Genomic DNA, 1,153,433 nt, shown 5'->3' with positions numbered 1-1,153,433 from the left:
ATTCATATATCTACTTTTGTCTCTTGCCCATTTTATTAGGCTGTTTTTCTTAATATGAATATCTGAGTATATTTGAATAGGAGTGCGTTGTCAGAGAAATGTTTGCAAATGTTTTCTGTCATTTTGTAACTTGACTTCTCAGTTCCTTCATAGCATATTTTGAGAAGCATAAGTTTAAAACATTTTTTAATGATTAATGTGTTTTCTTCCTCTGTAAAAATCTTTTTGAATCTTAAGCTCATTATTTCACAATCTTTTTTTCTTTCATACAAGAATTTTGAATTCTGTTGACTTGGATTCAGTTTCATTGATATTCCTGCCATTGTGTTAATTATGCTTGAATTTAAGTAACAGGTGTCCAAGACTTTGTTTTTCATTCTAGTCCTCAATTTTTTATGCTGCCAAGGGGATTTGTTACTAAAATTTAATTGTATCAGGATTTGGTTACAACAGTAACCATTTGAGAGTGACATAACATTTTGAGAGTGAATTCAGAGGACTCTGAAACTAAACATTATGATACTGCTGCTGCTACTGCTAAGTCACTTCAGTCTTGTCTGACTCTGTGCAACCCCATAGACAGCAGTCCACCAGGCTCCCCCATCCCTGGGATTCTCCAGGCAAGAACACTGGAGTGGGTTGTCATTTCCTTCTCCAATGCATTAAAGTGAAAAGTGAAAGTGAAGTCTCTCAGTCATGCCCGACTCTTAGGGACCCCATGGACTGCGGCCCACCAGGCCCCTCCATCCATGGGATTTTCCAGGCAAAAGTACTGGAGTGGGGTGCCATTGCCTTATCCAATTATGATACTGCTAGGCTTCAAAGCTTCATAACCTTAAGTCTGCTAGATCATGGACCTGTGAGACTTGGGAGTCTATGAGACTTTGAGATTCTGAGAAAGTGTAGTTGACTTAAAGTATTAGTTTCAGATATGTAACATAATGATAATCTTCAAAATTTTTAAAGATTATTATCTTTTTAAGATTATTGTAAAATATTGACTATCTTTCTTGTGCTGTACAATATAACCTTGTAGCTTGCTTTATGCTTATTAATTTGTACATCTTAAATTCCTACCCATATCTTGTCACTCTCCATTTTCCTCTCCCAATCGATAACTACAAGTTTGTTTCTGTTTTTTATATTCAATTATTTACTTTTTATCAGTTCAGTTTGGTCACTCATTCATGTCCTACTCTTTGCAACCCCATGGACTGCAGCACACCAGGCTTCCCTGTCCATCACCAACTCCCAGAACTTACTCAGATTCATGTACATTGAGTCAGTGATGACATCTAACCATCTCATCCTCTGACATCCCCTTCTCCTCCCGCCTTCATTCTTTGCAAGCACCAGGGTCTTTTCAAATGAGTCAGTCCTTTGCATCAGCTGGCCAAAGTATTGGAGTTTCAGCTTCAACATCAGTCCTTCCAATGAATATTCAGGACTGATTTCCTTTAGGATGGACTGGTTGGATCTCCTTGTAGTCCAAGGGACTCTCAAGAGTCTCCTCCAACACCACAGTTCAAAAGCATTGATTCTTCAGCACTCAGCTCTCTTTATAGTCCAACTCTCACATCCATATGCGACTACTGGAAAAACCATAGTTTTGACTAGATGGACCTTTGTTGGCAAAGTAATGTCTCTGTTTTTTAATATGCTGTCTAGATTGGTCATAACTTTCCTTCCAAGGAGTAAGTGTCTTTTAATTTCATGGCTGCAGTCACCATCTGCAGTGATTTTGGAGCCCAAGAAAATAAAGTCTCTCACTGTTTCCATTGTTTCCTCATCTATTTGCTGTAAAGTGATGGGACTGAATGCCATGGATCTTAGTCTTCAGAATGTTGAGTTTTAAACCAACTTCTTCACTCTCTTTCACTTTTATCAAGAGGCTCTTTAGTTCTTTGCTTTCTGCCATAAGGGTGGAGTCATCTGAATTTCTGAGGTTATTGATATTTTTCCCGGCAATATTGATTCCAGCTTGTGCTTCAACCAGCCTGGCATTTCACATGATGTACTCTGCATATAAGTTAAATAAGCAGGGTGACAATATACAGCCTTGACATACTCCTTTCCCAATTTGGAACCAGTCTGTTGTTCTGTGTCCAGTTCTAGCTGTTGCTTCTTGACTTGCATACAGATTTCTCAGGAGACAGGTCAGGTGGTCTTGTATTCCCATCTCTTGAAGAATTTTCCACAGTTTGTTGTGATCTTCACAGTCAAAGGCTTTGGCATAGTCAATAAAGCAAAAGTGAATGTTTTTCTGGAACTCTCTTGCTTTTTCAATGATCCAACGGATGTTGGCGATTTTATCTCTGGTTCTTCTGTCTTTTCTAAATCCAGGTTGTACATCTGGAAGTTCACAGTTCATGTACTGTTGAAGCCTGGCTTGGAGAATTTTAAGCATTACTTTGCTAGTGTGTGAGATGAGTGCAATTGTGCAGTAGTTTGAGCATTCTTTGCCATTGCCCTTCTTTGGGCCTGGAGTGAAAACTGACCTTTTCCAGTCCTGTGGCCACTGCTGAGTTTTCCAAATTTGCTGGCATATTGAGTGCAGCACTTTCACAGCATCATCTTTTAGGATTTGAAATAGCTCAACTGGAATTCCATCACCTCCACTAGCTTTGTTTGTAGTGATGCTTCCTAAGGCCCACTTGACTTTGCATTTCAACATATCTGGCTCTAGGTGAGTGATCACACCATCGTGGTTATCTGAGTCATGAAGATCTTTTTTTATATAGTTCTTCTGTGTATTCTTGCCACCTCTTCTCAATATCATCTGCTTCTTCTAGGTCCATGACATTTTTGTCCTTTATTGTGCCCATCTTTGCATGAGATGTTCCCTTGGTATCTCTAATTTTCTCAAAGGCTAACAGAGTTTTGCCAAGAGAACACACTGGTCATAGCAAACACCCTCTTTCAACAACATGAGAGGACTCTACACATGGACATCACCAGATGGTCAATACCGAAATCAGATTGATTATATTCTTTGTAGCTGAAGATGGAGAAGCTCATCAGTCAGCAAAAACAAGACCAGGAGCTGACTGTGGCTCATATCAGGAATTCTTTATTGCCAAATTCAGACTTAAATTGAAGTAGAGAAACCCACTAGACCATGCAGGTATGACCTTAATCATATCCCTTACGATTATACAGTGGAAGCGAGAAATTGAATTAGATCTGATAGACAGAGTTCCTGAAGGACTATGGACAGAGGTTTGTGACATTGTACAGGAGGCAGTGATCAAGACCATCCACAAGAAAAAGTAATGCAAACAGGCAAAACGATTGTCTGAGGAAGCCTTACAAATAGCTGAAAAAAGAAGAGCAGCAAAAGGCATAGGAGAAAAGGAAAGATATACCTATTTGAATGCAGAGTCCACATTTAAGTGATAACTTAAAGACTTGCCTTTCTCTATCTCACTTATTTCACTAAGCATAATACATTCCAGCCCCATCCATGTGTTGCAAATGGCAAAAATTCATTCCTTTTATGTCTGAGTAGCTGTAGTCCATGGGGTCGCTAGGAGTCGGACACGACTGAGCGACTTCACTTTCACTTTTCACTTTCATGCACTGGAGAAGGAAATGGCAACCCACTCCAGTGTTCTTGCCTGGAGAATCCCAGGGATGGGGGAGCCTGGTGGACTGCCGTCTATGGGGTCGCATAGAGTCGGACACGACTGAGGTGACTTAGCACCAGCAGCAGTATTCCATTGCACATATACCACATTGTCTTCACCTGTTCATCTAGTGATGGATACGTAGGTTGCTTCCATATATTGACTATTGTAAATAATGCTGATATAAACATTGGGGTGCATGTATCTTTTCTAATTACTGTTTTTTTCAGAAAAATACCCAGGAGTGGAAACGCTGGCATGATTATCGACACTGAGCATCTTTTCATATGCTTATTAGCTATCTGTACATCTTCATTGGAAAGATATCTATTCGGGTCTTAAGCTCATTTGTAATCAGATTGTTTTTTGATATTAAGTTGTATGTCTTGTTCATATATTTTGGATATTAACCTCTTATCAATCGTAACATTTACAAATATTTTTCCACTAAATAGATTGTCTTTTTGTTTTATCAGTGGTTTTCTTTCCTGTGCAAATGCTTTGAAGAAATATAAAATATGAATAGTCTTAAGTACATTAAGATTGCTATGCAGTCTTGAGAGATTTTACAGTTTTAGGAGTGGTTTCCATGGTGGTGGTATTTTATGGACATATTTTCCATGTTGCAAACTGTGAGATTTCAAGATCAAAAGGCTGTGAAACTTAGAGGTCTTGATGTTATAAGACTGCATACAATGGGGTCTGAAATTGAGGACCGAGGACTACTGAGACTGTGACAGTGGGAAGATTGACAAGAGTCTCTGAGATTACAGGACATCAAAATTGTGATACTTTGAAACCAGATTGATCTTTTGGCTTTCCAGCCATTCCCAGCCTCTGATTATGCAGCAAAATTTGTAGATGCAATACTTTGGCCACCTGATGCGAAGAACCAACTCATTGAAAAAGACCCTGATGCTTGGAAAGATTGAAGGCAGGAGAAGAAGGGGGCAACCAAGGATGAGATGGTTGAATGATATCACTGACTCAAGGGACATGAGTTTGAGCAAACTCCGGGAGATGGTGAAGGACAGGGAAGCCTGGCATGCTGCATCCATGGGGTCATAAAGAGTCAGACTTTAGCGACTGAACAACAGCAACAGCAATAAGCAGAGAAACGTGTCTTTGGGTTTGAGCTTTTTCCAGATTGAAGCCTGACACACTAACCCACAGATTTGTCAGAAGTTTGCCTGGCTTCTCCTCATCTAAGCCAAGATTTTCATTTTAACAAAAATGTGTCTCTCCTGTCCTCTCCTCCTAACACAGCTTCGGCCATGGGTCTCGAGGATGGAAGTTTCCTCCATCTGCTCCCTTGTAAATGCACAATGTCTCATTCCTCTGAGTTTAGTGTTTTTAGGTCCTACATTTCTTTGTGTTCACATATCTTTAAAGAAAATATGTATATCTGGAGTAAAATGTTTACCTTTACATTGAAGTATATAATAAAACTGAATGATTTCTACTAATTAATGTAACTTTGCCAAAGCAGAATCGCTAACTTCTGCTGGATTGTCCAGGCAGCTAGAAGCAGTGATTCCCCATGCAGGAACACCCAGGAGAAACTTGAGAAACCCCATTCCATAAGCTTCCTTTCAAGAGACCCCACCGCATTCTTTGTACATGCACCCACACAGACTTAGGAGTGTGGATATGTTCCCCATTTTCATATGCTTTAGTTTCTTCTTTACTGTGATAATCACAAAATTGCCAGTTGACATATGACAATACAGATAATATTTCAAGCTTTACATTTTGTCTGTATCTGTCTATCTTTCTGAATATGTACATTTGTGCAGTAATTTCTTATTTTTTCAGTAGGAGTAATGGTATTTCATATCCTTCTACATTCTAATTGGTAGTGAGAACTTGGGTTTCCCAACTTTCCTGGTGTCTTGAGAGTATCCATTGTCCATTTCACAGGGAGTCCTCTGATATTAGTAGTTGAGACAGATTTCATCAGAAAATTTGACAAACCCTTATTGGTTATTTCAGTTTGGTTTTCCTTGTCTGTGTGGTGAACGGTGACTCATTAGTGTGGTCAATGTGTATTTGCAACATAAAAATTTTAACATTATAATTTTGTTCTTGGAACTGATATCTAATTTTAAATTGAGGCTTGCACTTTCCTGCTTTTTCCATTTCAGCTGAACACTGGAAAAATTTGGAATTTGGAACTTATGTGTAGAGTTTTATCTGGGAAAAGAACTCTCCAATTTGAGCCTTATTTCCACTTTTAGTCCATTTAGAATTGCCTTTTTATTTTTCTTTTTCAAAAGGATGTTGAAAATGGAGCTATCTAATGTAGCTGCTATTGTACTGTTTTTTAATCTTGTATAGAGCGTGAGTCATGAATGGGTTACACCTTGAAAGTTGTGAATAGGACAACTTTAGTTAGTATTGTGTCATGGAGAAAAGAGATGGATTTAATTACTACACAAGGTCAAAGTTGTTAAAGTGATTACTAACAGTAGGAGACTTCAGAAAAGAAATAGAAGAAAGAACAGAGGTCACTCCTGAGGTTTCTTTATAGCATTTTTTCATTTCCCAACATAGGACATTTTTAGTATATCTGTTTCTGAAAAGACATAATATGAGAGGCAGATGTCCTCAAGACGCGGTGTTAAACAATTACACTGTCCTCTCACTTTCAGTGTTCATAACAGTGACACTAGGGGAAAATTACAGGTATTAGTCCTGCAAGTAATATAGCATATGTTATATCCCAGACAGACTTTGTTTTGTCTGTTAATTAATGTACAGTCTGCCCTATTTTTGACTAAAATTTCTGAAAAAAAATCTAATGTTAAGATAGCTACCAAAAATAGACTGTCATTGAATTTGTATTCAATGTAAAGGTGTAAAAGTCTAATATATTATTAATAATTAAAGTTCTTAATATTTAGGATTTATGTTCCTAAAGTTAACATATATGATAAATACTTTGAAATTGACTAGAGAGTAGATTAATACACATGAAACCTCCCCCCACCTCTCTCATGTTTAAGGGAGTTCACACACATACACAAATGAATCAGTCTTCTTGGGATAAATGTACTTTTTTTCCTATGGTACCGATTTTTCAGCACTCTACAGTTTGAAATTTTCATGAATAATAGTCTTAAAGAAAAGCTGTTTGAATTCTGAAGTAAATAATTATTGTAGTATACACGACTACAAATACTTATTCAAAGACATTGTCATCCTTTTCTTTTTTGTATGTGTTCCATTTACATTGATGTTCTTTTTTAATTGTATCTTATCCTTGAAGGATAACAATCGCACAAATAACTCATACATTCTCAGCAGAAGTAAATAAATTTGAAAAAATGGAAGGTACTTCCTCCTTGCATAGGTGATAGAATTTCATTGACAAATATCTGGTGAGTCAGGTTTTAGTCTGAAATACTTTGACAGAATGTCAGAAGGTTGACTGATGTTACAAATGTGTGTAGTGAAATCTTACTTCTTAAGATAATTGAATAGGAAAGAAATCCAAGATCAAAAATATGTATTGGGACTAAAAAGGGAATAACAAGATGGAACAACAAGTATCAGATAATAGTCTCCCACTGAGTCCTCAACAACAGCAACCACAACAAAAAGAAGATACAAGAAGCAATGTTGCTTTTAAAGACCCTGGACATCAGACAATGAAAGACAGTAGTCTTGAGAAATGGGAAACAAATGAGGTGAGCACTTCTATTGCCCTTGGCTTATTGTTTCAAGTTGCTAGTTCATGACACAAAAAAGGGAACCTGGGAGAGTCTGGTAGACTCCCTTATTGAGGAGAATTGTCTAAGGATACCAGAAGACCAAGTTCTTAGAGTTCATAAGACAGAGTAACATAAAGGATCAAGTTGCATAGAAAGAGAACTCTGGAGATCAACAGAAGATCTTTCTTTAGTAATCAGAAAATACAAAAAATTTATCAAACTAGACATATAACTAGTGGAAGTATCTTCCAAAAGGAAAAGAAAAATGAAGACTTTTACAGACATACACTAAGCTCAAGAATTCATCACCAACAAACCCACCAGATTACAAGAAATGTTCAGACTAAAATATACGGACTATCAAGCAAACATTTAAAAGTCAAATATTAGAGCTGTAGATTTTGAGTATCCATCTCTCAGTAAATGATATAGATGTGAATAACGCTATCAACCACATTGACCTAATTGACATCTATAGAAAACTTAATCAAACAGCAAAAAATGTACATTATTTTAAGCGTACATAGAATGTTTCCCAAGAAAAACTATATACTAGGTTTAAAAATGTGTCAATTAAGTGTAAAAGGATTCAACTCTCACACAAAACAAATTTTCTGAGCATAATAAAATTAGTAATTAAAAAAGAAGAATCATTGGCAAACATGCAAACATGTATGACTAAGTAACATTGCTAATAAAATACAATGGGTCAAAGAAGGACTCCAAAGGAAGAAATAAAATATTTTTAACTGAATGAAAATAAAAATGCAGTATGTCAAAATGTGAGATGCGGCTGAAGCACTACTTAGCAGGAAATTTTGGGCACTGGATGCCCATAATTTTTGTGTGTGCAAGTTCCTAAATCATTGTCAGCTTCTATTTTAATAGACTAGAGAAAGAAGATCAAAGAAGATCCAAAGTAGCATGAAAAAGGAAATAATAAAGATCAGAGTGGATATCAATAAAATTGAAACAGAATATCAATAGAGAAAACAAATGAACCTCAGAGATGATTCTTTGAGAAGATCAATGAAATTGATTAACTTTTAACCAGAAAAATGAAAGTGTTAGTTGCTCAGTCATGTCTGACTCTTTGCGATGCCATGGACTATAGCCCTCCAGGCTCCTCTGTCCATGGTATTATCCAGGCAAGGATACTGGAGTGGGTTGCCTTTCCCTTCTCCAGGAGATCTTCCAGACCCAGGAATTGAATACAGGTCTCTAAGCATTGCAGGCAGATTCTTTACTATTTGAGTCATGAGAGAGCCCTTTTAACTAGAGAGAAAAAGTAAATTAGCATGATCAAAGATGTGAGGAAGTCACCAATTGCATCAGCTAACAAGAGAGTCCGTCTGTCCTTTGATGTTTCGAAGTCAGATGTTGACTTCTCTCTAGCTGTGACATCTTCTTCCAACATAAGGCTGTTTCATATACATTGAAAGTCTGTTATTTAGTGTAGCTACATTTGTTAATTATTTTATCTAGATCTTTTGAATAGCTTGCTGCAGTTTCTATATCAGCACTTGCTGCTTCACTTATAGTTTTATGTCGTGAAGACAGCTTTTTTCCTTAAGGCTCATGAACAAACCTCTGCTAGCTTCATACTTTTCTGTAACTTCCTCATCTCTCTAAGCCTTCATAGAACTGAGGAGAGTTAAGGCCTTACTCTGAATTAGGCTTTGGTGGAAGGGAATGTTATGAGTGGTTTGATCTTCTATCCAGACCACTTAAACTGTCTCCATATCACCAGTAAGGCTGTTTTCAATTTCTTATTATTTGTGTATTCACTGGAGTAGCACTTTTAATTTCCTTCAGTCTGGATTCACACCTTAGCTAACTATTTGGTGCAAGAGGCCTAGATTTTGACTTATCTTGATTTTGGGCATGCCTTCCTTAATAAGCTTAATCATTTCTAGCTTTTGATTTAAAGTGAGGGACATGTAATTCTTCCCTTTACTTGAACACTTACAGGTCATCATAGGGTAATTACTTGGCCTAATTTCAGTATTCTTGTACCTTAGAGCAGGGAGGCCCAAGCAGAAGAGAGAGCTGGAGGAATGATTGGTCACTGCAGTAGTCAAAACACACACATTTATGGGTTAAGTTCACCATTCTTAGTTGGGTGCAGTTTGTAATGTCCCCAAACAATTACAATAATATCAGAGATTACTGTTTACAAATTACCATATGATATAGCAATTGAAAGAATTACTGATATTACAAAGACACAGAGTGAGAAACATGGTTGGAAAAATGACACCTAGAGACTTGCTTGACGCAAACCTTCAACTTGTAAAAAATGCAATGAAGTGAAGTGTAACAAAACAGGATGTGCCTGTATTTGATGATGAAAGACTGGATCCTTCCTAAGATCAGAAATGAAACAAAAAACTAGCAAACATTGTTGAGAGAATTAAAGACCTAGATAATTCAAGAGTTTCATGGTATTCACAGAGAAAAACACTTAATATTCTTAAAACACCAAATCTCTTAAAATTGACCTGTAGATTAAATGTGATCTGAATCAAAATCCCAGAAAACATTTTGTATTGATAGATTTATAAGCTAATTCTGAAATGTATGTGAAAATGCAAGAATCTAGGAAAAAATAAACAACTATGACAATGTAAAACAAAGTTGAAAAATCATCAGTACCTGATTTCAGCCTTAGTGTGAAGCTGCAGTATTCAAGAAAGTTTAAAAAGAATACATTTGAATCAGTTCTAATGAGGTGGATGAAACTGGAGCCTATTATACAGAGTGAAGTAAGCCAGAAAGAAAAACACCAATACAGTATACTAACGCATATATATGGAATTTAGAAAGATGCTAACAATAACCCTGTGTACGAGACAGCAAAAGAGACACTGATGTATAGATCAGTCTTGTGGACTCTGTGGGAGAGGGAGAGGGTGGGGAGATTTGGGAGAATGGCATTGAAACATGTGTAATATCATGTATGAGAGGAGTCGCCAGTCCAGGTTCGATGCACGACACTGGATGCCTGGGGCTAGTGCACTGGGACGACCCAGAGGGATGGTATGGGGAGGGAGGAGGGAGGAGGGTTCAGGATGGGGAACACATGTATACCTGAGGCAGATTCATTTTGATATTTGGCAAAACTAATACAATTTGTAAAGTTTAAAAATAAAATTAAATTAAATTAAAAAAAGAAAGTTAAGTATAAAGATAATCAATTTGATAAATGGGATAGAATAGAGACTCCAGAAGACCAAAATTATGGATTTTCAACAACAATGATGAAGGCAATTCATTGAAGAAAGAATAACAGCGTTGAAGAAAAAATGCTGCTGTGCTGGGATAACTGGCTACCCATATGCAAAAAAAAAATTCTATCTATATTTTATAACATATACAAAAGTTAACCTAACAGACTAAAACTTCTAGAATAAAGGATAGAACAAAATCTCTGTGACTTTGAGTTAGGCAAAGATTTCTTAGATATGCCACTGACAGTGAAATTCACAAAATTAAAGATTGATAAATTCAGTTCAGTTCAGTTTAGTCGCTCAGTCAAATCCGGCTCTTTGCGACCCCATGAATCGTAGCACGCCAGACCTCCCTGTCCATCACCAACTCCTGGAGTTCACCCAAACTCATGTGCATCGACTCGGTGATGCCATCCAGCCATCTCATCCTCTGTTGTCCCCTTCTCCTCCTGCCCCCAATACCTCCCAGCATCAGGGTTTTTTCCAATGAGTCAACTCTTTGCATGGGGTGGCCAAAGTATTGGAGTTTCAGCTTCAGCATCAGTCCTTCCAATGATATTGATAAATTAGGCCTCATCAAATTTTCAAAACTTTTTTTGAAAGACACCATTAAGATAATCTAAAGAAAAACCAAAGGCTGAAAAAAATAACTGCAAAGCATATATCTGATAAAGGCCTAGTGTTATGGGCTGAATCATGACCCCTAAAAATTCATATATTGAACCCCAAACACCTGCTCCCCCAACGTGACTCTTTTTGGATTTAGGGCCTTTAAAAATTAATTAAGGTGAAATGAGGTCCTGAGTGTGGGGCCTTAATGCAATATGACTGGTGTCCTTAAGAATAGGAGAAAACAGGGATGTGCATGCACAGAGAAAAGGCCTTGAGGATGCAGAAAGAAGGCAGCCATCCGCAAGCCAAGACAGGAGGCTTCAGGAGAAAATAACCCTGCTGTCTCCTCAATCTTGGACTTTCAGCCTCCAGAACTGTAAGAAAATAAATTTCTGTTGTTCAGCCCATCAGTTTGTGGTATTTTGTATGGTAGCCTATCATATCACTCTTGCCTGGAAAATCCCATGGATGGAGAAGCCTGGTAGACTGCAGTCCATGGGGTTGCGAAGAGTCGGACACGACTGAACGACTTCCTTTTCACTTTTCACTTTCATGCATTGGAGAAGGAAATGGCAACCCACTCCAGTTTCTTGCCTGGAGAATCCCAGGGACGGTGGGCTGCCGTCTATGGGGTCGCACAGAGTCAGACACGACTGAAGTGACTTAGCCACTAGCCTATCATATCAACTCATCTACTCTCTGGAAAATATGTATTCCATGCATACATGCTAAGTTGCTTCAGTCGTGTCCAACTCTTTGTGACCCCATGGACTGGAGCCCACCAGGCTCCTCTGTACAGGGCATTCTCCAGGCAAGAACACTGGAGTGGGTTGCTGTGCCCTTCTCCAGGGGATCTTCCTGACTCAGGGATTGAACCTGAGTCTCCTGTAGCTCCTGCATTGCAGGCAGATTCTTTATCACTGAGCCACTAGAAAATATATGTGTATATACATATATATATACACACATATATACAAAACTCTTAAAACTCAATGATAAGAAAAACAATCCATTTAAAAATGAGCCAAAGATTAATAGAAAATTCACCAAAGAAGATGTAAGATGGCAAATAAGTATATGAAAAGACTGAAAGTATCATTACTCATTACAAAAATGCAAATTATAACCATAGGAAGATACCATAACAGACCTATTAGAATGGATAAAATTTTAAAAGATTCACCACAAGTTTTTGACTGAATGTGGAGAAAATGTGATGCTCATACTGTGTTGGGAATCTAAAATGGTACAGTCACTTTGAAAAGCAGTTTGGCTGTCTCTGGAAAAATTCAGCATACTCCTATTGTATGATTCCTCTCTTAGGTATTTAATCAGGAGAAATAACAGCCTATGTTCATAAGAAGATTTGACACAATTTTTTATATCAACTTTGTAATATCCTCAAACGGGAAACAACCTTAATGCTAGTTCTTCAACATGTAAATAAATAGATTGTGGTGAAACCATACAATGGAATACTATTCTACGCATGGAAAGGAATAAACTGTTGATAACCGAAACATGGGTGAATGTCAGAAATGAATCTGCGTGAAAGCAACAAGAAAAGAAATGAAAGAGCATATCGTGTATGATTTTATATATATAAAATTCTTGGAAATTCAAACTAGTCTGTAGTGACAGAAAGTACGTAAATTGCTGGCAGCAGGAAGAGTACACAGAGAGAGGCAGGGGGTAGGGATGAGAAAAGGGCATGAGGAAACTTTGGGGGATGGTGGACATTATGGACTGACTGTGTCCCCTCAGAATTCATATGTTGAAACCCTAATCTCCCAGTGTGATAGTTTAGGAGGTGGGCCCTTGGAAAGTAATTAGGTCATGCGAGGGGAGCCCTCATGAATAAAATTATGCCCTTATAAAAGAGACCACAGGGAACCCTCTTGCTCTCTTTCCACATGTAAAAGATACAAGATGTTGTCAGTCTGCAACCCAGGAGAGGGCTCTCACCAACTCAACCATGCTGGCACCCTCATCTTGAACTTTCAGCCTCCAGAAATTTGAGAAATAAAATTCTGTTATTTACAAACCACTCAGTCTGTGGGACTTTGTTACAGCATCCTGAACTAACAAAACGTGTATGTCACTATCTTTAATATGTGTTAGTTTCGTGGGTATATGAAGATATTAAAATACATCAAAATTTTATGTAACCTGAAATTTATCATGTATAGATTATTCCTCAGTAAAACAGTTAAAAATTAAATAAATTTAAAATACATTGGTGCATACTTTAATTATGCACTGGAAATTATTTTCAGTTGTTTGAATTTAGCAAAAATCTTCGTATAGTGGCTTCCTGGCAAGCAAGAGATGTTTAAGTGGAACCTCCATATATTAATTAGGCTGGTGTTTCAGAAAAATCATGCCTGTTATATGAAAATGCAGTTTTTTGTTTTGTGATATGAATTAATGCTATTTCATAATCCTCACTGGTGACTCCACATGATAATTTCTTTCCAAATAGGAAATTCTATCAGATAATTTTACCTTCAGTTTCTAAGTGAATTAAGAACTTCACAGAAACTTTTTCTGTACCTAAGCCACTTAATGAAAAAAGTAGGCGATGGTTGGATTTAATGGTTATATTACTGTATGGGAATGTGTCCTCACAGACTCTGAATACCTCTGGCAGCTCTCCGCTGACATCCAAATATTGGAATATCCCATGACCTGATCCTCTTATTTTCTGTCTCTTCTCTTAGACAAATTGATTTCATGTCATCCTGTTGTTTCCAATAGCTTCTCTGTCTTGATGATCCTCATATTTTTATTTTACTGAGTCCAGGCATTTTCTTCCTCTGCTGGGTAACACTACACGTGGGAACTCAAAGTGGTTTCATCCACTTCCAGAGTCTGCATGAGGAATCTTAGCACATAAGAGAATGACTGCCCTATCTAATTTATACACTAAGCTTTTTCACATTCATTGTGTATTTCAGACCTCTCTCCCTCTCTAAAATGCTCCTGCTATGTAGGCATTATAGCTATTATTCTCATTTTATAAATAAAGAAGCTAAGAGCCAAAGATTAAAACTCACTGGTAGTCACACAGTTAACAGACTAGTTTTACAGAAAAGCCCATTTTTATGCAGCTGGACTGTAAGCCATGTGAAAGTGAGGACTGTCCAACTCTTCATTATTATTCTTAGTTGCAGGAAATAAGAAATATTTAGTCACTTCTTAAATGATTGAATCTATTTATTTCAATCTTGCTATTAAAATTCTTAAGTACAGTGTCAATCCATTTTTCTGATTGAAAACGTATCTTCAGATAACCAAGGATCTTAGAATGCATCTCAATCAAATTCAGATCATCAATTTTTATACATTTGTGAAGTTCAAACCTGGAATGAATGAAAATGAAACCCAGAACATTGTCTCAAAGGAATTTAAACCCAGAACATTTACCAAAAGGCATTAAAATGAAATGAAATTATAATATTGAATTGTTTTCTTGTTGTTTGCTTCATTTCCCACTTGTAGAATGCCAAAAAACTATTTAAGAGCTTTAGTTCGTATATCACTTATTTTCATAGCAACAAGTCACATTGTAAAATATTAGCACTTAGTTTCATGAATCACAACATACCATAGAATTAGGTGACTGTAAAAAGGAAGTGATGACTTTCGGGTCAAATCTAGAGGAGATATGGGACTAGCAGTAGCTTCTCATTTAACGGTGCTGGCATGCTCAGGTGCTTCAGTCCTGTCCGACTCTTTGTGACCCTATGGACTGTACCCTGCCAGGTTCTTCTGTCCACGGGATTCTCCAGGCAAGAATACTGGAGTGGACATCCATACCCTCCTGCAGAGAATCTTCCCGACCCAGGGATTGAACTTGTGTCTCCTGCATCTCCTGCATTGCAGGTGGTTTCTTTACCCACTGAGCCACAAGAAAGTAGTCCAAAGCAATTATTGTAAAACTAATTTTAAATCTTTGTTACTTTATTTATTTTTGGTGGCAAACCATTTATTTACCAGCAAATAATTATTTCCTTTTATTCATAGTGAACTCATCCTACTTTCTTTTTTTAAATTTATTTTTTAAATTATTATTATTTATTTTTTTAAATTATTATTATTATTTTACTTTACAATATTGTATTGGATTTGCCATACATCAACATGCATCCGCCACGGGTGTACACGTGTTCCCCATCCTAAACCCCCTTCCCAACTCCATTCCCATACCATCCCTCTGGGTCATCCCAGTGCACCAGCCCCAAGCTTCCTGTATCCTGCATCGAACCTGGACTGGGGTTTCGTTTCTTATATGATATTATACATGTTTTAATGCCATTCTCCCAAATCATCCCCCCCTCCCTCTCCCACAGAGTCCAAAAGACTGTTCTATACATATGTGTCTCTTTTGCGGTCTCGTATACAGGGTTATAATTACCATCTTTCTAAATTCCATATATATGCGTTAGTATATTGTATTGGTGTTTTTCTTTCTGGCTTACTTCACTCTGTATAATAATGAATGTAATAAACACAATGAATTTCAGTGAGCTTAATGAGTAAAAGTATTTTTTTTAGTCTGTAGATGAATGAAGAGGAAGAGTTCATCTTAAAGAAATGGGTTACTTTTAACCACTTTAGGGAAAATGTATACTATTCCTTAAATAAAAACGCCCTTAGAATAGGGATTCTGGTCATGGCAGTGGCAATTGTAGCAGAGATGTTGCATTTTCACAAATTCAAATGAAAAACAGCAAAACTACACGGTAAAACTAAATCATATGGATAGCATGAAATAAACAACACGGATTAAGCTGAGGGGAATTCTACAAAGTGAAATAAGCCAGACAGAAAGAAAAATAGTATATCATATCACTTATATGTGAAATCTTAGAGGAAAAAATAGAGTTTACTTCATAGACCCAGAGAATAGTGGTTGCCCAGGGGTTGAGGGAAAAGAAAAATGGTGCTATAGGTCAAAAGGTACAAATGTCTAGTTGTAAAAATATGCTCTGAAGATATATATGAGTATATATATGATTATATATTCACTAATGTATATTTATATATATATAATGTTTAGTATTAATTATACAGCATTAATCATATATATTATATAATATTAATATATAATATATTATATATCATTATGTTATATTATATGTATTATGTTAATGACACAGTATTAATAAAACTGAATGTTGCTAAGAATCGATCATAAGCATTCTTCACATTTCATTCGGACTGTTGTGTCTGACTCAGTGACCCCATTGACTGCAGCAGGCCAGGCCTCCCTGTCCATCACCAACTCCCAGAGGTTGCGCAAACTCATGTCCATAGAGTCGGTGATGCCATCCAACAATCTCATCCTCTGTCATCCCTTTCTCCTTCTGCCTTAAATCTTTCCCAGCATCAGGGTCTTTTCCAATGAGTCAGTTCTTTGCATCAGCTGGCCAAAGTGTTGGAGTTTCAGCTTCAGCATCAGTCCTTCCAATGAATATTCAGGACTGATTTCCTTTAGGATGGACTGGTTGGATCTCCTTGAAGTCCAAGGGACTCTCAAGAGTCTTCTCCCACACCACAGTTCAAAAGCATCAATTCTTCAGTGCTCAGCTTTCTTTATAGTCCAACTCTCATATCCATACATGACTACTGGAAAAACCATAGCTTTGACTAGATGGACCATTGTTGGCAAAGTAATGTCTCTGCTTTTTAATATGCTATCTAGATTGATCATAACTTTTCTTCCAAGGAGCCAGCATCTTTTAATTCCATGGCTACAGTCACCATCTGCAGTGATTTTGGAGCCCCCCAAAATAAAGTCTCTCACTGTTTCCCCATCTACTTGCCATGAAGTTATGGGACTGGATGTCATGATCTTAGTTTTCTGAATGTTGAGTTTTAAGCCAACTTATTCACTCTCCTCTTTCACTTTCATCAAGAGGCTCTTTAGTTCTTCTTCACTTTCTGTCATAAGGGTGATGTCATCTGCATATCTGAGGTTATTGATATTTCTCCCGGCAATCTTGATTCCGGCTTGTGCTTCATCCAGCCCAGCATTTCACATGACGTACTCTGCATATAAGTTAAATAAGCAGGGTGACAATATACAGCCTTGACATACTCCTTTTCCTATTTGGAACCAGTCTGTTGTTCCATGTTCAGTTCTAACTGTCGTTTCTTGACCTGCATACAGATTTCTCAGGAGGCAGGTAAGGTAGTTTGGTATTCCTATCTCTTGAAGAATTTTTCACTGTTTATTGTGATCCACACAAAGGCTTTGGTATAGTCAATAAAGCAGAGGTAGATGTTTTTCTGGAACACTTTTGCTTTTTTGATGATCCAACGGATGTTGGCAATTTGATCTCTGGTTCCTCTGCCTTTTCTAAGACCAGCTTGAACATCTGGAAGTTCACAGTTCACGTATTGTTGAAGCCTGGCTTGGAGAATTTTGATCATTACTTTTCTAGCATGTGAGATGAGTGCGATTGTGCGGTAGTTTGAACATTCTTTGGCATTTCCTTTCTTTGGGATTGGAATGAAAACTGACATTTTCCAGTCCTGTGGCCACTACTGAGTCTTCCAAAGTTGCTGACATATTGAGTGCAGCACTTTTATAGTATCATCTTCTAGGATTTGAAATAGCTCAACTGGAATCCATCACCTCTACTAGCTTTGTTTATAGTGATGCTTCCTAAGGCCTACTTGACTTCGCTCTAGATGAGTGATCACACCATCATAGTTATCTGGGTTAGTAAGATCTTTTTGTATAGTCCTGTGTATTCTTGCCACCTCTTCTTAATATCTTCTGCTTCTGTTAGGTCCATACCATTTTTGTCCTTTATTGAGCCCATCTTTGCATGGAATGTTCCCTTGGTATCTCTAATTTTCTTGAAGAGATATCTAGTCTTTCCCATTCAATTGTTTTCCTCTTTTCTTTGCATTGTTCACTGAGGAAGGCTTTCTTATCTCTCCTTACTAGTCTTTGGAACTCTGCATTCAAATGGGTATATCTTTCCTTTTCTTCTTTGCCTTTTGCTTCTCTTCTTGTCTCAGCTATTTTTAAGGTCTCCTCAGACAACCATTTTGCCTTTTTGCATTTCTTTTTCTTGGGGTTGGTCTTTATCACTGCCTCCTGTACAGTGTCATGAACCTCTGCCATAGTTCTTCAGGCACTCTATCTATCATATCTAATACCCTGAATCTATTTGTTACTTCCACTGTATAATCATAAAGGATTTGATTTAGGTCATACCTGAATGGTCTATTGGTTTTCCCTACTTTCTTCAATTTAAGTCTGAATTTTGCAACAAGGAGCTCCTGATCTGAGCCACAGTCAGCTCCAAGTCTTGTTTTTGCTGACTGTATAGAGCTTCTCCATCTTTTGCTGCCAAGAATATAATCAATCTGAATTTGGTATTGACCATGTGTAGAATCTTCTCTTGGAGAAAGCAATGGCACCCCACTCCAGTACTCTTGCCTGGAAAATCCCATGGATGTAGGAGCCTGGTAGGCTCTAGTCCATGGGGTCGCTAAGAGTTGGGCACGACTGAGCGACTTCTCTTTCACTTTTCACTTGCATGCATTGGAGAAGGAAATGGCAACCCACTCCAGTGTTCTTGCCTGGAGAATCCCAGGGACAGAGGGGCCTAGTGGGCTGCCATCTATGGGGTCGCACAGAGTCAGACACGACTGAAGCGACTTAGCAGCAGCAGCAGCAGCAGAGTCTTCTCTTGTGTTTTTGGAAGACAACTTATGCACAGAATTTCATCTTATGTCATTAAGATCAGATTATGAGCATGCCTAGTTCCTTCTCTTGACCAAAATGTGAGGTATTAAATTACTTTACTCATTCATCCAGCCATCCATTTATTAAACAAGCCAAATGAACAATAACTTATTCTTTCTCTCCCTCCATCCCCCTCCCAACCTTCTTCCCTCCTTCCCTCTCTTTGTCTTATACACAGTCACATTATACTTGTGGTATCTCTATAAATGGGAGGATCAGAGATAAATGACAGTTATCTTGATCTCAGAATTAATGTAGTCTGCTAGACATTTCCAAAGAATTTTATCAAGTACTTTATCAAAAAGCCTCCCAAAAGAGGATCAGAGCTATTTGGAAAATTTTAAAAGCCCACTCAATATGAAACAAGCTAAACTTTTATTTAATTTATTGACTTTTGAGAGGTTCATCTAAAATCTTATTGAATAAACATTTCTATATTAGACTTTTCTTGACTCTATTAAAGAAATAAACTTGCAATTTCTGATTTTCCTTCAGGGGTTGGGTGTATGGAAAATTTTTTCAATATAATTTTTGAAGATTCAATGGGATTTAGTTTTATTCTGCATTTTAATTCTCAATTGAAAGTAAAGATTAAAGATATCTCCAAAAATATCAGAAAAGAGAACTATAAATGCAAGGTCCTTGTATATACTATGTCTGCCATTTGTTTCTTTATAACAACAGGTCCAAGTTCTGATCAGTCCAATTTTTTTCACAGAGATAATTATAGAGTTTATATGAGAAAGGCACCCCCCTAATAAATCTTTATAGAGGATATTTACCCTGGAGGAGGGCACGGCAGCCCACTCCAGTATTCTTGCTTGGAGAATCCCCATGGACAGAGGCGCCTGGTGGGCTATAGCCCATAAGGTCGCAAAGAGCCGGACAAGGTGACCTAAGCACAAGCACAAGGATGTTTAACCAAAAATGAAATGGTTACAAGTTGTAGAAACTACTACTTAATCAGAGTTTCATTATGACCAAACTTTTAAAGCCTTAGCACACCACCATAACATTAAACAGTTAACTCTGCGTCACTCACTCTCAAGATAAAAGCAATTATAATTTGTAAATGGCCCCCTCAGTTGTTTTTGAACAGCCACCTTGTAATTATATTCAGCACAAGGTTAATTGAAAACCTGCTTTCCTAGTTCAACTTGAATTTTTATGCAATTATCCAATTTTTATACATGAAATCAATATTAAGGAAGCAATTTGTTTGAAAGGAGTTCTGACTTTATGACTGAAAAAACACTTTGCTAAAAAAAGAAAACTTTGTAAATAATGTACTTGGGGAAAAAAATCAGCCTTTGGCTCAACTCACAAAGTATGTAATTTGTCCAAGGGTAAAGATTCTCCTCTAGAGTTTTCTGATGTACACATAGGTTTTTCAACGAAGATACTACCAAGTTGTTAACCCAAACAGGTATCTATTAGAAATACAAATGCTTTGCGCCTTATTTCACGGTGTATGTGGTACAGAGACATCTACACGTGAAATCATAGTCGTGGTTAACACCCACACAGGGACATACTGCCCCTCCTGTAGTTTGTACCAGCTGAACACAGAGCGGCCTTTGCCCATTTCACTGCCAGCAGTATTACATCGTTTGCGCCCTGGGAACCGTTTGTAGCTGGAACCATAAGGAGAGTTACAACTCAGAGACCAGCATGAGCAGTCAGTGTCCCATCACATCCCTGCGAGTGATTATCTTCAGCTAAATTTCTCCTATGGTGTTTTGTTATATTTTATAATGCTTTTCCAAAGCTGGAAGTGGCTCACATAAACCTATAATCTAAGCACTATGAAAATGATTTAGTTATACCACTAATATAAATCTATAGCTAACCTGTCCACTCATTCAATAATTTATATGCAAATAGGAAGATCAGTCAGAAATTATTTGTGATGTACTTACCACTTGTAATGTGCTAGGCCAATTATTACAATAAACAGATGAATATTACAGTGAATAAAATTTACATCGAGTTTAGCGTATGCAGGTGATTCAAGGTCATTTAAACCTAAGGATTTGAAAGACATTGTCCTTATAATTTCAAGATATCATTTATAATCCAGATGGCAAGAGAAATTATAGATATTACCTTAAAACTCTGCTGGGCTTCTAAAAATGGACCACTGTACCATGGCTCAGTATTAATACTGCATTTCAAAGGCTCACAAACCAAATAATGACTTCTAAAATATATTGACATTCTAGGAAAATACCTCTAAGTCATAAAGTAACGCAGATAAAATAATTAGCTAAGAAAAATTTTTTATGAAAAGATCATAAAATGTTTTGAAGAGGTGATCACTGTTTGTTGAGGGGAAGTGAAAAGGCATAGCAAGAAGAGCTTTCTCCAGTGAAAATGTTAGCAACATTTTCAGCAAGCCAAAGGAATCAAACAGAAGAATCCAAGAAAAGAATAAAATGTCCAAAATTAAAGATCGAATGCTGCATTGGTTTTCATCACTTGGTTTCATTTGATAAGCTAGGCATTATTTTAATTCTCAGAACATACCTACAATGTAGGCATAGTTTTCTCTATGTTATGGGTAAGAGAATAGGGACCACATTGAACTGTATCAAGAGCACAGAGAGAAAATAGTAGGACTTGGAACCAAGTTGTATTTTATACCTAATCACATATCATTTCTAAAGTGCTAAGTTGCTATCTTTGAAGATTACCTGAAGCAAAGCTTAGTGTATAGAAAGATCTGAGTATCCCTTGAATACCACATTCTGAACTTTTAATGAGAGAACGTGAACTCTAAAGGAGAAATACATAATAATTTTTCACTACTATTTGCAAGCTAAACTATCCTTTGATCCAAATAGGCCCTAGTAAGTTTATTTCTGTTAGAAGTACTCTAAATATTAAATATATTTGTGTTATCATAGCAAAATCTAACAGGAAATCCACATGGAATGAAATTTATTGAAGTGAATAAATATCTAAGGCAAAATTCTGATGACTGAAAAAAGATTCAGTTCAGTTCAACTCAGTTCACTCAGTCATGTCGGACTCTTTGGGACACAATTGACTGCAGCACACCAGGCTTCCCTGTCCTTCACCAGCTCCCAAAGCCTGCTCAAACTCATGTGCATTAAGTCAGTGATGCCATCCAACCATCTCATCCTCTGTTGTCCCCTTTCCTCCTGCCTTCAATCTTTCCCAGCATCAGGGTCATTTCCAATGAGTCAGTTTTTTGCATCAGCTGACCAAAGTATTGGAGTTTCAGCTTCAGTATCAGTCCTTCCAATGAATATTCAGGACTGATTTCCTTTAGGATGGACTGGTTGGATCTCCCTGGAGTCCAAGGGACTCTCAAGAGTCTTCTCCAACACTACAGTTCAAAAACATAATTCTTCAGCACTCGGCTTTCTTCACAGTCCAACTCTCACATCCATACGCGACCACTGGAAAAAACATAGCCTTGACTAGATGGACCTTTGTTGGCAAAGTAATGTCTCTGCTTTTGAATATGCTATCTAGGTTGGTCATAGCTTTTCTTCCAAGGAGCAAGTGTCTTTTAATTTCATGGCTGCAGGTACCACCTGCAGTGATTTTGGAGCCCAAGAAAATAAAGTCTTTCACTGTTTCCATTGTTTCCCCATCTATTTCCCATGACGTGATGGGACCATGTGCCATGATCTTTGTTTTTTGAATGTTGAGTTTTAAGCAAACTTTTTCACTCTCTTTCACTTTCATCGAAAGGCTTATTCATTCCTCTTTACTTTCTGCCATAAAGGTGGTGTCATCTGCATATCTGAGGTTATTGATATTTCTCCTGGCAATCTTGATTCCAGCTTGTGCTTCATCTAGCCCAGCATTTTGCATGATATATTCTGCATATAAGTTAAATAATCAGGGTGACAATATACAGCCTTGATGTACTCCTTTCCAGATTAGGAACCAGTCTGTTGTTCCATGTCTGATTCTGTTTCTTCTTGACCTGCATGCACATTTCTCAGAAGGCAGGAAAGGTGGTCTGGTATTCTCATCTCATGAAGAATTTTCCACAGTTTGTTGTAATCCACATAGTCATAGGCTTTAGCATAGTCAGTGAAGCAGAAGTAGATGTTTTTCTGGAATTCTCTTGCTTTTTCTATGATCCAATGGATGTTGGAAAATTGATCTCTGGTTCCTCTGCTTTTTCTAAATCCAGCTTGAACATCTGGAAGTTCTCAAATCACGTACTATTGAAGCCTAGTTTGGAGAACTTTGAGCATTACTTTGCTAATGTATGAGATGAGTACAATTGTGTGGTAGTTTGAACATTCTTTAGCATTGCCTTTCTTTAAGAATGGAATAAAAGCTGATCTTTTCCAGTCCTGTGGCTACTGCTGAGTCTTCCAAATTTGCTTGCATGTTGAGTGCAGACTTTTACAGCATTATCTTTTAGGATTTGAAATAGCTCAACTGGAATTCTATCACCTCCACTAGCTTTGTTCATAGTGATGCTTTCTAAGGCCATTTTGACTTCACACTCCAGGATGTCTGGCTCTATGTGAGTGATCACACCATCGTGGTTATCTGGGTCATTAAGATTTTTTTTTTTTGGTATAGTTCTTCTGTATATTGTTGCCACCTCCTCTTAATATCTTCTGCTTCTGTTAGGTCCATACCGTTTCAGGAAAAAGATTACTTAACAGTAATATAGAAACTATCATGTTAGATCCAAAGTTAAAGCTAATAGCCAGTTTCGTAGTTACTATAATTTTTCACATGTTATTGCAATGGTATATCTTAGCTCCATCAGTAAAATTTTGAGTAGATTGCACAGAACAGCAGTTGTCTAAGGAAACCTTAATATGCAATCGGTATCAACAAGGTTGGGAAATAGAGAAGAACATTATCATCTTATGGTAAGCTTCCTCTTGTGACATTTGAGATTTTCTATAATGGTGACCTATAAATTTATACTTTGGAACAAATTAGCAAAGGAAATGTTCCAGAACATTAATAACTGAACTTACAGAGCAAATGTAACAATCTAATGAGGTACTTCCAGAGCAGACTAGTCCTTACTTACAGAGGAACTGAAGAGATGATGGAAAGATGTAATATGATAAAATAATACCGTAATCCCTGAAGCAAGTTGTAATCAAATGCAACTCAGAGTAATTAAGAAGATGGCCACCAGATAGAACATAGTCATCAGCAATAATATGTGTTCTAACCTAAAAAGTGAAGAAGGATATAAGGAAAATGCAATGCATTGCTTCAAAAAAAATACCAACATAATAAAAAAACAAAAATCAGTCATCTTTGCTGTGACTCTTACCAGTCTCCCCAGTCTTCCCTTCCCATCTTCCCTGATACACATAGAATGTGACCTAAATATTGAGAAAAAAGCATCATTCATAATCTCACTAGAGCACATTCAGGAGCCCCTCAGGGTAAAAGTTAACTAGATTGTCATCAGTGCAAAAAGATCCATTGCTTATATAGGATCTAGGGACAAGGAATAAAGAGAAGAACAAATAAAACATCTATGTTAGGCCTCTGATTTTCCACTGGACCCCTTTTTAAGCCCTTGACCATCTGACCATCCTTCAGCATATGGAGGAGTAGATGGATAATAGGAATCTGCAACTCAGCGGAGTATTGGTCTCATGGCTAGAATTAGTTCTGATGAAGTAGAAGAAAAAAACCAGAGTATATTCAGGTCAGAATTATCTTAGGTATATTTCCCCAAGATAAAATATCAAATCAGATCTCAAGCTTGCCAAAGCATAAACATTTACATACATATACATATAGGCACTTACACACACAAGTACTCAAGGTTTACTTGCTTGAAGTAGGTTGGAGAGAGAGAGCTACCATATACATATTCTTTTTCAAGGACAGCATAGCATGGCACACCTTGTGACACTGTACTTAATAAGCCTGAAATGAAATCTCCACTGTGTGTCCCTTTGTGTCTACAACTCATTAACAAATACAAAATATGCACTTAGTGGTAAAATATGGAATGGTGGTAGTTGCAGCAAATGGCAAGTTCTCCTTTCCATAAGTTTTAAATTTATTCAGCCCCTCTCAGACCTTAGGGTTTTCTTATGTTTTCGTTCAGTCACTAAGTCACGTATAACTCTTTGCAACCCCATAAACTACAGCACGCCAGACTTTCCTGTCCTTCATTATCTCCCAGAGTTTGCTCAAATTCATGTCCATTGAGTCAGTGATGCCATCCAACTATCTCATTCTCTGTTGCCCCCTTTATTATGTTAGTATTTCCCAAACATGGCAACAGTTTAGAGTTCTGTGTAGAGATTTTTGAAAGTATTGATACCCTGGCCTCATTCCAGACTGTCAGAATGGTACAGATGTAGTCTGTAGCAGAAAACCGTCATATTACATGATTCTGTGGCCACATGTAAATCAAGTCTGTAGAACCTTATTATCACTTAGAATTGACAAGTATTGTCATGAGTTTTGGTGTCTTTGTGATAGTTATGAAAGCACATGCCGCCCTTTCCCTGTGCTTCCTTGGCTAAGATGTCTCCTCTAGCTGTCTTTTGTCCTTGCAGCATTCAAAAGAGTATCTTCTGATCTATTGCCCCCAGTACTTTTCTCATTTCTGCTCATCTTTCCTCCCAGTGGGATCTTATTCAAGCTTCAAATCACATCATTTTATTTCTACAGAAAAAAAAAAAAAAACTCCTGAGGCTATGAACTTATTGCAGTGAATCCAGAGAATAATTTCAGCCTTTCATTACAATCAAATTATGTATTTTATTGAACATATATATCAAGAGATCTAAAATGAGTGCTCTAAGGTTTCAGTCCTCTTAAACAGAAATGGATTGGTCCCATATATATATATATTTTTAAAGTAAGTATATCACATGCTTCTTCTGGTTCTATATCTCTATGCAACTACCATATTTATTGGTATACTGTCATGTATGGATGTGAGAGTTGGATTATGAAGAAAGCTGAGCACAGAAGAATTGATACTTTTGAACTGTGGTGTTGGAGAAGACTCTTGAGAGTCCCTTGGACTCCAAGGAGATCCAACCAGTCCATCCTAAAGGAGATCATTGGAAGGACTGATGCTGAAGCTGAAACTCCAATACTTTGGCCACCTGATGTGAAGAGCTGACTCATCTGAAAAGACTCTGAGACTGGGAAAGATTAAGGGCAGGAGGAGAGGGGAACAACGGAAGATGAGATGGTTGGATGGCATCACCGACTCAATGGACATGGGTTTGGGTGAACTCTGGGAATTGGTGATGGACAGGGAGGCCTGGCGTGCTGCAGTTCATGGGGTCGCAAAGAATCAGACACGACTGAGCAACTGAAATGAACTGATGAGGCCTTGAACCATGCCAAACTAAAGTGAAAATTTAGTACTTTTTTTTTGATGCAAATATTACTCAGTTTTCAATTCCTACTGCCCCACCTCATTTAAATGAAATTAATTTTGGTACTGTTTTTCTCCCGCTGTGAAAAAATTAGAGAAAAACACAGGATGGACAAAACAACCACCCAAAATCTGGCATGCAAGAATAACTTCTGTATAATTAGGCTTCATGTGCATTTTAGGAGAGCAGTATCAAACTTATTCTTTCAACAATGGAACAAATGATAACTTTCCCAAAGCTATCAATTCAGTGAGTTACTGAAAAACTTCCTCATGACATTTGCTGATGTGCTAAAAAATGCATATTACAAGGCAGGATGTGAGAAAGGGTAAAGCAAAGTAAGACTGATAAGACTAGGTTGTTATATCAGAAATAGCTACAAAGAATTTAATGCAAGATCTAGGGTCATAAGTGACAACTGAGGTACTGATGGATGCTAAGAAGAGAGGGTAAGGTATCCGAGGAAAGCAGATCAGAAATGCAAGTCCTAAAATGTCATGAGAGTAGAAAGAAATCAGGACAGGAAAGATAATGACATTTCTTGAGAGTCAATTGTGTGCTGGTATTTTTGCTTGACACTCAATTTAATTTTGTTGTTGTCATGCTGCAGTCCATGGGGTAGCAATGAGTCGGACATGACTGAGTGACTGAACTGAACTGAAAATACTATCAAGAGGGTCACTGGTAGATACCCAGCAAAATGTTTGCAGAAATATACATGGGAAACATGACAGCAAGGATCCAGTTATTCAATTTAGGACCTGAAATTCAGCCCCAGGGAAAACTTCTGTTAAAAATCATTACTGTCTTTCCAGAAGAACTGCACTCGAAACAGGGACCCAGACTGTAAGATAAGATAGATGCTTGGTCATAAAACTTTCTATTGTTAAGAAATAGGATGCAGGCATAGAAAATGACCAATATCTAGAGAGATTTGGAGCTAAAATCTTAGTCTAGAACTCCCAAGTTCATTTTGATGAAAAACAAGTCAGCAGGTAAATTGATCTAGCTAAAAGGCCAGGAAAACTGTTGACACGAGGGAGGTGAGTGTTGATGTGAATTTAAGATTTTTTAGGGATGTAAGCTTTAATCTCTGCCATATTTGGGTTCTCTCTCTCTTTTTTTTTTATCCCAGCCATATGTGGCACTCCAACTGGAAGGGAGCCTAAAATGTGATTTCAAGGTGTCTAACCACTTTGGTACTGAAAGACATGCTAGTAAAGGGTTGACCTGGATGAGAAATGAGCAACTGGGCCATAGATACCATGTATTTGCTCCATTCTATTGGCACACTCTTCAGTTCAGCTCAGTTGCTGAGTCATGTCTGAATCTTTGTGACCCCGTGGACTGCAGCATCCCGGGCTTCCCTGTCCTTCACCATCTCCCAAAGCTTGTTCAAACTCATGTCCATCAAGTCAGTGATAGCATCCAACCATCTCATCCTCTGTCATTCTCTTCTTCTCCTGCCTTCAATCTTTCCCAGCATCAGGGTCTTTTCCAGTGAATCAGTTCTTCACATCAGCTGGCCCAAGTATTTGAGTTTCAGCTTAAGCATCAGTCCTTTCAATGAATATTCAGGACCGATTTCCTTTAGGATTTACTCGTTTGATCTCCTTGCAGTCCAAGGGACTCTCAAAAGTCTTCTCCAACACCACAGTTCAAAAGCATCAATTTTTCTGCACTCAGCTTTCTGTATAGTCAAACTCTCACACCCATATATGACTACTGGAAAAACCATAGCTTTGACTAGATGAACCTTTATCAGCAAAGTAATGTCTTTGCTTTTTAATATGCTGTCTAGGTTGGTCATAGCTTTTCTTCCAAGGAGCAAGCGTCTTTTAATTTCATGGCTGCGGTCACCATCTGCAGGGATTTTGGAGCCCCCCAAAATAAAATCTCTCACTGTTTCCCCATCTACTTGCCATGAAGTTATGGGACTGGATGTCACGATCTTAGTTTTCTGAATGTTGAGTTTTAAGCCAACTTTTTCACCCACCTCTTTCACTTTCATCAAGAGTCTCTTTAGTTCCTCTTCACTTTCAACCATAAGGGTGATGTCATCTGCGTATCTGAGGTTATTGATATTTCTCCCAGCAATCTTGATTCCAGCTTGTATTTCATCCAGCCCAGCATTTTGCATGATGTACTCTGCATGTAAGTTAAATAAGCAGGGTGACAACATACAGCCTTGATATACTCCTTTCCCAATTGGAACCAGTCCATTGTTCCATATCCGGTTCTAACTGTTGATTCTTGACCTGCATGCAGATTTCTCTGGAGGCAGGTCAGGTGGTCTGGTATTCCCATCTCTTGAAGAATTTACCACAGTTTGTTGTGATCTACACAGTCAGAGTCTTTGGCGTAATCAATAAAGAAGAAATAGATGTTTTTCTGTAATTTCTTGCTTTTTCTGTAAACCAACAGATGTTGGCAATTTGATCTCTTGTTCCTCTTCCTTTTCTAAATCCAGCTTGAACATCTGGAAGTTCACGGTTCACATACTGTTGAAGCTTGGCATGGAGAATTTTGAGCATTACTTTGCCCAGCATGTGAGCTGAGTGCAATTGTGTGGTAGTTTGAACATTCTTTGGCATTGCCCTTCTTTGGGATTGGAATGAAAACTGATCTTTTCCAGTCCTGTGGCTGCTGCTGAGTTTTCCAGATTTACTGGCATTTTGAGTGCAGCACTTTAATAGCCTCATCCTTTAGAATTTGAAATAGTTCAACTGGAATTCCATCACCTCCAATAGCTTTGATTGCAGTTAGTCTACGTAAGGCCCACTTGACTTCACATTCCAGGATGGGCTCTAGGTGAGTGATCACACCATTATGATGTGATCTTAGCCCAAGATTGTGGCACAATCTTAGCCCAAGGCTTTCAACACATCAGCATCAGATTACACATGATATGTCTCTTGTCTCCTGTGTTTTCTCTTCAATCCTTCAACCAACTCATCTTTAAAACCTCACTTCAGGTTATCTTTCTGCTCAGATCATTCTTTCCTTTTTTTAGTTGATTTTTTAGTTTTATTGTATAACTTAAAATTTATTTTTTTCATGTTTAAATTAGTTTCTATTGGAGTATAGTTGCTTTACAATGCTGTGTTACTTTCTACTGCACAGCCAAGCGAATCAGCTATATGTATGCATATATCCCCTCTTTTTTGAATTTCCTTCCCAATTAGGGCTCCACAGAGCAGTGAGTAGGGTTCCCTGAGCTATACAGTAAGTTCTTATTCATTATCTATTTAAATATAGCATTGATAGTGTATATATGTCAATCATTTTCATCCATAATATCTTTGTTTCATTTTTCTTTGTATCTGAATACTTCACTTAGATTTGCTTTTTTAGGAGGCGCTCAAAATTTATGTAGCTCTTTAAATTACATCTTTTATCTTGGCCTACATATACTTCTTCATCCTGATATAAGACCTCTAAGTTCACAGATTGTATTTTATTGTTTATTTTCCTCCTGGTGTCTAGCTCAGTACCTGATACATGATCTGTACATGACAAAGAGATTCAGCTCATAGAATGCATTAGTCTTTTGGTTTCTTCGGTGTCCCCTCAATGATTAGCATAATGACAAGTTCCATTGATTTAGTGTAGTAGATGCTACAGATGCCCCACGCATATCCTGTGGTCTACTTCTGCAGATGCTTCCCTCAGGTCAGTGACTCCCTTTGTCTTTCTGCCTGAGGGTATTCTCTGGCCTCAAGTATGCGCTTCTATAGTTTCTGAAGGATTAAGGCCACAGTAGAAATCTTTAACCAGTGAGGAACAGAACTTGTTGTTTAGTCACTAAGTTGTGTCCAGCTCTTTGTGACCTCATGGGCTGGAGCATGCCAGGCTTCTCTGTCTTTTACTATCTCCTGGAGCTTGCTCAAACTCATGTGCATTGAGTCGGTGATGCCATTAACCATCTTATCCTCTATTGTCCCCTTCTCCTCCTGCCCTCAATTTTTTCCAGCATCAGAGTCTTTTCCAATGAGTCGGCTCTTCACATCAAGTGGCCAGAGTAATTCATGGAAATCCATGAATATTTCTTGGATTTCCTTTAGGAATGGAAGTTGATAAATGAATATTCCAGCTTTCTCTTAGCTCTTATAGGAAAAACTCCAAGGCATGTTTCCTACAGTCTCATTACAACAGGATTATAGATTGGCTTTTTCCTATACTGCCCACAGAGGAAAACTGCTCAATAAAGCACTCTCTAATACCTGTCTTCCCTGCCTGGTTTCACTTCCATACTTGTTTAGGGTACTTCCTGGAGTCATTTCCAAAATAAACTACTAGCACTCAAATTCTTGTTTAAACATATGCTTTGTGAGACCTCCACATAAACCCAGTTAATAATGTGTTCATTCGCAATAATTTTTATTGACTCAGTAAAGCATCTCCACAGAATTTAACCCAAGACAGGGTAACCCAAAACTGTGCCTGACACTTGGTGGATATTTAATAAGATATTAATTGCCTTTAACTTTGTGTGATACTTTATTCACTTAGATTAAATAAAATTTGTAATAGTTGAGGATAAGACATTGCATTTTACATAGTCATTTGTTGTGGTTTGTTTTGATACAATGCATACTTATATTTCTAAAGTGTGACCTAAGTTAATATATTTTTAAAAATCCCTCTTGTTATATTCCATATTAAAATTTCCAGCTATTTCTAAGTTTTTATCTGTTTGAATATTCTTTAAATGAAATTCAAATGTCAGAATCTAGCATAACTTAGTAAAATTATGAGTAAGAAATTGATGAAAACAGTTACATCAAACTGCATATCAACTGACACTCTTCCTGGGAACCTAGGCACAGAAGTAACTTTTGTTCTTGGGAAAAAGGCAACAGTGTATTTGTTCTTGGAAGAAAATGGCAGAAAGTCTTCAACTTGAGGCGGTTTATGTTATAATTTATTAGTTTCTATCTCTGGTAATTGCAAAATTTGTACAGTGAAGAATAAATTATGTGGAAGAGGCAAAAGCTAGCACTATAGTTTCCCTGGTGACTCAGATGAAAAAGAATCCACCTGCAATGTGGGAGACCTGGGTTGGGACGATTGCCTGGAGGAGGGTGTGGCAACCCACTCCAGTAGTCTTGCCAGGAGAATCCCATGGATGGAGCAGCCTAGCGGACTACCGTCCGTGGGGTCCCAAAGAGTCAGACATGACTGAGTGACTAAGCACAGCACATAGATTTAGTACTATCCGTATCTGAACAATATTTTATCAGTTAGTAATTATTTCAGTATTTTCAACCTCCAGGCCTTCTTACAATAACCCTGGAGAGTAAGTAGGGTTGTTATCCTTTGTATCTCCATTTTACAAAACAAGAAATGTAGCTGAGAGTAGCTGAACACTTTGACCAAAGTGACACAACTGAGACGCAATGAGCCAAAGCTTCAACTAAGGTTGTCTAAATCACTCTGAAGCTGCAGCATACTGTCACAGTGAAGACAAAGACTATGAATTTTGAACTTTCGGTGAACATGGAAATCACTTTTAAAAGTCATTTCTATCCCTTATAGAAGAGATTTTAAAAGTTGGATCTAGTAGCCTCTAAAACTTTTTTGGAAAAGGTTTCCATTTTATGTACTTGTTGACCTATCTGAATTTTACTCACCATAAACCAGGTTTGATTTTTCTCTTTGTTTAAATATCTACTAGCTTGTCTTTTAAAAAAGGGTTTAAGTTGGTTCATTCATGTTGTAGTTTCTTTTCCATTAACCAACTGCCCTTGAATGTAAGGCTAAAAAGTCTTAAAATATTTTTTATTGGAGAGTCCTATGAAAATGTTATTTCCACCAACAGTAGTGTGTCCATCAGTAAACAGATGTTCAAAGAAGTGAGACTCAGTGGTATCATAACCCAACTGCTGAATGATTTACTGACTGAATGGCTGGGCTAATAATGGTGGGCTAAAGATGAAAAATAATGGTGAGGTGTAAGGAATGTACAAAAGGAGAATCAACAGGTCAGATCTGGATGATTGAATGTATAAGAAATAATAATAAAGAGATCAATGAATACTAGAAGACTTCTGCTTCATCAATAGTTACAAAGCAAGTTATCTGGCTATCTTTGGGTTCATCTTCCATATGCACACAATAGAATAAGTTAAATGTGTATGATCCTATCAAACATGTACATATTTTTCTGTTTAGTGGTTTTATTAAACTGCAATCTAAATTTACACTTGTTCCTATCAGGAAATAAAAAGAAACAAAAGCAAGATTTCATATTTGATGGAATGCTTACCATGGTGTAGCACAGCTTTCTACCATATCTAAATCTAGAGTATTTTGTGCACTTCATTTCTTTAATCTATTTTATGGCTCTGTACATCATGAGAAACTCTGGACTGGAAGAAACACAAGCTGAAATCAAGATTGCCGGGAGAAATATCAATAACCTCAGATATGCAGATGACACCACCCTTATGGCAGAAAGTGAAGAGGAACTCAAAAGCCTCTTGATGAAGGTGAAAGTGGAGAGTGAAAAAGTTGGCTTAAAGCTCAACATTCAGAAAACTAAGATCATGGCATCCGGTCCCACCACTTCATGGGAAATAGATGGGGAAACGGTGGAAACAGTGTCAGACTTTATTTTTCTGGGCTCCAAAATCACTGTAGATGGTGACTGCAGCCATGAAATTAAAAGACGCTTACTCCTAGGAAGGAAAGTTATGACCAACCTAGATAACATATTCAAAAGCAGAGACGTTACTTTGCCAACAAAGGTTCATCTAGTCAAGGCTATGGTTTTTCCTGTGGTCATGTATGGATGTGAGAGTTGGACTGTGAAGAAGGCTGAGCACCGAAGAATTGATGCTTTTGAACTGTGGTGTTGGAGAAGACTCTTGAGAGTCCCTTGGACTGCAAGGAGATCCAACCAGTCCATTCTGAAGGAGATCAGCCCTGGGATTTCTTTGGAGGGAATGATGCTAAAGCTGAAACTCCAGTACTTTGGCCACCTCATGTGAAGAGTTGACTCATTGGAAAAAACTCTGAAGCTGGGAGGGATTGGGGGCAGGAGGAGAAGGGGATGACAGAGGATGAGATGGCTGGATGGCATCACTGACTCGATGGGTGTAAGTCTCAGTGAACTCCTGGAGTTGGTGATGGACAGGGAGGCCTGGCGTGCTGCGATTCATGGGGTCGCAAAGAGTCGGACACGACTGAGTGACTGATCTGATCTGATCTGATGGCTCTGTAAGTTTAGAAAATTGATATTGATGCAAAGTATTCCTGACCATAGATATGCAAGTGTATTTTTTTCCAGTGAAGGTATACAGATCCCCCAACTCCTGAAAAAGGAGCCAGTTTTACATCTATTAACATACCAATTCATCATTGCTTTATTGCCTATGTATGTTTCTTCTCTTTGGCTTCTCCTTTTAACCAATTTTTAATGCCTTTGCTCAATCCCTCATTAATTAATGTTAATTACTTTGCTCCATGTTCATTTTGTACTTGTATGAGAGTTATGGTTTTGCTGTATTTAAAATTATCTTGTAACATACCGCTTTTAAAAATCCAATGAGTTATTATTTCCTCTTGATAATATCTAAGTTGAGAATGATGGTGATGGTGGGGGAAAGAGGGGTTATGCATGTTGGATAGTAATTCAGTGTCAAGTTGCCATGGACAAAAGAATAAATAATGTTTAAGCAAGAATGAATTAAGCAGATGACTTGCACTGTTGAGTGGGAAAAAAAAAAAAAAAGCAGTGTGAGAACTGTGAGTTTCAGTTTTCTTTGGAAACTTACTGAGGACTGCAGCCCAGAGGACTGAGTTTCTCTCAGTGAGCCAAAGAGATAAGGGGGGTGGTCAAGCAAAAAAGTGAAAGTCGTTCAGTCCTGTCTGACTCTTTGTGACCCCATGGACTATACAGTCCATAGAATTCTCCAAGCCACAGTACTGGAGTGGGTAGCCTTTTCCTTCTCCAGGGGATTTTCCCAACCCAGGGATCGAACCCAGGTCTCCCGAGTTGCAGGTGGATTCTTTACCAGCTGAGCCAACAGGGAAGCCCAGGGGGTGGTCAGCATATATGCAATTTTGGTTTGGGGGTGAATACAATGAGATATGAACCTCAGTAGAACATTGCTGTTGGTCACAAAGAGTAGCTGTCTTCATTAAAGATTTTAGTGCTTCTCTAAGTATGAAAAAAACACAGAAAATTGGGTTCAAAAATTTTTCTTCTGAAAATACCTATCTGAAGGCCTGCTCTGCCAGTCTTTCCCAGAGCACAGTGCCTCATTTTTGATCCCCAGCCTGAACTGCTTTCAGGGGGTGTTGGAGGTCAGCAGCTGCAGTGGCTACTGACATAATCCTTGTAGAGCCAGAGGGAGAGTGACATTCTTTAGTTGGCAGCACAAAGGAATGGCATACTTGGTTCTTACTCCTCATTAGTAATTATAGGCTACATAAAGAGAGTTCAATTATTTCACCCTTTGCTTGCTTTTATACCTAAAATAGTAACTTGGTGAATTTATATATCGTGTGTATAATAAGGTTGCTGTATGATGCAGAACTGATTCAATGGAAAAAAGTACAATTAACTGGTTGATTGGCTCTTGATGAAGTCTTGTAATTTCAGGTTCGATTTTAGCAACAGCCCCAGATCTAAACCTCTTTGAAATATTGCTTTTATCATATGACGTTGGGTGCTTCACTCTCAATTTTTTCTCAAGTGGAAGTGCGAGCTTATTCCATTTTTTCCCCCCCAAAATAAGGAGAGGAGCCAAGATGATTCATTTAACTTTTACCTTCTGTGAGTCATGCTGTGATGCGTAAGCATCCGTCACCATGTGACACAGCCTCAGCTGCAGGCTGCTGGAGTCTAAACCTAATTACTGTCTGTCAGGATGCTATTGAAGAACATACCTTAAAGGTTCTGCATATGTGATTCTATCCTGCCAGTCACCAGTTCTAAAATGATCAGCTTGGAAAAGTCATACCCTTAAGATACGCACATTGTTAACTAGTTTATGGCTGATTTCACTCTTTTAGGTAAGCCCAGGTATTTAGCTATTTACTTATAATTCCCGTTTCCTTTCTTTTGTGAAATCTTCCACATGTTTTTAGGTTAAAAAAAAGAGAGAGAGAGAGAGGAGTTTGACTGTATCTGCATTATAGAATTACAGATTAAAAGATGTTTAGTAGAATGTAAGTTGCATTTATATTAAAATTCGTTTTTCTTTTATGAGTTTTGAAGGAATGGAGGAGCCCTTTTCTTCTTAGCTCTGCTTTCCTTTACCACAAGCAAAGAGATCTTCATTTCTTTTCACAACAAGGAGAACAGAGAAGAGAGTCTGTTTCTCTTTCCACCCCGTATGTACTACATGACTGAAAGAATAACTCATGTAACTGGTAAGTGGATTAATATCCATTTGGTCCTTTTAGCAGTGGGCAACATTACTGTGTCTCAAAAGCAAGAACTGTTTCACCCTTTCCTGCATTGTTACCATATGCCAAGGCTTCCCCTCCATTTCTCCTTCTGGAGGCAAACCTATAGTTTGATAGTTACTGGATTTCTGAAGAAACTTGCAACAATCCATGCATCTGGCTGGGTGAATATACTTGGAATCTGCTTCAAAAACTCAGTTCTTCCCACAGATGGAAGTTAAAGAGTAGATTTGTGGTAAATAATAGAATGTCCCTACTTTGGCCTGAATTCCCAGACATGCTCCCCAATCTAGACTTTTCAGAAAGTTCTGTACATTAGAAAATGAGTGAATCATTATTTACAAAACCTGTACATCTGTATTTGGTATTTTTATATTTGTATCTTTATAGAAGAACCTGAAGAAAAAGAGGGGATGATTGAGATCCAAACAGAAATGTTTGATTTTAAAGATTTTTCTATGTACATAATAATCCTAAAGGAAACCGACTCTGAATATTCATTTATTCACTGATGTTGAAGCTGAAACTCCAATACTTCAGTCACCTGATGCAAAGAGCTGACTCATTGGAAAAGACTCTGATGCTGGGAAAGATTGAAGGCAGAACAAGGGAGCAGCAGAGGATGAGACGGTTAGATAGCATCACCCACTCAATGAATTTGAGCAAATTCTAGGAAATAGTGGAGGGCAGATGACCTTGGCTTGCTGCAGTCCATGAGGTCGCAAAGAGTTGGACACCACTTAGTTACTGAGCAACAACAACAAATAAACTAATTTTTCAGAATCAGATCTCTTTTGTAGTATTGCTTCACTTAAACATTTACCAGTACCGAGCAAATGTATGTTGTTGCTGCCAGCATTATTCAATATGAAAATTTGGAACCTTAAGAAATGCTGATAGTGATAAAATAACCATTCTATGCATACCTTAATGAGCAATGCAAGTATTTTATTTTGACTTACTTTTATTAAAAAGCTTTTATACTGTCTCCAGTTCAAGATAACAAGTTGAGCCCAAGAAATTATCTCATATCTCATAAGAGACCTTGCTAAAAAGATGATAAAAGAAATTTAAAAGTTGTAACAGTGAGGTGAAAGTAAGATGGACTATTAGGATATCTTTAAGTGCATTTCTGAAACATCAAAATTAAATAAGAACGTTGAAGGATGAATCAGCAAAGGAAGTCACAGCTAAGAAAAGATGTGGGGAAAACGGTAAAAAAAAAAAAAAAAAAAAAAGGAGCTGATCACTTTGGGAGAAACAGAGAGAAACTTTAGATCAGGATTAGCAACTATGTCCATGGATCAAATGTGCAACTGTGGTCCAGTCCACTGTCTGATCTTATAAACAGATTTTGATTAGAACACAGCTGTTCATATAGGAATTTTCTTTGGATGTTTTCTTGTTATAATGGTAGAAGTAAGTAGTTGTGACTAAGACCATCTGGCCTTCAAAATCTGAAATACTTTTTTTCTGGCCTTTTACAGAAAAAGTTTGCTGACCCCTGTCTAGACTCAGAAATAGAATGTTGCATAGATAACCAGACAGAAGAAAAATAGGACTTAAAAGAGAGAAGTGAAGGTGGTAAGGTGTTAAAATATCTACCTCACCTTCCATCTCCCACCTTCTCATGCCAGGAAAGAGTAAAAACCTACCCAAGACTGAAAGAGGGAAAGTCACCTCAAAGTGAAAAGGAAAAGAGCACTTTGCCATTCTTCAGGCTGTGAAAACAAACAGAAAAAGCCAGCTTTAAAGTTAACAGAAAACAGTGTTTCACTCAAGATCACAGAGCTGTTGTAAAATGCTACCACCTGTTCCTCTTCAACTGACTACTGCTTTCTTATCAGTGATGCTCCAGAGCCATTTGGCAATTTTCATTTATTACTGGGAATATTGAAATGCTGTCTTCCTCACTTTAAGGCAGACCCAGTGCCTAGTCAATCCCATTTCTTTAAACCTGCTTCAGAAAAAGCAAGCCGTCCTGAACTGAAGGCGTGTGTGTGCTCAGTTGTGCCTGACTCTGCAATCGTATGGACTGTAACCCACCAGACTCCTCTACCCATGAGATTTTCCAGGAAAGATTAATAAAGTGGGTTGCCATTTCCTCCTCCAGGGGATCTTCTTGACCCAGGGATTGAACCCACATCTGCTGAGTCTCCTACACTGGCAGGCGGATTCTTTTCCACTGAGCCACCTCCTTAGAGTCCTTCAGTGAAAAGCCAAACCTTATAAAACACACTTCCCTCCTCCCTCTGGGCCAGCAGAATTCCTCTGGCGTGTACTCCCTGGCTGCAAATCAATAAATCTTATTTTATCAGACCATGGACTTGTTCCTGGTCACCTGATTAGGTTTTATCAGCTATTCAATATAATATTCTGAAAGATAAGAGCGTGACTCTCATATAATTACAAAATGAACACATGTCAAAGATATTAAATTCAACTAATGAGGGAGTTAATAAAGTTATAGGGAAGCAATTTAATAGAGATTATGGTAGGGTAGGCATGCTAGGTTAGATACACAGCTGGTTAATGTCCATCTGGAACACAAGCTATCGTCTCTATCTCTAGGATCATCTTTTCTACTGGACAGAAATTATTTGTATCTCTACTAAACAAAAATCTAAAGATTAACCTCCACCCCCAAGAATTGTAAGACAGCACAGACAACATTAATAAAATATAAATCCCAGGAGTCCACTAAAAGAAAACTGAACAGTCTCTTCTGCCTTTTACAGATTTCAGATAATTCTCTTATCATGCAGATCACAGAGGGTGTAGACTATCTCCCCTCTCCAAGGCAAAATATCAGTAGTATTTTTGTTGCTGTTGTTAGTAAATTAGAAAAACTGGGGAGAATGAAGGAATCTGTTTGGCTCCCAACATCTCAGAGTCAGCTCCACTCAAACTTTCTGGTGTTTGTGAGGCTTTACACCATAACGGTTGGATTTTGCCTGCTGCTGCTGCTAAGTCGCTTCAGTTGTGTCCGACTCTGTGCGACCCTATAGACGGCAGCCCACCAGGCTCCCCCGTCCCTGGGATTCTCCAGGCAAGAACACTGGAGTAGGTTGCCATTTCCTTCTCCAATGCATGAAAGTGAAAAGTGAAAGTGAATTCGCTCAGTCGTGTCCGACTCTTGGCGACCCCATGAACTGGAGGCCACCAGGCTCCTCCGCCCATGGGATTTTCCAGGCAAGAGTACTGGATTTTGCCTACTAACCCTAAAGCAAAGTTGAATGAGAGGTGATAAACTGCTCATATATGCAAAGATCTCAGTCAGTATCCTAATCAGGGAAGATAAATAAATTACCAGGCCTCATCAAATAGTCCAAGAAAGCTTTCAGAATAAAAAAGAAATAGAAGTGAATATATATATGTATACATAAATATATTTAAATTTAATATAAATTTAACAAATTTATTGTATTTTAATTTATTATCTTAATAAATAATTTTGTATTTGTGTGTTTATATATACATTTATAATATGTAGTAAAATATTTTATATTTATAAATATATTTATATAAATATATATATATTTCTTAACGAGGAAGAAATATCTAGCCTTAAGAAACAAAATTTTTACTCTCAGGGATATTCAAAAAGATTCTCCACCCTAAAGAACTAGATAACCAAGAAAAAAGGGCAATGAAAATAGAAAAAGCTCCTGGACATTTAAAATACATTGCCAAGACCAGATTTCAAAAAGAAAATTTGAAAGAAAAAGATAAATATCCAATAATATAAACAAAAATTTAAAGAATGAATTTAGTTTGCCTACCTTCATTGGCCTGTTTATGAAAAACATTAACAAGTGATTCAACATTAATTGGTGATTTGGGAGTCATATCCTTGAAGTCTTTGCAAATGGGTATTTTATCAAATTAAATACCTAAATTTCCTATCACAGTATTGTACATTTGGAAATTGTTAAGAGTAGATCTTTAAAGTTCTCACCACAAGGAAATAAACTTCATAAAATACCTACACAAATGTACATACATACATCAGTTCAGTCACTCAGTCATGTTCGACTCTTTGTGACCCCATGCACTGCAGCACACCAGGCCTCCCTGTCCATCACCAACTCCTGGAGTTTACTCAAACTCATGTCCATTGAGTCGGTAATGCCATCCAACCATCTCATCCTCTGTCATCTGCTTCTCCTCCTGCCTTCAATCTTTCCCAGAATCGGGACTTTTCAAATGAGTTAGTTTTTTGCATCAGGTGGCCAAAGTATTGGAGTTTCAGCTTCAGCATCAGTCCTTCCAGTGAATATTCAGGACTAATTTCCTTTAGGATGGACTGGTTTGATGTTCTTGAAGTCCAACGGACTCTCAAGTCTTCTCCCACACCACAGTTTAAAAGCATCAATTCTTCAGCACTCAGCTTTCTTTATCGTCCAACTCTCACATCCATATATGACTACTGGAAAAACCATAGCTTTGACTAGACAGACCTTTGTTGGCAAAGTAATGTCTCTGCTTTTTAACATACTGATTAGGCTAGTCATAACTTTTCTTCCAAGGAATAAGAATCTTTTATTTCATGGCTGCAGTCACCATCTGCAGTGATTTTGGAGCCCCCAGAAATAAAGTCTGTCAGTGTTTCCATTGTTTCCCCATCTATTTGCCATGAAGTGGTGGGACCAGATGCCATGATCTTAGTTTTCTGAATGTTGAGTTTTAAGTCAACTTTTTCACTCTCTTTCACTTTCATCAAGAGGCTCTTTAGTTCTTCGCTTTCTGTCATACATACCAAGTCAATAATAAATGTTGATTACTTACTCCTTGTGTAAGTTCTGCATAAGTTGCTGCGTATGGGAGGAGGACATAAAAAATAAAATTATAAAGCATCAGAAACCTCTAAACCTATGCAAAATTTGTGATCTTTGTAGCTCAGCTGTATACGGAAATCTCTTCTTTAAATGAAAAGAATCCATTTCAGAAAAGTTAAAATTATTTCCTACTCATGTCTTAAGTTTCATTGTGACTAGTCTTCTAAACACTTGAAAGAGCTCACAATGATCATGAGACATAGACAATGATGTTCTTCGGTCCTCAGGGTCTCTGACAATGATGAATGATAAATCTTTAAATAAATGATCTGTGACATGGTATTGCAGGCAGTCTTACTTGTCATGCAGATAGCCTGTTTACCTCAAAAGAGCAAGAAGGCAGTAGTTAAGATATTTTAGTCCAACTCCATTGATGTTTCTGAAAAGCCTCACATGGACAAGGACAGGGTATAAAATTGATACGAGGCAGTAAAACCCAGTGAAATCTCATCGTTGCTGGATGACGCCATGGGCTCACAAACATGGCTAATGGATAGACACCCAAATCTCCCACTCTTAGAACTCATACAAAGGGTGCTTAATTAGCATTCTTGGGTTATAGATCTCTTAATCACCATTATTCACAGGTTAAATTAAAATGAACACTGTGTAATTGCTCATCTATTGAGAACACAGCTGTAACCAACAAAAAAGTATAAAAACAGCAAGTCAAAAGAGGGGAAATGGATGGCTTGGAATTCATTGCACTTTTTTTTTTTTTTTTGGTTTCCATCTTCCAGTCTCTAACAATCTTCTTTTTCAAAAAGTATATTTTTTAAAAAATGATTTTTGAAGGTTACTTTCCAATTACAGTTATTTTAAAATATTAACTATCTTCCCTGTGTTATGCAATAAATTCTTGGGTCTCTCTTAACACGCAATAGTTTGTCCCTCCCACTCCCCAACCACTATTTTGCCCCTCCCCACCTCCTACTGGTAGCCACTAGTTTGTTATCTCTCTCTATGGGTCTGCTAACTTTTTAGCTATATTCACTATTTTGTAGTGTTTTTAGATTTCACACATAAGTGATATCATGTGTTATTTATCTTTTCTGTTGAAATTATTTCATTTAGCATAATACCATCTACTACCCTTCTTATTGCTTTTCTTTAGCAGATTCATGGCTATTTTCCTTCCTTTTCTTAGTATGTGGCACCTGCAGCTGTATCTTCCTTTTGGAAAAAGTCACAAAAGGAGGTACTGGGAACTTGATGATCACTCTACCACCAAAGTGAATATTTACTGTTCCTCAGAATTTCTCTACCAAAGTCAGCCCAAGGAAAGGACCAAATTCAACTTTTATTCTTCTTATTTTGTTTCCTGATAGTACAATATGTTCATTATATTAATTTTAAATATTGCTAAATTTGGAGATGAAATAAAAGACAAATGTAAATTTAGCTCTTGAGGGCTTAGATTTAAATAATTTATATAATAAATTTTGGTCCATTAAAATTTGATGCCTAATACTTTGGGATTAGATAATTCTATGAGAAACTAATGAAAAACAATGAACTCTTACCCTAAAGTCAGTAAGGGAATGAAAGTAAAATTCTGTTGTATTCATAAATTCAGGAGGTCCTTGTAACTCCTAAAACCAATTGGTAAAACAGTTAAGAATACTTGGTTAAAACAAAATGTCTTCTGTGAATGAAATAACTGACAGATTATTCAGCATGATTATGTTAATTACATGATACACACTGTTAGAGAAAAGAGCAGTATATCTTAGCAAAACAATTGATCAATTCAGTTCAGTTCAGTTACTCAGTCAAGTCCGACTCTCTGTGACCCCATGAACTGCAGCACGCCAGGCTTCCCTGTCCATCACCAACTCCCCGAGCTTACTCACACCCATGTCCATAGAGTTGGTGACGTCATCCAACTGTCTCATCCTCTGTCATCCCCTTCTCCTCCTGCCAAGAAGAAAAGTTAGCATTTCAGGATTCAGTTTTTTAAATTTGTTTTCCACAACTTAGTCTTCCCAGATAATTACTTAATTTTTGCTTTTTGTCTTTGTGTTTTTAATGATTTTATCCTGTTTGGCTGTTCACAGTCAAAGTAAAAAAATTCTTTTAATCAAACCTGTCATCCTCCAGGCTGCTTAGTATACACACATTCTTTCAAAGCAGAACACAAAAGTGCTCACAGAGGGAGGTCATGTTAATTTCCTTCACCCAAACCAATGCCTATTTTCCCTTCCTTACAGCAAAACCCATAGACTATATAAATAAAATAATTAATTAACAAAGAAACTTAATTTTTAAATGTTTTCAGTTGTCCATACCAAAAACAAAATCTCATGAAACTGAAGTGATCACGGTGTCTTTTGTATTTACCACTCTGGTGGATTGGCTGTCACTTTGGCAGATACATCAGAGCTGTTTTTGCTCCTTTCTTGTGAATTTCTTGATGAGAAAAATAGGATTAAGCTATAAAAGCTGAATCATATTCAAATGCAAATATTTTGCCCATTTAGATACACAGTTAATAACTTGCTTTCTTATAAAATAATAGTAGATATTGGGACTGTTTCAGAGAATCTCATATTTATTCTCTATTATTAGGAATCCCATAAAGCACTATCTCTCAGCCAGGCTGCAGTCTCAGAAATTCTGTTGTAGTTAGTTTGAGAGATAGTCTTGGCATCAAGATTTTTTTAGAGCTCTCCAGCTAAATCTAATATGAAGCAAAATTTAAGAACTATTGATATAAATAATGGTATTTTAAATAAGAATATACTAAATTTATCTTATAGCAGGTCTATCTAAAGCTAACGTTTTCCCTCATTACTCTCTGTAATTTAAAACAGTGCTTCCCATTCTTCTGATATCTTGGCCTACTTGGAAAATTGTGATAAATGTGATCAGTGTGATATGTGTGTGATATGTGTGATCAGTGAACTGAGGGTAAAGAGAGAAGGTTATTTGTATTAATAGAGAAGCCTGGAAATTTCAGCTGCCCCAGTAAGAACTAGACTTCTCTAGGGTCACAGAGGGTCAGAGCCCAGCATTGAGACATTTCAGTAAGCATTCTGTGCAATTCAATGTCTGAGACACTCGGTCATGGTTACACTAAAATGTAGAGTCAATGAATATCAAGAAAAACATAATAAAAAAGGTATTTGCTTTGATTTTTCCAATTTTCTGAGAGGTAGCTTAGTTTGGGGCTCATTTAGAAGGTTTCTAGACTGGAATGGACCTACGAGTACTTAGCCAATCTTGGGGGATTTCTGATGGAATATCTGACCCAAACTCATCCCCCCTCCTGAATTCATGGGAGAAGTAACACTTTTTTGCTCAAATCCAGTCATTCCAGGGAGAGACTCCCCAATATTATTCTGAGTTTTATTTTTCCAAGGCTAGACCGGGTTAGAAATTGTCATTTCCTTTATCTTACCTTAATCTTTACTGGGAGAAAAGTATGGAGAATCAATAATCCCTAGCACCTGAACCTAATAATAATGGATTTAAAAGCTATAAAATAATAGCATATGAGAAAAGAACAAAAGTTGATTTTTATTAAAGTTACATCTTAACAAGAAGACATATAGCATATGGGATGGGAATATAAAATAAGACAGAAGAGGCTGAGTTTAATTATGCTTAATTAAAAATTGTCCATGTGGGACTATGACAAAGCAAAGCATATTTGGCTTTAGTTATTTTTGCTTAAAAGAGGTATGATGAAATGTAACTTTTACAGTCTGAAATTAGAGCACTATCGAGGTGTTTTATTGAGGTAAATTTCATATTTTAAAACTTGCAGGTGGAAAAACTTAAAAATATGCAATAACAATGTTCCAAGGTTTTACTTGGGAAGTGATTTTAAAATCAAATTTCAGAGTTTAGGAGGAGTAACTTGTAAGGACCTTTTTTTTCTCCAAATATTTATGAACCATCATTTATCGACAGTGACATTTTCTACCTAGACTGAAAGCTGAATTCAAGACACAGATGTATTAATAGAAGGGGGAAGTGGGGGAGAAAATACACAATATGAAAGTTGAAACTTATGTTTTATTGGTGGACTTTCTGAGTACCTCAGGCCTGGAGACAGGCTCTCAGATATCTTTGAAGGACTGCTCCAAGGAGGCAAGGTGAGGAGCCAGTGTACATAAGAATTTTTGTAACAAAGACCAGGTGGTCAGAACATCAAATGATTACTGTTAATTAAAGAAAATCAGTTATGTCAAGTTAAGGAATTTAGTGCTTTTCTATGTATGGGAAGATGCAAGAGTCTGGGATCACTGAAATCATTTCTTTGATATGCACCTCAGCCATCTGGGGTCCGTATCCTGTGTTTTCTCATCCCCAGTCTCCTCAGGGCTGGCTGCAGCAGCTGACTGCTGGATGGTGGGTATCCTGTTTCCATCCTGAGTTGCAGAAGCTATAATGTGGTGGCTTCATGGTTACAACACCCTCTGTTAACTACCATGGCAGGCAAAATTTTTCCTTCACAGTAAGAAGGATGAGTGGAGAAGGCAATGGCAACCCACTCCAGTACTCTTGCCTGGAAAATCCCAAGGGTGGAGGAGCCTGGTAGGCTGCTGTCTACGGGGTCACACAGAGTCGGACACGACTGAAGTGACTTAGCAGCAGAGCAGCAGCAGCAAGAAGGATGAGAAAGAGGAATAGCAAAAGAAAGGATGTTGCAACTTATTTACCTGGTGGCTCACACAGTAAAGAATCTGCTTGTAATGCAGGAGACCTGGGTTCTATCCCTGGGTCAGGAAGATCCCTTGGAGAAGGAAATGGCTACCCACTCCAGTATTCCTGCTTGGAAAATGCCATGGACAGAGGAAACTGGAGGGCAGTCCAAGGGGTCACAAGAGTCAGCCATGACATTAGAGACTAACACTTTCACTTCAAAGAACATCATAGACATCAATGCCTTCACACTCTAGACAAAGTTCTAACTCTATGAATCTTCATTTAAAAAGTGTAGAGAAGAGTTTCAACTAAGTGAATTATTATGAAAAATGATAAGATGTGTGTTAGACAAACATCTGGGATATAGTAGGTCTGTGGTTGAAGTGAAAGTGAAGTCGCTCAGTCGAGTCCGACTCTTTGCGACCCCATGGACTGTAGGCCACCAGGCTCGTCTGTCCATAGGATTTCCCAGGCAAGAATACTGGAATGGATTGCCATTTCCTTCTCCAAGGGATCTTCCTGGCCCAGGGATCGAACCTGGGTCTCCTGCATTGCAGGCAGATGCTTTAACCTCTGAGCCTTCAGAGAAGCCCAGGTCTGTGGTTAAATACCTTCAACACTTCTATCTCAGTGTGTTTAAGGCTGAATTCAGTCTTTCTCCCTATTCTAAAGCAACCTCCTCTCTTGAATCTCCCATTTTTATGCCACCTGCCCAATATTTCTCAGAGGTGTGAATTTCTTTCTGTTCTCACCAATAGCTTATTAGTGAAGACTTTAGTTCTCCACGCTGTAGTTGTTGTGATGTCTCCTTAGCTGATATATTTTCTTTCTTGTAACCTTATTTGGAAATAGAATGGTTGCAGATGTAATTAATTAAGAAGTCGTGCTGGGGCAGTGTGGTTCCCTGATCCAATAAAAACGGTGCCCTTAAAATATCACGTATGAAACGAGATACCAGTCCAGGTTCAATGCACGATACTGGATGCTTGGGGCTGGTGCACTGGGACGACTTGGAGGGATGGTATGGGGAGGGAGGAGGGAGGAGGGTTCAGGAGGGGGAGCACATGTATACCTGTGATGGATTCATTTTGATGTTTGGCAAAACTAATACAATTACGTAAAGTTTAAAAATAAAATAAAATTAAAAAAAAAAAACAACAAAGAAAAGGTGCCCTTGTTAGAAGAGGGAAATATGGACACAGAGGGAGAGACACAGAGGGCAGGAAATACTGTATGAAGACACGGAAACACAGAAGATAGGATGCAAAGATGAAAGAGAGATTGGAGTTATGCTGCCACAGAACAAGGAGCCCCCAGGATGACCAGAGCTAGAAGAGATGGAAGGATCGCCACCACAGGCTTGAGAGGGAGCATGGCCCTGTCAGCCCCTTAATTTTGGACATCTGGGTTCCAAAATTTTAAGAGAATACATTTCTGTTATTTTTAAGCCACTTAGTTTGTGGTGTTTTATTACAGCTGCCCTCGGAAACTGTTAAATCCTCTGAGTTTTTGTAGAGTGCTGCTGCTGCGTCACTTCAGTCATGTCCGACTCTGCAACCCCATAGACAGCAGCCCACCAGGCTCCCCCGTCCCTGGGATTCTCCAGGCAAGAACACCGGAGTGGGTTGCCATTTCCTTCTCCAATGCATGAAAGTGAAAAGTCAAAGTGAAGTGTCTGTTGTGTCCGACTCTTCTCGACCCCATGGACAGCAGCCTACCAGGCTCCTCCACCCGTGGGATTTTCCAGGCAAGAGTACTGGAGTGGGGTGCCATTGCCTTCTCCGTTGTAGAATGCAGCCAACTGCATATGTTAAGGGTCTGTGTTGAGGACAACTAAACAGTATAAGCAGTGGACGGTGAAGTCTCTCACACAGCCCCTTGGCCTACCTCCCTCCACCCCCACAGCTATTCCTGTTTAAACCAGCTGCAGGCAGGTGCCCCCTTAAAACACCTTGTGCTGCACGTCCTTTACTTTCCGCGTTCAGTTGTTTTGTTTATTTCTTCTGCTGTTGTCTTCTGTGTTTCTAAATAAGATGCATGGACTCTTATTGTTGTATTGTTGTTTAGTTGCTCAGTTGTATCCGACCCTTTTTCGACCCCATGGACTGTAGCCCGCCAGGCTCCTCTGTCCATGGAATTCTTCAGACAAGAATACTGGAGCAAGTTGCCATTTCCTTCTCCAGGGCAACTTTCCAACCCAGGGATCCAAACTTGAGGCTCCTGCTGCATCTCCTATATTGTAGGCAGATTATTTATCACTGAGCCATGTGGGAAGCCCAAGTCAGATATTTATTGATTCTTTCCCCCTGTATGTAGAAGTGGTGTAGTTTCAGAAAAAAACGATAGAGGTTGTGGCATCCTGTGAAGGATTTATGCCATGCAGTCTGCTCATCATAATTTAGTTTCGTAACAGACATTCCATTTTATATTTAGAAATTAATCATTTAGCAGCTAGTTTTATTGGGTACCACAGACCATGTAAGAAATCCTGGGCTATCTGGTTGCTCAACATGGGGAACTGAAGGTGCCCAGTTAACCACAGTCTATACTTCTTTGATGGAGAAGGCAATGGCACCCCACTCCAGTACTCTTGCCTGGAAAATCCCATGGACGGAGGAGCCTGGTAGGCTGCAGTCCATGGGGTCTCTGAGGGTCGGACACGACTGAGCGACTTCACTTTCACTTTTCACTTTCATGCATTGGAGAAGGAAATGGCAACCCACTCCAGTGTTCTTGCCTGGAGAATCCCAGGGACGGGGGAGCCTGGTGGGCTGCCATCTATGGGGTTGCACAGAGTCGGACACGACTGAAGTGACTTAGCAGCATACCTCTTTGGAGGTGCATGGGAGTCAGCACTCATCCAGGGAACCTGTGATCAGTGGGAGATGGGAGCCGATGGCTCACATTCCCCACTTCACTTCCAAATCCAGTGCAGACAATTCTGATGTGCTTCAGCTGACTCCTCCAAGGGCCCACAGTGGTAATTAGCTCAATGTTGCATCCTCAAATTGCCTTTCTTTCCTTCCTGTTTCTCTCCTCTTGTCATCCCATTCTAGTTCCCTAGGATCTTTTTGCAAAGTAAATTAACAAAAAGGGAGCAGTCTCTGTTGTCAGAAGGAACCCAAGGAAAGAGAGCTGTGAAGTTTTTCCCAGAAAGTTGTACCTGACTTTTTTCTTTATTATTATAATACAAGGACCCAGCATAATACCTTGTACACAGTAGGCATTCAGTAAGTATTTATTTACTGAACGAACAAATGCACAATGGCTGATCCATTTATTATCACACATTATGTTTATACATGATCCTGGGCTTTCCAGGTGCACCAGTGGTAAAGAACCTGCCTGCCAATGCAGGAGATGTTAAGAGTCATGAGTTCAATCCCTGGGTTGGGAAGATGCCCTAGTGGTGCACGTGGCAATCCACTCCAGTATTCTTGCCTGGATAATCCCATGGATAGAGGAATTTGGTAGGCTACATTCCATAGGATGGCAAAGAGTCAGGTATGACTGAAGCAACTTAGCACAGCACAGCACATACACGTTATAGTTGACTCTCTACACAACTAAGATAATATCTTTATAGTGATTCAGACTGCACTTCTATGTCTTGCCTATGTGAATATTTTGAGAAACGTTTTTTTAAATAGTAAGATAAGCTATGTATCTTGCAAATTGATAATTTATAATTCTAATAATATTATTAAAAATAAAATCATGTTTGTTTTTCAGTCGATCAGTCATATCCAATTCTTTGTGACCCCATGGACTGTAGTATGCCAGGCTTCCCTGTCTTCCGCTATCTCCAGGAGTTTGCTCAAACTCATGTCCATTGAGTCAGTTATGCCATCCAATCATCTCATCGTCTGCCGTGCCCTTCTCTTTCTGCCTTCAATCTTTCCCAGCATCAGGATCTTTCCCAACGAGTCAGCTCTTCTCATCAGGTGGCCAAAGTATTGGAGCTTCAGCTTCAGGATCACTCCTTTCAATGAATATTCAGGGTTGATTTCCTTTAGGATTCACTGGTTTGATCTCCTTGCTCTCCAAGGGACTCTCAAGAGTCTTCAGCACCACAGTTCGAAAGCTTCAGTTCTTCAGGGCTCAGCCTTCTTTATGATCTGACTCTCACACCTGTACATGACTACAGGAAAATTGATTAAAATCAGGTTAGTGTTTGTTCAATGTCTGACATCAAATCTAGTGACCTGCATGCAGCTAGACCAACCTTCTGACATGCTGAAGTGTCTTCCCTCCCTATCTGAGGAAAATCATTCTTGCCATCATAAGAATGTACTTATCTCCTACCATGCTAAACTTTTCTTCTTCCACTCTCCCATCATTTCCACTCCACTTTCTGGTATGCTGTGGCTTTATTCTCCTTTGATGTCTGCAAATGTGTCATCTCTTTCTGAAACTGTGCAACTCAGATTGGGACTTGAACCCGCATGGGGGGCTTCCCAGGAGGCACAGTGGTAAAGAATGTGCTTGCCGGTGAAGGAGACATGGATTTGACCCCTGGGTGGGAAGATCCCCTGGAGAAGGAAATGGAAACCCACTCCAGTATTCTTGCCTGGAAAATTCCATGGACAGAGGAGCCTGGCCAACTACAGTCCACGGGGTCACAATGTGTCAGACATAACTGAGCAGCTGAGCATGCGTGCACACATGCTGGGACTCAAACTCAGTCAAAACCCATAGTCTTCCAACTGATATCACGCATCTGCTTTCAGGACTTCATGAAGCTCAGGTTCTTGATGTCTCATTGCAGAAAGAATTTACTGAGACACAAAGCGATAGGTAAGAAGTAGATTTATTTAGAAACAAACACTCTATAGAGGGAGTATGGGCCATTTCAGAAGAAGAGAGTGGCCTTGAAATATGGCCTGTTAGTTTTTATGGGCTGGTTAATTTTGTAGGCTAATGAGTGGGCGGATTGTCCCACTGTTTCAGAGAAGGGGTGGGGATTTCCAGGAACTGGACCACCACTCACTTTTTGGCCTTTGATAGTTCGTCTCAGAACTGTCATGGCGCTGATGGTGCGTCATTTAGCTTGCTGATATGTTATGATGAACATTTATTGAGGCTCAGGGTCGAGTGGAAATCATCTACCAACTTGGCCTTCTTTGGTTCTAATCAGTTTATGTTCTGTCCTAGGGCTGTGCCATTTTTTTAAAGTTTGTGCCCAGCCCCCTTCCCTCCTGCTTCATGTCCACCTTTCAGCCTTTATAACTATTCTTCCTTTGCCAAAAATATTCTTCCCCATGCTCCGTTCTCATTCAGAGCTCAGCTTACATGTAAACAATGGAGAGAAGCCTTCTCTGGCCATCATTTCAGAGTAACTACCTTAAACGTCCACATCCAATTCATCTCTGATTTTAATTCCTAAATCAACTCTTTCTATTTCGCTTTTTCTTTACTACCCTTACCCTAACTAAAGTGAGACAAGTTGCTGTTACTTCTTTCCTTAACAACTAGGAAAACTCTCTTAAGAATTAACCCCTTGGGAAGGAGTTATCTAAAAAAATATCTACAATTTCAACTTATAAGACTAGATGCTGGCTGTAGTGCTGGAACAGCATTCTGGAAGCCCACTGCAATATCAGGTATAGTTTTTTTTATTGCTTGATTCTGGCATAAAGTCCAGACTACCCACTCAAATGGCAGGAAGATAGTTGGGCACATGATAGCAACTACTTCTAATAATGAAATTATGTCAGTATTTCAACAACAGGTATGGTTGCACTTTTGCAAACTGACTGATGCATACTGGTGCATACTTGTTAGTAACATATATGCCCAGCCCTACACATCTAAATATAAGGTACCTTAAATAAACATACACATGTGTGTGTACACATGTACACCCACACACTCAACATTCTACAGTGACTGCCCAATTCTTATAACCCATCATCCCTTGATAATCTTGCCCTGGACTACCTTTACAATACCATATTGTATCATGATCCCACTGATTCTCCTCAATACAGGCAAGCAGGAAGCTGAACCTAGCTGCGTTCATATCCCAGAATGTGTATATGACCCCAACAGAAGATAATCTGCACTGATGACCAGCTCCGAGGACAAAATGGCAAAGCAAATGAAAGCTTAAATGCCATATGTTGTTGTTGCTGTTCAGTTGCTAAGTTGTGCCCGAGTCTTTGCAGCCCCATGGACTGCAGCACACCAGGCCTCCCTGCCCCCCACTCCCTCCTGGTGTTTGCCCAAGTTCACGTCCATTGAGTTGGTGATGCTATCCAACATCTCATCCTCTGTCACCCTCTTCTGCCTTCAATCTTCTCCAGCATCAGAGTCTTTTCCAATGAATTGGCTATTCGCATCAGGTGGCCAAAGTATTAGAACTTCAGCATCAGTTCTTCCAATGACTATTCAGGGTTTATTTCCTTTAGGACTTACTGGTTTGATCTCCTTGCTGTCCAAGGGACTCTCAAGAGTCTTCCCCAGCACCACAATTCAAAGCATCAGTAGTCACAAATGAGTGGCTATAGATAAGATATCTGAAATTATGTTTTTATGAATAATTGAAAGGCAATTGGGTAAAATGTACTAAAAGTGCATAAAATATAAATACCTTTGACCCTGCAATTTCAATCCTAAATATTCACTTTAAAGAAAGAGAAATACACAATGTTTTTACACAAATATGTTAATTGTAATATTATTTATAATTAAAAAGTCAAAAAGTTGCTACACTAGCTGGTTAGTAAAATAAAATATGATTCCACTAGTGGTAGACATCCATTAAAAATGTTTGAGAGGTGTATTTAAAAGCATGACAAGGGTTTATTATGTATTATCAAGTGAAAAAATCAAGTTATACAGTGGAATGTGCAGTGTGATTCCAATTTAGATAGAGTCAGACAAAGTGGTAAAGTTAGGTGATGAGATCACAAATAATTTTCTTCTTGTTTATGTTTCTCTGTATTTTTCAAATATGCTTCAGAAGACTCGAATTACCTTTAAGATAGGCAGGAAAGCCAATACGTTTTATTAAAAAATGGTAGTACCTTATTTGTAAAAGGAATAAGCACCAATGTGCTTCACTGACATTGTGATCTATTGTGAAAAGCAGACCTCTAAATTTCTATAATGCATAGATGATAGAGGAGATTTTGCTGAACAGAGTCAATATCATTTTTGGGGCTTCTGGTTTTTTTCTGTGACTTTTAAGATGCTTTAAGATGATGTAGCAGACTTTTTTCTAAGACCCAAGAGCAATTTTTCTTGAAGATGACTTTATGCAAATAACTTTTACACACTAAAAGATTGAAATAGAAACCAAACTTATAAAACAAGGCAAGATGAAGGGGAAAAAAGGTTCAAAGAGTCCTCTAATTTCTCAAAAGAGCACTGTGTTCCCTCCTGGCTTGTCTTCATTAAAAAGACCCATGTGCTTAGCTTCTCAAAGACTTTTCGAATTTGCTATAAATTAAAGAGGTATGAAGTGACATCTGAGAATAATGTCAAGTGAAGAAAGCTTCTATTATTCACAGGGCCAAAGTTTTTAAGCCAATTTTGTCCAAAAGAAAAGCTGAAGCATTCTGGGTTAAGGAAAATTGAATCCAAACTCCTGGTTCATTTATTTTGTTTTGAATGTCCGTTGATTAGAAGTTCATTCTAGCTGATAAAAACTTCAGTAGTGAATGTGTGAGGAATGCTTGTCCGAAGTTAAGTTAATGTGCCATTTGGTTATTCAAACTGAATCAACTTTCCCTTAAAATTATGTCTTATTATTTACGAGTTCTGATGACAAGAAAAATTACAACTTCAATTTGTAAGTATCTTAAAATTTCTCGGTCTTTTATTCCAACAGGATAAAATCTCCTGTTTTCAGATGAAAGGAATTACTGATTACCTTCAATGTTTCGTTTCCTACTTTTGTCCGTCTTCATTACCATCTTTTACGCATTGCTTCAGTTATCTCTTTTGTCTTGTTACAGAGAACATTTTGTCCCCCATTAGGTCCTGCTAAATGGTTTCCCCTAAAACTTCAGTTGTATCTTATCATCTCTCTTACATCAACAGTGACAACTTGTTGGCTAAGTACTCACACTGACCCACTCCATCTAGCATTAATATCCCTCCATGAGGTTACATTCTCAACCTAAACCCACATAAACTACTTCCCACAGATAATCTCTAATCCTGGCTGATTGTCCTTCTTTCTTCTTTTTTCTTTACTACATGGCATGTTATTCTTTCCTTCTATGTCATTCCTTGTATTTGCATTCCCATCTAAAATCATCTTCCTTGGGGCTTTTCTTTCTTCCTATGCTTAAACAAATTAATATCCTATCTCAAGTCTTTTAAATCCTTTGACAATGACTTCTATTCCTTATTATTTCAGCACTTTATTTGATTATCTTTAATATGTGTTTGTCTAGTACCTATAAAGTATAGGGGTTGCTCTGATAAAATTTCAAGCTTTTTATTGATAGAGATTGTATTTTAAAACTTGTACATCTCACTTAACTATTAGAATAAAATAAAGCATCTATGAATTGCACTTAATAAACTTTGGAGAAATAAATTATATGATCTTTCATCATATTATTGTATTTATGTTACCTAATAAATTATATTACCTTTCATTATATTATTCAGAATGTGGTTACTAGTTTTAAAACTGTGTCTAAAGGCATGAATTTAGCCAACTGCCCATAAATGTATGTGAATGGAGTGGTTTGGAGATGGAAAGAGGTATCTGAGCTTATCAGTTTCTTCAACAAATTGTTATTGCACACCTCAGGCAATATCAAAAGTTTGTGGGACTTACAATCAACTTTGAGATAAGAGATGCTATGTAAGTTATTAGACACATAGACATGTACTTATAAACTATTATAAATTCTCTGACATTAACAAGATGCAGTGATGGAGAAAAGTGGATGGAGGGTAGGAGGAGTACAACTTTTAGATGAGCTAAAGGAATGACCTTGCTAGAGGGCTGGCATTCACTTTGTAACCCAGAAGAGGAAGCCAGTCATGTGATGAGGGCTGGCACATTTCAGGTTGTGGCAACAGTATATGAAAAGGCTTAAAAATAGGGACAAAAGGAAAAATAATAGGCTTTGAAGCATCAAAGAGAAGCCAATAAGTTGAGGACACAGTAGCATGAGACAAGGATGAGATGTCGAATATTCCAGGTCATCCAGGGAATCACTAGCCATGTAAAAAAAAAAAAAAGACTGAATTGGTTTAAACTAAAATGGAGATGGTTTGTTCCTTGAGGTCAGCTTTACTGCTTTGTGGAAATAGAGAATACCAAATAGACAAAATGTTTATGCTTTTTTTGCAAAAGCTATATCCTTCATTGAACCATATTACCTCAGTTAAGTTCAGTTCAGTCACTCAGTCATGTCCAACTTTTGCACCCCATGAACCACAGCATACCAGGCTTTCCTGTCCATCACCATCTCCCAGAGTTCACCCAAACCCACGTCCATTGAGTCTGTGATGCCATCCAACCATTTCATCCTCTGTTGTCCCCTTCTCCTCCTGCCCTCAATCTTTCCCAGTATCAGGGTCAAATGAGTCAGCTCTTCGCATCAGGTAGCCAAAGTATTGGAGCTTCAGCTTCAACATCAGTTCTTCCAATGAACACCCAGGACTGATCTCCTTTAGGATAGACTGGTTGGATCTCCTTGCAGTCCAAGGGACTCTCAAGAGTCTTCTCCAACACCACAATTCAAAAGCATCAATTCTTTGGCACTCAGCTTTCTTTAAAGTCCAACTCTCACATTCATACATGACCACTGGAAAAACCATAGCCTTGACTAGATAATGGCAAATCATAGTATCACCTTAAATTAGATATTTTTAACTTTTGCAATTGGTTATTAGACAATTGCCAGGTTTTCTTTTTAATGGTAGTTATTTCATTACTTCTTGAGACCATTTTGGGCTTCCCTGGTGGCTCAGATGGTAAAGAATCTGCCTGCAATGCCAGAGACCCAGGTTCAGTCCCTGGGTTGGAAAAATCCCCTGGAAAAGGGCATGGCAACCCACCCCAGTGTTCTTGCCTGGAGAATCCCATGGACTGAGGAGTTTGGCCAGCTACAGTCCATGGGATCAAAAAGAGATAGGCACAAGTGAGCAACTAACACCTTCACATTCAGAGAGCATTTCATTTATGTTTTAGTGGTAATTAAAAAAAAAAAAAAGTGCTTCCCTGAAGAAGGAAATGGCAGCCCATTCCAGTACTCTTGCCTAGGAAATCCCATGGACAGAGGAGCCTGGTGGGCTACAGTCCATGGGCTCACAAAGAATGGGACAGAACTTAGCGACAAGCCTCAGCAAACTTCATTTTCATTAACATGATTAGGAAATGGTTTTGTGTCTTGGTCATCTGTGTCCAGGCAGGGCATTCTGAGACATCTGTGTGGGATGCCTCACTCTCTCTGGTTATAGCCAAACCCAGGACCGGAGTTTTCTGATGAAAGTATTCCTCAGTAATCTTTGATACTGTCAAGTTCAAAACCACCTTTTGTCTCTGTTCAAGATTAAAACTTATTTGAGTCATTTCATCCTTACTTAACTCAGTGTCTTTCCTCATCTCTTACCTTAGCCTTGATTTATCAGCTAGTATTTTTCTAAGCATCTCAAGGAATGGCTTAGAACAAGTTAACTGTATTTCTGTAGAGCTGGACCTTTGGGAGGAAAGAAAACTCTTATATCTACATCCCCTAATCTGTAATATCTTTTTCAGTTCATGATAGAAAATGACCTAAATCAACCAAATTAGCAGAAAACATGTACAGGTTTAGCTTACATGGCCCTTATGTGATTGCCGTCATGAAATCATGAAACTCATACAATTTTAAACTGATCTTGAAGTGAGATGAGTAGAAGTTAAATAATCCTCTATTTTCTTGCATCGTGTTTCAGTGACAAATTCCATTTTAAACAGTTACATGATTACAAGCTCTGAAAATTAAATTTCATGATGAATAATTAAGCACCACTCTTCAGAGTCCCTGGGAGAAATCCCATTCTTGGCAGTGCAAACACTTGGAATAATCGATTGGGAGTCAATTGGCAATTGGCAAAGTACTTCAGATTTAATTTGCAGTTCTGAAGGATCCTCCTTCACTTCAGCCATTGCAGCCCCTTCTGTCCCATTTTTGTGGGGAAAAAAGGAGGATTCGGTGTTGCTCTGGTCCTGTTTCACACTGAGGTATAGGATTCCTCACGTGGTAGTGAAAGCTACTCATATAAGAGGGTATTTAAACTTTTTACATACCACTATTCATTTTAACATTTTTTAAAGTCACAGGTGGAAACAATGAAAAACGTAATTTGGGAATTCTTGTTCACTGTAACTTATTCTGGAATACAGGGTACAGGCGATGTGGGAGTGTTGTCTAGAGAACAGACCCACAGCCTTTGTTTTGAGAGAAAAAACTCTAGATTTCAACCACTTGGGATCTGTAGCAAATGGGTTAAATTCTCTGTGTCTCAGTTGCTTTATCTGTAAAATGGGTATAGTCATATTTCTCAAAGTTAAGAGTAAATGATCTTATAAACAAAAGACCCTTCATCCAGTTCTTGGTCAGAGTAGACAGTTCTAAGGATAAAGTCTAGATTACTCCGTGTTCATAGACCAGAGAAAGGTTACAAGGAAGGTGTTCAATACTGTTTCCATTTTCAAAAATTTTACCTGCAGGGGTATGAGTGAAACATCAGTCTCTCCACACAGTAATGCTACTTTCTCGGGTCAGTGTATTCTGTCTGGGCTTTGCCACCAATGAAGAGCTGGATATTAGCAGTGTTGGTGAAAAGTAGGGGTCAGCAACCTTCTTTTTTTTTTTTGTAAAAGACCAGATCGTGGGCATTATAGTATATGTCCCATAGACTTAACTCTGCTGCTGTAGTGAGAAAGCAGGCATAGATAACACAATAATAAACAAGTATACCATTTTCCAATAAAATCTTATTTATGGGCACTGAATTTTGAATTTCTGATAATTTTCACTGTTCACAAAATGTTATACTTCTTTGAATTTTTTCCCAATCAATTAAAAATGTAAAAGAATTTTAAAAGGAGAGAACTGTATGGTTTCATTTTTGTAAAAAATGCATGAGGCAAGGAATGAAGATCTGATGGGAAAGATGTTTTGGGTTAAAACAAGAGTTTTAGAGTCAGACAGGAGTGGGTTTGAATCCTGTTCTCTTCCTTCTTTGGCTCCATGACTTTAAACACAAGGCTGTTGAACATCTCTCCCTTGGTATTTTCATTTATAAAATGGTGATAAAAATACCTATTTGATTGGGCTATTGTAAGGATTAAATAAATTATTCTATATAATGGTTCTTGTATACAGTAAGTACTTAATAAATGTCATTGTGACTAATCTTTCTGTTACTATGTGGTAGGCTGAACAATGGGCTTCCCTAGTGGTTCAGATGGTAAAGAATCCACCTGCAGCGCTGGAGACTTGGGTTTGATCCCTGGGTTGGGAAGATCCCCTGGAGGAGGGCATGGCAACCCACTCCAGTATTCTTGCCTGGAGAATCCCCGTGGAGAGAGGAGCCTGGAGGGCTACAGTCCACGGGGTCTCAAAGAGTCAGCTGAGAGATTAAGCACAGCACAGGCTGAATAATGGCCCCCTAAAACAGACTGGTTCCAAATAGGAAAAGGAGTACATCAAGGCTGTATATTGTCACCCTGCTTATTTAACTTATATGCAGAGTACATCATGAGAAACACTGGACTGGAAGAAGCACAAGCTGGAATCAAGATTGCCAGGAGAAATATCAATAACCTCAGATATGCAGATGACACCAATCTTGTGGCAGAAAGTGAAGAGGAACTAAAAAGCCTCTTGATGAAAGTGAAAGAGGAGAGTGAAAAAGTTGACTTGAAGCTCAACATTCAGAAAATGAAGATCATGGCATCTGGTCCCATCACTTCCTGGGAAATAGATGGGGAAACAGTTGAAACAGTGTCAGACTTTATTTTTTTGGGCTCCAAAATCACTGTAGATGGTGACTGCAGCCATGAAATTAAAAGACACTTACTCCTTCGAAGAAAAATTATGACCAACTTAGATAGCATATTGCAAAGCAGAGACATTACTTTGCCAACAAAGGTCCGTCTAGTCAAGGCTATGGTTTTTCCTGTGGTCATGTATGGATGTGAGAGTTGGACTGTGAAGAAGGCTGAGTGCCGAAGAATTGATGCTTTTGAACTGTGGTGTTGGAGAAGACTCTTGAGAGTCCCTTGGACTGCAAGGAGATACAACCAGTCTATCCTAAAGGAGATCAGCCCTGGGTGTTCTTTGGAAGGACTGATGCTAAAGCTGAAACTCCAATATTTTGGCCCCCCTCATGTGAAGAGTTGACTCATTGGAAAAGACTCTGATGCTGGGAGGGATTGGGGGCAGGAGGAGAAGGGGACGACAGAGGATGAGATGGCTGGATGGCATCACTGACTCGATGGGCGTGAGTTTGAGTGAACTCTGGGAGTTGGTGATGGACAGGGAGGCCTGGCGTGCTGTGATTCATGGGGTCACAAAGAGTCGGACATGACTGAGCGACTGAACTGAACTGAACTGAAAAATGTCCATGTCTGGATCTTAGGAACCTGTGAATAGATAGGTTATTATGCAGAAGGGAATTAAAGCTGAAGACATGTAAAAGCTGCTAATTCACTCACCTTCAGATGGAGGAGATTATCCTGGGTTATCCAAGTGGGCCAAGGTACTTACCTGGGTCCTTAGAAAAGGAGGCAGAAAAGAGAAAACCAAAGACATGGCCATGAAGAGGAAGGCTTGCCCAATGTTACTGGTTTTGAAAATGGGAGGGAGTCATATTGGAATAAACACAAGGAATGTTAGAAGCCTCTAGATGCTGGAAAATGTGAGAAAAAGGATCATATCCTAAAGCCACCAAAAAGAAACACAGCTCCTGCCAACACCTTAATTTTGGCCTAGTGAGACTCTTTTTGGACTTCTGTCTTCCAGAAGTGTAGAGTAGTAAACTTGTGTTGTTTTAAGGCGCTAAGCTTATAGGAACTGGTTATAGCAGCAACAAGAAAGTAATACATACTATTGGGCCTCCCTGGTGGCTCAGATGGTGAAAAATCTGCCTGCAAGGCAGAAGACCTGAGTTTGATCCCTGGGTCGGGAAGATCCCATGGAGAAGGGATTGCTACTCCACTCAGTAATCTTGCCTGGATAATATTAATATCTTTATCCATGCTAAGAGAGCTAGTTGTCCACAAAAGTATGTGCTTCCCCCTTCCTTAGTGCAGAGAACTTTATGGAACTGGGGGGTGTCAAAAATCAAGAAATAGCACAATTAAAATCACCAAATTAATAAATAATAAATTCTGTACAAGGTATTATATATTTTTAATAACAGTTTGAAAATTGGGAGTTTTCAGATTCAAAGATTCCCATGAAGCTCAGGGGCAAGGTGTTTCCCATGAAGCTCAGGGGCAAGGTGTTGTTATAAGATGGCTTATAAAGCGAAAATGAGGTAGCTGTTAACCTTTGCAATGACTGGTTAATGCAATGGGAAGTTTCCAGATGGCAGGATATTGATTAAAAGTGATTATCTCGTACAATTTTTAGGAAGATGGCTTACGTTTCTTTTATGATTTTCAGAGGTGTTTACAAGAAGTAACCTAAATATTGCTTTTATTCATGAAATAAGACTTAGTTTTATTAACATGGCTTTTTGTCTGCTCAGGGAATTCTCATTTCTAGTCTCCATTTTGTATTTTATTTGAACAATTTCCCCCTTTTGTTCATTCTCTCAGCAAGTTTAGAGTGTGACCAACTAGTAGAGTATTAACTTGCATTTCCACTGTTAATGGGGTCAGGCTGAAAAATCACATATTTGCTATTTCTGTTAGTTCAGTAGTCAGGATGGAGAGTCATGTAGTCTGCATTACCAACGATTTCATGTCATCATGAATGTGGGTATTCAGATCATTGAGTTCTTCCTATTGCCTAGTCCTCATGTATATCGTCTGATACGTGAGTGGCTGCTGAAAGGCATTTTAAAATGACCTTGAGAGGATACAATGCACTGGAAAGATTAACATGACGACTATATGGAGAATAATAGCCAAGAATTGAACAATTTCCCAAAACAGAGATTTGCAGAAGCCAAGATTTAACCAATTAAATAAATCAAGTGGGTTTTATTAAGATACAGGTTTCACTACATTTTTTTTTTTTGGATAATGTATGTGTATTTGGGTTTCGATTTTTTCTGCATTATTTACATAGGCAGAACATGCTGTATTAGCAATCACATATCCTGGTGACCACTTAGGAGAAGATGAACATATGGATGTTTTTATTTCAGGAGGTGGCATTATAAGTGAACTTCTACCTAAGTTAGACCTCTATATGCTGTGGGCAATCAGGTAATTTAATGAGAAGCATTTCCATGGAAGCAAAAGAAAAACAAAGGTTAATTTTAAAGGTTAAGAGGTTAGCAAAGGTTAAAGTTCAAGTAAATTATTAATTCAGTTTCTGAATCTGGGGAGCAGCCAGTTGAGAAAACTTTCTAGATTTGAGTTTGAATCCTCCTTACATGGTGGAATGAGGATGGCAGTTTCATCTGTGGATTTTCCTGGTTTGCAGTTTGTTTGTATCAGATATTATAGAGCATTCTGGTGAACTGTCTTAAGGGACCATATAGCAACAGGCATGAGGTTGTCCACATATGGTCTGTTGTGGTGCTTTCTCTTAAATTTACAAGTAGATTCAGTTCAGTTCAGGCACTCAGTCGTGTCCGACTCTTTGTGACCCCATGAATTGCAGCACGCCAGGCCTCCTTGTCCATCACCAACTCCCAGAGTTCACTCAAACTCACGCCCATCGAGTCAGTGATGCCATCCAGCCATCTCATCCTCTGTCGTCCCCTTCTCCTCTTGCCCCCAATCCCTCCCAGCATCAGAGTCTTTTCCAATGAGTCAACTCTTCACATGAGGTGGCCAAAGTACTGGAGTTTCAGCTTTAGCATCATTCCTTCCAAAGAACACCCAGGACCGATCTGGTTTAGAATGGACTGGTTGGATCTCCTTGCAGTCCAAGGGACTCTCAAGAGTCTTCTCCAACACCACAGTTCAAAAGCAGTAGATTACAAAGTTTCAAAGACAATTAACAGGACTAGAATTTGATAATGGGTACACTAGAGTTATCTACTGAAATGCATTTTTTTTATAGTCGGCACATTTTTATCGAAGATATTTACTGTGAAAGCAATTTGTTTGTAAAGTGAGACTAATCCTATTAAATGTGGCTTGATTGTTTACATAAATGTAAGGAAAAATAGTCTATGCATTTTCTTGAAAATGACTTTTCAGTCAAAGCTTGGGTCATATCTAAAGTACTTTACTGCTGTTATAAGGTCAACTTTAGTTCTTCAAAGTGTTTAGTAATAAGGAATCTCAGATTAGACCTTGAAAGTCTCTTTACGTAAAGAATCCAGGCTAAGAAATTGTCTAGTTGTGTTCTATTACACAAGGAGTACAGATTTTTATTGAACTTATGTAAGTACATATATTGTCAAGAAAAATAAGAATATTTAATAAGAGTTCTTGAATTCTGGAGCCATCAGGGATGGAGAATAACAAATGTTTCAACTGTTGTTGACAACAGTATATTTTACCATATTGCTGTTAGTTATAGATAGCTTAAATGAGAGGAGGAAAAAAAGAGTCCTTTAAATCTGGAAAACAAACCATTAAAGAGCCAGGAATGTTTTGAATAAAGCCATGAAAATTATGATTATCTTCATCAGTACTTTCAGTCTCATGTAATTCTTGTTTTGTTCCATCTTGGGTTAGCAGATTTATGAATCAGTTTTCCATCAGTTTTAGAAATCCTTTCCTAGTTCATTGTTGCAATCTTAAAGTGATCATAAACATGAACTCTACAGTATTGTCAGGGTTTTTGCCATGAATATCTTTGAAGATGAAACATATTTGCCTATAATTGATTATGACCACTTTCAGAGAAGACTTGAGGATCTTCCCAACCCAGACATTGAACCCTGGTCTCCCGCATTATAGGCAGATTCTTTACTGTCTGAGCCACTAGGGAAGCCTAAAACTATAACTATGAATGACAAAAGTATAAATGACAAAAACTAGAAATGACTTAAAAATATCCATGTTTAAAGATCTGTTGATAATTCATCCCCATACAAAAAATGATGCAGCTGATGAGTAAACTTGTTTGTGTTTGTGATATACAGTATTTTAAGATAAATGTTGGAATTATTATTGATAACATTATACCAGACAAGGAGTTCGTTAAGGCTGTATACTGTCACCCTGTTTATTTAACTTATATGCAGAGTATATCATGAGAAACGCTGGACTGGAAGAAACACAAGCTGGAATCAAGATTGCCAGGAAAAATATCAATAACCTCAGATATGCAGATGACACCATCTTTATGGCAGAAAGTGAAGAGGAACTCAAAAGCCTCTTGATGAAAGTGAAAGTGGAGAGTGAAAAAGTTGGCTTAAAGCTCAACATTCAGAAAATGAAGATCATGGCATCCGGTCCCACCACTTCATGGGAAATAGATGGGGAAACAGTGGAAACAGTGTCAGACTTTATTTTTCTGGGCTCCAAAATCACTGCAGATGATGACTGCAGCCATGAAATTAAAAGACACTTACTCCTTGGAAGGAAAGTTATGACCAACCTAGATAGCATATTCAAAAGCAGAGACATTACTTTGCCAAAAAAGGACCATCTAGTCAAGGCTGTGGTTTTTCCTGTGGTCATGTATGGATGTGAGAATTGGACTGTGAAGAAGGCTGAGCACCGAAGAATTGATGCTTTTGAACTGTAGTGTTGGAGAAGACTCTTGAGAGTCCCTTGGACTACAAGGAGATCCAGCCAGTCCATTCTGAAGGAGATCAGTCCTGGGATTTCTTTGGAAGGAATGATGCTAAAGCTGAAACTCCAGTACTTTGGCCACCTCATGTGAAGAGTTGACTCATTGGAAAAGGCTCTGATGCTGGGAGGGATTGGGGGCAAGAGGAGAAGGGGACGACAGAGGATGGGATGGCTGGATGGCATCACTGACTCGATGGATGTGAGTCTGAGTGAACTTTGGGAACTGGTGATGGACAGGGAGGCCTGGCGTGCTGCAATTCATGGGGTCGCAAAGAGTCAGACATGACTGAGCGACTGATCTGATCTGATCAGAATTCTAGGAATTTCATATAATTTCTAAATTACTTATATTAATAACATATACCTATGTAAATATAAGAAACCTCCCTAGTGGCTCAGACAGTAAAGAATCTGTCTGCCAACATGGAAGATAGGGGTTGATTCCTGAGTTGGGAAGATCCCCAGGAACGACAACCTGCTCTAGTATTCTCACTTGGAGAATCCCACAGACAGAGAAACCTGGCAGGCTACAGTCCATGGAGTCTCAAAGAGTCAGAAAAAACTAAGTGACTAACCCTTTCACACATGTCATATTAATCTAAGGATGTTAAACGTCATTTATTTGATAATCTTTGCTATGCAATTTAGCATCAAATATGTCTTCTTGTTCAGTTGCCAAGTTGTGTCCACATTTTCACGACTCCACGGACTGCAGCACTCCAGGCTTCACTGTCCCTCACCATCTTCTGGAATATGCCCAAGTTTATGTCCATTATATGGATGATGCCAGACAGTCATCTCATCCTCTGTTGCCCTCTTTCCTTCTGCTTTCAATCTTTCCCAGCATCAGGGTCTTTTCCAGTAAGTCTACTGCTCACATCAGATGCCTAAATATTGAAAAATATTTCTCTTTTATAAGGAGAAAGTACAACTTTTGAGATTTTCGAGAAGCCCTCTGGAAAATCCCCAAATTAGTGCAAGTTTGAAAAGACTTCATTCAAAATTTGATTTGGGGAAATTTGTCTGAAATGCCAATAGGTTTAAAACATTTTGTCAAACAGGAACATAAGTCACTGTGAAACAAAAGTTATACCTTTAGCCAAAGTGAAAATGAGAAGATATGCATTGCAAATACAGGAAGTTACATGGTTGTAAGTAAAACAAAAACAAAAACACCTTGGCTATTTAATATTGAAATGACTTAGTTTTTCTAAGTAATCAAAGACCTAATAAAGACTATGTGGAACACAGGAAATATTTTCTAAAGTGCAGAGTCTTTGTTTTCCTAGGCAGATTACATCTACATAAAGAAAAACCCTTTATAACTTTAAGAGTGGATCAATAATCTGCAAAATGTTATGGCTTTAACAAAGAGAAAATTAAACTCTAGTTTTGTATCAGTACATTATCGAACACATTAAATGTGAAATGAAAGTGAAAAACTAATTTAGCAAGCTTTGGCCTCACAACATCATTTCTTTTCCACAGATCTTCTAAAAAAATTCTATATCCATTTAGATTTTTCTTATTCTTTTTCCTTTTAATCTGGAATAGCCAATCATTTTATTTTGGATGGTATTACTCATTTTTCATTACAAAAACACATGCTATATTCCTTGCTTACTCAATAACCTCAGATATGCAGATGACACCACCCTTATGGCAGAAAGTGAAGAGGAACTAAAAAGCCTCTTGATGAAAGTGAAAGTGGAGAGTGAAAAAGTTGACTTAAAGCTCAACATTCAGAAAACGAAGATCATGGCATCTGGTCCCACCACTTCATGGGAAATAGATGGGGAAACAGTGGAAACAGTGTCAGACTTTATTTTTATGGGCTCCAAAATCACTACAGATGGTGACTGCAGCCATGAAATTAAAAGACACTTACTCCTTGGAAGGAAAGTTATGACCAACCTAGACAGCATATTCAAAAGCAGAGACATTACTTTGCCAAAAAAGGTTCATCTAGTCAAGGCTATGGTTTTCCCTGTGGTCATGTATGGATGTGAGAGTTGGACTGTGAAGAAGGCTGAGCGCCAAAGAATTGATGCTTATGAAGTGTGGTGTTGGAGAAGACTCTTGAGAGTCCCTTGGACTACAAGGAGATCCAACCAGTCCATTCTGAAGGAGATCAGCCCTGGGATTTCTTTGGAAGGAATGATGCTGAAGCTGAAACTCCAGTACTTTGGCCACCTCATGCGAAGAGTTGACTCATTGGAAAAGACTCTGATGCTGGGAGGGATTGGGGGCAGGAGGAGAAGGGGACGACAGAGGATGAGATGGCTGGATGGCATCACTGACTCGATGGACGTGAGTCTGAGTGAACTCAGGAAGTTGGTGATGGACAGGGAGGCCTGGCGTGCTGTGATTCATGGGGTCGAAAAGAGTCAGACACGACTGAGCGACTGAACTGAACTGAACTGATGTCCCATTTTCTTCCCGTACTTTGCGTACAAAGTTGCTTTCCTTTACTCTTATTATTTCTAGTAGTTCTACTTTTATAAATTTTTATTATAAATTTTTACTATTAGTAACCTTTACTTTCCAGCCAAAACTAAGAAACAGGCCATTTTGAGCTTTCATATATTTACATCTTATAGTAGATTCACAAATTTATAAATATGGAATTAAAGATTATAATTTTTTTAGAAACATGTTTTTCACAGTATAATTTTTAAACGTGGCAGAAGACATATTTATTAATATACTCAAATATACTTTGTCTCTATAAAAACCAAATCAAAAGTAGATAGATTTAAACCTATATTTAGCAATCTGTGTCTCAGTATATTATCTTCTTGGAAATGACCTTAATATTCAATGAGTACCCAATACTTAGTTTAACTCTAGTGTAAACTTTCATCTCATTCATATTTACTTAAGCTATTTGTTTTTAACGACTATGCTTAAACCTTGTTCTTGCCACCTTAATGTTCAGATGTCAGAATTCCCCAAATTGATATATTTCGTCTAGCCTGGCCTCTTGGTCTCCTGATACCCAGGGTCATGTCCTCTTATCTTGCTACTTGGTCTTAGTTATTCTGGATGTTTTAGAGTGTGTGTGAATGTGAGCACTCATTAAGTGGCTATGTTATGATTAGAAGACAACTGTACAGGAGACTGTGATTAAAATATTTATTTTAAAACAAAATGACAGGCTCTGCAAGCAAGCGGAGACAGCTCATAGGTCTTAATGGTTAGAGTGAGCTGAAAAACTGCAGGGCACCATTCTCAACTTGCTCTCCTTCAGAGCCAAAGTGTATTCTGCAGGATAATGTTGAGTGTTAAAGGAAGAAAGACAAGTTCTGCGCTCACATAAGTTTGGGACATCCTGAATTAAACAAGTGAAACACATTTTTTTTCTTTGATACTATGGGAATATTTATTATATATTTCAAAGTGAAATTGCAAGCTTCCCAGATACATTTGATCATGGACTTGCAGGTATATTATATATATATATATATATATATATATATATGTATACACAACATCCAAACAAGAAATTACCATGCCCTAAAAATGTTTGTAAATTCCCTTGCTCATGATGCTGATTTTAAGGGACTAAATTTCTGCTGGTTTATTATTCATCTTGCTTTTTTTCCCTCTTTATTGAATGGTTTCTACCTAATTGTTTATGTATTCTCCAGAGACTAACAGTAAAAGGGAAGGTGTAAAAATTCTGAGCTCTTCCAGGCTTACCATTTCAGCTTGTCCAGCTGGCAAAGAGTGATTTGAATTCAATCATACCCATGTTTACTTGAGACTGATGTCTCCATGCAACACTCAGGAACTACAAATGAGAAAAAGAAAGATATCTAAAGGGGAATTAAATTTCTGTTGTGTGATTAACACTTTATTCTTTCCTTATTCAATCATAAATAAGAAGTCTATTGATCTGGATATATTTTAGTTCAGGCTGCTATTAAAAAATAGACTGAATGGCTTAATAGAAATTTATCCCTCACAGTTCTAAAAGCTGAGAAGTTCAACATCAAGATGCTGGATAATTGGGTTCCTGGTTTGCAGATGGATACCTTTATGCTGTGTCCTCATATATAAGAAGTAAGTGAAGAAAGTTCTCTCATCTCTCATCATCAGAGTTCTATTTCATGACCCAATTACATCCCAAAGTCTCCATCTCCAAATATCATCACATTGGGGATTGAGGATTCAACTTATGAATGTTGGGAGAAACACACAGTTCATAGCTAGGTGGGCTGTGAAGGTGCATCTCTTTTGGCTTCATGATGGTGTGATGATTGATGACTCAGGATAAGTAGACACTGTCCAAAAAGACTCATATAGGGGTACCACAATGTAGGTGAACAGTGCACCAAAGTGGAAGTTAGGAGCTGGCAATCCTACTTTTATGTTTTATCAACTGAGCATACTCGGTGACTCTGGGTCAGGGTTTTTCCTTCCATATCATGAGATCTACTCCCTGTTATCATGCAGGTACATTTTGATCCAAAGGTAAATGTTTTGAGAAAAGGTTTTGGGAAAAAAAAAAAACTGATATTAATGTAAGTATCAAATCCAGAACATACAATATATCTGGTTCATTGGCAATAACAGCCTCTTCACAAAGATGCCGTTAGTTCTACTGAAACATCTGAAAAAACTCTGAGTCATGCAGGTTGTACCATTGCCAAAAGAACTCTTCAGAAAGAGTAGCCATGGAAACAGCACACCAGACCTCTCAAGGGGTGTATAAAAACTAACAGTCTGAGGGAGTGCTTGGCAAACATTGGGAAAGGTAAGAGTCTGTGCTTACCTTGTGGGTGAAACAAGGGCCTTTTGATTGATATTACTGCTCCAAAAGGTCTAAGCATAAAGTTGAAGCAAGAATCCTGACCTCTGAGCAGAAACTGGCAACTACATTACATCTGGCATCTGTGACTTGCTCTATGGGGATCCTGTCATGACCAAGAATCTTTAATCTGTATCTACAGTAATGTGTCAGACTGCCACAGCAGCATGAAAAGCTCTGCCACCATCAATTCTGTTATTTGACGGTTCATCTCTTTATCTAGTAAAACTTCAGAGAGACTGTGCACAGAATGAAGGAAACAGTTGTCTCCGAATGCTCTGCTACACACGTGAAACCACACCACTCTCCTTATCACCCAGTTATTTCAGTGAAAACAACATGAGTTTACTTACAGGTGTATTCATTTTATTGTATTCCACCTGTGATGCATAGATTCGTTCTTGCAAAAAGTTTAACTGGACAGAGTACTAAATGAGACTTTTCTTTCCACTTCTTAATTCCCTGCTTTATGAGAGGCAAACTTATTTATCAGTTCTATATAAAACCATTAAATCCCTTTCAGTCTCAGTCCTTCTGTTTATTGGTTTTGATTTGGGGGTTATTATTAATTGATATATTTTAACCTCCACTTAACTCTATCTTTTGAACATCTTCATATTTCTGTACATCTAAATCTGCCATCAAACTTATTGTTCTAAAATTTGCATCAAAATATGTCCCATTTTCCTGAGATAAAATATTTTCCTCACTAAGTAAAGATTTAGGGATAGTCAAGATTAGGAGAAAACAGGCTTTAAAATCAATGAAACATTCACATTTTATCTCTGCTGCTTAATAGGTAGTTGTATGCATGAGTCCTAAATCACTCCATGTTCGACTCTGTGATCCCATAGTCTGTAGCCCACCAAGCTTCTCTGTCCATGGGATTCTCCAGGAAAGTATACTGGAGTGGGTTGCCATTCCCTTCTTCAGAGGATCTTCCTGATCCAGGGCCACGAGTGCCACCTGGGAACCCCTAATAAGTAGTTGAATTTGGGCAAATTACATGTACTGTATGACCCTTTGTTTCCTCACAAAAAGGAAGAGTGGTGGTTATTATAAAGTTGCTATGAATGGAAATAAAAAGAAACCCCACCCAACATATTATCTGACATGATGTAGGTACATAGCATAAATCAGTTTCCTTCACATTTAAAAAAATTTCTGTAAAACAGTGATATTCTAGAGCAGACATGTTGGTGATACTTGGCACGAATTAGGTGATCAGTGCACTATGTTGTGGATGAATGAATGAAGTTGCATATCCTGTGTAACAGATAGAAAAGATCTTCAGAATCCTGCAGATCTTTGTTTGACTCTGTTATAATTGTCTTACTTCCATTGGATGTGAGTTCTTTGAGGAAAGGATGTAGATTTGACTCAACTCTACACACCTCAGAATGTACAGAGCCTTGTCCATGGTTTCATGTGATCAGCATACAAAATAGTCTTCCTATGAATGAATGAGGTTGGTTTCCAACTGAAACAGTCACCTGATTCTGCACCAAAGAGATTGCCTGTTTTCCATATCCTTCATCTATTATTTCCATTATTGTATTATCAATCCAATTACATTAAGTCTTTATCAATTTGGAAATTCTGGACACATATTAAATGATCAATAAAAGTGTGTTAAACAAAATTGTCCGTTGATTACAAACTGAGGTTTCCAATCTTAGGAAAAGAATACTCAAATTAAAAATCAATTTCGAGAGCTGTATCTCTCTCTTCTTTAATCCCCTAGTCTCAGTGTGTTCTCCTCTCTCACTTCTATTCCATCCTCCCTCCTCTCTTCCCCAACTTCCTTCCATTTCATTGCCTCCTGAATTGGTCTATGATTTAGGAAGAACAATATCTGCTATGTAGTAGAAGTCAGTGTATAATTTCTCTATTAACTGCTCCCTTCCAGACTTTAAGGGTCCCCACTGTGTACTGGTTAAAATATAATCGCTATTTATATGCATCAGCTGATTTGTAGCTACCTGTCCAAAGTCATTTCAATCCATCTTTCCCTTTATTTATTAACCACTCTGATCTTCCTGTTTTTCAGAAGCTTGAGTACTTTGGGAACTTGGCATGTGCATAAGTTGCGTTTGTGGGAAAGCTCCTCCTTATGACAGTTTCCTGGAATCATTTAGGCCTCACCAGAAATATCATATCCTCTGAAAATAGTACTACCTTATCTAAATTCTACTCACCCATTATTCTGTAACAGTTCTTTCTCTTTATTTCAAGGGTTTAAAATTTCAAATTGCAAGCAGACCACATAATTTTTTGTTTTGTCTAGTTCATTAATTTTTCAGCTTCTTGAACAGATCCCATGTATATTTCTTTTATAATTTGGGTATGCAACAAGCAGTGTGAGTTTTGGCATATAGTTGATATTCATAATTTTGAATAAATAAGTCAATAAAGGTTCAGATAAGATCAGATCAGTCGCTCAGTCGTGTCCGACTCTTTGCGACCCCATGAATCGCAGCACGCCAGGCCTCCATGTCCATCACCAACTTCCTGAGTTCACTCAGACTCACGTCCATGGAGTCAGTGATGCCATCCAGCCATCTCATCCTCTGTCATCCCCTTTTCCTCCTGCCCCCAATCCCTCCCAGCATCAGAGTCTTTTCCAATGAGTCAACTCTTCGCATGAGGTGGCCAAGGTACTGGAGTTTCAGCTTCAGCATCATTCCTTCCAAAGAAATCCCAGGGCTGATCTCCTTCAGAATGGACTGGTTGGATCTCCTTGTAGTCCAAGGGACTCTCAAGAGTCTTCTCCAACACCACAGTTCAAAAGCATCAATTCTTCAGCGCTCAGCCTTCTTCACAGTCCAACTCTCACATCCATACATGACCACAGGAAAAACCATAGCCTTGACTAGACGAACATTTGTTGGCAAAGTAATGTTTCTGCTTTTGAATATGTTATCTAGGTTGGTCATAACTTTCCTTCCAAGGAGTAAGCGTCTTTTAATTTCATGGCTGCAGACACCATCTGTAGTGATTTTGGAGCCCATAAAAATAAAGTCTGACACTGTTTCCACTGTTTCCCCATCTATTTCCCATGAAGTGGTGGGACCAGATGCCATGATCTTTATTTTCTGAATGTTGAGTTTTAAGCCAACTTTTTCACTGTCCACTTTCACTTTCATCAAGAGGCTTTTGAGTTCCTCTTCACTTTCTGCCATAAGGGTGGTGTCATCTGCATATCTGCAGTGATTGATATTTCTCCCGGCAATCTTGATTCCAGCTTGTGTTTCTTCCAGTCCAGCGTTTCTCATGATGTACTCTGCATATAAGTTAAATAAACAGGGTGACAGTATACAGCCTTGATGAACTCCTTTTCCTATTTGGAACCAGTCTGTTGTTCCATGTCCAGTTCTAACTGTTGCTTCCTGACCTGCATACACATTTCTCAAGAGGCAGATCAGGTGGTCTGGTATTCCCATCTCTTTCAGAATTTTCCACAGTTTATTGTGATCCACACAGTCAAAGGCTTTGGCATAGTAAATAAAGCAGAAATAGATGTTTTGCTGGAACTCTCTTGCTTTTTCCATGATCCAGCGGATGTTGGCAATTTGATCTCTGGTTCCTCTGCCTTTTCTAAAACCAGCTTGAACATCAGGAAGTTCACGGTTCACATACTGCTGAAGCCTGGCTTGGAGAATTTTGAGCATTACTTTACTAGCGTGTAAGATGAGTGCAATTGTATGGTAGTTTGAGCATTCTTTGGCATTTCCTTTCTTTGGGATTGGAATGAAAACTGACCTTTTCGAGTCCTGTGGCCACTGCTGAGTTGTCCAAATTTGCTGGCATATTGAGTGCAGCACTTTCACAGCATCATCTTTCAGGATTTGGAATAGCTCAACTGGAATTCCATCACCTCCACTAGCTTTGTTCGTAGTGATGCTTTCTAAGGCCCACTTGACTTCACATTCCAGGATGTCTGGCTCTAGGTCAGTGATCGCACCATTGTGATTATCTGGGTCATGAAGATCTTTTTTGTACAGTTCTTCTGTGTATTCTTGCCATCTCTTCTTAATACCTTCTGCTTCTGTTAGGTCCATACCATTTCTGTCCTTTATCGAACCCATTTTGCATGAAATGTTCCTTTGGTATCTCTGATTTTCTTTAAGAGATCTCTAGTCTTTCCCATTCTATTGTTTTCCTCTATTTCTTTGAATTGATCGCTGAAGAAGGCTTTCTTATCTCTTCTTGCTATTCTTTGGAACTCTGCATTCAGATGTTTATATCTTTCCTTTTCTCCTTTGCTTTTTGCTTCTCTTCTTTTCACAGCTATTTGTAAGGCCTCCCCAGCCAGCCATTTTGCTTTTTTGCATTTCTTTTCTATGGGAATGGTCTTGATCCCTGTCTCCTGTACAATGTCATGAACCTCATTCCATAGTTCATCAGGCACTCTATCTATCAGATCTAGGCCCTTAAATCTATTTCTCACTTCCACTGTATAATCATACAGGATTTGATTTAGGTCATACCTGAATGGTCTAGTGGTTTTCCCTACTTTCTTCAATTTAAGTCTGAATTTGGCAATAAGGAGTTTATGATCTGAGCCACAGTCAGCTCCTGGTCTTGTTTATGCTGACCGTATAGAGCTTCTCCATCTTTGGCTGCAAAGAATATAACCAATCTGATTTTGGTGTTGGCCATCGGTGATGACCATGTATAGAGACTTCTCTTGTGTTGTTGGAAGAGGGTGTTTGTTATGACCAGTGCGTTTTCTTGGCAAAACTCTATTAGTCTTTGCCCTGCTTCAATAAAGGATGGCTGGTTGTTAAATTTTGTAGATTTTAATTAATAGTTTCTTGGACACAACACTTAAGGATTTTAGTTTATAATGACCATAATTTCTATTTTGATGCTTTGAATCCTGGTGTATTATGATTTACTTTAACATACCATTTGTTCTCATTTTTTTCATTAAGCAAAGTGTTACTTTTTATTGGTTGGAGTTGTATATGCCTTTAACCAAAGGTGTTCATGCAATTCGATTGGTCATCAGAAACCTAATTGATAGCACTAACGTGCAAGAAACTTTAAAGGACTTTCTGAGCCAATAAAATATCTCATTGTTAGGTGCACTCTCTTTTTATTCCAAATGCTTAGCCATTCCAGAACTTGTTGTCATTCTTAATGACATACCAAATAGTTCATTTTTATTGCACTAAAGTAGAACATTGTAAAATAGGACACTGGCTCAATCAATAATTTAAATGAATGTACCCAGAATATAAAGCCTTCAATTCTATGCTTTTATCCCAAATTTTGGTATATCATAAATAAGTATTCATAAGAGTTTATTAAAGGTACAGCATTAAACTATTATGGGTAAAGAATTGGATTCTATTTTTTCAAAGTTTCTTCTTGCCAAGAATTCTTAATTACTTTGAGCTCTAAAATCATTCCATCTGCACTAACATTTCCCTGATGGCATTCCTATTTTGAACATATCTTTTGAAATTATTTATTATAAGACCATTTACAAAAGAAGTAAAATGCAGTCTCTCTCACAGCATAAGTCAATCTCTCTTTTAGATGTTTATTTAAAATTTTTTAGAACCAGAGGTTCCTAAGAATGCAGTATGTTTCCTATAATACCAGCATAAGAATGGATTTTGCAGTCATAGAAAAAAGGATCATTACTAGGAGATAATCGTAACAAACATACTTAATATTTTGCTCCTTATTTTCAGAACTTGGAACTGGAATGTTATTGAACCCATTCTGTAAAGTATTCTTCAGGGGGAAAGGAGACAGGGTGTTACCAAACTCCCTGGAGATAATCGTGATTATGATGACAATATTCAGTATTTCTTGAGTACTTGCAGTGTGCTAGACAGCGTGCTAATTTACATGCTCTGGTTAATCCAATTCTCACCAAGTAGGAACAATGATTATCCCAATTCCTGAATGAGAAAACAAAGGCTTTGAGATGTTTCATGATCTCCTACAGTCGAGTCAGTTAGTCCCTGTATCAGTCTGTGGCTAATTACAGGGGCTGAAATACGTGGGAGGGGGAGAGGTACTGCAAACCTTCCTCACTCGGAATTACTAAGCGGGTAGAAGCTCCAAAGACACTGTAGTCTTCTAGATGAAAAGATTAATCAGAGTATTCATATATTGCTTTAGTAAAGATAGGTGACAAAAGAGCAGAAAGGTGGTGGACACTTAAATATGAGAAACATATCCCACCTGAATTGTTTAGTATATAGAAAATAGCAAGGAAAAATGAAAAGCATAGGGGTGTTTATACCCTAGTTCTATCTTGATATTGAAGGGAATTCTGTCATTTGTGAGACTGCATCCAAGTACTGCATTTCAGACTCTCTTGTTGACTATGATGACTACTCCAGTTCTTCTAAGGGATTCTTGCCCACGGTAGTAGACATAATGGTCATCTGAGTTAAATTCACCCATTCCAGTCCATTTTAGTTCACTGATTCCTAAAATGTTGATGTTCACCTTATCATCTCCTGTTTGACCATTTCCAATTTGCCTTGATTCATGGACCTAACATTCCAGGTTCCTATGCAATATTGCTCTTTATAGCACTGGATTTTATTTCCGTCACCAGTCACATCCACAATTGGGTACTGTTTTTGCTTTGGCTCCATCTCTTCATTCTTTCTGGAGTTATTTCTCCACTGATCTCCAGTAGCATATTGGTCACCTACCGACCTGGGGAGTTAATTTTTCAGTGTCCTATCTTTTTGCCTTTTCTTACTGTTCATGGGGTTGTCAAGGCAAGAATACTTAAGTGGTTTGCCATTCCCTTCTCCAGTGGACCATGTTTTGTCAGATCTCTCCACCATCTTGGGTGGCCCTACACAGAAAGGCTCATATTTTCATTGAGTTAGACAAGGCTATGGTCCATGTGATCAGTTTGGTTAGTTTTCTGTGATTGTGGTTTTCATTCTGTCTTCCCTCTGATGAATAATGGTAAGAGGCTTATGGAAGCTTCCTGATGGAAGAGACTGACTGAGGGGGAAACTGGGTCTTGTTCTGATAGGCGGGGCCATGCTCAGTGATCTTTAATCCTATTTTCTGTTGATGGGTGGGGCTGTGTTCCCTCCCTGTTGTTTGACTTGAGGCCAAACCTGGTGGAGGTAATGAAGATAATGGCAACCTCTTTTAAAAGGACCCATGCAAGAACTGCCCCACCGGGTGCCCCTGACTCTACATCAGGCCACTGCTGACCCACACCTTCGCCGGAGACTCCTGGACACTCACAGGCAAGTCTGGGTCAGTCTCTTGTGAGGTCACTGCTCCTTTCTCCTGGGTCTTGGTGCACAAGGTTCTCTTTGTTTCCTCCAAGAGTCTGTCTCCCCAGTCCTGTGTCAGTTCTGGCAGCTCTGTGGTGGGGTTAATGGCGACCTCCTCCAAGAGGGCTTTGCCATACCCAGATCTGCTGTACCCAGAGCCCTTGCCCCTGCAGCAGTCCACTGCTGACCTGTACCTTCGCAGGAGACATTCAAACACATTTCTGGCTTAGTCTCTGTGGGGTCTCTGGGTCCTGGTGCACACAAGCTTTGTTTGGGCCCTTTGAGTGTCTCTGAAAGGTAAGGGGTATGATTCTAAACATGATTTTGCCCCTCCTACAGTCTTGTTGGGACTTCTCCCTTGCCCTTGGACATGGGATATCTTTTTTTGGTGGGATCCCAAAAAAATCCAGTCAATGGTTGTTCAGCAGTGAGTTGTAGTTTTGGATTTCTCACAGGAGAAGATGAGCTAACTTCCTTCTACTCTGCCATATTATGCCACTAGACCATTCGGGTATGACCTAAATCAAATCCCTTATGATTACACACTGGAAGTGAAAAATGGATTCAAGGGATTAGATCTGATAGGCAAGAGTGCCTGAAGAACTGTGGACAGAGGTTCATGACGTTGGAGAAGAGGCAGTGATCAAGGCCATCTGCAAGAAAAAGAAATGTAAAAAGGCAAAATGGTTGTCTGAGGAACCCTTACAAATATCTGAGAAAAGAAGAGAAGCTAAAGGTAAAGGAGAAAATGAGAGACATACTCATTTGAATGCAGAATTCCAAAGAATAGCAAAGAAAGATAAAGTCTTTTTCAGTGATCAATGCAAAGAAATAGAGGAAAGCAATAGAATGGGAAAGACTAGAGATCTCTTCAAGAAAATTAGAGATACCAAGGGAACATTTCATGCAAAGATGGGCAAAATAATGGACAGAAATGGTATGGAGCTAAAAGAAGCAGAAGATTTTAAGAAGAGGTGGGAACAATACACAGAAAAACTATACAAAAAAGATCTTCATGACCTGGATAATGATGATGGTGTGATCACTCACCTAGAGCCAGACATCCTGGAATGTAAAGTGAGCCTTAGGAAGCATCACTACGAGCAAAGCTAGTGGAGGTGATAGAATTCTAGTTGAGCTATTTCAAATCCTAAAAGATGATGCTGTGAAAGTGCTGCACTCAATATGCCAGCAAATTTGGACAACTCAGCAGTGGCCACAGGACTCAAAAAGGTCAGTTTTCATCCCAATCCCAAAGAAAGGCGCAATGCCAAAGAATGCTCAAACTAGCACACAATTGCACTCTTCTCACACGCTAGTAAAGTAATGCTCAAAATTCTCCAAGCCAGGCTTCAGTAATATGTGAACCATGAACTTCCTGATGTTCAAGCTGGTTTTAGAAAAGGCAGAGGAACCAGAGATCAAATTGCCAACATCCACTGGATCATTGAAAAAGCAAAAGAGTTCCAGAAAAACATCTATTTCTGCTTTATTGACTACACCAAAGCCTTTGACTGTGTGGATCACAATAAACTGTGGAAAATTCTTCAAGAGATGGGAATACCAAATCACCTGACCAGCCTCTTGAGAAATATATATGTAGGTCAGGAAGCAACAGTTAGAATTGGACATGGAACAGCAGACTAATTCCAAATTAGGAAAGGAGTACATCAAGGCTGTATATTGCCTCCCTCCTTATTTAACTTATATGCAGAGTGTATCATGCAAAATGCCAGCTGGATGAAGCACAAGCTGGAATCAAGATTTCGGAGAGAAATATAAATAATCTCAGATATGTAGATGACACCACCCTATGGAAGAAAGCAAAGAACTGAAGAGCCTCTTGATGAAAGTGAAAGAAGAGAGTGAAAAAATTGGCTTAAAATTCAACATTCAGAAAACTAAGATCATGGCATCTGGTTCCATCCTTTCGTGGCAAATAGATGGGGAAACAGTGGTGGGCTTTATTTTGGGGGGTTCCAAAATCACTGCAGATGGTGACTGCAGCCATGAAATTAAAAGACACTTCCTCTTTGGGAGAAAAGCTATGACCAACCTAGACAGCATAATAAAAAACAGAGACATTACTTTGCCAACAAAGGTCCATCTAGTCAAGGCTATGGTTTTTCCAGTAGTCATGTATGGATGTGAGAGTTGGACTATAAAGAAAGCTAAGTGCTGAAGAATTTATGCTTTTGAACTGTTATGTTGGAGAAGACTCTTGAGAGTGAGTCCTTTGGACTGCAAGGAGATCCAACCAGTCCATCCTAAAGGAAATCAGTCCTGAATATTCATTGGAAGGACTGATGCTGAAGCTGAAACTCCAATACTTTGGCCATCTGATGCGAAGGGCTGATTCACTGGGAAAGACCCTGATGATGGGAAAGATTGAAGGGAGGAGAAGTGGATGACAGAGGATGAGATGGTTGGATGGCATCACCGACTCAATGGACATGAGTTTGAGTGGACTCCGGGATTTAATGATGGACAGAGAGGCCTGGTGTGCTGCAGTCCATGGTGTCACAAAGAGTCGGACATGCCTGAGCAACTTAACTGAACCACACAATTGCACTCATCTCACATGCTAACAAAGTAATGCTCAAAATTCTCTAAGCCAGGTTTCAACAGTACATGTACCATGAACTTCCACATGTTTAAACCGGATTTAGAAAAGGCAGAGGAACCAGAGATCAAATTGCCAACATCCATTGGATCATCGAAAAAGCAAGAGAGTTCCAGAAAAACATCTACTTTTGCTTGACTATGCCAAAGCCTTTGACTGTGTGGATCACAACCAACTGTGGAAAATTCTTATAGATACAGACCACCTGACCTGCCTCCTGAGAAATCTGTATACAGATTTCAGCGACTAAACTGATTGAACTAGAAAAATTAATGGTTTATTCATCAAGTTATTTGATTGTCATCATCACAATGCTGTCAGTAGTATCACCATTTTATAAATGAGAAAATGGAAGCATTGAGAAACCAAGTAACTGGCCCCACCACCCATGGCTATTATTAGAGTAAGACTAGGAATCAAATCCTGGGAGGCCGGCAGAAAAGTAAATTGCAGTCTTTATCACGATGTAAGTAAATCTCTTAAATATGCTTATTTATTTATTTATTTATTTATTTTAACAGAGTTTTGTAAGAATATAGTATGACAACAGTACTTCTGGTCCCCGTGTGACATTCTGTTGGATTGTAGGGGTGAGAGTCTGAGAAGCCAGAGGATAGCTTTCTCATTTTTCAGTTTGGGTAAATGGAAAGTGCTTTTATTAAACTGGGGAGAAATGTGCATTTGTTTTATTTTGCATCTCATTTTTCAAGAGAGGACTAAAGAGGCAAAGAGGTGATGTAACTTGCCTGAGGTTACATAGGGAGATAATAGCAGAGATTCCCGCTTCATGAGACTAGATTCAAGGCTTAGCTCTGCTGCTAAGTCGTTTCAGTCGTGTCCGACTCTGTGTGACCCCATAGAAGGCAGCCCACCAGGCTCCACCGTCCCTGGGATTCTCCAGGCAAGAACACTGGAGTGGGTTGCCATTTCCTTCTCCAATGCATAAAAGTGAAAAGTGAAAGTGAAGTCGCTCAGTCGTGTCCGACTCTTAGCGACCCCATGGACTGCAGCCTACCAGGCTCCTCCATCCATGGGATTTTCCAGGCAAGAGTACTGGAGTGGGGTGCCATTGCCTTCTCCGCGGCTTAGCTCTATCAAAGTACTAACTGGAAGCCTTCTTATCTTTGGATCTCTGCTATGTCATATGAGAATTGAAATTCTTACCTCTACCATGAGCCATATTGCACATGGTACTAATAGATGGTAAGTTTCAGGGGCCCTTAACTCCATACACTAATACAGTTAATTCATATGTGGGGACCTGAAAAATGGAGACTGCCCCAGTGGCCTGGCCCACTTCACAAATCTAAACCTAAGTCAGCCTTCATTTACCAGAAACGCCTCACTGTCAAGCAAACCTAACACCAATCGTAATACTCCAACTCAGTTCTAGCTAGTTGAACTTACCCTAGAAAATAGGACCTGCTAAACTTACAAGGAAATCCCCCACTTCTGAGCCAATCATGCCCTGTTTCTGCATTGCCTCTTTCTTTTCTTTGTAATTAATTTTTTAACTGGAGGATGATTGCTTTACAATGTTGTATTGGTTTCTGCCATATGTCCACATGAATCAGCCACAGGTATATGAATGTCCCCTCTCTCTTGAATCTCCCTCCTGTCTCCCACCCCATCCCACCCCTCTAGGTTGTCACAGAGCACTGGATTTGAGCTCTCTGCATCATACAGCAAATTTCTACTGGCTACCTAATTTTGCATATGGTAATAGACTTTCTTTAAAACATGCTTTTGCCCAAAATCCCCAGGAAAGAGTGTACCACTGCTTGTTAGGCACTGTACCCCACCAATCCATGGATGGTCTTCTTTTGAATAAAGGACATCAGACTCATCACTAACATTTTAGTTTTGTCCTCTGGCATGTGGATCTTCCAAGGCTCTGCCAACTAAAGAAGGTTGCTAGCTATCTAGCTCTACAAGGATTGAGCCATTATCCACTGGAGTCACTACTTTTAATACACCCTGAAGAGTTCATGATGATCAGAAATGAGGCACACTCTGCTCCAGCCAAACTGACAGAATAGGCCTCTAAATATTTATTTTCAAGAGAAAAATTTTTATGAACCTGGATTCTTTCATCTTCTCATACTTAGAGAAGCCCTGAAACCATAAGATATCTAATCCCCGTGAGTGGCAGCAAACTGAGATGTGTACTTGATTGAATGTACTCCCTTCGCCCAAATCATATATACACTGACCTTTCCCCTTACCTCTTCAGAGCAGTTTCTCAGAGCTCTGTATTCCAGGCTGTACTCCTCAATAAGATACTGAATAAACTCCATACATAGCTTTTATGTTGTGCTTTTTTAAAAAAAATTCAGCAGCTCTACATTTAATTTTGTATTCATATATTTTTTCATTTTTTCCTCCTAGAATTTGCCCAGAGACAGATAAGCATCACACAAAGGTTGAATCTGCCCTGGATCTATTTTTACCTGAGGAGTTATGATGGCTTTGTTTACAAACCTAGGATAAAAAAATCAAGATCTCCTATTATCCTAGTCCCAGATTTCAATCCCCTAGACAACAGTGGATGCCTCTCCTCTCCTTTCTATTGTCTGGACCTTCTCTCCGGATGATCCTTTCTTCTCAGCCCTCTCACTGAGTCACTAATATTCAGGCACCCCATAAAACACGCCTAGGTAGTGTTGTAGGCTATAAAAGTAACTTTTCTTCTCTGCAAATATCTGCAGGTAGAATCAAAATATCCGTCTTTTAGTTGCATTTTCTTTAAAGATTTTTTTTTTTTTTTTTTTGGATGCAGACTGTTTTTAAAGTCTTTACTGAATTTGTTACAATATTGCTTCTGTTTTTTGTTTTGGTTTTTTGGCCAAGAGGCTCCTGGGATCTTAGTTCCTGGACCAAGCATTGACCTGCAATCACCGGTATCAGAAGGTCATGTCTTAACCACTGGACTACCAGGGAAGTCCCTAGTTACATTTTCTTAATGTTTGATGTTTGTCAAATCCAAAAGGTGAGGCACAAATAAATTCTGCAAAGTTTTATCTCCCATTTTTCCCGAGAGCATTTGCTTTTTAAGAGAGACTGTTTATTAAGACAAAAAAAATAAGTGATTATATAAAGATAGAATTTGCAGCTGCTGGGCTGGCTCCTGACTTTTTACAAAGCCCAATTCCTACTCTGATCCTGTTTGGCATCTGGGGATGGTGGTTGTGCCCCCATGAAACCTGGCAGATATAATTTGAGAAAGTGAGATCATAAGTCTCTAAGACTGATTTACTTCAAAAATTTCAATCCTGAAAAAATGTTTAGCCAAGGTTGTTAAAATGAAAAATGGAATTATGGGCTGTGTTGGTTTCATTTTTTTCAGGCTGCTTCACATGAATTCAACTGCAGTTAAAATTTTATACCTTGAAAATATTTGCATATTTCACAAGTATAAATTCAGTTCTGAACGGCATAAAGCAGACTTTCCAGTTAATGAAGCATTTCAAATACATTTATCTTCTTCTCATAAAAGAAACCAAAAAAAAGAAAGTTGTTATTGAGTTTTAATCATCATCAAGGATGCTTGTCCAATAGTTTTTCACAGATAGTTAAAATCTCTTTTCCTATAATACACAATAGTCTTAAAGTATGTTAATTATTTATGTTAATTATTCTAATATGCTCATCTCCTAAATAATAATTTGCTAAGTATTAGCACATTCACTTTAGATTTTCTGCTATATGCAAATTAGTCCATGAATGATTTAATTCCAACTCATTTAACTTTAAGGTGATACTTATAAAGAATGCTGAGAAGTTCTAAGAACAAAATTACTTTTTTAGATCCTGATTTGGAGAAGATGGATGTATAACTAACAAAAGCACAATGCAGACTTAAAATGGAGTGTGAATGGAGCTCGTGCTGTGGTGCTTGCTGATTTTTCGATGCCCCAGAAAAATAGCCTGGTCATCATCTAAGCTTCTCTCACTCTTAACTCTCACATCTTGGGGGGTAGAGACAAACTTCCCCATGGCCCCTGATCTTTCCCAATGCTATCTCCAGACCCTCCTAAACAAAACAATCTCTGTGCATAGCTGGGCAGAATTTTGCTTCAGTTTCAGCCCCAAGCCATCTGGCTGGAAGTCTGACCAGAATACAAACAAGAAACCTTTTCAAGCCAATCAAGCTGTGATATGCAAATGAACTCTGGTGTCCAGAGATTTCACTACCAGTTCCCTAATTGGGGAAGTCATCACTTCCAAATCCCCACCTCCAAGTAGCATGTAACCTCAATGGTGAAAGATAAGACTCTCTCTCTCTCCTGCAATCCAAGCACCACTAATGACCAGACTGGTCTTTGAAAAATGTAAACCTGATCCTATTATTTATCTTCTTAAAACCTTACTTTCTTCCTAGAACAAAATTTAAATACCTACGCTGTCTCCTGAGTCCCTCCTTTAATGAGGCCTCTCCAGTTCCCACCTCATCTCATTCTCCATTCTTCCTGGCTCACCATATCCCAGCTTCCACAGCCTCCTCCTCTTCCATGGATCCCAGCTCTCTCCTTCCCAGAAGTCTTTGCATTTGCACTTCCTGCATCAGGAATCCTCTTTCCTGGCACTGTGCAGGCATATATGCCCTGGTCAGCCTGTCTAGCCTAGCTCTCTCTCTCCAATTAATTTCCCTGTCATCATTTTCTTTCCTCACCTCCCTCCCCACTTCAGTTTGTGCTGTGTTACAAACAAGTATTCTCTTATGTGATTGTTCATATTTTATTGTCCATCCCCATTTAGGATAACATAAGCAATTTCTTGGTACCTACAACAGTTCCAGGCACAATATAAGTGTTCAAAATTTCTGTTGAATCAATTAATGAAAAAATATTAAAGGAAAGAAGAAAGGTGTCAATGAGTGACATGGTGAAAATTAGCAATTATTCCAAGAAAACTGTAATAAGGACATGGCGAGAAGTTCATTAGGAAATATACATGACTATTGTCAGCTTAAAAAATACATAATGTAAGAGTTGTGAGTTTTGGTTTTATTCAGGGACCTTACTGAAAACTATAGCCTGGGAAACAGTCTTTCAGGTAGCTCTGAGGAACTGCTCCCAAGAGGTAGGAGAGGACCCAGAATAGATAGGAAAAAAAATTTTTTTGACAGTAAATACATAGTCAAAGATGTATCTTGATAAAAGATTACTGCTAATCATAAACAAGAGATCTCAACTTGATGATTTTAGTGCTTTTCTAATATGAGAAGACGCAAGAATCTGGAGTCATTGAGATTCTTCTTGAGGAATGCATCTTAACTAACTAGGAGCCTGGTCATCCAAAACATAGAACACATTATCCTTTTATTTTCCCATCCTGAATCCCTCTCAGGGCACCCTGTCTATGGGTGACTGAAGTGGGTTTGGATTTAACCCTTTGTATAACTGGATGGCCTAGTGATTTCCCCTACTTTCTTCAATTTAAGTCTGAATTTGGCCATAAGGAGTTCATGGTCTGAGCCACAGCTCCTGGTCTTGTTTTTGCTGACTGTATAGAGCTTCTCCATCTTTGGCTGCAAAGAATACAATCAATCTGATTTCGGTGTTGACCATCTGGTGATGTCCATGTGTAGAGTCTTCTCTTGTGTTGTTGGAAGAGGGTGTTTGTTATGACCAGTGCATTTTCTTGGCAAAACTCTATTAGTCTTTGCCCTGCTTCATTCCGTATTCCAAGGCCAAATTTGCCTGTTACTCCAGGTGTTTCTTGACTTCCTACTTTTGCATTCCAGTCCCCTATAATGAAAAGGACATCTTTTTTGGGTGTTAGTTGTAAAAGGTCTTGTAGGTCTTCATAGAACCATTCAACTTCAGCTTCTTCAGCATTACTGGTTGGGGCATAGACTTGGATTACTGTGATATTGAATGGTTTGCCTTGGAAATGAACAGAGATCATTCTGTCGTTTTTGAGATTGCATCCAAGTACTGCATTCCGGACTCTTTTGTTGACCATGATGGCCACTCCATTTCTTCTGAGGGATTCCTGCCTGCAGTAGTAGATATAATGGTCATCTGAGTTAAATTCACCCATTCCAGTCCATTTCAGTTTGCTGATTCCTAGAATGTTGACATTCAGTCTTGCCATCTCTTGTTTGACCACTTCCAATTTGCCTTGATTCATGGACCTGACATTCCAGGTTCCTATGCAATATTGCTCTTTACAGCATCAGACCTTGCTTCTATCACCAGTCACATCCACAGCTGGGTATTGTTTTTGCTTTGTCTCCATCCCTTCATTCTTTCTGGAGTTATTTCTCCACTGATCTCCAGTAGCATATTGGGCACCTACTGACCTGGGGAGTTTCTCTTTCAGTATCCTATCATTTTGCCTTTTCATACTGTTCATGGGGTTCTCAAGGCAAGAATACTGAAGTGGTTTGCCATTCCCTTCTCCAGTGGACCACATTCTGTCAAATCTCTCCACCATGACCCGCCCGTCTTGGGTTGCCCCACGGGCATGGCTTAGTTTCATTGAGTTAGACAAGGCTGTGGTCCTAGTGTGATTAGATTGACTAGTTTTCTGTGAGTATGGTTTCAGTATGTCTGCCCTCTGATGCCCTCTTGCAACACCTACAGTCTTACCTTGGGTATAAGGTATCTCTTCATGGCTGCTCCAGCAAAGCACAGCCATTGCTCCTCACCTTGGACGAGTGGTATTTCCTCACCACCCCCCTTCCTGACCTTCAATGTGGGATAGCTCCTCTAGGCCCTCCTGCACCCGCGCAGCCACGGCTCCCTGGACGTGGGGTTGGTCCTCCCGGCCACTGCCCCTGGCCTTGGTCGTGGGGTTGCTCCTCTCCAACGCCACCCTTGGCCTCGGGCTTGGGGCGTGGGGTATCTCCTCCCGGCCGCCACCGCGCCAGCGCAGGCGGCTGCGATGGGCGCGCCAAATCAAATCCTAAATAGATAGAGTGCCTGATTAACTATGGAATGAAATTCGTGACATTGTACAGGAGACAGGGATCAAGACCATTCCCATAGAAAAGAAATGCAAAAAAGCAAAATGGCTGTCTGGGGAGGCCTTACAAATACAAATGTGAAAAGAAGAGAAGCGAAAAGCAAAGGAGAAAAGGAAAGATATAAACATCTGAATGCAGAGTTCCAAAGAATAGCAAGAAGAGATAAGAAAGCCTTCTTCAGAGATCAATGCAAAGAAATAGAGGAAAACAACAGAATGGGAAAGACTAGGGATCTCTTCAAGAAAATCAGAGATACCAAAGGAACATTTCATGCAAAGATGAGCTCAAGAAAGGACAGAAATGGTATGGACCCAACAGAAGCAGAAGATATTAAGAAGAGATGGCAAGAATACACAGAAGAACTATACAAAAAAGATCTTCACGACCCAGATAATCACGATAGTGTGATCACTGACCTAGAGCCAGACGTCCTGGAATGTGAAGTCAAGTGGGCCTTAGAAAGCATCACTACGAACAAAGCTAGTGGAGGTGATGGAATTCCAGTTGAGCTATTCCAAATCCTGAAAGATGATGCTGTGAAAGTGCTGCACTCAATATGCCAGCAAATTTGGACAACTCAGCAGTGGCCACAGGACTCGAAAAGGTCAGTTTTCATTCCAATCCCAAAGAAAGGAAATGCCAAAGAATGCTCAAACTACTGCACAATTGGACTCATCTCACATGCTAGTAAAGTAATGCTCAAAATTCTCCAAGCCAGGCTTCAGCAATATGTGAACCATGAACTTCCTGATGTTCAAGCTGGTTTTAGAAAAGGCAGAGGAACCAGAGATCAAATTGCCAACATCCACTGGATCATGGAAAAAGCAAGAGAGTTCCAGCAAAACGTCTATTTCTGCTTTATTGACTATGCCAAAGCCTTTGACTGTGTGGATCCCAATAAACTGTGGAAAATTCTGAAAGACATGGGAATACGAGACCATGATCTGCCTGTTGAGAAATTTGTATGCAGGTCAGGAAGCAACAGTTAGAACTGGACATGGAACAACAGACTGGTTCCAAATAGGAAAAGGAGTTCGTCAAGGCTGTATACTGTCACCCTGTTTATTTAACTTATATGCAGAGTACATCATGAGAAACGCTGGACTGGAAGAAACACAAGCTGGAATCAAGATTGCTAGGAGAAATATCAATAACCTCAGATATGCAGATGACACCACCCTTATGGCAGAAAGTGAAGAGGAACTCAAAAGCCTCTTGATGAAAGTGGAGAGTGAAAAAGTTGGCTTAAAGCTCAACATTCAGAAAACGAAGATCATGGCATCCGGTCCCATCACTTCATGGGAAATAGATGGGGAAACAGTGGAAACAGTGTCAGACTTTATTTTTCTGGGCTCCAAAATCACTACAGATGGTGACTGCAGCCATGAAATTAAAAGACACTTACTCCTTGGAAGGAAAGTTATGACCAACCTAGATAGCATATTCAAAAGCAGAAACATTACTTTGCCAACAAAGGTTTGTCTAGTCAAGGCTATGGTTTTTTCTGTGGTCATGTATGGATGTGAGAGTTGGACTGTGAAGAAGGCTGAGCGCCGAAGAATTGATGCTTTTGAACTGTGGTGTTGGAGAAGACTCTTGAGAGTCCCTTGGACTGCAAGGAGATCCAACCAGTCCATTCTGAAGGAGATCAGCCCTGGGATTTCTTCAGAAGGAATGATGCTAAAGCTGAAACCCCAATACTTTGGCCACCTCATAAAAAGAGTTGACTCATTGGAAAAGACTCTGATGCTGGGAGGGATTGGGGGCAGGAGGAGAAGGGGACGACAGAGGATGAGATGGCTGGATGGCATCACTGACTCGATGGGCATGAGTCTGAATGAACTCCTGGAGTTGGTGATGGACAGGGAGGCCTGGTGTGCTGCAATTCATGGGGTGGCAAAGAGTCAGACACGACTGAGCGACTGATCTGATCTGATCTGATAACTGGATGATGGTCTACCTTCTTTGTTCCTTTTTTAAAAAAAACACCATAATAACAGAAGTATTCCATTTTTATGTTTATCATGTTATTATATTCATTTTTTCTAAGCAATCTAGTATTTCAGAAAATAAAGTAGACTTGAGGATAGGTTCTCTGCAATGTTTTTCTAATAAATAAATCATTGTATAACTTGGCCAATTTGAATCTTAAAATATTATAAATGTATTCATCTCTTTCTCCTTTCCTGTTTCTGAACAATACAATTTTGATCCAAGACTTAAATACCACATTCATTTATTTCAATTGTGTGTGATGGGATGCTGCATGCACTGTTGTATTTTCCTTGGTTTTGACTTTTAACAAAGTTCAGTGCCATAATTCATGTTCAGAGGAAGAAAACAAAACAAAATTATGTTTCAGTTTTGTTTTGTTTTTTCAAACTTGTCTCCTTTTTAAAGGAACTCAGTCAAATAGGCCTTATATTACTTATGACACATGCCAAGCTGAGACACAGAGAGACATCCAAATCCAGCTGCTCAAATAAGATAGATTTTTGTTCTTCTTTTATGTCATCGTCCAGAAGTAGGTGGTTCAGGCTTAAAAAGGAAGTTCTGAAATTTCCGACACAGCCAAAGCAACTTCTCCAGCTCTTCTCATCATGAAGCCTGCATCAAAGACAGGTTGTTCCAGACTGAGTTAAACAGACAAGGAACCAAGTGAACAATAGTATATTATATATCTAAAAGTTGCTGAGAGTATATCTGGAAAGTTCTCAACACAGATAAAACAAATTTATAAATGTGTAGCAATAGATACTAACTAATTGTGACAGCCATTTTCCAATATAAACATATATCCAGTCATTTGTTGTGTACCTTAAACTTATTCAACATGAAATATAAATTATATCACAATAAAAATGAGGGGGGGAGACTGGCAGTAGGTGAGAAAGATTGAAGATGAGAAACACTGGGTGAGTTAGTGGAATTGTACTGGAGGGCTTGGTGAAGTGGGAAGGTTAATCAATGTGAACAGATCATCTGTATTTGTGAATTGATGCTTCATGGAGTTAGGCTCCTGCCTTTCCACAGAGGCTGGGAGAGAGGACACGGTCTTTCTTCAAGGTTACCTTTCTAAGGGATGGTTCTCGGGACATTTCTTGGGCTTTGAAATTGCCAAGAGACTAGCAGAAGACTTCAGTGGCTTCCTTCCTTTGTTTCTATTTGGTTGTGCTGGATCTTCGTTGCTGCGAGCAGGTTTTCTCTAGCTGCAGGAAGGGGGGACTTCTCTGTGGTGTGCAGATTTCTCACTGTGGAGGCTCCTCTAGTTGCAGAGCGTGGGCTCTAGAACATGTGGGCTTCAGTACTTGTGGCACAGGAACTTAGTTGTTCCATGGCATGTGGAATCTTCCTGGACGAGGGATTGAACCTGTGTCCCCCACATTGGCAGGTGGATACTTAATCACTGGACTACTAGGGAAGATCCAAAGATTTACATTTCAAAGGGACAAAGAAGGAATTTACAAGTTTTCTAAAGTAAATGCTTCATATAATTTATCTTCCACCATGGGAAGAGCATGTCACTTCCCAAGCCTTCCACATGCTAGCCACCTCTCATTCCTCATGTCTAACCTGTGTGATATAGTGGATTGATGTCATGTTCTGAGGAATTCTGTCTGAATCTCTCCAAATTATATGATGACAGAGGGCAGGAGAATTAACACAACCCTGAAGTAAAAACATAAATGAATGCCTTTGTGTCAGTCATGTAAATCCAAACTGTTTCTGATCCCCTTATCTGGCCAGACTAGAAAAGAGTGCACTCACTAAATCAACAACTGCATACCATGGGAACATGAGGCTTTATAAATCTGCTGTAGCAATGACACTATGTTGAGCACAGCAGCTGTGAACAGGGCTATTACTTGTTGGAGCTTGCAGTGGTCTATACTCTAGTCATTCTCCAGGATCCATTGTTAATGTTGAGTCACTAAGTTATCCAAATCTTTGTGACACCATGGACTACAGCACGCCAGGCTTCCGTGTCTTTCACCATCTCCTGGAGTTGACTCAGACTCATGTCAGTGAGTTCGTTCTGCCATCCAACCATCTCATCCTCTGTTGCCCTCTTCTCTTGCACTCAATCCTTCTCAACATCAGAGTCTTTTCCAATGAGTCAGCCCTTTGCATCAGGTGGCCAAAGTATTCCAATACTGATGCTTCAGCATCAGTCCTTCCAATGACTATTCAGGAGTGATTTCCTTTAGGATTGACTGGTTGAATCAATACATTTCTGCAAGAGCCAGGTTGGCAAATTAGGCACAGATGGGAGAGGGACCACCCCAGCATCCTTTACGTTTTTAATAGTGACGTTAACCTCTGACAATCTGAGTATAATATGAAGAAGAAAACGACTTACAACAATTATAGGAAAAAGAAAGAATAAATTGCTGACTCATTTATCAGGGAGATAGCATAATCTAGGCAAAATATACAGGTCATACCTGAGGAGTAGTTATTGTTTATCTTGAAAACATTTATGTAATAGTTTGTATCTGCTTGGCTTTATAGAAGGGGGAGAGTTCTTTCTGTCCTTAAAACCTCTTAGTAGATTGCCTGTAACATGTATCACATTCCAGTTTAATGACCATTCAGTAATAAAACTGAATTCTTTTTCTAAAAAAAAAAAAAAAAAAGATACAGATCAAAAAGACCAAAGTTTCAGTGTTTTAGCCACATGGCCTGATTACTCTCTGCATGACCTATCACAAATTGTTCAACTCTCTAAGTCTCAAATTCTTTACCTGTACATAGGCTTAGTAATATTTTCCTTCAATCTGTTTAGTAGGAAAGACTATTAAATAAACAGATGAATATAGACTGTTTCCTTAATAGTGATAGTTATTGGTGCTGTAGAAGAATGCTGGGCAGGCTAGCACATACCTGAAAAAGAAATGTAAGGCAGACAGAGCAGGAACTGAGACATCTGAGTTATTCATTCTCTAAAATCTGGATTTCAGTTCTTAACCTTCTAGGCCTGACAGATGACATTAGATATTTCATCTATCAACAGAAGGATAAAGCAGTATATTTCTAATATAGAAAGTAAAAGAAAATTTTAATTCTGAAAGAGATTGAAATAAGACCAGGGAACACAGAATATGAAATCTGTTTTGAACTCAGTTCCTGTAAATACTGGTTCCAAGATGAAAGAGAGAGTTCAATATATTCTTAGTGGAGCTCGACAGAGAATTGCTTCACTACTTTGAAATGAGAATATGAATGGATTATTATTAAACGAAATCATATTTCAGTTGTGATACAAGAGAAGGACAGAATAAGAGGAGGATTGGGGGCCACTTTAGAATCCCATTTAGACCAGTAACTCAAGATGCTACAAAAGTAAGAATCTCTAGCCAAGACACACTGTTGTTGTTCAGTCGCTAAGTCATGTCCAACTCTTTGCAACCCCATGGACTGCAGCATTCCAGGCCTCCCTGTCACTCACCATCTCCCACAGTTTGCCCAAGTTCATGTCCATTGCATTGGCGATGCCATCCAGCCATCTCATCCTCTGACACCCTCTTCTTCTGCCATCAATCTTTCCTGGCATCAGGGACTTTCCCAATGAGTTGGCTGTTCACATCAGGTGACCAAAATAATGGAGCTTGAGCCAGCATCAGTTCTTCCAATGAGTATGCAGGGTTGATTTCCCTTAATATTGACAGGTTTGATCCCTTTACAGTCCAAAGGACTCTCAGGAGTTTTCCACAGCACCACAGTTTGAACGCATCAATTCTTTGGTGCTCAGCCTTCTTTATGGTCCAGCTCCCACATCTGTATGTGACTACTGGAAAAACCATAGATTTGACTATATGGATCTTTGTTGAAGAAGTGATGTCTCTGCTTTCTAATAAGATGTCTAGGTTTGTCGTAGCTTTTCTTCCACGGAGAAAGTGTCTTAATTTCATGGTTGCAGTCACCATCTGAAGTGATTTTGGAGCCCAAGAAAATAAAATCTGTCACTGTTTCCACTTTTTCTCCATCTATTTGTTATGAAGTGATGGGACCGGATGCCACAGTCTTCATTTTTTGAATGCTGAGTTTTAAGCCAGCTTTTTCACTCTCCTTTTTCACCTTCATTCAGAGGTGCTTTAGTTCCTCTTCACTTTCTGCCATAAGGGTGATGTCATTTGCATATCTGAGGTTATTGATATTTCTCCTGGCAATCTTGATTCAGCTTGTGCTTCATCCAGTCTAGCATTTTGCATCATATTCTCTACATATAAGTTAAATAAGCTGGGTGACAATATACAGATTTATACATATTCCTTTACCAATTTTGAACCAGTCTGTTGTTCCATGTTTGGTTAATTACCCTCCTCTTTGTCCAACAACTAAGGGGTTAATGCAGGGGGGCTCAGATCCTAATTACCATTACTGTAATTTTCTTCTTTACTACCCATCCTCTCATCCTGTGTACGTGTGTGCTCAGCCATGTCCAACTCTTTGGACCCCATGGTTTGTAGCCTTCCAGGCTGCTCTGGCCATGGAATTTTCCAGGCAAGAAATACTGGAGCAGATTGTCATTTCCTTCTCCAGAGGATCTTCCTGACCCTGGGATTGAACCCATGTCTCTTGCATTTCCTGCACTGGCATGTGGATTCTGAGCCACCAGGGAAGCCCTGTGATTAAGCAGACTATCACTAAAGCAAAACAAAGTAACTCTCCCCATGAATGTCCTCTAACTCTCCCCCAACTTAACTACAATATTTCTGCAAGGGTCTATTAAATATGTTGGTTTAAAGGCATAGAGGCATACATCCCCCATAGAGAAACCAGAGTACTACAAGCTCAGGGGCAATAGCAGTGCATAAGCAGGGGATCTACCTAAAACTGAAAGAATAGGAATGTGTTTGGACCATAGATTATATGTAAGGCACCAGAAGGTGATGGCGAGAGTGGCGAAGAAGAATTGAGATGGTTGCATAGGGAATCTGGTGCCATTTTCCTTGCTTTACAACCCCAACTTCTTTGTGTGAGCCTGAGCACATTATTCAACCTTCTCTGCTTTAGTTTGCTCATCTGAAAAATGGGAGTAATATCTTCTCACTAAGGTTATTAAGAGGATTAATGGGTGGAATGTGCTCAGAAAAGTGCCTGATTACAGGGAATGTTCAGTAAAGGAAGCTGGTATTATTGGTGAAAAGTGGTGATGTACTGTGTTTAAAAGGAGTCCTATGGCTGGTTCCATGGGCAAATGTTTGCATTTTAGTGACTAAATTTAACTGCCTTTGATGTCATCAAAGTATAAAGGGTGTGTACTGCAAACTATTCCAAAATGATCCACGACTCTTTTGAACAGAGGGTGGGAGGCTGTGCTGAGTCATAGGAAATACAGCAGATGAAGGCCCTAGAAAAGAAGTTCATTAGCAACCAGCTGGCCTAGCCTCAGTACAGGCCAGCTTATTTATCCTTTATGCTTCATGCCATAGTATGACACTGTTTGCAAAGCTCAGCAGTAAGATTTCTTCATTTTCTAATGCAGATCCCCCAGAACAATGTCTGTTTAGGTTACAATCCAATCCATACATACATTTTGCTGCTTAGAAGATAAATTTAAAGTTCTTAGCATTGGTGATTTAATAGGAATGAAATTTGGCTAGTTGGTACAGACTGATGAATATTAGTCTAGAAAGGTGGAGAAGTGCACTTTTCTCAGTAGCACTTGATTCTTTTAAACCCCAAAATAAGCCAGTGGCAAGAATTTCATACTAAAATGTTTTTAGTGTTAGAACCTGAGTCTGTGAATGGTAGTCAGGGCTTTTTGGGAAATGAATGTATAAGTTAGTAGGGGGAGGTAGGATCAAGATGCAAGATCGTGAGCTTGCCTCCTCCCACTGACACACCAAAACTGCAACTACATGTAGAATAACTCTGAGAATGATCTGAAGACTAGCAGAAGAGCTCTTCTATAATTAAGAATATAAAGAAAACACGCACACACTGAGACATGTTGAAGGGAAGGATCAGTGTTCTGGTCTGGACTCAGGCCCCTCAAGAGGTGATCCCAAAGAGGAGGGCAATATTACAAACTCAGAGGTCCTCCATAAGGAGCAAGCATTTGAGCCCCACATTGGGCATCTCACCCCTGGGGATGGGCAATGGGAAGGTGACCCCCTTATTTAGTCTTGAAAACCAAAGGAGCTTACTATCAGAAGAGCTGGAGGGTGTGAGGAAACAATGGGCATGTGCATAAGTGAATTAGCTCTGAGTCCCAGCACAGAGGCAACAGACTAAAAAGTGATTGGTACTCTACCTGGCCTGTCAAGGTCACCCAGGCATGACATCCAGTCCACACCTTGCTCCAGACCCCCGGGATCTCCTCCAAGGCTGTGGATTCTGATGAGCCCCAGAAAAAGGCCTGGTTCACACTCTAGATACTCTCAATCCAGCAACCACCAAAGTGGTGACCCTCAGTGCATCCAGAAGAAGCCCCAGCATACATCAGACTTCAGCTCCAGTCCCTTCCACCCCACCAAGGCAGCAGCTTTCAACATGCCACAGGAAAGACCTCAGCCTCAAATGACTCCAGCCCTAGCCCTCCTGCAAAGACCATAGCTTCCAGTGCACCCTTGGAGAAGCCCCAGCTGGCACAGGGATCTGGCTCCAGCACCCCACTTAGGCAGTGGCTACACGGATCATGGGAAAAGCAAGAGAGTTCCAGAAAAACATCTATTTCTGCTTTATTGACTATGCAAAAGTCTTTGACTGTGTGGATCACAATAAGCTGTGGAAAATTCTGAAAGAGATGGGAATACCAGACCACCTGATCTGCCTCTTGAGAAATTTGTATGCAGGTCAAGAAGCAACAGTTAGAACTGGACATGGAACAACAGACTGGTTCCAAATAGGAAAAGGAGTACGTCAAGGCTGTATATTGTCACCCTGTTTATTTAACATCATGAGAAACGCTGGACTGGAAGAAGCACAAGCTGGAATCAAGATTGCCAGGAGAAATATTAATAACCTCAGATATGCAGATGACACCACCTTTATGGCAGAAAGTAAAGAGGAACTCAAAAGCCTCTTGATGAAAGTGAAAGTGGAGAGTGAAAAAGTTGACTTAAAGCTCAACATTCAGAAAATGAAGATCACGGCATCTGGTCCCATCACTTCATGGGAAATAGATGGGGAAACAGTGGAAACAGTGTCAGACTTTATTTTCTTGGGCTCCAAAATCACTTCAGATGGTGACTGCAGCCATGAAATTAAAAGACACTTACTCCTTGGAAGGAAAGTTATGACCAACCTAGATAGCATATTCAAAAGCAGAGACATTACTTTGCCAACAAAGGTTCATCTAGTCAAGGCTATGGTTTTTCCTGTGGTCATGTATGGATGTGAGAGTTGGACTGTGAAGAAGGCTAAGTGCCGAAGAATTGATGCTTTTGAACTGTGGTGTTGGAGAAGACTCTTGAGAGTCCCTTGGACTGCAAGGAAATCCAACCAGTCCATTCTGAAGGAGATCAGTCCTGGGATTTCTTTGGAAGGAATGATGCTAAAGCTGAAACCCCAATACTTTGGCCACCTCATGCAAAAAGTTGACTCATTGGAAAAGATTCTGATGCTGGGAGGGATTGGGGGCAGGAGGAGAAGGGGACAACAGAGGATGAGATGGCTGGATGGCATCACTGACTCAAGGGACGTGAGTCTGGATGAACTCCGGGAGTTGGTGATGAACAGGGAGGCCTGGCGTGCTACAATTCATGGGGTCGCAAAGAGTCGGACACGACTGAGCAACTGAATTGAACTGAACACATCCCAGGAGAACCCCCAGTCCATACCAGGCTTCAACTCCAGCAACCCACCTCCACCCTGAGATAGAAGCCCCAGTTTGCACTGGGAGAAGCTTCAGACCACCCCACCAAAAAAGCTCTGGGCCATGCTCACTTCAGCTCCAGCCCTGTTTCTAGAACCATCAGGCACAAGCAGTCTGCAGAGTACCTGACTTCAAAAGTGGGAGAGGTAACTGTTTGACCTGCCTGTGTTTCACTTTCACACAGGAAGTGAAACAAAATGAAAATGCAAAGCAATATGTTCCAAAGGAAAGAACAAGATAAAACAAACAAACAAATGGAAAAAGCTCTAATGAAATAGAGATAGGTAATGATAAAGAGTTCAAAGGAAGAGTCATAAAAATGCTCACCAACCTTGGTAGAAGAATAGAGGAACATAATGAAGATGTCAACAATAAATTAGAAAATATAAAAAAGAACCAATTACAGCTGAAAGAGTAACTGAAATGAAAAACACACTAGAGGGAATCAAAAATTAAGTGATATGGAACAATGCATAAGCAACCTAGAAGTCAGAATAGTAGAAATCACAGGACTAGAAGAGCAAAGAGAAAAAAAAAGAATTTTTACAAAATTAATATAGTTTAAGGGACCTCTGGGACTATATCATGTACCTATCATTCTCAAACTATTCCCCAAAATTGCTGAGGTAGGAACAGTTCTGTATCTGTACTCATTCTACAAGGCAAGCATTTCCTGGATAGTAAATCCATACATTGAAACCACAGCAAAAGAACAACAGGCCAAATATCACTGATGAACATAGATATAAAAATCCTCAGCAAAACATTAGCAAACCAAACTGAGTAACAGATTAAAAGGATTATTCATCATGATCAAGTGGATTTATTCCAGATATGCAATTATGATTCGATATCCACAAGTCAATCAATGTGATAAACTGTTAAGAAAATGGAAGATTAAAATTACATGATATTTTCAATAGGTGCAAAAAAATGGGTAAAATTCAGCATCCTTTCATGATAAAAGCTCTCAACAAAGTTGGGATAGAGGGAATATAATTCAACATAATAAAGGCCATTCATGACAAACCAGCTAGCATCATAATCAATGCTGAAAGGCTGAAAGCATTTCCTGTAAGATGAAAACCAAGTCAAGGCGGTCAACTGCCACCACTTTTAATCAACAGTATTGGAAGTCTTAGCCTCATCATTCAGACAGGAAAAAATAAAATGAAATAATTAATGTTGAAAGGCTAAAGATTAACACCAAGATTAACACCAAGTCAAGCCTGCCCACTGTTGCCATGTGTTTGTCTTTTTCACCCTATTTTCTTCCTGTAATTGATTTCTAGTTTAATACTGTTGTGTTTGGAAAAGACAAAAGGCATTCAATTGGAAGGGGAGACATAAACCTGTCACTATTTGCACAAGGCATGATACTATATATAGAAAATCCTAAAGACTCCACTAAAAATTACTAGAACTAATAAATGAAACAAGATATGAAATTAATACACAAAAATCTTGCATTGATATAAACTAATAATGATCTACCAGAAAGAGAAATCAACAGAACAATCTCATTTCCAATTGCATCAAAAATAAGAAAATACCTAAGAAGAAATTTAACTAAGCAGGTAAAAGATCTGTACTCTGAAAATTCTAAGATACTGGTCCCCAAACTTCCTGGCATCAGGGACTGGTTTTGTGTAAGAAAATTTCTCCATGGACCAAGGATGGGGTGGGAAGGTTTCAGGATGATTCAAGTGCATTGCATTTATTGTGCACTTTATTATTATTACATCAGTTTCACCTCAGATCATCAGACATTAGATTCCAGAGGTTGCTCTAAGATATTGATGAAAGAAATAGAAGATAACACAGATAAGTAGAGAGATATTTCTTCTTCATGGATTAGAAGAATTAACATTGTTAAAATGTTCATACTACCCAATACAATCTCTATCAAAATAGGAAGTGCATTTTTTACAGAAGAAGAAATATAATCCTAAAACTTGTATGGAATTACAAAAGATCCCAAATGTCCAAAGCAATCTTGAGAAAGAGGAGTGAAGTGGGAAGTATCATGCTACCTGACTTCAAATTATACCCCAAAGCTCTAGTAATCAAAACAGTATAGTCCTGGCACAAAAGCAGACACACAGATCAGAGTAGAGAACCCAGAAACAAACTCACATACGTACAGTCAATTAATCTGTGACAGTGGAGACAATAATATTCGATGAAGAAAAGACAGTTTTTTTAAATAAATCATGTTGGGAAAAAATGAAACTAGACCATTTCTCACACCATATACAAAAATAAACTCAAAATAGATGAAGGGCCTAAATGTCAGACCTGAAACCATAAAAATCCCAGAAGAAAATATAGGCAATACACTCTTTGATATAGGTATTAGGAATATTTATCTGGATCTTTATACTCAGGCAAGGAAAACAAAGCCAAAAATAAACAAATTGAACCACATCATTTTATTTTGTTGATGTGAGTGAAAAAGAGTAAAAGAAGGAAAAATTCTCATCTAAAAATATCCATTTATAGGAACTTGGATAGCTAAAAAACACAGCTAAAAGAGGAGACGTGCTAAAGTACAACTTCCACAAATTACCAGATTTTTTTAAATTGCCAAACAAATATTTTAACATTAAAGAAAGTTTCTAAAATAAAAACCATATTTATCACTCATTACTGTCCATATTTAACTTAATTGTTGTCAAGACATGTGCAGGCCTTGCACCATCCCAGCTATTCAATGGCCTTGACTCATGCCTTCCAGTTGGCGATTTCTTGAATTCCACAGTTATGAAGACTGAAAAACTATCAAGGGTTTTCAAAGTCCTGAAAGTGAAAGTAAAGTCGCTCAGTTGTGCCCAACTCTTTGCAACCCCATGGACTGTAGCCTACCAGGGTCCTCGGTCCATAGGATTTTCCAGGCAAGAATACTGGAGTGGGTTGCCATTTCCTTCTCCAGGGGATCTTCCTGACCCAGCAATCGAACCCGGGTCAGTCCTAGACAGAAGGATTTAGAGGATCTTCCACTGCTCTATACTTGAGCATTCTGTAGCTCTTTGTGTTCTACAATTCTAATAGCCCACAATTTCTAGAAATTAACTCCATTTGAAAAGAGACTCAGATTTCTTTCTGGTCTGACCCCTACTCCCATCAACAACTATCTACCTCTGCTGTAGTCTTTTGGATATCTATGATTTCACAGCACTTGCCAGGCATTGACTCCAGATGGAGCTCTGTTCACCAACTGAGCCATCAGGCCAGAGTTTGTTCTTCTAAACTCCATCCAACTAAGGGCCAGGCTCAGGTTTCAAACTCTGGTTAATAAATATATAACCAGACTTTTCTCTGGTTAATAAAATAGGAATATTTTTCCGTCTGTCTCTGACTCTCCATCTTTACTTCACACTTTTCAATTTGTTTTTTAATTGGAGGAAAATTGCTTTACAGTGTCGTAATGGTTTCTGCCAAAACAACACAAATCAACTATAACTTTACATATATCACCTCCCTCTTGAGCCTACCTCTCCTCCCTGCATCCCACCCGCTAAGTCATCAAGAAGTGCCAGGCTTTGCTCCCCATGTTATACAGCAACTTCTCACCAGCTGTCTGTTTTACACATGAAGTGAAGTGAAGTGAAAGTCGCTCAGTCGTGTCTGACTCTTTGCAACCCCATGGACTATACAGTCCAAGGACATGATGGTGTATATATGTCTGTGTTGCTTTCTCCATTCGTCCCACTCTCTCCTTCCCCTACCGTGTCCAAAGTCCATTCTCTGTATCTGCATTTCCATTCCTTCCCTGCAAATAAGCTCATCTATACCATGTTTCTAGAGTCCATATATATTCATTAATATACAATATTTATTTTTCTCTTTCTGGCTTACTTCACTCTGTATAAGAGCCTCTAGGCTCATCAACCTCACTATTTACTTGAAATTTTTAAAGCCAAGTGCTCTTCTCCATCATTCAGTTAAAATGTCCTTCTGTTGGGAAGCCTGTGCAGCATCAGATGGGCATACTGCTATAGCCCCTGGGTCTGATCTTGTGGACAGCTGTTCTCTTGCAGAGGATTTGGTAGGTGTTTAGATCTTCTAATGCCTTCTTTTTTTTTAATCTCAATCCTCTCGCAATCTCTGTGTGCATGTAACTGGCTCTGAGTACTCATTTACATTGTCCCTCATATGAGAGTCATTTTTTACAATTACAACCATAATGGGTTGATCATACTATATCATTTTATGATTTAGCATAATTTCTAGAAGTCTACATTGCTCATATTCTTCATAATGGTTCACTCTGGTGGTTGCATAATATTCTGTCCAATGAAAATAATAATTTACATGACAATTTCCCTATTGCTAAGTCATAAGTTGTCCCATCTTTTTGTGAGACTAAAAATGTAATGGTTTAGAGAATAAAATCCACAGTCTGATATCTTCTGCACTGTAACAAATTTCTTAAGCACTTTGTACCTCAGTTTCCTTATCTGGGAGATAAAAAGAGAGCATGTAAGGATTAAACAAGCTTATAAAGGATCTAAAACATGTCTGGCACAGCATAAGTACAACATAAATGCTGGATGTTATGAGTATTATTTAGCTTTCATTACACAGAAAATATTTAATGAACATTTCTATAAATGTTTTGCTCTTTATTTTTTTAAGAATACATACTACAAATTTCATTTGCTCAATCAAGCTAAGACAAATTTTGTGACTTTTGTTGCTTCCCAAAAAGGCTATTCTAATTTCCAATGTCATAAAAATATATTAATATACTAGTTTAAAATATGTGTCAGATTTTTCTGTTGCTATTTTTGCTATGATACTGATTCATTAAAAATGAAATTAATTTTTATTTCTTTGATGATTAGCAAGAAATCTAACATGTTCATTACATGATTAATCTCAACATGTTTGCTATATGATTAACCATGTTTTTCTCTACTTAATCCCATGTAAACTCTTCTGTAGTATTCTGAACAATTGCATAATTAATGCATCCCATATTTGATAAGATGGAAGTAAATTTAAAATTTAGGAAACATGATGAGATTGGCAAGCTCATTAAAAACAGTAGATTTTTATTGGTCTCTAGGATAGAATTATAGGATACAAATTTTAAGAAGCCCATTGTGAGTTAGCACATATATAATAACTCTGTTTTCCTTTGACTTAGTTTAACTTAAGCCAGTCACTTGATAGATCAGTTAGTTGCCTCCACTAAAAAGAACAGAATGATTTGGAAAGAATGTTATGTTCCATTTATTATTAACATATGAATTATTTGTAACATTTTATGCCCTGATTCTAAAATCTGTTTAAAACTTCAAGTTAATTTTCATAATAATGACTCATGAGGATCGTTTTGATGGTGATGATGACGAAAGGTGAAAGTCGCTCAGTCGTGTCCGACTCTTTGTGACCCCATGGACTATACCGTCCATGGAATTCTCCAGACCAGAATACTGGAGTGGGTAGCCTTTCTCTTCTCCAGGGGATCTTCCCAATCCAGGGATCAAACCCAGGTCTCCTGCATTGCAGGCAGATTCTTTACCAGTCAGCCACAAGGGAAGCCCAAGAATACTGGAGTGGGTAGCCTATCTGTTCTCCAGTGGATCTTCCTGACCCAGGAATCGAACCGGGCTCTCCTGCATTGCAGGTGGATTCTTTACCAACTGAGCTATTAGGGAAGTCTGATAATGATGAAACACCTATTAATTATGGAGCATCAAATATGTACCAGACATCTGTCATTCATTATCCCTAATCTTCATAAATTCTTCACAAACTATTTTTTAGATGAGACAATTGAGAATCTGAGAGAGTTAGTGCCTTGTCCAACACTGGACAGCAGAATGAATAGCAAATGAGGATAGAATTATTAATTCTGCAGGAGGAACTGCCATTTTTTAAGATAATCTCCAAACATTCATTTCACACAAAATAAAAAAAAAAAAAATACTGTTAAAGACTATCTTGCTACTGTGGAAGACTGAAGTCCATTTTTTCTTTTTTATGGGCTTCCCAGATGGTACTAGTGGTAAGGAATCTGCCTGCCAACGCAGGAGACACAAGAGACATGAGTTTGATCGCTGGGTCAGGAGGATCTCCTGGAATAGGAAATGGTAACTCACTCCGGTATTCTTGCCTGGAAAATCCCATGGACAGAAGAACCTAGCAGGCTATAATCCATGGGATTGCAAAGAGTCAGACATGACTGAGCGCAAACACACCACACACACACACAAGGGTGTTTATAGACAAATTAGAAACATTTATTTTTCACCCTGTAGAAAAAAAATTCCTTCTTCTTTGGAATTTTGTTTTTTATTTATATTGGCTGAGAGAACTAAAAATAAATTTCCATTTCTCCTCTGTGTGCCTTCAAAAGTTTGCCAGCTTTGTAAAGTTTTGAGAATTTATTTCTTTCAGAACTTCATCATGGATTTGGTGCATGAACAGAGGTGTAGTGTCCATGACTATTGCTCTAGACAAATTAATCCCTAGGAATTACTGGTTACTTCCCCTAGATAAATATCCAGATTCTGAAAATAAACATATCGTGCGTTTAGGAACACATGAAATTAGAACCTTGCAGGACCTTAGAGCTGATCAAAAATCATTTTCTTCATTCATTTATTCACAAGCATGTATTAAGTGAACTTCCCAGGTAGCGCTAGTGGTAAAGAATCTGCCTTCCAATGCAGGAGACATAAGAGACATGGGTGTGATTCCTGGGTTGGGAAGATCCCGTGGAGGAAGGCATGGCAACCCACTCCAGTCTCATTGCCTGGAGAATCACATGGACAGAGAAGCCTGGTGGGCTACTGTCCATGCTGAGTCAAACATGACTAAAGGGACTGAGCATGCATGCATATACTAAATGCTCACTAATGCAGGCACTAAAATGAGCTTTTAAAGGAAACAATGATCAAATAGCCTTAGTTCTGATAATACAAAAATAAACCTACGATTTAAGACATTCGATGAGATTGCGTTGTTATGGAAGCATTGAGGAAATGAGTCCAGCCCTGGTTACAGCCATGGCACTTTTTCATGGCTTAAGGCAGAATCACACATGGAGAGAAAGTCTCTGAGGTGTATCAGAGACTCCCTAGTTTATCCTCAAACCTTTAGCAAGGGAACACAAAGCTAACAAGGCATAGACACCCACTGCCGAGCGACACATATTCTTGTGGTGAATGCAAACGTGTATCGAGTGTCTGCTTTGTAAAGTAATGGATAAAGGTATATCTCAGGCCTCTGCGATGCTACTTTTCCTTGTTGTTGAATAACTCACTTGCAAGGAATTTCTCTTTTGCCAAATATCAGTTCTTCATGAAAATAAAGAGAACATCGTTATTTTTTCTCTTATCCAAACCTATGACAGAAAAGTACATCTTTCACTAACTTGAACACAACCCTGTAGCTGTAAATAGGGAAACAAAGACCTAGAATATAATATTCTGGGAAAGGCAACTGACATCTACACGCTGTGATTCTAACGGCAGTGATCATTTCAGGTTTAGAATGTGAATATAGCTTGGATCTCAGTGAAGTACCGTAATGCTTTTATATTCAAATTCTCTGTGCATTCCTAGAAAAAAATAAGTAACCAAGTAGAGGACTTTCTGACTGAAATAACATCCTTGGCTTCTCTATATTGAACCATTCCTATTGAATCAGTGTGTTAACATTAACCAATTAATAATTTTGTGAACACCTATAATGCTTACCATATTCTTCCAAGTATTCTGAGAAAAAATCAAATTCCAGGTTGCAATCTAACTTGGGAGGCTATAAACATGTAATTTATATGTGTATATGTTTGGAGTTAGATATGAAGGTCCAGGTAATCCATTCTCTGAAACTGTATGTGCTTGTGAGTGTGCACATGTATATATTTGTGTATGCAATCTATATAAAAAGAGATAGATCTATTTTAATATTTTAAATCTATAAATTTTTTAAATACATTTTTAAGACATATAATCTTATCTATAAAACAGTAAACATATACTAAGAATAATTCTGTATATTTTTGTACATGCCTTTCCTCTTAAAATCAATACCTAATGCAGATCCTGGTGTTTAATAGCCATTTATTCAATATTTTAGGATGAATTAATGAATATTTTTCTCATCAAATATCAGCTAAAAGTGACAGCAATAAGCCAAGCCACGCTTTCCATTTCTTTTCATGTTATTGGAAGTTTAAAACATTTAGAGCAAAATGCAGATGAACATTTTGGTAGACTCTTAATATGCAATTTTTGAAACTGAGCATCACCCTGACATCATAATGTTGACAAATATTTCATCACTGAAGGAAATGTTAGCTTGTCTATAATGGAGATGTGAGGGTGTCATTGCTTTACAAGTGGTGCAAAATTTATAAAACTGAAAGACTATTTTTTATGTCACTGCTAAAGCTCCCTCCATCCCAAATCTCATTTCCTAACTGACTAATCATTTTCTACTTCTCTGAGGCTATCCAAGGAGGCTCATCTCATTGATTCTTTCCACTGGAATCAGGTTTTCAAATTTGCTCTTGAAATACTGGAAGAGTTCAAAGTAGCCAGGATAAAAACAGGTTCTCTATAGCATTCCAGTAGTTTATTCCTAGTTAGATACAGAAAACAACATGCAAAAAGAAAATCCATTGACATCTATACTGTGTATCCTCAAGACAGGTTGAGTCATTTTTTTTTTAATGAGCATCAACTTGATATCCTGAAATATGCTTAGACCTAGTGAGAGTGCTAGCCTGGTATTAGGACTTTCCTTTTGTTTTGTTGTTTCCAGACTTTAAAGGAGGAAATAAACCTCTGATGAGTTAGCATGTTTTCTTAGGCAGCTGCGATGCTTCCCTGAACACTGCCTCTGAGCAAACATACTTAATCTTTGGGTAGAGTCTCATGCTGTTGTTGAGCCACAAACTGTAGGTCTCATTAAAATGTGGTCTGACAGGTCCTGCAGAAATTTCTATCTGATTTCCTTCAGCCTCCATGTTGGTGAATTTAGGTGAAAAGGCAGGTTGGCAAAGAAAGAGGCTGTTTGGGGGAACATGGGCAGACATGATGGAATGATGAGAGATCTTAGAGGAATACCGTGAGGCATTCTTTTTCCAGCACAGAAAATAAATGTGAACTTTGATTTACTGTAACGGGGCGGTAAGAGTTTTCCAAGGAGAGGTGACTATATTTAGAAAGGGAATCTCAGACTCCTTAGGATTATGAGTACCAGGAATTCAAATGAACTTTGTCACTTCTGCCAGTTTTGTGAGAGAAAGATGTCCCTGGAGCACAGATGGCACATTCGAATGAGACCCTGATTATGCCAAGAGGTTAGAATGCCTGAAAGCACTGCTTATTGATCTGTGAGTAGGCCCTCAAGAGAATTAGCGATGAACATCGATTGATCTGTGAGTAGGACGCCTGGAGAGCTAGCCATGAAGAAGAATGCATAACTCTCTCTAAAACACCTGAGAGAATCAAAGCAACTTGAGATACACATCCAATATAGAAATTATTTTAATCCCCCTGGTTTCTTCTATTCTCTGTCTTAAAATAACTGGAAGAAATTTCATCTGTTTAAAAGGTAGCACACAAAATTAAAAACATAGAACGTTTGAAAACAGTGTTCAGTTAAGAAATATTTGCAGTAGGTTCTCATTAGTTAGATATTTTATACAGAGTAGTATATATATATATATATATATATATAGTCAATCCCAATCTCCCAATTCATCCCACCATCCCCGTTTCCCACCTTGGTATCCATATGTTTGTGTCTCTATTTCAACTTTGCAAATAGGTTCATCTGTACAGCAGAAACTAACACAACATTGTAAAACAACTATATTCCAATAATTTTTTTTAAAAAAAGAAATATCTGCAGGCAGAATTAAGAAAAAAATATACAGGAAGTGCAGGAATAGCAAGAAAAGGAAATCCATAAAAAGTGATAGCCAGATTTGCTTCAGAAGCAAAATCAAACTGTGATACTCTGAAGTGTGTGCTTTCACAGGGCTCACTTCCCCTAAATGACAACCTCTGTATTTAGGGGTATGTGGCCAGTTTGACTTCTTCAGTACCTGATGGAGAATCAGAATACAAAGCATAAAAAGAAGCTTCACAGTAAAGTCTGTTACCTCTACCTAAATTTCTCATGGTCTCCAAGAAGCAGTATGTCTCTCTTCCTATAAGCAAACCTTACTTGTACAGCATAAACTTATTTAAGAATATAAAATATTTGGGTCTTTTTAAACTGAGCTTCCCTAAAGACCATAAGCATTTTTCGATTTCTCATCACTTGTAATTAAAATTCATTTAGCAATTCTGAATATATTAAGTAACAGAAAATAAATTTAAAATGCAAGTTTTTGATCACACACACAGGAGAAATCAAACTCTCACCCAAAAAACTCAACTTGAGAAATTTCTTTCAAGTACTCTTAAAAAGTCTTGCTTACTTTAAAATGTAATTTGGAATATAAAGATAGATATAGTTTATATATCTCCTAAAATATTTTCAAATACTATTTTTTCATTCAAATTTCCCCATTTTTTGTAAGCAGTTACTGTTTTGTTTACTCAAATAAAACAGAAAAGTCAAAACCTTAATGTAGTGATTACATAAATAGCGCCATAGGGAGAAAAGTGGTTAATCTTTCACCATGATCATGGTTTATTAATTTCTTCATTTAGTTCTGCCTGAATTTGTTTTATAAATTAAGGTTATGTTATTAATTATAAAAAAAAATTTGGAATTGCATGTCTACTTAGGAAATTGACCGTTTTATTACAAAGTATCTCTATCTTTAGTAATGCTTCTTGCCTTAAAAACCCTTTTTAAATATAACAGAGCTATATGAGCTGCCTTTTGGTTAGTAGCTGCATAGTTTATCTTTTCCTATGCTGCTTTTAACCTTTGTGTCATTATATTTAAGGTGTGTCTCTTACAGGCAACATATCCTTGAATTATATGGTTGTTGTTTTGTTGTTGTTTTTAATTCACTCTCTGAATTTATATTTTATTTTTATTTTATTGGTTGTTGTAATTCTATATTTTATATTTAATTGGTTGCTATAAATTAATGACTGGAATATTGGATTTAACTTTACCATCTTACTATTTGCTTTCCATTTGTTCAACTGGTTTTTGTTCCCTTGTCTTCTTTTTTGCCTTCTTTTTGATTAATCAAGTTTATTTACTATTTCATTTTGCTTGGTGAACTTGTTGGTTATACATTTTTTATTACCTTTCAGTGGTTGTCCTAGAAATTATAACCTATCAATGACATTTTAGAATCTATTATAAATGAATACTTTTACCATTTACCAGCAAGGAGCTTAGAATATATTTACTCTATTTACCCTTCCCAGCTTCTGATGACATTATTAATTCCATATTTATTTAAACTCACAAGTCACTATTACTACTGCTTTATGCAGTTAATATTCATTTGTATTTACATGTTTATCCTTTCTGTGCTCTTCACATACTTAAATTTTGTATAACTAGATTGTCAGCCCCTTATGCAAGACTTATTTGTCTTCTTTACAATAATACTGTTTTCTGTCTCCTCTGTCTCATCTCTTACCACTGCCCTGAACAACATAAATTCTAGCTTTAAAACACTGTTTCCCAACTCTTGGCTCATCTTATAATTTAGCAGGTTAGCTTTTATTTTGGTGTCTTTGCTGATGTTGTTCCTTTTCCTCCCAACATCTCCTCTGTCCTTCAGTTTTTTAAGTCATACTGTGTCTTCCAGATTAGCTCAGATGTCTCTACCTCACAGACAAGATGCCCCATACTTTGACCAGATCTGGAGTGTATATCTCTCCTCTGTGACATGAATTTCAACCAATATATACTGATTGAAAGTTAATAAGACATTTCTCTAGTATACTTTGAATTTCATGGTACTAAGACAGTGCTTTTTGCCTTTGAACTTAGGTTCTGTGTTTGGTATGTTTTAGTTTTCTATGGCTACTACTATAACAAGGGCTTCCCTAATGGCTCAGACAGTAAAGAATCCGCCTGCAATGCGGGAGATCTGGGCTCAATCCCTGAGATGGGAAGATGCCCTGGAGAAGGGAAAAGTTACCCACTCCAGTATTCTGGCCTGGAGAATTCCATTGACTGTATAGCCCATGGGGTTGCAAAGAGTCAGACACGATTGAGCGACTTTCACTTTTCACTATAACAAAGTACCACTAACGAGGTGGCTTAAAGAACAGAGATGTATTGTCTCATAGTTATGGAGTCCGGAAGTCCAAAATCAAAGTATTAGCAAGGTTGGTCCATTCTGAGGCTGTGAGAGAAGGTCTGTTTCAGACCTTTCTCCTTGGCTTGTGGATGGCCATCTTCATGTTCAGATATTTTTCTTATATGAATTATTTTCTAAATTTCCCTGTTTATAAGAAAACCAGTAGTACTGGATAAAGCCCACTCTAATTACCTCATTTTTACTTAATACTTTACCCCCCAAGCAAAGTCACATTCTGAAAAACTGGGGGTTAAGACTTCAATGAATGGTTTCAAAAAGGACGTGGTTCAACCCATAATGGCTTGTAACAGATATTCAATTATTGCAAGTGGAATAATTGGTTAGGGAAATGAGGAATTTGTGTCACCTGTGGGACAGAGTAGCGTTCATAAATAACCAGTAATCTGTATTTGTGCCAAATGGACTCATATTTCAGTTTATACATAAAAGTTCTAGACAATGTATGATTGACAAAAAGGTTAGAAAAATAATATAGCTATTTGAACCCCCCATAATGATAAATATAATTTTTAAACTTAATTTAAATGAAATTATTTGTAACACTTCAATTAAATTCACCATGTGGATACACATATAAAAATAATCTGTAATTACCAAAATATTTATTTTTTACTAAATGCATTTCTCTAAACAATCAGAAGCAAATGATTTTTAAAATATGAAAGTTTGAATTTAGTCACTAGAGGGAGCTATATGTCACTCTAGTAGTAGTGTGGCATTGGTTGCTCAGTCCAGTTGGACTCTCTGCGACCCCATGGACTGTTGCCCTCCACACTTCTCTGTCCATGGAATTCTCTAGGCCAGAATTCTGGAGTGGGTATCCATTCCCTTCACAAAGGATATTCCCGACCCAGGGATCTGTACATAAATAACTTAAAGAGCAGATGACAATATTTTCTAAATATAAACATTGGGAGGAACTAAATTCATAAAGTGAGAAAATCAGGAATAGAGGCACAGTAAGAATAACTCAGATTTTAGCAAATTCACCCAGTTTACATTTTTAGAACCTCTCCCAATTGCAGCAGAGAACACACTCTAGGTATATTGTAAGCCATTAAATAAGTCTCCAAAAAATTTGAAACAGTTCAAGACATACCAAGTATGTTTTCTGAGTGCAATGAAATTATATCTATAACAGAAAACTTCCTAAATATTTGGTAAGTGAATACCCTTCAAAACAACTCATGTATCAAAAAAGAAATCAAAGAGGAAATTGAAAAATATTTTGAAATGGATGAAAATGAAAACACTTCCTATTAAATCTTATGGGATGCTAATAAAGAAGTACTTGGAAACATATAAAACTAAAAACCTTTATTAAAGAAAAGAATAAGGTTCTCAAATGGATGACTTCAGCTTCCATTTTAAGAAACCAGGAAAATAGAAAAGCAAATTAAACCCAAAGTAGAAAAAAGTTAAATTGTACTATAAAGGTCAGACTGAGATAAAAGAAAAAGAAAATCAATGAAATCTAATACTGGTTTTTTGAGAGATCAATAAACTTGATATGAACAAACCTCTAACTAGATAGACCAGATGAACAGAAAAGAGAAGACAAAAGACACAAAAACTCAAGACAGGGATGGGAGAGATGACATCACTACAGACTCTACAGAGTATTGTCAAGCTACAGTTGGGAATCCAGTTTTTCTAACCTACAGATTAAGAGAAGAATATCTGGCAACTTGTCTTTCCCATACTGACCTCTGTAGGCAAGGTTTGAGACTCTCTCTTTGGGGCCTCTATAGCATTTTTCCACCTACTCCACTGTATTCTAAAGTTAAAGTGAAGTCGCTCAGTCGTGTCCGATTCTCTGAGACCCCATGGACTGTAGCCCACCAGGCTCCTCCATCCATGGGACTCTCCAGGCAAGAACACTGGAGTGGGTTGCCATTTCCTTCTCCAACTGTATTCTAAATTATCTCTTTATGTATCTGACTGTCATCCTAGACAAAGAGTTTCTGCTGCTGCTGCTGCTGCTGCTAAGTCGCTTCAGTCATGTCCAATTCTGTGCGACCCCATAGACGGCAGTCCACCAGGCTCCCCCATCCCTGGGATTCTCCAGGCAAGAACACTGGAGTGGGTTGCCATTTCCTTCTCCAATGCATGAAAGTGAAAAGTAAAAGTGAAGTCGCTCAGTCGTGCCCAACTCTTAGCGAACCCATGGACTGCAGCCTACCGGGCTCCTCCATCCATGGGATTTTCCAGGCAAGAGTACTGGAGTGGGGTGCCATTGCCTTCTCTGAAGAGCTTCTGCAGGCAGATGCAAATACTTGAAACTATGAAGGTGTGATATACTCTAGACTGTATGAGCATACCACAGAATAAGAATGAATACTAGCAGAGGGGGGCTTCACTGGTGGCTCAGACAGTAAAGAATGAATACTAGCAGAGGCAGCAAGCCCACTTTGGGTGAGTTCTTGGGGGCACAGCCTGATAGCTCCTCTGAAAGAAAAGACCCTTCAGACATAGCAGAAGGGAGCAGCTGGATCTCTTTTACGCCTTTTGCCTCTAATTTGTTTTTTCTGCTGATTCCTGAGATTGAGCATCTTGTTTTGACCACCTGTGTTTCCTCTTGGAGCTGACTGTGGCTCAAATCAGGAGCTCCTTATTGCAAAATTCAGACTTAAATTGAAGAAAAAGTAGGGAAAAATACCAGGCCATTCAGGTATGACCTAAATCAAATCCCTTATTATACAGTGGAAGTGACAAATAGATTCAAGGGATTAGATCTGATAGACAGAGTGCCTGAAGAATCATGGATAGAGATTCATAACATTGTACAGGGGGTGGTAAGCAAAACCATCCCCAAGGAAAAGAAATGCAAAAAGGCCAAGTGGTTGTCTGAGGAGGGCTTACAAATAGCTGAGAAAAGAAGAGAAGCAAAAGGCAAAGGAGAAATAGAAAGATATACCCAACTGTTCTTTGCCACACATTCTTTTAACCTTATAGAAAGCTGCATAGAATAATTTCTTACAATTCTAAAATTACTTCTGTATCTGTGATTACATGTTCTCTCAATCTTAGTGTTGAACATTTTTGCTTTCTCTATTTCCTTATCTGATTGCATTTTAAAATCTATCTTATTGCACCTTTCAAAGTACCAGCTTTTGTATTTCTTTACCTTTTCTATTACTTTTGCTTGTTTTGACTTTTTCAACCCAGGCTTTAAAAACAGTGTTAAAATTATTGCATTTGTGTTGACACAACACTTTTAATTGAAGATTAGCTTTTCGATCTAAAATATTGATGTGTCCCTATAAAACAAAAGGCTAAACTTGCACAGAGGAATCAGCTATTTATTAAATATCTTCTGTGTATATAATACCTGCCAGTACTAAACACCCTCAGCTTCCCTAGGAAAGCTGAAATATCTCAAGAGGGAGGTAAACAAATGAAAAGACTGCTGGCTATGTGAACTCACAATACCATTTTTGTAATTTCTCACGGTGTCCTAGATTTTTTCCCTCAACTCAAGTTAAAATTGAACAGCATAGAAAAAGCAATTCCTAGCTATTAATTAAAAAAACACACACATGAAGACGTTAGGCATGAGCTAAGTGAAGTAAGAATCTCCTGTCTCTAAGCGTCTTATCTCTTTGCTGTGTTTTTTTTTTTTTCCCACATATTTTATATTTTACTCTCAGTAGTATTTTGAAAACAAATTCATTCTAAACAACATTTCTGCTTGCATTAAATGAATGGCAAACCCTCTGATAGTTGGAAAAAAAAAATACCTCCCCTCCCCAGAAGGTATATTTACTTTCTAATCTCTGGAACCTGAGACTATTACCTGGTTTGTCAAAAGAGTAAATGCTATCTTCTTTGGAAAAAGGGTCTTTGTGGATGTGATTAAAGTAAGGATTTTAAGATAAGGAGATCAGTCTAGATTTCATCACAAGAGTTTTTATGAAAGAGAGGCAAAGGGAGATTACTTACATACACACACACACACACACACACACACAAAAGCAGAGAAAGAGGCTGAGACTAACTTGATATGGCCACAAGCCCAGAAGTATCACAAAAAGCCTGAAGCCACAAAAGCTGTAAGAGGCAAGAAACAGAATTCTCCCATAGAATGTGGACACTTTGATTTCAGACTTTGCCCTTCAGAAACTGAAAGAAGAAATTTCTGTTGTTTTACGTGACCAAGTTTGTATTAATTTATTACAGCAGCCCTAGAAAACTACTTAAATTCGAACTCTTTTTAATAGGTCCAGAGAAAGCTTTGGAGTCTATTAAAGTCATATTTTATTACTTAGGGTAAGAACTGAAATTCTTGTTCAATTCACAGAGATTTGTTTTTAATAGTCATTTTTCAGCAAGACAAAGGAAAACTGAAAGCAAATCATTAAAAATTATATGACTCAAATCGTAAACCCTAAGGCATCTCATACTGATTATCAACCAACAAAGTCCATATTGATTATCAACCAACAAAGTCAGTTTTCTCTGAAACCCATTAATAGATGAGGAGGCATTTATGAGTCTCACTGATTTTAGTTACATGAAATTCTTTTTAACTTCTTTTCTATGTCCACAAGTTCAAGTAACAGTTGATTAGAGAGAAGTCACAATAGAACAAAATCCCACTGAAGTAAAATTTTATTTACCTTCTCTTTCAAGATTTTTTATTCACACTGAAATTTAAAAATGCATGCATGCATACTCAGTTGCTAAGTTGTGTCTGACTCTTTGAGACCCCAAGGACTGTAGCCAGTGAGGCTCCTCTGTCCGTGGGATTTTACCCAGCAAGAATACTGGAGTTGGTTGCCATTTCCTTCTCCAGGGGATCTTCCTGACCTAGGGATCAAACCCATGTCTCCTGCATTGGCATATAGATTCTTTACCACTGAGCAACCAGGGAAGTTGGAAGTTAAAAGTATATACATATTACATATATTAGGTAAATCAGATTCTATCAGAATAAATACCAAAGAATTATCTTGCTTTAATAATAATAGCTAGTTTGAACAATTATCATTAGATTCTTTAGAGACAGTATCTCCAACCTATACAATGGTTTTGAAAAGTAAATTTTAGTATAGTTGACCATTAAACAACAAAGGAGTTAGGAGTGCTGATTCTCCATGAAGAAAAAGTCTGCTTATAACACACAGTTGGCTCTTTGTATCTGTGGTTGCTTTGCATCTGCACTTCCCTGTCTGAGGATTCAATCAGTTGTGGATTGTGCAGTGCTATAGTATTTACATTGAAAAAAATCCACATGTAGGTGGGCCAGTGTAGTTCCAACCTGTATTATTCAAGAAATGAGGAGAATAAGAATTCCGTTCAGTTCAGTTCAGTCACTCAGTCGTGTCCGACTCTTTGCGACCCCATGAATTGCAGCATGCCAGGCCTCCCTGTCCATCACCAACTCCCAGAGTTCACTCAGACTCACGTCTATGGAAGTTGATGATGGACAGGGAGGCGTGGCGTGCTGCGATTCATGGGGTCGCAAAGAGTCAGACCTGACTGAGTGACTGAACTGAACTGAACTGAATTCTCATTCTTCTCATTTATTGAGGTTAATTTACTTGGTGAAGTTTGTGAATAGCAACAACAGAAAGAACAAAGAATGTTGTTCATCATCCACTCATACAAAAAGGTTTGATATGAGCTCACTGCAGTCTCCCACCTTCAGCGCGCCTTGCAGGGGACTCAAGATGGTGAAAGCAGGATAAGGCCTTGGGTGCTTTGGCTATAATGGGGCCTCTAGAGAGTTAAGATGCATATCTCAAGAATAATTTCAGTGACCCCAAATTCTTGCATTTTCCCATGGTAAAGCCCCAGAATTATAAAGTTGAGATATCTGTAATCTTTTACCAAGATGTACTCTTGGCCACATGTACTTCTGGCCCTGCAAATTCATATGCATAGTGGCTCCTCTGCTGTCTCTTGGAAGCAGTTCCTCAGAGCTATCTGAGAGACTGTTTCCTGGGATATAGTCCTCGGTAAGGTCCATAAATAAAACTGAACATCACAACTCTTAGGCAGTAGGTTTTTCTTTCAGTAGACAAGGCTCTACAATTGATATAAACTAAAGGTCCTCTGATTTCTTAGCCTGTGTTCTACACAGGCTACTTCTCTGCACTTCCTCTTAATTCTGGTAGCTGCCCCCTCATATTGCTTGAAGAGGAGAACTTAGGGCTTCAGCTTCTTTGCCCTTTTATTCCTTTGTCTTCTCCTTTTCCTCCTACGTTCTCTCTTCCTCCTTCTCTTTGTCATCAACAAGGTCTTGAGTTGGCCTGGAAATATAATCAAAATGATCATTTTGTGTCTATAACAAAACATATTCTGATTTCCTATATCTGAATTCACATATTTAGTAATAAAATTAGTATTAGCACTTAATTTTATCATGCTTCATTTGTTGTACTCTGCTGCATTGTAAGTAATTTTGTTCTAAAACTCTCTTAAACATCATGTTTATGTCCAGAAATAGATGCACATAAATATAGTCAACTGGTCTTTGACAAAAAAGCAAAGATAATACAATGGAACAAAGTCTTTCCAACAAGTGGTGCTGGGCCAGCTGGACATCCACATCCAAAAAAAAAGTAAAAATAAAAATTGAATCTAAAAGCAGATCTTACATGAAGTGGATCACATACATAATAAGTATAAAACACAAAACTAAACTATAAACCCCCTAAAAGATACCATAGGAAAAAACCTAGATTAACTTGGGTATGGTGATGGCTTTATAGATTCAACTCCAAAGACACAATCCATAAAAGGAAGAATTGATAAGCTGGACAAAATTAAAATTTAAAACCTCTACTCTGTAAAAAGTAATGCCCAAAGAATGAGAAGACAAGTCACAGGTTGGGAGAAAATACTGTAAAAGACACAGCTAATAAAAGACGATTATCCAAAATATGCAAAGAACTCTTAAAACTGAAGAATAAGAAACAAGCTCATTTTAAAATGGGCCAAAGACTTCAATACACAATTCATCAAATATATACAAATGGTGAATAAGCAAATGGAAAGATATTCTACATCATATGTGATGACAGCAAATGAAAACAACAATAAGATGCCACTACAACCCTATTAGAATGACTAAAATCTTAAACACTGACAACACCAAATACTGGCAAGATTGTAAAACAACAAGAACGCTCATCCATTGCTGACGGGAGTGCAGAATGGTATAGCCATTTTGGAAGACAGTGCAGTGGTGATTTCTTCCAAATTTAAGCATAATGTTACCGTAAGATACAGCAACTTGGTATTTACCCAGAGAAATTGAAAACTTATGTCCACATACAAAGCTGCTCACAGATGTTTACAGCAGTTTTATCCATATTTGCCAAAACTTGGAAGCAATCAAGATGTTCTTCAGTCAGTGAAAGAGTAAATAAACTGTGGTACATTGAGACATCTGAACACTATTCAGTACTGGAAAAAAAAAAAAAAGTGCTATCAAGACATGAGACATAGAGGAACCCAAAATGCATTTTCCTAAGTAAAAGAAGTTGATCCGAAAGGCTAAATACTGTATAATTCCAACTATATGACATTATGGAAAGGTCAAACTATGGAGACAGTGAAAATATCAGTGGTTGTCAGAGGGAGGAATGAATAGACCGAGCACAGAGGATTTTCAGGGCAGTGAAAATGCTCTTTATGCTACTATAATGATGGATACTTGCTATTGTACATTTTTTAAACCCATAGAATGTACAACATCTAGAGTGAACCCCTCTGTAAACCGTGGACTTCGAGTGGTTATGATATAGCAGTGTAACCTCACCCATCATAACAAACGTCCCGCTCTAGAGGAGCATGTTGGTAGTGAGGGAAGCTGCGCATGTGTTAGGGCAGGGGTATGTGGAAAATCACTGTACTTTCCTCTTATTTTGCTGTAAAACTAAAATTGATCTAATAATCTTTTTCAAAAAATCACTTTCATTACTTAGAGTAATCTTCTGAGTTATCCTTACTAATCTTCTGAATTTGGTCCTGTTTTTCTTTCCCTGTCCCAGAAAATGGTAAAAAAAAAAAACAACAAAAAAAACCAGAAATAAGTTTTAACTGCCCAAGTTATAATTCTGCAAAATATATACAACTCTAGTCTTTTTCTTTCATCTGCTGATCTTATTTTACTCATCACCTGATCTTGTTTTTACACACACTTACTAAATTCTGTCTATCCTATCTAAACATGATAGTTCTTAAATTTTAAAGGTCATTGACCTTTAAAGTTTGAGGGTCATTGACCAATTGAAGATCTAATAAAACTCATGTCCAAATGGCACTAAAGGGTGTGTATAATTTCAGGGCATCCACAGAATTCACCCTTAGACCTCAATGGCAGAAACTCTGCCCTACTAACGATTTTCTTCTTACTCTGTATCAGCTCTCCATCCCCACTTCACATTTCAGTTTTCTTCATCTTTCACCTGACATAGTTTAGTCTTGCAACCCATTTTCTGACCCCCATTTCCATTCTCTTCACTAATGAGATGCCAAGATAACCTATCTAAAATTGCTATTTGAGCATGGTGCTGGGAATCAGCTCACACTGTCTGGAAAGTGCTGATGTGAGTCTCTTCCCAGCTTTGAGTTTAGTGATATCAGGTTGGTAGGTTGAAACCAGTCATAGCAGGAGAATTTACACTACAAAAATTGGCAAACGCTACAAATAAGGGTTTTCTTTTGAGAACAGATTTACCAAAACAATACTGCCTGTATTTTCAGGGCAGATATTTTCCATTGCCTAAAATTAAAATTCTTTTAGTATTTTTGACCTAAATAAAGAGGTAACCAAGATAACTCCAAAAGATAAGTTTATCTGGGAATAACAGAGGTATTGCAATATTAGGCAAGCAAACAGTAGCAAGCCATGGGCCTGTCCTTTGAGGGTTTAGGATACTTTTTATTCATGGGTAGAAACTGTAATAGGGCTACTGTTCAGTTAGTCAATTAAAATAAAAAAAACAAATGGAGACCAGCCTTGAAAACTGCCCAACCAGAGGAAGATAGTGAAGAAATACAAGCAAAGCCCTATTCAGCCCCCTTTGTGAGACTTTAACCTGACCTAGGTCGTCATCTATTCATGCCTCTGGCAAAACTTGCCAAGGTTGATATGAGACAACTTCTGATCATCCCTCCCTCCGTCATTCAAGAAAATTGCAACACTAGGAGTTTTCCGTAAATCAGGCATTTATAGAAAATCAGTCTCTTAGGGCTTAAGTTTTGTCTTCCTGAGTGCACATGTAAGATTCTCATTTTACATCCTCCAGTTCTATTTTTGACTGAAATTCTTTCACAGCAAGTTAGGCCTCTATAATCTGGCCTTGTACTTCCTTTCTGGCTCCATATCCCACACTGCCCATGGCCTATATTCTACAGTCTCCAACCACATCAGGCTGTTCACAGTTCCCTGATTATACTAAACTGTTTCCTGTATCTGTAACCCAGCATGTGCCAATCCCAATCCCAAGAAGCCCTCTTCTCAACAGCTAAATTTACCTTGTTAAAAAATCAATCATAAATATTATCCTAAGTCTAGCCTTCCCTAATACTCCCACTCAACATCAATCCCTACTCTGTGCTCCATGCCAGTCTTTCACCCCTCTCAGGACATTTACCATTTGTTTAATAAACATTTATTAAGTATCCTCTGGCAACCCACTCCAGTGTTCTTGCCTGGAGAATCCCAGGGATGAGGGAGCCTCATGGGCTGCCGTCTATGGGGTTACACAGAGTTGGACACGACTGAAGTGACTTAGCAGCAGCAGCAGACAAGAGCAATATGTTTCTGTCTGCCCTAAATTTACTGTAAGTTCCTTCTAGGCAAAAGCTGTATTATTTATCTTTTTGATTCTCCAGACTGATCCTCTATGCTAAGTATCAAAATTTATTCATTAAATAAGTGATGTGCAGTAAAAGTTGGTCAGATTTAATCAAAACCCATTATAGTTCCAGTACAACTCAACATCTCATTTAATTTTTATAGAATTCCAGGTCGTGAGGCTGGAATGAATTTTCTTTATATATTTCTCTTAACATTCTACAAAGTTGAAAATGGATGTCAACTATTAACAAAATGGAAGATTACATCTACAGGATGACACATTTGTCTTTAGGGCACACAGGAGTATTTCTAAGTAATTAACTTCTTGATCTAAAGGTTAATTTATAACCTGCCTTTTTAACATCATTTGACTATGTGCTGTGAACCCCTTTTGAGGACAGTTATTGGTAGAACTGCTTTTAGGAGCAAGTTTGAGAGTCTGTGCTTCTGCCTAGCTTTGCTGGGTATGAACTGAGCTAGTTGTCACATCTTTCCTCTGACTCATTCCTCACAGCAGTCAGGAAGAATGAATATTTCTATTCCTAAATTCCCAAAGAGGAAAGTAAGGCAGAAGAAGAAGGCTGTGTGGTTTGTTCACATTTAGCATGAAATGTGAATAGCATATGCACTGACACACAGCAACCAGACAGCATTTTAATTGCTCATCTAACCTCCAGAAAGAGTCACCATCTGTTGAAATTCCAAAGATTAAAAGATATAAAACCTGACAGAAAACTGAAAGCACATAGTAAACCATAGAGCCTAGCCACAAATCTTGGAAAACATCCACGATAAAATGTAATTTATCTGCAAATAAGAAAAGAATAACACCACCAATTAAAAGAGAATGCCAAGGAGGAGTCATAGGAGGATAGAACACAAAGTGAAATATGTGTTAACCTTTCAAAGACATTCCCCAGTGGGAGTCTTGTTATCTGTGGTCAAGGCCAGGCCCCTCCCAGTCTCCCAAATCAAACGTTGTCCCTGAAAAACAGCCTGTATTTTTATCACCAATGTTAGTTTCAATTAAATTATCAAAGACTAGATGATATTTGACCATGGCCCCAGGGCCAAGCTATTCACCTCTGAAAATGTTAAGGTTTTGCCACAAATCAGTTATTAATTTAATATATATTTTTAGAATCTTGTTTTGCAAGTAAAAATGTAAGTGCTGAAACTGAACATCAATCTCCTATGTACTCATAGGTGCATGACAGAGCTCTCAGAGGGTTTCAAGTCTGCTAGGAAAACAAAATAATGTATGGACTTCAGATTTTTTTTCCTCTCTGTGAAATCTTGATTAATTGTACAGAAATCAGATTAGGTGAAATCTCAATTGAATTCCTGCCCTAATTATAATCACCACTCATTAAATATTTGTTAATGATAATGTTAACGGCTTATACTCATTGCTGCAGCCTATAAGTTTTATATTATTAATCCCCTCAGTCCTCACCATAGCCCTATGAGATCAGTGCCATTACCAGCCCCATTTACATTTAAGTAAACTGAGGCATCAAAAAATATTTTGTGGTTTTTTTTTTTCCCCCTTGAAGTATACTCAAGAACACAGTTAGTGAGTATGAAAGTTGGGATTCCAAACTAGGCAGTCTAATGCCTATATCCACACACTTAACCACTGTTTTAAACCTAAGGGAAAATAGTGCTGATGAATTTTTTCTAGTATATGGTATTTATTAAAAACCCACACACGATGAAACTTTCTAGCCGAAGTTTATTTTTTGATGGCAATTGGGCAACAGCATTCACAGTGTTCTCAAACTGGACATTATTTTTAACTAATGACTATGAAATGTCTACTATATGCAAATGCTATGTGCAGCTGGGAATCTGAACATTCACCAGGCATGACTCCCCCAGAATATTAGAGTCGCGGAGGCAAATTCATGAACAGAAATTGCTCTGTGGTGTAGGGCTATGACAGGATTTCACAGAACTCTAAGGGAGAACACAGGGTACCCGGTCAGCCAGATGTGGGAGATGAGAAAAGGACAGCAAGAGCAGGTGATAAGTGATTGAAGACCATGACAGACAGAATAATATCTCCCAAAGATATCCATGTCCAGTCCCTGGAACCTGTGACTGTGTTATCATCATGGCAAAATGGACTTAAGAGGAGTTCATTACATTAAAGATCTTGCTGTGGGGAGATTATCCTGAATTATCCAGGTGGGCCCAAGGTAATCCCGATGGTATTTATGGGAAGGAAGTGGCAGGAGAAAGAGAAGAAAATGTGAAGATGGAAGCAGAGGTCAGAGTGACGTGCTTGTCAGCTTTGAAGATGAAAGAGGGCTGCAAGGCAAAGAAAGAAGACAGTCTGCACATTCTGGAAAAGACAACAGATTCTTTCCTTTCCTTCAGAAAGAACACAGTCCTGCCAAATTTTGCCTTTAGCCCCACAAATCCTCAGGCTTCTGACTTCCAGAACTGCAGCATAAATTTATGTTGTTTCAAGCCTCTATATTTGTGATAATTTGCTATAGCAACCATAGGGAACTAAAGCAGATCGCCTTCAGGTTTCAAGTTTCACATTCAATGTCAGCTTCAGGTTGTCCCTGCTCACCTGGACAAATGTTTCCCCTCTTACTCTTTTACATCAGCTGAGGTGTTTTTCTTCATAGACTTTAATATCATTTTAACTATGTAATTGGCAACCCACTCCAGTGTTCTTGCCTGGAGAATCCCAGGGGCGGGGGAACCTGGTGGGCTGCCGTCTATGGGATCGCACAGAGTCGGACACGACTGAGCGATTTAACTAACTTAACTATGTAATTACTCTTTTACTTAATGTCTCTTCTCCATTAAGCTGTAAAGGCAGGAAATATGCATTGCCTTGCACAGTACACATGGAGCACTCATGAGTGTTTGATCATGAAAGAAATAATTCATGAATCAGCTGAGTCTTGAGATACATCAGCCTTCAGGTCAAAATATAGAGATGGATCCTTTCAGGAAACAGAAAGTTCTTTGATGTGTTTGGAGCCTGAGGAGAAGGAGATTAAGAAGGCAAAGAGTGAGAAATTGGGACAGTGGTTTGGATATATGACTTTATTATGCCAGTGAAGGAATACCATTCCAAGATTTTTTAAGTTGGAGATTAAAGTTATCAAATGTGTGTGTGTGTGTGTTTTGTCATTCTCACAAGTAATGTGGGGAATAATTGGACCAAGACTGGAAGAAGGAAAACAGATTGGAAAGGAAAACTAATGTTTGCGTTAGTCTAATAAGGAAATGATGAGCATCTAAGCCAAAAGTGATAAAGAGATGGAAAGAAGGCAACTAATTTACATAATCAAAATGAAATCACTTTTTATTTTGAAAGGCAGACTCTTGGAAAAATAAAGAAATCATGACAGTTCAACTAATTAATGCTGTTAATTTTCACTTACTATTATTTGTTTGGCTCAGTAGTTTAGACTTCTGGAGAACTTGTCTTCAGAGCTTTAAGAACATTTTTAACATAAAATAGTATTTCACAAAAACTTTATTCCAAACCAGATTCATTATATTTTTGCTATGGATTTATCATATGTCCTATATTTATAGTATTTTTATTTAAAGCAACATTATGTCAATAATTTTATAAAATGAGCCTAGGATGCCAGGCAATATCAATGAAACCATAGTTAAGAGTGCCAGTTGTATTTTTCTAAAACATTAAAATATTTAACTACTAAAATAAGTCTAATCTGTTTACCACCCCAAATCAGTTTACAATGTCACCATTACTGTGCAACACTATAGTTAACAAGAATAGCTAATCTGTGTAAGTATGTCTCTAAAAATGAAGCAATGTGAGTTTGAAAAAGAGAGTGAAACCAACCATAAGAAAAAAATTGTAGGTAATTTTTATTGGAGTATAGTTACTTTATAGTGTTAGTTTCTAACGTACAGTAAAGTGAATCAGCTATACATGTACGTTTGTTGTTGTTCAGTCACTCAGTCATGTCCAACATTTCGTGACCCAGTGGACTAGAGCATGAAGGCTTCCCTGTCCTTCAGCACCTCCCAAAGCTTTCTCAGACTCATGTCCATTGAGTGGGTGATTCCATTCAACCATCTCATCCTCTGTTGTCCCCTTCTCCTCTTGCTTTCAATCTTTCCCAGCGTCAGGTTTTTTTCTAATGAGTCAGTTCTTTGCATCAAGTGGCCAAAGTATTGGAACTTCAGTACCAGTCCTTCCAATGAATATTCAGGGCTGATTTTCTTTAAGATTGACTGATTTGATCTCCTTGCAGACCAGGGGACTCTCAAGAGTCTTCTCCAATACCACAGTTCAAAAGCATCAGTTCTTTGGTGCTCAGTCTTTTTTACGGTCCAACTCTCACATCCATACATGACTACTGGAAAACCCATAGCTTTGAATATATGGACCTTTGTTGGCAAAGTAATGTTTCTGCTGTTTATTTTTTTTTAATTTAATTTAATTTAATTTTTAAACTTTACATAATTGTATTAGTTTTGCCAAATATGCTGTTTGCTGTGTGTGCTTAGTCGCTCAGTCGTGTCCAGCTCTTGCAACCCCATAAACTGTAGCCTGCCAGGTTCCTCTGTGCATGAGATTCTCTAAGCAAGAATACTGACATGGGTTGCCATTTCCTTCTCCAGAGGATCTTCCCAACCCAGGAATTGAACCTGGGTCTCCTGCATTGCAGGCAGACTCTTCACCAACTGAGCTACAAGGGAATATGGTATCTAGGTTTCTCATAGCCTCTGTTCTAAGGAGAAAGCATCTTTTAATGTCCTGGGTGCACTCACCATCTGCAGTGATTTTGGAGTCCAAGGAAATAAAGTCTGTCACTCTTTCCATTCTTTCCCCATTTGCCATGAAGTGACGGGACCAGATGCCATGATCTTCATTTTTTTAATGTTGAGTATTAAGCCAGCTTTTTCACTCTCCTCTTTCACCTTCATCAGGAGACTCTGTAGTTCCTCTTCGCTTTCTGCCACAGGGGTGGTGTCATCTGCACATCTGAGATTATTGATATTTCTCCCAGCAATCTTGATTCCAGCTGGTGCTTCATTCAGCCAAACATTTTGCACGGTGTACTCTGCATAGAAGTTAAATAAGCAGGGGACAGTATACAACCTTGATGTACTCCTTTCTCAATTTGGAGCCAGTCCATTGTTCCATGTCCAGTTCTAACTGTTGCTTCTTGACCTGCATATAGGTTTCTCAGGAAGAAGATAAGGTGGTCTGGTATTCCTATCTCTTGAAGAATTTTCCACAGTTTGTTGTGGTCTGCACAGTGAAAGGCTTTGGCTTAGTCATTAAAGCAGAAGTAGATGTTTCTCTGGAATTCTCATGCTTTTTCTATTATCCAACAGATGTTGGCAATTTGACCTCTGGTTTCTCTGCCTTTTCAAAATCCAGCTTGAACATCTGGAAGTTCTAGGTTCACATTCATATATCCACCCCTTCCCCCAGCTTTTTCTTTTTTTTAATTTCCTTCCCATTTAGGTCATACAAGCACTGAGTAGAGTTCCCTGAGCTGTACAGTTATCTATTTTATAGATTGTATCAATAATGTGTAGATGTCAATTCCAATCTCTCAATTCATCCCACCCCTCAAAGTAACAAAATTTTGTTGAATCTCTCACCTTAGTCATTGATTTGGTGCTCAAACTGAAGTCAGACAATTCTCTGAGTCTAATATATTCATTTGGGAAATGATGGCAGTAGCCAGTGTACCTATCGGGTCTCTTTTTTAACCTCAAGTTTTCCCTAGTGGCTCAACAATGAAGAATTCTCCTTCAATGCAGGAGACGTGGGTTCAATCCCTGTGTTGGGAAGATCCCTTAGAGAAGTTAAATGGCAACCCACTCCAGTGTTCTTGCCTAGGAAATCCCATGGACAGAGGAGCCTGACAGGCTACAGTCTATGGTGTTGCAAAAGAGTTGGACATGAACTTAGCAATTAAACAGCAGCAATCCTATGCTAGGCCAGCTTCCAAACTTGGCTAAATTGCTTCAATGGAAATAAATTGTTTTCTATCAATAGCAAAAATGATAAAAAACAGAAATTGTGGAAATTTGGATTTTTTTTTCAGTTATTAGACTGACTATTGACCAATCCCAAGGGGATGCTCTGGATTTTTTTCAAAAGATAAAATCCAAATGTTCTGTTATCTTCTGGGTTAGTTATATTTTCCAACAGCTTTCTAAGGTTTTTGCTACTGTTTTATTTTACTTTGTTTCAATGTTCTGTATGTTTGGCTTCAGCAGAAGAGCTACAATATGTCATTCAGTTCACTAACATATCTTAGGCTGTAAAGGGTAGCATATAATATTGCAAAATGAACGTGAACGGTCTTAAATCTGGATAAGCTGAAATTTGAAACATTTCATAGACTGTGTTTCTCAAAATATTCCATCAAGTCAACACAATACAAATTTGATTTCAAATATTTTAACCACTAGTTTTTGATGTGAAACTGTAAATGTGAAGTAAAATAAGAAAATTTTGCTTTTGTAATTTCTCCTCTCAGTCTAGCTTTATCCTACTGGCATTTACTGAATATCCACATGATGAATTAATTGAATCATATCCCTTTACCAAACTGTTATAGTGTAACCAAGTAATACATAATTAAGCAAAATCTCATTATTTTCTCACTGTATTATTTTGTAATATGCCACAGTTTGAACGGTTTTTTCTTCAATATACCTTCATAGATAATATTTTTTAAACTGCTAGGATTCAGTAGTGTAGATAAGGGGACCATTTAATCAGCTTAAAAGTTAAGAACAGTCAACTGCTTTAGGAATTTGGGGAAAAACATCCCTTTTCATTAAAAAAATTACATATAAACAGGGAGTTAGCTACGGAGTAGGAAATGGCAACTCACTCTAGTAGTATTCTTGCCTGTATTCTAGTATTCTAGACTTCCCCAGTTGCTCAAATGGTAAAGCGTCTGCCTACAATACAGGAGACCCGGGTCCAATCCCTGGTTCAGGAAGATCTGCTGGAGAAGGAAATGGCAGCCCACTCTAGTATTCTTGTCTGGAAAATCCCATGGACAGAGGACCTTGGTAGGCTACAGTCCATGCAGTCCCAAAGAGTCAGACTCGACTGAATGACTTCAGGACACGACTTGAGCACACACACACACACACATGGGCATGTGTATACAGGGAGTTAGCTAATTAAACTGTTTCTAGCATCTTTGCCCAGTTACTAATTTATTTATTTCTACACATAGATATTTAAATGCATAAAAATTGCAAACACTTATGACAAATTTTAAATACTCCTAACATTTAAATATAGTACATAAAATACTCATATATATTTATAATATATATATTTTATATTTATAATATAAAATACTCATAAAATAGTCTTATATACTCTGTGTGTATGTACAAGGTAAAAGTCTTTTCCTATGTAATAAAAACATAGATTTTGTGTTTCTTATAGCTCAGCTTTCACTATGAGGATTGTTTTCTTCTTCTGAGTAATGTAAAGTCACATAAAATATAGACATTATGAATGTTATTTTGCTGTTACCATAAATACATAGTTCTAAACTAGAAAGATATCTACAAAAATGTAATTTTAAATTAGATTCAAAATCCTAACAATATGGAGTACCTACTATATCAAAATGAAAGTAAAACATTGAAATGTTGATTTAAACTTTTAAATAAACCTTGATTTTACCTTTATAGATAAACCAATACTTCTCATTAACTTTAAGGGATATATTCATATAGTCAGAGATATCTTAAAAGTTTTAAAAGATAAAGGGTTTGGAAATTATTTTTAAATATGTAATGCTTTAATGTAAGATGTTATATGTATTATAAACACCTATCTCATTGTGTATAAAATTTTCTGTTTCTTCACAAAATGAAGATATATGCACTTCCCAGTTTATTACTCCTATGATCAAAACCCACCCCTCTCTAGACTTCAGGAAGGCAAGAAACTGACCTTTTCTGGTATTTAAGAAAGAAGCTCTGTCTTATCTGCACACACATTAGCTTAATCTTTTCACATGTACATTAGGAATAAAAGTTTATTATTTCCATAGACAGTTTTCAGAATTATGATTTATCAAATTCCCACTTCCTTTGTGGCTCAGATGGTAAAGAATCTGCCTTCAATGTAGGAGACATGGGTTCAGTCCCTGGGTAGGCAAGATCCCCTGGAGAAGGGAATGGTAACCCACTCTAGTATTCTTGATGGGAAAATCCCACAGAGAGAGGAGCCTGGCAGGCCACAGCCCATGAACTCACAGAGTGGTACATGACTGAATAACACTTTCACTTTCAAACTCCCATATTGCCAATGTTTCTCACACTGCTTTTGAACTTTTTACAACTGAATTTTCTATGGAAATCTACATTAATAATATGTTGGATTTACTAGCTTTTCCAGAATTTCAGCCAAGCAAACTAGAAATAAAAATAGCCTTAAGGGTGAAGGCTTAAAATCTGCATATACCTTTGGCAATTTAACTTTTTTATGTATTTAAAGGTTTAAACAAAATAACAATTAACTCAATCTGAATACGGTTAATTTAGCATTCATTTAATTAATTTAACATTTAGTTAATTTAGCATTTAAATAAACATCAGAAAATATTCTGACAAAACTTTTGTTATCCTATATTTTTAAAAAATCTCATTAATACAGTAGTTTGTAGTCACTGGACAAATTTGGAAACTATAAAAAATTATAATGAGGGGGAAATCAACATGATCACACCAAATACAAAATAACTATTCTCATTTTGGTGTTATTTTCACCTGAAGATTCATGTAAATGTTCTGGGTCATACATATATAAACACACTTTTTCCTTTTATGTAGCTAAGATCACAATATATACTATATAAACTTTGGCTTTAAAATGTTATCATCATTATTTTTCTTACCACTATATTTTCTTTGCTACCATGATTTTAATGTTTGAAAAATACAAATAGCATGTCAAAGTGATATACCAAAATTTATCTTACCATTTTCCAAATTTAAATTGTTTCCAATTTTACCCATCTTAATAACACTATAATATACCTTGCTTATAAATTATTTCCTGTGAATCATTGATTATGTATAAATCTTTTCTCTTTCCAACTTGTCTGCCACCATCCCAAGTCTAAATCAAACATTCTGCACTCACTTTTGCTCACTACAATCCAAACTCCATATAACAGCCAGGGTGATTTTCTTATAACAGCAGTGTGCCCCTGTTTTCTGGCCTTACTTAAACCCTTCAATGTGCTCATTGCTCTTGAGATAAAACCAAAGTTCTTATGTTGAAATCCTGCCTGCCTGCCTTGTCCTCTTATCTCACATTGAGCTAGGTTTCTCTTCTTTTATCAAGTTCCCATTGCTCTAGAATTCTTACAGTTCCTCCTAAATGCCATTTAAACTCTTTTCCCACATGGAGTCTTCTCATGAGCAATTCTGTCCATCTAGACCATTTTTCTCCTCCTCCTTCACACAGCCAACTTGGACGTATCCTTCATATCTTATTCTAAATGCTATTTCATCTAGGAGAAACATCCTATATGCCTTCTCAGTTCCCTGAAATTTCTCATAGCACTTATCACAATAGTACATCATTTATGTCAGTTCTATCACTCAGTCATGTCCGACTCTTTGCGACCCCATGGACTGCAGCACGCCATGCCTCCCTGTCCATCCCCAACTCCCAGAGTCCACTCAAACTCATGTCCATTGAGTCAGTAATGCCATCCAACCATCTCATCCTCTGTCCTCCCCTTCTCATGCCCTCAATCTTTCCCAGCATCAGGGTCTTTTCCAATGAGTTGGCTCTTCACATCAGGTGGCCAAAGTATTGGAGTTTCAGTTCAACATCAGTCCTTCCAATGAACATTCAGGACTGATTTCCTTCAGGGTTGACTGGTTGGATCTCCTTGCAGTCCAAGAGACTCTCAAGAGTCTTCTTCAACACCACACTTCAAAAGCATCAATTCTTTGGTGCTCAGCTTTCTTTATAGTCCAACTCTCACATCTATACCTGACTACTGGAAAAACCATAGCCTTGACTAGACAGACCTTTGTAGGTAAAGTAACACCCTTGCTTTTTCATATGCTGTCTAGGTTAGTCATAACTTTTTCCCCAAGGAGTAAGGGTCTTTTAATATCATGGCTGCAGTCACCATTTTTTGGAGCCCCCCAAAATAAAGTCAGCCACTGTTTCCACTGTTTTTCCATCTATTTGCCAAGAAGTGATGCAACCAGATGCCATGATCTTTGTTTTCTGAATGTTGAGCTTTAATGTATGTGTATATAATTGGGCTTTCCTGGTGGCTCAGATGGTAAAGAATTTGCGTGCAATGCCGGAGACCCAGGCTCAATTCCTGGGTTGAGAAGATTCCCTGTAGAAGGGAATGGCTACCTACTCCAGTATTGGAGTATTGGCTACCTAGTGAAGTATTCTCTTGCCTGGAGAATTCCATTGACAGAGGAGCCTGGCAGGCTACAGTCCATGAGGTTGCAAAGAGTCAGACACGACTGAGCTACTAACACTTCACTTCACCTTACATATATAATTATCCTTTTGCAATATTTAATTTGTAGGTTTATACACCTTTCTGCACCTTGCCGTTTTTGCTCAGTAACATCCTGGGAAGGTCTTCTAAGTCATCTGGTAGCCATTTTTTAATGGCCATATAGTACACCACGTACAATTGAGTCTTAATCTATCCAGTCATTCATCTGTTGTTGAACACTAACTTTGTTGCCAGTTTTTAGTTTCAATACCCAATACTGCAATAAAAATCCTCATAGATATTATATATTTTGTGTGTCAATGCTTTTATTTCCAGGAATTATTTTCCAAGAGTTTGCATAATACTTTTAAGAATACAAGTATCTTACCTTGTAATAGATGTGGTCGGATTAAGTTTTTAAAAAGCTATATAATCTTATATTTCTATAAGCATATAGAATATCTGCTTATATATGCATATAGAATTCTATTTTCTCTATGTACCCACTAGCAATAGATACGTAGAGTTTTTCCAGTCTAATGAGAATAAAGTGATATGTCATGGTTATTTTTATTTGCATTTTCCTCATTGTTACTGGAATTAGGAAACTTTATGTGAATTCGGAGCCTGGTAGGCTATAGTCCACAGGGTCACAAAGAGTTCGACACAACTGAAGCAACTTAGCACGCATGCACGCGTATGAATTTGTGGGCTATTTGGATTTATTCTCCCATGTAATTGCCTAACCATGTATATTGCCTATTTTACTTTCATTGTTCTTCTTATGTCAATAATTTTGGTATATTGTACTATTTAGCTCTTTGTGCATTATAGTCATTATAATTATGTTTTGTGGTATTTTGTGTCTTAAACAAAAGTTACAGCTTGTAGGTATCAAAATGTTTACCTCATCTTATACATCTTCTTTCTCATTCTTGATTAATATCTTTATTTGGCGAAACATGTGGCTTCACTTTTATTTCTTCCATGATGAATATCCAGTTAACTCAACATAACTTATTAACTCATCTTTTTTCCTATTTTGTTGAACTACCCTTTGGCAAGTAATAAATTCTTGTATTTACTAGGTCTAATTCTGAATTTCTGTATTTCCCACTCTTTGTCTATTTCTTTATCAATGTTACATTGATATGATTACAAAGGCTTTATTTTCTAGTATTGTGATTTCTGATGAGACAAGAGTCATATTTGCATTATTCTCCTAATTAATATGTTCTGGCTATATTTTGATATTTAACCTACTATATATATATATATTTTTTTTTTAAGGTTAGTTTATTCAGTCTCTACTTAAAAATAATTTGTTGAGATTCTAATTGGAGCTGCATAATGTTTATAAATTAATTTCTGGAAAACTTAAATTTTATGACATTGAGTCTTACCATTCAAGATTCATCCTAATGAATAAATAGTAGCTTAGCTGGGTTTGGATTTTTGTGTTGTAGTTTTTTCCCTTAGTAATTTATAGATGCTGTTTCACTACCTTCAAACTAAGTTGGGAATGAGAGGTCTAGCATCCATCTGATTTTCTATTCTTCTGTAGACTACTTATTTTTTTCTGCACAGATGCTTGTAAGCTTGAGATTGTTGCCAGAATTTGCATAGGTCAGTGCATTTTCTCATTCATCCCGTCTGGAACTTATTAAGTCCTTTCAACTGACAATACAGATCTTTTCTCAGCTCGGAAAAAAAAAAAATTTTTTTTTCTTAATTATTGCTTCTCTTACATCTGTTACATTCCCCTTCTGCAATTCCTATTTTTCATTTTTTAATTTTCTTGGACCCATCCACTAACTCTCTTATATTTTCCATTTTATATCTTTAATTTATTTAGTACTCCCCTCTGTACTTTGGGATAATGCTTAAACTTGATCTTCAGGTTAGTAATTCAGGTCATCCTCTCTCTCATACACATACTGAATTATATAGTTGTGAAAATCATGTTTCAGTTCCCAAAAAAAGTACTCTTATTTTCTCTTCATTTTTGCCTTCACCTGGAGCTCTATTTCACTTGGGATGGATTCCATTTATTGTGATTGATCATCCTATTTCTGGCTTTTAGTCCCCTTAGATGGGTGTGTGTTTTTTTCCCTCGGTCTGCTTATGAGGATGCTGCTGCTGCTGCTGCTAAGTCGCTTCAGTCGTGGCCGACTCTGTGTGACCCCATAGATGGCATCCCACCAGGCTCCCCCATCCCTGGTATTCTCTAGGCAAGAACACTGGAGTGGGTTGCCATTTCCTTCTCCAATGCATGAAAGTAAAAAGTGAAAGTGAAGTTGCTCAGTCGTGTCCGACTCTTCGCGACCCCACTGCAGCCTACCAGGCTCATCCATCCATGGGATTTGCCAGTATTGGAGTATTGGAGTGGGGTGCCATTGCCTTCTCTGATGAGGATGCTACCAACATGCAATTTTCCTAGGTGACAGCATTCTCATAGGTAGTGGGAGGTAAAGTGTCCTACCCCCATGTGCTGATGGTATATATGCAGGCATTTGTTGATGGCAGCACCTGCAAGAAGATTCTAGGAGAATGAGAACCTTCTGTACAAGCATCTCTTCTTTTATAAGGACCAAGCTTTTAGCAGGATCCACTCCTCTCAGATTTTGCATTGAGACGCATGCTGTTCTCCAACTGCTCTCCAAACCAGTAAGGAAGAAATCTCACTACCATCTTTGTCCACCAGGATGCCAGCCAAGACAAGAGCATCATTCATGCACATCTATCTACAGAATCCTGTAGCTATTTGTATCAGTAGCATCAAATCAGAGAAGGCAATGACACCCCACTCCAGTACTCTTGCCTGGAAAATCCCATGGACAGAGGAGCCTGGTAGGCTGCAGTCCCTGGGGTCACAAAGAGTCGGGCATGACTGAGTGACTTCACTTTCACTTTTCACTTTCATGCATTGGAGAAGGAAATGGCAACCCACTCCATTGTTGTTGCCTGGAGAATCCCAGGGACAGGGGAGCCTAGTGGGCTGCCATCTATGGGGTCACACAGAGTTGGACACGACTGAAGTGACTTAGCAGCAGCAGCAGCAGTATCAATTAGCTTGGGTTTAGGTTAGAGGAACAAGAGATAGAGAGAGAATTGTGTCTGAGTCACCATGTTCCCAGAATACTTCTCCCAGATATTTTTCAAAATTTGTCTCTTCCTTTTAAATGTTCTCAGTGCTCCAAGAAGGCCCAAATCATGTCTATTTTACTCAACATTTACTCACCTAGCATGATGCCTACATCAAACAAAAGAAGTCACTAATTAAATGTTTACAAATGATGGGTATTTGTGATATCAATCCTCAAAGAATATTTTCAATTAAATGTTTAGGGCCATAGCCATTTCCTGCATTGTTCTTTACACTGTGTTTATACTTTCAAAGTCTTTCCAAATCATGCGTCTGTGAACTATGTATGCTAAATTTTATACATAAATACATAAGAATTTCCCCCTGTTATCAAATGGTCCAGAGCTTTGCTCATCATAATGACTCACTGACTTCCCTTGGGCCTATCAAAGATGAGCCAAAGCTTCCTTGCTCACCCAGCATGTGTGGCCCTTTACAAAAGAACATGTTTGCATTTATCTCAGGAGCATCTCAGTTCAGTTTTCCCATAAAACTAAATAGCCCTCAGGAAGTTGGGTAGTTAGTCTTGATGAGCAACATGTGACAGTATTTTTTAAAAGATAATGAAAAAGTACACTAGAGAACTTGTTTTCTTTTTTCTTTTTTATAAACTAGGGAGCTTCAGAACATTAACTGCTTTGCCAGCTGAGAACAGGTGCAAATCCAGTGATCAGGTGACACTGTTGCTGTGACAGAGGAAAAGTATTCTTGCTCATAACAGATATATCCAAAGGTGAAATGACAATATGTTCTAGACTATTTTTACCAGTAAATTTCTACATACATTAAAGAAGAGAATTTGTACGATAAAAATTCTCTTTCAACTCTACTGTGCTCCTCTCATACATGTTTTTATCTTTTGAATCAGTGGTTTTCATATCGTGAGAGTCTTTAACAACCCCTGATGACCAGACCACACGCTATACTAATTAAGCTGATTCTCTGAAAGTGGAACACAGCATATGTATTTCTTTTTTTCTTATTTATTTATTTTTACTGAAGTATAGTTGATTTACAATGTCATTAATTCCTGTTATACAGCAAAGTGATTCAGTTATGCATATATATATATATGTATATATATATACACATATGCTAAGTCACTTCAGTCGTGTCTGACTCTGTGCGACCCCATGGACTGCAGCCTACCAGGCTCCTCCATCCCTGGGATTCTCCAGGCAAGAACACTGGAGTGGGTTGCCATTTCCTTCTCCAATGCATGAGAGTGAAGAGTGAAAGTGAAGTCGCTCAGTCATGTCCAACTCTTAGCGACCCCATGGACAGCAGCCTACCAGGCTCCTCCATCCATGGGAGTTTCCAGGCAAGAGTACTGGAGTGGGGTGCCATTGCCTTCTCCGTATATATACATATATACACATTCTTTTTAATATTCTTTTCCATTATGGTTTATCACAAGGTATATTTTTTATTGTAGTATAATTGTTCTACAGTGTTGCATTAGTTTCTGCTCTACAGCAAAGTGAATCAGCTATATGCATCCATTCTCCCCTCCCTCTGGAGCCTCCCTCCCACCCCGCGCACCATCCCACCCCTGTGGGTCATCACAGAGCACCAAGCTGAGCCCCTGTGTCACGCAGCAGCTTCCCACTAGCTATCTGTTTTACACGTGGTGGTGTGTATACGTCGATGCTACTCTCAGTTCAGCCTGCCTTTTCCTTCCCCTGCTGTGCCCGCAAGTCCATTCTCTATCTCTGTGTCTCTATTCCTGCCCTGCAAATAGGTTCATCAGTACCTTTTCTGGATTCCATGTACACATGTGTATTTCTTAGAGTTCTCTAAGTTAAAGTGATTCCAAAATGTGGCCATGTAGCAATAGCTAGGCCCTTGCTATTTAAAATGTTCTCCGAGGGCCAGTATTATGGTAAGTGTCAGGGAACTTGTGAGAAATATTCAATCTCAGGCACCATTTCAAAAATACTGACTCAGAATCTGCAATTTTAAAAGTATTTAATATGCCCATTCAAATTAAGAAGTATTGAACTGTACCACCTGGTTGCTCTCACTGGTCCTAACTTCTGCAGACAGGTTGATTCCAACAAATTCATTCAAAAGTTGCTAATTGAGTGTTTATTCTGTGCCAAGGACATAGAAATAATCCAAGATATATATACTCTTTAGATAGCAATATATATATTTTTTTGGAGTATTGGAGCAATACAAAGTAAAATATATTCTAAGACATACAGGGTTAACTTCAGTTATTTCTCCAATAAAATTAGTGAGTAGGGTTGGCTATTCTACTCAGAAAAGCCAACCTCTAGGTGGCCACAAAACCATTATAGAACTTTAAGCCTTCTCCTGGGTTAGAATTTCAAGTTTAGGATATCCTATTCCTGCAGCAGTTATGCCTAATGTGTCACCAAATATTTGCATAACCAAACTAATAACCTGTCCTTCATGTCCTGAGTCGTATAGGTAGTGTGGCCTAGGAAAGCAGCAGTCTGGACATGCAAAGTAAGCTTGTTGGAAAGACTTTTGCATATAATCTGGAAGTTTGTATTATATCTGGTGTATAAATCTTTTGACTGATTTGGGGGGCAACTTTTTACTTTCTCTTTCTTTGGCATTTTTATATTTTAATGTTTAATGTATTTGTTCTAAAAATTGGTGAAAGTGAAGTTGCTCAGTTGTGTCTGACTCTTCGCGACACCATGGACTGTAGGCTACCAGGCTCCTCAGTCCATGGAATTTTCCAGGCAAGAGTACTGGAGTGGGTTGCCATTTCCTTCTCCAGGGGATCTTCCCAACCCAGGGATTGAACCCAGGTCTCCCACACTGCAGGCAGATGCTTTACAGTCTTAGCCACCAGGGAAGCTAAAAATTGGTAGCTTTTTCTAAATTTCATAATGTCCTCTCTTTTATGTGTAAATGATAAACTGCATAAGTAAATTATCCCTGAGTGCATAGCTAAATAAACATAAGATTTCTGACCTCCAGAACTCCGTATATTATACGTTTTCCTTTGTACTGGCAAGTATTAGGGGTTGCCATCATGGACTGAGCTTAATATCATAGGAAAAAGACAAAAAGCAATGCTACCATGTACCTGGCCTCCCTGGTAGCTCAGATGTTAAAGAATCTGCCTGCAAGCAGGAGACGTGGGTTCAGTCCCTGGGTCAGGAAGATCCCCTGGAGAAGGGAATGGCAACCCACTCCAGTATTCTTGCCTGGAGAATTCCACGGACAGAGGAGCCTGGCAGGCTACAGTTCTGGAGTCACGAAGTGTCAGATATGACTGAGCAACTAACATTCTCATCATATACCTAACAGTCAGTCAATTATTTCTTTGATGGAGATAATGCTAGAGTATGGATGTGAGAGTTGGACTGTGAAGAAAGCTGAGCGCCGAAGAATTGATGCTTTTGAACTGTGGTGTTGGAGAAGACTCTTGAGAGTCCCTTGGACTGCAAGGAGATCCAACCAGTCCATCCTAAAGGGAATCAACCCTGAATATTCATTGGAAGGACTGATGCTGAAGCTGAAACTCCAATACTTTGGCCACCTTATGTGAAGAGTTGACTCATTGGAAAAGACTCTGATGCTGGGAGGGATTGGGGACAGGAGGAAAAGGGGACAACAGAGGATGAGATTGTTGGATAGCATCACCTACTCGATGGACATGAGTTTGAGTGAACTCTGGGAGTTGGTGATGGACAGGGAGTCCTGGTGTTCTGCAATTCATGGGGTCGCAAAGAGTTGGACACGACTGAGTGACTGAACTGAACTGAACTGAATCACATTAAAAAAAAAACAAAATCTTAGTAGAGTCTGCTTCTTCAGTTAATAAACAAATTTGCACTCAGTCACTCAGTCATGTCCAACTCTTTGCCACCCCAAGGACTATAGCCCACCAGGCTCCTCTGTCAATAGGGATTCTCCAGGCGAGAATACTGGAGTGCGTTGCCATACCCTCCTCCAGGGGATCTTCCCAACCCAGGGATCAAACCCAGGGATCAAACCCAGGTCTTCCACATTGCAGGTGGATTTTTTAACCTTCTCAGCCACCAGTGAAGCCCAAGAATACTGGAGTGGGTAGTCTATCCCTTCTCCAGGGGAACTTCCCAACCCAGGAATCAAACCAGGTTCTCCTGCATTGCAGGCAGATTCTTTACTAGCTGAGCTACCAGGGAAATCCAATAAACAGAGTTATCAATTATTAATTGTAAGATACCAAAAAGGTGTAAGAACATTAGAAGAAATGCCCTAAAATCAAGGAATTTACAGTGTAAATGAGATAATTTCTACATCTTATATTAATTTGCAATTGCTATATATGGTATCTGTGAATCTACTCTACTCTCTGGTATATATATTCCAAATAATATCTGTGTTGTTTATCAAGTATTTATAGCACACAGTATATAAGTGAATCTATGCTATTTTATTTATTACAAGACTGTGTATCCCTAAATCACACAATGTAGGGGAAACAATTCCTATATTTTATACTGAAAAGTTTGAGTTTGAAAAATAATATAATTCCTTCCTGAATCCTCTCATAAATAGTTACTGAGTACTTACAATGTACAAAGCACTACCCTGAAGCTAGGATACAGTAATGAACCAACTTTTCAAGGTCTTTGACACCATGAGTATTATATTCTAATTTCAAGAGACGGATGGATGGACGGAGAGATAGATGAATGGTGGGAGAGGGAGAGATCAGCAATAAAAATCAAAGAAAAATTTTAAAAGTAGCAGGAAAGATGGTGATGGATACATACAGAAACTTGTCTTAGGAAAGAATTCTAGAGCTGAGACCTGAATAAAGAGAGAGTTTGACCATGGAAAGAGAACAATTAACAGGGCTGTGAAGTAGTGGTTTATTTTCATATCCCTGAAGCAGGTCAATCTGATGGGGGAGTAAGAAGAATTCTGCCTTGTTAAGTGACTTCACAGGTTACCTTAGAAGGGAAAAGTACCCAGAAACTCACACATGGAAAGTTCTACAGTAACGTAGAACCTGATATGCATCTCGGGGCATGCTTATATGGACTAAAGACATTCCCTTAGGATCAGTTTAGCCAGATGACTAATTTGGGACAAATAGAACAGAAAAGAAGGTATAGACAACTTCTGAGAAGGGCCTTTACCCTCCTTGCTGGCTGGAATGAAGACTAGAGCTAGAGCACAGATCTTAGAGCACAAAGCGGAAGATATGCTAGGCTTAGCAGAGCAGTGAGTGTAAGGAGCTTGGATCCTTGATGATTTTGGAGCTGCCACACTAAACCAGAGTATGCCTACATTTATATAAGACAAAAATTAATTTCTACCAGAAAAGTAATTGCTCACCACTGGTAAGTGGTATAAATGGCATTCCAAAACAGGTCTGCCATATTGAAGCAGGTATTCTTGACTACCATAGTACATAGTGACTCAGAGCATATGATCTATTAGCATCAAGATAACCCAAAGCTTCTACTTAATGGTGTAACGGCAACCCTCATCTACCACAGCTCACCACTGGGATTTCTCTAATCTTGTATCCTCTTCCACAGCTTGGACTTGTGACTGATTCCTAGTAGTTAATTCTTGCACTAAGTTCCAGTTTCAGTAAATGGGATTCTGGTTCCTTTGGCAAAACCTATATCCTCACCTTGAATTCTTAACCACCTCTCTCCAATTTTTCTCAGTTGACGAGGAATCTAAAGTCCTAATTCTTGTGGTCGAAACTGTAAGTCACTCAGTCATATCTGACTCTGTGTAACTGAATGGACTATAGCTCACCAGGCTCCTCTGTCCATGGGATTCTCCAGGTTAGTATACTAAAGTAGATAGCCATTCCCTTCACCAGGAGATCTTCCCAACCCAGGGATCCAACCTAGGTCTCCTGCGTTGCAGACAGATTATTTACCATCTGAGCCACCAGGAAAAGCCCTTTGTTCTCATGGTTGGGTCTCCACTAACTGCAAATTACTCAGTTGTGGAGCATTTGTCTGCCATGCTATCTTCCTGCTCTCAGCAAATTACAGCCCTGACTAGTCTCCATAATCAAAGATATGGAACATGATGATATGGGTCACAATGTGTAATGATTAAGCTCTCAGAGTCCTGCATTGCATTGTCTGCAGGACATGCAGACTTTGGCCCTATCTGCCTATGACCTGGATATATCACCTAACATGTCCATGCTTCAGTTTTCTCTTCCAAAGTGGAATAATAACAATAATAAACCCATAGATTTTTTCCATGGGAATTAAATGAGGTAATTTGAGTAATGCACATAGAACTGGCACATACAATTATTCAAGAAATGTTAGTTATTGTAATCATCACTTATTTCTAAGATAAATCTGACCTAATCGCCTATGGCTTTTTCCTGTTGCTAGGCAAGACTTTAACTTTTCCTTGTTGACTCTCCAGGCTATCAGATTTTTCATGAGGACTGCTTTAAGTCTGGTTATTGGTCTACTTGTCTTTTTCTTCTAATAGATTGAAAGCCCCTCAAGGGAAAGTACTATGTTTTATTCATTGTTATTTCCTCTAAAATGCAGTGGGTACACAGATACATTTTTTGAATTGATTTAAGACCAGAAAGTCAAATAACTTACTTTAAAAATTAAAAACGGGAGGTCCAGACAGGTAAATATTCTGGCCAAGTCAATACAGCTATTTTCTGGTGAAACTGGAGCCAATACCATGTCATATCACATCTCTGTGCTTTTGCTCACATTGTTCTTACAACCTGGAATTTTTTAAAAGTATGATCAGATGTTACCTTCCTGCTGTGTTCTTTTCATGAAGTTAATTATTTTTATTTGTTTATTTTGAATATTCAGGGTAACATCATATACTCCTGTGTTTTATTTTTATGTCCAGTTCCATTATTACTTTTGAAGTCATAAATGTCACCATGACTTATATTTTACTCCTGTATTATCCAATGCAGTTTCCAAAATATAGAAAGTAACAATAAATATGTGGTAGAGGAAATAAGTCTCATCAATATTTTACTGAATACTGTATGTACTGGCTAATCCTATTGCACAGACTGTGCGGAGATTATAATAAAATTTCACTTGGCAGTTTCTCTTAATTGTGCGCTGGAGTTCAACTCTTCCAGAGATTTATAGAATCTTAACCCGTCAACCTCCATCCCAGGAGACAAATGCCAATGCCCACCCTTCTTGTTGCTTTATAATAATTGAACAACTGCATTCCAGTTAACCACTACTATCCTAAATTACTCAGTTGAGCTCTGGAAATCTGTGGCCAAATTATCAGGCACTCTTAATTGTATAGATCCAGAAGATTAAAAAAAAAAAACCCAGGCAGTTGAATGAGAATCACTGCTTAAGAGTTGGCATTTGGGAAGTTCAAGTTTCTTCCTGTGTTCATGTCAAATACACCGCCTTCACATGTCTCAAGTGGAGTGGGCGAAAAGAGGAGGGCTCCAACTGAAGAGTGGGAAAATAGTAGAAAAACATACAACCATATTTATTTTGTATCTAACCCTTTGAGGAATCTATTTTTCAATATTTGAATACCAAAATATATCATTGATAAACTGAAAAAATAAATATACTAGAGAGCTCAAAAATTTTTACTGATAAAATACATAATCAAAATGTTTGTAAACTGCTACCTGAGACATCGTAGTGTAGAGCTGACTTTCTCTTCAAAATAAAAGCAGAACTATTTTTATTGTCACCTCTGTATGTTTTGGTGTCTCTATGTCTCTTTTTAAATATCTGATTCTGTTTTCACTGATTTTCTAATCCAGCTGATCTTTTAACAGATCCAGAATTTAAAGACTCAGAGCTAAAGTTTAATTCACATTTGTCTGCATGCGGCAAAGTCTGACTGGCTTCCATGTAAATGCATTTCCTTTCCTTAAGTTTGAGCACAGCCAGAAAGGAAGGAAAGAAATGGCAAGAGAAGAGGAGGGTGGTGGGGGGAGAGAGAAAAAGAAAGTAAGGAGGAAGGCAGAGAAGGAAGGAGGGAAGGGAGGAAGGAAGAAAAGAACGAAGGAAGGGAAGGAGGGAGGAAGGAACGGATGCTTTTGTTTTTCCTGCTGCTCAGCACTAGAGAAGATGAGAAGGCAGGCAGCTAAACAGGATTAGAAAAGTAATGAATGGCAAGACAAGTACTATAGATTTCTTCTCTCTCCTACCCTTGCAAAGATGAAATCCAGCAATTCATCTGTTTCTTACTTGTCAGTAGCAAAGTCAGTTGTAAGGACTTAGAACTATAATGATGAAAGAACAAAGTGCTAAATGATAGGGTTGTAAAGCCGGTTTATTTCTTTTAAAGTTTATGCTCAATTTTTAAAGGTTACTTTCCGTTTACAGTTATTACAGAATATTGGCTGTGTTCCCTATGTTGTACAATGCATCCGTGAGTTTGTCTTACACCAGTAGTCTGTGCCTTCCCCTCCCCTAGCCGTATGTTGCCCCTCCCCTCCCAATGGTAAGCCCTAGTTGGCTCTCTACATCTGTGAGTCTGCTTCTTTTTTTTTGTTGTTATATATGTGTGTGTGTTGCACCTTCTTTATCCATTCATCTGTTGATGAACACTTAGGTTGCTTCCATATCTTGGCAATTGTAAATAATAATGCTATGGACATTGGGGTGCCTGTATCTTTCTGATGGGTTTTTTTCCAGGAATGTACCCAGGAGTGGAATTACTGGGTCATATGATAATTCTGTTTTCAGATTTTTGAGAAACTGCCATACTGCTTTCCACAGTGGCTGTACCAATTTGCATTTCCAACAGTGTAAAGGAATTCCCTTTTCTCCACATTCTCACCAACAGTTATTATTTGTATTCTTTTTGATGCTAGTCTTTCTGACAAATGTGAAGTGATATCTTGATTAGCAATGTTTAGCATCTTTTGATTTGCTTGTTGGCCATCTGCATTTCCTTTTTAGAAAAATGCCTATTCAGTTTTTCTGCCCACTTTTTAATTGGGTTGTTTGTTTTTTTTGATGTCAAGTTGTATGAACTATTTATATATTTTGAACATTAACTCCTTACAGGTAATATTATTTGCAAATGTTTTTTCCCATTCAGTAGGCTGCTTTTTTTGTTTTGTTTCTATGGTTTCCTTTGCATTGCAAAAACTTTAAAGTTTAATTAGGTTCCATTTGTTTATTTTTGCTTTTATTTCCTTTAGGAAATGGATCCAAAAAAACATTGCATCAGTTTATGTCAAAGAGTGTTCTGCCTGTGTTCTCATCTAGGAATTTTATGGTATCTGGTCTTACATTTAGGTCTTTCATCTATTTTCAGTTTATTTTTGTATATAATATTAGAGAATGTTCTAATTTCATTCTTTTACATGTAGCCATTCAATTTTCCCAACATACTTACTGAAGAGACTGTTTTCTTCAGTGTATATTTCTGCCTCCTTTGTTGTAGACTAACTGACTACCATTGTGTAGGTTTATCTCTGGGCTCTTGATCCTGTTTCATTGATCTGATCAGTTGTTGTGCCACTGCCATATTGTTTTGATGACTGTAGCTTTGTAGTATAGCCTGAAATCAGGGAGTATGATTTTTCCAGATCTGGTCTTCTTTCTCAAGATTGTTTTGCCTATAAATTTGGTGAATATTGATGGACTCATTACCTTTCGGATGGTTGGGGACTAAATACTAAGGGGTACTTAAATAATATGTTCATGAAATAAGTAAACATCGTAAATTCTTTCTTTACCAAGAATTTTTCATGTATAACAGGTACAACCCAACTGTTAAATATTGGTTTAATACTCGTCATTTAACTCTGAGTCAAAACTTCAAAAAATATTTTTAGAAGTAGAAGATACTAGAACACCTCACCAAAAAATTAATCTCTTGGAGCTAGTATCTTTGTTCCTAATCCCAAATTAACTCCAAAGCTAGCTGTGTTAACTTCTCCAGGCTCTTATACTAAATTAGTATGCATAGAACATTTGTTTTCTACTAAACAATTGCATTCACTAAGTTGTCCCTCCACAGCCAGTATTCAACACCTTCCTCAGAAGCTACCTCACTGTCCAACAGGGGCAAGTCTGGTTGTCCTTTCAAAGCATTAATGGTTATACTTAGATTTTTGAGACCACACACATAAGAGTAAAGTTGATGATGGCACCAAAGAAGACTTAACCAGTTTGCATTTAGAGAGAGCTGGTAAAGAACTCTTACCTGTGCTTTGAACACAGAGCTAGTTTTCACTTACTTCCTCGTCAAAGAAACTTCCTCACTCTTTTTCTATCACCTAGTAGGTTGCCTACTTGCTACTCATGCTTATGAGTATTCCCCTCCAGGGCACAGAATAGTAGATACTATTGTGGCTAAGACTACTAGCTGAGCTTCATTATGCTATGCTATGCTATGCTAAGTCACTTCAGTCATGTCTGACTCTGTGTGACCCCATAGACGGCAGCTACCAGGCTCCCCCATCTCTGGGATTCTCCAGGCAAGAACACTGGAGTGGGTTGCCATTTCCTTCTCCAATGCATGAAAGTGAAAAGTGAAAGCAAAGTCACTCAGTCATGTCCAACTCTTAGCGACCCCATGGACTGCAGCCCACCAGGCTCCTCCATCCATGGGATTTTCCAAGCAAGAGTACTGGAGTGGGGTGCCATTGCCTTCTCCGTGAGCTCTATTAACAACCTCCAAATTTTAGTTTAGCACTTGAACTTCTAGAAAATGTCAGTATAGGTGAGTGTGTCATGTGACTAAATGCTGGCCTGACTAAATGCATTATTTAATTTTCACCAAAGTTCTATGTGGCAAACGTTGGGAGTTCTCCCTAATACCTCTTTCTCACTTCCTTTTTATGCCTTCTTTCATTATACTATTTGGAATGTAATCTCTTTGAAATCGAGTTAAGAGCACAGAGCCCACATGAGCTGGACAGGGTCTAGGGACCCTGAGTATTTCACAGAGCAGAGCTGCCATATTAATCAAGGTTTGCAGAATTCTAGACTTTTGATTAGGAGATAAATACTCTTCTATCTACTTTAAACCACTGTTTTCATTGTTATTGTTGTTTATTTGTTGGTCAGTTATACCTGAAGCAAAATCTATCTAATTTACCATATAAGATATAACATGTATACTAGATCAGAACTCATTCATATTTTGACCAGTTTATTGATAATGCATTCAGCTCTAATCCAAATGTCAGACCACCCAAGAATCCATTTCCTACATGGAGTAAGAAGCATGGACATTTTTAGGGTGATGGCACAGCCCTACTTTAAAAGGTTTCCTTAGCTAAAGTTATTTATTGTAAAAAAAAAAAAAATACACTTGGTTATACAACAACAGTTGCAGTCTAGGCTATTTGTCTGGAATAATATCATCTGACTTTGGCCTACAGAGAATTTTCCTTTTAGTATGATGTATGATGAGACTTGATTGCTAGATGCACTGACATTTTAGGAAGAAATAGTTTGCTGACAGCCCAGCCTGAGAGCTGGCCCTATTCCTGCTGCACACTCACTCACCCAGTGCTGCTACAGAAAACTCACTGCAAAAATGTCATAGGCAGGAAGCAAACTGATGAAGGGCCAATTATCACTCGGAGAGAACAATCTGATTGCAATGGCTATTGCATGATACACAGAATCAAGGTGAACAGTTCCCAGTTTCCAGGGTGAACAAAGGGCTATAAATCCATTTGAGGGGTAAAATAAGTGTAATATTTTACCTTTATAAAATATATATTCTCCAAAGAGCTTGAAAGGATTTCCAAGATATACCAACAGCCTCCAAACTACTCTAGAAATGTACCAAAGGAGATAATCTGAAATTAAGCTTGAAAGAAAGAAAAAGTGAAAATGAGGACGCTCAGTCATGTCCAACTCTGCGACCCCATGGACTGTAGCCTACCAGGCTTCCCCATCCATGGGATTTTCCAGGCAAGAGTACTAGAGTGGGTTGCCATTTCCTTCTCCAGGGGATCTTTCCGACCCACAGATCGAACCTGGGTCTACTGCATTGCAGGCAGATGCTTTACCTTCTGAGCCACCAAGGAAGCCCCAAAATTATGTTTATTCACCATGAAACCCTAATCCACTACCAGAATTCTTCCGCTGGTAGATAACCAGAATATACTCACTTTCCAGAAATGATTGAGGCCATCTTATATGAATTCCCTTCATTTTCTTCTTTACCTTCAAATGTTATTTCTTGAGAAAGATTTATGCAGTCAGTAGGTCTATTCCTATGGGACTTTTCTGTCCTCCTTGGCTTCCCCAGGACTTCTCTGCATCAGTACACACATTACATATTCCAGCTCCCACTGTCCATTTCCTCCCTTCCCCCAAACTATGGAGCTCCAAATGGATTGCTTCAATTCCATTTCCTTTCCAAACTGGCTAGCTTCTTCCTGTTGTTGCATAACTTCTTAAAAGAGCATCACTGTCTATTGCTTCCACTTTCCCTTTCTCTATGTTGGTTCATGTAATCTGGGCATAGTTCCCACTTCTAATCAAACTTCTTTATTAAGCTTCACTAATATTGTGCTATATTAAATGAACTTTTCCTAGGCCTCATTCTGCTTGACACTAAAGTCTCTGCTGTAATTAATGTTTTGCCTTTTCTCAACTCTTCCTTCTGCTTGTACTGACCTCTGCAGGGTCCCTCATTATTGACTGTATCCTCCTTAATGTTCTTTCCTCCTCTGGCATCCCTTCCACCTATGGTGGCCTAGTTCTCATCCTTCTCTTCTAATTTCTTCTGACTCTGCTTTTCTAGCATGTTTTATCAGCCCAACATCTAAATGTATGTTTTCCTGAGTTTATACTTTAGCATATCATGTTTCTCACTATGATTCATGTGCTATCTCATTTGATACTATTTCCATAGTCTTCATGATTAAGCCCATGCAAATAATTCTCAAATAAAATTGCTCAAGGTCTTAAGGTCCAGACCAGACACACTCTCTGTACATCCCACAGAGTTGTGGCACAAAGACTAAAAATCAAAGTATTTCCATATAATACATCACCTTACATCTTAATTTTATTTTATTTTATTTTTAATTTTATTTTATTTTTAAACTTTACATAATTGTATTAGTTTTGCCAAATATCAAAATGAATCCATCACAGGTATACATGTGCTCCCCATCCTGAACCCTCCTCCCTCCTCCCTCCCCATACCATCCCTCTGGGTCGTCCCAGTGCACTAGCCCCAAGCATCCAGTATCGTGCATTGAACCTGGACTGGCACCTCATTTCATACATGATATTTTACATGTTTCAATGCCATTCTCCCAAATCTTCCCACCCTCTCCCTCTCCCACAGAGTCCATAAGACTGTTCCATACATCAGTGTCTCTTTTGCTGTCTCGTACACAGGGTTATTGTTATCATCTTTCTAAATTCCATATATATGCGTTAGTATACTGTATTGGTGTTTTTCCTTCTGGCTTACTTCACTCTGTATAATAGGCTCCAGTTTCATCCACCTCATTAGAACTGATTCAAATGAATTCTTTACATCTTAATTTTAATTCTCCTTCTCCTTTCTGTGTTACTGGTCCCACTAAATGACTACTTCATCATTTTAATTTCTAAGATTCACGATACAAATCTTATCATCTCTTCCTCTAACTCATGACCTATCCCCAGCCTTATAACTTTTGACTTAACTCTAAATAAGTCCAAGGAATTCCAACATGCTACAGCAGATGCAAAGATCAAATATAAGCTTCTGAAGATGCCTGCAAGTTGTTGCTAGTCCTAACAACTCTGCCCACACAATGACTTGTTCATCCACTTTTATTCTAACAGACTCCAGTGCAAGCCCACATAAACTCTATTATTGTCCATTGTTATAGCCTCAAAAGAGGTCTCACTCCTTCCACGTTCTTCTCATATCCAAGGGATCCTCTACAGTGTTTCCATAGTTACCAATACTAAAAGAAATCTAATCCAGATATTTGTCTCTGTTAAAAAAAAAAAAAAAAAAAAAAGCCCTCAGTGCCTCTCTACAGCACCTAAAATAAAATCCATTCCCTGTCTAGAACTTAAATCTAAGCACAATTTATTCACATTGCCTGACAAGATTATTGAGTATATATGAGCCTAGGTACAGTCTAGATTCTGGGGGCACACAGCCCATGGCTGTATGAAATCTAAATTGAACATCACAGAGCTACAGATGACTTTAAACACAACATAACCCCGCCCCCCAAAGCAGAACTCTTACAGAATAATTTTTTAAGTCAAGTGGTTGACAGTAATTCGAAAGTAATTTCAGTCCTTATGCGCTCTTAGAAAACATTATCAGAAATTCAGTTTATATCCTACAGCAACATTCCATTAAAAAGTATTTTTCTCTTCTGTTCACTAAAATTCTTTCTTATTAGAGATTAAAATGTAGTAAACACTTTAAAAATTCCTCTGCAGTCTACCCAGGCAGCAAAACCAAAGAACATGACTTTTGAAAGATGACAGGTTAGACAGGGGAGTCAAACAGAACTGAGAATATAGCACAAAGTTCTAGCTTTAGAGCTGCAGACTAGCCTGAAAAAGTGAAGCAGCAGAACTCCTGGCCTGGGCATGGATCCAGTCTTGAGAGGGAATTGAGAAGAATAGTGGACAGCAGTAGTCATAGGGACAATTAGCTCCCAGTCTTGTTTTTGCTGACTGTATAGAGCTTCTCCATCTTTGGCTGCAAAGAATATAATCAACCTGATTTCAGTGTTGACCATCTGGTGATGTCCATGTATAGAGTCTTCTCTTGTGTTGTTGGAAGAGAGTGTTTGCTATGACCAGTGCATTCTCTTGGCAAAACTCTATTAGCATTTGCCCTGCTTCATTCTGTATTCCAAGGCCAAATTTGCCTGTTACTCCAGGTGTTTCTTGACTTCCTACTTTTGCATTCCAGTCCCCTATAATGAAAAGGACATCTTTTTTGGGTGTTAGTTCTAAAAGGTCATGTAGGTCTTCATAGAACCATTCAACTTCAGCTTCATATATAAAGACAATTCTAAATTTTCAGCTTTCAAATGTTATTAGTATTAAATATGCAAGTCATAACAATACATTTTTGGATAGCATATTTTTTCAAAATGTGTAAAGCATTCATGACATGAAAATTGGATCTTAATACTATGAGTACTCTTCTTCAATCCAGATGTCATAACAATCTCTAGAGGAAGATTTCTTTATTTTACATGTAAAAGCATTCAAGTAATAGATTATTCATAATTTAACAGACACAATATATACATACATATTTATATTTATAACACACTATATATACAGTTATAATAGATACAGTATATATATTTATATTTATATCATGTCACTTCTTTAAAACAATTATTTACCAGTGAATTATTTCTTTCTATGCTAGTTTAATTTTAGAATAGTCCATAACTGAAATTATTGATACAACTGCAGATAACCTACATTAACTTTTGAAGTTAGTGTGAAAGTTGCTATTTTTAACAAGTTATTGATCTAACTAGAAACTAGTTTAATTATTTAATGAAGAATCCAGTTCAGTAAGTTCAGTTCAGTCGCTCAGTTGTGTCTGACTCTTTTCAACCCGATGGTGGCAGCACGCCAGGCCTCCATGTCCAACACCAACTCCTGAAGCTTACTCAAACTCATGTCCATTGAGTTGGTGATGCCATCCAACCATCTCATCCTCGGCCATCCCCTTTTCTTCCTGCCTTCAATCTTTCCCAGCATCAGAGTCTTACAGTGAGTCAGTTCTTTGCATCAGGTGGCCAAAGTATTGGAGTTTCAGCTTCAGCATCAGTCCTTCCAATGAATATTCAGGACTGATCTCCTTAGGATTGACTGATTTGATCCCCTTGCAGTCCAAGGGACTCTCTCAAGAGTCTTCTCCAACACCACAGTTTAAAAGCATCAGTTCTTCGGTGTTCAGCTTTCTTTATGGTCCAACTCTCACATCCATACATGACTACTGGAAAAACCATAGCTTTGACTAGACAGACCTTTGTTGGCAAAGATGTCTCTGCTTTTTAATGTGTTGTCTATATTGGTCATACCTTTTCTTTCAAGGAACAAGCGTCTTTTAATTTCATGGCTGCAGTCACCATCAGCAGTGATTCTGGAGCCCAACTCAATACATAACTTAATTATAAATGTCCCCCAAAACCCTGGGATTGGCATTCATTTCCATGCCTCTTAGTTTAGTTTCCTTTTTCCACTCCAATTCACTTCTCTCATAGACTAAGTAATCGTTATTATACTGATAATATTTAGATGGTATGATAAGAATATCAGACTAATTGGTCAGAAAATTTGGGAGCCAGTTTCAGTTCTTACACTAAATTGCTTTGTGACTTTCGGCATGTTATTTAAGCTATGGAGGTTCCATTTCATAATCTATAAAATGAGAAGTTTGTACCAGATGCTAAGATCCCTTCAAGCAATGAAATGCCATTAATTTCTGATTCTCAAATATAAATCTTAACTACTGATCTGTCTTTCATGGTCTATTTCTACAAACCTGATAGTCATTAGGGAATTTTCATTTGGATGCCCCATTCCCTATTATGTAAAAAAAAAAAAAAAAAATCAAGCAAATCTATAATAATTTGTACTTTCAAATTAATAATGTCTTCTAATTGTACAACTGGAATCCATATAAGCAAATAATGGGCAATAATTTGTTATTAGAAGAACCTCAGTTTAATGTCATAAGAGAAGCTCTGCCCTAAAAGAAACTATGTGTTTCCCCTTTGGTGAAGAAAATAAAATTTGAGGAAATTTAAAGGGCAGGGAATTTTACAGGAGTTCTCAGCTCAAGCTTTTTATTTTCCTTCTTAAAGTCTATATAGATTGATATAACATTTCCCACTGCATGCAACTTTTTCAGATAACATTTTCAGGTATGTGAGAGCTCTTAAAGAGAATTTAATAAGAAAATTGCCCCTGGGGCTCCACAAAACTCCAGTAAGCAGTTAATTTTTTAATCAGGCAAGTTTGAGCATTCCTATATGTACTGTGTATTATTTTCTGCTTGTCACTGGTTATGCTATTGCCCCATTCTGGAGTGATGGTCTCATTTTTTTCTGTTTCACAAGAGGCAGTATAAATATGCGGTTGGTTGACCAAATGTTTGGGCACTGTAGTCAGAAAGACCTGGGTTTAAGCCATCTTTTAGTCTTTGTTGGGGGCAAGAGGAGAAGGGGATGACAGAGGATGAGATGGCTGGATGGCATCACTGACTCGATGGACCTGAGTCTGAGTGAACTCCGGGAGTTGGTGATGGACAGGGAGGCCTGGCGTGCTGCGATTCATGGGGTCGCAAAGAGTCGGACAAGACTGAGCAACTGATCTGATCTGATCTTAGTCTTTGTATGATCATGTTACTTTGTTGCTTGTTACTAAGTTACTTCAACTTTCTCAGTCTTAGTTTCCTCCAAACACAGCACTGAGGGTAGGTGTGAAAGGAAAGTGAAACTGAAATCATTCAGTTGTGTCCCACTTTTTGCGACCCCATGGACTGTAGCCTCCTAGGCTCCTCCATCCACAAGATTTTCCAGGCAAGAATACCAGAGTGGGTTGCCATTTCCTTCTCCAGAGGATCTTTCTGACCCAGGGATCCAACCCGGGTCTCCTGCATAGTAGGCAGACTCTTTACCGTCTGAGCCACCAGGGAAGTCGGGTAACTGATAAATGAATTTTACATGCTGTCATCATCATTATCACCATCATCATCATCCAATTCTTATTGATTCATCCTGTTCTTTCAAACCCATGAGAAATTGCCTCTGCTTCCTTCCCACTCTGACTTCAGCTAATCAACTGGTTAAAAAAGACTACTCACCTGTCTTTTGTTGTTGCTGTTCAGTCACTAAGTTGTGTCCAGCTCTTTGCAGCCCCATGAACTGAAACTGACCAGGCTTCCCTGTCCTTCACTATCTCCTGGAGTTTACTCAAATCCATGTCCATTGATTTGATGATGCCGTCCAACCATCTCATCTTCAGTTCCCCACTTCTCCTCCTGCCTTTTCTAGCATCAGAGACTTTTCCAATGAGTCAGCTATTCACATCAGGTGGCCAAAGTATTGAAGCTTCTTTAAATCACCCATCTTTAAATCAGTTGCAAGTTTTTGTGGTATTTATAAAAATTTATGAAGTTATTCCAATCAATGTCAGACTCAAGAAGGAAATATTACTATAAGGTCTATCCCAGGACTGAAATATCGATGGAGTTTCTAGATTTGCTTTCAGGGGTGGACAAAGAGGAAACTCCATTTATGGAAAGACCCTGTATCCTTTCTCCACTCTATTACTTTCTCTCTTTTTCATTCTTGATGTCACTGAAACTGATACCAGTGTGATAGGAATTTACACAAATCATTTTTGTTACCAGAAGCCTTTTCCTCATAATCTAGCGTCTAGAAAGCAGAGGCTAAAGTGGGAAAGAGCTGAGGGAAAGTAAACAGCAAGGCAGAGAAGAGAGAGATACTTCCCCAGACTGGTCTCCATTCTTAGTTTGGTACATTTATTTCTGGAGAAAACTGAATTTAACAGAGATCTTAGAAACCTGAGGGCCTTCACTTGAAATGTTTCTAGTGGAACAAAACAAAAGAGAAACTCAGGTTTGCAGCAGTCAAACATCAAATAACATAACCTATTTGTAGGTGGTGCCCCAAATCTTGGCTTCCAGCTTCGGCTAGATTAATAACAAAACATTTGTGAGGGTATAAATAGACGCCTTAAGCCACCTTAATACCAGAAATAAGTCTTTTCTGTTATCTGAGATGCAGGGGGAAGAAAGGAAATAGAGGAACAAAACAATATTGTATTGTTATTATTATACATTTCATAACACAATTTTCATCTGGAAATATTCTTTGACTGTTCACAGGTGCCTCCTACGCAAACTTATGAAAAGAAATACATTTCCCAAAATTTGATATTTTTTGTAGCTCAAATTCTAGACCTGGTAAATATAGGAAGCTCCAAAACAACTGAATAGTTGGATCTGACATCTCTCCTGTCTTAAAACATGTGGCAGCCTCTCACCATTGTTCTGTGAGGCACTATCACTTCTAAAGCTAGATTTCAGGCAGACATTATAATTGTTAGTTTGCACCAGACTTGAGGTAGCCAGGTAAATACAATTTTGCTGAGAGATGGTGTAACAATTTAGAAGTGTTATGCTTCTTATACCTCGAATGCTGTGACATTTTTCTTCTTCTCTGAAATAAACATTCTTATCCAGCCCAGCAGGGATGCAAGCAAAATTAACCTAATACTTCACAAATATTTGCCTCTTGGTAAATAAAAACCAGCAGAACACACATTATTGACATAGAGCTGCTTTTCCTGCAAGGGGCAGTGGGTTTCCGTCAGAATGTAAGTTCATATTTTTGCCTTCCAACTCCAAGGTGGTTAAGATGTTGGCTAGGAAGAGAGGTATGCTTTTTGCGGCATGGTCTGTCCTTTTGAAGTTCTCATTTAATCAGGCAGAACATGACCAATAAAACAGGTGAATTGGTACCCTTATACTAATTTATACAGCATGATCCAGTAAATAGTATAAAAAAGAATAAGAATAGCTAACATGTACTATATGATTACTATACGGTCAACATTGCATATAAATTAATCACTTACTCAAAAACAGTATATCTTTGAATAGAAGGGATGACAGCATTCTTAATTGTTCTAATATTAGAGAAATATTAGAAATATTTTATTATTAAGTATTATGTTGATTATATGCTTTTTGTAAATGATATCAGGTTGAAGAAGTTCCCTTCTATTCTTAGTTACTAAGAGTTTTTTATCATAAATAGATATTGGAGTTTGTCAAATGCTTTATCTACATTTATTGAGATGACCACATAGTTTTTCTTCTTTATTCTGTTAATAACGTGAATTAAATTGGTTGATTTTCTGAAGTTAAAAGAAGTCTTCATTCACTTATTCTTGATCAGTCTAGCTAGGAATTAATCAATTCCATTGACCTTTTCAAAATCTATTCTTGGCTTTCTATTTCATTGATTATGTGTTCTATCTTTACTTCTCTCTAGCTGTTTACATTTATTCTGCTCTTCTTTGCTAGCTTCTTAATATAGAACCTTCAGTCATTGCCTTTAGATCTTTCTTCTTTTCTCATATAAGCATTTAACTCTATAACTTTCTCTCTCTCTTTTTTTTATCTGAATGTTACTTTATTTATTTTATTTTTTAAATTTATTTATTTTCTTTTTTTTATTTTTCTTAAATTTTATTTTATTTTAACTTTACATAATTGTATTATTTTTGCCAAATATCAAAATGAATCCGCCACAGGAATTGGAGGCTAATTACTTTACAATATTGTATTGGTTTTGCCATACATCAACATGAATCCACCATGGGTAGTTGCATCTGTCAAATGCTGATATGTTGTATTTTCATTTTCATTATCCTTCAGTTCAAACTATATTCTAGTGACTTATTTCCTTTTTCACAATGGATTATTTATATAGTAGTATGTTGTTTAATTTCCAAGTATGTTGCTATTTCTTAGATATTATTATTGATGTACACTTTCTTCCCCCCCTCCCCCACCCAAAATACCCAGAATTATTCAGTCTTCTAACCTGTATTATGATTTGTTTTATGGGCCAGTGTCTGATCCATCTTGAGAGAACAAGAAATGATCTATGAGAGCTAAAAATATTTTTGTTGTTTAGGAATTGTTGAATGTGGTATTATCTAAATATCAAGGTGTTTGATAGGGTGGTTTGGATCAGTGTTGCCCCTGCTGAGCTTGTGTTCAGTTGTTCTATCAGTTACAGAGTAGGTAATTTTAAAATCTCAAAATCCAATTCTAGAGTTATTTTCTTCCCTTCAATTACATCATGTATTTTTAAGACTTTAAATATAATTTACCTGCTCCTGTCTTCTGTATTTTTACACACATTTTCTTTATTGTACATAGACTGTATAAAACATGTTGGTTAATGTTTTATATAGTCAATATTCATTTATGTTTATGCATAAACATGCCCTTTCTGAAACTTCATTTTTCTGTTTGTGATTATTTTCCTTCCAATTGAAATTTTTTCATTAGAATATTGTTTTTTCTTTTAAATTTTGTTTCTGGTGACAAATTATCTCATTGGTTTATCTGAAAACATACTTACTTTACCTACATTGTTTTCTTTAAATTCAATTACTTTGCCATTTTCCTCATTTGGAGTTTTGCTGCTTACACCCCTGAATACATGCATTATTTTTCCCCAGGGCATTGTCACCTTTTATCTATGCTTTATTTAATTAATTAATTTATTTATTTGGCTGCACTGGGTCTTAGTTGTGATATGTGCAACCTTTAATTGTGACAATGGAATCTACTTCCTCGACCAGGTATCAGACCTGGCCCCCTGCATTGGGAACACAGAGTCTCAGGCACTGAACTACCAGGCACTTCCCTTACCTTCATTTTTGACAAATATTTCCAGTGGATATAGAATATAGATAAGCAGCTACTTTCATTTAGCATTACAAAGGCTTCTGGTATAGACACCATTCTCCCAACTGGAAGCAAAGATTGGAAACATTCCTCCAAGGAAATGAAATTCAAGTCATTCCCTGAATACAATCAATCCTGGAATATTTGGGGAAAGGACATTCCAGATAGAGGGAAAAGTAAATTCAGAAACTCTAAAGTAGAAATACATTTTTCATGTTAAAGAAACTGTCAGGGGTAAAAAAAAAAAAAAACAAACAAACCCCAGGATGGTGGCAGGGTAAGACATGTGAGCAAATATTGTAGAAGAAAAACTGGAAAACTGCACTTGGTCTAAATCACACAAGACTTTAAGACTTTACAAGCCAAGATACAGTATCTGAATTTTAATATAATTATATTGGAAACCTTTGGAATGCTTTGAGAAGTGATATAACTTGATCGAAATTATTTTTTAATTAGTTATCTCATTTGTCTTCATAACCCATGTCATTTACTCCTCACAAGCCCTAGAAAAATTAATGAAGCAAGTGCTACAATTATCTCCATCAAATGGATGAGGGAACTGAGGCTGAGAGTAATTAAATGACTTATCCAAAGTTACACAGTCAATAAATGGCAGCACTTGAGTATTTACCTATATCTCTCTTCCTCTGAAATTGTAATCATATTTGGATTTGAATTTTACTTGAAACTTTATCACAAACCTGTAGTGCTAACCATTGAGTATAGTGTGTAAGATTCTTTTGTTTTCAAATAGTGCTTTTGAGGGAACATTTCTAAAAATGATGAGCTTGATTGAGTAAGGAGTCTTTTCTACTGGAGTTTTTGCACCTTGCTGTTATGAATATCAAAATATTTTTTTCAATAGAAATGGAATCCAGACCTACTTTCTGTAAAAGAAAACTTGAAATAGCTTTCTTTGCCTCTTTATTATATCTCAATAACTCTGCCACCTGTTCTCTCATTTAAGCAGCCCTTCTACAGATTGATCCAAACACTCAGAGAGCAACTTGGAAGTACTGAGTTAAATTTAAAATTTTCCCCAAGATTCTGATTTTAATACCACCTGATTCTTCTTATGTAGAAATTAAATTTGAAAATAGAAAAAATAAATACAAAATCTGAAAGTTTTTCACATAACATCAAAATTATAGTTCTGAGAGCTTACGGTGAACAGTGTCGGATTCGTGATCTACAAAGAAGAAGATTTAGCTTTTGGACCAGGGATCAGGCTTGATCACTCAAGAGCTTTTGTATAGCAGAGTTTTATTAAAGTAAAAAGGGACTGAGAAAGCTTCTGACATAGACACCAGAAGGGGGATGGAGAATGCCCCGCTTGCTAGTGTTAGCAAGGGAGTTATATACTTTTTAATTAATTATTACAATAAATCAAAGGAATGTCTCAAGTTTGTGAAAATTTTACCAGACCCACTCCCATAATTTACATCTTAAAATAACAGGATTAGCCAGAAGGTTTTCAGGAAGAGAAACTGTCCTCAAGCAGGATACATTATTGTTATATAATCCATAGTACAGAGTTTAGACTGAGTTGTATATTGTGTAATCATCAGTTCCCAGCTTAAAGAAAAAAACGTTTTATGTGACTAAGACTAAGGAATGTAGAGAAAAAATGTATGTCCTTTCCTCCTCCTTGAGAATTCCAGACCCCTACCTCCTCCTTGAGAGCCCCAGATCCCTTTTTCCTCCTCAGGAACCTGAACTTCTTATCAACCTGCCTAGGAATTGACTCTCTAAGTACTATTCTATATACCTGGAGTATAATATAAATAAAGAACAGAAAAAAAAGGAAATACTGTCATATCCATAATTATCAAGTTAGATACCCAGTAGCTGCTTTTCAGTGGAAAGAGAAGAAAAGCCAGAACCACACATATTTCCTTCCCATTCCATCCCAAGTGAGGGAAGTCCTCTTTCTTTGACCCAGGAATGGAGACTAAAATTTGTATATTTTAAATAATCCAATTTCAGTTTGTAGAAAAACAAGAAATGGTGACAATGCAGATAAAAATTTCTCTTATTTTTAATATATGGAGTAAGAACACAAAAACGTGCAGAGATTTAAATGCAAAAAAAAAACAAAAAAAAACAAAAAAAACCTTTATTCTCTAGATCCAGCGTGAGAATTCATTTTTGTAAATGATCCCTTTTGATCTTTCATAGCATATCCAGTCTAGTTAACTTTTATCTGCTCCTCCACAAACAAATCTAATTAACTGTAATCAATATCTTTCAGAAATACCTGGCTTTCCATCAACGCCTCTGATTATGCTCTTGATCTCAAAAAATGTGTACACTGATACTACAGCGTTTCAAGCCACTATCAGTAGGAATGCCAGGAGGTGAGGAAGTAGAGACAGTGCCATTGACTGTGTAAGAAGAATGTACTCTCCAGTCTGAGTTATTTGTAGTGTCCCAGAGAATGTAAGCAAGATTTCCATTTAGCAACTAATCTTGAGTTAATTTACAGATATGCATAGCAGCATTAGGAAAAGCACCTCTAGAAGAAATCCTTAGAGCAGGAGGGAACCATCTACATGTTAGATTTCACACTGCAAGTTCACGAGTTATCTAGTGAGTAGAAAGTCTAGGGTGAGAGCTTTTGGCTCTTTCATACAGCGAAAGAATATTGAAAGGTGGGACAGGAAGCTTCCTGAGATCGTGAGTCCTCCACCACTGGAAGTGATCTAGTACATACTGATCAAACACTTCTTGGTGGTATTAACCAAACACCACGTGAGTGGAAAAAATAGATTTCTACCAAGTCCTCTTCCTGGGTTTTCCAGGTGGCACTAGTGATGAAGAATCCACAAACCAATGGAGGAGATTTAAGAAATGCGGGTTCAATCCCTGGGTCGAGAAGATCCCCTGGAGAAGGGCATGGCAATCCACTCCAGTATTCTTGCCTGGAGAATCCCATGGACAGAGGGAGTGTGGTGGGCCGTGGTCCATAGAGTCTCAAAGAGTCAGACATGACTGGAGCAACTTAGCACACATGCAAGGCCTCTTCCCATTGGGAATTGCAGACCAAACTATGAGAGAAAACAGGAAATTCAGGACAAATTTCTCACTGCTTGCTGTGGATACTTCAGGATTGTTTAGGGTCTTCCTTGCTGGTCCAGTGGTTAAGACATCACTTTCCAGTGCAGGGGGCCGTGGGTTCAATCCCTGGTCGGGCTGCTGAGGTCTCACTTGTCTCTTGGCCAAAAAACAAAAACATTAAAAAAAAAAAAGAAGAAGCAAAATTGTACCAAATTCAATAAAGACTTTAACAATTATCTACATCAAAAAAATCTCAGAAAACAAGAATTGTTTAAATTATTTTTAAATTAAACAATAATTTAAACAATTGTTTAAATTATTTTAATATTTTAAAATTTTTTAACATAAATTTTTACATTTACAACTTTTGTAACTTTTTGGGAACTCCATGACAATTTTAAAACCTTATTGTTTTATAGCCTGTGTTTCCAGACTAATAATCCCCAAGGATCCTGCAAATTGTCAGAATGAGGAACTTGATGCATTCTTGAAAAATATTGACTTTACCCTGGGCCAAAGAACAGTAATGTGAAGACAAAAAAAAAAAAAACTTATTACAAGAAGAAACTTTAAATAGGATGAGTCATTATCTTCTATTTCTTTCTTTGTATCTTTGTCACATCATTGCATTACACTCAATAAAATGCACTTCTGAACATCACCAGGAGGAAACGGAAAAATGGGATTCAAGTCTAATCTTCATTCATAGTAATTTATGTGATCAACATGTTGTTGAGAGATTCTGGCAAAGGAGACTCAGGAGAGAACCACCGCCCCAAACAGTAAACAGTATTGTGGGCTTCCTGACACATTTCTATTACTTTCCTCTCCTCTCTAGTTACACATCAGAAGCACTGAGGTCAATCATGCCAGCTTCCTTTAGGGACTCACAAGAGATTATATAAATTGTCAGTCATAATAAAGAACCGCATAAATGCCTACTTAAAATGTATTTCAAGGAGTAGGATTTTTTTTTTTTTTTTTTGCTTTTCCAACTTCTTCATAATTTGAATTCAGCATTGAAATACATCATGAAAGGAAAAGGAAGCCATGCATGATTTTATTAAAGATTTAATAGCAGATCAGTCTTTCCTAATTATCTGTAGTTACATCTTAGTAACATCAGTTACTAACATCTTCAAACATCAAATATAATGCAGTTTAAATGAGGTTTATTTTCCACAGCAGCATAATGGCACATTGCAACGATGTCAACTGACGTTCAGTCTCATTGTTTTCTATTCTATCTGAAGGACTCTTTCACAAATGACATTTCCCTCCTTAACAGTTTTTGGCTGAGTAGAACTTTCTCATTACAAGTGTCAAAAATTCAAGCCCAAGATGAGTTGTGTTAGTTCAACAAAATAAATAAAATTAGATGCTTTCATTACCAAATCTCAGAAGAAGGACTTTTGTTGAATGGTGAGAATATGAATTATTTGATTTTATTATTTCTGACTCTCCACTCCAGCTCCGGAATCTGACCATACTTCTGGACCAGTTTTCTGCAGACTCTTTGCACTCTTTCATCAAATATAGTTAGTAAAACCTCAACATAAAAACTCCTGACTCCAGGCCATTTCCGTGTAATGAGAACTCTAACAGCAGGGCATGTGCAGACCAGACGCTCCCCACGGGTTCCCAGTGGAGACAGTTAGGTCTGTTCTCCTCTGATACCACAGTCTGTTCTGATATTATTATCTAAGGACACTGCCTTTTGAATCCTCTCTTTGGGGCTACTTTGCCCTATTCTCAATTCCATTTCCAATTCTATCCATTTCTTTCCCTTGGACAAAACAAGAAGCACTCCTTTTCCTAGGACCCTCAGTGAATTTTCTTCCATTTTCTTTTCCTTCTTTCTTATTTGAGAATATGATCAGTGCTTTGGCCTCACTTCCTAGGACTCATTGTTCAAATGATCTTTTCCACATTAAGACAAGTTCTTAGCATGGATATTTTCCTCATGTTCACACTGTGGGACTCTGGACTGGAGAATTAATCTGCTTGGATGCACATCAGCCTTGTCTTAAAATTGAAATGCCTTTTCTATTAATAACAACTTATCCCAAAGCCAGCGACAGAAATGAGGCCCATAGGGTCATTTCCCCTTATTGAAGCTGCTTATTGGACATTTATAAATATCATTTCACACTTAGTGGGCATCTACCAGTGTCAGGTCCATTCATGTAGATGATCTTACTTAATCCTCCTATGAGCTCTCTAAGTTAATTACATTCTCTGCAGCATCCAGATAATGAAATCTGAGCCCAGAGAGGTCATATAATTTAGCTAGTTCACACAGCTAGCAACAAACAGATCTGGGATTTGAGCTCATGGCTCCTAAATCTAAGTTCAGTACTCATGTTTCTTACCATGCGTGCTGCATGCTAAGTCATTTCAGTTGTGTAAGACTCTTTGCAACTCTGTGGACCATAGCCCACCAGGCCACTCTGTCCCTGGGATTTTCTAGGCAAGAATACTGGAGTGGATTGCCATACCTTCCTCTAGGGGATCTCCCCAGTTCTGCTGAATATCAAAGCATCAAAACCAGACAAGGATATAGAAGTTCAGTTCCTACTTATCTCTTCAAGCTATGTGGTTTTATGCTAATCTTAACTCCTCATGGCCCAACTTTTCCATCCATAAAATTATTTGCCACTTAATGGAGGTGCTTTGTAAATTAATAAAATTATGTTTAGAGATTAGCATGGAAATAAACTGTGAATGCCTTTAGGACAAGGCATGTGCCTTTGTCTTTAAAAAAAATGAGAATCAATAAATCTTGGGAAGAATCTAATATATGACATTTCCCCTGCAAGCCTGTGTAGAGTATTGAGAATAAATTTATACCAGACAGGAAATAATATACAAGCTCCAAAAAAAGATAGTGTGATTATAGATGTGAGTAGGTCTGGTTGATATGGGTCCATTTGAAATATTTCAAAACAAATTTTACATTTATGATCTAAGGACTGTTATAGGTATGCTGTCATTGGCAGAAGGAGATCTATTCTTTTAGGAAGAAAAGCATCTCCTCCTCATTTATATAAATCTTGATGACAACAGTGAGGAGAAGTCATTTGTGAATGGTCACTACTGGGTTTTTAGGTACCCTAACCTGAGCTTGCAGGGTTAGGTATGATCCTTTTAAAGAAAGATAGAAACAGTTTGAGACCAGATGTGTAACAGATGGTTTACTTGTCCAAAAGAATGACACCTTTACATACCCAGGAATTTTCTGGCATTTGCTCTAGAGGTATGTGTCAGGTTCCCCTGTGTTTTCTGGAATGTTGGATGACCAAGCTTGTGACACTAACATGCTGCAAAATTATTCAGCAGACTCTGTGAATAGCCTAGATGAATGGTTTCTCTATCATCTTCTATGGAAGGTTTCCTTTACCTTTTTTCCAGGGCATTGAAGTGGGAAAAAGAGTAGGAGAAGCAAGGGGAATAGAGAGGAAGGAATTCTAAATAATGATAATCTAAAAGATTTACCATTGACTTAATCGAAAGGTGATTGCCAGTTGTATAATTGGATGATTTACCCACAAATTTTTAGATGAAAACTCAAAGTACTAAGTATATAATCATTGTATATGTTAAATATGTATATATTGAATGCTAACGCTATTCACACAATGCAGATGATGGCATGTGGACTTTTGGATTTGGTATTGTGAGAGGCAGATTACTATAATGGCTCTAAGACATCAGGAATATATCTTAGATATCTCTAAGATAACATCAGTAAGATAGCTGACTACAACTGAATTGTTTGCATCTTTTCTTTAATCCCTGAAAGGGGATTAATTATTCATGCCTCACAGAGTTTTGGGTTTTGAGACTGTTGTACCTTTTACTATGTAAAGCTCTATGAGAGCTTAATTACACTTGTCACAGACAAAAAATAAAATAAGGAGATTTTCAAAACAATCAACTCAAGATTAGAGGGTAGAATAACAATAATGTGAAGAGTTTGATTATGAATTCTGTAAAAACTTCCCATAATTTTCATACACTTCCACATTAACCTAATTTATAAAGGCATGCCCCTCCTGGCCATAAAGATTGGTTAACATTAATTTACAGCTCATATTGTACTTTAATCTCCCTGCTGTTATTTATCATACTTATTACTTTACACACTTTTAGTACCTAGAGTAAACATGTCAAACATTCAATAATATTACCTTGCCTAGGGTTGTTTTTTTTTTTTTATGAAAGCATCTCTAGTAGATTTTAGCTTATAGCTGTCAGGTCTACGATACAAACAGTGTCTAAAAATGATCCTTTCAGAGCCATGATTTTGCTTCAGTGATTACAGCAACCTATTCTATTTTAGGAGAGAAAAATTCATGCCTTCAAGGAAAGGAATCAGAGCCAGACACAGGGACAGGGATACAAAGTTAACTCCAAGAAGGTCTGCTTTTTGTTCATCCCAAGGAATCTGATTTACAAGAACAATGCCTCCTGATTTTTCAGAGCAGCAAAGGAGGAACCAACTTGACAGAACTCAACAGGATAAAAAAGTCCTATATAAGCTTTTCCCCTTGGGCTCCATAGGAGCTTTTCCAAAATATGCTCTAATACAAAATAGTTTCCAGAGTTCCTCATGAATGGAAAAAAAAAAACAAAAAACAGGAAGGTTTCTGTTTTCAAATAAAGATCCAGCACTTCTCAGAGATTAGGAACCATTGGCAGTTTTAAGGTTTGGCAAAATCCCACAATAAAAAACCATTTAACTTTATTCTGTCCAGTGTTTCCTAAGTGCATTTGACCCGAGGATGGTCTTACTGCTTAATATTTACTATAACCACATTTTAGGAATCTCTAAATTACCAAAAAGTCACACATGAAATATGAAAAAGAAAAAGATGACCTCAGAAGTCATCCTGCCCAGAAATGTAGTGTGCAGAATGTGATAGGCAAAGATACAGGGATGTAGGACCAAGAAGACTGAGATTTAAGATCTTCCAATGTCCAGGGTTTTTCTAAATATCAATAAAATCTCTCTTCAGATATAAAAATTCCATCAAGGGGAAACACACATGCTGATGCACACATATACAGAAGCGATCTAGACCAGAATCTGGGCCAAAATCATCTCTCATAAACTGTACCCTCGGTTATTGGCAGCGAAGGTTATGCCAGTTTTCTAATGCAGCCTTTTAAACAGATGGCATGTGGAGTCCACTTCCTGTTCAATCATTTACTGATGTTTTGCTGACTTATATAGCAGGGATGCAGAATAGCAATATTTCCTTCCATCTTTTTGCCACTTTCCAGCTCAACAAGTAATCGAAAATACACAGTGTATGAAATATACTAGTGCACGCTTGACTACCTACCCAGATATTTTCCTCATTACTGAGACAGCTTGATCCTCTCTATCACCCAGGTCTGTATTTCCCATACAGAAGGAACTAAACTAGACCCTTTCAAACACTGCACTTACTCAATATTAAGTAAGAAATGCTAGGGATTCTACCCAGACAGAATTGATGTCTAGCTCTACTGCCTGGAGTATCATTTTATTCCCTAAAACCTTAGATCTTGTTACTGGATCTTTACTCCACTCCTCGAGCCTGATTCTTATTCCTCAGAACAGATATATGCCAGTATCTGAAGAACTGCTGCAGAAGTAGGGGCTTTTTCACAAAGGCTGTGTGAAGGCTTAGGTTCTAGACTTGGAGATAGTGTCAGAGCAGGTCCACCTACAAGGCTGATTTGATTCTTCTGCACTAAAATACCGAGTGAGACTTCCTTAAGTCACAAAACCTAGAGAAACAATCTCAGAATCTTGCTGGGGGCTAAGCCAACCATGGGGACAATGGGGTGTCTGTGAAGACAGAGGGACAAAGGCAAAGGGTAGGTAAATCTCCACCTTTCTACCTCTCTGTATGCTTCTCCTCTGAAAACTTTTACCCCTGCCTACAACTCTGAATCCAGGCTTCTAGCAGCAAAGTGGAGTGGGGAAAAAAGTAGGTAAATCAGATCATTCAAGTCACTTAACTATCAAATAATAATGGCCAGAAAACCGGGGAATGAGGCTGTTGGGATTTTGTCTTGGGTTATCTTGGATTTCTGTTACTGTTTTCTTCATTTCCTGGGCATCTTATCAGATCAGTAAGCCACCCCTGCCCCCTCATCTGTCACCTACTTCATCAAAAATCAGTATTAATTAGTAAACTGCTGTGTTTGTAGCTTGCAGGAATTAACTCCACAGGAATCCATTTCAAAGATACAATCCATGTCTAAGAGATTTACAGGAAGATCCCCAATCTCCAACAAAATAAATGGGAAGTCTGTTTGGCTATTTGATCTGCTACCCTTCAACTGAGGGCTTGGTTTGTGTGCCTGAGCTTACTCTTAGCAAGCATCTCTATAAGTCAGTTCCTATTACTGTCTATGCTGCACTCCAATCCTTCACTAGTTTCAAGTGAATTCGTCATTTTATAATTATTAAGTCTTCCATTTTGTCTGTAGAAATTCCTTTGTGACAGTCTAACTGTGTCTTTCAAAGAATTTTATGGCAAAAAATGCACCTCAAAAACTTGTAAATTTGTGTGTATCAGAAAAGAGAAATGTTTGAATCCTTAAGTCTCTGGCTAGGACCGTGGACTATAAATTAAAGGACCAGAGGAGGCTGGAACGGCAGTGCTGGTCATCAATCTGCCACAGTTTTATGTGCTCCCACTTACTGAATATTATATTCTGCTGAGGGTAACACCTCGGCACTTTTCTGTGAACATGTTCTGTTCTAAGTGCTACCAAAAAAGGAGAATGTTCCAACAGAGCCCAAAGTTGATGTGAAAACTTTAACCTACTTATGATTTTCGTCGTCCACATTTAGTTTGTTCAGAAGCCATAACTTATTTTTTTCAGTGTTTCAGTCTCCATTTGGGCCATAGCATGCATAGCCCTGGCTTGGTAAGCTAGAATGTCAACTTCCTTTCTTCTCTGATAATCACAGCCACTTCTATGGTTCTTTGGGGATATGAACCTTGACCTTGAACCCCAAACCAATGACCAAGGTGCCCAATAGCCAGCAAAGAACTGTGTTTGTGGCCTATACCTTACTGTCTGCCTTCAAAGATCCTTCATATCATGTTCTACATGCTACCAACCAAAATACTTTCAAACTTGGCCTTCTATAGAACTGCCTTTTTATGCATCAATCACATGTTCTTGACTGCTGGATTCTTAGATGCAGACAGAATGACTTCCTCCTCCTGTACATGTGTGGCTCAGTCGCTCAGTCATGTCTGACTCTTTGCCACCCTGTGGATTGTAGCCTCCCAGGCTCCTCTGTCCATGGGATTCTCCAGGCAAGAATACTGGAGTGTGTTGCCTTGCCCTCCTCCAGGGAACCTTCCCAACCCAAGGATTGCATCTCTGGCATTGGCAGGAGGATTCTTTACCACTGCACCACCTGGGAAGTGCCCCTTCTCTCGAGGGTAGGGTTCATTTCTTCACCTGTTTTGGCTCTACGGTCTCAATAGTCTCTAGGTCTGTCCGGGCTTCCTTCAATCCACTGTTTTGCTAAGAAAAAACAAACAAAAACAACCTTGGTTATAATAAGAAATAAGTAGCAAAGACAAATACATATTTGAGGTTGAAGAAACTTCATGGACTTAGTTTAACTTCAGAAAAATAAATAAAAGATTGAAAGCACACACTCTTTATTATTTCATTCATATAAACAAATATGTATTAAATACCCATACTATGCCAGTCAATATGGCAGTCACTAAAGTTCTGAAAGAGATGGGAATACCAGACCACCTGACCTGCCTCTTGAGAAACCTACATGCAGGTCAGGAAACAACAGTTAGAACTGGACATGGAACAACAGACGGGTTCCAAATAGGAAAAGGAGTTCATCAAGGCTGTATATGGTCACCCTGCTTATTTAACATTTATGCAGAGTACATCATGAGAAACGCTGGGCTTGAAGAAGCACAAGCTGGAATCAGGATTGCCAGGAGAAATATCAATAACCTCAGATATGCAGATGACACCACCCTTATGGCAGAAAGTGAAGAGGAACTCAAAAGCCTCTTGATGAAAGTGAAAGAGGAGAGTGAAAAAGTTGGCTTAAAGCTCAACATTCAGAAAATGAAGATCATGGCATCTGGTCCCACCACTTCATGGGAAATAGATGGGGAAACAGTAGAAATAGTGTCAGACTTTATTTTTTTGGGCTCCAAAATCACTGCAGACAGTGACTGCAGCCATGAAATTAAAAGACACTTACTCCTTGGAAGGAAAGTTATAACCAACCTAGATAGCATGTTAAAAAGCAGAGACATTACTTTGCCAACAAAGGTCCGTCTAGTCAAGGCTATGGTTTTTCCAGTGGTCATGTATGGATGTGAGAGTTGGACTGTGAAGAAAGCCGAGCACTGAAGAATTGATGCTTTTGAACTGTGGTGTTGGAGAAGACTCTTGAGGGTCCCTTGGACTGCAAGGAGATCCAACCAGTCCATTTTAAAGGAGATCAGTCCTGGGATTTCTTTGGAAGGAATGATGCTAAAGCTGAAACTCCAGTACTTCAGCCACCTCATGCAAAGAGTTGACTCATTGGAAAAGACTCTGATGCTGGGAGGGATTGGGGGCAAGTGGAGAAGGGGACGACAAAGGATGAGATGGCTGGATGTCATCACTGACTCGATGGTCGTGAGTCTGAGTGAACTCTGGGAGTTGGTGATGGACAGGGAGGCCTGGCGTGCTGCAATTCATGGGTCGCAAAGAGTCGGATATGACTGAGCGACTGAACTGAATGACTGAACTGAAAGATACAGTGGTAAATAGGACAGAGAGATGAATACTACCTGCTTTATGGTACTTACAGCCTAGTTTTAATCGACCACATATCTCCTATCCAATAAAGCTGAGTCATCTTGGGTAAGTCATTTAATTGTTTAAGCTCTCATTTCCCTTTTAAAATTTTTGGTAAAATAAAAAGGTTAAATTATATTATATCTGAGACTTTTTTCAGCATAATGTCTTAAGAAAATTAGCTCTTTTACAATCAGAGTGAATGATCTAAGCCATACACATATATCTTGTGAGTTAGCCAAAGCAATTCTGGTTCTTTTTAAACAATCTGTCCTTCCTCAAACATGGATGTAAAAGATTGTTCAATGGTAACAAGTAAATCATAGCACTGATAAACCAAAGGGAAGAATATTCCTTTAATTTCACTTGAAAATACATCTCAATAAAACCCTTAACAAGTTAAATAAGAATGTTCACAAGTTATGTTTATGCAAGTCATGAAGTTAAGAGCGAACTGTGATTGATTCCAATTGTATGCAAATTTTCTACATTTTCCCACCTGAGAATTACATTTTGAAAACAGGGCCATTCTTTCAGTTATTTCTGACATTGTATCATTGCATTTTCATCTCTACAGCCAGGCCTGCACAACACAGCACCCTCCAAATGTATGTTTTTAAAAACTATTTTCATAGAGACACCTATGAGTACCTGTCTCTGCTTGGTACATAATAGGTAAATATTTTTTCCTGTGATCTGGCCTACAAGAAGATACTGCCAAATACCCACACAGTGTTACAGATAGCAACTTCACAATTTGTAATTACTAACCCTACAGAAACAGATGAACTAGAGAATGTCTCTGGATTCTGGAAAGATAAACTGAGGACAACTGCAAATGGCAGAGTTTGGAGAAACTGAAAGAGGATAAAAAGATGATAACTACAAGGAGCCTTGAGAGGAATAACCGTCGGGAAAAAACATCCATGTTCTTTTTCCCAAAAACAATCATAGATATTAGTGCTCTCCTAATTTTCAGTAGGACCTGGAAAATCAGTAGTGTTTATGTCAGCATGCAAAGAGGGAGGCTGACAAGTAATGAGCTGGTTACAGTAGGATCTAAATAAAGCCCAGCATAAGCCATAGACTAGATACTCAAGGAATATTTGATAAATATGAATATGAATCTCAGCTGCAAGTAGCGTACAAAAGTCACCTTCATTTTTAAAATAGTGAGTTTGAGGTATCTGAATGGAAATGTGAAAGAAGCAGCTAGATTTTTAGTAGAGTACAAGAGAGATCTGAGTTGGACATAATATTCAGAGCAATTGAAGACACTCCTAACATGTATCTCTTATTTAACTGCACTGAAAGACTTGGGGTATCTACCATGAGATAGATGAATGATTAAAAAGAAACAGATAATGCTTTGTATGTTCTCAAGAGACTGAGTGGATTCATTTAGCAGAGAGAGTGATGTAAATGCACTTAGGTAAATTGAGGTGGGGATGAGCACTCTAGATAATGGAAAGGACAGGTAGAAGAGATGTTAGAATTCCAAACACATCAAAAATGGCACACAGTTTAAAAAGTTGTGTCTAGGCACCCTGTAGAGAATACAACCTTCACAAATACAACATCCTCAGATTGCAAATTGTAAGACAGGATGAAAAAGGAAGAATCATAATTTTTTTATTATTATTAATTTTGTTCTTGCACAATTTCTTTTAAATTTAGATGTGACTTATTTAATTAAAATTTCAACTATAATTATTTGGGTTATTATCCATATAATGGCCTAAACTCTCCATGAAGTTAGGAAACATGTCTCTGTTATCCCCCCACCAGTGTACATCTAGGGCTGGTCTAGTGCATGGACTATCAGATCAGATCAGATCAGTCGCTCAGTCGTGTCCGACTCTTTGCGACCCCATGAATTGCAGCACACCAGGCCTCCCTGTCCATCACCAACTCCCGGAGTTCACTCAGACTCACGACCATCGAGTCAGTGATGCCATCCAGCCATCTCATCCTCTGTCGTCCCCTTCTTCTGCCCCCAATCCCTCCCAGCATCAGAGTCTTTTCCAATGAGTCAACTCTTCGCATAAGATAGCCAAAGTACTGGAGTTTCAGCTTCAGCATCATTCCTTCCAAAGAAATCCCAGGACTGATCTCCTTCAGAATGGACTGGTTGGATCTCCTTGCAGTCCAAGGGGCCCTCAAGAGTCTTCTCCAACACCACAGTTCAAAAGCATCAATTCTTTGGCACTCAGCCTTCTTCACAGTCCAACTCTCACATCCATATATGACCACAGGAAAAACCATAGCCTTGACTAGACGAACCTTTGTTGGCAAAGTAACGTCTCTGCTTTTGAATATGCTATCTAGGTTGGTCATAACTTTCCTTCCAAGGAGTAAGCGTCTTCTAATTTCATGGCCGCAGTCACCATCTGTAGTGATTTTGGAGCCCAGAAAAATAAATTCTCACACTGTTTCCACTGTTTCCCCATCTATTTCCCATGAAGTGATGGGACCAGATGCCATGATCTTCGTTTTCTGAATGTTGAGCTTTAAGCCAACTTTTTCACTCTCCACTTTCACTTTCATCAAGAGGCTTTTGAGTTCCTCTTCACTTTCTGCCATAAGGGTGGTGTCATCTGCATATCTGAGGTTATTGATATTTCTCCTGGCAATCTTGATTCCAGTTTGTGCTTCTTCCAGTCCAGCGTTTCTCATGATGTACTCTGCATAGAAGTTAAATAAACAGGGTGACAATATACAGCCTTGACAAACTCCTTTTCCTATTTGGAACCAGTCTGTTGTTCCATGTCCAGTTCTAACTGTTGCTTCCTGACCTGCATACACATTTCTCAAGAGGCAGATCAGGTGGTCTGGTATTCCCATCTCTTTCAGAATTTTCCACAGTTTATTGTGATCCACACAGCCAAAGGCTTTGGCATAGTCAATAAAGCAGAAATAAAAATACATGCTTTGATGGTTGATGGGTGGCTTCTTTGCTTGCTGATAAATGTATGTAGTAACATGCTGTACCAATATGTTATGTGACCTCATACACAAGCCTGGAGATTTGAAGCCCTTAAGACTCCATTGTTCTAAGTTTGAATTTGGATCTATCCTACTGAAAATATTTTCGAAGATTAAAAATGTTAGATTAAAAATATTTAGAGCTTTCCACTTTAAAAAAAATTCCTATTCTATCTGATTTCTGATTTCAGGAATACTTTTAATGATGAAATGCAAAAGATAAAAGGAGACATAATTAATGTTTATTTTTACTCCTATACTCAAAACATTCTTTTCATGGATTAATTTCTTTTGAATAGTTTCTTCAGTGCTTTTGTCATAGCAATGCCTTACTTTCATGCAGAAAATATTAACTCACAGTTAGAAATGAAATATATACATAAGAATCACATCAAGTGCTCTGTTTAACTTCTCAACGAAAGTCACTTTGACAGCAAATTTTGAAATGGTTCAAAGCACAGTCTGTTTGTTGTATTGTGTTGTGTTCTACAGGCAAACTATTATAAAGTCTCGTCTGTGAATCTTTGTTTTGGGGATTTCCTCCCTCTAGTGGTGGAAAAAATTGTTTTGTTTTTTTCTGCTATGTTTTGCTTTTGATACAAAGGTCCTTTGAGGTAGGAACCCTTTCCTTTCTTGACCAAATTTGGTTTAGGTACAACTTGCTATTTAGCTAAGGGGGTTTCCATGTATTTTTGGTTATCTCATACTATTCTTTTTGCCCATTGTGTATAAATAGTAAAAAAATTCACAGCATATTGCCTGTTTTCTCTAACTACCTAACTGATTTCTTGTACTTGCTGTATTCAGGTTAGCTGCAAATTCTTTCTCATTGTCCTCATTGAGCAGTGAACTTGCTTTCTCCTCTGTTTGAATCTGGCTCAACTATAGAGAGTGGTATAAATGGCTCACTGAGCCAGGTGTAAGCGGTTCTTTAGGCGGGTAGCTGATTCTGCTTCCTCTCTCTGGGAATGCTGGCTTCTAGGACAGTTCACCTCAGTGTCCAGTCACCACACTCTGAGATGCTCAAGACTCGTGGAAGGGCACATGTAAATGCGTCGGCTGAGAGCCCCAAGTGAGCACTCATCTAAAAGCCAGCATTAACTTCCAGTCCCATGAGTAAGAAATCTTGAACATTGCATTCAATGGACTCCTCAGATGACTGTATCCCCAGCCAATCTCATGAAGATTGCCAGCTAAGCCAGGCAACCTGCAGAATCATGTGAATCAATAAAATGGCAGTTGTTATAAACACGAAGTTTTGAAGGGTGTTATGCAGCGTTAGACAGCTAGGACACTATCCCTAATGAAAGACCTCAATTTGAAATTTACCCCCCATGGTTCTTTTCCAGCCCCATGTATTGATTCTGAACAACTCTAACCAAGCTAAGAGCTCCAGGGAAATAAGCACTTGTCATTTTTGTCTAAGATACCAAGTTTCTAAGTAAACATTTTCAAAACAAATGAGTTTAATCACAAAAACAACTCCCTCTGTATTTTTGAAATTGTCAAGAGTAAAACATGTGCCAATATCACAATGTCTCCAGTCATAACTGTAATTAGAGTTGTATTATTAATTATTATGCTTATGTGCATCCCCAATGGTAGCAATTCCACTTTGATATTTACCTTTTTTCTTTGGTGAACCTGGTAGTTCAAAAGTCATTTTTCCCAACTTGTCTATCTCTTAATGTTCCTGTAACATTTGGCCACTGCTTGATTCATTTCTGGCTCCTCTTCCTTCTCATAACATCTAAATGCAGCAATTCCTTCAAGTTCTGTCTGAATATCTCTTTATCTAAACCTGCCCTAAATGTCAGTCAAAAAGGACCTGCTTTAGTCAGGTCCATTCGTTTTATTTCCACATTAGTCAAGTCTTTCTCCAAATTTACATTCTGTTTTATGCCCATTTTTCTGAAACAGACTTCTGACCTATCCTCTGTGAACTTCTTTAAATAAACACAGCTCAGTTATATAAACTCACGTAGGGATCCAATGAGAATTCTATTTAGATCTTGAATCACCTTACTCTCATACTTCATGCTCACTTCTCCAATTTTTTTTTCCCTTGCACCATGACCCTCATTTATCACCTAGTCCTTAGCTTCAAAACCAGTTGATATGTGCTGCCTCACAACTTGTATTGCATACTGTCCAGACCGCATATTTCTATTTGCTCCTGCATCCCACCCTGCACCCCAAGGACCAGCATCAAGATCTAACAGAAATGCCCATGTCTGGCCAGTACTATTTACTCAGCTCACTTTGATGACCCCGATCACCTTTTTCTTTTCCATGAAGACTTCCTTATTAACTGTTAAATATGAACTATCTTTACTTGAATTCTCATAGTACTAAGTACTAAGTCACTTCAGTCATGTCCGACTCTGTGCAACCCCATAGACAGCAGCCCACCAGGCTCCCCCGTCCCTGGGATTCTCCAGGCAAGAACACTGGAGTGGGTTGCCATTTCCTTCTCCAGTGCATGAAAGTGAAAAGTGAAAGTGAAGTTGCTCAGTCGTGTCCGACCCTCAGTGACCCCATGGACTGCAGCCTTCCAGGCTCCTCCATCCATGGGATTCTCCAGGCAAGAGTACTGGAGTAGGGTGCCATTGCCTTCTCCGTGAATTCTCATAGCTCTGTTTATATTTTGAGAACTTATCAATATTTACTTTGTACAGAAGTAGTTTGTAATTATGACTTATTTCCCTACTCATTGCTAACCTGCTTAGAGGGCAAACTCTGCTCTTTAAACTCATCATAAGCACTCGCTTTTGTCTTAGTCTTTATTATTTAGTCACATTACACATTTTACTTTCATCTGCATTGTGATTATCACTAACCCATATCTGTAAAGCCATTTCCCTGAAATCATAATTTAGGCATTATCTGCAAGTCACCTTCATTAAGAAATTATACTTTAGGAACTTTTTATACTCAGGAATAGCAGAGAATACTGTCTTTCATATCATATCATCATGAAAAATTTTGTTAGATGAGAAAGTAGGCTGATTCCCTAAAAGCAAATTATGTGATCAAAGTCTTCTTTCTGAATTCATGTTTTGCCTACTTGAATTCTCCTCTTGTTAAGACATTTTTCTGCTTAACATGGATGGGCCATTGCTTTCTCCATCTTTTCTCCCTAATTTATGCCAATTTAAAACCTTTATGAATGTTTTCAAGGTCACCACTAATCATACCAATCATCTTGATAAAAATAACATTGCTTCATCATGCCATTTTATCTTTTAAGTAATTTACTTCATTTATTTGGCATAACCCCAATTCCTTACTTAAACCATTTCTGTTAAAATAAAAGCAGAGGTGTTATTTTTTTAAAACCTACACTAATTAAAACATATGCCCTTTTAAATATGTTGGCAAGAACACAGAATTGTAGAAAACAAGGAAGAGAGTTATTATCACTGATTTCTCTTACTTTTCTTTTTTCATTAGAAGGTGAAAATTCAGGAGTAAGATCTTAAGGGAAGTATGTCATATGCATCATTTGATTACTCAAAGCACCTAGCATGAAGTTTGGTAGGCTAAATGAGTTAACGAATGTTTTATATTGTCCACATGAGAAGATCAAGTAGGGGGAAAAGACAGATACATTTTGCCTGGAGATGGAGACTATGAGAAGTCTATGAGATTTTCAGGTATACATGTTCACTTAGCAAATGGTTTTAGGGCTTAATAAATGGGAAAGAAATTTGGATTAAACATACCAGTGTGAAAGTCATCAGTGAGGAAATGGAGTCTAAAGACTAGGACTGGGTGAATATATCCAGGGAAAGCCTGTAGCATGAAAAAAAGAGAGAAAGAGAGAGAGAGAGGAGGAAATGATCTTATTTAGTACATCTGAATACTTCAGTAAAGAAAGAAAATAGAACTGTGTCTCAGAATATGATTCACCCAGGACCAAAGAGATAATGAGGGCTATACATAGAGGATAATTAGATATAAGTATCCTCCTTGCTCCAGCAGAAATAATCCTGGGTTCATTTATGCAAACAAGACTGAACATAGGTAGAGGGGAAGGAGTAGTGTGATGAATCTGGGATATTTGTTGAATGAATGAGTGCATGAGAAATGTTAAAATTTTGTTTTTGGACTCCAGAGGCCTACATGATCAAGCCTATTTGTAAAAACTTGCTTCCTTCTCCCTTGCTGCCTCCCCTGAGAAACCCTCTGGACAGCTGCATTGAAAAGTCAGTTTCTCCTTTTCTCTACTTGCTCTCTATCCTGTTTAACTGCTAATCATTATACCAAGGTTCTAAGACAGAGGTCCTCAACCTCCAGGATCTAATGCCTGATGATCTGAAGTGGAGCTGATGAAATAATAATAGAAATAAAGTGCAAATAAAAGTTATGTGCTTGAATCATCCCCAAACCACCCCTCCTCCCTGGTCCATGGAAAAATTGTCTTCCACAAAATTGATCCCTGGTGCTAAAAAGGTTGGGGGCCACTATTCTAAAATGTACAGTAGAATAGATATTTCACTCAAATATGCCACCTCTGTTTCTCATCACACTATTTTAAATCCCTGCCATGCTGAGCATGGTGATGTCATGAGAAGGATCTCTTTAATCTTAATTTTGCCTTCTCTTCTCTGAGCCCAGTTCTGGCCTTTCTAAAAAAGCAGAAACCTCCTACCTCCCAGGCTCAAATATGCCTTCCCTAGGCATATCACCCAATGTATTGCTCTGATAAAAGTGAAAGGCATGTCATTATCTCTTCAATCACTTCAGTTCAGTTCAGTTCAGTCGCTCAGTCATGTCCAACTCTTTGCGACCCCATGAGTCACAGCACACCAGGCCTCCCTGTCCATCACCAACTCCCTTCCTTCCCATAAATAAAATGTTTTAGATTTTATAGTTTTAAGATATGTAAAGCTGGGCTTCCCTGGTGGCTCAATCAGTAAAGAGTCTTCCTGCAATGCAGGAGACCAGGGTTCAATCCCTGGGTCAAGAAGATCCCCTAGAGAGGGAAACGGCAACCCACTCCAGTGTTCTTGCCTGGGAAATCCCATGGACGGAGGAGCTTGGTGGTCTACAGTCCTTGGGGTCACAAGAGTCATAAATGACTGAGAGACTAAACCTACCAAAGCTGGGGGGATGTTGGAGACAGGAATTTTGGGGAAAGAGGATACTAATAAGTCTGTAATAAGAAGCTTTATCCTCTCTATGAATGATTTTATTTATCTAATGGATTTTTATTATTATATCTTTGGTGCCTGTAAGACCCATGGCAAACACTCTTGGATGCCTTAACAAATGAATCCCCCCACCTCAGTCTTCTATAAAGACAGAACGCTTTCTGCTCTCCACATGACATTGTGCTCACAGAAGGTATCAGGATCCCCAGCCTCAAAAGTGAGGGTCTTCACCTCCCACAATATTGGAAATAAAAGCAAAAATAAACAAATGGGACCTAATTAAAATTAAAAGCTTTTGCACAACAAAGGAAGCTATAAGCAAGGTGAAAAGACAGCCTTCAGAATGGGAGAAAGTAATAGCAAATGAAGCAACTGACAAAGAATTAATCTCAAAAATATACAAGCAATTCCTGCAGCTCAATTCCAGAAAAGTAAATGACCCAATTCAAAAATGGGCCAAAGAACTAAACAGACATTTCTCCAAAGAAGACATACAGATGGCTAACAAACACATGAAAAGATGCTCAACATCACTCATTATCAGAGAAATGCAAATCAAAACCACAATGAGGTACCATTTCATGCCAGTCAGAATGGCTGCGATCCAAAAGTCTACAAGCAATAAATGCTGGAGAGGGTGTGGAGAAAAGGGAACCCTCTTACACTGTTGGTGGGAATGCAAACTAATACAGCCACTATGGAGAACAGTGTGGAGATTCCTTAAAAAACTGGAAATAGAACTGCCTTATGATCCAGCAATCTCACTGCTGGGCATACACACTAAGGAAACCAGAATTGAAAGAGACACATGTACCCCAATGTTCATCGCAGCACTGTTTATAATAGCCAGGACATGGAAGCAACCTAGATGTCCATCAGCAGATGAATGGATAAGAAAGCTGTGGTACATATACACAGTGGAGTATTACTCAGCCATTAAAAAGAATATATTTGAATCAGTTCTAATGAGGTGGGTGAAACTGGAGCCTATTATACAGAGTGAAGTAAGCCAGAAAAAAAAACACCAATACAGTATACTAACGCATATATATGGAATTTAGAAAGAGGGGTCGCACAGAGTCGGACACGACTGAAGCGACTTAGCAGCAGCAGCAGCAGCAACAATAACCCTATATGTGAGACAGCAAAAGAGACACAGATATATAGAACAGTCTTTTGGACTCTGTGGGAGAGGGAAAAAGTGGGATAATTTGGGATAATGGCATTGAAACATGTATATTATCATATGTGAAATGAATCGCCAGTCCAGGTTTGATGCATGACACAGGGTGCACTGGGATGACCCAGAGGGATGGGATGGGGAGGGACGTGGGAGGGGGATTCAGGATGGGAACACGTGTACACCCGTGGCAGATTCATGTCAATGTATGAGAAAACCAATACAATATTGTAAAGTAATTAGCCTGCAATAAATCAATAAATAAATAAACTGAAAAAAAAAAAGTGTGGGTCTTGATTACTCCAAACCAGTGAAACCATGGTAATTCTATGTCCCTTTGCCAGTGATTGTCTTAGAATGAGTCATCGCATCCTGTCCTAGAGAATGAGTCAAAAGGGGAAGATGTATAAAGGAGCTATGCTTTTCAAAAAAGAATTTTTGTTCATAAAGAGAAACACAAAAGAAAGAAAAATTATTATTTCTTGCCTCTGGATAGTTTGGTGATGATTCAATTATTTGAACTGTTGCAATCATCTTATGACCACGAAAGGAGTGAAGCAGGGTATGCCTGAGCTGTTTGGGATAAAACTGTTTGAAGATATTTAAATAACCTGCCCTACCTCAGACCTCCTTGCTATATGGCACTATAACTTTGCTTTATTTTTATAACCTTGAGTTAAGGATCTTTTTGCCTGCAGCCAAAAGCTTATTAACTGACATGGGACCTACTGAATAGGGTGATTGCACCATCATGGTTATGTGGGTCATTAAGATCTTTTTTGTATAGTTCTTCTGTGTATTCTTGCCACCTCTTCTTAATATCTTCTGCTTCTGTTAGGTCCATAAACATTCCAGGATATTGATGGAATGTGAAGTCAAGTGGGCCTTAGGAAGCATCACTACAAACAAAGCTAGTCGAGGTGATGGAATTCCAGTTGAGCTATTTCAAATCCTAAAATGTGATGCTGTGAAAGTGCTGTACTCAATAGGCCAGCGAATTTGGAAAAATCAACTGTGGCCACAGGACTGGAAAACATAAATTTTCATTCCAATCCCAAAGAAAGGTAATGCCAAAGAAAGCTCAAACTACCACACAATTGCATTCAACTCACAAGCTAGCAAAGTAATGCTCAAAATTCTCCAAGCCAGGCTTCAAAAGTATGTGAACCATGAACTTCCAGATATTCAAGCTGGATTTAGAAAAGGCAGAGGAACCAGAGATCAAATTGCCAACATCCATTGGATCATTGAAAGAGCAAAGAGTTTCAGAAAAATATCTACTTCTGCTTTATTGACTACACCAAAGCCTTTGACTGTGTGGATCACAACAAACTGTGGAAAATTCTTCAAGAGATGGAATACCAGACCACCTGACCTGCCTCTTGAGAGAAATCTGTATACAGGTCAAGAAGCAACAGTTAGAACTGGACATGGAACAACAGACTGGTTCCAAATAGGAAAAGGAGTACGTCAAGGCTGTATATTGTCACCCTGTTTATTTAACTTATATGCAGAGTACATCATGTGAAATGCTGGACTGGATGAAGCACAGGCTGGAATCAAGATTGCTGGGAAAAATATCAATAACCTCAGATATGCAGATGACCCCTCCCTTATGGCAGAAAGTTAAGAGGAACTAAAGAACCTCTTGATGAAAGTGAAAGAGGAGAGTAAAAAAGTTGCCTTAAAACTCACCATTCAGGAAACTAAGATCATGGCATCTGGTCCCATCACTTTATTTAAATAGATGGAAAAACAATGGAAACAGTGAGAGACTTTCTATTCTTGGGCTCCAAAATCACTGCAGATGGTGACTGCACCCATGAAATTAAACACTTGCTCCTTGGAAGAAAAGTTATAACAACCTAGACAGCATATTAAAAAACAGAGACATTACTTTGCCAACAAAGATCTGTCTAGTCAAGGCTATGGTTTTTCCAGTGGTCACTTATGGATGTGAGAGATGGACTATAAAGAAAGCTGAGCTCTGAAGAATTGATGTTTTTAAACTGTGGTGTTGGAGACAACTCGGGAGTCTCTTGGACTGCAAGGAGATTCAACCAGCCAATCCTAAAGCAAATCAGTCCTGAATATTTATTGGAAGGACTGATGCTAAAGCTGAAACTTCAATACTTTGGCCACCTGAAGTGAAGAACCAACACATTGGAAAAGACTCTGATGATGGGAAAGATTGAAGGCGGGAGGAGAAGGGGATGACAGAGGATGAGATGATTGGATGACATCACCAACTCAGTGGACATGAGTTTGAGTAAGTTCCAGGAGTTGGTGATGGACAGGGAAGCCTGGCGTGCTGCAGTCCATGGAGTCGCAAAGAGTGGGACATGACTGAGCAACTGAACTGAATAGGGTGGAGTCAGGAAAAAAGGTAAAAGGGCATTGATTTCGAGCAACTGTGGGTGGGTTGAGTGGATGAAAAGGACACTCCATTCTGGCCTTCCTTCTGGGTATTGGAACCTAAAGAAATGAATCGAAGGAAGGTGATTGAGACCCCACATATTCCAGTTTCTTCCATTTTAAAAAATGATGAAAAACATCACAAATAGAAGTCCAATGTTTCCTTTGCTTCTTTAAAAATAAAACAAAACACCAACCCAAAAGTTTCAGGGTGAGATGATTAGCATGTATCTAATTCACATAAAAAAATTTTACAGTCTCTATTTCTGTGACCTTAACCTTTTCCATAGAAATATCAGCTATCCCTCCAAATCGCTTTCTCTCCCAATTTTAACTGCCAATCTACAGCTGCTCACGGCTTCAGATTAAGCTCCTCCTAGTGATTCTCTTCTTTCCTTTTCTGTCTTTCACTTTTATTCTTTCTTCCCTGCACCAGGGCAAGGATATTTGTCAATTTTGAGGGCCGGTTCTCCATCCTGGGTTTTCCCAAGTCCATTGTTCTCTGTTAGAGCTCTGTTCTGTTGCACAAAACCCCAAGAACATATACAGCAAAGTCAGACTTCACTTAGGGGCCAGAAGCACAAGACTGTGAATATTCACATCTCACTTATTACTATTTTTTGTTCTCAAAGATTCACGGCTCCAGACTAGGAAACTCTACAGGACAAATGACCTCGTTTCTTCTACAAATAAATTGCAAAGTAGTGGAAGGAGGGAGAGATAAAAGGGGAATTTACAGATGTGGACAGGCTAAAGAAACATATCAACCAATCATAATGTATAAACCTCATCTGGATTTTTTATTCCATCCCTCCTCAAAAAAATTACTCAATTTTAATGACACTTATTAAATAATTGAATTAGCATTCTGGATATTTGATAATACTAAGGAAACGTTGTTAATTTTATTTGTTATAGGGGTGTTGTGGTTATGTTTTTTAAAAATTATTAGCTTTTAGAGATCTTTACTAGAATGTTTACTATAGATCTTTACTAGAATCACAATAAACTGTGGAAAACTCTGAAAGAGATGGGAATACCAGACCACCTGACATGCCTCTTGAGAAACCTATATGCAGGTCAGGAAGCAACAGTTAGAACTGGACATGGAACAACAGACTGATTCCAAATAGGAAAAGGAGTACTTCAAGGCTGTATATGGTCACCCTGCTTATTTAACTTCTATGCAGAGTACATCATGAGAAACTCTGTGCTGGCAGAAGCACAAGCAGAAATCAAGATTGCCGGGAGAATTATCAATAACCTCAGATATGCAGATGACACCACCCTTATGGCAGAAAATGAAGAGGAACTCAAAAGCCTCTTGATGAAAGTGAAAGAGGAGAGGGGAAAAGTTGGCTTAAAGCTCAAGATTCAGAAAATGAAGATCATGGCATCTGGTCCCATCTCTTCATAGGAAATAGATGTGGAAACAGTGTCAGACTTTATTTTTTGGGGCTCCAAAATCACTGCAGGTGGTGACTGCAGCCATGAAATTAAAAGACGCTTACTCCTTAGAAGGAAAGTTATGACCAACCTAGATAGCATATTGAAAAGCAGAGACATTACTTTGCCAACAAAGGTCCGTCTAGTCAAGGCTATGGTTTTTCCAGTGGTCATGTATGGATGTGAGAGTTGGACTGTGAAGAAGGCTGAGTGCCGAAGAATTGATGCCTTTGAACTGTGGTGTTGGAGAAGACTCTTGAGAGTCCCTTGGACTGCAAGGAGATCCAACCAGTCCATTCTGAAGGAGATCAGTCCTGGGTGTTCTTTGGAGGGAATGATTCTAAAGCTGAAGCTCCAGTACTTTGGCCACCTCATGCGAAGAGTTGACTCATTGGAAAAGACTCTGATGCTGGGAGGGATTGGGGGCAGGAGGAAAAGGGGATGACAGAGGATGAGACGGCTGGATGGCAACACTGATTCGATGAACATGAGTCTGAGTGAACTCCGGGAGTTGGTGATGGACAGGGAGGCCTGGCATACTGTGATTCATGGGGTTGCAAAGAGTTGGACACAACTGAGCGACTGAACTGAACTGAACTGAACCAGAATGTTTGTAAGATCCAATTATATGGTCAGATGTGTGTGTGTGTATGTTAGTCACTCAGTCATGTCCAACTCTTTGCAACCCCATGAACTGCAGCCCCTCAGGCTACCCTATCCAGGGAATTTTCCATGCAAGAATACTTGAGCAGGTTGCCATTTCCTTCTCCAAGGGATCTTCCTGACCCAGGGATTGAAACCACATCTCCTGTGTCTCCTGCATTGGCAGATGCAATTCTTTACCACTGAGCTATGTGGGACTTTATATGGTGAGGTATTTGCTTCAAAATAATATGTCCTGGTGGCTCAGACAGTAGAATCTGCCTGCAGTGCAGGAGACCTGGGTTCGATCCCTGGGTCAGGAAAATCCCCTGAAGAAGGAAATGGCAACCCACTCCCATATTCTTGCCTGGAGAATGTCATGGTCAGAGGAACCTTGTGAGCTACATTCCATAGGGTCCTGGGAAGGGTTGAAGTGGCCACACATTCATCCTTATTGAAGCTGGAAAATGGGTACTTGAACGTTTATTGCATTCTTTTTCTGTTTGTGGCTGAATTTCTCTGTAATAAATAATGGATAAGTGATGATGACGATAGGTAGATATGGATGGATGGAGGGATGGATGGATGGACAATCAGATAAAGAGAGAGACAGAGACTTTCATAGGAATAGATGAACTTGAAAACACCTGGTAGGTGACTTGGTGGGGCAGCTAGCCTAGCCTTAAGGAGAACAATCCTAGAAGCTCTCTGGTTTCTGTTAGTACCTGTCACGCCCATAAGTTATCCCCCCACATAGTTCCTGTGTTAGAACCAGGGCTTCAGGCATATCACACAGTGTTTGCAATGATCCTGAAGGTCACCATGACCTTTCCAGATTTGCTCAACACCTGACTACCCACTTACTTCATATATGAATACTGAAAACATTTCTTAACCACAGCCTTTGTCAACACATATGCTTATAGCAGGGCGAAGCAAGTGAGCTACTAAGATAGACCTGTGTCCATTTTACTATTAATGCCATCAGCCTTGTGTAACAGGAATTTTAAAGATCCATTATTTCTGTCTTCCACAATGTCTGTGTTCAATATTCATCTCTTCTCCATATTTAGCATGGTTCATATGTGAGAAGGAGGTCAGAGGCCAGATTATATTTAAACATCTCATTTGAAGTTGTCTCAGAAGATGTAAAATTATTTTTCATTCATTATGACTCACTCTTTTATGAAAGACTTTAAGTTCAGAGTTTAATATCTTCAAAATATTCACTCAGTTTTGTTCATCTGAATTTTAAAATTTCATTTCTAATGGTTCTTATGCAGTTCTTTTTCGTAACTCATTTTTATTCATATGAGTACCAATTTCTAATTCTGTGAAACTGATTGTATTCTTTAGTTACTGAAACAAATAACTCTTGAACTCCAACATTTGTGTGTTCCTGTGACCTGGAGTACCTTTTATACAAATTTCTCCACCTGAAAAAAGAAAATGTAATTCCTTACCTGGTTATTCAGCTTTGTAATTCTTCAGAGCACATTCGAAGTTCAGCCTACAGGGTGGCAAGTTCAAAATTACGAAGTTTATTATCCCAATCCTAAAACATCGATGGATTCCTGGAGACTGACATGTAGTATAGTGGGGGAAGTGGACCGGGGACAAATGGAGCAGAGGGATCTTAGCTAGAGGGCATTTGTGTTTTTCTTCTTTGTCTAATATCTGACCTCCCTCCTGTGTTTCAGAAATTCTCTGAACATGGGTGTTAGTAAGAATCTATCTTCTACTGTAAAAGCCAAAAAGCCCAGTGCATCTCCTTCTAGCCTCTGAGGCTGCCAGTGTTCTGATTTTTGATCCAAGCTTAGCCAATCAAACGTGCCTGACTTGGATCTGGAGTCTGGAGCTAGAAGCAGGGGTATTATCTTTGTGGCAGCAGCAGCAGCACCAACATGCAGTGTCCGGAGGTGGGACTGGCAGTGTCGCCATGGTGACGGCCGCTGCTCAGTGCCAGCAGCAGTGAGCGTGCACAGTGTAATATCCATGCCTGGTGGCCTTAGAACCGGTCCTCTCGCTAGACTCCTTCTCAAAACTGATCTTCTTTTGTGGTTCTGGCTGCACCATCACCTTTTATAGTGGTCCATTTTCTGATTCCTTATTTTTGCCAAAAAGTCTTCAAGTAACACAGTATCTATTTAATGAATTATATTTTAGTTTAATTCAGCCAAAGTCAGCCTCGTAAGAATCTTGACTTTAAAGGAAATGGTACCATGAGTGGCTGCAGCATAGACCCTCCAAGAAATCTAGGAGTTAGAAAACATCCAGTCAGCTCGTAAGGGATAGAAAACTGTCAGCCTAGGACCTGGCAGACAAAGCATCTAATAAAATTAGATTCTGAGTTTCTTTAGAGTGAAGTTCCCACCAAAAGCAAAATTCTGAAGGTCAGTGTCACTGATGAAGTTTGGGGGCGGGGGAGGGGGGAGGGGAGTGAAGAATAAGCACTTATCAGCTCAAAAATCAAATGAGATACTCAAACCCTAAATTCTTCTCTCAAGGCATGGACCTGTGTCTCTACACCATCTCCCCGTCCTCCACCACACAGCTACTGTGGTTTAGAACTGATTCTGCTCAGTGTCCTGGCATCAGCTGGAAGACAGTTAGACTTACATCCCCACTAAGTTGTGAAGTCGTGAAGTCACTCAGTTGTGTCCAACTCTTTGTGACCCCATGGACTGTAGCCCACCAGGCTTCTCTGTCCATGGAATTTTCTAGGCAAGAGTACTGGAGTGGGTTGCCATTTCTAAGCATCACTTAAAAGGCAGTGGTTAAGGCTGGTCTAATCAATAGGCAAGACCTTGAACAGTAGATGTCTTTGTCCTTTTTGCCTACAAGAGTTGTCCTAAAACAAAATCTATACCAATTTGTGAAGAACACATGGTTTGACTTGACGGTCATGGACTTGGGGGTAAAAAAGAGGAATCAGTGACAAATGAGATTGGGGAAAAGTTATGGACAGACCCAGTGTATGAAGACAGGTGTTTGTCATGTGAATTCTCACCAAAGATTCCCACCCTGGAAAAGGTGTTTCATAATTTGGAAGAAAGATGACTCCCCTTAGTGTTCATTCAGCAGGTGCATGCGTAAAGTGACCAGTGTCGTGGTATCAGTTATCTACTGCTGTGTAACAAATCATCGCCAAACTTAACAACTTAAAACTGAGAACTGGAGGAAACCCGAGAGAATCATAGCATGAACACTTGCTGTGGTATTTCAGGGTCCTTTCTTCTGGTAAGCAGGCCTCTCCTTCACTAAGCAGTTTTCAGGCCCAACATTTGCCTCAGATCTAGCAAGGTATTATAACTCTGGAGGGCAATCACCCTCAGGTTCCCAGAGATTCATTCTTAATGTCTTTTAATTGCACCCTTTGAGTAGTACTACCATCTGCTTCTAGTATTAGCTGCCCATGTATGTCACATGCCCAGGGACACCATGCTATATAAAAAACTTCCATAACTCTCTGAAAGACGGGCCCTGCCTGGAAGCCCTTCCGAATCTGCCACTTCTTAAAATGTGTCTACCCGCCTTCCAACAGGTAAATGGTACCACTGAACTCTGTTGTTTCCCACTGCAAACCTTGCTATTAACTCCAGCTTACAGGAGATGGCCACCTCTGACCTTTTAACTGATACTGGTACTACTTTTATTAGGATATTCTGTATCATTTTGGTGAGTGGTATATCCTCCAGGCTCTTCTATGGAACACGGTCCCCTAGTGAGAATTCTGGCCGTACATAATGTATTTATAGTATATCCAATCCCTGGGTCAGGAAGATTCCCTGGAGAAGAAAATGGCAACCCACACCACTATTCTTGCCTGGAAGATGGAGGAGCCTGGCAGGCTACGGTCCATGGGGTTGCAAAGAGTCGGACATGACTGAGCGACTTCACTTTCTTTTTTCCCTTCTTTCCCTCTGCCACATCCACATCTCTGAGCCTTTTAATCGCTTCTTACACTATATGTTCTGGAAATTATGACATCTATACCTCATATGTGGTCCGTGACTAATCTTTTGTCTTCATTATTTTTCCCAAGGCCTTGTCAGGATGTTCAATTGTCTATCCCAGGAGAGCGATCCCAAATAATTAAACAAACGCTCCCTTGTCTAACCCTTATGTTTTCCCGATCAGATCAAACACTCCCAAAATCCAGGGTCCTGTGTAGTCCCGCAGGTCCTCAGGGGTACATGTTAGCTGGTCCTGTGGCAAAAGAAGTTAAAGTCCCTTTCCTTCTTTAGCAGGCCCAGCACATCCCTAGCTGCAGTGATGTCATAACTCAATCGTCCTTTTTACCTAGTAGGCAGAAGGGAATTGAGGGCAGATCATGGGGGAATGGAGAGATACTTATTATCTTTGAGGGGAGAGGCTTTTGCATTATTTTCTCATGGAGGACAGTTTCTAGTCTTTAATAGGGAGAAATAAGCCTTTTGGAGTTGGAGTTTCCCTCGTGGCTTAGACAATAAAGAATCTGCCTGCAATGCAGGAGACCCAGGTTCAATCCCTGGGTGGGGATGATCCCCTATAGAAGGGAATGGCCACTCACTCCAATACTCTTGCCTTGAGAATTTCCAGGGACAGAGGAGCCTGGCAGGCCACGGTCCACAGGGTCACAAAGAGTCAGACATGACTGAAGTGACAAACACCTTCACTTTTTTTCCAGCCTTTTTGTAGGCCCAAAGGACTGAACGAGGTCTGGGAAGTCAAGATTTTCAGGACATCAATGCCATCCCAAGGATCATGGTTCCATTTTTATTTTTTTCAACCAGAGTCCTGATCTTGGTGCAGCAGACATGCCTTGGAAGGATCTGGACCTTTTTGAAGCCCAATTACTCTTTAGGTGTCAATTTCTCTGCCTTTTTGTTGCAGAAGATGAGAGTCTCTTTGATGCTACCAAAGGGGCCCTCTGGCTTTCAAGTTTAGCTTTTAAGTGAAGCTTCATTATTCTAAGCTTTCTGCTGTTATTTCTCCAAAGCATCCATCAAGCTTAGCCAAGCCACCCAATTCCATCCTCCTCATAGTTACTATGTTCCCCTTATGTCTCAAACACTTCACACCTCACACCAGCTGGTACAATCTTTTCTAACTGTGTTTATCCCTGTTTTCCAAGGCAAAAGTCTTTGCAATGACACTGTCATGTGCCAGGCACTCTCCATGCTCTGCTTACCACCACTAATGGGGTCCTCCCCACCTACCATGGAGCTGTGTGAACCTGTCCCAAATCCCATCCCTGTGTGGGCTCCCTCCTGCCAACTCTCACTATTGGAGTTCCTTGATTCTGAGACAGAGGTGTGCACCCAGGAAGTTCATTAGGAAGGCCTAGTGGTCTTAACACCTGTTGAAGGGAAAGAGAAGCAAACAAGCAGAATGGGACAGAAGAAGAAGGCAGCCTTGGGGCCCCAGCCAAATCTTCAGTCAACCCTCTGCGAAGTGCTGAAGGTGGAATGAGACAGCTAATCCATGTAGTGAAGTGAAGTGAAAGTCGCTCAGTTGTGTCTGACTCTTTGCAACCCCATGGACTGTATTCAGTATTCAGACCAGAATACTGGAGAGGGTAGCCTTTCCCTTTTCCATGGGATCTTCCCAACCCAGGGATCAAGCCCAGGTCTCCCACATTGCAGGTGGATTCTTTACCAGCTAAGCCACAAGGAAGTCTGGGGCCCCACGGCTTTGTCTTAGCCACATTATTTTCTTTAAGCCCAGAACAATAATTACACAACATAACAACTCATCTTAAGCTCTGTACTAAGCTTTATGTAACAACAATGTATCTTGCTAGGACAAGTTTCTCCTTTTTAACAAGAACCTTCTGACTAATCTTGTTATCTTAAGATGTATGTTGTGGAAGTGGGTCTGGTAAGACCTTTCCATTGTTAGTTTTAATCTTGTTAATTTAAGACGTATGTTGGGGGAGTGGGTCTGGTGTTCAGTCGGGTCCGACTCTTTGCTACACTGTGGACTGCAGCCCACCTGGCTCCTCTGTCCATGGGATTCTCCAGGCAAGAATACTGCAGTGGGTTGCTATTTCCTTTTCCAGGGGATCTTCCCGACCCAGGAATCGAACCCAGGTCTCCCGCATTGCAGGCAGACGCAGGCAGATGCTTTAAACTCTGAGCCACCAGGAAGCCTGGTAAAAGTACATAAGGCCTTAATAAGACTAGCACGTGGGCTGATGTCTATGTCGAAGCTTTCTCAGTCCCTTTTTCACTTTAATAAAACTCTGCTACACAAAAGGTCTTGAGTGATCAAGCATGGTTCCTGGTCCCGAAGCTAAATCTTCTTCAGAGATCACAAATTAGACATTGTTCACTGTAAGCTATTAGGAACAACCCTTCAGAATTGTCTCAAGTTGGAGAAAGGACATTGGGTCAGCACAGAAAGCCAGCTTCATCAGGATGTACTCTTCAGTGGAGGCATCTCTAAAGAGGGTTAACAGGTGAGCGTTGCCCCCCAGCAGTACTTCCAGAAGTTGAATGAATAAATTATCCATATTTTACATCCTGTAAACCACATCAAAGCATCTCAAGAGGATACTTGTTTCATAGTGGAAACAAGGAAAAATTTAAATGGAACCAGATGCCCTTTGAAGGAATGAAAGACTAGAGGAACCCCATATGAAAACTATTTCAAAGTAATTTTAACTACCTATATGCAATTTTGCCTGATGATATTGTTTAGTATGGTTACTGCCAAAATCTATTATGCAAAGATACTTTCATTGTGGAACCACATGGGATTGTTAATTATCTGGTGTTAGTGTAACTTTCGGAGAAGGCAGTGGCACCCCACTCCAGTACTCTTGCCTGGAAAGCCCATGGACGGAGGAGCCTGGAAGACTGCAGTCCACGGGGTCGCTGAGAGTCAGACATGACTGAGCGACTTCACTTTCACTTTTCACTTTCATGCATTGGAGAAGGAAATGGCAACCCACTCCAGTGTTCTTGCCTGGAGAATCCCAGGGACGGGGGAGCCTGGTGGGCTGCCGTCTATGGGGTCGCACAGAGTCGGACACGACTGAAGCGACTTAGCAGCAGCAGCAGCAGTGTAACTTTGGAAGTCTGCACATGCAGGGCTGAGATAGATAAAAAAGAGGAGAGAATTTTAGGCAGGGCTACAGCGTGGCAAAAGCCTGAAGTAATGGGATATGCCATGTTCAGGGCACTGCAGGACCTTTGATTCTAAAGTTTTCTGGCATCAGAAATAAGGTTTGGAGAGTAAAGACTACCAGTAATATTCCCTTTGCACTGTGACCTGTCAATCAGGAAATATTAAGTACCTACACTGACCTGCCTCTTGAGAAACCTATATGCAGGTCAGGAAGCAACAGTTAGAACTGGACATGGAACAACAGACTGGTTCCAAATAGGAAAAGGAGTACATCAAGGCTGTATATGGTCACCCTGCTTATTTAACTTCTATATCAAGTACATCATGAGAAATACTGGGCTGCAAGAAGCACAAGCAGAAATCAAGATTGCCAGGAGAAATATCAATCACCTCAGATATGCAGATGACACCACCCTTATGGCAGAAAGTGAAGAGGAACTCAAAAGCCTCTTGATGAAAGTGAAAGAGGAGAGTGAAAAAGTTGGCTTAAAGCTCAACATTCAGAAAGCGAAGATCATGGCATCTGGTCCCACCACTTCATGGGAAATAGATGGGGAAACAGTGGAAACAGTGTCAGACTTTATTTTTTTGGGGGCTCCAAAATCACTGCAGGTGGTGATTGCAGCCATGAAATTAAAAGATGCTTACTCCTTGGAAGGAAAGTTATGACCAACCTAGATAGCATATTCAAAAGCAGAGACATTACTTTGCCAACAAAGGTCCGTCTAGTCAAGGTTATGGTTTTTCCAGTGGTCATGTATGGATGTGAGAGTTGGACTGTGAAGAAAGCTGAGTGCTGAAGAGTTGATGCTTTTGAACTGTGGTGTTGGAGAAGACTCTTGAGAGTCCCTTGGACTACAAGGAGATCCAACCAGTCCATCCTAAAGGAGATCAGTCCTGGGTGTTCCATTGGAAGGACTGATGCTAAAGCTGAAACTCCGATACTTTGGCCACCTCATGCGAAGAGTTGACTCATTGGAAAAGTTGACTCATTGGAAAATCCCTCCGGATGCTAGGAGGGATTGGGGGCAGGAGGAGAAGGGGACGAGAGAGGATGAGATGGCTGGATGGAGTGAACTCCGGGAGTTGGTGATGGACAGGGAGGCCTGGCATGCTGCGGTTCATGGGGTCGCAAAGAGTCAGACAGGACTGAGCAACTGAACTGAACTGACACTGTGTACATTGTTGTATATCTGTTGAATGATGACAGCAGTCAATATAAAACAATGTGATCTAAATGAAGGAGTTCTCAGTAGACCTCAGATTTATTTTCTGATGTTTTCAACCATGATTTCAAGTTGTTCAGAAGCAACTTTTTGGTTTATTCATTACTTTAACATACTTAATATTTAACTCCAAAAGGTCTCAGTTAGGAAGAGAAAAATCCTACATCATTTTTTGTGCACTTGACCCTGATCATGGTTCAACTTGAGATGTAGCTCTCATTGACCTGTGCTGGTGTCCTCAGGCCATTATTTCTCTTACTTTTCTGTGCTGTCTTTTCGAAGTTGGCAGGATGCCGAACTCTCCCCTACTAATATCCCATCGCTAATGTGTCTGCTCAGATTCACAGGAGCGCTCAGTCTGGTCACAGTGGTGACGCAATGGCTTTCTGTGAATAACTTCAGGCTCCCTGGGAAGGCATCGCATGACCTTACATGCCATCTGCCAAGCCATCTGTGTCTTACTCCAGAACCTAAATAAAAGCAATAGTCCCTGCTAACTCCTAGGCACCATTCACTCAGCAAGTATTTATTGAGTGACTAATATGGTAAGGTAACTCTGTAAGGTACCATGGGTAAAAAGGTCTCACAGAGAAGAGCAATAAGCAAGCAACTGACTACACGACAGTTTCACAAGTGCTACATAGAAGTATGTGCAGATTCTAAGGGAAGAATACGCACCTTGGAAAGAAAGCAACAGATTTTCTTTCTTTAAGGTGTGTACATGTTGTGTGTGTGTGTGTTAGTCGCTCAATTGTGTCCGACTCTTTGCGACCCCATGGACTGCAGCCCACCAGGATCCTCTGTCCATGAGATTTTCCAGGCAAGGGTACTGGAATGGGTTGCCATTTCCTTCTCCAGGGGATCTTCCCAACCCGGGGATTGAATCCGGGTCCCCTGTACTGCAGGCAGATCCTTTACCAACTGAGCTACAAGGCAAGGTGTACATGTTAATAAGAATTTAATTTGACCATACAGAAAAACAGACTCAATGGTAGAGATACAGTGTGTTGAATTGTCTTTAGTCAGGTAATTATACCGGTCATAAAATGAATGGAGGTGCTCTGCTTTCAGCTTGTGAAATGTTACCTATTACTCATCCTTGAATGAACAGACCTCCCAGGGAGAGAAAGATCAATGAGTTTGGTAGGGGAGAGTGAGGATCTTGAGAAAAGCTCTGCTCCTTGTGACATTCGCAGCCATTGATGTAATTGCATATTCTTTCCACTCCTATGTGTTAGGCTATATTTATGTCAGGAAAAGGATCCTGCCAGTATGTAAAACCGGGACTGCTCTTGGTTCCCTCCCCCCATGCAAACTATGCTAATCATATCTTTACCTGTAATATTTATAGTCTTACATTTATGGCACACACTGAACTGTAGTACAGAGGTAATGATATTTAATCCCTCCCAGGAACTCTTGGAGGTGTCTATTAGTAGCCCCATGCCAGTGAGTAAGTGGAGACTCAGACAGATTTACTAATGTAGCAGCTGACAAAAGAAACAGATGACCGATTCAGAAGAGACCATTTTCAAAGATGGAAATGGATAAGGAAAGCTACGAAGGACGGGACAAGGACACACATACTGGCAAAGGAAAGCGCCACAGCAGGCTGCATCTAACACACCTGGGCCCAAAGGGAAAAGGAAGAGATGGAGGCAACTAGAGCCACATGAAGGCTTGAGGGAAGAAAGGCCATCCTCTAGGGGTTGAACCATAGTGGAGTGCAGTTCAGTTCAGTTCAGTCCCTCAGTCATGTCCGACTCTTTGCGACCCCATGAATTCCAGCACGCCAGGCCTCCCTGTCCATCACCAACACCCGGAGTTCACTCAGACTCACATCCATCGAGTCAGTGATGCCATCCAGCTGTTTCATCCTCTGTTGTCCCCTTCTCCTCCTGCCCCCAATCCCTCCCAGCATCAGTCTTTTCCAGTGAGTCAACTCTTCGCATGAGGTGGCCAAAGTACTGGAGTTTCAGCTTTAGCATCATTCCTTCCAAAGAAATCCCAGGGCTGATCTCCTTCAGAATGAACTGGTTGGACCTCCTTGCAGTCCAAGGGACTCTCAAGAGTCTTCTCCAACACCACAGTTCAAAAGCATCAATTCTTCGGTGCTCAGTCTTCTTCACAGTCCAACTCTCACATGCATACATGACCACAGGAAAAACCATAGCCTTGGCTAGATGGACCTTTGTTGGCAAAGTAATGTTTCTGCTTTTGAATATGCTATCTAGGTTGGTCATAACTTTCCTTCCAAGGAGTAAGCGTCTTTTAATTTCATGGCTGTAGTCACCATCTGCAGTGATTTTGGAGCCCAAGAAAATAAAGTCTGACACTGTTTCCACTGTTTCCCCATCTATCTCCCATGAAGTGATGGGACCGGATGCCATGATCTTCGTTTTCTGAATGTTGAGCTTTAAGCCAACTTTTTCCCTCTCCTCTTTCAGTTTCATCAAGAGGCTTTTGAGTTCCTCTTCACTTTCTGCCATAAGGGTGGTGTCATCTGCATATCTGAGGTGATTGATATTTCTCCCGGCAATCTGGATTCCAGCTTGTGTTTCTTCCAGTCCAGTGTTTCTCATGATATACTCTGCATATAAGTTAAATAAACAGGGTGACAATATACAGCCTTGACGTACTCCTTTTCCTATTTGGAACCAGTCTGTTGTTCCATGTCCAGTTCTAACTGTTGCTTCCTGACCTGCATATAGGTTTCTCAAGAGGCAGGTCAGGTGGTCTGGTATTCCCATCTCTTTCAGAATTTTCCACAGTTTATTGTGATCCACAGTCAAAGGCTTTGGCATAGTCAATAAAGCACAAATAGATGTTTTGCTGGAACTCTCTTGCTTTTTCAATGATCCAGCGGATGTTGGCAATTTGATCTCTGGTTCCTCTGCCTTTTCTAAAACCAGCTTGAACATTGGGAAGTTCATGGTTCACGTATTGCTGAAGCCTGGCTTAGAGAATTTTGAGCATTACTTTACTAGCGTGTGAGATGAGTGCAATTGTGTGGTAGTTTGAGCATTCTTTGGCATTGCCTTTCTTTGGGATTGGAATGAAAATGGACCTTTTCCAGTCCTGTGGTCACTGCTGAGTTTTCCAAATTTGCTGGCGTATTGAGTGCAGCACTTTCACAGCATCATCTTTCAGGATTTGAAATAGCTCAACTGGAATTGCATCACTTCCACTAGCTTTGTTCATAGTGATGCTTTCTAAGGCCCACTTGACTTCACATTCCAGCATGTCTGGCTCTAGGTCAGTGATCACACCATCGTTATTATCTCTGTCGTGAAGATATTTTTTGTACAGTTCTTCTGTGTATTCTTGCCACCTCTTCTTGATATCTTCTGCTTCTGTTAGGTCTATACCATTCTGTCCTTTATCAAGCCCATCTTTGCATGAAATGTTCCCTTTGTATCTCTAATTTTCTTGAAGAGATCTCTAGTCTTTCCAATTCTGTTGTTTTCCTCTATTTCTTTGCATTGATCGCTGAAGAAGGCTTTCTTATCTCTTCTTGCTATTCTTTGGAACTCTGCATTTATATGTTTATATCTTTCCTTTTCTCCTTTGCTTTTCGCTTCTCTTCTTTTCACAGCTATTTGTAAGGCCTCCCTTGACAGCCATTTTGCTTTTTTGCATTTTTTTTCCATGGGGATGGTCTTGATCCCTGTCTCCTGTATAATGTCACGAACCTCATTCCATAGTTCATCAGGCACTCTATCTATCAGATCTAGGCCCTTAAATCTATTTCTCACTTCCATTGTATAATCATAAGGGATTTGATTTAGGTCATACCTGAATGGTCTAGTAGTTTTCCCTACTTTCTGCAATTTACATCTGAATTTGGTAGTAAGGAGTTTATGATCTGAGCTACAGTCAGCTCCTGGTCTTTTTTTGTTGACTGTATAGAGCTTCTCCATCTTTGGCTGCAAAGAATATAATCAATCTGATTTCGGTGTTGACCATCTGGTGATGTCCATGTGTAGAGCCTTTTCTTGTGTTGTTGGAAGAGGGTGTTTGTTATGACCAGTGCATTTTCTTGGCAAAACTCTATTAGTCTTTGCCCTGCTTCATTCCATATTCCAAGGCCAAATTTGCCTGTTACTCTTGACTTCCTACTTTTGCATTCCAGTCCCCTATAATGAAAAGGACATCTCTTTTGGGTGTTAGTTCTAAAAGGTCTTGAAGGTCTTCATAGAACCATTCAACTGCATCTTCTTCAGCATTACTGGTTGGGGCATAGACTTGGATCACTGTGATATTGAATAGTTTGCCTTGGAAACGAACAGAGATCATTCTGTCATTTTTGAGATTGCATCCAAGTACTGCATTTCAGACTCTTTTGTTGACCATGATGGCTACTCCATTTCTTCTGAGGGATTCCTGCCTGCAGTAGTAGATATAATGGTTATCTGAGTTAAATTCACCCATTCCAGTCTATTTTAGTTCGCTGATTCCTAGAATGTTGACATTCACTCTTGCTATCTCTTGCTTGACAACTTACAATTTGCCTTGATTCATGGACCTGACATTCCAGGTTCCTATGCAATATTGCTCTTTATAGCATCAGACCTTGCTTCTATCACCAGTCACATCCACAGCTGGGTATTGTTTTTGCTTTGGCTCCATCCCTTCATTCTTTCTGGAGTTATTTCTCCACTGATCTCCAGTAGCATATTGGGCCCCTACTGACCTGGGGAGTTCCTCTTTCAGTATCCTATCATTTTGCCTTTTCATACTGTTCATGGGGTTCTCAAGGCAAGAATACTGAAGTGGTTTGCGATTCCCTTCTCCAGTGGACCACATTCTGTCAGATCTCTCCACCATTTCCGGCCCATCTTGGGTTGCCCCAAGGGCATGGCTTAGTTTCATTGAGTTAGACAAGGCTGTGGTCCTAGTGTGATTAGATTGACTAGTTTTCTGTGAGTATGGTTTCAGTGTGTCTGCCCTCTGATGCCCTCTTGCAACACCTACCGTCTTGCTTGGATTTCTCTTACCTTGGGCGTGGGGTATCTCTTCACGGCTGCTCCAGCAAAGCACAGCCGCTGCTCCTTACCTTGGATGAGGGGTATCTAGTGGAGTGCAGCCACTGGCAAAACCATAGGAAACAGAGGAAGTTTACTGAGGGAACAGAGACCCTGAGCTCTACTGTCTCTCCTCCCATCCTCTAGTCTCCTGCATGTTTCTCCCATTGACCAAACCCACCCAGAAGAAAGGGAGCCTAGGTGATATGCTCTGAGAAGTTCAGCATGGAGAAAGTAAGTGGGATGAGGGGAGATAGGAGTAAACAGAATCACTAGCACAAGTAACTTTCCCAGGGTCCCACAGCTAGTAAGAGGCAGTGCCCGCAGATTCTACCAACCATTATCTAATCCAAAGATCATGTGCTTTCCACTGTGACAAGTCATTTTCCAATAAATTATATTAATAGCTATTTCAGAGATCATATACTTTATACATCTAAGACTTTTTTTAAAAAGGATATCCTCTATAAAATCAAAATACTTTGGTTCAAAAACAAAAGAATTTCTATCAGCCAGAGCCATTCAAAGGTTACTTTGATAATCACTGAGATTCCTTAATGAAGGCATTTAAATCTAGTAGGCATTCAATTAATATTGCATAAATGCTTGACTGTTTACCAGGGATCTTAGAAAAGAAAATTGCTATATACGTGCACTTTTCTGTTTCTGTCTAAGATTCTATGGTTCCATAAACATCCACTATGGTCCTCAGGCCTCTGAGTTACAGATGAGGGTTGCTGTAAAGAATGAGTCATATAAGATGCTTAAGCAATCATATGACTGTAAATACTGCATTCCCAAGGGGGAAAATCAGGGAGGATCATGTCTCAGTCAGGAATGCTTTCAGCTGTTGGCATCAAAAAATTCTGAGCAAAATATTTAAACAAACAGGAAGAAAGGGTTTGTAAGGCACTTGTCGGAGCTGCTGTCTTTACGATCCTCCAGGGTGCTTTCCTCATGACTGTACATTAGCTCCTGTGATTCCATCCTCAGGGTTCACGATTAAACCCTGAAGAAGGAGAAAGTGGCACAAGGCCTAGATCAGGAAAACAGAAGTTTTCCAAGAATCTTACTATAGGACCCTGCTACTATTTCATGACAGCCCAGAAAGAGGTCAGGAAGAGAGGGTTGAAAATAAATGGTGGGTGGGCCAAGCGAAAGTGTCTGTGGCAGCGCCCTAGCGGTGGCAGTTGTAAAAATGGCCATTTACAAGTAGATGTTTGCATCTACTGTTAAAAAAAAGGGGACAGCCCACAGCCCTGCACAGGTTCAAGTTTAGGCCCCAGTGTGTTCCTTAACATTTCCTCTAGAGATTAGAGTCCAGGGAATGTTAGCCCACAACCATCTGGGTAACTAGAATTGCTGTGACTGTTAAGCATGGGCAATTCCTCTGAATGGGTTTTAAAGGTAAATGCAGCACTTAAAATCAGCCTTTCTTCTCTAGTTGTAGAAAATGAAATTAACCAAACTGGAAGCATCTTTGGTTTGGAGCTGAAAATTATTAGCTTATCTTAACCCCCAATCTGATGGGATTTCTGACAGAGTTTTATTCAGCATCTGTTTTAACACAGCTCTGGCAACAAGGAACTGACTCTCTCACAAGGCAACATCACTAATTTGTTGGAACAACCTTTAAAAACTTTTTATATTGAACTGAAGCTGGAAACCTCTAAAGTCCCAATCATGGATCTTAGGAATTTTTTTTCTAGTTAAATTGGGTTAAATCCCTATTGCCCATGTCATCCCCCCAGTGTTTGAAGTCATCTTTCATGTTTGAATTTGGCCATTTTGTCTTCTTTTCATCATTGTTTTGAGCTAGATGTCATTTAGTAATGTTCGTTCTATTATACTACAGTTTGAGAGTGTCCTTTTTAATTAATAAAAAATAAAACCCCTGATACTCAGGTAGAATAACACACTATAGATGTGATAAAAATAAAGGCTGATTCCTTTTTAAATACTATTTTTGTAGCAAGATTACATCACTTCTTCATGTGAACCATTGTTCAGTCAGCATAAGGTCAATTCAGAACCCTGTGGCCTGACTCCGGAGACCTTTCTTAAGGTTGCCTCAGTCTCTTAATCATTTCATGCCTGTTATGTTTAAAGGCATTTAAGGACATTCCCCTCCCCACCCCCATCCTCAGATTCTTCAACTTATGAGACTTAAATAATCATCAATCCCGGTACTTTTTGCCCATTTATACCATCAAATGTTTTGTCTTATGTCTTGTTGAAATTCATTACACTTAAATATTTATTTCCCCTTTAAGTAGATATTTTTGATAAATGAGGGAACAAAATATAGAAATTTTCAATGAAACTACATAAAAATTCATTAATCTGTAAAAATTCTAGAAGTTCTTCAAGATTGCTGATTAAAATCTTGAGATTAAATATGCTATCAAAATTACTATATACTTAAACACAAACACATACAAAAAAAACTCTTGCCATCTGTAGCTGGAAAATTTGAAGGAATTATCCTAGGAATATCCCCTTAAAAAAATAAATCAGGCAAGGGCTTCCTTGGTGGCTCAGTGGTCATGAATCTGTTCGCCAGTACAGGAGACATGGGTTCAATCCCTGCTCCAAGAAGATCCTACTTGCTTCATGGCAATTAGTCCTGTGCACCCCAACTACTGAGCCTGTGCTCGAGAACCTGGGAGCTAAAACTACTTAGCCCATGTGCTACAATTACTGAAGGACCATGCTCTAGAGCCTATGTTCTGAAACAAGAGATGTCATCACAATAAGAAGCTTGCACTCACTGCAACTAAAAAGCCTGTGCAGCAACAAAGACCCAGGACAACCGAAAATAAAATAAATAAGCTAACAAAATAAATCTAGGTAAAAGAACTTTAGCATCTTAGAATGCACCAGTCATGTTATAAATGAGAAATGAAGGAAAAAAGTATCATGGAGAGGCTCTAAGGTGAAAGCTGTGTCTTTAGAAATAGAAGATGATCACATGATGAGCACAGTATGCAGGCCATATTAAATGGACAGAACTGATAGCAGAAGGGTGCCGGGGACCAGCCCCGGCTGATCCAGGGTATTCGAAGGAGAGACGGCGTAGGCGAAGATCAGGAAACAATTGCTTAATTAAATGTTAATTAAGGATATAAAGAGTAATAGAATGAGGATAGCTCAGTAAAATTCAGTGAAGAAAAGAGGCTGAAATAAGGATAGCTCAGTGAGGAAATTCAGTGGAGAAAAGAGGCTGAAATAAGGATAGCTCAGTGAGGAAATCTAGTGCAGAAAAGAGGCTGAATAATTCAGCCAGAAGGTAAGAGAAAGAACGACATGGTGAGACCAAGTTTCGGTGAACAAGGCCCGCACTTTATTTTTCAAAGTAGTTTTTATACCTTAAGTTATGCACAGAGGATAATGGGGGAAGGGGTAGAGTCTTGCAGCAAACCAGGCTTTCTTCCTGCAAACTTATCATATGCAAAAGCTTAGGTGATTTGCATCATCTTCTGGCCCGGAGGCCTGTTAACATTTTAAGACCTTTTCTTCAGAAAACTTATTTTTCTCTAAAGGTGATTGGTCAGGAGCCACCCTCCAAAAGCATTAGATAAAGTTGCATTCGTACAGCGCAAAGGTGTGGTGGGCTACAAAAAGAATTAACTCAAGGGTCCCAGGTTACAAACATTAAAGCTACTATTTACACCAATTATATTAACCAATACACTGCCAGGGACACAGCAGGTAAGGGATATGGAAACTTAGCAGCAAACATTGGCCCAACAAGTGAAAATCCCTTCACCAATACAATTTCTAATCAATCTTTTAACTACTCAAAAGAATCTGTGTTTAGACAGTTTAGAACATCTCCTGCCTCTCACAGTTGGGAGGCTCTGAACAATCACATGTGGCCGGAAAAACCTATTCAGGCAGGCTAGAGGATTTCCAAAGGAGTTTGTAGGTTAAACACTGTCACACCCAGGAATTATTAACTGGAGCTGTAAGCTAACTTTTTTCAGAGAGGTAGTGGGGGACAGCCCCCCGTAAAGTCAGAGGTGTAGGTGAAAGCACAAAGCAGAAAGTAGGCAGACTCTGGTTTTGGGGGTATATGCTCGAGAATTTCCAGGGGGACTCCTGAAGCTCGATCCCGCCTTTGCGTATGCCGAGCCTCCTTCCTCATGACCTTTGTCATGGGCGGAGTTCCTCACGCTGGCTACCGGCAGTGATAGAATTTCCAGTTGAGCTATTCCAGATCCTGAAAAGTGCTGCACTCAATATGCAATATGCACTCAATATGCAATATGCCGGCTCCCGGCAGAAGGGTAAGCAAATTATTGGTCAACATCTTTAGGGAAGAAGTTGTTAAGAGTATTTTCACTCCCAAATTGCTTTTTGAAGTGTGCAGGTAGGAGGTGCTTGAATAAACATTGGCAAATGCCCAGGCTATTCTGGAAATTACGAACAAACCAAATGCAGTTAAATCCATGAGACCAGATGGTAGCTACCTGAAATTTTTAAATTAAGCCAAGGAGGAAATTGTTAGGCAAAATGAAAAAAAAAATCCTTTCTAGATATATACAGTGATGCTAGAGGAGGAGAATTTGCCATGAGACCCTCAACATGAGTAAAGCCCCTTCAGGGGGATGTGGAAACTATAGCCAGGGAACTGTTGCCTAATGTTGGGCCCCTGCACACATTAAGCCTTGTTACCTAAGACAATCCAGTTTCTAAAGAGGAAATCATGGTGAGCCAATGACTACATGGGGAGAGAATAGAAACAAATCCATTCATTTGGCAGACGTGTACTGAGTCCCTACTAGGTACCAGAAGTTCAGGGACGTCAACTTAATACCTGGGGGGAGAAAAGCAAACTGACATAATCCTACTTAAACATCCATGCGTTTCAGGATTTATGTTTGTATTTCTCTGCACTTCAGCCAGGCTTCAGAGAATGGAGGAGGCATCACCCTGTGTACCTGTCTTTCACTTAATTATGGCCATGATCAAGCCTGCTGAAATTGAACAGGAAAGCAACCATACTCGAGGACTAAAAGTATAAACATTAAGAAAAGTTATAAGCAGACATTTGGTTTTAAAAAAAGACTCATAGAAGAGTGGAGGGTTATCACAAAGTGGCGGCAATTCGATTCCAGGTGTTACATGACAGGATGGGCAAGGGAGTGGGTTGCCTTGATACAGGAGAGGGGCAGCCAAGCTCTTCTCTAGGTTTCTATCCTCACTCTGGTATAAACCTATGAGGATTTTTAAGTGGCAAGATGTTTTAATCTTGTGTCTTTCTTGAAATAAAGAGGAAAAAAAATTGGGAGATCTGAGAGTTGCTTAAAATTGTGATTTTAGGATCTGCTATCGGATACGTGGACATGGACATGAACTTGGGCAAACTTTGGGACATATTGAGGGCTGGGAGGCCTGGCGTGCTGCAATCCATGGAGTTGCAAAGAGTTGGACACGACTGGCGACTGAACAACAACAACAATGGAAAATGCGCATGTGTATGTGTGTGTGAGACAGAGAAAGAGAGAGACAGACTAGCAGACAGAGACGAGAGAGATGGAGAAGATGCAGAAGGGCACTTGTGCAGTGATCTGGAGAGCATGCAAATGGATGCTATTGTTTTGATACTGCAATACTGAAAGATAAAAATCCAAATATTTTAATATCACTAACAAAAACAGTGTAAGGATTTACAACAATATCATTCATTTTATAGCATGAAACTGTCTCTACTTATTACACAAAGTCTCATATTTATCTTGGCTGTCACTGGTCATTAGTATGACCATTACCATCTTTAACAAAAAGGGCAAGAATGAATAAACTACCACCAGAATAAGATTAGGCCTCTGTATTATTCACTCTCATGCCATGTTGTACTTTTCCCTTTTAATTTCATAGAATTAAACTTAATAGTTACTCATGAAATGTCTATGTCTCTGATACTAACCTTGAAGTTCCAGGATGGTCTGGACTTGTTCCCTGCTGTAAGCCATCACTAGGCAGGGTCTGGTACATGATGGGTCCTCAAATATTTGAGGACAAATGAATGACAGGGTAGTGCTGGGAGTGGACATGTTGGTGACAAGATGAGGGGAGGTCAGGAGTGATTTGCTGCTGAGGAATGAGTTGAGGATCCAGGATCAGGAGTAGAATTCGGGGACAGGAAGGGGGTAGCTGTTGTAAACAAGATGACAGCAAAATAAAATAGAACACTTACACAAATGTGTAAGTCGTTTATTCTTAGAATCAAAGTAAATATTAAGCCATGTTTCTTTTCGTATTTTCAGCTCCCACTTCTGAAGTATTTCTTGCATATTCTTTGTGCTGAAATGTTGATAGCATTTTCTGGTTGCGATTACTCGAGGTTGTTCTCTTTATGATGATCCAATGAGCTGTTTACTTTTGATACGCATGTGTGTTCTAGCTCCATACAAAGTCTGCTTTAAAAGATGCTAATATTTAATTAGCATGTACCCATCTACAGCTAGGCCTTTGCAAAGCTCTCTTTATTCAGATGTTAAGATCTCTAAAGAAAAACCATCCATCCTTGAATTGCACAAACTACAAATGTTCCCATAGTTTACTTTTCATTCCAAAATCATGTTATCTGGCCCAGTACAAGAAGACATTGGACTTCTATTTTAAAGATCCTACCACGACTTCCCTAGTGGCCCAGTGCTTAAGAATCCACCTGCCAGTGTAGGGACACAGATTTGATTCCTCCTGTGGGAAGCTTCCACATGCCACAAGCCCCTAAGCCCATTCACTGCAACTGCTGAGCCTGTGTACTCTAAAGCCTGTGCTCAGCAACAAGAGAAACCACCACGATGAGAAGTCCACACACCACAGCAAAGAGTAGCCAGCACCGCAACTAGAGAAAGTCAGTGCAGCAAGGAAGACCCAGGACAGCCAAAAATAAAATAAAAATGAAGGTTACAAATGAAGATCCCTGCAGCTCCAGCACTGAGTCATTCTGTGCCAGCCATCCACAGAGCAGCGAAAGCTTGTGCCTGGGGCCACACTGCCTTTGAGTGAGTGAAGTCGCTCAGTTGTGTTCGACTCTGCGACCCCATGGACTGTAGCCTATCAGGATCCTCAGTTCGTGGGATTTTCCAGGGAAGAATACTGGAGTGAGTTGCCATTGCCTTTCTAGGCTCACAAATCAAAGTGTTTGATCTCTTCTTGAATCAGAAGAAGAAGAAGAAAAAAAAAAAGACTGCATAGGTTAGAGAAGACTCTTTGATGTTATTAACATATTTGTCATTATATCAGTTGAAAATATAATTTTTAATATTTTTATAGAGAGAGGGACCCACAAAGAAGGCATAATGTTGGCATAATATTGACCCTGGGGAGGAAATAAAGTAGATAGACAAAGCCTATTATCTTCAAGCAGATCATGATCTTGAGTGATGCAATCCACTGGGGCTTCTCCAAATTAGGTCATACACCAACTTAGCCTGTACTAGCTATTTTTCCTTTTATATAACTGTACACCGGGCTGTCTTTTTAAATGGAAAATTTCAGTAGAGACCGTCACTTCCATTTTGTTCAAATCTCTAAAGGCTTTTCAGAGCTAAAGACAGAACTTGCCTTGATGCTGCAAGGATGAAGAATACTTAGAAAATGTAATTCTTTTTAGATTTATTTCTTCTATTATCTATTTATTCTATAATTTTTTTTCTCTGTCTCAACTGCATTTTTTGCTATTAGTAAAATATAGTACATTTGAGTTTATACAGATGCGGGCTCCACAAATGTGGCAATCTCTGTAACTCCATTTGAAGTTGCAGCTGTGATAACTGCCTCTCTCTGTCTCTCTCTCTTCCTGTCTCCACTGGATGAAAAGTATATAACTCTATGTTGTACAGCCTACAGAAGAAAAGCAAATAAAAACAAAGGCTCTGTTCAACGTCCAGAAGAATGTCAAATGAAAGCCATAAATCACAAGCATAATTGAAAAATGCTCCTCATTATATATTCACTCAACTTTCATTCAAAAATATGAATATTTTAATGCTTTCTGTATGCCAGGAGTGGTAATTAAGTCCACAGGAGTGGGAAGTTTTCAACATCTGGTTCATCTTCTTCCCTAACAACCTGATAAAAGTAAGACCCAATCAAAAGTCCTAGGAGACTCCAGTCAATTGAAGGTAGATTCAGCTGAGAAGATGCTGTGTTCGTCAGCAACTGGCAAATTAACAAGATATATCTTAGCTGAGAATGATTTACTCACTATGGACAATTTTGAATAGCCTAAAATAATCATAAACTGCTTTAAGCAAGTACGCAGTGCCTGAGAGCATTACAGCATTGAGTATCAGACTGGTTAACATTACCATGAAGATTTGGAAAGGAATAGATGGAAAATTTAGGACACGGTCCCATTTTAAAAGGGGCTCCAATAGCAGACTGATGCTGTTTAATATATAATTACTACAGAGATGTTTTAAATTAAATTACAATTATATAATAAAGGATTCCTTTTCCATATAAGGCAAGCAACCCATTTCTGCTCTTAAATGAGGGAAACCCATTTTTACCTTAATGTTATTTTGGACCACCAAATTTACAATTGTGCACATGCATTTAAAATATTTATACATAGAGGATTTTTCCAGACTTATTCAACTTAGAAGCCCAGAGGAATCTACAATCCCACAAGACCAAATACTGAAATATACATTAATATCTATATCTATTTTCTAATTGCTCTTTACTTTCCCTAAACTCATTTTAATGATCTTAAATTGGTATTAGTCCTTGGAAATGCTGACTGACCTTCTCCAGGCTCCCACAGCATTTTTGAATTTTGGTGCATATTTTTGTCTAGTGGGATGAGTTTGAATGCTGTGAATCAAATTTTAATTAAAATAAATTAGCTTGACTGTAGGCTTTCTGATGTTCTTAGTTGCACAGTTTTAATTATTCATATTAAGTAAAGAGCTGAGTTGGAGGAAAAGCTGGCAAAGAAGATAGATACTTTTCTTGAACAAAGCAGAACTATAAGGAGCAGGGAGAATTGAGAGGCAGCCAAATCCTAAGCTGTCTGATTAATTTGACTCTAGATTAAACAGGCATGCTTTCAGGCTAGGGCTAAATGTGGGATGCCTCTTTGTCCTTAAAAAAAAAAAGAAAGTATAGAGCAGAATGAGATTTTTTTTCCCCCTTCCCCCAGTCTTAGCACCTACTACAAACAGAGGGGAAGGAAAAGCATCATTTAGGAATAGAATCCAAGAGAGAGGAAGAAAACGTATGTTTCATTATCATCTGAGATCATCTTGGGGCCCAGGGTTGGAGGTCTGGTTATTCCCATAGTCTGTTGTCAGGATTCCAGGATCCCTGCTGACATTCTATCTACTTCACCCAGAGTAGAGCTGGAATGGGATGAGATGATGGAAAACTATACCAGAGGCTGACGAGAAAATAGGGGAAATCAGGGGAAGAGAAGCAAAACATTAATGGAAGAAAAAGGAAAGAGGAGAAAGAGTCCAAAGAAGTGGATTTGTTCCCCAGGAATTGTGAGAGACAGCTTTGTGAGGTGTCCAGTGCCTTTACCAAAAGACCCTGATCTCCTGGTGAACTGGGAATAATTTGAAAAGAACAAAGGACCCACTTCCACACTTTCCCTCATCAAAACTCCAAGTTCTTGTGCATGCAAGAGGGGTTAGAAATTGGATTTTTGAGCCTGAATTAAAGGCTTGCATATTCTTCTACTTCATGTGTTTGTGTAACCAGCAAACAGGAAAAGTGGTAGAATAATTGACCCTACCAGCACTCACTTCCAATTGTAAGGGGTTATGTTAAGTGGGCTTCCCTTGTAGCTCACTTGGTAAAGAATCTGCCTGCAGTGCAGGATACCCGGGTTTGATCCCTGGGTTGGGAAGATCCCATGGAGAAGGAAATGGCAACCCACTCCAGTATCCTTGCCTGGAAAATCTCATGGACAGAGGAGCCTGGTGGGCTGCAGTCCATGGGGTCGCAAAGAGTCGGGCACGACTGAGTGACTAACAGTAATGTTAAGTAAGGGAAACTAATTTCGATTTATACTGTTCAATTTATAGTCTAATTAGTCTAAGGGGAAACATAAATAGTCTGATTTTCTTTTCTACATACATAATATCGAGTCTTTCCAGAAACATAAATAGTCATATACTACACATACTGTTTGGCATCTTGCTTTAATAACATAGGTATCTTGAAAATCATTTCAACATATAAAAAGCTTCTCCATTATTTTTAAATGGCTGCATGTTGTTCTATTGTATAAATGTACCATTCTATAGTTCACTGCTTTCAGACTGACTGACGTTTAAGCTGCTTCCAGTATTTTGCCATTGATGTTGTAATGCTTTAATGCATATTCTTCAATATACATCATTTTGCACAGTGCAAGTACATCTGTAAAATAAATTCCTAGAAAACGGAATGCTAGGTCATTGTATAAGTACATTTGTAATTTTGATAGCTATTGTCAAATTATAGTTCATAGACATTTTTGACAATTTATACTCACCCCCTCATTAACATAATGTTATTAAATGTTCTGATATTGCTGATCTTGTATATGAATCATAGCATATCAGTTTGCTTGTAATTTCCATTTCTCCTGTTTTGAATGATGGTTAGTATCTTTTCATATGTACAGCAATACTCATTTGTCTATTACTGGGACATATTATGCCTCCCAGATAAAAAATAAATTTGTATGTTATTCTCGTTCCGGTTATAGGATCACTTTTCTGGTTAATGCAGCCATCATTAGAAGTCTTATATTGTTCAAATATACAGGATCCCTGGGCATCCCTGGTGGCTCAGTGGTAAAGAATCCACCTACCAATGCAGGAGACATGGACTTGATCCCTGGGTTGGGAAGATACCTTGGAGAAGGAAATGACAACCCACTCCAGTATTCTTGCATGGGAAATCCCATGGACAGAGGAGCCTGGCAAGCTGTAGTCCATGGCATCCCAAAAGAGTTGGACACGACTTAATAACTAAACAACAAATACAGGGTCCCTAGACCCAAAATATATGCTTCAGGAATACATTTTACAACAAGAGTTGTCTATAGGTGGGTGTAGACAACAATATAAAATGAAACTTTTACCTTCTTTTCACCTTCAAGCAATGGATAGAATGTAACTATGAAATACATTAGTTGACTCCCAGATCAAAGTCCTCACGCCTCTGAAAGGTTAGCAGTTTTGGGTCTATTATTGGTAAATTCCCTCTTGAGACTGGTTTCATCGGACCAGGCTTTGTAGGGTCATCGCCATGGTTATCTGCATCCTAGAGGATAAGACCAAGAGACAGGGGGAAAGAAAATGAAGAAATAGATTTGATAAATAAATTAGACCATCTTCCCATTTTAGATATATTTTGTCATAATCACTATGGGTGCATGAAGTCACTTCAGTCATGTCCAACTCTTTGCAACTCTATGGACTGTATCCCACCAGGCTCCTCTGTCCATGGGATTTACTAGGTGAAAATACTGGCAGTGTGTTGCCATGACTTCCTCCAGGGGATCTTCCTGACCCAGGAATCAAACCCACATCTTTTATGTCTCTTGCATTGGCAGGTGAGTTCTTTTACTAGCACCACTGGGGAAGTCCATAATCACCAGGAAGGTCCTGCAAATAAAAGACTTGAACATTTCTTTGTTGAAGCCCAAGTGAAGAAATAAAGTAAATATTGCTTGTTAACAGAATTTTAACAAAAAAAAATGTGGTTCATGAAAATAGAAGCTAAAAATTAGAAAATATACTGTTAACAGATGAGATTTTGTACTCATTAAACTAGATCAAGGACTTATGACTTTATGATCCACCAAAAATATTAATTAAAAATGGCAACTTCCTTTGGCCAAATAGGAGGCAAGTTATGCATTAATTATGAAAGAAGTAATCCTTGAGAGCCCAAGAAAAACTGTATGTGGAACTGAGCAGGTATAGTAAAAATATAATTTTAAATACTCCCCAGTTTATTTGATATTAAAAAGTTTTACTTGATAAAAGTTTTACTTTTCCAGTCTGGGTCCCCAATCCTATTCATTCTGATGAGAAGCTACTCTTGATCATAACTGTTATTATGATTTAATTTACCCCAATTTCCCTGATCACCTGGGGCTTCCCTGGTAGCTCAGCTGGTGAAGAATCCACCTTCCCCTGGAGAAGGGATAGGCTACCCACTCCTGTATTCTTGGGCTTTCCTGGGTGGCTCAGACAGTAAAGAATCTGCCTGCAATGGGAGAGACCTGTGTTCGATCCTTGGGTTGAGAAGATCCCCTGGAAGTTCGCATGGCATCCCACTCCAGTATTCTAGCCTGGAGAATCCCCATGGACAGAGGAGCCTGGTGGGCTACAGTCTATGAGGTCACACAGAGTCAGACACTACTGAGCAACTAAGCAAGCAAATGTTCCCTGATCACAAGTACACACCAGATCATGAAGGCAAAGCTATCCTTATTTAGAGCATATGTGGAAAACACTTATGAGGCTCTCCAAAAAAAAAGAAACAAAACCAAAAACTCTGTTTCCACACCAGAGACCAGCTATAGAAGGTCTTAAATATTAATTACATTTAATCACACAGCTGAATGGCATCTATAAGCAGATTTATGGGAGGGGATAGACTGTTCCACCATGGTTACTGGGAAAATAAATCTTTGAAGAAAAACAAATGTTAATGATAACTGGTGTGCATAAAGCATAAGTCAGTTGTGAGGTGCCTGGTATCAGGATTGAGTTAAAAAGTACACTAGATTTTATCTTAAAAAGCCTAACAATAAATGTTTCTATTAATAGACAGAATGTTCAGGAAGCATGTTCTGGTAGCCTGAGTGGTAGAGATCTCAAAATAAATTTCATTTTTAAAAACCTCAATCAAAGAATCAGCCTGATATAATTAAAATAACAAATGGAGAAGTACATAGAATATTAAGGATCAGGCCCTGCATGGTATGTACAGAAAATTAGGTTGTTTTAAGACTCCACGTGCATGCATGCTAAGTTGCTTCAGTTGTGTCCAACTCTTTGCAATCCCATGACTGTAGCCTGCCAGGCTTCTCTGTCCATGGAGATTCTCCAAGCAAGAACACTGGAGTGGGTTGCCACGCCCTCTTCTTTAAGACCCTACATAGAACTAAATCATATTTGGATATGAAACTTGCTGGGATTTCACCGGCATCATCCAAACTTTAAAAATTCCATGGAAGGTCTAGGTCAAATTGAAATAGATGATGCCAATGTTTGCCCAAATAAAAATCAGTCAGTTTGGTTTCAGGGAGACTGTGTAAATAAATGAGCAATGCTATAATGTAGTTTGAAATGCAGGACTCAGTCAACATTTAATTATGGGTCAGAGTTTGCCCACATTCAAGAGGCAGAGTTTGATTGGTTAAAAACAAAATAAGAATAAAACTTGTTTTAAAGAAAGCAGAAATAGAAAGTTTCTCAAAATAAATTAAGACCCCACCACCCAAGACTGTGCCTTCAGTTCTGTAGTATAATTTTTTTCTTTTTTTTTAATTAAAGTATAACTTATTTACAGAATAGTTAGGAGAAGAAAATGGCAACCCACTCCAGTATTCTTGCCTAGAGAATCCCATGGACAAAGGAGCCTGGTGGGCTGCCATCTGTGGGGTCTCACAGAGTTGGACACGACTGAAGTGACTTAGCAGCAGCAGCAGCAGAAATAAGAAGTATACATTTACATGAGTTGTCATGAATAGAACACATCTGTGTAACAACCACGTGGGTCAAGAAATAAAATATGACTACCATCCCTGGAGACCATCTCATGTCTCTTCCAACTTTAGCCTCTGCCTCCTGTACAAAGACAAACTTCTAACATGATAGATTAATGTCACCTAGCTTTGTTATTCGGAGAAGGCAATGGCACCCCACTCCAGTACTCTTGCCTGGAAAATCCCATGGGCGGAGGAGCCTGGTAGGCTGCCGTCCATGGGGTCGAGAAGAGTCCAACACGACTGAGTGGCTTCACTTTCACTTTTCACTTTCATGCATTGGAAAAGGAAATGGCAATCCACTCCAGTGTTCTTGCCTGGAGAATCCAAGGGATGGGGGAGCCTAGTGGGCTGCCATCTATGGGGTCGCACAGAGTCGGACATGACTGAAGTGACTTAGCAGCAGCAGCAGCTTTGTTATTCACATGTATTCTTTTGTATCTGGCTCATTTTGTTCAATATTTGTTTGTTGACTCTTGTTTCATGTTCTTGGAGTTTAGTTCATTTTAAGGTGTAATTTTAAGAACAGCATTTCAAATGTGTAAAGAAGTGAGGTTTGTTGAGAATGATACAATACCCACTGGTGAGCCTTGGGAGTGCCAGTTCATTTTTGATCTTCAGTCAATAAGCTGCCCCTTTGCTAGCTCTATGCTTATATACACGCTAGTGCACAGTGTATTGTTTTGGGCTTCACTGGTGGCTCAGTGGTAAGGAATCTGCCTACCAGGCAGGAGACATGGGTTTAATCCTTGGGTTGGGAAGATCCCCTGGAAACGGGAATGGCAACCCACTCCAGTATTTTTGCCTGGGAAATCCCATGGACAGAGGAGCCTGGCAGGCTACAGTCCATGGGGTCAGAAAGAGGCGGACACAACTTAGTGACCAAGCAACAATGACAACAGTGCATTGTTTTATTCCTCTGGTTGGAAGTCTACAATCAGATTCACTGCAGTAGAAATAGGAATATCTGGCTCTGTTCTAAGAGGTTGTTATCACATATTCAAGACTTCTCTATCTATGAGAGAAGACTTAGCAATTCTAACAATTGCTTTAGAAATGAGGGGCAACTTAATCAGAGCATCCAGGGTTAACATCAGCAACCCTCAAAGGACCACACCTTCAAGGTTGCAGAGCCCCTAATTAATAGTGTAACTTTTATAACCACAGGAAATGTTAATTTTCAGAATGAAGTTAGGGCATTTGAATAGAAACCTCTGAGCACCAGTAGTATCATTCTTGAACGTAATGGACTGAGTGAGCAAAAAGGGACCCGCTTCAGTGTATAAATCATCTTAATCTGTATCGTACGTTAATATAAAATAAAGAGGCCATAAAGATGGGTGTTAAATGAGCACAACGATGAGATAAATAAAGTTGATAAATTACTAGGCAATTTAAAACTTGTGAATGGAGCACCCTAAGATGCTGAGAAAAAATGCTTTCTTGCCTAGCAGCTCACAGCCTAGCTGTGATTGGGCTGGGCGCCTATTTTTAGTTGTCTTCGGTTACTGAGCCCTGTGGATGCCACCCACTTCTTTCATTTACCTTTGGATAATGGCCAAATACCAGGATTTACTCTTCCTCAAATAGTACAGCTCCCATCTGTTCACAAGAATAAGAAAAAAAATGAGATATGGAATACACCATGGTCTCTTGGACATTCTTGCCACATCAGACTAAGAGAGGTTTGAGCTATTTTCTTGTGACTTTCTTTCTTTTTTGAACTTATGGCATTGGTAAATCACCATGAAGCGGGTATGGTATGGCAGTGCTTAATCTAGGTTTTGTCCAGGAACTCATTTATATAAGTATCAACAGGGGAAATAAAAGCATAGGGTATTTTTAAGGATTTGTCTTATACAATCTCCTGAGAATGTTTGCATGTAGCTCTTTCGGGCTCTCTCTGTTAGAGAATAGAAGAACACTGCCTCTCAGTGCCCCAAATGAGAAAGGGAAAACAGTCATTGGTTACAGTGAGGCTCGCTGTCACTAGATTATGCTGGAGTAATAAATAATCCCCAAATATGCCTGGCTCACAGTAACAAAGTTTATTTCTTTTCCATATTACATGTGGCCTGGAGGTCAGATGTGGTTTTGCTCTGTGTCTTTCCTGTTCAAAGTTCTAGAATAAAGGAGCAGCCCCTACCTGGAATATGCCATTCTCATAGCAAAAGGAAACAAACAATGACAAAACTTCAAAATGGTTCTTATGTTTTCTGCTCACGCTGGCTTATATCCCCTGTGCTCGCATTCTGCCGGCTTGGAAGTCACGGCAAGGCATGACAGCCATTGGGTAGGAAGAAGAGTACCCTTTTCCAGAGAGGAATGTCAGTGAGAAACAGTCTGATAGACTCATCAATATTTGGGGGGAAAAATACAATTTTCCAACATCACTGTCAATTAATTATCTTGGATGTAAAAGACAGAGACTATTTATCCCAAGAAGGAGAGGCCTAACATTGAGCCGAGTTCCAATGGGTCTTTGTTGGTAATCCATTTTAAATACAGCACTGTGTACACGACTTTCCCAAAGTCCCTAACTATCCCTTCTCGGCAACCGTAAGTTCCATTTGCTAAGTGTTTGAGTCTCTGTTTTGTAAGTTAATTTGTATCATTTCTTTTTAGATTCCACATATAAGGGATGTATATGATATTTGTTCTCCTCTGTCTGACTTACTCCACTCAGCATGGCACTCTCTAGGTCCATCCAGGTTGCTGCAAATGGCATTATACAATTTTTTGTTAATGTTCTGTGCCAGCCTGAATGGGAGGGGGGTTTGGGGAGAGAATGGATCCATGTATATGTGTGGCTGAGTCCCTTTGCTGTCCACCTGAAACTATCACAACATTGTTAACTGGCTATATGCCAAGACAAAATGTGTTTGGTGTTAAAAAATTAAAATTAAAGAAGGAGATGTCACTGTGGAAACTATTCATAGAATTTAACTACAAAAGATCCTTTTTGGTCCAACTTCTCCTCTGAAACAGATAGTTGGTAATGTGACATTTTAACTGAATTCTAATTAAATCTTTAAAACAAAGTAGAATCCTGAGAAACCAGTAAAAGAGCAATCAAATCATTACATATTTCTACATATTTTACATATTTTTACATACAAATATTACATATTTTTACTTGAAAAGAAAATAAAGGGGCTTGGTTGGAAAACCCCTCAGACCAGTAGCTATCTTTTATCACGCTCAACCTTTCCCTGGTTTCCTTATTGGAATAACTTAGAAATTAGTATGAAGCCTCAGAAGAAACAAATACCAGCTCCTCCATTTTTAAAAACCCCTTTGTATGATACTCCCCCTGACAAAATATTTGCACAATCACAACTTCTGGACTTACTATCAGTACTACAACTTCAGGGAAGTAATTGACCTTATATTTTCTTTCAAGTCCCTTGGATAGGATTCATTCATCCAGCTTGACTCCTATGACCACTCATAAACCCATCACCAGTGCCCAGGGATGGGGAAGGGATGAGAGTCATGACTGATTGATAGCTAGGTACATAGATAGATAGATAGATAGATAGGTAGGTAGGTAGGTAGGTAGCTAGATATTTCCGTGGAACTGTGTGACTAGCAAGGGGTCAAAGCCCCAGTTAAAGCTGAGGAGATATCCCACAGATAATAAACACAACCACTGCTGCCTTTGGACTCATGCTTATACCTGGCCTTCCAACTTCCCTCCTGGCTCTTTTTAAAGGACTTTATCCAAGATAACTCTTTTCTGTTTCTTCCTGTTTCTGCCTCAGTGATATAAACAGCCTCAGACATGATTGCCGGAGATTCAGATTCACTTGCCTGATCAATATCTTGGTATGATGACACATTCGTTCCTCATGATGAGCAGTTTTTAAAACTACCTTAGTCAATGGCACCCCACTCCAGTACTCTTGCTTGGAGAATCCCGTGGACAGAGGAGCCTGGTAGGCTGCAGTCCATGGGGTCACAAAGAGTCGGACACAACTGAGCGACTTCACTTTCACTTTTCACTTTCATGCATTGGAGAAGGAAATGGCAACCCACTCCAGTGTTCTTGCCTGGAGAATCCCAGGGATGGGGGGCCCTGGTGGGCTGCCGTCTATGGGGTCGCACAGAGTCAGAAATGACTGAAGCCTTTGGACTCATGCTTATACCTGGCCTTCCCATATATTGCTGCAGCAGCAGCAACAGCAGTACATTTACTATACTGAAAAATACCAACCTAGAACAAATGATCCCATATACTCATTTATTTATTTATTCATTCACATATTTATTATTCATTCATACATTCATTTGCTCAGCAAGTATTCATTAAACACTTTAATACACCAGACACTGAGCTAGGTGAGTTTTGATTCCTATGAATATACAAAAAATGTGACTTCATTTTCATGACTTTTTACCATAAGATCAATGTATCTCACTGATTTTCAAATTTTAAGTACTAATTTTGGGGAAGTGGCTTGGAGTATAGTCTAACGAACCACTTATTTTTGTGAAATAGTCATTTGAAGCAATTTTTTAATAATTTGGAAAAAATATCAAGAATCATAAAATGTTTGTATAATTTGACCTAGTGGTTTGTATTTAAGGATTTTTCTAAGGGAAAAATGCTCAGGAGATGTTTATTTGTACCATTATATTTATTATAAAAACTAGAAACCACCTGACAATATAAAAATAGGGAATGATTAAGAAAATTGTGGTATTTCAATTAAATGAAGTATTATCACTGATTAAAATAATATATATGAATATGAGTAATGTTTCTGTTAGGTGGCAAAGCCAGAATACAAAAAGGTCAACTCACTGTGATGCATATTATTTAAAATTTGATATGTAGCCCAAACCAAAAGGCAAAAAAAGAAAAAAAAGTGCAAATATAGTTGTTTATCATTAATATGCTCAATAATTATATGTTTAATCATACTGTCCCCTTACATAATATTTTGTAAAACCTCAAGTTAAATAATATGTACGTTTCAGGTATATTTATTTATTTATTTTTGGTTTGCACCATTTTTACAAAATTGCAACCAATTTTTTCCAGTAGTGATAATGCAATCAGCCACAATATTAGAGTGATACAAGCTGCTGTAACAAATTTGTCCCCCAGATTTATACTAGCTCAAGTATAATAGAAGTCTATTTGTTGTTCACAGGACAGCCCAATTCAAATGGTCTGCTTGGTGTGATAATATCTGCACATAGAGTCTAGGGCTCAGGCTGTTGGCTACTCTGCTGTCTTCAAGAGTTTCAAGATTGCTTTGGTGGTTGCCATCTCTGTTACAGGGGGTAGGGACATATGGAAGCGATTTTTATGGGGCAAACCTTACTCACTCATCAATTCTGCTCACATTCTGCTGGCTAAAATGCAGGCACTTGCCCATACTTAATTACAAGGAAGGCTGGGAAACATAGATTCGTTGTGTGCCTAGGAAAAGAGAAAATTAATTTTGCTGAAGATCTAGGCAACCTCTGCCTGAACCCAAAGTTCATTTGGCTCCAGATACTGGTTCCCTTATATATTTTCTTGATACATGAGTATGAAATAATAACTGTGAGCTGAATTATGATGAGTTAGCACGTACAGATAACCTACTATATGTTGCTGCTGCTGCTGCTAAGTCGCGTCAGTCGTGTCCGACTCTGTGCGACCCCATAGAAGGCAGCCCACCAGGCTCCCCTGTCCCTGGGATTCTCCAGGCAGGAACACTGGAGTGGGTTGCCACTTCCTTCTCCATTACTATATGTTAGACCTTGTTATATCTATATCTATATATATGGCTCAGATGGTAAAGAATCTGCTTACAATGCAGGAGACCCAGGTTCAATCCCTGGGTAAGGAAGAACCCCTGGAGAAGGGAATGGCTACCCACTCCAGTATTCTTGCCTGGAGAATATACATATCTGTGTGTGTGTGTATATATAATTTATGTCCATACATAAACCTGAAAACACATTTTTTATAGCAGTTTTATTGCTAATTGCTAAAACTTGGAAGCAATTAACATGTCCTTTCAGTAGGTAAATGGATGAATAAACTGTGGTACATTCATAAAATTAAATATTAGTGATACAAAGAACTGAGCTATCTAATCACGAAAACACATGGAGGAAACTTAAATGCCTCTTGCTGAGTGAAAGAAATCAATCTGAAAAGGCTACATATTGTACAATGCCAACTGCATGACATTCTGGAAAAGTCAAGTAGACAAAAGGTTAGTGGCTGCCAGGGTTTGAGGGAAGGAAGGAAGCATGAATACGTGGAACACAGTGGGTGATGTATGTGGCAGAGAAACTGTTCTGTACAATACCATACTAGTGGACACATGTCATTATACATTTGCCAAAATCCATAGACTGCACAGTACAAACTATGGACTTTAGTTAATAATAATGTAACAATATTGGCTCATCAATTGTAGCAAATGTACCACTAATGCAAAAACTTAATAGGGGAAACTGGGGAGAAAGAAAGGATGTGAAGATAAATGGGAATTTTCTGTATTTTCTGCTCAATTTTATATAAACCTAAACAGCTTTTAAAAATTAAGTTTATCAGTTTTAAAATATGGAATGAACATTGCTGTTTAGTCTCTAAATTGCATCCGACACTTTTGTGACCCCATGGGCTGTAGCCCGCCATGCTCCTCTGTCCATGGGATTTTCCAGGCATGAATACTGCAGAGGGTTGCCATTTCCTTCTCCAGGGGATCTTCCCCACCCAGGGAAAAACCTGCGTCTCCTGCATTGGCAGGTGGATTCTTTACCACTGAGTCACCTGGGTTGACTCATAATCTCTAAGTCTGTTTCTTAAAAGGTCAGTTCAATGTTTCCCATAGTCAATTTTATAATTTCTTTCAGTTCAGTTCAGTCACTCAGTCTTATTCGACTCTTTGCAACCCCATGGACTGCGGCACACCAGGCCTCCCTGTCCATCATCAACTCCCAGAGTTTACTCAAACTCGTGTCCATTGAGTCAGTGATGCCATCCAACCATCTCATCCTCTGTCGTCCCCTTCTCCTCCCATCTTCAATATTTCCCTGCATCAGGGTCTTTTCCAATGAGTCAATTCCTCACATCAGGTGGCCAAAGTATTGGAGTTTCAGCTTCAGCATCAGTCCTTCCAGTGAATATTCAGGGTTGATTTCCTTTAGGATTGACTGGTTTCATCTCCTTGTAGTCCAAGGGACTCTCAAGAGTCTTTTCCAACACTACAGTACAATAGAATCAGTTCTTCAATGCTCAGCTTTCTTTATGGTCCAACTCTCACATACATACATGACAGTTGGAAAAACCATAGCTTTGACTAGACAGACCATTGTCAGCAAAGCAGTGTCTCCACTTTTTCATGTACTATCTAGGTTGGTCATAGCTTTTCTCCCAAGGAGCAAGTGCCTTTTAATTTCATGGCTGCAGTCACAATCTGCAGTGATTTTGGAGCCCCCCAAAATAAAGTCTGTCTCTCTTTCCATTGTTTTCCCATCTATTTGCCATGAAGTGATGGGAGTGGATGCCATGATCTTCGTTTTCTGAATGTTGAGCTTTAAGCCAACTTTTTCACTCTCCTCTTTCACTTTCATCAAGAGGCTCTTTAGTTCTTCACTTTCTGCCATAAGGGTGGTGTCATCTGCATATCTGAGGTTATTGATATTTCTCCTGGCAATCTTGATTCCAGTTTGTGCTTCATCCAGCTCCACATTTCACAACTGTACTCTGCATATAAGTCAAATGAGCAGGGTGACAATATACAGCCTTGATGTACTCTTTTCCCAATTTGGAACCAGTCGTTGTTCCATGTCTGGTTCTAACTGTCACTTCTTGACCTGCATACAGATTTCTCAGGGCGCAGGTCAGGTGATCTGGTACTCCCATCTCTTGAAGAATTTTCCACAGTTTGTTTTGATCCACACAATCAAAAGGCTTTAGTGTAGCGAATGAAGCAGAAGTAGATATTTTTGGGGGATTCTATTGCTTTTTCTATGATCCATTGGATGTTGGCAATTTAATCTCTGGTTCCTCTGCCTTTCTAAATCCAGCTTGAACATCTGTAAGTTCTCGGTTCATGTACTGTTGAAACCTAGCTTGAAGAATGAACAAAGTTTATGGAGGTGATGGAATTCCAGCTGAGCTATCAAAACCTAAAATATGATGCTGTCAAAGTGCTGCATTCAATATGCCAACAAATTTGGAAAACCCAGCAGTGGCCACAGGACTGGAAAAGGTCAGTTTTCATTCCAATGCCAAAGAAAGGCAATGCCAAAGAATGCCCAAACTACCGCACAATGGCACTCATCTCACACACTAGCAAAGTAATGCTCAACATTTTTTAAGCTAGGCTTCAACAGTGCATGAACCAAATATGTATGTGTATGTGTATATATATATATAGTGTTTTATATGATGGAGTTTGATGGATAAATTAGGTGCAATAATATGTTAACAATAAGAGTTGATAATAAAATTATAATAATATACAATTATATAAATGTTATATAACAATATTATATAATAATAAAAGTAATGTGAATGTGGTCTCTCTTTTTCTCTCAAATTATCTTACTGTACAAACTTAATGCCTTTTCTATCTTAACTGAGCACTTACCATGCACTGTGGCTTTAACTTTTGCAGCTTGAGGTGCAACTGCAAAACTAGCATAAATTTCTGTTTCCTTCTTTGCAATTTCACAGACTGAAGATTCATTCTTCCCATTGATCTTAGCCACCTCAGCATTCTTCTCTTTCCTTATTAAGTGGAGAACTTTCACCTTTTCACTTAAGGAAGCACTTCACGGTTTCTCTTTGGCATATGCAAATAACCACCGTCACTACTGTTGCTCTGTAGAGCCAACATTTAGTAAAATAAGCATGACTTGAACACAAGCACAGTGATATCCCAATTGTGGATCGGATAACTGAGGAAGCTTTAGTTTGTTGTTTAGTCTCTCAGTCACGTCCGACTCTCTGCCACCCAGTGGATTGTAGCCTGCCAGGCCCCTCTGTCCATGGAATTTTGCAGTCAAGAATACTGGAATGCATTGCCATTTCTACTCCGGGGTATCTTTCAGACCCAGGGATCAAACCTACGTCTCTTGCATTTCCTGCATTGGCAGGTGGACTCCTTACCACTAGCGACCCCTGGGAAGTCCAACTGAGAAGACTCAGTCAGTTCAGTCGCTCAGTCGTGTCCGACTGTTTGTGACCCCATGAATCGCAGCACACCAGGCCTCCCTGTCCATCACCAACTCCCAGAGTTCACTCAGACTCACATTCATCGAATCAGTGATGCCATCCAGCCATCTCATCCTCTGGCGTCCCCTTCTCCTGCTGCCCCTGATCCCTCCCAGCATCAGAGTCTTTTCCAATGAGTCAACTCTTAGCATGAGGTGGACAAAGTACTGGAGTTTCAGCTTTAGCATCATTCCCTCCAAAGAAATCCCAGGGCTGATCTCCTTCAGAATGGACTGGCTGGATCTCCTTGCAGTCCAAGGGACTCTCAAGAGTCTTCTCCAACACCACAGTTCAAAAGCATCAATTCTTTGGCACTCAGCTTTCTTCACAGTCCAACTTTCACATCCATACATGACCACAGGAAAAACCATAGCCTTGACTAGATGGATCTTTGTTGGCAAAGTAATGTCTCTGTTTTTGAATATGCTATCTAGGCTGGTCATAACTTTCCTTCCAAGGAGTAAGCGTCTTTTAATTTCATGGCTGCAGTCACCATCTGCAGTGCTTTTGGAGCCCCCAAAAATAAAGTCTGACACTGTTTCCACTGTTTCCCCATCTATTTCCCGTGAAGTGATGGGACCGGATGCCATGATCTTCGTTTTCTGAATTTTGAATTTTAAGCCAACTTTTCACTCTCCACTTTCACTTTCATCAAGAGGCTTTTTAGTTCCTCTTCACTTTCTGCCATGAGGGTGGTGTCATCTGCATACTGAGAAGACTAGTGATTAACGGTGGGATACCCTGAATAAAGGGGTGATTGACTGCATAGGCAGGATGGAGCAGGATGGCAGGAGATTACATCAGACTACTCAGAAAGGTGTGAGTTTAAAACTTCTGAGTTGCTTATTTCTAGAATTTTCCATTTAATATTTTCAGGCCACAGTTTACCATGGGTAACTAAAACCATGGTACATGAACCTGCAGATTAGGAAGGACTAACATATTTTTCCCCTAGACTTGTTTGGAGCAAATTCTATGGGGAATGAATAAAGGAGATGCCACTTTGGACACCAGAGCCTAGATAAAGACACTTCCCTTGAAAAAAATCTTGAAGAAAATTAAAAGGAAAGTATTCTTTTTTATACAAAGTAATATCAAAGTAGAAGTTAAAATTATTAAAATTACTATCTAGGAAATTAAAATCTTTTTTGAATTTAACATTAGTTGTACAGAGCTAAGCAAAATTAAACCTGTTAAATGATTCTGTGGCTATAAACTAAACACTATGATTTAATGAAGCAATCTCATCACTGTTCCCTTTTAAAAAGAAAAAAGTCTTATTTTGAAAGAGTCTGTCTTTATTAATGGTAAAATTGGGTTCAAAATAGATATTCTCATGTTCACTGCTGCTTCTAATTAAAGTGTGGAATATCTGTTAATTAATCAGATTTGAGTGAATTTCCCCAATTGTAGATTTTCTCACTAACAAGAAATACAGGAAGAAGAGTTTCATTTCTCTGAATAATGCATTTGGCACCAATATTTTAATATCTGACATTGAAACAATATCATGTGTATCTAAAGGGACATTCTAAATGTATTGTTTGAAAAGGTTGCCTTCAGTTCTAATCTGAATTTCAACTGCTGCAGTAGAAAGGAAAGTTCAAACTGCTTCCATTCTTGGTGATAACTCCCTGAGTTCCTGCAATGTGTCTGATTGCAGGGAAAAAATATCCTGGTATTTTTATGGCATTGAGTCTTCAGGACACTAGAATCTCATAAGAAATTTGCTGTTGTGCTGTGCTAATTCATTTCACTTGTGTCTGACTCTTTGCAACCCTATGGACTGTAGCTAACCAGGCTCCTCTGTCCAGCATTCTCTAGGCAGGAATACTGGTTGCTGTGCCATCTTCCACAGGATCTTCTCAACCTAGAGTTAAGTCTCCTGCATTGGCAAGGCAGGTTCTTTACCACCTAGCGCCACCTGGGAAGCCCTAAGAACTAGTTTCTAAACTTAAATACGAACTAGGTCATAATCTATTGTATTAACATGTAGAATCAAGAGGCTCAGGAACAGCAATGAAAATTTTAAGAAATTCATCTTAGACTTGAATTTATTTTCATGTTGCTAATGGTAATGTCACCATTTATTTGCACTTGCTAAGAATCAGACAATGCGCTACAATTTTGTTAATGCTATTGTACAACAATCACTATAAAAAGCTACCTTTAGATTTTAATGGATTCTTCTTTTAGAATAAAACCCATGATCTCCTAGACCCTCCTCAGTCTCAGCTCATGCCACCCTTCTCTTGATCTTTATTTGTTAACTGTGTGCATGTGTGCCCAATCGCTTCAGTCGTGACTGACTCTTTGCAACCCTGTGGACAGTAGCCCACCAAGCTCTTCAGTCTGTGGGATTCTCCAAGCAAGAATACTGGACTGGGTTGCCATGCCCTCCTCCAGAGGATCTTCCCTGCACAGAGATTGAACCTACATCCCCAGTATCTCTTGCATTGCAGGTGGTTTTACCTCTGAGCCACGGGGGAAACCCCATTTGTTAACTAAGTGATCTTTTTAAGGCTCTTTCTAACTCCAGGGCCTTTGTCTACACGGTTCCCTGTGCCTGGAATTCTCCTGCCATGCTCTTCACTAGCAAACTCTTGCTCATTCTTTACCTTTCAGTTTACCAGTCGGTTCTCTTGAGAGACATTCCCTGATACCTTCCCAAATCTAAATGTGGTCCCTCTTTACATTCTTTTTCATACTGCATCCATTCTTGTCCTCTATTATCATTCATTAAAATTTGTGATTATCTATTTAGTTATGTATTCATATTTTTTTCAAATAATTTCATTCATTTATTTTTGGCTGTGCTGGGTCTTCGTTGCTTCACAAGTGTTTCTCTGTTTGTGGAGAGCAGGGGCTCCTCTCTAGTTGTGGTGTGCAGGCTTTCATTGTGCTGGCTTCTCTTGTTGTGAAGCACAGGGTCTAGGGCACCCAGGCTTCAGTAGTTGCGGCTCCCAGGCTCTGGAGCACAGGCTCAGTAGTTGTGGCTCATGGGCTTAGTTGTTCCATGGCATGTAGGATGCTCCCAGACCAGGGATCAAACCTGCTTCTTCTGCACTGGCAGCTGGATTTCCCACAACTGAGCCACCAGGGAAGCCCCACATATTTGTATTTAATACCTAACTCCTTCACTAACTCAGAGGCTTCCGGAGGGCAGGGACCACCTCTAATTTGTGAAAGATACTTACTATATTTATTGAGTGAATGAATTAATACACCAAAAAAGGAGTTACATTTATAGTGTTGAAGCATCACTGATTTTGTTTAGTCGCTAAGTTGTGTGTTGAAGTATAGTAACTTCTAAACTATCAATATATTATTAAATAACTCTTTCATCTGATTTGGTGGCTTTTCTCCAGATTGATACTGTTGGATTGTTTTTTCATTATTGAAATATGATTGACTTAAAAGATTAAGTCATAAAACATATAGATTTGATACATTTACATTGCAATATGATTACCATTGTAGCAACAATTAGCACCTCTGTCATGTCACATAATTGTCATTTTTTTCTAACGATGGGAACAATTTAAGATCTAGTCGTGTAGAAAGTTTAATGTGTACAATACGGTTTTATTGTCTATAATCACGCTATTTTGCATTAGATCTCTAGGATATATACTAGCTGCGAATATGTACCCTTAAACATCTCTTCCATTCACCCACAAGCCAGCTTCCAGTAATTATCATCTATTCTGTCATTTCAAGTTTGTTTGTTTTTTTTTTTAAACTCCACATATAAGGGATACGCAATATTAGGTTTTCTCTGTCTGACTTATCTCACTTAACATCATGTCCTTTAGGCCCATCTATTTTGTCACAAATGGCAGGATATCTTCGTCATACATTCATTGACTGATGGACACTTAGGGTGTTTTCATTACTTGACCATTGTGAATAATGTTACAATAAACACAGGAGTGATATATCTCTTTGACGAATTTTCTTTCCTCTGGATATATACCTAGAAGTGGGATGGTCAGAGTTTATGATGGAAATAACCTCATTTTAAAAGTTATCCCAAAAATGCTACTGAAGAACTTATTTTGTGTCTAAATACAATAGCCACTTGCTTTTTTTTTTGTAATTTGGATATATATTTGTAAAAATTATCTCTTTATTGTTAAAGTGGTGATCATTTTTCCACAGAACTAAAAGCCATCTTAACTCTGAATCAATCCTTCGACTTTTTTCACAAAGGAAATTGAATAAAATATTCAGAATATCAAACATGCAATACTTCAAAACATCAAGCTTAAAAGAGAAAAAGGCTTATGGGATCATTTTACCAAAGCATTCTTTTGTAGAAGGTTAGATTTTAGTTAGTTTCAAAAAGGCTTCTCCAAATATCCCTACACTAAGATCTCCAGTTTTTAAAAATATTCTCCAACACTTATTGTAGCATTCATTTTTTTCAGTTAATAATGTACATAGGTAATTTGAATTGATATCTTGCTGTTTCATTTCTTACCTACCCAAATAGATGCATGCTTCCTCTAGAAAGTAGAGGCTGTTTCTTCAATCTCTTTATACTATCCTTATCTCTGTGCAATGTGCATGGATTGCATGATAAACACTTGCTAAATAAATGAATTCCAATTATTTTATCACACTGAGGAGTCCAATGCAATGACCAGCAAATAGTTTTGACTCTGCTGCTTTCACTGGGAATAGGAAACATTGCAGAAAAGTCTGTAGAGATGGCACAGGAAGACAGTATTTTCCATCTGGGCTTGATATTTATGGAATGTCTGTTACGTCCCAAGGTTCTAATAGATACTTATCTCACCCAATGCTTTCATCAGCTTAAAAGATTGTCATAATTCTGCCACTGCAGACACAAAATCTAAGTTAATTTTTAAGACTAGCTAGCTAAAAAGAATTCAAATTGAGGTCCATTTGATTCCAAGACAGCTCTTTCCATTAACCCATCATACCTTTGAAGAACAGAGGTGACTACACTTTGGTTGTTGCAGATCGTCAGAGAGGAAGGCAACACAATGGGAAGGAACAAAGACGCTGAAATTTAGAAGCTGACATGGTGATTTGGAGAGAAAGAAGCTATGACTTTTCTTCTCATTTCTGCTGCAACTAAAATTACATGTTCAGCAGATTTTAGAGTAATCCAGGGGACCCAATGATTGCTAAGACCATGTCTCAACTGATAAGACTACCTGTGGGTATCTGCTAGAGACCAGGAGGAAATTCCCACAGTGAGATCCCAGAGATGACAAGGCAGAGTAATGTATCAGTGATGCATAAAAATGCTGGCTGGCAGATTGGACAGGACACAGGATGGGCAATGCTCTCTCCCTCTTGGGCTGTTGTGAACCAAGGGAGGAACTCCCTGAACTGGGATGTTAAGGATAGGAACAATTTGGAGTTTTCTTTTGTCTTTTGTTGTTTAGTCGCTCAGTCATGTCCGACTCTTTGCAACACCATAGGCTGTAGCCTGCCAGACTCCTCTGTCCATGGAATTTTCCAGGCAAGAATACTGGAGTAGGTTGCCATTTCCTTCTCCAGGTCTTTTGTCTTTTGTATATCATCAATTGACTTAAAACTTTTAAAAATATTTTATGTCTTTAAAAAATTTTAAACATAGGAATAAGGCTGCAAGAAGATTGTAAGTGCCTATACTAGAGTTCAGGTATTTTCAGCTCAAGGGAGGAAGAGGAAATTATGCTAGAACTAATATATAGAAGTGATTATTTTTGAATCCTCAAAAAGGTATGCTAATAAAAATTTATCCCATACATATGTCATTCCATATGAATAATGAACATATAAATAAATGAAGTGTGAAGTAAAATTCCCGGAAAGTACAACTATCTGGCACCAGGTCTGAATTTGCAAGATGCTAAAATAATCCTAACTTAGAAAAAAAATCTAACTCTTAAAAGTTATCTGGTAAATATTCTTTCAGAATATTTATCTATTTCAAAGATCATTGGAAGTTTAAAGTGTCAGTTCACTCTCTCTTCACACATTGTTAGTAGAAATAGAAATATAAATGCCGTCTCTTCTGCTCTTTGCAGAAATTATTGTCCAATTATTCAGAACATATTTGAAAGACCATGATATTACCATAGATATCATCTTCATGATTTCAAATGTTTGCATGTAATTAAAGTACTTTGTTTCTAGAATTCATAAGTCTTTTTTGAAATTTTTATTTCTCTTTAAAAAATTCCTTCAAACTTCTAAAAATATGTATTGTTTTACAAGACTTTCTCTAAATTGCTCTGCATTATTAGAATGTGACATTTTGATAATGACTTTTTAATATGGAACTTCGAGCTGGAGGGAAACAAACCAAAAAAAGTAGATGAATTTGGAGCTGCAGAATTTACCTACATACTAGAGACTCTAAAGGTCTGAGCCAAAAGGAAACCAGCATGTGGCCATCCATACTTCTTCTCACTCCCTGAAGGCCTTACAGTAGTCTGCTGCCACAGTGTGTTCTAAGAAACAATACTCCTGTAAGAGGTCCATCTAAAACTTTGGTGATAAGATAACTTGGGGAAATGCTTCTTATTAAATCCACCCTCATATAGACCCTTGGGAATTCTCATTCATGCTAGCTTAGTGAATGCTCCAAAGAGTGCTGAAATAAAGAAGCTTCTTTGTCTTGTAATGCCTGGTGTTTCCTAAACATATTAGACATTGGAAACCTTTCCTCTTCCAGAAAGAGTTTAGTAGTTTCCTTCAGACTTCGGAGTTCAAGGAACAGACTTTGAAAAATTGTTGTTAGTGGGGGTCGCCAGAGAATGTGAAAGTGAAAGTCGCTCAGTTGTGTACAACTCTTTATGACCCCATGGACTGTAGTCCATGGAATTCTCCAGGCCAGAATACTGGAGTGGGTAGCCATTCCCTTCTCCAGGGGATCTTCCCAACCCAGGGATCAAACCCAGGTCTCCCACAATGCAGGCAGATTCTTTAACAGCTGAGCCACCAGGGAAGCCCAAGAATACTGGAGTGGGTAGCCTATCCCTTCTCTAGCAGATCTTCCCAACCTAGGAATTGAACCAGGCTCTCCTATATTGCAGGCAGATTCTTTACCAGCTGAGCCACCAGAGAAGCCCTCTCCAGAGAATATATATATATATATATATATATATATATATAGTGTACATATTATGTACTTATACATATATATGGGACTTCCTGTGTGATGCTAATGGTGAAGAACCTGCCTGCCCATGCAGGAGACATGAGATGTGGATTCGATCCCTGGGTCAGGAAAATGCCCTGGAGGAGGGCATGGCAAACCACTTGCCTGGAGAATCCCATGGACAGAGGAACCTGGTGGGCTACAGTCAGTTTGGCACAGAGCTGGACACTACTGACTTAGTGTGACTTAGCACACATGCATACATATTTATACATACACAGAAAGAGACAGAAATTGAGGTTTATGATGAAGAAGTGGCCTATGTAGTTATGAAGGCTGCGAAGTCCTGTGATCTGCCATATGCAAGCATGAGATCCAAGAAAGTCAGTGGTATAATTCAGTCAAAGTCCAAAGGCCTGAGAAACAAAGGAGCCCATGATGTAAATCCCAGTCTAAAGTCAGGAGAATCTGAGATATTCTGGTTTAGTTGGAGTGAGACAGGAAACGCAAAGGAAAGAGACAGTAAGACAGGAAAAAGGGCTGAATTCCTCCCTCCACCTTTTGTTGTGTTCAGGCCTTACTGGACTAAATGATGCTCAACCACTTTGGGAAGGGCAGCCTACTTTACTGAATCCTAGGATTCAGATTCTAACCTCATCCAGAAACACCTCACAGATAAACCTAGAACAGTGTTTATGTGGACATTCTTGTGGCTCACTCCAACTGACACAAGATTATCCATTACTGGGTTTAATTTGAAGACCACAACACGGGCAACCACAACAAACAAACAAAAATCAATAAAGGGTCAAAAGCACAATAAAACAAACTTCATTTAAGAGCCACAAATGGTTCAAATATTTGCATGACATCATGTACAAAAGTATTTATACTTTTTGGAAAGAAAAGTCCAAAATATGAAAAAAAAAAAAAATACAACGGCTATTCTAAATGGGCTTATCTTGATTCATTATTAAAAATGACACTGTCAGCATAAAGCTATGCTATGGGCTTAATGTGTGCCTCACATACATTTTCATATAAGCATGTTTCATATATACATTTTCATATAAATGGGTTTCATACTATGTGATTTTCATAGGTACAAAGAATGGCTCTAGTGTAGAGGAATGTTTTCTTTCTAGGTATCAGATTTGCTCCATCCTGTTTATTCTCATCAAGCCTTTGACAAATTTTCATACTAGTGGAAAAATACATATCACAGCCCATATTATCTGAAAGAAGTGAGCAATCAATCACTCCAGTGGTCTTGACCCTTCATCATTACAAAGCAAGATGAACTTTGACCTAACCTTTCATACTCTGTTCCCTTCTCCACTACCTTGATGTCAGTCAGACTCTGAACATCCCAACAGATACAGAAATTGACCTGTGGCTGTCTGCAGTGACTTAACAAAAGAGAAAGGCAAAGGAAGTAAGATATTCTTCAGACTATGGGCCTAAAGAATATCAATTATTAAACTATATATATAAAGGTAGATAATTGCTTTAATTTGGGTAATTGGGTAATTAATCTAATTGAAGGGAGAAATATATGCAGAAATGGATGTGTCCATAATTTTTTTAAAATTAATTCTTATCAGAGTAAAGTTGCTTTACCATATTGTGTTAGCTTCTACTATGCAGCAAAGTGAATTAGCTATACATATACATATATCCCCTCTTTTCTGGATAAAGATGTGGCCTATATACACAATGGAATATTACTTAGCCATAGAAGTAAAGAAATTGTATCAATTGTAGAGACGTGGATGGACTTAAAGACTGTCATACCAAGTGAAGTTAAGTCATGATAAATATTTTAACCAAAGGAATTTGGAGATCTGTGTGAATGAATAGCCCAAATCTCATCAGTCATGAAACAATCAGCTCTCATTGATTGAGATCTAGATATAAAATCACGTGACCTGGTAGCATGGGGAATAAGCACCTAGGTTTCTGTTTTGCTGCAGCTTTGATGCTGTTCCTTTTTCAGGGAGCACTCAAAACTAGAGGAGCCTATCTCTTTGCACCAAAAGTTGGTACGTTTTTAGACAGTAAGTCTCCATGGACTTTTTTGTTGTTGTTGTTAGGAAATGAGAAGAAGCAAAAAGACAAGGGAAAGAGGAGGGAAGGAGGAGGAGGAGAACAGAGGAGCAGGAAGAGAGGTAGAAAGAGCAGGAGAGAGAGAAGTGGGGAAAGAGAGGAGAAGGACAAGGAAGAAGAGGAAGAGGAGGAGGGCTGGAGAGAGAGGAGGTTCCCCTTCTGGTAGAAAACTAATAGTTACAAAACCAAGTTTCAGTGTCTACACATGTGTGTGTGTGCACGTGCACACACGCGTTCAATCATATCTGACTCTTGGCAACCCCATGGATTTTAAGCCATCAGGCTCCTCTGTCCGTGAGGTTTTCCAGGCGAGAATATTGGAGCAGGTTGCCATTTCCTCCTCCAGACTTCCCAACCCAGGGATCGAATCCATTGTCTCCTGTGTCTTCTGCATTGGCAGGTGGATTCCTTACTACTCAGCCACCTGGGAAGCCCCTAATGTCTACCTACCATGTTCTAAAAAGAAAGTGTTTCTTCTGGAGGATTATTCTTAAAATGGGAAAACCCAGGAAACCCTTCCTCACATCTCGGTAAGATCTCATGCCTTCGGGAGAATACATTTATGTCAGTTCTTTTGTTGCCAAGGAAGCAGTCAGCTTCCTTGGAGGTTCCAGGACACTCTTGAGGAGATGAGCCTATGAGAACAAAATTCTGGGCATTATCAGGAAAGAAGGAAGCAGAAAAGTGATTTTCCCTTTTCCCTACTCTATGATTTTGTCAAAAGCTGCTGCTGCTAAGTTGCTTCAGTCGTGTCCGACTCTGTGCGACCCCATAGATGGCAGCCAACCAGGCTCCCCTGTCCCTGAGATTCTCTAGGCAAGAACACTGAAGTGGGAGAAATTGTTATTTGGTAATACAGTACTTATAATCCTCTGTGTTGTTAAATCAGTTTAAAAAGGAGACCTGTTAAACAGAGGTGGCTCTCATACTGTGGTGATTCACAAAAACAAACCAAAATTTAAGCTTGTAAATGCTTCAAGGTTAGAAACTGAAATCCAAGGACAACCAATTTGAGCTTTGCTCAAATAAACAAACATTTTAATATGCCTCAGTTTATCTTTTCACAGTAGTTCGTATTTTTTTAAACACTCAGTTGGCTATAGCTGTGCTAACGAGACCTGATGGAGATTTGCTTGCTTTTTAAAAACTATACTTCAAGCAGAGTGTTATAGAAGGATCCATGCACAGCCGGAAGGATGACAGCAGTGATCAGGAGATCGCTTAGTCAGCCGCTCCTCCTCCTCCCAGACCTGTAGTTTTCCTTCCTTATAGAGTACCGTTAGCTCCTACAGCCCCTCCGTTCCATCATCCTTCTGCTATCACATCATCCTGGCTTTTCCTGGTGAACTACCTCTCTTGATTTTCAGACTATGGGGTTATCTTTAGGCTGATTCCATTCTGAGGCTCTAAGAGCTCACACACAATGCTGACTTGGTCAACCAAAAAACCCCCTCCCCTGGCTATAGCAGTTGCTTTAGGGATAGGCGTGAAACCCCCCGTTTTCCAAATAGAACCTAAACTATCAGCCCCAACACCTTTTCCACTGAAGTTGACCTCGCAGCACATAGCCTAGAATAACCAGCAGCCATTACATGCAAAGAACTGAGAATTTACAAAAGAAAGCACAGCCCATGGGCTGAGCGAGATGACCTCAGGTGAGCCTGAGGACATTGTTTGAGCACCTGGATCTAGTTATGCATGAAATTAACATTCCTCTGGGTTTTACAGTTATCTGGCCGGATGCGTTGCCTTTATTAAGCTACAGCTGAGCTTCTGATGCTCACCACAAACTTAGCCAATTCACCTATCCATTGCTAGACTTTGGAGGCAAAAATTTTATTTCATTATATATGTTTCCTTGCCCTTATCCTTTGGCGCTCCTTCATTTCTTAGCCTTCCTTCCCTGCATTTTTTCCAAGACAAAACACCAATTTACAATGCAAAAAGAAATAAACAACTACCTCCTACATGAAGTCCTGTCCTGGATTTTTGTAGCTAGGAATAATCTCCCCTTCCTTTAAATTCCCATGAGACTTTATTCCTCTACTATTTCACTTCTATTCTAAACTTTTTGCTCTTTATTCAACACGTAAATCTTCTTAAGACGTAGGCTACATCTGGTTTGATTTTGTACCCACCCAGCATCCGATGCCTTTCCTTTATTAAATTCTTACCTAAAATTGGAAGAATAAACAATCAAATGTAGTCAGTTACAAACACTGTCTTAGATATCACTCTAAGACTATTTTGTCTATTAAAATTCAAATAAGGTTTATTTTTCATTTTAGGAGTGAACAAGTTTCAGAAACTTGCTTTCTTTTATGGAAAAGAGCTAAATGAACCCGTTAAGCAAACAAATACAAAAAGCTAGTTATAAAGTACTAGCCAGAGACTTCACTTTCACTTTTCACATTCATGCATTGGTGAAGGAAATGGCAACCCACTCCACTGTTCTTGCCTGGAGAATCCCAGGGACGGGAAGCCTGGTGGGCTGCTGTCTATGGTGTCGCACAGAGTCAGACATGACTGAAGCGACTTAGCAGCAGCAGCAGCAGCAGCCCTTAATATTATTGTCTTACTAACGATTTTTCCCTGAGCTCTGACTCCAAAATACCTTTTAAATTACTTCCCAAGCTCCTTTGGAGAGCACAATCCTGAACTCTGCCAGATGTCACTGTCAGGGGAATTTCTAAAGGCAAGAAGAGCAAAGCCTTTTGTCCTGGACAAGCACAAGCAAAGTCAGGAGGAGAAAACAGAGGGTAGCAAAGGACAGCTGGAATTGAATGGAAAACACCAACAGATATCACGTGCTCATATCAGGTTATGAGCAGAAGTCAAAGTCAAGAAATACTAGATGCAACTCATGTTTGGCAGAGACCACTTCCTAGAACTTTGCTGGTTTTAAAAGGCTCTCCCCAAAACTCTGTGGGTCCTGCCTAGCAGCATCTGGTACATACGAAAAAGAGGGAAATATATTGACCAATCCCAAACCTCTAAGTATAACCCATAAACTAGTTTCTCTTTTACTTTATATTCAATAAAGCATTTTAAAATTCCAAATATAGGGCTTCACTGGTGGTTCAGTGGTTAAGAATCACCTGCCAATGCAAAAGACACAGGTTCAGTCCCTCGTCTGGGGAAATCCCACGTGCCACAGGGCAACGAAGCCCATGTGTCTCAACCATTGTAGTCTATGCCCTGTAGAGCCCGTGCTGCACAACGAGAGAAGCCCACACCCCACAACTAGAGAGTGGCCCCTGCTCACCACAACCAGAGAAAGCCTGCATGTAGCCTTGAAGACCCAGTGCAGCCAAAAATAAATAGAAATAAATATTTTTAAAAATTCCAAATATGTGCTTTCTATGTTACAGGCTCTTCAACCATTGAAGTACCTGTTATATCCCTCCCAACAATCCTAGGAACTTGATTCTTTTTCTTATCTTATTAATGAGGCAACTGAAATACAGAGTAGCTGTCTCTTCTATAACATCACTTATCTAGGAAGAGAAGCAGGGATTAGAACCCAAGTCTTTTGATATTAAAATAGTGATATCCAAGGAGAAAACTTCTTTCAAATCAGAACAACAGAGCATATTTTAATATGCATTTAGTGTACACTATTCATATGTTCTTAAGATCTTGAAAATGAGAATGTTAAGAATCAATCTCTGTTTCAAAAATTATAGCACAGAGTCATAAGAAAGATGAGCTTAAGGGAATATTTCAGGGAGAGTAAAGGATTAAATGGTTTTTTCTGTGTTTTATTTCAATCTTCTAATATTATACAAACATACAATATTATATATATTTCATTATTATTTTTCTTCCTCCTTCCTTTTATTTCTTTTCTCTGATAGATTAAATAAACCGACACTGAGATGATCAGGAAAGGTAGGTGAGATTATACTGTACTGGACAGACTAGCTCATTTAGGAAAACCTTTCACAGTGCAAGAGACCTGGGTTTATCCCCTGGGTTGAGAAGATCCCCTGGAAAAGGAAATGGCAAACCACTCCAGTATTCTTGCCTAGAAAATTCCATGAATGGAAGAGCCTGGTGGGCTATAGTCCATGGGGTCGCAAAGAGTCGGACACGACTGAGCGATTTCACTTCACTTCTGGTTCCTTTTAGTAAAGAAGGCACATTTAGAGAAGAAAGAAGTGCTCATGAAATTGACAACTCAGAGGATGAAATGAGAGAGGCGGCCAATTGTGTTGTGGTATCACTTTACTTTTTTAATAAGTAAGTGTTTTTCAGAAACCTTTGAAAGGGCAGAGTTTTGTTGAAATAATTCAGAGCCTGCAATTTATGAGATTTATATGCACTAGAATAAAATATAACTAAATTCTGTTGTGTTTCCTGTATGCAAAGATGTTGAATCATCTCTCTTCCTCTACCTGAAAGGACTTTCAACACATCTGTCTACCTAACATTTCAAAATTCTAATTTACTTTGGGAGAAAAACAAAATCACTCTGACATAACCACTGAGTAAACTGTGTAGGAAGGAAGAAATCTGTTTGCTTCCATTTGGGGGAAAAGATTGAGGATCCTGATTAAGGACATGATGGGGGGTAAAAAACAGATAAAAGAAGTAAAAAAGATGAAGGAAAGATTTAAAGACATCGGAAAGAGATGACCACCAATTTGTACTTACTCTTTATGCACTGGTGCTCTCTGGCTGATTATTTATCCATATGGGTAGCCCATCTTCCCAACTGGGTTGTGAGTTCCTTTCAACTCCAGCACCTAGCTAAAAGCTTTTCTCTGCACTAACTGCCAAAAATCTCTGGCTGTCTACTCATCACAAAGAACAAAATGGAGATTTTTTTTTATTTTATTTTAATGGCCAAAGAAAAGATCTCTTCCAATCTTTTGTGAAAGCCTTAACTGAAAAGAGAATTATTATACAAAGGAAATGGAAGAGAGGTAAGTGCTGTGATAGTTCAGAAAAGTAGCAGAGAGAGTTGGAGTTGCTCTGACCCAGGAAGCACAAGAGGACCATACATGCTATGAAGACCAGGGTCTCAAGAAAAGGAAAAGTTTCTTTCATTCCAGGTGGCAAGATAAAGATCCTGGCCTTCAAGGACCCAGGTCTTCCTGGACACTGATTCGCTGAACAGTAACCAGTATGGATCAGTGAAAAGTAACAACCTTCAAAGGCTGTATTGTACTGTGTTAGCCAAAAAGTTCATTTGGGCTTTTCTGTATGAAGTTTTTGGCCAACCCAAAACATACAACATTCGGAACTGTTGCAGAATTCTCCTGTAGGCAGAGTTCAAGGAGTATCTATGGCTCCATTTCTTGTTAGCCTACAGAGTGGGAGCTTTGGTTGAATTAAGTTACTCAAAGGCAAAATTTCCTGCACAGATGTATTTTGGGAATAAATATCAGCTATTACATATTTCAAGTGTTTTGAGTTTTTCACGACATCAAAAAGGAAATTTAGTAATGTTTTAGGAAATGTTAGGAATTTTTTTTAGTAAAGTTTTGCTTATTATTTCAAAAAATACAGGAGAGTATAATGAAATAAATAAGACATAATTTCACAATCCAGAGATCACCATGTCAGAATTCTGGTTTATTTTTCTTTCATTTTTTCTATTATCTATCTACTAGACTAAAATTTTCTAAATGCTTTTTCATGGAAAATGGAACATTTATATAATTGTAATCACTGTCATCTATTTCTACTACATGTTGTATCTTCCTGGTTAAAAAACACATTTAAAATTAACTTCACAACCATATGTAGAACAACTACCTAGAGTTAGCTTTATATATCTAAATAGTTTTAATGCCAGCACTTTTTGACTCACATTTCATCATTCTTGAGGGATTTTTTTCCCCCTAGCGATCATCCTTTTGTTCTATAGCACATCTTCAAGCAGATTATGTAAGCAATGTTGGCAACCAGTTAATTTTATAGGAAGCAGCACAGCATGGTGGTTTTTAAAAATATGCACAGTTTTTGAGATCATATAGCTTAGGCTTTGAATTTCTACAATAAATGATCTTGTGACTGACTTTAGGAAATTTATTTCACATGTCTGAGACATAAAAGTAACTATCTCCTAAGGTAATTATAGTTGCTCCATCGTGCCCATGAGGCTCCTCTGACTATGAAATTCTCCAGGCAAGAATACTGGAGTGGGTAGCCATTCCCTTCTCCATGGGATCTTCTCCACTCAGGGATCGAATCTGGGTCTCTTGCATTGCAGGCAGATTCTTTACTGCCTGAACCACCAGGGAAACCAAGACAACTGTGGTGTGCTGTGCTTAGTCACTCAGTCGTGTCCAACTCTTTGTGACCCCGTGGACTGTAGCCCGTCAGGCTCCTCTGTTCCTGGGATTCTCCAGGCAAGAATACTGGAGTGGGTTGCCATTCCCTCCTCTAGGGGATCTTCCCAACCCAGGGATCGAATCCAGGTCTCCCGCATTGCAGGTGGATTCTTTACTGTCTGAGCCACGAGGGAAGCCAAAGTAATGATAAGGATTAGATAAAACAATCTCTTATCTGTTAACCAATAAACTGTACTGGAAACATAAACTTTCAGTGAATAGTTATTGTTCACTCACTAAGTGGTGTTCGTCTCTTTGCGGCCCCATAAACTGCAGCACGCCAGGCTTTTCTGTCATTCACTATCTCCCAGAGTTTGCTCAAACTCATTTCCATTGATTCAGTGATGCCACCCAACGATCTCATCCTCTGTTTTCCCCTTCTCCTTTGGCCGTCAATCTTTCCCAGCATCAGGGTCTTTTCCAGTGAGTCGGCTCTTCTTATCAGGTGGCCCAAATATTGGAACCTTAGCTTCAGCATCAGTCCTTCCAATGAATGTTCAGGGTTGATTTCCCTTAGAATTGACTGGTTTGGTCTCCTTGCTGTTGAAGGAAATCTTGAGTATTCTCCAGCCCCACAGTTCAAAAGCATCAATTCTTCAGCACTCAGCCTTCTTAATGGTTCAGCTCTCATGTCCATACATGACTACTGGAAAAAACATACCTTTAACTACACAGACGTTTGTCAACAAAATGATGTCTCTCCTTTTTAACATGCTGTCTAGGTTTGTCATAGCTTTTCTTCCAAGGAGCAAGCGTCTTTTAATTTCATGGCTGCAGTCACTGTTTGCAGTGATTTTGGAGCCCAGGAAAATAAAATTTGCCACTGTTTCAAAATTTCTCCCCATCTATTTGCCATGACGGGACTGGATGCCATGATCTTAGTTTTTTGAATGTTGAATTTTAAGCCAGCTTTTTCATTCTCCTCTTTCAACTTCATCAAGAGGCTCTTTAGTTCCTATTCACTTTCTGCCATTAAAGTGGTCTTATCGGCCTATCTGAGGTTGTTGATATTTCTCCCAGCAATCTTGATTCCAACTTGTGAGTCATCCAGCCCAGGCTTTCACATGATGTACCCTGCATGTAAGTTAAATAAGCAGGGTGACAATATACAGCCTTGATATACTGCTTTCCAAATTTTGAACCAATCCATTGTTCCATGTCTGTTCCACTGTTCCAGGTTGCTTCTTAACCTGTGTACAGGTTTCTCAGGAGACAGGTAAGATGGTCTGGTATTCCCATCTCTTTAAGAATTTTCCATAGTTTATTGAATAGTAGTTGGTACTATTCCAGGAGAAAGTATTCCCTTATAGGCTATGTTGAAGAGTTAGTCCTAGTCAGCAAAATTTGGTCCTATGTTACCCTCAAACGTCATCTACAGCTCATTAAGTCAAGTGTGGATTCTGTACATAATGGCAGTTAATCCATATGCTGATATGAAATAATAAAAACAATGGATCCAACAACAGCTAGTTGGACTAAGCATATTGTCTTTCTTGGGTATTTGACATAGATGATCTTGTAGACAGAAATGTACTTTTAGGCTATGGACGGAATGGATGCCTTTTAGGCTAAACACAGATGATGTCAGATGGAAAACTGAACCCACATGAAATGAATGGGAAGTTGGTAACTGTTTTGCTACCTTTTTTTCTTAAAAAAAAAAAGACTGTTTTGTTTAAAACAAAACAATAATAGCATATGTATTATTAATGTTTTAAGTCTCACAAGCAATGTATGAGATTTCCCGTTGCTCCATATCCCTGCCAGCTTTTGCTGTTGATAGTGTTCCAAATTTTGGCCATTCCTGTAGATGTGTAGTGATATCTTGCCACTGTTTTAATTTTCATTTCTCTGATGAAATATGGTATGGGGTTTATTTTCATATGCTTATTTGCCATCTGTAAGTCTTTGAGGAGGTGTTTGTTAAGATCTTTGGCCTATTTTTTTAATTTTTGTTAATTCGTTTGTTTTTGTTGTGTTGTTACATTTTAAGAGATCTTTGTGTAATTTGGATAATATTTCTTTATTCGATGTGTATTTTGCAAATATATTCTTCCACCCTGTGATTTGTCTTTTCATTCTCTTGGCATTGTCTTTCACAGAGCAGAAGTTCTTAATTTTAATGAAATCCAGCTTATTAATTATTCCTTTTATAGATCATGCATTTGATGTTGTATCTAAAAAGACAACCCCAAACCCAAGGTCATCTAGGTTTTTTCCTATGTTATCTTTCAGTAGTTTTACAGTTTTGCATTTTACAATTAGATGATCCATTTAAGTTACTTATTTTGGGAAGGGCAGATGTTGTTTAAAAAGATTAATAAAATGGGCAAAAAAAAAAAAAACCTAGCAATGTTAATCAAGTAAAAGAATATATAGAGCAAGAACATTGGAATGAAAGAGAGAATATTATAAGAAAACTTTTATAGGTATTAAACCTATAATAAAGGATTATGAACACCTCTAAGCTAGCATTCAATATTTGGAACAAGGAACAAATTTCTTGATAAATGTAACTTACCAAAACTCAGGAATGGATAGAATATCTGTATAGCTTTATATCTATTAATTGACTTTGATAATAAGAAAGCTTTCCACAAGGAAAATTCTAGACCCAGATCATTACAAATGATATGAATCTTACACATATTCTTTTGGTAAATAGATAAGGAGAGAAAAATTCCCAACTCATTTTTTTGAGGCTATCCTACTTATGATATCCTGACAAAGACATTACAATATAGGTATATTACAGACAAATATACCTGGATCCCCAAAACCTCCAACAAAATACAAGAAAATTGATTCTAGTAACATAAAAAGGAATAACATTTTTGTGAATGTCATCCAAGGAATAAAGTCTTGATCCAGCTTTCAAAAGATCAGTCAATGTACTTAACAATTCAGAATAAAATTTTTAAAATCAATAAAATTCAGTAACTCTTTATTATAAACATTTTCAAAATTGAAGAAGAGAAGGAACTACTTTATTGTGATAAAGGGCATCATGAAGAACCTACAGCTCATATCATACCTCATGGTATGTTCAATGATATACCATTGGAAAAAACGCTGATGCTGGGAAAGACTGAGGACAGGAGAAGCGGGTGACAGAGGACGAGATGATTGGATGGCATCACTGATTCAATAGATGTGAGTCTGAGCAAACTCCGGGAGATAGTGAAGAAGAGGGAAGCCTGGTGTGCTACAGTCCATGGAGTTGCAAAATGTCAGACATGACTGAACAACTGAACAATAACAAATAATATACCTAAGGGTATACTTTATCCAAGATTGAGAAAAAAACAAAAATGTCTTCTATTTATCACTGTAATTCAATTTCTAGCCACAGCAATATGGAAAGAAAAAATAAGGCCTGTTTATTGGAAAGAAAGAATTAAATCTGCCTTTGTTTGCAGATGGTAGGATGTTCTACATATAAAATCCCAAGTAATCTATTAAAAAGCTACTAAGAACTAATATGTGTTTGGGTTCCCTAGTAGCTCAGATGGTAAAGCATCTGCTTGCAATGCAGGAGACCCAAGTTTGATCCCTGGGTTGGGAAGATTCCCTGGAGAAGGAAATGGCAACTCACTCCAGTATTCTTGCCTGGAGAATTCCATGGACAGTGGAGCCTGGGGGGCTACAGTCCATGGGGTCGCAAAGAGTCGCACATGACTGGGTGACTAACACATACATACATAAGAACTAAAAGAAACTATATCTCTATGTGTCAATACTATCAACAAACATTTGAAAATGAAATTAAAATAGCAAAATTCCCTGGTGACTCTGACAGTAAAGCAGGAGACTCAGGTTTGAGCCCTGGGTTGATAAGATCCTGTGGAGAAGGGAATGGCTACCCACTCCAGTATTCTTGCCTGGAGAATTCTATGAACGGAGGAGCCTGGCAGGCTATAGTCCACGGGGTCACAAAGAGTTGGAAACGACTCAGAGACTAACACTTTCACTATTTACAACATTAAAAAATCATACAGCCTTAGAGTTTGGGGGCAGTCAGTATATAAAAAGTACTAACCCTAAAAGGAAACCAATTTATTTTTAATAGCCTCTGGAAGTGGAAGAAAGAACTTGATTACTTCTATAGCTACAACAGGGAATGCCTTGAAAAATTCTCTCACCACACTGGTTCCTCTATTGCAGAAGAGTTTGCACTACAGTCAGAATACAAGGCTTTCTCTTAGTGCTGAATGGGTCAAAATGATGCTGATCTTCAGAAGAAGGTGCAAGTCCAGGATATGGGCCTTTTAACCTCATGATCTAGCCTCATCTCCACATTTGTTCTCTGAATTAAAAAATGTCAAGATCAGTTCCTTTTCCCGCAAATCTGGGATGATGCTCTGTAGAGAGTCATGTCATCTTTCATGTCCTTGTTCATTAACCCATATTTATTTGAAGCTACTTTGTGCCTAGGCACTGTGCAAGTGTGGGAGATATTATCTGAAACAAGACATACCCCTTTTCTCAACTGAAGTATCAGATGAGAAAGTAGTCAACAGCAACCAGTAAGTATTAGGGAGGAATGAGTACAACATGATAACACTCGCTTTAGGAAGAACATCCAGTCCAACTCTGGGAGGTGGGAATGGGGTGTCAGTGATTCTAGGAAGATGGTGGGAGGTGGGTAAATGAAGCAAATTCATCTGCCCTGTGTAGATTTTTCTCTGTTGGCATAGAGTACTGGTTATTTAGGAAGGAGTCTCTTCCCATTGAGAGGCATAAAGTAGCCTCTTTAAATAAATATGGGTTAATGAACAAGTTTCTTACCCTAGAAGCTTTAAAACAGCACAATTTTAATAGTAAAAAACCAAAATTTTCACCAAATATTTCCCTTCTTACTGACTTCTTTGTTAAAAATTTGAAATAAAATAATGTCTTACTGATGTTCCATTTTTGCTTACTTGCTTACTTCTCTCTTTTGTTCCCTTGACCTCCTGTCCTATTAAATATGCATCATTTTGGTGCTTCATGAACTATTTGCTCAACAGTACGTGGTAAAAGCAAAAAGTACACAAAACAATATCATAATTGCCCTTTGTGACTGATATCTTCCTAGCCTCTCTTAAAGTAAGTACTTATGCTGTCCTTTTTCATAAATGGAAGTTCTTTCAAGCACAAGTCATTGAGATCTGAGAAAAATTTATAATGTTTATTACTTATTCCAAACCATGCTTCTTCCTCCAAATGATTACACATCAAATCTTGTTTTAGCAGAATTCAAAACCTTTTCTGAATTATAATGCTGAGCAGTAAAAACTTCATCTCTGCCTGAAGAAGATAGCTGCTATAAAAATTTCACCATTCTTTAGGAGAGGATGAGCATTAAATAACACACCTATCCATGGAACATTCATTTATTCTAGGTGCTGAGATTGTTCTGGTAACATGGTAGTAAACAAAGTAGACAAAATCCTTGCTCTTTTGAAACATACATTCTAGCCAAGAGGGGCAACATTAAATAAATAACTGGGTAATAACTATATATATCCATAGATATATTCTTACATATATGAAATTTTTGTCTGAATCTATCTCCCATCTCCTGGATGTCTTCCCAAAGCAACTTAGTGCACCTATGATTTTCTGATCACCATATCCTCCTAGGAGAGTGTCATCAGTTGCTCAGAATAAAACCTGGGGGAGGATGACATAATCAAGGGACTTCTGGATTGTATGTTATGGTGCAGAACCAGAGAGTTGATCTCACCCTGAAAAAAGACGGTAAATTGTTCTGCTTTTCTATTAAATAAAGGTGAAACTGAATACCTTCTACAGTTTTGTGCTTATAGAGACAATGAAAAACATATCTGGCCAATAAATAGATGCATACCAGATGTCAGGGGCTGTCTTGAGTTGCTCCAGTAATGAGGTCACCTTTGAAAAATCAACTGCAGTTGATTCAATCACCTAATTAAGCTTCTGAGAATCCTCTGTCTTTTTCTAGTATCCATATAGCTTGTGCATAAATGAAGGAGATAAGTTAAATGTGGTGGGGGAGGGTGTGATTACATCACTACCCCTGCAACTTACATTTGTAAGTTGCAAGTTCAGTGGTAACACTTTTGTCTATGATTCCTGAAGTGCTGTGATATTGCTTTGGCTCACTACTTATTACTTTGCTAGGGAGGTTGAGGCTTAGGTCTTTGGGGAGTATTTTGCTTTGCTTGTGTGTTATGGGGGGTGTGAGTTTCTGCCTTGAAAACCTTCATGATAATGTAAGAGTTCATAACAGCTGCTGAGTATATGTATTCCAACTCTTCACTCAGGAAGGAAAATTAAGTACAGAATGTGTTCGTAGAATCACAGAGCCCCTGGACACTAAGAACAGAATTTCTACTTATCCTCTGCCAGTGGACCACAGTGGTGCTCTCGGTTAGAATTAGAATGCAGTAAGCCCCAGAAAGATCTGGGTATTTCCCTTTTCCGAAGATAGTCACTCTGGGAAATAATTGCAAGTCCTTTGGGGGGAAATGAGGGAAAAGAATTAAATATCTACTTGTGGAAGGGAACAAGATGGTGGAGGAATAGGTGGGCATGGAGTACATCTCTCTCCATGGATACATCAGGAATACACATTCAGACACAGACACAGTGCATGCAGAACACCAGCTGAGAGCAGACAGGAGTACCTGACCAGCGGAAAAGAATTTATAGAACCACGCAAAACTCGGTAGGAGGAAGGAACTGGGGGGAAAACAGGATTGTTAGTAGGACCGAACCTGCCTTCAGAGGGTGGGCGAACTGAAGCAGGGGTCTGATCCCCACAGCAGGGCAATTGTCTGAGTCAGAGGAGAAACATTTAAAGCTGAGAGTGAAACAGCTGATCTGTGGCAGCCTAAATGGAATGAGAATCAGACAGTTCTTGCTGCAGCCATACATACCCCGGACAGGGACGCAGGTGCCCTGGAAGGTGCAGCAGCTGGGAGCTGGAGTTTAGGGATTGTGGATCAACCCCAGGGTGAGGGCTGCTGTTGACTGCAGAGAGATGGATAGAGGGGATGTGAGGGAGGAAACTGTGGTGGGAAATGCCTGTGGAGGAAAGCTGGGCAGCCATGGAAGCAAGGCGATACTGCTGAGTCATGTGTAGGGGGTAAAGCCACCACCATAGCCTCTTTCTCCCCAAATGCGAGCATAGACCTCTGAACAGTAGAGAGGCTGCCCATCAAACACCTGACACACTGAACTACAGAGTAGAACCGCAGGCGGGGCAGGGGGCCCTCTATGTGCCTGACATGCTCAACAATGGAGAAGGGTCCCAGGCAAGGGAGCCATCTAAGGGCCTGAACGAGCAGAGCTACAGAGAAAGACTGACAAAAGAGGCCTGCTGATCACCAGCTACAAGAGGCTTGAAAAAAGACTCTGATAGGGCCAGAACTCCTGGGGTGGAGGCAGTCCCTGCACACTTGGTGCTGCCAGGGACCCCGCAAGCCAAGCAGCTGTGCCACCTTCACGCTCAACTGTTACTGGGGCAGGGCTGCCACAGGCAAAAAAATCTTGCATCTATTCACATAGGGTTGGCTTTGGTCAAGTCCAACTCTTTGCAATCCTATAGACTGTGGTCTGCCAGGCTCCTCTGTCAGGGGGGTTCTCCAGGCAAGAATACTGGAGCGTATTGGCCAACACTGGTTACCATACCCTTCTAGAGCACTATATTTCCTGTTGCCCTAGCTGCCAACTCCCCTGAGTACCTGGTGCTGCCAGAACCCCTGTGACCCAAGAAGCTGCACCACTTCCACACTTGGCCCTCACAGGGGCAACCCAAGTCCTCCAGGGAAGCCTCAGGAGCAAACCCCAGTGGATCACCCACATAAAGAGGTGGAAATAAAACCACAGTTGAAACCCAGGGTCAATGTGGCTAAGAAAGAAGACCCCAAACACTCCCACCAGCTATACAAGCTTCAGATTAAATCCACAAAATCAACTAGGTAGACTCTGTGTCTATGGAATATATGGAAGTAACCTAGATGTCCATTGATAGATGAATGGATAAAGAAGTTGTGATACATATACACAATGGAATATTACTCAGCCATAAAGGGAATGCATTTGAGTCAGTCCTAATGAGGTGGATGAACCTAGAACCTATTATACAGAGAGAAGTAAGTCAGAAACAGAAAGATAAATATCGTATTCTAATGGATATGTATGGACTCTAGAAAAATGGTACTGAAAAATTTATTTTTAGGACAGCAGTGGAGAAACAGACATAGAGAATAGACTTATGGACATGGGTAGAGGGGGGGAGAAGGTGAGATGTATGGAAAGAGTAACATAGAAACTTACATTAAACCATTTGTAAAATATATAGCCAATGGGAATTTGCTGTATGGCTCAGGGAACTCAAACAGGGGCTCTGTATCAACCTAGAGGGGTGCGATGAGGAGGGAGATGGGAGGGAGGTTCATAAGGGAGGGGATATATGTATACCTATGGCTGATTACATCAAGGCTGTATATTGTCATCCTGCTTATTTAACTTATATGCAGAGTACATCATGAGAAACGCTGGACTGGAAGAAACACAAACTGGACTCAAGATTGCTGGGAGAAATATCAATAACCTCAGATATGCAGATGACACCACCCTCATGGCAGAAAGTGAAGAGGAACTCAAAAGCCTCTTGATGAAAGTGAAAGAGGAGAGTGAAAAAGTTGGCTTAAAGCTCAACATTCAGAAAACGAAGATCATGGCATCTGGTCCCATCACTTCATGGGAAATAGGTGGGGAAACAGTGGAAACAGTGTCAGACTTTATTTTTTGGGGCTCCAAAATCACTGCAGATGGTAACTGTAGCCATGAAATTAAAAGATGCTTACTCCTTGGAAGGAAAGTTATGACCAACCTAGATAGCATGTTGAAAAGCAGAGATATTACTTTGCCAACAAATGTCCGCCTAGTCAAGGCTATGGTTTTTCCAGCAGTCACGTATGGATGAGAGTTGGACTGTGAATAAAGATGAGCGCTGAAGAATTGATGCTTTTGAACTGTGTTTTTGGAGAAGACTCTTGAGAGTTCCTTGGACAGCAAGGAGATCCAACCAGTCTATCCTAAAGGAGATCAGTCCTGGGTGCTCATTGGAAGGACTGATGCTGAAGCTGAAACTCCAATACTTTGGCCAACTCATGCGAAGAGTTGACTCATTGGAAAGGACCCTAATGCTGGGAGGGACTGGGGGCAGGAGGAGAAGGGGACGACAGAGGATGAGATGGCTGGATGGCATCACCGACTCGATGGACATGAGTTTGAGTGAATTCTGGGAGTTGGTGACGGACAGGGAGGCCTGGTGTGCTGCAATTCATGGGGTTGCAAGGAGTTGGACACGACTGAGCGACTGAACTGAACTGATGGCTGATTCATGTCGAGGTTTGACAGAAAACAACAAAATTCTGTAAAGCAATTATCCTTCAATTAAAAAATAAATTAATTTAAAATATATGTGTGTATATATATATCAGTTCAGTTCAGTTGCTCAGTTGTGTCCCACTCTTTGCGACCCCATGAATCACAGCACGCCAGTCCTCCCTGTCCATCACCAACTCCCAGAGTTTACTCAGACTCATGTCTGTCGAGTCAGTGATGCCATCCAGCCATCTATCTCATCCTCTGTCGTCCCCTTCTCCTCCTACCCCCAATCCCTCCCAGCATCAGAGTCTTTTCCAATGAGTCAACTCTTTTTATGAGGTGGCCAAAGTACTGGAGTTTCAGCTTTAGCATCATATACAAAATATCTACTTGTGGTAGAGGATTCCTCTCTGAATGTTACCAGACTCCAGTATTCTAACTCAGGTCTGTAAATTAGGTGGAGAGCCATGATTTTCTATTGTGATTTAAGTCAAGTCCATTTTCACCAGAGCACAAGCTACCTATAGATTAAGTACCTTAGTATGATACACAGGTATCCAGTCCAAAAGAGACCATGACTTTTTAGCCACTTCTAAAGATTTCTGTGGGACTTCTCTGGTGGCTCAATGGTAAAGAATCCACCTGCCAATGCAAGAGATCTGGTTTGATCCCTGGGTTGAGAAGATCCCCTGTAGAAGGAAATGGCAACCCCCTCCAGTACTCTTGCCTGGAGAATCTCATGGACGGAGGAACCTGGCGAACTACTCTTTCATGGGGTCCCAAAGAGTTGGGCATGAGTGAGCAACTAAACAACAACAAAATATCTCTTTTGGGTCACACTTTCTATGACCGTTTCAGCCTTGTTACCTGCTGTGATAACCACCCACATTGACTCTGGTGGTTAAGTTGGTTCTTGACCTCTTCCACATTGATTTTCCTTTATTTCCATTAAATCCTAGATACCATTTCAATGTCAACGTCTCTTACCTTCTTTTGTGGCCAAAGAGGAGAGTCAAGGAAGCAATTAGTGTCTTGATGAGAAGTCTTCTGGTCCTTCTTGGGGACCAGTAGGAAATAGTTGAGCCAATCCTCTTTGATAATGCCATTCAAACATTCCTATCTCCACAACCTCACATCCCCTTTATATTACACACAGGAATTTCTAGCATCTCAACTCCATTTAGGATAGTCTCCACAAGACCAGGATTTAGATAACCAAGTGAACAAACCATTAGAACCTTTTCCAGCCATTCAAACTTGTACATCAAACACAAACCCTCTGATAAGAACCCCTGCATTGATAAATTATGTCCCTCTTCCTTCCCTGGGCTAGCATGCTCAGAATACACAGACACACACACACACACATACACACACATTCCTTCCCCTGGATCTTGCTGGTATAATTTTTAATACAGCAAAATTTGGTATTATTTAAACACATGGCTCATTGCTATTAACTAAACTCTAGATCCTATTAATTTTTTCATTAATTTCCTCTTTCTTTTCCAGGACCCAATCCATGGTACAATACTGGATTTAGTTTTCATTTCTCTTTGGTCTCCTTCAGTTTGTGACAGTTTCTTAGTCTTTCCCTGTTTTTTTATGATTGTCAGTTTTGAGGAATATTTTTCAGGTATTTTATAGACCGCTGCTCTGTTTAAGATTGCCTGATATTTTGTAGAACTCTAATTTAGGGGAATAATTCTAGAGAGATGAGTGCCCTTCTTACCATATTGTATCAGGAGGTAAACAAGGTCCACATGACATCACTGGTGATGTTAACCTTCATCATCTGGTTACGATGGTGTCTGCCAAGATTCTCCACCGGAAAGTTGCTACTTCCCTTTTCCATAGATTATTTTATGGAAGCAAGTAACTAATTCTCTGAGAGTTTTAAAGCTAAAATAAGTGTAACACATTTGATCTATATTTAAAGGAGAGATCATTAGACTATGCCAGTTGTAGACAAAGCCTGTTTGCAAGGTGGGGTAATAAAGCTGACACATGGGAGAGATGAGGATGAGAAATGAACAGAATTTTTTCCATAACCTGAGGTTCAGAGAAGCCCCCTGCCTTCTGAAGGTTATATTTTGCACTATTGTGCTGGAAAAATCTTCCTTTTCACCTAAACTAGCTTAGAATGGATTTCTGTATGTACAATTTAAAAGATCTAAGTAACATACAACTTCACTGGATTGATATTAGAATTAAATGATAAAAATAAGCAAAGTAAGTGCCTACTGAAGGATGAGATACAGAGGTAATGATAAGTGTTGGATATTATTAACTGATGCAGAATAGGATTTTTGAACTATTGTATTCAAATGTATTATAGAAATAACTTAATGATCATGAATTTCTTGATAAAACTTGAGAATGTGAGATCACATGTTAAGAATATTTGTTATTGTAGCACTGGATTCAATGATAAGTGAAAAGAGTTGCAGTTTGTAACCCAACCTTGCTGCCTGCTCAATAACTAAGCCATGTTTGTGTTAGATTTAGAGGCAAGAAAAGAGCAGCTTGATATTTGAAGTGCATAATTACCCACATTCTTCTTCCCTGAGGAAAGGGCCATCAGAGCTAAGTCTTTTGGTCAAGAAGCATTTTGATTCACAAATACTATGAGCATCCTTAATGTCCCATGACTATTACCCAGAGCAGTTTTAGCCTTGAAGTGCAGAGCGGTGGGGCGGGGGGTGCGGCGAATGCACATTTATACCTTTAGTGCATATCATTAGTTGATCTGTTATGACATTTATCTATGGTCATGAAATGAAAGAATAATTTGGGCATTAATGTCTTTGAATTGCTCCCATTTAGTTCTTCCTTTTATACATTTTTTTTCCACAATGGGAAAATAACAGGTATCAAAAAGACAAGCTCTTAATAGCTCTTCAATGAAGCCATCATGATACTGCCTTTTCTCTTGAGGAACTCAATTATGAATAATTTCACATTCCTAATTTAGTCCTGATTTTCTAAAAGGAAATTTAGTATGAAAAGAGGGCAATGAAGAGGCAACCTAGTGTTCAGGTGTCTAAAATAAACTGTCTGTATGTAATAGAAGTGGAATATGCTCAGTGGTCAGTGCCAGTATCAGGGAAAATTACAGGTGCTTGGCAGTGTGGCACAGATCACACTGAAGCATTCCAACTTCGAGAAGGTTGGTAAGAAAATGTCAGGGAGGGAAGAAGGGGCTATACTGAGCTATCCCCAGACAAAATGGAGAGACAAGAAAAATCTACATGCCATGTCATCCTACCCCCAGCATCAGCCCTCTCCAGCCTTTCTCCAGTTAATGAAACTGGGAACTTCAGGCTTAGACCCATTCTTTCAGATCTAAACATTCACCTTCCCTTTATAACCCACTAACGCTTAAAGAACACTGAGCGCCGAAGAATTAATGCTTTTGAACTGTGGTGTTGGAGAAGACTCTTGAGAGTCCCTTGGACAGCAAAGAGATCCAACCAGTCCATTCTGAAGGAGATCAGCCCTGGGATTTCTTTGGAAGGAATGATGCTAAAGCTGAAACTCCAGTACTTTGGCCACCTATGCGAAGAGTTGACTCATTGGAAAAGACCCTGATGCTGGGAGGGGTTGGGGGCAGGAGGAGAAGGGGACGACAGAAGATGAGATGGCTGGATAGCATCACTGACTCGATGGATGTGAGTCTGAGTGAACTCTGGGAGTTGGTGATGGACAGGGAGGCCTGGTGTGCTGCGATTCATGGGGTCACAAAGAGTCGGACACAACTGAGCAACTGAACTGAACTGACTGAACACTTCAGCAAACATCTGTCAAACACTGAAGAAGAAAAAACACACACACATACATAAATTCTCTATAGTCGCAATCCTCTACAAACTTGTGTTTTGGTGGGAGAGGAAAAAGAAGTGTACAGGTAACAAAAACAAATGGGATGGTGGTGTAAGAAAAAGACAAAGAACTAGGAAAATGAAAGAGGAATAATCAGAAGTGTGGATAAATAAGGTGTGGTGCAAGAGACACTGACTGAGGAGTTCTTAGAAGTCAATGAGAAAAAAAAAAGGAAGTCAATGAGGAGAAAGATTAAGGAAAAGATCTGAATTTGATGATTTTAATATAATTATAAAATACAGTTTAAATGAAGTGACACATAGATTGCATTTATTTATTTATAAACAAATATTTAAAAAGGGAACAAGTGAATTCATGGATTTGGGGTATGAGAAATGGAATGATGATCACTTATTTCAATAATTCTCACAGTGATCCATAAGAAAGATATAATATATTTATCATAGGAAGAGTAGCATTTCCCTGTCAGGATTGGAGGCAAAAGAGAAATAGCCCAGTTTTTAATTGTCACATGGTTTACAGAATTATCAGGTATGTTAAATCAAAAAAGAAATAATGGGCTTTAAGAATGTGGAAAATGTCATTTTCTCATACAGACAGATTGCAGACTTGAGGGCTCAGCTGAATGAAGGCTCATTAGAAAGCTTTAATGAGTGGCACCACCTTGTAAGTATCTATGGCCCTGAAATATAGATGGAAAGGCAACAAAGAGGAACTAACTGCTACCCTTAGGCAGGCAAATCAAAGTATCTCTTCCTAAAAAGAGGACAGACACTTGCAAGCATCATTATTCTTTTGCTCATTTCTGAATAACTCAAATCAACTGATATCCTGCCATGGGCTTGCTGTCCCTTTTGTTCTATGGGGAAACAAATCCCATCCTCCACACAGAGGATGCCTGTGGAGGATGCCTATTATTTCTATCTTTCAAGCATCCCTATCCCTTCTTCTACTGACTGTATACTTTATCTCCTTTGGAGAGGTTTCTTCCCCTAGAGGATGCACAAGGACAGCTAACCAGACTCCTTTTACAAAGATTGATGTGCTCATCAGAGCACAAGGTTTGCTTTCTTTGTAAGATCGCAAACTTTATCATCTGCGTAAGGCTGGAGCTGCACTCTGGGCACAGTCTGATGAAGAACGAAGCCCAAACAGAAAGCAGTGCTGAGAGCAAGTGAGAGAGAGAGAGAGAGAAACACATTCCAGCTGATGCTATTAAGCCTTGAATCAGCCCAGCTGAGTTATCAATACACAGCCCAGTTTCCTTTGTTTGCTTGAGTAAGTTAGAGCTGAATTTTCTGTCATTTGCTAATAAGAATCCTGAAGGCAGCAGGTTTTCGAACTACGTGTATGGGTAGGAAATCATACAGGCTTCACTTTGACATCAAAATCTGCCTGTTTCATGATTAAGCTTAGTATGCATGCTGTAGCATGAAGATGTCCAGATAATCATACCCACTCTAGGATTAATTACTGAGAAAGGAAGAAGAAACACAACTGGGATGAAGATAAAGTATATTTTTCATCTTCTTTCAGTACCTATGGAAAGGCATTGTGCTGATACTCTAAGAGAAATTCCATTTTAATCTTCCTAGTGAATTGCTCATAGAAAATTAGGAACCTGGTGTCATTAAAATTAGGAACCTGGTGCCATTACCAAGTGGCTCTAGTTCTGGAGATGACATCTATGGGATGCACACACCAAAGGAATAAGGAATGGAGAAGCTGGAGACTAGCAAGTAAAAGGTCAAGCATTAAGCAATCATCTTTTGGGGGCTAGACATGGTACTAAATTTTAAGAGGAAGGGGAGGTAAGAGCGAGGACAACTTAGTCCAGAGAGACACATACCACTCAGTTCTGTGAAAATGTACACCTACATTACTTAGTAGGGTTACGGAAACCTCACTAACTTGTAACAACAGCAAAAGAAAGTAGGCGTAGCAAAGACTGTATAGTGGTATATAAAATACATTGCCAGTAGGTGCATTGTTCTTAGAAGATTCGCAGTACATCTTCTCTGAATGAATAAAAACAAAACGCGTCACTTTCAATAGAATACACACAATTTAAGCTGTGAATGTTGAGAAAGAAATTAGGGGGAAAATAATGAAGAGCAAACTCATATTTGGCATTTTCTCATTCTGAGCACTCCACAGAGAAAAATCGATTCCCCTCCCCCCCCCCCCAGCTCTTATTAGGTAAAGCTATTGATTCAAATAAATAGGTTATACGGAAGCCATCGGAGTTTCTAGTCAGGTAGACTCTGGGTTCAACACTATTATTCCAGACAAGAGAGGAACGTCCCTGAACTTCAACGTCCTCATCTTTCAAATAGGAATAATACTAATTCTCTTACTGGATGGTTGTGAAGGGTGAATGAAGACGGGAATTTGACCCAGGAAACTTTTGTACCTCTCACTTCAAGGAAGAAAAATTTTAAAAAGTAGATTTCTAGGAATGAAGGTAGACCAGACTGAAAATGAAGAGCGGGGAAGGTGTTTTTGCAGGTGCCGCGGTTCTAAGACCTTAAGGTTTGAAAGACCTGGATACTCAGGAGACCTCAGGATGCTTTCTGGCCGAACTGGTCAACAGTACCGAGCCCTCCCTGCGTCCAACTGGCTGGTTTCCATTCAGGTGTCAGAATCTACCCGTCACCAGTGTGCGTCCTTTCATTTTTTGCATGTAAAGTCGGTTTGAGGGAGGAAGGGTGGAGGTAAAACGTGCGGGAAAGAAATTACAGTTCAGATTACAAGAATAACAAAATCACTAAGGTCGGAGAAGGCAATGGCACCCCACTCCAGTACTCTTGTCCGGAGAATCCTATGGACGGAGGAGCCTGGTAGGCTGCAGTCTATGGGGTCGCTAAGAGTCGGACACGACTGAGCGACTTCACTTTCACTTTTCATTTTCACGCATTGGAGAAGGAAATGGCAAGCCACTCCAGTGTTCTTGCCTGGAGAATCCCAGGGACGGGGGAGCCTGGTGGGCTGCCGTCTATGGGGTCGCACAGAGTCGGACACGACTGAAGTGACTTAGCAGCAGCAAGGTCAGGGAGGATGTCAGCGAACAATGCAAAATCCTATGGAATGAGGAGTTAGAGACGCCCTGAAAAGAATTCTATATTTTTACATGCTCTTTCCAGAGCCCCCTCTCCCGGCCGTGGATCATCACCCTCCTTTCCTCCTTTTTCCTTCCAGCAAAACTAAGCATTCCAAAAAACTTGAAGTTTTCTTTCAGAAGTCTTAATTTCGCTGTCACGGAGCTTTTCCACCGCTTTAACCCAACTTTCTTTCATTTCTTTGGCGAGAGCCTGAAATTCGGGCTGCCTGACAGGCTGCAGCCCGAAATCGGGGAAGCTTGGGGCTTCGTTCCGGCGAAGACTCTCGGGTGCTGGGGCGTAGAGCTCGGTTTTTCCCTGGGGTAGGGTTCCCAGCGCGGGCAGGGACTTAGTAGGACGCGCGCGCTCAGGTCCCCAGTCCCCGGTTGCGGGAACGCGCGAGCGCCAAGGCGGCCTTGGGGTGGGGTGGGGTGGGGGGGGGCGCTTTAAACCCGAGCCGCGGCTTCCGCACGACCTATTTTTAGTGGCGCGTCGCCCCCCCTTTCCCTCGGCCTCCGGCGTGGTAGCCTCCGGCGGGCGGCCGCCTCCTTTCTGTCTCCCCCGCCGCCTCTCGCTCATGGTAGCGTCCACGCGGGCAGGTCTGGAAACTGAGCATGTCTGGAAGCGCTCGGCGGCCTCGGCGGCGGCGGGGGCAGAACCAGGCTGCGTCAGGCTGAGCCCGTCCACCGCGCGACCGCAGGAGCGCAGCGCCGGCGCCGCGCAGCCCAGCCCCGCCGAGAGGGGCGCACTCGCCGCCGCCGCCGCCGCCGGGCCCGCCGCAGCTCACCGCAGCCCCCTCCCGGCGACCCGCAAGTAAGTTTGTGAGGTGGCTGGGCGGTGGGGCGAGGGACCGGCGCCCCCGGGGAAGCCCTGGCGGGAGGCGCGGCTGGTGCCCCGGAGAGCCGGCTGGCCCCGCTGCCCCCGGTGCCCGGCGCCTCGGCCAACCTTTTGGCCAGTTTGAAAGTGATGACCCCTAGGATGTTGGAGTCGGGGGACCGGCAAAGCAGGAGGGCCGGACTGACTCCGGTTGGAGGCTAAGGGGGCCAACTTGGGGAGAGGGAAGGACCGCACTGCCAGGAAGCGGGCTGGTGCCGGCTTGGGAGGCTGGGTTTGGGATGCGGGCTCCTGGCTGAGAACAGCCTCAGAAGGAAAGAAAGGTGTCCCCGGGGGATAAGGTGGGAGCGACGTGAAAACCCAGTGTGGAAGGCATAGGAGAGGGTGAGCGCGTCCTGGCTGGAGCGGCGGGAGGGAAGGTGGATGGAAAGTGGGGCGCGTGGAAAGCGGATTTGAACCAGAGCAAAGGACGCCGGTGGAAGAGGCCGTCTGCTTCGGGAAGCAAGTGGACTGTAATAATTTGGGGAATCTGTACCAGATCAGGGCAGTGTAATGATGGAGAGAGGTAGCCTTGGATCAAGGTCTTTGCAGCGAATATGCGGGGCCAAATGTTGGGAACTGGCAGAGCAGAGAGGATGGATGCAGAAAGTGGCCCGGAAGGGCCAGCTGGAAAATCGCTGGGGTATTTGAGTGAAGGGGAGGAGGGGAACAGTGCAGCGATCGAGCTGAGGAATGGAGCCAGGGTTGGGACCAAAAGGCTCAGGAGAGGCTTGGAGGCTGCTACGTGTGGTCCTCTGAATAGTGTCTTAGTAGCGGTTCTCTGAGGTTCATTTGCAAGCCAGCTCCTCCTTCATCTCCTACCTGGCTTGGTTACCGGGCGGCTTGCTTAAGGCGAGTTTGTAGATTTGGACAGATCAGGCAACCGGGAAGGTAGTCGTTTGCAGGGGAGCTGTCCGTGCTTCCCTTAAGTGGTTCCCAGCACCCTTGGCGTACAAAGCAGGATCTGAATGTGTATGTTTCGGGGGATGTGTGTGTGTGTGGAAGTTGGGGGTTCTCCTCTAGGCCACAGGAGCCCGCGGTCTCGCCCCGAAGGTGCGGTGTTCGGGGCCGGGAAGTCAGGCAGAAGTCTGCAGTGTGCAAGTCGCGGCGGGGCGTGTGAGTGAGCGTGTGCGCGCGCGCCAGTGTGCGTGTTGCCCGCCCGGGGTCGCCTGTGTTGCTGCAGTCTGTCTCCATGACGAGGAGATCCAGGGCTTCACAGGCGGCACGGGGAGGGGATTAAAGGAAACGTGCTTTCCCGCGTCTCTCCTGCCTCCTTTCCCTAGGGTCACATTCTTTGCTCATCCAGTGATGTTCTTCTCTAACCTCTTCCCGGCTCCTGCACACCCCCACACCTGATGCAGGTCTTGTCTTCCGATTCGGTACCCGGAGGACGCGGCTGTCCGTCTTCTGCCAGAGGGAATCCCAGGAATCCCGGTGGTTAAAGGGGCTCCCGAATCCCCCCCGGCTCTTTCTCTGGGGCGTCACTCACGGGGACTGGGGCGGGGGCGGGGGGTTCCGCAGTTCGCTCTGCTGCCCCTGCAGGTGACTCTGTGATGTTGCCCCGCGGACCCCAAGTGATGGCTCCAAATAGCTAGAGTCCAGAAAATTGGACAGAGTGGCACTTACTGGTTCTCCGGAGGTGGGTCTCCCCTGAGTTCCCCACAGGTAATTAAATCGTAACTTAAAAAGGAAAAATGACTAGATTAGTAGACTAAACCAACTCTGAGGGCAAAAAAGCTGTATGTTAAAGCACCTCTTTGAAGAGTAGATATTTTACCCACCGACCTCAAGAAAGGAAGAAGCTTCTGCAATGTACAGATCTGAAATTAGAGGGGAAGGGGGCGGCAGAGCGGGAGTGGCATATTTCACCAAATATGAAAAACGAGGATGAAGTCAACTCTGGAAACTGGTACCATCTGTGGAGGGACTCAAAGAAGGAGGAGCGGGAACTGTACCTACTGTCTGCCGATGTCTCTGCAGACTGGGCTCTAAGACGGTGTGTGCAGTCATCAGAAATAATTCTGAATATCCAAATTGCAGGGGGGAAACTCAGAGGAAGGGAAGTGAGGAACTCTAAAAAAATGATGAGGACCATAGGAGGGGTAGTCTTGCAGGGTGATCACTGACCCTTGGAGGGACACAGCAGAAAGACCAACAAGCTTCTAATGGCAGGGATGTATCCTCTTATTCCCTGTGACAGTGGCTAGGCCAGTTTCTAGTAACTACTGGAATATACCTTTTGAAATATGACCATGATTCTGGATATCTGTAAGGTGAGAAGTTTGAATAAAAAGACATATACTGTCATTTTCTGCTTCTACCACTGTTTTTTCTTCATTGATTATTGTTAATACATGTGGTGAAGGTAGAATAAACTATTATTTTGCCTGTTAATTCTCCCCAGAGTGCTGTTCAAATAGATGTAACAAAATATGTTTGTCTGTTTTTTGCTGGAGAGTCATGGAGAAAGGAGAGTTAGGCAAATTGATTAGGATATCAAGTAAAGTTAGAGTTTAGGCATCTGAAGATATTATATGAGTGTGGAGGTAAAACTTCACTTATATAATGCTAAATTCAGTATGAAATGAGAAAACCCTTCTTTCCTTAACTCCAAACTTCCTGCATTTGAAATACAAAGGGTTGTACCTTTGGACTGATTCCTAGTCTTCAGAAGTCTAACTTGACAATAATTTTCCTGGAGAACTGTTACCTAAATTCAGGCTTGCTTTAGGAAATAATCAATAATCAACAGATTCTTTGCAGCCCTAAGGTAAAGACATTACCAAAAAAAAAAAAAAAAAAGTGAAATGGCTTGATGAAGCAGAATAATGAGTGAGAGAAATATTAACCAAAGTGGGAAAAGAGAAATCACTTTCTCTTACTCCAGGGAATAGATATTACTGATAGGTTTAGAACTTTGGTTCTCAACAGGGGCAAGTTTGCCCCCCCAAAGAACACAGGTTGTACCTGGAGATGTTTTGATTGTCACACTTTGATGGGGAGGGGTGCTACTGGCATCGTTTGTGCAGAGGCCTGGGAAGTTGCTAATGTTCTACAATATACTGAGTTGTCCCCGCAACAAAGAATTATCCAACTGGGGCTTCCCAGGTGGTATGGTGGTAAAGAATTTGCCTGCCAATGCAGGAGATGCTGGTTCAATCCCTGGGTCAGGAAAATCCACTGGAGAAGGAGATGGCAAACCCACTGCGGTATTCCTGCTTGGGAAATTCCATGGACACAGGACCCTGGCGGGGTACAGTCCATGTGGTCACAAAAGTCGGACTGAGCACACACACACACACACAACTGTCAGTAGTACTGAAGATGAGGAACCCTGGCTTAGAACAGGTGTGATTAGAATGAAAAGCTACTCCTGTCAGGATGCTTTCACATGTTTTCATTGGAAGTCTACCTTGAAAAATCAAGAATAGTTAATATTAAGAGACTGTCTTTGCAAACTGTTCCCCATTTACAAAAACACTTGCTTTAAATGAAGTAAATTAAAGAGATTTACTTTTAGCAGAACTTCTTTTCAGCCTTCAAAAAAGAGGTCCTAAAATAGGTTGGGAATGTCTGAAAGGCCCATATAGTATGTATAGGAGCTGAGTAAGCTTTTTTTTTTTTTGATAACGAGTTAAAACTGTTCTACTGCAGTTTTTTTCACTGAATTCGGTGATTGCTTTTAAAAATACATAGCTTTTATTTTTAATTAATATTAATTTATTTTAAATTTAATAAATTCTTCATATAGTGAGGAATTGAACTGAACCAGAGGAAAATGTTAGCTGAACATTTATTAGAAGCCTCATGAAATGTTCCCAGATGAAACCTTAGTGTTTGTAGGTGTCCACACAGAAAGGTAAGAATCCCATATAATTTTCATGGATTTAGTTTCAGTTTTAAATCTACAACAAGGCATGTATTGAGAGGCAAACCTTTCTGGCCTGTAGTACAATACACTGCCTGGAGAGGAGGAACAATAGCTTACACTCATAGATGTAATAAGATCAGGCGCTGTTCTAAGATGGCCCACGTGCAGGAACTCAGAACACCAGAACACCTGTTAGACAAAACCTTGGTCATGATGACACTGAAGAGATTTGGTCAGCATTTCCACCCTCTCCCCTCTGTCTACTTCCACCTGTACAGTGCTTCTGTTGGTTGGCTGATTGGTTTCAGAATTCATTCTAAAGGGATTCTCATTAGGGCTGCTTACTTCCTTTCTTGTTATAATAACCATTCCCTCCATCGTTGGCTGTCACCAGCCCTCAGTCCCTCAGGAATTCACACAGTAGAAGAGCCTCCTGCTTAGTCTCTGGGGCAGTCAGTATCCCCTCCTTCACTCCTGTGTGTACAAACGCAAACAACTGTTTCCTGCTTCTAAGAGGAACAGAGCTTTGTCTCTTGGAAAAATATTGGGTGGGGAGAGCCCTTGTTTTCCACAAAGGCAACCTCAGTTTCTCTGCTTGCAGCCCTTAATTGCCTTATTCAGTTGTTTGTTTAGTTGCATATTCTTGATCTTAGGAAGGCTTCCTCTTCCCGAAGACAAGAGGGAAAGAAGTGAGGAAAACAGAACTTCACTATGAGCCACACTGGTGTTGATCAAGGGCACTTCTCGTGGGCTCTGTGAAGCCTCAATAAAATAATCTGAACCAATGATAATACTCTTTGTAAATTCAGCGAGCCTGTGTAATTTCAACACTAGCAGGCTCTCCTCTGGCCACTTGAACTCAATGCTGAGCTGCATTGTGCATTGCAACTGGTTTGCAAAACCACGTTTATTTAGAGTAATGTATATGTATTTCATGTATGTCTCTAAAAGTGTTTCTCTACAAAGAAACACAAGATAGGTATTCATTTTCATTAAATTTGAAGAGGCTATAGAGATATATATAGCCTTTTCTTGAAAATATTGATACTTCAGACGCCCTTGGTGAAATGCAGAAGGAGTAAAAAAAAAAAAACAATAGGAGAGAAGCAGTTACATGGGTTTCTCTATAGATCAGACAAGGAGGGAGCAAGCAATTTGAGGTGAAAGGGGTCAGTTCTTGTCTACCTCTTCCTTTCTTTTGGAAATAGTTATTGATTTTGTTTGACATCTGAGCAAGGAGAGATGGTTTCTTTTCCCGCAGACACTTGTTGAGCTGATGTGTGCCCTTTTATGCATTTAATAGCCATAGTAGGAGGCAGTGGGCTGGCTGGTACAGATGGTTAGAGTGAAGCAGAATTGCAGATCATTTTCATCAATAAAACTGCAACAAAGGCTCACTTTCAAAAACTGAGTGTATCCTGTGACTATTTTGATGAAACAAATAGCAAAGATTACAGAGCTGAGCATCCCTGCTGCACTAGGCACTACCTAGGCTTTAAACTCTCAGAGTATACGTGTTGGGAATGGGGAGTGGACTAATGGCAGCTTCTTACCTGTAAACAAACTTGGTGGTCATTGAGGCAGGTCAGTTACTGTCCAGTTCAAAGAAGGACAATGTAAGGACTGGACATTTTATTGAACAGTGTATGTTGCCCTTGCTGAATTCAAGAGTGAGAACAACAAAGGCAAGAATTTGAAATTTATGCTATAGCAAAGGCAAAGAGAGTTTCTGTTTTTAATTTCATTTTACCTTGTTAGCAAGGTAACCTTACCTGTGGAAGGTTTTACCTTCGTTCATAAATGCTTATTCATCTGAAGAAGCAAATAGCCCAGAAGATTTCCCAAGGCTTTTAGCCTTATAAAGAGTGTGTCTCTTCTATCTCTGGAATATTCATTATGTGATATCATTTGGAATCTGAATACTGGGCTAAGTTGGTTGACACAATCCCTTCTAATTTTGTGGTTTAGAGCTGTCTCTGTCCTTTTAAAGAGGTGAAAGAGATATATTGTTTGTCATTGGGAGCACAGTTACGGGTGCTGGAAGCAGCTTCTTTTACACACAAACATGCCTGGTACTTGACATTGGTCTGGGACTCCACTGAACAAACATAGATCTTAGTCTTCTGGATTATGAAACATGATTTCAGCAGTTTTGATTTGAACTAGCATTGCAGCCTGGCTTGTGAATGAATCAATTTGATGTATTTGGAAAAGACCAACGGATGAGCCAGACCACTCACTACCCAGTAGCAGAAAACAGGTATAGCAGTCCAGGGAGTTGATCTGGCACTCTTCCTTAGGAGTTTTGTGACTTTAGATGAAGCTTGTTTTTTTTTTTTTTTTTTTTTTTAAATTACCTCATGGTGCTCCAATTTTCTCATCTCTGAAACAGAATTTTTTTTCTCCTATAGAATTCACTGTAGGGTTAGAGGAAATATTTTCAAAGCCAAGTGCCTGTCAATAGTGATGGTGATGGGCTTATGTGTCCTTCTAAAGCTGAAATTTAAATGGTTACTGTCCAGGATGGGGAAGCAGTGGGGCCATTGGTGAGCAAACTGAGGTGGAAGAGGACCTGGGAGTGGATCATAGTTAGGATGGGGTTTTGAAGGTGAAGTGGGCTGTTGTCCTTTTTTGACTGTGGGGCCTTGGGGACTCAGGGTTATGGTGTGATTTGCCGAAGGTTATGCTACATCATTTCAGCTGAGTCTATTTATAGAGTCTCCATCCCAACATTCTCCACTTAAGAGCACACTTATTCTCTTGGTTAAAGCCATGTTTATTCTGTTTATTTAAAAATGGTTATTCAACTCAAGAACCTCTGATTTCAGTTGTTATAAAGGTCTTTTATAGACAAATTAAGAAAGGCATTAGTGGATCTCTAATTAAATTTGTACAAGAGCTCAACTCAACTTTTCACTTAAATGATCAAAATGATATCTTTATTTTTTTCTAATTGGAGTGAACAAAATTGAATATTGGCCCTTGTTGATGGTTCTGTTGCTAAGTTAATAGTTTTGTTTTTGTTTTAAATCAGTGCTGTTGCCGTTGTGGTTCCTTGAAGAGTTTCAGATTCAGTGAAAATGTAAAAATCTGCATGTGTTGGAAATACTTTGTGAGTTGTAAAGTATTTTATGTATGTTGTCTTATTTGTAACTCATGGTAAAGATATATTATCAGTTTCGATAATGAAAGACTTAAAATTGAAAGCCAGGACAGATGGCAACTTTGAACAAACATTCCCTTTTGAATCATTCAAACTTGAATTCAAATCTCCATGTTTTAGTCACTAGCTGTGAAAACTTGGACAAATAACTTGACTTTCCAGCTTCTCCTATCTTTTGCAAATCACATTAACCGGATTATGAGTATGATTCTTGTGATGATTCAGTAAGATAAGCAAGTAAAGATCTTAGCATGATGCCTGCACCCTTCTTTGTCCTTGTACGCTGCTAATTCACCATATTTCAGCTATGCCCTTGAAAGTAACTATTTAAACTTGAATTTGTTCATATATATTCACCATAAAGAATCAGAAAACTTGATTTTAAGTGACTTGAGAGGGGAATAAAAAGAGAGGCTTCATGGATGTGTAACTGAGGAAAACATGGGTTGTTATATGTATCTAGCTTCCAGTTGGACCTGATTTAGGGCTCGAACCATGTGACTAGTTCACTGTTAATGGGAGTGAGAGTGAAATGGTTGTTAGTAGTCCAGGTGGAAACTGTGCATTCATTTCTTGTAAGTTTTCCATCAGCTTCCTCTTCTGGACAGAGGCATAGAGGCTTGCAAAACACAGTAATAAATCCATTACAGACAATTATACATGGAAAAGTATTGTGCGAATTAGATTATTTTGTGGAAGGGAATGAAATGAAGCTGAAATTTCAATGGAACCTACTAGTAGTGGTAAGTCAAAAATCCAATCAGCAATAAAACAAAACAGAACAAAATTCAAAGCTTCAGTCTTGTAATTTATCAGCACTCCTTAACTGAATTAAATAGAAACTGATTCTGGATTATTTAAACAGAAAGGGATTCAGTGTATGGTCCTGGAAGTGTTTATGGAATCAAGGAAATGATGAAGAACGAGACCTTGGAAACGATAGCCTGGTGCTGGAATAAGTCAACTCTAGCCGTTTTCCATGATTGGGACTCTGTGCTTAAGACTTAGAATTCTGAGGGAGCCAGAAAGAGAGAAAAAGAGAGCACTGCCTTCCCTGTGCGCCATTACTCCTTACCTGTTACCTGGCAATGAGTCTTGCTCAGCCATTGGTCAGCACCGAAGCAGGCCCCGCCCACAAGCAGCCAGCTGTCAAGGAGCAACCTTTGGTGGGGGGATTCCTTTAACTGTTGGTGGAGTGTTGATCCTGAGATAGAGAGTGAGATAAGAGGTGGCTCCCAGCCTCTCCCCAAGACCCTCTAGCTCACCAGGCCTTGGGCCAGTGGGTGAGCTGGAGGGCCCAGGGAATAGGCTGAAGGCTGTGTCCGCCCACTGGCCTTGGCTCAGGCCTTGATGGCAGCCATGAATGTCTCGCCTATCCTCTCCTTTGTGACCTAATAGCAGCGAGTCTGCAGGTCACAACCTGTGGGACCTGCCTCTGCCCAGTTTGTGCGGCCTGAGGAGCCTGAGAGCCAGTTGGGTTGGACACCTGGCTCCCTCAGTGATGACCGCTGGGTAGGGTCTGGGAACTTGGCCCTGAGGGACCTGCTGCCAACTGAGCTGTGTCTCATCTTAGCCTGGACCCAGACCTTGGAGGGTGAAAGTTGTACCCTGGGACCCGGACCCTTCCTAATCAGAACAGAGAATAATATTCATTCCGTAGAGATTTACAGGAGCATCATTACCTGACCTCAAGAACAAAGGAATCTGACACAAGATGTCTGCAGCAACTAACCACACCCCTCCTCACCTTTCCTAGAAAAGGGCTTTGCTGAAAACTTTTGGGGAGTTCGGGGTTTTTAAAGCATGAGCCTCCCATCTCCTTGCAGGGCCCTGTAGTAAATCTTTCTCTACTCCGAACTCTGATGTTTTGTATTGTTTGGCCTCGCTGTGCATCAGGCACACGGACTTGCATTTTGGGAACAAGTTCAGAGGAAGAACAGGGTATCATGACCGGCAGTTCACCACCCCTGTGCTTATGGACCCAAGAGGCTACCAAGGCATAATCTGTAATCCACCCCTAGTGGAAAGAGGGGACTAGATAATACTGGACAGACATACTCATATTCACGACATGGATTCCTGATGGAAAAACTGGCTTCAGTGATGATCAATTACTGGAAGGAAAACAAAACAAAAACAAAAGAGAAGTGTGTTATTTATGTGCGAGACAGAACCACTGTGTCAGTTTTCCAAGGCTGTTCTAACAAATTACCACCCACTGGGTGACTTAAAACAACAGAAGTTTATATTTTCTCACAGTTCAAGAAGATAGAAGCCTGTAGTCAAGGTGTTGGCAGGGCCATTCTCTCTGTAAAGCTTTCTGGGGGAGAATCTGTTCCATGTCTTCCCCTTAGCTCCTGGTGCTGCCTGTAATCGTTGGTGTTCCTCCGTTTACAGAGGCATCACCTTAGTCTCTGCCCCAGTGTCAAATGGCGTCTTTCCCACTCCCTCCGCCATGGTGAATCTGTGTCGCTTCTCTTCTCATAAGGCTACTAGTGGTATTGGATTAGGGACCTGCACTGTTCCCCTATGACCTCATCTTAATGTAAACAGTTACATCTGTAATGACCCAATTTCAAATGAGGTCACATTCTGAGATTCCAGGAAGAACATGAGATTTGAGGGGATACTATCCAACTTGCTGCTGCTGCTGTTGCTAAGTCGCTCAGTCGTGTCTGACTCTGTGCGACCCCAGAGATGGCAGCCCACCAGGCTCCGCCATCCCTCGGATTCTCCAGGCAAGAACACTGGAGTGGGTTGTCATTTCCTTCTCCAATGCATGAAAGTGAAAAGTGAAAGGGAAGTTGCTCAGTCGTGTCTGACTCTTAGCGACCCCATAGACTGCAGCCCACTAGACTTCTCCATCCATGGGATTTTCCAGGCAAGAGTACTGGAGTGGGGTGCCATTGCCTTCTCCGACTATCCAACTTAGTGCCAATGTAATGTGGATAGGGTAAACAGCCATGCACACAGCAATATCTGAATAGTGGGAAGGGGTACTATCCTATTATTCTCTGTTATAAACTCTGTATGAAGTATCATGCCTGGTTTCAGGCTCCCATTTTCAGATGATCATGTGTCTGCTGGAGAACTAATGGAAAAACAGTTTGCTTTGTAAGAGCACTTTTTTGAACTACAGACCATAAACTTGGCAAAGAGGAGTCCAAGATAAATATAAACTGAGCTTCCAAATGTCAAAAGGAAGAAAGATTTCATCTTTATTGCTTGCTTGAGAACTAGGACCTATGGCTGGGAATTCCAGAGATGGCGATTTTCTCTACGAGAGAACAATCTTGTGTGAGTGTGGTTCAGGAGTCCCTATCTCTGGAAACATTCAGCAGAAGCTCATCATATTTGTTACGGAAGAGATAGAAGAGATTTATGAGTATGCAGGGAGCTTAGATTGATAACTGCCCCCACATTTCATGTTAAAATTGTCTTCTTCTAGGAGTATATAGGACATTCGTGATCCCCAAAGCATTATTATATGTTGTGGCAATAGAAGAGAACATGGCACCCATAGACTCTAGTTATTACATAGATAGATATTTCATTGATCTACTACGGTGGTGATAAAGAACAAACCAGGAACCTGTATAGTATCTGGCATAGCACAAGATCAATAATTACTTGTTGAGTGAATTTGTTGTTTCATCAGCATCTACTTTACAAATATATGTTCAAGTTGTTTACCTGGAGTGCTTCCCTGATCATCATCAGCCCTGTCATATTCTGTCACCCACTCCAGTGTTCTTGCCTGGAGAATCCCAGGGACGGCGGGGCCTGGTGGGCTGCCGTCTATGGGGTCGCACAGAGTCGGACACGACTGAAGCGGCTTGGCAGCAGCAGCAGCAGCAGCATATTCTGTCGTACGGTTTCTCTGTAGCCTTCTGACATCCAGGATTACCTACCTTGTTCATATGTGATTCCCCTCTTTGTTTCATTTTTACCATCTTAAAAATAGGGTTGGAGGTGGGGAGTGATTTTTCTCCTTAATCTGTGTCCTCCTCTGGGCTGTCTTTGCCAAGAGGGTAGCCCTGATCCTCTGAAATTCATCTGTTAATGTGAAGCCTGGAGGGGACTTTGGCTAAAGAAGTGTCTCTCAGCGTGTGGAACAGTGTGACTGATTCTACACGAGATGACTTTGGGAGCTGTATGGATATATATTGAACTGAAAAGATTGAATTGAAAAGATTCTGAGTTTGTTGTCTTTCAGTGTTTGTTATTAAGGCAAGGAGGAAGTTTCAATTCAGTGCCAGTGTTAAAACTAGTATCTCAAATACATGTTTATCTCCCTTTTGCAAATAGAGTAGGCTTCAGTTGCCAAGCTTTCAAAAGTTTCATAAAAGTATCTTGTTTTCATTGTTTTCAATTTTATCTTCTTTCATGCTAAGTGCTAGTTTCCAAATAAAATAATGACACAAAGCTTCCTTTAAAAATTCATACAGTGAAATTTCTAATGGTTTGATATTTTAAAAAAGCAAGAAGGTAATATAGATGGATGATTGAGACTTGGAGATTTCTGTGTCAGAGTTCTCCTATGAGTCAACTGTCTGGATTTTCTTCCTTGCTTTTCTGGCACACTTTTGCACTCTGGACATCTGGGATGAGCTGTTCTGTGTAAGAGTCCTCCCTTCCTGAATTGTTTCACAAGATACTTGTTGGCTCAAAGGAAGGGGAAATTGTGCATATAAACATGGCTTTGCATTGCTTACAGTGCCTAGATAATGTGTATTCCTAAACTGCTTTTTTAAAAGCAATTCAGGATGGGGGACACATGTACACCGACGGCTGATTCATGTCAATGTATGGCAAAAACCACTACAATGTTGTAAAGTAATTAGCCTCCAATTAAAATAAATTAATTTAAAAAAAGCAATTCAAAATTGCTTTTCTGGCTTTCAAGGTAGGTTCTTACATTGATAGAATGAATGTCATATTAATTTATATAATTATTTTTCCATTGTTTTCTCCATGTCACGGGGCCCAGGTTTCAAAAAGAAAAAGGAGATTTTTTTTTTCATTTTGCCACCTTGGGTAATCAGTTATAATGCAGAAAAAAATTTTAAGCTTTTCAACAAATTTTATACATGTGCATGTTTAGAAAATCAAAATTTTCTACAAAGCATATGATGTAACTAACAGTTTCTTCCTCCAGTGCTCACCATCTTCAGTTCCTTTTCATGGGAAACAACCAGTTTTTTCCCCCCCAGTGTTTACTTCCATATTCCTAAATACATACTTAAGAGTTCTAGGTCTTGATATTTGCTTTTGTCTGATGACTCCCTAAATTATAAAATATAGAAGATGTGCATTAATATCTCTTTTAGTAACATCCCACCATCTTATTCTTCTATCTTCCCACTGCTCCCAACACTATTTCGTTATTTTTTAAAATGAAATAAAGTTCAGAAGTTTAGTTTCCACTTAAGATGGAGAAAGCCCCAAGAAATCACTCCCACCATCACAATGAGAAAAAGCTGAATAATATACAAAATCTTAACTTGTCTGGGGCCCATCAAGAACTGAACTCACAAGATAAGCAAGTGAACTGAAATCAGAGAAGGATGAGTCCCTCTAAGGAGATATGGGACATGAACCCTTTCACCTGTGCCAGAACACGGGAAGAACAAATAAGGGTAGATAAGAAGAGTATGCCTGTGTTCATAGCATTAGCCACAGTAGACATGGGGTAGAAGCAACTCAAGTGTCTACTGATAGATGAATGAATAAACAAAATGTGGCATATATATATATATATTATATATACAATAGAATATTATATGGCCTTAAAAACGAAGGGAAATCTGATACATGCTGTAACATGGATGAACCTTGAAGACATTATGTAAGTGAAAGAAACCAGTCACAAAAAGACAAATTCTTATATGATTACATTTTTCTTCCTTGACTGTTTAAGGTACCTCAAATAGTTTTCTTCCTTGACTGTTGAAGGTACTTCAGACAGTCATGAAGATAAAAAGTAGAATGGTAGTTGTCAGGAACTGGAGGGAGGGGGAAATGGGGAGCTTTTGGTTAATGGATACGGAGTTTCAGCTTTGCAAGAGGATGAAAAGCCTTATGGAGATGGACAGCGGTGATGGTTGCTCAACACAGTGAGTGGATGGTATGGGGAGGGAGGAGGGAGGAGGGTTCAGGATGCGGAACACATGTATATCTGTGGCGGATCCATTTCGATATTTGGCAAAACTAATACAATATTATAAAGTTTAAAAATAAAATAAAATTTAAAAAATAAAATAATTTAAAAAAAATGGTGAGTGGATTTAATGCCGCTCAGCTGTACACTTAGAGTGGTGAAGATCATAAATTTTATGTTATGTGTGTTTTACTGCAACTAAAGATAATAATACAAAATGATTTTAGAAAGCAAATAAGAAAGATGTAAAATATTTTGAAGTTTTTGAAAGTTAAGTGAGGGCTGACAAGATAACCGAGAATACATGAGAACATAGATACAAGGGGAGTTTGTGCTTTCTCACAAGGTCTTCCTTTTTTTTGTTGTTGAAGTATCACTGATTTACCATGTGTGTTAGTTTCTGGTGTACAGCAAAGTTATCCAGTTATATGTACATATATTCTTTTTCATTATACAGGCATATGTTTCTTCTTTTATACATATACATGTATTTCTTTCCATTATGATTTTTTTTTAGGAAGATTGAATATAGTTCTGTGTGCTATATAGTAGGACCTTGTTTGTCTATTTTATTCATAGTAGTTTGTATCTGCTAATCCCAAACTCCTAATATATCTTTCCTCTGCTTTCCCCTGTGGTAATCATACATTTGTTTTCCATGTCTGTGAGTCTGTTTTGTTTTGTAGATAAGTTCACTTGTATCATATATTTTTTTAAATTAAAATTAAAAAAAATTTTTTTGGAGGGCTCTCCTGCATGGCATGTGGGATCTTAGTTCCCTGACCGGGAGTTGAACCCTGCTTTGGAAGTATGAAGTCTTAACCACTGGACCCAAGGAAGTCTCATTTGTATCATGTTTTAGATTCCACGTGTAAGTGCACAAGTTCTTTCCCATGGGCTTCTGCTCAGTGCATTCCAAAGAGTTTGAGGGCAGGGAAGTTAACCAGAGAGAGACTGTGTTGGTTTCACAGGTGTGTGCATAGTGTGAGGCTGCCCCTGGAAACAGATGTAGAATCCCACCTGCACCTCCACATTCTTCTCTTACCAAAAAAAACTTTACACTGCTGGGGAAGGGGCAGAAACCCCACTGAGCCCAGAATGGTGCTCTGGTACAAAGCTGAGATCTGCCCCAGATCCGGAGCGTAGTCTGGCTGCCATGGGAGGACAGTGGGGCAGAAAGGGTGAGGAAAAGCCAGCCCAAGGTCCAGGTTTATAAGGCGTAAGAGTGAGGGTAGACCCAGAGAACTCAACTACAGTAGCCATATTCATAATTGCTAAATATTGGTAGCTGTACAAAGGTCCATAATTTGGGGAATGGATAAACCAGCTGTGGTGGTATTCCACAGATTAGGATTCTACAATGAAAAGGAACAGAAGGGATGTGCTGACCTCATTGCTGTGCCAGTGATCAGGGAGAGTAACGATCAAGGAGGGGGCCGTGAATATTTCATGGAAAACATGGCACTTTAGAAAATGCAGAGAGTCTAAAATAGATCAAGACAGTTATGTAGAAAGCAGGATAATTAGAGGGGCTGATTGTGAGGCTAGGAGAGACTTAGAGGTCATAATTTGCTCAGCAAGAAGACAATCCTATATATGATCTGAGGTTTTTTCATTTTACCACATAAAATGCTATTGATGTATAAACTACTCTATTTTTGAAACTCAAAGCCCTCTATAAAAGTATCTAGTTTTTTTTTTCCCCCTACCCTAAACTTGTATCACGTTGGTCATAGACTCATCAAGGTTAAAGGTTCTTTAGAATTCATCTAATAATCTTCTGAACTGGCGGCTCCTAAGCTGTAGTTCATAGGCATGGATAGAATTCGGTTAGTGCACAAACTTGGGTGCAGAAAATGACATCTTTATTGTTGTTAACCTCTAACTGGAAGTTAGCATTGTCCTTCGTTATGGGTGTAGGTCACAAACCACAGTAGCATGGCAGTACCTGTGGCCTTGTCAGCAAATAATCACAAATAATATCATATTTCATTACAATGGTCGGTAATACTTTAAAAAATCATCTGTGCTCATTCCTGCTTTGAAAGTATGTTTATTATTAGATCTGCTGTTAGATCTTTTTATTTAGAGTATTAGAAAAAGAAACATATCACAAATTCATTCTTTTATAATTTGATAACTGTTTCATTGTATTTCATTTCCTTTGTAATCCTATGTATATCATTCTTTGAAGAGGTCATAGGCTCAGACAGAATCCTAGAGGGATTTGTAATATCACAGAAGAACCTGGAACCTTTCTTGGACTCGCAGCAGATAGCTGGGACTGGGAAGCTGGAGCTGTTGAGTGTCTTTTTGCGCTCTGTACATGGGCTTGATCTGCCAGATGCCAGCTGTGCCATTCCATAGGAAGCAGTGGTTCTAGCAGGTTTCATGTTTGTTGGGGAGGGCAGTGGATGTGTTTTTCAGGATCTGTAAATCCTCTGTGGCCTCTTTGAGAGGCCTCTCCTAGAGTAGGGGCCAGTGCAGCCTTAGAAATAAGGAGATGCTGCGATGCCTTTTGATCTGGCCTGTTAGAGGGCCTTGGTCTTAGAACTCCACCCCATGTCTGTGGCTCTGGGCCTCTGGGACCCTTGCTGGGGAGACCGGCAGTTGTAACAGGGGTCAGCCTGGTGACTTCCACTCTCGTGTTTGTGAATTCTACGAGGACTGGTGTTTAACTTCAGAGCTGCAGGTCAGAGCTCTTTTTCTACTTGTGATTCAGTTCCCTGGCAGGTCAGGTAAGATTTTAGTGAACATGTCTCCCTTGCCAAGATTTTTATTATCTTTCAAACTTTCTTATAAATACTGTCATTCCAGAGTGAACCACTTGGGTGACTTAAATGTCAGCAGTGTTAGCGGACAAGTGGGGATTCCCTCAGACCCCTGAGGGATGGGAGGATTGCTTCCCTGTGGGTTATAGTTTACATAAATATTTACATATCCATTATGAAAGTAGATTGTCTAAATTATCTCAGGATAGATTATTTCATTTTTTGACAACCCTGACAGGAGGTTTTACCTCTTTTGGAATAAAATCTGCCTTTGTTTAACTTCTTTCACTGATCTAGGTCTGGTCTACAAAACCTCACAGTTATCTGGGAATTGTTCCTGAAGTTACTGTAGTGTTCTTACTATGACCTTCCTGACGTGTGGAAAGACTGCAGATCACTGTGAAATCTGCCCAAAGTATGTTTTGACTGAAATATACTTTCTGGGAGACATTATCCTAGGCTGCGATGGAACATTTTTCTAACAAATGTTTGGGATTTGAATGCGTGCTAGGCACTCAGCTGAACACTGACCATCTACATAAACGAGGGGCAGAACTCACTTGCCCCTGCCCCTGTGGGTGCTGGGGGGAGGTTGCCAGCTGTAGTGTAGGAAGGAGCTTGAAACCACAACTAGGGGGGTGAGAGGCTGTACAGAAGTGGGATCTGACCTGGAGAAAAGAGGAGTGCTCTAATTGAAGGCTGGAGGGTGGAGCTGGGGGCAGGAATAGAGCGGTGTCCCAAGCGGAAGAAACAGCTTGGCACTTATGAGGAAGTGAAAGATGATCAGTGTGGCTGGGTCAAGGGTCAGGGTGGTGCCAAATGGAGGTGGAAACAGAAGCCAGCATCAGACAATACTGGATTTTCTTGGCCAGGCTGAGGATTTTGATTTTTGAAACAGAGACTGACATAATCAACTATTCCTTATTGACACAGAGGTAACACTATTTCTTTTCCAAGAGAACAGATAACATTAAGCAAAAGTAGAATGCCTTTCACCTTAAAAAGAAAAGTTTGCTGTTTAAATACAGGGAACATGACACATATACCATGACACATATACATTATTACAAGTATTCCTTCACTTCTGGGTAGCAGGCTTTTGGTCTCAGTGCCAAGATTAAATTACTTGTTTCTTTGAGGTTCTGAACTGAGGGAATTCTAAACCACTTGCCTTTGTCATTTGCCTTTGAAGACATCTTTGTAAAGTTTCCATTATAAAAGCTCTTATAACATCTTCAGTCTTTGAAAGAAAGGGTTATTAAAATCACTCAAGTATCTGCCTGTTATTTTATCTGCCATTGTTTACCTGTTTGTTCGAACCTCATTATAAAAGACTGGAGATATCAATGCCATAATTGAATGGAACTGACTTGTAATTTTGAACACTGTTGTCTCTGTGGCCTTCTTAACCAATACTCTGAATTTAAAATTCTTGCAATATTTTGATCATGTGAATAAGAATGTAAAATACAGTTTTTATTTCATGTAAATACTTTTTGAAATGGCAACATTTTGTCCAGAGGTTAATTGGAGCAGCTCTTGCCTCATTTTAATATTAGTTACCCGTGGGGATGAGTCAATTACCACATGATTGTATTATTCTCATGGAGGAATTGGACATGAACAGCACGAACACTCTTCCCTCTCAGGCTGCCAAACCAGGATCTGTGTGTCCCCTTCTGTGCAATTTCTGCAAGGTTTCACATGAAGCTGAGGCAGCCTGTGCTGAAATGGCCAGCATCCACCTGTACTTAAGTGGCTTATTATTAATGCCCCAGTTCTTTTTACCTAGTACACAGAAGATCTAGAAGGATTCTTAAGGATTCTACATTGTGAAGGAGGACTTTGAAAGGACCTGAAGACAAGGATATTCAGAGAAGGTGACTAAAGCAGTTACAGAGAATCATTTTTCTCTGTGTTTGGCATCTTTATGCATGATGTCAACAAGAGCCTCAGCCTAACCATAACATCAGAGGGCTTTGTTCTCTATTTTAGGTCCTTTATTTGAAAATGTACTCCCATGAAAAGGTCATTTTTTTTTTGGTCTGTGCAGAATTCCTTTGTGGACTGCCCCACCCCTTAGAATCAACCTTTCAGTCCTGCAGTTGATGCGGAGTGAGCCTGCCTCCTTTGCCTCCTTTGCTGCTGTTCCCCCAGGGTGAACGTGTGACCCAGCCAGCCACAGGCCCCCACCTGCAGTGACCGTGGTTTGTTCAAGGATGGGTGTGTGATCCCAGCTGGCAGGATGATGATAGCACTCCCTGGGATTTTTGACAGAGTACAGAAACAATGTCATCTTTCTCGTGGGGGAACAGAGTTGTTAGGATTGTATCTAGAGCTGCTGGTGGCCATCCTTGTTATCGAATGGAGAAAGCCTGCCTAAAAATGAAGCTTGTCCAGAGAAAATAAAAATGAGATGAAAAGTCACTTGTCAGCCTATTGATCTGACTATACCTGAAGTCAGTAAGACTCCTAAATATTTCTTTCAGTGTCATGAGCCCATTTTCTCACTTCTATTTAAGCTAATGTAAGCTAGGTTTTGTTACTTTTATTTATTTTTAAAATATTTATTTATTATTTGGGTGTGCTGGGTCTAAGTTGTGGCATGTGGTATCTTCAGTTGCAGCATGTGGGATCTAGTTCCCTAACCAGGGATCAAACCCAGGTCTCCTGTGTTGAGAGCATGGAGTCTTATCCACTGGACCACCAGGAAAGTCCCCATTACTTTTAAATAAAATAATTAAAACATAAATGTGTCCTGTAAACTCTCCTTATACTAAAATGGCAGCAGGAAGGGAAAGGTCTGAGTATGTCATTTGGTGTAGAGTGAGGGCTTTGAAAATTTCTATTGCCTGAGCCAGAAAGTTTATAAGGGAGACCAAAGGATATGCTCACCTTTCCTCCTGTTGCCATTTCCTTCAAATAGCCTTGGGTTTTGAAACCAGGTTCTGAGATAGTAGCATCTTGGTCTTTCCTATATACAGAAATGGGAGACAGTGCTGCTCTGTATTAAGAAACACACCTAAATGGTAGCTGGCTGATTCCTAGTTACAGCCTTGCCATCTGAAATCCATGGGTACATTTATCTGTGATGCATTTGCTTTTACCATGAGGCATTCCAAGTCCATTGTTCAACAAATAAGATATTACAGCCCCATTAATGGTCTCTAACATGAATAACAAGATTAGAGGGACAAGCAGTAACAATAATAAAAGACAAATTATCCTCAATTTCTAGTAAGTCAGCAATGAAAGACATTTAATTTCTTGTTTGGATGTTAAATAGCTAGAAAATACGAGTCGGTCATTCTGGATGCACAGTTCTGCAACAGCTTCATTCCATTTGGTATCCTAGGTACTGGTGTCTTACAGGCATTTCCTTTTAAAGACAAGGACGAGCAGATGAACAGTATGGTAATGAAAAAGAGCACTGCAAGTGTCCTGAGAACCTAAAGTGGAAAGCAGAGGGTCTATAATAACATTTCTGATACAAGTTTCTGCTAGTGGCTTACTTTTTTTTTTCATGGTTTCTTTCTGAAAAGATTCATGAAACATCTATAAATTAGGATTGTTCGTGTCTTAAAGGAGGCTAGGGGAATCAGAGACATCATTAAGACTCGTTACATGGATGCTTATCTCATGGATAATAATTTCTGGTAAGAAGGGTTAGAAGATAAGCCCTTTAGCTAATAATAGAACCTGGTTCCTAAGCTGGAGAGGTACCCTGTAAATCATTATTCAGTGACCAGAACCTAAAGTGGAAATTTTCTTCCAGGATATGGCCAGAATGGTCTCCAAATGCGTAAAGAAACATCTTGGTTAGCTTACTGTCTTCCATTTAGAAGAGAAAATACAACAAACACCAATTTTCTATTAGATATCATAGAATGTGCAGAGGTTTTTATTATCCCTTGTGCTCCTGTAATAGAAAAAAATAGATTTCTCCTTCCCAGGTAATTTAATGGGGAAAAACATCACATTTTCAAAAGAAAAATGCTGCACAAGAGAAAGTAGCATGAAGGTAATGAAACTCTGTTGTGCTGTGTTTAGTGAACCGATGGCTTAATAAACTATTGCCTTGGTGACAAAAAGAAAAACAAACAAGAACCAAAACAGTCCTCACCTTTGTATCCAGAGGAGGTTGATTAATAAACATGAATTAGCAGATAAATCTAAATTTGGGGTTTGCCTCCAAGTATTTGTTTTTTTTATCAGTTATCATGTCTGTAAGAAAGCAGAGCTGAGAGAACAGAGCCCCCTGGGGTTGGTTCCAGCTAGATGGAGGCTTAGCAATCTTATACTGGGAAGTGACTGGAATGCACACTTCAGTGCAGGGAGTTTCCTGTGCGTTTGCACCTCAGTCTGCATGTTCTTCTGCCGAAAGGAGTGAAGTACAGAGCACCACCTGTTGCTGTGACTGTGCCCATGTTGGCTGCGGAGGTTGCTGGCCGGGACCTAAGGCTACAGCCCAGGAACAGATGGGCCATGCAGACCCAGGGTTCCTGGCCACTGAGGACTCATTTGTGGAGGGAATAGTCTATTGGAAGACAAGGAGCCTCCTTCGGTTTTGTGAAATTAAGATGAGAAAGAACTGGGTCTGCAGAAGTTCAAGTGGTGACTCTGAATGTATGAGCCTTGTACTTGGTACAATTGCTGACAGCAAAGCTGAGCATTCTCTGCTGTTTGCAGTACAGACACTGACCCAGGGAAGGGATCGCTCCAGTACAGAAAAGAGGAGTCACGGAGGAGCCACGTCTGGGGGACCAAAGTCCAGGGAAAGTTCAGATGTTCCCTACAGCCTGGCATGCATGAGCACCTGATGGGAGCTGATATATAGGAATCCCCTCTCTTGAAATACATATTTTTGTGTAATACACTTCTGCTAACTGTGTAATAAACTGATTGTAGTTTGTATTTCACATTAATTTTGAGGATTCTCAACTCATTTATTCATTCTTTCATTTAGTATGTAAATTGATTGCTTACTCTTTGCCAAACGTAGAAAAAAAAATGGTGAATAAATCCAGAGAAATCTCTGATTTTGCAGACATCACATTCTAGTTTGTGGAAACGATCAGCCATTAAGCACATACAGAGATAAAGGCTTTGAAGAAAAGATACTCCAATAAAATGTGGGTAATGTGAAAGAGCATGACAAGCCTGGAGGTTGAGGAACAACAATAGTACTGAGATTAAAAAGAGGAGGAATCAGAGGACTGGCTTAGAGTAGAGGAACATGTAGAGAATGGAAAGCAAAGGAGGAAAAAGCAAGGCGTCCTAGGAACGGCAGCCAGTGAGGCAGCAGGAGAACCAGGAAAGCGGTCCTTAGAGCGTGTTAATGTCATTTGTGAAGCCCAAGAGTGACCTGACCTAGCTGAAGATTTTGGAACTTCCACCCTGGCTGCCGAGAAGGCAGGATAATCACAGGACAGACACGGAAGAAGAGGAACCATTGAGTGGGCTGTGGCTGTGACGGATGTGAGAAATAAGTCTTGTTTGGACTATGACTAGTGGCAGAAGTGGTCGAAGAAACTGCACTGGGGATATGCACAAACCACGGTACCCAGAGGACTCACTGAGGGATTCGGTATTGGTGTGAGCGAACAAGAACCATCCGGATTGGGTGGTTTCTATTTAGACCAGCATCACTCAAAGTACTGGGGTGCAGCCTTTGATATCACTGGTCTGTGACAACATAAGAAGCTTGTGCCAAATGTAAATTAGCCGACTTTCTTTTGCATAGCTAGGTTTTCTCAAGGAAGGAAGCAGTGGATTGATTCAAATTCTAGCACAAGCTCTTTCTTTTGCCATAGACCAGAAAGAGTTTCCAGACCAGACTCATCTCTGGCCTTTACTGGAAACCAGTTGGACCAAGTTCTCAGAGTTATCCACATTCTTGAAGAATTGCTGATTTTTTAGTTTCATGTGTGTGCTGTGGTTGCCAAAGTTAGTAGGACTGCACACAAATAAGTAAATAAAGTACTTTATGGAGCAATACCTTCTTAAAGATATGATTTCTAGATTTTGATTAGATTTTTTTGATTTTGTTTTTTGACTAGTAGGCAAGTGTAAGAGAATAGGCTTAGGAGAACAGTCTTCTTTTAAATGTTTTCTAAATTTTTTTTATTATTTTTATTTATTTATTTTGGCTTTGCCACAAGGCATGTGAGATCTTAGTTCCCCAACCAGGGATTAAACCCATACCCCCTGCATTAGAAGCACGAATCTTAACCACTGAACTGCCAGGAAAGTCCTGCATCCCTTTAAAATAACAAATTAACCCATGTTTATGAAGTAGGGTCACAGGGCAAGTCAAACTATACCATACTTGTTCTTCAAAACTTAGCACCATCTTTTAGGAAGCCTTCCAGGTTATCTAACCATTCTGATGGGTCTCATGTCTTTTCACAACACTGTGTGTGTTTTACCTTTTTCATAGCATTATTATAAATCAAGAATGGTTGACTGAAATTTCTTTGCCTCCCCCAAAACTATAAGCAAGTAGAAGGAAGACTGTGTCTTATAACGCCAGTAGCAAGTAGAATGTTTGGAATGGTGTAGATAACCAATTAAAATTTACACACTGTATCACTGATCCTGTTTGTGATGCCAGTTGTCTTGCTGTTCACACTGTTTGCTGAAACCAGGGTAGGCACGGCACAAGCGGGAAGCTGGAAGAAAACTCAAGGAGCCGTAGGAACTGCAGACACGTTTATTCTCTCTTGGCTGTTGCAGCAGCTTTAACAGTAGACACGCTATATTCTATCCTCTCGTGGCTGACCCATCGGACATAGCCATGATGCAGTAGTAAATGCCATTGCTTTCTAGGTGGAGCTTATGCATACAGCACAAAGTAGCCTGTGACCAAGGGAGCACCTCCTGATGCACATGCGCAGTGCTACAGATGGGCTCAGCTGTTACATAGTCATTATTTATAAAATGTGGGGCGAGAGAGTCTGAACACCCCATCTTGGACAATTTGCTCTTTCTGCACTCATGCTATGTAGCATGATCATAATTTCGAAGAACCAAAGGATACTGTGTACATTGCTGGGCATGATGTTTAGCATTCAAGTTTGGAGTAACCACCAAAGCAAAGGCTTCTGTAAGCTAACTAAAATCTGAGATGAATGATACTATTTATAGCCTCAAATATGTAAAAATGTTTTTAATAGTTAATGAGTTTTGCACATTGGACTTGTCAACCATGTCTATTAAAAGAGAGCAATTGGCCTGGGTGATATCATTTCAGATATAAAGGAGACTTCTGTACATATATTATATATTATAGTAATCTCATTGTACCACAAACAAGGGCTTCCCTCATAGCTCAGTGGGTAAAGAATCTGCCTGCACTGCAGGAGACCTGGGTTTGATTCCTGGGTCGGGAAGATCCCCCAGAGAAGGAAATGACAATTCACTCCAGTATTCTTGCCTGGAAAATCTCATGGACAGAGGAGCCTGGCAGGCTACAGTCCGTGGGGTCGCAAGAATCAGACATGACTTAGCGACTAAACCACCTCCACCACAAATGATGTCACTGTCAGATTTGAGCCCGTGGCATCTAGCAATTTCTCTTTCTTTCTTTGTTAGCAGGTACTGGAGTTCAGATATGATGTTTGGCAAAATTCCTTGAAAATCTTAAGGTCTGATTACAGTTACAGGTGAACCAGTTACCATCTGGAGAGTCTAGGGTTTATAACCAATCAGAAAACTTGGAGCTCAGGTTTCATTTTTTTTTTTTTTTTGTCATTCAACAGATTTTTGGAGCGTCTACTGTGTACAGAAAGTACCAGGTACCATTAAAGTGCTGGGTGATGTGGGGAAATAGAAAGATGAATCAGACATGGATTTTTGCCTTTAAGAAGGAGTAAATTGGAATATCATCAATCTTTTTGCTGCACCTACTTCCAGGTGTTATAAAATAACACAGACTGTACCTCTATCCCTGGAGAGAGTGAGTCATGCTTCTTTGGTGGAGATCACAAAGCCTGAAGGTCTTCTAACCTGACCCTGTCTGCTCTTCCCAGGGATTACTCCCTGAGGCAGTTCTTCCATTGGTTCTCGCAGTCATTGTTCCCTTGGGTGTACCACTCATCAGGAAGACCTCAACCATGGCAGCAATTTTCAAAGCCAGCTTTGTTCTCAGTCTCCTGCTGGCTGCTCCTGTCTGCAGTTCTTCTAGGGTCTAATGGGTTTAGCATCAATTTGCATTGTGCCCCATCCCTTTCTTTCTTTCTCTTTTTGTAGCAAAGTCAAGGCTTATTGCAGGGCCAAGCAAGGGACAGAGAAACAAGCCTCAGATCCACTCCTACTTGGTTTTTGAGTTAGGGTTTTTAAAGAAGAACAAAGAAATTGGAATTAATCATCATCCTGTGATACTTCTTAACAGTAGTTTCAGGAGTCAGAATGCCTGTGGATTACAGGTCTCTGGTCTGGTGGTTCACAAACTAGGGAGTCTGTTAGCACATCTTCTTTGCCTGGGAGGAACAACCTGAGTCTGTCCTTTAAGGATGTTATGATGTTATCAATGACAGCAATTTTAGTCATCTCACTCCCCTCTTCTTTCTTTTCTTTGTTTTGCTTTGAGGCAGTCAAAGATTCTATCAGCTCTCACTTGGCTATGGGTGAACTTCCTAAGGGCATCCTTCATATTGTTAGTCCTGAAAGCCCGTATAAAAAGGACTTAGTCAATAATGCTGATGTTGATGATGGTGATAGTAATAATGATATCACTAATATATATTGCACTGGTCATAACAAACACCCTCTTCCAACAACACAAGAGAAGACCCTACACATGGACATCACCAGATGGTCAACACCGAAATCAGATTGATTGTATTCTTTGCAGCCAAAGATGGAGAAGCTCTATACAGTCAGCAAAAACAAGGCCAGGAGCTGACTGTGGCTCAGACCATGAACTCCTTGTTGCCAAATTCAGGCTTAAATTGAAGAAAGTAGGGAAAACCACTAGACCATTCAGGTATGATGTAAATCAAATCCCTTACGATTATACAGTGGAAGTGAAAAATAGATTTAAGGGCCTAGATCTGATAGATAGAATGCCTGATGAACTATGGAATGAGGTTCATGACATTGTACAGGAGACAGGGATCAAGACCATCCCCATGGAAAAGAAATGCAAAAAAGCAAAATGGCTGTCTGGGGAGGCCTTACAAATAGCTGTGAAAAGAAGAGAAGTGAAAAGCAAAGGAGAAAAGGAAAGATATAAGCATCAGAATGCAGAGTTCCAAAGAATAGCAAGAAGAGATAAGAAAGCCTTCCTCAGCAATCAATGCAAAGAAATAGAGGAAAACAAGAGAATGGAAAAGACTAGAGAGCTCTTCAAGAAAATCAGAGATACCAAAGGAACATTTCATGCAAAGATGGGCTTGATAAAGGACAGAAATGGTATGGACCTAACAAAAGCAGAAGATATTAAGAAGAGATGACAAGAATACACAGAAGAACTGTACAAAAAAGATCTTCACGACCCAGATAATCACGATGGTGTGATCACTGACCTAGAGCCAGACATCCTGGATTGTGAAGTCAAGTGGGCCTTGGAAGGCATCACTATGAACAAAGCTAGTGGAGGTGATGGAATTCCAGTTGAGCTATTCCAAATTCTGAAAGATGATGCTGTGAAAGTGCTGCATTCAATATGCCAGCAAATTTGGAAAACTCAGCAGTGGCCACAAGACTGGAAAAGGTCCGTTTACATTCCAATCCCAAAGAAAGCCAATGCCAAAGAATGCTCAAACTACCACAGAATTGCACTCATCTCACACGCTAGTAAAGTAATGCTCAAAATTCTCCAAGCCAGGCTTCAGCAATATGTGAACTGTGAACTTCCTGATGTTCAAGCTGGTTTTAGAAAAGGCAGAGGAACCAGAGATCAAATTGTCAACATCTGCTAGATCATGGAAAAAGCAAGAGAGTTCCAGAAAAACATCCATTTCTGCTTTATTGACTATGCCAAAGCCTTTGACTGTGTGGATCACAATAAACTGTGGAAAATTCTGAAAGAGATGGGAATACCAGACCACCTGATCTGCCTCTTGAGAAATTTGTATGCAGGTCAGGAAGCAACAGTTAGAACTGGACATGGAACAACAGACTGGTTCCAAATAGGAAAAGGAGTTCGTCAAGGCTGTATATTGTCACCCTGTTTATTTAACTTCTATGCAGAGTACATCATGAGAAACGCTGGACTGGAAGAAACACAAGCTGGAATCAAGATTGCTGGGAGAAATATCAATAACCTCAGATATGCAGATGACACCACCCTTATGGCAGAAAGTGAAGAGGAACTCAAAAGCCTCTTGATGAAAGTGAAAGTGGAGAGTGAAAAAGTTGGCTTAAAGCTCAACATTCAGAAAACGAAGATCATGGCATCTGGTCCCATCACTTCATGGGAAATAGATGGGGAAACAGTGGAAACAGTGTCAGACTTTATTTTTCTGGGCTCCAAAATCACTGCAGATGGTGACTGCAGCCATGAAATTAAAAGACGCTTACTCCTTGGAAGGAAAGTTATGACTAACCTAGATAGCATATTCAATAGCAGAGACATTACTTTGCCAACAAAGGTTCCTCTAGTCAAGGCTATGGTTTTTCCAGTGGTCATGTATGGATGTGAGAGTTGGACTGTGAAGAAGGCTGAGCACTGAAGAATTGATGCTTTTGAACTGTGGTGTTAGAGAAGACTGTTGAGAGTCCCTTGGACTGCAAGGAGATCCGACCAGTCCATTCTGAAGGAGACCAGCCCTGGGATTTCTTTGGAAGAAATGATGCTAAAGCTGAAACTCCAGTACTTTGGCCACCTCATGAGAAGAGTTGACTCATTGGAAAAGATTCTGATGCTGGGAGGGATTGGGGGCAGGAGGAGAAGGGGACGACAGAGGATGAGATGGCTGGATGTCGTCACTGACTCGATGGACGTGAGTCTGAGTGAACTCCGGGAGTTGGTGATGGACAGGGAGGCCTGGCATGCTGCGATTCATGGGGTCACAAAGAGTTGGACACGAGTGAGCGACTGATCTGATCTGAACCTCGAAAGAGCCATCCATCAGGGTTATCTCTACAATAACTAATGATGACAATAATAACACTAGTGTTTGTGCCCTCCTTTATCACAAAGTACTCAAAGTTCACCTCCACTGTTTATCACCTGTGCGGAGACAGAAGAAATGAAATAGCATAGGCTTGGAAGCCAGAGCAGATGAGTGCTCTCTGGCAAGCTAGTGATCATCTTTGAGTCTCCCTGTATTTCCTATAGAACTCGGAGCTGAATCCCTACATCACAGGACTCCTGTACAGGTTAATTATAATGGATATAAAAGCCCATCATATGGGAGTTGCTTGGCACATATAGGGTACTAACTATCCACTCTCTCTCCCCGTGCTCTGAGATTTTAACTAAGTTGGCCATCATATTCCCCAGTGATTTAGTTTTTCCAGTATTTGTTGTGTTGGTCTCTTCCAGTTCACCTTCCAATCCCCAGTGGAGCCATTCCTGCAATCCACTGCTAAAAGCCAATTGGTATATATTCTGATCTGAATATATATTGAAGACTAAAATTAAGTAAGTCCCTAACTTAGGTGGTTTGCAAATATTTTCTCCCATTTTTTAAAATAAAAACTCTGGAAGGACAGTGTCATTGTTACGTCTACTTTGCAGATGAATAACCAAGGCAAAGAGAAGTAATTTGGCCATCACCCTCCTCAGTTCCTACCAGCAAATAGGAGGTACCTGTAAAAAGATCCCCAGATAGAACTCTGGTTCTTCATTAGCTTTGGTGATTGGCTATACTCTAGTGATGCCCTGGGTTGGGTTGATGAGGAGTGATGAGATCTGTGTACATACTGGGTACTAAATATAATCTCTGGCTCTCATTCTGTCATTGGAAAATCAGTGAATATTTGTCTTTATAGTACTTAAGATTGGGTTGAAGGCCAAGGCAGGTTCAAGAGAGAAACAATAAAGCTGGGACTAGAGTAATCTTAGATCTTGACACCTAATTCCTAGCCCATGCTGGTACAGTTTTCCTAAATTTTGGTTTATGATGTCCATTATTTATTTTGACCTGAAGTGGTAACAGATGCTGTGTTGCCACTGGCTTGCCCTAAAAAATTATTCTTCACCTGCCAGGGGAGTCCAAGCACACCCCAAAACTGTGATGATGGCTTTATTCAGTGTCATGATCACTAATGTTTAGGGGATTTACTCTTGAAACTCCCACCTACCTCAAGTACTTCATTCTCATTAAATCCTCCTACAAACTTTAAGAGGTGATCCCACTGTATTATCAATACAGCATTCCCAAAGCTGACAACTGCATCTCTCATTCACTTACTGTCAAGGTAAAGTGTTTTGAGCCCCATGATTAGGAATATATTAGACAAATGGACTCAGATTTTATTTTGTCATGCATTGTGTAATTTATTGTCTTATATAGATTCTCTTGCCTGTTCTTTTGTTTTGAATTAGATAATTTTCTTAAGGGAAAGGATACTATACTTACTAAATATCTGCTAAGCACTAAACTCCCTGGAGGAGGGCATGGCAACCCACTCCAATATTCTTGCCTGGAGAATCCCCCATGGACAGAGGAGCCTGGAGGGCTACAGTCAATAGGGTCACAAAGAGCCAGACACGACTGAAGTGACTTAGCACAAGCACGAAGCTCACTGTGGGCATGTGGGTTCTTCTTTTTACTAGTCTTACAATTCTGTGTAGATATTCATTAAGAGTGTTTTCTCACAGATGCACACACATCTTGGCTCAAGAACACCTTGGGAAAGGAGTAGGGAGAAATCTACAAGATAAAGGAAATAAGCACAAACTGGTGAGAATACTTCATGAATACAGTGCAAATGCTTGACATGGGGAACAGATTTTTGATGGAAAACTATTGCCTTAATGGATATATAAAATTTATCACTGTGGGAGGCAGTGATCCAGCAAAGGACCAGATATAAACCTTGCAAAGAAATATTGCAAAAAATTTCGGTAAATAAGCAACAGTTTCTTTTCTCGTGTGCTCCTCTGCCTTCTCTGTCAGATTTGCTGCTGCTTTTTGATGCATATCAAGTAAGGATTAGGGGAGAATAAATCCGAACATTTGGAATCAATCATGATGAGTGCTGTTTCTATCTCTAGAATATCTGTTTTCTTATGCAGCATTTTATAAAGTTGAGTGGAATAGAATAGAAGTAGAGTGGAATTGAGTAGAAAATGATGCAAAGGTAGATAATCAGAATCAGAATCTACACGTAGATTCTACACATAGATGGAATATACACATAGTTGATTTGATGGGTAATAAATGGTAATTATGGGGATGGGGGATAGCGATGGGGAATAAATGATAATTATGTTTATTGTTTTATCGAGAGGAGACACTTCCAGGGGAGAAAAAGATAACAAAAGCAATTTTACTTATTGGCAGAAGAATAAGAACCTTACTAATCTTTCAACACTGACATACCTTTTTTTCCCCTCTAGTGATGCTGAAACTCCTGAAAGACAAAACATAAGAAAAGCACGTTTACACATGTATGTGTATATTTTGTATATGTATGCATTTACATGTAATACAGAGCTTATGTAATCCAGCATATATACACACTCATATAATTTGGGATAACCTAGGCTATGGCGTGTTAACAATCACCCCACAAATATTAAGAGTTCCAATGGTTGCCACCGTTTTTGGTGCCAGGGGCCAATGTCATGGAAGACAGTTTTTCTACGGACCAGGGTGGAGGGATAGTTTTGGGATGATTCAAGAGCATTACATTTATCGTTCATTTTATTTCTATTTTTATCACATCAGCTCCACCTCGGTTCATCAGGCATTAGATCCCAGAGGTTGGGGACCCCTGCTTTAGATCACAGAAATGTGTCACTCAGGCTGTGTGTCCATTGCAAGTCAGCTGCGGCTCTCCTTTACTCGATTTTACTCTGAAGGCAGGTTGACAAATCAGCCTATATCTAGATCATTGCTTATCTCATAAGAGAGAGAGAGAAAATAACATGGCGGTTGTTGTTGCTGTTGAGTAGATCAGTTGTGTCCTACTCTTTGCGACCGCATCAACTGCAGCACGTCAGGTTTCCTATCCTTCACTATCCTGGAGTTTGCTCAAACTCACGTCCATTGAGTTGGTGATGCCATCCAACCATCTTATCGTCTGTCACCTCCTTCTCCTCCCGCCTTCAATCTTTCCCAGCATCAGGGTCTTTTCCAGTGAGTCAGCTCTTCACATCAGGTGGCCAAAGTATTGGAGTTTCAGCATCAGTCCTTCCAGTGAATATTCAGGATTGATTTCCTTTAGGATTGACTGGTTTGATCTTCTGGTAGTCCAAGGGACTCTCAAGAGTCTTCTCCAATATCACAGTTCGAAAGCATCAGTTCTTCAGCACTCAGCCTTCTTTATGGTCCAACTCAACTTTATAGTCCAACATGGCAAACCTTATAATAAATCCAAGAGCTTCTGCCCACCTGTGTCAATTCTTCCCACATGTCATTCGTCAAAGAAAGTCATGCTGCAGCCTGATATCAGCATGATGGGTATGGATGATCCTCCAGCAACAATGTTTCTGAACGATAATGTGAACTACTATAGTATGATAACCCAATATAGTGATGTACAAACTCTGTATTTGTTGGAGGAGTATTGGTGTATAGGGAATGCACTGTAGTTCTCAGAATGTAATTGTACCCACAGGAACTGGTACATCTACTCTTAGGTATTTTTTTCCTAGGTGGTTGGGGAGATAGTAATGGATAAGAACAGAACATTGCTTTATGGCTCTGACCTCACTAATCCACATTCTCTCTCACTCTCCCCCGAAAAAAACTCTTTTGTATTTCCATTCATTCTGTAACTAAGGACATCAAGTCACTATTGCTGTATTATAAAGTAAACAGCCTGTATTTTTCAGTCAAGGATCTATTGAGAACCTCCTCTCTGCCAGGCACATTACCATATGCTTGATGACACCTTGATGTTATTCAGAAATGATGTTTCTTTGTTATTTCAAGCCTGGAGGAAATAGTTTATTTCATTAAAGAACAAATATGTTATGTATATGCTATTCTTAAGTATATATTATAAAAATATGTATATTAAGTAAGCATTCTAGCCACTGTATGAAATTAGATCACGATTTTGTGGAAGAGACAGACATGTCGAGGGCGAGTTTACAAAGTGCTTTGAAACATGGGGAAGAGAAAGGTAGATTCTTGGGGAGTGGAAACATTACATGGTGCTATAGATGAGATCTGTCCAGCCCTGAGAAAGATGGGTAGGATTTGGTTAAAAGTCAGGGAAGAAATGTCCCGAAAGCCTTCTAGGCAAAGCAGTTAGCATAAGCAAAATCTAAGGCACAGGGAAGAAAAATGCAAAACAATTTTGAAAAATACACCATAGGTCTTTATAGTTGGGATATAGCATTTAGGAAAAGCATAGTTAGAGATAAGAATGGGTCTACAGATTAAGAAAAATGGTGGAGTTATTTGACAGAATTTATCATATGTCTCTAGAAAGATCAACCTTCCTGAACCTATGAGTGTGCTCTTTGGCCTGACTGTGGAGCCTTCTCAGTTGAGCGAAATCCCAGTCCAAACCCCAGGGTTTCCTTGCATCAGTTACCTTTGATTACTTTGAGCCCCTACCTGTCCCCTTTTCCACATCTAAGATTTATATTGAAGCCTCTTTGTTTTACAGCTTTTTCTATTTGAATAAAGTGAACTCATCCCAGTGAGTGACCTAAAACATTTCTCTCATCTAAATTAATCCCTTATGCGGACTTCCATATTTCATATACAATTTCACTTTTGTAAATGGACCCCTCAGTTAATGTGTTCAGAAAAATGAATTACTTGCATCATTTGCATCATGAAATGTACCATGAGTCACTGTTTTTATGATGTTCTACAAATATTCAACCCAAGGCATATAGTGACTCATCTGTGTCATAAGGACTGTGCTGTACAGACATTTCAGAGACAGATTGAAATGTAACCTGCCAGGAAAACCATCACTGCTTCAGTTCCTCTTTCATAAAAGTCAGAGGGACAGATGTTGGAAAAGGAGTTCTTCTGCATTACCTTTTAGAAGAGGTTTAGTTGAAACCAGGTGCAATAGTGGAACTCTGTGCATTAGTGCTGCGCTTTCCACCAAGGAGAAAGAGTGCTTCATACCCTGCCTTCCAGGATATCTCTGCTAAAAACCCTGTTGAATAATTTCTGTTGGATGATTCCATTCTTTCTTCTCACCTTTTTCTTTCTTTATGTCTGGATTAGAGAATGAATAGTTTGGGTTTAGAACTGGAGTATTTCAAAATGATTAAAACCCTTACATTGTAAAATGTGACAGTTTTAGGTCCCAAAATATCAAGTGATGAAACTTAAGTCACGTAAAAGCTGAGGTCTGAAGTCAAGAATCTTGATTTTCAATGTAGTGTTTGTTTGAGCATATCTGTAACAAATTAGGGATGATGGATGTTACTTAGAGCCAAATTATTCGAGAAAGGGGTGCTTGTTACTGATAAAAGGTTGTTTATAAATTTTATAACCACTGTTATTTTAGCTATACTTATGTATTGATCTAATGCTTTTGGAAGTTGAGTCATATAATTTGAGAGTTGAGGTGTCTTCGTGTTATACATATAGAGTATTTTAAATTTTCTTGTATTTATTTTTTATATTTGGGGGATTAATTTCAATATTCAATCAATAGGAATACACAAATGTAATCACACTTTGAAATTTACAGGGTCTGGGAGTGCAATAAAATGGAGAACTCTAGGTGTAGATCCATCTAGCCACTGTAATGCCATTGTAGAGAGGAGCAAGAGGGTTTGGATTGAATGAATCAGGCGGGGTCCAGATCTCTGCCATAATGATCTTGTTACTGACTTTCATCAAATGAAGATGTCATTGACTGTAAGTAGTTTCCTGATTTCAGGGATGCATTTGAATGACAAACCCATCTTAGAACCTAATGATTACAGTTGTTATGTGATTGGGGGCTATATTAAGTAACAACCACTTTGAACATTAATTTTGTTATCTGTTAAAAAGGTGAATGAATACTAATAACTTCCTTAGAAAGGTTTAAAGATTTGCAGAGAGATTCTAAGAATTATATGAGAGAACATGTACAAATCTTGAGGTTTATTTTGAGGATTCAGTTAATGCCTTAGTTATTAAAGATAACTTATTTTACACTTCAAGTAAAAATACTTCCTTTTAGATGTCAGAAATTAAAATATAGTTTTGGCCATATTTTTCTTTAAGAAGGAACAAAAATCTCTACCACATGAGAGAATTAAAAGTAGAGTAGATAAACATAAAAACCACCTTTGTTAAATTACTGATGATAGGGATAAGAAGGAAAGACTAGAAGGACCCATCTACATATGACCCAACTACGTATGGAGTTATCTCTGTGTGTAGGCTTTGTGACTTTATAAAGAGCTCATGGCCACCTGCTAGTATATTGTCTTTTGTCTTCAGCCCAAGTTCTAGAATCATTCTTTGGGCAGAAGAACTCTATGTTTGAATTCAGCAATTTGTTTTTCTATAATACTAAATTTATTAAGTATCATAATCAAGGGTGAGCCTGTGCCTTAAAAAAAAAAAAAGAGAAAAATTTGAGAATCATTTAGGAACTATGACAGTAAAGTATAATGAGGGGAAAAACCTATAGATTGAACATTTTGAGAGAAGAAGAAAAAGGAATACATACCTGTCTTTTCTAAATTAAAGACATCAAAAGGAAAGCCCTAAGTTAGCCTAATGTTTTAATTTTCTATATTGATTTATCTGAATTTGCCTTTGATATTTTTAAGTGTTATACACATTTCACATGTATAAGCAAAGGAGTAAATTATTGGATGCTTCAGTTCAGTTCAGTTCAGTCACTCAGTCGTATCCGACTCTTTGGGACCCCATGAATCGCAGCACGCCAGGCCTCCCTGTCCATCACCAATTCCCGGAGTTCACCCAGACTCACATCCATTGAGTCAGTGATGCCATCCAGCCATTTCATCCTCTGTTGTTGCTTTCTCCTCCTGCCCTCAATCCTTCCCAGCATCAGGGTCTTTTCCAGTGAGTCAACTCTTCGCATGAGGTGGCCAAACTATTGGAGTTTCAGCCTCAGCATCAGTCCTTCCAATGAACACCAGGACTGATCTCCTTTAGGATGGCCTGGTTGGATCTCCTTGCAGTCCAAGGGACTCTCAAGAGTCTTCTATTGGATGCTTACTTTTCCATAAACTTGTAAATTTGTGTGTAATACTCCCTTAAATCATTCAAGTAAACCTACTAGTTAGATTGAAAAACAGAATTCAAAGTCATTGTGGCATTTTTAGTATTTATGGTCTTATGCTCAAAAATACAAATATCTGTTTAATGTAATACCTTAACATATATTGAAATAAAATATGTGTAATGCATAAACTTGTTTTATTAAAATTTTAACTAAATATTTTAAAACTGATGTATTTTCCCTTTCAGCATCTGTCAGGTAAATATATTTGAGTATGTATCTCATTTTTCATAATTGTAATACCTACTAGTGGTTTATCAAGTATGTATTTCACTTACTTAGGTAATAACAACTCAAATAGTATTATTTACCTCTTTTTTTTAGCTGTGAAAATTACTGAAAGATTTTTTTAGAATAGTTAAAATCACTACTATAAAATGCCTTATCTGTTTCATTAAATAAAATTGTCTGACTCCATTTGTATATATTATTTTTAATTACTTTTACAGGAAAATTGATTGAATCAAGCCTTTCTGCTAGTGCCTGAAATCCTGATTAAATTTGAGTTGTTTAAATCAAATACTCTCTAGTTTGTTGCTGTGCTATGATTTAATCTCTTTCTAATCTCTCAATAGTAACTGAACTTCTTTGCTAACCCAAAATCTTTAGTCATCACCTACATTCCTAAATATTTCATGTACTTCTTTTAAAAGGCAGACAGCTGGATTTTTTTTCATCCTATTTTATATTCTGTGTCTTTTGCTTGAAGACACATTTTCTTGGATAAGTGTTTTGAGTTTGATCATTCCTGCTGTCTAAATTCTAAGCCTAGAACTATGCCTATTCATTGAACTGTAAGAACTGATCTGTTAGTCCCCCAAAATGTTGGACTTAATCATTGTGCATTTTAATTTAAGAAAGTAAAATGAATCCATAGCTCTTAAAACCTGTGAGAACCAGATGCTCTACTTTGGTTTGTTTTCTTTTAAAGAATCTAGACCAGAGCTATTAATAGAAATATAATGTGAGGGCTTCCCTGATAGCTCAGTTGGTAAAGAATCCGCCTGCAGTGCAGAAGACCTGCTGGAGAAGGGATAGGCTACCCACTCCAGTATTCTTGGGCTTCCTTTGTGGCTCAGCTGGTAAAAAAAAACCTGCCTGCAATGCAGGAGACCTGGGTTTGATCCCTGGGTTGGGAAGATCCCCTGGAGAAGGGAAAGGCTACCCATTCCAGTTTCTGGCCTGGAGAATTCCATGGACTGTATAGACCACAGGGTTGTAAAGAGTCGGACACGACTGAGCGACTTGTACTTTCACTTTAATGTGAGTTATGTTTGGAATTTGAAATTTCCTAGTAGTAACATTAAGAAAGTAAAAGAATCTGGTGAGATTATTTTGAATTATATACTTTATTTATCCCAATGTATAAAAAAATCAATATTTCAATTTATTAGGAATATAAAAATGTCAATGAGATATTTAGCATTTTATACTAAATCTTCAAAATCCAATGTGTAGTTTATACTTACAGCACATCTCAGTTAATGAAAAACGTTCAGCACCTGCATTGCACTAGCCTCTTTCCAAGTGTTTCATAGCCATGTGTGGCTAGTAGCTACCGTATTGGACAACTCAGATCTAAATGGCTATTTGGGGGATTGTCTCTCAATAGGTCATACTTTGACTCAAGGCAACTTTACTTCACTGTTAATTGGGGTCAGTTGTCTGGAATGATCACAATGTAATTCACAGTAGTTAGCAGTTCAGCTAATATATAGATAGAAACCCACATGCCTACTTTAAATTGGTTTTCCATATGTGGGGCTGAGATAAAAATGTAACAATGTCTACCAGAATTACCTCTCTTTAGCTACATAGCACTTTAAGTAATATAGTATTTTATACAGAAAAGAATAAAAAACTAGGTTTAGAGATTTTGTACTTTTGCCTTCTAAATGAGAAGAAGAAATTATAAGTTAGGCTAAGGTAAAAGTATTATATAGAAAAAAATTATATTCTTTACAATTGAAAATATAGTGCTTTCCTATCCAGTGCACTCAGTCTACAAATTAATGTATTTTAATCATTTTTCATAATTCTGTGTTTTATTTATTCCCCTTTTGTTACTATAATTTGTATTATCTGAAAATTTTTTCATAGTCTCCAAAATATAATTTATAAAAAGATAGCCAAAAGAGTTTATATTTATTCCCAGCTTAAGATTCAACATGTGTGAAAGAACATGCTTTCAAATATTACTTCAGAGAGTCCAATTTAGCAAATATACTTTTAAGTGTTAATAGCTCTGAGTAAAGAAATGACTCCAATTAAATTAATTTAAATTTGTTTAGGAGATTTAAGTAATTTTTTTCATGGTTCTGCTAATAGTTCTTTTTCTACTATAATAAAGATGATCTTAAAGATTTATATTTACTTGAGAAATTATTAATATTTAATGATCTTTTTAGCTATGTGGATAATAATTTTCAAAGTCTGTTTTTATCTTCAGACATTCTCCAAATACCCATCCATTATTTTCTGCTATGGTTGCTACCCGTGTTTTTCTTTTTATCTGCCAGTGTACCCTTCCTTTCTGTAAATCCGGTATCTATTCTTAGCAGTTAATTGGGGTCAGTTGTCTGGAGTGATCACAATGTAATTCATAGTAGGTAACAGTGTCTCAGATTCATTTTCTGTTCTGTATTTTTACTCCATTGCCATTTGTTAACTGTGTTAGTTGGATTTTTCTTCTGTTCTGTTCCTACCTATAACTAGGCTTCCCTGGTGGCTCAAATGGTAAAGAATCCGCCTGCCAATGCAGGGTTGAATTGGCAATCCACCTGGAGATGTGAGTTCCATCTCTGGGTCAGGAAGATCCCCTGGAGAAGGGAATACCCACCCACTCCAGTAATCTTGCCTGGAGAATTCCATAGACAGAGAAGCCTGGCGGGCTACCGTCTGTGGGGTCCCAGAGAGTTGGACACTACTGGGCAACTAACACATAACTGGGATAGAGAGATTTTTAATTACTATTTCTCACTCACAGCTGCAGTTTGTAATATAAAGCAAAAACTAAAGGACTTCTTGGTAATATTCTTAAGTACCTCAGGAGAGGGTAAAGTATTGTCCAAAGGGCTTAGATTTTAGGAAGTGAAATGGCTTTTCTCCCCTACTTTTTAGGCTACCTTCATTGTGCATTTTGCCCCATAACTTCAAAGCTCTTTTTTTCCCGTTAAAATGCCGTATGAATCTGATCCTCTAGATTTTGAAGAGTTACTGATACTGTTATTCAATTGAGTTTTTAAAATTTCCTTGTACTAATTGTTTCTTCTTTGGGGACATCAAAGGAGTGGTTTTCATAATGACTCCTAAATTGTAATGTTAGACATAAGTGTTCAGATTTTATCTTCATGTAAGACAATAATTTTAGATTCACAAAGAACTGATGTGCAAATCCTTACTCATAATACATTGTGACTGAAAGCTGTGGGAATCCATTATCACTATCTCATTAAACATATACATATAGTTAGGTCAAGATATTTATTCACAACAGATGGAAGCTTTGTTTACAGAAATAGTTGTACATGTTCATATAGTAACTTTAATTGCAATAACTATCAACTGGAAAAATTCCAAATGTTCACCAACAAGAAAATGGATAAACAAATCCATACAATAGAATACTAGTTAGCAAACAGTATAGAGAAAATTGAAGTACTGATGCACACACAAACATGGGTGTCTCTGCAACTTTTATGTTATGTGAAAGAATAGTGCATATTGTATGATTCCTTTTGTATGACTTGCTGAGATAGGCAAAGCTAATCTGGGTGACAGCAAATCAGGAGAGTGGATGTCTATGGAGGTTGAAAACCGACTGCTTAGAAGGGAAAGCAAGAGAACTTTGGGGGATAATAGAGATGTTTTATATCTTGATTGGGATGTTGAGTACAAGGGTGTGTACAATTGCTAACATTTATCCAATTGTACGGGCTATACTTAGTATCTGTGCAATTTCACTCTATGTACATTTTATGGATATTTTCCAAATAGAATATAGGTATTAACAAGTTTGCCCTAATAAAAGGAAAATGTTAGTAGCTAAAGGGAAGAGATGTAAAAAGAATCCAAAGATGGAAGGCAACTCTGTTAACCACTGGGACTGTCAACACCTCCCAAAGGTTGACAGAGAAAAAACACTTGTAGTTTACACAGCGGGACAAGGGGATAGTGAGCCTATATTTAAATTTACGTAAAATGAGTATTTTGCCTTCGAGGTAACATTCAAAAATCTTTTTATCTTTCATGGGCTGGCACCCACCTCCCTCTCCAGCCTCATTTTTGTCAGCCTTCTTACTTCCTGATTCACTCATAATCTTCTGGTTTCACCTATAATCTTCTAGTTTCCAAATGTATCTTATTCTGTTTTATTCTGGGCTTTTATCAATGCTGTTTCTTCAGTTTCAAGTACTCTTCCCACAACAAACTTGTTGGGTCTCATATTCACTTGCTCTGGGATTTTTTTTGATCCCATTTGTTCCCCTAGCTTTTTAATCTATGTATGTGTATGTGTATATATATATATATATATATATATATATATATATATATATATCTCCTACTAGAATGTAAGCTTCCTAAGGGCAAGGACCACATGTGTGTCCTTCGGAAAGGTGTGTCCTCAACAAGTAGCACAGTGGCCTGGGGGGTGGTTGATTCCAGGGATATATTTTAAATTAATGAAGTTGGAATTGTTAGTGCCATGAATTTAACAAATAATGTAAGTATTGACTTCTAAATCTCTTCCCATGGTCTGTAGAAATCTCTGAAGATGCTAGGTCAATGGGTACACATTCTTGAAATGAGATTTCTGAGGATATAAAGGCTGTGGTTGTCAGTCTGATTTTTTTTTTTTTTTGTCAGTCTGATTTCTGACAATGTGTGGGATCTGCTATAAGTCCATAATCCAATGCTGACCTCTCAGACCTAGAAGAGTTCAGAATTCCTTCCCTGCCCTTTGTATCAGTAGCTTCCTTTCTATTTACTGCTTTCTATTTATATCAAAATCCAAAGAAAGAAGCTGCAAGTGAATATCCACACAACCAGAAGCTTTCATGTAATCCTCTATTGATTAATGCCTTAACAGCTCTCTTTTAATGCTAGAATGTATTTAGAAACCCTCTCCTATGTGAAAAATTGTGTCGTACTAAAAGATCTACACAAAATAAAATTGAAAGCTAGCTAAATGTGTATATTTCCAGGAAAATACTCAATATTTATCTACTTATTCAGTTCAGCTTAGTTGCTCAGTTGTGTCTGACTCTTTGTGACCCCATGGACTGCAGCACGCCAGGCCTCCCTGTCCATCACCAACTCCCCAGAGTTTACCCAAACCCATGTCCATTGAGTCAGTGATGCCATCTAACAACCATCTCATCCTCTGTCATCCCCTTCTCCTCCTGCCTTCAATCTTTCCAGCATCAGGGTCTTTTCAAATGAGTCAGCTCTTTGCATCAGGTGGCCAAAGTATTGGAGTTTCACTTTCAACATCAGTCCTTCCAATGAACACTCAGGACTGATCTCCTTTAGGATGGACTGGTTGGATCTCCTTGCAGTCCAAGGGACTCTCAAGAGTCTTCTCCAACACCACACACAGTTCCGAAGCATCAATTCTTCAGCGCTCAGCTTTCTTTATAGTCCAACTCTCACATCCATACATGACTGCTGGAAAAACCATAGCCTTGACTAGACAGACCTTTGTTATTACCCTTATTACCCTTATTACCTTATTATATGTAAATTGTTGACAGAAAAGAACTTCTCAGTTTGATACAGTCTATATGTGATTTCAGTTTATGACCTGAAAAGCTTTACAATTCTGGCTACAGAAAGTATTTACCAGATGGTCTTGTCCAAGAAAGGATTACTTGTATCTATTATTAACAGATACAATTTCTGCTTCTGTTATAAAATCTATTCTCAATCTATTTGAAAATGAAACTATTTAGTTGGCTAGATAAATGTGAATATACTTAAGGAATCCCTAATTGTTCTGTAGTATATTATTTCTTAAAGCTTCTTGGGTCTGTTATCAAGAAGGTTAGTATATTTAGTTGGAAAACAAATGATGAATCACCTTTGGAACTAACCTCAAAATTTAGAATAAGTGTACTTTTCCAATATTCATTTAAATATTTAGACATGTTCTTCATTGAAAATACTCATAGACGTCTATCTGTAACTTACAGGTATATGTTAAGTTGAAATTCTTATAATAAAACATTTTCAGAAAAAAATAAATAGCAAAATTAATTTTCTAGAACCTATATTTGAGTTTTAAAGAATTCTCTCTCTACATATCTATCTATCTATAAAATAACTTACATAGTCTGCACTTAATAAGAGTTACATGGGAGATACCCCTGAACTCTGTATATGTTCATTCATATAGTATTTACTAAGCACCTTTTGTGATCCAGACACTATTCTGGGCACTGGGGATACAGTAGAAAATAAAATAGAATACCTGCCTTCATGTCACTTAGACTTGTGTGATACTTTTTACTCACCACCCAATGAAGCCTTGACATTTGAGAGAGATGCCTAACTTCTTTCAAAGTCTATACTCACTTAATGCCTACCATTAGAGCAAATACCTTACTCATAAAACAGATATGTTATAACAAGTCAATTGCTACAAAGCACTATGGATTGGCAATGTTGGGTATACTTATCCAGTGAAAGTGAAAGTGTTAGTCACTTAGTTGTGTCTGACTTTGCGACCCCATGGATTGTACCCTGCCAGACTCCTGTGTACATGGAATTCTCCAGGCTACATTACTGGAGTGGGTAGCCATTCCCTTCTCCAGATGATCTTCCCAACCCAGGGATCAAACCTGGGTCTCCCGTATTGCAGGCAGATTCTTTACCATCTGAGCCAGCAGGGATGTGCATTAAACTATCCCACAAGTTAGCAGTTGTCCATTATCACAGTGTATTACTGCACAATTGAACAGCTTAGAGATACAATAACTCCTTAGCATCTCAGTTTCTATGGGTCAAGGCTTTAGAAGCAGCTGAGTTGGATGCTCTGATTAGGTTTGTCACCAGCTTGAGTCAGTTTGCCAGACAAGGTTACAGTCATCTGAAAACTTCACCTGGAGTGGCTTCTAAGATGTTTCATTCACACAGTGCTAGTGGTTGGCAGGAGGTGTTAGCTCTTTCCAGTCTGGACCTCTCCATGCTTGAGTGTCCTCACAGTGTGACGCCTGGCTTCTGTCACAGCAAGCAAGCTAAGAAAGCAAGGCAGAAGCCACAGTATTATCTATGATTTCACCTGAGGTGCTGCCCTGCTTCATTTCCTCAGCATCCTATGAGTTAAAGAGGTCAGCTTGCACTGTTCTTTGTTGGGGAGGACGCTCAGTGGAAATCACAGCTGGGCATACTGGAAGTTGGCTGCCATGCTGGGTATTTATCCAGGCTCTTTCCCTGGTTAAAGTGCTCTCCATCATCATCCTGTGTGTGTGTGCTCAGTCTCTTCAGTCGTGTCTGACTCTGCAACTCTGTGGACTGTAGCCCACCAGGCTCCTCTGTATATGGCATTCTCCAGGCAAGAATACTGGAGAGGGTTGCCATGCCCTTCTACAGGGCATCTTCCTGACCTGGGGATCAAACCCGCATCTCTTATGTCTCCTGCGTTGGCAGGTGGATTCTTTACCACTCATGTCACCTGGGAAGCCCGGTGTCTTAAAAACAATGGAATGCTTTTCTCACAGTTCTGGAAGCTGGGAAGTCCAAGATGAAGGCAGTAGCAGACTCAGTGTCTGGTGAGGTACCACTTTCTGGTTCGTAGACAGCTCTCTTCTTGCCATCTGCAGATCTGCACACAATGTAGAAGATGGCAAGAAGAGAGCTGTCTTCTTGCTCTCTTCTTGTCCTCAGTGGCAGAAGGGACAAAGGAACTCTCTGTAGTCTCTTTTAAAGAATGCCATTTCCATTTGTGAGGGTTCTGTTCTCACGACATAATCTCATGACCTCATGACCTTCCAAAGGCGTCCGCGCCATATATCATCACATTAGTAACTAGGTTTCAACAGAGATTTTGAGGGGGACACATTCAGTCTGTAGCACTCTCAAGCTTGAGTGACTCAGATTGTACACTAAGTTGCACTAAATTTTATGGTATTACCTGTGAAAAATCAAAATTGTTTCTTGAAAATCATTTAATAAAGCTTAGGTTAACCCAGCAACCTATACCGTCTGTTATATAATGTGAATATGGTTGTCAACTAACACAAGACTCAATCAATGGGTTGGACTTAAAATTACTCCTTCAGATGTTAATGAAGGATGCCTACATTGTGTGTAGATCTATGTTTCATGGTGATCATATAGGCCAGATAATCAGATTTAAGATCACACCAAAACAGAGCCTTCTGTTTGAAAGAGCAAATCTTTTGAACTGCATAGACGACTTTGGAGGTATTATTTTTAAAAGTGGTCATTAGATGTTTACACTACCATAACTAGCTGGAAGGAAGCAGCTATATATAGCACAGGGAGCTCAGCTCTGTGTTCTGTGATGACCTAGAGGGGTGGGATGAGGGAGTGAGGTGCATGGGAGGGAGACTCAAGAGGGAGGGGATATATGTATACATATAACTGAAATATCAACAACCTCAGATATACAGATGACACCACCCTTATGGCAGAAAGTGAAGAGGAAATAAAGAGCTTCTTGATGAAACTGAAAGAGGAGAATGAAAAAGCTGGCTTAAAACTGATCATTCAAAAACCTAGGATCATGGCATCAGTCCCATCACTTCATGGCAAATAGATGGGGAAACAATGGAAACAGTGACAGACTTTATTTTCTTGGGCTCCAAAATCACTGCAGATGGTGACTGCAGCCATGAAATTAAAAGACTCTTGCTCCTTGGAAGAAAAGAAAGATATGACAAATCTAGATAGCATATTAAAAAGCAGAGACATTACTTTGCCGACAAAGATCTGTCTAGTCAAAGCTATAGTTTTTCCAGTAGTCGTGTATGGATGTGCGAATTGGACTATAAAGAAAGCTGAGTGCTGATGAATTGATGCTTTCGAATTGTGGTGCTGGAGAAGACTCTTGAGAGTTCCTTGGACTGCAAGGTGATCAAGCCAGTCAATCCTAGAGGAAATCAGTCCTGAATATCCATTGGAAGGACTGTTGCTGAAGCTCCAATACTTTGGCTATCTGATGTGAAGAAGTGACTCATTGGAAAAGACTGTGATGCTGGGAAAGATTGAGGGCAGGAGGAGAAGGGGAAATGACAGAGGATGAGATGGTTGGATGGCATCACCAACTCGATGGGCATGAGTTTGAGCAAGCTCCGGGAGTTGGTGATGGACAGGGAAGCCTGGTGTGCTGCAGTCCATGGGGTTGCAAAGAGTCAGATACAGCTGAGCCACTGAACTGAACTGGTGATTGATTCACTTTGTTGTTCAGCAGAAACTGACACAACACTGTAAAGCAATTATACTCCAAAACTGAAATAAAAACATGGTCATTAGAAACACGTGATAATAAAGAACATCGGGGACCAGTTAATCAAAGTGAAATTTAATAAGGGTATATAGGATCTTTATTTTTTTTTTACTTCAATATATTTGTGTTTCTGGACTAATACTCTGAGTAGTCATAATGTTGTATGAAATATCATTTCAAGATGATGGAAGATTGGCCTCTCCCTTGTTAAAAATAATTGTTATTTACCATGACTGACTTCAAGATTGGTGAAAATTTACTCTCACCTAGCTTCGTGTTGTCAGAGCTATAATTTCATTCTTGAAACTTTAAAAATTCCCTAAGTACATATATTTCTTTTGAAGAAAGTTGTCATATTAATTTTAAGTCCACTGGCAACCAGTATAATTAGGGTACAACATATTCTTTCTTGCAGTAGATTTCAGAAGCATGCAAATAAAGCATTTTGGTTGTTTGATTTTCATTTGGATGTTTTCAGATTTAATGAGGTTTTCCTAAATGGGTGACCAGAAAGTTCAGATCATGTTTTAATATGAACTTTTTTTTCTTTCTTAGCAAGCACCATTACAAATTGCTAGATTGCTATTTTGTGATGAGGAAGAATCTCTTGTGCAATGTAGTTTGATTTTGCCTCTTGTCAGGACAAAATGAATTATTTCAATCATATCAAGCTTAAAGATATATTTTTTTCCAATGGTAGGAATCCATTGCTAAATTAAATCATAAAGCTTTTTATGGAACTAAAACAGTTAATATGACATATAAGACTTAATGTCCTATGCTGTTCTCATCCTGGAGTGGTCAATACTAAATTAGTTGAACTTTTAACATTAACTCCAAGCCTCTGTAGTAGAATTTTCCTGAAAATTGAAGAGGAAATCCACAATGCCATTGCTTTAACAAAAAAATTAAAGAGTGTTTTTTGTTTTTTTTGGTACTTTCCATTGGAATCTTTTAAATGCCAGACTGTCTTTCCATAGAACTTGGTTTAATAGATGTTATGTAGAGAGAGAAAAAATTCTGTGATCATACAAATTCAAGAAGGTATAAAATTGTAGCATTAAACAGGCTTCCTTATTAGAGGTGGTCACAGAGCACTTGATCATCACACATGACCAAAAGGGAATATTTTCTACAGTAGGAATTCAAAAGTGCAGAGAGCCTTTTCCCTCTAGGAGTATGTCATGAGGTCAGAATCTATGGAATAAATTTTTTCATTCATTACAAACAAGTTCACCTTGGTTCTTGATGTTTTGATTAAGCTGTGACCTCTGAAAAGGTGGGTATTAGGGACCACCATGGAATTAGCACCAGTGCTTTTCTGATTCCAAGGGGAAGGCAATGTTTGATTGTTAATTAGTGATGGAACTGAATATGACATGCCTGAGTCTAAAATTAGGTTTAATCACTTCTATATATAAGACACTGTGCACACTATGCTGGCTGCCTAAGCTAAAGTTAAATGCATTGAGAGTTTGAATTCCCTGACATAGGCTGTAAACTTCAGTAACGTTTAAAATATTAATGGAATGAGTCAGCTGAGCTTACTCTGTGCTAAGTGGGCTCAGAGCTTTATGAACATGGACTCTTAAATAATGATGACATTTGTGGCTTAAAGAAGCTCAGTAAGTAAGTGGTCCAAAGTCCCACAGCTCGAAACTAGCCCAGCCAGGCTTCACACAAACTCCTAACTACCTCTGGCGAATACAGGCATGGATAGAACATGAGTAATCAGTTGTTTAGTCTCATTAAAGAAAGAGTATCCTGATATATGTGAAAATAATGGGATCTTAACTGAATTTTAGAAAAGATGATTTCATTAGGATGTTACAATATAGTCACTCAAGAATTGTCTCCAGGGGATAACATTGGTTTTAAGGTAAGAAAAGTCAATATCCCTGAAGAATTAGGTTCAGATGATACAAAGGATATATTTCTAAGCAAATTGTCTTAAGCCTATGAAAGTATATTTTAGTAGAGATTTCGGTTTTTGTAAAATTGTTACATTGGCATTTTTTGGTGAGGCATTGTAATAGAAAGGGTCTTAGACTTTTGACTTTCCATTCTGCAGGAACTAGGTCTTCTGCCTTAGTCAAACTTTTGTTTTTGTTGTTGTTTAACCTCTTTGGTGCCTGGGTTCCCTTCAATGTAAAATGGGGAAAATAGCATGTATTTCATAGGATTATTGTAAGTGTTAAATGAAAGGACTTACATACAGTACATAGACAACACAAATAGCCACTAAAAAACAAATGGTGTTTTCTTCCCCTTTTCCCTACCCCGGTAATATTTGTTAATGACATTAACTTATTTGATGTATTTATTTAAAGACAAGATAAAATACGTGAAACTTTCTACAACTGGATGGCATCCTCTTGACATACTAATTTATAGCTGAAAATCTCTATAGCGTGGTTGAAAATTACTTTTGAAAAATCCCTTGGTCTTGATTCTAAGACTCATGCTTTTACTCATTTAATATTTTAGAAAAGATGTTCAGAAAAGCTATTATTAATTCACTAGTGAGCCTTAGAATCAATGGCACCTTAGAATCAAAGAAATACCACAGAAAACATAATGGGTAAGGTAACAAAGAGAAGTAACTGTAATTGCTCAGTGTCGCACAGAGTCGGACACGACTGACGCGACTCAGCAGCAGCTGCACCATTGTTTTCTCCACTTCATTAAAAAGAAACCAAAACTCAGAAAGCCCATGTAGCAATGGGTATAGAGAGAGAACTTCTGATTCTGCTGGTCAGAGAAAGTCATCTCTACTTATGTCTAACATTAGCTCTCAATTCCACAAAGAATAACTTCAAATGAGCCAAACTGGAAACAAGAGGCATGTAGTGTAGATCAGAAAAAACCTTTTATTTTTGGTATGTGTGTTATTTTTAAACTTGGGTGTGAACTAGGAAAGAATCATGAAATGTATTTCTCAAAGGCCTTTGGAAATGGATAATCGGTAGGATGGACCATTTGGAGAGGCAGATGGTCTTGAAAGGTTTGTGCGACTTGATAGTAATTTTTGTCAAATCAAAAACTGTAGTAAATCTAAAGTACCTTTGTATCACTGAAGTGACTCAGCATTGGTAACAGGGTGTGTAAAGGAAAATCTGACCATTGGAGAAACATAGGTGTCTTTTTTGGATAATTATGTTCTAATGTAAACTTATCAGTTGTTTGGTTATATAAGGGTAAATTTATAAACTACATGACTGAAAGCTTCTTTTTCTCTGTGTCACATGTGCACAAACAAAGGCAAATCTCTAGGGAGGAGTTAAGCCTCCTGGAATGAAATATCTAAAGAGTAATGATGTACATTCTGCCTTGAAGGCTACAATCAATCTTTATTGAAAAGAATCTAGACTGAAGACAGGCAGAGCTTTTTGGACAATCCTGCCTCATTACATTTTGCATTTGTCTGCCATCTCCCTACCTCTCTTGGTCATTGAGGGTTATAACCATTTACTTACAGTGATTTTTTTTTTTTAACAAAGAAAGATAAATGAACCTACAATAGTAAATCACATCCTTGTTTCTTTATTTTATTTGGATCTCTGTAAAGATTCAGTATTGAACTTCTCCCTTCAAAACTTAAGTAAAACATTAGGCTAGGAAAAGCTAGTGGCTTGATATACTTGTTTTATCCTTGAAAAGATAATTACAAATGTTCACTGCAATTTGATGACCAATTATTTGATTATTTGATGTGCAATATACCTTAGTATTTTTTATATGAAAGGTTTTGTAAATACACACACACACACACACACACACACACATATATATGTGAGTGTGTGTGTGTGTGTTCACTCAGTCGTGTCCAGATCTTTATGAACCCATGAACTGTAGCCTGCCAGGCTCCTCCATCTGTGGATTTTCCAGGCAACAATACTGAGATGGGTTGTCATTTCCTACCAGGGGATCTTCTCAATCCAGTCATGGAACCTGCAACCTGGGTCTCTTACGTCTCCTGCATTGGCAGATGGATTGTTTACCACTGAGCCACCAGGAAAGCTCATGTATCTATCTAATATCTATCTCTCTCTCTCCACACACACACGCACACACACACACACACATAATATTGTTGTTCAGTCGCTAAGTCATGTCTGACTCTGTGCAACCTGATGGACTGCAGCATACCATGCTTCCTTTGAGTCGATGTTCCTAACCTTCTCATCATCTCTCAAGCCCCTTCTCCTTTTGCCTTCAACCTTTCTCAGCGTCAGGGTCTTTTCCATTAAGCTTCAGCTTCAGTCCTTCCAATGAATATTCAGGGTTGATGTCCTTTAGGATTGACTGGTTTGATCCCCTTGCAGTCCAAGGGACTCTCAAGAGTCTTCTCCAGCACCACAGTTCGAAAACATCAATTCTTCGACACTCAGCTTTCTTTGTGGTCCAACTCTTACATCTATACATGACTACCAGAAAAACCATAGCTTTTACTAAGTGGGCCTTTGTTGGCAAAGTGATATCTTTGGTTTTTAATACACTGTCTATGTTTTTCATATCTTTCCTTCCGAGGAGCAAGCAGTGAAATCATCATCTGCAGTGATTTTGGAGCCCCCAAAAATAAAATCTCTCACTGTTTCTACTTTTTACCCATCTATTTGCCATGAAGTGATAGGATTGGATGCCATGATCTTAGTTTTTTGAATGTTGAGTTTTAAGCCAGCTTTTTTTCACTCTCCTTTTTCACCTTCATCAAGAGGCTCTTTAGTTCCTCTTTGCTTTTTGCCATAAGGATGGTGTCATCTGCATATCGAGGTTGTTGATATTTCTCCTGGCAATCTTGATTCCAGCTTGTGCTTCGTCCAGCCCAGCGTTTCTCATGATGTACTCTGCATATAAGTTAAATAAGCAGGGTGACAATATACAGCCTTGACGTACTCCTTTTCCATTTTTGAACTGGTCAGTTGTTCCATGTGAGATCCTAACCATTGCTTATTGACCTGCATGTAGGTTTCTCAGGAGACAGGTAAGGTGGTTTGATATTCCCATCTATTTAATAATTTTCCACAGTTTGTGATGATCCACGCAGTCAGAGGCTTTGTGCGTATCAACATTCTAAGCTTAAGGTCTGATTTTATTCATCATATTAAAGCATTTTGCATAAAGTATAACCATAATATATATTTCCTGTAGCTTAGCCCCCAGATGACTTTCTATCTAGGACACCATTGGAGCAAGGCAGTTAACCAACGGAGCGCTTCTCTCCCACTACACAGCACAGTGCTTCCGGACATTCTATTTGCAGCAGCTGTCGGATCTGACTAACACAGCAGGATGCCCCAGAATATCTTTTCTGTAGAACTCTCATTCTTTCTCTCTCTCTCCCTTCACCCCCTCTTTTTTTCACTTTTCCCAAATAACAAAAAAAAAAAAAAAGAGTTGGGGAGTTTGTATAGTTTTTCTAGAAATTAACACTTAGAAAAAACTTTTCTTTTTCTGTCCATTGAGATTCTAAACTTTAACCCTCCATGAAAGAGGACACCAAGGGAAGACGAACAAAGAAAAGAAACCTGCTGTGTAAAGAATAATATTAAATGTGAGAAGATAAAATTAATCTAGTCCAAATGACATTGACAAGTAAATAGTGATACATTATTAAATTCCAATCTCTCTTACATAAATTTTATCCATACTAAATATATGGGATACTTAATACAGATGGGTATTGTAACTAAAAATCTAACCTTGAGAATTATGATAACAAAATAGATAAATTTAAAAAATATCTATTGCTTTGTTATCAGTGTAAACACACTCACAAAAGGGAAAGTCTGAAGTAATTGGTTAGGATTTCTCCTCTGTTCCCACACTAGAACTGAGAACTGATTAAAATCCAAGTGTAAGAAAATGTAGTTTTCAAACACTCTGTTCTGTAATGTGTACTGTACTTATTTGTCTGAGGGGTAATTTTTCTGGCCAGTTGCTTTGTTTGTGAGTTGTCTTTTCCTCAGAAACCATGGACAGCTCCTCAGAGCCTCAAAGAAAGACTGGTTTTTTGTATGGTTTTCAAGACCTTAAAAAATCCAGCTTGTGAACTGCTTCTCCTACCCTTTCCCCCTGTTTCCTGGGCTCACTGAGCTCTCTGCCTTTCCTCAAATGTGCTACAGATTCACAGTATCTGAAATGGCACCTCATCACTTTCCTGCCTAGCAAATTCTGATGATTCTCAAAGCTCAGCTCCAATTTCCCCTCAAGTGAAAGCTTCTTGCATCCTTTCTTTTCTTCTGTCTCCTGGCCAGATTACTTCCCCCCATTCTGCATTCCTTTACTTTCTTTATTTATATCACAAGGATGGCATATATCACACTGTAATTATAGGATGCTTGCTTTTCTGCTAGTTTCTTAATCTTATGGAGAGCAGGTACTTGTTTATCTTCTCATCCACTAGAGCCTGGCATGGTGAAAGAGATAAATACATGAATTGAACCATAGTTTTATTTACAGTTGTCGACAGTCATTTAATAAATGAGGAATATCCATAAATGTCTTTCCTTTCTATCTCTTTAATGTTTAAAGGGATAGATTCTTTGAGTAGTTGATATTTCTAGTAGTTTGTGTTTTCCCAAGGTAATTTACATTGCTCCCACGTTTTTCCATAGCTTAAAGCCCCAAGCGGTGGGCTCCCTAAAGATTCCTTCTGAAATTAATGTAACTAGCTAAAATAGAAATAGAAAAAAAAGGAGATGAGGACAGCAAAGGATGAGATGGTTAGTTAGCATCACTGACTCAGTGAACATGAATCTGAGTAAACTCTAGGGGATAGTGAAGGACAGAGAGGCCTGGTGTGCTGCAGTCCATGGGGTTGCAAAGAGTCAGAAACGACTTTGCGACTGAACAACACCAGCAGCAGCTAAAATGTCATAAAATATTCTTGAAACTTACCACTTCACAGGCTCTTTTTCCATAAGATCTTCCAGCAGAAGTAATTTAGGGTTATTATTATCTAGAAGCCCTCTGTATAGCTGATGGAATTGAAGTGGAGCCAGGGAAAAAGATAAAGAAGAAGGCTAAGTTCTCCTTTGCCAGGGAATCAGAAGGACAAGCTGAAAAGTGACTTTCTTTCGACTAAAGAAAACCACATTCCACTAAAGGCAGCACATTTTCAGACAGGTGATTGGCCAACTTTATATCCAGGAGGAAAGCGACTTAATAGGAGAGAAGTAGCTTTTCAGAGAATTAAACTTTTTGTTTAGGTCTGGACTGTAGAAACAAGGCCTATCTCGCCCATCCCACAGTTGGGCAATTACAGTTCTTTTGGCCTGAAAGAGAAAATCAAACTTCCAGGGAATTTTAAAAAGGCCTTTTGCTTGTGAAATATGACAGTTGCAGAAGCCTTTTCTTCTTCCATTTACCTTTCAATGAGCAAACTTATCTTCCTGACCAAAAAAAAAAAGAAAATGCACTAAGCAGCAGCTGCAGCCATTTCCCCTTAGGCAATATGCTGGGGGAATATTTGAGAGGATAACTCCCTGAAGATAAGTGGGCTCCTTGGTAGCCTCGGGCAGGAAGAATCAAGGCAAGCCCTTTATCTTATACCCTGGGCACTTCTGGGGATGGGCTTGTTAGCCCGATTTAAAAATCAGCGGAGCCCTTGATGAGGAATACGTGCTTATCTGCAGTAGTTCACATCCCGGTTGTTGAAGCTTTGTGGGGAGTTCCTCTGCAAGGTCCTTACGGTTATTTTTTTAAATTTTATTTCCATGTTTGAGGCAATTTGAGAGGTACCTTCTTGGGATCTGGAGTAAGACTGAGAAGCTGAGTGAAGCTTCACTCTGTAAATCTGTTCATGTTTGTCAGATTGTCTCTCAGGCTGTAGGGCTCGGAGCAATAGTAACTATTATTGACATGTGATGACCCAGTCATATCATACTTCACTTAAAATCCTCTCTTAGACTGTGCTCACATCCCTCTTGATCATGTTCTGGGACTCTCCTCTTCACTGAACCTCACTACTTTGCCCCTCTCTCCCCACAGACGTGTCTTCTTTTTCATCAGGCACGTCTGCCTTTAGGATCTCCTTGTCCTGGATTGAGGTTTCTGCAAATATTTATTTCTCCCCTTTACCTCTGATGAGACGACAAAGAAAAGATAGCAGAAATCCTCAGAAGTGGAAAAGTGGGAATGGTTATGAAAACTAATGTTTTAACCTGTCCCATGATTCTGCTGCCTTGCCTATAATGATGCTAATTGGATATGCCCTTTCATTTGGAATTCAGGGCAAAATAGATAATATTTTATCAGTTAAAAATCTACAGAGCATCTACTTCTTTCCACAAGTACTTTCTTGGTGATGAGTATGAAATCACTCTGTTTGTAACTCTCATTCTTTCTTTCTCTCTCTCTCTTTTCTTTTTTTCTTCTCGCCTGTCATTCTTGACAACAGTTATTATTCTGCTTACAGCTTTGACAGATGGAAATGTTGATTAATAATGTATAAGACTTAGTAACACAAGTCTATAGTATAATACTTCATGTGACAAGAACGAAATTCCTTCATGTCTAGGATTCATTTTACCTCTTCAAATTATATGTTGAAAACAGTAATTTTTAGGTAGAACGGCCTTTGAAATCACAGTTTACAAAAACAGCTTGAAAAATTTTGTTTGTTGGGAGAAAGACCAGTGGGTTTACATACATTTTTCCCATATTAATGTTTTCAGTTGATTATTCATGTTTCAAAGAAAAAATATAATAGATCTGATAGGGTTTTTTTTAGCATATTTTTTTTTCTCCCTCAGTTAATGAAAGTATTTGCAATGAGGAGGGTTCTCTGATAGTGGGCCGGTGAGTGGCAGTGGTGTAGGTAGCAGGGGGAGCAGGTGAGAAACGGAAGTTGGGGACGGATGTTGAGGTTGGGGATAGGGTTGCTGGGAAGGGCACTGATGGCCTGAGCATCCTGCTGTTGCTAAGCTGTGTGTGACTCTGTGACCCCGTGAACTGCAGCACGCCAGGTTTCCCTGTCCTTCTAGAGTTTGCTCAGATTCATGTCCATTGAGTCAGTGATGCCATCCAACCATCTCATCCGCTGTCACCCCCTTCTCCTCTTGCCCTCAATATTTCCCAGCATCAGGGTCTTTTTCAATGAGTTGGCTCTTCACATCAGGTAGCCAAAGTATTGGAGCTTTAGCTTCAGCCCTTCCAGTGAATATTCAGGGTTAATTTCCTTTACAATTGACTGGTTTGATCTCCTTGCTGTCCAAGGGATTCTCAAGAGTCTTTTCCAGTACCACAATTTGAAAGCATCAGTTCTTCAAGTGCTCAGCCTTCTTTATGGTCCAAAGTTGTGAATGTGCCTGGTGGTGAAAGTAAAGTCCGATGCTGTAAAGAACAGTACTGCATAGGAACCTGGAATGTTAGGTCCATGAATCAAGGTAAACTGGATGTGAACAAGGACATTTTAGGAATCAGTGAACTAAAGTGGATGGGAAAGGGTGAATTTAATTCAGATGACCAAGTAAACCCTGGATATTATTCAATACAAGGCAGAGCCTTTTTCCAACTTATAAATGACGTTAAGATTGTTTTGAAAAGATGTTTGGTGAGCAGTGGGAAGTAAGAGTGATAAGGTAGAAGAGGAAATCAGAGTGCAGCCTCACACAGGCTTTCCCTACAAACCAAAGGCGCAGAACTCAAATTCTACCCCAGAGTTCATTTGAAATGACATTCAAAGTTGCCTTCAGCACCCCTAACAAGGGGTTATTTTCTAACATGATGATTTATGCTGCTGTTGCTAAGTCACTTCAGTCGTGTCCGACTCTGTGCGACACCATAGACGGCAGCCCACCAGGCTCCCCCGTCCCTGGGATTCTCCAGGCAAGAATACTGGAGTGGGTTGCCATTTCCTTCTCCAATGCATGAAAGTGAAAAGTGAAAGTGAAGTCACTCAGTTGTGTCCGACCCTCAGCGATCCCATGGACTGCAGCCTACCAGGCTCCTCCATCCATGGGGTTTTCCAGGCAAGAGTACTGGAGTGGGGTGCCATTGCCTTCTCCGTGATTTACGCTACAATTGTGAAATAATCAACTCTCATTTGGAGCTACCAAATATCTCTTGGGTTTGATGTTGAAAAAAATTTGAGATTAACCTTTTGTTGAGAGGCCCTAGATTATTACTTGGAAAGCAAATTTGTTAAAGCACCTCTTTATGTAACATTATTTATCTTCATTATGCAAATAAAAATCGAACAGTAACAAAGCCTTATTATATGAAAGAACAGCATGTGATACAAGGAAAGGGCCAAAGGCTGGGAGCCAGGATGCCTGAATTCTAGCTCAGCCATCCCCATTCCCAGCGAGAATATCACTGCTTTTATTCATTTTGTGTATTGAATTTCAGTGTCATGTTTTATTTGAAAAGAAGGTTTTATACCAACAAAGAGGAAAAAAGCTTTAGAAATCCTTGTATGCCGTGTCCTGGGTTTGTCCTTGGGTACAGGGACGTTTCCTTTCTGTTTTCAGAGCACCTGGTGCTCTCTGTTGACATCAGCCACCCTCTGTCCCCCATGCTGAGCTCACCTGTCCTGAGTGATGATCAGCATGGGAGGAACTCTCTTTAAGTGTTTCACCTGTGGATTATCTCATTAATGGGTAAACTTTTTCTGTAGAGGGCCAGATGGTGAATATTTTAGGCTTTGGGAGCCATAAGGACTCTTGGCTTATCTCTGCTGAAACACTACAAAAGAAGCCATGAGACTGTGTGTATTGTGTTTGAATAAAACTCACACAATGTAGGATGAAATATAACCCACATCCTTTAACTTTCAAATCTGGTAGGTTTTCTATAATTCCTTCTGCAGCCTCCTGAACTATAAAGGAAATTTTATAGGGAAAAAAATGCATTTATCATCCCGAAGTGGATAACAGACCTTTTAGGAAAAGAATAAAAGTAATAAAAGAGGAAGTAGACTTTGGAGAGAATTTTTAAACTTTTTTAGTTCATAGAAATTTTCCCCTCAGGAGAATAACGCATTTTCTTAATGTTGTTTAGCTGTTAATGAATTTTCGTGTAATGTATTCTGCTAATGATGTAAACAAACATTAATATCTTTGCTTCATTAATATTCTCACGGAATCTGCACATTTTCCCTTTAGAATTAATCCGTATGTGTTTTTCTTTATTTGCACATTTCTCCTACAGAGGACCTACTACCTACAGGAGACAATATAGCATGATGTTGCAGTGGTTGAGTCCTAAGGCTGAAAACAGATTCCCTGGTTTTGACCTCCAACTTTGGCATTTATCTTTATCAAATTTGTAAACTTCTCTATTCTTCGGTTTTCTCAGCTGTACAGTGGGTATGATAATAGCATCTATGACAGGGTTGCTGTGAAGATTCTATGAACTAGTACGGGACAGCCCTAGCTGCTGTATGCTGGTTACTCTCACTCATTTTCAGGGAGTGTTATCCAATATCACTATTTCTCTTAATGCACATCAACTGTTGAATCACTCTGAAATTTACCAATCACATTTCTTTTTCCTGATTTATGTTTTTCATTTGGATCTGAATGTTTTAGGAAGATGCCCATACAGAGAAAACCTCAAAATGTATTTAAATATAAATTTTCTTTAAAGGTGAAAGCATTTCTATAGAAGAATGAATTTAGATGATGTTATCTATCACAATTCCTATTTGCTGCTTATGAAATAAACGGAGAGGTGTACACAGCCAGAAGTCATCATCAATATGATTGATTTTGTGTAAGTACAGTATGCTTCTACAGTTAGATCATAGATGGAAATTAAGAGATCTGAGTTAGATTGTATGTCTTTGATCAAATCACATAACTTCTGTGAGCTCCCTTCCTCAGTGGGCTATTTTTAAGATCCTTTTCAGCAGTAAAAATGTGTCCCTAGTATTTTTATGAACATAAAATCACCCTCAATATATTTAAGTGGATACTAAATGGTAAGATGAAATCATAGAAACTTGAATGCTTTTTGCAAAGAACCTATAGAATAATGCTTGCTTTATCTAGTGATATATTTTGGACTCTGAGTCAATCTCTCTTTCTTTTTTATATCAAGTTGCCATTGAACTTGATTGGTATATACAGATAATTCATATGGCCAATTAAGTGTTGAGGAGGGAAAATAACCGTCTCCTGCTAGTGTGTGTTCACTTGGCTAGTGGGGGAAACACTTGCCTTCCTTTTGATACTTGTTTTTCAGTTCAGCATACAAATGAATTAAAGATCTCTACTGTAACCATCTTGTTTGAATTGTAAAGTATGAAAGTGTTTGATTAGTATTATATTGAAATTGCCAGTAAGTACCTGAATTAAGTTCAGTATCAGTTCAGTTCACTTGCTCAGTTGTGTCTGACTCTTTGCGACCCCATGAATCGCAGCACGCCAGGCCTCCCTGTCCATCACCATCTCCCGGAGTTCACTCAAACCCACGTCCATCGAGTCAGTGATGCCATCCAGCCATCTCATCCTCCATCGTCCCCTTTTCCTCCCGCCCCCAATCCCTCCCAGCATCAGAGTCTTTTCCAATGAGTCAACTCTTTGCATGAGGTGGCCAAAGTACTGGAGTTTCAGCTTTAGCATCATTCCTTCCAAAGAACGCCCAGGGCTGATCTCCTTTAGAATGGACTGGTTGGATCTCCTTGCAGTCCAAGGGACTCTCAAGAGTCTTCTCCAACACCACAGTTCAAAAGCATCAATTCTTCGGTGCTCAGCTTTCTTGACAGTCCAACTCTTGCATCCATACATGACCACTGGAAAAACCATAGCCTTGACTAGATGGACCTTGGTTGGCAAAGTAATGTCTCTGCTTTTGAATATGCTATCTAGGTTGGTCATAACTTTCCTCCCAAGGAGTAAGCGTCTTTTAATTTCATGGCTGCAGTCACCATCTGCAGTGATTTTGGAGCCCCCAAAAATAAAGTCTGACATTGTTTCCACTGTTTCCCCATCTATTTCCCATGAAGTGATGGGACCAGATGCCATGATCTTCGTTTTCTGAATGTTGAGCTTTAAGCCAACTTTTTCACTCTCCTTTTTCACTTTCATCAAGAGGCTTTTGAGTTCCTCTTCACTTTCTGCCATTAGGGTGGTGTCATCTACATACCTGAGGTTATTGATATTTCTCCCAGCAATCTTGATTCCAGCTTGTGCTTCTTCCAGCCCAGCGTTTCTCATGATGTACTCTGCATATAAGTTCAATATAACAGGTTTTATTGAAATGTCCAACTAGGTGTAGCATTGGATATACATTATTTGTTAACATTTTATAATTATCTGTTTGGGCAGTAAAATTTTCATAGGTCTAAAGATCAATGAACCATAGAAAATGATAAGACAATATACAATTTAGTGGCAAAGAAGAGGAAAATCAAAGAGCGCTGGATGAGGAAAGGTTTCCTGGGTTTAATAGGACTCGACCATGGCTTTAAAAGGTGTGTTAGCAATCTCCAAGACTACCTTCAGGCTTGACAATTCACTAGATGGAATCACAAGATTCAGAAGTTGTTATATTCATGGTTATGAACAATAAGAAATCAATGAAAAACAATAACAAAATAAAAAATTGAAATACACGATGCATGCTTCCCTGGTGGCTCAGGCGGTAGAGAATCTACCTGCACTGCGGGAGACCTGGGTTCTATTCCTGGGTCGGGAAGATCCCCTGGCGAAGGGAATGGCTACCCACTCCAGTATTCTTGCCTGGGAAATCCCATGGACAGAGGAGCCTCCTAGGCTCCGGTCCATGGGATCCCAAAGAGTCAGACACGATTGAGCCACTAACAAATACATAAGCAAAACAGATGGAATTAAGTGTAGTGATTCCGTTCCTTTTTTAATGTTTTAATGTTGTATTCATGAAGCAAACTGTACTTTCAGATTACTCCTTTTTACTCTGTTTTAATTACTTATGATGACTGTAGGTTCCATCTTGGTCTCTCAAGATTTGTGTGGTTGATCACAGGCACACAACTTTCTAGTCTGTCTTTTTTACCTGATCAACGAGAGTTTTTGAAGTTTTAAATCTGTGATTATAAGTGAAGAATTTTATTAATAGAATAATTATATTAATTATTATTAATTCTAATAATTCTGTTAAGCAATCAAATTATGTTTCCAAGTCCTTAAGCAGTTTTGAAAATGTACTACTTATTTGTTAAAATGATTTCTAGAACCTGAAAAATCAGAATGGTATTGTATTAGGTTGGCCTAAAGTGTTGCATAAGATTAGTGTTAGGATACTCTGGTTAGATAAATTTTATCGTGTTTACTTGGATATTAAAAAGCATTGCCTGCAGTATAATCCCAATAAGATAAGAAAAAGGGTAAGAAAAATATATTTAAATTTAATGTTGCTCATATTTTCTGACCTAAATTCTACCCCTGGAAAGACAAGCAGGTTCTTCCTCTTGTCAGTGAAGATAGAACAATAGTCAAGTTACCAGGTGATTTTTGCTTCTGAATAGAAAATTTTAATTTAAGCCCAGGGATCTTTTTTAATATTTTCCTCCCTGTTCTCCACTTTAATCTTTTCCAAGAGGATCATTATTATTTAGAGGATTTCTTCTTATAACACATTTATATACACCTGTGTTCTTCTCTTTTGAGGATCAGATCTTTATTTCTGAGAAACCTTGGCTGTTTGTTTTATTTGGAAAAAATCAGAAACCTGGATATTTAAAAAGACATTTTCTATCATCTTCTAACACCACTTCTCTTTTCCTCAACTTCAGGCCCCCTGAACTCTGCAGTCAGTATAATTTGGTTTCTACACCCTCAAGTGGACAAACTGGGGTTTCTGTTTCTCATCAGAGAGATCATTTCTGTTTATATCAACCCTCCTTCTCTCCTCTCTTCAGTGTACAGTCTTGGACAGAACAATGCTCTTGTTGCTTCCATGAACTGATGGAGAAAGCTCTGTTAGTGTTCCTTCTACTTAGCTGTTAGCCTGTCAAGAAGGCGAACTTTAAAAGGCCTCTATTGAGAGATGCTGCTGCTGCTGCTGAGTCGCTTCACTATCATGTGTAAAATAGGCAGCTGTGTAGCCTAGGGAGCTCAGCTGCTGCAGAAACTAACACGTCACTGTGAGGCAATTATACTCCAATTAAAAAAATTAAATTGCAAAAAAAAATGTAAATAAAAGGGCCGGCCTCCATTCCAACTTCTTGCCACATCCTTGATCCCATTATGGCTGCACATTCACTGTTTCTACCGTCTGTGCTGTAAGGCAGCCTCCCCAGTTAGGGTTCATGGGTTACTGGTTTCACTGTTTTATCTTCATTTTTAGCATCTGGGGATTTTCCTTGTTTCTTCCAAGCTCAGATAATTTGCTGTTAAATTTTATCTCTCACTTCTGTCTGTCTGTAGCAAAAATAGGGGAAGTCGCACTAGCTGACTCCACCATATTACTGAAAATATGAGTCTTGGAGTCACTGTCTGTGCCATTATTTCACAGAAATTACCTCTTTTCCTCCTCATCTTCTCCCTCCCCACCTGTCTTTTCTGTCTCCCTTCTTTTTCCTCAACTGACTTGTTGGGTCTCATTTGCAAGAAAAAAAGAGATTACATACCGAGGAACAGGGGACTTATTTGTTTTCAAACCAGTATCCTCTGGGCCTAGGTGTTTTCTTTGGGCTCAAATTATGTATAGTTTTCCTCTTATGTACAATTATCAGTTTTACTAATTAAAGTACATTTTGGTAATTATAAGTTATGTTACAAACTAGAGGGCTGTATATGGTGTTTATTTTCATTCAGCATTGTCATAGTCAACTTTTCAGTTATTCATTAAACACATGTCTATTAAATACCTTTAATACTTCTCTAAGTGCTTGGACAAAAATATATCCCTGTGCATTTTTGTGAGAGAGGGGATAGAGAATAAACAAACATAATAAAAATTTCCATTTATGATGAAAATATTTATTTGCCTATGGTAATAATTTCGAAATGAAGTGTCCTTTATAAAAGTTTTCTCGTATCTAATCACCTGATTATTTTTTAATGTGCTATGTATTCAGTTTAGAGCAGGGCCTACATTGATCGACTCACTATTCTCTCTGTTTTTATTACATATTTAGTTCATTCACGTTGAACTACATTGTGGAGAATAAAAATATAGAGAGCAATTTTATGTCCTTTTAAAAATTATAGCTTGAACTAGAAAGAGGTTACTTCTTGCTCCTACTCTTTGATTTCATTTTAATTTCAAAACTAATTTCATGCTTTTAAATGTTAAAGTACTATAAGGGTTTTCAACTTCCTGTCTTTAATTCTACCATTATGTATTATCTACCATGCTAATTTCTTTCCTGATTAATTGGGACTACGACAGACACCAGAACAGAAATAGCAGAGGTCAGAATGCTTACCAAATGATGTTCTGATATAATGCATAATTCATGAAATGTTATATTCACTCATATTTTCCATTGTGCTCAACTGAAAATGTGCCTTGCTAAATGCAACTCTCTACATTGTTTTAAATGTTGAGATCTACTAGCTTTTTCCTGTTAGCTTTCATCATATATGATTCTTCAAAAAAAGGATGATTTTGGTTTTGTCTCTTAAGGTTCTCTAACGTTGGTTCCTCAGTGCCAAAGCAATAAGTATCAGTTCATAATTCAAGTTAATCTACTGATAATGAGTTTATTTCATTATATAATGTAGTTATTTTTAACCAATATTCTATTATGTTGTGTTTTCAAAGAGGAAGTTAATTTACTGCTGTTCTTGCATTGGTAATCAGGACTCTCAGCTGCAAGTGGCAGAAATTCAAATCAAATGAGCTTAACTGAGAAAGGAATGGGAAGGGTAAAGGTTGTGGTATTGATTCAAGCATGGTACAGCCAGGGCTTCACCAATAGCACGAATACCCTGGATGCACGCGTGTCTCTCTCACCTTGACTCACTTCTTACTTTGACATCCATTTTTGAGTAACAGGTGGCAACAGACATGGTCAGCTCTTAGTTCTAGGCCTCATAGTTCACATTTACAGAGAAAAGACAATGATTCTCTTCCCCCTGATGTTTATAATTTCTTCAGAAGGGTTATATTTGGCCATACTCTCCAGCAGAAGTAGGCCAAACTCTCAGCAGGAGTAGTGCCATAATACGAGTCTTTATCACTTTTCATTTTAAGGGCATTTATCATGCCCTTTTGGGGAAGGCAATGGCAACCCACTCCAGTACTCTTGCCTGGAAAATCCCATGGATGGAGGAGCCTGGTAGGCTGCAGTCCACGGGGTCGCTAAGAGTCAGACACGACTGAGCGACTTCAGTTTCCCTTTTCACTTTCATGCATTGGAGAAGGAAATGGCAACCCACTCCAGTGTTCTTGCCTGGAGAATCCCAGGGACGGGCAAGCCTGGTGGGCTGCCGTCTATGGGGTCGCACAGAGTTGGAGATGACTGAAGCAACTTAGCAGCAGCAGCAGCAGCAGCAGCAAGGGTTATCAAGAGCATTTTTCTCATTTCAGAGTCATTATTTAGAAACTTAAATATCTCTAATTGAATCAGTGTTTGAGTAGAGTCATGGCTTCATTTCTGCTGCCAAAACTCACAGCTCCATCATTTCCAGCCTCCATTACCACTTTGGCCCTCCAGATACCTACCTACTCCATGATCTGTCCCCTGAAGTTCATGCAGAACTTTGGGTCGGGGTCACCTTTGTCTGGAGTCAAACTCATTGTGCTGCTTATCTTTGTGAGACTCATCCATGACACCTTTTCATCTACAAGGGCTTCCCTAGTGGCTCAGTTGGTAAAGAATCTGCCTGCAATGCAGGAGACCTGGGTTCAATCCCTGGGTCGGGAAGATCCCCTGGAGAAGGAAATGGCAACCTACTCCAGTACTCTTGCCTGGAGAATTCCATGGACGAGGAGCAGGACAGGCTGCAGTCCATGGAATTGCAGAGTCAGACACAACAAGAAAGAAGCAAAACTTGTTTTTCTACACAAGGCCCTTTATTTTAGGCATAGACTTTGGAATCTTGGAGTGAGTGAAGTCGCTCAATCATGTCCAACTCTTTGCAACCCCATGGACTGTAGGAGCCTACCATGCTCCTCTGTCCATGGGATTCTCCAGGCAAGAATACTAGAGTGGGTTGCCATTTCCTTCTCCAGAGGATCTTCCTGACCCAGGGATCGAACTTGGGTCACCTGCATTGTAGGCAGACGCTTTATCGTCTGAGCTACCTGGAATCTTGGAGCCACAGTCAAATCATAATTCTGCTTATTAACTGGGTAACATAGGTTTCAGTTTACACACCTTCTTTGTTTCTCAGCCTCCTCATCTATAACCAGGTGATCAAAATAAGGTCTGCTTTTATAGACTTGTTTTGCAATGATTCAGTGAGAAAAAAATATATGTGGCATTTACCACAGCAGCTGGCATATAGTTAGATCTTTATTGAGGTATAGTTGACATACAATATTATATTAGTTTTAGATGTATAACATAGTGATTTGACATTTGTATATGTTGTGAAATAATCACCGCAGTAAGTCTAGATACCGTCTGTCACTGTACAAAGTTAATAAAATATTATTGACTCTGTTCTTTATGCTGTACTTTAAATCCCCATGACATTTGTTTTATAGCTAGAACTGTGTACCTCTAATCCTCTTCATCCATTTCACTCCCCCCATTATCCTCCCTTCTGGCAACCACCAGTCTGTTCTCTGTATCTAAGAGTTTTGCTTTATGTTGTCTGAGTTTTCTTTTTGTTTTTATTTATTTATTGTTTGTTTCTTTGTTTTTTAGATTCCACTTATAAGTGAAATCATGTAGTATTTGTCTTTCTCTGATTTACTTAGCATTATACCCACAAAGTCCACCCATGTAGTCCAACATGGCAAGATTTCATTCTTTTTTGTGACTAAGCAGTGTCCCATCGCATGTATTCCACATCTTTATCTGCTCATCCATTGATAGACACCTAGGTTGTTTCCACATCTCAGCTATTATAAATAATGCTACAATGAATACAGGGTGTGTATATCTTTTTGAGTTAGTGTTTTCATTTTCTTCAGATAGATACCTAGTAGTGGAATTGCTCGACCATTTGGTAGATCTATTTTTAATTCTTTGAGAAACCTCCATACTGCGTTCCATAGTAGCTACACCAAGCTGTTATCAAAAAGGACAAGAAATAACAAATGTTGGCAAGGATATGGAGAAAGGGAACCCTTTTGCATTGTCGGCATCTAGTTCGTCCTGAGTAAGTACTGGCCACACTATGACTTCTCTCTCTCTTCCTAGCCTCGTCTTTGGGCCGTTCCCCCATATCTGCCCTGTGATTTAGCTGCAAACTTCTTATTTCCTGAGTTGCCATTCTGTTTTATAAATCTTGGCCTTTATACATTCTGCTTCCTCTGTTTCCCCAACTAGGTTGAGTGATTTAAGATTAGTATTATATCTTACTTGGAGTTAAAGTTCTTAACACAATGCCAGGCACCTTTTTGAAGACTTGTAAGAAATAATGTTGAATGAGGACAGCTATTCATTCCTGAAAATAAAATTAGCTCCTTCAAGTATTAGTATTTGCTTTTAGTTTGGCATTATAGTTGGGTAAGGTAGAAGCCTCACTGGAAAAAAAAAACTACTTCATCCTAGATAGCCAAGTGTTGTGGAATAGGTTCTTTGGGCTAAGTCAATGATTTTTTTTGTTTTGTTTTTAATCACAACCCTTTTCAACTATCTCTGACCAAACTATCTGTTACAACAGACAGACACTTAACATTTGATACCATAAAAAGGGAAAATATGCTCATTTATGAAATTAAAAGGGAAAAGGAGATAATCGTCTCATGGGTAAAAGTTCTCTAAATGTGCTTTATTTACCTGATGAGTAGCATTAAGACTTGCTTATGGCTCAGTCTCTCAAGACCCCACCATTGCTGCTGCTGCTGCTGCTGCTAAGTCGCTTCAGTCGCGTCCAACTCTGTGCGACCCCATAGACGGCAGCCCACCAGGCTCCCCCGTCCCTGGGATTCTGCAGGCAAGAACACTGGAGTGGGTTGCCATTTCCTTCTCCAATGCATGAAAGTGAAAAGTGAAAGTGAAGTCGCTCAGTCTACTTGGGAGCAAATCAAACTGAACCAGCATGACTCAGTATAAGTGCTGGTGACTGCTGTTTAGTTCATTGGGCTGTGTCATCACAGTATGAAGAGCTGCTGCTGCTCCACCAGGCTCCCCCGTCCCGGGATTCTCCAGGCAAGAACACTGGAGTGGGTTGCCATTTCCTTCTCCAATGCATGAAAGTGAGAAGTGAAAGTGAAGTCGCTCAGTCGTGTCCGACTCTTAGCGACCCCATGGATTGTAGCCCACCAGGCTCCTCCATCCATGGGATTTTCCAGGCAAGAGTAGAAAGAGCTCTTCAGTAGAAGAGCTAGTGGCACTTTTATTTGATCAGTTTTGAAGCATTCAACCAAAGTGATTGGACCACACAGTAAAATACATTAGAAACATTTCTACTACAAAAATATGTGGTTGTTTCTGGCAACTTTTTCTGAGGACTCAGAACAAATAATAATTCTCTGATCTCCAGAAGCTAATTTTGTTAAGTGGTAACTGGCTGGTTTTAAAACTGTTAGTTAAGGAGGGAAGAGTTAGTTAAGGAGGGAAGTTAGTTAAGAAGTGCAAGAGGAACTAAGTTTCATTGTAAATATCTCTTAGACTTTGGAGTTGCTTTATTTTCATATTCCTGTGATTTAGTGTTGGTGAGTTGCCCAGAATCACAGAAGTACAATAAATAACTGTATTGTTCAAGACCTACTTGTTATTTGTCTGTTTATGAACTGCTACTCCAATATTATTTACTCTACTTTATAAATATTTAAGTTCACTTTAACTTTAATCTTCAAGTAAACAAACATTTCATCCAGTGACAAAAATAAAGTAGCATATTCTAATTGTCTAATATCAATGAAACATTTTAAAGTTAACTTTTTGCAGATATGGTTAGGTATTTTCCATCAGTTAATTGAAATGAAATATTTGAAAAATTGCTTCAAATGTTTTTCACAGTTAAAAATGTTGCCACCATAGATTAACTTGTCATGGAAACACTTATACAAATACATTTTTCTTTACTAATTCATTGCAATTACAGTATCTTAGATGAATTTTAGAATTAGGTTATAAAATTATTTTAAACATATATTAGCTTTTTAGTAAAGCTATAATGTAATAAATGATGGCTTTGAAGTTATTTGTGAGAATTACAGAAGGAATGTCTCTAAATTCCATTTTGACAGAATTTTATTCTTTGTAATCTGTGATAGGAAACACTACATAAATATCGTTAATGGAATCCTTTGGGCACCATTTGTTATATTTATTTCTTAGAAAGGATGGGGTGTGTGTACCTCTCCTCTCCTTCGGTCCAACTCCCCATACAGTAATTTCTTCTCCTTTTTGTTTTCTCATAAAATAAATAATAACATTTTTTGGATTAGGGAATTTATAGAACCAAGTCATGTATTCAGGAATTGGGAAGCTAATATGGGAGGGTATCAAGGGGAACATGATAAATTAACAGCTTCAAAATTAGAGCTGTGCATATACTGTTTTAAGAATCTGTTTTTGCTGTATTTCTTCTTCTAGTTGGATATTTTTCCAGTTGGATCTCCACTTTTAAAAATATTATAGAAGAAAAACTGACACTTAAGATCTTGCCATGTTTATTTAAGAAACTTGCCGTGCTTATCATAACAAATTAATGTTTTTCATTCTGATACAAGCTTCTATGTCAGTGCAGACAGGTAACTAACATTTCTTTGATTAGCAGATATCTGTGAATTGTACTGGGGGTAGCAATACTCTTGTTGATCAGTGGTAAAGAATCTGCCTGTCAATGGAGGAGACTTGGGTTCAATCCCTGGGTTGGGAAGATCCCCTGAAGAAGAAAATGGCAACCTGCTCCAGTATTCTTGCCTGGGAAATCCCATGAACAGGGGAGCCTGATGGGCTACAGTCCATGGGGTCACAAGGTGTCAACATGACTTAGCAACTAAACAACAACAATCACTACCCTAAGTCACCTCCTGGGTCTGTATTTCATGTCTACTTGATATTTCTTTAACACATTCTACATGCAATATCAGAGTTTCTGTGCTCTTTACCATTCTGCATGCAGTGTATTGGAATTAATTTGCATCTTGTTTTCTAGATGTCACTAAGTTTCCATATAAAAAAGAAGAAATTTAACATACTTATAACAAATTAGATTTTTACTGATTCCTACATAATTTGTTGGTCAGAAATTGAATGCATTTATAGTACAAGGGCTAATCATGGGAAAAGCCAAGAAAGATAAAATTGAGTTTGAGAGACTTGTACCTTATAATTGAGACTCAAACCTACCATGTCATGTTTGTGGAGTTTACATTTCCTTTGGCAACACATTAAATGTTTTTTTACTCAAGATAAAATGTTTGCCATAAAATTCACCCCTTTAAAGTATAGAATAAGTAGTTTTTTAATATATTAAAAAAAAAAAAAAACCACTGTACAACCATCACTGCTAATTCCAGAACATTTGCATCATTCACAAAAGAAATTCCATACCTATTGGCAGTCACCTTCTATTCTTTCCTGGTTCCTGGTAACTATAATCTGCTTTCTGTCACTGTGGATTTGCCTATTCTGGACATTTCATATAAATTGAATTGTACAACGTAAGACTTCCTCTGTCTGTATTCTTTTACTCAGCATAAAGTTTTCAAGGTTCACCTGGGTATGTCTCAGTAATTCCTTTCTTTTTGTGGCTGAATAGTGTTCCTTCCCACTCCAGTAGTCTTGCCTGGAAAATCCCATGGACGGAGGAGCCTGGTATGCTGTAGTCCATGGGGTCACTAAGAGTCGGACATGACTGAGCTACTTCACTTTCACTTTTCACTTTCATGCATTGGAGAAGGAAATGGCAACCCACTCCAGTGTTCTTGCCTGGAGAGTCCCAGGAATGGGGGAGCCTGGTGGGCTGCTGTCTACAGGGTCGTACAGAGTCGGACACAACTGAAGCGACTTAGCAGCAGCAGCAGTATGGTTGTATGGGTATGCTACATTTTGTTTACCCTCTTCTCAGTTGATAGACACTTAACTTCCTTCCACTTTTGCCTATCATGAAAACAGTGCTGTGAATGTTTATTGTAAGTTTTTGTGTGAATGCATGCTTTCAACACTTCTGTATAAATACCTAGGAGTGGAATTCCTGGGTCATGTAGTAAAACTATGTTTAAATTTTGGAGTAACTGACCAACTGTTTTCCATGTTTTTACTTTTTCATCAACAAGATATGAGAGCTCCAATTTCCAAACATTCTCTCCAACATTTAAATGTGTTAATTGCCTCAATTTTAATTGGATGGGTTTTCTTTTTATTGGTTGTAGGAGTTCTTATATATCGTGAATGCTAAAGCCTTAACAGCTCTGCTTTGTAAATATTTTCTCCTATTCTGTGGGGTATCTTTACACTTTCTTTGTAGTTCTCTTTGACATGCAAATATTTAATATTGAAAAATTCTAGCTTATTTTTGTTTTGCTTGCTTGTGTTTTAAAGTGTTTACCTAACATCTAAAAAAATTTAAGTAACATCTTTTTATGGAACATCATGCCTACCTTTCCCGTTTCATCTCACGTCTTACCCTAAACACACAGACACACAGGCACACACATACCTTTTATGCCATACCCATTCCTAACCATGTCAACATGCCATGCTCTCTCAGTGGCCTTGGCATATGTTTCTTCTCTCACTCAAAGTGCCTCAGTTGGCAGTTTTCATGAACTCTGACTTGACCTTTAGGAAGCTCACCCAGACCTGCCTTTCCTTGCCCTGATCTATGGCTGTATATCCTCCACTTTCCTCTTCTAATCCCCAGGCATACAGTTACGTCATACTTCAGCTGCACGTTTTCATCTCTGCCACCCACACTGCACCTTGAACTCCTTGAGATCGGGTCTTTCTTTGATTTCTGGTTATCCCAAACTGAACAGTGGTCTGCAGTCAATACTGAGAAATATTTGAATGAATGCCTACTATTAGACTCAGGCTGCCTTAGTCACCATCCAGAATTAAAGGCTGTGTCTTTCACAGACTGTTTTCCACGGGCGGACTTGGCAGCTTGGACCTTCAGTGTCTGTTCTCCTCCTTTCACCCCATCATGCCCACTTGGTTACAGTCACTATGGTAGCCTATTCACTGCAGTAATAGTAAAGCATGTAATTTGAGCTAAATGATTTCCTGGATTATTTAGTTCCTCATCTGATTATTCACTAATTCTTGGGGTCAAGAATTAGAACTAGGTTCAGGATCTTTGATTTTTCTCTGAAAGAGTGAGTTTTTACATAGGTAATTCAGATTCACAAGATATGAATAGAAAAGTTGACTTTAACACCAATCCCATTTTCCTTAGACCCATTGGGAAGAAGGGAGGGGGTGAGGAAAGCTAGTGGAAAAGCAGGTGACAGGATCACAGTTCATGCAGGTCGGACAGGTGCAGACTGACAGTGAGGACTGGGTATTATCTGGCATCCCGTGCATCCCCAAGGACACTGAGGCATCCATTGTGTGCTGTGGGGAAGAAGGGCAGTTGAGATGTGATGCGGGCATTCAGGAGTTCCAGTGGCAAAGTCAGAGACTGGGGGTGTTTCATCAGGCTGCCCTGGATGGCTGTGAATTACTCCCTTGGGGGCAAGTGACCTACCTCTGGTCACTAAGGAATTGGATTTCCCAGTCAAACTAACGCAGTGACTTCTTTGTAGTATGTTGCTACCTCACTCACATTTCACTTGTAGACTTGTGCCTAAATTCAAACCAATGCATTGAATCGCATTGTGTCCATCAGCTTTAACTATTTTAGAGCACGTTTTTATTTTTGCCAGGTTCCTCCTCCCTGCAGAGTCTTTACTAACTGGATTTGGGAAGGGACACTGGCAAGGCCCACTACGTTGACTTCAGCTTCCTCTGCTGAAGGTATTTATTCTTGGTGAACTCCTCTACAGTTCTTTGTAGGAAATGCAAACCAAACTGGAGAATTTTTGGCAGTGTTGCAGTCTGGCAAAACTTCCTATTACTTCTTGTTATAAACATTAGGCTGGAATGACTCTTTAATGACCTGGGAATGTTGACATAAACCAATGGCTTATGCTGGCAAGTGTCATTTAGGCAAAGAGCTTAATTCAAATGTTGTTAAGCAAATGTCTGTAGCATAATGATGGGATATTATAAACCCCTCATAAAGAAAGCTGTATTTGTATTTTACAAATATGTTAAAATTTAACATTGACTAAGCAGCTATGCTTAGTCAATTTTTAAATTGAGAACAATCTCTGCATTATAAAGCATGACTTATTTAGTTTTGTAATTAACATAGAAATACAGAGATAATTCATGAATATTCTTGCTGTTTCCTGATGAGATTTTAGTTATGATTTTTGAGTCCAAAATATCTCTATCAGATGTCATACTTAATGAATAAAAACAGTTTGGAAAAAATTATTATGCTAAGAAAATAGTTTTCTAGTCTAGATGTGTTCTGTACATGATGTTGGCTTATTGACTAAAATAAGAAAACTGAAAGTAAGAGCTTATGTCACATGTGACAGTAGCTTAAACAGAAATACAGAGGGAGGAAAAGTCAGTAAATGAAGAAAACTTAAAATTTCTTTCTCTAAATTATTTATTGTGTATTTCAGCTACATATGCCAACATTTGTCGAAATTAGTTTGTCAAGAATCCAAAAATTTTCTAAATACAGATTGTCACTGAAGCATAGGACATACCTAGTAGAATATTAAACACTTGATTTACTAATTTTTCTAAAAATAGGGAAGCAATATATTTGTGTGTGTGTGTCTCTGTGCAAAGCAGGAGAGACAGAAACAGAGAAAGGCAAGAAGAGAGATACAAAGTAAACTGTATTACTTACTATTAAAGCATGACTTGTGACTACGGCCTTCTAAGTACTTAAATATCTGATGAACATATCGTCATATACCTAATAACTGGAATACAACAAAATACATTTAATGTTAATATTATATGAAATACAATTTCATATTTAGGGATTCAAATTTTATTAATTTTTCCAAAGAGCTTTGTTAGCACAATCCTAGAATCTTAAAACTTGTTACCTGAGGTAACAATGGTAATACATGATAAAGATTGTTGGAATAGTGCTTGACATTTTATAAAATATTTCAGGCAGGTGACGTAGTTCATCTTCCGTGTTTTACCGATAGAGACAGAGGTTGCTGCTCCTTAAAGGAGTAGCGTCGCGCAGGTTTCTGACGTCATCCGGGTAGAACCTGGCTCTGAACTTTGTGACATTGTGCGCATAGAAAGCTTTCATTATGTAACGACTCTTAGGTGCCTATTGATATGACGTTAAAAATTATTTAAACACTGTCAGAATTTGTTATACAAAGTCCTAAATGTCTCAGAGTTCCAAACATAAGTGTTCTTGACATCATACTTTTTCTGTCAAGTTATAAGGGACAGAAGAAAATATTTCTCCAAAGAAAGAAAGTAGAAATATAAAGTCTCCATTTTAAATTTAATCACCTTTACCTTATACTGAAATATAAACAGAACTTCATATCATGTTTGGCTTCAAGTACTATCAGAAGCATTTGTGTTTCAGTATTTAAAATTGTACATAACGAAAATATAACTTTGTAATAACTGTCTCAGACACTAAAAACTAATTTGGCTTCTTATAGCTTTTGGGGAAAAAAACCCCTTACTCTTCAATGGAAAATCTCAGAGTTTTCATTGTAAGTCGTTATGTCTGAAATGATTTACAGGTATATTGACATTAAATGTCAGTATATCCTGAACCATCCATGCTTTCATTCCAATCCCAAGAAAGGCAGTGCCAAAGAACACTCAAACTACCGCACAATTGCTCTCATCTCACACGCCAGTAAAGTAATGCTCAAAATTCTCCAAGCCAGGCTTCAGCAATACGTGAACCGTGAACTTCCAGATGTTCAAGCTGGTTTTAGAAAAGTCAGAGGAACCAGAGATCAGATTGCCAACATCCACTGGATCATGGAAAAAGCAAGGGAGTTCCAGAAAAACATCCATTTCTGCTTTATTGACTATGCCAAAGCCTTTGACTGTGTGGATCACAATAAACTGTGGAAAATTCTGAAAGAGATGGGAATACCAGATCACCTGACCTGCCTCTTGAGAAACCTGTATGCAGGTCAGAAAGCAACAGTTAGAACTAGACATGGAACGACAGACTGGTTCCAAATAGGAAAAGGAGTACGTCAAGGCTGTATATTGTCACCCTGTTTATTTAACTTATATGCAGAGTACATCATGAGAAACACTGGGCTGGAAGAAACACAAGCTGGAATCAAGATTGCCGGGAGAAATATCAATCACCTCAGATATGCAGATGACACCACCCTTATGGCAGAAAGTGAAGAGGAACTCAAAAGCCTCTTGATAAAAGTGAAAGAGGAGAGGGAAAAAGTTGGCTTAAAGCTCAACATTCAGAAAACGAAGATCATGGCATCTGGTCCCATCACTTCATGGGAAATAGATGGGGAAACAGTGGAAACAGTGGCAGACTTTATTTTTTGAGGCTCCAAAATCACTGCAGATGGTGACTGCAGCCATGAAATTAAAAGATGCTTACTCCTTGGAAGAAAAGTTATGACCAACCTAGATAGCATATTCAAAAGCAGAGACATTACTTTGCCAACAAAGGTCCGTCTAGTCAAGGCTATGGTTTTTTCAGTAGTCATGTATGGATGTGAGAGTTGGACTGTGAAGAAGGCTGAGTGCCGAAGAACTGATGCTTTTAAATTATGGTGTTGGAGAAGACTCTTGAGAGTCCCTTGTACTGCAAGGAGATCCAACCAGTCCATTGTGAAGGACATCAGCCCTGGGATTTCTTTGGAAGGAATGATGCTAAAGCTGAAACACCAGTACTTTGGCCACCTCATGCGAAGAGTTGACTCATTGGCAAAGACTCTGATGCTGGGAGGGATTGGGGACAGGAGGAGAAGGAGACGACAGAGGATGAGATGGCTGGATGGCATCACTGACTTGATGGATGTGAGTCTGAGTGAGCTCTGGGAGTTGGTGATGGACAGGGAGGCCTGGCATGCTGTGATTCATGGGGTTGCAAAGAGTTGGACACGACTGAGCGACTGAACTGAATTGAACTGATCCATGCTTTATAACTTGAAATTCTCTAAAACATAGTTTTGGCTTCTCTGGTGGCTCAGCTGGTAAAGAATCTGCCTGCAATATGGGAGACCTGGATTGGATCCCTGGGTTGGGAAGATCCCCTGGAGAAGGGAAAGGCTACCCACTCCAGTATTCTGGCCTGGAGAATTCTGTGGACTGTATAGTCCATGGGGTCGCAAAGAGTCAGACACAACTGAGAGACTTTCACTTTCCCAACGTATTTTATTCTTCTTGAAATCTATTCAAAGAGTGACTATTCAGAGAGGAAATACGTGCTTCCCCTGTCATACTGCTTCTCTCTCTCCCTCTCTCTTTAATGTTGAATCTGGTCGTAATCTAACCTTTTAGCAAATAGAGTTGTGAATACTCTCTGTCCTCTCTAGTTATCCTCATCCTCAGAAGAAGGAATTTACACATAGCACCTAAATAAAGTGATTTCTTTTTCAGTTTTCTGTTAAAGCTGCTTCTCTTCTTAAAAGGAGATTCATATTTTGCATTTCACGTTTTATTTAAGAACAGACTTAGGTTTTCTGTTTCCACATTGGGAAACTGATTTGAAATCTTGCTATTTGGTAGTTACCCCTCATTGCATGTGTTCAGCAAATATAGGCATCGACAAATTTAACAAAAGATAAAACAGAAAGAAAAAAGATAACCAGTAATGTTCTGGCGGGAGAAGGCAATGGCACCCCACTCCAGTACTGTTGCCCGGAAAATCCCATGGATGGAGGAGCCTGGTGGGCTGCAGTCCATGGGGTCACGAAGAGTCAGACATGACTGAGCGACTTCACTTTCACTTTCCACTTTCATGCATTGGAGAAGGAAATGGCAACCCACTCCAGTGTTCTTGCCTGGAGAATCCCATGGACAGAGAAGCCTGGTAGGCTGCAGTCCATGGGGTCACACAGAGTCGGACACGACTGAAGCGACTTGGTAGCAGCAATGTTCTGGCACGTGGCACATGCTGCTATTTAGATATATTGAATACATATTAATGACTCGTGCTTCCCAGGTGATACTAATGGTAAAGAATCCACCTAACCAAAGCAGGAGACGCAAGAGACGCAGGTTTGATCCCTGGGTTGGGAAGATCCCCTGGAGGAGGAAACCACAACTCACTCCAGTATTCTCACCTGAAAAATTCCACAGGCAGAGGAGCCTGTCAGGCTACAGTCCATGGGGCCACAAAGAGTCAGACATGACTGAGCACACACACGCACACTGATGGAGTCATACTGGACTTTTCCAGTACCTAAAACACAAGTTCATTTCTGTCTGAGAGTCTTTATATATTATTCTATATTCCTTCTGATAAAAATATAATCTTTCTTTGCTATATAATAGATGGTAACTAATAAATTTGTCAGTAAAACTCTGAACAGGGTACTACTTTTCTCCCCATTTTCCAGACAAACTGGGAGAGCATGCTTAGTTTTTGAAAGAGCAATCGAGATAAAGTGCTTAGAACAAATTCTAAAATAGGGTAAGCACTTAATAAATATTAGCTTTTGTGATCTCATATGTAAATCATATTTTTTATCTATATGCTTCTTTTCTGAGTCAGTTGACAAACACAAATTTTCAGAGTTATGGAAAGAACTTTTGTAAGCCTACCACCAATACTTCTTCTCTATAGGTGAGCATTAAGGCCATCAGTTAGAATGTTTTAACTGTTTTCACTGAATCCTTTAAACTATATGTCTAGTTTTCCATACCATAGCAATTAGCAGTAGTCAACTCATAGGTTGTAATTGGAGCAGCTGTCAGTTGGGGAAAGGAAAGAAAAGCTTCTTACTTAAATGGATCATAATAATGATCTGCCACTCAAGTCACCAATAAATTTTCTTTGGCTTATTCCATTTAAGAAAGCAAAAGTAAGTGTAATAATATGCTTTATAAGTTTTACTTGAGGTGCTGAATTCCCTACTTTTATTTTTGATGTAACTTTGAAAAATTCTTCAAAATCCATAAATACTTTAGAAAGATTCAGTTATTCCCTTTTATATATATATATTTTGTCCAGATGTCACCTCCTTAGATTGACATTACTTGACCACCATATCTAAAATAATAGCCTTATCACACGCAGGTCCCTTGCCTTACGTTGCTTTTCCTCACAGCATTTATCATTTCTTATTTATTATTTTGTTTTTGTAATCTTTTTCCTATACTGTGATATTAAACCACATGAGGACAGCAGCTTTTTCTTTGTTTTGTTTTTGGTTTTTTGTTATAATCCTGGCTCATAGAACAATGCCTCTCAGGTAACAGTCATTTAAATATGGTTCAAAGAATCAATGAATGGATGAATTAATAAAGAACATAAAAGCACCAGGGAACACAGCAGAAAGCAATGACGTAAACTGCAATAAATTTATACTGCCTGTTACAATCTTGGATATCTCTCAAACGTTTTCTCTTAAAGCCACTATTTTATTCAACCTTTACTGATATTTGCAAAACGTTTATAGCAAATCTTACTGTAATCTCAAAGATACATTACATAAAATTGCATTATTCATACTGCAGAAATAAGCAAATATGAACTGTGAATAAAGACATTAAGTGATAGAGCTAAGCTTGAATATTTTAACACAAGAGCATTGAAAATATTTCAGCTTTTATACTAAAAGTACTGTTCTCCATATCCTATAAAAAGGGGAGAGAGATTCCTGTGTTTTATGTCATCTATGTGTATACAATCTCTTTTATGAGCGATACGTTACTTAAAATTTTTTCTTGAGACTAAGGTCATTCTTCTGAGGGATTCCTGCCCACAGTAGTAGATATAATGGTCATCTGAGTTAAATTCACCCATTCTAGTCCATTTCAGTTCGCTGATTCCTAGAATGTCAACATTCACTCTTGCCATCTCTTGCTTGACCACTTCCAGTTTGCCTTGATTCATGGACCTGACATTCCAGGTTCCTATGCAACATTGCTCTTTACAGCATTAGACCTTGCTTCTATCACCAGTCACATCCACAGCTGGGTATTCTTTTTGCTTTGGCTCCATCCCTTCATTCTTTCTGGAGTTATTTCTCCACTGATCTCCAGTAGCATATTGGGCACCTACTGACCTGGGGAGTTTCTCTTTCAATATCCTATCATTTTGTCTTTTCATACTGTTCATGAGGTTCTCAAGGCAAGAATACTGAAGTGGTTTGCAATTCCCTTCTCCACTGGACCACATTCTGTCAGATCTCTCCACCATGACCCACCTATCTTGGGTTGCCCCATGGGCATGGCTTAGTTTCATTGAGTTAGACAAGGCTGTGGTCCTAGTGTGATTAGACTGACTAGTTTTTTGTGAGTATGGTTTCAGTGATTCTGCCCTCTGATGCCCTCTTGCAACACCTACCGTCTTACTTGGGTTTCTCTTACCTTGGGTGTGGGGTATTTCTTCACGGCTGCTCCAGCAAAGCGCAGCCATTGCTCCTTACCTAGGACGAGGGGTATCACCTCACCACCGCCCTTCCTGACCTTCAACGTGGGATAGCTCCTCTAGGCCCTCCTGCGCCTGTGCAGCCACAGCTTCTTGGACCTGGGGTTGGTCCTCCCGGCCACCGCCCCTGGCCTCGGGCATGGGGCCGTGGGGTATCTCCTCCCGGCCACCGCCCCTGACTTCAGTTGCAGGGTAACTCCTCTCGTCGCCACCCTTGACCTCGGACACGGGGTAACTCCTCTTGTCGCTGCCCCTGACAGCAAATGCAGGGTAACTCCTCTTGTCGCCGCCTACTGCAGGCAGGAATCCCTCAGAAGAAATGGAGTGGCCATCATGGTCAACAAAAGAGTCCGAAATGCAGTACTTGGATGCAATCTCAAAAACCATAGAATGATCTCTGTTCGTTTCCAAGGCAAACCATTCAATGTCACAGTAATCCAAGTCTATGCCCCAACCAGTAACTCTGAAGAAGCTGAAGTTGAACGGTTCTATGAAGACCTACAAGACCTTTAAGAACTAACACCCCAAAAAGATGTACTTTTCATTATAGGGGACTGGAATGCAAAAGTGGGAAGTCAAGAAACACCTGGAGTAACAGGCAAATTTGGCCTTGGAATATGGAATGAAGCAGGGCAAAGACTAATAGAGCTTTGCCAAGAAAATGCACTGTTCATAACAAACACCCTCTTCCAACAAAACAAGAGAAGACTCTACACATGGACACCACCAGATGGTCAACACCGAAATCAGATTGATTATATTCTTTGCAGCCAAAAATGGAGAAGCTCTATACAGTCAGCAAAAACAAGACCAGGAGCTGACTGTGGCTCAGACCATGAACTCCTTATTGCCAAATTCAGACTTCAATTGAAGAAAGTAGGGAAAACCACTAGACCATTCAGGTATGACATAAATCAAATCACTTATGATTATACAATGGAAGTGAGAAATAGATTTAAGGGCCTAGATCTGATAGATAGAGTGCCTGATGAACTATGGAATGAGGTGTATGGCATTGTACAGGAGACAAGGATCAAGACCATCCCCATGGAAAAGAAATAGAAAAAAGCAAAATGGCTGTCTGGGGAGGCCTTACAAATAGCTGTGAAAAGAAGAGAAGTGAGAAGCAAAGGAGAAAAGGAAAGATATAAACATCTGAATGCAGAGTTCCAAAGAATAGCAAGAAGAGATAAGAAAGCCTTCTTCAGCAATCAATGCAAAGAAATAGAGGAAAACAACAGAATGGGGAAGACTAGGGATCTCTTCAAGAAAATCAGAGATACCAAAGGAACATTTCATGCAAAGATGGGTTTGATAAAGGACAGAAATGGTATGGACCTAACAGAAGCAGAAGATATTAAGAAGAGATGGCAAGAATACACAGAAGAACTGTACAAAAAAGATCTTCACGACCCAGATAATCACGATGGTGTGATCACTGACCTAGAGCCAGACATGCTGGAATGTGAAGTCAAGTGGGCCTTGGGAAGCATCACTATGAACAAAGCTAGTGGAGGTGATGGAATTCCAGTTGAGCTATTCCAAATCCTGAAAGATGATGCTGTGAAAGTGCTGCACTCAATATGCCAGAAAATTTGGAAAACTCAGCAGTGGCCACAAGACTGGAAAAGGTCAGTTTTCATTCCAATCCCAAAGAACGGCAATGCCAAAGAATGCTCAAAGTACCACACAATTGCACTCGTCTCACACGCTAGTAAAGTAATGCTTAAAATTCTCCAAGCCAGGCTTCAGCAATATGTGAACTGTGAACTTCCTGATGTTCAAGCTGGTTTTAGAAAAGGCAGAGGAACCAGAGATCAAATTGCCAACATCTGCTGGATCATGGAAAAAGCAAGAGAGTTCCAGCAAAACATCTATTTCTGCTTTATTGACTATGCCAAAGCCTTTGACTGTGTGGATCACAATAAACTGTGGAAAATTCTGAAAGAGATGGGAATACTAGACCACCTCATCTGCCTCTTGAGAAATGTGCATGCAGATCAGGAAGCAACAGTTAGAACTGGACATGGAACAACAGTTAGAACTGGACATGGAACAACAGACTGGTTCCAAATAGGAAAAGGAGTACGTCAAGGCTGTATATTGTCACCCTGTTTATTTAACTTATATGCAGAGTACATCATGAGAAATGCTGGACTGGAAGAAACACAAGCTGGAATCAAGATTGCTGGGAGAAATATCAATCACCTCAGATATTCAGATGACACCACCCTTATGGCAGAAAATGAAGAGGAACTCAAAAGCCTCTTGATGAAAGTGAAAGTGGAGAGTGAAAAAGTTGGCTTAAAGCTCAACCTTCAGAAAATGAAGATCATGGCATCTGGTCCCATCACTTCATGGGAAATAGATGGGGAAACAGTGGAAACAGTGGCAGACTTTATTTTGGGGGGCTCCAAAATCAGTGCAGATGGTGACTGCAGCCATGAAATTAAAAGACGCTTACTCCTTGGAAGGAAAGTTATGACCAACCTAGATAGCATATTCAAAAGCAGAGACGTTACTTTGCCAACAAAGGTTCGTCTAGTCAAGGCTATGGTGTTTCCCGTGGTCATGTATGGATATGAGGGTTGGACTGTGAAGAAGGCTGAGCGCCAAAGAACTGATGCTTTTGAACTGTGGTGTTGGAGAAGACTCTTGAGAGTCCCTTGGACTGAAAGGAGATCCAACCAGTCCATTGTGAAGGAGATCAGCCCTGGGATTTCTTTGGAAGGAATGATGCTTAACTGAAACTCCAGTACTTTGGCTACCTCATGCGAAGAGTTGACTCACTGGAAAAAACTCTGATGCTGGGAGGGATTGGGGGCAAGAGGAGAAGGGGATGACAGAGGATGAGATGGCTGGATGGCATCACTGACTCAATGGACGTGAGTCTGAGTGAACTCCGGGAGTTGGTGATGGACAGGGAGGCCTGGCATGCTGCAATTCATGGGGTCGCAAAGAGTCGGACACGACTGAGTGACTGATCTGATCTGATCTGATATATGTCAATCCTAATCTTCCAATTTATCCCTCCCTCCCTTACCCTGTTGGTAATCATAATTTTGTTTTCTATGTCCATGAGTCTATCAGTTTTGTAAAATGTTCATTTGTACCAGTTTTCAAGATTTCCACTATAAGTGATATCACATGACATTTGTCTTTGTCTGACACACTTCACTCAATAGGACAGTTTCTGAGTTCATCCATGTCATTCCAGATGGCATTGTTTCATTCTTCTTTATGGCTGAGTAATATTCATTGTGTGACTATGTGTATGTATACATAGGCACACACACCCCCCACATCTTTATCCATTCCTCCGTCAGTGGGCATTTATGTTGCTTCCATGTTCTAGCTGTTGTAAATAGTGCAACAGTGAACTTTGGGGTCCATATATCTTTTTGAATTATGGTTTTCTCTTGTTATTATTCTTGGTGATCCTGCCAAGTTTCAGTTCTTGCTTACAAACTCTGGGTCATTTGGTATTCTCTTAAGTTATGTAGTACAGGCTGTATAAGCTTAGTTGTGCCCATCTAGATGTGTGTTGGGAAATAGAGTGACACATTCTATTAGATGCCTTGTTTGAAGAACCCAGGAGCATGAAGTTAGCCACAGAAGACATTCTCTGTAACATGGGGGATGAAGTTCAGAGTTTGATGTACTTTTCCCAAATAAATAAAGTAATGTCAATGTGGAGGGCTAGTGTTTATAAAGACTTTTCACTTTTTATACCACTCTCCTGCCTTGTACAATCTACATCTTGAAGCATGCTCACATATCTTTAGAAATACATTCCTATTAGGTATGTTGACTTTTTGATACTCTACCTGAAATTGGTATTACTCCAGGAGTTGGTGATGGACAGGGAGGCCTGGCGTGCTGCGGTTCATGGGGTCGCAAAGAGTTGGACACAACTGAGCGACTGAACTGAACTGAAGGTCATACTTTGCCAAGTAAATGCTGTCTTGTCTACAACAACAGCAAATACCATAAACATGATATTTAAATTCTAGTTAATTGGATTTGAATGAGATTGAGAAAAGATATTTAAAATAGTACATCCTTTTAGAAATACTTATTTTTTCTGTGTTTATTTGATCATTCAGTCTATGTCTACTTATCAAGACCTGTACACACTGCTATGTTTAAAATGGATAACCCAACAAGGACCTCCAGTATCACACATAGAACTCTGTTTGATGTTATGTGGCAGCCTAGATGGGAGGGAAGTTTGGAGGTGAATGGATACATCTTTATGTATGGCTGACCCCTTTGCTGTTCATCTGAAGCTATCACAGCACTGTTAATTCTTTACCATCAGAGTCACTAGGGAAGCCCTAATTGGCTATACCCCAATACAAAGTTAAATAAAAAAGAATAATGTTAAAAGAAAACAAAAAGAGCTAGGCAATATATGTCAAGGAAACAAAGGTAAAAAAGTTACTTTTATTTCTCTGGAGGAGTTCAGTCTAGTAGGGATAGATAGGTAAGAACATAACTATATGCTTGCACACACACACATATATGTAGTACTTGCTCCTAATCACCATCTGCTCCTATACCCCACATGAGCTCATCTATCTTGACAGTCCAGGGCTGCCCCATTGCTTAGCTTCCTACTGTTAAAAGGTATTGGAAACTCTGAACTCTCTTAGTCTTAAGTACCACAGTTTCCCATTCTGTACCTAAAAATGTTCCTCTGTCTATAACCAACCTCATCTCTTTCTGTCAAGCCTCAGATAAAGTTTTCTGTCTTTTTTCTGTATAGGCTTCATCCTTCCATCTATTATTGACCTGACCTCTTCTCTCCAAGAATTTTTGTCAGTGTTTCACTTTGCAGTTTTTAATAACTTGTGTCAGCTTTCCCCCTTTGCTCACTTTCTCCACGCCTGTACTCCATATCCAGGTTGTTTACCAGCCCACCCCAGCATGGTGCCTGAGGACCAATAATAAGCATTCCTTCCCAACTATCCTTTCAACGATGCCCCATTGGTAGATTGAAATTGCTCCCTTATAGTTGAATTATCTACATGACAGAAATTGGCAGATGTTTCAGACCAGATTTCCCCTCTGATTTTTAAACATTTATAGGCAGTAATAGGGGTTCTTAATTGGCAGCAATTAATTATGCCTAGGGCATGGAGGAATGAATTGGGCAATGTTTCTTAACTCTAAGATTTTAAATTATAGACCACTAAACATGTATATGCAGAGTACATCATGAGAAACACTGGGCTGGAAGAAGCACAAGCTGGAATCAAGATTGCTGGGAGAAATATCAATAACCTCAGGTATGCAGATGACACCACCCTTATGGCAGAAAGTGAAGAGGAACTAAAAAGCCTCTTGATGAAAGTGAAAGAGGAGAGCGAAAAACTTGGCTTAAAGCTCAACATTCAGAAAACTAAGATCATGGCATCTGGTCCCATCACTTCATGGGAAATAGGTGGGGAAACAGTAGAAACAGTGTCAGACTTTATTTTTCTGGGCTCCAAAATCACTGCAGATGGTGACCGCATCCATGAAATTAAAAGACACTTACTCCTTGGAAGAAAAGTTATGACCAACCTAGATAGCATATTCAAAAGCAGAGACATCATTACTTTGCCAAAAAAGGTCCGTCTAGTCAAGGCTATGGTTTTTCCTGTGGTCATGTATGGATGAGAGTTGGACTGTGAAGAAAGCTGAGCACTGAAGAATTGATGCTTTTGAACTGTGGTGTTAGAGAAGACTCTTGAGAGTCCCTTGGACTGCAAGGAGATCCAGCCAGTCCATTCTGAAGGAGATCAGCCCTGGGATTTCTTTGGAAGGAATGATGCTAAAGCTGAAATTCCAGTACTTTGGCCACCTCATGCGAAGAGTTGACTCATTGGCAAAGACTCTGATGCTGGGAGGGATTGGGGGCAGGAGGAGAAGGGGACGACAGAGGATGAGATGGCTGGATGGCATCACCAACTCAATGGAAATGAGTCTGAGTAAACTCCGGGATTTGGTGATGGACAGGGAGGCCTGGTGTGCTGCGATTCATGGGGTCGCAAAGAGTCGGACACAACCGAGTGACTGAACTGAACTGAAACATGTGTATTCTTGCAAAACAGATAGCCCTCACTATCCGGACTCTTGCTATCCAAATATTTGCTAAAACAATGTATAAAAATTTTCACTAAAAGTTTACCATTCAAATAGAAATTCAAGTAACAAATTTATATAGTGCAAAAATGGAAATATTTAAGTTGCAGGTGATTCCGTGTAGGAGAATGTGTTCTTCCATCATAGCTTAGCTGTTCTCCTTATAAGATCATTTCAGTGTCTTCTAATGAAATGGAAAAGCCTTTGAAGAAAGTTGGTGAGTGTAAAGATCTAGGGAATTCCATTCATTGGAAGGATCATTGAAAGTATTTTGAAAGGGGTGAACACACAAAAGATGTAAGCCTGGTCATGTGTATGTCTTCATCTATAATACATAGGGGTTTTTTCACTACTTATAAAAATGTCTATCACAATTCTATATTACGATTATTGGTTTTGCAAAGCTTCACTGTGTCACTCAAGCATAGTTTGGTATGTTTGAAAAGCTAGAAATATACCTCATGCAATGGATAGATAATCATGATCTTTGAAAGCAGATAGATGTTACTGAAGGTACTACATAGCTGTGAAGATCTGAAGAAGAACATGAAAGAGATTGATCATTTGGTAAAGAAGTCAGGTTTCAACATCGAGCTAAGAATGTTACAAACGATTTAACAATTATGCAAGGCAGCATCATTTGAAGCAACTTTTTGGTAATGAGATTGTAGCAGTTTTTCCCAGTGAATTACAGAATACAGTCGACAAAAGGAGCTAGAGTTTTTTCATAAATACTTATTTTCTTGGTAAAATGTGGCATTTTAAAAATGAATGTTATCAGAGGATAAGAAAAAAGATCCAGGGTATTAAATATCCAAAAATAAGCTGATACAACTTTTAAGTGAGAATTTAAAGTAATGTTAAAAAACATTTCAACCAACAAATAAAAACCTTATGTATTTGCATAACTCTGTACACCTCAGTGTCCTTAAGGAAATGTTGAAGAGTAAATTGCCTATTATTTGGTTCTCAAGTCATAAAACTTTGGCTGAAGATAGAGGCATTTAGTCATTATTCAAGGATTTATAATTTCTGACAATTCTTAAGGGTATGGTTTCTTAGAAGAACACAAAGACTTGGGGTTGAGATGAGTAAATTTTTATTTAATAAATTAAGAGTTGATGAAGAAATTGTTGAGTAAGTGCTGCTGTGAAAAAAGCAAATTTGGATGATAAGCTAAGAAAATCCTTTTTTTTTCCATCTCAGCATGAATATCTGAGCTATTTTTCCATCCCTAATTCGCTTTGCTGGTGGTGACACCATCCCTCTGCCAATGACTGTGTATTTCATTGAAACTTCAGTGATACTCTGACATGTTTAGAAAAACTTTCTGTTTAGTAATCAAAGGTGGAAGTTCCTCAGTTTTCAGTTTTAATTAAGCATGTCTGTCTCTGCAAAATGAAAGTCAAAGACTAGCAGAGAAAAGTCAGTTCTCTAGGCTCACCAGAAGGACTTGTTTGAAGAGGTGAACTGACTTTTGATGCTGTTGGGTATTTTCAGATCATGTCCAAAAGAATAAAACATGTGTCTTAGTAAAGAATGACATGCACATATTTTGCTCATACTGTAATTTATATCTAATTAAAATGCCTCACTCTAAGATGCTACATTCCCTATGAAATAGATATTTCCATGAAGGGGTTAACTATTTGCTTAGCAACAGAGAAGCTCTTAACATTTAAGAATTCGTCTCTTGGAAGTAGGCCGTTTTTCCTTATATTTATTGAGTCTCTGCTTTGCAGATGACTTCACTGTTAAACAAAAGGAAAAACAGAAGAAATGTTGGAAAAAAACAATTATTTACGTGACCATAATAATAAAGAAATTCAACTAAAATCAATTTAGCAGATATTTATTGAATGTTCTTTCTAGATAATAAACCATACTAAGTAGTATGGAAATGAAGAAAAAAAAATAAGATGTAATTATTTCACTTGAGGAACTTTGTTGTTCAGTTGCTAAATCTTAGCTGACTCTTTTGCAACCCTGTGGACTGTAGCCTGTCAGGTTCCTCTATCCATGGGATTTCCAGACAAAAATACTGGAGTGGGTTGACCTTTCCTTCTGCAGGGGATCTTCCCTGCCCAGGGATCAAACCCACATCTTCTGAATTGCAGGTAGATTCTTTACCACTGAGCCACTGGGGAAAACTGTTAAGGAAATACTAGACTCAGATAAGTGAATAACTATTGAATTTATGAGCTTTGTTAGTTTTTCTAAAATATCTATAAATAATTATATTTTAAAGAAATATTACTATATCTCCACTCTGATTGTGCATCTGTTAAAACACAAGATGCTCCTCACACCCATGGTTAGAAACTTCAGTCCATGTTTTTTTTTTAAAAACTATTTCTTAGATGAAGAATATCATATTATTAAAACACAATGCTCACCTTTAACAGACAAATCATAACACTAGTGAAACATGAAAAATATTGCAATAGAAATATGTATATCATGAGAAGGGTATAAATATGAAGGGGACATCATTCTACTAAGTTTTAAATAACAAGGGGGCATTGATACTTGAGCTGTACTTCGCAGGACAAATAGATCTTCAGGACCAGGAAGGGAGAGATAGTCCCAGGTAGGAACATAATGAGCAGTCTGTTAGTTCTGAAACATATAGTCGTGACCATATTCAGTTTATTGAGGAGATAACCAAGCACCGTGTTGTCAGTCCTTAGGAGGCCTGTAGGGTGGGGGTAGCTTGAGATGACGATCAACAAGGTAAGCTGAGCTGAACCTTGAAGAGCCTGGAAGCCATGCTTGGCAAGTCTTCAGGGGAAAATCAACATCTATATTACATTCCTGAACTGTAATGTGTTCACTGCTGGTTTTCCCTACTTCTCTTAAGTTAATCCTGAATACTAAAGTGCTTATGTTCTGAGACTACAGGAAGATTTATTAAGTGTGCCTAAGATATTTTTTCACTTGAAAGATTTATATAGAAAAAATTCTTTCTGTTCTTAAATACACTGTGTTTTGTCAATCTTTTCTACTGGGCAATCCACATGAGATTGAACCTTTAGTGACTCATCAAAAAATATTGTAAATTGTAAGAACCTTAGGCAGTTTAGATGTATCATACATTTTAAAAGGCTTATATAGTTAGTGCTACCCTTGAGTACAATAAGGTACACCTGAAAAATTTGAGTTTTGAACTGGGATTTCAATTTAATATTTTTGAGTACTTACAATGTACAGAGTGCTGTGTGAGGCCTGCAGCAGGGGGTGAAAACAAATTTACTAAATGGTGGTAATCCAACTGAGTGAGGACAAGCCAGAAAATAGGGCCAAACAATTTGGAAGAAGATCCCAAGCGTAGTATTTAGGTGGTAGGATTTATTTGAGGTTTTCTAAATATGGAATTTGTGTGTATATGTGCTTTGCCTTAGTAAAATTAATTTATAATATGGATTGAGGATCAGAGACAAGTTCAAAGCCAATGGAACCATTTCTAGATAGTGATTTGAAAACCATACCAGAGAAGAATAGCATTCGAGGGATAGGCTTCAAGTATTTTCCGGAAAATGATATGTTCCCTATCAAACACTAAACTGCCAAAAGAACCTTTTAAAAAATCTATTTTTCAGTTAGAATGCTGGTTAGTCCATCTTAAGATTTTAAAGTGTTCTCTATTATCTATTTATTTATATATTTTCAGTTACCTAAAAATATCTGAAAAAAGATATTTAGGACAAAGCATAATAAGAGCTTGAATTGGGTGGTGGTAGTAGGTATAAAGGAGAAGGAAATGGCAACCCACTCCAGTGTTCTTGCCTGGAGAATCCCAGGGACGGGGGAGCCTGGTGGGCTGCCGTCTATGGGGTCGCACAGAGTCGGACACGACTGAAGTGACTTAGCAGCAGCAGCAGTAGGTATAAAAAGTAAACAGTGAGTTGATATATTATTAAGTGGTAAAATAACAGCAAGAAACAAGGTTTTTCAACTGTTTAATAACTAGAAAAAATGATTCTGGAAGTCAGAAAAAAAAAATCAGATCCGTAGATAGAACTTTGTGAATCATGTACTGGGAAAATCACATTAGACAAAACTTGGAAGAATTTCAACATAAAGGAAATGGAGGAATGATGATAGAATAATGGAGGACAGAGCAGGTTAGGAGAGCCTGGGTGTTTCAGCATCCTAGAAGTCAAAGAAGGGGAGTTCAGGACAAGTGAACAGTGAGAATGGCATCTGACAGAAGACTATCGGAATCGGTGGACTGGTCATGAGATTATTGGAGTAGAAACTAGAAAGCAGAGGTGGGTGATGAAAAAGGGAAGGTAGTCGATGCAGGTAATATTTCATGGCGTTTGTTAGTAAAGGTAGGAAATAAGATAAAGGAATAGTTTAAAGTTGTAGGAAAGATCGTACAGAATCAGGGACATGGAGGAGAACTAGGAAGAGGTGGAGTTGGAAGATGTAGGCAGCAGAGAAACTTATGACTATACTATGGTTTGAAAGAAAATGAGATCAAAGCACAAAAACACAGCTGTAAAATGTATCATTGTAGTTCATATAAGAATAAAATGAATTTTCCTCAGAAAGTCCTAGTAATATCTGGTACGGTCAATTATTCTGAAGAAAATAATCTCAAACTCTTTTAAGGTGATCTTTGTTTAGTGTGTTAATTTATTTAAAAATTACTCTAAGGCCCATAACCTTTTATTTCTCTTATGATAAGTACTTCCTATAATGTGAACATAGTGGGTATTTTGGAAGTGGGTACTTAGGATAATCATAAATAGAGCCAAGTCCCTTATGATAAATGCTTTTAGACCAATTACTGACATGCTCAATTGAATACTAACATCTCTCTCCCGTGAAGTGGCTTTAATACAAGTCAAATGACAGCTGCACTGCAGTGGAAGGACACATAAAGCCTTGCATTAGCTTGTCTCCAAGGTTACCATCTGTGCTGTTATCAAGTTGTAATGTGTGGGATTTCCCAACCTTCTACAAAGACTGTATTTTGAGGGCCAAGTATCAATTGGGTATAAAAACTTGGAAGGTAATTGTGCTATTTGGTCTATAGCCATGCTGACCTTAATCACGGAATTGTTCTAGAGAGAGACATCTGTCTCCTGTTAGGGATTTTGTGTGATGATTCCAGAAGTAGATAAAGTGTTAGCACTGTTTGACCTCATTTTGCATATCCAAACAGAAGGATCCTAGTTTACTTAGTGTCCTTCTAAGCCATGGTTTGGATAAAATTGAAGAGCAAAAGAGACTTGAAAAAGGAAATGGTTTCCCCTCAACATTTCCATAATTATTATTCCCTGATGTATACAAGTTTCAAAGAAACATAAAAAATCAGTTTAAAAAGTGATTACATTTTAGAAGTCTGGAACCTGTAAATAAAACTCAAAAAAAAAAATGATATTTTTATAGTTTAAAAGAGAAAGAGTCACTGCTTTAGTTCAGCATTCTGTAGAATTTAACATTTCTTTATTTCAGACATTTATTTCTTTATTTTTTAACATACATTTATTATGTTTCTTCTCCGTCTCCGGCACTGTGATAGGCTTTAGGTTTACTAGGTTGGTTTGAAACTTGGTGTTTGTTCTCAAGGAACTAGAGGGAAATATAGACCTATGTAAAGGAAGTAAACCACTGTTTCCAAAAGTTATTGTGGATTAAGAACACAATATTATGGGGGAGCTGCACCTCACAAAGGTTAGGAAAGTTTGGAAGAAACACTATCTATGTTAATCAGATCACTTCAAGTCTTATAAACCATACCAAGGACTTTGGGCTTTACTGTGAGGGCAAAGTAGGCAGACATCTGTTACCATCAGTGTCTCCTTATTGTTATCATTATCATCATCATCATCATTTCCATTGTCATGTTTTTAAACTCTTACTATGTGCCAGGCAATAGTAAGTCCTCTTATGCATTATTATTTTAATTCTCACCATAATCTTTTGCTAAGAGGACAATTAACACTCCTATTTTAAAAATAAAGAAACAACCAGAGTGGACTTGTTCCAAAGATCTCAGAAGTAGAATCAACCAGGCGTAGGGATTAATTGGGTGTGTAAAACAGTAGTACTTCTGATTTGAACAAGGTATACACTTCAAAAAGTGTATCTATAAAACCTACCGCATTTGTTGGTACTCTCAGAAGCAGTAAAGTCAGAAAGATTAAGCTTATACTCTGTCTGTAGGAGTGCAAATTGATACAGCTTCTATAAAAGGCAATTTACCTGTATCTTTCAAAAGTAAAAATATGCATAGATTTGACCCAGAAACCTTACTTCCAAACCTTACTAGCCACAAACATAACATCTACATTGTATTGTACATCTATAGATACATAGGTATACACTGCAGAGTTTGTAATTGCAGAATATCAGAGGCAAACTGAATCTCCTTCACTATGAGACAGGGTAATAGAGTAAACCCATTCAGTGAAATGCTTTATAATCCTTAAAGACAATGAGGCATCTCTGTATGTGAATTGATAAGGAAATACATGTGTGAAAAACCAAGGTGCAGAAAAAGTATGTACATATAATTATGCACATATGTGAAAAAGCAAGGTACAGGAAAAAGTGTGCATATAGGGTACTTGTATATAGTAGGTAGGGAGAGAGAGAGAGTTTGGTATAGATAGAAATCCATAGAATATCCCTTTAAGGGTAAAGATTGACTTATAGTCTCCTGATGTCTTGGAGGTCCTGAAATTTTAATAATACAAGTAAGAGAATAAATAAAAAGAAGTTAATATTTGAACCATTATTTTTTCACTTGTTCAAATCATATTGCTGCCAAGATATTACATTTTTTCCATTAGTTTATTAACATCTGGAGAATACGTGATACTTTTGGACATAAAAGACAATTCCTGACCTTTGCAAACTTATAGTTTATTTAGGCAAATAAAAATAATATGTACATGAAAAGATTATGTATACCTTTTAATGCTTATTGTATTTTGATTGCTAAATTAGATGTAGATGAGTTCAGAAAGAGGGGAGATCAGAGATACCCAAACTATGAGACAGGAGTTCACAGCATCTGGACCTTGTATTGATCCTTGAAGAATTTGGATACATGCAGTTAGAGGGGGAAGAAAATGTCAGGCCATGGAGAAGAATCAGAACTTTGTAATATAGTCAGGGCTGTGGAATGAGCACTGTAAGCAAACAAGATCAACCAGAGTAGGGAATCTGTCTAGGTTTGAATATCAGTATTAGTTTGTAGGGGCACCAGAAAGCAAGAAAAGGCCTGTGATTTGATATAATAATTAAAAAATGGGCTTCCCTTATAGCTCAGTCAGTAAACAATTTGCCTGCAGTGCAGGAGACCAGGGTTTGATCCCTGGGTTGGGAAGATCCCCTGGAGAAGGAAATGGCAATCCAATCCAGTATCCTTGCCTGGAAAATCTCATGGACAGAGGAGCCTGGAGGGCTACAGTCCATGGGTTCGCAAAAAGTTGGGCATGACTGAGCAACTAATACTTACTTACTTAATAATGAAAAAGAAGCCTCTCTGTAAAACTCAAAATATTCGAATATCTTCTTGACAATTTGCTTTGCTAACATTTATTTTGAATCTTTGGCATAAAAATGTTCTTCCCATACTTAATGCCTTTTATTCTTCTCTTTATGCCTATTATTTCTTAAAATGCTTTTAGTGGAATTAGAATATATGTGTACCTCATCACCTGTACATAATTTAAACAAAATCCAATGGTCTCATGCAGTTTGAAATCATCCTATAAAGTTTAGTATCACTCAATAGGGTTTGTGGTCAAAAACCCTTAATCATTTTCCTTTCCTATTCCAAGTATTTTTATGTTTATTGTCTTAAGTATAGGGTATATGCTGCTGCTGCTGCTGCTAAGTCACTTCAGTCGTGTCCATCCCTGGGATTCTCCAGACAAGAACACAGGAGTGGGTTGCCATTTCCTTCTCCAATGCATGAAAGTGAAAAGTGAAAGTGAAGTCGCTCAGTCGTGTCCGACTCTTAGCGACCCCATGGACTACAGCCTACCAGGCTCCTCCATCCATGGGATTTTCCAAGCAAGAGTACTGGAGTGGGGTGCCATTGCCTTCTTCGATAGGGTATATAAAAACATACTTTTATTATATGGTAGGTTCCTTAAGCCGATATTCATGGAATTTTAACACCTCAAAAATACAAAAGCATCTGTCTATGTATACACTAGGTTATGAAAATACTTCTTTTGTTTAAGTCAGATCACTTTACAGAAATTCTTTTATACTTATAACTAAATGGCAAAATAGTTTCAACTAAATGAGCATATGAAAATACCATATTCCTTTCAGCTGGATTTTGAAGTCTAGAATGTTCAGTTCAGTTCAGTCGCTCAGTTGTGTCCAACTCTTGGCAACCCCATGAACTGTACCTCCCTGTCCATCACCAATTCCCAGAGTTCACCCAAACCTGTGTCCATTGAGTCGGTGATGCCATCCAGCCATCTCATCCTCTGTCGTCCACTTCTCCTCCTGCCCTCAATCTTTCCCAGCATCAGGGTCTTTTCAAATGAGTCAGCTCTTTGCATCAGGTGGCCAAAGTATTGGAGTTTCAGCTTCAACATCAGTCCTTCCAATGAACACCCAGGACTCATCTCCTTTAGGATGGACTGGTTGATCTCCTTGCAGTCCAAGGGACTCTTAAGAGTCTTCTCCAACACCACAGTTCAAAAGCATCAATTCTTCAGCACTCAGCTTTCTTTATAGTCCAACTCTCATATCCATACATGACTACTGGAAAAACCATAACTTTGACTAGACGGACCTTTGTTGACAAAGTAATGTCTCTGCTTTTTAACATCCTGTCTAGGTTGGTCGTAACTTTCCTTCCAAGGAGTAAGCATCTTTTAATTTCATGGCTGCAATCACCATCTGCAGTGATTTTGGAGCCCAGAAAAATAGTCAGCTACTGTTAGCACTGTTTCCCTATCTAAGTGATGGGACCAGATGCCATGATCTTAGTTTTCTGAAGGTTGAGCTTTAAGCCAACTTTTTCACTCTCCTTTTTCACTTTCATCAAGAGGCTCTTTAGTTCTTCTTCACTTTCTGCCATAAGGGTTGTGTATCTGTATATCTGAGGTGATTGGTATTTCTCCTGGCAATCTTGATTCCAGCTTGTGCTTCTTCCAGCCCAGCATTTCTCATGATGTACTCTGCATATAAGTTAAATAAGCAGGGTGACAATATACAGCTTTGACGTACTCCTTTTCCTATTTGGAACCAGTCTCTTGTTCCATGTCCAGTTCTAACTGTTGCTTCCTGACCTGTGTACAGGTTTCTCAAGAGGCAGGTCAGGTGGTCTGGTATTCCCATCTCTTTCAGAATTTTCCACAGTATATTGTGATCCACACAGTCAAAGACTTTGGCATAGTCAATAAAGCAGAAATAGATGTTTTTATGCAACTCCCTTGCTTTTTCCATGATCCAGTGGATGTTGGCAATTTGATCTCTGGTTCCTCTGCCTTTTCTAAAACCAGCTTGAACATCTGGAAGTTCACGGTTCATGTATTGCTGAAGCCTGGCTTGGAGAATTTTGAGCATTACTTTACTAGCATGTGCTGCTGCTGCTAAGTTGCTTCAGTCATATCCAACTCTGTGTGACCCCATAGGCAGCAGCCCACCAGGCTCCCCTGTCCCTGGGATTCTCCAGGCAAGAACACTGGAGTGGGTTGCCATTTCCTTCTCCAATGCATGAAAGTGAAAAGTGAAAGTGAAGTCATTCGGTCGTGTCCGACTCTTAGCGACTCCATGGACTGCAGCCCACCAGGCTCCTCCGTCCATGGGATTTTCCAGGCAAGAGTACCAGAGTGGGTTGCCATGCCTTCTCCGACTAATGTGTGAGATGAGTGCAATTGTGCGGTAGTTTGAGCATTCTTTGGCATTGCCTAGAATGTTACTCATGAATAAAACTATTAAAATAATTATTTTGGTAAAGTATAATCCCAATAATCCACTGTTTTTTTTTTTTTAACAGATGTTATTCACATTTTTAATGACTATGCCAAGTGAGGGGTCTAGTATTAAATTCACACACCATTTTCCTTAACATTGTGCTAAAAGGTTAACCTAAAGAGAACAATTGTGCCTATACTTATAACTTATAAGTCCTGGCTTGGCATTCAGGGAAAGTCAAATTATTCCATGTATTTTGAAACATTTATATAACCATGAAGATATATTCTCTTTTCCTTGTGACAAAGGGGCAGAATGTGGCTCTTAGTAATGCTAGAATTTTGGCCGAAAGGTATAAATTCATACTTCAGTGTGGAGACTGATATTGGGATTAGAATAAAGACTGTGAATCATCACAGTAAATGGAAAATTTAAACTTGCCTTCAGATCATAAAGATATTTTTTTCTGGAAAGGTTGTATTGATAATGAATCATTTAAGTGGCATTTAAAAGAATAACAAACCCACTCTCGAGACCTCTGAAAAACTCTGCTTCATAGAAATGTAAACAAAGGGCTTTTCGTGCCTGTGTTTTTCAACTCAGTAAACTTTATTGAGTGCCTCAAGGTATATGTCCTTGAAGAAATAAATCATTTAGTTATAAGATGCAAAGAAAAATGCAAGATGACATAATAACAAAACTAATGTCCTAGTAATTATGAATGCATACTAAGTCACTTCAGTCATATCCAACTCTTTGCGACCCTGTGGACTGTAGCCCTCCAAACTCCTCTGTCCGTGGGATTCTCCAGGCAAGAATGCTGGAGTGGGTAGCCATTCCCCTCTATAGGGGAGCTTCCTGATCCAGGGATCGAACTTGGGCCTCCTGCTTTGCAGGCAGATTCTTTACCATTATCGCCACATGGGAAGCCTCAATTATCAATGGACACTATGACTGTTTTTGTTCAAATATTTTATTTGTATACAGTCTAAATTAAAATGCAATTCTCTAGGTTTTTTTTGTTTGTTTTACAAATCTACATTTAATATAAACTTAATATAAACTTATTGAAACCCAAGTTGATAGTGCTTGCTGGTAAAGTAGATTAAGAAAAGATTGCAGTTTTTAACAATATTGCCAGCACCTTAGGAAATTTTTCTGAACTCTAAAGACTAAAAACAAGACTCTCTCAAAGAAAAATTGAACCAGAGTTCAACTAGCAAGAACAACTTAAATCAAGACTGTTTCAATAGAGGAGGGGCTTCCCTGGTGGCTTGAGGGTAAAGCGTCTGCCTGCAATGCAGGAGACCCAGGTTTGATCCTCTGGTCGGGAAGATCCCCTGGAGAAGGAAATGGTAACCCACTCCAGTATTCTTGCCTGGAGAATCCCATGGATGGAGGAGCCTGGTAGGCTACAGTCCACGGGGTCACAAAGAGTAGGACATGACTGAGAGACTTCACTTTTTTCTTTAAGTAGAGGAGAGAGATGGAGCTCACCTCTGCTGAAACAAAAGGCAGGAAGGTTTTTATGTGCTGTGGGCAAGCTAGTAGAAAAGTCATGGAGGTGTTGGGGAGGTAGGCCATTGTGATAAGACATCTTTGCTGATTGGTGTTTATGGAAGTTAGACTTCTGTCCTCCCACTGAGAATGGGGAGTGGAGCAATATCTCCTTTTAGAGTTACATTTCAAAGGGTTGGTTCTTAGGTACTTATGAAGGGCCTTCCTTGGTTGTAAAACTGGCCAGAGACTGGAAGAAGATTTACATTTCAAAGAGGCAGAGAATGAATTTACATTGATAGTTTTTCTAAGGAAGGGGAGGTCAGGGACCCACAGTCAAAAAGAAGCATGTCTAAGGTTTAGTCAGGCTGAAGGCTGTAGTGGTTGACTCTTCACTTATGGTAAGTTGGATCACACACACTGATGTTATTTGACCTACAATAGCAACAGTTTTGTTTGACTTGATCTAAGATACTGGATCTAATTTCTTTACATGTTATTTCTTCATTTGGTAGAAGCAAACAACTCTGGAACTGTGGTCTTTTCGCACTCTAAAACAGACTTAAGAATGGTTTCATATACATTTACATAAATATAGTGTGTGTATGTGTGTGTGTATGAAGACAGGTTAAAAATTAAAATTGGTAAAAATGGAAAAATGGATTGGTATAAAAAAAGCAGACCTCAAGGCCCAAGGCCTTATATAGTTCTTAAAGACATGTCATAAATTTGCTTCCGAGCTTCCCATAAGTTAAAGCAAGGAAATAAGCATAAATTGCAGTAATGCCGTGTGCTGTTGAATTGTTGATTTTGTTCAGTCGTTAAGTCACGTCCAGCTCTTTGAGACCCCATGAACCATACCATGCTAAGCTTCTCTGTCTTCCACTATCTCCCAGAGTTTGCTCAAATTCAGGTCCATTGAGTCGGTGTTGCTATCTAATCATCTCATCCTCTGCCGGTCCATTCTCCTTTTGCTTTCAACCTTTCCCAGCATCAGGGTCTTTTCCAATGAGTCAGCTCTCTGCATCAGGTAGCCAAAATATTGGAACTTCAGCATCAATTCTTCCAATAAATATTCAGCGTTGATTTCCTTTAGGATTCACTGGTTTAATTTCCTTGCAGTCCAAGGGACTCTCATGAGTCTTCTCCAGCACTACAGTTTGAAAGCATCAGTTCTTTGGCACTCAGCTTTCTTTCTGGTCTAACTCTCACATCCGTACGTGACTACTGAAAAAAACATGGTGATTTAGTTGATAAGTCATGTCCGACTCTTGCGATCCCATGGACTCTAGCCTGCCAGGTTCCTCTGTCCATGGGATTCTCCAGGCAAGAATACTGGAGTGGGTTGCCATTTCCTTCTCCAGGGGATCTTCCTGACCCGGGTATTGAACCCGGGTCTCCTGCATTGCAAGCAGATAATTTAACAACTGAGCTATGAGGGAAGCGGGAAAAAAAAAAAAATAGCTTTAACTATACAGACCTTTGTGGGCAAAGTGATGGTCTCTAATTTTTAATATGCTATCTAGGTTTTTCATAGCTTTCCTTCCAAGAAGCAAGTGTCTTTTAATTGCCTGTAGTCACTGTCTGCAGTGATTTTGGAGACCAAGAAAATAAAATCTGTCACTGCTTCCACTTTTTCCCTATTTGCCATGATGGGACTGCATGCCATGATCTTAACTTTTTGAATGTTGAGTTTTAAGCCAGCTTTTTCATTGTCCTTTTCACCGTCCTAAGAGGATATTTATTTTTGCTTCAATTTCTGTGATTAGTGTTATCATCTGCATACCTGAGATTGTTGATATTTTCCCCTGCAATCTTAATTCCAGCTTGTGATTCATCCAGGCTGGCATTTCGCATGATGTACTCTGCAAATAAGTTAAGCAAGCAGGATAACAATGTATAGCCTTGACGTACTCCTTTCCTGATTTGGAACCAGTCTATTGTTCCATGTCCAGTTCCAACTGTTGCCTCTTGACTTTTATATAGATTTCTCAGGAGACAGGTAAAGTAGTCTGATATTCTCATCTCTTGAAGAATTTTTCACAGTTTGTTTTGATCCACACAAATATTTTGGCATAGTCAGTGAAGCAGAAGTAGATGTTTTTCTGGAACTCTATTGCTTTTTCTATGATCCAAAGGATATTGATAATTTGATCTCCAGTTCCTCTGCCTCTTTGAAACCCACCTTGTACATCTGGGAGTTCTTGATTCAGGTACTGCTAAAGCCTAGCTTGAAGGATTTTGAGCATCATTTTACTAGCATGTGAAACAAGAGCAATCATACAGTAATTTGAACATTCTTTGGTATTTCCCTTCTTTGGGATTGGAATGAAAACTAACTTTGCCAGTCCTGTGGCCACTGAGTTCTCCAAGTTCTCTGACATTTTTAGGGCAGCACTTTAGCAGCATTATCTTTTAGGATTTGAAATAGCTCAGCTGGAATTCTATCACCTCTACTGGCTTTGTTTGTAGTGATGCTTCCTAAGGCCCACTTCACTTCACACTACCGAATATCTGGTTCTAGGTGAGTGACCTCGCTATTGTGGTTATCTGGGTCATGAAGACCTTCCTGTGTAGTTCCGATGTGCATTCTTGTCACTTCTTTATCTCTTCTGCTTCTGTTAGATCCTTACCATTTCTGTCCTTTATCTTGCCCATCCTTGCACAAAATGTTCCCTTTATATCTCCAAGTTTCTTGAAGAGATTTCTAGTCTTAACCATTCTCTTGGTTTCCTCTATTTCTCTGCATTATTGAATAGAGATCAGGCAAACCATATTGACAGAAACCAGAAATTTAGAAGATTAGTTTTCCTGGCGTTCTGACACATTTTTCCACTGAATGCTTACAAGGGTAGTATTTTTGTGCTGACTAATATTTCACTGAACCTAATAGCTGATTTCACAGGCCTGATTTTTGCTTGTTTACTCATTATTTTCTTTAATGATGTCCCTCAGTACAAACTCTTGGCAAAACTCCAAAGTATAATTCAGTAAGCATAATTTAGTTATGTATTAAAATAATAACATCCAGATATATTACGTCTCTCTAAAGATAGAATTAAGAATTTCTAGAAGGATGAATTGTGTCAGACAGTATTACATACATTTTTGGGGGAGAGGAGGGGGCAATAACCAAACCCTTGATAAGACTCAGTGAATATAATTATGAGCATTTGCAGTTACCAGTTTGAGGAGGAGAATGTCAAGTTCTTGTATCCTTAGTAAACATAGTTCAGTTTAGTTCAGTCGCTCAGTCGTGTCTGACTCTTTGTGACCCATATAAGCCCCCATATATTTTAACAATTAACAATTAACAATTAACAATGGGCAGGATGTACTTAAAACCTTCTTGGCATGTAAGATGATTTAGGATATAGACTTGCCAGCTGCTTACTCTGCTGGTAGTCAGAATCTCTTACAATTAGAATGTTAGAATTATGGTACTTTCTCTATTCCGCTATAGAGCAATTTTTAGAGTATATTTTATCTTACTTTTTATATGATGGTTTCTCTGTTAGACAATGAACTCTTTCTGAGCAAAGACTGTATTTTCTTAATCTTTGTGTCCTTAGTTAAGGCTTGGTAAATAGTAGGGCACAGAAAACATTTTATTGATTCTATGAATGATTTAAGAAAACTGAGGAAGCTTGATATTTAAAATTATATATAAAATATGTAAAATTACCCATGAACATGGATCATTTCCACTTCCCCTCTGTCCCATTTTTGCCACTTTGCAGTTAAGTTCAGTCAGCTCAGTCGTGTCTGACTCTTTGTGACCCCATGAACTGCAGCACACCGGGCCTCCCTGTCCATCACCAACTCCTGGAGTCCACCCAAACCCATGTCCATTGTGTCGGTGATGCCATCCAACCATCTCATCCTCCATCGTCCCCTTCTCCTCCTACCCTCAATCTTTCCCAGCATGAGGGCCTTTTCAAATGAGTCAGCTGTTCACATCAGGTGGTCAAAGTATTGGAGTTTCAGCTTCAACATCAGTCCTTCCAATGAACACCCAGGACTGATCTCCTTTAGGATGGACTGGTTGATCTCTTTGCAGTCCAAGGGACTCTCAAGAGTCTTCTCCAGCACCACAGTTCAAAAGCATCAATTCTTCAGCACTCAGCTTTTTTTATAGTCCAACTGTCACATCCATACATGACTACTGGAAAAACCATAGCCTTGACTAGATGGACCTTTGTTGGCAAAGTAATGTCTCTGCTTTTTAATATAGTGTCTAGGTTGGTCATAACTTTCCTTCCAAGGAGTAAGCATCTTTTAATTTCATGGCTGCAATCACCATCCACAGTGATTTTGGAGCCCCCCCAAATAAAGTCAGCCACTGTTTCCACTGTTTCCCCATCTATTTGCCATGAAGTGATGGGACCAGATGCCATGATCTTTGTTTTCTGAATGTTGAACTTTAAGCCAACTTTTTCACTCTCCTCTTTCACTTTCATCAAGAGGCTCTTTAGTTCTTCTTCACTTTCTGCCCTAAGGGTGGTGTCATCTGGATATCTGAGGTGATTGATATTTCTCCCGGCAATCTTGATTCCAGCTTGTGCTTCATCCAGTCCAGCGTTTCTCATGATGTACTCTGCATATAAGTTAAATAAGCAGGGTGACAATACACAGCCTTGATGTACACTCCTTTTCCTATTTGGAACCAGTCTGTTGTTCCATGTCCAGTTCTAACTGTTGCTTCCTGACCTGTGTACAGGTTTCTCAAGAGGCAGATCAAGTGGTCTGGTATTCCCATCTCTTTCAGAATTTCCCACAGTTTATTGTGATCCACACAGTCAAAGGCTTTGGCATACATCATAAAATATTGGGGGTAAAGATCACAGAGTCTCAAACATGATGGCAGATAGTACTAGTTTTCTCTCAAGGCCCACTCTGCCCACCCCACTTGCTTTCTCATAGACACCTTGATTTGTGACTAAACAGAGGATTGTCCAGAATAATGGTTGCATTTTCTAGTCTCCCTTAGACTAGGAATGGTCATGTGACTACATTCCAGCCAATTAAATGCAAGTTGAAATTTCATGTGTAAATCTTAGGATGCATCCTTCTTTCCCTCTTCCTCTTTTCTGCCAGCTGGGCCCAGACACTCTCCCTAGAGTCAGCAGCCAGTTAAAGCATGATGGGGACCATCTGTTGAGAATGGTGAAATGAAAAAGGAGCCTGCATACCTGGTGTCCATGAAGTTGCCATATCCATCTTGTCTTCTTAAGACTCAAGATTGGTTTCTATGAGAAAGGGACAAACTCTGTCTATTCTGTCACTTTAATTTTTTTTTTTTTTTGAAACTTGCAACGAGATTTGATGGTATTAGTATGGGACATATTTTCCTTAGAAATCTTTTCAAAAATCTCTTAGTAGTGGGCTAGAAGCCCCTCTTCTGTATTCCCATACACTCTGTGTAAATTTTTCTTGCCCTATTTTATTATAATTATCTTTTTTATATTAAATATTTTTGATGGCAGAGACAATGTTTTATTCATGTGCCATTTGTCTTTATTCCTGAGCTCTACCTGCTGCTGCTAAGTCGCTTCAGTCATGTCCAACCCTGTACAACCCCATAGATGGCAGCCCACCAGGCTCCCCCATCCCTGGGATTCTCTAGGCAAGAATACTGGAGTGGGTTGCCATTTCCTTCTCCAATGCATGAAAGTGGAAAGTCAAAGTGAAGTTGCTCAGTTGCGTCTGACTCTTAGTGACCCCATGGATTGCAGCCTACCAGGCTCCTCAGTCCATGGGATTTTCCAGGCAAGAGTACTGGAGTGGGTTGCCATTGCCTTCTCCAAGTAACTCTTCTCCAAGAGCTCTACCTAAGATAGCCTAAACATACATATTATATGTTCAATGAATGTCAACAGATTTATGACCTGAACTAATGAAAGAGCCTAATGTAGTACCATGGAGTTAATTGTACCCTAAGAAAATTTTGGTTTGAAATCATAGAACACTGTACACAGTAAATGCTCTAAAAAATGTGTGGAAATGTTTGTTACCTAAAAACATGCTGGTTGTCTCCCATGTGTTACTCAGTATAAATTCTTATTTGTTCAGACGTAGTAATGAATGATTGTTTACTAAAACTTTGGATATAACAACAATTTGTGCCAAGGAACTCCTTTTTTCAGTATCTGCTATGAGCTAATCAGTATCTTGATCTTTTTTATCACAAGTGTATAAAACTGATTTGAAGCACATAATTGATTGACCCTAATGGGAAAAAAATTCAGTGCCTCTAAAATACAGTCTGTTCCCTCTGTATTTTCTGCTTCAGAGAATTGACAGTTTATTAATCTTTCACTCACTGTATTTGCCAGAAAAAGCATTCAGTTTATCATAAACTTGGTTTAATTTTCTTTGGTTTATGAGTATCTTAACATTTGAACTAGGTACTAAAGATACTGTTTTCTTCCTTTTCTTTCCAGGTTTTCTCAAAGTGTGAGTAAATAAGTGGTTTGTGCATCATTGTGGTAGCAAAGCTAAAATTCCTGACGGTCTTGTCTACTTGACCTGCTGCTGCTGCTGCTGCTGCTGCTGCTAAGTCGATCCAGTCGTGTCCAACTCTGTGCGACCCCATAGACGGCAGCCCACCAGTCTCCTACTTGACCTACTCATTCCCTACTTTGAAACCAAGAGAAGACTGTGCCACAAGACTCCTCCAGAAATTACTGCAATGTCTGTAACTAATTTATCATGGTAAGTGAATGACTTCCTAACTTATTCAAATATATATATATCATGAAACAACATTTTATAAGTTCTGTGGTCAGAACTCAAAGAGGGAGAGAACTTAAAAATTGTTGTCCTATATTCAAGAGATTGTTGTCCTATACTAGGGTGAAGGAAGCAACCTGGAATTAAGCTTTGACACGTTCAGCACCAGGGGATCTGGGGACTCTGGGAAGGGTTCAAGCCTGCCACTGAACTCCAATAACATCCAGTGCCGTTCTTTCTCTCACACTTAGGGGAAGAGAAGGGTGGGAATAAAACCAGCTTTCAGTGTTCCTCTCTGCTATCATATTCGCAGATTCAGGTCTCATAAGCTGTAAAGGTGCCTCTAAGGGTGGGATAGACATTTTCTCATCAATACTTTCCTTCAGGCCTTCCTTTTAAATAGATCTAACCAAATTAAACTAAATGGAACTTAAAAAGAAACTTTTTAAATAGATTCATGTCTCTAAATAGCTGACATTCAGAATAATCTTTGACTTATACTTCATTTAAAAGCTGTTTGTGGTTTTTAAAAATCATGAAGATGTTTTTCTGGCAAATAATCAACAACTTTTATGGCAATGAAGAGCAGTACTGGCATGGATGAATTTGATGGCATTTTACTGAACTTTGGGTTTTTTCTGTAGATTAAGAGCTGGATAAGTGATACTATACAAATTCACAGTATTCAGTATGTGGATGTCAGAAAAATCTGGTAATCTTTTCTGTTTCCTTGAGCCTATCTCATCCTTGTCTTCAATTTGTGCTGGCAACATAGATAGCCTCAGATTAAAGATGAGTTTCTGTGGTTTAACTGTGTGCATTTGTTTTTAGTTAAGTAAGCAGTTTCTTTAGGCAGAGCATAGGATCATTTGTTTAGAGTTGTGTTTCTGAAGGGCTTATTTTTATGGATGCCTTAGAATGTATTCTTTGATCCCTATTAGGTGCTAAGTATTTCAATTAAAAAAAAATTGAAGCTGAAATATATTCTGTAAGAATAAATGAAAAAGTATTTCAGGGGTAAATTATTTCTAAAAAATGTTTACTTTTATATTCTGATGAAAATAAAATTATCATTAAAATTTAAAAAGTAAACAATTTCTGGAAAGCTTGTGAACCCCTTCAAACCCCTAGGAGATATTAAGGACACATCTTTTTAAAAGAATTACATCCCGGTGGCTTCTCTGGTGCTTCAAGGCTTAGGAATACATGTTGTAATCCAGGTGATACCAGTTTGACCCCTGTTCTAGGAATTTCCCATATGTTGTGGGGCACCCCTTAAGCCATGTGCCACACCCACTGATCCTTCACTCTAGAACCGGAGCCCATGTGCCTAGAGCCCATGCTCAGCAACAAAAGAAGCCACTGCAGTAAGAAGCTCATGCAGAGCTGGAGCTTTCTTACAATTAGAGAAACCCCGCACACAGCAACAAGGACCAGCAGAGCCAATAAATAAATCCACATTAAAAAAAAAAAAAAAAAAGAATTATACCACCTGGCAGACATGTGTGTTGGAGTTGAATCCTCAAAACAAAAATTGAATGCCAAAGAAAAAGAGGAGGAGGAAGGGAAGGGGACAGAGAAAGGGGAGAAGTAAGAGGTGTGGGGTGGAGGGGAGAAAAAGGAGGTGAGGTTGGGCAAATAGAAGATGAACAAGAAGCAGGAAAGGGAGAGGGAGATTAAAACACAGATATAATTATCTTATCTCAAGACAGGCTGTGGTGTGGCCTGCTTTGCTGAGTCAGGAGGAGACTGACATTGGAGCCTGTCCTTGGTTTGTCCCTCAGTTAACAGATGCCTTGATGTGAGCTAGTGTTTTGACTGGGGGCCATCCAAAACACAGCGAACTCCTCACCAACAGGGAGATGGTGTCCTGTGGTTCCAGTCCAATTGTCCAGCATGGCTCTTAGAATTTAGCGGATGTTCTAGAAATGTATGCTGTGTGAATGAGTGGGAAAAATGCAAAGTAGGTAATTCAATGGCAAATTAATGTTTTTATTTGAAAAGGGCATTTAAAATTGTGAGGGTATCTTATAGAATTCATATGTCTGAAATTTGTTGGAATTCTTTCCATGTTAAAAGTTCAAATTTTACAGAAACAGTTCTTGGATATTTTCATGTGAAAATACTCATAATTCCGGCTACAACAGGTGTTCCGTGTTAGATCTTACAGTAAACTCTTAACTTGTTTCACCAGTGTCACCCCTTCATACAATTATGTGCAATTTGGTACTTCCATTCTGCCTCTTAGAATTTGGGCTCCTCACATACTGGTAAGAAAGCAGTATGAAAAGGAAATCTAAGAGGTACAAAACGAATCACTGATTTATTTCACTTGTACCCGGTTTCTTTATTTATTTATTCTTGCTGGCCACACCCCATGGCACATGGGATCTCAGTTCCCTAACCAGGAATCAAATCTGCACCCCTGGCCTTGGAAAGCACAGACCACCAGGGAAGTCCCTACACCCAGTTTAGAAATCATTAGTCTTCTTTTTCACATTAACCTTTGTAAATCATCCATATGTCCTAACATTTCTAATCTACAATTTGGGGAATATTATCTTATAAATATTTAAATATATATAGATGCATAGTAACTCATCAATTCTCTATGGAAATTTCTCTCAGAGCTACATTAATTTAGTGAAATAGGGTCTGGCTCTCTGTTTTGAAATCCAGAAACTAAGACATGAAAATATTGACTGCCATTGGAAAATAATGCCAAGACTACTAATTGAAAATAAGATATGTGTATTACTTTTAAGTGTGCAGACTGCTTGCTTTGGCCTGAGGAATGCACCCTCTTAACTGTTGTAGAAAACTATCTGGGAACCTAAATCAGAAGTTTGGCTGAGGTCACATCATCACGGAAAGGAGAGTTACACGCTTCCAGTGTTCGAAGGAAACAGAGTTGGCGTGCCCGACACTAAGGGATGTGTCTGCCAGACACCACCATCTGTTTCCCAGGGCAGCTTCTTCATGGCTAGGAGTTACAGTAACACTGTCAGTGTTCATCACTCTGATTCTTCTGTTCCAGGTCTGCTGGACTCTCCTTCGGTTGACTTTCTCATTAATATTAGCACTGGGCTTATAGCCAAAACTTCCTTCAGTCAGTTTGATCTGCCTACTAAGATGTTATGCACACCTAACCATAACCATGTGTTGATTTTAAAATTTTACTTTGAGGATTAATGGGAGAAGGGATGCCTAATTCTGTTCCCTACATGTAACCTAGGATTTAGAAAATATAGGTTAAGATACTTACATTCATGTTTACAACTATCCAAGCAATACTCCTAGCTTTGAAATACAAGTATAAGAAAAATATCTTTTTACATGTTAAAATTGAAATGATTACTTTCTCTAGAAGTTATGTGTGTGATCTTTGAAAAAAAAAGTAAAATAATTTGACTCTTTCATGCAGAATCTCAAAGAGAAATACAATCTAGGAAGGTTACAAGTTTCTGAGAGACTATGCAGTGTTAGGGCTTCCCTGGTGACTCAGGCAGTAAAGAATCTGCCTGCAGTACAGGAGACCTAGACTTGATCCCTGGATTGGGAAGATCCCTTGGAGAAGGAAATGGCAACCCACTCCAGTTTTCTTGCTTGGAGAATTCCATGGACAGAGGAGCCTGGCGGGCTATAGGCAGGGGTCTCAAAGAGTTGGACACAACTGAGCGACTAATACTTTCAGTTTTATGCAGTGTCAAAGAGTGGTGGGAATCGATTACAAGTCACACAGGGACATACAACAGATGTTTCATGAATCCTCTTCTTGTCTTTAGTAAATAATTACCAGAGGGAGGCAATGATGGAGTTGACACTGGTTGAGACCGAGACAGAGGGATGTACAGAATCAATTGCAGGCATCCATGGACAGGTGAGAGGTGTCAAGCTATGATCTGAGGGGAAGAATGGTTGCTGGTAGCTGAGATAATTAGCAAGAGACATGAGGAGGCAGGAAGAATTGAAAAAGGGCCCTATGTCTGTAGCACAAAGAGGGAAATGGTACAATGCTGAGGGGTGCTTGGAAGGACTTTCAGTGCTTCCTTTTCTGATAATCATCCTGGATTCCTCCTTTCAAAAATATTTTTTAAAAATGTGTAGATATATGTGTGTGTATATATATACATATATAACATATATAAATACTTTATATGTACATATATGTAATGTTTTTAAGCATATAATGTTTACAATATGCAATCTAAGTAAATATTATCAAGAATGAACATTTACATGGCAGTTACCATGTACTAGGCACTTTAAAAAAAAATACTTTGTCCGCATGCTCCTCCCAGCAACCATCTTAGGAATGTAATATTGCTATTTACATTTTTACAGATGGAAAAGTGAGGTGCAGAAAGTTAAGTAAATGGCCCAGTATGATACAGTCACTAAGTAGCAAAGTTAGGAAGTGAAGGTGGACAGCCATTTGATGCTGCTAACCACTCAACTACCCAAGTAAAACCCAAAACCATCAGTGTCAAAAGAGTATCCTAGCTCTGTGCTTGTGGCTTCAAGCCAAGTGCCCTAGTCCCCATCTCCAACCAGAATGTTCCCCTTAATTTTGTCTGTAGAGATATCCTAGAGGCTCTCCAGGAAGGAAGGGAGTGTGTGGACCAGGAGCACTAGCAGGCATTAGCAGTCGTTTGGAAGGTACGATGTGGGGTCAGGGATTAAGCCCCCTAATTTCCAAGGGGTGGTAAGGAGGTTGTTGCTGGAAGAAACTTAGTTGAATTTTCAAAATTCTGTAGAATTAGCTACCTAAACTACTAAATGTAAACCTTAGTTCTATTTGTTATGTTATAGGCTAGAAATTTGGAGAAGGAAATGGCAACCCACTCCAGTGTTCTTGCCTGGAGAATCCTAGGGACGGGGGAGCCTGGTGGGCTGCCGTCTCTGGGGTTGCACAGAGTCGGACACCACTGAAGCTACTTAGCAGCAGCAGCAGCAGGCTAGAAATTGCCTGGTTTTCAGCAGGATACAAAAGAAGCACAACAGAAAGATACCAGCCCTTTGCTATAATTCAGCTGATGTGGCTCTCCAGCTGTCCATCTCATAATGACCCTCCACTACTAAGTCTGATACTTTCTACTCCCCCAGCTCTCTTGCACTCTCAGCTTCCATTATTTTCTTGTTGCTGTGCATACATGGGCCAGAAGAGCGATTCCAGTAGTGGCTCAGCTAACTTTGCCAAATGACACCTATTTTACCCCAAAGTACGTTTCAAGTGTGTAAATGCCTACACATTGGAGTCTTTGTCCCATGTTATCTTAAAGACTTTATGACATCTGGCAGAGGTAAAGGTAATTCATCTAGAGCCAGATAGTGGAGGCTAGAGGGCAGTGGGTGAAAGTGACAAGCTATATAGGCAGTCAGAATCTGCTGAGCACCTGTTATGTGTCACGTGCTGTGCTCTGTGTTAAACACAGGGAAGTGCTGGTAAAAAGCAATCACTGGTCTTAGAGGAGCTTAGCGTTTGGCCAGGAAAACTAACTGAGGTTGACCCTAGAACAGCACAGGTTCAGGTTTCAGCTGCCCAGTTCAGTTGCTCAGCTGTGTCTGACTCTTTTCGACCCCATGGACTATAGCACACCAGGCTTCCCTGTCCGCCACCAACTCCCAGAGCTTGATCAAACTCATGTCCATCAGGCAGTGATGTCACCCAACCATCTCATGCTCTGTTGTCCCCTTCTCCTCCTGCCTTCAAACTTCCCCAGCATGAGGGTCTTTTCCAATGAGTCGTTTCTTCGCATCAGGTGGCCAGGGTATTTGAGTTTCAGCTTCAGCGTCAGTCCTTCCAGTGAATATTCAGGACTGATTTCCTTTAGGATGGACTGGTTGGATCTTCTTGCAGTCCAAGAGACTCTCAAGAGTCTTCTCTAACACCACAGTTCAAAAGCATCAATTCTTTGGCACTCAGTTTTTTTTTATAGTCTATCTCTCATCTGTACATGACCACTGAAAAAACCATAGCTTTGACTAGACAGACCTTTGTTGGCAAAGTAATGTCTCTGCTTTTTAACATCCTGTCTAGGTTGGTCATAGCTTTTCTTCCAAGGAGCAAGCGTCTTTTAATTTCATGGCTGCAGCCACCATCTGCAGTGATTTTGGAGCCCAAGAAAATGAAGTCTCTCACTGTTTCCACTGTTTTCCCATCTATTTGTCATGAAGTGATGGGACTAGATGCCATGATCTTAGTTTTCTGAATGTTGAGCTTTAAGCCAGCTTTTTTACTCTCCTCTTTCACTTTCATCAAGAGGCTTTTTAATTCCTCTTCACTTTCTGCCAGAAGTGTGGTGTCATCTGCATATCTAAGGTTATTGATATTTTTCCCGGCAATCTTGATTCCAGCTTGTGCTTCCTCCAGTCCAGCATTTCTCATTATGTACTTTGCATATAAGTTAAATAAGCAGGGTGACAATATACAGCCTTGACGTACTCTTGTCCTGATTTGGAACCAGTCTGTTGTTCCATGGCCAGTTCTAACTGTTGCTTCTCAACCTGCATACAGATTTCTCAGGAGGCAGGTCAGGTGGTCTGGTATTCCCATGTCTTGAAGAATTCTCCACAGTTTGTTGTGATCCACACAGTCAAAGGCTTTTGGTGTAGTCAATAAAACAGAAGCAGACGTTTTTCTGGAACTCTCTTGCTTTTTCTGTGATCCAGTGGATGATGGCAATTTGATCTCTGGTTCCTCTACCTTTTCTAAATCCAGCTTGAACATCTGGAAATTCATGGTTCATGTACTGTTGAACTTCTCAGGTTCACTTATATGCAGATTTTTTTCACTAAATATTTTGGCCTTCTATATATGCAGATGCACAAACTCCAGGTGTACGGACCACTGTGAGACTTGAGTGCACTGGATTTTGGTATCCTTGGCAGGTCCTGGAACCAATCCCCCAGAGATACTGAGGGATGACTGTGATCAAATAACTGACTTAATGTGATACATGCTCTAAGAGGATGTCCAAGGTGTTTTGAAAATCAAAATAGAGATTTATTTTTTCTGCTTGGAAATAAGTGGCTTAGTTTTCAGAAATACAAACGCACCTCTTGCATTTATTTGTAAATATAAAGAAATAGGCTAATTACAGTCAAACACTATAGAAAATTACAAAGCAGAAATTAAAAGTGAACTGAATCCTACCATTCCTAGAAAGCCACTGTTATAAATGCTGAGATATAGTCTTTCCTACATACACTCACATCTTTTTCGAAAAATGGACTCAAACCATGCATGATCTTTGGGTATCTTCTGTTTTCACTGAACAGTTTCTGAAGTCGTCTCTCTCTTTGATGGATATAAAGTGACACCATCACATGTAAAGGCTGGTGAGGTTGTATGGCATTGTTGTGCTTAGTTGCTCAGTCATGTCTGACTCTTTGAGACCCCATGGATGCAGCCTGGTCAGCTACAGTCCATGAGGATTCTCCAGGCAAGAATACTGGAGTGGGTTACTATGCCGTCCTCCAGGGGATCTTCCCAACCCAGGGATCAAACCCAGGTCTCCCACATTGGAGGCGGATTCTTGGCAGTAGTGTTATTTATTTTACCCAGGCTGGTTGGAATTTCATATGTTTAATATATTTTTTTAATTTTACTTTTGTAAGTACTTCTCTTGAGATGAAATTTAATCAGATATTGCTAGATCACAAGGTACTGGGTTATGAGGTACTGCACCAGTCAGGCAAGGCTCTATCTTATTGCTGCTCCTGGAGTTGCAGACTGGAGAAGGCAATGGTGACCCACTCCAGTACTCTTGCCTGGAAACTCCCATGGACGGAGGAGTCTGGTAGGCTGCAGTTCATGGGGTCGCAAACAGTCGGAGATGAACGAGCAACTTCACTTTCACTTTTTACTTTCATGCATTGGAGAAGGAACTGGCAACCCACTCCAGTGTTTTTGCCTGGAGAATCCCAGGGACGGGGGAGCCTGGTGGGCTGCCGTCTATGGGGTCGCACAGAGTCGGACACGACTGAAGCGACTTAGCAGCAGCAGCAGTAGGAGTTGCAGACAGACATCAAGGTTATGGAGAAAATGTGAGATTTTTGAGAAAGTTCTTGTCAGCTCAACTCCCTTTTTATTTTAGAAAAGGACTCATCATATATGTTAATCCTTTCACCAGATGTAGTCCCTCATAAACATTGAAAATGTGCTGATAATTGTCAGAGAAGTATTTTCTTATAGTTGACCTGTAGAATTTTATCAAAAGTCAACAAACTGTTTTATCACGCATGCTCATAGATTGGAAATATGACAAAAGTCTGAATTGTGTGAGTTACTGATATATTGACTAAATTTAGAAGTGGTAAATGGTCTTTATTGGATATGCCTGTAGTATAAAATGCTATTATGAATGTTGTTAAGTTCAATAATGCTTTAATAGGAGATTAAAACTAGTTTGGATTATCTTTATCCAGATACAGTGTGTTAGAATCCTAGAATTGAGAAAGATATAAAATCTGATTTGTCAGGTTATTGACATTATTTATAATATTTTTACCTCAGTTTTTCTTTAATAAGTAATGAAGAAATATATCATTTTATATCATTCTTTGGCACTTGCATTTAGGAGAAAAAATATTCTGGAGAGACGGAGCAGCCTGTTTATTCTAAGGCAGGGGGAGAAGGGGAATAATTAGGATCGTTCCTCAAAAATTGCCTTAGCCACTCTTCTGCAAACTTCTTGTCCTATTTACATTGTTAAATGGTAGGCTCTCAGGGACAGGATCTGCAGTTGCAGAGAAAGTGGAGACTTGAATTGTCTCTATTTTTGAAGGGATCAGAGCCCACAAGGGGAAAATGTGGATAGGTAGAGATTGCAAGGAACGTTTTTACCCTGAGTTTTACAGTAAAGGTTGAAAGTCAATTGTCATCAGCCTAATATTGGAGAAGAGGAAAAAATAAAAAGCTAATACATAAATATTTATGTGTAATGCTTCAAACTGGAAAAAGAGACGAGAGCTTCTGAGTGATAGGAAAAGTTTAGTTGGTTATCTACTGTGTGTATTTCTCAGCACGGTAAGTGCATGTTGAATGAATGGCTAGTATAGTCAGGCACTGGGAAGAAAGAGTGGGTTTGAGAGCCTAAACTTAATCTTCTTGTACGTGGGGATGTTCAGCTTGTGCAGTAGATCCAGAACATAGAAGAAAAGTAAGTTGAGTTTGAAAGTGTGAAACTGTTAGTCACTCACTTGTGTCTAACTCTCTGTGGCCCTGTGGACTGTGGCCCTCCAGGTTCCTCTGTCCATGGCATTCTCCAGGCAAGAATCCTGGAGTGGGTTGCTATTCCCTTCCCTAGTGGATCTTCCCGACCCGGAGATTGAACCTGATCTCTTGCGTTGCAGGCAGATTCAAGAAAATCACCTGGGAGAGAAAGATAAGAGAGGATAAAATAGCCAGAGTGGAAACTCAATGTGTCCCCCAAATTACACAATGCTTTATGTTACAGTGCAATGACTTGGATGAAAGTCAATTTACTGAATTCTGAAAATTTTCAGTATGTGTTTTTGTTCATAATATGCTCTTTGAAATAGAAATCCCTTCATCATTAACATGATTAATGCTATCTTGATTCAGGCTTGACACTTTAAGTAAACACACTGTATTTTTAGAATCCTTGACCATTTTTGGCTTTGCACTATGTATCTTTAGAAATAGCTTTTTAAAAATTTAGAGGAAACCTTCTGGATATTTTTCTCCATATATCTACCTCAGATTCTTTCTCTTTGGAATAAGAAAATAATTAGTGAAACAGAATGTTTTATTTTTATTCTTAAAAACCAGTGCCAACTAGACATGAATCACATTTTGAAGATAATTGTGTGGTAAGTTTTGGTCTGCTTGCAGGCATTGCTTTTCTGTGGAGTTAATGAGTCTGGGGTTGCTGGTCCCTTTCCCACAGGAGCCAACTAGTTTCACTCTTTGATGACCAAAGCCCACACCTGTAACTTTGACCAGCCCTCAAACTCGCCATTGGTCACAAGTCATAGAAATAGTTGATTGATCACCAAGTCACTATCAGTATCGGGGAAAAATGTAAACAGTAAAATCAAGTATGCCTCAGGGAATGATAATGGGTCACATGTATCATCTTCCTTTTGAATATCATCCAGGTTTATAAATACACATAAAAATATGTCTTTTATCATTATCAGAGGAATCATAATTTCCTCTGTTGTGAAACAACTACAGTGAATAATGACAGAAATGTTTCCTTAGACTGTAGAGGCTTTAATGTAAAACTCAGCAGTCCATTCCAATCATTAAGGCTGGAGTTACTAACACCAACTATTTTGGGACTTGAGCAATTAAGGTAAAGATCAGTGGATGTTCTATGAAAAAACTTTTGTTAGTCAAATAATTATATAGGCTAAGTTAATGTTATTTGGAGCATGATCACAATTAAATTGTCAAATCTTAAATATCATTTGCCATTGGTGTACAAAATTTTCAATAATTTTTTTATCCTGGTATATATCCCTCATGACTTTAAATGTTTGTTTGCTTATTGAGTTTTATTTGTTTGTTTTTTTTTTCCTTGATTTTAAAATTATGAAGAGTTCAGTTTGACTTTTTAAAAATGTTATTTTACTGAAGTATAGTTGATTTATAATGTATTCATTTCTGCTGTGCAGTCAAGTGATTCAATTTTATTTATATATAGATTTTTTTCTGTATTTTTTTTCCATTATGCTTTTATCATAGGATATTGAATATGGTCCCTGTGCTATGCAATAGGACTTTGTTGTTTATCCATTTTATATATAATGGTTTGCATCTTCTAATCCAAAACTCCCAATCCACTGCTTTTCTACCACTCCCCAGTCCCTGGCAACCATTAGAATGTTCTGTGTCCGTGAGTCTATTTCTCTTTCATAGGTAAGTTGATTTGTGTCATGTTTTAGACTCCACATACAAGCAACATCATAGGGTATGTGGCTTTCTTCTTCTGGCTTACTTTTCTTACTATGAGAATCTCTAGGTCCATCCATGTGGCTGCAAAGGGCATTATTTCATTCCTTTTTATGACTTAGTAGTATTCCATTATGTATATTAATGCTGCATCTTCTTTAACTATTCTATGTCAGTGGAAATTTAGATAGTTTTAGATTGTTTCCGTGTCTTGCCTATTGTGAATAGTGGAGTTCAGCTTGATTTTAAAACTATTCCATCTCAATTGAGAAAAATCACTTTTTGAATCAGCTGAGTAAGAGTTAGGTTTATTCATTTATACTTGGTTTTGTGTTCTTTTCTAAAGAATATGAGTTGTTATGAGATTTATAGGAATATAAAAACAGTTCCTGTACAGTTAGAGACAAAATTAGTATAGTTTAATTGCACTATTTTTATGTAAATTAGAATTTTTTTACAATTATATTTATCTATACTTCTTCATTCAGCAAGTATTTTGAGTGCCTACAATGTACAGTTTTCAATGCTGTGGATAGTATAATGAATGAAACAAGTCCCTACTCTGATTAATATTATATTCTAGTGCTGAAGACTAGTAAATAGATGAACAAATATGATTTATAATATCAGATAGTGGTGAAGATTTTGAAGAATAATCAAGCAGTGTGAAAACATAGAGTGATAGCAGGAGTGGGAAATTGGTCAGGAAAAGCCTCTTGGACAGGTGGCATTTAAATCAAGAGGGAATAAGATATACAACTCATAGAGGAAAGTCATTTTAGGCAGAGAAACAGGAGGACAAAGGCTCTGAGACTAAAATGGACCTTGTGTGTTTGAGAAATCATCAAGGAAGCTAGTCTGGTGGAGACAATAGGCTTCCCTGGTGGCTCAGATGGTAAAGAATCTGCCTGCAATGTCGGAGACTTGTGTTTGATCCCTGGGTTGGGAAGATCCCCTGGAGCAGGAAATGGCAACCCACTCCAGTGTTCTTGCCTGGAGAATTACATGGACAGAGGAGCCTGGCGGGCTACAGTCCTTGGGATCCAAAAGAGTCGGAAACGACTGAGCGTCTAGCGCTTTCACTTTTCTTTCATCCAATAGAAAGGAGAGTCCCAAAAACTGCACTTGGAGAGGGTAGCAGGTGAGGGTAGCAGGGGGTGTAGGTCATGAGAACAACTGGATTACGTTCTAAATATGATGGGGAACCTTGCCCTCACTTATCAGATTACAGGAAAAAGTTCATATAAAGTATGAATTTTAGTGTTAGAAAGAACTGACGGTTGAGATCGGAGTCTAAACTGGATTTCTTAAAAGGACATCTCTGTGATCTTCAAATTTTTTGAAACAATTCATATTTTTAATATAAATGTACAACAGATATGATTAGTGAGATGTAATAATGAAAGAAAAATAGATTCATGGAAAACCTTTTTCAGGAATATAGCCTGTCTCTCCTTATCATCCATTTTTTAAAAATCCAACAAATCTGATACATCTGAATAATTACAGGCATAATATAGAAGAAATTTCATCTACAGAAATATTCTACCTTGAATTAAAGAGTCTTACAGAAGGTGAATGAATGTTTTTTTTGTAAATTTATACATTGAGACTAGATTATCAATTATCCAACTTACATTTTACATTTATTTTTAAATCTCTTCCTACAAAATAAACTTCAAGACTGATTTCCATATATAAACACAAAAGTGCATTAAACAGTGAAGTGTCTATTCTGTTCTGGTTGTTTATATATGTGGTTTTAGTGAGGAACCAGATGTAACACAACATCTGCTGCTGCTGCTAAGTCACTTCAGTCGTGTCCGACTCTGTGCGACCCCATAGACGGCAGCCCACCAGGCTCCCCTGTCCCTGGGATTCTCTAGGCAAGAACACTGGAGTGGGTTGCCATTTCCTTCTCCAATGCATGAAAGTGAACAGTGAAAGTGAAGTCGCTCAGCCGTGTCCGACCCTCAGCGACCCCATGGACTGCAGCCTACCAGGCTCCTCCCATGGGATTTTCCAGACAAGAGTACTGGAGTGGGGTGCCATTGCCTTCTCCAAACACAACATCTATTCAAATGTTAATGTGTGTTTTGATCAGAGTGTTGGCATAGAAATATTAGACGTTCTTTCCTTGGGAAAAATTCATCTTTATTTTAAGATTATGGCCTTTCTACACTTTTGGTGGTACAGTATGAATTTTTTCATGGTACTGCTTATAGATAGAAATCAGGTTATTACTTTTTATGTCTTTACTTGGCAAAATTGAAGTTGAAAATACAATGTTGAACCCTCTTCTCCTATCTTGTATGTTTATGTGTGTGTTTTAATTTAATTGGACCGTAAATTTAAAAATTCTGTAACTTCTGGTGTATTGGGAGTTATTTTAAACTGGCTCCAATGCAAAGTATTAATTGTCAATGGTATATTGATCCAGGTCATAGAAGAAATCATCCATGGACACCTGCCACCTTCATTAGGCACTATGGAGTTATAGATCCAATATATTGAGAAAGCTTGAAAATGACGTTATTGCCAAAAATGGAATAAAATGGCTTTACAAGCATATAATATCAACCTATTGGATTCTTCTTTTGCTAGATTTATGCGAGGCTCTGCCTATATAAGGAAGTGTGGCTAATCCTTCCTTCTTTCTGGATGTACCATTTGATGTCTAGGAGGTATCTCTGCAGGGTTATAACTACCACTTTCCTGCTATTTATTTTTTAGTCATATTTGACATTTATGGATTTCCTTTTCCTTTTAACAATTATTTAATAATTTTCTTTATCTGATAGCATTAAAGTTTTTTATTGGTGGTTCAACAACATTAAAGTTTTTCTATTATGCACAGAGTCAATTAGATCATCTGTCAACGCTACTTAATAATGCTACTCCCAAGTAACAGTAAATATGTATATTTCATAATAACTAGACTTGAACTTTTGAATGTGTTTTGAGTCCCCAGAATTTGTAAAGTTACCTTCTTTCACATTCACATTGACAGAGGTCACATAAATGATGTTTGGTGAATTGAAACTATTAATTATAGATACCATGTTGAATTCAAGTGAACATCTTCCTTTGATCTAGGTCTCCTTAGGCAAAATGGTGCATGATTTTACAACTTCTGTGCTAAGGATGCAGAGCAGCACAGTCACAGTAACAGAGAGAGAACCACCTCCCCTGACAGATGATTCCTAAAGAGCCAGACGCACCAGGCCCCCCTCATTTGCTTGAGATCTCACCATACAGAGTGGAAGTCCTGAGACTTCGCCATGTTTTCTGACTGGTATATTTCACACAGGAGGGATGCTGTTGTTCCAGATGGCTTTTCAGCTTTATGCACGCTACCTTCCTGGACTCCTGCTGTAACCGAAAATTGGGTTTTACTCCAACATTTGACAAAGAAATTAGATTAGGTTAACTACTCTTTGGTTTTAGAATATTGATACAAAGTGCTTTCATGAATATGACAGAAAAAATTGAAATTCAAGCTAAGTGATGTCCCTGGGTACATTCTTATTTAGACATTTTCCCTGAGGTTTTTATAGTGTCATAAAATTATATGCAGATACAAAATTTGCATAGAATCAGGCTCATTGAAATTTTGATGATCTTTTTCAATCTGTAATATTCTCTTTAGTGTTTTTATGGAAAGCTAGCTAGATATTTGAAGTGACTATAAAGATGATGATGTGAAAAGATTTGAAAGGCATCTATTAATTCTCCTGCATGATGAAAGCATTCATTATGTTTATTACTTCTGGGTTCTCATGAACTGAGTAAGAGAAAGTAATTTTCTTGAAGTGAGGATTTGCTTGATATCCCTCCATAGCTTTTCCAAGTTCAGATTTTAAGTATTCGGAGAATAAAACAGATATATCAAATACTTATTCCACTTAGCAAGGGGTAAATCTGATTGATTGAGGTGAAGCATGGAGCTCTAGCTGTGACCAGAGCATATATGATGAGATGTCTGACTCTTCAGCTTCTCAGTTAGAGTGTGTCTGGTTAGCCAACTGCTAGGACAGAGATGAGGTCAGCTTACAGCTAGTTGGCACCTGGTGCTCACCAGATGCTTTGCGCTCATAACTGGCTGAACATTCACCAGAGTAGTCAGTCTTATTCCCCTCCGAGGCACTGTGATAGATAGGACATATATAGTTTTGGTAGGAAGAGCTCGTTTATAAAAAGGGCCAGTGCTGGAATAGAAGGTGGAATGATTTCACTGTCGTAAGGCTATTTTGTGTGTAATGTGTGCAGGCACTTGTCATCGGGCACTGAGAAGTTCTGTGGATATATTTTCAGCTCTAAATTCAAGCTCTGGCTCACTGGAGCTAATTCAGGAGCCATCCTAATATTTGAGAAAATAAGGCAGCTCTGTTCCAATCCTGTGATCCTGATTTTTAACCTCTACACTTTGGAGAAGTTTTCTCAGAGCTGTGTTCTGTCATCTCCTGCCCTTTCTGTCTTTGAGCCCTTTCACATCATCAAAAATTATTGCCTGGCCTTGGTGGGACATTTGTTTAAAATCATAGAACGTTTTTGAGAAGGAAGTTTTGAGGTCACATAGGGCATTGGTTACAGAGTTGGGGTTCATGGACAAGGGGCAGTCAGTAATGAACCATTTTGTTACAATATGAGAAAAATAAAAATAATTGCCTAATTTTGCTAAATTTCTTTCTTTCATTCAAAGTGATTATTTCTTATTAAAATGGTCTTTTGTGAAAAGGTGACATTAAACAGTAGTCATTGTCCCTAATTGATAAAAATAGAAGTATTTAGTCCAAAAGTGGATGTCCAATTTCAGTTTTCAGATTTATGTTTATATAAATCTAAGAGTGGGAACTACTGACCTAGTTTGGATAACTACCCAAGCCGTGGATCCCATCAACAGAAATCCTGAATTGATTTCTGAACTAATCCTAATTCACTCTTTCCTCAACACTCTTCCTGTGAGTCCCCAGCCTCATGGGCTACCCATATGAATTTGGGCTTTTCTTATTGTTACAAGTTTCCCTCTATTTTGGCTCTAAGGCTACTACTCTAATTACTAGTTTATCATTTTACCTAATACCGTATATGCTATGTTACAACATTTTCCCAAATATCTTCTAAAGGACACTAATTCCAAGGTATATGTTAACAGTTATCATGAGGAGGAAGAGGAACCACAGTCAGATTATTTGGGGAAGAAAGAGTTCCAAACGGTCTGATTAATTTCAGTACTTCACACATTCTTTGTTGGGCTAATTCATTTAACGATTATTTATTGAGCATCCACTACATGGCATACAATGTTCTATATTCTGATCTATACTGGAGATCTTTAAGAGGAAGGTACAATAATCTGAGTTTCCCCAATTTAGACTGTGGGACTTTTTTCTTTCTTTCTTGTAGTTTGCAGTTATTAGGGGAAGCACCAAGATCATTAGATAAAAGTTACCTTTTTCTCCTTTGCTGCCTTTCTTTGACCTTTCACAAACGAACCATGTTGATTCCTTTAACTATTACTCAGTTACATAATTTACAGTTCCTTCTTCTCTACCCTGGTGATGCCTTAGCTTGTCTGTTGCTTCTGTTGAAAGTATGGCTAATAACTGGACACCAAAACCAGATTTGGCTTGGCTTCATGCATTGTGGGACCGCTATCTTCTTTTTTGGGGAGTATATTCCTATAAGCGCAATTATAAGAGCTCATTTTTGCTTTATTTTGCCCTGCTTCATTTTTGTCAGTTTTTATCATGTGGTTATCAAATATGAGCTCTGAGTCCATAATGGGCACACATCTCTATTAAGCACCATCTTGTTAGAGCTGGCCCTTAGATCAACCTGTATCCTTAGGTCTTTTTGGAAATATGTTCTTTGGACTTCAGAGGAAAGCTTCCCACTGAAGTCTGCCCTTCATAGGGGCAGGTTATTGTAGGAATGACTCTGGAATAATGAGTATAGGCATCTCAGCCACACAGCTTGCTGTACTGCAGAAACAGTGACACAAGAAAGTGTCAGGGGAACACTGATACAGCACTAGGCCTCACAAAATTGAGAATGTGGTTCAGGAACTGAAGGCCGGTTAAGATACACTGATGTCCTTGTGACTGTCATCTCATTGCCCCAAGGAGCAAAACTTTATTGATCTCTCTTCTAGTTCTTTTGCATTCATCTAATTTACTGAGGCCTGACTTTCTCTGTGACTTTCTGATTCTGTATCTGCTCTCACTGTTTAAATCTCATCATGTATTTCAAGCTCAAGTGGTGGCCCATTCAGGACACTACTATCTTATGTCAATAGGTTTCTCAGTCAAGCAATTCTTCTACTATGGCAGTTCTAATCTACCATATGGCTTGTGTAACAGGTTTGATTTTCGATAACTGTCTTTGAGATAAATTAGTCCTAAGTAAGATCACAAGTAAACTAAATAGATTACTATAGAATAGGGAGTGGTTCTTAAAGTGTGGTCCCTGGGCTAGCAGAATTAACAACCCCTGGGAACTTGTTAGGGGCTCCCCCTGCAACCCTAGTGAATCAGAAATTCTGGGGCTGGGATCCAGCAGTCTGCAGTTTATTGAGCCCTCCAGGTGATCCTGGTACATGCTCAAGTTTAAGAACAGATGGTATAAATTCTCTCTCTGGAGTCTAGATTTATTGTGTGACTGCCAAAAATAATGACTTTGGGCATAATTGATATGCAGAAGATCTTTCTGTTAATATTTAACTAACAGTTTCAGCTGTTTTTTGTAAAGTTGTTTTTTGACAGGAGGAGAATTCTGTCAGCAGCTAAGACATGCTTCTTTTCCTATTAGCCGTGGCATCCAATTGATGTAAATTTGAGACCAAATTTTTGATATACAAATTAAAACAGTAATTCTGATTCCTTTATGTTTAAACTATTCAAAGGGGAATATGTGTTGCTGGAGGCCATTCCTGACTGTTCTGATTTTCATGGTATTTAAAAAATATATAACAGATTTATTGAAATAGAATTCATATGTCATATAATTTACTCATGTAAAATATATAGTTCAATAACTTTTAGTATATTCAGAGTTGTGCAACCATCACCATAATTACTGCCATGTTTTTATCATATAAATGGCATCATGTATGGACTTTTATCACTTGCTGCTCTTACTTAGCATACTGATTTTGAAGTTCATCTATGTTATAGCATCTATCAGTAATGCAGTCCTTTTCATCATTCTAAATCATTGCAAACAGTGGTTCATTAATATACATGCATCTTATATCTAAGAATAGACAATATTTTACATATACATAAGTTGCATTTTATTTATCCATCCACCTGTTGATGGACACTTGAGTTATTTCCACATTTTAGAATAAATAATGCTGCTGTGAACACTCATTTTTTTGTATGGATATACAAATTTTTGTATGAACATTATTTTCATTTATTGTGAATACATTATTAGGACTAGAATTGCTAGGTCATATGGTAACTCTGATTTCTTTAGGACCTGCTAGACTATTTTGCAAATAGTTACATCACTTTACGGCTTCCCTTGTGGCTCAGATGGTAAAGCGTCTGCCTACAATGTGGGAGACCCGGGTTCGATCCCTGGGTCAGGAAGATCCTCTGGATAAGGAAATGGCAACTCACTCCAGTATTCTTGCCTGGAAAATCCCATGGATGGAGGAGCCCGGTAGGCTACACTCCATGGGGTCGCAAAGAGTTGGACATGACTGAGCCACTTACATCATTTTACATCCCCATCATGGATGTATCGGAGAAGGCAATGGCACCCCACTCCAGTACTCTTGCCTGGAAAATCCTATGGACAGAGGAATCTGGTGGGCTGCAGTCCATGGGGTCGCTAAGAGTCGGACATTACTGAGCGACTTCACTTTCACTTTTCACTTTCATGCATTGGAGAAGGAAACGGCAACCCACTCCTGTGTTCTTGCCTGGAGAATCCCAGGGACGGGGGAGCCTGGTGGGCTGCCGTCTATGGGGTCTCACAGAGTCGGACACGACTGAAGCGATGCAGCAGCAGCAGCAGCAGCAGCAGGGATGTATGGATGTTCCGATTTCTCTATATCATTGACAGCACTTGTTACTGTCCATCTTTTGAATCCAGGCTTCTTAGTGGACTTGGAGATCACCTCATGGCTTTGATTTGTACTTCCCCAGTGATTACTGATGTTGATGTTAAGACTCTTGTTATATAATTTTTGGCCACTTCTTTGGAGAAATGCTATTCAGATCATTTGTCCATATTTTAATTGGGTTATTTGGCTTTTTGTTATTGAATTACAAAAATTCTTTATATGTCCTAGATGCAGGTCCCTGCCAGATATTATAATTCATGGTAGTTTTTTTAAATAAAGACTTGAAAGACTAGATATGATTTCTAGGTATGGAAGGAGATTAGCGACAGATTTGAAAGAGTGACTTTTCCATGAAACAAAGTAGCAGTGGTCACTGCTACAATAATTCAACTTCAGATTCACCTGTTATTTTTCTAGGATATTTAATTGAGCGGTTTTGCTTCAGATCTGTTGAGGAAAAAAGCAATACAGAGTTTTACAGGCAAGAGGGTTTTCAAAAGGGGTGCATAGCCAAACAATGAAGAGTTGCAGAATGAGAATTAAATATAAGCTGTGGAAATTAGGATCCTGGTTACTTGTGACACAGGAGAACACTTTGGAATGATGGGCCAGAGGCATAGTGTACTCAGCTTGGAAGTAAGGGAGAAGGATGATGTGGTGACATTTAAATCTGTGCCTCGATTAAATTGCCATGTGATGAGTAGGAGAGAGGAGACTGGTCCTGAGGTGGAAGCAGGAATGAGGAAGTTCTTTAGACTGGAGAGATTTGAGCATGCTTGAAGTAAAGGGTAGAAAGTGTGTGGAGAGTGAACAATTGTTTAAACATAAAGGAGAGAAAGTGGGCAGAAGAGATAATATAAGGAGAGCAGTTCCATATTGGCCAACAGGCCATCTCTCAAAAGTCTTCAACCATCCTCAGACGTGGGACCCAAACAGACAGGCTGTGTCTTTTCTGTTCATGTCATTCATTTACTGTTTCCTGAATGAGACGTCTAACTCTCATCACATTCCTTTCTCATAATATATTCATCTGAAACATCTATCAAGTCATTAGGGTTTATTTGTTCATAAAGAAATATTCCTTATTATAGAATATTCTGTTACTGAGGGTTTTTTTACAGTGACTTTCTGTTTGAGGCAAGCTTTTAATTGAAAAATTCACCTAATATCTCTTATAACTCAATATTTTAATGGCATAAATATACCTCTAGTTAAAAATCCAGGTGCTTATGTATGTGAGGGTGAAAGTGAAAAGTGTTAGTCACTCAGTTGTGTCCGACTCTTTGCAACCACATGGACTGTAGCCCGAAAGGCTCTCCTGTCCTTGGCTTTCTCTGTCCAGGCCAGAATACTAGAGTGGGTTACCCCTTCTCCAGGGGTTCTTCCTGACCCAGGGATTGAACCCAGGTCTCCTGCATTGCTGGCAGATTCTTTACCACCTGAGCCACCAGGGAAATCCCATGGATATGTGGAATGTTTACTAATTTTAATCTCTTAGCCAATGCAAAATTAATAATCTATACATTTCTAAATGTTAGATGCTTAAGAAACAATAATCAAAACATTTCTTTCCAAATGACAAGGTTCCTTCGGATGATTTTTTCTTTGTTTTTATGGTTTGTATATGAAGCTTTCCATCCATGTAGTATCAATATCTGGCAAATAAGTGTATGCAAATAAGACTTTTAATTGACCAGAAACCAGAAGCTCTAACTTCAAGTCCCTCTGCAGTAACTGTCACCTTGACTAAATCACAGTTTCTCTGGATACTTTGTTTTCTTCATGGTAAAACTACAAGGTCAAAATGAAATTGCGCGTGCCTCCCAGATTTATTTTGTGAAATTTGGAGTTTCATTTTCTCTGTTTGTTTCCTAATCCAGATCCCCAAGTTAAAACACACACACACACATACACACACACACCATTCTGTTTCAAAGGTATAATGCAACAAGCATGTGTGCGTGCTTAGTCGCTAAGTCATGTCTGACTCTTTGGGAATCTGTGGACTGTAGCCTGCAAGCCTCCTCTGTCCATGGAATTCTCCAGGCAAGAGTACTGGAGTGGGTTGCCATTTCCACCTCCAAGGGATCTTCCCACCCAGGGATTGAACAGGAGTCTTCTGCATCTCCTATATTGGCAGGTGCATTCTTTACCACTGAGCCACCAGGGAAGCCCCATAATGCGGCATACTGTCTTATTTATCATTGCTGATTTTTTCAGTTGATTGCATATCCTCCAAACAGAAATCTTGATGTTTTCCTTCCTGTCCTGAATCCTTTCATGTAGTGTTGGTTCAGAGCCTTTTGCCAGCCTGGCCCAGTCTCAGGTCTCCTGAACAGCACTTACACACTTGCTGGACCTTCTCCTCCATGTGAACCACTCTTGGGTTTACTGCCCTCTTGCTCTTCAGCCCAGACCTACCAGAGGGTCCCAGCAATCTGGTATTTTTTCTTTTCCTATCCAGGTCTGTGAATTGCAGTGAGGTTTTTAATTTGTTTGTTTGTTTTACTTGGGGGGTTGTGGATGGGGGACTGAGGATGTATTTTTCATGCCAAGCACTGTGCTAGGTACGCTGTCATATAATCTCAGTAAAATTTATTTTTTTGGCTCTGTCATTTGGCTTTTTGGATCTTAGTTCCCCAAACAGGGTTCGAACCCGGGTCCCGGCAATGAAAGTGCTGAGTCGTAGACTTACTGGACCACCAGGGAGTTCCCTTTAATCTCAGTAAAATTTTATACATCTTCTGGAAATTGGATCATTCGCCAATTTATGTATGAGGAAACTAAGGGTAATTCAGGTTAAAGAACTTATCCAAGTAAGTAGAGGGAGGTTGTTGGAACCTCTGACAGCTTCCATACAGAGTTTTTGTTCTTTGCTACTCTATTTTTGTACATCTAGAATAATCATGGGGTACAAGACTATTGGGCCTACCTAGAAGGAAGAACTTTAATGCTCTTTTCACTTTTTTTGTCCTGGATGCCTTGATGAGTGGGGAGGAGAGAGACTAAGTATATGGGGAAGGAAAGAATGATAAACATACCTCAGGGGAGCATGCTCATTTCATTTCAAAGTGTCTATTTTAATGGAAATCATGCTTTCCCATTGTTAATAATAAATGCTCATAAAAGCAGTTGTCATTCCTTGAGTTGCTTGTGTAATGAGGCAGGAGCACTACTGATCAGTGTTTTAATTAGATGATAGCATAAAATGTATTTTTAAGTTTCTCTATGTAAAACTCCAATACATTTTACGTAGTTAACATCATTGGTGTCTGTACATCTAAGTTTATCTTCAGTACCTGTAATAAGCCATGCTGTATTAGTTTGGAAATGTATTATCAGTGACATGTATTACATCCTCTAGGCAGCTACAAGATTGCATTAAAATGAAGTATCGGTTGTACACCAGATGTGTGCCTTGTCATTGCATCACTTGAAATACTGTGTTATGAAGAAACTGATACAGTGTTCACAAATCTATCAGGATTATCTTGCAGATGGTTGATAAGAACAAAGGGAGCAATCGTTACTGTGCAGAGGTTGGCAGTTCATCATATATTGAGTGCACACTTTTGACTAAAAAACAAACAGATGATCAGGACTGAATCTTAGGCTTCATCTAGCTAATAGTCTGGTAGAGGAGCCAGGAGATAATTGGATTTTCAGTACCATGGGAATCATCTTCATTTTGTTTATTCCTGTTTACCAAAATAGTCTGTACCCATAAATCACACTAACCAAGTCAAAGCTGTCCCTAAGCAGAATCCTTTTATCACACAGCACTTTGGTTAAAAAAATCACTCACAAAACGTAGTATGAAAAACAGTTGGCGTAATAGCAGCTGCTCAGGAAAAGACCTGGGGATTTCATTGGACTATAAAGTCAATGTAAACCAGAGTGTGATGCGCTCCCATACCTATTATAATACGCGACATCAATAAAGGCATAGAGCAAAACAGATGGGCAAGGAAGAAGACTTCATCTGTCTGCTCTACTAGTTAAATCACATGCAGAGTAGTGTATACTTCCAACCACCACATTGTGGAGGAGACTGACAAAATGAATCCATGTATTAAAGGTAGAACTGCATCTCATAAGGATGTTTTCATTAACAAACTGTTAGTCAACTCCAAGACCAATACAGAGTCTGTGAGGATGGTGATGAAGGTATCATTCATAACTCATGCTTATTATATTACCTTATTTAATGTTCTCACTGTCCAGTGGGGTAGGCATACATATCACCACCCATTTTGCAGAGAATAAAATGGGTACAGAGAGGGTTATGCATCTCCCTCTGATCACACAGTAAGGAAGAGGGACACGAGCCCATGTCCTTCATGGTATTGCCAGGCTGCACAACCTGTGAACAGCTGCCCATCCTGGACAGTGCTGTCCTGGGACTGCGATGCTTTTCAGGAGAAGAGAGATTTTATACAGTGCTACGGTGTGGACCTGGCCAGTGGGTTAAATTTGGCAGACAGATTCTCAAATTTTTGAGTAAAAGAATTTTCTGATTAACAGAGGAGCTCAAGAACTGGCAGGGGAGCTGTTGTAGGTAAATGCAAGACCTAGAACAGCTCTTTGCTATGGTCTGGCCCTGATGGAGATGGAGATTTTCAGTTATCTAAGATACTAAGAGTGGTCAAAAGCTTTTGTTTTTGCTGTTTTACTGTCTTTAAATTATTGACTCAAAACAACATTAAAGAACATTGTGTTATTTCCCACATTAGTTCCAGTCTGGAGTCTATTTTTTTTTTTTCAGGGATGAAAATTGAGAGTTCTGTTCAGAATTCAAACATTCTGGGATGAGGTTTTTTTTCTTTCAAAGAAGAAAGGTATCTGGAAGCTTTCATTGCCTTCCCTGGAACAGCAATCATAGGCTTTGGCAATTACCTAATTTGAGGCAAGTTAATAACAGATTTCTTTTCATCCTTTAACAGCAGTATTACAAAAACGTGGCAAAATTTTCATTGATACTCTGCAGGGACCATGTTCCATTAATTGCAATTTATATAAATTGTCTCCTGGTAAAGATGCACAGAGATCTTAAGTCAGCTTACATAAATTTTAAAAAGTCACAATTTCATAGAAATAGTTTTAACAAACATTTATTGAGCACTTAGTATGTAAGAGGTAGTGTTTCAAGCATTTTATATTTCAGTGCTCTTAATCCTTACACTGGAGAAGGAAATGGCAACCCACTCCAGTGTTCTTGCTTGGAGAATCCCAGGGACAGAGGAGCCTGGTGGGCTGCCGTCTATGGGGTCGCACAGAGTCAGACACGACTGAAGCGACTTAGCGGCAGCAGCAATCCTTACACTAATCAGGAGAGTGAAGAATTACAGATATCTCCTTTGTAGACAAAATAAATGGATAGAAATAACATGTGACTGCCAAAGATCACCGGAGAAGGCGATGGCACTCCACTCCAGTACTCTTGCCTGGAAAATCCCATGGATTGAGGAACTTGGTAGGCTCCAGTCCATGGGGTAGCGAAGAGTCGGACACAACTGAGTGACTTCACTTTCACTTTTCACTTTCATGCATTGGAAAAGGAAATGACAACCCATTCCAGTGTTCTTGCCTGGAGAATCCCAGGGACGGGGGAGCCTGGTGGGCTGCTGTCTATGGGGTCGCACAGAGTTGGACACGACTGAAGCGACTTAGCAGCAGCAGCAGCAGCAGCTGAAGATCACATAGGTGCTGTCTGACATGTGATTTGAGCCTTAGCAGTCTCAGTCCAGGGCCTACTCTCTTAATCAAGTCTTTGCAGGGCCTCATTATCCAGTTTGCTATCCATGAGATAAGCAAGCTGTTCTTTGTGTGATAAGTGCATGGAGCAGATGCTGCAGGCTGGCTCATTTGATATCCACTCTACTCCCCCTCTGGGCTTCCCACATGGCACTAGTAGTAAAGAACCCGCTTGCCAATACTGGAGGCCTAAGAGATATGGGTTAGATCACTGCTGGGTGGGGAAGATCCCTTGGAGGAGGGCATGGCAACCCACTGCAGTATTCTTGCCTGGAGAACCCCAAGGACAATGGATCCTGGCACTATAGTCCATGGGGTCACAAGGAGTCAGATATTACTCAAATGACTTATCATGCACACACGCACTGCTCCCCTCCTAGCATATCTTCCTGGGCTGGAGCCTGGACACTCAAACAGTACCTTTGCAAGACTCCCTGGCAACTAGAGCTTTCCTCGTGCTCTGGGCTCTGCCAAGCAGATTCTGTTGACTGAGACTTGGGGTGTGTGTAAGTGAGGTGCAGACAAAGCAACAAAGGCATTTGTTCTTCTGTAGTTATTGGTCTGATCTTTGACATCATATCTGTTGAGCAGGGAGTTGGCAACACCAGCAAGAATTCCTGTATGAAATTCTTGTCATGTGGTTGGAACTTCATAACTACTTATTACCCTGCAATAAAATACTTTCTACTTAAGCATGTTCGACTACCTTCCCCATGAACAAGAACCCTGATTAATGCAAAAGTCTTCAAGTCTATACGTGGATATTATCCAGGCATCCCTCTGACTCTTGGTGGCCCTCCAGTACTGGAAAGTTGACTAGAGGCAGTAGATTCCACCAGTGTTAGAAAGTTGGACAAGAAAGCCCACCTCAAGTTTAAAATTTGGTAATTTTTGAGATTAAGGACCAGAATGGGGCTGAGAGGAAATACTTCCTACATTTGCTTAAGCTAATTTTTCAGTAGAGTTTATCTTTCTTTGCTGAGTTAGTCATCTCACAAAAAAGCACTGCATTTCTGGGATATAATGTGTCCAACAAAAAAGTAATGGACACTATCTTGAGGAATAATTGTTATTGTGTGCTCAGTCCTGTCTGACTCTTTGCACCCCATGGACTGTACCCCACCAGGCTCCTCTGTCCATGGGATTTCCCAGGCAAGAATACTGGAGCAGGTTGCCATTTCCTTCTCCAGGGTATCTTCTTGACCCAGGGATCAAACCTGCATCTCCTGCATTGGCAGGCAGAGTCTTTACCACTGGGCCACCTGGTAAACCTCCATAATTAAGAAGCCCTTCCCTCTCCCCTAAAGCATTGCTTGTTATATGAATACTCTCGGCTGTGGAGGAGCAATCATGGAGATTGTTCTCATCTCTCTCTTGCCTTTTTCTTCTCCGAACCTCCCCACCAAGTCAACGCAAAGTGGGGAATTGTACTTTGTCCTAAAGGAGGTTGAATAGGACAGTACTAAAGGCATCCCTGGAGCTGGACATCCACTAGTAAGAGTTGGGTGACGTTAAGACATGAGTCTGCAAGCTTAACTGAGGTGACAGGAAGGGCAGAGAAATAGGAGAAGCTAAGATTGGAGAGAAGAGCTTAGAACTAAGGAGATAGTCTATTATGTGGATTGCCTGGTATTTTTAGCAGATTTTAAAAAATTTTTATAGTTGATTAACAATATTGTGTTTCAGGTATACAGAAAAGTGATTCAGTTTATATATATATATATGTACACACACACACGCCTGCACATACACACATACATGCATACACATGTATCTATTCTTTTTCAAATCCTTTTCCCATTTAGATTGTTACAGAATTTTGATCAAGACTTCTCTGTGCTCTAGTAGGTCCTTGTTTGTTTTTATTTCTTTTTAATTGAAGGATAATTGCTTTACAATGTTGCATTGTCTTCTGCCATACATCAACAGGAATCAGCTATAGGCATACATATGTCCCCTCCTTCTTGCACCTCCCTCCCACCCCACACCACCCTTCTTGGTTGTCACAGAGCCCCAGTTTAAATGTAGTATCGTGTATTTGTCAATCCCAAATCTCAGTTTATCCTTCCTCCCAACTCTTCCCCTTTGGTAACCATAAGTAAGTCTGTTTCTGTTTTGTGAATATGTTTAAGTTCATTTGTATCTTTATTTGGTTTCTGCATGTAAGCGGTATCATATGATACTTGTCTTTCTCTATCTCACTTCTTTCACTTTGTATGATTTTCTCCAGGTCTATCCATATTGGTGCAAATGGCATTATTTATTTTTTAATGACTGAGTAATAGTTCCTTGTATGCATGTACCACATCTTTATCCACTCCTCTATTGATGTGCATTTAGGTTGCTTCCATGTATTGGCTTGGTGAATAGTGGTGCTGTGAACATCGGGGTGCATGTATCGAACCACGGCTTTCTCCAGATATAGGCCCAGGAGTGGGACTGCTGGATCATATGGTAGCTCTATTTTTAAAAGGCTCTTTTAAGAAAAGTAATATGAGGTTGGTAAAATGGATGATTGAAGGTAGGAAAGAGACAGACAGAAGAGTAGCTGTGAATCTACTTCAGGAACAAACATCTGAAATGCAAAGCTAGAAATGGAAAGTTCAGGATTAGTAAAAGGGTACTGGTCCAAGTTATGAAATTGTTGTGCAGCTGAGTTAAAAAAAAAAAAAAGAGAGAGAGAGCTTTAAAAAAATGAGAATGGCCATCAATGCCATGCCTCCATGATCTAAATAAGAATAAAAATACACAAAACTATTGAACTTAGCCATTAACTACCCTTGAGGCATAATTTCAAATACAGTTTTAAAAAACAGATGACAAACAACAGGAGCTGCAGCTGCACACAGACCAGTCATTCTTCCTGGTTGTTTGTCAGTGGAAGCTGGCAACAGAGGTGTGACCAGCACTTAATGCCTGAGGTTACTGGAAATTCCGTAGCAACTCTCTTTTTCCATCTAGACGTGATTACGTTTTCCAATGTGAGCTAAGAGGAGCTCCATGCTATTGTTCTCATGGGCCTAGGAAAGGAAGATATCCTTTTGAGATTTTTCCGTTTGGTAGTTTCTCTGATGTTATTGATCTAACTTTCCTTCTGTTTTAATTTAACTTGTTAACTGTCTTTAAAAACAACACTATAAAGGCATTGGAATACTTAGCAGATAATGGAAAACCCAGGGGTCATAAGTGGAACTCAAAATAGCTTTTTCTTTCCCACATGGAAAATTTTAAAGCTAAAAAAAGTATTTTAAGCCCAGAGTTGCATCTCTTCTAGAACTTTATTTCAGTTAGATTATTGTAGGGCACGTACTATAGGCAAGTCATGTAGGTACACTTATTTTCCAGGTAATGAGATTGCTCAGAAAATGTTCATTGTGTTGAGACACTTAAGTGCTATGCATCAGGTCAGTACCAAGTTGGTGACTTTAGGAGCTCTCAATCCGTTTATAATAATGTCTTATTTATCTCAAGGTAATTTATTTGGGAATCTTAGCCATCCTAGAACACATTAAGAACGAGGAATAAAGTTTAAAATTCTCTTACGTCCTAAAATAGATGCAGCATTGTCTGTCGCCCAAGTGCTCGCCACGGGTAAAGCCCTCAGGCAAATATGACTTTTATTATAATTTAATTTTAGGAATTTTAGATTATGGCTTCCCAGACCATAACAAATTAGAAACAACAAACTGCAAGGGGGAGGCCGAGGTGACAGTGGCACATCCAGTGAATTCTTCAAGAAGTAACGACGAGGAGTTTCATTTTACGAGGGGTTGAAGATAAATATCATCCTTATTTCCCCATTCTCAGGAAAAGCTACTCAAAGGCCCAGATATAAATAAAATATGCGGCTAACCCTGAGCAAGTGATGGAATAATGATGTCCCCATCTCAAGCCTGTGTCATTGGATCAGTCCTCAAAAACACGCAGCCCTTGCTCTTGGCCTAATACTGCCATTATGCCACCTATTACCATAAATGTTTAAACTCTCTTAAGTTGAACATAAAAGGAAGACAGCATCGAAGAAATTCTACCATTTTACTTGTCTGCACCTTAAGGTTCTTCGGTGCCTATTGTTAGAAGGTAAACTAAGGCACGTGTAACTTTTTTTCAAGAGTTTGCGCATACAGTGTATCACGATGGCACAGTGCCATGCAGAAAAGTGGTAGGGAGCATTCCACCAACAGGAGCTACGGGCAAGGATTTTAGAGAAGATGCAAAAGCAAAGCCATGATTGGCAGCAGCTATTTAAACACTTGCCTTACCAGGGGAAGGGCTTCCCTGATAGCTTAGTTGGGAAAGGATCCACCTGCAATACAGGAGACCCCAGTTCAATTCCTGGTCGGGAAGATCTGCTGGAGAAGGGATAGGCTACCCACTCCAGTATTCTTGGGCTTCCCTGGTGGCTCAGCTGGTAAAGAATTCACCTGCATTGCGGGAGACCTGGATTTGATCCCTGGGTTGGGAAGATCCCCTGGAGAAAGGAAAGGCTACCCACTCCAGTATTCTGGCCTGGGAAATTCCATGGACAGAGGAGCCTGACCCTTCCAGTCTCATGCCCTCCTCGTTTAATTCCATGGACTGTATAGTCTGTGGGGTTGCAAAGAATCATACACGACTGAGCGACTTTCCCTTCCACTGGAGAAAGCCTAGTTGGTTATTGGTGATTGTTAACAGTTGTTTTTAAGTTGTACTTTCTTGAATTCTAGTACATTAATTTTGGCTTAGGGCTTCCCTGGTGGCTCAGTGGTAAAGAATCTGCCTTTCCAATGTAGGAGACTCAGGTTTGATCCCTGGGTTGGGAAGATCCCCTGGAGAAGGAATTGGCAACCCACTCCAGTATGCTTGCCTGGGAAATTTCATGGACAGAGGAGCCTGGTGGGCTACAGTCCACGGGGTCACAAAAGAGTTGGTCATGACTTAGTGACTAAAAAACAACAATGAACAAAAGATTTTGGTTTACTTACATAGGCTACCAAGGCATTAGAACCACCTCAGTCTCATGCCCTCCTTGTTTAATTACTTTAACAGTAGTTTGGTAGCTTAGACCAGTGAACTAAGCTGGAAAATTGATAGTGTAAAATTCCTTAGGATGCAGTAGAAGTTATTTTGCCCAGCAAAACCCTTCTGTTCTCTCTCACTTCAGAATTTCTTCCTGGGGTCCCCTTGAAGCTCCAGAGGGATGAGAGTGATTATTTAATGGCCTTGATCAAAAATCAGAATTCAGTGGCAAAGTGAATGTTCACTGTAGACCCCGTCTTTACTCTCACCCTTTTAATAAGAAATGAAGAATCGTAGCAGTCCAGAGCCTTTCACAAGACAGTTTTCCAAACCTCAAAAACTCTATGTACAACACAGAGCAATAATTCATTTTGGTAATGATAACCCTAAGTCATTACAAAAATGTTAAATTATCCATCATAAAAATTAATCAAACAATGCCTGTTCTGGGCAAAAAAGCAAGAAAGAATTAGAATGATTTTGGGAAATGCTCATGAAAATATTTGAACACTATATTAGAGGGGTTGTTGTTGTTTAGTCATTAAGTAGTGTCTGACTGTTTTGTGACCCCGTCAACTGTAGCCCAATAGCCTCCTCTGTCCATGGGGTTTCCCAGGCAAGAATACTGGAGTGGGTTGCCATTTCCTTCTCCAAGGGATCTTCCCCACCAAGGGACTGAACCATGTCTCCTGCATTGCAGGTAGATTCTTTACCCCAGGGAAACCCCTGTATAAGAGCAGTAAGTTTAGGTTTTTGAAAAGTTCGATTCCGTGAAGCATTCCATATAATGCCAGTGTAAAGCATCTGCATATTTGCTGTATTTTCTCATAATAAAGCAAAGCAGTTAACTAAATATTATCTCCTTAACAGTTCTGGGATGCCTATGTCTATGGAGCCTAGATACATTTTTAACTGATATTTTTTAATTATTGTTGAGTAATTCATTGAATGATCCATATGCTTTGTGAGAGGCTAATTCCCATTTCCCAGTTATCTTTCTAATGTAGTCCACATATCAAAATTGATTGTATCTCATGAAAAGAAATAAAATTTCAGCCTCAAAAAGACTAATACTGTTGTTGATATATGCCTTCAGATATTAAGTAGAACAAATCTCTGAGACATCACTGCCTTTTGGATATGGATTAGTTTCATTTGTCTTGGTGTTCAAATTTATCCATCATGAATAGAAGTAGTAGTCACAGAATCTGTAATTTTTTCCTTCATGATTATTAGTTAATTAGAGTTTTTACTTTAGTAGGATTATTTATTCTCTAATGTCATAGTAAGTAATACACATTCATGTTTAAAATTTCCCCCATAAGAAGATAACTAAAGTTTTATGTACTTATATATTCAACAAATGTTAATTAGTGCCTGTTTTGTGTTAGTACTAGGCACTAAGCACTGTGGATACACTGATGAACAAAAAAATACTAGCCTTCCTGGAACTTACATCCTAGGGGTGGGGAGTGGGGTAGGGAGCAGTCACACTTACATAGTGTTTACTAGGTGCCCTGGTGGCTCAGATCTGCCTGCAGTGCTGGAGACCTGGGTTCAATCCCTGGGTCGGGAAGATTGCCTGGAGAAGGGAACAGCTACCAACTCCAGTATTCTTGCCTGGAGAATTCCATGGACAGAAGAGCCTGGTGGGTGACAGTCCATGGGGTTGCAAAGAGTTGGACACAACTGAGCAACTTCCACTTAAGCACTGTTATAACATTTTCCGTATATTAATTCAGTTAATCCCTCATAACAGCCCCAAGAGATAAGATCTGTTATTATTCCCCTTCTTGTACATGAAGGTACTGAGATATAGAAAAGTTAAGCAGTTTTTCCAAGGTCACACTGCAAGTTAATGTCAGGGCAGGTCTTTATACCCAGGCAGTTTGGACTAATGCTGAAGCTGAAGCTCAAATATTTTGGCCACCTGATGCGAAAAGCTGATTCATTGGGAAAGACCTTAATTCTGGGAAAGATTGAAGGCAAGAGGAGAAGGGGGTGACAGGGGATGAGATGGTTGGATGGCATCATGTACTCAATGGACACGAGTTTGAGCAAACTCTGGGAGATGGTGAAGGACAGGGAAGCCTGGCATGCTGCAGTCCATGGAGTCACAAACAGTTGGGCACAACTGAGCGAATGAACAAGTCTGGCTCCAGTTGTGTAGCTCATAATCATTGCATATGCTGTATATTGATGTTTCTCTTCTACAGAAATTTTTTATCATTTAGAATTATATGCAGAATAAATAATTCAGCAGAAGAGTTTACCTTTGAAAAACAAATGGTTAATTTGCTACTGATAATAGGAATAAAATTGCTTTTAGTTTCTTTTGCAGAATTCCCAAATCTTCTGTAAATCAGTATGTATTGACTGTCCCAATAGAATCATACACTAAACTCTCCAATACAGTTTGGTCTTAAGTGAATCATTCAAGAAATTTCTATGACTATCCTCTTCAAAGTCCAGATTTAGTAGCTCCACCTAAGAGTGACTCATTGAGATTCTTCATGATTATTCTCTTCCTTGTTGACTGAAAATCAAGAGGAACATAGAAAAAATTGTAAAGTCAGCAAAAGTGGTTTTTTATATATTTGACTTTCCTACTGGTACCCTCTGCCTCTCTTGTTTCCTCCTTCTTAGAGAACCTACAGTATTCCCTTTTATCTTTGTCTCATGATGGTTATTTCCCATTTTTGCTTTATCTCATTGAGGGTACTTATCATCTATCTAGCTCAAAAACTGATCGGTTAATGGACAGCCTCATATACTTCCCGTTCAGGGCAACTGATGTGTATTTTTGTCAAGAGCTGGAGAGAATGTGTTAATTCTAGGGGATGCCTCTAAGTCACTACCAAGCAGTCGGTAGGACTAAATGGTCAGTTTCATGGTCATTTGACCTCTTGGAGCTCCTAAAAGTATGCTTTGTAGGAGACCGCCAAGTTTGTACCCATGATTTTTTTTTTAATAAGTGTCATTAAACTGAAGGAAACACTTTGCTTATGTTTGCCATTAATCTCTTATTGGGTTTGCCTTTGAAAACAATGTAGAAATTTAAATGTTATAAACTCTGAGATTTGTTTCAAAATAATTGGAGTTGAAGAAAATGAATGGAGGTACAAGAAAAGGAAGATTGGCATGAGTTGATAACTAGAAGATATGTAAGGAGCTGAAAATTGTTGAATTGTAAGTAAGTTACATTATATCCTATTCTTGTATATATTTGAAATTTCCCTAAGAAAAGTTTTTAAAGATACAAATATTATATATTTGATGAAAAAATGTCATAACATTTTACTCTATATCTTATTTTTCTGAGGTTATATCCAAAGTGAAATTTAGAGTATGCATTAGCGAGAGTTTACATAGATGGTGCTATGCATATGGTAGTACAAATAAATAATAAACTATTTTCACTAAAATGATGCCAGTGTTCCATGACCAAGACTTGAGTCATAAGGGAAAATATGTTCCTTCTTTAAAATATCTTTTGAGTAATGAATCCTGAGATGTAACAAATAAAAACATGTGATGTATTTGAAATGAAATTTCAAGTCTATGTCACTTGAGATTTTCATATATCACAACAAATATTCTTTACCATAGTCTAATTTCTTATGAAGCAGAAATGTATTTGTGTATTTTTTTGAGATCTACAAACTCAAAATTTTAACATCCCTGGTTATTTTGTTTCTTTTTTAGTGTTCTTCCAAATGCTGATTTATTTCAGCACATTTGATGGCTGATGTGATGGCTGAATCAACACATTTACAAAAGAGAAAAATTTTAAAGATAGAAAATGTTAGAGAAGGAAAATGTCACCTGAAAATCTGTAATCCAGAAACAGTGCTCAAAGATTGAGAGTAAGGGCCCCTTTGTCCCATGCCCCCTTAGCACCTCCCCAGAGGTAGGGTGGCATCAGCAGGAATGGCTACGTGTTGCCAGGCTCACCACGGATTTCCTTACCCAAGCATGGCACACTAGCAGCAGAACTGAAGGACCTTGAAAACAACGAAGGGCAACGGCTGCTCGCCATGTGCATCACTCATCGATGGCGGTGGGCCCTCATCGTGCTCTTTACCAAGTGAGATCTCAGGAATAACAGTAGAGACCCAGGCCCAGTCATGAATGAGAGTGACTTTTTAATGGAATCTCTATCTAAAAAAGCAGACCGTATTATTCTAAAGATTTACAATCCATTAGATGATTAAATAACCACTGACTGGGCATTTGAGACACAATATTTTATTCTGAGAGTTGAGAGTGGAAGAGACGTATTTCTAAGCAATTGACATACAGCCACCCATATATCATGACATGTTGCTCACTTTGAAAATGAAATGTTTAAAATTAGAGGACATTCTTAAAGAATATGTTTACTGCTACATACTTTCTGGAATGCAAAAAATAAGATATAAAATAAAACAGTTTCTTATAGAAATTAATCACATACTTGATATAGGACCCAACAACCCCACTCCTAGATAATTACTCAAACGTAATTAAAACTAATATTTACAGAGACACCTGTATGAAGATTTTTATAACTTGATTCATAATCACCTAAAATTGGAAACAACTTGAGTATGCATCACAGACAAGCCAATGTCATCTAGTCATACAATGGAATACTACTATTTAGCAGTAAAAAGGAAGTAACTATTGATATTAGCAACACCATGGATACATTGTAATTAGTTTGTTAAGTTAAAGAAGCTTAGACTGAAGAAGCTACATATAGTGTGATTCCATTTGTTTGGGATTATAGGAAATGTATAGTTGGAGAACAGATGAGGATTTTGAGGAAGGGACAGTGGTTGAATAAAAGAGGGTACACAGGGAAATTCTGATGAAACTGTTCTGTGTACTAATCCGGTGATAGATACAGGACACTATACATTAATCATAATCCATAGAAATGTATCACAAATGTGAAATTCAGTGTATGTAAATACATTTTTTAAAAGATCAACCATGATGTTGGGTGACTCTAGGGCATAGAATGTAGACTGGAAAAACAAATCTAACTTACAAATGTTGCAGATGTATGACATAACCTTAATTAGTCATCATAGTGGGGAAAAAATAGTTTATCTAAAATAATTAGAAAATACATTTTGACCAGAAACTATAAAGCTGAAGACAAAAAAAGAACTGTGCATGAACATTATATTCTAATTGGCAAGTTTGTTTCTCTCAGGAGTACTCAGTAGCAATTCTGAAATTACTTTATATGTGTACATATATATGTAAATTGCAGATAACTAGAGTCAGCTTTATCACTATCAGAAAAATAAATTATAAATAAGCAAGAGGGGGCATATGTCTCCTTAGAAGCCTGTTTTCACTTCCTTTGGATAATGGATTGCTGGATTATAAGGTAATTCTGTTTTTAATTTTTTGAGGAACAATCCTACTGTTTGTTCCCCATAGTGGCTGAACCAGTTTACAGTACCATCAGCTGGACAGACCTGTTCCCTTTTCTCCACATCCTCAGCAACACTTCCTTATCTCTTGTCTTCTTGATGATTGCCATTCTCACAGGTCTGAAATGATATCTCAGTTTGGTTTTGATCTGCATTTCCCTGATAATTAGTGATGCCGAGTACCTTTTCATGTACCTGTTGGCTGTTTGGATGTCTTTTTTGGGGGGGAGTGGGGAGGTGATGTCTATTTCATTCCTCTGCCTATTTTTAAATAAATTTTTGTTGTTGTTATTGAGTTGTAATATAGATATGAGTGTGAGCGTAGCTTCATTTCTTTGCTGATACATCCCTGCTGCTAAGTCGCTTCAGTCGTGTCCGACTCTGTGCGACCCCATAGACGGAAGCCCACCAGGCTCCCCTGTCCCTGGGATTCTCCAGGCAAGAACACTGGAGTGGGTTGCCATTTCCTTCTCCAATGCATGAAAGTGAAAAGTGAAAGGGAAGTCGTTCAGTCACGTCTGACTCTTAGCGACCCCATGGACTGCAGCCCACCAGGTTCCTCCACCCATGGGATTTTCCAGGCAAGAGTACTGGAGTGGGATGCCATTGATACATCCCTACCTTACTTGTTTTTATTGTTCTCTAAAAATATTCCTCGTACATGCACATCCAGAGTTTTTTTTCTCATTTTCTTTAAAATTTCAATTTAACCTTCCCCCACCACCATTAACTAGTCTCATCCAAATTGGAATACTGAATATTTAACTTATGTCTCTATTGTCATTGTTTATTTTCACCTGCCATAATGATTTTGATGCCCCAAAGACCACTTGAAAGTACTAAAATGTTTTGAAATGTAAGTAGAAGTGACTGCCAATTAGATTTTAAGCCTCCTAAATAATTCTGAGTCAGTTTCCCCATTTCTGACATGGATAAGCTAATTTCATAATTATGTAAGTGCATCATTCTGTTTTTGTGTAAATTAAATGAATAAAGATAATAAAAAGGGCTTGGTATATAAAATACCCTAGCTCTATAGTTTTATTCTGTTCAGGGATACAGCTGCAAAAATAGAAATTATAGCATTTTATCATCATTATTTCATCTAACTCTCAGCTCTTTACCCTCTGGGAAGAAATGGAATGAAAATGAGCTGTTATAACCCTTCTTGGGCTTTATAATCTGATGCTATCTACCCTATCCAGTATATTATTCTTTAAACTCATAATTCAAAAAAGAGTGTATAGCCATAGCTGTGATTAATTAAAAAGCATTATTTAAATTAACATTTAAATGTCCCAAAAGAAGCCTTTCTGAGGCTTGTACTCAGACACCCAGATTCGAAGCCCTACTTTTCTTCTCATGCTAGTATTTCACTGGATTCAGGAAGAAGGAAAATAACCCAATTAAAATGGAATAAATGTGAAATAATACAATTTCTTCTTAGGAGTAAAAATATATACAGTGTTTTACATAATTTAGGTATGAAACACTAAACAGTGAAACTGCGTATATAGTGATATGAGTGGGTAATTGCCAGTTCAGCTCAGTTCAGTCATTCAGTCGTGTCTGACTCTTTGTGACCCCATGGACTGCAGCATGACAGGCTTCCTTGTTCATCACCAACTCCTGGAGCTTACTCAAACTCATGTCCATTGAGTCAGTGATGCCATCCAACCATCTCATCCTCTGTTGTCCCCTTCTCCTCCTGCTTTCAATCATTCCCAGCATCAGTTCAGTTCAGTTCAGTCACTCAGTTGTGTCTGACTCTTTGCGACCCCATGAACCGCAGCAAGCTAGGCCTCCCTGTCCATCACCAACTCTGGGAGTCCACCCAAACCCATGTCCATTGAATCGGTGATGCCATCCAACCATCTCATCCTCTGTCGTCCCCTTCTCCTCCTACCCTTAATCTTTCCCAGCATCAGGGTCTTTTCAAATGAGTCAGCTCTTTGCATCAGGTGGCCAAAGTATTGGAGTTTCAGCTTCACCATCAGTCCTTCCCAGATAGGCGACATCGAAATCAGATTGATTATATTCTTTGCAGCCAAAGATAGAGAAGCTCTATACAGTCAGCAAAAACAAGACCAGGAGCTGACTGTGGCTCAGATCATGAACTCCTTATTGCCAAATTCAGACTGAAATTGAAGAAAGTGGAGAAAACCACTAGACCATTCAGGTATCAGATCAGATCAGAATCCCTTATGACTATACAGTGTAAGTGAGAAATATATTTAAGGGACAAGATCTGATAGATAGAGTGCCTGATGAACTATGGACGGGGGTTCCCAGCGTCATGGTCTTTTCAAATGAGACAATTCTTCGCATCAGATGGCCAAAGTATTAGAGTTTTACCTTCTGCATCAGTCCTTCCAATGAATATTCAGGATTGATTTCCTTTAGGATGGACTGGTTGGATCTCCTTGCTGTCCAAAGGATTGTCAAGAGTCTTCTCCAATACCACAGTTCAAAAGCATCAATTCTTTGGTGCTCAACTTTCTTTATAGTCCAACTCTCACATTCATACCTGACTACTGGAAAAACCATAGCTTTGACTAGATGGACCTTTGTTGGCAAAGTAATGTCTCTGCTTTTTTTTTTTTTTTTTTAATTTATTTTTTGATTTTAATCCCATTTTTTAATGTTTTTTTTTAATTTATTTTATTTTTAAACTTTACATAATTGTATTAGTTTTGCCAAATATCAAAATGAATCCGCCACAGGCATACATGTGTTCCCCATCCTGAACCCTCCTCCCTCCTCCATCCCCCCTCCTCCTTTTTAATATGCTGTCTAGGTTGGTCATAACTTTTCTTCCAAGGAGCAAGTGTCTTAATTTCATGACTGCAGTCACCATCTGCAGTGATTTTGGAGCCCCAAAAAATAAAGTCTCACTGTTTCTATTGTTTCCCCATCTATTTGCTATGAAGTGATGGGACCAGATGCCATGATCTTAGTTTTCTGAATGTTGAGTTTTGAGCCAACTTTTTCACTCTCCTCTTTCACTTTCATCAAGAGGCTCTTTAGTTCTTCTTTGCTTTCTGCCAAATGTGTGGTGTCATCTGCATATCTAAGGTTATTGATATTTCTCCCGGCAATCTTGATTCCAGCTTGGCCTTCATCCAGTCCAGCATTTCTCATGATGTGCTCTGCATATAAGTTAAATAAGCAGAGTGACAAAATACAGCCTTGACATACTCCTTTCCCAATTTGGAGCCAGTCTTTTGTTCCATGTCCAGTTCTAACTGTCGCTTCTCGACCTGCATACAGATTTCTCAGGAAGCAGGTCAGGTGGTCTGGTATTCCCATCTCTTGAAGAATTTTCCACAGTTCATTGTGATCCACACAGTCAAAGGCTTTAGCATAGTCAATAAAGCAGAAATAGATGTTTTTCTGGAACTGTCTTGCTTTTTTGATGATCCAATGGATAATGACAATTTGATCTCTGGTTCCTCTGCTTTTTCTAAATCCAGTTTGAACATCTGGAAGTTCACCGTTCACATACTATTGAAACCTGTCTTGGAGAATTTTGAGCATTATTTTGCTAGCGTGTGGGGTAATTGCCAACCCCCTGTGTAATACAGCAGAGAGAAATAATAAAATTAATGAATCATGATCCTCTTTGTAGTTCTTGAAGTTACTTATAATTTTCTTTATCCCAGGTAGGACATGCCTGTTTTGATTTTATGTTAGTTCAGGAAAGGTTGAGTGTTACCCTGCTGTGAAATAAGAGATAGATTTTAACATATTTATATTATATGTACCCCGGGGGTGCTAGTAGTAAAGAATCCACCTGCCAATGCAGGATAGATCTTGGGGTCAGGAAGATCCCCTGCAGGAGGAAATGGTAACCTTCTCTGGTATTCTTGCCTGGAAAATTCCATGGGCAGAGAAGCCTGGTGAGCTGCAGTCCATGAGCTCACAAAGAGTTGGGACATGAACAAGCAACTAACACTTTCACTTTCCTAGGCATTCATGACTAAAAGAGTCAGAGTAGTTTTTTATATTAAGTGTATACCTAACTTTGAAGTGGAAATACAACCAGAACCTTCATTACTTAACTTTCTATTCTTTTTTTCTAATATGTTCATTGTCAGAATTTTCAGATATGCTAAAATTTCTCTGGTCAAACATGTCTGCTAGTTTAATGACCTGGCATGCCATCTGTGTGTTTTCTCTCAACATGCTGGGAAATGTACATTTTCCCCTAATTTTCAAAATAATATGAAAAATAGGCACTTCACTTCAAATAATATATTCACCAACTTTACAATACATTAACTTATTTCATGAGTAAGTAGGAAATCAATAAGTCTTATGTATGGGAATCATAGAACACTGGTATTATTTTTCACAAAGACAAATTCAGAGAGTTTAAAATTTTCTTTTTGCGTATTTTTTATTTAGTAGGCCTTGAGATCTAGAAAATAGATAATAGTATTGGTCAAACATATACTAAGTGTTTAATAATATGCCAGCCATTGTCCAAATATTATTGTCTTATTTCATAAGCCTCTATGAAAGTTCTTTGAGGGTGGTATTATTTCCATTTTATTTTTGAGGCAAATTAGGATCAGGCATGTTAAGACCTTTGCTCAAAGTCACACAGTAGGGCAGAAAGTCAGGGGTCACATACAGATTTTTCTAGTTACCAAAACCCCAGAATTTTTCCACTGTGTCAAAATGTTACTTTTTTCATGTCACTTGTAGCTTCTCTTGCCCATGAAATCTGAACAACGAGCAGTAACAATGGTGTTCTGCAGAACAGAACCTCTCAGAATCTCTAGTAAGATATGAGATCATCAGGCCACAGTACAATTTGTAATAGAATTTATTAAGACAGAAACTAGTGGGGAGAGAATGAATTAGACCCACTTTCCAACTATGACAATTGTAAGCATGGGAGTTAATTTCCTTTACACATGGTTTACTAATTGCATGCCGATCAATCTGAGAATCCAGATACGTCCAGACACTGAAATGACAACATGAAGGGGAGCTCAGACAGAGAAGCTTGGTGTTTTTGGTAACTTCTGCTTCTGTGGGTCCTCAGTCAAGTGTCTGCTGGCAGCCCTGAGTCCTGTTCTTGGTCAGCAGCATGACAAATAAGGAAGACCTGCCAACGGGGCAGTGGGAGAAAGAGGACAGGCTGAAAATCATCAGGTATCTCTGCATCTGTCCATCATCACAGCTGACCACGAGCCATTCAGAGATTAAATGATCACTACTTCCTTTCCACTCTACATATCTCCTGCAAGTTTTCTTTTGATAAGAATAACCCAGAAACATACAAAGGGAGGGGTTCTGGGAAATGCAATTCCTACCCTGACCTAGTGGCTGTGGTACAATCCAACATACCAGCAGGAGCTGTTTTTCCTCGTTTTACAAATGAGGAGACTGGGGCACATAGCCAAGGAGCTTGCCCAAGGCCACCTGGCCCATGAGTGACAGAATCAGGTTTAGATCCAGACAGTGCAAGCTCTTAATTCCTGTGCTTTGCTGCCTCAGCAATAAAATAGGGTTCCATCGGGTTCTTAGTGTATTTTTCCTTATTTCAAGTCTCCTTGTGTCTGGTAAGAAAATTCATCACCAGACAGCTATATAAAGCAATAATAGGAGTTGTCTTCATGCAGTTCTATTTTTGTCAACTTCCCTAACTTACTTAGTTTTTCTCCTATTCTATATTTTGCCCTTTTAAGACCCACTGTTTTTTCCAAAATAAATTCTTGATTACTAGCTTTCTGACTACTTTGATTTAAAAAACTGTCTTTTAGCAGTTACATATCTTTCACTATTTTAATGATCATTCAAATGTGTGCTCTCTGTATATATTCTTACATCATTAATATCCATATGCCTTATATTCTCAAGCATATTCCAACATTCTTAAGTCAGGAATATTACCTACTTTTCCTTTGTTTCACCACCAAAGTGTGCGTGCTGCTGCTGCTGCTAAGTCACTTCAGTCATGTCCGACTCTGTGCAACCCCATAGACAGCAGCCCACCAGGCTCCTTCATCCCTGGGATTCTCCAGGCAAGAACACTGGAGTGGGTTGCCATTTCCTTCTCCAATGCATGAAAGTGAAAAGTGAAAGTGAAGCCGCTCAGTCGTGTCCAACCCTCAGCGACCCCATGGACTGCAGCCTTCCAGGTTCCTCTGTCCGTGGGATTTTCCAGGCAAGAGTACTGGAGTGGGGTGTCTAGATGTTAGTTAAGATGCTCTTAACTACTTAAATGCCAAATCTTCTTGTTGTAAAGGAAGTTTCATTTGAATAACTGGAAATCATGTTCCTATTGAATAACAGTGCTTTCTGTATATGTATACCAGAGTATCTGTTTCAATTCTGGGTTTTATTCTTGTGGTTTTATGGCTGCCTTCTTAAAGATACCCTCAGAAGAGGGTATGCTTCAGTTTTCCTTAGTCTTGAATTCTTGATTATATTATATTCTAACTCAGCATCATTTTGATATTCTATATACTGTTATATTTTTAAAACACTTGTATAGATAAGTTATACTTTGAATAACACCATAAATTTTTAAACAAAAGAAAAAATGACATAGCATGAGCATTTTGGACTGAAAAAAATCCCAGTATTTTTTCAACATTAACAAAAATATTCCTTTCAAATCAGTTTCTTCTTTTTCCCAGAATAGTAATATATTAAACAGAGTTTTTAAAACCTTTTAAAAATTAACATAAATTGATCTTATAATTTTATAGCCAGAGTTGGTAGATTACTTGAGTGACTGAAATACTGAGTTATAAAATCCAATTTGGATTAGGAAAATAAACAGGTTTTAAATTTGTTGCATCACAAAAGCAAATGTCTGTAACAAAAATGTCTTCATAACAAGGTTCTACTATGAAGCACACTTAGAGATAGAATATCTAATTTTGATATGTAAATAAAACATGCTCAAAGGTATGATCCTGCTGAATGGACAAATGACAGATATATACAAGTAGGTATATATTTTGGGGGTTTAAATGATCCTTTTTACTTTATAATTCAATTTACATGGCTTAGTAGCTACTACTCAAAACTTTCAACGTGTTACCATGTACTCAGGTGAATAGTACATTTAAGAAAATGAACAATTAAAGACAGATGGCAAGTTAAGTTTTAAAAGTTGTTTTAGTTGAAACTATCCAGCAAATGAAAATTTTGATGATTACTTCTATTCTTGTCGAGAAAGATAGGAAAAAGGCCATCAATTAGCACAAAAGTAAAAACTAACCAAAAATAGCTCCATGATCTTTCTGTATCCTCAGAAACGTGATTTAAAGAAGTGACTTGACAATGAATGATTTGAGGAAGAAGGGGAGTTTATCTCATTTTCTCAAACTGGGCAATATATATATATATATATACACATATATATATATATATATATTTTTTTTTTTTAATAGTTAGGTAAACTCAGGAGAAGGAAATGGCAACCCACTCCAATATTTTTGCCTGGAGAATCCCATGGACAGAGGAGTTTGCAGGAAACAGCCCATGGGATCGCAAGGAGTCAGACACGACTGAGTGACTAAGCACCAGCACGAAGTCCCCTCAGTGACAGTAGAACAGCAGCCATGGAAAGCCATCACTATAAGGCAGTTGCCATCATTATCCCAACTTTACAAGTAAGATGATTTCAGGTTAAAGAGGTCGTTACTGTTCAGCTAGTGAATGACAAAGAAAGTTCTGAGTTTCAGTGGCTGACTCCCAGAGTTCAAAATTTAAACCATGATGTTGTCCTGCTAGTCTAATAACCCAGATGTAGCGGATTGCAAAACAATGGCATAATTCTTCACATTTTCCTGTATTTGTGCCCTGTACCAAGTGGCTTTTCGGCTTTTTCCATCAAGAAGTGAGGTTCATTTCCCCTTCCTTTGAATCTGAGTAGGCCTTGTGACTTACTTCAGCCAGCAGAATCCCGCAGAATCGACACTCTGCACATTCAGAGCCTGGCCTGCAAGAGCCCCCTGCGTGCTTCCACTCTCTAGGAAGCCCACCCAGACGTCATGTGTGCAGTTAGATGCTCACCTGCTGGCAGGTGAGAGAACGTAGTGTGGAGCTAAGTCAGCCCCTTGACCCAGCCATGGTCACAGAGATGTGAGAGAGTACAAAACAGATCAGCAATGCCAAGTTGCCCTGACGGCAGAAGTGAAGGAGGGCAGTTGAGAAAAAAGAACCAGCCAGATGAGTCCAGTCAAGATGGCTTATCCAGAGAATCATGAGTTAAATGGGTGGTTGCTTTTAGCTATTACCTTTCAGCGTGATTTGGTATGCAGTAGTGTTAATAAATCCACACTTTAACAATTGTTTGACTATGTTCATACAAAATCTGCACGTGGATGTTTTTAGCAGCTTTATTCATAATTGCCAAAGCTTGTAAAGACATAACTTGCCAAAATGTATTCAATAGGTGAACAGGGAAACAGGGATACATCTAACCAGTGGAATATTATGCAGCACTAAAAGAAATAAGTTATCACATCACGGAAAATCATGGAGGAAAGTTAAATGGAAATCACTCAATGAAAGAAGCCAACCTGAAATGGCTACATTACTGTGTGGTTCTAACTGTGACATCCTGGAAAAAGCAAAACTATTGGTGTCAATAAAAAAAAAAAAATGTCAGTGGGTTGGTAGGGGTTAGGAAGAAGGAAAGGATGAATATACAGAGCACATAGAATTTTTAGGGCAAGCTATGGACTTTGGATAATAATGATTGTCACTGTAGGCTCATCAGCTGGAACCAGTATACCACTTTGGTGGGGCATGTTGATAGTGAAAGAGTCTGTGCATCTGTGGGGCCAAGGAGTATATGGGAATTCTCTGTACTTCCCAGTCAGTTTTGCTATGAACCTGAAACTGCTCTAAAAAAAAATCTGTTTAAAAAAAAAAGAACATGGTTTATGTATTGAACTCAATTCTTCCTTCTCTCTCTTTGTGGAAACATTCAGTATTTTTGAAAAAAAAATGTGTACATATAAATATGAATATGCATACATCTGTGACATGACAAGATTATAACTCTTTGAAATTGATGCTGTCCCGAGCAGTTTAATTCACTGTCAATGCAATAATGCTGCTGTTTGTCTTAAGGGTGAATGATTTCTCCTTTGAATCTGAATATGTTCCCCAGAGGGGTGTGAAAAGTGGGGATATATTTCTAATCAGTTTTCAGTACCTAACTTACTAGAACTGTTGTTTGATTAGTGCCCACTGCAAATCAATATAACATGAAGGGTATCCATTTTAATGAGCAGAGAGACTTCTGTAAAAAACAACAAATATTTATCAAAGAATTTAATTTGAAGAGGCTCTGGAGGTCAAACACTAATCGAACAGCTTCACTTTATAAGACATGGGCACTGTAACTCCCAAAAGTTTAGTGACTTCCCAAGATCACATAGCTAGTGATTGAATCTGTACCATTATTTAGCAAGTTATATGTCTTTCAGAAGTGCAGAGTGTCCAAAGCATGTTATGGTAGAGAAGGGAAAGCATGAGAGAGCGGTGTTCATGTGCAATTTGGAAAACTGACTGGCCCAGGGATGGTTAGTACTGACCTTGAATGTTCCCAGTTTTGAGATCTCCAGTTAAATTTACTCACGGTCAAAGGGTTCATTTTGGCTTTCTTAACATATTCTTGCTGACCCTTGAAACCTCAACTGGAGCATCACATCATATTGTTTGGGAAGCTTTCACTAACATCCCCAGGTACCGTTGACCATGACCCCACCATCCATGATTATGCAATATATCAGTTAGAGTAGTGGTTCTCAAGCAAGGGATGGTTTTACCTCTCTGGCGATGCAGGGCAATTGTCTGGAGACATTTCTGACTGGCATTACTTGAGTTTGCTACTAGTATTTAGTGGGTGGAGACCAGTGATGCTGGTTTGGAATAATGGTAGATGTTGGATCTTACTGATATCCTTAGAAGAAAGGTATGACTTTTTATTCAGTAAATCAATTCATTAGTACAAAATCAACCCAGAACCTTCTTTGAAAACGAGCCCTGTACCTTCAGAAGGAGACTTGGCCTCTTAGAACATTTAATTAATTCCAAGGTAATTCCTGCAAATTGGTGCTGAGCCAAGACGAGATGCAAATGTTTACAGATATAGCAAAGGGGTTATCAAAATTCTGACTTGAAACCTAAGATGTGGATAATGTGATATGGGACATGACTCAAAAAATATAAAAGCATTGCATGGATGACTGATTGGTAATACAAGCAAAAGAAGGCAATGGGATGTGTACAACAACCAGCTCTACCTGAGTGCCTCAGAGAAAAGAGCAATCATTTCTAATAACTCCATTGTTCCTGTTGCTGTTCAGTCTCTTAGTCCTGTCTGACTCCTTGCGACCCCATGGACTGCAGCACGCCAGGCTTCCCTGACCTTCATCATCTCCCAGAGCTTGCTCACCTCATGTCCACTGAGGCTATGATGCCATCCAACCATCTCATCTTTGTTGTCCCCTTCTCCTCCTGCCCTCAATTTTTCCCAGCATCAGGTTCTTTTCCAAGGAGTCGGCTATTTGCATCAGGTGACCAAAGTATTGTAGCTTCAGCTTTAGCATCAGTTCTTACAATGAATAATAACTTTATTTTGTACTAAATTCTAAGCTTCTCAGTATTTCTCAATTTTAATGCATCTGTGGTCTGCCAGAAATGGTTAAATGATTATATGTATGATCCAGAAAGGAGTCATTTATTCAGAAATTCTTATTCATCCACTTACTAATTCATTTATTCATTTGAATAACTCAATACTAAGGACCTACCAGTTATCAGATTCTATGGTAGGTGCTGAGATTATAGCAGCAAATAAGACTTACAGTGTTTATGTCCTTAAAATTAATTACATAAATAAGTGTTTATTTACATCAAGGTAAGTGTTGAAAAGGAAAATTATCTTATGGGATGAGATTGATTTATAGGGAATTTTGACCTGACCTAGTGTGCAGAAGATTTCTCTATGAAAGTTAAACTTAAGCTGAAAGCTGCTGTGGACAGGCTTCCTGGGCTGGGAAAATATTCATGTCTTCAAGAATGATAAGAAGTGAGGGAAGAGAGTGAGATGACATGAGACAAGGCCAGAGCATGCACGGCACTTTGGACCAGGTTAAACATGCTGGCTTTTGTCCATTGGGTACCCATCATGTCCTACACCAAGAAGACAGAGTGTAGTATACAACTGCCACATAATAGGCACATTATGGTACATGATTGGCACAATGAAGGATATGAAAGTATGGAAGTCATAGTTGGTTCATTCAAGAACCCTTCAGTGTCATGAGGGAGACATATGGATGATGCTTCTTCTCCCAGTGAAGTTTCTGGGAGACAGTCTCTTATTTTTTATTTTATCCTGTGTCCCTAATGCAATAGATTTGTTCTCAGTAGTAAATATATATTGATGGAATAATTTTTTATAAATACCCATAGTGCAATGATAAGAATGCTTATCCAAGGTCCCTGATTTTTGAACAACCCTTTGAGTCTTAGAACATTGGCTTCTGGCATCTCGAGGGTTTAAGGCTTCAGGCTATGCCTGCCTTTGATCCTTTAGATTAAACTATATCATCTTAGATACTGTGGAGTATCACCCAAGGACCTGTATTTTGTTCAGAACAGGAGAAGTGCTGGGCTGCAAAAGGCCCTGCATTCTACCTATTACTCTAAGAGTATAGGTTTGAACACTTTGGATCTGGTGGTGACTGCTGCTCATTAACACTGTGATATTTTAATTTTCTTGTCCTCAATTTCCCAGTAGTAAAATGGAGAAAGAGGCAGAACCTACTTCATAGGATTATTGTGAAGATTGACTAAAAATTTGTATAAATTTCTTAGTATACTCTCAATATATATTAATATCAAACCCTCAAAAATGTTCCATTTTTAAAATTATTGTTTTTATATCATTCTTGCAGTTCCTCTGAAATACTAGTAACTCTAGCATTTGAACCTAGTTGCTGTTTTTTTTTTTTTAACAACTTTCACTCTTGACTGTATCAGGCTGTTGACACCAGGCATTGGGTATCTCTCGGGAAATTTCCTCCGCCATCTCCAATAGCATACAAATCACTCCCCGGCATCCCAAAAAGCAACCTATCCTTCAAATGCTTGGATGGAGGAAAGGTGTTTCTGAGACCAAAAGGGAGCTACAAACTCACCTCTCAAACCAAGCTGTAAATATGAAAGCAATTTAAGGCCCACTGTTGGAAACAGTTTCCAGACTTCTTTAAAACTGTCATCATACATAACAGTGTGCTGCTGCTGCTAAGTCACTTCAGTCGTGTCCGACTCTGTGCGACCCCGTAGATGGCAGCCCACCAGGCAGATCCCACCAGGCAGCCCGCCCCTGGGATTCTCCAGGCAAGAACACTGGAGTGGGTTGCCATTTCCTTCTCCAATGCATGAAAGTGAAAAGTGAAAGTGAAGTCGCTCAATTGTGTCCGACTCCTAGCGACCCCATGGACTGCAGCCCACCAGGCTCCTCTGCCCATGGGATTTTCCAGGCAAGAGTACTGGAGTGGGGTGCCATTGCCTTCTCTGGTGAACCATTCCTTGTTGTGAAGTTGCTCAGTCATGTCCGACTCTTTGCAACCCCACGGACTGTAGCCTGCCAGGCTCCTCCGTCCATGGGATTTTCCAGGCAAGAATACTGGAGTGGATTGCCATTTCCTTCTCCTACATAAGTATTATTATCAATGTCCATAACCTAATTTATTCTGGCACAGAAAGTTCCTGAACCTGTATTATCATTTTCAAGGTGAAGTAAACAAGGAGTCAGGAGGTTTTAGACCTACAACTCTGTCCTGAAATAGAATTGTTAATGATCAAGTCAGGCAATGTGAGCCTCTGTTTTTATTGGTTAACTGGCAGATTGAACTTATATGTAATGGGGTGATTTTCTTTTATTTTAGTATTTTCCTAAATTTTCTAAAAGTTTTATACTGTGTATTATTTATATTATCGGATAAATCATTTTCTTTAAAAAAGGTATATATTTCAGTACAGAATGATGATGTGTATATCTTTCATTTGTTTTCAAATCTTATTTGTTTTTATTGTCCTATAAAGGGAACACTCATGCTCAATGTGTTATAGATGATAGATGGTAATTTGCATTATTCTGAAAGCAAATCTTGATAAATAACATGAGTTTTCACTGCTTGCCAGGGGATCCATTTGGTTGTCTACAACTGACTTAGAACACTTTTTGACAGAGAGCTAAAGAAAAAATTTGTTTTACACAAGGCTTAGCTTTGCCTTCATTTTTAAAAAATATATACCTTATTTTTCAAGGGCTGTTACTGATCCGTCATATTCATCATACTTGAAGCCTGTTTTTAGTATTTTCATCCTATGATAATTTTTGACTTTAGCTTTGACTTTGATCTAAACTGCTTTTGAATACAAAGCCATTTAATATTACACCAAAACATGTATTCACTGTACATGCAGGTACCTGATCCCAGAAATACTGCTGCACTTGTCTCAGAATTAAACGTCCTTCCAGTACTCATTGGGATTTATTAATGTATGGACTAATAATTGTAGAAAGACATCACTGTCTACTGACCTTTTGGTTAAGGCTCTTATCTCTTAAAATATTTCAGGTCTCCTAGACACAGTTAAGGATTATTAGAAACTGTTAAATTGAATAAGAGATAAGACAAATTTTCAGTAACACTGAAAAGATTTTTAACAGGTTGGTTAAGGGTCAACAATTAGATTTTATTTTTATTTTATTACATAGCTTCATGCTATCTAAAAAATATTCTTAATTAGATGTTTTCCAGTTTTCAAAGCAAATTCAGTTCTCACTGCACACACAGTGGTTTGATTGTAAATAACAAAGTAGAATGAAAATATAGCTAATTCTGGATCTACTTTTGGTTCAATATCTTGTAATTATTTTATCATTAGAATTGCAGAGTGCTTTTCTCTTAACTAATAATATTTTTTTTTCTAAATAAGGAGTTAAGGGGCTATGTTAAATTTCTGAGTTTGATAAACTGATTTATGATATTTGGAACTTTGTTCTCTGGGATTGATGGGTTTTCATTTGTAAATGTGCCATCAGTGATTAGTCACTGATGAAAAGGCACGTATTTCCTATGTGACAAGTGCTAAGAGATCATGAACTACTACCAGGTAACACAGTTGGAGTGTTTTCTGTCATGTAATGCAAGGTGGGGAGGGACTATGTTGAATTGGAGAAATCAGGGAAAGGAAAGTCAGTGTATATAGATTTTCTATCATGTGTCAGACACTGTAACAGAATCATTATATGTGAGATCTCATTTAACCTGCTTAAGCTTATCAGCAAGTAGAAAAAATTAGAATTCAGAATCAAATCTATCTCATTTAAACTTGCTACTTTTTCCATTTTTATCACTTACATTTCTTTAACAGACGAACTTATTGAGATACATTAGGAAAGCTTGAAAACTGTGGTCATATAGAGGGATGGGTCAGCATGGGATGTTAATGATGGGAAGCAGAAAGAGCAATCCAGTCAGAATCTCATGAGTGAAGAAGACATCAGAAAGGGTGTTTGAGAAAGGAGAAGAAGTTTAGTTGGACCAGACCAGAACAACCCTTGGAGTGGTGAAAATACAGACTGGAAGGCAAGGTTAGCAACATATGGTAAAGGACTTTGAAATGTCAAGATACGGAGTATAGACTTAATGAGGAAGGCAGCAGGGAGCCACTGAAGGTTTTGTGTGGAGGAGCAATATGATTACAGCTGACAGCAGTCTTAATAAGGCTTAATAAATAGTCCAGTTTATAACCCTAGGCCAACTGCTGAGCAGAAGCCAAAAGCTGTGCTGCAGAATTAGCAGACTAATTACTGTAGGCATGACGGCCTGAATTTAATCTGAGTCATCCTTCAGAATGGAGTATAAACTCCTAGAATTGTCAACAAATATCTGAAGTGACAGGGGACGTGTCTTCAGAGTCTGCTGCCTTCACTTGACACCACGGTGGCGCCCTGTGAAAGTGTCTTAACGGAGCCATGACTTACATGTCACCATTTTTGAAACCTCTCTTCCTTGTCAATATTCAGTGTATTTTTATGGCTTTTCTGCAGGCCTAAAATCTATTGCCATCTGTCTTATTACTTATAATAATGCTTTGCCATCTTTTATCAGTATTAATCTGCTTTGCCAAAAGGGAAAGCAGCATTATGTTATCCGTAGTCTGAATTAACAGCTGATGTTGACTAGAAGACAATATTCGAATTTCAGTTCTAGCAACCAAGATAATTTCTTTTTTTAATTTAGGGAGTAGGCTACGTAAGAATCCTTATGTAAGATAAAGTTTCCTTTATCTTCTGGTTACTTTAAAAGGTTGTAATGTTTTTTAGTGTGTGTTTATGTGTATACATGTGTTGTGTATATATGTGTTTGTGTGCATACATGTGTGTTTTTGTGCCATGCTCGCATGCATGTGAAAGCAAGAAGGTGAGAGTGAGAATATGCATATGTAGAGAAAGAACTAGATGTTTATCACATTGCTTCCTTCTGGGGGATAATTCCTGGGAAATAAAAAAGTTGCATAATTAAGTTTTTTTATAAAACACTTTCTTTGATATATTATGGTGATTACTATCACCCTTAATAGTAAGAATTTTTTGCTCTTTTGTCAGCAAGCCAATATTATTTTGAACTTATGTAATTTTATATATTATGGACTGTTTTTTTGCCTTTTTTTCACCTAACTAGATTGTGTGTCTCTGGAGGATACATATTTATACAGAGCCTGGCACCTGGCTCACAGTATATCTTCAGATAGTTTTCCGTCCTGTTGATGCTGTCCTCTTAGGACAGTCTTGCCTGGGCTTTCACTCACTCAACAGATTCTGAGAAACTCTCAAGTACTTTGCCAGGTAGACAGAATACAGGCTCCTCTCTTAAAAAGCTTGTAGACAAACAATCAGTTAATTACAATATAATCTATAAGTGTTGTGATTGTTTTAAGTACAGTGTAGAAACACCCCTGGGGTAAGAGTGACTTACTGGAGGCCATAACCTTTTATCTGAGTTTTAATATAATTGAGAAATGAAGGCATGAAGATGAGAAAGCAGAAGAGAATTAGAACATACATGGGCCTGAGTATAAGACTGAATGGTGGGATGACATTCCTGCAAACATAGTTTGACTTCGGGAGGAGAAGTCATCAGAAAAGCTGAAGCCAGATCCTGAAGGTATTGACAGCACACAAAATCAGGTCACTCAGGCACTACGATTTCTATGTTGTAATTTGAAGCTACAATTTAAAATTAACTGGATGCTTCTAAGTCAATTACCATGGCTACCCATTGTCATTTCTTTGAAAGAATAAAAAAGTTGTTTGGCTTAAAATGGCATAGTTTAGTCATTTTAAAAATAGTCTTAATGACCCAGATATCCACGATGGTGTGATCACTCACCTAGAGCCAGACATCCTGGAGTGTGACGTCAAGTGGGCCTTAGGAAGCATCATTACAAACAAAACTAGTGGAGGTGGTGAAATTCCAGTTGAGCTATTTCACATCCTAAAAGATAATGCTGTTAAAGTGCTGCACTCAATATGCCAGCAAATTTGGAAAACTCAGCAGTGGCCACAGGATTGGAAAAGGTCAGTGTTCATTCCGATCTCAAAGAAGAGCAATGCAAAAGAATGTTCAAATTACCACAGAGTTGTGCTCATTTCACATGCTAGCAAGGTAATGCTCAAAATCCTTCCAGCTATGCTTCAAAAATATGTGAACAGAAAACTCCAGATGTAGAACTGGATTTAGAAAAGGCAGAGGAACCAGAGATCAGATTGCCAACATCCATTGGATCATAGAGAAAGCAAGAGAATTCTAGGAAAAACATCTACTTCTGCTTCATTGTCTATGTTAAAGCCTTTGACTGTGTGGATCACAACAAACTGTGGAAAATTCTCCAAGAGATGGGAATATTATAACACCTTACCTGCCTCCTGAGAAATCTGTATGCAGGTCAAGAAGCAACAGTTAGAACTGGATATGGAACAACAGACTGATTTCAAATCGGTACAGGAATACATCAAGGTTGTATATTGTCACTCTGCTTATTTAACTTATATGCAGAGTACATCATACAAAATGCTGGGCTGGATGAAGGACAAGCTGGAATCAAGATTGCCAGGAGAAATATCAATAACCTCAGATACACAGATGATACTACCCTAATGGCAGAAAGCGAAGAAGAACTTAAGAGCCTGTTGATGAAGGTGAAAGAGGACAGTGAAAAAACTGGCTAAAAACACAACATTCAGAAAACTAAGACCATGGCATCTGGTCCCATCACTTCATGGCAAATAGATGGGGAAAAAGTGGAAGCAGTGACAGATTTTATTTTCTTGGGCTCCAAAATCACTGTGGACAGTGACTGCAGGCATGAAATTAAAAGACACTTGCTTCTTGGAAGGAAAGCTATGACAAACCTAGACAGCATATTAAAACACAGACATTACATTGCCAACAAAGATCCATCTAGTCAAAGCTATGGCTTTTCCAGTAGCCGTGAGAGTTTGACCATAGAGAAGGCTGAGTGCCGAAGAATTGATGCTTTTGAACTGTGGTGTTGGAGAAGACTCTTGAGAATCCCTTGTACTGCAAGGAAATCCAACCAGTCCATCCTAAAGGAAATCAACTCTGAATATTCATTGGAAGGACTGATGCTGAAGCTGAAGCTCCAATGCTTTGGCCACCTAATGTGAACAGTTGGCTTTTTGGAAAAGACCTTGATGCTGGGAATGATTGAGGAAAGGAGGAGAAGGGGGCAAGAGAAGATGAGTTGGTTGGATGGCATCACTGACTCAATGGACAAGAGTTAGAGCAAATTCCAGGAAATACAGAGAGTAGACAAGACTGAGTGACTGAACAATGAGGCACATTTAGAATACATAAGGAATTAGGATTCTAATTACTACTTAAGTAGGATAATATTTGTACCTACTTTTAAGGTCACTGTGAACTTTCAATGAGATAATGCAAAAAAAGTGAGTACATGGCAAATATAAGAATTCAGTATGTATTACTGGTGTGTATTATGAACTATTTCTGTCTTGCATTCCTGAGAACGACTTGAAGGGTTGTGAATGGTTACTTAATTAGCCATTTCTTATCTCCAGATTTAAACTGAAAGTTATAGCTTTTGAAGATTTTATTTTATTGGGTGGCTTAGTTGTCTGTAGGTGGTAAGACTTGGAAGGGGCCTTAGGGTTTATCCAATTTTCTCTTAACTTAGAATGTTGATTAGCATTACAGAGAAACAAGATTGATGCACAGGAAGGGTGTTATAAAGAGACTTAAAGGCATATTGTGCATCAAATGTATTTCTGTGTGCCCAATGAATCGTATTTGGTGTCTTACACTTACATAGGATGTCTCATGTGGCGCTAGTGGTAAAGAACTCACCTGCCAATGCAGGAGGTGTAAAAGACATGGGCTGGATCTGTGGGTCAAGAAGATCCCCTGGAGGAGGGCATGGCAGCCCACTCCAGTATTCTTGCCTGGAGAATCCCTTGGACAGAGGAGCCTGGTGGGCTATAGTTCATAGGGCTGCAAAGAATTAGACACGACTGAAGCAACTGAGCACACACACACACACACTTAACACAGCGTTTAAAGCTGTCAGGCTTCACTTCTAGCTGCATGTCCTTATCTGAAAAACAAAATAAGAAGAATACAGATGTCATAAGATTATTGGAGAATTGTGCAATAATTTATATAATGTACCTAACATGATGGCTGTCAGATAGTAAATATTCCAACAAAGTTCAATATTGAAACTCTGCTAGTATACAAATATGAGATGATAGTGTAAATAAGACAATTTGTGAAAATAAGAGAATGTGGATTTATCACTCAGATCTCAGTAAGGGTTACTACAGTACATTTTATATAGTCTTTACTCTCAGGAACTAATTCTTTCTCACTGCACTCCGTGAGATGGAGGAAATTCATTGTTTAAAACATAATCAGAAAACACCTAATAGTCTTATTAGGTCCTCAAATGTGCTTTTGAGGCCAGTGAACTCATTTATCAAATTTTTTGTTCCTAATATAATCATAGCACTGCTATCTACAAAATCTATCACTGTTGACAGAAAAAAAAGTTGTTTCCATGTCAACCAAATTTTGTGATGTAAACAGGAACCACTAGGATTTCCAACTATTACTATATAGCATCAGTATTACTTTTTAAAATTTATTTTTAATTGGAGGATAACTGCTTTACAGGTGTGTTGGTTTTTGCCATACAAAAACATGGATCAGCCATAGGTATACACATGTCCCTTCCCTCTTGAACCTCTCTCCCACCCCAGCTGCATCTCACTCTTCTAGATCATCACAGCGCACTGGGCTGAGCTCCCGTGTTACACAGCAGCTTCCCACTAGCTCTCAGTTTTACACGTGCTAATGTGTATGTTCAGCACTACTCTCTCAATTTGTCCCACCCTCTCCTTCCCCTGCTGTGTACTGACTAAACCCTACATAGTTCATAGTACTATTATAGTGTCTAGTCAAGGCTATGGTTTTTCCTGTGGTCATGTATGGATGTGAGAGTTGGACTGAGAAGAAGGCTGAGCGCCGAAGAATTGATGCTTTTGAACTGTGGTGTTGGAGAAGACTCTTGAGAGTCCCATGGACTGCAAGGAGATCCAACCAGTCCATTCTGAAGGAGATCAGCCCTGGGATTTCTTTGGAGGGAATGGTGCTGAAGCTGAAACTCCAGTACTTTGGCCACCTGATGCGAAGAGTTGACTCATTGGAAAAGACTCTGATGCTGGGAGGGGTTGGGGACAGGAGGAGAAGGGGACGACAGAGGATGAGATGGCTGGATGGCATCACTGACTCGATGGACGTGAGTCTGGGTGAACTCCGGGAGTTGGTGATGGACAGGGAGGCCTGGCGTGCTGCGATTCATGGGGTCACAAAGAGTCGGACACGACTGAGCGACTGAACTGAACTGAACTGATACCTATGGAATAGGTATAGTTTAGTCAGGGACCCAACCAGAAATAGTGGCACACTCAGAGTATGTAATTTAAGGAGACTTCAGTTTAAAAAGGGATGATTTACAAAGGGTAACCAGAATGTAGGGGGGCCATAGGAAAAGCATGGTAACCTCCAAGGATGAGGGACAGTGGTGGTGAGAGGGGGCTGGACCCTCCTAGACATGAGGTGACCAGGGATGGATGAGACAGAGGGCTTTGTGGATCGGGCTGAATCACTTTAGCTGAGGCCATCTCTGGGGCGTCTGGCTGTCCACTCAGTATCAAGTGGTCAGCTTGGTAAAGGACATCTTAAATTTTAACTTTTGACAATAGCAGCTTACAGAATGTGATTACAACAAAATTAAAAAGAAAAGACAGTAAACCAATGAGTGGGGGGAGGTTCATTTGGGGCTGTGATTACAAATTTGGGATTTTGTAATCTTTACTGTTTATTTCATTTTGTAAATGAACTACTTGATGTGTGTGTGTATACATATATATATATATATATGTGTGTGTGTGTGTGTATATATATATCACAAGATTCATTTAAAAATATACTAACGTGTTCATCTCTTCATGCCATCTTTCTGTATATTTCATGTCCTTCTCTTTTCTGTAATGTCTCTGTCATCTCCTGATCCTTTGTTCATAACAGAATGTCTGTTCTTTTGAAATGGTGCTAAACGTCCCTTCTGTTGTTTGTTGATGGTTTGTTTTTCAGAAAAAAACAGTGTATCCTTGCCGTGGAGCACAACGCAGCAGCCATTGAAAATTGTGCTATTAATCTGTTCATTTATGGGAGAATAGATATCCACAACAAGACGGGGGAAAAAGCCTTTTGTAAAATAGCACACACTTAGATAGGTTGCAGGCTGTTTCTTATCCTCCACTTGCAGAAAGGGAACATGGAAGAGCTGAGTGGCATATTGATTGGCTTGACGGAGGTCACATGGTGAGTATCAGTAGCTCTTCCAAGAACATCCCAGTCCCTAGAGCCTGGATCCAGTCAATAGCCTGTTGGCTCAAAAGCTAAAGAGATGACGGATGAGCTCGTTATCTGGCTAGAGGCACGGGGAGCTGAAATCCATGGAGTCTGCAAGACTTTCTGCTGCACAGTGTCTCCCTCCTTGGTAGGGCTGCAGAGGCTCCCCCTTCAGGACAGGCTGGCACACTGCATCCCTCAGCTCTGCATGTCTGGATTGCTGCATCCTTGGGGACAACCTCTTAGCCGCCCCTCAGGTTCTTTGTTCCTTAATATGGGCAAAAATTCAATGGATTTTTAAAATAACTTGGACCTTTTATTTGCCAGTTAGACTGCAGTAGTATAAAGTGACAAATTTGTTTCATTTTATGGAATTAGATATAACTCAAAACACTATGAAATCAATATGCACATCATATTTTAAACTTTTTTTTTGAAGAATACAGTTCAACCTGGATAAACATATATATATATGTTTATATATATGTGTATATGTGTATATATATATATATATATATATATATAATTCCAACCTTTTTTCAAAGGGTTAAAACTGAGCTTTCTGGAAAATCAGTAGACCAGAATATGTAGCTCTCTGGGACTGAAAAGAAGGAAAGCATTTTTATGTGAAGAGGAGGAAAATTACTTGTGTTTTAAAAATACCTTTAAATATAATGTGTATGAATTTGGCAGAATGATCTAAGAGGAAAAGAAAAAAAAAGCATGTGGCAGCATTATGAGAATTTGATATAGAAGAAGACCATGCTGAAGCAAAGTTGACATTTTGAAATTACTCTCCTTTTAAAGACATAGCACGTTGTAAAACTGGTCATGAATTGAAGGTTGTGCATCTTTATTTGTTAATTTGTAGAATTTATGTTCTAACATTTATCTTTACTCTCTGAAGTCATGAAGAATATGTCTTTCTTATACACGTCCTTAATCTGAAAAATACCTCACTCTTTATTAGTTTACTAATATATATATTTGTAATTTTAGTTCCAGTAAAGGAGTTATTTGGGGGTTTATGTGATTAACTAAATTAGCTGTATTTTAAAATCACTGTAAACCATTAATCTGTGCAATCTCTTACAAAATCAGAACTGCTAAATCTATAAAGATATAATGAGTATAAACTCATTAAAATAAAGGTGTCTTTTGGTAAATATTTTGTAGGAAAACTAATATATGTCTAAATTTTCCATCTAAAATATTTTCTATCCCAAATTTTAATAAGATATCAGTCTAAATTGATGTGGCAAACTAAGATGTTACTGCTTGAGGACCATGTTACATGGTCTCATGTTAAAGAGACTGTGCAGCATTTTCCCCTGCAAATGTTCTATATGTAGACAATATATTTAAAAAAGAAAACACTGTACATCACTACCCTTATTTTTCATTTTACTTTAATAGAATACTAATAATTTTTTAAAATATTTAAAATTGCATCATATTCAGAAGAGAATAGTGACACCTAGCCAATGAATTTGTCTTCATTTAGTTCCTGAAGAGATGACCCACCATGAAAGCGCATGCTAGATAAGAAAATTACCAAATGTAAACAGTCAAGATCAGTGCCCTCTGAACTTTGTTCAGGGTGTGTACCTATCAATAAAATATGTGCCTCCAATACATGTGCATATATTTAGTAATAAATTATACGTCAGCTATGATAATATACTCTGTACATGATAAAACGTATTCCCAAAATGGAGTTCTTTACATAAATAGGAATTTTAACACATTTTGTACCCTTCCCAAATAGATGATTCTTTATAACACCTGGATACAGGCCACTCCCCGCTACTCATACATACACACTTTGAATATTCGTATTCAAGAATACTATTCGTATAGAATTCTGCTCTTTCTTAGACCTCTTGAAATAATTCCAAGTTGTGTAATAGAAAGCTAAAATTGGAAAATTCTGGTATACAAGTACATCAGTTATCTATCACCAAAATAAAACCATGTAGCAACCTGCCTCCAGTCATAGTAATTTAAAACAACAAGCATTTATCAAAATTCCCATGTCTGTAGGTCAGCTGGATGGTTCTTCTGGGCTCAGGGGGCTCACTATGTCTGTGGTTAGTTGTAGAGTGTGGAGGTGGTTTGCTGATCTTGGCTGGGTTCTCTCCTGTGGCTAGCTAAGGGCTGGGATAACTGGGGCTTCCTTCCACATGCTTGTCTATTATATTCCTTCAGAAGGCAAGACTGATTGTGTTCTCACCATGATCTCAGAGAAGCAAGATTGGAAGCAAATAACCAAATGCTCTTTCAAGCCTCTGCTTCCATCAGTTTCACTTCTATCTCACTGGCTAAAGTAAAGCAAGTCACTCGATGGGGCTCAACATCAGATTGGGAAAACAGTACAGAACTATAAGATAAAATGCTTGAGTATGAGAGGTGGGGCCATTAATGCAAGCAATCCATAGCATTAGTGCAGTATCTTTTCTGTTAAATATATGCAAATGGACTGATGATTGCTAGATAGCTTTAAGAGTAACCAGTGCCAGATGTACCTCAGTGTTCTGATTATTTCTGTATTTAGGGTAGTTTCCTGACCATAGATAGATGTTTCATCTTTGTAATTCAGCTCATTGGATGTTTAAGTTAAATTTTAAGATTGTATTTCCAAAGGGTTTTGTCATCACTGGTTTAGTCTCAGTTCTAAGGAAGCAGGAAAAGTGAAATTGTGACTATTTTAATTGTGTATAATTATGTATTCACATGTTTCACATGTGAAAAGTGAGCCGCTTTTCATGAAGCGTTGTGTGCATGAGTGCTCAGTGGCTTCAGTCATGTTGGACTCTTTGTGACCCTGTGGACTGTAACATACCAGGTTCCACTGTCCATGAGATTTTACAGGCAAGAATAGTGGAGTGGATTGCCATGCTCTCCTCCAGGGGATCTTCCTGACCCAGGGATCAAACCCGTGTCTCCTGCATTGCAGGCAGATTCTTTACCACTGAGCCACCGGGGAAGCATTGGTCTAAAACTAAAGAGGAAATATGGTAAAATTCTATTGTTTAAGTTAGAAATTGATAATTCTGCAAAAAATTGATCTTCTGTATCCTGTAGCATATATTACACACAAACATTATTTAAAGAACAAGTACCCCAAAGTGGGAATAAATAATACATCTCTTTAAAAATGAAAAAAAGTAAGTTAATTCTGAATGATAAGGTTGTATCTATTTTTGAGGTAACTGATAAATGTCCTGGATTTTGTAACTGTCATTTAAAGCATTATAAAATAGTAAAAAGGTTAATAGTAATAATATCATCATTTTAAGTCACATTTTGTTATTTTCTGTATGTTTCCCACAGATGTGATTTCAAACAAAGAGCTAAATGGCTTCTCAGAGTGTGTATTCACCCTTATGGTGATAACTACCATTGTTGGAACACTATTTTGTGCCATATTAGGGCATTCATTTAGTGCTCACAACTCAATGAGGTAACTATGTTTATTACCCCAGTTTTATAGATTAAAAAAGATTTAGAAAGGTTAAGTAACTTGCCCAAGGTCATAATCAATCAGTCATAAGAATCAGAACTTGAAATCATTTTTTTCCAACACCAAATCCTATGGTCTATATTTTTAATTTTATTCTCAATCATTACTCTGTAAAGCACTTAATATTACATGGGTTTTTAACATTATAGAGACCATTTAAGAGGTGAATGATCTGAATGGTGCCTACAGAGGAGTCAGAATGGCCTTTGGTGTTGCCCAGGAGAGAGATTCTCTCTGGCTGCTTAGCATAAACATCCAGCATTTCCCTAGGGCTCTAGAAACCTCTGACTTTCAGAGCTCAAAATCAATAGTCATATTGTTGACCTTGTCCTCATTGTGTCTTCATGGTTTCACTGTTATTTCCCCATTTGAGGAATTAATAAGTAGTCTGGTCCTGTGGGAGTGTGATTTCTTATTATAACTGATTAAATTAGCATCTAGTCAAATACAAATTTACAAAGCAAAACATTTCAAGACAGACCATGTCTTTTTATTGCTGCAGACTCAGTCTTTCAAAATGATATATGTCACTCTCAAAATGCACCTGAAGAGAACCCTCAGATTTAAGGTCCATCCTAGAACGTTGGTGGTGGTGGTCAGTCACTCAGTCATGTCCGACTCATTGCGATCCCATGGACTGCAGCATGCCAGACTTCCCTGTCCTTCAACATCTCTCGGAGTTTGCCCAAACTCACGTCCATTGAGTCGGTGATTTCATCCAATTATCTCACCTTCTGTCGCCCCGTTCTCCTCCTGCCTTCAATCTTTCCCAGCATCAGGGTCTTTTCCAGTGTCAGCTCTTCACATCAGGTGGCTGAAGTATTGGAGCTTCATCATCGGTCCTTCCAAAGAATATTCAGGATTTATTTCCTTTAGGATTGACGGGTTTGACCTCCTTGGAGTCCAAGGGACTCTCAAGAGTCTTCTCCAGCACCACAGTTAGAAGGCATCAATTCTTTGGCATTCAAACATTTTTATTGTCCAACTCTCACACCTGTACATGACGACTAGAAAAACTATATCTTTGACTATATGGACCTTTATCAGCAAAGTGATGCTTCTGGTTTTTAGTATGCTGTCTAGGTTTGTCATAGTTTTTCTTTCAAGGAGTAAGCATCTTTTAATTTCATGGCTGCAGTCACCATCCACAGTGATTTTGGAGCCCAAGAAAATAAAATCTGTCACTGTTTCCAGTGTTTTCCCATCTATTTGTCATGAAGTGATGGGACCAGATGCCATGATCTTCATTTTTTGAATGTTGAGTTTTAAGCCAGTTTTTTCACTCTCCTATTTCACCTTCATCAAGAGACTCTTTAATTTCTCTTCACTTTCTGCCATAAGGGTGGTGTCATCTGCATATCTGAAGTTATTGATATTTCTCCTGGCAGTCTTGATTCCAGCTTGTGCTTCATCCAGCCTAGCATTTCACATGATGTACTGTGCATATAAGTTAAATAAGCAGGGTGACGTTATACAGCCTTGACAAACTCCTTTCCCAATTTGGAACCAGTCTGTTGTTCCATGTCCAGTTCTAACTCTTGCTTCTTGACCTGCATACAGGTTCTCAGGAGGCAGGTAGGGTGGTCTAGTATTCCCATCTCTCTCAAGAATTTTCCACAGTTTGTTGTGATCCACACAGTCAAAAGCTTTAACATAGTCAATGAAACAGATGTTTTTCTGGAATCCCCTTGCTTTTTCTGTGATCCAATGGATGTTGGCAATTTGATCTCTAGTTGCTCTGCCTTTTCTAAAGTCATCTTGTACATCTGGAAGTTATTGGTTCACATACTGATGAAGCCTAGCTGGAAGGATTTTGAGCATTACCTTGCTAGCATGTGAAATGAATGCAATCGTGCAGTAGTTTGAACGTTCTTTGGGATTGGAATGAAACCTGACCTTTTCCAATCCTGTGGCACTGCTGAGCTTTCCAAATTTGGTGGCACATCGAGTGCAGCACTTTAAGAGCATCATCTTTAGGATTTGAAATAGCTCAACTGGAATTCCATCACCTCTAGTAGCCTTGTTTTTAGTAATGCTTTTTTTTTAAATATAAATTTATTTATTTTAATTGGAGGCTAATTACTTTACAATACTGTATTGGTTTTGCCATACATCAACATGAATCCGCCACAGGTGTACACGTGTTCCCCATCCTGAACCCCCCTCCCACTTCCCTCCCCATACCATCCCTCTGGGTCATCCCAGTGCACCAGCCCTGAGCATCCTGTATCGTGCATAGAACCTGGACTGGCGATTCGTTTCACATATGATTTTATACATGTTTCAATGCCATTCTCTCAAACCATCCCACCCTCACCCTCTCCCACAGAGTCCAAAAGACTGTTCTATACATCTGTGTCTCTTTTGCTGTCTCACATATAGGGTTATCATTACCATCTTTCTAAATTCCATATATATGTGTTAGTATACTGTATTGGGAGTTGGTGATGGACAGGGAGGCCTGGCGTGCTGTGATTCATGGGGTTGCAAAGAGTCGGACACGACTGAGCGACTGATCTGATCTGATACTGTATTGGTGTTTTTCTTCCTGGCTTGCTTCACTCTGTATAATAGGCTCCAGTTTCATCCACCTCATTAGAACTGATTCAAATGTATTCTTTTTAATGGCTGAGTAATACTCCATTGTGTATATGTACCACCGCTTTCTTATCCATTCATCTGCTGATGGGCATCTAGGTTGCTTCCATGTCCTGGCTATTATAAACAGTGCTGCGATGAACATTGGGGTACACGTGTCTCTTTTCCTTCTGGTTTCCACAGTGTGTATGCCCAGCAGTGGGATTGCTGGGTCATAAGGCAGTTCTATTTCCAGTCTTTTAAGGAATCTCCACACTGTTCTCCATAGTGGCTGTACTAGTTTGCATTCCCACCAACAGTGTAAGAGGGTTCCCTTTTCTCCACACCCTCTCCAGCATTTATTGCTTATAGACTTTTGGATCACAGCCATTCTGACTGGCATGAAATGGTACCTCATTGTGGTTTTGATTTGCATTTCTCTGATAATGAGTGATGTTGAGCATCTTTTCATGTGTTTGTTAGCCATCTATATGTCTTCTTTGGAGAAATGTCTGTTTAGTTCTTTGGCCCATTTTTTGATTGGATCGTTTATTTTTCTGGAATTGAGCTGCAGGAGTTGCTTGTATATTTTTGAGATTAATTCTTTGTCAGTTGCTTCATTTGCTATTATTTTCTCCCATTCTGAAGACTGTCTTTTCAGCTTGCTTTTAGTTTCCTTTGTTATGCAGAAGTTTTTAATTTTAATTAGGTCCCATTTGTTTATTTTTGCTTTTATTTCCAATATTCTGGGAGGTGAGTCATAGAGGATCCTGCAGTGATTTATGTTGGAGAGTGTTTTGCCTATGTTCTCCTCTAGGAGTTTTATAGTTTCTGGTCTTACGTTTAGATCTTTAATCCATTTAGTAATGCTTGTTAAGGCCCTCTTGACTTCACATTCCAGGATGTCTGGCTCTAGGTGAATGATCACACTATTGTGGTTATCTGGGTTTTTGTATAGTTCTTCTGTGTATTCTTGCTACGTCTTCTTAATATCTTCTGTTTCTGTTAGGTCCATACTGTTTCTGTGCTTTATTGAGCCCATCTTTGCATGAGATGTTCTCTTGGTATCTTTAATTTTTCTGAAGAGGTCTCTAGTGTTTCCCATTCTGTTGTTTTCCTCTATTTCTTTGCATTGTTCAGTTAGGAAGGCTTTCATATCTCTCCTTGCTATCCTTTGGGACTTGCTATCCTTTGCATTCAGATGGTCTATCTTTCCTTTTTTCCTTTGCTACTCACTTCTCTTCTTTTCTCAGCTATTTGTGAGGCCTCCTCAGACAACCATTTTGCCTTTTTGCATTTCTTGTTCTTGGGGATGGTTTTAATCACCACCTCCTGTCCAATATTATAAACCTCTGTCCATAGTTCTTCAGGCACTCTATCAAATCTAATCCCCTGAATCTATTTGTCACTCTGACCATGCTTTACTTTATTGGTAAAGCAATTTCAGGTGTGACGTTTTGGAACTGTCATTCAAATTAAGTGATTGGGCTTTATTTAAGGAGTTATTTCTATATTTCTGAAACTATGGCTAGAATATACTCTGAAAGCCAGTTTTAAAGAATAAATTGCCTAAATTCTGGTAGATAAATTAGTTATTCTCAAGATGGCATCTATATTAAGTTTACTTGCTAAGCCTCTGTTATGCAACTTATTGAACCTGAATAATTATTTAGCTAGTGGGTTTCTACCATTATTTAAACTTTTGGTAAGGCAAAACTAGATTTAAAAAGGAGAGGAAAATTGGGTAGTGTTGGTCTGTGTATGTAGGCAGCATTTTTAACCACAGAAGATGAGGATATAATGAAAAGCTGTACATGTCCAAAAAGGTTGTTCTTCATTCTCTGAGAGAGAAATTGTAGCCTCTAATTTCATCATTATCACCTTACATAAAATACTGGGAAAAGGTGAAATCCCTTCTCCCCCTTTATCAAAGAGTTTTTAAAAAATTATAATAATCATTTCTTTCTAAGTGGAAAAAAAAAAACATGTCTTTTGTCGTTTTTAGGAAAATTAGAAAATACATGAAATGAAAGGGAGGAAATCACTATTATCTAAAATTCAGTCATCCAAGTCCTTTAACTTTTTGTGTGTACTTTTCTGGAATTTTTCTGTACATTTCAATGGGTTCACTCTATCATAATTGGTTGTCTCCTTTTCCTACTAAAATACACATAAATATTTCCATGTCATTAAATATTCTTGAATAACAGTAATGACTAGTAAATGGGGGTAAAATTCTATTAAATATTCTGTTATGTATTTAACCAGGTCCCTTTGTTACACTGTGATTGTTTCTTGGTCTTTCACTCTTCGGATACCACTATGACAGGCATTCATCTGACAAATCTTCCAACGTTCAAAATGACTTTCTTGGGGAAAATTTGTAATGATGTAAGTGATGGACCAATATGAGTTTAAAATTAGAAGTCTTTAATGAAGTTTTTGAATTGCCCTCTTTCAAAGTCTTACCCTGGCCAACAGTTTTATGAGATTCTAATTTCCTTGGGCTCTATCATTGGTTTCTATAATTTAATTTTTCTCCATTGCATAAATTTTTTAATGATGCCCTATTTTATTCAGTTTTCTTTTATTACCAGTGAGGATTAATTTTTCTTATGCATTTTAGTATTTACATTTTTTTTTCCTTTTGAAATATAGGTGTTTCTTTTAACCATCGCCAAGAATTGAGTTATTTAATGTAAATAGACTAAAAAAATAATTTGGATAATTTGGAGTTAACCTATGAAAACTGGAAATTGCAGTTCACTCAAATTTTGTTGCTATTTGGTATATTTTTTTACTTTAGATGATTTCATTTATAATATTACATTTTACTCTGATACAATCTTATACATTGCATAATATATTTTGTGAAAGTGTAAGCTTTACCACTGAATGACAACAGTGATAACAACTAAGGGATCAGTAAGTCCCCATCCTTATTGATCTTATTGCTTTTATCCTCTAGGATGGTAAAAGGGTATACCATCTATAGTCATAGGATTGTATGAACCAGTTTCTCTCTGAAATATGTTTTATTTCCTAAAGTTAATCTTTTATTTTAGAATCTTTGACTCCTACCCCACCCCCCAAAGAATTGGCTGAACAAAGACTACTGAGGAAAGGAAAGCCAATCCAGAACACCTATGCAGAAGTGTCTTCTTGGTATCAAACATCACTGTGCCTCCCTGAGGGAGCAGACTTGACACAGGTCTGTTTCTTTATTCATTCAATAAATATCTGCTAGGTACTGCAGTTGGGGCCATGGATTGTCATTTTGGGAAGTCAGGGAAGGCCTCTCTGATAAAAGAGGAAATTACTCTAAGCTTCTTGAAGAGGGAGCATGAAAGGAACACAAGGAGGCTGAAACAGAGTGAACAACAGGGAAAGGAGTGGTAGCTGAGGTAGCGAAGAGGTCAAGGGCCAGATCACAGAAAGTGTGAAAGGTCAGCTGTGGAGCCAGATACCTGGGAGCACCATCTACTATCCGCCTGATCATCTCTGTGACAGCTGCTTTCATCTCTTATATGGGATAACAGTACTTCCCTCACTAGGATGTTGTGAGGGTAAAATGTGATGCTCAGAATAAGGTCTGGCACTTTAAGTGTTCAGTAACTGTTTGACATTATTATTTTTATGAATTGCTACCCAGATTCTACAGACCTCTAATTTCTGGCATATCTGCTATACTTTTCTTCTTTTATTTGTTTTTTATTCACTCTTTTAAATAATTGAGGATCATGCCTAAATCTAAAATAACTTTATATCTCAGAAAATACTCATTTTCATAATTGCTATTTTCTGTTAAGAAGTAGGAGTATAAGTGATGGAGAAAAGTGTTGGTGTGGTCTAAGACTTCTGGGGCTATGAAAGTGTTAGTCTCTCAATCGTGTCTGAATCTTTGCAGTCCCATGGACTGTAGACCACCAGGCTCCTCTGTCCATGGAATTCTATAAGCAAAGAATGCTGGAGTGGGTTGCCATTCCCATTGCCAGGGGATCTTCCCGACCCAAGGATCAAACCCAGGTCTCCTGCATTGCAGGCAGATTACTGTCTGAACCACAAGGGAAGCCCTACTGGTATAAGTGATGGAGAACAAAGTGTCGGTGTGACCTGAGACTTCTGGGGGTACCTGGATGAAAGTGATATTATCTGCATGAAGTCAATGAATAATTCTTGACATTTCTGTAGAGACATGATCCATTTGTAAGAATATAGTGACTAAGAGGAAGACCCTGGAGACAGATCTTTGAGCATCTGAATTTGAGTTTCACCATTTACTCATGGGGCAAATTTTTAAAACTCTTTGTGCCTTAATCTCTTTATGTATAATATTAGGATAACAACCATAATTATCTCAGAGTACATTTGCAGGGATTAAAAAAAGTTTATTAACATTGCTTGCAATGCTTCTTGGATCATAATAAATGCTCAATAAATATTAGATACTCTTATAATCACTTATAAGAGTGTTTTGTGACTTAAAAATAAATAAATAAGCTGAAATTAGAATTGCTACCTTAGGAAATTTGTCATAAATGTTCTTGAAATTTTCATCATCTGTTCCTCTTTTGCTATAACTAAGTTTAAATAGTAAGAAATTGCTTCATCAGATATTCTTTCAATTGATTTGAATTCTGTGATATGCCTCTATGTTTGGTAGGCTGATTCGTGACTATATTTATTGAAGCCTAATCAAAGTCTGCAGGACAGAGCTTCAAACAGCCAGGCTTGCAGCTGTGGATAATGTGGGTCTCAGTTCAGCTCTCATCCTGGAATAATTTTTAAGAGAATAAAAGAGACTGGTATATTCTGAAAGGACTGAGAGCTACTACTGGAGAGATTGTCATATACTGAGGTCAGTTGCTTCAACTTGGCAATGTTGTGATTGTGACATGATTGTGGCTGCCTTTCCTTTCTTCCTGAAATATTAGCATAGGAATATTAATTTTCTTAATTCTGCCATTATCTCTAGGGAGAGTACTTGATTATTTGGAGCTATGTGAAGAATATGTTCTGACAGACTAATCTAATCCTCTAAGAAAGTGTGAGAAATCTCTTGGATGAAAGGCTAGTGATAAATCAGAGTATGCTATTTCAACATGAAACAAACAATCAAGTACCTGGAGGCATATGGCTTAGCTGAGAGATGGGGACTGAAATGTTTCTGCCCTTGGCTTAGTGATAAAAATATTAACATCAGTAGCATTACAGTATATTTGGCTGCAAACAACATTTTATTCTGTGCAGTTTAAATAGAAACGTCTGAGATTATGGAAATGTTCTACAATGGCACTGTTCAATATTGTGGAACCAAATTTGTGATTTAATTAAAATTTTAAAGCATATGTGACCAGTGGCTACCATATTGAAGAGAACATCTATAGATAAGTAAATACTAGTTTTATTTTTCATAAAAGAAATCTGGAACTAAGAAGTGTAGGAGTAACGTGGGTACTTAAAGGTGTTACTAAGGAAAGGAGCTCCTTCAGTATTGTTTCTCAGCAGGCCTAAGATTTGTAGCCCATTCATCCTCAAGGTCTTGAGATGTCTATACCCCGAGGCATGTCATCTGTATTCAACATAGAAAGAAGGAGGTTGGGTGGAAAGTTAAGGCTTCTCTCTAGAAGGCCCTTCTGTGTTACTCCTGGAACTTTCACTCACCACTCGTTGGCTAGACCTTGTCTTGTCACATGACCACGCCTGCCTGCAAGACAGAATGGGAGTTCGTGTATTTTTCTTAGCACTTTATATTGTAGAGAAAGCAAAAAGAAGAGAAGATTGGAAGCGTATGGAGTATACTGGTTTACAGTGTTGCCACAGCAGACATTTAGCTGGTAGTCCTAAGAGATTCCATATCCTGTGGAATACCACAATTAGGGGCATGGAGTAGTTAATATCTTTCTCAAAAATCTAAGTGAAAGACTGTAGATGACACTAGACTTCAGCTTCACAACTGTTTACAGTATAGAACTATAGAGTATAGGGCTTTGATGTATTGGAGTGATGATAGGTACAGAGTATTGCATTTAATGAAAACTGACTAGTATTAAGTGATTTTTGAAGTATTAAAAACAACTTAGCATATTACTAAAGGAATAAAGATATTTGAGTTAGAAATTCAAATGTCAACATATGTAGGCATCCCAGTTACAGGATGTGTGGGAGGCATGGTCTGGTGCCATATGTACCAATGGGTCACCCTGGAAGGACCCCCCGCCCCCCACACACACACCACAAGATGAATACTTATCCTCTCAGCCACGAACAGATATTTAAACCCTTCTTTTACAAAATCGGAACCTGAGGCTTGGAGCAATTAAGGTGTTGTCTACAGCTTCATAACCACTGTGTTGCAGAGGATTCAGATCAGTCTCTGTTGGCAACAATCCAAAGTTGTCCACAAAAGGATAAAGTGAGAGCTGTCAGTACTCAGCGCCCTGAGCTCACAATCTGGTTTCCTCACTTACTGTGTGATCTATCTAAGATCCGTTTCTGTTCACATTTGTTTCCTGCTGAAAATTCATTAGCAGTGGCTGCCCTTTTAGATAAAATCGGCCCCTGGTACTTCACTGTCTTTCCCAAGTGGTCCTAGTGGTGAAGAGCCCGCCTGCCAATGCAGGTTAGGTATAAGAGATGCGAGTTCAATCCCTGGGATGGGAAGATCCCCTGGAGGTGGGCATGGCAACCCACTTCAGTATTCTTGCCTAGAGAATCCCAATGACAGAGGAGCCTGGCAGGCTGGAGTCTATAGGATCACACAGAGTCAGACACGCCTGAAGCGACTGAGCATGCACGCATGTACTTCACTGTCCACCCTCAGTTCCTCAAGGGTGGAGAGAAGGCTACCAGCTCAAGACTGTGAGCTCCTCAAGAGTTAAGAATTTCTTCTAAATATCTTTTGATCTTAGTACAGCATCTGACACATAGTAGAGGCTTAAGAAACAATTGATTTATCAAACGAGCTATTATAGAGATCAATACATCTCCTATTTTTAGAGGACTATAAGATTCTATATACATTTTTTCCTGTGTAGTTGAGTTTTTTTTAGACTGCTTTGGATTTCTCAGTTTTGCTAAGAAAATAAGATTGTGAAACATAGGTAAATTTGTGAATGTCTTCCAGTATTTTATTCAGTATATTTAAAGCTTATGTATGTTCAGTGTAAATGTTTTTCCAATGATTTCTGTATTAATATCTCTCTTTGAATTGATGGTTACAACGATTTATATTTCCTTAAGATGGAAACTAAGGCTAGAAGGATTTCTGTAGCCTATTATTTGTGTGCAGATAGAATTTTAGTGATTTCATTTACATAATAGGTTCGTATCTTTTGTTTTCTTTAAGCATTTTTCCTTAAGTAATAATCCCTTATAAAATGAATGCATTTTCCAAACATCCAAAGGCCCATTCAATGAATTGAAAGGAACTTTATGTGTTATAAAAACCAATGGACCGATTTAGTTTGCTTAATCTTAAAAGAGAACTGATGGAATGAAGTTAGTTAGCATTTAAAAGATACAATTGTATACAGCACAATGGGGATGAAAGTTATGTTTATCTCATACTTTCTTCAAATGTAGATTGAGCTCTTTACCTATTTGACTTCCTTTCAGAGCTAAGTAAAGGAACATTTATTTCTGTTTTCAAAATACCTTGATTTTAACAGCTGCCTCAAGAAGAAAAGTTTATTGATTTTATAATCCTAAGAATCAAGAATTCACTTGCCTATCTCCTTCCATGTCTAAAACCTGCTGAGTATAAAATTATACTCTCTACCTTTACCAAAACAAAGTGGCTACCTACTTTACAGAAGTCATAAAGCTTTGGGAACTAAGACAGATGCAGAGTTTGGAGTATCTTAGATGTGGTATTTTAGCTTACCTTCCTATCATGGTCTTCCAAGTACTAGAGAAAATAATCGAGCCTTATTAGGACTGTGCCACTCTTCCAGTCCTAGTGGATTTCAAGGATTTCCTTGACCCTCCTCATCTCAGAGGAAAAGGGTTTTGAGTCTTGTTTCTTTTCTAAGTCTATAGGGACAGATCCATTTTAGTGGTCCTCTCAGGTACTCACTTAACCCCTTGAATGACACAGGTTAAAACTGCATGAGTTCAGTTATATAAAGATTCTTTTCAATAGTCAGTACTGTAGTGCTATACTATACAGGTGGTTGGTTGAATTCATGCATGTAGAGCTGTAGATATGGGGAAACTATGGATACAGAGGGAGACTATAAGTTATAAACAAATTTTTGACTGCACAGAGACTTGGTGTCTGGCCCCTAAACCCTGCTTTGTTGCAGATAGTTTCTATACATTATTTGCTATCCTTACAGTGCTCTGAGGCAGACATTATTGCTCCATTTTATAGACTTAATTAATGTATTTTAGTTCATGCATCTCTAAATAAAGTAATTCTCTGTGGTAGATTAAATTCCTGCTACTCCTCATAGAAAAAGCAAAAGAATTCCAGAAAAAAACATCTACTTCTGCTTCATTGACTATAGTAAAGCTTTTGACTGTGTGGATCACAACAAACTAGAAAATTCTTAAAGGTAATGAAAGAGAGACCTTACCTGTCTCCTGAATAACCTATATGTAGGACAAGAAGCAACGGTTAGAACTGAACATAGAACAATGGACTGGTTCCAAATTGGGAAAGAAGTACGTCAAGGCTGTATATTGTCACCCTGCTTATTTAAGTTATTTGCAGAGTACATCATATGAAATGCCAGAGTAGGTGACCACAAGCTGGGATCAAGATTTCTGGGAGAAATATCAATAACATCATATATGCATATGATACCACCCTAATGGCAGAAAGTGAAGAGGAACTAAAGAGCCTCTTGATGAAGGTGAAAGAGAAGAGTGAAAAGCTGGCTTAAAGCTCAGTATTCAAAATCCGAGATCATGGCATCTGGTTCCATCATTTCATGGCAAATAGATGGTGAAAAAATGCAAACAGTGGCAGATTTTATTTTCTTGGACTCCAAATCCACTGTGGATGGTGACTGCAGCCATGAAGTTAAAGAAGCTTGCTCCTTGGAAGAAAAGCTAGCCCAACCTAGACAACATATTAAAAAGCAGAGACATCATTTGGCCGACAAAGGCCCATATAGTCAAAACTGTGGTTTTTCCAGTAATCATGTACAGATATGAGAGTTGGACCAAAAAGAAGACCAAGCCCAGAAGAATTAGTGCTTTTTGAACTGTGGTGTTTGGGAAGATTCTCAAGAATCCCTTGGATAGCAAGGAGATCAAATCAGTCAATCCTAAAGGAAATCTACCCTGAATATTCACTGGAAGGACTGATGCTGAAGCTGAAGCTCCAAGAGTTTGGCCACCTGATTCAAAGAGCCGACTCATGGAAAAGACCCTGATGTTGGGAAAGACTGAGGGAAGGAGAAGAGGGCAACAGAGGATGAGGTGGTTGGTGGCATCATCGACTCAATGGACATGAGTTTGAGCAAACTCTGGGCAATAGTGAAGGACAGGGACGCCTGGTGTGCTGCAGTCCATGGAGTTGCAAAGACTGGGACACACGTTAGCAACTAAACAACTCCTCCCATTGAGAGGTGGAGCTTACTTCCTTTCTTTTTAGTATAAGCTGTCTTCGGTGGCTTGGTTCACCAACAGTATGTGACACAAGTGATGTTCGAGGACTTCTGAGGCTAGGTCACAGAAACTTTGCAGCTTCTGCCTGCAACTCCAATGACAGTTGTTCTTGGAGTCCTGAGCAGACATACAAGTCCAACTGGGGCCACCAAGTTAAAAGGAAGCCCAAGATATGCTAATATAGCCTACAGTTGTTCCAGTTTCCAAACTTCTGAAACATCCCTGCTGAAATCCCAATATCATGAAACACAGATAAACCTTCCACACCCGACCCGGACCAAATCCCTGACCCAAAAAATTCATGAGATATAATAATAATAAGGTGATGTTGATGATAAATTATTTTTTACCATCTTCCCACAGGAATAAAACTGAATAGATTTGTCTTATAAGAAAACAAATAGAACCAATTTGAAATATCTCTGCCATCTTGTTTTATTTTTCTTCACATTCCATTATCCAAAATGGCCTTATATATATATATAAAATCTGTTACTTCAATTGTCTGCCTTTTTCCACAGAATATAAACTCCATGAGGACTTTGTGTTGCTTTGTATAGCTTCCAAAGCACCTGCAACCAGAGTCTGGCTCAAGGAATATTTGTTGAATAAATGGATGAATCATGATTCACAGTAGAAAAAAAAATAGACATTACTCTTTTCTGTACAGAATGTAATTCCTATGGGAAAATATGAAAACCAGGATATTAGAAAGATAATATATCAAATATCTGGGTATCCCAAACCAGGAATTAACAGATGTTCAGATTATACCATGTTTGCATCAGAGTTTTGTTTTTTTTTTTTTCCTAAAGGAAATAAAATATTGGAGAGAGTTGAATCTGCCTAGATTTTCCTATTCCCCTTTCCCCTCTCCTAGAGGCAATACTATCAGTATTCAACATGCAAATTCTGTGTTTTTACTATGTATCATTTTATGCATGAACAATATATCTGCTCGGCTCTGCCTTCAAGTGAAAGTATATTATAGTCCCAAGCCCTGTTTCCCTGCTCTTGCTTCTTCCCTAGTCTCTCTCATGGCATCTTTTATCAGGTGTACTGCCACATCTTCTGAGCTGCTCTTTGATTTCTCTCTCATAGAATCATTTCAACATATTCCATCTCTTCTCCACGCAGCAGCTAGATTGATCATTAAAAGCATCCATTAAGATCATGTATTAATAACTTCCATCATCCTAGCCCATGGGGGCGCCACTGCAATTGGAATAAAATCCAGAATCCTTGCCATGTTCACCAAGGCCCTGTATGTTCCACCGTCCAACCTCCAAGCCTTCCACTCTCTGCCTTGCCCCCTGAGCTACAGGAGCACTGGCCTCCTTGCTGTTTAGGAAGCACACCAAGCACATTTCCATCTCTGAGCTTTATCTCTTGCTTGTCCTTCCCCCAGATGACTGTTCCACAGACCTGTCTTCTGTGGTTCCATCAGATCACTGCCTGCATTTGGGTTTTGTTCAAAAGTCACTTCCCAGTGGGGTGGGGAAGCCATTCAGTCTACAGTTGAAAAGTCCTCATGATCCCTTTTCAGGCTTTATTTTTCTCCATAAAATGTAGTACTGCCTGACAGAATGTGCTCATGTATGCATGTATATATACATGCATTTATCTATTTTTGCTGTCTGTTCCTTCACTAGATTATTTGTTAGGTCAGGTACCTTCTTTGATTACATCTTTTTTTGTGTCTCAAATAATAACTGACATAAAGTAGGTACCCCAAAATATGTGTTGAATGAAGAATATAGGAATATAGTATTCTGTGTATATAAATTACATCATATGTGTTTGTATCTTGTGGCAACTTGCTTTACTCAATCAACATTGTTTTGGAAATATGTTCATGTTTTTTTATAGTTTTATTTTTAATTGGAGGATAATTGCTTTACAATGTTGTGTGAGTTTCTGCTGTACAACAACATGAATCAGGTATAAATATACATATATCCCCTCCCTCTTGATCCCCCCTCCCTCCCTTCCCATCCCATCCCTCTAGTCATCACACAGCACCAAGCTAAGCTCCCTGTGTTATGCAGTCGCTTCCCACCAGCTATCTGTTTTAGACACGGCAGTATATATATGTCAATGCTAATCTCAGTTCATCTCACCTCCTCCTTCCTCCACTGTGTCCATGTTTTATCTATATGTTTAGATATTTAGTCCTATATTATTCCATACATTTTATTTATCCACCCCCCTATTTTTAGATTGTAGTTACTTTTTTAAAGATTTATTCATTTATTTGTTTTTGGCTGTCCTGGCCTTTGTTGCTGTGCACAGGCTTTCTCTAGTTGTGGAGAGTGGGTGCTGTTCTTCATGCTATGTGTGGGCTTCTCAGTGGGGTGGCTTAGCACAGGCTCGAGGCATGTGGACTGTAGAGCCTGGCCTCAGAAGTTGTGATGCAGGGGCTCAGTTGCTCCGAGGCATGTGGAATCTTCCCGGACCAGGGATTGAATCGGTTACCCTTGCATTTGCAAGGCAGATTCTTAACCACTGGACCACCCGGAAGCCCTGTAGTTACTTTTGGAATTTCACTTCTCTAAACATTGCTGAAAGAAATTTTTAGAAAAAATGTTATTGTAGTTGATTTATAATGTTGTGTTGGTTTCTGCTTTATGAATCAGGTATACATATACCCACTCTCTTTTAGATTCTTTTCCCATACAGGTCATTACAGAGTATTGACTAGAGTTCCTCGTGCTATACAGTAGGCCCTTATTAGTTATCTACTTTATATATAGTAGCATGTATATTGGAGAAGGAAATGGCAACCCACTCCAGTGTTCTGGCCTTGAGAATCCCAGGGACAGGGGAGCCTGGTGGGCTGCCGTCTCTGGGGTCGCACAGAGTCAGACACAACTGAAGCGACTTAGCAGCAGTAGCAGCAGCAGCATGTATATGTCAACCCAATCTCCTAATTTATCCCTCCTCCCACAAAAGCCACATTTTTAAAAATATACTTTTCTTGTTTGTTTTTCCTTGTAGGTGTATAACAGAATTAAATTTCTGAGTTTTCTCACCTAGCATTTAAATTTATCTAGAAAAGTAATTGTACTGAAATGAGTTTTTGGCTTACAGGATTAATCTATCATCCATGAAATGTCCCTGTGCAAACCTAAAAGGTGTTTTGGGAGTGGGGAGAAAAACAACATTACAAAACATTTTTAAAGGACAAGTTTAATATTCTATTTATCTCTTAAATCTCATACTTTTCTGACATCATGCCTTAGTGGTGTATACGTTCTGCCATTAAAACTAGAATGTAATGTTACTTCTGATTAAATTATTTCATTTTGATGTTGTGTGCATGCATGTTTGTATGGGTGTGCATAGCAATATGATCATTTGAATTACTGTATTCTCAATGGTTTAAGCAACAGTAATATTCCAATAAATCATAGAGGATCTATTCAGAGAATTTTGCATTTTGCTTGCTACAGTTTAAAAAGGGCCAACTTTATTACAAAGTTGTGATCTTTGTTAACTGAAGAGGATGAGAAAAAATACATTGAAAAACTCATTCAAGCTGTAATTCTAAGATATAGACAATTTTCCAAAAACTTGGAGCTTTCAATGTGCTTTGAAATAGCATATTTTATTGGTGATATCATACATCTTGACTATGAAGCTATGAATGCCACTAAAACAAATAAGAAAAAATTGCTTTTGGGGTTGATCATTTTGACTTGCTCACTGTTAAATGATTTGGAAAGAAAAAAAACAGCTGAGTTCAATTTACTTCATTTGTAATTTGTAACAATTTGGATAGAAGTTAATCTAAATGTCAACATTTTAAAAAGTTTATCTATGCTAAGAAAAATTAGAAGTAACTGCTGTTAAAGTCAAATGGCAATTATACCTCAGTGAACCTGGAAGAAGTTGGATTCAGGAAATATAATTTATTCATTTAGCAGTTACTTATTGAGGGCCTACCAAGAGTCAGGTGCTATTCCAGAGACTCAGGACACAATTATATATAAAATACTTGAGGTCTTTACTCCATTTGAGCTTACTATAACAGTAGTAGGTGAGATAATAAACAAGGAAATTCACACTTAAATGAGGTGATGCCACAACATGACCTGACTTGTGCCATGAAGTCCATAACACAGGGCAGTGTGATTGAAAGTGAGTGTGTCTGGGGACAGAGCGGGTCAGATCTGCCTTAGCTGTGGGATCCTGGGGCCACCTCTGAGAGGTAACAGTTGAGCTAAGAGCTGCATGAGGTATCGGCCATGCTGACATCTAGTGAAAGATTCTGCAGTCAAAGGAGCCGCAGGTGAGAATAAGGGTGAGAACAAGTTTGCTGTGTGCGAAGACTGCCGAGGTCTGTGTGGCTGAGAACGTGAGGGAGAGAGGGGCGGAAGATGGAGGAGGTGGAACAGCTAGGAACCTTGGGGTAGGAGCTGGATTTTAAGCTAGGAATTCCGAGGTATTCTGGAACGCCACTGAAAAGATTTAGCAGGGGAGCGGTATGGCAGATTTATGTGTGTGTGTGTTAGGCTAGTTATTAATATACTTAAATTGTATTATTATAGTGCAAGAAAGGTGCCATTTTACCTCTCTCCTCTTAGGGTTTTTCAGCTTGGTCTAATAAATAAACTGAAAACAGATAGATTAGAGAAAAGCCTATAAGTTTTACCTGACATAAGAGCCCTCGTGAGGAAATGGAGACCCAAAAAGTGGCAAAACTTAAATGCTTTATGCCAGGTTGAACAAAGAGAGGCAATTGTGAGAAAGCACTTAAAATATACAGGGAGGCCAAGGGAAGATAAGGATGACGTTTACAAGGTGTGTTTGTACAGAATTTGCTCTGCTCTGACTCCTGGTGAAGAATGTTTCTTTTCTTCCTTCGTACAGGGAGGGAATCTATATATCTTGTTTTGGGGAAGAAAAGGGATTGGAATATGCTTCCTGCGTCAGTTTAGTTCAGTCCCTCAGTTGTGTCCGACTCTTTGAGACCCCATGAACCGCAGCACGCCAGGCCTCCCTGTCCATCACCAACTCCCGGAGTTCACTCAAACTCATGTCCATTGAGTCGGTGATGCCATCCAACCATCTCATCCTCTGTCGTCCCCTTCTCCTCCTACCCTTAATCTTTCCCAGCATCAGGGTCTTTTCAAATGAGTCAGCTCTTTGCATCAGGTGGCCAAAGTATTGGAGTTTCAGCTTCAACATCAGTCCTTCCAATGAACACCCAGGACTGATCTCCTTTAGGATGGACTGGTTGGATCTCCTTGCAGTCCAAGGGACTCTTGAGAACCTTCTCCAACACCACAGTTCAAAAGCATCAATTCTTCAGTGCTCAGCTTTCTTTATAGTCCAACTCTCACATCCATACATGACTACTGGAAAAACCATAGCCTTGACTAGACAGGACCTTTGTTGGCAAAGTAATGTATCTGCTTTTTAATATGCTGTCTAGGTTGTTCATAACTTTCCTTCCAAGGAGCGTCTTTTAATTTCATGACTGCAATCACCATCTGCAGTGATTTTGGAGCCCAGAAATAAAGTCTATCACTGTTTCCACTGTTTCCCCATCTATTTGCCATGAAGTGATGGGACCGGATACCTTGGCCTTAGATTTCTGAATGTTGAGTTTTAAGCCAACTTTTTCACTCTCCTCTTTCACTTTCATCAAGAGGCTCTTTAGTTCTTCTTCACTTTCTGCCATAAGGTTGGTGTCATCTGCATATCGGAGGCTTTGATATTTCTCCCGCCAGTCTTGATTCCAGCTTGTGCTTCTTTCAACCCAGGGTTTTTCATGATGTACTCTGCATACAAATTAAATAAGGAGGGTAACAATATACAGCCTTGATGTACACTCCTTTTCCTATTTGGAACCAGTCTGTTGTTCCATGTCCAGTTCTGTTACTTCCTGAGGCTTCTCAAGAGGCACATCAGGTGGTCTGGTATTCCCATCTCTTTCAGAATTTTCCACAGTTTATTGTGATCCACACAGTCAAAGGCTTTGGCATAGTCAATAAAGCAGAAATAGATGTTTTTTTCTGGGACTCTTTTGCTGTTTCAATGATCCAGCAGATGTTGGCAATTTGATCTCTGGTTCCTCTGCCTTTTCTAAAACCAGCTTGAACATCAGGAAGTTCACGGTTCATGTATTGCTGAAGCCTGGCTTGGAGAATTTTAAGCATTACTTTACTAGCATGTGAGATGAGTGCAATTATGTGGTAGTTTGAGCATTCTTTGGCATTGCCTTTCTTTGGGATTGGAATGAAAACTGACCTTTTCCAGGCCTGTGGCCACTGCTGAGTTTTCCAAATTCGCTGACATATTGAGTGTAGCACTTTCACAGCATCATCTTTGAAAATTTGAAATAGCTCAACTGGAATTCTATCACCTCCACTAGCTTTGTTTGTAGTGATGCTTCCTGAGGCCCACTTGACTTCACATTCCAAGATGTCTGCCTCTAGCTGAGTGATCACACCATTGGATTCATGAAGATTCATTGTGGGTCATGAAGATCTTTTTTGTACAGTTCTTCTGTGTATTCTTGCCACCTCTTCTTAGTATCTTCTGCTTCTGTTAGGTCCATACCATTTCTGTCCTTTATTGAGCCCATCTTTGCATGAAATATTCCCTTGGTATCTCTAATTCTCTTGAAGAGATCTTTAGTCTTTCTCATTCTATTGTTTTTCTCTATTTCTTTGCAGTGATCACTGAGGAAAGCTTTCTTATCTCTCCTTGCCATTCTTTGGAACTCTGCATTCAAATGGGTATATCTTTCCTTTTCTCCTTTGCTTTTCCCTTCTCTTCTTTTCACAGCTATTCATATGGCCTCCCCAGACCACCATTTTGCTTTTTTGCATTTCTTTTCCATGGGGATGGTCTTAATCCCTGTCTCCTATACAATGTCATGAACCTCCATCCATAGTTCATCAGGCATTCTGTCTATCAGATCTAGTCCCTTAAATCTATTTCTAAAGTCCACTGTATAATCATAAGGAATTTGATTTAGGTCATACCTGAATGGTCTAGTGGTTTTCCCTACTTTCTTCAGTTTAAGTCTGAATTTGGCAATAAGGAGTTCATGATCTGAGCCACAGTCAGCTCCAGTCTTGTTTTTGCTGACTGTATAGAGCTTCTCCATCTTCTCCATGTTCTCCATCTCCTTCCTGCATAGGCTCTCTCTAAAGTGCCTTTCTGTCCAAAACCATTCCCATACTCATGTGACATACCTAGGGGTCGCCCAATCTGCCACCCCTCAATATGATTAATAATAGTGCAATATTATATATAGCACTTATTGTATACATATATGTTTATATGCTGGGTTTCCCTGGTGGCTCAGATATTAAAGAATCTGCCTGCAATGCAGAAGACCTGGGTTCAACCTCTGAGTCAGGAAGATCTGGAAAAGGGAATGTCTAACCACTCCAGTATTGCTGCCCGGAGTTCCATGGACAAAGGAGCCTAGTGGGCTACAGTCCATGAGTTGCAAAGAGTTGGACACAACTGAGTGACTAAGCATGATATGTACATGCTGTATCTTTATATATGTTTATGCCATAAATTTCTATATTTTAGTAGATTTTCTGGCTACTGCATGGAGAATGACCCCAGTTGAGAACTACTGAGAAGGGGATAGTATTGGAGATGGTGAACACCATCCGTATTTAATATATATTTGGCAGTAGAGCATAAATGACTGATTGGACCTAGAAAGTTCAGGAAAAAAGACAATGGTTCTAGTGTATGACTTCCCATTTGCCTGTAAATAATAGTCTCATTGCAAATGATATTTATCTACAGTTTACTATGCAGAACCTGAAGGGCTTCTTTTGACAAGGACATCTTACTTGCTGACTTTATTGCAGAGTCTACTTAAATGTAGAAAACTATGAAATGACTTACTAATCTGGGCTTGTCAGTTATTCAGTCAGGGCCTCTCCCTAATTACCCTCAATCAAGAGGATTTGTGATACTGTGAAAGGAAAGTACCTGCTGCTGATAAATATCAGTACATCTGCTTAATCATTTATAAAGTCCTGAATTATTCATGTATGTTTGTGTGACTGCAAGCACTTTGGGGACTTGTGGGTATGACTTGATGTCCCAGATGGAAAGCTAGTACTGTGTCTATAGGTAGCATGTGGAGGACTCAGGGGTGATCATAAAGCTATGGAAAGTGGAAACATTTTGACTCCAAATAATGGAAGCTATCTCCCTGTGCTTTCAGTTTGCTGCCTGGTCCCCAGGAACCATCTTTTCTTAGCCATTGAGATATGTGCCCCCATCCAATCCCCTCAGATTTCCCTACCCTCAGCAGCCCCAGATATGACAGCCACTTTCCATGTGATGCATTTTCTCACCTTCAGGGCTCTGATTCCTGACTGCGGTATAGGATGCCATTACATGTATCTATGTGACCAGCCACATCCTGTGGACACCTAAACAAGCTTCAAAAGCAGTCAGATGGATGCTTTCCTTTGTTTATTCTGGATGCTACATTCATTTTCACTGTTTACGATCACATTACTTTTTTGAAATGCACATGACATAGTTTCTTTTTCTCTCCAAGGAAAGATTAAAAATAATCATGACTTTTCTGGCTAAAAACTAAAACAGATACTATTTAGAATGCTTTTGACATAAAATATATTAGAGTTAGCAATCACTGAAATTGGTAATAACAAAACAAGTAGCCACCATTTCATGGCGGCTGGTCGTGTGCCAGGCATTTAGCTAGGCCCTCACATATGCTATTTCTAAATGGTATGGTGTTTCTCTCAAATACATATTATTATTCCCACTTGATAAATTTGGAAACTGGAACTGAGAAGTCCTGTAGTCTTGCTGAAATTTGCCCTGCAGGTGAGCAGCACGTCCAGCTCTCAAACATAATCTCTTTGGCTCAAGAGCTCACGTTCTCAGCCACCTCACTCTCCACCCCTTTTAAAATAAAAGAGCACCATTGACGGTTTGCATCCCACTGTATTTCAGGAACTGCATGAATATAATCTCAATTGGCTCCTCCCCAAGACTAATAAAATGGCTATTTTGTACCTGTTTTATGACTAAAAAATAAGAGGTTGAGAAGTGTTCCATAACTTACTGTTTCATCACGTGCTTAACGATTTCAAGAGCGAGAAAACCTAGTTGTTGATAATTCATGTAAAGTCAAGGGGCAGGACTGGCTTCCATTATGCCAGAGCTCAAAATATGTCACCTCCCTCTCTCCGTGTCTTGGTTGTTCTTCCTCTCTGTCAGCTACTTGCACACGCAGCCTTTCCTGTTGAGGGGGCTGACTGTCTGCCAACCGCCGAAGGCTCACATCCTGTCTGCTTACCAGTCCTTAGCAGGCCAGCCATGCCTCTTTCCCTGAACTTCCTGCACATTTCTGGAACTGAATATCATTTTCCTTGTTTGGCTGAATCTGAACCCCCAGCAGGGAAGTGGGCTCAACACAACACAAAGCCCATGAAGAGAAGAGAAGTAGTCCACTGTTCCTTCACCCCCAAAAAAGGGGAGATGACCATGGAGTGAGTAAAGCAAACAACAAAATAACATCTGTCCATCCAGAAGCAGTAAGGGGCATAGCCAGGTCTCAAATTCAGATCTATAAGGCTTCAAAGCACTCTCTCTTACCCTTTACACTGATCTTCATCTCTGGATAATTGTCTTTAAAACTCTATTGTGAGATAATTTCAAAATCTCCTGTACTTTTGTGAAAAAATGCCATTTTGTTAAGGAAATGACCTTTAGAAGCATCAGCCTGCTTGTGATACATCTCTTAAGTCTGTCAATATACAGAGAAATACTATTTCTAGAAGCTAGAGATTCTCTAAAGTCAAGGTTTAAAAATGCAATGATTTAGTATCTAATTTCATAGCAGAATTTTGCATTAAATAAAATGTCCCTGTTTACACCTTGAAAATAAAGGATATTTGGCATAGAATGGACTTTTTCCTCACCTTTCAAGAATGCACTGCTATTTTCTATCTTTCCCCCACACACAGTCTTTATCAGCATTTCAGCAATCTTTATTTCAGTGGTTTTGACCTCTCACTTTGAGGACAATACTCTCCCCTTGGGAGAAATTAAGTAGAAAAAGGTGCACAGAAATAAATAATGTAACCCAGTGGAAAGAGTACAGGATGAGGAATCAGGAAGCCAGGGTGATGATCCCAGTATGATAATACCTCTCTGTGACTGAAGGATAGCAAATTAGTTCCTAGCTTTTTAAGATGATCCTCCTACAAGCCTCTTAGATAATCTCATTATTGGCTGTGTTTTCACACTGGGGACAGTAGAGCTTTTCAAATTAGCCAGTGAATCAAAATTCATTCACTCAGACAAAAATGAATTGAGAGTCTGTGGCAAAGTGCTGTGGTAGATATGGTGAAACCCAGAAGATAGTTCTTCAAGGGAATCTGTCGTCAGTCCCTAAAATGCATTGTCTAATAGGTACATGAAACAGTGCTAGAACAGGGGACTGTAAAGATATCTAGAAAAGCTCTAAGGGGCTTATAGTCCTACCTGGAGAGATACGGTCAGAGAGACAGATATGCAAAGCAGCATATACAATGTGTCACGTGAACAGGACATGTACTTAAGGCATTTAACTTCTGATGAGCAGTTCAGAAGTTAGGGACTGTCAACACACACCTTGTACGATGGGTAAATCTAATTAATTCCATGAATATCACCATAAAGGTAAATGTAGGAGGTCAAGGGAGGTATACAAGGACCATATTGTTGAGCAATTATATCTAAATCCAGAGTGGACTAAATAAGGAAAGAAAAGATTGGAAAAGATCTTTCACAAACGGAGAAATGACCATAACAGTCACATATTAAAATGTTGTCCATATAGGAGCCACTAGTACATATCAACATGTGTTGTAAATGAAAAATACACATTGATTCAATGTGTAAAACCAGAATGCAAAATACATCAATAATTTTTATACAGACCACCTGCCAAAATTATATGATGACATTTTGGGTACACTGGGTAAAATAAAACATTATTAAAATTAGTTATTTTGATGTGGCTTCTACAGCTTATGTTATATGGCTATTTAACAGCACTATTTAAATTGACCAGATAGGAACTGGGATTATGAATCCCGTTTTTCACCAGTTCTCAATTCCAAGTTGTAAGGAAGCTCTAGATATCTTTATTCTAAAGCCTGGTCACTAATTTCAAAATGTTGGGGAATTGGGTGAGAAAACACATACTTATTGAGCACCTGCTCTTTTGGGGGCTGCCATATAAAGTTGGATTTTTTTTATCCTCACTTCAAAGGAAGCTCATTCAGATTAAGTAACTTGTCGTGGGTCCATAGAGCACAAACAGAATCAAACTCAGGACGTACTCATTCCAAAATAGATCCCTGTGTATATACTACATTGTCTGAACCAGTGCTGCCTGAGTAGTAGAGTGTCAGGAAGTCAACACAGTATTTACATATTTACATCAAGGTATTTACAGGGACAAAGCATAAGGGCTTTGGAGTCACCAACCTTGGATTCTAAGCCTGGGTCTGCTGTTTTGTAGCTGGGCAAATTATTTAACTACTCTAAGATTCTGTTTTGTCATCTATAAAAAGTGGGCATGAGAGTAATGCTGTTCTAAATGTTAAATCAAATTATATTAACTAAGTACTTAGTTCCCAGAATGATAGTAGCATGTTTAAGACAAAGGGCCAGGGATAAGCACGTTGATTCAGCCCTACTGCTTATCTGCTGGGTATAGAATTAGAACACTACTCTGGTGCCCTTAACTTACCAGCCATGTGACCTTGGGCCAGTCACATCTCTGTGCCTCAGTCCCCACTGACATATGAATTGGGTTTAATAGGAATCCCATCCCCATTGTCACTGGGATGATTAAATGAGATAATACGTGAAAGTTGCTTAGAACTCTACCTGGAGCAAAATAGTGTACCAATGATAGTTGCGTTGTTGCTTTTACTGTTAATACTCAGAAGACATTTGTTTTTCCAAAATGTATTTATATGTATATATTTATTTATTCTTTTAGCTTTTTGTTTTTATTCTATTTCCTGATATGTGCCTTTAAATTTAGGGGTACTAAACCACTGGCTTTCTGAATTTATTCCTTTTAGACTCTTCCCAAAGAGCTAGTGCTGTACATGTGCTGGCTTTTAGTAGCCACTGCCCTCCCCACTTCAACCAGCTTTTTACCTGCCGCCCAAACAGTGTGGGTTTTATCATGCAATCCCACTGGCAAAAGAAAAAAAAATCACTTTTTTTCCCAACACTGAATCCTTAGAACCTAGCAAAATTCCACCCACAAACTAGGTATTCAATAAATTTGTCTAATCAATGAGAAATCAGGTAGCTATGCCTATTAGATTAATAATAAAAATAAAGATTTAGATAGAGTTCTAATTAGGTTCTGCACGTAGACTTCTTCTATGAAGAAGGTCTTTGAAAATATGTAAATCATTGACTGTATTCTGGATAACTGAAGTCACTGGTTAAGTGAGATTTATTGGGGCTGAGACTGTTTGGGGGCATGAATAAAACTGCACTTACTTGACCTTTTTATTTCATTTTCAGTAAGATGGAGGAAAGATCGTCTGTCTCAGACACAGAGGGGATTCATAGTGGTGCCCCTTGTCAGTGGGACTGCACTGGTCATTTTCAGATTGGACAACAGTTTTAGAAACTTCAGTGTGTTGTCTAGATTATTATAGGTTTATAACTCTTTGATTTATTCTTATACCCTCACTCTCCAAAAGCTGGTTGAATAGGCTCTGCTGTGAAGACAGGAGTGCATCATTGCCTGGACAGCTGTTGCTCAGGGATGCCCTATGAAGCCCTACAGTTTGTCCTTAATACTAATGAATGTCACAATCGACACAACCCCAAATTATGGGGTTTTTTTTCTGTACATGCTGAAAGCACTGCTGATTTCAATAATGATTTCAATATGGTAGGTAAGTGTGAAAGAGACTTTTATTCTTTTCTAGGTTGGGGTGATAGAATAACTTCCAACTCATTAAAATTTGATTGTTAAGTTTTGAGGCATGTATCTAAAAAATATCAGGCCACTGATGAGTAGATTACAGACTATCCACAGTGTCTACTCTCATTTGTTTCCTTCCAAAGAGGCACAGGATTTGGTTTATTAGTTATTACATCTTTGGATAGAGGCAGATTGAAAAATAACATAGAATATCTGGCAGTTGGAATTTTTAAATAATAATGATAGAAATAAATAATGTAATAAAATCAGAGTGTATATTTCTTCTTGGATAAACACAGTAAAATAGAAAGCAGTGCCAAATTGAAATTAAAATATCAAGTACAGCATGTTAACCTAGATGATCAGGATTTTTTCACCAACTCATATTCGCAGGTTAATGTATAGAAATTGTTAGTACTCTCCCATTCATAACATTTCCCAGTATGACTGTCAACTATTGTTTATTTTTATAGCTGAAATGGGACTCATAAACATCTGCCAAATACGAACAAAATTTTCCAAATACAAACAAAATTTTCAAACAAAAATTCCTTGTTTGAATTTTTTTAAAAAAGTGTCATCTGTAACTGTAGTTCCAAAATTATCCTAGAAAATTTATATATGTATATATATACACACCACCTACATATATCAAACAGATATTAGAATTAGGACAATGCAAGATATTGAGTTGGCCCAAAAGTTCATTCAGGTTTTTCCTTAAGAGCTTACAGAAAAACTCAAACAAACTTTTGGGCAAACCCAATAAATCATAGTATTTTAAAACAAATATAAAATACTTTAGACTTGACCTTGGGCAATAGGCATTAAGAATTCAAGGAGAGTTCTTTTTCTGGTGTTTCTAAATCCTTTGTCTTAATGAGTCTACCAACAGAGCCCTTTATTTATAGGGAATTAAATGGAAACCACTAAAGCAGTCCTGATAATATCCACCCGCTTTCCTGTTATTAAAGAGACTTGCAGCGCAATGGAGTAGACAAACACTCTAATCTCACCTATTTTATTTCTAGTATAATGTCATGGGCTGCTGACAAGTGTGTAGTTACTTAAGAGGCTTATTTAGATACTAAATACCCAAGTAGGGGAACCCTGAATCATTCATTATAAGACATGCATGCTAAGTTGCTTCAGTCGTGTCTGACTCTCTGCGACCCTATGGACTGTAGCCCGCCAGGCTCCTCTGTCCGTGGGATTCTCCAGTCAAGAATAGTGGAGTGGGTTGCCATGCCCTCCTCCAGGGGATCTTCCCAACCCAGGGATGGAACTCAGTTCTCTTACAGTCTCCTGCATCGGCAGGTGGGTTCTTTACCACTAGCGCCACCTGGGAAGCCCATTATAAGATATAATAACAATAAAGAAGTAAAAAATACAGTGAGGCCTAACTGCTGAATTATGAGTTGGCCTAAACATGAGCATGTTCATAGGGCCAGGCAAATCCATCAGCACAATACTGCACCTAGAAGCCTGCTACCCATAGCTTGGAAACTGCGCATTGTTAACGGGTCATGTTTCAGACCGCCAGATGGCACCATGTCCAGTTTATGCTAAAGGACCAGCCTTATTGCCATGCCTGGGCCCTTCATGCCCTTCCCGTTTTATGCCACAGTGTGGGACATCCACTTTCATTTCTGTCCATATCCATCATGTGTTGCCTTTCTTAGACTTTGCCTTTTAAGTTTACTCTGCATGTCCACTTAATCAGATCTTACCTGAGTAAAATATTAGGGACAGAAAGAAAAGATACACACACTCATTAGTTCACAGCTTAGCACTATTCAGATTGCAAAGGCTGGGAAGGAATTTCTACCCATGGCAAGTCATATCGGACTATTTCTCTAAAAGTGCAACAAAAATCTAGCTCCTCTTGAAGAAAAGTAGCAAAAACAGATTTTATTGTCATTGGGCCTGGTTTAGTTCTACCTTAAAAGCAAGTTGGCCTTAATTTCTCCTGGGGCATGAGTGCTACGGAACAGAAGGGATTGACAAGACCACAGTCTTAGCACATTTTTAAACCCTACTGTGTGCAGAGGGAAGCAGGCAGAGCCTTTTCTTTCTCGGCTATGATATGGAGGTTGACTTTGTGACAGTCTTCTTCTCTAGCCCAAGCAGGTGGATACGAGTGGAAAAAAGTGTGAATGTGATGAGAGTGTAAGGTGTGGCTCACCTCCCCGTCACTGTTTCCCTCTAGAAATTGGCAAGGCGGACGCCTTCGTGTATCCAAATGCAGCTCCTTAACAGATTGCTTTGTCATCTGAGGAAGCTGGTATAACACATTTCTGCTTCTCTTCACAAATCAAGGTGTGGCAATGCCCTGGGGCTTTCTTATTTCCTGGCTTCTCTGAATCCACAGGGAGCTTATCCATTTAGAAATTGAATTTTTACAGTGATCTCTGGTAGAAGCAGTCTAAGCTTTTATCCCATCCCCAACATATCCTTTAAATGACATATGTTTGACTCTTTCTGCTCCTTCTGTTTATTAGGATGCTAGGTAATTTACACCTAAGGACTGTGTTTACAGGTTTTTAATATCTTCTCATCATCATCCCAGATTTTGAAAATAAATTAAAAGTTAAATGTTTCTTTGAAGGCATTTAAAACTTTTTGAGGGTATTAATTTGTCAGTAACTGAGGCTTATCTCCGGTAATGCTGCACACTAAGTTACAAAATCTACCTTATCTAAGTATTTCTTTCTTAGTACTTAGGAAGAATATTCTGGTGGTATGGAGGACTTTACCTAAAGTTATGTAATAAAGTAAAGGAAAGGGGATAAAGTGGTCAATAGGTCAGTGTTTGGAGTCTTAAAGGACAGAGTTCTAATCCTATGTCTGCCATTAACTAGCTATTTGCCCTTGAGCAAATTCCACAACTTTTTCAATTTCCCATTCTTTCATCTGTTTAGTGGAAATATGAATAGTAGCTACTTCCTGGGCACCACTGTGAGAGTGAGTGATAATACTTCAGAGGCACCACTGTGTGGCAAAACAATACGTCCCACAATGCCTAGCACGTGGTAAGAACACAACTGAATTCTAGTGAGAGCTGTGTCTGCCTCAATATTACTGCGTTTTCTGAAGACTTTAAAAGTCTGATATGGACACTGTCTCTAAAATGCTTGTCCGTGTGCTACAAGGAAATTTCACCTGAGTACTACCTACCATTTACTAACACATCTTACTGTGTACTTTAAATGATATGCCATAAAGAAAAATACACTTATGGAAACATATTTCTCACATACATAATCGAAGAGCAATTGCGTTTATAACACCCGCCTTCTTCGTACTCACTGAATGGCGTGTTCTTTAGCAGATGACAGCTTGCTGTATGGAATTTAGGGTCTCCTTTTTCCTCGGATGTTTTTCTGCACGCGGGCCCCTCCCCCCCGACAGCCGGCCCCCTGGTGGAGGTGTGGGCGGAGCTTGCGAGACACCAAGTACCAGGCTCACAGGTAACACAATGCCCATCAGATCCGCCGGGGCTCCCACTCAGCTCTAAGGCTGCCTGCTCGCCCGCACAGAAATGACGAAGGACAAAAACAGCCCAGGGTAGGTGGGATCTACCAGCTCCATCTGTTGTTACTTCCTCTGTTTTTATGAAAAAAGCGTTTCCTACTTCCATTAACAAATAGATCTCTGATTTCTGTGCAACTGGAAAATCAAATCTTTGTGTTTATGAAACCAAACAGATGGATTTCTGTTGCCATTTGTTTCCTGGCAAAATGGGACCATGAACAAGGCAGGCAGCCAAAGGCATAGGTATTAAAGAAAGGGAAAACCCTCCGACATGCTTGGTTTGCTGTATCCATTACTTCTGATCCCTTTCAAAGCCATGGTGCTTTGTAATTTTTTAACGGTATTTTTCCTAATTTCACCCCAGCACTCCCTATCATTGACTAGCACCTCTTATGGATGGGTTACACGACACGACTGAGCGACTGAACTGAACTGAACTGAAACGTTATTAAGCGATATGGGGAGATAATCAGACATTTTGGTCTCCATTTTAGTATGTTGTATTTAGCTTGATACATTATTTAAATCATTCTAAAATAATTACTTGAGAAAATGAGTCATGAAAAAATGGTGTTTTTCTTAGAATGATAGTTTCTCAAGCACTTTGTATTTTAAACTAGCAGTGGTATTGTTCTAGCAACATAATGTATCTGTTGGGTAGTTCGGTTTTCAGTTGTTTATGGGCAATGGTAGATGTCTGTGTGATTTTTTAGAGCATCTGACATAGCAAAGGTATAGAAACTCATCTTTCACCCCAAGAAATAAACTCTCTTTATTTACTAATCCCTTTTATATCTATAAGGCTATGTTTTCGTTTTCTTTGTTTAAGTACAATGTGGACTACAGAATTAGTATTTTTTAACGTCATTCAAATATCATATTATATTACTTTACATAATTAAAGCTGTTTTTTTCTTCTGATATGGAGTTTACAGATGGGGTAGGTGGGAAAAAACATGATTTTTGAAACTTGAGTTATTTAACCAGGTTATTTAATTAGCACTTTGCCACCTGGTTTGATAAAGTTGACCACAAATTTGCATCTGGGAAGCAAGAAAACCAAATTATCTGGAAACATAATTAAAAATATATAGGTGTTTGCCTGAATTATAGTAATACTTTAGGGGTTGAAATTTCCTATATAAGAATTAACATGTTTCAGCAGATGTCTCCCTTTTGACCAATTTGACACTTCATTTAATAATGAGAAAAACTTGCAGTTCTTCTTGCCCTCCTTCCATCAATATTTAAATGAGGAAAACCAGAGTTCTGAGGCAAAAACAGACAACTACATAGAATATGCTTTGGTCGCAAAACCAGTAGAGTTATTCAGAAACCCTAGCAAATTATTTCTTTACAAATGGCCCCAGATGTACCACCACTTTTATTAGAAGAAGATGTTAATCATTTAATACAGACCACTCTTCTGTGTGCCTTACATATATTAATGCAATTATCACAACCACTTCTGTGAAATTGGTATTGTTATTATTCCTTTTGTACTTATTAGGATACTAAATGTAAAAAAGTAAATAAATTTATCAGCATTGAGCATTTACTAATGATGGCAATAGAATCCATAGTAGATTGGTAATAGATTTTTAAAAAATTAAAACAAATCCAACAAGATTAAGTTTTTAAAGTTCCACTGATACTTTCTTCATAATATTCTGATTATAAAATATGTGCTTATAGATACAAATCAAACAGCACAAAGAAAAATTCTGCCTCATCCTTTTCTGAACGTACTCTCCTGATAGTCTCTTCAGTTTTCTTCATGCTTAAGCAACAAACACATGTGTACTTTCCCACATGCACACATGTTTTTAAGTGAGTGAAGTGAAGGTCATTAAGTCGTGTCCAACTCTTTGCAACCCCATGGACTATACAGTCCATGGAATTATCCAGGCCAGAATACTGGAGTGGGTAGCCTTTCCCTTCTCCAGGGCATCTTCCTAACCCAGGAATTGAACCCAGATCTCCTGCAATGCAGGCAGATTCTTTACCAGCTGAGCCACAGGGAAGCCCAAGAATACTGGAGTGGGTAGCCTTTCCCTGCTCCAGGGGATCTTCCCAACACAGGAATCAAATCGGGGTCTCCTGCATTGCACGTGGATTCTTTACCAACTGAGCTATGAGGGAAGCCCTGCTGTTCAGACATAAAAGCATCCTATTTGGTATTTCACTAAATTACATGTCATGGTGAGTAATGCTTCACACCAGTAGTTATGGCTCAGGTTTACAGTGGTGTATAATATTTCAAGTGATGAATGAACTATGATTTATTCATATTGTGATGGATGTTCAGATAAGTGAATGATCAATTGCCTAAGTATTTAAAATAGACACTTGACAAAAATAATGAGATGAACCGGTTACTTTAACCAAAGCTAAGATTTGATTATGAGGATATTTTTCATAATACTGCAATTTCTTAGTGGTTACTTAGTCAAACTTATGCCTGACTATATCCCAAGTACACACTTTATAAAATGCTCCCCATCACTTTAAAGACTATAATTGATCTCATCATCTTTTAGTTTAGATTCTTTGAAGCAAACCAAAAAGACTTAGGACACGGGATCACTTCATGGGAAATAGATGGGGAAACAGTGGAAACAGTGTCAGACTTTATTTTTCTGGGCTCCAAAATCACTACAGATGGTGACTGCAGCCATGAAATTAAAAGACGCTTACTCCTTGGAAGGAAAGTTATGACCAACCTAGATAGCATATTCAAAAGCAAAGACGTTACTTTGCCAACAAAGTTTCGTCTAGTTAAGGCTATGGTTTTTCCTGTGGTCATGTATGGATGTGAGAGTTGGACTGTGAAGAAGGCTGAGCACCAAAGAATTGATGCTTTTGAACTGTGGTGTTGGAGAAGACTCTTGAGAGTCCCTTGGACTGCAAGGAGATCCAACCAGTCCATTCTGAAGGAGATCAGCCCTGGGATTTCTTTGGAAGGAATGATGCTAAAGCTGAAACTCCAGTACTTTGGCCACCTCATGCAAAGAGTTGACTCACTGGAAAAGACTCTGATGCTGGGAGGGATTAGGGGCAAGAGGAGAAGGGGATGACAGAGGATGAGATGGCTGGATGGCATCACTGACTCGATGGACGTGAGTCTCAGTGAACTGCGGGAGTTGGTGATGGACAGGGAGGCCTGGCATGCTGCGATTCATGGGGTCGCAAAGAGTCGGACATGACTAAGCGACTGATTTGATCTGAGCTGATTAAATTTTTGCTGATGGGGGAAGTAAAAATGCTAAGTCATTACAGTTCTAAATTTTGGATTGAAAAGCAAAACAAAAGCAATAAAAACAATAAAGAGGTACAGGCAGCTCTGAAATAGATACATTGTCTGGGATATTCTCCGTAAGAATATGCTTTCCATGGCTGACTGAACAGCAGTTCACTGTGTGAGTGCCATGTCTCCAGTGGCACCAGTCTTATTTCCTGTAGAATGAAACAGGCATCTTTTAGCCACCTAGGTACATAGGAGAATTATCCCTTAAATGCTTTTATGTTTCTATTTTATAGAGTCCTGAAAGAGACTTTTTTTTCCCAAGTTGGAAAACAAAGTAAATCTTCTACAGTGCTTGGTGCTTTCTTTTTGTGCCTCAAAAAAATAATTCCTCATTTTTCTTATTTCTTAAGAACAAGCAGCTCGTCAAGTCATTTGCTTGACTTTTCCTGTTTCTGGAACTGAAGCAGGTTTGCTTATCTGGAGTATTGTGTAAAGCAGCAAACAGTGATTTCAATTCTGTCCCCATCACAGATTGGGAAAAAAGAGAGACTATAACACATTCTTTGTGCTCCTGTGGAACCCATCAGAGGTAGAGATGTGGAGCCTGGCTCTATTCTCTTCTTAAATGTCTGAGAGGGATTTTACGTTATGTTTATTTCTCAAAGTTTAGTGCAGAAAATACATATATGCTTTGGAGGTGATGACACGAACGCAGTCATCTGAGAATGGGAGTGTTAACGCTGATAATTCTGAACGTTCTGTTCTAGACCATCTGGAATCTAGGACTCCATCTGACTGCATGCTATTGGAAGTCTTACAAGTATATATCCTGGCTCTAATATATATATTATTCATACATATGAATTCTACCCACTTGGAGACAAAAACTTATCCAGAAAATGCATCCTGGAAGTTACTCTTTAAATATACACTATTCAGAATAAAGGATTTGTTCTTATAATTTTGACATTTTGTGTATAGTCAGTTCCTTCAAAGCCAGTTCAGTTTCAAAGCAATTTATATGATCATTTTTAATTCAGAATGATAGAAACTTTTTTCTTTTTGTTTGTTACATATTGATTTTGATGATGCTGGTTGGAATATTAATGATTTTAAAATAGCACAAAGGGACAGAATTTAGTATAAACTTTTAATTGTTTTCCAGAAATGCTCGTCTCTATTGAGACTGGCAATAAAAATTTTAAATATTGTTCATGTATCTGCAATATAATTCAACATAGATTTCTTTAGCTTTTATTTTTTGAAAGACATTCGACTTTTTGTGAGAAAAAGATTCAAAAATGAATAAAACACAGTCCCTGCTCTCCAGATTTTACTGGTTAGTGAGTGAAACTCAGAGTTAAATGTGTAAATATTAATATGGTATCACATCAGGAAGGCTGCTGTGTGCTCACACATTGCAGTGTTAAAAACATGAGGCCATGAGATAATTTGGGGAAGAGAGCAACTTGGCTAAATGCCTGTTGTGTACTCAGTTTGGGGTCCCAGAATCTGGCAAGTGTCTCAGACATTTACTGTTTGTAACTGTGTGTAACACAGACCAGTGGTCTAGCTCCTGATTCCATCCACATTTGGTTTCTTTCTAGTAGGGTCATGTGAATAATGAAAGACACAGGAAAAGACATGGCTTCTTCTTCAATGGTAATTTTAAAATAGTAGAAGATGGATGCTGCCCCCACTAATATCCAAAGGAGAAGCATGACATTAGCTGAATTTTTTTATTCTTTTGTGGCTTCTTAAATCTGTGAAATACGTGTAAGTCTGAACTCAAAGACAGCAGCATTTTAAAGTTATTCTATAAACATGACAGAAAAGCAAAATGTTGATGTTAATCATTCATTTATATATACATATTTATATACTACTTATATTTACATATATATGTATGTAATACATATATATTTACATATATATATGTAAATATACTCTGATTCCCATGTGTCGCTACTGATAAAGAACCTGCCTGCCAATGCGGGAGACATAAGAGACACAGGTTTGATCCCTGGGTTGGGGAGATCCTCTGGAGGAGGGCAGGGCAACCCACTCCAGTATTCTTGCCTGGACAATCCCATGCATAGAGGAGCCTGGCGTCCATGGGGTCGCAAAGAGTTGAACACGACTGAAGCAACTTAACACACACGTGCACACAGAAATATAAAAGAGAAACTTTTAATTAACAGGGAAAGGTTTCCATATTTTGTTATCTTTACAAAGAGTAATCTTTAGGCCACTCAGTATCTGTAGGCACCTTTTCTTTCTATTACATGATCCAAGTACATCATGGAATAATTCTGAAAGCACAGTCAGTCTCTCTGCTTGATATTGGACTTGTCCTTTTAAATTGGTCAAAAATTTATTGCTCCTGGCTTTTCCATTTTTAGAAGCATTTCAAATTAATTGCATACTTTAATGGGGACATATAGCAGTCTCTTCCCTTGCTTTTTATTGTTTATTGTGTAACATAATGAAAACCCTTTTTGGACTTGTTTTTATGTGTAATCCAATTTAGAATGATAAAATTTTTGAAAGCCTATGGAAATAACCTAAACTGAAATATAGGTAATCCTATAGTGGGTTTACAGTACTCCAAGGTTAAATTGAAACTCTTTAATATTATATAAAGCTCCTTGGGTTTTATACACCCTAATCTCTCCCTCCTGTCCATACATATCCATATTTTGAAAATTGCTGCAAACATGGTTTTCTCAGCTCTGTGTTTTTGCACAGGCTTATCTCTGCTCAGAGGGCCCTTTCTTATTCCACTCTGCGACTTTATTGTATGTCCTCAAGCATCTAGTCCTTCGTGGCTCCCCTTTGGAGGTCCTTCCCATTTCCAAGCAGTGCTGCAGTTCTGTTCAGTTTGAACTCTCCCAAACTGAATTTCCCCTCTATCACTGCACATAATCACATCACCTTTCCATCTCTCTCTCTCCTTCACCTCGGAAGACTCAATTCTTCTTTGTATTCCCAGGGCTTAGCTGGTGCCTTGCCCTCCATGTTGGGCGATTTAAGGCTACAGTATATGTAGCATTTTGAAAGTGACAATATGCTTGATGATCAAATAGCTCTCAAATGCTAGATTTTTTTTTTCCATCCATGGGAAGGCAGTTTGAATTGTGTGCTGGTTTTCTTTAATCATGAACTATGAGAGTGCAAATCATGTTGATTAAATCCTCTTCTTAGTCTAGCCTTTCATTCAGGCCCTCATTATATCTTGCACAAACTGTCTCAGGATCTTCTTAACTAGTCTTCCCTATCATCAGTCCCCTTCTCTGCCATGCAGCCTGTACTTCACCGAGAGAGCTAACTTCCTGAAAATATAATAATATCTGACCATTCAATTCTTAACCCTTCCTGGGCACACCATATCATAATACATAATCCAGGCCCAGCATCTAAGACTGTAGCCTGGCAGCAGTGTGAGATCTGGGACGCATCATGTTTTGTTCCCCATTATACCCCCAATACCTGGCGCGGTGATTGGCATGCCCTACAATCCATGGGCTGTTGTAGGATGTCAGTGATCACAAAACACAGCTTTATTTTATATACTGCCAAGGGAAAAGAGTACACAAATTCTAGTATGGCACAATTGTTTCTTTCTTACATGCCTTTGATTTTTTATTTTCTTCTTCCTGAAAGATTTTTGAGACTTCAGATAAAATCAGATTTTTATTACCTATCACTCTGGTGCATAAAGTGAAAGTGAAAGTTGCTCAGTCATGTCCAACTCTTTGCGGCCCCATGGACTATATAGTCCATGGAATTCTCCAGACCAGAATACTGGACTGGGTAGCCTTTCCCTTCTCCAGGGATCTTCCCAACCCAGGGGTCGAACCCAGGTTTCCCACATTGCAGGTGGTTTCTTTACCAGCTGAGCCACAAGGGAAGCCCAAGAATACTGGAGTGGGTAGCCTATCCCTTCTCCAGAGGATCTTCCTAACCAAGGAATTGAATCAGGGTCTCCTGCATTGCAGACAGATTCTTTTCCAACTGAGCTATGAGGGAAGCTGGTAGCAAAGAATAAATCGCCAAAATACATGGGCTAAGGTGATTCTTAGGTACTTAGAAGCTTCCCACGTGGCTCAGTAGTAAAGAACCCACCTGCCAATGCAGGAGATGCATGTTTGACCCCTGGGTTGGAAAGATCCCCTGGAGGAGGAAATGGCAACCCATTCCAGTATTCTTGCCTGGAGAATCTCATGGACAGAGAAGTCTGGTGGGCTGTAGTCCAAAGAGTCCCAAAGAGTTGAGCACAACTGAGTGACTGAGCACATGCGCAAGGTGATTCTTACAGCTGTACAACGAAAGCCTGGCATTTTGGCATCTCCCTCCCTCCCTACTCAAGAGTCATTGACATTTGTGTTTTGTTCCGGATAATGTTGTTTCCTGTTTCCTCAGGAGCATTAGTGACAATATGACTCAGAAGAGTCATTTTATTCCACCCTCTTTGGAAGTTTTTATGTGCATTCATAGGTAGTGACAAGATAATAAGTGCCACCTGTCCAGCGGCATCCTGATTTCAGAGGTTAAAAGGTTAAAACTGAAAAAAAAAAAAAAAGGTTAAAACTGTAAAATATGTCTCCCGATTGATGAACTCAGTGACTCAAGCGTGGGCTGAATGCATACTATTATTAAAATGCTCCCAACCTACGCTTTCCGAATCCTCCTCCCCACCGCTCAGTCCCACACACTGTTCCTCTGAACTGTGAGACTTTGTCAATGGGAGGAGATTCTTTTGCAACTCTGTGCTGTCGCATTCATTCCTACTCACTCAGCATGAAATTGACTTCTCTTTTCTCAAAGAAACACTGGTTCTCCGTGATCCAATTTAAATGCCGTCTCCAAGTCTGCCATCCTTACTACCCCAGATGGACTTTGTTTCTGCCTCTCCAGTGCCCTCTGAACTTTTGTATACACTCATTTGAAAACTTCTCACACTTTTTGTGACTACATGCTGAAGGATAAAGACCAACCATATGGTATTTTTCTTTGTCCTCTTGCTGCTGGCGCAGTTATTTTTCAGTGAAACTTGAATAAATATAGTTCGGCACATTTCATTCCCCTAGTTAATTGTAGAGTGGTATGAAGTGAGAGAACGTTGTTCCCTGGGAGGACTTGTGATACTGTTGCTCTTACATGAATAGTACCCTCAGTCCAATATCATTCAACAATGGACTTGTTATTTTTGCTTTAGATAGAATATCTAAGTTCTGCATTGGTCAAGACCTGCGTTTTACAAAACAAACAAAAACTCACTAATCCAGTGTTTGTGTACATTTCATCAAAATTGTACAAGGTATTTGCTAAACATCATTTACACATTTAGGACTTTTACACTACAATTAACCAGAGATCAGAGTCTCAAAAAGGACAATTAGAAGCAATTTTAGAACCTTTAAGAGAAAATTTAAATTCTCAGTTGGAACATTGTAGATTGATTAAAGAAAAACATTAGCCGGGATCCAATGACTGGTTCTTTAAAGATGTCTCCTCATTTCATTAACAAGGGTCAAAACCAGGAATCTGTGTCCAAATCCCTAATGTCAGCCATGAATCATTCTTTAAAAAGATGGTAACATAACTCAAAGAGATACTGAATAAGGAACAGGTGATAGCCTTCTAGAACAGTGTTATTGAAAATATTGTCTGGTCCAGCCTGTATCAGTCACAAGGGATACTGGACAGAAATGCAGTATAGGGCCTCAGCTTCTCATTCCCTGGATTCTAAGTGACTTTTTATAGGCATAGAAGCTTGATAAGATGTGGTTTAGATCCTGATCCACTGAATCTGATACCACAGAAGATATAGTTAGTGTTTTCTTGATAATCCTTGACTAATTCCCAAATTCCAATAGGGATTTTTTTTTTTTCCTTCTGGGCTGTAAAAGAGCTCTTAGGTCCCATAATTCAAAAACTTTGAAAAGTATTTTCTAGAATATTTTTATCATTAGCCTTTCACTGTGAAATTCTATAAACATAATGCCATTTATAAACATAATGCCATTTCAGGTCAGTCTATATACAGGAGGAGTTAATAGCTCTCACTTTGAATACAGATGGAAGAAAGAACTAAAAAAGATCATTTTGTATTTTATGCTTTCCAGAGGAAATGATCTATGATATAGAATTAAACAGAAAACTTTTAAAAAACACTTCTGAGTCACCGACCACACGTAGAAAGAGATCTGAGTCATCCTAGGTCACCCAGAGGATAGAGCCATAACTGGCAATAGAATATGGATATTGTCCCCCATACCTTACCCCCTTCTTCCTTCCTCTGATGATTCTGAATCTAGTCATTGTGTCATGTGATCCTGCTCTTATAAAACAGCATGGCTGTTTTCTGAGCAGCTTTTCATTAAGGATTTTCTCGGATTCTAATATATTCAGCAGAAGCAGAATAAATATTACTTACTTTTAAAAAGGGCATGGGTTATTTACACAATAAAAAGGGCACTTGAAAAAATACTCAAATAATTTAGTTTGAACACATCTAGCTCCATTGTCTGGCTTTATTCCTATTGATGGTATAATTATGTTGGAAATTATGTAATAGCATCATTGTAGCTTGAAAGAAAGACAATTTGAATCCATATCTATGAGCTATTGTGAGTTTTTTCCTCCCCATCACAATTTCACCTGCATTTTTTTTATATTTACATCTATCCATCATAACTCCATAATAATAAATTAGCTGTTTGATTACCTCTGAAACCTACGTAATCCCTCTGCCCAGCCCCTCTTTTGGTTGGATTCCTAGCAGAGTCCCATGTCAGCCAGGAATGGCAGATAAATCGAGACTCAGGAATCGAGACCACATACATAAATGTATGCCTGTGTATGTATTCTTCCTGTAAATTGCAGCTATATTTATTATAAGCATTTTATATAAAAATGCATCATTAGATTGACCTCTAATTAAGTGGTAAGATATCTGACTGGCATCATTATCATATCTTAGACAGTTTCCATCAACATTTTCAGTCTCTCTCCACCTCTAAAACTAGGATTTACTTAATTAGCATCTACTTATTGATTGCACGTGTCCTAAATTCCTTCAGTGTGCCAGGCAGTGTGCTTGGCACTGGGACTCGTGAGCAGGATAATCACTTCTTTCAGCCTCCTTGCTTTTTTGTACCACTTTACCTTGGGCTTCTGATAGCGCTTGTTAGGAGTAATCTTCTCTCTTCCTGTTCCCATCTGAAATTAACAAACCACTTTCTGTCCTAAACTGGAGCCTTTCACTAGGGAGAAGATGGGACAATCTCTTGAAAAACCCCTAGCGTATCTGCTATTCATTTAGTTTGTGTATATGTTTTTAGTCGCTCAGTCGTGTCCAACCCTTTGTGACCCTATTGACTATAGCCCGCCAGGCTCCTCTGTTCATGGGATTCTCCAGGTATGAATAGTGGAGTGGGTAGCCATGCCTTTCTCCAGGGGATCTTCCTAACCCAGAGGTTGAGCCTGGATCTCCTGCATTGCAGGCAGATTCTTTACTGTCTGAGCTACTAAGGAATTCCCCTTCCTTTTATAATGAAGGAGTGCTTGTTTGTGGCAGACGAAGTACTGTGCGATGGTTGACAAGGCAGAGATGGTCCCGGCCTTGTAGATTGCAGTCTGTCACTTGTTCAGTTCAGTTGCTCAGTCATGTCCGACTCTTTGTGACCCCTTGAGCTGCAGAATGCCAGGCCTCCCTGTCCAACACCAACTCCTGGAACCCACCCAAACGCATGTCCATTGAGTCGGTGATGCCATCCAACATCCTCTGTTGTCCCCTTTTCCTCCTGCCCTCAATCTTACCCAGCATCAGGGTCTTTTCAAATGAGTCAGCTCTTCGCATCAGGTGGCCAAAGTATTGGAGTTTCAGCTTCAACATCAGTCCTTCCAACGAACAGCCAGGACTGATCTCCTTCAGAATGGACTGGTTGAATCTCCTTGCAGTCCAAGAGACTCTCAAGAGTCTTCTCCAACACCACAGTACAAAAGCATCAATTCTTCAGTGCTCAGCTTTCTTTATAGTCCAACTGTCACATCCATACATGACCACTGGAAAAACCATAGCCTTGACTAGATGGACCTTTGTTGGCAAAGTAACGTCTCTGCTTTTTAATATGCTGTCTATGTTGGTCATAACATTCCTTCCAAGGAGTAAGCGTCTTTTAATTTCATGGCTGCAGTCACCATCTGCAGTGATTTTGGAGCCCAAATCACTTGTAGATTGCAGTCTGTCACTTGTAATTTACTTTAAATTTACTTTTGACACCGGTGCTCTGAATCAGTGTCTTCCCAAGTTGACAGTGACCCAAAGAATCACTGAGAATCTCTTTATACCTGGAAATATTTGCAGACTTCCAATACACTCTCTGAGGCTACCCTGTCCTTCAAGAACTGTCACCATCAGTTTCCAAGTGCAGGATTAAATGCCATCATCATCTTTCTATGTATTCTGCTTCCAATTATCTGGGAATTGCATGGAATACAGCATGGTGGATTCTGTATACCTAGATTGTTACCTACATGCCATTTCCTGGCATTTAGTAAACACTTGTACCAAGTCAAGTGGTAGGGCCACCAACAGCCTGGGTTTCAGAAGCATTTCTAATGGGAGCTAAGGGGCTTTAAAGCAGTCTTTTAAAAGTGGCTAATGTCTATGCCTCATGCTTGGGTAAAATCAGATCCATTGCTGGTGGAACAGTTTGTGTAAATTATCATCATTTTAGATAGTAAGCATGCACTCTGCTGGGAGTTTCAGAATTTGGGGTATGTTCTCGATAATGTGAAATGTTATGATAAAGACTTTCCATAAGGCAAAATCTCTCTGTGCTCAGAATGAGCTAGCCACACACACTGGCCTAAGACAGGTGACTAGCAGATGAGTTAAGTTATTCCCAAAGAAATTCAGATGTTTCCCAGATGCAGGTGCTACGATATTTGTATTGTGGACATGTGCTCAGACGGGCTGACCCCTTGTGTTTCGGAGATTTCAGATTGCCTCTGGGCTGTCACTTTTTACCTCTTTGGGATTTAACCCCTCCTCCCATACACACTCTGACGAGGATTGTTGTAGAGACATAAACTAAGTTGGAACTATGGAATCACCAGTGGTCTTGCAAAAAATATGCCACTAACTCCGATTAAACATCTTTCATTGTTCTGCGTTCTCTGAAGCTCAGGCTGTCTATACTCTGTGCCTCCCAAGGAAATACCAAAAAGTAGCTGAGATATCTTGTATTAAGTCTGCAAATGAAGTATCTGAGAGTGGCATCAAATTATTGAGCATATTAAGTGTGTTTGTGTGTGTATACTTGTGACATTGGGAAAAATATTTAATTGTTCTCTTTCAGTTCAGTTCAGTTGCTCAGTCGTGTCCAACTCTTTGTGACCCCATGGACTGCAGCACGCCAGGCTTCCCTGTCCATCACCAGCTCCCAGAGCTTGTTCAAACTCATGTCCATTAACTTGGTGATGGCATCCAACTATCTCATCCTCTGTTGTCCCCTTCTCCTCCCGCCTTCAGTCTTTCCCAGCATCAGGGTCTTTTCAAATGAGTCAGTTCTTCGCATCAGGTGGCCAAAGTATTGGAGTTTCAGCTTCAGCATCAGTCCTTCCAATGAATATTCAGTACTGATCTCCTTTAGGATGGAGTGGTTGGATCTCCTTGCAGTCCAAGTGACTCTCAAGAGTCTTTTCCAACACCACAGTTCAAAAGCATCAATTCTTCAGCGCTCAGCTTTCTTTATAGTCCAACTCTCACATCCGTACATGACTACTGCAAAACCATAGCTTTGACTAGATGGACCTTTGTTGGCAAAGTAATGTCTCTTCTTTTTCATATGCTGTCTAGGTTGGTCATAACTTTTCTCCCAAGGAGTAAGTGTCTTTTAATTTCATGGCTGCAGTCACCATCTGCAGTGATTTTGAGCCCCCCAAAATGAAGCCTCTCACTGTTTCCATTATTTCTCCATGATGTAATGGGACTGGATGCCATGATCTTAGTTTTCTGAATGTTGAGATTTAAGCCAACTTTTCCACCCTCCTCTTTCACTTTCCTCAAGACGCTCTTTAGTTCTTCTTTGCTTTCTGCCATAAGTGTGGTGTCACTTGATATTTCTTGATATTTCTCTTGGCAATCTTGATTCCAGCTTGTGCTTCATCCAGTCCAGCATTTCTCATGATGTACTCTGCATAGATATTAAATATGCAGGGTGACAATATACAGCCTTGACATGCTCCTTTTCCTATTTGGAGCTAGTCTGTTGTTCCATGTCCAGTTCTAACTGTTGCTTCTTGACCTGCATACAGATTTCTCAGGAGGCAGGTCAGGTGGTCTGGTATTCCCATCTCTTTCAGAATTTTCCACAGTTTCTTGTGATTGACACAGTCAAAAGCTTCGGCATAGTCAATAAAGCAGTAGATGTTTTTCTGGAACTCTCTTGCTTTTTCAATGATCCAACGGATGTTGGCAATTTGATCTCTGGTTCCTCTGCCTTTTCTAAAACCAGCTTGAATATCTGGAAGTTCACATTTCACATACTATTGAAGCCTGGCTTGGAGAATTTTGAGCATTACTTGACTAGCGTGTGAGATGAGTACAATTGTGTGGTAGTTTGAGCCACCATCCCCAAACTTACCTTTAATTACTCTTTTAAGGCACTTCTCCCAGAGAAGGATTCTGAAGTCATGGACCCATACTCAGCACTCAGTACAGTGCTGTCTTGGCAGTGCCTGCCACGGACAAGGCAGCAGAAATTGTAGCATGTGTGTAGACCTGTAACTAAATCCTTACTTTACTTATAATTAGTACTAGATGATGGAGTGTTTAATTTTACTTGGATTAGTCCACATACTTTTAAAATTAGATAAATCCAACTGGGCTATAAATTGATTGAGATAAGTTACCACATCTTATACCACTTTAGTTTTTTTCATAGGTGCTGGTCAAATTTGGGATATATAGTAATTACTCAACCATTTATTAACTTGATAAAACAGTGTGATTGAATGACATTCAGTTTCATCTCCTTAGGCTTGTATAATATCTCACAAAAAATGCCATATTTGGAACCTGTGTGTAGAGGTTTATATTAAAAAGTTTACATATATTTACATAAATATATGTATCATTTTAAAAATTAGTGTATATTTATATATTATGTGTTTATTATGTCAAGTTATATGGTAATTTAATATAATACATATTTTATATATGCTTATATGCTTGTATTATATATGTACGTAATATAAAATATATTAATTTTATGTATATATGTATGTATATATATATATACACATATACTTAAGACACAAAGAAGAGTTAAACAAGCAGAATGTTTAGCTTACAGGAAAGAAAATAGAGGGACTTAATAGACAAGCACATATATTTAAAAATTTATTTATCCAAAAATAGATTTGTCCTGTGACTTTAAAGGTAAACTCAGGCCAGTAATTTGAGATTATGTGAACAGACTTTGGTAAGGAAAAATTTCCCCAAATTCAGATCTGGCCAGGGTAAGAGTAATCCCCTTTGGGAAATGATGAGTTCCCTTCATTAGATGTTTTTACATATGTAATAGGAATTTTAGGGGGTCAAGCATTGATGTACAAGTTAAATATGGCTTTTATAGTTATCTTAAACATTAAAATATAGACTTCTTACTGATTCTAAGTTTCTTTATTTGTAAATAATAATAATACCTGCCTTTCCCCTCACAGGTTATTGTGCAAATAAGAGTAGATGATACAGCTGACCCTTGAATAACATGGTTTTGAACTGCATGGGTCCACTTGTGTGTGAATTTTTTTCAATGTATATAGCACCTGTATTTTCATTTTACAGATCTCTAAGTATGCGGGAAAAAGTTTGTGATTGATTAGAGATCACAATACACGGAATCAAAACTAGGGTTTTGAGACTTGATTCTATCCTGACTGTCTCAGCTTCCCGCCCTTGAGTGAATCATTTATCAGTTTCTTTGTTTTTGAGGCAGAGATAACACAACACAGATTTTCAACTGTGGGAGGTGGTGGAGGGGAGGAGCGGCACTCTGAACCTCCCCAAACCCTTACATTGTTCAAGGGTCAACTGTATATGCAAAGTGTTACAAAAATATAAAGTCAGTTCAGTCGCTCTGTCGTGTCCAACTCTTTGCGACTCCATGAATTGCAGCACACCAGGCCTCCCTGTCCATCACCAACTCCCAGAGTTCACTCAGACTCACGTCCATCGAGTCAATGATGCCATCCAACCATCTCATCCTCTGTCGTCCCCTTCTCCTCCTGCCCCTAATCCCTCCCAGCATCAGGGTCTTTTCAAATGAATCAGCTCTTTGCATCAAATATGGGAGTTTCAGCTTCAACTCAGTCCTTCCAGTGAACACCCAGGACTGATTTCCTTTAGGATGGACTGGTTGGATCTCCTTGCAGTCCAAGGGACTCTCAAGAGTCTTCTCCAACACCACAGTTCAAAAGCAAAATATAAAGAATAAGTAATATAAGTAATTCTATTGAGCCAAAGGGAGTTACTCATTGATGAATGTGAATCAGGTCTGATTAATACCACAGTTATTCATTAGCATTTGTAAGAAACATCCAAATTAAATCACCTAAAGATAATATATGAACTTGTATTTTTGACGTTTAAATTCAGAGGAAAGAGTACTGACTCACTTTAAAGGGATTTGGCTACAGGTGAATTTATTTCCCTTTCATATTTATTTTTAGTTATATTTATGTATTATTTTTCTCTTACGTGGAAGATCTTAGGTGATATTACAGGTTTTTGTTTGTCGGTTACTCTGTTGGACTATTTTGTATGTCTCAAAGGAGCTTTGGAAAAAGATAACAATCTGTTCCAGAATATTATGCCTTTTCAAATAATTTAGAATTAAAATCATTTCATAGAAATGAATTTAGATTTCTTAGCTTTATATATTCACATTCGTACAGTAGTCTTTATTAACCTTTAAAGGACACAAGGTTTTTCTGATTGTTATGCTTTAGGCAACGTGTAAAGGTGTAAACAGGATATTTTGTTGAACTTCTTAATTGCCATTTCTGCATTGAATGTGTTATTTTTCCACCTCTGGTTTCAGTCATTATCCATTCACAGACTCTTCAGCTCCTGTGGGGAACTTTGGGAGAACACATTGCTTCTCTGAGTGGATAGGAAATGCAATCCAATACCTTAGATAAACTATTTAAAAGTATAATAAGAGCCTATGAACTGGTTTTTCATGAAGACTGAGAAATGCATAATGGAAGGCAAGGCAGTCTAGCTCTGCTTAGAGAGGTGGCATAGAGGTTGAGAACATAGCAAGGCTATCAACCTGCCTTGGTTCAGTCCTAGTTCAGCCTGTGTGACCTGTGTGACCTTGCTAAATTACCTGGTTTATGTTTGTCTCAACCAGTCTGTCAGGGAAGCAAAGATTATGGGAGCACCAGCATCACTGTATTATTCATGTAAAATACTTAAGGCAATACTAGCATATAATAAGAACTCAGTAAATGCTTATAGCTAGCTATATTTTAGAGCACTAGATTAAATGAGGAAAACCTGAGCTCTAAGCCTGACTCGTTTGAGTCGCATGTAGTCAGTTATTGCTCATAGAAATAGCATTTTCTTCATCAGTACATCATTATTCAAAACCACAGGTGCTTCTGTATTGCAGAATGTAATTTCAGGGCCTCATCTATTTATCTTCACACTTAAGTGAATTTCTCTCTTTTTCTGTTATTTTTCTATTTATTTCATTTTAACATAAAATTTTCTAAAGCTCTGATTATATTCTCATTATTTGTTTGATTGTAGCCTTTGAGTTGAACTTAGAATCTTCATGGGAAATTATTGTCTTCCACAAATATTTCCTTTGGAATTATAATTGCACCTGATACTTTATAAAACATTTTCAAGCCCAGTGTTGCACTAATCCTCAAAACGTCTTGTGATACAGGAATTTTTATTCTTATTTTGTGTGGAGAAAACTGATAATGTAGTTAATGGAGTAAAACTAAGCTAGGTTATTTATTCAAGTTGTTTATTTCTGCTGCTGCTGCTAAGTCGCTTCAGTTGCGTCTGACTCTGTGTGACCCCATGAATGGCAGGCCACCTGGCTCCTCTGTCCACGGGATTCTCTAGGCAAACTTCAGTTCACTTCAGTTACTCAGTCGTGTCCGACTCTTTGCGATCCCATGAATTGCAGCATGCCAGGCCTCCCTGTCCATCACCAACTCCGGGAGTTCACTCAAACTCATGTGCATCGAATCGGTGATGCCATCCAGCCATCTCACCCTCTGTCGTCCCATTCTCCTCCTGCCTCCAATCCCTAAATCAGGGTTTTTTTCCAATAAGTCAACTCTTCGCATGACGTGACCAAAGTATTGGAGTTTCAGCTTTAGCATCAGTCCTTCCAATGAACACCCAGGACTGATCTCCTTTAGGATGCACTGCTTGGATCTCCTTGCAGTCCAACGGACTCCTGAGAGTCTTCTCAAACATCACAGTTCAAAAGCATCAATTCTTTGTTGCTCAGTTTTCTTTATAGTCCAAGCTTGTGCTTCTTCCAGCCCAGTGTTTCTCATGATGTGCTCTGCATATAAGTTAAATAAGCAGGGTGACAATATACAGCCTTGATGTACTCCTTTTCCTGTTGGAACGAGTCTGTTGTTCCATGTCTGTTTCTAACTGTTCTTCTTGTCCTGAATACAGGTTTCTCAGGAGACGGGTCAGGTGGTCTTGTATTCTCATCTCTTTCAGAATTTTCCACAGTTTATTGTGATCCACACAGTCAAAGGCTTTGGCATAGTCAATAAAGCAGAAATAGATATTTTTCTGGAACTCTCTTGCTTTTTCTATCATCCAGCAGATGTTGGCAATTTGCTCTCTGGTTCCTCTGCCTTTTTTAAAACCAGCTTGAGCATCTGGAAGTTCATGGTTCACATATTGCTGAAGTCTGGCTTGGAGAATTTTGAGCATTATTTTACTAGCGTGTGAGAAGAGTGCAATTGTGTGGTAGTCGGAGTATTCTTTGGCATTGTCTTTCTTTGGGATTGGAATGAAAACTGACCTTTTCCAGTCCTGTGACCAATGCTGAGTTTTCCAAATTTGCTGGCATATTGAGTGCAACATTTTCACAGCATCATCTTTCAGGATTTGAAATAGCTCAACTGGAATTCCATCACCTCCACTAGCTTTGTTTGTAGTGATACTTTCTAAGGCCCACTTGACTTCACATTCCAGGATGTCTGGCTCTAGGTGAGTGATCACACCATCATGATTATCTGGTTCGTGAAGATCTTTTTTGTACAGTTCTTCTGTGTATTCTTGCCACCTCTTCTTAATATCTTCTGCCTCTATTAGGTCCATACCATTTCTGTCCTTTATCGAGCCCATCTTTGCATGAAATGTTCCCTTGGTATCTCTAATTTTCTTGAAGAGATTTCTAGTCTTTCCCATTCTGTTGCTTTCCTCTATTTCTTTGCATTGATCGCTGAGGAATGCTTTCTTATCCCTCCTTGCTATTCTTTGGAACTCTGCATTCAGATGTTTATATCTTTCCTTTTCTCCTTTGCTTTTCGCTTCTCTTCTTTTCACAGCTATTTGTAAGGCCTCCCCAGACAGCCATTTTGCTTTTTTGCATTTCTTTTCCATGGGGATGGTTTTGATCCCTGTCTCCTGTACAATGTCATGAACCTCCATCCATAGTTCTTCAGGCAATCTGTCTATCATATCTAGTCCCTTAAATCTGTTTCTCACTTCTACTGTATAATCATAAGGGATTTGATTTAGGTCATTCCTGAATGATCTAGTGATTTTCCCTGCTTTCTTCAATTTAAGTCTGATTTTGGCAATAAGGATTTCATGATCTGAGCCAGAGTCAGCTCCTGGCCTTGTTTTTGCTGACTGTATAGAGCTTCTCCATCTTTGGCTGCAAAGAACATAATCAATCTTTTTTTGGTGTTGACCATCTGGTGATATCCACGTGTAGAGTCTTCTCTTTTGTTGTTGGAAGAGGGTGTTTGCTATGACCAGTGTGTTCTCTTGGCAAAACTCTGTTAGCCTTTGCCCTGCTTCATTCCATATTCCAAGGCCATATTTGCCTGTTACTCCAGATGTTTCCTGACTTCCTACTTTTGCATTCCAGTCCCCTATAATGAAAAGGACATCTTTTTTGGGCATTAGTTCTAAGAGGTCTTGTAGGTCTTCATAGAACCGTTCAACTTCAGCTTCTTCAGCATTACTGGTTGAAGCATAGCCTTGGATTACCGTGATATTGAATGGTTTGCCTTGGAAATGAACAGAGATCATTCTGTCATTTTTGAGACTGCATCCAAGTACTGCATTTCAGACTCTCTTGTTGACCGTGATGGCTACTCCATTTCTTCTGAGGGATTCCTGCCCACAGTAGTAGATATAATGGTCATCTGAGTTAAATTCACCCATTCAGTCCATCTTAGTTTGCTGATTCCTAGAATGTCGACATTCACTCTTGCCATCTCCTTTTTGACTACTTCCAATTTGCCTTGATTCATGGACCTAACATTCCAGGTTCCTATACAATATTGCTCTTTACAGCATCGGACCTTGCTTCTGTCACCAGTCACATCACAACTGGGTATTGTTTTTGCTTTGGCTCCATCCCTTCATTCTTTCTGGAGTTATTTCTCCCTGATCTCCAGTAGCATATTGGGCACCTACCGACCTGGGGAGTTCATCTTTCAGTGTCCTATCTTTTTGCCTTTTCATACTGTTTATGGGGTTCTCAAGGCAAGAATTCTGAAGTGGTTTGCCATTCCCTTCTCCAGTGGACCACATTCTGTCAGACCTCTCCACCATGACCCATCCGTCTTGGGTGGCCCCACGTGGCATGGCTTAGTTTCATTGAGTTAGACAAGGCTGTGGTCTGTGTGATCAGATTGGCTAGTTTTCTGTGATTATGGTTTCAGTGTGTCTGCTCTCTGATGTCGTCTCACAACATCTACCGTTTTACATGGGTTTCTCTTACCTTGGACGTGGGGTATCTCTTCATGGCTGCTCCAGCAAAGCACAGCCACTGCTCCTTACCTTGGACGAGGGGTATCTCTTCACAGCTGCCCCCCCTGACCTTGAACGTGGAGTAGCTCCTCTCAGCCCTCCTGCACCTGTGCAGCCACCATTATCAATTAAGTGGCTCCAAATCGGGAAAGGAGTATGTCAAGGCTGTATATTGTCATCCTGCTTATTTAACTTACGTGCAGAGTACATCATGAGAAATACCTGGCTGAATGAAGCGCAAACTGGAATCAAGATTGCTGGGAGAAATATCAATAACCTCAGATACGCAGATGACACCATCTTTATGGCAGAAAGCGAACACAAACTAAAGATCCTCTTGATGAAAGTTAAGGAGAAGAGTAAAAAAGTTGGTTTCAAATGCAACATCCAGAAAACTAAGATCATGGCATCTGGTCCCATCACTTCATGGCAAATAGATGGGGAAACAATGGAAGCATTGAGAGACTTTATTTCCGGGGCTCCAAAATCACTGCAGATGGTGACTGCAGCCATGAAATTACAAGACGCTTGCTCCTTGGGAAAAAAGCTATGACCAACCTTGACAGCATATTAAAAAGCAGAGATAAAACAAAACAAAACAAAAAAAAACAAAGGTCCATTTAGTCAATGCTATGGTTTTTCCAGTAGTCATGTATGGATGTCAGAGTTGGATAATAAAGAAAGCTGAGTGCTGAAAAACTGATGCTTTTGAATTGTGGTGTTGGAGAAGACTCTTGAGAGTCCTTTGGACAGCAAGGAGATACAACCAGTCCATCCTAAATGAGATCAGTCCTGGGTGTTCATTGGAAGGCTGATGCTGAAGCTGAAACTCCAATCCTTGGGCCACCTGATGTGAAGAACTGACTCATTGAAAAAGACCATGATGCTGGGAAATATTGAGGGCAGGAGGAGAAGGGGACGACAGAGGATGAACTGGTTGGATGGCATTACCGACATGATGGACGTGAGTTTGAGTAAGTTCCAGGAGTTGCTGATGGACAGGGAGGGAGGCCTGGTGTGCTGCATTCCATGGGGTCGCAAAGAGTCGGACATGACTGAGTGACTGAACTTAACTGAACTGAAGGCTTGTGTCACAGAGCCTCTTTCACAGGAGACAAGTGACAAAGGAGAGAGGGGTTGTTTTTTTCAGAGGGAAATAGAGGAATGCGATTATGGGAAGCAGGGTAAATGGAATCTAAATAATAAAAACAGCAGGTATTTACTATAACCCTCAAATGTGAATTGGCTTAAAGTTAGAGGTTAAATGCTTCTCAACACTTGAGGCAAACTGCTTACTTTAATAAAGAGTATGTTTATAGTCAAACAACTTGCTCACCCATGCTTAGATCATGGAAGAGACTTATGCAATTAAATCATATTGAACTGTTACTCCATGGTGATGTATCTTCTTTTCTTCTAAAATTAATATCCACATCGCCCTGTCATCTAATTATTGGTCTCCTTGATTGTATTTCTTAGCAGTTTCTCCCTATTAAGCCAGAATATCAGTACTCTGACTACATGTGTTCTTCCAGTCTCCGTTGTAGTGTCCACATTTTTGAAGCTGTTCTTAACTTTGTACTCTAAAGTTTTTGTTTGATTTTTCCTAGCAGTAAGCCATTTTGCAAATTGCCTCACCAGAATAGACAATGTGTTTTTCTGCCTTTTTTTTTGAAACTGCTACTCCAGTTTTACATCGCTGGTATGTCCTATAAAATCTGCTTTTGCACTCCTTTTCAGTTGACTTTGTTATGAAATGATTGGCAGGAAAGGTAATAAAGATTTTGTCAATACCATTTGGAAAAAGAATACTGTCACAGTTTAGTGTAGTCTCGGTTGGAAGATCGTGTTGGATAAAATGACCACTCAAGCTTTCTTCCAGCCGTAAAGCAGGATGGAACTTAATGCCGCAGCACAAATAAGCTGCTGCCACAACTGGACACCTGGGAAATGCCTTTTGATGATGGTGATTAAATAAAGGTCAAAGAATATCACTGCCTCCTAATGGTAGTCATCACACATCAGCTTTTCTCCCAGTGCCTTTGAAAATACCACTTGAAAAGACTATAAAAAATATGGGGTTTGTTTAGGCAGCAAATGCTCTCATTAGGCATCTCAAGGTTTCTTCAGAAAAATATAACAAATGTTAGGGTTCTGAGTACTAGATTGTAGGTTTAAAAGAAAACTAAATGTAACCTTTTGTTATGTAAATAATAAACTCTTAAGATAACCATAAAGGCTTTCTTGTAACACAAAGTGTATGTCTTTCTATTTTCTAGAAGGCTCTAAAAATAGTTATGTGCTATGACCAGACATCTATTGGGCGGGGGGAGTAGGGATGGACACTTTAATAAAGTAGAAGTTAACAGTGCTTAATTTCTAGTGGAAAGTGAAGAGATTTCTAAAGAGGATTGTTTCTATTCTTTAGGGATAAGCTTGAGTATATAAAAAATTATACAATACTTTTAAAATAACTGCCTACCAAATTGTTTCTATACTTTTAATGTCTGGGGTCTCATCATTGGGAGAAGTTTCAGTCTTGCTTTTTCAATATTCTAAGAAAAATCAGATGAGAAGCATCTGTTTTCTTTCATATTACTGTGCCTTGCCAGTGACATGAGTCTTACAACTGCCAATGGAAGGCAGAAAGGCTGTCCAATTTGTAAGCAAAACTTTGATTACATATTTTTACTCTGCTGTCATGAATTCAGATATGCAGATGATACCACTCTAATGGCAGAAAGCGAAGAGGAACTGAAGACCCTCTTGATGAGGGTGAAGGAGGACATTGAAAAAGCCGGCTTAAAACTCAATATTAAAAAATCTAAGATCATGGCATCTGGTCTCATCACTTCATGGCACATAGAAGGGGAAAAGGTGGAAGCAATAACAGTTTTCCTCTTCTTGTGTTCTAAAACCACTGTGGATGGTGACTGCAGCCATGAAATCAGAAGACAGTTGCTTCTTTGCAGTAAAGTTATGACAAACCTAAACAGTGTGTTAAAAAGCAAAGATGTCACTTTACCAACAAAGGTCTGTATAGTAAAGGCTATGGTCTTTCCAGTATTCATGTACGAACGTGAGAGCTGGACCATAAAGAAGGCTGAGTGATGAAGAATTGATGCTTTCAAACTGTAATGTTGGGGAAGACTCTTGAGAGTCCCTTGGACAGCAAGGTGATAAAACCAGTCAATCCTAAAGAAATTGACCCTGAATACTCACTGGAAATATTGATGCTAAAGCTGAAGCTCCAATACTTTGGTCATCTGTTGCAAACAGCCCACTCACTGGAATAGACCCTGATTCTGGGAAAGATTGAAGGCAGAAAGAGAAGGGGGTGACAGAGGATGAGATGGTTGGATGGCATCACCAATTCAATGGATATGAACTTGGGCAAACTCCAGGAGATGGTGAGGGATGGAGAAGCCTGGAGTGTCGCAATCCACAGGGTCGCCAAGAAATGGACACAATTTCGTGACTGAACAACAACAAAATCATGAATTCAGCAAGAAATACGTACATATTTTATTTCATGTGAATTGCAGACCAACATCTCCTTAGTAATGACAATGTTATAGACTATGTAATCTAGAGAATTCTTCTATTTACCAGATAAATTGGCACCCCCATGTGCCAGGGGATCATTGTTACTCAAAGCATTCTTGGAAGGCTAAGCTTTTCAGCACCTGATTATGGACAGCAGCATGCAATTGGATGTATAGATTTCAGAGACTAAGAAACATTTATGTTAATCTAAAGAAGTGCATTTTTACAAGATCCTTATGAGCCTTTAAGTTTAAGAAACACTTTTTTAGATTACAGTTGTTTGGAATGTGAACTCTGAAGATGGATTGTGAAGTGAAGTGAAACTGAAAGTTGTTCAATCATATCCAACTCTTTGTTGGAATATACAAATATACAACTCTTTGTGGAATATACAGTCCATGGGATTCTCCAGGCCAGAGTACTGGAGTAGGTAGCCTTTCCCTTCTCCAGGGGATCTTCCCAACACTACCTGGGATTAACATATCAGCTCCAGCAATCCCAAACTATATCAGAAGTAGACAGACTATAGCTGGTCTTCCCAATCTGGCCTACTGCCTGTTTTTTAATGACTTGTAATTTAAGAATATTCATAGATTTGTAGAAATTTTTTTTAAATGGTGACACATAAAAATTATATATGAAGTTCACTTCTGTGTCCATAAATAAAGTTTTATTGGAACACAGCTATGCTCATTTATTTATATACCATCTGTGGTTGCTTGTGTGCTACATTACCAGAGTTGAGTAGTTGCCACAAAGACCCTATGTTCTGCAAATCCAAAACTTTTACTATCTGGCCCTTTACAGAAAAAGTTTCTCTTCCTCTGAGCTAAGCAGTCTTAGTTAAATCACTTAAATTCTTTGTGTTTCAGTTTTCCCATCTGTAAAATTAGCATAATAAAAATCCGTGGCATAGAATTGTCATGAGAGAATAAAGAGGCAGCATAGTGTAATGGTTTACAAGCACAGATTTTGGAGCCAAAATGAATTTAATCTTGGTCTGCCATTTAATAGCTTTTGGCCTAGACAAGTTACATGACCTCTCTGTGCCTTAGTGTCCTTACCTATGAAATAAGGAAAATATGTACTAGTCCCTACTTTATTGGGCTTCCCTTGTGGCTCAGATGGTAGAGAATCTGCCTGCAGTTCAGGAGACCAGGGTTCAATCCCTAGGTTGGGAAGATCCCCTGGAGAAGGGAATGGCAACCCAGTCTAGTATTCTTGCCTGGAGAATACCATGGACAGAGGAGCCATGTGAGCTACAGTCCATGGGGTTGCAAAGAGGCAAACACAACTGCAAACTGCCAAACACACACACACACACACATGCACACCCTACTTTACTGGTTGCTGTAAAAATTAGCACACTTCAGTCCAGTTCAGTCACTCAGTGGTGTTCAACTCTTTGTAACCCTGTGGACTGCAGCATGCCAGGCCTCCCTGTCCATCACCAGCTCCTGGAGGTTACTCAAACTCATGTCCGTTGAGTCGGTGATGCCATCCAACCATTTCATCCTGTCATCCCCTTCTTCTCCCACCTTCAATCTTTCCCAGCATCAGGGTCTTTTCCAATAAGTCAGTTCTTCCAATTAGGTGCCCAAAGTATTGGAGTTTCAGCTTCAGCAACAGTCCTTCCGATGAATATTCAGGACTGATTTCCTTTAGGATGGACTGGTTGTATCTCTTAGCTGTCCAAGGGACTCTCAAGAGTCTTCTCCAACACCACAGTTCAAAAGCATCAATTCTTCGGCGCTCAGCTTTCTTTATATTCCAACTGTCATATCCACACATGACTACTGGAAAAACCATAGCTTTGATTAGACAGACCTCTGTTGGCAAAGTAATGCCTCTGCTTTTAAATATGCTCTCTAGGTTGGTCATAACTTTTCTTCCAAGGAGCAAGTGTCTTTTAATTTCATGGCTGCAGTCACCATCTGCAGTGATATTGGAGCCCCCCAAAATTAAGTCTCTCACTGTTTCCATTGTTTCTCCATCTATTTGCCATGAAAGGATGGGACCAGATGCCATGATCTTAGTTTCTGAATGTTGAGATTTAAGCCAACTTTTTCACTGTCCTCTTTCACTTTCCTCAAGACGCTCTTTAGTTCTTCTACGCTTTCTGCCATAAGGGTGGTGTCATCTGCATATCTGATGTTACTGAAATTTCTCTTGGAAATCTTGATTCCAGCTTGTGCTTCATCGAGTCTGGGATTTCTCATGATTGCACTCTGCATAGATGTTAAATAAGCAAGGTGTCAATATACAGCCTTGACATACTCCTTTGCCAATTTTGAACCAGTCTGTTTTTCCATGTCCAGTTCTAACTGTGGCTTCTTGACATGCATACAGATTTCTCAGGAGGCAGGTCAGGTGGTCTGATATGCCCATCTCTTGAAGAATTTTGCAGAGTTTGTTGTGATCTGCACAGTCAAAGGCTTTGGCATAGTCAATAAAGCAGAAGTAGGTGTTTTTTGGAACGTTCTTATTTTTTCAATGATCCAACGGATGTTGGCAATTTGATCTCTGGTTCCTCTGCCTTTTCTAAATCCAGCTTAAACATCTGGAAGTTCACGGTTCACATACTGTTGAAGCCTGGCTTGGAGAATTTTGAGCATTACTTTGCAAGAGTGTGAGATGAGCATAATTGTGCAGTAGTTTGAGCGTTCTTTGGCATTGCTTTTGGGATTGGAATGAAAACTGACTTTTTTCCAATCTTGTGGCCACTGCTGAGTTTTCCAAATTTGCTGGCATATTGAGTGCAGCATTTTCACAGCATCATCTTTCAGGATTTGAAATAGCTCAACTGGAATCCCATCACCTCCACTAGCTTTGTTCATAGTAATGCTTCCTAAGGCCCACTTGACTTCCCATTCCAGGATGTCTGTCTCTAGGTGAGTGATCATGCCATCATGATTATCTGGGTTGTGAAGGTCTTTTTTGTATAGTTCTTCTATGTATTCTGCACCCCTTCTTAATATCTTCTGCTTCTGTTAGGTCCATACCATTTCTGTCCTTTATTGTACCCATTTTTGCATGAAATGTTCCCTTGGTATCTCTAATTTTCTTGAAGAGATCTCTAGTCTTTCCCAGTCTATTGTTTTCCTCTATTTCTTTGCATTGATCACTGAGGAAGGCTTTCTTATCTCTCCTTGCTATTCTTTGGAACTCTGCATTCAAATGGGTATATCTTTCCTTTTCTCCCTTGCCTTTTGCTTCTCTTCTTTTCTCAGCTATTTGTATGGCTTCCTCAGACAACTGTTTTGCCTTTTTTTGCATTTCTTTTTCTTGGTCATGAAAAATTAGCACTGGTGAATAATACCAATGAGTATCTGGTGTTGCTACTGTAATTGTTTTACTCTTGGTGGTAGTGTTGTGATTGTTTTTACCACATTCCCTTTATAGTAATACAGTTATAGGATTTTCCTAAGAATTAAATCACATAGTCCAGGTGAAGTTTGTGGCATTTCATTCAATAAGTGTTAGCTGCTATTGTTATTGATATGTACATTTTCAGCCATAATGTGCTGGTGTATGTATAATTCTCATATTGGCAGGGATTGGAATATTGTCAGAATAAAAGGGAGTAGAAGCATAGTCATGTTGAAAGGCCTTCCATAGGATTAACACATAATATTTATTTCTGTATTTAAATTCATTGGTGACACTAACCTTAACACAGTAACTATTAGTAGCAGTATACATAAGTGACCTTGTTGTATAAATAGGGGAGAACAGTTTATTGTCAGTGTATGAATTTTATGTAGCAAGCAATTCTGCAAGGACTGAATGTAACCAAAGGAGCTCCTCATTTGGGGGCTTTTCCAGAAAAACATCTATTTCTACTTTATTGACTATGCCAAAGCCTTTAACTGTGTGAATCACAATAAACTGTGGAAAATTCTGAAAGAGATGGGAATACCAGACCACCTGACCTGCCTCTTGAGAAACCTATATGCAGGTCAGGAAGCAACAGTTAGAACTGGGCATGGAACAACAGACTGGTTCCAAATAGGAAAAGGAGTACGTCAAGGCTGTATATTGTCACCCTGCTTATTTAACGTCTATACAGAGTACATCATGAGAAACCCTGGGCTGGAAGAAGCACAAGCTGGAATCAAGATTGGCGGGAGAAATATCAATAACCTCAGATATGCAGATGACACCACCCTTATGGCAGAAAGTGAAGAGGAACTAAAAAGCCTCTTGATGAAAATGAAAGTGGAGAGTGAAAAAGTTGGCTTAAAGCTCAACATTCAGTAAATGAAGATCATGGCATCTGGTCCCATCACTTCATGGCAAATAGATGGGGAAACAGTGGAAACAGTGTCAGACTTTATTTTTCTGGGCTCCAAAATCACTGCAGATGGTGACTGCAGCCATGAAATTAAAAGACGCTTACTCCTTGGAAGGAAAGTTATGACCAACCTAGAGAGCATATTTAAAAGCAGAGACATTACTTTGCCAACAAAGGTCCGTCTAGTCAAGGCTATGGTTTTTCCTGTGGTCATGTATGGATGTGAGAGTTGGACTGTGAAGAAAGCTGAGTGCCGAAGAATTGATGCTTTTGAACTGTGGTGTTGGAGAAGACTCTTGAGAGTCCCTTGGACTGCAAGGAGATCCAACCAGTCCATTCTGAAGGAGATCAGCCCTGGGATTTCTTTGGAAGGAATGATGCTAAAGCTGAAGCTCCTGTACTTTGGCCTTCTCATGCAAAGAGTTGACTCATTGGAAAAGATTCTGATGCTGGGAGAGATTGGGGGCAAGAGGAGAAGGGGTCGACAGAGGATGAGATGGCTGGTTGGCATCACTGACTCGATGGACGTGAGTCTAAGTGAACACGGGGAGTTGGTAATGGACAGGGAGGCCTGGCATGCTGCAATTCATGGGGTTACAAAGAGTCGGACACAACTGAGTGACTGAACTGAACTGAACTGAATGTTATTTCACATAGCACAATGGCAAACTCCTAACCAAACTATCATTAAATCTGAGTCCAAGTGGATTACTCTTTACTGTATTCTGTGCTTTAGGTCACCTCAAATCACCAGAAGTTGATATTTGGGGAAAAAAGAAACATTAATTCACACTTGCAATGCAGAGTAAAAGGATAATAAAAATATCTCATAGTTGAATTCTTTCATGTCTGAACAGTAAGTAAGAAAATGCTTGACAGGAAGCACCTATATGAAAAAAAAGGTGAAGCACCACAATTGTTTGAAAGAGACTTTTATTTAGAGATTAGAGGGATGGGTGTGAAAGCATGAGATGTTGGTCAGTGGTCCCTGATGCCTTTGAGCTAGTCAATAGTTAAATTTAATATAATCTATATGATTAATTTTTTAAAATAATTTGATTATTGGAGAGAACTGTTATGTAATTTTCCTATTGCTTATTTTTTGTTATAAACACATTATAACTTAAAGCAGTAAGAAAAAGTTTTCTTTCAAGTCAGGGTTAAAAATTAGAATTAGTTTCTAAGAAAAGTTAAAGAATACATGTGTATGTGTATGTGAGTGTGTATATAATTCAGAAGTAGGAAATTAAATATTCTAGTGCATTTAAATAATATATGACAGTTTAAGTTCCTTATCTAATTTCAGTCTTATACTTTAGACAAATTCTAGATATTCTTTATTGAGTATAATAGCAATTAAATATCTACTTCCTCAGAAGAGGAGAAGAAAGGTGACTTTTCTCTAGATTAATCACTTTTATAACTCCATCCTAACTTAATATTGGGCTTCCCCTGTGGCTCAGCTGGTAAAGAATCTGCTTGCAATGCGGGAAACCTAGATTAAAATATGTATTATCAATAATTAGCTTTTTTGATCTAAACATTTAGTGTGTACTCTGAATAGTACTATGTCAGTATATTTTATACTGTTCATTTCTCTAGGATAGTGCTTGTTTAAATTATTGTTGGATATTGTTACCAACCATACACTGCTGAGGACTTAATGCATGCTGCCACACTTCTCTGCCTTTTGGAATCAAAAATCAAAGTCTTTCATTCATGTCCCATTGATATACTATATGCAATGCAATGTCTCATCTACCTAATAAGTCTTTATTATTCTCTCTAGTATAACTTTTGATTCTCTCATTACATATTCTCAGCTGCTAATTGGAAGCAGTTGCTTACATTGAATTCACATACTGGGCTGCCACGTTACATAATTCCTGGGTACACCGTTGTGACCCTGGGATTGTGCAGTGCACCATCTTCCTGGCCATCATGGCAGCCATGTATTACCTTCATTGTGCAAACACAGGCAAATTCAATCTTGGATATTGATGTTTACTATTTAGAGCCTGCTAATTACTTCATATAAGTTAGCTTTTGCATAAAGATCCAGGATTTACTTACATGAACTCAGATGCTGTAAATTTAGTCAGTAGTCACATTTGTTTTTTTCTGAGAACTTTACAGTTATTTCTGAACCACAGGAAGCACTTGAGAATATAAAGGTCTGTATTCTAGACTTTAATCACAAAAGGTTAAAGTTTCTAACTTGATTTAGAGAACAAATGTAAGAGACCTTACTGGAAATGGAAATGGTTTTGGCTTATTTACAGTGCAGTGTTTTCAGTTATGAAGTTAGCCAGCTATGTAGGCGGAAGCTGTAGGAGTTGTGACAGTCAGTATATTACAACATTTTGCCACTTCTTGACTTTTCTACATTTTTAACAATCATTGTAGCAATGCCTTAAGTTTCTGGAATGCTCTTCTCCCACAGTAGTTTCCAAACAGCTAATTTTTGTTCATTAATTACCAAACTCTGTGTGATAAGCAACTGAGAAGCGATGGGAAGAAGATGAAGAAAAAAAGAAACCCTAGAAGGTCACCCTGACTTTGTTAGCATTGCCCTCAATATGCAGAGGCAGCCCAGGTATTTTGGTTCTCTGCATCATGATATTTCTCAAATCCTCTTGCTTGTAAAATTCAAATCTGTTATAGCTATTTCACCCTCTCCATTTTTTTCTCAATTCCTTTTAGTAAAGGCCTGATAGAAATAGGCCTTTATATTTATTAGGTTTATGAAAAATAATAACTGCTCTGAGTATACTAATGCCTTTTTTTCTTAAACTTCTATTTCTTTTGTCCTACTTATGTCCTACTTTGATGGATGGACTGAATATTAGCTGATAATAAGCCATAGAAATGTTTCAGTCCCAGACCTTTTGAATGACAGTATTGCTGAATTCCTCCCTGTGTTTCTTATTTCCTGATCCAGATAGTGAATGTTGGGAGTGCATGCATGGTACACATGTTAAGCCCTCAGTAAACACTTGTGATGGAGCACAGTGACATGTGTTCCAACACTGGGGGATGAACCTGGCTTTGTGTGTTTCCTCCATCAATCACTAGCTGTGTAAACTTTCATAGTCCCGTAAACTTTCTGAACTTTAGACTGCTCATAGGAATATAAAGTTCTTGCCTTGACCATCTTACAAAGGGTTATGTGGATTAAATTATTTAATGTTCTTGAACAAATTTAGACTAGTAAAGTGCCATATGAATTTAAGGAAGAGAGTGATTGAATACTTATAACTAAATTAAGGGGACAGTTATTATTTAAAAGCTTCCTTGTTTCAGGTCACTGAGTGAAATAAATTGGTGTCTCTGAATCTTACATAATCATCTCCATCAGTGTTAAGACAGTTTACCAAGTAAATAAAGATAAAAAGGAGACCATGTCTAGAAGTAGGTAAGACTGATGAGGTGGTTGACAAAGGCCTCTCTTTGAAAATTTTTTATTATGCTGATCCTAAGACAGGCAAATGGTTTTCCAAAATCTGGTTGGATCTTGGTATCTTAAACAACTGGGCCATGTACAATGTATAGAACTTACAATGTAAAGACTGAATACTGAGTTGTCTTGGAAGACCCTGTACTGATGTTATATAATGGTTTTCTGCTGCCTCCTCAATTCCACGTGATAGATTAAAAGTTAGGAAACTTTTAGAAACTTGCATTAAAAACTTCTAACAATAGGTAGAGGCTGGATACAAGAAACATAACCAGATAGAGAAAGTTTAGACTGTTGTGCTTAGTTGCTCAGTCATGTCTGACTCTTTGTGGCTGCATGGACTGCAGCCTACCAGGCTCCTCTGTCCAAAAAATTTTCCAGGCAAGAATATTGGAGCAGGTTGCCATTTCCTATTCCAAGGGATCTTCCCCACCCAGGGATCAAAACCACGTCTTCTGAGTTAGCAGGTTCTTTACCACTAGCATCACCTGGGAAGCCCAAGATTTAGAATATTGATCCTTTTTTAAACATAAAAGGCAATATTGCATAGTTCTCCAGTGAACTGTTTTGGTAGCTCTAGTTAAAATAGATGACTGGCTTCTTTTGAAGTGATCGCAGGACTAGAAATTGAAGGAACATATGAAGTGTCTTAGGCTAGACAATAAATTTTTAAGAAGACCCATGGGGGAAAAGAGTACATCCAAATAGCTTTTGAGAAAGGAAAGTATAAATCATTCTTTACATGGAGCTACTCAATTTGCTACATTTTAACCTGTTGTATCTTATTTTGAAAAATATACCTAAAACATACTTTATGGATTCAATTTAATAATCTGATCTCTATTAAGTCAAAATATCTCTCTTAGAATTATAATTAATTTATTCATTAATGCTTATATTATTCTTTGTCATCTTCCTCCTAATTGCCATGCATATGAATTATGGGTAGATTTAAGTAATTCTAATTTTCCTTTATGCTTATGATGCTTTTAGACTTCCATGAGTAGGATATATAGAAAAAGAAATTTGAGATGTTGTTGCTAGAAATTAGGGAGAGGATAATGGGCAAGTTAAAAATAAGATGCACTTAACGTTCATGGATGCCTTCATTTATGCATTAAATAAATTTTTATTGTATGTCAAATATGAGACAGACACCATACTGACAGTGTTAAGTGAATCATGGTTATTTAATGAGGAAAATACATACAACTGCAAAACAAATTTAGAGTAAGATCAGGGTGCCTCCATGGCTTCTCTTCTTACTGGATTTTGGTAGATGGAGGGTTAGTACAGGGGCTCTGAAGCACTGTTCCATGGGCATGCATGTTCTGAGCCCCCAAATTTTCTGGAGGACAAGAGCACAGAGTGGGATTTAAAATACCTTCTGGAAGGTTCCAACCAGAGAAAATCATTTAACAGTGAGTGAATAAGATAGTGAGGCAGTGTGGAATACTGGTGTTTACTACTTTTTTGGGCTTCCTGGTGGCTCACATGGTGAAGAATAAGCCTGCAATGCAGTAAACCTCGGCTCAATCTTTGAGTCAGGAAGATCCTCTGGAGAAGGGAATGGCTATCCACTCCAGTATTCTTGCCTGGAGAATTCCATGGACAGAGGAGCCTGGTGGGCTACAGTCTATGGGGTTGCAAAGAGTTAGATATGACTGAGCAGCTAACACTTTCACTTTCTCAAGGGTTCCAACCAAGTAAATCTTTTAACAATGAGTGGATAAGATGTTGTGAAATACTTGGAAGAATAAGAATTAGGAATCAGAGGAAACTGGGCTCAGATTCCATGTGTAGCCCCTGCAAACTCATTGACATTGAGAAGGCTACAAAGATTCCTGAACAGCTTTGTATTTTAAAGTAGAGATAAAAAATACCTACTTCTCAAGCTCATTATGTAACATCCTGCATAGTTCCTGGCACATGGCAGGCAATTAATAAATATTAATTTCCTTATTACTAGATACTTTGATGGGTATTCAATTCTCAATATATCCATACACTTAAATAGCCAAGAAAGTACTAAAGTCTTCTTCCTCATCTCTACTATTAAGTGTGGACTTTGTTTTGTTCACTCATTTGGATTTCACTTCACTATGGATCTTCTTTTCCAGGCTTCAAAGATTCTTTCAAAAGAGCTGTGGCATTATACATATTAGAATGTGAAGGCATTTAGACCATTCTTTTAGTAATGTACAGAATGTGTCTTGCTGGTTTCCTTAATGCTTAGTTGTTGGGGCCTTAAATTACTATGAAGATAAAATCTTCACAGCTAATGAAACAGAATGGGTGAAAGTATATAGATAACTATCCAGAAATAAAACCATCACTTGGTCATGAGACACCTGTAGGAAGATGTAGTAGTAACAGGCTGTTCCAGTCACTGGGGACTAGGAAATAAAGAAATAAGATTGCTTTCTGATGGATAAATGTAAAGCAACTATTATATATGAGCTCAGTCAACTAAGAAATATTCGTACAGCAAGAGTTTACTTGAAAGTATTGGCATTTTTATTTTAAAAGGAAGGAGAAAAGGATGGAGGGAGGGAGGAATGGAGGAAGAAAAGAAATAGACATTATAGCAATTGAAAATAAAAATTGGTGGCTTAGTAAGAGAATGCCTGCCAAGCACCTCTCGCTCCATCTTTAGGGAGTGGTGATATGACACCTGAATCATGATTTCTTTTTAAAAAATTATGTTCCAATAATGCCATGAAAGTAGCCATTAAAATCATCTACTTATTTCCATCCTCATCAGAAAGCTTCCAATTATAATTTGGTTATGAATTATTAGCTTGCGTATTGTTGTTAATCAGTCACTCATTCAAGTATGACTCTTTGTGACTCCGTGGACTGCAGCACACCAGGTTTCCCTGTCCTTCACCATCTCCTGGAATTTGCAAGCTCCTGTCCATTTAATCAATGATGCCATCCAGCCATCTCACCCGGTGTTGTCTCTTCTACTCCTGACTTCAGTCTTTCCCAGCATCAAGGTCTTTTCCAATCAGTCAGCTTTTCGCATCAGGTGGCCAAAGTAATGGAGCTTCAGTTTTAACATCAGTCCTTCCAATGAGTATTCAGGGTTGATTTCCTTTAGGAATGACTGGTTTGATCTCCTTGCAATCCAAGGGACTCTCAAGAGTCTTCTCCAGCACCACAGTTCAAAGGCATCAATTCTTCAGTGCTCAGCCTTCTTTATGGTCCAACTCTCACATCCATACATGACTACTGGGAAAACCATAGCTTTGACTATATGAACCTTTGTAGGCAAAGCTTGCATATAGGCCAATGGAATATCTGGTCCACTTTAAAACATTTCTCATTATAAATTCATGGCTTGGCATTGTGATTTTAAAGTGTTAGTCTCTTGGAAATCTGATTACCTGTGGACTTTGTCCCATGGATGAATAATTAAATTTTCAAGTCCACAAGCTGCAAACTAGATACTGGGAAAGGGCAATGTAATCACAAGCTAAGGGGGCCAGTTTATCTGGAGAGCCAGCCACTTTCCCCAGACATCTTTGCCAGCACCTTTCCATTCAAAACTAAGCCATTCTATCCTGGATTCAACTAGAATGACTGAATTTACACTTGATTTTCAAGGATCAGATAGAGATATTTAGCCTCTTACTCTATTTATTAAAAATGCGTAGTTAGAAAACCTATAGGACCTTGAGTTTGGCAATTATTTTTTTAATTTAGAACACCAAAGGCACAATTTTTGAAAGAAAATTGTTCAGCTGGACCTTATTAAAATTAAAATTTTCTCTTCTATGAAAGTCGCTGTCAAGAGAATATATAGTCTCCTACAGATTTGAAGAAAATATTTGCAAATGAAATAACTGATAAGTTATAAAATTTATGAAGAAGTTTTAAAACTCAACAATAGGAAAACAAACGGCTCAGTTAAAAAGATGAGCCAAATCTCTTAACAGATACCTCACCATCGAGGATACACAGGCATCTGAAGATACTCCACTTCAGACATCATCAGGGAAATACAAATTAAAACTACAATACAATGCCACTATACATCTATCAGAATAGTTAGAATTCAGGAAACTGACAATATGAAATGCTGATAAGGTTGTAGAGCAACAGGAAGTCTCATTCACTGCTGGCAGGAATACAAAAGGGTACAGCCACTTTGGAAGATGGTTTAAAGGTTTCTTATAAAACTAAATATATTCTTACCATGTGATCTAAAGATCATGTTCCTTGGTATTTATCCAGACCAGCTGAAGACTTATATCTACACAAAAATGTGCACATGGATATTTATAAAAGCTTTATTTGTAATTGTCAAAATTTGAAGGTAACCAAGATGTCTTTCAGTAGGTGAATGGATAAGTAAACTGTGGTACTTCCAAACAATGGAACGTAACTGTGCACTTAGAATAAATATATATCACTCAAGAAATACAGGGATGGACCATAAATTCATATTACTAAGTCAAAGAAGCTGGTGTGAAAAAACTCCATGCTGTACGATTCCAACTCTGTGACATTCTGTAGAAAGCAAAACTATGAAAGTAGAAAAACGACTAGTGGCTGCCAATGGTTGGGGAGAGGCAAAGACAGACACAGGAGATTCTTAGAACACTGAAACTACTCTATATGATACTCTAAGTTTGTCTAAACCCATAGAATGTACAACACCAAATATGAATCCTAGTGTAAACTATGGACTTTGGGTGATAATGACATGTTGGTTTAAGTTCACCAGTTGTAACAGATGTACTCCTCTGCTGGGGTTTGTTTGATAATGCTGGAGGCTCCAGGGAGGCAGTGCAGGGAGTATGGGGGAAATTCCTGCTGCTGCTTCTCATTTTTTTCTGTGAACATAAAATTAAAGATAATTTTAAAAAATACAGACTGGGATGAATTGAGAGTAGCATTGAATCATATACATTCAGTTCAGTTCAGTCACTCAGTCGTGTCCGACTCTTTGCGACCCCATGAATCGCAGCACGCCAGGCCTCCCTGTCCATCAACAACTCCTGGAGTTCACTGAGACTTACGTCCATCGAGTCAGTGATGCCATCCAGCCATCTCATCCTCTGTCGTCCCCTTCTCCTCCTGCCCCCAATCCCTCCCAGCATCAGAGTCTTCTCCAGTGAGTCAACTCTTCGCATAAGGTGGCCAAAGTACTGGAGTTTCAGCTTCAGCATCATTCCTTCCAAAGAAATCCCAAGGCTGATCTCCTTCAGAATGGACTGGTTGGATCTCCTTGCAGTCCAAGGGACTCTCAAGAGTCTTCTCCAACACCACAGTTCAAAAGCATCAATTCTTCAGTGCTCAGCCTTCTTCACAGTTCAACTCTCACATCCATACATGACCACAGGAAAAACCATAGCCTTGACTAGATGGACCTTTGTTGGCAAAGTAATGTCTCTGCTTTTGAGTATGGTATCTAGGTTGGTCATAACTTTCCTTCCAAGGAGTAAGCATCTTTCAATTTCATGGCTGCAGTCACCATCTGCAGTGATATTGGAGCCCGGAAAAATAAAGTCTGACACTGTTTCCAATGTTTCCCCATCTATTTCCCATGAAGTGATGGGACCGGATGCCATGATCTTCATTTTCTGAATGCTGAGCTTAAAGCCAACTTTTCCCCTCTCCTCTTTCACTTTCATCAAGAGGCTTTTGAGTTCCTCTTCACTTTCTGCCATTAGGGTGGTGTCATCTGCATATCTGAGGTTATTGATATTTCTCCCGGCAATCTTGATGCCAGCTTGTGCTTCTTCCAGTCCAGCGTTTCTCATGATGTACTCTGCATACAAGTTAAATAAGCAGGGTGACAATATACAGCCTTGGCGTACTCCTTTTCCTATTTGGAACCAGTCTGTTGTTCCATGTCCAGTTCTAATTGTTGCTCCTGACCTGCATACAGATTTCTCAAACGCAGGTCAGGTGGTCTAGTATTCCCATCACTTTCAGAGTTCTCCACAGTTTCTTGTGATTGACACAGTGAAAGGCTTTGGCATAGTCCATAAAGCAGAAATAGATGTTTTTCTGGAACTCTCTTGCTTTTTCCATGATCCAGCGGATGTTGGCAATTCGATCTCTGGTTCCTCTGCCTTTTCTAAAACCAGCTTGAGCATCTGGAAGTTCACGGTTCATGTATTGCTGAAGCCTAGCTTGGAGAATTTTGAGCATTACTTTACTAGCATGTGAGATGAGTGCAATTGTGCGGTAGTTTGAGCATTCTTTGGCATTGCCTTTCTTTGGGATTGGAATGAAAACTCACCTTTTCCAGTCCTGTGGCCACTGCTGAGTTTTCCAAATTCGATGGCATACTGGGTGCAACACTTTCACAAAATCATCTTTCAGGTTTTAAAATAGCTCACCTGGAATTCCATCACCTCCACTAGCTTTGTTTGTAGTGATGCTTTCTAATGCCCACTTGACTTCACATTCCAGGATGTCTGGCTCTAGGTCAGTGATCACACCATCGTGATTATCTGGGTCGTGAAGATCTTTTTTGTACAGTTCTTCTGTGTATTCTTGCCACCTCTTCTTAATATCTTCTGCTTCTGTTAGGTCCATACCATTTCTGTCCTTTATCGAGCCCATCTTTGCATGAAATATCCCCTTGGTATCTCTGATTTTCTTGAAGAGATCTCTAGTCTTTCCCATTCTCTTGTTTTCCTCTATTTCTTTGCACTGATCGCTGAGGAAGGCTCTGTTATCTCTTCTTGCTATTCTTTGGAACGCTGCATTCAGATGCTTATATCTTTCCTTTTCTCCTTTGCTTTTTGCTTCTCTTCTTTTCACAGCTATTTGTAAGGCCTCCCCAGACAGCCATTTTGCTTTTTTGCATTTCTTTTCCATGGGGATGGTCTTGATCCCTGTCTCCTGTACAATGTCATGGACCTCATTCCATAGTTCATCAGGCACTCTATCTATCAGATCTAGACCCTTAAATCTATTTATCACTTCCACTGTACAATCATAAGGGATTTGATTTAGGTCATACCTGAATGGTCTAGTGGTTTTCCCTACTTTCTTCAATTTAAGTCTGAATTTGTCAATAAGGAGTTGATGATCTGAGCCACAGTCAGCTCCTGGTCTTGTTTTGGTTGACTGTATAGAGCTTCTCCATCTTTGGCTGCAAAGAATATAATCAATCTGATTTCGGTGTTGACCATCTGGTGATGTCCATGTGTAGAGTCTTCTCTTGTGTTGTTGGCAGAGGGTGTTTGCTATGACCAGTGCATTTTCTTGGCAAAACTCTATTAGTCTTTGCCCTGCTTCATTCCGTATTCCAAGGCCAAATTTGCCTGTTACTCCAGGTGTTTCTTGACTTCCTACTTTTGCATTCCAGTCCCCTATAATGAAAAGGACATCTTTTTTGGGTGTTAGTTCTAAAAGGTCTTGTAGGTCTTCATAGAACTGTTCAACTTCAGCTTCTTCAGCGTTACTGGTTGGGGCATAGATTTGGATTATTTTGATATTGAATGGTTTGCCTTGGAAACTAACAGAGATCATTCTGTTGTTTTTGACATTGCATCCAAGTACTGCATTTCGGACTCTTTTGTTGACCATGATGGCTACTCCATTTCTTCTGAGGGATTCCTGCTTGCAGTAGTAGATATAATGGTCATCTGAGTTAAATTCACCCATTCCAGTCCATTTCAGTTCGCTGATTCCTAGAATGTCGACTTTCACTCTTGCCATCTCTTGTTTAACCACTTCCAATTTGCCTTGATTCATGGACCTGACATTCCAGGTTCCTATGCAATATTGTTCTTTACAGCATCGGACCTTGCTTCTATCACCAGTCACATCCACAGCTGGATATTGTTTTTGCTTTGGCTCCATCCCTTCATTCTTTCTGGAGTTATTTCTCCACTGATCTCCAGTAGCATATTGGGCCCCTACTGACCTGGGGAGTTCCTCTTTCAGTATCCTATCATTTTGCCTTTTCATACTGTTCATGGGGTTCTCAAGGCAAGAATACTGAAGTGGTTTGCAATTCCCTTCTCCAGTGGACCACGTTCTGTCAGATCTCTCCACCATGACCTGTCCGTCTTGGGTTGCCCCACAGGCATGGCTTAGTTTCATTGAGTTAGACAAGGCTGTGGTCCTAGTGTGATTAGCTTGACTAGTTTTCTGTGAGTGTGGTTTCAGTGTATCTGCCCTCTGATGCCCTCTTGCAACACTTACCATCTTACTTGGGTTTCTCTTACCTTGGATGTGGGGTATCTCTTCACAGCTGCTCCAGCAAAGCGCAGCCGCTGCTCCTTACCTTGGACGAGTGGTATCTCCTCACCGCTGCCCTTCCTGACCTTCAACGTGGGATAGATCCTCTAGGCCCTCCTGCCCCCACACAGCCACTGCTCCTTGGACATGGGGTTGGTCCTCCAGGCTGCCACCCCTGGCCTCGGACGTGGGAGGTGTGGGGTAGCTCTTCCTGGCCGCTGCCCCTGACCTCGGACTGGGTAGCTCCTCTTGGCGGTTCCTGTGCTGTCGCAGCCTGGCACTCTCGGCCACTGCCCCTGACCTCGGACATGGGGTAACTCCTCTTGGCCGCCGCCCTTCGGGCATGGGATCCTCCCAGCTTCTGCCCCTGACCTCGGACGTGGGGTATCTCTTCTCGGCCGTGCTTAGTGCACTGGTCGCGGCCCCTTCCATATGTAAAATAGCTAGTAGAAAGTTGCACAAGGAGCTCCACCCAGTGCAGTGTGACTACTTAAAGGGGTGGGATGGGGTGGGGAGGTGGGAGGGAGGTTCCAGAGGGCAGGGACGTATGTATATCTATGATCTGGTTCACACTATGTACACCTACCTGATTCACACTGTTGTACAGCAGAAACCAACACAACGCTGTAAAGCAGTTATCCTCCAACTAAAAATTAAAAAAAGAATAAAATAAAAACTATGAGTAATTTTAAAAGCATGAAATTTCAGTTTTTCCATTATCAATGAACTCATCATTAAGGTATACTAATTTATCAATTTAAATATCATTTAATTTGCTTGTTTATTTTTGGCAAAAAATTGCCCAAATAACTGGATTTCCATTGTATTGAAAGTTATCAGCATTGTTTTATCAAGGAAAATGCTTGATCTTGATGAAAGAATGCAAAACACCTCCTGGCTCATAAACTGAATGATTTAGTTCAAAAACATGGCATGACTAACTGAATTTGAAGTCAGGAGTTTTTTCTTCAGTCACTTTAAATTTTAATTCCATTTTTTAATGCTCTAGATAGACTCTAAATTCCTTCTTCTAAGTAATCTAAATATATTAGATAAAATCACTAATGTAATGGTAGACTCTGTCCAAAAGTCAACATGGGTAAATAATCCTTATAAAATTATAAATGTATTTTATATATAGATAATAGGCAATGCTATTTTTTTAAATTATTTCAAGTCATTCTTCTTTGTATACCTGTCCTTCCTAACATAGCATGTTCTTGGATATATTCTCAGGTTTCTTATGGTACCTATGAAATTTAAATTTAAATATACTTATTAATGTGGTATTTGTGTATGTGTGTGTGTGAGTAATGTTATTCATGCCTTAAAAACAAGAAAATCCTACCATTTGTGAACACATGGATGGAGGTGGATGACATTACGCTAAGTGAAATAAGTCATACATGTAAAACAAATAGTCTGTGATCTCACTTGCTTCTACTCCTTGAAGAATCTAAACTAGTACAACCTCAGAGAAACAGAGTAGAATAATGGTTGCTAGGGTTGGAGGGAGGGAGAAATAGGGAGAGGTTGGTCAAAGGTGTACAATGTTCTTCATGATAAGTAAGTTCTAGAGATTTAATATATAGCATGGAGACTAGACTTAAGAGTACTGAACTGTATACTTGAAATTTGCTGATAGGGTAAATCTTAAGAAAGGAAAGAGGAAATGGAGGAAGGAAGAGAGGGAGAGGAAAGGAAAGGAAAAAAGAAAAGAGTAAGGTGATGGGTTAATAAGCTTGCTTTTGGTGACCTTTTCACAATGTATATGAATCAGTTCAGTTCAGTCACTCAGTCGTGTCTGACTCTTTGAGACCCCATGAATTGCAGCATGCCAGGCCTCCCTGTCCATCACCAACTCCCGGAGTTCACCCAAAGTCTTGTTCATCGAGTCGGTGATGCCATCCAGTCACCTCATCCTCTGTCGTCCTCTTCTCCTCCTGCCCCCAATCCCTCCCAGCATCAGAGTCTTTTCCAATGAGTCAACTCTTCCCATGAGGTGGCCAAAGTCCTGGAGTTTCAGCTTTAGCATCATTCCTTCCAAAGAACACCTAGGACTGATCTGCTTTAGAATGGACTGATTGGATCTCCTTGCAGTCCAAGGGACTCTCAACAGTCTTCTCCAACACCACAGTTCAAAAACATCAATTCTGGTTCAGGGAGGAGGAGCTAAGATGGCGGAGGAGTAGGACGGGGAGAACACTTTCTCCCCCACAAATTCATCAAAAGAACATTTAAACGCCGAGTAAATTCCACAAAACAACTTCTGAATGCCGGCAGAGGACATCAGGCACCCAGAAAAGCAACCCAAGTCTTCGAAAGGAGAGAAACTTTTCATCTTTAACGTAGATGTTTTATCAGTGGTGCTGTATAGAAGGAGAAGCTATGAAACTACTGTAAAAATAAGACTGATAACTGGAAGCAGGAGGCTTAAGTCCAAACCCTGACTCCAGGGAGCTCCTGACTCCAAGGAACATTAATTGACAGGAGCTCATCAAATGCCTCCATACCTGCACTGAAACCAAGCACCACACAAGGGCCAACAAGTTTCAGGGAAAGACATACCAAGCAAATTCTCCAGCAACAAGGAACACAGCCCTGAGCTCCAAGATACAGGCAGCCCAAAATCACATCAAAACCATAGACATCCCATAACTCATTACTGGACATTTCATTGCACTCCAGAGAGAAGAAATCCAGCTCCACCCACCAGAACACCGACACAAGCTTCCCTAACCAAGAAACCTTGACAAGCCACCTGTACAAACCCACACAGAGCGAGGAAATGCCACAATAAAGAGAACTCCACAAACTGCCAGAATACAGAAAGGACACCCCAAACTCAGCAATTTAAACAAGATGAAGAGACAGAGGAATACCCAGCAGATAAAGGAACAGGATAAATGCCCACCAAACCAAACAAAAGAGGAAGAGATAGGGAATCTACCTGATAAAGAATTCCGAATAACGATAGTGAAATTGATCCAAAATCTTGAAATCAAAATAGAATCACAGATAAATAGCCTGGAGACAAAGATTGAGAAGATGCAAGAAAGGTTTAACAAGGACCTAGAAGAAATAAAAGAGAGTCAATATATAATGAATAATGCAATAAATGAAATTAAAAACACTCTGGAGGCAACAAATAGTAGAATAACAGAGGCAGAAGATAGGATTAGTGAATTAGAAGATAGAATGGTAGAAATAAATGAATCAGAGAGGATAAAAGAAAAACAAATTAAAAGAAATGAGGACAATCTCAGAGACCTCCAGGACAATATTAAACGCTACAACATTCAAATCATAGGGGTCCCAGAAGAAGAAGACAAAAAGAAAGACCATGAGAAAATACTTGAAGAGATAATAGTTGAAAACTTCCCTAAAATGGGGTAGGAAATAATCACCCAAGTCCAAGAAACCCAGAGAGTCCCAAACAGGATAAACCCAAGGCGAAACACCCCAAGACAAATATTAATCAAATTAACAAAGATCAAACACAAAGAACAAATATTAAAAGCAGCAAGGGAAAAACAACAAATAACACACAAGGGAATTCCCATAAGGATAACAGCTGATCTTTCAATAGAAACTCTTCAAGCCAGGAGGGAATGGCAAGACATACTTAAAGTGATGAAAGAAAATAACCTACAGCCCAGACTATTGTACCCAGCAAGGATCTCGTTCAAATATGAAGGAGAAATCAAAAGCTTTTCAGACAAGCAAAAGCTGAGAGAATTCAGCACCATCAAACCAGCTCTCCAACAAATCCTAAAGGATATTCTCTAGACAGGAAACACAAAAACGGTGTATAAAATCAAACCCAAAACAATAAAGTAAATGGCAATGGGATCATACTTATCAGTAATTACCTTAAATGTAAATGGGCTGAATGCCCCAACCAAAAGACAAAGACTGGCTGAATGGATACAAAAACAAGACCCCTACATATGTTTTCTACAAGAGACCCACCTCAAAACAGGGGACACATACAGACTGAAAGTGAAGGGCTGGAAAAAGATTTTCTGTGCAAATAGGGACCAAAAGAAAGCAGGAGTAGCAATAGTTATATCAGATAAAATAGACTTTAAAACAAAGGCTGTGAAAAGAGACAAAGATGGTCACTACATAATGATCAAAGGATCAATCCAAGAAGAAGATATAACAATTATAAATGTATATGCACCCAACACGGGAGCGCCACAATATGTAAGACAAATGCTAACAAGTATGAAAGGAGAAATTAACAATAACACAATAATAGTGGGAGACTTTAATACCCCACTCACACCTATGGATAGATCAACTAAACAGAAAATTAACAAGGAAACACAAACTTTAAGCGATACAATAGACCAGTTAGACCTAATTGATATCTATAGGACATTTCATCCCAAAACAATGAATTTCACCTTTTTCTCAAGCGCACATGGAACCTTCTCCAGGATAGATCACATCCTGGGCCATAAATCTAGCCTTGGTAAATTCAAAAAAATAGAAATCATTCCAAGCATCCTTTCTGACCACAATGCAGTAAAATTAGATCTCAATTACAGGAGAAAAACTATTAAAAATTCCAACATATGGAGGCTGAACAACACGCTGCTGAATAACCAACAAATCACAGAAGAAATCAAAAAAGAAATCAAAATTTGCATAGAAACGAATGAAAATGAAAACACAACAACCCAAAACCTATGGGACACTTTAAAAGCAGTCCTAAGGGGAAAGTTCATAGCAATACAAGCATACCTCAAGAAACAAGAAAAAAGTCAAATAAATAACCTAACCCTACACCTAAAGCAACTAGAAAATGAAGAAATGAAGAACCCCAGGGTTAGTAGAAGGAAAGAAATCTTAAAAATTAGGGCAGAAATAAATGCAAAAGAAACAAAAGAGACCATAGCAAAAATCAACAAAGCCAAAAGCTGGTTCTTTGAAAGGATAAATAAAATTGACAAAACCTTAGCCAGACTCATCAAGAAACAAAGGGAGAAAAATCAAATTAATAAAATTAGAAATGAAAATGGAGAGATCACAACAGACAACACAGAAATACAAAGGATCATAAGAGACTACTATCAACAATTATATGCCAATAAAATGGACAACGTGGAAGAAATGGACAAATTCTTAGAAAAGTACAACTTTCCAAAACTCGACCAGGAAGAAATAGAAAATCTTAACAGACCCATTACAAGCACGGAAATTGAAACTGTAATCAAAAATCTTCCAGCAAACAAAAGCCCAGGTCCAGACGGCTTCACAGCTGAATTCTACCAAAAATTTAGAGAAGAGCTAACACCTATCCTGCTCAAACTCTTCCAGAAAATTGCAGAGGAAGGTAAACTTCCAAACTCATTCTATGAGGCCACCATCACCCTAATACCAAAACCTGACAAAGATCCCACAAAAAAAGAAAACTACAGGCCAATATCACTGATGAACATAGATGCAAAAATCCTTAACAAAATTCTAGCAATCAGAATCCAACAACACATTAAAAAGATCATACACCATGACCAAGTGGGCTTTATCCCAGGGATGCAAGGATTCTTCAATATCCGCAAATCAATCAATGTAATACACCACATTAACAAATTGAAAAATAAAAACCATATGATTATCTCAATAGATGCAGAGAAAGTCTTTGACAAAATTCAACACCCATTTATGATAAAAACTCTCCAGAAAGCAGGAATAGAAGGAACATACCTCAACATAATAAAGGCTATATATGACAAACCCACAGCAAACATTATCCTCAATGGTAAAAAATTGAAAGCATTTCCTCTAAAGTCAGGAAGAAGACAAGGGTGCCCACTTTCACCATTACTATTTAACATACTTTTGGAAGTTTTGGCCACAGCAATCAGAGCAGAAAAAGAAATGAAAGGAATCCAAATTGGAAAAGAAGAAGTAAAACTCTCACTATTTGCAGATGACATGATCCTCTACATAGAAAACCCTAAAGACTCCACCAGAAAATTACTAGAACTAATCAATGATTATAGTAAAGTTGCAGGATATAAAATCAACACACAGAAATCCCTTGCATTCCTATATACTAATAATGAGAAATTATTAAGGAAAAATTTCTTAAAGAGAAATTAAGGAAATTTCTTAAAGAGAAATTAAGGAAACAATTCCATTCACCATTGCAATGGAAAGAATAAAATACTTAGGAATATATCTACCTAAAGAAACTAAAGACCTATATATAGAAAACTATAAAACACTGGTGAAAGAAATCAAAGAGGACACTAATAGATGGAGAAATATACCATGTTCATGGATTGGAAGAATCAATATAGTGAAAATGAGTATACTACCCAAAGCAATTTATAGATTCAATGCAATCCCCATCAAGCTACCAACAGTATTCTTCACAGAGCTAGAAGAAATAACTTCACAATTTGTATGGAAATACAAAAAACCTCAAATAGCCAAAGCTATCTTGAGAAAGAAGAAGGGAACTGGAGGAATCAACATACCTGACTTCAGGCTCTATTACCAAGCCACAGTTATCAAGACAGTATGGTACTGGCACAAAGAGAGAAATATTGATCAATGGAACAAAATAGAAAGCCCAGAGATAAATCCACGTACATATGGACACCTTATCTTTGACAAAGGAGGCAAGAATATACAATGGATTAAAGACAATCTCTTTAACAAGTGGTGCTCGGAAAACTGGTCAACCACTTGTAAAAGAATGAAACTAGAACACTTTCTAACACCACACACAAAAATAAACTCAAAATGGATTAAAGATCTCAATGTAAGACCAGAAACTATAAAACTCCTAGAGGAGAACATAGGCAAAACACTCTCCGACATACATCACAGCAGGATCCTCTATGACCCACCTCCCAGAATATTGGAAATAAAAGCAAAAATAAACAAATGGGACCTAATTAAAATTAAAAGCTTCTGCACAACAAAGGAAACTATTAGCAAGGTGAAAAGGCAGCCTTCAGAATGGGAGAAAATAATAGCAAATGAAGCAACTGACAAACAACGAATCTCAAAAATATACAAGCAACTCCTACAGCTCAACTCCAGAAAAATAATGACCCAATCAAAAAATGGGCCAAAGAACTAAATAGACATTTCTCCAAAGAAGACATACAGATGGCTAACAAACACATGAAAAGATGCTCAACATCACTCATTATCAGAGAAATGCAAATCAAAACCACTATGAAGTACCATTTCACGCCAGTCAGAATGGCTGCGATCCAAAAGTCTATAAGCAATAAATGCTGGAGAGGGTGTGGAGAAAAGGGAACCCTCTTACACTGTTGGTGGGAATGCAAACTAGTACAGCCACTATGGAGAACAGTGTGGAGATTCCTTAAAAAACTGGAAATAGAACTGCCTTATGATCCAGAAATCTCACTGCTGAGCATACACACTGAGGAAACCAGAAGGGAAAGAGACACATGTACCCCAATGTTCATCGCAGCACTGTTTATAATAGCCAGGACATGGAAGCAACCTAGATGTCCATCAGCAGATGAATGGATAAGAAAGCGGTGGTACATATACACAATGGAGTATTACTCAGCCATTAAAAAGAATACATTTGAATCAGTTCTAATGAGGTGGATGAAACTGGAGCCTATTATACAGAGTGAAGTAAGCCAGAAAGAAAAACACCAATACAGTATACTAACACATATATATGGAATTTAGAAAGATGGTAACAATAACCCTGTGTACAAGACAGCAAAAGAGACACTTTATCCATCTATTTGCCATGAAGTGATGGGACCAGATGCCATGATCTTAGTTTTCTGAATATTGAGCTTTAAGCCAACTTTTTCACTCTCCTTTTTCACTTTCATCAAGAGGCTTTTTAGTTCCTCTTCACTTTCTGCCATAAGGATGGTGTCATCTGCGTATCTGAGGTTATTGATATTTCTCCCGGCAATCTTGATTCCAGCCTGTGCTTCTTCCAGCCCAGCGTTTACTCAAATGGTACATCGTCAATATATACCATTTTTTTGGTCGGTTATACCTCAGTAAAATCTAGCAGTTGAAAGGTCGTCTTGACTTGCCTGATGGCTTTGTTCATAAGGAATTTCCTGGAGCATTTTCTTCATCCTGGAGTTATTACAGTAAAGTGTGAGTCCTTCCCTAAGCTCTGACTTCAGCTGCCACAGTAACTGAAATCTACTTTCCAAAGTGGTGAGTAACCCTGTAGTCAAATGAAGCAAGAGATCTTTAACAGTTAAAGGACTGTGAACAATTCTGTTTACACAGCATCTCTTGCTGAAAATGCAGATATGAGCAAGAAGGGCACTGGATTCCTGCACTGGGAAGGAGAGTGAGTGGGCTTACTGAGGGGATGCTCTGTGTGCTTCCTTCCACAGGGAGTGGGGGAGATGCCGCAAGAGCGTGGCACCCTTGGGTCCTCTGACTGGCATGGAGTGTTCTGGTCAGCCAGAGGACAAGAGCCCATGCAAGCAATAGGGGAGCGAGGGAAGGAGTGTCAGTCACTTTCCAGAAGAAAATGGAGAGACAAGGAAGGGAACAGCCACTGTCAATTTGGAGGATAATGAGAGCGACCTTGAGGGAGAGAAAAGACCTTTGTTATACTTAATCATCATTAAGAATGCATGGTTATATTCTCAAGAGAATGAATAACTGCATACACAGAGCCAGCCGCCTGTTGCAAGTTTCCATTTTGACACAGTATATATACAGCTAGCCTAGTGGTCATGTATGGATGTGAGAGTTGGACTATAAAGAAAGCTGAGTGCAGAAGAATTGATGCTTTTAAACTGTGGTGTTGGAGAAGACTCTTGAGAGTCCCTTGGACTGCAAGGAGATCCAACCAGTCCATCCTAAAGATCAGTCCTGGGTGTTCATTGGAGGGGCTGATGTTGAAGCTGAAACTCCAATACTTTGGCCACCTAATGCGAAGAGTTGACTCATTGGAAAAGATCCTGATGCTGGGAAAGATTGAGGGCAGGAGGAGAGGGGGACGACAGAGGCTGAGATGGTTGGATGGCATCACCGACTCAATGGACATGGGTTTGGGTGGACTCCAGCAGTTGGTGATGGACAGGGAGGCCTGGCGTGCTGCGGTTCGTGGGGTCGCAGAGTCGGAAACGACTGAGCAACTGAACTGAACTGAGCCTAGCCATCTCCCCTTCTCTCTGTCTCTCCATAAGCCCTGCTCAGGTTGCTCCTGCTGTAGCAGCAGCTCCACCACAATCTCAGGTGATGGAACCATTTAGTTTCCCAAGACAAAGAGACCTAGTCTTTGTTCTTTCTTCTTATTTCTTCCCGTCAGATCCAGCTGGTCTCTGTTTTATGTCCCTTTCCTGTATTCCTACTGCCATGCTGTAATTTGAGCTCTTAACATTTTGATTCTGATTTATAGTATTATCCCCCTTGTCCATCTGGTTCTAATCTTGCCCCTTGTATTAGATTTCTGTTGCTCCTGTGACAAATGATCACATATTTAGGGTTTGAGACAACATTAATTTGTCATTTTACGGTTCCCGACACTCATCTGGATAAAATTAAGATTGGAGCAGGGTTGCTTTCCTTTATGGGGCCCCTAGTGTTACTGAACCCAACTTTGGTCCACTTGCCCTTGTGCAGTAAAGCCAGTCTGCTGACACTGGGCTGTGGTAAAGGAAAGTGTTCACCACACAAAGTGTTGCCCTGCAACACTTATTGCAGGGCACCGAGCAAGGCGTTTAGGACCTTTAGAGCTCAAAATACCTGAACTCCCTAAAGGGTTTCAGCAAAGCATTTTAAAGCTATGGTTTTTCCAGTAGTCATGTATGGATGTGAGAGTTGGACTATAAACAAAGCTGAGCACTGAAGAATTGATGCTTTTGCACTGTGGTGTTGGAGAAAACTTTTGAGAGTCCCTTGGAGTGTAAGGGGATCCAACCAGTTCATCCTGAATATCAGTCCTGAAATCAGTCCTGAATATCATTGGAAGGACTGATGCTGAACCTGAAACTCCAGTACTTTGGCCACCTGATGTGAAGAACTGACTCATTGGAAAAGACCCTGATGCTGGGAAAGATTGAGGGCAGGAGGAGAAGGGGACAACAGAGATGGTTGGATGGCATTGCCAACTCAATGGACATGAGTGAGTAAACTCCAGGAGTTGGTGATGTACAGGGAGGCCTGGCGTGCTGCAGTCCTTGGGGTCACAAAGAGTTGGACACAACTGAGCAACTGAACTGAACTGAACTGAAGGGAGGGTCATCCAGGGTATGTGATCAGCTCGTGCACAGTTCTCTGATTGGTTGATAGTGAGTTAGCAAGATGGTGTCACAGGGGTTAACATTATCAGTCCTCAGGCTCCAGTAGTCTGGGTGAAGTGCTCATGGTCATCAAGTTATTCACTTCTTCCTTTTGGTGGAGGTTTTAGCATACGTAAAACAACTCAGGAAATGTGTGTCAGATACTGTTATCTAGGTACTTCAGGAAAGAACTGAAGATTTTGTGACTGCCATATGGCTGATTTACTGTTTAAATTGTTACCAACTCTCCTGCTACTTTTGTTACTACATGTTTACATCCTTTTAGTTGTTAATTCTTGACCAGGCTTTTGTGACTCAGGAGACACCTGTGTGTGCTCAGTTGTGTCCGGCTCTTTGCAGTTCCATGAACTGTAGCCCACCAGACTCCTCTGTCCATGGGATTTTTCAGGCAAGAATACTGGAGTGGGTTGCCATTTCCTTCTTCAATGCATGAAAGTGAAAAGTGAAAGTGAAGTCACTCAGTCGTGTCCGACTCTTCATGACCCCATGGACTGCAGCCCACCAGGCTCCTCCATCCATGGGATTCTCCAGGCAAGAGCACTGGAGTGGGGTGCCATTGCCTTCTCCCTTTTGCTGTGCAAGGTAGTCTGTTTCCAGGTTCAAGAGGTGAGGATTTTAACATCTTTTGGGGCCATATTCTGCCTACCACACCTATTTTATCCTTCATAATCATAATCCTTCGTAATTCCTCACCTTCATAATCACCTCCATGGTGGTTGAGAGCGTTGACTTTTAGTTCTTGCTTTATCAGATTCCACCTGAATGATGGTGTATCTACTGAAACTCTGTTATGAGTTTCTTGCCTGTAAATGAGTTTCCCTCTTGCTTAACATATTGCAAAGATTATGGTACACATTCACCACATTGTAGCTATTTCTGATAACAGTATTGTCATCATGGTCATCAGTACCATGTTAATTAGCTGTTTCTTTACCTCCCTCTACATCTGTTAGCCTGTTCAGCAGATCCACCATGTCTCATTCAGAGTGTGTGTTTTGTATGTTCATATTATATGTTCTGAGATGGGGCCCCACCCATCTGAGTATGTACTCAACTCATTAATGTTTTTTAGTTCATTCAATAAATGACCTTTGAATAAATTAATCAAGTAAAAGAAAACTATCTGCCTATTTCATAGTCTAACACACATATTTTACATGTGTCAAATGTCTTCTCATAATTCTCTAATTGCCTCCACTTTTTTATGTTAAGCTAATGTCACTGGAGCTTTACTCCATACTTCACACTGGTTTTCTTCCATTAAATTTTGCATGTGTACATTATATCAGATATGACCTTCTGGATTTCTGAGCCAACTCTATCAAGAATTACGATATATTAAGGAACCCAATCTTGATAAAAAAAAAATTCTCAAATCTTGCCTGTATTTCCTAAATTTGTTTAATCATACAGAATGAATTAGAGAAAAATACTGATAGTTTTTTTTTTCCAAAAAATAGTGAAACAGTGAAATAGTTCTCCCTTTTCAGTTGCATATACAATAAAATGAAGGTTTATATATTAATTTCCTGGACTTTTGGAAATAAACCTGTTTTATTTATATTGAGAGTTTTTTTAAATTTCTCATGGTTTCCTGTTTTATTTATGTTCCTAATTAATTTAATGCATGAAATGAGACTTTTCATCTTGTCTTTTATCATCTGGGAAGAAGTGGAATTTGTAGATTCCCAATATAGTACTCCAGTTAAGTTCATATGCATAATTTCCTATTGAAATGACCAGATAGGTGTTGTTATATTACAATAAGTTGTAATTACTATATAATAATATATTCAATGTCAACATAATTTTTAACCTAAAAGTTCTTGAAGTTCAAGTAAGCAGCCGTTTGGGGTTATATTGAGTAAATATCTCAAATATTATGAGACCTTCCTGAATATTAATTCAGGTTCCTCTGGTGCTGTGAATGACTTGGAGTCAGGATGAAGGATGCAGAGGAGTCCTGGAGGACCCCACCCCAGTGCAGCACCATCACCGGGGTGATTTTGAGAAACTGCCAGAAAAATTCATCATTGTAAATTTTCACAGGAGATAGATTTCCTTTCATTATTAAGGCTATGTGCAATAAGTGTGCACATTTTATGTCAGTGTATCTGACATTATTTACTATTATTTACTATCTTAGGCATAATTGACACTAAATAAATATTTATTGATTGCTTAGTTTTTACATTTGAGGATGGGTATTGATAGTTGGGAATGTTAAATAAACCAGTGATGATGTAGACAACACAAAATGTTATTTAGATACATCAGGAGAGTTGTTATGACAGAATAATAATTTTAAAAATGTTCTAATTATTAATTATAAAATTTTTTTCATCAAGCTGTCTTCTGTACTTAAGATGTTTGATTTTATGAAAGATGCTTCCCTTTGTTGATTTAGGATTATATATTAAGATCCTTCTGTGCTCTATGATTTGGAGGAACTAATTTAACCTTTCCTGCAACATATCATTCTCACCTATCAGTTTTTTTCCTTATATAACTAACGTGATATAATTTGTGTGCAAATTGAAACACTTGAGAGAGAATAAGTACGCCATTAATAATTATGGTAGGACAGCTGGCTCAAACTAGACTTTTCCAGGTGAATGGGAGGTGTGATCACTCTACCAGTAGCCCTCTTTTCATTAAACACAGCAAATATTTGCTGAGTACTATTGTGTGCAAGATGCTTTTCTTTGAACCAAAGATACATAAAAAGAAATACATTTCCCTTTAATCAGCCTTCTTCACCACCAATCAGCTGCGTTCCTTTTTGACACATTTTATTTATTTTCACTTAAACAATGTATTACCTGACTTAAAATACTTGCAAACCACCAGAACAGTAGAGTAGAAGAATATGTTCAGTGCCCTGAGGAGGATTTAAAATGCTGTGAGGTGGAGAGGTTAAACAAAGCCCGTATGGTAGGAGGATGCAGCCTTTAAAAAGCATGCTCCTCCCGAGGGTGAGCCTGGAGGGACTGTTAGAAAGAGTGAAGATGGAAATGTAAGCAGGAGGCTCCCTGGAGCAGCTTTTCTGCCTGAGAGGAAGTCTTCTGTCACCTTGGCTTGAAGAGGCACGGGGAACATGAGTCGGATTTGGTGAGTTTAGCCCCTGTGTTGGAGGAGTTGGAGAAGCCAACGCCATATGGCATTATGGAGGGCTTTGTATGCCAACCTGAGGAATGTGTGCTTAATATAATGGTGTTTATTATTAAACGAATGATAGTCCCCAGTCCCTTCTCGTATCCTGGGTGTCCTCTTTGTCTTTATACTGGCTACTTATGTTTCAATCTGGGGTTATCATTCATTTTTCTCTCCCTTCCTTTCAGATCCCTGTCCTGGAGCCTGTGCGCAAAATATAAGCATCCTTATTTCTACAGATTCTAAATACAATGCCAGCAGACTTGCTTTGGCTTCATACCCTTAGGAGGAATTATCCTTTTGCCCAATTTAGCCTAAAAAGCTGGCCTTGATTTTCCTTTCTTTTCCTTCCTGTCCCCAGTTTATCTTTGCTATCTTTCATGGGTTTCCCCCTCGTTTCTTAGTTGGTATTTTATTTTGGTTAATAGAACGGAAATCAATGCGTGTGTGTAGACAGTCATTGTAGACAGACAGACACACACACACACACAGCAGTGTGAGTACACTGTTTTTCCTTGACCCACAGACACTTTTTTTTCACATTTTAACTAATCTAAATGGAATGTATATTGTAACTAATGCATATAATTAATGTGATGCTGTATCTCTTCTTCCCAACCCCTCCCCAAAAGCTCCTATGAAATCTGTGACATTTTGGAAGTGTGAAAATATCAGTAGTGTGAAATTTCCAGTTTTCAAGTCTGTGGAAGACGGCAGCGAGGCTTGTTGAATTCCATGTCACACTGTTGTTATGTCCCCAGCCTGCCAGGAGCAGCAGTGTGGTGGTGACAAGTGCCAGTTCCGCAGACACACCAACTGCCTGCTCTGAATGTAGGTGACCTTGAGCAAGTGAGTCAGTATCTTCTGTTCTTTCCTTGTCTGTAAAATGAGCTGAGAGGGACACAGCTAGGTTGACATGGTTTGAGTGAATATTTAGAAAAATGATTAGCACATCCTGAGGTGTCTATGTGGTCAGCCTTATTTTGTTGCCTCTGGATTTAACAATGAAAATGCAAATGTAAAAAGTGAAAAGTGGTATAAAACCATCTGGTTGTATTTCATGAGACATAGGTTTTCAAACTTCCTGGATTCACTAATCTCAGGATTTTTTCATGATGCCCCAGAAAATACCTAAAATTTTGTTTAGTAATTAAGTTGAAGCAATGGAAAAGCAGTCATTTGTGTCAACTGAGAAAAGCTGCACAACCTTAAAGTTGAAGATGATGTTTTACTAAGGGGACATACTGAGGACTTAAGCCCAGGAGACGAGCTCTCAGATAGCTATGAGAGACTTTTCCAAAGAAGTAAGGGAGAAAAGCCAGGATATATAGGGGTTTTGCAACAAAAAACAAGGTAGTCAGAACATTGAAAGATTATTGTTAATTTAAAAAAACACATACATTTGAAGTTAGTTTAGAGCTGGTCTGTGTATGGGAAGACGCAGGAGTCTGGGCTCATTTAAGTCATTCCTTTGATATGCACCTTAAATATCTAGAGCCAATATCCTGTTTTTTCCTTCATCCTGAGTCCCATCAGGGTACACAGTTATCATGTGGTTTCCTTGAAGATATTAAATCCCTCCCACCCTTTCCCCTTCCTTCTGTGAGTTTGCTGTGGCCCCTGAGGTATTTTAGGGCACAATTTGAAAGTGGTAAGGTACTTTTGTTTAGCTCTTTCCTCTGCCTGTTCAGCTGTTTCTTCTGGGCTTCCCTTGTGGCTCAGCTAGTAAAGAATCTGCCTGAAGTTCAGAAGACCACTGTTCAATTCCTGGATCAAGAAGATCCACTGGAGAAGGGAGAGGCTACCCACTCCAGTATTCTTTGGCTTCCCTTGTGGCTCAGCTGGTAAAGAATCTGCTCGCAATGCGGTAGACCTGGGTTCAATCCCTGGGTTGGGAAGATCCCCTGGAGAAAGGAAAGGCTACCCACTCCAGTATTCTGGCCTAGAGAATTCCATAAACTGTATAGTCCATGGGATCGCAAAGAGTTGGACATGACTGAGCAATGCATATGTATTATTCCATTCAGCAAGTATTTTGTGCTGCTGTCTCATGACTTCCTCCTCTCCAAAATGTTTGACCTGCCTCTTGATGGAGTTAGCTCAGAAAGCCCTCAGACTAAAACCTAAGAAAGAAAGCTGGGGCTTCTTGTTAAGTGCTGCGTTGTGTCTGAAGGCCTTGAAGACTCGGTTCTCCATGTGTCCACTGTATCAATCACAGCTGCCCTCAAAACCTAGTCGTACCTGCTTTTATGGTTCCCTGGAGCTCCTTTGCAGGTGCACCAAGACGAAGGTACTTGAAGGTCACCTGCACAATGATGTAGGTAAAAGGAAATCCTAGTGTTTGCTGTCCTTCCCCAGGCTCTGGGAATCAGCAGTCATACATCAGTGTCCATTCATCATCTTCCAGATGGTTCCGTATGTTTTAAGTTGTCACCCACAGGTATTTGGGCTAGTTGTAAAAAGCTAAGTCTTTGGGGAAAGGAAGCATGGCCTCAGCAGACCTGTACACTGCCAGGCTAGTTAATCCCTCATGTGTTGTATATTATAATATTATAATTAATGTTTACCAAACTGTGTTGTCAGTGATTTAATAAAATTCTATTGTCAGTGCTTTAGCAATACCAGTCCAGACACCTAGAGTCTAGGTTTCTGAACACTTGGAGGATAGAGACAAGAGCTTTTAAAAGTAATTTTTTTAATGTGTCATACATTTTTCCTACCTTCTGTAAAGATATAGTTACATATACTGAAGGAGCCAGAGTGGATCTTTGGGCCAAGTTACTTTTTACATTAAACTAATTAAAAGGAAATCTTTCTAAAATGCATTATAAATTGTTCTGCATCATTGCATGCTGTAGCTATAGATAAACATGTGTGGTCAGTGAGAAGCTTTAGGGTCATAACATGTTGCTGCTGTGTTACAGATTAAGGAAAAGCCTGCAGATATGTCAAGCTGAACACACATTTATTTGCAGTATGCTGCCTCCTTCAGGTTCAAATATGCACTGATTGCATCCACACCCCCCGGGTGCCTCTTCTGAATTCCTCGCCCAAGGATGCTCTTCTGTCATCTCCTCTCATTCTTCCTCCTCTGCCCATTTTACGCACTTTTTGTTATCACTCTATTCACACATCTGGAGACTCTGCACTCAGATGTGCTGTTCTCCTTTCAGGGATGTCACTGTCTTCCTGACTTGTACTTATTTTTCCTGGGGACTCAGCATCTGCTGATGGAATACCAAGATTGTTTGTTTGTTTTTACTCCTATGTTAGTGTTTATAGTCATTTTAGGAGAGGAGATTGAAAGAAAAATGAGAATAGGAATAAAGGTCAGTATAGCATTACATTACCAAAACGAGCTCTAATGAGGCAGTTTGAGCTAAAGGTAAGAACATGCTCTTTGAAGTCTGCCCTCTGTACCTGCTGTCAGACTCCAGCTCTTCGGTGTGGTGTTCACAGGATCTGGGCTGAGACACTCAGCCACTCTAAGCTTCAGTTTCCCCTCTCTAGAAAGGGCCTGGTCATACCTTAAATATTTATTATGAGAAATAAGTTAGAAGATGTTGAAAGACTTAAGATCTCTGCAAATCATAAACACTGATTGATTCTTAACATTAGTCCCATTTTACAGATGGAGCATGGAGAAGGAAATGGCAACCCACTCCAGTATTCTTGCCTAGAAAATCCCATGGACAGAGGAGCCTGGCAGGCTACAGTCCACGTGGTCCCAAAGAGTCGGACATGATTGAGCGACTAAACCACCACGGACCGGGCAACTAAGGGCAGAAATAAGGGACTTGCTGCAGATCATGGTTCATAAATAGCATGAGCAGAGAACCCTTCCCCATCTGCCTCATTCTACAGCCTTTTGCCTACTAGGTATTCAGAGGCCATCTAGAAGCTGAGGGTTCTGAAGCATTGGATTTTTACAGTGTTAGGATTTTATTACTGCCTCCCTCCTGCTTCTCCCCCGCCCCTGCCCAGCAGTTAGGGAAACTTCAAGCTGAATAAATTGTTCTTGGTCTCACTAAAAACAATGACTTTTCCCCATGGGAAAAAAAACATTGTGTTTGATGACCTTTCTGCCCTAAAAATAATTGTCTTGAAATACTGAAGTATTTTCAAGTATTTTCTTGAAATACTTGAAATATTTAAACCATAATCCCCTTCCCCTTTAATCAGTATCCTGATTTATCAGCCAGAAACTACAGTGTGCCAGTTAATTTAATGAATATTCATTGTCACTAGTGTATGAATAATGAGCACCTACTGTGTGCTGGGATGCGGTCACATGACAGTGCTTCTCAGCCCTTAACAGACACACACATGTAGTGCGTGTAGTCTTATTAAGATGTCAAGTCTGGTTCACTCTGCCTAGGATGGGCCTTGAGACTGCTTTTCTGTGCTCCCAGGTGACACCATTGCTGCTGGTCCAGGAAATGTGCAAATCTTACGCACGTTCAAGTTCTAGAAGCACTGTGTGGTGTCCCACTCCTCTTTCAATTTTCTAATACTTTTGAGTGTTTCCTCTTCTTTAACAATTTTACTTATTACTTATGTTCCCCAATAGAATTAAAGTTCTGTGAGAACACAGAACGTGTCTACCTTGATCATCACGTTATTCCTGGTGCCTAGAATAGTGCCTGATATGTGTGGCTATTCACAGTGATAAGCTGCAGCAGAAAGCCAGTTTCATTGCACACTATTACTCAATATTTGTGATTCCGTAAGTGACTAAATGAATACAGGTAATGGTAATATATATAGATATTGTCTATATTATCCTCAGAGCAACATTTGGATAAATCTATTATCAAGCTCAAGTTGTAAATATATAATAATACATGTTAAATTCGTATTATGGAGAGCTACACTAAAACTTCTTGAAATCAGGCAACTATTGAAAGTTTCAGAAAAGAGAGAGAACTTGCACTAGTTTTAAATGAAGAAAAACACTTTTATAAATATAGAAAGAGAAGGAGAGGAAGGTAATTCATTTAGATAGAATGTGATAGGATAATTATTAGAGATTTTATCTTAAGGTTTATTCCCCTGGAAGCCTCCCCCCAATTTCCATACTATTATCCAGCTCCCTAGTTTCCCTATCATAGAGAATTGTGCAGTGCAAAAGCAAAAGTTGCTGAAAGTCTTTTCCATCTTTTTTAGAATTTTAAACTTGAAAAGATTATGCTGTGTAAAGTAGAAGAAAGAAGAGTTCTTTTGAGGGCAGTTAAAGGAAAAAGAATTTTTCCCAAGACAAAAGAATTCAGTCTAAGCTGAGATGTTGCTGTAGGTATTATTCATTTTTCCATGGTCCCCTTCAGTAGTTTGGTGAGAATTATAAACCAAGCCTATTATATTGAAATTCACTTATCAAAACACTTTTTAAGATTGAGATATAGTAATATATGGGCTTCCTTGGTAGCTCAGATGGTAAAGAATCTGCCTGCAGTGTGGGAGACCTGACTTTGATCCTTAGGTAGGGAAGATCCCCTGGAGGAGGGAGTAACAACCCACTCCAGTATTCGTGACTAGAGAACCCCATGGACAGAGGAGCCTGGTGGGCTACAGTTCATGGGGTCGCAAAGAGTCGGACATGACTAAGCAACTAACGCATCCATAATAATATGTATTTATTTATTAAGCATTGGGCTTCCCAGGAGGCTCAGCTGGTAAAGGCTCTGACTGCAATGTGGGAGATCTGGGTTCGATCGCTGGGTTGGGAGGATCCCCTGGAGAAGGGAAAGGCTACCCACTTCAGTATTTTGGCCTGGAAAATCCCATGGACTGTATAGTACATAGGGTCACAAAGAGTCGGACATGACTGAGTGACTTTCACTTCAAAAACAGTAAGTTCTGGAAACATAACTGGTAATTATCTTGATTTTGATATAGTGTTGAGCATGGATACTTAGTTATGAAGTGGTATAAAAATATCTCTACTTTTTATTCATGATGAGCTTACAGGTACTGCTAATGCTATTGTGCTTTATTGCATACATTTGTAATAGAGGGAAATTGCAAATGTTCACTTAGAGGTTAATGAAAATAAAGATATTTAATATATTCATTCTCTCTGCCAAGTCTATGGTGTGGGCCTCGGGTTCCCAGGAATGACTGAGCATCACTCCCCAGCAGCCCATATCAGTCAGGAGAGTCCAGATCAGCAGTTCTCAGTGTCTTGTTCCTGAACCAGCAGCATTGGCATCACCTGGGAACATGTTAGGACCAGAAATTCTCAGGTCTTACCTGGTCCTGCTGAATAGAAACCCTGGGAACAGGGTCAAGCAATCTGTGTTTTTACAAACCTTCCAGGCGATTCTGATGCATGCCCAAGTTAAGAAGCACTGGCACCCCACTCCAGTACTCTTGCCTGGAAAATCCCATGGATGGAGGAGCCTGGAAGGCTGCAGTCCATGGGGTCGCTGAGGGTCAGACACGACTGAGTGACTTCACTTTCACTTTTCACTTTCATGCATTGGAGAAGGAAATGGCAACCCACTCCAGTGTTCTTGCCTGGAGAATCCCAGGGACGGGGGAGCCTGGTGGGCTGCCGTCTATGGGGTCACACAGAGTTGGACACGACTGAAGTGACTTAGCAGCAGCAGCAGCAGACTAAATTATACTGCAGCAGCAAATTAGCCCCAAATCTCAGTAGTATGAAACAGCATGTTTCTGGTTTTCCATCAAGATTAATTTCCATGGTGGTTAGGATGGGCTCATTCTACTCCATGTCTGCTCACCTGGGATCCTGATTGACAGAACAGCCGCCATCTGCAATGTTACTAGTACTGTGACAGAGGAGAGAGAAAAATGGAGGCTCTCACACTGGCAATTCATGGGGCCAAATTGACACATATCACTTCCACTAACCACTAGTTGGCCAGAACTAACCACGAGGCTCTACCCCATGGCTGGGGGACAGGAAGCTCCTAAAAGCCAGGGAGCTAGTGATGACAAACACATTATCAAGAGACAGTGGGATCTCAGAGAGGATGACCCACTGACACCCCTGGGGAGACTTGCACCACCACTCCAATGACTCCCACGTTTGAGGCAAGCACGGAAAAAGCAAAATCACAGCCATGTGATCTGGGACAGTGGGTGGACCAATGTGAGCCAGCGTGACCACAAATTCTGTAACAAACCAGTGATTGGGGCGGGCAAGGGAGGGGACACTTACTTTATTTTGGTAATGCTTAAGATCCTGGGGCTTTTGGCACAACTCTGGACAAGGGAGGAATATACAAGAGTGATTGAGATTGAACTTCCTGCTGTAGGGTGTTTGATGTTAGATTTAAGTGGATTTAAGGAAAAATGATATTTCTGACACACCTGAGATTGTAGAGTAAGCTTCATATCCACCAGAGCAGTTTTCTGTGTAAACTGCATTAATGCAGAGTGTTTAAAAGGGTGATTACTTAAATGCTTTTGATGATGGTAAACTCAACTCCTTGGATACTTCAGCACTGATTAAATTGACATATTGACTTAGAAAATCTTAGACCTGTAATCTTTCTAAATTCATATTGGGACTCAATCAATGGAGCAATAAGTGGTACTTAATCATTTCTTTGTGACAGGTAATTCTTTTTCATCTGTTATAAAATCTTACATTCAGTGGGCATTTTTCTACAATGTTCGAGGCTTACCCCGTGTTTATCTCAAAGAGGAGGTATTTGCTATATAATGATGAGGAAGTAATCACAGTAAAAGTTGATCTAATACAGTCTTATTAAAAAAGCCTGGCTCATTTGGTGAAGATTTTATTACTTGACACTCTTGACATTTGAAATATCACTGGAATCTTAGCCACTATGCCTCCATAAATGTGTATTCAATGAAGATCAAAATTTGCTATTAAAATGCAGTATTTGTATTTAGTAATCCCTAATTTTTTCAGTTGCATTGTAATGTACCAGATGGTGATTAAGTCCCTCCCCCAAGGAGAAAAGGTTTCTGTAGAAGAATTTATATGGTCACAATACAGTTTTTTGAGGGGGGGGTTATCTTTATTGAATGTCAGAGAATGAGATTTAACCTATGTTGATGAGAATGTTTCATCTCAGTTTGAAATGTATACATTTTAATGTCTGCGCACATCGTGGCCCTGTTTTTTCCTTAGGAAAAAATGTATTGTATTGCCCAGAAAAACATATTTATAGGATTAGTTAGTATACTTGTAACTGAGTTCAAATGTCCTGACTCATCTCTGACTTTTGTACATACGACTTGTGTCTTCTCATTGTAGTTCCCTGCTAGAAATTAGCCAATAATTGTCCTTAAGCAATAGCCACCAAAAGTTATTACAGAGACTCCTGAAAATTGGCATATAGTGTCTTCTCTGAATTCCATTTTATAAAGTTATAATAAAATACAACTTTTATTAAATTTTGCAAGTGTATGAATATCACATTTTAAATTTATTAGCAAACATTTTTCTCAAATATGGTTTTGAGATTTGCTGCCTAGATAATAAATCCACACGTGGACCATTCCTTTAATCATAGCCCAACATTCTCTCTGTCTTATAAATCAATCAATCAAGAGAATATTTCAGACATAATTTTTAAAGTATGGGGGGAAATACACTATCTGCAGAAATAATAAAATTTTTGCTTACTAACAAACTTCATGAGACAGTTTGCAGCTGACATATTTTAGCGTTAATCAAATAAATCTTTGTATGAAATCCAGAAACTTTTAAATTGCAACATAAAGCATTGGAATGCAGATTGAGTCAGACTTTCTGACTGTTGTCTTAAATCATGATTGCATCTCTGTTTTCCATTCCATTTCCATGCATCTTAAGGTGTATGTGTAAATTAGACATGCAACTTGGGATTCATTATTATATGTCACTTGGAAAAGTTTTTCAAAAATGCTTGGAGTTGAATTTTTTCCAAGACAGTTTCATTTGTCATTAGTTCAAATGGCAACACTCTACAGTATTCTTGCCCGGAAAATTCCATGGACAGAGAAGTCTGGCAGGCTATAGTCCACGGATCACAAATAGCTGGAGACAGTTGAGTGCTCACACACACACATGCACCTCGTCATCCTCTATGGCAAGAGACCAGCTGATGCAGGTTTTACCTCTTTGGCTAAAGAGTTAATAGATATTTTAAAAGTATCTAGTATTTATGTAATACTTAAATAAAAAGTATGAAATAATAAAGTAAAAGTAGTGTGCCGCGATTCATGGGGTCGCAAAGAGTCAGACACAACTGAGTGAACTGAGCTGAAATAATAATATTATTATTATTAAAAGTATGTAATAATAATATAAAAGTAATAATAATTATAAAGTAAAAGTATGTAATAATTTTGCCCAGGATATAATTACCAGAATAACTGCTTGTTAATTTCTACTGTTTCTTTGGGCTAATACTTGTTCTCAAGAAAAGTCTTAGTTTTAGTTGTCTCTACTGAAGTCTGGTCCATAAGGGTCATCCTAAGTCAAGGAAAAAACTTACATATTTTATATGAAATATGTTCATTTTAATTTCTTTACCTTTGATGGCCCAAACCTTTGTGTAGCATGATTTTGCTTTTTCTGTTCTGTGTTGTCAGCAGTAAAGTAACAGATTCAACTCTGTATGCCTGGAGGGTTGTTTCTCCAAAACCTGTATAATATTTTGCTTCCACTATGTAGGAAAGATTAAAATACACTATGGACTGATCACTGTCTCCAGAATTGCTCTGCCCTTAATCAACTGAGTGCATGACAAGAATTATGAGCATGTTTCACAATTTTCCTTCTTCTTTCTTGATTCTTAAGTAGCAAGTATAATCTTATTCAACATTTCCTGATGTATAGAAAGGAAATGTATAAATATAATTAGTTTGATATATGTAGTGAGATAAAGCAATATTTGGGTTCTGACTCCAATGATACCCTCAAGGTTAAACAGGAGAATATGTGGTAGAAAAAGAATTGTTCTTCCCCTAAAACTGACCTTCTCATCACTGTCTCAGCAATGACTTGCAATTTTAAATCTTAATCTGAATAATAATGCCGCATTTTTGTTGCCTGTGAAGTGAGAAATGAATGTTAAAAGTGTAGTCACTGAACTTTACTTTCCTTATTCTGACAAAACCAATGACCCAGGAATCATCAATGAACATTAATGTCTAGCTGCCGGCTGTAGTGCTCTATGGATTTTGGGAGTGCAAATTGTCATCGTGTGTAGACTACTTAATCGAGCTCCTGAGAAATTACCAAAGAATTTCTTTAAAAATAAAAAATACAGTCATCAAGGAAAAACACAGCAGGTATTATACAGGAAGTGCTACATTTAACATGTCAGTCTTTTTCCTGCATATGTAAAAATCTCTGCAGAGAAGCTGTCAGTTTTAAATGATGGAAAGCACATAACATTTCCTTCTAGTTAAAAGTCTCTGCAGGTACACTGTCATTTTCAAACCAAAGTGTGTAGTGTTTCCTTCTTAGTTAATGCAGAATGAAGTATTTGTGTATGTGACACCATCGCTCTACCATCTAAAATCTTGTGCTAAGCATCAGAGATCTGTCAGTGAACAAAGCAGGTGAGCTTCCAGTTCTCACATCATTAATAAAGGGGTTAGGAATCACAGATGACTCATAATAAAGTATGTCTCTGATAAATGGTCTGAAGAAAATACAGATAAAATCGGGTGATGGAAAGAACTGACAACTTCAGGATGGGTGGTCAATCAAGGTCTTTCTGTAAAAATGGGCTTTTGAGTTGAAACCTGAATGACAAGAAGCCAGACATATGAATTTCTAGGGAAGGTGCATTTCAAGCAGGGAGAGCTTATAATACAAATGCCTTAATAGAATTTCCAGGAACAGAAAAACATGTGAACACAACAGAGAATGAAGAGGAGCATAGGGATAAGGACAGTGAAACAGGCAGGGGCCAGGTTGTGAAGGGTCCTGCAAGCTGTGGTAAGTGGTTTGAAATCTATTCAGAAGCTTTATTGGAAGGACTGGCTTGATCTTAATTACGGTTTTTTTAAACAGCACTTTGCTCTTTGTGTGGAAAATGGACTGAATGTGAAGAAAGAGCAGAGGCAGTAAGAGGCTGTAGTGAAATCTAAAGGGGGGGTGGGGAATCATGGTGGGTCAGCCAGAACATTCTCAGGACTCTTCCAATCATCCTTGCTCTGAAATGCTGCCTGTCTCTGCAGAATAAATATGTGATCCCTCCAAACACCTTCTGCTTCAAGCGCAAAAAGGCCGGATAGCATCCTTCCCACAGCTGTTTCCCATCCCGCAGCTGGAGCCGCTCAGTGTCCTTTTTTCCACATGGAGATTATTTTGAGCCATCCAGGAGGTTTTCATCAGATTGTGTACACATGGAATATTATTATTCTTAAGCTCCAATGTGAGCTATAGACACAAAGATCAACTTAAGCTGAGAACATTTTAACTGCCAGGAGCTTAAGACACTATTTAAATTCATAATCCGCAATACTTTAGAGTTGAGCTCTGACCTTCAAGATAGGATTTACTGACCAGTAAGAAAGACTTCATCAAGCTGGACTGTCATTCTAAAAGTGTTTCCTTAGACATGATTGCTTGGTGCTGAAGCGTCATTTTTAAAGCTCTTCTTTGGGAAATCAGTGTAGGGGATTGTGTTAGACAACACGGGCAGAGCAGCCTAACGCAGGTGCATCCCATGCAACTGCCCAGGGCCTCGGCCTGTCTGCACTTGGCTGTGTGCTCTGCTGCTGTTATCCTGAATGCCTAATACATTTTATAATGAGGAACCTTGCGTTTTCATTTTGCACAGGGAACCACAAATTACGTACCTGGCCCTGAACTCAGGGCTTGGAAAATTGTAGGAAAATTTGTCCCCCTGCTGTAGGGCATAAAAACATAGAGGAAGGAGTAGAACCAGTTTGAATACAGGGGTTCTTGGCAAAGGAAATTCATTGCCTGTAGAATTTGAGACGATCTAGTCCAGTGGTTTTCAAGTGCTTGTGGGCAGTCCATGCCTGCTTGATTTTTACCTCTCCAAGGAAAAATCAGAACATAGATGCCCTCCATTTCTTGTAAAGATAAGTTTGTTCAGTTAAGAGTTCTGCTCTTTATTCTGAAATGAGATTAATTTTGCCATTTTGGTCTAACATATTTTCTGTTTTGTAATATGTTGGTAATCAGTTCAGCTCAGTTGCTCAGTTGTGTCTGACTCCTTGTGACCCCGTGGACTGCAGGAAGCCAGACTTCCCTGTCCATCACCAACTCCTGGAGCCTACTCAAACCCATGTCCATCACATTGCTGATGCCATCCAACCATCTCATCCTCTGTCATCCCCTTCTCCTCCTGCCTTCAGTCTTTCCCAGCATCAGGGTCTTTTCCAGTGAGTAGGTCCTTTGCATCAGGTGGCCAAAGTATTGGAGTTTCAGCTTCAGCATCAGTCCTTCCAGTGACTGATTTCCTTTAGGACTGACTGGTTGGATCTCCTTGCAGTCCAAGAGACTCTTAAGAGTCTGACAGTTCAAAAGTATCAATTCTTCGGCACTCAGCTTTCTTTATAATTCAACTCTCACATCCATACCTGACTACTGGAAAAACCATAGCTTTGCCTAGACGTACCTTTGTTGGCAAAGTAATGTCTCTACTTTTTAGTATGCTGTCTAGGTTGGTCATAGCTTTTCTTCCTAGGAGCAAACATCTTTTAATTTCATGGCTGCAGTCACCATCTGCAGTGATTTTGGAGCTCAAGAAAATAAAGTCTGTCACTGTTTCCATTGTTTCATGTGAAATTAATTCACATGAATATTAGAATTTAAAGGTAAATCCAAAATGGAGGAGGGATTACCCTCTTGTAACCAGAGTTCTTGTTGTTTTCTATAATTTTGTCTTATAAATCAATCCCCTTTTGTGTCCTGAAGGGAAGCAACAGGTTGTTTTTTCATCCTTGTATCCCTAGCACTTAGTGTAGTGCATTGGGCTCATTAAGCTTTCACTGAATATTCTAAAAATCAATTTAAATGTGTGTGTGTGTGTGTGTGTATGATATTTAACTAGAAATGTTCCTGAAATTAAAGGATGGTTCCATTCTGTCACTACCTTCTTTGGTGGTTCCAACCCTTTCTTAGAGAGCAATGACCTTAAGAATGGTTAATAAAGGTGTATTGCATCTGTAGCAGGAAGTTAAAATTAGACATTATCTGTAGTTCAACTGGATCTGAGAAGACACCTGTTACTCATTTTGAAATGAAACATGAGATCACCTAATTGAGATTTGATAAGCTGATGGTCAAGGACTGATTTTGTGACTCTCAGCTGACCACCCACCACCAATCATTATAACTGTTTGGAGATTAGAACAGGGTTTTTAGACAGAGCTGCTAGTGTTCTGGGAATCTTGTCCTATCCAACCCCCCAACCTCACCTTAAATCTATATGGGGCGCTTCACTGAGAACTTGGGGAAACAATGGGTTCAACTTTGACTCAACCAAGAGAATTTTGAAGAGTAGGGAGAATCTGACCCTGGGATACAAAGAGCTGCCATCTCATGAATGTGCTGAAATCTACAGGGCAAGGAATGTTTGTTTCTTATCAGCACGATGTGGCCATAGCAGAGACAGAGATCTGGCCTGAAAGAGTCTTAGATCTTGTCTCTGAGGGCTATCTGGGGGAGGGCCGTAATCCCAGCAGAAATAACATGATAGTGTACATGGCAGCCTGGAATAGGAACTGTTAGGACCCAGAGGGACGATTTGTATTCACTCATAAAGAAGAAACTGTAGAGGAGGGATCTCCAGTAAAGAGTGAACTACAAAGAACCCATGAAATATCTCAGCTGATAAGATAAAACGTTGGCTTTAAATGCCTAACAAAATGCAGCGTATTGATGCTGGCAAGTAAGATCCCTGAAATCTACTACTGTGCCTTGAACATAGATGGGAATCAGCAGATGTTGGGGAACACAAAGACATATAAACATGTTAGGCAAATATCACAGGGGTAATATCCAGCATGGTACAGATGAGTATGATGAGGTTCAGGTTAAGTGTGTTGCTGCTGCTGCTGCTGCTAAGTCGCTTCAGTCGTGTCCAACTCTGTGTGACCCCAAAGACAGAAGCCCACCAGGCTCTGCCGTCCCTGGGATTCTCCAGGCAAGAACACTGGAGTGGGTTGCCATTTCCTTCTCCAATGCATGAAAGTGAAAAGTGAAAGTGAAGTCGCTCAGTCATGTCCGACTCTTAGCGACCCCATGGACTGCAGCCTACCAGGCTCCTCCGTCCATGGGATTTTCCAGGCAAGAGTACTGGAGTGGGGTGCCATCGCCTTCTCCTTAAGTGTGTTAAGTCAGGTTTATTCCCAGTTATGGCAGAATCTAGTTGAGAATTTGGTCTGAAAAGAAGCCCAGAAGAGTACTGTACTGCCATTACCTGGTTTGTGATAGAAAGCAACTAAGGGTTCATAAGAAGACACAAAGGCAGTCTTTCCTGGGGCATTTGTATGTACCTAGTCCCCTGGTAGGCTGCAGTCCATGGGGTCGCAAAGAGTCGGACACGACTGAGTGACTTCCCTTTCACTTTTCACTTTCATGCATTGGAGAAGGAAATGGCAACCCACTCCGGTGTTCTTGCCTGGAGAATCCCAGGGACGGGGGAGCCTGGTGGGCTGCTGTCTATAGAGTCGCACAGACTTGGACACGACTGAGGCGACTTAGCAGCAGCAGCAGCAGCAACAGCAGCAGTCCTTCAGTTTATTCCTAGGTGAAGTCAAGCCTTATTTTAATGGTGGCTGCTGTGTGCCCATCAGGGCAGTGTGGCCCAAATATGAATAAGGCAATTCCTGACCTCAAGTAGCTTATGGTGGACAAATTTAAGGCAATAATTGGCTATTTACCTAACATACAGCCTGAGTTCGAGAAATATTAGTTCCATTAATGCCACTGTGAAATTATGTGGTTGAACTCAGTCTCCCTACAGATTTTAAAGGTTCTCTAATCTATAATTAAATATAGATTGCTACTTTTTGCCATCATCAGATTTTATTTCTTATTCTTTAAGATGATTGACTGAATATACTATTTTAAATAGAGTTATGTAGGGATTTCTATCAGTCCTTAATGTAATTAGAAATTAACATATATATGAATATGTTTTTTTATACTGCCCTTTTTTTCTGGCTCATTAATATGTAATACTTTGCTTCTCTGCATTCAATCTCCATTTGATTTTTCTCCTAATGTAATTTACCAGCTGCAAAAATATGAGACCCGGAAAATACAGGAGTGAAATGCCCATTAGCACAATGCCAGTTTATCAACACGTTTAAATGGATCTTCTAGCTCAAGCCTGTTTCTTAGATGATGCATTCAACCATAATTTTCAGCTTTCAAAATTAGCCCAGCTCATAGATCAGGAGACAGCTCTCCTTTCGCATAACTGCTATGAATATTGTGGTTTTGTAACCAAAGAGATGTGACTGTAATTTCTTAAGAAAGATTTGGGACACTGTGACTGAGACAAACTGAAAAGGAAAGAAGTTGGAGAGAGTGAATGTAACCTCATGCCCTATAAGTCTTCTGAGTAAATTCACGTCTGGAGTCTGTGCAGAAGGATAATATATTCATTTATTCACCAGTTCATTTATTTGTATAGTAAATATTTTTGATGTGCACTTACCGTGCAAGGCACATGGTAGGTGGATAAAGGACATGTGCTTCCAGGGCCACCTGAGTGAACTGTGAAGTGAGAGAGACAAAATGGAGGAATGGACACATGAACTAGTGTATCATTAGACTTGGTGATAAATACCATGAGGAGCAGGTGGGTAGAACACCAGAGAGCAGCTTCAGTGGGGCTGGAAGGCAGGAGAAAAGAGACAGCCTATTTAGAATCATGTGGGATGGTTTTTCTGAGGAGACTTAAAAAATGAGAAGCAACCAACAATTCAAACTGCATTTCAGTCAGTCAGGGGCAGGGGGAGCATGTGCAAAGGTCCTGAGGCCAGAAAGAGCTTGATGTGTTCAAGAACCTTGAAGGACACCAGTGAGACCAGAACAGGAGCAGGAAGAATAGCCCTAGATGAATTACAATATGGAGACATGCAGGGCCTAATTGACCATGGAAAAAAGTTTAGAAATGCATCAGATCATAGTGGGGAGCCATTCAGTGCTTTAAAGCAAGAAAACAGCTTGTCTCCTTTAGGCCTAACATGCTTGTTTTGGCTGCTGTAAGAATAGGTGGGAAGAGAGGAAAGTCTAACAGAGGAACCAACATGGAGGCTGTGGCAGTGATCCAGAGGGCTGATGACCATGGAGGTAGGTGGTAGTGAAGATGGAGAGAAGTAGGGAGACTTAACGTGTAATTTGAAGGCAGAATACAGAAAATTTGTTGATGAATTAGAATTAGAGACGACTGTTGAAAAGGAAGGAAACAAATATAACTTCCAGTTTTCGGGCTTGAATAACTGAAGGTGTTGGTGCCATGTGCTGATGGAAGAAGAGAGAAAGGGAGATCGGGGTGAATTTAGGGATCAAGAATGTGTTTAGGGACATGGTGAGTTTAAGAAGTGCCACGGGTAATGGATAATGCCAAGTAGCTAGTTATATATTTAAGTTTGCCGTTCTGGAGAAAGTGTGGGCTGGAGGTATAAATGTGGGAGTTTCCAGCATAGAAATCTTTCTTCCAAGGGAATGGATGAGAATATTTAGGGAGATAGTGAATGCAAAGCAGAGGGAGGCCCAGTTCTTTTTAGTCCCCTGGATATTCCAGAACTTAAGGTTGAAAGAGAGGGGGGAAAAAAGGAACTTTTTAAGTAATGGTGGAAAAAAGGAATTTTAGAAGTGTTGTGTGTCAGGGGCTCTAAGCTAAAATGTTTCAATGTAAAGGGACTATTTAAAAAAAGTTGAATACTTAGATGTTCTAGTACAGATCACATTGAATATTTATATGGATGAAATTCAGTTCAGTCACTCAGTCGTGTCTGACTCTTTGCGACCCCATGAACCACAAAACACCAGGCCTCCCTGTCCATCACCAACTCCCAGAGTCCACCCAAACCCATGTCCATTGAGTCGGTGATACCATCCAACCATCTCATCCTCTGTCATCCCCTTCTCCTCCTGCCCTCAATATTTCCCAGCATCAGGGTCTTTTCAAATGAGTCAGCTCTTCGCATCAGGTGGCCAAAGTATTGGAGTTTCAGCTTCAACATCAGTCCTTTCAAGGAATGCCCAGGACTGATCTCCTTTAGTATGAACTGGTTGGATCTCCTTGCAGTCCAAGGGACTCTCAAGAGTCTTCTCCAACACCACAGTTCAAAAGCATCATGTCCTCAGTGCTCAGCTTTCTTTATAGTCCAACTCTCACATCCATACATGACTACTGGAAAAACCATAGCCTTGACTAGACAGACCTTTGTTGGCAAAGTAATGTCTCTGCTTTTTAGTTGCCCTTTTAATAATCCTTTCAAGGCAAATACAGTTATTAAGTTCATTTTACAAATGCATATGAACTGTGGAGAGATTAAGTAATTTCACTGTAGATCCCATAATAAGGAGCCAGGTTTTATACCCAGGCCCCTAACTCCATCCAGAGTCCACGACCTTACCTTTTGTGCTTTGCATATCCACCAAACATCCTGCCATTCTAAGGCTAAGAGTGATGAAAACCAAAAGAAAGTAACATTTGACTGTGTGAAATAACTGAAAACCACAATGAATTGTTTTGTGAGAGCTCTGGGTGTGAGGCACTATTGGGGAGGATTGCAGTGATGAATAGAGAGAAAGGAAATCCAGAAATGGGATGGTAGCCTAAGGAAGAAAAGGACTTCTTGAAGTGATGGGAGATGTTAGCACCTGGTTGAATGCTGGTGGGAGATTCATGACCAGGGTGGAAGCAGATAACCTAGGAGTGCAGTTGAGAAAGCGATGTACGAGGAATCTTGTCTGCCTTGCCTGCATCGCTTCTTGTGCGTGTAAAATAGACTTCCTTCTTTTCTGAAGGATTTAGAAAAGACCTTGGGCTCTCTGTATCTCTGCCTCTCCTGAGAAAGAAGAGTGACTTCTCAGACCATGGAAAGGACTGCAGGGGTCCGGCCCCACCCCCTCTGCCTTCTCTCTTTGGGACACGAAGCCCACGGCATCCTCTTGATGTTCGCTGAACATGGGGTAGCCTCACCAGGGCTCCTGATGCTCCAGGCTGCCCGCTTGTGATGGGCCCCTGACTCCAGTCCTTATTGGTCAGTTGATTCAGGATTTACAGGAAGGAAGAGAATGGTTAGTACATTGAAACCTTGGCTATGGAGAGAGGATGCAGTTGGATTCAGAAAACACATGGAGAGATTAGTTTTAACAAGAGGAGGATCATACCCTTTTCTACAATAGGAAAATGTTTTTAAATTATGGGGAAAGGTAAATGTAGATTTATAGAGTTGTTACTGGGAAGGACACCAGTGACTTATTTAATGTAATTCTAAACATTTATGGTATGTTTATCTGAAGAAGGTCTAAAATCCAACTTTGTTGTGTTGGGAAAACACTTCATAACCATCGTATGTTAAACCACTATTATGTGAATTGAAGAAAATTATAACAGATTTCCCAGTGATCCTCAAATTGAGGGGGACATGGTGTACTATATTTTGCTAGGTAATTAGAATCTACGTGGGGGCAGGTTAAAAAATTCTTTTCACACAAGAATAAAATCAATATGCAATCTTACATGTAAAACCCACCAAGCAACATTTTTATTTGAAAATATGTAGAATGACTTAAGGATTTTTTAATATTCATTAACAGGACAGGTTGGTTTAAAGAGGTAAAGAAACAATGAATTAAGTGGAGTGATTTTTTTTCTCAAGCTTCTGAATTAACATGTAAACAAGAGACCTATATTTTTATAACTTCTTTTTCTGTTTATCATGTATTCGTTTTGGGAAATTAACACAGGAGACTGTTGTTCTACCTTGGCATTTTAACTGCAAACTGTTGGGTTTTGGCCCAGATCATTGTTACCTACAGAATCTATCTTGATTTAAGTTTGGAGTTGCCTTATGTTGTGCATAGGCAAAACTACATTTTAATCAGCTAGTCTATATGCATTATACAGATAGTTTGTGATAGGAGATCCTGTTAAAAATAGATTCCTTTAATCGGCAATGTTGGATAGATGCCTGAAGTCTTAAAATAGTGCTTATTTATTCTGATTCCTTCTTCCTAAGATGAATAAACAGAATGCACTCGATGTGGCAATAGCATATTACAAATCATTTCATCAAAGGTAATAAAATTAAATTCTGTCTCTGTGGATTATTACAGAAGACTGTTCAACATTTATAAGAATTTGACTTCCAAATCCTTCAAACCCTAATCTTTGGATTTGCATAATGTGTTTCTACTTCCAGGATTTTCCAGTTGAAAGGCTTTGAAGTTCCAAGGCAAAAACTGAAATAAATTGGAAATTTGTGTAATTTCAAAGTGAATGCTTGCAATATAGTGGTATAATTGGAAAGTACACGGAAGGGGAAGCTCATAAAAATTTTACTATTAATACTGTTGACTTAATTTTTTGAAACTGTGTAGTAGAAAGATAGGAGAAGGCAATGGTACCCCACTCAACTACTCTTGCCTGGAAAATCCCGTGGACAGAGGAGCCTGGTAGGCTGCAGTCCATGGGGTCGTGAAGAGTTGGACACGACTGAGTGACTTCACTTTCACTTTTCACTTTCATGCATTGGAGAAGGAAATGGCAACCCACTCCAGTGTTCTTGCCTGGAGAATCCCAGGGATGGGCGAGCCTGGTGGGCTGCCGTCTATAGGGTCGCAAAGAGTTGGACACGACTGAAATGACTTAGCAGCAGCAGCAGTAGAAAGATAATATGCAAATTCTTAATGAATGATCAAAAATATAAAGTAGAACTTCAAATCAAGAAAAGTATTTAATATTAGATTACTTAAAATCAGTAGATCCTGAACTTGAACTCAAATTTTTGATTACAGAGTCCTTGATCTTTTCACTTCTTCATGCCACCACTGAAATTTTTGCATAGGGATGTCAATTTATCAAGACTGCATAGTGTATTTTTAGAAATTACAAGGCTAAATTTAGTGAAAAAAGAAATGTTCCAATTTATTATACTGCTGATAATGGAGGTGGAATAATTTCCTTTGTCTAAGCTTTGAAGCTACCATGATTGAGTGGGGATGTACTAAATTGATTATTACATCTGCCCCCAAACTGTCCAAAATTAATTACTTTTTTAGCTTATCTTCATAGACTTTATACCTGAAGTTGCTTGCATTTTTGTATTATCTCTTGTGGCTCTTTCCCATCATGAAACCACTCATTCATTTAACAGTTTATTTATGAAGTGCTTTCTATATGCCAAGAATTATGCTAAGTCCTGGGCTTCCCAGGTGCTAGCAGTAAAGAGCCTGCCTGCCAAGGCAGGAGATATTAAGAGACTTGGGTTTGATCCTTGGGTTGAAAAGATCCCCTGGAGGAAGGCTTGGCAACCCACTCCAGTATTCTTACCTGGAGAATCCCATGGGTAGAGGAGCCTGGCAGGCTGCAGTCCACGGGGTCACAGAGTCGGACACGACTGGAGTGACTAAGCACCCATGAACGCGTGCTAAGTCCTAGGAGTGAAATGGTGAACAGACAGAATTTCTCTGAATGTAGGAATTCAGTTGATCTGGTGGTAAGCGTCCTGATGAAAAATGCTTCTCTCCAGCCTCTTTTCTCTGGGCTGGTATAAGCATGAAGATATAAATAAACCACCTGGCAGACTTCGAGGATTTGGATGTCTTTTTCATGAAGGGTCAATAAGAAAGGCTAACCATTTACTTTAGGGTTTATTGAACTCTGTAGAGGCAGATTGGTTTTGGATTTAATTTCTATTATTTTTGTTATAAATTTAGGTTATCATAGCAATGGATTCATGTATGCTTCTATTTGGTTGATATTGTATACAGCTGGCCTTGCTCTTCACAGATTTGAATTCAGTTGCATCTAATAAGAGAATTTCTAGCAAACCATTTCTACATATCTTTGTACCTTTGACTCAATTCTTGAATTTTTTGTTCTCTGAATCTCCAAGATAGGACAGCATCAACCTCTTAGAATGAATACAGGGCTAAAAAAATCTTATTATAGCAAGGTATCTGGTTTTGCTGTCCCATTAATGGTTCCAATGCCAATCTGCACTCCTGAAGGGTACTTCTGTTGAAACTTTTGCATTGGTTTTGAATTGTAAAAGAACATTGTGTAATTCGTGATCCCGTGTTAATGATATTTTATGTCTTAATCCTTGTTTGTAGGGGCACAAAAATAGTTTGGCTACAGCTGTAACAGAGCAGGCTGTAATTGGCATACTCTATACCCCAAGGGATTGTTTTCTTGTTTTAATGCATAGGTTTCCAATCTGTCATTTCTTCTTGTTGGATTTCTGAATCTGCTTGTTTTTTGCTGGTTTTGTGGTTTGTTCTTAGCTGCTGATTTTTAGTCAAACTGTACAAGGGGTAACAAAAGCCCTTAATTTTGCAGTGTGAAAATTCTTCAGGCATTTGCTCTCAAAAGCTCTTTTTCAGTGACTTGACATTTTTGCAGTACACAGTATCCAACTTGGAAAATCTGCATTCTCAGCAGCTTTACTACTTCAAAAAATATCCTTGCATTAGCTCTTTTAGGAAGCAAGGAGACAGCTTTGCTAACAGTAATGAGTTGTGCAAATGACAGATGGTCGTCTTGTTGGAAATGACTGGAAAGGACTACAAGCCTTGAGTCTTTGGGCACAGCCATTCACATGTATCCATGTATGTGTGTGTACATGTACGTTTGCTTAAGTATAGACCAAGTGAATTGGGAAAAGAGTGATTTTGTATAGCTACTGCTGTGTACTACAGAGTTCTGTGGAGTTTTACAATGTGCTTTCATTAACATTAACACATTTTCTGTTCACAATAACTCTCGTGGGTCAAGTAGGCATATAGTGTGAACACCACCATTATGAGTAAGAAAATAGAGACCCAGTCAAAGTTCTTGTCCAAAGTTACATGGCTGGTGAATGTTAGAGCTGAAATTTTTCTCTATCTCCTAATTCTAAAGTGTGGCTTTTTAGTCCAAATATCCTGATTGGATTCCAGCTTCCCTAAGTTTTAGCCTCCCAACCAAACTTTTCCTATGACCTAGGGAATATTCCCATTATACTATAGTAGGTTTTCCCAATGGTTTCTATTATTGCTATGGGCATCCTAATACTATATAATAAATGATAATATGAGGTTAATTTTTTTCTCAGATAGCTACAGAGCTCAGGAACATATCCGATTAATTATCATGAAGGTACAATTTAAATTCCACTTGATGGGAGAGAAGTAATTCCAGTTAAGAACCCAAGTTAAATGAAAATATTTTTTCTTACATACATAAATCATACCAGAGTTTAGTTCAGGCTTAAGGTAGAGTTCTATCATGCAGTATTCAACCAAGTTAACAAAACTATTAAAAGATGAAAAGCATAACAGACAAAGAAAGATGAAAAGTACTGCTTGGTTATGACTTAAAGGGAAGATGATGGAAGAGTGGAGATGATGGGAAGGTGCAAATCCCTCAGTGTGAGATGGAAAGGAAAGGTAAGACCAGAAGAATACGACAGGTAATAAATCAGGGTAATAAGGGCCAGATATGAAGAAGCTTAGAGCAAGCTTCTCCTTGGTGAAAGCTGTTGAAATAGAGGATTGACCCACATCTTGGGGAGAAGTCCTGTGTGATGAGCAGCTTAAAGCCATTCACTCACTTTTGGCACAAGCTCTGGGCTCCAGGATGTCCATTAAGCCCTTAGCCAAAATATTCATGAATTCTATTCCATTATCTTGAAATGAGTGAAAGATTTCTTATGTTTCTATTAAAGTCAACATAAGTTCCTTCCTTCTGCGTGTTCAATCATGTCTGACTCTTCGTGATCCCATGGACTGTAGCCTGCCAGGCTCTTCTGTCTGTGGGATTTTCCAGGCAAGAATACTGGAGTGGTTGCCATTTCCTCTTCCAGGGGATCTTCCTGACCCAGGGATTGAACCCGGGTCTCCTGCACTGCAAGAAGATTCTTTACCAACAGAGCTATGGATACCTGTATATGTATGGCTATACTCCAGTATAAAATAAAAAGTTTTTAAAAATTGTGCAGAAGCTGATATCATTTCCTCAGCATCCATAGAAGTTTGAACAAAATTATATCCCCTTAAAGATATTGGAACTTGCATTCCATGCAGGTGCTATGCTAGGTACTGTCCATAGGATATTTACTTAGTCCTCAGAACCTTTCTGGTTCTTTTTTTTTTTTTTTTTAACTTTTATTTTATTTTTAAACTTTACAATATTGTATTAGTTTTGCCAAATATTGAAATGAATCTGCCACAGGTATACCCGCCCCATTTTATAGATGAAGAAACTGAGTCTCAGAAAAATGTCCAACCTTGTTACCATAAGGATTTGCCTGCTGGCTCAGACGGTAAAGCATCTGCCTACAGTGCAGGAGACCTGGGTTTGATCCCTGGGTTGGGAAGATCCTCTGGAAAAGGAAATGTCAACCCACTCCAGTACTTTTGCCTGGAAAATCCTATGAACAGAGGAGAATGGTAGGCTACAGTCCATGAGGTCACAAAGAGTCGGACACAAATGAGTGACTTCACTCACTCACTTTGTTACCACGATGAAAGAAGGCATTGGAATACATGTTTGGAGGAGTAGGAATAATCCTTGTTTGTTCACAAGAACATAGGAACAAGAAAAGGCAAAGATGATGAAACACAAGGGGGTCTGCCCGTTGAAGCCCTACCAAGGGGGAAACGCCTCTTTTTATTCAGTTCCTTTCCCCCTTCTAAGAAGTCGACAGTTATTTTTCCTTTGGTAATGCAAGGCTCATTAAAATAGATCCTCTTGGTATCTATTGAGAGATCTTTTTGTCTCTAGTTGTAGTGTTTCATTTATTACTCCCATACACCTAAGTAGGCCATTATGCTATATTTACATTTGTTTAACTCGTTTAATTAAGAACATTGTTAAAAATTTACAAAGACTTCCCCTTTCATGAAATATGGAAATTGAAGGTAGCATTTAGCAGGTTTCCTTGTCAACCACAGTAGTCATTTTTAGGATCCTTAAAGGAGTAATTTGGTTACCCACACAGTTCTCCTTTCTAAGATCATGCAAATAGAAGCCTTTCCTTAAGCAAGCCCACAAATGTGCTAGCAGCATTCCAGACTCCAGCGACAACAGTGGAAACATGTCACCTTCAAGTTTTTATTGGGACGAGTGTCTGGTGGGAAAGAGCAGAAAGAAGAGGGAAAATACAGAAAATATAGACTGCTTGCCTTTGTCCTTTGCTTATTCCAGGGGCTATAAAAGGAGTTGTAGAGTACTTAGGTATTTGAAGTGATGGAGAGTTTCATTAATTAAGTATCAAGCCCTTTATCAAATATTTAAGATTCATTGCTGATGTCCTCCAGTGTGAGACATAAATTTAGCAACTCTGATCAGTTCTAAAACAGGCCAGCATAAAATGTAAGCAGTTTCTGGTGATAAAATAGTTTGCTCTGTGGACTGAAGATAAAACTTGTCACATTTACATTTTGAAAAGAATCTTTCCTGAGAACTAAAGAGCAGTTGGGCTTCCCGGGTGACTCAGTGGTAAAGAATCTGCCTGCTAATGCAGGAGACGTGGGTTTGATACCTGTGTTGGGAAGATCCCCTAGAGAAGGAAATGACAACCCGTTCCAGTATTCTTGCCTTGAAAATTCCATGGACAGAGGAGTCTGGCGGGCTACAGTCCATGGGGTTGCAAAGAATTGGAAACAGCTGAGTGACAGAGCATGCACACAGGCAGAGAGCAGTTGGATTTCTTTCAGTAAAATGTAGCACCTTTCCTTTCAAGTCCTACTCCTTCGTACCGCCTCTCCCCACCCTACCCCCCCCCCAAAAAAAAACTTGCTTTATGCTGAAACTCGTTTGATCTTGAAACAAAGTTTGTAAAAGGCACTATAGAAAATTAACATTTCTATAGGTGAAAATGGTCAAATATTGGTGATTTCTTAGAGTTTTTAGGGTTTAATATATTTTTAGTGTAGTCTACATCTTTGTGTGCCTAACTGTGCTTCTCTGGAAAACCATGTTGGAACAAATCCAAGTTGTTGCCTCGATGACCTTCACCTTGTTTCTTAACGTATTAATCTAATGCTGCTCACAGTACTACTGTAACTTTCAGCTACAGTGCATAAACTTCAGACTCGGACAAGAATGATGATGTTGGAGGACCACGGCATTAATAAGTACATAATCCTGTGCAAAGTAAACCCCTGTTTGCTCAAGTATGTGGTACTCTAAGTGATTTTTGGTATTGACTCCTTGAAGGTCATTGCATGCAGCTTGCTTAATTTGGAGATACAGCTTTCAACCTGATTTCAGCAAAGCAAACAAAGTGTTTTAATATACAGTCATCATGACCTGCCTCCTTGGATCAGACCCTCTCCTGGCCTCATTCTTAAATGACCTTGAAGCTCTATATAATCTGTCCTCTTTCTCCTGCACCCCATCTTGTTGATGGAGGGCATCTTGTTGACCCCATCTTGTTGACCTCATCTCCTGCTTCTCTCCTGCAGTCACTTTGTTCCTCTAATGCAGAAAAACAAGTTCCCCATTTGCTGAAATACTTCTCCCCAAATTTCTCACAGCTTCTCCCTTCATGTCTCTTCTCAGAAGTCTGATGGTCCGAGAGCCCTCCATTGGCTCTCCTTTATGTAACAATATGCTTGGCCACTTTTGTTGGCTATCCCTTTTACTCTGTTTTAATCACAGCATTTCTCACCACCTGATTTGTTATATATCGGTTTGTTTTGTTACTTATTACTTGTCTTCCTCCATGAGAATGAGGATTCCACCATGGCAGATATTTTGCCTCTTTGTGTTCGCTGTGTGTTCCTGGTCCCCTCAATATTAGCTGATGCAAAGTAGCCTTTCAAGGAATGAATGAATAGCCCCTTTCAGTTCACGGAAAGCAGGGGGACGAGGTCCAGCCAACCCAGTGAGGAAAGGGTTCTTCTTTAGATTCACTCTACTCTGGCCCTCTTTGGGAGGCTAGAGGCAAGACTTTCATTCTGTGTCTTTTTACTTGCTGCTTTGGGGCAAGCAGCTATTCAGTAACTATATATAATCTTAATTTTAAATGAATAAGTTAAAAATTTAGCCAATTTCCAATGGAAGCTCTATTGGAGTGTACTGTATACTCAGAAAAGATGCAGAAACTGTAGATGATGAGATTTTCACAAAGTAAACACATCCTGGTACCCAGAACCCAGATCAGGAAACAGAACAGTCCCAGAGTCCCAGAAAGCCATTCCTGTCTCTGTCCGTGTAATGTGTGTGTGCTCCGTTGCTCAGTCATGTCCAACTCTTTGCAACCCCATGGCCAGGCTCTCCTGTCCATGGGATTTTCCAGGCAAGAATACTGGACTGGGTTGCCGTTTCCTTCTCCAGGGGATCTTCCCAATCCAGAGATCAAACCTGTGTCTCTTGTACCTCCTGCATTCGCTGGTGGATTCTTTCACACTGCACCACTTGAAAAGCCCGTGAATGTAATAACTCCCCACTATCCACACTTTTAATAGCAGAGAGAGTTTGATAGTTCTATCTGAACTTCATATAAACTGAATTCCATAGCATGAGCCTTTCTCTGTCTGCCTCCTTTTGCTCACGTTATTTTTATGAGACCCATCCGTGTCATTACAAGCAGGTGTAGTTCTTTCATTTCAGGAGCTGTATAAAATTCCATTTTATAAGTATTATCACAACCCATTTACCCATTTCTACTGTTGGTAGGCATTTGGGCTGTTTTTGATATTTATGTATTCATAAATAGTGCTTCTATGAATATTCCTGATTGGCCTTTTGGTGAATATGTCTATATTTGTGTAGCATAAATACTAAGAATATAATGAGTGACGCAAAAGATGCATGCCTTCAGCTAAGATTGTGGCAGGAATTTGCCCAGAGTGGTCTCCACTGTCAATGTCCCGGAATTCCAATTGCTCCTTATCACTACACTTCATGTCACGTCTTTGACATTTTAGCCAGTCTGGTGGTTCTGTTTTGAGTGTGAAGTGATCTTAATTTATATGTCTCATGACTAGTGCTGTCTAGCACTTGTTAATATACTTGTTGGCAATTTTCATAAAGCAAGTCAATTTTCATGAATATTAAGTAGATCACATAGGTAGTATGTAAACCAGTCCATCCTAAAGGAAATCAGTCCTGAATTTTGTTGGAAGGACTGATGCTGAAGCTGAAACTCCAATACTTTGCTGTCTGATGCGAAGAACTGACTCATTTGAAAAGACCCCAATGCTGGGAAAGATTGAGGACAAGACGAGAAGGGGGCAACAGAGGATGAGATGGTTGGATGGCATCACCGACTCCATGGACATGAATCTGAGTAAGCTCTGAGTGTTGGTGATGGACAGGGAAGCCTGGCGTGCTGCAGTCCATGGGGTTGCAGAGTCAGATTTGACTGAGCAACTGAACTGAACTGAACTGAAATATAGCAGATATGCTACAGGTGATAATTAAATGACTAAATTTGAATAAGCACTGCTTTCATTAAAGAATCTTTTAATAATTGGCATATTCTATTCCTTTAACAAAGATTTTTCTCTGATAAATTCAATTTAATAAAGACTTGTTGAGAGCTCATTATGAATAACCTCCCATGCAGAATGGTGTCAGGCCACCAAGGTCTGTGTCATAGAAAGTGTCCAAGAGAAGGCCACATGTAAGCCAAGTGTAGAAGCAGGAGCAGGGTCTGACCAGTGGGGCAGAAAGTGAAGCTAATACACTGGAAAAGCTTGACTAAAACCTGGAGGTGTGAAATTTTATGAAACTTTTAGGAAGTTGCAAATGTGCAGGTGTGATTACCATAACTGATAAAACTGTCAACTAGTTTTCTGTAGGGAATTAAGGCTTGAAAAATGACACTTAACATTAGCCTCCAAAAGTACCAAGCACGGGTATGCTGGGCTTAGGGTTCAGTTACGTTACAAATATCAGGTTGTGTAGCTTGAAGTATTTGAATTTCAGGCATATCACTTACCAATTATTTTTACACCAAGAAAAATGTTCTCATGCTCTCGTGGGCTTTTGCTTTTCCTATTAGACCTATGTCCGTTCTCTAAAGTTTAGGAGGAGCAGTAGTATACTTACTGTCATTAAGAGTATCTGGAGAAACAGTATAAACTCTGTAATTTTTCCAGCTAAGATGCTGTTACCAATGAAACAGAATAGCACTGGCAGCCTCTAGTTATACAGATAAACATTTCATTATTCTTCTGGGGGTTGCAATTATTTGTTTCTAACTAATGTTTTACTGTGACATTAAAAAATACTCTGCTCAAAACTTCAAGCGATTCCTCAGTGCATTGTGTTTGTCTGAAACCAGATTTTAGTTTGCTATTCGAACAGTTAAAGTCCTTTATCACCTTACATTTGAATGTATTTTAATGAAATGTTCTGATTAGAAGATCCCCTCCCCTCAACTGGTTTCAAAAATATTTGAAGGATTTAAAATACTGTAGGGAAGATCTGTAATTTCTGAATAAACCTTGTTCTATTTCAAGGCCAAATGTAACTCAGTTGTTGACAAAAATTATGATGGAGATAAATGTGAAAAAAAAAAAATGTGTCTCTCTCTGGAGTCAGGAGTTATCACATGTGGTATGCTCTACCTGTAGGTTGAAGAAAAAGTCCCAGTCGGTGGATATTACTGCTCCAGGGTTCAACCCTTTGGCTGGTGCAGGAAAGCAAATGCCACAAGCCAGTAAGCCCCCGGCACCCAAGACGCCCATCATTGAAGAAGAACAGAACAACGCAGCAAATTCCCAGAAACATCCTTCCCGAAGAAGTGAGCTGAAGAGGTTCTACACCATTGGTGAGTGCCATGATTTATGCAAATGAGTAGATGACGTCTATTGAATCAGAACCGTGAATGTGAGGGGCTGTGGTTAATGTCCCCTTGTTTATATAATATATAAACTGTTGCTCAGTATCCATGGGGATCGGTCCCAGGACCCCTAAAGAACACCACAGCTGAGGATGCTCAAGTCCTTTATATAAACCAGCATAATATTTGCATAGAACCTACATACATCCTCCCATATACTTTAAATCATCTCGAGATTACTTATAATACCAAATATAATATGCTGCTGCTGCTGCTGCTGCTAAGTCGCTTCAGTCATGTCCGACTCTGTGCGACCCCACAGATGGCAGCCCACCAGGCTCTGCTGTCCCTGGGATTCTCTAGGCAGGAACACTGGAGTGGGTTGCCATTTCCTTCTCCAGTGCATGAAAGTGAAAAGTGAAAGTGAAGTCGCTTAGTAAGTGTCCGACTCTTCCTGACCCCAGGGACTACAGCCTACCAGGCTCCTCTGTCCATGGGATTTTCCAGGCAAGAGTACTGGAGTGGGTTGCCATTGCCTTCTCCGAATAGAATATGAATGCTATGTAAATCGTTCTGGGTGTAAAACAATTGCAAGGTTTTTTTTTTTTTGGAACTTTCTGAATTTTTCTCCCCAAATATTTTCAATCCTTGTTTGGCTGAATATGTGGATGTGGAACTTGCAGATACAAAGGGGCAACTGTATTTCTGGTGGTTTCCATGGACATTTTCTCATACAGCCTGAACACAGAGTTGGAAAAATACCACAAGCCTCCAGCAAAGTTAAGTAAGAGAGTAGGCCTGAAGACTTTCTATATCCTGCCTAACAGAAGTAACTTACATATAGATATGTGATTTTCTAAGTTTTAAGCTTATGTGCTGATGTTTTCATTTTTGCCAGTCTTTAGCCAGTGCTGTTTTCTCTGTGGGTTTTGGGTTTTTGTTCTTTTCATTCTCCCTCCAGGCTCTCAAGTGGCTGACCCTGTTCTGTCGGGTTGTTGAGGCGGTGGTTGATGTCAGCCTGTAACTAACAAAGCCACTAAGAAAATAGAAAATTATTACATTCTGAAGAAGGACGAATAATGTTGTAGATCTGTTTTCACCTTGCACATTACATTGGAGAGAGTGAATCACGTCCAGATCCCATTGTATGATAAGATAGTAGGCTAGGGAGAGGGTCTGTCCACATTCAGTTCAGTTCAGTTGCTCAGTCATGTCCGACTCTTTGCAACCCCATGGACTGCAGCATGCCAGGCTTCCCTGTCCATCACCAACTCCCGGAGCTTGCTCAAACTCATGTCCATCCAAAATTTGCTGTACACCCAGAACTATTTACATAGCATTCGTATTATATTCAGTATTATAAGTAACCTATCTACATTGTGTCCCTTTTTTCTCAAGTAGAATAATATCCTATAATTCTGAACTTTAACACCTAAATAAAGTGTTTGAGATAATACAAATAAGTTGTATTGCCCACTTTTATGTACCAATGTTTGCTTATCATGTCTTTGACCTTGATTTCTACCTCTCAATAACAATTTTCAGTGTGTGTGGTCTAATTGAGACAAAAGTTGCTAGACGTATATATGGCAGAGGTCATACATGGGGGAGATGAATTTACCCAAGAAGATGATGGATGCAGCGGTGTTGCTTATTATCTCTTGGAGAGATTTAATCATCACCGAAAACTCTTACAGTAGATGCTGTTGGCTTAATGGTTTTACCAAAGTTACATTAAAGGGCTCATGTTTTACATGGTATCCAATACCCCTGCGCTCCCAACATGGGATGTTTGTATTATTTTTCTCAGATATTTTAGTGTCTCTATCTAGAAATGTAATCGTATCAGATTTCAACTCTGATTCCCACACCAGTTTTCTATGTGACTTTGTGCAGTCATTATACTCTGTCTTTGGGTTAAATTACTTCCTTCACACTTAAAGAGATGCCTCCATGTATGTCTAGTTGTATTCAGGATTTGGCGCCTAAAACCATGCTTTCTCTTCCCATTATATCTTCTTCCTATATCTGTTCTCAGGTTTCCTCTTTCCAGATGAAGCTATTTGTGTCTTACTTTTTTAATGGGTGTCTTTCAGGATGTCAGTGGTCACCTATAATGAGACTTGATATGAGAGAGGGTAGACAGGAACGTATTTCCATTTGTAAAACTTGTAATAGCAGAGTTCTAAAAAGCAATCAGCTGCAAAAGCCCATGGCATTTACATAACTGCCTCTCTCCATTTCCCAGTGTCCTCTCCTTCCGTCTTTCAACATGTCCACAGCCATCTGCTGCTTTTCTGATTTATTAACTAGCTAGGATGACAGCATTTTTCCTTCAGAAAACAAAACTTATCTTACAACCTCAGTATTCCTTAAAGATGAGAACATGAGAGCAAAAAATTGACCAGCTTGATCAAAGGAAATAAAGAGCTAAGCATGGAAAATAAAAGTCTAAATTGTGTTTGAATTGCAAAAAGATGAACTGTGTTATTTTAAATAGCCCTGCCACTAGTGAATGGTTAAGTATTGGATTTGCAAGAATTTTATTCATAACTGCTGTCAGTGACATGTCTGTATATTAAAATAGACATAAGAATTATCAACTTTCCTTTTTTGATATCACCCTTCTACTAATTTGGACCTGGAGACATTTTCAAGATTGAAATATTAGCAACCATGTAAATCACCTGTGTTGAAAGATCATTTTGCAGAACAAGTCTATTTAGTATCCCTTAGTAAATGTGTTGGTGATAAACAACAACAATTTTAATTGCCATTTATCAGTAATTCTCAATACCAGGCATAAGTTAAGTTCCTTCAATCTCAGTTGATCTTCACAAGTCTTGTTAAGTACTATAGTCTCTGTTTATGGATGAGAGATAGAACCTTAAAGGAATTAAACAAAAAATTGTGAGCCAGAGATAGCGGACTCTGTGAATGAAATTAACCTTCTCGTGACATTTTAGCATTAGCCTCTGTCACTCAGAATGATACCAACTCCCTCGACAAAGAGGTGAGCCAAAAGAGTTTCTATCGAAAATACAGTAGAGTGATATTTTTACTGCAATCCCTGGATAATTTCACTTAAGTTAACCATGCCAACTAACCCATCCACTGGCCAATATACCCTTTTGTTTAAAGATATTATTCAGTATGGTACGTATATACAATGAAATATTGCTCAGTCATAAAGGAATAAAACAGTGCCATTTCCAGAAAAATGGAGAGACCTGGAGACTGTCATGTAGAAAGAAGTAGGTCAGAAAGACAAAAACAGTATTATATAATGTCACTTATATGTGGAATCTAGATAAGTGGTACAGGTGAACTTATTTGCAAAGGAGAAATAGAGACATAGATGTAGAGAGCAAACTTACGGTTACGAAGCGGGGAAGGGAGGGATGATTGAATGGGGAGATTGCGATTGACATATATACTCTACCATGTATAAATCTAGACAGCATATTAAAAAGCAGAGACATTACTTTGCCAACAAAGGTCTGTCTAGTCAAAGCTATGGTTTTTCTAGTAGTCATGTATGGATTTGAGAATTGGACTGTAAAGAAAGATGAGCACCAAAGAATTGATGCTTTTGAACTGTGGTGTTGGAGAAGACTCTTGAGAGTCCCTTGGACTGCAAGTAGATCCAACCAGTCCATCCTAAAGGAAATCAGTCCTGAGTGTTCATTGGAAGGACTGATGTTGAAGCTGAAACTCCAATACATTGGCCACCTGATGGGAAGAACTGACCCTGATGCTGGGAAAAATCAAAGGCAGGAGAAGAAGATGACAGAAGATGAGATGGTTGAATGGCATCACTGACTCAATGGACCTGAGTTTGAGCAAGCTCCAGGAGTTAGTGATGGACAGGAAAGCCTGGTGTGCTGCAGTCAATGGGGTTGCAAAGAGTCACACACAACTGACTGCCTGAACTGAACTGATGTATAAAATGCACTTTTCTGGTGGCTCAGCTTATAAAGAACTTGCCTCAGTGCAGGAGACACAAGAGATGGGAGATCGATCCCTGGGTCGGAAGATCCCCTGGAGAAATGGCAACCTGTCCCAATATTCTTGCCTGGGAAATTCCATGGACAGAGGAGCCTGGTGGGCTACAGTTCATGGGGTCGCAAAGAGTTGGATACGACTGAGTGTGCACACACACACACATACACACACACACATATGTATAAAATAAATATCTAACGAGAACCTAATATATAGAACAGGTAACTCTGAAAAACTAAAAACTAGGCAACTCTAGGAACTCTAGGAAAACTAAAGAGGGGATTATGTGTATAACTAATTTACTTTTCAGTACAGCAGACACTCACACGATATTGTAAAGCAGCTATACTCCAATATAAATTAAAAAAAAAAAATAAACATAGCTTTCAGTGCCTCAACTTATGACTCACACAACTGGAAAAACCCTCTTGTGGCTAAGTTGACTACTACATTTAAATTTAGCAATGAAATGATTTATGAAAATTCAAGCAATAATTCAGAGAATTTTTAAATTAAAAAAAGAACTTCAATTAAAAATAAATGACGTTTTCAAAAAGAGCTAAAACTTTTTTGGAATTATTTAAATGTCCCTTAGTGGCTGAGTGGCTGCAGTAGCTTTTCTAGAAATTTCTTTTGATCTCTCAGCTTTTATCCCTCGTGAACTTGTTTATGGATCTACTTCCTATTGAGAGAACTCTACAAAGAGAAATTAGTGCCTCCTTATGTAGGCAGTAGATTCAGGTCCTTAATTATTCTTAATAGCAGAAATATTTGGAGGAGTAAATGGCAACCCACTCCAGAATTCTTGCCTGGAGAATTTCAGGGACGGGGGAGCCTGGTGGGCTGCCGTCTATGGGGTCACAAAGAGTCAGACACGACTGAAGCGACTTAGCAGCAGCAGCAGAAATATATTAAGCCTATTATAGCAACCAAAACATGGCACAGCATAAATTCATTACTTTTTGTAGGAGAATAATTCATCTTACAAGAAGTGTAATAAAATTTTGTTGTTTTGAAATAAGTAGGGGAAAAGCTTTTCTCTTTCAATGTGAGATATATGAGTCTTTAGCTAGATTGAAACAGTTGTAATCACGGTATCAGGACTATGGCTAAAGAAAGAGCTTTCTCTGTGCTGCTTCTGTCACTAAGTGTACAGTCTTGCACAGTTATTTACCAACACTTGACCATAACTTTCTCATCTGTACAGTGATAGATTTATAGCAAATTGGTCTTTCTGAGTATTTTTTTTCTCTTGCATTCTTTATTTTACAATTGACTGTGTAAAATATTGTATTCATTTTCTATTGCAATGAAACAAATTACCACAAACTTAGCTGTTTAAAACAACACCCATTTATCAGTTCATAGTTGTATAGGTCAGAAGTCCACATAGCATGCCTAGGTTCTCTGCTCAGGGTGTATCTACAAGGCTTAACTCAAGGTATTAGCTGGGCTGAGTTCTTGTCTGCAGATTGGTCCAGCTAGGGAAGGCTAGACCTCCAACAAAGGGAGTGAATGCTTCCAAGTTCATTCCTTTTGTTGGCAGAATTCAATTCTTCTCCTTTGTAGGACCGAGGTCCCCTTTCCCTTGTTGGCGATCGGCTGAAGCTTCACTCCTAGCTTTCAGAGGCTACTCTCTTAGCGTGTCACGTGGCCTTTTCCATCTTCAAGCCAGTAACTGTGTGTCAGATACTTCCCATGATGCATCTCTGACTTTCTCTCCTCAGGCTTGCAAGAAAGCTTTCTGCCCTTAAAGGGCTTGTGTAGTTAGGTCAGGGCCACAGAGATGATCTCCATGTTTGAAAGTCAACAAAAGCTAATCATGGGAGTGATGTCCATCACCATCACAGGCCTGGGGATCTCAGGAAGGGTGAGAGGGGTAAGAAATATTGGGAACTATTTTAGCATTTTGCCTAACACATTTTACACTACTTACCCCATGCACACTCAACCACAACACAGCTGAAAAAAATTTTCAGAAAACATTTCCTTTCTATTCATTATAATTGTTATTTTCTCATGTCTTAAATGCAGTCATTTAAATTTAATGTAGTCATTTAATTTAGCTCACTAAATTGATTGCATGTTCTGTTAAGGAGCTGTGACCTACAACTGGGCTAGATATTTGAAGTTCTTCACATACTTAAAATTCTATGATTATTTTTAAACGAAAGTGCTAATTAGAACTAGAATAATACAACATTAAATTAGTGGACTAGCTCTAATGGCTAAACAGATGAAAAAAGAATAGAATTCTTCCCTACTCTAATTTTTGTTCATGCTCAATAAAGCCATTTGAGTTTGGCAGTTTATATGAGGAACCTGCATAGCCTTGAAAAACATAATCCCTACTTTAAAAACATAAAAACATGTATAATATCATATATGAAACGAGTCGCCAGTCCAGGTTCGATGCACGATACTGGATGCTTGGGGCTGGTGCACTGGGACGACCCAGAGGGATGGTATGGGGAGGGAGGAGGGAGGAGGGTTCAGGATGGGGAACACATGTATACCTGTGGCGGATTCATTTCGATATATGGCAAAACCAATACAATATTGTAAAGTTAAAAAATAAAATTAAAAAAAAAAATTTTTTTTTAAATGGAAGATGAGGGAATTCCCTGGTGGTCCAGTGGTTAGGGGTCCGAACTTTCACTGCCAAGGTCCTAGATTTGCTTTCTGGTCGGGGATCTACGATCCCACAAGCCTCGTGCTGTGTCCAAAAAGAAGAAGAAAAAAAAAAAAAAAACAGATGGAAGATGAAATCAAATAATAGACTCATTTTTCATACTCCACGTACTTGCTACCTTTAATCCAGAGAACTACATTCAAGGACTTCTGAAAGAGCTGTAAGGTAGGCGTAGAGGTAGAGAAGAAGGCTAAGCACACAGGACCCCAAAGTGTCCCATCGCTCCCTAAGCTGAGCTTGTACGGTCCAGGTAATATTTGTTCCTTGGTTCAGAGTCTTAAAGCCAAAATTCCAGCATCTGTGACTGTTAGTAAAAGGTGCTCATTTCTTTCCATTCTGAGATTTTCCCCTTGAAAGTTAGGAAGTGCGACAGCTCTTGAATAGATGCTCTGTAATCAGAGTCATTCATTGACACAAAATGCTGATTAATCTCCGATCAGACCTTGCTGTGGGAGGCCTGATAGCAGATGCTGTTCAGAATAAAAAGAGTAAAACAGAGATCTCTGCTTTCAAGGTGTTTACTGTGTGTGTGGTGGCGGGGGGGGGGGGGGGGGAGTTGGGGGGAGGGAGTGTCTGATTAAAGCAGGCACGTCATTGAGTGGAACACAAGACAGATGCCCCCCAGTGCCATGGTGAGGGGTGGGGTGCAGAGGGGAGATGAGAGAGGAGCAGGAAGGGCAGGAGAGGTTCACTCCAAGTGCAGTGGAATCCAAAAGATGGACAAATCACATCAGATTGTAAAAACACAGGGGCTCTTTATTGACTGCATAGATCCAGCCACTATTCACCACCCTCCACTGTCCTTGCTTATCAGCTGCCGTGCATCTGGCACCTACCTGTCTTCCTTATCTTCTAGTGTTGTCTGTCTGCATACCAAGTGTCACTTCTTATGAGGAGGGAAGGATGCCATAAATTTCACTAATCCCAGCACTTAGTTCAGTGTGAGGCACACAGTAAGTGCTCAATAAACTTTAGGGATGGGACAGAGGAGTGAGAGAGGGGTGCTGGGGGAGGTGGAGGTGACGATCCTTGCCCTTCTCATTGGGGGAAGAGGGAGGAGACCCGTTAAAAGTTCAATTTAAGGAAGAGCTTTGAAAACTCAGCGCACTAGAGAAGGATTGGAACCCCTGCTGTGAGGAGCAGTGAATAAGATCATACAACCTTGATATCTGTTAGAAAATAAAAAGTTTAGAGTTAGCAAAGCCCTCATTTTAATTTTTTTAAATTGCAGCATAATTGATTTATAATGTTGTGATAGTTTCTGTTGTGCAAAGCAACTCAGTTATACATACATTTTTGGGGGGGGGTTTCTTTTCTTTTATACTTTATTACAAGATGTAGAATATAGTTCCCTGTGCTATACAGTAGGGCCTTGTTGTTTATTTTAGATATAGTAGTGTGTATCTGTTAATCCCAAATTCCTAATTTATCCCTCCCCCAACCTTTCCCCGTTGGTGAAGGTGAAAGTGAAGTCACTCAGTCGTGTCTGACTCTTTGCAACCCCATGGACTGTAGCCTAACAGGCTCCTCCATCCATGGGATTTTCCATGCAAGACTACTGGAGTGGGTTGCCATTTCCTTCTCCAGGGGATCTTCCCGACCAGGGATCAAACTGGGCTCCCACACTATAGGCAGATGCTTTACCATCTGAGCCACCAGGGAAGTCTCTTCCGCTTTTTTAACAGTTAGTCTTCTATGGAGAAGGCAGTGGCACCCCACTCCAGTACTCTTGCCTGGAAAATCCCATGGACAGAGGAGCCCGGTAGGCTGCAGTCCATGGGGTCGCTAGGAGTCAGACACAACTGAACGACTTCACTTTCACTTTTCACTTTAATGCATTGGAGAAGGAAATGGCAACCCACTCCAGTGTTCTTGCCTGGAGAATCTCAGGGACCAAGGAGCCTGGTGGGCTGCCGTCTATGGGGTCGCACAGAGTCGGACAAGGCTGAAGCGACTTAGCAGCAGCAGCAGTCTTCTATATCTGTGAGTCTGTTTCTGTTTTGTAAATAAGTTAATTTCTATCATTTTTTTAGATTCCACATATAAGTGATATTATATAATATTTATCTTTCTCCTACTTCACTTAGTATGATAATCTCCAGGTCATCCGTGTTGTTGCAAATAACATTATTTCATTCATTTTATGGCTTTATTCCATATATATATATGTATATATACACATACATACACACACATATACATACATATACTACATTTTCTTTATCCATGCATCGATGGACATTTAGGTAGCTTCCATGTCTTGGATATTGTAAATAACACTACATTGAACATTGTGGTGCATGCATCTTTTCAAATTAGAGTTTTTGTCTTTTGCATATATGTGGCCAAGAATGGGATTGTTGGATCATATGTTAACTCTGTTTTTAGTTTTCAAAGACCCTCCATACCGTTGTCCATAATGGCTGCCCCAATTTACATTCCCACCAACAGTGTAGGATGGTTCCTTTTTTCCATACCCCCTCCAATATTTATAATTTGTAAACTTTTAATTATGGCTGCTTTGACTGTCATGAGGTGAAAACTCATTATAGTTTTAACTTGCATTTCTCTAATAATTAGCAATGTTGAACATCTTTTCATATGGCTGTTGGCCATTTGTATGTCTTCTTTGGAGAAATGTCTATGTAGGCCTTGTCTCCATTTTTTGGTCAGTTTGTTTGGGTTTTGTTTTTATATTGAGCTGTATGAGGTGTTTGTATATTTTGCAAATTAAACACTAGTTGGTTGCATTGTTAGCAGAATGTTTTCTGCTGTGTCTTAGGTAGTCTTTTTGTTTTATGGTTTTCTTTGCTATGCAAAAGCTAATAACTTTGATTAGGTCCCATTTGTTTATTTTTGCTCTTATTTCTTCTGCCTTGGGAGACCAACCTAAGAAAACGTTGCTGCTATTTATGTTAGAGAACGTTGTGCCTGTGTTCTCTTCTAGGAGTTTAATGGTGTCATATCTTATACTTAAAGCCCTTTTTTAAATTACTTACACTATTTAAATGCTCTCTGCAAGTTCAAGGAGAAGACAGAAAAGGGCTGAGTTTAGCCTTCCCAGGTTCCTAGCTTTGCAGGGTTTCCAAACAGGGCCAGTAGGGCACCCCTTGGCCAACAGGTGTCTGAATACCTCTGGAACCTTCTTTCAGTTGAGACTTACGTTCAGGTCCTCACCTTGTCAAGGGAACTAACAGTCTGCTCACCCCTTTTAATCTCCTGTTTGCCCTTATGCCTAGTCTCTACTTTTTATCCTTTCTATATTAATCTCACTGCACCACCTTCTCTTCGTTGGATACCACCTATGATGAACCAGTCACTATTCTTTACACAGTAATTTCTAGTTGTATTCAGAGGAACAAATTCAGGGTTTATTTAGTGCATGTGTTTAACTCAGAATTTTCCATATATGAAAATATGTTCCTTCATTTGTTAACCTATCCACTTATTAATTGAATAAGTACTTACTAAATGCCTAGTACATACCAGGTCTTATTTGAAGTGCCAGGAACACAAGAGAAAATAGATGAAGTCCAAGTGCTCAGGTGCTTATATTCTACTGGGAAAAACAAGCCATAAATAAATGGGATATTTAACACATTGTCAAAGAATGATAAGTTTTTAAAGAACAGTAAAACAGGTTAAGGGAAGAAGGCAATAGAAAAGTTACTTGGTAAAATGTGTTTAAATCTTATACAATTTTTGTAAACATTCTAGCAAATAAATGATACAGTTCTGAGAAATCAATTAAGCTGGTTTCAATTACAGGGCATTTGATGTATTAATAATAGATTTATTTCAAAGAGTTGTTTTTCACTTGGCATAGAATTAGTTTATGAAAAGACTAATGGAATTGATATTTGTAGCATGAAGAATTGATATTTGCAGTATGAAGAAGAAAATGATTGATGGGAAATTTAGTGATTCTCAAGCTTCCCAGCATTGTTTTAAAGAGGAGGTGCCCAGATGTTCTTCATTTCTAAGAAAAGAATAGGTTGTAGCAAAGAATATTAAAATGAAGTATCAAGGGAGTGTAACAAATTGAGCACATGTACTGGGAAGTTTGGGTTTTGTTTTCTGAAGTACAGCTGTTATGTCTTAAGAGTGGTTTAGGCATCAACTTGCCTGGAAAAGTGCTAAGATCAGCTCTCTGAGATCCTGAATGGTTTTGACCCATGGCAGGAAGGCAGAAGGATAGTCACGCATCCCATAGTACTTACAGAGTTCCTACTTCTGCTCCCAAAGGCAGGGTGGATCAGTGAGGAACTTGGCCTATGAAATGTGATGTCTAAGTTGGAATCCCATTCCCCCTGCCAGTTATGTGACCATGAACAAGATCCTTAAACCATGGACAAGATACTCAAAGCTCAGTGTCTTTACTTACAAAAGAAAATAAAAACTGGTGCTTTCCAAAAAGGCTGTTGTGAAGAGTATATGAAGTTGTCTGTATAAAGTGCCTAGACCTTGGAGGTTCTCCATGAATATTAGTGAATTGTTGTTGAGCATTAAAGATATGGCTTGAATGAGGTGCCATGATCCCTTCCCTCCTGCATATATGAAGCCAGCCTCCAGTCCTGATCCTTGTGGATATGCTCGCTTATCTCTTGGTTTTTAGCTGGCAGTTTCTCATTCCCCACCAGATAAGGTTGTTGCTCTATAGACCTTTCATTCTGTGCCCCAGTTTGCTGTCCAGCTTAGTCTCAGACCCCAGCCCTGCCCTCTAGCCATGCTTCTGTATGATGTGTCATGGGCTTTATGGAAGTATTTCCTTCTGCCTAGAACAGTGTTAGAATTCCACCCCAATTCCCCCCATACTTGGCCACCCCTTCCCCAAATTTGATCACATGGATAAATCCACAGCATTTTAGCATATGCATTGTCTGTGTCTTAGGTTACTAACAAATACATGTTGAATTGGGTGAATGCTTATATTAATAACATTCCACTCAACATTAATGAGTGGATACTTATTATGGCCACTAGGTAGCATTCTGTGGAACTAAGTGTCTGAAAGTTGAAGATTTATTCACAATCACACTGGAAATAGTGGCAAAACCAAGGAAAGAATCTAAGTAGGTTGATAACTAATGGTAAACAGCTTATCTTCCAAACGTTTTCAGGTCAGGTTCTTTTCTCAAAAACAAAATGAGACTAGAGCATTGACAGAGATCTCAGTGAGTGGTTTTGCAAGGGCTAGTCCATACCACTGATGGTGAAACAAATGCATTAAAAAAAAAAAAAAATACTAGTTTTTCATGAAATTACATGTATTTGACCAAAGTGACCATCTTTTCCTTCTTTTTACTCATCCTTTCTTCTTTCTGTCCTTCTTCCCCTCCTTCTCTCTTTCCCTGTCTTTCTTTTCTTAAGTCCTTTCTTATGTTAGTGAAGTCGCTCAGTCACGTCCAACTCTTTGTGACCCCTTGGACCGCAGCCCACCAGGCTCCTCTGTCCATGGGATTTTCCAAGCAAGAGTACTGGAGTGGGGTGCCATTGCCTTCTCCAAAGGGATGATACTTTAACATTATGTCTGTGAAATGATGACATAATATGTGTATTACTTCTGTAGAAATTTTTAATAAGATGTGTTATTTTTAAACCTCCTCACTTGTCAAAATTGTTAGGAAATATCCCTAAACTATTCTTTTGAACTATTACTCTTCTATGGAATTGAAAAAGTCTGACATACACTGATCTTGTCCTTTGCCCTGCCTTCAGAATAGAGTACTTTCAACCTCCAAACTTAATGAAGCACAATTAAATACAAATGTGTATCTTGCTAACCCCAGGCTGCTTGTATATCGAAAAGAATGTCTATTAAATTAGGGGTTCCCTGGGAATTTTTCTGAGTAGTTGGTAAAATTAAAGCAGTAATAACTGGTTTGGAAATTCTAAAAAGGGGAAAGCAAGACATATTTAACTGCTTTTTAATTGCAATACACCAGGCATTTTAAAGTATCATCACATAACTTATATGACTCTCATTTTGAATCCAGACTTTTTAATTATATGAATAAAAAGATCAACTCTAAAGTGAAAAATACTGTAATGGGAGACAGAGGGGGAAAAAAATGGAAAAAACTACTCTTGCTGGAGGCAATACATTCTGCAGCATAAAACTAGGTCATCACTGAACCAGCACCTACCTTCTTTCCAAGCTAGAAGATTCTTCATGTAAAACCAGGAAGTCTCTCTGATTTAATCAGAAGAACCAACTTGTCATGCAGGTCACTATCTATAAGCACAAAAACAAAATGGATAACTGCTCTGAGGGTTCAAATTAAATTATGTTCTTGAGAAAAATGACTTTGTTTTGAAGTTTGTTTTGATATTTTGATGACTTCTTATATTTTCTGGGTCAGAAGATTATTTAAGCAAAATTATTCTGTTGTTGAGCTTCCTTGTTATACATGGAATCTGGACTTCCCTAAATGGACCTGGGATTTTCACAAATTTTAAAGACTGGTGCATATGTAGAGGCAGGCTTCCCCATGGTCAGTAGGTAAAGAACCTGCCTGCAATAAGCAGGAGACACAGAGACCCAGGTTTGATCCCTGGGTCAGGAAGATCCTCTGGAGAAGAAAATGGCAACCACTCCAGTATTCTTGCCTGAAAAATCCCATTGACAGAGGAGCCTGGTGGGCTATAGTCCAAAAGGTTGCAAAGAGTCAGACGTGTCTGAGTGACTAAGCACAAACATACCCATATGTAGAAGTATCACATTGCAATAGAGCGGGCCCTTTCTACTAATATAGTGGAATTTAAAGATAGCTGAAAATCCAAGTTCAGTTTTTTGTTCACTTATAGGATAAGCAGACCTTGGGATTATCCAGTATATGAGAATCTGTGTCTGTGGGTATGTATGTGCTAGAGGGGAATTTGAATGGGTTTTTATTTAGTGTCATTTTTAAATTTCCATTTAAAGTCCACTTTAAAACGTGAAACCTAAGACAACTCACAGATGAAAACTCACTTTCCACTCTAGAATAAATATGAACACTTTATTTCTTTCAAGAGAAATCAGATTTCTTAACGAAACGTTTATACAATTTTAACTAAAGTTTACTAAGCAGTAGTAGGTATACTCAGAAAGAAGAAAAAGACATTTGTTTGATACCCCCGTATAGATTGGTAATGTTCGTAACATGCTATGGAAGCTTGCCAACTCTGGTTTACAAAGTTTCCATCAAATTTTGTACATATGTCTTATGCTCTTTCCCCTAATTTTATTATTGTTCTCTGTCAGAAGTAATCAACCCAGGATCAAGGAACACACTTTAATTATGGTGGTGATCAGTGGATTAAGAAATGTCAATGCCCGGGGGTTCCCCTGAGCTACTAGTGTTGGTTTAGTGTTTGAGTTGCAGCATAAGTTATAACTTAGTAAAAACAAATTGTACCTGTCAATTCATTTAATGATTTCTAAGCAGCCTAATTAAAGCTAAATTGGTTAAAATTATGGAATAATTAAAATGGACATTATTTTGTGGTGGAGAAATAATCATGATCCTATTTGAAATTTGCTGAATTCCTATGACAATAAGTCCTTCGCAGTCCCAGCCATCAAAACGTGCCCTTTACACCCACCAATGCTTGTAGGGACTTTCCCATTTCACCATGGCTAGGGGAAAAAAAATGACAGATTATTAAGAAATATCTACTTTATTTTAAATATTCAGGAACAGCGATAATGGCAATTTAAACAGTGAATTGATATGTTCAGTTTTCCCCAGTATTTCCATTTTTAAAAAATCATCAATTTAAAGCATTTCTAGGATCTTACGAACATTCAGAAGTCGGACTATTGATATCCCCTTGTTACGTCACACACTTGAAACTAATAAATGCCTATGTCAACTATATCTCAATGAAAAATATATTTAAAGAAACAATTCTTATCATGTGATCTTTTTAAGATGTGGCTTTTCTTCATACTTCATATCTAAAGACATTTTACACGTTAAAAAAAAGAAAAATTCATACTCCTCAATAAAATTTTGACCATGTTCATTCACAACTCTGCCCAAAAGAATATTACTTCGAAGGATGTGAAAATAGTTAAAAGTGAGGCACAATTGAGGGACATGCTTCTATTTCCTATTTCTGCCAGAGGTTTTGAAAGGATGCTGACTACAGTTAATTACTTTGAATAACCCAATTATAAATGTTTCAGTGACCATTCCTAATCGAGTCGCTGTGAATCACTTGCACATCTACATGAGAGTGAGCTTTCAGTGAGCTATTTTAAAACTGTACTAATTCAGATGTTGAATCATCTAGACAAGCTATGAGATAAAAAGCCTTTGTGTCAGTATAATCTGTGTGTAAAAAGCTATGTGAATTTTTAATGGAAACATGATTTCACAATGCAGAAAATATTATGTTCAGCAAATTAGTTTAATAGCTTTTTAGTAGGTAAAAATACCTACTAAGAGAAATTCATATGATGGTTTGAAAACAATGTTAAACATTACTTAATCTCATGTAACCATATATGTTTAAAGAAAACAAAGTTAATAAATGCCTTCAAAATATTCTTTGAATAAGTCTTTATCAATTTATATGGATGTTCCCTAGAGCAGAAAGCCTATACTGTTTGCCTAAACGTGGCCAACACATGTTAGCATTCCACTTCAACTCCATTCTGTTGGTCATTTATTTGGTCAGCCTGTTTCATGAGTTGGAATCATAAGTCTTCCAACACGTCCTGTCTTGGGGACGTTAAATAGTAAGACATTACACATTAAGTATGTGGAGGATAGTCCAGCAAAGAGGAATCGGCAAGACTTTAACCAGTGCCTGCCTACTGGCAGCATCACAATGTTTTTTGTCTGCTAGGATTTTCACTCAAGGCTCCTTGGACTTTGTTACTTAAATTTTTTTTAATACACTGATAGAGAGGACATTGATTTCCTCTCCCATTTCTCTGAGCCAAAAGAGACAAAAATTAGCCTCAATAGTATATTGGAGATAAAATATCACAGGTGCCCACAGAGACTTGAACCTTGCAACTCTATTTATTGAGTGTCTCATAGACCAGTTCAAAACAATTTCCTTTTCAATTTGGTAATTTTAGTGTCTTTGAGGTCTTTTTCAAGTATTACTTCAATTGAGTCAATATGTAACAAAACAGCAGAATAATGTTTAAAGGAACAGGGTATCTGGTATGCTGTTCAAGGCTACAAAGTTTCACTTTCTGCTTTAAATAAATAATTCTCTGGAATTACAGATTTTTTTGTGATATGAGAAACATTCTTGGAAACAAACATAGGGTGAGTGGGATGGGATGAGGATAGCCAAAAGGAGGCATTAAAATTAGAAAAAGTGGAATATAAATAGTAATTCTCTCTCCATGCTCTGATTTACTTTTCACCTCTCCCCTAATGTAAGCCTATCTAAATCTCAATTTAGTGGGCAGTTTTAAGAATGCTTACTCATGCATTTAATAAATGGATGACTAGTGTTGGCAACTGGCAGTTAGAGATGAGACTTGAGAAAGATGAGAGGCCAGATAAAGAGGGGTGCTGTGCACTACAGAATTTGGACTAACTGTGACAGTTTGGGGGTTGTTAAAGACCTTTCACTTCTGGAGTACCTTGATAAAGTTGCTTTATAGAGAAATGTTTTGAGCATCATATGGAGAATGGGTTGGCTACCCACTCCAGTATTCTTGCCTGGAGAATCCCCATGGACAGAAGAGCCTGGTGGGCTACAATCCATGGGGTCACACAGGGTCGGACATGACTGAGTGATTAAGCACAGCATATATGCCTAGAGACAAAATAATTTTTTAGGTATTATGCTGTACTGTTTAAGAGCTTTGGCTCTGGGATTATATCAACCTAGTTTTGGATACCCACACAGCCATCCTAAGTAGCTCTGTGACCTTGGAAAAGTCACTTAATCTCTCTGAACTTCTAATTTTCTTTTGGGAAGTAAAAGAAAATTGTACCGCTCAGTTTTAAGAAGGTTTACAATGCATACAAATTGCTTAATAGATCCTGGTGCAGAGTAAGTGCACAGTAGAAGTTAAATAAAAAGTAAAGTATCAAAATAATATTAATGGAGAATGACAAGGTCCTAATCTAAGGCAGAGGCAATATGTAAAGAGAATTACAGAGAGGTGATGAACATAAGTGAAGAGGAATTGGCAACCAGCTGGAAATGAAAAAGAGGAAGATTTTCCAATTGGTTACGATTTCAAGTTTTGAATGCTTGAAGCAAATGTAGCTGACAGTTCCCAATTAAGATATGTCTTCTTTACTAAACTAAGCAGATATCTCTATGGGCCAGAAAAGGAGTAAAAACACATAGAAATAAAGGAGCATGGAACACAAGGGTCTTTGGATTCTGGTCCAGAAATAATCAGGGTCAGCCAAGACCTCAGCTCTAGCAGGGTGGCTGGGATTAGAAGAACCCCAGGAGCTGTCACAGTCAAGCACAGCTTAAGAGGACATGACACCTAAATGTAGAGCCATGTCCTGGATGGGACCCTGGAACAGAAAAGGGACTTTAGGTAAAATGTCAGGAAATCTGGATAAAGCATGGACTTTAGTTCATAGTAATGTGTTCATTAATTACAACAAATGTAACTAATTAATATAAGAGGTTAATAATAGGGGAAACTGGATATGGGTATATGAGAACTCTGTGCTATTTTAGCAATTTTTTGGTAAATGTAGAAACTGTTCTCAAATAGAAATTTTTCTTTAAAACAAAAAAGATACTATGCACACTAGGAGAACAGAGTCCCATTTACTTCTTCAAATATAGCACCTGAGCAGGGACTCCCAGGTGGCTCAGTGATAAGGAATCTTCCTGCCGATGCAGGAGACACAGGATACATGGCTACGATCCCTGGGTTGGGAAGATCCCTGGAGGAGGAAATGGCAACCCACTCCTGTCGACTGAGCGAGCATACACAAGCGATTCCCAACCATGAAAGAAGGAAGAAAAAAATCTCTGATTACTGCCCACCCCAGGTTATGGCTTAGCATAAGCTTCAGAGGCCAGAAGAAGCAGAGAAAGGCTTGGAGACTGGACCCAGAAGTCAGAATCTGTTTTTCCCCCACTGGCAGCATGCAACCTGAGCCACCAATCTCATATCTTGTTCTGGAATGGAGATCTCGGGGGCAAGTAGAGCTAGAGTTGAAATGGCTGGAGGAGAGTGAATGTACTGGAAAGAGAGAAACATGTGAAACTCAAAAGCTCCCTCACAAGAGGGAAATGTTGAAAGAGTTAATCACTCAGTCATGTCTGACTCCTTGCAATTCCATGAAATGTATCCTCTGTCCTTGGGATTCTCCAGGCAAGAATACTGCAGTGGGTTGCCATTTCCTTCTCCACGAGATCTTCCCAACTCAGGGATTGAACCTGGGTTTTCCTGTATTTCAGGCAGATTCATTACCAGGGAAGCAGTCTGAAACTAAAATGCAAGTACATGAGAAAAGCTAAATCTGAGGAAGTCAACAAAAGCAACAATTGGGTGAGGAATTCAGTAGATAAAATGAAAAAAAAAAAGACAATTTGTGTGAGGCTTCTGGGATAACTATCGAGTCTCTAATTTGAATGTCTAGGTGTACCAGTTTGGCATTTACCAAGATGGGAAATGCTCAAGGGGGTCACTTCTAAAATGGGATATTGGTTCAGTGGTGGAGCCATTGAGCTTTGAGGTACCTGGGGAGATAGGCAGTTGGATCTGCGGTTCTGGAGCTCAGGAGGTAGGTTTAGGATGAAGATGTCACTCCAAATCAGCCTGTAAGTATAGAGGAGTTTCTTAAGAAGAGTGAATAAAGTGATAAAGAAAAATTGCTGTTCTTCAGTTGCTAAGTCATCTTCCACTTTTTGTGACCCCATGGACTGTAGCTTGCCTGGTTCCTCTGCCCTCCACAGTCTCCCAGACCTTGCTCAAATTCATGTCCATTGAGTCAGTGATGCTATCTAACCATCTCATCCTCTGCATTACTTTCTCCTTTTGCCTTAAAACTTTCCCAACATCAGGGTCTTTTCCCATAAATTGGCTCTTCACATCAGGTGGCCAAAGTATTGCAACTTCAGCTTCAGCCTCAGTCCTTCCGGTGAATATTCAGGATTGATTTCCTTTAGGATTGACTGGTTTGATCTCGTTGCAGTCCAAGGGACACTCAAGACTCTTCTCTAGTACCACAATTGGAAAGCATCAATTCTTTGGCACTCAGTTTTCCTTATGGTCCAAAACTCAAGCTGGCTTAAAACTTAACATTCAGAAAACCAAGATCATGACATCTGGTCCCATCACTTCATAGCAAATAGATGGAGAAACAATGGAAACAGTGACAGACTTTATTATTTTGGGCTCCAAAATCACTGCAGATGGTGACTGCAGCCATGAAATTAAAAGATGCTTGCTCCTTGAAAGAAAAGTTATGACCAACCTAGACAGCATATTAAAAAGCAGAGACATTACTTTGCCAACAAAGGTCCATCTTGTCAAGGCTATGGTTTTTCCAGTAGTCATGTATGGATGTGGGAGTTGGACTATAAAGAAAGCTTAGCACCAAATAGTTGATGCTTTTGAACTGTGGTGTTGGAGAAAAGTCTTGAGTGTCCCTTGGACAGCTAGATCTAACCAGTTTATCCTGAAGGAAAGCAGTCCTGAATATTCTTTGGAAGGACTGATGTTGAAGCTGAAACTCCAGTACTCGGGCCACCTGATGAGAAGAACTGACCCATTTGAAAAGACCCTGATGTTGGGAAAGATTGAAGGTGAGAGGAGAAGGGGACGACAGAGGATGAGATGATTGGATGGCATCACCGACTCAATGGATATGAGTTTGAGTAGGCTCCAGGAGTTGGTGATGGACAGGGAGGCCTGGCATGCTGTGGTCCATGGGGTTGCAATGAGTCAGATACAACTGAGCGACTAAACTGAACTGAGCTTACATCTGTATGTGACTATTGGAAAAACCATAGCTTTGACTATATGAACCTTTGTTGGCAAAGTGATATCTCTGCCTTTTAATACACTGTCTAGGTTTGTCATAGCTTTTCTTCCAAGGAGAAAGCATCTTTTGATTTCATGGCTGCAGTCACTATCCACAGTGATTTTGGAGCCCAGGAGAAGAAAACCTGTCACTACTTCCACTTTTTCCCCTTCTATTTGCCATGAAGTGATGAGACCAGATGCCATGATCTTTTTTTTTTTTTTTTTTTGAATATTGAGTTTTAAGTCAGCTTTTTCACTCTCCTCTTTCACTTTCATCAAGAGGCTCTTTAGTTCGTCTTCACTTTCTGCCATAAGGGTGATGTCATCTGTGTATCTGAGGTTATTGGTATTTCTCCTGGCAATCTTGATTCTAGCTTGTGCTTCATCCAGCCTGGCATTTCACATCATGTATTCTGCATATAAGTTAAATAAGCAGGTGACAATATGCAGCCTTGATGTACTCATTTCCCAATTTTAAACTAGTTGGAAAGAGTCCTCCCCAAAATTTAATGTGTAAGACCAGACCAATAGGCTTCGAAGGAAAATGAAAAAACATGAACAGGGACATAAGAGGAATCTTTGTGGTTTCCTCAAGCTCTGTGATCCTACAAATTTTCCATTTTTTGCCTCTTATTAGCTATGCAGGAAACAAATGAAACTATACCATTCATATAACCAGAGGTGCAAGAGATTATCACAGTGTGGCTTTGAGATCCTAGGATTCGAGAATAGATGTTTTCAGGAAAGGTATGTTGGAAGAGGGGTAGAGTGGGGATATTCTTTTTCAGAGAGGGAGAGAGCAGCAACTTCTCTTCAATTCCCTTCTTTGGTCATCACCTGTGATTTAAGTCCATTGGAGTAATAAAACCTGTCAAGAAAAATAAGATGAACTAGGATTGTTGTCTGAAGTATCGCATCAGAAACCTTTTGATGTTAAAAGCAAATGGTTTTTATCTGATTTAGAGGAAAGTCAATGCATCTGAAAACATCTCTTCTTCCAGTATTGAATTAGTATTCATGAGCCTGTCCTCTTAGTATAAATCACACTTGTGATTCATTCTGTTTAAACACCCTATTTCTTGCAGAGTCATGCCACATCACACAGTCTGAGCACTTTCTCCTACTTTATTTTGGGACTTGTAGAAAACTTCAGGATAAGCAGCAGACAGCAAATGACTCAGGGTCTCAAGGCACTTCAGTGATATACCACCTGAATGGGGGAAACGCTTGGTCTTTTCATCAGCAGAAGTCAGAAGGAAAGCTTGATTTTTTTAAAAATCTATATTACTTAATTTTTTTTCAGACTTTAAACATTTTATTTTGTATTGGAGTATAGCTGATTAACACTGTTGTGATAGTTTCAGGTAAACACCAAGGAGACTCAGCCATATATACACATATATATATATGCACACATACATGCATACGTGTGTCCATTCTCCCCCCAACCTCCTCCCATCCAGACTGGCACATAACATTGAGCAGAGTTCCCTGTTCTACACAGTAGGTCCTTGTTGGTTATCCATTTTGAATATAGCAGTGTGTACATGACCTTCCCAAACGCCCTAATTATTCCTTCCCCCTGCAACCATAAATTCATTTTTGAAGTCTGTGAGTTTCTTTCTGTTTTGTAACGAAGTTCATTTGTTTATTTCTTTTTAGAGTCCACATATCAGGGATATCATTTGATATTTCTTCTTCTCTATATGACACTTCACTCAGTGTAACATTCTCTAGGCCCATCCATGTTGCTGCAAATGACATTATTTCATTCTTTTTAATGGCTGAGTAATATTTATTTGTATGTATGTACCACCTCTTTATCCATTCCTCTGTTGATGGACATTTAGGTTGCTTCCATGTCCTGGCTGTTGTAAACAGTGCTGCAGGGAACATTGGCACACGTGTAATCCCATTGGATTGTGTTTTTCTCTGGATATATGCTTAGGAGTGGGATTGCAAGATCATATGACAACTCTAGGGCTTCCCAGATGACACTAGTGGTAAAGAACCTGCCTGCCAATGCAGGAGATATAAGAGACAAGGGTTTGATTCCTGAGTCAGGAAGATTCCCTGGAGGAGGGCATGGTAACCCACTCCAGTATTCTTACCTGGAGAATCCCATGGATGGAGGAGCCTGGCAGGCTACAATCCATAGGGTCAAGAAGAGTCGGACATAACTTAAGCAACTTAGCTTGCACACATGCATGGTAACCCTATTTTTAGTTTTTAGGAACCTCAATATTGTTCTCCAAGATCAGTTCAGTTCAGTCACTTAGTCATGTCCGACTCTTTGCAGCCCCGTGTACTGCAGCACGCCAAGCTTCCCTGTCCATCACCAACTTCTGGAGCTTACTCCAACTCATGTCCATCGAGTTAGTGATGCCATCCAACCATCTCATCCTCTACCGTCCCCGTCTCCTCCCACCTTCAATCTTTCCCAGCATCAAGGTCTTTTCAAATGAATCGGTTTTTCGCATCAGGTGGCCTAGAGTATTGGAGTTTCAGCTTCAGCGTCAGGCCTTCCAGTTGATACTCAGGATTGATTTCCTTTAGGATAGACTGGTTTGATCTTCTTGCAGTCCAAGAAACAAGGACTCTCAAGAGTCTTCTCCAACACCACAGTTCAAAAGCATCAATTCTTTGGTGCTCAGATTTCTTTATAGTCCAACTCTCTCATCCATACATGACTACTGGAAAAACCACAGCTTTGACTAGACAGACTTTTGCTGGCAAAGTAATGTCTCTGCTTTTTAATAAACTGTCTAGGTTAGTCATAGCTTTTCTTCCAAAGAACAGGTCTCTTTTAATTTCATGGCTGCAGTCACTGTCTGTAGTGATTTTGGAGCCCCCTAAAATAAAGTCTCTCACTGTTTCCATTGCTTCCCCATCTATTTGCCATGAAGGGATGGAACCAGATGCCATGATCTTCGTTTTCTGAATATTGAGTTTTAAGCCAACTTTTTCACTCTCCTCTTTCACTTTCATCAAGAGGCTTTTTAGTTCCTTTTTACTTTCTGCCATAAGGGTGGTGTCATCTGCATATCTGAGGTTATTGATATTTCTCCTAGCAATCTTGATTCCAGCTTGTGCTTCTTCCAGCCAGGCATTTCACATGATGTACTCTGGATATGCATTTAATAAGCAGGGTGACAATATACAGCCTTGACGTACTCCTTTCCCAATTTGGAACCAGGCTGTTGTTCCATGTCCAGTTCTAACTGTTGCTTCTTGACCTGCATGCAGATTTCTCAGGAGGCAGATAAGGTGATATGGTATTCCCATCTCTTTCAGAATTTTCCACAGTTTGTTGTGATCCACACAGTCAAAGGCTTTGGTGTGGTCAATAAAGTAGAAGTAGATGTTTTTCTGGAACTCGGTATCTCTAATTTTCTTGAAGAGATCTCTAGTCTTTCCCATTCTATTGTTTTCCTTTATTTCTTTGCATTGATCTCTAAGGAAGGCTTTCTTATCTCTCCTTGCTATTCTTTGGAACTCTGCATTCGGATGGGTATATCTTTCCTTTTCTCCTTTGCCTTTAGCTTCTCTTCTTTTCTCAGCAATTTGTAAGGCCTCCTCAGATAACCATTTTGCCTTTTTGCATTTCTTTTTTGGGGGGAGATGGTTCTCCAAGTGGCTGTACCAATTTACATGCCCACCAACAGTGTAGGAGGGTTCCAAAAGGAAAGCTTTAAAGCCTTAAGACTGTTCTAAAGAATCCCTTCTTAAGTTTTAATATACATTGCAGAACCTTATAAAAATGCAGATGCTGACTCCGTAGGCCTGGGTTTGGCCCACCATTTTGCATTTGTAACAACACTGCAGGTGCTGCTGCTCTGTGACTAGCAAGGCTAAAGAGCCTGAAGGCTTCTTCACTTGGCAACACATATAAAATATGTCTCGGAATTTGGACCCAACTTATCATCCTGGACTAAAAATTTAGCATTAAGACATTTGTTCCTTTCTTGAAACAAACTACTTGACTCCAAGCCCTTGACACCCATCATACTAGAAAATTTCTGAGTAAGAATAAGAATGTAGGTATGTTCACACATACATACACATAGTTTTCATACATATAAGATACAGAAATTTCCCTAAGGTGATAATAGATAAAATTGTTTTGTTAAGATTAGGGCATTTGAAATATGTTAGCAGTTTCTGAATTTGATTAGTCAGGGTATTATCTGGAACACTATCATGTAGTTTAGTGCAAAGCAGGAGAAATGTGGGTTCTGATGCTAGAAGCCTGTTGTGCTGCAGTCCATGGGGTCACAAAGAGCTGGACACAACTAAGCATCTGAACAATAGCAATGCATATAAAGCTCTTAGTATTGAATCTGACTAGTAAATTCTTAACAAATAGTGGCTGTCTCATTAAAAAAGGAGAATGAAAATGAAAGAGGTCAATGGGGAAGTCATGACTTATCAGTAATAATCAGTAATAAGTATTCTTAGCTTAGGGAAGATACATGATTGATATATTTAATGTCTGTAGTACCAATTTTGCCCTGAAAGCAAGCATGAGGCTAAATTTTTATAACCCTTGGCAAAACAAATAAAATAGCTCAGAGTTTTAGCCTCCTTTGAAATATAAATTCGGAGCTCCAGGGAGATAAATCTCTGTCTATCTCCAGAGCTCTTTATTTATTCAGCCATCCTTTAACCCAGATGCCAATTTTCTTTGCTAATACCGGGCCTTCCAATGCTCCCTCCTCCTGTCCCCTTCCTATGACTCCTGAACTTTCAGCAAAGTTTACACAAATCAAGACATTTTGTCTGTGATAGGATTTCCTGTGGAAAATGATGGAAAGATGAAGTTCCTTGTCCTGGTTGAATTGGCAGAAGCAGTACAGTTGACTGACCCATGGGATAAACCCATGCCTGACATTAGGGTCAGACAGATAATCACTAACAGTGGGAAGAGGGGACTCAAAAATCAGATGGCTTTGAAACTGTTCCCACATTTATTCCTAAATCAAATGTGTGGTCTTGGAGCTGGGTCACTTATCCTCCTGGAATTCTAACTCCTACTTGAAAACCTGGGGAATTTGATATCCTCCTCATCAAGAAAACTCCTTTGAGCCTCTAAGCCTTGGATTTTAATATTTTTAACTGCATTTCATTAGTGTTCTATTCAAATGAAATTATTTTGAGCATTGATTTTTGGTATAACACGTATCTAAATATAGGTCAAAATAACATGTCTGTAAAAACATCTTCCATTACTTATACCATGTCCTTTCTGCCATTTTTAGTATTCTTTCATTAAATCTGGTTGTTCAAAAACTAATCTGGCTCTTTAATGAAAGTGTAAAAGTTTCAGGCTGGATCTGATTTTTTGCTGTTCATGATTGGAACTGTTCATCACAATTTGTCTTTTTGAAGTCTCCTAAACTTTTATTTAGTGTAATTGTTTTGCTGTGTTAAAAGGAGCACCCTTTATAATAATTACATCCTTTATAGAAAGGATCCTTTTCTCAATGGCTATGTTCTTTCATGACCTCAGGTAGTTCTGACAAATTCAGCAATTCTGAATAGCATAGACAATGGGTATTTTGAGTGTAATAAGCATAGTTAAAGTTAAGCATGCAAAAATGCATGTGGAGCTAGATTCTCCAAGGGAGAATTCTCAGAGAATTCTCCAAGGGGAAGAAAAAGGAGAAAAACCCCAATAGTTATGAGCACATATCTTTGCTGGATGCTGTGCATTGTCATTTAATTTAATCATCATAAAAATCTTGTAATAGTAGATTTTTTTTGGTCTTATATGTATACATTTATGTGAGGTTCATGGTTTTTCCAAGGTTATCCACCTCATAAATAGTAGAACAAAGATTTAAATCCACATCGGACTCCAAAAAACCTATCTTCTTTCCATTAAATTTCACTTTCTCCAAAGAGTCCTAAATAAGTTATCAACTTATTTAGCATATGAGATGTTGCTTGTATAATGAGCTCTAAGTCCTGTACAACTGTAACTTATTGCTACGATAATTGATAAAACTCCAGGAATCATTTTAGATTCCTAGGGAATAATAATAAATAGGTGATCAGCACAATTATGCACTAAGTCTTGCTCATGTAATATTATTTCTCATATGTGTATTAGAAATAGCACTGTATAATTAATGCATTGTTCCCACTGAAGCACTAAACCTACCCTTTTCATATTTTCTCAATGAAAGCAAAATACTGGCAGTGTTTGAACACTCATTGTATGATTCAGCTTGAAATTTGTTACGGAGTGTATGTGTATGTAGATTCAAACTCAGCTTCCGTCATTTGTGTGTTTTCATGTGCTAGTAAATTGTGAAGTGATAAAATTACAGTAACTTTTTGATAGGAATCAAAGCTAGTTCATTCAACATACTGCTAAAAAACGGTAAGTTAATTTCAAATGTCATGAAATGGAATTGGGTGTGAGTTCTTCAGGAATGACTCATGTCAAACCTTTTCTTTTTAAATAGATTTAAGGATTAGGGAAATGTCTTAGAGAAAATATCTTGATTTCAGCAGAACCGTCTGACAGATAGATTCCTTGTGATGGTCAGTTAAACAAAGAGGGAAATAAGCATGATGCAATTCTGAGGATACCTTTGAGGGTAACTAGTAATGAAAAGTCAGCTTGGAGAGTGCTTTTCTAGTACTGAGTCACAAGGCCTGAATTTAGGACTTTGTCTCATTCACATTTCCCCATCGTCTTGACCTACACAGAAAAGCTGTAAATTGACATAATGCTGACTGAGATCAAAATATGACAAGATAAGTTCACTATAAATGATTGACCCAGATTAAAAAGTTAACATTTAATAAACTTATAAACTAAAAGTAACTTATTAAATGTCAACTTTTCTCTGCTTGAAAAAGTCAATTGTACATTTCAGAAAACCTGATTTAACAACAATTTGGATAAGAAAGAGATGCATGGATTTTAGTTTTAGAAGTAGATTGGCAGCAGTGTGACATTGCAAGCTAAAAAGAGAATATGATCTTGAATGATCAACATCTCAGGGAAACCTTGTAGCTGTTTTCTACCCTAAGGATGGGTCATCATTTACATAGCCCCCAAGGTAGCTCTAAAACCAGTGGGCAGAAGTTCCGCTACAACTTTTTAGCTTAATATAAGGACTATATGGTCTTCCCCGTGGTCATGTATGGTTGTGAGAGCTGGACCGTAAAGAAAGCAGAATGCCAGAGAATTGATGCATTTGAACTGTGGTGCTGGAGAAGACTCTTGAAAGTCCCTTGGACAGCAAGGGTATCAACCTGTCAATCTTAAGGGAGATCAACTCTGAATATTCACTGGAAGGACTGATGTTGAAGCTGAAGCTCCAGTATTTTGGTCATCTGATGCAAACAAATGCCTCATTGGAAAAGTCTCTGAAGCTGGAAAAGATTGAGGGCAGAAGGAGAAGAGGGAGTCAGAAGATGAGATGGCTCGATGGCATCACTGGTGCAATAAACGTGAACGTGGGCAAAATCTGGGGGATGGTAAGGGACAGGGAGGCCTAGCATGTTGCAGTCCATGGGGTTGCAAAGAGTTGGACACAATTGAGTGACTGAACAACAACAATAACAAGGACTATATAAAATTATGACTGCAAAAGGAAGGGATTCTAAGAGAACTCTGCCCAACAGTTAATCTATTGTTTTCAATAATACTTTCATATTTTATTTTTGCATAAAATGATTTTAATGTCTATACTGTTCCATTTTTTAGAGTATGCAATGCCACAGTCAAATCTTGTTTGTACTTTAATAGACTTCTGAATGATTTCCTTTTACTTCTTAAGCATTACTGCCCTCAATTAGGAAGGTCCCTCAGTAAGAGGCAGTGAGAAGAGGGGAAAAGCCTTGGCTAAAAGCCAAACATAATCTGATTTACATCTCGGCTCTACTGCTTATTAATACTATGTGCTTAATTTCTCTGAACCTCTGTTTCTACATCTCTAAAAAGATGTTGTCTGCATCAATAGGCTGTTCTAAGGATTAAATGTAGATAATGTGTTTTTTTTAATTAGTAATTTCCAATGAAATACAATAAGTATTTAACAAGTACTCTTTAATAGTCACTCACAAGAGTATGATAATTCATGTTTTTAAAACAGAAATATATCAGACATACAGTAAGTAGTGGATCAGTGACTGATGATTATGTTGGTGTGAAGCAAATTGATACAACAGTGCTCCTGGGATGCAGCACAAATCATTTATTCCCAATCCTTTTACCTCTAAAACAAGCAGAAACTCACACATGGCTATATGCTCTCCTTGATTTCCTACAGGAAATACAAGTTCATTTCACCATTTTTCTTCACATTAATCCCTACCAAGGGAGATACAGCAGGAAAGAAATGAAGAAACCAAGGTTCGCTCATTGTTGCCAAGGCAAGCTCGTGATTAGAGGGCTATCATAAGGCCATATCTGTGCCCCAGTATTTTCTGTTTTGATTTGATTCCAACGCCCCCTCCCAATCACCCGCAAGTTATAAAACCAAGAGAAAACTTTTTCTGGGGAATCACTTATCCACGTGTGAAGAAGAAAAGGGATACTTTTGCTTTTTGCTGTGAGCACTTGACAAAACTGAGTTTAGCAGATTGGTGGCTAGTACCTTAGAAGCATGAAAGTGGTTTCCTGAGGTGTGATGAGCTATGGAGACAGTTCATTTCAGGGAGTTAAGAAGCAGGACAAGAACTAACACTGAGTGGTCGAAATACTGAGCCGTCTAAGAGGGATCCCTGGGAATGAATAGGTCTCAAAGGTGCAGAGAAGAAACACATAATACAAGCAGGACTAAGGTTCCAACATTTTATCTAGGCCCAGTGCTTATTATTGTATTTCCTCTTGGTTCTTACATGTACCATTCTGTATTATCTTGAGCATATACTATGAGCTGTGTATTTTTTATCTGCATTTAGTCAATGAGCAAGTTAAGGCTTGGATAGGTTAAGCAGCTTGCCTGAGATCCCCACAGTTAGTAACCAATAAACCAAGGGTTTGAGTCTGTCCTGTACAAAGCAATAACCTATATTGTCATTTCCTTCAATAAATAAAATGATCCTCTCTTATACAAACACAGCAAAATTATTTCACCATTTTAATAAGTACACAGATAATCTCCTTAAGCCATTTGGAGAGAATTCTTTAGCTTGAGAGAGACTGTTTAGCAGCTAAGATTATACTTGGAGATTACTATGAAAATTACCCAACCTCAAATCCTAGTGAAATAAGTTCACAAGAAAACCATAAGTTGCCTAAACCAAAACTATAAGTTGCCTAAAACAAACGTTTAGTAAACAGGTGGAGCACCTGATGGGGGAAACATATACTCCCCTCCCCCTCCCTGAGATAAGTTTGTTAATCTTCATAAAGCAATTCTGGGAAGTTTTGGAGGCAAAGCTTCCCAAACATGTGATTCGTGTTCAGAACTTTAAAAGATCACAAAAACAGCTTATTTCTTCTTCCCAATCTATAGTTCTGCCAAAGTTTATTGAGAAAATGATGCATATTCATATATTCACACATATACAATCATAAAATTATTTTGTCTTAGTAAATTTCCACTGTGAGTTAGACTGTAAAAGTTTTTTTTTTTTTTTCCCATTCCCTTCAATATAACTGTGGTAACATTACTGCATATAAATAGATTCAGTTTAAATAAATGTTTCCAATATAATCATGCTGTTAGCAATAGCCAGAAAGTAATAGCACTATAAAAAACTAAATTTCACACTGGCTTCAAGTCTAAGGTCATGAGAAAAAAATTAATGGAACTATGTGTAACTTACTTCTGGTATCTCAGAGAATTTGCCCTTTTTTTAGCAAACCATCAAGCTCTGGTTTGTGCTCTTTTTCATAAGTGAAAACAGGTTATGTCAACAGTCTTCCTGTAAGTGTTGAAGATATGGGATGGTAAATTTTTTCTCCCTGTAATTGATTTCAGATATGGCTGGTAAGTCTGCTAGTTTTTGACTTAAGACTCACAAATCTGAAGTCCCATTTTTATGACTATGATGGTGAATGTGCTACACCTGCAGAAATTTGCAGCTTCTTTTTTACCTTAAGCATAAAGAAGAGGTTTTCTACATGTCTGTGCTATTTGGCAATGTCCTCAGTGATTGGCTCTAAATATAGACATTGGAGGATTCTTCAATAGAGCAGGATGGGGGAAGGGAGAAGGATGCAGTCTAACGAGCGTGCACTCATCATTCACAGAACTTCTCAAATGGCTTATGGATCAAGTGCGCTACCTGGAAATTAATTTGATGTAATTAGTTTAAGCTGTGTCATCCTATCCCATTCATATGGTCATTCCTTTGTTTTTATACCCCCCCCCTTTATTTTTAACATCCCCACCTGAGATAGAATCAGTTTATCTTTGTTTTTCTTCAGGGTTATGTTGATAGATTATTTCTTTGAGGACCCACATGTGGGTCAGAGATTGATTAATTCCCATAAGAGAAGATATTGAACATTATATACACTTGAAACAAAAGACAAAAAAACACTGTAGAAATTATGTAATTTTTAGCCGTAAACAATTTCTTTAAAAATGTATGAAAAGCTACCGTCTTTCTTAGACAGATGATTTGATTTCTTCAGACATAAGTAGGTACACGTCTCCCTGTGGATACTCATTGGTCAGCTGATACTACAGAGTACTGGCTGAGGTTTGCTTAGGAAAACAAAGACCACTCTAGGTATTTGAACAAGATAGGACTGCCTACAAAGCCTATGGAAAAGGCTGGGAGTGAAGGTCAGAGAGAACTACTTCTGATTTTGAATAAAACCTGGAAGTGCCAATTTGACAGGAAGCAAACTCTCAGCTATGTGCAGCACCGAAATGGTTTTAGAAACATGGGAGAAACCTCTGAAAAGCTCACATTGCCATCCACCCATAAATCTACCTTTGCCACTAAGGAAGAAAAATAAAGTCTTCTTATCTTCTCCTTTTCAAGTCTTTATGAATACCTCTCATTGATGGACTCTAAATGGAAAGCTTACTAACAGGAGGATATAGAAAAATGTAGTTTTTAGTCTTCAAGCCCCTTGGGTCATTGTATCTAAAAGGTCAGGGATGGGACTGTATTGATATCTCTATAATAAAGAGAACACTGGTCAGTTCATATAAGTCTTAGATGGAATTGTGTATTCTCTTGTAAGGGCTAGCTTGAGTAATGTTGAGTGAGTTACCATTCTGAATGCTTACATATCCTTTCTTATCCTGACTCTTAATTGTAGAGAGGACAATTTTTTTACTTCCATTTACAAGATTGTCAAAGTGTATAATCCAACGGGAGACAGATATGTGTAATAAGGACGTTACCTAGCAACCAACAATATTGGCAAAATCAGCTTTCCTTTGCTGCCTTTTCTGAGCATTTTTGCTAGCAAATCTGATCATATTAAAAGGTGAAGCAAGCAGGAACCTATTTTGATATTTTCAGTTATATCTTGTTCTAGAAGGTAACTCCATGATGGAAGTGTTCCTTTAGATGTATCTGACTTTTTTCAGTTGATGAGAGCAGTTAAGCACATGTTGATACATTTACTGGTAGAAGGAGCCTCTGACAAAAGAAAGCTGCTCTTCCTGGGGTGTCAGAGTCTTTTTGACTAGCACGAAAGAATGTGAAAGTGTTCTGTATTCCCCTGCAAATAAAAATAATGGAGGGAAAGTCTGATTTACCAGCACCCCTAGCCTCTACTCACTAGAAACTAGTAACACAACCCCCAGTGAGACAACCAAAAATGTCACCAGACAACTGTCAGATGTTCCCTGGGAAGAAAGTCCTCTCTGGTTGAGGAGCACTCGTCTAGACAATTCAGTATACTACAAAATAGAAGTTAGAAACAGCTACCGAAAGGGAGGAAAAATTATTGTTTTAGATAATTTGTTTACCTGATAAAATCAAGACATTCAACTGAGAAGTTATTTGAACAAAAGACTTCATTTAACTAGCAAAACAATGTATTTATACAAAAATTGATAATCATCAGAAACAAGCTAGGAAATGCAGTTTAGAGGTTCCTTTTGTGGTGGGCAGCAAAAACCTATGGAAAATGCAAGCAAGAAATGTATGGACATTATAAAAAGAAAGGAATGAAAATAATGTTGTCCTGCCGTGGCACCCCACTCCAGTACTCTTGCCTGGAAAATCCCATGGATGGAGGAGCCTGGTAGGCTCTGGTCCATGGGGTCGCTAAGAGTCGGGCACGACTGAGCGACTTCACTTTCACGCATTGGAGAATGAAATGGCAACCCACTCCAGTATTCTTGCCTGGAGAATCCCAGGGACAGAGGAGCCTAGTGGGCTGCCGTCTATGGGATCGCACAGTCAGACACGACTGAAGCGACTTAGTAGCAGCAGCAGCAGCCAGATATACTAAGGCATCCCTTAAACCTATAAAAATCGAGACAGTGGTACACCAACATATTTATCTAACAAACAGGCCAGTAGGAACAGAGTAAATGGCCTCACGCTGACTTAATTTACATTAAAAATTTTAGTTTTGAAAGGTAGCATCACAAAGCAGGCGGTAAAGGAAGGAAATTTTATTGAATGATGCTGGTACAGTTGTTTATGTGAAAGAAAAGTGTTAAATTCCATCACACTTTACATTTCAGCAGGATAGGTATTGAGTTTTTTGTGTCATTTTTGTGGGTTATCCCTCTATCCAAAGGCCTGTGCACGTCTTCACCAGTGCACTGAACACACCCTGACTTACCAAAGCCGTTTCTCTTCTGCTTTCTGCTGTTTCTGGTAATCCCCCTCTTACATATTTCCACAGCAGGACAGGCTTAGCTTTTATTGTGAACGTCTATTAACTTAGCACTCTTTGTTAAACAGTCCTCTTTGAGACTTTTATCATTGCATTCCCAGGCTCTAGCACAGTGGTTGTAAAGTATACTTATTTAAAAAAAAAAAAAAATTGTGGCAAAATGCCCATAACAAAAAAAAATTACCATTTTAATCTTTTTTAAGTGTACAACTCAGTGACATTAAGTACATCCTAGAGTGTGCTACCATCATCCCATTCATCTCCAGAACACTTTGCATATTGAAAAACTATAACTCTGCACTAATTAAACAATAAGTCCCTGTTCCCAGCTTGCCCCAGCCCCTAACAGCCATCATTCAATTTTCTGTCTCTGAATTTGACAACTCTAGGTGCCTCATGTAAGTACCTTTCATGACTGGCTTACTTCATTTAGCAAAACATCTTCAAGATTTAGCCATGCTGCAAAACTTGTCACCATCTCCTTCCTTTTTAGGACGGAATGATATTTTAATATATGCATTTACCGCTTTTTGTTCATCAATTCATCCGTCGATGGACAGTGGGTTGCTTCCACCTTTTACCTATTGGGCATAATGCTGCTATAATCACATATGTACAACTGTCTTTGTTCCTGTCTTCAGTTCTTTTAAGTATGTACTCAGCAGTGAACTTGCTGGGTCATATGATAATTCTATTTTTAATTTTTTGAGGAAACACCATACTGTTTTTTCATAGCAAGTTTGCAGTCTTATCGGAGAAGGCAATGGCACCCCACTCCAGTACTCTTGCCTGGAAAATCCCATGGATGGAGGAGCCTGGTGGGCTGCAGACCATGAGGTCGCGAAGAGACGGAAATGACTAAGCGACTTCTCTTTCACTTTTCACTTTCACGCATTGGAGAAGGAAATGGCAACCCACTCCAGTGTTCTTGCCTGGAGAATCCCAGCGACGGGGGAGCCTGGTGGGCTGCCGTCTCTGGGGTCCCACAGAGTCGGACATGACTGAAGTGACTTAGCAGCAGCAGCAGCATACAGTCTTATACTCCTACCAGCAATGCACATGAGTTCTGATTTCTCTACATTGTCTGCCAACACTTGTTTTCATCTGTTTTTTTTTTTTTTTATAGGCATCCTAGTGGATATGAAGTGGTATGAATCATTCATTTTTATCTTAGCAGTTCTGTGATTTGACTCACTCATTTTGCCATAAGCAAACCTGAGTCAGAGAACCCACGGGACTCACCCCAGATTAAGGGGCTACTTATCTTGTTTCCAGGCTCCTGGTCCACTGCTTCTCCGACCAAGCATCATGTTCCTCTGGCTACACAAGTGGACACAAATAGGGACTGACCAGCAACTTTGCATTTTAATTTCACCTTTGTCTCCCTCCTGCTTTATGGCTAAACATCTTCTAATCTCTCATATAAAAAAGAGAGAGCAGGAAAATTACAAGACTGTGGAGGAAATAACTAAAAAAATGTGCCTGTAGGTAATAGTACTATATAGTACACTTGAAGTTTTGCTAAGAGGGTAGAAGCCCTGTTAAGTGCTTAAATTTTTTACATAAAAAACTGAATGAGGAACATGAACAAATAATACTTTCCCCACAAACCAGCAAAGAATGGTGAATTAAAAAGTAATATACACTGTGGTCTCAACAATGAACTGATAACCAGCTAAGGGGTTTTAATTTATTAGTGTGCTGTGTATTTGGGGCCTCGAAGTAGTGTTCAGGAAATTGCTGCGTGTAAAAGAGAGCTGAATATATTTGTGGGATGTGTACTGCCTATTGCTTTGTCATCTTCTATTAATATGGAGAGAGTTGGACGTGATTTTTAGAGTTCTCAAAATATTTGGGGATTCAGAGGTGATGTAGTCTGTGAATGTTTTTTAAGATGCACCATTTTCTGGCAGCCGAAAACCAGCTGCAGAAAAAGAACTACTTGTCTAAACATCCAATCATGGAATCCTTCCCCCTCACTAGAATCACAGCATAAAAATAACCCCAGCACATTCATGAATATATTAAAGCAACAGTGAAGAATACACCTGCCTCAGTCACGGGTGCTCCTGAAGCACACACCTGCCTCAAAGGTGTCATCCCTGGAAGAACAATGCAGCCACGATGTAAACTCAGCCATGGGCATCCATCTCCTCTGGAAACTGGAGCTGTGGCATGGAACCTGTGGTCCATGAAGCGGGGTGATGTCATGGACCAGACTGCAGAACTCCCGGGGCATGCTGAATTTTTCCACTATAAAACCCGTCAGAAGTTTTGAAGTGGCTTTCATCCTTCTCTAGACTATAATCTCCAGAAAGTCAGGAGTCAAGGCTGCTTGGTTCATCATCATCTACCCTGCACTTTGCTCAGGGCTGGACACATAGGAAACACTCAATGAATATTTGCTGACTTTGTGAATAAATGAATGTTAAGAAACGTGTGTGAGCATGATTGGGAAAGTTCTAATTTTTTTAAACTCTGGAGTTTCATTTCTGCATATGACCCCAAGGGTTCTTTCTTACAAATGCCATGTTTGTAAAATGTTTCAGTTCAGTTCAGTCGCTCAGTCGCTTCTGACTCTCTGCGACCCCATGGACTGCAGCACCTCAGGCTTCCCTGTCCATCACCAACTCCCAGAGCTTGCTCAAACTCATCTCCATGGAGTCAGTGATGCCATCCAACCATCTCACCCTCTGTCATCCCCTTCTCCTCCTGTCTTCAATCTTTCCCAACATCAGGGCTTTTCTAATGAGTCAGCCCTTTGCATCTAGTGGTGAAAGTGTTGGAGCTTCAGCTTCAGTATCCAATGAATATTCAGGATTGAGTTCCTTTAGGATTAACTGGTAAAGTGTTTACTGTCTGTCAAATAGTATGATTACTCAGATAAACACTAAAGATATAAATACATGAAAAAGGGTCAACTATTCACTGTCTACTTGGGAGATCCTGTGTTCTGTTATTCCTGCTGTTTGTTGGGAAGAACATAGCTTAGTGTGGTCGTCCTGAATAAAAAATAACTGGTGGTTCTGAATTCTTCCTATTTGCCTGGCACCATGCTACTAAACTTTCCCTAGATATCTAATTTAATTCTTATAACAACACTGTACAATGAGGGTGAGGTTGCCATTATTCCTGTACTATGTATGAGAACACCACGGCTTAAATTGCTTAAATATCTACCGAAAGTCACAATGCTGCTAAGGAAATGGGACTTGGAAACCTCTGCTGTTAGTCCTGGGTTCCACTGCTCATATGGGAGATTCAAACTGCTCTCTTTCTGTCTCTGTCTCTCTCTCTAAGGAAGGAATTCCAGCGCAGAAAGATACTGTAGTCACAGCTCTCAAAACACTCAAGTTCCAGTGTAGACAGAGAACAAAAGCCAGAACGTGTATAACATGACAGCAGTCCATATTCTTGTTAGAAGGACTTAGGAAGCCTCATCCATTCACCCACGAATGAATGGATGGAATCCAAGTGCCTACCATATTTGATAAGCCAAAGAAAGTGACATTGCCCAAGCAGAGCAGCAAATAGCTATCGCTACATTTAAACACTCAGTTGTTTCTTTATCCTAGAATGATCCTCTCTTTTAACCCTCAGGTAAGTTAGTCACCTATTAATGCTCTCAAACTTAATTCAAATGCTACCTCTCCTGTGAAACCTTCTCCCAGTCCCCAAATGAAGCTTTTCCTTCTCTGTGGCCACATTCTATTGTACCTTTGTTTACTTGGGCTTTTAATTGGAGTAATAGAATTCAAATAGTTTACCATCAGGAGCAGTTACATTTTAAAATACATTTTTGTAAATTATCCGGAAAATTCACTCATCCCAAAGTAGTATACTTATTTTAGGAAATAATTAAATATAGTATCCAACCAACAACCAGCCATGTCATGTTCAATAACTGCTGCCATTAGGGAATATTGCTTGTTGAACTAGGCAAAATTTAATGAAAGCATAATGATTAAGAAAAGAAATGAGCCCTAGGAAAACCACTCTAAAGTCCTCTTCTCTTCAAACACGTTTGGGTACAAAGGATTTTTGTATTTTTTGAGTGCATTTTAAATGTATTTTTAAGCACAAAAATATAAGACTTTCACTTAGTTATTTTCTTAGCATCAGTTTCACTTTGGGGCCCTTAGAGGCCAAAATGAAACGCCCACCAGCTACTTGAATTCTGGTCTGCGTTTCTGATAACAGCTCAGTTTATTAATAGAATGCTGAAGCCACATCTGAGGTCAGTGTCTTAGAGATGGAGAGGGATTTCTTTGTTCTAGGGGAAACATTTGTACTAGGGGAATCCTTTTGTGTTCAGAAACCTGGGAGGATTTGTACATCATTTGAGATGCTGAGGCTTTACTTTCAGCTGCCCCCTTTCGGTGCTTGTCTGTAGGGAGAGTGCATGGCTGAACCATGCCGGAGGAGCTGCCCCTGAGATGAGGAACCACGTGGTGCTTTCTTTCATGAATCTCTTCTGAATAGTCCCATTTCTGTTTATCAAGCAAATACATTTTGATTATGTCCCTCAAGTTCCATAGGAATATACTGTGTGGGCAGCTCTGTTCTCTATTCTTAGGCAGTGGACTTTGGGCCTAAACTGTTGCTACATTTAAAAATCAAAGTTGAGTCAGTGTCTTCAGGCCTCCTAAAAATCCATAGGGACTTCAGAGAGATTCAGTATTAAGCCTTCTTGATACATGTTGTTTCGCTGCCGAGTTGTGTCAAACTCTTCTTGTGATTCTGTGCACTGTGGCCCACCACGTTTCTTTGTCCTTGGGATTTCCCTGGCAGGAATACTGGAGTCGGTTGCCATTGCCTTTTCCAGGGGATCTTCCTGACCCAGGGATCAAACCCGAGTCTCCAGAATTGGCAGGTGGATTCTTTACCACTCAGCCGATAGCATTCTGTCAACTTAGGGGCTAATTGGCCAGATATATTTGTGAAAGACCAGAAAGTAAAAATGCATTGTAACTCTGCTTATTCTCTGTATCTTCCTGAGAGAAGATTCAGTGACTCTTGCATTTGTGAAAAATAGAATATATAATTTTTCCATGGCATGAAGATAACAGAGACTATATTTAACTTTAGGTTTTCAGATGTGAAATTCATTTGAAATGTGCTAAGTTCATTAGTATGAATATTTCATGTCTCTTAACAGTGGTGACATTGATGGGTTCTCAATTTTTTTAGTTCCACATGGTTTCTGTAAACCTGACTGTGGACATGGGTGGTGAGTCATTTGAACTTGTCTCTCCCAATAAATGGCAGCAACCTGGGTGTCAAAGACTCCATTTTATTCTCCTCTTAATTGTCCCTTGGCACTGATCAGTATACTGGGTGTGTAGTTAGTGTTTTATAAAGATTTACTGGCATCCTGGGAAAGAAAATGTTTCTAAACCCAAGGGGAGAAAAACTGTTCATAAGTATAATTAAAAATGTATTCTTATTTAGAGAAAAATAACCCTAAAGTCTTACATATTAAAAGACACAATCCAAGCTAAACTTGTAATGCTATTTTGTTCTGCTGCAATTTTTCTTATTTTATTTTTCTTATATCTTATATATAATCATTTTCTTATATATATAAATTTATATTTTTCTTATATATATCTTATTTTTCTTATATATTTTCTTTTCTTACATATATATATATATATGTTTATACTATATAAAGGGTAAAATGTATATAGTCCACTCCACCCCCGACCTATGTAATTTGCTGTTCTTGCCTGCAATTCTTTATTCATAAAGAATTGCCTCATTTGCCTAAAGGCTATTATCCTCACTTTTCTTCACTTAACTTTTGCCTCTTCTTTTAAGATTCGGTTAAGGTAACATCACTTCCAGAAAGCCATCATAATACCTCTGTATTAGCATTTGATGTTTCATTATAAAGATATTTTCTTCCCCATTACCTTAAGTTCCCTGAGGGCCAAGTTTATGTCCTATATATTTTTGTGTCCCAATGCCTGATGTGTAGGGAACACTCAATAAAAAATTTTAGGCCTAGGTGTCAGTTATTCATATTTATAATATTTATATTTCCATTTATATTCTATCATCAGTTTTCATTATCCCAGAATGTTTTTCTTATTTTCCTCTCTGTAATATTCAAATCCCAGAATCTATCAACTTACCATAGATTCTGGAGACACTATGATCTCTTCTGTATTAATGGGTCTCAAACTCCAGTGCATATTGGAATCACCTGGGGAGTTTTTAAATGTACTCATACTCATAGTAAGTCATATTAATAGCCCATACACTCAGTATGATGTATTAAGATGAGCTATGGTGTCACCTGTGTGGGATGCTTCCGGAAAGGGTATAACCCAGACAAATCATGAGAAAACACCAGGCCGATCCAGTTGAGTGGCATTCTGTGAAATGCTTGGCTGGCATGCTTCATATGGTTAACGTTACATGAGTTTCACCTTTTAAAGACTTGTTTATTTATTTTTGGCTGTGCTAGGTCCTTGTTGCTGCACAGACTTTCTCTAGTTGTGGCGAGCCGGGGCTACTCTCTGGTTGCGGTGTGTGGGCTTTGCATTGCGTTGGCTTCTCTTGTTCCAGAGCACGGTCTCTAGGGTGCGTGCGCTTCAGTAGTTGTGGCATGTGGGCTCGGTAGTTGAAACTCAGTGCTTGTGGTGCACAGGCTTAGTTGCTCCCTGGGCTAGTGGAATCTTCCTGGATTAGGGATTGAACCCATCCATGTCCCCTGCACTGGCAGGTGGATTCTTCACCACTGAGCTACCAGGGAAGCCTGAATTTCACCTTTATTTTCACGACCTAATGCAGAGTCCTCTGAACCAGGCTGGTAATATTTGCAAAAGACATAGACTAGCTAAAATATTCTATCAGTGTTAATTTTCTGATCTTGATAGTTATACTGTGATTACATAAGATGTTAATGTTAGAGACAGCCGGGTGAAGGCTATATGGTAATCTTTTGTACCATTGTCACAACTTTTTTGTAAATCTACAATTACTTAAAAGTAAAAAGCTTTCTAAAAACTTTTTAAGAATGTCACTTATGTCACTCCCAGGTTTTCTGATTTAACTTGTCTGGGTCGAGACCTTGGAAACTCAGGACTTTAAAAATTTCCCCGGGTGATGCCAGTGAACAGACAAGCAGAGAACCAGTGCTGTAAACCAGCAGTACTTGAATTTGCCTGTCCATTAGAACCTCTTGGAAAGATTTTTTTAAATCCCAGTGCTCAGCCTTTCGGAGAAGGCAATGGCGCCCCACTCCAGTACTCTTGCCTGGAAAATCCCATGGATGGAGGAGCCTGGTAGGCTGCAGTCCATGGGGTCGCTAAGAGTTGGACACGACTGAACAACTTCACTTTAACTTTCATGCATTGAAGAAGGAAATGGCAACCCACTCCAGTGTTCTTGCCTGGAGAATCCCAGGGACGGGGGAGCCTGGTGGGCTGCCGTCTATGGGGTCGCACAGAGTCAGACACGACTGAAGCAATTTAGCAGCAGGAGCAGCAGCTCAGCCTTTCCCCCATATTGAATTAGAATATCTAGGGTTTGGACCAAGGCATTGATACTTTTTAAAAGCTCTTCACATAATTCTATGCAAAATGTGGTTGAAAACTGCTGCTGTAAGCTAATGTTCCCAAATGTGCATGATCGTAAGCATATCCTGGAATGTTTCATGATCATGACAATGGCCGTAAGCATTTAATATAGACTTAGGTGCTCCAAACCTACTGAATCAATATTCAGAGGAGAAGAGTATTTTTAATATTCAGCCAGGTGAATTTTATGATCAGAAAAGTTTGGGAAACATACAAATTATCTAGAAATACTGAAGTTGGTATAGATTCTGGCAGTGAAGGCTGAAGCTCTACAGAGAGAGGCTTTTCCTTATTGTACCAGCAGGAAAAGAAAGGGTATAAATGATGGGCTACAGAGGATATCCATAGATGATAAATCCCCCAACTTGGATAGAATGTAAGTTTGGCCATTATTTATTTAATAGTGATTTACTGGGCAAAGAGTAATGAACAGGCAAGTCCCTGACCTCACAGAAGTGGTAGTGCATTCCAGTGGTAGAGGGATACAAATGATAAACAAGCAAATTCATAAGTGAGTGTGATAATTTCAGATAAATTACACTTAAAAATAATTTTAAAACAACCCAGATGTTCATCAACAGATGCATGGATTAACAAACTGTGGTATACACACACAATGGAATATTATTTAGCCATAAAAGAATGAAATATTGATACATGCTACAGTGTAGATGAACTTTGAAAATCTTAATGTTAAGTAATATAAACCAAACACAATAAGTCACATATTATATGACTCCTATATTAAATGTGTAGGAGAAGTCAGTCCATAGAGATAGAACATACATTATTGATCGCCAGGGGCTGGGGCAGGTGAAATGGCAAGCTACTTCTTCATACATGTGGCATTTCCTTTTGGAGCTATGAAAATATTTTGGAAGTAGTTAGAAGGTAGCTGCACAACCTTGCAAATGCACCAAATGCTACTAAATTGTTCACTTTATAATAATTTTATGTTATGTGAACTATAGCTTATAAAAATAGTAATAATTTTTTTTAAATTTAATATGACAACATCACAGAGAAAAGTAGATGGTGGATGGATCCTCCAGATTGGGCCACCAAGTAAAGCATTGCCCAAAGAGTTACTTTTGAATTAAGACCTAAAGGATGGAAGAAGCCAGTCATGTAAACTTCAAGGGGTAGAGAATCCCAAATGCAGGGAATAGCAAATGCCAAGGTCCTGAGGTGGGAATGAGCTACACATATAGGAGTAAAGGAAAAAGGCCAGCATGGCGAGGGAAGGGAGAGTGGATGAAGTTACCAGGGACAGTTGAGGTAGGTCATAAGGGAACTTATGCTGCTAAGTTGCTTCAGTCATGTCCAACTCTGTGCGAGCCCAGAGATGACAGCCCACCAGGCTCCCCCGTCCCTGGGATTCTCCAGGCAAGAACACTGGAGTGGGTTGCCATTTCCTTCTCCAATGCATGAAAGTGAAAAGTGAAAGTGAAGTAGCTCAGTCATGTCTGACTCTTAGCGACCCCATGGACTGCAGCCTACCAGGCTCCTCCGTCCATGGGATTTTCCAGGCAAGAGTACTGGAGTGGGGTGCCATTGCCTTCTCCAAGGGAACTTATAGACCATAGTAAAGAGTTTTAGCAGCCACCATTTGAAGCTACTTATATATAGTGTGTGTGTATGTGAACACATGTATATGATATGTAGTTAGTGTATATAGAACATGGATTGTTGGAGACAAGGTTGGAAGCAGAAACACCAGCTAAGATACTGTTTCAGTGTAGCAGGGACGTAGTAACTTGGAGTAGAATGATAGTCACAGAGAGAGATAGAACTGAATGGATTCAGAATCTGTTTGAAGAATGTGTTGATGGAACAGATGTAGAGACTTGAGAGTTGGAAAGAGGAACAGGTGGGAGGTTCGAGGTATCTGAACATGTTTGTTTCCGTATTTCAGATAGGATGGAATTTTCAGATAGGAGGAGAATTTTGAGGGAGAATGAAAATGTTTGATGCCTTTCAAGTCCCAAGGTATCCTTGTGACCCTAGAGAATTCTGTCTGGTCTTGATCCATGTCAGGAGTATCTAGACATTGAGTTATTAAATGCTAAAGGTAAGTACCTGTTTCAGTCATAACTGGCTTTGTTCAAGGAAGTGAGATACGTGTCTTTATTTAATCACAACAGGGATTTTTTTTTAGTTGGTGTTTTCTGTGTTACATGTGTCGCTGGAGCCATTTGGGAATTAGAATCAAGCTGAATTTCACAACAAAGATTCTTTATGTGTGTTCAGTTCTTAATGCACAAATGCATGGAGTTACCGTAGAGATGAATAACTGAGACAAACGTCAGTGCTTTTCTGTAGACATCACTCAGACCTGCTCCGCTGGTGGCCATCTTCCTGCTTCTTGCAGACCCTGTGAGTATCCAGTTGTGAACGTCGTGTTTCTTCATCAAGAGCTCATTTGATAACACCCCTGCCTTCCTTGGCATCGCCCACTCCTTCCTTGAACCACAGGTTCTTTTTTTCTCCCGCTCCCCACTGAGCTTCAGTGATTAAGGGTCGAGGAAAGCCTGGCAGTTCCTAGAAGAGGAAGGGCCATGTGGTCCCCACTACATTTCCTTCCTTTTTTTACCCCAATGCTTGCACTGAGGAGGTGGTGTCCTAATGTTGCCCTTCTAAGAATGCCTCCTGCAAGCCAACCTGATACTAGCAGCATTTAGGAAGAAGCACAGCTGTAACTGCACATCTCAAAGCTGTCATTTTGTAACAGCTGCAGATCTGATCAGGAATCTTTACAAAGGAGGAGCATGGCATCTCCTTTCTTAATTGAATTTATTTGTTCTTACATTGGTGTTTAAAATGAAAAAATGTGTGAAAACAAATTTGGCATGTTATTTGAGGGAATTCACGATTTCCATATTCAATGGAAATAATTTTCCAGTCTCTTTCCTGTGAAAAACCACCAGCACCATGCTGATAAATATGGAATAGTAAGTATCCTTGTCAGAAAGCAGGCTAATCTGATACTTTTCTACTTATCTGATTATCTTCTTATCTGATACTTTCTACACTTTTAAGGTAGAAAAATAAACTCTGCTTACACAAACTGTTTATTAAATTAATATATTATGTCTAGGTTCGTTCCTGTATCTGTTAGAAACAATTTGCCAATATGTATTGTTTAATACCTCCGTAACTTGAGAAAATAATTTATACCTGTATCTATATTTTTTCTGTATTTATCATCTATATCCATTCTTGGCTTATGCAGTAATATACAACATAAGTAAAATAAACTGAGAACTAAATACACTGAGTAAATTTCCTTTCCTAGAACAGTGGCTTCTACCATATCATGCTCTAGAACTTTAAATTTGCCTCAGAGTAGCTAATGCCCTGAAAAAAACCTCAGTTGCCCACATAGAAGTATTTTATTTCAAATACACAGTTTACTAAAGCAGCTTGATTGATAGCATCAGGTCTAATGCTGATAGCTTAAGATGAACGATGTCAGATTCATGATCACCGAAGAATAAGATTTAGCTTTGGGACCAGGGACCAGGCTTGATCACTCAAGAACTTTTAGTATCAGAGTTTTATTAAAGTAAGAAGAGGGTCAGAGAAAGCTTCTGACATAGACATCAGAAGGGGAGCAGAGAAGGCCACCCAGCTAGTCTTATCCAGGCCTTATATACTTTTTTCAGACCCACTCCCACGACATACATCTTAAATTAATAAGATCAAGACTAGCGGAGAAGGCAATGGCACCCCACTCCAGTACTCTTGCCTGGAAAATCCCATGGACGGAGGAGCCTGGTGGGCTGCAGTCCATGGGGTGGCTAAGAGTCAGACAGGACTGAGCGACTTCACTTTCACTTTTCACTTTAATTCATTGGAGAAGGAAATGGCAACCCACTCCAGTGTTCTTGCCTGGAGAATCCCAGGGATGGGGGAGCCTGGTGGGCTCCCGTCTACAGGGCCGCACAGAGTCCGGACACGACTGAAGTGACTTAGCAGTAGTAGCAATAGAAAGATCTTACCAGACTCACTCCCATAATATACATTTTAAGATGACAGGATTATTCAGAATGTTCTTATTAAGGAGAAACATGTCCTTGATCAAGATACATTGTTACATTGACTAAGACAAAGAAATGTAGAAAAATGTCCTTTTCTCCTTGAGAGCCCCTGACCCCTTTAATCCTTCTTGAGGACTCCAGACCCCTTTTCCTCTTTCAGGACCCTGGACTTCTTATCAACCTACCTAGGAATTGACTCTCTCATTGCCAACCTACTTATTCATGTGTTGCATAAAATGAATATACTGGTCATAATAAGTGAGTCTTAGGCTCAGTTTTCTCAAATGATGCTAAGGTTTTTTCCCAAGGTTTCAATTAAGTGTGAACTGAAGACTTTCTAGCCTCTGCTTATAATCAGCTTAATAAAATAACTTAGGACAAATTCTGAGCTTAACTATATGTTCTGGTTTGAAATGAAGCATTGTCATAGAGTAAGAGGTGACTATGGCAATACTGAGGAAATTGGAGATTAGTAGGATGCTATCACTAGTCAAGGCTATGGTTTTTCCAGTGGTCATGTATGGATGTGAGAGTTGGACTGTGAAGAAGGCTGAGCGCCGAAGAATTGATGCTTTTGAACTGTGGTGTTGGAGAAGACTCTTGAGAGTCCCTTGGACTGCAAGGAGATCCAACCAGTCCTTTCTGAAGGAGATCAGCCCTGGGATTTCTTTGGAAGGAATGATGCTAAAGATGAAACTCCAGTACTTTGGCCCCCTCATGCGAAGAGTTGACTCATTGGAAAAGACTCTGATGCTGGGAGGGATTGGGGGCAGGAGGAGAAGGGGACACCAGAGGATGAGATGGCTGGATGGCATCACTGACTCGATGGACGTGAGTCTAAGTAAACTCCAGGAGTTGGTGATGGACATGGAGGCCTGGCGTGCTGTGATTCATGGGGTTGCAAAGAGTCGGACATGACTGAGCGACTGATCTGATCTGATCTGATCTGATAGCGGAGAAGGCGATGGCAATCCACTCCAGTACTCTTGCCTGGAAAATCCCATGGACGGAGGGGCCTGGTAGGCTGTAGTCCTTGGGGTCGCTAAGAGTCGGACATGACTGAGCGACTTCACTTTCACTTTTCACTTTCATTCATTGGAGAAGGAAATGGCATCCCACTCCAGTGTTCTTGCCTGGAGAATCCTAGAGATGGAGAGCCTGGTGGGCTGCCGTCTATGGGGTCACACAGAGTCGGATACGACTGAAGCGACTTAGCAGCAGCAGCAGCAGGATGCTATAGACATAATATTGGAGAAGTAAATGGCAAACCACTCCAGTATTCTTGCCTTGGAGAATCCCATGGACATAGGAGCCTATAGACCATGCAGTCACAAGAGTCAGACTCGACTGAGTGACTAAACCTAAACCTATAGGCATAATATATTTAAATGTTACATTTGCTCATCTAACAGGATATTGAATAGAGACCACCATAGTGTAATTTTCTCTTCTACTTAAGGCAGTTCTGAATTATTATTTATTTTGGCATAAGTTCTACAAGTCCTTCAGCTTACCAGTATACTGGTATGGTTCATGTATGTAAGAATCTTTTCTCTGGGGGATATATATATACACATAGATGTATACATGAGATATAAGTCAGTGTATCATTCCTAAGACTGGATGACTATCCATGGAAAGGAAATCAGTTTTCTATGATCTGGGGAGTTCCCTCAGACTAGGATTCAAGCCACATTGCTGTGTTGGAAAAGTACATGAGCAGAATCTTCTAGGAAGAAGATGAAATTAGCTAGAGTATGAAGTTATCTACACATCTATTTAAGCCAATACTTTGCCTCTGAGGAAAATTTGCAGTGTCCATTTGGAAAGTAAGTTCTATTCAGCTGTAGGTTTAATAAAGAACAGAAGCAGAGCAGTAGAAGCTCTCTAAGCTTGGCTGGAGATTAAAATGAGAAAAAAATGTTTGTGGAAATGTTAACAGATGCAGGGTGGAAGACATAAACAGACATTTCTCCAAAGAAGATATACAGATGGCCAAGAAACACATGAAAAGATGCTCAGCATCACTAAGTATTAAAGAAATGCAAATCAAAACTATCACACCGGTCCGAATGGCCATTATCAGTAACTCTAAAAACAATAAATGCTGGAGAGGGTGTAGAGAAAAGGGAACCTTCTTACACTGTTGCTGAGAATGTAAACTGATACAACCACTGTGGAGAACAGTATGGAGTTTCCTTAAAAAACTAAAAATAGAACTACCGTAGGACCTGGAAATTCCACTCCTGGGCATATACCTGGAGAAAACTATTAATTCAAAAACATGCATGCACCCCAGTGTTCATTGCAGTACTATTTACAATAGCCAGAAGATGGAAGCAACCAAAATGTCCATCAGCGGAGGAGTGGATAAAGATGTAGTACATATATACAATAGAATATTACTTAGCCATAAAATGGGATGAAATTGTGCCATTTGCAGAGAAACACTGCTACTGTTGTTCATGTCTGACTCTTTGTGACCCCATGGACTACAGCATGCCAGGCTTCCCTGTCCTTCACTGTCTCCCTGAGTTTGCTCAAACACATGTCTATTGAGTCAATGATGCCATCCAACCATCTCTTCCTCTGTCATCCCCTTCTCCTCCTATCCTCAATCTTTCCCAGCATGAGGGTCTTTTCAAATGAGTCAGCTCTTCACATCAGGTGGCCAAAGAATTGGATTACAGCTTTGTGTAATATAATGAAACTATGAGCCATGCCATGTAGGGCCACCCAAGACAGACAGGTCATGATGAAGAGTTCTAACAAAATGTGATCCACTGGAGAAGGGAAGGGCAAACCACCTCAACATTCTTGCCTTGAGAACCCCATGAATAGTATGAAGAGACAGAGATATGGATGAACCTAGAGACTGTCACACAGTGAAGTCAGAAAGAGAAAAACAAGTATCATATAATATATCTTATATGTGGAATCTAGAAAAATGATTCAGATAAACTTATTTGCAAAGCAGAAATAAAGACACAGATATAGAGAGTAGACATATGGATACCAAGGGGAGAAGGAGGGTGGGATAAATTGGGAGATTGGGATTAACAGATATACACTGCTGTGTATAAAATAGACAACTAATGAGAACCTATTGTTTAGCACAGGCAATTTCTCAATGCTCTGTGATGACCTAAATGGGAAGGAAATGCAAAATAGGAGATATACTTATACATATAGCTGATTGACTTTGCTCTGCAGCAGACACTTGTAAAGCAACTGTACTCCAATAAAAATTAATTTTAAAATTCCCCAAAGATGCCAAGTGCCTGAGCCTTACTGCAGAATGCATATTCTTGTTAGCACCAGTAGTATCTGAGAACTCCATGAAGGCATTAGGCGTGACCCTTGCCTAGTAGAGCTCTCTTGGTAATAATAGCATTTGTAAAGTCCAGAAAAGAGTAAAAGTAGACTGGGGACATGGGAAGAAGCAGATTGAAACCCCAACATTCCGTGCCCTTGTTACTTGCCTGTGGGTACAACTTGTTGGGTTGACAAAAAAGTTAATTCGGGTTTTCCCGTAATATCTATGGAAAATCTGAACAAATTTTGGCCAACCCAATAGAAAGCTAGAAAGTAATGAGGCTGCACAAACCTGTTTTGTAATGTGCTTTCGTTTAAGACTCTGGATTTAGGCATCTCTGGGAAGAACAAACCAGTGTTCTGTAGTGTTGAAGAATACACATTTTTATGTTTAAAATTCTGTTATCATCTTTAAGATCAGAAGCTGTAGAACTCAATGATAAGCATAAGCTTTGATATCAAATGACAGAATCTGTGTTCACATCCTGGTTCTGCCTTTATTTTCTGCGTGACCTCAGCTGAATACTTCATCTCTCTCTCTCCATTTATTTCCTCTGTAAAGCAGAGTCATTTAGATCCTCATCATTAACTGAGATCATGCATCAACAGCTGAGCATAGTAGGACAGCTAACCGTCCTTAAAAAGCAAGAGGCACAAAAAAGTGAGTTCAGCAAAAGCTGCCCAGAAGCCCCTTGTGCAAGATGACCCTGTAATGCCAGGCCCGTGTTTTATATAATCTTTGCTCACTGATTATGCAATGTCTTCGCTGGTGTTGCCTCACAGTTGCTTGGCTGGGTGTATGCTTCACTGCTAAATGTTCTTTCTAACTCACTATGTTTCCTAACAGCTATCTGAGCTTTCCTTCCATAGCTTCAGGCCACGGCTTCCTGTTCTCTCATCTGAAACTGAGCAATTCCCTTCCCTCATTAATTTTGTAACCTTGAAGCTACTGAAGCAGTCTGAGCAAATACCCACCTGCGGTTTTCTTTTTTATCTAAATTCCTATGAATTGGAATTCTTTTATTTTCTTCATACATCCATACACACACACACACACACACACACACACACACACATACACGGAAACTCAAATTCCTTTTTCTTTTAGTGTTGACTCTAATTGTTGTTAATGAAGCATTTTCTATATTGAGCCCTTCCAATTAATTAATTAATTTTTTTTCTTCTTCTAAAGAAAGAGACATAACCCATTACCTGAAAAGCTGATCAGTAGGATTTAAAGAAACTTTCCCCTTTGTAGTACTTGAAACCATTTAAATTTCTTGCCGTAATGAGGTAGCTGAAGCATGGGAAATAAATCCATATGTAGTGGTACGTTAGTGCTCAGTATTTTAAACTTTAAAATTTAAAATCAACTTTTAAGTATACAAAGCATATAGTTAAGTGTTATGTTACCCTCAGAGGCTATTGTTCTGGCCTGGGTTTCTTCTAAATGATGACCACTTGGCATTGACAGCAAAGTCAAATGATTAATATTTCCTGGAAATGTTTATCTGAGGCACAGAAGTAGCAGGTACTGGCTGTCAATAAAACTATGGTTTGTGAAATTCTGCTTATTTATTGGTAACTGTCTTACTACAAATAGCTCCTAGGAAGAGAAAGAAGCAAATATTTTGCTGCTGGGGCTGCTAAGTCACTTCAGTTGTATCCGACTGTGCGACCCCATAGACAGCAGCCCACCAGGCTCCCCCGTCCATGGAATTTTCCAGGCAAGAACACTGGAGTGAGATGCCATTGCCTCCTCCGTATTTCCCCCTAGATTCCATTTATTGAATTTATCACATAGGATGCTTTGGGACTCAGCATATATTCTCCATCTCTGCAAGCACCCAAGTTGAGCTAAGCGAAAATGCGGCAAGGATCAACACTACAGTCCCCTGAGCACCAGTCAAGTCCAGTGTCACACATGTTAGTAACAGACCCTCCTATCTGAAATGGGGTGTTTGTTGTGACAGTTCTTATTTGTTTTAGGAGAAAATGCTCCATATTAATAAAGAAGGAAAAACCAAGGAGTAATTTAAACATAACTAAGAAACCGAAGACACATCAGCAAACTAAAGTATATTGCATGTTACTACAGATGTTCATATCAGTGATGTGATGTCAGATATAACTGACTTTGAATTCTGGCTTTATCACTGATTAGATTTTGTAACTGGTGAAGAAGTTATCTCAGGTCTCTAAATCCTGTTTTCTCACATTCAGAGTGGGAATAACAGTCACTTCATAGAGTTACTGTGAAAATTATATGAGAGATAAGCTCCCATTTCTGGGACATGTGCTTGGAAAAGCTAGCTTCCTTCTTGAAACTTCCCACTTCCTCCTCTGGGAAGTAAAAGGTCATAGCTCTCTTGTAAGAGTTAGCTGCTGATGCACAACAAACCAACCCCAAAGCCAGTAGCTTAAACAACTGTTTATCGAGCTCACAGTTCTTGCAGTTGGAAATTTAGGTAACACTGAGCTGGATGGTTTATTCAGGCTTCATTTGGGCTCTCCTGCTTCTCATGCTCAATCAAAATAATTGATTTTTATGAAAATTTATGTATTTTAGCCCCATTCAGAATCAGTTCAGTTCAATTCAGTCACTCAGTCATGTCCAGCTCTTTGCGACCCCATGAATCGCAGCATGTCAGGCCTCCCTGTCCATCACCATCTCCGGGAGTTCACTCAAACTCACGTCCATGGAGTCGGTGATGCCATCCAGCCATCTCATCCTCTGTCATCCCGACTTCTCCTCCTGCCCCCAATCCCTCCCAGCATCAGAGTCTTTTCCAATGAGTCAGCTCTTCGCATGAGGTAGCCAAAGTACTGGAGTTTCAGCTTTAGCATCATTCCTTCCAAAGAACATCCAGGGCTAATCTCTTTTAGAATGGACTGGTTGGATCTCCTTGCAGTCCAAGGGACTCTCAAGAGTCTTCTCCAACACCACAGTTCAAAAGCATCAGTTCTTTGGTGCTCAGCTTTCTTCACAGTCCAACTCTCACATCCATACATGACCACTGGAAAAACCATAGCCTTGACTATATGGACCTTTGCTGGCAAAGTAATGTCTCTGATTTTGAATATGCTATCTAGGTTGGTCATAACTTTCCTTCCAAGGAGTAAGCGTCTTTTAATTTCATGGCTGCAGTCACCATCTGCAGTGATTTTTGGGCTCCATTCAGAATAGTGATATTCAAAATATTTAACAGCCACTTTGGCAGAAGCTCAAACCAATCAAATTCAATTGCAGGACTGGATGCCCCCTGCAAGGAGACTGTTAATTCTTTAGTTCCTGGATCATCAGTTGGCCAGAGGGGCCAAACTGGGGAGCCTGGACTGTGAGGGAGAGGGCTGGCTGGGGGAGGGGTGCAGTAGCTATAGATTGGCCAATGCAAAAGTTTCTGATACAAACTGGCTGAATGTTAGCCCTGTCCCATCCATATTATAATCTTCTCCCTGTCCAAGTTGTCCCAACTCTCTTGATAGCTCATCACTAATGTACCGTACCTTGCAATTAACACTGGTGCCCCCTGCATCTTGACACCAAGGATGCTGCTTACATCCTGTGTCTCTCCATCTCACGTCTCCCAAATTCCAATAAACCTACATCAATAACAAGCACAGGTTAGATACATGCTTCTTTGAAACAGGGCGATGATTCTTCACTGGGGAAAAGATGGCAATGGTTGGCTTAGGAAAAAACATATTAAACATTCTGATATTTTACCAGTCCTGTTTGTCAGATGGGACAGAAAAAGTCCAATTATTTTTCATCATAATAGATAATAAAACTAAAGTTTGTAGAGCTTGCCCAATTCTCAAAATGGGAAGAGATCCACCTCATTTCAAAAAGCATCATGGATTAAAAACATTGAGAAACATAAAACTGAAGGTAATGTGGAGAAAGCCAGAATCTCTGGGGTGGAACGTGGGAGTCTGTATTTCAAACAATTCTTACTGACACTGAAGTTGAAAAATCATTGGCCCCAGGTGGTCCACAGTATTGAGGAGGGGCAGTTAGGAAGAGTCGGACACGACTGAGTGACTGAACTGAACTGAACTGAGTTGTGTAAGGGAATTAACCTAAGTAAAAAAACAGGGATGTCAGCAGGTTTGAGCTATACACTGGAAACAGAAGTCTGTCCCATAAACTGGGCAGGGTCTTTCCTTGAACTCCTTTTGCAAAGCCCCTCCTGATAAGCCTGTTCTGATAGCACTGATGCTCCTAAGTGATTTGTTTTACCTCTTTGGAAATTGTATACAGCTGACCAAGATTCCTGGTAGCAGGCATCCAGAGGTAGTTTCTGCCCCAAACCTTGACAGGTAACCTATTAGGACTCTGTTGAAGTCCCTGCATGCCCTGGAATTCCCATCTGCTGAGGAGGGAATCTGCCTGAATGTCTTGGGCTTCAGATTCTGTACAGCTCACTTGCCAGGACAAGTAACTGGGATTTTTCAGGTAAGAGTGCTGGAGTGGATTGCCATTTCCTTCTCCAGGGAATCTTCCCAGCCCAGGAATCGAACCCGGGTCTCCCGCATTGCAGGCAGACGCTTTACCGTCTGAGCCACCAGGGAAGTCCATGACAAGTACATGCCACCCTCTAATTAGCCTATCTTATTTGTATTCAATTGGCCACAACAAACTTGACTTAAGAACTTGAATCTCTCCTGCAATTATTTTGTTTTCACACTCTCTGTATCTCATAAGGTGTAGGAAGAAGAGGCAAGGGGGATCTTTGTCTTTTATAAATGCATGCTGTGCATAGAGAGATAGCTGGGATGTTGAATTTATTTAGATTCAAGACAGGTGGAACAAAGACTTCAGGTAAGTTCTCAGGTTTTAAAAAGATTACTCATGGCTTCACCAGATGCTCTGCAATTTCATCAGCACTGTGTGCTTTATAAAGATTCTGCCTCAAGAAGAGGAGACACTTGTTTGATGCCATGGCTTTTGTTTTGTGCTTAGCTCAGTGAGGAAAGGGTTCAGATACATTTTTTAGCCTCATCTGTCTGCGGTGTTTTCTATAAACTGATTTCCAGATAATTTCCCAAATAAGGAGTTACTTCTCTGAAGTTGGCCTGCAGAAATTCATTGTAATACTAAATATAAATGCTGTTAAATGGGGTAGCATTTAGAAACTCTTGTTTGTCTGTCAGAATAGTAAATAAATTACATAACTTAAAAGTTGTGTCTATTATGCATTTCTTCAAAACAGAGTATTCAGAAAGAGTCAATAAAGGTAAAGAAAACTAAGTAAGGGTAATGAAAGAAAATAATTTTTAAAGATAATTTTTGTGACTTTCCATTCCAGTTGCTAATAAACACAGTATATCTTCAATTAAAATGTAAATGAAATTCACTGCATAAAATATATCTGGATGATATGTTATCACTGAATAATTTGCAAACAGCCACTGAGTAATGACCAAAAGAAAGTAGAATTATTGCCTAATGACTCACACTATGATATTTTATGATCATTTCTCCCTAGTGCTAGGAGAATGTGATGCTGGACAAGTTGCTTAGCATCCCAGAGTCTCTGCCTTCCCATCTCTAATATGAGGAAATTGAAACCCCATGATGTACAAGATCTTTTCCTGATCTAAACTTTTGTGGCTTTTTAGGTCATTGGCTTTATTATACCTTGTTTTCTTCTGCCTTGCCAACCAAGGTAATGAAAGGAGGACTGATTGTGGACCCAGATATGATTTCAGATCTTGTCTCCTCACTTTGTAGCTGTGTGAACACAAACAAAATACCTTTTCCATGATTGCTGATGTGTAACAAATGGAGATCACCTACCTGGTAGAATTATGAATAAGGAAGTTAAAAACTCCAAGTACAGAATCGCTCACTTATGACTCAGCTGCTGCTGCTACGTCGCTTCAGTCGTGTCCGACTCTGTGCGACCCCAGAGACGGCAGCCCACCAGGCTCCCCCGTCCCTGGGACTCTCCAGGCAAGAACACGGTCCACCATAAATTGTACTCCTTTTCTTATCCTGCATCATTTTGGAAATCTCAAATCTGCGTTTTCCATGGCCTCTGACCTCTGGCCCCTACAGAAAAAGTTGGAGTTCTGGTGACTGAACTAGAAGGATGGTAAAATGTAGAACAGTGACAGGTGAAACCTAAAAGATAATTTTGTTTTTCTCCTGAGTTGTCTTGGTGAAAAGAGTAATGGCAGCTATTGGAATCAATTATCCAGTCTGACATTTCTTTTTCTTTTTGTCTATAAGGTCATAATGGCTTTATTTTTTGTAAATGAAATGCACCTGAATCATGAGAAAGTGATATGCTTCCTAAATACTAGACAACCTTTTGTTTTTTCAAATGTTTATTATTGAAGTATAGTTGATTTACAATGTTGTGTTAATTTTGCTGTACAGCAAAGTGATTCAGAGATATATATATATATATATATATCCACACACACATATATATGTCCATACACATACATCTTTTCCACATTCTTTTCCACTATGGTTTATCACAGAATATTGAATGTAGTTCCCTGTGCTATATAGTAGGACCTTTTTGTTTATCCATCCTATATCTACTAGTTTGTATCTGCTAACCCCAGACTCCCAATCCATCCGTTCCCCATCCCTACTTGGCAACTGCAAGTCTGTTCTCTATATCTGTGAGACTGTTTCTGTTTCATAGATAGGTTCATTGGTATCATGTTTGAGATTCCAATTACAAGTGATGAAAGTGTTAGTCAGTCATGTCTGACTCTTTGTGACCACATGGACCATAGTCCCTCAGGCTCCTCTGTCCATGGGATTATGCAGGTAAGAATACTGGAGTGGGTAGCCATGCCCTTCTCCAGGGAATCTTCCTGACTCAGAGGTTGAACCTGAGTCTTTAGCATTGCAAGTAGATTCTGAGCTACCAGGGAGGCCCCAATTATAAGTGATATCATGTGGTATTTGTCTTTCATTTAGTATGTAATCTCTAGCTCCACCCATGTTGCTGTAGACAGCCTTTTCTCATTGCTCCTTTTCACCAGTTTTTTGTTATTGCTGGCTGTTGTATATCCCAATTTTTCATTAAAAATAACATGATTATGTGTTCATTATACAAAGTATCAGAAAATACAAACAAATAGAAGAAATGAAGCACACACTCCAGAGAGAACTACTTTATATAATTTGCCAGATTTTCTAACTACATGTAATCTGTATATGAAAGTGAAAGTAAAAGTCACTCAGTTGTGTCCAACTCTTTGTGACCCCATGGACTGTACAGTCCATGGAATTCTTCAGGCCACAGTACTGGAGTGGGTAGCCTTTCCCTTCTCCAAGGGATCTTCCCAACCCAGGGATTGGCCCAGGTCTCCTGTACTGCAGATGGATTCTTTACTAGCTGAGCCATCAGGGAAACCCAAGAATACTGGAATGGGTAGCCTATCCCTTCTCCAACGGATCTTCCTGACCCAGGAATGGAACCAGGGTCTCCTCTACTGCAGGTAGATTCTTTACCAGCTGAGCCACCACACTTTAACAAAATTGGTTGATGTTGTAAGATTCTAAGATGAGCAGCAGTATGTGTGCTCTGCAAGGACTGGGATGTGCTTAGATTAGTTCACTACTGTTGCTACAGCATCTGGAACATGCCAATCACAGAATATACACACAACAATCTTTTTAATTACTATATTCCTATATATATTTTTGTACCAATAAATATGATTCTGTAGCATCATTTTCAATGATTATATAGTATCTTATAGTATAGATATATTGCAACTTAATTGATCCTCTGTTATGGGACTTCAAAGATTTTGTTTGTTCATGTTTACCTACAACAGTATTTTAAGCAAAATCCATGCAATTAAACCTATGCATTTCTCCTTTTTATGACTTTGTTAGGATAAATATATCCTTTGTTAGGATAAATTCGAGGTGGGAATCACCAAGTTGAAGTAACCCACTCACAATTTTAGAAACTTATTACATATTTCCAGATTATTTTTCAAAAGATTATGTTGATTCACAATCCAGTCAACAGAGATTGACTGTTTCCCTGTCACTCTCATAGATTATTAGGTGTTGTATGCTCAGTCATAGCTGATTCTGTGTGGCCCCATGGACTGTAGTTCACCAGACTCCTCTGTCCATGGAATTTTCCAGATAAGAATGCTGGATTGGTTACCATTTCCTACTTTAAGGAATCTTCCCAACCAGGGGTCGTCTCACGTCTCCTGCGTTGACAGGCATGTTATTTACCACGAGCACCACTAATAGGTGTTAAGTTGAAAAAAATTAAAAACTAATTTAAAAAGTTGATCACTAAACACTAAATGTTTAAAATACTTATTTCTACATGCTACATAACCAGCCTAGGATGTCTTTCCAAACACTTTTTATGAGACATAAGATCAAGTAACCCAGAAAGGATAAAATCTTGGTAAAACAGTGTGTAGAGAGTTCTGTTTTGTTTGTTTCACTGATTTGGTTAACTTTGGAGAAATGACAAGGAAGTCCCCATACATATTCCATTGATATTCACATCAATACTCTCAATTTGACATCCTACCCTTCTACTTTAAAATCATTTTCAGTAAACCATATTTCACATTTGTGTAGTTTGACGGTGCCCATTTAAATCAATCCCAAACTTATGAAACCCAGAAAACTATAAAACTTTGTGAAATGTTTGTAAGCCTGTTTGATATTTTCCTCTTAAAGCATCAACTGCGAAATGTCTGTGTGGGAGCTGTTTTACCAAGGTAAATATTATTTATATCTCTAGGTGCGAATGCTTTAAAATAACCAGAACACATTGCAGCTGAATGCGGCCTTACATAATTTCCACAGCTACTACATTCTTGTCAGTACGCTGTCATGGTGCGGCTCTGATGGTGTGACCCTGTGACCCCCTGACCATGATTGTGACTCACATTTTTATTATCCACCCTCCCTTATGTGAACAACAAATTTGAGAATATCCAGTTCTGCTTCCTAGTGTGCTCTGACTTTGACATTCAGGAAAACCGTTAATGCTACTTCTACTGTGTCTGTCTTGAGATTTCAGATTTCCACCCCACACCCCCTTGAAGATATTTCTAGGCTACATAGTGTTGAAAGTACAAAGTCAGTGGCATTGTATTGGGTTCACCAAAATGAATTTTTCCATAGGATGTTACAGAAAAACCCGTACAAACTTTTTGACCAGCCCAATACTTTATGTGGGCTTCTCAGGTGGCTCAGTGGTAAAGAATCCACCTGCCAAGCAGAAGACACAGGTTTGATCCTTGGGTTGGAAGATCCCCTGGAGAAGGAAGTAGCAACCCACTCCAGTATTCTTGTCTGGGAAATACCATGGACAGAGGAGCCTGGCAGGCCACAGTCCATGGGGTCACAAAGAGTCAGACATGACTTAGTGACTGAATAACAACACCGAAATACTTTCTGTATTCCATAGAGCTCAACTTGACGTGATCAGTTTATGATTACCAAGAACTTTAGACATGACTTCACTATTTAAGAAGCAGCTCAAAGAGAGCTAGTTGACAACATGAATACTCAAGAAAGAGGTTGGGGTAATATTGTGAAGATTTAGAGAAGGGAGGAGCAAGCGCATTTAAAAAGAAGAGTTAAACAGGAAGCTGAGAGAAAAAAACAGGAAAGTTGAACTTCATTGCCTCCTAGAAAATGATGATATAAAAGTCAGCAAAGAAGCTGGCCTCTATCTGCAGGGGAAGAAGGTTATTATGGAAAAGAAAGTTGCCAAGAAATCAAGGGGAAAATTACAGTAAGAAAGCAGAAGAATGGCCAAGAATTTTGCTTTAACAATCGAGATAGATTTGAACTCTGAGACCCTGGCTAGCTTAAAGGGATGGGGAAAAACTCTGAAAACAGCTCTTTGATAAAGAATCATTTGAGACAGCCTACTGAGGATAAAGATTGAGGAAGAATAGTTACTAGTTGTCAGACTGTTCAGATTTAGCACATTCATGTTTTTTTCTTTTTAAAAGTCAGTGCTGTCTGCCTTGTTTTGACATTGAAGTTATTTCTGAGTGGTCTGAAAAATTCTGTTTTTCAAAAACAAAATTTTAAATCTTCAAGTTTTATAGAAATGTAAAGAGGTAGGTGTTGGCTAATGTTTCAAAAATTCACATATGAAATGATATCTCAATGTTTTATTTGTTTGGAATTTATCAGTATTACTTATCTAAAGCAACCTAGTATAATAGAAAGAAACTGAGCTTCGGAGATTCAGTTCCCAGCACCAGGAGTCACCGCTGTGTGACTGTGGGGATCTTCTCTGAACTTCATTTTCTATGTCTGTTAATGGAGAACCTGACCTCAGTTTTGAGATTAGACAAAACAGTATACATTGAATGCCTGACTCAAAGTAGACAGAGAATCAATAAAGATTTCTTTGCTGCCGCTTTCCCATGCAGTGTGGAGAGGTTTATTGCAGAGGTTTATGAAAGTAAACTGTGAAATGGTGTAACTAGTTAAAAACCAAGGACCGCCTTTAAGAGGGGATTGAGGATATCCACGAATGTGAGGTGAAATTAGTGTTGGAGGTTAGCCCGGAATTTGTCTCAATTTCTTGCTGTCTTTATCAGGCCTGATCTGTCTGTTTAAATGACAGCAGAAGGACCCATTTTTATGCCCTCTGCATTGCTTGTTTCTGCTTCTTCAGTGCTGACCCATTCTTTGTGAGCTTTCCACCTCAGCCCCAGGATGGCTACTTTAGTCCACATTCAGGTTTCTTTACGATTAACATGTCAGATCTGCATTAGCTAACAGTCTGTTGTGAATGGTTGTGGACTTGAGCTTGAATCTCATATATGCTCTCTCATTTAGCGAAAAAGTGTACAGCTTTCCTACTCTCAAAAATCCTGAGCTTTGGCCTAAGTTAATCAGCTTAGAGCACTTGCCCACCCTTATCTCCATAAATGTATTGTGGTTGGATCTGGGTTAGGCCAATTAGTTTAGGTGTGAACCATTGATTCTTTAATTTGGAGGTCAAGCCAGTTACCCTCAAAGTACATGGGTTGTGTTGGAGAGGAATGGAACCAGTACAAGAATGGGAGTGCTTTTACCAGGGATCGAAGGAATATATGGTAGTAGGCTAAAGGACAGATGGGAAACTTTGGGTTTTATGTATATATGTATGAAAAAAATAATAAATATATTTATATATATTTGAAAAAAGAAAACTTGAAGTTCATCTTATACTTCTAGAGATGAAATTGGAGAAAGAGATTATTGAATTGAATTTTGTCTAAAGATATCTAACAGAGACAATGTATTCAGTAATAATTCTGCTGCAGTAGGTAAGAAACACCAAATACTAACTTTACATATATATTGTTTGTTTGTTTGTTTTCTCATGTTTTAATGATGATTTAGAGAATCTAGAATAGATTTCTAGTATATCCATTAGTCTTTCAAAGAAAGCCATTTTAAATGCTTGAGCGGTATTCAGTTGCAGTCAGTTTGTGGTTCAGTTCTCTTTGGGACAGCATCTAAGATACAAAGTAAAGCAAGATTTCTGTACACTTAAGATATCAGGTCTGAAGTGCCTGACATTCCATTGTGAACAGTTGAGAACCTGATTCTCTTTTCAGCACTGGTGTCAAAAGTCAGGTCACCTGAAAGTGCTCCCAATATTATCCCAATAAATACTTTGAATTTTCTTCAGCAACTGAGTCTTAACCATATGTCATATGAGTGATATTTAATTTGGGAGAAAAAAAGGCATTCATTCATTGAAGGACCTTAGATGGCTTCTGGGACATCTGGTTTCAAGTAGCATGGCACTCTGTACCCTCAAATAGCTGTATTAATTGGCCTACAGAATGGGTTATTAAAGATTAGCTCTTTAAATGTTGAGAAATTGCTACTAAATATAGTGATTTTAGTTTTGGTGTAATTCATGGTGAACTAATCCTCTAAAAGTAATCAACTAAATCCAGCTGCTTCTGCCAGACAGAAGTAGCACGAGTTAAGAAACTAATTTGACTGTTGCTATAATAAAGGCCATGATCTTCGTTTTCTGAATGTTGAGCTTTAAGCCAACTTTTCTACTCTCCTCTTTCACTTTCATCAAGAGGCTCTGTAGTTCTTCACTTTCTGCCATAAGGGTGGTGCATATGCATATCTGAGGTTATTGATATTTCTCCCGGCAATCTTGATTCTAGCTTGTGCTTCTTCCAGCCCAGCGTTTCTCATGATGTACACTGCATAGAAGTTATATAAGCAGGGTGACAATATACAGCCTTGACATACTCCTTTTCCTACAATATACAGCCTTGACATACTCCTTTTCCTATTTGGAACCAGTCTGTTGTTCCATGTCCAGTTCTAACTGTTGCTTCCTGACCTGCATACAGGTTTCTCAAGAGGCAGGTCAGGTGGTCTGGTATTCCCATCTCTTTCAGAATTTTCCACAGTTTATTGTGATCTACACAGTCAAAGGCTTTGGCATAGTCAATAAAGCAGAAATAGATGTTTTTCTGGAGCTCTCTTGCTTTTTCGAAGATCCAGCAGATGTTGGCAATTTGATCTCTGGTTTCTCTGCCTTTTCTAAAACCAGCCTCTTGAACATCTGGTTAGATGGGAAAACAGTGGAAACAGTGTCAGACTTTATTTTTTTGGGCTCCAAAATCACTGCAGATGGTGACTGCGGCCATGAAATTAAAAGACGCTTACTCTTTGGAAGGAAAGTTATGACCAACCTAGATAGCATATTCAAAAGCAGAGACATTACTTTGCCAACAAAGGTCTGTCTAGTCAAGGCTATGGTTTTTCCTGTGGTCATGTATGGATGTGAGAGTTGGACTGTAAAGAAGGCTGAGCGCTAAAGAATTGATGCTTTTGAACTGTGGTGTTGGAGAAGACTCTTGAGAGTCCCTTGGACTGCAAGGAGATCCAACCAGTCCATCCTAAAGGAAATCAGTCCTGGGTGTTCATTGGAAGGACTGATGCTGAAGCTGAAACTCCAATACTTTGGCCACCTTGTTCGAAGAATTGACTCATTGGAAAAGACCCTGATGCTGGGAGAGATTGAGGGCAAGAGGAGAAGGCGATGACAGAGGATGAAACGGCTGGATGGCATCACCGACTCGATGCACATGAGTTTGGGTAAACTTCGGGAGTTGGTGATGGACAGGGAGGCCTGGCGTGCTGCGATTCATGGGGTTGCAAAGAGTTGGACACGACTGAGTGACTGAACTGAACTAATGATAAAGGCCAAATGCATTTGTTTTTGTCCTATATAGCAGTCTGAGGGTAAGGAATCCCCTGGGCAGGTTTCTTAGTGTCAAGAGTACAGATTCCTAGTTCCTCTGGCATCTTAATATTCATCTTCCATCTCTTGATCTAAAAAGACTTCTCCAGTGTCCACTGCAGCATCTGCATTTCAGCCAGTGAAGAGATGAAATGGAGAGATGGGACAGACCTTTCCTTGTAGGAGCATGACCCAGAAGTTGCCACATTGCTGCTTTGTTCATTTCTCCCTGGCCAGAAACTAATCACGTGGCCACCCCTTGACCCAAGGAAGGCTGGAAGACAAAGTCTTGTTGAACAGACTTGTTCCTGGTTAAACCAAGTTTCTCTATAGGAGATGACTACAGACATTAGGGAGAAAACTAGCAAACTCTAGCACAGCGTCTCTGAAGAAAGGAGGCTGCATGACTGCCTGTCTACCCAAGCTAAGTTACATCTGGCCAGTTCTAACGGTTAGTACACCAACTTGTCCAAATATAAAGTATCATGGACAGAATATAAGATTTTATTTTTGCACACAAAAATAACGTCCTACCTCAGTTACCATGGGTTACAGAATCCAGCCCTTAAAATAATTATAACATGTACTGTTTGTTTCTGATTCTTCATAATGTATATTTTTGGAGGCTTGGAAAGTACAGACAAATATAAAGAAGGTAACAACCATAATTCCATTAGCCAGTGATAACCATTGTGAAGATTTTTTGGCACATTTACTTTATGGCTTTTCTCCATGAGACTTTCTCATCATGGAGATAATTGGACAGAGTTTTGCATTTTTTTAAACTGGTAATATACATTATTATCATGTCATTGAAATAGTGTACTAAATATTTTTTATGTATGCATTAACTTAACCTGTAGAAATACCAGAATTTATTCAGCATGTTACCAGTATCAAATGCTTAGATGTTTAGGTCTTTGTTGCTATTAAGAATGTTGCTATGAATATCTTCATGTATTAATATTTGCCTATATTTTGAATTATTAGATTAGGGTCTTAAAATTGAATCACAAGGTAAGAACATTTTAGAGACTCTAAATTTGTAATGCTAAATCCACAAATGCACTTTCCACAAAGGGTCATGAATATTTCTCCTGTTAGTTCTATTGATCTCTTTCATATCACTCGCACTAGCATTATTATAATTAAATAAATTTGTCTCACTTGATTCCATGGAGAAGGGCATTCTCAAATCCTCGAAGCCTGATGAGCCTGAGTGTAGCTTCATGTACCAGTGAGGTTTTCATGTCCATGTTAAATTCTATTATAGTGATCTTCAGTCTTTGTTTTAATGCAAATATAAACTCTCATGTCCCCAGTTGTTAGTCACTAAAGCAGGTGCAAAGTGAACATGTGGTGTCTCACTCAATGACACCTACCTAATCATACCAACCAACTTGATTCAGCCAAGAATCCTGAAGACTGGATTTTAAAAAAAGAGTGAGAGAGCAGGTATTGAATTGCTAACATACATGGCACCTCATTTATGTACCAAAGCTCATGCAGTTTTCTCAGAGCACAGACTTAACATTCTCATTTCAAAGTGCATTAACTCTGAAGTTAGATAAAATCCTGACACATTTGACTATATGATTTCCCAGTCAATGGCAGATTAAAAACAGCAAATTAGAAGAGAGTGACAGACATATTAACAACAAATAATAGGTTTGTAGGTAAGTAGGTTGGTAAGAGGTTGTCAGAGAAAGAGAAAGATTTTGTGTTGTTTATAACACACACAGCAACAACCTGAAAGTCTATTTTCTTTAAAATGTAGCTTTTTGTAAAAATAGTGTTTAATTCAACTATAGCTCATCTATTGAAAGTGTATATAAGAAGACCTTATAGATTACTTTTATAAGGAAATTAATATCACAGAAAATTACCATTTATAATAATTAAAAGCTGGATATAACTTTGAACATAGAATTTGACCACAATCATGATTTTAAAAATTTAAAAGAGACATCTTGGAAGTAAAGCACTAAAATATTAGCTTGTGGTAAGATAAGTTTTCCTACTTTTTCTGTATCTTCTAAATTTTCTAAAATATATATTTATTACTCTAATAAAGAAAGTAAAGTTTATGTTATTTTGGAATAATATTCTGGAAAATTTAGAAATAGAAATTATTACTTTGTAATTATTGGTAATATATGGAATTGTAAATCATTTGTACTTACAATGGTAGCCAAGTTAGCCAGAAGAGATCCAGAGACTCTACTGCAGAAGACCTGAAAAGTATAATCTGTTTTGAAAAGATTTTTATTCAGAGTAAAAATAAACGTGCAGTATTTGTAACATTTAAAATGGAAACTAGATGAGATGCAAAACACATAATTAGCAGTGATGTAAAAAACATCAGTATTTAGGCAATAGTCTATTGGGGATATCTCTTGTATTCTATTTAAATTATTTGTTTTTTGAAGTAATGATCATAATGATTGATCATACATTCTAACATTAGAAAGGAAATTCTTAAATTAGATAATTAAAGCATCATTATATATTTAGAGTACTTGTGCTATGTAAGTAATATTACAGACATTTGACAAGTTAAAATTGTTTCAGACATAATTAGAACATCAACAATTTAAACCAAAATGTATTTAAATTTTTTCATACATAGTCATCTTGCATGTAGGAGCTATAGGTTTATTTAAATTGTTTTTGTAGCATTCTTCAGTGTAAATTATTTTTCTTTGTATTTTAGGAGAGTAACTTTTAACTACTTTTACTTGGAAGAATTCATAATATTTTCTAGCAAATTACTAAATGTACAAAATATTTCCTTTAATAGCTTATAATTCATCATCTGCAGATTCTCTAAACTAGTCATGAACAGCTGAATTACACGATTTCCTTTATTAAATAAGAAGTTACACTGAACATATTTCTTCAAGTGACAGTTTTAAAGTTATTGTCTCACAGATCCAAACCCACTCCCCATCTTAGCTCTGTTACAGCTATGGCTGCATCGCTGTGAAGCAACTTTATGCTCTGCCCATAAAGTGAAGTGAAAGTGAAAGTCGCTCATCCTGTCCGACTCTTTGCTATCTTATGGAATATAAAGTCCATGGAATTCTCCAGGCCAGAATACTGGAGTGGGTGAAAGTGAAGGAAGTGAAAGTGAAAGTCGCTCATCCTGTCCGACTCCTTGCTACCTTATGGAATATAAAGTCCATGGAATTCTCCAGGCCAGAATACTGGAGTGGGTAGCCCTTCCCTTCTCCAGAGGATCTTCCCAACCCAGGAATTGAACCCAGATCTCTCGTACTGCGGACGGATTCTTTACCAGCTCAGCCACCAGGGAAACCCAAGAATCCTGGAGTGGGTAGCCTGTCCATTCTCCAGCAGATCTTCCCAACCCAGGAATCTAACAGGTGTCTCCTGCATATCAGGCAGATTCTTTACCAGCTGAGCTACCAGGGAGCTCTGCCCATAGTGGGCACAAAAGGAAGACACATTCTTTCCTGAGTGAAGGCTGGGGTCATAAGAGATGCCGGTTCAATCCGTGGATAGGAAGATCCCCTGGAGGGGGGCATGGCAATCCACTCCAGTTTCTTGCCTGGAGAATCCCATGGACAGTGGAGCCTTTCGGATTACAGTCCATAAAGACACAGAGTCAGACACGACTTAAGTGACTTTAACACACACACATGAGTAGCTGCACAGTTCAGTTCAGTCACTCTGTCCTGTCCGACTCTGTGATGCCATGGACTGCAGCACGCCAGACTTCCCTGTCCATCAGCAACTCCTGGAGCTTACCCAAACTCATGTCCATCGAGTCACTGATGCCATCCAGCCATCTTGTCCTCTGTCGTCACCTTCTCCTCCTGTCCTCAGTTTTTCCCAGCATCAGAGTCTTTTCAAATGAGTCAGTTCTTCACATCAGGTGGCCAAAGTATGGGAGTTTCAGCTTCAGCATCAGTCTTTCCAATGAATATTCAGGACTGATTTCCTTTAGGATGGACTGGGACTGTCCAAGGGACTCTGAAGAGTCTTCTCCAACACCACACTTCAAAAGCATCAATTCTTCGATGCTCAGCTTTCTTTATACTCCAACTCTCACATCCATATATGACTACTGGAAAAACCACAGCTTTGACTAGACAGACCTTTGTTGGCAAAGTAATGTCTCTGCTTTTTAATATGCTGTCTAGGTTGGTCATAGCTTTTCTTCCAAGGAGCAAGCGTCTTTTAATTCCATGGCTGCAATCACCATCTGCAGTGATTTTGAAGCCCCAGAAATAAACTATGTCACTGCTTCCATTGTTTCTCCATCTATTTGCCATGAAGTGATGGGATGCCATGCCAGATGCCATGATCTTAGTTCTCTGAATGTTGAGTTTTAAGCCAACTTTTTCACTCTCCTCCTTCACTTTCATCAAGAGGCTCTTTTGGTCTTCATTTTCTGCCCTAAGTGTGGTATCATTTGTATATTTGAGGTTATTGATATTTCTCCTGGCAATCTTGATTCCAGCTTTTGCTTCATCCAGCCCAGCATTTCTCATGATGTACTCTGCATATAAGTTAAATAAGCAGGGTGAAAATACACGGCCTTGACGTACTCCTTTCCCGATTTGTAACCAGTCTGTTGTTTCATGTCCAGTTCTGACTGTTGCTTCCAGATTTCTCAGGAGGCAGGTCAGAGGATCTGGTATTTCCATCTCAAAAAGAATTTTCCACCGTTTGTTGTGATCCTCACAGTCATTGGGTGTAGTCAATAAAGCCAGGTTTCATTCTAATATCATTCTAATATCTTCATTCTAATATCTAATGTCTCTAAGTTCCTTTGTTTTGATAAATGCAACCAATTCCTTTTGTTCCAGTAGCTACTTTCTGCAATTGCTATCTTTGTGGTAATCACTCATCTCACGTGCTATTGAGTAATGCTCAAAATTCTCCAAGCCAGGCTTCAGCAATACATGAAATTCCAGATGTTCAAGCTGGTTTTAGAAAAGGCAGAGGAACCAGAGATCAAATTGCCAACATCCTTTGGATCATTGAAAAAGCAAGAGAGTTCCAAAAAAACATCTATTTCTGCTTTATTGACTATGCCAAAGCCTTTGACTGTGTGGATCACAATAAACTGTGGAATATTCTGAAAGAGATGGGAATACCAGACCACCTGACCTGCCTCTTGAGAAACCTGTATGCAGGTCAGGAAGCAACAGTTAGAACTGGACATGGAACAACAGACTGGTTCCAAATAGGAAAAGGAGTAGATCAAGACTGTATATTGTCACCCTGCTTATTTAACTTCTATGCAGAGTACATCATGAGAAACGCTGGGCTGGAAGAAGCACAAGCTGGAATCAAGATTGCCGGGAGAAATATCAATAACCTCAGATATACAGATGACACCACCCTTGTGGCAGAAAGTGAAGAGGAACTCAAAAGCCTCTTGATGAAAGTGGAAGAGGAGAGTGAAAAAGTTGGCTTAAAGCTCAAATTCAGAAAACGAAGATAATGGCATCTGGTCCCATCACTTCATGGGAAATAGATGGGGAAACAGTGGAAACAGTGTCAGACTTTCTTTTTTTGGGCTCCAAAATCACTGCAGATGGTGATTGCAGCCATGAAATTAAAAGATGCTTACTCCTTGGAAGAAAAGTTATGACCAACCTAGATAGCATATTCAAAAGCAGAGACATTACTTTGCCAACAAAAGTCTGTCTAGTCAAGGCTATGGTTTTTCCAGTGGTCATGTATGGATGTGAGAGTTGGACTGTGAAGAAGGCTGAGCACCGAAGAATTGATGCTTTTGAACTGTGGTTTTGGAGAAGACTCTTGAGAGTCCCTTGGAGTGCAAGAAGATCCACCCAGTGAATTCTAAAGAAGATCAGTCCTGGGTGTTTATTGGAAGGACTGATGCTGAAGCTGAAACTCCAATACTTTGGCCACCTCATGTGAAGAGTTGACTCATTGGAAAAGACTCTGATGCTGGGAGGGATTGGGGGCAGGAGGAGAAGGGGATGACAGAGGATGAGATGGCTGGATGGCATCACCGACTCGATACACATGAGTTTGGGTAAACTCTGGGAGTTGGTGATGGACAGGGAGGCCTGGTGTGCTGCGATTCATGGGTCACAAAGAGTTGGACACAGCTGAGCTACTGAACTGAACTGAACTAAACCTTATAACTAAATTGTTCCTTATATTCTGTTCTGTCTCCTGGCTATACTAACTGAAACAGCATAGTTTCCTAAAGCAGAAATACAAGACTTGATAATTTTCCTTCTAGTTAAGTTAGCACTGGATATATTATGGTTACTCTGATAGAAGTTATCAGAACTTTGTCTACTTCGTAAAGAAATGAGTTCATATATAGGATATATATAGTTTCGTATGGTAGGAATACGAATCAGTCAGTTCTTCTCATGTTTCAGCATAGCTTCCTTGTCAACATTTTAAGGAATTAAAAATTTACTATATATACTCTATGAGTGTATGTATATAATTGTATATATGTGTATGTGTGTGTATGTGTGTCTTTATGTACATTGTAAAAATGTGACAGTAAGAAAAATCTTACATATTTAATGTGGTTGTAAAATAGGTCAGTTGTTAATTTGTAACATAGGTTAGTTCCATTGTCCAGCTTGCATCTGAGGTCTGGACTCTTGAGTACTCAGTTCATTAGTTAGCAAAATACTTAACTCATCTGTCATTTACTTATTCATTAGTTCAAAAGTATTTACATGGTGTTTGCATTGTTCTTGTCAACAAGGTTGTCCTTGACTTCCTGTTGACTCTCTTCCCTGTTTCTGCCATCATCTGAACTCAACTACTATTAATACTATAATTGGCACCTTTGACCTTAGTTCCTACTTAGATAATCTTTTCAATCTTTCTCTTAAATAGAAATATCCTCCTGAGATAAATGCTCCCTCTTTTTTTATTGACTTGGACTGACCCCCTCCTAGGTCTTGAAATTCTTGACTCCCTACTCCTTTGCCTGCTTCTAGCCATGGCTTTTTTGATTCCAGAATTTTTGAGCTGACTGGTTCCTGGCTTGCTGCTTGGCTTTTGCTGTGATTCCCTATCTGTGGCTATGGTTGGTGCACAGTGACCACTTGAAACTTGTCCCGTTCTGTCTGACATCCTGTAATGGCTGTTCCTTGACCCTGGAAATTCCTCACCTCTGATTCGCATCACCTTCTGGCTCTTCTCCGTGTCCTTTCATCTTACCTGAGCCCAGGGTTAGCCCTCATTTTGCAGATTCCTGGGACTGCCAGCCTCTAGCTAAATAAAATTAAGTAGGAAAACTAAGCCAAAGTGGGAGGGTGAGTGACTATTTTTACATCTCTGCTCATCTCAGAGTGTTTGGGGAAGGTTGCTGGAAAGCCATGTGCCTGAGTTTGCTGGCTCTGGAGTCAGAGGATTGAGCTCAAATTTTAGTTCAGCCATTACTAGTTGTGTGACTTTAGGTAAGTTTCTTTACTTTTGTATACCTCAGTTTCCTTATATATAGTATGAATAGAACATATCTGCCTCAAAATCATTGTAAAGATTAACTTAAATAAAGCAAGTAAATTGCTCAGAATGCCCAAACAGAAAAGCACTCAAATATTAGCCTTTGTTATGTTATCCCTCAATGATGATATTTGATAATTTTTTGTTGATGTCTAAAATTGAATATCTTGTCTAAATGACTACTTTCCAGACTTGTGAATCTTTATGAGAAGATGGTTAAGTACATATAGCTTCCCTTACACAATTATTGAATGCTCCCATTTTTATGTGGCATCTATTTCTATTAATGAGAAGGGAGAAAATTCACTACTAATAAAATCTTTCTTCAGTCTGTGTTTGAAGGGCCCAAAGATTGTAGGAACCTGGAAGAAGCAGTGACTAGAATGGAAATCTTAGAGCAGGCTGTTCCATGGACCCAAGTTTCTGGGTTAACCTGTTAACAGTCTAGCTGAGTTTGCACTTTGAGTCCATGTACAAGACAAAGATACCATTTTCATCTGTCAAGGCAAACCTGCATGTAATTGGCTAACATTTTTTTTTGCCCTATGCAATGACTCCACAATGAACAGTTACTAATAACATACATCCTATATATATTTGATTCTTAATCCATACATCTTAATTATCAAATAGCTCTAATAAACTTCTTATATTTGTACAATAGTAGTGTTTACAGCTGTTTTTGGTAAGCATGATTACAGTTGATCATATTTAATTTTCAAGCTTTTAATAGAAATTAATCTAATTTTCCATATGAAGATATTGACACAAAATGTAAAGTTTATACATGTACTCAGTGTAACTTAGCTAATAGTCAGCAGCATATCTACCCTGTCATATGGTAACTTACTACAAGTTTAGTATGCTTTCTATTACTACTTAAAACAGAATTCTCTTACTACTTCAAAAGATCTCATAGAGTTTGAAAGTAACAATGGTAAAAATTAATACCATTAATATTTGAATATTTAATATCTTAATATTTGAAGGAACCAGATAATCTACAAAATCAAAGTAATTATAAAGCCTGATTTTGGAGACTCATTAAAACAGTCTGACTCATTTTCCCACTCAGAATATTGAGAAGAAAGCTATAGCTTCAAATATCTCTTCCAAAAAAGGAAAAGTTATAACGATAGCCAACGTTTAAGTGTCATGTGCCAGCACATATGTACTGTCATGTACAGTAAGCCTTTGCATGGTTCACTGGATGTACTGCTCATGAGAGCCACACAAAGTAATTTCAACTTGTTTTTTTACCACTCAGATGAGAGAAAGCTTAAAGTTCAGAAAAGTTAAGAATTTCCAAAGTCATGCATATAGCTTCTAAGTAGGGAAGCCAGGATTCAGACTCAGAAAGGCTGAATTCTGAGCTCATATTCTTAATCACTATGCTATCTCTGTGCTTGATTTTGTGCAATTTAGCCTTCATGAGCTGCATAGTTCTTTAAATCAGTGAAGTTTGGGGGTAGTGATGATTGGTCAAAAACCCAAGAATTTTCACAGCAGAAGTGTGTGTGTTTTGAATGACCACAGACTTCCAGCTGCTTGCATTATCGATGATTTAGCCTGGAAAATATATCCTAATGACCACCATTTACGTCCTGTGTATGACTAGCCCCTATGATTTTGAACACACAGAATGATAGGCAGAGAACAGTTTAAATAGGAAGCTTTTCAAACAATATATCCTTTTTCTTACCATCTTAACCACTTTTGTGTGTACAGTAGCATTACTGTATATTTACAGTACATGTATACGTACAGTAGCATGTACAGTAGTATATACTGTATATCAGTAGCATTAAGTATATTCACCTTGTTATGAAACATCCTTTTTCATCTTGCATAAAACATTTTTTCCATCTTCCCCTCCCTTTTAGCCCTTGTTAACCATCATTCTTCTTTCTGTTTTTATGAATATGACTACTTTGGATACCTCATGCAGGTGGAATCATAAAATATTTGTCTTTCCGTGACTGACTTATTTCACTTAGTGTAAAGTGTTCTTAAGACCCCTCAATATTGTGGCATGTGACAGGATTTCCTTCCTTATTAGGACTGAGTGATATTGTGTTGTATGTATACACTGCGTTTCATTTATCCATTCGCCCTTTGGTGCACATTTAGGTTGCTTCCAACTCTTGGCCATTGTGAACCGTGCTGCTATGAACATGGGTATGCAAATATTTCTCTGAGACCCAGCTTTCCATTGTTTTGTATATAGATCTGGAAGTAGCATTCCTGGATGCTGTGGTAGTCCTACTTTTATTTTTTTGAAAACTGACATACTGTTTTGCATGGTGGTTGTACCATTTTATAGTCCTGCCAACGGTGCCCTAAGGTTCTAACAGCACTTGTGCCTCTGCATTCTCAATAGCACTTGTTATTTATTTCCTGTTATCTTTTTCATTTTTTGATGAAGAAATATACTTTATATTTCAGAAAACGTAATATTACTGAAGCTAATATTTCATGAGAAACAACTTGGGGCTAACATATTTAAATATTCTTCCCTCTGACTGTGTTTAATCTAAGTAACTAAATACTTCTCATAACATTTCTTGAGTAAATGAATAACTTGCTCTTTCGAACCTAAAACACATACTTGTTGCTTCATTCTTTTGGCTATCACTGTCTTACCCAGCTTTAAAATCTTCTTAAAATTAGTCAGAGGAAGACAAGTGGGAAGGTGTAGACTTCTCACTTCAGTATGTGAGTGCTAAAGATGGAGAAAAAATGATGCTATTCAAAGACACTCTGTATTTGGATTTAGAATTTGGGATGGAAATAAACCCAATGAAATAGCAAGAGTGTTTGAAAGACAACCTGCCAGCCCACTACTGCAGAAGGCTGAATTCTAAAAAAAATATGCCCAGTATCCGTGAAGCTGAGAAGTAAGTTTTTGAAATTATGCCTATTTTTTATTTCTCATTTATTAATGCTTGAAATGTCAGTCATAGTTAGGGAAAGCAGGATCCTACTAGTGAAGCATTTGGAAAATTAACCAAATGGTAGAATCTCATGCAAATAAGAATTAGTTTGGATATTTGTATAGTGTCCCTTCTATGGAATAAGCACCAGAAATTGCTAACCTTGAACTTTAAGAGCTGTGATTATAATAGCTGTCTGTAATATTTTGATGTTGTGATATGGGTTTTAAAATATTTAAAACATTAATCTTACTTCTATTAATTTTTTTTATTTTTCTTGTTTCCTTTTCTCATTTTATTAGTAGAAATGTCTAGAAGCAAATACCTTTTTCACTTTAAACATGAGAACAGATGAGTAAAATAAAATTATAACAATTTAATCTCATGTTTACTTGCTGTAAGATGACAATATTTAGATTCTCAAAAGCAAAGCTCATATGGAAAAAGCAAAACAAAACAAAACAAAACAGAATATTGAACATTTTCCAGCCAGTGACTGATAAATTTTCTAATACTATCTGATAAGTGATAAAAAAAAAAAAAAAGCCAGACAACTAATTTTTTTAATGTATTGAAAAACAAATATTGTTCAAGACTCAAGATAGCTTACTTGGAGAGAAATAAAAATAACAAAGACCTACTAGATAAGACAAGATTATGTGGAAATATAAACTTTAATAATAAGACAAAAATAAGACCCTGGTTCTGTATGGCAGCTAAAAATAGCAAAACTGCACAATGAAATTTTCTTTCACATTTATTCTGTGAATAAATGGTTATCTAGCATGTGGACAAAACAGAAATGCCCTGTCATTACAGAGCTTACTGTATATTTGTTCTCAAGGACAAGTGTTCAACAGTGGAAATCATTAAACAAAATTAAATAAGAAGTCTTCTACAACTCTTTAATTTGGGCTTTGCCCACCTTAAAAAGCCAAATTTCTTACTAGGTTTATGAGTAGAACTTAATAATAGTGTAGTTAGAGGGAAAGCACCACGTTTTATATAAAGTAGACACAATAACTTACAAAGCAGCAGCAGTGTTGTACTTCCTGTTTTTAGAAATTAACTGCTATAGCTTATCACTTGACAAGCAGGCTTCATTTATGAAGGAATCACTAATATATTGAACAGGGAGAATTTGGAGAAGTCTATAGACTTAATCACAAAGTGGTCACAAAGCAAGTAGATTTCTTAGAGAAAACTGGGGTAGATTAGAAATAAAGACCTTCGACTTCTCCAGGGACCTTTTTAATAATAGTTGGAGATAGTAAATAATATCCAGACATAGTTATAATTTTTCTTTTTTTCTATCAAAGTTCTTGCTGATGAAATATGCTATCGATAGTGTAGTATAAACAACATAGCACTATTATCGAGTGGGTCCTAATAACAGACTCAATCAGCTGTTCTACCTTGTTACAGTATTCCTTTCAGGTAACAGATATGCTTATTCTCTGGAGTCCTATATAATCACACCAGAGAATGTCTAACTACATGTAATTACGTCAAACCGCCAGCCCCTCAGACATTCCCTGAGGTTCCCTTTCACTCCCTAGGTGTCCTGTTTGAGGGACATTTGTTGTTTAGTTGCTCAGTCATGTCCAACTCTTTGCGATACCATGAACTGCAGCACACCAGGCTTCCCTGTCCTTCACCATCTCCCAGAGCTTGCTCAAACTCATGTCCATTGAGTCGATGATGCCATCCAACCATCTCATCCTCTGTCGTCCCCTTCTCCTCCTGCCTTCAATCTTGCCCAGCATCGGGATTTTTTCCAATCATTCAGCTTTTCACATCAGGTGACCTACATATTGTCAGCTTCAGCATCAGTCCTTCCAATGAATATTCAGGACTGATCTCCTTTAGGATTGACTGGTTTGATCTCCTTGCAGTCCAAGGGACTCTCAAGAGTCTTCTCCAACACCAGAATTCTAAAGCATCAGTTCTTTAGCAGTCAGCTTTCTTTATGGTCCAACTCTCACATCCATACATGACTACTGGAAAAACCATAGCTTTGACTAGATGGACCTTTGTTGGCAGTAATGTCTCTGCTTTTTAATATGCTGTCTAGGTTTGTCATAGCTTTTCTTCCAAGGAGCAAGCATCTTTTAATTTCATGGCTGCAGTCACCATCCACAGTGATTTTGGAGACCAAGAAAAAGTCTTTCACTCTTTCCATTATATAATATTGTAACTCAACTATACTTCAATTTTTTAAAATAGTATTAGGTTGGTGCAAAAGTAATTGAGGTTTTACATTGTTGAACTTTGTCATTTGATATTGGAATACATTATTAAATGTGGTTATGTTATACATTTTTAATGCACATTTCTCACTTTATTTTTTTTTGCTACTGACTTATTACTTGCTGTGTATACTTATTTTAGACTAGGGAAAATGAGGTTAGATAAAAAGCAAATTCTAGCAATTTTCTTATTCAAGTTAAAAATGGGTCATAAAGCAGCAGAGACAGCTCAAAATGTCAACAACCTATTTGGCCCAGGAACTGGTGACAAACATACAGTGAAGTGGTGGTTTATGAAGTTTTGCAAAGGAGACAAAAGCCTTGAAGATGAGGAGCACAGTGGTCGGCCATCAGAAGTTAACAGTGACCCACTGAGAGCAACCATCGAAGCTGATCCTCTTACAACTACAAGAGAAGTTTCTGAAGAACTCAACATTGACAATTCTATATGGTCATTTGGCATTTGGAGGAAATTGGAAAGGTGAAAAAACTCAATAAGTGGGTGCCTCACGAGCTGACAGCAAATCAAAAAATTGTTGTTTTGAAGTGTCTCTTCTCTTATTGTATGCAACAGTGAACCATTTCTCAATCAGATTGCGGGGTGCAAAACAAGTGGATTGTACACAACAACCAGCGATGCCCAGCTCAGTGGTTGGACTGAGAAGAAGCTCCAAAGCACTTCCCAAAGCCAAACTTTAACCCCCCCCCAAAAAAAAGGTTATGGTCACTGCTTGGTGGTCTGCTGCTCATCTGATCCACTACAGCTCTCTAAATCCTGGCAAAACCATCATATCTGAGAAGTATGCTCAGCAAATTGATGTGATATCTCGAAAACTGCCACACCTGCAGCCAGCACTGGCCAACAGGAAAGGCCTAATTCTTCTACATGACAACGTCCAGTTGCACATTGCACAACCAACACTTCAGAAGCTGAATGAAAAGGGCTACAGAAGTTTTGCCTCATCTGTCATATTCACCTCACCTCTTGCCAGCAATCACCACTTCTTTCAGCATCTCAACAACGTTTTGCAGGGGAAACGCTTCCACAACCAGCAGAAGGCAGAAAATACTTACCAAAAATTCATTGAATACTGAAGCACAGATTTTTATGCTAAAGAAATAAGCTTATTCCAGGTTCCTACAGGAACCTGGAATAGGCTTCCCTGGTTACTCAGATGGTAAAGAGTCTCCTTGCAAGGCAGGAGACCTGGGTTTGATCCCTGGATCAGGAACATCTCCTGGCAGAGGAAATGGCAACCCACTCCAGTATTCTTGCCTGGAAAATTAAATGGACAGAGGAGTCTGGCAGGCTACAGTCCATGGGGTTGCAAAGAGTCAGACATGACTGAGAGACTAACACACACACACACACACACACACACACACACACACACTTGTTGGCAAAAATGTGTTGACTGTAGTGGTTCCTATTTTGATTAATAAAGATATGTTTGAATCTATTTATAGTGACTTAAAATTCATGGTTTGAAATCACAATTATGTTTGCAACAACCTATTAACTTGCATTAAAAACAAACCATAAGTTAGATGCTCCTAAGTATTTCAGACATCTTAAAAACATGACTTCCAGTTAAAATAGCAGATTAAACACAGCCATTAAGGTCAATTCCTTTTTGATGCTCAACTAAAATGACAGTAAAGTGACTTTTTTAGAAGGACAATATAGGTTAAAGGAATACAGAGAGGAGATAACAGTTAAAATATCTTGGAAGTTGTAAAGCAGACAGCTTGACAGACCCAAGAAAGCTAAGGCTAACATTGGGAAAAGCTGAGAAGCCCAAAACTTATAGTGCAGAACCCCTGAAATGTAGTTGGTGATAATGAATATTTCATGAAGTAGGAATAAAGGTAGAACCAAAATAATGTCTTTTATAAAAGTACATTGACCCAGGAGAAAACACCTAATTATTCATGTTAAGAATTCTCCTAGAAATCGGCTCAACTAGAGGCTCTTAGAGTCAAGATGACAACTGACAAGCTGCACTTCCAATCAGCATTTTTTTAGTGTCCCACCCGTATAGGAAAGCTGTTGAGTTGAGAACTTGGGAAAGCAGAAGTTAGAAATGGTGAATAAGGAAAAAGTCAAGGAGCTTTTTTTTTTTTAATCCAGAATAGGGAGCAACAGAAGGGATTGCTCATCTATGGAGTAAATTGGGTCAAAGAGGGCTTTTTTTAAGATGGGCAAAATAGCAGCATAATTTGAGAGTAATTCAGCAGAGAGGGAAATGATTGATAGTGGGGAGCAGAGTAGAGAGTTTCAGAAGGTTTGTCTTCGAATAAGCTAATTTACTTCCCTCAAAGAATAGGCTAAATTTCTCATATAAGTCCAAAGAGGTCAGTGTTTAATCATCAGTGAGTTTCTGTTTGACATGCACACGTGGCCGTGACTGTGCCTACACAAACATTGCAACCTGGCCTTTTCTCTTTCCTCTTTTCTTCAGACCTTTCTGTATCCCCTTCCCACATGTTTTCCCTTTTTTATTGGCATGTATTTCCTTTTCTTATGACATTTCTAGATAGCAAATGTTAATATTTGAACTGATGAGTATTCTTTTTAAGATGGTGAAAGAGAAAAAAAAAAAAGCATGAAAGGTACTAGAATAGCTGAGAATAGAGAAGGGAAAGTTACAGATATAGGTAAGAAATTGCCCAGAAGAATAGACCCATGAAGATAAGGCCAGCTGAACTATGATCTAAATATTTAAAAAATAAAAAGCAGGATGAAGGTGTAGAAATTCAGTGTCTCAAAAGGACTCTCAAATTATCTTGAATTACTATTGGTAGGTCTTCCAGATACTGAGTTAACTGAATATTGAATATCTTATTTGATGATCTAATTTCTCAAGCAAATGAAAAAAATTTTTCTCACTTCTTAGTTTTCATTTACTTGCAAGAGGTTCGTATAGTCCCTTGTTTACTTTTAAACTAAGCAGATTCTTATAAATAGTTAATGGCTTCCTTTCAGGGCTCGTACATCTCAGCTGTGTGATTTTAGGCACATGACTTATCTCTCACTGTTTGGTGTTCTAATATCTAATTCATAGGGTTGGCCTAAGAATTGAATAGTATTATTATAGAGAAGTTATCATCAGCTAATTATTCTCAACATTCCTAAGGCCATAAGCTAGTATAAGGGAGGAGTGGAAATACCAGCACCACAATCCTTAAATCCAAATCTTATGGGTCCCAATATTAACTGCTTTCCCACATGGAAATAAAATCAGAAGGCAAGACTGACTTTTCCTTCATCCGTAATTTGAAAACTATTTTTACAAAAAGAAAAGACAGTTTACATATCATTTCTCTGAAGATATCAATTCTTTCCTTATCTCACAGGACTTAATGACTTGATGGAATATTTAAATACAAGTTACCCAGCTCAAGGGAAAATGAAGACACCTGAGCTAGAGCTGCAGATGCATTTTTGGCATGCTGCTGCCCTCTGCTGCCTAATATATTATTGTACTTTTTCACACCTGCATGCTGCCTGCTAAGTTGCTTCAGTCATATCCTCTCTTTGCAGCCCCATGGACTGTAGCCTGCTAGGCTCTTCTGTCCATGGGATTCTCCAGGCAAGGACAGTGGAGTGGGTTGCCATACCCTTCTCCAGGGGATCTTCCTGACCCAGGGATTGAACTGGTGTCTCTAATGTCTCCTGCTTTGGCAGGCAGGCTCTTTACCACTAGAGCCACCTGGGAACTCCTTTTCACACTTGGTACTGCTGATGCTGCTAAGTCGCTTCAGTCGTGTCCGACTCTGTGCGACCCCATAGATGGCAGCCCACCAGGCTCCACCAAATTGACAAAACTGTATCCCATATAGAATCTCACTAAGGAGGAAACTCCAGTACTCTTGCCTGGAAAATCCCATGGATGGAGGAGCCTGGAAGGCTGCAGTCCATGGGATCACTGAGGGTTGGACACAACTGAGTGACTTCCCTTTCACTTTTCACTTTCATGCACTGGAGAAGGAAATGGCAACCCACTCCAGTTTTCTTACCTGGAGAATCCCAGGGACGGGGGAGCCTGGTGGGCTGCCGTTTATGCGGTCGCATAGAGTCAGACACGACCGAACTGACTTAGCAGTAGCAAGGAGGAAACTGACACCTCCAAAGTGACCAAGATGACACAGATGGTGGAAAATTCAGGTTTAGGCTACGGAAAAGTCAATCGTTTCTACTTTGCCTTATAGCCCAAAAGTAAGCAAATTACTTCTTAGGTGCCCCCTATGAATCTAACACTGTCAGAAGCACTGAAGATGGAGAAGAGGAAAACCAAGATTTCTTCACTGAAAGAATTCATATTGTTTCATGAGTAAATAGCCAAAAAATAAGGGAAATCAGTAAATAAAATAATTTAATGTTATGATAGATATATTAAACAATGATGATAATTAATAATTGGCGTCTCTGTGAACACAGAAGGTTAAAGGCACTGTTCACAGTGCTTTCTGTGATTTGATTCTGAAATCATTCTCAAATAGCTACTTCACAGGCAAGGCCAGAATGATCCTAAGAAGTGGAATCAGGATTTCAAACAAAAGCACTTCTGACCCTAGGAATGTTTAGGGCCAGTTTCTCTGGGGAGATGACTCTGAAATGAAGAGGAGAGCTTTTGAAGATCTAGGGGAAGGCAGGCCAGGCAGAAGGAACAGTAGGTGCAGCAGCCTAGAAGTGGAAGTGAGTTTGGAGTGTCAGTTCAGTTCAGTGGCTCAGTCATGTCCAACTATTTGCAACCCCATGGACTGCAGCACGCCAGGCCTCCCTGTCTATCACCAGCTCCCAGAGCTTGCTTGAGCTCATGTCCATCGAGTCGGTGATGCCATCCAACCATCTCATTTTCTGTCGTCCCCTTCTCCTCCTGTGTTCAATCTTTCCCAGCATCAGGGTCTTTTCCAATGAGTCAGCTCTTCACATCAGGTGGCCAAAGTATTGGGGTTTCAGCTTCAGCATCAGTCATTCCAATGAATATTCAGGACTGATTTTCTTTAGGATTGACTGGTTTGGTCTCCTTGCAGTCCAAGGGTTTGGAGTGCCAAGGTACTAGGAAAAAAGACCCTGTATTAGAGGAGACTGCAGAGAAAGTAACAGAAGCCAGTCCACGCTCAGGATCTTGGATTTTTATTCTAAACTCCAAGAAGGAGCCATTGGAGAATTGCCATCAGAGGAGGGACCTTATTCCTGTTTTTAGGAGCTCACTCTGGATATTGAAAGGACAACAGACTATAAGAGGACAAGAGCTGGTAAAGGACAACTCATTGGAAGATTGATGACTTCTGTCGCCTCCGGGCCTCTTCTTCAGGAGACCTAGCATTCCTAGTTCCCCAGCCCTTCTTCTCCCCAGGGCCTTCAGCCACGTTGTTTTCTGATGTTCTCTGGTTTGCCAGTGTTCCTTAACACCCAACCCTGGGCAGGCTACTCCAGATCCATCAGACAATGGGACAGTCAGCTCCCTTAATCACATGTCAGGTCATCAGATTCAAGTGGGAGCTCCCTCTGATTTGCTTCCTCATGTGACCCATTTGGGATTGAACTTATGGCCAACTGAATCCCTTGCTCCTTATAAAAACTAGAATCCCACATCATGTAAATAGCAGCAGATTTCTTTTCATACTTCTTTTTATAAAAATAAGAAGGCCAACTCTCATGTTTCTAAATATAAAATCTTTTTTTCCCCTAAGCTTTCTCCCCAGCAATACCATAGGATACTTTTATTTTTACATCTGATTTCCTGTTCATTTTTTAAAAAATTGTTTTCCTTGCCAAAACTTTGAGAAATGTTGTAAAACCCTTTGCCTACTTTTTATCAATTTTATCTGGATTAGTACTTTATGGGAGAACAAAACCCTTTAGTCCATGGATAGAGCAGAATGACTAATGAAATAATAGAGAATCCTCAATCTGGTTTCCGTAAGTTGTAGATATCATTTAAAACAGGGCAGTTAGGACTAAAATTTTCATTATTTTAGTGAAAATGTAATACTTGCATCAAAGTAAAGTACATTTAGCTGGTTGTAACAGAGACACAACTGTTGTATTTAGTCAAACTAAACCTTTATGCTCATGCAAAATGATCAGGGATAGGCATTTAAGGTTTCACAAAGTCATTGGACTCAGTCATCTTTCTGCTCTGCCTTCCTTAGCACAAGGCTTCTGTCTTTAACATGGCTGCTAGCATTCCAGCCATCATGCCTCTTTTATATAATCACCTGAACATCCCTTGGGTCCATCAAACTGAGCTCTCCCTGGAAACCTGTTCCTACCTTTTTTCACATTTTTACCTGTAACACTACCCTTCTTCTGAGCCCCCAACTCTAAAGCTTATGTTATCAACACTCTCCTAAATAGCCTGTTTCTAAGTCTTAAATATTCTTCCTCTGAAATGCCAGTCAAACAAGCTTTCTCATTTCCATTTACACTATGGCTTCAGGTCCTCATTGCCACTCACATGAACAATGCAATAGCCTTTCTATCCTTGCCTCCATTTTCACTCATTTTACCCACTATTGCCAAAGCATGGCTCTGACTTGTTAAAGGGGAAGAACACTTATGTTTAGGGACTTTGTCATAAAGGGATTTGACTCCAGCTCTCCCACTTAATAGCTACTCAGTCATGGGAACATTAACCTTTGTAAGCTCAGTTTTATAATTTGTAAAATGAGAAATAATAATCGTACATATTCCATAGGATCTGCCATAAGAGTTAAATGAGATAATGCATGCCAGGAGTTCAGCAAAATGCCTTATTTTCTTTATCACTATCTTTATTTTGCTGAAGAACACCTGAGACGGTGTCTACTGAATTAAAAGCAGAACCCTCAGGTTGTCCTTCAGCGCCTTCCCCATCATGGACTCAATGTATTGTTAAAGCATTACCACCCATTTCTACCATTTCCATAAACATTACACAAATTCTAGAAACACTGAATCACATCATGTTTCCTAAATATTTGCCGATATTCCCTCTTTCTATTAATTTTTTTTATTTCAGAGTTTTTCCTATCTAGAATCCCTGCCTTGAGCCCTCTGCTTTCCATTGCAGCCTGCAGGAGAGGGGAATGACTGATTGGAGTTTCTGGAAATGGAAAACGCTGCCTGGTCAAACAGCAGCTCCTCTTTAGCTCCCAGAGGCCATTGCTTTGCAGAAATGCCTGTCCCATTGCTGCCAGATTTTTTAAGTGGAGGTTGGCATTCTGGAATTTTATGAAAAATCTCCTGTTCTTGAAGTATTGACAATTAATTAAAAAATAGTTTTGAAACTTATATATATACAGGCTTCCCTGGTGGCTCACCATACCCTTCTGGAGGCGGGTGGGGGTGGGGCGCAGATGTGGCCTCTGGATCGCCAGTTTGCAACCCTTCCTTAAAAATGATAGTAGGCTCCTGGCCCCTGGATTCTGAAAAAAGAGCATTCACAGAACTAGCTTTATGAATTATTAACCACCAGTTGCGTCATTCCATTATCTGTTCAAACAGAGGAAGAATACCAGCACTATACCTCGTGGGGGAAGGAAATTAAGAAAGACAGCATTTCTCTTGTTTATATGATCAGTTTATGTATGTATTAATAATAATGGTGGAAGTGGCCTTTTCCTCCTTGCTTGGGGGAAACAGACATAATAGGAACAAGACATTCAGTAAAGGTTGCAAGTAAAACTCCTAGAGCGGTATTTGAATTCTCAATAATCTGCCAAAATCAGAATTTAATACATGCTTTGGAAATGCAATCAGGGATATCTAGCTATTATTGATCCAAGTCAGAGGAGACTAGTTAACAGAAACCTTCATAAGTTAGAGTGTTGAATCAGGCTTTAGATTTTTGAAAATGCATTCCAAAAGTTTCTTCTTAATGTTGTAACTTCTACTTACCGTAATTACTTTGAAAATGTAAATTTTAGCAACAGTTTCTACCAAACTTCCCTTTCATCTAGTTTTTTATTTGGTAAGTTCAGTAAGTATTTGTTGAGCACCCGCTAGTGCCAGGCATCCATCAAGGTACAAGCGAGCCATCATTTAACAAAACAGATGAAGTACCTGCTCTCAAGATGTTTATATTTTAGAACTGATAAATAATAAATGTCCTGATATGTTAGAAGGAAATAAGTGCAGTGGAAAAAGTAAAAGTAGATCAGGCTGATTCCACTGAAGCTGAATTTGGTACCCCAGCAATTCTGTTTCCCCAGCACCCTGTGCTTATCCCTATAGGAACTAACTTCTTCTGTAATAGCTTGTCTGTGAGCTCCTAGAGGGCAGAGACTATGTCTTCCCCATCACTGTATCCTCAGTTTAGTTTTTGGCCCACATGGGTCTTTCAGCTGATGAATGAACAACATCATTAATCAGTTGTTCAGACCACAGGCTGCTGCTGCTGCTGCTAAGTTGCTTCAGTCGTGTCCGACTCTGTGCGACCCCTGAGACGGCAGCCCACCAGGCCCCCCCCAGTCCCTGGGATTCTCCAGGCAAGAACACTGGAGTGGGTTGCCATTTCCTTCTCCAATGCATGAAAGTGAAAAGTAAAAGTGAAGTCACTCAGTCCTGTCCAACTCTTAGCGACCCCATGGATTGCAGCCTACCAGGCTCTTCTGTCCATGGGATTTTCCAGGCAAGAGTACTGGAGTAGGGTGCCATTGCCTTCTCCGTCAGACCACATAGGAAGCTGCAGTTGTGGAAACTCCCATGAAAAATCTTGTAGGTTCAGGGCTTTTAATAGCTTTCTCCTGTTCATTGTCATTTGTCTCTACACTTCACCTTCAAAGCCCTACACAGTGATCCTCAGCCTTCATCCAAACTTATTCCAGAGGTATCCTGCAGTTTGTGCAGATGTGGTGAAAGCCGTAATCTGACTAGATCAAACTTCTCTTTTCACATTTTTTCTCGACCTTCCAAGATGATAGCCTCGTTGCTTTATGCATGCCTCCTCTGAGAGCTTGATGCTTCATTGGCATTCTCCTTCTGACTCCCTGCTTCTGCTAATAACTTCAGTTTCCTTCTGCCAGGTGATTCCTGTCCAACTCTGTCACTACAGAAGAAAAGATAACTTTTTCCTCTAGGACTTCTCTCATTTTTATAATCACTTACCAGAATCTGGCACTTCCCCAGTCCTGCCCTAACTCTCCTTTTTCACTCCTTGGAAGTAAACTGATTGTGTTCATGAGTTTGATTCCTATCTTTGGAGTTACCTGCTTCATCTTCTTATTGCTAAGCACTTATCTTAACTATGGGTGGAAAATGTCCATAGTTGTCTCGTTTATCTGAATGGCTGAGACTTTCTTGATCACAACAATTAAAATTAGGCATCATTAACTCAAAAGGCGGAGAAGGCAATGGCACCCCACTCCAGTACTTTTGCCTAGAAAATCCCATGGACGGAGGAGCCTGGTAGGCTGCCGTCCATGGGGTCGCTAGAGTCGGACATGACTGAGCGACTTCACTTTCACTTTTCACTTTCCTGCATTGGAGAAGGAAATGGCAACCCACTCCAGTGTTCTTGCCTGAAGAATCCCAGGGACGGGGGAGCCTGGTGGGCTGCCGTCTCAGGGGTCACACAGAGTCGGACACAACTGAAGCGACTTAGCAGCAGCAGCAGCAGCAGCAACTCAAAGGGAGATTGCAAAGATAATTGGTATCATGGTCTGGTTCACCTGCCGTATACATTTGGCTCAGGATGTACAAGCATTTACCAGTTATTTCCATTTCTCACTCACAGCAGAAATAGAACTTTGGGAACTTTGAAAGCTTGATGACCCCCTCTTGGTATAATAGTGGCAGTTTGCTGGCTATAGTTGGGGGGAAATACACTGGAGTATTTTAATTTGAAAATTTGACAGTTAATACATCAGATTTCCTTAAGAGCCTTCAAGTAGACAAAGCCTTCTGACCCACATTGTCTCATTTCATTTCCACAATACACATGAGGTGTTATTTTATAGATGAAACATAAGAGGCTTAGAAAAGTCAAGTGATCTTTTAAGCCCAAACTCACACAGAAGCAGCAGAACCAGGACTTTAGCCCAGGTGCTTCCTCTGTTGAATCAGACCACTTCTAATTAGCTCTTGTCTATATACAGTCCATGTCCTTAGAGAACATAGAGTCCTCTTCTTAATGCCAGGGACATTGCATGGGACCAAAGCCTGTCCAATAGCAAGTTCCTTCATCCATTACTCTTGCTTAGTCTTTTTCTTCATTATGGGTTTTTTAAGTGATAGTCATTCTCTTTTGGGCCCAATGTACTTAAGTCCTCATAAATAATCTTAGGAAAACTCGCAGTTAACCAGAACGGACAGATAATTTTGCCTTACTGAATTTTCAGAACAGATGCAATTTGGATAAATATAGTGTGAAGAGGGCTTCCCTGGTAGCTCAGGTGGTAAAGAATCCATCTGCAATGCCTGAGTCCCCATTTCTATTCCTGGTTTGGGAAGATCCCCTGGAGAAGGGATAGGTTACCCATCCCAGTATTCTTAGACTTCCCTGATGGATTGGACAGTAAAGAATTGGCCTGCAATGCAGGAGATCTGGGTTCAGTCCCTGGGTTGTAAAGATCCTTTGGAGGAGGGCATGGCAACCCACTCCAGTATTCTTGCCTGGAGAATTCCCATGGACAGTGAAGCCTGGCGGGCTACAGTCCATGCGATCTTGGAGAGTCAGACCTGGCTGTGCTGGGCCTTCTTTGCTGCGCGTGGGCTTTCTCTAGTTGTGGTGAGTAGGGGCTACTCTTTGGTGTGGTACTCGGACTTCTCGTTGTGGTGGCTTCTCTTGTGGAGCACAGGCTCTAGAAATCTGGCTTTAGTAGTTGTGCCACATAGGGTTAGCTTCCCTGCAGCATGTAGACTCTTCCTGGACCAGAGATTGAACCTGTGTCCCGTGGATTAGCAGGCAGATTCTTAACCACTGGACTGCTAGGGAAGTCCTTGGTTTTCTTTTAGTAATTCTATTCATTTATTTTTGTCTGCACCAAGTCTTCGTTGCTGCGAGAGGGCTTTTCTATTTGTGGCAAGCAGGGGCCACTGTCTCGTTGCGGTGCACGGGCTTATTATTGCAGTGGCTTCTCTTGTTGCAGAGCACAGGTGGTAGGGCACACGGGCTTCAGTAGTTGTGGCTCCCGGCCCTAGAGCTCAGGCTTAGTAGTTTTGGTGTACAGGTTCAGTTGCTCCACAGTGATCAATTATAGATCACTAATTGACAGGCTTTTCATTACTGTTCATGGGGTTCTAATATTCAGTTCATGGGGTTCAGTATTCAGCAAGAATACTGAAGTGGTTTGCCATTCCCTTCTCCAGGGGATCTTCCCAACCCAGGGATTGAACCCATAAATTAAAAGATGCTCGCTCCTTGGAAGAAAAGCTGTGACCAACTTAGACAGCATATCAAAAAGCAGAGACATTACTTTGCCAACAAAGGTCCATCTTTGGTTTTTCCAAAAAAAAACACCATCTATGGTTTTTCCAGTAGTCATGTATGGATGTGACAATTGGACTATAAAGAAAGCTGAGGGCTGAAGAATTGATGCTTTTGAAGTGTGATGTTGGAGAAGACTCCCTTGAGAGTCTCTTGGACTGCAAGGAGATCAAACCAGTCAATCCTAAAGGAAATCAGTCCTGAATATTCATTGGAAGGACTGATGTTGAAGCTGAAACTCCAATGCTTTGGCCACCTGATGTGAAGAATTGACTCATTGGAAAAGACCCTGATGCTGGGAAAGATTGAAGGCAGGAGGAGAAGGGGATGACAGAGGATGAGATGGTTGGATGGCATCACTAACTCAATGGACATGAATTTGAACAAGCTCTGGGAGTTGGTGATGGACAGAGAAGTCTGGCATGTTGCAGTCCATGGGGTCCCTAAGAGCTGGACACGACTGAGTGACTGAACTGAACTGAACGGAATTGACAGGCTAATTGACCATAATCATATTAGATCAACTTTATGATATGATTTTTGAAGTTCATTCATCCTTCAAAACTGCCACTAGTTTCAGCTATTCTTCAACAGTTTTTGCCTGCAGCCTCTGTTTTTGTCCTCAACCTACTCAAGTCCCCACACAACCCAGGAAGGCACAAATGTGAACACTTCTCTGCATGAGTACACACAGGTCTGAAGATAATACTTGTCTTGTGAGGAGTCGTGAGGGTAACACAGCTCTGCAGACTGCAGAATCACAGGGCCTCTGTAGTGTGTACTGAGGTATCCCACTTGACCCCACACAGGGGAGAATCTAAGAATTATTAAAGGCAACTTCATGATGTCCCCTTCACACCTGCAGCTTTGGAGTATTGTAAAGAAAGTGTCTATACTTATCACTTATAACTAGTACTTAGCTGTAATTTAACTGAGAAAAGTTGATTTCCATCATCACAGATTGATGTTAGTGGGAGACCAAAGGTATCTCTGGACTTACTTAATTGGATGTGAAAAGTAACATAACAGTACAACTAAAATAAAGACTTACCAACTATCCAAAATGAAAACCTATACCCTACTAGACCTCAGAGAAACTGGCATGAAAGACTACCATGTGCTTTGGTGTATGTTCAGATGTGGTAAATTAAAGCCACAATCAGGCAACTGTTACAAAGTTTCACAACAACCTCCTGAAATATAAAGAAACCCAACTTATGGAAAAAATTTGATTATCACTTTGATTACTTACTCTGTAATCAAAATGTGGGTGATGATGTATTCTTCTGGCTCAAAATAGTTGACCAATACCACAAACATTTAAATAACATACTGTTATTTTATTTTACATAACATTAAAAAAAAATGCTGTTATTCAGTATTTTAAAAATTGTTGCTCCAAAAAAAAAAAAAAAAGAGTCTAGATTTAATACTACTTAAAAGGGATTTAGACAATTAAAGACTGTGGAATTCTCCAGGCAAGAGTACTGGATTGGGTTTCCTTCTCCAAGGGATTTTCCTGATCCAGGGATTGAACCTGGGACTCCTGCATTGCAGGCCAAATGACAGCATAATGGCAGAGGAATAGGGCGGGGAGACCACTTTCTCCCCCACAAATTCATCAAAAGAACATTTAAACGCTGAGTAAATTCCACAAAACAACTTCTGAATGCCAGCAGAGGACATCAGGCACCCAGAAAAGCAGTGCATTGTCTTCAAAAGGAGGTAGGAAAAAATATAAAAGACAAAAAGAGAGACAAAAGAGGTAGGGACGGAGCTCCATCTTGAGAAGGGAGTCTTAAAAAGAGGGAAGTTTCCAAACGCCAGGAAACACTCTCACTGCTGAGTCTTGGCGAGCCTTGGAACCACAGAGGGCAACATAACTGGGAGGAAAAATAAATAAATAATTAAAATCCACAGATTACATGCCCAATGGTAACTCCCCCAGCAGAGAAGCAGCACAGACGCCTGCACCCGCCACTAGCAAGCCGGGGCTGGGCAGGGAGGCACAGGCTGCGTTGCTTAGAGTAAGGAGCAGGCCTGAATGCCCTGAGGGCAATCTGAGGGAACTAATTTGGGATACCAAACCAGACTGTGGGATAGCTACCACATGAAAAGCCCTAACCTAAGACACCGTCAGGCCCGCTCACAGAACAAAGGACTGAACAGAGATATATAGCCGGCTGCAGACCACCCCCCTCCGGTGACAGGCAGCCAGAGCAGGAAGGGGGCAATTGCAGCCCCAGAGAGGCATTATCTACCAAACTGCAAGAAGGCTTCTTTGCTAACTAAGACATCTTGGGGTTCTGGACGGTCAACATCCGCCTGAGAAGGCACGCTGGTTGTACACCCAGAAAACCGAGTGGCAGGGACGGGGGAGGCGATAAGTCGCAGCAACCGCACTCGCCAAACACCTCATCACCTGAGCTGCTCGGACCTGGGAAGGGCACAAAACGCAGGCCCAACTGAGTCTGCACCTCTGAGGACTACCCTAGTGCCTGAACCTGAGCGGCTTAGAACTGGGAGGTGTATGCAGCTCAGGGCCAGCCTCGGACGGTTCCCAGCAGAGCAACATAGAGCCTGAGCAGTGTGGGCAGGGAGGGCACATGTGCTGTGAGCAGTGGCAGGCTCAGTGTGGCTGAGACACTGTGAGCACACGCCAGTGTTATTTGTTTGCAGCATCCCTCCCTCCCCACAGCGTGACTGAACAAGTGAGCCTAAAAAAAGTGTCCACCACCACCCCCTTTGTGTCAGGGTGGAAATCAGACACTGAAGAGACCAGCAAACAGAAGAAGCTAAAACAGAGCGAACTGCCTTGGAAGTGACAGGCACAATAGATTAAAACCCAGTAGTTAGTACCGACTACATAGGAAGGGCCCTATAGATCTTGAGAAATATAAGCCAGACCAAGGAACTATCCAAAAATGAACTGACCCCACACTGCCCACAATAACACCAGAGAAAGTCCTAGATATATTTTTACTATTTTTACTATCATTCTTTTTTTTTTTAATTTTTAAGTCCTCTATTAATCCTTTAATTTTCATTTTTATAACCTACTATTACTTTGAAAAAAAAAAGAGACCCTATTTTTTAAAGCAAACTTCATATATATATATATATTTTTATAATTTATGTGACTTTTTTTTTCTTTAATATTGTATTTTTGAAAATCCAACCTCTACTCTAAATTTTTAATCTTTGCTTTATGGTATTTCTTATCAATTTTGTACCTTTAAGAACCTAATCTTCAGTACCCATTTTTACTTGGGAGCGAGATTACTGGCTTGACTGCTGTCTCCCCCTTTGGACTTTCCTTTTTCTCCACCAGGTCGCCTCTATCGCCTCCCTCCCCCTTCTCTTCTCTACCCAACTCTGTGAATCTATTTTTGTGTTCCAGACAGTGGAGAACACTTAGGGAACTGATTACTGGCTCAATCTGTCTCTCTCCTTTTGATTCCCCCCTTTATCCTCCTGGCCACCCAGTCTGTCTCCTTCCTCCCTCTTCTCTTCTCTGTATTACTCCGTGAACATTTCTCAGCAGTCCAGACTGTGGAGCACACATAAGGAAGTGATTACTGGCTAGCTTGCTGTCTCCTCTTTTGATTCCACATCATCTCATTCGGGTCACCTTTAACTCCCTCCTCCCTCTTCTCTTCTCCATGTAACTCTGTGAACCTCTCTGGGTGTCCCTCACTGTGGAGAAACTTTTCATGTTTAACCTAGATGTTATATCAATGGTGCTGTATAGATGGAGAAGTCTTGAGGTTACTGTAGAAATAAGACTGAAAACCAGAAGCAGGAGGCTTAAGTCCAAATCCTGAGAACACCAGAGAACTCCTGACTCCAAAGAACATTAATAGACAGGAGCTTATCAAACGCCTCCATACCTGCACTGAAACCAAGCACCACCCAATGGCCAACAAGTTCCAGAGCAAGACATACCACGCAAATTCTCCAGCAACACAGGAACACAGCCCTGAGCTTCAATATACAGGCTGCCCAAAGTTACTCCAAACCCATTGACATCTCATATCTCATTACTGCACACTTCATTGCACTCCAGAGAGAAGAAATCCAGCTCCACCCACCAGAACACCGACACAAGCTTCCCTAACCAGGAAACCTTGACAAGCCACCCGTACAATCCCACCCACAGCGAGGAAACTTCACAATAAAGAGAACTCCACAAACTGCCAGAATACAGAAAGGCCACCCCAAACACAGCAATATAAACAGGATGAAGAGACAGAGGAATACCCAGCAGGTAAAGGAACAGGATAAATGCCCACCAAACCAAACAAAAAAAGAGATAGGGAATCTACCTGATAAAGAATTCTGAATAATGATAGTGAAAATGATCCAAAATCTTGAAATCAAAATGGAATCACAGATAAATAGCCTGGAGACAAGGATTGAGAAATGCAAGAAAGGTTTAACAAGGACCTAGAAGAAATAAAAAAGAGTCAATATATAATGAATAATGCAATAAACAAAATCAAAAACACTCTGGAGGGAACAAATAGTAGAATAACGGAGCCAGAAAAAAAACACCAATACAGTATACTAACACATATATATGGAATTTAGAAAGATGGTAACAATAACCCTGTATGCTGCTGCTGCTGCTAAGTCACTTCAGTCGTGTCCGACTCTGTGCGACCCCAGAGACGGCAGCCCACCAGGCTGTATGCAATCACCAGTCCAGGTTTGATGCAGGATACAGGACTTGCTTGGGGCTGGTGCACTGGGATGACCCAGAGGGATGGTACAGGGAGGGAGCTGGGAGGGGGGTTCAGGATGGGGAACACGTGTACCCCCGTGGTGGATTCATGTTGATGTATGGCAAAACCAATACAATATTGTAAAGTAATTAGCCTCCAATTAAAATAAATAAATTTATATTTAAAAAATAATAAATAAAAAAAGAATAATGCCTTAGTAATTAAACTAAGTTTTTCAGGTGTTCATTGATTGCTCTTAGACTCACATCAATGAAATAAATGCCAAGTACATATTTATTAATCTGAGAGGGTAAGTGTAAAATTTATTGTACTAAAAATATTTTTTCTTATCTCCTCAATTAAAAAAAACACATGTTTTCTCCAGTTTTCATATTTTCCCCAAGTTTTATCATTTGGGAAATTTCCACAAAAAATAGGGGTTTTTGTGAAGAGACTTATAAACCCATGAGAAAGAGGGGACTTTGTAGCAAGTTCAGTGGCTTCTCTTGGTAGACCTTATTCAATTTAAGGAGGCAAGTTAACAGGTAGATTAGAGGATAGTGTTGCCTCCTCACATACAATGAACACTTTGATTTCTTCCTAGTTGCTGTTTATTACTGAATGGATAAAATGTCACCATTTTCTTTATCAGATACTAGTTCAGCTTCTCAAAGAGTAAACATTGGTGGTGGGTCACAGAGCTGGCCTACCACAGTGGTTTATAGTTACAGTGTGTGCTGATAAAACCACATACAATCGTAACTCAATGACTTAAATCAAAAAGAACATGGAGCCTGAATTCACTATTTACATGGTCAGAGAGACTTGTTACTTTCAGTACCTTCCTTCAAATATCTGAACTGGGCCATATTTATTCTTCAACTGGGAATAAAAGATTAATTTTCTTGTGATGTCCACAGATATGTTGAATTCTTATCAGGTTTCTTACTGGGAAAGGTTAAGTTAATATTTTGATAACAGACAAAATCTTTGAAGTGAGCCACAGGCTTATGTAATGAGAGTTGGATTTCATGTCCAGGCTAGAATGTCAAGGATAAAGAGTCGAGAAAGGATTTGCCAGTCCCAGAGTGATGATTATTCTTAGTGTAAAGTTTACCTCCCTTCCTCCCAATAACTCTCTTAACATGTCACCTAGTCCTTGATAATCAAGTGTTGAAAGGGACCTTAGAGAATTCAAGAGCAGAAAACTCCTAGGCTTGTTTGGGGTCAAGCAACTACTATAAATAAACATATCCATCATTTGCAAATAATAAGAGTGATGGAAACCATGGGAATTTGAAAGCATATGCCCAATCTAAAGATATTCAAACCAATTTATTTGTTTTTTATTGTAATCTTTGTTTATTAAGATAATGTCATTTTTTAAAATGTTGAATTTTATAAAATTTGTATGGTTATGATTGCATGAATTATTGTATTAGTTTTCCTAATATTTAGCTATTCCTCTATTAGGGTGATGCCTTATTAGCTTAATATAATGCTAAATTTTATTTATGAAGTAATGGACCTCTAGTAGGCCCCCTGCTAGAGATGGGTACATGTGAGTGTGTTGCGTCTCTCAGTTTTAAGAACAGAGTCAAACCAATTTAAAAATAAATGTTGTTTGCCTTCCATACAAACCCATCCACAAAACAAATGTGGGCTGTGGATCTCCCATTTGCTACCCTTAAGATTTGGCCCGAATGGCACCCCACTCCAGTAATTTTGCCAAGAAAATCCCATGGACGGAGGAGCCTGGTAGGCTGCCGTCCATGGGGTCGCTAGAGTCAGACACGACTGAGCGACTTCACTTTCACTTTTCATTTTCATGCACTGGAGAAGGAAATGGCAACCCACTCCAGTGTGCTTGCCTGGAGAATCCCAGGGATGGGAAGCCTGGTGGGCTGCCGTCTATGGGGTCACACAGAGTCGGACACGACTGAAGTGACGCAGCAGCAGCAAACAGCACTTTCTTCCAACCTCTTACCCAAGCCTCAGATCCCTTCTCAAACATTTTTGTCAAGTGGCCATTCACTTCTGTTGAAACAATTCCAGTGATGATAACTCATCAACTTTTGAAGCTGCCAAAGTTTTTTGTTGATTATATCAGTGATACTAGTCTGTCTTATGCTTTTGGATAATGACAGCGATTTGTGACCTTCAACAGTAGATTGCTATGAGCATCGAGTCCAGTAGCTCCTCTGCTTTATGATTGTCACTTGAGAGTTTGTCACTACTGAGGATTTTAACACTTGGCTTCGAGGATGATATATACCATCTGTTAACTGCAGAAAGGAACCTCATATTTTCTATATTATTCCAAGTTTTTTTTTTTTCTATGACCCGTATCATATAGGCTGATCTTAGAAAGGCCCATCTGCCATTATCATGTGTTCATCCCATCATATACTTACTGAGCAATTTCTTGGTGCCAGGCACTGAGCTAGGTACTGGTGTACAAAGGAAAAAAAGACACAAAGGGCTTTGCTTTCCCTGGGCTAACAGTCTAATCAGGGAAATGGACAGAAAGCAAGATGATGAATTTTCTCTGATATATTTCCTGAAATTATGTCTAGAATCAGGCACTATCCTTATCCTCAATGAACTTTCCTCCATAAAGTATAAAATACTTTTTATAGAATTTATCAATATAAAAGAAAAGCCCTCAACATTTTTCATCCTGTTTTTCTATATTTTTAAATGGTATGTGGTAGATGATACTACCATATTATCCTTCTGAGCTAAAGCTATCAATTGAAACCTGTACAGTATATCTCAAGTCATTTAAAATGTATTCTGTGTGTGAGGGTGTATTTAATTCACCATTAAATAGTGGTTCCCTGTGAGTAATGGGATTATGATGGGTGGTTGTTTTATTTTTATTACTTTTCTATATTACCCAGATGTTTAAACATTGAAGATGTAATTTTTCTCTAAAAATAAAGATTTGGATAGAATTTTAAATTAAAAAAAAAATCACTTTACAATGTCTTAGAAAGCAGTGCCTTGAAACTGCTTTATAAGTCAAGAATAAACAGAATCAACCTAACATTTGAAGGGACTAAGTGAAAAAACTCTTGAAAAAGCAGGCTTATACGGTGTAATTGTATGTTGTAACACTTTACCTCAAATCTACAATTATACTTTTGTAAAAACCGAAACCACCCTTTAAACGTATATTTCAACCACCTTTTTAAAATGGATAGGGTAGAGGTGAATGGAATGCCGAAAGGGTAGAGCCCTGCTGGTGAAGGGATAAGCCAGGTTGCTGTGAAATCAGGAAGCTTGACTTTCAGAAGAAAAGGCAGTCTTTCACAGCCCAGCGTCAAACACACATATTATTAAATGGCATTTGCAAACCTCATGAAAGGGCCTACAGGCTTCTCTTTGTTAATGATGATAATATCTCTTGTTTGAGTTTTTTCTATGTACTGGGTTGCCGGGGACCAGCCCCGGCTGATCCAGGGTATTCGAAGGAGAGACGGCGTAGGCGAAGATCAGGAGACAATTGCTTAATTAAACGTTAATTAAGGATATAAAGAGTAATAGAATGAGGATAGCTCAGTAGGAAAATTCAGTGGAGAAAAGAGGCTGAGATAAAGATAGCTCAGTGAGGAAATTCAGTGTAGAAAAGAGGCTGAATAATTCAGCCAGAAGGTAAGAGAAAGAACGACATGGTGAGACCAAGTTTCAGTGAACAAGGCCCGCACTTTATTTTCCAAAGTAGTTTTTATACCTTAAGTTATGCATAGAGGATAATGGGGGAAGGGGTAGAGTCATGCAGTAAGCCAGGCTTTCTTCCTGCAAACTTACCATATGCAAAAGTTTAGGTGATTTGCATCATCTTCTGGCCCGGAGGCCTGTTAACATTTTAAGACCTTTTCTTCAGAAAACTTATTTTTCTCTTAAGGTGATTGGTCAGGAGCCACCCTCCAAAAGCATTAGATAAAGTTGCATTCCTACAGCGCAAAGGTGTGGTGGGCTATAACAAGAAAAAGAATTAACTCAAGGGTCCCAGGTTACAAACATTAAAGCTACTACTTACACCAATTATATTAATCAATACACTGCCAGGGACACAGCAGGTAAGGGATATGGAGACTTAGCAGCAAACATTGGCCCAACAAGTGAAAATCCCTTCACCAATACAATTTCTAATCAATCTTTTAACTACTCAAAAGAATCTGTGTTTAGACAGTTTAGAACATCTCCTGCCTCTCACAGTTGGGAGGCTCTGAACAATCACATGTGGCCGGAAAAACCTATTCAGGCAGGCTAGAGGACTTCCAAGGGAGTTTGTAGGTTGAAACACTGTCACACCCAGGAATTATTAACTGGAGCTGTAAGCTAACTCTTTTTTCAGAGAGGTAGTGGGGGACAGCCCCCCGTAAAGTCAGAGGTGTAGGTGAAAGCACAAAGCAGAAAGTAGGCAGACTCTGGTTTTGGGGGTAGATTGCTCGAGAATTTCCAGGGAGACTCCTGAGGCTTGATCCCGCCTTTGCGTATGCCAAGCCTCCTTCCTCATGACCTTTGCCAGAGGCGGAGCTCGCTCCCCGCACTGGGTAGAATGCTCTGTGCTTTACATGCATTCAATTTCTGACACCTTTACAGAATATTATACACTGACTGATTGAGTGGGCTCCGGGGGCTGGTGATGGACAGGGAAGCCTGGCATGCTGCAGTCCCTGGGGTCGCAGAGTCAGACACAACTGAGCACTGAACTGAACTGATTTTATAAATGAGAAAATCATATTTAGAGAGATCACCCCTTGGAGCAGGGAGGGTAGGATTTCACCTCAGGATTGTCTTACTCCTAGATCTTACTCTCAGCTAGTACTTGCAATCCTTAATCTGCTGTCTCTCTAAACTGTTTTTCTTTCAAGTACATAAGTAATTTAACCTCCACTGCTTTCAAGACTGGCTGTCATTGAATCAGACTGCTGCAACGCATTTCTCTGCCATTGTCGCCTCTTCTCATTGCTCTTCCCTAAGGCGCTTGATGGGTGTAGAAGGTCACGCCCTGTGCCCAGTCTGCTTCAGGTTGGAAAGCCACACCTTCTTCCTTTGACTCCAAGACACAACTAAAACAACATTAAAAGTGTGACACACTTGATTGGAAGTGGGGAGAGAAGTGGTAAAGCAAAGAGCAGGAAACAACTCAAATTCAGTATCAGATACCACTGTCCCTAGTGATTCCTTTCTCAGGCTTGGGCCACTGACACATTACTGGACCCTCTGCCTTTCTTCTGGACTTTGTTTAAATAACTCCCACCGGCTTCCTTCCACTACTCCCTGATACTGGGAAGATCACACAGCTGTCCATGCTTCACCCCAGTCTAGGCTCTCATCCTGCATTTGTATTTTAATAACTCACTAAGACATTCTGCTAAGTCAAGTGTCATCTGCTCGGGGTCTCTACGCCCACCTTTACAAAGGACTGCCTTCAGATTTTAAACTAAGGTCTTTTTCTGTATCATCTCCTGAGTTAAATTTTCCCACCATCAACAACCTCAGCAAATCCTCGGTATTAGGGTTCTCCAGAGAAACAGAATCAAGGGGAAAGACACACACACACACATTGAAAAATACATAGTCTATCCACCTATCTGTTGGGATATCTAGAATGATTTATCTAGAGGGATTTATTTTAAAGAAATGGCTCATGCTTTTGTGGAAACTGGCACTTCCCAAATCTGAGAGCAAGCTGGCAGTGTTGAAACTTATGTAAGAGTTGATGTTGCAGTCCTTAATCCTGATTCTGTAGGACAGGACAGGATAGGCAGGCTGGAAACTCAGGCAGGGTTTCTGTGTTGCAGCCCTGAGACCTAATTCTTTCTTTGGGAAATCTGTTCTTTTTTAAAAAAAATTTAAGTATAGTTGATTTATGATATTTTATAAGTTGCAAGTGTGTAATACAGTGATTCACAGTTTTTGAAGGTTATATTCCATTTATACTTATTGTAAAATATTGGCTAAATTCGCTGTGTTGAACAGTATATCCTTGGAGCTTATTTTATACATAGTAACTTGCGCCTCTCAATCCCCTCCGCCTGTGCTGCTCTTCTCCCTTAATCTCTTCCCACTGGTAACCACCAGTTCTCTGTGAGTCTGCTTCTTTTTTGTCCATTCCCTTTTTGGTGTTTTTTTTAGATACCACATATAAGTCATATCTCATAGGATTTCTTTCTCATACTTATTTCACTTAGCATAATATCCTCCAAGTCTGTCCATGTTGTTGCAAATGGAAATATTTCATTCACAAGTGACTGAGTAGTATGCCATTGTATATATGTACCACATCCTTTACCCATTCATCTCCATAGACACTTAGATTGCTTCCATGTTTTGGCAATTATGAGTAATGCTGCTATGAACATTGCGGTGCATGTATCTTTTCAAATTAGTGTGTTTTTTTGTTTGTTTTTTTTTTAAAGATATATACCCAGGAGTGGAATTACTGGGTCATATGGTAGTTCTACTTTTAAATTTTTGAGAAACCTCCATATTGTTTTACACAATGCATGTGTGCTCAGTCATTTCAGTATGTCTGACTCTTTGTGACCCTATGGACTGTAGCCCGCCAGACTCTTCTGTCCCTGTAGGCAAGAATACTAGAGTGAATTGCCATGTCCTCCTCAAGGGGATCTTCCAGACCCAGGGATCCAACCTGAGTCTCTTGCGGCCTGTGCATTGCAGGTGGGGTCTCTACCACTGAGTCACTGAAGAAATCCCGTTTGACACAGTGTCTATACCAATTTACATTCTTGTCAGCAGTGTAGAAGGGTGCCCTTTTTTCCACATCTTCACTAACATTTATTATTTTTGTTCTTTTGGATGATAACCATTCTGATAGGGGTGAAATGATATCTCATTGTGCTTTTGATTTGCATTTCTCTGATGATTAATAATATTGAGCATCTTTTCAAGTGGCTGTTGGCCATCTGCAAAACCTGTCTTTTCTTATAAGGCCTTCAACTGATAAGGCCTATCCACATTACAAAGGTGCTTTACTTAAAGTCCATTAATTTAAAGGGTAATAACCCTCAGTGTGGAGAAGGCAATGGCACCCCACTCCAGTACTCTTGCCTGGAAAATCCCATGGACGGAGGAGCCTGGTGGGCTGCAGTCCATGGGGTGGCTAAGAGTCAGACACGACTGAGCGACTTCACTTTCACTTTTCACTTTCATGCATTGGAGAAGGAAATGGCAACCCACTCCAGTGTTCTTGCCTGGAGAATCCCAAGGATGGGGGAGCCTGGTGGGCTGACATCTACGGGGTCGCACAGTCGGACACGACTGAAGCGACTTAGCAGCAGCAACCCTCAGTGTACTTAAAGATTAGTTGAAAAGCTTATGATTCTTTAAAATAACCTGTACCTTCAGAATCCGCTTACTCATTATGCCCACCAACGCCTATTTGCAGTACTATCAGGTTTACTAAATTGGGGTAAGGGCTAAAACCTCCAATGACAAGTTTGGCACCACTGTGTTTCGGGGGAGAGAGCTCTACATTTCTACATGAATCCTGGGCATGTTGTCAGTTAGTAAGAAAATAAGGACATCTGTGATTATGAACAATTTTGTTAGCTACTGGGAAGAAACTGTCTAGGCATAATGGTGGTGGTTAGATGGAATAATGGAGATGGACAGTCCTGAGTTGGAAATCCCAGTTTTGGACAAAGCTCTACAATGCTGAACTGTACTCTCAATCTTCCTATTTCCTTTTTATTGCCCATAAACTAAAAGTAGTATTTTTTCAGAGCTTAAGTAAAAGGGTCAAATGGGGGGAAAAAATAATAATTTTTTTTTATCAGAATGTTTCATACACTTTAAATGGTAGCGTTCTTTCTAGTCAAGGCTCTCTGAGTCATAAGAAGTTAAAACTGACCCCATTATACTCAAAAACAGTAGGGATGATAATGACTGGGCAAGCAGTGACATCTGCAATCTAGGCTTGGTGAAGATAGGACTTGGTCCTAGAAAATCAGAAGTCACGGTTTTCTCTCTCTTCCCCTGCTGCCCAAGGTCTTTTTTCTTTTTTCTAAACTTTTAATTGGAGGATAATTGCTTTACAATATTGTGTCACTTTCTGTTATACAACACCATAAATCAGATATAAGTATACATATATCCCCAAGGTCTTGGATTTCCATTTTGCTGTGCAAGTCTTTTCCATTCTCCTGTGTATAGACTAGTTTCTCTGCTTATCTATCAGCTTGTACATGGCTTTGGTCATTATGACCTGAACTGGACTTTAACAAGAAAGTCTTTGAGCTCCGGAATTCACCTCTCAGTTCCAAATTGAGTGTCTGATTATCCAGACGTCTGCTCATAGAAGAGCAGTCCTTGAGTCAAGTGTCAGGTAAGACTTCATCATCCAGTCAGCTCAGGGAAAAGGTCATAAGCAACCATATGCCAACACATATCCACCTCTTCAACAAGAGGAAAGTGTAAGTTTTGGTGATATTCCTAGACATGTCTACCACTTACAGCTACAGTGAAATTATAACACCTTGAAGTTATTCAAGGACTTCAGACCCAAAATACATATAAAGTATAGAATGTGGCTCCATAATTGTCATCTAAACCTCATGATAAATAAATCTATTAAAATTGTAGAGCTTAATATGTATAATAGAACTACAAAGCAGTATACCAAAAAGCAAACAGAAATACTTTATGGTCCCCCATCCATAATCCATTCACGACCAGGGTTTCATAGTTTTCTTAAAGTCATGTAGTTTGACTGTCCAAACAACTACATACAGAATTTCCTTTTGTTCTTCCTTCAAACATGCTTTAGTGTGCGTAAGAATTTCTGTACATGTGGGATATACACAATACATTGCATACCATATATGTGGGTGATTTAATGATTTTTTTTTTCAGTTATAAATTTGACAATACATCTTATTCAACTCTTCCCATTGACTTAAAGATTAACCCTATGTAAGCTGATCTTCCATGTGGTAATGCTCTTATTGGTCATGTCAAATGGAATATAGGCATTTTGAATTATAGATGGTGCTGATTAATATTTGATATCATTAGTTTAGTTAATTATAATACTAAATACTTGTCAGAACAGAAAGAGTTCTTACTAAGTTTAATTTTAAAGACTTCTCCAAGGTTTGTGCAACTGATTGGTTTTAGAGCCAAAATATGTGGACTCCTGTTCTTGCTTTTTCTCTCTCCAGTTTATTTACCTATAAGATTTGTTGTACTTCACAGTCATGAACCACTGAGTTATTTGAAAAACATTGGCTATTAATAGCCAAGAACTGTGGAAGAGGAAAACATGGCTATATCAAGACAAGGCCATGGCTATTAATGGCAAAGCTTATTTCCTGTGTTCATTGTTTGGTATCATCTTTTAACAGGGAATAAACACAAAATGTATAATTTGCTGGACAATATGCATATTTATGTGAATTTTTAAAAGACTTAGATGCTGCCATCTTTCTCCGTTCTATCATTATTGTTGATATCCTCTAAATTAGATACAATATTGTATTTTAGCTTTTTGTAAATTGCTATGGGTGTTGCTCTTATTAAGAAGACTTACAACATTAATAATCATTGCTTTTTGACCTCATCCATTTGTTTTCTGTGGACAGATGTCCAAATTTATGCAGTAACAAAACTCAGTTGCTTTACTGAAGTGTTGGATTACATGTTTTTAAACCAGGTGCAAAGAGAAGAGTGGAAGAGGTTTACTGAATAAAACTGTTTACTGCCATTCCAGTACACAGCTGATGAACAAATGGTTGTACAGCTGTTTGTAAATAACATAGAGGTGGTAGCTACCTTTTGATAATTGTTACATATGCTTTTCTTGTTTGTTCTCAGAGAGTGGTTTTCACAAAGTGTATGTACTATACTATGCCTGATGTAACCATTTCACAAATGATATAGGCTACTCATGTTTATGTACAAGATGTGGGTGTATTTGTGTGCCCCGTGTACAAATGTGTGCATGTAACTTGCACACCTCTTTGCACAAAGTTTTTGAGGTTGTACAGCATGTCATTCTGGGTAAAAAGCCAGGTCAGAATATAGCCAGTTAATAGACCAGATGCCGCCTCAAGCTCTCTTCAGCTTAAATCTCTTGAAATCTTACAAGAAGAATGAGGTGAGATCCTGGGACTTTTAATTTGCAAATTTGCACTAGGGCAAAGTCATTCCTTTGTGCTACAGTGGGGTGAAGAAAAAGATTTCATGAAAAAGGCGAGCTTTTAGAAGCATTTACTGTGTAATTCATAAAAATAAAATTACATATAAATATATATATAAATGCACTATTTTACACTTGAAAACTAAAATGAAATATTTATAAAAACTACAACTACAGGAATTAAATTAAAACACAAGGATAGGGTATGGCTGGCTGTTGGCATTGCCTGTCTGGTTTCAGTCTTTTTGTACAAGTCAGGTGTTCTTCCTTTTTCTCTAGCAAGACTCGGCCTAGGCTTACCTAATAGTCTGCTTTAATTGAACCAACCACTTTCTGGAGGGAAGGAGCCAGGACAGAAAGAGTAAAATTTAATGTGAGTAAGGGCATTGCTAAAATAACCTCAAGTCAAATAGTTCCTACTTCTTATTTACATTGAAATGTAGACACTGAGTTTCAAGGAATGGAAATTGTTTATGACAAGGTCCTTTTTACATTCCTGGTTGAAAGCAAAGGATAAAAAGTCATCCTAACAAGAAAATAATTATACTGTTTTGTTTTTTTTTTCAAGGTTTCAAATGTGTTTACTATTTAGTCAAACAATATTTTTCAATTGTCAGAAGGAAATGTAAATTAACATACATGCTAAACATTCATCACTTCTGCAATATTGCTATGTGACACAATTTTACAGCCTATGGGACAGTATAATTCCCGAGGTCATTGTTGGCTTCTGTCAAATATTTTTCTGGTTAAATCATCTTCCCTTAAGTGATTTGGGAGTGAGATTGGGGCTAGGATGTTCAATTACAGACCAAATTTCTGTATCTACTAAATGAATAAACAGTCTCTATCTTTTATAAAAGGTAGAAAAATAATCATGCTGTGTGGGATTTTTTTTTGCAAAATATACCATATAGGAAAAACATAGGCTGAATACAAAAGAAATATTTTCTGTCTCTTGGACACCCATAAAAAACATATATCTTAGTCTTTGACATACAGCCATTCAGCTGTTATTTTGCATTTACTTAAAATATCCTCTGCTAAATAGTTGTGTTCATCTTTAAAAGTAAATTGCTTAAAATTACATTCAATTTCTTTCTGTAAACCAACATTTCTTCACCTTGACAAAGGAAATACATTGGATACCACCGATGAGCTGTCATCAGCTTTACATTACACTTAGAGGGAAAAAAAAAAATCTGAGTCTGAAATTAGTAGAGTTAACAAACTTTTACTGATTTCATATTATTTCAAGATGGTTTTCAAAGCCATCCTACAAGTCTCTATCTGTAATATAAAAACAAAACCAAAGCTATGAGCAATCTTTCTCTCCTGGATTCACTAAGGCCTTGGAATCATTTATATCTGTGTTTTGTACATTTTGATTCTCTTCCACATTTTTATGTACTTGCTTGTGAAAGCACTAGAACAAATTAATTGAAAGAAACCACTCTGAGTTAGGTGTGATTATAATCTGTTCTTGCCCCATTATACTACGATGTAGTTATCTTTAACTGAGTAGAACTACGTTGAGGCATTTTCTAGGAAAGCAAGTTAATGACATCAGACTCCTCTCTAGAGATTTTGGAAGAATTTAGAGGGGGAGAAGGTAATGGCTAAGAGCATGGACTTTGGTATCAGACCAAGGTAGGACTTCTAATTTTAATTCTTTGTAAAATGGGGATAATAATAGGTCCTACCTCAAGTATGGCATGAACACTATTAATATTTAGCAGATATATCAGTTTCCTGTTGCACTTGTAACAAATTACCAAAAAATGAGTGGCTTAAAGCAACATAAATTTATTATCTTATAGTTCCAGTGGTCTGAAGTCCAAAATGCATCTCACTAGGCTACAGTCAGTATGTGAGCAGGGCTACATTCCTTTCTGAAGGCTCTAGGGGAAGATCTATTGTCTTGTCTTTTCTAGAAGCTTCTAGTGATTTTTACAGGTTCCTGGCTACAACCCCTGGCTGTTTGCCCACTGCTGTCTTCTGTGCCAGCAACAATCAGTCATGTCTTTCTAACGTGGAATCACACAGGCCCTGAGCCTTCTGTCTCCCACTTCCACTTAGGAGGACCCTTGTGATTACATTGGACCCATCAGGTTAATTTTCCATCTCAAGGCCAACTGAGTAGCAGCCTTAATTCATTTCACCCACATATGTATTCCATCTACAACCTTAAGCCCCTTTTGCTACTTATGGTAACATATTCACAGGTTCCGGGGATCAGCACAAGGGCACTTTTAGGTGTCGTTATTCTGTCTACTACACAAGAGTACCTGCCACGAAGCAACACAGGGAATGTTAATTTTTGCTATTCTTTGTTGTAAGTCTCTCAGTCATGTTTGACTCTTTGCGACCCCATGGACTGCAGCACGCCAGGCTTCCCTGTCCTTCACCATCTCCCAGAGCTTGCTCAAACTCATGTCCATTGAGTCGGCGATGCCATCCAACCATCTCATCTTCTATCATCCCCTTCTCCACACATGTCCGTTAAGTCAACGATGCTATCCAACCATCTTGTCCTCTGTCATCCCCTTCTCATCCTGCCTTCAATCTTTCCCAGCATCAGGGTCTATTCTAATAAGTTGGTTCGTTGCATTAGGTAGCCAAAGTATTGGAGCTTCAGTAGCACTCCTTCCAAATAATATTCAGTATTGATTTCATTTAAGGTTGACTGGTTTGATATCCTTGCAGTCCAAGGGACTCTCAAGAGTCTTCTCCAACACCACAGTTCAAAAGCATCATTTCTTCAGCGCTCAGTTTCTTTATGATCCAACTCTCCCATCCATACATGACCACTGGAAAAACCGTATCTTTGACTAGATGGACCCTTGTTGGCCAAGTAATGTCTCTGCTTTTAAATATGCTATCTAGGTTTATCATAGCTTTTCTTCCATTGCTATTCTTAATCCCCCATAAAGAAAGAAACTCTCTCTGAATGTTTTTTGCTGTTTAAATAAGACATCAAATGACCAATGTCCCAGAAACCAGATGCATACGGAACCTTCCACACTGTGTTTCAACACCTTTTACAAACATACTTTTGACATTCAACCTTTAAAGATGAAAAACGTAGAACAGGATCGTTACCTCTGACCTAAACACACATGGTCAAAGCTTTCCTGTTCTCTTTTTTCTCTGCACTTCCTCCTTTCTTAAGGGTATTTACAGCTGTCATATCAACTTACCTATAGGTAGCTAACTCCCTCAAGGGAAACTTGGGTGCTGACCTTTCTGTTAAGCTTAAAGCAGCACACGTCTGTCTGAAGCTGGGCAACTGTTCCTAATAGTCTAAGGGTCTCTGAAAACGTATCCAGGATTCAGATGACCATTTTGGACTCAAGCCATCTCTTCCTCCCTGCTGGTTGCAAGGGCAGCATCATGCTGTCTGCCATGCAGATATGAACATGAGGCGTCACGTGACTTGTGCTTGGTAACACACTCCCGAGCCCTCTGTCACAGATGCCATCCAGATATGAACATGAGGTGTCACATGACTTTTGTGCTTGGTAACTCACTCCCGAGCCCTCTGTCACTGGTGCCATCCAAGCTCAGGCTCGGCGTGCCCTTGTCTGGACTGTAGGCACAGCCTGCTGTCTCCTGCTTTTCTTCATTCCCTGACTTATATCACCACCTCCAAGAAGTCTCTGTTCCCTCTCCTCTGTCTCTTCTGCCTTAAATCAATCCTTCTGCCTCAGATCAGTCCTTCTGCTTTGTGGTAAATCAGTCCTTGTCAGCATGCTGGAGGGCTCAGGGAATATTTTTTAAGCACCTACCATATGGCAGATATTGTACTTAGACATGTTACATATGTTATCTTATTTAATCCCAATTTAATGCCCTGGCAGGTATGTTCTGTCTCTCTTTCATTACTAGCGAGGAAACTGGGGGATAGAGAGCTGTGTGTAATTCAGCCAAAGCAGCACAGTAAGCAGCAGAGAGAGAATTCAAACTCAGATGTGTCTGATTTCAAAGTCCCTAATTTTACAGGTTTACACTGGAGTCCCACCGTTTGATTTTGTATTTAAGGTTCTCAAACAGGTACCGTATGAAGGTGCGCCCAAGTTCATGTACTTTAGGGGCAGATCTTCCAGTAGCCTAATGACAAATGTATCATTAGGGTTGGTCATCTTGCCAGTGGTTTCCGTAGGCTGCTAAGGACTGCTGTGTGTACTAATTTTTATCAAAGACTTAAGACGTATCAAACATTTTCCTTTGCTGTGGCTTGCAGATTAACTCAGGTCCATTTCTCACATCTAAAGAAAAGAGGGCTGGGAAAGAAGGAAGGAAGAAGAAGGTCATTTGCACATGTGTGGGTGGCTTTGAGCCATGTGAACTTAGGGTTCTTATGGAGGTAAATAATTCTAATAAATCTGTTTCTTTTCCATTAGAGATCAGCTCTCAATGACAAGCCCAAACATGCTTCTCTTCTTTGACCAAACACCCACAAAGGAAACAGAAACCAGTTTAGCAACTTTGCAAGTGGGTGCAACCATAAACAATGGTTCCTATTGTGCAGCTCCGTCCTGTTAGGTTTGGAATGCTGATGGTTTATGTCATCCTACTCTGAACTCTTACTGACAACCTACTGACTTTAGCTCAAGCTGATTTTTTGATGTGTCACAGTTGTTAGAATTATAATTTTGATATTTCTTTAAGGTGACTATAATTGTAAAGCCTCCTTTACAGAATGAACTTTGTTTCCTTCTGTCACTATCCTTCACCCTTTCCTTACCAATTACTTTTTTGAAAGGAGAAAAAAGTAATATAACTCAAATTGGGTGATCTTAAGAACAGGAAGAATGCTCTCTGGAGTCTTAAGAAGCCTTATTGATCATTAAAAAAGCATCATAACAAATAAACTATACAAAACAGTTCAGTTGGGCAACTCTTATTCAAATGACAGCTTTGTCCTTACATAGATGATGGAACTTGTAGAATTTTTATAAAGCTGCAAGAGATGGACTTCACTAATATAAAGAAATATCCTTTCAAAGCTTATTACTTCTTTTGTAGGAAGGAAAATGCAAACAAGATCGAATCCTAAACATGGCTCTTAGATTTTTGTGTAATTATAAAAGCTAAACATAGCAGAAGGAGACCTTAATTTGAGAATTAAAAATACTTTCTGATGTTAGTATTGGATCAGTAGTCCAAACTCGACTGCAGAAGACAGTCATATAAAAGTATTATGTCAGTGTGAAATTGACTAAATTGAAAACTGCACTGCAGTTCTATAAAAGAATAACCATATTCATAGGAAATATACATGTGCGTATTTAGGGCCGCAATCATGATGCATGCAGCTTACTCTCAAATGGTTCAACAAGTATATACACTGTACATCTGTGCGTGTACACGTGTGTGTATGTGTGTCAGAGAGAGAGGAGGAAAACACAAATGTAAAACAAATGTGATGGATTATTAGCAGTAGCTGAATCTAGGTAAAGAGCATATGAGAATGTTAGCCCTAAGCAATATTAATTCACGCTGGTGAGTAGATGCTGTTCAAATCTAAATTTCCAACTGAGAAGATTATCATAAACTCTAGATCTATAAATTCAACTGTTTACTAGACATCCACTAGAATATACCACAGGTATTTCAAAAGCAATATGTCCACAGTCGGTTTCATAATTGTTGTCGTTGTTTAGCTTGTAATTTGTGTCCAACTCTTTTGTGACCCCAATGGAATGTAGCCCACCAGGCTCTCTGTCCGTGGGATTTCCCAGGAAAGAATACTGGAATGGGTTACCATTTCCTTCTCCAGGGATCAAACCCATGTCTCCTGTATTGGCAGGTGGATTCTTTACCACTGAGCCACCTGGAAGCCCTGATTTTAAAATGCCCCTCTTTTTAAACCTGAGTTTCTGTCATTCTTCTCTAGTCCCCAAATCAGTTCTTTCCTCTGTCTCCCCAACCACATCTTCCCCATTAACACAGCTATAATCCCTCAAGAAATCCTAGCAATTCTAACCTGTCAAGTTTTTTCAATTGATTCACTTCTTTCAGCCCCTACTGTCATTATGCTTAGATAGCATCATTGACTCAATGTATATGAATTTGAGTGAACCCTGTGAACAACAGGGAAGCCTGGTATGCTACAGTCCATTGGGTCTCAAAGAGTCGTACATGACTTAGCAACTGAACAGCAACACTGTCATTATTCAGCTTCGTATACCACATGGATTATAATCATCACCTCCCAAAGTCACTCTTACATTCAGGCTGTGTCTCCCTTCGATCTGTCTCCTGTATTTGGGCTAATTTTTAAAGTTCAAGTTGGATCTTACTGATGCTTTCCTTATTGCCCTCTGATTAAAATCTTAATTCTCTGTAATTTACAAGGCACATGAAGGCCCTGGTTCATATTTCTCTAATCTCATATCTCTCCTCCCTCTGCATGCTCTAATTTATCATATTGAATCCTGTACCCTGCTTCTGTCACACTGGACCTTTTGTGGTTAAAGCTTCCTGCTGAACCCGGTCTTTCCCCCTGTAATCTGTTTGCCTTGAATACTTTCCATTTCTCCTATTCCCAACTACTTTTTCAACACATGATCCTATTTACCTGATTTATTTCTCTTTTTAAATTTCAATGTAGACAACGTATCTCTAGCAAAGACTCATGACACCCCAAGTCTGAGCAAATAAGTAATTAGAAGCAAATTTAAAATAACAACAGGATTATTATTAATACATTTTTAAGTCTAGCATAAGTCTATTGCCCTACCTAAAGAATGTACACATTCATTCAGTCATTAAGGTTTTCCACAAATATTCACTGGACATCTGTTATCTGCCCAGCAACGTCTAGTTGGGCCATTGAACTGATGTTTCTTGGTCTCCTACAGTGTTCCAGACATCATTTCAGCTGTGGGGACTCTAACAGTGAACAATCTTAGGGGACTATGCAAAAACTTATAAAGGTATGATATTAGTTAGTGATGTGTTATGAAGGAAAAAGCATGTAAAGTGTGTTTCCCTGAATAGTGGATACTGTAGTGAGAAAAGACCTTTCTAAGGAAGAGCTGTATGAACAGAGACCTAAATAAAATGATGGAGCAAGTTCAGACCAGTGTCTGGGATGAGCATTCTAGGATAAGAGGAACTGTGGGTATGAAAGCCTTAAGACAGGAGCGTGCTTAGTGTGTTCAAAAAACAGCAAAGAAGCCTGAGTATGTTAAATTCAGTAAACAGGAGGGGATGATGATGAGAGAGTGGTCTTAGGCCAGATCCTGTGATGGTGAGCAGTGAGTCTACCTTTGCAGGTCTGATTTGGTCTGAGTATTGATTTCAGTTGCCCTCATGGATTTGTACTTGGACTGAGGACACAAGAGAGGATATTGAGAACCAGGGACAAGGTAAGGAGAGTCCCATCTAGTTCAAAGATGTTGCCTTAAGAACTAAGGAGCCAGAACTGGGCAGACTCTGGAGAACTGGAACAGTGATGTCAAAAGGTGTTTTGCTTAAAAGCCTAAGTATCTCCCTGTTGCCCTCAGATTAAAATCCAAATCCTCAGTATAATTTACAAGGCACACAGAGGTTCTTTTTAGTTGGTAGAGCAAAGCCTTTGTCCCACATTGAAGTAGCACTGCTGGGCAGACAGCTTGGACATTCCAAATCTCTTCTTTTTGCCCTTTCCCATCCCCGTTCTTGCCTGACTGTCCCAAAATTAACCTAGTCAAATCTACGTTGTTTGTTTGTTTGTTTCCAGCCATTAAATGCTGATAGAGAGTACTTCTACTTTTGTAGAAGTGACTTTTGTCAGGAAGTATAATAGATTGTTTTTAAAAATATAATAATAAATTGCAGTTTTTACATCAATTTCCAGCCACATGGTCTGATTAAATCAAATACAGTAGGATTTCAATTTCTACACTACATATGGTAGACATATATAAAAACAAAAACTAAAAGACCATTCTATTTTTCAAGAGAACTAACTTGTTTCTAAGACTAATCAATAGGACTAAGATCTTGAGTTATCTTCTCATATGATATCTATTCCATTTCTTATCCACTAATCATTTCATCATGGACTGCAAGATCCAACCAGTCCATTCTGAAGGAGATCAGACCTGGGGTTTCTTTGGAAGGAATGATGCTAAAGCTGAAACTCCAGTACTTTGGCCACCTCATGAGAAAAGTTGACTCATTGGAAAAGACTCTGATGCTGGGAGGGATTGGGGGCAAGAGGAGAAGGGAACGACAGAGAATGAGATGGCGGGTGGCATCGATGACTGACTCAATGGATGTGAGTCTCAGTGAACTCCCAGAGTTGGTGATGGACAGGGAGGCCTGGCGTGCTGGGATTCATGGGGTCGAAAAGAGTTGGACACGACTGAACGACTGAACTGACTGAATCATTTCATCATTTTCCTCTTTTATTATCTTCTACTTGATCTTTGCTGTTTCCACTTCTCAAATGCCTGTACTCTTAAAAAATTGTCTCCTTTTTGTTGAAAAAAAAGTTTTTTTCCCTCATATACATACTCTCTAAAATTTGTAGAAAAAATATAAATAAGTAAGGATAGAAGAGAAACTATAGAGGAAAATCATAGGTAAATGAAATCAGTATGTGTATATATATGTATGCTGCTGCTACTGCTGCTAAGTCACTTCAGTTGTGTCCGACTCTGTGTGACCCCATAGACACCAGCCCACCAGGCTCCCCCGTCCCTGGGATTCTGCAGGCAAGAACACTGGAGTGGGTTGCCATTTCTTTCTCCAATATATATGTATACATATAGGTATATAATTCATATACAGGGAAATTTTTAATCAATAGTTATAATAACTAAATTCCCTGGCTTCCCTAGTGTCTCAGAGGTTAAAGCATGTGCCTGCAATGCGGGAGACCTGGGTTCGATCCCTGGGTCGGGAAGATCCCCTGGAGAAGGAAATGGCAACCCACTCCAGTATTCTTGCCTGGAGAATCCCATGGATGGAGGAGCCTGGTGGGCTACAGTCCACGGGGTCACAAAGAGTTGGACATGACTGAGCGACTTCACTTTCTTTTCACTTTCTTTATAATAACTAATAAAGTAAAAAAAATTAATATATACTATTAGGCAGTGTCCACAGCACCACTGAATCAACATTGACTTTGTAAGGTATAGTTTGGGCCGAGGCAGAAAGAGGAAAGACCACCTCAACGGAAGTTCAGTTCAGTCACTCAGTCGTGTCCAACTCTTTGTGACCCCATGAATCGCAGCACGCCAGGCCTCCATGTCCATCACCATCTCCGGGAGTTCACTGAGACTCACATCCATCGAGTCAGTGATGCCATCCAGCCATCTCATCCTCTGTCGTCCCCTTCTCCTCCTGCCCCCAATCCCTCCCAGCATCAGAGTCTTTTCCAATGAGTCACAACTTCACATGAGGTAGCCAAAGTACTGGAGTTTCAGCTTTAGCATCATTCCTTCCAAAGAAACCCCAGGGCTGATCTCCTTCAGAATGGACTGGTTGGATCTCCTTGCAGTCCAAGGGACTCTCAAGAGTCTTCTCCAACACCACAGTTCAAAAGCATCAATTCTTCGGTGCTCAGCCTTCTTCACAGTCCAACTCTCACATCCATACATGACCACAGGAAAAACCATAGCCTTGACTAGACGGACCTTTGTTGGCAAAGTAATGTTTCTGCTTTTGAATATGCTATCTAGGTTGGTCATAACTTTCCTTCCAAGGAGTAAGCGTCTTTTAATTTCATGGCTGCAGTCACCATCTGCAGTGATTTTGGAGCCCAAAAAAATAAAGTCTGACACTGTTTCCACTGTTTCCCTATCTATTTCCCATGAAGTGATGAGACCGGATGCCATGATAATGTCGAGCTTTAAGCCAACATTTTCACTCTCCTCTTTCACTTTCATCAAGAGGCTTTTTAGTTCTTCACTTTCTGCCATAAGGGTGGTGTCATCTGCATATCTGAGGTGATTGATATTTCTCCTGGCAATCTTGATTCCAGCTTGTGCTTCTTCTAGTCCAGCGTTTCTCATGATGTACTCTGCATAGAAGTTAAATAAGCAGGGTGACAATATACAGCCTTGACATACTCCTTTTCCTATTTGGAACCAGTCTGTTGTTCCATGTCCAGTTCTAACTGTTGCTTCCTGACCTGCATACACATTTCTCAAGAGGCAGGTCAGGTGGTCTGGTATTCCCATCTCTTTCAGTAGGTTACTTTTATTCAGGCAAGGAGGGGTGACAGTCGGCCTAACGACCAGGCTGAGTGCAGAAGGGGATCAGGGAGGCTCCATATTTATAGGGAGGTTTGTGTAAGTGATAAGGCAAATGTTAATCAGGCGGGATGTTTTGGGTATTCTTTAGTTGAAATGTCATTTGTGGTTGGGCAGGGGGTGATAAGTCTTCTGGGCAGGAGAAGGGGGTGGAAGGTTTCTGGACAGTGGGTGATCAGTCTCAGATAGATACAACAGGCCTGGAGCATCAGGGCAGAACCTAAAGTTCTGTTTTGTTTTTTCAGAAGTTATATGATTCAGCAAGGGCCTTTGAAACTGTTGTTTTCTTTTCCAGGTCCAAAAGACTCCTTCATTCCAGACCCTGAAATCGTAAAAAAAAATGGGAGAAAGGGCGCCATATCTCTCTGGCTACTTCCTGCTGGATAGGGGCAACGATTTTGGGTCTGGAATGGAGGATCATCCTAGGGCCCAGGGTCTCCTTTTTCTGAGCTTGGGGTGAGGGTCTCGAGAAGAAGAATGGTCTTGACCTGATCTCAAGAGATGGCCCGAATCTGTTCTTGGAGAAAACTTTGAAAGAGATTGAAGAGACAGGGTCCAAATAAGAGGAATAGAATGATAAGTACCAGTGGTCCCAGGAAAGGGAGCAACCAAGGGAGGACCTGTTGGAACATGTTTTGGGGACTGTAAAGGTTTTGTAACTCTTTTCTGTGGCATTCAATTCTGTCTCTAAGTTCTTTGACTGCCCTGGACTATGCCCATTTTATTAACAAAATAGCAGCAGTCCTCTCCTAAGAAAAGGCAGGTCCCTCTCTTTTCTGCGGTGAGAAGGTCCAGGGCTTGCCTATTTTGTAGGGCCACAGGAGCTAATGAGTTAATTTGTCTTTGAATTGAAATGAAGGACTCCTCTACATGCTCCGTGTCTTCATTAAGTTCTTGGGACAGCTTGTAGTAGAAATGGGTAGAGGTCGAGATGCCCCCAATCCCAGTGCCTAGGGCTGCTGCTATGCCAGTCCCAATCAGGAGGGGGGCTGTGACAGCTCGTCTTTTCCTGTGGGAAAGTTCCCCTTGAGGGTAGACTATTTGTTCTACCTCTTCTTCTTTGAGGAATGTTAGGCCCGGGATCAGGAAGACCAAGATGCAAGGTCCAGGGGGGTCCAACAGGAGACATGAATATGTATAGGTCCCACAGAGAATGAAGATTCCCAGATTGGTGCAATTATTTGTGCTGTTCCAGAGAACCCAAGTGGAACAGAAGGAGGGAGCACAGCCAGATTGAAGGTAAAGGAATTGCTATGTGCCGTGAGGGAGACAGTGACATGCATGCTAAACACTGGGATGTGTGTTGTGTGTACTGGAAGAATTGGAAGGAAGAGTTGAGAAGGCGGGTAAGGTGTTGGTTGCCAGAGAGAGGTTTTAGGAGAGGCCGTAATTGGGAAAGAAGGTCTAGGCGTTTATAAGGCTCAGGGGTCGCCTGTAACCAGGAAATGATGTTCTTTATGACTTGTTCTTGTTTCTTTTCCCGATTTTGATCTAGTACCCTGCCCCCGTCTGAGTACCCCCAGTGGGTAATGGGATAGAAACATGTTTCTTCCATTTGACTTATGGCAGGTACTCACGAAACTCCCTCTCTTTTGTACTTTAAGAGTGAGTAGGATTTGGACTTCCCGCCCCCGAGGTTCATGGTGCATGGTTTTGGAGCTGTATTATAACATGAGGAATGTACATAGGAATAAATGTCAGAGCAGGGGCAGGGAGTAGCCAGAAGGCTGGGGAGTGCAGCAAGGATAAGGAACAGAGGAGTCATGGGGCTGATAGTTAGGCAGCGCAGAGGAAATAGCACCCTAGGAGTAGAACACAGCTAGCAATGCAGGCGATACCTACAGAAAGACGAAGGGCAGGTGGCCAGTCCTGAGGGGAGAAAGTTACTAGGCCTATAGCAAGGATTAAGATTAAGAGTGCTATTATGGTTAGAGACACAGGGAGAGGCCAGTCAGGGCGAGGGGTAAAAGGCCCCAAGTTGGTGGTTGTTTGAATCTGAGGAGGAACAGCGTTCATTAGGATGTAGAATGATGTAGAGAAGGAGAGTAAAGAAATCAGTTTTGTCTGGAGTCAGGTTGTAGAAGGTTCCCTGGAGCCACTGGTTGAGACACCAGTGTAGTCAGGTCTTTGAAGGAGGTTCCTGTCGGGGCGCTGGTCCAGAGGTCTTGTAGTAGTTGGGTCAGAAACAGCTGTAGGTTGAAGAGTGTCCAGGTCATTCAGTGACTTCTTGGATGGTTGACAGAGGTTGTCGCCAGGTGAATTTTAAGGAGGTGGGTCCTGTGAGGGAGACCTGATAGGGGTCAGTTAAGGAGGCAGCACAGGATCGGAGGTGACCCGTTTTAGGCAAGAGAGGTGTACCCAGGAGGTGACCTTCTCAAGTTTAGCTGTAGTTGGAGTAAGGAGGATGATTTTGAATGGTCCCTGCCACTTTGGGGTTAAGTCACCCTGGGGCTTATTAGGCAGATAGGCCATGTCCCCAGTTTGTAAAGAGGGCAGGGAGGCTTGGGGGTCAGAGGCAGGCATACATCACCTCAAAGGGGCTCAGCCCCAGGGGCTTTCTGGGCAAAGCCCATATTCTGAGGAGAACTATTGGCAAAAGTTCAGTCCAATCTAGATGTACTTCAAGAGTTAGTTTGGTAAGGGTTTTTTTGATTATTCTATTCATCCTTTCTACCTTTCCTAAGGACTGGGGGTGGTATGGAGTATGAAATTTCCATTTACAGGGTATCTGTAAGAATTGGACAAGTTTTTGGGTGACCTTGGATGTAAATTCCGGGCCATTATCAGACTGTAGGGATGAAGGCAGGCCAAACCTGGGGATAATTTCTATGAGGAGGATTCAGGCCACGGTGTGGGCTCTTTTGTTTGTAGAGGGAAATGCTTCTACCCATCCCAAAAAGGTGTCTGCAAGGACCAGGAGGTATCTGACTCTCCGGACCGTGGGCATATGTGTAGAGTCTATCTGCCAATCCTGTGCTGGGAGGCTGCCTCGCACTTGATGAGTTGGAAAGGATGTCGGTTTAAGGTTGGAATTGGGATTAGTACGTTGACATGTTTGACAGGAGTGGGTAAGGTTATCTAAATATTGTTGGTCAGCATTGGATATGGGGAAGTGGTTACGGAGGAACAGTTGGAGTGTCTTGGATGAGGGATGAAAAAGTGAGTGTAGAAAAATTCCTCTGGTGGTGGGAGGGTCGAGTGGAGTCAGAGCTAAGATGACAGGGGACTGGAGGGAAGGATGGGACAGTGCTATCTCCTTTCCTTCTGGTCTGCAGCATTGTTGTAGGCTGATATGAGACTTCCCTTTTGATGTCCCCTACAGTGGAGGATGGCAGCTTTGTTTGGTAAGAGTGCTGCCTCTAGAAGTTTGTGGATCAGGTCTGAACTAATAATGGGGGATCCCTTTTGGGTTAGGAACCTCTTTCTCTCCATATTAGGATGTTTGAGTGAAGTATGTTATAGGCATATTTGGAGTCTGTGGGGATGTTAACCCTTAGATTTTTAGCCAGAGTTAAAGCTCTGGTGAGAGCTATCAGTTCTACCTGTTGGGAGGTGGTGCGAGGTGGCAAAGGTGAAGCTTCAATTGTGTGGGTTTCGTGATTGTGACAAAGGTCCCCCTGGATGATGGCATATCCTGCTGCAAAGGGTGGGGATTTTTGAGAGCTGCCACCAACGAACCAGTGTGGGATGTCTGGGTCTAGGATGGGCTGATCTGTTAAATGTTGGAAGGGGTTTTGGGTAAGATCTACTGTTAGGCTGCAGCTATGTAGGAGGGAGTCTGTTGTAGAGGACATGGGTAATAAGCTGGTGGGGTTAGTGGGGAGAGCAGGGGGAGAATGAGAGCTGAGGGTCGAGGAGAAAGGCATGTAGGACCTGTACCCTGGAAGGGGGAAGGGAGAGGAAAGCCTGATGTGATAGTAAGTCTCGGGAGGTGTGTGGAGAACAGACTGTTAAAGGGGCATGTCTAGAGAGTTTATTTGTTTCGGGTACGAGGGCTGCGATAGCAGCCAGAGCCCGTATACCAAGGCCACCTCTTGGTCACCACGTCAAGCTGTTTTGATAGATAGGCTATGGAAGCTCAGGTGTCTCCAGCCTGCTGACACAGAAGTCCCAGGGCCTGTCCTTGGTTGGAATGTGCAAAGAGAAAGAATGGTCTGGTGTGATCTGTCAGGTGGAGAGTTGGCACTCGGAGGAGGCTCTGGGTGAGCTGGCGAAGAGGATTGGCCAGCGAGGAGGGATTAAAGAGGGGCTCACCCAGACATCCTTTAGTTGCCTCATAGAGTGGCTTTGCAAGGAGGGAGAAGTTAGGGATCCAGATACGGAAAAAGTTGAGGAGGCTGAGGATAGACAGGAGCTCCTTTTTTTTTTTTTTTGGAAGTAGACAGTTAATCAAGGCCTGGATTCTATCTGGGGGAATAGTTCTTTGTTGGTGGGATATGGAGAGCCCCAGGTAGGTGACGTTTGTCTGGGCTATTTGGGCCTTAGATCGGGATACCCAATAACCGCAGGATCCCAGGGCCCCAAGGAGTTTGGCAGTATGTTGGAGGCAGAGTTTTCGGGTTGGGCTACAAAGGAGGAGGTCATCTACTATTGAAGGAGATGACTCGGGGCTAGGTCTAGTGTCTGTAGGTCCTTTTGTAAAGCCTGTCCAAAAAAGTGAGGCCTGTCTCTGAACCCCTGGGGGAGAACTGTCCATGTTAGTTGTTGTCCATGTTAGTTGAGTCTTGGGGTCTTGCCAGGTGAAGGCGAAAAAGGGTTGGGAGAGGGGGTGGAGAGGGATGGTGAAAAAGGCATCTTTGAGATCTAATACCATGAAGTGGGTTGCAGTCGGGGGTATGGTAGACAGAAGGGTGTAAGGGTTAGGGACTACTGGGAATGTCCATGTGATGGCCTCTTTGGCTTTTTGCAGATCCTGGACCAGGCTCCAAGAGTTTGGCCCCTTCTTTACTGCCAGAGTAGGGGTGTTGTGTGGTGAATGGGTAGGATTAGGATAGAGACTTGAAGAAGACGATGATAGGCTTAAGTCCGTTTTGGGCCTCTGGGGTGAGAGAATACTGTTGTTGAGTGATTATAGTCGAGGGGTCTTTTAGGGTAATGTGGACTGGTAGATGATGTTTGGCTATGGATGGGTGATCAGTGTCCCAGACTTGGGGGTCTAAGGCGGGTAGATCCAAGGGAAGGTCAGGGGTGAGGATAGGGACCGTCCAGGTGTCATCTGAATGCAGAATATAGAGACTGTATCGAGGGCAGGGGGTATGGTAATAAAGACCCCCAATTTGGATAACAAATGTCTCCCTAGGAGTGCCATCGGGCACTGAGGCATTATGAGGAATAAGTGTATAAGGGTCGATTTTCCAAATTGACAGAATAATGGAGGGCTGATTTTTGGCCTTACGGGAACTCCAGAGACCCCCTTGATTGTGAGTTCTGAGTCTTGAGTTGGGCCAGAGTAGGAAATTAAGAGAAAGTGGCTCCAGTGTCTACTATAAAAGAGGTCTTTTTTCTGGCCACTACCCCATCTACCCTAAGTTCTGAGCTCGTGTTTGGGACAGGGCCAGGGGGCTGGAACCCGGGCCCCATCATTGGAACAACTCTTGTAGGGTTGGGCTGGGGTTCTGTGGAGAAGTGGGAATTTCCCCAGAGGCACCAGGGCGTCCCTGTGGACATTCCACTCTCCAGGTCTGGGAGGTGGGGACAGTCCATCTTCCAGTGTCCCCACTGGCCACAGGTTGGGCATGGTTTTGTGGGGGGCTGTGGGTTTGGGCATGCCTTTGCCCAGTGTCCTGACTGGTTGCATAGGAAGCAGGGCCCGGGTAGGGAGGGCAGGTCTTAAGCCCCGTTCTGGGATGACTTGGGCCAGGCTGATCTCTTCCTTTAATTGCTGCTGCCAAAAAGGCATATTTAGCTTTTCTGTCACGTTCTTTTTCTCTCTCAGCCTCCTCCTCTCTATTATTGAACACCTTGAAGGCTACTTCTAGAAGGTCTCTTTGGAGGGTCTCAGGGCCCTTTTCTAGTTGCCGAAGCTTGTGTCTGATGTTGGGGCGGACAGGCTGATGAATTGAAGGTGAAGGTAGAGTAACCAGCAGGGGTGGTGATATCTAGGTTGGTATACTTCTGGACTGCCTCTGTGAGGCATGCCAAGAATAAGGCTGGATTTTCGTCTGCCCCTTGGGTGATTTCTCTGACTTTATCATAAATGACATGGATATGAGTATTTTTCTGCATTCCTTCTAGAATGCAGGTAATCATATGATTGAGTCTCCTGATACCTGGGTCACCGGGCTGGTAAGTCCAGTGGGGATCTAACTGAGGCACCGCCTCATTAGCAACTGGGCTATCCTGGTCTTGGTTATGTAAATGATCAGCATGGGCTTTTACCGCTTGCCAGATAAGGTCTTTTTCGTCAGGGGTGAGAGTGGCGTTTAGGATATAATATACGTCACTCCATGTGAGGTTGTAGGCCTGGGAGAGTCTCAGGAATTCTTTTCGGTATCTGGTAGAATTTTCAGAAAATGATCCTAACTTTGCTTCTGTCTGGCTCATATCTGACAATGAAAATGGCACATGGACTCAGGTGGGGCCCTCTGGTCCTGCCACCTCTCTCAGGGGAAACATGTGTTAGGTACCTGACCCTGTGGCAGGGGGCAAAGGAAGCGGGGAGGGGGAGTCGGGGAGATGGGGTAGCGGGGTCGAGGGGGAGTCAGGAGAGGTTTCCAGGCCAGTAGGTGAGTTGGATGAAGGGGAAGGAGAGGGTTGGCAGGGTGGCGGGTAGGGAGGGGGCTGGGTAGGGAGGGGGCTTGTCAGTGGGGTCGATCTCCAGGGGGTGCGGAAGGTCTGGGTCTGCGGTTACCTGAGAAAGAAGAGCCCTTTTGCTTGGGAGGCAAGGTGCATAGAAGGACCTCGTGGGTGGAGCAGTCCTTGCACAGGGAGGGCCTGCTCCGAAGGGCCCAAAAGGCTTGGGCATAGGGGACCTCCGACCACTTGCCATTCCGTTTAAGGAAATCTGTGAGATTTTGAAGAATGTTAAAGTCAAATGTGCTGACTTCAGGCCAGCGATCTTGATTGTCTAATTGGTATTGAGGCCAAATCTGTGTACAGAGTTGTTTTAAACAGTTAGCTTTGAGTTCAGTGAGTGAGAGTGGTTTGAGATTTTTTCTTTTTCTTTTAAATTTTATTTTATTTTTAAACTTTACATAATTGTATTAGTTTTGCCAAATATCAAAATGAATCCGCCACAGGCATGAGATTTTTGAGAACACAAGTCAGAAGGGAATCTTTTGGGACAGATTGGCCAGATCCCATAATTGAACGGCAAGCAGAGGCTCCTATTGAGGGCTCAAGTCGTCACCCGTAGTCTCAATAGGAGTTATGAGAAGAGAGCTCTGTGTCGAGGTGGAGCGTCCCCCACCGTCACCTACAGAGTGGCCCTGGGCTGGGGGTCCCTGGGATCCGGAGAGGACTGGGTTCTAGGGCGCCTCTAGAACACCGTCTGGATCTTACCTTAATCTAGGGGCCGGCTTGAGTGGAGTGTTGCATGTAGAGCAGTCGAATGACAAGAGTTCCCTGTTCTGGAGGTCATCAGAGAGAGAGAAGGAGAGGGAGTAGAGCTGAGGCCTGGGGGTATGCAAAGCACCAATAGAGCCTTAGCACAAGGCTTGCACCGCTCAGGCACTGGGTGCCCCGAGGGAAACTTGAGCCCTGGCAGAAAAGTGAGCTCGGAGGATTTCGTGCTCCCAGACTCCGGGAAAAGGGAAAACAATGAGAGTGAGGGAGAGTGAGAGTGAGACCAGTGCCTCGCCCCTTCCCGGCACCAAGAACGTAAGGTGTAGTTTGGGCTGAGCCAGAAAGAGGAAAGACCTTCAACAGAAGTAGGTTACCTTTATTCAGGCAAGGAGGGGTGACAGTCGGCCTAACGACCAGGCTGAGCGTGGAGAGGGATCAGGGAGGCTCCATGTTTATAGGGAGGTTTGTGTAACTGATAAGGCAAATGTCAATCAGGCGGGATGTTTTAGGTATTCTTTAGTTGAGATGGCATTTGTAGTTGGGCAGGGGGTGATAAGTCTTCTGGGCAGGTGTAGGGGGTGGAAGGTTTCTGGACAGTGGGTGATATGTCTCAAATAGATGCAACCAGCCTGGAGCATCAGGGCGGGACCTAAAGTTCCCTTTTGTTTTCTCTGAAGTTAGATGATTAGGCAAGGGCCTTTGAAACTATTGTTTTCTTTTCTAGGCCCAAAAGGGTCCTTCAAACTTTAACATAATTCTTTTAGGCTATAATAATTTTCATGTACTGCACAACTTTGTGTGTGTGTAATCATTCATTTTCTTGAATAGATTTTACTATAGAAGCTTGAAATCAAGCTTCAAACTCATTTGTCATTATCAAGTGAGTGTTTTTCCCTTTATTTCCTTTTGGCATCTCTTTTCTTAGAATAATTTTGAATTTTCAAAATTAGATAGTTAAGGAAAGCTTTGTTTTGAAGAATTCAACCTAATTAATTTCTACATTAGCATGGCTTATGTTGATATGGCTGGCAAAATGTAAAATTTCTACACCTAAGTTTTTAGGTTTCTCTTTATAATGATAATTTAATAAGCTAGCATTTATTGAGTACTTATTCCATGCCAAGTGCTATTCCTAATTCCTTGTATGTATGAAAACACTTAAGCTCATAGTAGTCGTAGGTGGCTGGAAGTATTCAGTTGACCAAAAAGTTCCTTAGAGTTTCAAAAACCCAAAGGAACTTTTTTGCCAAACCAGTATTAAAATGCTTGTTTCACAGGTGAGAAAGCTAAGAGGCAGAGACATTAATAATTTACCCCAGGCCTCATGGCTGGAAAGTGGAGGCTGGAACCCACGCAGACTGGCTCAAGAATCTTAACTGTTGATCACTCTAATGCTTAAATTAGCTGATACAGCCCACAGAAAGGAGACAAGCTGACCATTTAATGTAGATTGCTGAGAAATACAACAGGAGGGAAGAACAGAATGGAAATTGTGCTCCCTGCTTAATTGGAGACAGTTTTCCCAAGGGAAATATATGCAAATTTAAGAAACTTTTTTCCTTTAGTCAGAAAATAGGTTCACGAGGAGACAGAAGAAGATTAAGACTGTGTATATCATGTCACTGAATCACCACTGTAACCCCAGTGCTTGGCACAGGCTTGCCTCAAGCTCTAGTTGCTCAGTAAACAGAGTTAATTTTGTTAGTGCTACATGATCTGATTTGGTGAAAGCTCTTTTAAGTAAACTCTACATATAGGAATTTTGTATGACATTTATTTCCAGGAAGACTAGCACACTTGAAATACCCTACATATCACCCAACAATAATTGCTACTGTAAGCAGTTCAAATTTTCTTTTAAAAATCACTCTTAAACATCCTTTCTCTTCTAAAAGGAAATTAAATACTCAGTAAGTAACCCTTCTTATAGAGAAGCTGGGTGTTTTCCCTCAACCAGGGAACATTGCTTTTCCTTGCATCCCCTAAGGGACCTTTGTTTCAGAACTGACACCATGGATCACTTAGCATCTTAACCACATTTATTTACAACTTTGCTCTTCACCTGAGGAGGTAAGTGTTCTTTTGTATTCTGAAGCATGCATTTTGATAAGGGTGTATATCATAATTAAATTTCACATCTCAAATTAAGACTACATCCCTGACTTAATGAGATACTAGCAAAAGTGCTTTATTAATACTGTGTTGTGCTGTGCTTAGTCACTCAGGACTGTAGCCCTGAGTGACCAGGGCTCCTGAGTGACATCAGGCTCCTCTGCCCTTGGGGATTCTCCAGGCAAGAATACTGGAGTGGGTTGCCATGTCCTCCTCCAGGGGATCTTCCCAACCCAAGGATCGAACCCAGGTCTCCCATATTGTAAGTGGATTCTTTACCATCTGAGCCATCAGGGAAGCCCAAGAACACTAGAGTGGATAGCCTATCCTTTCTCCAGGGGATCTTCCTGACTCAGGAATCAAACCAGCATCTCTTGCATTGCAGGCAAATTCTTTACTGATTGAACTACCAGGGAAGTTCCTTTTATACCTGCCAACAATTAACATAAATAGGAACATCACAAGATTCCAAAATTACTCAAGTCTTGGAAAGACTATTTTTCAAAAATTTCCCTTTAGCAAAGGATCCTACCCCTACCATCTTCAAAAAAAGGTTCAGTTTGAACAAGCCCTAGTTGTGTAATCAAGATTTATCCATCACATAAAAATAAAAAAAATTTTAAGTCACATTATCTACTGGAGAGGATGTGGAGAAAAAGGAACCCTCCTACACTCTTGATGAGAATGTCCATAGTGGCTCAGTATGGAGGTTCTTTAAAAAACTAAAAATAAAACTACCATATGATCCAGCAATCCCACTTCTGGGCATATGCCCAGAGAAAACCATTATTCAGAAAGAGTCATGCATCCCAATGTTCATAGCAGCACTATTTATAATAGCCAAAACAGATACAACCTAAATGTCCATTGACAGATGAATGTGTAAAGAAGATGTGGTATATAATGGAATATTACTCAGTCATAAAAAGGAAATAATACCATTTGCAGCAACATAGATGGACCTAGAACTATCATATTGAGTGAAATAAGTCAGAGAAAAACAAATATCATACAATATCACTTACATACAGATGAACTTATTTACAAAAAAAACACAGACTCACAGACATAGAAAACATAGTTACCACAAGCAAAAAGAGGTTGGGAGGAGACATAAATTGAGAGTTTGGGATTAACATATATACATCACTGTATATAAAATGGATAAACTACATAGGGAACAATATTCAATATCTTATAATAACCTATCATGGAAAAGTATCTGAAGAAGAATATATATACATACATGTATGTGTGTGTGTATGTGTGTGTGTATATAGCTGAATCACTTTGCTATATACCTGAAACTAACACAACTTTGTAAATCAGCTATACTTCAACAAAAAAATAATAAGGAAAATAGTCACATTATTATAATGAACAATAATGTACACAAAATTTTATATGTTAACACATTGAGTGTTAGAATTCAAATAAGAGAGCTGTAAAGACACACACATATTGAACACTTGTGATTAGCCATATGAAAAGTACCTGTGTAAACAAGTATCTACATCTATATATATGTCATATCTACACAAGTTACGTATTTCTCAGTATGTCATCATTTGCTCTTTCTTATTTGCTTACATTAGGAATCTGGTAAGAGCTAGACTCTGTGGTTACTCACTATTCTTACCACAATAAAATTGGAAAAATACTTTCAATAAAAAATTAAGTCTTATTATCATGAATTAATCAAACCATATGATGTAACAGATATAAAGCAAACCAATGAAAAAGTGAACTAAGAAATACATTCTAAAACTAGAAAAATAATCTAGAATGAAAACTGAAGGTGATATAGAAGCAGTAGCATTCCTGACCACAGTACTAAAAATATTTTTAAATCAGAGCTTCTTAGCAACCTGGATCCTAAAGGTGATAGAGAGATAAGGGGAAGCAGTGCTCAAGAGCCAGTGTTTATTTATTGGAAACTATCTTGCTCAGATGCATAATGGACAGTTCTAAGCACAATTGAAAAATTAATTTGGTCTTACAAAAGAACTACACTTAGCTGACAAGTGAGTCAAATCTAGTTCCTATCAGATTCCTAGTGAAAGTGAATAAGAAAGAGCAAATGACAAAATACTGGGAAATATGTATCTTGTATAGATATGAAATGTGTATAGATATGTGTATTTGTTTATACAAGTACTTTTCATATGTCCAATTTACAAGTATGTTTGATATGTGTGTATGTCTTTATATCTCTATAATTTGAATTCAAACACAATGAAGATATGGATAGCATTACTGTCTGTGTGAGATGTAAATATATAAAAGCCCCCATTTTACATTTTCTGCAGATATTGAAAAACATGTTTATGTTTTGTCTAGGGTTTTGTGTGTGTCTCTCTCTTTTTGTGTGTTTGAGTCTATTTTTCTAATATAAAGTCTGCTTCAAAAAAAAAAAAAAAAAGCCAGTTCATTCCTGTATTCTGCCTGCTTGCTGTTGTTTGCCAGGAGTCTGCAGCTATATTAAATTATATAAAGATGAACATTAGAGCAACTTCAAAACCCATCTTTCCTCTCTTTTTGCTTACCATATAAAGCTGCAAGGAAACATTCTGTCATTAATTTTCTATACATACCTAACTCTGCAGAACTTTGAGAATAAGCAGCGTCTCCCAGAGTGGTTGTGTGTGTAACTAGAGAATATTAGTTGAAGCACTTCATCAGAGATAAAGCCTTACCTGCATGTGAGGCATTGTTCACATTAGCATTGCTCTAACGCAGTAGAATGGTATCTAGGACTGAAAAAAGCCAGTCATGTCGTTAAGGAATGGAATGGAAATTAATAGCTATTAAAACACTTATAGCTGAGTTTTGGGAACTTTACCAGAAGTTTCACACTGTTTGTCTTACTACTTAATAGCATTTGTAGGGAATACTGCTGGAAGTCTTAAAGAGACCAAATAATTTGTGGTGGTTACAAAGGTAGCTCCATAGAAGATTAGCTATCATACCTTTTCATTTGAGAACGAATCATATTGCCAGTGCAGACCATTGCCGTCTAAAATTGTGTTGGTTTGGTCAGGTACTTTACTTACTGATGGGTAGCCTATTGTAGAACTGTCAGAACTCAACAAATGCCAAAAGTTCTGTATTGCATGCAAAATCATGGTCTTACTATATTACACAGAAATGACAATGTTGTGAATTTGGTGGTATTCATGAACTCCGTTGTCTTTATAATCATTGTCTGCTCATTACAATGTACTAACTCTGCAGACAGTTTTCAGTGACATGTAGATCTTTTTTAACTTGCCCCTGAAACCCACCTATTGTGGCAGACAGTAGACCTTGGATCTTTATCTACTAAGTTGACATTTTCTCTATCTGATGATTTTCATCCCTACCTGTCAAATAAAGTACAGTGTTATCATATGTTTATATCCCAGTGAGCTGCCATTGAAGGATTTCATGAAAAATATAAGGGAAATGTAAGGGAAACATCCACCAAAACCTTCTCTAGATTAAGTATATGGACGGGGAGTCTATAGAGCAGGCAGTGGATGGTGCCATCTGCTTTTAAAGGATAACACAGAATGTGAATTAAAGAGGGGTTGGGGGCAGGTAGGAAAGGGGATTATTACGACTCTTATCCATTCATTCACTTGCTAAGTTGCAGAACTGTTACTAGTATGATGTACTCTCTCCTTGTCCCATCAGGGAGAAAACACAGAAGGAAATAACTGTAATGCAAAGCAATGTGCACTATATCATGACAATGCAGATGGAGGTTCTGGAGGAAAAAAAATCACACTTATGTTTGGATTATTAGCTCATCAACTAATAACATATTTAAATATTTGTAAAGGTATAAATATTGGGGCTTCCCTGGTGGTTCAGTGGTGAAGAATCTGCCTGCCAATGCAGGAAACGCAGGTTTGATCCATGGGTCAGGAAGATCCCCTGGAGAAGGAAATGGCAACCCACTCCAGTATTCTTGGCTGGGAAATCTCATGGACCAAGGAGTCTGGTGGGCTACGATTCATGGAGGTTGCAAAAGAGTTGAACATGACTTAGTCACTAAACAACAGCAAGGATATAAAACACCAACCAGGTTAGGACCCAGCCTTATCAGATCTGCTGAATGTCAGTACTGTTAGGACTAAATAACAGAGATTTGCTGTGCATTGATTTACTTTAAGATAAGAAGAGTACAGAAGTTAGATACTGAGTTCTGTTCTCTCACTCTATGAGAGACTTTAGAGGGTCCACTTAGTAACTTACTAGGCAGAGCATACTGGCACTGTTTCCAGAGTGTTCAGTGAACCAAGAATGAGGCTGCAGTCAGAAAGCGGATGCAGTGGGTTTCCTGTGTGCAGAAACCTCTGAATCTGAGTCTTGAACACTGCCACCAGAGGTCAGGGCCTGGAGGAGAGGGCAGTCTCTCCCAGGAAGGAAGTGTTGTATTACCTGAGGAAGCACAGGAACCAAAATCCCGTCCTCTCTTCCTGAGAGCAGCTCACTGCTGGCTGAATAGGGTTTGAAGGGAGGACCTCAGAAATGCTCTGCCTACGCAAAGGTATGTGTGAGTGCTCTCAGCTTTAAACCAGTCATTTTAGAAGGTCAGAGAAGGATGACTTTGTTCTATTTTCCAAATCCAGATGAGCCCTGCGGTTCTGTTGGCTGCTACCTCCAGAAAGGGAATGTTTGTTGGGAGTTACCAGGAGGGAGTGACTCTGTTAAAATACTAATCTGAATAGAGGATATAAAAAAAGACTTTCTCTGCATGTTCATTATTTGTCTGTGATTTTCTGTAGGTGCGGCTGCCGTGATTCTATATGGAGGCACTCCCAGAAATAGATTCAAACATAGTGATTTTAAGTCTGTTTTCATGTCCAGTGGCCATTTGAATATGTCATTGGTGGTTTTTTTTTTTTTTTTTTAGTGCATTCACAGGAAATCATTTGTCATATTTGTCAATTTGTCATTTGTCATATTTGTCAATTTGTCATTTGTCATATTTGTCTATCTTTTCCATATTACCTTCTCTTGCCCCAAACTGACAGTTTGTGCACAGCTAGGGTAATGATTGTGATTAAGTCATATGCTTATGTTTTTATCACCACTGTGCTCTGAGTTTCAGAGACTGGTACGCATTTCTTTAGATTCTCCTAACCATTCTCTTAAAAGTTTGCTTAAATGCCTTTGTTTTTCTTTAACATGTTATTTCAAGTCCTCTAGGCTCCACTGAAATGTGGAGGGAAATTGATAAGTTTTTGGTTTTTTTGTTTTAAGTTTTTGTCAGACAAGTCAAAATAACTTTATTATTGAGGGGTTGGCCTATGCTTTTCAATGGAAGGAACAAAGACCTAAAAAGATCTGAGGCATGTGAGTAACCTCTTTGTTTTTAATGGCATACAGCAGATGGAATTCATTACTGACTTTTAAAAATGAAATTGTTCTGAATTATTATTTTATTTTTTCTTTTCAAAAGAAGTAAATACTATTACCAGGTTAGTTTTTCCTCAATCACAAACAACTGTGTAACAATATCAGAGTGCTGTGGGATATGCCCTTTCAAATTAGTGATAAATTTATGAGCATAATGCCCAGTTAAAAGGTTGAATGTTTTTCTTTTTATTTGGTTAATTTCAAAAGCAATTATTTCACAATACAGGGTAAATTATGTAATATCTTTGCAGAAAAAGAAATGTTTTTAATTAGAAATAAACAATCTAATTTCATTTTTCCAATTCAGCACACAGATTCAGTGCTGGTAATCATAATATCAATAATATGCAAAATGCCCAAGTTAGATATTTAGATGATTGGCTTTAGCCCAAACAACTTTTCATTTTAATCACAGAATCTAAAACTTTTAAGTCATCAAACAGGTTGATAACCAGTCATGCTGCTGCTGCTGCTAAGTCACATCAGTCGTGTCCGACTCTGTGCGACCCCATAGACGGCAGCCCACCAGGCTTCCCCGTCCCTGGGATTCTCCAGGCAAGAGCACTGGAGTGGGTTGCCATTTCTTTCTCCAATGCAGGAAAGTGAAAAGTGAAAGTGAAGTCTCTCAGTCGTGTCCGACTCTTAGCGACCCCGTGGACTGCAGCCTACCAGGCTCCTTGGTCCATGGGATTTTCTAGGGAAGAGTACTGGAGTGGCTTGCCATTGCCTTCTCCAGATAACCAGTCATAGCAAAATGTAATTTCCAAGCAACACCTAGTGTTTAAACAATTACATTCAGCTCAAATTTGAGAGGTATCCAAAGTGTCTAAGTTTTCAATCTTTGAGATTTAAAAAATATACAAGAATGGAAAAACCTTTAGACTATAGATGTTACAAAAGTGTGTGAAGCCCTTTTTCAAAGCTGTTGTTTTTAAGAATCATTTCACATACAGCCCAGTGATTATATTTTATAAGATTAGGAGATCCATGCGCACAGGATTCTGGCCACTCCTGAATTTCAGTGAAGCTCTGGGTTGGGTTGGACCCCGCCTTCCATTCCTCCCACCTGTCCTCCAAGCCATCCTCCCCTCCCCCAGTTGCTTCCTCTTCTTTATTCCTCTCTTCCTCCCTCCTATATATCATATCCCCCTGGCAGTTGCACACCCAGGCATCTTTGTTGCACAAGCAGATTTGTTTTCTCCAACCAGTGGCCATCACTGTAAGACTGAAAGACAGCAATTAATATTTTATACGTGGCACTTAAGCCTCTTCACCTAGATTACGCATTTTGCTTCTTTATACCCATCCAAAGGCACTTAATAAATGTTTATTGATTGTCTAGTTAGATTGTATTATGACTGATTTTGAGAATTTCCATACCCTCTGCTGTTACCGGCACTATATTTCCTGGCTTCTAAGACATACCTTTTTTCACATTTTAACTTTTTAAAATCTGAAAGTGTCTTATGATTAGTGGTGTGTCGTGGTTTAATTGACAGGATTTTGCCTTTTTCTCTCTCAGTGGTGCATCTTATAATCAATGCAATCTTGATGAAATACGTAAGTAAAAACTTTAGATAAATACATTACTTGTATTATATGCTAAATGCTATGCATTTCACATTTAAACTCTGTAATAGTATTCTCTTTCTGTTATGTTGCTTATCCATGACTAACTTGGGTCACTTCTCACTACTTTCCTCCACTCTAATTCCTTGTGGTTCTACTTGCTCTTGGACCAACTGCCTTGACTGAAAACCTCTGAAGATACTCCCAGAATTTTATTAGTAAGATAATTACCAATATTTAACAGTACTGATGTGGTTCAAGTTATGGTTCTACTCATTTAAACTATATGTACTTAGTGATTAATAATTGTTCTTAGAGTTTCAAATTACATATTCAAAGAATAGAAATAATGAATAAGTTCTTCATCATAAGATTGTTAGGACAATTTGTAAAAAAATATTGGACCAGTAAAATATTGAATATGAAATGTGTATGACAGCACTTGATAAACTATGAAATACTGTTCAACTATCAACTGTAGCATCAACATTAAAAATCAGACTATTGGAGGAAAGAAGAAATTATAAAATTCATCCCAAATTAAAGAGAGTAAATTCTGCATTTTAATTATCACTGGAAATGATGATGTGACCCATTAACTCATTGACTAAATTGTAAGAAGAACTGTGAAATCTCTCTTCAGAGAACTTCCAGCTTTCGAGTCCAAAGCTGTCTTGAATCCCAGTGCTGAATGCATGCCAGTCTCTGAAAGCTTGTGTCCTTTATTGAATTAGCAGAACCACAGCCCACAGCACCTCTGTGGCATTAAAAATAAAAGATGGTACTTAGATTCCCCAATTCCTTTCCTATCTTTGTTCCTTCCATTTAAGAGTCATATCGATCTGTAAATTACAGTAAGACTTCGAAAAAATAACATAAGGGTGTTTAACAGTGTATTTTGGAATCATTATATGACAAAGTTTTGTCTAACGGAGGAAAACATGGTGGAATGGAGTGGTGGGGAGATGGCCAGAAATTATTGTTTTTTCTGTGTTTGAATTGATTGCTTGGTCTGGTTGAAGCAACCAAAACTTATTGTCTATTTATTGGGTCCCCAATGTTATTTATTTACCAAGCCCTGTTATACATAAAGACTTAAACAGAATTGGCACATGAACATACATTTTAGTAGAGTCTTATTTCCCACAGAAAGTCATGGTGTAAGTTAATGCCCACTGGGAAAAAATTCTGTAAGTAATAATACTCCCTGGTCCCAGATATTCACAAACGAGAAATGATGCTAAATTGATTGAATCAAATCAGATAAGTCACATAGTTATTTCCATCATCAGGACCCTTTTTCTGCCATCAAGAAGATTTCGGATATTTCCAGCTTGAAATTTCATCTTACAATTTGCCAATGAAAAATGAATTCTACAGAAAAACATAGAAACCAAAAGTGCTTTTTAAAAAAAGCTGGTTAGGATATTTGTATGTATTTGAGCATTCTTTAATACTTACATTTCATTGTATTGGCTTTCACAGTTTCAAGAAAATAAAATAACAATCAAAAATAAATGTCATTGCTGTATCTTCAAAATACAGGATACTTCCACGTCAGTTAAAATAGTATTGTTGAATATAAATTTCATTGCTATAGTAAGTATAAAACACAATTTTTTTTTTGGAAGAGAAATATGCTTTGTGCATGCGTTGCTTTTGAAGATAGGGATACTTTCAAGAGCTAGAGTAAAAAAGACAAATACTATATTAAAGGCATGTGCAGGTGAAAAGGGGAATTGAAGGAGAGGGAATTGTGGTCATTTGAAAATCCTGTTTATCTTCTACACTTAAGCTTCCAATGGAGGGTCTGTCATTATCTCATTTCAGTCACTTTGTTTTCAAAAGCCAAAAGTTTTCTACTGTGAGCATTTTCTCATCTAATAATATATTGGGGGTTAATACACTTCCCATCTCAACTTATTAATAGTTAACATTTAACACTTATATTGGATGGACTTAATATTAAGTACTATACTAAGTGGTTTACCCATATTAATTCATTAACATCTTAACACATTTTAGCAAAGTTATATAAATCATGCATCAAGCATGTATTAACTCCTGGAAGTTCATGGAAGCACCATTTTCTAGTTGTTCAGACCAGAGACACTGCTGCATTTTTAAGACTCTTCTTTTTCCTCTTCTACTCTGATCATCCCTGAGATTCAGCTGGCTCTATTCTCAAAATAAATCCGGAATCTGCCCAGCTCTTAGCCACCTGTGCTACTCCCTTCTGGGTCCAAATACCTTAATCTTTCAGCTGCGTTATGGAAACGGCCTCCTGACTGGTCCCCCTGCCTCTGCTGCTTTCCGCACCACCCCTCTACCCGTCAGCTTTCAGGAAGGCAGGTGGAGATATGTGGTACCAGGAATCTCACTGTGTGAATCTCATTGTCTCTCTCCTATGCCCAAACCTCTTCAGGGGCTCCTCTCTCTCAGAGTGAAAGCCAAGCTGAAGTTCTCATCATGGTGCAGTCTTAACTGGTCATCCCCACCTGAGCGCGTGCGCGCACACACAGCGCTTGTTTCCTTCAGTGCCGCTGCATTCCACCTACCTTTGCTGTTCCTTGAACCCACCAGACATGCTCGTTTCTTTCACACGGCTTTTTCAGTTGCTGTTCCCTCTGTCTTGGAGATTCCCAGGTGGCTCAGTGGTAAAGAATCCACCTGCAAATGCAGGAAAGGTGGAAGATGCAGGTTGATCCCTGGATCAGAAAGATTTCCTGGAAGACAAGATGGCATCCCACTCCAGTGGAAAATCCCACAGATTAAGGAGCCTGGCAGGGTACAGTCTACAGAGTGTCAAAGAGTTGGACAAGTCTGAGCCTTGGAGGCTCTTCCTATAGAGGCTCATATAGCCAGCTCCCTCATGTTCTTTAGCCTTTTTTCAGGAGTTATAACTTTTCAATGTGACTTTCCCTGGCCACCTTATCTAAAACTTAAAACCCTCCAGCCCCGCCACATTTCGTACCTGCCTTCTCTGTGTTTTTTTTTTTTTTCCTCCTTAGCACTTATCAGTAACAAATATGTGTGTTGATATTTATCTTACTAACTGGAATGCAAACCCTGTGAAGAAGAATGTTTTTGTCTTTTTTTTTTTCATATTCTTTCTTTTATACCAAGAACAGAGTCTAGTGTGTAATAATATATCCTCAAATATTTGTTGACCGTATCTTCAGATATCAACCCTGTTCATTAGGTATAATTATTACCCCCATATTATAAACAAGGAAGTGAAATCGCAGAATGATTAAGAAAATGCCTGAAGTCGAGCAAGCTAAGGGTCAGAATCGGGATTCAAATCCAAGACTTGATTTTGGAGTCTATGTTCAGACCACTCCTTGTTTAAATCACTGAGTAGATCAATTGGAAAAATAGGACTATATATAGATTCAACTATTCTCTGGGATTTTCTGCAATGTGTTTTTCTTCCAGTTAAGGGGAAAATTGCGAGTGCCTGATCTGGCACGGCCAGACATAACAAAGCCTCTTTCCTCCATCTTTCTTTGACTTTTTTTTTTTTTCCCTAAAAAGAAGGTGTAAGTTTTTAACATGGAAAAGTGTATAAACAAATTACTCCAATCCCACTCATGTTTATGTTCTAGTAGTAATAATAAAGTAACATATGGGCAATGTTAAAAAGAAAAAAGCAACACTCTGGAAAAATACAAAATGAAAGCATTTATTGAATGTCTACTGTGTTCTATAATAAATAAGTGCTAGAGCTCTGTATTTGGTAAGACAAGTAGAATTTAATGAGAAGGACAGACATATATGCAGACAGTTATAATTATGCATTTCGTAGAGTGTCACAGTCGGGTTATGTCTACTTCTGAATTGGAATTTAGATGAAACAGCAAATAGAGATCTGCTGACAGCTGAAAGCCGGGCCTTGGAGAGTTGTGGGGCAGGTGTGTAAATAGTGAGTGCGTGCATGTATGCTAAGTCACTTCAGTTGTGTCTAACTCTTTGCAACCTCATGGACTGTAGCTCATCAGCCCCCTCTGTCCATGGGATTCTCCAGGCAAGAATACTGGAGTGGGTTGCTGTGCTCTCCTCCAGGGGATCTTCCAGACCCAGGAATCGAACAGTCATCGCTTCCATCCCCTGCCTTGGCAGGCGAGTTCTTTATCACTAGCGCCACCTGGGAGTGAAAGGGGATTAAATATCTCAAGAGTCAGGAAACACTTTATGAAAGAGGAGGTTGGGGAATGCCAGCAGTAAATGTGACACGTCACAGTTTTGCTTTAGATGACTGGACTAAGTGAGAGAGACTACTTTAAAACAGCATTACATATGCTGCTAAATAGAAATTACAGACAAATCAAGTTATCTGAAGGTTGTGTAAATACATATTGAATTTAATTAGTAAAAGGATATATCATTACTTATCTAAATGCATCATTTGGAAAATTACCAATTGCACATCCTTCCCTACCCACCTTGCTCCTCTGGGAAGTCAGGTTTCCAGCTGTTCATTTCTTTGATTTGACAAGGTCGCTGTGAACTTCTGACTGTCATCCAAGTGCTGGCAGTCCCATCTAGCTTAGTGACAGACTGCTAAGTTGTTACTCAGGGTGTCTGTAAAAAGGACCCTATGCCCTTCCATGGTGGTGATTTCTCCACAAACAAGTGAAAAGCAGGCAAGATATTTAAATAGTGTTAGGAAGAAAATATTAATAATAGGAAAAATATAGAGTTATGTGATCACATGAGACTGTAGTAGGGTGGGGCAGCAGTGGGATTAGCTTGGATAATGATGGGGGGCATCTCTGAGAAGGTGTCATTAGAGTTGAGACCCATATGGTGAGAAGCCATACACTAACCAAGTAGAGAGATTGTAAATATAAAGGTTGGAAGATGAAAACAAACTTGGTTTGTTCACAGAACGGAAAAAGTACAACTGGACAAAGTAGTAATAGTCCAGGATGAGGTCTCAGAGTCAGCCAGTGACATAATGTACACTCATAATTGATGTTCATTTAAGCCTAAGAGCACTGGAATTGTTTTTCTTCTTTAAGTGTGTCTCAAGTATAAATCCACTACTATTTCTATCAGTAGTAGAAAATAACTGGAATTTTCTCTGCACTGCATCATTTGTAAAAACCTTTACATGCATTCTCATTTTACTTAAAATTCCTTAACATCCTCATGAAGTGTGTGTGTGTTTGTCGCTCAGTTGTGTCTGACTCTTAGCGACCCCATGGGATGCAGCCTACCAGGCTCCTCTGTCCATGGGATTTCCCAGGCAAGAATACTAGAGTGGGTTGCTATTTCCTTCTTCAGAGGATCTTCCCAACGCAGGGATCAAACCCAGATCTCCTACATTGCAGGCAGACTCTACCATCTGAGCCCTGAGGAAAACTTCATGAAGTAGGCAGGACTAACTTTATTTCTATTTTACAGAGAAGGAAACCGTGGTATAAAAATGTTGCATAACATAAGGCCTACAAAGCAGCCCTTCCCCCAGTTACACGGATGTAGGTCATATGATCCCCCATGCATCATCAAAGTTGTCCAAGAGTCAAATCTGTCTTTTAACCTAGAGTTAAAATGAACTTGGGGCTTTGGTATATAACTAAAGCCTGCTTGCTCATTGCTGAAAAAAGAGGAACAAAGGAGTTCCTACAGTGAATCAAAGAAAAGGTGATCTCAGTTTGCTCTAATAGCCTCTGTGTGTGTGGGTATGTGTTTTATAGCATAAGTTCTTTCAAGGCAAAAAAGAATTTTAAAAATGGGAAAAAAAAAAACAAAACAAGGCTTTCCATGTGGCTCAGATGGTAAAGAATCTGCCTTAAATGCAATCTGGGCATATTAGAAATATCTCAGGGCTGGAGCTATTAAGCTTGCTTATTAGAGGCAAGTCAGGGTTGTACACTTAACCTCATATTCTTTTTTTTAATTTTTAAAATTAAGTTATCATTTAAGTTATCATGTAGACGTATGATATTTATTGTCTTGGTCTATTAGCTAAGAAAACCCTTTTCACTTTTGTGGATTTATTATATTTTTAAATAGTATTTCCTGTTTCTTGCTTATTATATTTATATTTTCATTTGTATTTCTACAAATGTAATTCTCTGTAAGACATGGCCTTGATTGAAGTTTGGTGACTTTTCTCTTTTAATTCAGTCCTTTTTCATATTTTTAAATTAGTTTATTTATTTCTCCTTTGGTCTTTGGTTTCTTAACACCTTATCTGTGTGGATGATTAACTCTTAACGATATATTTTTTTTTACTTTAAAAGCATCTCACTTTTCTTAGTTTTTAAAAAATCCTATGTGTTTTTAAAGCTTCAGATAAATATTTCATTTAAGGATGGCTTTTTTCCCTATACTTTCTCTTTCAAGTCTTAAGGCTGATTTCCTGATTTAACATCATACATTTTTGTAATAATCAAAACAACCACCACTAAATCTTAAACTTGAAGAAACTATCTCCAGGTTATTATTCACTATTGTTGAGATACTTTTTCTCAGTTTCAAAATTATTAAATAGTCCATAGTTTAATTTACTCCATAATGTAATTCTTCAAGACATTTACAGTTTCTAGTTTTAAATATATAAATATTTAAAGTCAATTTGTAATATATATAATAATACATTTTAGAGGCAGCTTAATTTTTAATGTACTCTGTAGCTTAAGGGATAGCACATATATTTTATCATTTCAAAATTGCAAATCCTGAAAAACAGAAAATGTCCAGACCCTTATTTTCCTCAAGGTCTTGACTCTTTTTTTTCTATACAGTTAACCTTTCAAGTCAGCAACCACATTTATCTTAAGGTACATGTACATGTTATGCAAACAATTGAAATTGTGGCAACTCTGAGAAAACATGTCTTGTTAATAAAAACTGGATCAGAGCACAAGCAGAAAGGGAAGACTTCAGGATAGAAAAGGTGGTATTTCAAAACTTGGTTTCTCATACATTTCTCAAAGTATATATTCAGACACTGGTCCATAATCAAGATAGCAGTCCTTATGAACTAGCTTCAGTTTTGTTGAGAGAAGACTGGCCATCAACATGTTTTAATCTTCCCTTACTTTCCTTTGTCTTTCAAAGCATATATTTTACCGTTGATAATTTTAAGCAAAAATAGTGAAAAGGGACTGCTGTTCCCAGCAGGAACATTAAATATAGAAAATAGGCTTTTTGAAATAGAAAAAATAAAACATTAGGTATATGATGGTAAATCAATACAAAGTGAGATATTCTGTTTATATTTTGTATCACCTTTCCTACTGTGGATGATTTACTACTATTGAATCAATACAGGAAACTGATAATGATAACATAACCAACATATGAAGATGACAAAAATGATAAAGCTAGCAAACTACCCAAGTGTTTTTAGAGCTTCTTGTCTACTTTTCCCCTGCAGTCAAGGAACAATCGCACTGATACTTGGTTCTTCCAGTACCAGCAAGGGACTTACTTGCTGTCTTTTCAGAGGTGATTAAGCTTCATGCCACTTGCTAACAAAGACGACCAATTTGAAAAGAATGCTGGTGCAATTCATAGCTGAAAACGTTAGCTGTAAGGCAAGTCCTAAAGCTTCTGTCATGACAGGATGTAGGAAGAGGTACAGATTGGAGGGGCAGGGGATCTGCCAGCTATTTTTTTCTGAAGCTCTGTAGTGTTGCATTGGGAATTTCCCATACTACTATATCTCAGAGTACTTGATTACAAGGAATTCCTAACTGGACTTCTAACCTTCTTTTCTTTCTTCATGCCCTTCCAATCCATTATCCACACTACCATCTTAATGATCTTTCTGAAACGTATTAATGGGACTGATTGGTTCTCTTTTAAAAATCCTCTTAAGATTTACCATTGCCTGCTACATATATTCCGAGTCCTTATGTTACACACACTATCTTTTATGGTTTGGAACCTACCTTCCTAGCATCTCCTGTGCTCTATATCCTCAGTCCTCTTTGTATTGACCTCATTTTAAGAATGCCTGTCCACTGGATTGTTGCAAGACTTCAGTGAGAAACTATATATAGATTACTCAGTAATAGCCAGTATTTACTGAACACTTACCATCTTAGAAGGTGCCAAAGACTGGGCTGAGTCTTTATGTGTATTTTCTCATTTAATCTTCATACAACCTTGTGAGGTATAGACCCTTTTATCTATAATCTCCATTCTCTAAATGAAGAAACAGATTTTGAGAGGTCAGCCAACTTGCCCAAGGTCATACCTATAGCCAGAAATGGAGTTGTAATTTTATCTAGCCAACTTCCAAACTGATGCCTTTATAGACTTTACTGCTGCCTGGCACACTGCCTGGTGTACAATCGGCTTGATTAAATATTCATTAAAACAAACATTACTATAAAACTTACAGTGTCTAGAAAATGACCTTTTTTTCTTGCCTCCATGGTGCAGCAAGGTTAACTGATAAAGCACTTTTTGGCCTCTTTTAAGATGCTCCTATCTCCTCTACGCTGTCTTCTTTCACTTCACACTCACGGACCTGTAGTGTGCTAATTGTTTAAGTATCGAGTGCCTTTCATCTGTGGGCTCTTCGTCTCACGCCATATCGTCACTGTCTTTGTGTCCTTGGAGAAGAGCAGTTCAGCAATTGTGAACGAATGGAAGCAGTGAAGCAAGCTCTGAAGAGAATTTTGAAATATGTGGGGTTTTCCCCTTTCTCAAAAATGAGGAATTCCTCCTTCCATTTAATGTGTAAGTGCATTAACATTCTGAATAACACTCAACTGGGTCATTATGAGAGAGCAGAATCAGACTTACGAGGTTGGAGTGGGAAAAGGGAAGATGAACCCTTCTTTTTCTTCAGTCCCCTTTTCCCTACACATGAAAAAGAAGCACATGATAACATTTAGAAATGGTGAAATTAAAATTCTCTTAAAAAAATTTAAAAAAAAAGTAAATTCTCTAAAAAAAAAATAGTTGACTAAGATTCAAGTCTTAGCTTTTCTGCCCTTACCCTTTTTACATTTTCTTTTTTCACCCTTTTACTCTTTTTACAAGTTACTTACTGTTGGCTCAGACGGTAAAGAATCTGCCTGCAAGGCAGGAGACCCAGGTTCAATCCCTGGGTCAGGAAGATCCCCTGGAGAAAGGAATGGCAATCCACTCCAATATTCTTGCCTAGAGAATTCCATGGACAAAGGAGCCTGGTGGGCTGCAGTCCCTGTGGTCACAAAGAGTTGGACACGACTGAGTGAGTAACACACTCAGACAAACACAGTTATACCTTCTTTCACAGTGTTTCTCAAAGGTTAGTGAATTACAAGTGTTAGTCACTCAGTTGTGCCTGACTGTTTGTGACCCCATGGACTATAGCCCACCAGGCTTCTCTGTCCATGGAATTCTCCAGGCAAGAATACTGGAGTGGGTTGCCATTCCCTTCTCCAGGGGATCTTCTCTATGCAGAGATCAAACCCAGGTCTCCTGCATTGCAGGCAGATGCTTTACTGTCTGAGCACCAGGGAAGTCTGAAACAGCACTACTTTTAAGATCTGAGAACTTGAGGGAAATCAACTGATGAGCGCATGGTCACAGAGTGAGTCAGTGAAATGTCTCGGGAATAAATCTGTTCATCTGACTGCTAGTTCAGGGTTCTACACATCCAGCTACATGCCCCTACTGCTGCTGCTGCTGCTAAGTCACTTCAGTCGTGTCTGACTCTGTGCGACCCCATAGACAGCAGCCCACTAGGCTCCTCTGTCCCTGGGATTCTCCAGGCAGAACACTGGAGTGGGTTGCCATTTCCTTCTCCAATGCATGAAAGTGAAAAGTGAAAGTGAAGTCGCTCAGTCGTGCCCGACTCTTAGCGACCCCATGGACTAGAGCCTACGAGGCTCCTCTGTCCATGGGATTTTCCAGGCAAGAGTACTGGAGTGGGGTGCCACTGCCTTCTCCACATGCCCCTAAAGGAGTGATAAATCTTGAAGATGGTACAGTTAGGGCAAGAAATCACTGTCATTGCCACTGCCCATATTCTGTTTCCCCTGCTTAATAGAATAATAATTTTAAACTCATAAATGGGAATATTCTATTGATTAGCGTGTACTATTACGCCAAGGATACCAACAAAGAAATACGTCTAAAATTTACATTATCCCCTAAAATATAGAGAACCAACATATATCAGAACACAAGTATTTCTTAAGTTATAAAACAAATATTCATTATTTGGTATGAAGAAGAGGTTAAACATTATTTTTAATAAACTGCTTTCCTTTTTCTTTTTAACTTGTGTGGCAAGATCCTCCATCCCTAGGTGATATTAAACAACTATAAGGTCTAAAACAGATTTGTTACTATGGGGGAATATAGTAATAATTTCCCTTAGTCATTGTAAGCTAATACAGTATGATATATCTACATTACAATCCCATATCTTAAGAGGGTGAAACCCCTGCTTCTGTCTATTAATTGGTAGGTAACCCTTAATATCCCACCCACTTGACCTTCTCTGTTTTCTCTTTATATTGGGAAGTAGTGCCTTACCTTTCTGTGTAGAGATAAAAGTCAGCTAATACCTGGCTTTGGTTCCTTACACTGCTACCTAGCAGGTATGCAACCCCTCATTTCTTCATCTGCAACATGGGGATAATATTACTTACCTTCCCCACAAGGTTCTCACCAAGATGAATGACATATGTCTAAAAGCAGGCTTAAATTGTAGAATCCTGAAACTGAAAAGGACCTTCCCAAGGTGAGTCTACTTCACCATGGTAAGGAATACATGGTAAGTGCTATGCCCAAGAACTTCCCTAGTGGTCCAATGGTTTTGAATCTGCAATAAAAACAAAAGAATCTGCCTCCCAGTGCAGGGGACAGGGGTTCAACTCCTGGTCAGGAAAGATCCCACGTGCCATGGCGCAACTAAGCCCACAACTACTGAGCCCCTGTTCTGCAGCAGGAGAAGCCACTGCAATGAGAAGCCGATGCATCTCAGTGAAGAGTAGTCTCGTCTAAACACAAGTAGAGAGAGTCTGTGCAGCAACCAAGAGCCAGCATGGAAAAATAAAATTAATTAATTAAAAATATTAAAGTTAAAAAAAAATGCTTTGCTCAAGACCAGTTAGCCCATGAGTCATACATCTGAGGCCTTTGCTTGAGTGTGCTTTGTTTTTATTTCCATTTTTTTTTTTTTTCCACTTGATAGGCACAAGGGAACTGATATGCACAAGGAAGGAATGTAAAGACTATGGTAGAATGAAGTCAAAGAGGAAGTAGGTATTCTTTGCCAAGTAACGTGACAGCAAATAAGAAAAGAGAACGTACAAGGAAGAACATTTATTGGAGAGTTTATAGCATTCCAAACATACATTAAAACATGAAAAGCTTTTAATTATCCAATGTGTGTTACACAGATAAAATATCTACTAAGAATACTTTTTTAACATATGTGTGTGCCAAGTCGCTTCAGTTGTGTCTGACTCTGTGACCCCATGGACGGTAGCCTGCCAGCTTCCTCTGCCCATGGGATTCTCCAGGCAGTAATACTGGAGTGGGTTGCCATTCCCTTCTCCAGGGGATCTTCCTGACCCAGGGATGGAACCCTGTCTTTTCTGTCTCCTGTATGGGCAGGTGGGTTCTTTACTACTAGCACCACCACCTGGGAAGTGTAGAATTATTCAAAACCACTCCTTGTTGTCCCTGTCTCTGGTACTTTTCTAGGACTGCACACCAAATCCCTTGCTTTAAGCTGTGTTGCCTTGGTGCTGGCTGGGAGTGGAGGGTGCATGAGGAAGTTCAAGGAGCTGAGGTATGGAGAGAAGTAGCTGCTTGGATTAGATAAGGGGGTGTCCAGGAGACCTCTCACTCACTAATGACTCTTCAGTGATTTCAAATCTTAGGCATCCAACTGGGTTTTTAAGTCCCTTTTACGAAATGGAAATATTCTCTTAAAATGATACTTACATCTCCGAAAATTCCTTCCTTGACAGTAAATCTACATTTCTCCTCTAATCACATCAGCTTTGATTGGTATGGAGAGGTGGAAGAGAGTGTAACTGAGAGTTTCAAGCCCTTAGGAAAGGGCAGACCTAGATAGAGGTTGAGTGGTAGATATTAAAGGTTACTGAGCGCCAGGAGGCAAAATAAACTCATTAAAAAAAGAAAAAGATTGGTGAGAAATGCCAAAAACAGCCTTTGGCTGATTTGGTTTTTTTACTTAGGGCATGGAGGTAACCAATTAAAATCTAAAATGTGATACTACCTTTTTTTTATGCTTAAACTTGATATTGAGTGCTGTATTTCATGGGTGCTAGGAAAAGGAACAAGTCAAATTCTAGCATCCTAAGCTGCTGCTACTAAGTTGCTTCAGTCGAGTCCAACTCTGTGCGACCCCAGAGACGGCAGCCCACCAGACTCCCCCATCCCTGGGATTCTCCAGGCAAGAACACTGGAGTGGGTTGCCATTTCCTTCTCCAATGCATGAAAGTCAAAAGTGAAGTCGCTCAGTTGTGTCCGACTCTTCACGACCCCATGGATTGCAGCCTACCAGGCTCCTCCATCCATGGGATTTTCCAGGCAAGAGTACTGGAGTGGGTTGCCATTGCCTTCTCCCCTAGGATCAGCAGGCACCATAATATAAAAGAGACAGTGGAGAGATTACAGAGCTGGAAACTGAAAACCTAAATTCAAACTCCTACTCTAGAAGTGAGGAGTTGCATCTGTCTGTGAGTAAAGACTTCTGATGATACTTATCTAAACATCAGATCAGGTAGGTCGCTCAGTCGTGTCTGACTCTTTGCGACCCCATGAATCAAAGCACACTAGGCCTCCCTGTCCATCACCAACTCCCAGAGTTCACTGAGACTCACGTCCATCAAGTCAGTGATGCCATCCAGCCATCTCATCCTCTGTCGTCCCCTTCTCCTCTTGCCCCCAAACCCTCCCAGCATAAGAGTCTTTTCCAATGAGTCAACTCTTCGCATGAGGTGGCCAAAGTACTGGAGTTTCATCTTTAGCATCATTCCTTCAGATCTAGGGCTGATCTTCAGAATGGACTGGTTGGATCTCCTTGCAGTCCAAGGGACTCTCAAGAGTCTTCTCCAACACCACAGTTCAAAAGCATCAATTCTTCGGTGCTCAGCCTTCTTCACAGTCCAACTCTCACATCCATACATGACCACAGGAAAAACCATAGCCTTGACTAGACGAACCTTTGTTGGCAAAGTAATGTTTCTGCTTTTGAATATGCTATCTAGGTTGGTCATAACTTTCCTTCCAAGGAGTAAGCGTCTTTTAATTTCATGGCTGCAGTTACCATCTGTAGTGATTTTGGAGCCCAGAAACATAAAGTCTGACACTGTTTCCACTGTTTCCCCATCTGTTTCCCATGAAGTGGTGGGACCAGATGCCATGATCTTCATTTTCTGAATGTTGAGCTTTAAGCCAAATTTTTCACTCCCCACTTTCACTTTCATCAAGAGGCTTTTGAGTTCCTCTTCACTTTCTGCCATAAGGGTGGTGTCATCTGCATATCTGAGGTTATTGATATTTCTCCCGGCAATCTTGATTCCAGTTAGTGTTTCTTCCAGTCCAGCGTTTCTCATGATGTACTCTGCATATAAGTTAAATAAACAAGGTGACAATATACAGCCTTGATCTACTCCTTTTCCTATTTGGAACCAGTCTGTTGTTCCCTGTCCACTTCTAAATGTTGCTTCCTGACCTGCATACAAATTTCTCAAGAGGCAGATCAGATGGTCTGATATTCCCATCTCTTTCAGAATTTTCCACAGTTTATTGTGATCCACACAGTCAAAGGCTTTGGCATAGTCAATAAAGCATAAATAGATGTTTTTCTGGAACTCTCTTGCTTTTTCCATGATCCAGTGGATGTTGGCAATTTGATCTCTGGTTCCTCTGCCTTTTCTAAAACCAGCTTGAACATCAGGAAGTTCACGGTTCACATATTGCTGAAGCCTGGCTTGGAGAATTTTGAGCATTACTTTGCTAGCATGTGAGATGAGTGCAATTGTGTGGTAGTTTGAGCATTCTTTGGCATTGCCTTTCTTTGGGATTGGAATGAAAACTGACCTTTTCCAGTCCTGTGGCCACTGCTGACTTTTCCAAGTTTGCTGGCATATTGAGTGCAGCACTTTCACAGCATCATCTTTCAGGATTTGAAATAGCTCAACTGGAATTCCATCACCTCCACTAGCTTTGTTCATAGTGATGCTTTCTAAGGCCCACTTGACTTCACATTCCAGGATGTCTGGCTCTAGGTGAGTGATCACACCATCATGATTATCTGGGTCGTGAAGATCTTTTTTGTATAGTTCTTCTGTTTATTTTTGCCATCTCTTCTTAATATCTTCTGCTTCTATTAGGCCCATACCATTTCTGTCCTTTATCGAGCTCATCTTTGCATGAAATGTTCCTTTGGTATCTCTGATTTTCTTGAAGAGATCCCTAGTCTTTCCCATTCTGTTGTTTTCCTCTATTTCTTTGCATTGATCGCTGAGGAAGACTTTCTTATCTCTTCTTGCAATTCTTTGGAACTCTGCATTCAAATGTTTATATCTTTCCTTTTCTCCTTTGCTTTTCGCTTCTCTTCTTTTCACAGCTATTTGTAAGGCCTCCCCAGACAGCCATTTTGCTTTTTTGCATTTCTTTTCCCTGGGGAGGGTCTTGATCCCTGTCTCCTGTACAATGTCACGAACCTCATTCCATAGTTCATCAGGCACTCTATCTATCAGATCTAGGCCCTTAAATCTGTTTCTCACTTCCACTGTATAATCATAAGGGATTTAATTTAGGTCATACCTGAATGGTCTAGTGGTTCTCCCTACTTTCTTCAATTTAAGTGTGAATTTGGCAATAAGGAGTTCATGATCTGAGCCACAGTCAGCTCCTGGTCTTGTTTTTGCTGACTGTATAGAGCTTCTCCATCTTTGGCTGCAAAGAATATAATCAATCTGATTTCGGTGTTGACCATCTGGTGATGTCCATGTATAGAGTCTTCTCTTGTGTTGTTGGAAGAGGGTGTTTACTATGACCAGTGCATTTTCTTGGCAAAACTCTATTAGTCTTTGCCCTGCTTCATTCCGTATTCCAAGGCCAAATTTGCTTGTTACTCCAGGTGTTTCTTGACTTCCTACTTTTGCATTCCAGTCCCCTCTAATGAAAAGGACATCTTTTTTGGGTGTTAGTTCTAAAAGGTCTTGTAGGTCTTCATAGAACTGCTCAACTTCAGCTTCTTCAGCGTTACTGGTTGGAGCATAGACTTGGATTACTGTGATATTGAATGGTTTGCCTTGGAAACGAACAGAGATCATTCTGTGGTTTTTGAGATTGCATCCAAGTACTGCATTTCGGACTCTTTTGTTGACCATGATGGCTACTCCATTTCTTCTGAGGGATTCCTGCCCACAGTAGTAGATGTAAGGGTCATCTGAGTTAAATTCACCCATTCCTGTCCATTTCAGTTCGCTGATTCCTAGAATGTCGACATTCACTCTTGCCATCTCTTGTTTGACCACTTCCAATTTGCCTTGATTCATGGACCTGACATTCCAGGTTCCTATGCAATATTGCTCTTTACAGCATCAGACTTTGCTTCTATCACCAGTCACATCCACAGCTGGGTATTGTTTTTGCTTTGGCTCCATCCCTTCATTCTTTCTGGAGTTATTTCTCCACTGATCTCCAGTAGCATATTGGGCACCTACTGACCTGGGGAGTTCCTCTTTCAGTATCCTATCATTTTGCCTTTTCATACTGTTCATGGGGTTCTCAAGGCAAGAATAGTGAAGTGGTTTGCCATTGCCTTCTCCAGTGGACCACATTCTGTCAGATCTCTCCACCATGACCCACCTGTCTTGGGTTCCTCCACGGGCATGGCTTAGTTTCATTGAGTTAGAGAAGGCTGTGGTCCTAGTGTGATTAGATTGACTAGTTTTCTGTGACTATGGTTTCAGTATTATCTAAAACACCAATACAGTATACTAACGCATATATATGGAATTTAGAAAGATGATAACAATAACCCTGTGTATGAGACAGCAAAAGAGACACTGATGTATGGAACAGTCTTATGGACTCTGTGGGAGAGGGAGAGGGTGGGAAGATTTGGGAGTATGGCATTTAAACATGTAAAATATCATGTATGAAATGAGATGCCAGTCCAGGTTCAATGCACGATACTGGATGCTTGGGGCTAGTGCACTGGGACGACCCAGAGGGATGGTATGGGGAGGGAGGAGGGAGGAGGGTTCAGGATGGGGAGCACATGTATACCTGTGATGGATTCATTTTTATATTTGGCAAAACTAATACAATTATGTAAAGTTATGAAAGCTATGGTACATATACACAATGGAGTATTACTCAGGCATTAAAAGAATACATTTGAATCAGTTCTAATGAGGTGGATGAAACTGGAGCCTATTATACAGAGTGAAGTAAGCCAGAAGGAAAAACATAAATACAGTATACTAACGCATATATATGGAATTTAGAAAGATGGTAACAATAACCCGGTGTACGAGACAGCAAAAGAGACACTGATGTATAGAACAGTCTTATGGACTCTGTGGGAGAGGGAGAGGGTGGGAAGATTTGGGAGAATGACATTGAAGCATGTAAAATATCATGTAAGAAATGAGTTGCCAGTCCAGGTTCAATGCACGATACTGGATGCTTGGGGCTAGTGCACTGGGACGACCCAGAGGGATGGTATGGGGAGGGAGGAGGGAAGAGGGTTCAGGATGGGGAACACATGTATACCTGTGGCGGATTCATTTTGATATTTGGCAAAACTAATACAATTATGTAAAGTTTAAAAATAAAATAAAATAAAATAAATTTTAAAAAATAAAAATAAAATTAAATTAAAAAATAAATAAATAAATGGCAAACATTAAAAAAAAAAAAATACAAAGCTTTATTTTTCTTCTGTGTAAAGAAGTCCAGAAATAGGCAATCATTGGTAAAGGTTCAGGATGTCAAGCTGGTGTCATTTTGAAATTTCCTTAGCCTTTTCCTCATTGTTCTCTGTGAACTACTATAGCTCTTGCCATCACATCCATCTTTCAGATAGGAGGAAGGTAACAGGCAGAAAGGGGTAAAACCCATATCAGTGAAGAAAAACTTATAGCAGACTTCCACTTCTATCTTAGTTTCTAGAACTGTGTCACAGAACTACCTAGAAAAAGAAAGTGAAAAATTAGCTTTTTTGCTAAATGCACTGTCATCCAAAATAGAATCAAGAAGGAAGAAGGGCAGAATGGATAGTTAGTAGTCGGGCAGAGCAGCATTGATGAGGGGAAATGAATGAGAATTTCAGCACATCAAAAAGCAGAATGTAATATATAAATATAAGTGACATATAAATAGAAGGGAAAGAGCTGTCTGTTTTAGAAGGAGACTGAAATGCATGCCTTTCTGCTTCTCTGGTCATTGGTGACAATAAAATAAGCATAAATTATTTAAAAAATCCATGGTGGGCATTTTAAAAATATACCAATAGGTGATAGAAATTTAACCTTAAAACACACCAGCTGCAAACTATTCTAACATCTTACTTTCTTACATGACCTCTGTGAACTCGTACCATTCAGCCAGTTGCACAATCTGAATGTGGTCTCAGTTCAGTTCAGTTCAGTTGCTCAGTTGTGTCCGACTCTTTGTGACCCCATGAATCGCAGCACGCCAGGCCTCCCTGTCCATCACCAACTCCCGGAGTTCACCCAGACTCACGTCCATCGAGTCAGTGATGCCATTCAGCCATCTCATCCTCTGTCGTCCCCTTCTCCTCCTGCCCCCAATGCCTCCCAGCATCAGAGTCTTTTCCAATGAGTCAACTCTTCAATGAGGTCTCAGAGCACCTTAAAAGATGGGTCAGATATGCCTGGTGTAGGACAAGACAGTTAAAATATTTCTACCTGGAAATCCCTGATGTGAATAGTTGATTTAAAAAAGAGATTCCCCCCACCCCAGACAAAAGAGTGGGAGAAGGGGACTGAATTTTAAAAGTAAACCACATGGTATCATTTTTTGTGTATTCACCATTACAAGAACTTCAGACTTTTCTAGTGAAAAAACATTTATCCTTTGTCAGCTGACAGTGGTCTACACTGAAAAGTGTTTTTCAATGGAATAATGTGTAAAAAATTTTAGTTTCAAGAGTATTAGCACGTAATCAAAATTAGAATTAAGGTTAAAAGCCAGAGATGAGCTAACTAATATCCTGAAGCCATCCACACAATAACCTTCTCTTATAGATCCAGATTCGGCAATAGCCAAATAGCTTATCAATGAAAGATATCAGGAACAGCAGAGCTCTCTACCAATACTACTAATAAAAACATCCAGACTCTTAAGAGCTCAGATAGACCTGAGATTAGTAAAGACATTTATTTCACTGAAAGATTTGAGATCACTACCCAGAAGTTTTCTTTTTGTTTTTAATCTCCTGGACTGTTTTATTTTACTCAGGAGCTATCTTAAAAACCTGGGGCATAGTGGAGAGGGGTAGAAAGCCATTGGCCTCTTATTTATACATGGATCAGAGTTGAGCCAATATTCAGTAAATGGACAGGACAGTTAAATGGAAATTTCTGGATGTAACCAGTAGCATTATGCTCAAGAAAACATTAGACCAGTCCTCTGAAGGATTTTATTTTGGCCTTTTGCTGTGTAAAATGGGACCTAACCTCAAGTGTGAAGCCTGGAAGAATATACCACAAGGTCAAGAGAGCAAGGGAGAATCTTCTGGATCAAAGGTAATGGTTATCAGACATGGAAGTCATGGAAGGAGAAGAAACTGCTGATTAAATATCTCAAAGACAAATACAGGAATACCAGACTGCCTTATCTGCCTCCTGAGACACCTGTGTGCAGGTCAAAAAGCAACAATTAAAACTGGACATGGAACAACAAACTGGCTCAAAATTGGGAAAGGAGTATGTCAAGGCTGTATATTGTCACCCTGCTTATTTAAATTCTATGCAGAGTACATCATGTGAAATACTGGGCTGAGTGAAGCCCAAGCTGGAATCAAGATTGCTAAGAGAAATATCGGAGAAGGCAGTGGCACCCCACTCCAGTACTCTTGCCTGGAAAATCCCGTGGACGGAGGAGCCTGGTAGGCTGCAGTCCACGGGGTCACTAAGAGTCGGATACAACTGAGCGACTTCACTTTCCCTTTTCACTTTCATGCATTGGAGAAGGAAATGGCAACCCACTCCAGTGTTCTTGCCTGAAGAATCCCAGGGACGGGGGAGCCTGGCAGGCTGCTGTCTATGGGGTCACACAGAGTCGGACACAACTGAAGTCACTTAGCAGCAGCAGCAGCAGTAGCAAGAGAAATATCAATAATCTCAGATATGCAGATGACAGCACCCTAATGGCAGAAAGCAAAGAGGAACTAAAGAGCCTCTTGATGAAGATGAAAGAGGAGAATGAAAAGACTGACTTAAAACTCAACATTCAAAAAACTAAGATCATGGCATCTGGTCCCATCATTTCATGGCAAATAGATGGGGAAAAAGTAGAAACCGTGACAGACTTTATTTTCTTGAGCTCCAGAATCACTGCAGATGGTGACTGTAGCCATGAAATTAAAAGACACTTGCTCCTTAGAAGAAAAGCTATAGCAAACCTAGACAGCGTATTAAAAATAAGAGACATCACTTTGCCGAAAAAGGTTCATCTAGTCAAATTATGGTTTTTAAGTAGTCTTGTACAGATGTGGTAGATAGACCATAAAGAAGGCTGAGCACCTAAAGAATTGATGCTTTCGAACTGTGGTGCTGGAGAAGACTCTTGAGAGTTCCTTGGACTGCAAGGAGATCAAACCAGTTAATCGTAAAGGATTGGTCCTGAATATTCATTGGAAGGACTGATGCTGAAGCCGAAGCTCCAATACTTTGGCCACCTGATGTAAAGAACCGACTTATTGGAAAAGACCCTGATGCTAAGAAAGAGTAAGGGCAGGAGGAGAAGGGGGTGACAGAGGATGAGATGGTTGGATGGTATCATCGATTCAATGGACATGAGTTTGAGCAAACTCCAAGAGATAGTGAAGGACGGGGAATCCTGGTGTGCTGCAAGTCCATGGGTTCGCAAAGAGTCGGACACACATGAATGACTAAACAACAACAGGTTCAAGAATGAAAGGGAGAGAAGATTAACATGTGAGTGGTAAGAGATATGGGGCAGGAAGGAGAGCTGGAAGATTGTGGAAACGTTTAAAGTTTTTTAGATCTGAGTCTACACATCCAGGGGCTTCCCTGGTGGCTCAGTGATAAAGAATTTGCCTGCTATTGCAGGAGATGTGGGTTCAAGCTTTGGATCAGGAAGATCCCCTGGAGAAGGAAATAGCAACCCACTCCAGTATTCTTGCCATCTGAGACTAAACAACAGTAGTAACTACACCTACACAATTAAAACCCATAGTTTTCTCACATCTCACGACTACTTTATAGTGATTCTTGATACCGTAATGTGAGGATGTTAACAGCCATTGTTTTTCTAAGTATGGATGGAACATGAAATTAAGAAGACAAATTAAGTATTTTTAGAAATAGTCACCCTTGAACTCTTATACATCTTGTTTTGCATTTATCTATTACTCTTTTCGGAGAAGGCAATGGCACCCCACTCCAGTATTCTTGCCTGGAAAATCCCATGGACGGAGGAGCCTCGTAGGCTGCAGTCCATGGGGTCGCTAGGAGTTGGACACGACTGAGCGACTTCACTTTCACTTTTCGCTTTCATGCACTGGAGAAGGAAATGGCAACCCACTCCAGTGTTCTTGCCTGGAGAATCCCAGGGACGGGCAAGCCTGGTGGGCTGCCGTCTTTGGGGTTGCACAGAGTCTGACACAACTGAAGTGACTTAGCAGCATTACTCTTTTTGGGGTACACACACTCATAAATATCAAAATGTCTTTGTGGCTTTAATTTTAAATAGTTATAAATTGAATTGTAAAAGGTAGAATATTTCATGGCTATGAGTCCAGACTGGAGCACTTAATGAACATTAATATGTTTTCATTGAGTCTGTTGATATTTTTTCATTTAATTCATTCAAAAATATTTATTGAATGGCCTCTGTGTGCCAGGAATGAGCTAGATCATGTCATAGAAGATCATAATCAGTCTAGTAAGAACGATAAGAGCCTAAATAAAAACATATAAATGTTCAATCACTTTCAACATACTTTTACTTGGGAACATATTACTGATGCAGTGATTTAATCGCCATCTGAAAAAACTCCTTCAGTAAAGTTTTCTGAAGAAATTGCTATGTCTGCTATTTATTATGACATGTTATATAATGCTATGCTTCTCATCATAATACACTGTGAAAAAATATGCTAAAGACTTGCAGTTTGGAAACTGAAATAAAACAGAAGCACTGGGAATATTCTAGTTCATATGCTGGACAAGAAAACAGAAAATGTCTACACTCATTGAGAAAATGTTATTGATATGGTCCCTAAAACCTAAACAGGTTTCCCTGGTGGCTCAGATGGTAAGGAATCCTACGGCAGAGACCCAAGTTCGGTCACTCGATCGGGAAGATCCCCTGGAGAAGGGAATGGCAACCCACTCCAGTATTCTTGCCTGGAGAAATCTCATGAACACAGGAGCCCGGCAGGCTGCAATCCATGGGATCACAAAGAGTCAGACACGACGGAGAGACATACACTGTCACTAAAATTAAATATAGTTTGGGAAAGCAGAAGGTTTCCTAGGAAATGTAGATCTTGCAAATATTATTTATTTATTTTTGGCTGTGCTGTGTCTTCATTCCTGTGCGCGGGCTTTCTCTAGTTGCAGTGAGCAGGGGCAATGACCTAGTTGCAATGCACGGACTTCTCATTGCAATAGCTTCTCTTATTCAGGGCATGAGCTCTAGGCATGAGTTTCAGTAGTTGTGGAACCTTCCTGGAACAGAGGTTAAACCCATGTCCCCTACATTGACAGGCGGATTCTTAAGCACTAGACTACTAGGGAAGTCCTTGCAAATGTTAAGAATGAAGAAAGATACAACATAATCCAATTAGGCCCACCATTCAGATTTTAATAAATGGTTGGGGGGGGGGATAAAATAATGATCTTAATGCTTAATGTGGAAGCAAATACTGCCTTCAGGTGTGATCACATAAGTACATACCTAGCTTTGCAGTGGCATCCACTGTGGGTGATGGGTCACATAATACATCTTCTGTACCTTTATCTTTACATGGATGATTTGGAAAATTTCTGTGGCCTAAATTCTAAATTTTAATTTTAATAAAATTCAACCTTGTTTCTAAGTAGACTTATTCCATCTAATTCCTTTTTATGTTTGGCTTTGAATCAGTAATTTCAGGCTAAATGCAATCAAATGTCTGAAAATGAAACAAATTGCCTAATACGATGCTCTATTATCTGATAATAGATGGATTGTCATTGTTAGCTAATTCTTATTCTGTATGGATTTGGTTTAGGTGCTGTATGTGTGTGTATATATATATGTGTGTATGTATATATTGCTGCTACTGCTGCTAAGTCGATTCAGTTGTGTCCGACTCTTTGCGACCCCATAGACGGCAGCCACCAGGCTCCGCCATCCCTGGGATTCTCCAGGCAAGAACACTGGATTGGGTTGCTGTTTCCTTCTCCAATGCATGAAAGTGAAAAGTGAAAGTGAAGTCGCTCAGTCATGTCTGACTCCTAGCGACCTCATGGACTGCAGCCCACCAGGCTCCTCCATCCATGGGATTTTCCAGGCAAGAGTACTGGAGTGGGGTGCATGTATATATTACATGTGGTTTTAGGTGCTATATATGGATGTGTATATATTATAGGTACTGATAAAGGGGGGAGCACTTTTTATATACCACCTTTTTTTCATTTAAATTTTTACTGTGTTGTTAGACATAGTTATATAGTCTAACATATGATTTCTAGTTTTTCTTTACTTGTATCACATGTAAATACTGATTCCCGAACACTACATAATTGTAAAATTATGGTAATGTCACTATCCTATGGCTGTCTTGCAAATAAGTCTTCAAAAGTAATTGACTTTCAGACTATTCTCTTCAATTATTTTGGTTTGCTGCTAGTACTCTTTGCCAATTCTACCTTCTTATCTTACTCTCCATATCGTTAAACTAAGAGAATACATCTCTGAAACAAATACATTCATTGTCTCATAGGAAAGTCATTTGAGAAAATCAAGCTCAAAAGGAAAAAGAGCAAAGTGTAGAAAAATATTGGGCTCCTTGCCTCATTTATTTTTGGCCCTGATCATCTGTGCCAGAGCTTGCTTGCAATGAAAGATGACTCTAAGTGATTCTGTGCTGATGCAATTTATTAGAAGAGAAGGAATAATTTACAAGTCATGGTTTCAACTTACTGCTGCAGACTTCTTGTCCATATAAATCATGTGTTGTGTTCATATATATAGTCACTCATAAAAAAATTCGGAATGCACTGTGCTGTTGTGAATTGACCTAGGCTTTCTTCCCTAGCTTCTTAGATTTCCCAAAGTATCAAGTTTAATTTGGGGATTCTCTTCAAACTTCATAAGTTAAAAGAGAGATAAGGAAATATCAGAGTGTCCCATCAACTCAACTTCAATAATCTTGAAGATTTGCTCTCTGACTAAACCCTAGTCCTAGTATCAATTACTGATAATGTACAAAAAGTTCTATACTTTATATAAGATTATATGCATGAACAACAAGTTTTCTTAGTTTTATGGTATCCACTTAAGATGGGTGATTTGGGCCATTTCATATTGTACAATTTTATTACCTAAATTTTATTAATGAACTGCCAAGAACTGATACTTTTCGAAAGACTTACTCGATTTGATCTAATATTTTTTAAAGTCTTAATTTCTAGTTATGATACCCTGAAAAAGCATGGAAAGGAAATCCTCCAAAAACAAATAATATTCTCCCCCTTAGGATCCTGCCCAGTTCTATAATCTGCACTATACAGAAGGAGAGAAAAGCTATAGCTTCTAGGGGAGCCTAAAATGAAGGAAGAACTGAGGAGTTAGTTTTAGAACTTAGAAGGAAGTCTCAGAAACTAAAATATTTTAACTTGGAATAAAAAGATTGCATAATCAATAACAATAATAATAGATTACATTTCTCAAACAAATGCCACATCATTCTTTGGTTACTCTATAAGAGGAGAGCATTATTATACTCATTTTACAGATAAGGAAACTGAGTCGGGAAAAATTAACTTTTCCAAAGTTGTATAAATAGTAAGTGATAGAGGTGAAGTTGAATCACAGAAATCTGACTCTAGAACCAGCTATTTAACACAGCAGTTGCCATAAAGCATGTGATATTCATACAGATTGAATAGTACTTTGAATCAAATAATACTCCTTAAGATATTCATGTGGAAATAGGTGAGATTGAATCTATTCGAGGTTTAGAGCAAACATTATTCACAGAAACTAACGATATTAGAAGAGGAATAAATAATACCAAATGGAGACAAACATGGAAATTCAGACCATGGGCTATAGCCCAGCATCAGTGACCTGTTTCTGCAACAAGCCATTGGCACGCACAAAACAAACACCAGCAGAGCCTTTGCTTGTATCTTACTGCTTCAAATACGCTCCATTTTGAGTCCAGCAACACTGACACCACCTAGACAGAGGATATCTCAGATCCTGCTTCAGGTCTTACTGAATCTTAAGATCCCTAAGTGATTCATTTGCACGTTAGAGTTTGCAAAGCACTGGTCTAGATGACTAGAGACTGAAATAATTGTAACAGGTAGATCTTGTTTGGATTGTGATTCCACAAGCCAAGTGCAAAAAGACTTTTTCACCTATTGGAGAAATTGGGCACGGACTAGTTCTTGGCTTCTAAATGCTAATTTTATTTGGTGTGATAAGGAAACCTATCAAAGGTTCCAACAAAGGTCCATATAGTCAAAGCTATGGTTTTTCCAGTAGTCACGTATGGATGTGAGAATTGGCCCGTAAAGAAAGCTGAATGCTGAGGAATTGGTGCTTTTGAACTGTGGTGCTGGAGAAGACCCTTGAGAGTCCCTGGACTGCAAAGAGATCAAACCAGTCAATCCTAAAGGAAATTAACCCTGAATATCATTGGAAGGACTGATGCTGAAGCTGAAGCTCCAATACTTTGGCCACCTGATGTGAAGAGCTGACACATTAGAGAAGACCCTAAGGAAAGATTGAAGGCAGGAGAAGAAGGGGACAACAGAAGACGAGATGGTTGGATGGCATCACCGACTTGACGGACATGAGTTTGAGGGAGCTCCAGGAGATGGTGATGGGCAGAGGAGCCTGGCGTGCTGCAGTCCATGAGGTCTCAAAGAGTCCTACATGACTGAGAGACTGAACAACAGAAAGGCACCTAATGGTTAATGATTAATGTCCAAATTACTTATTTTACTGCTTTTTTATATTTTGTGTATTTATTTATGAGGTGGCACCAGGTCTTAGGTGCAGCACCTGGAATCTTTGATCTTTGTTGTGGCATATGGGATCTAGTTCTCCAGCCAGGGATTGAACCCAGGCCACCGTGTTGGGTGCTTGGAGTCTTAGCCACTGGACCACAAGGGAAGTTCCCAAATCTTTTAAAATGTAGACATGAATACCAAGATATATAGGGGTGAAATAATATGGCTGGAATTTGCTTTAAAACATTTTGGCAAAGACAGTAGCAGTAAGTGATACTAATGTGGTAAAATCTTGGAAATGTTTGAAACTGTCCTATTAGTTATTATGCTCTTGTGTCAACTTTTTAGTGTGTTAGAATATTTCATACATTTTTTTAAAATATCAAAATAATGCAAATCAAAACCACTATGAGGTACCATTTCACGCCAGTCAGAATGGCTGTGATCCAAAAGCTACAAGCAATAAATGCTGAAGAGGGTGTGGAGAAAAAGGAACCCTCTTACACTGTTGGTGGGAATGCAAACTAGTACAGCCACTATGGAGAACAGTGTGGAAATTCCTTAAAAAACTGGAAATAGAACTGCCTTATGACCCAGCAATCCCACTGCTGGGCATACACACTGAGGAAACCAGAATTGAAAGAGACACGTGTACCCCGATGTTCATTGCAGAACTGTTTATAATAGCCAGGACATGGAAGCAACCTAGATATCCATCAGTAGATGGATGGATAAGAAAGCTGTGGTACATATACACACTGGAGTATTACTCAGCCATTAAAAAGAATACATTTGAATCAGTTCTAATGAGGTGGATGAAACTGGAGCCTATTATACAGAGTGAAGTAAGCCAGAAAGAAAAACACCAATACAGTATACTAACACATATATATGGAATTTAGAATGATGGTAACAATAACCCTGTATATGAGACAGCAAAAGAGACACTGATGTATAGAACAGTCTTTTGGACTCTGTGGGAGAGGGCGAGGGTGGGATGATTTGGGAGAATGGCATTGAAACATGTATAATATCATATGTGAAACGAGTCGCCAGTCCAGGTTCGATGCATGATACTAGATGTTTGGGCTGGTGCACTGGGATGACCCAGAGGGATGGTATGGGGAGGGAGGAGGGAGGAGGGTTCAGGATGGGGAACACATGTATACCTGTTGATAAATGGCAAAACCAATACAATATTGTAAAGTTAAATAATAAAATAAAATTAAATAAAATAAATAATAAAAAAAATCAAAATAAATGAACTTATGTCCTAGAAATTGTAAAAATAACTAAAAGAAGTTTCTTATAGTAAAAAGGGTTAATCATGTAACAAGATACCATTTTCTCCAAAGGATTTAAATATGTGCTGTTATTAGCACATATTTTTTGGTCTGTGGGCAATTTTAGATATAGTCCTGGTAAAAACCAGAAGACTTAAAAAAAATCTGCCAAGCTCCCTTTCTCAAAATTGATTCTGTGGTAGATGTTATGCTTTGTGAATACTCTGGGCTGTTGGTCTTAGATTTAATGCCTTCGTTGTGTTTAAAAACAAGAAAAAGCAGTTGGTGATGCCTCTGATCTCGCCCCATGTTTCCTCTCTTGTGGCATTCTTCAGTTTAATGGTTGATTGATGGAATGTTGAGCTGCATAGTCATCCAAATCAGGCATTTAATAGAGTCCTGTACTGATCTCATTATGTTGAGAGTCTATGCTTGTAAGTGCAGACTAAGGTCCTTTGATGTTACGCGATCAATAGCAAACCCTTTAAGCTGGTATGTATTTGTCATATAGAAAGGCATTCCTTTCAACATCATATAAACCCTTCATGTATCTAACCACTGAAAAGCATATCATTTTTTTTTTGTTTGTTTCTGGAAAAGGGGATAAAAGAGAATCCCACGAGCTATTAAAAAGAGAAACCAAGTACTTTTGCAGCTTATTAAATGGCAGTATTTGTGGCAATATGTTTTATATTTTCTGGCTCCTTCCTGTAGACACCAAAGAGTGGTTCACAAAGACTAACTAATGAACTCTGCCAACATCCCCAGATGCAGACATTATACTGTTTACAGATGAACAACCGACGCCTGACTGGTTCAGTGGCTGCCTTGTGAGTGAGTCAGAGGATGAGTGAGCAAGGTGCTTCCAGAAACCTTCCCATTTGAACCCCAAGTAGTTTTCCCAGCGTGGCGCTGTATTTGGTCTATTGGCTTGGATTTGATGGAATAACTTAGATCTAAGGTTTTCCTTTGATGACTCTGTATTTGGAGGAATAAATGAATAATGGGACAGTGAAGGAAATCTGGGTGCTGACTTTGAATCAGAGAATGACTGACACTCAGGTGCTGCTCCGTACACTTCTGTAATTTAGGTTGTGCCCTGAGAGTCTCCCTATTTATAAAAAGCTGCTTTGTTAGATGTCTGTGGTTTTTTATTTTGACTTAAGATCTTTTTTTCTCCCTCTTCCTATTCTTCCTGGTAGATGGCCAGTCACCTAGTCTTTCTTTCTCTGTTCTTTCCATGAAAACAGCCTCTTATGAAATTTTCCGTATTGCTCATTAGCCCTCAAAAACCTGTTAGTTAAACTACGAGCTTTTCTCTTTTTTTATTGAAGTATCACTGACTTACAGTGTTGTGTTAGTTCTGGTCTGGAGCAAAGTATTCAGATATATTTCTATATATATTAATATCTATATAGAGCTATATTCATTTTCATATTCTTTTCCATTATTGTTTATTACAAGATATTGAATATAGTTCCCTGTGATAGGGAACAGTAGGACCTTGTTGTCTATCTGTTTTAAATAAAAGAGTTTTTATCTGCCAATCCCATGCTTGTAATTCACCCCCTCCCTTTTCCTTTACCACATAAGTTTGTTTTCTATGTCTGTGAGTCTGTTTTTATTTTGTAAATAAACCTATTTGTGTCATATTCTAGATTCTCCGCATAAGTGATAACATGGTGCTTGTCTTTCTCTTTCAGACTTACTTCACTTAGTATCATAATCTCTAGGTCCGTCCATGTTGCTGCAAATATGCACAATATACTGTGTATATACCACATCTTCTTTATCCATTCATCAGTGGATGTGTATTTATGTTTCTCCTATATCTTGGCTATTGTAAATAGTGCTGCTATGGACATTGGGGTGCATGTATTTTTGCAATTAAGAGTTTTCACCTTTTATGGATATATGCCCAGGAGTGGGATTGCTGGATCATATGACAACTCTTTTTAGTTTTTTGAGGAACCTCCACACTATTTTCCATAGTGGCTGCACCAATTTACATTTCCAGCAACAGTGTAGGAGGGTTCCGTATTCTCACACCCTCACCAGCATTTATTATTTGTGGACTTTTTGATGATGGCCATTCTGATGAGTGTGAGGTAATACCTCATTATAGTTTTGATTTGCATTTCTCTAATAATTGAGATTTGTCTGCAAACCTCTTCCACTCCTTAGCTTGTTTGTTTTGCCTCAGCATAGCACAATATTATCATCTTTGTCTGGAGGATTATTATTAGAACAACTTGTTGTTTTTCCTAAGAGTTTTTCCTACTGTTAAAATTATTATCATAAAATATAACAATATTTCAAAAGCTCTAAAATACCTTTATTACTGGAGATGAGTTTTATAGGAAGCATGATGCAAAATTTCATAGCCCCCAAATTAATAAATATACAATTAATAACTATTATATAGCCTTTTGCTATTTTAAAAGAATATCATATTAAAAAAAAAAAAACAGAGAAATAAGATGGTCAGGGAGTACTGTGCTGCTGTGCTTACTCAGTTGTGTGTCTGATTCTTTGCAACCCCATAGACTGTAGCTCACTACTCACTAGGCTTTTCTGTCCATGGGGATTCTTGTAGGCAAGAATACTGGAGTGGGTTGCCATGCCCTCCTCCAGGCAGAGAGTACTATTTAAGGATGATTTCCCCCTCAAAAAGGTAACATCAAGACCGATATAAAAATGAACGTGTTAAATACTTTACTTAACTCATTACTTAAGGAAGCAATAAGATGCTACAAAAAGATGTTACAGCCAACTTAAAGGAGAATCCAAATAGACATAGACATGGCTTATTGGAATGCGTGTGCAGATGGGGACACACTCTTCCACTGTTGCTGAAGAAAGTCAATTCAAAGTCTCTTGGACAGAACTTGCAAAACAAGAATGTCTTTGTTTATAGACTAGAATAATTTTGCATAGCTATCAGCTTTTACACTTTACAGAGTTGGAAATCTGCTTCCATAGAATCAAAATTAGATAATCCAGAAGACTGTACTCTAGACACTGCATAGCTTTCCACTGAAGCACAGAATTATTTTCCCCGTAACATACGGTATCCCTAAGTGCATTGTGACTATCAGTGACCCTCAACTATAATCACAAAGAGGTCCACATTCCTTAGATGTTCACAATTTAGCTTCAGCCTCTTTCCGTTTTCTGTTCTCTGGCCCAGTACCCTTAAACCCTACTTTATTCAGCCACAGTTAACTACATTCTACTATTTTTACCAATCCTTCAAGTCCCTGTTGTCACTTCCTCCAAAAAGCGGTATTGTACTTTATCTACTTTAACTGGGAATTACCGTACTTCCCCTTGACACTCATCACATTCTTGTGTATTGACAATCTGCTATGATCTATGGTAGTTCTGCAACTTGAGAGTACATCAGGATCCTCTGGAGAGCTGGTTAAAACACAGATTTCTGGGTTCCACCAGTCCTCTGATGGAGCTGAGTTTAAGCCTGAGAATTTTTATTTCTTACAAGATCCTAGATGCTGCTGCTGCTGCTGCTGTTCTGAAGATAACATTTTGATAACCACCTGCCCAGAGAAACCCTGTACAGATACTGCAGGTAAGATTAGTGAGACATTAGATGCAACCTTTTAGGAATTCATGTGTGTGCTAAGTCACTTCAGTCATGTCCAACTCTTTGCGATCCTATGGACTGTAGCCCTCCAGGCTCCTCTATCCATGAGATTCTTCAGGCAAGAATACTGGAATGGGTTGCCATTTCCTCCTCCAGGGGATTTTCCTGACCCAGGGACTGAATCCACATATCTTACATCTACATCATTGGCAGGCGGGTTCTTTACCACTAGCATCACCTGGGAAACCCTTTAGGAATTCATAATCTAATGTCAAAAGTTGGCTCCCTGAAATATCCCTAAAACTACCTTTTTGTAAGACAAATCTGAGTTTATTGTGGTAGAGAGACTCAACAGAGCCTTTGAAGTGCCTTGTGTTGGGATGGGGGAGAAGACTAGGGGAGTAATAGTTGAGATTTTTGAGATTTTCAAATTTAAAGCAGATCTTTCAGTGTAACAACTTGGTTAGGACTGGGTAATGGTTTTTCCAGTGGTCATGTATGGATGTGAGAGTTAGACTGTGAAGAACGCTGAGCACCAAAGAATTGATGCTTTTGAACTGTGGTGTTGGAGAAGACTCTTGAGAGTCCCTTGGACTGCAAGGAGATCCAACCAGTCCATTCTAAAGGAGATCAGTCCTGGGTGTTCTTTGGAAGGACTGATGCTAAAGCTGAAACTCCAGTACTTCGGCCACCTCATGCAAAGAGTTGACTCATTGGAAAAGACTCTGATGCTGGGAGGGATTGGGGGCAGGAGGAGAAGGGGACGACAGAGGATGAGATGGCTGGATGGCATCACTGACTCGATGGACATGAACTTGAGTGAACTCCGGGAGTTGGTGATGGACAGGGAGGCCTGGCGTGCTGCAATTCATGGGGTCACAAAGAGTCGGACACAACTGAGCGACTGAACTGAACTGAACTGAGGGATCTTAGCATGGTAGTTTAGAATTGATAGAATAAGATGAGGATTTGGGGGCAAGGAGTTCAAAGAGTTCTGGTGTGTAAACTGTCAGTTGATGCCTTCTATTAAGAATTGATGTATCTGTTTAGGATATTTATGAAATGAACCAGAAGAGAGTGGAGTAGAAAAGTCAAATTAACAGAGACAGTCAACTAATAGTTTCAGAGACAGACACATAAAGTGTGTCCAGAAACGCCAAATACATATCTTATAAACATTCAATATTAAATTTTGAGCAGCAGAAAGAATTTATATTTATTAAGAACCAATTATACTTAATTGTATATATGTGTGTGTGTATTTCAACTAACTGTATATGTGTATAAGACTAGTGTGATAATTATTATTATCTCTAGCTAATGCAGATAAGAGAACCTTTGGATAGAACTCTTTATATTATCCAAAACTCATGGTCTCTTCTTTTTTGGAGAAATAAAGTGAATGTGATGATTTTAAAACACAGTAATCCTCTATTTAGAAATAATAGAAATAAGTGTGTGTGTGTGTATATATATATATATATATATTTTTTTTTTTTTTTTTAAGTCTGAATAGCAAGTGATTTTTACTTTGGGAAGTAACTCAAACTCTAACCTTTGGGGGCATAAAGTTGACATCTGTTACCTTGCAAATCAATTTTTAGAAACACCCTAAAGTGAGTGTGTTAAAATTACACCTGAAAAAGATAAATCTTTTGAAATTCAAATTCTGGCACAGGGTTCAATGTTTAAGAAATAGTTAAAACTTTGTACCAAATACAACCTATGTTTGGTCACAGTGCTTGAAAGAATACCCAGAATGCTTTTTAAGATTCTAAAATCAAATTAGAATATATGCATACTATAAAATAAATCGACTTAGATTTTTTCATGACAAGCTCATAAATGCATGTTCTATAAAATCACTGAGGAAAATTCATTTCAGTGTTCTTTTGCTGAAGTTTCGAAAAAACACCTGCAGATAGCACATCTTTGTTGTTGTTCAGTAGCTCAGTCGTGTCCTACTCTTTACAACCCCATGGACTGCAGCATGCCAGACTTCCCTGTCCTTAATCATCTCCCAGAGCTTGCTCAAACTCGTGTCCATTGAGTTGGTGATGCCATCCAACCATTTTGTCCTCTGTTGTCCCCTTCTCCTCCTGCTTTAATCTTTCTCAGCATCAGAGTCTTTTCTTTAGAAGTTATCAAATACTTGCCATTTGTGCTAATGGTGTTCACAACATACAAATTTGTTTTCTACAGAAGCATCATTCTGTTAGCAATAAACTATTTTGCATGCATCTGTCTTGTCCCTTTGCTGTCTGGGGTTTTTTTAATCACATCTTTCTTTCAGTCTCAGATTTCTCTGTGCTAACTGTAGCTAAGTCAGATTGGTGCAAAGAGGACTTCAGCGAGTAGGCATCTTAGTTGGGACCACATAGATTTTGAAACAGTAAGTAAAAATGTGGGGCTGAAAGAGAAAGCACAGAAAGATATTTCAGCAAGTGGCCATAGCCTGATCCCAAAGAGGTATCAGGATCCATAGAAACATGCTATCCCTAGGCACAACATACTAATGCAAATATAAAAAATCTTAAATATTATTTTAGCTAGGCAGAGGATGAAATAAGGCTGTCTGAGGACAAACTATAAAAGTTGCCAGAGGCATAATGCAATTATCTTTCCCACCATCTATTAGATCTGGGTTTCTCCACCTTGGCACTGTTGGCATTTAAAGCTGGATGACTCTTTTTTGTGGGAGCTGTCCTGAACATTGTAAGATCTTAAGCAGCATACTTGGCCTCCACCTACTTATATGCCAGGAACACGCCCTCCATTTGACAACCAGAAATATCTCCAAACATAGCTAAATGTTCCCTGGGGGTGGGGTCACCAGATTTAGAGAACACCCAGGTAAATTGGAATTTCTGGTGAACGACAAATGACATTTGGGTATGAGTATGTTCCATGCAAAATTTGGTATAAAATTTTATTTAAAAATCATGTGTACTTTATGTGAAATTCAAATTTAACTGGGAATCCTGTATTTGAGGGCTTCCTTGGTGGCTCAGCGGAGAAGGCAATGGCACCCCACTCCAGTACTTTTGCCTGGAAAATCCCATGGATGGAGGAGCCTTGTAGGCTGCAGTCCATGGGGTTGCAAAGAGTCGGACACGACTGAGCGACTTCGCTTTCACTTTTCACTTTCATGCATTGGAGAAGGAAATGGCAACCCACTCCAGTGTTCTTGCCTGGAGAATCCCAGGGATGGGGGAGCCTGGTGGCTGCTGTCTATGGGGTCACACAGAGTCAGACACGACTGAAGTGACTTAGCATAGCATAGCATTGGTGGCTCAGTGGTAAAGAATCCACCTGCCAATGCAGGAGACATGGGTTTGATCCCTGGGTTGGGAAGATCCTCTGGAGAAGGGAATGGCAACCCACTCCAGTATTCTTGCCTGGGAAATCCCATGGAGAGAGGAGCCTGGTGGGCTACAGTCCATGGGGTTTCAGAAGAGTCAGTCACAACTTAGTGACTAAACAATAACCAGTATTTTATCTTGTAACACTACTGGGAGGCAAAATCGCCCATGAAAGAGAGAACTTTCTTTTACCTTCCTGAGGTTACCAGTAACCTTGTTTACAAAGTGGGGCTAATTATCTTTCCTCTCAGGGAGGACTTGAGATCAAAGGAAATAGTATAAGAAAAATCCTTAGTACAACGCCCAACATAGTAAGCAATTGAGAAATGTTCATTATTATTATCTCAGGATCCCTCACAAGATGATGTCATAATCATTACTGGTTTCTCAACTTAATTTTCACTAACAGGAAAGAAAACTGTATTACAGAAACAACAGGAGCCCAGTGGCGATTCTTAATCTTGGCTACACACTGCAGTCACCTAGGCAGTGTCCCTCCTAAGGTCTGTATCCCACCTCTAAGAGATTTGGATTTCACTGATCTGGAGTGTGACCTGAGCACTGGGATTTCAGAAGATCCACAGGAGTCCTAAAATGTGTAGCCAAGGCTGAGAACTGCAATTTGAGAGAATAGAGTTGGATAGTTGGTACTCCTAAATAATAAAGAGAGGGAGTAAGCTAGACTTAATTACATCTGTGTCTTGAGTTATAGAAAAGTAAGTTGGGATCAAATTTAGAGAAAAGATGGACATGATTTCACTCATCCATTCATTCAACAGATACAATACTTGCGTGTCTACTGTGTGCTGGGCCTTGTTCTAAGCAGTGAAGGGAGTCCCTGTCCTTGTTGAATGCCACTAGGGGACTGAAAGTTTCTCAGTCATGTCTGACTCTTTGCGACCCCCTGGACTCATCAGAAACCCATCAGGCTCCTCTGTCCATGGAATTCTTCAAGCAAGAATACTGGAGTATTCTTGCTTGGAGGGGTTGCCATTTCTTTCTCCAGGGGATCTCCGCAACCCAGGATCAAGCCCCAGTCTCCTGCATTGGCAGGTGGATTCTTTACCATCTGAGCCATCAGGGAAGCCCAACAATAGCAACAGCAAATAGACTTAAAATTTTTGGCCACGACATATGGCATGTGGAACTTCCCTGACCAGACAGATAATAAATAAGACGTTTTAATCAAATGTCAAAGATTAGCACTAAAGAGAGGAAAGATGGTAGCATTCCAAAATATCAGTCATAACTAATCTTATTAAGAAAACAAAATGGGGAGAACTCAGTGACTTACCATGTTCTCTCAACTTTGACCCTGAAACAGATGAGTAGGAAGGGCATGTTAACCAAGAAAAAAGGGTGGCATAAAACTGTGAAGAGTGTCAGAAAGGCTAAAACCCAGAGTGAGTTTGAAGAAACACTAAAGGAACCAGCCAACTAGCATCAGTCTATGAAAAGGGAAGTCCTAAAATAAAGGAAAATAAGAAGGAAGTGTGAGGCTCTCTTCTTGAGGAAGATGTACATTGCTGAACTATTAATAGACAGAACAACTGCGCCTATTTTGCTTTGCTTTTCTCAGTTAAGAATGAATGTGCCAGACTTCCCTGGCAGTCCAGTGGTTAAGACACTGTGCTCCCAATGCAGGGGGCATGGGTTTGATCCCTGTTTGGGGAACTGGGATCCCACATACAGTGCAGCCCTTGCCCCCACAAAAAAAGAATGAATGAGCTACACATCAATTTAATTCTTAGTTTAGACAGGGGAACCTAGAAGGGTAGAGGAAAGTTTTCTTCCTTCCCAACAGAGCACCGATCACATGTCAGGCCTGTGTCAAATGTCATGAACTTATACTGTTTTCATTAGACACTAGGTCACCTTTGCTATCCCAGTGTGATGATAGCTGAGGAAACTGTGTCTCACTGGTGTTTACTGAGTTCTTTAAGAATACTAATCAGGAATTACTAGAAGCAGAAGTATGTCTGTCTGGTTTAGCACTTACTTGGTGCCTAGTGAGGGCACCACATCTGTTGAATGATTGAATCAGTTCACAAACCTCTGGGCATTATTTTTTTTTTTTTAATGAATGAACTACTAGAAAATACAAAACAAAAACTGTGACATGGAAATTTAGGCAAAGGTAGGTGAGGACATAGTGAAAGACCCCTTACATCCACTTTGCATGACTTGTAACCTCTTTGTCCAGAAAACTGGTTATGAGGATATTTCGATATGCAGTCATAGAGCCTGTGGTAGTGATATGCTGAGAATGATAGAAAACTTGTAAAATTACCCTCTCTTTTATAACAAGCAAACCTCGAAACATAGATAGTGGCTTAAATACAAGTTTATTTCTTGTTCAAGTCTGAAACTGATGTTCCTCAGTGGTGGGTGACTCCCGTGTAAGAGAAGATCCAGGGACCCGGCTTCCTTCTATCTCATGGTCATCTTTAACAAATGTCTTCTAAGGTCTTTGCGTTCATCTGCTTCCAGGCTGTGAAAGCAAAGGACCATGGAGGGTCATCAGTGGGATGCCCTTGTGGGCCAGGCCTGGAAGAAGCACACATCACTTTTGCAATCCTTCCATTGACTAGAACTCAGTCACTTGGGCACCGAGATCAAAAAGAAAGCTCGGAAGAATAATCAGATTTGTTGACAGATAACCAGTCTCTATCTGGGTAGTAGGAGAGCTGCCAGAAAAGTATAATTAGATGAAGAATTCAGATTTCAAAAGATGGGGCTAAAGTGGAGTTGAAGGATACAGAAACAACAAAGTTCGTTTGAAGCCCACTGGGAAGGGAAAAACAGTGATCACTTGGAGTCTGGACCTCATCTTCTAATGAGAAAAGCATTTAACAGTTACATGATGTAGCTGACAAATGAAAACTGGGCGATGGCCTCAGGTAGTGTATTCATACTTCTTTGGATAAGTGTGTCCAGTGAGTAGTAATCACAGTCAACTGAAGGCACTCTCAAGTGTTTGTGCCCTGTGCCTGCCCAAGGCCCAAATATTTTGTGAACAACTTAGAGATAAATCTGTAGTTGGCTCAGGGAAAGAGATAATGGAATGATACTTAAGTGAAATAATCAAGAGTAGTTTCAAAATGATCTCAGCAACCTAGAACACAGGGGAGCAAAATTTTTCCAAAAACAGCATGGGAATACATCTGGGGGCTTTTGGGTCATAAGGTCTGAGTCACAACTAGTCATCTCTGCTGTTGTAACATAAAAGCTGTTATGGACAATACATACATGAACTGGTGTGGCTGTGTTCCAATGAAGCTGCATTGATAAAAACAGGTATCAGGCTCGATTTGATCCACAAGCCACGACTTTGCTGAACCCTGACCTAGAAGTATATAGACTGAACTCTGAAGACAATAAAATCTTAATTTGTTTACTTAAAGCCAAGGGACAGTGGGTCTAATAGTATGGTTCTGAACAGCGCGGGCGGCTGCGACCGGCGCACTAAAGCACTAAAGCGCGGGCGGCTGCGACCGGCGCACTAAAGCGCGGCCGAGAGGAGCTACCCCACGTCCGACGTCAGGGGCGGTGGCTGGGAGGAGCTACCCCGCGTCCGACGGCAGGGGCAGAGGCCGGGAGGACCCCATGCCCAAAGGGCAGCGGCCAAGAGGAGTTACCCCACGTCCGAGGTCAGGGGCAGCGACCGAGAGTGCCAGGCTGCGACGCTGCGACGGCGCAGGAACGGCCGAGAGGAGCGACCCAAGTCCGAGGTCAGGGGCGGCGGCCGGGAGGAGCTACCCCGTGTCCGAGGCCAGGGGCGGCGGCCGGGAGGAGCTACCCCCACGTCCGAGGTCAGGGGCAGAATCCTGGAGGACCCCATGCCCGAAGGGTAGCGGCCAAGAGGAGTTACCCCACGTCCGAGGTCAGGGGCAGCGACCGAGAGTGCCAGGCTGTGACCGCGCAGGAACGGCTGAGAGGAGCTACCCAAGTCCGAGGTCAGGGGCAGCGGCTGAGAGGAGCTACCCCGCTTCTGAGGCCAGGGGCGGTGGCCTAGAGGAGCGCCACGTCCCCACGCCCGAGGCCAGGGGCAGCGGCCAGGAGGACCAACCCCACATCCAAGGAGTGGTGGCTGCGTGGGCACAGGAGGGCCTAGAGGAGCTATCCCACGTTGAAGGTCAGGAAGGGCGGAGGTGAGGAGATACCCCTCGTACAAGGTAAGGAGCAACAGCTGCACTTTGCTGGAGCAGCCATGAAGAGATACCCCACGCCCAAGGTAAGAGAAACCCAAGTAAGATGGTAGGTGTTGCAAGAGGGCATCAGAGGGAAGACACACTGAAACCATACTCACAGAAAACTAGTCAATTTCATCACACTAGGACCACAGCCTTGTCTAACTCAATGACACTAAGCCATGCCCGTGGGGCAACCCAACACAGGAGGGTCATGGTGGAGAGATCTGACAGAATGTGGTCCACTGGAGAAGGCAATGGCAAACCACTTCACTATTCTTGCCTTGAGAACCCCATGAACAGTATGAAAAGGCAAAATGATAGGATACTGAAAGAGGAACTCCCCAGGTCAGTAAGTGCCCAATATGCTACTGGAGATCAGTGGAGAAATAACTCCAGAAAGAATGAAGGGATGGAGCCAAAGCAAAAAGAATACCCAGCTGTGGATGTGACTGGAGATAGAAGCGAGGTCCGATGCTGTAAAGAGCAATATTGCATAGGAACCTGGAATGTCAGGTCCATGAATCAAGGCAAATTGGAAGTGGTCAAACAAGAGATGGCAAGAGTGAATGTCGACATTCTAGGAATCACCGAACTAAAATGGACTGGAACAGGTGAATTTAACTCAGATGACCCTTACATCTACTACTGTGGGCAGGAATCCCTCAGAAGAAATGGAGTAGCCATCATGGTCAACAAAAGAGTCCGAAATGCAGTACTTGGATGCAATCTCAAAAACCACAGAATGATCTCTCTTCATTTCCAAGGCAAACCATTCAATATCACAGTAATCCAAGTCTATGCCCCAACCAGTAACGCTGAAGAAGCTGAAGTTGAACGGTTCTATGAAGACCTCCAAGACCTTTTAGAACTAACACCCAAAAAAGATGTCCTTTTCATTAGAGGGGACTGGAATGCAAAAGTAGGAAGTCAAGAAACACCTGGAGTAACAGGCAAATTTGGCCTTGGAATACGGAATGAAGCAGGGCAAAGACTAATAGAGTTTTGCCAAGAAAATGTACTGGTCATAGTAAACACCCTCTTCCAACAACACAAGAGAACACTCTACACATGGACATCACCAGATGGTCAACACCAAAATCAGATTGATTATATTCTTTGCAGCCAAAGATGGAGAAGCTCTATACAATCAACCAAAACAAGACCAGGAGCTGCCTGTGGCTCAGATCATGAACTCCTTATTACCAAATTCAGACTTAGATTGAAAAAAGTAGGGAAAACCACTAGACCATTCAGGTATGACCTAAATCAAATCCCTTATGATTGTACAGTGGAAGTGATAAATAGATTTAAGGGTCTAGATCTGATAGATAGAGTGCCTGATGAACTATGGAATGAGGTCCATGACATTGTACAGGAGACAGGGATAAAGACCATCCCCATGGAAAAGAAATGCAAAAAAGCAAAATGGCTGTCTGGGGAGGCCTTACAAATAGCTGTGAAAAAAAGAGAAGCAAAAAGCAAAGGAGAAAAGGAAAGGTATAAGCATTTGAATGCAGAGTTCCAAAGAATTGCAAGAGAGATAAGAAAGCCTTCCTCAGCAATCAATGCAAAGAAATAGAGGAAAACAACAGAATGGGAAAGACTAGAGATCCCTTCAAGAAAATTAGAGATACCAAGGGAACATTTCATGCAACAGTGGGCTCGATAAAGGACAGAAATGGTATGGACCTAACAGAAGCAGAAGATATCAAGAAGAGGTGGCAAGAATACACAGAAGAACTGTATAAAAAAGATTTTCACGACCCAGATAATCACGATGGTATGATCACTCACCTAGAGCCAGACATCCTGGAATGTGAAGTCAAGTGGGCCTTAGAAAGCATCACTACAAACAAAGCTAGTGGAGGTGATGGAATTCCAGTTGAGCTATTTCAAATCTTGAAAGATGATGCTGTGAAAGCACTGCAGTCAATCTGCCTGCAAATTTGGACAACTCAGCAGTGGCCACAGGACTGGAAAACGTCAGTTTTCATTCCAATCCCAAAGAAAGGCAATGCCAAAACATGCTCAAACTACTGCACAATTGCACTCATCTCACATGCTAGTAAAGCTCAAAATTCTCCAAGCCAGGCTTCAGCAATATGTGAACTGTGAACTTCCTGATGTTCAAGCTGGTTTTAGAAAAGGCAGAGGAACCAGAGATCAAATTGCCAACATCTGCTGGATCATGGAAAAAGCAAGAGAGTTCCAGAAAAACATCTATTTCTGCTTTATGGACTATGCCAAAGCCTTTGACTGTGTGGATCACAGTAAAATGTGGGAAATTCTGAAAGAGACGGGAATACCAGACCATCTGACCTGCCTCTTGAGAAATCTGTATGCAGGTCAGGAAGCAACAGTTAGAACTGGACAGGGAACAACAGACTGGTTCCAAATAGGAAAAGGAGTATGTCAAGGCTGTATATTATCACCCTGCTTATTTAGCTTATATGCAGAGTACATCATGAGAAACGCTGAGCTGGAAGAAGCACAAGCTGGAATCAAGATTGCTGGGAGAAATATCAATAACCTCAGATATGCAGATGACACCACCCTTATGGCAGAGAGTGAAGAGGAACTAAAAAGCCTCCTGATGAAAGTGAAAGAGGAGAATGAAAAAGTTGGCTTAAAGCTCAACATTCAGAAAACTAAGATCATGGCATCTGGTCCCATCACTTCATGGGAAATAAATGGGGAAACAGTGGAAACAGTGTCAGACTTTATTTTTGGGGGCTCCAAAATCACTGCAGATGGTGACTGCAGCCATGAAATTAAAAGATGCTTACTCCTTGGAAGGAAAGTTATGTCCAACCTAGATAGCATATTCAAAAGCAGAGACATTACTTTGCCAACAAAGGTCCATCTAGTCAAGGCTATGGTTTTTCCTGTGGTCATGTATGGATGTGAGAGTTGGACTGTGAAGAAGGCTGAGCGCTGAAGAATTTGATGCTTTTGGGCTGTGGTGTTGGAGAAGACTCTTGAGAGTCCCTTGGACTGCAGCGGAATCCAACCAGTCCATTCTGAAGGAGATCAGCCCTGGGGTTTCTTTGGAAGGAATGATGCTAAAGCTGAAACTCCAGTACTTTGGCTAACTCATGTGTAGTTGTTACTCATTGGAAAAGACTCTGATGCTGGGAGGGATTGGGGGCAGGAGGAGAAGGGGACGACAGGGGATGAGATGGCTGTATGGTGTCACTGACTTGATGGACGTGAGTCTGAGTGAACTCAGGGCGTTGGTGATGGACATGGAGGCCTGGTGTGCTGCGATTCATGGGGTTGCAAAGAGTCGGACACGACTGAGCGACTGAACTGAACTGAACAGTAGGATAGCCTTTCTAGTCAAAAGAAAGCTACAAGGTATTATTTGTCCTTATTTTATACATAAGAAAGCTGCATCTCAAAAGTAAATAGTTTGACCTAGTTTTCACATTGGAAAACATTTTGTGGGCAATCCTGCCTTTTTAACAAATGTTTGAGTGAATTGAGAGTCACAATTAATTGCTCAGGTCAGAGAAGGAGAACTTCATGTGGCAGCACTCACTGTAGGAAAGCCCTGGGTTTTTCTGGCTCTGTTCTTACCCAAGCATGTGACTTTGATAGACTCGCTTGACTTCTCTGGGCCTTAGCTAACAAATCAATGAAGATAAGAGACGAAACTAGATTAACACCAAGGTTTCTCTCAGGTCTGACAAGGTTGTTATTGCTAAATTCAGGGCAGCATGTGAAAGAGAATTGAGACTTACTGTTTATAGCTCTAAAAGCAATTCTTTTCAAACTTTTTTTTAATATAGTTTTACCTAAAACCAATATATAAACATAAAAATGGCATGTTATGACCATACATGGGCTTCCCTGGTGGTTCAGACAAGAAAGACTCCGCCTGCAATGCAGGGGACCTAGGTTCGATCCCTGGGTCAGGAAGATCCCCTGGAGACGGAAATGGCAACCCACTCCAATATTCTTGCCTGGAAAATCCCCATGGACAGAGAAGCCTGAGGGTTGCAGTCCATGGAGTCGCCAAGAGTCGGACACAACTGAGCGACTAAGCATACACACACATGATCATACATATGGTTTACAAGTTCAAATTTATAATATTTTCTGATCATGAAAACATTTATTGAGAGAATTAGGCTGATAGGGCTGAAACTAAAGTTTTAAACGGGGAGTGATGGGTGATTGATGGGCTGTTCTCTGCATGACTACCTCACCATTTGGGCTTCCCAGGTGACGCTAGTGGTAAAGAACCAGCTTGTCGGTGTAGGAGGCATAAGATACGTGGGTTCTATCCCTAGGTTGGGAAGAGCCCCTGGAGGGAGCATGGCAATCCACTCCAGTATTCTTGCCTAAATAATCCCATGGACAGAGCAGCCTGGCAGGCTGCAGTCCATGGGATTGCACAGAGTCAGACGTGACTTGGCACACGCATGCCTCACCATTCTACTCATTGTGCTTGGTTTGCTTGCTTGCTGTTGGTTGCAAAATGTCAAGAAAGTCCTTATTCATATACATTATTTAAATGGTAAATTAATACATAATCTTGGAACCTGAGAATACTTGTCAGAATATAAAAATGGCAAGAAAGGCCTGAAAAACAGATACATGAACTTGACAATGTAAATCAGGTAGTGTTTTGTATATTAACTTGGAAGGTATGATAAAAATCAGTGAAAATTAACCATTTACAAACCCTTGTATCAGCCAGTTTGGCTAAGCGTATGCTATGGTGCCAAGTGAATCCCTAAACTTCAGTGGCTTACTGTAACAGTGTTTATTTCTTGATTTATTTCTCACTCATATTACATGTCCAATTCAGGTTGAAGTTGGGGGAGGGACTCTGATCTGCATAGTTTCTGGATCCAGGTTGTTGGAGATGGTGCCACCATCTCACCACGTGCCAGCTAAAGCAGGTAGTATCCTTGGTTGCCGAGGCAGGGGCAAAGGCATGTGAAGTGTAGAAAATTGAGTCCTTTAAACAGAGGCCGTTTCTTTACACATGTGAGTATAAAACATGTCACTTCTGCTCAGTGGCTCAGTATTTGTCAAAACTAGTCTTGTGGTCCTATTTCAGAAGTAAATGTGTGATCTGCATGAACTAAATATGCAAAACACTTGAAGAACTATAATATAAGGAGCAGATCTCAAACATGCCTCATAATCAAAAAATGAGGTTCCTGAGACACACCCTACAATCCTGGAATCAGGTTCTCTGGGGTATAGTTGGGAAATCTGAATTTTTAAAAATGTTCCACAGCTGATTCTCATTATCAGCAGGATTCTACTGCTGTGAAGAGTTGTTTTTTTTGTTGTTGTTGTTGTTTTTTTTAATTAGAGGAAAAGCAACAGTTAGATCTGTAGATTTGAGATTACCCAGCTGCAGTGTTGGAGATGATTAAATAGGGGAGAAACAAAAAGCTGAGAGGCTCATGTCACACAACAAACAGAAACGCATGCAGTTATGTACCATGCAATGTGCAGTAGGACCAGCTCCATCTGAGAGTCTTAGCAAAGCTGTTGTACATTTCTTTGTGTGTTTAAGAATCTTTTCTCCACCTCTTCCTTCCTTAACTCTCAGAAAACTAGTAGAGTAGGCACAGAGTGGCTTCTAACCAGTCTTTGTTGACTTCATTCATTAAATGCTTTGTGTGCCTGTGTTGGTTGTAGAGCCTGCTCAGCACCCATAGAAGGCCCAGGGTAGGGAGTAGGGTAGGTGGCCATAGTCTGCTTCTTTTTTTCATTTTTCTAATACCTTAAAAAAAAATACAAAGCAGAGATAGGGAAATTATTTCTAATATAGTCTAAACTAAAACAACTAATAATATACAAATATAGAAGTTTGTAGGAGACTACTATGAAAAATTTTAAATACCAACAAATCAGATAACTTAGGAAAAACAGGTAAATTTCTAGAAAACTTTAAACTAAAACTGAATCATAATGTACTAGAAAATCTTAAGAGAGCAATAATGTAAGAGGTTTGGACCTGTAATAAAAAACATCCCCAAAAAGAAAGGTCCAGGACAGATGATTTCACTGGTGAATTCTACCAAACATTTAAAGAAACATTAACATCAGTCCTTCTCAAACTCTTACACAAAACTGAAGAGGATGGAATTCTCTTAAATTCATTTTGAGGCCATCATTACCCTAATACCAAAACCAGATAAGGACTCTACAAGAAAAGAAAACTACAGGACAATATCTCTGATGAATATAGATGCAAAATTTTTTAACAAAATACTAGTAAACAGAATTCAGCAACACAGTAAAAGGATCATACACCACAATCAAGTGGGACTTATTCCTAGAATAGAAAAATGGTTCAACATATGCAACTCAATAAATCTTATACACCACATCAGTACAGTGAAGAATAAAACTTATACGATCATCTCAATAGATGAAGAAAAAGCATTTGACAAAACTCAATATCCTTCTGTGACAAAAACTCCCAATAAATTGTGTATAGAAGGAATATATCTTAAAATAAGGGGTATATATAGATAAGACACAACTAAAATCACACTCAGCAATGAAAGATTGAAAGCTTTTCCTCTAAGATCAGGAAGAAAGCAAGGATGCTCACTGTCACCACTCTTATTCAACACAGTACTGGCAGTTTCAGCCAAAGCACTGAGGCAAGACAAAGAAATAAAAAGCAGCCAAATTGGAAAGGAAGAAGTAAAGTTACAGATGATATGATATTAATATATGATATGATTAATATATGATATTAAATATGATATGGTATAATTAATATATGATATTAAAACAACTCCAATAAAAGTACTGCTAGAACTAATAAACAGATTTCATAAAGTTGTAGGATACAAATCGACAGAGAAAATCAGTTGTATTCATATATACTAAAAATGAACTATTTGAAAAAGAAAGAACATCATCTCATTCACAATAGCATCAGAAACAATAAAATACTTAGGAATAAATTTAGCCAAGGTGGTGAAAGATCTCTACTTTGAAAACTACAAGACAGATGAAAGAAGTTGAATAAGACACAAATAAATGGAAAGGTAGCCTATGTTCATGGACTGTAATATTGTTAAAAATGTCCATACTACCCAAAGTGTTCTATATATTCAGTGTGATCCCTGTCAAAGTTCCAATGGAATTTTTCATAGAAACAGGACAGGACACGACTGAAGTGACTTAGCAGTAGTGCTAAAATTCATATGGAGCTGCAGAAGACCCCAAACCACCAAAGCACCTGAGAAAGAGGAGCAAAACTGATGCACATCAGACTTCCTGATTTCAAATTTATTACAAAGTCATACTAATCAAAACAGTGGATACTGATGAACCTATGCAGGGCAGGAGTAGAGACACAGACGTAGAGCACAGGCTTGTGGACATACTGGAGGAAGGAGAGGGTGGGACGAACAGAGAGAGTAGCACTGATACCCATACAGTACCATGTGTACAATAAATAGCCGTGGGAAGCAGCGGTATTGCACAGGAAGCTCAGCTCACTGCTCTGAGATGACCTAGAGGGCTAGGATAGGGGCAGGAAGACTTAAGAGGGAGGGGATATATGTATACTTATAGCTTCCAAGGTGCTGCTGCTAAGCTGCTAAGTCGCTTCAGTCGTGTCCAACTCTGTTCGACCCCATAGATGGCAGCCCACCAGGCTCCCCTGTCCCTGGGATTCTCCAGGCAAGAACACTGGAGTGGGTTGCCATTTCTTTCTCCAGTGCATGAAAGTGAAAAGTGAAAGTGAAGTCACTCAGGCGTGTCAGACTCTTCGCAACCCCATGGACTGCAGCCCACCAGGCTCCTCCGTCCATGGGATTATCCAGGCAAGAGTACTGGAGTGGGGTGCCATTGCCTTCTCCCAGCTTCCAAGGTGGCTCAGTGGTAAAGAATACACCTGCTGATACAGGCGGTGCAGGAGACACGGGTTTGATCCCTGAGTCAGGAAGATCCCCTGGAGTAGGAAATGGCAACCCACTCCAGTATTCTTGCCTGAAGAATTCCATGGAAACCCAGTATTCTTGCCTGGAGAATTCCATGGAAAGAGGAATCTGGTGGGCTGTAGTCAGGGGGTCACAAAGAGTTAGATAGAACTGAGTGACTGAGCAAGCACACAGAGCTGATTCATGTGGTGCAGCAGAAACCAACACAACATTGTAAAGCAGTTATCCTCCAATTAAAAAAAAAAAGTGGAATACTGGCATAGAAACAGACACATATGTATATTCATATACCAGTGAAACAGAATCAAGAACCCATAAATAAAAATTAACCATGCATATACCATCAACTAATATTTGACAGGGGAGCCAAGAATAAATGCTGCTGGGGAAACTGGGTAGTCACATGTAAAAGAATGAAATTCTACGCCTATTGTACAAAACATACAAAAATTAACTTGAAGCAAATTAAAAATTCAGATGTGAGACCTAAAACCATAAAACTTCTAAAAGAAAACAGAGGGAAAATGTTTCTTGACACTGGTCTTGGCAGTGAATTTTTGGATGTGACACCAAAAGCACAGGCAACAAAATGAAAATAACCCAGAGGGACTGCATCACACAAAAGAAATAATCAACCAACTAAAAAGACAACCGAAGAAATGGGAGAAAATTATTTGCAGACCACTTATCTGAAAGGGGTTAATATCCAAAATATATATGGAACTTGTAAAACTCAATAGCAAAAAACCAACAGTTGAATTAAAAACTGGGCAGAAGATCTGAATAGACACTTTTCCAAAGAAGACATACAAATGGGCAACAGTTACATGAAACCATCCTCAACATCACTAGTCAGCAGGGAAATGCAAATCAAAACCACAATATGATCACTTCACACCTATTAGAATGGCTGTTATCAAAAAGGTGGGTGAGGCAATGGCACCCCACTCCAGTACTCTTGCCTGGAAAATCCCATGGACGGAGGAGCCTCATAGGCTGCAGTCCATGGGGTCGCTAAGAGTCAGACACGACTGAGCGACTTCACTTTCACTTTTCACTTTCATGCATTGGAGAAGGAAATGGCAACCCACTCCAGTGTTCTTGCCTGAAGAATCCCAGGGGCAGGAGGGCCTGGTGGGCTGACGTCTATGGGGTCACACAGAGTCAGACACGACTAAAGTGACTTAGCAGTAGCAGTAGCAGTATCAAAAAGGTAGGAAGTGTTAACCAGGATGTGGTGAAAAGGGAACCTTCATGCATTGTTGGTGTGGATACACTGGTACAGCCACTAAGGAAAACAATATGGAGTTTCCACAAAAAATTAGAAATAGACCTACCATAGGATCCATCAATCCCACTACTGGGTATATATCCATAGGAAATGAAATCATTATCTCAAAGAGATATCTGCATCTGCATGTTCACTGGAGCTTTATTCACAATAGCTAAGACCTGGGTAGAACCTAAATGTCCATCATTGGAGGAATGGATAAAGATGATGAGGTTTAGATACACCATGAAATATCATTCAGCCATGAAAATGAAATACCATTTGCAATAACATGGATGGACCTTAAGGGCATTATGCTGACCAAAATGTCAGACAAAGACAGATCGTGTACTGTATGATCTCACATGTGGAATCTTAAAAAATTGCACTCATAGAAACAGAGTACAAGAGTGGTTGCCAGGGTCTGGAAAGTGAAAGTGAAGTCGCTCAGTCTTATCTGACTCTTTGTGACCCCGTGGACTGTAGCCTGCCAGGCTCCTCCGTCCATGGGATTCTCTAGGCAAGAATACTGGAGTGGGCTGCCATTTCCTCCTCCAGAGGATCTTCCCGACCCAGGGATCGAACCCTGGTCTCCTGCATTGCAGGAAGATGCTTTAACCTCTGAGCCACCAGGGAAGCCAGGGTCTGGAGGATGTGGGAAATGGTGAGATGTTGGTCAAATGGTAGATATTTCCAAATTTTTCCTTTTTTACTGCATGGGATTTCTCTAGTTGCAGCGAGCAGGGGCTACTTTCTAGTTGCAGTGCGTGGGCTTCTCATTGTAGCGGTTTCTCTTGTTGCGGAGCACAGACTCTAGGGGACTCGGGCTTCAGTAGTTGCAGTACATGGGCTCAGCAGTTGCAGTCCCGGGCTCCAGAGCACAGGCTCAATAATTGTGGTGCAGGGGCTTATTTGCTCCAAGGCCTGGTGGATCGTCCCAGATTCAGGGATTGAACCCGTTGTCTCCTGCATTGGCAGGCAGATTTCTTTACCACTGAGCCACCAGGAAAGCCCCTACGTTTCCAATTTTAAGTTGAATAAAATTAAGTGAGGGATCTAACATATAATATGGTGACTGTAGTTAACACTATTGCATTATATAGTTGAAGAGAGTTGCTAAGAGAGTAATTCTTAAATGCTCTCCTAGCAGCTATACCAAGAAGGTAATTATATGAGTTTATGGAAATGTTAATTAACCCTACTGTGGTAATCATTTTGCAATATATACTCCTATCAAATTATCTCATTGTATACCTTAAACTTAGACTATGTTATTTAAAAAAAAAAAAATACACCAATTCAACCTCAGGTATAGAAAGAAATGAGAATATATGTCCACAAAAAAATTTATTAGCAACATTATTCATAATAACTAAAAAGTGGGAATAATCCAAATGTCCACCAACTTATAAATGGATAAATATCTATTCCTATAGGATATTATTTGGCAATAAAAAGAAATGACTTACTAATACATGTTTCAACATGAATAAGCCTCAGAAACCTTAGGCTAATTGAAAGAGGTCAAACACCAAAGACCAGATATTGTATGATTCAGTTCATGTGAAATGTTTTTAAAAGGCAAATCCATTGAGACAGAAGGTAGATTAGTTGTCTATGCCTGTGGTGAGAATGGAGAGTACTACAAAGGATAAGAAGTTTCTTTGGGAGGTAAGTTTTGTTGTTGTTCAGTCACTAAGTTGTATTCATGATGGAAATGTTCAAAAATTAGATTTGGGATGGTTTAACAACTGTCTAAATATACTAACAACCAGTGACGTGTACACTTTTAGCAGATGAATTATATGGTTTGTAAAATAATATGCCAGTAAAGTTATTTTAAAAATAAGGCAAAGGGTTGCTAGAGGAGTCAGGCAAGATATATAAGGAAGGCCATTTTTTGTTTGTTTGTTTTTAAAGCTTGAGAGGAATATATGTGGATGATACAGGTAGGATAAGGAGGAAGGAACGAGAGTGGAGAGAGAAAAAATAGTAAAGCACAAAGGAATAATAAGGCTGGCAAGTCATAGACAATAACACACTAAGGTCAAGAATTAATTTGGAAAAGGAGAGGCATGGACAAGAGCAAGGACTTCCTTCCTTCTGAGGCAATATATGGAGATAAGCTTGCTGTAGATTACAAAGAAAAGGGGAAGAAAAGTGAGAGTGTTTCATGGTCTATGGTTTTGAGTCATATAGAAGACCAAGTAACATGTTTGAATAATGAATTTGGTAACTTCAGGAGAATAGTGACGGCTGAGACAACAAATGTGAAGAATTAAAAAGAAAAGCTGATGAAATGAATAAATGGATTTTAGAGACATTAGGGCTTGGCTGAGTTTAAATAAAAACTTGTAAAGCACTTAATCATCAAAGTTTTTATCCGGAGCTCTAGGTTTCTATGAAACTGAAGCAGGGGAAAAAAAAAAAAAAGGTTAACTGCTTGTAAGCCAGTGTTTGAACTGGTAGAGTACAGGTTCTTGCTAAGGTTAGAAATAAAGTGCAGATTTTATCAGGTATAAAAAACTCAACCACTGTTTTGCATATGATTATCACAAAATAAATAGCAAATGTGAAGATGTAATATGTATTTTAGAAAAATAAAATAATTTGTTTATTTAATCAAATTTGGCCTTGGAATACGGAATGAAGCAGGGCAAAGGCTAATAGAGTTTTGCCAAGAGAACACACTGGTCATAGCAAACACCCTCTTCCAACAACACAAGAGAAGACTCTACACATGGACATCACCAGATGGTCAATACCGAAATCAGATTGATTATATTCTTTGCAGCCAAAGATGGAGAAGCTCTATACAGTCAGCAAAAACAAGACCAGGAGCTGACTGTGGCTCAGACCATGAACTCCTTATTGTCAAATTCAGACTTAAATTGAAGAAAGTAAGGAAAACCACTAGACCATTCAGGTATGACCTAAATCAAATCCCTTATGATTATACAGTGGAAGTGAGAAACAGATTTAAGGGACTAGATCTGATACATAGAGTGCCTGATGAACTATGGACGGAGGTTCGTGACATTGTACAGGAGACAGGGATAAAGACCATCCCCATGGAAAAGAAATGCAAAAAAGCAAAATGGCTGTCTGGGGAGGCCTTACAAATAGCTGTGAAAAGAAGAGAAGCGAAAAGCAAAGGAGAAAAGGAAAGGTATAAGCATCTGAATGCAGACTTCCAAAGAATAGCAAAGAGAGATAAGAAAGCCTTCCTCAGCAATCAATGCAAAGAAATAGAGGAAAACAACAGAATGGGAAAGACTAGAGATCCCTTCAAGAAAATTAGAGATACTAAGGGAACATTTCATGCAAAGTTGGGCTCGATAAAGGACAGAAATGGTATGGACCTAACAGAAGCAGAAGATATCAAGAAGAGGTGGCAAGAATACACAGAAGAACTGTACAAAAAAGATCTTCACAACCAAGATAATCACGATGGTCTGATCACTCACCTAGAGCCAGACATCCTGGAATGTGAAGTCAAGTGGGCCTTAGAAAGCATCACTACAAACAAAGCTAGTGGAGGTGATGGAATTCCAGTTGAGCTATTTCAAATCTTGAAAGATGATGCTGTGAAAGCACTGCACTCAATATGCCAGCAAATTTGGAAGAGTCAGCAGTGGCCACAGGACTGGAAAAGGTCAGTTTTCATTCCAATCCCAAAGAAAGGCAATGCCAAAACATGCTCAAACTACCACACAATTGCACTCATCTCACACGCTAGTAAAGTAATGCTCAAAATTCTCCAAGCCAGGCTTCAGCAATACATGAACTGTGAACTTCCAGATGTTCAAGCTGGTTTTAGAAAAGGCAGAGGAACCAGAGATCAAATTGCCAACATCTGCTGGATCATCGAAAAGGCAAGAGAGTTCCAGAAAAACATCTATTTCTGCTTTATTGACTATGCCAAAGCCTTTGTGTGGATCCCAATAAACTGTGGGAAATTCTGAAAGAGATGGGAATACCAGACCACCTGACCTGCCTCTTGAGAAACCTATATGCAGGTCAGGAAGCAACATTTAGAAGTGGACAGGGAACAACAGACTGGTTCCAAATAGGCAAAGGAGTACGTCAAGGCTGTATATTGTCACCCTGCTTATTTAACTTATATGCAGAGTACATCATGAGAAACACTGGGCTGGAAGAAGCACAAGCTGGAATCAAGATTGCCGGGAGAAATATCAATAACCTCAGATATGCAGAAGACCACCCTTATGGCAGAAAGTGAAGAGGAACTCAAAAGCCTCTTGATGAAAGTGAAAGCGGAGAGTGAAAATGTTGGCTTAAAGCTCAACATTCAGAAAACGAAGATCATGGCTTCTGGTCCCATCAGTTCGTGGGAAATAGATGGGGAAACAGTGGAAAGTGTCAGACTTTATTTTTGGGGGCTCCAAAATCACTGCAGATGGTGATTGCAGCCATGAAATTAAAAGACACTTACTCCTTGGAAGGAAAGTTATGACCAACCTAGATAGCATATTCAAAAGCGGAGACATTACTTTGCCAACAAAGGTCCATCTAGTCAAGGCTATGGTTTTTCCTGTGGTCATGTATGGATGTGAGAGTTGGACTGTGAAGAAAGCTGAGCACTGGAGAATTGATGCTTTTGAACTATGGTGTTGGAGAAGACTCTTGAGAATCCCTTGGACTGCAAGGAGATCCAACCAGTCTATTCTAAAGGAGATCAGTCCTGGGTGTTCTTTGGAAGGAATGATGCTAAAGCTGAAACTCCAGTACTTTGGCCACCTCATGCGAAGAGTTGAGTCATTGGAAAAGACTCTGATGCTGGGAGGGACTGGGGACAGGAGAAGAAGGGGACGATAGAGGATGAGATGGCTGGATGGCATCACCGACTCAATGGATGTTTGACTGAACTCCAGGAGTTGGTGATGGACAGGGAGGCCTGGCGTGCTGCAATTCATGGGATCGCAAAGAGTCAGACACGACTGCGTGATTGGACTGAACTGAACTGAACTGAGACTTAAGCCATTCAAATTCAATTTTTAAAGCTTACCGAGTCTAATTTTTGGACGTGGTGCTAAGCTTAGTGCTTCCTTATGAAATGGAAATCTCAGAAAAACTGGGAGCCATTTACTACTCTACCAGATGGGTTCCTAGGAGGTACAGAACGAAGTCCAGAGCAGTGTTTTCCCAAGCACCACATCTAAACACATGGATGGTTGCTGGATATTCACATGCCTGGGTCCTTACTCAGAAACTCTGTGAATTACACTTTGCGGTATATGCGGTGTAGCCCAGTCATTCTATACATTTAACCAAGTATAAAAGTGATGCTGCTGTTAGAATGGTGAAGTCTGTTCTACCTGTTAAGCTGAAAATGCTAACAGTCGGAAAAAGACCAGTCAAATAATTGAAAAGGGGGCAGAGGCGTGCGGCCCGGAGGATAATCTTCAATGATTTTGGCAAAACGCTTAAGTTCCTGAAAGATGTTTTCTGGACTCCATTGTTAGGTATGATTAGCTCTCCAACTTTCTAATTTAAACCTTTTCTTCAAATACATTAATAAATTGGTAATTCCAAGAAAGTTTTATTTAATGCATGGTAAAAAATAAGAGCCATGTCTCCTAAGTGGCTTCAGTCGTGTCCGACTCTTTGCAACTCTATGGAATGTATTTAGCCCACGAGTCTCCTCTGTCCATGGGATTTTTTTTTCCAGGCAAGAATACTGGAGTGAGTTGCCCAGCCCTCTTTCAGGGGATCAAACCTGCTTCTCTTTTGTCTCCTGCATTGGCAAGCGGGTTCTTTTCCACTAGCGCCACCTGGGAAGCCCACTTCGTTAAAGATCCTTCAAACACAGACGTAAAAGGAATAGAATAACCAGCTCTCATAGGAGTCAAAATTGGGTACTAAATGCCTGTCAAATGTCACTGCTCTTTCTCTCCTTAAAGGGTAAAGGTGCACATTAAAGCCCTAATTAATTACCTTGCCTTACAGACCAGTCATAGAATGTCAAACTCTTAACATCAGTTCCTGATGCCACAGCGAACTTCGAACGTGACGATTGATGCTTTATTTTACGAAGATGGTTTCCTTAGGAAGCATCTTAATCTGGGCTGTTTTGTGTTAACTACGACCTTAAAACTAACCTCCCCTTTACCTCTCACCCACTCGGCCTCCCTCCCCCAAATTTCAAACTGCAAAAAGTTTCCTGTAGATTCGTGCCCATCCCCCTAACACACACTGAAACTTCTTGATGGACAGAAGCTTTTGGACGCTGCCCTCCCAGGCCCCAAGCTTTGCGCAAATACCAGCAAAGCCTCCCCAGGGCCACCCTGACGCCCGTGTCGGCCCTCGGGGCGGGAAACGCCCTCCCCAGCTTTACCCCAGCGGCCTGAAAGTCCGGTCGGGTCGGCCCGGGGAGGGGCGGGGCAGGGCGGGGCGGGCCGGCTCCATTGGGGCCAGGCACGGGGGGGTGGGGGGAAGCGGACAGGCCCCGCTCGGCTTGCTAAAAGGCCGCTGCTTTTCGCCGCGGCCTCTGTTCCAGGAAGTATGTGTCTACTTTCTAAGCTAAGTTTGGCCCAGAATCGGCGTTAAGAAGCAACGGCAAAAACTTTTCAAAAAGTTTCGTCCCGCTCCTACTCCCCCGCTGTAGGGTTCCGTGATGGTCGCCCCCGGGCCGAGCGGCGGCCGTCCCCTCCCCCTCCCCGCCTCCCCGGAGGCGTGAGGAGCCGCCGCCGCCCCCGCTGTCGGGTGGGACGCGCGGGCGGGCGCGCACCGAGCGGCGGCCGTCGCAGCAGAAACTGTCGGCCTCCTCCTGGGTTCCTGCCCCCCGTGGCAGGATGGACTACCTGACCACGTTCACAGGGAAGAGCGGGCGCCTTCTGCGGGGCACAGCCAACCGCCTGTGGGGCTTCGGGGGTGGCGGCGAAGCCCGTCAGGTGCGCTTCGAGGATTACCTGAGGGAGCCCGACCAGGGGGACCCCGGGTGCGGGTCCCCGCCCCACCGGCCCCCGGCGCCGTCCAGCCCGGAGGGACCCGGTGAGCCCAGCCTTCCTTCGCGTCCCGCGCGGCCGACCCGGGCTGAGGACTGGGGGGGTAGGGGGGAGGGATGGCGGCAGGGTGGGCGCCGCGCGAGGGGGCGCGCGCCGGGCCAGCGTTGGCAGGTGTGCCGGGGCCGGGGCGGGGGGCGAGGAGGCCGAGCGCTAGCTCAGCGCTGGGGGCGGAAGACCTCCTCGGGGCTGCGTCGCGTCTCTTCCTGCCCTGCTCTTCCTGCTTCTCTGCGCTGGGACTCGACTTTCTTTACCGTGCCAACTGTTTCAAGGGTAGGAGCTCTGAAGTTTTTCCCTCCCACTGGGAGGTGAATATTGAATCAATTATGACCCTCGTGTTTTTCCTCTCAGTGGATCGTTAAGAATGCCTTGTCTGGCTTGGGTTTGGGCTGGATCATTGTTTTTATTTGACATGTGAGAATTCACATCAACGCTTACTTACTACGACTTTAAAAAAGAAAATGCGTAACGTACACAGGAACCCGGATTTTTGTATCGTGTATTTTGAAAGGCGTGTTGTCTTGAGGGGGCAGAACGTAACAAACTTCTCAGTTGTCATTTCTATCGCCTGTTGTGTTTTCTTTCGTCATAGTGGAGTTATACTATTCTTAAAAAAAAAAAAAAAAAACAATCGTAATGACACGGTACTGATACCCTACGAAATTTTTTAAAGCCCTTTCTAAAGCGGTATTGGCGTCTTGCATACGGTAACTTCTCCAATGTCGTTGGCTTCCTCAGACTTCTCATGGTCATATTTGATTCTTGTTACCTGTTCTGATACGCATTTTGGTATTATGAGAGTAAATTATATGAGCATTAGAGTGTTTAGGAATTAGAGAAAAGTACAGAGAATATAAAATCTATCCACAACCCCACATCCTACGATTTATTTTAAAGCAGTGAACCAGTGAGGACATCTGTTGATCTCTGTGTTTAAGTGTGTAGTTTAAGCTTTGAAGAAACTTGAATATTAAAATGTAATTTTTAGCATGGTCCCTTTTGTTAACTTTTCTTCACTTTACATAAAATCTTTTCTTCACAACTCCTGTTTATGAAATTAGAAAGACGAAAGGGTATGCACTTCGTTTCTGTTTTGAAGAACATTAATCAGGTGCAAAATCCTCTTAAAGGTGGACCAGGGATGAGGACTAGAACTTTAGTGTTTGAATAAGAGGTTTGTTTGTGTGTGTAAGATCTCAGTTGACTTACTGAAAACAGTTGAAATGTGACCAGCCTCTAGGCAGGTGAAGAATATGTGGGGCAACTTTTAACCAGGAAAGGATATGGTGAATATTTTAATAAGTAAGGCCAAACATACACATCTGATTCATTGATTAAGAAACATTTATTGAGCACACTGCTATTAATATAGCAGACATTCTTTCAGAGTTGCAGCTTCAAAGTATTATACAAAGTCCTCTTCTGGGGAAGCTGGCTTGTGTACTCATGGCCCAGTCTTTAATATTCATTGTGCCCCCAAGTCTCTGATACAAGTTATAGAACCCTTGTGATGTCACACTTCTAGCTACAGTCAGGTGGGTAGGTACTTCCTACCATTAACTTGCTGAAAGAATTTGTGAAAATTACTTGCTCTTTGGGCCTATATTTTCTTATTTGTAAATGAGGTTGATTAGATGGGCTAAAAGGTTCTCAACTCTGGTGTTCTTTTTTTCATTTGGAACAGGATTAGTGAACATGTTGGGAAGTAAAGCTACAAAGTAGCATTTGGGGTTAAAAATATTGTAAGTCTATACAGTTATGCCTACAGAGTTCTGAAGATAGTTCAAGAAATGAATGTTCAGCAATAATTTGATCACCCCCTCTGGTTCTTGAATAAGTACAGCTTTCTAAATTAATTCCTTTGAGAGGCAACATGTACATATGCAGGTAAAAAGTAAATGGTTCTTCATTAATTTTTAGTCCAACCTTTGCTTAAAATAAGAGCTCTATTTTTTTGGCTTTGACTGTAGGGTTTTCCTTGCATTTGTGTCCTTTGGAATGAGTATCTGTTAGTCTGTTTCAAGGATTTCCTCTACTCTTTTTGCTTGTGACTATCATTATTTTAGACTTTTTTAACAGCTGCTTAAGTTCTCTGTTGTTCATTACTCTTCCTTCAGTTTAAAGTATCCTGTGTGTTGTAGCAGTATATCTTGTGCAGACACTTCCACACTTGGAGATTGGCTGTATTCCAGGACTCCATTTGTTGTTAGTGACCTTATCCGTCACCATTTCATGTTCAGTAATGATGATGGTAAAATAGTTTTACCATTGAAGGATGGGCTTAATAGAACTTGGGTCATCTGTTTCTGATTTTACTCTTTCTGTAAAAACAGACCACTTACTGACTGTTAACTGTTACTAATGTCTCTCTCCTCTCCAAGGTGTCTGCTTTTGGTCTTACAGTTTATAGTGTTTGCTGACTCCAACATTATAGTCCCCTCTATGGAAAACCATAATTGGGACTTAGACACGTTAAGGAGCTTATCACACCATTGCTCTAGTTAATAATAATTACAAAGAAAACACCATATGACCCCATTTTTGTTCCTGCTATAAGAGTAAATTGGACTTTCCTGGTGGCTTAGTGGTAAAAAATCTGCCTGCAGTGCAGGAGCTGCAGGAAACACATGGGTTTGATCCCTGCATCGGGAAGATCTCCTGGAATAGGGCATGGCAACCCACTCCAGTATTCTTGCCTGGAGAATCCCCATGGACAAAGGAGCCTGGCAAGCTGCAGGCTATAGGATTGCAAAGAGTCGAACACTGCTGAAGTGACTTAGCGTGCATGCAAGCAAAGAGTAAATTATTTTATGATTTAAAAAAATTTTTAGGCCTTGCGCATAGCTCATGTTTGGAGGCATCACTATAGTCAGTTTACTAGATCATGTAGTTATAAGTACGTAAAAAAATATTTTTTTAGTATTTAGTTGTTGTTGTTCAGGTGCTCAGTTGTCTCCAACTCTGTGACCCTGCAGACTGCAGCACACCAGGCTTCCCTGTCCTTTACTGTCTATCTCCTGGAGTTGGCTCACACTCACGTCCATTGAGTTGGTGATGCTATCTAACCATCTCATCCTCTGTCACCCGCTTCTTCTGCCCTCAGTCTTTCCCAGCATCAGTCTTTTCCAGTGAGTTGCCTCTTTGCATTAGGTGGCCAAAGTATTGGAGCTTCAGCTTCAGCATCAATGTTTCCAGTGAATATTCAGGGAATCTGGTTTGGAAGGTCTGTGGAATTTGATTATAGAACTTTCACAGGATTGGGGAAACAGAGACTTTTGGAGGGCACAAACAAAACCTTATGTGCACCAGAACTCAGGAGAAAAAAAACAGTGACCCCACAAGAGACTGAGCCAGACTTGTCTGTGACTGTTTGGGAGTATGGCTGAGGTGTGGGTTGACAGTGGCCTGCCTTGGGGTCAGGGGCACTGACAGCAGCAATCCTGGGAGGCATGGTGTGCTGGCATAGGTCCTCTTGGAGGAGGTCACCATTACCCCTGCTATAGAGCCTATAGCCTACCATAGAGTTTGCAAACTCTAAGATTGGGTCACTTCAGGCCAAACTGCTGGGAGGGGCACAGCCCCACACATCAACAGAAAATTAAATGTTTAATGACCATGGCCCTGCCCACCAGAGCAAGACCCAGTTTTCCCCACAGCCAGTGCCTCCCATCAGGAAGCTCACACAAGCTTCTTATCCTCATCCATCAGAGGGCAGACAGAAAGAAAACCACAGTCACAGAAAACTAACCGAAACAATCACATGGATCACAGCCTTGTGTAACTCAGTGAAATATGAGCCATGCTGTGTAGGGCCGCCCAAGACAGACAGGTCGTGGTGAAGAGTTCTGACAAAACATGATGCACTGGAGAAGGGAATGACAAACCATTTTAGCATTCTTGTCTTGAGAACCCCATGAACAGTGGGGCTCTAAATATAAATATTAGAGTTCCAACTTAATTGTAATATAGTTTTTATCATAAACTTCCCTATTATGGCAACTCTATTTTCCCACTTGGTGACAGTATACTTTAAATATGTATATCTGAACTCCTATTTAAAGTTTCTTTTCATTTACTTTTATCATTTATTAATAAAACAATATCTTTTGGGAAAATGACAATTAGAGCAGCTAAGAACACTTTATATGGGGCTGCTGCTGCTGCTAAGTCACTTCAGTCGTGTCTGACTCTGTGCGACTCCAGAGACAGCAGTCCGCCAGGCTCCCCCGTCCCTGGGATTCTCCAGGCAAGAACACTGGAGTGGGGTGCCATTGCCTTCTCTTTATATGGGGCAGCTACTACCAAATATTTTTGTTTAATCCTAATAACAACTTGGTGAGGTAAGTACTATTATTAACCCATTTTCCTGATTAAGAAACTTGGCTAGGCAGAGAAATGAGAGAGACAAAATCCATTTGAGTGTTATCTTCCTATTTCTAAGAGTTATGTCAGACAAGAAAAAAGCATGAGAAGAATGCAAGATTGTTTTGTTTGATGTTAAAGTTAAAACAATTTAGGTAAAGGATAAGATGGATTGTCATTGAAATTTCTTTAGAGTCAGAAAAATATTAAATGACTGAGCTGAAAATACAAACTCCAAGGAAGGTGTAAGAAAACTTTGATACATTTCGGGTTGGAAATTGAGATGCAGATTGTCTGAAAGAGTTAGATAATAGTTTAACTTGAACCCAGGAAAAACCAAGTGCCTGTAAAGGATTTGTAGTACCAATTGTTAGAAAGTGGAGTCACTCAGTCGTACCCGACTCTTTGGTACCCCATGGACTGTAGCCTACCAGGCTCCTCCGTCCATGGGATTTTCCAGGCAAGACTGCTGGAGTGGGCTGCCATTTCCTTCTCCAGGGGTTCTTCCCAACCCAGGTATCGAACCCAGGTCTCCTGCATTGCAGACAGGCACTTTACCATCTGAACCACCAAGGAAGCCCAGTTGTTAGGGTAACTGTTAATTAAGAGTACTGGTCAGTCACGGAAGAAGATAATCCTAGATGTCTGCAGTCTTAGTCTCATTTCCTAAGGTGGGAGGTGGGGAAAGAATCTTTTCTAGATAAACAGCCTCAGTCTGCTCTGATAGTAACTTTGATGAAGTTTGAAGTCATAACAGTGTTCCCTGATTCCATTGGTTCTCACGAGTAGATTTGCCCATTTTAGAATTGCTGCTCATCTCACAGGATGGCTGAACGCAAGACTTATCTGTGTTTTTGGACAGAACTGCCTCTTGAGTATTTCAGGCTACAATAAAGCAGTAAGTCTCAAACTTTAGTGTGCCTCAGCATCACCCAAAGGCTTGTTGAAAATGTTGGACCCCTCCTCTAGAGTTTCTGATTCAATACTTCTGAGCTAGACCCCATAGTTTGCATTTCCAGCAACAACTCATCTAATGCTGATGCTGCTAATTTGGGGACCACACTTTGAGAATCACTGCTTTTTTTAGTGGGTACATTAAGATTTGTTCATGTTAAGGTCAGAAGTAAATATAGAAATGATGAAATTTGTTAAATACCTAGTATTTTGTATTAAGATTAGGAATAATTAGTGTATTTGGTCTTTAAAATATTTGTTATATTTCAGAGAATTAGGCCTATTAGAGTGCATGTAAATTAGTCTAAGAATTTAATTGAAAATGAATACCAAAGAGAACTTTTCATTATATTTAAAACTTTATTGTAATGTATTTACTAAAGAGTTTAGAAAGATTTTCTTGTTATAGAGGCAATTAAAGTGTTTACAATAAAATATAGTAGATTTATAAGTGCCTTTTAGTATAGATGAGAGAATGTAATTACTCTAGTTTATAAATGGGATTATTTAAGGATATCTAGTTTGTTTTCTGAGTTAACTATTGAAAGATCTTAGAAAGTGTTAAAATTTACTAGTTTTGTAAGTATAATACACTGACATAGTTGAAGACTTAAGGGAAAACTGGATTTTTATATTTGCACTTCAGTAAATCAAAGATTAATTAAAAAGTAAAGTAATTGCAAATAGTCTTCTGTGTATAAAAGTCCCAATGGCCACCAGCAAACTTATATTGAGACTCAATACCTTTTGTTGAATGAATGAATGTTCATACAAAAAGGGGCATATTTTAAGGTCAGAGTAATGTATTAGGGAAAGGCCCAAAATTTGCCTTTGATTTCTAGCAATCAGTGAAAAAAGGGAAATGTGATCAGGGATAAATCACAATGTCACTAAGGTAAAGATAAAACTATTGCTTAGGTAAAAGAAACATGACTTTTCCTGATAGAATAAAGAGAAAAAAATCCTCATGCAACTCTTAACATAGCAAAAAATATCCTTATCATCTTTATAGTAAATACAGATTCTGATTTCAAAAAGCTGTTTTTTTAATACCATTACTTAATGTAGTTCAATGGTATAACAACAAAATGCAAGGCTGTAAAAAACAATTCCATATAGGGCCAAAATGATTATATATGCAGTTATCTGATGGTTTGTCTTAACTGAGAGGTGGGTACTAGATTCTAAACTTTGGTAAAACTAATGCGTGCTAACTATGAAGTCATACATAACAAAAATCAAAGTTTAAAAGCTACCTCTAATCCAATATCTAGTGATATTACTAATTTTAGGGTAGATGTTATTGTTCAGATCTATTTTATGTATGTGTGTGTGTTAGTTGCTCAGTCATGTCCGACTCTTTGCGACCCCATGGATTGTAGCCTATCAGGCTCCTCTGTCCATGGAATTCTCTAGGCAAGAATACTGGAGTGGGTTGCTATTTCCTTCTCCAGTTTTATGTATATTTATGTATAAAATGATGAGTGGATGATTAGAAAGTAAGAGTGACTAAAAGATAATATTTGTTTGCCTTAAGCAAGTATTTCCTAGTGTGTCTAAAGTTAAGCAGAATTTGCAAAAATATTAAGAGGTTGGTATTATTACATTCTCGTTTCAGTTTTAGGTGGGGTTTGTTTAACTCTTAGGTGATTTGAACGTTTCATCTCCTGTATTTCTTCTCTCCACTTCCTGGTATTTATTACATTATGTTTGCAATTTCCCCCCCTATATAATTGTTCAGTACTCCCTGTTAGATCCTTTTATCATTCCTAGAGTTTTTATTTTGATACCCTTGGTATAATCTCATTCTTGTGTCTTAAGCAAGCTAGACTGTTTTCTTTTTCCGCTAGTCAGTGATTTGCTTCTTATGTATGAATTCTTGAAGAAATTTTCTTTTCCAAGCACTATAATTTAACCAGGAGCAGAAACAGGAATGACTAGATGTGTGTGCACAGGTATGTGTATGTGTAATAGCCTTTTAGGGAGTAGCCACTATATGAAATAGCCCTGGTCTTAAGATAGAAGGAAAAAAGAGCTAAGAAGTATAATGCTGGATCTTAACACTTCTGCCAAAAGACTTATGGTTTCTATTCATGTCTGACATCAGTGGGATGGTACAGTGTATTTTCTTTTCCTCCCCAGGGAGATGCAAGATATTTAGTAACAGTAGTAATCTATCACAGTGACTATTAAACAATTAGTTTGACAGACGTTTGAAGATGCTAGTGTTACTGTCATGAGTGGGAAGTTGTAAAGAAGCCTATTTCTTCTGTCAGTTACTCAGTCTGCAAGCTTAATCCTTTCAAAATCTCTATTAACAGTGCTTCTCAAATTTATTGTGCATGCCAATGGGAATCAGTAGTTCTGGAGTGAAATCTGAGATTCTCTGTTCACAGTAAGCTCCCAGGTGATGCCAGTGCTGCTGATCCTTAGAACATAATTTTAAGTAGCAAGGCTGTATTAGCACTCTATATGGAAGTTCCCCAGTGGCTCAGCAGTCAAGAATCCACCTGCAGTGCAGGAGATGGGGGTTCAATTCCTGGGTTGGGACTATCCCTAGAGAAGGAAATGGCAACCCGCTCCAGTATTCTTGCCTGAGAAGTCCCATGAACAGAGGAGCCTTGTGGGCTCCAGTCCATGGGGTCACAAAAGAATCAGACACAACTAAATAACAACAGTAGCATTCTATATCATGAAAGTTTAAATCCACGCACATATGGACACCTTATCTTTGACAAAGGAGGCAAGAATATACAATGGATTAAAGACAATCTCTTTAACAAGTGGTGCTGGGAAAACTGGTCAACCACTTGTAAAAGAATGAAACTAGACCACTTTCTAACACCATACACAAAAATAAACTCAAAATGGATTAAAGATCTCAACGTAAGACCAGAAACTATAAAACTCCTAGAGGAGAACATAGGCAAAACACTCTCCGACATACATCACAGCAGGATCCTCTATGACCCACCTCCCAGAATATTGGAAATAAAAGCAAAAATAAACAAATGGGACCTAATTAAACTTAAAAGCTTCTGCACAACAAAGGAAACTATTAGCAAGGTGAAAAGGCAGCCTTCAGAATGGGAGAAAATTAAAAAAAAAATAAAATAAATTAAAAAAAAGAATGGGAGAAAATAATAGCAAATGAAGCAACTGACAAACAACTAATCTCAAAAATATACAAACAACTCCTACAGCTCAACTCCAGAAAAATAAATGACCCAATCAAAAAATGGGCCAAAGAACTAAATAGACATTTCTCCAAAGAAGACATACAGATGGCTAACAAACACATGAAAAGATGCTCAACATCACTCATTATCAGAGAAATGCAAATCAAAACCACTATGAGGTACCATTTCACGCCAGTCAGAATGGCTGCAATCCAAAAGTCTACAAGCAATAAATGCTGGAGAGGGTGTGGAGAAAAGGGAACTCTTCTTACACTGTTGGTGGGAATGCAAACTAGTACAGCCACCAAAGAGAACAGTGTGGAGATTCCTTAAAAAACTGGAAATAGAACTGCCTTATGATCCAGCAATCCCACTGCTGGGCATTCACACTGAGGAAACCAGAAGGGAAAGAGACATGTGTACCCCATGTTCATCGCAGCACTGTTTATAATAGCCAAGACATGGAAGCAACCTAGATGTCCATCAGCAGATGAATGGATAAGAAAGCTGTGGTACATACACAATGGAGTATTACTCAGCCATTAAAAAGAATACATTTGAATCAGTTCTAATGAGATGGATGAAACTAGAACCTATTATACAGAGTGAAGTAAGCCAGAAAGAAAAACACCAATACAGTATACTAATGCATATATATGGAATTTAGAAAGATGATAACAATAACCCTGTGTACGAGACAGCAAAAGAGACACTGATGTATAGATCAGTCTTATGGACTCTGTGGGAGAGGGAGAGGGTGGGGAGATTTGGGAGAATGGCATTGAAACGTGAAAAAAAAAAAAAAAGAAGAAGTGGGCCACACACAAAAATTCCTTGATTAGGTAGAGGAAAGGAGCATTAAAGGGGAACAGCAAATGTTTTAGAGACCAAGGGACTTGAGATGTTACCAAATAAAAAGGAAAGGTGAGCATTAAGGCCTTAGTTTGGTGCTTCACAAAGAGCAAATAAAATAAAATGGAAAAAGCTCATCTGATTTTCCCCTTAGTTTGGTCTCCTTTACAGGTTTAGGGAACTGGGAAGACAGAAGCTATTGCAGTACGTTGTGGAATCTCTTGATAGAGTAAGGACAGTGAGACTAGACTCATTTCTAAAAGTTCAACTATGAAAAGAAGCAGAAAGGCTGATATCTAGAGCAGGATGGGTACAAAGTTGAAGAAAAACTGAGGGATTAAAAAAAATTTTTTTTCTGTTTTGACTATGGATAAGGAGTCATTAGCAAGTGAAAGGTTGAAAACATAGGCATAGTTTCCTATACTACTGCACTATAGATGGAATCAGTTAATTAGAAAAGCAGTTCTCAGTGTAACTTTCTTAGTTTTGAAGATATTTTCAGAGTTTAAAATCTGTTTTATCGTATGAAAATAATTGACTCCCAGCTCAATATTTTTAAATCATCAAACTTTTTATCAGTAACTACAGCCAAAATTACAATATTCAGTTATATTAGGAGTCTTTTAGTATATTAAAATGAGACTTCATACAGGATTCATCATTGGTTTTTCAGGCTTGCTTTATTCTAGTTTGCCTTTCCCATTCTATTACCAAAATGATTTTTAATTTAAAGGTCTGATACTGCTTTGTCAATTCTCTGCTTAAAAATCTCTTTGGACTTCTCAGACTGGTAATAATAGCAAGCTAGATAATTCAGACTGTCCTGCTAAGAACAATTTAAAAAACTGGACCAATCATTGAAAAGCCTGCAATTAATAAATCCTGGAGAGTTTGTGGAGAAAAGGGAACTCCTACACTATTGGTGGAAATGTAAATTGTTACAGCTATTATGGAAAACAGTATGGAGATTCCTTAGAAAACTAAAAATAGAGTTACTTTATTATTCAGCAGTCCCACTCCTGGTAATATATCCAGAGAAAAACATGGTTCAAAAGGATACATGCACCCCATTGTTCATTGCAGCACTGTTTACAATAGTTATATATTGTGGAATACTACTCAGTCATGGAAGAGAATTAAATAATGCCATTTGCAGCCACATGGATGGACCTAGAGATTATCATACCAAGTGTAGTAAGTCAGAGAAAGCCAAATACCGTATGATATCACTTAAATGTGGAATCTAAAATATAATACAACTGAACTAATTTACGAGACAGAAACAGATTCACAGACATAGAAAACTTATGGTTACCAAAGGGAAAAGGGTGTGGGAAGGGACAAATTATGAGTTTGGGATTAGCAGATGGAAACTATGATATATAAAATAGATAAACAACAAGGTCCTACTGTATAGCCCAGGGAACCATATTCAATATTCTCTAATAAACCATAATGGAAAACAATATGTAAGGCTATGGTTTTTCCTGTGGTCATGTATGGATGTGAGAGGTGGACTGTGAAGAAGGCTGAGCGCCGAAGAATTGATGCTTTTGAACTGTGGTGTTGGAGAAGACTCTTGAGAGTCCCTTGGACTGCAAGGAGATCCAACCAGTCCATTTTGAAGGAGATCAGCCCTGGGATTTCTTTGGAAGGAATGATGCTAAAGCTGAAACTCCAGTACTTTGGCCACCTCATGCGAAGAGTTGACTCATTGGAAAAGACTCTGATGCTGGGAGGGATTGGAGGCAGGAGGAGAAGGGGACGACAGAGGATGAGATGGCTGGATGGCATCACTGACTCGATGGATGTGAGTCTGAGTGAACTCCTGGCGTGCTGCGATTCATGGGGTCGCAAAGAGTCGGACACAACTGAGCATCTGATCTGATCTGATCTATGTATAACTGAATCACTTTGCTATATATGAGAAACTAACACAACATTGTAAATCACCTATATTTCTATTATAAATAAATAAGTGCATGCATGCTAAGTCACTTCAGTTGTGTCCCACTCTGTGTGACCCCATAGACGGCAGCCCACCAGGCTCCTCTGTCCCTGGGATTCTCTAGGCAAGAATACTGGAGTGGGTTGCCATTTCCTTCTCCACCAGTTCTGTGCTGCTGCTGCTGCTAAGTCGCTTCCGTCGTGTCCGACTCTGTGCGATCCCATAGATGGCCTCCCACCAGGCTCCCCGGTCCCTGGGATTCTCCAGGCAAAAACACTGGAGTGGGTTGCCATTTCCTTCTTCAGTGCATGAATAGCTGGGCCAAAACAAATTTTATTGAGGCTATCAGAAAACTGATTGATAGAACTAGATTAGGATCTGAGTGAGGACAGAGGCTGAAGGAAGAGCAGCTCCAATTTGGGATTGCTTTTTTCCCCAGGGAAGTATTGATTCCAGAAGCAGCAGCTCAGAGATTAAAAGTTGCTGTTGGCAGTCTGTTAGTATGAGGGAACAGGGACACAGTACAAGACCTACCACAGTAGAGGAATGAACTACTCTCACTTAGGACCCCCAAAATGCTGTAGGAATAGAGGAAAACTCATAGGATGGTAAATTGGCTTTAAATCATCATTCCTATAACTGCATTAATAAGATTTGGTATTGCTAGTGTCCTCAAGTGTTTGGCAGAAGCAAGCATTAATCCTGTCTAGAGAATTTCAGCTTTCTGTGTGTCAAATTCTGTCTATAGACAATTTTTCATATTTAATTTACAGTACAGAAAATATAATTAGGCACCTGGTAAGATATCAGAAACAACAAGAGAATAGAAATAGACCCACAGGAACCCTGTATCTTGCAGTTATCAGATTTAAAATAGCTGTGTTGAGAATTTTGAGCTGATTGAGAGTTTTGTAGAGATTCAAACTATAAAAAAGAAAAATGGATATTCCAGAATTGAAAATAATTTTCTAATTAGGACCTTTGTGGATGAATTTAATAGCAAATCGGCCACCACAGAAGAAAGAATTAGTGAATTGAAAAATAGATCAAAGGAAAATATCCAGAATAAAGTGGGGGGGGGGGAGCTGGAAAATAAAGGCGGGAATAAGTTTAATACAAGATATAATTAGAAGTTCTAATATGTGTATATTTGAGTCCCCAAAGGAAAGGAGAGAGAGAATTAAGGCAGAAGTATTATTTAAGAGAAGAATGACTGAAAATGCCAAGAATGATGAAATTCACAGATTCAAGCATCGCTACAAACCCCAAGTGTGTGCATGCTAAGTCACTTCAGTCGTATCTAGCTATATAGCCTACCAGGTTTCTCTGTCCATGGGATTCTTCAGGCAGGAATACTGGAGTGGGTTGCCATTTCCTTCTCCAAAGCCCCAAGTGGAATCAGTACAAATCTCACCAAAGATGAAGAATTTTAAAAGCATTTAGAACAAGTAGTCAGTGCTGTAAGAATAAGATTGACAGTTATTTCTCAACAGAAACAGTGGAAACTAAACAACAGAGGAGAACACGTACCAACTAAGAATCCATCCCCTGCAAAATTACCCAGAGTTGCGATAAAAATGGTAAATATGAGGGAAGAACCAAATGAATGTTGACTGTCTAGAAAAATAATGTCTTAAGAGTGTTTTTGAATATATATATATAATTGAAATATGCAATAAATATTGCATATAAGTCTTGGTAGGATCACACAGTTTTTAACATCCTTACATTGACCAGAAGGAAGATAAAAGTACTAGTAAATATTAGACTGAAAATTAACAATTTAGGCTATAATTTATGGTATGACCACTAACATAATTGTTTAATGTGTGTGTGTTAGTTACTCAGTCCTTTCTGACTCTCTGTGACCCCATGGACTGCAGCCTAGCAGGCTCCTCTGTCCATGGGATTCTCCGGGCAAGAATACTAGAGTGGGTTGCCATTTTCTTCCCCAGTGTTATATATCAGTTCAGTTTAGTAGCTCAGTCATGTCTGACTCTTCACGACCCCATGGACTGCAGCACACCAGGCTTCCCTGTCCATCACCAACTCCCAGAGCCTACTCAAACTCATGTCCATCAAGTCAGTGATGCCATCCAACCATCTCATCTCTCCTCCTGCCTTCAATCTTTCCCACCATCAGGATCTTTCCAGTGAATCAGTTCTTCTCATCAGGAGGCCAAAGTATTGGAGCTTCACCTTCAGCATCAGTCCTTCCAATGAAAATTTAGGACTGATTTCCTTTAGGATTGACTGGCTGGATCTCCTTGCAGTCCAAGGGACTCTCAAAAGTCTTTTCCAACACCACAGTTCAAAAGTTTCAATTCTTCGGCGCTCAGCTTTCTTTATGGTCCAGCTCTCACATCTGTACATGACTCCTGGAAAAACCATAGCTTTGACTAGATGGACCTTTGTTGGTAAAGTAACGCCTCTGCGTTTTAATATGCTGTCTAGGTAGGTCATAGCTTTTCTTCCAAGGAGCAAGCGTCTTTTAATTTCACGGCTGCAGTCACCATCTGCAGTGATTTTGGAGCCCCCCCAAAATAAAGTCTCTCACTGTTTCCATTGTTTCCCCATCTATTTGCCATGAAGTGATGGGACCGGATGCCATGTTATATATAGTAGCACATGTATATTCAACCCAAGTCCTGATTTATTCCTCACTTGCCACCCTTTCCCCTTTGGTAACCATAAGTGTGTTTTCAATATCTGTAAGTCTGTTTCTGTTTTATAAATAAGTTCATTTGTATCATTTTAAAAAAACTAGGTTCCTTCCACATATGAGTGATATGACATTTGTCTTTTTCTATATGAATGCCATCACTTAGTATAATCTCTAGGTCAATCTTTGTTGCTCAGTTGGGACTTCCCTACTGGCCCTTGTGGTTAAGACTCCTGGCTTCCACTGCAGGGGGTATGGGTTTGATCCTTGGTTGGGATACTAAGATCCCACATGCCACATGGAGCAGCCAAAAAAATAAAAATAATTGTTTAAAAGTATATCAAACTTTAAGTCTAAAAATATTCTAAGAAAAGGTTCAACATAACCAGAAAGATATAACAGTTTTTATTTTGTGTGAACCTAATATCATGGTCTCAAAATATAGAAAGCAAAGTAAAGAAACGTTTGAGGAACTGAATAACCCACAATCATAGTGAGAGATTTTAACAATCTCTAGCAGTAATTTGAAGAAAGTGTGCAGAACCAAACCAATATGTATATAGAAGATTTGAACCCAGTCAGAAAATTTGATCTCAGGGATATGGAGATAGGTGTTTGTGTGTGGGTGTGTGCGTGCATGTCCACTCATGCACGCACACACATACATATAGCACTGCCCTTCTGTATAGAGTACACATTCTTTTCAAGCACATGTATATGGAGCATTTGCTAAATTTATACATGATTGTAAAGCAAGTTTTAATGAATTTTACAGGTTTTAACTATTTAAGAGTATTTTTTTTAATCACAGTATGGTTAGAAATCACTAACCAAAAGATGAAAATTTTTAATTGTCGTAGATTAGCAAATTAAGCAATATTCTTAAAATAGCAAATGGAGAAATTAGGGTAGAAGTCATGAAATATTTTGGATGAAATTATTAAAATACAGTGTATCAAAACTTATAGAATACAGTCTAGATGGGAATTTCTTGTTTTAGATTACATACATTAAGCTTCTGCTTCTGATATGTAAAATCTAATGCCCTTGCTCTTTCCACCATACCAGATAATTGTACCTCAGGGGAAAGTATTATATATTCATTTGATATTTATGGAGCACCTTCTATATGTCATGGCTACTATTAGGGTATATTGCATGGTTTCCCACCTTGTGCAGGGTTGACATTTTGTGACAGATTGTTCTCTTGTGGGGGGACGGTTATTTGCATTTCAGCACACAGTGTTTAGCAGTGAACTGCTGAACAGTATCCTGTTGTAATAACCAAAATTGTACCTTGGTTTTCTCAGTTGTAAAATGGGAGTAAAAGTGATACCCTCTGTATAAGGTTGATGAATAGGTAAGATAGGAAATGAGTACTTAGAGCAGTACCTGGCACATGCTAGAATACTGGAGTGGGTAGCCTATCCCTTCACTAGCAGATCTTCCCAACCCAGGAGTCAAACTGGGTCTCTTGCATTGTAGGTGGATTCTTTACCAACTGAGCTATCTGGAAGCCCTGGCATATGCTAGGCACTTGATATATGTTCACTATTATTTTCATTTTCAAATCATAAATATCTATGCATTTCTAAACTGTAATACTAATAATTTTGTGAGGAAGCTAAATGGGGCCTCTCTTTTCCATACTCCCAATCCAGATTCATGTATACTGGCAACTGTCTTTAAAAGGGTAGTATAAAGTTAACAAATAGGAAACGGGGCTACGTAACCCGTGTGATCACTTTCAATTCTCAAATATTGTGATTATATTTCTGTATTGATAGAAGAGAATGATTAGTGTATTTCATTGTGCTCTGGTACTTATATTTATTAATATATGTTTTAATATTGGTTATTAAAATAATTTTAGAACTTATAATGACTTATTGCAATATATTTTATTATAATTTTAAATTATTAAAGTGAGTGCTTTCAGTTTGTTTCAAACTTTAAGCTGCAGAAAGCTGATATATTAGTTTTCTTTCTCTGAACTGCACTCCATGGTAAACTTTTGAAAATGATATTGCAGTTGCAAATTTAATTGTAATTGGTGGCTCAGACAGAGAATCTGCCTGCAATGCAGGAGACCCAGGTTTGATCCCTGGGTCAGGAAGATCCCCTGGAGAAGGGAATGGCAACCCATTCTAGTATTCTTGCCTGGATAATTCCATGGAGAGAGGAGCCTCATGGACTACAGTCCCTTGAGTCGCAAAGAATCGGACATGACTGAGTGACTAACACTTTCTTTTAGACCTTTAATGAACTCTTTTAACAGATTAAAAAATACAATTATACAAAGCAAGTCCAGACCATCATTTACTCCTGAAATCATGAAAGGATATATATTATTAGTTAAAAGTAAACTGAACTTACATTTTGCACTGCTTTTAAATTGCAAAATGAGATAGAGGAAAGGAATTAATATTTTAATGTATTTTAAAATAGCTTTAATGTTTTATCACAAAAAACAAACTTAAATATATGCTGTTTAATGGAGGAAAATTGGAATATAGTGAAAAGAAAAAATGCTGTCTTTCCCTAAGAATTATACCATTTTTCATTCCCAGCGTAACTTTAGGAAAACATCTCTTTTTCTACAGCCAAATAGTATATAATTTTCTTCTTTGTCCACTTTTCTTTAAAAAAGAAAATGACTGTAAGAATTGTGGCAGTTCTAGATACAGTTTAAGCCGTAGCTTCAAAACATTATTTCATTCACATTTGATGCTTGCTATGTGTTAGTCTCTTTGTTAGGTACTGAGGAGTCATTGTGGAACTAAGTAGGGTGTTTTATAGGTTACAGTTTAGTGGAAGAGATTTAAAAAGAAACTTAAAACTGTGCCAGATACTGTGAAGGAAACAAAGACCCTATATGACTAGTAGTAGAGATCTGCCTTAACCTGGGTGATCAGAAAGGTGACAGCCTTTTTAAGTACTGTAGAGCAAATTGGGTTTTTTTGAGATGTGAACTTTATTTTTATCATTGTTAATGCTTCATTAGAACCATTCACCTAACTGAGCTAATTAGATACGTATAAACAAACTCTAGAATAGTCAAAATATCAATTAAGATTGGATGGAGGGAGAACAAAGGAAGATATTTTGTAAATTCCTTAGGCTTAGGTAGAGCTAATTTTTCTTTGAGAATTACTGTTTTAATCTTGTAAAAATTGAGCATAACTATAACATCTTGTTATGTTTATGATCTTATTCAGTTTTGAGTTTATTAGTTTTTTAGAGATTGATTTTATTTAAAATTGTTTAGATAGGAGTGATATTTTATCAGTTCTGTGCAATCTTTGTTACATGAAGTACAGATGAGAAAGCTAACACTAATACAGAATTTAAAACAGATACTATAAACTTGGTGGTAATGATGTGTTCAAATGAAATATCTTGATAATCAAGTGACAAATAGTTTGCACTCTATCTGAAATGGTGTGCATAAAAAGTATGTTTATATATGAAAGCATATCTTAATCTACTTCATGGTATGTATAAAGAATACAGTATTTTAATATAACTCCATAGTGAAGATTTTATCTTTAACTATGATTGTATTAGAACTAGAGATGTTTTCCTCTGTGAAGATTAATGTTACATGCTTCAAACTTGGTTTGGTTAATAATAATAAACTTCAAATATACTTTATTATAATAGGACTAGATGTGTTGAAAGATATTTAATTTACTTTTTAATAACTTAATTTACTTTTAATAAATTAATAAATTTTAAGTCCTTAATTTGCTTTTTAATAACTTCCTTTCAGCTGACAGTTGCGTTTCTTCGATTTATTTTTTTAATTGGAGGATAATTGCTTTACAATATTGTGATGATTTCTGCCATACATCAGCATGAATCAGCCATAGGTATACATATGTTCCCTCCCTCTTAAACCTTTCTCCCACCTCCCACCACATCCTACCCCTCTGGGTTGTCAGAGAGCACACAGTTGAGCTCCCTGCATCATACAGCAAATTGCCAGTGGCTATCTGTTTACATGTGCTAATATGTATCTTAGTCTCTCAATTAATCTACTTTCTTTGCTACTCTCTCAATTCATCCCACCCTCTCCTTTCCCCACTGTGTCACAAGTCTGTTCTCTGTGTCTGAGTCTTTATTGTTGTTCTATTGCTAAGTCCCGTCCCAACTCTTTGCAACTCCATAAACTGCAGCACACCAGGCTTCCCTGTCCTTCCCTATCTCCCAGAGTTTGCTCAAACTCATGTCCATTGAATCAATGATGCCATCCAACCATCTCATCCTCTGTTACTCCCTTCTGCTGCCATCAGTCTTTCCCAGCATCAGAGTCTTTTCCAGTTTGTCAGCTTTTCACATCAAGTGACCAAAGATTGGAGCTTCAGCTTCAGCACCAGTCCTTCCAGTGAATATTTAGGGTTGATTTCCTTTAGGATTGACTGGTTTGATCTCCTTACTGTCCAAAGGACTCTCATGAGTCCTCTCCAGCACCACAGTTTGAAAGCATCCATTTTTTCCACACTCAGCCTTCCTTATGGTCCAATTCTCACATCCATACATGACTACTGGAAAAACCATAGCTTTAACTGTATGGACCTTTGTCAGCAAAGTTGGTTTCTCTGCTTTTTAATATGCTGTCTAGGTTTGTCATAGCTTTCCTTCTAAGGAATAAGTGTCTTTTAATTTCATGGCTGCAGTCACCATCCTCGGTGATTTTGGAGCCCAAGAAAATAAAATCTGTCACTGCTTCCACTTTATCTATTTGCTATGAAGTGACAGGACCAGATGCCGTGATCTTAGTTTTTTGAATGTTGAGTTTTAAGCCAGCTTTTCACTCTGCTCTTTCACCTTCATCAAGAGGATCTTTAGTTCCTCTTCACTTTCTGCCTTTAGAATGGTATCATTTGCATAGCTGAGGTTGTAGATATTTCTCCCAGCAGTATTGATTCCAGCTTGTGAGTCATCCAGCCCAGCATTTAGCATGGTGTACTCTGCATATAAGTTAAATAAGCAGGGTGACAATATATAGCCGTGACATACTCCTTTCCCAATTTGGAACCAGTCTGTTGTTCCATGTCTGTTTCTAACTGTTGCTTCTTGTCCTGAATACAGGTTTCTCAGGAGGCAGGTCAGGTGGTCTGGTATTCCCATCTCTTGAAGAATTTTTCACAGTTTGTTGTGATCCACACAGTCAACAGCTTTTGCATAGTCAATGAAGCAGAGAGGATCTTTTTTTTTGGAATGCCTTTGCTTTTTCTCTGATTCAGCGGATGTTGGCAATTTGATCTCTGGTTACTCTGCCTTTTCTAAATCCAGCTTGTACATCTGAAAGTTCTTGTTTCATATACTGTTGTAGCCTAGGTTGAAGGATTTTGAGCATTACCTTGCTCTCATTTGAAATAAGTGCAATTGTACTGTAGTTTGAGCATTCTTTGGCGTTGCCTTTCTCTGGGATTGGAATGAAAACTGACCTTTTCCAGTCCCGTGGCCACTGCTGAGTTTCCACATTTGCTGGTATATTGAGTGCAGCACTTCAACAGCATCATCTTTTAGGACTTTAAATACCTGAGCTGGAATTCCACCACCTCCACTAGCTTTATTTGTAGTAATGCATTCAGTGAGTCTATCTTCTGCCCTACCCTACAATTTGCTGCCCTGCAAATGTTACATCAGTAACGTTTTTCTAAATTCCATTTATATGTGTTAATATTGCAATATTTGTTTTTTTCTTTCTGACTTCACTCTGTACAACAGGTTCTAGGTTCAATAGTCCATTGTTTATATGGACCAAAACTTCTTTATCCATTCATATGTCAGTGGACATCTAGGCTGGTTCCATGTCCCGGCTATTGTAAATAGTGCTACTGTGAACACTGGGGTGCATGTGTCTTTTAGAATCATGGTTTTCTCAGGGTATATGCCCACTAGTGGGATTTCTGGGTTATATGGTAGTTTTGTTCCAAGTTTTTAAGTGATGACTCCACACCCTGCATGTGACTCAGCAGTAGTGCCCTGCCTCCATGGCTTCCAAGCTTTGCTTCAAAAGCATTCCCTGTGGCCATATCTTCTCTCCTGTCTCCTCCTGCCATCTCTCTGAAGTGAAAAGCAGTCCTCACCCTGGGATTGCTCTCCAGTCCCTACACTCCAGCTCCCAGCCATCACACGTTCTAGTGGACTTGCGTTCCTGTCTGGGGTATGTAGGGTCACGTCCCAGATTGTCTGTGTGGGTCTCACTCTATTCAGACTGTCACATATCAGCTGCTTCACTCTCCAGCAGTTTTGAATGCTTCCCCTCGGTCCCAACTGATTGCCCCAAATGTGGGGATCTCACCGCTGCTTCAGCTTCCCCACCTGCTGGGTGCATGTCTGACCCTGCTCACTCTGCTCTCTCTGCTCTTCTTTTTTCCTTCCTTCCTTCATCCTACTCAGTTTTGTGTGGCTCTATATATTCCTTTCTGGTGGTCAGGGACTCCTGCCAGCCTCAGCTCGTGCTCCACATGATCTTTTACATCTGATCTTCTGTGTTCCCGATACATCCATGGAGAGAGATGTGCCCCTTGTCCACCTACTTCTCCGCTATCTTGTCTCCTTCCTTCCTTAGGTTTTGAATTGACTTCCAGTTATTAAATGTATTGCTTCATACTGGTCAGTTTGTAAACCTAGCAGGGAAGGAAGTACATTTACTTATTTTGATATTTGGTTGTATTTTAGAGCAGAGAATCCTAGGTGGCAAGCTGTATTCCTGGTGAATCTGTAAATATCTGCTCCCTCAGCTCTATTTAGCTGTCCTTAAATTACTCTGAAAGGGAAAATAATTTAATAGAATTTTACATCATCTTTTTTTCCAGATACTGGCCAAAAGAAGACCCTAGACAAAAAAGATGGGAGAAGAATGTCTTTTCAGAAACCCAAAGGGACTGTTAAATATACTGTAAGTTATTTGTTTTGGAAAAGGTGATTTCTGTTTGTGATAGTCTTATTGAAGGTATTCTTTGTTTATACTGTAAATGAGACAAGGGTTCCTAATTTCCTTATTTTAAAAATCTGTACTTCACTGTCAGTAACTTTTACTAACAATGATACTTGTTTTTTAATTGTATTTAGGATTTTTTTTTAAGTGTGATATGAAGATAATTCTAGAAAATTTAATAAAATAATAGTTTGCTGGGAGTTAAAGTTTCTGTGCTACAATAATTTTTATTAGATTGGGCTTTTAGGTAAGCACTTACTTTTTAAAAAATGTGATCTTCATTGTATTCCCAGCAATGATAGTGATAATGAGAATGACAGAATATGGAAAAAGCAAATTGATATTAATTTTCTAGAATAACCTCTCTCATTCGATTATTTGCACTGATACATAGCTAAGTTTCTCTGTTCTAGAAATGACTCTCAAAAATGTCCTTAGAGTCAGCTTTTCATATTTCTGGTTACTATGGAGGACTAAAGTGAGAAATCTAATCTGTGGTATGCTGCTTATTTGATTAAATGTAAGTGTTGTTAGATAATGTTAACATGTTATAAAGCAGTTATTTTAACTATAGTTTGTCTAATATTTTGTTATATCTGTATTAAGAAAATAGTAAGTTATACATTTGTGTCATCACAAAGCCTTCCAATCTTGGCTTGAGTCTTGATTATTTTTTATAAATTCTAAAAATTGAACAAAGTATCAAAACCTTGAGTCACACTTTATTTTCATAAACTGTGTAATTGACAGTTTGAAATTTTAATTATTTTTAAAAGGTTTGAAATGACATAATTTAGGGTAGAAATGTATTTACTACTATCAAAAGAATCTTCTCTCAAACATATTATAAACTTGAGTGTGCTCGTACCTTCTCTGCCTAATTGAGAAACTAAGAATATAAATTCAGACAGTAAACTCTTTAGTAGTGTAATTTGATGTTTCATTAAGGCATAAGACTTTAGGCATGGGGCATTTCATTGTCTACATATGTAATCACACAATTGTGAAGAATTATGAAATTTTAGTTGGTTTTGAATTCAAGAGCTTACCGATTTTTTTTTTTTTTTGTAATTCAATAAAACTTGTGTTATTGGTTGCAAGTTGAAATTTAAATTAAGAATCGTTATTTTGGGGAAGAGGTTAATTGAAATTTGCAGTTACAATTGACCCTTTTTATCCTTGGGTTCTGCATCCACAGATTCAACCAACCATGGATTGAAATATTTTGGGGAATAAAATTCTAGAAAGTTCCAAAAAGCAAAACTTGAATTTCCCTTACTGGCCACTGTTTACTTACATTATATTAGTATTATAAGTAACCTCGAGATGATTTAATGTATATGAAGGACATGTGTAGGTTATATGCAAATACTGTGCCATTTTATGTAAGGGATTTGAGCACCTGTGGATTTTTGTATCTGTGGGACTGCTGGAACAAATCTCCCAGGATACTGTATTTTACACCTGTTTCGCTGGTTCTGCTCTTGTCGATTCCAAATGTGAGTGGTCCCTTGTATCTTTTCACTTTTCCATTTCCATTCTATTAGTCGGAAATCTTAAGAACTTTACTATCTGAAGTGAGACCCAAGTTTGGGTCTCACTTCAGATAGTAAAGTTCTTAAGAGTTTGGGTCTCACTTCAGATAGTAAAGTTCTTAAGAGTTTGGGTCTCACTTCAGATAGTAAAGTTCTTAAGAGTTTGGGTCTCACTTCAGATAGTAAAGTTCTTAAGAGTTTGGGTCTCACTTCAGATAGTAAAGTTCTTAAGAGTTTGGGTCTCACTTCAGATAGTAAAGTTCTTAAGAGTTTGGGTCTCACTTCAGATAGTAAAGTTCTTAAGATTTCCGACTAATAGAATGGAAATGGAAAAGTGAAAAGATACAAGGGACCACTCACATTTGGAATCGACAAGAGCAGAACCAGCGAAACAGGTGTAAAATACAGTATCCTGGGAGATTTGTTCCAGCAGTCCCACAGATACAAAAATCCACAGGTGCTCAAATCCCTTACATAAAATGGCACAGTATTTGCATATAACCTACACATGTCCTTCATATACATTAAATCATCCTATTTAACAAACTATAGAAAACCTTATACCAGTTCTTTCTTCATCCTTGCCCAGTGCCTAGTTTTTTATTCCATTTACCATCAGTCTGTTGTTCATCCAGGTTGGCATTTTTGGATTTAGCATCAGTTGCTCATTAACGTTCACACCTGTGGCATTCTACAACTACTACTGTATTACTACCTCATTCAGTCCATTCCTATATTCTCTTGAGTCTTATTTGAAAATCTTATACCTTAATCTCTTTTACATTTTTATTACTTTAAAGATTATCTACTCCTGTAGTATTTTATTGGTTTTTCTGCATCGATTCTCTTGTCTCATTAATCCTGGACCTGTTGCCACAAATCTAAGATGCCTCTCAGCCACATGACTTTATTGCTTTATATTGGTGGGCTTTTCTTAATTACTTCATTACCCCAATTAGTAATAATAGTGAAGATGAAATGTGCATTAATTCATATGATAGAAAGTAATTTTATAAATTTTCAGATGTTACAGCAAAGTAAAATTGGTTTACAGAGAGCTTTTACATACATTATCTCAATAAAGTGAGTGAAATACCGTCTCACTGCATAGATGAGAAAGTTTGCACAGAAGGGAGCGGAACTAGGTTATTTATTCATGTCTTTGACATCAGTTTGGTTTTACAAACCTTAAAAGGAAAATATATATTTATTGGATATTTTTAGCCCCCCCACATTCATATCTACTTTTCCTGATTTTTCAAAGTCTATTACAGTCTAATTCAAAATACCCTATTAATATCATCCTTTTTTGAGATTTAACTCTAGTTATTTCCCTTCCTAAAATCATAAATTCATAAGTGTACTCTGGATATTTAGGTGGAAGTTACAAAATCTCACAAATGTGTTTTGTAACTTTAATATCTCTGATATGTCGGTTCTATTCTTTCCACTTTGAATGTTCTTTTCCCTTTTCTCTACTTCTCAAATTCCTACCCCTTCTTCAAGATTTAGCTTTAAATCTTTTCCATAAAACCTTTCTTGGACATTTAGGAACAAATATGTTGTTTTATCTCTACTCAGCTTTTGTTGTATTTGTTGTTTCATTTAAACTGCTTTTCATCTTTTATATAATCTTTTTTGTCTTTCTTACTGTCCAAATAGATTATAAATCTTTTATGCAGTAAAACTATTTAATTGCACTTCATTTTGTTCTCTACAGAGCTCTCATAATGCTTTATTTATGGAGAATTCTAAAGGAATATGTTGACCAATCAAATGACATTTTTGTTTCAGGATAATTGGCAATTAAATCTCATAATTTAAGATTTCTATAAGTATGATTCATTAAGATAATACCGATTCACAAACATATTCCTCAGCTTTGGTTTGAATATATTTTCTAATTTATCCATTTAAATGACAGGTTACGTATATAAAGATTACTAGAAATAGCATTTCAAGTTTAGTACAACATGCTTTACTAAAGTAAAATTACTTTATAAAAGTTATATATATTTTTAGAAACTATAGTATATTGCTTTAAAGCTTTTGTAAGATGAAAATCACTTGTGTTTTGTAAATTATGGTTTGTATTTTGAAATTGCTTGAAGTAGAGAACTTCATATAATTGTAATGTATGATGGTAAAGCATATACTCTGATAATAGATTGAGACTAATTGTTAACAAACGCAAAATTTCTCAAGCTATTCTATCTCTAAAGATGGAAATACAGCACTTACCAATCAAATGTAAGATTGTTCCATAGACATATTAATGATCATTAAACCTTATGGTTTAGATTTTCTCTTTTGACACATTAATTTCTTTTTCTTTTAAACAGGTTGAATCAAGGGATTCTTTGAATAGTATAGCCCTGAAATTTGATACAACGCCCAACGAACTTGTTCAATTAAATAAATTATTCTCCCGAGCAGTTGTTACTGGACAGGTATCATTTTCTAAATGCATTGATGGTTAGAAGCATTCAGTTGTTAAGACAGAGTGTCCATTGCAATATAGTTAATTTAAGAAGAATAATTTTGTGCGTACTTTGAACAAATCATATTGGTTCTAGAAGAGAAGATTAAATGTCACTTATATCCATGTGAATTTTTAATATTAATGAAAATAACTAAATTGTCTTTTCAAATATAGTTTTAAAGAGCTTTTAGAAGTGTTAAAAGCAGGACATGTATATGATAAAAAATTCAAACTTCTTTAAGGGTAATTGACTTAAAGTTTTCCTTTCCCAGAAGCAACTGTAGTTACTAGTTTGTATACCCTTCCAAAAATACTCTGGCCCTTTCTTCTTTTTTTTTAAAAAATAATTTTGATCTGGAAAAATGTTCTATTTATGCATAACTCAGTCTCAGACTTTCTCATGTATCTAGAATGTTGCACTGTACCAGTATACAGGTATGCATTGGAAATACTGTGGATTTGGTTCCAAACCACTGCAGTAAAGCAAATATCACAGTAAAGCAGGTCACAGAATTATTTGGTTTCCCAGTGTGTATAAAAGTTATATTTACACTGCACTGTAGTCTGTTAAGTGTGTGATAGCATTATGTATAAAATAAGTATATACCTTGATTTAAACTGTAATTTGAGTGAACTTTATTGCTAAAAAATGCTAACCATCATCTGAACCTTCAGAGAGTCATAATTTTTTTTGCAGTAGTCACTGATCTCATATCAGCATAACAAACATAATAGTAGTAAAATGTTTGAACTATTTCAAGGATTACCTATTGTAACACACAGACAGAAAATGAGCACATGCTGTTGGAAAACGGCACTGATAGACTTGCTTGACTCAGGATTGCCACAAACTTTCAACTTGTAAAAACGTGGTATGTGTGGAGCACAGTAAGGTGATGCACAATAAAACAAGGTGTGCTTATATTGTGATTTAACTAAGCACGGTAAACGTTAGATTTTCTGCTTTTTTTGCTATTGTAAACATTGCTGTAAGGAACACTCTTGTTTATATCTTTTTTGTTATATTCAGGTATATCTATAAAGTGAAGTCCTAGACATAAAATGGCTCAGTTAAAGAATGTGTGCATTTTAAACTTTGCTGGCTGTTCCCAAATTGTCCTTTAAGAGGAACACCCATAATTTATAAGGATCATTGTTTCCCTTCACTGTCGCCCACAGTCTGTGTTATCAAACCTATCTAAATTAAATGTGAATCTTTTTAAACTTTGTTAAAGATTATTTCAGTAATAAGATACTTTTAATCTGATGGTTTTAATTTTTAAAATTTATTTCTCAAGGATATTGTTAATGGTGTTTTCTTAGAGAACAACATGTGATTATTAATATTTTAGTTTGACTGAATCTTTATGTGAATGTGTTCTCTCAGGTTTTATATGTTCCTGATCCTGAATATGTCTCCAGTGTTGAGAGCTCTCCATCTCTAAGCCCCATAAGTCCTCTGTCACCAACATCATCCGAGGCAGAATTGGAGAAGACCACTGTAAGTTTCCCTTCTTTACAAAGCTATCAAGAAATGGCACTGTATATATATCATCATTATTTAATCTTAGTTTGACTATGGCTAGAATAAAATTTTACCTCATTTTGTTAATTAAATTTGTAAGTCCCAATTTTTAAAGTAAACATTCTTATTAAATCAGATTGCTTAAATTAACTTACTGTTAGTGGTGGTAGTAATCCAAATATATTCATCAGCCCTCTTATAAATACCACGTAATAATTTATAAATATCATAATAATTTAAATATTTAATAAGTTAATCATATACTATCATGTTGGCTATCTTATAAAAATGACAACACTGTACTTTTGTGACCCCATGGACTATGGCCCACCAGGCTGCTCTGTCCATGGAATTCTCCAGGTAAGAATACTGGAGTGGGTAGCCATTCCCTTCTTTAGGGCATCTTCCTGACCCAGGGATCAAACCCAGGTCTCCTGCATTGCAGGCAGATTCTTTACTGTATGAGCCACCAGAGAAGCCCATGAAAGGAATATATTACATTTATTCTTATCATCGATGAAAATGGAAGTGAGGTTCTAATGATAGGTATTACTGGACCAAACGATGCAGGGATACCTTTTTGAACATGGCCATACCATTTTCTCATGGGCCTTAACAAAGTGCTGTATTCATAAGGGGCAATGACAAAGGAGAGTAGTGTAACCTTAGGATAGTTTAATTTAGCTGTGTTCCATACACTAAAACATAATTGTGAAAAGCTTGACTGTAGTATTTTGCCTGACTAGGAACCTGTGGGGTCCTTTTCTTGTCCTTTGCTTTAACCCAAATCTGCCTATTAAGTGGCTTTATTGAAAGGCATAAGATCAAAGAGAAGAGAGTGCTGAGGCTCAAGAGAGCAATAAAATCTACATGAAAATGCTGTCTTCTTCACTTAGCCATGTTGGTAAAAGAGAAGGAAAGAACAATAAAGCCGTGAAACATTTTTAATCTTTAGTGTCTCAGCTTCTGTCAAAGGTGGCCCCAAAGTGTCCTCTAATATGACTAGTCATATGGATAAATTCTTTCTCCCTGAGATGAATCCAGGAAAGCGGTAAGAAACATGAGTTCTTGAAGTTGCCTTTACCCACGTGATCATCACCACCTACTGTCTGATTGTGCGCAATCGTCAGAATTCTTTTGAACAGTAATTTTATAAACTTTAGTTATATCTTTTTAAAGCTAGAAATATATTCATTACTAGCCTCTGAGATAATATTCCCATGTGACTTTTTATATACAATATTTCAAGTGCTTCTGTCTCTATATTGTAATTATTGAATGTATATTTCCCACACTCTGTGTGTAAGTTCCTTAGAAGCAAGGATTTTATGATCTTATGTTTTATTTGATATAATTCATCTGTATTATATTAATTCAAATACTGTTTATTAGTTTTTAATATGTTTTCCCATAAATTGTCAAAAGTTTGTATTTCTAATCACTGATTGGTTTCCTGAATGTTCAGCTTTTTAAGGGCTTATTTATAAGGCTAAAATGTTACTGCCATAAAGGATCTTTTTTGTTTTTTTTTTAATATTTTATTTTTATATAAAATATAATCTTTGGGAATTATCACACAGTCCCCCCTCATGTTTTCATATATTGATGAAGAAATGTGGAAGAAGATAGAATGAAAGTGAGAGTAAGTATATGCTAAAGAGCTAAAATTTACTGTATGTCATATAAAATTCTAAGCAATTTAAAAGAATTCCCATCTAAGCCTAACCTCAAACTTAAGAGATAAGCGCCTGGCCTGGCTGTCTTTGTTTTTCCCTCTAGACCTATTCTACAGCCTTCTTCATCCTTTTAGGTGGTAGCCTGCATCATGGATGGGCCACCCTGACCTTTCATTTCTGTTGGTTTTGGTCTTCTGAGAACATTAACAGAAGATAAGAGGAACAGAGGAGGAGCATATTTATTCAGCTGTCTTCCTACAGGGTCACTCCAGAGTGGCTGCATTCTTCAGCAGCTAATTTCTTGTCATATGACCATTTCCACAGAGCCCTCCCTGTCTGTCTCTCTCCCTTACTTCTTGGGCCTATGGGTGACGATGAAGCCTCTGTTGTTTGCCCTAAATTTTCGTATACACTGTATACCTTTGTAAATAGTTCCATTATTATACTCTCCTAAAATCATTCAAATTGGTGTGCCATCTGTTTCTTCTAGTATATTAACAGTACAGTACTTATTTTACAGATGAGGAAACTGAGGGAGAAAGGTTAAGTACTCTTGCGTCTATCACTCAGCTTGCTAGTATCTGAATCAGGATTTCAAGGCAGGTTAGTCCAGAGTCCGTGTTTTTTGAATTTCCACTTTATAGCTGGAAATTGGTAACTCAGAAACTACTGTTGCTCAGTAAATATTTGGACCCAGCTCCTAAAGATAGGTAATATTTAATCATTGTAAATGTAGTGAGACCTATCACTTTTGTACTGTGAACGTTTCTTAAAAAAATTTTTTTAATCTGTCATTCTTTTATAAATATAGAAATCTTCTTTGTTTACTTCCTTTAATTTCTGTGCATCTTAAAATTTATTTATTATGCTAATGTCATTTTAGGCTAGAGCTGCTAATGTGATATACTCAGTATAGAATTCAGAGGAAAAATGTTTAATATAAGTAATATGGAAAAGTGACATGATTTTAAATAGCTTTTAATTTCTGCTTTATGTTAATATATTCCACTGAAGAATGGGACAGTAGATACCTTTATTCTCCTTAATATAAAACATTCTTTACTGTACTCTAAGTGAAAAATAAGAAAAGGACAGTACTTCTAATATGTTAAGGAAATATAATTTTCAAATTATATTTCATGGTAGTAAGAAAATACAATTTTGAAAAGCTTCTGAGAGATTCTATGGGAGGCCTAGAAGGTCTTACAGGAGAAAATATATAAAGTATTAATAGAGTTTACACACACTAAAAGCTTCTTTTTAAGCATAATTATATTGCTGCAGTTACTGTTAATATTTTAAAAGTAGTTACTATGCATTTATTATCGAGGAAGCTATGGCATAGAGAGAATGAGTAATTTATATAAGTCACATATTTAATGAGTGGTAAAGCTGAGATTTAAACCCTGACAGTCTGCATTCAGATTTTGTGTTATATTCTTAACCACTTTTTGAGCTAATTCATTAAAGCTTAAGGATTAGCAGTATGCATTCTCTGAGATTGAAACATACAGTCTTAAAATATTTGTGTCACAAGTTGTAGAAACTAGAAAGTTTGTAGTAAAGAGCTGTGTGGAAGTAATACAGCAAATTATTGCTTAACAAAGCAAAAATAAAAGTAAAGCAGATGATTCAGAAGTATTGCTTAGAATGATTAAAAGGTGAACAAAAATATTGCTTCGTTTCTTCTTTACTCCCAATATAAGATTCTCTGGACTCTTTAATATGTTGCTCTTCTGTTTTTATATCTGAAAAAATTATTTGCCTGTATTCATTTCCTAGAACTGCTGTAACAAAGGATCACAAAATGGGTGGTTTAAATCAGAAATTTACCTCACAGTTCTAGAGACTCGATATCTGGAATCAAGATGTTGGCAGGGGTATGGTATCTCCTTATGAGGGAGGGTCCTTCCTTGCCTCCTCTAGCATCTGGTGTTTACCCACAATCCTTGTCCTTCTTGGTCTTGGTGTAGATCACTCCAGTTTCTGCCTTTGTAGTCACGGGGCTGTCTTCTCCCTGTGTGTTTGTGCCTTCACATAGTGGTCTCCTCTTCAGATAAAGAAGCCAGTTAAGTTGGATTAAGGGTCCACTCTACTCCTGTATGACTTCAGCTTAACTTCATCTGTGAAAACCTGATTTCAAAATAAGGTCACATTCTGAGGAAGAGGGTTAGGACTTCAGCACATCTACTTGGGTGATACAGTGAAGCCATAAAAACTTTGCCTTTTATAAAATTTAAAGACAATCACATAGTTTAGTCAGGAAGCTGTAGAACATTTTCTAACTCGAGTCAAATAACTTTTTTTTTAAAAGACATTCAGTGACTGTTTTCTTCACGTATAGATGAGAGGATATATAAAAGAGTGATGTTAATTTCTTACAGAGTTTTGGGGATCTTGAGAATATATGTGATATCTAATAAAATAAACCTCCCTCTATTTTAATCACACTAAGCACATAATTCATTGACATATTGAACTTACATACCTGAAAACAGATGTTAAAGTCATAGCACACATGCACAAAGTTAAAAAAATTTTAGCTAAAAATATCAATGTGGGTCGAAGAGATTAAATACAGCATATGCTTTAAAAATTGTTCTCATATATGCCATCCTTAGACTAGTTACAACATTCCTCTCCCCTCTGTTTACCTTCCTCTTTACTCCCTGCTTCCTCTCTCTTTGTTTATACTATTATATATTTAAACCAAGAATAAATTTAAAATACCTGTATGTGAAGTATATTTTACCTATTATACATAATATATATGTAAATTATTATTTTAACTTCCATGCTTTTAAATCTAAATTTTCATATGTAAATATGTAACATATACTTTGTTATATAATAAACAAGCTTATGTTACATATTATATTAAAATAAGTACAGTTCAGTTGCTCAGTCGTGTCCGACTCTTTGCGACCCCATGAATTGCAGCACGCCAGGCCTCCCTGTCCATCACCAGCTCCTGGAGTTCACCCAAACTCTTGTCCATCGAGTCAGTGATGCCATCCAGCTGTCTCATCCTCTGTCATCCCCTTCTCCTCCTGCCCCCAATCCCTCCCAGCATCAGAGTCTTTTCCTGTGACTCAACTCTTCACATGAGGTGGCCAAAGTACTGGAGTTGCAGCTGTAGCATCATTCCTTCCAAAGAACACCCAGGACTGATCTCCTTCAGAATGGACTGGGTGGATCTCCTTGCAGTCCAAGGGACTCTCAAGAGTCTTCTCCAACACCACAGTTCAAAAGCATCAATTCTTCAGCGCTCAGCTTTCTTCACAGTCCAACTCTCACATCCATACGTGACTACTGGAAAAACCATAGCCTTGACTAGACGGACCTTTGTCAGCCAAGTAATGTCTCTGCTTTTGAATATGCTATCTAGGTTGGTCATAACTTTCCTTCCAAGGAGTAAGCATCTTTTAATTTCATGGCTGCAATCACCATCTGCAGTAATTTTGGAGCCCTGAAAAATAAAGTCTGACACTGTTTCCACTGTTTCCCCATCTATTTCCCATGAAGTGATGGGACCAGATGCCATGATCTTTGTTTTCTGAATGCTGAGCTTTAAGCCAACTTTTTCACTCTCCACTTTCACTTTCATCAAGAGGTTTTTTAGTTCCTCTTCACTTTCTGCCATAAGGGTGGTGTCATCTGCACATCTGAGGTTATTGATATTTCTCCCGGCAGTCTTGATTCCAGCTTGTGCTTCTTCCAGCCCAGCGTTTCTCATGATGTACTCTGCATATAAGTTAAATAAACAGGGTGACAATATACAGCCTTGACGTACTCCTTTTCCTGTTTGGATCCTGTCTGTTCCATGTCCAGTTCTAACTGTTGTTTCCTGACCTGCATATAGGTTTGTCAGCAGGCAGGTCACATGGTCTGGTATTCCCGTCTCTTTCAGAATTCTCCACAGTTTATTTTGATCCACAAAGGCTTTGGCATGGTCAATAAAGCAGAAATAGATGTTTTACTGGAACTCTCTTGCTTTTTCCATGATCCAGCAGATGTTGGCAATTTGATCTCTGGTTCCTCTGCCTTTTCTAAAACCAGCTTGAACATCTGGAAGTTCACAGTTCACATATTGCTGAAGCCTGGCTTGGAGAATTTTGAGCATTACTTTACTAGCGTGTGAGATGAGTGCAATTGTGCGGTAGTTTGAGCATTCTTTGGCATTGCCTTTCTTTGGGATTGGAATGAAAACTCACCTTTTCCAGTCCTGTGGCCACTGCTGACTTTTCTAAATTTGCTGGCGTATTGAGTGCAGCACTTTCATAGCATCATCTTTCAGGATTTGAAGTAGCTCCACTGTAATTCCATCACCTCCACTAGCTTTGTTCGTAGTGATGCTTTCTAAGGCCCACTTGACTTCACATTCCAGGATGTCTGGGTCTAAGTGAGTGAGCACACCATCATGATTATCTGGGTCGTGAAGCTCTTTTTTTGTACAGTTCTTCTGTGTATTCTTGTCACCTCTTCTTAATATCTTCTGCTTCTGTTAGGTCCATACCATTTCTGTCCTTTATCGAGTTCATCTTTGCATGAAATTAAATAACTATAAATGCTGTAAATGCCAAATGTATAAATAACACATGAATTGTATATTATCTATATATTGTATAGTATAATTTAGCTTTGGTGCTTTTAAACTTAATTTAAAAACCAGGAGTTACAATTTTTAATATGTGCTTTTTAAATGATGGTGCTCTAATTATAACTTAGTCTTATAGTCTTAGAACAAAATTTTATATTTGAAATATGTGAAAACAGAACTTCATAGTAGGACTTAGTATTTATGTAGATTTTGGGAAAGCAGTTCTTTATATAGAAGAAATCTCTTTATTTGTAACATCACAAATAAATAGTTAAATTACTGAGTAAGAGGTTTCTTTAGATTCTGAATGGGAGCATTGTTTTCATAAAGAATTTAAAAACTGATTCTTCTTTGCTTTTTAACCTGGTTGCTAAAAAGTTCAAAGCCAGATCCAAACCCCAAGTACAGCACATAAAATTGCATTTAAGTTTTTCTTCACTCTAATATTTTTGTTTTTTATTTGTATTGTATTTTATTCTGCATGTTGGATTTAAAAGCCTCAAATTCTTAAGAAGTGGAATTTAAATAAATTCTGAGAGTGATAGTTAAACATAATTTATGCAAAATAAATGATACTCATCATATTTACTGGTTAAGAAATGTACATTGCTTTAAAAATAACATTTTCTTTTAGATTATATTATGTTGTATGAAATAAAATGTTGGTATTTCTGTGCCTTGTATGGCTTTTCCTCCTCAAATTTTATATACCTTAACCTATGTGTTACCAGAGAACATTTCTACATATTTTCAGTCACTAAAGAGCAAAACCTCAATAAAGCCAAGGCAACATGGGAAAAGGAGAGTTTGTAGTTGCTAATTAGCTTATGATAATGATTTATAATAATAGTCTACAAATTATATAATACTTAATCATATTGTACAGAAAAAAAGATGGCCTTTTTGGGTCACTTGTCATAAAATTGCTTTGCTTTTGCACATTTGAACAATTGAAGTGATTATTGAGGCTTGATAATTTTTAATTCTATATTTTTAAGAACCTTTCCATCCCTAGTGGCTAAAGCAAAATTGCAGAAAGAAGCTTCAGAAAGCAGTCAAATAAGCCTCAAAATCACCTTATTAAGAAACAGAATTTGTAAATTCACAGAAATACAGAGATGCTGATGCTTTGTATCAGTATGTATGTAAGTTAAAATGGATTCTGATTAAGATTCCTCCAAACAATTTTGATTTCTTTTAAAGAAATACTCTTTTGTGTTATAATTGAAGCATTTGTTAAACTAATCTGTGTTATTTTTAATAGGATTACATTGACAAATCGGAATTGCTAATGATACTGAGTTGTATAATAGAATTTGAGACTGTGATGTAACAACAGCAAACTGTTCTATAAGGTCTATTTTTAAGGGAAATATTTGACAGTGTAACAAGGTACATACAATTTTTGTGAATAATATGGTTATATAGTAGATGATGTTGTCACCTGATTTGAGAGTAAGTGAACAACATCACAAACTTTATTTGTAGTTTTGTGCCAACTTGCAGGGGACTTTCTGATGTCTTTGTATTAACTTTTTCCCCCTGTGCACACAGTCATTTAGAAAAATATTTGAAATGGAAAGTACATAGTATTCTAGTTAAGCTCACTAGTTGATTTTTTGGCACTGTGGGTTTTCATCTCAGCTTCATCGTACTCATTGGGCAAGTTACTGAATTTAGCCAAGTATAAGTTTGCTCAAAAATTAAGGTAATGGAAAAAATAAATAAAAGTAAATTAAGGCAATAGTATATGTCTTATGGTTTTAATAATACTTAAATATAAAGATTCCAATTAATATTATTATTAATTCCCTTATTTATCATTTGTGCTAAATGAATTTATATATGATACAAAACTCTTAGATACAGTTCTGCCAGACACAATAGGATGAATGTGAAGTTAATAATTTGCATCATAAAATGAAAAAATTGATAATAATGATTTACAATGTCATGCAGCATTAAAATGCAATTTCATTTTAGGTTTTTAAAAAATAAGCTATAGTATATTAAATGTAGTTGTTTTATAGTGTTCTTATCTGGTCTGTCTTGAAAAATATCTGTTGAATATCTGCTCAAGTGCTTGGGATTCAACCCTCCATTTTAGGAAGGGCATATGAAATTTAGAAAGGAATTCTAAAAATTCTTTCCTCATATAGGCTTAAGAAATTAGATCTACTTATTAGAGTAGGAAAAGTTATGTTAAAATTTGGTAGCTCTTTTCAAGTATATAAGAGTCTGTGAGATTGACGAAGAAGCAGTCTTGTTAATTATTTCAAAAGGACAAGTCATAACTATTAGGTATTAATTACAGTCTGGCAGGTTTTAGTTCAAAACTCTGAAGAACCTTGCTATTATATGAAAGCTATTTTATAAGTTATTGTGAATTTACTCATAAAACATGAAATGGTTTCGTTCAGTTCAGTTCAGTAGCTCAGTCGTGTCCGAGTCTTTGCGACCCCATGAATCGCAGCATGCCAGGCCTCCCTGTCCATCACCAACTCCCGGACTTCACTCAGACTCACGCCCATCGAGTCAGTGATGCCATCCAGCCATCTCATCCTCTGTTGTCCCCTTCTCCACCTGCCCCCAGTCCCCCCCAGCATCGGTCTTTTCCTTAAAACAGAAATTAAAAGGCACCTGTCTAATCGTCTTATTTTTGTACATAATACTGATCTTTGGGAGAACTATGAGTTCTTTGAACTTGGATATAAAAAATTTTAAGTGAAATCTAACGTTTTTGAGTATTAGGAATATAAGCAGTAAACTACAGAAAAGCACCAGACATACCTGTGACTTTGTCCCCAGCAGAACTCACATATTTTCAAATCAATTTAGTATTGTTGTAGATATCACAGAATGTTGTCTATGGCCATGTGCTTCAAAATTATCATTATAAGAGTCATCTCTAGATCTTTTTTATTTAATGTATTAATAAAGAATCATAGATACCTATATATCCAATTAAAAAGTGTTTTGATAATTGTGTTTCAATACAATTGTTTTTCTTTGTAATTTATTTTAAGTATTCAAAAAAAATTCCCTTCTGTAAAGGAAGTCTATAGGCTTCACTGTGGAAATGCTCCATGGCATCAAAAAAGTTAAGAACCTATGATCTAACTAATTAATACCTTGTAAAATGTTACTGATAAACTCATTATAGCTTGAAATTTTAAAAAGTTCTTCACTGAATGGATTCTGCTGAATTCCTAGGTTCATAGACAAGCACTCACATTTTCTCTGTCCCAACACCTGAGGAACTTATTAAATGATCAGGACCAGTCATTCAATTCAGGAGCAACTGAATGTGTATGTGTGTATTGTGTATATTTAGGGTGGCAATATAGAAGAGATGGTTTTCAACATTTTCATGATGATTTATATATATGTGTGTGTGTGTATATATATGTAAAAAATATCATTCTATAAGTATATTCTCATTAAAGAAGTAATTGAAAATACAAGTTTAAGCTGTGCTGGAGATCTTTTCCAAATGTAAAAAAAGTGACTGTTTTCCCTTTTTTAAAATAATAAAAACATTTTGAGCTGATCTCCAGAATATGATGAGAAGGAAAAGTACTTACTGAGGAAAGCTATTCATTTGGCTTTAATAATGTGCTTAGTTTTATTTAGTTCACTGAAATGCCTTTATCTTTTTTTTTTTTTTTTTTTAAAGACTCCTGATGTAGTCCACCCAAAAGAACCAACTCCCTCATCTGCTTTTACTGCTGTTCGACCTGTACGAGTTGTATCTTCAACTTCTGAGGAGGAAGAAGCATTTACTGAGAAATTTCTTAAAATTAATTGCAGATATATTACCAGTAGCAAGGTAAGGAATAGTACTTTAGAAAAACTTTTAATCATTTTTTACTAGTAAAATATGACAGTTTGCATTTATATTTTTAGTCATCAGCATCAGCACCTGGTGATCATTGTAAAATAAGCTTGTGAAATAGGCAGTTCTTTTCCTTCACCATTGGAGAAGGAAATGACAACCCACTCCAGTATTCTTGCCTGGGAAACCCATAGACAGAGAAGCCTGGTGGGCTGGAGACCATGGGGTTTCAAAAGAATCAGACATGACTTAGTGACTAAATGTTCCTTCACCACAGGGGAAAAAAGAAACTTTTTAAGAAAAGGTTAGCAAGTGCAGGGTTTCTCTATCCTGGCCAGAATTCAAATCCAGTTTGAATCTGTGTTTTATCTGTCACAATTGTTGATTTTCTAAGGCAGAGAACTTGTGATATTCAAAGGAAATTAGTAAAAGTACCACAGTGTTCAGAAGAAATCCACATATTTCCTAGAAAGTAAGTACCGTATGATACTACTGACTTGAGAAGTCACACATGAAAACCATTTCTTTATAGCTGTAATTCATAAATTATGAGTATTTGAGATAGATGTTTAGTGCTATAAATTTCCCCCATGTACTGTTTTAACTACATCCACAGTTCTGATATGTTGTATTTTTATTCATTACTTTCTCTTTATTTATTCTTTGGCCCATGGAATATGCAGAAGTTTCTTAGTTTAGTTTCTTTGTTACTTGGAGTTTTTTGAGATATCTTTCTGTTACTGATTTCTAATGTTTTTCCACCATGTGGTTAGAGAACGTGACGACTATTTGAAAACTTAATGTTTTATGGTCCATAGTGTGGTAAATCTTGATACATGTTACATGTGTACTTGAAAAGAATATGTATTCAACTGTTATTGGGAGAAGTAGTCTATAAATATCACTTATGTCAAGTTGAGTGTTATTTTTCTGTATCCCTACTGATTTTGTTTTATTAATTATTGACTGAAGGATGTTGAAATACCTCTACAATTGTGGATTTGTCTATTTTCCCCTCCTCATCTATCAGTTTTTATTTTGTTATTTTGAAATGCTGTGCTTACGTACAAAAATGTTTGGGATTCTTAAATTGTCTAGATGAATTGATTTGTTTAATTATGATGAAAAACTGTTTATTCTTGGTAATACTCTTTGCTGTGAAATCTGCTTTGATTGTTACGGATGTAGTCACTTCACTTTCCTTTTGGTTAGTGTTAACATGGTTTCTCTCTTATTCTTAAAGTGGAATTCCATAGTTTACATCAGAATTCACTCTTTGTGTCCTACATTCTGCGGGTTTTGAGAACTGTATAATGACGTGTATCGAGCATTGCAGTATTATACAAAATAGTTTCATTGCCCCCTAAATCCTCTGTGCTCTGTTTGTTCATCCATCCTTTTCTTTGAACCCCTGGAAACTACTTACCTTTTTATTATCTCCATAGTTTTTCAGTTTGTCAGGGTCATACAGTTATTATAGAATCCTGAAGTTTGCTTCTTTCAGACTTGCTTCTTTCAACATGCATTTAAGAGTCTTCCATGTCTTTCATGGGCTTCCCTGCTGCCTCAGCACTAAAGAATCCGCTTGCCAATTCAGGAGACGCAGATTCAGTCCCTCGGTCGGGAAGATCCCCTGGAGAAAGAAATGGCAACCCACCTCAGTATTCTTGCCTGGAAAATCTCATGGACAGAGGAACCTGGCAGGCTACAGTCCATGGAGTCACAAAAAGTAGGACATGACCTAGGGACTGAACAACAACATGTCTTTTCATGGCTTGACGACTTGTTTTTGTTGCTGTGACTGTACAACAGTTTATCCATTCACCTACTGAAGGACATCTTGGTTGCTTTCAAGTTTAGACACTTAAGGAATATAGTTGCTGTAAACATGAATATGCAGGTTTTGTGTATACATATATTTTTACTTCCTTTGATTGAATACTAAGGAGTGTGATTGGTAGATCATGTGGTAAGACTGGGTTTAGCTCGGTAAGAAACTACCAAACTGCCTTTCAAAGTGGCTGCATTATTTTGTTTTACTGCCAGCAGTTGCTGAGAGTTGCTGTTGCTCCATATGCTTACCAGAACTCCCTATTGTCAGTGTTTTAGAATTTAGTTATGCTTGTTGGTCTTTAATGGTAATGCAATTTATACCTCCCTAATGATTTGTGATATTGAGCATTTTTTCATTTGCTTATTCTCTGTTCTATACAGTAGGGCTTTAGCTATCTTATTTTTTTTTTAAGTTTTAATTTTTAATCTAATACTTGCATATAAAGGACTTTAAAAGATCAACTAGTACAAAAGGGCATATAATGAAAAGCAGTAGATCCATGCCCACCCTTCTCAACTTTTGTTTTCCCAACCCAGAGGTAGAAACTTTTATATATGTCTGTTTAGAGGTTAACTCCATTTTTCCTAATAATAGGCTTTTCTTAATGTTTCTTAACTTGATGACATGAGGCATTTTCTACTGACTTTCTACTATTTCCTTGGTTTTTCTATGCCCCCTCCCACATATGGTTGTGTCAACTATTTTTAACTCTTCTGTTTGTTACCTTATTCACTTTAAAAATATAACCACTTTATATTCACTAAATATATTCACTTTAATAATATAACTTTAAATTTGTCTTACCCTTTCAACTAGAGACAGTATCTGAACTTCCTTGTTAAGGAGAATAACACCACTATTCCGTTTCCTCCCCTCTACCTGCCAGCTTGTTGCCTGTACTTGTCAAAGTTGGTTAATATTCCCATTCTGTTCTGTGACCATAATTAAGTCTTCCCTGCTTTGCCTAGAGATTTACTCTAAAAATGAAAAGCCATAACTAATATTTCCATTGTAATGATTATCTAAACACTGTTGACTGAATAGCAGAGTTGAGCACTATGATTGGATTTTCCGTGACTGCAGAGTCTTGATCCACATGTGCCAGTGTTCAGACTCCCTTTCTCACTCTCCAGGCAATGGTTGAAAAACAGTTACATCTGATGTTGCTTCATATTTGAAGCATGCTCTCCTTGTACAGTTTGAAATGTTTGTTTTTCTTTGTAGGTTCTGTTTGCCCTTGTTTTTTCTTTTGGGATGAGGAAATGTGTGTTTTCCAGATAATGTGATTAGCTTCTAACTTTATCCATCTATTGACTAGAATTGACTCTATTCAGTTGGAAGTCTGTTCACTTCTTTTTTCTAATTTGGAAGATTTGCTTCCTATTTGTACCATTTTTGTACATTTTATCTTCACTGAAGTCGTTAGTAACTTTTCCTTTTTTCCCCATTGGATGCCCTGTGGGGAGGATGCTCAGTGTCACTTCCCTTTGTTTGTGCTGTCTTTTGTTTTATGTATGCAAGAGCTTTGCAGCTATTTCTGAGGATTTTCAAGTTAAATTCTGTTCCTTGAATTAGCTATTTCCTTGAGATTCAACTTCTCATTATATCTTAGACTTTTTGGTTATATTGCAAGCTTTCCACGAATAATGATTTCTAGTCACCAATTTACATGAAAATATAGGTCAGTGGCAGGACAGGCCAGCAGGTGTGTGTGCCTGAGGTGAGCTGGTCACTTTGCTCTAGAGGAGGTGAGCTGGGGGTGGAGGTCAGCCATCCTGCTGCCTCCCCCAACCTCAGTGCCCCAAAGTTAGTTGCTCTAAATATGTAGATGCAGGCAGATGTTGAGAATCACTGACTCCACGACTTAGAAGTAGGGGAAGATAATATATAGCTACCAGGCCAGGTCAAAGAAGGTTATCAGCATGCAAGTGGGTCCCTTGCTAAAGGGAAGGTGCCTAGCCATGGGTCGAGGCCAGGCATGACAGCTGCACCACAAGGCCCGTAGACAGGGCTGCCACAGCCATCGGGCTGGTGTAGCCACCCATTCAGTGCCCGGAGCCCAGCGCTTCCTGCTGGCTCTGTGGCCAAATGGACACACATGGTGGGAATTGGTGGGGGAGGTGGATTGTGTGGCCACAGATATGAGTTGCTCTGCAAGGCAAATACCTTCCTCCTCTAGCTGCCTTTGGGCCACTGTGGTCTGTTTATCTATTTTATTATAGTAGTGTGCACAGGTCATTTCCAAACTCCCAATCTCCTCTCTCCACCTAGCCTTACTCCTGATAACCCTGAGTTTGTTCTCTCAATCTGAGTCTGTTACTGTTTTGTAAATAAATTCATATGTATAAACTTTTTTAGATTACACACATAAATGATACTACATATTTGCCTTACCCTCTGATTTACATGACTTCATATGATAAGTCTCTGGGTCCATGCGTGTTGTGTATTTGGCATTATTTCACTGTTTTTAATGACAGAGTAATATTCTATTGTATATATATGCCAGTTCTCTTTATCCATTCCTCTGTCGGTGGGCATTTAGCATGATTCCATGTCCTGGCTATTGTAAACAGTACTGCAGTGAACATTGAGATGTGTGTATCTTTTCGAACCGTGTTTTTTTTCTGGATATATGCCCAGAAGTGGGATTACTGGAGCTCTATATAATAGAGTAGCTCTATTTTTAGCTTTGTAAGTAACTTTCTAAGTAGCTTTTTAAGTAGCTTTTAAGTATACAAATTTACCTTTCCACCAGTAGTGTAGGAGAGTTCCCTTTTCTTCACAGCCTCCCCAGCATTTATTGTTTGTAGATTTTTTTAATTAAATTTTTTTAAATTTTTAATTACTTATTTTTGGCTGTGTTGGGTCTTTCTTGATGCCCATGGACTTTCTCTGGTTGCAGCAAGTAAGGGCTACTCTAGTCGTGGTACACAGGCTTCTCATTGCAGTGGTTTCTCTTGTTACAGAGCACAGGCTGTAGGGCCTGCAGGCTTAGATGCCCTGCAGCATGTGGAACCTTCCTGGATCAGGGATCAAACTTGTATTCCCTGTGTTGGCAGGCAGATTCTTCAACCATTGGACCACCAGGGAAGTCAGTGTAGATTTTTCTGATGATAGTCATTCTGACTGGTGTGAGGAGATATCTTCTTATATGTTTTGATTTGCATTTCTCTAATAATTAGGAGTTTGAGCATCTTTTTTCAGGTATCTCTTGGTCATCTCTGTGTCTTCTGTGAAGAAATGTCTGTTTAAATCTTCTGCCTATTTTTCAGTTTTTTTTTTTTTTAATTGCTGATCAATTTGATTATGATGTGCCTTGGTGTGGGCCATCATCCAAAAAATATACAGGTGGTCCAGTAGTTAAGAATCTGCCTGCCAATGCAGGGGACACAAGTTTGATCCCCGGTCCAGGAAGATTCCACGTTCTTGTCTTGTCTTGTGAAAGTCACTCAGTCACGTCCTACTCTTTGCAACCCCTTGGACTGTACAGTCCATGGAATTCTCCAGGCCAGAATACTGGAGTAGATAGCCTTTCCCTCTTCCAGAGGATCTTCCCAGAGATCAAACCCAGGTCTCACGCATTGCAGGTGGATACTTTACCAGCTAAGCCACAAAGGAAGCCCAAGAATACTGGACTTCCCACTGGAGTGGGTAGCCTATGCCTTCTCCAGCAGATCTTCCCGACCCAGGAATTGAACAGGGGAGATAGCAGGCAGATTCTCAAGGAGCAACTAAACCTGCATGCTCCGAAATGAGAGTTTGAAAATGGGATTAAGAATGTATATATTAACTCTGTTGACTTAAAAAAATGCACAACATGCACAGCACCTCAGATAGCTCTGAGAAACTGTTCAGATAGGTAGTGGGGAAGCACAGTAAATATGTGATTTTGGTAAAGGGGGAATACATGCAATCAAGCAACAGTTTTTGGTAGGAAGTTTCCACTGGTCTTGTGAAGCTTCTCCTAGTCATAGGAAACAATTGTCACCATGAAGGATTTTAGTGCTTTCCTCGATATGAAGAGATGCAAGAATTGGCTCATAAAATCAGCTCCTGAGTATATCTAACTATCTAAAGACCTGCCCTACCAGTTTTCCCAGAGCAGAGTGCCACATTTCTACTCTCCACCCTAAACTCCTTCAGGGGATGTTGAAGGTCAGCAGCTGCAGCAGCACACGGTTTAATCTTTGTAGAGGTAGATGGCAAGCACCCATGGCAAATGCCAGTTAGTTGACAGGGCCCCATCATGGTATTAAATTCAGTCATACTTTGGGAGGCATTTCATGACCATCCATCCCACATAGCTAGGAATCATTTCTAGGTGATGATTTTGCTGATAGGCCATTCAGTGTGCTATTCCTGGACTAGGTCTTTATAGTCAAAGATCTCTGGACATCTGTCTTCTAATTATGATCCAGGAAAGTAATCCCTCTTCTTTTATCCTTCCATGTCTAGAATTGCACTATTAAAATCATTGATACCATACAGAACTATGTATTTGATCAACTGCTTCACATTACCTAGTCATCATTATTTTCATTGGAGGTTCAGTTACACCTTTGATATTGTAAGAAACAATAATCTTGTAAAACTGGCCAAGTACAAATAATATAGCTAGCAATATTATTAAGATCATAATTAGAATTAAGCCAGGAACTTCTATTAGGTTTAGCCCAGTGTATTCTCAGGTCATCTGATGTAGTCTGTTCTATACTAATCTTTCAGGGAAATTATATATTGGCACTGTCCATAAAGCTCCCAGTCCAATTTCCTAGTGTTACTAGGCTGGTTATCCTTAGCATAATTTAACTGTTCTCAAGATTAAGTGCTAAGTCACTTCAGTCGTGTCTGACTCTGTGACCCCCTGTTAACTGTAACCCACCAGGCTCCTCTTTCCATGGGAAGGGGGGGCCTTAAATCTGAAATGACCACAGCCTGATGTTAACCTCATAAATCCATCCTATAATTGTAGGAGGTTTTTTTTTTTCCCTTGGCTGAATTTTGCTTGTTGTTCTGATTGAGCTTGAGTAGTTTAGAAGAAAATTCATACTATGACCAGGGTCCAAACAGGCATTATTAATTGGCCAGATGAGAGGATCCCACCTACTAATACTGAATCACTTTATGCAGAAATCAAAGAAACATTGTAAATCAACAGTACTTCAGAAATAAATAAATGGATAAATAGTATGGGATTAAAGAATTTTCGGTACTTGAGTTGGAGTGATTAATGTTTGTAACTCAAATGTGGAGAGAGTATAGTATAAAGCATTGGACTTTTTGGATTTGGGATCTTAGTCCCACCACTTATTAGTTAGCTGTGTTGTTGATTATAACAAATTGCCTAGCCTCTCTCAAATTTAATTTTCTTGCCTTGTATTCTCATTTCAGTACTATAATTATGAAGAGGAAATGGAAAAAATATATATAAAGCATGGTACATACAAAGCATTCAGTAAATATTAGCTAATATTAGTGGGATCAGCTTCTTATGTACTTCAGCTTGCTCATTTGTAAGATTAGAGGGTTGGATTCTTTATATTTGTATTGCTATTTTATATAAATATATTTAAAATGTCATAGCTTTTCATGATTAAAGTAGATGCCATATGCCTTAGAAGTCATAGAAGTCATCTAATCTATCCTATGTTACAGATGAAGAAACAGCCCAGAGGCTGTGCTTGCCCAAGGCCACATAACTAGGCTAGCAGAGTTAAGTAAAGTTGAGACTTATTTTTAAAGATACTTTAAACAGATTATACTATTTTCCTTTTATAGTGGATTGGGTTATAGGCACATTGTTTATTAAACTTGCATTGTCTGCATGAAACTATTTGATACCTTTGGTGAGGGAACAACACAAGAAGTTGTGTGCAAATTAATGTGAAACAAGGCTCATGCCTTTGGAGGACTGTAAGGTCCTCCATACACTACTGCAGTTATCTTGCTGATGTAACTCAACAGTTTACTGAGGCTGCAGATTTTAATTCCTGACTCGACTGATTGACGGTGAATATAATATTCTTTGTACTTTGCCCTGCTAACAAGGAGAATTTACTGGGAAAATTTGGGTATTATTAAAAACATTTTCATGAGAATGCCATAGTGCTTGAGTGTACTACTTTTGTGTAAGGTAGGTGGCTTAACATGGGAAGAAAATCAGTAAAAATATCTAAAATAATTTTTGGAAATGTAAACTTTGAAGATTAAACATTATTTTCTTTTTTCATCTTAGGGCACAGTCAGTGGTGTATTGCTAGTTACACCAAATAATATAATGTTTGATCCACATAAAACTGACCCATTGGTTCAAGAGAATGGCTGTGAGGAATATGGCATCATGTGTCCAATGGAAGAGGTGATGTCAGCGGCAATGTACAAAGAAATTTTGGATAGCAAAATAAAGGAATCCTTACCCATGTAAGAGTGATATTTATACTCCTTTGCAGTTTTATTTCATTTAGTTAGTTGACCTTGGTCTAATAACTCTTAAGTATCTTTTAGTAGTTTTATTATGGATGTTTTTCATTTTATCAGTAATGAAACATAGTATTGAGAAGATTATTCTTTATGCACTGGAATAGTTAGGAATTGTTTTAAATTGATATTTGCATATTTGATCAGAGAACCTGATATTTAAAAATAACCTGTAGTATTCATTTAATTCAGTGTTTACCAGCCCTTTTTCTTCAGATACAGAATTCATAATTCTGTTATTTTTATTAGTAATTTAAAGTAATATCAGTAATCAAGGATACCTTTCAAATTTTCCTTAGAAGAGTCTGGAGAGTTGGGTGTGGGATTTGGGAGAGGTCATGAGCAAAGACCTGACATTAATAAAACTAGAGCAGCTTTGTCTTTTATTTACTGATTTATATGTTTGCATCCTTCTCTCTCAGGAAAGTATAAAATATAGGGGAGAAGACCCACAGATTGCACAAGTGTAAAGTTAACCTTGGAATGTACTGGTTATGGATTTTGTGTGTTTCAGGTAACAGGTGTGAGGTTACAGGTCAGCACAGCCTGTGAAAGTAATGACAGAGAGAAAAGGGAAGGATAATAAATAAAAGAAGAAAATAAAAGATAGGTATACAAAGAAAGGAATAGGAAAGTACAAAGGAAGAAAATTGAAATAGAAAAGAGCTTCCCTCCTTCTGCTGCTAAGTCACTTCAGTCATGTCCATCCCTGGGATTCTCCAGACAAGAACACTGGAGTGGGTTGCCATTTCCTTCTCCAATGCATGAAAGTGAAAAGTGAAAGTGAAGTCGCTCAGTCGTGTCCGACTCTTAGCGACCCCATGGACTGCAGCCTACTGGGCTCCTCTGCCCATGGAATTTTCCAGGCAAGAGTACTGGAGTGGGGTGCCATTGCCTTCTCTGAAGAGCTTCCCTCTTTCTATTTCTTCATAATTTATCATTCCTTTGTCAACGGTTTAAAAACTGTCTTCACTTTAACTGATACTGAGATTTCTGTCCCTGTAATAACCTACAAAGTTGATAATGATTGTTTTAAAATTAACCTTTGTGAGATAGAACTACTTATAAAAGAGACTTACAAAAGAGAGAAAGTTATTTTTGTTTCTGAGGCAGACTACATAAATTGTTAGAATACCTAAGGTAGAATAAAATCATTTATTTAAGAATGTCCATTATACCTGCCACCCCAATAGATAACTGTTTTGGCTTGGTAAATCATCTTTAGAGGTGCAGATTATTCCTAAGATTGCCTCTACTATCAGTTATTTAATATATCATCATCTAAAATCAGTCTGAGCAAATAAAGATTACAGTGGCAGGAAGAGAGGTGAGACAAAGGTGAAGGAGTGAAGGATTAGATTAAAAGAGAATTAAGATTATAGCTATGTCAGTCATGAGTGAGATCATTTTCTCTTGCCCTGATTTTCCATTTGTGTTAGGATACTTTGGGATTTTATTGAGTATTATGTGGTATGGTCCATAACTATTCTACACAGATGCTGTGGAACTCTTCCTCTTGTAAATCACTTTTTTTTATCATTTAGAACATCACCTGGAAAGACCATCTATTTGATCCAAACATTTTTTAAAAATTATTCCAAAAAGACATTTAAATCCTGCCTTATGAATTGATTAAAAACAAATATCTGGCAACAGATCAGATAAATGAGTCCTGTGGTTTTGCAGAATAATGTTATATATGGTAAAAATGAGGTGTATAAGATTTTATTGGTTTTCTCTAGTCTTTTACTGGGAAGTTGATTTCGAAAGTATTGTTCAGGAACAATAGCAGCATGACTGACATTAAAAAAAAAGTTACAACACTTACCTAAATCTGTGTCCTGTTGGATTTACTTAATTTTATCTCTTACCTAAGGCTCTTCTACAGATAGTGTCTCAAACCTTTTTGCTGAGTTCCAGGACTCTTGCCTGGAAAATCCCATGGATGGAGCAGCATGACATGCATGCTGCAGTCCCTGGGGTTACAAAGAGCCCCACTTCACTTTCTTTCAGGACCCTTATGTGCAGTTTTAGTCGATCACCAGTAGATGACACCGTTACATATTTAATAGCACAGACTAGATGCTTGGATTTCTTAAGGTGAATCAATCATTGCAAGGAAAGTAGAGATAGGAATTGGACTTCAACTAATTGATACTTTTAAAAAAAGTATCAATTATAAAAATATCAAATACTAGAATAAGAGGAAAAGAGTTACCCAACTTCACCATCCAGAGGTCACCAATAAATTTTGTGTCAACTTACTTCCCAGTCTTTTCTATTCTCAAACTTGCATAAATATTCTTTTCCCACTAAAAACTTATGTAGTTTCCATTTACTAGTTTTTAGCCATCATTTTAAATTGTTGATTTGTATATCGTGCTATAGTGTTTGTACGGCCTCCATGCAGAACTTACACTACCTAACCTTTGAACATTAGTGCTTGTATATTACAAATGGCATTAAACATGGAAATCTAGAAGTAACGATGAATCATTCAGCTAGCTAATATCTAACCTGTTAGCTGAACAAGTTCTCTTAGAATTGTTAAGAGTTGTCACTGGAACCATGAAGAATTCCTCTAAGTACTTTTGCCTTGATTCTGTTCAGGCTGATTTTTAGCTTTGCATTTGAGTCATTTATTTTAGTTTAATTTCTATTTAAATCTATTAAGCACTATGTGTGTGTACATAGTATCAGTCAATGTGCTTTTTTAAACCATTCAAAATTTTAATCAAAACTTTAAGCCTATTTTTCATATTTCATCAGTGAGTAAATTTTAGTTTAGAAATACAGCTTCACCCAAAAGTTGTGTCTTCAACTTCTCTTCAGGTAGATCAGTTCAGTAAATCTAACATTGATATTTCCCATATCTTAAGTAGTTGATGCAGAAACTTAATTACTTGTTCTATATGCATCAGTTTTTTAGTATGCTATTAAGAGATGTATGCTTTGTCCTTTTAGAAAAGCCTTTTTAGTGATATTAATTCAGTGTTAAGTTTGTGGAAAATAAAATTCTATAATTTAAAAAATAATAACTCTAAATTTTGTTTACTGACAGAGAGATAGATCAGTTATCAGGAAGGGACTTCTGCCATTTAAAGAAAGTGACAAGAAGTAATACTGATGAACTAGACTCAAGAATCCGTGATGCAGCTAATGACAGTGCCAGCACTGCTCCTAGGAGCACTGAGGAGTCTCTTTCTGAAGATGTGTTCACAGAATCAGAACTCTCTCCTGTTCGGGAGGAACTTATTTCTTTGGATGAGCTACGACACGATAAATCATCTGGTGCGTCATCAGAATCTGTGCAGACCATCACTCAGAGCGGAGTAGAGTGTTTAGCGGTCATATCAGAGGCTGCTAGTACTCCTGATCACTTAAAATCTGGTTCTGGACATACTGCCAATGAAGTTGGGACTCTTTCTCTTAAAACTGGTTTAAATAATCTTGAAATGCCCACTAAGGAAGGAGATCAGGCTGCAGATAATCTTCAAAAAATATCAGGTCTTAAAGAACAAAGCACAGGTATAAAAAAAGATAACCAGGATTTTCCTCTTGATGAGAATTCACTACATCAAGAAGAAGTTGAAAAAGAAAGTATGCCTTGTGGGGAAGCAATAGAATTAAAACAAAAGCAAGTTGTCGACAAAGGAAAACAAGGAAGAGAACAAAATCAGGACTCAGAGACTGAGGTAGAAGAGCTACGGAAACTCTGGAAATCCCATTCCATGCAACAAACTAAACAGCAAAGGGAGACTATGCAACAGGTGTCACAGAAAGAAATTAAGCATAAAATAGCAACAGCCGATATAGAAGGTAAGTGTTGAGGAATGTATTAAGTTAGTTTGTCTTACTGTGTATTGTCTCTCTCTTTGCTCACTGACTCAAAAGCTGCTGTATCTTAGGCCACTCTGAAGGATAATCTAGTGGCCCTTGACTGATGTTTCTATGGGACAAGTACATAGTGCCTGGTTTCTACTGTCTTATCTCACAGTGGATTGTACACATATTGAGCATCTTTTCCACCATGTTTAAGCATTCCTGATTCACTGCATTCTGTCTTTAAACAATTTATTTCTTAAAAATGCACACAAGTCTATAATACCTATGATTTCTCCCCCCCTTTTTTTTTCGTTTAGTTCTTGGTATGTTACATCATTAGAATACTATTTAAAATTGTGTAGTGTGTTAGTTGTTCAGTCATGTCTGACCCTTTGCAACCCCATGGACTGTAGCCCACCAAGCTCCTCTGTCCATGGAATTTTCCAGGTGAGAATACTGGAGTGGGTAGACATTCCCTTCTCCAGAGGATCTTCCCAACCCAGGGATTGAACCTAAGTCTCCTGCTTTGCAGGCAGATTCTTTACAATCTGAGCCACCAGGGTAACCCCTTAAAATTGTAGATCAGATCAGATCAGATCAGTCGCTCAGTCGTGTCCGACTCTTTGCGACCACATGAATCCCAGCATGCCAGGCCTCCCTGTCCATCACCAACTCCCGGAGTTCACTGAGACTCACGTCCATCGAGTCAGTATTGCCATCCAGCCATCTCTTCCTCTGTTGTCCCCTTTTCCTGCCCCCAATCCCTCCCAGCATCAGAGTCTTTTCCAATGAGTCAACTTTTCTCATGAGGTGGCCAAAGTACTGGAGTTTCAGCTTTAGCATCATTCCTTCCAAAGAAATCCCAGGGCTGATCTCCTTCAGAATGGACTGGGTGGATCTCCTTGCAGTCCAAGGGACTCTCAAGAGTCTTCTCCAACACCACAGTTCAAAAGCATCAATTCTTCGGCACTCAGCCTTCTTCACAGTCCAACTCTCACATCCATACATGACCACAGGAAAACCCATAGCCTTGACTAGATGAACCTTTGTTGGCAAAGTAATGTCTCTGCTTTTGAATATGCTATTTATGTTGGTCATAACTTTCCTTCCAAGGAGTAAGCGTCTTTTAATTTCATGGCTGCAGTCACCATCTGCAGTGATTTTGGAGCCCAGAAAAATAAAGTCTGACACTGTTTCCACTGTTTCCCCATCTATTTCCCATGAAATGAAGTGTTGGGACCGGATGCCATGATGTTTGTTTTCTGAATGTTGAGCTTTAAGCCAACTTTTTCACTCTCCACTTTCACTTTCATCAAGAGGCTTTTGAGTTCCTCTTCACTTTCTGCCATAAGGGTGGTGTCATCTGCATATCTGAGGTTATTGATATTTCTCCCGGCAATCTTGATTCCAGTTTGTGTTTCTTCCAGTCCAGCGTTTCTCATGATGTACTCTGCATATAAGTTAAATAAACAGGGTGACAATATACAGCCTTGACGAACTCCTTTTCCTATTTGGAACTAGTCTGTTGTTCCCTGTCCAGTTCTAACTGTTGCTTCCTGACCTGCATACAGATTTCTCAAGAGGCAGATCAGGTGGTCTGGTATTCCCATCTCTTTCAGAATTTTCCACAGTTTATTGGGGTCCACATAGTCAAAGGCTTTGGCATGGTCAATAAAGCAGAAATAGATGTTTTTCTGGAACTCTTGCTTTTTCTATGACCCAGCAGATGTTGGCAATTTGATCTCTGGTTCCTCTGCCTTTTCTAAAACCAGCTTGCACATCAGGAAGTTCACAGTTCACATATTGCTGAAGCCTGGCTTGGAGAATTTTGAGCATTACTTTACTAGCGTGTGAGATGAGTGCAATTGTGCGATAGTCTTTGGCATTGCCTTTCTTTGGGATTGGAATGAAAACTGACCTTTTCCAGTCCTGTGGCCACTGCTGACTTTTCCAAGTTTGCTGGCATATTGAGTGCAGTGCTTTCACAGCATCATCTTTCAGAATTTGGAATAGTTCAACTGGAATTCCATCACCTCCACTAGCTTTGTTTGTAGTGATGCTTTCTAAGGCCCACTTGACTTCACATTCCAGGTTGTCTGGCTCTAGGTCAGTGATCACACCATCGTGATTATCTGGGTCGTGAAGATCTTTTTTGTACAGTTCTTCTGTGTATTCTTGCCATCTCTTCTTAATATCTTCTGCTTCTGTTAGGTCCATACCATTTCTGTCCTTTATCGAGCCCATCTTTGCATGAAATGTTCCTTTGGTATCTCTGATTTTCTTGACGAGATCCCTAGTCTTTCCCATTCTGTTGTTTTCCTCTATTTCTTTGCATTGATCGCTGAGGAAGGCTTTCCTATCTCTTCTTGCTATTCTTTGGAACTCTGCATTCAGATGTTTATATTTTCCTTTTCTCCTTTGTTTTTTGCTTCTCTTCTTTTCACAGCTATTTGTAAGGCCTCCCCAGACAGCCGTTTTGCTTTTTTGCATTTCTTTTCCATGGGGATGGTCTTGATCCCTGTCTCCTGTACAATGTCACGAACCTCATTCCATAGTTCATCAGGCACTCGATCTATCAGATCTAGGCCCTTAAATCTATTTCTCACTTCCACTGTATAATCATAAGGGATTGATTTAGGTCATACCTGAATGGTCTAGTGGTTTTCCGTACTTTCTTCAATTTAAGTCTGAATTTGACAATAAGAAGTAATTGCAATTTGTAATTGCCAAAGTTATATAATCCCTTCATTTTTTAAAAGTGTAATTAGACATAAAATCTGTTTCTGAAATTCTTCCAGGTATTCACAGGTTCCATCATTGTCTGGTTGTTTTTCTTTAAAATGCAGTACTAAAGAGACTTCCCTGGCTGTCCACTGGTTAAGACTGTGCTTCCAGTGCAGAGGGCCCAGGTTCAATCCCTGGTCAGGAAACTAAGATCCCAGATGCCATGCGTTGTGGCCATAAATGAATTAAACATTTTTAATTTAAAATAAAAAGCAGAACTGAGATAAATTAAATACCATTTTCTCTTTCAATTTTGTATTTTCATACTGTTTACTTTTGAAAATTATAGTAATAGCTTTTATTTCTACTACACAATGATTCTGCTTTGTACATTATGTTAAAAGTTGTATAACTCAAGTATCTTAGCTAACATTTCTCATATTCTATTGGAGTATTGATTTAAATTAATCTAATTTACATATTTCTGTTTTATAATTAAAATATTAATTGTTCAGTTCAGTCGCTCAGTTGCGTCCGACTGTTTGCGACCTCATGAATCGCAGCATGCCAGGCCTCCCTGTCCATCACCAACTCCCGGAGTTCACTCAGACTCATGTCCATCAAGTCGGTGATGCCATCCAACCATCTCATCCTCTGTTGTCCCCTTCTCCTCCTGCCCTCAATCCCTCCCAGCATCACAGTCTTTTCCAGTGAGTCAACTCTTCTCATGAGGTGGCCAAAGTACTAGAGTTTCAGCTGTAGCATCATTCCTTCCAGAGAACACCCAGGGCTGATCTCCTTTAGAATGGACTGGTTGGATCTCCTTGCAGTCCAAGGGACTCTCAAGAGTCTTCTCCAAAACCACAGTTCAAAAGCATCAATTCTTTGGCGCTCAGCTTTCTTTATAGTCCAACTCTCACATCCATACATGACCACAGGAAAAACCATAGCCTTGACTAGACGAACCTTTGTTGGCAAGGTAATGTCTCTGCTTTTCAACATGCTATCTAGGTTGGTCATAACTTTTCTTCTAAGGAGTAAGCGTCTTTTAATTTCATGGCTGGAGTCTTCCCCAAAATAAAGTCTGACACTGTTTCCCCTGTTTCCCCGTCGATTTCCCATGAAGTGATGGGACCAGATGCCATGATCTTCGTTTTCTGAATGTTGAGCTTTAAGCCAACTTTTTCACTCTCCTCTTTCACTTTCATTAAGAGGCTTTTTTTAGTTCCTCTTCACTTTTTGCCATAAGGGTGGTGTCATCTGCATATCTGAGGTTATTGATATTTCTCCCGGCAATCTTAATTCCAGCTTGTGCTTCTTCCAGCCCAGCGTTTCTCATGATGTACTCTGCATATAAGTTAAATAAGCAGAGTGACAATATACAGCCTTGATGTACTCCTTTTCCTATTTGGAACCAGTCTGTTGTTCCATGTCCAGTTCTAAGTGTTGCTTCCTGACCTGCATAATTGTTAAAATATGCATAAAATAAGATTTACGAGTTTAACCATTTTTAATGTAAAATATAGGAGCTTTAGGCATATTCACATTATTGTACAACCATCACCACCATCCATTTCCAGAACTTTTTCATCTTCCTGAGCTGAAACTCTCTGCTTATTAAATGATATCTTCCATTCTCCCCTTCTTACAGTCCTTGGCAAGCACCATTCTATGTTTTTCCTTTTGTATGTGGCTTATATCCGTTAGCATAACGCCTTCAAGTTTCATCTATGTTGTGGTGTGTCAGAATTTTCTTTCTATATAAAGCTGAATAATATTCCATTGTACACAGCACATTTCCTTTATATGTTCATTTGTTGATGGACATTTGAGTTGTTTACACCTTTGGCTGTTGTGAATAATAATGCTGCTATGAACATTAGTGTACAAATAATTTGTTTGATTTCCTTCTTTCATTTTTTTTTGGTTACATACCGGAAGTAGATTTGCTGGATTGTATGGTAATTCTGTGTGTACCTTTTTGATGAACCACTGATCTGTTTTCCACAGTGGCTATACCATTTTATAGTCTCCCCAGCAACACACTAGGGTTTGATTCAGTTTTTCAAAACGGAATTTTCTTTGCATTTAGATATACTGAATTTCAGAGAAGGCAATAGCAACCCACTCCAGTACTCTTGCCTGGAAAATCCCATGGACAGAGGAGCCTGGTAGGCTGCAGTCCATGGGTCGCTAAGAGTAGGATATGACTGAGCGACTTCACTTTTACTTTTCACTTTCATGCATTGGAGAAGGAAATGGCAACCCACTCCAGTGTTCTTGCCTGGAGAATCCCAGGGACGGGGAAGCCTGGTGGGCTTCCGTCTATGGGGTCGCACAGATTTGGACACGACTGAAGTGACTTAGCATAACATACTGAATTTAGATATACTGATATATACTGTATATAATTTACATATACTGAAGACCTAAGGATTATATTCAATAGATGTTAAGTAATTACATTCTATAAAAGCTTGAATATTTTTTCATTATTCAGAGTTAATGTTCATTAAAGAACTTTTGACAAATATGTTGCTTTTTAGAAAATTTATAAACAATTACCTGGAATTCATCATCTGGATTTGATCCTTGTTAATATTTGATGTATTTATCTTTGCTCTTTAGTGCGTATGTGTATCTACATACACACATTTACATATATACACATATACAATATTGATATAATTTGTATATATCTTGATATGTGTATAGTTTTCATATAAAATTAGGATTACATGTAGTATAGTTTCTTGCTTTTTTCACTTCATATTTTATGTCCTGAACATTTTCCTGTGTAATTACACAGTTGAACCTTAAACAACTCAAGGGTTAAGGGGTGACATATACTCTTTCCCACATTCAAAATTTTATGTTTAACTTTACAATCTGCCCTCCATATCTGTGGTTCTGCATACATGGATTCAACCAACCGTGTATAGTAGTATTAAAGTATATATTATTTGAAGATCTACATATAAGTGGACCTGTGCAGTTCAACCCCGTGTTGTTCAAGGGTCAACTTGAACCTGTGTAGTTCTTTCATGGTTTTTAATGGCCCTGTAATTTAGCTATTTCTGTATTTATTAAGACATTCACTTGTTATTAACAATTGATATTATTAAGATTGATGTTGTGACGAATGCTGGCATAGATATCTTTATTTGATATGTTTGTGTTTGGTTGTCTTATGTTCTGAAATCTTTGAAAACGATAAAATGTTGCATTCTGGTTGACCCAGTAATTTAGTAGACTGCTCGTATTTTATTGCGTTTGTTTGGGTGCAGGGTTTAATTGGGTTTTCCTTTTATGACATTACTAAAAGGAGAAAGTTTGGTAGATATGTTTAGATAGGTGTTCCTGGATTGCTGCTGTTTGGTTTCTTCTTTTTTGTATGTACATATGGAGGGAGGACAAGAAAATTAGTTTTAAGTAGCTAATTTTAAGGAACTTGAGATTCTATATAGGGAAGTATTCAAAGTTTCTGATCTTTTATCATAAAACTATATAATATAAATATATAATGGAATATAATTGTGAGAAGAGTAGTAAAAGTTCATTCTTTTAACCTGATGCAAATGCTGGGGCTCAGATAGATTATGTATCTTGCACAGTGTTACACAGAAAAAAGCCATGACTACTATCCAGATCTCCTGAATATAGCAAAGTGCTTTTTCTTCCATAGTATGCCTCCTTTGTAAGCCAATGTCTAGTTTCCTGAATTGATCCTTATTGTCAGACCTTCAGTGTGTCATATGGCAGCATCTGTGGTTGGAAGGGTTAGAGATAATTCAGGCTTAATAAACTAAACAGATGGCTGAATCTAGCATATTGTTTTTGTCACACCTTCATATGTATGTAAAAGCCTCAGAAACTTTTTTACTGAATTTTTTCTGTAACAACCATATTACAGTAAAACTTTGAAAATTCTGCAAACTTATTTAGATATTGTTCTAGAAAGATGATAGAGAGTATGCAGAATATTGTATATGTATGTGTATGAATAATTACTTTAGTGTGGTTGTTAGAAAAATTTAACCAGAATTTCTGGATCTTCCACATTTTTTCCTAATAGCCTTAGATATAATATCAGTTCATAACTCGGGTGTTAGTTTATTAGTCTTGCTATACTTGTCACTTTTGATGGAAAAATATACAAGCTACTTAAGAGAATTCACCTTTCAGTAAAGTAACGTTTTATTCTGTAATTATTTGTCAAAAGTTTAGAGATAAACATTACTTAGTCTAAATTTTTTTTAATTATTCAAACATGGTGTATGGGAATTGAATAAACACTCTATCTCAATTCTAGGTTCTGCACTTTTAAAAGAAAAGAGAAGGCATCGATTGCATAAGTTCTTATGTCTCAGAGTCAGAAAACCTATGAGGAAAACATTTGTATCTCAAGCAAGTGCAACAATGCAGCAGTATGCACAGAGAGATAAGAAACATGAATATTGGTTTGCTGTGCCACAAGAAAGGTAAAACAATAACAACAAAATCTGGAAAACATTGAGATTCCTTGAGTTGAAATTATTTTATATAACAGTTCACACCAGTAGCAAAGTACTGAAATAGTGTATGATTAAAACCTGACATTAAATGTGTTCAAAATCAATTAGCTCCTTTTTTATACTCTTTAATTTACCCCACTTTTAATTTTAGTCCCCTTTGTGGTTTAATGCAAAAAATATGAACATATACCTCGTGTTACTAGTAAACAGTCATAGTTAAAATGTTTTAGATCAAGAAGGTTCATTAAAATATTAACTGGTACAGCCCCACCTCAAGGCAGGAAATAATACAATTTCTTTTTTTTTTTTTTACTTTGTATTTTGTTAACTGGTATAGCCAGTTATCACTGTTGTGATAGTTTCAGGTGAACAGCAAAGGGACTCAGCCATACATATGCATGTATCCATTCTTCCCCAGACTCCCCTCCCATTCAGGATGCCACATAACATTGAGCAGAGTTCCATGTACTATACAGAAGGTCTGTGTTGGTTATCCATTTTAAATATAGCAGTGTGTATATGTCCATCCCAAACTCCCTGTGTATAATTTCTTTTTTAAAAATTTCATCAAATCCTTTCTATTATAAATGCTTGCTGTATACATAGCATTAAATTAGCTACTAAAAGGATCTGGTCTTCAAATTATTTTTTATACTCACTGCACAGTGAAATTTCTCATATTACGATTGAGCAATATTTGTAAAGGATGTCTGTTATCACTGTATTGTAAATACTGACATTTTAAGTTCACTGTATCATAAATAATGACATTCTAAGTTAAAACTTACATTTATCTATTAAATATATCCAGTAGGATTTAGATAATGGGACAGTTTGCCCTTTATGATTAGATTATACATTTAAACACTACTTGAATGTGCTCTTCTAAAACAGTTAAAATTTGCATCACTACTTTTCTCTTTGAATTTATATTTCAATTATACTTCCTCATAGAATCTTATTATAAAGTAGTATATTTTTATTCCTTTTTACATTTTTTGCAACAAATTGCATATACTTACACATTTATCTGGGGCTTCCCAGGTGGTGCTAGTGTTAAAGAACCCACCTGCCAATGCAGGAGACATGAGATGCTGATTCGATACCTTGGTCAGAAGATCCCCTGGAGAAGGGCATGGCAACCCACTCCAGTATTCTTGCCTGGAGAATCCCCATGGACAGAGGAGCCTGGCAGGCTACAGTCCATACGGTCACAAAGAGTCAGACATGACTAAAGCGACTGAACATGCATGCACTGTGTGTACTGACATTACACATACTAAAAATTTTCTGATTATTCTCAGAAGAGTAAAGGATCTAAGGCTCACCCTACTTGTTAACAAGTTGGCCTGCCTCAGTTTAATGAGTGCTGGCAGAAGAGTCACAACAGCAGTAGTCATAGCTCTAGCACTTGTATGAGTTCTTTGAGCTTCAGTTCCCACTGTTGGGTGTGAAGAAGGCCAAGTGACAGCTGCATGTGCCATGGGTTATGTTAAAGAAGAGGAACCGTAAGTTTAGGGAACCTAAAATTTCTATAATGTACAGTAAGCATGGTTTCCCTTTGATCCAGAGTAAGATACTAATGGGCTTTCCAAGTGGCTCAGTGGTAAAGAATCAATCCATCTGCCAAGTAGGAGACATGTGTTCAATCCCTGGGTCAGGAACATCCCCTTGAGAAGGAAACGGCAGCTCACTTCAGTATTCTTGCCTGGGAAATCCCATGGACAGAGGAGCCTGGTGGGCTACAGTCCATAGGTTCACAGAAGAGTCAGACACAACGTAGCGACTAAACTTCCACCACAAGATACTGAATATTTCTGCCTTCTAAAACCATGCTATGCTTTGTTTTCTGTGCAAACTTACATGAAAAGGTAGTGCTGAACACAGGTACACAGTGCCTCTGCCAGTAAGACATGCAGAAATCCAAGAGAAAATTGTCTTTCAACACCTACATTATTCCAAATATTAATTAAACCCAGAATAACATTTTATCATTAAAATTATTACTAATGAACAGTTGATCAAAGCAACATGAATTATAATTTATCATACATAGCTATTAACACACAAAATGTAAAATACAGGAAATGTCTTAATAAAATAGTTAGGGCTTTCCCCCAATTAGTTTATGTATCCATTGATGAATATTGTTCATTGAAATGATAAGACTCAGTGGCTCAATTCTGCCCCCTCCCTTTTTTCTTTTTCTATAAGTACTAAAAAGCTTTGTTCATAAAAATGTCTATGAAACTGAGAAGTTTTATTATAATGTCAGTCAGTTCTTTAAACGTGTTTCTGTTTATATTCTAAAATTAATCATCTTTCATCAAAATTATTTTTAATAACCATCATTTGAATAGCTTCATTCAGTTTTGTGGAAATTAGTGAATTAGAAACCACCTGATATGCAAAAGGACTTATTACCCAGTTTTTAAAATCTTTCCCTGTCTCAATACCAACTTTAGGCAACCTGGAAGTCTTTATACTGGAAGTTTTTTGACTATAAAGACATGTACCATTGTAAAATTCTGGATGAGTGAGGATGGTACTTTAGTGAAAGCAGAGAAGAAACAATCTGTAAGATATCTTAACCACACTGTTCTCAAGAAGATGAGTAGGAGTGAAGATTACCATATGGAAACGGAAGAGAAAGAGATTGATTCCCTTAGATCTATCTTAAATGTCTGTATACCTCTTGGAAAGGCTTTATATGTTCCTCTGAAGACTTACTTTCAAGAATATAATAATAAAATTCTTTTCTCTCCCACCTCACCTAAATATACAGTACAATCTGTGCGTTCAACAAAATGTGATTAGAATAATTTAAAAATATGCTGTGATTTGCATAATTTATGAGTACATGAAAGGCAAAGAGCCAGATACTCTGATTTGCCAGTGATACCAAGATGATTACAATGAAATATTCAACCCTATTATATCTTAGGATTATAACATATTATATTTATAATTATATATATAATATATATATAATCCTATAATTATAACCCTATTATAACATAAGGATTTATTTTTCTCCTTAGTGTTGGCTTTGTTTTAATTTTTGCATGGAATTTTCCATTTTAATATTGACCTTGCACCTTCACTAATGTTCATTAAAAATTAGTTTTATTAGAATTTTGAACTTTATTGTATTTTAGGATTTTATGAAAAAAATTGCTTCATAGAGACAAATTATCTGAAAGATGATGCTTAACACCTTTTTAAAGCATTAGTTGCCACATAACAAATGACAGTATTAAAAATTTATTTTATTGCAAACAATGTCCAGGACAGTGATTATTGATTGCTATATGTTAGTAGAGAGTTTTTATTTAATATAAATTTATTTATTTTAATTGGAGGCTAATTACTTTACAGTATTGCATTGGTTTTGCCATACATCAACATGAATCCGCCACGGGTGTACACATGTTTCCCCATCCTGAAACCCCCCCTCCCAATTCCCTTCCCATACCATCCCTCTGGGTCATCCCAGTGCACAAGCCCTGAGCATCCTGTATCATGCATCGAACCTGGACTGGTGATTCATTTCACATATGATATTATACATGTTTCAGTGTCATTCTCCCAAATCATCCCACCCTCGCCCTCTCCCACAGAGTCCAAAAGACTGTTCTATACATCTGTGTCTCTTTTGCTGTCTCACATACCGTGTTATCATTACCATCTTTCTAATTTCCTTATATATGTGTTAGTATACTGTATTGGTGTTTTTCTTTCTGGCTTCCTTCACTCTGTATAATAGGCTCCAGTTTCATCCACCTCATTAGAACCGATTTAAATGTATTCTTTTTAATGGCTGAGTAAAGTAGAGAGTTTTATAATCACTTTTCAGTTATCCATACCAATTAAAGCCAATAAAGCATAGATGTTTGAAATGCACATCTGACCCTTCAGATAATTTTTATTTCAGGGATTTAGGCTTTAGTAAACAAAACTGAAAGAAGGAACATAAAAGTTAAAAATATTAAATTTCTGTTAACCTGGGAAAAACCTGTATAGTGGTCAGGTTTCAAAATAGGTAATTAGAGTAAGTTGTTAGTTGTATTTCAGATAATTAGATCATTGTGTGATTGAGGTTAAAATGGTGAGTTCGGTTTTCCTTCCCATTGTCAAGTTTCCTTCATGAAAAGAAATGTTGCCATGAACAGCATCTGAGCTAGTCAAAACCAGGCTGAAGAAAATCCTAGTGTAGTTAGGAGCTTGACAGAACACAGCCCCAGAAGTTTAAGTTAATGTCTTCTTGGTAGTCAGCTTTGTTTTATTTTTAAATAAAGAATAGTGTATGTAATATTTTGTATATTTTAAGTCTTCAAGTTTTGTGAAGCTGTTTAACAAAAATAATTTTTAAATTCTTGCTAACAACTCAGAATAGCAGATGTATTAATTCATAATCACTCATTCTAACAGGACAGACCACTTGTATGCCTTCTTCATTCAGTGGAGTCCAGAAACATATGCAGAAGATACTGGTGAATATACCAAAGAACCTGGATTTATAGTAGTAAAAAAGATTGAAGAATCTGAAACAAATGAGGATTCTACTAATGAAGCAGCAGCTAGAGAATGGGAGGTAAGGGGGAAAATGTGAAGTTTTCATTTATCTTTTTTCTTTGTATGAATATATAGTTTTAGAGTTGGCAAAGTTCAAGTGATCTTTAAGTGAGTAATATTTTAAAGGTTCACTGTCCTTGTATATATGTGTTTATTGAATAAATCTGATTAGTAACTTTGGTTTATTCATTTCCCTTTTGCTTTAAAATGCTAGAGAAGCAACCTATCATCAGCAAAATGCCTTTTATTGAATGAACTTTAGGAATAATCACTGTTATACTAATTTTCATAAAACATTTATTGCAGATCTAATTCACTTTAGTGTTATCTCTTGGCATGGAGGAGGCATAGCAGTTATTTAACACATTCATGCAAATTAGCACTCCTTCTAAGCTCATATCCAAGCATTATCTTGACAAGAGTTTAGCAATATGCAAAGAAAATAAGCTGATGCTAATTTTACAAAGTAATGAAAGTTTTATGCTCTTCTCAAATATACTGAGCTTGTATAAATGGTCAAATTGACACTAAACAACTTTTTTTAACCCCTCTTAGATCTATCTTTTAAAATTGTGTATTATGATTTTACATGCTTTGTCATGTGGGATTGATAGAGTGATGTATCTGGTCTTTCTTTTGTTATGGTTCCCTGGATTCACCTCTTCATGCATTAGAAAATACAGAGCAGATGCTAAAATGTGATAATAAACTGAATCAAATTTTGTTATCCATCTGGTGTTGTTCGTGATCGTTTGTGTGATTAATGTGGTGTATATGTACTTAACATGTATAATGATTAAAGGTATACATGGCATGTCTTGTTTAAAATGCACACCTGATTTTGTATGTGCCTCAGTCCGTTCCGTGTAGTACATTCAGCATCAGTTTCTATTGTGACTACGATATAATGGAGGAATCTCCCTACCAGCTTTCACAATAGCCATGAAATGGAAACAACCTGAATGCCTGTCTGCAGGTTATTGGATAAAAAAAAATTTGGAATATTTATAAAATTCCAAATAATGAAGCAACAAAAAGGTTCTGTTGGTACAACAATGTGGATGAGTCTCACAGAATAAAAGAAGCCAAGCCAGACATGAAAGGACTATATATTATACAATTCCATTTACATAAAATTCAAAAGGGCAAAACTAGTCAAAAGTCCACCAGACTACCTGTTTCTGGGAGTTTAGGGGTTGTCTAGGCTCAGGAGGGAACTTTATAGAGTACTGGAGGTAGTCTGTATTTTATTCTGGGTGATGATTTACTTGGGTGTTGGCATATGCAAAACAATCCCTGTGTATTTACAACTTAGATTTAGAAGACTTTTAAAATAGCCCAGGTGATCAAGGATGTAAACCTATACTAAAGCAGTAACAAACAAAGGTAGAATGGAAAGGGATAAAATAAAGTGTTTTAAAAAGGTATTACCTAGCTAATAAAACAGGACATAGTGTCAGATGATGGTGAAGTACTAACTTGGGTGGCAAGGTAGATGGCAGTATTTTCAATCAAGTCAGAGAATTGACAGTTTTCTCTCTTTTGAGATTGAAACACTTAATTTTGGAAATAACAGACTTTAGTACCAATTTTTTGAGTATAAACTTTTTATTTAAAAGGGACCATCTTAATTCTTATGGACAACTCTGCAGATTATAATTTCTAAAGAAAAAATTTTCTCACCTGTTTTCAACTAGAATTGATTCAAATAAAAAGAAGATGATAAAAAAATTGATAAAAAATTAAATTTTAGAAACTTTCTGCTGTGTTATCTAGAAACATTTTGCTGCACTGTCTAATAGAGTAGCCACTAGTGACATGTGGCTATTGAATACTTGAAATGTGGCTAATGCCACTAAGGAACTGAATTTTTAATTGTTTAATTTTGATTAAACATAAAAATCAATACTTGATTCAGTATTGGATGACTTTTAGATATGTTTTGAACAAGTTAGATATATGAATTATTTTAAGCTATAAATTTCATAAAATCTCAATATGATCTCATAAATAAGATCAGGTATTTCCTGTGAAAATCTGGTATCTGCATTCAGATGTAGTTAAATATGCTAATTCCTGTAAATACAATAGCCCCTCACTGCTTGTACACAGCTGTTGAGCAAGGAAATATGGCTAGTCCAAATAGAGATAATCTGTAAATATAAAAAATATGCTGGTTTTTAAAGATTCAGAACTGAAAGAAAAAAATGTAAGATATCATTAAATCTTACATTCATTATGTTGAAATGATAATGTTTTGGATATATTGGATTAAGTAAATATATTAAAATTGATTTAACTTTTTTTTTTAATGTGGCCACTAGAAAATTTATAATTGCATATGTCTTGCGTTCTATTTCTCTTGTACAGTATTGGTCTAGTGCCTGATAGCTACCAAGTACATAAAAAGCTGCTGTTTTTTGTTTTTTTTTTCCCCATCAAAAGTCTGTTCTTTACCTTAGAGTTCACTCTTGGTGCTGTACATTCTATGGGTTTGAGCAAATGTAAGAAAACATAAAAAGTATTTTAAATGTTTAAAGGATGTTTTAAAAGGGAATTTGAGGTGAATGAACCTCATGTCTGTTACACAGAGTGAGGTAAGTCAGAGAAAAACAAAATGTTATATATTGATGCATACATATAGATTCTAGAAAAATGGTACTGATGAACCCACTTGCCTACTTGCAGGGCAGGCGTAGAGATGCAGGCGTAGAGAACCTACTTGTGGACACAGCGGGGGAAGGATAGGGTGGGACAAATGGAGAGAGTAACATTACATACATACACTGTCATGTGCAAATTAGATAGCTAGTGGGAAGTTGCTGTATAACACAGGGAGCTCGACCCAGTCGTCTCTGACAAATTATAGGGGCAGGAGGGAAGTTTAGGAGAGAGGGGATATATGTATACTTACGGCTGATCCCCAGTTTTGTATGACAGAAACCAACACGACATTGTAAAGCAATCATCCTCTAAATAAAGATCAATTTTAAAAAGGAAATTTGACTAGAGAACATACATAAAATAAGAAAAACTCAAAATTTCTACCTAGGTGTAGAGAATAGGTGACTTAGAATTTAAGATGAATTTGTTATGAATTTATTTCATGCTGACATGAAATTTGTACATTGGGGAACGTTTGCCTATGATAAACTTACCTTCTCAACTTCTTTTCTGTTCTCCCTTTCTATTCCCCTTTACCTTCCCCCTACCTATGTAAGTACCATGAGGGCGGGGTTTTATGGGTTTCATACACTTCTATCTGCTGAGCAGTGCAGATTATATGACAGTGCAGTCATATAATTAACCCTTTGTAAATACAGCATTAGTGAATACATTTGGACATAGATTAAAATAAATAAATATAACTTGTTAACAGTTGGTCTAAAATAAGTTCTTATGTCACTTGTAGTAAATATTTTATCATAAAGCCATAGACTCTTAGAGTTGAAATTAACTGACAGTTCAGCCTCTCTCATTTTACATCATTCTTGATTATACTCTAGCATATTTAGTGATAGGGAACTTACTACTTCAAAGGGCAGTAAGAGGTGAGGGCCACAGAAACCTACCTTTGCTAGCAAAGAGAAAAGATAATTGTATTTTAAGATTGTTAGCAGTAATAACCCTTTATGATACATCAGAACTAAGATTTCTGAATACTTGGAGAAAAAATCTAAGAAATACTACATGTGTAACTCAAGATGTGTGTTGGATTAATGTTATTTAATATGTACACTTTATTCAAATTTAGTTGTTAGTATAAATACAGTTAGCATAATACATCAGCTTACCTCACCATTGTTTCTCTTTTAACCATACTGTCTTGAGTATCTTAAGAATAAATTCTTCTGCTGTTGGTAATTCAGTAGCCCTACCTTGCAGCTGAAGTAGAACAATTTCTACAATTGGTAGATTCTTCTCTGTTTTTCTTCAGTACTCAGTTCCAGAAATCAGTAAAGCATGTATACTGAGGAAACTGTATTATGTGGGCTTTTGCAATTTTGTGAGAAATATTCCTTTTTCATGGGGATTGTTTTTATGAATTTTCATTGAAAACACACTAATGGCATTTCAACAGTGTAAGGAAGATGCTGAGGTGAAGGTGGGAAAAGATACCTGTTGACCTCTTATTACTTGCTGATGATTGTGCTTTTATTTGATTAATACATACATACAGAGATTAATAGTATCGTGAATTTGCATGTACCACTCAGCTTTATCAACTCATTTCATTTATAATCCTTTTCTACAGTTCTTCACATTTCTTCACAGGTGATAAAAATGTTTAAAATACACATAATATGAGTGTATTTTTACAATTTGCTGTTTGAGTCATCATCCCAGCATGTGGCATATAGTTCTGTGACCAGGGATGGAACCTGGGTCCCCTGCATTGGAAGCACAGAGTTTTAGCCACTGGGCCACCACAGAAATCCCAAAGCCTGTTTCATTTTTAAGATTCATGTGAATTTTGCATTATCGTAATTCATCTGATATACATTAAAAAAACCTTTTAAAATTCCTGATCATGAAGTAAAAGTGATGCTACAGTAGTGAAGAAAATTATTCTGGTTTACTTTTCACTTCTCACACTTGCCTAATTATTGACAAAAATATCTTACATTGAGTTTTTGATTTCTAATATGACTTCTCCATTTTTATGTGCTTGACATTACTCACATTTTCTCAAACGATCCAAGCTTTCATTTAAGTAAAAATACAAAGGTGGCACTAGTGGTAAGGAACCTTCTTGCCAGTGCAGGAGACACAGGAGATGTGGTTCAATCCCTGGGTCGGGAAGATCCCCTGGAGGAGGGTGTGGCAACCCACTCCAGTATTCTTGCCTGGAGAATCCCATGGACAGAGGAGCCTGGTGGGCCATGGTCCATAGGGTCACAGAGTCAAACATGACTGATGTGACTTAGCACATATGCATAGATGTAAATTTATTGGTTACTTATCAAATAAACCTGTACAAAGGTTTTGTAATTATGTCAAATATTTTAGAATTTGCTTTCTGATGTAATTTTGTAAATCATTTATAGGATTTTCCCATTTTGACATTAATTTTTAGTGGTTAATTTTATAAACATTTTAAAATATTTAACCTAACCGTAGCAATTTAGGCTGTAAAATTTATTATATCTTCAGTGATTTGGTTTTCCACCTGGATGTGATAATTACCATGTGGAATCAGTTCTGTTTTCTTATTTGTCATTAAGTTATTGCTATGGTGTTTTATTACATTTCTCAGAGAAGACTTAACAGTTTCATATTGTTGAACTTTAAGAACCAACAGTTTCAGGAGTGGTTAGTATTTTACTTCTTAAGCTACCAGACAATGAGTATTCTGGTGTTCATTTTCTTAAGGACATGGTTTGTGTGTGTGTGTGTTTAATTAAAGTAGCAAGTAGTGCCAAAATTAAAACTGAGTCAATATGTAAAACAAAGCAAAATTCCTGATCTCTTCTCAGCCTAGTCAGCAAAATCCATACAGAATTGATTTTGTTCAAAATAAAAGTAGTCTCTATCTCTGAGTCACTAAATAGAGGTCACATTTATCACATAAAAGTAATTAAAATGAATATACTTTTGTAAACAAATTGAATCACATAGGATTATAAATCATAACACCAAAAGAAATTCAGTAAATCTGAAACTTTTGTATATCAAAAACATTAAAAACATGAGTTACACAAATTGTCTTGTGTAATATTTCCATATTGATTATTTTTAGACTTCTTTATTGAGGTATGATTGATATACAAAAAACTGTTCATATTTAATATATACAACTTGAGTTTGGAGACAAATATACATCCATGCAAAATTCAGGCTTAAATTGAAGAAAGTAGGGAAAACGACTAGACCTTTCAGGTATGACCTAAAGCAGATCACATAACAATTACACAGTGAGGGTGACAAGTAGATTCAAAGGATTAAATCTGCTAGACAGAGTGCCTGAAAAACTATAAATGGAGGTTCATAACATTGTACAGAAGGCAGCCGAAACCATCCCTACGGAAAAGAAATGCAAGAAGGAATAGTGGTTTTCTGAGGAGGCATTATAAATAGCTGAGAAAAGAAGAGAAGTGAAAGGAAAAGGATAAAGGGAAAGATATCTGAATACAGGGTTCCAGAGAATAGCAGGGAGAGAGAAGACAGCCTTAAGTGAACAATGCAAAGAAATAGAGGAAAACAATAGAATGGGAAAGACTAGAGAATCTCTTCAAGAAAATTGGAAATACCAAGGGAACATTTCATGCAAAGATGGCCATAATAAAGGACAGAAACAGCAAGAATCTAACAGAAGCAGAAAAGATGATGAAGAGATGGCAAGGAAACACAGAACTATACAAAAAGGTCTTTATGACCTTGATAACCATGATGGTGTGGTCACTCACCTAGATCCAGACTTCTAGAGTATGAAGTCAAGTGGGTGTTATGAAGCATTACTATGAACAAAGCTAGTGGAGGTGATAGAATTCCAGCTGAACTATTTCAAGTCTTAAAAGATGAAGCTGTTAAAGTGCTGTACTCATTATGCCAGCAGATTTGGAAAACTCAGCAGTGGCCACAAGCCTGGAAAAGGTCCGTTCATTCCAATCCCAAAGAAAGGCATCACCAAAGAATATTCAAATTACTGTACAATTGGACTCTTTTAACATGCCAGCAAGATTATGCTCAAAATCTTTCAAGCTAGACTTCAACAGTACATAAACAGAACTTCCAGTCGTACAAGCTGGATTTAGAAAAGGCAAACGAACCAGAGCAAATTGCCAACATCTGTTGGATCATGAGAAAAGCATCTACTTCTGCTTCATTGACTACACCAAAGCCTTTGACTTGTGGATCACAGCAAACTGGAAAATTCTTAAAGAGATGGGAATACCAGGCCACCTTACCTGCCTCCTGAGAAACCTGAACGCAGATCAAGAAAAGTCAGAGTGAAAGTGGCTCAGTTATGTCTGACTCTTTGGGACCCCATGGACTACACAGTCCATGGAATTCTCTAGGCCAGAATACTGGAGTGGGTAGCCTTTCCCTTCCCCAGGGGATCTTCCCAACCCAGGGATTGAACCCAAATCTCCCACATTGCAGGCGAATTCTTTACCAGCTGCGCCACAAGGGAAGCCCAAGAATACTGGAGTGGTAGCCTATCCCTTCTCCAGTGGATTTTCCTGACCCAGGAATTGAACCGGGGTCTCCTGCAATGCAGGCAGATTCTTTACGAACTGAGCTATGAGGAAAGCCCTAAGCAGCATTTAGAACCAGACATAGAACAACTAATTAGTTCAAAATTGGAAAAGGAGTATGTATATAGCCACCCTGCTTGTGTCACTTATATGCAGAGTACAGCATGTGAAATGCCGGACTGGATGAAGCACAAGCTGGAATCAAGATTTCTAGGGAAAATATGAATAACCTCAGATAGGCAGATGACATCACCCTTATGGCAGAAAGCAAGGAGGAACTAAAGAGCCTCTTGATGAAGGTGAAAGAGGAGAGTGAAAAGCTGACTTAAAACTCAAAATTCAAAAAACTAAGATCATTATCCAGTCCTATCACTTACTGCAAATAGATGGGGGAAAAGCGAAAACAGTAACAGATTTTATTTTCTTGGACTCCAAAATCACGGTGGACAGTGATTACAGCCACAAAATTAAAAGACACTTGCTCCTTGGAAAAAAAGTTATGACAAACCTAGACAGCATATTAAAAAGCAGAGATATCACTTTGCCAACAAAGGTCTGTCTGGTCATAGCTCTATAGTTTTTCCAATATTCATGTGTGGATGTGAGAGTTAGACCGTAAAGAAGGCTGAGCCTGGAAGAATTGATGCTTTTGAACTGTGGTGCTGAGGAAGACTCTTGAGAGTCCCTTGGACTACAAGGAGATCAAACCAGTCAATGCTACAGGAAGTCAGTCCTGAATATTCATTGGAAGGACTGATGCTGAAGCTGAAACTCCAATACTTTGGCCACCTGATGCAAAGAACAGACTCATTGGAAAAGACCCTGATGCTGGGTAAGATGGAGGGCAAGAGAAGGAAGTGACAGAGCACTAGATGGTTGGATGGCATCCCCCATTCAGTGGACATGAATTTGAGCAAACTCCAGAAGATGGTGAAGGACGGGGAAGCCTGGCATGCTGCAGTTCATGGGGTTGCAAAGAGTCGGACACGACTGAACAACTGAACAACAAATACACCCGTGTAGGCATCACCACAACCTTTACCATAAACAATGGCCATCTCCAGAAGTTTCTCATCTCTTATTATTTTGTAATAACACAACATAAAATTAACCTTCTTAGCAAATTTTGAAGTATATGTTTAGTACTGTGCTGTAGAGTAGGTCTCTGGTTCTAGGCTATTAAATGTTTTCATATTAGCTTTTAGCATGCAAGAGTAATTATGGTCTGTTTTAACTATTACTAATATTAGCTATGGATGTTAACTATCTCTGGAAAGTTTTGAACAGTGCTTTGCTTTCTTTATTAATATTCGTCCTCAGCTGGTAGCCAAAAGCTGTAGGCTGTAAAATTTCCATTAAAAATCCAAAATGTTACTTAATTTATATTGTGAGAAGGGATGAATAATGAATGACTGTTTTATGATTTTTAAAATTAAAATATGTTTTTTAAAAGTGCTTCATTTTTATAGTCTGTCATTTTACTTTTGTAATGCTAAATTGTTATCTCCTTCAAGCTCTGGGGTATCTAGCAAAATTTAAATGACCTGGCATTACGTTTTCTGAGTAATATGAAAAAAGAAGGGATAGAAAGATTTACTGAGCTCATTTTATGTATGCTAGGTAGGTATTACATTCATTAATTAGGAAGCATTTGGCTTCAAGAAATAAAAAATCACACTTAAAATAGCTTAGACCGGTTGGTTTTTCTTTTTTAATTGAGGTGTAAATGACATATAACTTATTAGTGTCAGGTGTATCACATTATGACTTCACATTTGCACATATTATGAAATGGTCACCACAGTAAATCTAGTTAATACATACTTAAAGTTTTGTGATAAAATATTTTTAAAATCTACTCTCTTCAGTTCAGTTCAGTTCAGTTCAGTTACTCAGTCGTGTAACGTCCGACTCTTTGTGACCCCATGAACCACAGCATGCCAGGCCTCCCTGTCCATCACCAACTCCCGGAGTCCACCCAAACCCATGTCCATTGAGTTGGTGATGCCATCCAACCATCTCAGCCTCTGTCATCCCCCTCTCCTCTTGCCCTCAATCTTTCCCAGCATCAGGGTCTTTTCAAATGAGTCAGCTCTCCGCATCAGGTGGCCAAAATATTGGAGTTTCAGCTTCAACATCATTCCTTCCAAAGAACACCCAGGACTGATTTCCTTTAGAATGGACTGGTTGGATCTCCTTGCAGTCCAAGGGACTCTCAAGAGTCTTCTCCAACACCACAGTTCAAAAGCATCAGTTCTTCAGCACTCAGCCTTCTTTATAGTCCAACTCACATCCATACATGACTACTGGAAAAACCATAGCCTTGACTAGATGGATCTTTGTAGACAAAGTAACATCTCTGCTTTTGAAGATGCTATCTAGGTTGGTCATAACTTTCCTTCCAAGGAGTAAGCGTCTTTTAATTTCATGGCTGCAGTCACCATCTGCAGTGATTTTGGAGCCCAGAAAAATAAAGTCAGCCACTGTTTCCACTGTTTCCCCATCTATTTGCCATGAAGTGATGGGACCGGATGCCATGATCTTCATTTTCTGAATGTTGAGCTTTAAGCCAACTTTTTCACTCTCCTCTTTCACTTTCATCAAGAGGCTCTTTAGTTCTTCTTTACTTTCTGCCATAAGGCTGATGTCATCTACTCTCTTAGCAACTTTCAAATATGTGTTGCAGTATTAACCATAGTCTCCATGTTGACTATACAGTTCTTATGACCTATTTATATTTTATAATTTGGCCCCCTTCATTCATTTTGCCCACCCCAGCATCCCCCCAGTGGCAACCACCAGTCTGTTCTCTTGTATCTATGAACTTCATTCTTTGTTTTAAATTCCACATATACATGAAGTCTGTGGTATTTATCTTTATTTGAATGTTTCACTTAGCTAATGAACTCAAGGTCCAGCCAATACTGTCTCAAATGATGAGGTTTCAATCTTTATTTTGGCTAAGTAGTATTCCATTGCATATGTGTACCACATTTTCTTTATCCATTCATTGATGGACACTTAGGTTGTTTCCATATCCTTGTTGTTCAGTCACTTAAGTCTACTCTTCGGGACCCCATGACCTGCAGCATGCCAGGCGGCTCTGTCCTCCACTGTCTCCTGGAGTTTGCCCAGACTCATGTCCATTGAGTAATGGATGCCATCTCATCCTCTGCCACCCACTCCTGGAGTTTGCCCAGACTCATGTCCATTGAGTAATGGATGCCATCTCATCCTCTGCCACCCACTTCTCCTCTTGCCTTTAATCTTTCCCGTATCTTTTCCCTTATCTTAGTTATTATAAATAATGCTGCAGTGATTATGGTGGTACATACATCTTTTTTAAAAATTAGTTTTCATTCTTCAGATAAATAAGCAGGAGTGGAATTGCTGGATCGTATAATAGTTCTATTTTTAATTTTTTTAAGAACCTCCATAATACTGTTTTTCATAGTAGCTATACCAGTTTATCGATACAATCCAATCCCACCAATAGTGCACAAGGGGGGTCTCCGTTTTCTTCATATTTTCTCCTATGTTTCTTATATCTTGTTTTTTTGATAATAGCCATTCTAACTGGTGTGACATGATAGTTCATTGTGGTTTAATTGTTTTTCAAAGTATAGTCCCCAGACCAGCAGCAGCAGTAGTATCTAGGAATTGTTTAAAAAGTTAAGGAAATTCACTGGTGGTCTAGTGGTTGGGATTCTGTGCTCTCCCTGCTGAGGACCCAGGTTCAGTCCTTGGTGCTGCTGCTGCTAAGTCACTTCAGTCGTGTCTGACTCTGTGTGACAGCATAGACGGCAGCCACCAGGCTCCCCTGTCCCTGGGATTCTCCAGGCAAGAACACTGGAGTGGGTTGCCATTTCCTTCTCCAATGCATTAAAGTGAAAAGTGAAAGTTAAGTCGCTCAGTTGTGTCCAACTCTTAGCGACCCCATGGACTGCAGCCTACCAGGCTCCTCCATCCATGGGATTTTCCAGGCAAAGTACTGGAGTGGGCTGCCATTGCTTTCTTCGTCAGTCCTTGGTAGGGGAGCTAAAATCCCATAAGCTGTGGCACACCAGAAAATTAAAAAGTCCATTCTCAGGCTCCACTGCAGTCTGCTTATCAGAAACTGGTTTTGGAGCCCAGTGTTCTGTTTTAACAAATGTTGCGAGTGATTCTGACATAGCTAAAATTTTGGAGCCACTGGTTTAGATCTTTAAGAGCCCATCCTGTCTCGACATGAAGCCAGTTTTCTCAGAAACATATGGCCGAAAGATACCTTAACAAAATCAAAGCTGTATTAGGAAGAAGGTGTGAGGATGTATACTAAGACAAAAGAGGCTATCCTATGCATGGTGCGTGTGTATATATATGTTTTATATATATATATATATATATGTATGTATGTATGTATGTATGTATTTTAACCAGCTAGACAGCATATTAAAAAGCAGAGATGTTACTTTGCCAACGAAGGTCCATCTAGTAAAAACTATGGTTTTTCCAGTAGTCATGTATGAATATGGTAGTTGGACTATAAAGAAAGCTGAGCGCCGAAGAATTGATGCTTTTGAACAGTGGTGTTGGACAACACTCTTGAGAGTCCCTTGGACTGCAAGGAGATCCAACCAGTCCATCCTGAAAGAAATCAGTCCTGAATATTCATTGGAAGGACTGATGCTGAAGCTGCAACTCCAGTACTTTGGCCACCTGATGGGAAGAACTGACTCATTTGAAAAGACCCTGATGCTGGGAAAGATTGAGGGCAAGAGGAGAGGGGGACGACAGAGGCTGAGATGGTTGGATGGCATCACCGACTCAATGGACGTGAGGTCAAGTAAACTCTGGGAGTTGGTGATGGACGGTGAGGCTTGGCGTGCTGTGGTCCATGGGGTCACAAAGAGTCAGACACTACTGAGGGACTGAACTGAACTGATGCATGGTGTGTGTGTGTGTATATATATATTTTAAAATCTCATTTAAACCACGTTTTGGTGTGCATATTTTTAGTTATAGAAATTCTGACTGGAAGTAATGATAGGTTTTCAAAATAGCATCCCACTACCACCAAATTATTTAATGTTTGTTTTATGTGTGAGGCAGTGCAGGGATGGGAGTTGGTGACCACAGTTCACTGTATATGTAAGAGGACTCTGTATTGTACAGATGGTGTAGAGATGGTTATAGTGTGTCTATGAGGGGTTGTGGGAGAGAGATCTTAGGGTAAGTGTGATGTAGAGCTGGTTGGGAAGATACAGGTGTGGCCGGTGTGAGTGGCAGGGTGGATGTTCATCAGAGGTGTACTGTGTCCTATGCATGCACATCCTGGAATGTGGAGAAAGGAGATGTGTGGGTGTGGGTATGGTACAGTGCGTATACTAGAAAAGTGGTTGTATATGTGTGAAGGGCGGCTTTGTGTGCACAGCTTTGTGTGTACACACAGCAAGGTAAAGGGGGAAGAGCAGGTTTAATTTAAAATGGAAGAAATATTCAGTGTATCATTATGATACATTCAGTGTATTATTTACCTCTAGCTAAAAGTCAGGTAATTTAGATATTTTTTGTTTATAGTCATAATAATAATCTTAAAAATTGAGTTACATTCAGGATACCCCTTGTTAGTGAAGTATATACCTAGGCATAATAGATAATAATTACTTTTTCAAGAAACTAAGTGTTAGGAAACGCAGTTTAACCAGAAGGGAAAGAGACACGTGTACCCCAGTGTTCATCGCAGCACTGTTTATAATAGCCAAGACATGGAAGCAACCTAGATGTCCATCAGCAGATGAATGGATAAGAAAGCTGTGGTACATATACACAATGGAGTATTACTCAGCCATTAAAAAGAATACATTTGAGTCAGTTCTAATGAGGTGGATGAAACTGGAGCCTATTATAGAGTGAAGTAAGCCAGAAGGAAAAACATAAATACAGTATACTAACGCATATATATGGAATTTAGAAAGATGGTAACAATAACCCGGTGTACGAGACAGCAAGGGAGACACTGATGTATAGAACGGTCTTATGGACTCTGTGGGAGAGGGAGAGGGTAGGAAGATTTGGGAGAATGGCAATGAAACATGTTAAATATCATGTAGGAAACGAGTTGCCAGTCCAGGTTCGATGCACGATGCTGGATGCTTGGGGCTGGTGCACTGGGACGGCCCAGAGGGATGGTATGGGGAGGGAGGAGGGAGGAGGGTTCGGGATGGGGAACACATGTATACCTGTGGCGGATTCATTTTGATATTTGGCAAAACTAATACAATTATGTAAAGTTTAAAAATAAAATAAAATTAGAAAAAAAAAAGAAAAAAAAAATGGGCTGTGTAATACTCAGAGGAATTTTCAGGTCACACTGAATATTTGTATAAGATTTATTTGTAGTAGATTGGCTTCGTTTTTATAGTCACTCTGAAAGTTTGAAGGGTCCTCAAAGGATACTTTAATGCTTAAAAATACATAAAAGATGAAATGTTATAAGGATTCTTAGACATAAATAAGGCACAATTTTATGACTGTAGAAACAGATAATAAAATGTTAATTGAAGTCATTTGTGTACTTTGGAAGGGATTCTGGAAACTGTACTGATTACTTTTTTTATGACTGAGGTATTTTTAGTGTATTTCTTAATGTACTGGTGTTTGGAAATACATGCTCTGTATCTTTAAACCTTTGAGTCCTTTCTTTGCACATTTGGGTACAGTGCAACCAAACTTAAACATGGGAAATCCTCTCTTCCCTCCCCAACTTAACAGTCTCCACTCAGGACTATCTTTGCAATGGATACTACTTAGTGATTAGCTCTCTGTCTTGTCAATCAAATCGTTGTCTCCAGCAAACTGTTTTGTCACTGTAGTAGGGCTCTTGTGCTGGAAATGGATCTTTGACAGAGGAAGAATGCTTTTTAAAACAGTTCTTAGGAGATGATGTAACTTAATTTGTCCTGGAAACGAAATGTCTCGTCTCTGGTATGGGAAAAAAGGGAAAAGGCATCAACCAATTAATCAAAAATATACTCTGGTAAATCTTAGTCAATGATTTCAATTTCTGTATTTACTAGTCTTTTTATGGTGACATTCTGCAGAATTATGCAATTTTAAATTTTAAACATAAAGAATACTTACAGAATTCAAAATTGTATGATTGTAAAAAAGTACCTTCAAGTTATTTCTGCTAATCCTAAATATCTTCAAAAGGAAATAAGTAAGGGACTATGATTTTGGTTTGTCAAAGTGTTTTGGTTTTCCTGTTTTGCATCAGCAGGAAGTTATAGAATTTTTATTACTGTCTTAATTTTCAAGTTAAGCTTTGTAGGAAAATACTCAGAATTTTGTTTTCCTTAAAAATGAGTAAATTTTTGTTTTGCTTAAAAATAAGTAGACCCTTCTTAATGAATTTCTATTTTATTGATTGGATCCCAATCCAAATACATTTATAATTTAGTGTATGAAGATTATTGTTTTAGCCATATAAGACCTTTTTTCAGCTATCCAAAAAGTTTCAAGCATTACTGCCTAATACAAAACTCTAAATAATATTCTAACAAAGAAAAATCTTATTCAACCTTACTGTTATAAGACTCCTAGGTATTTTTTGGTGTAAGTATTTATGCATTATTTGTTAGAAAATGTATAACGGTTGTTCTTTCTTTGGTAGTTTAGGATTATATCTTGCCTTATGAATGTTCATTTTATTTGTATTATAGTTGTAGGTGATTTAAATGGGACTGGATATGTACTTAGACCCCAGAGTGACTTTGAAAGTTGTACCCAGCAGCTTGCCACTCTCAATTGTGTAAAAATATCAAAATGATTTCTATTAGTAGTGTTTTAATTTGGCTGAGAGTACTTTGTTAAATCTTTTTATTTTTAAGTTGACGATTTCAAGTTTTTGTTTATGAAACATCACCACAGAGGGTTTAGTCATCTGAAAATGACTGGATTTGTTAAAATTCTGATCAGATTAGCCAATTAACACAGTTTTTTTTTTTAAACCAAGAACAATGATGCTATTCATATGTTTTTAATTTGCAGTTTGAATTAACATTTATCATTAGTTTGCTAATACTGTAATATAGTTCATTACAAATATAGGCAAAATGTGGATATTTTAAACTTTGTAGGTCATTATAATGTACATCACACATTTATTACAGTCACAGATTCATTTTCAACCTTATAGTAAGGTGTTAGGTGATTTTGTCATATGAGAGCATGCTTCTCATTGGTCCTTAGCTCTGCACATAATTAGAGTTTATATATAATACTTCATTTAACCTTCACAATAAGTTGCAAAGTCAATAGTATCACTTGGCATTTTAAAGGTGAGAAAATTCATATGGACTTATTACTGAACTAAGCTGTCCTGGAGAACAGAGACAGCTCAACCCTAGCATATTCATTACCTCACTAGGATGTCTTTGAGAGTTTTATAAGATGGTACAATATAGTATAATGTGTTTTGGTGTGTAGACAAGCTCAGGTCCCCATTTTCTAACTGTTTTCCTTGCTTTGGAGTAGAAATCCCAGAAGCTGTAGGGTAGGAGAAAGGCTTAAGAAAATTTGCCATTTGCAACAACATGGATGAACCTAGAGGGTATTATGCTTAAGTGAAAGTGAGAGAAAAACAAATACTGTATGTTATCACTTGCATATGGAATCTAAAATGTAAAACAAAGTAGTTAATATGACAAAGAAGAAACCATTTTACAGATACAGAGAACAGGGAATTAGCTGATATTTTATAATAATTATAAATGGATTACAATCTGTAAAAATTTTTGAATCACTGTTGTACACAGTGATTGATAAAGTCAAGCATGCTTCATCAATATGGTTCTCACTTAAGCTAACTGGACAGATTTTACTTCATTCTGTATATTTTAGAGTATATTCTACCTATTAGTCCTATTAGTTCCAAAGATGGCTTTTGCCAGTGTCTCTGTCCCCAAGGTGAACTTCTTTTGCTCCCTGCCTCTACAGAACTCCAAAATCTGCAAGCAGATCTAACTCTGGCTCCTTTCAAATTACTGCTTCTGTCCCAAGTCTTTCAGAGTATGTGTGCTCTTTTAAGGCTGAAGTCTTCTTTTTCCTACAACTCTCTGGGTCTCCTGAAAGGAAACCCCACTGGTCTTCAGAGATAAACATTCTGGTGGCTCGGTTTTTCTAGCAGAGAACGCCCACGTTCGGGAACCTGGTGTGGGACTCAGACTCCTTTAGAGAGAACTTCCGCAGTTATAGTTAGCCTTCTGTTTCTGGTTCACCTACCAAAGGTATGGTCTGCACTATACTATGACTCCACCCCTCTTGCCCATTGCCCATCTTCATTATATCTTCAGTTGTTAAAGATCTTTTCTGGTAGGTTCCAGTCTGTTTCACTGATAGTTGTTCTGTGAATAATTCTGATTTTGCTGTGCTCATGTGCTCAGCGTCTTTCTACTCAGCCATCTTGCTGTCTTATTTTTAAAGGCTGTTGCAGAGTTTATTCTGATGTATAATGTAAATTTAATAATTTACTTAAAGCTGTTTATATATTTAGTATACCCATATACTCTGCCTTTTTTGTGTTTGTCAATAAATTGTAATTGACATGAAGATTTATAAGCTCATTTTATAAGGGTGTAAGCTTAATCACGTTAAAGTCACAAAATATTAACTATTTTTTATATTTGTTTAATATTTAAAATATTAAACATCACTTTTCTCTGTCAATTATTCACTAGATTTTGTCCTATTTCCCTTTTTTTGTTGTTCCCTAGACCCTCATATATGCCAAGATAAATTTCTTTTTTATATTTTAGGCTTTTATGTTTGAAAACACATGATGAATTATTTATGTCTGTGTAGAAATTAGCTCACAGCTAGAATTTTAAGAAAAACAAATTTAAATGTAAAGCTCTTTCCAGTGACCTCAGCTGAAGAATGATTATAATACGGATAAAAAAATTACTTATACTAACACTATACATGTACCATGAGTTTTTTAAATTTAATCCTCAAACTGTGGAATATTGCCACTTTCACCTTCATTTTACAAAACAGAGACATAAGATAGTCATATTGCAACCAGAAGTCAGGGCTGTGGTTTGAATCCAGCCATTCTGTTCTGGCTCTAGGCTGTGCTCTCAAATTCTTTGCTGTATTTGGTCTCAAAATCATCAGAATATAACCAGGAGAAGGGGGTTGACATTTATTTTGTACATTTATTGTATCAGTTTCTGCTTTATATATATCTTATACATACTGTTATTTATTCCTCATAAAGTGCCTAAGATCATTTTCATTCGAAAAACCAGAAATAGATTAAGTTTGATTGCTCAAGTTCACCCAACTAATATAATCAGCCTTCCTTATCTGCCACTTCTGCCTTCTATGGTTCTGCATTTACAGATTCAGCCAACCACAGATCAGCAGTATTTAGGAAAAAATTCCAGAAAGTTCCAAAAGGCAAAACTTGAATTTGCCACATGCTGGCAACTATTTCCATAGCATTTATATTGTATTTACAACTATTTACATAGCATTTACACTGTATTAGGTATTGTAAGTAATATACTGGAGAAGGAAATGGCAATCCACTGCAGTTTTCTTGCCTGGAGAACCCATGGACAGGAGAGCCTGGTGGGCTACAGTCCATGGGGTCACAACAAGTCGGAAATGACTGAAGCGACGTAGCATAGCACAGCACAGGTAATATATAGTTGATTTAAAGTATATGAGAGGGGTGTGCATAGATACATGCAAATACTTTGTCATTTTCTGTAATGACATCCATAGATTTTGGTTTCAGTGACAGTTTCTGGAACTGATCCCTTAGGCATATGTAGGAATGACTGTTAAAGAGAATCAAAATTACAACAGAGGAGTTTTACAGCTAAACCCAGGATTCTTTCTGCCATACTGCGTTTCCTATCTATAATACATATTCATGGGAAGTTTAACAAGTGGTTATATATGCCTTATTGTATAAACCTTCTGCTCTCTGGTTACAACGTAATTGAAAAAAGGACATATACAGATATATTCAGCGTAGAATATTTTATTTGACTTCAGTAGTTGAAAAGCATATTTATTAGTATATAAGTTGTGAGACCTAATGATAAAATGAGTCTCTTTGATCCCACTCACTCACTTGCTCACTATCCAACTTAAGAACTAGAATGTTACCAATGAACCAGTATCATCCTGTGTGTTCTTTCTCTTTCTCATTTCATGTCACTTCCAGGCTGGTAGCCACCTCCCTGAATTTTGTTACTGTTTCCCTGCTTTTCTTTAATTATCAGATTTTATTTTTTGGAGTAAAGTTTATAGAAAACTTGAATGGAAAGTACAGAGAGTTCCCATATACCCCCTTTATCTCCAAACACAGTACCCCTATTATTTACATCTTGTATTAATGTGGTACATGTTATATTGTATAAACTAATATTATTATACATCATTACTCAAAGTCTATAGTTTGCTTTGGGGTTCATTCTTTGTGTTACACATTCTATGGAATGACATGTATCTGCCATTACAGGATGATGCAGTGTAGTTTTCATTACCTTCAAAATACCTGTGCTCTGTTCATTTCTCCTTTGCTCCACCTGAAGACCAGGTAACCACTGATGTTTTTACTCTTTCTGTAGTTTTGCCTTTTCCAGAGTATCATATGGTTGGAATCAAACCATATGTAGCCTTTCGTATTAGCTTCTTTCAGTTAGTAAGATGAATTTAGGGCTCTTCCCTGTCTTTTCATGGCTTGATAGCTCATTTCTTTTTAGTGTTGACTTTTAATATTGGACTTCCCTTGTGGATCAGCTGGTAAAGAATCAGCCTGCAATGTGGGAGACCTGGGTTCTGTCCCTGGGTTGGAAAGATCCCTTGGAGAAGGGAAAGGCTACCCACTCCAGTGTTCTGGCCTGGAGAATTCCATGGACTATAGGCCATAGTATCGCAAAGAGTCGACATCACTGAGCGACTTTCACTTTAATATTCCATTGTTTTAACATACCATAGTTTGTTAATCTGTTCACCTACTGGAGAACATTTTGGTCACTTCCAAGTTTTGACACTTAAAGAAAAGATTGTTATAAACATTTGTGTTCAGATATTATGTGGACATAAATTTTCAGCTCATTTAGGTAAATACCAGGGAGTATGATTGCTGGATTATAAAAGTGTATTTTTAGTTTTGTAAGAAACTGCGAAATGGTTTTCCAAAGTGACTGTACTGTTTTGTCCTTTACCAACAATAAATGAGAGTTCCTACTGCTCCTCATCATCACCAGCATTTAATGTTATCAATGCTTTCATCCTGAAGACGTTTATAGTAGTATCCCATTGTTTCTTTAATTTGCGTTTCCCAGAGGACATATAACAGAGCATCTTTTCATAGTCTTGTTTGTCTGCTCAGATGTTTAGTTCATGTTTTTTTCTCTCATTGTTTTTAAGTTCTTCGAATATTTTGGATAACATATGTATCAGATATAAATCTGGCAAAGATTTTCTCCCAGCCTGTGGATCATTTTTGTATTCTCTGGACAGTGTCCATTCCAGGCCAGTTGTTTTTAGTTATAATGAAATGCAGCTTGCTTTTGGTGTTTTATCTAAAAAGGCATCCAAACGCAAGGGCACCTAGATATTTTTCTGTGTTATCTTCTAGTTATTTTATAGTTTTGCATTTTACATTTGGGTTTAAGATCCATTTTCAGTTAATTTTTGTGAAAAAGTGTGAAGACTTTGTCCAGTTTAACTTTTTTGCATGTGGATGTCCAGTCGTTGCAGCACTCTTTGGTAAAGACCATTCTTCATGGTGTTATCTTTGCTTCTTTGTCAAAAATCAGTTGACTGTACTTGCCTATATCTAGAGTCTGTATCTTCCATTCCATTGATCTGTTCTTTTATCAATATCCAGTCTTGACTATAGTAAGTCTTGAAGTTGAGTAGTGTCAGTCCTTCAGTTTTCTTCTTTTCCTTCATTATTGTGTTGGCATTGGGATCTTTATACATAAACCTTAAATAATCAGTTGCATATATCCACAGAATGACTGAATAGGATTTTAATTGGAATTGTGTTGTCTATAAACCAAGTTGGGAAGAACTGATATTTTTTCTGTACTAAAATAAATAGTATTATTTTACATTTCAGATTCCCATTACTCATTGCTGATATATAGAAAAGCAATTGACTTTTGTATATTAACCTTATATCCAGCTAACCTGCTACAATTGCTTATTAATTCCATTGGTTTTTGTTGATTTTTTTAGAATTGTGCTTAGAGTTTAATTCCATCCTTCCCACCTGTATACCTTTTATTTCCTTTTCTTGTTTTACTGTGTTAGCTAGGTCTTCCTAGAATATTGAGTAAGAGTTGAAAAGTATTTTAATTGTAGGACTTTTTTTTATTAGGTGTTCTTTATCAAGTTTCAGGTGTTACTCTCTATTTCTAGGTTGCTGAGAGTGTTTATAGTGCATGTGAGATTTTGACTAATGCTTTTCCTGCATCTATTTATGTGTAATGGAATGTATCAGTTAATTTTCATATATTGAAATATCTTGCATATCCCTTGCATGTGTGCTGTGCTAGGTCACTTCAGTCGTGTCTGACTCTTTGCAACCCTCTGGACCATAGCCCACCAGGCTCCTCTGTCCATGGGATTCTCCAGGCAAGAATACTGGAGTGGGTTGCCATGTCTTCCTCCATGGGATCTTCCCAACCCAGGGATTGCACCCACGACTCTTAAGTCTTCTGCATTGGTAGGCAGGTACTTTACCACTGGTACCACCTGGGAAACCCCTATCCTTTAACATACCTGCAATTAAATCCCACTCGGTCACTGTATATAAATCTTTTTTTACATGTTATTAGATTTATTTGTTGAGGGGTTTTTGCATGTATGTTCATCAGAGATAGTGATCTGTAGTTTGTCTTTCTTGGTATGTCTTTATTTTTTATTAGTGTAATGCTGCCCTCATCAAATGAGTTGGAAAGTATTTTCTCTGCTTTTATTTTTTGGAAGAGATTGTAGAGAATTGCTATAATTTATTCCTGAAAGGTTTGATTGAATTCAGTAGTGAATCTGTCTAGATTCATTAGAGATGCTCCAGAGCTAGAGATCATGCCACTTTGGGTTCCTTTGTAAGCACAAACTCAGCTGTGATGGGGTATGAATGTTTCCTTTGCAGAAGTCAGTATCATATTGGCCAGAATGAAAGTCTGTTAATTTTCCCTTTTTTCTATTATCCTGTCTGTCATAGCTTTCAACAAGTTTGAATAGCTTTTGACAGAGTTACCTTAATGTTTATTGGTAGCTAATTTATTTTAGTTGGCTAGAACTAGGTCTGGTACTTTATGTTTTACAAGACTATAAATTATTAATTTAGTAGATATAGAGCTACTCCAGAGGATCTGTTTCTTCTTGTATGAATTTAGTGTTTTGTGTCTTTCAATGAATTGGTCCATTTCATCTAGGTTTTCAAATTTGAAAGTGTAGAGTTGTTTATAATATTCCATTATTATCAACAGTGATGGCCTCCATATATGATATAATTTATTTGTATGTTCTCTTTTTTCAATTTTATTAGCCTGACTAAAGATTTAAATTACAACTATTGAAAACAGTAGTTGTAATTTAAGGCAAAAAGAAGCAAAGTTTTAACATAATCCAAGTCTTATTTTGTAATAAAGACTTTGTCATATATTATGAAATATAGAACAGAGTTTTAGGTAGTTACAGGATGCTATTGTATTCCCTTTTTTGTTAGCTACAACAGCTCAACTTTAATTTCCTCCTTTTAAAAAATATTTTTGGATATCAAAGTAAATATAAATAGCATTGTTAGTAACATTTTTCTTTCTACATTATCTCCCTTTACTAAGGAATAAAAGAAGGAGTAAATGAGAAATGAAAATTCCACATTCACAGATATCTCTGTTAGTCTGCAAGGCAGTTGGGGGAAGGGAGATTTGTTTACAGATAATCCTAAGGGGAAATTCAAGAAAGAGAACTGTTGAAGCCAAGCAAAAGACACTCAGTTGTGTCCTTCCTACTCTCTGCAACCCCATGGACTTTAGCCTGCCAGGCTCCTCTGTTCATGGAATTCTCCAGGCAAAAATACTGGAGTAGGTTTCCATTCCCTTCTCCAAGGGATCTTCCCAACCCAGGGATCAAACCCGGGTCTACCACATTGCAGGCATGTTCTTTACTGTCTGAGCCACCAGGGAAGCCCAAGAGGACTCTTAGACCGAAGCATTGCTCTTTCTTTCTAGGAAAACGTGTTCTTATTCACGACATTTACAGCAACTATACATTTCCTCTTTTTTCAGCTTTTCTTCTTAGCTGTGTGTCTCACTGTAATAGAGATGAGTGGATTTCATTCTGCCTTTAGGTTTGTAATTTGTTGAAAGTAAATGCTTAGGCAAACACTTTGTGAGAGTCCTTTGTCAAGCAGTTCCTACATATGGGATTTAGCAGTGTATCCAAACCACTTTGCACCTTAAGAAATGACTTTCTAGCCAGACGGCTAATACACTTTTAGTTAGAAGGTCTTGAAATAGAGGAAAACAATAGAATGGGAAAGACTAGAGATCTCTTCAAGAAAATCAGAGATACCAAGGGAATATTTCATGCAAAGATGGGCTCAATAAAGGACAGAAATGGTATGGACCTAACAGAAGCAGAAGATATTAAGAAGAGGTGGCAAGAATACACAGAAGAACTATACAAAAAAGATCTTCACGACCCATATAATCACAATGGTGTGACCACTCACCTAGAGCCAGACATCCTGGAATGTGAAGTCAAGTGGGCCTTAGAAAGCATCACTACAAACAAAGTTAGTGGAGGTGATGGAATTCCAGTGGAGCTATTTCGAATCCTGAAAGATGATGCTGTGAAAGTGATGCACTCAATATGCCAGCAAATTTGGAAAAGTCAGCAGTGGCCACAGGACTGGAAAAGCTCAGTTTTCATTCCAATCCCAAAGAAAGGCAATGCTAAAGAATGCTCAAACTACCGCACAATTACACTCATCTCACATGCTAGTAAAGTAATGCTCAAAATTATCCAAGCCAGGCGTCAACAGTACATGAACCGTGAACTTCCAGATGTTCAAGCTGGTTTCAGAAAAGGCAGAGGAACCAGAGATCAAATTGCCAACATCCACTGGATCATGGAAAAAGCAAGAGAGTTCCAGAAAAACATCTATTTCTGCTTTATTGACTATGCCAAAGCCTTTGACTGTGGATCACAATAAACTGGAAAATTCTTCACGAGATGGGAATACCAGACTACCACCTGACCTGCCTGTTGAGAAACCTATATGCAGGTCAGAAAGCAACAGTTAGAACTGGACATGGAACAACAGACTGGTTCCAAGTAGGAAAAGGAGTACGTCAAGGCTATATATTGTCACCCTGCTTATTTGAATTCTATGGAGAGTACATCATGAGAAACGCTGGGCTGGAAGAAGCACAAGCTGGAATCAAGATTGCCGGGAGAAATATCAATAACCTCAGATATGCAGATGACACCACTATTATGGCAGAAAGTGAAGAGGAACTAAGAAGCCTCTTGATGAAAGTGAGGGAGGAGAGTGAAAAAGTTGGCTTAAAGCTCAATATTCAGAAAACAAAGATCATGGCATCTTGTCCCATCACTTCACGGGAAATAGATGGGGAAACAGTGGAAAGTGTCAGACTTTATTTTTCTGGGCTCCAAAATCACTGCAGATGGTGATTGCAGCCATGAAATTAAAAGACGCTTACTCCTTGGAAGGGAAGTTATGACCAACCTAGATAGCATATTCAAAAGCAGAGACATTACTTTGCCAACAAAGGTCCGTCTAGTCAAGGCTATGGTTTTTCCTGTGGTCATGTATGGATGTGAGAGTTGGACTGTGAAGAAAGCTGAGTGCCGAAGAATTGATGCTTTTGAACTATGGTGTTGGAGAAGACTGTTGAGAGTCCCTTGGACTGCAAGGAGATCCAACCAGTCCATTCTAAAGGAGATCAGTCCTGGGTGTTCTTTGGAAGGAATGATGCTAAAGCTGAAACTCCAGTACTTTGGCCACCTCATGTGAAGGGTTGAGTCATTGGAAAAGACTCTGATGCTGGGAGGGATTGGGGGCAGGAGGAAAAGTGGACGACAGAGGATGAGATGGCTGGATGGCATCACTGACTCGATGGATGTGAGTTTGAGTGAACTCCAGGAGTTGGTGTTGGACAGGGAGGCCTGGCGTGCTGCGATTCATGGGGTCGCAAAGAGTTAGACACGACTGAGCGACTGAACTGAACTTAACTGAACTGAATTGATTTCCTCAACTGTGTACTTTAATACTTGGGAGTATGATACAGGACATTTTGTAGCAATCTGTCCATTTTCTACTTAGGTTTAATCTTTTGGATAAAACAATACTTTCTGTACATGGATTATGATTTACTAAGGGGTTAAAAGTTAATTTGAGACTAATTTCAGATGCACTATATATACTAGGAATCTGTATCTCTTTATTCATTTTGATAGGGGGAAGTATATTTCTTTAGTTGCTGGACGAGATAGATGGGCCTAAGGCTGAGCAGCTGGAGTTTGTTCTTTATGGGCAGATACTCCAAGATGAAGACAATAGCAGGAAGAAGGAGTATCTGAGCCTTGCCCAGAATAAAGCTAATAAACCATATATTCCTCATTCTCAAAGTCAGAGACCTTCCTGACTACACGTGCACAGAAAGGCTCCTCGAAGGTCAAAAGGGGTGGGGGTGTCTCTCCATAGTAGGTGACGTCAATCTACCCATAGGCCTCTTTGCAAGAATCCATCTTGTCTAAGAGATGTGTGAACACACATGGAAAATCCGTGGGATAAGCCAGATACAGTTTCAGAACCAGGCAAAGCAAGGTGATTGGCCAAAGGAAGCCCAGAAGAGAATGCCCCTTACGACTGTTCAAACTACCATGAACGCGAGATGTGCTCTCTGAGTTCACTGATGTGAGTGTATTCATAACATACCCTTTTTCCTCCTAATAAACACTGTACTTGTTTCACTACATTTTGTCTCTCTTTCGGAATTCGTTTATATAGAGCCCATGAGTCAAGGGCCTTGTCGCTGGCCACTGTGCCTGGTGGTCCAGTGGCTAGGATTCTGCGTTATCACTGCCACAACGTGACTTCAGTCTCTGGCCAGGGAACCAAAATACTGCTTCAAGCCAAGGCCATCCGAGATCATCGTCATTTGATTTCAAGTCTTTCTTCTTTATTAGTTTACCTGCACTTTTGACACTGTTGTATATCTCCATTCATCACAGCATGAGTAAATATTTAAGGGAAAGGAGGTGGTGAGTTTGCAAGTCCAAGAAAGGAATATAGTTTAAAAAAAAAAATCAGAAAAGTAGATTTGTGATATTAAAGAAACTGTGACAGTACCAGATATAATAAGTTTATAATGGCAATTTATGGCTCCCTCTCTGTCAGTTCCTGTTCTAGGTGATGTTGGTACATAGATTATAACTGATCCCTTTATGAGCAAATTCAACTTTACTGTCGTCCAGGAAGTGTGTTTTATATGGTAAAAGAAGAGCTTTAAGTGTAAGATAAGCGTTGAGTGGAAGAATAGAAAGAATGGAAAGGAATAGTTAAGTCATATAATTTGAAAACTCTTGTATAGAAAACTCCTGTAGACTGAATGCCATAGGAAAACAGAAGAAAAATATAACTGATCTTTAAATATTTTGTAGAAAGTTCTGTTTGTGACTTAGAAAAGGAAGCTGTGATTTTTAGTTTTTTACCTTTAGTACCCAATTTTTCTTTCATATTTATTGAAAATGCTGTTCTTAATTGAACAATCTTTAATATTTTTAAATTTAAATTTAAGAGTAGGGAAACTGGGCTTGCCTGATAACTCAGTTGGTATAGAATCCGCTTGCAATACAGGATACCTCGGTTCAATTCCTGGGTCGGGAAGATTGAAAACCGAAATGTTTTAATATCAAAAATAAAAACCAAACATAAATATGGATACTCTTCAGCCTTATTCTCTAGTCCTTAGGTAAATGATGAAAATCATCAAGTAAAAGTAGTGTTAATCCCTATTTACTCTGTGGTGGGCACTATATTCAGTCCTTTATGTGCATTTCTTTTTATTTACACAGAAACCCTATTTGGTATGTACTCTTATTGTTTTCATTCTTTTATGTACTCTTATTATTTCCTTTGTCTTATTGTTCCCATTGAGAAAAATAGATAAAGGAGGAGGAAAACCTAGTTCCATCCAATTCCCCAGAGGTTGAGTCATAACCACTTCAGGTTTCTTTGTAAGTAAAGAGTCAGCTATCATATTGTATGTTCTTTGCTTTGCGAAAGTCAATCTAATAATGGCCAGAATGAGAAAATCTGTTCAGTTTCTTTTTGGTTTTTTAATTCTCATGTCTCTCATTGCTTTCACCAAGTTTACTTTGCTCTTTATAGAGGTGACTGATTCCTTTTAGTTGGCTGGAACAAAAACCTTTTTAAAAACCTAGTTTAGAAGTCTTGTGGGTCAATTGGTTTAACTGCATTTTGTGGCCAGAACCTCTGCAAATAACTGTTTGATCACAAGAGGAATTTGTCATAGCTCAGGAGTATTCAGCACATATTTTAGCACGACCAGAGTTCACTGTATTATGGTTACTGTTTTGGTAATTATGTCATGATCTGAAAAAGCGGTAGCTGTTGTGTGAGTCTGAGGAAACTTGTCTGTTTTCGTGGGCTTTTTATAATGTTTATCTGTTATACATGGCTTTCAGGTTCAGCAATGTGCAACAGACTAGTCTAGGCAACTATAGAAGATACACAATTTCCCTTAGCAATTTAGAATGTAGGAAAGTCATTAAGTTTTAGTCCCAGATAACTGCTACAGTACCGACTCTAAAGTAGTACTGTAGAGGAGGGGCAAAAACTTTCAGTTCAGGGTTATTTAGAAAGACTGAAGTAGACATGCCTGAGAATACAATTAGATATGCTTTTAAAAATGTAATTTTCTGTTTCCGGAGCTTATTTTTCTTATTGTCTTAGGTTTTAAAATGTGCTTCATATCTTTTTCTTGCTCTTCCACTTCTTTGTTGTGATACAGACTGTATAGCTTGGGTATATGCTACCTTTGCCAAGAAGAAATTTTTCCAGCATTGCTCTTAGGATGTAATGTTTGAATTAAACTGATTGGGAGAGTTGAAACTACCATTTTTTCTGTAAACTGCAACACAGTTAGATTTTAGATGTTATCTTTGATGTTAGCAAACATGTTATATTTCATACAGCATTTTTTTATAAAGGACTGTGATGCTACCTAGTCAAATTTTGTCTACATGAAACAATCCATAAAATAAACCTTCTACATTGTATACTAGTAGTAGTGTGTTAGTAGTAGTTAGTAGTTAACTACTAGTAGTACTAACTACTACTAGTAGTTAGTTTGGGTGTGGTAGTTAATAAGTTAAATATATTCATGTGTATTTCACTGTAGATTAATATATAAATCTCTTAGATTTTGAGCATGGAGTGGGGAAAGAAATCCTAATTACAGTTCTCTTTCCCATTTAAACTTCTCCAGTTTTTATTTTATTTGGGCTGTTTTTCTCAACTGTCAGTGGAATTATTGTCTTCCTGTCTCCATATTCAGGTAGTGTCAGTGGCTGAGTATCACCGCAGGATCGATGCTCTAAATACTGAAGAACTGCGCACACTCTGCAGACGTCTCCAGGTGCCCCATTCAGTAGTTTAAACCCCTTCAGAGATTGAATACTTCCTATTTTTAGTGTCTTTCATCAGAGCAAATCTCTTTTTTGAAGGATTTGTTTTGACTGTAGCACTAAAATGCCCCATCAGAAAATTCCTTTTTGTATTAATAAGAGTGCAGTATTGCCTTGAAGAGCTGTAGGGCTATCTTTTCTGGCATCTTTTCATTTATTAAAAATATTCAGAGGAATTTTCTGTTATTTTAGAACTGTTCTTAGTACTGTGTTTTTTAGATTGATGAGGAGTTTTCATTTAACATTGGAAGAACGTCTTGAGTTTGAGATTGAATCTTTACTAAACGGTATCTGAAAGGTGTGGTACTGTGGGGAAATGTTTAAAAATTTAATGGATAGCAAGGTTCTCTTTAAGGCTATTTCAGTTGTATCAACCTTACATCAAATATCTTAATGAGATGAATTGTTTTTGTCCTTGAGGTTTTCCTGGTTGGTATTAGACATATTTTGGAGTAGTATTGATTAGGTACTAGAACTAGATAAATTATTTAAAAATATGTGAAATAATCTTTGTGATTTTTCAGAAATAACTATATATTTGAACTCATTTTTCAGTTTTGTGTATTATTGTGTGTTTTCCTCTTTCTTAATGAGATACGCTTTCCTGAATTTTTTTCTTTTAATGCTTCTCATGCTACCTCAGATTTTTTTTTTTTTAACCTTTCACATCATCAAAATAAGGGTAAAACATGATGTGAAAGAATTAATATAGTTCTCATCAAAAAACAATACAGTTCTAGAACATGTATTGGTTGAAAATGTATGTTGTTAAGGTTTGGTAAGAAATCTGTTAAAAGAACAAAGTAATTTAGCAAGATTTCATTCCTGTGTGGAATCACAGTCGCCGAAAATTGCTGCATTTTAGTTATCTGCTCCAATAGAATTCTGTTTTCCGATTTAAAAGTTTCATCAGTAATACTTATGTTTTCATATATTTTACTTTCCAATATTATTGCATTTTATAGATTAAATTAACATGAAAAAGTGCCAACATAGTACATTCTAAAAGAATTTATTTTGATTTAATGAACATTTTTATCATTTTAAGAATATCAGTGAGATCATTTTCATCAAACAAACATATACATTCTTTTAAGTGCATCAGATTGTTCTAATTTTAAAAATAGGTTTGTGAACAGGTTTTAGATGTATTGTTTGGTTCAATTAGATTTAAAAAAATTGTGTTTAGAAAGTAAAAATTTTAAAGGCATTTTAAAAAATAACAGTAACCTTTTCAAAGCATATAAATTTACATATATATGCACACCAATGAAATATTATACTTTTTATTGTACTGTTTTTTAAATTAAAATTAAAATTTTGGCACCCAGGAAGTTTTCTTAATTATATTTGGCAAATTTTGTTTCCCATGAAAAAAATAATCTCATAAAAATAATATCTTAAAATAGCACAGAGAAAAAAGCAGGCTAGCTCGCTCACTTTTGCCCTTCAACAGAAAAAGTATAGTTTGCATGCAGTTTACCCTTTTTACACAGAAGTACAGGGTTTATCTTTCAATACCTGTCCTTATTCATGTAGTGGATGAGGAAAATGTCTTCTTTAGTAGAAATCTCTTTCTACATTAGACATGCCATTGTTATTAGATGGAGCATCTTTTGCCTTCTACAATCCTAAATTAAAGCTTTAGCCACCTTTTTCAAGGTATAAGATTTGATATCTCTCAAAAGGCTAAAAATTTTAAAGGTTTGTTGCAGTTTTACATTAATATATTGCTTCTATTTGCTTCTTTAGATTACTACGAGGGAAGACATCAATTCAAAGCAGAGTACTCCAGTGAAAGCAGACCTGGAATCTGAATCTTTTCGACCAAACCTAAGTGATCCCAGTCATCTCTTACTGCCAGATCAAATTATAAAGGTATGATAATTACCCACTTTTGTAAAATTCTGAGTATGTGCCCATGAGAGTAAAATAGCTTCTTTTTAGTTGATTTAAAAACTGAAGAAGCAGAGCTATTGCTCCTGTTCTTACTCTTCAATGAAGAAAAAGTAAACAAATTATAGCAATTAATGTAATGGAAGATATTAGGAGATTTGGGTAACCAGACATTAAAATAAATGGCAATAGTAATTTAGGTGAAACAGGATAATAGCCAGTATTTAATTTCTTATTGTGTACCAGTTACCTGCTTTATATAGGTTATCTAATTTAGTTGCTGCAGCCCCTGTAGGAGTTGGATGTTCTTATTGTCACATTTTGTAAATGAAGAAACTTGGGTTTAGAGAGGTTGAATAAATGTTCAGAGCCATACAGCTGTAACATATTGAAGCTTGATTTCTAATTCTGAGAGTCTTACTCTAGATTTGAGAGGTGTTAATAATCAAGGTAACAGTTCATCTGATATTTTTGTTAATTTGATACAGAGGATGCAAACAATAAGGAATCCATGTTTCTTGCCTCTAATGTATATATTGTTTGATATGATTCTTTTTTTGGCTAATGAACAATTAGTGTTTCATACCAAGAAATGTACAGACTTCAAGCATCTCTGTATCTTTCATAATGATAAATAATTTCTACTGTTACTTTCGTAGCCTACATTTTATAAAGTATCATTTAATTCCAGCTGGCATTAGTATTCTGCAGATTGACAATAAGAAACTATCAAGTATGTGTTAACAATTTATTTTCAAAGCTTACCAAGCATCTTCCACCAAGAACAATCGGCTATCCATGGACTCTTGTTTATGGTACTAGGAAGCATGGCACAAGCTTGAAGACCCTTTATCGAACAATGACAGGTTTAGACACTCCAGTGCTGATGGTGATTAAAGACAGTGATTGGCAGGTATGAAAAGTAACCACATAGACACCTTACCTTTTAAGAGATGAAAGTAGCAGGAATTTTAGCATATTCTTTTGATAAAAAGCATTAGTATATTTTATTAAGTTTATTTGGTAATTATTGAGTGCTCTTGATATGCAGGGCAGTGCTGAGTTCTGCAGAGGGATAGATATGAGCATGAATAATTAAAGAGTTCCTACCTTCAAAGAATTACAGTCTGGTTAAAAAAATATTAAAGTATGAGAGTATCTCTGATGCCAAGCAAAATATGCCTTAGTATAGTGAAAACCTATAAAAAGTAAAAGAGGTGTTTATATTGTTCATTTCTGTCTGGAGGAGATAAGAGTGAGGTTCAGGGAAATGGTGAAAATTGACAGTCCTGAAGTGTGGAGAAAGTTTTGAAAGTTAAAGATTATTGTGTGAGGATGTCAGATAAGCAAGAAACACATTGGTTATCTCTGAAGCAGTAGTTTCATAAATGGACAGAACAAATCTTTGTATCATCAAACCTGGTAGCTTCCTTTGGGGAGGTGGAGGTGGTTACATGGAGGAGGCACAAAGGGAGTTTCTGGAGTGCTGGTAATGTCCCGTTTCTTAATATGAATAAAGGTTAAATGGGACTTTGCTTTGTGCTAATTCCATATCGAGCTGTATAATTATATTTTATACATATATTATTTACACACATACCTTACAATAAGAAAATCTATTTAAAAATTAAGAGTATGAAAATAGAATATGAGGGGATATAATGACTATAGAGATCATCAATCAAACTCTACATTCCCATTTCATGATCTGAAACCTTAGACCTAGAGATTGGAATGACTTGTCCAGGCCTCTTACTCATTGTGTGTCTTGTACTGTGTAAGGCCAAGGCAGTATAATACTGAACAATTCAGACCCAAATTCTGTCCTCATGGAATTTACTGTGTAATGAAGAAAAAACTAGCATACCTTTTTAGTAGGAGAATGTTTACCCATGCTGGAGGGTTTTTGCTTTCTTAAGTTCTATAGTACTACAACAGCTGTTGTCTTTATTATACGTACATTGTCATCCTGAAATGTGTCTACCACTTTTTTAGATTGTCTTTTTTAATTGTTATAATGAACATCTTTCTAGGTTTCAAAATGAGGAAAAATCTAGTATTTTCCCACTGAAAAACCTGATATGTTTATACCTGCCAATAATATGAGTTGTTTAACAACTGATCATGCTTCTCTGTTAAAGTACAGATAGATAAAACTATGGTATATTTCCTTTTTTTTTTTTTTGTATTTTAGTTAAACATATATAATGGACTAATGCTTAAAGAAACAAATTGATAGTTGTGTCATTGAACATGCCTTTTTTTAATCCTTAGGTTTTTGGTGCATTTGCATCTCAGCCATTTAAAGTGAGTGATGGCTTTTATGGAAATGGAGAGACCTTTGTTTTTACATTCTGTCCAGAATTTGAGGTAAGGACAGTTATTCCAGTTACATTCAGTTTGTGAAGAGATGGTATCATGAACAGAACATTCAGTCTGGAATTTTGCATACTTGGATTTGACTCTCAGTTTCTGCCTTTTACTGTTAACTTGGCACTTTTTTTTTCCATTACCATTTTCACCTTCAACTTTCCTGTGGATAGAATGGGAATCATAAAATGTAACAGGGTTGTTTGAAAATTGAATGAAAACCATACATGTGTAACACTTGATGTGGTACCAGACACACATCGTGGGTCCAGTAAGAAGTATACATCATAATTACTATTTTGTTTATGAATCATCATTGTAAAATTTCTAGAAGCTTTAACTTACTAAATAAGTTTTAATAATGAAAGTCAGTCTTAAAAACTTAAAAAATAAATCATTTGGGTTTAAGTCAAAAGTGATTACCTGATTTTTCTTTATTGTGACTTGACTAAAGTAGATACATTCTAGTGCCAATAAGATCTAAAATTTTTAAATGTACCTAAATTTTAGTGAACGTGCAACTCCGTTTGAAGCATCGAGTGCAGTCTTAGTGTCTCTAATACAGTCTGATGCAGCATGTCAGACAGTTCCTAGGAGATAAAATTTTAATCTTGAAAATAGGAACCAACATAGTTGCTTAAAAAAACAAAAAAGAGTTGTCTTTAGGAACAGCTTCTGGTTAATCTGGTGAGCCACTTAAACCCAAGTTTGTTAGGAGAGTTCTTATTGCGTTACCAAATTCTCTTTTTTTCATGTCTTCCTGGTGGCTCAGTCAGTAAAGAATCTGCCTACAATGCAAGAGACCTGGGTTCGATCCCTGGGTTGGGAAGATCCCCTGGAGCAGGGTATGGCAACCTATTCCAGTCTTCTTACCTGGAGAATCCCCATGGACAGAGGAGCCTGACGAGCTGCAATCCATGTGTACGCAAAGAGTTGGACGATACTGAGTGACTAAGCACAGCTTATAGAAAGTGAAAGTCTCAGTTGTGTCTGACTCTTTGTGACCCCATGGACTATACAGTCCATTGAATTCTCCACGCCAGAATACTGGAATGGGTGGCCTTTCCCTTCTCCAGGGGATCTTCCCAACCCAGGGATCAAACCCAGATCTCCCGCGTTGCAGGCAGATTCTTTACCGACTGAGCCACCAGGGAGGCATGAACAAAATATAATTTGGTAGCACAAGAAAAACTCTCTTAACAAACTTGGGTTTAAGTTGCTCACCAGATTAACCAGTGCTTTCCATTCCTTCCATAAAACATATCAACTGACTCCTGCAGCTAGCTGGAAGCTTGTAGTTGTTACAGATTTTGGAAGTTTCAGTTGTGCTTGTTTTCAGTCCTTTTTGTGATACTGTTTCTACCTGTTAACTAACAATGCAATTAAACAAATGTTATGTATCTATGAAAAAGTGAGTGTTAAAAGTTTATTGAGAACTATAATGAATACTTTGGAAAATGTTTATAAAGACGAGGTACTAGAAATTGATGTTGTATTAATATTACGTTTAGGTAGAACTTCCATGAAAGATTGGAAATATTTAAGAATATTACTAGAAGGTTTTTTTGGCTGCTCTGGGTCTTTGTTGCTGCACATGGACTTTCTCTGGTTGTGGAGAGTAGGGCTACTTTCTAGTTGTGGGCTTCTCACTGTGGTGGCTTCTGTTGTTGCGGAGCACAGGCTCTGGGGCCCGTGGGCTGCAGTAGTGGCAGCTCATGGGCTCTAGACACAGGTTTAGTAGTTGTGGCACGTGGGCTTACTTGCCTGGCAGCATGTGGGATCTTTGTGGATTAAGGATTGAACTCGTGTCTCCTGCATTGGCAGGAGGATTCTTAACCACTGGACCACCAGGGAAACCCAACATCCAGAAGTTTTTACCCTTGAATTTCTCAGATGTTTTTATATTCATTGCTCTTTAAAAAAATTGAAACTGGAAGTTATAAATAAGCATGTTACTCGTTTTTATGAGAATAATGATAGAGCAATTCATACTCAAAGAAAAGACCTTGGCCATAATCAAAATATTAAAATATTATCAAATTAATATATATTTATATTTGATGTCTCTGGAAGAGGGAACGGCTACCCACTCCAGTATTCTGGCCTGGAGAATTCCATGGACTGTATAATCCATGGGGTTGCAAAGAGTTGGGCACAACTGAGTGACTTTTACATCACTTAAATTTGGTGTGAAAAATAGCATATACTCAGTTTTTAGCTGATTTACTTTCTTTGACATTTCTCATTTAACCATCGAATTCTTGATACCTGTGTAGTCAGAAAAATTTGTATATATGAAGAAATAGTAAGATGTGTGTATTTAAATTATGTTGCAGTTGAACACATGCTTCCAAATTTAGTCTTAAAAACTGAAAGCAAAAGCACCACCCTTTCGGCCCAGACTTTTTCTGTTCTTGTTATTCTTCTTGCTGTCTGTCTAGGCTTTATTAACTATTTGAGATTCAGGAGAACTAACTATAGTAATCATTTTCATCTACATATTTAAAGTTTTTCTTTTTTTTGTAGGTCTTTAAGTGGACAGGAGATAATATGTTTTTTATCAAAGGAGACATGGATTCACTAGCTTTTGGTGGTGGAGGGTAAGTCTCTTGAAAATTTGACTATGAAATTTTAAAAGAAACTTTAAGAATTCATTTGTGTTATTTTTAAATCAGCTATCTTTGAAAAGTTTTGATATTAGAATCCTAATTTATATATTATGAATAATTTTTATATTATGACTAAGAAAGTATGTATTTGCAGGAAAGTGCATAAGTGTAATATATGAAACCCTTGATAGAATATTTGTTTATTCATCTCAGAATGCTGTTTAGTTGATTCCCTTTCGATTAAAACCCATCTTCTAGAGTACACAGACTCCTTGATATTTGACAGAGAAATATACTAATCCCTTCGAGCTTCTCAAATTTTCAAAAAATTATGATGATTTATTCTTTCTTTCAATTTATTGTTTTTAAAAAAGGTCTAAATTTTTTCATATTATTCTACCCTGGAGACTATTTGGATTGATATTTTAGACAACAGAAGTTTGTTTTCCTGTTAAAAATTTTAGTGATCCCACCCCCCCCCCCAAAGTTTTCAGGGCTTGTTTTCTTATTTATTTTGTTTTTAGCAGTATGAGTAATCAGCAGTTTGATTTGATTTGTTTAGCATAGCAAGCACTGCAGGAAACTTTAGTTTCTTACTCTGGTATTTCAACTTCATTTGGTCTGCATGGTGTTTGTAGATAGGTGGCTCTACTGCCTCCTAGCCCAGACTTCTTAACTAGCCCTTGGCAGATGTGATCTCCTTCATTTGTTACTTCTCTGTGTCCTTCAAAATAAGACATAATACATGCTAAATAATTCCCAAATTTATGTAAGTGTTATTTATTTCCTATATTTGAGGATATATATAATAATAATAATTCATTCAGGTTACAGAATCATATTAGCCTGAATTGCATCATCCCAATTCTAACAAATTCTCTTAACAACTTCTCTGTAGATAGGTATTTGGAAGACATGATTTCAGTGATTAAAAATTAAGCGTGGTTATTATAGCCTTCTCTGAAGGACATAACTGGGTAACTAACAACAATGTTGTTTTTAGTTATTGGAATCAGCTTATGGTGTTCATATGTTCCATCTTTTTTGGTGGAGAGGGGCAGTCAATCAGCCCTACTCCAAATGGTAGTCTTACATGTGATTCAGTTAGTTCTCCAGGAAAGCCTCACAAGCAAGTGGCTTATAATTTCAAACTGTTAAGCGTGCCTTCAGTCTTTGAAAGTAATATACACAGTGTCATTAGATGTTGGCTGGAACTTGGTTTTGATGATACAGCATGATTCCAGCAAACTAAACTAACCATTGGGTCATTTGATAACAAATTAGAACAAGTTTACAGTCTTTGAAGAAGGAGAGTATGGTCTCAGGAAATGGGAGGAAAGGACTTGATATTCCAGAATTCCAAACAGGAGCCCCAAAGAAATCAAAATCATGTAACAGACTGAATATAGGATTTAGAATCAGACCTGATTCAAATTCTCAGCTTCAGCACACATTATGTAGGGGACCTTGAACAACTCAAGTCTAAAGTTTCCTCAGCTGTGAATTGGAGATTGAACCCTTAACACTAACCACACTTTTTATTTTAGATGATAGGGAGTTTTCATGTCTCTGAGAAACTCATATTAAATATGTTAAAATCAAACAGCAGAGAGAAATTTATAATACCAGACAAAGAATAACAGAGTAGTGCCTGCCTCAAAAGCTAATTCTTTGTGAAACTAATTTTAGAGGGTTCATTATATTCCTTGCTCTGTATGTTCAGTAATTTTATAATGGGATGAACAAAAAGTTGCCTTGTGCCAGTGTGGAAAGGAGTAGAGAATGGTTTGAAAAAAAGAATGAGTTTAGAGTTCCTGGATATTGAAATGTCTCATTAAATTAATATTTTATAGCCTCTGCAATAATTCTTTTATAACTTAGGGCATAAGTATTAAACGACTCTTATTAGAACTATTGTCTTCTATATATTACAGGGGAGAATTTGCCCTATGGCTTGATGGAGATCTCTACCATGGAAGAAGCCATTCTTGTAAAACATTTGGGAATCATACACTTTCTAAGAAGGAAGATTTCTGTATCCAAGACATTGAAATCTGGGCTTTTAAATGAATATAATGCTCTCTGTCTTAGCAGGATAATGGCCCAAACCTGACATAGACAAACAAGCATTGTTTGGAAAGTTCAAGAAGCAATACAATGTAATATGTAGCTCGTGTTTTAAAATTAGTTCGTATCACCATTTATTATAGCTATAATTTTGGAATTTATTTTTAAAATCATGTTTCTGTCCCAGACGTTTTTAGGTTTATACCATGGCATGGGTCCATGGAACATAACAGCTTAGGTTTTGTCAAAATTTTGGTAGCATTTTGATCATAGTGACCACCTCATCTCTAATCCATGTTTTCTCAGTCTCCTAATAGGATGGTGCTCTTTTGTTGAACCTATTTTGGTTTTTTATTTTTTAAACTATATTGATTGTTTTACTAAAGTAGTCTAACTTGAGATATCTAGGGAATGAATACATGATACTGCCGTTATCTGTGAGGTTGGCACAAATGACTATTGGACATGCTCAACCTAGTTACTCTTAGAAAAAAACACATGCCAGAACAACACGTACTTCATAGATCACTGAGTTCTAGTTTTAATTCACACTACTGCATTCTCTTTATTAATTTTGCCAGTAATCTCAATTTCATTTTAATAAAAATGAAATTTGAGGAGAATTCTGATTGTAATAGACCACAATGCACATGGTCTTCAGGTTTGGGCATATGCTTTCATCATTGAATTGTCTGATGAAGAGTTATAAAATGACAAAGGAGAATGAGAACTTGATGATTCTACTGGATTTAATATATCAAGCAAGAAAATATCTATTTACGTATTTGTAGCTTAGCAGGGCATTATCATAACTAAAAAACTATGAAACAGATGCATATTTCGTCAACATATTGTGTCAGGTAAACTGTTTTATAGTTCTGTTGTTTTAGCCTTGTTGCACACCAACTCCCAAAATATAGGTTCCTATTCAAAAGGAAAAAAAAAAAACTTGTGATTTTTTTAAGTGGTTTATGTTATTACCATTAGCATTTGCTGTTACAAAAGGGCAATGATTATAGTAGATTATTGTAACTCAGTAGACTTGTTGAATATGCAGACTTACTGTCAAGTGACCTCAAAAAAAAAGAAAAGATAGAATATATCAGTAGTTCTTATCCTCTTTTGTAGGAAACCAATAATAAGCCATTATGGCAATAATTCATCAGTTAATTTCAAAGCTTCATGTTATGCAAAAACAAAGAATCCTGCTGTTATACATGTGACAGTGACCTTGTGCTGAAATTTCAGCTATTCCAGATAAACATTGTATATTATCTTGTAAATTAATGTTTAAAGGTAGTTTTGTTCTTATAGAAAGTGTTGATTGCCAGGTTGCTTATAGCACTTTAAATTATTCTGAAAATGAAATTATAAGCCAAATATGTTGGCTTAAGTAGTTTTAGTTGTATAGTACTTGAATATATTTAGATCTTTTGAAAATTTAGATAATATCTAAAGAAAGCATAATGCTAATGAAAAAGAAAATCTGATATTCTATTTAATATGCTATTGCTGAATATGAATAGAAATGCAGGGCATCGTTTCTTTGTCTATGTAAAGCTCTCATTAAAAATTACTAACAGTGTATAGATTAAATGTTTACAATATAGGGAACTGTAAATAAATATATCAGTTTTCCCCCCTTTGGTCTTCCACAGCAGTATTATTGTCTTTGTGGAGTTGACTAATCATAAAAAAATCCTGTATTGGATTTCAGTTACAATAAGGTCATAGTGGTGTATACCAAATAAAATTAAATACATAAATATAAATTTGAATTTGTATTTATTGAATAATCAAGTTATTTTCTATTTAAGAAGTCTTTGATTAACCATTCTACTGTGTTTTACATGTGAAAAATGGTTCTAGAAACTGTGGTGCTTGTGGTAATATTAATAATGATGAAGGGATGAATTTAAGAGTCAGTTTAGAAAATGGGGATATAACAAGGTACTTGGCATGTGAGAAGCTCATGTAAGAGTGTTTGTTATTTTTAAATTATATCACTTTTTTTCTTTTTTTAGTGGAGAGTGCATAGCAAGGTAAGACTAATTTCATAAAGAGCTTTGTTTTTGTACAATGTCAAGAAATTTATTTTTATTTATCTCACAGGAGCAGTTAAGAAAATTTGAATAAAAGAATGACATGATCAAATTTCTGCTTTAAAGAGATATCTGTGAAAAATTATTAATAGAAAAAATAGAGACAAGGAGACCAATAAACAAGCCTGTTGAGAAGTCAGGAGAAAAATTATGAGGGCTGAATATGAATAGTAGCGATGGTGATAAGAAAGGAGGCATGTGTTTGAAAGAGACTGAAGAATTAGGGTTAAGAAGATCTGGTTATTAGGTGGATGTCAGAAAAAGTTAAGGATAGCTGTTGGGTTTTTAACTTAGGAATGGGGTACATTATTCATTGAGATGGGTAATCTACAAAGAACAGACATAATCAGCAGATAGGGAAGTTAGGTTTGTTGTGAACCTTATTATAATATAACATGAGAAACTAGAAAGTAGACTGGAGAAGTGGGGATTATTATTCTGTTCTGATAAATAAAAAAATTTTAAATCAACATCATATAGGTAGTTGTTGAAGCCACAATCTATGTGTGAGATATCTTTGGAGATTATAGACTGTTGAAAAGAAAATTCTTGAGATAAATTTTGGGGTATAGTAATATCAAGGGACAAGCTGAAGAAAAGGCTCTAAGCGTCCATCTCAAGCAGCTAGAAAAACAGCATCAAATTGAACCTAATGGAGATAGAATGTAGGACAAAGTAAAGATATAAGTAAAAAAATTTAGAACAAGCATACAAAACAAAATCTCAGAATAGTAAAATTGTGAACCTCCAGCAAGATTAAGAAAAAGACAAATCACTGTTAAGAAGAATTTAAATGGCGACATCATTGGGGCCATCAGGCCTTAAAAAGATAGGATATTGGGAAGAACTTTGCATCAATAAACCTGACAATGTAGGTGAAATGGAAAAATGTTTTGGAAAATAATTTATTAAAACTGACCTTGTGAAGAAATACAATTTTTGTATTAAAGAAATTGAATCTCTTAATTTAAAAAAAAAGTCCTTCCCACAGAAGTCTCAAGCTTGTATGTATGTTTCTACTGGGTAATGCTTTTAAGTTTTTGAAGGAAAATAAAATGATCAGTTTTACATGAATCTCCCAGGCTGCTAAGAAAAGAGAGAACTTCAGTCTCTTCCATGATCATCTCTGTGGAAGCATAAGAAACATTTGATCAACTTCAGTCCCTGTTTATGATTTTTTTTTAAAAACTTAGCAAATTAGGGAAAAATTATATTCCTCAACCTAAAAAAAAAGTTATCCTTGAAAATTGTACAGGAATCATCATCTATAATGGTCAATTATTGAAAGTTTCCTCCCAGAAATAGGAAACCTGACAATAATAACTGCTTTCACCACTTATATTTAGCATTATCTTGGAAGTACCAACCATTTCAGTAAAGCAAGAAGAAAAGGCATAAGGATTGGAAATGAAAGACATATCATTTGTATATGACATAATTGTGTACATAGACATTTCCAAAAAGATCCAACTGTTGAAACTAGTTGATTTAACAAGGTCACTAAAGACAAATTCAGTATTAAAAAAAGAAAAAAATATATAAAAACCTTTCTTTTTATTCTTTCTAAACCAACAATAAGAAAATGAAGCTTGAAGTACTGTCATTTTGTAATGCCATTGAAAATATCAGATATATAACAAAAAGTTAAAGACAAATGGGAAGATAAGTGGGAAGTATATACCATTAGGGACCATACTGATGATCTGAAGACATAATTGAAGGAAGTTATTTCTCTAAAATCAATCTGTATTGGCAGTGAAAATCTCAGCCAGAATTTGTGGAAATAAGCTATTCTGTGATTTAACATGGAAATGGAAATGCAAAGATTAAAACTAAAGCAACACTGAAGAATGGACTGTGGTCTTAAATACCAGATATTCGTGATCTATTAAAAATATGATTAAAATAATGTAGTATTGGTCAAAGGATATACTAAATAACCAATCAAAGAGAGTCTAGAAACAAACTGATTTTTTATTTATTTTTTTTTTATGGTTAATATATTTTTCTGTTTGTTTGTTTTTTTTCTTTTTATTTTATTTTATTTTTAAACTTTACAATATTGTATTGGTTTTACAAAAACTGACACTGCTGCTCAGTGAAGAGAAAGGTCTTTTTGGTAAATGATGCCAGTTTAATGGGATATCTGTATGGAACACCGAATCTTAACCTATCTCATACTGCATGCAAAAGTTACAAGTTATAGATATAAATGTGAATGTCAAAAAATAATAATGCTTTTAATTTGAAAAGTATAAGAGATACTGGAGAATAATCATCATGACTTTAGAATACGCATACATTGGGCAGAAAAGCATTAACTGTAAAGGGAAAATTGATAAATTATACTACATTAAAATTATAAGAGCTTTTCATCAAAAGAAAACATTGAAAATGAAAAGGCAATCAACAGTTTTTGTAATACACAGATCAAATGAAGGTCTCATATACACAATATATAAATGATTATGAATCAAAAAAGAAAGGCAGACTTTGTCAATTGTCAGTTCTAGAGCTGCAGGAGATGCCATCCTTGGGTCATGAAGATCCTCTGGAGAAGGAAATTGCAACCCTCTCCAATATTCTTGCTTGAGAAATCCCATGGACAGAGGATCCTGGCAGGCTACAGTCCTTGACGTCATAAAGTGTCAGGCACAACTAAGCGACTGAGCATGCGCATGCCAAGAGTATTAAATTAGCCAATAAAACCTATTAAGTGAAGTGAGTTAACTTTGGAAAAATTTTTGCCAGTATTCTTCTAAACCTAACTTTGGCCAGCAAATTTTATTCCTTGTATGTACCCTACAGTACGTTTATATTTGTTTACCAAAATATATGTACCAGCATGTTTACAAAATAGCTATTTGCTTGCTTTCTCTTCTCCCAGTCATATCCCCTCTCCCTCCATGTACTTCCCTGACTTACCTATGTTACTAAGTCTAATTCTGTTACACTTAATCTAAATGTTTGCTTGCATCCCCTAAGAACAAGGGTATTATTTTTAATAACCATAGTAAGTGATTGAGAAATTTGTATGCAGGTCAGGAAGCAACAGTTAGAATTGGACATGGAACAACAGACTGGTTCCAAATAGGAAAAGGAGTACGTTAAGGCTGTATATTGTCACCCTGCTCATTTAACTTATATGCAGAGTACATCATGAGAAACGCTGGGCTGGAAGAAGCACAAGCTGGAATCAAGACTGCCGGGAGAAATATCAATAACCTCAGATATGCAGATGACACCACCCTTATGGCAGAAAGTGAAGAGGAACTCAAAAGCCTCTTGATGAAAGTGAAAGAGGAGAGTGAAAAAGTTGGCTTAAAGCTCAACATTCAGAAAACAAAGATCATGGCATCTGGTCCCATCACTTCATGGGAAATAGGGAAATAGATGGGGAAACAGTGGAAACAGTGTCAGACTTTATTTTTTGGGCTCCAGTATCACTGCAGATGGTGACTGCAGCCATGAAATTAAAAGACACTTACTCCTTGGAAGGAAAGTTATGACCAACATAGATAGCATATTCAAAAGCAGGGACATTACTTTGCCAACAAAGGTCCGTCTAGTCAAGGCTATGGTTTTTCCAGTGGTCATGTATGGATGTGAGAGTTGGACTGTGAAGAAGGCTGAGCACCGAAGAATTGATGCTTTTGAACTGTGGTGTTGGAGAAGACTCTTGAGAGTCCCTTGGACTGCAAGGAGATCCAGCCAGTCCATTCTGAAGGAGATCAGCCCTGGGATTTCTTTAATAGGAATGATGCTAAAGCTGTAACTCCAGTACTTTGGCCACCTCATGTGAAGAGTTGACTCACTGGAAAAGACTCTGATGCTGGGAGGGATTGGGGGCAGGAGGAGAAGGGGACGACAGAGAATGAGATGGCTGGATGGCATCACTGACTCGATGGACATGAGTCTGGGTGAACTCCGGGAGTTGGTGATGGACAGGGAGGCCTGGCGTGCTGCGATTCATGGGGTTGCAAAGAGTCGGACACGACTGAGCGACTGAACTGAACTGAAGTGATTTAATTCAGGAAATTTAACATAATCCAGTAATATGATTTAATTAAAAAATCCATTTTTTAATTTCACCAATAGTCCTAATAATATCTTTTAAAGCACTGTTTTTCCTGATCCATAATCTAATTCAAGATTCTATATTGCATTCAGTTGTTCTTTATGATCTCCTTTAACCTGGGAAGGCTCATTAGTCATTCTTTCTATTTTATGACAGTGCTGTTTTTATTGATTGATATTCAGGATTGTTGAATATCCTTCAATGTGGATGTCTGCATTTTTTCTGTACTTAGATTATACATTTTGGACAGGAAAACAGAATTGATGTGTCTTCTGTATCATATTAGGATGCACACGATGTATGTTTATTCTTTATTGGTGATACTTTTGTTAGTTAAAATAGTATCCACCATGTTTCTCCACTGCTATCAGTTTTTCCCTTTGTAATGAATAAGAAATACGTAGGGAGATACTTTGATATCATAGATACCCTATTCTTCACCAAACCGTCAGTGTTTTTGATATCAATTAAGCATTTCTTTCCTGAAATACTAAAAGATGCAAAATAATGATTTTTCTATTTTTTTTATTCCCAGCACATTTGTTTGTCAGGGTTTTCTGTAAGGAAGAACTTCTGTTTCTCCATCATTTGAAAATTATGTTGTTATTGTCATGGTTTGTGTGCGGGTTGCAAAAGAATTTCCAGACATGAGGCAGAATGAAAGGAGATGGACTGATGGGTTTATTCTTTGCTTTTTTCAATTCAGTGCATCAAATAATCTATTTCTGTCCTAGATTTAACCAATGGGAACCCCATCATACTGACTTCTGTGTGTTTCTCCATTTTCTTGAGCACTTGCTTGCTTTAGGTGCAGCAAGATGTTTCAGACTTACCTGTACTTTCTGTAACCCAGTCCTGAAATCAGCCATTTCTTCCAGCTAGATGTGTTTCCTCTTAAGGAGAATGAAATTTTGAACATTGAATATATTTTACTTGTTGCTGCTGGGGTGACATTACTAGAAGCAGTTGCACCAGAGCAAGAGGGGCTGATGCAGGTGCCCAGCGTGGGCCAGGGCATGCACTAGAGTGGTCACAGAACCAGCCAGAGCCTTGGGTGTTTCCAGTCTATTTCCTTTGCCTTTGTTCCTGGGAGTAAGCAAGCTTCACTAGCAGAGTCTCAGTTCTTACACCCCTCTGATAAGTCACGTAAGAGGACTCACATTCCCAGCATTGGACTCTAGCTCTGGGGGGTATGTTTCAAGCCCTCAATCCCCAGCCAGGATCCCCGAGCCTGTGACTTGCCTCCTCCCCTGTGTGTTCCCTGCTCAGGATGTAGCTCTTGACAGCTTCTCTTCTCTTCCTACCCGACTCTGTGTAGATCTTTCTTTAGAGCCTTGGTTGTAGAATAGCCTTTCTACCAGTCTCCGTTTGTTTTCAGAAACAGTTGCTCCATGTGTGTTTTCGATGCATTCCTGGGGTGGAGGTGAGCTCAGCTTTCTGTTCTGCCATCTTCATCTACCCCAATCCTACCTTTTACTTTTTTTAGAGCTGCACTCATGTGGAAGTACCATACTTTTTTCAACCACTTTCCTATATGTATTGTTTTATTGCATTATTTTACAATTAAAAATAGTACACACTGTGTTATGTAAGAGCAATATTGCATAGGAACCTGGAATGTCAGGTCCATGGATCAAGGCAAATTGGAAGTGGTCAAACAGGAGATGGCAAGAGTGAACATCGACATTCTAGGAATCAGCGAACTAAAATGGATTGGAATGGGTGAATTTAACTCAGATGACCATTATATCTACTACTGCGGGTAGGAATCCCTCAGAAGAAATGGAGTAGCCATCATCGTCAACAAAAGAGTTCGAAATGCAGTACTTGGATGCAATCTCAAAAACGACAGAATGATCTCTGTTCATTTCCAAGGCAAACCATTCAATATCACAGTAATCCAAGTCTGTGCCCCAACCAGTAACGCTGAAGAAGCTGAATGGTTCTATGAAGACTTACAAGACCTTTTAGAACTAACACCCAAAAAAGATGTCCTTTTCATTATAGGGGACTGGAATGCAACAGTAGGAAGTCAAGAAACACCTGGAGTAACAGGAAAATTTGGCCTTGGAATACGGAATGAAACAGGGCAAAAGCTAATAGAGTTTTGCCAAGAGAAAACACTGGTCATAGCAAACACCCTCTTCCAACAACACAAGAGAAGACTCTACACATGGACATCACCAGAGGGTCAACACCGAAATCAGATTGATTATATTCTTTGCAGCCAAAGATGGAAAAGCTCTATACAGTCAGTGAAAACAAGACCAGGAGCTGACTGTGGCTCAGATCATGAACTCCCTATTGCCAAATTCAGACTTAAATTGAAGAAAGTGGGGAAAACCACTAGACCATTCAGGTATGACCTAAATCAAATCCCTTATGATTACATAGTGGAAGTGAGAAATAGATTTAAGGGCCTAGATCTGATAGAGTACCTTATGAACTATGGAATGAGGTTCGTGACATTGTACAGGAGACAGGGATCAAGACCATCCCCATGGAAAAGAAATGCAAAAAAGCAAAATGGCTGTCCGGGGAGGCCTCACACATAGCTGTGAAAAGAAGAGAAGCGAAAAGCAAAGGAGAAAAGGAAAGATCTAAGCATCTCAATGCAGAGTTCCAAAGAATAGCAAAGAGAGATAAGAAAGCCTTCCTCAGCAATCAATGCAAAGAAATAGAGAAAAACAACAGAATGGGAAAGACTAGAGTTCTCTTCAAGAAAATTAGAGATACCAAGGGAACATTTCACGCAAAGATGGGCTCGATAAAGGACAGAAATGGTATGGACCTAAACAGAAGCAGAAGATATTAAGAAGAGGTGGCAAGAATACATAGAAGAACTGTACAAAATAGAGCTTCATGACCCAGATAATCACGATGGTGTGATCACGGACCTAGAGCCAGACATGCTGGAATGTGAAGTCAAGTGGGCCTTAGAAAGCATCACTATGAACAAAGCTAGTGGAGGTGATGGAATTCCAGTTGAGCTATTTCAAATCCTGAAAGATGATGCTGTGAAAGTGCTGTACTCAGTCTGCCAGCAAATTTGGAAAACTCAGCATTGGTCACAGGACTGGAAAACGTCAGTTTTCATTCCAATCCCAAAGAAAGGCAATGCCAAAGAATGCTCAAACTACCGCATAATTGCACTCATCTTACACGCTAGTAAAGTAATGCTCAAAATTTTCCAAACCAGGCTTCAGCAATATGTGAACCATGAACTTCCAGATGCTCAAGCTGGTTTTAGAAAAGGCAGAGGAACCAGAGATCAAATTGCCAACATCTGCTGGATCATCGAAAAAGCAAGGGAGTTCCAGAAAAACATCTATTTCTGCTTTATTGACTATGCCAAAGCCTTCGACTATGGATCACAGTAAACTGGAAAATTTTGAAAGAGATGGGAATACCAGACCACCTGACTTGCCTCTTGAGAAACCTATATGCAGGTCAGGAAGCAACAGTTAGAACTGGACATGGAACAACAGACTGGTTCCAAATAGGAAAAGGAGTACATCAAGGCTATATATTGTCACCCTGCTTATTTAACTTATATGCAGAGTACATCATGAGAAATGCTGGGCTGGAAGAAGCACAAGCTAGAATCAGTATTGCTGGGAGAAATACCAATAACCTCAGATATACAGATGACACCACCCTTATTGCAGAAGGTGAAGAGGAACTAAAAAGCCTCTTGATGAAAGTGAAAGAGAAGAGTGAAAAAGTTGGCTTAAAGCTCAACATTCAGAAAACGAAGATCATGGCATCCGGTTCCATCACTTCATGGGAAATAGATGGGGAAACAGTGGAAACAGTGTCAGACTTTATTTTAGGGGGACTCCAAAATCACTGCAGATGGTGATTGCAGCCATGAAAGTAAAAGACGCTTACTCCTTGGAAGGAAAGTTATGACCAACCTCGATAGCATATTGAAAAGCAGAGATATTGCTTTGCCAACAAAGGTCGGTCTAGTCAAGGCTATGGTTTTTCCTGTGGTCATGTATGGATGTGAGAGTTGGACTGTGATGAAGGCTGAGCGCTGAAGAATTGATGCTTTTGAACTGTGGTGTTGGAGAAGACTCTTGAGAGTCCCTTGGACTGCAAGGAGATCCAACCAGTCCTAAAGGAGATCAATCCTGGTTGTTCTTTGGGAGGACTAATGCTGAGGCTGAAACTCCAGTACTTTGGCCACCTCATGTGAAGAGTTGACTCACTGGAAAAGACTCTGATGCTGGGAGGTATTGGGGGCAGGAGGAGAAGGGGACGACAGGATGAGATGGCTGGATGGCATCACCGACTTGATGTACATGAGTTTGGGTGAACTCTTGGAGGTGGTGATGGACAGGGAGGCCTGGCATGCTGCAATTCATGGAGTCGCAAAGAGTCGGACACTACTGAGCGACAGAACTGAACTGACTGAACTGATTGTGTGAGTTGTATCTTGAAAGGAAGTTTTAGGATTGGGATTTTTTTCTTTTCTTTGACAAGGCGTTACCAGGCTGAATGGAAGAGGAAAAGACCATCCGTGTAACAAATAGCTTAAATGGAGTTATAAATCAACTCTGTACTTTTCAGAGGATTTATTCAAGTGAAGACATGTCCATTCAGGACTTCATGGCTTTTTCTTTTCTTTTTGCATATGTGGAAAAATAACAATGTAGTTAACTATTCCAAGGCAGAAGAGTACTATGAAAAAAGAATATAATGTTATGACTTTTTTAAGACAGCATCAGATATTTTAAGATTTGGGTTTAATGAGATGTAATTTTTTTGTCTTTTTAAAATGGATGGAAACTTTTCTTTTAATTTAATTTTGGTTGTTCTGGGCCTTCGTTGCTGTTCCTAGGCTTCAGTTGTGGCACACAGGTTTGTTGCAGTGACTTCTCTTATTTTGGAGCATGGTCTCTAGAGCTCACAGGCTTCAATACTTAGAGCACAGGGACTCAGTAGTTGCGGCTTAGTCTCTCTGTGGTATTCGGAATCTTCCCAGACCAAGGGTCGAACCCATGTCCTCCACGTCGGCAGGCAGATTCTTCACCACTGAGCCATTGGGGAAGTCTATAATATTTCTTATATGGGATTTTTGTCTCCTCAATCTTCATTACCATGTATGTTTCATATTTTAAAATGAGAGTATCCTACTAAGATCAATTGAGCAGACGCTGATCCATATTGCATTAACTCATGGCCTTTATAGCCACATTGTCATTTTCCCTCACTTACCTCTTTCTCTAAGCAGATGAGGTAGGGAGAAAAAGAACCAGGTGTGGCTTTCTTGACATAAGCCATTTTTGGCCTATGTTATTTTGTGATCAAGCCTGGCCACAGTGCTTGACCTTGAACAGATCTCAGTAATAAATGGATTTCAGTTCAGTTCAGTTCACTCACTCAGTTGTGTCCGACTCTTTGTGACCCCATGAATTGCAGCACGCCAGGCCTCCCTGTCCATCACCAACTCCCGGAATTCACTCAAACTCACGTCCATCGAGTCGGTGATGCCATCCAGCCATTTCATCCTCTGTCGTCCCCTTCTCCTGCCCCCAGTCCCTCCCAGCATCAGAATCTTTTACAGTGAGTCAACTCTTCGCATGAGGTGGCCAAAGTCCTGGAGTTTCAGCTTTAGCATCATTCCTTCCAAAGAACACCCAGGACTGATCTCTTTCAGAATGGACTGGTTGGATCTTCTTGCAGTCCAAGGGACTCTCAAGAGTCTTCTCCAACACCACAGTTCAAAAGCATCAATTCTTCAGCACTCAGCTTTCTTCACAGTCCAACTCTCACATCCATACATGACCACAGGAAAAACCATAGCCTCGACTAGACTGACCTTTGTTGGCAAAGTAATGTCTCTGCTTTTCAATATAGGGGACAAAAAATATTTGGGAACAAAACCATTACCAAGCAAGAGAAATAACAAGAGCAAAGATAGCAGTTGTAAAGACTGCTAGTTCTCTGTCAATGGTTAAGGCTAGCATAAAGCACTGTCTTGAGCTGGTTTGCAAAACTTAAATCCCAACAACCAGATCAACTGGAATCTAAGGGATAATGATGCTGACCTTTTCTGACCCTCATGTTATTAGTCAACTAAAGTTTGAAGTCTGCCTACCACCCAAGCCCCTTCATGAGTATGCCTGTACCAATAGCTTAAAGTTGCCCAGTTTTGCTGTTCAGAGAGGCACTGTTTTGGAAAAGTCCCTGGTGTTCTCCTTACTTAGAGCAAGTAATAAGTCTAATGCAATTTGGCTTGGTTGTATCTTACAGCAAACCCAGTTTTCAGGTAAAATTTCTACACGATCGAGCCTACTTTATAGTTATTCATAATTTCTATATACACAGCATTTAGTATACATACACAATATATTGTGATAATTGTGTAAGAGGAAAGGCTGGGGTGGCAAGGATTCCTAAGCTGGTTTGGGGAGAGGGTGAAGAAAGAAAGTTGTCTGAGCTAGACTTTAAAGCTTTTTTTTTTTTTTTAAAAAAAAAAAAAGGACCATGTGTGTCTGTTCTTCACACTACCCAGCACATAGGAGTTATTCTGGTGTGACAAAATGTGAAAATGGAGGAAAATTGTTTTGGGTGGAAATAATAGACATCCTCAAAGGAGGAGGAAGGACAGAAATTAACGTTTTTTACTGAAGCCCTAAAATGTGCTAAAAATGCTCTATGGGCAGGACTGAAGATAGATGTGAGGGGCAGTGATTAGTTGGTATGTATGGCCACGCATGATAGCTTCACAGTTCTCAGTTATATTTGGAAAGAGGTCATTTACTTGGAAAGAACAGGTAGTTGGCAACATAATTGGCAACAGCTGAAGCCCTCCAACCTCTAAACTACACTTTGTGTGAGGAAATAAATTCCCTTTGTTATTTAAACCAGATTCTGTTACACAACTGAAAGCAGCTGAGCTTTATGTCAGAAGATAAAGGTGTTAAAACCTGAAAAAGTGACAAATTCTCCCTGTTTTGCTCTAAGGTGGTCTAAAGAATAACAGCCATAGTTGCACCACTTTGGAACTTAGAAAAGCCAATTCTTGGGCCCCATCCCAGACCTACTAAAATCTCTGGGGTTCACCCAGGGGTCCTTAGCAAGCTTTCCAGGTGACTTTTCAGCATGCCAAAACTTGAAACCTCTGCAGTGCTGAGCGACTTATTTGCATTTCTAAAAAGCAACAGGTGTTGCTGATGTCCGTGGAAGGCAGATCAGCCTTTAAGTAGCACCTCTGAAATTCTCTGTTCCCTGAGATGTTGAAGCAAACAATTCAGAGCTTTGAAGAGTGTGCACTAAGTTTTCCTCCTCTTCAGAGGTAAGCAGTAACTGCTTATGAGCCAATTCAGGCTGGTTTCTTTACAAAAGAAGAGGTGACTAATGGAGAACGTTTTTTTTCTCTGTAGATTAGGGATAAAAATATATCCTATTGTTACCAAAAGTGGGGTCTGGCTGCTTGCAGTACTGGAATTTCTTGGTCAAAAAGTCAATATGATGTTGTTCTGTTAGAGACAGGTTGTTTTTATGTGAAGAAACAGGGATGCTCCCCAAATCTGGGCACACAGTGCCATGAGAAAATCCTTGTTGGTATTCCCAAAGAGTTTTAAGGTTTTTCTTCATTATGAAAGAATTCAGAGACAAAGCAGAGAGGTTAAGAAAGTAAAATGAAAGTTTACTTAAGCAAAAATACACTTTGAGAGAGAGAGTCTGGTGAGGAGCTGGGTGTCTACAAATGGTTGACTTTAAAAAGATACACAGCGTGAAAGGTGAGTTAAGTTTTATTTGGGGTAAAATGAGGATTGCAGCCCAGGAGACGGCACCTCAGACATCTCTGAGGAACTACTCCAGAGAGGGGTGTGTGTGTGTTGGGAGAGGGGTGTATGTGGGGTGGGGGGGAGCAATATATGTGATTTTGGTAAAGGGTGTGTTCATGCAATAAAATGCTTATCTTTACAAAAAGGTTCTCTGCTAGTCTTGGTGAGGAGCTGATGTCACCGTGAAGGGATTTAGTGCTTTTCTAGCTATGAGAAGATACAAGGATTGGGCTCATAAAATTAGTTCCTGAAAATGCCTATCTAAAGACCTGTTCGGCCTTGAAGGTCCCTGCTCCTTTCTCCTTGGAATAGATTTTGTTTGCGTCCTCCAAGAGTCTCTGTTTCCCTCAGTCCTGTGGAAGTTCTGTAATGAAATCCTGCTGACCTTCAGAGTCAGATTCCCTGGGGATTCTCAGTCCTTTTGCCAGATCCCTGGATTGGAAAGTCTTTTGTGGGGCCTAGAACTTTCGCAAGAGTGCGAGGACTTCTTTGGTGTGATTGTTCTCCAGTTTTGGATAGCCCACCTGGCGGGCCTGTTGTGGAGCTAATGGCAACCTCCTCCAAGAGGACTATTGCCTCCACCTGCTGCACCTCTCAGAATCGCTGCAGCCAGAGCCCCTGTCCCCGCGGCAGGCCACTGCTGACCCGTGCCTCCACAGGAGACCCTCAAACACAGGCAGATCTGGTTGAGTCTTTCGTGAGGGTCACTGCACCTTTCTCTGGGTCCTGGTGACCACAAGGTTTTGTTTGTGCCTGCCAAGCATCTCTGGCGGGTATGAAGTTTGATTTTAAATGTGATTGTACCCCTCCTACTCTAACAGGAGGGAAAGGGGTAGGGCACAACTTTTGAAAGAATGACATAGCCCAAGGATACAACATAAACTGATTAGAATCAAATGGGACTACGATGGCAGGCAAGACTAGACCTTGATCCTGAGTCAGCAAGTGAAATGACACACCCAGAGGTGGCATGACAGTTCCAAGGCCCTGTTAAAAGACCAAGGAGTGGGCTGTGGCCTAAATCCAGGAAATCTCTGCCCCTTCCCCAAAACAGTTGGAATAGTCCTCCAACTCATAAGCATATGAAATTACCCAGGCTATAAAAACTATGCCACATTTCATGGCCATCGCGTTCACCCTCTGCAATGGCCCACACTGTGGAGTGTGCTTTGGAACATACTTTAAAATAGTATTACAAAAACAAGAACATAAAAGTATGTTTTATTCTCGTGCCATGTTTTAAGCTTTTGACATAGGTTTCACTGTTATGATAAAAGTCTACATCTTAGGTGAAATTCTACTAAGTAATATGTAATTTGACAAATCTATTATTAAAAATATACAAACTTTCCTCTTTAGGAAGATATTGAAACTTTCAGTTTGAAAGAAAATAATTTATGAAAGCAAAGATAACTCCTATGGTAGTTTAATCCATACTTTGTATTAAGCCTAACAGTTTACAATTAGGAGCACCTATTATTTTGCTGGATTATTCTTTGACATTAATTTCTGTATGTAACACCAAAGTGCTATCATTTAGTAACTTTCGTTGAATTTCTTAAGAATTGTAATCTCACATTTTATTCAGCTTGCTTTTAGAATTATATAAGGCACACTAATGGAGAAAAATGACAAGGAACAGATTAGTGCCAAATAAATTTCCTTGACATCATTAAACTATACTTCTTTCACTTTGGCTGGACTAATGTTGCTGTTTTTAGACTTCTGGGTATTTTCAAAACTTTTGTTAGATCACAAAGTAAAATGAAACAGTAAAATGACTTGATGAAAGTTTGTTTCTGATCTAGGCATGACTCAGATTCTTCTACACTCAACATTCCAGTTCATTGTAGCGTTTTCTGTTTTTCTACTTTGATGTGTATTGAGGTAAATGTAGACAGCATGACTCATTAAGGTTTTTGAGAAAAAAATAAACTTCCCCAAGCAGTCCTGCAAAGGCAGAGAAATCTAAATCTCTCACCTCTGCTTTATCATAGAGAAGGTGAACAGAATTGCTTTCTCTGCTGGCTCTATGACCACCAGCGATGCCTGTTTTCATATGATTTGCCCAAATCACATCAGAGAAGGATGGCTAACTTCTGTTGGAAACCTATTAAATTCAAAGACCACGGAGCAATTTCATCAATTTCAGTGTCTTATTTGAATACAACTTTTTATTTATGTGCTTATTTTGTAAGTGATGCTATCATAAAAATAATAGAACAAAGTCAGGCTAGAAAATTTTAAGTTTAGTTTTGCCAAAATTAATGGAATGGTTTTTCGTTCCTAAACAATGACATATCATAGTATGGTTTGCTGATATTTACCTGAATTCATCTTAGGTATAATTATTTACATTAATATCTATAGCAACTTTGCAAAGAAGAGCCAAATATCTTTGCCCAAAGGGCAAGTGGAATTTTAAATACTTATTGTGCACAAATAATCCTCAGTGTGCTTTCTGAAATGCTTTGTGTATGCTTCCTCTGTCTTCAAACTCCCTCAGAAATAGGGTGCTCAAAAGTTATTTATGTAAAAAAATTGTTTAATAGTAACTTATTACAGAGCAGTTTGCATTTTACTTTCTCACTACGTTAGCATTTAGCATTAAGACAAGAGTGGGTCAAGTTTGGTTTGTGTGATTGAAAGTTCACTTGAGTAGAGTAATCACAACATGGTCATCCCGGCCTTGCCATAACATCTCTCCTTCAAAGTCGACCAGTCCATGTTTCCTGGCACGCATGAGAATGCCCACGACTTTATCTGAAATACGGACATATCTGTCAAAGAGATCCCCAAAGGTAACCTGGATCTTGCCATCCCGTCTGTGGCGAGCCATCGAGCGGATGATGAAACACATGTCCAGGATTTCTCTGTAGATGTGTTCCTCGGCTCTCTTGGCCCGTTCGGCAGTTTTGGTTCCTTCCTTGGGGCGGCCGTAGCCTTCGTCTCCTTTGTGCAGGCGGGTAGACATGGCCAACTCATAATCAAACTCTTCACTGAAGGGATTGAGCTTCTGGGATTGGATATGTTCATCAGCCCATTGTTGCCATCTCCCTTTCAGATTGCCCACTTGACTGTATTTCCTCTGGGCTTTGCAGTTGAGCTTCTCTGTGAATCTGTTTGCCCTAAAAGAGAGGGAAAAAAAATCAAGATATTCATAATTTAGCAAGGGTTGCTTTCTACTTGTACTTCTTACATATATGCATCTTAATGTAAGTCTATAAATTTTTCATTATAAAAGATATAATTCAAAAAAATAAGAGATGGAAGAAGGAAAGTCATGGATGATGCCACAATTGTTCTGAGTTTGAGATAGGTCCTAGATTATTTTCTCTGTGAGTAACAATAATGTTTTAAGCCCCATAAAATGATATTAAACTCTATTTCAAGGAAAAACTTCCTTACACAAAGGTAAGGCAAATATGTGTAGCTCAAACTTGCATGTTAGTAACATTTAGAACTGGAATCATATCAGTGGGTTAAGGGAATCCACTTTATACACGACTTCAAAAAAGTTATTTGCCCAAAATAAGGTTTTTATCAGCCACATACTTATACTATTCACTCGTGTAGATTTTTAAATTATTTATTTGAATTGGAGGATAATTACAATATTGTGATGGTTTTTGCCACACATCAACATGAAGCCATAGACATACATGTGGCCCCTCCCTCCTGGACCTCCTCCCACATCCCTCCCCACCCCCATCCCTCCAGGTTGTCACAGGGCACCGCTGTCATACAGCAAATTCCCATTGGCTATCTACTTTACATGTGTTGATATATATGTTTCAGTGCTGTTCTCTCAAGTAATCCCACCCTCTCGTCCTCCCACTGTTTCCAAAAGTCTATTCTTTATGTCTGTGTCTCCCTTGCTGCCACCTTTGCCATGTATAGATTTTTAAATACGTATTTTTAATGAAGCATATTTATGTTCATATCTATGATCCACAAATTTTGAAATATCTAGTTGTATAAATAGGAGACACTAGCTAACAGTAGTAACATTTATTGAATACTATGTGCTGACATTCTTCTAAACACTTTCTACTAATATTTCCACAACCATCTTATGAGATAGGTACCATTAATCTCATTTCACAGATGAGCAAAGTGAGGGCAGAAGGGTTAGGTAACTTACAGTCACAAAGTTGTTAAATGATGGAGCTGGGACTCGAACCAAAGTAAAGCCAGCTCCAGAGCCTGTGTATAACTACTGTGAAATGCTGCCCCAGCCCAGCGGAAGATGTGGGATTCAGACCCCAAATGTCTGAGGCCAAAGACCATGCTCTCTCTGCTACGTGATGGCGCCGCTCAGCCTGCCAGGGCAGTGTGTAATAAGTGGATGAGTTTTCTCAAATGTGTGGGTCTGCCATTGCAGCCTGGAATGCATTTCTTATTAAAAACCATCATTGGCGAGTGTAGACCTAATTTTAAAACAGCAAAGTTTGTCTTTAACAGACATTCCTGTCATCTCTCTAGCTCCAATCTTATAAGTAAAGCATGAACTCTTGGACTATATAAAAGTCAGAAATCTATATTCCTCATCCCCACAAGTGACTCACCCATCCTTCTCCCCAACACCAAGTGGCTTCATGACTGGAAGCTTTGGAATTGGAGATGTAGGGTAGAGCTGAAATTGCTTATGTGGCTACAGTCCATGGGGTCGCAAAGAGTTGGACATGACTGAATGAGTAAGCACACACACACACATGTGAATGGCATGCATGAGTTCAATAACCCTTCCCTGAACTCGCATAATTTGCTGGTCAAAACCCAGGAACAAGACAGATGCGGGTGTTCCTCACCATCCAAATTGATTTCCTAAAATCTGATCAATCAAATGCAGGAAACTAACAGATATGGGTAGGGAGGCATACATGTATTATTTTTCGAAGAGGACCGACAGCCACTAGGTGGCGAACTTTCATTAATTCCCATGCTTTGTGTCCCTAGCTTGCTGCATTGTTTCAGTGTCATAACAGAATTGAAACCAGGAGCACACTGCTACAGATAACACTACTATTCTTTGTAAACACATGGACAAAAGTATATGATTAAGTCAATTGGGAAAAATCAGCATCCGAAAACTTTACACAATTATTACAACTTTAAAAAAAATCACGTATGTATGGAAGGGCTTCCCAGGTGGCTCAGTAGTAAAGTTTCTGCTAGCCAATGCAGGAGCTGCAGGAGACAGGGTTCCATCCCTGGGTGGGGAAGATCTCCTGGAGGAGGAAATGGCAATACACTCTAGTATTGTTGCCTGAGAAATCCCCCTGACAGAGGAGCCTGGCAGGCTACAGCCCATGGAGTTGCAAACAGCCAGACATGACTGAGCAACTATGCACACACGTATGTATGGACAAGTGCTAGGAACTACACTGCCCTGAAGTGAAACGCATTTTCCTCAGCCCTGCTGGTCCTTGTCTTCATCTGCGTCTCCACAGACTGTCCCTGTTCAGCTGCCCAGAGTATGGGCTGCTAGATCTCATGATCAGACGAGAGTAAATGCCTAGTCCCCTTGCAATGACGGCAATCCATGGCAGACACAGCCTTCGATAACAAGCCCAGTGTCATCCTGGCAGAACCCAAACCTCATATCAAACTTGAGGCTGGAACAGCTTGCTGGAGAAGAGACTTGAACATCTCAGAAGACAGTGAAAAGAACAGCATGATTCACTAACTCATGCTTTTTGTCTGCTGAGCCCCAACTGCGGTCTGTCCTATAGTATAGAACATAATACGTCCTCCCTTTAAGGAATTTCTGGGCACTTTGACATCCCTTCCATCCTTTATTAAATTATGTATGACACCTATTGTGTACCAGACACACTTTTTTCAAAATTAATTTATATTTCTGTGGCTTTGCTGGGTCTTTGTTGTTATGCGAGTATTTTCTCTAGCGGGGCTACTCTCCAGTTGCGGTGCGTGGGCCTATTGTGGTGGCATCTCTCGCTGTGGAGCACAGGCTCCAGGGTGCACGGGCTCCAGTAGTTGTGGAGCACGGGCTCAGTTGCCCCACAGCACGTGAAATCTTCCTGGACCAGGGATCAAACCCGTGTCCCCTGCATTGGCAGGTGGATTCTTAACCACTGGACAACCAGGGAAGTCCCAGACACTCTTTTAAGTACTGAATATTCAGTAATGAAAAAGCATGGTGAATAATCACTAAAAGACATTCATAAAAATAAACAGAATAAAACAAATTTGAGCACATGCTCCAATTTTAACTATGTAAAATGTATATATGCACCAGGTTGAGGAAATCAAGAGTACGTGCATAACTGAAATTGTTCGTCTAGAGATAGTTGGTTTTCTTTTAAATTTTTTTTTCAAAATTCTTTCTGCTGGTATTACAGTTGACCCTTGAACAACACAGGTTTGAACTCCATGGGTCCACTTCTATGTGGACACTTTTTCATAGTAAATACTACAGTACTGGGCTTCCAGGTGGCACTAGTGGTTAAGAAGCTGCCTGCCAATGCAGGAGAGGAGAGACGTAAGTTCCGTTTGGGAAGATTCCCTGGAGGATGGCATGGCAACCCACTCTTGCTTCTCCTCCCATGGACAAAGGAGCCTGGCGGGCTACAGTCCATAGAGTCGCAAAGAGTTGGACACGAACCAAGCACCTGAGCATACGCACACACTGCCGTACTACAGGATCTGCATCCACTTGTTCGGGGGAATTATGTATGGGGGCGGGGGACTCGGATACTTCAGGCACTTGAAAACTTGAGTATAACTCTACAGTTGCTTCCCTAGTGGCTCAGCTGGTAAAGAATCTGCCTGCAATCAGGAGACCTGGGTTCCATCCCTGGGTTGGGAAGATCCCCTGGAGAAGGAAATGGCTACCCACTCCAGTATTCTGTCCTGGAGAATTCCGTGTACTATATATATGGTCCATGGGGTCACAAAGAGTCGGGACATGACTGAGCGACTTTCAAGTTCTACAGTTACACTGTATCCATGTTTCCACATTCATGGATTCATGGATTCATGGATGCTTGGATCTCCATTTGATTCGTTGAGTCTGTTCTCTGCTGAGAGATGAGTCTAACCCAGTGGTTAACCAGCACAGGTTGAGCAATACTCTAGTAAGCATTTGCTGCTGCTGCTGCTAAGTCGCTTCAGTCCTGTCCGACTCTTAGCAACCCCATGGACTGCAGCCTACCAGGCTCCTCCATCCATGGGATTTTCCAGACAAGAGTACTGGAGTGGGGTGCCATTGCCTTCTCCCAGTAAGCATTTATTGAAAAAAAAAATCCACTTATAAGTGGACTCACACAGCTCAAACCTATGTTGTAAGAGTCAACTGTATTGATTTTATAACTTAGAGAAAGCACAGAATTGAAAAATATTCAAATTAGTATCCAGATAAAATTTTCATAAACTGTATATTATATGGGCCTCATTCTTTGATGATATATATATTTTTCTTTTTACTAGGAACTTAAATTCCCTGAGTGTTGAAATTCTATGTCATTTGGATAAGGGTCGGGTTTGGTGAGGTAATGATGCTATGAAGAAGAGAAACATCTAAAAGAGCATCTTCTAAGTTTTAATGTCCATTTGTTATATAGTCAAACCATAATTCCCAATAATAGGAGAGAAGGAAAGTGAAAAAATTGGTCCTTTAAGCAAGAACTAGAAAATTGGGTTGCTTAAAAATTACTAGAAGGAAATATACCTTAATGAGTATTTAATTTTATCTGTCTTGTACATGTTTGGTATTACTTTCATATTTTCAATTTTTAAAAAGTCTGAAAGGATCAGGTTTAAATCAGGATTAGTAAGTCTCAGACTCTGAGCATCTCCCTGTTCAATGAATGTAGGAATCAATATAGCAGCTTATCCTGTTTTTTAAATTTTCAAGTAAAATATGAATGATAGTTCAGATTGAGCTTTAGAAAGATGACCTAGTATAAATTCATAGAAAGCAAAGCAATATTGAAAGACTGGCACCGTGTTCATATCTTAAGCTAAAACGCTTCTCTGTCAGTAAAGCCAAGAACTTCTGCCACATTTCCGATGTCTCGGGGAAGTTCTAGGGAGAAGCTGCTCCTGTGCACACTCATGTGCTTAGTCTTCTTACAGGAAGTATATTGCAAGTTTGGTTAATGGGAGCGTGACCTCCACAGGGTCACATTTATCAGAAGCAGAGTGACTGTGCATTCACAACTGTGCTCTACGTTCTGTTATCAGCCAGGTGTGGGAACCAGGCCTGTGCTGCTCTGCTCCTTGCAGACTGGTAACCGTCCTGAGTCCATGGAAGGGTTCCAAGCTCTAGAACTGGGGCAAATACTAGAAGGCCATACTTTCCCCTTTGTTTCTAGCAAATACCTTTAAAAAAAGTTGCACCAAAACATTACACTTTGGGAGTTTTCCTGGGATTCCACAATGGAGGTGATGCTTGGATCTCCATTTGATTCGTTGAGTCTGTTCCCTGCTGAGAGATGAGTCTAACCCAGTGGTTAAGAACACAAGCTGTAAAGTCATTCTTCCCTGGTGGCTCAGATGGTAGAGAATCTGCATGCAAGGCGGGAGACCTGGGCTCGATCCCTGGGTTGGGAAGAACACAAGCTCTGGCATCACTTCCCGAGGGCATCACTTACTGGCTCTATGACGTGGATACATTTCTGTGTTCAGTTCCCTCTTCTATAAAACACCCCCTCATGCTCAACCATTTCATTTTTACTGAACAGACCTTGGAGGAGAGGGTGGATGCATGACTCATTTTAATATTGTGCCATTACTGTATGTAACACATTGTGTAATATTGCACCATTACTGTAATGCGGGACAGATAAAAGTTGCTTTGTCTGAAGGACCTGGACCAAACAAGTCACATAGCTATGCAGTCAAAAGACTTTTAAAAACAAAGCATAAAATGGAACTCATTTTCATAGTAAAGCCCCAGTTAGTAAACTTCTTTTGGTAAGGAATATTTCTACTTTTTATCGAACCTGAATTGTTTGTCTCTGTTATCCGTAGAACCACCCAGAAAACTCTCTTTCTGCTTAAATATCCATGACACATCATTTTCTCCCTATTAGTGGATATGGGGAAAGAATGGTGCTTAGAATTAAAAATAAGTGAACAAACCCCCTCTCATATAGGCCTAGTCAGGGATGCCACATTTATGTCTGCAGCAGTATGTGAGAACCCCATGAGGTAAAAAGCCCCATTAGGCTTCCGCTGTAGCTTTCTGAGCATCGCTCACATTGGCTGACATTCAGAGCTGCTATTGCTGTGGGCAACATTCCAGTACCCTGCGTGCTCTAAGACTGAGGGAAAGGAACCCAAGAAGCAAGGGAGGGATTTCACTCCCATAGGTAGGTACGTAGGTTTAGTCACTCAGTCATGTCCAACTGCAGTCATGTGACCCCATGGACTGCAGCCAGGCAGGCTCCTCTGTCCATGGGATTCTCCAGGCAAGAATCCTGGAGTGGTTTGCCATTTCCTCCTCCAGGGGATCTTCCCAGCCCAGGGATGGAACCCGGGTCTCCTGCATTGCAGGCAGAATCTTTACTGACTGAGCCGCAAGGGAAGCCCTATTCCCTTCCCCAACCCTGACAGCCAGTCTCCTAGTATCGTGCAGTGTTGGGATGACCAGGGCTGGCCCCTTGTATTATACAGAGCACAACTCTGTGCCCATCACTTTACATGATTGATACCAAAATGACTCTATGGATTATCACAGCTTTTTTTTTTTTTTTGGTGAGAATGAAGAAACTTTAGGATTTTCCCAGGTAACCAGTATTCCAAATCTAATTGTCTCTCATTCAAAGCCTATGTCCTGCTCTAGCACACAGAGAAGGCGTGTTTTGGGGAACCATGAGAAGGGCCTAGTATGCACGTTCCCACTTTCAGGTGAGACAGTTTAGAGTAGTGGTCAATAAGGTGGGCTCTGGATCCAGAGTGCCTGGGTTTGAATCCCATGGACAGTACAATCCTATACAAATTGCTTAATATTTCTTTGTCTCGTGTTCCCATCTATCCAGTGAAGATAATGATTATGCCTACCCTGAGAGAATGTTGTGAGGATTAAATAAATAAACATATGAACAATTCTTAGGTGCCAAAAGAGAGGACATGTGTCAGAGACTGGTCCCAGCTGTCATCTCCCTGCCCTCGGCCAATTCAAAAGATGCTGACAGGAATATCTTCTTTGTGCTACCCTCGGTTTTTACTCTGTTGGGTTCTATTATTTCATTTTCTAGCATGCATACCTCCTAAATCCATGAGGCTAAAATTTAGACTATGGTTCCATATGACCTGGCAGAATAGTGATTTCTGGTTATGAATTCCTATGTGAATGTAAGTAGAACACAAATCCAGATCTCTGAGTGTATCCTCAAGGCGCTGAGTGAGAAGTAGCTTCATGTCTGGTTTCAAAGCGTGACATTTGGAGATGGGCATGCATGTCTCAGGTCACTAACTTGCTGAGTGAACTTTCCCTCTGAGCTTCATCCCTAAAATGAGATATTACCAACCTTATTGTGAGAGTTCAGAGGACAAAGCAGGTAAAACACCTATATGTGTATGTGTTAGTCACTCAGTTGTGTCTGACTCTGTGCAACCCTCTGGACTGTAGCCCACCCGGTTCCTCTGTCCATGCGATTTTCCAGGCAAGAGTACTGGAGCGGGTTGCCATGCCCTCCTCCAGGGGATCTTCCTGACCCAAGGATCAAACCCAAGCCTCCTGCGTTTGCAGGCAGATTCTTTACCACTGTGCCACCTGAGAAGCTCTCTGGGAAGCCCATAATAGTGCTCATTCTTTCAAAACATTTTTAAGGTCTCAAACTGTAAGGCAACTTTTTGTCAAATAAGGTTCCCAATTTTGTTCTTTACTGATTGTTCCATAAAAGTTGAAAAGCACACCTTCACATATAACTGTTCCCAGAGGGAGTCAGCTTGTAAGCATTTCACCACATCTGAGACTTCCCCCATATTCTGATATCCTGTGGTTGTAGAGTGAGAAATCCTGACTTTCTGTTCTGTGGAGGGAGAGTTACTGTCTTGAAATAAAGCATGTATTTCTTGTCACAATATATGTATTAATGTATCAGTCCGAGTCCATGTGTTGGTATGTGTGTATGCATTTAACTGCTTTAGGATTGTGCTTCCCAGGTGGCGCTGGTGGTAAAAAACCCGCCTGCAAATGCAGTAGACATAGACTCAGATTTGATCCCTAGGTGGAAAAGATCTCCTGGAGGAGGGTGTGGCAACCCACTCCAGTACTGTTGCCTGGAGAATCCCATGGACAGAGGAGCCTGGTGGGCTACAGTTCATGGGGTCACAAAGAGGTGGACACGACTGAAGCAACTTATCACACATACACAGCACACAAGCATAGTGATATTTTAATTACCTAGCGTTAATAACATTCTGCCTTTGTTTATAAATGGAAAAAGCTTTCTGAAAGTTTGAAGAATTGCTAAATAATAAGCTCTCTATGAGGACTAATAACTTCCATATAGTGAGCTTAGGAGCAGGCACTGTGCTAAGTTCTTGGCAGCTTTAATCTCATCTACTTCTCTCAAAACAGCAGAATTTATTGTTGCCATCATTTTACAAAGGAGGGTTTGGAGAAGAATAACTGGCTATTTTGTGTGTGTGTGTGTGTGTCTGTGTGTGTGTGTGAGTGATGAGAACATTTAAGAGCTATTCTCTTAGCAACTTTCAAGTGTACCACAGTATCATTATCTATAGCCAGGGCAGAGATGGGATTTGAACTTGGGCCTGTCTTACTTCAGAGGTTGTTCTCCAGTCAGACAGCAGCCTCCCACCTGTGTCCAGGCTCACAGAAGTCTGTGTTCCATGGGCACTATTTGGGTAGATGTGTCTCTTGATAATATTACATACACTGATTTGAGACAAGGGAAAGGTCTCTCCCCTCAGTCTACCAGGAAATATTTTTTTCTGCAGAAAAAATAAGCCAATCCTTACTCATTATAGAACTGACTTCAAACATTAACCCGTAGCAGACACCTATCTCTGGTGGCTTCATCTTTGTTGTGGCTAAACCTTGAGGGTTCAGAACAGAGAGGAGAAACCAAAGGGGGCAAGCCCTTGACCTGGAGGTCCATGACTGAGCCGGGCACTGTCCTCTTAGCCCAGGGGTGAGCCTTCGCCCAGCCCTGGCTGCCAGCCCTGTCGGCGAGTCCCCCCCTTACTCGGGCAGGGCTCCCCTGCTCTCTGGCACCCCTCAGCTGCTCGGGGCACGCGGCAGGCGGGGTGAGGCGCTGAGAGACGCGTTCACTTACTGGGAGGGCAGGGGGCGTCTGATCCTGGCCACGGCCACCTGCTCTCCATCCGGCTCCGGCCTCTCGTCCGTCTCGCCTCCGTAGCCGCTGTCCTCTGTGTCCACACTGTCGCTCCTGCACTTGGGCTCCTCCTGCTCCATCGCCTTCCAGCCTCTGGTCAGCTCGGTCACCAGCTTGGCACACTTTCTCCTCAGCGTTGGGGAGCCGCGGCTGCGGAGGAGTCTGTCAACATCGCTCTCTGGCTGCCTGGTCTCCGGCTGGTCGCCATCCTGCTCGTACCGGTGGCTGAGGTGGCCCAGGTCCCCTCCTCTCTCGTAAGCCTTGCTGACCACCGTTTTGGTCACCTCTTTCCTTTTGATAGGAGAAACCGCGCTGGCTTCCTCTGAGCCGCGTCCATCTTCTCCACAGCCCTCCGGCTTCGGGGAGGAAGGCTTTGGGGCCCTCTGAGCTTTCCAGCGGCTGGGGGCGTCTATTGCTGGTCCAGAAGCATCGGCTGGGTCCTGGGTGCCCCCTGGCATCCAGCCTGCAGGCTCCTGGGCCTGCCTGATGCTGTTTTCATTGGCCCACTGCTGCCAGCCTCGGGCCAAGGTGATAACCAGGGTGGCTGTGTGCACCTTCCGGAGGGCACTCTTGGCCGGCCCGTCCCCCCTTTTCTTTTCCCCGGGAGCCATGCTACCCTTCTCTGCTGAGAGCCTGGGTACTGGCTAAAATGAGTGTGGACCGGTGGAGGGCCCAGGATTTAAATAGAAGCGGGGTGTGGGGTGGGAAGAGAGTTTGGTGACTGGAAACTATGTTAAGCTCTTCTTGCCAAGATGGGGTGCCTTCCCCCTGACCGTGCGCTTTTTTTAAACCCTGATGGCTCTAGTTTCATCACAGCAGAGGGACATCTCTCTTGGTAAAGGACAGTGATAGGATCCTGCCCTTTCTTCTCCAAGTGCCAGAGTGGAAACTACTAGATCCGATCATGTGCTCAGCCTTAAGTTTTTCTTGACCTTAAAATATGGTCCGACCATTTATAGGAGCAGAAAATACGTGCACAAGTTGTACTGGGAACATAATAGGCTTATTTCCATTGAAACCTCAGCAGTGCTCGATACAGCTTTAATTAGTCCCATTTTATGGCTGAATACAGTGACGCATAACTTCCTATAGCTAATAATACCTAAGACTGGAACCCGGATGTCTGATGCAAAGCCTGTGCTTCTCTTCATCCTACTCCTCAAAGGCATCCGACTGCCTTTTACTTTTGCCTTCAGCTCTATTTGATGTAGACCTTAGAGGTCATCTCATCCAAGCTCCATTTACCAGATGAGAAAACCGAGGCCCAGATAAGCGGGGAGAAAAGGGCCTAGTATTCTAATTTCAAGTTTGAATTACTTTATAGACAAGTCGTATTAATACACAAGACAATAGGCAAAATTTTAGTCCAATTATTTTTTTAAAAAATCTTTAAATTGAGACCTATACACACAATGAACTTCAGAGACTGCTATTACAACAAATCTTTTCAAATATTTTGTTAAATAAGACTATTTAAAGACAAAGTAAGTGAACGTTATCAGAAGCAAGCCCCACTCAGCTGTTTGATTTTAATAACACAAACTTCCTTGGCATAACATTAGGTTCATGCAGAAAAAGCCATGCTTTAAGTTCTGAGAACAAAGACTGGAATATAGTTGTGTTCTGTTTTATTTTAAATAGGACTGGATAGATGGGTCATTTGTATAGAGAAAGAACTATCTAGGACATGTCCTAAACCAGGTAAAAATGTGCAGGGGTCAGCATTGAGTATTTCTTAAAGTAAGACAAATAGAAATTTTTTTCATACCACAGTTCTATAGATTTTTACACTTTCCTCCAATCTTGACATGCAGTTAAACACACTGAAAATTGCTGTCCAAGAGCATTAAAAAAGGTAACTGTAATTACTTCTGAAATTGAGACAAATTTATTTTTAAAAAATGTTATCAGTTTTTCATCCTGTAGGTCATTTACCTCCTAAGATTAAGACAATTGGGAAGATGACTTAATACTCTATCTAGAAATCTGTCAGATGTTTTCAGAGTTCAACAGCATCTGATACTGTTAACTATGGGCCAACAATTCAGAGACAAAATCCCAGTTGATTAATTAAGAGGAAATTGGATCACATGAAGAGAAAACTATGACAAGGATTTCCATCTGAGTCTGAAACTTCTGGCATTCTTTCTTGGAATGTAGACACACTGCAGGTGGTTTGATTCCTGTTAGATTCCCTTTACCCACTTGGAATGCCTTGGGAAAGGAATGGGGTTCCTCAGAGACATCCATGCACTCAACCCAGGATCAGGCTGATTTATAACTCTCAAAGGAACTTTTCTGCTTCCCTGTCCACACCTGTTCCTTATTCACTTCTTACAGGGGGAGAATGAAAACAGCAAAATGTTAATAGTCTTTCACATATTAACGGGCATTGCAGCTGGCTGCCTGGGGCTTACAGCTGTCAGCAGATAGTCTTGGCAAAAACCAGGGAACTCCTAAAAGAATCTAATCATTTCTTCTGAGATTTTACTTCCACGCCAACTGTGGTCCTTCATTTATGCTTCTTCAGAAGAGAGTGTACAATCCCTTTCCTCCTCGTGTCTGCTTTGGGCGTTCCTTCCCTACAGAAAGGTCTGTATGCTGCCTACTATGTCTTTTATAAGAAATGTCTTATCTTCTTTCTCAACCTAGATCTAGATTCTTGAGTTCAACATTCTTCTGCTTTAAAAGAAGGTATAAAAGAAATGATATAAAAAAAGACAAAGATACCATGAACTAAGTAGTTTACATTGTGAGTTTCCTGTGAGACACGAGATTAGAAACTAGGTGATGATGTAGACCTGATTAACGAAGTATTTACCACCTAAGAAATTTGTGGTGTGAATGTTTTATAAAAAATATTAATTATTATTTGATCATATGGTCAATACTAGGAAAAGGAAGGAGTTAATATTTATACACTTCTTATGATATGCTTGGAACTCAGGTAAAGTCAGCTATCATCACCAGCGATATAATCTTACTAAAGAAACTTTAGAAAGCCACATTTGCTCAAAGCTCATATGAATAATAATTTCATTGATCCTTTCTATGTAAATAAGTCCTTTTCTTGTTCAGTTACAGAAAAGTGGGAATGAAAAGACTTTAATGGACATCAAAAAAGGGCTTTTGATTTCAACTGAATTTACTTAACTCAGTGCTCATGGAAAGAATACATGGGTGAGGCCTGATGGTGGTTGTGTGAGGAAGGGTGTGAAACTGATTAAAGCAGAACTCCCTTCAAGGTCTTCCCATCTAGCCAGGACAGAATTGTGCATATAGCTGCCTTTAACAGTTTGGGGAGAGCTGCATTAGAAATGGGGCTTCCCAGGTGGGCTCAGTGGTAAAGAATCCACTTGCCAGTGCAAGAGATGCAGGTTCAATCGTGAGTCAGAAGATCCCCTACCTAAGGAACTGGCAACACACTCCAGTATTCTCACCTGAAGAATCCCATGGACAGAGGAGCCTGGTGGGCTATATATAGTTCATGGGGTCACACAGAGTTGGACACAACTGAGCAACTAAACATTAGAAATAGAAAGCTTTATTGAGCACAGGTGAATGATTTTATCGGGAAGACTTCACAGAAATGGTGGTCCTTTATCTGAGCCCTTCAAAATAAAACTTTACCAGGGGGAGAAGGGGCACACCAACCTGAAGAAATGCCGTGAACAAAGTTACGAAGTTATGGTGTGCCTAGGGACCTTCTCACGGCCCAGCATAGAGACCATAACCCCAGACGCCTGGAGGATCCCACAGGCCATTTAACACACGAGGTTAGCTGGGTTGGAGCACAACTGTGGGTGTGAGGACTCGGGAAACTGGTGAGGTTATGTCTCAAGAGAAGTAAGAAGTCTGGGTTTTTACATGAACTCTCCCAGTTCCTTACACGGTGAAGAATTCCTTACACAGTGATGGTTAATACACACAATAGTACAAGGTGAACCTATACAGTTCTTGGACCAGATTCTGTGGGCCCCCAGTTTCTGAACTTTAGAGAAGACCGTGTTTATGGGGTAAGGACAAGAGGCCAGGGCACATTTGAGAAATAAGTTGGAGCTATATTTTGAAGAACACCTTGCTAAGGAATCAGTGTTTTATCAAATGAGACTCATTGCATCATTAAAAAAAAGTAAACCTCAATGTGATATCAAATTTGCATTACCAAATGGTCAAATCAAAAACCAGTGAAGTGGGCTGTGGATTTGAAAAAGACAAATCTAGGATAGGGAGATAACCTAAGATAACCTTATCCTCAGGAGATAATCCCTGCTTTACAGGGGTTATGAAAATAATCTTGGAGGGAACCATAAAGAATGGTTCTGAGAGAAGGATCTGAAAGAAGAGAAGAAGGTTCGGGAGCCAGTGAGGGTCAGAGCAGACTTACTAGTTGCCATGGGTGTTGGGGAATGATCTAGAGGTTTCAGTTTGAGTGACAGGTGTGAGGAGGTGACATTATCTGGGAAGGGGCTGGAGAAGAGGAGGATTTGTGGTGAGAAGGAGTTTCCCTCTGGAGCTGCAGAAGCGCTGGGGTGTTTACATGGAGACGTGGAGCAGTGAGGGGAGCCGAGGACATGAAGCCGGTGGTCGGGCAGAACCAGGTGAAAACCCAGACTGCAGGTTAGCATGTTGTCTAATTTTTCCAAGATTCAGTTTCTTCATGAGTATCAGAGAATCTGCCTCACAGAGTCAGCGTAAGAATTAAGAGTAACACACATGAAACACTGAACACCATGCCTGAACACCATGGCACGTGGAAGCTGGATAAACAGCTGTTGTTATTATCATCTTGAGGTCGAGCCATGGAGTTAGAGAATTAAAACTCCTTAGACAATTCTGTGTGACCTAGGACAGGACTGATACCAAACCCCCGGTAGGGGGTGCATCTTCAGGTGGGAGGGTCAAGTAGGGTGATTGGTAGGAACTGGAGGCTGCAAAGGGAGTGCTTATTTATAGTGCTTTATTTTAAGGTAATTTATAGTGAGGCCTTTAAGACAGTGTCTGAAAGGTTTCCCTCAGCCTGGTCGGGGGTCAGATGAGGTCTCAGTTCCTTGGTAGTAATTACCAAAGAGTTGCACACAGGTGCCTTCCTGGAAACTCCCGGAATATGGAGCTCAGTGGTTTCCAATCACTGAGAATCACATTAGGGTCTTAAGCACATTAGGATGACCTGTGAAGCTTTGAAAACTAGAGTGAAGCCAGAATGGCTACACCCAGGAGCACAAAGGGTGAAGGGAACCCTCGTGATGGCTTTGAAGACCAGAGGAGGCAGCGACTGCTGAGAGGAGAGCTAGTAAGGTACTGGCATTCTGGGGAAAGGGTTGCAATAAATGGAAAACCATGAAGCAGATGATACTGTCAAGGAGAACTTAACTGATATCATAACCAGAAAAATTAACCAACTTCCAGAAGCAGAAAGGAATCTGCTTGAAATGGAACAGCCTATATTGGACTTAATACTGCTCTCTGTGGCCCAATAGCAGCTAGTCTTTTTCGGTGTATCTTACACGTGGCACAGGCTCCTGTAGCTGCTGCCTCACCACTGGCAGTGATCCCACTTTTGATGGCATGTGTATTGTACAAGTTTCGTAAGTTTACCTTTGAATACAGGTGATTTGTATTGTGAAACTTGTGCCATAACATGAGGCGGATGAGGGGGTCTTGTTTTTGGTGGCCTGTACCCTGTTTTCTTGGCTAACCGTTGAATGGTGGCCTAGCAGCCAGGTGTAACTCAGCCTGGGCTACCCAAGAAAGGAAACATCTTAAATGATTGGATGAGGATTTCTAAGCCTTCCTAAGAAAGATGTTATTTCCCATTTGGCTCCAGCCTGGGTTTGCAGCATCCTTTGGGTCGAGACAATATATACTACTGATAAAGGCTCTTTGGTTACCTGAACCTGTCCTAGAAATTCAGTGATTGTTGAGCAAATCTGTACACAAAGATAAAATTGTGGGGGTGGGGGGGGGAAAGTAGCACCAAGCTGTCTCTGGAGGCAGGCCTTGCTTGGGTAGGGAACCTAACCCACCACCAGGGCTGACAACCCTGTTTCTAGCTTCTAGAGGCTGTGGGGGCCAGTAGATACTCCACATGCAGGTCTCAAGGGTGTGGTGACCAGTAGCCCAGGTATGGGTCCAGACAGATTGGATCTCCATTCAATTCTCTGTTGACTTCTCTGAGACTCAAATGCCTTGTCCGAAAGTGGCAAAAACATGACTTTCCCCAGCACTTTTTCTGTGTTCAAGTGAGATTGTTTGTGAAGCAATTAACACAGTGCCCAATACACTGCATAAGAACATCATGCGGAGTGGTTCACAGTGTTCTTTACACTCTTACTGAGGCTAATGATGCCACCTTCTAAATAAATGACCTTGATTCACAGTCAACACATCAAACCTCAGTATGTACTTATAATACTGCATAAACTTTTACATCATAAACAATACATACATTGCCAGAGACCAAAGAAAACTTTAGAGAACACACGTCACAAAAACCATGATCAAACTATAGCCACATTGGTTTAGTTTAGGAAACAAACACATAAATGCTTATGATATTAAATCTAAATGGTGGTGTCTTAGAAACTGGCCTTGTAATTATGACTAAATTCACTCTTCTTTGAATAATAGTTGTTCAGTCTTCACTATGTTATTAACACTAACTTGGTTCAATTCATGCTTAATCTATTAACTCCAAACTGTACAATTTAGAAGTGTATCACATTAAATTGAATGACACCCTGAACTGACAATACCCATTAAAGTATAATCTTTCTAATTGCTCTGATCTTTTAGTATAGAGTCAACCTACAGTTCAGTGAAAGTAAAGTGAAATCAACAGCTGGTTTGGTCTGACCATCACCCACTTAATTAGTGCGATATCTCCTTAATATATTTCACTCCTCATTTTGCTGTATGCAAATCCATCCGTACATATCTCCCTTGTTTATCTTAAAACTCAATTCATGTCTCACTCAGCTGATCAAAACACTCTAACCACTTCCCAATACCATCCAGGAAAAGTTAAAAGGTCTTAGCCTCATAGTCAAAGCTTGCTATCATTTGCCTTCACTTTTTACTCCTTTCCTTTATAGTTTGGGTGAATCTGGAATTGCAACTGCAAAAGCCTTTTTCTTCCTATTTTGAAAGATGTATGATTGAACAAGAATGCATATAGAGGAGAAGTTTTGTCTGTGCTGAGACAGTTCGTTTAATTTTTGCTGTTTCTACCTGTATAAATCTTCTTTGTCATGGACTTGGTGTGAGAATTAGTAATATATACCGAAGTCTTTCATAAACTGCAAAGGGTGATAGGAGACGAATCACCATGCTCAGTTTTTTCTTTCTTTCTTCATCACTGCATGCATGCAAGCGTGCTGTATTGCTTCAGTCATGTCCGACTCTGTGTGACCCAATGGACGGTAGCCCACCAGGCTCCTCTGTCCATGGTAGGAGGAGACAGGCAAGAATACTGGAGTGGGTTGCCGTGGCTTCCTCCAGGATATCTTCCTGACCCAGGGATTAAACCCGTGTCTCTTACATCTAACCTGCATTGGCACGTGGGCTCTCTACCACTAGCACCATCTGGGAAGGCTTTCTTTACCACTGGATAAGATAGTACTCTGCCCATCTCTGGGTGTATTACAGCTCTGCACCGGCTGTTGTTTTTAAAGCTCCACAGGTGATCCTCATGTGATTTAAGATCTTAATGTGATCCTTAGGGATAGGGATTGCAAGCCACTGAGCTCTGAGTGCCACTGGTGCCACCTGTCTTTACCTTACTACGTTATGTCTTGTGCACTCATGTAGTCACTAAGCACCACGTGTGTGCTATGGAGGGGATGGGTGTCAAGAGATGAATCTGACTGGTATCTGCCCTAATGAACCTCACAGTAGGACATGGAGAAAGTGAGCAATCAGGTGTTATCATTATATACGGGTTACGATAGCAGTGTATCTGAGGTCATAGTAGTATCTTTGGGATTAGGGAAGGCCTTAAAAATAAGGTGCTGCTTGAGCTGAGCATGATGGGTTATTTTCCAGTGGAAGGAGCTGGGCAAGAGTAAACCCCAGAGAGAAGCTTAAAGATTCAAGGTATGGAGGAGGAAATAGCATGTCTTACTAAAGTGAGACCTGAGTTTCCCTACAAACTACAGACTGATGGGGTCGCCTTTCTTTTAAGAACCAAAGAAAATGATATACATCCCCTTCCACTCAATGTAAACAGAAAGAGTCTGGTAGTCTATCTTAGAAATCTTTTCAAATAAGAGTGTGCATGGATGTATCCAGAATGTGACCACTTCTCACCATCTTTACTGACATTAGCCTCCCCACCTTCACTCACCTAGTAGCTTTCAAGCTACCATCTGCTCTTCTGTGAATCATTGCATTGTCTCCTTAACTGGTCTTCCTGCTTTCACTCTTAGCCGGTCCATTCCCAACATTAGTCAGATCCTTTAAAAACCTAAGTCAGATTATATCACTTTGCTGAAAATTTTTCTATGATTTTTTGCTTCAAAGCAAAGGTCAAAATCCTCGCAATGGTCTGCAGGGTCTTACCACACTCTCCCCTTGTTAGGCCCCCAACTGCTTCCCCTCTGACTCTCCTCCACCCATTCTTCACCCTGCCTTGGCCACTCTGCTCTCCAAACCGTCACCTGCCCCCAGACATGGGCACTTGCTCCCTTTGTCTTTTTTAAAAATATTTACTTATATTTAATATTTGGCTGTACTGCATCTCAGTTGTCTTAGTTGTGACACGTGGGATCATTGGTTGCAGCCTGCGAACTCCGCTGCAGCATGTTGGATCCAGTTCCCTGACTGGTGATTGAACCTGGGCCCCCTGCATTGAGGGCACAGCGTCTTAGCTACTGGACCACCAGGGAAGTCCCTAGTTCCTTTGGTCTTCACCTCCTTATTCCCCACCCTTGGTTTCATTGCCTCTGTATATTCAAGCAGCGTAATAAAGTCTCTCTAAACAAAAGGGGTTCTCCTCTTAAGAGCACTGCTACCTCCTCTGCAGTGGAAACTGAGAAGGAAGTACAGTGACATTTGTAGCTGGAGAGATAAGTAGGATCAGATTGTGGAGGAACTTGAAAGCCCTGATAAGAAATGTAGATTTTATCCAAACGTAAAGCTTTAACCTGAGGAATGGCGTGATCAGAATTGCATTTTAATACATTCACTTTGTCAGTGGTATGAAGAACAGGGGCTTCCCTGGTAGCTCAGCTGGCAAAGAATCCACCTGCAATGCAGGGGACCTCTGTTCGATTCCTGGGCGGGGAAGATGCCGGAGAAGGGATAGGCTACCCATTCCAGTATTTTGGGGCTTTCCTGGTGCTCAGTCGGTAAAGAATGGACCTGCAATGTGGGAGACCTGGGTCTGATCCCTGGGTTGGGAAGATACCCTGCAAGAGTGCACGGCAACCCACTCCAGTATTCTTGCCTGGAGAATCCACATGGACAGAGGAGCGGGGAGGGCGCAGTCCATGGGGTCGCAAAGAGTCAGAAGCAACTAAGCACAGCACACATGGAGAGTAGATTCAAGGATGGTGTGTGGGCAAGAGAAGAGGCTGAGATCATTTTTATTCTTTTATCCTGAGGAAACCCCAGCCAAGAGCAGGCTATTTGGGGGTCTCTATAGGCTCTCTGGAGAAGCAAATGGCAACCCAATCCAGTATCCTTGCCTGTAAAATCCCATGGAAGGAGGAGCCTGGGGGGCTGCAGTCCATGGGATTGCAAAGAGTTGGGCACGACCGACCGAGTGACTAACACACATAGGCTCTCTGGTCTCTCCCCCATTCCCTTTAGGCTTTTCTAATGCAGAAGTTCCAGTCAATTAGCTTCATTAACTAGTTGAAAGTAAGGCTGCTGCTAAGTCACTTCAGTCGTGTCCGACTCTGTGCGACCCCATAGACAGCAGCCCACCAGGCTCCCCCATCCCTGGGATTCTCCAGGCAAGAACACTGGAGTGGGTTGCCATTTCCTTCTCCAGTGCATGAAAGTGAAAGTGAAGTCGCTCAGTCATGTCTGACCCTCAGTGACCCCATGGACTGCAGCCTTCCAGGCTCCTCTGTCCATGGGATTTTCCAGGCAAGAGTACTGGAGTGGGGTGCCATAAGGCAGACCCAGATTATTTCCACCACTCCCGCAGGGAGAGTGAAGGGGCAGCCCCACTCACCAAATCTGGTTACTATGGTGACAGCCTAGGGTAACCTAAGTGCCCCTCCCACCCTCCTCCCAAACCGAGAAAATTAATTGCAGGTGCTGACTGAGCCGAATTCTAGCCAATGGACGGCTGTTCCTGCTTTTCGCCACCCCCACCCCCACCCACCCAGGAACCTGATTCCTGAATCTGGACTAGGGATTTCTGGTTCCAGGCTAACTGCGTGGGTGCTGGGCAGAGGAATGCAGAAGTCTAGGTAAGAGTTGATGAAAACCTACTTTTAGATGGTAGTGGTAAGGTAGGAAAGGAGGGCATAAGTACTACAGGTGAAAGTAAGAGGTGAGATTGATACGGCTGATCACAATGAGATGTTAGATGTAAAGGAAATGAAGGCATCTGGGATGGGCGTAGCCTTTTTGGCTTGGATTTGTAGGTAGGTGGTGGTTTGATCCCCAAAGAATAAAAATACTAAGGGAATACTAAGCTTGGGGATTGGGCAGATACTAAGTTTTGGACATGTTAACTTGGAGATACCTTGGAGGACATTCAGGGTAAATTATCTAGTAGACAGGGACTGGAGCTCAGGAGAAAGCTCTGGGCTCTTTTATATTTAGATTAGGGGATCATTTTAGATCAAGGAGACTAAGGTCGTGCCAAGTCACAGAGCCAACACGAGTTAACAATGGGATCAGAGTCAAGCACTCTGACTCCAGAATCAGGGCTTTGAATGGCTGTGCTCTGACACAGACTCCTTTCCTCCTCCTCACTGTCTACCCCCACCTTCAAGGATGGGACTTCCGAAGCTTGTGACATCACTCTCTAAACAAGCTTCTTAAGAAGATCTAAATATAGAGTTTCTTAGCCCTGACTTTCTATCTGATCCTGTAAAGCTTTCCTTTCGTTCATGCCAAGTGTCATTATGTGACCCGATAGAGGTGCTAACTAACTCGATCCTGGTAATAATTTTGTAATGCATGTGTATCCCATCAACACATTGTGTACCTTTAAGCTTATACTTCCCTGTATGTCAATTGTATCTCAGGAAAGCTGGGGATAAGGTATCTTGAAATAGTCCTTACTCCTTATTTTAATAACTTTTCTGTTCACTTCTCAATCCATTCAACTCACAATTCTGATTTCTTCCCACAAACTCAGTTTAGTCAGGGCACAGATGCCTTCCTCATTGTGAAACCCAGGGGATATTAATTTTTTTTTTTAATTTTTGGTTGCACTGGGTCTTCATTGCTGCCTGAGGGCTTTCTCTAGTTGAGGTGAGCAGTGGCTCGCCTTCTCACTGCAGTGGCTTCTCTTGCTGTGAAACTCAGGCTCTAGGCAGGCTGGCTTCGGTAGCTGCAGCTCACAGGCTTTGGAGTGAGGGCAGTAGTTTCAGCGGTACGTGGGCTTAGTTTCTCCATGGTATGTGGAATCTTCCTGGACTGGGGATCAAACCTGTGTCCCCTCCACTGGCAGGTGGATTCTTACCCATTGTACCACCAGGGAAGTCCTCAAAGGACATTTTTTGTGCTCACTTATTTAATCTTTATATAGCATCCTCTCCTGTGAGTGTGTGTGTGTGTGTGAATATGGGTATGTGTTGAAGCTAAGAGAGTCATGACAGAAAGTTTGGAAAACCAAGAAAGAACAACCAGTCCTAATCATATCACACTCAAATACCTCATTCATAGGCCAGCATGAATGTAACATACAGAATTAAAATATACTCCAAATCCTGAAAATTTGGCTGTGCTAAAAGTATTCCTTTCAGTTCAAGGCTGTCATTTTGAGAAAGCTGAAATAGCCCATTTTACGTGGCTTTCTACACCACATGTTTACCCTCTTGTCCTAGAAATCATCTAAAAGCAACAGGTAAAATTTTTTTAAAAAGCCTCTCAGACTCTATCTTCTGTGAAGTAGGACACAGATAATCTGCAGACAACTCACTGGAAAAGACCCTGATGCTGGGAAAGATTGAGGGCAGAAGGAGAAAAGGGCGTCAGAGGATGAGATGGCTGGATGGCATCACTAATGCAATGAGCATGAACTTGGGCAAACTCCAGGAGATGGTGAGGGACAGGGAGGCCTGGTGTGCTGCAGTCCATGGGGTCGCAAAGAGTCAGACACAACTGGATGACTGAAGAACAGCAACAATCTGCAGACCCTGACGTTTGTGAAATGACTGCTAAAACTAACTGAGATTGGTTAGAATTGATCTAGCATAAAGTCCAGAGGTATACTGAGATGGCCTGGCAATGGTGGGTTGCAGAAGGAATTTGCAAAAACACATTTTTTTTTTTTTTGGAGGGAAGAGCTATGTCATGTAGTAAAAAAGCTGCATGGCTGTTTGCTGTAGTAAGTGTAGAAATCTGGTGTCAGGGCTGGCAAGCAAAATGCTTCTAAACTTTGACTTTGAAAAGCAGGTAATTGAAACAGGAAGAAGCAGTTAAGGTACACAAAGAATGCAATGGAGGCATCATATTTGCAGGAAGCAGTCAGATTTCTGTAGAAGCAACAGAAGGTTCTCTGGATTGAAACACCTGCAAGCTACTCTGATCCATCCTCTTTCCTCACAGGAACTTTCTTAAATGCCTAGTGCAGAAAAGTTCAACCCACTTAAAAGATGTAAGATGGTACGATAGCAACCCAGAGACACTTTAAGAAAAATCTGTGAAAAAGAAGAATAAAGTTACCAACAAAGAACACTCGCCAGAAAAAAGCTGCCACAGAGCAGGTGAAAAATGTGAACCTTCAGCCAAAAACTTAAAGAAACATCACCTCTATGAATAAGAAGGGAGCAGCAGATATTCCAGGGCGAGATGGCAAGACACCTGTCAAAGACACAAAAAAATTACAGAAAAAATATTAGAGGTAGAAAAATGGGAACAGAACAGATACATCTGGTGGTATTCTCAAAGAATATGAATGTATAGTTGGAAAACATGAGAAGAGCCCGCATGGTAGTCACTTGACAAATGTTTGGTCAGTGAATGAATGGGTGATGGGGGAAGGAGATGTTACTGCATTCCTTTGTATATCTTTAATAATTTATTTTTTAAATAAAAATGAAACAAAAGAGTGAATGATAGAAGGGCCTCTGATTTATTCTTTTTTTTTTTTTTTTCCAATTTAAAATGTATAGGAATCTATCTCCATCTCCCTGACAGTGTTTTGATTAGATGAGGACTGAAAACATGTAATTGCTGTGAATATCCTGGGGCCTCCTCTCAGCCACATGAGCTCAGTGTGTCTGACTCTTTGTGACCTCATATACTGTAGCCCACCAGGCTCCTCTGTCCATTGGATTTTCTAGGCAAGAATACTGGAGTGGGTTGCCATTTCTTCCTCCAGAGATCTTCCCAACCCAGGGTTGGAACCTGTGTCCCTTGCATATCCTGTCCTGGCAGACAGATTCTTTACCACTCAGCCATCTTGGAAGAGCCTCCTCTGTATCTCCCAAAATGAGGACAGGGTTCCTGATCCTTTTTCTCAATCTCAAAAAAGAGCCACCTGGGTGATTTCAGTCTGATCTGCCCTTTGGAAGGGGCTGACTTGCCACAGTCTCCTCTGTCTGCCCTCAGATGATGCCAGTCTTGGAGACACGCCTGGCTCCCACTTGCCACACTTTCAGCTGCTCCCATGGGCCAAGTCAACAAATATTCACTGAGCTACAGGTGAGTATCATGAATGTAAGAGATACAAAGGGAAGCAAGGTGGTGTCTCTTATAATCTAGTCATGATAATTACAGGGGCCTCCAAAAGTGTTAACCTAAGGATTTTTGTCTAATTCTGTATTATTTTGCTAGAGCTGCTGTCATAAATTGCCACAAATCTGGTGATTTAAAACAGAAACTCACTGTCTCACCATTTTGGTGTCCAGAGTCAGAAATCAACATGTTAGCCTGGCTGTGCTTCCTCTGAAGGTTGCAGGAGAGGACCCTTCCTCGCCTCTTCTGCCTCCTGGCTGCTCCGAGCTCCCCAGGCTTGTGGCATTGCCCCTCTGGTCTCTGCCTCTGTCTTTTCACGGTCCTCTTCTTTGTGTCCATGTCTTTTCCTCTTCTTTCTGTGTCAGAGCACCTTCTGCCTTTCTCTTGTATAAGGAGACTTGTCGTTGGATTTATGTCCCACCCAGATGATCCAAGTGACACAGTGGTGAAGAATCCATCTGCCAGTGCAGGAGACACCAGAGACATGGATTCGATCCCTGATCGGGAAGATTCCCCTGGAGTAGGAAATGGCAACCCACTCCAGTATTCTTGCCTGGAGAATCCCATGGACAGAGGAGCCTGGCGGGCTACAGTCCATGGGATCACAAGAGATTGGATGCAATTGAGTGTGTGTGTGCCTGCGCATGCACGGTCCAGGATGATCCCAAGTTCCTCAAAATTCATTACATCTGCAAAGACCCCTTTTCTGAATAACATTATATTCACAGATTCCAGGGGTTAGGATGCTTACATCTCTTCTGATGGCCACCATTCAATCCACCACAGTCTTCTTGCAGAGTCTTCCTTCAGCATCTTTTAGTCTCTCTGTTTGTATTATATAGGCTGACTTTGGATCAGATGAAATCCCAGTTACCAGCTACCTGTATGACCTTTGGTCATGTTACTAACTTGCTTCTACTGGAATTCTCTATCCAAACAGGAAGTGTAAATATGCTTTTGACAGGATTGTTATAAAGAGTAAATGGGGCGTGGATGGTAAAGCTATTAGCCTGGCTCAGTAAATACAGAAAGAGATGATTTCCCTGTGGTTAGCATCTGTGACAGGAAGGGCCGGGAGGACATCAGCTTTTCAATGTGTAGTTTTACAAGGAGGCGTTGCTCTCTCCTTTATCGCTTTCTGAATTCTCCCAGTGCCTAGGGAAGCGCTGCAGACTTGCTCCAACATCAAGACATGGGCTTTGCTTGCAAAGTCTTGCAGCGAGCTGGCAACTCACTATTTTAAGTTTTAGGACACTGGCAGGAGGTCTGAGTTATGTTAATTTCAGAACACTCTGACAGGCTTATCTTCAGATTTCTTTCTTCTTTTTTGTTTAAATAGAGATCGGAGCCTACTCAAAGAGGCAAGGCAGCTGTGCAGGGAAGTATCTTGTTTAACATCTGTCTGTCATTTAACACCACTTGTAGCCCATAGGAGGAAGGAGAGGCTGCCAGAGAGCTAAATTTAAGTTGCAGGGGTCTAAGCAGCATTTGAAGAAGAGAGATAGCAGCTTCCTGTCGGGGAGAGACTACCAAAAAAAGAAACTTTAATTTAGCCTTTCTTATGCTTCTGGTGAGAATAATTTACCTCCTCCAAAGTCCAGGGAACATTATTTGTAGTTAGTTAAGATGTTTTAAATCCTTGTACGTCTTTTCTTCAAAGTAAGTATCTCTTCTTTTAAAACACCAAGGAGTGTTCAACACCTGTGTGTCTGAAATCTATATCGCTTCTTGTGTTAGGTTTATTCACCTAAGATAATCTCTTGGTTACAACTCTCAGTGGAAAAACATGCATGTAATCTTCATTTTACAGACAGGTAGGTGGAGCTCTGGAGGAAATGATTGTCCTTGTTATGGAGGAAATACGTGGCACTAGAATTGAAATCTGGCATCTTGATTCAAGTCCTGATACTCAAAACATCATAAACTGTTTGCTAGGTGGCTCAAGACAGGTTCAGTAGAAGACTGTTGTTCAGTTCCTAAGATATCTCCAGCTCTTTGCAACCCCATGGACTACAGCACACCAGGCCTTCCTGTCCACTATCTCCCAGAGTCAGCTCCAACTCATGTACATTGAGTTGGTGATGCCATCCAACCATATCATGCTCTATCACCCCCTTCACCCTCCGCCTTCAATCTTTCCCAACATCAGGGTCTTTCCCAATGAATCAGCTCTTCACATCAGGTGGCCAAAGTACTGGAGTTTCAGCTTCAGCATCAGTCCTTCCAATGCACATTCAGGACTGATTTCCTTTAAGATTGACTGGTTGGGTCTCCTTGCTGTCCAGGGGGCTCTCAAGAGTCTTCTCCAGCACTACGGTTTGAAGATGGACTGTATTAAACAGACATTTCCCAGCACACATCTCAGCACTTGCTGCTTTATTCTGCCTTTCCTAACCTACCAATCAGTAAATAGTGTAGACCCTTTCTGAAACTTTGTTTTGGGACTTGTAAAATGTTACTTAGATGACACACCGTCTCTTGCAGGTATAAACAATGCAGAAGCAATAGCAGGTCTCTGAGCCTTTGAGTGGCAGCCTACCTCCTGTCATGACAATCAAATTAGAATGGGAGACAAATTATACCCTTTCTTCTGACACAGTTTTTAAAACCACCATGTGAAACTTCACATGCAATATAATTTCCAAGCACTTGCTTTCTGAGTATTCTTGTCATTCTCTGTCAATGCCTGTGTTACCTTCTTATTGGAATGACCTTGTATATTGTATTTAAAATACTATTCAGATATTTTTAATTATAATGGCCTTTCAGGAGATGTGTATCTGGCAGCCTCCTATTATGTTGTTCTTTGTTTTGAAGCTCAATATGCATTCAGGGCTTTTTTTTTTTTTTTTGTCCTACTTTACCAAAGACACAGCTGGTTCTTGGCAAATACCACAGATGGGGTCAGGCTGTAATTGAACTTTCATAAATCATCCTCCACCACGTGGAACCAAATTCCTGCAAACTTTTCTTCCCTCAGAGACATTTTCAAGCCAGTGAGGGATGAGATAAAGAAACAGGTTTATCTCCCTTGGTACATGTTTTACTTTTCATTCCTTTATCAACTAAGCGTTTGGGTTTTGTGGCTAATGCAAATAAGCTGTTTTCAAGTCAACTGCTGAGGAAATAGAATGAGCTGTGAAAATTGTATGTGTCCTCAGATATTCATGATAGTAAAGTAGAGGATATACAGGATATATATATATATATACACACACACACACACACACATGTATATTTGTTTAATCAACTTACTATGCAAGTCTTGATGTTTACAAGTCATGTCTCGATTAGAAGACAGGTATCTGCATACATAGGGCTTCCTTGGTGGCTCAGTGGTAAAGAATCTGCCTGCCAATGCAGGAGATGCAGGATCTTCCTGGGTCAGGAAGATCCCCTGGAGAAGGAAATGGCAACCCACTCAAGTATTTTTGCCTGGGAAATCCGAGGGACAGAGGAGCCTGGTGGGCTATGGTCCATAGGGGTTGCAAAGAGTCAGACACCACTTAGCAACTAAACAACAAGTCTGCTGCTGCTGCTAAGTCACTTCAGTCATGTCCGACTCTGTGCGACCCCATAGACGGCAGCCCACCAGGCTCCCCCATCCCTTGGATTCTCCAGGCAAGAACACTGGAGTGGGTTGCCATTTCCTTCTCCAATGCATGAAAGTGAAAAGTGAAAGTGAAGTCGCTCAGTCGTGTCCGACCCTTAGCGACCCCATGGACTGCAGCCTACCAGGCTCCTCCGTCCATGGGATTTTCCAGGCAAGAGTACTGGAGTGGGATGCCAACAAGTCTGCATGCATATAAATACTTATTTATGTTCTTATATTAGATGTTCCTGGATTTGTAATATACTCTAATCAACCCTAAGATGCCAACATCATTATTTTTTCTTATTGTGGTAAAAAATATGAGAAGAATATATTTTTTTACCCAATCAAGAATATTTAATTTATGGATGGTGAAAAAGAGGGAACATAAACTTCCCTTTAGAACAGAGGTCCCTGACCTCTGGAATCTAATGCATGATGATATGAGGTGGAGCTGAGTTAATAATAAGAGAAATAAAGTGTATAATACATGTAAGGCACTTGAAACATCTTCAAACCATCCCCCAACCCCAACCCCAGTGGAAAGTTGTCTTCCATTAAACCTGTTCCTGGTGCCAAAAAGATTGGGAATCACTACTTTAGAACACTATTAGGTGCTGAAAGTATCTAACATCAACACAATGCAGTAATGATGATGACTATACTTATGCCTTCTTTTAAATCTGAACCTAGCTAAAATAGTATTTATGCTTTTTTAATGAGCACGTTAGGAAGGTTACAGGACAAATATTCTTTAAGACTATTTCAAAGACAAACAATGCTGGAGAGAAGTGAGATTTTTGGTGACAGATCGTCCTCTGGAAAGTTTTCACAATCACTGTGTTTTCAACTATCTTACATACAAAACCTAAGACATTGAGATTAATCACACAATTGCATAAGAAATACAGCAGAAATACAAAATCTGGACCATATCATGTTTTCTGGTACATCTTGTAATGAATAATTTGGAGCAGCCTAGGCTATAAACAGAAATAATATGATGCAGGTGTACACAGACACAACTAATACAGTTGCTAGAATGTTGAAATACTCATGTAAATAGCAGCTGTGCTCAGACCCAGGGACCTCTTGACAGTGGCCTCCCCTACCACACACACACAATCCAGCAGCCAAAGGGTTACAACTCTCAACTCAGGTTTAATTCAGTACACAGGCTGTCTGACATTGTACAGGAGGCAGGGATCAAGACCATCCCCAAGGAAAAGAAATGCAAAAAGGCAAAATGGTTGTCTGGGGAGGCCTTACAAATAGCTGTGAAAAGAGGAGAAGGGAAAGGCAAAGGAGAAAAGGAAAGATATACCCATGTGAATGCAGAGTTCCAAAGAATAGCAAGAAGAAATAAAGCCTTCAGTGATCAATACAAAGGAATAGAGGAAAACAACAGAATGGGAAAGACTAGAGATCCCTTAAAGAAAATTAGAGATACCAAGGGAATATTTCATGCAAAGATGGGCTCGATAAAGGACAGAAATGGTATGGACCTAACAGAAGCAGAAGATATTAAGAAGAGGTGGCAAGAATACACAGAAGAACTATACAAAACAGATCTTCATGACCCAGATAACCACAATAGTGTGATCACTGACCTAGAGCCAGACATCCTAGAATGCAAAGTCAAGTGGGCCTTAGGAAGCATCACTATGAACAAAGCTAGTGGAGGTGATGGAATTCCAGTGGAGCTATTTCAAATCCTGAAAGATGATGCTGTGAAAGTGCTGCACTCAATATCCCAGCAAATTTGGAAAACTCAGCAGTGCCACAGGCCTGGAAAAGGTCAGTTTGCATTCCAATCCCAAAGAAAGGCAATGCCAAAGCATGGTCAAACTACTGCACAATTGCACTGAATTCACACGCTAGCAAAGTAATGCTCAAAATTCTAGAAGCCAGGCGTCAACAGTACATGAACCACGAACTTCTAGATCTTCGAGCTGGTTTTAGAAAAAGCAGAGGAACCAGACATCAAATTGCCAACATTCATTGGATCACTGAAAAAGCAATAGTGTTCCAGAAAAACATCTATTTCTGCTTTATTGACTATGCCAAAGCCTTTTGCTGTGTGGATCACAACAAACTGTGGAAATTCTTAAAGAGATGGGAATACCAGACCACCTGACCTGACTCTTGAGAAATCTGTATCTAGGTCAGGAAGCAACAGTTAGAACTGAACATGAAACAACAACCTGGTTCCAAATAAGGAAAGGAATACATCAAGGCTGTATATTGTCACCCTGCTTATTTAACTTCTATGCAGAGTACATCATGAGAAACACTGGACTGGATGAAGCACAAGCTGGAATCAAGTTTGCCAGGAGAAATGCAGATGACACCACCCTTATGGCAGAAAGCAAAGAAGAATTAAAGAGCTTCTTGATGAAAGTGAAAGAGCAGAGTGAAAAACTTGGCTTAAAACTCAACATTCAGAAAATGAAGATCATGACATCTGGTCCCATCACTTCATGACAATAGATGGGGAAACAATGGAAACAGAGACTTTATTTTGGGAGCTCCAAAATCACTGCAGATGGTAACTGTAGCCATGAAATTAAGACACTTGCTCCCTGGAAGAAAAGCTATGACCAACCTAGATAGCATATTAAAAAGCAGAGACATTACTTTGCCAACAAAGGTCCATCTAGTCAAAGCTATGGTTTTTCTAGTGGTCATGTATGGATATGAGAGTTGGACTATAAAGAAAGCTGAGCACCGAGGAATTGATGCTTTTGAACTGTGGTGTTGGAGAAGACTCTTGAGAGTCCCTTGGACTACAAGGAGATCCAACCAGTCCATACTGAAGGAGATCAGTCCTGGGTGTTCACCGGAAGGACTGATGGTAAAGCTGAAACTCCAATATTTTGGCCATCTGATGCAAAGAGCTGACTCATTTGAAAATATCCTGATGATTTGGAAAGATTGAAGGCAAGAGGAGAAGGAAAGACAGAGGAGGAGATGGTTGGATGGCATCACCGACTCAATGGACATGGGTTTGAGTAAACTCTGGGATTTGGTGATGGACAGGGGAGCCTGGCGTGCTGTAGTCCATGGGGTTGCAAAGAGTCAGACACAACTGAGCGACTGAACTGAACAGTCTGAGTGGTTCAAGAGTTTGAATGTTACCCATGAATAAAGTTGTTTAATAAGTCATTTCAGTGCTAGTGGAGTTTCAGTGGTTGATATGAACCACTGAAACCATCTTAAAAAGAATCCTGATATGTCTTCTCTATGTTGCAGTTTGTTTTGCTACATCTTCATCTCAAGCTCTAAAAATGTCAATTTACCTACCTCTGTTCTGTAAAGTTCCAACTGGCAAAGCTATTCCAGGGAGTCTTATATTTGGAAATCTGAATGAATACCTTAATGGAGCTGCTACAATACTCTTGCTGAGACAGGAAAGGGAGATAGAAATGAAATGGGGTATATACATATGTTTTATAACAGTAATCTGAGGAAAGCAGAAATATTATCAGAAAAGACTTAGAAGATTTGGGTACATAGCTGCAAATTTTGTTGGTTATGATGATCTGGCTTCAAACACGTAGGAATAAAGGAGAGATTTTGATCTTCCCTGGAAGATAAACAATGGAGGTCTGTAAATTAAGTTAAATAAAGCTCATGTGTTGTTTTTCTTTAAGTGAGAGAGGAATAGTAACAGAAGTTTGAAATAACGATGAATAACCTTGCTTGTCTTTTTGCAGCAATGATGATACAAGGTTAAAGCAACATTTCATGTGGAAAGATCCACCTTAAATTTCCAACATTATCTAAATGTCTCTAATGTCAAGATTAGTTCTTAGGGAAGGAGACTGAAGACTAAAATTTCAGAGGATAGTATCTGTTTCAAAGGCTGTTCAGAAATGCTGTCTTAGGACAGGTTGAGCTCAACCTTGAGCTCAACCTTTATCTTGCATGGAGTCAAATTGATTTTGTCCCCTTTACGACCTTAACTCTTCTGCATTCCTAATTCTCATCTTCCAAGGAAAATTTTCTTCTGGTGAGTAGTGGCCAGTCCACATCAACAAGATGTTGTACTGTTGGTTGACAGCCGGTGTGATTTTGCTTTCTTGCAGGGCCCTGTGTACTGATTCAACATGAAATGTACCAACCCCTACCCCCTTACCTTTCCCACCCTACTTGAGTGGCTTCCCAGATCCCATTATTGAATGCTATTAGTGAAATCCTGTGTTTTCTGATATGGTGACAGACCGAAGATCATAGCCTGAGTTTTCAGTCAATGACTGGACAATATGATTTCATTTTTCCCTCTTGGTATGTTCTCCCTGTGGGCTTGGCTTTCAGAAACAATTCAGTTGCATCTTAGTCCAAGTGTCCAACTGAGTGGCTTGCCCTTTTCTATGCTATCGAGTCTCTCAGGGCAAATCAGGCTCTCAGCCTCCCACTTTCACATCTCATAGCAGCAGGCAGAACATGTTCTTATTCACTACTTTTCCAGCCACCGACTGTTTTGCTCAGCAGGCAGCTATGTTACAGCTGGACAAGGTAACCATGCAACAGACCTAATATTTATTTAACTAACATCAACCCCTGGGGCTCACTTACAGAATGAGCCTCAATTATACATTTTCTGTACATGCTTAAGCATGTCAAGGACTTGTGATTAGAAACATTGATAGAGTGGGATTTATACTCACTCAGGCTCCTGAATGCCTTTGGGGCTCTCAGCTTATACTCAGGACACTCTTGAAATATGGAAAGGAAATAGCAGTGGGTGTTACAGTATAATTCAAAATATAAGCCAAGATCTATGTTAGAGATGAATCCCATTGGTCCAATTAACATTTTTAAATGCATTTAAGGGAAAGTAGCCTTTTATTAAAGCATCTAGGGATAGACTTAGGTGAAAAACAGGTGAATAAAATCAAACTTTAATTTTTTAAAAAAAGGATAAACCATTAATTTATTATGTTTTAGTCCCTTATAGAGTCTAACATATAAAAATATTTGGGCAGATTTTATTTTTATTGGATTCCATGTTCTTAGTTTTTCTTCCCCAGGAGTCAACTTATTTCTTAACTAGACCAGCTCTCAGGATAATCCATATATCATTCCAATATAATTCATAACTCTTGCACTTTACACTGAAGAAGATGACTATTTCCCTGCCACCACTTTTAAACTTGCCTCCACCTGACCTTCTGTCCCTTCTTCAATCCTCACTTCACATGCCACTATTTGACCTCTCTTTTGCATCTTTCTATTCTTATCGGTTGAAGTAAATGTGTTCTAGAGAGCAGAAGTCATGTAACAAGTGTCATAAAAGTATTAATCACCTCTAAAACACATGTTGATGGTATCAACAAATACGCTGAGTTTGCTTAGTTTAAAAGCAGAAGCAGAGGAGTTAGCTCTTGGAATATAAGTGTCCCTTGCTATCCAAAAGGGGTTGTTTCCAGGACCTCCCGAGGCTACCAAATTCCTCAGGTGCTCAAATGCCTTGTATAAAATGGCATAGTATTTGCATATAACCTATGCAATCCTTCCATATATTTACTGGTCTTCCCTGGTGGCTCAGCCTGCAGTGCAGGAGACCTGGATTTGATCCCTGGGTAGGGAATATCTACTGGAGAAGGGAATGGCTACCCACTCTGGACAGAAGAGCCTGGCAGGCTACAGTCCATGGAGTCACAAAGAGTCAGACATGACTGAGCAAGTAACACTTTTCACTTTATGCAATCCTTCCATATGCATATACCATCTCTATGTTACTTATAATACCTAAAAGAATGTAAATGCTGTGTAGGTAGTTGTAAATACAATGTAAATGATGTGTTAATAGTTGCTGGTGCTTGGCAAATTCAAGTTTTGCTTTCTGAAACATTCTGGAATTTTTTTCCAAATGTTTTTGATCTGTGTTAGTTGAACCTGTGGTGCAGAACCTGCAGGTACAGGGGCCACTGGACTCGTTCTTGGGATGCTAGCTAGGACTACAGCCGCCGTGTTGGGAGGTACCCAAGCCATATGGATTGGCCATGGGTAGACACTTTAATCAAGAGTGGTCAGCTGAACTTTTAGTCAGTAGTTCTATGAGGTGTCTTGGGTCTGCAGCATACTGATGTGATTAGACAACTCCAGTCCCAATAGCTGTGTAATTACCTACATGAGAGACTGTAAGAGAGAAACTTCCAGATGACCCTGGTCACCTTACAGAACCCTTTTCCAGATGGAAAATGTATCTCAATTTTTAACCGAATAAAGATGGTCTGAAGGTTGCAGTTTTGTTAAGACTCCTCGTAGGCCCTTTCAAGTAAATAAGAAGTCTTTTCAGACTCTTGGAGGCATCATCTCACCTAAAATTGCCAGATAGAATATAGGATATAACATTTGTCAATACTTACATGAAATTAAAAGACGCTTACTCCTTGGAAAAAAAGTTATGACCAACCTAGATAGCATATTCAAAAGCAGAGACATTACTTTGCCAACAAAGGTCCATCTAGTCAAGGCTATGGTTTTTCCTGTGGTCATGTATGGATGTGAGAGTTGGACTGTGAAGAAAGCTGAGCGCTGAAGAATTGATGCTTTTGAACTGTGGTATTGGAGAAGACTCTTGAGAGTCCCTTGGACTACAAGGAGATCCAACCAGTCCATTCTAAAGGAGATCAGCCCTGGGTGTTCTTTGGAAGGAATGATGCTAAAGCCGAAACTCCAGTACTTTGGCCACCTCATGCGAAGAGTTGACTCATTGGAAAAGACTCTGATGCTGGGAGGGATTGGGGGCAGGAGGAGAAGGGAACGACAGAGGGTGAGATGGCTGGATGGCATCTCCGACTCGATGGATGTGGGTTTGGGTGAACTCCGGGAGTTGGTGATGGACAGGGAGGCCTGGCGTGCTGCGATTCATGGGGTCGCAAAGAATTGGACACGACTGAGTGACTGAACTGAACTGAACACTAAAACTTCATTTATTGTGTATCTGAAAATCTAATTTACCTAGATCTGTATTTTATTTGCTAAACTTGGCAACCTAGCATACCCTGAATCTCAACCCAATATTGAAAGGAGCTGGTTTCAAAGAGACTCTTTATCTTCTCTATCCATGCTTGATTCCTTGAATCCTTGTTAGATCAATACGGGAAGTAAAATCCCTCGAGCAATCAAATCCATTTATTAAAATCCTGTAAACCTTTCTCTAAGATCTTTAAGCAAACATTTATCCCCAATACTCCCAAAATATCTACAAAATATGTAACTCATTCCCACAAAACAGTCCAAAGGAAAACTAGAACTTGGGCTTTGGGAAAATCAATTGCAAATAAAAACAAACTTTGAAAAAAGCAAAGCATTACTTGTTTTGATTTGTCTCTGAATGATACAGTGAAAGAAAAAGAAACCAAAGAACTGAAATGATTTTCAGTGACAAAAAAGGCCTTAACATTCATGGAAAAATAATCCCAATACCATTTAATTGTTGGAATTGACTCTTAGTTTATAAAAGATTCTTTTCTAATTTGAATTTCATAAGAACCAATATGATGTAGAAAAGCAATAGATCATTTTTGAATCTTATAGACCTTAGCTCTGATTGGGATTCAGTACATTTTTATGTGGTTGAATAATTATTTCCATTTGCCCACAGAGAAACTGAGGTTCTGAGAAATTATGTTAACTGCTCATGGTCAGAATTAGATAATATGTAAAAAACCCAGGACTTGAACTTGGTATTCCCAGTCTTGATGAAGTATAATGGTATACATGATTTAATGGTACCATGCAGCCTCTGAAAATTCTGTAACAAATGAAAATCATTTTTAAAAATAAGCAAATAGCATCATAGATGAGCAAAATGCTGATTCATGTAGTATTACTGAACACCTATTATGTTATGTGTCAAGTACTATGTGGTTTTGCACACATTTTCTCACTTTCCAAGGACTATCAGCAAGAATTTAGGTGGAATCCACATTTAAGTTTCAGAGCAGTTAAACAAGCACCAAGCTGTACATTTATTTAGTCATTCAGCCATATTTACTGAGTACCAGTTAGGTATTAGCCACTGTGGTAAGGTTCTAAGAATGCATTCATGGCTCTGCTGTCTTTGACTTTAGAGTATAGGAGTTGATGGACCTAACGTAGTTTATGCACTGAAACTGTGGTACCTTATTCACTGATTCACTGCAGAGTTCCTTAAATGATATATGTGGTTTTATTTTAAACAAATTCTAACAAACTCAGTTACCTATTTTGCTCTTCTGCCACAGGTTGGAAATGGCAATAAGGAAGACCCTCTTCCAGCACTAAGAAGCCGCAGCTGATGATCTGGCGGTGGTGGGGACACAGTGGACACATCAATTGCATGTGAGTTTGAAGTTCTCTAATATACTGGCTAAACATCCATAAAACCCTGTAAGTTATTGCAATGTAAGCCGTGAGACTGTCGCTGGTTTGTGACGTGTTAATTTTTAAAATTTAATTTGGTTGTGCTGGGTCTTCGTTGCTGCACTCAGGCTAGTTTTTAGTTGCCATATGCAGAGGCCACTCTCTAGTTGCCGTGCGTGGGCTTCTCATTGCGGTGGCTTCCCTTGTTACAGAGCACAGGCTCTAGACATGCAGGTTCAGCAGTTGTGTGGCTCACAAGCTTTATTGCCCTGCAGCGTGTGGAATCTTCCCAGGCCAGGGATTGAACCCGTGTCCTCTGCATTGGCAGGCAGATTCTTTACCACTGGACCACCAGGGAAGTCCTTGATGTATACATTTAGTTGGTGTTTTTATCTATGACCCAGATATATATGCTCGCTAAGCTACTACATAAAATAATGCACTTTAGAAAGATATATTGAAGTAACACATCATTCAAACAATTATCTGGAAAATCTTCCTATATAGAATGTCTTGGTCTACAATGGTGTTAAACAAGACAGTATTATTTTAGGACACTAAAAACCAACTACATGTGTAAAGCAATGACAGTCGTTGATTTCTACTTTCATTTTAAGGGATGGATCATTCTGCAAATTTTATTGTTGATAAAATCCTTGGCAACTTCTGCATTACATGCTAGTATAGGTTGAAAAATCTAAGAACAAATAAATCCAAAATAAATGCAAACGACATAGACTGAGCAGCCAGAACAATCTTTAGTAGGCTAGAGGCTCTCCTGCAGAGTTCGATTATACCCTAAGGCTCATTGTTCAGAGATCAGCAATTCTCCAACTTTTGTCTGCTTTTCTATATGTGAGAGACGGGACTTAAAAAAATCTGGATGTAAATATAAGCAAAATTTACCCTGATGGCATTAGAGTCAGTATGAATATGGAGATACTACTTACTTTTTGCATTTTCCCTTGATCTCTTCCTTATTCAAAATGTATCTGTCAATAAAATGAGAAAACAACTTTTTAAAATTTATGAAATTATAATCCACAAATACCACCACAAAGCAATCACTGTTGTTTTGCAAGAGAATAAAACATAAATTAGGATCATCTGGTTAGGCGCCTTTGACAAATGCTTTTACTAAAACTCTACCTTGCTATATGGAGTTGATTACGAAAGGAGTTTCGTCTCCTTTGTTTTCATTTTTCTCTTTTCTGGAAACAGCATGTCAATTTTTGAGAAATCATCTTACTTTGTAGTTGAATGGGACTAAAAACCCACCACCTGCCTAGTTCCTCCCTTCCTGGTAAGTGACTGATCTCACAAACCAGCGTGTTTTTATCCTCCTTGGATGTAGGAAGGGACAAGTGACCTTATTAATATAGTGAGACTCAATCCCAGAGTGTTTCTAGAATTATTGGGAAGGAAAGGTTTTGTTTCTATTGGTATTGCCAAGTTCTAAAGTAAGCTGTTTTGCTACCCAGGGAGACACTGTATAAAAGTAAAATCAACCTAAAGGAAAGCAAATCAGAAGATGGAGAGTGTCCAAATAACACTGTTTTAGCACCTTGGTCAAGCCATACCTGAAGATGTTTTTCCCCTAAGACTCTTCAGTTATGTTAATTTATAAATTCCCTTTTTAAATGTTACACTGGACTGGAATTTTATCATTTAAAATCAAACTAAATCCAGAATTAAAATATAAACCAGTGAGAGTGACATTATAGGAAAATCCATGATTCTGTTTTAAGAAAAGCATAATCTTTGATCCCTAATTGCAATTACTTTAATTAATTAAATATTAACTATTTGTGCCACTGACTTCAGAGCACTGTGAGATGTCTGTGAGAAAGAGTCATTATTTGTCCTTTGCACATATTTAATTAAATTAAGGAGTTTGCTATACCTAAAAATGTCTTATGGCCTAGCATCATAGACAAGTAGTCACCTCCATTCATGAGAAATTCCAGAAGAAAATACAGCAGAATACTAAGCCTAATGGATGGTAGCTTCTTGAAGAACATAATATGGAACTCAAAAGTACTTGAATTACTTGATTTAAGGTAGCCTACCCATGTGGGTGGGCTTCCCTGGTGGCTCAGACGGTAGAGAATCCACCAGCAATGCGAGAAACCTGGGTTCGATCCCTGGGGTGGGAAGATCCCCTGGAGGAGGGCATGGTAACTCACTCCAGTATTCCTCCCTGGAGAATCCCCATGGTCAGAGGACCCTGGTGGGCTACAGCCCATGAGGTCACAAAGAGTCAGACATGACTGAGCTACTAAGCAGCAGGAGCACCCATGGGAGTGTCACAGATGAAGAAACAAGTTGCCTTATTTTAGCTTCAAATGCTCATGGTCAGCTAGTATAAAAGTTACATCATGGAAAAGGTGCTATTTAAATAATGGCTGTAATGGGCTGTGAGTACTATGATCTTTGCATTGACAGTATTATTAGCCACAGGATTGTTGTACTAGTGGTGTTAGGGCAATAAATACTTATACCCTTCCAAAGGGTTGTATCCAGTTTTCCTGCCAAAGAACTTGTCCTTCAGGGTTAAGAAGGACATTGTAACTGCATTCACAGCCATCTGGCCCAGATACCTGTGGGTCTCGAGTGCTTTCCTCCCTTGGCAGGGAAACAGTTTCTCTGGCAAGTTAACAGGTCACCTTTGCCTTAGATGGGACTCGCTTCTGAATTCCAATCAGAAGTTATTTTTGATGCATCCTTTTCAGGGATTTCTTTTTCCATAGTTTCTGACTTTCAACCCACCAAAATCACCGTGTGTCTGCACATGTCGACATGAAGAACAACTAGTTACTTTAATTTTTTTAATTAAAATCTTTTTATCTTTTATTTTTTAATAAAAATTGTACATATTTAGGGTATACAACATGATTACTTGATATACATGTACAGTGAAGTTGATATTATAGTCAAGCTAGTTAACATACTTCCTTGCACAGTTACCAACTTTGTGTGTATGGTGAGTGCATCTGAACTCTATTCTCTTAGTATATATGCTATGCTAAGTCACTTCAGTCGTGTCCGACTCTGTGCGACCCCATAGATGGCAGCCCAGCAGGCTCTCCCGTCCCTGGGATTCTCCAGGCAAGAACACTGGAGTGGGTTGCTATTTCCTTCTCCAATGCATGAAAGTGAAAAGTGAAAGTGAAGTCACTTAGCTGTGTCCAACTTAGCGACCCCATGGACTGTAGCCTACCAGGCTCCTCCATCCATGGAATTTTCCAGACAAGAGTACTGGAGTGGGGTGCCATTGTATCTAGTATTAAGTAAATACAGTATTGTTGAGAATAGTCATCATGACAAGTGGCTGCTTTTAAACGTATGAGTGACTCTATCATATCCCAGATTGGAGCCCTGATGAACTTCTGGAAGGAAAAGAATTTCACAGTACTGGAGACAGGCGAACTCCAGTGAGGGATAAGGACACAGCTAGATGACCTACCCAACGAATCAATGAAAGGGTTATGTCTTCCCTTGGTCAAAGCCAGAGAGAAAATACTCTGATATATTTTATTAGTCTCTGTTGGATTTAATAAGATGGGCTCGTGTTGTGGTGAAGGGCATGGGTTCTGTAGTTAGAGATCTGGTTTTAAACCCAAGCTGAGCAACTTACTAGTTATACGACCTCGGGTCACTTTCTGAACATCTCCGGGCTTTGGTTTTCTTATTTGTAAAATGGGAAGGCGACAGCTAAGAGGTCGATATTTGATGGTATTGGTGAAGTGCTAAGTGCCCAGGGGGCACTCAGTAGCTCACTGTTAGTCTCTGATCTTACCTGAAAGTGGCCAGAGAAAGGGACCACTTGCTCGAGTGGTCACTATCTGTCTTGTCTGTTAATTCAGCTCCTCAGTGGCAGTTGAAGAGAGACATGAAAATCTTGGCACAGTTTTTACTGAAGTCTGGACTAGGAATTTGGATTGTGACAGACATCTAAGTTCTAACTTAGAATGGAATGACCAGCTCACTGGATTCTCAGTTCTCTGGCATTTTGAGAGCGAGCCCAGCCTGAGGGTTTGGATTCACTTCCTGAATCCTGCCACATCCCTACATAATAGGCTTAAGCATGGGTGTTTCCAGTCCCTTTGATAATATTGTGTCCATTTGGAGGACCAGACCTGCCATCACTGAGATAGAAAGAATGACTCTGAGAGATTTCCTGTCCTCGCTCATTCACTCAGAAACCGAGTTGGGAGGTCTGGAGGCTCCTTGGAGTTGGATCTCTTCCCTCTGGGAGAATTGGACTCAAAACTTCAGAAAATGAATAAGTGTGTTTTTGTTGTTCAGTCTTGATGATCTGGTGAATCTGACAATATCTTTGCCAAGAGAGAATATATATACAACTTGTGATCTCTGCTGATTTTTCCTTCTTTGTATGGGATCTAATTTTAATTTTCTGAGCCCAACTTTTCACTTACTTATAATCCACAGCAGAAGGTCTTTCAAAAGCAATCTTAGGTTTGCTGAATTCATCAGGGACTGTGGAGACTTTGTTCTGCCTTTATTCATCTACTGAGATGCCATTTGTTAAAGCCTTTTTAAAGGATTTCAGTTATCTTAACCCTCTCTAGTAGTTTATGTATTTACCAAGGATGTGCTTTAAAACTCCACAGTAGGGAAGCACAGGCAAAAGTCAGTATTTGTCAAACATAGACAGAAGTCTAGAGTATAATGTATTAATAATAATTACTATTTACTATGAATCTCCATCAGTCAGATTCAGTTTAGTTGCTCAGTCATGTCTGACTCTTTGAGACCCCATGGACTGCAGCACACCAGGCTTCCCTGTCCATCACCAACTCCCGGAGCTTGCTCAAACTCATGTGCATTGAGTCGGTGATGCCATCCAACCATCTCCATCACAGGTTCAGTAATCATAAGCTAATGCCAAGCTCATCTCACCTACATGAGTACCCACTCTCCTTCCATTGTCACACTGTGTTGAAATAAGCCCTAGAATAACAGAAGATTTTATTAATAAAGTTTATACCCCGATTCCCTGGTGGCTCAGACAGTAAAGAATTCACCTGCAATGCAGGTGATGCAAAAGACCTGAGTTTAATCCCTGGGTCAGGAAGATCCCCTGGAGTAGGAAGTGGCAACCCACTCCAGTATTCTTGCCTGGAGAATTCCATGGACAGAGGAGCCTGGTGGGGTTGCAAAGAGTCAGACACGACTGAATGACTAACATTCACTTCATTTTTTTCTTTCTGAAAGATCTTTTATTTTTATTTTATTTTATTTTTAAACATTACAAATTGTATTAGTTTAATACATCAATTATGCCATAATCACACCTAAAAAAATAAACCGTCATTCCTTAGCATCACAATCTATCAGTTAGAGTACAGATTCTACCAAACTCATCATACTTTTAGCTGCATAAACCTGTAGCTTCTTTTCCTAGGTTGATCTCTAGAGCTAATCATCAGTATCTGTGGCCACCAGTGGATGGTCACTCTGTGCCTACCAAGAGTACTTGGCCACCACGTGATCCACTTCTTCTCAGGACGTGGGGTTATTCCCCGGGGGGCTTTGTGTGCCAACGTCCAGGAGCACTGCCTGCTCTGAGAAGCGGGGGAGGGGTGGGCCTGAACGTGCATGTGCATTCATGAGACGCGGAGCCAATGGTAGTCGTTAAGAGAGGCAATCAGAGAAGGCTTTCTCTTCATCCACTAGTGAGCTGGGTGATGCAGAGGTGTGGCAGGGACCCTCCGTATAGATGGAGAGATGGCATCGCTTAGACTTGTCTCCACACAATCTCCTCACCTCCCACTCCGCATATTGTGCAACCCTGCGGGTGGGATGTGCAAGAGAAAGGCTGGAATTAGTATCTGTCATTCCAGAATGTCCTTTCCAGTCATCCCCTGGGGAGGAGGATGTGGAAAGCAAGGATAAAACCCTGCCGGTATGGGAGGGGCATGCTCTCTCACTAACACCAGCTCTCCAGCCTCTCTCTCTCCAGAAGAGGCTGTGCGCTGGGAACAGCGCTGACGGGGGGCGCATCCCAGTGAGGTCCCTGCGCACGTCTGTCTGCTGGCAGTGATGCAGGTACCAGAACCAGGGGGCTGGAGCCTGCGCTGTGCAGCGCTCCTCTCGTCCTCAGGCGCCTTCTGGGAGAGGGTGGAGACTTCCTAGCAACCTTAGGTGTATAGGGCAGAGACGGGGTACAGGGACTCTGCCACCAGTGTCACCTCTAGGCTGTGTGCAGGACGTGTCCAGAGAGGGTCAGCGCCTGGGATGTCTAGGCTGGTCCAGAGCTTTGCCTGAAGAAGAGACAAGAGACACGCCCTGGGATCGGGTGTGTTGCTTCCAGCGCTTGGGGATGGGGTTTTCCTTACTCCCTCTGTAACGAAGTTAATGTGGCTCCACCACAGTCACACCAAGGAGCAGAGGGACTCCGGCCCACCTCGCCATCCTCATTGCTGGGCACCCTCCCCCGATCCTCTACAAACCAGCATGAGCAGCTTCTACCGCTTCCTCAGAAATACCTTGCTCTCTTGATTGCTGGCCTTCATGCTTGTCCTCTGTTTGGCACATTCATTCTCTCCCCAATTCCCCTTCCCTCGCCTCCCTCTGGGCTCAGCTTGTAGGCCCCTGGCACTGGCAAGCCCCTTGTCCACCCCAATGGGTGAGAAGCTGCTGCTACAGGCTCCTACACTTTCTCGTATTTCTTTATTCTACCCCATTTGGAGAGGGAGGCTGGAGAGCAGGTATTAGAGAGAGAGCATGTCCCTTCCATCCTGGAACAAGCAAGTGCTTGTTTATGTGTATATTTTTCATGGTTGACACTTAACACCTTGAAAGGCAGGGCCCACCCCTGTCTTGCTCACCCCTTTCATCCCAGTGCTTCTACAGTGCCTGACACAACTAGGTCCTTATTGAGTGAATGATTTCAGTTTGTAAATACACTCAAGGAATAGACTTGAGCCAGTTTTTTGGGTTTTTTTTAGCTTTCTGCTGCTGCTGCTGCTAAGTCGCTTCAGTCGTGTCTGACTGTGCGACCCCATAGACCCTTTGCGACCCCATGGACTATACAGTCCATGGAATTCTCCAGGTCAGAATATTAGAGTGGGTAGCCTTTCCCTTCTCCAGGGGATCATCCCAACCCAGGGATCGAACCCAGGTCTCCCACATTGCAGGCGGATTCTTTACCAGCTGAGCCACAAGGGAAGCCCAAGAATACTGGAGTGGGTAGCCTATCCCTTCTCCAGGGGATCTTCCCATCCCAGGGATTGAACTGGGGTCTCCTGCATTGCAGGTGGATTCTTTACCAATTGAGCTATCAGGGAAGCCCAACTCAAGGAATAGATTTGAGCCAATTTTTGTTTAGCTGTCTAAAATGCTTTAATTCTTTTCTTAAATTGGAGTATAATTGTCTAACAATATTATACAGTATTGAATCAGCTATATATACACACATATATCCCCTCTCTCTTGCTCTTCCCTCCCACTCCCCCCTACCATTTTACTCCTCTAGGTTATCACAGAGCACCGAGCTGAGCTCCCTTGAGCCAAAATTTTGAGCAAGCTCAAAAACATCAAAAGGGGACCTACCTAATTAGGGATGGAATCATCAATTGATTACAAAACACTTTGCTGATGGCGAGGGGAGTAAGGGCAGAGAAGAACAGACAGTGGGCCATCTGTGTTCTCTGCTGACCCATGCTGTTGACAGAGCTCATGCTCAGTCATGACCAGTGGCTCCAACATAGGACAGAGGCCACACATCCTGTCCCTGATGCCCTGGGGGCTGTCTCGGGTCCCTGTGGGGCTGGGAGAGTCATCTGACCTCTTAGAAGCCAGGACCTGGGAGCCTTAGCTGATGGCCACCTCCAGATGCTGGAGTGGACCCTGGCAGCATGAAGAGGCTGTTCTAAGGGCTGCCTAGCCTCTCCTTTAAATCATTTTTAGTTGATGATGCAGACCCTGCAGGAGGAGTCGATGCCCAGTGGAGCTCAGTCTATGGCTAAGCCATTCTCATTAAACAACCAGACGTTTCTTTTTGTATTTTGCTCTGAAACTTGATTTTCTGAAGCTTCCATCCATCAGCCCTCATTCTGGAGAAACTCATAGGGACTTAATCTCCCCTGAGGTAATGGACCATGAAATATTTAAGGAGAACTATAAACGTGTGGTCATGATGCCTTTATCTGTAATGTAATTGAGGCATCACCTTGAATCTAATCTAAACGGGAAATGGGGATTAATTATTTTGAAGGAGAAATGTTTTTTTTTTTTTTTTTCCTAATTGTGTCGTGATTATTCTTTATGGGTAATATATTTATAAAAATTATCTAAAATAGAACCCTGTTAAAAAGATCCCATTTATCTATCACTTTTAACTTACTTTTCCATTCCTAAATACTGCTTCCAGGGACTATTACCGCATCTGGCAAATGGACATCATACATGTACTTCAAAGACAATCCCAACTTAAAACTATCCTATAAAAGATACCCAGCTGACCTTATCGATGGTCTGAGAAAAGATGTCACCCAAATTCTTGGATATTTTGCTATAGAATAGAACCCTGGGCTCAGTGCTCCATTAATTTATTAATTTGAGTTCATCTGATTTGATAATGGATTAAGGTTTGCTCTAGTGATGTCTTCATTTTCAAATTGTTGTCTGCTGAATTAATATACTGGCTTATTCACAGGTTATAAACAACCAACTCTGTTGCTTTGTTTAGTTCCTAAATCACTTCCCTATTTTTAGATCATTACCATATTTGAGAAGAATACATAACCTTTGATTTCTTGTACATGTGGCCGCCTGAGATGCCAGCACTTAAGGTTAATGTAGCTAAATTTCATTCATGGAATAGAAGTGTGGGGCTGTTTGTACATGTGGACATCTACTTCAGTGGAGTTTTTTTCTAAGAACAGATCCCATCTGATAACTTTAGCCCAAGTTAATTTAGCTCTGCTGGAAGCTGCTGCCCCTCTCAGTGAGTGGCTCTGTGGCAACATCCCCTCTGCCCACTAGCCTGTGCCCTGTAACTCAAAGCTACCTCCAGTTGGTTGAGTTGGTGCCTGATCTCCTAAGAAGTCACGCCATGCCCTTACAAGTGCAGCCACCATACCTTTCTTATTTAATGCCATTCGAAGTCAGTTTGCCAGGAAAAATGATTGACTCATGGAAAAAGAGCTTGTGTTAAAAGTAGGGGAGAAAGCAATGAATTTATCCAAATACCTAAGTCACGCAAAATGGATATTTATATCCCAAACTGTGTTCCATGCATTGAGAACCTAATGACTGGTGGGATGGACACATATCCTACCAGCATATATTTCTCAATGGAACACTTTCCTATTCTGAAATAGCCAAGTTATCCCTGGAAGATGGCTTCTTTTATTTTCCCCCAATATACCTTTGGGATAAAACATTGGTTCTCAGTCACCCATAGTTTTTTCTCGAGGGGATACTTGGCCATGTCTGGAGACATTTTTGATTGTCACAGTTGGAGGCTACTGGTATCTAGTGGGTAGAGTCAGGGTTGCTGCTAAATATCCCACAACGCACAGGACACCCTCACCACCACCAACACAGAATGGCCAGGCCCCAAATGTCAATAGTCTCAGACAACTTGAGACACCTTGAGCTGGAGAATTTATTTCTAATTGATTTAAAATTTCTCCCAATGATCTTTAACTTTATTGTTTTAAATTGTTTTCTGGTGTCCAAGAATGACTAAAGTTAGTACACAAGTTCTGCTTTTCAGAATCCCCTACATTGTATCCAAGATTAACTCACACGACAAGAGTAACACAAATAATACATATTACTAGCATATTCCTAGGAATGTATATTCCTAGGTGAGACTGCGTCTCCATGTCTTTTCTATGCTTAATGAGAAGAGACTGAAAAGGAATAAGGCTTTCTATGGCTGCTATAACAAGTTACCATAAACTTAGTGTCTTAAAGCAGCACAAATGTATCTTACAAACTGTAGGTCAGAACTGTGGGCTAATGTCAGGGTGTTGGCAGAGCTGTGTTCCTCCTTGAGGCTCTAGGGGAAATCCATTTCCTTGCTTTTTCTGGCTTCTCTAGGCTGCCTACATCCCTTTGCTTGTGGCCCTGTTTCTTCACTGCAAAGCCATTAATGTTGCATCTTTCTGACCAGGCTTCTGTGGTCACATCTCCCTGATCACAGCCAGGAAATGTCCTCTACCTTTAAGGACTGTTGTGATGACATTGTGTCCACACGTATAATCCAGGATAGTTTTCTAATCTCAAGATCCCCAACTTTACCACATCTAGAGTTCCTTTCACCTTGAAAGGTGACACACACATGCACAGGTTCCAGGGATGAGGATATAGACATATTTGAGAGCTAGTATTCTGCCCATCACAGAATAATAACTAATAACCTAATTGCCACTGAGCTATTGATATCCTACAAACTGGGGCCAGGCTAAGCACACACACTTTGGGAAGAAGGTTATCAGTCATCATAGAATTGTCCTGTGAACAGCTCAACTGCAAGGTTGTAGCTGGAGTGAGTTTGCCTCCAACAGAAATGGATGTTTCAGTTGTCAGCCATTCTGGAAAGAAGTCACTGCTAAATGAGGCTTAGAATAGGGTGGGGAAAACATTTTCTTCTTTCTCTGGGACTGGGTTCCCTTTGACCTACACATGGAGATGTGGTGGAAGTACCTGGAGCACAGACAGCTGTTGGATAAACCCTTGGGGCTGAGCAAGTGGCCTGATGTAGAGGAGAGGACATGCCATAAACTTGGTTTATCAGGGATCTTAAAGGAGCGGGGGACTGTGCAGTATCTTTGAATTACTTTTAGAATAAATTTAGTATCTTTTTTTTTTTTTTCAAAAGTAGCTTGTATCTGCTAGGCTATAAAAAGTGAAGGGGAAGAGTTTCTGTTCTACTTGGGGATGGCTCTCCTTAGGGAAGGAGAAGCAGTTCACAGAATCCAGAATTAAATGCCTGGTGAAGGGAGGATCTGGGAAACACACAAAATACTGAGATACTCAGGAACTGTTAGTAGAGGGAAAACCTATGCTAACCTAAACATGTAGATGGAATGTTTATGTCCTCCCCACACCCCAAATCCGTGTTGAAACCCTAAGCCCCACGGTGAAGTATTAGAAGGCCAGGGCCTGTGGGAGGTGATTAAGTTGTAGGAGCAGAGCCCTGTGAATGGGATTAGTGCCCTTGTAAGAAAAGGTCCAGAGAGCACCTTGCTCCCTCCCACAGAGGACACAGTTAAAAAGCATCCGTCTGTGAACCAGAGAGAGAACTCTCACCAGACAGCAAAGCAGGCAGGAGCCTTGACCTTAGATTTCCAGACTCCAGACCTGTGAAAAATAAATTTCTGTTGTTTAGAAGCCACCCAGTCGACAGTATTCTGTTAGAGCATCCTGAACTTGAATGGACTAAGACAGCCTGGAAAAGATTGCACATCAAAAGGATGAGGGGTTCCAACTGTTGTGATTTATGTATGAAAGGGAAATGTGACCTCCTGGGTGCTGAAGTCTGGTATATTTGGGCTATGTGCTAAAATATGGGCTTCCCTGGTGGCTCAGACAGTAAAGAGTCTGATTGCAGTGTGGGAGAGCTGGGTTTGATCCCTGTGTTGGGAAGATCCCCTGGAGAAGGAAATGGCAATCCATGCCAGTATTCTTGCCTGGAAAATCCCACGAACTGAGGAGCCTGGCAGGCTACACTCCATACGCTTTATAAGAAACAGTATAAGTGTGAGATTGGAAAGCATTTTGGTAATAAACATGGCATTTTACATTGGCATAAAACTCTCTTAAATCACAAGGTTTTCCATTGTGATATGGTGAGGGTGTCATTAAGTTTTTCCTTTGAAGGTATTGAGTAGGGTGGGTCTTCTGGAAAGAACCTTGGATGGCTCATGAGGAGACAGGATTTTGTGTTTCCTGTTTTCACTCTGCACGTTGTCCCTAAGTAAGCTCTTCAGGGAGCTCAGCTTGGTGCTGTGATGACCTAGATAAATGGGAGGGAGATGCAAGAGGGAGGGGATATATATACACATAGAGCTGATTCACGTTGTATTGCTATAACTGACACGACATTGTAAAGTAATTATGTGTATGTGTGTGTGCGCGCGTGTGCACTAAGTCATCAGACTCTTGGTGACCCTAGGGACTATAGCCTGCCAGGCTCCTCTGTCATGGAATTTTACAGGCAAGAATATTGGAGTGGGCTGCCATTTCCTACTCCAGAGGATCTTCCCAACCCAGGGACTGAACCCATGTCTCGTGCATCTCTTGAATTGGGAGGCAGATTCTTTACCGCTGCATCACTTGGGAAGCCAACAAAAGCAATTATACTCCAATTTAAAAAAAAAAGAAAAGAAAAAACAGAGTAAGATGACCATTTATACAAATACATTTTGTTCTTTCAGTTCCAATTCGTTCCTGCTATGTCTGCACAATACAAAGTACATTAGAAGTAAATTTCACCCCTGGGCTTTGTCAGGTAGAATCAAAGGAAACAGTTTCTGGGCTTTACATCAGACAAAGTTTTGGGCAAAATGAGGCATGAGGTGGGCTCTGATCTTTAAACTTTCCCTTTGCTGTGTTTTCTTTTTAAGCTTCTTAGATTCATGTATCTTGTATCTGGTTCTACAGAGGGAATGTAGCCATTCCCTTGGCTGGGACCCCCATGAGTTCTCCAGCTCTCCCCCTTATTCTCCAAAGGAAAGGCTGAGGTTGTGTGCTAAAACATTTCTTAATTGCATTTTCCTCCCAGGAGCCACAGCAGCTGCCTTTCTCTAATATACATGTCCTTTGAGATTCGGCATTCGGGTGATGACAGAAATATACTGGTTTACGAGTGCCAACACCCAAGGCCACCACAGGGATGGAGCATTTGACACTTGCGTCAGGAAAAGGCAACAGCTGAGAAAAGCCCTGTGAGAAATAGTTTCTCATGTGTGTGGGAAAGACTGTCCAGAATCGTAAATCAGTTGGATCTCTGTTTCTTCCAGTGAATTCTCCCGAGGGTGGAAGAGACGGGGAGTCCATTCAGCTCAGTTTGCACTTATGTACAGAATGATAGCATACCAGAGATGAAGGAATCATTTTGTATCATGAGATGGAAAGCCTTTGATTCCTCCTCCTTAGAAGCTTGGCTAAGACTGGAAGACCAATTACTTCCAGATGGAAATGTTTGGGTACAGTCCTCTCTATTTTTAATAGGAGAGGTCGTAAGCTTTGAGCCTGTCAAAGGAGACTAGCTCTTTCATTTGGCCACTCGTGACAATGGTATTCAGATGTCCTACTCTTAGCTCTGTGTCCTTGAGGTCTAATCTTAGCTTTCCTTTCATTTGGAATGGTGTCTAGATGCCTTTCAGTTCAGTTCAGTCTCTAGTCGTGTCCGACTCCTTGCGACCCCATGAATCGCAGCACGCCAGGCCTCCCTGTCCATCACCAACTCCAGGAGTTCACCCAAACTCACATCCATCTAGATGGTGATGCCATCCAGCCATCTCATCATCTATCGTCCCTTTCTCCTCCTGTCCCCAATCCCTCCCAGGTTCAGAGTCTTTTCCAATGAGTCAACTCTTGGCATGAGGTGGCCAAAGTACTGGAGTTTCAGCTGTAGCATCATTCCTTCCAAAGAACACCCAGGACTGATCTCCTTTAGAATGGACTGGTTGGATCTTGCAGTCCAAGGGACTCTCAAGAGTCTTCTCCAATACCACAGCTCAAAAGCATCAAATTCTTCAGCGCTCAGCCTTCTTCACAGTCCAACTCTCACATCCATACATGACCACTGGAAAAACCATAGCCTTGACTAGACGGACGTTTGTTGGCAAAGTAATGTCTCTGCTTTTCAATACACTATCTAGGTTGGTCATAACTTTTTTTCCAAGGAGTAAGCATCTTTTAATTTCATGGCTGCAGTCACCATCTGCAGTGATTTTGGAGCCCCAAAAAATAAAGTCTGACACTGTTTCCACCGTTTCCCCATCTATTTCCCATGAAGTGATGGGACCAGATGCCATTCGTTTTCTGAATGTTGAGCTTTAAGCCAACTTTTTCACTCTCCTCTTTCACTTTCATCAAGAGGCTTTTTAGTTTCTCTTCACTTTCTGCCATAAGGGTGGTGTCATCTGCATATCTGAGGTTATTGATATTTCTCCCGGCAATCTTGATTCCAGCTTGTGCTTCTTCCAGCCCGGCGTTTCTCATGATGTACTCTGCATAGAAGTTAAATAAGCAGGGTGACAATATACAGCCTTGACGTACTCCTTTTCCTATTTGGAACCAGTCTGTTGTTCCATGTCCAGTTCTAACTGTTGCTTCCTGACCTGCATACAGATTTCTCAAGAGTCAGGTCAGGTGGTCTGGTATTCCCATCTCTTTCAGAATTTTCCACAGTTTATTGTGATCCACATAGTCAAAGGCTTTGGCATAGTCAATAAAGCAGAAACAGATGTTTTTCTGGAACTCTCTTGCTTTTTTGATGATCCAGTGGATGTTGGCAATTTGATCTCTGGTTCCTCTGCCTTTTCTAAAGCCAGCTTGAACATCAGGAAGTTCACGGTTCATGTATTGCTGAAGCCTGGCTTGGAGAATTTTGAGCATTACTTTACTAGCGTGTGAGATGAGTGCAATTGTGTGGTAGTTTGAGCATTCTTTGGCATTGCCTTTCTTTGGGATTGGGATGAAAACTGACCTTTTCCAGTCCTGTGGCCACTGCTGACTTTTCCAAATTTGCTGGCATATTGAGTGCAGCACTTTCACAGCATCATCTTTTAGGATTTGAAATAGCTCAACTGGAATTCCATCACCTCCACTAGCTTTGTTCGTAGTGATGCTTTCTAAGGCCCACTTGACTTCGCATTCCAGGATATCTTTAGATGCTACAAGAAATAGGCCACCCAGTGTATGGTATTTTCGTTTTAGCAGCCTGAATGAACTAAGACACTCTCTCTTGCCTTCTGGGACATTAAACTTTACAGATATTTATTCCACATCTTTGACAGTGTCTTGATGGTTCCTTGCCCTGTACCTTAGAGGTCAGTTCCTCCAAAGCTGGCCAGACTTCATATATTCTTCCTGGTCAGTCTCGCCCATTTTTATATTTTCTGCAATATCTCTATGGTGATGATTCCTAATTCTCCATTTAAGTTTGGACCATGCTTTTAACTTTCAGAATAACTGAACAACAAGGACATTTGCCATCTGCCTCAGCAAAAATTGAACCCTGGGCTGCTGTGGCTGCTGACCTTCAACACTCCCTAAGGGGAATTCAGGGTGGAGAGTGAGGCACTCTGTACTCCAGGGAAACTGGTGGAACAGGTCTTTGGATAGTTAGAGATTTTCAGGACTGATTTCATGATCCAAATCCTTGTATCTCTTCATATCTAGATAAGCCCTAAATCCCTTCATGGTGACATCATTTCCTCATGACTAGCAGAAAACCTTTTGTAAAATGAATGCTTAATTGCACTGAACTCCCCCTTCACCAAAATCTTATATATTGACCTTCCCCTACTGCCTCTTTGTAGCAGTTTCTCAGAGCCGTCTGAGGTGCTGTCTCCCGGGCTGCAGTCCTCATTTTGCCCCAAGTAAAACTTAACTCAAAACTCTCAGGTTGTGCATCTTTTTAGTTGACACCTTCTAAAATACACCAATACCTGGTCACCCAGTTTCTGCCTGCACTGGAGGTTGTTGTTTGTCAGTGGTATTTATAGACTATGCAAAATGGCTTTTTACATTTTTTTTTTTTTTATAATGAGAAAGAAATACTGAACCAGGAAAAGTTTGGGGAAAATCCTAGAATATATAAACAGAAGTAGAAAGAAACTGACCGCTTTGCAAGAAAGAAATCATGTAAGCAGGTTGGAAAAGGGGGCTGAACTGTTCACCTCCTGTAGTACCCATTCAAAAGGGAGGCTCAAAAGCTACAGCTGTTTCAGTTTTGCCAATTTCACCCTCTAGATTAGACACGTGCCTGCCATATACTTTAATGGGAACCATATGTGTGCAGTGCCATGTTGGTACTTACTGCTAAGGAAGTGAAGTGCTGAGTCCCGCCACCCACCCACATCTGCGGCTTCGCAAGCCACAAGAAAATGAAAAACAAACACACTGCTGGCATACCCAGAAACTGTGGAAGTTTGGCAAAACCAACCAGAAAGGAAAAGAGAATTGGAGTGTGGAGACTGTGCTGGTGGGAAGCCGGAGCATTACAAAAGGTCAGGTCTTAATATTTCAGCCTTTGGGGGTACTTTGCTCTTTGTCGCTGGGGTCTTTGGTCAAAATTTTGGAGGCTGTTTCTAAGACTCTAGGGTCTGGTAATGAAACACAAAATACATGGGCAATAAAGATAAAATTGAATTTTAAAGAAAAAACCTCTTTTCATAAGTACACACAAGGATATTCACTGCAGCGTTCTTTAGGATGTCTCTGAATTGGGTAAAAGTCGGTGGTCAGAATAGTGAACTTGCTGAATAGATTATAAAACTTTTGTACAATGAAATCTGTAGAACTTGAGGGAGTAGGGACTGGTATGAACCCCTTCCCAAGACGTTGCTAAGTGAAAAAAGAAAAGCTGCAGAAAATCAGGTGTGTAGGCTTTTGTTCAACTGACTGAGGATTCTCTTAAAAACACAATTTCTTTAAAAGCTTAGTAGGCTTGGGCTAGTTTTGGGCTCTGTTAGATGTCAGTAAATTTTAATAAAGACAAACTAGTTATCTTAAGTCGGTGCCACTGACTTTAGATACTGGTGAGTGGGCCCCAGAGCAAGCTCTGTCCAGCTAACCAGTATCTAATATCTCTCCAGTTTGGCCTCTGTCTCAAGATGGGTCAGAAGTCCCATCTCACCTTCCCCTTCTCCCTAATCTGCAGTCCAATGACTGGCTCTTTTCCTTGGGGTTGACTGTCTCCTTTTAAAATAGTCACAGGAAGTTCACAGGTCGAGGCTTGTTTAAAAGAAGCCTGAGGGAGAAAGTCATTGATTCCTCCTGCTATCTTATCTCCTGTTCCACTTTTAGCTTCAATTCCACCTTTATCCTGGCTGGGGCAGATAATTTAGGATCTCTAATCCAGCAAGTAAAATTCAAACAGAATTGAAAACATTTCCAATTACTTGTAGGTAGAAAGGGTCTGTCTTCACAAGGTTTTATGTTCTTCCCTCTGTGTCCAGTAAGGTGAGCATGCGTATAAGTTCTTTGTAAAGGAAGTTTATTTCTTGCTGGAGCTTAGTGAGGAGTAACTTGATAAATCCCTATGTTCTAGAGCTTTTCTGCAAAATTTCCTAATAGTCCAGGCTTCTTAGGCAAGCGCTCTGTATCCCCAGGAGCAGTAGGTCAATCACCTCTTAACAAACACTTCCAACTTCTTAGCTTAGTTAGGATAGAAGTCTCCTAGTGCTGCTCGGCCAGTTCCCTGTTGTGGACTCTTTTTTATAATAACCCTAATTTCTAAGCACTGGTTTCTGTATTGCATGTAACTTTCAGTCTCAAGTGACAGAAACCTAGCTCAATATATTTTAAAATAATTGCTCTTTCACTTGTGAAACAGGATAGTTTTCCTTGAAGTGCAGCTGGTTTCCATCAGAAACATAGTAGGTTTGGGATTAACCTACTGGAGTGATGCTCTTACACACAAGTGCACTTTCTTTCCACCTCTGTGTTCTGGGTCCTTGTCGGTTTTCATTCTCAGACTTCCTGTACTCACTTTGGGCTATTAGACATGTATTCTATCTCTCAGGCTGGTATCCTCAGAAGAAAAAGAAAACTGTTTGTCTGACAGCTTAAGCAGTCTTGAAGTTGGCCTGTTGCTGCTAACCGTCCTGACTGGCCTGTGCGCATCCTGAGTAGACAAGTCACTGTGGATTCCAGGTGATGGCCAGGCTCACATTCAGCCCTGGAGACAGGTTTGCTCAGCCACATTTGAAACACTTTCAAGAAAAGGGGTGGTTTCCTGAGGAAAGTGCTCCTATTACTAGAAAAAGAAATCATGGGTGCTGGGCATAAAACATAAAAAGTAATGATGACAGAAATATGATAGAGACAGAAAGCTATTTATAGAAGGAAAGGATGGGTTAGAAAAAGAGGAGAGAGAAATGAAAAATGCTGAGGAGGCTGAGTTTTTGAGAGACGGGGTGTTTTTGAAAGAGCTTGGAGGAGATGCTAATATTAGAGATGCTTGTTATTTTGCGATGTGGAATTTTGGGAAGACGGTGTTTTTAAGCTTAACTGTGCTATGTTTTATGGCTATATAATTTCTTCTCTCTAAACTTTTCAAAAAAGGATAAGCAAAGACTCATACCCTTTGTCAAGGCTTTTTGGAGATATACTTGTGCTGGCTTGTGGACACAACACTATGTTAATTCTGGTCTAGAGGGCACCCAGCTTTGGGTTACATAAGATACTTGGAAACAATTGCTAAATCTTTATGGATGATGACTAGACTCAGGATAACATTGAGTACAGAATCTCTGCTTTTAAGCAACAGTTTCTCTAAGAGCTCTCCCTTTGTCTTTTATTTTCAATTTTTAAATTTTTAATTGGAGGATAATTGCTTTACAATATTGTATTAGTTTCTGCCATACATCAACATGAATCAGCCATAGGTATACCTATGTCCCCTCCCTCTTGAACCTCCCTGCTACCTCCCAGGCTATCCCATCCCTTTCCTAATAGTCTTCCTTTTTTTTTTTTTTCCTTAACTAGTAAATTTCCTTTCAATGAGGAATTAAGGGCCATTTGCAGTACTACGTATAGCAACAGTTAGAGGTGAACAGTTAAGGGTGGTCAGCCCTACAGGAAGAAAAGGCATTGAAAAACTTTTATTCTGAAACCAATAAGAATTTATTGTCTCTGAAAATAATATAAAGCAGAAACGCACTTAGCTGCACATGAGAATCATAAGGGAGCTTTAAAAAATACCAGCACAATGGCCCTTCTCCTGGTTATTTTGACATAACTGTTCTGCGGCAGGCTAGGCGCCAGCATTTTTAAGAAGCCCTTTGTGTGTGCTGTGCTCAGTCACGTTTGATTCTTTGCGACCCCATGGACTGTAACCTGCCAGGTTCTTCTGTCCGTGGAATTTTCTAGCCACAAGTACTGGCGTGGGTTGCTATTCCCTATTCCAGAGGATCTTCCTGACCCAGGGATCGAACCTGCGTCTCTTGTGTCTCCTGCATTGGCAGGCAGATTCTTTACCGCTAGCAGCACCTGGGAGCCCTCTAGGTGATTCAGAAGTGCCTCTGGACCTGAACTATTGCTGCAGAGGTCATGCCATCAGGTTTGCAGATGAGGGTCAGTCACATGAACTGCATTTGTTGAGCTCGTGTCTTTCATCCAACACCCACCTGTTAGTGAAGTATTTAACTTAGGTGAATAGGATATGGGAATGCCTAACTGGAATGCTTCTCTCAGGAAGTAAGGATGGTGTCCAGTATGCTCTCTGGGTTGGCCCAAGGAAACAGGAGTTGACCTACAGAGTGACCCTGCCTATCACACTCTAACAAAGTGACTAAATAAGGAACTTCACGAACATAGTCCATGTTGCACCTGCAGTAAAGGACAGAGCTGGCCCAGAGTTAAAGGTCAGCATATACGTATCAAAACCTGCAGCCAAGGCCTCTGAGGTCTACAGAGCCAGTCAAACATTCCAGCAGTGGTCTGACAGCAAAGCTGTTTTGACTTTCTGTACCTGTAGAAAGGAGGACCCAGGCCACTGAGTTCGTATTTAGCATATGTGGCAACAGTAACTCCCATGTAGGGGAGCTGCCAGGGACTTAGGGGAAAAGAGTTGATGAGTTAGAAGCTTGGATGTTTCACTTCCTTTCCCCTCACCTGTCCCCTGCCCCACAGGCCCCTGTTCCCTGTTTGCTGGCTACCAGCCACCCCCATTGCCTTCCCATTTTGATTAGTCCTAGCAAGGGATTTTTGCAGAAACTAAGCCTGTGGCCCATGAGTTGTTCTGTGAGCAACTATTGAAACACCTGTATTTGAATAAATATCAACAACGTTTTTGCACCTAATGTATTCATGTGAAACTGTTCATTTCTTCCTAAAACATTCTAATATGTCATTAGAGTCTGATAGGTAGTGTTGCAGACACCTCTGTGCAGGAGACTGTCTTACAAATCTACTGTGTTTAACTGCACCTTCCCCTAGAAGAGCAGACTATACGTTCTGGTGGCATTTTTTTAGTCCTGTGGGTATTATTTCCTCTAGAATGCTGTTGTTTAGTCCCTAAGTCGTGTCTCACTTTTTTGCGACTCCATGTACTACAGCCCATCAGGCTCCTCTGTCCATGGGATTCTCAGACAAGGATACTGGAGTGAGTTGCTATTTCCTTCTCTAGGGAATCTTCCCGACCCAGGGATCAAACCTGCATCTCCTGTGCTGCAGGCAGGTTCTTTACCGCTGAGCCACCAGGGAAGCCCTGCTCTAGAATACCTTCTTTTATTTTGCCTGATAGTTGACAAGGTGGATCTTTGCAGGGGAGCAGAGTTGAGGTGGGGGAGGCTCTTTTACAAACGCCACAAAAAGGACCAGCTATTGGACTGCCATTACATTCACCAGAATGGTCAGTTACCCATTCTCTAGCTACTGCTAACAACAATTGCTTGTAAATTACTTTATTCTGTGCATTAAGGCTGCAATAAATTTTAAGCTCTAACAGCTTCGAATGGTGCTGTTAATTGTGTCACTCTAAAACCCTATTGATCCGTCTTTGGTCAGTGAGATTCTAGGAAGGGGGAGGCAGATGATCGATCTCGGCAGATGCTATGATTGTCACTCTTGAAGTGGCTTACTTACCTGCACAGTGAAAGTGAAAGTGAAGTTGCTCAGTCGTGTCCGACTCTTTTCGATCCCGTGGACTGTAGCCCACCAGGCTCCTCTGTCCATGGGATTCTCCAGGCAAGAATACTGGAGTGGGTTGCCATTTCCTTCTCCAGGGGATCTTCCCGACCCAGGGATCGAACCCAGGTCTCCTGTAATACAGGCAGACGCTTTAACCTCTGAGCCACCAGGGACGCCCTGCACAGTAGCATCCTGTAAGTTCAGGTCTGGGTAGCAAATGCCTTGTTGACTGTTGTCTGCATTGGTTGTCTTTCACTCCTGGTGAGGTGATTGCATCGTGTTAAGACAAAACAACAAAATTTAATGGCATGTTGAAAATGACCTTTTTGATGTTTCTGTCTTCCAGTAAAATACTTCCTCAGTCATTTGGTAGTTTTGTCTCTCAAAAATAGCCATTTCTGCAGGTGAGGATCACTAGAACTTCCAAACTGAGGGATTGGAAAGTGGTGTCTCACTGGTTTTGTAATGAAAAAGGTTTGACAGAGGTGAGCTTCTGCACAAGAAAAAGTGCCGTAAGAGTCCTTAAAGGGAAGAGAGGAAGCAGAGGGAACGCATTCCCTGGCTTTCAGGTTGCCAAAACCTCCAAAAACACAATGGAGTCTTCTTAGACAAATACGTGTGTGTGTGCTCAGTCGTGTGCGGCTCTGTACGGTGCCTTTGAATCGTCTTTCTTGTTGAAGGTGAAGGAGATTGTATTCTCTGTAAGATCTGTTTCAGATTATCTATTACTCTGTCACAGACCACCCTCAGGTAATGGCTGGTTACAACGATCTCTCATTATCTCCAATAGCACTGAGTTGGTTGGGCTCAGCAAGGGGATTCCCACTCGAGGTCTCTCATGGGGTGAAAGTCCTCTGTGGCCAAGGCTGGCTGGTCTCTAAGGTCTCCACACGCACAGTCTGCTGCCTGGGCTGAGGACGCCACAGCTGGGGCTCCTCAGGTGTCTTTCTCTGGGTCTATGGGCTCTTTCCATGTGCTCACTCCATCATGGTGGTTTGAGGGTAGCAGCACTTCTTACATGATGTCTTTAGTCCCTAAATACACTTGTCTCATGAGAGATTGCCAGGCAGGTTCCTGCCTGTGGCTCGCTCTCTCTTAGAGCTTAGGCTTCTAGGGAGGCCAGCTGCCATTTTGTGTGCAGTCCTTTGGAGAAGACCCTGTGGTAACTGCGGGCTCTGAGCAACGATCCCCCGAGTGACCTTGGAAGCAGATCCTCCAGCCCAACCAAGACTTAAGGTGACCACAGCCCCAGCTGATTCTTGACTGCAGCCTCCCCAGCCAGATGCACCCAGCTAAGCCTCCTCCAGATTTCTGACACTGTGAGATAATTAATACATTTTTGTTGTCCTAAGGAACGCCATTCGGGGTTAATTTGTTATACAGCAATAGATAACACGTACAACCTCTTTTCTGCAGTTTCCTAATCTTCCATCTGCCGAGTAGGCACTTAGTCGTTGTGGAATGAATAAATGAATGAGGAATGAGTAATACACTGTCTTTCACTGTGAAAGGTAGTCCCTTGCTTCTTATAGCACACATTTGCTTTTGAAAGGGAAACTTTATACATCCATGTTGATTGTCTACAAAGCTGGAAATTGCCAATGACCATTACTTAATCTCATTCAATAAGTCAGTGATATAAACACATATATACAAGTACACATAGCCTATGTGTATATGTATCTGCGTATTTGTATATATGTACATACACACACTGGGCTGCCGTATATTTTTCATGTCAGAAAGCGTTCTCTTTTCAAATAAAATAAATCAGATGTTACGTTGGTTTGCCACATCCAGAAGTTATTTAGGTCTTAGCATGGTGGCACAAACAGTAAAGAATTTGCCTGCAATGCAGGAGACCCAGGTTTGATCCCTAGGTTGGGAAAATCCCCTGGAGAAGGGAATGGCTACCCATTCCAGTATTCTTGCCTGGAGAATTCTGTGTGCAGAGGAGCCTGGGGGGCTACAGTCCACGGGGTTGCAAAGAGCGGGACATGAATGAGCAACTATCGCTTTCACTTTTCAGTATAAGTATGATATAACCCCATAAAAACATTTCGTTTTTTCCTGACATGTTATATACTTGGCTGTTTTGCTGTTCGTAATATTTATTTTTCCCCATTTACTTCTCACCTCTTTAAGTCAATTTAGTTGGTATCTGGGAGTTATAAAAGTATTTTAAAGTAGACTGATTTTTACTACCCAATCACTGGGTTATGATTTTGAACTCTCCCTTAGAGAATATATAGAGGAGATATATATATATATATATATATATATATATATATAAAATCTAGAAGTAATTTTTATGCCAGTCAACTCTGTTGAATGTATTTGTTTTGGATCTCTAGTGCTCAAACTATTTTCTGTTCAGTCGCTCAGTAGTGTCTAACTCTTTGCAACCCTATGGACTGTAGCATACCAGGCCTCCCTATCCATCACCAACGCCCGGAGTTTACTCAAACTCATGTCCATTGAGTCAGTGATACCATCCAGCCATCTCATCCTCTGTCATCCCCTTCTCCTCCTGCTTTCAATCTTTCCCAGCCTCAGGATCTTTTCAAATGAGTCAGTTCTTCGCATCAGGCCGCCAAAATATTGAAGTTTCAGCTTCCAGTGAATATTCAGGACTGATTTCCTTTAGAATGGACTGGTTGGATCTCTTTGCAGTCCAAGGGACTCTCAAGAGTCTTCTCCAACACCATAGTTCAAAAGCATCCATTCTTCTGCACTCAGCTTTCTTTATAGTCCAACTCTCACATCCATACATGACTACTGGAAAGATTATGTTAGAAATGTACTAATAATTCACTGAAACCTAAGTCAAACCAGAAAGAGTGAGTTGCTTGGGATTTCTTTTTTAGTAACAACAGGTAAATAAAAAAGATGAGTGAAGACATTCTAGGTAGTGTTTCTAGGTACTTCTCATCTGCTATACATCTCATCCAGGGCTGTCATTATGGGGAGACCTTTTTCCCTAGTTCCATCAGAGGTCACTCCTGGTCTTCTTGCTCCCCTGACTTATTCCTTTTAGCAGAGGAGAGCCTTGGCCGATGTGAGTTTGGATGAGTAGATAAGTATGCATGGCTCAGTCTTTTCCCTTTTTTTGGCTCAGGCAACCCTAAGGGCTGGTCTACTCTTAGCCATGGTGAGGTTGGTATGTACTGCCTGTGACTCTGGAGAAGGCAATGGCAACCCACTCCAGTGTTCGTGCCTGGAAAATCCCATGGATGAGGGAGCCTGGCGGGCTGCCGTCTATGGGGTCACACAGAGTCAGACACGACTGAAGCGACTTAGCAGCAGCAGCAGCAGTAGCCTGTGACTCAGTGAGTTAGCAAATGCTGTGGATGTCCCATCTCTCTTCTCTCAGCCTTCACCTGGACAGGCAGAAGGTTGCTTATTACCAATACCTGCACTCCCTTAGTGTATGTGCCTGGCCATAGGAACGTGTTTGGCCCATGCACAGGACAAGCTGGAAGTGCCCTAGAGCTGATGTCCCTAGAGGCAGCTCTCTAACGAGCTGGGTGGGAATTGATTCATGTAGACACTGGGGTGAGTAACTCTCAGAGATGAGTTCTCTTCTTACTCCCAGAAGTGCCCTGCTGGGTTGAGGTCAGGCTGCCCACATTGGTAACTGGCTTTAGCACACACTCTTTGCTGACTTGCTTCCCCTCCCTGTCCCATTCCCTCACTCTTCTAATACTTGGATTAGCTCCCAAATAAACTGTTACCTGTGGTCAAACCCTTGCCTTGAATCCTGCTTCTAGGTAGATCTGTTCAGGATACATTGTTAGGGACCCTTGCTGCCTCCCTCCAGAGTTGCCTCCAAGAGCTCACGTCAAGCTGACATTTGTGGTCTCATTTGCCTGACTTCTGTTTATCTCGGTTAGTTCAGAACTCAGGAGAGTAAATCATTTATATTATTAGGGCTTCTTCTTAAATCCCCATAACTGGTACTTTTCTACTTCTTCTAGTTTCTTCGCATTTAAATTTAAAAATATAAAATTAAGCCTTAACAAGCAAACATTAAGTGAGTTTGGCTCACAACCCATTCTGTTCCTGCCAAAGATATGGAGGAAAAAAACCAATATTCTGATATATGACAAATATATAACTTCTGTTTTGTTTACAATGGTACAGTCTCATGACAAGTTTAATATTCTTAGCCTAGAATTTGACAAAAATTGCTTTAGCTGACTGTACTGAATGTTTTATTTATTTTTTTTCTGTTGGATAACTGTATTTGCCTCATTGTTCTACCTTTATTTGGTGATTTTCTTGGGAAACTGAAAACAGTTACAGTAGCATATGGCTCTTTGTTTACTTGCTCTTAGAGTTGAGTCAGAAAGATTTACAAATGGGAGCTTGTTGCTGAAGTTAATTCAATGTACAAACAGGTTAATTATTTAGCCTTGATCTCCTCATCTGTAAAATGGACGTGGAATTATTATACCTACACAGCAGGAAAGCATAATGTGGTAAAAATATTAATTTTTATTTCTTCAAGGATAATTTTGTTTTTGAGGCAAACAGCGGTAGCTAATTCTTGAGAAATGGCTAATTTGAAAGTACAGGTGAGGCCCCCACAAGAAACGATGACTTCATAGTAGAAAAATATGAAATTTTCTAGAAGGTACCCATCTGTTCTAAGCATAGTATTGTAATTTTAGGTCTGATGGAAGTGAAGGGAACTGATTATTTTCACTTGATTCTTTGTGGCAGTATCAATTCCCTAAATAGGGGAACCTTTTCTAAAATTGCCACTAAGGATCTGAGCAAGGTTATTTGCATGGGGAGAGTGGAAAAGCTAGTAAAAATTCCTTGGGATTATTCAAAAGTTGTGTTCCTCCAATAGCTGTCCATTTCATGGGATGCTTGTGTTGATCCCAAGTGGAAATGCATCTGATGGCCAAGTTTATGAAAATAATTTACTGTTTGCTGTGTATCTGAACAATAGGAACCGTTGTTTCTTTCTCCCCTGATGCGGCATTGGTTAACTAAAATAGATGTTCTTTGATAATATGAGAAAAATCGGTAGTTCATTTATCATGGTCTTCATTAACAAAATTTTTTGGTAATTTCTTTGTATTTGAAATTCCCTTTATTATCATTACTTTTCATTATTATTATTAAAACATGTCCAGAATGTTATCTCCTAGTGTAAATTTAGACAAGTTATCTTTTTTAAACACCCAAACTTGATTTCATTTTCTAGCTTTCGCTGACATCTGGTGGCCTCTCCTGCTCTAGGGAAGGAAAGCCATGCTAGGTTGTCCTTGGGACAGCAGCCTGGTGTCTTCTGCATAATGTGTTTGAATCTCAAAGAATCTTTAATTTCTCATTGAAACAGTACGTCCTTTCTAGAGCCATGACCGTCTACCTTCCGTATCATGTTTCCAGTGATGGATTTCCTTTGTTTGCTAAGGATTTTCATTATCAAAATTTTATATTTGCTGAGGTTAAGTTTACTTTCTATTTTATATGGCTATTAACCTTCTCCCCATATTTCTTCTGTTTTCTTTCTTTAATAGAATCTTGCTGTTGTTATTTTGGAGAGAAGTTGAGACCAGATGACCTGTAAGATGTGTTGATATTCTAGATTGTATTGGGTCTGCTTTTGCAGCTTCAGAATTTGTATGTGTGTGTTTAGGGAGAGGAGGAATTAGAACAGAAGAATTCAGTGTTCACTCTGAGTCTTTTTTTTTTTTTTTCCTTTGCCCTGGGGTCATAAAGAAACTGTCCTGGAAAGTGAAATTGAGTTGGTTTAGAAATGGCCAGTTGTAAGCCTGTTTGTATTCTACGATACTGACCCTACCTCTCCTCTTCTGTAAGTGTTAACAGGTAAAAAACTGAATCAGGGAAAACACATCATTTTTAAATAAAGAACCAGTAATTTCTAAAACTGAGGACTCCTTGGTTGGAAGTTAAGGCAAAATTCCTACTGCTTCCATCTGAATCCAGACCTTGCACTAGCCTTGGGAAGAGTTGAGTCTGCTGGTGAACTGACTCTATAAGCTTTGTAGAGGATCTTGGATTGCCTTATTTCCATGTTGGTCTACTTGGGTAGCAAGATTCTAATAGCCTTGGGATAGGCTTTTGTCTCACACTAATGCCATCCAAAATGAACACTCAGTCATGGTTCACAGGTGCCCAGCAATAATTTTTGTCTACACACAAACTTCACAATTATTACTGCCTCTGTTTAAACCTTATTCTAGCAAATAGAATATTTGACACACACGGTAGAAACAGTGGAGATAATAGACAAGAAGCTGTGTGGCTAATGACTCACTAAGATATATCAGAAACTGGTGTTAGTTTGGTCTTCCTTTAAACACTTTCATGGTTGACCAGAATCTTCAGAGTTGGGTTTTGGACACATATCCCCAGGCTGCCAGCCTCCTAAATAAAGTAAACTTTTTGTTCCTACCAGAAAGAAACATTCATTTCAGTTTGCAAAGTGGAAGGAAATTGATGAGAATTTAGTCACTAATTATCTTGAATTCCTGTATGTAAATGAAATTGACCTAATAGGCACTAAAAAAAGTGCTATTTGAAAATTCAAGGAGGATCTGAATAAAGGAAGAGTATCTGTTGCCTATGGAAGCACACTTATTACTAAAATTACTATCTCATCACAAACTCTCCACGTGCTCAGCACCATGCTATGGAACTCCTCAGTCAGTTTCCCCTTTAAAGGGTATATTGGAGTTCTCCAGAGAAGCACCATCTATAGAATCTATACCTGAGGGGATTTGTTATAGGAACTGACTCATGAGTGTGCAGGCTAAATCCCATAGTCTGCCATCTGCAAGCTGGAGGCCCAGGAAAGCCAGTGGTATAATTCAGTCCAAGTCTAAAGGCTTGAGAACTAGGGGAGCCAATGGTGTATCTACCAGTTTGAGCATAAGGCCTGAGAACCTGAATGGTAAGTGCACTGGTGTAAGCCCAGTAGTTCAAAGACCCAAGAATCAGGAGCTCTGATGTCTGATGACAGGAGAAAATGAGTGTCCCAGCTGCAAGAGCAGGAGGGGAGGTTGAGAGAGATGTTTACCAGCTTTCTGGGAATCCCTGAGCCTAGTGATGTTAAAATAGAAAATTAACCATCTACCTCCTGGTAGCTACGATGGTAAAGAACCTGCCTGGGTTCGATCCCTGGGTCAGGAAGATCCCCGGGAGGGAGGAATGGCTACCCACTCCAATATTCTTGCCTGGAGAATTCCATGGACAGAGCAGCCTGGTGGGCTACAATCCATGGGGTCGCAAAGAGTCAGACATGACTGAGCGACTAACACATTCAGTGACACTTAGCGTATAATTCTTTTCTTCGCTTTTCAAGAGAAATAGTATTAACAAACTGTGCTAGTTGTTTATTCTTCGTAAATGAGTCACTGTAAAATATATTCTATGTATTACACAAGTAGAGAAAACATGTGAATCGTGTAAACATTTCTGAGATTAAAATTGTCCAAAATTCTGCATGTTGTTTAATGATTCTATAACAGGTTAGAAAGAGACTTGCCCCTTTATGTCTCAAAATGTAAAGTAAAAGAGTTGTGATCTGACAGCACAGTTGAGATCCAGGTGGTATTAAAAGGATGTAACACTGCCTCACTTTTTGTAGCCATCAGTTGGTCAAGGCCATGAGGTTTGGTTATGGGTTGTACACGTGCCTTAAGAATCCTGGATCACTCAAGTTGGGGAGACACACACCAGACTCAGAGCAGGGGCAGAGCTGGTGTTTTCTGGGTAAACAGACAAAAAGGGATGGTAGAACCTGCCTGGCTGGTCTAATTGTCCTAAGTTTCCATCTCACTGTGATTAAAACAATGCCAAATCAAGTCCTACCTGGAATGGGGAGATGTCGCTAGTCTTGTAAAGCTCCCAATGTCTTTGGCAAAAAGATTTGACAGGTACTGAAACAGTGCTGGAGAGACACACTTGGCAAATGCCTTGTTTCTGCAACAGCCCAGTGTCCGTCTTTATTTTGAGCTGCTATAATACCATGAAGGCAGAAACCATGTTTTACTCACCCACGAATCCTCAGTAACTGACACATCAGAAGACACACAACTAAGAGAGAAATGGGTGCAAGTTAGGGTTCTGTGGGGAAAGTGGGAGTTGAATCTAGAAGGTTAGAGTGATGATGGGCAACTCATGAAGGATCTTGAATGAACCCTAGCAACTGTGTGGTTGATTTTAAAAATAAAAAAAAATATATATTTTTTTAGTTGAATATTTGAATCTGTAAGTATAATACTTTGAAATCCAGGTGGTGGTTTAGTTGCTAAGTCATGTCCCACTCTTACGACCCCATGGACTGTAGCCTGCCAGGCTCCTCTGTCCATGGGAATTCTCCAGGCAAGAAAACTGGGGTGGGTTGCCATATCCTTCTCCATGAAATCCAGGAGAGGCACATAATTAGAGAAGTATGGTCGTGTGGCCTCTGTATGAGATTTAGGAGCTCATCTAACTGAGACACAATAGTGTCTCAAAGAGTGAAGAGTTAAGGATGGATTTTTTGCCAAGTCTCTCAATGTCAGGTGTTCATGGGAGCTTTTGGCCGGAGTCGGATCAAGAATTCCTGTCTGCATTCTTGGAGTGCCCGAAGTGCCAACTGACTGTGGTTTTGATTAAAGATAGATCTATATGCCTCACATGCCAGACTTGCAGGCTGTGGAGTTGACTTTCTGCCATGAAATGTTAGCAGCCCCGGCTTTTGTGCTGATGCACAAGGGTCATCCCACAGCTGGGAGGAGGCTTTGGGGCTGCCTGAAAGCAGGGGAAATATGTTTGTTCAAATAGCCTAGGCCTTCAAGCCACTAATTGTCTAGGGAGGCGTTCATATCCCTGTGTAAAAAGCATCCTAAAAGACCTATTAAAACCTTGTTAGGGATGGCCACCAGTCTGGCTACTTTCGGCTTATTACAGTTTGAGAAGACTGGAAAAATTATATACCAGGAAAGGCCTTTTGTGCCCTGGCTTCCAGGGAAAGAGAGGCAGACAATCGAATCAAGTTCATTAATGAAGATATCTATAAAAGAGAATGTCTGATAGATGTCTAGGTGTCATATCAGGCCTCCATGTAAAAGAGTGTCACAGTAACTTTAGAACTTCTTCAGGTCAATTAACCATGTTGCTTAAAAGTCTTCAGTGGTTCTTTATTCTAAAGTAACGTTCAAACTCTTCAATGTAATCTTCAAAGCTCTTCAAAATGTGTTTTCAAAGTGCCTTTTCGTTGTCTTCATGTGACTCCTCCCATCTGTTCCCCAACCTGCAGACACTCGACAGAATTTCACACCTGTCTAGCTACTTCTATTATGTTCTCTAAAATAATCTGCATTTTTTAAATTGTGGTAAAGTATATATAACAGAAAGCTTACTGTTTTAACCAACTTACAGTGTAAAACTCAGTGCATTAGGTATGTTCATAATATTGTGCAACTGTCATCACAATCTAGTTCTAGAACTTTCTTTATCCCTGCAAAAAGAGACCATACCAGTTAAGTAGTCACTCTTTATGTCCTTGCACCCTTCCCCTCCTAGCCCTTGGCATCCATTGACCTGCTTTCTATCTTTGTGGATTTACCTATTGTGGATGGATATTCTATACAAATGGAATCATAGGGTAAGCGGTCTTAGGGTGTCTAGCCTCTTTCACTTCACATAAGTTTTCCAAGATTTATCCAAGTAGCAAGTATTGGTAGTTCATGTCTTTTTAAAGCTAAATAATACTCCATGGTATGGATTTATCTCACTTTGTTTATCCATTCATCTGTGGTGGACATTTGGGCTATTTCCACCTTTTGGTACAGTGAGTAGATCTGCTATGAAAATTTGCATACAAATTCTCTTTTGTGTATTACACACACACACATACACGACCACCTAGGAGTGAAATTGCTGAGTCTTGTAATAGTTCTATGTTTAGGTTATTGAGGAGCTGCCAAACTGTTTTCCACAGTGGCTCTACCAGTTTACATTTCCACTAGCAATGTATGGAGGTTCCAGTTTCTCTACATCCTCACCAGCAGTTATCTTCTATCTTTTATTGTGGCCATCCTAGTGGGTATGAAGTGGTATCTTGTTTTGATTTGCATTTTCCTAGTGACTAGTGATGTTGAGCATCTTTTCATGTGGTTGGTGGCTATTTGTGTGTCTTCTTTGGAGGAATGTCTATTCAAGCCCTTTGGCCATTTATAATTGTCTTTTCGTTGTTTTTGTAAGAATTCTTTCTATATTCTAGATATTAGACCTTATCAGATATATGGTTTGTAAATATTTTCCCTCATTCTGTGCATTGGCTTTTTCACTTCCTTAATGTGTCCTTTGATGTATTAAGTTTTCAATTTTGTTAAAGTCCACTTTATGTATTTTTTCTTTTGTTGCTTTGCTTTGGGTATTGTATTTCAGCAATCATTGAAAAATCCAATATCACGAAGATTTTCCCCTATGCTTTCCTCTAATAGCTTTTCTCATTTGGATCTTTGGTCCATTTTGAGTGGATTTTGTATATGTTGTATGGTAAGGGTCCAACTTATTCTTTTGAATGCGGATAATCAATTTTCTTAGCACCATTCACTGAAGAGACAACCTGCGGTTTTGACATTTGCTTGGAATGCTTTCAGTTTTCCTTTTTTTAAAGTGAAGCATGTTTTCCCCTGATGATACTGCCTTTCTGGCCATACTCTCAAATAGAGGACCTTTCCCCCTACTTTCTCCTTCTCGTTGATCCTGGGAAAGTCATTATATGTTAAGCTTCCATTTTATCTGCTTCTTTCTCGGTGCTCCCCATAAACCCTTCTTAATGTCTTTCTTTGGACTCCCAAAGTGATTCACTTAATGCCACTTTCTCACCGTCTTCATTGCTATTATCTACATATTCTGTCTTATTCGAGGACTTCGACACTTGGGTACAGACAAAGGCTTCTCTGCATCACTGTTTGCATCTTTGTAAGACTTCAAACATTGTATTGATGACTGGCCTCTTCATTCTTCAACTGTCACAGTGCCAGGAACTTGATCTTCCATTTTCACAGCCATAATTAGTGAGGCCACGATTTAGACAGCATAGCTCTTTTATGGAAACAGCTTCTTTCATGTGGTAAAATTCTGAACTCCTTCTCGGCATAGCCTCACTTCTGTCTTGTGAATTTTGTTGTTGTTGTTACTGTTGAACTTGATCTTAGCTTCTGCATCATTTATGACCTTTCTGCTACTCCTAATTCTTCTAAAACAAGAGATATAAACATTACTTTTAATTTTAATACAACTTCAATCCTTCAGAAAAATTGTGAAAATAGTGCACTCTGTACTTCAGATTCAGATTCACCACTTATTCACATGCCAGCTCTTTTGCTTTATCATGCCTTTTCTCTTTGTGAATCATTTAAAAAATAAGTTGCAAATCACCCTTTATCCTAAATATTTCAGAGTGCATTTCCTAGAACAAGGACCCTTTTATTTACTACTATTATTTCTCATCTAATTTATATTCTATATTCAAAGGTAATTTTCCAATAATGTCTTCTTTTTTCCTTCCATCCCAGTATTATGCGTTACTTTCAGTTTCTCTGTATCTTCAGTGTCTTTTAACCTGAAAGTGAACGTAGCTCAGTTGTATCCGACTCTTTGGGACCCATGGACTATAGTCCAGGGCATTCTCCAGGCTGGAATGGGTAGCCTTTTCCTTCTCCAGGGAATCTTCCCAACCCAGGGACTGAACCCAGGTCTCTCTCGTTGCAGGTGGATTCTTTACCAGCTGAGCCACAAGGGAAGCCCAAGAATACTGGATTGGGTAGCCTATCCCTTCTCCAGCAGATCTTCCCAACCCAGGAATTGAACTGGGGTCTCCTGCATTGCAGGCAGATTCTTTACCAATTGATCTATCAGGGAAGCCTTTAACCTGAAACAGGTTCTCAATCACTTTTGTCTTTCTAGACCTTGATATTTTTTTAAGAGCGTGTGTGTGCTAAGTCACTTCAGTTGTGTCCCACTCTGCAACCGCATGGACTGTAGCCCTCCAGGCTCCTCTGTCCATGGGATTCTCCAGGCAAGAATACTGGAGTGGGTTGCCATTCCCTTCTCCAGGGGATCTTCCCCACCAGGGAATCAGAACTGCACTTTTTTATGTCTCCTGCATTGGCAGGCAGTTTCTTTACCACTAGCGCCATCTGGGAAGCCCCGTTAATAATTGTTTTGATGTCCAGACTTCCCAAGATTTAGTCAGTGAGGTTTCTTCATGCTAGATCTTGTGATCTTGTGTCCTCTGGGCATAACTCCATTGTTCTTGAAACAGTTCCTTACTTTCTGGCACAGGAAGATGCTGTAGATTTACCTTCTACTTATTCTGTGGTTTCCGAGAAACCCTGATTCCTTATTTGGGAGAAATGGTATTTTGAAATCAAGATCTATATGTGTTCATTGTTCCTCAGGTGCCATTGCTTCTATTTTACTCAGCAGAAAGAGCAGTGTGTGTGTGCTTGTGTGTGTTTTTGTATTTATTTACTCTGTTACTTATTGATTTATGTCAAATACCCCAAGTTTATACTAATACTCTTAACTCCAGTTTATAATTCTTAATTTCCATATTTGTAATTTATTCTCCAACCAACCAGCCAGTTGGTTGGAGAATAACAGAAACCTGGCTCCTGTTATTCTCAATATATTGTCCTATTTGCTCAATCCTGTAATATATACAAAATAATTTGAGATTTGCTAACACATATCACTGAAAAATAAACTATGAACCTCAGTTCAATATTTGTTTGCTTTTTTGTCTTAAGACTAAGGGAGGATTTTAAGTTCAATTATGAACAGTTAAACTTGAAGTGCTTATTCCCTGAGTAGAGTGTAGAGTAGGCTTTCTGGATTTAAGAGTAAACGGCAGTACAAAAGATACAGATTCAGGAATCATCAGCTTCAAAATAATATTAAGATAATTTTAATTCATATGCAATTGTGTGGAAGTTTGAGCATTCTTTGGCATTGCCTTTCTTTGGGATTGGAATGAAAACTGACCTTTTCCAGTCCTGTGGCCACTGCTGAGTTTTCCAAATTTTCTGGCATATTGAGTGCAGCACTTTCACAGCATCATCTTTTTTGCTGTACATGGGACCAAAGTAAAGAGTTGGGAGCTGGAGGAAGTTGTTATTTTTTTAAAGATATCAGATATTACAGCACATAAGTATGTTGATAAGAATGGGTCAGGGAGACAGTAAAAGAATGATGTAGGAGAGGGATGTAATTATGCAGGAGAAAAGTCTTCAAAGAGCTGAGATTAGTGGTAGATTTAGGAGCAGAAGGCAATGGCAGCCCACTCCAGTACTCTTGCCTGGAAAATCCCATGGACAGGGGAGCCTGGTGGGCTGCCGTCCGTGGGGTCGCATAGAGTCGGACTCGACTGACGCAACTTAGTAGCAGCAGCAGTAGGAGCAGGAAGTCTATCTAAGACAATAAATAAAGGGAACTAACGATTCAGAGCTGCACCTGGCTGACTGCTGAGTCACCCTGAGGTAAAACAGCATAGTCACTGCACTGGTCAATACTGCTTTAGGTGATCTTTCAGAACCAGTTTCCGGTTATTCTCTCTCTTCCCCGGCACCTTATCCTCAAATCACTAGTCCATGTATCTGAATAACATTCCTGCCTCCTCCTGAACATGCTTTAAAAACTAACAGTCCTAAAGAGAGCATTTTCATGGTTTATCTCTACTTCCTTCTTCCAGCCACAAGACATGTTCCCATCAGCTTTCAGCCTTGGGCTGTGGACTGCTTGTAACAAGAGACAGGACTCTCCTTACAATAGAGGAGATTTTGGCCTCCATTCCTGAGGTCATGTTTTCTTTGTGAATCACCTCATCACCTACCCCAGACAGCAAGGGGAAAATGACAGAGAATGACCAATTTAAAAATAGAGGACCTCAAAATTTTTATGTTTAAAACTCAGGGTCCTCCCTACCCCAGCACCAAGCTCAGGATGGCTGAGCTTGGAGGCTGCAGAGGAAACATCGTGTATCTAAGCATCAGAGGCACAGTCACTGCCCTGTCCCCCATCTCCCATCTGAGTTTCTCGGGACAGTAGACAATCCTAAGTGTTCTTGAGTTCCCCGGGTCCCTAAGTGAGTGAAGAATTGGAATTTTTCCCAGTCTGCCACCTGGTGACCAAGGCTAGAAGCAGGATGAAGTGTAATACAGGAAGCTTGGTCAGAATCTCAGTAGACCCCGAAAGCCAGGGAGAGGGAAATACATAGTCAGTTACACAGGATGCTAAGGTCATCATTGTTTATGCGAGGAACCCACAATCACTCAAGCTCCAGGGAGAAATGGGATAAAGACCCAGCAGCTGGTTCTGGAGCCTCCCTGGTATTAGGAATGTAGAGGCAACTCAAGAACTGGGTAAAGGAGGAAACCCTAAAACACGTGAAGGAATTTGGAACTCTAACAAAATTGTACTGTAGGCCTGAACTTAAGTGCTTGGGCTGGACTGAGAACTGATCTAGAATTGACCATCAGCAGAAATGAGGCTGTATAGTTAGTTATAGAGAAGAGGCCTATGTATTTTCATATTCAAGCATGTACTTAAAATTCCAATACAGTTATAATAACTTACATATTTAATTTAAAATTAGCATGTAAGTATCTACAAAGATCTGATCTTCATCTCTCTATTGTTATATTTTGTAAAACACAAAAATGCTCTAGGAAAACACACTAAATCTGGTATAAATTAATAATTTGTACATAAAATCTAGTAGAATATTTAACTGCCCAATAAATATTTGAGTAGTAGAGTATTTAAACAATCAAATAATCTTTGCTCATTTGATTCAGTGTTATTTTTTGGTAAATTTCCGAATGTAGATTAATTTGTGTTTTGGTGAAGTTTATTTTATATTGTCTTAGTGGTAGCAAACTATAGAAAATTGGGCATGTTATCTATTTTTGAAAACAAAGTTTTATTGCAGTATAGCCACTCCCATTTTGTTTATAAATTGTCTACCATTGCTGTTGCAACAGAACATTTGGCTTGCAAAGCCTAAGATATTTATTATCTTACTCTTTGTAGAAAAAGTTTGCCAAACTCTAGACTAAGATTTAATCAAAGCAAAGTGTATTTGTAATCTTGCTTTCACATTATTAAGTAGAGACTGTTTTATTTCCCTTCCAGCATATTTAGGTCTTATTTCATTAAGGCATGATGCTTTCCAAACACAGCGCTTGGAGCATTGCAACGAATGAATGTCCTCTAAGAAATGGAGCATCAAGGAGAATATTAATTCTAGAACTCAAGCTGACATTTATAGCTATATAGCAATTTTCTTTAGCTTGTTATGAAAACTAAAATACTTGCTACAGTAGCTAGAAAAGAACATCTGCTGTGCGGTTGAGAAAAGTTCAGTGAAGTGTTTCTTGTGTCACTTTGACTTTCATGTACTAACACCATCCCACTGCAGTACAGATTCCTGCTCTTCAGAGTTAGTTTGCACAGTGTTGACGTCAGAGCTAATGGACATTATGATGTACAGGCAGGAAAGTGTGACGATGCCTTCCTATGAAATGACTCGATACCTTACAAAGATCAAGTCCATCTGGCAAACCCTACATGTCAGGCCTGACATCTTATTGATTTCCCTTTGTCTAATCTTAAAATGTATTCTTAATGAGCCTCTTCTATTCCAGCTGGATTCATTTCTTCTTGTCTGCTCTATATGCTACTCCCATTTTTTTACTTCAAAATGTAGACTCTCCCTTATAGCCATGAAAATACTCTTGTAAGGAATTATTTGGGTGAGGACCAAAAGTCCATCTTTGGATAGAGGCTCTGTAAGTAATAGCATCTCAGACTGGACAGGATTGAAATCTATATTCATTTTAGAAAAAAAGACAGTGTTTGAAATAATAGAAAAGGAAAAAAAATGAAACATTCATACTGCCTCCCTACTTTCCCACTGTTGCTAATTTTACACCTTTTGTATAAATACCTTTTATAAATTTTCTATGAACATGTTTTTTCAATTTCAAAATAATTTCACTAGATTTTCCTTTTTTCTTTCACACTCTATCTTCCTTGATTAATCTCTTCATCAGGTAAGCCCATATAATTAAATTTGTTTTCTCTGTGCTTATAGAATCCTGTTGACCTGTATACATGTATATATATATATACATTCATATATATAGATATATGCATTCATGTATATACATATATGCATTCATGTATATACATATATGCATTCATGTATATACATATATGCATTCATGTATGTGTGTGCATATATATATATATATACAGTTCAGTCACTCAGTCATGTCCGACTGTTTGTGACCCCATGGACTGCAGCACACCAGGCCTGCCTGTCCATCACCAACTGCCGGAGTTTACTCAAACTCATGTCCATTGAGTTGGTGATGCCATCCAGCCATCTCATCCTCTGTCATCCCCTTCTCCTCCCTTCAATCTTTGCCAGCATCAGGGTCTTTCCCAATGAATCAGCCCTTTGCATCAGGTGGCCACAGTATTGGAGTTTCAGCTTCAACATGAGTCCTTCCAATGAATATTGATGACTGATTTCTTTTAGGATTGACTGGTTGGATCTCCTTGTAGTCCAAGGGACTCTCAAGAGTCTTCAACACCACAGTTCAGAAGCATCAGTGCTTTGATGCTCAGCTTTCTTTATAGTCCAGTTCTCATATCCATACATGACTACTGGAAAAACCATAGCTTTGACTAGATGGACCTTTGTTGGTAAAGTAATGTCTCTGCTTTTCAATATGCTGTCTAGTTTGGTCATAAATTTTTTTCCAAGGAGCAAGTGTCTTTTAATTTCATGGCTGCAGTCACCATCTTCAGTGATTTTGGGACCCCCCAAAATAAAGTCTGTTACTGTTTCCACTGTTTCCCCATCTGTTTGCCATGAAGGGATGGGACTGGATGCCATGATCTTAGTTTTCTGAATGTTGAGTTTTAAGCCAAGTTTTTCACTCTCCTCTTTCACTTTCATCAAGAGGCTCTTTAGTTCTTCTTTGCTTTCTGCCATAAGGGTGGTGTCATCTGCATATCTGAGGTTATTGATATTTCTCCCAACGATACACATATGTACATATATATGTTCATGTGTATATACATATATAGACATGAATGTATACATTCAACAAACTCCAGGAGATAGTGAAGGACAGGGAAGCCTGGCATGCTGCAGTCCATGGGGTCACAAAGAGTTGGGCACGACTGAGCAACTGAACAACAGCAATATATGTTCATAGTAATTATTTACAGAACTGAGACCACATTACACTCATTTTCTGTGTCTTGGTTTTTTCCTCTCTGGTTCTTGCAGAAAGTCTACCAACTCATTTGTTACACCTGTGCCTGTTAGGGGTGCTCACTTTATTTCTACTAAAATACATTGTGATTTCGGCTTCAACCCTGTAGTTCAGCGTGTGCTCTTCCCAGCCCTTGTGGCCGCACCCAGGCCCTCCTGCCTGGGGATGGGAAAGAGATGGCATGAGAATGTTGCAGCACCTTGCTCCAGGTTTGGCCCAAAGCTGGCCCACCTGGGGGTCCCCCATTCCTTCCTCTCAAGGTGGCGAAGCCCCATCTATTTCAGGGGGCAAGAGTGGTTTTGGTTGTGGAAGGGAAACAAGGTGCCTGTGACCACAGCAGCTGTGGGGACAGAGTCCAGTGGGGCAGGACTCCTCTGGGCTGTCAATAGCCAATGGTGGGCTTGTTTCATGGACACACAGTTTTTATTTTTTAAACATAAAAATTAGGTGGCACCATTTGTATTGTAATGTAATCCAGTCATGAGTATCTTTCCATATTGATAAACAACAACTAGTAACCTTTGATATGTTTTATATACCTGCCACAAAATTTGTGTAAAGCATCACTCTATCCTTTGATCCTTTGGTTGATTCCAGATTTTATTACTATTCATGATGCTGTGAAAAATATGTGTATCTAAGTACTTGATCAAATACTTTAGGCCAATTATAAGGTCAAAAGATCTGAACAATTCTGATGATTTTGACACCTATTACCAAATTGCTTTCTGAAATGGTTATATAATTTCTCTTTCTCTGAAGCATAGAAGCATGCCTGTTTTCAACACCATCACCATGACCAGGTTATCTAATTTAGTGTCTTTAAAATTTTTTCTTGACTATGACCCAAGAGTAGGAAAAAAACACTTTATATTGTGGCTTAGGATTCATACATTCATATACACATAATAAATGCATATACATAAACACATATTTAATGAAAACAACATTCTCACAAAATAATGCTAACTGCAACTGTATGAAATGCATTTGATTCTTTTTATTCTATTTCATTTAAACAAATGCTGACTGAGATCGACCAAGTAGATATCATAAGTGATATTAAACTGGAAGAAATGGTGGAATTTTAGGGTTAAAAGAAATATGACCTAAAAAGTATTCTATCGGCCAGAGCAAAGGTCTGTAACAAGATGAAATCTAACAGTTATTGCAAAGCTCCTCAATCCGGATAAACCCCACCATCAACACCACCAGGACCTGTGTCTAGGTTTTCCAGCCACACGACACTCATCCTGCCCTCACGTGCTAAAAATCTTCTGAACTTTCAGATGTTCTTAATGGTTTCCGCTTTTGATTCATCATGAAGTTTGCCTTATTCTCCTCAACATGCTCCCTGCGTCTTAAAAAAATCTGTATTGGTGATGACCCTTCCAGCATGTAGCACCATTCCACAGCCTTCTCCCTTTTAGGCGCCTTCAAATTTAATTCAGGTACCCCTCTCTGTCCTTAGAATTATCTTTTATCCCATTATTACTTTTGTCAAACTGTCACTTTGCCCCTGAGCATCCATCTGTTCACCTTCTCCCTTCCTTCCATGTGCTAATAACCTTCATACAATCTTCTCTGCTTGACTCTTTCCTTAGATGATGTTAAGATGCTCCTCAAACCCTAAGTCCAAGGGGCTTGTGTTTGGCCCATCAAATGTGCTTGGGGATTTCTGAATTTTAGGAAAAGACATGGGTGTTCCCTTCTCTCATCCCGGCCATTCTCATGAAGACCTTCAGGGAAATGGACTTTACTGGCTAACTTTGGCAGAGTCATCAAAACCTGGCTTTGTTCTCAATCCTCAGAGCATTTCATGTATTGCCTCCAGAGCTCAGGGTCACTGCCCGCTTGTTTCCTACTTGGTAATAGCCAGTGGCTTACAAACTGTGATCTGGAGGCCCAGGAGTTTCATAAAGACCTTCATGTGCCTGAGCAGGAGGGAGATATATTAGTGGGGGGCAGGGAGGCTCCAGAACTCCAAGTTCCTTCAATGAAGCTGCCACACTTTTAAAACTTTTTATATGCTGGGCTTCCTTCTGAAATATACTTTAACTCTCTACCAGTAACTTCCATAGCATTTCCAATTCTGAATGATAAGAAAATAAGAAAATTATCCCCAAATCATTAAATATGTTAACAATTATAATTCAGCAAGGAGTATTAAAAAGACATCAAGTCCCATTGGGACATTTGTGTTGTTCTATTAACTCTCACATAGATGAGCAAGTGAATGGCTGGAGCAGTCTTTAAAGGATTGGGAGAGCTGACCCTGGTGGGTCTTAGCCTAATAATAGTATTGAATTTCACATGGGCAGAGAGCAAACCAGATGTTTCCTTTTAGGTACCTGTCATTTCCTACTACAGCATAAAATAAGTTGAGTGGAATTGGCTTTAAGCTTGTACTTGGTCCTGTATCCAATGCTATTTCTCTGCCAAGTAAGCGGAAATCCACTGCATTTTCTCCAAACAGCCCATTCCAGGTTTGTACAGCATCTCCCACCAGAGTTGGGGCCCTGAAGGTTGTTCTTAGCTTTATTGTCTGTGAAAGTCTTACAGAGCCAGTACCAAGCCGCTGATTACAAACTGCTCTCCATGGTGGCCCCCAAATCTGGATTACTGCTTAGTTATGAGTGCAGCTCTGGATGTAGAACACTGTGTGTAATGTGTTAGTTGCTAGGTTGTGTCTGACTCTTTGTGACCCCATGGACTGTAGCCCACCAGGCTCCTCTGTCCATGGAATTCTCCAGGCAAGAATACTGGAGTGGGTTGCCATTTCCTTCCCCAGGAGATCTTCCTGAAGCAGGGATAGAACCCGGGTCTCCTGCATTGCAGGCAGATACTTTACCACCTGAACCACCAGGGAAGCCCTTGAATGCGGAACGTCTGGATTCAAATACCAGTCCTGCAGCTTCCTAGTTGTGGGTCTTTGGGCGAATTAGATCTCTCCATGCTTCACTTTGCTCATCTAGAAAAGAGTTTCAATAAGCATAGTACTTGGCACAATAGTACTTAAGAAATAGGGATATCATGGGAATTATATATACATAGGGCACTTAGATCAAATCCCTTATGATTATACAGTGGAAGTGAGAAATAGATTTAAGGGTCTAGATCTGATAGAGTGCCTGATGAACTATGGAATGAGGTTCATGACATTGTACAGGAGACAGGGATCAAGACCATCCCCATGGAAAAGAAATGCAAAAAAGCAAAATGGCTGTCTGGGGAGGCCTTACAAATAGCTGTAAAAGAAGAGAAGCGAAAAGCAAAGGAGAAAAGGAAAGATATAAGCATCTGAATGCAGAGTTCCAAAGAATAGCAAGAAGAGATAAGAAAGCCTTCCTCAGTGATCAATGCAAAGAAATAGAGGAAAACAACAGAATGGGAAAGACTAGAGATCTCTTCAAGAAAATTAGAGATACCAAGGGAACATTTCATGCAACGGTGGGCTCGATAAAGGACAGAAAAGGTATGGACCTAACAGAAGCAGAAGATATTAAGAAGAGGTGGCAAGAATACACAGAAGAACTGTACAAAAAAGATCTTCATGTCCCAGATAATCACGATGGTGTGATCACTGACCTAGAGCCAGACAACCTGGAATGTGAAGTCAAGTGGGCCTTAGAAAGCATCACTGCAAACAAAGCTAGTGGAGGTGATGGAATTCCAGTTGAGCTATTTCAAATCCTGAAAGATGATGCTGTGAAAGTGCTACACTCAATATGCCAGCAAATTTGGAAAAGTCAGCAGTGGCCACAGGACTGGAAAACGTCAGTTTTCATCCCAATCCCAAAGAAAGGCAATGCCAAAGAATGCTCAAACTACCACACAATTGCACTCATCTCACATGCTAGCAAAGCAAGGCTCAAAATTCTCCAAGCCAGGCTTCAGCAATATGTGAACCGTGAACTTCCTGATGTTCAAGCTGATTTTAGAAAAGGCAGAGGAACCAGAGATCAAATTGCCAACATCTGCTGGATCATGGAAAAAGCAAGGGAGTTTCAGAAAAACATCTATTTCTGCTTTATTGACTATGCCAAAGCCTTTGACTGTGTGGATCCCAATAAACTGTGGGAAATTCTGAAAGAGATGGGAATACCAGACCACCTGACCTGCCTCTTGAGAAATTGGTATGCAGGTCAGGAAGCAACAGTTAGAACTGGACATGGAACAACAGTCTGGTTCCAAATAGGAAAAGGAGTACGTCAAGGCTATATATTGTCACCCTGCTTATTTAACTTATATGCAGAGTACATCATGAGAAATGCTGGACTGGAAGAAACACAAGCTGGAATCAAGATTGCCGGGAGAAATATCAATAACCTCAGATATGCAGATGACACCACCCTTATGGCAGAAAGTGAAGAGGAACTCAAAAGCCTCTTGATGAAAGTGAAAGTGGAGAGTGAAAAAGTTGGCTGCTGGGGACCAGCCCCAGCTGATCCAGGGTATTCGAAGGAGAGACAGCGTAGGCGAAGATCAGGAAACAACTGCTTAATTAAATGTAAATTAAGGATATAAAGAGCAATAGAATGAGGATAGCTCAGTAAAATTCAGTGAAGAAAAGAGGCTGAAATAAGGATAGCTCAGTGAGGAAATTCAGTGGAGAAAAGAGGCTGAATAATTCAGCCAGAAGGTAAGAGAAAGAACGACATGGTGAGACCAAGTTTCGGTGAACAAGGCCCGCACTTTATTTTCCAAAGTAGTTTTTATACCTTAAGTTATGCATAGAGGATAATGGGGGAAGGGGTAGAGTCTTGCAGCAAACCAGGCTTTCTTCCTGCAAACTTATCATATGCAAAAGCTTAGGTGATTTGCATCATCTTCTGGCCCGGAGGCCTGTTAACATTTTAAGACCTTTTCTTCAGAAAACTTATTTTTCTCTAAAGGTGATTGGTCAGGAGCCACCCTCCAAAAGCATTAGATAAAGTTGCATTCCTACAGCGCAAAGGTGTGGTGGGCTATAACAAGAAAAAGAATTAACTCAAGGGTCCCAGGTTACAAACATTAAAGCTACTACTTACACCAATTATATTAATCAATACACTGCCAGGGACACAGCAGGTAAGGGATATGGAGACTTAGCAGCAAACATTGGCCCAACAAGTGAAAATCCCTTCACCAATACAATTTCTAATCAATCTTTTAACTACTCAAAAGAATCTGTGTTTAGACAGTTTGGAACATCTCCTGCCTCTCACAGTTGGGAGGCTCTGAACAATCACATGTGGCCGGAAAAACCTATTCAGGGAGGCTAGAGGATTTCCAAAGGAGTTTGTAGGTTGAAACACTGTCACACCCAGGAATTATTAACTGGAGCTGTAAGCTAACTCTTTTTTCAGAGAGGTAGTGGGGGACAGCCCCCCGTAAAGTCAGAGGTGTAGGTGAAAGCACAAAGCAGAAAGTAGGCAGACTCTGGTTTTGGGGGTATATGCTCGAGAATTTCCAGGGGGACTCCTGAAGCTCGATCCCGCCTTTGCGTATGCCGAGCCTTCTTCCTCATGACCTTTGTCATGGGCGGAGTTCCTCACGCTGGCTACCGGCAGTGATAGAATTCCAGTTGAGCTATTCCAGATCCTGAAAAGTGCTGCACTCAATATGCAATATGCACTCAATATGCAATATGCCGGCTCCCGGCATCTCCCCCTTTTTTATTTCTTAAAACAGCCAGATGCAGCTCAGTCGCGAGCTTTTGAATGTTCTGCCGAAGAATCCTGACAATACAAGGAAGAATGATTATGAGAAGCAAAATTAGAACTAAAGATAGTAGACAGAATGTTTTTTCCAGAAATAAAAGTTAGAGAAGGTGAGAAAAAAGTCATTAGCTGCTCCAGCGGTGGTAAAATCCAGTTGAGAGTGTTCCAGGGTCTGTATTTGATTATGAAGTTTCCCTAAGTCCAGGCCAATGTCAGAGCTGTTCCAAACACCTGAGATATGATTTTTGATTTTTTCCCATTCATAATCTGTCTCGTTTACCTTTAAAGATGTCACGCATATCCACCGGTAATCAGCGTGGCAAGACAGAGCCATTTTCACTTTTAAAGCCTGTAACTCAGTCCCAATATGCATTATTGCCTCTTCTAAGGCGTGTACTCTCATCTCCAATTTTCTATCTATAACTTCCTGGGTTGCTAGAGTTAAAGAGCCATTTTTAGACATAGCATCAACATATTGGGCAGTATGCACTTGTTGAGTCAATGATATTGCTGCCACAGTAACAGAAGCAATTGCTGCTATTAAAGCTGATATTCCTAAAATAAGTAAGCCCACAGATCGTCGTGATCACATTAAATCTTGTAGTTGTTGTAACACAGCAAGACTATAGTTAACATATCAATAAGTGGTTACATCATAAGATAAGGTGGACGTTGTAACACTACAAAGGAGCAAATATTATATTGAGGGTTTAAACAAGATGAGAGCATGCATTGTTCACAAGTCACTACACTGGGTCCACCAGTGAAAGTCACATGTACATTAAGTTTTCCAGAATTGTTGGTAAAGAGAAAAACATAAGGAGAGGATAGACAAGCCAAAACAGAATAAGTAGAATTATTTTCTGGTTGGAGTTCGCGCTGCAGCAGCCCCGTCGGTCCCGCCGGGATCTCGATGTTTATCTTGCCTCCCCTTCCGGTGGGCTCCTCTTTTGTGATCAAAGCTATGGGGGAACTGGATGTCTGGGGGTCTGCAACATGGCGAATCAACCTGTCCTGGATCTAAATTGGAGAATCTGCGTCCTGTGGAAAAATACAAGCACATCCTCGACCGCTAGTTAATAATGGGTCAGGACCCTTCCATTGTCCTGAGAGGAGGTCCTTCCATTTGACTAATGGTTTTGCATTTAATTGCTCCAGGCATCAATGATGAAGCATTGCAGTAGTTCCAGCCAGATCAGTATTTAGAATATTTATTACAAAAAGAGCATGTTGCAAGATTTGATGGGGAGAACTATACTTAAACTCCCCTTCTTTTAGTTTTTGAATTTGGATTTTTAATGTTTGATGTGCTCTTTCAACAATGGTCTGTCCCTGGGGATTATAAGAGATGCCTGTATTATGTTTAATTTGAAACTTTATACAAAATTCCTGAAAAGACTTAGACGCAGGAGCATTGTCAGTTTTCAGAGCTTTTAGCAGGCTCAAATATGAAAAACAAGTAAAGAGATGTTGTATTACATCTTTAATTGCTTCCCCTGTATGAGCAGTTGCAATAATAACATGAGAAAAGGTGTCTACAGTTAAAGAACAAAGGACATTTTTCCAAATGAAGAAACATGAGTTAGATCCATTTGCCAGAGTACGTTAGGTTTGAGACCGCGAGGATTAACTCCCATAGGTAAACTATTATAAACAGTGGGGCAATATAAGCAAGAACGCACAATTTCTCGAGCAGTCTCTCTGGGAATTTGGAGTTGATATCTTAAAGCAGTAGTGTATTGATGAAGTGAGTGAGAGGCTCTGGCCTCCTCAATCACAGTAGCCACTGTATTTCTGGTTAATAAGTTAGCCAAATCATTAAAGGCATTTTAAGGGCCGGGCAATCTGGAATGAGCCCAGATGTGTCCAATGAAAAATATTTTATTTGTTTTCCAAATTTGTTGCTGTAATTTAGTTAACAAATGAAATATGGTAGTTTTATTTTCAGGCAAAACCGCAGTTTCAATGTGTGGAAACAACCTGACAATATACTGAGAATCAGAATAAAGGTTAAATTCCTCATCTGCAAACATAGGAAAAGCCTCTATGACTGCTGTTATTTTAGCGCTTTGAGCTGAAGTTTCTTGTGTTTCTAAAACCTTTTGGTGATTTTTAGTAACTATGGAGGCTTTACCGTTTGCTGACCCATCAGTAAAAACTATTTGAGCATTTGGAATAGGAGATTGTTTACATCTGACAGAAAAAATAACTGGATGTCTGGATATAAAATTCAGCAAAACATGTAAATGATGCAAAAATTTTGACCAAAATAGTTTCCTTTAGCAATCTGCCAATTTTCAAACATTAGAAGAGCATCAAGTTGTTCCTTATTATATGGAATTACAATTTCTGATGGCTCTTTACCAAATAATTCAATGTTCCACTTTTTTCCTTTAATATCAAAGTAGCTATCAATCCTGGATAAGAAGCCACTACCTTTTTAGTTTGAGCGGGAAGATGGACCCACTCTAGGGGGCCGTTTTGCTATAAAACCAATTTTTTGTCTGGCCACCCCAATTACACCTATGGGGGTTTTATGGCAAAGGAATTATCAAGCAGTTGTCAATTTAATTTTTAAAATTTACATTTTAACAATATAAATTTAGAGATATGTTAATTTAGGTCTAATGTTTAGTTTAGGTCTCCGTATAAATTTAAATAATAAATGTATAACCTCCTTATCTCATTTTGGTATACAGATATACCTAAATGCAAAATGTATTTATATATGGCAACAAGTATAAACTTATTGACATACAATATATATAAATCAATATACTTGAATTAATCTTATAATTAATATATTAATTCATATATATTACAGCAATACAACACGCATACAGCCAATACCAACCAACACAAACCAATGTACTGCAGTAATACATGTCACACATATATAATTATACAGCATACAGAACATATATCATCACAGCACATCAATCCATACCAATTAATATCAGCCACACACATTATATTACTGCAATATACATTTAATTATACAGTATATATATAATACATATATTGATTTATATACAAATTAAGTAAGTATAGATCTATAAATAGAATTAGGTATACCTTTATTATGTTTCATTTATACCCATACCTAATTAGGCAAACTGTAATTAGGCAAATATATTTATATTACGTATTTATAACAATATATAAAGTATTGTTAATTGTACCACCTGTTGATAACTAAGAAATTGAGAAAACCCTTCTCTGAGTATCTCCTATTTGAGACAGCACGTCCCTCCCCCATAGGGTAAAGGGGAGCGTAGGAACTGCATATGGTTGGAAAGTTCCACAGGTATCCTCAAACTGCCAATCTAACATTTTTGAACTTTTAACTACTGTGGGGGCTTGAGGGCAAATGAAACAAAATTTGACCCCTGAAATCTATCAGGACAACTTGCCAATTATCACTATTTCATAAAAGACTTGCAGTTGATCCTTATTGAGTGAAATTATTATATTTGCTACTTCTTTTCTAAAAAGTTCCACACTTCTTTTTTCCTCCTTTTATAATTAATTGTGCCACCAAGCTGGGATAAGATAAAACTCTTTTTCTTGGGATCACTGGTAGATGGAACCAATGGGCCTTTTTGTCACAAGCACCCTGTAGGTGTATGTTTTGTGGGAAGAATAATTTAATCTCATCTTTTGGTAACATTAATCCTAATTAACTGATCATTTAAAGTCTCATCTACTTTAACAAGAGCCAACTCTGTCTCACTAGTCAACTTAGAACTGGAATTAGGGTCGCTTTTGAAGCAATTAAACAAAGGCTTTAAATCTGCAGTAGTCAGTTTTAAATGTGGGCATATCCAATTAATGTCCCCTAATAGTTTTTGGAAATCATTTAAAGTTAGTAAACAATCTCTCCGCAGCTTCAAAGGGGCATTATCAGTTTTTTAAAACTTTTGGCCGACCTAAATATGAGAAGCAAGTAAACAGGTGTTGCACAACATCTTTATAGGCTTCTCCAGTTATCGTTTTGTAACCTAAATCTGATCTATAGCTTTTTAGATGACAAGCAACCATCTAATCTTTGCTTGAATACTTCCAACAACAGGAAACTAACTACTCTTCAAGGTTTTAAACTCTCCCTCACCCTTTTCTCTACAGCATTCCCACCCCGCATACCAGTTTCTCTAATCTCAACTCATTTTCAGTAGTATGTGTTGGCCAGGAGCTGGGTCAGTCTTTCCCAGAAATGTTAAGAGACGTCTGTTCCTGTGTCTAATAGCCCTGACATTTTATTTTCTTGAATTAAAAGATCTTTTAAAGGCCTTGGAGCTGTAATTCCCTGCACCCAAAAAGCTAGATCACTAAATCTAAATGCTCTGTGCCTCTTAGCTTGAGAAGTCAAGGTTTTTCTTGTCTGATAGTAAGGTAAAAGCAAAAACTGTTATTCTTTGACCTTTATTAATTTGCACAGTTTTGGTAGGCAGCGAGATCAAAACTTTAATTTCTCCAATATAATCGGAATCTACTACACCATACACCACCCAAATTCCTTGAAAAGAAAGCGAGCTACACCCTAGCACAAGTCCTACAATGCCCTCAGGCAGGGGACCAGCCACTCCCATTGGAATCGGAGCAACCGGCATATCAGGGGTTAATATTGTTGCTAAATCCCTTTACCATCCGCTTTTTTCTTAGCTTGGGTGAGACCCCCCCCCTGAGGGGGTTTTCTCCAAGGAGCACTGCATATTGTGCAGGCAGTCTGTTTTAAAATCTCCACTGTTCAAAAAACTTTTTATCTTCCTCAGGCTTAGGCAACACTTTGAGAGGCTTTGGGGGCAAAGTGGGGAACTCTTGGGCCCTGGAAGGCGCAAATGGAGGCGGCAGCAATGGCCTTAAATCAGAAAGTGGTGGATAAGTTGTTGTTGTTGTTGTTGTTTTTTAAAGGTTTGCGCAGAGGAGGTGGGAGCTCGCCAGGGCACCTGGTCACAGCGTCTCTTACAGTCTCTCTCTTCCTCTCTTCCTGCTTTTCTCACTTTTCTCTCCCCCTTCCTTTTTCGCTACCCTTCTCTTTCCTTCGTTTCTTTCCCTTTACCCTCTTGCTCTTTTTTTTTTTCCTCCTCCCTCTCTTTCTCTCTGTATCTCTTTTTCTAACTTCCTTTCTCAATCTTGCTGCGTTCCCTGATTCCTTCTTTCTCTGTTCCTCTCTCCTTTTCACTCTTTAGCTTTTTCTCTATCTTTAGATCTTTCTCCATTTTCTTTTTTTCTTTTTCACCTTTTTTTTTCTTTTTATTTTTTCGCTTGGGTGAGGCCCCCCTGAGGGGGTTTTCTGCAAGGAGCAGGCTCTGTATATTGTGTATTTTTTAAAAGCTCCTTTGTTTAAAAGAAATCTTTTTTATCTTTTTCAGCTTTAGGCAATGCTCTGGGAGACTTTGGATGTAAACTGGGGAATTTTTAGGCCCTGGGAGGTGCAAGCGGAGGTGGAGTAGTCGCCTTAAATCAGAAATTGTTGGATAAATTTTTAAAGGTTTGTGTAGAGGGGGAGGGGGCTCGCCAGGGCGCCCGGCCGCAGCGTCCTGTAAGCCCTCTCCTTCCTCCGGAGGTAGAGCACAGTCTCCCTCCTTTTCTTCGTCAATGGCAAAAAATATGATCTTCGCAGAAGGTGGAGACCCACTACCATCCACCGCTATAGCCTCTCCCATAGGCTATCCCACAGCCTCATGATGAGGGTCCAGAACATTTTTAATCATATTTATAGGATAAGTTTTTAGTTATTTTTTACCTTCACCCAAGTATCTAAATTAACAGTAGCCTCTTTAACAGTTTCAAGATTACTTGTATAAAGAGTTGCCATTCTTAGTTTCAGTGTTACCCATGTCAGAAAATTAAGTATAATAGAAGATAAAGCTTTTAGCTTTTAAAAGATCAGGCTCTTCTTTGGCCTTTTAACTTCAGAAACCGTTTTCTCTCTCTAAGTCTAACTTTTAACACTTTCAATACTTCCCACTCCTCTCGCCCTGTCTATCCTACAGGGGGGTCCGCGGCACCCTTGAGTGGGGTCCTAGCCGTCCCAAACACTGGAAGAACAATAGGGCTGATGACCCAGATTGTTCCGGGGGAGGAACAGTAGGCTGGTGACCCAAACTGTTCCAAGGGAGGAGCAGTAGGGCTGGTGACCCAAACTGCTCCGTGGGGGAACAAGAGGGCTGGTGACCCAGTTGTTCCGAGAACGGGGAGCAATAGGGCTGGTGACCCTGATTGCTTTGGGGAGCTTACCTTCGAAAGTCCCTGTTCGGGCGCCACCTGCCGGGGACCAGCCCCGGCTGATCCAGGGTATTCGAAGGAGAGACGGCGTAGGCGAAGATCAGGAAACAATTGCTTAATTAAATGTTAATTAAGGATATAAAGAGTAATAGAATGAGGATAGCTCAGTAAAATTCAGTGAAGAAAAGAGGCTGAAATAAGGATAGCTCAGTGAGGAAATTCAGTGGAGAAAAGAGGCTGAATAATTCAGCCAGAAGGTAAGAGAAAGAACAACATGGTGAGACCAAGTTTCGGTGAACAAGGCCCGCACTTTATTTTCCAAAGTAGTTTTTATACCTTAAGTTATGCATAGAGGATAATGGGGGAAGGGGTAGAGTCAGGCAGCAAGCCAGGCTTTCTTCCTGCAAACTTATCATATGCAAAAGCTTAGGTGATTTGCATCATCTTCTGGCCCGGAGGCCTGTTAACATTTTAAGACCTTTTCTTCAGAAAACTTATTTTTCTCTAAAGGTGATTGGTCAGGAGCCACCCTCCAAAAGCATTAGATAAAGTTGCATTCGTACAGCGCAAAGGTGTGGTGGGCTATAACAAGAAAAAGAATTAACTCAAGGGTCCCAGGTTACAAACATTAAAGCTACTACTTACACCAATTATATTAATCAATACACTGCCAGGGACACAGCAGGTAAGGGATATGGAGACTTAGCAGCAAACATTGGCCCAACAAGTGAAAATCCCTTCACCAATACAATTTCTAATCAATCTTTTAACTACTCAAAAGAATCTGTGTTTAGACAGTTTAGAACATCTCCTGCCTCTCACAGTTGGGAGGCTCTGAACAATCACATGTGGCCGGAAAAACCTATTCAGGTAGGCTAGAGGATTTCCAAAGGAGTTTGTAGGTTGAAACACTGTCACACCCAGGAATTATTAACTGGAGCTGTAAGCTAACTCTTTTTTCAGAGAGGTAGTAGGGGACAGCCCCCCGTAAAGTCAGAGGTGTAGGTGAAAGCACAAAGCAGAAAGTAGGCAGACTCTGGTTTTGGGTGTAAATGCTCGAGAATTTCCAGGGGGACTCCTGAGGCTCGATCCGCCTTTGCGTGTGCCGAGCCTCCTTCCTCATGACCTTTGTCATGGGTGGAGTTCCTCACTGGCTCCCAGCAGTGATAGAATTCCAGTTGAGCTATTCCAGATCCTGAAAGATGATGCTGTGGACAGTGCTGCACTCAATATGCAATATGCACTATGCACTCAATATGCAATATGCCGGCTCCCGGCAGGTTTGATTTAGGTCATACCTGAATGGTCTAGTGGTTTTCCCTACTTTCTTCAATTTGTCGGAATTTTGCAATAAGGAGCTCATGATTCATGATATGAGTCACAGTCAGATCTTGTTTTTGCTGACTGTCTAGAGCTTCTCCATCTTTGGTTGCAAAGATTATAATCAGTCCGATTTCGATATTGACCTTCTGGCAATGTCCATGTGTGGAGTAGTCCCTTGTGTTGTTGGATGAGGGTGTTTGCCATGACCAGTGTGTTCTTTTGGCAAAACTCTGTTATCCTTTGCCCTGCTTCATTTTGTACTCCAAGGCCAAACTTAGGTACCAATAAGACCACTTCTGTATCATCAGCTGATCACAGGCTGTTCCATGTCCTCAAGTAATCATGCCACTCTTTTACTTTCTAGAGTCAGAGGTGACCTACTAACTTCTATATTTACATTTATTGTTTTCAACAACTCTCCTTATATGACTGGATATCTCCCTTCCTATTTATCATGATAAAGTGTGTGCAGATATTGAATCCTGAGATCCGACTCTTTTAAATGTGTGCACTGCATGTTGCCACCTCTCTGGATAACTCTGTACCATTGGAGGAGGTTGTAGAGATCGCCACTGTGTTGGGTTGACCAAAACATTCATTTGGGTTTTTCCTTTCCCTCTTATGGAAAACCCCAAATGCACGCTTTGGCCAACTCAATTTTGGCAAGAAGAGTAAACCTTTTAGGTGGAGTGCTAATTCAGACTTAGACTCTAAAAATCATTATTTTTGTTAATTTTTGTTTGCATCATCAGATAACACTATCCCCTTTGCTCCTGCTTGAAATCCAACTAACTGTAGCTGTAATGAAATCTCTCCCCTACTGATTAGCAGGGTGATGATGGTTTTTAATTGTTTCTCTGCTATACATATTGGTTCCACACAAAAACTGAAGCTATAAGGGAAAAGACCAGACCAGAGAGGGAGAAAAAAGAGAACAGTTTATCGGGTTTGTGTTAAGTGGGGTTATCTTGGTTGAAAAGAACAGAAACCATCTAAAATGAATTTCAGGTAAAGGTTTCTTCATAAGGGCACTCGGTGAAGCATCCCAAGCACAGGAATCCTTATGTGCTTCACGAAAGGCAGGATTCAGGAATCTGATTTTTCTTTCTGTTCCTCACTCTGTACAGATTTATCGTTTGCTCTTCCTTACATGATGGAATACAGTCACACGCTAACAGCTCCCAGGCTTTGTAGACGCACAAGGAAAGGCTGTCTCTTCGTCTCTTGATTCAGGTGTAAATTTCTAAGGAAGGAAACTCACTAGCTAGCGGGCAGGTGACCTGTTGTAACTCGACAGCTCCTGCAACAACCACCCAGGTCATGAAGGGATCAGTTCCTAGGAAAGGAATGCTGGACACACACTCACAGAGGTGATAATTTTGGATATTTTACCCCAACTTTTTTTTTCCCTCAAGCCAGTTTTGAATTAATCTCTACAAATTTCCATTGCTGTGCCCTCCCAAGTAACCCATCTGAAAGAAGCGGTACTCCCACATGTCCCAGCTCCACCTCACTGGGATGTGAAGGAGATGTTAGTATCAGGGAATCAGGGGAAAGAGTCTGCTATTCCATGTTGGTGTCTGTTGGGTTCATTTTTCTGTTCCCATTCCAGCCTCACCCTTACAGAGCTACATGTTCCAGAACTTTTAGCTTGCTCTCTCCTCTGCTTGTTATGGTTGCCTTTCTGTGCACGTTTTCCACTTCTTGAACCTTGAGTTTTTGAATGAGGAATGATTTCCAGCAAAATGGTTGTGTTATTTATTAATGAAGTTCGACATGGCTCGTCAGCTTAAATGTTAAGATTGTAAATTTCATCTGTATCATATCCCATGGCCTCTGGGGCTAAATACCGCACATGAATTTCTGCCTGAAATTCATTGATAGACTGTGGTATATTAAGAAACTGCTTGTTTTGTTCAGGTTTTGAAAAATGTTTGGAGGCAGCCAGGTTATTCTTGACTAGTAAAAAAAAAAGGATGAAAATGTAAGTTTCTTGAAATTTGAGAGCCCACCTTCTCAGAAAGCTATTAAATCCTTTCTGTGAGAAGTTCATCCCCTGGGTGATCTATTGGTTATTAATAGTGACAGAGGAAGCGTGGAGAGGGTGGGTTCAGCTTGTACAGGGTCCTAACTTGATTGCTTGGGAATTGAGGGATGAAGCAGGAGGATTTTGCTTTTTCTGTTTTCCTACCTTAAATTTTCTTCTGTTTTCTCCATTCCTTTCACAACTTTTTTTTTTTTTTCCTGCTTCTGTTTGCTTCCCCTGACCTGTCCACTATCTATAAAGCATCCTGTTAGGAGGGTGAGGCTCAGACAGTGAAGAATCCATCTGCCAATACATGAGATCCAGCTTTGATCCCTGGATAAGGATGATCCCCTGGAGAAGGAAGTGGCTATCCACTCTGGTATTCTTGTCTAGAGAATCTCATGGGCAAAGGAGCCTGGTGGGCTACAGTCCATAGGGTCACAAAGAGTCAGACATGAATGAGCAACTAACACTTCCACTTTCTTAAGAGGATGGAGTAAAACATGCCTCACACAAGCCAAAATCAGTTCAGTTCAGTTGCTCAGTCGTGTCCGACTCTTTGCGACCCCATGGACTGCAGCACTCCAGGCTTCCCTGTCCATCACCAACTCCCGGAGGTCCTACCCTCCTGTTCCACCCTTCTAGGTCATCACGGAGCACTGACCCGAGGTCCCTGTGCCATGCAGCAGTTTCCCACCACCTGTCTAGCTATTATTGTCCCCAGACTATAGTTAACGGTATTGTATACTTGGAATTTCTATGGGGGTGGATCTAAGTGTTTCCACCACAAAACAAAGGTAGCTGTGTGAGGTGATGATTGCTATTTTGAAAATGCAAATTTTAATCAGGAACAGATCTAAAAGGAGACAATGATGGAGAGGGTTTCCACCACCACACCTGTGTACTTCATCCACCCTAGTGTTCCTTGCTTCTGCCAGAATCCCCCTGGGTTCTCTATTTGACGTGAGGGCATGGTGACCCACTCCAGTATGCTTGCCTGGAGAATCCCCAGGGACAGAGGAACCTGGTGGGCTACAGTTCATGGGGTTGCGAAGAGTCAGACACGAGTGAGCAACTAAGCACAGCACCATTTCTCTTTCCTCTTTCCCCCATACTAATTTCTTGTGATGTTTAATTCTTCCAAGTAAAAGCAAGAATGTACGTGCTGGTAAACTACGTTGGTAAGATATTTTGTGGTTATAATTTAACATGAATACTCATGTCACTTCTAGACTGTGAACAGCTCAGACAGCGTTTATGTGACCAGCCTCCCGATTATCACCTGGTCTGTGGTGGGTGACCAGTAGTGCTGGTTACCTAGACCAGTTTGTTTTTTTTTTTTTTTTTACTTTTTTGAGGGCATGATTTTAGATTTATAGAAAAGTTGCAAATATGGAGCATTTCTGTGTTCATTACCCAGCTCCTCTGCTTATATAACAAGCTTGGTTCATTTGTCAAAACCAAGAAATTAACATTGATATTATGCTACTAAATTAACTACAGACTTTATTCAATATCACCAGTATTTTCCATTAGTGCCCTTTTTTGTCTGTTCTAGGACTTAATCTATGAAACCATCTGGGTTTTGTCTTCATGTAATTTTCATATCCTCTAATATTGAGTACTAATTTTTAAATTTACCTTTACAATTTTACTTTTAAAAATAATTCATGATAAGTGGTATGGAACATAAGGGAAATAAACATATGAATATGTAAAATAAACTAGACTATATGTCATTTTACAGTGATTCTAATTTTGTTTAAATTAAGATTGCCTAGTATCAGTATCAGATCAGATCAGTCGCTCAGTCGTGTCTGACTCTTTGCGACCCCATGAATCGCAGCACGCCAGGCCTCCCTGTCCATCACCAACTCCCGGAGTTCACTCAGACTCACGTCCATCGAGTCAGTGATGCCATCCAGCCATCTCATCCTCTGTCGTCCCCTTCTCCTCCTGCCCCCAATCCCTCCCAGCATCAGAGTCTTTTCCAATGAGTCAACTCTTCGCATGAGGTGGCCAAAGTATCAGTATAGTACAAAGAAAATTTAACAGATTTAAATTTCAAGATGTGGAAAGGGACCATTTTCACTTGACTTCTGAAATTCCCTTTATTTTAAAATATAGGTCTATTTATTGGACTTTCATAATACAGTGAAAGTTTCTTTTTAGAATTGATAATTCAAACTCTACTCGGTTGGCAAGGTCAATACTGATATCTGGAGAAAAATATTTTACAATTTTATTTTTGTAAGGAAATTAAATTCCAAAGGAAATACCTTTAGAAACAAAAAGGGTTGGAATTTTGGAGTCAATCTTCAGATTTTTTTGTGGTAATCCCAGTAGGATTTTTAAACATTGCCAGGCACACCCAGTCTTCTGCGTTGATTATTGTTTTATGTATTACTTTTCTCGCATATTTTTTAGTTGCAGCTTCCTGGGCACCATACAATTATATTAATATACTGTCCAAAAGTTCCTGCCTTTTCTCCAGGAAACAAAATACCAGTGTTTCTTCTAAATCGTATGGTAAATAAAGGTAATCTTTTAAAACTGAGTGATATTACTGCCCCAAGTCTAGTAGATTTCTTGGCATATAATATGCATTCAAAAAAGAGGTATTGAGAAGTTGAACTCATAGAAGCAGAGAGTGGAATGGTGGTTGCCAACTGGAGGAGGGGGAAATTGGGATGCTGCCGATGGAACAGAGACTTTCAGTTATAAAATGAATAAATCCTGGGGCTCTAATGTGCAGCACCCAGACTATAGTTAACAATAGCGTATACTTGAAATTTCTAAAGCAGTGGATCTAAGTGTTCTCACGATAAAAAAAAAAAAAAAAAAAGGTTTAAGGGTGAGGTGATGGATGTGTTAATTACCTTGATGGTGGTAACTGTTTCACTTTATGTTCATGTATCAAATCATCATGCTGTAAACCTTAAATATGTGTAACTTTTAATGTTTCAACTATACCTCAATAAATTTTGGGGAAAAAAGAAAAAAGTTTTGTTGATGGGCTGAATAATAGGAGATCTGAATCAGAAAAAAGCTATGAAGTCTTGTACTAGAACTCTTAAACTCAGTCTAAATCTCCACCTGCCATCTTGTGGACACAGTGAGAACTGCAACAGATTCTATCTAAACCTTGCCTACTAGTGAGCAAGGCAACGTTTATTGAGTCAAGGAGGAGAGACTACAGTTTTTCAAAAGGATGTGAATTGAGACAGTTATTCAGATGATTAAGATGGAAAGGAGTTTTCACCATAAATATTCCAATTATGGAATCAATTTACAACAAAATTACTGGGAAAACGACTTGATCTGCTTAGATTGGACAAACAAACAAAAAACCTATATTTTCTTAAATTCTTCAGTATCTGTGGGTCAAATTCTATTGCATTTAAATTGTTTTATTTTCTTAAAATCTATAATGCTTAGGTTGGAAACAAAAACAAGAAGTCTATTGATAATAAAGGAACAGGGAGGGAAGAAGTTCAGGCGAAAAAACAAAATGCTGCTTTGCATAGCCTCAATGGATGCATTGTAAAATCATGTAACGTGAGCACAGTGGAGCGGTGGAGTGGGAGGCCGACTAACTCTAGGCAGAGTCCTTTTTCTCCCTTTCTTTGTCCTTCTGCCTCATCACAAGTCTGTACCACTCTTATTTTTATTCCCTTTTTTATATGTACAGGGCACAGTCCCTTTCTCTACATTCACCCTCGATTATATCTGGTGGCCCTTTGAACCTCCCCAGTGTCTAGCGCACAAAAGGTGCTCTTTGTGTGAGCAGGAAGGCAGGGCCCACGCCCTGTCCTTCAGCGTCCTTTGTGGGGTGACTGCTTCCTTAGCATTTTTAGTTTTCTCTTTCTGGTGGTTTTTTTTTTTGAAACATCATGGGTATTGTTCTCTGTAGAGCTCATTGCACTGCGAGTCTGTCATTTCAGCCCACGGCCCTTCACCTCTCCATCTCCTGTCTCACCCACCTCTTGAGGGCACGGCTGGATCCTTCCAGATGTCTCATTCCAAAAGCCCAGCTGGCTGTTCCCTTCTTCACTGTGGTGCATTGCCAGCCAGGCGAGGAGAATACTTACGTCATTACAGGCACATTTTCCACATGACGATTTTTAATGGGTGTTATCCATCCTGGGATTGACAAAATCATTAGAACATGGTATTGGGGGAGCACACCCAAAGAGGAAGTGGTTCTGGGCACTCATTTTCCCCAGTACAGAGTGAAAGGTCAGCGGGCACAGAGATTTTCTGCCCACTGTGGGCGTGTCTTTATACTTCTCTTGCTCTGGTTGCTTCAGTTCCTACTTGATACTGTATAGATCTGTGTAAATGCAGAGCCTGAAAAGCGCTCCATGAGCCCTTTGAAAGCTAATGTTTCTGAAAAACTGCACCTTGCTATATGATAGGAACTCATGCCAGGCACTGTTTGAAGTGCATTACACAGAGTGACTCATTTATCCTTTCCCCTCTGAGGGAAAAACTTGTCTCTGTTTCAGAAATGAAAAGCTGATGAAATTCTTCTCCTATTGTAGCTTCATGGGGCATTCTCCACAGCAGGTACTTAGGTAATAAAATTCCTAAGTTGTAGAACCAGGATTTGGACATCAGCATTTGGGCTTGAGAATCTGTACTCAGATTATCTAGATGCCTGTTGCTGGTGAATACTTGCTGGGGTGAATGTGGGAGGGGTGTTTTATGGGCTTCATTGGATTTCAAATGATCCGATATATTCCAGCAGCCTGTGGTTAATTGAACATGTTAACTCTGGAAGTATGAGCATCAGACATTAGGAGTTTGATTAGAGTCTGTGTGTGTCCACCAGAGCCCCAAGTCTAGGCTCTCAAGGAGAATGTTCTTGTGCTGTTTTTGTGGGAAACCCTTCACCTCAATAAAGCTCTTCTCACTGAATGATAAGGGATCAGGTGAAAAGAAACATTGGACTTAGGAAAGATTCTATGATCTAAAGAATGACACCACTTTTCTCAAGTTGTAGAGAAATACCAGACTTCTAAAAATTAAAACATATAAACTTAAATTATATAAACCATCTGCTTTGGGGTTTCTTTGGTGGCTCAGATGGTAAAGACTCTGCCTGCAATGCAGGAGATCAGGGTTTGACCCCTGGGTTGGGAAGAGCCCTTGGAGAAGGAAATGGTAATCCACTCCAGTATTCTTGCCTGGAAAATCCCAAGGACAGAGGAGCCTGGAGGGCTAGAGTCCTTGAGGTCTCAAAGAGTTTGCTCTGGGTTTTTGATACAATACAGGAAAATTATTCTATAAAATTATATAACCAACACATACATGTGTGTTTATATATACACACACACTAGCATAGTCATATAATATACATTTGACAAGAAATATGAAAAAGGAGTAACTCTTATGCAGGTAAAAATAGGAAAAACCTGTATAAAACCTAAAAGTGATGAAGCTTGATTTATAGCTTGAATAGAAGCAGTGAAGGGCGTAATCAATATTCAAGAAATTCTATTAGAGAAAAAATGGTCCTGGTCAGAAAAAAATGAAGAGTAATAAGTATCAACTGTACAAGAGCGTAAAGCTTTACTGACGTAAGAAAGACCAGTTGTAAATAAAGTAAGTGCACCAATTATCGGGCAGAATTGATGAAAAGACAGATTCTGATGAATTATTTTAAAATTTTAGAGCTAGAGAACAATCTATTTAAGTATCCAGTTGGAAAAATCAAAAAACAAAAAAACAGACCAGGGTAATTACAAATAAATCGAAATGAAACTTTTTTTTTCTGACAGTTCTTTACATCACTTATAGACTCTAAGGACACAACATTTATACTCACTCCTGGAAAGGAACTGTGATCCAATTTTTCTCTTTTTTTTCTCTTTTAAAATTTAAAATATTTTAATTGAAATTTATTTGCCGTGTAACATTGTTTAAATTAAAGGTATGAAAAGTGAAAGTTGCTCAGTCATGTCTGACCCTTTGCACCCCATGGACTGTGTACTGTATGCCAACTTAATACTTTTACAGGTTGTATAATACGATTGGCACTGTAGCAATAATTAACATCTCTATCATGTTATATAGTTATTTCTTTTTAATGATTGGAATAATTCTTATCTCTTGGGAAATTTGATTTTCATACAGCATTGCCTATATTCACCACATGGTGCTTCAGATCTCTAGAATTTATTTACTACTTGTTTCAAATTTGTCCCCTGAAACATCTGTCCTGTCCCTCTCATGCCCATCCCCTGCTAACCACCTTTCTGCCCTCTGTTTTTGTGAGTTTGGCTTGGGTAGATTCCGCATATAAGTAACATCACATGGTGCTTGTCTTTCTCTGACTTATCACGCTTAGTGTAATGTGCTCAAGGCGCATCCTTGTTGCCAATGACATGATGCCCTTCTTCACCATAGCTGGATAACATTCTGTTGTATAAATACACCGCAAGTTCTTTATCCATTTGTCTGCTTTGGGGCGCTTAGGTTGTTGCCATACCTTGGCTATAGTAAACAAAGCTGCGGGAAGCGTGGGAGTGCATGTATCTCTTTCGTATCCTGTTTTCATTTCCTTTGGGTGTATACCCAGAAGTGGAATTGCTGGACCATACACTGTATCTATTTTTAATTTTTTGAGGAATCTCCACCTTGTTTTTCATAGAGGCTGAAGAACCAATTTACATTCCCATCAACAGTACACAAGATTTCTGTTTTCTCAACATCCCTACCAACACCTGGCATTTTTTTCTCTTCTTGATGATATCCCTTCAGACACGTGTGAGGTGATATTTCATTGTGATTTTGACTTACATTTTCCTGATGTTGAACATCTTTTCATGTACCTGCTGGTCCTTGGCCCATTTTTATAAAACATATTTTTGGTCATGTTTTATGAATTGTTTGTATATTTGAATGTTAACCTCTTATCCAGTATATGGGTTGCAAATTTTTCTCCCATTCTGTAGGCTGTCTTTATTTTGTTAATCGCTTCTTTTGCTGTGCAGAAGCTTTTAAGTTTGATATAGTCCCTTCTGTTGTTTGTGCTTTTGGTGCTATAATCAAAGTCATTGCTGAGACTGGTATTGAGGAAATCCTTCTGTATGTTTCCTTCTAGAACTTTCATGGTATCCTACTTTGTGTTTGAGTCTTTGATCCATTCCTGGGTAATTTTTGTGAGTGATATAAGATAGGGGTCCAGTTTCACTGTATGTGTTTATCCAATTTTCCTAAGGCCATTTATCAAAGAGACTACCCTTTCCCCACAGGTATTGTGGCTCCCTTGTTGAACATTATATGACTGTGTGCTTCTGGGCTTCCTGTTCTATTTTTTTGATGTAGCTATTCTTATACCAGTGTTGTGTGTGTGTGTGAAGTCGCTCAGTTGTGTCCGACTCTTTGCGACCCCGTGGACTGTAGCCCACCAGGCTCCTCCATCCATGAGTTTCTCCAGGCAAGAGTATTGGAGTGGGTTGCCATTTCCTTCTCCAGGGGATCTTCCTGACCTAGGATCGAACCCAGGTCTCCCACATTGCAGGCAGATGCTTTAACCTCTGAGCCACCAGGGAAGCCCTGTGATTATTACTATAGCTCTGTTGTGTAGTTTAAAATCAGGAAGGGTGATGCCTCTGGCTTTGTTTTTCTTTCTCAGGATTGCTTCGGCAGTTTGAGGATTTCAGGGTTTTTCTGTATCTTTAAAGAATGCTACTATTGTTCTGATGAAGGTTGCATTGAATCCATAGATGGCTTTGGGTAGTATGGATGCTTTAATAATACTTGTCCTTCTAATCATGAACATGAGATGCTTTTCCATTTGTCTGTGCTTCCTTCAGTTTCTTTCAACAAATTCTTACAGTTTTTACTGTACAGTAAAACTGTACTCTACCTCCCTTGGTTACATTTATTGCTAAGTATTTTATTATTTTTGATACTGTTGTTAATGGGATTGTTTTATTTCTTGTTTATCTTTTATAATTAGTGTATTAAAATGCAGCTGATTTCTGTATATTGATTTTTTTCTTTTTTTTTAAATTTTATTTTATTTTTAAACTTTACAATATTGTATTGGTTCTGCCATATATTGAAATGAATCCGCCACAGGCATACATGTGTTCTCCATCCTGAACCCTCCTCCCTCCTCCCTCCCCATACCATCCCTCTGGGTCGTCCCAGCACACCAGCCCCAAGCATCCAGTATCGTGCATCGAACCTGGACTGGCAACTCATTTCATACATGATATTATACATGTTTCAATGCCATTCTCCCAAATCTTCCCACCCTCTCCCTCTCCCACCGAGTCCAAAAGACTGTTCATACATCAGTGTCTCTTTTGCTGTCTCGTATACAGGGTTATTGTTACCATCTTTCTAAATTCCATATATATGCGTTAGTATGCTGTATTGGTGTTTTTCTTTCTGGCTTACTTCACTCTGTATATTAGGCTCCAGTTTCATCCACCTCATTAGGACTGATTCAAATGTATTCTTTTTAATGGCTGAGTAATACTCCATTGTGATTTTATATCTTTAAAATTTACTGAATTTTTTTTAATAGTTCCAACAGTTTTTGGTTGAGTCTTTGGGATTTTCTATATACAAAATCATATCATCCGCAAATAATGACAGGTTTACTTCTTCCTTTCCAATTTGAATGCCTTTTATTTCTTTGTCTTGCTTAATTTCTCTAGGTAGGACTCTCACTAGTGGTGGGAGAGAGCTTTGGAACCCTTGTTTTATTCTTGGAAAAGCTTTCAGTTTTCCACCGTTGCGTATATTGTTAGCCACGTGTTTGCTGTATATGGCCTTTATTACTTTGAGGTATGTTCCTTCTTTACATGAAGATCTTTTCATTTCAGCTTGAAAAACTTTTGGCATTCTTGGAGGGAAGGCACACTGGTGGTGAACTCCCTCAGTTTCCCTGGGAAAGCCTTTATTTCTCATTCATATCTTAAGGATAACTTTGCTAGATAAGTACAGCTGGCAACTTTTACCTTTCAACACTTTGAATATGTCATATCACCCTCTCCTGACCTGTAAGTGCTTCTGCTGAGAAATCTGCTGATAGTCTAATTGGTAATTGGGGATGTCTCTGTACTTCCTTCCTTTCCTCCTCTTGATGCTTTTAAGATTCTTTCTTTGTCCCTGATTTTTAACAATTTCATTACAATGTGTCTTGGTGAAGGTCTTTTTGCATTGAGACAACAAAGTAGATTGATACATTCAAGTTCTTCCTCAGGTTTGAGATATTATCAGCTATTATTTCTTTAAATAAACTGCCCCCTTCCACTCTACTTTTTCTAGTACTCCAGTTATTCTGATATTTGCCTTTCTAATCAAATCCAATAGCTTTTATAGGGTTTCTTCAATTAGAAAAAGATCTTAGTTCTCTCTTCTCATTAAATTATTTCTAGTTTCCAATCCTCTGGACCATTTATTCTCTCTCCTAACCATTCTTCCCTGTTATTGCTGGTTAATATTGCATATGGAAGAGGAAATGGCAAACCACTCCCGTATTCTTGCCTGGGAAATCCTATGGACAGAGGAGCTTAGCAGGCTACAGTCCATGGGGTCGCAAAGAGTTGGATACAATGGAAGTGACTGAGCATGAGCATTGCATTCTTTATTTCATTTACTGAAATCTTCAGTTTCAGAATTTGGTTCTTTTTTAAAAATAATTTCAGTCTTTGGGTAAAGAACTCCTTCTCTTTAAATATCTTATTCCTGAGTTCTTTGAATTGTCTTTTCACATTTTCTTGGAGCTCAGTGAATTTCTTTGTAACGGTTCTTTTGAAGTCTTTATAATTTAGACTGCAATATTCCATGCCTTTGAGGTTGGCTGCTGGAGAGTTATCAGTTTTTTCTTATGAAACAACATTTCCTTTGTTTTTCATGCTGTTTGAAGGTATGCATGTCTGCTTTTGTATTTGAGGTAGCAGATCCACCCTTAATTGAACTTTGATTTTGTAGTTCTTAAAATTCAACAAGCTATTATACTCCAGAAGGTGGCGCTACAGCTCAAGCCTGAGGTTTCTGCTACAGGAGCTGGCTGATACACTTGGGAATGTGGAGCTGATGGCAGATTAGGGGGTGGTGGGAGCTTAGCACCTGCAGCTTTGGGGGTTCCCATGAGCCCAGGTGGGGACTTCTCAAGTGTGTCACTCCCAGAGGTCCACAGGCCGACCGCTTGCTGAAGCTGTGAAGCCGACAGCAGGAAACACATTCCTTCAAAGCCCTTTTATGTTATTTGCCTCCTTCCCTTTCCCTTCCCCAGTCACAGAGTTCCCTCCTCACAAACCTGGATGTTGCTGGAGAGAAACAGGTTTCTCCAGCTGCAACCCGCACAATGGCACAGCCCGGAAGCCACACACCACTTTGGCTTTTTAACCTCCTCCGTGGGAGAGTTTAACTTTTTACCTCCTCGTGGGAGAGGCCACCACTTTCCACCGCCTCTGTCAGAGAGGTCGCCACTGAAAGTGAAAAGTGAAAGTGTTAGTCACTCAGTTGTATCAAACTCTCTGCGACCCCATGAACTGTAGCCCAGCAGGCTCCTCTGTCCATGGGATTCCCCAGGCAAGAATACTGGAGTGGGTTGCCATTTCCTTCTCCAGGGGATTTTCGCAACCCAAGAATCGAACCTGGGTCTGTTCTGTTACAGGCAAATTCTTTACTGTTTGAGCCACCGGGGAAGACCTCTGCAGCCAAAAGCCCAGCCATTTCCAGTGTTGCCCTGGGGAGAGGGCATCTTGGCCCATTCCTTCCTCTCGTATCATCCAAACTCATCTATCTCCATCTTGCTTCTGTGGTGTGCCAGACTCTCCCCTCAGAAAGGCTGGACTCCCACGAAGTCTTCCGCACAGGTGGCCATGGGTATCCACCCAGTTTTGTACCCTCCACATTTCTTTTCTCTGATCAGGTTGAGTAAAGTTGGGGCAGGCTTGTCAAGTCAGCCTCATAGCCACTACCGAGTTCCTACCTGCCCATTTTCAGAAGCACGCATAAGTAGAAACCTTCTGCGATTCCTGGTGTAATGTGCACAGGCCCTTTTGTCCATTATGTGGTGGTGTGTGTGTGCTGGGCTACGTCACTTCAGTCGTGTCTGGCTCCTCGTGTGCCCATGGACTGCAGCCCGCCAGGCTCCTCTGCCCATGGGATTCTCCAGGCAAGCATACTGGGCTGTCTCGCCACATCCTCCTCCAGGGCATCTTCCTGACCCAGGGATTGAACCTGCGTCTCTTGCGTTGCAGACTTTTACCGAGCCACCTGCAGATGTCTAATTAGGTGTTAATCAAAGAAGAGAGAAAAGAATGATTAACGCTGCCATGATGCTGACATCACTCCCAGCTTTCCTTTCTTTTCCTGAGGTTTATAGGAAATGTGAAAATAGGTGTATTTATAAGATGACATATGAAATAAAGGACAGAAATTCTCATAAAATAAAAATTATATCACTCATTCATTAAAAAATTAAATGTAGCACATTGGAATAAGACATAAATTAATAACAAACTCAGAAAAAGGACAGATTAAGCCATAGAAGTCTGACTTTTTAAACTCTGACACCAGTGATACAAGTTTAAATTCTTACTGTAAATATAAATTAAAAATAGTACAAATATAAATATATGCCTAAAGAGAAGGTACAAGATAAAAATAATTCATGCCTAAAGAATTCATATTTATGAAAAAACTGAATAGGTGAGAGAGAATTAAGAAAAGCCAAAACATGTTAATTTTCTTGTTTGTAGGGGGAAGTCAAGAGACCTTGAATCCTTAATCAATAGAAAAATAAGTCCAAGCACATTTTGAATTTTGAAAACACATAGAGTATCTTTGAGTTGACGAAAGTAGAGAAAATAGAGCACTAGTTCATAAAGCAAAACACAAAAAACAAGTTATAGGTCATACCGTGAATAAGGGCATATTAAAACATATACAAGTAAATAACCAATTTTTCTGTAATTTAAAATTGATCATAGCTTTTTATTTTTTTAAAAAAAAGAGAAAAAAACAAAATAAATGTTTCCAAGGGACGACACCAAAGCAACAAAAATTTTTAAGAGTAGAAGGATTGGCCAGGCAAGGTCAGACACACAGAAATTAAAAACAGTTGTGGCACAGTGTGAACTCCTGTGGTGTGGGCTCTCCTGTGATTCCAGATTAGTCTCCCCTAGTTAAAAATAAAGTGGTTTATTTGCTTGATTAAAAAAGCAAAACAAACAAAACAGTTGTGGCAGCATCAACATTCTGCAGAGAAGGGCCATTTTCTCTGACTATGAAACTAAGTAGCATGCGCACTCCTAAACCAATAAACACAACACAAAATCCCACCCGGTCACACATATACACCCTGGAAATTAATATTTGGAGAGCAGTACCTGTTTACTGACTTCTTCACTTCGTGCACTTTGACAGCAAAATGGTCTCTTCAATGGCTCCACTCTTGCCATCCAGCTTGCGTGCTTCATAGTCTTTTCTTGGCTCCTCTCATTACTTATGTCTGTGCTGTGTTTACTACTTGATTAATCTCTACTTCCCTTCTAAACTCTGTTAAGTTTTTACGCTATAATCCTAGGTTTTATTTTCCTACTTTGACCAACTGCCCCCCAGGATCTTTCATAAATATGTGTTCTCCTTAAGACTCAGCAGATTTTCCACCTTTCAGCATCCCATCCCAATGCCAAAGTATCAGGTGTCATGTCTGCTTAGAGAGGTCAGTTTAGATCTGTCATCCTGATTTCCTTTCTCAACTGCAAGATGAAAATTTCAACTCTAATATGCCTACTTGGAAAGATTTCCTGAGCATCTCCTATGTGACTGGTACTAATTTAAGTGTGTTCATAGGTTTGCTCACTCAATCTTTGGAAAATCCTGTAAGGCAGATAGTATCACCACATTTACAGGCATGAGGGTTTTAGCTCCCCGACCAGGATCCAACCTGTAACCCCTGCATTAGAAGGAGAAGTCCTAACTGCTGGATTGCCAGAGAAGTCCTTCAGTTTCTTTATTTTTAAAATGAGGAAGTTAAATGTCTGATGACCAAAGCCCTCTTTGGTTCTGTCGTTATAAAATTCAACAACTCCAAAGAGAAGAGTTGATCTCTGAGAAACTTGCGCACCGTAGTAACCAGAGCTGCAATTCCATATTTTGCCTCAAAATTCACCCTCTGCATTCTCATTTGATCCAACGTGCTTCTCCTCCTGTGATCTCCATCTCAGTCAATGGCACCATCCTTCATTGAGCTGACAGACATCTGTGTGCATTCCCTGCCCTGCCGCCGCTTTAATTTAGACAGTTACCTGGAGTCTATCTACTTCTATGTCCATTATAACTTTCAAAACTGGCCACTTCTCACTGGTACAACTTTAGTCTCAGCTACCCTTAACTGGGCTTCTCAGGTGGCTCAGTGGTTAAAAAAAAAAAAAAAAAATCCACCTCCCAGTGCAGGAGATGCAAGAGACACTGGTTCGATCCCTGGGTCAGGAAGACCCCCTAGAGAAGGAAATGGCAACCCACTCCAGTATTCTTGCCTGGGAAATCCCAAAGGCGCCTGATGGTCTACAGTCCATGGTCACAAAGAGTTGGACACCAGTGAGCACGATTGCACCCTTACCTCCAGCCTGTAACAATGGAAGACCCTTGTTACTGGTCTCTCTGTCCCCACTATGGCCCTTCTCTTCTCTTTCTCCACAAGGAGCCAGAATGGTCCTTCTGAAAACCAATTCTCATAACAAAGCCTTATTGTGGAATTCCTATAAAATCAGGGTAAAATCCAGTGTTCTCAGCATAGCAAATATTACCCCTACTGTATAAATGACTTTTACTAATACATCTAGCCTTATTACTTGTCACTTCTGTCCTGTCCCTGGTAGCACTGAGTTAGCAGTAGTGCCCTGACTCCATCACTTTCTCTTGACTTTGAGTCTTTCTATATATAACTACTCTTGATGATCAGATGCCCTTTCTTCTTCTCCTCACCTTGCTTTGCAGCTCTTCAAGTTTTCCTCCTCAAGCTTGGGTCAGGTGTCATCTCTGTCAGCTTCTGCATTATCCAGACCATCCTGGACTTCCCTGTGGTACCTTCAAATGGCTTGTTAGTTCTCTGTCTTCCCACTAGGTCCGTGAGAAGAGCATGTATCCAACCCAGTATATGGCATATCTCAGGTGTGTAGTAATAGTTGTTGAATGAATGAAATAATTTCTAGAAGAGTCATAGTCCCTTTTTACATCCACTAATCTTTTATTCCCAAAATATTTGTTCTTGAGGTTCATTTCGTCCTAGTCTGCAAGTCCTGAGGGAATACTTGCTAAGAAACATAGAAGCGTGAAGAGGATGGGAAAGTCAGAGGAGGGAAGGCGATGAAGTTTGACAGAAAGGGAAGAAAAAGAGCAAATAAACTTCACAGAGCTGACTGGGCCCATTCCAAGGCTGTTTTTCTGGACAAGGAGCCAGACCAGAGGCACTACTCAGTTACGCTAGGTGGGATGTCTTACGCTGGTGAAAAGTGTCAAAATAAAATGCCAAAGACCCCAGAAGCCCTGTTCTTCAGGATTCATTTACAGTTCAAAATCATTTTGCCTTGGATTACACATTCTATAGTAGATTTTCCATCTTTATCTGGACTTGGCCTTTCCTTTCCTCTCATACAGGTGGTGCTTTCTCTGCTCCAAGTGTGAAATCTACTCTCTTCGATAGCAATGGTACTCCTTAGAGGCAGTCCTGCTGCTTAGGGATGTTTTGGAAATCTGTGTGTGTGTGGGGGGGTGTGTTTTATGGTTGTTCCATGATTAAAAGGCTCTCCTGGCATTTAGTGGAGAATCATGAGGCTGGATGTCTAATATTCAGGTTAGTCTGGAGTCACAAATCACTGTTTCTTGTACTGCTGACTTTTAGAAGTCATGCTGGACATTCATATAGGTCAAGAACTTATTTATAATTTTCTGAAGGAAGAACCAAATGATTGTTTTAACGTATAAGCAAATGATATTTTATGCAGTTTTAATATCCACTGAATTTGCCAGAATACAACTATTGTATGCATAGAGAGAGGGCTCCCATTATTTTATTTGGAACTTTTCCAGGAGTTATTCATCATTCTTGGAACATCTCATCACTGTTGACAATGCCGCTTGAGGTACTTGAGTCAAAAATGCAGCACACCTGTGTCAGTCTGCAGTTTTGGCTGTTGAGATCATTATTTCTCCTAATGTGAGATTTGTATATTGAATTATGTATGATTTTTTTTTTACTGAAATTTGCTTTGTTTTTATTTCTCTTTTATATAACAACCAGGGAGTTTTATGGGGTTTTTTGTTTGTTTAATTATATCTGTAGGAAGATTACACCTTCTGTAAATTTATTTTAGGGTTTTGAAATAGGAGTTAGATAATATTTTTTTAAAGTGGGTATTCAGTGTGATAGGGTTAAAAACCATTAATCTATGGAGGAGAGCATAATGATTTAAAGGCAAGGGCTATGGAGTTGGTCTTGGGTTTGAATCCCATCTCTACCTGCTTGCTGGGATCTTTGAAAAGCTTTCTCTTTGATTTAGTTTCCTCGTCTATAAAACAGTTAACTTGTACGGTGGTTGTGACCATTATCTAAGTTTATACAGCTGAAGGTACTTAGATCTGGACATGGTACAGAGAAAGTATTTGGTAAATGTTAGGTATAATTATTATAAGCCTTGATTGAATGGCTTTTGAAAAAAGAACAGCTTTATTGAGACATAATTGAGAAACCATGAATTCACACATTGAAAGTGTAGTTCAGTAGTTTTTAGTATATTCACAGAGTAGTACCATCTTCAAGACTGTCCAATTTTAGACTATTTTTATTACTTCAAAGAGAAACCTGGTGCTCATTAGCAGTCATTCCTCGTTTCCCCCTCCCCCCAGCCTCTGGCAACCACTAATCTTTTTATTTCTATAGATGTACCTATTCTGGAAATTTCATGTAAATTACATTATACAGTACTGGCCTTTCACTTGACAGCCTTCCTCACTGGCATAATATTTTCAAAGATCATTCATGATGTGGCATGTATCATAACGCCATTCTTTTTTATTGATGAATAATTTCTGTTCTATGCAAGCCTTGATCATTTAAAAACTTATTTGCTATCTCTTTTTAAAATCATATCTGAAGGCATCTGTTTTAATTTTTGGTTCCCTTCTGTTATTTATTATTAGACTATGAGACTTTCCAAAGCATTTTCATCTTTGAATATGAAATATAACTTGTCAAACTCTGTTAATATTCCAAAGTTTGAAGTATACAGTTGTTCATTTAAAAATGCTTCGAGACACACATGAGTTGGAGAGAGTTTACAGTCATTACAGGGAACTGTTATAATAGTAATAAATAGTTAGAGATTAGGGTTTGTAAATTTACTTGGATAATAAATGAATATAAAATTTGTGTTTGAGACTTTTTTTGGAATGGAGACAAATGTGAAGATTAATTGGTGGAGAAAAGATGAGACTGCAAGGTATGACAGTGAGGTGGCCTTGATTAATCGAGTAATCCATCTTAGTCCTTCTTTTTATGGAAGAAAACAGCCTGTAGATGTCCCCTGACACTGGTGTGCTAATAGTTAAAGCTGAGCTTTGCTTAAAACAGTTATCACTTTTGTAAACTAGCAGCAGCTCCAATTAAAGGGTGCAGGGGGGACAAAGACAAGCTTGAGATGGTTTGTCAGGGGAAGGGCAGAGGAAGTTCAGACAGACAGAGGAGTGTCACAGAAGACAAGCATGGCTGCCAAGCAATGGAGAAAGAAGAAACAAAGTCTCTATTTCCAAGAAAGATCATCAGTTATGGATAATAGATTTGTTTGGCTGAGGCAGTGCTAAACTAAAGTTTTTTTTAATTTACTTGATAAGTTTGAGATGGAGCTTAAAAAAAAAATTCCCGACAGTTAATTTTGTTGATACATTGCAACATATGTTACTAATTATTATATTCCTTAACTTAGGAAGAAAAATCATAAATTATTTAAATATATTTATAGTCAGAATATTTCTGAGATGTTATTAAATTCTTATTTCCACAGGAAATGGCATAAAGTGGATATATTTTTGATGCCTTTTAGCATCTAACTAGTACATTGACAAGTTGGAAATTGGACATGTAACACAGCCTAAGAAACAAGAATTTAATCATTATCATTCAGTAGTTTATGAAGACTATTGGGTATAAAATACCATGTTTCACTAACAGGAAAATGAATACGTAACATTTGTTTACTTCACTGGAAAGTTCAAGTGAATTAGGTTTTCCAGTATTTGATTCTACAAGGCAGATGACATCTTGGACCTCCAGCAAAAGTCTAGCTGAAAGGACTTACATGGAAGGAACTCTTAGTCTAACATGCTTGCCAAGGTAGGTGACTTTGCATCAGCTATTATTTTTCTGGGGAGAGCATTGCTATATACAAATGCTTTAGATGCAGGATAAACGAATGGAAGCGTTAGAATTTTAGAGCTCAAAAATACAACCTAAGAGGTAAGAGTGAAAAAAGTGAGTGTTAGTCACTCAGTCATGTCCGACTCTTGGCAACCCCATGGACTGTAGCCCTTCAGGGTCCTCTGTCCATGGAATTCTCCAGGCAAGAATACTGGAATGGGTTGCCATTCTCTTCTATAGGGATTGAATCCTAAACCACAGATTGAACCCTGGTCTCCCATATTATAGGCAGATTCGCTACTGCACGAGCCACCAGGGAAGCTACCAAGAGGCAGAGTGGACTGCATTATTTAAGCAAACCAGGGCACGTTTCAGCGTGAGAGGAGATGCTATATGAGCTCCAGCAGAGCAGGTGCAGACTGGGTCTGTTCTGGAATGTATGGTCATTTACTAAAAAGGTCAACCCTTCTCATGGTACATGTTAGGAAATGCAGCCACAGAGATTTGCAATTTAATGAAGTCACATTCCATCAGGGACCAGAGTAGGACTACAACCCAGCTCTTGGTAATGTGGTGTGTATCTGTTTTCCCACTCACATGACTTCTTTTCTAGTTACCTCTTTTACATGTTTCTACAGTCACCTTGCAAGAGAGGCTAAATTTTGATCTTTGCAAATACAGAAGAAAGTAGAGCAAAGGTAAATTCTTATCCTCAGTTTTTTAAAAATTGATCTTTTTGCCTTCTGCTTGCATAAAATGGAGAGATACTTGGGAGAGAAGGAAGGAAAGGACTTAAGAAATATGATGGTTAGTGAGCTCTTCACTAGCTCAATGTTACTGTTGCAAAGATTGTGTTACTTCAACTACTTTAATTTTTATTGGCATATAGTTGGTTTACAATATTGTGTTAGTTTCTACTGTACAACAAAATGAATCAGCCATACATATACATCTATCCCCTCCCTTTTGAACCTTTCCATTCAAGCCAGTGCATTAAGTTCCCTGTGCTGTGTTCAGCTCAGTTCAGTCGCTCAGCCATGTCTGACTCTTTGCGACCCCATGGACTGCAGCACGCCAGGCCTCCCAGTCCACTGCTAACTCCCAGAGTTTACTCAAACTCATGTCCATTGAGTCGGTGATGCCATCCAACCATCTCATCCTCTGTCGTCCCCTTCTCCTCCTTCCCTCAGTCTTTCCCGTGCTACGTTGGTGGGGGTATAAATTGATACCACCACTATAGAAAAATTATGGAGATTCCTTAGGGAAACTAAAATTAGAACTACCACATGGCCCACTAGCAATGGCCCAGTAGCAATCCCACTACTGGGCATATACCCAGAGAAAACCATAGTTCAAAAATGCACGCCCTCCAATGATCATAGCAGCACTATTTACAATAGCCAGCACATGGAAGCAACCTAAATGTCCATCAGCAGAGGAGTGGATAAAGAAGGTGTGGTACATACATGCAATGGAATATTACTCATCCATAAAAAGGGATGTAATTGGGTCATTTGTAGAGATGTAGATGGACCTAGAGATTGTCATACAGAGTGAAGTAGGTCAGAAAGAGAAAAATATCATATATTAGCACATACGTGTGGAAGCTAGAAAAATGGTATATAGATGATCTTATTTGCAAAGTAGAAATAGACAAATGTAGAGAACAAATACATGGATACCAAGGAGGAAAGAGGTGGGGTAGGAGAAATTGGGAGGTTGGAATTCATACACACACTATAGATACTGTGTATAAAATGTGTATAAAATAGATATCTAGTGAGAACATACTGTAGCACAGGGGACTCTGCTTAGTGCACTATTACTTCACCCTTACTGTTTCCTGAAGCTTGATTTCAGAGTGTGAGTTTCTTTCATTGTTCTTTTCTTCTTTGTTTCCTAAAATCTGCAACCTGGTAACTCTGCATAGATTGTGATGCTGTGTTTTTCAACCTGAGGTGTCTTTATCTTTGCTCGGCTTTGTTTTATGCAGCTACTGTTTAAGCAGTCTTGCCCGGGCACTGCTTAATTTTGTGCCTTGTTCTTTGTAACCTGTTCTGCCACAGGAACCCTGGTAGGGATCAAATTCCCGGAGACCGTGCGGAACATAGTGGTGTCGGTTGCTCAGTCGTGTCTGACTCTTTGTGACCCCACAGACTGTAGCCCACCAGGCTCCTCTGTCTATGGGATTCTCCAGGCAAGAATCCTGGAGCGTGTTGCCATTCTCTGCTCAGGAGGATCTTTCCAACCCAGGGATGGAACCCAGGTCTCCTGCACTGCAGGCAGATTCTTTACCGTCCAAGCTACAGGGAGGAGAGCATACTGTGAAGAGGCCTTCACGTAATGCCTCCAGGGCACCCAGCATTGAATTCCGGGGTCTGCCTTAGGGGATCAGCGGTGGACACAGCCAAGCCAGAGGGCTATAAGTTTGAGGACCTTTTTGAGCCTCCAAACACAGTGAGTTCTGAATCTACACACTAGGTTCTGAAAGCCCTTTAGCCTGTGGCCATGGCTGTGGGTATCACTGCACCAGATGCCAGGACATCTGTAGTTCTTGGCAGATGGGAAAACATGTGGCAAACATTTGATTTTACTCGTCAGAACTTTATGAAAAAAGATCTGACCGCAATAGCATTCATTTTTTTTAATAACAAAATTTGTTCATTAAAATGAACTTTGTATAAATTCTTCAGCTTTACAATGATTCTTTTGCGCATTTGAAATAACTGAAGTTATTTTGAATTTGTAATATTAAATTTTAAAAATTTGAAATTTTATCCAAAAAGTACAACTGAGCACAGAGAACTGAAAAATGAGGTCATAGGAGCTCCTGTTAATCGAGCCCTCAGCACATGGGCAAACATGGTATTATGTGATTTATAGGTCTTAAAAAATTAATCCTTAAGACAACATAATAAAATACTCATTATTATGATCATCCTCTAGATGAGTAAGCTGAGGCTCACAATGTTTGAGTTTATTGTCCAAAATCATACAGCTGGTAGTGTTGGAATCTGGGGTTAACCCGGCTTCTGTTTAAACCAAAGCACATGTCTTGTTTCTTCACCTAAACAGTAGCAAAAGCAGCATAGTTCAAGTATTGTCTACAGAGTTCATGTCAGCTAGAGTTTGGACTTTTCCAATCACAAGTAGTTTTTACAATTACTAAGGAGAATCCTATCATTGTTAAAAATCAATCCCTTGGGGCTTCCTTGGTGGCTCAGGGGTAAAGAATCTGCTTGCCAGTGCAGAAGACGTGGGTTCAATCCCTGATCCCGGAGGATCCCACGTTGCTGTTTAGCTGCAGAGCAACTAAGCCCCGTGCGCCAGAACTATTGAGCCTGCGCTTCAGAGCCCGGGAACCACAACGACCGATCCTTTGTGCTGCAGCTGCTGAAGCCTACACACCCTGGAGCCTGGGCTCCGCACCGAGAGAAGCCACCATAATGAGAAGCCTGCGCACCACTGCTAGAGAGGAGCCCCAGCTCGCCGCAGCTAGGGAAAAGGGCCTTGTGGCAGCGAAGACGGCACACAGCCAAAAATTAAATAAATAAATAAAATGATTAAAAACCATTAATCCCTGTCCTGTTCCCTTTGAGGAACACAACATACACACAGCACAGGAAGGAGCAGCTTGAGGCCGTCACAGCAATCTGAAGCATCTACACTTCGGGCTTTCTTTCGGAGGTCAGATTTGAAACCAAAGCTTTCTCTGTCAATGGTGTCTTAACATACTTGGCAATTTTTCTTCAAGTTGGCAACCATACTGGGCTTTTTATGTTCCTCAGTTTCAACTGTTCAGGCTCTTGAGGCAGTTGTTCAGTCGCTCAGTCGTGGCTGACTCTTTGTGACCCCATGGACTGCAGCACGCCGGGCTTCCCTGTCCTTCCCCATATCCCTGAGTTTGCTCAAACTCATGTCCATTGAGTCGGTGATGCCATCCAACCATCTCATCCTCTGTCGTCCCCTTCTCCTCCTGCCTTCAATCTTTTCTAGCACTAGGGTCATTTCCAATGAGTTACTTCTTATGTAACAAACCGATCTGATGACAGTGTATATACATCCTATTCATGTACTATAGCAGTAGGTGAATACATGCATAGACCAGAACTTTAATGATCATTTTTAAAAAACTTTTGTTTCTGTGTCTTTTCTACTGAGAGGAGAATGAATGTGGATACTTGAGATAGAATATGTAGTCTGTAGAATAATCATTCTCCCTTTGTGGTAGACACTGCTAGTGCTCACTGACTCCTTCCTCTTCCTGGGCATGCAGGAACCCCACTCCACAGTCCACGCAGCTGAGTGGGCTCATGTTTCTAGTTCCTGACAGTGAAACATGAGCAGGAAAGAAATAGGTACTATTGGCTTTCCCTGTTTATATAGCTTGACACCCTGTTGCCCTCTGGGTAAGGACCAAAGTCTGAGTATGGTTTAAAAGGCTTCCAACTCCCTGATTGCCTTAACGTCTCCATCCCTTCTCTATTTCATGCTTTCCTGTCTGTCTCAGCCATTCTGAAGCTCCTGGAAAGCACCTAGCTTTTTCTTACCACTGGTTCCTCCTTCAAATGACGGTTATTTCCTCCAGGCAGTCCTCTCTGACCTCCAAAGCATGGTTCAGGTGCCATTCCTATATCCTGCTCCAGTTTCTGCATATTCCTAATCATAGCACTTAGCATGTTTGATAGAAAATTCCTTCTTGCTTGTCTGTTTCCCCACAGTTTGAGGACAAAGATTGATGTGTCTTCATTCATTCATTCATTCAATACATATTTCTAACACTAAATACCCTCCCCTTGAAAACGTTTCTTCTATTCTTTCTTACAACTCTCTATTTTCCTCCTTTTTTTGCAAAATTACTATAAGACATCTTTGAATCCTTCCCCCCTGCCTTTTTCCCTCTCATATCCAACAGTAGTCCTGTTGGTTGTACCTCCTAGATGATGACGCATCCATTGATTTCATTCCTTCTCCACTGCCACCACCGCCTTAGTCTAATTTCTTGTCTAGGTTATAAAAATACCATTCAAATTGGATTCCTTACTTCAACTCTTACTCCTTATTTGTGAAGTCAGGTATATATTCCCTGCTTAAAACTTGCCAGTAGTTTCCTATTTTATTTAGAATTTAATGCCAGCTCCTTGTCCTGGCCTGTGGTCCTCTGTGAATTGGCCATTGCCTCCTCCCCTGACCTCACCTCACTATGCTCAACGCTTTCAAGCACGCTGGCCGTGCTGTCCCTTGAGCTGGTATGCTCCACGTGTGTGTGTGTGTGTGTGTTCACTGTGCTGCGTGGATATCCCATTGTGGCACGACAGAGTGATTTAGGGCAGAGATCATGGAGCAAATACAGTGACATGCCATCTGTACCACTTCTTTTCCTTCTTTTGCTGTGTCAGTAAACTGCTCTATGGTAATTAGTCTTGCAGTCATAAATTATTTTGTTAGCTAAAGAGAAGTAGCTAAACCATTGCATAATGGCTTATGGGATAAAGTATGTCATTGCAGTAGGCAGGAAAATTTCTGTTCTCCGGGAGTGGACACTTGTTTATCTGGCAAAGAGCAGAGGGGGAAGTAAGTGGACAGAGACAGGTTGAAACTGAAGCTGCTTACCGACTAAAGGCACACCTCGTTTTATTGTGCTTCACTTTACTACACTTCACACACCACAGTTTTTTAAAACAAATTGAAGGCTTATGCAGTCTTGCATTGAACACATCTGTTAGAACCATTTTTCAACAGCATTTGTTCACTTCATGTCTCTGGGTCATATTTTGATAATTCTTGTAATATTTCCAAGTTTTGTTACTGCATTTGTTATGGTGTCTTGCGGTCAGTGATCATTCATGTTACCATGACTTGCTGAAGTCTCAGATAATGGTTAGTATTTCTGGAAATAAAGTATTATTTAATAAGATATATTTTCTTTTTAGACATAATGCTATTGTGCACTTAATAGACTACAACCTAGTGCAAATGTAACTTTTATATGCAGTAGGAAACCAAAAAATTCACTCATATGACTCACTTTATTGTGGTATTTGCTTTATTGTGATGTCTGGAACTGAACCTATAATATCTCCAAGGCATGTCTATATTTCATTCTTCAAGGCTCTTCCCATATTTTCAATAACCTAGCTGGCACTAAAAATCTAGTAATAACTAGGAAGAAACTAGATTGAGCCCTCTCAATATAAGAAAATATATTAATAGGAATATGACAAAATTGAAAATTGATTCAAGTGAGAAATATTTTACCATTAAGCAGGTGAAAAATTAGAATAGAGACTTTATAAAATTAAATAGTAGCTATCAAAATAAATGCTCAAAGTAGAAATAATAGAATGTAAGAAAAATATTAAGCTGCCAGCACTCATTAAAGAAGCATGAGAAATAAAGTCACACCAGAAATAAAAAATATAGATGAATTAGCAAAAAGAAAATTGAAGATTAGATGCTGCTGAAAATGCAATTGGTAGCATGAAAAATTGAGCAAACAAATTTTGAGGAATGAGGAAATTGAATAAACAAATTTAAAAAATAGAGTTAAAAAAAGGAATAGAGAGAACTTGCCAGGTCAAAGAAAATACACATACATTGATATTTTGCAAGAAAAGAATAGAAAAAAATGGAACAAAAATGTATAGTTAATCCTTTGAACAACACAAGTTTGAACTTCGCAGGCCCATTTATATGCAGATTTTTTCCCATAGGCATGACACAATCTGCAGTTGGTTGAATCTGCAGTTGCAAAACTGCTGATATGGAGGGCTGGCATAAAGGTACATGGAATTCTTCACTGTGCAGAGGGTCGGCACCTTTCCCTTACGTTGTTCAAGGGTCAACTGTATTAAAATATATGAGGCCAGAATTTTCCATAGCATTGTGAATTAGATACTATAAATATTTCTTCTACTGTAGACAACTGAAAATACTAGATAAAGCATATCTTTTCAAATGCATCACTGAGCTGACAAGAAAACAAATCCATGCAAACCAAAACCAAAGTGGAAGTAGGAATGCTGGGAAGTGAAGGTTTGCCCTAAGGATATCTGCTACACCGTGAAAGTGAAAAATTGGACATCGTTGCTCAGTTATATCCGACTCTTTGAGACCCCATGGACTATTGCCCACCAGGCTTCTCTGTCCGTGGAATTCTCCAGGCCAGAATACTGGAGTGGGTAGCTGTTCCCTTCTCCAGGGGATCTCCCAACCCAGGGATCGAACCCAGGTCTCCCACATTGCAGGCAGATTCTTTACTGTCTGAGCCACCAGGGAAGCCCAAGAACATAAGAGTGGGTAGCCTATCCCTTCTCCAGCAGATCTTCCTGACCCAAGAATCGAACAAGGGTCTCCTGCATTGCAGGCAAATTCTTTACCAGCTGAGCTACCAGGGAAGCCCTGCTACACCTTAAGTGACCCTAAACTTCTGGTTATTTGATTTTTAATATTTTATTTCAACGTTGTTTAAAACTACAAAAAAGATGCAAGAGTAGCACAAAGAACTCCTATTTAGCAATCTCTCAGAAACCCCCATTCAAGTTTTGCTAACTGTCCCAGTCAAGTTTTTGAATATTTAAGGGATCTAATGCTGGATTACATTACACCTATTGTCTTGCCTTTCAACCTGGAACATTACCTCAGTCCTTGACTTTCAAGCCATTGATGGTTTGCGAATGCTAGGCAGGTCATTTTGCCAAATTCCCCTCAATTTGAGTTATTCTAGTGTTTCTTTGGAGAAGGAAATGGCAACCCACTCCAGTGTTCTTGCCTGGAGAATCCCATGGACGGAGAAGCCTGGTAGGCTGCAGTCCATGGGGTCGCACAGAGTCGGATACGACTGAAGCGACTTAGCAGCAGCAGTGTTTCTTACCATCAGTCCTAGATTATACATTTCCCCCCCAAATATCACTGAATCCTATTGGGGAGCACATGATGACCATTCATCCCATTATTGATTGTGTTAAATCTAACCACTTTATTTATTAAGATTATGCCTGCCAGGTGTTTCCACTCTGAAGTTACCCTGAAATAGTCCTCCCTTTTCAATAATTACTTTGTGGGGAGGTACCTAGAATCTATACGAAGTCATGATTCTTAACTAACTTTCTGAAACCAGGATCTAAATAGGACTTGTGGATGATGCTAATGAACTGTCACTCTTCCCAAGTTCTTTCAGTGGAAAGATTAAGAAATGTATGTATATATGTACAAACACATATTCATAGAAAAAATACATTTGCATTTACCTCTATATGTTTAAAGCCACGAGTTTACATGGTTATCTCTAGTTGCAATCCAACCACATAAGGCTTATTCTAGCTTTTCCCTATTTGCTATTTCTACTTCCTCTGATGAGAAAGTTAGTTCCCACTGTCTCCATCTCCCTATGTATATATCCAGTGTTCTCCTCCTGCTGATGTTAATCCTGTCCTGTAGAAGAGTGCTTCTGTAAGACACCATATCATTTAGAATTATCTCATGGCTTTTTGATGAAGAAAAGAAGAAAGTCAGCTTTTTAAATGAAGAAGATGAAAGCAAAGGAAGGGAATTGAACCCCAATTTTCAAATTTCATAAACCTTGATGTATGTGAAATAAAAGCTAGGACCTTCTCAATGTGAAGACTCTGATAGAAGACCCTGCTAAAGCTGGAACCTCAAAGACTCACACTTCAACGTGATGGAAAATGAATGATAGCCCTGCCCCACAGAAGAGGGCATGACTTTGGCATTAGTTGAAAGAAGAGCATTTCTCCCATGATGATTTGTGTCACAAGTTAATCCTTACACAGGTTTGCTACTCGAATTCATCTAATCTGCTTGTTTCAAAATTAAGTCATGGGTAAACCACTTTAAATTTAGTGAGAAATCTGTAATAAAAGAGTATAATTGAACTTTTTGAGACCACATATTTAAAAAAACATAGAAAATACATAAAACAGGATAAGACACACATGATAGTAAAAATCATCTAACATACACCTAATTAGAATCCCAGAAGAAGTAAGAGGACTAGAAAAGAAACAATATTTTAAGGGATAAATGCTAAGACTTTTCCAGAATTTTGGAAAGACCCCTCAATTGAAGAGAAATGAAGATAAGACACAAAATTAACAGGATAAATAAGAAGAAATTCTAACTTAGATGAGACAGAGTGAACTGTAGAATGCCCAAAAGCAAAAGTAAGATGTTGAAAGCAAGCAGAGAAAGAAAAATGATTAGTACAAAGAAATGGCAATTTGATGGATGACTGTTTAATAGCAATAGCCAAAAGACTAGTAAACACCTTCCAAGTGCTGAAGAAAATAACTGTCAACCTAAAACTAGACATCTGGTGGAAATATCTTTCAAGAATATTGATAATATGAAGTCATTTTCAGACAACAGTAACTGAGAACATTTATCTCCAATATATCCACACTACAGGACATTCTAAAGAATATTCTTTAAGAAGAGAAGAAACATCTTACTATAGGGAAGTTATCAGAAGTGAAAATAAATGGTGAACAAAGATATGATAATTGTGTCAGAAAGCTCTAAACATTTGTTGTGATATAATATCTGTAAGAATATAATTTAAGTTTTTTGAACCGAATAGACAGAGGAAAATGTAAAACTGAGAGGTTAAGAGAAAAGGGTAGTGACATATAGTCTACGTAGTCTAACATATATCATCTAATCTGAGTGAAATACAGTCTAATGTGTCATGCGATGTGTAATAGTGGAATTAATAATACAAGATAGAACTGAGACACTAGAATATAATTGCATATGCGTTAGTAGGGGATATCAGAATTAATGTGTCCTAAGACTCTTATAGTTGAAGGGGAGGAGAGTAAAGATCTGATCTGGATTTAGAATTGGTCTGGATTTAGTCATACATGGAACTTATTAAAAGAATAAGCATAAAAGTATATGATATAAATTAATAGAAGGGAGTAATGAATTGAGAAAAAACTTCTTTCTGTTGATCAAATAAGGAAAGACAGAAAGAAAAAGAAATAGGAAAATCAGGACAATGAAAAAGTACAAATAAGATGGTAGAAATTTATCAGTAATCAAGATAAATACAAATAAAGTATACTTTCTCCAGATAAAATACAGTAATTGTAAGACTAGATTTTAAAAACCCAACTTTGTGATATTTATAGGTGAATTGATGTTCAAGCTGGTTTTAGAAAAGGCAGAGGAACCAGAGATCAAATTGCCAACATCTGCTGGATCATTGAAAAGGCAAGAGAGTTCCAGAAAAACATCTATTTCTGCTTTATTGACTATGCCAAAGCCTTTGACTGTGTGGATCACGATAAACTGTGGAAAATTCTGAAAGAGATGGGAATACCAGGCCACCTGACCTGCCTCTTGAGAAACCTATATGCAGGTCAGGAAGCAACAGTTAGAACTGGACATGGAACAACAGACTGGTTCCAAATAGGAAAAAGAGTACATCAAGGCTGTATATTGTCACCCTGTTTATTTAACTTATATGCAGAGTACATCATGAGAAACGCTGGGCTAGAAGAAGCACAAGCTGGAATCAAGATTGCTGGGAGAAATATCAATAACCTCAGATATGCAGATGACAGCACCCCTATGGCAGAAAGTGAAGAGGAACTAAAAAGCCTCTTGATGAAGGTGAAAGAGGAGAGTGAAAAAGTTGGCTTAAAGCTCAACATTCAGAAAACGAAGATCATGGCATCTTGTCCCATCACTTCATGGGAAATAGATGGGGAAACAGTGGAAACAGTGTCAGACTTTATTTTTTGGGGCTCCAAAATCACTGCAGATGGTGATTTCAGCCATGAAATTAAAAGATGCTTACTCCTTGGAAGGAAAGTTATGACCAAACTAGATAGCATATTCAAAAGCAGAGATATTACTTTGCCAACAAAGGTCCACCTAGTCAAGGCTGTGATTTTTCCAGTGGTCATGTATGGATGTGAGAGTTGGACTGTAAAGAAAGCTGAGCGCCAAAGAATTGATGCTTTTGAAGTGTGGTGTTGGAGAAGACTGTTGAGAGTCCCTTGGACTGCAAGGAGATCCAACCAGTCCATTCTGCAGGAGATCAGCCCTGGGGTTTCTTTGGAAGGAATGATGCTAAAGCTGAAACTCCAGTCCTTTGGCCACCTCATACAAAGAGTTGACTCACTGGAAAAGACTCTGATGCTGGGAGGGATTGGGGGCAGGAGGAGAAGGGGTTAACAGAGGATGAGATGGCTGGATGGCATCACTGACTCGAAGGACGTGAGTTTGAGTGAACTCCAGGAGTTGGTGATGGACAGGGAGGCCTGGGGTGCTACGATTCATGGGGTTGCAAAGAGTCAGACACGATTGAGCGACTGAACTGAACTGAACTTGGCTAAAACAAGATACTAAGAATTTAAAAGAAAAATAAAAGGGAAAATATGGTGATATACCAACCAGAAGAAAGTGAAATTCCAAAGTGTCTGAATTATTAGGCAAAATAGACTTCAAGGTAAAAGAAAATAGACTTCAAAGGTGATTTAAAGAAACATTTTATGGATTCTCCCTGTAATGAAATAATGTTTGATTCACTTGGGAGAAATAACAATTATGACTGGAAAATATGGCTACAGAATATTATAAAACAAAAATGTAAGTGAAAAGAAAAATGGGGAAATCCATCATCATCTAGGAAGGATTTATCGTGCCTCTTTCAGTACCTGATATACGAAACAGTCAAACAAATCAGTTAAGTACATAATAAATTTGATCACTAGTCTTGAAACCAGACTTGATGACAAAAATAGAGCACTGTATTGAATAATTGGAGAATATGTCCTGTGTCAACCTAGGAACAAAACACTTAAGTGCTAGCCTGCAAAGATATTCCTATGCGTTACTGATGGGAAAGGGTTAAGATCTTGAAATTCTTAGGGATAAAAATCCAAAACCCTAGACAGAAGCTTATTCCTCGGTCTTTACCTTTGTGTTTTTCTATTTCCCTCCTAAACTTCAAATGTTTATATGTAATGAAGTTGGCTGTATTTGAATTAAAAACCTGCTGAGAATGAGTTTCTGTTTTCCTCCATCTGTGTCTAATTGGATTTCCTTCTTTCATGGGCTGGTCAAATCAAGAAAAGCTTGTCTACAAGCCAAGGAGATTGTAAATTCCCATCCACATTTGTGATCAGTCAGGCTTTAACAAGAGTGTTTATCATTTTATGTGGGACAGGCCCAATGTTCAAGCATAAAGGCGATCTTGAGCTTGTTCACAGAATATTTAGTTTCCACTAATATGCTGCTTACCTACTATATGTGTTTTTAAATTTTCTTTTGAACTGTCCTTTTTTAATGTAGGGTCTTGTGAATGAGTGGCCATATGGCCATTCTATATACCTATTTTAGTAAAACATATAGCTTGTTTATATTGAAATACATATTGCATTGGTATCTGGTTCATGAAAAGAGGTGTGTGTGTGTGTGTATCCCTATTCATAAAAACAATGGATGGTCACATAACATATGCAGTAATTTCATCTTTCATATCAAATCTCAAAAAATAAATCAACTTCCATGAGGAAACTGATGTTCTAATCTAAAGAGATACTCTGCCTACTAAAATATAGGGTTACAACTATAGTTCATATAATTGGCTGAAAAATAAATCTTAGAGAAGAATCCCGTGTAAGAAAGAAATGCAATATGGATAATGGTTAAAGCTTCTGATTTCTTTTTTCTGTGGAGCTTCAAAATCCCTTATCTGTTCTTTGCCTGATCAAGTTCTTGTTTTTAAAGTTGATGTTTACAATCCAGCTCCATTTCCTGTCTTTTTTTTTTAATTTAAAAAAGATAGTCTGTCTTTTAAAATTATTATTTTTCAGTTTTCTTAAAGTATAATTGGCCAATATAAATTACATGTATTTAAGGTATTCAACTTGATGCTTTGATGTACATATACATTGTGAAATGATTACCACCACCACGCTCATTAATGTACTCATCCTCTCACATATTTATTTCCTTCTTTCCTTCGTTTTTTTTTTTTTTTTCTGTGTGTGTGTGTGACAGTAACTCTCAAACCTACTGTCTTAGCAGATTTTAAGTACACAGTCTAGCTTTGTTAAATAAGTCCCTGTGCAGTACGTTAGCTCCCCAGCACTAATTTATCTGGCATAACTGAAAGTTTGTACTCTTTGACCAACGTCTGATTTGCCCTTCTAGCCCCTGGAAACCATATTCTGCTCTTTGCTTCTGTAAGTTTGACTTTTTTAGATTCTACGTTTAAGCAGATCATGCAGTATTTGTCTCTCTGTGTCTAGCTTATTTTACTCAGTCTTCTAGGTTCATCCACATTGTTGCAAATGACAGGATTTCCCTCTCTCAGTCCATTCTAAAGGAGATCAGTCCTGGGTGTGCTTTGGAAGGAATGATGCTAAAGATGAAACTCTAGTACTTTGGCCACCTCATGCGAAGAGTTGACTCATTGGAAAAGACTCTGATGCTGGGAAGGATTGGGGGCAGAAAGAGAAGGGGATGACAGAGGATGAGATGGCTGGATGGCATCACCGACTCGATGGACTTGAGTCTGAGTGAACTCCGGGAGTTGGTGATGGAAAGGGAGGCCTGGCGTGCTGCGATTCATGGGGTCGCAAAGAGTCAGACATGACTGAGCAACTGAACTGAACTGAAAGGCTGACTAATATTCCATTGTGTTTATTTATATACTATATTTTTTCATACATTTGTCTGGAATGTGGAGATCAACTTTTCCTTGGATAACTGAATACAAGACAGTTGAATATAAGCTACCCTTTCCATTATGATCATTGCCAGGTGTGCAGGAATCTCAAAGCTGGTTCAAAATAAGAAATCCTTCCAATAAATTGACTTGCTGGGAACTAAATCCCCACTATCAGGTTGCAAGGTTGTAGCATGTGTTTGCTTCACAGGTGCTTACTGCTTCCAAAAAATCTATGCCATGGAAAAATTCAGGGTATATTTATTTTGTGTTTGTGAATCTGATTAAAAGATTTGATGTTAAAGTCATCCTACAATGACTACTTTGGTAATAACCACAGTGCTTGTATACAGAGAAGAGTTTCTAAAACTTGGATGTGTCTGCCTACCCCCTGAGAATCTTGCTAAATTCAGAATATGATTCAGTTATGTTTGCAGTGGGCCTGAGATTCTGCCTTTTTAGTGAGTTCCCAGGTAATGCTGATGTTGCTAGGATCACACTGTGGGTAGCAAGGGTGTAAAGCTTTGCACATTTACAGAGTTCTCCCATAGCTGCTTGGGGTAGGTATTAACCCCTTGTGCATATGAGGAAATAGAGTTTAATAGAACTCATCTGATATTGTCATGTATCTATAAGTCTTCTGATTAAGCTTTTTTTTCCTGCTTCTGTTCTTCAACTTCATTCTTCCAAATAATCTTATGTCCTGAATTATTATTTTTATGTATTTTATTTTCAGGTAACAGCAATTCCTGCTCTTCCCTTAGGGATTTTGTATCTTCTTTGTAAGTTCTTTCAAAAATAGTCATATTCAAGTAAATCATAACACTTGTTAGCACTAGATTTTAAAAATCTTAGAGGCTTGTAATTTGTCCTGCCCCTTAGACATGGCAGCCCCACTGTGTTCTGTATAGCTTACCACAACACAGTTTCATGTTGACCTGTGTAACATAGCATGTTCTGCACACGTAAGGCCAGGAAGCTAATCTACTAAACAGGACATTCTGCTAAAGGTGATTTTGAGATCTCTCCTCATTTTGTAGAAGAAATTCTCTCAGAAGTTAAGAAAATTCTGGCCTATTAAGAAGTAAGAAGTACTATTAAGAAGTAAGAAAATTCTGGCCTACTATTAAGAAGTACTTGTGAGCTTTTAAACACTACCATCATTGATTGCCAATCACAGAGTCTGACCAATTGTTATGGGGATGGAATAACATTCCAAGGACATTTGAAATCCCTGACACTGGACTTCCCTGGTGGCTCAGATAGTAAAGAATCTGCCTACAATGCAGAAGAACCCGCTTAGATCCCTGGGTCTGGAAGAGCCCCTGGAGAAGGGAACGGCTACCCGTTCCAGTATTCTTGCCTGGAAAATTCTATGGACAGAGGAGCCTGGTGGGTTACAGTCCATGAGGTCACAGAGTCGGACACGACTGAGCGACCATCACTTTCACTACTTTCAACTAGGCTGACATTACGGGTGATCAGAAGTAATCATATTCTAATATTGGGACTGAAAGCTATTGTTTTAAAAGAACTGATATTTAAGTACCTACATACCTAGGAATATTAAATCACAATTCGGGGTAGAACCCAAACATAGGTATTTTTTTAAAGCTTCTAGGTTATTCTAATGTGAAGTATGTTTGAAAATTGCTGCCACAACTCATTTTTCTAGTGAGTTCATTATCTTTGAGATGTATGGCTTTTATTAGTGATGTGGTCTTTTAAAAAAGGAGTTACTTTCCTTCTCCCAAGATTAATAAGAATTATCACAAGAGGCTAGGGGGTTAGCTTTGGTTAAAATGATAACAGTTCTGAAAACTGAAGCAACAAGGAAAGGGTATCAGTAAGATGAAGTCAGACTGTACATGTTTTAAATCAGTAGTTTGTAAATAAGAATATAGTAATTACTTGTCAAATAACTGTCAGTTAATCACATTTAAGAATAATCCCAGGATGCAAAGGTAAAAACACTTTGAGATCTCATATTAGGTAAATTGTTAGAATTCATCACATGTTAACTTTTATCTTCATTTTCCCCTATAGTTTTTTTTTTCCCTTATGCAAGGTCATGCTGATTTGTCATGTAAGCTATTTTAGCTTCATAGATCTTGGTTTCTTGTCAGGTTCAATGCCATGTCTGTTAGTATAAAAACAGCAGTTACAACAAATTCACAATGTATTCTTGGATAAAAATGGAGTATGACTAGAATTCATTGCTCTAATTTATCTGTATTGTGTTGCAGAAAAATCACAAAGCTATTTTCTACAGTGCAATGAACTATGTCCACATTTCCATATGGAAAGCAAATTCAAATTTAGAAGCCTGTCTACCACTTCTTTCTAGAGAGACATTGAGATTTAAGTCGATCTTTTCACAATTTAATTAGAGATTTTTGCCCAAGTTGAAGGCAAAATCAAAATGTTGAGGTGAGACCTTAGGGAGTCAATTGCTTAGCTTCTAATATTCTAGGTAGTTAAAATCATCATTTTGCATGTTTGCATTCATGTAACATACTCTGCTGAGGTTAGCTAGTTAATAGTTAATAGACAGTAAATAGTTCTCCTTATCAATCTCTTGCCTAATAGACAGTAAATATTTCTGCCTTATCAATCTCTTGCCCTTAACAAAGACCCTCTATTTGGAAAAGATTCTTAAATTTTGTGTGCTTTCAAAGATTGAGGCGGGGCATGGGCAATGGACTATTTCCAAATGATAATGGTGATGTGACTGAAATGCAGATCTCACAGTGACATTGCTTCATAACTAATGGGTGCTGAACTGTTAAAAAATGTAATAGGTCTTCGTGGTGAACCATGAGATGCTAAGATCCCTGATAAGTTTGTGGCAGATTGATAGGTGTTTTTCTTTACTTCTTGCCAGCGTTTCTTACTTTCTTTTGTAGAACTTCTCTCCTTCTGTTCTGTGCTGTGCTCAGTTGTGTTTGACTCTTTGCGACCCCAGGGACTATATCCCCCCAGGCTCCTCTGTCCATGGAATTTTCCAGGCAAGAACACTGCAGTGGGTTGTCATTTCTTCCTCTAGGGGATCTTCCCGACCCAGGGATCGAACCTTCATCTCTTGCAACTCCTACACTGCCACGCAGATTCTTCACCAATGCATGACCTTGACGGTTAAACGAAGCTGAATTTCTTTCAGTTCTTGCAATGACATTACAGCCCTTTTGGCCTCTAATATTTTGCACACTTTTCCCCCTTTGCTTGGATGAGCCATTCTCAAACTGTTTCCTCACAGGATCCCTTAACACACTTTAAGATGCTTGAGAACTCCAGAGAACTTTTGTTAAATGATCATGTCTACCACAATAGAAATGGAAACAGAAAAAAATTTAATTATCAATTTTTCTTTTTTTTTAAATTTTATTTTATTTTTAAAATTTACAATATTGTATTAGTTTTGCCAAATATCGAAATGAATCCGCTACAGGTATACCTGTGTAGATTTTTCTGATATAATGACAGAACCCATTATATTATCACAGATAACATTTTTATGGAAGATAAACTATATCTTTCAAAACAAAAAGTAAGTGAAAGGAGGGGCATTGTTTTATGTTTTTTCAAATCTCTTTAATAGAATATAGGCAGATTCTTACATTGTTCTGTATTCAGTCTTTTGTAATATGTTGTTTTGATTGAAGCATTTGAGCAAAATCCAGCTTCAGACAGATTTGAAGTTGGAAAGGGAAATGTATTTTTATGATCCTTTTCAGATGACTGTGAATATTCTTCCTTGCTGCTAAACCAAAATTCAACAACAGCTGCTTTCAGCTTATTTGTGCTGTTGCTGCAAGATTAGTTCACTATAGAAATTGTTAAGATGCCCAAACATAGATTTACTCCCACTTTTTGGAGAGAACAAAGAAAGCTCCACTTTTATGAACCTTTCAAATCACCTAACACAAGCCAAATCCTGTTATGGATCATTTCTAAAACCCTCTTGTGGAGCTCTCCCCATGGTTCTCCATGGTATGTATTCTCCTTTGTTGCAATAAGTCAATCAATAATGCCAACTTTGCTTGACTGCAGGGATATTCCTGGTGGTGGTCTTGGACTGGAAAGAACCAACAATTTCTTCTATGGTTCCTTATGAGTGAGGATTTGTAGAGTATATTTCTGCAGGAAGATAAAACGGCTTATTATTCTAGAGATTGCTATAAAGATAGAGCAGCAACAGGCCTACTTTAGGATTGGTGCTATTCTGACAGTACAACTGCTCTAAGTCTTTTGGCTTTCTATATAGAAGACTCTAAACCTAGTAATAAACGCTACAAGTGGTGTTGAATTTTAACATTTACATCTGGACTTTGTAAATCTGAATCCTAGAGTCAGACTCCCTGCTTACTGATTGAATGATCAGGTGCAGTTCATTTATGCTCTCTTGTGTTTTAGCTTTCTCATCTGAAAAGTAGGGGTCATAATATCACCCATTACATAAGGCTGTTATTTGGATTTAAAGAGTTAATACTTATGTTCACTCTGCATAACACCATCGGGTACATTACTTATATGTGTGTGCATGCGTGTGTGTGTTTTAAACAACTCAGTTTCTTAACAACAGAATCTGAACTCTTCATATCCCCTTAGACCTAGATCTCAGTTTGTCAGATCTCTAATATCAATTTAAAAATTTTAAATAAAGCATCATGTCTAATAAATTAACAGAGGGTCTACATTCATGGGGTCACAAAGAATCAGACACATCTGAGCTACTAAACAATAACAAACACAACGCATAGTGGGTGATACACAATACGAACTCTGGAACTTGGCTGTTTTAGGTTCGAATCCCAGCTTTGCCACTTACTGCCTGGATAACTTTGAGTAAATTATGCCTTTGTGCAGCATGTTCTTTACCTATAAAAAATGCACTTGTAATGGTACTGCTTATAGAGTGGATGTGAGTTTTAAATAGGTTAATATTTCTAAAATACTCATGAGTGCTTGTCATATAAAATACACTGTTTATCAAAATAAATACATACAAAGACTTCTCTAAAATATGAAATTAAGCATTTAAAAACTTAAAAAATTGATGATTGCAGAACTTATTTATAAATTTTATACCAAATTAATAATAATAATTTGATTTACTTATTATTTCTCTTGATTTCACAACTTCTTGTAGTTTCAAACTGGCCTAACTGTATAGGGCAGAAATATCTTATACAAGTGGACATTACCTGCTCAATTTTGGAGATTGTGATGCAATCAGATTTGAGTTACTGGCCAAAAATTTGAGGGATAGGACCTAGGATTTGTTTTGAATTTATACCTTCCAGAAGGATTTTTTCCCTAAAATATTTAATGTCAATAATCTGATCTTACTCTTAATGGTGGGACTCTGCTTGCTTTGTCATAGACTACTGAACTTGCATAATTACAGCATATGTGTGTGTGCATGCTCTGCTGCTGCCAAGTTGCTTCAGTCATGTCGGACTCTGTGTGACCCCATAGACGTCAGCCCACCAGGCTCCCCCGTCCCTGGGATTCTCCAGGCAAGAACACTGGAATGGGTTGCCATTTCCTTCTCCAATGCATGAAAGTGAAAAAGTGAAAGTGAAGTCGCTCAGTCGTGCCCGTCTCTTAGCGACCCCATGGACTGCAGCCCACCAGGCTCCTCCATCCATGGGATTTTCCAGGCAAGAGTACTCAGTCATCTCCAACTCTTTGTGACCCCATGAACTGTAGCCTGCCAAGCTCCTCTGTCCATGTGGTTTTCCAGGCAAGAACACTGGACTGGGTTGCATTTCCTACTCCATCCTAATTACCATAGCTGTGGTTTAATTCATCAATCTGGTCAATTTAGCTCTGGGGGATTCCCAGGTGGCTCAGTGGTAAAGAATCTGCCTGCCAGTGTAAGAGACATGGGTTTGATCTCTGGGTGGAGAAGATCCCCTGCAGAAGGAAATGACAACCCACTCTAGTATTCTTGCCTGGAAAATCCCATGGACAGAGGAGTCTGGCAGGCTACAGTCCCTGGGGTCACAAAGAGTTGGACGTGACTGAGCACACACAAATTTAGCTCTAACCCAATTTTCAACTTCAATCTTCCTTCTAATCTTGTCCTAAAATTTAATTGTCTGAATGGAAAGGATAGGATTTTTCAGACTTTACACAGACTTTAAGTAATTTATTCACTAGTTGGATTATACTAATCTCTCTATTATTTGATAGAATTCTCAATTCTTCTCATTTTTCTTATCTTTTTATACTGTGTAAAATTCTATGGTTATTTTATTGACAACTTCCTCAATTTCTCTGCTCTCTCTTTTTATTTATTCCTAGACAAAGTACAAAGGAAACCAATTACACTATTACACTGTCTGACATTGACAATCAGATTACCAGCCCTCTCTTGGCAAAGCTTTATATCCCGGCTGCTGGCCCCCTTCAGATGGAATACCTTGGACTGTGTGCTCCCGCTCCAGAAACAGTTTATCAGAATCTGAAAGAAGTAGCTAAAACACTGCACCATCCTGCCGTTTGCTTTCCAGCAGTCTTGAATTCTTTGGTCACATGATCTGGGTCTCAAAATACAACAATTGGTTCCTTACTCAAACAACTTTTAGATTTAAAGCAGCAAGAATCGAAACTTTCCTAGCCCTTCATGTAAGAAAATCTCACCGTTCGTTGTTCAATCTCTGTGCTTTATTCACATTTTAGCATTTGGCACTTCCAAGGACTAATTTCTTTATTAGTTAGGAGTTTCAGTTGCAACAGAGGATTACTCTGTTTAACGTAAGTTTGAAAGCAGAAACTAGGGTTATTGAAGAAACAGTGTGATAACCCATAGACTCAAAGGAAGAGTGGAACAGCCTTGGGGAAGTAAGAGGAACAGGGGGGCTTTGGATCCTCTCTCCAGTGTTCTGACCTTTTGAGGACATAGCTCGAAAATTTTTTCATCAATTACCCAAGTCCATCTTCCTGCAAAATTCTACTTAGACTCTAACAAGCTTTATCAAAATTCAGTGGTTCTACTTGGTCTTAAAACCCCCTTTACTTTGCAGATGAGAAAACTGATCTAGAGAAGTTAAATAATTGGATTATTGTAAATAAAATAAAGTTCCTTTGACACATAAATAAATCCCTCTGAATGGCCCTAAGCGTAAATTAACTTCTATAGCATTCCTAAGAGTAAATACGATTAAAGTGACATTTTACCAAGATGCACTGTGTAATTTCCTTTGTTGTATCACCGAATGTGACACCATGATCTTTATATCTATTGTCTTTATACTTTCCTCAGCCCTTCTCTTTTATCTTCAAAAATACCAAGATTATGTATCAGTTGTTGCCCAAAGTGAATCAGTAACAATGAGAGCACATTTGAGACAGACTGCCTAGGCCTAGATGTGATAATATAGAAAAATGTTTTCCCCAACGGTACCTCATTTTAATCTAGTGGCTTATTAAGATTAGATTACTCTGAAGAAAGTTTTTTCTTTGGAATTTCATTCACTTCTCCGATAAAGATTTATTGACCATGTACTATATAAGGCACATAATTTGGGATGTATTCATGAACAAAACAAAAACTAAAAATATCTGAGGCTTCATGGAACTTACGTTCTCATTGGAGCTTACTTTATTGTAAAAATACAGCATATAACACACATAATATATAAAATAAGTTTTAAATATGTGTTTATCTACTGTTTGCATTGTTGGTAGGGCTTCTGGTCAACAGTAGACTGTTAGTAATAGTTATACTTAGAGTTTCCACTGTTCAGGGGGTTGTTGCCCTTAACCCTCATGTTGCTTAAGGGTCAACTGTATTTTTATTTACTAGGTACTTGATGTGAATAAGTACCTATCTGTATTAAAGGCAGTTGTTCATTGATGCTGTTACTACATTTTTATAAAATGTGTTTTAGAACCACATCATTTACTATTTCTAAATGGCTTGAAATATTCAGATGCTAGTTTGTTACCCCTGAAACTGAGGGAAGGTGTATTCCTCATGCTGTCACTGGGTTCTTAACATTTCCTAAGTTTTACAGAGTGTAAAAGAGCAGACATTTGGAGAAATAAGGAAATCAGATATTTCAAGTTTTCATGAGGTGCCATACTATGGTCAGACCAATTCACTAATGAAAGCTTTAGCTGCGGATATATAAAAATGCCGTCTTCTTTGTTAACAACTGAGATGAAACATAAATCTAGGTTGTATCAGAAGCACTCCTTGCTTAAAATGATAAGCTAAGGCCAGCTCAATGGTGGGAAGGATACTCAAGTGTGGCTCCTTCTCTAAACCCACCACACTTGTCAGAGACATGGGCCTGTGTTAACATAACAGGAAGCAGGATTGCCCAATGTGATGGAAGCATATGGAAGGAACATGAGCCAGCAAATTCATAAATGGCATTTGTCAATAGCACTGCCTACAGTTTTGTTGCTAGAATAACATGTCTTTTGGAGTAGCTTCAGATGGCCAAACAAGGAATGGTTGGGCATAAATGAGGATGGGAAGTCCAGGCAGGATATGGTTTCATCCTATTAAATTTCCAGGTTTTTGGCACAAACCACTGCTGTGGGGAGGAGTCCACGTAGCCCATCACATCACAGCTTTCTTTTTAAGTTGACAGGGCTTCTATTGTACCAGGCAGATAAAGCCCAAGAGAGAGTCATTGGGATTTAGGCTTTGGGTGGGAACTAGGTTAAATTGTGTTCCCAGCTCATGTTCTACATATCACATTCTTAAGCCAAATAAAAAAACACCCATCCCTTCAAGGTTGACATACAACTGGGTTTTACTTCACATAGTGAGATTGAATTTTTGAACAGGGAGCATGTCCCTAGGGACCATTTATGGCTGAACTTTCACTCACTCCAAGCTGAGTGAAAGTCTCAGCAGCATATGAATATTCAGTGAGAACATCAGTGTTTTGTTAGATTGCAGGTCCTGTTTGATTTTTTTGTAGGATAGGTGCTTGTTCATTACGATTTTTCTCCTTGGACATTATTAAATTGAATGGTTTTCTTCCTTTAATAAAACACTTTAAAAAGAGGATTTTTATTCCTTAAGCCAGGTAGATTCCCGTGATATTTACCTAACCTTCACTGACATCAGATGTTCACATTTGTTCAACTGACTTTTAGCTATTTCAACAGCTCTAGCTATTTCCTAAAAGAAAATAATTTTCTGAGATTTTCACACAATATAGAATCTTCCCACTTAGCATATAATATTTTCTAAAATTTTAGGTTTGGATATAAAATTGTGTCTCTGTTTTCTCCTTCTTCGTATTTACCACCACGTTATTACTTTGTGAATTGTGTTTATAGACAATGCATTAGAAACTTGAGGTGTCCTTTTGCTTTTGAAATGTTTGCTATCACAAAGCATTCCACACTGCTAAGGTAGAAATTAGCTCATTTTTGTGGCCTCATTTAAAAGAGTTTTCATGACAATATTGTATTCGGCTCTCACCTGATACTGTCTTACACTGTAACCTTTTTGACCATCATGTCGACACCCATCATACTTCCATTCTCATATTCATACATTCTTACTGTTGTGAAAGATGTTGTAGCATGAAAAAGTATAATAGACTTTTTTTTTTTTTTTCGTTTAAAGTGCACAACTAAGACTGACTACTGGTATTACTTTAGGAATTTTCACAGCATGTTTTCTTTCTGGGAATTATGAAGTTAGTTTTGGTATCTGGACAAGTTACAAAGAATTCTGAGAATCTGAGTTCTAAAAGTAGCTATATCAGTTCAGAGGTCAGGTAGTTTGGCCAGTGAAAGGGCAGTGCTGGGGCAAGTGACCCTTCATCATACTGTCATAGAACTGCTGTTTTCTTCTACAATCTGCAATGGAGAGAATGACTTCTTTCCAACCACCTAGCCCCGTTCTGCTTCCTCAGTTAACATATAATGTGGGGGCCTGACTTACTCTTTGGGGTAATGACTTACTGAAGATTGGTGAGCTTTGTTGCTGCTCATCTCTCTTGACTGCTGGCAAGACTAGGTACATTTGTTTGGAAGATTTCAATTTTTTTTTTTTTTAAGAGATGAAAGTGCCGCGTTAAAGGCCCAGTCTTGTCCAGAGGCCCCACTTTTTTCATGGAAAGGCATTTTATCTCAAATATAGCAGTGTGTACTTGTCAATCTGAAACTCCCAATCTATCCCTCCCTTCCACCCTTCCCCTCTGGTAACCATTAAGTTCATTCTCTAAGTCTGTGAGTCTGTTTCTGTAAATAAGTTTATTTGCCATTGTTGAGTTATGTTAATGGTGATCATATCCTTCAAACTGGCACATTTTTGAGAGTGAAAGACATGCCATGAATAATTACACTAAGGGACAGATATTGAGTAAGTCTGCTCCAGACAAACAAGGATGAAATTTCACTGTACCTGTAACAGTATAGCTCTGGTTTCAGTGTATCGCTGTAGTGAGAGGGACTGACAAGACAAGGAGAAATGTACAGCCATAAAGTGAACTAGATGGTGGATTGATGTTGTGCCCATGCAATGACCTTTTAAATTAGAGTCCACCCGGACCAACACAGAAGGGAAGCACCAAATCATTGCTTATTTTTCATCCAAGCTTGGTTTCAGTAAACTAGGATATGCTTCACTTTTTATAACAGACACATTTTGAAATATGATAAAAGTTAATAAAGTGTTCTTCAAAAGAATACACATAGAGGTTACATTTTGCATGCAAGTCCAGGGAAATCTCACTTTTCTTGAAGCCATCTATGAAAATACGGGGACTTCCCGGTGGCACTAGTGGTAAAGAACCCATTTGCCAAAGCAGGAGACAAGGGTTCCATCCCTGGGTCAGGAAGATCCCCTGGAGAGGGCATGGCAACCTACTCTAGTATTCTTGCCTGGAGAAGCTCATGGACAGAGGAACCTAGAGGACCACAGTCCATAAGGTCGCAAAGAGTCAGACATGACTGAAGCGACTTAGCACGGCACATGAAAATGTGGTCCCTAGATTTATCAGCCCTATAAGATTACACTGCACAATAGACTTTTACTACTTTTCTTTCAAAGGTGCTATAATAAGTTTAGGACTATGTAACATGTGAAGAAAGCTGAGCGCTGAAGACTTGATGCTTTTGAACTGTGGTATTGGAGAAGACTCTTGAGAGTCCCTTGGACTACAAGGAGATCCAACCAGTCCATTCTGAAGGAGATCAGCCCTGGGTGTTCTTTGGAAGGAATGATGCAAAAGCTGAAACTCCAGTACTTTGGCCACCTCATGCGAAGAGTTGACTCATTGGAAAAGACTCTGATGCTGGGAGGGATTGGGGGCAGGAGGAGAAGGGGACGACAGAGGATGAGATGGCTGGATGGCATGACTGGATGGACAGGAGTTTGAGTGAACTCCAGGAGTTGGTAATGGACAGGGAGGCCTGGCGTGCTGCAATTCATGGGGTCGCAAAGAGTCAGACATGACTGAGCAACTGAACTGAACTGAACATGTGGAATCTATTGAAATATGATCAAAAACCATCATGTATCAGGTAATATACAAAATGTGTATGAATCTAATTCAAAAGTGCTTACCTTAAGTTTGCTTTTGTGGCTGTTTATCACTGACTGACTTCTGGACCAACTGGGAGATGATAAAGAAATTCATATCATCAGAATTCAGCATACCTAGATCCCCAGAAGGTTACTTCACTAGAGGTATTGTTTATGGCAGTGATCACAACTTGGCAATATTCTGTGGCTGTAGCTGATGTGAAATCTTATGAGGAACACAGGCCAAATTTTTAAAAAACTAGCATCTATTGAGTACTTGCAGAGAACCAGGCTTGCATTACATCCAAGAACTTTGCATGCATATCTCAATTGTCTTACATGTAACACTCAAAGTATTTGATTTCAAATTGCATTTATATTTCATAGATGAGGAAACTGAAGCTTAGAGAGGTAAAGGAACTCCCTCACACATTCTCATTTTATCCCAGATTATCTGACTACAAAATAGGCACTCTCCCTGGATAACATATAGGCTACGATTTATGAGTACCCTCTTTTCTCTGCTAATGTTACAGGATTACAAACAAGAGAAAATATGACAATGTAGGGGGAGGAAGAAAAGAAATTGTCCATGATAGGTTACAGTTGGCCTCACATGTCATTTTAGAACTGCCTCAGGAGAAAAGAAATGAGGATTTTTGAAAAAGGTCTTAAGCTAGTTGTGATCAAGAGAATGTAAAGATGAAGTTTTGATAGAAATAATGGTAAGAAAATGCTTCCCTAGCTGTGCTTCAGAAGACATGGATTCTACTTAGCTTTTATGTCAATCCCTGCTTGTGCTTTTTCTCATTCTTTTTATAGGGACATATTCAAAGGCTTTCTACCTCACTTGGAAATTCTATCCCATTTTTGATATATTTAAAGAAACTATAAATTGTTTAGGGCATGGCCAAATCCTCTAATGACCTCTTTAAGAAAAAATGGAATTACCTAAATATGAGAAAAAAGGAAAAAAAATTATCGTGTATGGATACAGCAGAAACCTATGCAGCTTTAAAGATAAATGAATTAGAATTATAGTTATATGAATAATTCTAACAATAAAACAAGAAGAACATATTCAGTATGATATGACTGATACAATATATCAGTAGGGGAACAGATTTATGTGACAAAAGGATAAACAAATGTAATACAAAACACTTACTTCAAGTTAATGTTTATCTTTAGAGCAAAGGATAGAGAAAAGTGACTGTGAAGTGGTATGCAGGGGGCTTCAGTCCTGCTGTCTTCAGCTAGAGGACTTGAGGGAAAGTTCCAGAGAGGAGTCACCTGAGAACTTTCAGTTGCCATTACTGCCAGCAGCTGGGGGAATAGGATTTTGTATCCTATAGTGGGGGTCCATGTGGGTACCACAGCAGCCACTAAATCATTAGAAATCAAACCTGCCTGCACCTTAGGATGACTTGGGGAGATTTACAAACTCCCAATTCCCAGTTTGCATGCTGGACCCATTAAACCATAATTTCAGGAAGTGGGGCCCAGGTCTCAGCACTCTTTAAAACTCCCCAACAGTTACCAATATGCAGCCCCAGTCAAGTTGAAGAAACACTGCATATCAGTACAAGCCTCCACTTATCTAGGTATTAAAAAAATGCCTTGCAGTATGATTCTTTTGCATGTCACTGTCCAGTTTTCCCAACACCATTTATTGAAGAGACATTCTTTCCTCATTGTATATTCTTGCTAGTTTGCTGTAGATTGATCACCCATATAAAAGTGACTTCATATCTAGGTTCTGTATTCTGTTTCATTGATCTGTGTGTCAATTTTTGTGCCAGTACAAAAATTTTTTGATTACTATAGCTTTGTAATATAGTTTGAAATCAAAGCATATGATACATCCAGCTTTGTTCTTCTTTGTCAAGATTGTTTGGCTATCCATGGACTTTTGTATATCCATGAAAAATTAGAATTATTTGTTCTAGGTCTGTGAAAAATGCCATTGTTATTTTGATAGAGATTGTATTAAATCTGTAGATATCCTTGGATAGTATGGTCACTTTAATAATATTAATTTTTCTAATCCACAAATGCAGTATATCTTTCCATCTGTTTATATCCTCTTCAATTTTTTGCATCAGTGTTCTATAATTTTCTGAGTACAGTTCTTATATCTCTTTAGATTTATTCCTAGACATTTTATTCTTCTTGATGTGTTTGTAAATTTTTAAAAAATTTCTCTGTCTAATAGGTTGTTTTTAATGTATAGAAATGCAACAGATATCTGTGAGTTAATTTTATATCCTACAACTTTAATAAATTCATTGATGAGATTTAGTAGTGTTTGGTGGCATCTTTAGGATTTCCTATGTATGGTATCATGTCATCTGCAAGTAGTGACAGTTTACTTCTTTTCAATTTGGATTTCTTTTATTTCTTTTTTCTCATCTGATTGAATCAAACTGGATTACTCTCTCATACCATGGGCAAAACTAAATTCAAAATGGATTAAAGACTTAAATTTAAGACCTGGAACCATAAAAGTTCTAGAAGAAGGCATAGGCAGTATGCTCTTTGGCATCAGTCTTAGTAATATGGTTTTGGATATATCTCCTCAGGAAAGGGAAACGAAGGCAAAAATAAGCAAGCAGGACTCCATCACTCTAAAAAAAAAAGAAAACCTTTGTAAATGGAAGGAAATTATCAACAAATCAGGGAGGTCGTCTATTGAATGGGAGAAAGTATTTCCAAAGAATATGTCTGATAAGGCGTTAATATGCAAAGTACGTAATGAAATCATGCAACTCAGTATCAAAAAACAAACAACTGGGTTAAAATATGGGCAGAGGATCTGGATAAACATTTTTCTGAAGAAGATAAGCAGATGGCCAACAGACACTGGGAAAGATGTTCAGTGTCGCTAATCATCAAGGAAGTGCAAGTCCTATACTGCTGCACTGGGAAAGATGTTCAGTGTCGCTAATCATCAAGGAAGTGCAAGTCCTATACTGCTGGTGGGAATGTAAATTGGTATGGTCACTGTGCAGAACAGTATGGAGGTTCCTCAGAACACTAAAAATAGAGCAGTCCCACTCCTGGGCATGTACCCGGAGGAAACCATGATTGGTACTTTTATATTTCCAACTCTTTGTTGAAATTCTCAGTGTGTTCCTTTATTCTTTTCCTGAGCTTGCTGAGTATTTTTATGACCATTTCTTTGAACTCTTTATCAGGTAAGTTATTGGGCTGGCCAAAAAGTTCAAGTTTTTCCACAAGACGGCACAGAAACACCCAAATGAATTTTTGGGCCAACCCAATACTTCTCTCCATTTCATTAGTGTCATCTTGTTTTTTCATTTGGAATATATTCCTCTGTAGTCTCATTTTGTTTGAATTTCTCTGCTTGTCTCTATGAAGTTGGACTATCCCAGCCTTGAAGCATGTCCTTGTGTAGAAATGTCCCTCCATGGTCTACATGTGGCCAGTGGTTTTGGTGGGAGTGTTGGAGCTGAAACAAGCGTGGGTTGGGGCTTTTTCTGGGGTGCACAGGGACTGCTGGCATGGCGGGTGCAGACTAGAGCTGGGGGGCTAATGCCAGAGCCTGGTGCAGACCAGTGCTTCTTACAGGACGTGATTGAAGCTTTTTCCTTATATTTATTTTTATCTATTGAGTTTTTTAAAAATTACCTAAAATTCCATTATTAAAATTTCATTTTCTCTTGTTGCTAGTCTACAGAAATAAAAGTAATTTTAAAAAGTCTACCTGTGTCCATCAATCTTGATACATTTTCTTAGTAGTTCTCACATATTGCCTATGTTTTCTCTTGTAATATCTCTATGAATAATTATAAAGTATTGAATAATAATTGTTAATTTCCCTCTTATCAGTGTTATCCTCTTAAAGTTTATTTTCCCTATCTTGGTGTGATGGCTTGGATCTCCAGGGCTAAGTGGATAACAAGTGATGATGACAGAAATTATCCATTCTTGATTTTAAGGAGATGCTTTTAATGATTCATTATTAACTATGGTATTTTTATAGTTTTCTGTAGATCTTCTTTATTAGGTAATAAAATTCTCTTCCTGATTTTATAAAAGTTTTATATTTACTGATATAGATTTCAGTTCAGTTCAGTCTCTCAGTCATGTCCGACTCTTTGCAACCCCATGAATCACAGCACGCCAGGCCTCCCTGTCCATCACCAACTCCCGGAGTTCACCCAGACTCACATCCACTGAGTTGGTGATGCCATCCAGCCATCTCATCCTCTGTCGTCCCCTTCTCCTCCTGCCCCCAATCCCTCCCAGCATCAGAGCCTTTTCCAATGAGTCAACTCTCTGCATGAGGTGGCCAAAGTATTGGAGTTTCAGCTTTAGCATCATTCCTTCCAAAGAACACCCAGGACTGATCTCCTTCAGAATGGACTGGTTGGATCTCCTTGCAGTCCAAGGGACTCTCAAGAGTCTTCTCCAACACCACAGTTCAAAAGCATCAATTCTTCGGCATTCAGCTTCTTCACAGTCCAACTCTCACATCCATACATGACCACAGGAAAAACCATAGCCTTGACTAGACGGACCTTTGTTGGCGTTATCCTAAAAAAGTTACAATGTGTTACTTCTTTTTTCTTTGGAGAATTTGTGAAGTTCATAAACATCTTTTCCTTTACTATTCAGTAGAATTCATCTATAATACAGTCTGAGATACTTTGGATTAGATTTTCTACTAGTAACATAATTTCTTTAATGATTTAAGGAGTATATATGTTTTATTTTTATTCTTGAGGGAGTTACACTAGGTATAAATTTGTAGGAAATTGTCCATTTTATTTAGGTTATTAAATACATTGGCTTAATAATGATATATAATTGTTATAATGTCTTATTCTGATTTTATGGCTTAGTTGGCCCTTATATAATTTATTTGTACATTTTCTACTTTTTATTGGTATTTTCTGGGGAAATCTATTCATTGGTCTCTTCTCATGCTAATGGTGATGAGTAGATTCATATTCACATCCTTGGTCCAAAGAAAACATTGGATTTGACTAATGCTCTTCTGCGAACAAACCCAAAGTTTTTCTAATGACAAACATATTAAGCATATCTTGGGAGAGGTGGGTGTTAAACTCAAGAATTTTGAGAATTTTCCCATTCTGATTATTGAATAGTACTGCTTTGCTCTCATATATTGCCCAAGTTTTTGTGTTTAACAACGAAGTAAAAAATTAAAAGTCATATTCAAAAACAAAGAATTCAAAGTGTGCAGTCAAGCAATGAACTGATTTATTAGTTCATTCATTTATTCAATAAGTATTTGTTAGACACATGTGCCAAGCAAAATCTTAGGCACACCACATTACTAGGCATTACCATTTTTCCCGGCCTAGAATGCACATTGCTCTGTAATTTGAGATGTGATATTTCTAAAGATCCAAGAAAAACACAGAATATTCATAAGGGCCAAAATCAGCAATAGGATGAAAACACTGCATCAAGCAGTTGATAGAAACTAAAACATTGGGCTTTCGTTCTATGTCTCTTCAACCTAAGTCTTTGTGACAGAAGTATATTTAGGTATGTTTCTCTCCTAGTGCTCCTGTTTATGTCAGATTGATGTCACCCAGTGAGAGGATTATTCACTTCATACCATTTATATTGCTGGTGAAATATGAATAGTATATTTATTTCTTTAACTGAGTTATTTTTTTATTTCATCACTGTCATTTCTAATATATTCTGAAAGAAATTTGGTTAAGTAGTTATGCCCACTCACATAAGGAAAACCATTTGGCTTTGATGATATTAGTACGTAGTTTACAATGTTATTACCAAAATCTAAGAGTCAATAGCCATTTATATGAGAACCATTTTATAATTTTCAATTGTGACCTGTTGCAAGTTGCTTTTTCAGGGTACAGTGTTTGGCATGTTTCCTGTCCTTTGGAGGAATTTAGATACTCATTCCCATTCTCTGTTATTAATGTAAATGAAATCACTTGAACATGCTTTGAAGACAATTCTCATTTCAGTGTCCATCTAAATTTGCCTTTAATACTCTTTATTATGGAACTTCAGAAGAGAACTTCAGACATTTCAGGATTGAGTAGTTGTCCATCCCAGTGCAACTGAGTAACTCAGATGCTTTCATTAGTAAGTAAGATACCTTATCAGTGATTTATTTGGAAGCAGAGAATGGTATGAAGTTTATAAAAATCAACAAAGAAGTTTATTTACAAAGAATATCATAAATATTTGTTGAGTGTTGGCTATATGTTAAACACAATCTGAGCTTCTGAAGATATAGGCCTGAGAACCTTGAGCAGGATAGTTACTATTCTCTTAGGATTATATTGATGAACTTTTATCAGGTAATGGGATAGGAGTTAATGCAGGATTTAGGATTTAGTGTGGATTTAATACAGTTGCTCATAGAGCATGCAAGAGATGAAAAGAACCCAAATTTGGAGACTACAGAAGTCTTCCTGGAATAATTCTCTCTCCACCAAGACCTGAGTAACAACACTTAGCTAGGTGAATAGATGTCAAAGTTGTGGACTTGGAGGTTGAGCATTTTAAGAAGCAGAAAACAGGCAAACAAAAATTCGTGTGAAATGGATTGGGGTTATATGAAGCAGATCAAGTTTATGAATTTAATGTTCATCAGCGGCACTAGAATGTGTACTGAGTGACTTGAAGCAGTTTTAGGACATGAGTCTGTCCCTCTTTGTCTTGTCATTTCATTCTTATATGCTATGTATACATTTCCTTCTTATATACTTAGTGTGTGAATTAATTTATATACCACCCACTACAGGGTTTACTTCCTTAGGCCCCAAAATCAAATGCATAAAAAGGACAAAAGGAGGTATTGGGAGAAGACTGGTGGCTATTAGTAATCTGTCTGGTGAAAGGAGCACCAAATTTAGATTAAAAAAAAAAGAAAAGAAAAAAGCCTTGTTTTCTTTGGCTCAGAATAACATTCCCCATTCTACAGAAATATCAACAACCTCAGATACATAGATGATACCACTCTAATGGCAAAAAAACCAAAGAGGAACTAAATAACTTCTTGATGAAGGTGGAAGAGGGGAGTGAAAAACTGGCTTAAAACACAACATTAAAAAAACTAAGATCATGGCATCCAGCCCTATAACTTCATGGCAAATAGATGGGGAAACAATGGAAATAGTGGCAGATTTTATTTTCTTGGGTTCCAAAATCACTGTGGATGGTGACTGCAGCCATGAAATTAGAAGATGCTTGCTCCTTGAAAGAAAAGCTATGACAAACCTAGCCAGCTTATTAAAAAGCAGACACATCACTCTGCCAACACAGGTCCATATAGTCAAAGCTGTGTTTTTTCCAGTAATCATGTAGAGATGTGAGAGTTGGACCATAAAGAAGACTGAGGGCCAAAGAACTGATGTTTTTGAACTGTGATGCTGGAGAAGACTCTTGAGCACAGTATGGAGAGCAAACCAGTCAATCCTAAAGGAAATCAACCCTGAATATTCATTGGAAGATCTGATACCGAAGCTCCAATACTTCGGCCATCTGATGCTAAGAGCTGACTCAATGGAAAAAACCCTGATGTTGGGAAAGATTGAGGGCAAGAGGAGAAGGGGATGACAGAGGATGAGATGTTTGGATGACATCACTGACTCAATGGACATGAGTTGGAGAAAATTCAAGGAGATAGTGAAGGATAGAGAAGCCTGGCATGCTAATGTCCATGGGGTCACAAAGAGTGGGACATGACTTAGCGACTAAACACCAACAACAGAAGTCACTGATGCCAACAGCTCCAGAGTTAAACATATCAAAGCCCTGTCATCAGAGAGAAACTTTCTCAGATGTTCAAAGAATCTTGGAAAGAGATCCTTTGGCTCAGAGCAAGCCAGAGGTCCTCCTTGGACCAATCAGTTGTGGCCACTGTGAATGGTCTGCTATTATTGACTGCACTTAAGTCTTGTTTCCACTCTTGGACCTGTTGCCAGTATGAATTTACGTAAGACTTGAAAGTTCTCATAGGAGTCTTATGAATGAAGAGGAGGGCAAGGCATTTCCCAGGATAAAGAAAAATCCTTGGCAACCAAAATATATCTACTACACTAAAAGTTACTATAAAAAATCACTTAATTTTTCTGAACCACAATTGTCATATCTCAAAAGAGTATGAATTTGTATCAAGTGAGATATTTACAAAGTGTTATAAATGATTAAGTTCTATGCAATTATAAAATGCTTCTTTGATTATTAGTATGACTTTGCTGAAGTGGACACTAGAATCTAGCTCTCAAGATCTTTAATTTGTGAAAGTAGAATGATTTTCTTCAATTTCCTGTGGTTATGGACCAAGAAAACAAGCAAAAATCTTCCTTTTAAAGATGCTTTATTATGTAGCAAGAATTACGTTAGGAGCTTTGTATTTAATTTTCACCACAGTCACATTAAGTAGATATTCTAACCAAGTGCAATGTAAATTGAAGATAGTAAGTAGGTTAAGCGTCTATAATTAATAAGTATCAAAGAGAAGTATTAAATCCAGGTCTGAGAAATTCCAAAGATAAGGGATGGATGGCAGGAATTTTTAAGGAGTCATTTCAACTTGTATGAATGAATGTATTATAATTATTTAAAAAATTAGTCATTTATTTGGCTGCACTGGCTCTTGGTTGCTGCACACTGGATCTTTTAGTTGTGGCATGTGGGAGCTAGTTCCCTGACCAGGGATCAAACCCAGGTCCCCTGCATTGACAGCAAGGGATCGTAGCCTCTGGGACCCAGGGAAGTCCCATATTATAATAATTTATTTTTATTGTTCATCTTTATAATTCAATTATTATGGTTGTGCTATTTCTTAACTAGTATTCTTTTAGAAATTAAAATAATATTTTACTCTTTTTTTTTTTTGGTGATCTAGTGATTGTATTCAAAATCCTATATTTTACAAAGACATGACTTCCCTGATAGCTCAGATGGCAAAGAATCTGTCTACAGGAGCAGGAGACCTGACTTCAGTTCCTGGGTTGGCAACACCCCCTGGAGGAGGGCATGGCAATCCACTCCAGAGTTCTTGCCTGGAGAGTCCCATGGACAGAGGAGCCTGGTGGCCTACAGCCCATGGGGTCACAAACAGTCGGACACAACTGAGCAACTAAAACAACAACAGTTTTACACAATGGATCTGTCAAGAGCAGCACTACCAGTTGATAAATTAAAAAATTTAATTCTGAATGGAAAGTTTGATTTTTGTAAATAACTGCAAGGAGAGAGGGATAAGTAATCACAATTTGTCCAGAAACAGTATAATAGCCTCCAGAACGTTTTCTGGAAAATTCTTAATAGCAGGTCAACATTTTTGGTATCCATAGTAGAAAGTACATATGAGAATTTCTGGATTCTGAGCAGCTGAACAGAATACACCCTCTATTCTTTTAAAATCTGTATCTAAAAGGAGGAGGTATCTGGCCCATCTGAGCATGTATGATTAATTTTGTGAAATAGTGTTCTAAATATGAAGAGTAGTTTTCTAATTATCATTGTAAAACAAAACTTTTCAGCTAGATATCAAATATCTTAAAAGGTCTTCTGCTTAATGTTTCTTAATATAATGAAATGTTATTATATCCAAATTATATCCAAAGCAATGAGTGAGCCAGCCATGTGATAGTTCTCATCACTGAGATATTTTATGACCCTTTCAAGTATTTCTGCAGACACATGGGGGGCAGAGTCTACTCTTCATGAAGCCTCTTCAGGCTGGTTACTGTTTAACTCTTGACTTCCATAAAGTTTCTGTGCTATGCCTTTCTTTGTTGACCTGACTTTAGGTCTGTCCTTTGTTGGTCTGGGTGGCCCAGAAGGTAAAGCGTCTGCCTACAATGCAGGAGACCGGGGTCAGAAAGATCCCCTGGAGAAGGAAATGGGACGCCACTCCAGTACTCTTGCCTGGAAAATCCCATGGACAGAGGAGCCTGGTATGCTACAGCTTATAGGGTCACAAAGAGTCAGACACAACTGAGTGACTTCACTTTTTTTTTTTTTTCCTGTTGGTCCGATGTGTATACTTAATGGTTCTCTTTCAAAGAGTATTATTTCTTTTAATGTTTAGGCTCCTTTGTGGTTAATCCAAACTTGTGGCTTCACATATTCATCTGGGAACCATAAAATTATTTATATACCTGCGAGAACAATCTCACCTGCAATGTATTGTCACATTACTCAGAAAATATATTTCTTTGGACGTGGTTTCTTATCTGTGGGTTATCTCTTCCATGTACCAAAAATGTCCCAGGTACATATAGCTTTCTTATTTGAAAATACTTTCAAACATGGTGTCCTGTGATGTTGGAAGAAAATGTTATATTATTTCTATTTTGCAGGTGGTAGAATTAAAGTTTTATGGGATGATTTTATACAGCTGTTACATGGCACATTGGGAAGCAACATGGTGTTTGTCCTTCTCCATCTGACTTAGTGTACTACCCTCCAGATCGTCCATGTATCTTCTTTATCCATCCATCTATTGATGCATACTTAGGTTGTTTCCATATCTTGTATATAATGCAATGGATATAGAGGCACATATATCTTTTAAAATTAGTGTTTTCATTTTGGATATGGAGAAGGCGATGGCACCCCACTTCACTATTCTTGCCTGGAAAATCCCATGGACGGAGGAGCCTGATAGGCTGCAGTCCATGGGGTCGTGAGGAGTCGTTCACAACTGAGCGACTTCACTTTCACTTTTCACTTTCATGCATTGGAGAAGGAAATGGCAACCCACTCCAGTGTTCTGGCCTGGAGAATCCCAGGGACGGGGGAGTCTGGTTGGCTGCCGTCTATGGGGTCGCACAGAGTCAGACATGACTGAAGCGAATTAGCAGCAGCAGCATTTTGGATAAATAACCCTGAGTAGCTGGATCTATTCTTAACTTTTTGAGGAATCTCTATAGTGTCTTCCACAGTGGCTACACCAATTTACGTTCTCATCAACACTGTATGGGTGTTCCCTTTCCTCCATGTCCTCTCCAACACTTGTTATTTCTAGCCTATTTAAAAATAACCATTTTAATTGGTGTGATACCTCATGGTAGTTTTGATTTGCATTTTTCTAGTGGCTAGTGATGTTAAACATATTTTCATGTGCCCATTGGCCCTCATATGTCTTCTTTGTGAAAAAGTCTATTCGTGTCTTCTCATTTTTTAATTGGGTTGTTTGGGTTTTCTTCTTCTGTTGTTCTTGAGTTTTATAAGTTCTTTATATATTTTGGGTGTTAACCCCTTATTGGATATACAATTTGAAAATCTCTTCTCCCATTTGATAGGTTGTCTTCATTTTGTTTGTGGTTTTCCTTGCTGTTCAGAAGCTTTTTAGTTCGATGTCATCCCATTTGTTTGTTTTTGTTTCCTTTGCCTGAGGAGACATACTCAGAAAGATATTGCCAAGGCTATTGTCAACGATGCCCAACTTCTTTTAGGAGTTTTATGGTTTCAGGCCTTACAACCAAATCTGTATTACATTTTGATTTGATTTTTTTGTATGGTGTGCGATGGTGGTCTAGTTTTATCATTTTGCATGTGATGACAGTCCAGGTTTCCCAGCACCATGTATTAAAGAGATTATCCTTTCTTCAGTATATGTTCTTTGTTTGTTATTTTAAATTAATTATCCTTACATATATGGGTTTATTTCTGGGCTTTCAATTCTGTTCTGTTGATCTATATGTCTGTTCAGCCAGTACTATGCTATTTTGTTATTATAGTTTTGTAATTTTTAGTATTACTTTGGCTATTTGGGATCTTTTATGTTAAATTCTGAAAGAGATGGGAATACCAGACCACCTGACCTGCCTCTTGAGAAATTTGTATGCAGGTCAGGAAGCAACAGTTAGAACTGGACATGGAACAACAGACTGGTTCCAAATAGGAAAAGGAGTACGTCAAGGCTGTATATTGTCACCCTGTTTATTTAACTTCTATGCAGAGTACATCATGAGAAACGCTGGACTGGAAGAAACACAAGCTGGAATCAAGATTGCCGGGAGAAATATCAATCACCTCAGATATGCAGATGACACCACCCTTATGGCAGAAAGTGAAGAGGAACTCAAAAGCCTCTTGATGAAAGTGAAAGTGGAGAGTGAAAAAGTTGGCTTAAGGCTCAGCATTCAGAAAACGAAGATCATGGCATCCCGTCCCATCACTTCATGGGAAATAGATGAGGAAACAGTGGAAACAGTGTCAGACTTTATTTTTGGGGGTTCCAAAATCACTGCAGATGGTGACTGCAGCCATGAAATTAAAAGACGCTTACTCCTTGGAAAGTAAGTTATGACCAACCTAGATAGCATATTGAAAAGCAGAGACATTACTTTGCCAACAAAGGTCCGTCTAGTCAAGGCTATGGTTTTTCCTGTGGTCATGTATGGATGTGAGAGTTGGACTGTGAAGAAGGCTGAGCGCCGAAGAATTGATGCTTTTGAAGTGTGGTGTTGGAGAAGACTGTTGAGAGTCCCTTGGACTACAAGGAGATCCAATCAGTCCATTCTGAAGGAGATCAGCCCTGGGATTTCTTTGGAAGGAATGATGCTAAAGCTGAAACTCCAGTACTTTGGCCACCTCATGCGAAGAGTTGACTCATTGGAAAAGACTCTGATGCTGGGAGGGATTGGGGGCAGGAGGAGAAGGGGATAACAGAGGATGAGATGGCTGGATGGCATCACTGACTTGATGGACATGAGTCTGAGTGAACTCTGGGAGTTGGTGATGGACAGGGAGGCCTGGTATGCTGTGATTCATGGGGTCGCAAAGAGTCGGACACGACTGAGTGACTGATCTGATCTGATCTGATGTTTCCATATAAATTTTAGTATTTTTTTTAAACATATCATTGGGATTTTGATAGGAATTTCTTTGAATATGTAGATTTTTGTAGGTAATATGGGTAGTTTAACAGTTTGCATAAAATATTTTTTCTTTGTGCCATCTTCAATTTCTTTCAACAGTGTCTTATAGTTTTTAGTGTAAAGGTCTTTCACCTTGGTTAAATTTTTTCCTAGGTATTTTATTCTTTTTGTTGCAAAGAAAATAACCTTTTTGATTAAGACCTGCATCTGTTCTGTTGCCAATAAAATAAACATTTCTTAAGTGATAAGTGATTCAAAACTTTAAGAAATATGGAAATTCTTTTCATCTAAGTCAATTAAAAAAAAGTTATTACAACTCTTTTCTTTGACACCGAATTGATATAAATTTAAAACCATCATTATCTGCATCTTTCAGAACATCTGTTAATTTGCTAAATGTCTACTAGGAAGCAGTTTAATATTTATTACCAGAAAAATAAAGGTATGTATTTCAATTTTTAAAATATTAAATAAATAAAAGTGGAATCAGACAATGTCCTAGCCCTGGTGTTATCCCTAAAAGTTGTATGACTTTGAGACAGTCACTTCTCTTTCTTGCTGTGGGCCTATATTAGTTCTCTATTGCTGCCTTTATATACTACCATATACTTAGTGATTTAAATGCACAGATTTATTATCTTTTATTTCTGTAGGTTATAAATCTGATCCAGGAATCATTGAGCTAAAATCAAATTGTTGACAAGGCTGCACTCCTTTATGGGTGCTCAAGGCAAGAATCTGGTTTCCTTGCTCATTCAGCGTATTGTCAGAATTTATTTCCTGGCAGTGGCAGGACGAAGGCCCCTGTTTCTTTGCTGAATGTTGGCTGCTGGTCATTCTGAGTTTCTAGATGCCACCCGTATTCTTTGACACGTAGGCCCTTTTGTCTTCAAAGCTAGCAGTGGCAAGTGCCTGTCTTTTTGTGCCTTCTTTCTCCGCCTCCTTATCTGTCATCGCATCTCTTTGACTATAGTTGGGAAAGATGTTCTGCTTTTAAGAGTTTAAGTGATTAGATTAGGGCCACATTGATAATCCAGTGTAGTGTACTCACCTCAAAATCCCTACTTGCATCATATCTGCAAAGTCCCTTTCGAACGTGAAGTAACATTCTGTGAATTTGAGGATGGGCGTTTGAAGGTCCATGTTTCTTGCTACCACATGTTCCTTATGAGATTCTTTAGCTCTTTCAAGTTTCTCTCTGCAGAATAACTCTTCTTGACTTCAGAGAAATAAGAAATACTGGGAATATTGTCTGCTTCTCTGGAGCTAAAATCTTTTAGTTTAATTGCATTAGAAATAACTTTCAGGATGGATAAAATGGGTTAACGTCATCAGTAGGTATAAGCTTAAAGTTACAAGTTCTATGGATATAAACATGATGGCTATGGTTAACAATATTGCATTGTATATTCAAAAGCTGCTGAAAGACTAGGTCATGAAAATTTGCATCACACACACATAGTCAAAATTTGTAACTACATGTGGTGATGGATGTTAAGTAAACACAGTGGCAATCATTTTGCAATATACACATAAATCATTATGTTGTACACCCAAAATGAATGCAGTGTTATATGTCAATTATTGCAATTAAAAACTTAAAACATTTTTGTTAAAACATTAAAACTCCTACTATAGATTACAAATATATAGAAAAATTCTTTAATAGTAAAAGCTATATTTAAATATTTTATCTAAACTATTTGAAACATTGAGAATTAAAGTGCTTTATCTGTTTGTAGAAAAACTTCTTAAGAGTACTTTGAACAGTGATTGCCTTCTTTTCATCATATGAATAAAGAACAAATATCTTAAAGGAATCTTTCTGGGAAAACAAGCCCTCTGTTCTAATTTATGCTAAGCATACTGTTGCAAGTGAGAAACCGGAAACAATTTAATCATGAGCTTGCTGTCCTTTATCCATGGAAAACAATCTGTGGGTTGGGAGAGTACAATGCCTCTTAAGCAGTAGAGATTTCCTCCTAAGGGATTTTGGACAAGAGCAAGCTATGTAGACTGTTAGAGCAAGCAATGTGGATACAGGACATGATTAGCAATGAGGTTAGGTGATTTCTTTAAAGGCTAGATGGTCCTGTTTTCTAGGGTGAGGTAAGCTAGCTAAAGCTGGGTTGAAGGATTGTGATTGGTGCTCACTTTCCTTGACAGGGAGGCATTTCTGTTAGTGCAAGCTGGCTTAAGTAGAGATTTGTGATGTGGGCTGGGCTGCTGGGTCTGCCTCCATTTTGCAGGTCCTGTTATACAAGTTAACATTGTTAGTGAAAGTTGCTCAGTCATGTCCAACTCTTTGTGACCCCATGGACTATACAGTCCATGGAATTCTCCAGGTCAGAATACTAAAGTGGGTAGCCTTTCCCTTCTCCAGGGGATCTTCCCAACCTAGGGATTGAACCCAGGTCTCCTACATTGCAGGCCGATTCTCTACTAGCTGAGCCACAAGGGAAGCCCACGTTAACATTATCGATAGAAAATATAAGGTTGATTTTTGTTAACGCAGTTAGTCACCACCATGAAAAAATTGTACTCTTGGTTGTTTAGTGTCAAAATAGCTGAAGGTCCTACTTTCAGGATGTGAGGCATAATCACATAAATCCACTAAAAGAGAACAGTAGCTTAAAAGAAAACCTAATACAATTATGTAAAGTTTAAAAATAAAATAAAATTTAAAGAAAAAGAAAACCTAACATAATAAAACATGAGCATTGAGCAATGACGAATAAATTTATCAGAAACAAAGCGAAGCAAAACCCAGTTTTATTAGTCATTGGAAAAGTACAAATTAACTCCATAATGGTAACCCATTGCCAGCAGAATGACTAAAATTTCAAAGATTAATGAGTGAATAACGAATAATGAATGAATTAATCAGTCATTAATTAATGACTGACAGTACCAATTATTATCGCTGATGATGTGGAGCAACTAGAACTCTCAATATCTATTACATCTGAATGTATTCATCATTAAATAAATAAACAAATATTTGGTCTTTGTCCCTAGCTCCTGGCACAAAACTTCTAAAGCCTTTAGAATTTCCAGAGTAATGAGTGTCTTTAGAATGTTAAAGAGGTATCCAGTGGCTGGGTCTCCTAGATAGCTTCAGAATGGGTGCTAGTCACCAGAAAGACCAAAGTATGATTAGAGGGTGGAAGCTTCATCCCCCATCCCCTGACCTCTATCTTTCCTTTAACCTATTATTCTTTTCCTCATCTATCTATGGACATTGATTGAGTTTTCATTTTTAACATGTACAGTTTCAATTATATATTTTTCATTCCTGTTAATTACAACCTCTTCAGTTCCATCTGCTTACTTCTCATTTGTTGTTTCAGTCGCTAAATAGTGTCTGACTCTTTTGCGACCCCATGGACTGTAGCCCACGAGGCTCTTCTGTCCATGGGATCCTCCAGGTAAGAATATTGGAATGGGTTGCCATTTCCTTCTCCAGGGGATCTTCTGACCCAGGGATCAAACTCATATCTCCTGCACTGGCAGGTGAATTCTTCACCGCTGCTCTATCGTGTGTGTTAGTCACTCGGTCATGTCCGATTCTTTGTGACCCCATGTTCTGTAGCCCACCAGACTTCTCTGTCCATGGGGTTCTCCAGGAAAGAATACCGGAGTGGGTTGCCATTTCTTCTCCAGGGGATCTTTGCTACCCAGGGATTGAACCCAGGTCTCCCACGTTGCAGGCAGAATCTTTACCGACTGAGCCACCAGGGAAGGCTATCAGGGAAGCCCTTATTTCTCCTAGGTTTACTATATGCATATCTTTGTAATTGTATTTTTCTTTTATAAATTTTATATGTTTCATTCATAGCTGTTTTCTATTATGTCAAAGCCATTCCAACACCTGCAGTTCTTTCTATTTAAACCTTTATTCCTTGTCTGCCGATTCTCACACACTGTGGCTGGTTTTTCTGTGTTTGGTGATCTTTATTTGTAAGTTCATCCTTGCTTTCAGTCTGTGCTATCCTCGTGGGTCTGTTTTAGGGCAACTTTCTCCAAAGAGTTTACTTTTACCTCTACTGTTGCCTGGGTAGGTGGGAGGGTGGGACATTCCTGATACTTGAGACCTCTAATCCCTGTTATGGGCTTCCCTTGTGGCTCAGATGGTAAAGAATCCACCTGCAATGTGGGAGACCTGGGTTCGATCCCTGAGTTGGGAAGATCCCCTGGAGGAGGGCATGGCAACCCGTTTCAGTATTCTTGCCTGGAGAATCCCCATGGACAGAGGAGCCTGGTGGGCTACAGTCTGTGGGGTTGCAAAGAGTCAGACACAACTGAGTGACTAGGCACATAATCCCTGTTATGGTTCAGAAGTGAGTCTCAGACTCCACTTTCCCTCTTGGTGCCTTGGGGCTATGCCTCTTAGTGGTGCCTATTGATTAAGCCTCTTTCCCTCTGGCTACTCAGCTCTCTGCTGCTTTAGCCTAGACTCTCTTCCTGTGTGGCCTGGCTCTAGGATGTTTCATCAGATCCTTCAGGGTTTCTGCTTTGTCTTCTGCCTCACCTAGTTGCTGCCAGTGGAAGTCCTGTGGTCATATCTCCTTAGCTGACTTGTCTGTTTCCTTTCTGGGGGAGGGGAATGTGACTCCAGAAACCATCTCCTACCTTTCATGATCCCATGGGTATCTCTAAGAATGTGCAGTATATGGTCTGGTTGAATGATTGCTCATACCTCTTAGATACTAGGGATCTTGGAAGTAAAATCAAGTCAATGGCTTCTTGGCACTTGGTAGTACAAGTGAGAATTCCAGAAGATAGCTATATGTTTGTATACAAGAGAGTGAAAAAGCTATCTTTGGGGAGTTTTATTTTGAGAAGCAAATGCTGGCAATGACTGTGTCACTTGTATACGTGACCAGCTAACAAGAAGCAGCAGCCAGAACCTGGACAGCATTGCAAAGATTAAAAACACAAGCAAACAAAGAACAGTCAAATCTATGTGTATTCTCTGTGGAAAGAGATGAGAGTTTCAATGCTGTTAAGGACGTTCTAGTTATTTAAATATCAAATAGCTTTAAATATGGACTATTTTCTGTTCTTCCTAGGAAGCGTCAAATTCTGGGTAATGTATGAATGATCTAGATGAGGAGAATTCATTTTCTATACAAGTCTGTATGTAGATGGATAACTTCAGGGGAGTTAATGTCACATTGTCCAACATATGTAGATACCATGAAAATCTTCTAAGAATTACAGAATTTTATAGAGAATCTGCCTGAAATGCAGGAGATACAGGAGCTGTGGGTTTGATTCCTGAAGATCCTCTGGAGGAGGAAATGGCAACCTACTCCAGTATTCTTGCTGGGAGAATCCCATGAACAGAGGAGTCTGGCGGGCTATAGTCCACAGGGTCACAGAGAGTTGGACACTACCGAGCGCATGGCACTTCGTAATAATAAAGGACCATCTCCATTCAGCTCCTGTAGGAGACTAAGTTCAAATTAGGCAGAATGCTTTGTTTAAATATAAAGAACCAGCAAGTGACACAGACAGTTCAGGATAAGTTTTTGATTTCCAGACCAGTGCTCTTTTCATTGTAACCTGCTGCCAACCTAACGATGGATGAACAGGGCCTGTAGACAAGCTGAATAGACAGCGAGAGTCTTTGAATCAAAGCACATCTAAAATTGGAGTTGCCTTTATTTAGGCCTTTAACAAAAAACACTAATTTGTGAAGAGATGTTAGCAAAAACAAATCTTTCTTGAATTATCACTGATTGAAATGTCATGGTGTCTGCTGATTAAAACTGTGTGTGCAAGGGAAGGAAAACTTGTAGCTTCATTTCTTCCTAATGAGGTAGAATTTGGCATTCATCTAAAAAATTAAAAATATGTTTCCATTTTCATGGTGCTCATTTCTATCATTTTGTGTCATTGAATATTTAATGAGGAAAAATATAGGGAACAATAACATTTTGAAAACATTAGAAGTTATTTTTTAAAAGAATAATAATTATAGCAGGCACTTTATTGTGCTCTATGTGCCAAGCATGGCTCTAATTGGTTTAGGAATTTTAACTCATGTAACTCTCAGAACAGCCCCATGAGATAGGACTTACTATAATCTATATTTTAAAGATGAAGAAATGGAAGCACAAGGAGATGAACTTTCTTTGGGTCAAATAATTAAGCATAGGGACAGCATGTCTCAATATTAAATTTTGAGATATTAATATTAAATACTAATTTAAAATGAAATATTTTACAAATCCTTATGTATTTAGAAATGAATAGCAGAACCAATTATAAATCTAAATGAAGTTTTTTTCGTATCAGATCATTCGATGGCTTCTGAAAACCACTTTTCCAAGTTTGAGTCTGAGATCTCAGAAGTACTCAAATCCGTTCCTTTTGTTAATTGTCCTTTCCCCATTTTTCTAGGCTGCTTTTGTTGATGCTCTTCCACAAGGCCCAACTTTACTCTGAAAATAATTGATGTTGGAAGACAAGCAAGGTGAGAAAATTCTATAGAGAGCAAGACACTCTATAGAGAAGTGCCAATGGCCATATTATTATATAGTTTCTATATGAACACAAATAAAGGATATCTGTAATGAGTCACAATCATTGGATAGTTTTATGTCATTGTCACCTTAAGTGAGGTACCCAGCCAGTGATGTCAGTTATAGAAGGAAGAAGAAAGGTTTCAGAAAGTCAAAATGAAAAATAACTGTGGAATTGGAGGTGACAATGGAAAAAAAAAAAAAGTTGATGGCAAGGGATGTAAAGATTGTTGGAATGACTAGGAGAATATGATCTTGAATTGAAAAGATCTGGATCTTGTTTGTTAAAGATTCTTTTGCAGATAAACCAGAATGTTTTCCCAAATTTTGGTCTAAGTACATTGTAGCACACACACCACAAAGTATCTAAAACAATGACCAATGTTTCCATCATTAACTTTGTTTTTGGTTCAGAGATGCCACATGGAATATTATATATAAAGAACTTGACATAGTCTAAATGGCTATATACATTTAGTGTAAATAAATAACTTGGAAGAACATCTTGAATTGGGTATTTCCTTAAGTCATAAGAATGAAATTCGAGTCTTAATGGAATACAGAGTGGGAAATTTCTTACATTTTTGCTGTTTGCTTATAGGGATATTGATAAGGACATTGTTAAGGATGCTATCTCACATTTTCTTTTTGATGTTGACCCACAAAGGAAATGCCTGGCAGATTTCCATGTTGTGAAAAGTTGTACTTCTCTTGAGTCACTGCTTTTTAAGGTTTTTGGATCATTATGTATCTGATAAGGGATTATACTTCTCTCTTTGCTTTGGACACCAGGAATCTCAAAAACTGAATTTGCGGAGCTTTTAAATAAGCACGTAAGCTCCTGTTGGATTCCATTTTATGTACCAAATCCATCTAATAGGCCTGCCTTTATTCTCCTTTGCACTCATTTTTCATTTTTTTGGTTCTGTTGCAGTATCTATATTTTTGTAAGCAACTCCTCCAAATCATTTTGAAAGCATGTAAGGTGTAACTACCTGAACAAATCCTCTCTTTTTTCCCTTATCAAAGCTTGTAAGTATGGTAAACAGTGATAAGAAATGAATGATCAACTATGCCAAAATGACGTATCAGACAACCGTATACCATTGTTTTGAGCATGGGACTCTATAGAGATTAGAAATAGAGAAATCTTAATGTTTTATATTTTCAATAATGGAAAGGGAGAAAGATAAGTATACAATTTAAATATTGACATATGTATTGGAAAACCTTAAAAAAATTTTAAGAGGTAAGAACTTTGTAATGTGTTTTGCTTAATGTAAGCCAATTGTAATTTATCCTACTTGTTTTTCCATATGAATCAGTGAGAGTATTCAAGGGACCAAATTTAATTTGTTATACATTCACTTTGGCTTATTCAAAGGTTAGATTGTTGAAACTGAATTTCAATAGCGTAAATAATAGTGATGGGATTGTGACTGGAGGCTAAGCGGTTTGCTGATCTCATCCCCTTAATCACTGTGTTACATTGTTTGTATCTGTAGGGGTAACAATGCTAATGTGTAGTAACAAAAGACCTCCCAAATGTAGGGGATTTAAACCATGAAAATAGATTTCCCGTTCACATGTATGTGTTCACCATGGCTGGCTGGGGCTTTGCCATCTGTTGTCTTCAATCTTGAACTGAGGCTGATAGAGAAGTTCCTATCAGGGATGTTGCTGGGCTTATAACAGAGGGGGAAATAGAAATAGAAACATGATTCATGGGCTGGATCTGAAAGCTTCTGCTGAGAAGTGGTATGTGTCACCTTCTGTTCACATTTAATTGTGCGAAGAAAGTCACATTGTCTAAATCTATTGTCAACAGGATGGGGTTGTGTAATCCTCCCACAGAGGAGCAGTTGTGAATGGTAATACAATATATAACATTGCTGTGAACAAGAGTCTTATCTCTTGTATGTTTTGTTTAGCTAGACTGAGCTTGGTATAGTGTATGGAACCTAAACTGTATGGCTGTCAAGTACACACACTACCAGACTATCTGATCTTGACCCTGGCTCAACCAGATAGATAGCATTTCCTTCTTCCTGTATTGTCTAAGATGACTATTCTTTGAGGTGGGGAAATGTGAAGCAATAGCCTCTTAATAAAGTCTCCTCTCTTACATTCTTTTCTGAAAGCCTTTACAATGGATAAATAGAAAGTATATATGTGACCTTGGCAAAGGTATGAGGTATGGCTTATATTTACCTCACAGAGTTGTTTTGAGGATCAAATGAGATGATTTGGGGATGATCTTTAGCAGGGTGTTTGGCATATGGAAAGCGTTCAATACATTTTATTAGTAGTAGAATTAATTCTAGTATAATATCATTTTCTCTTCTTATGGATCACCTAGGGTTCCGTCATAGCTCAGTTGGTAAAGAATCCGCCTGCAATGAAGGAGACCCCAGTTGGATTCCTGGGTTGGGAAGATCCACTGGAGAAGGGATAGGCGACCCACTCCAGTATTCTTGGGCTTTCCTTGTGGCTCAGTGGGTAAAGAATCCGCCTGCAATGCAGGAGACCTGGGTTCAATCCCTGGGTTAGGAAGACCCCCTGGAGAAGGGAAAGGCTACCCACCCCAGTATTCTGGCCTGGAGAATTCCGTGGATTGTATAGACCATGAGGTCACGGAGTCAAGACTGAGCAACTGAGTGACTTTCACTTCACTGGATCACCTAATACTTGCTGCTGCTACTGCTAAGTCACTTCAGTCGTGTCCGACTCTGTGCGACCCCATAGATGGCAACCCACCAGGCTCCCCCGTCCCTGGGATTCTCCAGGCAAGAACACTGGAGTGGGTTGCCATTTCCTTCTCCAGTGCATGAAAGTGAAAAGTGAAAGTGAAGTCTCTCAGTCGTGTCCGACCCTCAGGACTACCCAGGCTCCTCCATCCATGGGATTTTCCAGGCAAGAGTACTGGAGTAGGGTGCCATTGCCTTCTCCAAGAAAAGATCTATGTGAAAGACATTATTTATTTAGCCACTAAAAAAGCAAGATGGCTGTCTGAATTATTTGAAGACTCTGCAATAAACCTGTACCCTCTCATCTACTCTGATCCTTCAAAGTTTCATGATTAGCTTCTTGATACATGTAGACAACTGCTCCCACTCCTGCAACAAAACACTAATTCTAACACTGGCCTCTCATTCGTTGCCAATCATCAAACTCAATATTATAGTGTAGGTTTAACTGACTTTACTGGTCAACATCAAGAAATTCACTTAAATCTTAATGATTTTAAAAGGAATCAAACACTTCTGAATTAAAATTTTCCATAAAATACACATGGTTTTAAAATTGGATGGCCAAAATACTCCATAAAATATGTTCTGAATTTAATGAACCCAAGGCTGTTGGCAATAATTTCATCCTCAATGAAATCAACATGTATGGCAAAGATTTGTCTACTCTGGTGACCAACATGGCATTTGTGCACCAATTTCAACTTTAAATCTTACAGGACTGTACCAAAAGTGAATGTGGTTGTTTACTTCAGCTCAGTTGTTTAAATCATTTTCTGAATAAAATGGAGAAAAATTTGCAAGAAAATAAATGAATGACATCATTCAATACCATACATACATTTGCATTGACTTTTCCCCAGAGAAATTATATATTATCATGTTAGTACCATGGCTTGCATTTTCTTTGTTTCTTTCTCTAGAGAAGTATTTTCCTTATGGTGGAAATTCAATGATTCCTTTCCTTATAATTGAAATTCCCTGTTTGCATGAGGCCAAAGCAGAGTAAATAAAGATATAAGTGAAGGACGCTGATGAAGAAATGTTATATGGGTGCTCTTTCCTTGTGTGTAGGGGGCACAGACATAAATGCTCATGATGTAGTTTTACATCACTAGAAACAAGCCTTGAAGCCCTATATGAATAAATATTTTGGAAAGTGAGATAATTTGTTCCCATTTTGTAACTCTAGAGATACTTGGTTTTTATTTCTAATTGATTTTAAACCATGTAACCCCTTCTCTCACTTTGAAAGTATCCTCTATATGTATATATGAATTGGAAGGTAGAAAAATACTTACTATACAGCTTACAGAACCTTGGAATGAGTGAGTGTTTTTGTAAAATGAAATATACTATTTTAATGGTGGTGATACCTTCAGGTGATCTCTTTTGTAAGTCTTTTAATCTTGTGTCATATGCCATGGCTTTTGAATGTGAGTGTTCAATGAAGAATCTGTAATCTGAATGATGATCCAGTAATTTGTCTCCTTTGGAGGTGTGGACTAATTGCATGTTAAATTTCAAGGGAGGAAGGATGGATCCACACATCTCTGGGATTGGGAATGGGCTGGGTCTGAGGTATTTTGCCAAAATGACATGGTCCCTGGTGTTGGTGGGGCACAGGTATCCACAGAAGTCCCACCCATCTTGTGTCAGGGAGGGCTTTTACCTTTTCATGCCCTGGTTCCCATGGTAACTTGGTATATTATTTGCCTTTGGCATTAATCATGGCATATCGTGTTAAATTAGAGCCAGGGACTCAGTTACAAATGCTTTGGCTTCCTGATTTATGAGAGATAGCATGATTGGGAGAAAAGAATTTGTAAGTAGCAATTAGAAGAGCAGAGGTAAAGAATTGCCCTGAGATTTATTTTTCCAGTGAAGTGCAGTTAATGGAGCATGTAAATGGAAAGGACTTGCCATTCTTTGGCGGGTTGGTACATTCCCTGATTTAATCACATGAGACTGAAGTGTGCCTTTACTTTCTATACAGCCTGACAAAGGTAATTTAGGATGGAGCTTTCAGATGAGTGCTGGCTGCTGCTGCCAGGGCTTATGTCTTACGAAGGAACCCCAATTGCAGATGTCTTCTTCAGCTGATTGATAGGCAATAAGAAAGTGAAACAAGAGCTCCATCTTCAAGAAATGAGAAAAAAAGTTGTGTTTGTTAAATGGGGCAGAAAGATATCTACTCTCCTCTTGTGATTTTTGTGTCTCAGTTAGTCCTTATGCGGATCTGAACTCCAGCCTGTGAAACCAGATACACATTTCCAATGTAACATGCTTCATTTGAGTCATAACATTTTCACTGAACTGCATATCCATAATGCTCCACAGTCTGCCTAAAAGTTTTTGGCTGATTAGAATTATCCACATTTGCAAATTATTGATGTTGGACATGGAGAGAAAAGTTCTTATTACAAAAGACTCTAGTTCTTATTGTAATTAGTAGAAGAATGTAGATTCAGATCCTTGTTTTCATCCTCAAATGATTTCCTTCTGTTCATATAAAATCTATCTACTAAAAAGTGAAAACAATTCTCTAAGTCCACTATATAGATGATTGTTTATTACCCCAGCACATTCCCACTGCCCTCTCTCTTTCCATTCTTACACACATTTTTCACATCTTTACATACCTAGCAAAGGCATGGCTATCTGCTGTGGAGATAGATATAAAGCTGAATAATTATGATACAGTGATACAATGTGTCTTGACAATAGTAGACTGTCTATACTAGACGATTAAGTCTGTGTAAGGGATTTGGAAAGATAGAACCAGTAACTCTGTCAGAGGTTTCAGGGTGAGCTCAAGAATATGTCATGCCGGAGCCCAAGGAAGAAAAAAAATTCCAGCCAAGGGGAACAGGCAGTGCTACAGAGACATGAAAAAACAAGGTATTTTCATTCCTTAGTTCTGGTCAAGATTCCAAGGAAAGTCTAAGAACAAAAGGTAATGACAGGAACCTTCCCATGTGACTAAGCTGGATTACTGCACTTCCCTGGTGGCTCAGTGTTAAAGAATCCACCTGCCAATGCAGGAGAGGTGGGTTCGAACCTTGGGTCGGGAAGATCCCCTGGAGAAGGAAATGGCAACCCACTCTGGTGTTCTTGCCTGGGACATCCCACGGACAAGGAGCCTGGCAGGTTACAGTCCATGGGGTTGCAAGAGAGTTGGGCACAACTAAGTGACTAAACAGGCTGGTTTACCACATTGACTTGATGTTGTAAAAGTGCACAGAGCTTTATGATAAAGCATGTAGTCAGCAGCAAAGTTTAAATGTTGATCTTCTCCTCGACAAAACTCTCAGGTGTATTAAGTGACTGTAATACTCACCTAAACAAGGTCCACATTGGTAAAGAAGGTCCAGATATTTGGTGCAAGAAGCTCCCTGATACTGGAGAAAGTATTAACAAGAAAAAGTGATGATTGTCAAAGATTATTGTCAGATTTCTCTTTTGGATTACTAGGATGTCTATGCAAATATTGGACAGGTTAAGTTTGAAATACTAATGAGCCAAGACAGTTGGCTTGTAGCTGGAAATACAAATTAGATTCCAGGAAAGAAGCTGAGATTTCAGACATAAATTTGAGAGTGCCTATCATAGAGTTGGTAGTTAAAGTCATGAAGTAGATGAAAATACCCCAAATTGCTGTAGATGAAATTCTAGAAAGCCACAAAGTTTAATTGATGGTCTAGGGGGAAACTGATTGGCATTTGTCTATGGTCAACTGAGCAATAGTTCCCCCGCTTTTCCCTTCCTCACAGTACCCAGATTTTTGCTTGGGTATCCACACATCTTTCCATTATGCTGCTGATGTGTGTCCTCAAAAGCTGACTCAGACTCAGCCCTAGGGGTGAGCCCTGGTTTATACAGCTATTCAGAGTAATCCTATACCACTGCCACAATGATAGGTTCAAATAACCCAATCCTAAGACAATCAGAACATTTCTAGGGTGAGAATAATTAGTTTAGGAAAGGGGAAGAGACCCAGTTAAATTTAATTAGACATGATGCGATGTTTGCTGGAGGTTTTTTTTTTTGGAAATGAAAAAGCTCCTAAAAGGCAAGCTCCTCCTTCTGATTAATAGGTATGGGCTATTAATGTGAAAATTGGAACTGTTATGACCTAGAATAAAACTGACATTGGAGAACCAGAATCCAAGGAAAGAAACCAAGTTCTTGGTGAGCTGCCTAATCAAATCAGCCCTGACACCTTCCATAACTGAAAATTCCAATAATAATACCTTATACATTACTGTTTAGGCCAATTTTAGTTGAGTTCTTTATTTGTAATGACTGTTATTCTAATAGATACAATCTCATTATCACAGTCAAGAAGAAGTTGAGAAAAGTGTCAAATGTTGTAGATCACTGAGGTTTGGGAGTTCATTCCTGATCTTTGCTAGAGCAGCCTTGGACAGGGCAGGGACAGAGGGGATGCAAGGGGTTGATTTCAGTGGGTAGAAGAAAGAATGAAAAATGAAAACAAGTTCAGTAACAGCAAGCATTTTTGTCTTTTTAAAATGTATTATTGCATCCCCAACATCTAAAAATGCCCATGACACAGAATGCACCAAGCATGTATTGGGTAAAAATTCATTGCCTCCCTACCTGTGTGTGTAACTCAGTTGTGTCTGACTCTTTATGACCCCATGGACTCTAGTCTGCCAGGCTCCTCTGTTCATGAGATTTTCCAGGCAAGAATACTGGAGTGAGTTGCCATTTCCTTCTCCAGGGATCTTCCCAACCCAGAGATCAACCCCTGGTCAGTTGCATCTCCTTCATTGGGAGGCAGATTCTTTATCACTGAGCCACCTGGTCTCATTGAAAAAGTGTAGGAAGAAGAAAATAGAATGTGGTAACATGCTGAAAGAGGGTGGGGTTAAGTAAAACATCATTTTAAATGGAAACTTTTTTAGTTTAGCAAGGTCTTAAAAGAAATTCAGGAAAATGTATAAGACAATAGAAAAAGGCTGAAAATATGAAGAATAGACTTAGAAAATTTTTGACAATGTATTCCATGCCCTCCTCTAGGGGATCTTCCCAACCCAGGAATTGAACTCAGATCTCCCACATTGTGGGCAGATTCTTTACCATCCGAGCCACTAAGGAAGCCCAAGAATACTGGAGCAGGTAGCGTATCCTTTCTCCAGGGGATATTCCTGACTCAGGAATTGAACTGGGGTCTCCTGCATTGCAGGTGGATTCTTTACTAGCTGAGCTACCAGGGAAAGGCCTTGATAAGGTGGAAGATGCAAACAGAAAATCTTGCAGGTTACTAGATTGGAAAAAAACAGAGTTTTTACAAAGGAAGAAATATAATATTGGAATTCTAAGGCAAGATGGTGGACTAATTGCTATAGACTACTGGGAGGAAGTATTGGGTCACAAAGAGCCAGACACAATTGAGTGACTGAACTGAACTGGGAGGAAAGTTCTACAAGCTGAGGCTGTTGATATAATTCATTTGCTAAGGTATAGGAAATATTTGTAGATCTGTGAGGATTCTGAGAAACTATCAGGTATACACTCTAAATGGGGCAGATACTGTAAAAAAGAAAGAAAGAAGAAAGAGAGAAAGAAAGAAACCTTAATGTAGGTGAATGGCAAGCATGCATATATAAACAGATGTAAATATATGCAAATAGTATTAAACATGTGCGAGAGCAGGTGTAAATTTATGCAAATCACATTAAGTACATGCAAATGGCTAATGATACTGTAACAAGAAATGTACAATTTAAGTGCTGAATATAAATTGTCAAAGCAAAAGGGACATATGGAAAGGGAGGCGGCAGGTTACTAAATGTTTACCTAAAAAAGGATTTAGGTGTTGAAGTTGGGGGAATAAAGAATAGTAAAGCATTCTACAGAACTCAGCACCAAGCAGTGGAGAAAGAAAAGCCTTTTAGTGGTCTCCTTGGGGAAGGGAAAGAAAACAATGGGAAATAGCTCATCTCAGTTGGGAGAAATAGTTGTTATTTTGGTTTCATACAAAAAGAGGTAAATAAGAGCTTGATTATGAGTGCTGGAAAAAAGAAGGTAAACACTGACAGAGTGGAAAAGTACCGAATTTCAAATTAAATACAGGGGGAAAAAGGGAATAACTAGCAAAACAGCCAAAGCAAGAAGAAAGAATGAGTAAGCAAAAACAAAGTAAAAATGAACAAACCAAGTGAGATGTAAGGAGTAAAATAAAGTATGTAAATTGTTGCATTCAGTATGACTTGGCAAATTCTCTTATTGAAAGATAGATGTTGAGAGACTGGATTCTTAAAAAAGGAAAGCAGATGCATTCAGTTTGATGAAACACACTTGAAATGATGAAAAGTGAAAGTGAAGTTGCTCAGTTGTGTCCAGCTCTTTGCAACCCCATGGACTATAGCCTACCATGCTCCTCGGTCCATGGGATTTTCCAAGAGTGGGTTGCCATTTCCTTCTCCAGAGGATCTTCCCAACCCAGGGATCAAACCTGGGTCCCCCGCATTGTAGGCAGATGCTTTACCTTCTGAGCCACCAGGGAAGTCCCTTGAAACGATAGTTTGGAAATAGAAGGATGGATAAGAGAGACCAAAGGCCAAAAAGAATGAGGGAGTGGTGATAGTGGATGAGGTTGAACTTAGCATTAAAGTATCAAATATGTATGTATGACTAAAGAATGAGTAAATCTATGTCAACTTTCTTGGTGAGATTTACATGTGTAAGTGTGAAATGGTAGATGTAGAGACTATAAGGTGAAAATCTGTTGTGTCAGATAGTCCCTCAAACCTAGGTACTTGTGTTTGTGAGTGTGTGTGTAATTTTATGATTATGGGGAAAGGTGTGGAAGGATGTATACTAGTGTTTAACATCGACTACCTAGAAAGGGTCAGGGCAGGTTGTACAGGATCAGATCAAGGTGAGGTTAAGTGTAAAGTGTAAGTCGCGTCACTCGTGTCTGACTCTGTGCGACCCCATAGACGGCAGCCCACCAGGCTCCGCCATCCCTGGGATTCTTCAGGCAAGAACACTGGAGTGGGTTGCCATTTCCTTCTCCAATGAGTGAAAGTGAAAAGTGAAAGTGAAGTCGCTCAGTCGTGTCTGACTCTTCGCGACCCCATGGACTGCAGCCCACCAGGCTGCTCCGTCCATGGGATCCTCCAGGCAAGAAAGGAAAATAAGGAATAACATCTGACTTTGAGCAAATGTATTGCTAATGGCACTGGTAGTAAAAGAACCTGCCTGCCAATGTAGAAGACGTAAGAGGTGCGGGTTGGATCCCTGGGTCAGGAAGATCCCTGGAGGGCATGACAACCCACTCTAGTATTCTTGCCTGGAGAATTCCACGGACAGAGGAGCCTGGTGACTTAGCAGACGTGCATTGATAAACATCACCACCACCAGATCTCTTCTAAAATCTGCGGAGTACAGGGCTTGGATTGAGAGGAAGACCTTGGAAAATGGGATCAATAAGCACAGAGTGGGATCTTACAGAAAAGGTTCTAGAACTGACCCATAACTACTTGCTGAGCCATACTATGTATACTATGTGGACAATAAATTCATTTTAAAAAATATTTGGTGGACATATAAATTTACAAAGAAAGCTGCATAGAATTTGCATTTTAAAACAAGAATCATAAAAATGATGTTTGATTGCAATAAAATTTGTTTGCTTTGTTGTGCCTGTGTCAGAGGCAAATGTACTTTACTGTGTTCCTGTATTATTGTCTTAGGTGAGTGCGTGTGAAGGAGTGCTACTAAGTCAATTTTCCATAGTCCTGTTATCACAGATCTTACATATGTCAGCAGAGTTAAGCATAAGGAAAACAGGGGGCCCTGAACATTTCAGATCTGTACCCCATCCTTTCATTGACATTGCCTATAGGCAGATTAGTTTTGAAGAGACACATACATACATACATACATACATATTTTCTTATTTCCCTAATTCCAGGTAATTGCTTTGAGTATCCTGCAGAGGTCCAGAGTCACTTTTTGGGGGGTGATTATAAGTAAAAGACAATTTATTATATAAAATCCTGATAATTCAGAATTTTCCTCTATGTTTGAAGGTCTAAGAAGTTTAACCATGACTTAAGTAAATATCAAAGAACAGAGTTCTCCAAACAGGAGGTAACAGATTTATGTTATTTAAAAAAAAGCAAAGTAACTTTGTGATATATTTAGATGAATATGTAAGGAATGAGATTACTTTTCTTTCTACAGCTATAAAAGGAAGGTAGCCAAAATGCTCCCTGCTTAAAAGAAAATCCATATGATGCATTTCATGAACACAAGAAGGATGAGTTCATTTACAGGTGGCTGGATGGATTATAAGGTTGATGTTGGTGAACACATCCATAACTTAAGTGTATAAATTTATCTTCTGATGACAAACATTTTTTATTTAAGTGAATGAATACGATTTCCTGTAACAAATGTTGCATAAAGTTTGTGGTCACCGAAAGCTTTACTGTTAAGAGTTACATTCCTTTGTGATTAAACCAAAAGGTTAGTTAAGCAGCTGGATATTAAAGAGAAGAGCTTTAATCATGCTAATAAGAAACAGAGTTTGTGTAGATTTAAACAGCTAAGACAATTGCTCCTTCTGGCTAATTTCTGCATCATAGGCTACCCTTGTTCCGTCTCCCTTTTAGGGTTCTACCAGAAAGAGACAGAGGCAGGCTACCGGAGGAGGGGAGAGGAGGAGTTTGGGATAGTTATTCCCTTCTCTGCCTCCCTGTCCTGTTGCTACAGGTTGATGGTGTTTGTCTCTGAAAGTCAAGGCTGTGCAGCAGCCTCTTTATACACAACTCTTTGGATTCCAATATCACTGTTTCCCATTGTCCCTTCTGATCTGCATGTGATCCTGATTTCCTCTATTGCTCTAGGCTGCCGTTCTCAGCTCAAAGATTTGCATAGGATCCATTTCTGAATCCTCCTGTATAATTAGTATGACCGTGCAGTCTAACCTTCTCTTCTGCATCTTATTAACCAAGAACTAACCTCTTTTCACTTCTGTTATTCAGAAATGCAGTTCACAGCACAGGTTTTTTTTGTTTTTGTTTTTTTTAATACTTATATCAACAAGTTCTCAAGATCGTAGTCCTCAAATACAAGTATACCTTACATTTTCTTCAAAGTCAGCCAAAGAATTTCAAATTTACTAATCCCAACATTCATAGTTAGATCCTGTTTTATAAGTTGCTAATCAAAGGCCAGCCAGTTATGTTGAGGATATTAAGATCCATGTGTTTCATTATTTTGATGTCCCAGGTTTACTTCTGTATTTCTTTGGACTGTGGGGATTGACATGTTGATATTTTCTGGCAAGGATGTGTCCTTAAGAGAATCCTGAGCAGGTATGAGTGGCAGTGATTTATCATTTTGTCATTGATTGTGAGACCCACAGTCTCAGTGGGGCCTGCCCAGGTCCATAAGAGGATGTATGTGTATCTGAATCTCTCCAGGAGAGGGATGTGTGCCATGGATGGCAGTGGAAAGTGACCCTGTCTGTCCCTTCACTCATTCAGAATTCTTTTTTTTGTGTGTGGGCACGAGCCAGGGTGCCTACCATTGGATGAGCCGGCCCTGCCCAAGGTTATGGGCAGTGACCCGCCTGACTATGGCTTCCCTTGTTGTACCTGAGAACTAGACCCCTTTCACTTCTGTTTTTTGTTTATTTATTCAGTCATTCATTTATGGCTGCGCTGGATCTCCATTGCTGCACGTGGGCTTTCTCTAGATGAGGTGGGGGTGCTGTTCTCTAGTTGCAGTGGGCAGGCTTCTCATTGCAGTGGCTTCTCTTGTTGCAGAGGGCAGGCTCTCAGGTGTGCAAGCTCAGTTGCTGCAGCACTTGAGCTTAGTTGCCCTGGGGGATGTGAGATCTTCCCGGACCGTGGATTGAACCCGTGTCCCTTGCATCGGCAGGTAGATTCTTAATCACTGGACCACCAGGGGAGTCCAATTAGGAATTCTTGAACATGTGGACATTTGAATCTCTAGAGATTTTTGTCCTGCTCCAGACCCGTCAGCCTAACTGATGACAAAGAAGTATTTCTCAACCTGAGAAAATCCTAGAGCTGGATGGAAAATGACCAAGTACTAAGGGTGAGCAACCTGACAGCCCAACATGCAAATTGTTGAAAAACTTTTGTGATTTGTAATCCTTAAGTTTGGCTTTCGTTTGGGGAGGAACTGCTGCCAATAAAATTACACTGACTAAACTGTGATTGGGGTGCAGTCTCCTCCTGACATGAAACAGATGTGAAAAGGATTCTGGATAGGGTCTTTTAAAAAAAAATATTTATTTTTGGCTGTGTCGGGTCTTCCTTGCGGTGTACAAGCTCAGTAGTTGCAATATGCGGGCTTAGGTGCCCGGAGGCATGTGGGAACTAAGTTCCCTGACCAGGGATCAAATCTGCACCCCCAGCACTGGAAGGTGGATTCTCAACTGCTGGACCACCAGGGATGTCCATGGATAGGACTTTTGACACCTGGTAAGTGTATACTGCTCAGTGCCAGAATCTTTTTCCAGGAGCCCTGCCCGGAGATCTGAGAAGTAAGAAAGGAGACCCAGTTTTCTCAGCCCCAGGGCTGCCTCTATCCAGAGGCATCTTATGAAGATGATGGTGCCATGAACATGAGAAATTTGGAGCCCCAAGACAATTTCTTCTGGGTTTAAAAAAAAAAAAAAATAAGGGCCAATTTGGAAGACAGTTTGGTGGTTTCTTACAAAGCATACTCTTACCATGTGATCTAGCAATTGTATTCTTTTGTATTTATCCAAATGAGTTGAAAACTTATGTCACACGGAAACCTGCACATAAATGTTTATAGTAGAATTCTACATAATTTCCGAAACTTGGAAGCAACCACGATTCCCTGAGTAAGTGAATGGATAAATAAACTGTGGTACATCCAGATAATGAAATGTTACTCCATATGAAAGAGATTTGCTATCAAGTCATGGAAAGATTTAGAAGAACCTCAAATGCATATTACCAAACAAGAGAAGCCAATCTGAAAAAAGCTTCCATATAGAATGGTTCCAACTATATGATGTGTTTCAAAAGGCAACACTGTGCAGACAGTAAAAAGATCAATGATCATCAGGGTTGAGGGTAGGGGTGGGTTTGAGGAGGGATGGCTAGATGGAACATAGAAGATTTTTAGGGCAGTGAAACCATTCTGTGTGCTGCTATAAATGGTAGATGTATATGATTATGCCTCTGTCAAAACCCGTAGACGAAACAATAGCAAGATTGAACTGTAATAAATCTATAGACCTCGGATTGTAATGATGTGTCAGTGCAGCTTTATTGCTTGTAACACACGTACCACTTTGTTGCTGAATGTAGACAGAGGGGCTAAACATGTGCAAGGGCAAGAGGTATAGGAGAAATCCCCATACCTTCTGCTCAATTTTCCTATAAACCTAAAACTAGTTTTAAAATAGCCTGTCTTAAAGAAAGAAACAAGGTCCAGATTTAAACATGAGTTGAGTGAGGACATGTGTCTCACGGAGTCTCCAGCTCCGGGGTCACATGTAGAGAGTGTTCAAACGGCCTCTGTTTAAATGCCAGGACCCTTCCACATTGTGTGTCTTGCCAACAGAGCAGAGCATTGGAGCCGTAAAGCAGGGGAGGTCATCCAGTGGTCATGGGACATACCCCTGTCTTCAACTTATTCTTCAGAGGCATTTTATGCCCGTGGGAATCTAATGAGAGGTTTAATAAACACCCTCAATCTATTAAAAAGTTTCTTTGCCATGGTGGCTTTGGCCTTTTTGTGTGTTTCTAAAAACACTTCCTAAATTACTGCTTGTGGCTTAGGAGTATTTGGGGGTGTCCTATTTTTAAAGACAAAGGATTCACCCTGCATAGGATTTTTCTAAGAGAATAAGGGAGAGAATTTATATTCACACCAAAGACCAAATGAAATATTCTGTGCCATGATTGCACATTTTTGGAATACTGAGGCTTTGGAGCAGTGTTTTCTGATGCCCTTAGTCTTTCAGTAACTGCCAATTGGCCAAAAAAAGAAAACGGTAGGAGGGCACATTTCTGTCCACTACTATTCATAAAGGTTCTGGATATTTTCCCTAGAGAAACTGATGATCCTTTGGCAGGTAGTAGATTATGAATCCATCATCCTGTCTTTATAGAGAAGAATTTTCTGTTTTACCAGATGAAGAAAATGTGATCACTCATGGAAGAGAGACTGACAGAGGTCAGGTGTTTCATGGTCAAGCTGAACAGCTTGGACTACGGTGCACTTATGGTGCTCTGGCGGCTGATGCAGTTTCCAAGAAAGATTGGCTTGTTTGTCTTGACATACTCATTTCAGAAGCAGATGAATAGACAGTTCGGGGCGGCATAAATTTGGGGCAGGAGTGTTCAGATGTTTCTCCTGCTGTGCATTCTTTCGTCTCTCCTGGAAATTCAGCGTATGCATTTATCCCATTAGTGGTAGGAGGAAAAAGTCCTGATCACCTTCCAATTCATATGATACCCATCAGTGGGTTGGAGTGGTGCTGGGCGTGCATTCTTCTCTGCTTAGGCTGTTCCATGTATTTAAGGGTCCTTGAAATCTGAAAATGGCCACTCGAAAAGAAGCTGAGCCCCGTTTCTTAGTGACTGCTTAGATACAGACTTCTAATTTAAGCAAACAAATAATCCTAATCTAAGCTGCAGAACTCTGAAGGAGATCCTACAAAATTCTACCTTCAATTTCATTTCTTTGTGGTGGTTTGTCATGGTTTTACAAATGTAAGTTTAGGCTGAAAAAGAAAAGACACATATCTTTATCACGCCTAACATAGATATACAGGCGTAGTAGCAACAACATCCACAAACCTTAGTTAGAGCTTTAGAACCTCTTGTCCCAGTGTTTTGTGTGAACTCTGTTAGAATGGCATGAGTGTGGAGAAATGTTAGCAACCTACCAGGAGGGGAGCTCTGGGGTAATTTTTCATGTAGCACCCGTTTCCCGACTGCAGAATGACATAGGGGATGAGTTGCAGAGATAATGTCCTTTGTCTCCTGTCTTGGTAGGTCTCTGCCAACTACGTTCGGAGTTGAGCTAAGCCCTATGCTGAATTGTTCAACTTTAATGCCCTGCCTACAGATTGAATTTTGTGTCTTCTCCCACTGCCCAAAATATTTTGAAATCTAATTCCTCATAAGACTGCATTTGGAAGTAGAACCTTTGGAAGGTGGTTAGGTCAGGGGTCCTCAACCTCCTGGGCCATGGACCTGGACTGCACCAGCAGGAGATTGAGCTCAGGGCTCCCACTGATTCTGCATTATGATAAGTTATTTCAGTTTATATATATATATATATATAATTATTTCATTATATATCACAGTGTAAACAATAACCCTGTGTACAAGACAGCAAAAGAGACACTGATGTATAGAACAGTCTTATGGACTCTGTGGGAGAGGGAGAGGGTGGGAAGATTTGGGAGAATGGCATTGAAACATGTATAATATCATGTATGAAATGAGTTGCCAGTCCAGGTTCAATGCACGATACTGGATGCTTGGGGCTGGTGCACTGGGACGACCCAGAGGGATGGTATGGGGAGGCAGGAGGGAGGAGGGTTCAGGATGGGGAACACATGTATACCTGTGGTGGTTTCATTTCGATATTTCGCAAAACTAATACAATATTGTAAAATTTAAAAATAAAATAAAAAAAAATAGAGATAAAGTGCACAGTAAATGTAATATTCTTGAATCATCCTGAAGCCAGGCCCCCATCCCAGTCCATGGAAAAATTGTCTTCCATGAAACTGGTCCCTGGTGCCAAAAGGTTGGTCATGAAGGTGGAGCCCTCATGATGGGATTAGTGCTCCTATAAAAGAGACCTTAGAGAGCTCCCACATCCTTCCCCTATATGAGGACACAGCAAGAAGACTGCTGTCTGTGAACCAGAGGGTGTGTTCTCACCAGACAGTGAATCTGCCATCACCTTGAAGTCTAGGCTTCCCAGACTCCAGAACTGTGGGAAATAAATTTGTGGTTTTTTAATAAGTCCCTCAGTTTATGGTACTCTGTTATAATAGCCTGAACCAAGACAAGTCAGAAAAAGTAGATTGTATTTATGGCAACAGCAGCAAGAGGCAGGCACATTGAAAAGTAATATGGAATTTGGAGACCCAAGACTTGAATCCCAACTTAACCTTTAGTTGTTGCACAGTCTTGGGCAGGCTTCCATTTTTCCTGTATATAAAATGGTTTCAGTAAGCATAAATGCAGGTAAAACATGTATTTATTTAACAGTTCCTGGTCTTATTGAGCATACAATGTACAGTGCAATGACAATTATAATACTGAGAATAGATTAACTCTGTTTTTGAATCAGAATCCAGTAACCTTTTCTAGCGTCTTTTACAGAGTTACAGAATCTGAAGGGTTGACATGAGGGCCTAGACATCTGTATTCTAGACTGTAGAGATTGGACAGAAAATCGCCCTTTTGGGGTTGGGACTTTCTCTGGCCTCTCTCAGCTTGCTCTCTGATTACACAGCTCAGGTAGCTTTAGTCATTACTGTGTGCAACTAAATGTCTGGTCCTGGACTCAGCCTTTCCCTGTTACTATGCAATTCCCACTTAACGCCAGAATTGTTGTAGGAAAGGGGACCCCTTCCAGGGCCCGAACCTGGCTCTTGTCTAACACTCGGAAATGAATTGTCTGAGGAGACACATCTGCTGACAAAGCAAGAGATTTTATTGGGAAAGGGCACCAGGTGGAGAACAGTAGGGTAAGGGAACCCAGGAGAACAGCTCTGACACATGGCTTGCAGTCTCGGGTTTTATGGTGATGGGATTAGTTTCCGGGTTGTCCTTAGCCAGTCATTCTGACTCAAGAGTCCTTCCTGGTGGTGCATGCCTTGTTCAGCCAAGATGGATGCCAGAGAGAGGGATTCTGGGAGGTGGTCGGACTTGTGGTGTCTCCTTTTGACCTTTCCTGAATTCTTCCAGTTGGTGGTGGCTTATTAGTTCCGTGTTCCATAGCAGGACCTCCAGTCATAAACAACTCATGCAAATGGTTACTATGGTGCCTGGTCAGGGTGGGCAGTTTCAATCAGTATGCTTCCCCTAACAGAACCATTTCTCTGCTCTCCCACCCGGCCCCAGAACACCACACTTCAGGGAGTAGTCAGAGGGCTCAGAGGAAGATGGGATAATAAAGAGAATGATAGTTATACCAAAGTAGGACAAGTTTTTTGTGGAGTAGTATAATCATTTAAAACATTACCTGGTTTTTTCATGCTTTGCAGACACTGTATTTTTGTTTTTTAACCAACTGAAAGTTTGTGGTAACTCTGCATTGTCAGATGAAGGTTAGCATTTTCTAACAATAAAGTATTTTTAATTAATGTATGTACATTTAATCACTGTATGCTTTTCTGAGTCATAATGCTACTGGATTAATAGGCCACAGTATAGTGTAAACATAACTTGTATTGCACCAAGAAGCCAGAAAACTCAAATAGAACGTCTTACTGTGGTATTTGTTTTATTGTGGTGGTCTGGAACTGAACTCGCCATATCTCTGAGATATGCTGATAATTCACGATAAAGTTGCATTGACAAAACTGAAAAACAACTTCTGATTCATCTGCATTTTACTGGAATAATTTTATCTAAACTCCCAGCTTATATCAGATGGTGCGCAAGACAGTAAAAATGAAAATTCAGCCTGGCATTTGCTGTGTTAATTGTTAGCTGTTTAGGCAATGGTGGGTATTTAAATACGCTGTTCACCTGTGAGGTCAAGGAGCAATGGACATTCCTGTTCACTTGTGGGCAGTTCCAGCATCATGGAGAGAGCAGGACTAGGATTGAGCACAGATGAGTGAAATACAACTTTCCACAGAGCATTCAAAAGAGAAGCAAACCTTCAGAGTCAGTGAATGTTGTGAAGACAATCTCAGAGATTGGGAGTGTGGCCAAGAAACTGGAATCCTCTATGAGATATTTTTCAGATGTGGAGCTTGAAAACAGAAGGCTGATTATATGAATCTGGGAAGATTTTGGGGATGTTTACTCAGGAACTGGGAATTAAATAGACACCAAAGAATAGTGAGGAAGCCCTGGTGGTTCAGTGGTAAAGAATCTGCCTGCCAGTGCAGGAGTTGCAGGAGATGTGGGCTCAATCCTTGGGTCAGGAAGATCCCCTGGGGAAGGAAATGGCAAGCACTCCAGTATCCCTGCCTGGGAAATCCCATGGACAGAAGAGCCTGGCGGACTATAGACCATGGGATCGGAGTCAGACACAACTTCTTGAATAAATTACAACAAAGAATAGTGAACAGGAATCAGCCTGGGCTTGCCACTTCTTCAAATTAGAGAATAACTTAATGCTATCAGCCCCATATGAAAAGATAACATGTTTCAGGGAATCTTCAGTCAAAGGATATTTATAGTTATAACTGTGAGGAAGGCAGGAAAAAAACGAGGCCAAAGGCAATGAAGAGAGGCCCTACCAGAGTGTTTCCAACTCTGAATTTCCCTAAATGCGATTTGCAAAGTATTATAGGTGAGAATCACCACCACCTAGGACTTTATTAAGCACTACTATGTGCCAGGAACTGTGCTAAATATTTTACAGGTATCATCTTTTTCTCTTCCTAGCAACCTTGTAGGTAGATTTCTTTTATGGTTGATAAAATTTTCAGAGAAATAATATGTTAAGTGGAAGGGTGAGAATTCAAATCTAGAGGTGTTAACTACTCTATACTTTCTGAACCTGGCTAAAATATGTTCATCTGTGCTAAATCAAAATAGTCCTTTTTGAAGGAGGTTTTTTTTTTAATTTTATTTGGCTGCACAGACTCTCACCAGTGGCATGTGGGAACCTCAGCTGCAGCATGCAGGATTTAGTTCCCTGACCGGGAACTGAACCCAGTCCCCTTGCACTGGGAGCACAGAGTCTTAGCCAATGGACCTCCAGAGAAGTCCCTCTGAAGTAGTTTTCTTTATTCTCTTCCACCGGTAACTCTAACTTACTCAGAGGGAAGAGGAGGAGGCATGTAAAGACACAAGAATATATTCACACTCTCTTTCTCTGCCTTCCATCTCCCTATTATTTATAAATTTATGTCTTGTGTTGCTGTTGTTGTTCATTCGCTAAGTCTATATAGTGCTAATGCAGCATCAGTTGTTAAATATTATAAGTACTGAGCTCCTGTTCTGTCTTAAACATTTACTAAGACAGGTGTGAAGGATTCGAACATTTAGGAAACATTTTCCCTGGGCTCCAAGGAATCTATAATTCAGTTGGGGCCCATACGACAAATGCCATAATAATGTGACAAAGGTCAATTGCTATGCGGTCACATGCTATGAAGTCAGGCAAACACAATGATATAGAAGTCCAAAAGTGGGAAATTATCTCCTTTGATAATGGAGGAAGACTTCATGGGCAAGGGAGCTATTCAGATGGGCCTTCATAGAATCCTATAAAAATAAACTGACTCGAGGTTCAGGCTTTATCTCTATACCAGGAGTATCTAGCCCATTGGCTAAGACACAGTAGGAGTCAATAAATGTTTTGTGTTAAGAGGATGAGCCAATGAATAATGTTTGTTGACCACTTAGCTCTTTTACTTTTGTGACAGATTTATGGCTACACATAAATCATTCCCTTTATACGATCGTTATGTATTATTTAGAAGATAATTTGATTTACTACCAGATGTGCAGATGACACCACCCTTATGGCAGAAGGTGAAGAGGAACTAAAAAGCCTCTTGATGAAAGTGAAAGAGAAGAGTGAAAAAGTTGGCTTAAAGCTCAACATTCAGAAAATGAAGATCATGGCATCTGGTCCCATCACTTCATGGGAAATAGATGGGGAAACAGTGTCAGACTTTGTTTTTTGGGGCTCCAAAATCACTGCAGATAGTGACTGCAGCCATGAAACTAAAAGACTCCTTGGAAGGAAAGTTATGACCAACCTAGACAGCATATTCAAAAGCAGAGATATTACTTTGCCAACAAAGGTCTGTCTAGTCAAGGCTATGGTTTTTCCAGTGGTCACGTATGGATGTGAGAGTTGGACTGTGAAGAAAGCTGAGTGCCGAAGAATTGATGCTTTTGAACTGTGGTGTTGGAGAAGACTCTTGAGAGTCCCTTGGACTGCAAGGAGATCCAACCAGTCCATTTTACAGGACATCAGTCCTGGGTGTTCTTTGGAAGGAATGATGCTAAAGCTGAAACTCCAGTACTTTGGCCACCTCATGCAAAGAGTTGACTCATTGGAAAAGACTGATGCTGGGAGGGATTGGGGGCAGGAGGAGAAGGGGACAGCAGAGGATGAGATGGCTGGATGGCATCACCGACTCAATGGACGTGAGTTTGAGTGAACTCTGGGAGTTGGTGATGGGCAGGGAGGCCTGGCGTGCTGCGATTCATGGGATTGCAAAGAGTCGGACACGACTGAGCAACTGAACTGACTGACCAAGCTTTTAAATGCAATCATCTTCTTACATTTGTGGTTAATGTAAGAGCCTCTAAAAAAAAAAAAAGCTGGAAATGGAAAATAAAAAGCCACTTTGACCTGGAAAAGAAACTCAAAGTGTTTTGAATTAGACTCATTCAATTGTGCATATCTGTATTTTTCCACAAGCAGAAGCTTGTAAAATCTTGTACACAAGCAGTTCTTATCCAACTGAAAAAGACTCAAAATAAAAACATTCCTCATCATTGGGAGACTAGTGTATTTCTCTATTAATTACAAATAGCTTCAGTCTTCTAGTCTTTCCCTCCCAATGCAGTTGCAATACTTATCTATTTCTGTATAACAGAATACCCCAGAAATGTTGTTTAAAGAATACCAGCTTTAAACAACAGACATTTATTATCTGAGTTTCTGTGAGTCAGGAAATTTGAGAACAGCTCAGCGGGGTGGTTCTGTATTAGCATCTCTCATAACATTGCAGTCAAGATGGAGTCCTGGGCTGCAGTCATCTGAGAGCTAGTCTGAAGCTGGAGGATTTTATTGCAAGCTCTATCATGTGTTGATAGGAAGCTTCAGTTTATCACCAGTTGTTGGCTGGAGACCTTGGTTTCTTGCCACATGAACCTCTCTGTAGGGAAGCTCAAGACAAGGCAGCTGGCTTCCTTCAGAATGAGTAATACAGGAAAAAGAAAGAACAAGATAAAAGTCTGCCTTTTTATGACCCAGTCCCTGACATCACACACCATTTACAGATGATGCAGCAATTAAAAATATCTATTAGCTGGCAGGCAAATGCATGTGTGTGCTGACACACACGTGTGTGTAGCCCACCAGACTCCTCTGCCCATGGGATTCTCCAGGCAAAGAATGCTGGAGTAGGTTGCCATTTCCTCCTCTAGGGGGATCTTCCCAGCCCGGGATTGAATACAAGTCTCCTGTGTCTCCTTCATTGACAGATGGATTCTTTACCATTGTGCCACCTGAGAAGCCCATAATTGGTAGGACTAGGGTTCAAACCCATGTCTGTGTGACTCCACAGTCTCCCTATAACCTAGAGCATGTGTAAATAAATGGCCAAGATGCCTGGTCCTTCCGTTGGACTCTCCCAATGAAGCTTTCTTCACAGTCACCACTGATCAATCCTGCTTCCAGGAAATAGTTGCATCTTTGGGTCATGGACTTGAACTAAAATCTTCCTTTTTGTGGTATGGGGAGTAGGCTTCCCAACTACTTTCTGTTTTGTGCATTCCTCTCCCTAACCAACCCCAATAATATACAGTAAAAGAATGATATAGCACTAGTGGAATACGGACTAAAATTTATATTTTGGGAAAGCACGGACAGCTTTGTGGACTTAGAATACTGGATGAAATCTTTGAGGGCTCAGTTTGATCGTATAAAATTCCCCCCACATTTATGTGTTTGCACTTTGGGATTGAGATTAGTGTTTCACTTGATATTCAGTCCTACTGCCAAAATGAAATGATGACCTTCTTGTTTTAAAAACAAATCTGTAGAAATTACTGAGCCATGTAGAATTTCTACCTGTGTTAATAAATCAATAACCTAAAATCAGAGAAAGGACCATGGTGTATATTTCATTTGATCTGCTGGCTGGTGAAGGCAGAGAATTAAGTTTATGAGATTGAAATTCACAATTTGCTTTCAATCAACATTTTTTTTTTTTTTTTTTTGAGTCTAGAGAAAATGTTTTCTCCCTCTCAAATTTTCCACATGAGTAGATTTTAGAGGGCAGGCTTGACAGATATCAGCTCTTCTTGTACTCTTCAGTCCCTACAGACATAAAAAAGAATGCTATAAAATAAAAACTATTTGTGTAACAGCTTCAAATATACAGTTACATTCCTAGTTCTAAAGTAATAGTAGAGTACCACCTAAATGAGCAAATGAAGCCGGAGCTACAATCAACTAATGTTCATCCTGCTGCTGCTGCTAAGTCGCTTCCGTGGTGTCCGACTCTGTGCGACCCCATAGATGGCAGCCCATCAGGCTCCCCGGCCCCTGGGATTCTCCAGGCAAGAACACTGGAGTGGGTTGCCATTTCCTTCTCCAATGTATGAAAGCGAAAAGTGAAAGTGAAGTCGCTCAGTCATGTCCGACTCTTAGAGACCTCATGGACTGCAGCCTACCAGGCTCCTCCATCCATGGGATTTTCCAGGCAAGAGTACTGGAGTGGGTTGCCATTGCCTTCTCCAAATGCTCATCCAGTGATCTTGAATAAATTGAGTTTTTCCTGGGCTAAATCAATAGATGAACATTACAGATGACATGCAGTTCAGAGAGCTGATAAGAAATTAGCCTCAGGGATTGAAGTAGTATAATTATTAGACTTTCTCTAAAATAAAATAATCACTCCATTTAAGAAAATTGGAGATACCAAGGGAACATTTCGTGAAAAGATATGCATAATAAAGGACAATGAATCCTGAATATTCGTTGGAAGGACTGCTGCTGATAGCTCCAGTGCTTTGGCTGCCTGATGCAAAGGACTCACTGGAAAAGATCCTGATGCTGGGAAAGATTGAGGGCAAGAGGAGAAGAGGGCTACAAAGGATGAGATGGTTGGATGGCATCACTGACTCAATGGACATGAGTTTGAGCAAACTCAGGGAGACAGTGAAGGACAGGGAAGCCTGGTATGCTGCAGTTCATGAGGTCACAAAGAGTTGGACATGCCTTAGTGACTGAACAACAATAACTCTATTCTCAGATCTATGAAGGTATCAAAGAAATTGTCTTCTCAGGAAATGACTAGAAAACTCTAAAATTTTCTTTGGGAAGATTTAGAAAAGGCATTGATTAAGTATTGTTTTTCCTACAAATTTTCTGCCTCTAGTCCTCTGTTTAAATTTGTAATTTCTGAAGAAATGGACCAAAAGAGATTTTATCTGATGTAACTGAATAATTGAAGCCAAACGAGGATCCTTAATTAAATTATTTAAATAGTTCTTTAAATTTCTCGTCACTGAAACTAACATTGAAATAAAAAAACAAAACACTTGACTATACATTGGGAATAGCATAGAGTCTCTGGGATACAAAAAAATACAGTGTCAAAGATTTTGGACATTCAATCATTCATTCATTCATTTATTCATTCAATAATTTTCGGACTATCTACTGTATACCAGGCAGCATTCTAGGTACTGGGGATTCAGCACAGAAAAGAAAGCAAAAACAAAAACAAAGTGAACACAACAAAGACAAAAGGCTCTGTTTTTTGAACCTGAATGTCTGGGATGGCAAAGGGAATAGGGGACATCTTGGTGAGCCCTTATATTATAACTTCAGTTTGTGTAGAGACATATGTGACCAGGACTTGTATTTTGGGTGTCTGTGAGGCAGGAAATTCCCTGAGTTTTTAATCCCAGTGGGAGCAACCATGAATGAGGAATTGCTGTTGCCATTTATTAGAACCAATAGATCATTGTCAATGGCCAGGAGTGTGTAAAATTGTGCAGAGAGGACTGATTACTGTCTTAGTCATCCTCCAATATTAAGACAGTTGCTCAGGTTGGTCAGTTATACTGACCTTTGGCGCCATCTTTTTTTTTTTTTCTATAAAAAAGTATTTCTTTTCAGTTGCACTGAGTTCATTGCTGAGTGTAGGCTTTCTCTGGGTGAGGCAAGTGGGGCTACTCTCTAGTTGCAGTGCCGGCTTCTCCTGGCAGTGGCTTCTTGTGTCGTGGAGCACAGTCTCCAGGGTGCATGGACTTCTGTAGAGGCAGCCTGTGGGCTCAGTATTTGCAGCTCCCCAGCGCTAGAGCACAGGCTCAATAGTTGTGGTGCATGGTCTTAGTTGTCCCGAGGCATGTGGGATCTTCCCAGACCAGGGATCATACTGGCAGATGGATTCGTAACTACTGGACCACCAGGGAAGTCCCATATTTACTTCTTGAGTTACTAGTTTTGTGTATTTCATTTTTATGTAACAGCAACTCCTCCCTCTTCCCTTAGGGACTTGGTATCTTCTTTCCAAAATGGAAATATTCAAATAAAGCCTAACACTTATCAGCACTAGATTTTTAAAATCCTATGGGATTTCTCCTGCCCCTTAGACAGCCCCACTGCATTCTGTATAGTTGACCACAACACAGCTTCATGTTGACTTGCAGAACACAGCATGTTCTGTAAACATAAGGCCAGGAAACTGATCTATCTATAGGATCCTTGATCAAGGATGTCCAAGTTAGAGGATAGATAGTAGTGGCTCTCTGGGGAGCTCCATCACCCATGCCATCTGTAAGGTGGATGAACTCACCTTCTGTATCTCTCTCAGTTGATTCCTGTGGACTTTCTAAGTGGTTAGTGGCTCTGAAGAGGAGTAACCGCCTCTGGTGCCATTGCATCTGAAAATGGAATGAGGATGGGTGAGCCACTTCCTCTCATAGGTGGAATGTAGCAGTGGGTCCAGGTTTGGCTTTATCTGTGAATACGGTTTCCATTTTAATAAGGAAGCCTCTGTGGGCATACAGAGTCTTCGGCCTTCTACCCCCATGACCCAAGGCATAACAGTCAGTTGGGTGGGGGGAGTCACAGGCTCAGGACTTGTGAGAACCTCCATCTCTAGAAGGGTTCAGTATGTGGACAGGATTTGCTGCTTTAATGGAGTGTAGCATGGGACTGAGGAGGGCCATTTCTTGCACCGGAAGCCCACGGGCAACCGTGGCCATCCTGGATAATAGAGCAACTGTAGGCAGCAAGAGAGGAGTTGGCTGAAGCATCAGTGATGACAGAGTCTCTGGGAGCACCAATAACAGCACCTGTAGAATAGCAATTTGAATAGATTCTAGAGTCAAATTTTGTTGGAAGACACAATTCAGAGTGAGCCAATTCATAAGTAACAACATGAACAAGCCTATCAGTTACAGATTATGCTAGAATTGAGATTCAATTCTGATTCAATCTGTGTCTAGGCTAAGACATGTAAGCCAGGTCCACGTGAAGGCGAGCCCTGTTCCCATACCATTGCCCCTAAAGTCAGTTTTTGTCACTTAGTAGGTAATGTGTCGGAGAAGGCAATGGCATCCCACTCCAGCACTCTTGCCTGGAAAGTCCCATGGATGGAGGAGCCTGGTGGGCTGCAGTCCATGGGGTCGCACAGAGTTAGATACGACTGAGCTAATTCACTTTAACTTTTCTCTTTCATGCATTGGAGAAGGAAATGGCAACCCATTCCAGTGTTCTTGCCTGGAGAATCCCAGGGATGGGGGAGCCTGGTGGGCTGCCATCTATGGGTTCACACAGAGTCGGACATGACTGAAGCTACTTAGCAGCAGCAGCAGCAGGTAATGTGTATAACAGAGGCTTGGTGAAGTGAAGTGAAGAAGTGAAGTTTGGTAGGACTCTGCAAATGCAGCAGAGTGTAGGACAGCTCAAAATGCAAGCTTGCCAGAGGGCAGCAACACAACTCAAAGTTCAGACTCATTGACACATAGCAGCTCAGAGCACGTGCTTGCCAGGGGCAGATGATCTGGTAAGCAAACCAAATGCAAGAGGAACGAAGATTCCCCACATGCGGTGGTAATTGCTAGATGGTCCAGTTTACAGCACCGTTTGTATTGTCGTGGCCCTGTGGCAGGTGGGTCAACCCCTCACTCAGATTTGGTTCAGATGTTGAGAAGGATGATGTCACATGTGCACCAAGAGGATAAGGTAGGCTTTATTACTCAGAGTGTGGGATCGTCCAGAATGGCTTAAACCAAAGGGGGCGAGTGGCTTTGGTTTTTACTGTGGTTGAGGGTTGGGGCTGGGATGAAGGGTTTGTGTGGTTTGAACTTCCCCTCTTGTGCCAGAGGATTTTGTATGGGCTTATTCAGGTGTGGGGCCAGAGGGAGAGGAGGAAGGATGGGACTTGAAAGCAGTCAGGGAGTCTACCAGTGAAAATGAAGTCAGACTCTTTATTATGGTAGGTTCCACATAATTCTGTTTCTGTTGAAAGAATTAGAACTAACCTCAATACTCAAGGAGAGCACTGAGTAATAATTCTGTAGATCCATGCATTGGACTATCATGAGGCTGGAAATATTGTTAGGTGAGGAAATTAAGTTATGCTGTATGATTCTATTTTAGTGTATATCCAAACATATATCTAAACATACATATACACATATGCATGCTTGGCTGTGCTTAGTCTTTCAACCCCACGGACTGTAGCCCAACAGGCTCCTCTGTCCATGGGGATTCTCCAGGCAAGAATAGTGGAGTGGGTTGCCATGTGCTCCTCCAGGGGATCTTCCCAACCCAGGGGTTGAACCTTCTCCAGTGTATTTCCTGACCCAGGAATTGAACTGGGGTCTCTTGCATTGCAGGCAGATTCTTTACCAGCTACCAGGGAAGCCCATGCACATAAATACACACATACATTTAGAGGGAAATACACCAAAATGTTCATAGTGTTAACTTATATAAGGTTACAATGGTTTTTATTCTGATTTTGTTTCTTTGGATTTTCCTTTAATGTATATTACATATTTTTTTAAATAAGATTTTGTGTGTGGAAGCAGTTATTTGTTGAAAACTGGTTTAATGTCATTTCTAGCCATGGAGCCACAGATAGAGTTGAGGGGAGAGTGGCTGCATGAGAGTTTGGTCCTCTTGCCTGTGTGTTTCCTCATTTTGTTTGTCTAGTTTAAAAATGATCCAGATGGCCCCAAATGCTATGTTGTGTAAATAGCTTTGCTACATGGTCTGCTTAATTCTGATTTACCATGGTTCAGAACATCTTGAATTAGTTTTGTATTTATTTTGTAGCTTTGTAACCACCCCCCCCCCAAGTTCAGAGGTAGATAAGATTATTCAGAATTACTATGGTAAATTACCTTCTCCTCCACTTTTTCAGTGCCTTGGCTAGAAATGATAAGATCTTCATAATAAAATTATTGAATTCTGATGATAGAGTGAGAATTTGGTCCATGATAATGATTACTTAATTGGTAAGGAGCATAATCTGTAGAGGACATGAATACTTCATAACACAAATCAAGGATAATAAATAAGGATAATTAAAAACTATCCTAAAGACTATGTAGACTTTGCATGTTTGAAAATAGCATTGCTGGGACTTCCCTGGCGCTCCAGTGGTTAAGACTTCATGCTCCCAATGCAGGGGGCATGGGTATGATCCTTGATCAGGAAACTAAGATCCCATATGCCATAGGGTGTGACCTAAATTTTTTTTAATTAAAAAAAACTAAAAAGGAAAATAGCATTATTTTCTATTGAAAATGAATTATTATGTTCAAATATAAAAATGTCAATAAAATTTGTTAATGCTTCCTCATAATTACTGAAAAAAGTATATGTTTAAAGTTGTTTTAGTAGGTCATGTAAAATTATGAAGTCTTTATTGTTTGGCATTTAGTTTCATTATCAGAATATTAATTAAAGATATAACAGACAATGTCCAGTGGGTAATACTGTAGAACCTCACTTATTATCAGAGAAATGCAAATCAAAACCACTATGAGGTACCATTTCACGCCAGTCAGAATGGCTGCGATCCAAAAGTCTACAAGCAATAAAAATGCTGGAGAGGGTCTGGAAAAAGGTAACCCTCTTCCACTGTTGGTGGGAATGCAAACTAGTACAGCCACTATGGAGAACAGTGTGGAGATTCCTTAAAAAACTGGAAATAGAACTGCAATGATCCAGCAATTGATCCAGCAATCCCACTGCTGGGCATACACACTGAGGAAACCAGAATTGAAAGAGACACGTGTACCCCAATGTTCATCGCAGCACTGTTTATAATAGCCAGGACGTGGAAGCAACCTAGATGTCCATCAGCAGATGAATGGATAAGAAAGCTGTGGTACATATACACAATGGAGTATTACTCAGCCATTAAAAAGAATACATTTGAATCAGTTCTAATGAGGTGGATGAAACTGGCCTATTATACAGAGTGAAGTAAGCCAGAAAGAAAAACACCAGTACAGTATACTAATGCCTATATGTGGAATTTAGAAAGATGGTAACAATAACCCTGTATACAAGATAGCAAAAGAAACACTGATGTATAGAACAGTCTTTTGGACTCTGTGGGAGAGGGAGAGGGTGGGATGATTTGGGAGAATGGCATTGAAATATGTATAATATCATATGTGAAACGAGTTGCCAGTCCAGGTTCAATGCACGATACTGGCTGCTTGGGGCTGGTGCACTGGGACGACCCAGAGGGATGGTATGGGGAGGGAGGAGGGAGGAGGGTTCAGGATGGGGAACACATGTATACCTGTGGCGGATTCATTTCGATATATGGCAAAACCAATACAATATTGTAAAGTTAAAAGATAAAATAAAATTAAAAAAAAATCTAAAAAGACGATGCTTCATTGAATTCAAAAAAAGAATTTTGGTGATAACTGCATGTATTACATTCTAATTATTTTCAAATTGATAATTTACATAATGCATATATACCATTTAAGCACTCTAATCCAGAAATCAGAAAACTTCTTCTCCAATTGCCAAATATAAAGAGTTTGTATAATATAGTTTCCAGAGAGGTGAATGTTGTGAGACTGGAAGAAAGTACATTCAATACTTGGCTATTGCTTCACTGTGCCACACAACCAGAGTCTGTTACCCATAATGTTCATTTATTCCTTGATTTTAAGAATTCATCACAATAACAACTCATATTGAGCATCTCTTTTGTGCCAGCCTTGAATTAGAGTCAAGTTCTCTTCCCTGAGGAAATGTATACCTGTTTATATAATTTCAGCCTTATTACAAGTTTTCAGAAGAAGTTTCTGTAGTTGACTCAAGGGCAGAGGCCACCCTGCACCTCATTTTCTGTCTCACAACTGAGATGTGGGTAACTTGGCCCTTTGAATGGGAAGAGTATGTCCTGATGAAGTAAAGACCATGAGAAAAAACCTATGCTTGTGACTGATGGAAGCAGTGGGGATAGAAGCAGAAGTCTATTTTCCAGAGGGAGCATGGTGGCGGCTGTGGAGGTCAGCTTCTGGTCTTCCCTGAGATCCTGTGGAAGTGAAAGGTGAACGTGTCAGTTGCTAAGCCATGTCCGACTCTTTGCGGCCCTGTGGACTGTAGCTTGCTAGGCACCTCTGTCCATGGAATTCCCCAGGCAAGAATACTGGAATGAGTTGCCATTCCCTTCTCTAGGGGATCTTCCCAACCCAGGGATCGAACCCGGGTCTTTTACATTGCAGGCAGTTTCTTTACCATCTGAGCCACCAGGGAAGCCATGAGATCCTATGCACCACCTTTTATGACAGCCTATTGGTAAGTCTTGTGGTTTTTGTTTTTGGCTAAAATCAGCTAGATGCAAGTGTCTGTTGCTTGCATCTAAGAATCTAAGTCACTTGATATTAATCTTTACCAAGGAGAAAACAAATCAGAAAAATTTAACTGATATCTACTTGTTGAAAGCCCATTTTTTTTTTTTTTAAATATGTCCTGCTGCAGAGATGTCTTCTCTTGCCAGCAAAGCTGCTTCTGGGTCCAATTTTCCAACCTGTTGGAAAATCACTCAAGGCTTATTGTAGCCTATGTGCCATTCTGCAGTGGCGCCTCTAATGAGGGCGGGAATAGACTTTATCATGTTAACTTGGGTTTTGTCTATGGTGCTGAAACATAGACTTCAGTTCATTCAGTGTAGTGGGAAAAACAGTCCAAAAAAAATGGCTGGACAAAAAAAGCACATCATCATGGAAGAGGCTAAGTTGACTTATTGCATACTTTAGTTTTCAAGTCATTGTTTAGCTATTAAGTATAAAATAACAGTTTTTTTTTTTTAAAGCAAAACCTGGTCATCTTCTGTTAGAGAGGGCAAGGCAGCTTGAAGTGGGCTGGGGTAACACGGCTCATTCCACACACTCCTGCTGTTATGTAGAACATGCTCTTAAGATTTATGTTTGTCTTGAAGTTAATTAGCCCAATGTAAACCTTATGTGCTTTTGATTAATGGGTTTCACACTGGCAGGCCCTGATAAACACGCATGATCTAATGCTGACAAAGACATGGGACGACCTGGGCTGGTGGAGCTGGGGAGGGCGGATGGGTCTGAAGAAGGAGTAGATGGGAGGTCTTGCCGTAAGATGGCACTCCATTCTCTTTGTTTTCAGTTGTATCCAAACAAAAACCTGAGTACATATTACAGTCTCAGAGGAAAAATTTGTGTTTCACAATCCAAGTTGTGATTTGATGATATATCATGTCTCACATCTGAACTCATTTCCGATAGTTACAATATACTTTTTTTTTTTTTTTTTTAAAGCTTCTCAGGGTGTGTTTTGTGAAACTCCAATGGTTGTTATGTCTTGTTTTGTGTACCAGTGCCCTTCTTGAGTAAAAGCTCAGTTTTTTCAGATTCCATTCTTAACCCTTCTCCTTCCCAAATTAACTACTTGGCCCTTGGGCTGGTCTGAGATGGTGCGGGTGGTAGTGAAGACTTCAGATTGCTATCCAAGTCCCAGAGTTCTTTTCTGGGTCCTTGTTGAGCTCAGCTTCATGGTGACCGTTGTCTATGAGGCCAATGCTTAGCTGCTGGCTCTACTGCTAAAGGCTGTGCTGGTTTTTCTCTCACCCCTGAGCTTTCTCTCCTTTCTCTGCTCAGCCCTCTCTTTCCCTGTCTTTCCCTCCTAAGTCCTGCTGCCCAGAAAGAACCAGTAAAGACCTGTCTTCCCTGCACAGTGCACAGAAAAACCTTTGCATACCCTCTGCATCATAGGGCAACTGGCAGAAGCTTAAGAACACTGAACGCAGGCTCTGCTGCTTCTCCATTGAGCCATTACATGGTGTCTACTGTTGGGTGGCCGCTCCACATGGGTCTCCTGCCTCGGGGCAAGACAAGAAACCACGCAAACCGCACCCCTCCCACACACACACACTTTCAGTTTTCTCCTCAACCTATCAGCTATGCCTCCAGCCTCAAGCTAAGATTTCAACTTCAAGTGGGGAGGAAGTTATGCCCTAGAATTTTGGCTCCTCACCCCTGAATCTTTTCCTCTGTCCATAAGCTTCTAGGCTTGGAAGAGACTCCTTTCTCTTCCTCAGTGACACCTGTCCTGTCGCCTTCTCTGGGCCATCATAGTTGGTCAAACTGCAACAATAGAAGTTGGCTTATTTTAACAACAGTTCCAGAAATTGTACAGAGCTTAAAAGTCCATGTGTATGTGTACATTTAATTCTATTGTAATCATATATATATATATATATATATATATATATATATGTGCACAATAGTGTCCTCCACCTTGTGGTTATAACTTAATAACACATCATGCATACTCTTCTTTAGGGGAAGTATGTATATTTACACACTTTAAAGAAGGTGTTTTAAAAGGAGACTACTAAAGCCACAGTTCCTTGCCTTTCTCTTTCCTATCCCAGTCCCGTTCCCCAGAGGGAATTGCTGTTTACCTTTTTCTAACCATTATCTCTGTATCGCTAGACAGTATATCGCTGTGAGGAGGGAAGCTGCCAGCCTACAGGGCACTCCTCCAGTCCACCTGAAGGCGAGTCCAGAAGTTACTGGCTGAGGCATCACTTGCATTTGCTACACACTGTCTCTATGTGGAGTTAGAACCATATACTTCTTTTTGAGAATCCATTACATGCTAAATGCATGGATATGATTAAATTTACTGCAACATTTGAATTAAGCATGCCCAATTATTTGCAGATGTCTTAAAATGTCCAGACCACAATATTTATAATATAGATGACATATCTGTAATCGGTATGTGTTACTGATAAATTGAATGCATCTCTCTTGGGGTGGGATCAAAGCTTTGTCTCCTGAAGCCGCTTTTGACTTTATTCAGTAGAGGGAAGACTTTCCTCAGTTATGCAGTAGAGCTATTGAAGACTGTCCTGGAGTCAATTTATGTCACAAAACAGTCACAATTGAAAAAATGAAAAGCATCTTATCCAAGTTATTAACACTTCAGTCTATTCAAAGACATGTCTTCTCACCTTCTCTCAGCTAAGACCCAGTGGGTATAATGATCACCTACAATCTTTCTTCCTTATTCTGTCCTCCATGGGATGTTTTCTACCCTATTAGTGATAAGGCATGAGAAGAGAGGAAGCAGGATACAGATGTTGGCTGGGTGGCTTTGTGCTCTATGAACTTGGCATGGTCAAAGCCTACTTTTTCTCTTGTGGTTCCTTTTTGAGAATCTCAAATGGGGAACCTCTTACTTGCTGTTCTCTTTAACCCAGAAGACTGATTATCTTTCTACCCTGACTAGTGACTTGAGCCTCCTTCTCCAGCCTCTTGGAACTTGCTTCCATCTCTAGCTTCTTGCATCTTCTAGTTTTCTCTCTGAATAGAACATTCTCCAGCTCACTAACAAACATTCCTCTCTCTTCTGTCCCCACCAGCACCTTGGTTAACTATGCTTCCAACCTCAGGGGTCACAGATTAAGTTCTCTGTGGAGCCTGATTAGAGTCCCTCCCCATCAGAGCTTGAGGTAAGAGGTCAGGTTCCACAGTCTCCCAGTGCTTTGGGGCACTCTCCAAAACCCCTCTTCACACAATGGTCTCCTTGTATCATATTTTGTTTCCACTCTGGCCTCCTTGATGTTCCTCATCTGGCCAAGGTATTCAAAGAGTCACGGGCAAGGTTTTGACTCTTGTAAGTTCTGTATTTTTGTCTGGCATTTCCTTTTGTAAATTTTTGAAATCTTTGTCATCTGTTTAAAGATGTAAAGATAACACTTTGTCATACTTTTTCCATTCATGCTATCAATCCTTTCTTAAACAGTGGGTTAATTATAGTTCACTCGCTTGTAGTTTTAGACTCATGTCTCCATTCATCTCTTGTCCTATTTTCCTTTATCTGTATTATTTAGGACTCTTTGCTTTCTGACTAAGAGAAACCACCTAAAGTTGGCTTATGCAGCTGTTCATGACGGCAACTCTTTGAAGGAAGTGAAAAGCATGAATACTGTCTGGCCTTAGGGTGGGCTTGAGCCAGGAAGAAGGTCATAGGGAGCCTACGGAATAGTCTCTTTCCATTTTATTTACATACACACACATCAATTTTTTCTCTCTTTCTGTAGACAGGCTGGCTAACTCTGTTATCAGCAACTGTGGTGGGAAGAAATGATGTGCTCAAGTTCCTATGCTATCATGCTAGTTACAAAGAGACACTGCTGCTGCTACTGCTAAGTCACTTCGGTCGTGTCTGACTCTGTGCGACCCCATAGACGGCAGCCCACCAGTCTCCCCCATCCCTGGGATTCTCCAGAAAAGAACACTGGAGTGGGTTGCCATTTCCTTCTCCAACGCATGAAAGTGAAAAGTGAAAGTGAAGTTGGTCAGTCGTGTCCGGCTCTTAGCGACCCCATGGACTGCAGCCTACCAGGCTCCTCCGTCCATGGGATTTTCCAGGCAAGAGTACTGGAGTGGGGTGCCATTGCCTTCTCCGTGTCCCTTATTTCTAGGAAAATGATCCTGATTGGCCCATCATGGGTCAAGTGTTCATTTCTTGTTCCCATAAAGACAGATGGTAGTAAAATAATAGAAACATTGTAACCACTGGATGCCTAACACTCTGGATTGGGTTTGTTGGCCCCTATAACACCTATAGTTTACAAGACCTTCTAGTTCAGTTCAGTCACTCAGTCATATTCGAGTCTTTGTGACCCAATGAACTGCAGCAGGCCAGGCCTCCCTGTCCATCACCAACACCCAAACCCATGTCCATTGAGTCGGTGATGCCATCCAACCATCTCATCCTCTGTCGTCCCCTTCTCCTCCTGCCCTCAATCTTCCCAGCATCAGGGTCTTTTAAAGTGAGTCAGTTCTTTGCATCAGGTGGCCAAAGTATTGGAGTTTCAGCTTCATCGTCAGTCCTTCCAATGAACACCCAGGACTGATTTCCTTTAGGATGGACTAGTTGGATCTCCTTGCAGTCCTAGGGACTCTCAAGAGTCTTCTCCAAAACCACAGTTCAAAAGCATCAATTCTTCGGCACTCAGCTTTCTTCACAGTCCAACTCTCACATCCATACATGACCACTGGAAAAACCATAGCTTTGACTAGACAGACCTTTGTTGACAAAGTAATGTCTCTGCTTTTTAATATGCTGTCCAGGTTGGTCATAACTTTCCTTTCAAGGAGTAAGTGTCCTTTAATTTCATGGCTGCAATCACCATCTGCAGTGATTTTGGAGCCCCCAAAAAGAAAGTCTGACACTGTTTCCACTGTTTCACCATCTATTTGCCATGAAGTGATGCCATGATGCCATGATGGACCAGATGCCATGATATTCGTCTTCTGAATGTTGAGTTTTAAGCCAACTTTTTCACTCTCCTCTTTCACTTTCATCAAGAGGCTCTTTAGTTCTTCTTTGCTTTCTGCCATAAGGGTGGTGTCACTGGGTATCTGAGGTTATTGGTATTTCTTCTGGCAATCTTAATTCCAGCTTGTACTTCATCCAGTTCAGCATTTCTCACGATGTACTCTGCATATAAGTTAAATAAGCAGGGTGACAATACACAGCCTTGACGTACTCCTTTTCCTATTTGGAACCAGTCTGTTGTTCCATGTCCAGTTCTAACTGTTGCTTCCTGACCTGCATATAGTTTTCTCAAGAGGCAGGTCAGGTGGTCTGGTGTTCCCATCTCTTTCAGAATTTTCCAGTTTATTGTGATCCACAAAGTCAAAGACCTTCTAGAACTGTCAACAAAAAAATATTTCCTTTTCATCATAGAGGACTGGAATACAAAAGTAGGAAGTCAAGAGATACCTGGAGTAACATGCAAGTTTGGCCTTGGAGTACAAAATGAAACAGGGCAAAGGCTAATAGAGTTTTGCCAAGAGAAAACACTGGTCATAGCAAACACCCTCTTTCAGCAACACAAGAGATGAATCTACACATGGGCATCACCAGCTGGTCAATACTGAAATCAGATTGATTATGTTCTTTGCAGTAGAAAATGGAGAAGCTCTATACAGTCAGCAGAAACAAGACTGGGAGCTGACTATTGCTCAGATCATGAACTCCTTACTGCAGAGTTCAGACTTAAACTGAAGAAAGTAGGGAAAACTATTAGGCCATTCAGGTATGACCTAAATCAAATCTCTTACAATTTTACAGTGGAAGTGACAAATAAATTCAAGGAATTAGATCTGATAGAGTGCCTGCAGAAGTATGGATAGGGTTTGTAAAATTGTACAGGAGACAGTGATCAAAATGATCTCCAAGAAAAAGAAATGCAAAAAAGAAAAATGCTTGTCTGAGGAGGCATTATAAATAGCTGAGAAAAGAAGAGAAGTGAAAGGCAAAGGAGAAAAATAAAGATATACCCATCTGAATGCAGAGTGCCAGAGAAGAGCAAGGAGAGATAAGAAAGCCTCCCTCAGTGATCAGTGCAAAGAAATAGAGGAAAACAATAGAATGGGAAAGACTAGAGATCTCTGCAAGAAAATTAGAGATACCTAAGGAACATTTCATGCAAAGATGGGCTCAATAAAGGACAGAAATGGTATGGACCTAACAGACATAGATAGATATTAAGAGGAAGTGGAAAGAATACACAGAAGAGCTATACAAAAAAGATTTTAATGACCTGGATAACCATGATGGTGTGATCACTCACCTAGAGCCAGACACCTAGGGAGTGTGAAGTCAACAGGACCTTAGGAAGCATCACTACAAATGAAGGGAGTGGAGGTGATGGAATTCCAGCTGAGCTATTTCAAATCCTAAAGCACTGTGCTGTTAAGTGCTGCACTCAATATGCCATCAAATTTGGAAAACACAGCAGTGGCTGAGTTTTAGCAAGCTCCAGGAGATGGTGAAGGTCAGGGAAGCCTGGCGTGCTGCAGTCCATGGGGTTGAAAAGGGTCAGACATGACTGAGCGAATGAACAACACCAAAAGTAACATCTATGCTCATTTTTAATTGTTGAATTGGCTGCCATTACTGTCACTGTAATTATTGAATACCTTTTTAATATTAGTTATATGGCTGATATAACGAATTATTTGTTTGCTTAAAACAATGCAAATTTATTGCCTGGCTTCTGTAGGTCAGAAGTTTGAAATGGGACTTGCAGGCCTAAAATCAAAGTATGTGCATGGCTGCACTCCTTCTGGGAGGCTATAGGGGAGCATCAGTTTCCCTGCCATTTCCTATGTTTAGAGACTGTGCACATTCCTTAGTTATGGCTCCCTTTCATCTTCAAAGACAGAAGTGGCTCGTCAAGTCCCTTTTAGGCTGCATCATGCTGAAATTCACTCCCTCACTTATAAGAACTTTTAAGATTACATTGGGTCCACCTGCATCACACAGGAGACTTGCCCCACTCCAAGATCCTGAACTTAATCACACATGCACAGCTTCTTTGCATTGTTATATGAGGTAACAGGATCAGGGGTTCAGAGAACTGGAATGCAGATATCTTTGTGGGACTGTTATTTCGCCTACCGCAACTTCCATTGTTTACCTTTCCCCCCTGACTTCTCTGTATTTGTTGTACTTGATCTTACACTTAATGTTTCTTCTTTTCCCTTCCTCTCCTTGTGGCTAAATTTTCTTTAGCTGGTCACCTGAAGCTTACACAGACAACATGACATTCTAGTGCTTTATTTAGTCTACTCTGCTACTCACTTTATTGATGCTGCTGGAGCTTACTATTTATTAGATGGACTCATAGGTGAAAATTATGTATCAATTATATCTTGAGAATATATACTCTTGCAAGTTGATGAGCTTTCCAAAGGAGCAGAATGACATAAATTGATGATTTGTTGTTGTTCAGTCACTAAGTCATGTCTGACTCTTTACAACCCCATGGACTACAACATGTCAGGCTCCCCTGTCCTTCACTGTCTCCCAGTTTGCTCAGATTCTTGTCCATTGAGTTGGTGATGCTAACTAATCATCTCATTCTCTGACACCCTCGTTTCTTTTTGCTTTCAATCTTTCTCAGCATCAGGGTCTCTTCCAGTGAGTTGGCTCAGTGTACCAACTAGCCAAAATATTGGAGCTTCAGCTTCAGGATCAGTCCTTCCAATGAATATTTAGGGTTGATTCCCTTTAGGATTGACCGGTTTCATCTCCTTGCAGTTGAAGGGACTCTCAAGAGTCTTCTCCAGCACCACATTTTGAAAGCATCAATTCTTCAGCCCTCAGCCTTCTTTATGATCCAACTCTCACATCCATACATAACTACTAGAAAAGCCATAGCTTTGACTAGGTAGGCCTTTGTCAGCAAAGTGATGTCTCTGCTTTTTAATATGCTGTCTAGGTTTGTCGTGGCTTTTCTTCCAAGGAACAAGTGTCTATTAATTTCATGGCTGCACCACTGTCCATGGTGATTTTGGAGCCCAGAAAAAGAAAATCTGTCACTGCTTCCACTTTTTCCCCTTCTATTTGACATGAAGTGATGGGACCAGATGCCATGATCTTAGTTTTTTTAATTTCAAGCCAGATTTTTCACTATCTTATTTCGCCCTTGTCAAGAGGCTCTTTAGTTCTTCACTTTCTGCCATTTTGTGGTATCATCTGTTGATATTTCTCCCAGCAATCTGGATTCCAGCTTGTGACTGATCCAACTCAGTATTTCACGTAAGGTACTCCACATATAAGTTAAATAAGCAGGGTGACAATATACAGCCTAGTCATACTCCTTTCCGAATTTTGAACCAGTCCACTGTTCCATGTCTGGTTCTAACTGTTGCTTCTTGACCCACATACAGGTTTCTCAGGAGACAGGTAAGGTGGTCTGGTATTCCCATCTCTAAGAATTTTCCACATTTTCCTGTGATCCACACAGTCAAAAGCTTTTAGCATAGTGAATGAACCAGAAGTAGATGTTTTGTCTGGAATTCCCTTGCTTTTTTCATGAACCAGTGAATGTTGGCAATTTAATCTCTGGTTCCTCTGCCTTTTCTAAACCCAGCTTGTACATCTGGAAGTTCTCGGCTCACATACTGTTGGAGTCTAGCTTGAAGGATTTTGAGCATAACCTTGCTAGCTTGTGCAATGAGTGTAATTGTGCGGTAGTTGGAACATTCCTTGGCATTGGCCTTCTTTGGGAATGGAATGAAACCTGTCCTTTTCCAGTCCTGTGATCACTGCTGAGTTTTCCAAATTTGCTGGCATATTGAGTGCAGCACTTTTAACAACATCGTCTTTTAGAATCTGAAATAGCTCAGCTGGAATTCCATCACCTCCGCTAGTTTTGTTTGTTGTAAATACTTCCTAAGGCCCATTTAACCTCACTCTCCAGGATGCCCATCTCTAGGTGAGTGACCACACCATCATGGTTATCCAGGTCATTAAGACTTTTTTTGTACAGTTCTTCTGTGTATTCTTGCCACCTCTTCTCAATCTCTTATTCTTCTCTTAGGTTCCTGCCTTTTCTGTCTTCTACTGTGCCCATCTTTGCATGAAATGGGGCCTTGATATCCCTAATTTTCTTGAAGAGATTTCTAGTCTTTCCTATTGTATTGTTTCCCTCTATTTCTTTGCACTGTTCATTTAAGAAGGTCGTCTTATCTCTCCTTGCTATTCTCTGGCACTCTGCATTCAGTTGGGTACATTTTCCCTTCCTCCCTTGTCCTTCACTTAGACACAGTGTCTGAAGAACTATGGACAGAGGTTCATAACATTGTACCGAGGCAGTAGCAAAACCATCCCAAAGAAAAAGAAAAGCAAGGAGGCAAAGTCATTTCTGAGGGGCCTTTCCAAATAGCTGAGGAATGAAAATGGGTAGTAAGAGAAAGCTTATGTTATTTTTAAATTTTTTATAATTTTATTTATTTTTGGCTGTGCTGGGTCTACATTGCTGCACAGGATTTTCTTTAGTTGCAGAGAGCAGGGGTTATTCTCTAGTTGTGGTGCATGGGCTTCTCATGTGGTGGCTTCTTTTGTTTCAGAACATGAGCTCTATGGAGCTTCAGTTCAGTTCAGTCACTCAGTCATGTCTGACTCTTGGCGACCCCATGGACTGCAGCACGCCAGGCTTCCCTGTCCATCACCAACTCCCGGAGCTGACTCAAACTCATATCCATTGAGTTGGTGATGCCATCCAACCATCTCATCCTCTGTTGTCCCCTTCTCCAACCTTCAATCTTTCTCAGACTGAGGGTCTTTTCCAGTGAGTCGGTTCTTCACATCAGGTGGCCAAAGTATTGGAGTTTCAGCTTCAACATCAGTTCTTCCAATGAATATTCAGGACTGATTTCCTTTAGGATGGATTGGTTGGATCTCCTTGCAGTCCAAGGGACTCTCAAGAGTCTTCTCCAACACCACAGTTCAAAAGCATCAATTCTTCAGTGCTCTTTATAGTCCAACTCTCACATCCATACATGACTACTGGAAAAACCATAGCTTTGACTAGACAGACCTTTGTTGGTAAAGTAATGTCTCTGCTTTTTAATATGCTGTCTAGTTTGGTCATAACTTTTCTTCCAAGGAGCAAGTGTCTTTTAATTTCATGGCTGCAGTCACCATCTGCAATGATTTTGGAGCCCAAGAAAATAAAGTCTCTCACTGTTTCCATTGTTTCCCCATCTATTTGCCATGAAATGATGGGACCAGATGCCATGATCTTAGTTTTCTGAATGTTGAGTTTTAAGCTAACTTTTTCACTCTCCTCATCAAGAGGCTCTTTGGTTGTTTTTCGCATTCTGCCTTGAGGGTGGTGTCATCTGTGTATCTGAGGTTATTGATATTTCTCCTGGCAATCTCTTTAGTAGTTGCAGCACATGGCCTTTGATCACAGGCTCAGTCATTGTGGTAAACTGGCTCAGTTGCTCTGTGGCATGTGGGATCATTCTGGATCAGGGCTTAAACCTGTGTCTCCTGCATTGGCAGTAGGATTCCTTACCACTGAGCCACCAGGGATGCCCCAGAAAAATCTAGTTTTAAAAGGCACATTCCTATTGGGAAAGGAAGGAGACATGGGTTGTATGGTGACAAGGAAAAGTGATCTCTTAGAAGTGAATGAAAAATGATATTTTGGTTTGCTGTGATTTTTCGCAGAATGTCAATTAAGGAAGCAACAACAATATAATAATTTTAACTATGAATAAAATCAGGATGGTCAGACAGTAATAAAGTAGATAGTAAGAACTTTCCAGGTGGCTCCATGGTAAGGAATACACCTGCCAATGTTGGAAATACAGGTTCAATTCCTAGGTCAGGAAGATCCCCTGGAGAAGGAAATGGCATCCCACTCCACTATTCTTGCCTGGAAAATACCATTGACAGAGCCTGGTAGGCTACAGTCCATGGCATCACAAAAGAGTCAGATAGGACTTAGCGACTAAACAACAGTAGTAAGTAAAAATAAAAATAATACCTATCATTTTTTGGAAACTTAATGTAGGACAGGTATTGCATTAAGTGCCATATGTATACAATAATAATAATAAGCCTGCCAGCTCAGGTGTTACCATTATTCCCCCTTGCAACTGGGAGACTTAGAGCCAGATTATGTAATTTCCAAAGCCACACCAGTTGTAGTAGAGGATCTTGCATTTAAACCCATGTGGTCAATTATACTCTACAGCCTCCCTCTTATACACTTCAAACCCCACTAATTGCCTTCCTCCTCACTTTATCCTCCTCCTAACCATACAGATAAAAATATCACGGTGTGGCAAGATAAAGAGACTTTTCCAAGGTCACTCAATTTCTGGCAGAACTAGAGCTCAGGCTCTATATACTGTGATACTCAGTCCAAGGATGCTAAATGTTGGTCATACACAGGGAAAAAAAGAAAGAAAGATGAAGAGGTGAAACAGGATATGAAGTATGAAAGTGGGAAAAAGATAAGAGGGAAAAGATAAGTAATATTAAGGCTGAATAAAACTAAGAAGTATTCATGCAGTGGTAGATGCTGCTGGTGACTTGCTATCTACCTAGAATACTTGCATCCTATTCAGCTGAACAAAATATTGCTGAGCTCCCACTATTTCTTGTTCTTTCCCAAAGCTAAGCTGTGTTGTTTTTACCTCCTCATGAGCTACTGATGATGACCAAGTTGTATGGTCAGGCAGGGAATCATTTAAGATCAGATTATTAAGGAGTGTTCCCCATGGAAACAAACCTTTTCCATATGTGGGCCTTGATTCATGGCAATTAGAGAAACATAAATTTGGATGCTCTTTTCCACTATATGGCACTTATAGTCATTGACTGCAAGAGTAGCTCCTACCTCATCTTTGCTTTGAAGCTATGCTTCTTGGCTTTGGGTGTCAACTTTGGTGTGAAAAGATGACTCCTCAATTCCTGGGGAGTTACAGGGTATGGAACTGTTTCTCCCGTTGCAGTTTATACATGGATAGATAGCCCCAAACTGCTTCTTAGAAGTATGTTAGGATGTAGCCTGGAGTGAAAACTTGTCCAAATAGTTGACAAAAATATTGTGCATACCTCTGATGAGAGAATCTAAATTTAATAAGTTCTGTACGCAAGGTGTCACCTGAGAGAGAAACCTGCGTGCCTTCCAGATAATCTTTCTCACAAGCTAGCAGGGATTCCTCAACAGGTCTCTCGTAGGCAACCTCTGCAGACAATTGGCATTAGAGAATAGGATGTTTCTCTTGTCAGCAAGATCAGATAAAACAGTGAGGTGGTGAGAATGGGATAATACAGGCTTAGTCCTATGACTTTTAGATTTTGTAGAGTTTGCCCTCATCCCTTATGTGGTGATGATGGTCTTGTGATCCTTCAAACTCTCTATATAGAATGTGAGAAATAGGTCATTTTTAGTTTCTGATCCCACAAGTTTATCTGGGGTTCATTTGAAATTCTCCACATTTATCTCATCTTTATCTAGATCTATCTCCATAAAATCCAGAGAGTCTTTATATCGCCTGGCTAGGTAGAGGGCAAGGCAGTGTGAGTCAAGGAAGAGGTGTTTTCACTCAAGACACATCTTCTTAAAGTCCGGACTAGGGGTTCTCAAGTGGAAACATGAGAGCTGTATTACCAACATATGATGAGTAATTTTTAAGTTAAATTTGCCTTTATTCAAAAAAGGGAATATGTCATATGTAAATTGGAGTGCCTGTTTGTGTGTTTTTTTCCTTTCAAAAATCCCAAGTGGTTTCCAGCACTTGATGGAACGTGCCCATTCCAGCTCTTTATAGTCCCCACTATTTCTCTTGTCTCTTCAACATGATCCTGGGTGTCAGTTGCTATATACCATCACACACACACCCTGAAAATCTTTTCGTAGTCTAAAAGTATGAGAATCTAAAATTTTGGCTGTAATTTCAATAAAGTTGAATTCTTTATGATTGTGGCCCATGTTCTGTTGAATTTCCATAAGGAATGAAATGATTGGTAAAGAGTTGATCAAGCATGGGCAGAGAATGAACAAGTGATCTTAAGCCTTATTGTATATATTTTAACAGGGCTATGAGATACTCATTGATAAAAAAAACAGTGAAGCAGTGGTTTTAACTCTAAACTGCAACAATGAAAATCAATAATTGCTAAAATGTCTTTCGATTTTTTTCTTTGGTGGGACAGGGACTAAGAAGGTGTGAGAAATCTCTGAAACTCTTATTTCCTAGACATTGGTGCAGCTCATTTCTTCATCTCCTGCAGCTCTGCTCCGGTATAATCAGTGAGGCCTTTTCTAACCAGCCTATTTATAATTACAACACTGTTTATTCCTCAGCAATCTCTTTTCCCCTTCTCTGCTTTATTTTTTCTTCAAAACCTATCACCTTTTAAAATAGTAACATAATAAAAAGGGTTTTGGTGTGTGTGTGTATGTTTATTATTCCCCCATCTTAACTAGAATGTAATTTCTATAAAGGCACAAATTTGTTTGTTTGGTTCACTCTTATGACCTAAAAGAATGCCTTAATCTGTATATTTTGAATGGATAGTTGCTGAATGAAGAATCATCATTTTGAACAGATAAAGAATGTGTGCCTCCATTTCAACTGATAATCTAAATTAATTTTTTTCAAAGCAGATGTTTCTAAGATTTGAGAGTTGTGAACTATTTAAAAACAAATTAAATCCATTTTTTCCTGAGTTTTTTTTTTTTTTTTTTTTTTTTACCATAGTAGCTTTCATTGTTTAAGATGAAATAAAGGTTACTCAAGGGAGATTGCTCAAGATTTTACTTCTCTTCTCACATTTTTTAATGTGGAATTTTTCCAGAGGGCATTTATATAGCCTTTTTAATCAGAAAAAAAATCCATGAATTATGTATTGAGGTGATTATTATTATTGTTTGAAATTTGTAATATCTGGACTAAGGAGAGTTCCTGAAAGCTGTTAACAAAGAAGACATCCACTGTTATTAATTCAGAGTCCTCTGGAATCTCAGTGTTTCCCATAATGGCATGGTTTCCTGCTATGTAAATACCAGGGCCAAAGAGTGAAATGTCTAAATTCAGAAAGCATCTAGGAAAATATATCCTAAAATATTATTATAAGCAAAAGTAAGCTAGTTGGAATGAAAAGGAAATGGCACATTTAAACTTTTATTCCTTCTTACTTAATGCAGAACTTTTGTTATTTTTCTATCTCAGTTAATTTTGGCATGTATTTATTTTATTTTTATGTATGTAATGTTACTGAGAACATTGGTTAAGATTTGTTCTGATTTTCAGTACTTTTACTATATTTTATTAAACCAAGAGAATATTTAAGATAACATGATAATTAATATGAAACCCCTTTAGAGGGGACACTAAGGTGATTTAAAAATTGACTTAACAGTTTTATGAGATATATGTGGAGCAAATGGCTCACTTCAACTTAATGCACTGAAGTTGAATTTTTATCTCCATTCACCATATGCTATATTTTAGCTTTTTTTGTACGTATTTTCTGTGACCTACGTCCCATTGAAGTAGCTGGGCAAATTTGAGAATGTGATAATTTAGACATAGAATCTTCACAAAGAGATGGCAGGGGGCAGGAAAGAAACGATCTTGGATCTCTCAGCAGTGTTTGTCTTTTTCTGTCCTACTTCACTTAGCATAAAGCCCTGAAGGTCCATCTATGGTGTCACAGATGGCGATTTCCTTCTTTTTTATTCCTGAGTAATATCCTGTGTGTGTGTGTGTGTGTGTGCACGCGCGTGCATCTGCACACACACACACACACACATACAACTTCTTTATCCATCTGTCCATTGATGGATACTTGGGTTGCTTCCATGTCTTGGCTATTATAAATAATGCTGTGATGGGAGTATAGATACCTTTTCGAGTTAGTGTTTTCATTTCTTTGAGATAAATACACAGAAATATAATTGCTGGATCAAGGGTAGTTCTAGTCTTAATTTTTTAAGGAATTTCTGTATTGTTTTCCATAATGACTGCACCAATTTGCATTCCCACCAACAGTGAAGAAGGGTTCTATTTTCTCTATATCCTGTCAACACTTATTATTTCATATCATTTTGATAATAGCTATTCTAACAATCATGAGGTGATAGTTTATTGTGCTTTTGATTGCCATGTCTCTGATAATTAGTGACATTGAAAACCTTTTCATATACCTGTTAGTCATCTTTGTCTTCTTATATATCTACTCAGTTCTGCCTATTTTTAAATTGTATTGTTTTTGCTATTGAATTGTATGAGTTCTTTATATATTTTGAATATTAAACCCTTATCAGATATATGGCTTGCAAATATTTGCTCCATTTTTATAGGCTATCTTTCCATTTTATTGATGGTTCCAATTTGCTGTGCAGAAGCTTTTTAGTTGATGTAGTCCCACTTGTTTATTTTTGCTTTTGCTTTGGAGTCTAAAGATACTTTATTGATTTGAGTAAAATCAGTAAATTCTAATCATGAAAGTGGAGCTGTCATATTCACATTATATTTATCCAAATTCAACTACATGTATTAGTATATTTATTTGGTGCTGACCAGAAAACCAGAACCAATTAAATTCTGTATTGGAGAGAGAGAGTGCATAGTGTACTCACAGAGTGTAGTTTATGGTGATTTAATGGGCTATTAAACATAATTTCTACAACATGCAGTATTCTCCTTTGTAGTTATTTTAAAACATAGCCTATGTTAGAGATGATTTTACTGTGGTATTAAAATAAGTGTTTTTCTATGAATTATATTAATTTTGCATGAAGTGAAGTCAAATGAAGTCGCTCAGTCGTGTCCGACTCTTTGCGACCCCGTGGACTGTAGCACACCAGGCTCCTCTGTCCATGGGATTCTCCAGGCAAGAATACTGGAGTGGGTTGCCATTTCCTTCTCCAGGGGAATCTTCCCAACCCAGGGATCGAACCCAGGTCTCCTGCATTGCAGACAGACGCTTTAACCTCTGAGCTACCAAAGAAGCCTTAATTTTGTGTAATAAACTCTAATTCATTAGCTTTGTACCTACCCTTAGCATTCTGCAAAAAGCTTTAACTAGTACAGAACTGGATTTTTTTATGGTGATATGCTTATAAGTCTGTTATTTCCTAGATTGTTCATGTTTAATAGTTTAAAATATACTCATATTTTATTCATGTGCATACACATTGTTATAAATGATAGTTACTACTCCCCCAACTCCAAAAACTGCGAGGAACCTGAAATATGCATTCTACATTTAAAATGAAAACAACAGCACAATATCAACTTAAAAGTGACTTGCCCTGGATTACTCATAAAGCAGAAAAACTTGCCATAGAAATGCTTTGAAAGCCTTGAAAGAAATGTGCCATCAAAATGCAAATGTGTTTTCACTTAAAAAGAAAAAAAAAGTCTCTCTGGAAACTGGTTTACATAGGATTTGGAGTTAACATTCCAGTTTTTCAACTGATTGAAACCATTGGCTATTTTATTTACCAATGTTCTTTGGACTTAGTACCATCTGCTGTTCATTGTTAGAGCATGCAAAATTCCTGGGATTATATATCCTCCAGCAGATTTCTTTGTTATGGTCCATTTTTGTAGGCTGTTGGTTCAACTTTTCTTGGTAGCTCCAGTATTTTTTGCTAAAATCTATGTTTTGGTGTAGTTCTTCTATGACCTGAATTACAAATTCCTAATTTCCAGAAGAAATAACAAAGCATAGGTGAGTTTAATAGCTTATTCTGACCTTGTTAACCACACATTTTTTTTTTGCTTTTGATAACTACATTCATTTATCATCCTCTCATTTTCACTTCTTCCTTGAACTAAAATCATTTCACTTACGTTATTACCTAAGGTATTGTTAGGCAGTACTTTATTCCATCAGTTACTTAGTGTAAGTCGCTCAGTCGTATCTGACTCTTTTCAACCCATGTACTGTGGTTCACCAGGCTCCTCTGTCCATGGGATTCTCCAGGCTAGAATACTGGAGTGGGTTGCCCTTCCCTTCTCCAGGGGATCTTCCCGACCCAGGGATTGAAACTGGGTCTCCTTCATTACACTAAATATAGTCTTTCCTGATCTGTTGCTTATTGTCATGGGTTGATGGTGTCTCTCCTGTTACTGCTTAAAAAAAAAGACTCATTGGAGTCTCAACTCCCAGTATCTTCGAATGTGACCTTATTTGGAGATAGGCTCTTTACAGAGGTAATCAAATCTCCAGAGGCTAGGAGAAAGTCCTGGAACAGATTTTTCTTTAGTGCCTGGAGAGGGAGCATGGCCCTGCTGATACGTTGATCCCCTATTTCTAGCCTCCAAAACATTGAGAATAAATTTATAAGTCACTCAGTAAGTAGTACTTTGCTATGGCAGCCCTAACAAACTAATATTTACTCACTAATCTTATTGCCCATTGTATTTCTTCATGTCCTCTCCTGTGTGCCCAGACTTTCCTGATTATTTGATTTTTTATTATTTATCATGGGCTGTCCTTCTCACACATCAGTATATTCAAAATTTATTGTTGTTTAGTCACTAAGTTGTGTCTGACTTTTTTGCAAATCCATGGACTGTAGCCCACCAGGCTCCTCTGTCCATGGGATTCTCCAGGCAAAAATACTGGAAAATACTGGTTGCCATTTCATTCCCCACGGGATCTTCCTGATCCAGGGATTGAACTCTCATCTCCTGCTTGACAGGCAGATTCTTTACCACTAAGCCACCTGGGAAGCCATATTCAAAATTTACCTTTTATTTAAGGTCCTATATTTCAAATGCAAGATTGTTTATGAAAACTTCATAAACAATAAACTTCTAATTAAATTAGGTATGTTTTCTCCTTGATGTCCCATTTTGAGAACCTTTGCTTAATCCCAAATGGCTAGCTAGAGATTGTTTTCAACACCATAGTAGATATCTTGGGCCCATGTATTCTGGAAAGATTTGTTAAATGAGATTTTGGAAGAAGACATGAGATATGCACATGGAAACTGATACATACAGGTGGTAAGAAGTCCACATTTATGGGGCAATGAGTGGGAAAGTTCTCCCTATTTAAACCAAGCTCAGTTTTTGGAAATTTCTCCAGAGGCCTGAGGACAGTTTTTTCTTTATTCTACTTATCCTGGCTCTTCCTAGGTAGCAAAACCACTGCAAAACTGTTCTTTTGTGTTTTATCCTAGTTCACTTTCTTTTAATACTTGGCCTTTAATATGAGATTTATTTGGGGGTGAGTAACGACTTAGTGATTAAACCACCACCATGATCTAATTTATTTTCTCCAAGTCAGTTTTTCCATCTCCATTCAAATAGAATGATCTATATCTCTTTGATTGTGCAGTGAGTCATCTGTTGATTGATTTTGGGGTTTTGTATTGTAACTCCTGATGGCTGAGGGTACCAGTTTGATCCCTGATGTGGGGGGTAAGGGGCTTCCTGGTTGGCGCAAGTAAGTAAAGAATCTGCCTGTTGATGCAGGAGACACAAGTTTGATCCCTGGGTCAGGAAGATCCCCTGGTGGAGGAAATGGCCACCCCCTCCAGTATTCTTGCCTGGACAATTCCTGTGGACAGAGAAGTGCGGGTGGGTTGCACGTAGGGAGCAAAGATCCCACAAGTCTCATGGCTGAAACACCAAAACATAATAGAAACAATATCAATATTGTAACAAATTCAATAAAGACTTTAAGCACACCTGCAAAAAAAAAAGACTTTAAAAATGACTTTTCTTATTTTTATATTTTCTTGCATCTTTTTTTTTTTTTTTAGTATATGTGCTACTGAAATGGGCACTACATATCGATTTTTAAATAGCCAATTGATTTCTTTATTGTGGTAACATTGGCTTATAACATGTATGTTTCATGTGTAGAACATTATATTTCTACTTCTGTATACACTGAAGTGTGCTACCTGATAAAAGTTTAGTTTTCATTCATTAACGTGCAATTGACTCCTTTTACCCATTTCACTCTCTTCCCACATTCCTTGCACTGTGATAACCACTACTTTATTCTCTGTACCTAAGTATTTGTTTCAGCCTTGTTTTATTTTTATGTTCCACATATGAGTGAAATTATATGGTATTCGTCTGCCTTCATCTAACTTGTTTCACTTAGCATAATATGACCAAGGTCCACACATGTCACAAATGGCAAAATTTTATTTTTCGTACCTGAGTCGTATTGCTGTGTGTTTGTGTGTACAATATCTTATCCATTCAGTGCATTGCTTTCATATCTTGGCTGTTGTAAGTAATGCTGCAATTCACATAAAGGTGTATGTATCTATTTGAATTAGTTTTTTGGTATTCTTCAGATAAATACCCAGAAGTGGAACAGCTGAATCATATAATAGTTCCATTCTTAATTTTTTGAGGAATCTCCATACTGTTCTAATCAATTACAATAAGAAGCAAATCAGTACAGCTATGTTTTCTGACTTGTTTCTTATTGTAATTGATTAGAACTTACAGAAAAAAAGAAATAAAGATCAGACTAGGAATCCTTACTAATTTCTTTTTGAATGGAAATTTCTATTAACTGTTGCATTAAGCACAAGTGTGAAAATTTTATTGACTGTCTTTTTCACCAACTCATGAAATGATTATGAAGTAGTTTTCTTTTTATCAATAAGTTCTTTTGGCTTCACATGTGGGTCAATTTTAGTAATTTATATTAGCAAATCAGCTTTTCTATCCTTTACTATAATTTCTAATTTTAGTCATAGAAACTATTGTAATCAAATAATTCTATTTTATAGAAATTATTATAATCAAATAATTTAATCCTTAATTAAATAGAAATTTGTTTCTAGATATATTTCTTCATATCTAAAACTGTACAAATATATATTACTACTTCTGTTGCCTAATAGATTTATGTTTTTTTAAATTTTATTTTGTTTTTGAAGTGTGAAAGTCGCTCAGTCACATTTGACTCTCTGCCACTCCATGGCCTGTACAGTCCATGGAATTCTCCAGGTCAGAATACTGGAGTGGGTAGCTTATCACTTCTCCAAGGGATGTTCCTAACCCAGGTCTCCTACACTGCAGGAGATTCTTTACCAGCTGAGCTGCTAGGGAAGCCCTTTATGTTTTTATCCTTATACTTATATATATATCCTTATATATTGCTATTTATGTTACTTAATAGATATGTTTTTATTTTTTTAATGCTTTTATCCTTATACTTTTTTCTTCCTAAATTCTTTGCATTTTATTATTAAAAACCTTTTTTCATTGAGATAGAATTGACATATAACAATGTATTAATTTCAGATATACAGAAAATGATTTGATATTTGTATATATTGCAAAATGATAACACAGTGTAGATAACATGCATCATCATCTATTCTCTTAGCAACTTTCAAATATACATTAACTATAGTCATACTGTACATTACATACTCATGACATGTATTCTATAACTGTAACTGCGTACCCTTTGACCATCTTTACTCATTTTGTCCATCCTCCCAACCTCTGGCACCACCGTTTCCTCTGTACCTGTGAACTCCAGTTTTATTTGCTTGTTTTAGATTCCACATAGAAGTGAGATCATATGGTATTTGTATTTTTTTCCTCTTATTTCACTTAACATAAGTCCCTCAAAGTCCATCCATGTTGTCACAAATGGCAAAATTTCCTTCTTTTTATGGCTGAATAATATTCCCTTGCTTATACATACATATAAAATTTCTTTATCCATCCATCTGTCTGCAGCCACTTAGGGTAATTCATGTCTTGGCTATTGTAAATAATGCTGCAGTGAACATGGAGGAATAGATACTTTTTCTAGTAAGTAATTCTGTTCCCTTCAGATAAATACCCAGAAGTGGAATAGCTATATCATATGGTAGTTCTATTTTTAATTTTTTAAAAAAATTATCCACTGTTTTCCATAGTAACTACACCAATTTACATTCCCAGAAACAGGACACAATCATTCCCCTTTCTCTGAATCCTTGGCAACACTTGTTATTTCTTATCTTTTCAATAATATCAGTTCTAACAGGTATAAGATGCAGTCTCATTGTGGTTTTGATTTGCATTTTTCTGATGATTCAAATCAGATCAGATCAGTCACTCAGTCATGTCCGACTCTTTGAGACCCCATGAATTGCAGCATGCCAGGCCTCCCTGACCATCACCAACTCCTGGAGTTCACTGAGACTCACGTCCATCGAGTCAGTGATGCCATCCAGCCATCTCATCCTCTGTCATCCCCTTCTCCTCCGGCCCCCAATCCCTCCCAGCATCAGAGTCTTTTCCAATGAGTCAACTCTTCGCATGAGGTGGCCAAAGTACTGGAGTTTCAGCTTTAGCATCATTCCTTCCAAAGAAATCCCAGGGCCGATCTCCTTCAGAATGGACTGGTTGGATCTCCTTGCAGTCCAAGGAACTCAAGACTCTTCTCCAACACCACAGTTCAAAAGCATTAGCAATGTTGAATACCTTTTCATGTATCTGTTGACCATAAGTACACTTTCTTTGGAAAAATGTCTTAATCATATCCTCTATCCATTTTTACATCAATATTTTCTGTGGTTTTGTTTGTTCTACTATTGAATGAGTTTTTTAAAACACATTTTGGATATTAACCCACTATCAAATATATGATTTGCAAATATTTTTATCCCTTTCAATATGTTGCCCTTTCACTTTGTGGGTGGTTTCTTTTGTTGTGTAGAGCTTTTTAATTTGATATAGTCCCACATGTTGTTCATTTTTCTTGCCTTTACTTTTGTTGTCAAATAGAAAAAGTTGAGCTATTTCAAATTCTGAAAGATGATGCTGTGAAAGTGCTGCACTCAATATGCCAGCAAATTTGGAAAACTCAGCAGTGGCCACAAGACTGGAAAAGGTCAGTTTTCATTCCAATCCCAAAGAAAGGCAATGCCAAAGAATGCTCAAACTACCGCACAATTGCACTCATCTCACATGCTAGTAAAGTAATGCTCAAAATTCTCCAAGCCAGGCTTCAGCAATACGTGAACCGTGAACTTCCTGATGTTCAAGCTGGTTTTAGAAAAGGCAGAGGAACCAGAGATCAAATTGCCAACATCCGCTGGATCATGGAAAAAGCAAGAGAGTTCCAGAAAAATATCTATTTCTGCTTTATTGACTATGCCAAAGCCTTTGACTGTGTGGATCACAATGAACTGTGGGAATTTCTGAAAGAGATGGGAATACCAGACCACCTGATCTGCCTCTTGAGAAATCTGTATGCAGGTCAGGAAGCAACAGTTAGAACTGGACATGGAACAACAGACTGCTTCCAAATGGGAAAAGGAGTACGTCAAGGCTGTGTATTGTCACCCTGCTTATTTAACTTATATGCAGAGTACATCATGAGAAACGCTGTGCTGGATGAAACACAAGCTGGAATCAAGATTGCCGGGAGAAATATCAATCACCTCAGATATGCAGATGACACCACCCTTATGGCAGAAAGTGAAGAGGAACTCAGAAGCCTCTTGATGAAAGTGAAAGTGGAGAGTGAAAAAGTTGGCTTAAAGCTCAACATTCAGAAAATGAAGATCATGGCATCCTGTCCCATCGCTTCATGGGAAATAGATGGGGAAACAGTGGAAACAGTTTCAGACTTTATTTTTTTGGGCTCCAAAAATCACACCAGATGGTGACTGCAGCCATGAAATTAAAAGACGCTTCCTCCTTGGAAGGAAAGTTATGACCAACCTAGATAGCATATTGAAAAGCAGAGACATTACTTTGCCAACAAAGGTCCGTCTAGTCAAGGCTATGGTTTTTCCTGTGGTCATGTATGGATGTGAGAGTTGGACTATGAAGAAGGCTGAGCACCGAAGAATTGATGCTTTTGAACTGTGGTGCTGGAGAAGACTCTTGAGAGTCCCTTGGACTGCAAGGAGATCCAACCAGTCCATTCTGGGGTTTCTTCGGAGGGAATGATGCTGAAGCTGAAACTCCAGTACTTTGGCCACCTCATGCGAAGAGTTGACTCATTGGAAAAGACTCTGATGCTGAGAGGGATTGAGGGCAGGAGGAGAAGGGGACGACAAAGGATGAGATGGCTGGATGGTATCACTGACTCGATGGACTTGGGTTTGAGTGAACTCCGGTAGTTTGTGATGGACAGGACTGGCGTGCTGTGATTCATGGGGTCGCAAAGAGTCGGACACGACTGAGCGACTGAACTGAACTGAACTGAAAGCCAGTCAGATAGTTTATCACCTTAGTGTTCTTCTAATTTTATGATTTCAGGTCATTGTTCAAGAGTTTAATTCATTTTTAGCTAGCTTTTATTTGTGGTATAAGGTAATGTGACTGGTTCTCAGCACCATTTATTGAGACTGTCCATTTAACATTTTATATTCGAAGCTATGTTGTCATAAACTAATTGACTAATTTATGGATTTATTTCCTGGGCTCTCTATCCTGTTCTATTGATCACTGTCTCTATTTTAAAGCAGTACCATACTGTTTTGATTACTATAGCTTTGTAATATAGTTTGAAATCAGGAAGTGGATGACCCCAACTTTATTCTTCTTTTCAAGATTGTGTTTGCTAATTAGGGTGTTTTGTGGTTCCATACAACTTTTAGGTTGTTTTGTTCTACTTTTTTGAAAAATGTCATTGAAGTTTTGATGAGAATTACATAAATTGTAGGTTAGTTTGGGCAGTATGAATGCTTTAACAATATTAATTCTTCTAATCCATGAACATAAAATATCTTTTCATTTTTTTTTTCTTCAGTTTCTTTCATCAAGGTCTTAAAGTTTTCTGTGTACAAGTCTTTCACCATCTTGGTTACATTTCTTTCTTTTTTTTTTTTGATGCAATTGTAAATAGGATTGTTTTCTTAAATTCTCTTTTTAATAGTTTGTTACTAGTGTGAAGAAGTGCAACAGAGTTTTGTATACTGATGTTGTATACAGCAAGGTTACTGAATTCTTTTATTATAATATAAATTTTTGGTAGTTTCAGATTTTTTAATATATTTTAATAATTTTTAAATATATTATATCATTGGCAAATAGTGACAATTTTACTTTTTTTGAATTTGGATATCTTTTATTTTGCATATTTATTTAGCCTAATTGCACTGTCTAGGACTTCCAATAGTATGTTGAATAAGTGGCAAGAGTAGGCATCCTTGTCTTGTTCCTAATCTTAGAGATAAAACTTTTAGCTTTTCACCATTGTGTATGATGTTAACTGTGGGTTTATTATATATGGCTTTAATATGTTGAAGTGCATTATCTCTGTACCCACCTTGTTGAGAGCTGTTATTATAAATGGATGCTGAATTTTGTCAGATGCTTTTTATGCATCTGTTGGACAATCATATGATTCTTTATTCAATCTGTTAATGTGGTGTATCATAACTGATTTGCTGATGTTGAACCATCCTTGAATCCCTTGAATAAATCCCATTTGATCATGGTGTAGGATGCTTTTAACATATTATTGAATTCAGTTTGTTTTATTTTTTTGAGGAGTTTATGTTCTGATGAGACTACGTTCATCAGGGATATTTGTCTATAATTTTCTTGTGGCATCTTTAACTGGTTTTGGTATCAGAGTAATGTTGGTTTTGTAAACTGAATTCAAGAGTGTTCCCTCCTCTTCTGTTGAGAAAGGTTGGTAATAATTCTTCCTTAAGTGTTTGGTAGAATTTACCAGTAAAGTCATCCACTTCTGGACTTTTGTTTGTTGGGTGCTTTTATGATTCGATTTCCTTAGCAGGTATTAAATTTGTACATGCTTCAGTCATAGTGGATTGTGTGTTTCTAGGAATTTTCCAATTTCTTCTAGCTCATCCAATTTGTTGGTATATAATTGTTCACAGTAGTCTCTTATGATCCTTGGTTTCTTTGTATCACTTGCAATGTCTTCTCTTTCAATTCTTATTTTGTTTGAGTCCTTTCTCTCTCTCTCATTTCTCCCCACCCTTGAGATTAGCTGAAGTTTTGTCAATGTTATTTATCTTGTCAAAATTCAGCTCTTTATAGCATTGATTCTTTTTTTACTTTAGTCTCTATTTTATATATTTCCTTTCTGATCTCTGTTTTTTCTTTTCTTCTACAAGCATATCTCAGGAGATTTTGTGAATTTGGTTTTAGACCACTGTGATAAAGAGAATATCACAATAAAGTGAATCACATGAATTTTGGGGTTTCCCAGGGCATATGGCAGTTATGTTTGCACTATATCTTAGTCTATTAAGTGTTCAATAGCATTATGTTTAAAAAAAACAAAGTATACATCTTAAATAAAAATACTCTATTGTTAAAAATGTTTAACGTCATCTGAGCCTTCAGCAGGCTATAATCTTTTGCTAGTAGGGGTTTAAAATATTGCGAGAATTACTAAAATGTGACAGAGACACAAAGTGAACAAATACTTTTAGGAAAATGGCACCAGATATACCTGCTTAGTGCAAGATTGCCACAAATCTTTAATAAGAATCACAATACCCATGAAGTTCAATAAAGTGAAGCTAAATAAGATGCGCTGTGCCTATACTACCTTTGTGTTTTAATTTTTGTTTTTCTAGTTCCTTGAAGTATAAATTTAAGTTGTTTATTTGAGATTTTTCTTGTTCCTTGATCTAGGCATTATCCCAGGAATTTTCATCTTAGAACGGCTTTGATGCATCTCATAAGTTCTGGTATGTTGCATTTATATTTTCATTTGTTCCAAGGTTTTTTAAATTTCTCTTTTGATTTCTTCTTTGACCTTTTATTTAGTAGCACGTTTAATCTCCATGTATTTATAAATATTCCACTTATTTTCTTGTGATTGAATTTTTGTTTCATACTAATGTGGCCAAAAGGATGCTTAACTAGGATTTCAGTTTTCTTAAATTTATTAAGACTTCTGTTGTGGCCTAATTTATGATCTCTCCTGGAGAAAGCTCCATGTGCCCTTGAGAAGAATGTATATTCTCTTGCTTTTGTATGAAAGGTTCTGAATATGTCTATTAAGTTCTTCTGATCTAACATGTTGTTTAAAGCCAGTGTTTCCTCATTGATTTTCTGACTGGATCATCTACTCATTAGCTAAAGTGTGGTATTAAAGTCTCTTACTATTATTGTACTATTTTCCCTTTAAATCTGTTTATATGTGCTTTATATATTTAGATGCTCCTATATTGGGTGGGCTTCCCAGGTGGCACTTGTGGTAAAGAACCTATCTGCCAATGCAGAAAACATAAGAGATGCAGGTTCAATCCTGGGGTCAGAAATATACCCTGGAGGAGCACATGGCAACCACTCCAATAATCTTGCCTGGAGAATCCCACGGACAGAAGAGCCTGGCAGGCTATAGGCCATAAGGCCGTGAAGAGTCAGCATAATTTATAAATGTTATATCACCTTCTTGAACTGAGCCCTTTATCATCATGTAATGACTTTCTTTGTATCTTATTAAAGTCTTTATCTTAAAATCTATTGTTTCTAATACAAGTATGCTGCCCCAGATTTCTATTGGTTTCTATTTGCATGGAATACCTCGGCCCAGACCTTTATTTTTAGTCTGTGTGTGTCCCTATATCTAAGATCTTCTGTAGGCATCATATAGTTGGTTCCTGATTTTTATCCATTTAGCTACTCTATGTCCTTTGATTTGAAATTTTAGTTCCTTTACAATTAGCAATTATTGATATGTATGTACTTATTGCCATTTGTTCATTGAGATTTCTGACTGTTTTGTAGCTTCTCTTTCTTCTCTAGCTCTATTCCTTTATATGGTGCTGCTTTATAGTGGTGTGCTTAGCATGCTTTTTTTGTGTATATACTATAGAGCTTTGCCTTATGGTTATCATGAGGCTCACATAAAACAATTTATAACAGCCTATTTTAAGTTAATAGCAACTTAAGTTGGAATGCATCCCAAAGCTCTATATATTTACCCCCACACACATTTTGTTTTTAATGTCTTAATTTATGTATTTTTATATTGTGTATCATTAACTAATCACTATAGTTGTATATACTACTTTTGTCTGTTAACCTTCATACTAGCAATATAAGTGATTAATGTACTACTTTACAACATGAGATTATTCTAAATTATTCTGAATTTTACTATATATTTACCATTATCAGTGAGATTTATACTTTCGTGTATTTTGCTTTAGTAAGCACTTTTCATTTCTGCTTAAAAAATTCCCCTTAACATTTCTTGTAAGGCTGGTCCAGTGCTTTAGCTTTTGCTTGTCTGGAAAACTCTCTCAATACTTCATGACAAATTTATTCTTTTATAGGCAGTTATGTGTAAGTCTCTTGTTTTATTTCTTTTTAGTAGTTAATGAAATTTTACTTTTACTATACCTTGGTCAATCTATGCCATTTGATATGTAGTATTTTTATTATTTTATAAATTGTTTTCGGCTGTTTCAGATTTTCTCTGTTTTTCTGGTCAGAACATTAATTTTTAGTTCCCATGGTTGGGATATGCTTTATTTTGTTGTGTTTTACTGTTTACCTTTTTCACATTATGGAGAATTATAGATTTTAAGGTTTTATTTAAGGTTGAAGAGATGATCAATTTTAGCAAATGTCCCTTGACAAAATATGAAAGTCTTTCTTTCCTTTGTAGGGTGGAAAGTTAGTTTTATCTTTTTATTTACTTTTATTTATCTGAGCAAAAACCTTATACTTTTTTCTCTTCTTGTTTGTATACTTGCTCTGTTAAAGGCAGAAAATTGTTAAGATCTCTCACTATAATATTTTCAGTAATTTGTGCTTTTTATTTGTTTGTGTATGTCTATCTGAACCTCGGAGGCAAAGTATTGAGTGAATCACACACCTCAATACACAGTGCAGGATCACTGATGGTTCTGTAAGGCCTTATGCTCTTTTTCTGATTTATACATTTATTCATTTTAATCCTCATCTTCTATTCGACCTATCCCCCTCTTTCATCCCAAACTCAATTCTGTCTAGTTTTGCAGACGTCCTTTGGATTGTATATATGTTTGTGAAACATGAATTGTTTTATGTACATTGTTATTTAAAAAATTTTTATAAGTGGTAATGTAAATTACATCACTTGTTTCTCACTTTTTCATATGCTTCTATGACAGTTTTGCTGTATATGCGGCTTTTAAAGTAGGCTTGGTTCTCAACAGTCGTTATGTATGTATCTACCATGTTTATTTCACATATTCTCTCAACAGTGGGCACCCAGGTCACATTCAACTCCATGAAATAAGTTGGCATAAATTTCCTTATATATTTCCCCTTATGGACTTCTTTTAGGTTATAGAGGCAAGAGAAGGGTGCCCAGATGGAAGGATATCAATATACTTAATTTAACAGATTTCTCAGAAGAGTTACACAGTCTGCACTTAATCAACAAAGTATGAAGATCCTCATTCTCTAATCCCAGCCATTTGGCCTTAGCCAGATTTATAACTTTTGATAGTCTGAAGGGTATAAAAATGATATCTCATTTTGTTTCTGATTATTATGTGCTCTGAGCATATATTTAAAAGTTGAGACCTTTTAAATTTCACTTTCTATATTTTGTTTGCTTTTACCTTTTGCCTATTTGGTATTGCTATCCTTCTTTTACCTCTTTCATTTGTAAAGCTTCTTTTATAGTCTAGACTAGGGGTCAGCAAATTTTGGTCTCTGGCCCAAATATGACTTGCTGCCTGTTTTCATACAGCCAACATGCTAAGAATGAAGTTTACATTTTTAAATGACAGGGCAAAAATGAAGGGAATAATAATATTTTGTGACACATGAAAATTATATAAAATCAAAAATTTTAGTGTTGGTAAATAAAGTTGTATTGAGCACAGCCTCGCTCATTCATTTCTGTATTGTATATTGCTGACTTTATGCTACAATGACAGTGTTTAGAGTTTAGTTCCAACAGAGATTATATGACTCACAAAGCCTAAAATATTTACTAGCTTTTCCCTTTATGGAAAAAGTTTGCCGACCTCTCATCTGAGGGAGTCTCTGATTGATTTCAGACATTTTCAATTTTGCCATCATGTTCTCTAGTCAAGAGCCATTATTTTGCTATAATCAACTTAATCAGTTAAAAGTTTTTTTCTGATATTCCATACTTTTAAGATTATGTTTAAAAAGTTCATTTCCACTCCATTATCACAAATGTATTTTCTCACATTATCTATAATTAATTTTGTGATTTAACTTTTACATGTAGATATTTTATAAACCATGAGTCCATCTTTGCAAATTGTATTAACAAATGAGCTAATTTGAATTTTTCTCTGTATAGGGAACCAACTTTCCCCAAACAATCTAAAAAATTACCTATTCCCTCTTTTTTATACGTTAATGTATGGTGCCATCTTTATTATGTATTATGTTCCTGTGGGTTCATGGGTCTGTCTCCAAGCTTTCTCTTTTGATCCAGCTGTCCCTTTGTCTATTTACTGGTTATTATAATAACTGGAAAGGTAAGTGTTCACCTTTTTTTTTTTTTTTTATGTAGGTCAACTTAGTTATTTCCTCACTTCTATTTGTTCATGTAAGTTTTAGAATATGTTTGACTTTTAAATATTCCAAATGGATTTTTTAAATGCAGTTTATAGATTAAATTGGGGATATCTTTATAATGGTAAGTGGACTTGTCCACAGCACAGAACATACTCCATTTATCCAGGTAATTATTACATACTTTAGTGAAGCTTAACATTTAAAAACATGAAATTTTGTGTGATCTTGATAAAGGTAATTCCCAGTTACCTTAAATTGTTGTTGCTATTGGAAAGATACATTTTCTTATATTTTTTTAGTTGGTTTTTGCTGTTACAGAAAATGCCATTGGTTTTTGTATATTGATTTTGTCTCTGGCGACACTGTTGTACTCTCTTATTTTTATTGTTTTTTAATTTAGTTGGTTTGTCTAGGTAGATGATGATGTTATATGCAAACAATAACATTTTTCTATCTTTCCTTCCACCCTGGTTCCTCCTCATTATCACTGTTTTTGCTGCTGCTATTATTAAAACACTTTATAGTATTGGCCAGGAGTTCTGACCCTATATTAAATGACACTGTTGTTGGTGGACATCCACGTTGTTTAAAATGAAGTAACTTTTAACTTTCTTGTGGCTCAGTTGGTAAAGAATCCTCCTGCAATGTGGGAGACCTGGGTTTGAAACCTGAGTTGGGAAGATCCCCTGGAGAAGGGAAGGGCTACCCACTCCAGTATTCTGGCCTGGAGAATTCCATTGACTGTATGGTCCATGGCGTCGCAAAGAGTTGGACACGACTGAGCAAATTCACTCACTTCCAGTAAGTGTACTGTTTATCATAGTTGGGTTTTGAGTGTGTGTGTGGGGTGGAGGGGGCGGGGTGTGAATATAAACTTTAGCAAGTTAAGGTGATCTCCTTCCATCCTAGTTTGTGATTTTGTTCTAATGTGGAAGCTTTTCAGAAATTTGTTGTCTTTGTTGAGGCAATCAGATTTTTTCACTCCTTTTTATGTGGTAAAATATATTGTTTTTTTATGAGATATATTCACACATCATAAAATTTAAAGTATATAGTTGGGTGATTTTTAGTATATCTATATATCTGTGAAGGATTCCCAGGTGGTAGTAGTGGTAAAGAATCTGCCTGCCAATGCAGAGACCTGTGTTTGATCCCTGGGCTGGGAAGATCCCTTGGAGGAGGGCACAGGAACCCACTCCAGTATTCTTGCCTGGAGAATCTCATGGACAGAGGAACCTGGCGGTCTACAGTCCATAGTGTTGCACCGAGGTGGACACGTCTGAAGCGACTTAGCACATACTCATATATCTGTGAAGCTACTACTTCAGTCTAATTCGAAAACATTTTAATCACTCCCAAAGGAAACTCTGTGACCTCGTTTCCCTGTGCCCCTAGCCCCTGGCAACCATAAAGCTGCTTTCTCTACCTCCATGGATTTGCCCATTCTAAGCATTTCATATAAATGAAATCATACAATATATTGCTTTGCATGTCTGGCTTCTTTCACATTGCATAGTGTCTTTCAGCTTCTTTCATGTAGCGTGTATCAGTACTTCGTTACTTTTAGAGCTGAATAATATTCCATTGTATGGATATACCATATTCTATTTATTTATCAGCTGAACATTTGGGTTGTTGCTACTTTTTGCTTGAATGAAGCATTTGGCTACTATAAACATTTAGATACCAGTTTGTACAAAGTTATATGCTTTTATCTTTCTTAGGTAAATACCTATGAGTGGACTCGCAGAGTTATAAAGTAATGATATTGAACTTCTTAAAGAATTACCAAACTATTTTTGAAAGCAGCTGCATTTTGTTTTTCATTCCCATCAGCAGTACATGAGTTTTCACATCTCACCTGTGCTTACTGTTTAGTCTTTTTTTTTTTTTTTCTTTATTATAATCATCCTAGTAGGTGGACAGTAGTATCTCATTGTGGTGTAACTTGCTTTTCACTCATAGTTTTTTTCTTTATCTTCTTTCGAGAAATGTTTCTTTGCCCATATTTTTATTGGGTTATTTGTCTTGTTAGTGAATTTCAAGTATTCCTGCCAATCTGGATGCCTTTTATTTTTTCTTCTTGTCTCATTTCTCTTACTATAGCCTCCAGCACAATGTTGAATAAGTGTAGCAAGAGCAGACATTTTTGTCTTGCTCCTAATTTTAGGAGAAAGGCTTTCAGTATCTCTAAGAATGAAGTTAGCTGTGAATCTTTCACAGATATCCTTTACCTGGTTGAGGAAGCTCTCTTCTATTCTTAGTTTATTGAGTGTTTTTAATAATAAAGCATATTGGATTTTGTCAAGTACCTTTTCGCATCTGTTGCGATGATAATGTTTTTAATCTTTTATTCTATTAGTATGGTGTATTAATGTTCATATATTGAGCCAACTTTGTATTCTTGGAATGAATTGCAATTGGTCACAGTGTATATTTTATTGTTGCTGGATTTAGTGTGTTAGTATTTATGGAAGATTTTTATGCCTGAAGTCAGAAAATATATTGATCTATAGTTTTCTTTTCTTATAATATCTGATTTTGGGTTTAGGCTAATATTGATCTCATAGAATGAGTTGGAACATGTTCCTTTTCTATTTTTTGAAAGAGTTTGAGAAAGTTTAGCGTTACATTTCCTTCAACATTTGGTAGAATTAACGACTGAAGTTATCTCTTGTGGTATTTTCTTTGTGGGAATTTTTTTTTATTAATTCAATTTCTTGTTGTAAGTGTATTCAAACTATTTTTCTTTTTATCAGTTTGGGTAGTTTGTGTCTTTCTAGGAATTTTTCCATTTCATCCAAGATATATAATTTGCTGGCATAAATTGGTAATTGTATTACCTTATAACCTTATTTAATTCTTTAAGGTCAGTAGTTATTTATCTTCTTTCATTTCTTATTTTAGTAATTTGAGTCTTCTCTCATTTTTTGGTCAGTGCAGATAAATAGGATGATGGGTGCGATGAACTGGGAGACTGAGATGGACATATATACACTACTATATATAAAATAGATAACTAATGAGAACCTGCTGTACAGCACAGAGGACTCCATTTTGTGCTCTGCAGAGACATAAATGGGAAGGATATCCAAAAAAGAGGAGATATATGTGTACATATGGCTGATTCAGTTTGCTGTATAGCAGAAACTGAAGCAGCAGTATAAAGCAACTATACTTCAACTCCAATAAAAAAATACATTTTCAATACATAACCTAGAGAATTATTTATATTGTATGATAACATATGTTTAAAGTTTGTGTACATACATATGTCTATAGCTGTCTGTATATGTAGACTTAGGTATGTAAATCTGGGATGAGAAGGATATAGAGCACCTTCAAGATAGCGGTTTCGCAGAGGAGAGAGGGAAGGAGATGTGCTTTCATGGCCATCAGTTGGTCTGTAACTATATTTAATGTTTTGTTTTCTAAAAAATAAAATAACCGAAAGAAAATATGCTATAATGTTAATATTTATTATTTCTGAATTTGGGCACATGAGTTTTCATTACATTAGTCTCTCTGATTTTTTCATATGTTTGAAATATTTTATAAGAAAAATATTTTTAAGAATCTCATCAGAGTGGAACAACATGCTGATAATAACAAGATAAAAATTAGGGAAGATAAGTTACAAAAAGATTCTAACTTTAAATCAAATAGAAACCCCAGCAATTGGATATATACCCAGTAGGGGGGCATGTGGGTTAAAAGAAGAATTTATTTCAGTATCTATGACCTGATTTGATTACAGTTTCATGTATCGATCCTACTAAAGCCTGCCAACAAATCTAATTTGTCCTAGAGCGGAACAGTATGAGTGAAATGTCGGAAACAGGAAAACGATAGCAGTATTCAACTTCTTTCAGTCAAAGCTTATGTCGCTCAGTTTTCTAGAAACTGGAAGCTGTTTAGAGAGACAGTGACCAGAATGATGAGAGGAACTCTGAGCTGCGTCATGTGCCTGGCTTAGAGACGACAAAGTTCAGGATGGACACGATGACCGTCCTTGCTGTCTTGTAGAAGTAGAATTTGCCTAGTTTGCTGTGGCCTGAAGGGTAGAACTGGAGCCAAGAAATTGCAAGTAGATGAGTACAAACGTTACATTTCACCTCAAATGAACAGCTTTCTAGTTGGACTGGCCAAATATGACATTCCTCACCATTAAAATTGCTTAAGCGAAGACCCTGATTATTTGGTTGTGAATTTGTTGGTTGTTGGCTGGACTAGAACAGTCATTCCAGAAACTGGAGTTTCATGGACCAATAAAATTTCAAGTGAATAATTGGCAAGCCAACAGAAAGTCTCCAACCTACTATCTTGCTAAGGAAGATGGTTCAGTTCAGCTCAGTCGCTCATACGTGTCCGACTCTTTGCGACCCCATGAATCGCAGCACGCCAGGCCTCCCTGTCCATCACCAACTCCTGGAGTTCACTCAGACTCACTCACGTCCATCGCGTTGGTGATGCCATCCAGCCATCTCATCCTCTGTCATCCCCTTCTCCTCCTGCCCACAATCCCTCCCAGCATCAGAGTCTTTTCCAATAAGTCAACAGATGGTTACAGAGACAAAAAATATACACCAACCCTATTTTCACCATTACTTACCAAAGTTAACTCCAGTTCTTTGGCCACCTCATGCAAAGAGTTGACTCACTGGAAAAGACTCTGATGCTGGGAGGGATTGGGGGCAGGAGGAGAAGGGGACGACAGAGGATGAGATGGCTGGATGGCATCACCGACTTGATGGACGTGAGTCTGAGTGAACTCCGGGAGATGGTGATGGACAGGGAGGCCTGGTGTGCTGTGATTCATGGGGTTGCAGAGTTGGACACGGCTGAGCAACTGAACTGACTGACCAAAGTTAATGCAGTACATTATTCCAGAACATGTTTTTCTTTTCAAGGAAAAAAAAAAAGATTTACCATTTGTACTGATATTTTTTTAAAGTGTATATATATATACACTTATGTGTATATATAAACACAGCAAAAGAATGAAGTACTGAAAACAGCAAAAGGAATGAAGTACTATACCAATTAAAGGAGTATTTTCTGGGATTTGTTTAATTATGGAGAGAGTCAATTATGGAGAATGGGCAGTTCTACAGGCTCTTTCCTATTTAGTCAGAGATATTTCTTCTTTTGGACATGGATAAAAATATCTGGGAACAAGTTTCATCTGCATAGTGGTGTGTGTGTATATATATATATATATATATATATATATATATATATATATATATATATATTTATATTTAATGTTTTAAAATAGAAGAAAATAAAAACCTATTTTTGTTTTTTGTTATATGCTATGTAAATCATTTCCTTGATTAGCTATATCAATTTGGGAACTCATACATATAATTGTATACTATGAAGTGGAATTTATGTATCCAAACAGTTCTTGAAATTTATTTTTGTTTATAGTCATTGTCAAACATACTACTTGGCCATGAGGTAAAAGGAAATTCCAAATGTCATTTCTTTTCATTTAGAATATACTTTGTGGGCTGGAAAAGCCAAATAACATCAGTGAATATAGTTCTATCTTCCCTTTGTGCCTTTCTGAAAGCCAGGTCTGCTAGAAGGAAGGAGCAAGGCAGTGGTTTCCAAATAACTGCTTACAAAGAGGACCACACAGCTTAAAAATAAGGACAGAAGTCCCACCAGTTGAATGCATCCACACCACGGGGAATATGGCTCCAAATGGCTGCTTACAATGAGGATCTCCAAGGTCAGAAATCGGTAAGATTGTGCTTCCTCACAGATCGGGCTGATCCAGCAGATACTGATCTACAACAGTGTTTCTTATTTTATGCACTTAAGAGTTTGGGCCCTAATTCTTTCTGGTCAAGGACTGTCCTGTGCGTTGTAGGATGTTTTACAGCATTCCTGGCCTCTATTTATTAGATGCCACAATTACTTCCCCCACTCCAGCTGTGACCATCAAGAATGTCACTGGACATGCCAAGCGTTCCTTTGGGACCACATTGCTCCCTGTTGAGAACCACCTGTTTAACAGCCCTTAGACTCTTCCCAGACTGGGGATCAGTCTTCTTGAACTGACCTGATGTATCTTAAAGAGGGTTTCTGATAGTAATCCTAGAATCACTCACTCTTTTTTATGATCTTTAAGCATAAATTAAAATAAAAAAGGGCACGAGAGCGGGCAGTTCTATAGGCTCCTATTTAGTCAGAGATATTCCTTCTTTTGGACGTGGATAAAAATATCTGGGAACAAGTTTCATCTGCATTTGAGTGTAGAGAAACTGGTGAACCTTTAAATACCATAGCTGCCCTTTTTGTATTCATCAGTCTTGATGAAGGCTGTGACCCTTTTATCATGCTGTTTCTTCTTTTTAAAAAATTACCTTGGAGTATTTGAGAAAACATTTTTAAGATGTGTAGTCTGACCATTACATTTCCATCATCTTCCAAGAGCCATAAAAAAAGTTAACTTCATTATTTGGGGAAAATCCCTACTTATTTAGGCAACTTTCTCTCAAACACATACATATGGCTTCTCTTATTCTGGGTTTGGCTTGCTGCCTGAATCAAAAGTAGGAACTGATCTGTATTTGCCTTTGAGAAAGAGATCTGTGACCTGACTTTTGTTTTCCAGTGCTGTTACAGCCATACACTACACAGCTGTAAATAGTCTTTCTTACTCATCCTAATGGAAAATTATACTTGGCAAATATAGTGTGAATCGCTCGACACAAGGCACCATTGGAACTTGTGAAAACAGCAAAAGGAATGAAGTACTATACCAGTTAAAGGAGAATTTTCAGGGATTTATTTAATTTTGGAGAGAATAAAGAATGCAGAGGTTGGAGCAAGGCATTATTTGCAAGAAGATATTTAGTGCCAGAGTAAGGCGTTCATAAAATAAATTTCATACAGGTTGAAATCCATCTCAGTTTCTTCATAGGGCTGTGTATGGTGTTTGGATCCTACACTTTCCAGAACTTTGAGTCTTGTTTGTGCTCAGAACCTCATTTATCACAATAGAAGAAAGAAATTCAAGTTAAGGTAGATGAACTTTCAGTGGTCTGCTCTGTGAAGGTAAATCACAAAGGTAGAGCTAGTAGCCCAATAGTTCTAAGATTTCCTAATCCCATGCACTGGAAATCATTCAGTTCAGTTTGGTTCAGTTTCTCAGTCATGTCCGACTTTTTGTGACCCCATGGACTGCAGCACCCCAGGCTTCCCTGTCCATCACCAACTTCCGGAGTTTACTCAAACTCATGTCCATTGAGTCAGTGATACCATCCAACCATCTCATCCTCTGTCATCCCCTTCTCCTCCTTCCTTTAATCTTTCCCAACATCAGGGTCTTTTCAAATGAGTCAGCTCTTCGCATCAGGTGGCCAAAGTATTGGAGTTTGATCTTCAACATCAGTCCTTCCAGTGAACACTCAGGACTGATTTCCTTTAGAATGGACTGGTTGGATCTCCTTGCAGTCCAAGCGACTCTCAAGAGTCTTCTCCAACACCACAGCTCAAAAGCATCAATTTTTCTGTGCTCAGCTTTCTTTCTAGTCCAACTCTCACATCCATACATGACTATTGGAAAAACCGTAGTCTTGACTAGACAGACCTTTTTTGGTAAAGTAATGTCTCTGCTTTTTGATATGCTGTCTAAGTTGGTCATAACTTTCCTTCCAAGGAGTAAGCGTCTGTCGATTTCATGTCTGAAATCACCATCTGCAGTGATTTTGGAGCCCCCCAAAATAAAGTCTGACACTGTTTCCACTGTTTCCCCAAATATTTGAAGCCATGAAGTGATGGGACCAGATGCCATGATCTTAGTTTTCTGATTGATGAACTTTAAGCCAACTTTTTCACTCTCCTCTTTCACTTTCATCAAGAGGCTCTTTAGTTCTTCTTCACTTTCTGCCATAAGAGTGGTGTTATCTGCATATCTGAGGTATCGATATTTCTCCCAGCAATCTTGATTCCAGCTTGTGCTTCTTCCAGTCCAGCGTTTTTCATTATGTACTCTGCATATAAGTTAAATAAGCAGGGTGACGATATATAGCCTTGACGTACTCCTTTTTTCATTTGGAACCAGTCTGTTGTTCCATGTCCAGTTCTAACTATTGCTTCTTGACCTGCATACAGATTTCTCAAGAGGTAGGTCAGGTGGTCTGGTATTCCCATCTCTTTCAGAATTTTCCACAGTTTATTGTGGTCCACAAAGTCAAAGGCTTTGGCATAGTCAATAAAGTAGAAGTAGATGTTTTTCTGGAACTCTCTTGCTTTTTCCATGATCCAGTGGATGTTGGCAATTTGATCTCTGGTTCTTCTGCCTTTTCTAAAACCAGCTTGAACATCTGGAAGTTCACAGTTCACGTATTGTTGAAGCCTGGCTTGCAGAATTTTGAGCATTACTTTACTAGCATGTGAGATGAGTGCAATTGTGTGGTAGTTTGAGCATTCTTTGGCATTGCCTTTCTTTGGGATTGGAATGAAAACTGACCTTTTCCAGTCCAGTGGCCACTGCTGAGTTTTCCAAACTTGCTGGCATATTGAGTGCAGCACTTTCACAGCATCATCTTTCAGGATTTGAAATAGCTCAACTGGAATTCCATCACCTCCATTAGCTTTGTTTACAGTGATGCTTTCTAAGGCCCACTTGACTTCACATTCCAGGATGTCTGGCTCTAGGTGAGTGATGACAGCTTCATGATTATCTGGGTTGTGAAGATCTTTCTTGTACAGTTCTTCTGTGTATTCTTGTCACCTCTTCTTAATATCTTCTGCTTCTGTTAGGTCCACACCATTTATGTGCTTATTGAGTCCATCTTTGCATGAAATGTTCCCTTGGTATCTATAATTTTCTTGAAGAGATCTCCAGTCTTTCCCATTGTATTTTTTCCCTGTATTCTTTGCAGAATAGATCACTGAGGAAGGCTTTCTTATCTCTCCTTGCTGTTCTTTGGAACTCTGCATTCAAATGGGTATATCTTTCCCTTAGCTTAGAAAAAATGGAAAGAGAGACTCAGTGTGGTGGGAAGTTTTTTTGCTTATGTTCTTTTTTTTGATAGTGAGTGGGGCAAGACTTCTTGTTTTAAATAAAGATATTTCCAGAAGCAAAACAGACACTTGAAAACAACTTTTAATATTTAAAATCTCCCCTGTGGCCTGATTACCTGGTTCATTTTCCTTCAAGGTGTTTGAGAATGAGGAATGTCCTTTCAAGAAGCTTGGTGTTACCACCTGAGTTGTGGATTGACCAAACTCTATAATGTATTCTCTTACGCCCTTTTCTAAAGAAAGTAAATAATTATCTATTACTTTCCAACAATCACTGTCTGAATACATATTCAAGCCTCATTTTGTTGCTTTGGTCACAGTTGAAGGAAATTTTCCAATTATGACATGCAAATATCTTTGACTTACTTTTTTTACTCTTTTTCTCCCTACTTTTCAGATATTGAGAATTTAATGATTATTTTCTTGATGTTTCTTTATCAGTATTTCAGATGAATGCCCTTTTATAAGAATTTACTGTTGGTTTCAGGAGGGTTCTTTGTGTGATACATAAACTGCATTTCTGCTAAATATGAGGATTTTTCTTATTACATTTCAATGAATATCATATATGCAAAATTTATATTTAGAGTAACCACACTGTTATTAGATTTTTCCCTTTATTTTTCTCTTAGGTTCTTACATAAGGATAGAAAGCTTTTCTGCTCTCAAACTGGCTATGTGCCCTGTTGGAGCAAGTATTAATTCAAGATGGGTTTCCTGGGTGGCTCAGTGGTAAAGAATTCACCTGCCAATGCAGGAGATGGGTGATCCCTGGGTCAGGAAGATGCTCTGGAGGAGGAAATGACAACCCACTCCAGTATTCTTGCCCGGGAAATCCCATGGACAGAGGAGCCTGATGGGCTACGGTCCGCAGGGTTGCAAAAGAGTTGGATATAACTGAGCGACTAAACAACAGCAGCAACAAATTCCTTCAGGATAGATGGTAACTGATAAACCAACATGCTCATAGCCCCAGGACTGCTTGAGTATCCAAGAGCTCAGTGGGAACGTGGCAATAAGAGAAAGAATGAGACCCACAGAGAACGTGAAGGTAGGCAGGTAGGAGAGGGGAGAGCTCTGACCCTGATGTCTGTAAAAGTAAAATGGGAGAAAGGAATTCTCTCTCTGGTGACACTGGGGAGTGAGGGTAAAAATGGGAAAAGCGTACAAGTAAGGCAGTCAGGGATTATTAGCATATGAGCAAGTTACAGTAAAGACTTCTCTACAGATTTGGTCCCTTGTACCACAGCTGACCTAACCTCATACCGTGAGGAATTTAATAGACTGACAAAAGAGCAGATTGCCAGCTTCTTAGACAAACTACTTATGATAATGTTAGGATGTAAAATGTCCTGGTCTGTGTTAGATATATTCCCAGGAGTGTTGGAAGAGCACCAATTTAGAAAAGGCCTATGAAATAATTTCCACAGAAATTCACCTAAGAGGGCTCTGACATGGGTCTCACACCAAGTATCTCAGCCTGGAATGGTGAGCCATTCCAGGCTCCTGTGCAATCTCTTCTCCAGATCTTCTGCAGCACCTGGATGTGGCCTCTGTTTTGTTGATCACTATACCTCTAGTGTCCTGAACTGTACTAAGCACATCAGATCAGATCAGATCAGATCAGTTGCTCAGTCATGTCTGACTCTTTGTGACCCCATGAATCCCAGCACGTCAGGCCTCCCTGTCCATCACCAACTCCCAGAGTTCACTCAGACTCATGTCCATCGAGTCAGTGATGCCATCCAGCCATCTCATCCTCTGTTGTCCCCTTCTCCTCTTGCCCCCAATCCCTCCCAGCATCAGAGTCTTTTCCAATGAGTCAACTCTTTGCATGAGGTGGCCAAAGTACTGGAGTCTCAGCTTTAGCATCATTCCTTCCAAAGAACACCCAGGACTGATCTCCTTTAGAATGGACTGGTTGGATCTCCTTGCAGTCCAAGGGACTCTCAAGAGTCTTCTCCAACACCACAGTTCAAAAGCATCAATTCTTCGGCACTCAGAATTCTTCACAGTCCAATTCTCACATCCATACATGACCACAGGAAAAACCATAGCCTTGACTAGACGAACCTTTGTTGGCAAAGTAATGTCTCTGCTTTTGAACATGCTATCTAAGTTGGTCATAACTTTCCTTCCAAGGAGTAAGCGTCTTTTCATTTCATGGCTGCAGTTACCATCTGCAGTGATTTTGGAGCCCAGAAAAATAAAGTCTGACACTGTTTTCACTGTTTCCCCATCTATTTCCCATGAAGTGATGGGACCGGATGCCATGATCTTCGTTTTCTGAATGTTGAGCTTTAAGCCAACTTTTTCACTCTCCACTTTGATCTTCATCAAGAGGCTTTTGAGTTCCTCTTCACTTTCTGCCATAAGGGTGGTGTCATCTGCATATCTGAGGTGATTGATATTTCTCCCGGCAATCTTGATTCCAGCTTGTGTTTCTTCAAGCCCAGCGTTTCTCAAGATGTACTCTGCATATAAGCTAAATGAACAGGGTGACAATATACAGCCTTGACACACTCCTTTTCCTATTTGGAACCAGTCTGTTGTTCCATGTCCAGTTCTAACTGTTGCTTCCTGACCTGCATACAAATTTCTCAAGAGGCAGATCAGGTGGTCTGGTATTCCCATCTCTTTCAGAATTTTCCACAGTTTATTGTGGTCCACACAGTCAAAGGCTTTGGCATAGTCAATAAAGCAGAAATAGATATTTTTCTGGAACTCTCTTGCTTTTTCCATGATCCAGCAGATGTTGGCAACTTGATCTCTGGTTCCTCTGCCTTTTCTAAAACCAGCTTGAACATCAGCACATAGCAGGCGTAATATAAAATATTGTTGAAAGAGACTGATATTCAGAGATCCTAAATGTCTCACTCAAGATTATACAGCTTAATCTAGCAATCATCAAAATCAAGGAAAATTCCAATCTAGCTCTAACTGGCTCCAAATCCATGTTTTTTTGTTTACTCATGCATAATGTAATTTAGCTTATCATTTTTAGCTAAGCCAAATTATGTGGTACATCAAAAGATACACAAAAGCTCTGAATAAAATGTTATGCAATATTTGATACATATAAGTAATTGATGAGACTTTATGAAGCATAATAACATCAACACGGTGAACTCACTGTTTAGATTAAAAACTAGAATGTTATTGACATCCCTGAATTTTGGGTGTATTCCTCCAAAATTCCATCCTTCTACTACCATTCCAGAAATAACTGATATAGTATTCCCTATGCATTTTTTGGAGACTTCCCATGTGGCCCTAGTGGTAAAAACCTGCCTGCCAATTCAGAATACTTAAGAGATGCCGGTTCGATCTCTGGGTCAGGAAGATCCCCTGAAGGATGCCAAGGCAAACCATTCCAGTATTCTCCCCTGGAGAATCCCATGGACAGATGAGACTGGTGGGCTACGACTATAGGAATGCAAAGAGTCAGACACAACTGAAGTGATTTGGTGCACATGCATGTATTTTTTTATTTTGTAAATATGATCATTTTATTAGATTTGTGACCTCAAACCAATATAGTGGTAATTATTATTTCAAGTTCTGGTTTTTATTTTTATTAAATTTTTTTATTAAAAAATTTTTGTTTTACGTTGGAATACAGTTGATTTACAATACTGTGTTAGTTTCAGGTCTACAGCAAAGTGATTCAGTTATTCATATACATTTATCTATTCTTTTTCAGATTCTTTTCCCATTTAGGTTATCACAAATATTGAGTAGGGTTCCCTGTGCTACACAGTAAATCTTGTTGATTATCTGTTTTACATGCAGTGGTGTATATATGTTAATCCCACCTTCCTAATTTATCCCAACCCCAATTTATCCATTTGGTAACCATAAGTTTGTTTTTGAAGACTATGTGTCAACTTCTATTTTTGTAAATAAGTTTATTCACATATTGTTTTGACTCCACATATAAGTGATATCATATGATATTTGCCTTTTCCAACTTACTTCATTTAGTATGGTAATCTCTAGGTTCATCCATGTTGCTATAAATGGGATTATTGCATTCTTTTTAATGGCTGAGTTATATTCCATTGAATATACATACCACATCTTCTTTATCCATTCCTCTAATGATGGATAGTTTGCTTCCCTGTCCAGGCTGTTGTAAATAATGCTGCAATGAACACTGGGGTGCATGTGTCTTTTCTAATTATGGTTTTCTCTGGACACATGCCCAGGAGTGGGATTGTGGAATTATATGGTAGCTCTTTTTAGTTTTTTAATGGATCTCCATATTGTTCTTCATAGTGGCTATACCAATTTACATTCCCACCAAGAGTGTAGGAGGATTCTCTTTTCTTCACACCCTCTCCAGCATTTATTGTTTAAAGAATTTTGATGATGACCATTCTGACCTGTATGAGGTGATACCTCATTATAGTTTTGATTTACATTTCTCTAATATTTAGCAGTGTTGAATATCTTTTCATGTGCTTCTTAGTCATCTGCATGTCTTCTTTGGAGAAATGTCTATTTAGATATTCTGCACGTTTTTTGATTGTGTTGTTTGTTTTTTGGTATTGAACTGTCTGTACTCTTTGAAAATTTTGGAGATTAATCCCTCCTTGGTCTCACTGTTTGCAAATACTTTATCCCATTCTTTGGGTTGTTTTTTCATTTTGTTTATGGTTTCCTTTGCTGTGCAAAAGCTTTTAATTAGATTCCATTTGTTTTTGTTTTTATTTCCATTACTCTAGGAGACAGGTTGGAAAAAATATTGCTACAATTTATGTCAAAGAGTGCTATGCCTATGTTTTCCTATAAAAGTTTTATAGTATCTGATCTTAAATTTAGATTCTAGTTTATTTTTGTGTATGGTATTAAAGCATATTCTAATTTCATTTTTTACTTTAGTTTCCAGTTTTCCCAGAACCATTTATTGAAGAGACAATCTTTCTTCCATTGTATTGTCTTACCTCCTTTTTCAAGGATTAAGTGACCGTAAGGGCATAACTGCTTCTGAGCTCTTTATCCTGTTTCATTGATCTACAGTTCTATTGTGTGTGTGTACAGTATCATACTGTTTTGATGAGTATAATTATTATCAAAGATTGTAAGTCAACAGTATTGAGAAGTACAGAACAAAATACAGTTAGTGGAGGACAGTTGCTCTACAATATTGTGTTGGCCTCCGCCACACATACCACGAATCAACCACAGGGATATATATATGTCCCTTCCCTCCTGAAACCCCTCTATACTACAAATGAATATAGCTTTGTAGTATATTCTGAAGTCAGGGAGCTTCATTCCTCCAGCTCCATTTTTCTTTCTCAAGATTGCTTTAGCTATTCAGGGTCTTTTGTGTCTCCATACAAATTTTCAGATTTTTTTTAGTTCTGTGAAAAATGCCACTGGTAATTTGATAGGGATTACATTGAATCTGTAGATTGTCTTGAGTAGTATAGTCATTTTGACAATACTATTCTTTCAATTTAAGAACATGGTATATTTTTTCAACTGTTTGTATCATCTTCAGTTACTTTCATCAGTTTAAAGTTTTTCAAGTACAGGTATTTTGACCACTTAGTTAGGTTTATTCCTAGGTATATTATTCTTTTTGATATGTGGGTAAATGGGATTTTTAATTTCTCTTTCTGATTTTCTATTGTTAGTATATAGAAATGCAACAGATTTCTGTGTATTAATTTTTGCATCCTGCAACTTTACTGAATTCATTGAAGAGCTCTAGTATTTTTCTGATAGAATCTTTAGTATTTTCTATGTATAGTAAGTCATCTGCAAACAGGGAGAGTTTTACTTCTTTTACAATTTGAATTCCTTTTATTAATTTTTCTACTCTGACTGCTGTGGCTAGGACTTCCAAAATTGTGCTGAATAAAAGTGGTGAGAGTGGGCACTCCTGAACTTAGAGAAAAGGCTTTCAGTTTTTCACCATTGAGTATAAAGTTAGCTGTAGGTTTGTCATATTTGGCCTTTATTATGTTGAGGTGTGTTCCCTCTGTCCAATTTCTGGAGAGTTTTTATCATAAATGGATGTTGAGTTTTGTAAAAAGTTTTTTTTTTTTTTCTGTTGAGATGATCATATGGTTTTTATTCAATATGTTGATGTGCTGTATCACACTAATTGATTTATGGATATAAAAAAAATCCTTGCATCCCTGGGATCATGGTGATCATGGTGTATAATCCATTTAGTGTATTGTTGATTTGGTTTGCTAGTATTTTGTTGAGAATTTTTTCATCTATATTCATCAGTGATATTGACCTGTAAGTTTCCTTTTTTGTGGTATCTTTTTAAAATTTTGTTATTGGGTAATAGTGACCTAATAGAATGAGTTTGGGAGTATTCCTTTCTCAGCAATTTTCGGAATAGTTTCAGAAGGATGAGTGCTAACTCTTTTCTCATGTTTGATAGAATTTGCCTATTAAGCTATCTGGTCCTGAGCTTTTGTTTGTTGGGAGTTTTTACATCACAATTTCAATTTCAATTTGTGATTGATCTGTTTATATTTTCTGTTTATTTCTGATTCAGTCCTAGGAGACTGTACCCTTATAATAATTTGTCCATGTCTTCTAGGTTATTCATCTTATAGGCAGATATCAGATCAGATCAGATCAGTCGCTCAGTCGTATCTGACTCTTTGCGACCCCATGAATCGCAGCACGCCAAGCCTCCCTGTCCATCACCAACTCCCGGAGTTCACTCAGACTCACATCCATCGAGTAGGTGATGCCATCTAGCCATCTCATCCTCTGTCGTCCCCTTCTCCTCCTGCCCCCAATCCCTCCCAGCATCAGACTCTGCTTGCATTAACAGTTGTCTCTTATGTTCCTGTGTATTTCTGTGTTATAAGTTGTAATTTAGCCTGTTTTCATTTCTGACTTATTGATTTGAACCCCCTCTTTTTTCTTGATGAATCTGGCTGATGCTTTATCAATTTTGTTTATCTTTTCAGGAAGCAGCTTTTAGTTTCATCAATCTTTCCTATTGTTTTCTTCATCTCTATTTATTTCTGTTTTGATATTTATGATTTCTTTCCTTCTATAAACTTTGTGTTTGTTCTTCTTTCTCTAGTTGCTTTACTTGTAAAGCTAGAGGTTGTTTATATGAGATTTGTTTCCAGAGGAAAGGTTGTATTGCCATAAACTTCCCTCTTGGGACTGTTTTTGCTGTGTTTCATAGGTTTTGGATGGTTGTGTTTTTGTTGTCATTGTGTCTGCTGCTGCTGCTAAGTCACTTCAGTCGTGTCCGACTCCATGCGACCCCAGAGACAGCAGCCCACCAGGCTCCCCGGTCCCTGGGATTCTCCAGGCAAGAACACTGGAGTGGGTTGCCATTTCCTTTTCCAATGCGTGAAAGTGAAAAGTTAAAGTGAAGTCACTCAGTCGTGTCCGACTCCTAGCGACCCCATGGACTGCAGCCTACCAGGCTCCTCCATCCATGGGATTTTCCAGGCAAGAGTACTGGAGTGGGATGGCATTGCCTTCTCCCATTTGTGTCTAGGTATTTTTTAATTTCTTCTTTGATATCTTTGATATTGTTTAGCCTTTATGTATTTGTGTTTTTTTACAGTTTTTTTTCTTTTGGTGATGTTTAATTTCATAGTGTTGTGGTTGGAAAAGATGCTTAATATGATTTCAGATTTCTTAAATTTGCTGGGGCTCACTTTGTGGCCCAGCATGTGATCCATCCTGGAGAATACTCCATCTGCACCAGAAGAATGTATATTCTGCTGCTTTTGCTTGGAATGCTATATAAATACCAATTAAGTACATATGGTCTCTGTGTCTTTTAAGGCCTAAGTTTCCTTCTTGATTTTCTGTCTGTATGATCTGTCCATTGAGGAAAGCGGGGTGTTAGATCCCCTACTATTATTGTGTTCCTGTCGATTGCCCCTTTATGGCTGTTAGCATTTGCGTTATACATTGAGCTGCTCCGATGTTAGGTGCATGTGTATTTTCAATTGTTACATCTTCTTCTTGAATTGATCCCTTGATCATTATGTAGTGTCCTTCTTTGTCTCTTGTAACAGTCTTTATTTTAAAGTTTATTTTGCGTAATATGAGTTACACGTTCAGTATCTCAGTCATGTCCGACTCTCTGCGTCTCCATGAACTGCAGCATGCCAGGCCTCCCTGTCCATCACCAACTCCCATAGTTCACCCAAACTCATGTCCATTAAGTCGGTGATGCCATCCAGCCATCTCATCCTTTGTCGTCCCCTTCTCCTCCTGCCTTCAGTCTTTCCCAACATCAGGGTCTTTTCAAATGAGTCAGCTCTTTACTTCAGGTGGCCAAAATTTTGGAGTTTCAGCTTCAACATCAGTCCTTCCAATGAACACCCAGGACTGATCTCCTTCAGAATGGACTGGTTGGCTCTCCTTGCAGTCCAAGGGACTCTCAAGAGTCTTCTCCAACACCACAGTTCAAAAGCATTAATTCTTCTGCACTCAGTTTTCTTTATAGTCCAACTTTCACATCCTTACATGACTATTGGAAAAACCATAGCCTTGATTAGATGGACCTTTGTTGGCAAAGTAATGTCTCTGCTTTTTAATATGCTGTCTAGGTTGGTCATAACTTTCCTTCCAAGGAGTAACCATCTGTCAATTTCATGTCTGAAATCACCATCTGCAGTGATTTTGGAGCCCCCCAAAATAAACTCAGCCACTGTTTCCACTGTTTCCCTATCTATCTGCCATGAAGTGATGAGACAGGATGCCATCATCTTAGTTTTCTGAATGTTGAGCCTTAAGCCAATTGTTACTCTCTAACTTATTTTAAAGTTTATTTCGTGTGATATGAGTATTGCTACTGTAGCCTCTTTTGAACTCCATTTGCACGGAATACTCTTTTCCATCCTCTTACTTTCAATTGTATATGTCCCTAGGTCTGAAGTGGGTCTTTTGTGTGCAGCATATATACAGGGCATGTTTTCGTATCCATTCAACCAGTCTGTGTCTTTAGGTTGAAGCATTTAATCCATTTACCCTTAAGGTAATTATCAATATGTATTTTCTTACTGACATTTAAAGCATTATTTTGGATTTGCTTTGTAAGTCTTTTTTTTCCCCTTCCTCTTCTTCTCTCCTGTGATTTTTTGATCTTCTCTCTTGTGACCTGATGTCTAAATTTAGTATTGTGTTTGGACTCTTTCTTTTATGTATATGTATCTATTCAGTTTGTGGTTACCATAAGGTTTTGATATAGTAATATGATATAAACAAGGTTGTTTGAAGTTGCTGGTCTTTTCATTTCAAATGTATGTCTAGTATCCTGCATTTGTGCTCTCCTCACAGCTGATGGTTTTGATATCATATTTTTATGTGTATGATTTTGTACCTTTACTATATGTTTGCCTTTACCAGTGAGTTTTTCCAATTGTAATTTTTTTGTTTTCTAGTTTTGGCCTTTTCTCTTCCGCCTAGAGAAGTTCCTTTACCATTTGTTGTAAACCTGGTCTGCTGGTGCTAAATTCTCTTAGCTTTTGCTTGCCTGTAAATCTTTGGTTTCTCTTTCAAATCTGAGTAAGAGCCTTCCTGGATAGAATATTCTTAGTCTTAGGTTTTTGTCTCTCATCACATTTTACATATCTTGCAACTCCCTTCTTGCCTGCAGTTTCTGCTAAGAAATCAGCTGAATAACCTATGGGAGTTCCCTTGTATGTTATTTGTTGCTTTTAATATTTTTTATTTGTCTTTATTTTATTGATTAGATTACCATGTGTCTCAGCATGTCCCTCTTTGGGTTTATCCTGCCTGCGACTCTCTGCTTCCTGGACTTGGATGACTGTTTCCTTTCCCATGTTAGGGAAGTTTTCAGCTATTATTTCTTCCACTCTGTTCTCGGGCCCTTTCTCTTTCTCTTCTCCTTCTTGGACCCATATAGTGTGACTGTTGCTTGCATTTAATGTTGTCCCAGACGTCTCTTAAATGGTCCTCATTTCTTTTCATTCTTTTTTGTTGTTGTTGTTGTTCTGTGGCAGTGATTTCTACCCTGTCTTCCAGCTCACTTATCTGTTCTTTTGCCTCATTTATTTTGCTCTTGATTTCTTCCAGAGTACTTTCATTTCAGTTCTTGTTCATCTCTGTTTATTTGTTCTTTATTTCTTCTAGGTTATTGTTCAACATTTCTTGTATCTTCTTGGTCTGTGCCTCTATTCTCTTTCCTAGATCTTGGAGCATCTTCACTATCATTACTCTGAATTCTGTTTTGGGTAGATTGCTTGTCTCAATGTCATTCAGTTGTTCTTCTGGGGTTTTGTCTTGCTCCTCCATTTAGAACAGATTTACTGTCTCATTTTGTCTTTCTGTGATTACAATTTCCATTCCATAGGCTGCAATGGTGTAGTTCTCTTGCCTCTGATATCTGCCCACTGGTGGGTGAGGCTGGTTTGGAGATTTGTGGAGGCCTCATGGTGGGAAAAGACAATGGCACCCCACTCCAGTACTCTTGCCTGGAAAATCACATGGACGGAGGAGCCTGGTAGGCTACAGTCCATGGGATTGCTGAGCGTCAGACACGACTGAGCGACTTCACTTTCAATGTTCACTTTCATGTGTTAGAGAAGGAAATGGCAGCCCACTCCAGTGTTCTTGCGTGGAGAATCCCAGGGACGGGGGAGCCTGGTGGGCTGCCGTCTCTGGGGTCGCACAAAGTCAGACATGACTGAAGTGACTTAGCAGCAGCAGCATGGTGGGAGGGACTGCTGCCTGCCCACTGGTGGCTGGAGCAGGGCCTTTTGCCTCTGGTAGGCATGGCCATGTCAAGGGGTGTGTTTAGGGAGAGGCTATGGGCTCAGGAAGATTTTAGGTAGCCTGTCTGATGACAGGTAGGCTGTGTTCCTGCCCTGTTGGTTGGTTGGCCTAAGGCATCCCAGCACTGCAGCCTACAAGCTGGTGGGTGATTCCACATCTTGGTGCTAAATGTCCCAAACTATTTCCAGACATGTTCACCACCAGATTTTATGTCTAAAGAGAGAGCTATAACTGCTTCCTGCTTCTCAAGTGACATACTAACGCTAGCAGGTAGGTGAGGTCTAGGCGTCTATGAAGTCATTGCTTTTCCCCTGGCATCTGGTTTACATGAGGCCTTGCTTGCACCCTCCAAGAGTGCTGTTTCTATGTTTCAAAGTCCTTGGAGTTCCTCTGATCAAGCTGTGCTGGCTTTCAAAGCCAAATACTCTGGGGGCTTCTCTTCTTGATTGATGTCAGACCTCCAGGCTGGGGAGTCTGACATAGGCCTCAGAAACCACACTCCTGTGGGGGAACCTCTGTGATATAATTATTTTTCAGTTTGTTGGTCATCCATCTGGTGTGTGTAGGATTTTATATTGTCATGAATGCACCCCTCCTCTTGCCTGGAAAATCCCATGGACGGAGGAGCCTGGTGGGCTGCAGTCCATGGGGTTGTGAAGAGTCGGACATGACTGAGCGACTTCACTTTCATTTTTCACTTTCATGCATTGGAGAAGGAAATGGCAACCCACTCCAGTGTTCTTGCCTGGAGAATCTCAGGGACGGCAGAGTCTGGAGGGCTGCTGTCCATGGGGTCGCTCAGAGTTGGACACAACTGGGCGGTTTCACTTTCACTTTTCACTTTCATGCATTGGAGAAGGAAATGGCAACCCACTCCAGTGTTCTTGCCTGGAGAATCTCAGGGACGGCAGAGTCTGGAGGGCTGCCGTCTATGGGGTTGCACAGAGTTGGACACGACTGAAGCGACTTAGCAGCAGAAACAGCACCCCTCCTATCATGATATTGTGATTTCTCTTTTTGTCTTTGGATGTAGAATATCTTCTCTGGTAGTTTCAGTCTTTTTTCTTGATGGTTGTTCAGCAGTTATTTGTGATTTTGGTATTTTCATGAGAGAAGCTGAGCTCAAGGCTTCCTACTTCACTATCTTGTCTCCAACCTGCCTCTCTTTCCTTCTTAAATAAAATCTTCACATATGTAGCAATATCTAAAAAAAATAAAAAGCTCTTCATAAACTTTATAGTATATAAGTTAGGTAATTACATAATTATATGTGTATATTATGCTTTATATAAGTTCATAATACGTAATTTTCTTCAACTTGCTTTTTTGCACTCAACATTGTTTCTGATTCATCTATCATGTTCTAGTAGCCATAGTTCCCTCTTTTTCACAGCTACTTAATATTGTATTTTTTGTGACTATGTCATAATTTATAGTTTCTTTGTCAGTGCTTCTGTTACCTGATTTTTTGTTATTAATTATTATTGTCATCTACACAATTCTTGTACATAGCTTCTGGGGCTCATGTGCAGGTTTCTCTAAGTTTTGTTTCTAGGAGTAAAATTCCTCAGTAATAGGTAAGTTCAGGCTTAGATTTACAAAATTATTGTTTTTCAAATTAGATATTCCAATTATACAGCCCCTAGAGTTGTATATATGTTTTATCACTCTGCCTCCTGGCCAGCAATTAATATAAGAATTTTAAAATATATATGTAAAATATGTCATTGTGACATTAAATTCTACTTATCTGATTACTAATGAGGTTAAATCATTAGTATCTTTTCTCATTTGAAATACAGGTTTGGTCATTTATTAGATTGTTTTGATTTGATGGGAGAAGGGTAGTTGTTTTTATTGTTGCTTCATAAGCATATTATACTTGGTGGATACTAATTCTTTGGGTCTATCTTCTTCAAATAATTTGTGATTTCCTATTTTCTTTATTATGTCTTTTGATAAGCAGAAGTTTTTTCTATTAATATAATTGAGTTTAATAATATTTTTTCATTTAAGGTTGATATTTACCCTATTCTGAGATCATAAAAGATATCTTCTAAAAGTTTCCCTTTGGAATTTAATATTTAGTCAGCTTGAAATTTATAGGTATTATATTCAAAAAATATTTTTTATATGATTAGTATAGCTCCTTTCTCCAATGATCAGTAGTATCATCTTTGTCATTACTGAGTTCTATTAAGCATACGTCTGTTTCTGAACTCTCTAATCTATTGAGTGTTTTGTACCATGACCAGTTGTGAATTAATATCACACTTTATTCATTAGCATACCTCTATAATAAAGCTTATTATCTGACAGTACAGTTTTCCCCACACTATTCTTCTTCAGTTATGTTTTACCCAGTATTGGGCCTTTACTTTTTCAAGTGAGTCTTAGAGTTAACTTATTTCCTAAAAATCCTGTTAAACTTCGATTAAATATATTGTTGCAGAAGTCAGTAATTGAGAAACCAAGCACTACACTCAGAGAGTTGGAGAATTCAGGTTTATGACACCGGCAGGCCCAAAGGAGATAACACTCCAAGCTCTGAGCCCTGAACAAAGGGGTAACAGAGTTTTCATACACAGACTATAGTGGGCAACACTAGCTGCTAATAGGCTGCTTTAACTAAGGGGTTCCGCATACAGGAACAGCAGTCAAGATGGGGAGGGGGATGCCTGACCTTGATGCCTGACCTTTACATGGACAGGCATGATTAAGCAGGTTGGCAGGCGCTGGGCAATTGCAAAGAGCAGGACAAGGGTGAGTGAGATAAGCTCCAGTTCCTGGTATTGTAAATAAGTCCCCACTTTCTGAGACTACGTGACCTACATAATCCAGACTTTGCAAGGAGCAAGCTGAGTTACAGAGGCAGAACGAGCAGGAGGTTACGTAAACTTTTAACTTTTCCTCCTCAATATAGTGACATGTAAGGAGAACCGACATTTAATGCTATTGAGCTATCCCACCATGTACTTGGTATATTTATTTTTATATTTTTGTGTTCTATAAACAGCTTTCAATAAAATTTAGTCTTTGTTCCTTGGCTTCTAGCACATCATCTTTTAAAATATATATATTTCACTGTATGTTTCATGTTATTAATAAAATACATTTTAAGTTATGCTTTCTGAATTTGTAGCTTATATATATTAACACATTAATGTTTAAATAATGTTATAATCAGGCACTTTGGTAAGCAAGATTTCTAATATTTGCTGGTAAATTCTTTAGGTTTCTATATAGACATTCATATCATTTGTTCATTTCAGTACAGTTCAGTCACTAAGTCATGTCTGACTTTTTGTCACCCCATGGACTGTAGTACACCAGGCCTCCCTGTCCATCACCAACTCCCAGAGTTCACCCAGACTCACGTCCATTGAGTCAGTGATGCCATCCAGCCATCTCATCCTCTGTCGTCCCCTTCTCCTCCTGCTCCCAATCCCTCCCAGCATCAGAGTCTTTTCCAATGAGTCAACTCTTCACATGAGGTGGCCAAAGTACTTAAATTTCAGCATCAGCATCATTCCTTCCAAAGAAATCCCAGGGCTGATCTCCTTCAGAATGGACTGGTTGGATCTCCTTGCAGTCCAAGGGACTCTCAAGAGTCTTCTCCAACACCACAGTTCAAAAGCCCCAATTCTTCGGCACTCAGCTTTCTTTACAGTCCAACTCTCACATCCATACATGACCACTGGAAAAACCAAAGCCTGACTAGACAGACTTTGTTGGCAAAGTAATGCCTCTGCTATTTAATAAGCTGTCTAGGTTGGTCATAACTTTTCTTCCAAGGAGCAAGCGTCTTTTAATTTCATGGCTGCAGTCACCATCTGCAGTGATTTTGGAGAGAAGAAAAATAAAGTCAGCCACTGTTTCCCATCTATTTGCCATGAAGTGATGGGACCAGATGCCATGATCTTAGTTTTCTGAATGTTGAGTTATAAGCCAACTTTTTCACTCTCCTTTTTCACTTTCATCAAAAAACTCTTTAGTTCTTTGCTTTCTGCCATAAGGGTGATGTCATCTGCATATCTGAGGTTATTGATATTTCTTCTGACAATCTTGATTCCAGATTGTGCTTCATCCAGCCCAGCGTTTCTCATGATGTACTCTGCATATAAGTTAAATAAGCAAGGTGACAATATACAGCCTTGATGCACTCCTTTCCCTATTTGGAACCGATCTGTTGTTCCATGTCCATTTCTAACTGTTGTTTCTTGACCTGCATACAGATTTCTCAAGAGGCAGGTCAGGTGGTCTGTTATTCCCATCTGTCAATGAATTTTCCGGAGTTTATTGTGGTCCACACAGTCAAAGGCTTTGGCATAGTCAATAAAGCAGAAATAGATGTTTTTCTGGAACTCTCTTGCTTTTTTGATGATCCATTGGATGTTGGCAATTTAATCTCTGGTTCCCCTGCCTTTTCTAAATCCAGCTTGAACATCTGGAAGTTCATGATTCACGTACTGTAGAAGTCTGGACTTGGAGAATTTTGAGCATTACTTTACTTCCCTGGTGGCTCAGACGGTAAAGCGTCTGTCTACAATGCGGGAGACTCAGGTTCCATCCCTGGGTCGGGAAGATCCCCTGGAGAAGGAAATGGCAATCCACTCTAGTACTTTTGCCTGGAAAATCCCATGGACAGAGGAGCCTGGTAGGCTATGGTCCATGGGGTTGCAAAGAGTTGGACACGACTGAGCGACTTCACTGACTAGCATGTGAGATGAGTGCAATTATGTGGGATTTTGAATGTTCTTTGGCATTGCCTTTCTTTGGGATTGGAATGAAAACTGACCTTTTCCAGTCCTGTAGCCACTGCTGAGTTTTCCAAATTTGCTGAATGTTCTATGTAAACATTTATATCATTTGTTAATAGTGACATTTTAGTTTTCTTCTTTATTTAACTCTTGTCTTACTGACTACTTAGTACTTCCAGCACATATGGCTACTGAGCATGCAAAATGTAGCTAGTGTGAATAAGCACCTGAATTTTTAACTTAATTTTCTTAAGTTTAAATAATAATTTCTAACAGTATTAGACTGTGCATATCTAGTACCTTTGTTGTCTCTTTTTAACAGTTATTCATCATAAACAAAATAGTTATCATTTTGTTATTTTTAGTGTATAGATTAATCTGTATGTTTAACATTTGCTTTGATCAACATTGTTTTCTTGTATTTCATAATTTATATCTAGAATCTTTCCTCCTTTTCCTTTAAGTACACCTTTTAGAATGTATGCTAGTAAAGGTCTATTGGTGGTAAACTTGTTTTTTCTTTTTGTGAATGTATTTTAATAATGACCTTGAAAAAGAACTTTTGTAATTCAATTCTAGGTTCATATTCTCTCAGTCTTGAAGATTTTGCTCTAAGGCCTTTGACTTACATTGAAGCTGTTCAGAAATATATTGTTAGACTAAATTTTCTTTATTATAGGTGTTCTGTTTTTTTTTTTTCCCTGGCTGGCAGAATTTCAGATACTTCCTTTATAGTTGGTGTTCTGGAGTTTTACTATCTTTTACATACAGATTTTCCTCTGATTATTAAGTTTCTGTCTATCATAATTCTTAAAAAGCTCTCATATTCATGAGACTCAGCAATTCTCAGCCTGATTCTCAATTACTCCATTATTGCTTCTCTGTATTATTTTCTCAAGGATTATAATTAAATGTGTGTTTGACCTTCTGTGTTTCTTTCTTCAGTGATTCTTAACCTTTTATACTTCCATGCCCTTATCTCTCAACTGCAAATTCTTCATTTCTTGTTTCTAGTTCATTATCTCTTTAGCTGTGTCTTATATATTGTTTAACATAGCAATTGAGATTTTAATTTCAATAAATGTTTTTTATTCAGAAAACCTCTACTTGATCCTTTTACAATTTGCTTAGCCATTTTTAATAATCTCATGTTTCTAACATATTTTAACTGTGTTTGTCTTTTTCTTCAGTTCAGTCACTCAGTCGTGTCTGACTCTTTGCAACCCCATGAATCGCAGCACGCCAGGCCTCCCTGTCCATCACCAACTCCCGGAGTTCACTCAGACTCACATCCATCGAGTCAGTGATGCCATCCAGTCATCTCATCCTCTGTCGTCCCCTTCTCCTCCCGCCTTCAATCTTTCCCAGCAACGGGGTCTTTGCATCAGGTATTTTTTCTAGGTTTTTATAAAAATCATTGTATATTTTTCATCAGCTAATTCTAATGTCACCAGGTTTTGACAGGTTTATTTTTTGTTACTTCTGATCACGCTCACTCATGCAGCCTATTTTATTTATTAAGTGATTTATTTAAACGGTGAGTTTTACTTTATGCAACTTTTGAGAATTCTGAAAGGCTAATGTAGGGTGACTTTCTGAAGATTTGTTTGCTTCAGGGAGCCAAAGTTACATATGCATATTCAACCACTTTAGCTCCTGTGGGGCATCTCACATTACTGTGCAGCATCCCTACCTTGAAGACAATGGCCTAGATGTCCCCTGAGCCCAGGGCTGGTATTAGAATTGGGGAACCTTAAATTGTATATTTGTTTCCTGGGATTATTCAGGGTTTAGCTCACTGTTCTTTTTATTCTTCCCCTACATATCTTAATCTTTGGAGATTTTCTATGTTTGCTTTTGTGTTCAACTCTAATTTAAAAAGCATGTATGTTGTAGTTATGTAGGATCAACTTGCATTACAAGAGGAGGACCATTTGGAACATCTATCCTACCCTTCTCTTAACATCAAAAGTCAGTTCAGGGCTTATTTGATCACAAATAGGCTTCTTCTAGAGCCCTACAGCATTTTTGGATTAGAGAGTGCTTATTGTAGAACTTCTAGCAGTGGGGTTAAATTGATTGACTTTATTTTTCCTGTATTCTAGGCTTTTTTTGAGCCTCTTAAAATCCAATTATGTTCTCTGATCATTAAATTATTATAATAAATTGTGGACAAAACAAAATACTAGTTTGTATCTGAAAAGCAGATATAGGTTTCACACTTATGGTCTTCCTTGGGAAAATAACTTCTGAGAAAGTTGTAGATATGCTTTATAAAATATTTCCCAGTTTTATCCTCCTGGCCCATATTGTCTAAGATTACAGAGAAAGACAATGCATGGAAAGAGTACTAAATTTGGGGTGAAAGAAATGACTGTAATCCTTAGACACTATGTATATGATTTTCAATGATGTAATTAACTTTACACAAATTTTTATAAGAATTAAATTCAACAACATAGTACATGTTGAGTTACCTGTGAAAATGTCCAGTCAGGAGAGCAGTATATGCTATCCCCCAATACTCCTCTTTGACATAAAAATTTTCTTGAGCCAGTTATTCTTAAGCCACAACAGACTTTTTAAGGAACAGCAGACATAGGAGAAGCTCTGAAAATCTAGTAGAAGTTGTCCATTTTATAAACAACATGCATAGTTATAAGGGAAAATGTCCATTTATCAGTCTGTCTCCCTTTCTGTACCAGGAAGAGAAAGATCACTAAACCTTTAGACAGGCTTACCAGTGGAGAAAACTACTCTATCCCTGTTTATTTTGCTTTGCCTAATAACTGTCCATAACTGGCTTATCCCGCCCTTTTGCAACATCTTCTGTATATAAGGTATTGTTGTTTAGCTGCTAAGTTGTGTCCAACTCTTTGCAACCCCTTGGACTGTAGCCCACCCAGCTTCTTTGTCCATGGCATTTTCCAGGCAAGAATACTAGAGTGGGTTGCCATTTCCTCCTCCAGGAGATCTTCCGGATCCAGGGACTGAATCTGCATCTCCTGCATTGGCAGGTGGATTCTTTACCAGTGAACCACCAGGGAAGACCCATGTAGTGTGTGGCTTGGGCCATTTGGGGAGTTAGTTTTCCACGGGTATCACCGAGGTATACATGTTAGTAAACTTGTTTTTCTCCCCTGTTAATCTGCCCTTTAGCACAGTTGTCTCCACTAAGAACCCAGAAGTAGAGAGGGAAAATTATTTTTCCTCCCCAGTAGTTTTGAAAGACCCATGATGGGAGTTTCTGAGACAACTCACTCACTCTGGAGCCTGCAGATGGGATCCTGGAAATCTGATAGAAGCTGGCAAAAAGTAAAAAGTTCTACTAAAGTCAATTCTTCCAAGTCCCTATCTGTATACCCAGTTTAGACAAGAGGGTAAAAATTTGTCCCTCCTGTCAACTAAAACCTGTTGAGTTACAACCTGAAAGTAGGGCTTCCCTCATAGCTCAGTTGGTAAAAAATCCACCTGCAACGCAAGAGACCCTGGTTCGATTCCTGGGTTAGCAAGATCCCCTGGAGAAGGGATAGGCTACCCACTCCAGTATTCTGAAAAGTAGAAAGCTTCTTTATTTGGTGGGAATGTTTAGGACTCTGAACCTGGGATGCAGCATCTCAGTAGCTCTGAGAAAACTGCTCCAAGGAGGCAAGAGGGACCATCAGGTATCAAGTTAAGGAATTGAGCGTTCTGTGTATGTAAGATGCAAGTCTCCGGGCTCACTGAATTCATTCCTTTCAAATGCACCTCAGCTACCTGGGGCTCATCCTGTTTCCTTGATCACAGTGCTTCTTGCATTCCCCCAGCTCCTCAGCAATCAGCAATCACCTGGGGGTGGCAGCATCCTCTGGATTACAGTTTTGGGAGCCTGCATTCATTTTTGAAGGCCAGAAATCGCTGATGGCTGTGACACTTCTTGTTTATTAATATGGCAGGAGAGATTTTCATTTCACACTTGCATTCCAAATTTAGATTAGATGAAGAAATATTTGTGTGAACTAGTTTCTTGGGTGTAGCAACTAGTGAAGAGGCCCTGGAAGAGGACATGGCAACTCATTCTAGTGTTTTTCCTGGAAAAATCTGATGGACAGAGCAGCCTTGGCGGAATATATAGTCCATAGGGTCACAAAGAGTCGGACATGACTGAATCAACTTAGCACACGCAAGCCAATGAAAGGCTTACTGGTTTGAGTCACTATTGAGATAAATATACCATTGAGTATTCTCCTTGTCAATGGGCAGATGATGGATCTTTTGAACTGGAAAGACTTCCGTATATGAAAAAAAATTTTTAACAACTGTCTTATTGGTACCTATAGAAAGATAACATTGAAAAGAAGACATGAAAATAGTAGTATGGTATTTAGCTTTAGGGATTTCCTTAACAGGATGAAATTATGTAAAACATCCTTTTTCTTACTTCAGTTTCAAAAGATCCTACCACATTTATGAGAGTTGAAAACACCAGTGGACAGTCACATTTCCATTTACAGGGACCTTGCCTGGCTGCTAAGGTGTGTTCTTTCGTTATAATACTGTAGTTAACAGAAAAGTCAGAGGGTCCCCTGGGGAAAACACTTCTCATAGAGGTAACAGATGAGCAGAATTCCTCCTAGGTCTGTTTACAAATGATCAGGGCATGACTCAAGGGGAGGTTGATGTTAAGATGCTGGTAGGAGAAATGGCAGAGCTTTTCATCCTAAGGTAAACTGGTTGAGGTTGAACTGTACACTCAGAAAAAAAGGTAAGCATTTTTACAGACTTTACAAAGGCATACCACATTCAACCCTGAAGTTCCAAAACACAGGATTCTTTTGATTCCCATCTTGGTTGAAAATCTTGATAGAAAAGAAGGAAATGGGAGATAATGTATTTGGATGGGCAGGTCAGCCCCTTGATATGATTCAGGCTACAGTCTAATTCACTGAGGAATTCAAAACAATTGTCTTTGTCTTTAAAATCTTTACAAAGCCAGAAATGTAGCTGTAGAAGCAATTCAAAAATCCAGCTATCCTTACCAACCCCCCAATCCCCCTATTGATCTCAAAATGCTTGCAGCTATTGTAGAAGATTAGGACATTGGAGACAGAATTGTTCTGCACTTGAGAAAAAGACAAAATTTTTAATTTCCCTAGACTTTAATAGTATCCCCCAAACTTCATCTTAGAGGAAACTTGTACACTTTCTCTGTGCCTACCTTGTCTACTCTAGGAACTGATAGCCGCTTCTTTGAAATGCAAACTTTAAGGAAATCATTCTCATCTAGAGGGAACAAAAAGGAGCTATTTAGAAATTGAGCAAATAAAAAAAATGTTAAGTGTCTTCTCCACAGATATTAGTAAAAAAAGCTTCCCTCTGAGCAGGTAAACTTATTCCATCTTCCAGAAACACAGTTTGGATCCAACTATTTTTAAAAATAAGTTTTATATTGAGTTTAGTTTTAGATGAGTTTTAAATTGGACCTGACATATGGCCAAAATTTTAGAATCAAAGCTATACTGTTTCTCTTTGTATTCCTCTATATGATTACGTGTATCTCTATATGTATGTTATAGATGTGGTATTTTTCTATCTCTATATGATACTGTCAAACATAATTTGTCAAAACTCTATTTGGTCAGCTTGAAGGAAAACACTGTATGGCTTGGATAGTCCAAAACTCACAGAAATACAGAAACTAACCCTACAATATTTTTTTCAAGTACATGTGATCTGGAATGCATGCGTACATGCTAAGTCGCTTCAGTCATGTCCGACTCTGTATGACCCTATAGACTGCAGCCTCCAAGGCTCCTCTGTTCATGGGATTCTTCATACAAGAATACTGGAATGGGTTGCCATGCCATCCTCCAGGGGATCTAGAATAATCTTTGGTAAATGAAAGCTAGTTGAAGTTTGTTGGTTTAATTAAAATGACATGTTTTCAGTGTTATTAGCACTAAATATAATGCATACATACAACTTATATTCTACCTGAGTTTACTACTTAGCTAAGCTCATGTCTTACCTGTTACAAAAACTGTCAGCAAGAGAAAAATAATATGATGGTTAATTTTGCCTAATATTTATGAAAGTTTCATAAATAATTAAAATATGATTAATAATGAATTATATAGTCTGTAAGTAGACTTTTCAATACTGATGAAGTTTTTTATGTCTCCTTTAAAATCTTTTGAAGCTTCCAAAACCTTTTTAGTAACTTAAAATTCTGCTAAATTAAAGGATATAGATTCATTGAAATCTATATCATTTCTAAATAAGATAGCATTTTGAACATTAGTTTTTCTGTAATAAAAAATAGATGCGCCAAAAATGTTTGGGTCTCATGCCACATCCAAAACCTGTACTATTAAAAAGGAACACTATTATAACAGACCATTCGCAATTGTTTACTTCTGAGGTTTGAGTAGAAATTAAGGTTTCTATAGGTTAAGGATTCTAATATATGTAATTAAAACTAGTAGCAATAGTTAAGAGAAACTATTCCATCTCTGAATACGAGGTAAGTAGGGTATGTTATTGGGTAGCAAAGTGTGAGACATGGAGATGTGTTTTTGTTAAGGGAAATGAAAATTTTGTCTTTAAGAACAACTGGCTATTTCAAAATGGAAAAGATGAGGATAAAGAACAGTCTAAATGGATATGAAAAGTTGTGAAGAGAGAATCTTGTGTGGTTAAGCTAGGTAAAATTGAATTATTATAAGGATTTTTAAATAAGCTTTAATATCAATATTTGTACTTCTATAAAACTATAACTTTTCTTTCATCTACTTAAAGGACAATGTTTTCTTATTGTGTGGGAAAACCTATGGGTGTAGGAACCTCAGGATATCTTTATTAGATACCTAATTGCTCGCATCATATAGGTCTAACTTTGGGAGCCCACCCACAAAGCTGCCTTCTGAGATGAGGCAACTGTTTAACTGACCTATTTCAAGACTAAGGGGCTGGTTCAATGAAATATAGACCTATCTCTTAACTCACATTCTGTACTATGATTCTCCTTGGAGAAATTTCAGTAGCAGGGCGAGGTGAACAAATATGCCACCCCAGAATAAGCCTCATTGGTATATGGATTATCTTGAGGTGGTTATTTTTAAGAAACAGCAGTCACAGGAGAAACCCTGAAAACAAGTACAAGTTACTCGTTTGTAAGAGGCATTCACATTTATAAGGAAAACCTCCTTTTGTAAGGGAAGTCTCCTCTTCTGCTGTAGTAGGCAGAGAAGATGACTAAATCTCTCGAAATTCTTATCAGTAGAGAAGGTAACCCTTCAATTCACATAATAATCATACCCTTGTTTACTGTGCTTTGGTAACCATGCAACTGCTTCCTTGGCTTACCTCCAACATCTTCTTTTGTCTTTAGTTGGAGATGGTATTTAAGGTGATGGCTTGGGCCATTTGTGGGAGTAACTCAGTTTTCTATCGGTCTCTCTCAGGTATACATGTTATTAAACATTTATTTTTCTCCTGTTAGTCTTGTAACAGAAGTATCACAGCCAAGAACCTAGAAGGGTAGAGGAAAATTTATTTTTTATCTGCTACACAGGCACATAATGGACACTTGGACAGTGTTAGCTTTCTTTCCTTCTCATGGCATTGTTGAGCTAATATAGTTACATGTGTGATTTCAAAAACTGTATCTTGAATTTTCATTGATACTCATTTACTTCTAAGGAAATCTATCAGCTTTATCTCTGTATTTAAGCTGAAAGTTAATTTTTAAAAAACAGAGCAGAGTCGAACTCCTACCTATACAAATTAAGTTACTTTCAAGAAATGGGAACTTAGGTCTGATTGTAGTTAAAAATGTGAACAATGCTTATGTAACTTTAGTTAGGCAACATCTGGAGCTGATTTCCTAACTTTGATTAAGAGAACCAGCCTGATGAATCCCAGATGTTTAAACATGGCTGTGTTTCTTAGACTCACTAAATTATTAGAGCGAGTACATGGGAGGAAGGGAAACATTTATAGGAACTAGGTGTCAAAGTGGCCAAGGGGGTTTTGGGGTGTTGGCTTAGCTGTGTGTGTGGAGGGGGAGTCTAAATGAACATCCCCTTTAAAATTTTATGCATGTTATTAAGACAAAGGCCCAATCTTTGATAACCTCAAAAGTATGTCTTAATAGCTTCATTCATATTTATTTCTGTGGAAATATATTTTTGAGCATCCACTGTATCTAAAGTCCTGTGGTTAGAAAGATAAATAATAAACATTCCCTCCCTTTGAGTCACTTAGTTTAGTGAACGAGTCAGGCATGTGAACAGTAATTATAATCAATTATAACTGCTATATTGAAGGGCTGAGTACAGAAAGTAGCCAGATCTTCCAGGGAAGATAGGATGGTTTCAAAGAGGAGGCAGCCTTGGTCTCAAGATTTCTGTACATTACTTCTATCAGCTGCATTTAGCTGTACTAATACAATTCAGCTTCCATAGAATTGTATGTTCCATTACATCATGAGGCCATTTACATGTCATAAAAATATATTTAAAACAACAATTTCTGAAATCGTACAATAGGAAGATCCCCTGGAGAAGGAAATGGCAACCCACTCCAGTATTCTTGCCTGGGAAATCCTATGGACAGAGGAGCCTGGCCATGGAGTTGCAGAATTGGATGCAAAGGAGCACACACACACATTCTGATAATTCAGCGTCACAGGGGTAAAAATATGATTATTAATGTTGACTTCCCATCATTTGGTAAAGCTTTTAGAAAAAAAAATGAAAACTTAAAAATGTTAGTCGCTCAGTGGTGTTGGACTCTTTGCAACCCTGTGGACTGGACCCGCCAGATTTCTCTGTCTATGGAATTGTCCAGGCAAGAATACTGGAGTGGGTTGTCATTCCCTTCTCCAGGGGATCTTCCTGACCCAGGGATCAAACCCAGATCTCCTGCTTTGCAGGCAGATTCTTTACCGTCTGAGCCACCAATAAATATTAATAGTTTAGTCTGTCTTTTCACACATTGTGCTTTTAAGTGAAGGAATGCCTTTACCTTGTGCAATCTTTTCCTCAATAGTCTCCTGCGCTTTCTTCAGCTCTTCACCCAGCAATGCTTGCTTAGCTTTCACAACCTGGTTTTAAATGTCAGTTCCCCAGAAAGGACTTCCCCAGTCCTTCTAGGCTTGCTAAAATCCATTCACCACATATGCCCACATAACACTAGCACACGATCTTTATCACACTTGTAATTGCATGCTGAGCGTCTGTCTTTCTCACCTGATTACAAAGTTCCAGGAGAGCAGGAACTTTTTGTGTCTATACTCATCACTGTGTTTTCAGCTCATTGCATTCATGCAGTAGATGCTTGCTGAAAAGAAAACATTCAAAATCTTTATCACTGTAATATTTTATGCTCTACTTATATCTTGCCTGATCTATCTAGAAGGCATGTCTTACCTTACAGGCTTCAACACATGTCTATCTGGACAGACTTTCTCATAAATGATTACATCTTGACCTTCAGATTTCAGCTGAAACCTCACCTTTTCATGAAGATCTTCTCTCACCAATCTAAATGAATGGGTTAATTTCTACCTTATTTGTTTTCTTCATGATGCTCATCAGGATTTATAGTTATATATTAAATTTTTTCTTGTTCAATAGGTAAGTTGAGGGCAGGGCTGTGTTACCCAGTACTTAGCCAGGTGACTAGACAGGAAATCCTATATTTGTGGGCAGGGGAGGGGGGGATGAATAAAAGTTACATATATGAATTTGGTGAATCTCTCAACATATTTTATGAGTTTCTTAGGCACAGGGGCTATGGCTTTTTATCACTGTTATTCTATATCTAGCTTGCGTCTTTGTATATATTAGGAGTTCATGTATTTTTTATTAAATGTATAAATAATGTTTTAGTCATCCAAACAACTTTTGTGGTGTCTTATTATATAAAGGTTGTCATTTTTACTCTATACCTATTAGAAAAAAATTCAAGATGACTTGTATATCTAAGACAGTAAAACATCAATTACCAAAACCTAACTATAAGTTTTATTCAGTTAACTATTAAACACCTAGAGAGCAAGGTGCTATTGGCCCCTCTGAACAAGACTGAAACCATCTCCTCAAGCAGTTATATTAACTGGGGTGGCTCTTGCCTCACCGTTTCAGGGGGGTTACTTTTGGGTTCCAGTCCATGATGGGATAATAGGATTGACACTGCTCTCCTTACCTATTAGAAGTAGCAGCAAATCCGAAATAACCACCTTCCCAGAGGTCCCCAGGAGCTAAACACTCAGAACGAGACTCCCAGAGCTGCCCTTCTGAATGAGTAAGTGCCCCAGGTTGCAGTTCAGATTGCAAAGCCTGGCATCCCCAGGGATGCTAAGCTCCATCTCTCACTGGTGCTCCTGGGCAGGGGCACCAGTGACGTATGAGCCCAGGGGCTACGCAGGGTGCTCTGTTAAGGGCACTGACAGGTGCACTGGGATGATGGCCTCTTTCAAACCATTCTTATACTTCATAGGACAGTGAAGGGGTAAAAAAGTTAATTTTTCTTCTACCCTTTCAGGTTCCTGACTGGGACCCTAACCCCATAATAAAAAGCAAGTTAATAGGAGAAAAACAAACAGAAGCTTAGTAACATTGTTGATGGAAAAATTAATAGTTAATCAAGAAAGAAATGGAAATTTTTATTTGAGCCAACCTGGAGGATTATAACCCAGAAAACAGTCTTTCGGAAAGCTCTGAAGACTATTCTGCCCATTAGAGGTCAAAGCACAGTTGTATAAGTTTCTGAGACAAAGGGATATACTTCAAATGATGTACTGACACTTTACACTGTCCAGAGCTCCATGTACAAAGAAGCGCACAGTGGGTCATGGGTCATCCTGGCCCCTTACAAGATTAAGAAGGAAGGTTATCTCCTGAGGAGCTGTAACACTTGATCAGATTAAGAAGGAAGGAATGTTATCTGCTAAGCAGGTCTGGTTAAGGCATATGTACAAAGAGGCCCAAACAGGTGAAAAAAAAAATCATGTTTAAAATGTTCTCATCTTGCTATAAAATAGGAATTTTATTTCATCAACATGTATACCACCTGTATATGTGGAAGATACCTAGAAAAACTGAGTAAAACTACCAGAAGTGGCCAAAGCTGCCACCTTAGAATACCATTTCCAGAAAAAGACAAACAAAAGACATTTTGAAGGGGATGCCAGCTATGCTTGCCTGAAAAATATAATGGCCAGAGGAGCCTGGCGGGCTACAGTCCAAGGGGTTGCAAAGAGCTGGACACGGCTGCGTGCACTCACACACACAAGCTATGGAAGGTTACCAGGAAAAGCCTGGCAACAAGGTAAGGTTTGCTCTGCAGATTTAAGTGGCTGTGGTAAAGAACTTGCCAATGAAGGAGATATAAGAGATGGGGATTTGATCCCTGGGTCAGGCAGATCCCCTGAAGGAGGGCATGCCAACCCACTCCAGTGTTCTCCTGGAGAATTTCATGGCAGAGGAGCATGTGAACCATTTAGTCCGTAGGGTCTCATAGAGCCGAACACGACTGAACCAACTTAGCACACATGTACACTTCTCCACTGATAAGAAATTCGGGAGATGGAGAATCCTCTTCCTGGGACAGAGAGGAAGATGCCCTTACAAATGGAGATTTCCTGTATAAATGTCCCTTACCAAAGGGCAACTACTATTCTATTTTTATAGATTCTCCTGTGTTTGTTGTTTCTCAAAAATAAGGAGCTAAAAGTAATCCTTATGCCAAAGAGGTGTGTCTGGGATGGCATATTCTTCTGCCCTTCAACAGCTTCTGAGGGTGGGTCAGGATTGGATGAGCATCTGCTTGTATTTTAAGCTAAGAACCATTGGAGGCTTTGTTCTGCTTTCATTCCAAGGCAATGTGGCCACCCAGTCACACCAGTCTTAAGTAAAGCAACTTTTTAGTGATTCCAAGTGCTTTTCTCTCCTGTGGGTAGGAGGGATGAGTCAGTGATTGCAGAAAGCACCCCACCTCAGCCACCCACCCAGACTCTTCTAAAAAAGAGCTGGATCTCATTTTTTATTCTATTCTTCCCCCTTTTAAAGTATCTTTCTTGCTGAGGCAGAAAGGGAAACATTCTCAAGTTTACTCTGTGTTAGGAAAATCCAAATATAGTAATATTAGATAAGATGAAATGCTTTCAGGTGTAAGGTAATGAATGATGCATTTTGAAGGGTACCAGGATATATACCACTCCAAAATATGCCCCTCTGGCATGTGGATTATTTTGAACTAAAGTAAATTGAGAACAAGCAAAAGCAGGTAAACCTCTAAGAAAAGGTACGAGTTTTCCTTTGATAAAGGAAATTTACATTTATAAAGGAAATTTCTCTTCATAGAGATGTTGCCCTCTCCAATATCAGGAAAAGACACAACCACTTAGTAAGACTGTCTGGCCGATGGGGCACCCAGACAGGCCGATATGCTGTCCCAATCTCTATCACTGTAAAAACGGGAGCCTCGTATCCAGGGAAAAAACAAAACCCTCTTAAGAAAAAGGCCTGGTTTTTAACTAGCTGGTTTTAAACTTCTAAAGTATGGGCTAATTAGACTCCACAGGGGGGTGGGCTAATTAGACTCCACAGGGGGGTGGGTGGGTGGGCGTGTGTGCGTGCGTGCGCGCGTGCGCTCAGTTGCTCAGTCTTGTCCAACTCCTGCAACCCCATGGATGGTAGGCCACAGGTCTCCTTATAATACTCCTATTCTGCTGGTCAAGAAAACTGATACCAATGAATACTGATTCATTCAGGATCTGTGAGCCAGAATGAAATCATCCGGGACCTTCACTCTACAGTTCTGAACCCATAAACATTATTCCTTACTCAGGAACCACACCTGGAGATTATTAGATTTGAAAGATGCCTTTTTCTGTATTCCAGTAGAAAAGTAATCACAATTGCTCTGCCTTTGAATGGCAAGACTCGAATTCCAAAACAGGAAGTCAGTACTGCTAGATGGTGTTGCCCCAAGTATTAAAAAACTCCCCTATCCTCTTTAACAAGATTTTGGCAGAAGATTTATGAGTATTACACCTGGAACAAGGTTGAGTAGAGGCCTTCCAGAGAGAATGGAAAAAGCACTGGAAGTGACAGAAGCCCTTCTTAAGGATGTTATTCCTAGGTACAGCCTTCCCTCTACTCTTTGGAGTGAAAATGGATCTTTTTCATCCTAGAAATAACAAATAGTAAGTAAAGCTTTAGGTATAAAATGGAAACTTCATTCATCATGCAGACCCCAATCTATGGGAAAGGCTGAGAGATGAACCACACCCTGAAGAAAACCAAATTATGCCAGAAAACTCATCTAAAGTGGGCTTGCTTATTGCTCTCCTCTATATATGGTTGGCCCCTAGAAGTGGGCTAGGATTGAGCCCTGATGAAATCCTATATGGGAGACAATTCTTAGCTCCTAAGAATAAAGAAAGAGAAACATTTCTATTGCAGGAGGTAAAAATTAAACAGCAGGTATAACAGATGGATGAACCATTAAACACTGTGCATGAGTTTGTGTCCCATAGGTCTCTCCCTCACCTGGAAGCTCCTTTGCATCCCTTCAAAGTGGAATAGTGGGTGCTGCCAAAAATGTGGAAAAAGCAAGAAGCTGAGCAGCAACTTGAAGAGCAAAGAAAGGGACCCTATGATGTTCTCACTACTCACGCCTCTAAAATGGAGTGGAGCAAAACTGTCGGTACATCACATTAGAGTGAAAAGAGACTGACCAGCCAAGCCTGTGTACAGCCAGTGAGTGGATCCCGAGAAGCAGACGTCTTACATGTACTTTGGGAAACCTTAGGTATTTGGCAAGCGAAATGGAAGTTCTGTTTTGTTTGTTTTATACCTTTTCCCACAAATAGATTCACATACTGATTCTTTCAGTAATTCTAACTGCTGGATATGAAGTCAGCTTCCTCTTTCCAGGTCTGCAGGATTGCCTTGGTGGGTTTCTCCCCCTTACAGGGAATGATGTGCAAACAACTGGCTGCAAGTCCTCTGCGGTGCCACGTCCAGACTGGGCTTCAGGCTTAGGCTCCTGAATTCCCGAGGGAAGGAGATCCGGCCTGTCTACCGAAGTTTCTGTTGTTAGTCCTCCTACCTCTCACTGGGTCTGTTGTGCCAAAATGGCAGACGAAGGGACTGAAATCTTAATTATGCAAAACTCAAATCCAAGATTTGGAACTCAAATATTTCTAATCTGATACCTATTCCCAATTTAGGAAGGACTACCCGCCAGTCCATTCTGAAGATCAGCCCTGGATTTCTTTGGAGGGAATGATGCTAAAGCTGAAACTCCAGTACTTTGGCCACCTCATGTGAAGAGTTGACTCATTGGAAAAGACTCTGATGCTGGGAGGGACTGGGGGCAGGAGGAGAAGGGGACGACAGAGGATGAGATGGCTGGATGGCATCACTGACTCGATGGACGTGAGTCTGGGTGAACTCTGGGAGTTGGTGATGGACAGTGAGGCCTGGCATGCTGCGATTCATGGGGTCACAAAGAGTCGGACACGACTGAGCGACTGAACTAAACTGAACTGAACCCACCCCCCACCCTCCCCAACACATACACACACAGGGAAGCCTGGCGTGCTGCAGTCCAGGGGGTCACAAAGAGTCAGACATGACATGGTGACTAAACAATATGCCCCATTTCAACAGGAAGTAGCTAGACTGGTTATTGCTTATTTCCTGAAAGATTTAGGGAAAGATAAAACCTAAGTGGGGATTAAAACCAAGTCCCCCTAAAACTGAGTTCATGATTAATGTCTCTGCCCAAAATGATTATTCCTTTCCTTATGTAACTTCTGTTCTCCTCATGATTGAGGAGTATCAAAGAAAAGGGGAGAGTGAAACCAAGCAGGACCCTGTTGTCTCCTGGGCACGCGAGCTTTCCCGGGTCTCCCATTTCTTGCGTGTAGGCAAAAGACTCTAGCCTCCCTGATCTTCCCTGAGTTCCAAAGGGCAGATTCAAACAGTTGCCCATCAGAGAAGGGAGAGGATACAGAGACAAGAGAGGAGTCTTGAGGCAAGACAATACAGCCTTGGGGGCAGGGTCTTGGTTCTACCTCAAGGAATAAACATAACAATATCATGGCATCTTTACAGAACTAAAAGCCTCCTGACAAATGGAAAATGTCAGAATTCTTCATTCCAGAGAAGACCACCTAAGGCCAGATTAAAGAAACCAAAGATGCTCACCAAGTGATTAGCCTCACACATACCACAATCTTATCAGTGATCCTGCCCTTGAACCATTGCTATAAAACTCTACACCAGATCCTCCCAGGCTGGGACACAGTTTCCAGGAGCATGAGCCTGTTGTGTCCCTTGGTCTGGAATAAATATAGCAATAAAATTAGCAATGAATGAGTGAAGTCGCTCAGTCATCTCCAACTCTCTGCGACCCCATGGACTGTAGCCTAACCTGGTTCCTCTGTCCTTGGGATTTTCCAGGCAAGAATACTGGAGTGGGTTGCCATTTCCTTCTCCAAGAGATCTTCCTGAGCCAGGGATTGAACCCAGGTCTCCTGCATTGTAGGCAGACACTTTACTAGCAATAAATAATCAAAATAGCAATAACACTATTCTTTGCTACTTCACCCTGCACTCTGTCTCTGAGACTTGATTCAGCCCTGGGTGCACAGAGGCCAAGTTTTTTGGCCTCATTATCAATGGAGAAAGCACTTCTTATAAACGCATGACAAACTTTACTTAAACAATTCGTGTTTACTACACCTTCCTTGGTCACATTCTTTTAACTACATCCCTTGCTCAGTGGCCCCAAACTCCTTTACCTCCACGTAGCTTGAGATAAGCCCAAATTCTAATTACTCCTCTGAGTTACTTGTTAGGCGCACCCATGTGTACATTCATAATGCAAATATGAATAAACTTCTGTTTTTCTCTTATCCTGTCTCTGGCCAGTCTAATTTACCAGGTCCTACACTAGAGGATCGAAGATGTGTAGAGGAAAATTTTTCCTTCCCCACAATGCCACGATTTGTAGTAATGTATAAGTAACATGTGACATGGGTTCATGGGTTGGCAAAAGCGCATTTACTGTAGGAATCAGGACAATTAGAGAGGAAACGGTCTGAGAAGTCCACGTTGAAAGCAGGGCAGAGCTTGAACATGTGTAAAAGTGGCAGAGAAGATCAACTGAATGTAGTAATACAATCAAAGACACAGTGAGGGGGGACACATGACTGGGGGATACAAGATGTGAAAAATTAGTGCTAGAGACAGAGTATGGATATACTTGACTGGCAAACTAAGGAGACTTGACTTTGGCTAGAAAAAAATATTTTAAGCCAAGCTGTGGTCTACATATAGAAATGATGGGATCAGGAGCATATTTAAATATTCTGGAAAAGAAGTAAATGAGACTGTGAGTAGCAGCAATGGAAAAGGACAGAAGGAAGATGGGCTGGATTACAAGAGGCACACTAATGATTGATGGTGCTGGATATGAGGAGAGAGTGGAGCCAAAGAAGCTGCCAGTTCCTGATGGAAAGATCGGTTGGTATCACAGCTGATTTACCCCATGACACAGCTGCTGCTTCTGCCTCAAGGAACCAAGCTTGTGTGTGTGTGTCATAACATTTTGCCTAAAAAATTTCTGAAGTTTCTTTCAGAGTTAGAATATAAGTCACACAAAGCAAGAATTTCCTTTGAAGCATCTATCCTTAAGAATCATTTATACTTTCTTTTATCAACTAGAGGAAAAATAGCTCTTGATACTCAACTGTTACAAGTGGATTTCATATACTTCTCATTTTATCCTGATTATAGCACCATGAAAAAGGCTTTTGGGGCATCTTTATTGGTGGCAAACAATGTACTTTTAGTTGTCATCAAAGTTTTCTGTAAAATTGGAAATAACAAAAAGCCACCTACAAGCAGCTGCAGCAGACCCATGAGTGTGAATCCCCATGAGCGTACCTGGGACATCTTAGTTTTAAAGAACATGAGGCAAGAACCACCAGTGTGCTGTGTCAGAGACCAGGTTCTGCAGTCAGCTCGGGAAAGAAGTACCTTTTCAGGCAATTACCAGCTGCATGATCTTGAGCAAATTACCTAGCTTCTATGGACTTTAGTTTCCCTCATCTCTATGATGGGGTGATAGTGATCAGTCTCATTAAATGAAAAAAAAATTGCTAGTATCAGAAACAGCTAATATGCCACACTTCTTTGCTAATTATCAAACATTCACTAAGAGTTTTACATTCAGTATCTCAGTTATTCTCAAAATAGTCCTGGGATAAGTCCTAGCAGTATTTCCATTCTACAGATGAGAAAATTGAGGCCTTTTAAACATTTATTTGCCTAGATTACAATGTTAGTATAGTGTTAATGAGGATTTAAATCTGTGTGGACTTATATTGGTGCTTTTAAAGTATTCTATACTATCATTGCACATGTAAATTATTTAACAGAGCATCCAGAATGCAATAAGTCCCAGATATGTAATATTAGAGATCTCTTTATAGTCTCAGATCAAATTACGACTTAAATTGTATAAGTACTCTGCAAACTAGTTAAAGAGAAGTAACATTTAATTAAAAATGTCAATTTTTTTTACAATAGCTAGGACATGAAAGCAACCTAGATGTCCACCGACAAGATAAATGATACAGAAGTTGTGGTACATATATACAATGTAATATTACCCAGCTATATTAAAAAATATATATATTTGAGTCAGTTCTAATGAGGTATATCAGCCTATTATATACAGTAAAGTAAGTCAGAGAAAGATTAAATACCATACATTGAAGCATGCGTATGGAATCTAGAAAGCTGGTACTGAAGAACCTATTTGCAGGGCAGCAGTGACGATGCAGACACAGAGATCAGATTGTGGACAGTGTGGGAAGGAGAGGGAGGGACAAACTGAGAGAATGGCATGAAACACATATATTACCATATGTAAAGTAGATCGCAAGTGGGAATTTACTACATGGCACAGAGAGCTCAACCCAGCGCTCTGTGATAACCTAGAGGGGTGGGATGGGGTGGGAGATGAGAGGGGGGTTCAGGAGAGAGAGGACATATGTATATCCATGGCTGATTCATGTTGAGGTATGGCAGAGGCCAACACACTATTGTAAAGCAATTATCCTCCAAAAAAAAAACCACAATTAAAAAAAATATCAGTCAAGGTAGAATCAGATGAGAGCAACTGATCATGACCTTGTCATAGCAAAGGGGGTTGCATAACTCAATGAAGCTATGAGCATGCCATGCAGGGCCACCAAAGACTGATGGGACACAGTGAAGAGTTCTGACAAAACATGGTCCCCTGGAGGAAGGAATAGTAAACCACTCCAGTATTCTTGTCTGGAGAACCACGTGGACAGTATGGAAAGGCAAAAAGATATGACACCAGAAGGTGAGTTCCCCAGGTTGGAAGGTGTCCAATATGCTACTGGCGAAGAGCAGAGGGCAATTACTAATACCTCCAGTAAGAATCAAGCAGCTAGGCCAAAGCAGAAATGACACTCAGTTGTGGATTTTGTGAAAGTAAAGTCAGATGCTGTGAAGAACAATATTGCATAGGAACCTGGAATGTTAGGTCCATGAAACAAGGCAAACTGCATGTGGTCAAGCAGGGGATGGCAAGACTGGACATCAACATTTTAGCAATAAATGAACAAAAATGGATGAGAATGGGTAAATTTAATTCAGATGACATTATATCTGCTATTGTGGGTAAGAATCCCCTAGAAAAAAGGGAGTATCCCTCATAATCAACAAGATTCCAAAATGTAGTGCCTGGGTGCAGTCTCAAAAACAAGAGAATAATCTCGGTTCATTTCCAAGGCAAACTATTTAACATCACAGTAATCCAAGTCTATGCCCCAACCACTGAAACTGAAGAAACTGAAGCTGACCAGTTCTTTGAAGACCAACACCACCTTCTAGAACTAACAGCAAAAAAAGGAAAAGAAAAGAAAAAGATGTCCTTTTCATCATAGGGGACTGGAATGCAAAAGTAGGAAGTCAGGAGATACATGGAATAAACACATGGCCAAACACAGAAGTTTGGCCACAGAGTACAAAATGAAGCAGGACAAAGGCTAACAGAGTGTTTTCAAGAGAACACACTGGTCATAGCAAACACATGTTTCAACAATCCAAGAGATGACTCTACACATGCCCATCACCACATGGTCAATACTGAAATCAGATTGATTATGTTCTTTGCAACGAAAGATTGAGAAGCTCTATACAGTCAGTAAAAACAAGACCTGGAGCTGACTGTGACTCAGATCATGAGCTCCTTACTGCACAATTCAGGCTTAAATGGAAGAAAGTAGGGAAAACCACTAGGCCATTCAGGTATTACCTAACTCAGATCATGTAGGATTATACAATTGAGATGGCAAATAGATTCAAAGGATTATATCTGATAGAATGCTTTAAGAACTATGGACGAGGTTCATGACTCTGTACAGGAGGTGGTGACCAAAACCATACCCAAGAAAAAGAAATGCAAGAAGGCAAAGTGGTTGTCTGAGGAGGATTTATAAATAGCTGAGGAAAGAAGGGAAGTGAAAATCAAAGGAGAAAGGGAAAGATACACCCAACTGAAGGCAGAGCTCCAGAAAACAGCAAGGAGAGATAAGAAGACCTTCTTAAATAAACAATGCAAAGAAGCAGAGGAAAACAATAAAATGGGAAAGACTAGAGATCTCTTCAAGAAAATTGGAGATTTCAGGGGAACAATTTCATGCAAGGATGGGCATGATAAAGGACAGAAATTAGAACCTAAGAGAACCAAAAGAGATTAAGAAGAGGTGGCAAAAATATACAGAAAAACTATACAAAAAATGTCTTCATAACCCAGATAACCATGATGGCATGGTCACTCACCTAGAACCAGACATCCTGGACTATAAAGCCAAGTGGGCTTCAGGAAGCATTACTATGAACAAAGCTAGTGGAGGTGAGGGAATTCTAGCTGAGCTATTTCAAATTCTAAAAGATGAGGCTGTTAAAGTGCTGCACTCAAATGTTAGCAAATTTGGAAAACTCATCAGTGGCCACAGGACTAGAAAAGGTCAGTTTTCATTTGAATCCCAAAGAAGGGCAATTCCAAAGAATGTTCAAACTACCATACGATTGCCATCTCACATGCTAGCCAGGTAATGCTCAAAATCCTTCAAGCTAGGCTTCAGCAGTGTGTGAACCCAGAACTTCCAGATATACAAGCTGGGTTTCAAAGAGGCAGAAGAATCAGAGATCAAATAGCCAACATCTGTTGGATCATGGAAAAAGCAAGGGAGGTCCAGAAAAATATCTACTTTTGCTTCATTGACTATGCTAAAACCTTTGTGTAGTTCAGAACAAACTATATCTTAAAGATACGGGAGTACGAGACCACACTACCTGTCTCCTAAGAAACCTACATGCAGGTCAAGAAACAACAGTTAGAACCGGACGTGGAACAATGGACTGGTTCAAAATTGGGAAAGGAGTATGGCAAGGCTGTATATTGCCACCCTGCTTATATATGCAAAGTACATCATGAGAAAAGCTGGTCTGGATGAAGCAAAAGCTGGAATCAAGATCGCCAGGAGAAATATCAACAGCTTCAGGTGTACAGATGATATCACTGTAATGGAAGCGAGTGAAGAAAAATTAAAGAGCCTCTTGATGAGGGTGAAAGAGGAGAGTGAAAAAACTGCCTTGAAACTCAACATTCAACAAACTAAGATCATGGTATTTGGTCCCAACACTTCATGGCAATGAAAAGGAGAATAAGTGGAAATTGTAACATTTTAATTTTCTTGGCTCCAGAATCACTGCAGATGCTGACTGCCCCCATGAAATTAAAAGATGCTTTCTCCTTGGAAGAAAAGCTATGAGAATCTTAGCTTATTAAAAAGTAGAGGCATCGCTTTGCTGACAAAGGTCTATATAGTCAAAGCTATGGTTTTTCCTGTAGTCATGTATGGATATGAGAGTTGGACCATAAAGAAGGCTGAATGCTGAAGAATTGATGCTTTCGAAATATGTTGTGGGAGCAGACTCTTGAGAGTCCCTTGGATAGAAAGAAGATCAAACCAGTCAATCCTAAAGGAAATCACTTCTGAATATTCATTGGAAGGACTGTTGCTGAAGCTGAAACTCCAATACTTTGGCCACATGATGAGAAGAACCGACTCACTGGAAAGGACCCTGATGCTGGGAAAAATTGAGGGGGAGGAGGAGGGGGCAGCAGAAGATGAGATGGTTAGATAGTGTCACTGACTCAATGGACATGATTTTGAGCAAACTCAGGGAGATAGTGGAGGATAAAGGAACCTGGCGTGCTGCAGTCCATGGAGTGAGACCTGACTTAGCAACTGAACAACAACTGCAAGTAATATAATATTAAGGTGAAAAATGATTTTAGAGTGGGTTGTAGAGTTAAAAAAGAAAAGTGATAAGGAGACCTGGAAAGAGAATAAATGGAGGGAGGGAAGAACCAGGAAAAGATTATCATCATGCTAGCTTTTTTGCCATCCTTCCCCAATGAATTGGGAAAGCAAATCTGTAGGCATTGAGTCTATACCACAGACAGCATATGACTGTAATATCCTTTGTCTGTAGGCCCACCATCTTATTGTGCACTGATTGAGGGAATAGTGTGAATTACATGCAAGATTTGGTGGCCACAAGTACCCTAGGAAGAGGCTAGGGTAGAAGCCCTGGGAAGAAATTGTAGAGATTCTTGCTTAAAATGGCTAAACCAGGACAAGGTTCTATGAATCAGGGAGTGGCTAGCAGCAAGCAGTGGACTGGGGCTGCCAGCAAGCTGAAGAGAAGCCTTAGCTTGTGGAAGGGAGAGACTTCATGTTTCCTCCTGGGAAAAGTGGAAATCACTGGTGGGAAGTTCTTCTGAGGACTTGAACTTCCTATCAGTAAGTTACCCAAGGTTTTGCATGTGTTTGAACCCTAGAAGTGGAGATGTACAGACCCTGCTTATTGTCTCAGTGGGATTACTGATCACAGGAGTGCCAGTAACCAGGTACTTAATGCCATTGTGGTTCTATCAGTGCCTTATTCCCAGATTCCTAATCTATTCAAACACCTGCCTGGGGCCACATTCTGAATTAAAGTGGTCCTCTGAGTTGTATCCATATCACCTGGATAGCTTGGTGACATCTTCTGAAGTGTCTGGAGTTCACAAACTCCCCAGGGAACATCATACTTCTGAGCCAAATTCAAGACAGTTGTACTTTTTCTGCTTGCCTCTGATGGACCAAGGTAAACTTTCCTACCAAAAAATAGCAATAGCTGAAACCTGAACTTAAGAAAAATGGCACTGGGCAGAGATGAAACGATATAAAACGTGGTTAGTCATTCCTAAGAGTATACACGAATCCACACTTAAAGAGTTTAAAATAATTAGGCATACACTGTGTTATTTCAACATGGTTTTTAACATAATGAAAATTAAATTAACTAGAAATTTGTAGATCTGTCTATACACAAACAGATTTGATTTGCATAGTACAACAGTTGTGCTTTTGTTTCACTGAACTGGCAAATAGCTTGATTGATTTAACTGAATGAGCCAGTTACATTCGTGCTGAGTTGGCTGTAGAAAGCATGCATGTAGACAGTAAGCCACGCTGGTACAAATAAACAGAGAATACCGAGTTCACCTTAGATGGGTTTTAGTCAATATTGTCTACATCTTGAGCTCTAAGAGGAGCACAGAATCTCTCATGCTGAATTTCAATTAAAAGTGCAACCTATTTTTTATGGTTTGTATGAACAATCTAACATGGTTAACTTTATACAATTATAAGGTTATATTTTATAATTCTGAGTCTCTTCTCCCACCTCTTTGTATTCTAGTCACAAGTGTCTTTACTTTCTTTCAATGCTACTTCAAATAATCAATTTGAGCTGTAGAAAATACTGGAGAGTTTCACCTCAAAAGAAAAATTTTGGCAAGTTTTGAGTGAAAACAGAGCATTATAATAGAATCCACTGTGCATACCTCTACCGCTGAGAGCAGACCTCATGTTTTTATAGTCACCCAGCGCTAATGCAGCAGGAGGGCTCTGTCCTAGATTCTTTGTGGCTCCAGACTACTTTATTTCCTTTCTTCTCACTGTAGGAGAATGTTTCCCTTTTCCCCGTGTCTCAGGGCCTATGAGACATCATTAGCCCTTCTGGCTCTATATCTTGCTATTTATCTTTTTTGCTTTCTTCTGTTTGCATTTTCATATTTTACTATATTTTGCTTCTCTGTGAAAAAGGCTAGTAGTTGTTCAGTCACCCAGTCATGTCGGACTCTTTGAGACCCCATGGAGTGCAGCAAGCCAGGCCTCCCTGTCCCTCATCATCTCCCGAAGTTTGCCATGGCATCGGTGATGCCATGGACATGAACAAGACTCGACTCATTGTTCAAGTCAAAGCTGAGGGAATAATAGTTCATTACTTTTGAATACCTGTTGCATGCCAGGTGCTACAGGTGCCTTGCAAACCTTATTTCTAATTAAACAGTTTAATATTCCTATTTCACAGTTGTGGAAACTAAAGCTTAGAGACTAAGGGAAGTCTTGGTCATACAGCTGGTAAATAACAAAATTAATGGAAGACCTCAGGACTGTTGCCTTCCAAAGGCTGTACTCCCTCTTTCCTTTCTGATCATCTGAGTCTATTCACCTGGTCAAGCTTAGAATGGATTACCTTCCCAGGCATGATACACTAAACTTTCATTGACGATCATGGGACTTTTATCTTTATCTGAGGATTAAGTTTATTCTTTAGTTTCACAACATTCCTTTTGCCAGTCTGTCTAGAAACTATGGCTCTAACTGAAAACCCACTAGACTGTGCACTCCTGTCTGACTTCAAAGGCTCTGCTCTTTGCATCTTGTTATACTTCCTATCAAGCATGATTGATCAGTTATTACCCATCCACCAAGTTCTGGAAGCTACAACAAAATTTAAACTTCAATGGCTGAGTTTCTTGGAAATGCTTTCAAACATATAATTGGAATTTTCTTACTTAACTACATCTCAGCTACACTTTTCTAAACTTTTCTTTCTGGAACAGTGCCAGTCACAATATAGTTATAAGAAACAAAAATAGAGCTTTTTGAATCAGAAAAGGATTCAAAACAAGGAAGGAGTAGCCTCTTGGCAGGTCATCCAGGAATGACTTTCAGAGTAATAATGAGGAACTTGCCATTCAGGGGAGCTGCTCCTTTTGCCCTAATCAAGGGGGAAGAATCACAAGGCCACCAAAGCATCTTTACAGCTGCTGCTGGGCATCTCTATGGCAGCAACTGGGCACTAGAGTACCAACTTAGACCCAATGTCTCGGCTGTGGCTTTCCACAGAAAATAGCACTGAAGCAAATCACTGGCCTCTGCCCCTCTTTCATCTTCTGAATCTTGCATGAGTGAATCTCATTTGTGAACCCTGTCTGGTATCTAGAACCCTTGCTGCAAGGGAGTTTGAAAAGCAACTTTTAGTTTTTCAATTTCTGCCACACAGAAACCTTTTAGAAAGCAGGTGGAATAGAGCACCAATAAACTAATTATTCTTTGACAGAGGGGTTTTTGGTAAACATTGATTTTCTTTGTTTTGTATTGAATGAGATGGAACATTTTTAGAAAACAGCTATAATATTGCAAACAACAACAAGAAAGCACACTGTGTGAGTTATCTCACTTATTTGGATGATTGGTGTCTTGCCTTACTGAATGTGTATTTATACTTCATTAATGATAATATTTGACAAAAGGTTTAGCTTTCTCAAATGCATGTGTGATCTTGTAAGTGGAGGGAATCTTTCTTAAAGACTCTGACTCCAGGTAGAGGGACTCAAAATGTAGAATGTAAGTGCTATAGTCTTTATGGTACATAAAGACTGGAAGAGAATGGAAGGATATCTTCTTGGCAAAAGCTTGATCTCTTATATTTCATATTAAGCTTAAAAAGATCAGTATTACAGGGAACATTTAACCAATTCAAAGCAAGCTAACCAATTATAGAGAAGTCTATTAATACTAGATCACCAAGAAACAACAAAAATCTAAGGTTCTTTAATATAAAAGAGAAAATCTTTCTAGAGATTTCAGATATAGCAGTGATGTTAATGATCAAGTTCATATTGATGTCAGAATGAAAAATTAACATATAAATTTTTCATGTCTTTAATGAAGTTTTAAACTAAGTGTTCTTTGACCAACTTATTGCTGAAAATAGCTATTTTAGGAATAACAAGAGACATTTATCCCATAAGAGATGTTTTTTCTTTGAATTATTTTAAATTGGGATGTAAACTAATCATCTGAAACAACTTTATCAAAAAAGATGTTTATGTATAAAATACAGTGAAAGAAATGTATCATTAATAATCTTTGATGAAAAGTTAGCTTTTAAGAAGTAAAGTTTAAATGTAATACTAACTTTTAAAATCTGGATAATGTAAAATTCTATTTTGGTTACTTTAAATCAACTTTTCTTCCTTCTTTACTGTTTCTGACTGGGGGATGGGATAGGTTCCTAAGGTTAACTATTCTGCTCTATTTTTCAAAAATCCTTTCAAATACATTTTCATTTTTTTTAGTTATCCTTAAATAACTAAAAATGTTTCAATTTTATTTTCTACTAGGCTAGTCAGTTCAATAATTTGAGTCTTGAGAGTTCTGGTTCAAGATGGCAACACAGAAGGACCATGAACTCACCTCCTTCCATGAAATCTATAGTTACATTTGAAATCTATAATACACCAAATCTGTAGTTACATTTGGAAAATTTATCTCTGGAAAAAAAACCTCATTTATCATTGCATCAAAAAGAATAAAATGCCTAGGGATAAACCTACCTAAGGAGGCAAAAGATTTGTACTCCAAAAACCATAGATGCTGATGACACAGACAGATGGAGAGATGTACCATGTTCTTGGATTGAAAGAATCAATATTGTCAAAATGAATATACAACCCAAGGCAATCTACAGATTCAATGCAATCCCTAGTAAATCACCAATGGCATTTTTCACAGAACTAGAACTAAAATTTTTAAAGTTTTTATGGAGACACAAAATAACTCAAATAGCCAAAAGAATCTAGAGAAAGAAAGTTGGAGCTGGAAGAATCAGCTTCCCTGACTTCAGATCATACTACAAAGCTGCCATCATTAAAACAGTATGGTACTAACACAGAAGCAGCAATATAGATCAATGGAAGAGTATAGAAAACCCAGAAATAAGCCCATGCACCTGTGGTCAATCTATGAGAAAGGAGGCAAGACTATACAATGGAGAAAAGACAACCTCTTCAATAAGTAGTGCTGGGAAAACTAGATAGATACATAAAAAAGAATGACATTAAAACAGTCTTTAACACCATACACAAACTCAAACTGGATTCAAGACATAAATATAAGATGGGATACTATAAAACTCCTAGAAGAAAACATAGTCAGTACACTTGTTGACATAAATAACAATATCTTTTTCAGCTGTGTCCTAGAGTAATGGAAATAAAAACAAAAACAGACAAATGGGACCTAATTAAACTCAAGAGTTTTTGCCCAGCAAAGGAAACCATAAACAAAACAAAAAGACAACTTACAGAATGGGAGAAAATATTTGCAAACAATGTGACTAACAAAGGATTAACCTCCAAAGTTTAGATACAGTTCATGAAGCACAATAAAAAATTTTTTAAATCAAAAAATGGGCAGAAGACCTAAATAGACATTTCTCCAAAGAAGACATACATATAGCCAGGAGGCACGTGAAAATATGCTCAACATTACCAATTAAAGAAGTTCAAATCAAAACTATAATAATGTATCACCTCATACCAGTCAGAATGACCATTATCAGAAAATCTACAAACAGTAAATCCTGGAGAGAGTGTGAAGAAAAGAGACCTGTCCTACACTGTTGGTGGGAATGTAAGTTGGAGAACAGTATGGGTTCCTTAAAGAACTAAAAATAGAGCTAACATTTGATCCAACAATCCCACTACTGGGCATATATCCAGATAAAAACATAGTTTGAAAGGATACATGCACTACGATGCTTACTGCAGCACAGTTTACAATAGCCAACACATGGGAGCAACCTAAAGGTCCTTTGACAGATGAATGGATAAAGACATGGTACATATATACAACAGAATGTTACTCAACCATAAAAAAGAATGCAGTAAGGCCATTTGCAGCAATACGGCTGGACCTGGAGACTATCATACTAAGTGATGTTAAGTCACACAGAGAAAGACAAATGTTATATGGTATCATTTATATGCAGAGTCTTAAAAAAGTGATACAAGTGAACTTATTTACAAGACAGAAGCAGACCCATAGACTTACAAAACAAACTTATGGCTACCGGGGGGAAGGGTGGGGGTTAGGGATAATTTAGGAGTTTGAGATTGACATGTACATACTACTATAATTAAAGTAGATAACCAACAAGGACCTATGGTATAGCACAGGGAACTCTGCTTAATACTCTGTAATAAACTAAATGAGAAAAGAATTTTAGAAAGGATACATGTATATGTATGCCTGAATTCATTTCTCTACATCTGAAACTAACACAACATTGTTAATCAACTATATTCCAACAAAAAATAAAAATTAAAAAAATTAAAAGTTGATGAGAAAGGGGAGGAAATATACAAATAATAATTATATAAAATAGTAATAAGAATTGTTTTGAGAAATATTCAAAATGATATTGGTGGTTTAATAAAAATACACATAGTCTTAGAAAAAATAGGTCACTAACAAGCACGTACTATATAGCATAGGGAATATCTACTCAATATTCTGTAATAACCTAAATGCGAAAAGAATCTGAAAAAAATGGATGTATGTATATTTATAACTGAATCACTGTGCTGTACACCTGAAACTAACACAACACACTGTAAATCAACTATACTCTAATAAAAAATAAAAAGAAAAAAACCCAGAGCCAGCTGTATGACTCCTATAAATTGAGCAAATGAGAAAAAACCCATATTGAAGTGAGTAGCAGAGACTGAGACACAGTCTAGCCATAAATCACAGCCCTGGTACAGCAGTCTGCAATCAGGAGGAGACTCAAAACCCTGTGCTTCTCCTGATGAACAAAAGTTTTGAGCCCCACATCTGGCACCCTAACTTTTAAGACCTGCACCCAAGAGATAAGCCCCCCAAAATTCTAGTTTTGAAAGTCAGTGGTGCTTGGGTCAAGAGAACCACAAGGCTACTGAGAACTGAAAGCAGTTCTTAAAGGGCTCCTGTGCATAGATTCACCCATCCCCGACCCCAACACAGATAGTCAAAGCACCTAGACTTTCTACTTTCTATGAAAGTCTATTTGCTTATATCTAAGCATCAGCCTGAAGATGTATTTTAACATACATCTAGTGACCTATGGAAATATTCTCCAAAAATAGAGGCCAGGGGTGCCATCTTTGTGTGTTCCTTCTGCCTCACTTCGGGTTGCCGATACCTCCTGGAAAGCAGCTTGTACACTTATCTGGCATCTCAGTTTTAACCTCTGCCACCCAGAGGACACCTCTAGATCACCTGGCTCTGGTGACCAGTGGGGTTAGGCTTTCAGGTCCGACAGGACTCTAATAAGTGGAGAAATTTCTGAGCCCGCTACCACCTACAAGGTAAAGCAGAGAGGCAATAGATTAAGGTGTCCAGTCATTCTGCAAAAGAGGCCTATTAGCTTATTTTTATAACTGCGGTGTGAAGGGCAGGCTTCTAAGTAGACACATGTCCAAGGGCTGATTATAACCTCCCTTCCTCAGAGAGTGGGGAAGATGGCAGGCATCATATTAGAACTCCCCTTCTGCCCCACTCAGGTCATCTGTGTCTTTAAGAAAGGAGCTTGTATATAATTCTGGTGTCCCAACTTTTGCGTCTGCCACCCAGAAGATAGTCCCTTGAAAGCCTGGCTTTAGTTGCCTGCTGTGCTTATGTTTATGGGTTTAGTGGGACAATGACAAAGTAAGAAAGATTTCTTAACTGGTTATCACCCCCAGTCTCAGCACAGAGAGAGGAGACAAATGCCCATATCCCAGTCTTCTCTTGGAGCTTCCCCCACGGCTCAGTGGTAAAGAATCCACCTGCACTGCTGGAGACACAGCAGGAGCCACTGCTTTGATCCCTGGTTTGGGAAGACACTCTGAAGAAGGATATAGCAACCTACTCCAGTATCCTTGCCTGGAAAATTCCATGGACAGAGGAACTTGCTGGGCTACAGTTCATAGGGTCTCAAAAGAGTCAGATATTACTTAGTGACCAAACAACAATAACATAAGTCTTCCCTTAAAGAAATCTATTTTTATACTTTAAAAGTTGCTGCACAAGGACCTGGCTTCTAATAAGCCTAAATCTAGCTGTTGACTAAGATCCTTCCTTTTGGACACTGACAGGATTGGGCATACCTCAATTAACTGGGAGCCACTAAAAATAAAATAGGCTGCTTGGAAAAATCACAAAAATTTGAGAGACCAAAGAGCTAGGGCAGAGTTGAATGATAATATTCATTTCCTATAGGAGAGCACTCCTTCAAGACTAGAGGTGGTGACTGTTTCATCTAATGCATAAAAATGAATAACCCATACAGAGAATCAAGGAAAATGAAGCAACAGAGGAATATGTTTCAAATAAAAAAATGATGAAACCTCAGGAAAAGAACTTAATAAAATAGAGATAAAAGATTTACCTGATAGGCTTCAAAATAATGATCATAAAGATGCTCACTGAGCTCAGAGAAGATTGCATAAATAAATTTTGCAAAGAGAAAGAAAAATAAAGTACAAATAAAGCTGAAGAATACAGTGATTGAACTGAAAATACAGCAAAGGGGTGCAATAACAGACTAGAGGATGCAGAAAAAAGGATTCAGAAACTCAAAAATAGGGCAGTGTTTTATTTAAAGTGGATAACCAACAAAGACCTTATGTATAGTACATGGAACTCTGCTCAATGTTATGGGAGTTTGGAAGAGAATGGATACATGTATATGTATGGCTGAGTCCCCTTGCTGTCCACCTGAAACTCACATTGTTAACTGTCATAGTCCAATAAAAAATAAAAAGTTTAAAATAGATTATTATAGATATAAATTGTTTTCTGTAAACCTCATGGTAACCACAACGCATAAACCTATAGAAGATACATAAGAGATTTAAAAGAAATCTAAGCATACCACTAAGGAACATTTTCAAATCACAAAGACAGCAAAAGGAGAAAGGAACAAAGAAATGACAAAATACCTGAAGATCAATTAACAAAATGGCTATAAGTATATATGTACATACTTTGAATGTAAATGCACTAAATCCTCCAATTATGAGAGAGAGTGGCCGAATGGATAAAATAACAAGGCCTATCTATATGCTGCCTAAAAGAGACTTGTTTCAGATCAAAGGATGCACACATAGAGTATAAGTGAAGGAACAGTAAAAAGATGTAGCATGCAAATGGAATTTTAAAAGTTGAAGTAGCTATACAAGCATACCTTGGAGATATTGTGGGTTTGATTCCAGACTACTATGGCAAAATGATTATCTCAATAAAGTGAGTCACAAAATGTTTGGCTTCCTAGTGCATATTAAAGGTTATGTTCCCACTATACATAGTCTATAAAGTTTGCAATATATATAAAATATAGCCTTATATTTAAGCAATGTACATACCTTAATTTTAAAATACTTTATTGCTAAAATCCTAATCATCATCTGAACCTTCAGCTATTCATAATCTTTTTGTAACAGTCACACCAAAGACCACTGCTCACAGATTACCATAAAAAATACAATAATAAAAGTTTGAAATGTTTTGAGAATTACCAAAATGTGATACAGAGACATGAAGTGAGAAATGCTGTTGGAATAATGTGAAATAATGGCACTTCTTTGATGCCCTATTGCCACAAACCTTCAATTTGTTAAAAAAAAAAAAATCTGTGACATACAGTAAAATAAGGTATGCTTGTACTTACATCAGGCAATAGAGTTTAAGACAAAGCCTATAGAAGAAACAAAGAAGGTCATTATATAATGATAAAGAGGTCAATCCAACAAGAGGATATAACATTTTAAAATATTTATGCATCCAACATAAAAGCACCTAAATTATAAAGCAACTATATTAATAGATCTAAAGGGAATAAAAGATAGTAATATCATAATATTAGGGGACTTTAATACCATCATCAATAGATAATGCAGAAAGAGGATCAATAAAATTGATCTTAATGTGTTTAAGACTGAATGGATTTAAAAAAACATGCAGAACATTTCATCCAAAAGAAACAATACACATTCTTCTCAAATGTATATGAAGAATTCTACAGAAGAGATCATATGTTATACCACAAAATATCTTAATAAATTTAAGAAGTTTGAAATTATATCAAGCATCCTTTAGACCACATGGTATACAACTAGAAATCAATTACAAAAAAAAAGAAGAAAATTTACAAACATATGGAGATTAAATAATGATACTCAACAATCAATGGGTCAATGAAAAAAAAATTTTAAGAGAAATTTAAAAATACCTTAAGAATATGAAAATAAAATATACCAAAGCTTATGCAAAGAAACAAATGCAGTTCTAAGAGGAAAATTTATAGTGATTAATGTCTATATCAAGATTAAGAAAAAGGACACAACCTAACTTTACACTTCAAGGAATTAGAACAAGAACAACTAATTCCAAAATTATTAGAACGAAGGAAATAACAAAGATCAGAGCAGAAATAAATGAAATAAAGACTAAAAAGGCAAAACAAAAGGTAAAATTCAGCTGATATTTTAAAAAAGTAAGCAAAATTGACAAATCTTTAGCAACTCACCAAGAAAAAAAAGAAAGAACTAAAATATATAAAGTTAGAAATAAAAGAAGAGATGTTACTGTACCAGAGAAATACAAAGGATCGTTAAGAGACTCCTATGAACTATTACATATCAACAAGTTGAACAACCAAGAAGAAATGGATAAATTCTTAGAAACATACAATCTACCAGGACTGAATCATTAAGAAATAGAAAACATGGATAGACTGATTACTAGTAAAGAGATTCAATCAGTAACCAAAAACTTCCAACAAACAAAAGTTCAAGACCAAATGGCTTCACAGCTGAGTTCTATAAAACATTTAAAGACAATTAACAACAATCGTCTCAAACTGTTCCAAAAATTTTAAGAGGGAGTACTTCAAATCTCATTTTTTGAGGTTAGCATTACCCTTGATACCAAAATTAGACAAGGACACTCCAAGAAAAGAAAATTACAGGTCAATATTACTGATAAACATGGATGAAAAAGTCATCAAGAAACTATTAGCAAACTATGTATTTGTTTGGTTAAATTTACATTTAATTAAATAAATTAAATTTGTTAATTTATCAACAATAAATTAAATGGCTCATACATCATGATCAAGTGGGTTTTCTCCAGGGATACAAGGGTGATTCAACATCTGCAAATCAATCAACATGATGCACCACATTAACAAAAAAAGAAGGATTAAAATCATACGATCTCCATAGATACAGAAAAAACATCTGACAAAATTGAACATCTTTTTATAATAATGACTCTTAACAAAGTGAATATAGAGGGAACATACCTCAACATAATAAAAAGTCATACAGGACATGCCCACATCTAATACCATACTCAATTGTGTAAAGCTAAAAACTTTAGGGTCAGAATTTGGAAAATTCAGTAGTGGCCACAGGACTAGAAAAGGTCAATTTTCATTCCAATCACAAAAAAGGGCAATGCCAAAGAATGTTCAAACTTTCAAAGAAATCACTTAGGTAACAATTGCACTGATTTCATCTGCTAGTGAGGTAATGCTCAAAATGCTTCAAGCTAGGCTTCAATAGTATGTGAACTAAGAACTTCCAGAAGTACAAACTGGATTTAGAAAAGGCAGAGAAACCAGAGATCAAATTGCCAACATCCCCTGGATCATAGAAAATGCAAGGGAATTTCAGAAAAACACTGCTTCTGCTTCACTGACTATGCTAAAGCCTTTGACTGTGTGGATAACAACAAACTGTGGAAAATTCTTAAAGAGATGGGACTACTAGACCACCTTACCTGCCTCCAGGGAAATCTGTACTCAGGTCCAGAAGCAACAGTTAAAACCAGATGTGAAACAACAGACTGGTTCAAATTTGGGAAAGGAGTATGACAAGGCTGAACAATTGTCACCCTACTTATTTAAGTTATATGCAGAGTACATCATGCAGAAGGATGGGCTGGATGACTCACAAGTTGGAATCAAGATTGCCAGGAGAAGTATCAGTAACCTCAGATATGCAGACGACACCAACTTAATGGCAGAAAGTGAAGAGGAATTAAAGAGCCTCTTGATGAAGGTGAAAGAGGAGAGTGAAAACCTGGCTTAAAACTCAACATTCACAAAACTAAGATCAAGGCATCCAGTTCCATCACTTAATGGCAAATAGATGGGGGGAAAATGTAAATAGTGACAGACTTTATTTTCTTGGGCTTCCAAATCACTGCCGATGGTGACTGCAGCCATGAAATTAAAAGACGCTTGCTCTTTGAAAGAAAAGCTATGACAAACCTAGACAGCACATTAAAAAGCAGAGACATCACTTTGCCAACAAAGATCTGTGTAGTCAAAACTGTGGTTTTTCCAGTAGTCATGTATGGATGTGAGAGTTGAACCATAAAGAAGGCTGAGCACCGAAGAACTGATGCTTTCAAACTGTGGTGCTGGAGGAGACTCTTGAGAGTCCTTTGGACAGCAAGGAGATCAAACCCATCAATCCTAAAGGAAATCAGTCCTGAATATTCATTGGAAGGACTGTTTCTGAAGTTGAAGTACCAATAGTTTCACAACGTAATTCAACGAGCCGACTCATTGGAAAAGACCCTGATGCTGGGAAAGTTTGAGGGCAGGATAAGAAGGGGGTGACAGAGACACTCAGACTCCCAACTCATGTCAAAAGACATAAGTTTGGGCAAACTCTAGGAGATGGTGAAGCACAGGGAAGCCTGGTGTGCTGCAGTCCATCAGGTCGCAAAGAGTTGGACATGACTAAGTGATTGAACAACAACAAGACAAGAATGCCCCCTCTCACCACTTTTATTCAACATAGTATTGGAAGTCTCAGCCAGAGCGTTTAGGTGAGAAAAAGAATAAAAGAAATCCAAGTTTGAAAGGAAGAAATAAAACTGTCACTAGTTGCAGAAAACATGACAGTTTATATACATTATAAATGCAAAAGTTGCAATACAGTTAGGAAAGTTGCAAGATACAAAATAAAAAAAAAACTGTTGTGTTTTTATACCAATAATACATTATCAGAAAAGAATTAAGAAAATAATCTCATTTACAATTGCATCAAAAATAAATTTAACTAAAGAAGTAAAAGACCTATATACTGGAAATTATATGATGTTACTGAAAGGTATCAAAGAAGATACAAATAAAATGGATATATATTACTTGTTCATAGATTGGAAAAATTAATACTATTAAATGTTCATACTACTGAAAATAGTCTATAGATTCAATGCAATCTCTATCAAAATTCCAGTAGAATTTTTCACAGAAATAGAGCAAACAATCCTAAAATGTATATGGAACCACAAAAGACTCTGAAAGCCATAGTGATCTTAAGAAAGAAGAGAAAGCTGGAGACAACACAGTACCTAGTTTCAAACTATATCACAAAAGCCATAATCATGAAAACAGTATGGTATTAGCATAAAAGCAGAGACATAGATTAATGGAATAGAAGAGAGCCCAGAAATAAACCCATTTGCATATGGTCAATTAATTTGCTTAAATGAGCTAAGACTATATAAGGGACAAAGGACAGTTTTCAGTCAGCGGTGTTGGGAAATCTGGAACATATGCAAAAGAATGACAGCGGTCTGCTATCTGATACCATACCCAAAATTTAACTCAAAATGGGTTAAAGATTTGAACATAATACCTGAAACCATAAAACTTCTAGAAGAAAGCAGAGTGGTAAGCTCCTTGACGTAAGTCTTAACAATGATTCGTGGATTTGATGCCAAATGTAAAGCAATAAAAACAAAAACAAGTGAGACTACATCAACTAAAAGTCTTTCCACAGCAATGATATGAGAAGGCAACCAACTGAATGGGAGAAAATATTTGCAAACCAAGAATTTGATACTGGAATAATATTCAAAATATATAGAATTCAATAGAGAAATAACAATCTAGTTAAAAAACAGGCAGAGAATTTGACTAGATTTTTTTTCCCAAAGAAGACACACAGATGGCCAACAGGTACATGAAATGGTGCTCAACATTACTTATAAATAGGGAAATGCAAATCAAAACTCCAATGATTATCACTTTATGCATGTCTGAAGATTATTACAAAAAAGACAAGAAATAGCATGAGAAGATGGATGTGTAATGTTGGTTGAAATATTAATTTGGTATAGCCACTATGTAAAAACTATATAGTGTTTCCTCAAAAACAGAACTACCAAGTGAGGTGGGTCTTCCCTGGTGGCTCAGATGGTAAAGCGTCTGCCTACAATGTGGGAGACATGGGTTTGATCCTCTGGAGAAGGAAATAGCAACCCACTCTAGCACTCTTGCCTGGAAAATCCCATGGATGGAGGAGCATGGTGGGCTACAGTCCATGGGGTTGCAAAGAGTTGGACATGACTGAGCGACTTCACTTTCACTTTTACCATGTGACAGGTGGGGAGGAGTCTGCTGCTGCAGCCAGGGGAGCCATGCCCCGCCCTGCTGCACCCCAAGCTGGCCCCTGACTCCCCGCCACCCCTAGGGCAGGCAGTGGGAGTAAGCGGGAGCCCGGGACAATGAGCCACCACCTGGCCCTTGATCTCACCATTGTTCAGCTGGGTGGCCAAGGTGCCTGAGATCATCAATTCCATCCAGCAGGCCTGCCAGGAGGAGCTGCACTGCCAGACGGAGTTCGATGACACCTTCATGAGAAGTTCGAGGTGCTGTTTTGCAGCCACGTGGTGATGGCGCTCAGGAAGTCTCCGCCAGCCCTGATCAACTAGTGCTTGGAGGGCTTCAGTCACGTGAGTGGTGGCTTCTCCTCTCGGATCAGTTCCAGTCTGCGCTGCAGCCACTGGGGGATGCTGAGACGGTCCTCAGCCGGTGCGCAAGTCCTTCTCAAAGCCTTGGCTGCCACTCCTTGGCCTTCGGAAAAGAGTTTCAGGATGCAGGCTTGCAGAGTAGTAGTTTCTTCAACTCTTTTGAGGAAAGTGACATCCAGAACCACCTGATTAGTGGACTCAATATTGTGCAGCGGACAGATATTGAGGAAGCTTGAACTATGCTCTTCACAATTGGTCAATCAGAAGGTTTACCTCATCAGTCCTGACACCAAAAAAATAGCATTGGAGAAAAATTTTCAGGAGATATCCTTTTGCTCTCAGGTTATTAGATAAGTGGCCCACTTCGGTTTTATCTGCCGGGAGTCTTAGGGAGGTAGAGGCTTTCATTTCCTCTGTTATGTGTTTCAGCGCACAAATGAAGCTCTGGTGGATGAGATTGTCAAGGGAGTGTGTAATTTCCTCGGTTCTGTCTCACTGCAGCAAAAATTTGAAATGGCAGACCCGGGTTACAGCTTGGTTACAGCTCAGTTTTATTTGGCAAGCAAAGGAAAATACATCCTTGACGTGTGAGGGCGGTCTGACCCACAAGAAGAGCCAGGGCTCGATTATGACTCCTCTTTTTATATGTTTTTTCTCTTCCCCCCGAGCCTGCCCTATGTAAATTGGGCTAGCCAGGAGGGCTGTTTGTTTCACCTGAGGTTCTCACTCTGGTCCTCAGATTTTCTTTTGTTCCATTTTCATGGGCTTTGCTTTTCTTTGTCTTTTAGCCACTGCCATTTTGGACTCCTTTTTCCTATTCTACCTACCTATCAAGACCATGATGACCCTGAAGCAGGCCTTCATGGTGGTCTCAGTGCAGCAGACAGAGAAGGCGCTGGTCCAGCTATGTGAGGGCTGCCCCTGCAGGGCCTGCACAAGCTCTGTGAGCAGATAGAGGGAAGGAATTCTTCCAAAACCAAACTAGAGCTCCAGAAGCACCTGACAACATTAACTAATCAGGAGCAAGCAACTATTTTTGAGGAGGTTCAGAAACTGAGATCAAGGAATGAGCAGTGAGAGAATGAATTGGTTATTTCTTTCCTGAGATGTTTACATGAAGAGAAGCTAAAAGTTCACGTCCATATTGGGGAGATAAAAAAAGATGTCACAGATTGCAGTGGAGAATATTGGAAATGAGTTACCATCAAGTACCACTTGATTTAGGCTGGATATGCTGAAAAATAAAGCGAAGAGGTCTTTAACAGAATCTTTAGAAAGTATTTTGCCCTGGGATAATAAAGCCAGAGGCCTCCAGGAGCACTCGGCCAGTCTGGGTCTGGACAGCTCTGTGTCTGGAACATTCAGTAACACCAGCAAAGAGCTGTCTGGCTGTGAAAAGGAGGCTTTTCCCATCTCCAAGAGCTGCTTCAGGCTCCTCAGCTCCTTGGAGGACCTGTCCAGTGACTCGGAGAGCCAACCCACGGAAGAGCCAGCCCTGCCCTCACCCAAGCAGGGCTTCCAAAGGCACGCCAACACCTGAGTCATGTCCTCATGGAATGCCAGAAATCCTCCGCAGCTGGCATGGGGGTCCCCAGGGGTCTCACAAAGGAAGCTTGTGAGGTATCACTCAGTGAGCACAGAGCCCACCTCATGAATCAAAGAACTTTGAGTCCAAAGCTGACCACATGGGTGACCCCAGCAGGACCTCCATAAAGACACAGAGACCGTGGAGGCAGCAGATCTTCCTTCGAGTGGCCACCCCACCGAAAGCCTGCGATTCTCTCAGCAGATACGAAGATTATTCAGAGCTGGGAGAGCTTTCCCCACGATCTCCTCTAGAACCAGTTTATGAAGATGGACCCTTCGGCCCTATCCCAGAGGGAAAAAAAAGGACATCTTGTGAACTCCGAGAGCTATGGCAAAAAGCCATTCTACAACAGATACTGCTGTTCAGGATGGAGAAGGAAAAACAAAAGCTGCAAGCCTCTGAGAATGATTTGCTGAACAAGTGCCTAAACCTTGATTATGAAGAAATCACTCCTTGTCTTAAAGAAGTGACTACAGTGTGGGAAAAGATGCTAAGCACTCCAGGAAGATCAAAAACTAAGTTTGACATGGAAAAAATGCACTTGGCTGTTGGCCAAGGTGTGCCATGACATCACCAGGGCAAAATCTGGAAATTCTTGGTGGAGCAGTGCCATGAAGCACCTGTTCCTCATCAAACAGCAGCCCAAGGAGATTCCCTACAAAGAGCACTTAAAGCAGCTCATCTCCCAGCAGCACACCATTCTCATCTACCTCGGGAGAACCTTTCCAACACATCGGTACTACTCTGCTCAGCTAGGAGCAGGGCAGCTGTCACTTTACAACATCCTGAAGGCCTGCTCGCTTCCAGACGAAGAAGTGGGCTATTGCCAAGGCCTCAGCTTTGTAGCAGGCATCCTCCTGCTTCACATGGGTGAATAAGAGGCGTTTAACATGCTTAAGGTTCTGATGTTTGACATGGGACTGTGGAAACAGTATTGAATGGACATGATTATTTTACAGATCCAGATGTACCAAATCTCAAGGCTGTTCCATGATTACCACAGGGACCTATCCAACCACCTGGAGGGACATGAGATCAGCCCCAGCCTCTATGCCGTGTCCTGGTTCCTCACTGTGTTTGCCTTGCAGTTCCCCCTGGGCTTTGTCACCGGAGTCTTTGATATGATCTTTCTTCAGGGATCAGAGGTCATATTTAAAGTGGCTTTAAGTCTGCTGGGATACCATAAGCCCTTGATTCTGCAGCATGAAAACCCAGAAACCATCAGATCAGATCAGATTAGTTGCTGTCGTGTCCGACTCTTTGAGACCCCATGAATCGCAGCAGGCCAGGCCTCCCTGTCCATCACCAACTCCTGGAGTTCACTCAGACTCACGTCCACCAAGTCAGTGATGCCATCCAGCCATCTCATCCTCTGTCGTCCCCTTCTCCTCCTGCCCCCAATCCCTCCCAGCATCAGAGTCTTTTCCAATGAGTCAACTCTTCGCATGAGGTGGCCAAAGTACTGGAGTTTCAGCTTTAGCATCATTCCTTCCAAAGAAATCCCAGGGCTGATCTCCTTCAGAATGGACTGGTTGGATCTCCTTGTAGTCCAAGAGACTCTCAAGAGTCTTCTCCAACACCACAGTTCAAAAGCATCAATTCTTCGGCACTCAGCCTTCTTCACAGTCCAACTCTCACATCCATACATGACCACAGGAAAAACCATAGCCTTGACTAGATGGACCTTTGTTGGCAAAGTAATGTCTCTGCTTTTGAATATGCTATCTAGGTTGGTCATAACCTTCCTTCCAAGGAGTAAGCATCTTTTAATTTCATGGCTGCAGTCACCATTTTGGAGCCCAGAAAAATAAAGTCTGACACTGTTTCCACTGTTTCCCCATCTATTTCCCATGAAGTGGTGGGACAGGATGCCATGATCTTTGTTTTCTGAATGTTGAGCTTTAAGCCAACTTTACCACTCTCCACTTTCACTTTCATCAAGAGGCTTTTGAGTTCTTCACTTTCTGCCATAAGGGTGGTGTCATCTGCATATCTGAGGTGATTGATATTTCTCCCGGCAATCTTGATTCCAGCTTGTGTTTCTTCCAGTCCAGCGTTTCTCATGATGTACTCTGCATAGAAGTTAAATAAGCAAGGTGACAATATACAGCCTTGACGAACCCTTTTTTCCTATTTGGAACCAGTCTGTTCCATGTCCAGTTCTAACTGTTGCTTCCTGACCTGCATACAAATTTCTCAAGAGGCAGATCAGGTGGTCTGGTATTCCTATCTCTTTCAGAATTTTCCACAGTTTATTGTGATCCACACAGTCAAAGGCTTTGGCATAGTCAATAAAGCAGAAATAGATGTTTTTCTGGAACTCTCTTGCTTTTTCTATGATCCAGCAGATGTTGGCAATTTGATCTCTGGTTCCTCTGCCTTTTCTAAAACCAGCTTGAACATCAGGAAGTTCACGGTTCACATATTGCTGAAGCCTGGCTTGGAGAATTTTGAGCATTACTTTACTAGCGTGTGAGATGAATGCAATTGTGCCGTAGTTTGAGCATTCTTTGGCATTGCCTTTCTTTGGGATTGGAATGAAAACTGACCTTTTCCAGTCTTGTGGCCACTGCTGAGTTTTCCAAATTTGCTGGCATATTGAGTGCAGCACTTTCACAGCATAATCTTTCAGGATTTGGAATAGTTCAACTGGAATTCCATCACCTCCACTAGCTTTGTTCGTAGTGATGCTTTCTTAGGCCCACTTGACTTCACATTCCAGGATGTCTGGCTCTAGGTCAGTGAAACCATAGTTGACTTTATAAAAAGCATACTACCCAACCTGGGCTTGGTGCAGATGTTGAAGACCATCAGTTAGGTGTTTGAGATGAACTCCTGTAAAGTTACAGGCTTATGAAGTTGAGTATCACATGCTTCAGGAAGAGCTTATCAGTTCTTCTCTCAGTGACAACCAAAGAACGGACAAATTAGAGCAGCCCAACAGCAGCTTATGCAAACAGAATCTTGACCTCCCTGAACAACTGCAGGTGGCCAATGGGACAATCCAGAGCCTGGGAGCTACCCCTGAGAAGCTCCTAAGTAGCGAAAGCAAGCTAAAACAGGCGACCCTGGCCTTGGAGCTGGAGTGGTCAGCCCTGCTGCAAACAGTAGAGCAGCTCTGGAGGCAGATGGCAGAGCTGGGCGGCGGGGAGCCTGACCCCTCGGGTGACTGACGGCCTGGGGCCCAACTCCCACCAGCCCACAGCTCCAGAATAGGTGTGGCCACCGCCCTGACACTGTCCAGGCCTTAACTGAGAGAGATGAAGATGCTGGAGGAGAACAGAGAATGAAGCATGCTTCTCAGGGAGGAGACTGGCTTGCCAGCACACAGATTCTTCTGAACTGACTCACAATGCAGGCAGTGAATGTCTCAGTGTTGTTGTTGTTGTTTAGGTTTAATTCTCCCCTTTTCTAGTCCTGATTAGTCAGTAGATTAGATGGCATGGACTCGAATAAATGCACGTTTATGTTTAAAAAAAGAGACAAAAAACAAAACTACCATATCATCCAACAATTAACTTCTGGGTATTTATCTAAAGGAATAAAAAATGCTAACTAAAAAAAGATGTGCATGCTCATATTCATTGCAACATTATTTATAATAACCAAGATATGCAAACAGTCTAAGTGTCCATCAATGGATAATGAATAAAGAAAATGTGGAATATGAACTGAGTGGAATATTATTCACCCATTAAAACGAGAAAATCTTGCCATTTACTCTGTCATGGATAGACCAGTGTATAGTGGATGTATCGTGGATGGACCATACATTCTTCTTAATGAAATAAGTCAGACAGAGAAAGACAAATATTGTATGTTCTTATTTATTTGTGGAGTCAAAAAAAAAACCCCACAGATACAGAAAACAGATTACTGGCTGCCAGAGGTGGGGTTTGGGTGGTGGGTAAAATGGATGAAGGTAGTCAGGAGGTAAAAGTTTCCATTCATAATAAAAATTAATTCATGTATGTACTGTATATCATGGTGACTATAGTTAATAATACAGTATTGTATGTTTGAAAGTTGATAAAAAACTAAATCTTTAGTTATCATCACAAGAAAAAAAATTTTAATTTGATGTATGTTAACCAGACTTATTGTAGTGATTGTATCACAATATATACAAATTTGGAATCATTATGTTGTATACCTGAAACTAATATAATGTTATATGTCACTTATATCTGAATAATAAAGAAGAATTTGAATACTTGAAATATGATTCTTGAAAAAAGTATTATCCATACAAATATGATTGAAGCCTGTCATAGGTCATTTCATTTAATTTCACCTCAATCTCACACACATCATTTTAGCAGATTTATTATGCAGTTTTATATCTCCATTTAAATGACAGCATGTCTGAAATAAAAATAGAATCTGAATCCTGGATCTTAAAACATAAATGCAAAGTTATTACTATCATAAGTTGTGGGCAGAATTACTTATTTCCAATGAAAAGGGACCTTTTATTTAACAGGTTTGAAGTTATGTTCCTTAGATGGACAGCCTGAGACAAGAATTCAGATTTTTTTGAGGGAGTACTCCTCAGGAGCGGGGAAGAAATCTGTAGGAGAGGAAGTAAAGCAGGATAAGAAAGGTGAACAAGAGGAGAAAAGGCAGTAACCTGTGGGGTGAAGCAGCTCCTGTCAGCTGAGGACAGTTTCCTGTAGAAGGAAGGCTTCTATAAGCCTTTAACAGCCATGCTCAGGAAACCAGGGAGGTAGGTGTACTGCCTTATAAAAGGGGATATGGCTTGGGGACCACCTATCTATTGCAATAGGAAAGATGGAACTACAGTTGATATAACTTACCACAGTCATAATAGTTGTTTCCCTCTGGGTCAATTTAAGGAGAGCTAAGCTACTACAGTGGCTGCAGAAGGAGTGAGTCTGGATGATCATTTTTGTACCATGTCCATACACAACTGGACAACCAGGCAAGGCCTCAGACTAAGGGCAGTCAATCCATTGCTTTCCAATGAGCTATGATAGGACCGGAGAAGGCAATGGCACACAACTCCAGTACTCTTGCCTGGAAAATCCCATGGATGGAGGAGCCTGGAAGGCTGCAGTCCATGGGGTCATGAGGAGTCGGGCACGACTGAGCGACTTCACTTTCATTTTCACTTTCCTGCATTGGAGAAGAAAATGGCAACCCACTCCAGTGTTCTTGCCTGGAGAATCTGAGGGACGGGGGAGCCTGGTGGGCTGCCGTCTCTGGGGTCACACAGAGTCGGACATGACTGAAGTGACTTAGCAGCATGATAGGACCAGATTTAAAAGGTGACCTGGGGACATCAACTGTTTTTAGTTTAAATATTTGAAGTAGGCAGTACTGGGAGCATAAACTGAAAAGTCAGGGAGGTCTTGATAATCTAATGTATAGGCTGAAGTTATGAGGGAAGCAGAAACTATGAGTAAGCAAACAGGTATATGTGAGGAAGAGTAAAGGCATATAGACTGTGTAAGTGAGGAACCTGTTTGCTGGATAAATGTAGGATGGAAGACAAAGTAGAAACATAAAGGGTCGCTGAATCACACTGGTAGAGCTCCAGAGAAAAGAACCATAAAATCCCAATGTTACTTTTATTTCATCAGATAGGATGTGGGTTCAATCCCTGGGTCAGGAAGATCCCCACCCACTCCAGTGTTCTTGCCTGGAGAATCCCATGGACCAAAGAGCCTGGAGGGCTACAGTCCATAGTGTTACAAAGAGTCAGACTTGGCAAGTATGCAGGGAAAGATTTCAAAGAGCAAGATCAGTAAACATCAGACTGGATACATTTCCTCTGGAGAAAGCAGATACTGTTATTTGCATGACTGTGTTTTCTTAAACACTGAAATGCTTCTGGAATGCTTGACAGTAGAATTGTTCTGCCTAAGAGAGACTAGAGAATCCTGGAGGCCAGGGTGCCATCAGGATAGAGTGATAACAAAGGTAACTCTGAAGAAGATAGATGCCCAAACTGAATTTCAAAGCTGTTAATGGTAGAGTGTGTGTAAACCAATTTACACAGTGAATTTTTTTTGGTGAAGTGTTGTACAACTATGGGAATGAGGGGGCAGTTGACATCTGGACTACTCAATATTATTTTCCTGAGAAAGAATTCCAAATGAATTCATAGGAAGAGCACTTGCCAATTAGAGCAGAAGCCAGAGAGAGATATGAAGGATGGACAGGGGTTGGCCTGCTGAAGAGGGGAAGCTCAGGTCACTATTCTAGACAGTAGTGAGAAGTGTTGAACTTGATCTTGTCTACGGATCTTGCTAGCTTTGCCTCTTTTCGTGTTCTTGAATATAAGGTCTTAGGCATTTTGATCTCCTTTAGCAGGTAGAGAGAGAAACTTAGGTGGCCTGGGCCAGAGTTTAGTAAGGGGAGTTATTTTTGCAATGCTGTGCGATTTCTGAAACAGTGATAAGTAGGGAGGCTGGAACCTGGTTAGGTTATCACAATTCATCCTCTCTTCCCATGAGAATATTCTGTAAGAAGTATTAAATATTATAAATATTTACAAATTTTAAAGTCAAACAAATTCAAATATACCAATGTGAAGTCTCTAGGAATTGCTAGATCTTCCTGTTTGAATTATGAACTGTTTGACCCAAGAAAACATGTGTATGTGCATATATGTGCATAGATCCATTTATTTCTGTATGAAAAATATCTATAGATCCACTTTTATGAGATCAAGAGAATCTGAGACATGCTTCATTGTTTCTGCGTTTGCCCTTTGCACTCAAAGTTTGGTCAAGTGATTTCTTGAACATGCCATTAAAACAGATCTCAATAATAATGGAGCCTTGAAATATAAAATTAAGCAACACAATAAAGCTGGAGTGGGTAGATTGAAAACAAGTTCATAGCATAAGGAGCCTACATTATATGTGGTGGTGGTGGTGTTTTTGTGTACGTGTGAATGTATTTGTGAGTGTCTAATTCTATGATAAGAGAACCTTTAACATTAATTCAGGAGAAACAGCTCAGCAATTTACCAAGCTCTTAAATTCTTAGATTCATCTTGCTTCCTCTTGAAAACACTAAATTAACACTACTACAGACCTTTCCTCCACCCTACTTTCTGGAGAATATCTGAGAGACAATTCCACAGCTTTTGATGTTACCGTCAAAACTCTTTAATTTTAAATGGAACACTTTCTCTGTTCCCACTGAGTGTTGTCATAAATGAAATACAACCACTAGAAGAAAAAGTATTAATCAGATCAGTTCAAAGTTGGAACTTAAATGGAATGCTCTAAAAATTGAAACAGTGTGCCCCTAATGTGATAATATGTATTTATAAACAGGGCTTTGTGGTTGATGCCATCAACCACTTTGCAAACTCTTGCCAATAATATTATTGCCATAAATTTGGAGAGTTGATTAGTGGGTCACTTAAAACCGTAATCTTAGCCTTTAGAGGATTTATTTAAATCTAATTTAAAAGGAGTCCTTTAATATTTATTTTTACAGAAGTTTACTTAGAAATTTAAGATTAGAGAATAGTTTCAAACGAGTGCTGCTGAAACTAAAAGAATCTGGATATATGGCTTTTTTCCAAGGTGGTCGCATTTCCCTCAAGGCCAATTTGTCACTGATGAAACATCTGTCCAAAATCATTCATGTGTGTTTTGAGAACCCAGGATCAATCAAATTCTCTGTTTGGATAGGCAACTATTGTTTTCTAAGTAAAGATGAATGATGATAGGTGAATATATTTTTAGGTTTAACTTTAATGAGGTCTACTTATTTTTCTGTAATTGGAAAAATTTTCTGCTTTTGCCTTATCTCACAATTAAGTTCTTCTTGGAAACTCGGAAAAGGAAACAGTCAAAGGATATTCAGAAGTCTTAGGAGATATTTTATTTTGTGCTGATGCTGCTTTCTCATGGAACTGTTCGAATATACTGCCAGCGCAGAACCGGATGTTTATAAAAACAAATCGCTGAAGATTTCTCTACATTGAAACACTTTCTTTTTTGAGGCACACAAGCCATGATGTCATTCTACTCTTCAAGAGTCTACATGCTCCACTTTCTGTCTCCCAGATCTTCCTCTCTATTCTAGCCACAGACAGGCATGAGGCATGTTGTGTGAATATATACATGAACTGGAATTTTTAGTCTTTGCTGATATAACTGGTAACTTGAAGTTGAAGTCTCTAGAAAGAGATACACACTGTAGGTTAAGCTTTTCACTTAACCATTTGTTCATTTATTCACTAAGAATTAACTGACCATCTACTCTCAGGCACATTTTATACTATACTGTAATTAGGTTTTCAAAGGTCTCTCATAGCAGATTGTGAGAACTTCTATTTCAAAGCCTAGATTAATAGCCATCAGTTAGAAAAAATGGAAGATATTTTTTCTCACTGGGCCTAGTAAAGTGGTAAGGCTTTCGTGTGGTGGTCAGCTACTGCAGTCTTAAGTATATGGTCTTTGAGATCATATATACATGAGCTCACCTCTCCGTTCCAACTTACCAGCCCACTGACTTTGGGCCAGTCCCTAAATCTCCCTGATTTTAGTTATTTTAATCCTTTCTCAGAGGTTACTGTAAGAGCTGAATAAAAAGCAATATAACTAAAGTGATTCTAACATATATTGCATGTTAAATAGATGTTAGGTGTCTCTTTTCATTTCCCTTCATCTTTAAAACATCACTCTTGAATCTTTACATTTATTTGTTTAACAAGTATGTACATAAAATGTACTAAATGATGGCCATTAATCCAGGTACTGAAATAGAAGTTCTCACAGTATGGAGCTTCCCTGGGGGCACCAGTGGTAAAGAATCTGCCTGCAAATTAAGGAGACATAAGAGACACGGATTTGATCCCGGGACCTGCCTCTTGAGAAATCTGTATGCAGGTCAGGAAGCAACAGTTAGAAATGGACATGGAACATCAGACTGGTTCCAAATAGGAAAAGGAGTATGTCAAGGCTGTATATTGTCACCCTGATTATTTAACTTCTATGCAGAGTACATCATGAGAAACGCTGGGCTGGAAGAAGCACAAGCTGGCATCAAGATTGCCGGGAGAAATATCAATAACCTCAGATATGCAGATGACACCACCCTTATGGCAGAAAGTGAAGAGGAACTCAAAAGCCTCTTGATGAAAGTGAAAGTGGAGAGTGAAAAAGTTGGCTTAAAGCTCAACATTCAGAAAATGAAGATCCTGGCATCGGGTTCCATCACTTCATGGAAAATAGATGCGGAAACAGTGGAAACAGTGTCAGACTTTATTTTTCTGGGCTCCAAAATCACTGCAGATGGTGACTGCAGCCATGAAATTAAAAGACACTTACTCCTTGGAAGGAAAGTTATGACCAACCTAGATAGCATATTAAAAAGCAGAGACATTGCTTTGCCAACAAAGGTCCATCTAGTCAAGGCTATGGTTTTTCCAGTAGTCATGTATGGATATGAGATTTGGACTGTGAAGAAAGCTGAGCACTGAAGAATTGATGCTTTTGAACTGTGGTGTTGGAGAAGACTCTTGAGAGTCCCTTGGACTGCAAGGAGATCCAACCAGTCCATCCTAAAGGATATCAGTTCTGGGTGTTCATTGAAAGGACTAATGCTGAGGCTGAAACTCCAAAACTTTGGCCACCTGATGTGAAGAGTTGACTCATTGGAAAAGACCCTGATGTTGGGAGGGATTGGGGGCAGGAGGAGAAGGGGACGACAGAGGATGAGATGGCTGGATGGCATCACTGAATCGATGCACATGAATTTGGGTGAACTCTGGGAGTTGGTGATGGACAGGGAGGCCTGGCAGGCTGTGATTCATGGGGTTGCAAAGAGTCGGGCATGACTGAGTGACTGAACTGAACTGAAGGGGGAGGAAATGGCAACCCATTCCAGTATTGTGGCCTGGAAAAATCTCATGGACAGAAGAGCTGGTGGGCTATAGTCCAAGGGGTTCCAAAAAGTTGGACATGACTGAGCACACACACGCATGCCTTTACCACTGTTAATTAGAAGGAAATTCAATAAGCTTCAAAACCAATTCTATGAAAAAACATTTCTTTTAATGAAGTAGCCACAATTCTGTGTTCTTTCTAAAACTGGAATGGGAAACAGCAAGGGTGATGACTGTTTTAAAAGTTCCGGCCAATTTAAAAGGCTACAAAACATGAAATTAAATATGGGAAAAGTAAGAAAATATTCTTTTGTTGTTGATATGTTTGGCTACCTAAAAGTCAAAAGACTCAGCTAAAAACTATTAAAATTCAGGTGCACTAATTTAAGTAGATGAATGATACACATAAATGCTGTGACCATTTTTTTCTTTAATTCAGTCAAAATTTTGTGAAGTTACTATTCTCAATGGTAGAGATACAAGGTGGAACAAGAGAGACAAAAATCTTGCTCTCACTGAGCTTACATTCATAATGAGGCAAATAATATTTATTCTAGTAGCAGTGCATATGTAGTGCTCATGTGTCAGACACTCATTTCTTTTTCTCAGTATTTTTCTTTCTGTCTGTCACACACACACACACAATCTTGTTTAAATTTAACACCCTTATGAGGTAGGTTCTATTATTATTCCCATCTTACAAACGTAGAAAATATATCATAGAAAGGTAAAGAAGCTGCCCAGGGTCATAACAGTGAGTAATGGAGACAAGTTTCATATCTGGGCAGTTAATGCTATGTCAGGATTAACACATTAATTATATTAACTATATTATATTGATTAACTGTATGAAGAAACAGTAAAGCAAAGTAAGGGGATAAAAGGTGGCAGGGGTGCTATTTTACTGAAGGTATTGAAAGAGGCCTTGAGATGGCATTCAAAAAGAGACCTGATATAAATAATAATTTAGCCATAAGATATCTTAGGATAAAAAGAATTCTGAGAAGTGAGAACAGTAGATGCAAAAGTCTTGTACTTGGAGCAGGCTGGATGTGTTCAAAGTATAGCAAAGAGTTCAGTGTGACTGGAGGAGAATGGGAATTAAGACATTTGGTAAGCTATGGGCCAAAGTGGGATCTTAGATGTTTGGATTTTGGGTTATTCTGTTAGAGATGGGAAACAATTAGGAGATTTAAGCATAGCTCTGGTATAATCTGGGCTTCCCTGGTGGCACAGATGGTAAGAATCTGCTTGCAATGTGGGAATTGTGGGTTTGATCCCTGGGTCAGGAAGATCCCTTGGAGAAGGGAATGGCTACTCATTCCAGTGTTCTTGCCTAGAGAATTCCATGGACAGAGGAGCCTGGCAGGCTACAGTTCATGGGGTCACACAGAGTCGGACATGACTGAGTGACTAACACTTTCACTTTCTGGTATAATCTAACATTTTAAAAAGGCTCATTCTAATAGCTACGTAAAGACTAGACTGTACAGTTGCAAGACTGGAAGCAGAGGGGAAATTTAGGAGGCTTTCTACTACTGCTCAGGAAGAAAAGTACTTGGACCAGTAGTATAAAGTTGGTAGATTTCAGAAGTATTTTGAAAGAAGAACCAATGAGATTTACTGATGTGTGTGCTTAATCTCTCAGTCTGTGTCTGATATCTGATAGATTTGCCTTTTTTTTTTTTTTAGTGTGTGAAAATAAAAAGGCAAAATGATTCCACAGTTTTTAGCGAGTGTAATTGGATGAATAATTGCTGTTTACTGAGGAAATATTGGGAGAAAGACATGTTGGAGTAAGGAGAGTAAGAAATTTTGTTTTGAACATTTCATGTTTTACAGTCTCTCCCCACTGAGTCCAAAGTGAGAAAGTAACCATCTGCAAGCCAGGAAGAGAGCCCTCACCAAGAAATGGAAATGCCAGAGCCTTAAGCTTGGACTTCCCAGCCTCTAGAACTGTGGAAAGTAAATTTGTTATTCAAACCACCAATCTGTGGCTTTTTAGTTTTTGCAGTCTGAGAACACTAATACAGGAGTGGAGGTGTGTACGAGTTTAGAAGCTATATAAAAATATTGTTTTAAAAAGCAGATACGTCACTTTGCTGACAAAGGTCCATATAGTCAAAACTATGGTTTTTCCAGCAGTCATGTACAGATGTGAGACTTGGACCATAAAGAAGCTAAGCACCAAAAAACCGATGCTTTCGAATTGTGGTGCTGGGGGACTCTTGAGAGTCCCCTGAACCGCAAGAACATCAAACCAATCAATCCTAAAGGAAACCAACTCTGAATGTTCATTGGAAAGACTGATGCTGGCTCTAATACGCTGGCCACCTGATGCAAAGAATGGATTCGTTGGAAAAGACCCTGATGCTGAGAAAGATTGAAGGCAAAAGGAGAAGGGGACAATAGAGGATGAGACGGCTGGATGGCATCACTGACTCAATGGACATGAATTTGAGCAAACTTAGGGAGACAGTGGAGGGCATGCTGCAGTCCATGGGGTCACAAAGAGTCAAACACAACTTAGTACATGAACAACAAATATAAAAATAATGAGAATAGGAGAGCAAATTGACTTGAGTTTTTCAGATAGCAATGAGGGAGTAGGTAGGATTTTTATTCATAAATTTCAAGTTGGACTATTAAAGCATGTTTTTGAGTTTTATTCTATGTATATTCAGCTAATTCAGTGCCAAGAAAGCAGTGCCGGATAACTAGCTTTGATATATTTTGACATATGATAGAGGCGGTGCGGGAAAGGGCTTTAGAGTGCTCAGAACCACAGAGTAAACATACTGCTTAGAGATCCCATCGGTAGTGGTAAAACAGTTATAAATAATTACTAGTGTGAAACATATAAAATCCATTAAATAAATTGTACTGAGAGATGTGGGTGTTGGTAATGTGTCACCTTGCCTAAGCTGACCTACATTTCCCAGGATTCCCTTTCTTGTGTATTTCCAGTTAAGACTGGACTGTTGGAGACATTGTTATAGGCTGTCAGGGAGATGGAAGTTAAACAGGAGCCATTTTGTAGTTTGCACCTAGTTCTGCTGTCTCAAACCTAGGTGTGGGACAGAACCCATCTTTTCTGAATTCCTTCTTCAACTCTGCCTCTCCTGACATTCATGAAGAAGGTCACCAACTTTCTGTGCAGGACACCCAGCATGAGGATCTCAGGTGGGTGAGAACTGACATGGGTTATGTTTTTTTCCTCATGGGTTCCAGCTCCGTCTTGTGAGTTTCAGCCTCTCTTTGATCTTCCCTATGCTACTTTCATCTTCCCTTCCCAGCTACCCACCCTCTGGACTTCAAGCTGTAGATGAGACAAAAGACAGCAGCCTTACAGACATTACTTAGCCAGCTCTCATATTTCCATAAGACCCGATCCTGGCAACAAATTCCTTATATATAGTGGTTCTGCTTGTTTTAAAATATAATTTGTTAAAATCTTTTAAAAAATTTATTGTTTTGGCAGTGCTGCCATGAGGTATGTGGGATCCTATTTCCCCAACCAGGGTTTGAACCTGTGTCCCCTGCCTTGGAAGTGTAGGATCTTAACTGTTGGACCACCAGGGGATTCCTCTGATAAAATTCTAATACAAGAAATTATGAAAAAAGGGGCACGTATATTGTAAGCTTCCCAACCCAGGGATCAAACCCAAGTCTACCGTATTGTAGGTGGATTCTCTACTAGCTGAGGCACAAGGGAAGCCCAAGAATACTAGAGTGGGTAGGCTATCCTTTCTCCAGCAGATCTTCCCAACCCAGGAATTGAACCAGGGTCTCCTGCATTGCAGGTGGATTCCTTACCAACTGAATTATCAGGGAAGCCTTATATTGTAAGCTGTGCTGTGCTTAGTCACTCAATCATGTTTGACTCTTTGCAACCCCATACACCGTAGCTTGCCAGGCTCCTCTGTCCATGGGGATTCTCCAGGCACAAATATGGGAGTGGGTTGACATGCCCTCCTCCAGGGGAATCTTCCCAACCCAGGGATCGAACCCAGGTCTCCCACATTGCAGGCAGTTTCTTTACCATCTGAGCCAACATATAGTAAGCTGTTGCTGCTAAGTCACTTCAGTCGTGTCTGACTCTGTGCAACCCCATAGACGGCAGCCCACCAGGCTCCCCCGTCCCTGGGACTCTCCAGGCAAGAACACTGGAGTGGGTTGCCATTTCCTTCTCCAATGCATGAAAGTGAAAGGTGAAAGTGAAGTCGCTCAGTCGTGTCCGACTCTTTGCGACCCCATGGACTGCAGCCTACCAGGCTCCTCCGTCCATGGGATTTTCCAGGCAAGAGTGCTAGAGGGTATCAATTCTCCTTAAATTAATTTATAAATGTAACAGTTCTGATAAAACTTCATCTGGATATGTCTTATAATTTGAAATTTCAGTGAGAATACTTTAAGAATATGACAGAGCATAGAAAGCCACCACCCTAAATCCCTGAGGAGACCCGGTGTGAGAATATGAATAGAATACCAAGGTAACCAGGTTCTATGCCGTGCTTGGAAGTATTCCATAGTCCCACTAATGAAACATCCACAGCAAGAAACTACAAACTAGGAAACAAGACTTTCGTTTCAGGTGACAGGAATTAAGCAGTGTGAAATTATACTTATAGCTTGCATGTATTTGGTACTTTGTGTGTGAGACACTCATTTTCTAAGTGTGACACAAACACACACCAGCTCATTTAATCATTATAATAGCCCTGTGAGGTAGGTACTATTATTCCTATTTTTCAGGCAAGAAAATTGAATCACAGAGAGATTAGGGACCTTGCTTAGAATCACACCAGAAAATGACAGTAAGGTCACACCACAGGATAATAGCAGTCAGAATTCCTATCCCAACCAGCCTCTGGCATTTCCTTGTTGTGATTTATGCTCGGCTATTTGAAAATGTCTCTGTGGAACAGCAAAGGTAAGTGGTGGAGAGGACCAGTACCTACAAGGTGTTCCTGAGAGGAAGACAGCCGTCCTTCATCCTTCAACTGAGTACATCTGGACTGCTGAGGATGAAAAACATCAGCTCCATGTCCTTCATCCTCTAACTGAGTACATCTGGACTGCTGAAGATGGAAAACATCATCTCCATGAGCAGAGAGCTAAGTAAGAACAACTGACTCAATTGTTATTCTTGTGAGTTACTGGCTTGTTGAAACAAGGCTGGCAGAGTGGCCCAGGGATAGACGACTGAGTGAAACGTGTTGCAGAGCAAGAATCAAGACAAAAGCTTTTTTAGCATCTTGACCTTATCAGGGAGGCATTTTAGTGCACACCAACATAAGGATACCCCTTCCTCTTATTATCATGCCAAGGTAGACTGCTTCTCTTGACAGATCAGCAATCACAATAGGCACAGAGACAGTTCATGTTGCTCCAGGCCCATAGTCAAAAGACAAGGCAACAGCACTGGCTAGAACATGTTCTGCCTCTGCGGAGTAGGAAGTGGTTGTTGGGTGTTTGTGAGGCAGGTAAGGGTATGCAAGATGACCTTCTCCTTAAAAGGCCTTGTAAGATTTTTAAGTCTTTATGTGCAAATATATTGAATTTCTATGAAATGAACTAAAAACTATAATGATATTCAACTTTTTACCTATCACATTAGCTAAGAGGCTAAGTGAGCCTGGGATAAAAACCTTAAGAAATGTAGAATGCTCTTCATTAAGAATGCTCCAGTCTTGCTGGTGGCAGAGTTAATTGATATGACCTTTCTAGACAGCAATTTATCAATATGTATGAAGAGCCTTAAGAACCTGATGTCCTCTGAACAGTAATTCCACTCCTGAGAGTCTACAATAATAAAACAATCCTAAATATAAAAGAGAGCTTTTCACTCAAAGAAGTTCATGGGATCATCAGTAATAATTGTGAGAAACTAGTAACAAACAATATTCAATAAGGAAAAGATTAAATACACCATGGTACATCACTCATTAGCATGTTATACACCACTTAAAATATTTAAAAGATAATGTAAGAACATGAAAAATGCTCAGGGAATAATTCTAAGTTAGAAGGCTAGTACATAAAGCTGTATACATTACTTTTTTAATGCATATATTTTTGTCAAAGGTTTAGAAGATAAAAGACCATAACTGTTTGATTTCACTCTTTTCATTTCTATTTCTCTGAATTTAAGTCTGTTCATGAATGTTTTGAATTAAAAAATTGAATAAGTTGGAACAACAGACTGGTTCCAAATAGGAAAAGGAGTACGTCAAGGCTGTATATTGTCACCCTGCTTATTTAACTTCTATGCAGAGTACATCATGAGAAACGCTGGGCTGGAAGAAGCACGAGCTGGAATCAAGATTGCTGGGAGAAACATCAATCACCTCAGATATGCAGATGACACCACCCTTATGGCAGAAAGTGAAGAGGAACTCAGAAGCCTTTTGATGAAAGTGAAAGAGGAGAGTGAAAAAGTTGGCTTAAAGCTCAACATTCAGAAAACGAAGATCCTGGCATCTGGTCCCATCACTTCATGGGAAATAGATGGGAAACAGTGGAAACAGTGTCAGACTTTATTTTTGGGGGCTCCAAAATCACCTCATGTGAAGAGTTGACTCATTGGAAAAGACCCTGACATTGGGAGGGATTAAGGGACAGGAGGAAAAGGGGATGAAAGAGGATGAGATGGCTGGATGGCATCACCAACTCGATGGACATGAGTTTGAGTGAACTCCGGGAGTTGGTGATGGACAGGGAGGCCTGGCATGCTGTGATTCATGGGGTTGCAAAGAGTCGGACACGACTGAGTGACCGAACTGAACAACAATAGTGTAAACTTAACCATCAGAAAGAAAGAGGGATTGTATATAAACAAGCCTGAACCCCATAAGCCCATTGTCATCAAGGCCAAAGGAAAGTCCCAGCACTTGGAAAATGTAATATAATGTTCTGTTGTAGCTGTTAGAGGAATAGCTTTCAAAGTGAAGCTCAAAAGAAAACCTAAAGTAAATGCTCCGGTTATTGCCAGAACTTGGCTTATTTGCAGTAAATTGGCTCAAAAACCTTGCTGTGATTAACCTGCATAAAAAACCTGGAAATTTAACTTGAATTTTCAGTTACATTGCATTCAATCTTGGGACTTCCCAGGTGGCTCAGTGGTAAAAGAATCTGCTTGCCAATGCAGGAGGCACAGATGTGGGTTTGATCCCTGGGTTGGGAAGATCCCCTGGAGAAGGAAATGACAACCCACTCCTGTATTCTTGCCTGGAGGATCCCATGGTCAGAGGAGCCTGGCAGGCCCCCGTTCAAGGAGGTGCAAAGAATTGGACATGACTGAGGGACTGAGCATGCAAGCCTGCATCTAATTTTGCTTATTCCCTTGAAGAAACTCACTGTATTGGCAAAGGGCAGGGGTGGGAGAGGGGAAATTCCAAATATGTTTTAGCTCAGACACTCTTCTAAACTCTGGCTCTGAGGTGGAATTTGTCATTGGCATGAATGCTTCTGCACTATAAACGGTTTTGAAAGGAGCAGAGAGGTGTGTGTGTACGTGCGCCAGGTTGTTTCAGGTTCTCTCACGTTTGTATGTAGTTACTTAGTCTAGGATTCAAGTTAGGAGCTGGTAGCCAGGGCTTCTAATTTGTAGCCCACTAACACAGTATTATTCTTCTTTTAAAATTTCTTCTGAGGGACTGGCTTCTCTCAGTGCATAGCTATTCAGAAATGTTTAAAAGCACAATAAATATCATCTCATAGTTAGTGCCCTAAAACCTACAAGCAAATAATCCTGCATTTGCAACTACATGAATGGAACTTGAGGGCATTATGCTAAGTGAAATAAGTCTGACAAAGGAAGACAAATGCTGCTATGATGTTACTTATATGTGGAATCAAAGGGAAGAAAGGAGGAAAACCCCTCACAGATATGGAGAACAGACTGGTGGTTACCAGGGTTAGGGGGTAGGAGGTGGCCAAATTGGGTGAAGGTGGTCAAAAGGGACAGGTTTCTAGTTATAAAATAAAGAAGTCCTGGGATGTAATATACAGCCGTGGCATCCAGAGTTCACAGTATTGTACTGTGTATCTGAAAACTGCCAAGACAGTAGATATTAAAAATTTTCATCAAAAGAAAAAATTGTAGTTCTGTGTTTAATGGATGTTAAGTAAGCTTATTGTGGTACTCATTTTGCAATAGGCACATATATCAAATCATTATGTCGTACATCTAAAACTATTTAAAACTAATATAATGTTATATGTCAATTGTATCTCAATAAAACAAAAAATTAGAACAAAGCAAAATAAGTAATACTTTTAGATATATAAATGTGCATTATAGAGGGATTCACAAGATAGTATATATAATTTTACTTCTGAGGACAAAGTACCTCTTGTCCTTTTTTCCCCAAATGTAACATTATTCTTTTTATTGTTAAAAATATATATAGCAGGATTTCTCCCTGTATACATTTTGGACATTTGTAAGTTGTAGAAGAAGTAATAGATGTAACATATAACATGTAATAGATCAGGTCACTTCTTTGGCTCTTCTTTTCTTGCATTCCCAGGAAGATAATTATATTACAGGAATTTGTACATTCTGTCTGTGCTGACACTATCTACTATTTTTGTTTTCAAACTCGACTGCTGCCTTCAGCATTGTGCAATGTTTGGCTAGCATTCAGTTTTGGCTGTCAAGACTTTCTTGTATTATACATGATTGCAATAGGTTTTGTTATTGATTCCAGATATGTTTATATGTATTTCTTGTTCTCAGTTTTTTTTGGAGGTTAATCTGCCTAGCAATGTTTATTTCAAGAAAGGAATCTAGGAATCCTTGAGAGTTGGGTTCTCAAAATTGGGGAAAAAACCTGAGTGAAGTCTTTGAAAAGTGAAAACTGATTCAAAGGAAAACCTTTTAGTTCTGAAAAATCTCCAATTTAGAAATATTCTTATGTACAGTCTCTGCACATTGTTGCTGAGTACCAGGAGTAAAAGTGAATGTTCACTGATGTTCTTAAATGTACCAAATGGTACATTGTTGTTGGTGCTTAGTAGCTAATGCTGTCGGTCTCTTTTGTGACCGCATGGGCTGTAGTTCGCTCAGATACTCTGTCCATGGGATTTCCAAGGCAAGAATACTGGAAAGGGTTGCCATTTCCTTTTCCAAAATGGTCTATTAGCTTCCGAAATTCAAACCGGCTCTATATTTGGCCATAAACAGAAGAGCAGCATGGCAGAAGTGCCAGTATGGTAACTGGTAGTGTTTTTCTTGGTGATTCAATAAGATGGACAGATGGACACACATGGATTTAAACTGAAAGCTGTTTCAGCCAACCTGGCTTTCATAGGAAGGGCATTTTAATTTTGGTCCCAATAGCCATATAAGTATGTGTGAACCACTGGATAAAGTCTAAACAGTTTTTTGTCTCCTATTGCTCATTTACAGTTTATTAAGTTGGAGAAAGCTTTTCTCTATCACAGTAAAACTTAGCACGTCACAAAATGTTTGTGCTCAGTCTTGCAGTATGCAGTTACTTTAAGAGATGTGACATAATCTTATGGCAAAAAATTTTAAATAATCCAGTGTAAAATATTATTTTTGTTTGTTTGTTTTAATCCAGAGTAAGATGTTCAGACCTGCAGATGGTAGGCTGGGGTATTTGGAGAGGAGAAAGAGAAGCTTATGGTAACTTTCCTGGATTCAGGCTCATCAAGCTGTAGTTTTAGACCATGCCATGGTTGAAGAGGGAGGAGGGAAGAAAAAGAAATAGGAAAGGGAAGTTCTTTCCTGACTGAGGACTAACTGATACCTTCATAAATTGGCTTCTCACTCTGGTCCTGGCAGGTGTTTGTAGCTGATGCTTTCTCCTATGGGTACTTTGTGTGTTATTCACTCAGTCCTGTCTGAATCTTTGCAGTCCCAAGGACTGTAGCCCGCCAGGCTCCTCTGTCCATGGAATTCTCCAGGGAAGAACACTGGAGTGGGTAGCCATTCCCTTCTCCAGGGGATCTCCCCAGCTGAGGAATGGAAACCCTGGTCTCCTGCATTGCAGGCAGATTATGGATGAGATGGCTGGATGGCATCACTGACTCGATGGACGTGAGTCTCAATGAACTCCGGGAGTTGGTGATGGACGGGGAGGCCTGGCGTGCTGTGATTCATGGGGTTGCAAAGAGTCGGACACGACTGAGCGACTGCTCTGATCTGATCTGAGCCACCAGAGAAGCCCATGGGTACTTTGTCTCCTGTGCTAAGTTGCTTCAGTCATGTCTGACTCAGTGCAACCCCATGGACTACAGCCGGCCAAGGCTCCTCTGTCCATGGGATTCTCCAGGCAAAAATACTGGACTGGGTTGGTGTGCCCGTCTGCAGGCGATCTTCCTGACTCAGGGATCAAACCCACATCTCTTACGTCTAACCTGCATCAGCAGACAGGTTCTTTACCACTAGTGCCCCCCGGGAAGCCTTTAGATCTTATTTTAATTTTGACTGTGCTGTGTCTCTGTTGCTGTGCACAGGTTTTCTCTGGCTGTAGCGAGTACAGGCTACTCTCTAGTTGTGGTGCTCGGGCTTCTCATCGTGGTGGCTTCTTTTGTTGCATAGCACAGGCTCTGGAGTGTAGGCTCAGTAGTTGTGGTGCACGGCTTAGTAGCCCCGTGGCGTATGGAAGCTTCTCAGACCAGGGGTTGAACCAGTGACCCTTGCACTGCAAGGCAGATTCTTAATCACTGGACCACCAGGGCAGCCCTCCTGTGGGTACCTTAAAGATTGCTGAGTGATCCTTTTTAGTGGCAGCTGTCATGATGAGTTGGAGAAGGCAATGGCACCCCACTCCAGTATTCTTGCCTGGAAAATCCCATGGACCGAGGAGCCTGGTGGGCTGCAGTGAGTCCATGGGGTTGCTAAGAGTCAGACATGACTGAGTGACTTCCTTTTCACTTTCATGCATTGGAGAAGGAAATGGCAACCCACTCCAGTGTTCTTGCCTGAAGAATCCCAGGGATGGGGGAGCGTGGTGGGCTGCCGTCTATGGGGTCGCACAGAGTCGGACACGACTGAAGCGACTTAGCAGCAGCAGCAGCAGTCATGGTGAGTAATGTCTTCCTTCTGCCCTCAGCCCTGGTGATATCTTCCATCTTGGTGCTACATCCACATTCTTTTGTGTTCCAGATCACCTTTTTCCCCACAGCCCACATCTGGTCCATGGGAATCAAACATTCCTTGGCTTTTACTAGTAGAAGGATAACTCCTTTGCCAACATAGCCCTGTCCTCTCTTTATTTTCCCCAAATAGGCCACTTTATGAGACCATGGAATCCTCCAACTACGGAGAGAATTAGACCTTCTCCGGGTTCTTGGTGAAGCCCTCACTTGCATTGACTTAAGGGGCACCAAACTCCTCTCCTTTCCCCTGGGGTAGTGGAGGGTTCTCAAGCCCAGATTTTTCCACCAAAACATCCCCCACAAATTTCTTTAATTCTCCTGAACACTGTGACCCCTTTTAATATTCTTGATCTCACTAAATGGCCCAGAAATGTAGAGCCAGTTTTTGTACATTTCATTTGTGAGTTCTGCCCCTGGTCAACCCCCAGCTTTGGTATGTACTCCTTTTCATATTTTGTGCCTGGGCCAAAACTTTACTGAACACACCTTTACATTCATGTGACTCCAATCATAGTCATGTTACTATGATCTTAGCCTAAAATTGACAGATGAAATAGAAGACACACATTCAAATTTGAATTTCAGATAAATAATAAATAATTTTTAGTTCATTTATGTCCTATGCACTGTTGGAGACATGTGTAAACTAAAAAACTATGTGCTTATCTGAAATTCAAATTTAACTGGTCATCCTGCATTTTATTTTCCAAATCTAGCAAAATTCTCTTAACCAAGACTCTTCAAATGAAAATAAGAAAATATTTTGATTAGCATTTCATTATCTGCAGGGTTCTATGCATGAATGTATGTCTCTCATATCCAGTTTAGATAACTTGGTATAAACTGTGTGAGAGGCATAAAATCTATTCAGCAAATCTGTACTGATGGCAGTAGATAGGGTTCTGCTTCTGGGTGTGTAAGATTTGTCTTCATCCTGGCTACTATTTGTCTTGTTACTACACATGTGTATTGAATCTTGAGAGTAAAATAAAGTCTGCTTTCCCTTAGCCATGTTGAGACCTAGTTTAGGGAGGGCTATAATATGATGAAACACATTTTAATACAGGGAATAAGCTGTTCTGCTATTAAACAGTTTTTAACTGCTTGCATTTATCTATTTACTCTTCAACTCATAAATACTTTGATTTATAATGTGTCTTGTAAGGAGTTCAAAATGCATTACAAATGCATCCTATTAAAGCTATCTGATTCCTCTGTTGATATTATTAGATATTGTACTATGATCATGCTCTTAATGATAAACAAAGGGCATAGCACAAGAAAGCAATTTACCAAAGCGAGGTTTCTCTTCAACCTTTTCAGTTCACATTGTGAGGTTCCTTTAATCACAAGTCTTTGTGAGGAGTCTTTAGGTCAATTTAGTTCAGTTCAGTTGCTCAGTCTGTGTCTGACTCTGTGACCCCATGGATTGCAGCATGCCAGGCCTCCCTGTCCATCACCAACTCCCAGAGCTTACTCAAACTCATGTCCATTGAGTCGGTGATGCCATCCAACCATCTCATCCTCTGTCATCCCCTTGTCTTTTTGTAGTTGTACATGTTCTTGAGGTCTTGGTTTGGTGCTAGATAGAAAGATCAGTTTACCACACTGAGATTGATGGGTGTGTTTTGAGTTCCTGAGAGGTGTGTGAGAAGACATTTCATGGAAGATGGGATCTTTTGTACTACAAATTCAGAAAATTTTAGCAGAAGACAATGTGGTAGGAAAAAACCATTTATAGAAACTACCCGTGTGATGCTTTAAATATATAACAAATATTTCTGATTATAGATGGCAAAATTTATTATCTTCCTTTCATAGCCTGAGGATTTCTGGACTTAAGAAGACAGGGTCTCAATTAAGATTATTCTGTATTTTTAGGAAAGGCATAAGATGGAATGAGAGACAACTACCTTAAAAGGAAGCTAATATAGGAAAAAGATACACTAATTATAAACATAAGCTGATCATCCTAAATCACAACTAATTTAGGGTAAGCTAATAGTATGATGACATTGGATAAAATGTTGTTTAGTTTGAAATAATGGGAAAATACTGCTGTGACCACCTCTGTGCTCACTTCTGGATGTAATGGAAGATGTGTAAGAGCTCACAGTATTTATGTATAAAAGAGAAGACTTAAATGGACATTCTAGCTACCTTTGCATACACATAATGCTCCCTTAAATAGAAGATGGGCAGACTTAGGGTAGTTGCAGAATATAACCAGAACATCAATGAATAGTATTTACCAGTATTCACTTTACAGCATGTCACTGGCTAACAAATAGAATTATGTAAAAAAGAAATAGGGTGCTCTGTTTGGTATCAAATGGCCTATTGGGAAAAAGTTTTTAAGCTCAAATTATCACCTTTCAAAAATGTCCCTTAAATAGATGGTTTAAGTTCCTTCTAACTCTATGATATTCTCACAGATCATGAGAATAGTTAACATGAATAGAGTACCTCCCACCACTTCATGGCAAATAGAAGGGGGAAAAAGGGAAGCAGTGACTGATTTTATTTTCTTGGGCTCCACAATCACTGCAGATGGTGACTGCAAGCATGAAATTAAAAGACACTTGCTCCTTGGAAGAAAAGCTATGACAAACCTAAACAATGTATTAAAAAGCAGAGACATCACTTTGCCCACAAAGGCCTGTATAGTCAAAGCTATGGTTTTTCCAGTAGTCATGCACGAATGTGAGAGTCGGACCATAAAGAAGGCTGAGTGCCAAAGAATGGATATTTTCTAACTGTGGTGCTGAAAAAGACTCTTGATAGTCCTCTGGACAGCAAGGCGATCAAACCAGTCAATCCTAAAGGAAATCAACCCTGAGTATTCATTGGAAGGACTGATGCTAAAGCTTCAATACTTTGGCCACCTGATGTGAAGAGCTGACTCACTGGAAAATATCCTGATGCTGGAGAAGATTTGAGGGCAGGAGGAAAAGGGGGCTACAGAGGATGAGATGGTTGGATGTCATCACTGACTCAATGGACATGAGATTGAGCAAATTCTGGGAGATAGTAAAGGACAGGGAAGCCTGGCATGCTGTAGTCTGTGGGGTCATAGAGAGTCATACATGACTTAGTGACTGAACAACAACAACACAGAGTACTTTCTTCAGGCACTGTTCTAAAGGCAAGTACTCATTCATTGATAAAATATTAACTAACTAGTAGGTACCAGGCATTTTTAAAGGTCCAGTTCAGTTCAGTCACTCAGTTGTGTCTGACTTTTTGTGACCCCACAGCATGCAGCACTCCAGGCCTCCCTGTCTATCACCAACTCCTGGAGCCTACTCAAACTCATGTCCATCGCATCGGTGATGCCATCCAACCATCTCATCCTTTGTCATCCCCTTCTCTTCCTGCCTTCAATCTTTCCCAGCATCAAGGTTTTTTCCAAGGAGTCAGTTCTTCACATCAGGTGGCCAAAGTATTGGAGTTTCAGCTTCAGCATCAGTCCTTCCAATGAATGGTCAGGATTGATTTCCTTTAGGATGGACTGGTTGGATATCCTTGCTGTCCAAGGGACCCTCAAGAGTCTTCTCCAACACCACAGTTCAAAAGCATCTATTCTTTGGTGCTCAGCCTGCTTTATAGTCCAACTCTCACATCCATACATGACTACTGGAGAAACCATAGCTTTGACTAGATGGACCTTTGTTGGCAAAGTAACGTCTCTGTTTTTTAATAAGCTGTATAGGTTGGTCATAGCTTTTCTTCCAAGGAGCAAGTGTCTTTTAATTTCATGGCTGCAGTCACCATTTGCAGTGATTTGGGAGCCCCCAAAAATAAAGTCTGACACTGTTTCCCCATCTATTACCCATGAAGTGATGGGACCAGATGCCATGATCTTAGTTTTATGAATATTGAGCTCTAAGCCAACTTTTTCACTCTCTTCTTTCACTTTCATAAAGAGGCTCTTTAGTTCTTCTTCACTTTCTGCCATAAGGGTAGTGTCATCTGCATATCTGAGGTTATTGATATTTCTCCTGGCAATCTTGATGCCAGCTTGTGCTTCATCCAGTCCAGCGTTTCTCCTGATGTACTCTGCATATAAGTTAAATAAGCAGGGTGACAATATACAGTCTTGACATACTCCCTCCTGATTTGGAACCAGTATGTTTTTCCATGTCCAGTTCTAACTATTGCCTCTTGACAAGGTCCAAGGGTATGTCAAATTCTTGACTTCATACAGTAATATTCTAAATTGCATAAGCACACACATAGTAAATGTGAAAATTTACTACACATAGTAAATGAGAAAATGATGCATGTTAGAAAAACAGAGTCAGTAAGTGGAATGGGGAGTCCTAAGGGAGGTTTTACTGCCTTGAATTGGAAAGGTCTTAATGAGATTACATTTGAATGAAGGTTTGAAGAGGATGAGGGTGAAGCCACATGAATATCTGCAGGAGGAATGGTCCATGCAGAGGGAACAGCAAGTGCAAAGGTCCTAAAACAAGACTTGCCTTTTTTGTTCTGGAGACCAATATGTCTGGGGACAAGGTAGCACAGGAGGGAGTTATAGGAGTTAAGGTCAGAGATGCAAGGAGAGATCAGTTTTTGTTGGGCTTTCCAGGTCTTGGTTGAGAATTTTTTTTCTCTGATCAAGACTGACAGTCATTTAAGAGTTTGGGGAGAGACATTACATGGTGTGGCTTACAGTATGATTTGCAGAGAATATATTTTCGGGAGCAAGGGTGATAGTTAGGAGACTGTTGCTTTAACTGTGAGCAAGATGACGACAGATGACACCAAGTTGGCGGCAGTGGAAGTGGTGAGGAGTGGTCAGAGCCCGCAGAAGGTTGGGACAGCAGAATTTGCTAACAGGTTGAATGTGGGATATGATAGAAAGGAAGGGTTAGAATGACTTCACAGAACTGGGCCAAGCAGATGAAAGGACTGGATTGGCATGAGATGAGATGGGAAAGACTGTGGTTTGGGGAATTGGGAGGCATAGCAGCAGCTTTATGAGAATTATCCCTTTAAACATATGAAAACCCTCTGAGGTTATAATGCCCATTCAACAGGTGAGGTAACTGATATATAGAGAAGTTAAGAAACTGGGTAGCTTTCAAATTGTTGAATGGATGATTTGCACACTGGCGCCTGACTCCATCTAATAATGTTTTGTTGTCTCATAGTAAACCTGGTTACAACACGGCTTCAAACGTTAAGTTTCAATAACATGAAAAACACTGCGTTGTAAGAATCTATAGGAGGGGGGGTACGGGAAAAGGAAAAGTTGAAATTCCAATTCTGAGCATAGACAATGACTCCTGTGTCTCAATTATTACTAATGAAGAAAACATATTGAGTAAAGATATTTTTCTTGGGTTAGCTAATTGTTAAATTTTTTTTTCTAATTGGAAATTGATTCTTATTTATCCAAATTCAGCAGGGAGGTAATTGTTTTCCTCTTTTAAGTGGTTTTACTTTTATTTTTCATCACAGTGGCTAGAAATCTTCAACATGATAAAGAACTTTTAAATGTAGTACTACATATATTCACTCCATTTCCCTTCTATGAAATATTAAAGATAATTTGAAAAGTATAACAAAGTTTAAGAATCTAACCAAGGTCACACTAAGAGGTAACCATGAATGATCTTTTAGTACGTTTCCTTTTAGTACTTTTAGTATTCATATTTATAGATGTTATACATAGTGTAAAGTTCACTATATATAACTTCTTCACTGACATGATATCATGACATTTTTCCCATGCTATTTTTCTTTTTTCTGGCCACGCTGTGCAGCTTGTGGGATCTCGGTTCCCTGACCAAGGACTGAACCCAGACCACGACAGTGAAAGCACCAAATCATAACCGCTAGACTGCCAGGGAACTCTGTTTCCATGTTATTAAATCCTTTATAAATATAATATCTATTCATAATTCTTCTAAGCATTTCCCTGCTATGGAACTGACCCACAACTATGTAATATCTTTTTAAAAAGACTTTTTTTGGCATGTTGTGAATACTTTCCAAATACAACTGTTTGTGTTTGGAATGAAAACATATTATGGAGATGGTGCAGGCAGTGATGTGGCAGTAGTTCTGTAACTTTCTCTTTGAAATGGTCATCAGTGGGTGAGAAAGCTCATCAGCTGATGGTCACTTCACTAGATGTCTATGTTTCACACTCTTTGAGAATTTGGTATTATTAATGTTCTCTTTCATGTCAATAAACATTGTCAGAGACATCTGTTTAAAAACAGACAAGTGGTGTGCCGCAGGCCAATATTTGTATTTTTGTTACAGTCTTCTTGGATCTTTTATAGGAAGTGATAAATATAAGCCTCTCCAAATAACAGTGTGAACTTCAATTCTGTTTTAATTATTCTTCTTCTACTAGGTGGTATTTAAGTGTTTAGTATTTTTCAGGGATTAAAACTAGGCTAATTGTGCAATCTGTGATGAGCATATTGAGATATTTATAGATTTCAAGCTTTAGGAATTAAATGTTCTAAGTGCTCTGGAAATATTGTTGTGTGTATTCTTACATACAATGCACATACTCTAATAATGATCTCTGTTTATACTTGGACAGACACTTGTTTGGAATATAAAGTGACTGACAATTTAATAATCAATCTATAGTGATAGTATTTGCCTATTTCATTTTTAACTAAAAATAAATTAAATATAAATGCCACCAATTTTCATGAAGTATTTGTGGTAGCTAATGCCTAAGTCTGTAATATCCAAAAAGTAAACCAGCATAAAGAGCTAGTCAATAGCACATTATATTTAAGAAAAACTTCCATATAATAAGTAGATGGCCAATCTTAAAAGTTAAATATGAAAATAATATATATCTAGAATTAAGATTCAGAGAAGGCAATGGCAACCCACTCCAGTACTCTTGCCTGGAAAATCCCATGGTTGGAGGAGCCTGGTGGGCTGCAGTCCATGGGGTTGCGAAGAGTTGGACACAACTGAGCGACTTCACTTTCACTTTTCACTTTCATGCATTGGAGAAGGAAATGGCAACCCACTCCAGTGTTCTTGCCTGGAGAATCCCAGGGACAGGGGCACCTGGTGGGCTGCCGTCTGTGGGGTCGCACAGAGTCAGACACGACTGAAGTGACTTAGCAGCAGCAGCAGAATTAAGATTATGCTAAGTAAATTTAATCTTTGATAATTTGGACATTTTTTGAATTATAAAAGATATATGAAAATACCAATTGTTCTTGTACTGTGGAAATGTTGATGTTTACTAGGAAAAACTCAAGAATATGAGAATTGTAGGACCTATAAACTTAATCTAATAAAAACATACTAGAAGACTGGAGTCAATAAATTCAAATAATGCAGAGTCATAAATAAGCTGCACGTTGTCTGACCTCTCATTCATGGACTTTTTTCCTTAACAGAACATCAATCACTCTTCCTTATGAGACTCTGTCTTGTAAAGATGACTAAATGCTAGGTTAATAAGGTTTGTGTCCAAAGATTCTGAAAAGAGTAATGTTACCAATATGGCAACATAAGTCATTCCTAACTTTGTTTCTCCTCACAAGGACAGCTACTAACAACTCTTCACAGACAAAATAATCCTGAAAAAATCCTAGAACATGGGGGATAGGCTGAAGCACTCCCTGCACCATAACAACCAAGACACTGTTATAGAAGTATACAAGAGAAGTGACTACACAGTACTGAAAATGCACCCCACCCCCAGGCTGGTGCAGCACCACGCCGAGAGATCCCTTCTGAGGTTATGATTCCTCCAGTAGAAAAGGAGAGTCCAAGGTAGAGTCCTGCTCTCCCAGCATTGTGGATCACTTTGTGGGAACTCTGGTCTTATTCATGGGATTTCAGGGGAATATGTGAGGCTTCACCCTTGAGAATCTGATTGTGATGGACAAGTGGGTAGGGTCTTGCAACAATCAGCACTCAGATTTGATAGACTGAGTTCTTACTTGCAGTGCCCAAGTAAGTAGTCAAAATCAACATGTTTGCTGATCAGGAAAGCCAAGACAGTATAGCAGTATGACTAGGAAACTTGGCAAGGGAAGTTCTGCCTGATTCAGGTCCTTAAAGAGTGTTGCCAGCCCTGAAATTTGGTCAGGACCACAAAGAGAACTTTTGGCTTCAAAGCCAGTTCCCCAGCTTTTCCCAGGCAGGGAAACTAATTTGTGGTCCTTCCCATTGCAAAACCCAGCCTTAAGCCTACCCAGCCAATGAATCTATTTAGAGTACATGGAAAGCTGCACAGCCTGTCCAGCAGCCCTTTGTACAGTGGCACTTGAACAGTGAGCATAGCCCATGGCATTCTCTATCTGCAGAGCAAAACCAGTGGGTAGGCCAAGGAATTCAGCACACAAGCTTTGCTGATTTGTGTCTCCAAACAATGAGCTGTGTGAGCCCTAGGACCCATTTTGCTGCCCTCCGGGGCAGGGAAACTCATCTGTAGCCCTACCTACTGCTGACAATAGTATCTAGTCTCAATATCTAGAAAACTTAAACTGAGAACCCAGGGGATGGCGAAGTCCATCCTACAGCCTTGCTTGGGCAGGAAACCAAGCCATCAGTCCTACCCAACTATTCTTCACCAACAGCAAAAAGGCCTCTCCTCACTTCAGAGCTTGAGAGGAAACTCGCTCCAAAATAGATTCTTGTGGCAAGCATCATCTGCCCAAGGGCACTACTGGAAACCTGAACAACTGCAGTGACGGTGAGGAACTGTCTCTATGAAAATGAATCTACAGTATAGGAAGAGGAGATTGCTTGCTCAAATGTTCAAGTACCAACATAAGGAGTCAAGAATCATGAAAAGTAAACAAGACACCAAAGAACAGTAATAAAGGTCCAGTAACTGACCATAAAGAAACGAAGATCTAAGAACTGTCAAAGAATTCAAAATAATCTTGAAGTTTAGCAAACGACAAGAACACAAAAATAGATAAATAAGAACAACAACACATAAAAAAAGTTCAAAGAAATAGCAAACCATCAATAAAAAAATCCCAGAGGTGAAAAAACAGTGACTGAACTGAGAAACTTAATAAAGAGATTGGAAAGCACATTCAACCACTCAGAAGAATGAGTGACCTTGAGACAGAGCATTTGAAATTCAGAGGAGCAAAAAGAAGAAAAAAAAAAGAATGAAAAAGAATGAAGAAAAGCCAGTGGAACTCATAGGACACAACCAAACAATAGGCACAATATGAAAATTCCAGGAGAATAAAAGACAGAAAATATATTTAAAGCAATAATGGCTGAAAACTTCTCAAAACTGGAGAGAGAAACATCCAGATCAATGAGGCCCAAAGAACCCCAAATAGGTCGAACCCAAACAGGTGTGCACCAAGATACATTAAATTGTTAAAAGTCAAAGACAAAAAAAAAAAAAAAAAAGAATTTTGAAAACAACAGGAGAAAAGAGAGATATTACACACAAGGGAATCCCCACAAGACTATTGTTGGATTCCTCAACAGTAATAGTTCAGGCCAGGAGAGTATGGAAGGATCTATTGAAAATATTGAAAGAAAACAAACCTGTCAATCAGAATTCTATACCCGGCAAAACTCCTTCAGAATAAAGGAGAGATAAAGACCTTCCAGAGAAAACAAAAACTGAGGGAGTTGATCATCACTCCACCTGTCTTACAAGAAATGCTAAAGGAATTCTTTAAGTATAAGTTAAAGGATGCTAATTAACACCATAAGAACATAAGAAGGTATCATAAAACTCAATGATAATGGTAAATAGATAGTCAAAGTTGATCCTGTTATATGGTAACAGTGGCATGTAATTCACTTACAATGATAGTTTCAAAGTTAAAGAAACAGTAAAAACAACTTTCAGAATCACAATATAAAACAAGTAAAAGGTAATTAATAATCTAAAAAGTGAGAGGGTGAAAGAAGTGAAAGTGAAAAGTTTAGGAATGCTGTCAAGGTTAAGTTGTTAGTTTAAAATAAGGGGCTATAATTTTAAGATTATAATTAAACATTATAATTATAAATAATTATGATAAACTATAATTCAACTTATTATAACTAAAGTTCCTCTTGATGAAAGTAAAAGAGAGTGAAAAAGTAAAATTCAACATTCAAAAAATTAAGATCATGGCATCTGGTTCCCTCACCTCACGGCAAATAGATGGGGAAACAATGGAAACAGTGACAGATTTTATTTTCTTGGGCTCCAAAATCACTGTGAAGATGGTGACTGCAGCCATGAAATGAAAAGACACTTGCTCCTTGGAAGAAAAGCTATTGAGAAACCTAGACAGCATATTAAAAAGCAGACACTACTTTGCCAACAAAGGTCTGTCTAGTCAAAGCTATGGTTTTTTCAGTACTCATGTATGGATGTGAGAGTTGGACTATACAGAAAGTTGAGTACCAAAGAATTGATGTTTTTGAACTGTGGTGTTGGAGAAGACTCTTGAGAGTCCCTTGGACTGCAAGGAGATCTAACCAGTCCATCCTAAAGGAAATCAGTCCTGAATATTCACTGGAAGGACTGATGCTGAATCTGAAACTCCAATACTTTGGCCACCTGATATGAAGTACTGACTCATTGGAAAAGACCCTGATACTGGGGAAGACTGAAGGCAGGAGGAGAAGGGGATGACAGAGGATCAGATTTTGGATGGCATCACTGACTCAGTGGACATGAGTTTGAGCAAAATCCAGGAGTTGTGATGGACAGGGAAGTCTGACATGCTGCGGTCCTTGGGGTTGCAAAAAGTCAGACATGACTGAACAACCGAACTGAATTATAAGATATTTTATGCAAGCCACATAGTAACCACAAGGGAAAAACCTTTAGTAATTATACAAAATAACATAATGGGTAAAAGCAAACTGATACCAAAAGACATTAAACACACAAAAAAAGACAGTAGCATAGGAATCAATGAATAATGGATATACAAACTAGCCTGAAATTTATGAATTGGCAATAGTAAATCCTTATCTATCAATAGCTATTTTAAATGTGAATGGATTAAATTCTCCAATCAAAAGACATAGAATGGCTAAATGAATTTTAAAAAGATCAATGATATGCTGAATACAAAACTCACTTTACCCCTAGATAAACAAAGACAGAGTGAAGGGATAGAAAAAGATATTTCAAGCAAACATAACCAAATTGTGGTGCTCAACTGTGTAGAGGTAGCTATACTTATCAGACAAAAGACTTTAAAAATGGTAACATTAGCAGTTTTATTTGTCTACATAATGCTAAAGGGGTCAATTCATCAAGAAACTTTAAAAATTGTAAATATTTCTGCATCCAACATTAGAATACATAAATATATAAAGCAAACAATAGTAGAGCTAAACAGAAATAAACAGCAATCCAATAATAGTTGGAGAATTCAATGCCCTACTCTAAACAACAGATTACTGAGGCAGAGGCTAATAAGGAAACATCAGATTTAAATAACACTATAGGGTTTCTCAGAGAAGTCAATGGCAACCCACTCCAGTACTCTTGCCTGGAAAATCCCATGGATGGAGGAGCCTGGTAGTCTGCAGTCCATGGGGTCACTAGGAGTCAGACACAACTGAGTGACTTCACTTTCACTCTTTGGAGAAGGAAATAGCAACCCACTCCAGTATTCTTGCCTGGAGAATCCCAGGGACAGGGGAGCCTGGTGGGCTGCTGTCTATGGGGTCGCACAGAGTCGGAGATGACTGAAGCGACTTAGCAGTAGCAGAAGCAGCAGCATAGGGTTTCTCAGGTGATACTAGTGGTAATGAACTCTCTTGCTAATGCAGGAGATGTAAGAGATGCGTGTTCTGTCCCTGGAACAAGAAGATTCCCTGAAGGAAGGCACAGCAATGCACTTAAGTATTCTTGTCTGGAGAATCCCATGGACAGAAGAACGTGGTGGGCTATGGTCCACAGGGTCACAGAGAGTCAAACACGACTAAAGTGACTTAGCATGCACTCATAGACCAAACAGACCCAACACACATAGAAAGAACACTATCTGACAACATCAGAATGTATTTTTTTCCCTCAAGTGCACATAGAACATTTTCTAGGATAGACCATGTGTTAGGCCACAAAACAAGTCTTAGCAAACTCAAGAAGTCTGAAATCATGCCCAGTTATCTTCTCTGACCACAATCATTTGAAACTAGAAACCAGTAACAGGAGGAAAATAACAAAACTCACAAATAAATGAAAATCAAACAATCAATGGATCAAAGAAGAAATTAAAGAGAAATTAAAAAGTATCCTGAGACAAATGAAAATGGAAACAGAGCATGCCAAAATTATGGGATGAAACAAAAACATTTCTAAGAGGAAGGTTCACGGCAATAAACACCTACATTAAGAAACAACAAATATCTCAAATAAATTCCCTAACTCCACACTTCAAGGAATTAATAAACAGACCCCAACGTGAGCAGAAGGAAGGAAATAATACAGATTATGGCAGAAATATATTAACTAGAGAACAGGAAAATCATAGAAAAGATAAACAAAACTGAGTAGGTTCTTTAAAAAAGATTAACAAATTAATAAACTTTTAGCAAGACAAACAAAGGAAAGACAGAGGACTCAAATGCACAAAACTGTAACTAAAAGGGGGACATTACAGCTGATACCATGGAAATACACAGGAGCATAAAAAGCTACTATGAACAACTTACATCAACAAACTGAACAACCCAGAAGCAATGAAAAAATTCTTTGAAACAATACCTACCAAGACTGAATATGGAGAAAATAGAAAATCTGAACTGATCAATTACTAGTAAGGAGAATGAATCAATAATAAAAATCTCCCAATAGGGAAAAGCTCAAGACTCAAACTTATTTTAGGAGGCCAGCACTACCCTGGTATGAAAGCTAAAAAAGGACAGGAGGAGAAAAGAAAACTGTAAGCCAATATCCATACTGAGGATAAATACAAAAATTCTCAATACTAGCAAAATGAATTCAGCAGCACATTAAAAAGGATTATTCATTATGATCAAGTGGGATTTGCCCCTAGGATGTAAGGGTAGTTTAACATATGCAAATCAATAAATGGAATACACACATTAATAGAATAAAAGAAAAAAAATCTTATGACTATCTTGATAGGTACAGAAAAAGCATTCGATATATTTCAACATGTGTTCATGATAAAACCTCTAACAAATTAGGTACAAAATGAGCACATAATAAAAATCATATGTGACAAGCCCACAGTTAACATCATACTCAAACTCAGTGGTTAAAGGTTGAAAGTTTTTCTTCTAGGATCAAGAACAAGACAAGGATGATCATTCTCACCACTCTTATTCAATGTAGTACTGAAATCCTAGCCAGAGCAAGCAGGCAAGAAAAAGAAATAAAACTTATCAGAATTGAAAAGGAAGAAATAAAATGGTCTGTATTGGCATATGACATGATTTTATATGTAGACATAAATACTTTGTCAAAAAAAACTGTTACCCTAATAAATTAAAGTTGCAGAACACAAAATTAGAATAGAAAACTCAGTAGTATTTTTATACTAATAAACATTCTGAAAAAGAAATTTAAAAAATAATTCCATTCACAATAGCGTCAAACCCAAAAAGTATTTAGGGATAAATTTGACCACAAGGTGAAATATCTCTATACTGAAAACTATAAGGCATTGATGAAAAAAACTGAAGACACAAATAAATGGAAAGGTATGTGTGTGTTCATGGATTAGAATAATTAAAACATTGAAACTACCACAAGCCATCTATAGAGTCAACACAATCTCTATCAATATCTCAAAGAGATTTTTTTTTTACAGAAGGAGAAAAAAAGCTGCAAAAATTTTATAGGATCATTAATAAAGACCTTCAAAGCCAAAAAAAAAAAAAAAAAACTTAATGATGGCAAAGACAAGGATGTTCAAAACAAGGAAGTATCATACTTTCTGATTTCAAGCTATATTATAGAACTATAGTAATCCAAGTAGTATGTTACTGGCATAAAATAGACATATTTACCAATAGAAGATAATTGCACATCCAGGAAAAAACCCATTTATAGAGAGTAAACTAATATTTGATGAAAAAGCCCATAAAACTTAATGGAGAAATGAGTCTTTTCGATAAACTGTGCTGGGAAAACTTGATATTCACATATAAAACAATAAAACTTGACCCCTACCTTACACTACTTACATAAATTAACTTAAAATGGATGTAAAAAACCTACATGCAAAACTGGAAAACTTAAAACTCCTAAAAGAAAACACAGAAAATAATTTCCTTGATATGAGTCTTGACAATGATTTTTTGGACTTAACACCCAAAGTATAAGCAACAAACTAAAAAACAAATGGAACTACATCAAACTAAAAAAGCTCCTGCATAACAAAAGAAATGATCAACAAAATGAAAAGGTAACCTAGTGAATGGGGAAAAATGTTTGCAAACTGTATCTGATAAAGTGTTAATATCCAAAATATATAAAGAATTCACATACAGCTCAATAACAATAACAAAACAAATAAAATAATTTAAAAATGGAAAAAGGACCTGAACAGAATACCTGTAATATTCTTCCAAAAAACACATGTGAATGGCCAAAAAATAAGGGGTGATCAACATTACTAATAAATGCAAATCAAAACCACAATGATATATCACATCATATCTATTAGAATGGCTATTAACAAAAAGACAAGAAATAAAAACTGTTCCTGGAGAATGTAGAAAAAAGGGAACCCTTGTGCACTGCTGATGGAAATAAAAATTGGTGCAGCAACTTAGGAAAACAGTATGGAAGTTACTCAAAGAAAAGTAGCATGTGATCCAGCAATTAAACTTTTTGGTATTTATCCAGAGGAAATTAATACACTTACTTGAAAAGATATCTGCACCTCTACGTTCACTGCAGCATTCTTTATAATAGCCAAAACTTGGAAAGAATCCAAGTGTTTGTCAACAGATGAGTAGATAAAGAAGTGTCATACATATATATCAATACAACAAACTATTATTCAGCAGTAAAAGGCGGCTGCGACGGGCACTAAAGCGCGGCCAAGAGGAGCTACCCCACATCCGAGGTCAGGGGCAGAAGCCGGGAAGACCCTATGCCGAAGGGCGGCAGCCAAGAGGAGTTACCCCACGTCCGAGGTCAGGGGCAGTGGCCCAGAGTGCCAGACTCCGACAGCGCAGGAACGGCCGAGAGCAGCTACCCCACGTCCGAGGCCAGGGGCGGCGGGTGGGAGGAGCAACGCCACGCCGGAGGCCAGGGGGGGCGGCCGAGAGGAGATCCCCAGAGTTCAAGGTAAGGGGCGGCGACGAGAGGAGTTACCCCATGTCCGAGGTCAGGGGCGGCGGCCGGGAGGAGATACTCCACGCCCTTAAGCCCGAGGCCAGGGGTGGTGGGCAGGAGGAGCTACCCCACGCTGTGGCTGCGCAGGCACAGGAGGGCCTAGAGGAGCTATCCCACTTTGAAGGTCAGGAAGGGCGGTGGTGAGGAGATACCCCTCGTCCAAGGTAAGGAGCATTGGCTGTGCTTTGCTTGAGCAGCCGTGAAGAGATACCCACACCCAAGGTAAGAGAAACCCAAGTAAGACGGTAGGTGTTGCAAGAGGGCATCAGAGGGCAGACACACTGAAACCATACTCACAGAAAACTAGTCAATCTAATCACACTAGGACCACAGCCTTGTCTAACTCAATGAAACTAAGCCATGCCCGTGGGGCAACCCAAGACAGGCGGGTCATGGTAGAGAGATCTGACAGAATGTGGTCCACTGGAGAAGGCAATGGCAAACCACTTCAGTATTCTTGCCTTGAGAACCCCATGAACAGTATGAAAAGGCAAAATGATAGGATACTGAAAGAGAAACTCCCCAGGTCAGTAGGTGCCCAATATGCTACTGGAGATCAGTGGAGAAATAACCCCAGAAAGAATGAAGGGATGGAGCCAAAGCAAAAAGAATATCCAGCTGTGGATGTGACTGGTGATAGAAGCAAGGTGCGATGCTGTAAAGAGCAGTATTGCATAGGAACCTGGAATGTCAGGTCCATGAATCAAGGCAAATTGGAAGTGGTCAAACAGGAGATGGCAAGAGTGAATGTCGACATTCTAGGAATCAGCAAACTGAAATGGACTGGAATGGGTGAATTTAACTCAGGTGACCATTATATCTACTACTGTGGGCAGGAATCCCTCAGAAGAAATGGAGTAGCCATCATGGTTAACAAAAGAGTCTGAAATGCAGTACTTGGATGCAATCTCAAAAATGACAGAATGATCTCTGTTCGTTTCTAAGGCAAACCATGCAATATCACAGTAATCCAAGTCTATGCCCCAACCAGTAATGCTGAAGAAGCTGAAGTTGAACGGTTCTATGAAGACCTACAAGACCTTTTAGAACTAACACCCCAAAAAGATGTCCTTTTCATTAGAGGGGACTGGAATGCAAAAGTAGGAAGTCAAGAAACACCTGGAGTAACAGGCAAATTTGGCCTTGGAATACGGAATGAAGCAGGGCAAAGACTAATAGAGTTTTGCCAAGAAAATGCACTGGTCATAGCAAACACCTTGTTCCAACAACACAAGAGAAGACTCTATACATGGACATCACCAGATGGTCAACACCAAAATCAGATTGATTATATTCTTTGCAGCCAAAGATGGAGAAGCTATATACAGTCAGCAAAAACAAGACCAGGAGCTGACTGTGGCTCAGACCATGAACTCCTTATTGCCAAATTCAGATTTAAATTGAAGAAAGTAGGGAAAACCACTAGACCATTCAGGTATGACCTAAATCAAATCCCTTATGATTATACAGTGGAAGTGAGAAATAGATTTAAGGGCCTAGATCTGATAGATAGAGTGCCTAATGAGCTATGGAATGAGGTTTGTGACATTGTACAGGAGACAGGGATCAAGACCATCCCCATGGAAAAGAAATGCAAAAAAGCAAAATGGCTGTCTGGGATTGCCTTACAAATAGCTGTGAAAAGAAGAGAAGCAAAAAGCAAAGGAGAAAAGGAAAGATATAAACATCTGAATGCAGAGTTCCAAAGAATAGCAAGAAGAGATAAGAAAGCCTTCTTCAGCGATCAATGCAAAGAAATAGAGGAAAAAACAGAATGGGAAAGACTAGAGATCTCTTCAAGAAAATCAGAGATACCAAAGGAATATTTCATGCAAAGATGGGCTCTATAAAGGACAGAAATGGTATGGACCTAACAGAAGCAGAAGATATTAAGAAGAGATGGCAAGAATACACAGAAGAACTGTACAAAAAAGATCTTCATGACCCAGATAATCACAATGGTGTGATCACTGACCTAGAGCCAGACATCCTGGAATGTGAAGTCAAGTGGGCCTTAGAAAGCGTCACTACGAACAAAGCTAGTGGAGGTGATAGAATTCCAGTTGAGCTATTTCAAATCCTGAAAGATGATGCTCTGAAAGTGCTGCACTCAATATGCCAGCAAATTTGGAAAACTCAGCAGTGGCCACAGGACTGGAAAAGGTCAGTTTTCATTCCAATCCCAAAGAAAGGCAATGCCAAAGAATGCTCAAAGTACCACACAATTGTACTCATCTCACACGCTAGTAAAGTAAAGCTTAAAATTCTCCAGGCCAGGCTTCAGCAATATGTGAACCATGAACTTCCTGATGTTCAAGCTGGTTTTAGAAAAGGCAGAGGAACCAGAGATCAAATTGCCAACATCCGCTGGATCATGAAAAAAGCAAGAGAGTTCTAGAAAAACATCTATTTCTGCTTTATTGCCTATGCCAAAGCCTTTGACTATGTGGATCACAATAAACTGTGGAAAATTCTGAAAGAGATGCGAATACCAGACCACCTGATCTGCCTCTTGAGGAATTTGTATGCAGGTCAGGAAGCAACAGTTAGAACTGGACATGGAACATCAGACTGGTTCAAAATAGGAAAAGGAGTATGTCAAGGCTGTATATTGTCACCCTGTTTATTTAACTTGTATGCAGAATACATCATGAGAAACGCTGGACTGGAAGAAACACAAACTGGAATCAAGGTTGCCAGGAAATATATCAATCACCTCAGATATGCAGATGACACCACTCTTATGGCAGAAAGTGAAGAGGAACTCAAAAGCCTCTTGATGAAGGTAAAAGTTGAGAGTGAAGAAGTTGGCTTAAAGCTCAACATTCAGAAAACGAAGATCATGGCATCCAGTCCCATCACTTTATGGGAAATATATGGGGAAACAGTGGAAACAGTGTCAGACTTTATTTTTCTAGGCTCCAGCATCACTGCAGATGGTGACTGCAGCCATGAAATTACAAAACGCTTACTCCTTGGAAGGAAAGTTATGACCAACCTAGATAGCATATTCAAAAGCAGAGACATTACTATGCGAACAAAGGTTCATCGAGTCAAGGCTATGGTTTTTCCTGTGGTCATGTATGGATGTGAGAGTTGGACTGTGAAGAAAGCTGAGCGCCAAAGAATTGATGCTTTTGAATTGTGGTGTTGGAGAAGACTCTTGAGAGTCCCTTGGACTGCAAGGAGATCCAACCAGTCCATTCTAAAGATCGGCCCTGGGTGTTCTTTGGAAGGAATGACGCTAAAGTTGAAACTCCAGTACTTTGGCCACCTCATGCGAAGAGTTGACTCATTGGAAAAGACTCTGATGCTGGGAGGGATTGGGGCCAGGAAGAGAAGGGGACGACAGAGGATGAGATGACTGGATGGCATCACCGACTTGATGGATGTGAGTTTGAGTGAACTCCGGGAGATGGTGATGGACAGGGAGGCCTGGTGTGCTGCGAGTCATGGGATCATAAAGAGTCGGACACGACTGAGCAACTGAACTGAACTGTAGTATTTTTTTAAGCTTTGGATTGCAAATCCATTGCAACAGTGCTGCTCCTTATTGCTCTTCTACCTATGGACAGCCACCAATTATTAACCCTTTTCTTGCTAGTTGTAAAGCCCCTGCTGCTGCTAAGTCACTTCAGTTGTGTCCAACTCTATGCGACCCCATAGACAGCAGCCCATCAGGCTCCCCCGTCCCTGGGATTCTCCAGGCAAGAACACTGGACTGGGTTGCCATTTCCTTCTCCAATGCGTGAAAGTGAAAAGTGAAAGCGAAGTCGCTCAGTCGTGTCAGACTCTTTGCGACCCCATGGACCACAGCCCGCCAGGCTCCTCAGTCCATGGGATTTTCCAGGCAAGAGTATTGGAGTGGGTTGCCATTTCCTTCTCTTTTGTAAAGCCCCTAGCTGGGCTTACTTAGAAAAATGTATCAGACTCTTGCTCTGTTCTACATCTTTTTTCTTAGTTTTCTTTCTGTCTCTGACCCATATGGTTTGCTTCTGTATCCTACATCTGGGGTTCGTTGAGAGCAGTAAATGTTCGCCTGCAACTGTTCAAAGCTCAGCTTGTAAGGGATAGATGCTTGCTTTCTGATCTCCATGGGTCCTATCCATTGTTATTTTACTGTCTCTTCTGTTTTTATCTACTATTACTCAAATCAATAAAAAGGGAGAATTGGAGGAAGTACAGTTATCTTGTGAAACTCCTTTCAAATCCTCTAAAGTAATAAGAATGGCTGAAATACTTTTTGAATGAGGTTTGGAAAGAAATATATTTCTAAACCAAGAACTGCTGGGAGACATTCTCTCATGATGGAAATCCTTTCTAATTCCTATTTCCTTCACAGTTGTTGGCTGTCTTTCACTTAAAACCAATACAAACAACAGAAAAATTAAACATGCATTTAAACACACACACACACAAACTGTTGCCCTGTAGCCCTGTATCTGCAAAAGCCCATAGAATTTTTCTTATAATAACATATGAGCTACACTGAGGTCCCACAATCACTCTTGACTTTTGACTGTGTGAAACCCATATAGAAAACAGTTGTTTCCAGATCTCTGAAAGATGGGACAAGTTAATGTAGTATTATCAGATGGTTTCATGGTAGTGCTCAAACTGTAATTTCATAAAACACTAGTGTTTCTTAGTTGAATAGATTCCAATAGAAATATAAGAAAACAAGAAACAATTAACAACAGCCATTTCCAGATTCTAGAGGAAAAAAATACACAGACCTAATTTTCCCAATTTCAAGTTACTTCCCTTTTTTAAAATAAAATCTTTAGTATTTGCTACTGTTACAGAATAGAGTATTACAAAAAAGATAAAATGAATGAAGACCTTTCAAATCAATGTGAATGGGATAAAATTGATCACATCTAATTTAGTCATTTGGTTTGTTACGCACTTATGTATCCATGCCTACCTGTAATTTGTACATTTATGGAGAGAGTGAGAGACTCAAGGGGAGCGAGGGTGAGGGAAAATAGTGTTCCTGCTCATAAACATGATCTTAATTTCCACAGATAGTAGAGATTTATTGTGGAAGAGCAGAGTGGGGGAAAAAAAAAGAATGCTGTATCCCTTTTGCATTTTGAAATAGATTTTTGAACTTCAAGACAAAGGTAAAAGTAATAATGACTTTTGAATTGCAGGAGTTGGGTTTTGTCTTTTTCGGAAGCAGAAAATGAAGAGCTTGTAGTATAAAGTCCATGCCAAAAAAATTGGTTCATTTTTCTAAGTCTTGACAAAGATCCTTTCAGTTGGACTTGGGGAGATAAGAGTCAAGAAAAAACTAGATAAAGTGAACTAGATGCAACTGTCTGAGATATAAGTTGGTTATGCTATATGTTAACCCTGTGGTTAGTTCCAAGTAGAGGCATATGAATTAATCTTTTTTACCTTCCATTTAAGTTTGTTACTGAGTGGGAAGAAAGAACTATGGTTACTTCTAAGGTGGGATTCAAGAAGCCAGCCTAATTTGAGATTATTCTTATATTACATCAACTTGGTGCAGTAGCAGTGAAATAGAAGTGGCAGTATGATGTGAATAGGCAGATTCGATTTGGAATACCCCCATAAGACATCTTCCTATGGCCCCTGAAAAGTCCAGGGAAAGTGTTAACATATCCTATGGTCTCAAGGGATTTGATTTAGGTCATACCTGAATGGTCTAGTGGTTTCCCCTACTTTCTTCAATTTAAGTCTGAATTTGACAATACGAAGTTCATGGTCTGAGCCACAGTCAGCTCCTGGTCTTGTTTTTGCTGACTGTATAGAGCTTCTGCATCTTTGGCTGCAAAGAATATAATCATTCTGATTTCAGTGTTGACCATCTGGTGATGTCCATGCCTAGATCTGATAGATAGGGTGCCTGATGAACTATGGAATGAGGTTTGTGACATTGTACAGAAGACAGGGATCAAGACCATCCCCAGGGAAAAGAAATGCAAAAAAGCAAAATGGCTGTCTGGGGAGGCCTTACAAATAGCTGTGAAAAGAAGAGAAGCAAAAAGCAAAGGAGAAAAGGAAAGATATAAACATCTGACTGCAGAGTTCCAAAGAAGCAAGAAGAGATAAGAAAGTCTTCTTCAGCGATCAATGCAAAGAAATAGAGGAAAACAACAGAATGGGAAAGACTAGAGATCTTTTCAAGAAAATCAGAGATACCAAGGGAACATTTCATGCAAAGATGGGCTCGATAAAGGACAGAAATGGTATGGACCTAACAGAAGTAGAAGATATCAAGAAGAGGTGGCAAGAATACACAGAAGAACTGTACAAAAAAGATCTTCACAACCCAGATAATCAGGATGGTGTGATCACTGACCTAGAGCCAGACATCCTGGAATGTGAAGTCAAGTGGGCCTTAGAAAGCATCACTACGAACAAAGCTAGTGGAGGTGATGGAATTCCAGTTGAGCTATTTCAAATCCTGAAAGATGATGCTCTGAAAGTGCTGCACTCAATATGCCAGCAAATTTGGAAAACTCAGCAGTGGCCACAGGACTGGAAAAGGTCAGTTTTCATTCCAATCCCAAAGAAAGGCAATGCCAAAGACTGCTCAAACTACCGCACAATTGCACTCATCTCACATGCTAGTAAAGTAATGCTCAAAATTCTCCAAGCCAGGCTTCAGCAATATGTGAACCGTGAACTTCCTGATGTTCAAGCTGGTTTTAGAAAAGGCAGAGGAACCAGAGATCAAATGGCCAACATCCACTGGATCATGGAAAAAGCAAGAGAGTTCCAGAAAAACATCTATTTCTGCTTTATTGACTATGCCAAAGCCTTTGACTGTGTAGATCACAATAAACTGTGGAAAATTCTGAAAGAGATGGGAATACCAGACCACCTGATCTGCCTCTTGAGAAATTTGTATGCAGGTCAGGAAGCAACAGTTAGAACTGGACATGGGACAACAGACTGGTTCCAAATAGGAAAAGGAGTATGTCAAGGCTGTATATTGTCACCCTGTTTATTTAACTTCTATGCAGAATACATCGTGAGAAACGCTGGACTGGAAGAAACACAAGTCAGAGGAAATATCAATAACCTCAGATATGCAGATGACACCACCTTTACAGCAGAAAGTGAAGAGGAACTAAAAAGCCTCTTGATGAAAGTGAAAGTGGAGAGTGAAAAAGTTGGCTTAAAGCTCAACATTCAGAAAACGAAGATCATGGCATCCGGTCCCATCACTTCATTGGAAATAGATGGGGAAACAGTGGAAACAGTGTCAGACTTTATTTTTCTGGGCTCCAAAATCACTACAGATGGTGACTGCGGCCATGAAATTAAAAGACACTTACTCCTTGGAAGGAAAGTTATGACCAAACGAGATAGCATTTTCAAAAGCAGAGACATTACTTTGCCAACAAAGGTTCGTCTAGTCAAGGCTATGGTTTTTCCAGTGGTCATGTATGGATGTGAGAGTTGGACTGTGAAGAAGGCTGAGCGCCAGAGAATTGATGCTTTTGAACTGTGGTGTTGGAGAAGACTCTTGAGAGTCCCTTGGACTGCAAGGAGATCCAACCAGTCTATTCTGAAGGAGATCAGCCCCGGGATTTCTTTGGAAGGATTGATGCTAAAGCTGAAACTCCAGTACTTTGGCTACCTCATGCGAAGAGTTGACTCATTGGAAAAGACTCTGATGCTGGGAGGGATTGGGGGCAAGAGGAGAAGGGGACGACAGAGGATGAGATGGCTGGATGGCATCACTGACTTGATGGACATGAGTCTCAGTGAACTCCGGGTGTTGATGATGGACAGGGAGGCCTGGCGTGCTGTGATTCATGGGGTCGCAAAGAGTTGGACATGACTGAGCCACTGATCTGATCTGATGGTCTCAAGAGTGTAAGAGAAGTGGATGAAACAGGATAATGGATTAGAAAAGTCTTCTTTATATGGAGAGAGGAACATAAACTGTGTGAAACAATGACTATGATCATTGGGATAGTGTATCTCAGTGAAAGCCAACCTGAGAGGATGAGATGTCAGGGACCAAGGAGGGCAAAATTATCCATGAGTGACCAGATGCTGACCAATAGCTGACCTTCCCCCATCCTTGCAACACTATTCACAAATCCCCATGAAGTTGTATAAGAAACTAGAAAAGGAAGATAGGAAAAAGAGCCTCCTAGATAGCTAATTTAAATTTGAAATAAACTAATTTTAACTAGAATTAACTAAAATCAGTTAGAATGAGGGTTTGTGTTTATTTAAAAAAAAACAAAAAACTATGGGGTATGATATTTTTGCATATTTCAAAGTTATGACCTGATAATTTATACTTGCTACATATACTTCACAACAAACTGGATCTTAAAGAGATAGGAATACCAGACCGCCTTACCTGCCTCCTGAGAAATCTGCATGCAGGTCAAGAAGCAACAATTAGAACCTGACATGGAAGAGCAGACTGGTTCAGAATTGGTAAAGGAGTACATCAAGGCTGTATATTGTCACCCTGCTTATTTAACTTACATACAAAGTATGTTATGCAAAATGCCAGAGTAGAGGAAGCACAAGCTGGAATCAAGATTGGATCACATATGCAGATGACACCACCTTTCACCGTAGAGAAGAGGAACTAAAGAGACTCTTGATGAAAGTGAAAGAGGAGAGTGAAAAAACTGGCTTAAAACTCAACATTCAGAAAGCTAAGATCTTGGCATTTGGTCCCATCCCTTCATGGCAAATAGATGGGGAAACAGTGGAAACAGTGACGGACTTTCTTTTCTTGGCTCCAAAATCACTGCAGATGATGACCGCAGCCATGAAACTAAAAGACACTTACTCCTTGGAATAAAAGCTATGACAAACTTAGACAACATATTAAAAAGTAGAGACATTACTTTGCCCAACTAAGGTCCGTCTAGTCAAAACTATGGTTTTTCCAGTAGTCATGTATGGATGTGAGAGTTGGACCATAAAGAAAGCTGAGTGCTGAAGAATTAGTGCTTTTAAACTGGGTGTTGGAGAAGACTCTTGAGAGTCCCTTGGATTGCAAGGAGATCAAACCAGTCAATCCTAAAAGAAATGAGTCTTGAACATTCATTGGAAGGACCGATGCTGAAACTGAAGCTCCAATACTTTGGGTACCTCATGTGAAGAACTGACTCGTTAGAAAAGACCCTGATGCTGGGAAAGATTGAAGGCAGGAGGAGATGGGAACGACAGAGGATGAGACCATTGGATGGCATTACCAGCATCAATGGACATGAGTTTGAGCATGATCCGGGAGTTGTTGATAAACAGAAACCTGGCATGCTGTAGTCCATGGGGTCACAAAGAGTTGGACAAAACTGAGCAACTGAACTGAACATATACTTCTTCCTATTTCTGTTGTAGCATGCTGATTGGAAGAGATCCTATTTTGGGGTATAGTAGAATCAGTTCTTTAAGATTTGTTTCTTGAACAAACATGGAAAGGGAAATTATGTACAATGAAAATCACTCAAAATCCTTTAAGTCAAGCATATAGGCCAATAGACAGATGAGTTCTCTTCCAATAAATAAATCCCACACAGGCAGTTTTTCCTTTAGGACTGGAGGATAGCTATTCTTTCAGGTGACACTGGATTAAGTTGGTGCTTTGGATTTCCAGAAACTAGGGTGGAAGTCGCCCCAATATGAGAGGCTTGTGGGATTGAACATAGAGGAAGGGCAGATTCACTGCTCCCACCTGCCGTTCTGAGGCACTGGCTTATTCAGCAAAAGGCAGGCACCTGTTTCCATGCTATTTAATTCTCTCTCCCACACATGTTCTCTCATGCATACTCTCCATGTCTTTCTCCCTCAGCTTACTCTTGTATATTTGAATAAAGTGTACATAGATGACCGGAATTTTATGCTTATTCCTGAAGTTTTAATTTTCAAGTTATGGCTCCAGGTAGATGACCTCTGCGAACATTCTACCTGACTTGACAATTTTGGGTTGGATCCAGTGTCATTAAACTCAGCCTCTTCCCTCCCAAGCTTTAGTGTCTGTTCCCCATCTCATAAGGTTAAAACAATATGGGCTCTTTTCTTCACTAAATACATGGTTTTTGACAGTGTGCTGACATTTTGAAAACTACATTTGATATAATTCAACAATACAAGTGTCTGTTTGTAACAACAAACTTGAAGAATACATGGCTTCTAACTTCCCATCGGCACCGTCATTGTCTTCAAAATGAAAACCTACTATTGATGGTAAATACCTTAAAAACTAGTCATATACACTTAATTGTGAGCTTAGATTCCACCATTTTTTTTTTTAATTTAAAACTAAAGTGTAGGCCTTCCCTTGTGGCTCCAGTGGTAAAGAATCACTCCTGCCCATGCAGGAGATATGGATTCAATCCCTGGTCCGGGAAGATCCCACATGCCACGGGGTAACTAAGCCTGTGTGCCACAGCTACTGAGTCTGAGCTCTAGAGCTGGGAAACCACAACCACTGAGCCCATGCACTGCAACTACTGAAGCCCGTATGTTCTAGAGCCTGTGTTCTGCAATAAGAGGAGCCTATGCACCACAGTGAGAAGCCTGTGTGCCAGAACTAGAGAGGAGCCCCTGCTCACCGCAACTAGAGAAGAGCCCCTCAGCAATGGAGACCCAGCACAGCCAAGAATAAATAAAAAAATTATCAAAAAAAAAAAAAAAAAACCCTGAACTTTTCAAAGAACTCTGAGTTAGGGAAAACAGTCATATCATACAGAATTTTAGTGTTACTAATTGATTCTCATTAGTAGTAATGACTAATAAGTATAGGCAAAATTATAGGCAGATGGAGGTTTCTGTGCAACTTCAATTTTAATTTAGGAAGCTTTCTAAGGAAAATATATATTACAAATTTAGGTATTAAAATTAAATTGGCTTACAATGGGATAATTTTTAAAATTTTGCTTTTGTATATTAAAAGTTATATACAAAGTTACACATTGCTAGGGCTTGCTCCAGAATCTTAGAAGATATCCGAAACAAATGAAGTGACCAGAAATATGTATTTTATTAGCTGCATGGTAAATGCCACTGTGAGCATAATTTATTGAACATTTGCTACATTTTAGACATCGAATTACACACTTTATTATCTCCTATCTATCATGTTTCATATTATCATCCTATTTAGAAGTTAGAAAGGCAAAGCTCAGTGAGGGTAAGAAATTTGCCTAAGGCTATATGGTTAATAACTGAGAGCAAAAAAGTCTAATAAGTCTTCTCTGTTTCAAATCCCTTATTTCCTATTTATAATACTTATTTAACATTTAATTACATAATTTAAAACATTAATGTCATGTAATTTGCACTTAAACATGAAGATGCAGAAATATTTCCTTCCTTCTTCTCCCATCCTTACCACTTATTTTACATGTAAATTAAATCATGACCATAGATACATGCTTTAAAAGCCAATTCTTTGACAAACACTAGACTTGTGCCTAAATTCTGGCAACAATTATGTTTTGGAGTAGGTTCTGGGTAAAAATCAGGTTAGGCACAGCATTTTAAAACCCCAGTAGAGCTATTAATACTCAGGTATATGACGACATTCCACTCAATGATTTGCTGAAAACTGTTCTTAAAACTTTCAAGAATTGTCCTGGAATTACATATTGTGAACAAAGAATTTGTGTAAATATTGGCTTCAGACTTGTGTTTGTAATTCACCTGAGCCCTAGCTCTGAGTCTTGTAGATACACCAAGCACTTCTTTTTTTCTTCTGTGCTTCAATTAATGTCTGCTTAGGTTATTGATTTTTTGCCTCCAGCCTGGAGCTTGATATTTAGTATGCCTGGCTAATATAGGCATTACGATTAGGAAATCTTCAGGTTCCAAGAACAGGGTAGCTTTTGTTTGGTGGATTTACAATTTTTCAGGCTTCTGGGTATGTTAAATCAGAGGTAAAAAGGAAACATAAAAGCTTCCATTATGTACGTATATATGTGTGTACAGATAAATTGGTAAAGGTTATGTGTGTTCAGATGTGGTTTTTCTTGCCATGATGATTCCACCCCTAATCCCTCACCACTGGGGAGTTGACTCTCCTTCAAGGATATGTCTTGGTTTATTTGCTGTTTTGAATCCTTTGGCTATGAGATCCTTTTGTTTTTTCCCTCAGTTTCATGGTAGATCTTCTACACTATGCCATAACTTGGTTCACATCAACTTAACTTTAATATTTCACAGATCAAGTATCTAATTATATGCTTTCTTGCTTCCTATGGTCTCTCACTGCTGGTCTCCTGTCAACACCAGTTTTTAAATTGAATTCCTTTGGCAACCATGCTCCTGAAATTTATAATATATATATATATATATATATATATATATATATATATAATTTTTTTTTGCCCTGGAGTTTGTCCATCAATTTTAACTTCTAAATTTTAATTGGTTTTAATTTTTTTTCCCCGATGACTTCCAATGGAGAATTTACTACTTTCTCTGGGCATCCCTTTGAAAAGGAGATATGAAGAGAATTTTTATTCCTCATTTATAGAAATATTATCACTGTAATGTATAGGAATAATATAGACACTTTTGCCCCTTAGGATAAGATAGTGATTACTCTTTAGGTATGGAGGAGGGAAATCACACTTTTACATAAAGTCTTTTTTTCTTTTATTTAATGCTTACTAATAAATTTTTCTCAGAGGCAGAACATAAAGCAAGCACTGTTCAAAGAGGGTTAGAGTCTTATTATATTACTCTAGTATTTGTTTTTATTTTGTTATATTATTCCAGGAAATGGTGTTACTGATTGAGAGCCAAGAAGTGATTAAAAACATATATGCCCTACAAAGTCATGTATTTTTTTCAGTCTTTTCCAGAAAATTGCTTGCATTTTGCTGAGTATTTAAACCTAATCATTGCTGATATTGCATGGTAAGATGGCATTTAGAAGGTAAAATGTGAGATAACTCCCATTTAGTTCAGTTCAATCAAACAATTCTTAGGTGCCTAAAGTGTGGCAGAAAATGTGCTTGTTTACCATTGAGAAGATGAACATGACTAACACATGCCTCTTTCAAGAGCACATTATCTATTAATGATGAAATAGAATGTTGACAAGATAGGAGGGAAGGTATGAAAGAAGAGAGACACAGTGGCATAATTGTCTCTGAGAAACTGCAGTGAAGATTATCTTTAAGAAGAAAAGTATTCATTGATTATTGCTGTTCAATTAAATTGTGAGACAGACACCAGAATAATTCATCTGTGGTCTCTACAAAGTTATTATCTCAAAGGAAAGAGTCAGGAGGGAAGAAAGCCTTATAATCTGATATTAGGAGACCTATCTGTGGATCTTGGCTCTGTCGTGTGACTTAGTTTTCGTATCTGATAATATTACATATATGATAGCATTTGTTATAGTAATGAGATTATTATATAATGGTTTGATATCAGAAGCCCTCAAAAATATTGCTTATTAGAGCATTATTAATAGTAACTAGGCTGCAAGAACCTATATTATGATCATCTCCTGACTTCTTTGATCTCAAAGTAGCCAGGAAATGATCATGATATAGAGCCATTTATTCTTCACTAAAATCCCATGAGGAATGAAAAACAGTAAGTAACTGGACGTTCTTGAAAAGATTTTCAAAATATTCATGGAGCAAAGTAATTTTGTAGAGCAATGGTTCTCAAAGTGTGGTCCCTAGAACAACTGCATCAACATCATCTGAGAACCTGATCAAAATGCAAATCTTAGGGCCCCTTTCCTGATATTTAGAATAAAGAATCTGGGAGTGGTGCCCATTGATATGTGCTGTAGTAAAGTCTTCAGGTGTTTCTGAAGCATGACGACGTTTGAGAACCACTGTTGGGGAGAATGCTGACATCAGTATCATGTCTCATGGGACAAGTGAGTTATGACCAAGTTCTCATAAAACACTTCTTATTACTGAGTCTGTATTTAGAATTATACCTCAATTTCCTCTCACATGGAAACTTTCAAAGCCATTCCTTATAACAAAATTTTCCTTTCATTTATTTAAAAATTAGTCACTAGGAAAGAAGAGGAAAAATAATTAAACTGGTAAAACTTAGAATAGACTGGGACATAGAGAACTTTTCTGTGGCAATTACTTGAAGGTAAGAATAGTTTCTGGCTTCTCCTGATCATAATATTCTTGTTGTTATTATTTTTTCATTAGCTGATTTTTCTTTTTAATATCTTATGGAAAATATTAAAATAACTGTTAGGTCCAAAAATTTTTTTTCTGTTTTCATTTGGTAGGGAAGATAAGAAATATTTATAAACCTACCAGATGGGGGCTGCTTGAGGATTTGAACCCTTTTTAATACACTTTTGCATCCATAGTGTCTACCAGTTTGCCTTACACATGCAAGTGTTTCATAAGTATTTGTTAAAGTTGCCTTAAAATTACTATAATAGTACAAAGCCAAGAGTGACTGATGCCCTAGATGAAATAAAGACAAAAATAATCTAAGACTTCATAAAAGAGAGATTACTTCCAGCTGGAAGACTAAGAAATATTTCACAATAAAGATGGAATTTAAGCTAATCTCTTGAAGAATGAGTAAAACCTAGACCTGCCTGCATGGAGAAGTTGGCAGGAACAGGGAATTCTAGGCAGAGTGAATAGCATTTTGCAATACACACAGAAAGGAGGCACAGGATAGTTCTATGTTACAGAACAATTATGGAAAATAGCTTGATAAAAATTTCTGAAGCCTGACATTGACCAGTAACAAACTTGGAGTCTGAACATTATTCTATGAGTAGTATGCAGATATTTTAGGTTTTAGAACAGGAAGTGAGTGCTTAGAGCTATGCTTGAAGATTAATTGGCCAAGTGTATACTAGATTGAAGATGGACTTGTTGAATTTCAGAAAAACAGGGCATTCTTTAAGAGAATTAAGGAAGCTCAATGAACAACTTTTAGTATGTTTGATGAGGTATGACGATCAAAAAATGGTGGAGAAATGTCCTTTATGTTTAAACCTGGGTCATTAGGAGAAAAGTGACAGAAAGAAGCTGAGGAGGTTTAAGTTTTGGACATAATGAACTGGCATTGCCTTCAGACCAGACAGGTAAAGAAGTCTAGAAAGCAGTTAAATATTAAGTATGATAGCTTTATAAAGAAGTCGGGTTGGACACAGATATGAGAGCTATCTATTTAGAGATGATTATTATACTGACTATGATTTTTCCAAGGAGCAAGTGCAGTAAAAGTCAAAGACATAGTTCTGGAGAATATCTACATAGTGTGGAAGAAGAACAAAGAAAATACCTGGATGTGCCAAATAAGCAGATATAAAAGAGGATGAGGGGTGAGAGACCTACAAATAGATGATTATGAAATCATCAATGAACAGCAATCTGGTAGAAAGAAAATTGGAAACCAAGTTCCGTACTATTTAGAGGGGATGAACAATGAAGGAATAAAGGCAGACATGAAAAGTTGTCTTTTAAGATAACTAGCTAGATTAAGAGTGATATTGATAGCATGGTGGTATATGATGTCCCTCTTTTGTGTCCCCCATTTTAAGGACAAAAATTCAACATTTATACATGAAGAATAGGACCTCTTTGGGAGTTGTGGGATCCAGCACCACACACCAAGGACTTAGGGAAAGTCTTGCCCACTGTTCATTGAATAAGCAGACAGACATTGGTACTGGCTATGGAACCAACAGGAACCTATGAACTTCCCTCAGCCTCTCTTAGCTGTGTTAGAGGTATACCTGGAGAGGGTTGATTAGAGAAGACACCCACAGATGGCAGGGGTCCCCAGCCTCTGTGGGATCTAATGTCTGATGATCTGAGGTGGTGCTGAAGTGATAATAATAGAAATAAAGAGAATAATAAATGTAATGCCACCTTCCCTCACAGCACAAGTCTGTGGAAAAACTGTCTTCCATGGTCCCTGGTGCCAAAAAGTTTGGGGACCACTGCTCTGTAGAACTCCATGACTTCAGATTAGAAATTCCACCACTCCACTGGAGTAACAACTGCACAAGAGAAGGAAAAAACTGCACACATTAGAGAAGGAAACTGCCAGTGCTGTGCCTCTCCCAAGGTAGCATGACATAGGACTAAAGTAGCTCTTGGCAACCTTTACTACAGGGAAAAGGAGAGTAATGAGTGAGTGACTTCTCCAATTGTGTTGAGACCATGGGAGAAACCCATTTGTCCTCTGTGAGATCAAGAGTATTGAGGTGGAACCTTCATGACTGGAGGAGGAAAGAGACTGGGAAAAAGGCAGATAATATATCAGAGAGCATTCAAGGGATGTGGTTCCTGCTGATCACATTCTAAACTTCTGACAGGAAGCCTGCCTATGATCTGCTAAAAAAAAGAAACTTACCTGAGAATCACCCCACTGACCCATGTTTCACTTCTATACATTAAAAACGAAAAATCAGAGAGAAATTAAAGAAACAATCTCATTTAGCACCATCAAGAAGAATAAAATACCTAGGAATAAACCACCTAAGGAGACAGAAGACCTGTCCTCTGGAAACTGTAAGATGCTGATGAAAGAAATCTGAGATGACACAAACAGATGGAAAGATATACCAATGTTCTTGGACTGGAAGAATCAATACTGTCAAAGTGAAGATACTACCCAAGGTGATCTACAAATTCAATGTAATCCCTATCAAACTACCAAAGGCATTTTTCACACACACACACACACACACACACACACACACACACACACACACACACACACTAAAATTTATATGGAGACACAAAAGACCCCAAATAGCCAAAGTAATCTTAAGAAAAACAGAGCTGGGAGGAATGAAGATCCCTGCTTTCAGACTACACTACACAGCTATAGTAATCAAAAACTGTGGTACCGGCACAAAGGTAGACCTATAGATCGTTGCAGGATAGAAAGCCCAGAAATAACCCTGTGCACCTATGGTTAAACTACAGCAAAGGAAATAACATATAATGGAGAAATGACAGTGATTCTGGGAAAATTGGACAGCTACACATAAAAAAACGAAGTTAGAACATTCTTTGGCACCATACAAAAATAAACTCAAAATGGATTATAGACCTAAACGTAAGACCAGATTCTACAAAACTCTTAAGAGAAAAACGCAAACAGGACACTCTGAAATAAATCACAGCAATGTATTTTTCAATTCCTCTCCTAGAATAAGGGAAATAAAAGCAAAAATAAACAAATGGGACTTAATTAAACGCAAAAGCTTTTGCACAGCAAAGGAAGCCATTAACAAAACAAAAAAGACAACCCAAAGAATGAGAATAAATACTGGCAAACTCTGTGACCAACAAGGGATTAGCCTCCAAAATTTACAAACAGTTCATGCAACTCAGTATAAAAAAGACCTAAATAGACATTTTTCCAAAGAAGACATCCAGATGGCGAACAGGCACATGAAAAGATGCTCAACATTACTAATTATTAGAGGTATGCAAATCTTATATGAGATATCACCTCACACCAGTCAGAATGGCCATTGCAAAAAAATATACAAACAATAAATGATGGACAGTGTGTAGAGAAAAAGGAACTCCTTCACTGTTGGCGGGGATATAAATTGGTACAGCCACTAAGGAAAACAGTATGGAGGTTCCTTAAAAAGACTAAAAATACACCTATCATATGATTCAGCAATCCCCCTTCTGGGCATATATCTAGAGTAAAAAGTGGCTTGAAAGGATACATGTACTCAAATGTTCACTGTAGCTCTGTTTACAATAGCCAAGACATGGGGACAACCTAAGTGTGCATCAAGAGTTGACTAGATAAAGAAGATGTGGTACATCTATAGAAAGGAATATTACCCAGCCACTAAAACAAAAGAAACAATGCCATTTGCAGCAGCATGGATGGACCTGGAGATTATCATACTAAGTACAGTAAATCACACAGAGAAAGACAAATGTATGATACCACTTAATGCAGAGACTTGGAAAAATGATAGAAATGAACTTATTTACAAAGCAGAAAACCGACTCACACACTATGAGAATAAACTTATGGTTACCAGGGCAGAAGTTTGGTGGGAAGGGATAGATTGAGAGTTTGGGATTGACATGTACACACTGCTACATTTAAAATAGATAACCAATAGCACCGGGAACTCTGCTTAATATTCTATAATAACCTAAATGAGAAAACAATTAGAATTTGAAAAAGCATACATGCATGTGTGTCTCTGAATCACTTTGCTGTACACTGAAACTAACACAGCACTGTTAATCAACTATACTTCAAAATTAAATAAAATTTAAAAATCATACCAAGTATCTTTCCTAACCACAATAGTATTAAACTAGAAGTCAACAACATGAGGAAGCTAGAAAACCTACAAACGACACACTCCTGAACAGTGGTTCAAAGAAGAAATCAAAAAGGAATTGAAAAAGCAAACAAAAATGGAAATACACAAAACCATGGGATTATACAAAAACAGTTCTTAGAAGTTTACAGTGATAAATGCATACATTAAGAAAGATCTTAAACAACCTAACTTTATATTTCAAGAAAGCAGAACAGAGCTCAAAGTTAGCAAAAAGAAGGAAATAACAAAGGTCAGAGTGGAAATAAGTAAAATGAAGACCAGAAAAACAATAGAAAATGAAATTAAGAGCTTCAGTTTTTTAAAATAGTAACAAAATTGAATAACCTTCATCTAGACTAGTAAGAAGGCAATGGCACCCCACTCCAATACTCTTGCCTGGAAAATCCCATGGAGGAGCCTGGTGGGCTGCGGTCCATGGGGTCGCTAAGAGTCGGACACGACTGAGTGACTTCACTTTCACTTTTCACTTTCATGCATTGGAGAAGGAAATGGCAAACCTACTCCAGTGTTCTTGCCTGGAGAATCCCAGGGATGGGGGAGCCTGGTGAGCTGCCGTCTCTGGGGTCGCACAGTGTCGGACACGACTGAAGCAACTTAGCGGCAACAGCAGACTAGTAAGAAAAACAGAAAATTCCAAAAAATAAGATCACAAATGAAAGAGGGGATGTTAAAGTAGATAAAAAATAATGGATTGTAAGAGTCTGAAAAATTACATACCAACAAATCAGATAATCTAGAAGAAATGGATAAATTCCTAGAAACATACAATCTTACCAAGACTGAATCATGAAGAAATAAAAAATCTAAACAGACCAATAATGAGTGAGAAGATACAACCAATAATCACAAAAACGTTCCAACAAGGGAAATCCCAGGAACAGATGGTTTCACAGGTGAATTCCACCAATATTTAAAGAATAATTAATACCACGTTCTTACAAACTCTTCTAGAAAAACTGAAGAGTAAATAATCTTAAAGTAATTGTATGAAGAAACTGTTGTGAGAAAACCATTTTCCAAGATTAAACATGGTATTCAGATTAGGTAAAAGTACATTGCTGCTGCTGCTGCTGCTAAGTTGCTTCAGTCGTGTCCGACACTGTGCGACCCCAGAGACGGCAGCCCACCAAGCTCCCCCGTCCCTGGGATTCTCCAGGCAAGAACACTGGAGTGGGTTGCCACTTCCTTCTCCAGTGCATGAAAGTGAAAAGTGAAAGTGAAGTCGCTTAGTTGTATGCGACTCTTAGCGACCCCATGGACCGCAGCACACCAGGCTCCTCCGTCCATGGGATTTTCTAGCCAAGAGTACTGGAGTGGGGTGCCATTGCCTTCTCCGAAAAGTACATTGCTACATAACTGTAATGATTCAATTTTTTCTTTTACTTCAGCAATTACTATACTAGAATCATAGTTGCATGGATCTTTACATATAAACTAGTCTTGGGTGCATGCTAAGTTGGTTTAGTCATGTCTATCTCTGTGAGATTCTATGGACTGTAGCCTGCCAGGCTTCTCTGTCCATGGGATTCTCCAGGCAAGAATACTGGAGTGGGTTGCCATGCCCTACTCCAGGGGATCTTCCTCACCTGGGGATCAAATCTGCATCTTTTATGTCTCCTGCCTTTTCAGGTGGGTTCTTTACCACTAGCACCACCTGGGAAACCCATAATCTAGTCTTAGTCTATTATTATTTATTCAATGCAGTATTATGTATCATAGTTGAACAGGTTAAATTTCATCTTTCAGTTCAGTTCAGTCGCTCAGTAGTGTCCGACTCTTTGAGACCCCATGAACCGTAGCACGCCAGGCCTCCCTGTCCATCACCAACTCCCAGAGTTCACTCAGACTCACGTCCATCGAGTCAGTGATGCCATCCAACCATCTCATCCTCTGTAGTCCCCTTTTCCTCCTGCCCCCAATCCCTCCCAGCATCAGTCTTTTCCAATGAGTCAACTCTTTGCATGAGGTGGCCAAAGTACTGGAGTTTCAGCTTTAGCATCATTCCTTCCAAAGAAATCCCAGGGCTGATCTCCTTCAGAATGGACTGGTTGGATCTCCTTGCAGTCCAAGGGACTCTCAAGAGTCTTCTCCAACACCACAGTTCAAAAGCACCAATTCTTCGGCGCTCAGCTTTCTTCACAGTCCAACTCTCACATCCATACATGACCACAGGAAAAACCATAGCCTTGACTAGACGAACCTTTGTTGGCAAAGTAATGTCTCTGCTTTTGAATATGCTATCTAGGTTGGTCATAACTTTCCTTCCAAGGAGTAAGCGTCTTTTAATTTCATGGCTGCAGTCACCATCTGCAGTGATTTTGGAGCCCAGAAAAATAAAATCCTGACACTGTTTCTACTGTTTCCCCATCTATTTCCCATGAAGTGATGGGACCGGATGCCATGATCTTCGCTTTCTGAATGTTGAGCTTTAAGCCAACTTTTTCACTCTCCACTTTCACTTTCATCAAGAGGCTTTTGAGTTCCTCTTCACTTACATGTCTCCAATTCATCTATGACCAGGAAGAAAACACTAACAGATTTAATACACTTACATTTGATAGTACTCTTAGATCGTGAGAGAACAAATGCCTTCTTTTCTTTTCTTTTCTTTTCTTTTTTTTTAATATAAGGAACCAACTAAGTTCAGGTCCACACTCTGTGGGAGGCAGAGGGAATCCTCTTTAGTTTGTATTTTAATGTAGGCAAGTACTTAATGCTGTTAGTCTGATTTAGTGAATTTAAATTGCTGGTTAGCATTTTTAGCATGTATATATTCATGAACACTCTTGTCTCTATTAAAGTGACTTAAAATTTTTATATATAAATGTTATATAAAAATATTTTTTAAAAAGACAGCATTATTCCAATACCAAAGCCAGATAAAGACAATATAAGGAAAGAAAAGTATAGGTCAATATCTCTGATGAATATAAATACAAAAATCTCAACAAAATATTAGCAACCTGAATTCAGCAGCACATTAAAGGAACTTTCCGTCATAATCAAGTCAGATTTATCTCTAAGACTCCAGGTTAACATACACATATGAATAAACATGATATACTACATAATAGAATGAAAAATAAAACTTATATGATCATCAATAGATGCAGAAAAAATACCATTTGACAAAATATAACATCCTTTCACAACAAAAATCCTCAACAAATTGTATGTAGAAGGAACATATTTCGACATAATAAAGGTCACATATGAGAAGCTAATATTATAATGTTAGCCAAAAATAACACAAGGGTGTCCACTCTTACCATTCTAATTCAACATAATACTGAAAGCCATAGCTAGAGTGATTAAGCAAGATAAAGAAAAGCATCCAAATCAGAAAAAAAAACAATTATTATTTGCAGATAAGATATTGTTTATAGAATATTCTAAAGATTCAATTAAAAAACTATGCAAAGTAATCAATGAATTTAGTAAAGTGGTAGAATATAAAATCAACATAGTTTATACAAATGAAAATGATTTCTCTAACAAAATATCTGAAAAATAAATTTTTAAAAATCCCTTTCACAATATCAAAAAAAGAAAATACTGAGTAGTAAATTAACCAAGAAGTACAAGATCTATACTATGAAAACTATAAGAGTTTGCTTAATAAAAGTAATCGAGGAAGACACAAATAAATAGGAAAATATCCTATTTTCATAGATTGGAAGAATACTGTTAAAATGTCCATACTACCCAAAGCAATCTACAGTTTCAATACAACCTTTATCCCAATTCAAATGGCATTTTCCACAGAAACAGGAAAAAAATCCTAAAATTTGCATGGAACCACAAAAGATCACAAATAGCCAAACCTGGCTTTAGAATGAACAAAGGTGAACACATCATGCAGATTTCAAACTATATTACAAAGCTATACTAATTAAAATCTTATGGTACTCTCACAAAAATAGACACATAGATGAATGTAATAGACTAGAGAGCCCAGAACCAAATAGTACTTAACATTTACAGTCAAGTAATATTTGACAAGAGAGACAAGAATATCCAATGAGGAAAGGATAGTGTCTTCAGTAAACAATGTTGGGAAAACTGGATAATAAATGCAGAACAATGGTTCAGACGGTAAAGCGTCTGCCTGAAATGCAGGAGACCCTGGTTCAATCCCTGGATTGGGAAGACCCCCTGGAGAAGGAAATAGCAACCCACTCCAGTACTCTTGCTTGGAAAATCCATGGACGAGGAGCCTGGTCAGCTATACAGTCCATGGGGTCTCAAAGAGTCAGACACGACTGAGCAGCTTCCCTTAACTTTGACTAATGAACGTGAACCCCTATCTTAAATTTTCATGGAAATTAACTTGAAATGCATTAAAGACTTAAACATAAGATATAAAACTATAACACTCCTAGAGAAAACAAGGGAAAAATCTCTTTGATATTAGTCTTAGCACCTATTCTTTGAATATATCACAAAAGGAAAGGCAACAAAAGCAAAGCAAATTGAGACTACACAGAACTAAAAAGCTTTTGCACAACAAAGGAAACAATCCACAAAATGAAAACACGATCTGTGGAATGGGAGACAACAATGCAAATCATGTATCTGATAAATAATTAATTTTCCAAAAATACAGGCTGACTCATGTTGATGTTTGGTAGAAACCAACACAATATTGTAAACCGATTATCCTTCAATTAAAGATAAATTTAAAAAATTTTGTTGGAACATAGTTGATTTACAATGCTGTGTTAGTTTCATGTGTATAGCAATGTGAAATAGTTATACATATAGCCATTCTTTTTCACATTCTTTTCCCATATAGGTTATTACAGAATATTGAGTATATAGTTCCCTTCATTATACAGCAAGTCCTTGTTAGTTATCTATTTTATATATAGTAGTGTATATGTATTAATTCCCATCTCCTAATTTATCACTTCCCTCCACATTTCCCCTTTGATAACCATAAGTTTGATTTTGAGATCTGTGAGTCTGTTTCTGTTCAGTAAATAAGTTCATTTGTATCATTTTTAAATTAGATTAGAACCTACTTCCTGTGTACTGATGTAGCAGCTTTATTTTTTCTTTTATTTTCTCTCGTTTACCTTTCAGGGCTATACTGATCTCTTTACCTATGGGAATAGTTTTGAACCATTCTGTATATCAAAGCATTTATATTTATACAAATATATTATTTATACTCAGTGTATTCTACCACTGAAGTATATTTATAATTATAAATTTCTGCTTGATATGTTATTCAAATTTCATTAAAAAATTAAAATCAATGTACAATGTGATCCTAACAAAATTAAACAATGGAGTCCCTCCATTTGCAAATAGGTCTTATTTTTCATATAGTATTTTCAGTGTGAGTCTCTAGGTTTTCTGCCTGCTATATTCCCAAACCACTGTTGGGTTGACAATCCTCAGGACAAAATCTAAAATATGATATCCAGTTCTAACATGAAAGTGAATTTCTAGTTTAGATTTTAAAATTTTTTATGTCATCCCTTGAGATTAAATAAAACTGAGATGAAAGATGATCATAGCTGGGAGTTGCAGCTTCAGATCTTTCTGTTTATTGATGCTTGTGGAACGTGAGATGAAAATTACTAATGCTGTTGAAATTCAGGTACATTGCATTACTGCTCTTTGACTGGGCCACCTACCTACTGGAGGCAAATTTTGTTTTGTTTAAGTCTTTGAGAGTTTATCTTTACAAATCTAGAAGATTCTAAAGTAGCTGCATGGTGAAATAAGTTATATTTGTCCCTGTTCTTGCTTTAAGCATATCAAATCTTATATTCTTAACACTTGAAATTCAAATGTAAAGTCAAATATCACCTCAAGATATAGACCAATTAAATCTATTTAAAAGCATCTTTGAATATAATAATAAAATTATTCTCAGAGGAAAAATATATACAAAGAACTCATACAACTCAATGACAAAGAAACAATCTGATTTAAAGATGGAGAGAGAATCTGAATAAGTATTTTTCCATAAATATACACACATGGCCAACAGTTACATGAAAAGATGCTTAACATCACTAACCAAAAAAAAAAAAAAAAAATGGAACCAAAGCCAGGATGATATATCACTTCACATCTGTTACAATGGCTATCATCAGGAAGCCAATAGATAACAAGTGTTGACAAGGATGTGGAGAAAAGCTGTGCACTCTTGGTAGGAATGTTAAATGATTCAGCCATTATGGAAAACAGTACAGTGGTTTCTCATAAAATTAACAATAGAGCTACCATTTAATACAGCAATCCCTCTCCGCTTATACATGAAAGACATAAAAACAGGATATGGAAAGATGTCTGCACTTCCACGTGTATTGCAGTATGCACAATGACCAAGATATGGAAACAACCTCAGTGTCCATCCATGGATAAATGGATAAAAAGATAATGAAATATTATTCAGGCATGAGAAAGACAGACAACCTGCCATTTGTGACAACACTGAAGGAACCTGAGGGCATTAGCTAACTGAGATAAATCAGACAGAGGAAGATTCTTCTTATATCTGGAATCCAAAAAAGTATGAACTGAAACAGAGTAGAATGTGGTTACCAGAGGTTAGGGCGTTGAGGGAATTGGGAGATGTTGGTTACAGGTTACAAAATTTCAGTTAGAAGATAAATCAGTTCTGAAGACCCAATGCACATGGCAACAATTATAGACAACAATACTATATTATTCACTTGAAACTTGCTAAGAGACTAGATATTCAATGATCTCACCAAAGAAATATGATAATTATGTGTATTAGCTAATGCTTGGCAGTAATCATATTGTAATACATAAATGTATCAAATTAACATGTGATAGGAAAGCCTTCTTAAGCTAACAATGCAATAGAGGAAAACAATAGAATGGGAAAGACTAGATATACCTTCAAGAAAATTGGAGATACTAAGGGAACAGTTCATGCAAAGAGGGTCACAATAAAGGACAGAAATGGTAAGGACCTAACAGAAGCATAAGAGATTAAGAAGATGTAGCAATAATATGCAGAAGAACTGTATAAAAAAGGTCTTAATGATCCAGATAACCATGATGGTGTGGTCACTCACCTAGAGCCAGACATTCTGGAGTGTGAAGTCCAATGGGTTTTAGGAAGCATTTACCATGAACAAAGTTAGTGGAGGTAACGGAATTCCAGTTGAACTATTTCAAATCCTAAAAGATGATGCTGTTAAAATGCTACACTCAATGAGTCAACAAATTTGGAAAACTCAGCAGTGGCCACAGGCCTGGAAAAGGTCAGTTTTTATTCCAATCCCAAAGAAGGACAATGCCAAAGAATGTTCAAGCTACCTTACAATTGCACTCTTTTCAGTTGCTAACAAGGTAATGCTCAAAATCCTTCAAGCTAGGCAGAGAACTTCCAGATATACATGCTCAATTTAGAAAAAGCAGAGGAACCAGAGATCAAATTGTCAAGATCCGCTGGATCATAGAAAAAGCAAGGGATTTCCAAAAAATCATCTGCTTCATTGACTCCACTAAGCCTTTGACTGTGTAGATCACAACAAACTGTGGAAAATTCTTCAAGAGCTGGGAATACCAGACCACCTTACCTGTCTCCTGAGAAATCTATATGCAGGACAAGATGCAACATTTAGAACCGGACATGGAATAACAAACTGGCTCAAAATTGGGAAAGAAGTATGACAAAGCAGTATGTCATCACCCTGCTTATTTAACATCTATTCAGAGTACATCATGCAAAATGTCTGGCTGGATGAAGCACAAGCTGGAATCGAGATTGCCAGGAGAAATATCAACAATCTCATATATGCAGATGACACCACTCTAATGGCAGAAAGTAAAGGGCAACTGAAGAGCTTCTTGATGAGAATGAAAGAGGAGAGTGCAACAGCTGGCCTCAGACTCAATATTAAAAACCTAAGATCATGGTTTCTGTTCCCATCACTTCATGGCAAATAGAGAGGGAAAAAGTGGAAACCATGACAGATTTTATTTTCTTGGGCGGCTCCCAAATCACTGGAGATAGTGACTGCGGCTACAAAATGAAAATATACTTGCTCCTTAGAAGGAAAGCTATGAAAAACTTAGACAGCATATTAAAAAGCAGAGACACCACTTTGCCAACAAAGGTCTGTATAGGCAAAGCTATGGTTTTCCAGTGGTCATGTATGGATGTGAGAGTTGGACTGTGAAGAAAGCTGAGTGCCAAAGAATTGATGCTTTTGAACTGTGGTGTTGGAGAAGACTCTTGAGAGTCCCTTGGTCAGCAAGGAGATCAAACCAGTCAATCCTAAAGGAGATCAGTCCTGAATATTCATTGGAAGGACTGATGCTGAAGCTCCAACATTTGGCCACCTGATGCAAAGAGCTGACTCACTGAAAAGACCCTGGTGCTGGGAAAGATTGAGGGCAGGAGGATAAGTGGGCAACAGAGGATGAGATGGTTGGATGGCATCACCAACTCAATGCACATGAGTTTGAGCAAACTCCAGGAGATAGTGAAGGACAGGGAAGCCTGGTGTGCTGCAGTTCATGGGGTCAAAGAGTCGGATGTGACTTAGTGACAGAACAAGAATGTCTTACACAATGTTATATGTCAGTTATAACTCAGTAATATGAAAAAAGAGCCTAGAGCACTGGGATAAACAGGAAAAGATGCAATTTAGGAGTTACAAATTCAGGAAGTTCTGATTTGTATTCCATTGTTTTTAAGTGAGGTATTTAAACGTTTGGGGACTAAATATTTTGAGGCTAAATTAAATGCACTAAAATGTTTGGAGGCTAAATGGAAAGATCCAGTGGAGAGAGTGAGCTAAAGTTGGAAGAGAGAGAAGGTAACTTAAAAAGATCCTGGAGTCCTGGAGTATAAACACAGTCAAGGTCATATATGTAACAGATTTTGACAGAGAAGGGATACTTTTTTGTGAGTGAAGGTAGGAATTTTGAGAAGCAAGCTCAGAGAGCTCAGTCATGAGTGACTTTTTAGATGTCTATGCTCTTAAATTTTCTCATTAAAATAAATGCTGGCTAGTTGTAGGGAAAATGATATAAACCCAAGTTCATTTTTAATCTCTTTGAATAGGATTCTTACCAGATTTGACTCAATTCTGAAGACTTGGTCCCAAACTGATCAGGAATTTGAATCCTCCACAATGTTTTAAAGGAATAGAATATTTTGTTTAAAGAATAAAGTAGAATAAAAACAACTGATTTATAAAGATAGGTAGATGTAGTTGCTCTGATGGAATTGTATTTCTGGTCATCTGGTATATGACAGATGGTATCTGGTATATCGACAATTTGATTAACCTGAATAGAACCTATATTAAAATGCTGTTTAGTCAATTATCTTTTTTTTTCTTTTTTTTTAAATTTTATTTAATTTAACTTTACAATATTGTATTGGTTTTGCCATATATCAAAATGAATCTGCCACAGGTATACATGTGTTCCCCATCCTGAACCCTCCTCCCTCCTAGTCAATTATCTTAAATAACATTTTCTTTTTTTGTTGTGGAATGCAGGCATACTTTATCTTTCATTAAATCTCCTTTTACTTAGAAGTTTGGTATTATTTGGTAATACTGCCTTCAAAAAGCCAAACAGGGACATATTTATCAATTTAATCTTAAACTTAGTTTAATAATGTTCTCTATAATCAGTTTGAAAACACTTTTTTTTTCATTTCTTTTATGTAATTTCAAGATAGTCCAAGCCCGACTACAGTGTTGTGGCTCTGCGGAGTAGACCAGAAAGTGTAAAATGAATCTTCAAAATATTCTGCAAAGTCATTAACAGCTACTGAGAACTACAGGATTAGTTTGCTAATTATTTGATCATTTACCACTCAAACTATCTAATTACAGGACTCTGGCACTCCTACATTCACTGCCAAGGGAATCGGACACCATTTTAGTTTCATGACCATTAGCCTTTAGTGGGAGTGTTGTTTTCATATCTGTTTTATGCCTTCAAGTTGCTCACTGACTCCTCCCTGTCAGCAAAATGTAGCTTTAAATGTATTAACATGATTCCACAACGTGCTTGAAGTTTAGGAATGACTGGGGAATGGTTTTCCAAATTTTGTTTACTGTCCTCAGTAGACAATATTTCTATAGGCAGTTTAAAAACTTTTATAATAGATTACATAAGCAAATTCTAATATCTATTATTAATTTATAAGTTGAGTATTAATGAAACTGTAACTTCAGTTTTGCTTAAAATGAAAAGGAAAGCATAAAAGTATGATAGAAAGCTACCAAATATTTAGTATAAGGAGAAACCTTAGAATTTATTTCATTAAACCTGCTTTTTTTTAGATTCTTGTATTAATTACTTTTATTTTTGAACGTTTAATTTTTTAATTTAATCTTATATTCTGTATTGGAATATAGTCAATTTACAATGCTGTGTTAGTTTCAGTTGTACAGCAAAGTGATTCAGTTGTGCACATGCATTCTTTTCCCATACAGATTACTACAGACTATTACGTAGAGTTCCCTGTGCTATACAGTAGATCCTTGTTGATAATCAGGGCATGGCAACCCACTCCAGTATTCTTGCCTGGAGAATCCCATGGAGCGAGGAGCCTGGAGGGCTACAGTCCATGGAGTTGCAAAGAGTCAGACATGACTGAAGCGACTTAGCATGCATGCATGCAGTATACTTCCCAGGTACGGTAAAGAACCAGCCTGCCAGTTCAGAAGACATAATGTGAGTTCGATTCCTGGATCTTGAAGATCTCCCGGAGGAGAGCATGGCAACCCACTCCTGTATTCTTGCCTGGAGAATCCCATGGACAGAGAAGCCTGGCAGGCTATGGTCCGCAGGGTTGCAAAGAGTGCAACACAACTGAAGTGACTTAGCATGCACTTACATGTATGTTATCTGGAGAAAAGACACATGCATCTCAATGTTCATTGCAGTACTATTTTCAACAGCCAAGACATGGAAGCAACCCATATGTCCACTGACAGAGGAGTGGATAAAGAAGATGCAGTAGATATATACAATGGAATATTACTCAGCCATAAAAAGAATGTGGTGATGCCATTGGCAGCATGTGTGGATCTAGATATTATCAACTAAGTGAAGTAAGTCAGAGGAAGACAAATATATGACGTCACATATATGTGTAATCCAAAAGAGAGATACAAATGAATTTATTCACAAAAGAGAGAAAGACTCTACTCTTAGACATAAAAGTGCTATCTCCTCTTGAATGTCTAAGTTTATATGCTTAACTGCCTATTCGGTTCAGTGTGCAGATTTAAAACTTAAGAGACATTGAGATATCAATGATATTTAAGATGTGGGACTGGGGAGAGTTTGTAAGGAGGCTGTTCCTATAGGGGAGAGGTGGTATTGAGGACGGAGCTCTAGGGTACTTCAATTAAAGGTCCTGTGGAGAAAAAGGAATCCAAAAATTGATGATGAGAGAGTCAGGGAAGAGCAAATGAGACAAGTGTGGCATGGAAGCTTAATAAAAACAGCATTTTATGAAGAGAGAAGCAGCAAATGTGGTCAAATGCTGCTAAGAATGCTAGTTTTTGCAAAAGTTGGTGTCTGGTAACATTAAGAAGTTTTATAGAAGTAATGGGGTAATATATCAGGCTATTTTTATTTACAACAATGAATCCAAATTAACATAGTTTCAAAGCTTAGCCGCTACATGGATAAGATGATAGGTCTTGGTGTAAAGTAACGCTTCACTTGGGCAATGGGGTACAATAACTCATTAAATGCTGGTGCTTTATCTTACATATTTTCTTAATCTTTTGGCCCAGAACAGAGTTTTACACATAGGAGTACTATACAGTTCATAAAAGAAGAAAACTTATCTCTAAGTTCTTTTTAATTAACCCTTCATAAGCCTATATTGAGGCCCTTTAAAAATATCTGTATCTTAGACTTGCAGACACAGTGCGGGAAGGAGAAAGTGAAAGTGAAGTCGCTCAGCCGTGTCCGACTCTTTGCGATCCCATGGACTGTAGCCTACCAGGTTCCTCTATCCATGGGATTTTCCAGTCAAGAATACTGGAGTGGGTTGCCATTTCCTTCTCCAGGAGATCTTCCTGACCCAGGGATTGAACCCGGGTCTACCTCATTGTAGGCAGACACTTTACCATATGAGCCACCAGGGAAGAAGGGGGAAGGAGAGGGAGGGACAAATTGAGTGAGTAGCATTGAAACATATATTACCACATATAAAATAGAAGAAGTTGCTATATAACACAGGGAGCTCAACCTGGTGCTCTGTGACAGCTTAAAGGGGTGGGATGAGTCGGGGGTGGTAGGAGGTTCAAGAGGAAAAGGACACATGTATACTTATGGCTAATTCATGTTGCTGTATGGCAGGAACTAACACAACATTGTAAAACAATTATCCTCTAATTAAAAATAAAAACATCTGTATCTTGTGAAAAGACCAAAATAAACATGGAATAGTGGGAAAAACAAAGAGAATATTATACAGTGGGGAAAATTGTCAAGAACAAAAAGACTGAGAGAATTTGGTGTAATTTTCTTCAAGCTCATCTGCCTTTTGTGCTTTTAAGAAGGACCTTTCTCTCCTGCATTGCAGGCAGATTCTTTACCACCTGAGCCACCAAGGAAGCCCATACATATCTCTCAGTTCAGTTCAGTCACTCAGTCATGTCCAACTCTTTGTGACCCCATGGACTGCAGCACGCCAGACCTCCCTGTCCATTGCCAACTCCAGGAGTTTACTCGAACTTATGTCCATTGAGTCGGTGATGCCACCCAACCATCTCATCCTCTGTCGTCCCCTTCTCCTGCCCTCAATCCCTCCAAGCATCAGAGTCTTTTCCAATGAGTCAACTCTTTGCATGAGGTGGCCAAAGTACTGGAATTTCAGCTTTAGCATCATTCCTTCCAAAGAAATCCCAGGGCCGATCTCCTTCAGAATGGACTGGTTGGATCTCCTTGCAGTCCAAGGGACTCTCAAGAGTCTTTTCCAGCACCACGGTTCAAAAGCATCAGTTCTTCAGCACTCAGCTTTCCTCACAGTCCAACTCTCACATCCATACATGACCACTGGAAAAACCATAGCCTTGACTAGATGGACCTTTGTTGGCAAAGTAATGCCTCTGCTTTTCAATATGCTGTCTAGGTTGGTCATAACTTTTCTTCCAAGGAGTAAGCGTCTTTTAATTTCATGGCTGCAGTCACCATCTGCAGTGATTTTGGAGCCCCCAAAAATAGTCTGACACTGTTTCCACTGTTTCCGCATCTGTTTCCCATGAAGTGAAAGAACTCATACAAGTCAATAAAAATAACAACAACATAAAAAATTTGAATTAAAAATGGGCAGAGGGACTGAAAAGACATTTTTCCAAAGAAGACATGCAGGTGACCAACCGGTACATGAAAAGATGCTCAACATCACTAGTTACCACAGAAATGAAATATCAAAACAATAATGAAATATAACCTCATACCTGTTAGGATTGCTATCATCAAAATTACCTGGTATAAAAAATGTTGGTGAGGGTGTGGAGAAAATGGAACCCTTGTGCATTGTTGGTAGGGAAAGTGAAGAGGAACTAAAAAGCCTCTTGATGAAAGTGAAAGAGGAGAGTGAAAAAGTTGGCTTAAAGCTCAACATTCAAAAAACGAAGATCATGGCATCTGGTCCCATCACTTCATGGGAAATAGATGCGGAAACAGTGGAAACGGTGTCAGACTTTATTTTTGGGGGCTCCAAAATCACTGCAGATGGTGACTGTAGCCATGAAATTAAAAGATGCTTACTCCTTGGAAGAAAAGTTATGACCAACTTAGACAGCATATTGAAAAGCAGAGGCATTACTTTGCCAACCAAGGGCCATCTAGTCAAGGCTATGGTTTTCCAGTGGTCCTGTATGGATGTGAGAGTTGGACTTTGAAGAAAGCTGAGTGCCGAAGAATTAATGCTTTTGAACTGTGGTGTTGGAGAAGACTTTTTTTTTTTTTTTAAACTTTACATAATTGTATTAGTTTTGCCAAATATCAAAATGAATCCGCCACAGGTATACATGTGTTCCCCTCTTGAGAGTCCCTAGGACTGCAAAGAGATCCAACCAGTCCATTCTAAAGGAGATCAGTCCTGAGTGTTCTTTGGAAGGAATGATGCTAAAGCTGAAATTCTAGTACTTTGGCCACCTTATTCGAAGAGTTGACTCATTGGAAAAGACTCTGATGCTGGGAGGGATTGAGGGCAG

At 39.1% G+C, this 1,153,433-nt stretch overlaps 2 protein-coding genes, 2 long non-coding RNA genes and 2 pseudogenes across 19 annotated transcripts; 4 read left to right on the top strand and 2 right to left on the bottom strand.

Annotated features, from left to right (window-relative positions):
- The first annotated feature begins 246,339 nt into the window (after window positions 1-246,339).
- On the top strand, window positions 246,340-796,582 carry OXR1 (oxidation resistance 1). Of its 14 annotated transcripts, XM_025001698.1 has the most exons (18): window positions 246,368-246,514; window positions 345,966-346,236; window positions 516,667-516,863; window positions 673,513-673,599; window positions 718,183-718,265; window positions 722,182-722,289; window positions 723,709-723,822; window positions 733,799-733,951; window positions 742,030-742,214; window positions 745,333-746,090; window positions 753,133-753,301; window positions 757,766-757,928; window positions 785,739-785,819; window positions 787,621-787,746; window positions 788,525-788,677; window positions 790,039-790,134; window positions 792,661-792,734; window positions 794,678-796,582. In XM_025001698.1, exons 2-18 carry the CDS (start codon window positions 346,214-346,216, stop codon window positions 794,811-794,813), a joined length of 2,706 nt encoding a protein of 901 aa, XP_024857466.1. In that variant the 5' UTR covers window positions 246,368-246,514; window positions 345,966-346,213; the 3' UTR covers window positions 794,814-796,582. The 14 variants fall into 14 exon arrangements, with proteins under 14 accessions (XP_024857468.1, NP_001358992.1, XP_024857466.1 ...); XM_025001700.1 differs by lacking the exon at window positions 673,513-673,599 and having other exon boundaries at window positions 246,340-246,514; XM_059893322.1 differs by lacking the exon at window positions 722,182-722,289.
- Window positions 796,583-810,934: 14,352 nt separating this feature from the next.
- ABRA (actin binding Rho activating protein) lies at window positions 810,935-821,749 on the bottom strand. The gene is made up of 2 exons (NM_001192234.2): window positions 821,065-821,749; window positions 810,935-811,920 (listed from the first exon to the last, which is right to left on the bottom strand). The coding sequence occupies exons 1-2, from the start codon at window positions 821,733-821,735 to the stop codon at window positions 811,443-811,445; spliced, it is 1,149 nt and encodes a 382-aa protein (NP_001179163.1). The 5' UTR covers window positions 821,736-821,749; the 3' UTR covers window positions 810,935-811,442.
- Window positions 821,750-826,418: 4,669 nt separating this feature from the next.
- LOC100141107 (transmembrane protein 126A-like) lies at window positions 826,419-827,041 on the top strand (annotated as a pseudogene).
- Window positions 827,042-834,026: 6,985 nt separating this feature from the next.
- On the bottom strand, window positions 834,027-850,906 carry LOC112449530 (uncharacterized). Of its 3 annotated transcripts, XR_003038091.2 has the most exons (5): window positions 850,737-850,906; window positions 847,888-847,929; window positions 846,798-846,877; window positions 843,253-843,300; window positions 834,027-834,114 (listed from the first exon to the last, which is right to left on the bottom strand). It is a non-coding gene; the product is annotated as an uncharacterized lncRNA (long non-coding RNA). The 3 variants fall into 3 exon arrangements; XR_009490522.1 differs by lacking the exon at window positions 846,798-846,877 and having other exon boundaries at window positions 850,737-850,901; XR_009490523.1 differs by lacking the exons at window positions 843,253-843,300; window positions 846,798-846,877 and having other exon boundaries at window positions 834,029-834,114; window positions 850,737-850,898.
- Window positions 834,429-1,048,427, top strand: LOC132342214 (uncharacterized). Its single transcript, XR_009490524.1, has 7 exons — window positions 834,429-834,957; window positions 846,820-846,916; window positions 962,277-962,349; window positions 1,018,512-1,018,567; window positions 1,023,002-1,023,179; window positions 1,027,957-1,028,129; window positions 1,048,126-1,048,427. It is a non-coding gene; the product is annotated as an uncharacterized lncRNA (long non-coding RNA).
- A 33,541-nt stretch (window positions 1,048,428-1,081,968) lies between these two features.
- LOC782496 (TBC1 domain family member 1-like) lies at window positions 1,081,969-1,088,372 on the top strand (annotated as a pseudogene).
- Window positions 1,088,373-1,153,433: the final 65,061 nt, after the last annotated feature.

The sequence above is a fragment of the Bos taurus genome, chromosome 14 (assembly GCF_002263795.3).
Source record: "Bos taurus isolate L1 Dominette 01449 registration number 42190680 breed Hereford chromosome 14, ARS-UCD2.0, whole genome shotgun sequence".
In the NCBI taxonomy this organism is placed as follows: Eukaryota; Metazoa; Chordata; class Mammalia; order Artiodactyla; family Bovidae; genus Bos; species Bos taurus.
This window is presented reverse-complemented; position numbering and strand designations above follow the sequence as displayed.

What these genes read in the sequence shown, in the direction of transcription:
- ABRA (NM_001192234.2), bottom strand. Translation starts at nt 821,735, where the DNA reads ATGGCTCCCGGGGAAAAGAAAAGGGGGGACGGGCCGGCCAAGAGTGCC. An exon ending in AGACGCCCCCTGCCCTCCCA is followed by an intron (nt 811,921 to 821,064) that starts GTAAGTGAACGC and finishes CCTCTCTTTTAG; the next exon opens with GGCAAACAGATTCACAGAGA.
- OXR1 (XM_025001698.1), top strand. Translation starts at nt 346,214, where the DNA reads ATGTCTGTAACTAATTTATCATG. An exon ending in ATAAAGGAATCCTTACCCAT is followed by an intron (nt 742,215 to 745,332) that starts GTAAGAGTGATA and finishes GTTTACTGACAG; the next exon opens with AGAGATAGATCAGTTATCAG. An exon ending in CACTCTGCAGACGTCTCCAG is followed by an intron (nt 785,820 to 787,620) that starts GTGCCCCATTCA and finishes TTGCTTCTTTAG; the next exon opens with ATTACTACGAGGGAAGACAT.